Source organism: Tamandua tetradactyla, chromosome 15 (genome assembly GCF_023851605.1).
Source record: "Tamandua tetradactyla isolate mTamTet1 chromosome 15, mTamTet1.pri, whole genome shotgun sequence".
NCBI classification, from domain to species: Eukaryota; Metazoa; Chordata; class Mammalia; order Pilosa; family Myrmecophagidae; genus Tamandua; species Tamandua tetradactyla.
Genome location: NC_135341.1, coordinates 36,299,176 through 37,417,069, shown reverse-complemented (window position 1 = coordinate 37,417,069; position 1,117,894 = coordinate 36,299,176). Strand labels below are relative to the sequence as shown.

The 1,117,894-nt window shown below is 42.9% G+C and overlaps 33 protein-coding genes, 2 long non-coding RNA genes, 1 other non-coding gene and 12 pseudogenes across 115 annotated transcripts; 22 read left to right on the top strand and 26 right to left on the bottom strand.

Moving 5' to 3' along the window:
• Window positions 1-8,158: 8,158 nt before the first annotated feature.
• On the bottom strand, window positions 8,159-104,124 carry SLC25A20 (solute carrier family 25 member 20). The gene is made up of 10 exons (XM_077129396.1): window positions 104,070-104,124; window positions 47,113-47,647; window positions 42,227-42,319; window positions 38,370-38,497; window positions 19,036-19,126; window positions 11,450-11,567; window positions 10,638-10,710; window positions 10,212-10,321; window positions 9,359-9,483; window positions 8,159-8,989 (listed from the first exon to the last, which is right to left on the bottom strand). The coding sequence occupies exons 2-10, from the start codon at window positions 47,215-47,217 to the stop codon at window positions 8,927-8,929; spliced, it is 906 nt and encodes a 301-aa protein (XP_076985511.1). The 5' UTR covers window positions 47,218-47,647; window positions 104,070-104,124; the 3' UTR covers window positions 8,159-8,926.
• LOC143657232 (transcription elongation factor A protein 1 pseudogene) lies at window positions 90,321-101,789 on the bottom strand (annotated as a pseudogene).
• Window positions 104,125-104,322: 198 nt separating the features above from the next.
• ARIH2 (ariadne RBR E3 ubiquitin protein ligase 2) lies at window positions 104,323-161,735 on the top strand. 3 transcript variants are annotated; one of them, XM_077129379.1, is made up of 16 exons: window positions 104,323-104,478; window positions 107,230-107,289; window positions 110,032-110,384; window positions 137,018-137,085; window positions 147,480-147,543; window positions 149,093-149,243; window positions 149,979-150,100; window positions 151,096-151,205; window positions 153,104-153,221; window positions 154,201-154,251; window positions 154,342-154,363; window positions 156,349-156,500; window positions 157,132-157,275; window positions 157,879-157,947; window positions 159,108-159,191; window positions 159,419-161,735. In XM_077129379.1, the coding sequence occupies exons 3-16, from the start codon at window positions 110,130-110,132 to the stop codon at window positions 159,488-159,490; spliced, it is 1,482 nt and encodes a 493-aa protein (XP_076985494.1). In that variant the 5' UTR covers window positions 104,323-104,478; window positions 107,230-107,289; window positions 110,032-110,129; the 3' UTR covers window positions 159,491-161,735. The 3 variants fall into 3 exon arrangements, with proteins under 3 accessions (XP_076985494.1, XP_076985493.1, XP_076985495.1); XM_077129378.1 differs by having other exon boundaries at window positions 159,052-159,191; XM_077129380.1 differs by lacking the exons at window positions 104,323-104,478; window positions 107,230-107,289 and adding an exon at window positions 126,549-126,594 and having other exon boundaries at window positions 110,272-110,384; window positions 159,052-159,191.
• A 19,899-nt stretch (window positions 161,736-181,634) lies between these two features.
• Window positions 181,635-197,796, top strand: P4HTM (prolyl 4-hydroxylase, transmembrane). The gene is given in 10 exon segments (XM_077129370.1): window positions 181,635-181,876; window positions 181,879-182,357; window positions 182,588-182,669; window positions 192,142-192,332; window positions 193,188-193,284; window positions 194,740-194,902; window positions 195,489-195,674; window positions 196,388-196,478; window positions 196,678-196,801; window positions 197,135-197,796. Coding segments are annotated over 10 exon segments (1,767 nt in total). The 5' UTR covers window positions 181,635-181,743; the 3' UTR covers window positions 197,356-197,796.
• A 12-nt stretch (window positions 197,797-197,808) lies between these two features.
• Window positions 197,809-208,126, top strand: WDR6 (WD repeat domain 6). The gene is given in 8 exon segments (XM_077129360.1): window positions 197,809-197,945; window positions 200,447-202,734; window positions 202,736-202,902; window positions 203,009-203,092; window positions 203,177-203,293; window positions 203,397-203,515; window positions 203,618-207,088; window positions 207,977-208,126. Coding segments are annotated over 6 exon segments (3,186 nt in total). The 5' UTR covers window positions 197,809-197,945; window positions 200,447-200,499; the 3' UTR covers window positions 204,082-207,088; window positions 207,977-208,126.
• On the bottom strand, window positions 204,294-208,823 carry DALRD3 (DALR anticodon binding domain containing 3). Of its 2 annotated transcripts, XM_077129367.1 has the most exons (13): window positions 208,659-208,823; window positions 207,153-207,540; window positions 206,775-207,070; window positions 206,358-206,626; window positions 206,191-206,270; window positions 205,982-206,110; window positions 205,579-205,649; window positions 205,402-205,463; window positions 205,215-205,297; window positions 204,960-205,142; window positions 204,772-204,885; window positions 204,603-204,671; window positions 204,294-204,511 (listed from the first exon to the last, which is right to left on the bottom strand). In XM_077129367.1, exons 2-13 carry the CDS (start codon window positions 207,534-207,536, stop codon window positions 204,392-204,394), a joined length of 1,860 nt encoding a protein of 619 aa, XP_076985482.1. In that variant the 5' UTR covers window positions 207,537-207,540; window positions 208,659-208,823; the 3' UTR covers window positions 204,294-204,391. The 2 variants fall into 2 exon arrangements, with proteins under 2 accessions (XP_076985482.1, XP_076985483.1); XM_077129368.1 differs by lacking the exons at window positions 207,153-207,540; window positions 208,659-208,823 and having other exon boundaries at window positions 206,743-206,850.
• Window positions 208,824-209,777: 954 nt separating this feature from the next.
• NDUFAF3 (NADH:ubiquinone oxidoreductase complex assembly factor 3) lies at window positions 209,778-214,873 on the top strand. 5 transcript variants are annotated; one of them, XR_013162775.1, is made up of 7 exons: window positions 209,949-210,377; window positions 210,461-210,653; window positions 210,797-210,863; window positions 210,985-211,085; window positions 211,165-211,315; window positions 212,147-212,313; window positions 213,905-214,873. XR_013162775.1 is itself a non-coding variant. In XM_077129375.1 (6 exons), exons 1-5 carry the CDS (start codon window positions 210,301-210,303, stop codon window positions 211,279-211,281), a joined length of 555 nt encoding a protein of 184 aa, XP_076985490.1. In that variant the 5' UTR covers window positions 209,949-210,300; the 3' UTR covers window positions 211,282-211,315; window positions 211,789-211,942. The 5 variants fall into 5 exon arrangements, 4 of the variants coding, with proteins under 4 accessions (XP_076985492.1, XP_076985491.1, XP_076985490.1 ...); XM_077129375.1 differs by lacking the exons at window positions 212,147-212,313; window positions 213,905-214,873 and adding an exon at window positions 211,789-211,942; XM_077129377.1 differs by lacking the exons at window positions 209,949-210,377; window positions 212,147-212,313; window positions 213,905-214,873 and adding an exon at window positions 209,778-209,923 and having other exon boundaries at window positions 211,165-211,385.
• Window positions 211,913-216,818, bottom strand: IMPDH2 (inosine monophosphate dehydrogenase 2). Of its 3 annotated transcripts, none has more exons than XM_077129373.1 (14): window positions 216,782-216,818; window positions 216,169-216,217; window positions 215,857-215,958; window positions 215,673-215,747; window positions 215,137-215,343; window positions 214,532-214,619; window positions 214,250-214,449; window positions 214,078-214,168; window positions 213,888-213,983; window positions 212,743-212,886; window positions 212,513-212,657; window positions 212,252-212,395; window positions 212,085-212,168; window positions 211,913-211,985 (listed from the first exon to the last, which is right to left on the bottom strand). In XM_077129373.1, exons 3-14 carry the CDS (start codon window positions 215,896-215,898, stop codon window positions 211,964-211,966), a joined length of 1,338 nt encoding a protein of 445 aa, XP_076985488.1. In that variant the 5' UTR covers window positions 215,899-215,958; window positions 216,169-216,217; window positions 216,782-216,818; the 3' UTR covers window positions 211,913-211,963. The 3 variants fall into 3 exon arrangements, with proteins under 3 accessions (XP_076985488.1, XP_076985486.1, XP_076985487.1); XM_077129371.1 differs by lacking the exon at window positions 216,782-216,818 and adding an exon at window positions 216,570-216,775; XM_077129372.1 differs by lacking the exon at window positions 216,782-216,818 and adding an exon at window positions 216,627-216,775.
• A 323-nt stretch (window positions 216,819-217,141) lies between these two features.
• On the bottom strand, window positions 217,142-257,986 carry QRICH1 (glutamine rich 1). Of its 4 annotated transcripts, none has more exons than XM_077129363.1 (11): window positions 257,750-257,986; window positions 256,197-256,256; window positions 248,650-248,979; window positions 232,577-233,608; window positions 225,072-225,249; window positions 224,382-224,536; window positions 223,426-223,540; window positions 220,249-220,357; window positions 219,739-219,890; window positions 219,326-219,416; window positions 217,142-218,110 (listed from the first exon to the last, which is right to left on the bottom strand). In XM_077129363.1, exons 3-11 carry the CDS (start codon window positions 248,956-248,958, stop codon window positions 217,918-217,920), a joined length of 2,334 nt encoding a protein of 777 aa, XP_076985478.1. In that variant the 5' UTR covers window positions 248,959-248,979; window positions 256,197-256,256; window positions 257,750-257,986; the 3' UTR covers window positions 217,142-217,917. The 4 variants fall into 4 exon arrangements, with proteins under 4 accessions (XP_076985478.1, XP_076985477.1, XP_076985476.1 ...); XM_077129362.1 differs by lacking the exon at window positions 257,750-257,986 and adding an exon at window positions 257,070-257,258; XM_077129361.1 differs by lacking the exon at window positions 256,197-256,256.
• On the top strand, window positions 244,309-244,968 carry LOC143657735 (uncharacterized; annotated as a pseudogene).
• Window positions 257,987-259,101: 1,115 nt separating the features above from the next.
• QARS1 (glutaminyl-tRNA synthetase 1) lies at window positions 259,102-266,963 on the bottom strand. Of its 2 annotated transcripts, XM_077129365.1 has the most exons (24): window positions 266,584-266,962; window positions 266,282-266,429; window positions 265,839-265,948; window positions 265,613-265,688; window positions 265,347-265,411; window positions 264,773-264,826; window positions 264,565-264,625; window positions 264,176-264,247; window positions 263,968-264,053; window positions 263,707-263,793; window positions 262,196-262,295; window positions 261,997-262,075; window positions 261,806-261,914; window positions 261,577-261,707; window positions 261,373-261,465; window positions 261,121-261,258; window positions 260,943-261,030; window positions 260,710-260,853; window positions 260,505-260,609; window positions 260,223-260,315; window positions 259,977-260,104; window positions 259,817-259,883; window positions 259,617-259,742; window positions 259,102-259,255 (listed from the first exon to the last, which is right to left on the bottom strand). In XM_077129365.1, the coding sequence occupies exons 1-24, from the start codon at window positions 266,698-266,700 to the stop codon at window positions 259,205-259,207; spliced, it is 2,328 nt and encodes a 775-aa protein (XP_076985480.1). In that variant the 5' UTR covers window positions 266,701-266,962; the 3' UTR covers window positions 259,102-259,204. The 2 variants fall into 2 exon arrangements, with proteins under 2 accessions (XP_076985480.1, XP_076985481.1); XM_077129366.1 differs by lacking the exon at window positions 264,773-264,826 and having other exon boundaries at window positions 266,584-266,963.
• A 93-nt stretch (window positions 266,964-267,056) lies between these two features.
• USP19 (ubiquitin specific peptidase 19) lies at window positions 267,057-281,353 on the bottom strand. Of its 7 annotated transcripts, XM_077129354.1 has the most exons (28): window positions 280,885-281,014; window positions 279,769-280,028; window positions 279,436-279,474; window positions 279,173-279,301; window positions 278,954-279,087; window positions 278,577-278,879; window positions 278,246-278,462; window positions 277,961-278,117; window positions 277,784-277,855; window positions 277,567-277,682; window positions 277,235-277,455; window positions 276,954-277,149; window positions 276,735-276,868; window positions 276,476-276,634; window positions 276,282-276,392; window positions 275,672-275,782; window positions 275,488-275,589; window positions 274,587-274,727; window positions 274,381-274,499; window positions 274,036-274,173; window positions 273,514-273,827; window positions 273,296-273,406; window positions 272,996-273,209; window positions 272,761-272,913; window positions 272,500-272,660; window positions 272,240-272,418; window positions 270,511-270,618; window positions 267,057-267,569 (listed from the first exon to the last, which is right to left on the bottom strand). In XM_077129354.1, the coding sequence occupies exons 2-28, from the start codon at window positions 279,890-279,892 to the stop codon at window positions 267,534-267,536; spliced, it is 3,999 nt and encodes a 1,332-aa protein (XP_076985469.1). In that variant the 5' UTR covers window positions 279,893-280,028; window positions 280,885-281,014; the 3' UTR covers window positions 267,057-267,533. The 7 variants fall into 7 exon arrangements, with proteins under 7 accessions (XP_076985469.1, XP_076985474.1, XP_076985470.1 ...); XM_077129359.1 differs by lacking the exons at window positions 267,057-267,569; window positions 280,885-281,014 and adding an exon at window positions 281,233-281,353 and having other exon boundaries at window positions 270,132-270,618; XM_077129355.1 differs by lacking the exon at window positions 267,057-267,569 and having other exon boundaries at window positions 270,132-270,618.
• A 220-nt stretch (window positions 281,354-281,573) lies between these two features.
• LAMB2 (laminin subunit beta 2) lies at window positions 281,574-293,896 on the bottom strand. 2 transcript variants are annotated; one of them, XM_077129352.1, is made up of 34 exons: window positions 293,769-293,896; window positions 293,169-293,253; window positions 293,000-293,088; window positions 292,689-292,867; window positions 292,468-292,603; window positions 292,313-292,386; window positions 291,726-291,914; window positions 291,573-291,636; window positions 291,141-291,343; window positions 290,930-291,050; window positions 290,434-290,622; window positions 290,054-290,233; window positions 289,823-289,935; window positions 289,476-289,555; window positions 289,255-289,387; window positions 288,814-288,975; window positions 288,595-288,722; window positions 286,768-286,900; window positions 286,389-286,581; window positions 286,173-286,316; window positions 285,711-285,942; window positions 285,464-285,627; window positions 285,160-285,384; window positions 284,854-285,071; window positions 284,645-284,741; window positions 284,183-284,555; window positions 283,898-284,082; window positions 283,583-283,824; window positions 283,155-283,503; window positions 282,661-282,868; window positions 282,441-282,582; window positions 282,173-282,349; window positions 281,922-282,081; window positions 281,574-281,822 (listed from the first exon to the last, which is right to left on the bottom strand). In XM_077129352.1, exons 3-34 carry the CDS (start codon window positions 293,085-293,087, stop codon window positions 281,686-281,688), a joined length of 5,418 nt encoding a protein of 1,805 aa, XP_076985467.1. In that variant the 5' UTR covers window position 293,088; window positions 293,169-293,253; window positions 293,769-293,896; the 3' UTR covers window positions 281,574-281,685. The 2 variants fall into 2 exon arrangements, with proteins under 2 accessions (XP_076985467.1, XP_076985466.1); XM_077129351.1 differs by lacking the exon at window positions 293,769-293,896 and adding an exon at window positions 293,351-293,683.
• A 2,265-nt stretch (window positions 293,897-296,161) lies between these two features.
• LOC143657212 (uncharacterized) lies at window positions 296,162-307,800 on the top strand. Of its 2 annotated transcripts, none has more exons than XR_013162773.1 (3): window positions 296,162-296,578; window positions 299,677-299,894; window positions 307,531-307,800. It is a non-coding gene; the product is annotated as an uncharacterized LOC143657212 (long non-coding RNA). The 2 variants fall into 2 exon arrangements; XR_013162774.1 differs by lacking the exon at window positions 307,531-307,800 and adding an exon at window positions 304,068-304,266.
• Window positions 307,801-310,010: 2,210 nt separating this feature from the next.
• Window positions 310,011-319,460, bottom strand: CCDC71 (coiled-coil domain containing 71). The gene is made up of 2 exons (XM_077129337.1): window positions 314,905-319,460; window positions 310,011-312,982 (listed from the first exon to the last, which is right to left on the bottom strand). Exon 2 carries the CDS (start codon window positions 312,928-312,930, stop codon window positions 311,233-311,235), a length of 1,698 nt encoding a protein of 565 aa, XP_076985452.1. The 5' UTR covers window positions 312,931-312,982; window positions 314,905-319,460; the 3' UTR covers window positions 310,011-311,232.
• A 31-nt stretch (window positions 319,461-319,491) lies between these two features.
• On the top strand, window positions 319,492-324,255 carry KLHDC8B (kelch domain containing 8B). Its single transcript, XM_077129338.1, has 6 exons — window positions 319,492-319,621; window positions 320,479-320,987; window positions 322,055-322,219; window positions 322,561-322,785; window positions 322,884-322,985; window positions 323,411-324,255. Exons 2-6 carry the CDS (start codon window positions 320,594-320,596, stop codon window positions 323,605-323,607), a joined length of 1,083 nt encoding a protein of 360 aa, XP_076985453.1. The 5' UTR covers window positions 319,492-319,621; window positions 320,479-320,593; the 3' UTR covers window positions 323,608-324,255.
• Window positions 324,256-324,997: 742 nt separating this feature from the next.
• CIMIP7 (ciliary microtubule inner protein 7) lies at window positions 324,998-337,371 on the bottom strand. 11 transcript variants are annotated; one of them, XM_077129342.1, is made up of 8 exons: window positions 337,243-337,371; window positions 336,681-336,822; window positions 333,834-334,015; window positions 332,978-333,061; window positions 331,994-332,133; window positions 331,044-331,157; window positions 325,814-325,870; window positions 324,998-325,419 (listed from the first exon to the last, which is right to left on the bottom strand). In XM_077129342.1, exons 5-8 carry the CDS (start codon window positions 332,099-332,101, stop codon window positions 325,003-325,005), a joined length of 696 nt encoding a protein of 231 aa, XP_076985457.1. In that variant the 5' UTR covers window positions 332,102-332,133; window positions 332,978-333,061; window positions 333,834-334,015; window positions 336,681-336,822; window positions 337,243-337,371; the 3' UTR covers window positions 324,998-325,002. The 11 variants fall into 11 exon arrangements, with proteins under 11 accessions (XP_076985457.1, XP_076985460.1, XP_076985454.1 ...); XM_077129345.1 differs by lacking the exon at window positions 337,243-337,371 and having other exon boundaries at window positions 324,998-325,398; window positions 336,681-337,193; XM_077129339.1 differs by lacking the exon at window positions 337,243-337,371 and having other exon boundaries at window positions 336,681-337,188.
• LOC143656784 (small ribosomal subunit protein eS1 pseudogene) lies at window positions 333,132-335,041 on the top strand (annotated as a pseudogene).
• IHO1 (interactor of HORMAD1 1) lies at window positions 337,009-428,420 on the top strand. Of its 5 annotated transcripts, none has more exons than XM_077129334.1 (10): window positions 337,009-337,177; window positions 340,928-341,004; window positions 368,230-368,308; window positions 373,924-374,098; window positions 380,644-380,807; window positions 386,048-386,173; window positions 401,388-401,436; window positions 401,617-401,704; window positions 426,024-426,127; window positions 426,432-428,420. In XM_077129334.1, the coding sequence occupies exons 3-10, from the start codon at window positions 368,253-368,255 to the stop codon at window positions 427,590-427,592; spliced, it is 1,923 nt and encodes a 640-aa protein (XP_076985449.1). In that variant the 5' UTR covers window positions 337,009-337,177; window positions 340,928-341,004; window positions 368,230-368,252; the 3' UTR covers window positions 427,593-428,420. The 5 variants fall into 5 exon arrangements, with proteins under 5 accessions (XP_076985449.1, XP_076985451.1, XP_076985447.1 ...); XM_077129335.1 differs by lacking the exon at window positions 337,009-337,177 and adding an exon at window positions 337,448-337,477; XM_077129336.1 differs by lacking the exon at window positions 386,048-386,173.
• LOC143657920 (olfactory receptor 4A47-like) lies at window positions 345,113-346,147 on the bottom strand (annotated as a pseudogene).
• Window positions 417,499-417,601, bottom strand: LOC143658120 (U6 spliceosomal RNA). The gene has a single exon (XR_013163144.1). It is a non-coding gene; the product is annotated as a U6 spliceosomal RNA (small nuclear RNA).
• Window positions 428,421-437,742: 9,322 nt separating the features above from the next.
• Window positions 437,743-443,516, bottom strand: C15H3orf62 (chromosome 15 C3orf62 homolog). Of its 4 annotated transcripts, none has more exons than XM_077129328.1 (4): window positions 443,238-443,516; window positions 442,530-442,944; window positions 441,522-441,613; window positions 437,743-440,385 (listed from the first exon to the last, which is right to left on the bottom strand). In XM_077129328.1, the coding sequence occupies exons 2-4, from the start codon at window positions 442,937-442,939 to the stop codon at window positions 440,120-440,122; spliced, it is 768 nt and encodes a 255-aa protein (XP_076985443.1). In that variant the 5' UTR covers window positions 442,940-442,944; window positions 443,238-443,516; the 3' UTR covers window positions 437,743-440,119. The 4 variants fall into 4 exon arrangements, with proteins under 4 accessions (XP_076985443.1, XP_076985444.1, XP_076985445.1 ...); XM_077129329.1 differs by having other exon boundaries at window positions 443,257-443,516; XM_077129330.1 differs by having other exon boundaries at window positions 442,530-442,977; window positions 443,238-443,309.
• A 657-nt stretch (window positions 443,517-444,173) lies between these two features.
• USP4 (ubiquitin specific peptidase 4) lies at window positions 444,174-503,675 on the bottom strand. 8 transcript variants are annotated; one of them, XM_077129320.1, is made up of 22 exons: window positions 503,512-503,672; window positions 501,516-501,643; window positions 495,496-495,626; window positions 490,436-490,562; window positions 489,692-489,837; window positions 489,481-489,542; window positions 479,833-479,973; window positions 478,953-479,070; window positions 476,651-476,824; window positions 473,859-474,017; window positions 472,759-472,983; window positions 472,182-472,265; window positions 471,129-471,223; window positions 468,606-468,797; window positions 467,906-467,994; window positions 464,371-464,592; window positions 451,271-451,341; window positions 450,879-450,997; window positions 450,396-450,545; window positions 446,694-446,797; window positions 444,862-444,950; window positions 444,174-444,494 (listed from the first exon to the last, which is right to left on the bottom strand). In XM_077129320.1, exons 1-22 carry the CDS (start codon window positions 503,610-503,612, stop codon window positions 444,333-444,335), a joined length of 2,889 nt encoding a protein of 962 aa, XP_076985435.1. In that variant the 5' UTR covers window positions 503,613-503,672; the 3' UTR covers window positions 444,174-444,332. The 8 variants fall into 8 exon arrangements, with proteins under 8 accessions (XP_076985435.1, XP_076985436.1, XP_076985437.1 ...); XM_077129321.1 differs by having other exon boundaries at window positions 478,953-479,067; XM_077129322.1 differs by lacking the exon at window positions 503,512-503,672 and adding an exon at window positions 503,167-503,292.
• Window positions 448,764-448,856, top strand: LOC143658184 (U2 spliceosomal RNA; annotated as a pseudogene).
• LOC143657206 (V-type proton ATPase subunit e 1 pseudogene) lies at window positions 455,889-456,449 on the top strand (annotated as a pseudogene).
• An 8,868-nt stretch (window positions 503,676-512,543) lies between the features above and the next one.
• GPX1 (glutathione peroxidase 1) lies at window positions 512,544-513,773 on the bottom strand. Its single transcript, XM_077129319.1, has 2 exons — window positions 513,374-513,773; window positions 512,544-513,100 (listed from the first exon to the last, which is right to left on the bottom strand). Exons 1-2 carry the CDS (start codon window positions 513,632-513,634, stop codon window positions 512,741-512,743), a joined length of 621 nt encoding a protein of 206 aa, XP_076985434.1. The 5' UTR covers window positions 513,635-513,773; the 3' UTR covers window positions 512,544-512,740.
• A 1,151-nt stretch (window positions 513,774-514,924) lies between these two features.
• On the bottom strand, window positions 514,925-602,584 carry RHOA (ras homolog family member A). Its single transcript, XM_077129318.1, has 6 exons — window positions 602,418-602,584; window positions 599,449-599,527; window positions 530,366-530,523; window positions 528,560-528,680; window positions 517,011-517,141; window positions 514,925-516,157 (listed from the first exon to the last, which is right to left on the bottom strand). The coding sequence occupies exons 3-6, from the start codon at window positions 530,519-530,521 to the stop codon at window positions 515,984-515,986; spliced, it is 582 nt and encodes a 193-aa protein (XP_076985433.1). The 5' UTR covers window positions 530,522-530,523; window positions 599,449-599,527; window positions 602,418-602,584; the 3' UTR covers window positions 514,925-515,983.
• On the top strand, window positions 566,716-567,608 carry LOC143656783 (G protein pathway suppressor 2 pseudogene; annotated as a pseudogene).
• Window positions 602,585-602,809: 225 nt separating the features above from the next.
• Window positions 602,810-608,217, top strand: TCTA (T cell leukemia translocation altered). 2 transcript variants are annotated; one of them, XR_013162772.1, is made up of 4 exons: window positions 602,810-603,267; window positions 603,654-603,708; window positions 604,846-604,977; window positions 605,315-608,217. XR_013162772.1 is itself a non-coding variant. In XM_077129317.1 (3 exons), exons 1-3 carry the CDS (start codon window positions 603,045-603,047, stop codon window positions 604,886-604,888), a joined length of 321 nt encoding a protein of 106 aa, XP_076985432.1. In that variant the 5' UTR covers window positions 602,810-603,044; the 3' UTR covers window positions 604,889-607,585. The 2 variants fall into 2 exon arrangements, 1 of the variants encoding a protein (XP_076985432.1); XM_077129317.1 differs by having other exon boundaries at window positions 604,846-607,585.
• On the bottom strand, window positions 606,469-611,703 carry AMT (aminomethyltransferase). 2 transcript variants are annotated; one of them, XM_077129312.1, is made up of 9 exons: window positions 611,258-611,703; window positions 610,988-611,155; window positions 610,374-610,454; window positions 609,371-609,502; window positions 608,822-608,900; window positions 608,376-608,521; window positions 608,112-608,292; window positions 607,563-607,718; window positions 606,469-607,460 (listed from the first exon to the last, which is right to left on the bottom strand). In XM_077129312.1, exons 1-9 carry the CDS (start codon window positions 611,384-611,386, stop codon window positions 607,282-607,284), a joined length of 1,251 nt encoding a protein of 416 aa, XP_076985427.1. In that variant the 5' UTR covers window positions 611,387-611,703; the 3' UTR covers window positions 606,469-607,281. The 2 variants fall into 2 exon arrangements, with proteins under 2 accessions (XP_076985427.1, XP_076985428.1); XM_077129313.1 differs by lacking the exon at window positions 609,371-609,502.
• A 126-nt stretch (window positions 611,704-611,829) lies between these two features.
• On the bottom strand, window positions 611,830-616,102 carry NICN1 (nicolin 1, tubulin polyglutamylase complex subunit). 3 transcript variants are annotated; one of them, XM_077129315.1, is made up of 6 exons: window positions 615,957-616,102; window positions 614,548-614,724; window positions 614,179-614,292; window positions 613,647-613,718; window positions 613,193-613,297; window positions 611,830-613,118 (listed from the first exon to the last, which is right to left on the bottom strand). In XM_077129315.1, exons 1-6 carry the CDS (start codon window positions 616,005-616,007, stop codon window positions 613,077-613,079), a joined length of 561 nt encoding a protein of 186 aa, XP_076985430.1. In that variant the 5' UTR covers window positions 616,008-616,102; the 3' UTR covers window positions 611,830-613,076. The 3 variants fall into 3 exon arrangements, with proteins under 3 accessions (XP_076985430.1, XP_076985429.1, XP_076985431.1); XM_077129314.1 differs by having other exon boundaries at window positions 615,876-616,101; XM_077129316.1 differs by lacking the exon at window positions 613,193-613,297 and having other exon boundaries at window positions 615,876-616,102.
• A 3,330-nt stretch (window positions 616,103-619,432) lies between these two features.
• Window positions 619,433-620,473, top strand: LOC143656782 (intestinal-type alkaline phosphatase pseudogene; annotated as a pseudogene).
• A 7,843-nt stretch (window positions 620,474-628,316) lies between these two features.
• Window positions 628,317-656,129, top strand: LOC143656781 (ubiquitin-associated domain-containing protein 1 pseudogene; annotated as a pseudogene).
• A 5,450-nt stretch (window positions 656,130-661,579) lies between these two features.
• On the bottom strand, window positions 661,580-672,503 carry LOC143657195 (uncharacterized). Its single transcript, XR_013162771.1, has 3 exons — window positions 672,162-672,503; window positions 668,478-668,690; window positions 661,580-661,649 (listed from the first exon to the last, which is right to left on the bottom strand). It is a non-coding gene; the product is annotated as an uncharacterized LOC143657195 (long non-coding RNA).
• Window positions 672,504-672,561: 58 nt separating this feature from the next.
• Window positions 672,562-780,559, top strand: DAG1 (dystroglycan 1). Of its 2 annotated transcripts, none has more exons than XM_077129311.1 (3): window positions 672,562-672,709; window positions 733,679-734,079; window positions 775,745-780,559. In XM_077129311.1, the coding sequence occupies exons 2-3, from the start codon at window positions 733,801-733,803 to the stop codon at window positions 778,145-778,147; spliced, it is 2,682 nt and encodes an 893-aa protein (XP_076985426.1). In that variant the 5' UTR covers window positions 672,562-672,709; window positions 733,679-733,800; the 3' UTR covers window positions 778,148-780,559. The 2 variants fall into 2 exon arrangements, with proteins under 2 accessions (XP_076985426.1, XP_076985425.1); XM_077129310.1 differs by lacking the exon at window positions 672,562-672,709 and adding an exon at window positions 672,741-672,856.
• An 11,446-nt stretch (window positions 780,560-792,005) lies between these two features.
• Window positions 792,006-919,375, top strand: BSN (bassoon presynaptic cytomatrix protein). The gene is made up of 11 exons (XM_077129305.1): window positions 792,006-792,283; window positions 879,460-879,868; window positions 890,413-891,297; window positions 898,614-899,039; window positions 899,492-906,136; window positions 908,340-910,407; window positions 910,653-911,452; window positions 911,611-911,710; window positions 912,274-912,405; window positions 912,663-912,717; window positions 915,405-919,375. Exons 1-10 carry the CDS (start codon window positions 792,081-792,083, stop codon window positions 912,701-912,703), a joined length of 11,709 nt encoding a protein of 3,902 aa, XP_076985420.1. The 5' UTR covers window positions 792,006-792,080; the 3' UTR covers window positions 912,704-912,717; window positions 915,405-919,375.
• Window positions 838,825-841,773, bottom strand: LOC143657734 (DNA mismatch repair protein Msh6 pseudogene; annotated as a pseudogene).
• LOC143657919 (proteasome maturation protein pseudogene) lies at window positions 847,822-848,271 on the top strand (annotated as a pseudogene).
• Window positions 919,376-921,403: 2,028 nt separating the features above from the next.
• Window positions 921,404-930,915, top strand: APEH (acylaminoacyl-peptide hydrolase). Of its 2 annotated transcripts, XM_077129306.1 has the most exons (22): window positions 921,404-921,591; window positions 921,667-921,799; window positions 922,401-922,527; window positions 922,915-923,008; window positions 923,117-923,192; window positions 923,282-923,445; window positions 923,609-923,746; window positions 923,843-923,934; window positions 924,009-924,049; window positions 924,135-924,256; window positions 924,857-924,917; window positions 926,035-926,132; window positions 927,183-927,234; window positions 928,045-928,133; window positions 928,589-928,727; window positions 929,155-929,238; window positions 929,318-929,398; window positions 929,743-929,831; window positions 929,939-930,129; window positions 930,239-930,341; window positions 930,438-930,544; window positions 930,643-930,915. In XM_077129306.1, exons 1-22 carry the CDS (start codon window positions 921,580-921,582, stop codon window positions 930,746-930,748), a joined length of 2,199 nt encoding a protein of 732 aa, XP_076985421.1. In that variant the 5' UTR covers window positions 921,404-921,579; the 3' UTR covers window positions 930,749-930,915. The 2 variants fall into 2 exon arrangements, with proteins under 2 accessions (XP_076985421.1, XP_076985422.1); XM_077129307.1 differs by lacking the exons at window positions 921,404-921,591; window positions 922,401-922,527 and having other exon boundaries at window positions 921,697-921,799.
• Window positions 930,916-931,287: 372 nt separating this feature from the next.
• On the bottom strand, window positions 931,288-936,055 carry MST1 (macrophage stimulating 1). Of its 2 annotated transcripts, none has more exons than XM_077129308.1 (18): window positions 935,962-936,055; window positions 935,151-935,298; window positions 934,957-935,069; window positions 934,761-934,875; window positions 934,547-934,683; window positions 934,268-934,388; window positions 934,038-934,156; window positions 933,670-933,859; window positions 933,369-933,499; window positions 933,166-933,268; window positions 932,934-933,070; window positions 932,807-932,842; window positions 932,594-932,711; window positions 932,350-932,427; window positions 932,065-932,211; window positions 931,880-931,986; window positions 931,645-931,784; window positions 931,288-931,520 (listed from the first exon to the last, which is right to left on the bottom strand). In XM_077129308.1, the coding sequence occupies exons 1-18, from the start codon at window positions 936,053-936,055 to the stop codon at window positions 931,359-931,361; spliced, it is 2,196 nt and encodes a 731-aa protein (XP_076985423.1). In that variant the 3' UTR covers window positions 931,288-931,358. The 2 variants fall into 2 exon arrangements, with proteins under 2 accessions (XP_076985423.1, XP_076985424.1); XM_077129309.1 differs by having other exon boundaries at window positions 933,670-933,838.
• Window positions 936,056-936,759: 704 nt separating this feature from the next.
• Window positions 936,760-962,976, top strand: RNF123 (ring finger protein 123). Of its 4 annotated transcripts, none has more exons than XM_077129272.1 (39): window positions 936,760-936,867; window positions 938,326-938,443; window positions 938,722-938,803; window positions 941,446-941,525; window positions 941,661-941,755; window positions 942,169-942,223; window positions 942,340-942,425; window positions 942,730-942,816; window positions 943,045-943,112; window positions 943,297-943,422; window positions 943,805-943,919; window positions 944,015-944,119; window positions 944,472-944,597; window positions 944,759-944,851; window positions 944,959-944,996; window positions 945,787-945,904; window positions 946,067-946,166; window positions 946,340-946,401; window positions 946,579-946,650; window positions 946,864-946,984; window positions 947,614-947,715; window positions 948,863-948,969; window positions 949,172-949,370; window positions 949,684-949,829; window positions 950,097-950,180; window positions 950,897-951,004; window positions 953,022-953,199; window positions 954,019-954,093; window positions 954,246-954,333; window positions 954,420-954,507; window positions 954,596-954,680; window positions 956,076-956,215; window positions 956,324-956,512; window positions 956,599-956,674; window positions 956,876-956,960; window positions 960,592-960,734; window positions 960,886-960,980; window positions 961,119-961,204; window positions 961,293-962,976. In XM_077129272.1, the coding sequence occupies exons 2-39, from the start codon at window positions 938,362-938,364 to the stop codon at window positions 961,411-961,413; spliced, it is 3,906 nt and encodes a 1,301-aa protein (XP_076985387.1). In that variant the 5' UTR covers window positions 936,760-936,867; window positions 938,326-938,361; the 3' UTR covers window positions 961,414-962,976. The 4 variants fall into 4 exon arrangements, with proteins under 4 accessions (XP_076985387.1, XP_076985385.1, XP_076985386.1 ...); XM_077129270.1 differs by having other exon boundaries at window positions 944,923-944,996; XM_077129271.1 differs by lacking the exon at window positions 936,760-936,867 and adding an exon at window positions 936,881-937,089 and having other exon boundaries at window positions 944,923-944,996.
• Window positions 957,324-961,491, bottom strand: AMIGO3 (adhesion molecule with Ig like domain 3). Its single transcript, XM_077129276.1, has one exon. The coding sequence runs from the start codon at window positions 959,830-959,832 to the stop codon at window positions 958,303-958,305; it is 1,530 nt and encodes a 509-aa protein (XP_076985391.1). The 5' UTR covers window positions 959,833-961,491; the 3' UTR covers window positions 957,324-958,302.
• GMPPB (GDP-mannose pyrophosphorylase B) lies at window positions 961,618-963,979 on the bottom strand. Of its 2 annotated transcripts, none has more exons than XM_077129297.1 (10): window positions 963,867-963,979; window positions 963,621-963,757; window positions 963,438-963,514; window positions 963,298-963,346; window positions 963,028-963,170; window positions 962,693-962,851; window positions 962,529-962,607; window positions 962,328-962,455; window positions 962,063-962,245; window positions 961,618-961,979 (listed from the first exon to the last, which is right to left on the bottom strand). In XM_077129297.1, exons 3-10 carry the CDS (start codon window positions 963,480-963,482, stop codon window positions 961,848-961,850), a joined length of 918 nt encoding a protein of 305 aa, XP_076985412.1. In that variant the 5' UTR covers window positions 963,483-963,514; window positions 963,621-963,757; window positions 963,867-963,979; the 3' UTR covers window positions 961,618-961,847. The 2 variants fall into 2 exon arrangements, with proteins under 2 accessions (XP_076985412.1, XP_076985411.1); XM_077129296.1 differs by having other exon boundaries at window positions 963,438-963,518; window positions 963,876-963,979.
• A 414-nt stretch (window positions 963,980-964,393) lies between these two features.
• On the bottom strand, window positions 964,394-1,086,833 carry IP6K1 (inositol hexakisphosphate kinase 1). 18 transcript variants are annotated; one of them, XM_077129282.1, is made up of 11 exons: window positions 1,086,498-1,086,833; window positions 1,042,204-1,042,243; window positions 1,037,366-1,037,576; window positions 1,020,766-1,020,836; window positions 1,016,985-1,017,046; window positions 1,015,911-1,016,038; window positions 983,241-983,595; window positions 972,542-972,752; window positions 969,179-969,360; window positions 968,271-968,446; window positions 964,394-967,756 (listed from the first exon to the last, which is right to left on the bottom strand). In XM_077129282.1, the coding sequence occupies exons 7-11, from the start codon at window positions 983,461-983,463 to the stop codon at window positions 967,223-967,225; spliced, it is 1,326 nt and encodes a 441-aa protein (XP_076985397.1). In that variant the 5' UTR covers window positions 983,464-983,595; window positions 1,015,911-1,016,038; window positions 1,016,985-1,017,046; window positions 1,020,766-1,020,836; window positions 1,037,366-1,037,576; window positions 1,042,204-1,042,243; window positions 1,086,498-1,086,833; the 3' UTR covers window positions 964,394-967,222. The 18 variants fall into 18 exon arrangements, with proteins under 18 accessions (XP_076985397.1, XP_076985394.1, XP_076985393.1 ...); XM_077129279.1 differs by lacking the exon at window positions 1,015,911-1,016,038; XM_077129278.1 differs by lacking the exon at window positions 1,020,766-1,020,836.
• LOC143657190 (mortality factor 4-like protein 1) lies at window positions 996,875-998,847 on the top strand (annotated as a pseudogene).
• A 35-nt stretch (window positions 1,086,834-1,086,868) lies between the features above and the next one.
• On the top strand, window positions 1,086,869-1,100,842 carry INKA1 (inka box actin regulator 1). 6 transcript variants are annotated; one of them, XM_077129299.1, is made up of 4 exons: window positions 1,086,869-1,087,099; window positions 1,088,340-1,088,510; window positions 1,088,607-1,088,798; window positions 1,099,978-1,100,842. In XM_077129299.1, the coding sequence occupies exons 3-4, from the start codon at window positions 1,088,739-1,088,741 to the stop codon at window positions 1,100,779-1,100,781; spliced, it is 864 nt and encodes a 287-aa protein (XP_076985414.1). In that variant the 5' UTR covers window positions 1,086,869-1,087,099; window positions 1,088,340-1,088,510; window positions 1,088,607-1,088,738; the 3' UTR covers window positions 1,100,782-1,100,842. The 6 variants fall into 6 exon arrangements, with proteins under 6 accessions (XP_076985414.1, XP_076985413.1, XP_076985416.1 ...); XM_077129298.1 differs by lacking the exon at window positions 1,088,340-1,088,510; XM_077129301.1 differs by lacking the exon at window positions 1,088,340-1,088,510 and having other exon boundaries at window positions 1,086,870-1,087,099; window positions 1,088,607-1,088,711.
• CDHR4 (cadherin related family member 4) lies at window positions 1,088,547-1,095,645 on the bottom strand. Its single transcript, XM_077129304.1, has 18 exons — window positions 1,095,116-1,095,645; window positions 1,094,831-1,094,993; window positions 1,094,664-1,094,755; window positions 1,094,080-1,094,190; window positions 1,093,363-1,093,466; window positions 1,093,029-1,093,165; window positions 1,092,578-1,092,761; window positions 1,092,333-1,092,486; window positions 1,092,011-1,092,104; window positions 1,091,491-1,091,694; window positions 1,091,268-1,091,407; window positions 1,090,886-1,091,036; window positions 1,090,579-1,090,799; window positions 1,090,201-1,090,345; window positions 1,089,649-1,089,703; window positions 1,089,466-1,089,553; window positions 1,089,204-1,089,231; window positions 1,088,547-1,088,728 (listed from the first exon to the last, which is right to left on the bottom strand). The coding sequence occupies exons 1-18, from the start codon at window positions 1,095,443-1,095,445 to the stop codon at window positions 1,088,673-1,088,675; spliced, it is 2,457 nt and encodes an 818-aa protein (XP_076985419.1). The 5' UTR covers window positions 1,095,446-1,095,645; the 3' UTR covers window positions 1,088,547-1,088,672.
• UBA7 (ubiquitin like modifier activating enzyme 7) lies at window positions 1,099,792-1,109,769 on the bottom strand. Of its 2 annotated transcripts, XM_077129274.1 has the most exons (24): window positions 1,109,370-1,109,769; window positions 1,109,117-1,109,285; window positions 1,108,890-1,109,024; window positions 1,108,642-1,108,748; window positions 1,108,338-1,108,428; window positions 1,108,115-1,108,247; window positions 1,107,836-1,107,933; window positions 1,107,596-1,107,742; window positions 1,107,023-1,107,205; window positions 1,106,717-1,106,824; window positions 1,106,487-1,106,567; window positions 1,106,247-1,106,402; window positions 1,105,992-1,106,157; window positions 1,105,707-1,105,912; window positions 1,105,546-1,105,610; window positions 1,105,273-1,105,456; window positions 1,105,112-1,105,186; window positions 1,104,686-1,104,869; window positions 1,104,134-1,104,216; window positions 1,103,763-1,103,855; window positions 1,103,479-1,103,670; window positions 1,101,831-1,101,923; window positions 1,101,655-1,101,755; window positions 1,099,793-1,101,202 (listed from the first exon to the last, which is right to left on the bottom strand). In XM_077129274.1, the coding sequence occupies exons 1-24, from the start codon at window positions 1,109,423-1,109,425 to the stop codon at window positions 1,101,073-1,101,075; spliced, it is 3,036 nt and encodes a 1,011-aa protein (XP_076985389.1). In that variant the 5' UTR covers window positions 1,109,426-1,109,769; the 3' UTR covers window positions 1,099,793-1,101,072. The 2 variants fall into 2 exon arrangements, with proteins under 2 accessions (XP_076985390.1, XP_076985389.1); XM_077129275.1 differs by lacking the exon at window positions 1,107,596-1,107,742 and having other exon boundaries at window positions 1,099,792-1,101,202.
• Between the last annotated feature and the right edge of the window lie 8,125 nt (window positions 1,109,770-1,117,894).

The following is a 1,117,894-nucleotide window of genomic DNA, read 5'->3' as shown; positions in this document are numbered from 1 at the left end:
TAAAACATATGGATTAAAAATAAATAAATAATAGGGGGAACAAATGTTAAAGTAAATTTAGTAGATTGAAATGCTAGTGATCATTGAAAGGGAGGGTTAAAGAGTATGGTATGTATGAATTATTTTCTGTTTTCTTTTTCTGAATTGATGCAAATGTTGTAAGAAGCTATCATGATGATGAATATAAAACTATGTGATGATATTGTGAATTACTGATTATATATGTAGAATGGAATGATCATATGGTAAGAATGTTTGTGTTTGTATGTTGGTATATTTAATAAATAAAATAAATTTAAAAAACAAAGGATATGAAACTAAAAAAGAAAAAAAATGTCCATCCAGATATTGGCTGTGTTTGAAAACTTCAACTTCTGTGTGAGACCTAAGGAAGAGAGTTTATTTGGTGAAAAATTTATATTTTCTGTGGCACACTAATTTAACTTGTATGGTCAGTTTATTTGAACACCATGATTACATGGAACCTTGAATAGAGAGTGAAATCTTGTTTGTGCAGGTTAGTGTGATGCCCTGATACATCTCAGGGTAATTTGGGCAGAGAACAAAAAAGTTATTTGCAAACCCTCCTTGAGGTACTGGGGAAAAATGTGGAAATATGAAACTTCCCCACCTGGGGAAGACCTGATACTCTCGCAAACACTGGGAACTGCCAATTTGATGGGCTAAGCCCTTGGTCATGGGTCTTGCTCTTATGAAACGCATTCCTGCAAAGAAGCAGCTAAGGCTACTTATAATTATATCTAAGAGTCACCCCCAGAGAACCTCTTTGTTGCTCAAATGTGGCCTCTCTCTCAAAGCCAACTCAACATATAAACTCACTGCTCTCCCCCTTCTGTGGGACATGACTCCCAGGGATGTAAATCTCCCTGGCAGTGTGGGAAAGGATTCTTGGAATGAGCCTGGATGCAGCATCATAAGATTGAGAAAGCCTTCTTGACCAAAAGGAGGAAGAAAAATTAAAGTTTTAGTGGCTGAGAGATTTCAAATACAGTTGAGAGGTCATTCTGGAGGTTATTCTTATATATTATATAGATATTCTTTTTTAGTTTTTAGTGGATTAGAATAGCTAATCCTTCCACTAGAAGGAAATACTTGAAACTGTTTAACTGTATTCTAGTAGCATTGATTCTTGAAGACGATTGTGTAATTATATAGCTTTTACAGTGTAACTATGTGATTGTGAAAATGTTGTGGCTGATACTCCCTTTATCCAATGTATGGACAGATGAGCTAAAGAATAAGGACAAAAAATAAATAGGGGGGAATAAGGGACACAGGATGTCTTGGATGTTCTTTTTCATTTTTATATTTGTATATGTATTTTTTTTTGCAGTAATGAAAATGCTCGAAAATTGATTGTGGTGATGAATGTACAACTATATGATAATACTATAAACCACTGATTGTACACTTTGGATGATTATATGGTATATGAATATATCTCAGTAAAATTGCATTAAAAACAAATCCTCATCCAGAATCTGGCCCTGGCACCATGAGACCAACAATTCCATCCTGATCAAAAGGGGGAAAAGAAGTGTAGCAAATAAAGTATCAGTGGCTGAGAGAGTTCAAATAGAGTCGAGAGGCTACTCTGAAGGTCACTTTTACACAAGCTTCAGTTAGATATTGCTATCTACCTTAACTTGCCAAACCCCAACCAAAACCATTCCAGCCAATCCTAAAGAACACCTAAGGCAATATATAAGATTCTACAAATGTTCCGTGCACTAGGGTAACTTTTTGGAAACCTACAACCTCCAGATGGATCAGATAAATCCTGAAACGTAGAGGGCCCAGCCTCTCCAGAACATCAGCGAGTTCCATCTCCCTACCCCATATTACTGACAACCCCTTTAGAATGGCCATAGCCCCAATACCCCTAAAGAGTGGAATGGAAAGATCAAAAGTGATAGTGGAGTTATACAGAGAAGGTAGGGTTTAACAAATGAGTATAATTGCTGAATCATTAAATTGATATTTCTTTTAGTCTCCAGTATGTTAGAGCAGCTAGAAGTAAAAACCTAAAATTGTGGAATTGTAACCCATACCAAAATCTGAAACCTGTTCTACCAAAAAATTGTGGTACTGTGCTTTGAAATTTATTGCTTTTTTGTACAATTTTTCTCAAAAAAAGAAAAATGAAAGTCGATTGTGATGATAAGAAAATATTTATTCCTTCTAGCCTCCTATTAATTGGAGCAGCTAGAAGGAAGAACCTGAGATGGTATGGCAGCCCATGACAAACCCTGGGATCTGTCCTGTAGCTACTTGTTGAATAGTGCTTTGAAAACTATTGCTTTTTTTCCCCTTTGATTTGTATTTAAGATATATTATACAATAAAAAAGTTAAAAAAAAAAAAAAACTCCATCCATTAGATGTTGAGGTACATGAGAATGATCAGGAGAGATAAGGACCCCCTAAGGAAATCAGAAAAGGTGTTCTGTCTGTAGGGAGTTCTAACCTTAAAGACTGTAGGGAAAGAAATGTGGGGTAGAGATGATACAAACTTACAGGAAAATTGGTGCTACTATTCTCCTAACAGGCTGCTATTGAAACAATCTGCCCTTGGCCCTTACCCTTGCCCCAGTTTTACCCTTCCCTGTTCCTGGGTGAAGCTGTTATCATCGGTTGGTTGTTTTAACAATCACCATCTGGCTTCAACTCAAGGCGCTCTGTGACAGAGAAATTGTTGGATAGGGCCCCAACTTCCACTACAACTCATCTTGTTCCCAAAGAGGAAAGAAGAGCTATATCAAGAACAGGTGGCATTTCAAAGTGCACCATAAAAAGAAAGTGCAAGCCAGGAGAGGGTTACCATCTGCTCTGCTCCCTTCACAAATGTGCCTCCAGGGACTTTCCTGTTTGGAAAGTGACACCCAAAGGCATGAAAGAATCTACCGTCACTAACATCAAGGAACCAAAACAATCCACTTTAGAATGGAAGCTGTTTCAAAGGACAAATTAATGCAGAAGTAAAAACTAAAAGTGATTCTGAGGCTCTCACCTGGATGGCAAAGTGAGATGCTTCATGGCTCTATCCCCCTCACCCCACCCCCCAGAGATGCAAGAACTGGCAGAAGTATCTTTCTCAAAGCTTCAGAAAACAGTTGAAGGACTGCAGTAACAGAGCAAGCACCCAATCAAGAAAAAAGTGACTTAAAGGTGGTAGGATCACTGGACACCATGGCTGCCCCCTCCCCCACCTCTCACAGGCTGGGTGCAGAGCCAGCCCACTCTCCCAGTGCAGATCCCTAGACCTAATTCCAGAGGCATCCTTGGGCATATATTGGGAACATACATGTCTAGCGCAGTCTGTCTGGTGGTGGCTGGAGGGACCACTGTCCCAGAACTTGTCCTGCCTGTATAAGGCAGCTCACAGAGCATTTACAGACAACTGTGGAGAAAGCAGTCAAATAATTCTGCCTGGGGCAAGGGGTTGCTCGCTGTAGGACATCCATTGCAGTGCTAAGGACCATGAGGAAACCGTTTCCTAGGGAAGAAAGAATACTTGAAACCACAAAGGGGAATATCAGGAGCTACATGCTCATGCCCAAGGTAAGATAAAGGCACAGAAAGGATCAGAGAAGCCCCTACACTTTGGCCTGGAGCTATTCTCAAAACTGACAGGAAAGAGAAACCCTGAAAAAGAGCACAGTTCAATCTGCAAAGACTGAGAAAATTGTTTTCTTTCTTTGCTTATGTTGTTAGCTCCTGGCATTCAAGGAAAGCTCTGTCTTAATTCTAACTGGATACAAACCTTAAGGAACAGACACCCTAGAGTCTTAAATTCCAGGTTTCAAAATATCAAAATGTCCAGGTTTCAACAAAAAGTCACAAAACATACAAAGATACAAGAAGTGATGGCCCAGGTAAAGTCGAAGTTTAAAGCACTAGAAACCATCAATGAGGAGGACTAGACCTGGGACATACCAGACAAAGACTTTTTAAAAGGGGTCCTAAATATGTTCAAAGAGCTAAAGGAAAGCATAGACAGAGAACTAAAGGAAATCAAGAAAATGATAGATGAACACAGAATATCAACAGAGAGGTGGAAATTATGAAAAGGAACCAAACAGAGTTGAAGAGCACAGTAATAGAAATTAAAAATTTCCTAGAGGAGTTCAACAATGGGAAATGACAAAAGAAAGAACCAGACAACTTGAAGATAAGACAACTGAAGTCATCCAGGCTGAGGAAAAGAGAAAAGACAATGAGAAAAGTGAACAGAGCCTGAAGAATCTGTAGGACACTGTGGTAGTTTGATTCAGTTGTCAGCCTGGCCAGGTGAAGGCCAGGGACAGACAGAATGATACAGGAAATGTGGCAAATGTTAAAATTGGTGTATCTGGTATGGGAGGTAGAATTCTCTGTATGGGGGTCTTACTGTTTTTATAACTGTCCTGTAATTTAAGCATTTCAAAATAAATGTTTTTTTTTTAAATGAGGGAGAGATTAAGACATTCCCAGATAAAAACAAAAGCTGAGGGAGTTTGTAATCACTAAAGCAGCCCTACAAGAGATGCTAAAAAAGAGTTCTGCAGGTTGAAAGGAAAGGACAATAGACAATAGATTGAAGTTGTGTGGAGGAATAAAGATCTCCGGTGAGGGTAACAACATGAGTAAATATAAATGCCAATACTGTATTTTTGACTTGTAATGCCACTGTTTACTTCAGGTAGTATCTAAATGGCAAATGCATGAAATGTAATAATAAATCACTGGTATGGGACTCAATGTATAAACATGTAATTTGTGACAAGAACTACATAAAGGTGGGAGGATGAGGGGAACACAATTTCTATATACTATTGAAGTTATGTTGGTATCAAAGCAAATGAGATTGTTATAGATTTAGGATGTTAAATTTAAGCCCCATGATAACTACAAATAAAATATTGGAGAATATGCAAACTCATAGAGACAGAAATTTAGAGTACGGGTTGCCATGGACAGGGAGCCAGGGACCATATGAAATGCTAAATAGGTGTAGGGTACCTAGGAAGATGGGACAACTTTAGTAATGGAAGCTGGTGAGGGTACTGCAGTATTGTGAATGTGATTAATCCCACTGAATTGTATGCTTAGGAGTGGTTGAGATTGAAAAATTTATGTTGTATGTTGCCACAATAGACAAAAAAAGAAAAACTAAAAAACACAAAGATGATTAAATGCAATGGATGGTCCTGGATGGGTTCTAGCATGGGATCTAGCAAAGTAGGAGAAAAGATTCTAAAGGATATTATTGAGACTTAGGAAAAAATTGAATATACACTGTTAATTTTAAATTTCTTGAACTTGATAACTACACTTAAGATTATAAGTGAATATCCTTATTCTTAGGAAATGTACATGACGGTAGTAAGTGTTCAAGGACGATAATGTATATAGCCTACATTCAACTATTCAGAAATTAGATTGATAGATAGATAAAAAGATAAATGAATAAGGGAGGACTTCTAGGAAGATGGTGGAATAGGAGAGGCTGAGTACCCCTGCTCTGTGGAACAACAACAGAAGGGACAGAAAACAAACAGGACTGTAGTTCCAGGGTGCAAGGGATCAGAAAAGGTCTTCTACACTACATAGGGAGGTTCCCAGGCAAAAAAAAGTGGATAAATTGAAATGGAGAGAAAAGGTTGAGTGTGTTTGGCCATGATCCTACCTGCGGCAGGCAGCAGTACTTAGGGAAGTGTGGGTCCAAAGGAGTGGACCATCCTTCCACTCCACTCCAAGCCACCCCCACAGCTTCCTTGGGAGATCTCCCTGTGTACATGTTCCATAGCTGGGACCTCCCATGAGGAACAAGGAAGTGTGTCCAATTGCCCATGGCGACCAGCCACCCCACTTCATGCCAGAACCAGCTGCCAGGTATATATGGTTTAGCTGTGGGTGAGAAATACCCAGTCCCACAGCCCAAGTCATCCCAAGCAGAAGCCTGAGAGCCACTAGACCCATTGGGCCCAGAAGCAGAGTCTCTGCTGAGGCGCATACTGCTCACACCCCGGCTCCAGTATTGGCAGCTCTCAGCGTGCAGCAAGACCAGAGGCCCTGACTGGAATTACTTTGGGTTTCCACCCAGCTCAGCCTGCTGCTGCAGTAGGGGAGAGACAAGCCTGAGGGGTAGAAGTGTCTCAAGAGTACCACCTGCTAGAAACAAGTGGAAAGTGCAGTCTGGGAAACTGCTTATCTGCCTAGCTTTTAACAGATCCTCAAGTAGAAGGGGAATTACTGACAAACCAAGTCCAAAAGGGGACCGTCAATGCAAATCCAAGAAAATACAAAACCTTAGATGAGTGAAGGAAATCAACGTGCCAAATAACTAAGTTTGTAAGTATTTAAAAAAAAGATTAAAAAATTAAAAAATAGGTCGGTATTTGGCTCGAACGCAAATGTACTCACAGGAGCTCTGGGCAAAAGCTGAGATTTCAGGACAGTCTAAAGAACTGGAAAGTGCCAAGAAAAGCTTCAGGAGATACATATGTGGGTATCTCCAAATCAGTGAGAGGTTAAACAAAGACACCTCCAGCATGAAAGGGGGGCATATTTCACAATGAATTAACCTTTCCCAGCAGAAGGCACATAATTTTCATCTTTAAAAGAATGTCATTTTCTACTTGGCCATGTTTCTCATCTGGTCATCCTGAAATAGCTTCCCAAGAATAAAGCCTCCTTCCGTTTTAAAACACTCAGATCTTCAGCTTCCTGCCAGGTTGGCCATACCCCAAACTCCCAGTTGGGGGTAAGTCCTTGCCCCTCTCACCCATTCACACAGAGTGATAGTGGTAACACCAAAGATTACAAGTCTCTGTGTATTTACAATCAGACATGATGTGCTAGCCAGATGGGGGACAATGCCAGAGAAGCCCAGTGTTCTAGTTTGCTAGCTGCCGGAATCCAATATACCAGAAATGGAATGGCTTTTAAAAAGAGGAATTTAATGAGTTGCTAGTCTACACTTTCAAGGCCGAGAAAATGTCCAATTAAAACAAGTCTATAGTAATGTCCAATCAAAGGCATCCAGGGAAAGATACCTTGGTTCAAGAAGGCCGATGATATTCAGGGTTTCTCTCTCAAGTGGAAGGGCACATGGGGAACACAGTAAGGGTTTCTCTCTCATCTGGAAAGGCACATAGTGAACACGGTCAGGGTTCCTCTCTCATCTGGAAGAGCACATGGCAAACACGGCGTCATCTGCTAGCTTCTTCTCCTGGCTTCCTGTTTCATGAAGCTCCCTGGGAGCCATTTTCCTTCTTTATCTCCAAAGGCCGCTGGCTGGTGGACTCTGCTTCTCATGGCTATGTTGTTCTGCTCTCTCTGAATCGCTTTCATTCTCCAAAATGTTTCCTCTTTTATAGAACTCCAGAAACTTATCAAGACCCACCCAAATGGGTGGAGACATGTGATCACTTAATCCATCTTAACAACCACTCTTGATTAAATCACATCTCCAGGGAGATGATCTGATCACAGTTTCAAATATATAGTATTGAATAGGGATTATTCTGCCTTTATGAAATGGGATGTTGATTAAAACATGCCTTTTCTAGGGTCCATACATCCTTTCAAACCAGCACACCCAGCTTGGCAGCCTCAACAGCTCTCCCCTCCACCAGATGAAGATAGCCTAACTTGTTACTCTACATGTCAACTTCTTCACCTCTGGGTGTACCTGGACATCAATACTGATTGACTGGATTAGTAAAGTCAGGCTAGAGATGTCAAATTACTTGCTCTGAAGCCCATATGAACAACCCAGGATTATTTTTGCTCTTTTTTTAAACAACCTTCTCTCCATCTGATGGCTCACACACCTATATGGCCGAGCAGAGAGGGGAAGGAATAAAGGGAAAGGTGACAGGCTGGGCCTCATGGGAGGCCTGCATGCTAGGCCTGCTCTGGGGCTGTGGGAATAGCTAGCAATCAATTGTACCATCTTGCCCACTCTCCCTCCAGCAGCAGGGACGAGGGCAGCCAGGGAAAGCTGGACCATGTAGCACTTCCTCCTCTTCTCCTGGTGAAGCCCCTGCCTGAAGCTGCTAAGAACGGAATCTGGAATCTCCGACAGCCTCCACCAAGGCCACAGACTGCCTGTTGAAATGGCCCAGAATTGAAAGAAAAAATAATCACACAATGCAAAATTCAGAAATAATATTTATTATTTTCTATTCAAATAGGATGCTCTCATGAGAGGAGAGTATGCAGGAAGAGCCTTTCTACACCCTGGGCTTTTCCACTCACCCCAGCAGGCTAGGGCTTTCTATTCAAAACTGTCCTCACTGTGCAGAAGGGCAAGTTATCCACCTACTCCCGAGTTTTATCTCTTGATTATTTGCACACATAAAAAAAATCAAAACCCAAATGTTAACAGGCTATCTGCCCCTCAGCACATATGCTTAGTCCACACAGACAGACAGACAGACATGGACTTCAAGTCCACATCCCTATGTGTAGCTCAGCATTCGATGATATCTTTGGAATCAGATGGATGCTCTTGGCTAGGAATCAAAAAGGGCCCCATTTTCTGGTTGAAAACATGCAGAGTACCTACAGTGAGAGGCTGAAATTCCTCTTTAGCAAGGAATATTTTGGGTATAGTAGGACCAGCGTTCAACCTGTGGGCAGCTCTCTGGCCACAGGTGGTGTCTGATCTAGAAGTTTTACTTCCATCTCCAAATCCTCTTCAGATCCCTTAAATGGACAAAAGTGAATTCAAGTTTCAAAATGGCACACCAAGTTATCCAAGGCAGAGAACATCATTAAGGCAACAGTCTCACCAAGTCCACACAGAGCTCCAATCCCACTATTTCCCCTCCCCTCACCCTGTGGGACCTCCCAGTCCTGCCCACTGCTCCTCCTCAGCATCAGCTTCCAGCATCCAGAAGCCTCAAGCAGCCTTCAACCTCAGAAGTTGGAAGTGACCCAATCAAGGAACTTCATGGCAACTTCAAAGCCAAGGAAACAGGCCTGAGAAGGGGTTGGAACAGATAAGCCATCAGTAGTGTTACTACACAGAGACTCTGTTCCATGCTTTGGCCCTCCCTACTCTGTTCCCAACCCAGAGTAAGGAAGCAAGGTATGCTTTATTCCTAAGAGGGGAAGAAAATGCATATCTTAATGACCAGGTCAGGAAATCAAATCCCTCACCTAAGAGAATCTCAAAGGTAAATCTCCCGCATAGCTCCAGGAAAGGGAGCAGGTAAGGAGCTTCTGGCTGAGGGTAGGATTTTGGAAAGCCTGACTCCCCGATCCAATCCCAGGAGTAAGCAAAAGATAGCCCACCTGCTGTCTGCTCTGGACCCCCAAAGAGAAACAGAGTCCCTGCCAAACACTCACCGCATTGGCTGGGAAGGCTCGGATCATCACTGCATTGAACCCTTTATATAAGGATGTGATTCCTTCATCCCGGATCAGCTCCCTTAGCACATCTCTGAAACCGTTAGGATATTTCCCAGGAGGGGCTGTGGGGCAGAACCCAAATGTTAAGCCTTCAGGAAGTTTCCTGACCTGATGTGGTGACCTACATGGGGACAAGCTTGTGGCCAAGTCTTCCTGCAGGGCCACAGAGAGGGCACCTTGCATGCAGGTCATCCCAAGCTAGCCTACAGAGAACACAGTTCACCTTGGGACAAAGAGGCACAAATGCCTGGATTACTGGTTCTGAAGGTGTAGAGAAGAGGGGTGAAGAATGAAACAGCAATGAGGTATGAAGAATGAAACTGCCCTTCTGCTCTTGCAGGAGAGGAAAGTGGTTTTGACTTTAGCTGGCTTATTTTGGGTTTACATAAAAATGAGTCTAGGAGTGGACAATGAGAGGGAGGAGTAAGGGGTATGGTATATATGAGCTTTTTCTTTTTTATTTCTTTTGCTGGAGAGATACAAATGTTCAAAAAAATGATCATGGTGATGTATACACAACTATGTGATGATATTGTGAGCCATTGATTGTACACCATGTATGGACTGTATGTGTGTGAAGATTTCTTAATAAAAATATTTTTTAAAAGAAAAAAAAAAAATGAGTCTAGGGTTCCTATAAGCCAAAGGACTGCAAGGAAGAATGTGGAACAGACAATTACCGGGTTCTGTAGAGAGTGAGTATCCCTCAGGGTCTTAGAATGCTACACTCTAGGGGCAGCCAGTGCTAGGACTCAATCTGAGCCCATTCATTCCCCTACCTACCACTCACCAGTCTGGAAGCGAGACTTGAGCACATCTGGAGGGATCGCCACAACCCAGTTGAATATCCCTGCGATACCTCCAGCCACCAGGATCCGAGGTGCGCTGAGCTCATTAACACTGCAGAACAACCACAACAACCTTGGTCAAAGGTGTGGGACTGGCATTCAGACCACCCTTCTTGTGACAGGGCAGAAACGGGCTGAAGGGAAGAAGTCTCCAGTTGCCACTCCCTGGAAGGTTTCATATGCCTGTTTCACATACTTGCTCCATTCAGTGAGGCACAGTTATGGTGTTAGCTGAACCTCAGCAGTTGCAAGAGGAAAGGAGACCTGGAGCCACAAGCATGTCCACCTCTCCTTCAGACTTACCCAAAGGAGAGGACAACCCACCCATGACAGGAAAGTTGGCCTCTAAGTTTTTCATTTCTACTCACCTTTTTCCCTCTGGAGTGAAGATGTTTTTCAGCCACTCATAGGTCATGAAATACATCCCACTGGCTGGAACATCTGATAATGGCAAGAAAGAGATAAAAATTAAAGGATAAAAATCCCCAGAGATATCCTGAATTTAGAAGAGCCAAACATGGCACTGGACCCTTTAAGATTTCCTGAGAAGCTCCTCAGCAGCCCATTTTGTTTGCAATAGTCACTTGTATCAGTTGTTGCTCTAGGCTAAGGAATGGTGTGAGTGAGTCAATACCCATATGGCATCATTTCATCTTTGAAGTCCCCTTTAAGTGGGTCCTGTCACCACGCCCACTCCAAGTATATATAACCACAGCTAGTGCCTGTGGCCTGCCTCCAAGCTGCCATTTCAGGACAAAGGTGGGGCTGTGTACCACCATCTCCATCTCTCCCACCATCACTCCAGAAGAACACACTTCCCAAAACCAAGGAGAGCCCCATTGTTCCTAAGTCACTCTTTCTTCCCACTTTCCCCTCCAGTTATGACTTCTACCTGCTTGCTGTTCTTATCCAACTGCCACTGTCAAGGCTTCCATCCCTGAGGATCTGCAGGCCAGCACTCCCCAAGGATGGATGGCTCTGCCCAACCCAACCCCCACCAATGTCTTCATTTGTGTCCATGATAGCCAAGGGCAAGGCTGACTAATACCAGGACACACACTGCTGGCCTTGTCAGAGCTGTGGCATAGATGGTGCCAAAGCTGAACTGGAGATCCAGGCAAGACTCTCTGTGGCAGACCCTCCTCAGATGACTTCCCAGGTGGAGGGCCTTAAAGGTTACCCCGCATGAGGGTGAGGACAGTCCCTTTGTAGATGCCTCGGATCCCAGACTCCAGGTATAGCTTCTTTGCACAGTCCAAGGCACCAGTGTACTTGGTTTCTCCTGAAGAAACCTGAATCTGAGAGGGAGGAGAGAGTCATAAAGTCTGAAATAACTACATCAAAGTCAACAGACCTAGTAGGTTATGGGAGATTATACAGCAAGTATGGAAGTGGTCATTATACATTAGATCAATGAAAGACTTCAGTGTCAAATCAGTAGTATTTGGAGTGCGTGATATTGGAGAAATCAATATGAAATAAAGCTAGGTGAAAATATCAAAGAATATATAAAATTACTGACTAGAAAAAATAACAGAAGAGTTGGAAAAGAAGTTGACAAAATCTCCCAAATACAAGAGCATTCCCAATAGAGCTATCTAGAAAGAAGGAGACAAACACTTCTGTCTGTCATCCATTCTTTCCTTCCACAAATAACCATTGAGCACCAACTCCATTCCAAGCCATAGCTGGTCATGAAGCTTGATTAAGAAAAGATGAATAGGAAACTGCATTCAGAAAAAGAGAAGGAACAGTTAGGAGGAAAAGACCAACGGAGTGTAGGGACCTAGAAGCCAGGTGAAAACAGTGCTTCAAGAAGGGAGGGGATCAGCTGAGTCAAATTCTGCTGATGGATGAGGGAAGATGAAGATTGAGGGCTGACTTCTGGTCTAACAGTTTAAAGGCCCCTGATGACTTTGGTAAAAGTACCTTTGTTGGAGTTGTAAAGTAAAAGCCAGACTGGAATGGGTTTATCAGAGAATCTGGGGACTGCGAGTATAAAAATAACTTTTTCAAAGAGTTCTAATGCAAAGTGAAGCAACAACATGAGGGACAGAAATTGATGTGGAAAATAGGATGGAGAGAAGTTTGAGTTTTTAAGATGGAAAAAATACAAGCATTTTTGTGCTTTTATTGCTGATGGGAATGATCTGGTAAGAGAAAAAAAAAAGAATACCGTAGGACAGAAATGGGAAGATTTATTGAAGCAAAGTCTGTGGATGGGCAAGAGAGGATGGGTTCCAGTGCATAAGCAGGGGTGGGGGTGGGGGACTGGGGCATCCCTGGTGGAAAAGGCAGTGTGGCCACAGATGCAGCCTATTCCCTTTTCCTCCTGTCATGTACAAAGGTAGAGACAAAGGTAGACTGGCTAGAGAATTCCCTGGGTTTTCTTTTTACCTCAAATATCTCAAACTTGGAGCTGAAGAAGCTGACAACCCCAAAATACCAATGAACACAGACTGGAAAAAAAAAAAACTCCCAACAAAAATCTACTCTCTCTGCCTTTACTAGAAAGGGCAGTCTAGTAAGAAAGAAAACTTTTTAGACAATAACTGCCCGACTCCAGCCAAACACCACAGAAAAAACTGTGGCTCCACCCCGGCCCATGCCAGCAAAGACCAAATGGGAAGTCTAGACTTTCACTCTCTTGAGGCTCTAATGAAGTGTCCCAACACTGCCCCATTGTGTTATCAGAGAAAGCCACATAAGGAGTTATCAACTTTCATCCTTGCCAGCTGCTAACCAGAGCCACATCAACAGAGGTCAAGCTGGGAACCTAGACCACCTGGCAATAATGAGGTGGCATCCCTCTCTTTCCCTGTCAGAGTGGTCAGAGAAAGCAAGTTAAAAGAGAAGATTTAAATGAGATCCAGAACCTCATAGTATAATACAAAAACAGCCCAGGTTGCAAATGAAAACTATTTGTCATACCAAGAACTAGAAAGATCTCAAATTGAAAGAAAAAGCAACCAATAGATACTAATGATGAGGTGACAAAGATATTAGAATTATCTGACAAGGATTTTGAAGGAGTCATGATAAAAATCCTTTAACAAGAAACTACATGAAACAAATGAAAATACAGAAAACCAAAGTAAAGAAATAGAATATATAAATAAGAACCAAATGAAAGTTTTAGAACTAAAAAGTGCAACCAAAATTAAAACCTCAGTGGATGGGCTCAGCATCAGAATAGGTGGGAAAGAGGGAAAAAAAAAATCAATGAACTGGAAAAGATAATAATAGAAATTACCCAATCTGAACAAAGAGAAAATAGAATGAAATGACCTGTGGGACTATAACAAAAAAAAAACTTATATTTCTGTCATCAGAGCCTCAGGAGAGGAAAAAAAAGAGTAGGTCTGGAAACTTCCCAAATTTGGCAGGAATGTCAACTACAGATTCAAGAAGCTAAGAAAACCCCAAACAGGATAAACTCAAAGAAATCCATGCCAAGATATATTATAATTGAACGTCTGAAAACTAAAGACAGAAAGAACTGTAACAGCAACCAAAGAAAACATGACAGTCTACCTACAGGAAAAAAAAATTACAATGTCAGCAGAAATCAGGGAAGGCAAAGGTGGCACAGTATTTTTCAAGCGTTGAAAAAAAGTGTCAACCCGAATTCTATAACCAGAGAACATACCCTTCAGTTATAGAGGGAAAATCACATATTACCAGATGAAGGAAAAATAAGAGAATTTGTCACCAGCAGACCAACCATAAAAAATTGGCTAAAGGGCAGCTAGAAGTAAAAACCTAAAATTGTGAAATTGTAACCCATGTCAAACTCTGAAATATGTTCTACAACTAACTGTGGTGCTGTGCTTTGAAATTTATAGCTTTTTTGTATATATGTTATTTTTCACACAAAAAAAAGAAGGAAAAAAAAGTCAATTGTGATGATAAAAAAAGTATTTAAGCCCTCTGCCCTCCTATGTTCTGGAACAGCTAGAAGGTAAAATATAAGTGGATCATATGCTAGCCCATAACAGACTCTGGGATCTGTCCTGTAACTACTTGTTGAAGAGTACTTTGAAAACTTACTTTTTTCTTTCTTTCTTTGCTTTGTATATATGTTATACTATACAATAAAAAAAAAATGGCTATAGGAAGTTCTCTAAATAGAAAGAAAATGATTTTAAAAAAAGAACCCTCTCATCTATGAGCAGTTGATCTTTGTTAAGGCAGTCAAGTCAGCTCACCTGGGACAGAACAGTCTCTTCAATAAATGGTGCCTAGAGAACTGGATACATGCAAAAGAATGAAAGAGGATCCATATCTCAGACCCTATACAAAAATTAACTCAAAATGGATCAAAGATATTCTCACAAGCAGTGTGGACAACCAAAGCTATAGGCTGAGCCCCCAGTCTTGGGGTTTGTTCATATGAAACTTAACCCCACAAAGGATAGGCTAAGCCTATTTAAAATTAGGCCTAAGAGTCGCCCCCAAGAGAACCTCTTTTGTTGCTCAGATGTGGCCTCTCTCTCCAGCCAACACAACAAGCAAACTCACCACCTTCCCCCTGTCTATGTGGGACATGACTCCCAGGGGTGTGGACCTTCCTGGCAATATGGGACAGAAATTCTAGAATGAGCTGAGACTCAGCATCAAGGGATTGAGAAAACCTTCTCGATCAAAAGGGGGAAGAGTGAAATGAGACAAAATCAAGTGTCAATGACTGAGAGATTCCAAGCAGAGTTGAGAGGTTCTCCTGGAGGTTGTTGTTACGCATTAAGTAGATATTACCTTGCTAGTCAAGATGTAATGGAGAGGCTGGAGGAAACTGCCTGAAAATGTAGAGCTGGGTTCCAGTAGCCATGTTTCTTGAAGATGATTGTATAGTGATTTAGCTTTCACAATGTGACTGTGATTGTGAAAACCTTGTATCTGATGCTCCTTTTATCTACCTTATCAACAGATGAGTAAAACGCATGGAATAAAGATGAATAATAGGGGGAAAAAATGTTAAAATAAATTTAGAGTGAAATGCTGATGATCAGTGAGGGGGAGGGGTGGGGGTATGGTATATATGGGTTTTTGTCTGTTTTCTTTTTATTTCTTTTTCTGAATAGATGCAAATGTTCTAAGAAATGATCATGATGATGAATATGCAACTATGTGGTGACATTGTGAATTACTGATTATATATTCAGTTGTCAACTTGGCCAGGTGAAGGCACCTAGTTCTGTTGCTGTGGACTTGAGCCAATGGTACATGAACCTCATCTGTTGCTAATTACATCTGCAGTCAGTTAGGAGGCGTGCCTGCTGCAATGAATGACCTCTGACTTAACTGGCTGGTGCTTAAATGAGAGAGCACAAGGTAGCACAGCCTAAGCAGCTCGGCATTCCTAATCTCAGCACTCGCAGCTCAGTCTAGACCTTTGGAGATGCAGAAAGAAGTCACCAGGAGGAAAGCTGTTGGAACCCAGGGGGGCCTGGAGAGAAGGCCCACAGAGACCATCCTGTGCCTTCCCATGTAAGAAAGAACATCAGTGCAAAGTTAGCTACCTTTCCTCTGAAGAACTAACAAAATAAATCCCCTTTTATTAAAAGCCAATCCATCTCTGGTGTGTTGCATTCCGGCAGCTAGCAAACTAGAACATATATGTAGAACAGAATGATCAAAAATTAAAAAAAAAAGAGGTCCCTTTGGATGTAATGATTTGTAAGATTTCACTCACAGATGTAGTGATGAAATGTGTTAACATATATGAGAAAGGAACCCTATGTCAGCAAATAATTTCAAAAAGCCTTCAGTGAGCAGTCACCTTTTAATCAACTCAATCACATACACACTAGAAGTAGATCATATGAATGTCATCTGTGTATGAAAACCTTCAATGAAGGTTCTGTCTTTGGACAAGATGAGAGAATTCACACTGGAGAAATGCTCTGTGAGTGTCATCAATGTGGGAAGGCCCTAAGTAATATTTTGGCCATAGATGACATGAGAGAACTCACACTGTAAAAGTTTTGAACACAGAGAAGACGTCAGCCATAGTTTTAATCTTTAAACACACTACAGGATGCACATATTGAATAGACACTGTGTGTGTAATCAATCTGGAAGATCCATTAATCCTTCTTATTGCTTCAGTCAACTTAAGCCAATTCATACTGAAGAGAATCCATATGAATGGCATCTATAAAGCAAAGCCTTTAGTAGATGGCCTAATCATATACATATATGATTATTTTGTTACAATATAAATGTACTGAAAGAAGTATCTTCATACAACAACTCTTCTAAGTAAACCAGAGAACTCACATATGACAGAAATGTAGTCAGTGTGGAAATGCCTTCATGTATAATTTATCTTTAAAACAAAATGATTTAACTCCATGGGATAGAAATTCCAGGTCTGTAATCACTGTCCACTATCATGCCACATAGATGAAAACTCAACTGTAGGACTAACCACTAAAACAAGGAATAAGAGAACAGTCTTTACTTAGAGGACAAAGCCTCTTGGATGCGTGACAGATAATTCATGGTAGGGATTGTTCTCAATGTACAATCATGAGAGGTCAGTTATTCACACAGCAACACTTATAGGATAATATGAGTTATTCACACTGTATAAAACACTTTCAGTGTCACGAAGGAAGGAATTCTTCAGTGATCATTCATTTTTAAATTAACATTAATAATCTTACACTAAGAAGAAAATCTTAAAGTCAAAGAAGAAAAAACTTGAAGTAGATTTTACAAAAGAAAATTCAGACTGAGGAGGAAAAAAAACTTATAGGAAACCTTGAACATACAATTCAGCAAAGAATTCAAAATTTTGAAAACGACTATTGAAAATATGTTGGATAATGATTTAGATTATGAACTGAATTGAATAAATGGAATGCAGAATTCTGTAAAAGTAATAAGAAAAGAGATTAAACTCAATAGATTAGTATTGCACACATGTAAGCAGTAAAGGTCATGGCTAAAAATCTAAATAAAGAAAGTAGGAGGACTCCATCTACCCTGTTTCAAGATTTATTATACATCCACAGAAATCAAGACTGAGTGGTATTGGTGAAGGGACAGACAGACATTTCAATAGAACAGAATAGAGATCCCAGAAAGAGACCACACAAACATGTTAAACTCGTTTTTAAAATGTATTTATTTTATTGTGGCAATATATACATGACAAAAATCATTTTAACCATTTTTAAATATACAATTAAATGCACATGCAAGGACAAATATTGTATGATTTTTCCTTTATGAAATATTCAGAATAAGCAAATTCAGGACACAAAACAGAATAGTGGTTACCAGGGGCTAGAGAGACAGGGGAATGGCAAGTTAGTACTTAATAGGCATAAGTTTCTTTTGGGATGATGAAAATGTTCTGGAAATAGCAGTGAAAATTACACAACATTGTCAATGTACTTAATATCACAGAACTGTATACTTAAAAGTGGTTAAAATTACTTTTGTTATGTATATTTTACCACAATTTTTTAAAAGAACTTATTTATGAAGACCTTCACTAGGCCATTTAATTTGTATTGGCCTCTGATAAGGGATTATTGGGTAAATGACATAATCATGTAATGAAATAATATGTAGCTATTAAAAGTTATCTACAAAAAATAACTACACAAATTTTTTCAGCAAGTGAAAAAAGATGGTTATAAAACTATTGCAGGACGCATACTGCGATGCATACACGATGTTCATAGAAACATTATTTACAACAGCCAAGGGCAGAAACAACCCAAATATCCACTGACAAATACATGGATAAATAAAGTGTTTGGAATACTATTCAGCCACAAAAAGGAATGAAATTTTGATACACGTTACAATTTTGATGAACCTTGAAAACATTATGCTAAACAAAATAAGCCAGACATAAAAAGGCAAACATTATATGATTCCACTTACATAAAATACATACAAGAAGAAAACTGACAGAGACTAAAAGTAGTTTAGTGTTACCAGGGGCTATAGGGGAGAGAATGTAGAATTACTACTTAAATGGTAGCGTTTCAGTTTTGGATGATGACAACGTTTTAGCAATAGAAGGTTGTGATGGTAGCACAACATTGTAAAAGTAATTAATGCCACTGAACTGTACACTTAAAAATGGTTGAAATGGGAAATTTTATGTCTTATATATGTGACCACAATTAAAACTGTTGCAGTACGTGATCCCAATTTCATTTTAAAAGATAACATTTCTTAACACATATGTTTTCAAGACTAGAATGAGTCACATACAGAGCCTAACAGTGGTTACCTCAGAGGGGTGGTATCATGAATGATTTATACACATTTTTTCTTTGTACATCTCTGTATTACCAAAATTTTCTAGTAAGATTTGTGTGTTAAATTACTTCAGTAAACTACCTTCTTTTCTATTGAAAAAAAAAACAGCATTCCTTTTTTTAAAAGGAACTCTTTGGGATAATTGCTGGTGACTGGGATAGGCAGCCAGTTCTCACTCTCAGCCAGGTCCTATAAGGGTGCTAAGCCTTAGGGCAAAATGCAGAGTTACAAGACACCTTGGGCAGCAGCAGCTTCCTTTCTCCTGTTCAAAGTTCCTGAAATGGCTGCAAATAAAGGCAGGGTGGGCTGGGCTGCCAGACCAAGGTGTGACTTTTGTTGGTTTGTTATACTATCCTGATCCTTGATTCCTGCATGTTCTTGAAACTGTATTGCACACCTATACTGAAGCCTTTATAAAGGATGAATATCTGTACAGTGAACAGAAAAAGCTAGCCACCTATATCCAGATCACACCCTTACCTGTAACAAGCACTTGATCCGTTCACCTGGTGTCATGATTCCTGTTGTGAATATGCCAGATAACATCCCAGCTGCAAAGAGCTGGGGGTAGCTGCATTGAAAACAAAACCCAGATGTTAAGCACATGTGACTAACTATTCAGGATAAATAGACAATCTTTGGAAAGGGCATGGCTTTGTAAGAAAAATAAGTACCTGTGCAGGGCAGAAGCCCAGCCAAAAATAAATCAGATTTCACACAAAAGCCATGTTCTAGGCGCATTATGACATCAAGCTTTCAGGGCAGGGGTCTCAATGCCCAGAGCAATGAGAGCTTAGTCACAAGGAACATCTTTATGAGGTGCACACTCAGATGGTCTCACCCATGGGAGATGCCTTAGAGTGAGACATGAATTCCACTCCTGGGCGTGCTATGCACAATGACTGTGGTCAAGTTCTCAGGCTTCCAGGTCTCAGTTCCCCATGTGAACAATACAGATGGAGGGTTGTTGGGTAAAAGGCCTCTAATGCAGTATCTAGACCGCAGTTAACACCAATTCCCCTCTCATCCTACCTCTCCCTGGTCACTAAGAGCCTAAGAACATTTTAAGCCTAGACTCAAGAAGGGCAGCCTCAAGGTCAGGGAGAATGGCTGTTACCACCTCCATAGTTCAAGAGGCAGTGAGGCCAGAAAGATTTTCAACTTTCTAAATTGAATTTCTCCCTGGAGATGCTTTAACTGAGAAGTTAGGATTTAAGGGATAATTATGATTACTGAATTATTATATAGATATTCCTTTACTTTTTGGTATATTAGAGAAAAATATCTGAAATCTTTAAATTGTAATCCAGTCCCCTTGATTTCTGATAATGACTGTACAGCCTTTATCTTGTGCCCTTGTGATTATTAAAAACCTTGTGACTAACCTTTACTTTTACCCATTTATCCAGTTTTTTGACTTTTGAGTCTTATGACCACTAAAGACAGCCCCTAATGTTTATTAATTAAGGGTCTTGGGTCAGCCCAGAAGTAACCTACCCCAAGTCCAAAGTTATCTTGATGACCGAAACTGGATCTAACCAAAATGGCCCCACCTGACATGCACAGTAGTTTAAACTTTAACCTGTAAGTCATCAATACCTCATTATAACACTGGAAAATCATGGCCATCATCATATTAAGGCCACCATTTTCTTATATACGTTCTGTGACTAGCATGTACTCAATCTGCACATGCGCAATAATTAAACCTCCTCTAATTACATAATTTGGGACCACTGTGCTCATTATCCTAACACCTGTCCATCTTTTAATGCTAAAAACTATCAGAATTACTGCAATTCTGGGAGACAGATTTTTTGGCTGATGGACCACTGAACTCCTGCTTCGCACTTAGCAATAAACCTGTTAGCTCTTTGAAACCCTGGTGTCTCAGGAATTGGTCATTTGAGCACATGGGCAATAGAATCCACTGTCTTTGTCCAGTAATAATTTGGTGACTCTCGTGGGACCAAAAAGTCCTAAGAAGCAAGGAAGCTGTTTTAGTCTGCTAAAGCTGCCAGCATGCAACACACCAGAGATGGACTGGCTTTTAATAAAAGGGGATTTATTTAGTTAAAAACATATAGTTCTTCAGAGGAAAGGCAGCTAACTTTCAACTGAGGTTCTTTCTTACACAGGAAGGCACAGGGCAATCTCTGCTGGCCTTCTCTCCAGGCCTCTGGGTTCCATCAACTTCCCCTGGGGTGATTCCTTTCTGCATCTCCAAAGGCCTGGGCTGAGCTGTGAGTGCCGAGATGAGGCATGCTGAGCTGCTTGGGCTGTGCTATGTTGTGCTCTCTCATTTAAGCTTCCAGAAATTAAATCAAACATCATTCATTGCAGCAGGCATGCCTCCTAGCTGACTGCAGGTATAATCAACAACAGATATGGTTCTCATGTCGTCTCCTGTCCACAGCAATAGAATTAGGCACCTTCACCTGGCCAAGTTGACACCTGAACCTAACCTCCACAGAAGCCATCTACCTGAAGTTCTAGGGCCCTGGTAGAACAGCTAAGCATGGAAAGCCTCTTTAGTCTAGAGGCTCGGCAGCCAGGTTTTCTCTGTTCTGTCAGCACTCCACATCCTTTGGTGCCTTAAGCAGTTTCAAAGAGAGAAATTGTTTCCAGTTCCAAGTCCAGACTCTGAATGGGTGAGTGGGTCCTCAGGATAAAAGTGGACTGGGGAGTTAACACTGTGGTTCGAATCCTGTTGGATCTGTCTTTAAGGCCCAGTCCTGCTTCTAGAATGATCTCCTTTACTCTAACCTCTACACATTTCTGTTTTCTGGGTACCATGCTGTATGCAGTCTGAAGCCCTGACCTAAATTTGTCTGTTGAGTATACTCCTGGAGAATAAGTAATCCAACAGTTAACTGTTGTTCAATGAAATTAAGTAAGCCTGTTAAACTGTTAGCTGGTATATTACCTAGGTATATGTTTAATGCCTGTTAATTGTTCATTGGTGTGTTAAGCATTTAATGCCTGTTTGTTAATGAGTTTGGTCCCATTATTAATTGGTGTGTTACTTAAATATAGTTAAGTGTTAACTGCCTGTTTAAATTGATTAGTTGGTGTTCTAGTTTGCTAGCTGCTGGAATACAACACACCATAGACAGATTGGCTTTTAATAAAAGGGGATTTATTTCATTAGTTCTTCAGAGGAAAGGTAGGTAACTTTCAACTGAGGTTCTTTCTTACGTGGGAAGGCACAGGGTGATCTCTGCTGACCTTCTCTCCAGGTCACTGGTTCTAACAACTTTCCCCGGAGTTATTTCTTTCAGCATCTCCAAAGGCCTGGGCTGAGCTGCGAGTGCTGAGATGAGGTATGTTGAGCTGCTTGGGCTATGCTACATTGAGCTCTCTCATTTAAGCACCAGCCAATTAAGTCAAATATCATTCACTGCAGCAGGCACGCTTCCTGGCCGACTGCAGATGTAATCAGCAATAGATAAGGTTGACAAGCCATTGGCTCATGTCCACAGCAATAGATCTAGGCACCTTCACCTGGCCAAGCTGACAAGTGAATCTAACTGCCGCAGCTGGTATGTTTCTGCATTTGCACTGCTTAAATATTCTTAATTGGCTACTCATTACAGAAATTCTTTAAAAAGGGAAACTATTGAAAATTGAAAAAAAAAATTTAGTTATGAATCTATGAGAAAGTTGACTTCTGTAACATAATTTAGTCTCAGTTATGATTTAGAATTAGCAGATGGCCTGAAAACGGCTCTATAAAAAGATACTACCATTACAGTTAAAGTTAGATATTAAAATTGAAGTTGTTCCGCAAAAGAGCAGAAATAGGATGAGATAATATATATTCAATCCTTTATTTGTCCCTCTCCAAAGTATTTCTGTTTCTATTTCTTGTGTAGCTAACTTTCTATGCGTGTCTGTCTGCCTGTTCAGTGTATATTCTCATACCTCTGGTTAATAGCAAATTAACAAAAGATTCCTAATACCTCTATTTGATCTGCTTAAAAATAAATGGGTACCTTTATATAAATTTATAGACTAGAACTTCTGAAGTGAAAAAAGAAAAAACTCTCTGGGCAGTAAGATTCAAAACCTTAGTTTTGCAATTACTATAAACAAACCTGGACATTAGAAAGAAACCGACCTGGAATTTCCCTAAGGATGCAAAAGGCTGCCAGAGGACTGCTTCTGGGAAAGGCAAAGACTTTTTCCAATTGTCCTGGTCACAGCTTTTAGTGAAATAGATCTAACAATTTGAAAGAGTTCAAAGAAGGATGTAGGAACTCTAAAATTCCATCGCCCTCACCTAAAACTTTTAAATCCAAGTTCAACAAGCCAGGTTTCATTCTTTCTGTCCCAACCACCCCTGCCTCCAGGGCCTAAGGCAGCCTTAAAGAAAAGGGTAGGTGCAGAAAAACGGGGAAAGCGTGGCTTATAATATTTTTTTACTGGGCCTGAAGATTATAAATGGTAAGCATAAAAAATGCTACAGAATAGGCCATGTTTGTTAAAATTATTTTTTTCCAGTAATACCTCTGTAATGGTAACTGTAGTAATCAGAGCATTATTAAAATATGAATTGCCCAGCAAAGGCAGTACACTTAGAGGGAAATTTATTGCCTTAAATGCCTATATTAAAAAAGAAGAAAGAGCAAAAATTGAGGAATTAACTGTTTACTTGGAAGAAACAGAGAAAAAACAGCAAACTAATCCCAAAGCAAACAAAAGGAAAGAAATATTAAACATCAAAGCAGAAATCAATGAAATTGAGAACATGAAAACAATTGAGAAAATCAACAAAACCAGAAGTTGGTTCTTTGAGAAAATCAATAAAATTGATGGACCCTTAGCTAGGTTGACAAAAAGAAAAAGAGAGAGGATGAAAATAAATTAAATCAGAAATGCAAGAGGAGACATAACCACTGACCCTGCAGAAATAAATAAGGTAATGAGAGGATACTATGAACAACTTTATGCTAATAAACTAGACAACATAGATGAAATGGACAATTTTCTAGAAAGGCATGAACAACTGATTCGAGGAGAAATAGACGACCTCAACAAACCAATCACAAATAAAGCAACTGAATCAGTCATTAAGAAGTTCTCAAAAAAGAAAAGTCCAGGACCAGATGGCTTCACATGTGAATTCTACCAAGCATTCAAGAAAGAATTAGTGCCAATCCTGCTCAAACTCTTCAATAAAATTGAAGATGAGGGAAAGTTACCCAACTCTTTCTATGAAGTCAACATCACCCTCATATCAAAGCCAGAAAAAGATACTACAAGAAAAGAAAATTGCAGCCCAATCTCTCTAATGAATATAGGTACAAAAATCCTCAGCAAAATACTTGCAAAGACAGCAGAAGGTCAGTAAGCATATCACTATGCAGACAGATATAGCCCTGCCTAATGACCAAATTAAAACATCAGAGGAGACACACACGTTGGAACAACTAATAAAAATGGTCATACAACTCTACTTAATAAAATAAGTAGGACAGCAAATGACATAAAGGAGATCAAGAAGACAGTAGAAGAGCATAAAGAGGAATTCAAAAGAATAAATAGCAAAATAGCAGATATGACAGATATTAAAGATTCTGTTGACCAAATAAAAAACATACTAAAGGCACACAACACCAGATTTGAAGAGACAGAAGAAAAAATAAGTGATATAGAGGATAGGATAATTGACTTTAAAGAAAAAAAACAGCAAAAAAAAAAAAAAGATGGAAAAAATTGAATTGGAACTCAGGGAAATGATAGACAGAACAAAGCACACAAATGTAAGAATCAATGGTGTCCCAGAAGGAGAAGAAAGGAAGTAAAGGGCTAAGAAGAGTAGCTGAGGACATAATGGGGGAAAACTTCCCAACCCTCATAAAGGACATAAATATATAAGTCAAAGAAGCCCAATGAACTCCAAACAGAATAAATTCAAATAGGCCTTCCCCAAGGCACATACTAATCAATCCATCAAATGTTGATGAGAAGCAGAAAATCCTAAAAGCAGCAAGAGAAAAACAATCTACTACATACAAAGGAAAACAAATAAGACTGAGTTCAGACTACTCAACTAGCACCCTGGAGTTGAGAAGGAAGAGTGGTATGATATATTCAATATCCTGAAGGAGAAAGACTTCCAGCCAAGAATTCTGTATCCAGCCAAATTGTCCTTCAAAACTGAGGAAGGGAAAAAAAAAAAAAACTGAGGGAGAGATTAAAGTGTTCACAGACAAAGAAGCTCTGAAAAAATCTGTCAATAAGAGACCAGCCCTATAAGAAATACTAAAAGGAGTTCTGCCAGCTGAAAAAAAAAAGACAAAAAAGGGAGGTCTGGAGGAGGGCACAGAAATGAATAGTAGCGCTAAGGGTAATTGAAAGAATACAAAAAGGAAAAGGGAAAAGAATATATAGATCTGACTATATGGCTAAACAAGCTGTGGTGTATAGAGATGATGGAATATTATGCAGCTGTAAGACAGAATAAAGTCATGAAGCATGTAACAATGTGCATGGATCTTGAGGATATTATGCTGAGTAACATTAGCCAGAAACAAAAGGACAAATACTGCATGGTCTCACTAATATGAACTAACATTAATGAGTGAAATTGGAGAACTGAAGTTAAGAACACGGTTATCAGGAGATAGAAACAGAATAGAGATTGGGCAATTGGTGCTGAAGGAATACAGATTGTGCAACAGGAGTGATTGTAAAAATTCAGAAATGGATAGCACAGTACTACCTATTGTAGCACAATATAAGAATACTGAATGAAGCTGAATGTGCTTATGACAAAGGGAGAAGGGCTGGGGGCACGTATGAAACCAGAAAGAAAGAGGATAAAAACTGACACGGTATAATTTAGGAATGTCTAGAGTGTACAATGATAGTTATTAAAGTAAAAATTTAAAAATGTTTATGCATGAGGGAGAACAAATGAATGTCAGTATTGTAGGGTGTTGAAAACAGACGGTATATGGGAAAAAGTACAATCAATGCAAGCTAGGGTCAACAGTAACATTGCAAAATGCTTCCACTGAATGTAACAAAGGCATTATGCCAAAACTAAATTTCAACAGATAGGGGAATTGGAAAAGGGGTATGGGTTCTGTGTGAAAGAAAAGTAAATGTCTTCAGATAGAGTATGGTGACAAAGGTGTATCTATACAATTAGTCTGGATTGTATGATGTGCGCATAAAACTATATAAAAATGAACAGAAATAAACAAGTGCTAGAGAAAATGCGGAGAGAGAGAAGTACTTATTCACTGTCAGTGAGGAAGTGAGAGGTCTAGCTCCCTGGAGGACAGTGTGGTGGTTCCACAGGAGGCTAGGGGTGGGTTGCCATATGATCCTGAAACTTGGTTGCTCAGTGTATACCTGGAGGAACTGAATGTGGGGACACATATGGACATTTGCACACTGGTGTTTCAGGCGGCAGTGTTCATGATCCACAATGAATGGAGGTGGCCTGAAGAATGTAAAGGGGAACTATGGTGTATACATACAACGGACTACTGAGCGGCTACAAGAAGTAATGAAGTTGTGAGGCATGCAACTACATGAATCTTAAGAACTGTATGTTGAAAAAAATGTCAGTAACAAAAAGACAAATATTATCATGCCTCAATCATATGGACTAACTGTAATATAAAAATTCAGTGAACTCAAGTCAAGAGCTTTGGTTATCACGTTGGGGCTTATTGCAAAGGGTCCTAGATTGTAAGCTCTTACAGCAGTCACATATATTCAGGAGATGTAAATGTTAGATTCTAAATTCTGAGATAACATGGTTTTCCCCAGAAACTTAGGGTATTTATATGACACCTGAGACTCAGAGTCAGAGCTCAGAATCTATGAAAGTCTGCAGGGCCCCATATAGGAAATGTTCAAAAACATAAAAAAGTGATCAGACATTGAGTAGAGATATGAATGAAACTGATCTGGATAGGACAAAGGAATATCATAAGACTGGGTAAAGGATGCTATCATCCACATTTTAAAACAACTTCTATGCGAGACTAAAGGGAGAGATATTTATTTGGCGCAGAATTTATATTTTAGGTAGTGCATTTCCTAATTTATCCTGTATGTCAGTTTAGTTAAACACCTTAAGTACATGGAATTTTAAATATAGCATGAGATTTTACTGGTTTGTCCAGGTTAGCGTGATGCCCCAATAAATCCCAGAGAGATACGGGCAGTGAATAAAAAAGCATTTGCAAAGTCCCCTTTGGGGAATGGGGAGAAAAGAGGAAATATTCAACTTCCCAATCTGGAGAATCCCTGATATTCTCACAAGCAGTGGAGACAACCAAATCAATAGGCTGAGCCCTCAATCTTGGGGTTTGTCCCTATTAAACTTATTCTTGCAAAGGATAGGCTAAGCCTACTTAAAACCAGGCATAAGAGTCAGCCCCAGAGAATATCTTTTGTTGCTTAGATATGGCCTCTCTCTAAGCCAATTCAGCAGGTGAACTCACAGCCCTCCCTCCTACATGGGACATGACTCCCAGGAGTGTAAATCTCCCTGGTAATATGGGACAGAAAGCCTGGGATAAGCTGGGACCCAGCATCAAGAGATTGAGAAAGCCTTCTTGACCAAAAGGGGGAGGAGAGAAATGAGACAAAATAAAGTTTCAGTGGCTGAAAGATTTCAAACAGAGTCGAGAGGTTATCTTGGAGGTTATTCTTATGCATTATACAGATATCCCTTTTTAGTTATGCTGTATTGGAGTGGCTAGAGGGAAGTACCTGAAACTGTCGAACTGTGTTCCAGTAGCCTAGATTCTTGAAGACGACTGTATAAAGATGTAACATTTACAATGTGATGGGGTGATTGCGAAAACCTTATGTCTGATGTTCCCTATATCCAGGGTATGGACAGATGAGTAAAAAACATGGATAATAAATAAATAATAGGGGTTTTAAAAGGGTAAAATAAATTGGGTGGATGGAAACACTAGTGGTCAATGGAAGGGAGGAGTAAGATGTATGGTATTAGTTTTTTTTTCTTTCTATTTCTTTTTCTGGAGTGATGCAAATGTTCTAAAAAATGATCATGGTAACAAATACACAACTATGTGATGATATTGTGAACCATCAATTATACACCATGTATAGAATATATGTGTGTGAAGATTTCTCAATTAAAAAAAGAAAGTGAAAAATATATGAATTGCCTTGGGATAGGAATAACTAAATAATTTTCAGTAAGTAAAATGAAAGATCCTTGAGAGCTATGGAAAAGTTTTCCTGGATTTACACTTAGGAGAAATTAAACAATTGCAATATATTTTCCAGAACTTGATAATCAAGTACTTTTAAGACTGTTTATAATTTTAAGATATTATGAAAAAAAATTTTAATCTCCATTATAAAGAATTTTATGATAAATTTTAAAAACTGAACAAATACAATTTTATTCTGTTTAGGTATGTTCTCCCTAAATTTATACAAGCTTACTGTTAAAATGAACTAGTATTATAAGTACATTCACAAAATTCATATATCCTATTTAAGAAATATAAATGAGATATTTTTATAACCTTGATTACCTGGACGTAAGCCTTTTTAGTTACTTTGCCATTTGTTATCTTAGTATGTGGAACTTGAATTTGTAGTGGCTTTGTTAATGTCAATCAGCATATTTTTGTTAATAAATGCTGTCATGAATAGGGAAGGCATAGTTTTTAGTTCAAAGAGTTTATATTATAGTTAGAATATACTTATAACAGGGGATAGTATAAGGTAGTAGTTATAAAGGAATAAAAATGCTGGAAAAATTTTAAAAGCAGGTAATAAAATAACCTAAAAAAATCTCATAGAAAAGATAACACGTTTAGGACCTTAAAATGAGGACGTAGCATTTAAACAAATAAAGCTCTGAATTAGTTTTTTTAAAAGCCATATGATGCTGTTTGGGGTTTAGCAAACAATGGCAATCAGCACTATCTAACTGAAGCTCACATAAGAGTAGCCTTCAAAATAACCTCTTGACTCCATTTGATCTCTCTTGGCCACTAATGCCTTATTTTATTAGGCATCTTTTAATGGCACTTTTCCTTCCCTTGGTCTGGAAGGTGTTGCTGATCCCATGGTGTCAGGCCAGATTCGTCCCTGGGAGCCATGCCCTACACTGCCAGGGAGATCTTCACCCCTGAATGTCAGGTCCCAAACAGTGGGGAAGGGCAATGACATCCCTTATGGAGTTGAGTCTAGAAGAGAGAGGCCACATCAGGGCAACAAAGAGGCTACCTGGAAGGAACTTCAAGGCCTCGCCATTGACAGTCTTAGCTTCTCCCCTACAGAAGCAAGATTAAGGGCAAGCCTCAAAATCAAGGGTCTGGCCCATTTTCCTGGGAGACCCCAATAGTAGAGGGGGTACCCGGGGCTTCCCAGACGGGATACTCCAATAGTTGCAGATATACATATATATACATATATTTTTTGCCCTTTGGACCCTCAAGGGACTCCACCAACCACCTCCCAATTATCAGCCCACCACTGTCTGAGATGTATCCCCGCATTACACCAAGCTACACAGAACTGTAAGGCCTCATTCTTGTCCTGGATCCCAGGAATCTGGGTATTAAAAGAGCTGTCGAAACACATTGATTTAGATTATGTGTTCCAGAAAATTTAGGTTCTAGATATAATAAACTTTTCTGCCTTTGGTCCCATACAGTAGGTGAAGGTCTAGAGTATATACACGTTCATCTTTCACTTTGGATTCTGATTTATCTTAGACCCAGATAGATTTTTTTTTTTCCCTGTTTCTCCACATCTACTCTAGCACTTGCAGTTTTCGGGGTTTTTTAAAATTAATTAATTAATTAAAAAAAATTTAACAAACGAACAAAAACATTAACATATGATCTTTTGGTTCTACATATATGATCAGTAATTCACAATATCATCACATAGTTGCATATTCATCATTTCTTAGAACATTTGCATCAATTCAGAAAAAGCAATAAAAAGAAAACAGAAAAAGAAATATAACGAAAACAGGAAAAAAAAAAGATTATACATACCATACCCCTTACCCCTCGCTTTCACTGATCACTAGCATTTCAAACTAAATTTATTTTAACATTTGTTCCCCCTATTATTTATTTTTATTCCATATGTTCTACTTGTCTGTTGACAAGGTAGATAAGTGGAGCATCAGACACAAGGTTTTCACAATCACACAGTCACATTGTGAAAGCTGTATCATTATTCAATCATCATCAAGAAACACGGCTACTGAAACACAGCTCTACATTTTCAGGCAGTTCCCTCCAGCCTCTCCATTTCATCTTGAATAACAAGGTGATATCTACTTAATGCATAAGAATAACTTCTAGGATAACCTCTTGAATCTGTTTGGAATCTCTCAGCCATTGACACTTTGTCTCATTTCACTCTTCCCCCTTTTGGTCGAGAGGGTTTTCTCAATCCCTTGATGCTGAGTCTCAGCTCATTCTAGGGTTTTTCTCAATCCCTTGATGCTGAGTCTCAGCTCATTCTAGGATTTCTGTCCCATGTTGCCAGGAAGGTCCACACCCCTGGGAGTCATGTCCCACGTAGACGGGGGGAGGGTGGTGAGATTGCTTGTTGTGTTGGCTGGAGAGAGAGGCCACATCTGAGAAACAAAAGAGGCTCTTCTGGGGGTGGCTCTTAGGCCTAAATTTTAAGTAGGCTTGACCTATCCTTTGTGGAGTTAAGTTTCATATGAACAAACCCCATGACTGGGGGCTCAGCCTATACCTTTGGTTGTCCACACTGCTTGTGAGAATATCAAGAATTCAACTTGGGGAAGTTGAATTTCTTCCTGTTCTCACCATTCCCTGAAGGGGACTTTGCAAATACTTTTCCTCTCACTGATCAAATCACTCTGGGATTCATCGGGGCATCACTCCAGATAAACCAACAAAATCTCATGTTCTACCCAAGATTCCAAGTACTTATGGTGTTCAATCAAGCTATCTACATAAGTTATATTAGGAAATGCACTGGTCAAAATATAAATTTTGTACCAAATAAACATTTTTTGCTTTAGTCTCATACATAAGGTAAATTTTTAAAAAAATTTATTAATTAAAAAAAATTAAGAACAAACAAAAACATTAAACATTAACATATAATTCTGTTCTACATATATATTCAGTAATTCTCAATATCATCACATAGTTGCATATTCATCATTTCTTAGGACATTTGCATCAATTCAGAAAAAGAAATAAAAAGACAACAGAAAAAGAAAACAATAACAGAAAAAAAAAAGATTATACATACCATATCTCTTACCCCTCACTTTCATTTATCACTAGCATTTCAAACTAAATTTATTTTAATATTTGTTCCCCTTATTATTTATTTTTATTCCATATGTTCTACTCGTTTCTTGACAAAGTAAATAAAAGGAGCAGCAGAGACAAGGTTTTCACAACCACACAGTCACACTGTGACAGCTCTATCGTTAATCAATCATCCTCGAGAAACATGGCTACTGAAACACAGCTCTACATTTTCAGGCAGTTCCCTCCACCCTCTGTGTTACATCTTGAATAACAAGATGATATCTACTTAATGCATAAGAATAACCTACAGGACAACCTCTTGACTCTGGAATCTCTCAGCCATTGACACTTTGTCTCATTTCAGTATTCCCCCTTTTGGTAGACAAGGTTTTCTCAATTCCTTGATGCTGAGTCTCAGCTCATTCTAGGATTTCTGTCCCACGCTGCCAGGAAGGTCCACACCCGTGGGAGTCATGTCCCACGTAGATGGGGGAGGGTGGTGAGATTGCTTGTTGTGCTGGCTGGAGAGAGAGGCCACATCTGAGCAACAAAAGAGGTTCTCTTGGGGGTGACTCTTAAGCCTAAATTTTAAGTAGACTTGACCTATCCTTTATGGGGTTAAGTTTCATATGAACAAACCCCAAGACTGGGGGCTCAGCCTATAGCTTTGGTTGTCCACACTGCTTGTGAGAATATCAGGAATTCAACTTGGGGAAGTTGAATTTCTCCCTGTTCTCACCATTCCCCGAAGGGGGCTTTGCAAATACTTTTCCACTCACTGATCAAATCACTCTGGGATTCATCGGGGCATCACTCTGGACAAACCAACAAAATCTCATGTATAAGGTGAAATTTTAATATTAATTACCATCTATTTTCAGCACCCTACAGTAATGACATTCCTTTGTTCTTCCTCATGCAAAAACATTTTTAAAATTTGTACATTTAATCACTATTATTACATACTCTAGGCATTCCTAAATTATACCATCTCAATTTTTATTGTCTATCCTGCTTTCTGATTTCATTTATGCCCCCAGCCCTACTCCCTCTATCATTCTCACATGCAGCTTCATCTAGTGTTTTAACAAAATTATATTACAGTTAGGTAGTCTTGTGCTGTCCATTTCTGAGTTTTTATATTCAGTCCTGTTGCACAATCTGTATCCCTTCAGCCCCAGTTACCCAATATCTTACCCTATTTCTATCTCCTGATGGTCTCTGTTACCAACGAAGTATTCCAAGTTTATTCACTAATGTCAGTTCATATCAGTGAGACCATACAGTATTTGTCCTTTTGTTTTTGGCTAATCTCACTCAGCATAATGTCCTCAAGGTCCATCCATGTTGTTACATACTTCATAACTTTATTCTGTCTTACAGCTGCATAATATTCCATCATATGTATATACCACAGTTTGCTTAGCCACTCTTCTGTTGATGGACATTTTGGCTGTTTCCATCTCTTTGCAATTGTAAATAATGCTGCTATAAACATTGGTGTGGAAATGTCCGTTTGTATCCTTGCCCTTATGTCCTTTGAGTAGATACTTAACAATGGTATTGCCGGATCATATGGCAATTCTATACTCAGCTTTTTGAGGAACTGCCAAACTGCCTTCCACAGCAGTTGTGCCATTTGACATTCCCACCAACAGTGAGTAAGTGTGCCTCTTTCTCCACATCCTCTCCAGCACTTGTCATTTTCTGTTTTATTGATAATGGCCATTCTGGTGGGTGTGAGATATCTCATTGTAGTTTTGATTTGCATTTCTCTAATGGCCAGGGACGTTGAGCATCTCTTCATGTGCCTTCTGGCCATTTGTATTTCCTCCTCTGAGAAGTGTCTGTTCAAGTTTTTTCCCCATTTTGTAATTGGATTGGCTGTCTTTTTGTTGTTGAGTTGAACAATCTCTTTATAAATTCCGGATACTAGACCTTTATCTGATATATCGTTTCCAAATATTGTCTCCCATTGTGTAGGCTGTCTTTTTACTTTCTTGATGAAGTTCTTTGATGCGCACAAGTGTTTAATTTTGAGGAGTTCCCATTTACTTATTTTTTTCTTCAGTGCTCTTGCTTTGGGTGTAAGGTCTATCAAACCACCTCCAGGTATAAGATCTATAAGATATTTCCCTACATTTTCTTTTAACAGTTTTATGGTCTTAGATCTAATGTTTAGGTCTTTGATCCATTTTAAGTTAACTTTTGTATAGGGTGTGAGATATGGGCCCTTTTTCATTCTTTCGTATATGGATATCCAGATCTCTAGGCACCATTTATTGAAGAGACTGTTCAATTCCAGGTGAGTTGGCTTGACTGCCTTATCATAGATGAGAGGGTCTACATCTAAACACTCTATTTGATTCCATTGGTCAATATATCTATCTTTATGCCAGCACCATGCTGTTTTGACCATTGTAGCTTTGTAATATGCCTTGAAATCGGGTACCATGAGACCTCCAACTTCATTTTTTTTTTTTCTCAGGATACTTTTAGCTATTTGGGGTACCCTGCCCTTCCAGATAAATTTGGTTATTGGTTTTTCTGTTTCTGAACAGTAAATTGTTGGGATTTTGACTGGTATTGCATTGAATCTGTAAGTCAATTTAGGTAGAATTGACATCTTAACTATATTTAGTCTTCCAATCCATGAACACGGTATGCCCTTCTATCTATCTATTTAGGTCTTCTGTGATTTCTTTTAATAATTTCTTGTAGTTTTCTTTGTATAGGTCTTTTGTCTCTTTAAATTTATTCCTAAATATTTTATTCTTTTGGTTGCAACTGTAAATGGAATTCGTTTCTTGATTTCTCCCTCAGATTGTTCATTACTACTGTATAGAAACACAACAGATTTTTGAGTGTTGATCTTGTAACCTGCCACTTTGCTGTACTAATTTATTAGCTCTAGTAGTATTGCTGTGGATTTTTAAGGGTTTTCGACATATAGTGTCATATCATCTGCAAACAGTGAGTTTTACTTCTTCCTTTCCAATTTTGATGCCTTGTATTTCTTTTTCTTGTCTAATTGCTCTGGCTAGAACTTCCAACACAATGTTGAATAACAGTGGTGATAGTGGACAATCTTGTCTTGTTCCTGATCTTAGGGAGAAGTTTTCAGTTTTTCCCCATTGAGGTTGATGTTAGCTGTGGGTTTTTCATATATTCCCTTTATCATTTTAAGGAAGTTCCCTTCTATTCCTATCCTTTGAAGTGTTTTCAACAGGAAAGGATGTTGAATTTTGTCAAATGCCTTTTCTGCGTCAATCGAGATGATCATGCGGTTTTTCTGCTTTGATTTGTTGATATGGTGTATTACATTAATTGATTTTCTTATGTTGAACCATCCTTGCATACCTGGGATGAATCCTACTTGGTCATTGATGTATAATTCTTTTAATGTGTTGCTGGATTCAATTTGCTAGAATTTTGTTGAGGATTTTGCATAGATCCTGTAATGCTGAGAAGCCAGCCTCTCCAGAACATCAACTAGTTCCATCCCCATCCCATATTATCAATAGCCCTTTCCAACTTGAAAAAGTTAGAATGGATATAATCCAAATATCCCTAAAGAGTGGGAGAAAGATCAAAGATGATGGTGGAGTTATACAGAGAAGGTAGGGTTTAACAAACGAGTATGACTGCTGAAACATTATACTGATATTTCTTTTAGTCTCTAGTATCTAAGAGTAGCTAGAAGTAAAAACCTAAAATTGTGGAGTTGTAACCCATGTCAAACTCTGAAATCTGTTCTACAACTAATTGTCACTATGTGCTTTGAAATTTACTGATTTTTTGTATACATGTTATTTTTCACAAAAAATAAAATAAAAACTCCAATTGAGGCCTGATCTCCCCTACAGTTACTGTAACTGTTATTATTTATAGCTGTGCTAACCTTCAGGGCTGCCGCACTCTATCTCTGCGTCCCAGGTATCACAGAGATCCTCAAAGTTCCAGGGAAATACAGCTGATACATACATAGCTTAGCATCTAAGCATCCAGAAATACATTTACAACTTCAGGCTAAGTGTGACTGTTTTAAGGGCTTACAATCTAGGCTCCAATTTTCTTATAAATATTTTCCAAGAGACCTTAACATATTTGTTCTTTTGTTTCTGGGTTGTTTTGCACAACACACTGTCCCCAAGGTTTGTTCAGTTCGTTGCATGCCTCTCAACATCCTTCCTTTTTATAGTCATACTATATTCCATCATATAAAGGTATCACAGTTCACCATTCTCCTTCTCATTGTACCCTTTGGCTCCTTCCATCCATTGAGCATCATATAGATAATGTTCAAAATAAACAAACCATATTTTACAATATCCTCACTTGGATGTACAATCAGCAGCACTCTCAATTTTAGACAATTTTCATTGATCTTTACCAGAGTCATAATAGCAGAACCGTGCAGCATCTATCCTTTTGTGTCTGACTTAATTTCACTCAGCATTATGTTCTCCAGGGTTATCCCTGTCATATGCTTCAAGACTTCATTTCATCTTACTGCTGCATAATATTCCATCATTTGTATATGTCACATTTTGTTTAGCCTTCATCTATTGATGGGCATTTGGATTGTTTCCATCTTTTGGTAACTGTGAACAGTGTTGCTATGAACGTCAGTCTGCAAGTGTATGTTCTTGTCACTGCTCTCAGCTCTTCTGAGTATATACCATGTATTGGTATTGCCAGGTCATCGGGTGACTCAAATTTAGTTTTCCGAGGAATCACCAAACTGTCTTCCACAGTACCTGTACCATTTTACATTCCTGGCAACAGTGAATAAGTCTTCGTATTTCTCCACATCCTCTCCAACATTTGTAATTATCCTGTTTGTTTAATAACTGCCATTCTTACAGGTATGAGATGATATCTCATTGTCGTCTTGATTTGCATTTCCCTTATGGCTAATGAAAAAGTACATCTCTCCATTTGTTGTTTTGGTTTTTTTTTTAGTATGCTGTATGGTGAGGGTCACATTTCATTATCCCTCCATGTGAGTATCCCATTACTGCAGCACCATTTGTTGAATTTTTTTGTGTGTGGGGTGGGGAAGGTACATGGGCTGGGAATCGAACCTGGATCTCCCACATGGTTGACAAGAATTCTAATACTAAACTACTCTTGAACCCCTATTCATATTTAGCCACATGTATTAGCCATGTGTATTAGCTCTTCAGAAAAGTGTCTATTCATATACTCTGCCCACTTTATAACTGGATTGTTTGTTCATTTGTTGTTGAGCTGTATAATTGCTTTATGTACACACAAAATCAAGCCTTTATCCAATATGTGGTTTCCAAATATTTTCTCCCATTGAGTTGACTGCCTCTTCACTTTTTTGACAAAGTCCTTTGAGGTACTGAAGATCTTGCTCTTGAAGCTCTTGATTTTAGCCCATAGGCTTTCTGATCTCCTGCTTCACATTCAGCAATAAACTTTCTTCTCTCTTTAAAACCTAAGTGTCTCAGGAGTTGATCATTTGCATGCACAGGCAAAAGAATCCACTCTCTTTGTCTGATAACAAAGCCATGATGGTACCCAGACAGTTGTAATGGTTCCTGTTGCTCCCTCTGCAGGGAGTGGTCCCCCCAGTGGCCCCACAGAATGAGCCACACTGAGTATCCAAGGAATCTGCAACTCGTAGCATCTATCACCCACAGCTGTCTGTGCCACCTTTAGCACTTCTTTTTATTTTGGGGATTAGTAATATCAGCATGGTTTGAAGGCAATGGAGCATTTAAAAAATCTCCACAACTTAGTAAATGTTGCTGAAAAAAATTCACATCTGGCCTGAGCCTCAAGACCCCTCCTGACCCCAAGTTCCCAGTAGCTGGGCCCACCTCTCAAGCAGCTACTGCCTGCCCAAAGCCTTCAGGCTGATCCTACCTAACAAGGAGCCCAAGTCCAGGGGAACAGATGCAAAATGGGGCCAGGGGAACATCCACTATGGATCCTTTCCTCCAGGTAGTGCACTGATCTTGGTAGCCCTAAATTTCCATGTAATCACCCCAGGTAGGACTCATATGCCTACCTCAGACATGCAAGCGCAGTATGCAGGCCGACTGCTGGACAGCCAAGACACTTGCTTTTATGCATGGCCTCCTTCATAGTCTTACTCACAGTAATGATCCCAAGAGGTACCCTCTCAGCAAGTAAACCTGCCCCCATGAGACCAAAATACTCCATTCTTCCCAGGATGCCCAGACCCCAAGCCAAGCACATCTTTATCTCTTGGGACTAGGGACTTTCCTCTAATCACAGTCTTTGTATATGTGCTGGCCACTAATGGACACATTATGACTGCCTGACATATTCTGCCACTCCAGCCCCACCCCAGGGCCTTCCTGAAGGACCTTCCTAGGCTTCCACCTTGCAAACCTGGAGGCCCTGGTAATGCTTGTTTCCATACCACCCCCAAATGCCACTGCAGGGAGGTGAATGTTTTCATAGCTGACACATTTATGGGGGTAGGGGTCCTGAGTATCTCAGTCATTCCTCAGGCAAGAAGAGTATTTCTCTGGGAGCTAATGTGGCTGCAGAGGAATATAGCCCACAGGCCAAAGGACCAGCAGGGCCTCAATTTGGGACTTTGTACATGGCCCTGGTACAGCTGTGAGCTGGTACATCTGCTGAAAAGCCAGATACTCAGAGAGGACATGTGTCGTGGAATACCTGGACTGCAGCTTCTAAAACACACTTTACATGCCCACATCTGTGGCCACTTGTGGGTGCTTATAAAAGCTGGGCACATTAGGAGGGTTCCAAGGACTCCAGAAAGAGAGTTTCATGTTACAAGCAACTCTCAGTCCTAGACCCTCAGCCTGCTGTTGTCTTAAGCTGTCACAGAAGACAACTGGATGGCACCCTGGGCTTCCTCCGTCTATCTCTTGGATCCCAAGCCTATAGTACCTCCCAGGAGCTAACACCCTCCCAGGAGTTAACATGGCTCAGACTGAAGGCACCCATCTTCTGGTGTTTCTGCTCAGACTTTCCCTACATCCCAAGAAGCCAGTCTGTTTTCATTAACTACTTTATAAATTCTGAGCTATAATTCTAATCAGCTGCCTCTCAATGCTCAAATCCAACGACTCAATGTTTATTAAAAGGAGACACACTAACCTATTTCACTTTACCAGAAAAACTGATATTTGAAATAATATTACAATCATGTTATAGGAATAAACTAAAACAAAATCTGAAACCTTCCTTTCTCTCACCCAGGTGATGGAAAGCAATGCTATAGCACCAAGTACTGTTCATGGTATTTTACATATATTTTAGCATTCAGACCTCCTAGTAACACCTTGAGGTTGTATTACAAATATCCTCAGTAGATGATACTGGGATACATACTGCTCACAGAAGAAATGAAGACAATCAGTGTTGGGGAGTAAGGGGCTTTTTTTTTTTTTCTTGTTCCCTTTTGGTTCTCAGGGCAAATAAAAATCAGGAGGATAGACCTTGTCTGGCTGCCAAAGTTTTCCCTTTAACCCATAGTACACCAACTACCCTGGGCCACTAAGTACTCACCTGAGCACGTCCTCTGGGCTTTTCTGTTGTAGCTTCTTTCCCAGACCAAACCCAAAGAAGCACACAGCGAACATGGGGGTAACACCGATAATGGGGGCAGCCATGCCCCGGTACAGCCCCGTGATGCCCTGCAAGGAATTGCAGAAACTGAAGCTGTTTACAGACAGCACCACTCTTTATGCCACTGAAACTGGAAAGCAATGCATCCTCTAACCTGTGGCTCCCTTCCTTCACCTTCCTCCCAGCAAGAAGTGCTTTAAAGAGAAAGAAAACCTCCACATTTATCAGAAATAATTATTGTCTCACATACTGCTGGAAGAAGTGGAAACAGCTCTCATTCTGGAAAGCAATTTGGTAATGTGTAGCATACCCTTTTCACACAGAGATTCTCCATCTAGAAATTTATTCTAAGGAAATACTGAGAGATGTAGAAAAAAAAAGATATCAGGCATTTATTATATGCCAAAATTTTGGAATAAACCTAAGAACCCTGCAAACATGAGCTCAATTATTAAAGTTCCGTAAATGGACTAACAGCCATAAAATCACTTATAACATGGGAAGAGACTATTAAATGAAAAAAGGTATAAACAGAACGCACAGAAGTGATCTGACTTCCTCTGGATGTGATTACAGGTGTTTAAGGAACTTTTCCATTTCCCAAATATTAAGACATTATTTTTATTATTAAAAACAAAACAATAGTAGTACTGCACATCAATTTTCACTAGTATAGCTTGATAATGAATGTGACTATAGGCCAGCCAACAAATCAGACAGACAGACAGATAGATATCCCAACAAAAAGAAGGTAGTAAATCAAGGGAGAGGAAGTTCTAAGATGCAGGAGGCCAGGGAGCCAACCCAAAAAAGCAAGGGGCTTTCCAAGATGGTGGTGGGTGCAGCAGGCCTGGGAAGCAGACAGTCCAGATGGGAGCAGGGGGATGAAGGACTCCAGAAGTTTCTAAGAAAAAATAATACACACTAGAACAAAAGACTATGCTTGAGCATTGTGGAAAAACAAAGAGTTGTCTACACAGCATTTAGGATACTGGATGACAAAGACAGCAAATCAAAAGAAACCAAGCAAAAGAAACTGACACAATTATTAGCCCAACCCAAACAAAACAAAAAGTTGCACAAGAAATGAAATGCACATAACAGTATATTATTTGATTAATAAGAAAAAAAACATACAAATTTGTAATCATGAAAATAGCAGATTGGATTAAATCACCGAGTGTTATCACATGGTCAGGGCAGAGAGGGGATAAGGGAGTTGTAAGAATGAAAATCATCGACCACAAATGGTTAACCAAAATAGATTTTAAAATTATCAAATAGAGTAGTAAAGGTGCATCTTGTAGAACTGGATGGGTAGAAACAGCATAAAAGAACTGAAAGTAGTTGACTCAGGAGACTGCCAGAGGAGAGGAACAGTCTGTTACTTTGTTTTGAGACATTTAATAACAAACTAAGTACATGTAGCACTTTGATACAAATAAAGAATAATTTTAAAAACAAATATAAAAAACGTTAAAGTTGTTCCTTACAGGGACTGGCAGGACAAACAGTGCCTGACAGCATACTGGGGGGCGCTCCACAGACCCAGGCCCGAGAACCTGCCTCACTGAAGACCCTGAGCATTCACAGTAGGTCTTCTTCCCAGCACCTATTAGAACCCCTCCTGGGTCCTGCAAAGGCTAACACCAGGGAAGGGTGCAGGCGGACTCAAGGAGGACAAAGTGCAGAGGTGATAAACAGGAAAGGGTGGATGGGACAGGGAAAGGTTCTGAGGAAGAGCTATAAAAGCAGCATGTGACAAAGTTCCAAAGCCTCTTTCTCACCCAGGTCCCCACCTAGGTGGAGGACATACTGGTTCTGAGAGGCTAAGCCCATGTGTCCTGAAAACTCACCCACCCTTCCTTCCATTATGCTGGTCCACCCAGCTCCCCGGGGCACAACCAAGACTTCTGCTTGGCAGCTCTGGAAAGCAGAAAGTTCAGTCTGGCACAGCAAAACACAGGGATATGCACAAATATGGATTAAGGATACCTACTCAACTCTGCAATGATTGGGTTTATATATTCGATTCTTTAAAAAAAATTTTTTTTTTAAACATAACATACAAACACGAACTTTCTTACCATATGATCATTCCATTCTTGGTATATAATCAATAACTCATAATATCATCATATAGTTGTATATTCATCACCATGATCATTTCTTAGAACATTTGCCTCAATTCAGAAAAAGAAATAAAAAGAAAAAAACTCATACATACCATACCCCTTAACCTTCCCTCTCATTGATTGCTAATATTTCTATCTACTCAACATATTTTAGCCTTTGTTTCCCCTATTTCTTTTCTATACCCCTTATCATTCCCTTTCATTGATCACTAGCATTTCAATCTATTAAATTTATTATAACATTTGTTCCCCCTATTATTTATTTATTTTTAATCCATATGTTTTACTCATCTGTTCGTACCATAGACAAACAGAGCATCAGACACAAGGTTTTCACAATCATATAGTCATATTGTGAAAGCTATATCATTATATAATCATCTTCAAGAAACACAGCTCTACATTTTTACTTTCCTCCAGCCTCTCAAATATACCTTAACTAAAACGGTGAATATATGCGGTTCTTACGAGACCCCAGCACCCAGTATACTGCCCAGCTCCTCAGTAGGTGCTTGAAAACATTCACTGACCAAAAGGCATTCAAGCCTGATTTTCTTCCATAAGACTGAAGGACGCTAAACAGACTAGGTGCGCAAAGAGTCCTCTGGGAACTGATCAGATCCTGCTGGGGTACCACAGATGTCAGGAGGAGCACTTTACAAAGAAAAGAGCAGGAACACATGGGTGCTCAGGTAGGCTCCACCACAAGACCTTCCCCCCACAGCTGAGCCCTGCAGGAATCCCAGGAACTTCTCCTCCAAGGCTGAATTCATCACTTACCAGCAATCCTTTTAATCCAGCTATCAGTTTTGATATATTTAACAAAGTCTGTACATTTAGTAGAATGCTTATACACTTAAGAGTTATATTTTTTGTTACTTTTTTTTTGCAAATTTATTGAAATATATTCACACAATATACAAACCATCTAAAGTATATAATCAGTGGCTCCCAGTATCATGACATAATTGGATGTGCAGTTGTGCATTCATCCCCAAGATCAATTTTAGAACATTTTCATTAAAGAGTTATATTTTAAGAAGGAAAGGAAAAGTTCTCTACAGGGCCTTTTTACAGCTGTGCAAACAAAGTGAGTAATAAACATCACTAATACTTTTTAAAAATTCCATGTTTTCATGAGAAAAAAAATCTGAAAAATTATCATGTAATCTAATGATCCCGAACCAATTTAACGTCCCTGTGTAAGGGTCTGAAAAATCTTTTGATCTCTCAGTGTTTCTAAGACAGGCTGACTTTTCCTCCAGACTTCACATGAACTTCTTATACCACCCCTGGTAAACAGACTGATCCATATTTGTGTTTTCCTTCCATTTCTCATTTCCAGTTATTCCTTACTAATTCATGGAGTCATAATTCTGCCTTCCAAAAAAGAGAACTATCTTTTTTTTTTTTTTTTAGCTTCAGTCATCCATATAAAACAGTAGCTGAAACTATCAAAGGTCCCAGTAGCTGAAATTATCAAAGATTCCAGAGCAAATATGACAGAAAGAGGGCATGGGATGACACAGGGAGGGAGCCACAGCTGCAGGCTAGATCTTCAGCAAAACTGTACAAAACCATCCACTTCCCTGGGGTAAAAGACCAACCCTGTGAATGTGTTCCTTCTGAGTACGAAGAACGCATAGTACCAAAACACCATACCTCTCTAACAAGAGTCTTCCGGAAACAGTCAAAGGTCCCAGAGTACATGGGAGGCTGCCCAGGCAAACTTGGGGGCTGTGTCTGCAGTCGGACCTGAAACCAGAAATTAAAATACAGTCAACCTGTCAACTTCAGAACTGCCTAACAACAGCAATGGCCCAATTGTCTGTCAAAATCTGAACAGCAAAATCTGTACCTAGGTTGTCCATGTTTTCAGCATTCACTTAACCTGCTGGATTCGGACTTTTCTTTTCTTCAGTTTATTCAAATCCTGTACTCACAAATCATTAGATAGAGACACTTCCTCTGATTTCTTGATCTACATACTTTCATTATTTATTTCTATCCCAAAAGTCCAACAATGGCCCAGAGGCAAGATATTCCCAGCTCACAGACGAGGAGACTGGGCTTAGTGAGTTTACTTGATGTTCCAAGTAACTTGAGAAGCTGGGTGAGACCAGATATGGCTGATGACAAAGCTCCAGCTCTCAGTCACTACCTACTGCCATTTACAGTGACATGTAGGTGTTAGCTAAGTACCCAATAAAAGCATGGAATTAAGGTGGATTTAATCAAATTATACAAGCTTTTTCTTGGTCCTTCTCCTTCTCAAACATTTGGTGTATCTAAATGCTTCAAATTGTCTTTCTCTTCAAACCTCCCTTCTTAATGCTTGTACCCTCCTTTGTATTCTTTTCTACCCCAGACCTTCTCCAAGATTTAGCACCCTACTCCTCTCGTCCACTCTCCCCTTACAGAAACTCAGATTCCAGGGCTTCTGCTTAGTAATGACTCTCAGTTGTCTCAAGACCTCTTGCTCCCAACTTTCGGCCTACATTTCCAACTGCCTGGAGATTTCCCTACTCAAGAGTTTTCCATTCACCTCAAATCATCTCCAGATTTTCATCCTTCACATGAATGCCCCACATGTGTCAGAGTCACCTCCCTACTCTCTCTTTTCTGGGATTTGAAATCTTTGCTTAGTCTCAGTTTTCTTTCTGTTTTTATGACTTAGGCACCAGGTCACTTGGAGTGGTCCTTCAGGTACTTCTAGAATCATAATTTTTTCCCTGTCTGGATCATCAAATCTTCACCTATCCTTACCACTGTGCCAGTTTTCAATTACGTCTACTAATTCTTTGATACTCTCCCCCTTCAAAAGGCAGATCCTAATTCTGCTCCCCTCAAATGTAGGCCAGATTCAGTGACTCACTCCTAGTAAGAAGAATGTGGTAGAATTGATGCTATACAACTTTCAGGACTGGGTGATAAAAAGTCAGCTTCTGCCTAGCTCTACCTTGTTCTCTTAATTTTTATTTGCTCTGGGGGAAATTAGCCATGAGGACATTCAAGCAGCATAGAGAAGCCCATGTGGAGAGGAAATGAGGTCTGACAAGTGCCAGCAGGACCAACTTGTCATATGTGAATGAGCCACCTTGGAAGTAAATATTTCAGATGAATACTGAACAACTTAAAAAATTTTTTTCACTTTCTTGGTCCATTTTTTTAAAAACAACTTTCTTGAGGTTTAATTCAAATAACATATAATTCACCCATTTAAAGCTTTTTTAAAAATATAATCACAGAATTATGCAACTATTAATTACTACAATCAACTTTAGAAGATTTTCATCATCCCATCAAAAAAAAAAAAAAAAAAAAACCCCTAATCATTAGTCACTCCCTATTTCCCATGCCTTTCAGTGCCTGGCAACTAATCTACTTTCTGTCTTTATGGATTTACCTATTCTGGACATTTCATATAAGCTGAATCTTGCAGTATGTGGTATTTTGTGACTGACTTCTTTCATGTAGCATAATGTTTTCCAGTATTATCTATGATGTGGTACGTATCAGTATTTCATTTCTTTTTATGGGAAAATAATACTCCAATGTATGGATACATCTCATTTTGTTTATCCATTCATCAATTGTTTACACTTTTTTGGCTACTATGAATAATGTTGCTGTAAACATTATATAAAAGTTTTTATATGAACATATTTTCAATTCTTTCCAGTCTATACCTAGAAGTGAAATTGCTGGATCATATATTACACTATGTTTAACCTTATGAGGAACTGCCAAACAGTTTTCCATAGTAGCTGTACATTTTACATCCTACCAGCAATGAATGAGGGTTCCATTTTCTCCACATCCTTGCCAACATTCGTTATTATCTTTTTTATTATAGCCATTCTAGTGGGTAAAAAGTGATATTATGTGGATTTTTTTTAACTTTTTATTGTGGAAACATACATATAACTCAAAATTTCCCTTAAAATGATTCTATTTTAAGGTATCATGAAACTTTGATTTGCATTTCTCGGATACCTAATGATGCTGAACAACTTCCCATGTGTTTATTGGCCATTTGTACATCTTCTTTACAGAAATGTCTATTACAATCCTTTGCACAATTGTTACTTGGATTCTTTGTCTTTTTATTACTGAGTTGTAAGAATTCCTTGTATCTTCTGGATCCCAGTGAACATTTTGACTGCAACCTCATTGAGACCCTGAGCTAGACTACTACTAAGTTGTTTCCAAAATTCTGACTCACAAGGACTGTGAGCGTCAATTATGTTTATTATTTTAAGCCACTAAGTTTTGGGGCTAGCTGTTACACTGTAATAAATAACTGATAGCTCTGGTCTACTTCTGCAGTCTTCTTCCTGTCCATTTTTCCAACTTATTGTACTTCTGCTTCCAAATATTTTCCAGGCAGCCATCACACTAACCTTTCTAACACCCCATTACACAATGTCTATTTCTTTAGAATCTCTTTCCTGTATTTGTTAAGACCTTGAATACCACACTAAATAAGTCACTCTCTAGGCAACAGAGGTGACATGCAAGTCTGAGGAATTTATGAGAACAACAATGGAAATGTCCAGAAAACTGCCACTACTTTATAGCCAAAATCCTTTATGTTGGCCTTCATATCCTCCAATATCAAGCATGATTTTTAGGAGGGTGTTAGTAGGGAAAGATAAATAGATCAAAACTTCTGGTAGATACCTTTATGTAACTTTATATACCCATCTCATCATGACATCAACTGCCCAAACCAGCAAGAACATTAAAGATCGCCACAGTTATTTTATAGCCTGAACCTGCTCTTTCAAGCCCATGCCTACCTTCACTCTTGCCCTCCCTCTTACTTAGAGCGTCTGAGTCTCCCTAACAATCCAGAGCTCAGCCAGCCCTTCAAAGCCTGCCCTAACACCACCTGCCGCAGAATCTTTCTGAGCCCCAAGACTGAAGTGCTGCAGCTCTTGGCTTGTCAGAACACAGAGGCCACAGCACATTTATCCTGGACCTCTGAAAGTGTCTCAGGCTAAGACTGGAGGCCAGCTAACTCTCTAAGGCCAAAACAGCCATAGTCAGCAATTCTTGCTTTAGCTTTTGATTTAAGCTAAAAAGAGGCTTTCTGGATGTTGAAATGCTAGTGAACAATGTCAGCCATTTACACTTCAGTACAAAGAAGGTCGATAGGGCCTTCCCGGAAGGGACGTCTGATGGGAGGAAGGGCAAGAGGACATAGAGGCAGGAGTACCATTTGTATAAAGCAGCAAATATGAGTTTTTAGACAACTTTCCCTCCCTCCCCCATGCTGGAACTAACAAGATCTCTGCCTACATGTATCTAAAATAGGAAGAGGCCAGACAATCCTCCTTCCTCACTGGATAGTGCTGCTTGGAACAATTCTCTTTGGAAAGCATTAATACATACAGCATTTACCATAAACTGAATAAATATCTGATTTCATGTTGCACGGTGTCCTAACTAGTCCAGCTGCTTTAATCCTCGTCTTGCTATAGAATCACCCTAGGGCAAACTCTACCTCAGGGCAGTTTCACTCCTGGTGAAAGGCAAACAGCCTGCTGCCCAAGCCTGCCAAGAGAAAGTGCCCCAATGTTGCCTCCCTATGGAGGAAACCTGATCCAACAACCTAACAAGCCCCCTATACCCACCTCCTCCATCCCTAAAGACAAGTCTACTTCCCACTAGCCCACCTGGCTATCACCTGTCAATTTCCTCCAATTCTGTGCCCAGAAATAAAGATAGAAAACTAGGATGAAGCCTTGAAGACTAGGCCACAGATTCTGGACTTTGGACTTCAGCACAGTGAAGAGTTGACAAGTGGATGTGAGAAAGACCCAGGAACAAGCCCTGATGAGTTTCCTCCCTCCCAGAGCCTCAGTTTCACCATGGCTTCCTCAGCTGGGAGTTGTGAGGGTCTTGGCTCAGGAGAAAGTCCTGCACCTGCTTTCCTTGAAAGGGGCTTAGTCACTGTGAACATCATCTCTGTTCACAGGGAAGTGTTTGCCCAGAAGTCCACTACGGTGGACAGGCCTCTCCTGGTATTGGAAAAGTGTAAAGGAGATGGTGATGGGGCACTCTTGCCCCAAGGAGTATGTCAAAAGACACCTCCAGAATAATCGTGCCTTTCTCTTTAGCTCTCTTCCTGGGGCAGGCTTGCAGGGGACTTGTCAACTTTGATGACCCTGCTAGCTAAAACCAGAACTTTGGGGAGATGCTTTTTTCTTCCTAATACCCAAGGTTGTGCCGCAGAGTCAGGAGAGGAGACCAGACAGGGAAATTTTTAATTGGAGCTCTTTCATAGGCGATTAAAGGCTGCTCATTTTATGCAGACGGTCTCTTTGGAACACGAGGTACTGCTTCGCCCCCCATCCCGAAAGAGGCTAAAGAGAAGCTCCCTTCACGTCTCATCGAAACTCCCGCGGAACCCCTTCAGTACGCGGACTGCGCCTCTTTCCGTAAGAACCCTGCTTTCCACACTCGCCGCCACGCCGCCGGCCAGGGCTTCCTCCCCGGTGCCCGCGCCCTCACCGCCCGCGCCCCCACCGCCCGGGCGGCACCTTGACCGTGTCCAGCGGGTGCCCCACGAACACCAGGCACATGCCGCCAAAGCCCCCGGCCAGCAGGTTCTTGAGTGGGTTGATGGGCTTCGCCTTGTCCGCCATTGTCCGACAGACTGTCTGCTACCTGCCAGCCTAGCTCCGATGTGCCGCACCAGCCGAGAGCTGACGCCGCCGACCTTTCACCCACATTTTGGTAGGCGGGGCCCGGGCCCGGGGCACGTCGGGAGGAGGTCCCAGGGACCCAGCCACGCTTCCGCCTGGGGGCTGCTTCCGGCCGCGGCCCGCCGCGTTGGGCGGGTTCTGAGAGGACGGGGTTGGACCTTACGCCCTCTGGGCGGGGCTTGGGCGCCGCGCCTGTGGACTTTCTCCTCCAGGAAGGCTTCCCAGATTTAATGCTTCCTCCTCTGTCCTCTCATTCCTCCACTCATTCAGCAGAGGTCGACCGTGCCCTGCGTTCCAGACGTACTTCCAGGTCCTGAAGGCGCAGCCAGGAACACAGCACTCGGATCCCTGCCCTCATGGAGCTTTCAGGCTGTAACAGAGATAAATATGTAAAAATGAGTGGTGTGGGGAGGGGAGAAAGACTATGGAACTACTAAAACTTATCATCAGGGAATCCCTTTATACTGTGTCAAACTATAGGGATACCCAAATCAATAGGTCATGCCTTCGATCATGAGGCTTACTCTTGTGAAGCTTACATAGATAGCGGAGAAGCTTAGACTACCTATAGGCATGCCGAAGAGTTACTTCTGGAGGACCTCTGTTGTTGCTCAGATGTGTCCTCAGGCTCTCTAAGCCCAACTCTGCAAGTGAAATCATTGCCATTGCCTTCCCCCCTATGTGGGACATGACATCCAGGGGTGAAAGTCTCCCTGGCGACGTGGGCGATGACTCCCAGAAATGAATCCAGACCTCACACCGTGGGATCAACAATTCCATCCTGACAAAAAGGGGGGAAAGAAGTGTAATTAATAAAGTATCAGTGGCACAGAGAGTTCAAATTAGTTGAGAGGCTACTCTGTAGGTTGCTCTTATGCAAGCTTCAGGTAGACCTTGCTACCTATCATAACCTGACAACCCCCAACCAGGACCATTCCAGTTGATCCTAAAGAACACCTAGGGCAATATATAAGATTTCACAAGGGTTCCAGGCACTAGAATAACTTTCCAGAAACATACAACCTCCAGATTGGTCCCTGGTCCAGATAAGTCCTGAAAACTAGAGGGCCCAGCCTCTCCAGAACATCAGATAGTTCCATCTCCCTACCCCATATCAGTGACAAACCCTTCCAAAATAAAAAATTCAGAATTGCCCTAGCCCAAACAACCCCAAAGAGAGGTATGGAAAGATCAAAGGTGATGGTGAAATTATACATAGAAGATAGGACTTAACAAATGAATATGAATGCTGAATCATTAAATTGATATTTCTTTTAGTCTCCAGTATTCTAGAGCTGCTAGAAGTAAAAACCTAAAACTGTGAAATTGTAACCCATGTCACAGTATGAAATATGTTCTACAACTAATTGTGGTGCTGTGCTTTGAAATTTATAGCTTTTTGTGTATATGTTATTGTTCACAAAAAAAAAGGAAAAAAAAGTCGATTGTGATAAAGTATTTAAGCCCTCTAGCTTCCTATATTATGGAGCAGCTAAAAGGAAAAATATGAGAGGATCATATGATGGCCTGTGACAAACTCTGGGATCTATCCTGTAACCACTTTTGAAGAGTGCTTTGAAAACTATTGCTTTTTTATTTCTTTGCTTGGTATATATGTTATACTATACAATAAAAAAAGTTAAAAAAAAAAAAAAAGAGTAGTGTGTCAGCTGGTGATAATTGCTAAGGAGAAAAATAAAGCCGGGAAGAGGGTTGGGGGAGAGGCAAGTAATCAGTTATTTTAATTAGGTGAGTAAATGAACATCTCATTGAAAAGGTGAGTCTGGATTCAAGACCTGAGAAGGTGAGGAACTCAGTCCTAACCATAGATACAGGATGGGGTGGAGAGGCTTCAGGTGGAAGAAAAAATGCAAAACCCCGAGATAGGCTAAGTCTGATATGTTTGAGGAGGCACAAGGAGGGCTGTGTGACTGAAGCAGAGTGAAATGATGAGAACAGAGAGTTGATAGGGGCATCTTAAGTGGGGCTTTGTGCATCACTGTGAGGACTTCAGCCTCTCCTCTAAAGGAAATGGGAGTCATTGGGAAATTTTGAGCTGGAGAGTGACAGAATTCCTCTGACCACAAGGTGGGCATACACTATAAGGAGTAAAGAGGAAGCTAGGAGCCTTGAGGAAGATAAAGGTCACTGCTGGAGATGATTACTTGGACCAGGGCATAGCAGAGGAGGTGGGAGAAATGGTCTGATTCTGGATGTATTCTGAAGGAAGAGCCCAAAGGGCTTGCCAATGAATAGGATATAAAGTAGGCAGGAATAGGTTGGGCAATTGTGGCTTAGTGGCAGAGGTCTTGCCTTCCATGCCAGAGACCCGGGTTCAATTCCCGGTGCCTGCCTATGTAAAAAAAAAGTAAAATAAAGTATGTGAGAGACGAGTGAAAGATAATGCAAATGTTTTTGGTCTTCACAACTGGAGAGGTGGAGTCACATTTAACTGAAGTGAGGGAAGACTGAGGAGGAGCAGCCTGGGGCAGTAGCTCAGTTATGGTCATGTTAAATTTGAGATGCCCATTAAACAGCTAAATGTTTGAGTCTGACATTCAGAGAAGAGGCCAGGCTAGAGATAAAATTTGATAGGCAATAACTAAATGAGATCACCAAGGGAGTGAATGGCAAATAAAAAAAGAGAGGCTGAGAAAACACTCAGGGAGCAGAGGGAATATCCAAAGAGTGTGTGTCCTGGCACTGCTGAGGAAAGAACATCAAGTGTGGCTGATAGGTTGAGATGATAACTGAAACATGGCCATCATCGGATATAACAGCAAGGGATTCATTGGAGACCTTGATAAGAACATTCCTGTGGAATGATGGCAGTGAAAGACTAGAACAGGTATAAGAGTGAATGGGAAAAGGAAAACTGCAAAGAGTATAGGCAACTCTTTTGAGGAGTTAGGATGTAAAGGAAAGAAGAGAAATTGTGTTATAGCTGATAACTATTCTACAACAGAGCTCATTGTTCATTATGTATTTAAACCTTTACTTTGAGGAGAGTGATAAAGCACATATGAAAAACAGTTAAAAATTGTTGACTCTAAGTAGATTGTATCTGAGTAATCACTGCATTGCTCTTTCGTCTCTGTATGTTTAAAATTTTTCAAATTAAAATCTTGTGGAAAATAAACACACCCCTATTCTGTACCAGTTTCCTCCCTGCCACGCCAACCTGATAGCAGTCCTTTTTTAGTACTCCCAAGTTAGGGGGAAACAGAGAGGGGGAACGCTGGACCGTGCTGAGGGCAGAAAAAAATGAGTGACAAAGATCAGGATAGGGATCAGGAAGTTAGTGGGCCTGGCTATTCCAGAAGGCCTGTAGTGGAGTGGAGTGTGAGGTGGCTGGGGCCAGGCAAAACCTGTCTACTCTGTGCTATAGGCTTCTCCTAGGATGTAATGGGGAACTATGGAAGAATTTTAATTATGTTGGTGGAATAATCAGATTTTAGAAAACTTATTCTGGATGGATGAATTTGTGTGGGGAAAGACTGGCAGCAGGGAGACCAGTTGAGAAAGTATTTCAGCAATCCAGGCAGGAGACAATGATATACTGCTTTTGCAATGCCCCCGATCCTCCTGGGAAGTGCCAGTTCTTGTCAGGTGTACAGCCTGGTAATCAGGACACCAGGATAAAGGTGAAGATTAGTCAGAGGCCAGAAAGTCTTCAGCATAAAGATGTATATATGATCCCTGGAAGACTATAGCATGGGAAGAGAGGCCAGCAGGGAAGGAGGAACCCCTGAAGGAGCTATTACAGTTTGGGAGGACAACAGAGAGAAAAAGAGAGAATGTTGCCTCCAAGTTCAAGGGAGGAAAAGTTCAAATCTGCAGAGGTCAAGCTAAGGAATGTTAAATGTTCATTAGGTTTAACTATTAGTTATTGGTGACATCTAGAGGAAGCTTGCCAGGAGGATTTGTTACTGAACAAAGGCCATGGATTCTTTTGTCCGACACCTTCAATAACCAATTCCTGAGATACTAGGGTTTCAAAGAAAGAGTTTATTACAAGGCACTTAGTAGGAGAGCAGATGGCCTAACGGCCCAAAATCTGTTTCGTGGAACTACCATAATTCTGATAATTTTATTAGAGAAAAGATGGGCAGGGTTTAGGAAAATGAGCAATGGCCCCAGGAGATGTAATTAGAGGTGATCTAATTACTGAGCATGCACATGTAATTGGCATGCTTAGTCACAGATTGTATGTAAGAAAATGGCAGATGTATAGATGACTTGTAGTTAAAGTCTAAGCTACTATGCGTGTCATGTGGGCCCATTTTGGTTTGCTCCCATCTTGGTTATCATGATTACTTTGGACTTGGGGTGGGTTAGTTCTGGGCCTACTCAAGACCCTTCATTAATAAACATTAGGGGCTATTTTTAGTGATTACAAGACTCTAAAATTGAAAAACTGGACAACTGGGAACAAAGGTTTTTATAATCACAGGGGCAGAAGATAAGCGCTATACAATCATTATCAGAGATCAGGGTAGCTGGATTACAATTTAGAGATTTCAGGAATTTCCCTTTTCTACTAATATACTGGAACACTAAAAGGAATATCTATATAATGATTTGGTAATCAAAATCATCCCTTAAATCCTGATTTCTCAGTTACAGTTTGACAGTGGTAGGTTGAAAATAGAATAGCCCAGTACTCAAATACCTACAAGGAAGAAGCAGTTTCTGTTTCAAGGAGTGTGGGAGGGAAGTGAGAGAAAGGACTATAAGATTTAGATTTCATTATTGTTTAAAATGAGACTGAGGCTGAGGGAAAGTGAAAGATTGCAGAGATGAAGAGGAGAGAAGGCACAGCTGATAGGATAATAGGATGTGGTCCCTGAGGTGATGGGGATGGTGTCTGGTATGTCAGACATCACCTGGAAAGCTTCTTCTAAGTGTTGATTCCAGGGCTTCTGATTCTGAATCTCTGGAGTTAGTCCTGACAAAAGCATCTTTAAAACTCCATCAGTGAATTCTGATAAACACCCATTGTTAAGAACCCTCAAGATAGAATGAAAAATGTACAGTCTGGGTGACTAGAAGTGCCTGGCACATGGGAGGTGCTTAAAAAGGAGTTTGTTATTGAGTGAGTTATAAAATGGGTTCCTGCCCTCAAAGGGCTTCCATCCTGCTGGAAGAAGAATTTCAAACATCGGCACAAGAAAGGACTGTCAGAAGAGAGCTCAGATGAAAAGGAGGTTATCAGCTCTGGAGAGGGTCTGAAGTTATCCTGACATTCTACCCCAATGAACGTTGTCATCCTTGTTTCCCACCGATCACGGGGGAAGAACCATCATGAGAGATCATGAGAGGATGAAACTATGTTCAGGCCATATGTGTAAAATGAGCACCACTGGTTTGCCAAAATGTGCTTGTCCCTGTGTGCAGAGGAGAGTGCCCTCAGGAGTTTCATTGGATAGAAAGGCTGCGATTCAGGATTTGGCAATAGGGTCCTGCTTCTCATTTATGGTTTGAAAGGCTCTGGCAGCAGCAGAAGAGGTAGCTTAGAGGCAAACCATATCCAGAGCAGTTTCAGGAGAAGGTGGTTATTAATATAGAATAACCCTCCATCACAAGCCACATTGTGTGCTAATCAGATAACCCTCATAGGGTAACTGATAATCCACTAAAAAATGATCTTGCTGCCTCTGATCTGATCAACCTTACAAACAGCTATGAAATTTATCTGAAATGTAATCTATGTCATTCCTTTGCTGAAAAATCTCCTGGGATTTTTTGCCTTCAGAATAAAATACAAGTGGTTCTAGCTTGCTTCTTCAACTTTGTTTCACCGCCTCCCCTCTTTCCCCAATACATCTTCAATTCTGACCAAATTGAACTTCTCCAGGTTTCCCACATGGACTGACTACTTAACCCCTCTCCCCAGGATTTACACACACTTTCTCCTTCAGCACAGAGAGTCCTTCCTCTCCCTATTTCATAATATATTGACATAGGAGATGTGTACCAAGTGCCTAGCCATTATCCAACCAAAATGGTTCTTACCATTTTTGAGGTGAAGAATTCTGTAGCACTCTTTCTTCAGAAAAATATACACATGCATATGCACCTCCAAATTTGCTTTCAATTTCACGAGCCCCAAGACTTCTGGAAGCCACTCTTGGACCCCAGATTAGGAGCCCTATTCCTAAACACTGAGAATCAAACATGAATGCGAGGGGCAATTTTCCCAATGTTCCTATTTTGGCCCTTTCCTCTCTTTCTTCCTGGCCTCAAATTCCAAGACTAGGCTGAAATCTCCTTTCTCATGGCTCCTATACTGCCTCTCCAGTGGCCCAAAGGCATTGCAGACTCAATACACCTAAAGGCAAATGGCAGCCAGGAAAAAGAACCTACCAGAAATCTAAAAATACTTCACAGGCGAGATGAATTACACAATGGACGTTCTCAGAAAGCAAATTACAAAGCCAAAAAGCTAACCTGATAGTCTCTTTAAAAACTAATGTGAAAATAAGAAAACTGGGGTCTAGATCGTAAACTCTTTTAACAGTCATATTCATTCCTAACCTTTAAGTGTTACTTCTGGATTCTGAGATGCTATGCTATGTCTATAAGATGGTATTTCCCTGGAATTTTGGGTACCTGTGTGACACCTGGGACTCAGAGTTGGAGTTTTGCAGTTCTGAAAGTCGGTGTTGCAACATACAACAACTGTTAAAGAAACTGAAAAAGAGATTAGGCTTCAATTAGAGATAAGAATGAAGCCAATCTGGTTGGGACTAAAGTAAATCAGAATACAGGTGTTCTAGTTTGCTAGCTGCTGGAATGCAATATACCAGAAATGGAATGGCTTTTAACAAGGGGAATTGAATGAGTTGCAAGTTTACAGTTCTAAGGCTGAGAAAATGTCCCAATTACGAGTCTATAGAAATGTCCAGTCACAGGCATCCAGGGAAAGATACCTTGATTCAAGAAGGCCGATGAAGTTCAGGGTCTCTCTCTCAAGTGAGAAGGCATGTGGCGAACACAGTCAGGGCTTCTCAGCTGGAAGGGCACATGGCGAACATGGCATCGTCATCTGCTAGTTTTCTCTCCTGGCTTCTGATTTTATGAAGCTCCCCGGCAGGCGTTTTCCTTCTTCATCTCCAAAGGTTGCTGGCTGGTGGAATCGCTGCTTCGTAGTGTTGCTCTCTCTGAATCTCTCATTCTCCAAAATATTTCCTCTTTTATAGGACTCCAATAAACCAATCAAGACCCACCCAAATGGGTGGAGATATGTCATCCCCTAATCCAGTTTAACAACCATTCTTGACTAAATCACATCATCCAGGGAGATGATCTCATTACAGTTTCAAACATACGGTATTGAATAGAGATTATTCTACCTTTATGAAATGGGATTTATATTAAAACATGGCTTTTCTTCGGGGGCATATTTCCTTTCAAACCAGCGCACAGGGTAAAGGATGACGTTGTCTGTACCTTAGAACTTTACTTATTGTATGAGACCAAAGGAAGAGAGACTTATTTTGTTCAAAATCTAAATTTTCCATAGCACACAAGCTAACTCAACCTCCAGACAGTTTGTTTAAACAACCCAAACACATTGAGGCTTCTAATTCAGTATAGCTTAATGTAATACCCAGATACACCCCAGAATATGTTGGGAAGGTAATTAAAAAGTATTGGCAATGTGCTCAACGTAGAGGCATGAACCAAGTGGCATGGATTTAGCTTGTTTATGGGAGGTTTTGTTAGCAGTGATTTTCCATTTTGACCTTTGAATGCCTGGTGTCTTCTTTGTTTCAGGAGGAGGTAACTATCAGTGCTTGTGGCCTCATGTCTTGTACTAAGACAAAAAAAAGTTTGTTTTGGGTACATAGATTAACAATCTTTATGACTCTCTGTTTTCTGTTATTAACTAAGAGTCTTTTTTCAGCCAATGGTTTTACATGTTTTATGGTTTTGGGGGGTTTGGGGACTTTAGGGGAAATTCTTGTTCTAGGAAGTTCTCAGTTGTACATTAACACCTTCAGTGCCAGGTAGGAAACCAGGAACCACAGCCTCAATGCTCTATTCTATCCTGCCTCAGATGGTCTTTCTCCCTCAAACCCCTAACATCAGACTAATCATGAGAAAAACATGAAACAAATCCCAAGTGATGGAGATTCTACCAAATACCTATACTTCTCAAAACTGTCAAAGTGGTCAAAAATGAAGAAGGTCTGAAAACTGTCACAGCCAAAAGGAGCCTGAAACATAATGGTCAAACATAATGTGGTATCCTGGAAGAGAAAAAGGGACATTAGATAAAAAATAAAATTATGGAAATAAAAAAAAAAAAGTATTGGCAAATTCCCTTGAGGGACTGGGAAAAATATATGGAACTATTAAACTTTCCCTCCTGGGAACCCCCTGATACTCTCTCAAACACTAGGGACTTCCAAGTTAACAGGTCAAGCCCTAGATCTTGAGGATTGCTCTTATGAATCTTATTTCTGAAGAGGAGAAGCTAATCCTACCTAAAATTATGCCTAAGAGCTACATCCAGAGGACCTCCTTTGTTGCTCAGATGTGGCCTCACTCTCTCTCTAAGCCCAACTCTGCTAGGAAAATCATTACCCTACTACCTATGTGGGAATTGAGATTCAGGGGTGAGAGTCTTAGTGATAACATGGGACATGACTCCCAGAGATGAGCCTGGCCCTGGTACATGGGATCAATAATGCCATCCTGACTGAAAGAGGGAAAAGAAATGGAACAAAATATTGTATCAGTGGCAACAAGAGTGCAAATAGAGTTGAGAGGATATTCTGGACGCAAGTTTCAGCTAGATATTGCTAATTGCCATAGTTTGCAAAATCCAACCAACATCATTCCTGTTAATCCTAAAGAATTCCAAGGGCTCTATATGAGATGCTACAAAAATTGCACACACTAAATTTGCTTTTTAGAAACCTAAAACATTCAGAGGCCTCCTAGGCCAGATAAGTTCTGAAACCCAGAGGTTTCAGTTCAATAGCCCCTATCCCATATTGTCAATACCCCTTTTCAACAGGAAAAAGTTAGAATGGGTGTAACCCAAATATCCCTAAATATAGGGAGAAAGATCAAAGGAGAAGGAGTTATAATAGAGAAGTATGAATAATGAATTGTTATATTGATTTTTTTTTTTAGTTTCCAGTGTCTTGGAGCCATTGGAAGTAAAAACCTAAAATTGTGAAATTGTAAACCATACTGAACTTTGAAATCTGTTATAACTACTTGTTAAAATGTATTTTTAAATTTATTGCTTTCTTGTATATATGTTATATTTCACAATAAAAATGTAAAAAAAAAAAAGCAATGTGAAAACATGCTGAAAAATAAGAGAAATTGAGGTACGGAAGAAAGATTCAGAAGTTTCAACACCGAGGGTGAGGACAAGATGGCAGGTTAATGAGGTGTGGGATTTAATCCATCCTGCAGAGCAGAGGGTAAATAACCAGGAACAGAACAGAACAACTGCTGGGGCCACTTCAGTGACAGGGCACACAGCGTACCCCAGTCTGGACAAGCTGGACCAGTTGTGAGCCCACCCAGAACCGTGAGATCCCCAAGCCGCAGAGGCTGGTGCCCCTCCCCTACAGGCTGCTTCCCAGAGGGAAAAGGAAAGAGACTTGACTAATAGCTAGGGGCTGAGCTCTACCAAGCTCCAATTGTGGAATTAATAAACAAATTCTAACCACTAAAAATAGGCCCAAAGCTGAGCTAATCCTCAAATAAAAGCTAAAGTTACTAGTTTTTGCCCCGGCACAGAGGGTGCAGGGCTGGTGGGGAAAAAAAACCCACAGAGGGTTTTTTGAATCAGGCAGCAGAAAATATTTGAAAAGGTCTGGATCCTAAAGAAAAAAAGGAGGGCACACAGGACCTGGAGATACACTGAGCAAAGTACCAACTTAAGCTCTTGATTAACAAACCGAGAAATGCAGTCCTGCTCTGAAAAGGATTTTTTCTTTCTTTCTTTCTATGGTTTAACTGCTCTCAGGCTTCCACTTCCCTAGGCAAGGGCGGAATTAAGCTTGTCTGAGAGACAAGGAGCCTGCTCAGGTGAAAGCAGGTAATTCCCTGGAGGCTGTGCCTTCCCCAGGAGAAGGGTGGAGCCCAGCTCAGGTGGATTCCCTCCCTCAAGGAATTCAGACCTCAGGGACTGGGAAATTGAAATGATTAAAGCCAGCCTAAAACCTCTCCTCTGTCTCCACCACACCCCCAGCAGGGAGAGTCAGCTGAAGTTAAAGGTGCCACATCACTTTATGCTGGTGGGACCCGCAGGCAGACAAGCACCACATACTGGGCAGGATAGGAAAAGCACAGAGTTTAGAAGCTTCATAGGAAAGTCTTTAAACCTGCTGGGTCTCACCCTCAGAGAAAACTGATGAAGGCGACTCTTTCCTCCTGAGAGGAGGCCAGTCTGGTCTGGGAAAATCTGACTGGGGTCTGTAATACCGCAGTAGACCCTCTTATGGAGGGGGAAAAAAAAAAAGGCAGGGCAAGAAACAAGAAAACAAGAACTGAAACATTCTGATTTGTTAAACAAAACCTGTGCTTGAAGTCTAGAAAAAGCTGAACTGAATGTCAGAGAAGAGATAGACAACAAAGTCTTCCAGCAAGAAAATACTAGGTAAAAAAAGTGAAAACAATCTCCAGAATAAACTAATTAAGGATATTAAATGCCTAGACATCAGCAAAAAATAACAAATCATACTAGGAAAATTGAAGATATGGCCCAGTAAAAAGAACAAATCAACAATTCAAGTGAGATACAGGAGTTGAAACAATTAATTCAGGATGTTCAAACAGACATGTAAAATCTCATCAAAAATCAAAACAACGAATTGAGAGACGATATAAAGAAGGCAAGGGATGAACACAAAGAGGAAATTGAAAATCAGGAAAAAAAATCACAGATCTTATGGGAATAAAAGGCACAGTAGAAGAGATGAAAAAAATGGAAACCTCTGATGTTAGATTTCAAGAGGCAGAAGATAGGATTAGTGAACTGGAGGATGGGACATCTGAAATCCAACAAGCAAAAGAAAATATAGGGAAAAGAATGGAAAAATATGAGCAGGGACTTGGGGAATTGAATGACAACATGAAGCTCACGACTATATGCATTGTGGGTATCCCAGGAGGAGGAATAGGGAAAAGAAGGAGAAAGACTAATGGAGAAATTTCCCAACTCTTATGAAAGACGTAAAATCATAGATCCAAGAAGTGCAGTGTACCCCAAACAGATCAGATTCAAATAGACATAGTCCAAGACTCTTACTAATCAGAATGTCAGAGGTCAAAGAGAAAGAGAGAATCTTGAAAGCAGCAAGAGAAAAGCAATCCATCACATACAAGGGAAGCCCAATAAAACGATGTGTAGATTTCTCAGCAGAAACATGGAGGCAAGAAGACAGCATATGATATATTTAAGATTCTAAAACAGAAAAACTGCCAACCAAGAATTCCAAGAATTGTCCTTCAAAAATAAGGAGGAAATTAAAACATTTCCAGATGAAAAATTAGAGAGAATTTGTGACCAAGAGACCAGCTTGCAAGAAATACTAAAGAGAGCACTAGAGGCAGGTATGAAAAGACAGGAGACAGAGGTATGGAGAAAAGTGTAGAAATGAAGACTAATAGTAAAGGTAAAAAGAGGAAAAATTAGATATGACATATAAAATCCAAAAGGCAAAAATGGTAGAAAAGAGTGCTGCCCTTACAGTAATAACACTAAATGTTAATGGATTAAACTCCCCAATTAAAAGACATAGACTGACAGACTAAAAACCAGGACCCATCTATATGCTGTCTGCAGGAGATGGATTCTAGAACCAAGGATAAACATATGTTGAAAATGAAAGATTGGGAAAAGATATTTCATACAAACAACAATCAGAAAAGAGCAGGAGTAGTAAAACAATTAAAAGAGACAAAGAAGGACATTATATATTAATAAAAGGAACAATTCAACAAGAAGGCATAACAATCATAAATATTTATACACTAAGTCAAATGCTCCAAAATACATGAGGCAAACACTGAAAAGAGAAATAGACACATCTACCATAATATTTGGAGACTTCAATTCCCCACTCTCATCAATGGGTAGAATGTCTAGACAAAGGATCAATAAAGAAACAAAGAATACAATAAATGAACTAGACTTAACAGACATTTATAGAACATTACACCCCACAACAGCAGGATACCCTTTTTCTCAAGTACTCATGGCTCAACCATATGCTGGGTCACACAGTAAAGCTCAATAAATTTGAAAAGATCAAAATCACACGAAACACTTTCTTAGATCATAAAGGAATGAAGTTGGAAATCAATAATAGGCAGAGTGCCAGAAAATTCACAAATATATGGAGGCTCAACAATACACTCTTAAACAACCAAAGGGTCAAGGAAGAAATACAAGAGAAATAAGTAAGCGTCCCAACAACCAGTGGGTCAAGGAAGAAATTACAAGAGAAATCAGTAAGTATCTCAATGCAAATGCAAAAAAAGAAAACACAACATATCAAAATTTATGAGATGTAGCAAAAGCAGTGCTAAGAGGGAAATTTATTGCCCTGAATGCCTATATCAAAAAAGAAGAAAGAGCAAAAATCAAGGAATTAATTGTCCACTTGGAAGAATTAGAGAAAGAACAGCAAACTAACCCCTAAGCAAGCAAAAGGAAAGAAATAATGAAGATTAGAGCGGAAATAAATAAAATTGAGAACATGAACACAATTGAGAAAATCAACAAAACCAGAAGTTGGTTCTATGAGAAAATCAATAAAATTGATGAACCCTTAGCAAGGTTGACAAATAAAAGGAGAGGTTGCAAGTAAATAAAATCACATATGGAAGATCTCCTCTTATAACAATCGACCCCACAGAAATAAGGAGGTAATGAGCAGATACTATGAACAACTTTATGCTAAAAAAGATAAATGGACAAGTTCATAGAAAGGTATGAACAACCAACATTGACTCAAGAAGAAATACATGACCTCGACAAACCAATAACAAGTAAAGAAATTGAATCAGTCATGAAGAAGCTCCCCCAAAAGAAAAACCCAGGACTATATGGCTTCACATGTGAATTCTACCAAACATTCAAGAAAGAATTAGTACAAATACTGCTATAACTCTTCAAAAAAGTTGAAGAAGAGGGAGGGCAATCTAACTCATTCTATGAAGGCAACATCACCCTCATACCAAAGCCAGACAAAAATATTACAAGAAAAGAAAATTACACACCAATCTCTCTAATGAATATAGATACAAAAATTCTCAACAAAGTTCTTATAAATTGAATTCAGCAGGACATTAAAAGAATTGTACTTCATGACCAAGTAGGATTCATTCCAGGTATGCAAGGATGGTTCAACACAAGAAAATCAATTAATGTATGTTTTAGTTTGCTAGCTGCCAGAATGTAACACACCAGAGACAGTTTGGCCTTCAGTAAAGGGGGATTTATTAATTAATATATAGTTCTTCAGAGGAAAGGCAGCTAACTTTCAACTGAGGTTCTTTCTTACATGGGTAGGCACAGGGCGATCTCTGCCGGCCTTCTCTCCAGGCCTCTGGGTTCCAACAACTTTTCCTGGGATGATACCTTTCTGCATTCCAAAGGTCTGGGCTGAGCTGTGAGTGCTGAGATGAGGTATGCTGAGCTGCTTTTGCCATGCTATGTTGAGCTCTCTCACTAAAGCACCAGCCATTAAATCAAACATCATTCATTGTAGCAGGCATGCCTCTTAGCTAACTGCAGATGTAATCAGCAACAGATATGGTTCACACGCCATTGGCTCATGTCCACAGCAATAGAACTAGGCACCTTTACCTGGCCAAGTTGACGTCTGAATCTAACTACCACAATGTAATTCACCATATCAACAAATTAAAGCAGAAAAACCACATGGTCATCTCAATTGGTGTAGTAGAGGCATTTGACAAAATTCAATATCCTTTCTTGTTGAAACACTTCCAAGGATAGGAATAAAAGGGAACTTGCTAAACATGATAAAGGAAATATATGAAAAACCCACAGCTAACATCATCCTCATTGGGGAAAAACTGAAAGCTTTCCTCCTAAGATCAGGAACATGACAAATATGTCCACTATCACCACTGTTATTCAACATTGTGTTGGAAGTTCTAGCCAGAGCAATTAGACAAGAAAAAGAAATACAAGGCATCAAAATTGGAAAGGAAGAAGTAAAACTCTCACTGTTTGCAGATGATATGATACTATATGTAAAAAACCCCAAAAAACCCACAGCAAAACTATTAGAGCTAATAAATGAGTACAGCAAAGTGGCAGGTTACAAGATCAACACTCAAAAATCTGTAGTGTTTCTATACACTAGTAATGAGCAATCTGAGGGGGAAATCAAGGAAAGAAAATTCCATTTACAATTGCAACCAAAAGAATAAAATATTTAGGTATAAATTTAACAAAGGATATAGAAGACCTATACAAAGAAAACTACAATAAATTGCTAAAAGAAATCCAGAAGACCTAAATAAATGGAAGGAAGTACTGCTGTAATGGTTTGAACGGAAGTATGCCCCCTAAGAAAAGCCATGTTTTAATATAAATCCCATTTCATAAAGGTAGAATAATCCCTATTCAATACTGTATATTTGAAACTGTAATGAGATCATCTCCCTGGTTGATGTGATTTAGTCAAGAGTGGTTGTTAAACTGGATTAAGGGACGACATGTCTCCACCCATTTGGGTAGGTCTTGATTGGTTTATTGGAGTCCTATAAAAGAGGAAATATTTTGGAGAATGAGAGATTCAGAGAGAGCAGAGAATGCTGCAGCACCACGAAGCAGAGTCCATTGGAGATGAAGAAGGAAAACGCCTCCCAGGGAGCTTCATGAAACCAGAAGCCAGGAGAGAAAGCTAGCAGATGACACCGTACTTGCCATGTGCCCTTCCAGCCAAGAGAGAAGCCCTGACTGTGTTCACCATGTGCCTTCTCACATGAGAGAGAAACCCCAAACAGCATCGGCCTTCTTGAACCAAGGTATCTTTCCCTGGATGCCTTTGATTGGTCATTTCTATACACTTGTTTTAATTGGGACATTTTCTCAGCCTTAGAACTGTAAACTAGCAACTCATTAAATTCCCCTTGTTAAAAGCCATTCCGTTTCTGGTATATTGCATTCCGGCAGCTAGCAATCTAGAACAACTGCACTCATGGATTGAAAGACTAAATATAGTTAAGATATCTGTTCTACCTAAATTGATTTATAGATTCAATGCAATGCCAATTAAATTCCCAACAACTTATTTTGCAGAATAAGAAAAACCAATAATCAAATTTATCTGGAAGAGCAGGGTGCCCCGAATAGGTAAAAATATCCTGAGAAAGAAAAACGAAGTTGGAGGTCTCACACTACCTGACTTTAAGGTGTATTACAAAGCTACAGTGGTCAGAACAGCATGGTACTGGCATAAAGATAGATATACTGACCAATGGAATCTAATAGAATGTTCAGATATGGACCCTCTCATCCACGGACAATTGATCTTTGATAAGGCTGTCAAGTCAACTCACCTGGGACAGAATAGTCTCTTCAACAAATGGTGCCTGGAGAACTAGATATCCACATGCAAAAGAATGAAAGAGGATCCATATCTCACACCCTACACAAAAATTAACTCAAAATGGATCAGAGCCCTGAACATTAGATCTGAGACCATAAAACTTTTAGAAGAAAATGTAGGGAAATATTTTATAAAACCTGTAATAGGAGGTGGTTTCCTAGATCTTACACGCAAAGCACGAGAATTGAAGAAATAGATAAATGGGAAGTCCTTAAAATTAAACACTTTAGTGCATCAAAGAACTTTGTCAATAAAGTAAAAAACAGCCTACACAATGGGAGATAATATTTGGAAACAACATATCAGACAAGCATCTAGTATCCAGAATATATAAAGAAATTGTTCAAGTCAGCAGCAAAAAGACAAACAACCCAATTACAAAATGGGCAAAAGACTTAAAAAGACACTTCTCAGAAGAGGAACTACAAATGGCTAAAAGGTACATGAAAAGATTCTCAACTTTCCCCTTGAATCCAATCTGGCCTCTGGTCTAGTGATTTGCTTTGAGCAATAAATGTGGCAGCTGTCAAAAAAAAAAAAAAAAAAAAAAAAAAAAAAGATTCTCAACTTCCTTGGCTATTAGGGAAATGCAAATCAAAACCACAATGAGATATCATCTCACACCCACCAGAATGGCCATTATCCGTGAAACAGAAAATGACAAGTGCTGGAGAGGATGTGTAGAAAGAGGTACACTTATCCACTATTGGTGGGAATGTGTTTTTTTCCTGCTACCAGGAAAGCAGTCTGGTGGTTCCTCAAGAAGCTAGGTATAGAATTGTCATATGATCCAGCAATACCATTGCTAGGTATCTAGTCAGAGGACATGAGGGCAAGGTCACAAATGGACATTTGCACACCAGTGTTTACAGCAGCATTATATTTTCAATTGCCAGGACATGAAACAGCCAAAATGTCCATCAACACATGAGTGGCTAAACAAGTTGTGGTATATATATGAAGGAGTATTGTGCAGCTGTAAGACAGAATAATGTCATGAAGCATATAAAACCATGGAAAGGCCTTGAGAACATTGTGCTGATTGAGATTGGCCAGAAACAAAAGGACCAGAACTGTATGCTCTCACATACGTAATGGATATGAACTCCATTAATGAATGAACTTGGAGAATTTCAGTCAAAAACAGAGGTCATCGGGAGATAGAAATAGGGTAGATATTGGGTAATTGGAGCTGAAGGGATACAGATTGTGCAACAGGACTGACTGTAAAAATTCAGAAATGGATAGCACAATATTACCTAAGTGTAATACAATAATGTTAGTATACTGAATGAAGCTGAATGTGAGAATGATAGAGGGAAGAGGGCTGGGGGCACATATGAAACCAGAAGGAAAGATAAACATTAAAAACTGAGATGGTATGATCTAGGAACGCCTAGAGTGTACATTGATGGTGACTAAATGTACAAATTAAAAAATGTTTTTGCATGGGGAACATAGGAATGTCAACATTGCAGGGTTGAAAATAGTTGGTCATTCACAGCTTAAAGCTTCAACTTCTGTGTAAGACGAAAACAAAAAATGTTTATTTGGTTCAAAATTTAAATTTTGCATTTCCTAATATAACTTATATGGACAGGTTAATTGAACACCATAAGTACATGGAACCATGAATAGGGCACGAGATTTTGTAGGTTTGTCCAGTGTGACACCCTGATAAATCCCAGAGTGATTTGAACAGTGAACAAAGAAGTATTGCAAAGTCCCTTTGGGGGAATGGTGAGAAAGGAGAAAATTCAACTTTCCCATTTGGAGAATTCCTGATATTCTTGCAAGCAGTGAGGACAACCAAATCAGTAGGCTGAGCCCTCAATCTTGGGGTTTGTTTATATGAAATGTAGCCACATAAAGGATAGGCTAAGCCTACTTAAAATTAAGCCTAAGAGTTACCCCCAGAGAACCTGTTTTGTTGCTCAGATGTGGCCTATGTCTCTCTCAACATGGCAAGCAAACTCACTGTCCTCCCCTTCTCTATGTAGAACATAACTCCCAGGGATGTAAACAGAAATTCTGGAATGAGCTGGGACTCAGCAACAAGGGAATGAGAAAACCTTCTTGAACGAAAGGGGGAAGAAAGAAATGAAACAAAATAAAGTGTCAATGGCTGAGAGATTTCAAAAAAGTCAAGAGGTTGTTCTGGAGGGTATTCTTATGCATTATACAGATATCCCCTTTTTAGTTTAAGGTGTATTAGAGAGGCTAGAAGTGCCTGAAACTGTAGAGCTGTGTTCCAGTAGCCATGTTTCTTGAAGATGAATGCATAATGATACAGCTTTTGCAGTGTGACTGTGTAATTGTGAAAACCTTGTGTCTGATGCTCCTTTTATCTATGGAATGGACAGATGAATAAAAAATATGGATTACAAATAAATAAATAATAGGAATAACAAATTTTAAAACAAATTGAGTAGATTGAAATACTAGTGATCAATGAAAGGGAGTGGTAAGGGGTATAGAAAAAAATAGGGGGAACAAAGGTTAAAATATATTGGGTAGATGGAAATATTAGTGGTCAATGAGAGAGAGGGGTAAGGGGTATGGCATATATGAGCTTTTTCTTTTTATTTCTTTTTCTAGAGTGATGCAAATGTTCTAAAAAATGATCATGGTGATGATATTGTGAGCCATTGACTGTACCCCATGTATAGAATGTTTGTACATTAAGAATGTTCATGTTTGCATGTTGTTTTGGTTTCTCAACTAAAAAATAAAAAAATAAATATAACAGAAAAAAACTTCCAATACCTACCTGATAGGAGTTCCAATAGGAAAGGACAGAGAGAAAGGAGAGGATATAATCAAAGAAATAAAACAAGAAAATATTGCAAAGTAGGAGACTCTAGTCCTTTCATTGCATAGGTCCAGTGAGTACCAAGCCGAATGAATAGAAAAGACTCACATCTATTTGGATTTTGACAAAATTTCAGAAAAGGAATGATAAGAGAATCTTAAAAGCCTTCAGAAAGGAAAAAATAGGCTATCAAGCAAGAAACGAGAACCAGAGCATTTCATATTTCTCATTCACTATGCTGGCTGCAAAAGGAATAGAGAACTGAAAAAGAGGAAAGGGGGCGAAACAGAGCCTTCAGCGGCTGTTTCTACGAGGCTTCGTCGCCTCTGGGCTCAGCGCTGGGATTACATAGGTTACAAATGCCCCAAATGCAGAAATAGGCTGCTTTTAGGGCTCTCTACCACCTGAACCTTCCCCGCGGGAGGGGTGAAACGCAACTCAGGTGGAATCCCTCTCTCAAGGAATTCAGATCCCAGGACTTTACAATTTGAAGCCATTAAAACCAACCTACAACCTTTCCTCTGTCTCCACCACACACCCAGCAGCGAGAGCCTTCCAAAGTTAAAGGAGACACAACATCTTTTGCTGGTGGGACCCGCAGAGAGACAAGCACCATGTGCTGGACAGGATAAGAAAAACAGAACCCAGAGACTTCACAGGAAAGTCTTTCAACCTGCCGGGTCCCACACTCAGGGAAATCTGATTAAATGCCCAGACGCCAGCAAAAAATAACAAATCACACCAGGAAAATTGAAGATATGGCCCAGTCAAAGGAACAAACCAATAGCTCAAATGAGATACAGGAGCTGAGACAACTAATTCTGAATATATGAACAGAAATGGAAAACCTCATCAAAAACCAAATCGATAAATTGAGGGAGGACATGAAGAAGGCATGGGATCAACAAAAAGAAGAAATGGAAAGTCTGAAAAAACAAATCACAGAAATTATGGGATTGAAAAACACAGTAGAAGAGATGAAAAAAACAATGGAAACCTACAATGGTAGATTTAAAGAGACAGAGGATAGAATTAGTGAACTGGAGGATGGAACATCTGAATTCCAAAAAGAAACAGAAACTATAGGGAAAAGAATGGAAAAATTTGAGCAGGGGCTCAGGGAATTGAATGATAATATGAAGTGCACAAATATATGTGTTGTGGGTGTCCCAGAAGGAGAAGAGAAGGGAAAAGGAGGAGAAAAACTAATAGAAGAAATTATCACTGAAAATTTCCCAACTCTTATGAAAGACCTAAAATTACAGATCCAAGAAGTGCAGTGCACCCCAAAGAGAATAGACCCAAATAGGCATTCTCCAAGACACTTACTAGTTAGAATGTCAGAGGTCAAAGAGAAAGAGAGAATCTTGAAAGGAGTAGGAGAAAAACAATCCATCACATACAAGGGAAACCCAATAAGACTATGTGTAGATTTCTCAACAGAAACCATGGAAGCTAGAAGACAGTGGGATGATATATTTAAATTACTAAAAGAGAAAAACTGCCAACCAAGACTTCTATATCCAGCAAAATTGCCCTTAAAAATGAGGGAAAAATTAAAACATTTTCAGACAAAATGTCACTGAGAGAATTTGTGACCAAGAGACCAGCTCTGCAAGAAATACTAAAGGGAGCACTAGAGTCACATAAGAAAAGACAGAAGAGAGAGGTATGGAGAAGAGTGTAGAAAGAAGGAAAATCAGATATGATATATATAATACAAAAGACAAAATGGTAGAGGAAAGTATTACCCAAACAGTAATAACACTAAATGTTAATGGACTGAATTCCCCAATCAAAAGACATAGATGGCAGAATGGATTAAAAAACAGGATCCTTCTATATGCTGTCTACAGGAAACACATCTTAGACCCAAAGATAAACATAGGTTGAAAGTGAAAGGTTGGGAAAAGATATTTCATGCAAATAACAATCAGAAAAGAGCAGGAGTAGCTATACTAATATCCAACAAATTAGACTTCAAATGTAAAACAGTTAAAAGAGACAAAGAAGGATACTATCTACTAATAAAAGGAACAATTCAACAAGAAGACATAACAATCATAAATATTTATGCACCGAATCAAAATGCCCCGAAATACGTGAGGAATACACTGCAATCACTGAAAAGGGAAATAGACACATCTACCATAATAGTTGGAGACTTCAATTCGCCACTCTCATCAATGGACAGAACATCTAGACAGAGGATCAATAAAGAAACAGAGAACTTGAATATTATAATAAATGAGCTAGACTTAACAGACATTTATAGGACATTACACCCCACAACAGCAGGATACACCTTTTTCTCAAGTGCTCATGGATCATTCTCAAAGACAGACCATATGCTGGGTCACAAAGCAAGTCTCAACAAATTTAAAAAGATTGAAATCATACACAACACTTTCTTGGATCATAAAGGAATGAAGTTGGAAATCAATAATAGGCAGACTGCCAGAAAATTCACAAATACGTGGAGGCTCAACAACACACTCTTAAACAACAAGTGGATCAAGGAAGAAATTACAAGGGAAATCAGTAAATATCTCGAGGTGAATGAAAATGAAAACACAACATATCAAAACCTATGGCACACAGCAAAGGCAGTGCGAGAGGGAAATTTATTGCCCTAAATGCCTATATCAGAAAAGAAGAAAAGGCAAAAATTCAGGAATTAACTGTCCACTTGGAAGAACTGGAGAAAAAACAGCAAACTGACCCCAAAGCAAGCAAAAGGAAAGAAATAACAAAGATTAGAGCAGAAATAAATGAAATTGAGAACATGAAAACAATAGAGAAAATCAATAAGACCAGAAGTTGGTTCTATGAGAAAATCAATAAGATTGATGGGCCCTTAGCAAGACTGACAAAAAGAAGAAGAGAGAGGATGCAAATAAATAAGATCAGAAATGGAAGAGGAGAAATAACCACTGACCTCACAGAAATAAAGGAGGTAATAACAGGATACTATGAACAACTTTACGCTAATAAATACAACAATGTAGATGAAATGGACAAGTTCCTAGAAAGGCATGAACAACCTACTTTGACTCAAGAAGAAATAGATGACCTCAACAAACCAATCACAAGTAAAGAAATTGAATCAGTCATTCAAAAGCTTACCAAAAAGAAAAGTCCAGGACCAGACGGCTTCACATGTGAATTCTACAAAACATTCCAGAAAGAATTAGTACCAACTCTGCTCAAACTCTTCAAAAAAATCAAAGTGAAGGGAAAGCTACCTAAGTCATTCTATGAAGCCAACATCACCCTCATACCAAAACCAGGCAAAGATATTACAAAAAAAGAAAACTACAGACCAATCTCTCTAATGAATATAGATGCAAAAATCCTCAACAAAATTCTAGCAAATTGAATCCAGCAACACATTAAAAGAATTATACATCATGACCAAGTAGGATTCATCCCAGGTATGGAAGGATGGTTCAACATAAGAAAATCAATTAATGTAATACACCCTATCAACAAATCAAAGTAGAAAAATCACATGATCATCTCAATTGATGCAGAGAAGGCATTTGACAAGATTCATCATCCTTTCCTGTTGAAAACACTTCAAAGGATAGGAATACAAGGGAACTTTCATAAAATGATATATGGAATATATGAAAAACCCACAACTAATATCATCCTCAATGGGGAAAAACTGAAAACTTTCCCCCTAAGATCAGGAACAAGACAAGGATGTCCACTATCACCACTATTATTCAACATAGTGTTGGAGGGTCTAGCCAGAGCAATTAGACAAGAAAAAGAAATACAAGGCATCAAAATTGGAAAGGAAGAAGTAAAACTATCACTGTTTGCAGATGATTTGATACCATACGTCGAAAACCCGGAAAAATCCACAACAAAACTACTAGAGCTAATAAATTTGTACAGCAAAGTAGCAGGTTACAAGATCAACATTCAAAAATCTGTAGCGTTTCTATACACTAGCAATGAACAAGCTGAGGAGAAATCAAGAAACGAATTCCATTTATAATTGCAACTAAAAGAATAAAGTACTTAGGAATAAATTTAACTAAAGAGACAAAAAACCTATACAAAGAAAACTATAAAAAACTGTTAAAAGAAATCACAGAAGACCTAAATAGATGGAAGGGCATACCGTGTTCATGGATTGGAAGACTAAATATAGTTAAGATGTCAATTCTACCTAAATTGATTTACAGATTCAACGCAATACCAATCAAAATTCCAACAACTTATTTTTCAGAAATAGAAAAACCAATAAGCAAATTTATCTGGAAGGGCAGGGTGCCCCGAATTGCTAAAACTATCTTGAGGAAAAAAAACGAAGCTGGAGGTCTCAAGCTGCCGGACTTTAAGGCATATTATGAAGCCACAGTGGTCAAAACAGCATGGTATTGGCATAAAGATAGATATATTGACCAATGGAATCGAATAGAGTGCTCAGATATAGACCCTCTCATCTACGGATATTTGATCTTTGATAAGGCAGTCAAGCCAATTCACCTGGGACAGAACAGTCTCTCAATAAATGGTGCCTAGAGAACTGGATATCCATATGCAAAAGAATGAAAGAGGACCTGTATCTCACACCCTATACAAAAGTTAACTCAAAATGGATCAAAGATCTAAACATTAGGTCTAAGACCATAAAACAGTTAGAGGAAAATGTAGGGAGATATCTTATGAAACTTACAATTGGAGGCGGTTTTATGGACCTTAAACCTAAAGCAAGAGCACTGAAGAAATAAATAAATAAATGGGAGCTCCTCAATATTAAACACTTTTGTGCATCAAAGAACTTCATCAAGAAAGTAGAAAGACAGCCTACACAATGGGAGACAATATTTGGAAACGACATATCAGATAAAGGTCTAGTATCCAGAATTTATAAAGAGATTGTTCAACTCAACAACAAAAAGACAGCCAACCCAATTACAAAATGGGAAAAAGACTTGAACAGACACTTCTCAGAAGAGGAAATACAAATGGCCAAAAGGCACATGAAGAGATGCTCAATGTCCCTGGCCATTAGAGAAATGCAAATCAAAACCACAATGAGATATCATCTCACACCCACCAGATTGGCCATTATCAACAAAACAGAAAATGACAAGTGCTGGAGAGGATGCGGAGAAAGAGGCACACTTATCCACTGTTGGTGGGAATGTCAAATGGTGCAACCACTGTGGAAGGCAGTTTGGCGGTTCCTCAAAAAACTGAATATAGAATTGCCATACGACCCAGCAATACCATTGCTAGGTATCTACTCAAAGGACTTAAGGGCAAAGACACAAACGGACATTTGCACACCAATGTTTATAGCAGTATTATTTACAATTGCAAAGAGATGGAAACAGCCAAAATGTCCATTAACAGACGAGTGGCTAAACAAACTGTGGTATATACATACGATGGAATATTATGCAGCTTTAAGACAGAATAAACTTATGAAGCATGTAATAACATGGATGGACCTAGAGAACATTATGCTGAGTGAGACTAGCCAAAAACTAAAGGACAAATACTGTATGGTCCCACTGATACAAAAACTCAAAAATGGACAGCACAATACTACCTAATTGTAATGTAATTATGTTAAAACACTGAATGAAGCTGCATCTGAGCTATAGTTTTTTTTGTTTGCTTGTTTTTTATATATATTTTTTGTATTTTTTTCTCTATATTATCATTTTATTTCTTTTTCTGTTGTCTTGCTATTTCTTTTTCTAAATCAATGCAAATGTACTAAGAAATGATGATCATACATCTATGTGATGATATTAAGAATTACTGATTGCATATGTAGAATGGAATGATTTCTAAATGTTGTGTTAGTTAACTTTTTAAATTAATAATAATAAAAAAAGGAATAGAAAATAATTTCCACATTCTGAGGTAAAATTATTTTGAACCTAGAATCCGATACCCAGCAAGACTAGCATTCAAGTAGAAGGAAGCAACCATGCAACGTGTTCATGGTTGAGCTATTTAAACCATGCAAAGAAAGACTCAAAATGTTTGCTACTCACAGGATTCCTCTGAAAGAATTATTCAAAGTTGTACGATAGCCAAACAAGTAACAAATATAAAAATGAAGACAAAGTGAAGAAACTGGTCAGACTTACAGTTATCCTAATGGTCATTGAAGTCAAAGTAAAAATAACAATCAGATATAAAAATCCAGAAGATTCATGTGGAATATAGCACCTGGGCTTTATCGAACAAGTTTCGTTATGTAGTTGCTCATATTGTAACTTATTTCTGTATTTACCTGTTAGCATATCCCCCATACACAATCAGACAGGACTAGCACTCATAAACAGAAAAGAAAAACCAGAGACTATTATCACTTAATGCATGAATACAAAAATATTAAAAGTGAAATAACAGCAAATCAATTCCAGCAGAGTTTTTAATAGATAAGACATTGTGACCTAATATGGTTTAAAATCAGTGAATCTCATTATGTGATCATGATACCTACATGATAAAGAAAACAAATCCTATGATTATCTCAATAAATACCAAAGAGCATTTGATATTTGTGGTAGGCATGTAGTTGTGCTGCCGAGATTCTCCTTCAGGGAAGGACTTGTTGCTGAACTGTGGGACATATGGTAGCAGACAACCTCCTGCTACTTTAGGGTCTGTCTCAGCTTCAGAGTGTCACCTCCTGTATTAGTTTGCTAATGCTGTGGGAAAGCAATATACCAGAAATGGAATGGCTTTTAAAAAGAGAATTTAATAAGTTACAAGTATAAAGTTCAAAGGCCATTAATATGTTCTAAGTAAGGCACCCAGATAAAGATACCTTGGCTCAAGGAAGGGTAATCTAGGAAAGCATGTGGATGGCATCTGCTGGTCCTTGCTCCTGGTTCCATTACGTCCAGCTTCTGGTGCCAGTGGTTTCCTCTCTAAGCATCTGTGAGCATTCACTTAGCTACTCTGGGTTTCATTTCTTGGCTTAGCATCTGCTAAGGCCAGAGATTTCTTCTCTTCAGATTCTAAGTGTTTCTTTCAGTCCTTGCTTAGCACCCTGGCTATTTCTGCCTTGATCTCCAAATGTCTACGTCAGCTCTGAGCATTCTCCAAAATGTCTCCTCTTTTAAAGTATTCCAGTAAACTAATCAAGACCCACCTTAAATTGGCAGAGTCACATATCCATCTAACCAAAAGGTCATACCCCATTAGGCAGGCCACATCTTTGTGGATATAATATCATCAAAATATCACACCCACAACTGGGAGTGTTATGTCTCTGTGGAGATATTCTAATTAAATGGGTTTCCGCTCTACAATATCGAATCAGGATTAAAGGTCATGGCTTTTCTGGAGTACACAACACTTTCAAACCAGTACACCTCCCTCCTGGTCATGCTCTTCCCAAAATAGCCCACACCCAGTATGCTGGTTTGGAAATACGTACCCCTGAAAAATATGTTCTTAAACTTAATTCATTTTTTGTGGCCTCTCTCTATGGCCAACTCTGCAAGTAAAATCATTACCCTCCTTCCTACGTGGGAGATGATGTCCAGGGGTATGAATTTCCCTGCTGATGTGGGACATGACTCCAGGGATGGGCCTGGCCCTGGCACCATGGAATCAACAATGCCTTCCTGAACGAAAGGCGGAAAAAACTTAACAAAAAAAGATATCAGTGGCTAAGAGAGTTCAAATATAATCGAGAAGTAATTCTGGATGCTACTATTATGTAAGCTTAAGCTAGGTATTTATTGTTAATTGCCAGGGTTTACAAACATCATTCCTGTTAACCCTAAAGAACTCCCAGGCTCTATCTGAGATCCAACAAAAGTTTACTCACACTAAGTTTGCTTTTCAGGGACCTCAAATTCAGATGGTTCCTAGGCCAGATAAGTCCTGAAACCCGTAGGGGTCAGCATCAGCTGGGTCCTTCCCTTTATGTCACATTGTCAATACCCTTTTTCAACATGAAAAAGATTAGAATGGGCATAACCCAAATATCCCTAAAGATTGGGATAAGGATCAAAGGAGGAGGAGGAGTTATAACAAAGAAGTTAGGATTTAACAAATGAGTATGACTACTGAATCATTATATTAATATTTCTTTCTAGTCTCTAAAGTCTTAGAGCAGCTAGAAGGAAAAGCCTGAAATTGTGTAACTATCCTATACCAAACTTTGAAACCTACTCTGTAACTACTTGTTAAAATGTACATTTAATTTTATTGCTTTTTGTATGTATGTTATATTTCATAATTTAAAAAATATGTAATCCATTCCTGTGGTTGTGAACGCATGGTAAGTAGAACTTTTGATGAGGTTACTTTAGATAAGATGTGGTCCAACTCAATCAGAATGGGTTTTAATCCTATTACTGGAGTCCTTTATAAGCAGAATGAAATTTAGACAGAAAGAGAAATTCATGGGAAGGAAAAAGCTGAAGGTCAATGGAACCCAGAAGAGAAGCAAGAGGCGAGCCAAAAGCTGCTATGTGTATTGCCATGTGATACAGGAGCCAAGGCTGAAGTATCACCAGCAGTCAGTTCTGGAATGCCAGTCTTCAGGAAAAAAGCATCACCTTGATGATGCGTTGATTTGGGGTCCTCTTAGTCTTAAAACTATGAGCCAATAAATTTCCATTGTTTAAGCCAACCCATTGTATGGTATTTGCTTGAGCAGACAAAGAAACTAAAATATCCAGTCACTGAGCAAGGTGGAGACATGAAGGTCTGTTTAGTCTGGCCTGGTTTGGGCACTATTCACTTCAGTGTTCTCTGCTGGGTTGGCAGTGGCCTTGCAGGTCTGCATCAACGGTTTAACTCCTGACTCTGCCCCTCCTGCTTCCTGCCCTTTTCCTTTACATTTGTTGGTTCTTAATAAATATCTCTTGCACCAAACTCCACGTCAACATTTGCTTCCAGAGAGTTCAACCTGAAATAGTAGTATTCAATGCCATTTCTTATTAAAAACAAATTTAAAAAAAAGGAAAAGAAATTAAAACTCTGTAATCTTAAGAGTTAAAGTAAATTCCCTTGTCGTGGATACAGAATAGTAACTGGAACCATTCAGCAAAAACATTTAATGTTGAAACATTAATGACAGGAACAAAGGTAAGCATGTATTTTTAAATACTTTTTATTGTAAAATATATATACAAAAAAGCAATAGATTTTAAAGTACAATTTTAACAAGACATTATAGAACAGATTTCAAAATTTGGTATGAGTTTCAGTTCCACAATTTCAGGTTTTTCCTTCTAGCTGCTTCAAGACACTAGAGACTAAACAGAAAAATCAATATAATGACTCAGTAGTCATACTCAATTGTTAAAATTTCTGTTATCACTCCTCCTTCTCCTTTGATCCTTATCCCAATCTTAAGGGTTATTTGGGTTATGCCCATTCTAACCCTTTTCATGTTAAAAAGGGGTATCAACAATATGGGATAGGGGAATGGACCTGGCTGATGTTCTTAGAGAAACTGGCACTTCTGGATTTCAGGACTTATCTGCTCTAGGAATCATCTGAAGGTTTTAGGTTTATGAAAAATAACCTTGGTGCATGAAACTTCTGTAGAATCGCAGATAGAGTGGGAATTCTTTAGGGTTAACAGGAATGATGTTTGTGGGTGTTTGGCAAACCATGGCAATGAGCAATATCTAGTTTAAGCATGTATAGGAGTAGCCTCCAGAATAGCCTCTCGACTCCATTTGAACGCTATTAGTCACTGATACCTTACTTTGTTTCATTTCTTTTCCCCCTTTTGGTCTGGAAAGCATTGCAATCCCATGGTGCCAGGGAACTCCCTAGGACTCATGTCCAATGTTGTCAGGGAAACTTTTACCCCTTAATATCATGTTGCACATCGTGGGGAAGGTAATGAATTTCCTAGCAGAGGTGGCCTTAGAGAGAAATAAGCCACATTTTAGCAACAAACGGGATTTCCTGGAAGCAACTCTTAGGCATAGTTATGGGTAAGATTAGCTTGTCTCCTACAGAAATAAGCTTCACAAGTGCAAGCCTCAAGATCAAGGGCTTGACTTACTGACTTGAGAGTCCCTCATGTTTGAGCCAGTATCAAGGGTATCAAAGGTAAGAAAGTTTAGTAGTTCCATATTTTTTCTCCAAGGGACTCTACTAATACTTTTTAATTATCAGTCCACCACAGTCTGGGATGTATCTGGGTATTACATTAAGCTAGACAGAAATATAAGGCCTCATTCCCATTCTGGGCTCCATGTGTTTGGGTTGTTTAAATGAGCTATCCACATAAGTTGATTTAGATCGTGAGTTACAGAAGATTCAGGTTTTAAACCTCTCGCCTTTGGTCTCAAAACCTCTCTGCCTTTGGTCTCATAAAGGAGGTGAAGCTCTAGAACACATACAGTATCATCCTTTGCCCTGTATTCTGATTTAACTTAGTCTCAAAAAAATTAGCTTCACTTTTATCTCTAAATGAAGACTGACCTCTTTTTCAGTTACTTATATATATATATATTTTATTTAAGAAAATAAACAATTCACTTAGAACCACCAAAAATGGATATCTTAGATAGCTTAACCATAGGCATATTTTAATAAAGTATCCATATAATCATTGTAAAGCCTGTGTTTGTACAGTAAATTTCATAAACCAATTTAAAAGTAAGGCAACAAGGAAAAAAATCTATAAATTCACATAGCAAACTTCTTAAATTCTAAGTATTAAACACTAATATAGATATCATTTGATTTGTTGTCAAAACTATGAATGTTATGAAGCATGTAACAACATGGATGGACCTTGAGAACATTATGCTGAGTGAGACTAGCCAAAAACAAAAGGATGAATACTGTATGGTCTCACTGATATGAACTGACATTAGTGAATAAACTTGGAATATTTCGTTGGTAACAGAGACCATCAGGAGATAGAAATAGGGTGAGATATTGGGTAATTGGAGCTGAAGGGATACAGACTGTGCAACAGGATTGGATACAAAAACTCAGAAATGGACAGCACAATACTACCTAGCTGTAATATAATTATGTTAAAACACTGAATGAAGCTGCATGTGAGAATGATAGAGGGAGGAGGGCTGGGGACATAAATGAAATCAGAAAGAAAGATAGATGTTAAAGATTGAGATGGTATAATCTAGGAATGCCTAGAGTGTATAATAACAGTGAAATGTACAATGTACAAATTTTAAAAATGTTTTTGTATAAGGAAGAACAGAAGAATGTCATTATTGCAGGGTGCTGAAAATAGATGGTAATTAATATTTTAAACTGTCACCTTATGTGTGAGACTAAAGCAAAAAATGTTTATTTGTTACAAAATTTATATTTTGACTAGTGCATTTCCTAATATAACTTATGTTGATAGTTTGATTGAATGCCATAAGTACTTGGAATCTTGGGTAGGACATGAGATTTTGTTGGTTTGTCCAGAGTGATGCCCCTATGAATCCCAGAGTGATTCGATCAGTGAGTAGAAAAGTATTGGCAAAGCCCCCTTCGGGGAATGGTGAGAACGGGGAGAAATTCAACTTCCCCAAGTTGGATTCTTGATATTCTCACAAGCAATGTGGACAACCAAAGCTATAGGCTGAGCCCCCAGTCTTGGGTTTGCTCTTATGAAACTTAAACCCACAAAGGATAGGTCAAGTCTACTTAAAATTTAGGCCTAAGAGTCACCCCTAAAGGACCCTCTTTCGTTGCTCAGATGTGGCCTCTCTCTCCAGCCAACATGACGAGCAGTCTCACCACCCTCCCCCTCTCTGCATGGGACATGACTCCCAGGGGTGTGGACCTTCCTGGCAACGTGGGACAGAGATCCTGGAATGAGCTGAGACTCAGCATCAAGGGATTGAAAAAAACCCTAGAATGAGCTGAGAATTAACATCAAGGGATTGAGAGAACCTTTTCAACCAAAAGGGGGAAGAGTGAAAGGAGACAAAGTGTCAATGGCTGAGAGACTCCAAACAGAGTCGAGAGGTTATCCTGGAGGTTATTCTTACGCATTAAGTAGATATCACCTTGTTGTTCAAGATGAAGTGGAGAGGCTGGAGGGAACTGCCTGAAAATGCAGAGCTGTGTTCCAGTAGCCATGTTTCTTGATGATGACTGAACAATGATATAGCTTTCACAATGTGACTCTGTGAAAGTGAAAACCTTGTCTCTGCTGCTCCTTTTATCTACCTTGTCAAGAAACAAGTAGAACATATAGAATAAAAATAAATAATAGGGGGAACAAATGTTAAAATAAATTTAGTTTGAAATGCTAGTGATAAATGAAAGCAAGGGGTAAGGGGTATGGTATGTATAATCTTATTTTTTTCTGTTATCGTTTTATTTTTTCTGTTGTCTTTTATTTCTTTTTCTAAATCGATGCAAATGTTTTAAGAAATGATGAATATGCAACTATGTGATGATATTAAGAATTACTGATTATATATGTAGAATGGAATGATATGTTAATGTTTTTGTTTGTTGTTAATTTTTTAAATTAATAAATAAAAAAACTATGAATGTTCTCAAAATATCAAGTAGAAAGTTCTTATACATATCTGCATTGTTATACTAATGACCTATATTGCTAAATATTTTCCTGATTTCTGGAAAATATGATGACACAAATATTTTTATAATTAACATATGAAAATCTTAACCAACTAAAAATGGATATCTTAGCTTATCCATAGGCATACTTGAAAAAAAAAATCTAAGTAATCACCATAAAGCCTGTTTGCACAGTGTATTTCATAAACCAATTTAAAGTTAAAGCAAGGAAAGAAAAATTCTATAGATACAGATATCAGAGTTACTTAAATTCTAAATATTAAGCACTATCTTAAATACTATTTGATTATCAAAACCATGTGCATTCTCAAAATATCAAGTAAAAAGTTGTTACAAATTTCAACTTTGCTATAGTAGTGAACTACATTACCAAATATTTTCAAATTTTTGATTTCAGGAATTTATTTTATCTAATATTACTGTAACTGCCTATAGTTTTTTTTTTACCTTTTTTGTTGTTATATATAACATATGTATATATATATATAGAGAGAGAGAGAGAGAGAGAAAAGAAAGAAAAAAGCAACAATTTTCAAAGCACACATTCAACAAGCAGTTAACAGAACAGCTTCCAGAGTTTTTCATGGTCTACCATGCCCTCATCTCAGATTTTCCTTCTAGGTGCTCCAAAACACTGGCGGCTTTATCAGAGTCATAATACTCAGCATTATGCCCTCAAGAGTCATCCATGTTGTCATGTTCTAGGACATAATTTTGTCTAAATGCTGCATAATTTTCCATTGTATATATAGAACACATTTTATTTACCCACTCATCTGTTGATGGGCACCTGGACTGTTTCCATCTCTTGGCAATTGTGAATGGTGCAGCCATGAATATCAGTGTGCAAATGTCTGTTCATGTCACTGCCCTCAACCCTTCTGGGTATATACCAAGTATTGTTATTGCCAGATCATAGGGCAACTCAATAGTTTTCTGAGGAGTCGCCAAACTGACTTGCACAGTGGCTGAACCATTTTACATTACCAACAACAGTGAATAAGTTTTCCAATTTCTCTGCATCCTCTCCAACATTTGTAGTTTCTTGTTTGTTTGACAGCAGCCATTCTTATAGGTGTGAGGTGATAACTCATTGTCACCTTAACTTCCACTTCCTTTATAGCTAATGCGGATAAGTAGCTCTTCATTTGCTTTTTAGTCATGTGTATTTGCACTTCAGAAAAGTGCCTATTCATTTCCTCTGCCCATTTTTTAATTGGGTTATTTTGTCTTTTGTTGTTGATCTGTATAATTTTCTTTAGGTACACAGGATATCAAATCTTTATTCAATATATGGTTACTAAATATTTTCTCCCATTGACTTGGATGCCTCTTCACCTTTTTAACAAAATCCTTTGAAGTGCAGAAGTTCTTGATCTTAAGGAAGTCCCATTTCTATTTTTACTTTCACAGCTTGTGCTTTAGGTGTAATGTTTAAGAAGCTACGTCCTATTACTAGATCTTGAAGATGTTTCCCTACATTTTTTTCCTAGAAGTTTTATGGTACTGGCTCTTACATTTAGGTCTTTGATCCATTTTGAATTAATTTTTATATGGTGTAAGGTGGGAGTCCTTTTTCATTCTTTTGGCTATTGAAATCCAGTTCTCCCCTATGTCAATTTATTTAAAAAACAATTCTGTTCCAATTCAGTGGATTTGGAGGCCTCATTTGAAGATCAAATGTCCATAAATTTGGTGGTCAATCTCTGCATTCTTGATTCTATTCCATGGATCAGTCCTTCTGCCTTTTTTTTCTTTTCAGTGTTTGCCTTATGTATTTTGGAGCATTCCGGCTTGGTGCATAAATATTTATGATTGTTATTTCTTGTTGAACTGTTCCTTTATTGATACATAGTGTTTCATGTATCTTTGTCTCTTTTTTCTTATCAATATATTTTTTTAATTTTTTATTAATTAAAAAAAATTAAAAGAAACACAAACATTCCCAACACATACACTGAGCAATCCACAATATCATCACATAGTTGCATATTCATCATCATGATCATTTCCCAGAACATTAGCATCAATTCAGAAAAAGAAATAAAAAGACAACAGAAAAATATAACAAACAAAAAAAATTTTACATGTCATACCCCTTACTGATCCCTTTCATTGATCACTAGCATTTCAAACTAAATCTATTTTAATATTTGTTCCCCCTATTATTTATTTTTATTCCATATGTTCCTCTCATCTGTTGACAAGGTAGATAAAAGGAGCATCAGACACAAGGTTTTCACAATCACACAGTCACATTGTGAAAGCTATATCATTATACAATCATCATCAAAAAAATATGGCTACTGGAACACAATACTACATTTTCAGGCAGTTCCCTCCAGCCTCTCCATTACATCTTCGATAACAGTGTGTTATCTACTTAATGCATAAGAATAACCTCCAGGATAACCTCTCGACTCTGTTTGGAATCTCTCAGCCATTGACACTTTGTCTCCTTTCACTCTTCCCCCTTTTGGTCAAGAAGGTTTTTTCAATCCCTTGATGCTGAGTCTCAGCTCATTCTCGAGTTTTTCTCAATCCCTTGATGCTGAATCTCAGTTCATTCTGGGATTTCTGTCCCACGCTGCCAGGAAGATCCACACCCCTGGTAGTCATGTCCCATGTAGACAGGGGGAGGGTGGTGAGTCTGCTTGCTGTGTTGGCTGGAGAGAGAGGCCACATTTGAGAAACAAAAGAGGTTCTCTTGGGGGTGACTCTTAGGCTTAATTTTAAGTAGGCTTGACCTATTCCCTGAGGGGTTAAGTTTCATATGAAAAACCCCAAGACTGGGGGCTCAGCCTATAGCTTTGGTTGTCCACACTGCTTGTGAGAATATCAAGAATTCAACTTGGGGAAGTTGAGTTTTCCCCCGTTCTCACCATTTCCTGAAGGGGACTTTGCAAACACTTTTCCACTCACTGATCAAATCACTCTAGGATTCATCAGGGCATCACCTGGACAAACCAACAAACTCTCATGTCCTATACAAACTTCCATGTACTTAAGGTGTGCAATCAACTATCTACATAAGTTATATTAGGAGATGCACTAGTCAAAGTATAGATTTCTACCAAATAAACATTTTTTTTGCTTTAGTCTCACACATTAGTTGAAATTTTAAAATATTAAGTACCATCTATTTTCAGCGCACTGCAGTAAGAACATTCTTTTGTTCTTCCTCATGCAAAAACATCTTTTAAATTTGTGCATTTAGTCACTATCACTATACACTCCAGGCATTCCTAGATTACATCATCTCAATCTTTATCGTCTATCTTTCTTTGTGATTTCATTTATGCCCCAGCCCTCCTCCCTCTATCATTCTCATATGCAGCTTCATTCAGTGTTTTAACATAATTGTGTTACAGTTAGGTAATATTGTGCTGTCCATTTCTGAATTTTTATATTCAGTCCTGTTGCACAATCTGTATCCCTTCAGCTCCAATTACCCAATATCTTACCCTATTTCTATCACCTGATGGTCTCTGTTACCAAGGAAATATTCCAAGTTTATTCACTAATGTCAGTTCATATCAGTGAGATCATACAGTATTTGTCCTTTTGTTTCTGGATAATCACACTCAGCATAATGTCCTTAAGGTCCATTCATATTGTTATATACTTCATAACTTTATTCTGTCTTACAGCTGCATGATATTCCATCTTATGTAAATGTCACAGTTTGTTTAGCCAACTGTCTGTTGATGGACATTTTGGCTGTTTCCATCTCTTGGTAATTGTTAATAATGCTGCTATAAACATTGGAGTGTAAATGTCCATTTGTGTCCTTGGCCTCGTGTCCTTTGAGTAGAGACAGCATATAGATGGGTACTGTTTTTTAATCCATTCTGCCAGACTATGTCTTTTGATTGGAGAGTTTAATCCATTAACATTCAGTGTTATTACTGCATGGGTAGCACTTTCTTCTACTATTTTGCCTTCTGGATTTTATATGTCATATCTAATTTTCCTTTTTTTTACCTTTACTCATAGTCTTCCTTTCTACACTCTTCTCCACACCTCTCTCTTCTGTCTTCGTCTCTGTCTCTAGTGTTCCCTTTAGTATTTCTTGCAGAGCTGGTCTCTTGGTCACAAATTCTCTCAGTGATTTTTTGTCTGAAAATGTTTTAATTTTTCCCTATTTTTGAAGGACAATTTTGCTGGATATAGAATTCTTGGTTGGCAGTTTTTCTCTTTTAATAATTTAAATATATCATCCCGCTGTCTTCTCGCCTCCATGGTTTCTGCTGAGAGATATGCACATAGTCTTATTGGGCTTCCCTTGTATGTGATGGATTGCTTTTCTCTTGCTGCTTTCAAGATCCTCTCTTTCTCCAAGGACCCGGGTTCAATTCCCGGTGCCTGCCCACGTAAAAAAAAATATATATATATAACTTCTCTTTCTCTTTGACCTGTGACATTCCGAATAGTAAATGTCTTGGAGTATGTCTATTTGGATCTATTCTCTTTGGGGCACGCTGCACTTCTTGGATCTGTAATTTTAAGTCTTTCATAAAAGCTGGGAAATTTTCAGTGATAATTTTCTCCATTAGTTTTTCTCCTCCTTTTCCCTTCTCTTCTCCTTCTGGGACACCCATAACACGTATATTCGTGCGCTTCATATTGTCTTTCAATTCCCTGAATCCCTGCTCATATTTTTCCATTTTTTTCCCTACAGTTTTTGTTTCTTGTTGGATTTCAGATGTTCTGTCCTCCAGTTCAGAAATCCTATGTTCTGTCTCTTGAAATCTACCATTGTAGGTTTCCATTGTTTTTTTTTCATCTCTTCTACTGTGTCTTTCATTCCCATAAGTTCTGTGATTAGTTTTTTCAGACTTTCAGTTTCTTCTTTTTGTTCTTTCCTTGCCTTCTTTATATCCTCCCTCAATTCATTGATTTGGTTTTTGATGAGGTTTTCCATGTCTGTTCGTACATTCTGAATTAATTGCTTCAGCTCCTGTATGTCATTTGAATTGTTGATTTGTTCCTTTGACTGGGCCATATCTTCAATTTTCCTAGTCTGATTTGTTATTTTTTGTTGGCATCTAGGCATTTAATTACCTTAATTAGTTTATTCTGGAGATTGCTTTCACTTCTTTTATCTAGGGTTTTCTTGCTGGATGAATTTGTTGTCTATCTGTTCTTTGACATTCCATTCAGCTTTATCTGGACCTTTAGCTTAAGTTTTGTTTAACAGAGGATAATTTTTAAGTTCTTGTTTTCTTGTTACTTGCCCTGCTTGTGTGGTGCCTTTCCCCCACACACACTTAGGAGGGTCTGCTTAGATACCCCAGCCAGATTTTCCCAGACCAAACTGGCCTCCTATCAGGAGGAAAGAGTCACCTGCGTCGGTTTTCCCTGAGGGTGAGACCCAGAAGGTTGAAAGACTTCCCTGTGAAGTCTCTGGACTCTGTTTTTCTTATCCTGCCCAGTATGTGGCGCTTGTCTGACTGCAGGTCCCACCAGCATAAGATGATGCGGTACCTTTACCTTTGGCAGACTCTCCCTGCTGGGGGGGGCGGGGTGAAGACAGAGGAGAGGTTGTAGGCTGGTTTTAATGGCTTCAAATTACCAAGCCCTGGTGTCTGAATTCCTTGATGGAGGGATTCCACCTGGGTGGGGCTTCACCCCTCCCCTGGGGAAGGCACAGTCTCCAGATAAGCCCCCCAAAGAGCTCACTTCTGCTTATGCCTGGGGCAGTTGTAGCCTGAAAAGGCCTGCCACTGTATCCAAAGGCAGTCAAGCCTTTGTAGATACACAGCCACAAAAACCCTCTGTTTCCTTCTTTTTTTTTTTTCCCCCTTTTTCTGTCAGTCCTGCCCCCTTGGCGACAGGGCAAAAATGAGCAACCTGTGCTTTGATCAGGTTCACCTAAGCTGGGGGCCTATTTTTAATAGTCAGAATTTGTTAATTAGTTCCACAATTGGCGTTTCATTGTGCCCAGTCCCTGCTGCTGGTAAAGTCCTTTCCTTTCCCTTCTGGGAAGCGGCCTGTGTGGGAGGGGCGCTGGGCGCTGCAGCTTAGGGAACTCATGGTTCTGGGGGGTGCTTGCAGCCGGTCCAGCTGGTCCAGACTGGAGTACGCTGTGTGTCCGGTCACTGATGTGGCCCCAGGTGCTGTTCTGTACTGTTTCTAGTTATTTAGTAGTTGTTCTGGAGGATGAACTAAAATGCTCACCCTTCTTTGTCTCTTTCAATTATTTTACATTTGAAGTCTCTAATTTGTTGGATATTAGTATAGCTACTCCTGCTGTTTTCTGATTGTTGTTTGCATGAAATATCTTTACCCAACCTTTCACTTTCAACTTATGTTTGTCCTTGGGTCTAAAATGCATCTCCTGTAGACAGCATACAGATGGGTCCTGTTTTTTAATCTATTCTGCCAGTCTAAGTCTTTGTCTTTTGATTGGGGGGTTTCATCCATTAACATTTAGTTATTATTGTAAGGGCAGTACTTTCTTCTACCATATTGCCTTTGGATTTTATTTGTTATATCTCATTTTTCTTCTTTTTACCTTTACTGATAGTCTTCATTTCTACATTCTTCTCCACATTTCTCTCTCCTGTCTTTTCCTGGCTCTAGTGCTCCCTTTAGAATATCTTGCAAGCTGGTCTCTTGGTCACAAATTCTCTCAGTGATTTTTTGCCTGAAAATGCTTTAATTTCTCCCTCCCCCGCCCCTTTTTTTTTTTGCATGGGAAGGCACCAGGAATCAAACCTGGGTTTCCGGCATGGCAGGTGAGAACTCTTCCTGCTGAGCCACCGTGGCCTGCCCAATTTCCCCCTTATTTATTTATTTATTTATTTTCTTTTTATTAATTAAAAAATTAACAAACAAACAAAATAAGATATCATTCCATTCTACATAATCAGTAATTCTTAATATCATCACATAGTTGCATATTCATTTCTTAGAACATTTGCATCGATTTAGAAAAAGAAATAAAATGATTATAGAGAAAAAAAAAGTTATACATACCATACCCCTTACCCCTCGCTTTCATTTATCACTAGCATTTCAAACTAAATTTATTTTAATATTTGTTCCCCCTATTATTTATTTTTATTCCATATGTTCTACTCTTCTGTTGATATGGTAGATAAAAGGAGCATCAGACACAAGGTTTTCACATTCACAGAGTCACACTGTGAAAGCTATATCATTGTTCAATCTTCATCAAGAAACATGGCTACTGGAACACAGCTCTACATTTTCGGGCAATTCTCTCCAGCCTCTCCACTACATCTTGATCAACAAGGTGATATCTACTTAATGCGTAAGAATAACCTCCAGGATAACCTCTCGACTCTGTTTGGAGTCTCTCAGCCATTGACACTTAATCTCACTTCACTCTTCTCCCTTTTGTTCGAGAAGGTTCTCTCAATCCCTTGATGTTAATTCTCAGCTCATTCTAGGTTTTTTCTCAGTCCCCTGATGCTGAGTCTCAGCTCATTCCAGGATCTCTGTCTCACGCTGCCAGGAAGGTCCACACCCCTGGGAGTTATGTCCCACACAGAGAGGGGGAGGGTGGTGAGACTGCTTGTCATGTTGGCTGGAGGGAGAGTCCACATCTGAGCAACAAAAGAGGGTCCTTTAGGGGTAACTCTTAGGCCTAAATTTTAAGTAGACTTGACCTATCCTTTGTAGGGTTAAGTTTCATATGAACAAACCCCAAGACTGGGGGCTCAGCCTATAGCTTTGGTTGTCCACACTGCTTGTGAAAATATCAAGAATTCAACTTGTTCCCCCTTATTTTTGAAGGACAAATTTGCTGGATATAGAATTCTTTGTTGACAGTTTTTTTCTTTCACTATCTTAAATATATCATACCACTGTCTTCTCACCTCCATGGCTTCTGCTGAGAAATCCACACATAGTCTTATTGGGCTTCCCTTGTATGTGAGGGATTGCTTTTCTCTTGCTGCCTTCAAAATTCTCTCTTTCTCTTTGACCTGTGACATTCTGATTAGTAAATGTCTTCGAGTATGTCTATTTGGATTTATTCTGTTTGGGGTACACTGCAGTTCTTTTTTTTTTTTTACATGGGCAGGCACCGTGAATCGAATCCGGGTCCTCTAGGCATGGCAGGAAGTGTTCTTGCCACTGAGCCACTGTGGCCCGCCCCACTGCAGTTCTTGAACCTGTAATTTTGAGTCTTTCATAAGAGTTGGAAAATTTTTAGTGACAATTTCCTCCATTAGTTTTTCTCCTCCTTTCCCCCTCTCTTCTCACATATATTTGTGCACTTCACATTGTCATTCAATTCCCTGAGCCCTTGCTCATATTTTTCCATTCTTTCCCCTGTATTTTCTTTTGCTTGTCGGATTTCAGATGTCCTATCCTCCAGTTCACTAATCCTAACTTCTGCCTCTTGGACTCTAACATTGTAGGTTTCCATTTTTTAAATTTTTTCATCTCTTCTACTGTGCCTTTTATTCCCATAAGATCTGTGATTTGTTTTTACAGACTTTCTTCTTTTTGTTCATCCCTTGCCTTCTTTATATCCTTCCTCAATTCATTGATTTGATTTTTGATGAGATTTTCCATGTCTGTTTAAACATCCTGAATTAATTGTTTCAACTCCTGTATCTCATTTGAATTGTTGGTTTGTTCCTTTGATGGGGCTATCTCTTCAATATTCCTAGTATGATTCACTATTTTTTACTGGCATGTAGACATTTAATTTCCTTAATTAGTTTATTCTGGATATTGTTTACACCTTTTTACCTAGGATTTTCTTGCTGGATGGCTTTGTTGTCTATCCATTCTTTGACATTCAGTTCAGCTTTATCTAGACTTCTAGCATAGATGTTGTTTAACAGATCAGAATTTTTCAGTTCTTGTTTTCTTGTTTCTTGCCCTGCCTGTATGGTGTCTTTTTTTTGTCCTTAGGAGGGTCTACTTAGGTCTTATAGACCCCGATCAGATTTTCTCAGACCAGACTTGCCTCCTCTCAGGAGGAAAGAGTTGCCTGAATCAGTTTTCCCTGAGGGGGAGACCCAGAAGGTTTAAAGACTTTCTATGAAGCCTTTAGACTCTCTGTTTCTCCTATCCTGCCCAGTTTGTGGCACTTGTCTGCCTGCGGGTCCCACCAACATAAAGTGATGTGGTGCCTTTAACTTCAGCAGACTCTCCCTGCTGGGGGTGTGATTGAGATAGAGGAGAGATTGTAGTCTGGCTTTAATCCCTTCAGTTTTCCAGATCCTGGGGTCTGAATTCCTTGAGGGAGGGATTTCACCTGAGTTGGGCCCCACCCCTCTCCTGGGGAAGGCACAGCCTCCAGGGAATTACCTGCTTTCACCTGACCAGGCAAGATTAATTCCACCCTTGCCAGGGGCAGTTGGAGCTGGAGAAGCCTTGCAGTTGTATCCAAAGAGTAGCCAAGCCACAGAAACACAGGTAAGAAAAGGAGAAAAAAAAATCCTTTTCAGAGCAGGACCCCATTCCTCAGGTTTGCCAATCAAGAGCTTAAGTTGGATCAGGAACAAGACAAGGATGTCCACTATCACCACTATTATTCAACATTGTGTTGGAGGTTCTAGCCAGAGCAATTAGACAAGAAAAAGAAATACAAGGCATCAAAATTGGAAAGGAAGAAGTAAAACTATCACTGTTTGCAGACGATATGATAATATACATCGAAAACCTGGAAAAATCCACAACAAAACTACTAGAGCTAATAAATGAGTACAGCAAAGTAGCAGGTTACAAGATCAACATTCAAAAATCTGTAGCATTTCTATACACTAGCAATGAACAAGCGGAGGGGGAAATCAAGAAACGAATCCCATTCACAATTGCAACTAAAAGAATAAAATACCTAGGAATAAATTTAACTAAAGAGACAAAAAACCTATATAAAGAAAACTACAAAAAACTGCTAAAAGAAATCACAGAAGACCTAAACAGATGGAAGGGCATACTGTGATCATGGATTGGAAGACTAAATATAGTTAAGATGTCAATCCTACCTAAATTGATTTACAGATTCAATGCAATACCAATCAAAATCCCAACAACTTATTTTTCAGAAATAGAAAAACCAATAAGCAAATTTATCTGGAAGGGCAGGGTGCCCCGAATTGCTAAAAACATCTTGAGGAAAAAAAACGAAGCTGGAGGTCTTGCACTGCCTGACTTTAAGGCATATTATGAAGCCACAGTGGTCAAAACAGCATGGTATTGGCATAAAGATAGATATATCGACCAATGGAATCGAATAGAGTGCTCAGATATAGACCCTCTCATCTATGGACATTTGATCTTTGATAAGGCAGTCAAGCCAACTCACCTGGGACAGAACAGTCTCTTCAATAAATGGTGCCTAGAGAACTGGATATCCATATGCAAAAGAATGAAAGAAGACCCATCTCTCACACCCTATACAAAAGTTAACTCAAAATGGATCAAAGATCTAAACATTAGGTCTAAGACCATAGAACAGTTAGAGGAAAATTTAGGGAGATATCTTATGAATCTTACAATTGGAGGCGGTTTTGTAGACCTTACACCTAAAGCAAGAGCACTGAAGAAGGAAATAAATAAATGGGAACTCCTCAAAATTAAACACTTTTGTGCATCAAAGAACTTCATCAAGAAAGCAGAAAGACAGCCTACACAATGGGAATCAATATTTGGAAACGACATATCAGATAAAGGTCTAGTATCCAGAATTTATAATGAGATTGTTCAACTCAACAACAAAAAGATAGCCAACCCAATTACAAAATGGGAAAAAGACTTGAATAGACACCTCTCAGAGGAGGAAATACAAATGGCCAAAAGACACATGAAGAGATGCTCAATGTCCCTGGCCATTAGAGAAACGCAAATCAAAACCACAATGAGATATCATCTCACACCCACCAGAATGGCCATTATCAACAAAACAGAAAATGACAAGTGCTGGAGAGGATGCGGAGAAAGAGGCACACTTATCCACTGTTGGTGGGAATGTCAAATGGTGCAACCACTGTGGAAAGCAGTTTGGCGGTTCCTCAAAAAGCTGAATATAGAATTGCCATACGACCCAGCAATACCATTGCTGGGAATCTACTCAATGGAATTAAAGGCAAAAACTCAAACAGACATTTGCACACCAATGTTTATAGCAGCGTTATTTACAATTGCAAAGAGATGGAAACAGCCAAAATGTCCATCAACAGACGAGTGGCTAAACAAACTGTGGTATATACATACGATGGAATATTATGCAGCTTTAAGGCAGGATAAACTTATGAAGCATGTAATAACATGGATGGACCTAGAGAACATTATGCTGAGTGAGTCTAGCCAAAAACTAAAAGACAAATACTGTATGGTCCCAAGGATGTGAATCGACACTTGAGAATAAACTTGGAATATGTCATTGGTAACAGAGTTCAGCAGGAGTTAGAAACAGGGTAAGATAATGGGTAATTGGAGCTGATGGAATACAGTCTGTGCAATAGGACTAGATACAAAAACTCAAAAACGGACAGCACAATAATACCTAATTGTAAAGTAATCATGTTAAAATACTGAACGAAGCTGCATCCGAGCTATAGGTTCTTGTTTTGTTTTGTTTTGTTTGTTTTGTTCTTATTATTATTACTTTTATTTTTTTTCTCTATACTAACATTCTATATTTTTTTCTGTTATACTGCTAGTTCTTCTCAACCGATTCAAATGTACTAAGAAACGATGATCATGCATCTATGTGATGATGTTAAGAATTACTGATTGCATATGTAGAATGGTATGATGTCTAAAAAAATATGGTCAGCACAATACTGCCTAATTGTAATGTAATTATGTTGGAACGCTGAATGAAGCTGCATCTGATCTATAGTTTTTTTTTTGTTTTTTTTTCTTTCTCTTATATATTTTTGTACTTTTTATTTTTATTTGTGTTTTCTCTGTGTTATCACTTTATTTCTTTTTCTGTTGTCGTGCTATTTCTTTCTCTAAATTGATGCATATGTACTGAGAAATGATGACAATACACCTATGTGATGATATTAAGAATTACTGATTGCATATGTAGAATGGATTGATTTCTAATGTTGTGTTAGTTAATTTTTTTTAATTAATAATAAAAAAAAAAAAAAAAGAGCTTAAGTTGGTATTTTGCTCTATGTATCTCTAGGTCCTATGTGCACCCTCCTTTCCTTCGGGGCCCAGACCCTTTCAAGTATTTCGTGCTGTCCGAACAACAAAAAAAAAAACCTCTCTCTTTTTTTTTCTTTTTTTGCCAGCCCTGCACCCTCTCAGCTGGGGCAAAACCCAGCAACTTCAGCTTTTATTCGAGGTTTAGCTGAACTAGGGGCCTATTTTCAGCAGTCAGAATTTGTTAATTAATTCCGCAATTGGAGCTTGTTTGAGCTCAGCCCCTTGCTGCTAGTAAAGTCTCTTTCCTTTCCCCTCTGGGAACCAGGGGAGTGGGGGGAGGGGCGCAGGCCTCCACAGCTTGGGGGACTCATGGTTCTGGGGGGAATCACAGCTGCTCCAGCTTGTCCAGTCTGGTGTACGCTGTGTGTCTGGTCACTGATGTGGCCCTAGCAGTTGCTCTGCACCAATCCTGGCTATTTACTAGCTGCTGTGGAGGATGAACTAAATTCCACACCTCACTGTTACCTTGGACCGGCAGTGTTCTTCTTGCACCAGTACCATGCTGTTTTGACCATAAACATCTTTAAAGTAAAGAAGTGTTAAATCTCCCACTTTGTTCTTTTTTAAGGGTATTTTTTAGCGATTCGAGCTCTCTTTCCCTTCCATATAAATTTGACAACTAGTTTTTCCGATTCATCACCTAAGTAGGTTGTTGGAATTTTGATGGGTATTTCATTGAATCTGTAGATCAATTTGGGTAGAACTGACATCTTAATGACCTTCAACATTCCTACCAATAAGCATGGAATATCTTTCCACCTATTTAGGTCCTCTTCAATTTTCTTTTAGCAATGCTTCACAGATTTCTGTGTACAAGTCCTCAACATCTCTGGCTAAACCTGTTCCTAGACACTTGATTCTTTTAGTTGCTACTTTGAATTGAATTTTTTACTTGTTTCCTCAGTTATGTCATTGCTTATGTATAGAAACATTACTGATTTTTGTACATTAATCTTGTATTCTGCCCCTCTGTTGAAAGTATTTATTAGCTCAAGTATCTTTGCCATAGATTTCTCAGGATTCTCCAAGTATAGGATCATGCCATCTGCAAATAATGAAAGTTTTAGTTTCTCCTTTCCTATTTGGATTCTTTTATTCTTTTCTCCTGCCTGATCACTCTAGCTAGAATTTGATATAACATTGAACAATCGTGGTGAGAATGGGCATACTTGTCTTGTTCCCTATCTTGGGGGAATACTTTCAATCCTGCTCAAACTCTTCCAAAAAGTTGAAAAAGGAATGCTATCTAATTCATTTTATGAAGTTAGTATCACTCTAATATCAAAATTGGTTGAAAATGCTGCAAGAAAGGAAAAACTACAGACCAATCTCCCTAATGAACATAGATGTAAAAATTCAAATCTGCTGTTGTATGTCTCTAGTATATTTTAATTTGGCATACACTATCTTTGATCTCTGTGAGATCTGCTATTTTTAAATTTATTCTTTCAAATTCTTTATGCTCTTCCAGTGTCTTCTTGATATCCCTTATGATATATTTCTTAATGCATTCTGCCAATGTTTCTTTTAATTGGCTAGTTTAGTCTGTTAATATTCAAAGTTATGACTGTAAAGGCATTTCTTGAATCCATCAGATCTATATGCTTTCTTCTTTCTCTTTTTATCTTTTAGGTTACCCCTCCTGGTACTCTTCAATTCTGTGCCCTTCTCTGAACCTCCCTCTCTGTCTTTTTTCAGATGGCAGAACTCCCTTTAGTATTTCTTGTAGAGCTGGCTTCTTGTTGACATATTTTCTCAGCCTTTGTTTGTCTGTGAAAATTTTAATCTCTTCCTCAGTTTTGAAGGACAGTTTGGCTGGTGTTCCAGTTTGCAAGCTGCTGGAAAGTAAGATTCCAGAATAGAATGGCTTTTTAAAAAGGGAAATGTATTAAGTTGCTAGTTTATAGGTCTAAGGCTGTGAAAACGTCCAAATTAATGAAAGGCTATAAAAATGACCAATGTAAGTCATCTGGAAAAGATACCTTGGTTCAAGAAGGTTGATGACGTTCAGGGTTTCTCTCTCAACTGAAAAGGCATACGGTGAACGTGACGACAATTGCTAGCTTTCTCTCCACGCTTCTTGTTTCATGAGGCTCCCCCAGGGGCATTTTCCTTCTTCATCTCCAAAGGTCTTTGGCTGTGCGTGCTCTCATATTTCTTGTGGCTCTCAAGCTTTTTCCAAAATGTTTCCTCTTTTAAAGGATTCCAGTAAACTAATCAAGACCCACTTGGAGTGGGTGGAGTCAGATCTCCCTCTAATCAAAGATTAATGCCCACGATTTGATGCATTACATCTCATGGAGATAATCTAATCAAGCCTCCAACCTATAGTTCTGAATAGGGATTAAAAGAAACAGCTTCCTCCACAAGATGGATCAGGATTAAAACAAGGCTTTTCTAGGGTACATAATCCTTTCAAACTGCACATTCTGCCCTCTGGACCTTAAAAAAGACATGTTTTTCTTGTGTGTTCAAAATTAGCTGGGTACAGAACTCTTGGCTGGAAGTCTTTGTCTTTCAGGATCTTAAATATATCATACCACTGCCTTATTGCCTCCATAGTGCCAGCTAAGTAGTCCAAACTCAGTCTTATCTGGTTTCTGTTGTATGTAGATTGTTTTTCTCTTGCTGCTTTCAGGATTTTCTGCTTCACTTCAACATTTGACAGACTGATTAGTATGTGTCTTGGGGTAGGCCTATTTGAATTTATTCTATTTGGAGTTTGTTGGGCTTCTTTGATTTGCATATTTATGTCTTTTATAAAGGTTGGGAAGTTTTCCCCCATTATATTCCTAAACTAGTCTTCCTGGCCCTTTACTCTTCTCTTCTCTTTCTTGGACACCAACGATTCTTATATTTGTGTGCTTTGTTTTGCCGATCATTTCCCTGAGATCCAACTAAAATTTTTCAATCTTTTTTTGTCATTTGCTCGTTTATGTGTTCAAAATCAGTTGTTTTGTCCTCCAGTTAGCTTAGTCTTTCTTCTGCCTCTTCAAATCTGCTGTTGTGTGTCTCTAGTATATATTTTATTTGATCTACAGCAACTTTAATCTCTGTAACATCTGCTGTTTTTCTACTCATTCTTTCAAATTCCTCTTTATGTTTTACTAGTGTCTTCTTGATTTCTTTTATGTCATTAGCCATCCCAATGATTTTATTTAGTAAAGTTATATGAACATCTTTGATTAGTTGTTCCTAAGTCTGTGTCTCCTCCGGTGTTTCAATTTGGTCAGTCTGGGCTGTATCTGTCTGCATCTTCATGTGGTTAGCGATCTTCTTTTGTCTTTGCAGCATGTAAGTATCTTAATCGGGTTACTTTGGATGTTGATTTCCTTCAGTAATCTAAAGCTTTGTATTTTCAGGACGGGCATGGAGCAGGATGTGGGGCATGGGGAAGGGCACAACAGTGTGGTGACAAGTTGCAGTGCAGGTATATGCACAGGTCCAGAACTCTATTCTGATCCACTACTGAAGGCTCTGTCCTCCATGTGGAAATGGACGTGCTAGGCTATTTGCAGTAGCTGGCTAGTCTCCAGTTCTCTGTGTCTCAACTCTTCTGCTTTCCCACCACCTCCCTATATGGTATAGAAGACCCTTCCAGTGGAGTCACTTTCCTGGTCTTTTTTCTGTCCCTTCTCTAGCTGCTCTTTGGAGCAGGGGTGAACTTGACCTATTCTATTTCGCCATCTTCCTGGACACCCTCCAAACCTTGGATAAAAGAAGAATCAGACACAAGGTTTTCACAATCACAGTGACATTGTAAAAGTTATATCGTCTTCAAGAATCAAGGCTATTGGAACACAGCTCGACAGTTTCAGGTACTTCCCTCCAGCCACTCCAATACACCATAAACTAAAAAGGGATATCTACATAATGCATAAGAATAACCTCCAGGATAACCTCTTGACTCTGTTTGAAATCTCTCAACCTCTGAGACTTTATTTTGTCTCATTTATCTGTTCCACCTTTTGGTCAAGGTTTTCTCAATTCCATGATGCTGGGTCCCAGTGAATCCTGGGAGTTCTGTCCCACATTGCCAGGGAGATTTACACCCCTGGAAGTCATGTCCCACATAGGGGGAGAGGGCAGTGAATTTACCTGCCAAGTTGGCTTAGAGAGAAAGACCACAACTGAGCAACAAAAGGGGTTTTCTGGGGTGACTCAGGCATAATTTTAAGTAGGCTTAGCCTATCCTTTGCAGGAATAAGTTTCTTTGGGGTGAACCCCAAGACTGAGGGCTCAGCCTATTGATTTGATTGTCCTCACTGCTTGCGAGAATATCAGAAATTCTCCAGATGGAGAAGTTGAATATTTCCTCCTTTCTCCCCAGGCCCCAAGGGTACTTTGATAATACTTTTTTATTCACTGCCAGTTCTAGTTTGCTAGCTGCCAGAATATGATATACCAGAAACAGAATGGCTTTTAGAAGGGGGAATTTATTATGTTGTAAGTTTATGTGTTCCAAGGCCATGAAAATGTCCAAATTAAATCAAGTCTATAGAAATGTCCAATTTAAGGCATCCAGGGAAAGACACCCTGGTTCAAGAATGACGTTCAGGATTTCTCTCTCAACTGGAAAGGCACATGGTGAACATGGCGGTATCTGCTAGCTTTCTCTCCAGGCTTCTTGTTTCATGAAGCTCTCCCAAGGGTGTTTTCTTTCTTTATCTCCAAAGGCTCTGGCCCTGCAGGCTCTGTCGCTCTCATAAGGGACTCTCTCCAAAATGTTTCCTCTTTTAAAGGAGTCCAGCAAACTAATCAAGACCCACCTGGAATACGTGGAGTCACATCTCCCTCTAATCAGAAGTTAATACCCACAACTGGGTGAGTCACATCTCTATGGGAACAATAAAAAAATTCCCAGCCAGCAATACTGAATGAGGACTAAAGGACATGGCATTTAAGGGGCCCATCACAGATTCAAACAAGCACACTCCTCAAATTATTCTGGGATATATTGGGGTATCACACTAACCTGGACAATCCAACAAGATTTTATGCCCTATTCAAGATTCTATATACTTATGGTGTTCAGCCAAACTGACCAGACAAGTTAAAGTAGGAAATGTACTACCCAAAATATAGCCAACTGGATTTTTAAAATAAAACATATGAAGCTAAATCTAAAGTTTATACAAAAGAAAAATTATATGAGTTTAACTAGGAACTTTTTGAAAAAGATCAATAAGGGCATGTTGTCCTATCAAATATATAAAAAATGAAGCCTGAAGCTATAATAAAACATTACGGTATCAGAGCTTGAACAGGCCAAACAAACTCCAAACAGAACAGACCCATGTATGTATATGAATATTTAATTAACAACAAAGGTGCTATTCTAAATAGTGGATAGAGAATGATCTGTTCAATAGATAGTGCTGGACATGACTATCGAATGAGAAATATGAAACAAGATTCTCTATATCTACTACCAAATACAAATTTTGGATGGATTAAAGAGTTTAACCTAAAAAAACAAAAATGTAAAGTATTAGCATTTGATACTCATCCCTCTAGGACTCTTTCTATGTCTCTACATACATATGTTTCTACAGCTACACACACACACATATTTATACATATTATATGTGTATTATTATTATTTTTCTTCCACTTAGTAGAAGGTGCTGATTCATCTACTATTTTATAAATAAGCAAACAAGTCATAGAGAGATGAGGTTTCTTGCCAAGTTCACACAGGTAGGAAGTGGTCAAACTAGGATTCAGATTCTGGCCATCTGGCTCCAGACTCTATCCTCTGTAGGCCTACAAGGCCAAAGCCTATAGCGAAAAGCTTTGGAGAAAGAAAAAAAAAAAAGAGCTTTGGAGGGTTTGGAACAGGGGATGACATATTTCAGTCTTTAAAAAGATCCTTTTACTTTTTCTGTAGCAGAGAAGCTAAGCCTAGCTAAGAGTTACTTTCAGGAAATGTTTTGTTGCTCAGAGGTGGCCTCTCTCCTCTAAACCCAACTCTGCAAGGAAAATAATTACCCTCCCCCTTACATGGGGCTTGACATTCAGGGGTGAAAGTTTCCCTGGCAACATGGGACATGATTCCCAGTAATGAACCTGGCCCTGGGACTGTGGGATGAACAACACCTTCCTAACCAAAAGGGGGAAAAGAAATGTAACAAAATAAGGTATCTGTGCTAAGAGAGTTCAGAGTCAAGAGGCTATTCTGGAGGCTACTCTTATGTAAGCTTCCGCTAAATATTGCTAATTACCATGTGTCTAGTTTGCTAGATGATGGAATACGATATATGAGAAACAGAACAGCTTTTAGAAGTGGGAATTTATTAAGTTGCAAGTTTACGTGTTCTAAGGCCGTGAAAATGTCCCAACTAAAGGCTATAGAAATGCCAATATAAGGCATCCAAGGAAAGATACCTTGGTTCAAGAAGGTTGATGATATTCAGGGTTTCTCTCTCAACAGCAAATGCATATGACAAACATGGTGATGTCTGCTAGTTTCCTCTCTTGGCTTCTTGTTTCATGAAGCTCCCCCAGGGGCGTTTTCCTTCTTCATCTCCAAAGGTCTCTGGCTGTACAGGCTCTGAAGCTTTTCCAAAAGTCTGCTCTTAAAGGGCTCCAATGAGCAACTCCACCTTGAATGGGTAGAGACACACCTCCATGGAAACCATCAAATCAACAGTTACCACTCACAATTGAATGGGTCACAGCTCCATGAATAATCAAAAAGCTCCCACCCAGCAATATTGAATGAGGATTAAAGAACATGGCTTTTCTGGAGTACACCATAGATTCAAACCAGCAAACCACGGTTTGCCAACCCCCAACCAAAGCCATTCCTGTTAACTCTAAAGAACACCTAGGGTTCTATCTGAGATTCTACAAATGTTTCACATACCAAGATGACTTTCCAGAAACCAAAAACCTCCAGATGGGTTCCTAAGTCAGACAAGTTCTGAAACTCAGAGGGGCCAGCCTCTTCAAGAACATTAACTCGTTTCATCCCTCTATCCTATATTGTTGATACCCCTTTCCTACATGAAAAAGTTAGAATGGGTATAGCCCACGTTCTAGTTTGCTAGCTGCTGGAATGCACACACCAGAGATTGACTGGCTTTCAATAAAAGGGGATTTATTTAGTTAACATAACATATAGTTCTTCAGAGGAAAGGCAGCTAGCTTTCAACTGAGGTTCTTTCTTACGTGGGAAGGCACAGGGTGATCTCTGCTGGCCTTCTCCCCAGGCTTCTGGGTTCCAACAACTTTTCCCAGGGTGATTCCTTTCTGCATTTCCAAAGGCCTGGGCTGAGCTGCGAGTGCTGAGCTGCGAGTGCTGAGCTGACGTATGCTGAGCTGCTTTGGCTGCGCTAAGTTGAGCTTTCTCATTTAAGCACCAGCCAATTAAATCAAACATTGCAGCAGACACTCCTCCTAGCCAACTGCAGATAAAATCAGCAACGGATAAAGTTCACGTGCCATTGGCTCATGTCCACAGCAATAGAACCAGGCACCTTCACCTAGCCAAGCTGACACCTGAATCTAACTACCACAGTCTATATACCCCTAAAGACAGGGAGAAGCATCAAAGGAGGAGGAGGAGTTATAACAGAGAAGACAGGATTTAACAAACGAGTATCACTGCTGAATCATTCTATTGATATTTGTTTTAGTCTCTAGTGTCTTGAAGCAGTTAGAAGGAAAAACATAAAATTGTGGAATAGTAACCCATACCAAACTCTGAAATCCATTCTATAAAACTTGTTATAATGTACCTTGAAATTTATTGCTTTTTTGTATATATAATATATATATGTTATAACAATAAAAAGTTTAAAAAAATAGATCCTTCTAGACAAAATGCAGAGAACAGATATAGCAGAGCATTAGTCGAAGCAGGGAGACTAGTTAAGGGACTACTGCTCACATCCAGAGATCAGAAGAGTGGCTTGGTCTATACTGTGTGAATTGAATGTGGAATTTAAAAGGGAAAAAAATAGTCATGAATGATTCCTGAATTTGAGGCCCGAGTAAATGGTGAAAGATGGTGGCATTAGGGAACCGAAAAACATTGGAGGAATGGCAACATTTGGTGACAAACTTTGGTTTTGCTTGGGACATGTTAAATTTGAGTATCAATATAACACTAAATGGATATATTAAAAGGACAATTGTTCTACCCAGCAATTTGGGTAGAACAGGGCGTAAGGACTGGGAATTCATCAGCGTAGGGGAGGTACTAAAACCAAAGGATTGGATGATATCATTAGGAAGTGAGTATAGTTGGAGCAGAGGCTGAGAATGGAGCCCTCCTAGCTCTCTCGAGCAACACTCATCACAGTGGCAATTTCACATTTAACTACTTCACTAATTTTTGAAACCCCTACCAGATCAAAGCTCCTTGAGCACAGGGACTGTTATCTCTTTAGAGATCCCATTATATCTAACAATACTGGGCCTGGCCTTTAGCCAGACTGAAGGAACTGAAGTTATTTTGAAAGGTGATTTTACAGTATCTCCCATCTTCACAATTGGAGATGAGTATAGGAGTTGACTTACCAATTCTATTTCTATTAATATAATCGCCCCAATTTTCACAACTATGTGAAATAGAGTATATCCACAGGACTTCATTGTACCTGCATAGAAAGAGTCCTGGAAGGATGTGCATCAAACTCTGGAAAGTAGCAACAACCCTGGATTAATGAATGGAAGTAATGGGGATGTTCATATTACTTTTTTTTTTTTTTTTATGTTTTTAACAAGAAACTTTATTGAATTACAAATTTAAAAATGAATGACTTAATTTAAAAGTGGGAATAACTTTACTCCTTTCTTAAATTTACTCTTTCCAAAAATGCACTATATTTTTTAAGTGACAATGCAATAGGTTAATCTGTGAACTCACAAAGTAAAGATGGGCTGGTGGAAGGGGGCCAAATCTTACAAATATGGGTCTTAACGTGGATGTTCAAATATTATTTTCCATATTACATCAAACTGATATGCAACAAGAAATGGGAAAAAGGGGGATTGGAGGGGAGTGTCAAGCATGGACTGAGGTCTCTTTAGCAGCATCTGACAGAATGCAGATTGAGTGGGATAACATGTAGCCTTTTTAACAGTGGCCTTTCAGATGCACTGGAACAAGTGCACAATCAAGGAACCTGATAGAACAAATGTACACACCTCAACAAAAAGTAAAATTTTAACTGTAAGAGCTGTATAGAAGACAACTTGCACTACAGCCCATATCCAGTCTGTTCAACCTCATACAACATGTAAAAGAGAAAATCAGCAAATAAAACTAAGGGCAAAAATATTTTCCATCAACCTCCATATGGAAAGACCACAGTTTTAATGGCTTATACAATCCTTAAGCTTACTCCTAGGTCAGTGTGGATTTCCAAATCAAAATCAGATCTTGAACTGTTTACATTAACTACTCTATAGTAAAATGCTAACATTTTCTTCCCAGCAAGTCTTCCATGAAGGACAAAAATGGTTAAAAGCTTTCATTCTTCGCCTATGCAGGGATTTATGAAAAAAAACTAGGTCAGTGTGGATCTCCAAATCAAAATCAGATCTTGAACTGTTTACATTAACTACTCTATAGTAAGATGATAACACTTTCTTCCTAGCAAGTCTTCCTATGAAGGACAAAAACGGTTAAAAGCTTTCATTCTTTGCCTATGTAGAGATTTATGAAAAAACCATACTAAACTATGACAGCGTTCTTCTGCAAAACTAAAATCAATTACAAAATGAAACAGGCAAACAAACAACGAAACCCAACTAATTTCAACAAAGTAAAGTCAAGTTACCAAAAGTAAAATCTGTTAAGAACAAGTACATGTACAAGAAATTACAAGAAATGATGATCATGGTAGTTACAGATGCAAAATATCTAATTATCCCATGCTTGAGAACATAATAATTAAAATCAAATTCATATGCTGGTTCAAATATTATATATAATTTAGATAAGCTGGTCAAGTACTATTTGAATACACACCATATTTGATAAACCTAAAATCATATTACCTTTTCTTCTTCTCTAATATTTGCAGGTACATGCCAATATGGAAATAATCTAATTTCCACTTATGTATAAAGAGAAGAATAACATTTTTAGTGTAATGTTTCAGACTGTAAAAAAGATAAGGTATATTTTTCTTTAACAAGAAAAGAAGAAATCGAGTGCCAAAAGTTTAACTGATAAAAGTTTAATATCAACTTACTTATAAAAATGAAAGAAATATTCTGAAACAGATACCATACAATTATTATATGGTCTCCCTACTGCTATTTGAACATAGAAGGTGTTTAAGGAAGGGAAGTTAAGTCAAAAACAGACTAACCCAAGGGATGTATGCTGCTTTAAAAATCTGATTTGTCAGAAAACTAGTTGCTTGGCAGAGTTTTAAAACTAATTACAAAATCCATTTTCTTAATGGTCCAGACATCTTGCCAATTCTCTCAACTCAGCAGAACTTCCATCGATTTCCACATTCATTACAGACAACAAATGTTGTCATTGGTTCATCAGCACTACGGGTTTGTACCTGTGTGCAAGTACAGTTCTTCTTTTTATATTTGCCACATGTGAACAAGTCAGTCTGGGTTCCACCCGTTTTGGCCATTTGATGCTCTCTGATGGCTTCTTTGGTCAAGTTTTTCCGCATCTCTTTGAGCTCATCGCTAGCCATTTCCTCTGCTGTCATTCTAGCAAATAAGTCAGGAGGAATATTCCCACACAGTACATTTTTCCTTAAATTTGGATTCTTTGCATCCTTAAGATTTGATATCCTACTGCGTACTCTATTTTTGTATTTCATGTCTGTATTCCTTATTTCTTGATATATAGCTTCTTCAATTTGAGATCCTAATTCTTTCTCATCAGCTCCAATAGCAATGTAGTCGTCTCCTGTTCGGAGAGCTGCAGCAAGCATCTCTCTACACTTTAACCGTACAGAATCAGAAGTGCTTGGTGCCGGAGGAAAAGATGAAACATAAGTATCTCGAGCATTTGTCTCATCCTTTCTGCTGCTTACGCTGCCACTGGAGCTACTTTCTTCTCTTGCATCAGGGCTATTCTGCGATGTCATGGCAGGTTCTTTTTTCTTTTCTTCAGAGTCTTTATCAGTTGATGGTCCATCTAGTAATTTTTTCCAGGATTTGATGAGAGACTTTGCTAAGGATGTAACTTCTTCATCTGTACTCTGCTTGCGAATAGCATTAACTGACATTCCGATTCTTGTGGACTATAATAATTCCAGAGTCATGGGAATATTCTTAAGCTCTTTCAGCAAATCCAATGCTCCAGCCGCGTTTTTCTTCTGCACCATCTTGTCCATCTTCTTGGCGATGTGCACCACTTCGTCCTCCATGCCGCCGGCGAGAGGTCGCGGCAGGCCCGGTCTAGGCCCTTCCTCTCACAGCGAACCCGCGGCAGCCCATATTACTTTTGTATTACAATACATTTATACTATTTTAAATTCTTATATGTTGAATGTATCAAGTATATTGGTTATTAAAACCAATAAAGGCTTAAGATGGAATACACATACCCAAGAGCAATATATGCTAACATGACAGATTATATTTACAAAGATGATTGCATCAACACATATCCATCTCCTATGCTTTTCTTACAACATGATGTTGATATTTCTCCATTGAGGGGAAGGATGTATTCCCCTCCCTTGACCTAAAAAGGAAGATCCTTTCTAATCGGTTTGACCAATAGAACATAGTGGAAATGGTGCTGTGTGACTTCCAAGGCTAGGTCATAAAAAGTGACATAATTTCCACCTGCCTCTCTCAAGACATTTGCCTTTGGAACCCAGCCACCATGTTATAAAGCCTAGGACAAATGGAGATCATGATTTGTGGGGTGATCACAAATCATGTGGATGTGGGTGTGGGTGATTGGGCTAACAGCCTCAGCTAGGATCCCAGGTGACAGCCACCATGAACCAACAGATGCATGAATAATAATCCTTCAGACGACCCCAGCCCCCAGCCTTTGAGTCTTTTTTTGCAGGGGTTGTGATGGTGGTGGTGCAAGGGCTGGGAATCAAAGCCAGGTCTCCTGCGTGGGAGGTGAGCATTCTACCACCGAACCACTCAAGCACCCCAGCTTTTGAGTCTTAATACTGAGGCCCCATAGATTATGGAGCAGAAATACATGGTTTCCACTGCAGACCGATTGAATTCCAGTCCCACAAAAACCAAGACATGTTTCATTTTATATGTATTCTAATTCATCTATATATCTTGAAAATGGAATATCAAACATATTTGTATTTTATTCTTATCCCTTAAGAATATAGCACAAATACCTTTCCTTTTCAATAGATGCCTTAGAAGAGCATCATTTTTAATGGCTTTCCTCATCGAATATTTTACCATAATTGATTTAACAAAGTCTCTACTCTTTGAGGTTGGGATGCTGCAAACTTTTTACTGATAGAAACAGCATTCCAAAGCACACATATATGCAGTTGTGTTTAATCATATCCTTAATTTTTTGCTTAATTTTAAAATCATTTCCAGAGAAGAAGCTGCCACTAGTGAAAAACAATACGATCATCAGCATGCCAATAGATATTTATTTAATAAGATAAAAATAAAAAACAAGGTTGGAGCTATGCCATGAAGAAAATCACCCGTTAGCAGGAGAAAGACAGGAGAACAAATGAGGATAATACAAAGTTTAAGGGTTCCAACACACTGTACATGCTTGCATGTATTCAATTATGTGAGCTCCTCATTCCCTATTTTGCTAATGCAATAATTCCACAGAAAGATCGACTGTTTCCCTTCTATTAATTGAAGAGAACTTATTACCAGTAACCCAAAGTGAGAGCTTCGATTTGAAATTTCATTAAAAGAAAATATATTTCGGGTCTTTTGCTACATTATAAATAATTCAAATGGATATATTTTGTTAAAACAAAGGAAACAAGTACTCTGGATCATGGTGGAGACTTTTATGTTGCTAATGTACAAAACTGATACCCCCACAACAAATTATTATTTTCACTACAAATTAATTGGGTGTTTTTTTTAGTAGTTACACTGATTTCGATACGTGTTCTGAATTAAACTTGAAGCTGAAAATCATGTAGTTCTTGCAGGAAATAAGAGCCTCTTACACATTTACATATCTTGATTTGTCTGCACATTCACCGTTCGCATTAGTGGAAATGGGTGGGCTTGTTGTCTATGGATTTGCATAGCCAGGGAGGTTCCCTACCAATATCGGCTTCACGCAGGCGTTTTCACTGTCGTGCAGATGCAACTTGGGTGCGTCTCCGTGGCTCTACCTAATCCTAACACTTGGCGACAAGTCTCAGAAGGTTTTGGAAGTCATAATGATAGTTCCTACATTGTGAGAAACGTTGGACAGCTAGAAGAAAGTGTGCAGCAAAGAAGTTATGATTCAATCTTGTATGGTGAATGAGAAGCAGCACTGGGCGGCGAATAAAGCAAAGGCAGAAAAAGCGAAAGCCCAGAGATTCCCGGGCCACGAGAACACAGCCTCCACGCGCAGGCGTTGATTTCCAATTCGGCTACGCAGACTCAAAGATTCAGGTCTCCTCTCGACCAGAGCAGCTGGGAAACAACGGCCCTCTATCCACTGCACAGAAACCAGATACTGTGCCCGTGCCCGACACCTAAGTACTCACATGGTCAGAAAAACGCTGGTTAAAATTATCCCAAGGAGGCAGGACTGGTGGGCGCACGCGGAAAGCGATGACTTTGAACATCCCTCGGTAAACCGAACCCTCCACTATGTCCTGCGGCCAGACTTTGGGTCTGAGCGACCGGCTGTACCGATAGCAAGGCCGAGTACCCCTCACACCCCGCGACTGCGGTGACCCAAGGCGACCGCGGGGCGACCTCGGGCCGGAAGTGACGCAGCAGCGCCGAGTACTTCCGGAGCTGCAGGGACGGGTCAGCCGGAGGAAGCGGCGCGGACCCTGGCTGGCGTCGACTCGCTGCTTCCGCCGCCGCAGGTTCTCCACCCGACCTCTCTGGCCTGGACGACCTGGCCTGGCCCGCCTCGGCTCAGCAGTTGCTGGGCTGTGGCTCCCGGTAAGTGCGCGGCACGTGTCGAGGCCTTGTTTACTTGGGCGGGAGGAAGACTCCCCGCGCGGTTCCCGGCCGGGCCCGGACTCCGCCTTCGCCGCCGCCCGCGAGGCCTTGGCGCTTCCCGCCCATCGTACGTGGTCTGGACGCCCCCCCGCCGCCGGCCGAGGGGCCGGAGTGTAGAGAAAAGGCGGTAAAAGGCTACGGCCGGAGCGGGCAGTCACCCGGCACCTTTTCGCCCTTCCTTCTCCCGCCGTCGCCTCAGTTCCCGGAGTCGTCGGAGGCCAGCGGCTCTGACGAACTGGCACGAGCGCATCTTGGCCTTCCCCGCTGTGAGCGCCGAGGAAACGCGCCACGTCCGGGGGGCTTTACTCAAGTCTTCATGGGAGCTTTTGCAGTGCTGCCGGCGCGTTTTGTTTTTAACATACCCTCCCCCCGCCCCCGTAAAGGGTTCCCCCCCTAGCGCGAGAACAATCGCGTCCGCTCGAATATCCCAGCGACCGCGGCGCCTCGCAAGGGACTTGTGGCCCTGTAGCAGCGCCGCAGTCTCGCTGGATGCTGCGGGGCAAGCCACGCGGGAGTCAACTGTGTTCTCGGATGACTTCCCTTCTACTCAGTGTTGCTCTGTCCCATAGAACTTTTTGCGATGATGGACTTGTTCCATTCTTTTGCTGTCCAGTACTGTAGCCTCTAGTGACACGTGAGTTCATTGAGTATTTGATATGTGGCTGGTGCAACTGAGGAATTAAATTTATATTTAGATTTTGTTTTTAAATTAAGTTAAATTTGAATAATCACATGAGGTTAGTGCCTAGTGTATTGCACGGTGCAGATATAGACTAGGGTTTTGAAACTAAGTTGCCGATATTTTTGTGCCAAGTAGTTTTCTTTAGAGATGTAGACTTAGTAAAATACCAGTAAGTGCTGAATAAAATATCAGGAACAAGCATCGTCATATTCACCAGAAGTCTGTGGTTTTTTTCTCTGTCACCTTGAAACTGAGAAGTTTTCAGTTTGGATCCTTTCCTTCCTTGGTGGGGCCTGGCCTGGTGAGAAAGCCTAGGGTGGGTCTTCTGAACACTTGACTTTGGCTTTGGAGGAAAGTAATTTCTGTTAGTTTTTTTTCTATCCGGGATGTAGGAATATTTAAGGACTACAAAGAAATCAAAGCTTTGTCATCAGTTCTGTTAATAAGGAAATAATGTACTGAGTAAGATCAGAAGGTTAGCTTTTCTTAAAATAGAATACGGATATTTAACTTTGAAAGGATGAGAAAAGTTTTTATTTAGATCTGAACCTAGAATGCCCAATAACTATAAAATGGAGTTCTCTTTTTTTCCTGGGAAGTTTTTTCATCCTTTTGAATGTTTGTTGAGAAACTTGTGGGTAACTCCTAAACCCAGATGCTGGGGAGAAGCCCTGAGAATGTAAAAAGCATGTGCTTTTGTTGGTGTGATTCTGGAGGGTCTTTTGGTACCTTTGTGGACAGTATCATCTTCTCTGGAAGAGTGGTGGGGAGTTATGAAACCCCATAGCTCATTGGTTTGGTAGAGGATGCTGGGCAGTTGCCAACCGTGTAATCCTCTGCAAATTACTTAATCTTTTCTGAACTATAGCTTTCTCATTTGTAAGAAGGGGATGATAGCCACTTTGTATGGTTGGAAGATAGAATAAGTCTGAGTTGAAATTGGCTCTCATTAAGTGAGAGCTATTAGAGGTAATGCTTTTTATGGGCAGGAACAATATTTATGGATTCTTTTTCCCTAGAGCTAGTATCTTGGTTGAAAGTTACAGGTAAAAGAAAAGAGGGTGAAAAGATCGGTTGCATGTCCTCTATTTTTGTATAAACAGATAAAAATTAATCTTTTACAGTCGTTGTTCAGATTGATTTTTTCATTTAGTTTATATTTGCTTGTCTTTGCGTGAAGTATTTCTTTGCAAATTGTAAACTTTGATTTTCTCAGAAATCCTAAAGGATAAAGTAGTAGAAATAAAATTTGTAATTGAATAAGCAACAGGTAGATTTATTTAGTCTTTGATAGTGGGATCTATATCTATGGGGAAGTCAGCTGGCCCTGGAGCTTGTCAGAAGAAAGGTAGGTAATGGGTGTTAATATTGCATAGTGTGTATCTTATTGGGAACTTTTTTTGGGGGGGTACATTGTCCAGGAATTGAACCTGGTAGCTCCTGCAATGGAAGGTGAGAGCATTCTACCACTGAACCACCCATGTACTCCCTTTTTTTTTTTTCCTTTGGAAAACAGTTTTCATGAGTAAACTGAGCTCTGAAATATTAGCAGTACTCTGTATTAGAGTACCACAGTGGGTGACTTTACAGTAAAAGTACAATTTTAAATCAGTTATAACTTCCCCTGAAAAAAATCAAATGCCTTGCCTACTTCTATCAACATTTAGGATTGAGATTATATTAGTTAATTGAGAGAATCTGAAAAATAGAAATGTAGGAGCAAGGAGGTAGGCTTTCAAGCCAGAAGAAATTAGGTATCTATTTCTGACAGCAGTATCGCAGGTTAACTTATTGTCAGCTGCTTATTTTGAATATTTTATTTTTTTAGAAGGTAGTGTAATTCTTGTCAATATCATTATGACCTGGATTTGTTGGGATTTAAGAAAATAATGACTTCAGTAGTCTCTTTGGCCCTTTGTTACTGTACTTTTAAATGTTTTTGCTTTTTTAAAAATAAATTTACAAACCAAGGTACCAATTATAAATATGATTCTCTCTTTTCATTTTAGATGGAAATCATATGACACCGATTATTTGGGTGATGTCTTTTTAACAGATCTTCAAGAACTGTAGGTATTTGTAGTTCAAAGATGATCTCTTCTGTTAATGAAAAAATACCATAGTTCAGTTGTGATTAGGTGATTGTGCCATCTGGAATAATTTGTTAAAGGTCAAACTGCCAATATTATATATATTTAAATTTCAATATAATTTATTTTTTACTGTGGTGAAATATACTTAAGTCATTTTAACCATTCTAAGTGAACAATTCTTTGACTTTAAGTATGTTAACAATACTGTATAACTTTCACCACTATTTCCGGACTATTTTTATCATTCCATATCAAAACTCATCCTTATTTAGCAATAACTGCCCATTGCTCCTTACCCCTACCTCTGGTAACCACTATTCTGCTTTCTGTCTCTATGAATTTGCCTATTCTAAGTATTTCATAGTAGGGAAACTATACAATTTTGTCCTTTTGTGTCTGTCTGGCTTATTTCAATTGACATGATGTCTTCAAGGTTCATCCATGTTGTAGCATATACCAGTGCTTCTCTTCTTTTTACAGCTGAATAATATTTTATTTTAGGGATATACCACATTTTGTTTATCCATTCATCTGTTGAAGGACACTTGTGCAACTTCTACCTTTTGGCCATTATGAATAACTCTGCAGTATACATTGATGTACAAATTTTTATCTGAGTCCCTGCTTTCAATTCTGGGTATATAAGTATACCTAGGAGTGGAATTGCTGCGTTGTGTGCTAATAATTCTGCCCTATCATTAATGTGGTTTTTTTTGAGCATTTATAATTTATATATTAAACTTAGATCTACTGATATTTTAATAGTATAAAAAGTGGCTCTAAATGATTTTAGTATCATTCTTTTTTGGGGTGGGGGGATTGCATGGAGAGGAATTGAACCCAGGTCTCCTACATGGCAGGCGAGCATTTTCCCACTGAACCATCTGTGCACCTCCCATTTATTCTTAATCTTTATGTTATGGTTGTTTTTTTTTTAAAAAAAGATTCTCTACCTTAAATAGACAGCATTTACTTCTCATTTTATCCAGATTTGTTTATGTCAATTGTTTATATGTAACACTGAGTCTAAATGTTCTTGCCTTTTAAGATACTATTACCTTTTAGATTTAAATCACTAGTTAATATGATTCCATGCAAATGATCACTTGAAAGACTATGTATACAGAAAAATTAATGGGTATTTGCCAAAATCTTTTCTGAAACAAAGTTAGGACTGTTTTGCTTTTTTTATTGTTCTCTTTGCATTTATAGTAATTGAGTAACATTTTGATCTGGGACGATTTTTCAGTAGTTAGTTCAGTTTGAACTCTTTGTTTCTTCATCCTAAATAGATTCTAGTTTTCTCTAGCCTTGATCCTGCTAACATATACTATCTATATTTTTCCTTCACTAATGGGTCAGTTTTTTTTGCCTCTAAGTATTTTTAAAGGGTAACTCTGAAGGTAGAAGCCTTTGAAACTGAAAATTCAAATCAGTCAACTTTGCAAACTAGAGGAAAATATTAATTGCAACTCAGAAAGGTTAGGTGGCTTTTATTTTTCTTTACTAACTGCACTTACCCCTCGGATATCTGAGATTGATGTCTATGAAGCACTGTTTTTTTTTGTTGTCGTATGTATTATAGTGGGAAGGAACTATATCCCCATTGATGTGCTGGTTCACCACGCAGTGGGCCTTGATTAACAAGATTAATTTTTTCTTTTTTTAATTAATTTTTAAATTAAAAATATATATATAACAAACAAACGCAAACATTCTTAACTTATCATTCTGTTCTACATATTTATCAGTAATTCACAAAATCATCACATAGTTGCATATTCATCATCATGATCATTTCTTGGAACATTTGCATCAATTCAGAAAAAGAAATTAAAAGACAACAGAAAAAAATTCATGCATATCATATCCCTTACCTCTCTCTTTCATTGATCACTAGCATTGCAATCTAAATTTATTTTAACATTTGTTCCTCCTATTATTTATTTTTATTCCATATGTTTTACTCATCTGTTGATAAGGTAGATAAAAGGAACATCAGACACAAGGTTTTCACAATCACACGTCACTTTGTGAAAGCTATAACATTATACAATCATCTTCAAGAAACATGGCTACTGGAACCCAGCTCTACATTTTCAAGCAGTTCCATCCAGCCTCTCCATTACATCTTGACTAACAAGGTGATATCTATTTAATGCGTAAGAATAACCTCCAGGATAGCCTCTCGACGCTGTTCAGAATCTCTCAGCCATTGACACTTTATTTTGTCTCATCTTGGTCTTCCCCATTTTGGTCAAGAAGGTTTTCTCAATCTCTTGATGCTGAGTCTAGCTCATTCTTGGGGTTTTCTCAATCCCTTAACAAGGTGATTTTAAACCTTGGTAGTTAAGGTTGCTTCCCCTGTGGGCAGCCAGTTGCAGAGATGTATTTCATCCTTAAGGATTCTCATGGGGAGGACAAATCCTTGGAAATTTGATTTCCTGACATGGAGTAGACAGCCTTGCCCTTTCCTGCCAGGCTTGTCATGTGAAGTTATCAGTGCATTTTCAGCCACATTTGTTTCTCCAGGGAGGGGTCTCCTGTAGAAATAAACCTGGGCAGAGGAATGAAGGTGAGGTACCCTGTATGATACTAGAGTAGGAGTAGGCCATAGTGGGGATAGGGGCATACTGTGTAATTTTTATTCTTAAACGGTTTCTCTTACAACATCTTATGGGAGAAAAGTAACTTTTTCTTTTTCTTTTCTTCCTTTAGAAGACATAAACACTAATGCATTTGAGAAAGCGGTAAAGTCTGGGGGGAGGGGAAAGAAGCAACAGTTTTCCTGATCTGGAACGTGGCCGGATGCTAAGATGTCTGTGGACATGAATAGCCAGGGATCTGACAGCAATGAAGAGGACTATGACCCAAATTGTGAGGAGGAGGAGGAAGAAGAGGACGAGGACCCTGGGGATATAGAAGACTATTATGTGGGAGTAGCCAGTGATGTGGAGCAGCAGGGGGCTGATGCCTTTGATCCTGAGGAGTACCAGTTCACCTGCTTGACCTACAAGGAGTCAGAGGGTGCCCTCAACGAGCACATGACCAGCTTAGCATCTGCGCTAAAGGTGAGCAGTGTTGCCAGTTACAAGAGTAAAATCCCCAAGTTAAATCTAAGGATGAGCTACTACTGACCAATGAGTCCTCCAGGCTAATTGAATGGCCCTGTAGCTTGAAACCAAATTAAAGTATGTGTTGCAGGGTTTGAAACATATTTGTTATATTTACTTTGCTTTCTCGTAGGTAAACATTTAATGCCCTCACATTCCCAAATTACTATGAATTAGAAAGAAGGATAGGGTAGACCCAGGAAAGGGGAAACGGAAGTGCATAGTCATTGTATAATTGCACTGACTAGCATTTGTGTCAGAAAGTAAGTCATATGAAATTTTATGAAGTAAGATATGCTAGACCTTAGAATCGCCATCATCTTCTACACAACCATTTTTGAATGACTGATAAATGTCTTGAGAGTTCCCAGATCTCCTTGGTTTGTCCTGAGTAATCAGTGCCTCTGAGCTGGTGAGCTCATTTGTTTCATATACTGATTACTAATATCTAATGTTGAAAGAGACTTTAGCAAAAATTCTTCAGAAAAACTAAATTTTCATACCTTGTATTTCATTGCATTTGGAGGGGGTGTTATTGGGGTAATTTTAAAGAATGAACGAAATTAATTATTCCAGCAAGAATCTTGTTTTTAACACATAAACTAGCGTACCTTTCAATGTCGACCTCAAACCAAACATTGTCTTCACTATTTACATTTTTTTTTTATCATTTAGACAATTTCTCAACATGTTTCCTTCTCTGACACTGGATATTCTGTGAAAGTGGGGACATGCCTTTTACTTCACTGTTCATGGAGCTTCTTTTAGGAATTGTTAACGGATTTTATTGTTGGTTCAACTTGAAGGTCAAGGGCACATATGCATGATTTTAACCAAATAAATTTTCTTGTTGGGATTTAAATAGAAACAACTGAGTTGTGCTATGTATCATTTCTGTAAACATTGCTTTATCTACTAGTTTAGGGATATTTTTCTAGGTGGTCATCAAAGGCTAACTAATACCTTGGATTTAGATACTTGGGCTGCCTTTTCAAGGCTTTATTAGCTACTGGCTGGAAGCTGAGAGCTAAAGATTTTTATATATGACTCACTCCTAGAAGTGATTGCAGACTTTCTCTCTTGTACTTAACAGAAACCTCTGGGTTTGGAATTTCTGCACTGTGCATATGTAACAGGTACTGAGATGCCTGCCTTCAGAAGGTATTTCCCTGGTAGAAAAGAGACACCAGTCCCTTCGTTCTTCATTATGCACACATCTCCCTCACTAGTCTACCAGTTTCTTTTGCTTTAAATGTATTGTGAGGTTATATATAGTGTTGGTATTTAAAATTAGAGAAGTTGTCAGGTGTATAGATATGTGCTGGATAGTGTGAGTTGACCAAGTCCATCAGGATTTTCCTGTCTATGTGCAAGAAGTCTCAGTTTGTGAAGTCTCTGTGCCAACTTTCCTGTCCTGCTAGAGACAGCTGAGTGGCCCAGGCACCTGTTCTTTCTCAGCCCCATGGAAAGCCTTCTCTTTTACCTCCTTACCTTTTAGTATCCTTAGGGCTCCTTCAGAGTTTAGCTTGTGCTTTCTCTCACCTATACTTGAGTATTCCCCCGACCCTGCAGAACCCAGTGGTCATGCCTTCCTTTCATCTCAGTCTGTGTGTTAGAGCATGTGCTGTAGTCTTCTGAATGCTTTATGTTGTTTTACCTTTTCACAGTTTTGCATTCTCTCTCTAACTATGTTGTCAGTTCCTGGAGGGCAGAAGCTGCCTTATGAATTGTCTCCCCTGTCATTCCTGTCACAGCGTTTTATCCATAGTACGTATTGAATAATTTCTTGGATATGTGTAGATTTTGAGGGCTGTTGATGACTGTAGCAACTGCTGTTGTTGTAAATTCAGTCCCTCTTATTGGTGTGAGCTAGATTCCCTAGTCCCTGCTATACATCCTCTACTGTCATGGAAGGGTATTGTCTGATCCTCAAACCTAGAAGAGAAGGGCTAAAGGAACTTGTAACAGAGATGGAGGAATAAAAAGATGGATGAAAATTGAAACAGGACAGAGTAAAGAGAAAAAATGCTGGGCAAAGAGTTCCGCAAAAATTTATATGGTGGTAGAAGAAAGATTTTTTTTCCCTCTCTGGACCTCCCTGTGGAGTGTATTAACACCTGTTTCTTTTCTGGTTGCTGGACAGAAAGAATTCTGGCTCTTTTGGTGGTGAGGCCAGTGGTGTTTTAAGTGGTTCAGAACTTGACCAGAGAGACTAGGCAGAAGCAGCTTGGTTGAGACTATTGGAAATGCAGTCACACAATCTCTCTTTCCCAGGCTTGCTATAAAACAGATTTTCTCTAGCAACAAGCTTTGTTTTTATGTTTGTAATTAATATATTTTGAGGGTAGGAGGGACTATATCAAGTGCTGAGTTAACAGAATGTTGTTCTCAGGTGCTTTGGCTATTCTAGCTTCCCAGTCACATCTATCTCAGAGAGGGAGGGTCAGTGTTAATAGTCACCCAGATCATCATTCCCCGGTGGATCATGGTGCTGTTTGTACAACTGTGATGTATTGACATATTTAATTCTTTTGTATGGCTTTGGTGCTTTTGGGCTGGTAGAAATATGATGTGTATGTAGTTTAAAAAGTTTAAAATTAAAGCTGTCTATAAGTTTGAAGAGTGGCTTGAATCTTTGATCGATTCTCATCTCTGTTACTTGTTTTGTTTTGTGCTGACAGTTGCCTGTAGCTGAGCCACAATATAGCCAGCCTAAAGTAGAGCCTTTTCTTGCCTTTTGGGATTTGAAGTTTGTTAAGTTGTAAAATCCTAACTCCTCTGGGACTCTGTGTTTCTGGTTTATTGAATACCCTTAGAGGGTAATTTCTCTATGTGTCCTTGGGTTAGTTCCTGGGTAAGATTAATCCAGAGAAAGGAAGGTGCCCAGAAAATGAAATCAAAGGAATAGAGCACCATGAAAATTCGTGTGTGTGTGTGTGTGTGTGTGTGTGTGTGGCACTGTTGTTATTCAGATATAGTGGTAAAAACACCACAGAAGCATTGTTTGAGAATGTGCTATCATTTTACACAGATGGAATAAATACAAGAGATGAGATGATTGCAAAGAAAGGTGTTGTGAGACAGAAAGGGAAGAATCTCTGATAAATGGGTATCTTTATTTATTTATTTATTTTTATTTTTATTTTATTATTTTTTTAACAAACAAACAAAAAACTATATTTCAGGTGCAGCTTCATTCAGTGTTCCAACATAGTTACATTACACTTAGGTATTATTGTGCTGTCCATTTTTGAGTTTTTGTATCTAGTCCTGTTGCACAGTCTGTATCCCTTCAGCTCCAATTGCCCATTATCTTACCCTGTTTCTAACTCCTGCTGGTCTCTGTTACCAGTGATATATTCCAAGCTGATTCTCAAATGTCGGTTCACATCAGTGGGACCATACAGTATTTGTCCTTTAGTTTTTGGCTAGACTCACTCAGCATAATGTTCTCTAGGTCCATCCATGTTATTACATGCTTCATAAGTTTAGTCTGTCTTAAAGCTGCATAATATTCCATCGTAGGTATACGCCACAGTTTGTTTAGCCACTCGTCTGTTGATGGACATTTTGGCTGTTTCCATCTCTTTGCAATTGTAGATAATGCTGCTATAAACACTGGTGTGCAAATGTCCGTCTGTGTCTTTGCCCTTGAGTCCTTTGAGTAGATACCTAGCAGTGGTATTGCTGGGTCGTAATCCATTCTGCCATTCTATGTCTTTTGATTAGGAAATTCAGTCCATTAACTTTTAGTGTTATTACTGTTTGGATATTATTTTCCTCTACCATTTTGGCTTTTGTATTATATATATCATAACTGATTTTCCTTCTTTCTACACTTTACTCCATACCTCTCTTTTCTGTCTTTTCGTATCTGACTCTAGTGCTCCCTTTAGTATTTCTTGCAGAGCTGGTCTCTTGGTCACAAATTCTCTCAGTGACTTTTTGTCTATAAATGTTTTAATTTCTCCTTCATTTTTGAAGGACAATTTTGCTGGATATAGAAGTCTTGGTTGGCAGTTTTTCTCTTTTAATAATTTAAATATCTCATCCCACTGTCTTCTAGCTTCCATGGTTTCTGCTGAGAAATCTACACATAGTCTTATTGTGTTTCCCTTGTATGTGACAGATTGTTTTTCTCTTGCTGCTTTCAAGATCCTCTCTTTCTCTTTGACCTCTGACATTCTAACTAGTAAGTGTCTTGGAGAACGCCTATTTGGGTCTATTCTCTTTGGGGTGCGCTGCACTTCTTGGATCTGTAAATTTAGGTCTTTCATAAGAGTTGGGAAATTTTCAGTGATAATTTCTTCCATTAGTTTTTCTCCTCCTTTTCCCTTCTCTTTTCCTTCTGGGACACCCACAACACGTATATTTGTGCGCTTCATATTGTCATTCAGTTCCCTGATCCCCTGCTCAAGTTTTTCCATTCTTTTCCCTATAGTTTCTGTTTCTTTTTGGAATTCAGATGTTCCATCCTCCAGTTCACTTATTGTAGCTTCTGTCTCTTTAGATCTACCATTGTAGGTATCCATTGTTTTTTCCATTTTTTCTTCTTTGTCCTTCACTCCCATAAGTTCTGTGATTTGTTTTTTCAGATTTTCTATTTCTTCTTTTTGTTCAGCCCATGTCTTCTTCATGTCCTCCCTCAATTTATTGATTTGGTTTTTGAAGAGTTTTTCCATTTCTGTTCGTATATTCAGCATTAGTTGTCTCAGCTCATGTATCTCATTTGAACTATTGGTTTGTTCCTTTGACTGGGCCATATCTTCAATTTTCCAAGCGTCATCCATTATTTTCTGCTGGTGTCTGGGCGTTTGATCAGATTTCCCTGGGTGTGGGACCCGGCTGGTTGAAAGGTTTTTCTGTGAAATCTCTGGGCTCTGTTTTTCTTTTCCTGCCCAGTAGGTGGCGCTCGTGGCGCTCGTCTGTCTGCGGGGCCCACCAGTAAAAGATGCTGTGGCTCCTTTAACCTGCCAATCCGAATCTCGCAGTCGGCCCGGGAAACCGTGCGTGGAGGGGGGGTCGCCGGCCACCACAGCTTGGGGGAGTGCCGGTCCAAATTGCCCAGCTGGCCCGAGACGCCAAGCATGGCGGGAGGGCCCCGCTATCCAACGTTCCCAGTCAGACCGGGGAGCCACATGTGTGTAGGGGACCCCAGTCGCCCGCCGCCCCAGCCGGGAAAACGCACGCCCCTTGGGTATCTCACCGCAGCGGATTTTCCCTGCCCGTTCAGCCGTTCCAGAATGGGGTACGCTGTCTTTTTGGTCTCTGTCGTGGCTCCGGGAGCTGTTTCGTATTGTTTCTGTTTCTTTAGTTGCTTTTCTGGAGGAGGAACTAAGACCCGCGTGTCTTACTAAGCCGCCATCTTCTCCGGAAGTCGGGTATCTTTATTGATCATGTATGTCTTTAAAGAAAAAAATTCCCTTTTTCATACTATATATATTTTTATAGGATCCTTACGTATATAAAGGATATATACGTAAGGATCCTATTATTTGGGATAATAATTTATCCCAAAATTATTATATTGTTATTGTCATAGATGAGAGAAATTCTTTCCAGTAGAGCAGGCATTTTTATTACAGAACATGCAGTTGTTAGCCAAGAAGAATATAGTTGTTTATTCAGTGGGTCCTGTTAATAATGTGCCATGGAACTCATGAAGTGTTTGCTAACAAACTGCTGGGGGAAGGATTCAGCCACAGTAGAGCCCCAGACAGTCCATACGGGGTCATGTCCAGGGAGCCATCTTTCATTGATGATAAATGGTGATAACCCACACGTATCTCCCATTCTGTTTATTCCTTCTCTTTGTTGCATGTTAGCTGTGTGGGCAGGAGAGGCAGAATGTTGTTCAGGGTCTCACCCAGTTGCTTCAGGAAAAAGATATTTGGCCTTGATCTACTTCATAGTGCTACAGTGAGCTACTTGAGCTTTGGGTTGAGTCAGGAGAACCTTGAAGGTGGCATAGAAGGGGAGGTAGGAGAAATCCAGGCTCCATAGAGTGATGAGCACAGGGGTAGGAAGATTATCTTCTAGGCTGGAACAAGAGACTAAGATGTGTAGGTCAGAGGGAATAAAATTTTGAGGATCAGTGCAGCCTGAGGTATCTTTACTATTGGAGAGAAGGAATAGATTTTTTTAAACTTATTTGACAGTAGTGACATGGTGAGTCAATTGCATTGCTCATTTTTGAACCCCCAGGTAAGATTAAAGAAATAGGCCAATTATTATGAGTGTTCTTACTAATAGTTCATCTCTGAATTTGTTGTATTAACTATATGCAGTACAGTTGGGAATATGTTCCCTAGAGTACTTTCTTCTGCCAGCCTCCTGCTTAAATTTCTTTTAAAATTTAGATTTTGCTATTCAGCAAAATGTAGCTGGAAAATCTCTTTAAAATTCTTCTGTGGATCATTTTTCCCCTTTGTGGGTGAATCATAATGAGTTTTCAGGGCTTCTGACTCTGAGTGAATTGGGAGTCTTTGTAGTCTCATGTTCAAAACAACCTAGTTTCTTTGCTTTTGTCACTTCTAACATGAACAATTGATATTCTTAACATAAAATACCTTATATTTAGCTTTTTGTTAAGTAGCACCAAGTTCTTATGTAGTATCTGAGGAAGACTTTAATTTTAATTATTAAGTTAACTTTCTTGTATCCTGGCATAGCTCATTTTTAAGAAATTTTTAAAATTTACATAGTCATTAACTGAATAATGGTTACTTCTTGTCACTACGCATGGGAAAGTGTCTTCGTGTGGAACCTAGTAGTACCTAGTGTTTGTGTGTTGAGCAGCCATCTGATCTCTATTTTTGGACCTGGGACCTGTCAAGTTTTTTTGCATGCCTGTATCTAATTAGAATCCAGATTAAATTCCTGAGTTTTAAATAGTTAGCTGTTAGTGGGTGTGTTGCTATATTTTATGATCCTTTAGACTGGAAGTCTGATATGTTTTACTGGCGTATAAATTTATTTTTAAACGGGAAATAAGATATATCCAGAGTGACATTGAGAATTGCCTAAGTATAGCTAGTGCTAGAGTTGTTGCTATCTTGCCAAGTTAGAAAGGTTATTGTCATCACTGACTTTGTGTCCACTGTGTGTCTGGCACCGTAAGCAGCATGTTCACTACCTTCCAGAAAAGAACCTCTTCATCAGATTCAAGGCCAGCTTTCATTCTAGTCTTGTACATTAACACTACCCTAGGAACCGTGTGAACCATACGTAATGGGTATTTCTAATTCTAATTAGAAATTAGGGTAATTCTAATTCTGCGTTACTATTCCTGAATTTATTTATATTTAAATTTTCATTGTCAGCATAATGTTCCCAAAATACTAAAGAAAAGGATTATCACTTATAATTCCATTATCCTAAAATAAAAGTTTTCTTTCTTGCCTGTTATCCTTTGGATCTTCTGCATGTTCATATGTAATATTACTATGCTCCAATTTATTCATTCATCCAACCAATATTTATTGAGCACCTACTATGTGCCAGGACTGGAAATTTATCCACCAACAAAACAGACAAAAATCCCTGACCTGAGGAACATTATATTCTAGTAACTGTGTAGATGTGTTAAAGTCTTATGCTTTTTTCATATATATTTCAATCATTTCCCCTATTTCACTTTGTCCTCATAAGTTACTTTAAATGGCCATACAGTATACTGTCTTGTTGTTGAACCATAATTTGCTCAGACTTTCCCCATGGGTCATTTAGGTGAGTTACAGTTTGGGGACCTATCATATTGTATTGCTCATCTTCGTAGACGTGCCTTTGTATCTGTTGGGGAAAGTGGATAAAGAGCTTGGGTTAGTGGTCAGATGATTGAGTTCCAGCCCCTCTCTGCTGCTTAATATAATATGACCTTGGGCAGGTCGTTAAACATCCTTAAGCTTCAGTTTTTTCATCTCTAAAATTAATGGTAATAATACCTCTTAATAGCACTAAATGAGATAATGCCTGTAAATACCTGGTATGTGAGTACTCAAACAAATGTTGGTTGGTCATGGTGGGGACAGGAGCAAGAGCAGTGGGAATGTTGCTTTCACATGTTTGCTGTACTTTCTTAAAGCATATTCTAAAGATTGTGCATTTTGAGTCATAGGGTAGGAGCCACCTCAAGGAAGGTGTTAGGTGACATATTGCTGACTCATGCTTCTGAGGGTCCACATAAAGATTGGGTCATGTATTTTGTATTCTTTTGCCTTCATCAGAAAAGACCTCTGGTACCCTTTTCCTGTGGGCCCACTGATAAGAAAAGTAAAAATAACACAAGGTTTTGAATTGAGTCCAGGAAAAGGATATAGATGAAAGTAGCCTGTCATTGTACATTTCGGGTTGATTCCTGTGTTTGATCTTGTGCCTGTGTTGACAGCATTATATGCTGGAGTATTTAGTTTGTTTGGGGTTGTCATTATTGAGGCATCCCGTAACTTTTCTGCAGCTCGCTCTGTTCCCAGTCAACTGCTTTTCTTTTTAGTTTGCAACTTTGCCCCTGCTGCTCTAAGAAAAAAGTTGAGGGATTAGATTTGTCTACCTCAAAGAGGGAAAAGTTGGAGAAAAGATTTTAGATAGGTGCATAGTGAGCAACTGGAGACTTCTCAGGTCTGTCTACCTGAAATCTGTCTGTTCTGTAGCTTTATTACTTAAACTGACATAAATTACCAGAACCTGGTTTATATTGTGTTCCCTTTTCTTTGAGCTTCACATACTTTTATAAACATGAGATGATTTCACAGTGATAACCACAAAATATCAACCATAAGTAGAGAAAAATAAAGGCAGGGTAAGGGAAAGATTTGTTTGGGGATTTAACAGGAGAGCAGAGTTGTTCTATAATCATGAACAAAGAGTGGTTTCTAGTTAGAAAAGTTGTTCTCTTTGACTAGACATTTCTTTCCTGAGCAGTATACGCTTTACCCTCTTTCATCTTTTATTCCTAATTTTAAACCCTTACCAGTCATTTCAACACTTTTGCCATCATTTCCCCAACTCTGTAGAGTAATAGCCTTGCCTCCTGTTACAGGAAATAACACCAGTGCCATCAAATTCAGCTTCCTGGATTCTCTCACTTAATTGGTGGTACTCATCCCCCTGCTTACCAAAGCTAGAAACTGGGGAGTTATCCTTGTCTCCTTTTTCCTCATGAAACCCTATCTCATTCCCCCAGCAGAGTTGATCACTCTGTACCACTGTGTGCATTTTTCTTGGATGTATTTACATTGATTGGAAATAATCTGTATTGTTTGACAGAGCATGAATACTTTTCTCTTTGCATGTCAGCACCTTGCAGAAATGCCTGGTTATATTGTATTCTCAGTTAACTGTTGCTTGCTCTTGAGGTCAGTAAATAAGAAAATTCAGAATTTAAGTCAAAACTTTGGTTCTGTTCCCCCATGAGGCCAGCTCACTCTCATGTTGAGATGATGTGCATCTCATGTATGGATGATTCCTGGCTTGGAGAGCATATCAGAATCAGTGTTGGTAATTCTGAGACTTGAACTTCATACAGACTTAAACAGAATCCTCAGTGGTGAGGTTAAGGCATTTTACATTATATTCATGTAGAAGTACAAAAAATTGTGAAATAATTCGGTTATTTGTTGGTTATTAAAGTGAGGAGGGAGAGGTGCTTCCTTTCTTTGGCTGCTGCAAGGATGTGTCCAATGTTCAGAATGGACTAGTTTTATAACTGAAATAGTAAGATTTAAACTGCCCAGAGTTGGGTAGGTTTCCTGTAGTATTTTTACTGTCTAAAAGCAACTTCATATGTCATTGGTTATCAAGGTAAAGTGGGTTCTTATGTCCATTTTGATGTGTGAAGATTACTAATGGTAACTGCGATCATAAATAGAATATGAATGTTTTAAAAATTTTGAATTTTATGACATTGTAATAGAACATGGCATATCTTTTTTTGTTAGCTTATTAATGTTCCTGTTTAAAGATGGTTGAAACATACCTTTGTCTCCCTTTCATTTTTAAATAACATGTATTAGTTTGCTAAAGCTGTAGTATACCAGAAATGAAATGGCTTTTAAAAAGGGAATTTGTTACATTACAAGTTTACAATTCTAGGGCCGTGAAAATGTCCAAATTAAGGCACCAACAAGAGTTTACCTTCACTCAAGAAAGGCTGATACAGTGTGGAACACCTCTTTTAGCTTAGAAGGCATTTGGCTGGCATCTGGTGGGGTCTTTGACTTCTGGACACCTCTGTCAGCTGGGAAGCACATGGTGACATCTGCTAGCTTTCTCTCCAGACCTCTCATAAGGCTTCTGTGAGGGCATTTTCCTTCTGCATCTCCAGAAGTCTCTGAAGCTTTTATCAAAATGGTTCCCTCTTAAAAGTACTCTAGTAAGTGACCCACCTTAAATGGGTGGAGACACATCTCTATGGAAACCACCTAATCAAAAGGCCCCACCCACAATTGGGTGGGTCACATCTCTATGGAAACAACTTAGTCAAAAAAATCCCAGCAAGCAGTATTGAATCAAAATTAAAGAACATGGCTTTTCTGGGGAACACAACAGTTTCAAACTGGCACGTACCATAAAAATGAAAGTATAAAGGCATATAAATATTGTAAACTCAAAATAACAAACTGAATGGAATGAAGGGTGGTACATGGGGATGATATTGCACAAGGAAGCCAATTTGTCCAGCAGATCCTTGAAGAGGTTGTAGGCTCTGATTTGACTGACAAAGGATGGGAAAGAAAAGTGTGCTGCACATGGGGGGGAATTAATTAAAGGTCTGTACATAGACTAGTCAACCCTTCTTCCCCATTTAGGCTCTAGTCAGAAAATCTGCTTATTTTAAATAAATGAATAATCTGGGGACAAAGAAAGCCTTTAAAATGTGAAATTTGGCAACCTCTTTTGTCATTTGGGGCCCCTTAAGTTGCAGCTACTTCTGAGCCTAAAAAAATTTCTGTTGGTTAACAGGTTCTTTCCGTGTACACACCTTAGAATTCATTTTCCTGATCCTTTTTTTTAATTTATATTTTTGTTGATAAAATAGCATATAAACACATTTTAATATACAAACATTCCATGCATGGTGTATAGTCATTGGCTCACTATATCATCACATAGTTGTGTGTTCATTGCCATGATCATTTTTTAGAACATTTGCATCACTTCAGAAAAAGAAATAAAAAGAAAAAAGCAAAAACTCACATATACCGTACCCTTAACCCCTACCTCTCAGTGACCACTAGTATTTCCATCTCTCCAATTTATTTTAACCTTTGTTCTACCATTATTTATTTTTAATCCATTTTTTTACTCATCTGTCCATACCCTAGATAAAGGGAGCATCAGACACAAGATTTTCATAATTACACGGTCACATTGTAAAAGCTATATATAATCATCTTCAAGAAACAAGGCTACTGGAACACAGCTCTGCAGTTTCAGACAGTTTCAAGTACTTCCCTTTAGCCACTCTAATACCCCATAAACTGAAAAGGGATATCTATATAATGCATAAAAATAACTTCCAGGATAACCTCTTGACTCGGTTTGAAATCTCTCAGCCGCTGAAACTTGTCTCATGTCTCTTCCCCGTTTTGGTCAAGAAGGTATTCTCAGTCCCTTGATGCTGGGTCCTGACTCATCCTGGGATTTCTGTCCCATGTTGCGAGGGAGATTTACACCCCCGGGAGTCATGTCCCATGTAGAGAGAGAGATCACATCTGAGCAACAAAAGAGATTCTCTGGGGGTGACACTTAGGACTAATTTTAAGTAGGCTTAGCCTGTCCTTTGCAGGAATAAGTTTCATAGGGGCAAAACTTAAGATTGAGGGCTCAGCCTGTTGATTTGGTTGTCCCCACTGCTTGCAAGAGTATCAGAAATTTTCCAAATGGGGAAGTTGAATCTTTCCCCCTTTCTCCCAGTTCCCATAAGGGGACTTGCAAATACTTCTTTATGCACTGTCCCAACCACTCTGGGATTTATCGAGGCATCACACTAACCTGGATAAACCAACAAAATCTCATGCCTTATTCATGATTCCCTGTACTTAAGCGTTTTCTGACCCTTTTTTTAAAAATTAAGGTAAATATTCACATAACATAAAATTAACCATTTTAAAGTATGCAATTCAGTGGCATTTAGTACATTCACAGCATTATACTGTGTATGCATCATCTTTATCTAGTTCCAAAACGTTTTCATCACCCCTGAAGGAAAACTAGTATCCATTAAGTAGCCACTCCGTGTTTCCTATTCTGGGTGTCTCATATAGGTGAAATCCTATAACGTGTGACCTTTTGTGTCTGGCTTCTTTCACTAAACATAATCTTTTCGATGTTCATCTGTGCAGTAGCATATATCAGATTTCATTACTTTTTATGGTGAGCTTTTGTTTTTTAATGTGAGTAGCTAATCAGGAATCACCAGAAATTTGAGGAAAACCTGCAAAATGAAAGAGAAATGGAAAAATTGACCTTAGCTGAAATTAAGGCCAGAAGATAATTTTAATTTTAAAGTGTACTATTTAGTATTTTCAAAGATATTCCAGATGTGGTGTCCATAAAGCAATCAGAGATGCAATGAATAGGAAACAATCAGAGAATAAAAAAGAGCTCTTAGAGATGAATTATAGGTTTGCCAGGTTAAAAAATATTGCATAGATAAGAAGAGAAAATTTCTCAATATAAATAAAGCCAGAATGCAAGCAAAAACAAACAAACCAGATAGAGGATCAGTCCAGGAGAACCAGCATGTATTTCTGGGAAGTGAGAGCAGAGAAAACTAAAGCAATGAAAATCAAGAAGAAAATTTCCAGAAGTTAAAGAGATTAGTATTTTTCATATTGAAAGAGGCTATTCATTGCCCAGGTAGATAAATAAAGATTTAGTGCTAGAATTGTCATTGTAAGATTTCAGAAAAACATGGATAGAGAGAAAACTCTAAAAAAGACATATCTGATCTTCTAAAAGAAATAGAAGTCAGACATCTCATTAGCAATAGTGAACAGTGACAACCAGAAGAAAACAGAGCAGTGGTCTTCAAAGTCCTGAGAGAAAATGTTTTGAATCTAAAATACTGTTCTTACAAAATAAACTCATTTTCAGACATGAACAAAAGATTTACTTCCCTTGTACCTTTTCCAGGTAGTTACGTGAAGAAGAAAATACAGAAAGGGGAAGATAGGAAATATAAGAAATTGTTGAATTAAACTAGTAGTCCAGTGAAAAATCTCACCATTTCTCTTGTACAACAGGCCTGGAGTGCACTCAGCCCAAATTTGAACAGAATTTTGGTGGATCCAAGAAAAATATCTTCAAGAATAGGAATAGAATGGATTCCAAGCAATAGATAGAAGCTGGAAGATGATAGGGATATGGTGAAAAAAACTATAGAGCCCTTTGTGAGATGGGGGGCAGTTTTCCATGCAGAGCAGAAAACCTCAAATCATGATCCAAATATAATGCAGACTATATGTGATACAAGTATGAGTAATTGGCAATGAGCAGAGAGAATGTATTTGTACTTAATGTAGGAACGTTCTCCTTTGAGTGATCCAAAGATAGTGACATTGAAACCATGGAAGAAAATGCAGTTCTAGTCCTGTTGAATAGCATCGTAAAGTTACAGAGATAACCGGTAGAGGAATTTAAATGTCAAAAAGTTGGAGCTTGAAATGGGGAGGCGTTGGGTGGTATCAGTAAGCTAAATCTGATGAAAAGTATAATAGGCATAGTCAGGAATATTGGTAACAACCAGAAGAATCTAGACAAACAACTGAAAGAGATTTCTCCTGGATAGGAAGACTCCTGGGATAGTAGGAGGATTGGATTGGGATGTTGTTCCTTTTCATCAGTGTTTTTTATGAGCTATTTGATTTTTTTGTTCATTGGTAATTAGGGTAAGTTTATGTTGATTCCCAATAAACAAGTGTTTCTGGAGTCTCTTCTGTTGTTCTTACTTTTAGATAGGGAGAAATGGGAAAAAGTGGTTTGACCTCTACCTTATAAGAACTTAAAAGGTCTCCTTGCCTATAGTTTCTGTTACCTTTTTTAGAATGATGAGAGAGTAGGTTTAAATAAATATATATTTTTCTTTTTTTCACCTAGTATTTTTCTGATATATTAACCAAAAGCAGCACTTTGATTATCTTACTCTTAAAAACTTGAAGTGTCTTCACAAGACTCCAGCCTGAACTCCTTCTCACTGCTCCTCTCCTCTAACCCATATGCTTGATTTTTGCCTCTACAAGCATCCTGTCAGGGCCTCTGCCCTTCGTGCAACCCTCAGGAGACCTCTGGGCCCTGCATCCTTTTTTTACTCTTCTCTGGTTCTCCTGTGGTTTGTGTATTCCCTGAAGGCTTGGAAGCCCTTGGCGCCAGCATGGACTCTAGAGGAGGTTGTGGGTATGCAGTGACTTGAGACTGGGTCAAACAAGACAGACAGAAGGTAGTGTATGGGAGGACCTAGTGCTGGCACAAGCGTTGTTCCAGGTACCTGGTTATGGCAGAGGAGGAAACAAAAATTAAATCTCAGACCTCAAGGAGCTTCCATTCTGCTGGAGTTGTACATAAACAGAAAGACTATTATATAAAAATGAGGTTATGTGTTTTAATCATAGCTAAGGGAGCAGGTAAGAACAGCAGGCAATGGGGTAGAAGTTCTGTCTTTGAAACATATGCTTGAGTCTATTTTTATTAGTAAGATGAACTGACCTGAGGTGTCCCCTCTCTAGAGAAGAGGGGGTCCTGGATTGTACTGTCTGGCTGGTATTCGGTGTTTCTTCTCCTTTGCCTCCTCACAGTAGCAGTAGTTGGAAGAGACAGAACATGGTTTGAAATCATCTCTGGCCAAGATGTGCTGTAGCTGCAGGAACATGGTAGGAGACTTGGCTTTTAGTCCTGTGTATTCATTGGATAGCAGCTCCTGTTTGCGTTTCTTTTGATTGTGGTTGCTAGACATGACCTTGATTCAGTGAAATGGTGATCTTCCTGCCTATATGATATCCCCTGAATTAGAATTCTTAAAGGAACTGTAAACCAGACTTTTGTACTATATACTTCCAAGAGGTATTCACTGAAATGTACCCCAAGAGATTTGTTAGCAAGAATTTCTTCACAGTAATCTACATGGGTATGGAGAGGGTAGTGATACAGTGAGCTTGGCCATGAATTATCGTTGGAGCTGGCTGATGGCACATGAGAGTTTTTTTTGGAATTTTTCATTATTAAAAAAATGTGCCCTCATGGTCAAGGAATGGTTTTTATATTTTGCATAAATAACATTTAGTGAGAGTCTTTGTTTTCTGGTGGTATTGATCTTTTTTGTTTTTTGTGTGTGTGTGGCCATGGGGTGGTGGTTCATGGGCTAGGAATGAATCCCAGTTCTCCTGCATGGCACCGAGCATTCTACCATTGAACTGCCAGTGCACTTACTTGGTATTGATTTTAATGCTTAAAGGCAGTAGCACTTGGGACTCAGTTAAGATTAAACACATGAGAAATTTTCAGATTTGTATTTATGAATCAGAATTATAAGCACAAATATTATGTGGGTACCTCACCTTCTATGGCCCTGTAAAGAGAAAGTGCAAAGTTATGATCTGGTGCCAGAGAGCTGACCATTTAGAGGCTAAGGGTATGTAGGTGTGAAGTATTAGAGAAATGAAGTCCACCTCTTAAATTAGACTTTAGAGGTGAGCCTTGCCCAAAGTCGGAGGCCCCTGGGACACCACCATACCACCACCAGTGCCGAATTTGCCCCATTCTGGGCTGTACTCACCTATACCTTTTCATCTGCGCTTTAACCTTGTTTCTTCCTTTTATCCCGTTAGTACTTTCTTACATTCCCAACTCCCAAAGACCTGAATCCATCCATCTTGATCTCTTCAGGCTAGTTTTTCTGTATCTTGTCCCTGTCTAACTAACACCCAGAAGCTGGCTCACAGTTCATTCCCTTCCTTCATCTCTGCTTTTTTGTGAGTGACCATTAGTATTAACAGTGTGATTAGACCACCAAGTGGCTTTACACAGGCTGAGGCATGGAGATCCCTTCACGTAGTTTTAAAAGATTTCAGGCAGTTGCCAAGTAAGAATTCTAAATAAAAATTGAAACTACCACCTGTATTTTTTCAGGCCGTTGATGCTCACTGCCATCAGCTGCATCCTCCCTATGGCACTGGTAAGTGTGGGGAAGGGCTGGTGACAGTTTTGGTGGGCTGCTGGATATTTTTTTTTTCTTGGGGAAAAATCTGTTTGCACGCTGTGTTTTTTACTTGTCCCTGAGGGCTAGGCAGCGTGAACCAGCTATAGTAGGCTAAAAAAATGAAGAAGAAGTAACTGCCCATACTCATGGGACTTCCTTTGGGGAATTGTTAGGAATAGAGGCTGTTCAGTATGTGCCTTTATCCCTTTATAAAATTAGCAAGTTCTATGCATTATTTTGAAAAGTAAATGTGTCAATATTCAAGTGCTCTGAGATGTCAGTATAGAGCTGTTAAATTTCCTGAAAGTCTGAAAACATTTTTCCAGAGGGTAGATATTGCCTGTGTTAGAAAGGGCCCTGAATGTTGTATGTGCTTATTTATTTCTTAAGTAGCAGAGTTTATCTCCTGGCAGTGTAAGTTCTCTGTGGACAAGGAACTCAAGAAATGTTTCCTCCAATAATTAATTTAAAATTCTAATAGGAACTTACTTGAATTTTTGTTTCTTTTTCTTTTTGATTTTTGGTGGGAGCTAGAAAAGAAATTTGTGGCTGTCATTTACTAACAAACTTCAAATGGACTTGGGGACTTGTGACTTGAAAAATTATTTCATCACAGTCTGGCTTCCTAATGGAGAAAATGCGTACTGAATAAAATTGAAACATAGAGTGAGGCAGCAAGTCAAAGAACTGCTTAAGTAATAAAAACCCATGACCAAATTGCTGTTGGAGTTACCTTATTTAAGCTCTTGAAACCCTGACAGGTGCTCTCTCCCTGTAGTGAATGAGATGGAGGCCACGCAGATTCAGAAGTTTTATCTTACTAATGTGATCTCCATTCCAAGCCAAAAGATTGTTATTTACAATATTTTTTAGAAAAATTTTGTAACAAATAAACATTTTTTGCTTTAATCTCACAGATAATATTTACAATATTTTATTTCTGTAGTCGCTGAAGTCTTAGATCATTGAAGAAAGTGCCTTCAGAATATCTTATGAAATGCTGAAGTCATGGGTTTATGTGCTATTAATATTAACCATGTCAGGAATTGGGCTAAAGCATTCCTACACATTTGGTCTTCATTCCAGCTCTGTGAGGAAATCTTAGCATCTTTGGCCTGCATCTTGGATTTCCCCTTGGTCTCCATATAACCCCCCTATCCCGTCCCCCCCAGTCCTGCTTGTGTAGCAAGATAGATAAAATTGTGTGGCATACTTACAGTGTTTATAAAAAAGCAGAAAGAACTTGACTTCCTGATAATTGTCTACTCCTTGAGGTATCTGTGCACAGTACAACCAAGTGGTAATTACTGCACATGTTTTGAAGGCCTGTATTAGGGAGATATTTTTAAGTTTCTGTTGCAAACCCACACTATAGGGCATGGCAAATGTTTGCCATGACCTTTGGGAAATAACTGGTGACCAGCAGCAAAGTCATGTTTGACATGCATGGAGCTAAGTGCTTCCAGAAATAAAAATCTGGAAACAAACTCAGGGTGTTGAAATTGTAAATGCAGTGGCAAAACGAAGCCAAATTTGATTGAGGCCTGAGGTCATGTGGGTCTTTGTTTAGGGTAAATGACAACAGAGGTGACCCACAGCCCTTTTTTGGGGCCCAGTTTCTGACCCATTGTAATACAGGGTTTGGAGGCATAGGGAAAGAGGAAAGAAAGGCAGGGAAGATTGACTGCGCTTGACCTCTGCTCAGACCGGTCTTTGAATCTGTGAAAGCCTTCTCTGGACCACCTAGAGAGTCGAGGGCACTCTCCAGTTTTTGATGAACTCAAAACCACGAATTGCCCTTCTTTTCCCACCTCTCTCAGGCATACTCACTTCCTTATCTCCCCTTGTCCTTGGGGCTTATGTTCTCACTTACCGAGGCCCAGGCATGAATGAGACAGGCCAGGGAGGTGAGAAGAGGGCAAGTCTGAGAGCTGTTCCACAAAGTACAACATTTAAGAAGCTGGCAGACTGGGAAAGAGCATCCAATGGAAGACTGAGAAGGCCTGGTCAGGGAGGTCAAAAGAGAGCCAGAGGGAGTGTTGTGACATTGTCAGCATTAAGTGCTGTAGAGATGTAGAAATGATGTGACTATATTAAAATTCACATTATATGATCAGTTAACTTTTAGTCAAAACTGTGTTAAAGCTCTGAAGGGGCAGTTTTCATTTAAGAATTTTAAGTAAAAAGTCAAAGTAAACTTTCTTATGCTATAGTCATCAAATTACATCAACCTTTTATATATTATGACATTTATTTTTGCAGCAGATTGCCATTGAATTAAATTGGAAAGCTTTTATCCTAACTTTTATTATTGAAAAATTTAAAAGATACAGAGACGTTTTAGGAATTGTACAGTGGGCATCGCATCTACCATCTAGATTATATAATAGCCAATCTTTTGCTACATTTGCTTAATCACATTTCTATCCATTAATTTATTTTATTTTTTGATAGCTTTTGAATTACTGTGATTTACTGTTAAATTCATCCATTTTACTTGTTTGTTTTTGGGACGTGCAAGGGCCGGGAACTGAACCCTGGTCCTCCCGCATGGCAGGTGAGAATTCTATCACTGAACTACCCTTGCACCCCCTAAATTCATCCATTTTAAAGTTTACCATTAGATGAGTTTTAGTACATTTATATAGTTGTACAGCCTTCACCCTAATCCCAGTTTTAGAATGTTTCCATCACCCAAAAATTTCCCTTGTGCCTGTCTGTGGTCAGTCGCCACTCCCAGGCCCCATAAACTACTTTCTGTCTTTATAGTTTTGCTTCTTCTAGAAATTTAATATAAATGGAATCATGCAATATGTAGTCTTTTGTGCCTGGCTTCTTTCACTTAGCATAATGTTTTTGAGGTTTATCCATGTTGTGTCATGCGTCAGTAGTTCGATCCTTTCTTTTGCTGAATTTTCCATTGTACAGATTTACATTTTTAAAATATACTTTATTGTTCTTTATCAGCTGATGGACATTTGGATTGTTTCAACTTTTCGGCTATATTGAATAATGCTGCCATGATCATTCACATTCAGGTCTTTATTTTGATATATGTTTTTATTTCTCTCAGATAACTAGGAATGGAATTGCTGGGCCATATAGTAAGTGCACGTTTAATATTTTAGGAAACTGCTAAACTGTTTCCAGAGTGACTCTACTATTTACATTTCCTCCAGGATTATATAATGGTTCCAGTTTCTTCATGGTATTGTCAGTCTTTGGATTATGATTATTCTAATGAGTGTGAATCATGAGTGGTATCTCATGATTTTGATTTATATTTCCCTACTGATTTATGATGTTAAGGATCTTTTTTGTGCTTATTTTGCCGTGTTTATATCTTTTTAGGGTGAAATGTCTGTTTAAATCTTTTGCTCATTTATGAAGTTGTAAAGAGTTCTTTTTATATTCTGAAAGAAGCGTTTATTACATACATGATTTGCAAATATTTTCTCCCAGTCTGTGACTCTCTTAATTTTCTTAATGATCTCATTTGAAGAGCAAAAGTTTAATTTTGATGAAATTCCAATTCATCAGTTTTTTTTTCTTTTTAAGGATTGTGCTTTGTTGTCATATTTAAGAAATCTCTTCCTAAACCACGTTCACAAAATTTTCTTCTGTTTTTTTTCCTAGAAGTTTTAGATTTTACTTTTAGATTGTGAACTATTTTGAGTTAATTTTTGTGTGGCATGAGGTAAGGTTCTAAGTTTGTTTGATTTGTGTTTGTTTGTTTGTTGGCTTAAGGATGTTCAGTTATTCAGGAACCATTTGTTAGGAAGATTATTCTTTCCTTCATTGTATTGAAGGAAATACAATTGGCGCCTTTATTGAAAACTGACCATAAATACACAGGTTTTCTTCTGGGCTTTATTCTATTCCATTGATTTATATGTCTTGATTATTGTAGTTTTATATTAAATCTTTAAAAAAAATAAATTTTTATTGAGGTATCTTCACACACACACAGTCCATCCAAAGTATGCAATCATTGGCTCGCAATATTGTCAAATAGTTGTTTATTCATCTTTATATTAAATTTTAAAGTGAAACAGTGTAAGTCCTCCAACTTTGCTCTTCTCTTTCAAGATTGCTTTGAATATTCTGGATCCTTTACATTGCCACAGATTTTAAGATCGTCTATTAATTTTTACAAAAATGCCTGCTGGGATTTTGATTGCAAATGCTTTCAATCTGTAGCTATGCCGTCCAGTGAGTAGCCCATAACCATATGTGGCCATTGAGCACTTTAAATGTAGCCAGTCTGAACTGAGGTGTGCTAAAAGTGTGAAATACATACTGGATTTTGAGGACTTTGTATGATAAGACAGATATAAAATAACTCAGCTTTTTTATGGGTTACATGTTGAAATGTCAGTATTTTAGGACAAATAAAATATATTAAAATTAATTTTTTCAATATTCTGATTGTTTGTTGCTATATAGAAAGACATTTGATTTTTGTGCATTGACCTTGTGTTTTGTGACCTTGTTAAATTTACTTATGTATTCTAGTAATTTTTAGATTTCCTTTAAGATTTTCTGCATGAACAGTCATTTCCTCTGGAATTAGAGATAGATTTGTTTCCTCCTTTCCAATTTTTATGTCTTTTATTTCTTTTTCTTGCCTTATTGTATATTTTACAAATACTAAATCAGCCTTACATTTCTGGGATAAACCTCACTTTTGATTATGATGTATTATCCTTTTTCTTTATTGCTAGATTTGATTTTCTAATATTTTGGGGTTAAGGATTTTTGTGTTGGTATTCATAAGGGGGATATTGGGCTGTAATTTTAAAAAATTTTTTTGTGTGTGCGTCAGTTTTTTTATCAGGGTTATATTGGGCTCATAAAATGAGTTAGAAGAAATATTCCTTCCTCCTCTAGTTTCTGAAAATGTCTGTGTAAGGTCCGTTTTAATAGAATTCACCAGTGAAAACCCCGTAGGTCTGGAATTTTGTTGGAAGCACTTTGATCATGAACTCAGTGTCTTTATTAGATATAGAGCTAGTCACATTTTACATTTCATTTTATTTTTTATTGTGAAAAATAACATTTATACAAAGAAGTAATAAATTTTAAACACCACAATAATTAGTGATAGAATGGATTTTAGAGTTTGGTATGGGTTACAGTTCAACAATTTTAGATTTTTCTTTCTGGCTGCTCCAAGACACTGAAGACTAAGAGAAATATCAATATAAGGATTCAGGAGATATACTCATTTGTTAAATCCTATCTTCTCTTTTCTAACTTCACCTTCTTTGATCTTTTTTTTTTAATTATTTATTTAAATTGATATATATTCACATAACATGTAATCATCCAAAGTGCACAATCAGTAGTTCACAATAACGCCATATAGCTGTTCATTTATCACAGTTGACTTTTTTTTCTTTTTTGTGAAAAATAACATATATACAAAACGATAAATTTCAAAGCACGTCACAACAATCGTTTGTAGAACAGATTTGAGTGTTTGGTATCGGCCACAATTCCGCAACTTTAGGTCTTTACCCCTAGCTGCCTTAAGATTTGGAGAGTAAAAGAAATATTAATATAATGATTCAGTAGTTGTACTCATTTGTTAAACCCTACCTTCTCTATAACTCCCACTGTTTGGTTGTATTTGGGCTATGTCCATTCTAGCTTTTTCATGTTGGAAGGGACTGTGAATAATGTGGAATGGAGGGGTGAAACTAATTGATGTTCTAGAGAGTTGGGTCCCTCTGCATTTTAAGACTTACCTGATCCAGGAACCCATCTGGAAGTCGTTGTTTCTGGAAAGCTACCCTAGTGCACAGAACCTTTGAAGAATCTTATATAATTCTCTAGATGTTCTTTAGTATTGGCAGGAATAGTTTTGATTGGGATTTGGTAGAAATGTCTAACTGAAGTGTGTGTAAGAATAACCTCCAGAGTAACCTCTCAACTCTATTTGAACTGTCTCAGCCACCAATACCTCATTTGTTACACTTCTTTTCCCCCTTTTGGTCAGGATGGCATTGTTGACCCCATAGTGCCAGGGTGAGACTCATCCCTGAAAGTCACCTCCCATGCCACCAGGGAGACTTTCATCCCTGGATGCCACATCCCATGTAGTGGGGAGGGCAGTGGTTTCACTTGCAGAGTTGGGCTTAGAGAGAGAAAGAAACCACATCTGAGCAACAAAAGAGGTCCTCCGAAAGTAACTCTTAGGCATATCCATAGGTAAGTTGAACTTCTCTGCTGTAAATATAAGCTTCACTAGCGCAAACCTCAAGATCAGGGGCTTGACCTATTGATTTGGGTGTCCCTATGGATTTTACATTTCATTTTGAGTCAGTTTTGGTAGAGTATATTTCAAGGAACTTGTCCATTTCATCTAAGAGGTCAAATTTATTAAAATTTGATTGTTGACAATATTATCATATTTTCCTTTTAATGTTTCCAAGATCTGTAGGAATAAAGCCTCAACTTTTGGACTTTAATTTTCCTATATATTTGTCCCATATTTTATTTGTTTTATGTTTATTATTTTCTTTCCACTTAATTTGAATTTACTCTCTTAAAAATCTTTACAAATTGTTGAATTTTACATTTTTCTTCCCTTTTCATGGTCTTGTGTATATCTCAAGTGTCTGCCAAAACTTTCTACCTTCTTTGGGATCCAAGCATGCTGGAAATAGTGACCCATTCTCATTGAAAGGGGCCCTCTTTGGCCCTTGAGATGGAGTGAATGAATGTCCTTTCTCTCTATGGAGACTCTAGATCTTGGGCAGAAAACTTCCTGGTTCTTTGTTTCTGTTTGTTTCCTCATTTAGTGTTTCTAGAAATAGAAAAAGAACTCAAATAAATATGACTTTTAATCTTCCTATTACAAATAGATCCAATAGAACTGAAAGGTTATCCTCAACATGACATAGTCATGTGTGTTCCTTCTTAGGTCTTTTTTGATTACCACACTGGGCCCATTTTCCCTGGTTTTACCTTTTCTTTATGAGTCATCCTGATAGTGCTTAATCCTAACTACCAACAGTTTGTTAGCTCCGTGATCTAAGTAGTCTGGCAAGAGTGCATCTTGATGCTGCTGAAAGGTTTCCTCTCCACAACTGAACAGGGGGTGAAGGACTATCCCCATTTATAGAAATGTTGACTTTATTAGATTCAGAATGTATTACTGAGCTCTTGAGCATTAAGGTATAATTACTCAGGTAGTTCTTTCCTTAGAGAACTCAGCTATTTGCACTTTGAGAGAGACTGTTTTTTTATCTTTAATGTGGCTTTTACATAATATCATTCACAAGGCTTATCCTGGCCCTTCTGTTGAAGGTGGCCCAAGTATTGGGTCTCCACCCCCAAATCAACCTGAGGCTGCCTTCTCTGGGAGACTGCTGGAATTGTGTGCAGTTTTCTAAGTACTTTTCCTCCACTCCTGTGTTGCCTTTGCTTAGAAATCCCTCTGGAACTGGGCATTCCTGTAGGTCCTCCTTGGTGTCCATTATTGGGCAGGGTGCAGTTGCAGTGCGTTTTGTTTAAATGTGGTCTCAGATTTCCATCTGATTTATTGTGGATTATTGAGGGAAAGAGTTGTCACACCCCTATCTGACATTGAAGTCATGCCTCTTCCAGACGGCTAGCAAGGAGGTGTGTAGAGTTAACACTGTGTGCCTACTACTTGTTTATCTTAATGTGTTCTTGGATGTTAGAACTAAAAGATCACTCTGCTGTCAGAGTGCTAGATGTATGCTCTCTTCATGTGATCTCTTCTCACTGTAACTCAACTCCACTGGGATATTCTGAGTTGGATATTGGCAAACTTGTAGTCATCAGTAAAATCTTTGGTCATGGCAGAAGGCCATGTTGTTTTCATAGGTGAGCTGCACCTGATATGCTAGTTCTGATGCTTTGTTGCTGCTATTGAGCTCAAAGGATCCGAGCAGGTACAGTGTTAGTGTTAATATGCTGTTTCTTCGGGGAGGTTGAGAAATTTTTTTTTTAATGTAATCTTTTTTTATGATCATTCTGTTCTACATATATAATCAGTAATTCACAATATCATCACATAGTTGCAAATTCATCATCATGATCATTTGCATCAATTCAGAAAAAGAAATAAAAAGACAACAGAAAAAGAAATAAAACAAAACCAGAAAAAAAAATTATACATACCATACTCCTTCCCCCTCCCTTTCATTGATCACTAGCATTTCAAGCTAAATTTATTTTAACATTTGTTCCCCCTATTATTTATTTTTATTCCATATGTTCTACTCGTCTGTTGACAAGGTAGACAAAAGGAGCATCAGATACAAGGTTTTCACAATCACACAGTCACATTGTGAAAGCTATATCACTATACAATCATCATCAAGAAACATGGCTACTGGGACACAGCTCTACATTTCAGGCAGTTCCTCCAACCTCTCCATTACATCTTGAATAGCAAGGTGATAGCTCCTTAATGCATAAGAATAACCTCCAGGATAACCTCTGACTCTGTTTGGAATCTCTCAGCCATTGACACTTTGTCTCATTTCACTCTTTCCCGTTTTGGTCGAGAAGGTTTTCTCAATCCCTTGATGCTGAGTCTCAACTCATTCTAGGGTTTTCTCAATCCCTTGATGCTGAGTTTCAGCTCATTCTAGGATTTCTGTCCCACATTGCCAGGAAGGTCCACACCCCTGTGAGTCATGTCCCACGTAGACAGGGGGAAGGTGGTGAGTTTGCTTGCTGTGTTGGCTGGAGAGAGAGAGGCCACATCTGCGTAACAAAAGAGGTTCTCTTGGGGGTGACTCTTAGGCCTAATTTTAAATAGGCTTGACCTATCCTTTGTGAGGTTAAGTTTCATATGAATAAACCCCAAGCCTGGGGGCTCAGCCTATAGCTTTGGTTGTCCACACTGCTTGTGAGAATATCAAGAATTCAACTTTGAAAAGTTGAATTTTCTCCCATCTCACCACTCCCCTAAAGGGATTTTTCAAATACTTTCTTATTCAAAGATCAAATCACTCTGGGATTTATCGGAGATGCCTCTTATCTTAAATGAAAGGGAAATGGGAGCAAGTGAGAGCACCTTCCCTCCTTCACTCAATGAAGTAAGCTGTCTTGGGTTCTTGGTTTCTGGAGGCACACGGGAAATAAAGAGACAGGGAGGCGCTCACTGATTGCTCAGCCTTTAACACTTGATGGTGCTCTGGAATATGCCCTTTTTGAGTAGGGAAAACTCTCACCTTTCTGGAGTGGCTAGTTGGAGCTCTAGGTGACAAGAATTACGTGTTGCAGCCTGTTTGTTTTCCCCTCTGCAGTTCTTACCTGTGAACCAGGCATGCACTGCCTACAGGTCTTTAGTAGTTCCTGTTTCAAGATTTGGTCCAGTGAGCAGAGTACCAAGGTTCTGCATGTTCTCTTAGCTCTCCAGCATGAAGTGCTCTCCTTGTATTTCCTTGGTTCATTTTATGCATGTTCTCTCTGATGGAGAGATACTTCTTAAAAAAAGATACTTCTTAATCTTTTATGGCCCTATCCTATCCTTGACACACAGGATGTTTTATTTTGTAACTGGCTTTATTTCCCCAATTAACGTTTTATTGGGACTGTACAATTTCCTTAACCAACATTAAAATGTGAATTTCTTTCTACATCAGTAAACTCACTTGTACAACATCCTTTTCAATGATTGCACAGTAATTCATTGTGAGGATATGTCAAATATTATTTATCTCCCTTTCATTGGACATTCATGCTATTTCACATTCATGCTGTTTCTGATTTTTTACTATTGTGGTTAACAATGCAGTGCAATATCCTCTGTCATTTCCTCAGGAGGAATTTATGGAAGTAAAATTGCTAGCTCAGAGCACCTTATGAAGTTCTTGAATACCCATAACCAGTTCCTTTAATGTTCCTTAAGAGAATGTAGGGGCCAGAAAGGCTGCCGCAACTTTTAAATTGTCCTTGGAATTAGACTCATTAGCTACCTGAAACTTGGGGATTTTAAACAGTGTTTTGTTTTGTTTTGTTTTATGGGGTTGTGTGAGAAGTCCAAGACTGGAGATTTCTGCAAGTAAGTAGAGCTATGCCACCCAAGTGTAGTTTGAGTGAACATAAATTACATTAGGGAACCCATAACTCTGATGCTTAAATTGAATGCCAGGATTTTATCTATTGTAAACTAGGTGATTTTGTTTAAGTTTTCTATAAAAGCTGATTTTCTTGAAGGGTCATTAATGAAAACAACAGTAGAAAATCAAGAGATCTATAAGAGTCTGAACAAAAGACAAAACAGAACCAAGAGGAAGAATTTGAAAATCAAGCTTGGGCCTGGTATAAATGTGAATGTATGTACTTTTCAAAATGTGGAGTGCTCTGAAAGAAACTACAGTTATAATTTTATTTTGTTCTTTCTTCTTTCTAGGTATCTCATTCAGTTGCTAAACTTATATTAGTTAATTTCCACTGGCAAGTCGCAGAGATATTGGACAGGTAAGATGTTTGTCGTGAGGAGACATGGCCCCACCCATACCTTCCCTTTTTTCCCACCTACCCAGTAGTGATTATTATTTACATTTTGGAATATAGCCTTAAAATGTGCATATTATGTTTTTAAAATACTGAATTATATTGTACATCCTTTTTTCTCCCAATATATTATGCACGTTTTATCATGTCTTCAGCATATTCTTTTATTCTAGTTTTAATGCTGGCCCAGTATTTCATCATATAGATGTTCCATACTTTTTCCAAACCCCTGTTGTCAGACACTGAAATTAGTTTCATTTTTTTATGCCATCATTAATGCTTTCTAGGTAAAATTTGTCAGTACCTCTAGTTATTTATTTTGTATATCTCAAGTGAGGAATGCACTGTAATGTATTGCATATTGCCCTCAGAAAGGATTTGCCAGTTTACTGTCTATCATCCCACCAGCAGAGTATTTGAGTGTCTCCTCCCACTTCCTCCAGAACTGGAGCTCTTGGGGCACAGATCTTGGAGTCTCAAGATGTCTTTGATGCTATCAGGATGAAGAGTATCTCCTTTGCCTACATCTCTGAAGAGTTTCCCTGTCTCCTACCTTCAGAGGCCTTTTCTTCTGTCTAGCCTAGGGTTTCTTAGCCTCAGTACTACTGACATTTTTTGACAAGATTATTCTTTGTTGTGGGGGATTGTTCTGTGCATTGTAGGATGTTTAGCAGAAACCTTGGCCTCTACCCACTAGGTGACACTAGCAGTGTCTAGTCATTGTAGTCAGAATTGTCTCTAGGAATTGCCAGGTAACCCCTGGAGAACAAAATCTCCCCTGATGAGAACCAGAACCACTGATTTAGATTCACCACCCCTGCCATTTCATGCTGCAGTGAACCTTCTCTTTCTTCATGTCATGATTCCACTTTTTAGTAGAAGAAAGCCATGCCTTTCTTTCTGGCTAAGCACATCTGGAATGTCCAGCCAGCTGGAGCAGCTGAACACCCCCAGGAAGGAGCAAATGAATTCATGATTCACTAAACTGCACTCTTAGTCCTTATTCTTGAGAGCTGAATACATTTAGATAGATTTGCTGATGCAGCTCCACTGTCTGCACTATTGTTACTGGTACCTAAAACTCTGGAACCATACAGGTTCTGGTAATGGGGTATCTCTCACTATCCAAATTTGCTAGCCTAACTTGAGAATGGAAAAGATATGTATGGCTAAAGATATCAGGAATACTAGGAAGGAAACTAAGAATAAAACCTGCCCCTTGATAAGGACTGTGAGGTACTCCACTTCTGATGAGGTGGAGTAAGGAAATATTATACCTGAGACGTAATTCTTCCCTCCTGTGATTCCTGGTAATGTATTTACCTGGGCTTCATGTGGCATCTATATTGCCACATGATAGATAAATACATTTAAAAATAAAGAGAATTTATGCCATACCTCATTCCGAAGGGAATTAAATTTTTATTATGAAAGATACTTATTTTAAAGGTATATATGAATGTATGTCATGCATGTCAGTTATCATCTATTAAAATTTGTATAAGAAACCCTGTGACCTGTACTCAGAGGTTCTTAATGGAGACCTCTGCCTGGCCACACCTTCTTCCTTTCTAAGACAATCAGTGTCTTGAACAGATCGTTTTCTTTAAATATTCTTAAATGATATGTGTTATAGTTTTGTATGCTTTTGAACTTTATAGACATGAAATCATGCTGTATTTGTTCTTCATAGGACATTTGGGGTATGTTTAGTTTTTTACCATTATAGACAATGGAATTGTTTTTTTTTTTCTGCATGGGCAGGCGCCGGGATTCGAACCCGGGTCTCTGGCGTGGCAGGCGAGCACTCTGCCTGCTGAACCGCCGTGGCCCGCTCACACGCAGTGCAGTTTTAAAAACTCTTGTTCATGGCTCATAGTATAGTTTTTCTAGGATTTACTTTCCAGGCTGTAGGGTGTATGCGTGTTCAACTTTACTAGGTAATACCAAATTGTTTTCCAAAATGATTGTGCTGCTTTATATTCCGACCAGTGATGTATAAGTGCTTTGCTTGTGCATCACTGGTAGGAGTATAATATGATTGGTGTAAAATATCTGATTATTTTTTTATTTCAACATTTTAGTGATTGTTAAGAGAGTTTGAGCATCTTGTCATATGTTTAATGGTTATCTGTGCTTCCTTTTCTATGAAATGCCCATTATATCTATTGCCCCATTTTTATCGCATAATTTTGTTCGTTCAAACTGATTTTTTAAATTTATTTATTAATTAAAAGAGAAAGAAACAAAATAAAACAACATACATAATCAGTAATTCACAATATCATCACTTAGTTACATAATCATCATTTCTTAGAACATTTGCATCGATTTAGAAAAAGAAATAAAAAGATAACAAAAAAATAAAACGATAACAGAGAAAAAAAAGTTAGATATACCATACCCCTTATCCCATGCTGTCATTGATCACTAGCATTTAAACTAAATTTATTTTAGCATTTGTTCCCCCTATTATTTATTTTTATTCCATATGTTCTACTCCTTTCTTGACAAGGTAGATAAAAGGAGCATCAGACACAAGGTTTTCACAATCACACAGTCACACTGTGACAGCTGTATCATTATTGAGTCATCCTCAAGAAACATGGGTACTGGAACACAGCTCTACATTTTTAGGCAGTTCCCTCTAGCCTCTCCATTACATCTTGAATGACAAGATGATATCTACTTGATGCATAAGAGTAACCTCCAGGATAACCTCTTGACTCTGGAATCTCTCAGCCATTGACACTTAGTCTCATTTCCCTCTTCCCCCTTTTGGTCGAGAAGGTTTTATCAATCCCTTGAAGCTAAGTCTCAGCTCATTCTAGGGTTTTTCTCAATCCCTTGATGCTGAGTCTCCGCTCATTCCAAGATCTCTGTGCCACGTTGCCAGGAAAGTCCACACCCCTGGGAATCATGTCCCACGTAGAGAGGGGTAGGGTGATGAGACTGCTCGTTGTGTTGACTGGAGAGAGGGGCCACATCTAAGCAAGAAAAGAGGCTCTCTTGGGGGTGACTCTTAGGCCTAAATTTTAAGTAGACTTGACCTATCCTTTGTGGGGTTAAGTTTCATATGAACAAACCCCAAGACTGGGGGTTCAGTCTATACCTTTGGTTGTCCACACTGCTTGTGAGAATGTCAAGAATTCAACTTGGGGAGTTGAATTTCTCCCCATTCTCACCACTCCCCGAAGGGGGCTTTGCAGATACTTTTCCACTCACTGATTGAATCACTCTGGGATTCATCGAGGTATCACTCTGGACAAACCAGCAAAATCTCATGTCCTACCTGAGATTCCAAGTACTTATGGCGTTCAATCAAACTATCTACATGAGGTATATTAGGAAATGCACTAGTCAAAATATAAATGTTGTAACAAATAAACATTTTTTGCTTTAGTCTCACATAGAAGGTGACATTTTAAAATATTAATTACCATCTATTTTCAGTACCTGCAATAATGACATTCCTTTGTTCTTCCTCATGCAAAAACATTTTTAAAATTGTACCTTGTATATTTCACTATTATTATACACTCTAGACATTCCTAAATTATACCATCTCAATCTTTAACATCTATCTTTCTTTCTGATTTCATTTATGTCCTCAGCCCTCCTCCCTCTATCATTCTCACATGCAGCTTCATCCAGTGTTTTAACATAATTATATTACAGTTAGGTAGTATTGTGCTGTCCATTTCTGAGTTTTTGTATTCAGTCCTGTTGCATAGTCTGTATCCCTTCAGCTCCAATTACCCAATATCTTACCCTATTTCTATCTCCTGATGGTCTCTGTTACCAACAAAATATTCCAAGTTTATTCACTAATGTAAGTTCATATCAATGAGACCATGCAGTATTTGTCCTTTAGTTTTTGCCTAGTCTCACTCAGCATGTTCTCAAGGTCCATCCATGTTGTTAGATACTTCATAAGTTTATTCTATCTTAAAGCTGCATAATATTGTATCATATGTATATACCACAGTTTGTTTAGCCACTCGTCTGTTGATGGACATTTTGGCTGTTTCCATCTCCTTGCAATTATAAATAATGCTGCTATAAACATTGGTGTGCAAATGTCCGTTTATGTCTTTGCCCTTAAGTTCTTTGAGTAGATACCTAGTAGTGGTATTGCTGGGTCATATGGCAATTCTATATTCAGCTTTTTGAGTAACTGCCAAACTGCCTTCCACAGTGGTTGCACCATTTGACATTCCCACCAACAGTGAGTAAGTGTGCCTCTTTCTCCACATCCTCTCCAGCACTTGTCATTTTCTGTTTTGTTGATCATGGCCATTCTGGTGGGTGTGAGATGATATCTCATTGTGGTTTTGATTTGCATTTCTCTAATGGCCAGGGACATTGAACATCTCTTTATGTGCCTTTTGGCCATTTGTATTTCCTCTTCTGAGCAGTGTCTGTTCAAGTCTTTTTCCCATTTTGTAATTGGGTTGGCTGTCTTTTTGTTGTTGAGTTGAACAATCTCTTTATAAATTCTGGATACTAGACCTTTATCTGATATGTCGTTTCCAAATATTGTCTCCCATTGTGCAGGCTGTCTTTTTACTTTCTTGATGAAGTTCTTTGATGCACAAAAGTGTTTAATTTTGAGGAGTTTCCATTTATTTATTTATTTCTTCAGTGCTCTTGCTTTAGGTGTAAGGTCTATAAATCCGCCTCCAATTATAAGATTTATAAAATGTTTCCCTGCATTTTCCTCTAACTGTTTTATGGTCTTAGACCTGATGTTTAGATCTTTGATCCATCTTGAGTTAACTTTTGTATAGGGTGTGAGATACGGGTCCTCTTTCATTCTTTTGCATATGGATATCCAGTTCTCTAGGCACCATTTATTGAGGAGACTGTTCTGTCCCAGGTGAGTTGGCTTGACTGCCTTATCAAAGATCAAATGTCCACAGATGAGAGGGTCTATATCTGAACACTGTTCCATTCCATTGGTCAATATATCTATCTTTATGTCAGTACCATGCTGTTTTGACCACTGTGGCTTCATAATATGCCTTAAAGTCAGGCAGCTTGCTACCTTCAGCTTCGTTTTTTTTCCTCAAGATACTCTTAGCAATTCGGGGCACCCTGCCCTTCCAGATAAATTTGCTTATTGGTTTTTCTGTTTCTGAAAAGTAAGTTGTTGGGATTTTGATTGGTATTGCATTGAATCTGTAAATCAATTTAGGTAGAATTGACATCTTAATTATATTTAGTCTTCCAATCCATGAACATGGTATGCCCTTCCATCTATTTAGGTCTTCTGTGATTTCTTTTCACAGTTTCTTGTAGTTTTCTTTGTATAGGTCTTTTGTCTCTTTAGTTAAATTTGTTCCTAAGTATTTTATTCTTTTAGTTGCATTTGTAAATGGAATTCGTTTCTTGATTTCCCCCTCAGATTGTTCATTACTAGTGTATAGAAACACTACGGATTTTTCAATGTTGATCTTGTAACCTACCACTTTGCTGTACTCATTTATTAGCTCTAGTAGTTTTGCTGTGGATTCTTCAGGGTTTTTGGCATATAGTATCATATTATCTGCAAACAGTGATAGTTTTACTTCTTCCTTTCCAGTTTTGATGGCTTGTATTTCTTGTTCTTGTCTAATTGCTCTGGCTAGAACTTACAACACAATGTTGAATAACAGTGGTGATAGTGAACATCCTTTACTTGTTCCTGATCTTAGGGGGAAAGTTTTCAGTTTTTCCCCATTGAGGATGATATTAGTTGTGGGTTTTTCCTATATTCCCTTTATCATTTTAAGGAAGTTCCCTTGTATTCCTATCCTTTGAAGTGTTTTCAACAGGAAAGGATGTTGAATCTTATCAGATGCTTTCTCTGCATCAATTAAGATGATCATGTGGTTTTTCTGCTTTGATTTGTTGATATGGTGTATTACATTAATTGATTTTCTTATGTTGAACCATCCTTGCATACCTGGGATGAATCCTACTTAGTCATGATGTATAATTCTTTTAATGTGTTGCTGGGTTCGATTTGCTAGAATTTTATTGAGGATTTTTGCATCTATATTCATTAGAGAGATTGGTCTGTAGTTTTCTTTTTTTGTAATATCTTTGCCTGGTTTTGGTATGAGGGTGATGTTGGCTTCATAGAATGACTTAGGTCGCTTTCCCTTCACTTTGATTTTTTTGAAGAGTTTGAGCAGGATTGGTACTAATTCTTTGTGGAATGTTTGGTAGAATTCACATGTGAAGCCGTGTGGTCCTGGACTTTTCTTTTTGGTAAGCTTTGTAATGACTGATTCAATTTCTTTACTTGTGATTGGTTTGTTGAGGTAATCTCTTTCATCTTGAGTCAAAGTTGGTTGTTCATGCCTTTCTAGGAAGTTGTCCATTTCATCTACATTGTTGTATTTATTAGCATAAAGTTGTTCATAGTATCCTGTTATTACCTCCTTTATTTCTGTGAGGTCAGTGGTTATGTCTCCTCTTCCATTTCTGATCTTATTTATTTGAGTCCTCTCTTCTTTTTGTCAGTCTTGCTAAGGGCCCATCAATCTTATTGATTTTCTCATAGAACCAACTTCTGGTTTTATTGATTTTCTCTATTGTTTTCATGTTCTCAATTTCATTTATTTCTGCTCTAATCTTTGTTATTTCTTTCCTTTTGCTTGCTTTGGGGTTAGTTTGCTGTTCTTTCTCCACTTCTTCCAAGTGGACAGTTAATTCCTGAATTTTTGCCCTTTCTTCTTTTTTCATATAGGCATTTAGGGCAATAAATTTCCCTCTTAGCACTGCCTTTGCTGCATCCCATAAGTTTTGATATGTTGTATTTTCATTTTCATTCGCCTCGAGATATTTACTGATTTCCCTTGTAATTTCTTCCTTGACCCACTGGTTGTTTAAGAGTGTGTTGTTGAGCCTCCACATATTTGTGAATTTTCTGGCACTCTGCCTATTATTGATTTCCAGCTTCGGTCCCTTATGATCTGAGAAAGTGTTTTGTATGATTTCAGTCTTTTTAAATTTGTTGAGACTTGCTTTGTGACCCAGCATATGGTCTGTCTTTGAGAATGATCCATGAGCACTTGAGAAAAAGGTGTATCCTGCTGTTGTGGGGTATAATGTCCTATAAATGTCTGTTAAGTCTAACTCATTTATTGTAATATTCAGATTCTCTGTTTCTTTATTGATCCTCTGTCTAGATGTTCTGTCCATTGATGAGAGTGGCGAATTGAAGTCTCCAGCTATTATGGTAGATGTGTCTATTTCCCTTTTCAGTGTTTGCAGTGTTTCCCTCATGTATTCTGAGACATTCTGGTTCGGTGCATAAATATTTATGATTGTTGTGTCTTCTTTTTGAATTGTTCCTTTTATTGTACATAGTATCCTTCTTTGTCTCTTTTAACTGTTTTACATTTGAAGTCTAATTTGTTGGATATTGGTATAGCTACTCCTGCTCTTTCCTGGTGTTATATGCATGAAATATCTTTTCCCAACCTTTCACTTTCAACCTGTGTTTATCTTTGGGTCTAAGATGTGTTTCCTGTAGACAGCATATAGAAGGATCCTGTGTTTTAATCCATTCTGCCAATCTATGTCTTCTGATTGGGGAGTTCAATCCATTAACATTTAGTGTTATTACTGTTTGGGTAGTACTTTCTTCTGCCATTTTGCCTTTTGTATTTTATATTTCATATCTAATTTTCCTTCTTTCTACACTCTTCTCCACACCTCTCTCTTCTGTCTTTTTGTATCTGTCTCTAGTGCTCACTTTAGTATTTCTTGCAGAGCTAGTCTCTTGGTCACAAATTCTCTTAGTGATTTTTTGTCTGAAGGTGTTTTAATTTCTCCCTCATTTTTGAAGGACAATTTTGGTATAGAATTTTTGGTTGGCAGTTTTTCTCTTTTAGTAGTTTAAATATATCATCCCACTGTTTTCTCGCCTCCATGGTTTCTGCTGAGAAATCTACACATAGTCTTATTGGGTTTCCCTTGTATGTGATGGATTGCTTTTCTCTTGCTGCTTTCAAGATCCTCTCTTTCTCTTTGACCACTGACATTCTGACTAGTAAGTGTCTTGGAGAATGTCTGTTTGGATCTATTCTCTTTGGGGTACGCAGCACTTCTTGGATCTGTAATTTTAGATCTTTCATAAGAGTTGGGAAATTTTTGGTGATAATTTCTTTCGTTAGTTTTTCTCCTCCATTTCTCTTCTCTTCTCCTTCCGGGACACCCAGAACACGCATATTTGTGCGCTTCATATTATCATTCAGTTCCCTGAGTCCTTGCTCATATTTTTCCATTTTATTCCATATAGTTTCTGTATCTTGTCAGATTTCAGATGTTCCATCCTCCAGTTCACTAATCCTAACCTCTGTCTCTTGAAATCTACCATTGTAGGTTTCCATTGTTTTTTTCATCTCTTCTACTGTACTTTTCATCCCCATAAGTTCCGTGATTTGTTTTTTCAGACTTTCCATTTATTCTTTTTGTTCATTCCTTGCCTTCTTCATATCCTCCCTCAATTCATTGATTTGGTTTTTGATGAGGTTTTCCATATCTGTTCGTACATTCTCAATCAGTTGTTTCAGCTCTTGTATCTCATTTGAACTATTGGTTTGTTCCTTTGACTGAGCCATATCTTTAATTTACCTGGTGTGATTTGTTATTTTTTGCTGGCGTCTAGACATTTAATTACCTTAATTAGTTTATTCTGGAGATTGCTTTCACTTCTCTTACCTAGGGTTTTCTTGCTAGATAAATTTGTTGTCTTTCTGTTCTTTGACCTTCAGTTCACTTTTTCCAGACCTCTAGCTTCGGTTTTGTTTAACAGAGGAGAATTTTTCAGTTCTTGTTTTCTTGTTTCTTGCCCTGCTTGTATGGTGCCTTTTCCCTCCCTACCCTTAGGAGGGTCTACGTAGGTATTATAGACTCCAGCCGGGTTTTCTCGGACTAAACTGGCCTCCTATCAGGGGGAAGGGGTCACCTGCGTCAGTTTTCCCTGCGGGTGAGACCCAGCAGATTAAAAGACTTTCCTGTGAAGTCTCTGGGCTCTGTTTTTCTTATCCTGCCCAGTATGTGGTGCGTCTGCCTGCGGGTTGCACCAACAAAAGATATTGCGGCACTTTTAACTTTGCAAGACTCTCCCTGTTGGGGGCGTGGTGGAGACAGAGGAGAGCTTGTAGGCTGGTTTTAATGGCTTCAAATTGCCATGCCCTGGGGTCTGAATTCCTTGAGAGAGGGATTCCACCTGAGTTGGGCTTCACCTCTCCCCTGGAGAAGGCACAGGTGGGAGACAGTCCTGAAAGCAGCCCGTTTCTGCCTATGCCTGGGGCAGTTGTAGCCCGAGAAGTCCCGCCGCTGAATCCAGAGGCTGCCTGCCAAGTCTCTGTAAAATCACAGCCACTAAAACCTCTGTTTCCTCCCCCTTTCCTCTTTTTCCGTGAGCTCAGTGAACGAACTCCGCTTGACCAGGTTTAGAGTCTCTTTCCTTTCCCTCTGGGAAGCCACCTGTCGGGGAGGAGTGCTGGGCTCCGGCCGCCACAGCTTGGGAAAATCACGGTTTTGGGGAGGCTTGCAGCCAGTCCAGCTGGTCCAGACTGGGGTACGCTTTGTGTCCCCAGGTCACTGACGTGGCTCCGGGAGCTGTTCTGTACTGTTTCTGATTATTTAGTAGTTGTTTTGGAGGACGAACTAGAATGCGCACATTGCTAAGCCACCATCTTGACTCTACTCCAATTGATTTTTTTACGTTTTTGTTTATTCTGAGTAGTAATCCTGTTGTCATATGTATATAAATACATTTATATTTATTGAACTATATATTCTTAATTTATGTATTGGGTTTTCACTTCATGGTGTCTTCATGAGCTTAAGTTCTTAAATGTGGCAAAATTTATCAGACAGCCATATATATATATGTTTTCTTGGAGGGGGAGGTGCATGGTCAAGGAATCCAACCCGGGTCTCCCTCATGAAGGGTGCATTCTACCGCTGAACTACATGATCCTTTATATTTTCTATTTTGTATGTCTTAAGAAATCCTTTCCTGTAGTGATGGCTTGGAGATACTGGCCTTTATTTCCAGAAAGGGATTTAAAGCAGATCTGGTTTTCATAATATTTTTCTTAGAGTTCAGTGCCTTTGGGTTATTCTGATACCAATTAAGAGCTAAAAATGTGGAGAAAAAAAGTCTTTGTACTAAGGTAACAGGAAGCTGGGTTTCGTGAGGAGATGATTTAAGACAACCTTATTGCAACGTATATATGTTGGTCTGTTTTTGTTTGTTGTTTTCTCGTTTTGTCTGTCTGTTTTTGTTCAGAGGGAAAAAATAGATTTGTTTTTGTTTCTGATTCCCTGTATTTCTGCTTTTTGTTTTGTAGATACAAATCCAATTCTGCCCAGCTGCTTGTTGAGGCTCGAGTTCAGCCCAACTCATCAAAACATGTGAGTGTCTCCTACTTATGTGGGGTTCTCCTAATACACATGGCTCTTACTGTGACTTACAGTGTCACTGAGAACCATCTTTGCTTTGTTTATAGTGTGACATGCTCAGAATGTTTGTTCCAATGTAGGCCTAACTTGTCTATTTCTGTTATAGTTTGAAAAATTTCCTCATAGATGAAGAGTAAATCATTCCCTGTCTTTGGGTCCCCTCTCCAGCCTCACCTTGCTCTCTGTACTTAACACGCAGCCTGGGCTTCATTCCTGCTGGGTGCTTTGCTGTTCAAGCTCAGAACATGCCTCTTTAACTCTGCATTTGCCTTCTCTGGTCTGGAATGTCTAGACCTGTTCCCATCTTTGCCTGTGGGAGTGGAACTCAGCCTTAAAGATCCAGATCCATAGTTGCTTCCTTCATAAAGCTGGTTTCCTGTGATTACTCCCTCCACACTCCCGTGGTTCTGTCTTTAAACATTTACATGTATATTGTAGCTATTCACTAATATATTTTTTCTTCCCTAATAAATTGTAAGTGCTCAAAGGGAAGGAACCATATATTACAATGGGTAGCACTTTCCTGTACATCTTAGAAATTCAATAAACATTTGTTGAATGAAGGAGGACCATGATGAAAGAGCTCTTAGAACGAGGGTTGAAGGTGCAGATCTCTGCATCACTTCTGCAGCCTCTTAGAAGAATTTCTAGGAGCATACTGGATAAATATGAAAATACAGTCTTTTTCCTTGGATTGTTTTTTGTATTTCCAGGGAACTAAGGAAAACCTAATGTAAACTTGTAGTGGACTTTTCTACTGGTTTGTGGGTTGGGGCAGGGTTCCTAGATTATCTCTGTCTGCCAATGTGTGTAAATGACATGGATTCTGGAGTTCAAATTTTATAATTATTTGCCCACTTCTGAGAATATTTTCTCCTCTAGGAGCCTCCCCTGTCCCTCTAAATTAATTACATATGATACCTCTTTGATGTGTTAAGAATGAGTTGTAACTTGGTAAAAGCTGTAATATTTTGTTGTTTGGGCATATTGATATGGAAAAACTACTTTCTCAACAAGTAAAACTGGGCTGTTAAAAGCTTTACAGACAGTCTCTAAGAACCTTTGTGACAGGGTTTGTGGTACTTGTTGAGGGGCAATTCTGTGTTGTGCTGAATGAAAGCAGTTTACAGAGAAATCACATAGCCTGTAAAAGAAGTTGTTGGCGTAAATGACCTCCAAGGACACTGGCAATTCTGAAATCCTGCACTTGTCATCCTGATATTATAAACCAGTGTAAGCTAATTTCAGCTTTTCTGCTTTCTCTCTGCCTCTCTGAATCCTAGTGATTCTCTAAGTCCAGTTCAGGTGTTCCCCTGGAACTCTTCCTGGCATGTGTGTTCAGCACCCTTTGAACTCACAGAGGCCATACACTGTGTTGAGCTCTAGCAATTTGTGCCAGGTTCACCATCACCTCCTGTTCATCCAGCTGCATGAGGTACCCTTGTGGGCTCCTGGGACCTGGAGGCTCCTCTTTGGCTCATATGACTGTGCCTCTTCCCAGGTCCCTGCAGCCCATTCTCCTCACCACTGTGCGGTATGTATGCAGTTTGTGCGGAAGGAAAACCTACTCTCTCTAGCCTGTCAGCACCAGTTTTGCCGAAGCTGCTGGGAGCAGCACTGCTCAGTACTTGTCAAGGATGGCGTGGGCGTGGGTAAGTCTGCCACAGAATTTGTGAAAAGCTCAGCTAAACTTGAGTGTTTCCCCCTGAGCCTGATTGAGATTTTTATCATGAGAACCAATCGTTCTGAAATATGCCAGCCTAAACAGTTGCAGAGTCTTCCCTAGACATCACCAAAATGAGAACATTAAGGATATTATTTGGCACATATGTGAATGTGGCTGTTAGTACACAGCTACCTTCTTTCACTTTTGGGGAGAACTTTCGTGTAAGCTGCCTACGCTGCATTCATCCCCCAGGTGGCAGTTTTAACTCAGAAATATTCAGAGTTTGCTCTTATTTAAGTATTTTAGCATAAATCAGCTTTGATAACCAGTATTTCTTATACTATGATTTCCAAACCAAATTTGCATCATATAAATTGGTATTTGCAAAATCTCTTTGTGTTGGTGATGATCACATGATATTGAACATCAAAAAACTAAATTATTAGTCAAGAACTCTGTAGGTTTTTTTTTAATGATTTTGTTTTTTTAGTGGTGATGTGTGTGTAATTTTCGGTAATATTTTAGTTGCATCACTGTGCAAATATGTTAACTTCTCTCTTCTTTTCTTCAAATAAATTCTGTTACTTAAAGCGTTCCTTAATATGTATGGTTCTTAAATTTACTTGTTGGTTGAACCCTTAAGAATTGACTCCACTGGGCAAGTTTATTGTGTTTGATCTCCTGCAATATGGTTGTCCATGAGATTGTCTTTGTTCAATAGGAATCTCTTGTATGGCTCAGGACTGCCCACTCCGAACACCAGAGGATTTTGTGTTTCCATTGCTGCCCCATGAAGAACTGAGAGACAAATACAGGCGCTACCTCTTCAGGGACTATGTGGAGGTACACTCATCACCCTGTCATTCTGCTCTCTCTCTTCCTGAGCCTGCCTTTCATCAGCAGCTCACCACAGTTACTTACTTCATAAATTGGGCTGCCGTTAGATGCTTTCATTTGAAGAAAGTGCTTCATGTAGTTAAGATAAAATGGGGAACCACTTGAGTGGTAGTAAAGAGCATAGATCCTGAAGTTACATAGCTCGGTGGGTAAATCATAGGTCTCCTGTTTCCTTGGTGTGTGACCTTGGGCCCGTTATTTTACCTTTCTGAGCCTTGGTTTCCTCTTTGGTAGAGTGAACAGGCACCCACACCTTATACATAGACTGTTGTATGTCAGGAGAGGAACACAAGTCAGGCATGTCTTGGGTGTTGCTGTCCCATTTGGTTCCCTGCATGGTTCGGCACAGAGAAAGAGTATTGATTCTTGAGCCATTTGAAGACTTGCCTAGGATTCCTGCTTGGTCAGTTTTGAAGTCTTCCTGCTCTTTTAGTTTACCTGTCAAGGGTTGCTGACACTATGTAGCATAGTTTTCACTTCCGTCTTTTATGCCTAAGCTTATTGGATTGATTGATGGTCTGGATCTTTTCGTGCATGTGCTGTGGATAAACAGAAGGCCTCATTCCTTCTGCCATTTGCTACCTTTGGTTCCTGCCTGAGGGTCACTGAGCCCCTTAGCATTGTCTTAGGCATAACTGTTACAGAGCTATGTTCTTTTCCCACCCTAGTCCATAGGCACTACCATCACACAGAGAATTCTGTATTCCACTTTGTAATCTAACCTTAGATCATCAGCATTTTAGAGAATTGCTACTTAGTTTGAAGCTAAATGTCCCCAGATCCTCTTCAGTATCTGGCTGATGTTTGGTCTTCATGATGCCCATCTTGAATTCCTATAACCCTTTGATAAATGTCATCAGCTGAAAGAACAGAAGATGTTTGAGCCCTCGGGAATAGTCTAATTTGGATGTCTTCGTTGTTTTTTCTTGGTGTGTTCACAGAGTCATTACCAGCTCCAGTTGTGCCCTGGTGCAGACTGCCCCATGGTTATCCGGGTACAGGAGCCCAGAGCTCGCCGAGTACAGTGCAATCGATGCAATGAGGTCTTCTGGTAAGAGTGAGTGTGGGTGCTGAGCAATCCTGACTCATGCCTTTCCTCCCTCTCAGCTCCACTGCTGTTTCTCTATATGAGGGCAGGGCTGAAAGAGACAGGGTCTCTGAGCCAGAAGAGCAGCTCTTTTCCAAGAGGGCAGATGTGTGCCCAGCATCTCATATTCCATGAAGTGTTTGATAAATTCTTAGTCTAGAAACAAGAAAGTGGCACAGATGCTTGGAGAATGTGTTATGATTTATGTTACTAAGGCTCGTGGCCCCTAAATTGTGTGGGTCATGTGGGTGTGTTTCTTTCTACACAATTCTTTCTAAACAGATAACAGTTATAATTGGTGTAGCTTGGGCAGTCACTGCCCACCATCTTTCAGCATGTGCCAATTATCTTTTTAGGTGAAAGGCAGCGGTCCACATCTTGGAGCATAAACTTGGAAGCAAATTACAGAGTGGGGTGTGGAGGGCCATTTGTAGAGTGAAAAGGAAGCACAGAGAAATGTGTGAGAACATGATGAAGGGGATGAGGAGAGAGTACTCAACAAGGACTTTCCAGAGGAAGTGAAATCTGGGTTTTCACATAGGAGTTGCTGAGCTGCGTGTATGGGCAGGGAGGTGGGGTTGGCTCCATGCCAGGAATGTGAATGCCCTTTGACATCACTGAATTGTAATGCATAACTAGGAAGTGGTGGCAGATGATACCTATGAAGGGGCCAAGCTCTGCTTCTTGGAAGTTGCTACCCATAGGGGTAGATGAGGAAAGTCCTGTACCCAGGTGAAAGTTTGTTGGCTGAAATTAGATTTCCACATGTCTTCGAGCATTTTCTGTTTCTGGTATTGAGGGATTAGGGAACTTTTTCTACAGAGAATACAGGCTGAATGGATCATCTACCTCAGGAATCATTTGTCCATTCAATAAATATGAGAACTACTAATGTTTACTGAAAGCTTACCAGGTCACAGGGACTATCCTGATCACTTTACCTGTATCATCACATAATTGTATGATTAGCACTATTGTTAACCCTTATTTTATTGGTAAGGAAATCAACGTAGTAAACTCAGCTAGTGAATGGCAGAGCCACAATTTATGTCAGGTCTGTCGTCCTAATCATGCCTCCCTGGAGGAATTCTGGTGGGGCTTCAGAGAAATATACAAGGAAAGCAATGTGTGTGCATACATATGCTTGCCTTTCAAGACCTTTTTGAGGGACTCTGTGGTCCACAGGTTAAGAACCACTAATGTGGTTGCTTTTCATCCTTTGTGTTTCTTATTCTGAACTTCTCTCCTTGGGGCATATGATCAGCTGTCTGAGGGCCTTTATGATCCACAAAGTTGAGTTGGCTTGGACAAAAGGGAAAATGAAAACATGGGAGCCTGCCTGATCTGAAGAGTATTTGACTGTTTATCTTTTCTGATTTTAAGTTTCAAGTGTCATCAGATGCATCATGTCCCTACAGATTGCTCAAGTTCTGGCATTTGTACATCCTTGTATACACTTGTGGCTAGGAGGTGAGCTGAAGCTCCCAAAAGTGCATCTTGGGCCTGGCTTGGATGGATCTGAGCTGAGGCATCCTTCACAGGGCAACTCACCATACCTTTTGAGAGGCTGAGCTCCTCATTCGGCATCCTCTCAGGATCTTTAAAACAGAAACATTTCATTTGGGGGTGTATTGAGAGCATATCTTAGAATGGCTTAGATTGAAGAGAAGTTCACACAGTTTTTAGTGTAATCTTGGGTAAGTAAAGGCCCTCAAAGCCATTAGAATGACCTCTTTTTGAACAAAGCTCCAATTCATGATCTTATTGGCTTGAAGAAGAGAAAAACTGAAAACACTGGCTCTGACCTGACAAGTATTTGAATTTTTTGTTTGTTTGTTTGTTTTTTGTCTTCTTTTTTTAAGTTTCCAGTGTCGTCAGATGTATCACGCCCCCACTGACTGTGCCACAATCCGGAAATGGCTCACAAAGTGTGCAGATGACTCTGAAACAGCCAACTACATTAGTGCTCACACTAAAGATGTAAGGACTGTATTTTATCTTTCCTGGATCTGCCCTCCTGAGTGCTGCCCATCTGAGAGCAGAACACCAGGGCCCCAGGGCCCTTGGTGGGGGCTATAGTCCCTTGCCCAGGCTTGGCAGAGTTTGCAGTGGTTTATTGTAGGATGCTTTGTGTGCTTTTTTTTTTTTTTTTTTTTTAATAAAATGCTAAAGTGTCTGGAAAAGCTTGACCTAAAGGGAAGCTAATCAGAAGAAAACTAGGCTTTATTGAACATCTGTCAGGTGTAACAGCCCTGGGAAGGTGGTGGTTAACAGCCATACCTGATAAATACCAAGACTGTGGTGGAAGCCCAGATCTGCTCAATTTTTTCTGAAGCTTCCTTTGGGAAAGCCCAACCTGTGTACCCTTGAGTCCTAGGTAGACTTGCAACTCAGAGCTGTGCCTTCTGCAGGTCATGCCCTGAGTTGCAGAGCTGTGGCCATGATATTAAATGTAATTCTACTTCATGGCAGTGGGAGAGCACAGCATCAGACTGGCCTCTGTTTTACTGCCTGGGGTTGCTAGCATCTCTGAAATGAGGAAGTTGGGCTTTTAAAGGTTGTTTCCTTGCCCTCTTCTGGAAGCAGAAGTCTGGGCAAGGTTACCAGGACTTAGTCCAGCGTGGCAGCTCTTGTGCTTCTTTGGTGGTCCCTTTAGGCAGGAGGCAGGCTCTGCTGACTCAACCTGATCTTAATTTGAGTAGTGTCATGGCAGCTACAGATGGTAGAAGACTTAGCGGGGTTCAGCTGGTGCTTGGAGTGTTTTAAAGCCAAACATGCTGACCTCATTTCCTTGAATTGCTGTTCCAGCCTCAGCGACTTGCCACATTTAAGTGAGACACTCCTCCCCAGAAGTGCTCGCACGATGAGTACTGGGCACGGGCGCCAGGATCTTTATGTAATTTGTCTTAGAACTGGCCTGATCGTGTGTGAGCCTAATGGCGCTCTTCTGTCTCCTCAGTGTCCCAAGTGCAACATCTGCATTGAGAAGAATGGAGGCTGCAATCACATGGTGAGCAGAAGTGTGTATACTTTGTATTTGTGCCATGAAGATTTTAGTCTACGTGCCCTTAATATATTCTGTTCTGTTTCCCTCTCACAGCAATGCTCCAAATGTAAACACGGTGAGTTCCACGTTTGACACACAGGGCCCAGTGGTACGGTCTGTTTCTTGTGCTTGGGTTTCCATTGCTTATTTAGTGAGTACTTTTGTATTGAAATGACAAAACAGAGGGGAGCGTCAGTTACTTCTTGTCATAATAACTGACATAAGCAGCTCTTTATTTATATTTTTTATTTTGGTCCCTTTTATAATCATACTGTCATCTTGCTGATCCATGTAATCAGAAATCAAGTTTGGGATGACTCTTAGACCTTCATAATCCTCAGTCATTCAAGAAGATTTTAGTGTGTTCTTATTCTTATCTTGGCAGGTAAGCAGCATGGGGTTTATCTGTGCAACCTTACAGACATCTTCTGGAGCAGTAGTACATGGTTTTACCAAAGCTAGTAAAATAATAGTTGTCCTTTTGAAGTTCAAGTTTCCAGAGGGAGTTTTGATTTGTCTTTTCAGGCCTCCTTCTGTCAGGAACAAATTACAAATACAGAACCTTTTGGTTCTGCTTTCTGTCCTGCCAGATTGAGTGAAGAAACAGAATTCCTTCAAGTAGAAAATATGTCCAAATAGGTCTCCCACACATCTGCTTGGATGTTGACCAGGAAACCCTGAGAGTTTGTTATAAGGACCCTTGCTGATGCTATTCCGGTATTTTCCCAGAAGCCCTCTGTAATCAGAGTGGACATGGCAAGGTCTTAGAAGGGAGCAGTTAAGTATAGAGTGAAGGCAGGCCAAGAGTAGCAGTATATTTCCTTGGTAGGGGTTCCATTTTCTCTCTCAGTATGTGTGTTTGAGTGAGAGGGAAGCGTATCGCAAACTTAAAACAGTGCATGAGACACATGTACAGTTTAAAGAGGAATGTCAGCTTGAATACCACATTCCCAGTACCTAAGAAGCCCCTGTATGCCTCTCCTCATACCTCACCACCCAGAGTTAACCACTATCTCTTACTTTGCTGTATAATTATACCACCTATACAAGTAACCCTAAGCAATTATTACTGTTTTAAAAGAAGCATAAGCATGCACAGGTAGTTTAGTGGTAAAATTCTTGCCTGCCATGCAGGAGACCTAGGTTCGATTCCCAGCCCATGTACCCCAAAGAACAAACAAAAAAGATTAGCAAGCATAACCTACCTGATTAAGGAGAAGGCAATACTGCCACTGTTAGATAAAGGCTTCCATGAGAAGAAAAGTTGGAAGGTCTTTGGGTCTGGCTTTAGCTTCCCTGATACTTTAAAAGAGTTCCTTTTGGGAAGTCAGTAAGCCAAGTTAGGAGAGCGAGTCCTGGGAAAGACAGTTTACCAAAATCAGGTCTTTGGCAGAGACAGACTGAAGACCATGTACTGGACATCCAGCAGAACTGTGGCTGGCCTCTCTATTAGACTTCAAGAATTGCTTAGGTGTAGAACATGCATAAGGGGATCTTGATTTTTCCCACTTTACTTCCTTAGTGTGGAATCAGAATCCTAATTCTGGGTATAATCTATTGAGTAACTATAGGTTTTATAAAAATGTGTTCTTTAGAAAGAAAAGTCTTTATTCCCAGCTTCATATACAGAATATCTTCCAAGGATAAATGTTGTGAGGGTGGAAGGTGTTGAGGAAGGAAGTGTGTACTGGTAATGTGTATTTTAGACGTCTGAGTGGGCCTCAGTTGGACACATTTCTGCTCCTGCCACAGAGCAGACCACCAGTCTTTGTATGGCCAGTGTCTGCCTATGTTAGATTAAAAAGGCACAAAGCATGCATGCTCCTGGAACTGATAACATTTGTAGGCTGTGTTCATATCGGTAGGGACAGGCTACAGAAACAGTGGGATGTCACAGGAATGAGAGATGTATGTTGTCTCTGAAAAGAGGCACCCTTGGGAAGTTCTAGTCAGGTGACACACACACACCAGAACAGGGTCCCTGTGCTTTCTTTGCCTGTGCCTTTAGAGGAATGTGAGATTGTTTTGTGGTACAAATAAATTATTCTCTCTTCTGTGCAGACTTCTGCTGGATGTGTCTAGGAGATTGGAAGACCCACGGCAGCGAGTACTACGAGTGCAGTCGGTACAAGGAGAATCCTGACATTGTTAACCAGAGCCAGCAGGCCCAAGCTAGGGAGGCCCTCAAGAAGTATTTGTTCTACTTTGAGAGGGTAGGTGTCCTCTCCTGCACCAGTTCCTCAATGGTGGGCTTCTTTCCCAGCTTACCTGCTGAGGTGGGATTCCTGATAACCGTTATCCAGAGCCAGACTTTGCACAGAGAAACCAGTGAATGGAGATCCTGCCACAGTTCTGGGTGTTGCTTCCACAGCTGGCTTTTTGGGCTGTACGGGACAACCAACACTGACAGGGGAAGACATGTAACCATGTGTAATGATAGATTGAAGGATGATAAAAGACTGTCTGTCTGACTGTTAAGATCTAGTGCCACCTTAATAGTCAGATTTAGAGGGTAATACCTCCCCAAGAAACCCTTCAAAAGCACACAAAACAGCACATTTGGTTTCTAAGTACAGTAGAATGGCTTTGCTCTTAGTCCTCAGAGCTGGAGCCCCATTGCCCCAGAGTAGAGTGAGCAAGCAGGCAGGCACCTGCTTTGGACAGTGTGAGAAGTGGGTACTGAAGAAACCTCTCCTGTGCTCTCAAGTATCCACAACCGCCATCCATAACTTAGAAGAGGGGGTGGCCATTCCCTGCCATCCAAGGTGTCTATCTTGAATTTCTGTCTCTCTGTACCTTCCTAGGACTCCTACAGTTTTCTTTCCTTCCTTCTTTGCTCTGTAGTGGGAAAACCACAATAAGAGTTTGCAGCTGGAAGCACAGACATACCAGCGTATTCATGAGAAGATTCAGGAGAGGGTCATGAACAACCTGGGGACATGGATCGACTGGCAGTACCTACAGAATGCTGCCAAGCTCTTGGCCAAGGTATATATTACACCACTCCTCCAATGCCTTGTGTAATGTCTGGCCCCGTTAGGCCCAGATCCTTGAGGGTGGGAGGCATTCAGAGTTGGGGGAGGAAAGGGTCAGCACTCTGTGCAGCCTCCATACTTCTGCTTATGATTCCACATTTACCTGCACTGTGCCCACTGAGGACCCAGCTCTGCTTAGATGTCCAGGGGATTTCCAAGAAGAGTGCCCCTCTACTTCTGCCTTCAGGGAGGTTGCTGCAGGGAAAACTAAGAGTCCTTTTCTTCTCCTTTTGTCCCCATTCATACATCACCCAAATAAGAGATTGTCTTTGGACAGGTTTAAGTTCCATATGTGGACTCTGAGGTCTGACTAGAGAGAGAGCCATTGAGACAGCTATTGGTAATAAGCTTTTTCACAGCTTGAAAAAGGAAACTTGGGTTTCCTGTGACCATGTTTGTTTTGGTTATCCCAGTGTCTTCCCTCCAGGCCGTCCTCTTTTGGCTTGGCTTTATTTCTTTCAGGTCCATACCTGTAGAACCAGGCTAATTTTCATGGTGGGGTAAAAGCCACCTGAGAATAACAGACCCAGGTCCCCTCTCTTCTTTCCTATTGCAGTGTCGATACACCCTGCAATATACCTACCCGTATGCATACTACATGGAGTCTGGTCCTAGGAAGAAGCTGGTAAGGCCAAGCAATCCCTCCACTCTGCCCTGTAGCTCCCAGATGTGCTCATGTCTACCAGCGCTTTGCAGGAGAGTGGGGACCATACCCTGGTCATTGGGGAGGGCAAAGTCAAAACAAAACTGTCTAGTTGTAAAATTCCATTTCTCCGCTTGGCATCTCCAAAATAGATCTCAGACGCCGGTGTTTTGTGTAGTGGTAAGGCGGATGAACCTACGCCCTGAGCAACCATATTTAAAAGGTGTTTGACTGAGGGTAGAATCAGCTCTGTGACCTCAAAAGTTGTATGGCCAGTTTTGAGGCCAAGGCTCATGCTTTGGAAGGGCTCCTGGCCCACATGTCCCTAAACTATAGTTGGATATGTATAGTTGACTACTTTACATTTTTGTTTAATTCTTCACTTCAATATGGCTTATATCCTCCCCAGTTATAAAGTAATGAATGTTTATTGTTTAAATGTTGGAAAATACAGTAATACATTTTCACCATTTAATCTCACCAGAAATAAATTACTTGTTAGCATTTTCTAGCCTTTTAAAATTAATATTATTTATATAATTTGAGTTTCTGAATTTATATACAGCTATCATCATTTATCAGACTGGTAAATATAATTTTAAATGGCTGTGTAAATGTTCCATTATATGGTTGTATCGTTATTTGTTTACTGTCTTTCAATATTATAAATAAGACTGAGAAGAACATCTCTGTGCATACTTTATTTTCTTATGTGAGATTCCTAGATGTACAACTTAACAAGCCAAATGGTCATCTTTAAGGCTCTTGATTTGCAGAAGGTCTGAAGAAATGAGATGTATTTAGTGAAAACAGTGTCTGAGAATATCCATTTTGACTTGCTTTTGCAGCGTCTGTTTTTCTTATATGTTGGGAGCATTCTCTTCAGTGGCTTAAATTCTTCCCCTTCCTTTGGGTTTGGAGGGTGAGTGTGGCCCTGCCAATTGGCTGTGTTCTTTGGGTAGCCTTTTGTCTAGATTCTGGTTCTGGGCTTAGATAATAACACTGCTCTCTGCTTCTGAGGACAGTATCAAAATTATCTATAGCTTGTGCGAGCCTGAGGTGCTGCATGTGCCCCTCCATCTGCAGGCCCTGCCCTGGCTACAGCCCCCTCTCCTTTTGACCCTCCTGCTCTGCCCATACAGTTTGAATACCAGCAGGCTCAGCTGGAGGCTGAGATTGAAAACCTGTCATGGAAAGTGGAGCGTGCGGACAGCTATGACAGAGGGGTGAGTGCTTGCTGTCCTCACAGGTCCTTGGGCAGAAAAAGAGGGAGGACTAACGTGGTAACAGGTGATAGTGTTATTGGCATGTGTACTGGAAGCTGATGCTGAGAAAGGTGGGAAGGGCAATACTTTTGATCCCTTTGGAGCCCTGACATGGTGGGTATAGCCTTGGCTGCTCCTTGCTCCTGCCAGTGGGCCATGCAAACATTCATCTTGCTTCTCTGGTACAGGACTTGGAGAACCAGATGCACATAGCAGAGCAACGGAGGAGAACACTGCTGAAGGATTTCCATGATACCTAGATCGGCACATGGATGGGCCGGGGTGAGGAAGATGTGGCGAGAGGTCTCCCAGCTGCCACACTGCATGCTGCAGGCTCTACTTTTCATGACCCCAGGCGACAGCCAGGGCCACCCTCCGGAGAGACACTGGCAACACACCTCTTAGTCGATTTCTGTTTTCTTCTCATCTTTTCGCTTTTTGTTTCTACCAGGGTACAGGCCGTGTTGAATTGGCCTCTTTTCAGGACTTTTAATTCCCCCTGGTGGTTGTTGGGAGGGAGGGAGAGTTTTTTTCTGAATGGCTATTAATAGTATTAGATCATTACAGTTTATGTAATTTTCAAAGGTTGTACGATTACACAAAAAAGGCAAACAAACCGTAGAATAACACAGAACCCTTTTTAAAAATAAATTGACATTGGAGTGTTTTACCCTCTACTATTTTACTTAGAACAAAACATATCCTGCCCACCCACCCTGCCTCAGAATATCTGTACTAATTGAGGGCCCCAGGCTGGCCTCTGCTTTCTGAATTCACATTTGGCCACAGCTGGAGTCTCGAGAGAAGATCCTGGGTGGTGGATGGTGGGGAATTCAGTTGGCTTGTGCAGTGGGTGTGGAACATAGGGGTCATATCATCTGTAGTCCTTATAGACCCTTCTGTGATCAGGAATCCCTGGGCAACGAGGAGACAGGAAATTCTTACCATGGATGTCATTGTCTGTGGTGGTGCTGCTGCATATCTGTGGGCTTATTTTTATTCTTGAGAGTGAGGCTTACTTGGGCCTGCTGCTGAGGTCAGAACCCATAGCGGAACACAGGTGCTTGTGGCCCTCGACTAGGCACATGGGTTCAGCATGGTTTTCTTTTGTCTCCTAAAGATAGAGATCAGTTTTTTAAAGGAATTGGTACTCAAGAGTAAATTTGTTTTATCTGTTCCCTTTTGTGCCAGTGTTCAATTGGTAGTAACTCTGTCTAGGGTTACACACGGTCATGCCTGGCACTGTGTGGTGCCCTCTCCGCTGGTGAACATCAGTCATAGTTCATGGCCCGCCCAAGGACGTTAGCATTCCTGACTCGGGCCAATTTTGCCCAAGTTTTTGTGTTATTCTGGAGGTGCTTCCAACAGCTGCCCTGGGAATGCAGTGCACTCCTCACCTGGTAGACCACCTTGAGGGTCTGGGAGTGAGTCTGAGGCCAGGAATGTCCTTGGTTTGTGGTTTCAGCTCCTACTAGAAGGGGCCAGCAGGGGGAGAGGGTCAGCTTTTAGGCCCAATTGAGCCTAGAGGAGAAAGTGGTTCACCTGGTACCCTGCACCCTGCCTGACCTGAACCTCGTCCTACAGTCCTTTAAAAACATAGATCTGTGATCCCTGGGGTTTCTGTGCCTCCTCTCTGAAGCCAGCAGAGCTGTCTATGCTCAAGACAAGGGCCTCTTTGACCTCCTGGGAATGCTGGTAGGAAGATCTGTGAATATTGTGTTGGAAAAACTTTTATCTTCACACGTTTTCACCTTTAGTCAGCAATTACCCAGATACTTTGTAAGCTGTGAAACTGAATCACCCTTGAAGACAGGACAGCTGTTACTCTGTCCTGGGAAACGTGGGCTGTAGACTCCCTTTCTACTTGCTCAGGTTTTGTCTCTTCCTGTTGTCCTCAGCCCAGCAAAGGAGGAACTGTGCTGTGGGGTGGGAGAAGGAGTTAGGAGCGTGGCAAATGAATGCAGAATGGAGCATTGGGGAACTAATTGTGAACAAGGAGAGTGCCTGTTGTGTGAGCTAAGTGTGGAGTGTGAATGCTGTTTTTACACATGGTGAATTCTGGTATCTGGAGCCTTACTCTCAAGTCTTTTCTGTGGCACTGCCATGGCACAAGGACCTGAGTTGCGACTCTGCCCCTGAGTCGTGCCCTGGGCATTTTTTGCACTGCACATCTGCCATGTTCCACACTTGCATCCAGTTGTGGCCATGACCACTGGAGCTGTAAGGGCTTCTGTGTCCAGACACAGCCTGTAGCCCTTGACCTCTGGAGAGCTTCCTTTCATGCCCCCAGTGGCTATTCTTTGGTAACGTTGTCAGGAAAATGGAAGAAGTCAGGCAGAAATTTTCTACCCTTCAAAGGATAAAAGACAAAGGAAGGCACAATGTTTTCATGAATTTACCGTATCTTTTTGCCTTTCTTCAAATAAAAAGTTATTTAAGGCAATGTCATCTGCTCAAAGTTGAGTGGTTTATTAAAAAATAAATTGTAAGTTTCTGATTATAAAAGTGCATGTGGAGTCTTTCTTCACAGGGACTAAATAACCTCATGAGTCAAAACCCCAAGGGTGGGTCTGGCCTGGCAAGCATCAGGCAAGGGCCTTCTTATTGATCATCTCCCTCCTCCAGAAGGCTGTGAAAGGCCCTACTAGCCTGACTTATCTCTGCCTTCTCTTTTTGGCTCTGGGGAGAGGGCACCTCTAAGTGGTATGTTTGGAGGGAAGTGGAATATCTTGGCAGTCTTGGCTATCCTTCGCTCCCTGAGGACAGGCTGAACCATTCCCCACTACGAGCAGATTCCAGGATTGCATATAAGACACTAAAGTGATTGCCCCACAGCATTTGCTGAAGCCACAAACCTCTTTTCAGGAAGAATCCTGTGTCCCTTCAAAGCAGATATGGAAGAGTGGAGCCATCAGGGGATTGCAGTTTCATGGGGACCCTGAGGGGTACAAGGAGAGAGCCCTGGACAGAAACTGGAGGTGTTTGGAGTCCAATCTCAAGGGTTTAGAGCAGGAAATGGGATTTGAGTACTGATTGAGGGATCCATACTTGCAATATTGGTACTGGTAACAATATCAGTGGGAGCTTAGGGATGAAGGCTCCAGAGCTGTGGGCAACATGCACAGGGCAATTGAGGCCGGAAGAGACCCCAGATCCTGTCAGTTTGAACTGCACAGCTGCTTCCTCTTTGGACTTGGGTTGAGCTGGGCTCCATGCTTGGCATATGGGCATACAATGGCATGCAGGCGATACATGGCTCTACCCTTCATGAGCTTCCAGTCCAATGGGGACACAGAATTGGTCACAGGTGTGTGTTTTCACTGGGGCAGCAGGGCTGAAAGACTACCCAATTGGCCCATCCATGCACAGAGCCACCCCAGCAGATCAGTAGGCAGATTACCATATCCTTGGCACTACAATTTGGTGATCTTGTAAAGAAATGGGGAGATAGTGCATTCTAGCACAATCTAGAGGAAGGACTTTCCATATAACCACCAGGGGTTCATATAACAAGTATCTTAGCATTGCTTCTCTGTGGAGCTCTATTCTGGACTTTAAAGACATGGCCATTGAGAAACTAGACATTAAATCACTAAGTGACTGAGCAAATACCCACTTAGTCCTTGCAGCAGCCCTATAAAGTAGGTGCTGTCACATTCCACATTATATTGCTGTTAAAAATTAGATATAATTTTCAGGAGATAGAAATAGGGTAGATATTGGGTAATTGGAGCTGAAGGGATACAGACTGCAATGGGACTGATTGTAAAAATTCAGAAATGGATAGCACAATACTATCCAACTGTAATACAATAACGTTAGAACACTGAAGCTGAATGTGAGGATGATGGAGGAGGCGTAGGGGCACAAGTGAAATCAGAAGGAAAGATAGACAATAAAGACTGAGATGGTATAACCTAGGAATGCCTGGAGTATATAATGATAGTGACTAAATGTACAAATTTAAAAATGTTTTGCATGAGGAAAAACAAAGGAATGTCAATAATGCAATGTGTTGGAAACAGATGGTAATTAAGTTTTAAAACTTTAACTTATATGTGAGACTAAAGCAAAAGTTTATTTGGTACAAAATTTATATTTTGACTAATGCATTTCCTATTATAACTTATGTGGACAGCTTTAGTTGAGCCCCATAAGTACATGGAACCTTGAGTAGGGCATGAGATTTTGTAGGTTTGTCCAGAGTGAAGCCTCGATAAATCCCAGAAGTATTTGAACAGTGAATCAAGTATTTGCGAAATCCCTTTGGGGGAATGGTGAAAAAGGGGGAAAATTCAACTTCCCCAAGTGGAGAATTCTTGTTATTCTTACAAGCAGTGGGGACAACCAAAGCAATAGGCTGAGCCCCCAATCTTGGGGTTTGTTCATGTGAAACTTAACCCCACAAAGGATAGGCTAAGCCTACTTAAAATTGGGCCTAAGAGTCACCCCCAAGAGAACCTCTTTTGTTGCTCAGATGTGGCCTCTCTCAGCCAACACTACAAGCAAACTCACTGCCCTCCTCCTGTCTACGTGGGACATGACTCCCAGGGGTATGGACCTTCCTGCAAAGTGGGACAGAAACCCTAGAATGAGCTGAGACTCAGCACCAAGGGATGGAGAAAACCTCAACCAAAAGGGGAAAGAGAGAAATGAGATAAAGTGTCAATGGCTGAGAGATTCCAAACAGTCGAGAGGTTATCCTGGAGGTTATTCTTATGCATTAAATAGATACCACCTTTTTAGTTAAGGTTTAACAGAGAGGCTGGAGGGCACTGCCTGAAAATGTAGAGCTGTGTTCCTGCAGCCATGTTTCTTGAAGGTGATTATATAATAAGGCTTTCACAGTGTGATTGTGTGATTGTGAAAACCTTGTGTCTGATGCTTCTTTTATCTACCTTATGGACAGATGAGTAAAAATATGGATTAAAAATAAATAATGGGAACAAATGTCAAAATAAATTTAGTAGATTGAAATGCTAGTGATCAATGAATGGAAGGGGCAAGGGGTATGGAATGTATAAATTTTGTTTCTGTTTTCTTTTATTTCTTTTTCTGAATTGATGCAAATGTTCTAAGAAATGATCATGATGAATATACAACTATGTGATGAAAAAAATGTTCATATTGTATGTTGATTGGTTTTATTAATAAAAAAATTAGATGTAATTTGCCCAACATCAACATTGCTAGTAACTAGTAAAATAACAAAAGACAATTCCAATCTTTTTAATATAAATCAAAGCACAGCTTAAGTCATGTACATCAGTGATTGAGGTGGGACTGATACCTGTGAAGTGAGCTAGTGTGAGTGGTGAAAGAATTACAAATTGAAAAGGCCATAGATTTTACTTTTGGGGGTGTGGGGGGTGCGTAGTGCATGGGCCGGGAAAATAGATTTTAAAAGGCTGAGAAATTCTGGTTGTGAAATTTCCACAGCCAACAGCAGAAGTGGAAATGGGGGTGAGGTGGGCTCTGAAAGCCAACTTGCCATCTGATATTTGTTTGGTAATGATGTTAGTGATGAGGGCTCTGTGAGTAGCCTCAAGCTGACACAGCTTGAGTGGATAAAGGTAAGAGAAAGTAGGCAAGTGGAGTTCAGGAAAATAGGTTGAGCAAAGTGGAGAATTTATAGTGATCTAATGCTAGTGTTTTAAAAGGCTAAACATAAAAATGGCCTCAACATTTATTCATGGGTACCAGAAAAACGTGAGGTCCTTGGTAAAATTGTGACTCATTTGTCATCTATCATATTTGAGGACTTAGATTCATATGATTTTGGAAAAACTGATTTGTTTTGATTGTACTATTGTACAGTTTGAGAAAATTCTGACCTAACTATAGTGGATTAAAGACAAACTGCAGGAAATTTGAACAGCCCTAGTTCTGTTAACTAGATGGTAATAGAATTTCCATGTATCTGAATCAGTAACATTTCTTTCACAGCAATTACGGTCCATTTGGGATTCATTCATCTTCCGGGAAGGGGCAGACATCTTCCCTGCTCCCGCATCGTTATATGGGGGGTCCAGGCCTGCCAGGTGACTCCACAATTGCTGGTTCCCATTACATCTGTAGCAGGATGCTAGACTGCTGGTGGTATTCACTCAGCACCCCACCTTTGCCTGAGCCAGCAGCTTCCATTGCAACCTGCCCCACTGCTCCCCACCCCAGCAAGCATGCTCAACTTCTTTTGAACACAACGTTTCTCTATAGTATTCTAAGGAGATTGATTGATAAGGTAGTCCCTTGCGATGGCCAAATTAGTGTCTGCACCAAGGGCTTGGGGCCCTCTGAAACCTGGCATGGCATGCAGACTCTCAGAAACAAGGAGGTGGGCCTATTCTTGGAGCCCTTAGCCTACTCTGACAGGAGAACAGGAAATGCAGACCATACTTTTCCTGGAGGAGGGAAGATCATAGGGGTCTTTTTCTTTTTAATTTATTTTATTTTTTTAAATACCAAAAAACACCTAACAAACGCAAACATTCCTATTTTGATCATTCTTTTTTACATATATAATCAGTAATTCACAATATCATCACATAGTTGCATATTCATCATCATGATCATTTCTTGGAATATTTGCATCTATTCAGAAAAAGAAATAAAACGAAAATAGAAAAAAAATTATGCATACCATACCCCTTACCACTCCCTTTCATTGATCACTAGCATTTCAACCTAAATTTATTTTAACATTTGACCCCTCTATTATTTTTATTTTTATTCCACATGTTCTACTCGTCTGTTGACAAGGTAGATAAAAGGAGCATCAGACACAAGGTTTTCACAATCACAGTCACATTGTGAAAGCTATATCATTATACAATCATCTTCAAGAAACATGGCTGGAGGATCAAGATGGCGGCTTAGCAATGTGCACGTTTTAGTTCGCCCTCCAGAACACCTACTAAATAACCAGAAACAGTACAGAACAGCTCCTGGGGCCACATCAGTGACTGGACAAACAGCATACCCCAGTCTGGACCAACTGGACCTGCTGCGAGCCCCCCCAGAACCGTGAGTTCCCCACGCGGCAGCAGCTGGCAACCCTCCCCCACAGGCTACATCCCAGAGGGGAAAGGAAACAAACTTTACCAGCATCAGGGGCTGAGCCCAACCAAACCCCAATTGTGGAATTAACAAATTCTGACCACTAAAAGTAGGCGCCCAGCTCAGGAAACGTGGTCAAAGCAGAGGTTGCTTATTTTTGCCCCAGCACCAAGGGAGCAGGGCTGATGGAAAAAGAAAAAAAAAAAGAGGAAACAGGCTTTTGTGGATGTGTTCCTACAAAGGCTTGTCTGCCTTTGGATTCAGCAGCAGGATTTCTCAGGCTACAACTGCAACTGAAGCTCGTTTGAGGGCTTGTCTGGAACCTGTGCCTTCCCCAGAGGAGGAGTGAAGCCCAACTCAGGTGGAATCCCTCCCTCAAGGAATTCAGACACCAGGGCTTGGTAATTTGAAACCATTAAAACCAGCCTATAACCTCTCCTCTGTCTCCACCACATCCCCAGCAGGGAGAGTCTACCAAAGTTAAAGGTACCGCATCACCTTATGCTGGTGGGACCTGCAGGCAGACAAGTGCCTCATACTGGGCAGGATAAGAAAAATAGAGCCCAGAGATTTCACAGGAAAGTCTTTCAACCTGCTGGGTCTCATCCTTAGGGAAAACCGATGCAGCGACTCTTTTCTCCTGATAGGAGATCAGTTTGGTCTGGGAAAATCTGGCTGGGATCTATAATACCTAAGTAGACCCTCGTAAGGGTGGGGTGGGGGAGAAGGCACCATACAAGCAGGGCAAGAAACAAGAAAACAAGAACTGAAAAATTATCCTCTGTTAAACAAAACCTAAGCTAGAGGTCCAGAAAAAGCTGAACTGAATGTCAAAGAACAGATAGACAACAAATTCATCCAGCAAGAAAACCCTAGGTAAAAGAAGTCAAAGCAATCTCCAGAATAAACTAATTAAGGTAATTAAATGCCTAGATGCCAGCAAAAAATAACAAATCACACTAGGAAAATTAAAGATATGACCCAGTCAAAGGAACAAACCAACAATTCAAATGAGATACAGGAGCTGAAACATGAATTCAGAATATATGAACAGACATGGAAAACCTCATCAAAAACCAAATCAATGAATTGAGGGAGGATATAAAGAAGGCAAGGAATGAACAAAAAGAAGAAATCGAAAGTCTGAAAAAACAAATCACAGAATTATGGGAATGAAAGGCATGGTAGAAGAGATGAAAGAAACAATGGAAACCTACAATGGTAGATTTCGAGAGGCAGAAGATAGGATTAGTGAACTGGAGGATGTAACATCTGAAATCTGATAAGAAAAAGAAAATATAGGGAAAAAATGGAAAAATATGAGCAGGGACCCAGGGAATTGAAGGACAATATGAAGCGCACGAATATACATGTTGTGGGTGTCCCAGAAAGAGAAGAGAAGGGAAAAGGAGGAGAAAAACTAATGGAGGAAATCATCACTGAAAATTTCCCAACTCTTATGAAAGACTTGAAATTACAGATCCAAGAAGTGCAGCATACCCCAAAGAGAATAGATCCAAATAGACGTACTCCAAGACATTTACTAATCAGAATGTCAGAGAGAATCTTGAGAGCAGCAAGAGAAAAGCCATCCGTCATGTACAAGGGAAGCCCAATAAGACTGTGTAGATCTCTCAGCAGAAACCATGCAGGCGAGAAGACAGTGGGATGATATATTTAAAATATTCAAAGAGAAAAACTGCCAACTAAGAATTCTATATCCAGCAAAAGTGTCCTTCAAAAATGAGGGAGAGGCGCGGCGCCCACGCCCCGCAGCAGCCGAGCCGCCCGCCCTCCTCCTCCCCTCTCTTTCTCCGCCGGCCCGCCGCCCGGCGCCCAAGCCCCGCAGCAGCCGAGCCGCCCGCCCTCCTCCTCCCCTCTCTTTCTCCGCCGGCCCGCCGCGCGGCGCCCAAGCCCTGCAGCAGCCGAGCCGCCCGCCCTCCTCCTCCCCTCTCCTCCCCCTCCTGCTCCGGCTGCTCTCCAACCACCACGGTGCCCTCTTCCCCCGCCTTCACCGTGCTCCTCCGCCACCAGCCTCGACAGCCTTGCCGCCCTCACCTTTCCTCCTCCAGAACAGCTACTGGGGGAGTGGAGATAATACAGAGCAGCTCCCGGAACCACGAGGGAGATCAAAGGGACAGCGTACCCCATCCTGGAACGGCTGACTATCTGGGAGAACCAGCTCCGGTGAGATCACCAAGGAGCACGGGCTTTCCTGGGTGGGACGGCAAGTGACCGGAGTCCCTCCCTTCCACCTTCCTGGGCCAGCTGGTAGAATTGGACAGGCGGTCCCCTTAGGCCGCGGCGGCTGGTGCCCCCACCACACGAGGCCCCCCGGAACAACTGAGATAGTTGGGTCGGAAATCCCCAGACTGCGGAGAACAGTGACTGGGGGATCCCTTCCAAACACGTGACTCCCCCGTCGGCTGGGAACAGTGTACTCTCCCGGGCTGCGACAGCTGGCGCCCTCCCGCCACGCTTGGTGCCCCGGGTCGACTGGCTAATTTGGCCGGACGCTCTCCTGTGCTGCGACGGCCGGCGACCCTCCCCGCGTTTGGAACCCCGGGCCGCCTGGCATTCTTCCAAGACGCTTCGGTTGCCGAACCTCCCCTACGGCGAGAGTTTTCCAGAGTTGAGGGACCCACAGCAACTTTCGCTGGTGGAACCCACAGACAGGCGTGTGCCACGAGCGCCACCTACTGGGCAGGATAGGAAGAACAGAACCCAGAGATTGCGCAGAAAAATCTTTCAAGCTGTAGGTTCGAACACCCGGGGAAATCTGACTAAATGCCCAGACGCCAGCAGAAGATAACGGATCACGCTCAGAAAATTGAACATATGGCCCAGTCAAACGAAGAAACCAATAGTTCAAATGAGATACAGGAGCTGAAACAACTAATGCTGAATATACGAACAGAAATGGAAAACCTCTTCAAAAACGAAATCGATAAATTGAGGGAGGACATGAAGAAGACATGGGCTGAACATAAAGAAGAAATAGAAAAACTGAAAAAACAAATCACAGAACTTATGGAAGTGAAAGATAAAGTAGAAAAGATGGAAAAAACAATGGATACCTACAATGACAGATTTAAAGAAACAGAAGATAGAATTAGTGATTTGGAGGATGAAAGATCTGAATTCCAAAAAGAAAGAGAAACTATCCGGAAAAGAATGGAAAAATTTGAACAAGGTATCAGGGAACTCAAGGACAATGTGAACCGTACAAATATACGTGTAGTGGGTATCTCAGAAGGAGAAGAGAAGGGAAAAGGAGGAGAAAAACTAATGGAAGAAATTATCACTGAAAATTTCCCAACTCTTATGAAAGACCTAAAACTACAGATCCAAGAAGTGCAGCGCACCCCAAAGAGATTAGACACAAATAGGTGTTCCCCAAGACACTTACTAGTTAGAATGTCAGAGGTCAAAGAGAAAGAGAGGATCTTGAAGGCAGCGAGAAAAAACAATCTGTCACATACAAGGGAAACCCAATAAGACTATGTGTAGATTTCTCAGCAGAAACCATGGAAGCTAGAAGACAGTGGGATGATATATTTAAGTTACTAAAAGAGAAAAACTGCCAACCAAGACTCCTATATCCAGCAAAATTGTCCTTCAAAAATGAGGGAGAAATTAAAACATTCTCAGACAAAAAGTCACTAAGAGAATTTGTGACCAAGAGACCAGCTCTGCAAGAAATACTAAAGGAAGCACTAGAGTCAGATACAAAAAGACAGAAGAGAGAGACATGGAGAAAAGTGTAGAAAGAAGGAAAGTCAGATATGATATATATAATACAAAAGGCAAAATGGTAGAGGAAAATATTATCCAAACAGTAATAACTCTAAATGTCAATGGACTGAATTCCCCAATTAAAAGACATAGACTGGCAGAATGGATTAAAAAACAGGATCCTTCTATATGCTGTCTACAGGAAACACATCTTAGACCCAAAGATAAATATAGGTTGAAAGTGAAAGGTTGGGAAAAGATATTTCATGCAAACAACAACCAGAAAAGAGCAGGAGTGGCTATACTAATATCCAACAAATTAGACTTCAAATGTAAAACAGTTAAAAGAGACAAAGAAGGACACTATATACTATTAAAAGGAACAATTAAGCAAGAAGACATAACAATCATAAATATTTATGCACCGAACCAGAATGCCCCAAAATACATGAGGAATACACTGCAAACACTGAAGAGGGAAATAGACACATATTCGATAATAGTTGGAGACTTCAATTCACCACTCTCATCAATGGACAGAACATCTAGACAGAGGATCAATAAAGAAACAGAGAACTTGAATATTATAATAAATGAGCTAGACTTAACAGACATTTATAGGACATTACACCCCACAACAGCAGGATACACCTTTTTCTCAAGTGCTCATGGATCATTCTCAAAGACAGACCATATGCTGGGTCACAAAGCAAGTCTCAACAAATTTAAAAAGATTGAAATCATACACAACACTTTCTTGGATCATAAAGGAATGAAGTTGGAAATCAATAATAGGCGGAGTGCCAGAAAATTCATAAATACATGGAGGCTCAACAACACACTCTTAAACAACAAGTGGGTCAAAGAAGAAATTGCAAGAGAAATTAGTAAATACCTAGAGGCAAATGAAAATGAAGACACAACATATCAAAACTTATGGGACGCAGCAAAGGCAGTGCTAAGAGGGAAATTTATTGCCCTAAATGCCTTTATCAGAAAAGAAGAAAAGGCAAAAATGCAGGAATTAACTGTCCACTTGGAAGAACTGGAGAAAGAACAGCAAACTAATCCCAAAGCAAGCAAAAGGAAAGAAATAACAAAGATTAGAGCAGAAATAAATGAAATTGAAAACATGAAAACAATAGAGAAAATCAATAAGACCAGAAGTTGGTTCTATGAGAAAATCAACAAGATTGATGGGCCCTTAGCAAGATTGACAAAAAGAAGAAGAGAGAGGATGCAAATAAATAAGATTAGAAATGAAAGAGGAGACATAACTACTGACCTCACAGAAATAAAGGAGGTAATAACAGGATACTATGAACAACTTTACGCTAATAAATACAACAATTTAGAAGAAATGGACAGGTTCCTGGAAAGACATGAACAACCAACTTTGACTCAAGAAGAAATAGACGACCTCAACAAACCAATCACAAGTAAAGAGATTGAATTAGTTATTCAAAAGCTCCCTAAACAGAAAAGTCCAGGATCAGACGGCTTCACATGTGAATTCTATCAAACATTCCAGAAAGAATTAGTACCTACTCTCCTCAAACTCTTCAACATAATCGAAGTGGAGGGAAAACTACCTAATTCATTCTATGAAGCCAACATCACCCTCATACCAAAACCAGGCAAAGATATTACAAAAAAAGAAAACTACAGACCAATCTCTCTAATGAATACAGATGCAAAAATCCTCAATAAAATTCTAGCAAATCGTATCCAACAACACATTAAAAGAATTATACATCATGACCAAGTAGGATTCATCCCAGGTATGCAAGGATGGTTCAACATAAGAAAATCAATTAATGTAATACACCATATCAACAAATCAAAGCAGAAAAATCACATGATCATCTCAATTGATGCAGAGAAGGCATTTGACAAGATTCAACATCCTTTCCTGCTGAAAACACTTCAAAAGATAGGAATACAAGGGAACTTCCTTAAAATGATAGAGGGAATATATGAAAAACCCACAGCTAATATCATCCTCAATGGGGAAAAATTGAAAACTTTCCCCCTAAGATCAGGAACAAGACAAGGATGTCCACTATCACCACTATTATTCAACATTGTGTTGGAAGTTCTAGCCAGAGCAATTAGGCAAGAAAAAGAAATACAAGGCATCAAAATTGGAAAGGAAGAAGTAAAACTATCACTGTTTGCAGACGATATGATACTATATGTAGAAAACCCAGAAAAATCCACAACAAAATTACTAGAGCTAATAAATGAGTACAGCAAAGTAGCAGGCTACAAGATCAACATTCAAAAATCTGTAGCTTTTCTATACACTAGTAATGAACAAGCTGAGGCGGAAATCAAGAAACGAATCCCATTTACAATCGCAACTAAAAGAATAAAATACCTAGGAATAAATTTAACCAAAGAGACAAAAAACCTATATAAAGAAAACTACAAAAAACTGTTAAAAGAAATCACAGAAGACCTAAATAGATGGAAGGGCATACCGTGTTCATGGTTTGGAAGACTAAATATAGTTAAGATGTCAATCCTACCTAAATTGATTTACAGATTCAATGCAATACCAATCAAAATCCCAACAACTTATTTTTCAGAAATAGAAAAACCAATAAGCAAATTTATTTGGAAGGGCAGGGTGCCCCGAATTGCTAAAAACATCTTGAGGAAAAAAAAACGAAGCTGGAGGTCTCGCGCTGCCTGACTTTAAGGCATATTATGAAGCCACAGTGGTCAAAACAGCATGGTACTGGCATAAAGATAGATATATCGACCAATGGAATCGAATAGAGTGCTCAGATATAGACCCTCTCATCTATGGACATTTGATCTTTGATAAGGCAGTCAAGCCAACTCACCTGGGTCAGAACAGTCTCTTCAATAAATGGTGCCTAGAGAACTGGATATCCATATACAAAAGAATGAAAGAAGACCCATATCTCACACCCTACACAAAAGTTAACTCAAAATGGATCAAAGATCTAAACATTAGGTCTAAGACCATAGAACAGTTAGAGGAAAATGTCGGGAGATATCTTATGAATCTTACAATTGGAGGCGGTTTTATGGACCTTACACCTAAAGCAAGAGCACTGAAGAAGGAAATAAATAAATGGGAACTCCTCAAAATTAAACACTTTTGTGCATCAAAGAACTTCATCAAGAAAGTAGAAAGACAGCCTACACAATGGGAATCAATATTTGGAAACGACATATCAGATAAAGGTCTAGTATCCAGAATTTATAATGAGATTGTTCATCTCAACAACAAAAAGATAGCCAACCCAATTACAAAATGGGAAAAAGACTTAAACAGACACCTACCAGAAGAAGAAATAAGGATGGCCAAGAGGCACATGAAGAGATGCTCAATGTCCCTGGCCATTAGAGAAATGCAAATCAAAACCACAATGAGATATCACCTCACACCCACCAGAATGGCCATTATCAACAAAACAGAAAATGACAAGTGCTGGAGAGGATGCGGAGAAAGAGGCACACTTATCCACTGTTGGTGGGAATGTCAAAGGGTGCAACCACTGTGGAAGGCAGTTTGGCGGTTCCTCAAAAAGCTGAATATAGAATTGCCATACGACCCAGCAATACCATTGCTAGGTATCTACTCAAAGGACTTAAGGGCAAAGACACAAACGGACATTTGCACACCAATGTTTATAGCAGCGTTATTTACAATTGCAAAGAGATGGAAACAGCCAAAATCTCCATCAACAGAAGAGTGGCTAAACAAACTGTGGTATATACATACGATGGAATATTATGCAGCTTTAAGACAAGATAAACTTATGAACCATGTAATAACATGGATGGACCTAGAGAATATTATGCTGAGTGAATCCAGCCAAAAACTAAAGGACAAATACTGTATGGTCCCACTGATGTGAACGGACATTCGAGAATAAACTTGAAATATGTCATTGGTAACAGAGTTCAGCAGGAGTTAGAAACAGGGTAAGACAATGGGTAATTGAAGCTGAAGGGATACAGACTGTGCAACAGGACTAGATACAAAAACTCAAAAATGGACAGCACAATAATACCTAATTTTAAAGTAATCATGTTAAAATACTGAATGAAGCTGCATCTGAGCTATAGGGTTTTTTTTGTTTTTGTTTGCTTGTTGGTTTGTTTGTTGTTGTTGTTTTTTACTATTACTACTATTTTTATTTCTTTTCTTTATATTAACATTTTATATCTTTTTCTGTTGTGTTGCTAGTTCCTCTAAACCGATGCAAATGTACTAAGAAACAATGATCATGCATCTATGTGGTGATGTTAAGAATTACTGAGTGCATATGTAGAATGGTATGATTTTTAAATGTTGTGTTAATTTCTTTTTTTTTTTTCTCTCCGTTAATAAAAAAAATAAAAAAAATAAAAATAAATAAAAAAAAATTAAGGGAGAAATTAAAACATTTTCAGACAAAAAATCACAGAGAATTTGTGACCAAGAGACCAGCTCTGCAAGAAATACTAAAGGGAGCACTAGAGACAGATACGAAAAGACAGAAAGGTATGGAGAAGAGTGTAGAAAGGAAGACTATGAGTAAAGGTAAAAAGAAGGAAAATTAGATATGACATATAAAATCCAAAAGGCAAAATGGTAGAAGAAAGTACTACCTGGATAGTAATAACACTAAATGGTAATTGATTAAACTCTCCTATCAGAAGACATAGACTGGCAGAAGGATTAAAAAAGAAGACCCATCTATATGCTGTCTGTACTCAAAGGACATGAGTACGAGGACACAAACGAACATTTGCACAGCAATGTTTACAGCAGCATTATTTACAATTACCAAGAGATGGAAACAGCCAAAATGTCCATCAACAGACGGGTGGCTAAACAAACTGTGATATATACAACAATGGAATATTGTGTAGCTGTAGGACAGAATAGAGTTGTGAAGTATGTAAGAACGTGGATGGACCTTAAGGACATTATGCGGAGTGGGATTAGCCAAAAACAAAGGGACAAATACTGTATGGTCTCGCTGATATGAACTGACATTAGTGAATTAACTTGGAATATTTCCTTGGTAACAGAGACCATCAGGAGACAGAAATGGGGTAAGGTATTGGGTAATTGGAGCTGAAGGGATACAAATTGTGCAACAGGACTGAATATAAAAACTCAGAGATGGACAGCACAATACTACCTAACTGTAATACAGTTATGTTAAAACACAAATGAAGCTGCATGTGAGAATGATAGAGGGAGGAGGGCTGGGGGCATAAATGAAATCAGAAAGAAAGATAGACAATAAAGATTGAGATGGTATAATCTAGGAATGCCTAGAGTGTATAATTATAGTGACTAAATGTACAGATTTTTAAAATGTTTGTGCATGAGGAAGAACAAAAGAATGTCCTTACTGCAGGGTGCTGAAAATAGATGGTAATTAATATTTTAAAATTTCAACTTATGTGTGAGACTAAAGCAAAAAATATTTATTTGGTACAAAATTTATATTTTGACTAGTGCATCTCCTAATGTAACTTATGTTGATAGCTTGATTGAACACCATAAGTACTTGGAATCATGGGTAGGACATAAGATTTTGTTTGTTTGTCCAGAGTGATGCCCCGATGAATCCCAGAGTGATTTGATCAGTGAGTGGAAAAGTATTTGCAAAGTCCCCTTGGGGAATGGTGAGAACGGGGAGAAGTTCAACTTCCCCAAGTTGAATTCTTGATATTCTCACAAGCAGTATGAACAACCAAAGCTATAGGCTGAGCCCCCAGTCTTGGGGTTTCTTCATATGAAACTTAACCCTGCAAAGGATAGGTCAAGTCTACTTAAAATTTAGGCCTAAGAGTCACCCCGAAGAGACCCTCTTTTGTTGCTCAGATGTGGCCTCTCTCCAGCCAACACAACAAGCAAACTCACCACCCTCCCCCCTTGTACGTGGGACATGACTCCCAGGGGTGTGGACCTTCCTGGCAACGTGGGACTCAGCATTAAGGGATTGAGAAAACCTTCTTGACCAAAGGGGCAAGAGTGAAATGAGGCAAAGTGTCAATGGCTGAGAGATTCCAAACAGATTCAAGAGGTTATCCTGGAAGTTATTCTTACGTATTAAGTAGATATCACCTTGTTATTCAAGATGTAGTGGAGAGGCTGGAGGGAACTGCCTGAAAATGTAGAGCTGTGTTTCAGTAGCCATGTTTCTTGAGGATGATTGAATAATGATATAGCTTTCACAATGTGACTGTGTGATTGTGAAAACCTTGTGTCTGATGCTCCATTTATCTACCTTGTAAACAGACGAGTAGAACGTATTGAATAAAAATAAGAAAGAGGGGGAACAAATGTTAAAATAAATTTAGTTTGAAATGCTAGTGATAAATGAAAGCGAGGGGTAAGGGATATGGTATGTATAATTTTTTTTTCTGTTATCGTTTTATTTCTTTTTCTGTTGTCTTTTTATTTCTTTTTCTGAATTGATCAAATGTTCTAAGAAATGATGAATATGCAACTATGTGATGATATTGAGAATTAATGATTATATATGTAGAACGGAATGATACGTTAATGTTTTTGTTTGTTCTTAATTTTTTAATTAGTAAATTTAAAATAAAAAAGGAGAGGACACTACCCAATAAAGTGATTCAAGAGAAGAAAAAAGAAAAAAAAACTCAAAGATGGACAGCACAATACTACCTAACTGTAATACAATTATGTTAAAACACTGAATGAAGCTGAATGTGGGAATGGTAGAGGGGGGAGGGCTGGGGTCATAAGTGGAATCAGGAGAGATGGACGATAAGGATCGAGATGGTGTAGTCTAGGAATGCCTAGAGTGCATAGCGATGGTGACTAAATGTACAAATTTGGAGGATGTTTTTGCATGAGGAAGAACAAAGGAATGTCATTACTGCAGGGTGCTGGATGGTAATTAATCTTTTGGAATTTCGGCTTATGTGTGAGACTAATTCAAGGAGTGTTTGTTTGATGCATTTGTATTTTGACTAGTGCATTTCCTAATATAACTTATGTAGATAGCTTGGTTGAACGACATAAGTGCATGGAACCTTGGGTAGGACATGAGATTTTGTTTGTTTGTCCAAAGTGATGCCCTGATGAATCCCAGAGTGATTTGATCAGTGAGTGGAAGAGTATTTGCAAAATCCCCTTTGGGGAATGGTGAGAATGGGGAGAAATTCAACTTCCCCAAATTGAATTCTTTTTTTTTTTATTAATCAAAAAAAAGAAAAGAAATTAACACAACATTTAGAAATCATTCCATTCTACACATGCACTCAGTAATTCTTAGTATCATCACATAGATGTATGATCATCCTTTCTTAGTACATTTGCATCGATTTAGGAAAAGAACTAGCAAAACAGCAGAAAAAGATATAGAATGTTAATATAGAGAACAGAATTAAAATAATAATACTAATAAAAAATATATATATATAAAAAAAGGAAAAAACAAAAACAAAAGATACAAACAAACAAACAAAAAACCATGTTTCAGGTGCAGCTTCATTCAGTGTTCCAACATAGTTACATTACACTTAGGTATTATTGTGCTGTCCATTTTTGAGTTTTTGTATCTAGTCCTGTTGCACAGTCTGTATCCCTTCAGCTCCAATTACCCATTATCTTACCCTGTTTCTAACTCCTGCTGGTCTCTGTTACCAATGATATATTCCAAGCTGATTCTCGAATGTCGGTTCACATCAGTGGGACCATACAGTATTTGTCCTTTAGTTTTTGGCTAGACTCACTCAGCATAATGTTCTCTAGGTCCATCCATGTTATTACATGCTTCATAAGTTTAGTCTGTCTTAAAGTTGCATAATATTCCATCGTAGGTATACGCCACAGTTTGTTTAGCCACTCGTCTGTTGATGGACATTTTGGCTGTTTCCATCTCTTTGCAATTGTAGATAATGCTGCTATAAACACTGGTGTGCAAATGTCCGTCTGTGTCTTTGCCCTTGAGTCCTTTGAGTAGATACCTAGCAGTGGTATTGCTGGGTCGTAATCCATTCTGCCATTCTATGTCTTTTGATTGGGAAAATCAGTCCATTAACTTTTAGTGTTATTACTGTTTGGATAATATTTTCCTCTACCATTTTGGCTTTTGTATTATATATATCATATCTGATTTTCCTTCTTTCTACACTTTACTCCATACCTCTCTCTTCTGTCTTTTCGTATCTGACTCTAGTGCTCCCTTTAGTATTTCTTGCAGAGCTGGTCTCTTGGTCACAAATTCTCTCAGTGACTTTTTGTCTATAAATGTTTTAATTTCTCCTTCATTTTTGAAGGACAGTTTTGCTGGATATAGAAGTCTTGGTTGGCAGTTTTTCTCTTTTAGTAATTTCAATATATCATCCCACTGTCTTCTAGCTTCCATGGTTTCTGCTGAGAAATCTACACATAGTCTTATTGGGTTTCCCTTGTATGTGACAGATTGTTTTTCTCTTGCTGCTTTCAAGATCCTCTCTTTCTCTTTGACCTCTGACATTCTAACTAGTAAGTGTCTTGGAGAACGCCTATTTGGGTCTATTCTCTTTGGGGTGTGCTGCACTTCTTGGATCTGTAAATTTAGGTCTTTCATAAGAGTTGGGAAATTTTCAGTGATAATTTCTTCCATTAGTTTTTCTCCTCCTTTTCCCTTCTCTTCTCCTTCTGGGACACCCACAACACGTATATTTGTGCGCTTCATATTGTCATTCAGTTCCCTGATCCCCTGCTCAAGTTTTTCCATTCTTTTCCCTATAGTTTCTGTTTCTTTTTGGAATTCAGATGTTCCATCCTCCAGTTCACTAATTGTAGCTTCTGTCTCTTTAGATCTACCATTGTAGGTATCCATTGTTTTTTCCATTTTTTCTTCTTTGTCCTTCACTCCCATAAGTTCTGTGATTTGTTTTTTCAGATTTTCTATTTCTTCTTTTTGTTCAGCCCATGTCTTCTTCATGTCCTCCCTCAATTTATTGATTTGGTTTTTGAAGAGTTTTTCCATTTCTGTTCGTATATTCAGCATTAGTTGTCTCAGCTCATGTATCTCATTTGAACTATTGGTTTGTTCCTTTGACTGGGCCATATCTTCAATTTTCCAAGCGTCATCCATTATTTTCTGCTGGTGTCTGGGCATTTGATCAGATTTCCCTGAGTGTGGGACCTGGCTGGTTGAAAGATTTTTCTGTGAAGTCTCTGGGCTGTGTTTTTCTTTTCCTGCCCAGTAGGTGGCGCTCGTGGCGCTCGTCTGTCTGCGGGGCCCACCAGTAAAAGATGCTGTGGCTCCTTTAACTTACCAATCCGAATCTCGCAGTCGGCCTGGGAAACTGCGCGTGGAGGGGGGGTCGCCGGCCGCCGCAGCTTGGGGGAGTGCCGGTCCAAATTGCCCAGCTGGCCCGAGACGCCAAACATGGCGGGAGGGCTCCACTATCCAACGTTCCCAGTCAGACCGGGGAGCCACGTGCGTGGAGGGGTCCCCAGTCGCCAGCCACCCCGGCCGAGAAAACGCGCGCCCCTCGGGTATCTCACTGCAGCGGATTCTCCCTGCCCGTTCAGCCGTTCCAGAATGGGGTACGCTGTCTTTTTGGTCTCTGTCGTGGCTCCAGGAGCTGTTTCGTATTGTTTCTGTTTCTTTAGTTGCTTTTCTGGAGGAGGAACTAAGACCCGCGCGTCTTACTAAGCCGCCATCTTCTCCGGAAGTCCCAAATTGAATTCTTGATATTCTCATAAGCAGTATGGACAACCAAAGCTATAGGCTGAGCCCCCAGTCTTGGGGTTTGTTCATATGAAACTTAACCCCACAAAGGATAGGTCAAGCGTACTTAAAATTAGGCCTAAGAGTCACCCCCAAGAGACCCTCTTTTGTTGCTCAGATGTGGCCTCTCTCTCCAGCCAACACAACAAGCAAACTCACCACCCTCCCCCGTCTACGTGGGACATGACTCCCAGGGGTGTGGACCTTCCTGGCAACGTGGGACAGAAATCCTAGAATGAGCTGAGACTCAGCATCAAGGGATTGAGAAAAACCCTAGAATGAGTAGAGACCTCCTCTTTTATCTACCTTGTCAACAGATGAGTAGAATATATAGAATAAAAATAAACAATAGGGGGAACAAATGTTAAAATAAATTTAGTTTGAAATGTTAGTGATCAATGAAAGGGATGGGTAATGGTATGGTACGTATAATTCTTTTTTCTTCTGTTTTCCTTTTATTTTTCTGTTGTCTTTTTATTTCTTTTTCTGAATTGTTGCAAATGTTCTAAGAAATGATCATGATGATGAATATGCAACTATGTCATCATACTGTGAATTACTGATTATACATGTAGCACGGAATGACCATATATTAAGAATGTTTATGTTTCTTTCTTGTAATTAATAAAAAAATTTAAAAAAAAAAAGAAGAAACATGGCTACTGGAACACAGCTCTACATTTTCAGGCAGTTCCCTCCAGCCTCTCCATTACATCTTGAATAACAAGGTGATATCTACTTAATATGTAAGAATAACCTTGAGGACAACCTCTTGACTCTGTTTGGAATCTCTCAGCCATTGACACTTTGTCTAATTTCACTCTTCCCCCTTTTGGTCGAGAAGGTTTTCTCAATTCCTTAATGCTGAGTCTCAGCTCATTCTAGGATTTCTGTCCCACGTTGCCAGGAAGGTCCACACCCCTGGGAGTCATGTCCCACGTAGACGGGGGAGGGTGGTGAGTTTGCTTTTTGTGTTGGCTGGAGAGAGAGGCCACATCTGAGCAACAAAAGAGGGTCTCTTGGGGGAGACTCTCAGGCCTAATTTTAAGTAGGCTTGACCTATCCTTTGTGGGGTTAAGTTTCATATGAAGAAACCCCAAGACTGGGGGCTCAGCCTATAGCTTTGGTTGTCCACACTGCTTGTGAGAATATCAAGAATTCAACTTGGGGAAGTTGAATTTTCCCCTGTTCTCACTATTCCCCGAAGGGGACTGCAAATACTTTTGTATTCACTGTTCAAATCATACTGGTATTTATTGAGGCATCACTCAGGACAAACCAACAAAATCAATGATGGGGGTCTTAACAGGACAATGAAAAACCACCAGTGCAGTTTACCTTAATGGTATTGCTCCTTTGTCAGTCCACTTTGGAGGTTGGCTTCTGCCCTAGGGCGGGTGCAATTTCTGCCTAAAAATAACTCAGTTCCTCAAGAGCAGGAAGCACAAAGATGCCCAGGCCTTGGCACATGGCCACAGGTATGTCCTTCCTTCCACATTTTTGACAATATCTGAATGTATTTTTCCTCTAAGGTTACTTCTCAATTGTGGAAGAGTCCATTTCCCCTCTTTACATATGCCTGCTTTGAAACAGTAGAGTACTGGTACACTAGAGCACTTGCTGCATTCCAGAGGGTTACTGTTATGGTCTGACCTTCCAGATCTGTTGCCACTGCCCATGTGACCCTGCACATGGGAAGGCGGAGCCGGTTTCTAGGGCGTTCTTGGCTGCTGACACTTGCTAATGGTGGGGAAGATCTAGGGTCCCACATGACCACCTACACAGTCATTGGCCTCCGCGGCGCCCCCAAACTGCCGCAGTATTGAGTCATCGCTTGGAGTTGTCTCCTTCCTGCTGCCATCCCCATTTCCCCACACCAGGGAGCGAGAACATGTCTACCAGACTTTTCTGGGAGGAAGGAAGGGGGCATTTTAACCAGGAAACAGAAACCACCTTAACCAACATTAAGGTCTGCTTTAATGCTGCTACTCTTGTCTCCATCTACCTTTGGAGGGGAGCAGGGGACGGTTCCGGCTTCTGCCCTGGGGCGGTTGCATCTCTCCCTAACCCAGCTCGGGAAGAGAAAACCCATTGTGAGTCGAGGTCCGAGGCGGGGCACAGCCTCGTGAAGGTGGCTCCGGGAAGGCGCAGCATCCTCAGGGGCCTTCTCTTAGTGACCGCGACGCGCGCTGGCTCTGCGGCCGTTGTCCTGGCGACGGCGCAGCGCGGCCACCCCCGCGGCCCCTCCCCTGGGCGCGCGCGCGGCCTGAATGCCATGGCGGCGGCGGGCGAGGCCGCGGGGCTGCGGTGGGCACTGCCTGAGCGCGGTGGGGCCCCGGTGGCGGCCGAGCTGGGCGGCGGTGAGGACGCCCCGGTGCGGCCACTGTGCAAGCCCCGCGGCATCTGTTCGCGCGCCTACTTCCTGGTGCTGATGGTATTCGTGCACCTGTACCTGGGCAACGTGCTGGCCCTCCTGCTTTTCGTGCATTACAGCAACGGCGACGAGAGCACCGACCCCAGGTCCCAGAGCCGCTCCCAGAGTCCTGGGCCCGCACCAGTCTTGGGCCCCCTCACCAGGCTTGAGGGCATCAAGGTGAGGACCCCGCACCCCGCTGCGCTCCCGGCCCTGCGGTCCTGAACCCGAGAGGACTGAGGCTTCGCGGCACCCAGTCCACAGACCACCGGGTGGCCCGGGCGCCGGTCGTGTGGGCCCCGCGCGCACCCACTCATTCGCCCACCGCCACGCTCCGAGCCAGAGCGACTTTCTCCTCCTCTGGCGGCGTGAGGTTGACCCAGGCTGCCCGCTGTGCCCCTTTCCCTCAGGTTGGGCACGAGCGCAAGGTACAGCTGGTCGCCGACAAGGACCACTTCATCCGAACTCTCAGCCTGAAGCCGCTGCTTTTTGGTAAGTCCGCGCTGTGCGCTGCTAGGAAGGGCTGGTGGGGGCTGCAGTTCGGTGACCGCCTGGAGGCTCATTTTAACCACGTGATGTATGTTTTGCAAATGGCTGCTTCAAAGCAGTCCTTTCTTTTTTCCACCCCTGTGTTTAACAACGTAAAGTTTGTACTCCCAACCCACTAACAGGGTAACAGGGTAATCTTTGCCCACTTCCCTCTCTAATCGCTACCCACTGAAGCTCATCTTTTCATCATAGGGCTGGGTAATGTGACACTGAGGATAGTGTCTAAACAGATCAAAACTGTCTTTGGACATTGTTACCATTAATTCTGTCACATTCTATATTGGAGGGAGGGTGGGAGACTGATAATTTATTAGGAACCAATCCCACCTGGGGGGTGGGAGGTGGATTCTTATTCCCAGAGTGGACCCTGTGATCTGATCAGGCTTTCCAAATGTGAATAAGTTGGCACCCCCAAGTGTTTGCTGCCCACACTCTGAGATTCTTTCTCAGTCTTGTATTCAGCTGCTGGGGACACAGCCTTCTCGGGTTACCCCATTTGGAGCCTGTGTCATGGCTCATGTTTTCTGAGCTCTTATGTGCTAGGCTTCATGCGACCATCTCATTTAATCCTTACAAACCACCTGTGAGGTAGATGGAGTTCCCACCCTCATGCTAGTGGGTGAGAAAGTAAGGCACAGGCTGCTGCAGTGGGTTACCCAGTCTCAGACAGCATTTCAGTGGTGAAGCCAGGATTGGAACCCAGGCAGCCTACCTCTAGAGTCTATACTCTTAAAGCCACAGTGCTACCTGTGAACACTCTAAAGTCCTTCAAAGGTGGGAGTCCCCAGACCCACAAACCTTGACCAGCCCAGGGTACCCAACCTCAGTGACACACATTGCTATGACCTAGGGCTGTTACTGGCTGATGGGGGAGTGGAGGAAGTAGGGGGCTTTAAGAAGGTGGTAGTGGACAAAGCAGAGTCCCTGAGCATATGCCATTTTGCGACAGAGGACCCTGGTTGGGAATGGTGGCACTTGGGAAAATAAATTACAATGTCAATTTTAATAATAACTCTACAAGGTGATTTTTGTTGTTGTTATTGAATAATGTTGCAATCTTTGCCAGGCATTGTTTTATGTGCTGGGAACATAGCATTGAACAAAGTAAGGAACAAACTAACAAGCAAAGAAAAGTGGAGCTGACATTTGAATGTGGAAGAGACAGACAATGAATAAACAAATAATTATACATGGTGTGTGATGGTGATAAGTGATTGTAGACTAGTAAGGCAGAATTTCAAATGGGGTTAAATTTCTAAATAGAGTGGCCAGGTGGGCCTTCTTGAGAAAGACATTTGAGCAAAGACAGTAGAAGGCCCAGGATGAAACCAGATGGAGGGAACGACCTTCTCCCAAATACTGCTTCACTGCTGTAAATAGACACATCTGAGAGTGGGTATTTTCTATCATCAGACTTCCTGGGGTCTGTACATATTGAATTCATGCTAGGTTATGTGAGCCATGAGGCCAAAGTTCCCCTAACATGCAGACCTACAAAACAAAGAATGAGAAATCCATACCTGAAGTCAATGAAGAGTAAATTACAGGAAGCCGAAGAGTTGAGACAAAAGGTAAACTGGTTCTGGCTAAACCATCAGATGGTCCCTGTTTCTCCAGCAAATGACAAAGGACACAATTAAGAGCACTGGGTGGCTGCAGCAAAAACTTCCTGCTTGTGGTCCTCATAATGCAAGGATAATTTGTATTATCCTTGGGTAAGTTAGTAGAAACAGTACCAGTTTTATCCTGAAAGCCCCAGGGCTCACCCTTTGGTGAAATGAGGTGAACCTGTGTCCTGGGACGAGCAAATAAAGAAGAGGTCAGTGGTTCCAAAACTAACCAAGAAGTCCAGTTGTGAGGGAGGGAAACCACAGGAGAGAGCGTGTCTGAGCTGGGGCAGTTCCTGAATGCTCTGGTGTTGGATGAATCCAAACAAGGATGTTTCACCCCAAGAAGGAGCAAGGTCTGTGTGGTATCTGTACTTGCCTGTCTGTCTGTCTGTCTGTCAGTCTCTGCTGTTCACTGGCTGGACTCAAGTGGAGTGGGCCTGCTGTGGGCTCTGCCCCACCTGCTCTTCTACTCTTGGCTCCAGACCATGACTTGCCAGCCTCGGGAATCCAAGATGTGAGTGCCCAGTGAGTAGGTGCCCAGGATGTGAGCTGGGGCCAGAGGACCAGGGCTATACCTCAAGTTTCCTCCATCTTCATGGAAGGGAACCCCATGTAACCTCCAGTCTCTCTTTGGGTTATGTTTCCATTTCCCACCCATTTTCCAAGTCGGCATTTCTCAAGGGTTTGGACCATTGGGAATCTGCCAAGGACTTGTCCTGCTAGATTCAGTTAAAAGGAGAGGCCCTCGAGTTCTGAGTCCTTGTCATCTCTCCAGGGATATCACTTGCTTTCATATGGCTCGCTTCCCCGCCCCCCCCAACCAATCACACTTTATGCTCACTCTGCCTTTAAAGGCAGATCTGATCTCATGGCTCCATTCCTTAAAAGTCTCCAAGCTTCCCATTGCACTTCTGAGTCCCAGTAGCTGCTCAGAGGTCTTCTCACCTTTCAGAGCTCATCTCCTGCTTCTCCCCTCCCTCCCTGCTGATTCTGAGACACCAAGCTCTTTGCTGCCTCAGGGCCTTTGTATATGCTGTTCCCTCCACCAGAAGGCTCAGGGGCTTGGCTTTTCTCACTGATGGTACATTCAGATATCCCTTCTTCAGAGGCCTCCTTTGACCACCTATTTAAGAGTTTCCCAGACACTCTTTTTTTTATTTATTAAAAAAATTTAACAACAAACAAACAAAAACATTCTTAACATATCATTCCGTTCTACATGTATAATCAGTAATTCACAATATCATCACATAGTTGCATACTCATCATGATCATTTCTTAGAACATCTGCATCAATTCAGAGAAAGAAATAAAAAGACAACAGAAAAAGAAATAAAACGAAAACAGAAAAAAAAAGATTATACATACCATACCCCTTCCCCCTCCCTTTCATTGATCACTAGCATTTCAAACTAAATTTATTTTAACATTTGTTCCCCCTATTATTTATTTTTATTCCACATGTTCTACTCGTCTGTTGACAAGGTAGATAAAAGGAGCATCAGACACAAAGTTTTCACAATCACACAGCCAGACACTCTTTTAGATTCTTGGTTTTCTTCTCAGCACTTAGCACTATCTTCTGTATGTATTTGTGTTGTTTTTGCCTCTGCCTCCAAAGGTGAGCTGCATGTGTGGAAAGCCAGACTTGTTCTATGGGTCCAGTGCCCAAAGCTGTATCTAGTGCTGATAATTAGTGGTTGGCTAGAAAGGTTTACTGTGCACTCCCAGTCCCGTCATGCCCAGCATCTGCCGGCCTGTTCAGAGTGGTCTCCACCACCACCGTGGGCAGATGCCCCTGACTGCATGCTCTTCCAAGGGTAACCGGGAGCACTTCCAGAAGACCAGCAAGAGCTTTAATCTGTTCTCTTAACTCTTGAAGATAAGTGAGTAGTTGCCACTACTACACAAAACAATTTATTTTAAAATCATGAACAGTTTATTATGGGATTTTCAAATGTATTTTTTCAGCCTAAGAAAACAAGCAGCTATTTAAGACCACTGTGTTAATGACAAACACTGTAGTCCCAGAAGTAAGGAAAGAATTTTAATGTACATATTAGTTGAGGTTTTTATGCACCCTAATGCAGTTTTCTGCATGGATCTCTGACACTGCTGCTCTTTCAAGGACCTGATGGCTGGCAGCACTGTGAACACAGGAACCATCAGACAGGTGTAACTGAGTGTCTGAAACTTGACAAACAGCATCCTGCCCAGGGTGGACACAGCTTAAAGCTGTGTGTTTATCCTGAGAAAGTCTTAGGGTGCTAGCTTGTGGGCAGTAGCAGGGTATTGGTTGGGCTCTCATCCCAGCCCTGGGAAGGCCAGAAAGGTGTTCTCACCTGCCTCTCACACCCAACTGCCAGGGAGCCTACCTGCTGTCTTTCCTGGGCAGAGCACTACTTAGTTGTGTCCATGGAAGGTGGGCTTCCACCCACAAGCTCTGCGTGGGCCATTCCTGTGGGGAGCCTTGGGCCTGTCTGGACTGTGGTCTCCAAATCTCTGCAGGGGGGTAGCTGAAAGAGGCTTGTGTGTGTGTCCAGGGGAGCACATGCATTCTGTGTGGCCACTGCAGAAGCTGTAGCTACAAAGACCCCATCTTGGTTCGCTCCTACACTGGGCACTGGTGGTGATGCCACCTGTGTATGGCCCACTGCAGATTGAGGTTGCCCAGGCTCCAGGCATAGGCCGTGGTAATAAGCAGCCAGTGGTCCTGCACTTGCCCGCTCAGCACACAGGCCCGCTCATGCACAGTGTGCACGCCACGCAGGAGGTTGTGCACACATGTGGCATCCAGCTGCAGCCAGCGTTACAGGGTTGGCACCAGCCCCACGGGGGACAGTGGGCCTGTCTTCAGCACCTCTGGCCGTAAGTCCTTGTCACAGTCCAAGGGGCTGCAGGACATCCTGTCGCGCTGGAAAATCCTGATCTTCACTGCTGAATGGGACCAGACAGATACGGGTGAGGAGATGGGCTTCCTCAGCCCCTCTTCCTGGCTAACAACCCTCTTATCTGATGCTCTGCTCTTGGAATCAGGGTCCCAGGAAAGAGCTGTCCTCCTGGCCACTACCCTTCTTAGCAGGTTTTTTGGTTTTGTTTTGTGTTGTGTTGTTTTCAATGTCACTTTAGCAATGTCCCATGTGTAAAAGGAATTAATTTGTTTTTAGCTCTAACCAGGCTTAGTATTTGGGTGTCCCCTCTTACGTTTGCCTTGGCACCAAGCTGGCAGCTGAAGTGGAGGCACTTGTAAAGGGTTGTATAGGGGATGTTGCGCATTCAGGGCTCACCTACCTCACGGGTGCAGAGTGTGTCCAGGACCTCTTTGGAGGAGCCGCACCTCCTGCAACTCACAGTCCCTGCAGCAGGCACGTGGCACAAGGGGGAGGGGATGTGTGAAGCACCAGCTGCGCTGCAGTGAAGGAGGGGGTAATCCGAACAGGACCCTCCCGCTTTTCCTTTGCACCCATTTACTTTGTGCCTGCAGGAAGTGATTTGAAAGGGGTGGGGTGCTGCCCATGGGGCTGTAAGCCATGCAGAGACTCACATGGCGGGCCAGGTGAGAGCCTTGGAGATGGCCAGGATGCAAAGGCCGTGGCCCACGGGGCAGTGTCCACAGTGCAAGATGGCTGGCCAGGGGTAGCCGTAACAGACCATGATGGGGGCACAGCTGGCCCGCACAGCTTCACACAGGCTGTGGCATGGGTGGATGACCCTGTGAGGAAAAAGATCAGGGGCAATGGGGCATTCAGAACTAGGGCTCAGGGACTTTGCCCTGGTTTCCCCAGACTAGCTGGGGCCTCTCCGTGCTCCTAGCTGTGAAGCATGGCCGGTGATTCCCTGCAGTCACTGGGCGACAACACTCTAGTCACCTAGCAACAGCCCTGCAGCCTGATTTTCATGCTTCCCCAGTGCTCCTGCCCTCATTTTGCCTTCCCCTCCTCCCATGAGCCCAGGCTTCTTCCCAGCTTTCCAGGGCACCTCCCCCTCCAGCTCTGCTGGCAGTCTCATATCTGGAAGAGGGATGTGGAGGGACCCTGCACCCTGGGCCTTCACTCCTGATCTTGGAGGGAGAAGGCAGGGCCCTCCTTTTTGTCCTGAAAGACCTGCAGGTGGGGCTGGAATTGGCAAAGAGAACTGGGGGCTGATCATCATACTCTGAAAATCCATTCTTGCTCCCATTGGCATGGTTTTCCAGAGGCTCTGGGAAGGACCCTCAGTCTGCGAAGAGAAAGCTTAGGAAACTTGTTCACGGGATAGGTCAAGCTGAGGAAGAGAAATCTGCCTTGCAATCTTGGGACTGTGGGAGAAAAGGCCACTAGATGGGCCAAGATGAGCCTGAGGTCCCGGAGGGGGCACGGTTCCTTCTCTGGCTGGAATCCCTGAGGTGGATGGAGCACCCACACCTCACTGGAGAGAGTTCCTGACCCCCAACCTGGAGAGGTCTTCCCACCTGACCCACCTTGGCATTCAAGAGCCCATGATGTTTTTTTGGGCCTAGACTGAGTGTTTAACCCCATGGCGCTCACAGTTGGTGGACCTCTGCCTACTTCTCCTCTGACCCCACAGCACCTGCTCCACTCTGTTTGGAACCATACAGGTGTGCCTGACAAGACAGTTCATTTCCCTCTCTGTCCCTGTCAGTGCCTAGCATTGAAGAAATGCTCAGCAACCATCAGTGTACCTGGGAGCACCTGCCCTACCTTTCGAGGCACACAGGGGCAAAGAGAGCAGAGGAAGCGGCAGGCATCAGGGTAGCACTCCTGGGCGAGCAGGGGCAGCCAACTGGATGGCTTCAGCCACTGTGTCATGGTCCAGCAAATTCAACAGCCACATCTCTGTGTAGCCAATGTTGTGGCACAGCCCCATTGCTCAGGGAATGGGCGTGCATCGCAAAGGGCCCCAGGGCGCCCCTGCCCCACTGCCACCCACATCACTACCAGTGTCATCAGCAGCCACAGCCCTTGCTGCATCACTTGCCTGCTCTTCCCTGGCCTGAGTGGGCTGAGCTCGAGGGCTATATATGGCTGTGCCTGCACCCCAGGAGCCAGCAGAGATGGGTGTTGTACCCATGTTTTCCCAGCTCCCAGGTGCTTGGACAGACCTGATTAGGCCCCAGCTTGTCCACCTGGGCTGTTTGCTTTTGATTAAAGCACAGTAGGGGGCTGTGGTGGCATCTCTGTTGGGTCTGCAGATTACTGGCACTTAATAAACCAAAGAAACCTGGGCCTGTGTTTTCTTTTTAGTTTACTTTTATCTTTCTTTCTTTCTTTTTAAAGCTCTCAGATGGTGACTCTGTTGATTAACTGGCCTAACCCGTTGTGCAGCAGGGCTGCCTCCATGGGGCTGGCTCACACTCTTTCTGGGTTTTCTGGGTTGGGGGGTTCATTCCGGCCAGGGTGGGGGCCTTTGTCCTGTCTACATTGGGGTCGCCTACCCCCAGAAACTGAATCTCTGTCATGAGCATTTATCTGGGTGGCCTGGGCAAGTCAACTGATCTCTCCATGCTTGGAGGTCCTCATCAAATTAGTTCAAGTTCCTCACTGAAGAAGGGTGAATGAATGGGACCTGCACTTCTCTAGAATGTCTGTAAGGATTAAGGAGTTGGTATGTATGAGGTGCTTAGGACAGTGCCTGATGCAGAGTCTGTACTCCCAAAGTGTGAATTGCTGAGATTATTTTTAAAAGACGCTCCAGTCCTGGCACTGAGTGGCCATTTTCCTTCCTTTTGGCAATGACTAGAACTTCATGCTGGGAGTATAATGTGAAGGAAGCAATAGGCCACTCTGCAGTTCTGAGGGACACAGTGGCAGCATTCCACCCTTTCCTCCAGTCAGCCCCTTCATGGGCCTCTTGTCCACCATCTAAGAAAATCCTCCACTTAGAGCAAGAGAACAAAGCAGGGCCCAGTTGGCTAGTGGTGGCCAGTGTGGGGGCATCCAGCCATTGTTGCCTTGCCCCAGCCTGACTGATATTTGCTCAGGGGCTTAGGACACAGTGTAGACACTCCATGTACATTTGGGCCTGAAGGAAGTGGAGAAGCAGTGTTCTAGTTTGTTAGCTGCCAGAAGGCATTATACCAGAAATGGAATGGCTTTTAAAAGGGGGAATTTAATAAGTTGCTAGTTTACAGTTCTAAGGCAGAGGTAATGTCCCAATTAAAGCAAGTCTATAGAAATGTCCAATCAAAGGCATCCAGAGAAAGATACCTTGGTTCAAGAAGGCCTATGAAGTTCATGGCAAACACAGTCACAGTTTCTCTCTCTGCTGGAAGGGCACATGGCAAACGAGGCGTCATCTGCTAGCTTTCTCTTCTGGCTTCCTTTTACATGAAGCTCCCCGGGAGACGTTTTCCTTCTTCATCTCCAAAGGTTGCTGGCTTGTGGGCTCTCTGCTTTTCTATGCTGTTCTTCTCTGCTCTGAGTGTCTCGCTTTCTCCAAAATGTTTCCTCTTTTATAGGATTCCAATAAACTAATCCAGACCCACCCGAATGGGTGGAGACACGTCTCTACCTAATCCAGTTTAACAACTACTCTTGATTACTTAACATCACATCAAGATGTGACTCCCCCAACCAAAGCAATAGGCTGAGCCCCCAATCTTGGGGTTTATTCATGTGAAACTTAACCCCACAAAGGTGAAGCCTCCTTAAAATTAGGCCTAGGAGTTACGCCCAAGAGAACCTCTTTTATTGCTCAGATGTGGCCTCTCTCTCCAGCCAACACAACAAGCAAACTCACCACCCTCCCCTTGTCTATGTGGGACATGACACCAAGGGGTGTGGACCTTCCTGGCAACGTGGGACAGAAATCCTAGAAAGAGCTGGGACTCGGCATCAAGGGATTGAGAAAACCTCGACCAAAAGGGGGAAGAGAGAAATGAGACAAAATAAAGTGTCAATGGTTGAGAGATTCCAAACAGAGTTGAGAGGTTATCCTGGAGGTTATTCTTACGCATTAAGTAGATATCACCTTGTTATTCAAGATGTAATGGAGAGGCTGGAGGGAACTGCCTGAAATGTAGAGCTGTGTCCCAGTAGCCATGTTTCTTGAAGATGATTGTATAATGATATAGCTTTCACAATGTGACTGTGTGATTGTGAAAACCTTGTGTCTGATTCTCCTTTTATCTACCTTGTCAACAGACGAGTAGAACATATGGAATAAAAATAATAGGGGGAACAAATATTAAAATAAATTTAGTTTGAAATGGTAGTGATCAATGAAAGGGAGGGGTAAGGGGTATGGTATGTATAAATTTTTTTTCTGTTTTTTATTTCCTTTTCTGAATAGATGAAAATGTTCCAAGAAATGATCATGATGATGAATATGCAACTACGTGATGATATTGTGAATTACTGATTATATATGTAAAACGGAATGATCAAAATAGGAATGTTTGCATTTGTTAGGTGTTTTTTTTTGGGTATTTAAAAAAATATTTAAAAAAATTTTAAAATTCATAAAAAAAGAAAAAAAAAAGATGTGACTCCCTGAGTCACGCCCCCAGGTGAGGAGGACTAGAGTCAGCCCACGTTCAGCTTAGGACTTCCTGGAAAACGTGTGCTGTCATCAACAAAGATAGAAGCCCCACATACTGAACCTGCCCAACCTATACCAGACAATTTGACCTTGGGACAAGAGACCAGAGTCCAGAGCAGATAGGAGGGAGGGTGTATAGTCCTCAAGACTTGGTGGCCACCAGGGAACAGGGAGTGCCCAGGATCCCGTGGGGAGGAAGGTACCAGGTACATCTGTGCCTTGGCTCCGTCCTCAGCCTCAGCACCCACCTCCTCTTCTCCTGGCAGAAATCCCCGGCTTCCTGAGTGATGAGGAGTGCCGGCTCATCATCCACCTGGCACAGATGAAGGGGTTACAGCGCAGCCAGATCCTGCCCACTGAGGAGTATGAAGAGGCATTGGGCACAATGCAGGTCAGCCAGCTAGACCTCTTCCGGCTGCTGGACCAGAACCGTGATGGTCGCCTGCAGCTCCGTGAGGTCAGGGCCCTGGGACCTGGAATAGAGAGTGCTCAGAATTGCCTGTCTGGTGGTCAGATTGCTTGTCCAACTCAGCCCTGGTCCCAAGGGTCAGATGCCATCTGAGGCCAGCTTGGGCAGGCCCAGGCCCAGGGTCCCCCTTCCTTCCCTGGAGAACCCCTTTTTGGCCCAGGACCCCTGAAGATGGCAGGGGAATACACTTGGGAGCTAGGGGTGATGGTATTTATTGCCATGGTTCCTAGGTGGTGTCTCATTTGTGGTCTGAAGTCATAGCTGCAGTGGCCAGGGCCCCCACAGACCTCATGGTAAATAGGAGGGCAGCTCTAAGGTGACCAGCAATTGGAGCACCTCTGTGTCTCTCTCTGCATGCTCTTCCCTACTGGGCTTCTGAGAGAGGTTTGGCAAGATGTGAGGTCTATTGCCCAGACAGAACCCCCTGCTTAACCTGGTCTTCACAAGGAACCCAGGTGACCATATCCTGGCAAGGCCTCTCCCTGGTTGTTTCCTCTTTGCACCCAGGCCTTGGCCTCCTCCACTCCACTTAGAATGTCTTAGTGGGATAGGCCTGTCCCTTAATCTGCCTCCAAACAGTTGATGATGGTGGTCACAGTCCCAGTAGGGCTGGGAGTGCCCATGGCCTTCAGGCCTCTTGCCCGCCTGCCCCACTGGCCTCCTCCCTAGATGCATCTGGACCTCTCCACTCTCACTGCAGCCTAGGGATCTTCAGGCCCTGTCCTACACAGTCCTCATCCCTGCCTTCTTCCCCGCCTTCTTCCCCAACACCTCAGCCCCACAGCAGGAACTGGTGGCTCTCCATCATTAAGGCACCCACTGAGGGATCCTCTTGCACTTTAGGTCCTAGCCCAGACTCGCCTGGGAAACGGACGGTGGATGACTCCAGAGAACATTCGGGAAATGTATTCTGCGATCAAGGCTGACCCTGATGGTGATGGTGAGCTCATGCCTTACCACAGTTCTATCCCCATGAGCCTCCTGTCCACTCTCAAGCATATCCATCCCAAATGCCTTCCCCCATGGCCAGGCAGCCTCTATGCCCAGCTTCTAGAGTGGCCAGGATGTGGAGGTGAGAACCCAGCCTTGCCTATCACCCTTGAGAACTAGGCAGGGAGCCAGGGCCTCCTCTTCCTCTTGATGACAGTTTAGAGGACAGTTCTTAGAGACCTTTTTGACTTTCATTAGGCAGAGTCTGGGGTGCAGGAGGCAGGGCTTCTTCCGGGCAGACGGCAATGTAGGTAGAGAGGAAGCAAGAAGACTGTGAGGCCAGGCATGAGCCCAGCTACTCACCTTGCTCCACCATCCACCTCTTTACAGCCAGGCAGCAGACCGCCTCCCTAGGCTGAGGTATCCCTTGTCTTCCTCTTGTCCACCTGGAACCATGCCAGAACCCCAGAGTGAAGATGTTGCTAATGGCTAGGGCAGGTGTGGTCCAGGGAGCTATCATGTGAATGGGCTCCCCCTTTTGCAATAACCCCAAGAGATTTCTGAGGAGTGGTCTGCATATTCACTCCCAAAATTCAAACAGGACTTGGAAGAATGGCATTATGGCTGGTGAACCCAGATTAAAGAATCTGGCTTGGACCCGTGGCTAGAGGGATATCCTGCTGCAACTGCTCTGATGCAGAGGTGGCGAGGGGCTCACACCCTTGTGTGTCCCAACCCTCACAGAAATTTGGGTGATAGGGTAGCAGATTGAGTCAGACAGGTTAACATGAAACAAAAGTGCTAGCTACTCCTCTGGAACCCCAGGAGGGTGAAGCCTCTGTTTAGTGGGTTGTGCAGGGACAGGGGGAGAGGGTTCTCATTTGGAGGAGTGGCCTGGTTTTCTGTGCCAATGTGGGCTGATGGCTCAGCAAGCAGGACTGTGTTCCCCCCAGGATGGGACCTGAGGCCATGAGGGAGCCCCCCAGAGACTAGCCCATTTGCATCTTTCAGGGGAGGGCCCTGGAGGACGTATAGCACTGGCTGCTCTTTCTCCTCACTCTCTTCAGCACTGGTGGGCGGCCAGCAGACACTGCAGAGCCAGGCTGGAGGGCCAGGGCAGGTCCTTGCCTAGGACCCTGGCCGCATGGCTCAAGCTTCTTTTGGAGACGCTACTCAGGTCACTCTAATAGAGATGAGTCTCCTTCCCTTTTGGGGCCAAATCAGGGGAGTTTTCTGAGGAAGCAGTCAACATCTTTGGGTATTTCCTTAGGGCCTGCTGTGATAGAAACCAGGTTCATTTGACCCAAGAGTCTGGGTGGGGGACAGGTGCACATGTTTCCCCCTACCACCACCCCTGCCTGAGGCTGGGGGCTGCTGCGGCTTTTGGGATAGATAGGGAGGTACAGCCAGCTGCTGTGGCCTCCCATGTGGACCTGGTGGGCTTGATGGTGGGTCCCCCGGGCAGGGGTGCTGAGCCTGCAGGAGTTCTCCACCATGGATCTTCGGGACTTCCACAAGTACATGAGGAGCCACAAGGCCGAAACCAGTGAGCTGGTCCGGAACAGCCACCACACGTGGCTCTACCAGGGTGAGGGTTCTCATCACGTCATGCGTGCTATCCGCCAGAGGTGAGCCCCTGAAGCTGTCCTTCCCACACTGTCCTCCCCACACCCAGTGCAGGGCTGCCAGAGAAATCCTTGACTGGGGCCGAGGAGACAGAAGTGATTAGCCAAATGGATTAAGTTCCATTTGTTAGACCAGGATTCGGACCTGTGGGAAGACAAGCAACTAATAAAGGCAAATGAGCCCAATTGTGGGCAAACAGTATACAGCTGGGCTTAGAAATATATTTGAGTTTTGTTTTGGGTAATTAGGAATGACCTCTTATCTCTGCCCCTATGAGACTCCCTGCCACCAAGAGGCCAGGGACTTTAGAAAAACCACCTCTTTCCTGGGAGGGCCTCAGCAGGCCTGAGTCTGAACCTCCCCAAACATGGTGGAAATCTCTTCTTTCCCACCCAGTGGGCATCTTTTGCATCCAGGGAGAAGGCTCATCTTGGGTGACCCCTTCATGTTCCTACAGGGCCAATCTGGGGTAGCTCAGGGGACTTCCAGGGGAGGTAGGCAGGGGCAGAGCTTGGGGTGGGCCCTGGGGTCCACTTTAGGTGGCTCTATCAGGGTGCTGCCTTACATCGGCTGCTCACTGCCCACCAGGGTGCTGCGCCTCACCCACCTGTCACGTGAGATCGTGGAGCTCAGCGAGCCGCTGCAGGTTGTGCGTTATGGCGAGGGAGGCCACTATCATGCTCATGTGGACAGCGGGCCTGTGTACCCTGAGACCATCTGCTCCCACACCAAGTTGGTGGCCAATGAATCTGTACCCTTTGAGACTTCCTGTCGGCAAGTACCTCACACCTGCAGGCTGCCTCTGGTTCCCACAACAGGCATCCTGGTGACCCAGGCACAGCCCTGCCCATGGGACCAGGAGAGCACTGAGACTCTCTGGTTGATAGCTTTCCTGGCTTTCCCCACCAAATTGTTTACCAAGTGGTAAGTTAGGGTTGGCCACTGACTGTCATGCCCACTCCAGCCAACAGAGACTCAGGTAACCGTGAATGCTGAAACTTGCCCTCAGAGCTCTAGAGGTTAGGAGCAAGGCTGAGAACTCAGATCTTTCTAACCCCTTCCTCGGGTATTGATCCTGCCTCCCATGCTGGAGGCCTCAGCTTCTCTTTCTTCCTCCCCAGTAGAGGCATGGAGGCAGTTTTCTCCAATCCATGTGACTGCTCTGGCTCAGCCCCTTGCAGTTCCTGACCAGCCTTTCTGTATGACCATGTCAGTTCAGAAGGCCTTCCTTTCCCAACTGGGCCTTTAGTCAGGACCGTGCAATTTAGCATGCAATAAGTATATCTGATCTTGGCCACAGAAAATATTGTGACACACAGAAAGAGACTGGTTTTGGGGGAAAGGAGGGAGGATTAGAGGTCCTGGCACTGGTCTGCCCTTATGTCACCTATCCTAGTCTGAGAATTGCCCCTCTGGCCCTTGGGAACCCAGGGAGCCCATCATGCCCACAGGTGAGGCCCTGGCTCAGCAGCCCCCCTGCCTTACAGTTACATGACGGTGCTGTTTTATCTGAACAACGTCACTGGTGGGGGTGAGACTGTCTTCCCTGTAGCAGACAACAGGACCTATGATGAAATGGTAAGTGCCAGCTGGGCTGTTACTCTGATCGGCCAGCCAGGCTTTGGGTTCATATAGCGCCACCCCTCCAGCCTGGGGTGAGGGCCCTTAGTGGTCCCCAGGGCACATCTGGTTTGCCTTTGGCCACCTGTGGCTGCCTGGCTTTGGTTCCTGGTTGTACAGTGCAGCCTGCAAAACCTCATCACCCTATTACACACAGAGTCTAATTCAGGATGATGTTGACCTCCGTGACACTCGGAGGCACTGTGACAAGGGGAACCTGCGTGTCAAGCCCCGACAGGGTACAGCGGTCTTCTGGTACAACTACCTACCTGATGGGCAAGGTGAGGCCTGTGGTCAGATAGGGTGCCCTGGGGGAAGCTTCCCTGTACCCAGCCTGCAGGGCTGTTTCTACACCTGATGCCCCCAACCCAACCTGGTAAGACAGGCCTGGCAGCAAGAAAGCTGGTCTCAGAGGACCAGTGACATTGACAAGGCATTAGGTGGGGGGTAGATACCTAGGTCCCCAAGAAGATCTCCAACCTGGGTCTTTGCTACTGAGATGTGCACAGCCCGGCCCTCCCTTGCCCTTGGTTCTTACTGAGCAGCCCCAAGGACAAGGAGCCCTGTTCCAGAGTCACTGACGGGTCCCTGTTCACATCATCCACCTCTTGCAGGCTGGGTGGGCGATGTGGACGACTATTCGCTGCATGGGGGCTGCCTAGTCACGCGCGGCACCAAATGGATCGCCAACAACTGGATCAACGTGGACCCCAGCCGTGCGCGGCAGGCCCTCTTCCAGCAGGAGATGGCACGCTTGGCCCGCGAAGGTGGCGCCGACACGCAGCCTGAGTGGGCCCTGGACCGGGCCTACCGTGACGCTCGGGTGGAACTCTGAGGGGATGGTCGTCCGCCGCCAAAGGTCGGGGGCCCAACCATCCCCTTGCCCTGCTGCAAACCAAAGGCCTGGCCAATGTCTTGCCCCCACTCCTGCCTCCAGTCGCGATTAGGACACAGTTTCTATAATCATGTTATTTATTGTGTACAGTCCCATGCTGCCCCGAGAACGTCAAATAAAACCCACACGCTTCGAACCTTGGGGCCAGCCAACAAGCTCCGAATCGGGGGCATGGGGAGTGTGGCAGACTGAGCCAGGCCGAATTCGCGCTTAGCCAGGAAAACGCAGGGTGCGTCACGTGACCATGAGGGGCGGGGATTTCTCGGGCCCTGCCAATCATGACGGGATTGCGTGCGGCGACGGGTCTTCATTGGACGTGGGCTGCGTGACGTTCCTAGGTTCCGCTACCTGTTGCTGGAGCGCGGTGGGTCGGTAGCGCTGACTGGAGAAGGTGGGCCCTCGCGACAGCTCTGCCTACTTCTCGGCCGTGGCAGCCACAGCTGTGCGAGGCTCGACATGGACCCTCTCGAAGACTACGTTTGGCCGCGGGCAACCTCGGAACTCATACTCCTCCCGGTCACGGGTTTGGAGTGCGTGGGGGATCGGCTTTTGGCGGGTGAGGTTGGGCCTGGACCGCGCGCTAGCGGGCGAAGAAACCGAGCGCTGGCTTAGGGCGGGGCAACGAGAAACAAAGGGGTTCCCCGAACAGGAGGGCGGCCTTGGGATGAGACCCGATAGGAGGTAAAAAGGGTGTCTAGGAGACGGCAGGAACGGGGACCAGCTGGAAGAGAGCGAGTCCGGGAGACAAAACTTGATGTAGCTACCAAGGCCGTTCATAGACTGCAGTCGACGCGCGAAAGTGCAGGGGGACGCGGTTGCTTCAGAGTCGGGGAGGTCGGGCCTGAGGGCTACCGCGGGAGGACGGCAGGGCTCGGACCCGGAGAAGGTGGGGTGGGAATAAAGATCCTCTAAGGAGGGTGGGGTTGCGGGATTTTAAGGATGAGTAGCACAGTGCCCCGGAAGGCAGGGAATGAGGGCACTTCTCGGATGGGCGGTGCCCGGGAAATTCGGTGTCGAACCACTCGAGGAGGGTAGCAGAGTCCTGGGACAAAACGGAGCAGAGCCCTTGGAAGTGGTGAAGCCTGACGCGTAATCGACTATGGCGTTGATGGTGCTGCTTAGTTCTATAAGGGTCCTGGGGTAGAGCACTGGACTATCAGGCCTTGAATGAGCTGCTTCCAGTCCTAGGAGGGTAGGATGTGTTTGTGTTTATGGAGAGATGGCTTTGTTTTGACCTGGGATGGGGGCTCTGGGAGCCTAGGGTTACCATCGGCCAAGCATTCTAGGTTCCTGGTTCATCCATGTTGTGACACATAACAGAATTTCATTTTTACAGCGGAATATTCCATTGTATGCATATTCCATATTTTGTTTATTATCTGTTTTATCTGTTGATGGACATTTGGGTTGCTTCCACTTTCTTGGTTATTGTAAATTATGTTGCCATGAAAATTGATGTACAGTTATTTGAGTTCCTGTTTTCTATCATAGTGACTTTTTAAAAAAAACTTTTTATTGTATAATATAACATATATACAAAGCAAGAAAGAAAAAAGCAATGGTTTTCAAAGCACACTTCAACAAGTAGTTACAGGACAGATCCCAGAGTAAGTGTTGGGCTACCATACCATCATCTTACGTTTTTCCTTCTAGCTGTTCCAGAACATAGGCAGCTGGAAGGAAGAAATTTTTTATCATCAAAATCGACTCTTTTTTGTGAAAAATATATATACAAAAAAGCAAATTTCAAACAGTGACTTTTGTGTGGCTCCAATTCTGGAATTCCATCCTGTGCTCCTCTAATCTGAATTCCCAGTCTGTTCTTGCCCAAGTTCCAAGCCCAGTGTATAGGTGCCTACGAACTGAAATACCCCCTCCACTCTTGGTAGTCCTGCTGGGTAGCACAGCTCATCAGGGGGACCTTGGGTCCAAGCCAGAGAGTCTCCCTCACTTTCCAACAAGTTAGGTATCAAGTCTAGTTGATTTTGATTTCGTATTTATGGCACCTATTTCTCTCTCTTTATTGCTAACATTTGAGGCCAGGCCACTCTGTCTACCTCATTCCCTCAGTATCATTTTCTCTAGGGCAGTCTTGAGCCCTTCATTTCCTGTTCCAACCGCTTTACCCAAAACATTTGTCTACCTCAGTGCTGTCACACCTACGGTTTCATTTGCCAAGAAAGTTTCCCCCTTTCTTTCTCTAGCTGCCACTCATCCTTGATCCTCAGCCTAAATGTTGTGTCCTCAAAAAAGCTTCCCCTGACAATAGTCTGGTTAGATTAGAGCAGGGTTTCTCAGCCTTGGCATTATTGAATTTTTGGAGCAGACAATTCTTTGTTGTGGTTGCTGTCCCGAGCATTGTAGGACGTTTAACTGCATCCCTGGCCTCTAGTCACTAGCTGCTGTTAGCATTATGCCCTCAGTTGTGACAAAAAAAAATTCTTCAGACTTGCCAGAGGGGCAAAATCACCCGCTTGTTGAGAACCAATGGATTAGACCTTTCCATTTTATATTCTTACAGCACTGTATATAGTTCTTACCTGGAACTTCTCAAAATTATAACGATGTAATTTACCTGTGTAATTATATTGTTTAGTGTTGCCTAATTTGTATGAGCAGGGTCTGTGCATCTAGTTCAGTGTCTGGTTATAATCAATAGACAATAACTGTTTGTGGGCTATTGCTGGGGCGGGGCGAGGGGGAAGGAGTGGGAGAGATGCATATAGAGGTAGATGAGACCTAAGATATGGAGACTAAAAGCTGAGAGAGTTTTCCATCTAAAGTGTGGGAGAGATGGGAGATGAGGAAGAGAGTTTGAGGAATTCATGGTTGAATTGAATAGGAATGACCGACGAGGGGAGCAGAAAGCCATCAGTACGAGTCTAGCTGAAGCTAAGACCAATGATTTTCCAAGGTTCAAGCCTGCAGGATCGCATGTCCTTATATATTCATAGGCTGCATGCTGAGAAGTCTCCTTGCCTCATTTAAAGTTACATTGGGGGTTCTGATGTGGCTCTTTGCCTCTGTCTAGGTGAGGGGCCAGACATCCTGGTGTACAGCTTGGACTTTGATGGGCATCTGCAGATGATGAAGCGAGTGCAGAACCTACTTGGCCATTATCTTATCCATGGATTCCGTGTGCGGCCAGAGCCCAGTGGAGACCTTGACTCTGAGGCCATGGTGGCTGTGTTTGGGAGCAAGGGGCTCCGAATCGTCAAAGTTGGCTGGGCGCAGGGCCATTTCCGGGAGCTGTGGCGCTCTGGCCTGTGGAACATGTCCGACTGGATCTGGGATGTACACTGGCTGGAGGGGAATGTGGCCTTAGCCCTAGGTCACAATTCAGTGGTGCTATATGACCCTGTGGTAGGGAGCATCCTGCAGGAAGTGCCCTGCACAGACAGGTGCACCCTTTCCTCAGCCTGCCTGATTGGAGACACCTGGAAGGAGCTGACCATGGTGGCAGGTGCCATTTCCAACCAGCTCCTAGTCTGGTATCCAGCAGCTGGTTCAACAGACAAGCCTGTGGCACCTGACCAGCGGGTCAGTGGGCATGTGGGTGTCATCTTCAGCATGTCTTACCTGGAAAGCAAGGGCTTGCTGGCCACAGCTTCGGAAGACAGAAGTGTCCGCATCTGGAAAGTGGGTGACCTGCGGGTACCTGGGGGTCGGGTGCAGAATATTGGGCACTGCTTTGGGCACAGTGCCCGTGTATGGCAGGTCAGGCTTTTAGAGAATTACCTCATCAGTGCAGGAGAGGACTGTGTCTGCCTGGTATGGAGCCACGAAGGTGAGATCCTCCAAGCCTTTAGGGGCCACCAGGGCCGTGGGATCCGGGCCATAGCTGCCCACAAGCAGCAGGCCTGGGTGATCACAGGGGGTGATGACTCAGGCATCCGGCTGTGGCACCTGTTAGGGCGTGGGTACCCAGGCTCAGGAGTCTCAGCTCTCTGCTTCAAATCTCGTACTAGGGCAGGTACCCTTAAGGCTGTGACGCTGGCTGGCTCTTGGCGATTGTTAGCAGTGACTGACAAAGGGGCCTTGTATCTCTATGACCTTGAGGTCAAGTGCTGGGAACAGCTGCTGGAGGACAAACGCTTCCAGTCCTACTGCCTGCTGGAGGCAGCCCCTGGTCCTGAGGGCTTAGGTCTGTGTGCCATGGCCAATGGGGAGGGTCATGTCAAGGTCGTCCCCATCAACAGTCCAACTGCTGCTGTGGACCAAACCCTCTTCCAAGGGAAAGTGTACAGCCTGAGCTGGGCCCTGCGTGGCTACGAGGAGCTCCTGTTGCTGGCATCAGGCCCTGGTGGAGTGGTGGCTTGCCTGGAGATCTCAGCTGCACCCTCTGGCAAGGCCATCTTTGTCAACGAACGCTGTCGCTACCTGTTACCCCCAAGCAAGCAGAGGTGGCACACATGTAGCACCTTCCTGTCCCCAGGTGACTTCCTGGTGTGCGGGGACCGTAGAGGCTCTGTGCTGCTTTTCCCCTCCAGACCAGGTCTACTCAAGGCTCCTGTGGTTGGAGGCAAGGCTGGGGTATCTGGAACTGGTGGTGGCAATGGTGAGGGTGGGAATGCCTCACCTGGGTGGGGTCCTGTGTCCGTCCTTCCTTCTCTGCATGGGAAGCAGGGTGTGACCTCAGTCACCTGCCATGGTGGCTACGTTTATACCACAGGGCGTGATGGGGCCTACTACCAACTCTTTGTGCTAGGTGGCCAGCTCCAGCCAGTTCTACGACAGAAGTCCTGTCGAGGCATGAATTGGCTGGCTGGGCTCCGCATGGTGACTGATGGGAGCTTGGTCATCCTGGGTTTCCATGCCAATGAGTTTGTGGTATGGAGTCCCCGGTCGCATGAGAAGCTGCACATTGTCAACTGTGGTGGCGGGCATCGCTCCTGGGCCTTTTCTGATACAGAGGCAGCTGTGGCCTTTGCCTACCTTAAGGATGGGGATGTCATGTTGTACCGGGCCCTGGGTGGCTGCACCCGGCCACATGTGATTCTCCGGGAGGGACTGCATGGCCGTGAAATCACCTGTGTGAAGCGTGTGGGCACTATCACCCTGGGGTCCGAATTTGGGGTGCAGCGTGACAACCTGGAGCCTGGCAGCAAGGGACCCAGCCTGACTGACATTGTGATCACAGGCAGTGAGGACACTACTATCTGTGTCCTGGCGCTCCCCACAGCCACGGGCTCAGCCCATGCCCTCACAGCTATCTGCAACCATATCTCCTCTGTACGTGCTGTAGCTGTCTGGGGTGTTGGCACACCAGGTGGCCCTGAGGATCCTCGGCCAGGTATGACTGCCCATGTGGTGTCGGCGGGGGGGCCGGGCTGAGATGCATTGTTTCAGCATCATGATCACCCAGGACCCTAGCACCCCAAGCCGTCTTGCCTGCCATGTCATGCACCTTTCTTCGCACCGGCTAGATGAGTACTGGGACCGGCAGCGCCATCGGCACCGGATGGTCAAGGTGGACCCAGAAATCAGGTGGCGTGCATTGCCAGATACGGGGGTGGGATCATGCAGGGTAAGCCCCGCGCAGCTGTTCCCAGGCTTGCAGTCTCCACCTGAAAGCAGCTGTCGATCATTGCAGGTACATGTCCCTTGCTGTGTGTGAGCTCGACCAGTCTGGCCTTGGCCCCCTAGTGGCTGCAGCCTGTAGTGATGGGGCCGTGAGGTGAGAGCATAGTGCCCAGGGGGTTGACAAAGAATATGAAGCTGGACTGGATGGGTTCTGAGCTGTCACCCCCTCCCCGCCCAGGCTCTTTCTCTTACAGGACTCTGGGCGGCGGCTGCAGCTTCTTGCTGAAACCTTCCACCACAAGCGGTGTGTCCTCAGGGTCCATTCTTTTACACATGAGTCATCTAACCGGCAGCGGTGAGAAGGGCTGGAGGGTCCGGTGTGTGTCGGTTGGGGGCTCCTGTGGCACTCTACCCCACCCCCACCTCCATTGACCTGGCTGCCCTTTCCTGGCTCTCAGGAGGGTGTTCCTGTGCAGTGCAGCTACTGATGGCAGCCTGGCCTTCTGGGACCTCAGCACTGTGCTAGACCATGGCTCCACTGCCCTGGAGCCATCAGCAGACCGTGGTCTGCCCTACCGTGAGTAACTCATATGCAGCCTGGGTTGCCCTTTCCCACTCCCTACTTTGTCCTCACCCATGTGGCAGGCAGGCAGCCCTGATAACCATTTTCTTCCTCCAGGGCTGGGTGACCCCTGCCTGACGCTCCAGGCCCACAGCTGTGGTGTCAACAGCCTGCACACGTTGCCCACACGTGAGGGCCACCATCTCGTGGCCAGTGGCAGTGAGGATGGCTCCCTCCATGTTTTTGTGCTTATGGTGGAGGTGCCAGAGTTGGAAGAGGCTACGGGGGAGGTTGAGCTGAGGTCCCAGCTGCATGTGCTAGAGGAATACTCTGTCCCCTGTGCACATGCTGCCCATGTGACAGGCCTTAAGATCCTGAGCCCAAGCCTCATGGTTTCAGCATCCATTGACCAGCGACTGATTTTCTGGCGTCTAGGGCATGGTGAGCCCACTTTCATGAACAGCACTGTGTACCATGTGCCAGACGTGGCTGACATGGACTGCTGGCCTGTGAGCCCTGAGTTTGGTCACCGGTGTGCTCTTGTTGGTCAAGGGCTTGAGATTTACAACTGGTATGACTGAGGCATTTCATGGTGGCTGGCATGCTTGGCATGGGGCCTGCTTGCAAACATAATGGAGCAGGGAGTGACTCTCCATGCCCAGCAAGCCTTGAGGGGAGGAAGAGGCAGGCTCGGGTTCTTGACTTCAGAGCAGATGCAGAAGCTGCAGGTGAGTAGTGCTGTCTGGGCAGATCAAGAATAAACCCACCCCCACACCCACTATAGGACACAGTCTTATTTAGAGAAGCAATTTATTTTGGCACCATACCCCTACCAAAACTTGTAGGGTTTTTTTTTTCTTTTTTAACATTCCCCATGTTGGGCATCTGGCCTTAGATGTAGCTTAGTGGAGGGAGGCCCAACATGGCCAGGCTGGTGTGGAGCACCTCACGCACAGCCTGCAGAAGCTGTAGGCGGGCAAACATCTGACCAAAGAGATGTGGTCGAGGCTCCTGGAGGAGAAGGGACCCACTGCTTTCAACTTCTGCTTTCCCTGCCTTCACCCTACACCTCCCACGTGATCCCCTCTTGCTGGGTACTCACCCCTAGGATGTGTACACGGTTGTAGTATGAACTGAAATCCATGCTGAGCTGCACCAGGAACTTGCACAGCTGGAGACAAAGACTGAGTCACTGTTCTATCTCTCAGTGCTCTTGGGCCCCAGCCCAGAATAAAGAATAGAGCAGGCAGTGTCTGTCTTCAGTGCCTCACCATCTCCGTGCGTGCAGTGATGTGGAGCCCTGGGGCAGTAGAGGCCAGAGCTGCTGTCTGACTCAGCAGGTCTGGGAAGGGGAGGACACTATTGAAGAGCAGCAGCCACTCACCCTGCAGAGGAGAAGGAAATTCGAAGGGACAGGCCGAGCCTCTGGCTTATGCCAACCTCCCACGGGAGAACTCACCTCATCATGTAGTAATGAGAAGTCCAGGCTGCTTACTGGTGGAAAGGTGGGGTACAGACCTTGTTCCATGCTGCGCTTGTAACCCTCAAAGAGTGTGGCAAGGCGGGCACAATTATACATGACAAAGGTGCCACTCTTGGTGCCCTTTGTGGAAACACTGCTTTCGGCCAGGGCCAGGAGGAGCTGGGAGACAGTCACAGCTACAGAAGAGAGTAGCCACCACACCCCATCCTACCAGTAGGAGCCCAGGCTCACCTGACTCTGTGGGACTGTGCTGAGCATCTCAAATTTGATGGTGGCCACAGACAGGACCCCAAAGATCTCTGGCCAAGCTGGGTCTGAGGGGACAGGAGCCAGTCAGTCTGCTGGTAGGGGACAAAGGGACAGGGGTGCGAATGTCCTACCCCTTCTCCAGAGCACAGCCAGGGTCTCCCGGGTGCACCTTGTGCCAGATCCCCACCGTGCTTGAGTGCTGAGGCCTTGCACACCTGAGCATACCGGAGTCTGTTTTGAAAAGTGTGAGAAGGAGAAGCAGTGGGTAGGGTCCCAGTAAAGAGCCTCCACCCCACCATTCACCCCTTAACTACCCTGGCTCAGAATGCCTTCTACCTTCACTCACTTGTAGTACTCGGAGGCAGTCAGGTTGCCCGCTGCACCAGTTATTTTGACTGGGCCACAGACCAGATGTTTCTGTTAGGAAGATAGCAGAGGCTCAGCCCAGGTGGTGCTACCCTCCAGCAATATTTCCCTCAAGGAGGAACCCAAATATGGTGCCTCTATTTCACCCAGACCATCACACTGAACTCGGTGCCTTGAAATATCTCAATACCAGCCCCTCAAGACAGTTCAGCCTCAACATGCTCTTCAGTGTTCGCTGGGAGGTACCTACAAAGCCCACCTCCTGCCCATTCATAAAACCCAACATCTCTCCTAGGGTCAATGTCCCTTTTGGGCTCCAGTGGCTTTTGCTTTTCAAGGACTCTCTGAGGCTTGGGACTTGAGCTCTACCATATCTGACCTACCTGTGTGAGAAGAACCTGGTCATCCAACTTCCACCAAAGCAGATCCAATTTTTGCTGCTGGACCTCCTCTTCACAGCTCACCACGTGTACAATCATGTAGCTGTCTGTACCAGCATCCGGGGTCCCAGCCTACAGGGGAGGACAGTCACTGCAGGGACACAGGGGCTACCTGTATTTCCTAGAGGTCTACAGGAGAAAGAGTCACTAACCAGACCTGGAGAGCTGTCCATAGGCCAATGCTGCACAGCTTCCTGCAGCTCAGCCAGCACAGAGAGCAGATCCTCAGTAACTGAGAAGAGAGACCGGTACTTATGCTGACCAGAAGTGCAGCCCCTGCCCCGCCACCTTTCTGGCCTTCCTAGGTTGCAGGTCTTACCCAGACAGTTGTTCAGGTTGGGGTCATAGCCAGCTTCACGCCCCCGCTCTTCTACCAGTTCCTTTAGACACACGCTGCCCAGAACGCCGGGTGGTAATGCACCCACGTTTTGGATAAACGGAAGCTCTGCGAATGCACGGTTTCTCAGGGCTTCTGTCGAGGCTGTTCTTGATGCGCTCTCTGAGGCAGAAGGCCAGTCTACCCGGAGTTGCTGCAAGAAGGTCTGCATGTCCGGGTCCCGCACAGCAGGCACAAGGCGCACACTAATCCTGCGAAACGAGGGCGACAGCCTCAGCCTGAAAGCCTAGCCCGGTGCGCCCGGACTTCCCAACCTCAGGATCGCGTCCCCAAGGGCGGCGCTGCTCTAGGCCCGGGGTGGTCCCACCTTTTCCTTTTCGGTCCCGCATCCCCGCTCACCCGCGAGCGCGCAGAACTCGCGCCAAGTAATCGGCCACGAGCACGGCACGTAGTTGGCTTAGGCGGAGCGCGCAGGGTGCATTGCGCAGCGCCGCGCAATGCAAGACGACTCGAGGACCCGGCAAGGTAGGCGCGGCGGGCGTGACGTAGGCGGCCACCGCGCCGAGGACGTGCTCAAACACAGCGGGCCGCCGTAACTGCAGCGCCAGACCGGCGGGAGTCAGCTCGCAACGCAGCACCGGGGCTACGCCCGGGCCCTGCAAACCAGCGATGGCACGGACTACGCACTCGGGCACCTGAGGACAAGTAAGCCGGTGAGCAAGTCGCGGCAGTCCCTGCAACCTTCGGCCGCACGTTCCCGCGAGAGCTCATGCCCACCTGTCCCTCTCCAAAGCGCGCTTGCAGTGCGCTCCGCGGAGCCAGGAAGTCTCGGGTTCGTAGGTGGCGTGCGCGCGTCTCCTTGAACCATACGGGACCACCGGGCCCCAGAGCCGCGTTCAGGGCCCCCAGTGTTTCCCCAACCCCTAGGCTCCCTGTCGCCATAGCGACCGGAAAGGAACAAGCGGAACCGGAAACTAAATGTCCAGAGGCGTAACTTCCGGGAGAGGCGAGTGGAAGGGGCGGAGATAGGGCGGTGATTCCTGAGGAGACGAGTGCGCCAGAGGGGTCCGTGTAAGCCAGCCTTCGTCCTGCCGCCCAGCAGTCCCTTGGAGGCCCATCTGCCATACCGGCCCGGGTCCGAAATGCCGGAGTCCTCCTCATCTCCCTGCATTAATCAGAAGAGAAAGGATCCTCGCGACTCGGTAGAGGCTCAAACGAGGGTCCCTTCTCTCCTTATCGAAGTTTTACATCTCTGCGTGATGTTTCACCTCTCGCATATTAAACGCGATTAAATGGTCAAACGTTCCATATGAGTTGTCCCAGAAATAGGGCATGTAATAAAGTCATTTTTACGATCTATTTAAAAAAAATTTTAATGTTCTGTGTTTTCAGGTTATTTGCAAGTATTTCCTTGCTTGAGATATGGGTTGTCTTTATTCCTAACAAATACCCAGTCCTAGAGAATTGCCGGTTTTCTTTTCATGAGGAGTTGCATCATGAGGAATTAGAACCATCATGATGGATGTTTCCAGAATTATCAGATTTTAAGGTTTCGCTAACCTGGTGTACTTCAACAGCAATGTTACTGTTTTCTGTTTTAGGCACCAGTGTGACCAAAAGAAGATCTAACTAAACGACAGTTCTCAGCCGGAACTCCTGCTTCTCTACTAGTAGGAATACTCTTTCCTCTGTCCCGTGAAGGGTCCCTAACGTTTTCACTTCAGTATAACTTAAATCTCCCGTGGGTTTTTGTTTTGTTGTGCGTGTGTGTGTCTGTTTCTTAATAGAGATTGAACCCTACTGCAATGTGCTGGGAAAACCCATGATCCTTCCAAGTCTCCAAGCTCAGAGCTTGGGGCAGAGGGGATCCCAAGGGGCAGGGGCAGGAAAAGCTTGGCAAGACCCTTTTATGGGCCGGGGCTGCAAGGCCCTGCTAGGAAGTGCCGAAAGAGCACTGGGCGGACACGATAATCCCGATGGCTTTATGGGTGCCCACTCAACGGGAGTGATCGTGTCATTCCAAAGCGCTTTCCATGCTGCAGGCGTCCGAGCAGGAGGCAGCTGCTAGCAGGGTTAGGGACCCGAGGCCGGGCTGGGAACTTCAGCATCTCTTGGTCCACAAAGACGGTTGGGGTGGTTTTTTCCCCAGGAAGTGAAGCGCTATCTTTAGCGAGCTGCGGGCACGGGGAGCCCTGTGGGACTCACCGCGATTGCAGACCTACCCGGAGGCCCTGAGCCTGCCCTCCCTCTCCAGTGCCCCCCATAGTGTCAGAGATAGCTCACCAGCCCCAGTTCTTCGGTGTTTACGCCAGGCACCTCTAACCTGGTGGCGCACCTGAGGGAAGGGCGGAGACCAGAACGGCCCAGCAAAGTTCGCCTGGAGATCCGAGGCTACCCGCCCCATCTGAGCCGGGGCGCTGCTCAGGCAGGAGAGCAGGGAACGAAATCCAAGCGCAGCTGGAATGCACTGGAGACAACAGCTGCTTTTGGGATTCCGTTGCCCGCTGTCCAGCCGTGCGGGGGGGCTCCTGCCTCCAGATTCCTCGCCCTGGGCCAGACAAGAAACCCCCAACCCCAGTCCCAGGAGGCAGAACCGGGAGTAGCGGATGAAACCGAGTCTAGTGGAAACGAGGCGCTCAAATGGGCCCCAGAATAATTGGAGAGAAAGTGGGAGCCTTCCCTGGGAACGAGTCCTGATGTGGATTAGATCCGCTGGGCAAGATTGGCTCTGTCGGTCCCACGCAGCCGGGGCCACTGGTGTGGGGGGAGAGGGCGGGGCGGGCATGCGGACTGGCCAAGAGGGAAGCGTGGCCAAGGAGGAAATAGGTCTCCGCGTCCGCCTCGAGCAAAGGATCGCCCAGACGCCCGAGATCCTTTGTCCAGCGACGCTGCCAGCGCCCAGAGGGCCAAGGAGATCGGGCCCGTATGGCGGTGGCGGGACCCCTGGCAACCCTTTGCGAACAGGTCTCGACAAACCAGGCCCCAGATATGTGGAGCCTCCCGCACGCCCAGCTGAGCGGGTAGCAGACTCGGGAGCATCTCCCCAAGGCTAGGGCCCGGCGGGCGCGCGGAGATGCCCCACATCTCGCACCAAGCGACTCCAGCGCCAGCAGATCCTCTGACTCGGCTAAAGGCGCGTGAGGGGTAGGGGGGCCCTTGGTACGCAAGCACAGCGGGCGAGGCCAGGGCGATGGTCCAGCCGCTGTGTAGTTCAATGTCCGTCCGGTCCGGCCCGGTCGATCCTTCCGGAACAGCAACAGCAAATCTACCACGACGTCCCCTTCCGCTTGCTCTGGCCGGAGAATTGGAGCCATTTTAAGGAGATATCGCCCGGCCACGCCCCCTCGCGGTCCTGTGAAGCCAATCCACGCACGGCTACGCCCCCCACGGCGCGGGACGGTGCCGTCAACGGTCGCGCGGATGACGGTTGGGGAGGGGAGTGATTTGGTGGCGAAGCAGGGAAACCTGACCTGCCAGCCCGCCCCCAGAACCCGAAACCCCAAATCCCGGGATTAAGGGCTCTCGGGCAGGCACCACGCCCTGGCCAGGTGTGCGGGACGCGAACAGGTGCGCGGCAGTCTCGCCCTGCACCTCCCGAGCTTCGCGTAATGGATGAGACCCCGGGGGCCAGGGCAGGAGTGCGGCCTGGGCAGTCCTTTGTGGCGGCGACGCTGCCAGGTGCCTCGCTCCCCAGAGACTACCAGCGAGGTCCGGGGCGGGGCGGACGGCAGGTGCTGATACCTGAGCCGCGCCCGGGGTGGGGGCGTGCAGTCCTGGGAACAGATGGCAGTGGCTCATCCCCTCTGCGTCTGGGGAGGAGCTGCGTAGTGCCCTCCGAGCCTCAGAGGGCGCTGTGGCCGCGCTGGGCTGGGCTCCGCCACAACCCCGCTGGCCCCGCGCGGGTCTCGCTTGGTGCGGATCCACCATGGCGGCTGCCTTCGTGCTCCGCCGCCTATGCCCAGCGCGACCCGCCTTGCGCTTTCCACCCTTCGAACTGCAATGGTGAGTCCAGGTCCGCGCCCCTGACCTGCCTCTCTAGGTTCATAGAGCCTGGTTTCCACGTCCCGGACCGTAACCTTTCGTAGGGTTCCACGGCGTGAGCATCGGCTCACGCCGGCAGACGACGAATTGTACCAGCGGACGCGCATCTCGCTGCTGCAACGCGAATCCGTACACGCCATGTACATCGACAGCTATAACAACCGCGGCTTTACTGTCAACGGAGACCGCGTGATAGGACCCTGCGCGCTACTGCCGCATTCGGTGGTGCAGTGGAACGTGAGCCTGGCCCAGTAGTGAGGAACTGAGGCCCACAGTCACACTACTTCAGTTCCTGGCAATCTTGGCGTTTCCCCTGTAGCGGACAGGGTGGGGAGCTTGGGGATTGGTTTGTAGTGTTGAGCCGGCCTCCTCTCACACAGGTAGGATCACATCAGGACATCACTGAAGAGAGCTTCTCACTTTTCTGGATGCTGGAACCTCGGATAGGTATGGGGTTGGGTGGGATGGGCAGGGCAGGGCCGAGGCGTTCTCAGTCTCAGAGTGCCACCCCCACCCCAGCCTCCCAACAGAATAGCTCGTAGACTCACTGATACCCACCCCTCCTTAGAGATTGTTGTGGTGGGCACTGGAGACCGGACAGAGCGACTGCATCCCGAGATACTGCAAGCCATGAGACAGCGGGGCATCGCTGTTGAAGTGCAGGACACTGTGAGGCCCGGGGCTTGAGAATGCTGTGGGAACCTAAGGTTTAGCGGAAACCAGGGTGACATTGGCTTTCTCTTTGCAGCCCAATGCCTGTGCCACATTCAACTTCCTGTGCCATGAAGGCCGGGTGACAGGAGCTGCTCTCATTCCCCCACCGGGAGGGGCGGCACCCACATCTCTGGCCCAAACTGCACAATGAACCACTGGGAACTGACCTGCGTTTCCGCTAAAGGGTGCGCGAGTTTGCAACCCTTTCACTATTCTCCCTTTCTGTACTTGCTATTAACAATTAATTGACCTCTCCTGTTTTGTATCAAGTGTATTGCTTGAGGGGTGAGTGTTTCAGTGGAGGTTATGAAAAAGTCAGAGGGTCACTTTTTTCACTTAGATCCCTTGCAACTCCCTGGCCCCTTAGAGGCAGGCAGTGTGTGCTTGTTCCAAACCCCAGATCTGCCCACTTGCTCACATGCTGATTTGCGGGGCTGTAATACTTTCCTCACAAAGTCCTTAAGTTGGGGAACATATATGTGAGTCTTGACCTGGTTCCATGAGAACTAGTTTTGGTCTAGCAAGAAGCTCTGTGGATACCATTCTAAGACTACAAGGAATTTTCCTTGACCTGTCCTAGGGGGTCAGGGCTGATCAAAGCTGCTTGGTGGGCCACCTCAGAAAGGACTCATTGAAACCTAGAGTCATTGCCTTCCAGGGCCATGGAGCTCCCTTACTTCAGGACCTAAGGTTCTGTCTAGAAATGAAAATGCTGCTTATGTGCATCTATGGTGGCACCTGCAGAGCCCCATTCTGCCTGTTGATCACAAAGACCAAGCATGACTATTTTCAAACTTTTATTGAAAAACCAAGGGGGTGTGCTGGATTCCTTTTCAGAAAAGCCGTTTTTCATACCTGCAGGCAGAAAGACCAGTTGTGAGGTGAGGGCAGGAGGAAGGAGGAGTGGCAAAGGTTCCCTACAGGATAGGAGGGAGGGGGGAATTGGTGACTTACGAGTGGAGGCTATGGACACCACCTTCCACCTGAGCTGAAGATGTTCTCTTTTCAAACTTGAGCTCCCCAGAGTACATCATGGCTCTGAAGAGACGGACCAATGTCAGACGTGGGTAACTGGTCCTAGACCAGCCTCTCTACTCATGTGCCCAGACCCCCTGGCTCACCGAACTTGGGTCAAACTCTTGGCGCCAATGTCCTGACAAGAGTGCTGAATGCCAGCAATCAGGTAGGGGACGAACTTGTGTATGGACCCTTTGTCCTGCACAGCCCCAGAGACTCCCTGGGCCACCTTAATTTTATCAGCTTCACTGCAAAGAGAGGCATGGGCAAGGTCACAGCAGGGATTAGGCTAGCAAGTACACAGATTGGGAGCAGGCGGCGGGGGTGGGAGGAGGAAGGGTGTGTAACCGTCCTGCCTACCCCACCTAAAGTAACGGTTCTGGCTGCTGAGATGCTTGTCCATGGCGTCAAGAGAACCCATACCACGGTATTTCTTCAGCCGGATCCCATCAGAGAAGAAGTACTCGCCAGGGGCCTCAGTTGTAGCAGCCAGGAGGGAGCCCATCATGACTGTGGACAGAGGCAGCGTTTGAAGCAGAGCCTGAACAGCAGTACAGAAGGGGTCCCGCCAGGCTGTAGGGATGCTGGGTCTCACCTGTGGAGGCTCCAAGGGCCAAGGCTTTAGCAATATGGCCTACATTTTGGATTCCTCCGTCTGCAATGACAGGAACACCAAAGCGCCGTGCATATTCTGACACCTTGTACACAGCTGTTGCCTGGGGCCGTCCACAAGCCAGCACTGTAAACAGATGGAGGACCAGATTTTTTTGGGGGGAGGCAGAGAGAGGATGACTAAAGGGGAGAGGCAAGGGGCCTAGCAGCTATACTCTGCACTCATGAACTCTGGGCTACACCTGTACCAGGACCTCACCCTGGCTAAGGAATAGATGTGTGTGGGATGGCTGCTGCCTCATCTGCCTTGAACAATACCGTTGTGCTAACCTCTGCTCACCCCACGTGTGCACGTGCATGTGTGCAAGGTCCAGGGCAGCCTCAGGCACATGCAATTGTAGCAGCTGGGAAAGCCCCACCCACCTGGTATCAGGTGGTGCAGGAGATACCATGCAGTTAGTACCCAGACACATTAAGTTGGGCCCAGCCCCTTCCTGCATAGTAGGCAGTTCAGACAAGGTCAGGAGAGTGGTTGTGTGGAAGGGAAAGCAGGCTCCAGAGTTGGTCTTTGAGCCATGCCAACTGGAGGAAATATGGACAGAGCAGGGCTTGCCTGGGAAAGAAGATCCTGCCCTATGACTGCCCCAGAAACCATGGTCTGTCCAAAAGTCTGTCCTGCCCCCCCATCAGCACCACAAACCCCGGAGCTATAGCTACAGTCAACCAAGCAGCTGGGCAGTGGGCAGCTGGGCCGGGCCAGTGGGCCGGGCCGAACTTACTATAGCAGCCCGTGACAGTAGAAGGGCATTTGGGGCTGTGGGACTTTATGTCTGGAGGGATCTTGGGAGCCACTAAATAAAACAAACAGACCAGAGTTTAGAGAGGGCACAGAGCAGGAGCGAGGAGGCCAGGCTAGGCAAGGGACAGGTAGGTGGCAGGTGAGGGATGATGAGAGTTTGTCTTGCTTCCTTCCAGTATGTATCACCAATCCAATTTGGCCCCCAGGGCTGCTCCTATTGGGGGTAGGGCTCAGTGCAGTTCCAAAGAGTGCTCAGCTCCAGGGCGGGTGGAGCAAAGGGTCCTGCTAAAGCCAGAATCTCTCAGGAATCTGACAAAGCATCTTCTTACCTTCTTGGGTGATGCAGATGGAGCCACTGCCCATGCCAACCCGCAGGGCATCCACACCTGCGTCAATGAGGTTCTTGGCCTGAGCAGCTGTAACCACTGAAGGAGAGGAAAAGGATCAGGAGAAAGTCCAGATGGGAGCCCAGCCTCCCTGTTAACATCCCATGTACTTCAGCACCTAGTTTTGCCTCACCGTTGCCCCCAATGACCTGGAGACTGGGGTACTTTTCTTTGATGTACTTGATCATGCTGATCTGGAAGATGGAGTTGCCCTGGGAGGAGTCCTGGGACAGAAAAGAAGTTCCAGTAAGACTTCAGCATGGCAGCTGTCCCTGTTGCCTGACTATGACTGTGCAGGAGCTCACCAGGACCACCACATCCACACCAGCCTGGGCCAGCAAGTCAAGCCGATACTTGTCATCCTCATGTGTGCCAATAGCTGCCCCACACAGCAGCTGCTTCTTTGCATCTTTAGAGGCCAGTGGGTAATCCCGATTCTTCTTCAGGTCGGTCCGGGCAATAATGGCCACCAGCTCATCATCTTCATTTACGATGGGCAATTTTCCTGTGGACAGGGTGGGGTATGAGTCAGGACCTTGGGCTCTTTTCCACATCTAGGGAGTAGCCAACCTCCAGGGCTTGTTTACCCTTCTTGCTTCGTTGTAGAATTTCATTTGCTTCCTTCAATGTAATGCCTGCAGGGGCCACCACCAAGTCTTCTCGTTTAGTCATGATCTGGGACAGAAGGGAGCGGTGAGGAAAGGGCAGTTGGAGGGCACCCCCTACACACAGACCCTGCCCTAACTCAAGGACCACTATATTCACTCTCTACCTCCAAACCACTTTCCTCAAGGGAATTTAACAGTCTCTGTCGCAGAGTCTAGTGGCAAGAACAAGAATTGAGTAGAAAGGGCAACGTGATACTAAGAGCTGCCTGTTACCTTGTGGAGAAAAAATAACAATAGAGACCAATATCATGAGAATAAGAAGCAGAAGGCTAAAGTTGGTTCTTGAATGATACCCCCACACTGTGAATGGCAAACACACCATGTGTGCTGGCAAGTGTTTGGGCAGCTTGAGCGCCTCTAGCGGGAGGGGTGCAGGAAGCCTCTGAAGAGCCAGAAACTTAGCCTGGGCACTTTATCATTCCTGGGCAGCAGAAGCACTCAGAGACATCATTTGGCCAACACAAGCTTTCTCATCTTTAGCCAGAGCTGCCAGTGCTTGGCTGTACACTATTAGCAACACCCACCTCTTCCAACAATCGATCGTGTTCCTCCTCCTTGAGAAAATCAATGTCCCGCGAGGAGATGATGCCTACCAGGCGGCTCCCCATCCGGCCTGTGTCAGTGATGGGGATCCCACAAAAACCATGCCGGGCCTTGGCCTCAAACACATCTCGTACACGATCTTTGGGGCTGAGGACCACGGGGTCTGTGATGAATCCCTGCTCATATTTCTGGAAGGGGTGGTAAGAACATCTTTGAACTTCCTTCAAGCTCTGCATTTGGAGCCTGGAACCTATGGCACTGCCACAAGGCCAAATCACACCACCACACAAACCATTTCCAGAGGTCAGAGACAGGAAACATGGGTAGGCTGTAGGCACCGTCTACCTGGGCCTCTATGACTGCCTGAAAATGCTGGGTCTCAGGCTCTTCCCAGGAACTGAATCCCAGAATGGGAAGTAAAGATCCTAAATCAGGAGCAGATAACTCCCCTGACTCCCACCATTCCACCTCGGTGCAATCCCCAGGAGTTCTTGGCCGGGATCCTCCTCCTACTCACCTTCACTTTCCGAACTTCATTGGCCTGGAATTCAGGTGTACAGTTGTGGTGGATGAAGCCAATACCTCCTGTAAGCTGCAGTACAGACAGAAGAGAAAAAAAAAATCACAGAAGGGGCTTGACTTTGTTGTTGGGGAAGAAACCCAGGCTCCCAGCTTCTGCCCAGCCACCCTGTGGGGCTCACCGCCATTGCTATGGCCATTCCTGCCTCAGTGACTGTGTCCATGGGTGAGGAAACCAGAGGGGTCTTTAGAGTGATCTTCTTGGTCAGTGCAGAAGTCAGGTCCTGAGAAGATAAGTTCTGTTAGTATGAGAAAGCACCTCATTTATCTCCAGGCCCTCCACTCCATACAAGATATGACCTGCACGCAAGTTAGTAACGTTACCCCACAGAATCCACCCTGAAGCGCAAAATCTGGTGAGGTAGCTCAGAGTCCAGAGGATAGCAGCCCCTTCCCCCGTTTGGTAACCAGGACCCAATGCCCTGCATACTTACCACCTGGTCTGCAGTGAAGTCGATGTACCCAGGAAGAATGAGAAAGTCACTGTGGGGGAGGGGTGTACCAATTGGGAGAGGACTCAGGCTTAGGGCATCCTAAGAATGCATCCCCATAGCTTATCCCATAGGCTTCTGGGCAAGGAGTGGCACTGACTGAGCCAGTGTCACAGGGAAGCACAAGATGGACATCAGGACATGGGGTCCTTCTCTGCCACCGAGCTGTCATCAGCGCTCCCTGTGCCCTAACTCCAAGTACCAGTTTCTAACAGGATGTTTTCCCCATCTACCACCCCTTCCCCTCCCAAATCTGTCAACTAAGCCCGGGAGAAGGCTGAGAGATACCCGGAACCAATCCCCAAGTCCGCGCAAAAGCCGGCAGGAAGAAAACCCCAAACGACCTCTTCGCCCAGCTCGCCACCCTGCCCCTCGCCCAGGTGAACCCGCTAGGCCCACACTTGTAGGTGAGGCCATCCCCGCAGTTGAAGAGCTGCTGGGCCGTAAGACCGTCGTCGGGCACGTAGGACGTGCCGCCGCTTATCAAGTAATCTGCCATGGCCAGCACGGGGCGACGCCGCGTGTCTCCTAAGACCGCGCCGCAGAGAACGCTTACGCCCGAGCCACGCCAATATAAACCCGCCGAGAGCGTCATGGCGCAGCGCGCACTACTGACGTCAGGACGCAACGAGCGAAGGCGAGATCTTCTGCGCTCTCGTGGAGGAGGCGGGGTTAGCTTCCGAGAGCGGACGCAAGCGCACGGCCCGACCCAAAGGTAGCCGACCATTCCTGGCTGCCCAAAGCTCCGCGGAATCTGAGCTAGGATTGGCTTCCTGTCCCACCTCCCTGCCAGGGCCTGCTGAGCGGAGGAGGAGCTTTAACTCCATACCATATCCTGTATATTAATAACGCCGGCTTTGCTGCCATTGTCCCGCCAGGCTCCTCCCCAAATAAAGAGGCATTGTTCACTAACAGGTTGAAAAGACGTGCTTGTCATTCTTAATAAACAACTAGAGTAAGAATACATAAGAGAAACAGAGTGGTATCTTTATATGATACACAAGTGTATGTTACAAGAATTCCATCAGGCACAGGAGCCTCAGGTTTAAGGCCTCTCAATGTTAGGCCAAAAAAAAAAAAACCCATGGTAAAGTTTTTACTTTAACATCTAAAATGTCACTTGTCTCAAAGAGGGTGTAATAGAAATTGTCTTTAATAAATCATAATTGAAGTTCTCATTTTCCTTCTATTAAGATGCTAAGTTTGTCTGAGCATGAAGAAAGAAAAGAACGTGGCTCCCTCATGGTCAGCAATGTCTGCCAGTCCAGGGAGGGCAGCTGGGGAGATTCCCTGGGGGTCCATTCATCAATTCCATCTTTCTGGAGGAAGGGAAGGGGCTACATTTCTCCTAATAGTCCAGGTTCCTTCCCAAGACACCAGACCAAAAAAAAAAACAAAACAACAACAACAACAAAACAAAACAAAAAACAAAACAAAACAAGCCAGCCAGCAACTCTCCAGGGCATCTGGACATCAGGAATTCCAGAGCCCTATGGGCTGAGGAATCTGCTGTAGCAGGTTTATGAAAATACACAAGGGGCAAAGTTTCCTTTTACATTTTAAACAGGAGTAGCCAGAAAGGCTTCATAACTACACCAATTAGAAAAAAGAAAGAACGGAGGCCTCTTCTTTAGTGTGAAAGTTTGTCCAGTTTTTCCTGGCTGGTCTTCCTTGCACCATGGCTGAGGTGTCTCAGTGCATGGTACTTGCACCGGCTACTGCAATGGCCTCCTGAATTTCTCGTATCACCAGGATTCGGGTCAGCATCTGTCCCATCTGCTCTCTGCTGATAGGCTGGACTGAGTACCAGATTGGGCTGTTGGGGGCCACCACCGGTTCTGGTGTCAGGTAAAAGGTGTCATTCCGGCCTTTCACACTCTGGGGGCTGAAGAACACATCAGTTAAAGCTGGGCAATACCACCACAACCTCACATCTCTCTATCCTGAACTCCCTGGACTGACAGTATCTTCAAAAGTTGCAAATGGCACCGCCTCTGCAGAGTATGGAACAGTTATAGAACTCTAGAGCTCCTTGAGGCTACTGTAAAACACAGCGACAGGGTGCTTCCTTTCTGTCCTCCCTTACACTGCTAGCTATGATCCATCCTTCTAATGCACTCATCTCATCTATTTGTCCAGGCTTACCAAACTCAGAGCCAACCCTAATGCCCAGAAGACCATCTCAAAGTATTTGCTCATGCTGTTTCCTTTATCTAATCCATTGTTAATCCTCAGTTCTATCTGAGGGACCCTTTTCTGCCTTCCTGGTTTAAGAGATTAGGGCCTCTTTTTTGGGCTCGATCCCTCCCACCCATCCCTAGTCATGCTGTACCTCTCTCAAGTACTTAGCACTTTCCATCCTCTAACAGCTATACATCCATCCAGCCAGCCAAGATTTATCAAAGGGCTACTGTGTGGCAGACCTCCCTAAGCACTGATGTTACAGCAATGAGCAAGATGAAGAGTCTCTGCCTTATAACAGAGCTTACTATAGACTGGGGGGGGGGGGGGGGGGAGACAGATAGCAATTGAACAATTAACAAATACACACAAAATGACAAACAGTGCTATGGAGAAATAACCAGGGGACTCGATCTAGTCTAAGCTTAAGTAGAGGTAGGAAATCTGGAAATGTGTCCCTGATAAAGTTATGTTTGAGGTAAGTAGGAGCTAATTACTAAAAAGGGGCAGAGGGGACTTGCCCAGTAGGGAAAAGCTCTGAGCCAAAGCCTTGAGGGAGGAGAACATGGTTCTCCTCAGTGGAGAAAAGTCAAGTGTGACGGGAGAACCATGGAACTACATGGACATGAAGTTAGCAAAAGAGAGTGCACAAAGGATCTTGAGCATTAGTCTCCTTCTCTATAGAGTAATTGGAAACCATTGAAGGTCTTAATTTAACTGACATGTTAAAGTAAACTAAAGTAAATGAAAGTTACAGTAAGGCCTGCAACACTGAAAGATCATTCTGACAATGCTGTAAAGGGAACAGACCAAACTGCAGGAGCAAGAGGGAACAAAAGTCAAGGACAAGAGTCTGTCCCCTTTAGATCCAGGGTGGAAACAATAAAAGATAAAGGCTAGGAAGATGCAGCCACCTCACCATTTAAAGAGGTAGAAATCGTAGAGCTTGATGGGACACCTCAGGGGATTCTCCGGATTTTCCGTCTGTTCTGCATACATGTCATCTGTAACTATAAAACACAACCCCGACAGATATGGCATCAGATGGCCTAGCACAGAGCATAAGACTCAGACTCCCAGCCATCCCAAGTAAATGTTAGGCCCTGCACACATGCAGTAGTGAGTGGAGGCCAACACGGCTCTGTATGTAAATCGCTGGGAATCCAATGATTTAAGGAGGGCTTTCTCTGTTTCCAGGTGAAAAGTTTGAAGTTCTTGGCTGGGTTGAAGGGAATGGCGCATTCCCATCTAGCAAGCCCCAACTTTCACACTGATCACAAGAGCAGGGCAGGGAAGTGGCATCTGTTTCTGCATCCTGTCCATATCCCCTACCTTTCTGGCCAGTCTGGTGTATCCCAAGTGCCTTCAAATACCGGATACTCGTGCTTTTATCCTTGGGATTTGAGGGGTTTTTCTTTGTCTGTCGCAAGACCTTGGAGAAGGCCAGTTTCATGTGCTGGTCCACTGTCTTCAACAGGAAGTACCTGGACCACAAGCGAAAGCAAGGCAGAGGAAGGGGTGCCGGGAGAAGACCATGACTTACACTCTACCCAGCTGTATTTCAGAGGAGCCACAGCCTACAAGACCCAGGATCTGGGTAGGCCCATAGCCAAGCACATGTACAGTGGAGAACAACATCAGGACTGATGACAGGGGTCTGGCAAAGCTGTTTGCCTCACTAGTCACTATGCAAGATGTAGCCTAGTGGAGCCAGGGGCTTTTAGTAACCCCCAAGGCTCTCAATATATGTCAGAGGAATTCAGAAGAACTTCTGGATGGATTCTACCCTCTTCACTGGTCAGACCCCAACAGTGACTAACATGGAGCCTACAAAACACTTACTTGGTGTTAAAGAACATGAGGGTGGTCAGCAGGGTGGAAGGGGAGTGAGCCCCAAGCTGCTTGCACTCCCATAGCATTTCCTCAGTTACATGGCTGGGCAGGACATAGCCTAAAAGGAAGAGAGCATTACTACAAGAGGGTGGCAGGTTAGGAGGTATGAGGTACAAGGACCACAAAAGACTCCAAGTTAAATAATGGAAGTCTCTCTAGGACAAGGCAAAATCATCTGGAGAGCTTATTTAAACACAGATGGGCAGGGTCCCAAACCCAAGTTTCTAGGGTGGGACCTGAGAATGGGCACTGCTAACAAGTTACTAGGTGATGTTAATACTGTTCTACGGGCCACAGTTTGAGAATCACTCTCCTAAAGGATTGCTCTTACCCGACATTAATTCTTCCTTTAATCCAAAGTTAATATGGGTAAAAGAATGGTTGACCGGGAGAGTGAAACACCTTAAACCGTAAACCAAACTCTGAATCTACAGACTTCTCTGAAGAGAGGGTACAGAGCTTTCATAATATTTTCAAAGGTGACCAGGGCCCAAAGAACTGATATGCATGCTCCTGTTTCCCCCTGCCGAAACTCTCATGTCTACCATCTGATCCCCTCTCTGGATAAGGGGGAGACTCACATTTGGAAGTATCATAAATTTCCCCCACAGGGTAGACTTTATCCAAAATCCTAGTCCATAAGCAAGTCCAGAGCTGTTCAGGGTCAGAGGCCAGCTGTTCAACAAAACAAACTTAGCAGCCAGGTCTTTAGAGGAAGATGGCAACTGGGCTGATTATCAAGCCCCCTTTATGTGCTCATTCAGTAATACATGTACAAGTCTTTATGCCAGGCATCGGGAGGATAGTGAGACAGCAGCATAGACCAGTATTTTCCTGAAGGGGTTCAGGATTCTCCAGACAGGCAGTGAGGGTCCCACTTACAGAATACAGGAAAAGGATACTCAACATGTCCCTGCTCCCTATTCTTGCTTGCCAAAGCTGTACCTCTGGCTCCACTAGTCCACTTTCATCTCTTTAGGCCATCTCTGGCTTTACTCTTATCCACCCATTGGCTATTTTGTGGGTCAGCGGCAATGGGACAAGTTTCTGTGCTTTCAGACTTATCTAAAGCCCCCAAGACGTAGAATAAGTGAAAGAAGACAGTCCTCCTTGGCAAAGGCCAGCTCCTAGTAGTTCCAAGCACACCTTAGAATATGCCACTTTCTCTGGGTAACTCTGCCACCTGTTCTCCCTGGTATCACTTCCCTAGCTCTATTTTCCTCTCAGCAACACAAAAGGGAATTCTAATGCTTGAGAACCAGAACTCCTGGTATGGGAAAAATAAGACACAGAGACATTATAAAAAGCCTTATAGTTCTACTTATTCACTATTGGTGGGAATGGAGAATGCTGTAGCCACTGTGGAAGACAGTTTGGTGATTCCTCAGGAAGCTAAATATACAACTGCCATATAATCCAGCAACCTCGCCACTGGGAAGAACTGAAAGGGGACACAAACAGACATCTGTATACTGATGTTCACAGCAGCATTATTTACAATTATCAAAAGATGGAAACAACCTAGGTGTCCATCAACTGATGAATGAAAAAACAAAATGGAGCATATACATATGATGGAATATTTTGCAGTTGTAAGAAAAAATGAAGTCATAATGTATGTGACTACATGGATGAACCCTGAGAACATTGAGTGAAATGTGTCAGATACAAAAGGGTGACTATTGTATGACCTCACTAATATAAACTAAATATAACTAGCAAACTCATGCTGTTTATATCTAGAACATAGGTCACTACAAGATAGAATGAGGGCAGAGAAAGCAGAGCTAATGCTTAATTTGTGCAGAATATGCAATAAGGCTGATTGTAAATGCTTGGAAATGGATGGAGGTGATGGGAGCACATTATAGTGAGTATAATTAATAGTAAGGATATGTGGATTTAACTGTGGTTAGAAGGGAAAGTTCAGGGTCATGTACGTCACTAGAAGGAAAGCCAGAGGATGAAACACGGGACTATATAAACAGTAACCCTCTTCAGGGTAAAAATGCTCTAGGATTGTTGTGGTGATGAATGCACATCTCTGTGAGTACAGTAAAAGACACTGATTGTACACTTTAGATGGTTTGTATGGTATGTGAATTTATCTCATAAAACGATTTAAATTTTAAAAAGCCTCAGTTCTGCATCTTAACTACAAGCATCAAAATGATGTATTTTATTTCTAAAAATACTTTAAACTATGCAGTAGGGATGGATGCAATGGCAAAAACTAGACTATTAACAATTTAAAAGGCCAATTTCTTCCATGAATAAATTACAAGAAAAAAAAAACCAAAGAAGATATTAAAGATCAAAACCAAACATTAAGAGACATATCAATTTCAACATTTGGACCTTATGTGCACCTTGATTCAGATTTTTTTTTAAATGACATTTATGAGACAATTATAAATTCAAATAAAGGTTAGACATTTGATGAAATTATGATAGTACAATTAATTTACTTTTAGCATGAAAATGGTATTGTGTATTTGTTAACTATCCATATTGAAATATTTTTTGATAAAATGTCTTATTTGCCTCAAAATAATACTGAAGAGGGAAAGCAGGTGATGGCACAGATGAAACAAGATTTACCATGGTAAATGGTTACAGGGGCATTAATCTGTCTGGTTTATATATGCTTGAAATTTCCAAAATAAAAAGGTTAAAAAAGAAAACTTTGCATACTCATTAAGTGGCTTGAAAATTTGCAAAACAGGCAAAGAGTTATTCAATCACTCAGGACTCTATCCTGATGTCAGAACCTTAGACAGGTCTCCTTTTAACATGTCACTTTCCATTCAACTGTACTTTGTTCTTCAAGGCACTTACTTAATCATTAATTAATTTATTTATATACTGTCTTGCTCTCTTGGAATATAAAATTCATTTTGTTCTAATTCTGCACATCTCTGTGTCTTTGCCATACCAGGACAGCTATGTTCTCTGCCTGGTAAGCCAAGCCCCTTCCTAATCAGGCTAAGAAACACAAGGGCTAATGATACTGCTGCCTGGGATTTATAGCTCCTTTACTCGCATGCTGTATCATACCCAAGCACAGAAGCTGTCGATCTTTTTTAAACCGAGGTGGGAAAGACATCCAAAGAGGGAGACTCTTACCAAGCGGAGTGACCCTGGGCTGAACATCCTTCAGAACTTCATGTAGCCACTCCGTGAATCGAACATAATAAAGATCAGAGAAAATGTCATCTACCCGCCCATTTTCAAAAAGATACTAAAAGAAAAACAATCAAAAAAAGTTGTTGATAGTCTCTCAAGTAAAACTTTCAGGGAAAATAAACATTCTTTTGCCACTACCACCACTTCTCCCTATGCATTTTCAACAAACCAACATAATCCAATGTTAAAGTGTTTAGCAAGTGACATTTTCATAGTGCGCTCTAAATCATGTGAACTGATTTTTCACAATACCCTGAGAGAGCTGGGTCAATGAGACAGATTTTGTGGCTGCTATTTCACCCAGGCAGTGTCTTGTGGAAGCAAAACACATGGTGCAGGCCCTGAGGGTCAGCCTCTTATAGCAAGGGTATAATTGCTCAGTTTCCTTATCTGTAAATGGAACCAGCTGTGCCTGCCTTCCAAGGACTGGAGAGAGAAGCATGTAAAGTAATTCACATTGGTGCCCTGTATGCGTGCCTGTGTTAGAGCAGGGAAGAGAGAAAACAAACTGGGAGGCTTCAAATAATTATTTTGGTTCAATGCAGGAAACAATGAAAATAAAAGTTGCATGTTAGCGCTAAACTTTATTTTAGATGAATTACTTTTATGAAAACTATATATTTACTTTAACATAAAGAAAAGTGTCACATAAATGGTTTGTAATTTTAAAAAAAGTTTAAAGAATAAGAGGTGGTGGGATTATGGTTGATGGATATTTTCTAAAGTGAACATGGTCTTCTGCAATTTTAAAAACTGTGCATTTTAAAACTCATGAAATAGCTGAAAAAGACCTTCCTTATTATAAGCATTTACTTGTCATTTTACTAACTTGACTAACCAGCAAAGCCCAGTAAGAATACAGCTCAAACCCATTTACGTGAGGACCTATTTCCCACCTTTTGAATACACAGGAAAATGTAGTAGAGTACATCTGGATCATAGGGTTCACCTTCCCCATTTCGAGCTTCTCGTGTCATGAGACAGAGCCCATAATTCAACTCAGCAACTGCAGAGGAGATGAGATCTTCCTGGAATCGCAGCAATTGGCGCCCTGCAACATAAGCCCCAAAGGTGAATGAGGGTCCTGGCAATGGTCAGGGAGGAAGGCTCAGAGCAGACACTGCGCACCAGGGTACTGGGACAGAAGTAGTCCCCTGAATCTATGATCAAAGCTGGCCTACTACAGCAATAATCTTATATGCCCAAGAGATTCCTTTCCACAATCTTTCTCCTACCTCAAACATCCCAAAAATTTTTAGTAGGGCCAAGGAATGAAAGCAGAGAAAAACAGAATCCACCCTCCATAATGTGAGAATGTTTATGAGCCCATTGGGTTCCCATCTCCTCCTAGAAGCTGGTCTACCCTGGTATGCTAGGTCAACTCTACAAAAATGCCTGATCTTGGTCAAACCCCACAAATCCTACTATGTACAGTCAAGCCTACCTGTTGCTTGTTTTGAATTCAGCATCCTATTTCAGATGGTGCTCCTTACTCCTGAGCCAAGGGACACCACTCTCCTGCATTCTGACCTCCTGCTACTGCATTTTAAGTAGAGCCCACATTCCTGTCTCTCCCAAACACTCACGCCCAATGGGTGCCAGTCTGTTCTGAGCATCCTTCTCTAGCTCAGCGTTCTTGGTCTGGGCCCAGTTTTTCCATACTTCAAGCCCTTCTTCTGGCTTCAGTGAATTTGGAAGCAGAAGTTCTGGGGAAGGCTGTGGCTGTGACTGTGGTTCAACTTCAGCAACTTGGACAGTTTGAGCCTATGAGAGAGAAACCATCAAAATATGTCTGTACTATATATGCATTAGGTTCCTCTGCAAAACCGTCAGTAAAACACTAACTTGTAGTTCATTAATTAAAGAAAACCTTTCATCTCCTTGCTGCCCTACTTTCAAGAAGCTCTAGAGTTCTTCTTCCCCCTCAGGGACAGCAAGGGAGAATTATGACTGGGTTAATGGAGTACTTCTCAACCCCCAGATGCACTATCGAATCTGATTTAAAGACCCCAATACCCAGGCTCACACCAGGATTTCTGAAGTGGAGTCCAGGTATCAGTCTTCTTTTTTGGTATGCTTATGGTGGGGGTCACATTTCATTCTTTCTTCATGTGACTATCCCATTATTGCATCACTATTTGTTGAATTCCTTTTTTTTGGGGGGGGGGGGGGAACGGGGAGGGAGTTCAGGATCTACATGGGCCAGGAATTGAACCCAGGTCTTCTGCATGGCAGGCGAGAATCCTACCACTGAACTACCCCTGCACCCACCCTGGTATTAGTCTTCTTAAAATATCCCCAAGTACAAAGATAATTCTAATGTTTAATCATCATTCAGATGATTAAACTAGGTCAAAACACTGCTTCTCAGACTTTAATGTGCAAACAAATCATTTGGGGATTTTACTAAAATGTAGATTCTGATTCAAAAGGTTGGGGTAGAACCTGAAATTCTGCATTTCTAACAAGCTCCCAGGCAATGCTGAGGCTACTGATCTACACACCACCCTTTGAATACCAAGTATTCAAGCAGTGATTCTTAAATGTGGATGCTCCTTAAAATCATCCAGGCTGCTTTAAAAAAAAAAATACCCCGGGCCTCGGTGCCTCAGCAGGCAGAGTACCTGCCATGCTGGAGATCCGGGTTCGGTTCCCAGTGCCTGCCCATGTAAAAAAATTAAAATTAAAATTAAAAAAAACACCCTGGACTGGGCCCTGTCCTTAAAGATTTATTTGGTCTGAGGTAGGGCCCTGGCATCAGTATTTTTAATGGACCCAGATGATTCTAATGTCCCACCATGGTTGAGAACCATGGTTGAGAGGAAGACAAGTACAACAAAAAAGTCTTTTCCTCCTCCTCCTTCCTTTGAAAATGAGAGGATGAGACTTGAGGGATCTTTATGACTCCTCCATCTGTAAGGTTTTATTTTTGACATGTTCCTTCTAAAATAATACCAATCTGTTTTGTAAGGATATAATCCATTTTCTGCAGACAGGAGTCACTGCTGTAGCTTCCTATCTCCAAAGGAAGGGCAGCCATCTTGGCTGACAACCAAGCCTTGCAGACAAAGGGGCAGAGGCTCAATCAAAATCCCCAAAGGGCCCAAGAGACACCAAAACAGACATGTAGGTTCTTGGGCCTTATACCTATGTTCCCTGAACAAACCTTCTTCTACAATTCCCCATGCAAGGGCCAAACCTCCCTCAGACAAAGAGATGAACTGTCAAAATCATTCAAATTTAAGGCAAAATAATTTATACATGATGCACAAATTTTTTCTTCAACAAATAATAATAATCCTATCAGGTTTGCTGTATTATTAAACAGAGAGAGATAAAGCAATACCAGTATTTCTGGCATTACGTATCAAGACTCAGGAAGATGTTTTTGTGCTTTGACCTAATAAATCTGGGACTCTATGTCCTAAGAAAACTCTGTGAAAACAGTGTATATTTTATGCATTAAGACATACTGCAGAGTTGTTTATATTACAGAAAAATCTAAGGTAATATGACTGTCCAACAAAAGGGGGTTAGGCAAATTATATCTACTCAAATGTGCTACAAAGCAGACATTAAACATGTTAACCAAGACTAAGAAATGATATAACTATGATCTGTGTATGATGAAATAAAAACAAAAAATATAGAATTAAAGATAACAACATAAATAAAACTGATTTCCTCTCTACTAAACTGTAAGAGTGGTGAGCATATGAATGACCTGATGCTCCAGTTCTTCCAATGAGAACACAGACACAACTCTATTTTTATTGCACTTTGCAGATATTGAGTTTTATCAAAACCAAAGGTTGTGGCAACCCTTCATCAATCTAGTCAAGGAAGTCTATCAGTGCACCATAATAGCATGTGATCACTTTGTGTCTCTGTGTTACATTTTAATTAAGGTATGTATGTTGGATTTTTGTTTTTATATTTACATTGGTTTTTTAGACATAATGCTATTGCACACTTAATAGACTACAGTATATTGTAACATACTTTTATATGCACTGGGAAACCAAATAATTTTTGTGACTTGCTTTATTGGCAATGGTTTGAAACTGAACCCATAATATCTCTGATATATGCCTGTACCTCTGGTACAGGGTCTTATATAAACAGACAAGAAAGAAAGATGTTGCAGAACCTGAGTAAGCAGAAACAGCAAGAAATAATCCCACCTTTACATAAACTAAGGCCCACAACTATTTTTCTGATATTGGGTAGGTTGGGAAAGGGAATGGGGGTAAGGAGTGGGAGTAGGTTCTCATCAATGTCTACATTTGATGCTTAATAAACTGGCTTTAATTCTCTGTATATGACAAAAGCAGCCTTCCCTCCTTGTAAAACCCCTCCACCCAGAGTTCATAGTTACTGAGAATAGCAATGAATGCAATTAATACAAATTTTCAAAGAGCATTTATATAAATAGGTAACTTAGCACCTAGTCTTTTTAAAGATTCTAAAAAGGTTTTTATGTCCTCAAATATTAAAACCCCAAAGTTAAGATTTTCCATTTCCAAAGTTGAGGCTGTTTTTAAAGCAAGACAACTGAGTTACCACATGTCTTCAAAGGATGTGACTGGACTCTCAAAGGCGCTGAGAAACAGCAAGAAATCAATTTAAACCATGCAAAAACCCTAGTTTCTTTTATTCATTCACCCAACAAACACGTACAAAGCTCTGTGTAAGGCCCAGGAATGCATAAATAGATTAAGTCATGGTCTGAGGCAAAGAGCTGATTCAACTTGTAATTAAATGCTGGAAAACTCTGGAGACGATTTTTGTCCTTGTCTCCACTACACATCAAAAGAAAGCCACTACTCCAAAGTGATTCCATTAGCTTTCAACCATCCCCTCTCAAACACACAGTACAGGCCAGGAAGGTAGGTGAGCTCGGGATAAGTTGCCAAAGAAAAGACTCACTACTCTGAGTGAGCCAGGTAGAAGCCCTCTACTCCCTCTGTGCCCATAGGCCCAAGTCTCCCTAATCAATAACCACTTTCTCAGCTCATTCTGCAACACACATCTTCTCTACTTCATTTCACTAAAATGTTCCCCACCACTTACTGTCCTGGTCAAAGCGTATCTACAGCCTGCATCTACCTTCTTGCTCCTTCTTTTCTTTTTGACTTGCTCCTCAGTTTTACCTGGACCACTACAGGCTATGTGATAGCTTCTTCTTGCCTTGGGTTTCTCTGTCTCTACCAGTCCCTTAAATGTTTGTCAACCTTGAAGCTCCACTCTAGACCCACTTCCCATTTCAACTACACCTTCTCCCTGGAATGTCTCACCCACTTTCCCAATGTCAATTTCTATGTTATGAGAAATGACTGCCAACCCACCATTTCCAAGCTAGATCTCCTCTACATATACCCAGTGGGTACACTTTATCGTTGAGAGTCTCAAAGCCACCTCAAACCAACATCTCCAGTGAGAAGTAATCACCTTCTCCACCCAAAGCTGCTCTCCCCAAGGTTCTCTCCCTATCTTGTACAATGGCAACTCCATCTACCCAAGCTAGAAATCCAGGAGTCTGACTGGGCAAGAGAACAGGAACCAGAGTATGTGGGGCAGTGCTTCTAAACTGGTTTTTTAGGCAGGCCCCTTTCACCGTGGGCCTCTACCCACTAAATATCAATTAATACCCCTAAGCATCATGAAAACCAAAATTCCTTCAAACATTTCCAAATGTCCACTGGTAGGTGGAAATGAGACTACCCAGGTTGAAAACTACTGATGTAGGAGTCTTACACACTGCAGCATGGAATTTCTCCTACATGTAATGGGAGGCAATGGAGATTTTTAAAACTAGGAAATGACATAATCTTACATTTACGCTGATTATCCTTGATGACCTATGGAGAATGGACTGGAGGATAAGAAGGGTAAGGGTAGAAGCAGATACTAGTGACCCGGAATAGGAAGGTGAAAAGGGAGATGACATAAGAGATTTTGAGAAGTTTGGTGGTAAAACCAACATGACTTGCTGATGAAATGGGTGTGAGGAGTGAAGGAAAGCAGACAAAGATCTCCCGAGGTTCTCAGTAGAACAAATGGATGGATAGTGGGGCCACTTTCTGAAAGGGTGAAGTTTTTGATGGTGGTAGAAATGGTGCTAATAAAAAGCTGAGACATCTTCAATAAACCCAAGTAAACATTAAGTAGGTAGCTGAATGTGTGACAAGGATCCTAAGAAACAGTGCAACACAGTTGTTAATATATGGGCTCAAGAGCCAGCTTGAATCCTAAATTGGATACTTACTAATAGTGATTTTGGCCATACCATTTAACCCGTGCCTCAATGTCTTCATTTATAAAATGGAGATATTAGTACATGCCTCATAAGGTTGGTATGAGTATTAAATGAGTTAATAAATGTAAAACATTGAGAACAGTGCCTGGCAGATAATATCAATGATTATCATCTGCAGCAGGATCAGCCACCTAGAAAATGCTGACAACTATGGCAACGGTCAGAAATCCTTTGAAAAGAGGGCCAATACTGAACCCTGAGGAACATCAATCTGGGGCTCAGATAAAGAAAGAAGAGATGCCAGTAAAGGCTTATGATAAGGAAGAACAATTAGAGCAGAAGGAAGAAAATCTGAAGAGTGGAGTAATATAGAAAGCCAGTGGTGAGTTTCAAGAAAGCAGGTGTGGTCTGCTCACACCTGCTATATTGCATGTTGCTATTAAGTAAGATGAAAGTAGATACGGCCACAGGGAAACCACTGCTGACCTTGATAAGGGCATACTCAATCATGAGCTGAAGAGAATACCACTGTAGCCAGCTTATGTAGTTAATGCTTTCGAGAACTCTGGGAATAGAGTAGAGCACAGAAATGGGGCAATAATTGGAGTTGGATGCAAAATCCAACGAGGGAACGAGATTTTCTTATAGATTTGGTTTTAAAGACAATAGATACAAGAGCTTTTATAAAGCTCCCTAATCCATGCCAGGTGAAGGAGCACAACACTTTATCACTAGATTTCTCTAGGGACACACACCACTATCTTCCCCACAGGCTGTGAGTGCTCCAAGGACAGAGACTGACTATTCATCATTGTTCCCCAGCACCTAGCACGAAGCTGAAAAGGAGGGCACAGGAAAGTCTGCGGTGTAAACAGACAAATAAATCTTTACCTGGTGTAGGCACTCTTCTTAACTTTTCTTATTCTCATATTACTTGACCTAAGTCCCTAAAAGACATTCCTAATGAAAACAGTCTCTGAGAAACATGGACCCAATGAAAAGCACTCCAGAAAGAATCTTCTTCAGGTGGATGATCCAGACATGCAAATTATACATACAGACCAATGAGCACCCAAAGATACTTGACTTGGGATTGGACCATCAGACCAAGCAGCTGAAAGGAGGCCTGATGAGCTCTACCCTGACAACAAAAGTTGAGCACAGGATCTCATTATCAGTCTCCTAGCTGGTCTCTTCTATACAAAATAATTTCTACATACCTACATGATTCCTCTTTGGCCACCATAACTTTTAGGATTCTGGAAAGATTTCCCCCACAGGTCAGATGAAGCTCAACTCTTATGTTTGGGAAGGAAACTCTTCACCCACCCCACCCCTTATTTGCTTGTTCCCCACACTCCCCCAATCACGCTGTTTGTTCTACAGGCCATTCCCTTCTATCTATCTCTGGCTCCATATTTATGCTGCTCCATCTCCCTAGAATAGTCTTAGGTCAACCTAAACTATAAACTAGAGTTCAAGCCCCGTTTTCCCCACAAAAATGCCTCTATTGACTCTTTAACCTAAAATGGTTTCCGAACTCCCCCAGTTTCTGCTTGCATGTGTGTGTAGCACAAAATGTCACACTTGATTGTGCTGCCTTATAATTCAAAGGAACAAAAATTGTTAAGTTTGTATTCCTACAAGTAGACCCTAAGCTACCTGAGGTTAGGGCCCTCTGTCTTGTTCCATTTCTAGGCCTGACACATATGCAGTAGTCCTTAACCAATCAAATCAGCCACCTAAGATGATATGCTATTGCCTCTATAAAACTACTTTGTAAAAAAAAACAAACAGAAAAACTACTTCATCAGTCTTTCTTAACTAATCATTTACAGCTTGAATTTCTGAATGTGGTCTCTAAGAGTATTTCATTTGTGCCAACTCTCTCACATGCATCCCCAGGAGTTAACGCCCTCTGAGGGAAATGGCCTTCAGCAGTCCCATGAAACCAGAGGCCCGACAGCCTACTCTAAAGGTTTGTTAAACAAGGGACCGGAAAGTTCCTAAGGACCTTAAAAGATTAATCTTTGTGACGAACCTTAAGAAAATCAACACTTAGAAGACAAAAGAGCCAAATAATTTTAAAGGTAAAATTTCAACACAGTTCTAGTCTGACATTTTTCCAAAAACCTTATTTATCTCAAAATTAAAAGTTAAAAAAAAAATCAACAGTTGACCATGACAGAAAATAATTAACCAAGGCTTATTCCAACTATATTCATGGAACACAAAATACTTTTGGAAGGCCCTGATGCTTAGGTGGCCTATTAAGGTGCCCAAAGGTAACATTTAGGCCCAACAAGAGATAAGTATTCTAGATTTTTTAATTCACTTATACAGTCTTTTCAGATCATGGCTGGAGAAAGAGCAACTTCACAACCTCTCTACTGTGATGAGTCTGTGCAAACTACAAGGTCTCTGCTGAAGCTGTTCACCACGAATGCACAGAAGTAGCTCCTAGGACACAGATTAATACTTGCAGAGTCCCATTCATCTCTTCGTGGAACTTTACTCTTTCTAACAAAGGATTAAAGAAGCACTTACCCCCAAAGCCTCCTTCCAGAATTATGGCCCCAAAGCAGTTTTTAGTCATTTAATGAACCTCCAGGTATCAGGACAGACCTCCTGCCTCCTACACAGCCTCACCTGAAGGAAAAGCAGTTTCCAGTTCCCCTGCCCTCTCTTAAAAATATTAAATACAGTAAACAGTATCATTGCAAGGTCAAAAGCATGACCATAAACAAGCCAGAGATACCAAAGGTTGCCAGGCAAGTTCTCTATTGCACTGGGCCCTGAGGGAACAGGCTGCTCTACAGATGTCTTACTTACTGAACAAGTAACCTGGAGCTGCTGCTGCTGCTGTGGCGGCGGTGGTGTCTGTTCCTGGGGTGTTTGCTGTTGCGGCTGCTGCTGGGGGTCCCATATATGGACAGTCTGAGCTGTATTCTGGTATGTACCTGCCACGGCCTGCACAGCCACTGGAATGTGGATGTTGCCATTCATGAACTGTGCTGGAAAGAGAGAGTTTGCAAGGGTCTGCACCACCTCTTCATGGGAGTTTTTCACTACAGACGTGGTGCCCACCATCTTCTCCTTGTCATCCTCCAGCTTTACAGCTGCCAGGGCTGTGGGCGAGCCACTGACGTGAACTGCGTTGTAGGCTTCCTGGGGAATGGCAATGTGGGTAATGCTTTGCTGCTGAGGGTCCCCCCGGGGCTGGGCAGAATAAACAGGGATGGTCCAGGTTTCTCCTGTGGGGCTAGTAATGGTCCCAGTGGCACTGTACAGGTGGGCACTGTCTACTGTCAGTAAGTCTGGCCTCAAAGACACGTAACTCTGCTGCTGGCCCTGTGGAATGGCCAACACGGTGGCCACCGGCTGCCCTGAGATGGCGTAGGACACAGTGATGGGCATGTCCACTTTGCGCTTCTTCACTGGCTGGAGGACACTGGCCGTGCCAACCCGCCGCTCCCCTTCCCGGGGTGAGCCCTGCTGGGACGGTGGTGGAGAAAGGGCACCCACGGTCTGGATTTGGATCTGCTGACCCCCAGCAAGAGACTGGCCAGCCACCAGCTGAGCCTGGATCTGCTGATGTGGGATATGCTCCTCCGGGATCTCTGCAGTCTGGATCTGCTGGGCCGCCTGCATGTGCTGCACCTGAATCTGGGCTGCCTGCAGCTGCGAGGGGCTGGGGCTCTGCAGAGACGGGGTCTGGATGGAGGGGGCAGCCGACTGCGGCGCCTGGCCCTGGATCTGCACCTGGACCTGGATGGGTTGCTCAGTAGGCTGGTGAACGGTGAGTTGCGGGGAGAGTTGTTGAGCCGAGACCTGCTGCGGAGACTGCTGCACCTGCACCTGCACCTGCAGTGAGAAGATTCACCAGTGAGTGAGCCAGGCAGCACTTGAGAACCCAGCCCCCCAGAGGACAAAGAGATCTCAGGCAGGAGTCCTAGGTAATAAGGGTAAAGGGACTGCCATACCTAAGGCCTCTGAGATAGCCACAACCCCAAAACTGTATACCGAATTCTCCTACATCATGCTGCTCATTGATACTCACCCCAGAGAGCAAACAAGAGATTCCACTGGAGACTAAAAGAAAATATCAGAACTTTTGTTCATTCTTTTAACTCTCCTTTTAAAATGTCCCCTCTCTGCTTTGCATATTGGTATAGTAGTACAAGTATGTAACTTATAAATATACATCCAGGTGTGTACTCCAAAAAAAAAATTATCTATAAGTATCTATAAACACTGTGGGACTACTATTGTAGAAGGCAGAAAGACAAGTACATGCTACTGGCATTCACTTCCAAACTGCCCAATCCAGATCAAAACTACCTCCCGTTACCAACTAGTGGAAAACACTATGAAGATAAAAGTCCTAAAATATCCTTTGGAGACATTTCTAACTTTGGTATTAAAATGCCAACACTGCTGCATAATTCTTTAGAGTGCTTTTTAAAGAAACCTTTTTTAAATAGGGAAGGCATAAGAAATACAGGATGCTGATCATTTTATCTGAGGAAGATTACCATAGACTGGATCACACACTTCTGATGATAATGCAGCTCATGTCCTATTAGCCATTGCTTCAGCATGCAAAGTTGTCTGAAAAGATGTACTTTGTATGCAATAAAAAAAAATGTTCTTCTCTCATACAGACATATCTAAATTACCCTAACTACAGTAAGAATCAGGTAGGTAAAAAACATGAGGGCAGACAAGGAACAGTATCTAATAACAGAAGGAGATGATTTTATAAAAGATAACCAAGGATAGTGCTGGGAAACTGGATATACATACGCCAAAGAATGAAGTGGACCTCTTTCTCACAACATATACAAAAATTAACTCAAAATAGATCATAGATCCAAATTTAAGAGCCAAAATTACAACTGTCTTAGAATAAAGTATAGGAATAAATCTTCATGACCTTTCATCAAGAAATAGTTTCTTAGATAAGAACAAAAAGCACAAGTAACAAAAATGACACATTGGACTACATCAAAAAGTGAAAAGACAACTCACAGAATGGGAGAAAATACTTGCAAACTACCTAATAAGGGACTTGTTTCTAGAATATATAAGGAGCTCTTACTATTAGAAAATAAAACAATCAAACTAAAAAAGGGAAAAGGATCTGACTAAACATTTCTCAAAAGATGATATACAAATGACCAAACAGCACAAGAAAAGTTGTTCAACATCAATAGTCATCAGAGAAATGCAAACCGAAACCACAATGAAATATCATTTCATACCTACTAGGATAGCTATAATAAAAATTCATATTGAAAAGAATATAAAGAAATAGGAACCCTCATAAAACTGCTGGTACAAATGTTAAATGTCACTTTAGCAGCTTTGACTACCTATTATATGTCATTATTTAGTTTACATTAGAAAAGTGTTAAATGTACAATTAGGGAAAAGTTAAGGAACTTACTGTCATTTCTTTACCAAAGTCAACATAATAAGAAATCAGATATTGTATGTTCACAATCTTTATGCAAAATACTTCAGTCAATAAGAAATTAAATGTTATTTGTTCTAACTCCTGTAGAATGTTGAACAGTGTAGTTTCAAGTGGGCCCTAAATCCAATGACCAGTGTTCTTTTAAGAAAAACGAAAGGGAGATTTGACACACAGACACACAGAAAAAATGAAGGCAGAGACTGGAGTGGATGTTTCTACAACCAAGGTACACCAAGAATTGCCAACACCCTCTAGAAGCTAGAAAGAAGCATGGAATGGATTTCAGACTTCTAGCCAAGAGAACTGTTGAGAAAAAAAATTTCTGGGTTTTTTTAACTACCCAATTTGTGATGTGTTAACAGCAGTCCTAATATATCTTCACATGTTTAAAAATTAATTATATAAAAACATACTTTTTTCTGTTTAGGCAATTACTACATGGTCATGGTAAGAATTTAGAAAAATTAGCTGAGTTAAAACTCAGCAATTCCATCATTCAGAAATAACATCACTTTCTAAATAAAAAATATTAACGTTTACTTAAATTGAAGGAATTGCTAAGCTTCAGATAAATATTTCTTCAAAATGAGAAATTTTTCCTAAAGGAAAAGAAAAAATTTAAGCATTTAGAGGTTGATATTGTTCTTTATTAACCCTATGTTTTCTAATGTCAGTGTCATTCTCTAGCTTATAATACTTAGGTCAAATGTCTCAGAAAACCAATTGACACACTGATGTCTAAACAAATTTATTTCAGAAGTACAGCCTAGATTTAAGACGATTCTCAAAAGATGTGAAAAGGAAAAAGACGATCCATAAGCCTAATGTCCTAGAAAAGTTTTACATCAATTGGAAGGGGAAGGGATTTCTGGGGAAGTGATGTTAGCTTGTTTCAAAAAGCACCGTTTCTTATCCTCTATAGACTTCTGATTTTAGTTCCTTTCACTTTTTTTTTAATTTTTGCTTTTTTATGTTTTTTATTTGTTCATCATTTCATCTTACTGCTTACATAATATTCCATCATATGTATATATCACATTTTTCTAATTCCCTTCATATTTGAATCATGACCTTCTTAGGTTTTTAAATCTTTTCTATAGTTCTTAACTGCCCTTCTTTTCTGCTGTGGAAGAAACACAGGTATAAGTAATTTTGCTATGGTTCTTGATCCTGTGACATATGCAATATTAATTACTTTCTTCATGAAGCACTCTGACTTCCTATTTCACTCTAGATAGACTGACTTCTTTTATACAGCTACCACATTGGGATTAGATCTCCATTCTGAACTAGTTTTACTTATCTTTTATTTTCATCATTTCTTTTCTGGACTCTATTTCTTAAAGCAAGGTCCACAGGTAAGCATCATCATAGACGACTTGGAAATATGTTAAAAATGCAAATTCTCAGACCCCAGCCCAAACATACTGAATCAGAATTTTGAGGGTAAGGCCTAGCCATCCATATTGTAATAAATTCTCTAGCTGATTCTAATGAACCCTAAAGTTTGATGAGCACTGGTCTATAAATCCTATTGTACTGTACTAGTCTAGATTCTTAACTACTTTGCAAAAGAAGAATCCATTTCTGTTCTCTCAGTGCCATTCAGAACCTGAGTAATCCAGAGCTAACACCATAACATAAGAACTAAGTACTCCAACTAAGGGGATCAACGAGAAAGCATAAAATAGCATGCATATTACCCCAAATAATCAAAGTTGAGAAAATGCATACCTGGTACCATTTTTATTTTTATTTTTTGATACTTACAGTGTAAAACCAGTATTTAAAGAAGTATGCTTGGTCAGAGAATGTGTTGGACTAATTTCCAAATTCCACCTTTAAAGCCATTTTAAAAAATCACTTTATTTATACAAGAGAAGAGAGAAGAAACAACTCCTCTCTCACATTTCACTAAAGTTGCACTGGTCCAATATCCATTAGTTACATGTAGCTAATGAGCACTTGAATACTCCAAATGACAATAAGTCATAAGTATAAAATACACACCAAATTCCAAAGACTCAGACCAAAAAAACAGTGTTAATATGTATCACTACTGATTTTTATAATGATTACACATTGAAATAACATTAGATGAGGTAAAATGTATTTTTAAAATCAAGTTCATTGGTTTCCTTTATCTTCTTTTAAAGAGGCTACTGGAAAATTCTAAAAAAAAAATTAGAATAACATATGACTCATACTCTATTGCACGTTCTAAGTCCCAGTGAAGAGGGACTGATGAAGATGGTACACAGTGAGCCAGAAGAGGTGTGAGGAAGGTGGGTATCACAGAATCTAGGATCCAAACCCACCCGTACACCTTTCTAACAACTAGTCAGAAAACCTCAGGGATCCTGATAGACTTTTACTGCTTAAATAAAGCACTTATGAAAACAGTAAAGTCTTCAAATATTAGACATTTATCAAACTTTTATCACACAAATAAACTTAGAAACATGGCCAGTAAGAGCTTTAAATGTGGGTAAAGGAGTGGAAATTAAGATTCAGGAAAGGCAGCAATAAATAGTCCATAAATTCTAAGTGATGGTCAGGATCCCCAAATAGCTGATTTTAGTCTTTTTTGGCTGCAAATTTGTGTTTGGAATATACACCATATTATGAATGCTGCCTCCCCAGCTAGAATGGAGGCATGTGAGCAAGGCTTCCCAAATTAGATATACTGCATAAATCTTGGAACCAGAAGGGAGCAAGATGAGGCAGCAGGAACCACAGTCTTCATCTATTAGTAAGTATGAAGGGATGTGGCAGAAATGGAACAGGATGGCAGAAGTCCCAGTGACATACTGTGGAGGGGTGGGGGCCCATGGGATGGAGCTGAAGGTCTCTCCACTAGAGACTAGCAACATAACCTGAGTCCCGTATCCAGCTCTGTAGCTTCCAAGGCCATCAATTCTTTTTCTAAGTAAACTAGACTGGCGTGGGGATGGGGGGGTTGACTGATACTTCTAACGAAAAACTCAGATGGATAGAGAAAAGATGACACCAACTTCAAAACAGTTTTTCAGAATAGGGTGGTGATGGAAGGTGGGGAGTGACACAGAGGATACCAGAGATTTCAACTGTATCTATAACATATGTCTTAAAAACAAAACACAAAAACCCAACTAAAGTGGCAAATTGCCAACATGTTAAATCTGGTTGGGAATACTCGTTTGTTAGTCTGAATTCTCCTCAAATGTCTGAAAAGCAACTGGGACCCTAAGTAGTACTGGCAGTAAGGAGTAGGAAGGTGAAAGAAAGAGTAGGAAGAAGGAGGAAAAGGAAGAAAAGGAAGAAAAGGAGGCTGGAGGAAAGAGGAAGGATGAGGCAGAAGGAGGAGCTCAGGCAGACTGGCTAGTAATCAAGTACACCTGGGCCTTTGCCAGTAATAAATACACCATCAGGGCATTTACATTGGAGCTCTTCTTTTTTGCCTTCAGAAGGCCCTTAAATATGCTTTCCTTCTAATTAACCTGTGATGTACACCTTTGTCTCCATCAATTCACTGAAACTGTTTTAAGGATGTCAATTACTTTGTCAAATCCAACCATCAATATGCTGTTCCTAGGTTGGACAGATAAGAAAGTCACAACAAGGGCAGAACAAACTCTCTGGTTTAAAAAAGCAATTTAGGAAACAGCCTCAACCTTAAGGTAGTAAATTGTTTTGAAATTTCAAATAATATTAATATAAGCTTAATTTTTTATTTTTATCAAAAGGGTTAGTCCGACACACACTACTATGAGGCAAAGAGCCTTTTTATTTTTTGGCTTAACAGGAATTTACTGGCTTATGGTTTGGGAGGCTACAAGCCCAAAATTAAGGCAATGGCAAGGTCAGGCTTTCTCCCCAAAGCCTGTAGAGATCTGGTGCTGGCTAGCTACAAACCTTGGGGTTTCTTGAATTGCATCTCTCCCTCCTGTCACATGACAATGTCCCTGATCTCCTCCTATGGCTTTCTCTGAAGTTTGCATCCAAATTCCTCTGCATATAAAGGATTCCAGCAATACAGATTAAGGTCCATTTTGATTCAGTTGGGCTACACACAAACAGTCTTTTAATATTTGAGTTGTTTGAGGAAGCATCCCTACATTTCAGTATACACATATGTTACCTCTTCGGCCTCACCCATTCCAGTTTAATCAGCCTTTTTACCATTCTTCAAATAAGCAGGCATGCACCAATCTTAGGGATTTCCTGTTTGGAATGTTATTTACCCAGATAATCACATGATTAAACTGTCAACTTTCTTCGGTCTCAACTCAAATGTCACCTGCACAAAGAGGCCTTCTCTGGCCATCCCAATTGCTTTTTTTCCTCCTCTGTATTTATCACCATATACCACAAAATTTTTCTTATGTGTCACTAGTCTCCCCCTCAGCTGGAATGTATATTCCAAAAGGGCAAGAGGCTTTGTTTTGTTCACTGCTATACACAAGCACCTAACAAAGGGCTTTATACACAGACACTGTAGGAAAAAAAAAGGTTAAGAATCACTATCCTATACCTATAGGTTCAACACAAAATATCCCTGGGTAACACATTTTTTTTTTTAATTACAAAAGTAGTATATGTTTAGTGAAATATTTCAATCATTTTAAAAATAACAAGTTCTCTCCTCCATTGCACCTTGCCACCCAGCCCAATCCCACTCCCCAGGAGCCACTAGTATTCTGCCGTGTATCTTTCCAATCCTAATTTAACATATGTTACAAAAATAGGGTTTTGATCCTTAATCTAATAAGCATCCTCTCCTGTCAATATGCAAAACTCTAACTCATTCTGCTGGCTTACAGGATAACATGCTACAATTGTACCATTATTTGCCATTTCCTTTACTGAAAGAGTAGTTTGCCTCCGATGTTACTACTATAAACAATGTAGTGAATGTTTTTCTATAGACACAAACCTCTGAACAGACGCAAGGTAAAAATCATGCATACTTAAATCATTTGGCAAGAACTGAAAATTCACTTTCAAGAAAGTTATACTCATCTATCTTTCCACAACCTTGACCATCCTAGGTGAAATCTCTAGAAGTACTTTCCCATTTAATAAATAAAATAAGGTATTTTTCTTAAATATAGTTACATTTCCCTAAGCACCAAAGGTATAAAAGCATCTTTTGATATGCTTATTAGTACCACCTATATTTCATCTTCCATGAACTTTGTCCATTTTTTACTAGGTTTTATTTCTAATTTATAGTAATTCTTTGTCTATAAGAAATATTAATTAAAAGTAGAGGCTCAAGTCAAAACAACTTCAGTGAAAATCCTAGTTTCTGGAATATGACAACCTCCCTATGCCTCAATTGTTATCTTTAGTTTCAAAAATTATCTCTTTAAAGTATATATAGGTCTACAAATGAGATCAAAACCCCAACATGTATGTACAATAACGATGCAAATGCCTGACGAATGTCATGCCAAAAAAAAAAGTTTTTAGCTGTATTTTTATTCATATTGTCTGGTATACAGTTTTGGTAGTTTTACTATTTAACACCGTCAATACATTTTCATGTGTTATGTAACATTAGTTAAAAATCAATTTACATGTTGAAGAGTGCTTCGAAAACTATTGCTTTTTTATTTCTTTGCTTTGTATATATGTTATATTATACAATAAAAAAGTAAAAAATAAAAAAAATCAATTTACAATCATTTACAATAAGTCTATAAAGCCTACTCAAAAAAATTAAATCCCATTTGGCTTAAGGCACTTATTAACAGAAATATACTTATTTGCTTTAAGAGTTTTTAAAACTTAAGAAAAGGAAGATTAACTTCAAGAAAGGTAAGCTATACTTAACTATCCTTTTGTCCAAGAAAAATAGGCTAGGAAGTCATTTTTAGTTTTAAATATCATATACCACAACCATATCTCATCAGCATCATGTATGGGAGAAATTTGTAATAAGACTTAGGACTACGTGGAGAAAGAAAAAAAAAATCAAGTAGGAAATTTTTTAAAAAGAAGAAAAAATGAAATTTCTTCTATCTACACAAATGACTTGCATTAGAACTGGTACCCTCCGTGGGGAAGGGACCCACACAAAAAAAACAGCCTAAGCAGTTGAACAAAATAAATAAACCCACAGAAAACAATACACTTCTTAATCAAAAGAGTACTGACAATTATTACTGAATAATTCATTGTAATAATTAATTAATTGTAACTTGCTGATCAAGCCAACATTCATGAGCTGTAAAGATAATTTTTATTTTTATCTTAAAATTAAAACTGATAACTGTTATTTTTAAATAAAATAACTGTAAATTTTATAGTAATTTTCGGGAAATTCCTGAAACCTGATTATTACTTCAAGGATACCTGAAAGGTAAAAAGATAGGGAAAGGTTAGCTCAGGGTTTACTTTCTTCCTTAGAAAGGCTTTCCCCAACTAAAAATTACAAAAATGTTCTATAATACAATCTTTTAATTGTTTTGCTTTGTTTTTATCTGACTTTATTTTCACAAGAGCAGCAGACTGTCTCAACTCCACTAATGGAGTGTATCCTTTCCCCACAGATATGTAGTGCCACCTTCATCCTGTATTTTATAACTATACATAGTGTGAGTATGTGTGTGTGTTGAAGTCCCTGATTAATTCCCAACTAATGGCTCCTGAGTCACTCTGGAGGACTCTTCTGCTGTGTGTTCTCTACTTCTGAGATTAGGACGACCCCAGAGCAACTTCTCTTTGTCCAAAAGTTCTTTCCTATATTAATTCGGTCATCTTATTCTGCCTACTTGTTCTCTTTTAAGCAATTCCTCAGATTTAGTGGTTTGTTGATAGTATTCTTTTTTTAATGACTATTTTCCTATTTTAATTATTTTTGGATTAACCATAAAACCATTTTGAGGTTATGAATTTGCCTATGAATCAGCTTTGCCACATTCCACAAGACTTACTATATAATTTTCTTATTTCCATTGAGAAATGAAATTGTCCCTTAGCAGTTTTGCTTTCTACATTAGATGGTATTCATTTTTGCCAGAATTGTTAGGAATTCCCTCCCTTTTTTTAAAGTCTCTTTGCAGTCACTTAGAATGGGGAAGTATGAGGTTTTGTGAGTCCATCATATTTAACCATATTAAACCAAGCTCATGGATTATTATATTTACATTTACTTCTGTTCTAGTTTGCTAGCTGCTAGAATGTAATATACCAGAAATGGAACAGCTTTTAAATAGGGGTATTTAATAAGTTGCAAGTTTACAATTTTGAAACAGTAAAAAAAGTCCCAACTAAAAGCAAGTCTATAGAAATGTCCAATCTAAGGCATCCAGGTAAAGGTACCTTGGTTCACGAAGGCCAATGAAATTCAAGGTTTGTCTCTCAACTGGAAAGGAACATGGTGCACATGGCAACGTCTGCTCGCTTTCTCTCTTTTTGTTTTCATGACGCTTCCCCAGGGGTGTTTACCTTCTTCATCTCCAAAGATCTCTGGTTGTATGGACTTCTCAGGGTTCTACTGGCTCTGAGGCACTCTCTAGAACATTTCCTCTCTCAAAAGATTTCAGTAAACTAACCAAGACCCACGTGGAATTAGTGGAGTCGCATCTTCCTCTAATCAAAGGTTAACACCCACAATCGGGTGAGTCGCATTTCCCTGGAGATAATATGATCAAATTGACAACCTATAGTATTGAATAGAGATTAAAAGAAATGGCTGCCTCCACAAGATGGATCAAGGATTAAAATACGGCTTTTCTAGGGTACATAATCCTTTCAAACTGAAACAACTTCTTTCATTTTCATGGAGTTTGTGGAAGAAAAAGATGTCCACAGGTGATGTAGTTAAATGATTTTTTAATTCTGTTTTTATTTTACTTTTTTTATTCTTTAGTTGAATGATTTTGAACATAAAGTCCCAAATAACACTTGAAACCCAAATCCCAAACCTATTCAATCCTATGAATGAGGTCCAAGCTGTAAATAACAGAATAATTTCTTGAACCAAAAGTCAGTCGTTTTTTATCTGCCTTTCCCGTGGCCTTCCTTCCTGGAAGGAATATAGAATAAACCTGGAATAAATAATTACTGCATCCCTTCATGTGCCAGATGTTTTCTTGTCTATTTCATTCAATCTCACTAGACAGTATAATCCCTATTTGAAAATGAAGAACCAAGGCCTCAAAAAGATCTGGAACATGTCACAAATGCCCATACCCTTTCAAAATATACTCCTGCATCCCTGAGGGCCAAAGGAGTCCAGATGAACCTTCTAACCCACTAGACACGCCTCTCCACAATTCTGACTTTCCACCACATTCCACTCCCTTTTCTGTTCTCTCAGTGAAAAAAGTTATCAAGGGCAAAATGAAATGCAACTTTAATAGCCAAAGTCAAGAAAGTAGCATTTCAAAATTTATATTTTGGATTGCACATTAACTAACTTAATTTGTATGGACAATTTAGTTGAACACCATAAGTATATGGAATCTTGACTAAAGCATGTTTTGTTGGTTTTTCCAGGTTAGTGTGATGCCCTGATATATTCTAGAGTAATTTGGGCAGTGAATAAAGTATCTGCAAAGTCCCCCTTGGGGGACTGGAGAGAAAGGAGGAAATATTCAACCTCTCCATTTGGAGAATTTCTGTTATTCTCACAAGCAGTGGGACAACCAAATCAATACGTCAAGCCCTCAATCTTGGGGTTTGCCCCTATAAAACTTATTCCTGCAAAGAATAGGCTAAGCCTACATAAAATTAGCCTAACAGTCATCTCTAGAGAATCTTTTTTTTTTTGGGGGGGGGGGATATGAGTTGGTGGTGGTACATGGTTCAGGAATCAAACCTGGGTCTTCCGCATGGAAGGCGAACATTCTACCACTGAACCAGAGAATCCTTTTTTGTTGCTCAGATGTGGCCTCTCTCTCTAAGACAATCCAGCAGGTAAACTCACTGCCCTCCCTCCTACGAGGGACATGACTCCCAAGGGTGTAAATCTCCCTGGCAACATGGGACAGAACTCCCGGGATGAGCTGGGACGTGGGATTGAGAAAGCCTTTCTTGACCAAAAGAGGAAAGAGAGAAATGAGACAAGTTTCAGGCAGATCCTGAGGAAAGTGAAATGGAGGGGTATGTGTTTAACCTCATGGTCTGCAATCTGGCCTACACTGGAAAGCTGGATAAGGTGAAGGAGAAGATCCTGGTCGATAAATATTTGCCTATCCAAACTGAACAGGACAGCCAAACTGCATTGTATTGGGCATGTGCAGCAGAACATACAGAAATTGTTGAATATCTGCTGCAACCTGGAGTGCCACTGAATGATAAAAATGATGCAGGCTGGTTTCCTCTTCATATTGCTGTTTCTGCTGGCTGGGATGAGATTGTAAAAGCCCTTCTGGAAAAAGGTACTCAAGTGAACGCTGTCAATCAAAATGCATTATGCTTCCAAAAACAGACATGAGATCGCTGTTGTTACTAGAAGGTGGTGTTAACCCAGATGCTAAGGACCATTTTGAGGCTACAGGATTGCACCGGGGGCAGCAGTCAAGGGTAATTTGAGATGATTCATATCCTTCTGTCCTACAAAGCATTCACAAATATCTAAGATACTAAGGGAAACAATTCTCTACACTTAGCCCATGATAAGAGAGTGGAAGAAGCAAAACTAATGGTTTCTAAAGGAGCAAGTATTTACATTGAGAATAAAGAAGAAAAGACACCCCTGCAAATCGCAAAAACTGGCCTGAATTTAATACTCAAGAGAATGGTGGAACGTTAAAAAGCAGCTTGAATTTATTCTTTGTGCGTGTTATGGTTGTCCTCAACATGCCAGAAACTAATGTGCTCGTGCACAAGACAACATCTATGTAAGATGAAGTTTTCCTCACCTTTAAAGTCTTATAACACATTGAATATGACTCCTGCTAAGGTACTTCCAGGAGCACTGTCAAGTGCTGTCAAGGCACTGAGTAACTGTTGAGAATGATCGTGTTGTATATTCTGTATTGAATTTTGGCTAATTTTAAGTAAGTGATTCCATGGTCACTGTTCATCTTTGGCACCCTCGCATGCACCCTCTCCTCTTCTGAGGCAAAACGTCCCCAATAGCATCAGGTCAGTTGTTTAGCCAAAAGTTTCTAGTTGGATTCTAGGATGTTCCACCATACAGTTGAAACTTACTCTTGTTTTTCTCAAGCTGATTCAGAGGTCTATGCCAAAATTTTCTGTTTTGTTTCTTTTTAATCATAAGGTTTTATTTATTTGTTTGTTTGTTTATTTATTTATATTTTTCTTTGCATGGCAGGCTCCGGGAAGCAAACCTCGGTCTCTGGCATGGCAGGAGTTCTCAGGGGTTCTGCCACTGAGCCACCATTGCACCACCCTAATTTATTTTATTTATTTATTTTCTTGGCTTTTTTTTTTAACTTTTTTATTAATTAAAAAAAATTAACAAAACATTAAGATATTCTATTCTACATATACAATCAGTAATTCTTAATATCATCACATAGTTGCATATTCATCATTTCTTAGAACATTTGCATCAATTTAGAAAAAGAAATAAAACGATAATAGAGAAAAAAAAGATTATACATACCATACCCCTTACCCCTCACTTTCATTTACCACTAGCATTTCAAACTAAATTTATTTTAACATTTGTTTCCCCCTATTATTTATTTTTATTCCATATGTTCTACTCTTCTATTGATACAGTAGCTAAAAGGAGCATCAGACACAAGGTTTTCACATTCACAGAGTCTCATTGTGAAAGCTATATCATTGTTCAATCATCATCAAGAAACATGGCTACTGGAACACAGCTCTTCATTTTCAAGCAATTCCCTCCAGCCTCTCCACTACATCTTGAACAACAAGGTGATATCTACTTAATGCATAAGAACAACCTCCAGGATAACCTCTCGACTCTGTTTGGAATCTCTCAGCCATTGACACTTAGTCTCATTTCACTCTTCCCCCTTTGGTCGAGAAGGTTCTCTCAATCCCTTGATGTTAATTCTCAGCTCATTCTAGGGTTTTTCTCAGTCCCTTGATGCTGAGTCTCAGCTCATTCTAGGATCTCTGTCTCACGTTGCCAGGAACGTCCACACCCCTGGGAGTCATGTCCTACGCAGAGAGGGGGAGGGTGGTGAGACTGCTCGTCATGTTGGCTGGAGAGAGAGGCCACATCTAAGCAACAAAAGAGGCTCTCTTAGGGGTGACTCTTAGGCCTAAATTTTAAGTAGACTTGATATCCTTTGTGGGGTTAAGTTTCATATGAACAATCCCTAAGACTGGGGGCTCAGCCTATAGCTTTGGTTGTCCACACTGCTTGTAAAAATATCAAGAATTCAACTTGGGAAGTTGAATTTCTCCCCGCTCTCACCATTCCCCGAAGGGGGCTTGCAAATACTTTTCCAGTCACGGATCAAATCACTCTGGGGTTCATCGGGGCATCACTCTGGACAAACCAACAAAATATCATGTCCTACTTGAGATTCCAAGTACTTAATGACATTCAATCAAACTATCTACATGAGTTATATTAGGAAATGCTCTAGTGAAAATATAAATTTTGTAACAAATAAACATTTTTTGCTTTAGTCTCACACATAAGCTGACATTTTAAAGTATTAATTATCATCTATTTTCAGCACCCTGCAATATGACATTCCTTTGTTCTTCCTCATGCAGAAACATTTTTAAAATTAATTTATTTTTGTTACAGGAGGAATCCTTATAATTTTTAGTGGACCAAACTTAAAGTTGAAGGCATGCTTTCCAAGTCTGACATTCATAAACAGTAAAATAAATTAAATAAAATAATGAAATATAACGGCCATGTATCTTTTTTATTTTTTATGGTATGCTAGGGGTCACATTTCATTCTTTTTCCATGTAACTATCCTGTTATTGCAGCACCATTTATGAATTTTTTATTTTTATTTTTTGAAGTACACAGGCCAGGAATCAGACCCAGGTCTCCCGCATGGCAGGTGAGATTCTATCAGTGAACTACCATTGAACCCCTACATGTTTCTTTTTTTATTGGGGGGGGTTTCATGGTACAGGAATCGAACCTGGGTCTTCTGCATGGAAGACAAGCATTCTACCACTGAACCACTCCATGTATTTTTTTAATGAGCTATTTCACTCTAAATTTCTTTTTTAAAAAAGCATGTGTATGTATATGTCACCCTGTATTGAAAGGAATGTCAAATTTGTTAAATATTTAACAATTTCAATTTGTATGTTAAAAATAAAAAATAAAATGTTGAGATGATCTTCCAAAAATAAATAAATAAATACATAAATTAAGAAATAAAGTTTCAATGGCTGAGAGATTTCAGAGGTGAGAGATTATTCTGGAGGTCATTCTTCTGTATTATATAGATATCCCTTTTTAGCTTATGGTGTATTGGAGTAGCTGGAGGGAAGGACCTGAAACTGATGAGCTGTGTCCAGTAGCCTTGATTCTTTAAGACAAGTGTATAAAGTCATAACTTTTACAATGTGACTGGGAGATTGTGAAAACCTTGCTTGTGTCTGATGCTCCTTTTATCCAAGGTATGGACAGATGAGTAAAAAAAAGGATAAAAAATAAATAAATAATAGGGGGATAAGGGGTAAAATAAATTGGGTAGATGGAAATAATGTGGTCAATGAAAAGAAGGATAAGGAGTATTGGGTGAATGAGTTTTTCCTTTTTTCTTTTTACTTATTTTACTGGAATGATGCAAATATTCTAAAAAATTATCATGGTGATCACAACTATGTGATGATACTGTAAGCTAGTGAGTATATACCATGTATGGATTTTATGTGTACAAAGTTATGTCAATTAAAATAAAGCAGCATTTGTAGCTGGAGAACAGGAGGAGACTTGTTGCACATAAGAACCCTTAAAGAGGAAAAGTCTTACCTTCTCAGAAATGCATTAATCTCTTAAAAATCAATCTTATTCCTTGAGACTTATAAATTAACAAATGTGGAACTAGAAATCTATAAGTCATCAGAGTTATGGTTAAATGAAGAGCACTAAAATATATCAACCTTTCCATTTTAAAACAAGTTCTAAATGTCATACTTTCAGTAATGAGCCAAGACTAGCTCTCCTATGTTCTCCCCGTTCAGCATTATAAAGACAGAAGGGAAGCCTCAGTCACAGTTTGTGTCACACCCAAAACCAGTCCCAGAAGACATCTAATTTCTATACTATTCAACTCTCCAAGGCAAACTGCAAGATCTGTGGTCTTTTCAGTTTGCAGTAGTTGCATGTAATTTCACACATATCTGTAAAAGTCTTAGCATTAAAATGAAATCTTAAAAAAAAAAAAAAAACACAAAATATTCCCCTTAGTAAAAACAACCCTGATGTGTGTACGGGGTCCCACTAACCAAAACAATATAGGTAAATAAAGTATATTAAAAAGGAATCTACTCAACATTTCCCTTTTACCTGAACCTGTTGTGGTTGCTGAACCTGGATCTGCTGCTCTTGCTGAGTTTGCTGCTGAACACTGGTGGTAACTGGACAGGCAAGTTCAAGCAAAGATCCAGCCACTTCAGTGCTGTCTGTGTAAATGCAGTTTCCACCCTGTTGGTACACCATGGTAGTGGTGGCCGTCTGCTGGAACTCCTGAAGGGCTTCTGGCCCCTTGGAAGCCAGTGAGTCCAGAAATTCCTTCATCCTGTGTTGTGGGACAGACCGCGCCTTCACTCGGATATACTCTTCAAAAGAAATGGTGTTCTCCAGAGAATTATTCATATTGCAGAATCCTTAAGATTCCTAGAAATAAAAGAATAAATGGAGAGAAATCAAAAGTTTGCTATTCTTTTTAAATCTTGAAATGCACAGAAGCCACCACCTTCACATCAGAGTGGAATATTCAAGGCAGCTGTATACATCTGGAATCCAAAGTAGAGGTTTATTATATACTACCTTATCTTCTAGTTAACAGTATTTGAAATTTTTTCCATTTATATTTCTTAAATGAAACGGTATCACACTGAAAATGAAAAACAAAAGCATGCTTCATAGTAGTTGACGAAACAGAGGCTGAAAATACAGTCCTTATCCAGCATTGGGCCAATATCTTTTTCTCTGCAGAGCCAGACACTAAATAGTAGACACCACATGCAAAACTGCTCTGTAACGATCACAGAGAGGACTACCAAGCAAGGAGGAAGAAGCCAGGAGCAGAGATTCCTGAAAAGTTTTATTTCCCCTGTTAATTATGTCCCACAATACAGGAACAATTATGCTATCTAACCGTGGCAAGACCCAAGAGGCAGGGCATGTGTTCTTCATTTCCTATCAGAAACACCAAAAATTCCATTTTGCCTTATACTGCTCATATCTTTTTTTTTTTGAAAGGGAACGAGTGATTTTTATTATTAAGAATTCACAACATTTTTACAAATCATTTGTTACAAAACAATGGGTCAAACTTTTTATTATTATACATTTTTATATCACTCAAGTTGTTTACCTACAGAATGGAATGTATACTTTGCTGGTTTGAAAGTATTATGTACCCTAGAAAAGCCATGGGTTAATTCTAATGCAATTCTGTGGAGGTAGCTGTTTCTTTTAATCCTGATTCAATATTGTAGGTTGGAAACATTTTTTCCCCCTATTATTTATTTTTATTCCATATGTTCTATTCCTTTGTTGACAAGGTAGATAAAAGGAGCATCAGACACAAGGTTTTCACAATCACACAGTCACATTGTGAAAGCTATATGATTATTCAATCATCCTCAAGAAACATGGCTACTGGAACACAGCTCTACATTTTCAGGCAGTTCCCTCCAGCTTCTCCATTACATCTTGAATAACAAGATGATGTCTACTTGATGCATAAGAGTAACCTCCAGGATAACCTCTCAACTCTGTTTGGAATCTCTCAGCCATTGACACTTTGTCTCATTTCACTCTTCCCCCTTTTGGTCAAGAAGGTTTTCTCAATCCCTTGATACTAAATCTCAGCTCATTCTAGGGTTTTTCTCAATCCTTTGATGCTGAGTCTCAGCTCACTCTATGATCTCTGTCCCACGTTGCCAGGAAGGTCCACACCCCTGGGAGTCATGTCCCACGTAGACAGAGGCAAACACTAGAATTTTTTACATGACTCCTTGGGATGAATCCAGCCCCGGTACTGTGGGATCAACCATTCCATTCTGACTAAAAGGGGGAAAAGAAGTATAACTAATAAAATATCAGTGGCAGAGAGAGTTCAAATTGAGTCAAGAGGCTTCTGGAGGTTGCTCTTATGTAAGTTTCAGGTAGATCTTGCTACCTATCATAATTTGCCAAACCCCAAAAGGACCATTCTGGCCAATCCTAAAGAACACCTAGGGCAATACAGAAGATTCCATGCACTAATGTAACTTTCCAGAAACCCACAACCTCCAGATGGGTCCCTGGTCCATACAACTCCTAAAATCTAGAGGGCCCAGCCTCTCCAGAACATCAGATAGTTGCATCTCCCTATTCCATATTAGTGAGAGACCCTTTCAATATGAAAAAGTTTGAATGACCATAGCCCAAACACCCCTAAAGAGAAGGATGGCAAGATCAAAGGTGATAAAGATAGGATTTAACAAATGAACATGAATGTTGAATCATTCACCTGATATCTCTTTTAGTCTCTAGCATCTTAGAGCAGATGTAAAAACCTTTTTAAAATTGTGAAATTGTAACCCATGTCAAACTCTGAAATATGTTCTGCAACTAACTGTGGTGCTGTGCTTTAAAATTTATTGGTTTTTTTTTTTGTATATGTTATTTTTCACAAAAAAAGGGAGGAAAAAAGTCGACTGTGATGATAAAAAATATATATTCAAGCTTTTTAACCTCTTATATTCTGGAGCAGCTCAAAGGAAACATCTGAGAGGATGGTATGGTAGCCCATGACAAACTGGGAACTGTCTAGTAACTAATTGTTGAAGAGTGCTTTGAAAACTATTGCTTTTTTATTTCTTTGCTTTGTATATGTTATACTATACAATAAAAAAGTTAAAATATATATATCAAGGCTCCCAAGATGATAAAAGCCATCTTGCTGTTCTGTCACCTCCAAATAAATCCTGCCTGTATTTCTAGAACAACACCTTTACAAAAAATAGTTATTACATGAAACCGTAAGGTGATACCATCGAAACCCATAAATATACCGAATAACCCTTGATCCCATGGTCAGAACTTCGCTTGATGCTTCTCCATATTCAATATGCAAACATTCCAATATCCACACTCCTGTCCTCCTTCAATTCTCTCCCCTTTTCAAGAGCAAAGTTGGAAAAGCTTCAGGAAAACGTTTAAATATTTTAGACTAGTCAGAGAGTAAAAAAAAATATTAAGACATAAAACAAAGTGGCAATGCTTTTATGCTCCTTTGCTTTTATGCTCAGAAAAAGTCCTCTTTACTATAAGATTAATCAGTACTCATGCATAATTTTTTACTTTACAGTGTCATTTTTTAATACAATGATTTAATCCACTTAGAATTTAACACAGAATGAGACGAAAATCAGATTTTTTTCAAAGACTAAACAACCTGTCCCTGTAATGTTTACTGAGGTTCCTGTGGCCACTGATTTGAAATGCCAATTATTACATATCAAATTCATGTAAATAAGATCTATTTCTAAACTTATTATATGATTCTAGTGATTTTCTATAAAACAGTAGCTTTAAAATCATGTTAACATTTGAAAGATTCCATGCCTCACAGCCAGTTTTTTCTAAACATTTTTTTATTGTAAAATATAACATATATGGAGAGGGATAAAGGGGTATGGGAAGATTTGGGTTTTATTTTTTATTTTTCTTTCCTATCTGGAGTAATGAAAATATTCCAAAATTGATCATGGGGATATATGCCCAACTAAGTGATGATACTGTAAGCCAGTGATTGCATACTTCAGATGGTGTGTATGGTGTGTGAGCGTATCTCAATAAAATTGTATTTAAAAAAAAAAAAGGTCAATAAACTACCCAACATATAGAAAATCCTCAAAAATATATATATATATACAAAGTAATACTTTTTTTGTTTGTTTTGTTTTTCAAGGTGAAAATTATTTTATTTTTTAAATTTATTTATTAACTAAAAAATTAAGAACAAACAAAAACATTAACATATTCCGTTCTACATATATAATCAGTAATTCTCAATATCATCACATAGTTGCATAGTCATCATTTCTTAGAACATTTGCATCAATTCAGAAAAAGAAATAAAAAGACAACAGAAAAAGAAATAAAATGGTAACAGAAAAAATAAAAAGATTATACATACCATATCCCTTACCCCTCACTTTCATTTATCACTAGCATTTCAAACTAAATTTATTTTAACATTTATATATACAAAGCAAAACTTTTCAAAGCATACTTCAACAAGCAGTTACAGAACAGTTCCCAGAGTTTGTATGTGCTACCATTCATCACCTCAGATTTTTTTTCTTCTAGCTGCTCCAAAACACTGGAGGCTACAAGGAACATTAATATAGTGATTCAGCAGTTATACTTCTCTATTAAATTCTATTTTCTCTGTCATATCCCCTCCTTCTCCTCTGATCCCTCTCTCAACCTATAGGGATCTTTAGACAATGCCCATTCTGACTTTTTCACGTTGAGAAGCGTGTCAACACTAATGGATAGGGGGATGTAATCAATCGATAATCTTGGAGAAGTTTGTCCCTCTGGGTTTCAGGACTTATAGTTCTTTTTAATATTTAATGATAGATACACATAATGTGTAAAAAGGAAACCAACACAGTTATATTTACATAGCCCAGTTTAATTTAATTATGTATGTAAGAGAAGAAAACAAAATCAAAGAGGATTAAAATTCTATTTAATACTCTCCTGTATTTTCCAAATACAGATATAAACCAAAAAAAAAAAAAATCTTAAATGTCCTTAATGTCACTAAATTGTACACTTAAAAACGGTTCAAGTGGTAACTTCTGTCATGGATATTTTGCCACAATAAAAAATTTTAAAAACTCATATAAAAATAAATAAATAAATAAAACTAAAAAATTAAAAAAAAAAACATAAAAAGTCATCTTTTTCTGCACAGTAGTTATTATACTGCAATAACAGTTACAGACACCATCTCAAAACCGTCTATAAGTCAAAGGAGAATTATATGCAGAACTCGCATAAGAGAAAAAGAAACCCTCTTACAAGTCAGAAATACTCAGTAAGGATGAATAACAATTTTGGTGGATAGCAGTATGATTTTCTCACAAAAGCCAAACAAAACCATTAAGCACCAGAAACTTGCATATAATGAAATCTGTTAACTACTTCAAGATGCTCCTAGCGAAACACCTAAGACATAGCCCTGGTAACAGAGAAATGGAGAAACTTGATGTAACTATCTTCTATAATCTCAAAGCAAACAAAATACTCTTAATGTAAGTCAAAGACTTGGTGAGGAGTAGTAAAGAAATTGATTAATTAAAATACTTCTGCAAAACATGAAGTTGGGGAGATAGTTGATGATTCCCAATTTCTGGGAGTCACATGAGGTTAATAATAGAAAGAGAGGGAGGGAAACACTCTGGTACTTATAGGAGGGGGAATAGTAAACAAGCATTTACTTCTAAATGCTTTAGTTCAGCTGTTTTACAAGACAATAAACAGACAAGCCAGCCCCCCTCCCCCATAACAGACCCAGATTTTTACTGGTATGCCCATATTGATCTCACGCACCCCCTATGTCCTTCTACTGGCACTTAAGCAGGTCCTCAATACATGATTTATCATTATTTATTATTTCATACCTAAAACACAAGATTGTACCACTGAATAAAGGTTACTACAAACAACAATCTGCTACATTTCTATAGGTCTGTTTGCTAAATTTTCTTTTTTCCATTTAGGTACTAAGGGAAGACATAGTACTCATGAGAATCATCCCTCATTCTCTTATCCATTACTTCTCCCTTGCTCACCATAGAGCTCTGAAAAGGTCATCCTGAATACGTGCTGGACCAAAAGAAGAAACTTAAAGTTGCCTCAGAGCGGCCTCATCCTCTTTACCCAGCAGTTATGTTTTTGAGCCCCTCTCAAGGCCCATATTCTATTCTAGCAATGGTTCCTTTGGCTTAGTGTGACTGGATGGAAGAAGACATTCACAAGAAAAAAATTCAATTTCCATTTCAAGGAGTTATAGGAACATCTTCCTATAACTTCCTATTAACAAAAGGAGTAATTCCCAAGAAGCACAGAAATAGACAGAAATGTCTATTTCTGTTCTTGAAGATACTAGCCTATTAGAGGTTTTATGATGAAAATTATCCCATTGGACCATTCCTCTGCCCCCTGGCTTTCCCGGGAGTTCCTGATTCAGAGGCATTTTTATCATGATTCTACTTTTGGATAACACACTTTTAACCAGGAATTTAAAAATCACAGACCTATCAAGGATTGATTGGTTGTAAAGTGGCACAACCACTTGCATTATCTAGTGAAGCTGAAAGTACCCATTTCCTATGACCCAGCATTTCCAGCCCTAGGTATATACACAAGTAGGGAGGTAATCCAAATGTTCATAGCAGCAACGATAATGTAACTGGAAGTAATCCAGATCTATAGCAGAGAGGATAAATTGTAGTATATTCATTCAGCAGAAGGCTATACAGAGATGGGAATGAATAAACTATAGTTACACACAATGTGGATGAATTTTACAACTATAATGCTAAAAGGAAAACAAAATACACACAGTATGAACCACTCACGTAAAATTCAGAAGCAAACAAAACTAAACCACGTTGTTTAGAGACACAAAGAGAGTAAGAGTAAAAAGAAAAAGAATGTGATTATAAGAGAAGTCAAAATAGCAGTTATCTCTAGGAGTTTGGAAGTTAGAGCAAGGAAAAGACCTGGTATAAGGTTCAGGGGTGCTGGCATTCTATTTCTTGAATAGTTACATATAGACTCATTTTATAATTTGTCATTAAACTGCACACAGATCATTTAAATTTATATACACAGGTATTTCAAACAAAAAAATTTTTTAATCAACTTTCTGACACAGCCCATCAGTTCTAATCTAGGCTAAAGAGTGAGAGCAAAGGACCATCCGTGGCCCATTTCAGCAAAGCAAGTGGTTAGCCTATCATTTCTCATGCAGCCACTTCAGTTTAATAACAGAAATCACAATTCAATGTGGAATTAGGAAAAACAGTGGAAGCATTTAAATGAAGTTAAACATCTGGAACAAAATGTGGGGTAACAATATAAAATAACAGAAAAGAACAGGTAGCTGTTCATGTAATACCTTACTAAGATTAACTGAGAAATAAAAAAAAATCACAGGTAAAGGGTAGCCATTTAAAAAGCAGGCAAGCAAGAAGCATGGTACATCAAGGATGAACCAAAGCTGATGAAATTAAAAAAGAACCAATGCAAACCTCAAGACAACCATGATTTTGAACCTGTCATAAAACAAACACACCCAAAGTCCCTGACATTGGTTACCTTTTTTGGAAAGACAATCCAAATTTACAAGGCAATTCAACCATTATTTGATCTTTTGTTTGAAAGGGTAACATTAGCTGGACATGGGATATGGAATGCAGAGTTTCACAAATTATTCATCACAGGACTAGAAGGTCATTTCCCAATAAGTAAATCTTAGAAACATCAATTTAACAGGCAGGTCTCGGTCTCAAATATAATAGTTAAAACAAAGATATTCCAGAACAAACCTAAAAGGTATATTACATTCTAAGTATCTCCTGGATAAATTTGACTGCTTTTTCTTTAAACTATTTGGGTCTTTAGAACAGTTAATACCTTGGAGTGCTAAGACTGTCTAACAGCCCGTGGTTAGACGCAATTCTCCCACTCTCCAGTACCCAGGAGTTTCTGGCAGACAGCACCAAGAATGACAGAATTTGTTTTATTCCAGTACTATCAAAAAAGAAAAAAACAAAAACTGCACAGATATCTCCAGCATATGAACGATTTTAACTCACCAGTCACCATGTTGCATGTATTTCTGTTGCTTGTCCTGAGTTCTTAAGACTTGTAACATTCTGAAGAAGATAGAACAAAGAAGTTCCTTCCATCTTCAGCCTCTTTAAATTTTAACTTTGTTCTTAAAATAATACAATATATCAGAAAGAACCATACCATCATTATCAAATTTAATGGTAATTTTATTTCCTCTTACTATCCCTTTCCTTAAACCTAACGAAGCAAAACTGTAAAATAAATTAGGTGTTTTGTCTTAGAAAAAAAAAAAGGGTGCATGTTTCTCTAAGACAAATCTATAACTACCCTACACCAGAACACACTCCTGGGGTTGAAAAAAGAACTGAAAAGGATTTTAACACTAAACCAAAAGGGACGTTTGCAGTGATACATGAATAGATTTTAGGAATTTCTGTCGGGGAATTTTGAAATTAAACAAAGGCACAGCACTAAACCTCAGACTGTTCGATTTTGCTTTGGACAACTTTTGGCTGAGGCAACCCGGCCCCAAGTCTAACAGACCACAAGTCCCTCCCACCCACGCAGAAGAAAAGGCTGCATTTAAAGATTTAAAGTGGCATTTTAGAGCCCAGAGGGTTTCACGTTGTCCACAGAAGTGAATCCTCTTCCGGAGCGCACAGAGATGACATGTAGGAGTTGCGCTTATGGAAGAATTAGTTTCTAATGACAAGAATCCATATACTTCTGAAAGGCCTTCTAGAATGAATTAACCTCCCTCTATTACACAAAGCACCAGAACAAGGTGAGTAAACGGGGAGTGCGTATGTATGGGGGAGAGGGAACACGCCTTGCTTCCCTCGCAGGCTAGCAGAGCTTGCTTTCCAAAGCAGGGAAGCACCCTCCCAAGCACCCACCGGGGACATGTGCGTCCAGTCACCGCATTCCTCGAGGAGAACGGACAATCACACCCGTCTCACTGAGGAGCGGCACCGAAAGCCAGACGGTAAGGCCGGTTCTTCCCAGAACCGAACCACGGAGGCCCTGGGACGTCACCAGCTTTCGAAGCAGGAAAGGCCCAAGCAGCAATGTTCCCCGCGCTGCGAGCCGTGGGCACGCCGCCCCCTTAGCGCATCAGAGGCGCCCTTCGCGCTCTCGCGGTGGTGCCACCACCCAACAGCACGGCCCGCGCCCCAAAGTCGAGGGTCGAGGGCGGGCACGCGCGCGCCCCGAAAGCCTCTCTAGTCCCTAGGCCGAAGCTCAGGGAACCGATATATCCGGGACGGGGACGCGCACGTCGGGGTCACGCGCGCCGGGAGAGCCGCACAGCGCGCGCGTCCCCGCGCGTACACGCAAGCCCAGTCGCGCGCTTACACCAGCGCGCGCACCGCGCCGCGCCCACCCGAATCGTCGGCCCACCCTTCCCCCCACACAGTGGACAGGGGCGCGCGGGCCCAGTATTTTCCCAGCTCCGGAGCCGCTCCGACGTCTCCTGGGCCCAGCGGCCACTACCCGCCCGCCCCCGCCGTTGTGTGGGGTGGGCCCGCAATCCCAGGCCCGCGGCTTCGCCACACCCCGCTCCCGCCAAAGCCCTTACCCGGCGACGTCGCCGCCGCCGCTCCCCTGCCCGCCGGCCCCGCCGCACCGCCCGGGGCCTCGGTTTTGCCGTCACTGCTCCAAGACCGACAGGATTTTCCCCTCACAGCTCCCTGGGCGCCATCTTACATTCAACCCCTACAGCCAATGAATGCCGAGTACCCCTCTCGCGAGAATCAGTGTCCGATCCCGCGAGAGCTAGGAGTCCCTCCTGGCCAACCTTAAAGGGAACGCTTCAACTCGTGAGTGAAGTTGCGCCTCATTCTGAGAGGGCGGCGAGCTGGACTCGGTGGGTGGGGCGGTCCGCCCAGTTCCTGGACACCCCTCCGTGTGGGGTGGGGCCAGAGCTTAGCCGGGGATCCTGGGCAGGCTCCGGGCCCGGCCTGGGTTTCAAGCTCATCGCCTGGACCCACCTACTGTCCGCGAGGGCCTCCTTTGGAAGCACAGCCCCACGCGGGGGGGCTGGCCTCTCGCTTAAGGTGGCTCTCCGTGCGCTCCTGTCCTGAGTCCAGTGTCCCTCATTGCGCACCAGCTGGAACCCCTCAGATCGCTCACCGAGTAGAGGTCCCAGCGTTTGGAACCCCCATCGTCTGCTGCCCACCGAATTCAGCCTGCCGCCGTCTGGTCCACCTTAAAGGGGGTCTAGGATGGCCGGCTGTTTGTATACAGGGAAAATGTGGAGGGCGTTAAAGTTGCAGACACAGGCGAGCTTCATTGGCAGCTCTTGAACCCCACCCCCAGAGGTCGACCAGTCTGTGTCGCTCCTTACTTTCTGGCTTTTGCACTTGCTGTTACTCCTTCCCTGGCAAACTACCTCTAGTCCTTTGGTGTTCCCGTCAGGAGTCAGTTCTGGGAAGTCTTTTTCTGAACACAGACTGGGTCTGGAATTTCTTAATCCCACACAGACCCCACTAAGACCTCCCCCAGAAGCTGGTGAATTTGGAAGACACTATAGTATTTCTGGCTCACTTCACTGTGGACAGTGCATAGCAGACACAATAGACATTCAATTATTTCTGAATGAACAGACTGGGTGCCAGGCCTCTCTTCATCTGCCCTGACCTCCAAGTAGGCACATACTTTCCAAACCCATCAGGCAAAGGGCTGCTAAAAGGCAAGGCAGTATCCCAGTACCCTTTGGTCCCTCAGACCAGGTGCAGAGGATACAGAATCAGGCCTCTGTCCTTGACCACCAAGAAGTGTACCAGCGGTTTCAAAGCAGTCAGTGCTGCTCCATCTGGAAAAGCCCATTCTCATGGATAATATGTGTGCACAGTACACACATCATATCGCACACAGCATATCTCCAGGGCCCTCAGATGCTGGGAGGGTAGAGAGGTATACAACACTGACTCAAGGGGGATTTAGCTGTTCTTTATTGGCTCGGAGTCTGGGTTGGGTTGAGGGGGTATTCTCAGCTCCTAGGAACGAAGGGTAGGTCCACTGTACCTCCAGTTCACACTTTCCCTGGGTCCTCCTTCAGTGTGACAGTCCGGTTGAAGACAAGCTGGAGGGCAGAGAGAGAAGAATGTCCACCAACTTTAAACAGTTCAGGAGGTCCAGTTGGGTCTCACCACAACATCCCCCTCCATCCCCAACAAGTGATGAGTGAACGGTCTGGAGGTTTGTGTTCTCAGTGTCTTTATGACTTTGGATGAAAGACCAAATGATTCTGGGCCATCCTTTGAGAAATAAGGTAGGATCCATATACAATTTTGTGCAAGGACTTAAATTCTGAGCCCATTTCCTTATCAGTAGAACATGACCCTCCTTCATTTGGTCAGGATTAACTGAGAGAATATGTGGGCACAGTTACTGCAGGCCACCACTGTTGTTGCTGGAAGGGGCAGGCAGGAGAAGCCAAGCACCTGTCCTTGACAGCTATCCGGATCCACAGAGAAGTACCCAAGCCGCTCAAATTGGAACTTGTCGAAAGGCTTTGCCTGAGCCACAGAGGAGTCCACTAATGCTGTCTCCACCACCTGTAGTGATGCCTATAGGCAGAAAACTCAGGTAACCATTTAGCCAGGGAAGCCCCACACCCTCACCCCACACCTCATGAACCTACCGGGTTCAGGTCACTTAAGAATCCACCAGGCACCTCAGCAGGATCCTCGGGGTTCTTGTGCAGGAATCTGTAGCCAGAGTAAAAGGTCAGACCCCAGCTGGGCAGCCACAGCAGGCAGTGCCCATCTTGTACCTGCCTCCAACCCAACAATGTTCCTCACAGTCGCTCATAGAGGCGAATCTCGCATGTCAAAGGCTGTGACACCCAGTGAATGAAGGCTTTAGGCTTCTCTCCAGCATCAGCCCGTCTGCAGGTCACCTCCAGGCTCTCTACACACCCACTAGGGCCCTGGAAGCACAGAGCAGGTGGGGAGGGACAGGTCAGTCCTGAGGACCATCACTAGAACTGCAGACTATACCCAGACACCAGTTGGCACTATGGTAGGAAGGCAACAGCTGGCTCTCACCTTGACAATGTACTGTAGTTCAATGACATAGCCTGTATGCCTCAGGCCCACAGGTTGGCCCCATGTCAGGCGCTTATATCCTGGCTCCGGCTCCTGGAGGTAGGAAATGGGGTGGCACAAGAGGCTGCAAGGGTTGGACAGGTATGAGAGGCTCCTCCTCCACTCCCATATCTGACAGGGGTTTGTTCATCTGAAGCAGGAAATAGATGGACTAGGACAGGGAATGAGGAGATGAAAGGGACCCCAGGACTCAACAGCAAACAGGACCCTTCATCTACTCACCTCCTTGAAATCTATTCGCTCTATGAAGACGACAGACGCAAAGGGAACCTGATGGAAACCCTTGGTCTCATCAGCTGGGAAATTGGGCACCTGTACGTCCAAGGACTATGGCAGAAGACAGGTGTCTGACTCATGCTAGGCAATAGGATCCCACCATGCCTAGAGTGGGTATACCACCCCCCCACAGATACTGAGGTAGACCCACCTCAGCAGCAGGAAAGTTGGTGATCACAACCCGTAGAGACTCCAGTACAGCCATGGCCCGTGGGGCTGTGTCGTTCAGCACATCACGCACACAGGCTTCCAGCAGATGTGGCTCCATTGTGGTCTGTGCCACTGTCACTCCCACCTGATAGGAAAGGTCAACTACAGTCAAAGCCACAATCACAGACCCCTAAGCTCAGTCCTCACTTGCCCTCCCAGCCCACTGGGCTGTACCCGGGCACAGAAGTTGTTGATGGCCTCAGGTGGGAACCCCCGCCGCTGTAGGGCTGTGAGTGTGAAAAGCCGTGGGTCATCCCAGTCCCTGTGGGCAAAGAGGAGGTGAAAAGGCCTTTTTTCAGCAGCACATGCTATCAGGACCACGAGCCTCTGATGAGTCAAACAACACACCTACCGTACAGCACCAGCTGCCACAAGTTGGAGGATCTTCCTCTTAGAGACAACAGCATAGTGTAGATTGAGGCGGCCATACTCCCACTGCACTGGGCAGTAGACATCCAGTGCATTGCACAGCCAGAAGTAGGAAGATCGTCTGCGGTGGGAGTCTGTAATCAGGACTGGCCACCTCTGGGGCTAGGGACAGACTTCAGGAAGGGTTACTAGAATCCCACTGACCCTACCAACCCCAAGGGCCAGGCTCTCTCACCGGGCCTGGAATTCTTTGGTGCAGAGTGAGTGGGTGATATGCTCGATGGAGTCACAGAGGCAGTGCGTGTAGTCATAGGTGGGATAGATACACCTATAGGGCAAAGACAATGGGCCACTCTGTCCAGTCCCACTCTGCCCCACTTCATGTCATGGCCCACCACCCTGCTCCAGTCCTGCCAACCCATCCCATGCCCACACCTACCAGGTGTCCCCCGTACGGTGGTGTGGTGTATATTTGACTCGATACGCCACGGGGTCCATCTTGCCATCCTCCATCACCAGCTTCATGCGCAGTGTGGCCTCACCTTCTGCAAACTTGCCTTTGTGCATTGCCTGAGGGGAGTAAGGACTCAAGATAGCCTCTGAATATAAAGCGCCCCACCCTCAGCATCCTGATCCACCCAGACCCAGCTGCCCCTCTAAGATCCCACCTCAAAAAGCAGCAGTGATTCCTCCACAGGACGGTCCCTCCAGGGTGAGGGCAATGGGTTGTGGCCTTTGAGTTCTTCCCCTCGCTGGTGGCACACATAGGCCTGGCCTCTGTGGGGAAGGGGTATGAGCTTCCAGCATGATCATTATCTGATCAGTCTGCCTTGGCTCCATGTTATAGCCCTGGCCTTACCTGCGGATAAGCTCCACAGCCCAGGTGTACAACTGCTCGAAGTAGTCAGAGGCATATGTCACTTTGTAAGGTGTGTAACCTGGAGCAGACCAAGATACAGTATGAGCAGCCAACTAGGGACACTTAATGGTGGCAGGCCACAAGCCCGAGAAGAGAACCACTGACCACCAGCCCTGCCCAGGCCTTGCCCAACCCGTACCCAGCCAGGTCACCATGTGAGAGATGGCAGTGAAGAACTTTGCTTCCTCCTTCTCAGGGTTGGTGTCATCAAAGCGCAAAAAGCAAATCCCATTGTTGGCCTAGGGGAGTTGCAGTTCTGTGAGCTTTCACATAACTGGTTCCATAGTTCAGCTCATCAAACTGCAACCTTCTCAGTCTCCTAGGTCAGAATCAAAAATGTCTTCAAGAGCTTCTCTCATTTCTGTATCTAAATGCCTGAGATAAGGTATCTCTTAATCTACCTTGGGACAAACAACAGCTTCATCCTAAACCAAGGGGATGATGCACTGGGAATTTCCCTAAATTTGAGCTCACTGCCTCACTGCTTTTTCCCAGTGGGCCCACTGGATTCCTAGGCATTCGTCAAAAATGTGGTTCCCCCAGTGAATTTAAAAGTATTTGCAAAGTCCCCTTTGGGGAATGATGAGAAAGGGGGAAAATTCAACTTCCCCAAGTTGAATTCTTGATATTTTCACATGCAGTGTGGACAATCAAAGCTATAGGCTGAGCCCCCAATCTTGGGGTTTGTTCATATGAAACTTAACCCCACAAAGGATAGGTCAAGTCTACTTAAAATTAGGCCTAAGAGTCAACCCCAAGAGAACATCTTTTGTTGTTCAGATGTGGCCTCTCTCTCCAGCCAACATGACAAGCAAACTCATCACCCTCCCCCTGTCTACGTGGGACATGACTCCCAGGTGTGTGGATCTTCCTGGCAACTTGAGACAGAAATCCTAGAATGAGCTGAGACTCAGCATCAAGGGATTGAGAAAACCTTCTCGACCAAAAGGGGGAAGAGTGAAATGTGACAAAGTGTCAATGGCTGAGAGATTCCAAACAGAGTCGAGAGGTTATCCTGGAGGTTATTCTTACACATTAAATAGATATCACCTTGTTAGTCAAGATGTAGTGGAGAGGCTGGTGGGAACTGCCTGAAAATGTAGAGCTATGTTCCAGTAGCCATGTTTCTTGAAAATGATTGTATAATGATACAGCTTTCACAATATGACTGTGTGATTGTGAAAACTTTATGTCTGATACTCCTTTTATCTACCTTATCAACAGACGACTAAAACATAAGGAACAAAGATGACTAATAGGGTGAACAAATGTTAAAATAAATTTAGAGTGAAATGCTGGTGATCAATAAGGGGGAGGGGTGAGGGTATGGTATGTATAAATTTTTTTCTGTTTTCTTTTTATTTCTTTTTCTGAATAGATGCAAATGTTCTAAGAAATGATGATGATGAATATGCAACTATGTGATGATATTGTGAATTACTGATTATGTATGTAGAACAGAATGATCAAAAGTTACAAATGTTTGTGTTCGTTTGGTGTTTTTTGGTATTTAAAAAAAAAATTAAAAAGTTAAAAAAAAAGTGGTTCCCCTCCATTTACACTGGCCATATTTTCAGAGAAAACAGGAAAATCCAGTCATGGGGGTACAAGTATATACCTTGCTTGCCAGGTTCCCATATAAATGCTTACCTTGGCAAAGCCAAAGTTAAAATTGATGGCTTTGGCATGTCCGATATGCAGTATTCCATTGGGCTCTGGAGGAAACCGGGTACGCACCTAAAATAGAGGTGATACGAACAGATGAATGAGGTCAGGTTTCAGGCTACCCTAAAGAAACAGATACTCCTTCCTTAGGCCATGGTTATGGGTGAGATAGGGCAGGAGGGAGGCAGACCAGGCACCCAGACATGTGCTGATGGCACTAACTGGCCTGGCCATACTCCTACACACCTGCCCTCCAGTGATCTCCAGGTGCTGCTTCAGCAGATCCATGGTGTGTGAGGTAGTCACATAACCTGGGGTCTTATAGTTCTCACCTGACAAGACCAGAATAAGGGACTCTCAGGCTGCAGCACAAAGTTCCTGTTTTCCAGGGGCTTGGGCAAGAGCTGCAACCCCAGGGGCCAGCACTACCCCAGATTTCAACCTTCCTGCTCACCAGGCTTGTGGAACTTGAGCGCCTCCCCCCGGAGCTGTTCCATCAGGGAGAGGGCCTGGCCAGGAGCCTCACCTGTGGAGAAGATACCAAAGATTTATTCTCTGGAAATAGCTAGCACATCCAGCTCAAGGAGGTTCATTTTAGTACCGATCACATCATACAACCAGAACAGAACCTAGCAGCCCCCTTCTCTCAGCCTCAGAGACAAGATTCCAAAGGTTTCCTGAGGTCAACCTCTAGGTAAAGGGAACAAAAGACACACCAGCAATCCTGGCCCTGAGGCAGAAAGAAGGTAGGATGTTGAACAAGCCAAGGGCCTAAAAGGCTGGGCTGTGAAGACTCATTAGAAATCAGGGAATTAAATGCAACAGGAGCTTCAAGCCTCTCACCATTTTCCATCACATGCTTAGTTGTCCTCCGGTTGGTTTCTTCTGACCGAGGCTTTACCACCTGAGAGAAGCCCAGAAGTTAGTTCAGGATCTCTCCTGGGCAGGGTCTTGGGATCACTGGAGCCAGACATTCCCTCCCCCAGCCTGAATGCTCACTCTATACCACTTCACCCCCAGGGGACTAAAAGCAACAACCAACCCCACCTACCCTGAGCTTCTTCTCCAGATCAGCCTGCATCTTCGGCCCTAGAAGGTGGAGGACCTAAGCAGAGACCAGAGTCAAGCCTGGGACCTGCCCCAGGCAGCCCATCGAAGTTCTTTCTGGCATTGACCAGCTCTGCCTGGGAGAACCTGCCTAGTCTATCCCACCTCTGTTCCTCGTGTGGTTGTGTTGGTCTCAAATGCACTCTTTCTCCTGGGGGTCCATACTAGGCCCAAGAAACAAAACCTGCTATTTAGAGAGAGGAACTGCAAGCTCAGCATCCAGTCACATAATCTACCTCAGTCCTGACTCTCTTGTGATCCTACACCAACATCCCAAGATAAATCCACATCACCTCTACTTACAAGATGAGGAAACTGAGAGTCAGAGTAAAGTAACTTCACAAAGGTTTAGCTCAGCCCAGGAGCCCACACCTTTCAATGTCCATCCAAACGATGTCCCCTCCACATCAGGCTCTGCTCTCCACTGCCAGAATAAGATTAGGGTCTCCTCCCCACTTTTATCCCTCAGTAGAGTGTGAGCTCTGTCCATGCCAGTTTCAGTTCAAAGAAGTGCCCACCTGCATATCCACTTCATGCTTGATCATTTTGCCATCTGCCCACTTGAGCACAGCGCGAGCCTCTCCTAGAAGTACAGGCACAAGGAACTGCAGGAAACCAAAGGAGGGTATTTCTTACCCTCCCTCAAAGGTGGGTCCTAGCTTACTGTAGGAACTTGAGCTTGAGTCCAAACAGACCATTTTTAAGTTGCTCCTGCCCCCCCTTTCCTACCCAGAAGACATTTCTTGACCAGAGCAAGACAGCCCCTGCCCTAGGCCCTGCTCACCCATCAGCAGCCCCATATTGAAATGGTAACGTTCTATCAGGAGCTGGGGCCGGTGCCGACTTATGACGGCCTCCACCTGTAGAAAAACCAGGTGATTTAGGAAAAGTCCCTCAGAGACACTCTTGGGACCCACACCCTCACCTAGGTCCTCCTGGGTGGAGGCGCTGAGCCACTCCTTCCCAGCACCAGTCTTGGAGAGGCAGCCAATGCCCAGGGAAAGACTCACGGCCTCCTCAATCTGCTCTGGGGTCACCACGATGCCCACACCACATTCCTGCTCAAAGTCCACAGTGTCGATGGGGTCCAGGGGGTGACTCCGCACATACTCAAGGGCAGCTGAGAAAGGAGGGCCAATGAGTTTGTGGGCTCTCAGCTCCAAGAAGTAGGCAGACAGGTCCCCAATCCCATAAGACCATAACTGCAGCTTGGAACTCTGGGAGATAAGGCCCTGGCCTTATCTCAGAAGCCCTGAAGTCACAGGAAAGAAGCATGTGCTCTGAGGAACACCTCCTCCTCAGACATAGACAGTTTCTCTCTCAATCTCATCAAAGGGCACCGCCATCCCTCAGTGCCAGGACCCTGCCTTAGAGGGGAGTATAGAACAAGGCATCTAGAAAAACTGAGGAGGGGGATTCAAGGTGGAACTGGCAAGACAGGCAGGGGTCTCACCGCTCAGCTGGGCCTCAGTGTGGATCTTCTTACTGGCAACATAACCCACGAGGAAGGGGAGACGCCGGGGATCCTTGAGTCGGGAAGCTAAGCCATACAGCAAGGTCCCAGTAGCCTTGTCGATGGTAGAGCCCAAGGCCTGCTGAGCCTGGAGTCAGAGGGATCAAGGAAACAAGCACAAGGGCCAGTTAGAAAGGCAAGAGGGGGGCGAGGGGTGGGGGGGAGCCAGAAAGAGGACTCGGCCCGGCACTGCGTTGGGTAAGAGATGGCGGGTTCCGCCAGAGCCATAAAGGGGCGCGCACCTGGGTCGCGGCCTCGCGCAGCTGCGCGCTCAGAACCGTGTTCTTGAGCGTCTCGCGGGCTTTGTGCTCGCTAAGGCCCAGGCCAGTGAAGAGCGACAGAGAGTCCGGAGCCGCCATCGCAGGAGCACAGGCAATAAGAAAAAACGTGGGGGGAGACAATCTGCGCGTTGGGATTCACCCACTGTCCAATAGGAGAGCGAAGCCGCGGGGAAGAGCCAATGGTATCCTTTCTTGGGAGGGAGTAGGGCTGTCGGCGCCGTTAAAGGGACCTAGAGTGGTCAAACCGACTCTTCCGGGCGCTGCGTTTCCGCTTCCGCTTCCGCGGCTCCGGCCATCTGAAGTTGGGGTGCATCGGGGGAAGATACGGTAGAGCTGGACTCTTAAAGGGAAATTTGCCTGGACAGAGGATATTCACCACCGAAGCAGGAGGCGGACGCAGGCGTGTCGTTCTGCTCCTCGAGTTTTCTCCTCCATCCCTGGGACTTCCGTCCCAATACTGATCTCAGAGAGCAAATATAATAGTTGATCCGTATCGCATTTTGACGTCACAACTTTGAGGTTTGTCATGGAAACAGTGAAACAAAGTGAAGCCTAGAAAATCCCTTATCGAGCATAGAAAATGTGTCGAATGGCCGATTGGGGTCCCATAAATCCGGCACTTTACAACTCGGCACCCTACGGTCGCCGGGCCAAGGAGAGGGAGGGGTTTAGGCCCGATTGGGCATAACGGGTTCTGTGATGATTTGGTTAAAAATCTCCTGAAACACTCCTTTCTCTCCAAAACATGCAAATATTACACAAACTACGGAAAATTACATCATGAAACCATTTGCCGGTCTTTGAAAGCATACTTTATTGACGTTGGGATGAGAGCAGAAAAGATGGAATCCTCAAGATTATGGCTATTGTCGTTGGGCGTCTCACCCTTGTTCCATTCCCCACTCAGTCTCTCACTGGATTCCTAGGATCTGCTGGGAGTCTTCAGGCTAAGAGAGAATTTCCAGACTGTTTTCTTTGGGTGGAGTTTGGGGAAACTGGACCTGCTGGGGGTAGGGGAGGGAGCGAGCCAGGTGGTGTTGAGGAGCTCCCCGAATCTGAGATTGGAGTTTAGACTTTGGGATGTCTTGCCTGGCTCAAACTCCTGGACCTCCAAGGACTGGGCTGCTTTGTGGCCACAACCCACTCGTGACCAAGTTCCATGAATGAGCCTATGTCTGGATCCCACATGATGGACACATGCCAGGTTCTGCTCATGACCACACACTACATCAGTGTCCAAGTCCAGCCTTGTGTTCTGGGCCTCAGCCTGATACACAGCCCAGCTCTGGAGTCCCTGCACACAGAAGGTCAGGTGCCAGTATGGAACAGAAGATACAGCCAGGTGGTACCACAGACAGACACCAGGAAGCAGAGCTACAGACACACCAGCCCTGTGTTAAGCCTGCAGCAGGAGAGCAGCACATTGCCAACAGCTGTATGTGCCCAGCCCACCACAAAAATGCCAGTGATGAACAGAGCCATGCAGAGTGCTCGCCACTGCCACTGTTTCCTCTGCACCTGATTATCACTTAGGGAGCCATTACAGCACCATCAGCAAGGCGTGAAAATTTAGTGGTGGCCCCCCCTTAGTAGGAAAAGGGCTTGCACCACCTTCCCTGGTTACTCATGGTTGGTGCCTACCCTATGGACCCTGTGGCTCTGTATCATAAGTGGTAGTGGCAGTTTCCAGCGGTGGCCTACAGAGAGAGCCATGAAGTTGTGTGGCCTGGTCCAGGGCAGTTTCCAGTGGTGGCCTACATAGAGAGCCATGAAGTTGTGTGGCCTGGTCCAGGATCAGCCCCTCTACAGGGGCAATGGCACTACTTCCAAGGAAGTCAAGAGAAAAATGACGAGGGAGAGAAGCCAGGCAGTGATGACCAATATCCAGCTGTAGTGTAGGGAAAAGCAGGGGACAATCTCTATTTAAATCCCTGTTGACCTATAGCACAGGTCAACTGTGAACACAGAAGTAATAAAGACCATGGTGCTAGCAGCCATGGCAGCCATGACAGCCTTGTGCAGATACTACATAAGTGCAGTATGGCAGGCAGCAACAGAACTGCAGTCAGGGGCGGACAAAGCCCCTTGATCAGTGTGTCCAGCACATGTAGGCTGCTGATGGCCAGGCTCAGGAAACTGGAGCTGCACACAGTAAAGGCCAGCATAATCTTGTTGCAGCCCATGCCCAGCAGGACCTTCAGCAGTTACCACAGCTACCAGCACCCACTTGCCAATTCCACCATTCCTGTAGGGTTGCAGACCCAGATCTCCAGGATTCTCTCCAGAGCCAGCAATTCCACATGGCCCAGTGCTGTTGTCCTCACAGAAAAAACTGACGTTGGTCATGGAGTTAGCTTTCTCTAGGAGCTCCTTCCACTCACTGCCACCCCCCAAACTGCAGCCAAGGCTGAGGGGTACTAGCAAGGGCTTCCATACCAAGTTTCATTTCAAACTGTGACCCAACAGGCTTGGAAGTAGGGACCTTGCAGGATGTCTGTCCTACTCCCTTTCTTGCTTCTCTGAACACCTGCTCCATGAATACCTTCACTCCCCATTCTCCTCCAGCTGGAGACTTCTACCCCAGCCCCCAAGCAAGAGGAGAGAAGGCAACAGTATTGTTCACAAAGGGAGGCAGAGGTGCTTTTCACAAGATTTGCCTTTGCTATTTGTGTCTCAGAGGCTCTGAGGAAGGACAAGCCTGCAGACCCACAGTGAGTGAACAGCCTAGGGCTACTGTCAGAACCTGAGATCTCAGGGGAAGAGATGGCCTGGCAAAACCCAGCACCCTCTCTCTCTCACAGGAAGTCTGCCAAAATTAGCTCTGGTCCTGCTCTGTTCTCCCCTGAGGGATCTAGATAGTGCTCAAACCACAGCAAAGAAAGACCTAAGAACAAGAAAGGAAGAAGAGGACCTCCCCCAAGACTGGAGCCCAAATTCTACCTATGCTCCTCCTCCATGAATAGTTGATGCCCTGGCCACACCTGTCCTACCCAGGCTGAGCCTCAAGATTAAGAAATGAGCATCTCCCACAGATCCCACAAAGCCAAGATGGTGCTCAGTGACCTCTGCAGGTTGCAGGCACCAGCTCTACCATGAATTGGGGGTTCCAGAGGGCAATATCTCCTGCTGTCCCCCAGCAAATCCTCTCAGACCTGCTTCTGACTGTCAGCCCCAGGCAACCCCAGTAACTGCACCTTTAATAACCACCACCTCCCACTGCTCCCAACGCCAGTCAGCTTCTGGAGCCTCATGGTGTACTCCTTTACCCCTTTAGAGTAAGGTCTTAACAATGATGCATTGCAGTCATCTCCGCATGGGACCCAGGGCCATTGGAGCAGAAGGCAACAGGCACTTTCATGACCTACAGGACCTAAGCTGGGACTTCACACTTGTCTCTCCATCTCTCCTCAGACCAGAGCACCTCCAGGGCCTCCAACACAAATACATACAGAAACACACACGCCCCAGATAATGGGGTGGGGAGGTGACCTGGTACATCATAGTCACTATGCCTGCTTATCATTTATTTTTAAAATATATTTAAACAGCAGCAATCACTTCTAAAATGCAAAAAAAAAAAAATTACAATTTTTAGAATAAAATTATAACGTTTATAATGCAAGTCAGAAAGAATTGAAAGTACAACTGGGAATCAAATTCACACAGCACTGGGGCAGCTGGAAAAGCCAAGGCCTACTGGTTGAGGACCAAGCTGACAAGAGGATCCCACCTGTGAGGCCCGTACCCCCAAATCACACTCCCAAACTCCCCACTGATGGAGCCAGTGTCCTCTGGGTTAGAAAAGGAGAAGTGGCAAAGAGCTTGCCCTCTATGGCGGATCCCCCAAGCCCTGTCCCTCACCCACCAACCAGGGACCTGCTAATCGACCTCCTCCATGTTGCTGTAGGTGGGGGCTGGGCGGTCCACAGAGGGGGCGAAGCGCTCAGGGGCTGTCCGCGGGGGGGCCACCTCGGGGGCCTGGCCAGGGCCTAGTCCCTGCAACAGAATATGAGGACAGGGGTTGGGGGCTGCCCAGCATGCTGCCTGGCATCCCGGGGGTGCTGGCTTAGAGCCCTGGCACCCAAGGGAGGGCCCCAAGGCAGGCGCAGACAGCAGCAGCATTGAGACAGAGAGACAAGATTGGGCCTGAATAGTCTAGCTTTATTAAGACTTTAAGTACAGGAAGCAGCTTGGGCAAGGGCAAGCCCAAGACTAAGGGTCAGAGCAGCAGGATGAAGACAGATAGCTGGAAGGGTCTGGACCCCTCTGCCCCTGAAAGGGCCACAGTCCATACCCTCTCCCTGCAGATGCACACACTGAGGCCCAAAGCCTAGAGTCAGTCCCCACCACAAAGGCTGCCTGGCCTACCCACAAGCAGGCGGGTAGGCCAGCTCACAGCAGCTGCCTGTAGGTGAGCTCATCTCCAGCGACTCTGGGACACCAGAGGATAGAACACATTGAGCACAAGGGCTACCAAAGCTGCCATGGTGCCCAAGACAAAGTATCGGAGGCAGCCCTCATCTGGTGTGGCAGGGCCCCGTGGTGGGGGGCCCACCCAGTCTTGGGGTCCCCAGGAACCCATGGTCCCAGGCCCCTCAAGCACTGGCTCCTCCTCAGCCTCCAGCTCCTGCCAAATCCGCAAAGCCTATGTGTGGAAACATTCATCAGCACCCAGGGGGTGGGGGAACCCAGTGTCCCTGAGACCCCCTAACCATGACAGTCCCTCCCAGAGTGACCAGCACTGACCACCAGCATCAAAGTCAAGCATCAGGAAGGAAATGAGGTGGCCAACTGGAGGGTTGTCTACACTGAGAGGACCAGGGTGGGCAAATCTTGACAGGATTTTGGTCTCCTCAAGACAGGCAGCCAATATGCATGCAACTTCCCATGAAGGTGGGGGAAGGGGAGTATCCGGTCAATTTTTCAGTCCAGGCCTCTTACAGAGGCTTACAGAAGACAAGAGCTACCAATCCCCCCAAAAATTACTCCCTCCAACCCACGACTAGATCCTGACCATTGTCTTCTGCAGTGATTTCTCAGAGCCTGGACCAGAAAGGGCTTGAAGAAAGAAAGGGGCAGCAAGAAGCAATCCAGTTCAGGAAAGAGATGTGGCTATGGCCCCTGACCAGGTAGGCCTATGGCACCCATATCAACAAAAGAGACAGAAGATCCAAAGGCTCAGTGGAGACAAACTATTCACTTCAGAGAGCCAGTCGAGATTAGCCCTGTCTTGGGTGCATGCCAGAACACAGGGATGATCTATAAGTGAGGTGCTATGGGCTGGCACATGGGGAACATGTGGATGGAAGCTGGGAGAACACAAGTACAGTCTGTTCATAGCACCATGCCCAGTGAGGTTTGAAACAGTTGTTTGACCTGTGCAAAACAGGTGCTAATGTGTACACAGGTGTCAACATGTTGCTGTATGTGTACCTTTGTGAGTATCCCTAAGGCATAGGAATGTCTTTGGCTATGGCTTTGATGTAAAGGAAACCTGTTTCTGACTCTCACAAACTCCAAGGCTCTAGGCTAGGGTCCTGTGGTTAGAGGAAAGAAACTGTACCCTCCACCTCCACCACCATCCCTACAACCCTGAGAAGCCTCCCCCATGCCTCACCTGACTGGCAGTTGCCTCAGCCACTGGGCCTAGGTCTGGGTGGTGCTCAGAGTGGCCTGCCCGGGACGGCCTCTCCACAGGAGAGTTCCGCCGGCGGTAGAAGAGTACATAGGCATAACGCGTCACGACTTGGCTCTCGTCCACTGTTGTAACTGTGCTATCATCAAACAAGCGCCAACCTATAGCAGAGTGAGAAGAGTGTGAACACAGCCTGGGCTACCACCCCAACTGCTTATCCAGCCAGCTGTATGTGCTCTCACCCACGTCGCTGCGCTGGCTGCTGCGGTCATTGGGAAGACGGGCACAGGCAGTGTAGTGGCCACCGATCATGCCGCCATAATGGTTGATGATAGCATACAAGTCATAGCTGGGTAGTTGTTCCTCCTTCTGGCCAATGCAGAACTTGCTCAGGTCCAGGTTCCTGTGGTCCCGGCAAGGGAGGGATGAGACAGTCAGCAGGTGACCAGAATATCCACCCTGGCCGCCTACTCCACTCATAGTAACTGGGGCCCACCACTCACCGAACAGGGAACTCCACCAGGTCGTTGATCTTGTCACGCCAGATGAAACTGCGAAAGGAGAAGCGCTTGAGCTGCACAATGAGAACATTTGGCAAGCGCCACAGCAGCAACTGCTTGGAGGCTTCGCGATGCTGTTTGCACTGAGGGCAGTACCTGATGGGAACAGGTATGAGATCAGGACTGGCAGGTCTCCACTCCACTCTACCCCACTACCTGCGAGCTCCCTTGTCCTCACCAGGCCTCCTCAGGTGCCAGCACCTCAGGCCGTGTAAAGAGGTTCAGGCACTGGTCCAGGGTGAAGTGGCCAGCACGGGCAGCCTCACCAGCAGAGCCTGGGTCCTCAGTACATTCCAGCTCCTTGGAAGCTACCAACACAAATTCCTGAAGGCGCTCATTGTTCCGCCAAACCAGAGCTAGGCTGCAGTCATCCAGCTCCAGAGGGACCTCTCCTGGAGATAAGCAGAGGTAGGTGTCATAGGTGTGGGGAACAGCCAGCCCAACCTATCCCATGGCTCCCATCCACAGCCTCAGACACCTCTGTCCTCTAGCCGCTGCTCTCGGTTGGATGCATCGATTTTATAGATGAAGAACTGGAGTGTGTGACCACTCATGGCTTCGCTTGGGTGTTGGTACCCTGGAACAGCGGCTGGGAAGGAACAGGACTATCAGAGCTCCCCTGCCCATCAGGGCCTAAACAAGTTTCCCTCTCATTCCCTAAACCCCACCTCCCAGAGCCATTCAACAGACTCTTACCTTCAGGCCTGGATACTCTCTCAGCAGCAGGCAATGAGCCAACTTCAATGGGCCCACTGGCCAGCATCTCAGGAGAAACTCCACTGGTGCTGGGCACAGGGCCCCGATCAGGGGCTACCCACATCCTAGGGACCCCTGTGTCCCCATCAGCCACAGGAGTCACCATCTGGAGCTCAGGAGGCTGGATAGGGTCCCTCTCACTGTCCCCAACCTCCAGGGAGCTAGTGGAGAGCAGCATGGTACAACCAGAGCCCTGGGACTCCAAGGCTGTGCGGCCAGGCTGAAAGGGTGGCTGGAATACACTCACCGAGTACCTGGCAACAAGTAGCAAGGCAAGTTAAGAATACAATCAGGAAATGATCATATGTAGGATGGAAGGATCAAAATAGGAATGTTTGCATTTGCTTGGTGTTTTTTGGTATTTAAAAAAAAAAAAAAAAAAGAATACAATCGGCCTGCCTAGTGCCTCTGGAACTTGCGCTTTCAACCCATCCTACCCTAGTCCAACCACTGAGCACTTACCGAGCATAGCCCTCTAGCAACTGAGCAAGACGAGCATAAGTGAGGCGTGAAGCAGGTACACTGACCAAGAAGGGGTAGCCGATATTCTCAGGGCGGCACAGGCCCTTGTGGTCAGGCCAGTGGGTCTTCTGGCAGTGCCTGGAGAGAAGGGAGAAGGAAGGATAGGGTCTTAGTCCCATATGCTATAATTTCATCTTGGGTATACCTGCCTTGCCTCCCTCAGGGACAGGTAGAGTGGGGTAGCAGGTGGGGCACTTAAAACGTGGGCTTATATGTGGAGGGAGGATTGGGGTGACAAGTGGAAGGTGCAGAGGAGGGGTGGGGTGAGACCATGGGGGTCCTTACTGGTTGCAGTAGCCCACACGGTAGCACCGGGTACAGCGCTTCAGCTTCTCATCATCTGACTGCTGCTTCCGCTGGCAGGCTGCACACTTGGAGATAGGAATGCTGGGCACCTGGGGGCGCTAGGGGTGGGTCGTCTAGCTCAGCAAGGCTAGGCAGGAATAAACCCCCACCAGGGCCCTACCACCATCAGGTTGGCCTTCACTTACCTGTTGTACCTCTAGCACAACTACCCGTTCTTTAGCCAACTCTGGGGACAGCAGCTCAAAGCAGAGGAGCATGTCAGATGGAGACACAGTGTCCAATGAGTGGGAGGGCAGGAACACACGGTGGAAGCGATTCTTAATTACCTAGGGACAGAAAACATACAGATTCCATGTGAGGACAAGCCCTTACCCCAGCACTGTCTCACAGCACAAGAAGGCTTAGTCCTGATCTCAGGCTTATGGGAGCAGAGGTGGGGTTTGTGGCCTAAAAGAGACACATGCCTATGTTGCTACCAGTTTTGATGTTCAGTGCTATAGGAGCCTGGTGCATCAGAGAGCAAGGACACAGAACTGAGACAGGTCTCAACCATACCAGCTCTCCATGCCAACAGCCTCTACACCAGCTCTCAACTATCAGGAGCCTGTTGGAACTGCAATATAGTTATCATGGAACGGCCACCTTTGAGCTGCCTCAGTACCTACATCCCCCTGAAAAAAAGGACACTGCCAGGCTGGACACTAGGAAACTCTGGAGAGGGCCAACATAGGAATCTGGAATAGTGTCAGGGACCAGCAGGATGGAAGGAAGACCATGATGGATGGAGGGACAATCCTATAGTTCAAGATTCTTGCCTGAAGAGGACAAAGCAGATGGGGACCACCACCAAAAAGGGGAAGTAAACCCTAATGACAGCTGAGAATTGAGACTAGCTCTGTTGCACAGCCCAAATACCTGGTTTCAATCATGACTCAACCAAAAGGGTACCACCAGCAGTTTTTGAGCAGTTATATGCGCATTCAGATTTAAGTGAACAGATTCCAATTACCATGTACACAGGTCTTTGTGCTGCTGAGTCCACATATGATCCCACATGAGTAAGAATCTGGGGAAGGATAGACATACCTCAGTTAGACGCAGGTTCTCAGGCTTCACGTGGATGCTCTGAGAGAGGGAGTCCAACACTTCATTCACACTGGAGTTCTCCTTGCTGACACTCACCAAGAACTGTGGTAACAAGGATAGAGTCAGTGAGGGAGGTGGGCCAGGTTTTCTAGGATAGCCTGAAGGATGGGGGTTTACTACTCACTTTAATGGGCTTGCTATGGGGCTCCCGGGCAAAATAGAAAACAGGGAGAACCTTTTGCTTCTGTGGCAAGGGAACCGGCAGGTAGAGGAATGGGTCAAAAGTGATGGAGACCTATGGAAATAGAGTGGTGGCACTGGGTAGCTGCACAGCACCAGAAGCAGGGGGTAGGATGCTGGTACCCAGCCAGAGCCCAACAAGGCCCTCTGATAGCTACCTCATGGCTTGAGCATACTGACTGGACCAGAATGGCCACTGCCCTTCAGAAGAAAACCATTCCTCTTCCTGGCATTTGAGATTTAGCCTGGGTATTTGACCAGTTAGCCCCGCAATAGCACCCCATATGCCCTTCCCATCTCATCCACACCCCTGCCATATCTCACACCTCTCTTTGAGCCCAAACATCACTTAAACCTCAGCCAGAAAGCGTAGCCTGTCTGTCTTGTTCAATCCACATAGGAGCCTATGACTTCCCAGCTAATTTCCTTGTCCAAATCCTATCCAAAAGCACCTGAAGATATATATACCCCTGAAACCCAGGCAGACCAGTCTAGCTGGGCCAGGCCAGGTGAACTCTCTCAAGGGTCCCTCACCCCCAGGAAGTCCATCATACCTTGGCACACAAAGGGCACACCAGCTTCGACTTATACTGGCCCTGAAATAGGTCCACAATGAAAGAGTCGTTCCTCATCTTGTGCCGCTGCCACGCTTCCTCAGCTACCACCTGATGAGTAGAGTGGTGAGGACCAAGGAGACCTGGGGACTGGAGTGTACATGAGGCATGCTCACCCACTCCCAACACCTGACCTCATCGGGTCGTCCATCCGAGTCCACAGTCTCAGTGTAGGGTTTGTTCTGGATGCGGTTGAGGTCCTCATGCAAGCCATCCAGCAGGAAAGCCATGAACTCCTGGGCATCATGTTGCGCATAGCCCGTGAACTGGCTGGCCTTGCTTGCCACAATGGCCTGGATGCAGGGGCCAAGGTGTGAGCATAGAGCAGCCACTGCACACGCAGCTGGCTGGTCCTCCCTGCCCCCTCCAGCCAAGGGTGGGAGTGCAGATCACCTTCAACTTGGATGGCTGAAAGGCATGGTGGGTGCCCTTCCACAGGGCCCGTAGGAGTACAGCAAAGCCAATGGCCAGCCGCCCACCAGTCCCCAGTGGGTTGTTGTAGTTGATTTCGGCCTCAAAGGAGCGATCTAGGAACAGCAGCCAAGCAGAGATGTGAGTGGAGGGAAAACACCCTGTCTGCCCACACCCTCAGGCTCCAGGCCTTGTCCTCACCATGGAAGAAGTCCCGCAGCTCCCGTGTGTTAGACAGAGACTGGATGACGCTGTTCATGAAGCAAGTGTTGCCTAGATTGACGAGACCAGTGAAGCCAGGCAGACACACCTTTTTTTCTTCTTCCTCCTCCTCTTCCACACTGTCTCCACTCACAGGGCTGTGTGGCATTGGGGGGACCATACATGTGGGCTTGGGCTGTGAGAACAAGGGGAACATGTGAGAGTAGCCCCAGCGCTCTCTAGACTCCAATCCTTAGCCCACCTCACCCCAAGATACTCACTGAGGCCAGATGCGGCTCTGGCTTTGGGGCTACATGCTCCATGGGGGTACGGGCCACCACACCATCCAGACCTGCGTCTTCAGATCGAGCCTTGGATTTTTCCTTCTCCACAGCTCGGGCTTCCTCCTGGCCTGTCAGGGAGTGGGGGGCACCTCCCGGTGGGGTTGAATCCAGAGGGGTTGGACCTGTCGGTACGGCAACCTTTGCACCACCCACTGCACCTTAAAAAGGGGGAAGGAGGGGGCTGGTGGTTAGCAGCATGTGGCAGGGGGTGCTGGAGGGGACATCGCAGACATGCAGGGCTGAGCAATGAAGGGAGCTCGTGTGCAGACCTCGTGCAGCTGGAGCCTCCAGGCCCCCCCAGCGCTGACTCTGCCGCTTACGGAGGCAAATGTCAATGCGAGAGACCGTGAAACAGAAGGTGCACTGCTCTGGCTCAATCAGGTTCCTGTGAGAAAAGGCTAAACTCAGGGACTTAGGTGGAGCAGGCTAGATGAGCCAGGAAGATGGAACCCAAGATGAGACAGGCACAGGCCAGTCACCACCCACCTGAGCTTCACCTGCCAGCGGAAGATGGTGTGGGGCCCACAGCCTGGGTGCAGCCTCAGAAAGTTTCCATCCCTGAAGAACAGGGGCAGGGCAGGAGGAAGGGCAAGAGGAAAGGCATGAGGCATACTGTTCCACCTGAGACACACTGCTTGCCCCATCTTCTACCTATCCATCTACCTGGTCTGGAAGATGAGCGTGAAGTCCTGCTCACGGAAAAGCACTCGAGAGGTGTTCCTGCAGATCTCCTTCACATACACATGCACCACCACCGAGTCTGGCCCCTTCTCATATGAGTCATTCTTGACAAATGGCAAGGTCACCACAGACTCAGGCTCTGTGTTGAAACCACAGTTTAGTGCCACCCAAGACAAGTTCCAGCCTGTTGCTGTTCTACTCTACTCACCCACCAACCTAGCAACCCAACCTAAGTCTCTGCCTGCCTACCCCCATCTCCACCTTTACCATCCACCATGGTTGCAGCATCTGCTCCTACTGCCAGCTCTTCCTTGGAGCAATCAACTTTTCCAGGGTCTCTGCTCCGGGCCGTGGTTGGAGAGACTGGGTCATTCCTAGGGGATACTGCCTCCTCTCCTGCCAAAAGGGCTAGATTCTCCTCTGAGCCCAGGAGGCAAGTATGAGGGTTCAACGGTGGTATCCGGAGCTGTTCTTCATCCTCAGCCTATTTATGGTGAAATGATGGGCAGGATCAGCCCTGGGTCTGGTGAGTGACTACCACTACAGCCCACAGCCCTTCCCCCATCTCCCAACTCCCAGCCAGGCACCATTCCCTTACCTGGGTGGCTGGCTCAGCCAGGAAGGATGGGGCATCACCCTGGGGTCCAGGGCCATCCCCGGATGCTTCCCCCTCAGGACCTCTATGAAGATGCACAGCCCTTTTGGCACTGGGCCCTACCTGGGCCCCGGGGCCAATCCCCGCGCCTACCTCACGACGGCCCTGGGCTCGCTTCTGGTTCCGGGCCTCCTGCTTGGCCCGGCGGGTCTCAGGACCTGGATCCAGGGCAACAGGAGACAGCTCCTGTCCATTCTCCAAGCACTGCAGCCCTGGCACCAGCTCCTGGGTCCCTAGAGGCTTTTTCTGCCAAAGATACAGTAGTCAAACTCTGTCAACTCACTCTGGGCATCCCCATCCTACCCTGCCCTGGAACTTACCAAGAGAGAGGGCCAAGTGAGAAGAGGCACCTTTTTGGGCAGCACCAACTGCAGAAGGCCACCCTTGCGGACTTGCACTTTGGTGCAAGAACTTTCAATCTCAGCATAGAAGATACCACCCCACTGACGACTACCTAGAGAAAGGGTAGAGGTGATGAGCTCGGATGCAATTATCAGAGAACTCAAATATACTACTGGGTTCAAGACACATGAACGTACCTGGAAGCCGCACTATACAGTCTGTGTCTGTGAAAGCAGCATCTACTTCCTCCAGTCGCAGGGGACCCACTCCCACGCGCAGCCTGACAACCACCTCATCTGCGCTCTGCCTCCAGTCGAGCAACAATTCTGTAAGGGAAAAGGCAAAGACATCATGAGGATCTTCGCAAGTTCCTGATAGGAGTAAACAAATATAAGAGACTCGGAATTAATGGGACTGCTCCAGATGTGAAGCTATACCCCCAAGGCCCATCATCTCTCACCCTCTTTGGCCTGCTCTTCCTGAGGAGTGGACACTGGCCCTGACAACAAAGGAAACAACAGGGAAACCATGATGGGGAGGCAGCCTCCAAGTCCCCATTACCCTACCAAGCACCATCTTCAGGACTTCAGCCAAGTACCCAGGCCTGAGAGCTGAGGCTGTACCCAGTCTGTCATGGGTACTATGCAGCATCAGACCAGGACAGAGGAAACAGAAAAAAATGTTATCTCTTCAAGAATGCATTGTTTACTACAAACTCCCAACCCCCAGACTGAATCTTCAATAAGAAAAGTGGAACAGAAGGCCATGAGCACCCTGGGAATGCTACTCCTACCCCTCCTAGGATCTCCATCCTTGCTCTCCTGGTTTGCTCGGTCCTTCTGCTTCTTCTTATTGGTGGCTTCCTCCAGTCCTGGGGGCCCACTCCTTGGGCCTGTGGCACTGGCCCCGCCAGACATCTTGAGCCGCTTGGTGGACAGCCAGAGTGCCCCAGGGTCGGCAACAGTGTCTGGGTCAGGGCTTCGGCGCTTCCTTCCTGGTCCAGCTATCTTGGCAACTCTTTGCGGCCAAATTCTCCAACAAGGAACCAACAGCCTAACAAGAAGGAATCACTAATCACTATAAGAGCCAACAATTTGCTCGTTTGGATACAGCAAGAGCACAACAACCCAGGATACTCTTAACCTTACTAAACAATATCTCACTGTTACTTGAAGTAGCCCTGGATACTCTCAGGCTGTTCTGAATGAGAAATAAATAATGCAAGTAGCAGCAACCACTTCTGGACAAGCCTTCCCAGTGCCGATATAACAGACCCACAAAGCTGGAAGCCTGGTAGAGGATATGCCAGGTCAAAGCAGCTATGGCCTGAGATCAGCTCTCTCACTAATCTGGAGAGAAGCCATGGCTCTGACCCATGGGACTGGTGCTCTGGGCAGGGCGCTCACTTCTTCACTCTCACTGGCTGCTTAGTCACTACCCAAGAAGTAAGAGGTAGAGAGGGAAGACAGGAAAAGAGGCAATCAAAAAATAGCAGGAGAACCAGGCCCTGTGGCTGACAAAATGCCCAAAGTTCTGTGACCAAGATGCTGCCACCCTCATCAGAACCTGCCCCCTGTACATTGATTAAATTTCCTTCCTTCATCCCAAAAGAAATTCCTCTCCCCAGCTGCTGTCCCAAGCAGAGAGATGCCTGCAAAGGCTGGAATGAAAAAGGTATACAAAAGAAAGAGAGAGAGAGAGAGAGAGAGAAGGTAGGGGAGAACGCAGGGGAGGGCGAGAGGGGGAGGAGGAGGGGAGAGAGTGAGAGAGAGAGAAATATTCTTCCAAGGGTCAAACGTGGTGCTGGAGGGGCTGGATCGTGACGCCTGCGGTCTGGAGCAGAGGAGGTGACACCTGCCGCATCCCCCATCCTCCTAACCAGACCCCAGCAGAAGGGCGCATCTCTCACCCGGGCGTGGAGGCGTGGAAAAAGCTGCCTGACGACCAAAACCGGCCTATTACGGCCGCGCCGGAATACTGACCAGAGACCAGAAACCCCGCCAGGCCCAGACCGAACTCCAGCCTCCCAGCCCTGGGCCCGCCCCCACCACCTCCTTCAGGAAGTCACTCTCTCTCGCCGTCAGCCCCCTCCGAGGCGGAGGCGTAGCGTAACGGGCCCTAGGCGTCGGCGGGTCCAGAGCGCCACTGGGCTCGAGAGGTCGATTGGTAATGCCCATGACCTTGAGGAGACCGCCCCCGGACCGCGTCATGGCTCCCCGCTCCGGTCAGGGGGTGAGTGGCGGCCAACACAACTCACCGAGTTAGGCCGCCACCGCCAGCCCTATTCAGGCCCTGGCAACCCGCTCTCGGTTCCGGTTCCGGCGTCAGGTCGGTTCCGGTTCCGGCGCGCCCCTCCCCCGTCCCGCCGCCGCCGCCGCCGCCACCGTCACGGCTGCTGCAGCCTCAGCAGGTTGTTTTGTTTCGACTTCTAGTTACAGCCGCGGAAGGCGGAGCACCGAGCTGATGATGCACTTCCGGCGGGAGCGGGGCCGACAGCTCCGAGGCGGGACGAGTGGAGAGGGAGGGGTTCCGGTGCCCTCAGGTTTCGGCCCAGAGACCCTACCCTGCCTGCCCCAAGTCAGAGTCTAGACAGCACTATGGGCGTTCAATCGGTTTATTGGGGCCCCTACCGGGCCGGGAGCGCTTCCATATGCAGACACAGTATGCGTGAGGGATGGGGCTAGGTGCTGGGGTAGGTCCTGGGAAAGGGTCACTGGCAGGTGTTGTAGATCTGGACCTGCAGATTGATGGCTTGGAGCACGTTGCGCATCCTGGCTTCCAGCCCGTCCAGCTGGGCTGCCTTGCCTTCCAGAGCCCGCTCATTCTCCTCATAGGTACCCTCCAGCTCTAGGAGTGTCAGGTGTCAGGTGTTAGGTTCATTCCCACAGCCCTCCCTACCCCACGCCTCACACACCTTCTCATAAGCCCACCCACCCTGCTTCTCACCCTGCAGTCGCTGCAGCTTGTCCTGAGCAGCCTGCAACAGGCCCTGAGCCTCATCTCGCAGTTGCTCTGCCCGCACCTGCGCAGCCAGCAGACCCTGGGCCTTGCGCTCAGCAAGCGCCTTCACTGTCTCATACTGGTCACTCAGTGGACCCTGCAGCAGCTGCAGATATAGAGGGCAGAGTCACCATTGTGGCCCAGTGGAGACCCAGTGTCCACCTCCACCCCCTCCAGATGGCTCTGTCCCAACTCACCTGTTCAGCCTCTCGGGCACGACCTTGGGCACTGCCTGCTGTTTCTTCAGCCCGAGAGGCTGCCAGACTATTCCCTGCCCGTTTCAGTTTCATAGCCTCCAGGAGTGCCTCTAGTTGCCGAGCCCGCTCACCAGCAGAGCTCAGTGCCTGTTCTGCACCTGCCATCCTCTCTTGAACCTGCCATGAGAGTGGGTGGACACCCAGGGTTAAATAGATACATAGGCCATGCCCATAATCTGGCCCCACTGATGTCCCGGGGAGGCCACACCTGGTGCAGGGTCTGCTCTGTTTTCTGTGTGTTCACTGCTGCCCCCAGTATTGCACCGTGGGCAGCACCCTGTGCTCGCTGAGCCTCTTCCAGTGCCGCCTGCACTGTTCCTGCCTTCCATCTCTCACCATCAGCCTGGGTCCTGGAGGAGAGGGGGAGTCAGGGGCTGCAGGTATCAGGATCAGGTGTCAGGGATAGGGGACCAGGGTCAGGATCAGACCGTGCCCGTTGTGCATCCTTCAGTAGCTGCTCAGCCCGACGCACATCTCCCACAGTACGCGCCAGGATTGTGTCAACATCTGCCAGACTCCGGACCCGCTCTGCAATTGCACCTGCGAGGTGCTGAATCTGCTCAGGTGAGGCTGGGATGGAGAGCTCAAGCACCCGTGTGGCTACCATCTCAATGCTATCAGGATCGGCTCCCTCCTCTGTAGGGACACAGGCAAGGGCTTAGAGAGACAGATCATCCAGCATGGACTCAGGGAACATAAAATGCGGCATAGGTTTGCAAATAGTTATAGACATATAACCAGGAGGACAGAGACTATACTTGGGTCACACTCAGGAATATGGACTTTGGGACCACATATGAGCAAGAGCTAAGGGACCAGACAGGGGATCGTTAACACAGGTCCAGTACAGGCCCCCAGGTCCATGTGTGAATCCAGGGAAAGACACAGACACAGGGGAAACAACTGTGTATGGGGGGCTCACGGCTTAAGAAGTCTTTCACGCTCTGGATAAGTTCCCGCAGCTCCTGGTTGGCCTGCTCCGCCTGTCCCCGGGTAGCATTAGCCTTGTCCAGGGCTGCCTGTGCCTGCTGCTGTGCCTCGCCTGCCTGCCGACGGGTCTCAGCCACCTGGCTGAGGATGCCACCACCTTCTGCCAATGCCCGCTGCAGCTCTGCCTGTGTGTGCCTGGCCCGGCCCAGAGCCAAGTCTGCTGTGGCTGCTGCTCCATGGCAGTTGAGGCCCCCACAGCGAGGCTGCCCATCTTCATCCCGACAGCCTGCACCTCCACAAGGGCTTGTAGCACAGGGTGCATCCCCTGGAGCCCCACACACCTGCCAGGCACAGAGTAAGTCAGGGCCCTATGGAAGGAACAGCCACACCCACCTCCCTCAGCCCAGATTTATGCCTCACCAGTTCATTTGTGCTTGTCAGGCTCAGGGTAAGGGTATGAGCAGAAAGCTCGTCCAGTGCCTGCTGGTTGGCTGTGTGCTTACGGTTGAAGTCCTCCCTCTGGGCATCCATCAGCACTTCTGCCCGCTGCCGGGTAACCTCGGAACTGCTCACAGGGCTGGGAACTGCGAAGGCCGAGGTATTGGCACGACGTTCTGCTTCTGCAGACTGGCTATGGGCATGGCGGATGCTGTCATAGGCACCTAAGTTGGGCAGAGGTTGGCAGTCAGGTGGAGATCAACCCTAGTCAACCTGTCTAGTTGGCGAAAAACTCACCCAGGAAGTTTGAATGCTTGAGCATGTCCAGATGTTGACTGAGCTGCCGCAGTGTGAGATTAAGTGCAAGCCCATCCCGTTCCAGCCCACTTAGTACATAGTTGGCATCGAAGTTCTCATCTTGCACGTCTGTCATCTCTGCCTCCAGCTGGGTCAGATGCTCAGTGGCTTCCCCGATTTCACGCCTGCACCAATTGTGGGAATAAGCAGTGTTTAGAGAGGCTTCGGCCTTGCTCCTTTGAGGTTCTGCCCCATCCCACCATGTATCCTTAGGCCCATCCGCACCGCAGCTCCTCTGTGGCCTCCATGAGCTGTGCGATGGAAGCAGCTGAGGTGTTGCGGGTACCCACAATGCCCTGTATAGTGCTCAGCTTCTCCTTCAAGTTCCTGAAGCTGCTCTCAAAGGCGCCCAGCACACCTGTCTGTTGTAGCTCCTGTGCCCACTGTTCCAGGCGCCGTGTACGGGCAGCCAAATCCTGTATTACTCGGTCCCAGTCCCCAAAGCATGCATGGCAGGGCTGACAGGCAGGAAAGACACCTGAGAAGCCCCGGGCACACTGGTCACAGCGTACACCAGACACACCGGTGCGGCAGCTGCAGTGGCCTGTGGAGTGGTGACACTGAGGTGTGTCTATTCCACGAGGGTCACAGTCACAGGCTGCAGAAAAGGGCAGACCACAGAATTAAGGTCCCAGTGGGACATATAGGAAGTCCCCCATTCACCCTGGCCCCCACTGGCTCCCTTACCATGGCACTGCAATGCAGGGTCTCCCCAGTGGAGCTCCTGGCACTCAGAACAGGTCCGCCCACCAAAGCCGGCACGGCAGTTGCATTGTCCTGTGAACTATAATGGGAACAGGGTGAGGGGGTCAGAGCCTTTGTCAGAAGCTGAGCCCTCAGACCTGAGACAGACAGCTGGACCCAACCACCCAGGAACTGCTGGGAGGGTCCTATACCTCATTGCAGGTGGGGCCTGTGGCCCGGCTATGGTGGCAGGCACAGGGCTGGCACCCATGACCACTGGTGAGATTCCAGAATTTGGGGGCACAGCGGTCACAGCTCAGGCCCTGCACATTGGGGAGGCACGGGCACTGTCCACTGCTTTGGTCACAGTCGCATCTATCATTGGATGAGCACTGCTGGGGATCTGTGCCCAAAAGGTTGCAGGTGCAGCCTGTGCCAGCCAAGATGAACACACTAGTCAAGGGGAGCTCGACCAATGGAACCCTACCCTGGCCATCCCTTCCCATGCCTACACTCACGGTGACAGTTCTGTTGGGTGGCCTGCCCATGAAAGCCAGGCTTACAATGGGCACAGTGTGGCCCCTCGGTGTGGTGTAGGCAGCGCAGGCACTTCCCCGTGTGGGGGTCACAGGCATCAGGGTCCGCAGGGTCAATGTTCCCACTGCACTCACACAGTTGGCACCGGCCACCTGGCCTTGATGGATCCCCAAAGTGCCCAGGGGCACAAGCTTCACACCGTGGCCCTGTGCACAGTCAGGGAAAGTGTGAGTGCCCAATAAAGCCATGCTACCCTGATCCCATGCCTCCACCCTACCTACACACCTGTGTAGCCTGCCTGACAGTGGCACACAATCTGCTGGGAATACCCGTCCCGGTGGCAAGAAGTAGCAAAGTGCCGCTGGCTCCCAGGACCTTCAGGGCAGGAGCAAGGCCGACATTGGCCCCCATATGGCAGTCGTGGGTCCCCATAGAAGCCAGCAATGCATCTGCAGGGAGGAGCGGGAAGAGATGTGTTATCCCTGAGTGGCCTGCCCACCCATCAACCTTCTTGAAGCTGTTCTGGGCTCACCTTTCACACTGCTCACCCGCCGTGTGATCACGGCATCCCAGGCAAGTGCCTGTATGTGTGTCACATTCATCTGCATGCCCATTGCAGACACAGGGTCGGCAGCTAGGGAAGCCCCACTGGCCATGTCGGCAGCGGTCGCAGCGAAGACCAAAGGCACCAGTTCGGCAGGAGCATTGTCCACTGGTCCCTTCACATAGGCCTCTAAGTGCCCCCTCAGGACTGCACTGGCAGGCTGGGAACAGGTTAGAGGCTGAGCTGGGGAAGGGATTTGAGGGCAGGCTAGGTGGGATCAGGGTAGGAAGGTCAGGGAAGGGAAGGAAACTGCAAATGATACAGGGCTGAGAGTATGGGGTCCAAGGCAGAGTTAGATCAAGGAAGGAGTATAACCAGAGGAGGAAGGAAGAAGAGTAGTGGGGAGGAGGGAGAAGAGTTAGGGTGGAGAGTAAGGGACAAAGCAGTTACCTCGACATCCCATGGGGCCAAAGCCATAGTAGCCAGGAGCACAGAGGTCACAGCGCCGCCCTGCCACTCCAGGTTTGCACAGGCATTGACCACCATGGGGACTGCACTCTGAACTCAGCGAGCCCTGGGGGTCGCATTGACAGGCTGGGGATTGTGAGGAGGAGGTCAGGCTAGGCCTTCACCTCTGCCCTGCCCACCCATGCCACCGGCACTCACATAGGGCACCACTGTAGAGCAGGGTGGATAGGCTGATGAGGAGGGGGGCACAAGCCTCAGAGGGTGGGGTCTTGCTGGGCACCAGACCCTCCTCGTGACAGCGATAATGTTCAAAGGTAGCACGGCGCTCCAGGGCAGCAACATCACCCCCACTAAACATTTCCAGCACCAGTACACGAGGCAGCAGCACTAGCTAGAAGGACAAGCAAGGAAGAGTGAGGTATAGACCCAGGAACTACACTGGCAATGCCATAACCAGCCCGGCACCACCATGGGCCTGCCTCTTCTATCATGGACCCCTTCTACTCAACCATCACCACAGACTCTACTCCCCAGGCCCTGTCACTTTGGTTGGTGTGGGAAAGAGAAGAATGTTCACCGAGTCAATGAGCAAGCCAGGTCCGGAGTAGGAGGTCCCAGGCTGGGTACTTCCTCCTGCTCGCACAAGCTCCAGACGTAGTGTGTAGGAGATGCCAGACTCAAGGCAGACAGGACTAGCAAGCACCATGTACCTGGGAAAGGCATGGGGAGTAACTCCGGGCCCCTGGATCCTGGGCTTCTCCCAGCCCATGTGCACCTCCCAATCCTTCAACCACAAAAGAGAATAGGGCTTCACTGGGCTGGGCTGGGCCAACAGATCGCTGGGCAGCCCTACAGAACATCTGTACAGAAGACTCTCATAATCGTGGCTTGCTGGAATTATAAACGTATACAGACCTGTCTCACTAGAAACACTCCATACAGCCTGTTAATTTCATTTCCTTAGCACAGGTACTTGCCATTTCTCAGCAACCACTTTGAGCTTCCTCTAACCCCAACTACAACCTCGCCTCCTCTTTGAGGATATTCAGCCACCTCCCTTCTCTCTTCCTTTCCCCTGTGTCATTACCATTAGTCTGCAAACCCATGCTAGGGCTCTTTTATCTACCACCTCACCTCAAATCCTCCCATAATCCCCTGAGTCTTCCTCTAGCTGTTGCCCATCTTTGCTCTCCTGCTCAAGAAAGTCCTAAAAAGTAACTTTTGTCACTGACTCCACTCTCTGGCCTCCCATTCCAGCAGAGCTTCTGCCTCATCATGCCATCATGCCATGGAGACAGCCTGTGCCAAGGTCATCAATGACCTCAATCTCGCCAAACCCAGTGGCTACTACTCTATTCTTACCTGACAGTGCATTCAGCAGCATGTAATGAGATCAGTACACCATCCTTCTTGAGATATATACTCTTCTCTTAGCTCTGGGTCCCATCCCCCTAGCCCCTCCTTCTTTACTGGCCTCTAACTCTAGAGTACTCCAGAGCTTGATTCTGGTCTTCCTCCCTTTCTCTGGTTAGTTCCTCCAGGCCCACATTTTTAGTGAAAAGTTTCAAATTTCTCTTTAATTTGACTCCCCACCCAGTAGTCCCAGACATCTTCTTCCTTTCCCACTTCAATGCCATCAGCTTTGCCTCTAAAACCATCTGGAAAATTCCCCCTTCTCACGATTTCCATTCATATACTCCTACCCAAATCAGTCACCTGACCAACTCGATAGCCTCTAGCCCCAATTAAGTCTAGTCTCCACTCAACAGCTAGAGGGAATTTTGTTAATCATAAGTCACATTTGGCAAAATGTATATAAGGACAGCCAGATTCAGTATGCCATTCTCTCTGCTTCTGTGTATGCTGATAAAAAGATAAATAAGAACTAAAGTGATGAAAAATGATACCTGAAGTAAAACTATCCAAAATGTAATTATATTAATCAGAAAGTCATATTATTACTTAAAGTGCTCTGGTGCTCCTCTCCAGCTCTTCCCCAAGTCTGACCCACTAAGAAGAAAATCCAGGCTCCAGACTTGGCTGACAGAGCTCTGTGTGGTCTAGCCCTTACCATCCCTCTTTCTCCATGGGTACTCCCTATGGTGATGATAGATGGTTTCCCACTAATTGCTACCTTGGAGTCTGGCCCTTAGACCCCCAAAAGAGCAGACTTCATTCTGTCTACTTCCTTTCTAACCTGATGTCATGCCTAACAGTGCCTGGTAAGCCACGCTCCTGAGGAAGCACTCCTTGAATGAAAGAAGAAACAGATGAATGAATGAACTCAGTGTGAGATGTCCAGGCTGGCAGTGGGATCTTCCAGGTGCCCTGTAGGAAGCTTAGGAATGACCCACCTCTACACACACCCCCCCACTATTGTGAGTGCTACCATCAGTGCCCTCACCTGGCGTCTGGTTGCAGAGTCCCTCTGATGCGGTCATCTTCAGGCAGTACGTGCCCACATACGCTGCCAGCAGACACAGGCCGTGGACGCTGCACAGTCAGTTGTATCTCTGCCCACTGTTCAGGTACCTGGGAGGTAGGGTAGGGCCAGGATAGGATGATGGAGGAGGCACCCCGCAGGCAGAAGTTCAGCTAAGGGTCAAGGGTCACAGGGTCTGACCTGGGGCTCCAAGCGCAGCAGCAGATCGTAGTCCATGGCCCTCGGCACAGAAGTCACCAAGAATTCCAGTGCCTGGCCTTCTTGCAGGCGCACAAAGCCCGGGCCCGTCCAGGATGGCGATCCCCCTGGGGTCGCCACCCGTTCCACCAAGTCAAGCAGACCCTGGGAGGCAAGGCCGCTCAGAAAGTAAGAAGCTCAGGCGAGGCATGGCATCTTCTACCACCGCCCCACCCCCAAACTCTAGTACTCCCTTTGAAACCCTGCCCGTGCCCTGTCCCTCCTGTGTAAGCCCCGCCTCTTTGCCGTGACCTTGTTCCAGATCTCAGCTCTTCCCCCAGGCCCCAGCCCAAGCCCCAGCACTCCAGCCAAGGCCCCGCCCAAGGCCAGACACTCTTACCCCGACAAGACCCTGCCCATAACCCCACCACAGTCCTGCCCCACCTGCCCTCTGGCATCCTCAGCTTCCCAAGTAAGGTGGTCCAGGAAGGGTCGGAAGAAGCCCGGCTGCACCTGCTCGCAGCGTCGGCCGATCATGTGCTGGCGGCAGCGGCACTGACCCGTGGCCTCGTTGCACCTGGGAGCCACTACAGTTGATCAGGAATGGGCCCCTCCCCAACCCAGGCTTTCCCCCCTCCCTTTCCCCACCAGTAGGCAGCACTCACTGAGGATCCAAGGCACCACCCACGTCGCAGTCACACAGGCGACAGCCAAGCAGGTCATGGCTCAGACCCCAGTGGCCAGGCTGAGAAAGAGGGAGTTGCTGGGTCCCAAAATAGACCCCTTCACCCCCCAGCAGGGACCTCAACAAAGATTTTCAGCCCCTAGCACCCTTGGTGAAAACGTGGCCTCCAAATCACTAGCTCCTATCGTTAGCATCCCAGACTTGAGGCCTCTCAGACAGAACTCTAACCCAAGCTCTCAGCACAGGCTCACTGGGGTGTGGATAGCACCCCTCAGTCCTGTGTTCTGAGGACAAGTCCAAGACCCCAGTATGCTACTCCAGTCTCACCAAGCAGTGGTCGCAGCCATGTCCAATCACTAGACGCTTGCAGAAACAGGTTCCATTGTCAGGGTCGCAAAGGGTGCCTCCGGGCACTGTGCCCCGTGTATCACACTGACACCCTGCCAGAGGAATCATCAGCACTTTGGTAAGCTGTGGTAGTGCTCCTGTTCAGGCGGGTCAAGAGTAAGAGGTCAGGGGTTAAAAGTCAGCATAGGAGTTAGGGCAAGAAGCACATACGCTGGCAGCCTTGAGGGTCACTGGCACTGAGTCCAAAGAAGCCATCACGACATTGCTGGCAACGAGCGCCCACCACATGCTCTTTGCAGCGACACTGGCCTGAGACCAGCCCCAGTGCAGGGTCATCATGGGGATCACAGCGACCACCATCTTGGGTACCCATGGGGTCGCAATCACAGGCTGGGGTAGAAAGGAAGTACAGGGTCATCCTATCTCAACTGGTCCAGCCCCTGTTCTCTCCAAATCCCTCGCCCTGGATCCCCAGTTTGGCTTCACGCTGAGCCTCCCACCCTAATTCCTTGTAACCTTGACCAAAATCTGGCTCTCCAACTCCTACCCAGGCTCAACCTGTCCTCCCCTATGCCCAGTCCTGGCCTCACAGCGGCACACAGCAGGGTCCCGCAGGTCCTTGGTTGGGTCACGGTAGAAGAAGGGCCGGCAGAGTTCACAGTGGCGCCCAGCTGTGTTGTGCTGACATGCATCACACACACCTCCGCTCACGTTGCCAGATGCTAGGTATATGGCCATATCGAAGTGGCAGCTATGGGAGTGCCCTTGACACTCACACTCTAGGGGGAGGAGAGGAAGGGCAAAGGCCAACTGAGGTCCAGATCCCAAGGGTGAGAGGCATAATGGGCCTCAGTGCTACCTTAGGTCCCTGCCACAGGTCCGAATTTGTAGATGGGGCTCAGAGACTTCAAGGCCTCAGCATTACCCAGGGTGGATTGTGGAGGGGGCTGAAGGGGTCACCAGGGGTCTTGAAGCCTGGATACCATGTAAACATATCCTGGGTCTCAGGGGCTTGAGTTTTGGTACTACCTAGGGCACAGTTAGGCTACAGAGTTCTGGGGCTATAGAGGCTGGGGTCTCACTCACTCCTGCAGGCATGACTGTGGCTGTCCTCAGCTGGATGCCAGGGCAGGTCATGATAGAAATCCTGGCACTGCTCACAATTGAGGCCACGGGTGTTGTGTTTGCAGATGCATGCCCCATGCACCTAGGAAGGATGGGCAGGCAGGTGATCAGTACTGTCCAACTATGGTTTTCTCTGACCCCAGCCCTAACCCAGCTGGCTGAAGTCCCTCACCATGCCCTCAGCATGGGCTGGTGCCCCTGGGGCGGGCGCACACTGTGAGGCATGTCCATAGCAGAAGCAGTTGCCACGCACAACCAGCTCATAGAGGGCATAATAGTACTTCTCACGGATCTCCCGCCGTGGGTCAAGCAGGTTGTCCCCCAATGTGTGCAGTCGAGTCAGGTTCACTCGTAGATTGGTGATCTTCAGCAGGTCTGAAGGGGTGGCAGTGGCTGGTGACCAGCTGGCCAGGCTTGCAGCCCCATCCCCACTCAGGGGCTACAGCTGTCAAGGTCACCTTGGGAGACCGCCTGTCAACTGCCATACAAGCTAAACTGGGCTTGGCACCTGCCCTAAGGAAGCACCCAAAATAGATACTGAGGCCCCAGATAGCTGGCAGCTGGATGCTGGGAGTGCAGCAGACTCGAAGGGTGGGGCACTCACTTTGGATCCGTGGGCTGTAGGGGTCTGGGATAGGGATGGAAGGATCCAGAACCCGGTAGATGACCTAGAGTGGCAGGAAGTCCACAATGACAGTGTACCCTGCCTCAGGCCCATCATCCTCACCCTTACCCCCAGTACAGTCCCAGCTCTTACTTCGCCTTCAGTGGACGGCTCAATCTCTGAGTAGCGGGACTCACAGACCACATCATCCCAGTGCCGTGGAGGTGCCAGCGGGACTCCTGGGAAGTCAGCCCCACAGTCATAGGAGAAGTATCGGTACACATGCCAGGTGCGGCCAAAGTCTGCAGAACGCTCCACCAGCATGGCAGCAGGGCGAAATGTCTGGGTGGGGGGTATGACTCATCAGGGGATACCAAGACCTAAGCCCAGCCCAGGCCCATAGAGAGCCCTAACCAGCATGGCCCTGCCTTCAGGCAGCTCATGGATGGCTGGGGATAAATACAGTGGAAGAGAGGCAATGACAAAGAAAGGGCACCACCTCTAGTGGGAAGGCTCAGGGGTCATGGGACTTATGGATTGGGGCAGCAGAACAGCATGTGCAAAGGCCTGAAGATAAGATGTAAGGCAACAGAGGGTCAAAGGATGAAGGAGATTTCCATGCAGCCAGAGCAGAGCTCATGAGGAGTCAGGGAGGCTGGGCCGAGGAGCTGAGAGCTCCATCCAGGAGCAGTGGGAAGCCAAGCAGGGTGATTCAGGCAGGCTCCCAGACATGCAAGCACCTTGAAGGTCATAATTAGGTGTGTGAAATGGAACTCAGCCTCCAGGTCCAGCTGGATGGTAACCACAGGGACACCTGGGTTAGGAACTAGAAGTCAGGGACTTGAGGCTGCAGGTGGGCAGCCCTGCTCACCTTGTGCCCCGCTTACAACCTCACCATTCTCTGACTGCCACCAGGCTGCTCGGCGCTGAGGTGCAAAGCTGGTGACAACATTCTGTATACGATGGCTCTGGGGGTTGTCACGAGCAGAGAAGGGGCGCCGGGAATCACACAGAAAACACTTCTTCTCGTCCTGTATTGTTTCAGGGCCAGGGTCAGTGGCTCAGTCAGTGCCAGTCCCCTCTGACCAGAGACCTCATTCTCACCCCCAGCCTCACCTGCAGGTGACTGACGATGCAGTAGGGCTGAGGGCCACCCAGGCCACAGGTGGATGAGGCAGTCAGTCTGTCAGCGCGGCCCACCAGTAGGTCTCCAGTGGCTGGATAGCAGCTTCCCCTTAAGCAGCCTGGCATATCTGGGGCCAAGGCCAGGGCCTGGGCCAAGGTAGCGGCCAGCACTGGGGGTAGCCGGGCAGACAGTTCTGCTGTGCTCCCACCAGGTAGCCCTATCCCATGTGTTCCAGGACAAGGAGATCATCCCAGGACCCACCCTCATCTCAAAACCGTTAACCCTCACCAGACCCCCTCACCACTCAACAACAGCAGGTTCAGTGCAGGCTTCCAGTGTGCAGGCTGTACCCGCCGGGCCCTCGTGCGTTCCATGGAGGCCCACTCCATCCTGAAGGGGCGGCGGAGAACCAGGATGAGGGGGATTGAGGAGTCTGGGAGCGGTGGATGTCCAGTCCCTCCCTTACTGACCCCGTGTTGACCCTGGTCGGCTCCCCTCCAGGCCTTCCTTCAGTCTGTCGGTCTGTCCAGCGGTCCCTCGGAGTACGGAGACTTTCTGCAAAGTTAGGAGGCGAGGCTGGAAGGAAAGCCCGGAGCGGAGTAGATTTCTGGCAGGAGAAAGGCTGTACAGAAGCCCCCTACACTACGCTTACCCTCTAAAAACAACCCTTATTTCAGGAACAGGAGTCGGGCCGCCCAACCGCAAATCTTTATTGCACTCGTATGCCTAGACCCGTGCTAAGGCCAGGGGAAGTTAGGGAGTTCGGGGCTTTAGACCACAACAGGAAAGGGGTGCAGCAGTCGGAGGCACGGCAAGAGCAAAAGAGAGGCCTGGTACTCGGGAATTCTAACTCCGGGTCAAGGAGCCTAGCTTTGGTCTACGGCGTCATGGAAGTCGTGGAAGTCATCGTCAACTCGTCATTCGGTCCCAAGGATCTAGCTTGGGAGAGACGGGAGGACGTGCACAGGGGCGCCGAGCTCCCCTTTCCAGGACTGTGGAGAGGTTAAGCGAGGTGCGAGAAATAGGAGACTGTGGGTGTAGAGGAGAAATGGGGAAAGGCTACGCCCTACCCCGGAACCTCCGCCTCCCAATGTCACTCCGGCTGGCAGGCAGGAGAAGAGCTGCCTTAGTTTCGCCCCATGAAGATGGGTATTGGGCTGACGACCCCGGAACAGAGCAGTGGCAGCGAATCCCGATCTTGTGACTATGAATCCGTTCCGGACCTTCCGCTTCGCCAGGAGGGCCCGAGTCCCTGCTTGGAATGCGCGCGGCCGGCGGGCGCGCGCCCCACCCAGCCCCCTGGGACGCGGGGACCTCTGAGTTCGCAGATCTGAGTCCGACCGGGCGGGGTTGCTCAGGACAGCCGCTGAGCGCCCGCTTTGTCTGGGGCTGGGCGGGAAGCATTGGAAGCTGCTGGTCCAGGGGAGGAAGCTGGGTGTTTCTCAGGGTGATTATCGAACTTTACTGAGAACGCGTGGTGGGTGGGGGTGGGAGTGGGGGTGGGGAGTTACTCCAGTAGTCTGGAATAAGGATTTCCGGTTATTCTGAGAGTTATGTAGTAAACACTGGGAGCTCAGAGATACTAAAGGAAACTGAGAATTTTAGGTCACTCAGAGGAGGGGTCTAGCAGGGTCAGGAGTACTGGATAGCTTTATGGGATCACAAAGGGAGTTACCTGATTTCTCAGGGTCAAGGGCTCGCTGAAGGAATCATGGGATCACACTACAGGTATCACTCAGGGTCAACGGACATGCAATAGAGTCTCTGGTCTCTCAGAGTTAGTGGGTTTCTGGGTCACGCTTGAGTCATTTTGGATCACCCAGGTGGTCCTAGGGCCCTGCTTGCTGGCATCCATAGATGACAATCAGCAGGTGACATAAGCGTTGGCACCCAGCTGCATGTGCTCAGGCCCTGCTTGCTGGCATCCACAGATGGCAATCAGCAGGTGACATAAGCATTGGCACCCAGTGCATGGCTCAAGCAGCTCTGCTGCCTGATGCTACAGAGTCAACAGGATGGCTGCCTTCTCACTCAGAGACTGTTCGTTCTGCACCTGGAGGTGCTCTGACCCTGGGGATCATGCCACTTGAGCCAAACTCAGCCCTGTTCCTGACCTCTGACCCTGGCCTTAACCTTAAACCGCCCCTGACTCTAATCAATTCTTGAATCCTATCCTGAACTTAGACCCCAGCTTTGATCCCTACATGAGTCTGGACTCAATGTGGAGCTAGCCATGACCCTCCCACACTATCCCTGTTCTGACTTAACTCTCCCATCTGACCCTGTCCTGTGCTTGCCCCATCCATATCCCCCCCCACTACTGTTCAGCCATGCACCCTCCAGGTGGTCTGCACCTGCTTCAGCAGTTGCTGGGCCTCAGCCTGTGCCCACTGCACACATTCTCCCGTGTCCTGCAGTGTGGCCACTAAGCTGCATGTGCTCTTTGGCAACTCTGCCATGCTCAACCAGGCCACCTGCAACTCCTAGAGCAGAGAGGCTGGGACTGAGACCCCACCCCACCCAGACTCTATTGTCCTGAACATATCTCTGCTCAAGGTTCCTGGAGGGCAAGGGATTTTTGAATTGAGATCCTGTCTTAGCCCAGCCCAGCCCCAACCTAAACGTTACCCACCACCCCCCAACTTCTCCAGAGGGATCCCTCAGACTTCAAGGTCCATTGTCCTCTACCTCACCTTACTCAAGCCACCAGCTATACCCATGGCCCGCCCTGCCTATTATTCTGCTTCCTGGGCCTGCCATTGACTCAAGGCCAAATGCATTCCTGAGGGCCTCAGCTGCAGTGGACAGATGCCCCAGGCCTGGAGCCACATCTACCGCCAGAGCCATCTGAGCCAGGTGTCCTGCTGCCTGAGCAAAGGACAGGGGAGCATAGGGAGGACACAGCAGGGTAGCAACCAGGTTGAATGTTAGCATAATCAAAGTACTCTGAAACACTTTTGGTTTGCTAATGCTGCCAGAATACAATATACTAGAAACGGATTGGCATTTATTAAAGGGATTTGTTAAGTTACAAGTTACAATTCTAAAGCCGTGAAAATGTCCAAATTAAGGCACCAAAAAGAGGATAGCTTCTCGGAGGAAAGGCAGCATCCAGGTTCCACTGTCACATGAGAAGGCACATAGCCATATCTGTTGGCCCTCCTGCATTGGTTTCAAAATGGCTCTGATAACTCCTGTGGGTCTTCCAGCTTCTGCCAGGGATCTTTCCTTCTGTATCCCCAAATGTCTGTGTCAGCTCTTTTAAGGATTCCAGTAAACTAACTAAGACTCATCTTGACTGGGCAAGGTAACAGCTCCATGGAAACAACCTAATCAAAGGTCCCACTCAAACAAAACAGTCTGCCCCCACAAGATTGGATTAGGATTAAAAGAACATGGCTTTTCTGGGGGTACATAACAGTTTCACACCAGCACACATGACATCACAATGGGTCAAGGCTCCGAGGGGGGAAGTGGAGATCACAGCAGCCATTGAACAAGAGGTGTGAGGGAGCTGAGGGGTACAAATGGGGTAACACCTCCTGCACACTGGCCTCCAGGCCTTGAAGTACCCCCTTTGCCATCTACAGTCCTTGCTCTGCAGTGAGTTCCCACCTTGGCCAGCACTCCCTGAATGTTCACACTTGGTTCAGAGCCTTGGCTGTGACCTCTCTAAAAGGCACAGGAACTCAATCAGCATCCCTTCCATGCCCACCCTCTCTGGCCTCCACTTCCTGGCTCCTGGCCCCTCAACTGTTCTGCTGTGCCTGATAGAAGACATCTGCAGCTCTGGGAAGCTCCCAGACCATGGTGTCTGGGGCTGGAAGGACACCCTGGATCTGATCCAACAGGAGGGCAACGTCTGCCACCTTGACTTGGGGTAGGGGCACTGCCAGCCAACATGATGCCACCAGGTCCAAACTCAAAACATCTGTTGGAAAGGGGATTAGGGTCCTTGGTCCTGAACCCTGCTCCTAACCCACCTCCAGTGGTATACTGGAGGCTTGCAAGAGTCATTCATTAATTTTTCAAGAATTTTTAAAATCAGCTGTTAAATGGCAGGTAGATTGAAATTGGTCATGGTGGGACTGTTCACACAACAAAAATTAGCAAACGTGACAAATCGTTCCCTTTGACCCCCAGCGCACCAGTGCTCCGAACTGGCCCTTGGTCAGCTCTTGTGAATGTTCTTCAACCTGGAAGGAGTACCATGGAGGTATCCTGGATGCCCACTTGCCCCTCCCTCAGCTGTGAATAGACATGTGACAAGCAGATGTACCTGTGAGGAAGTACTGGATGGTCTGCACGATGGCTTGCCCATGGGTCACGGCAGCCACACCCCAGGGCTCCCTTGCACGACTCCACATTCTATGGAGCTGGCTGTTGCCTGGATTTTCTGTAGCTGGTTGGGGTGGGTATACAGAATGTGCCCTGTGACTCCATCCATGGTTCCCATCCATGGCTCTATACCACTTGCTGATGTTGCTCAAAGGCTGTGACTGTTATATCCAGGCTGTAGGAGGAATTGCGGAGGCCACAGAGCCCACTGGGCAGTGGGCAGAGTCCCAGGGTAGGGGGAACCCCACAGGGTGCAGGAATACAGGCCAGCCCAAGTCCCCAAGCCCAACATTCCTGTAAATGTGATGGGCGACCAAGTGAGGAGTACATGTCCCAAAGCCCCTGCTGTTCTACACCCAGGCTACACCTAGGAAAGAATCCTCTCCTTGGCAGCCTCTCACCCCCACCCCTAGTGATCCACTCACCTCTCCTGCTCTGATCAGGAGCCCCAGCAGCTATTGGTTTCTTCCTGCTGAACAGCCCCTTTTGTTTCTTCTGTGTGAGGCAGCCCAGCCCCACAGCAACTGCTCTGTCCACTGCCGGGACTCTTAGGTCTACCCCAGGATCCTGTCCAGTCCTCCAAGTGTGACCATGGACTGGGTTCTGAGCATGGCCTTCTGGGAAAACAGAGCAGCTGAGGAAGGCTGGGCCTCAACATCTGTAGGGTTGAGAGGGGTGGACAGAGGAAGAGTTCAGGGCTCCACTCACTGGGGGTTGGGGCAGGGAGAATCAACTTTCTGTGCCCCCAGAGGTACACAGAGGTACTTAGCCACTTCCTCTGCCCTAGTCTAGCCCCTGCTCTGACTTGCCACCAACCCATCTGCCCACTTGGCCTCACCTTGGGCTCCTGTGGCCCCTTGGCCAGACTAAGTCCTTGACACAGTCTAGCTCTTGTGATAATGCTTCCAGGTGTTCATGCTGCCCCCTGGCCCACAGCCCACCCTTGGCTACAACCTGTCTTGTATCCTGCAGTGTCCCAGCCAATGCAGTCAGTTCTCTCCTATGGGAAATGGTCCATCAGCCTGTCCAGAGATACCCTCTGCTCCATGACTCCTCACTCAGGGAAACCCACCTGACTCCCAGATCCAGGATGCAGACAGGCCAATCTATAACCATCTGGATACCTCAGTCAGGGAAACCCTTCCTTCCTGATCCCAGACCCCTTGCCTGAGTCCAGCTGTCCACTCTGTAAGTTGCTGTAGGTCCTCACAGTGGGTGAGAGAACATCCAGGTGCCCGCTGCAGTACCTTCTTCAGGGGTTACAGGCATCCACTCTGGCCCGCAGCCTGCCAGGCAGCCATCTCCAGGCACAGGGCAGCCCCCTCCTGGGCCACAACTTTCAGCTGTTGCAGGACCAGAGCCAGGTGTTGATCCCAGGAATTGAAGCGAGTAAGGCAGGAAGTGCAGCGTGGGAAACCACCTCTGGAGCTGTGAGCACATGCCTGGCACCTCAGCCCTGAGACACCCTCTCTGCAGAGGCAGGAGCCTGTGTGGGAGTCACAGCTGGGTATGATGGAACCTTGTAGGTCACAGGCACAATCTGCAGGGAAAAGATAGAGTCAGGACAGGGAGCAGATGACACTCACCCCGGCCTTGCTTCCAGGAAGCTCATGATCCAAAGGATGCTCTATTTGAGTTTGAGGATACAGACAGTGTTGGCAGAGCCCACTGTGAGGATGGCAGGCAGGAGGGTCACAGGGATTAATGTTATTGCATTGGCAGGGCTGGCATGGACTCCTTCTGGGGTCCCCTCTTAGCCAAGCATGCCCAGAGTAGCCAGGGGAATAGCAGTCACAGTGGGGGTATTAAGAGAACTGGGGTGGCACAAAGGATAGGTCAAGCCTACTTAAAATTAGGTCCAAGAGTCACCCCCAAGAGAACCTCTTTTGTTGCCCAGATGTGGCCTCTCTCTCCAGCCAACACAACAAGCAAACTCACCACTCTCCCCCTGTCTACATGGGACATGACTCCCAGGGGTGTGGACCTTCCTGGCAACATGGGACAGAAATCCTACAATGAGCTGAGACTCAGCATCAAGGGATTCAGAAAAACCCTAGAATGAGCTGAGACTCAGCATCAAGGGGTTGAGAAAACCTTCTCGACCAAAAGGGGGAAGAGTGAAATGAGACAAAGTGTCAATGGCTGAGAGATTCCAAACAGAGTACAGAGGTTATCTTGGAGGTTATTCTTACACATTAAGTAGATATCACCTTGTTATTCAAGCTGTAATGGAGAGGATGGAGGGAACTGCCTGAAAATTTAGAGCTGTGTTCCAGTAGCCATGTTTCTTGATGATGATTGTATAATGATAGAGCTTCCACTGTGACTGTGTGATTGTGAAAACCTTGTGTCTGATGCTCCTTTTATCTACCTTGTCAAAAAACGAGTAGAACATATGGAATAAAAATAAATAATGGGGGGGGGCAAATGTTAAAATAATAATAATAAAAGAGAACTGGGGTGGGAGGTTGTCTCAGATGTCTTCCTGTACCTTTGGGGCCTGTGGTCCCACATACCCTGACAGCAAGTCTGAGATTTTTGCCAGGAGGGTGCAGAAAGCAGTAGCTACCTTACAGCTCATCTTCCTGGCTTATAATGTCCATGCTTATAATTCTCCCCCATTTGACCCTCCCTTCCCAGAACAGAACTCCTTGAGGACAGATGTCCAACTTGCAACTCAGCCAACAGACAACACTGGCAAAAGTGTACCATGTGGACCTGATGGTGTTGTGAATAAGTGACCAGGACGATTGGCATGCCACTGCCTCACCTGCATAGCCAAATGCACAGAGGCACAGGACACACCAACTCATACTGTCCACCTGGCAGGAGTTATCATGATAGAGGCCAGAGTTAAGGTACCCAGGACAGGGGCAGGGCCAGCACTGTTGGCCCAAGCCCAGGGTGGGGTCTCTGTAGTAGCATCCAGATACCTGGTGGTGGTAGCACATGGGCTCGGGCCTGCTCACTCATCATAATTTCTGCCCAACCCTTCAAAGGGCAGCTCTTTGCCACCTGCAGTGCTGGCCCGTGGTGGCCCTGTGGCAAGTCTGCCAGACACCATGAGTGGCACAACTCAGAATGCCCATTGCAGGCACACAGCTGAAAGCATGGGAAAACCCACTGTCCATGGTCACAAGCAGTGATGTGCAAGACCTGCCCGGTAAATACATTGCCCACTCACAGGGTTGCATATGGCACTAGTGGCACCCTCAGCATGGCAGCACCACTCTGTGGTGAAGGGGAAGGGCAACCAAGCCATGCAAGGAAAAGAGATGGCTGCCCAAACCCAACTCCCCCTGCCCACCTGCCCTGAAGACTCACCACTGCAGCCAGTGGGCCTGAAGCCATAGGCCCCTGGCTAGCAATGATCACAGGTACGACCAATGATGTGGGGACAGCAGAGGCACTGCCCACCCAACAGAGCATACTTGGTGTTCAGTGAACCCTGCAGGTGCCACTCACATGCTAGCAGTAGAAAAGACAGATCAGATTGCAGAATCTCATGATGCTGCAATCCCTGTGTCCACAGTCTCCTTAGTTAGGAGCACACACTCATTAGGGCTGTCCCCGTAAAGCAAGACCGAGATGCTACAGACCAGGCCTTAGATACACAGTCCTTGGGCATGATGCTGGAGTGCCCCGTCCTTGCTGCCTCTATGCAGCCCTCCTGGTGGAGCTCTTGCAGGTGCTGTGTGGCCCTGGGATCCACCGCAAGCCAGGTAACTCCTCCACCTGGAGCAAGAGCACAAACTAGCAGGTGGGTGGAGGGCAGCAGACACTGAGCCCAGCCAACAAAGGCCAGCTCTCTTTGTGTCAGGCCTCAACACCCCCTTGTGTTCCCCTTGTTTCCTAATCTCTTCATTTTTCTTTTTTTTTTATTGTGAAAATAACATAAAAACGAAACAATAAATTTTAAAGCACACCACAACAATTAGTTATAGAACAGATTTCAGAGTTTGGTATGGGTTAGTTCAACAGTTTCAGAGTTTTCCTTCTAGCTGCTCCTAGACCCTGGAGACTAAAAGATCTATCAGTATAATGATTCAATAGCCACACTCATTTGTTAAATCCTATCTTCTCTGTTATAACTCCACCTTCTCCTTTGATCTTTCTCCCAACCTTTAAGGGTATTTGGGCTATGCCTATTCTAACTTTTTCACATTGGAAGTGGATGTTGATAATATGGGATAACGTGATGGAACTAGTTGATATTCTGGAGAGGCTGGCCCCTCTGGGTTTCAGGATTTATCTGGTTTAGGCACCCATCTGGAGGTTAGGTTTCTGAAAAGTAATCATAGTGCATGGAACCTTCGTAGAATCTCAGATAGAGCTCTAGGCGTTCTTTAGGGCTGGCAGGAATGGTTTTGGTTGGAGTTTGGCAAAAGGTAAATAGCAATATCTAGCTGAAGCTTGCATAAGAATAGCTTTCAGAATAGCCTCGACTCTATTTGAGCTCTCTCAGCACTGATACCTTATTTTGTTACAATTCTTTCCCCCTTTCTGGTCAGGAACCTATTGTCAATCACATGGTGCCAGGGCCAGGTTCATCCCTGAGATTCATATTCCACGTTGCCAGGTAGACTTTCGTCCCTGGGTGTCATGTCCCAGGTAGAGGGGAGGGTAATGATTTTACTTGCCGAGTTGGGCTTAGAGAGACAGAGGCTGTATATGAGCAACAAAAGAGGTCCTCTGGAGGTAATTCTTAGGCATAATTATAGGTAGGCTTAGCCTCTCTGCTACATAAATAAACTTCAAAAGAGCAAGCCTCAAAAACAAGGGCTTGGCCTATTGATTTGGGAGTTCCTAATGTTTGAGACACTATCAGCAATGTCCCTGGTGAAGTTTAATAGTTCCATTTTTTCCCTCCTATCTTTCAAGGGACTTGCCAATACTTTTAAATTATCTGCTTAACATACTCTGGGATATATCCGGGCATTACATTAAGTTATACAGAATTATAAGCCCTCATTTTCATTCTGGGCTTCATGTGTTTGTTAAATGATCTATCCAGACAGGTCGAGTTAGATTATGTGCTATAGAAAATTTAGGTTTTGGACAAAATAAACCTCTCTTCCTTTGGTAGAGTAGGTGAAGTTCTAAAATACAATGTACTCCTTACCCCTATATTCAGATTTAACTTAGTCCCTACCAAATCGGCTTCGTTCTTATCTCTAATTGAAGCCTGATCTCTTTTTCAATTTCTTTAACAGTTGTATGTGGCAATGCTAGCTTTCAGAACTGCAGAACTCTACTCTGGGTCTTAGGTGTCACACAGATACCCAAAGTTCCAGGGAAATACCAGGTTAAATATATGTAGCACAGCATCTCAAACTCTAGAACTAACAATTATAGCTTCGAACTAAATGTGACTGCTCTAAGAGCTTACATTCTAGGCCCGAATTTTCTTTTTTTTTTTTTTTTTTTTTTTTTTCCTTTTTTCCGATTGTCCTTGCTCTCTCTTTTTTTTTTTTTTTTCAGTTTTTTTTTATTAATTAAAAAAAGAATTAACAAAACAATTAGAAATCATTCCAATCTACATGTACAATCAGTAATTCTTAATAACATCACATAGTTGCATATTCATCATTTCTTAGTACATTTGCATCGATTTAGAAAAAGAAATAAAAAGACAACAGAATAAGAATTAAAACAATAATAGAAAGAAAAAAAAACAAAAAAAACAAAAACAAAAAACCTATACCTCACATGCAGCTTCATTCAGTGTTTTAACATAATTGAATTACAATTGGGTAGTATTGTGCTGTCCATTTCTGAGTTTTTATATCCAGTCCCGTTGTACAGTCTGTATCCCTTCATCTCCAATTATCCCTTCTCTTTTTTTTTTTTTTTTTAATTAACGGAAAAAAAGAAATTAACCCAACATTTAGAGACCATACCATTCTACACATGCAATCATTAATTCTTAACATCATCACATAGATGCATGATCATCATTTCTTAGTACATTTGCATTGGTTTAGAAGAACTAGCAACATAACCGAAAAAGATATAGAATGTTAATATAGAGAAAAAAATAAAAGTAATAATAGTAAAATCAAAACAAAACAAAACAAAACAAAACAAAAACCTATAGCTCAGATGCAGCTTCATTCAGTGTTTTAACATGATTACTTTACAATTAGGTATTATTGTGCTGTCCATTTTTGAGTTTTTGTATCTAGTCCGAATTTTCTTATAAGTAATTTCTAATGCAACCATACAATATTTGCTCTTTTGTTTCTGGCTTATTTTGCATCATATAATGTACCTCAGGTCCATTCACATAGTTGGATGCCTCATGACTCCGTTCCTTTCTGTAGCAGCACAATATTCCATCATATGTATACAGAGTTTGCCATTCTAACTCTCAGTGTATCCTTCAGCCACCACCATCCATTAGGCATTATGTATAATGTCCAAAGTCAGTAGTGCATGTCTTACATTTTCCTCATTTAGTTGTATAATCATCAACACTCAATTTTAGACAATTTTCATTGCTCCCACAAGAAAAATAACTGACAAACACACCCTCACCAAACAGAAAATCCAAACCTCCCTTTAACTCTTGTCCTTCCCCCCTAATTATTTGCCCCTGGTATTGCTGTGGTACTCTTGCCTTCCTATTACACAGACCTAATCTCTTTTATCTCCTCCCTCTCCAGTGACCCGTCTATTTCAGGTGATACCACCTCTCAGCAGGAATTATCACAGCAGCCTCCATTTGTATCCTTCAACAATCCTTTCTTTCCTTGTCTCTTCCCTGCTCAAAATCTTTCCATGTCTCCCCATTGTCCCTAAGGATAAAGGTTAAGCACTTTTCCTGGCTTACAAGGGTCTGTGAGGCCTAGCTCCTGCCTTTTCTCATGTTCTATCCTTTGCATGTGTGTTCCCCTCCCTGAATTTCACCCCCTTATATTGTTGGCCTGTCTCAATCCTTTTTGTGTAACTCCAGGCCTTCATAATTTCCCACCCCGTGCCCCACTGATCCCATCCTATCCTGTTGTAATTTGTGTCTCTCCCTGATGTAGAATGGAAACCCAAGACCTCGCCAAATCCAGATAAATGGGATGCTTCCCTCAGGCCCCCATACCCCTTGATCCACCATAGATGCAAGTTCATGTAATAGTGCTTGTTCCTGGCTCAAAGCAAAACTGTCTGGATAGAACCACACCCCAACAGGTGGGTGTGGAGAAGGGGTGGGTGGTCCCAGGGATGGCCCATTTCTATTGGACCCAGTCGTTGTTCAGCGTACAACTAATGGAAAAAAGACCAACTTCTTACATCCTGCTTTGTTGTAAATTAAGTCCCATTTCCAGTATTCTATGACATTCCATATTGGGGGTCTTTCACTTGGTCTCACTGCTGTTTCAAATATGTTGGCAGCATAGTGTGATGTTGGTCTTGGGGATCACAGGGCCCTGCCTACCTGTGTGCATGGGGCAGGGTTCCTGAAAAAGCTGCTCTGAGGGCAGCAGATGGGCACAGTGGATGCTGCTGGGCAGGGATTGAGCATGCACAGTGACCAATTCCTGCCAGTCTTCAGATACTTGGGGTCAGTCACCTCTACCCACCACCCAGCACCACCCATCTGCCTGCTTAACTTTCCTGCCAACCACCAACCTGGGTCTTTTAGCACAGGACAATGTTATCCTCCAGGGCATGAGGCACTAGGGGTACCAGCAGAGAAAGGCTTGTCCCACTTATCACACATGCAAAGTTCAGTCCACAGTACAGGGCCAGCCCTCTGACACTAGGCAGGGGTTCCACTGGGACTCGAGTATGAGATGCTCAGGCCACTTCAGGGCCAGGGAGCCTGGGACCCAAATCCCCAGGGCTGGGTCTTAGGAGGCAAGCTAAGGGGCTCTCTGGAGGCAAGTGAGTGTCAGTGACCTCCAACATTCTGGCCTGTCCTCTCCCACATTGCCTTGAGAATATGGGCTCTGTCTGTGACACTGAACCTCTATGTTGGCCTCCCACCTGGACTTCCTAACCATTCCAGCCCTGCTCAGCCTCCTCCTCTAAATAGCTCTCCCTCCCTGTTGGTCTCAGACCATTTTGGACACTCACTTCCTCCTCTGAGCCCCAAGGTCTCAGCCTTAATTTCCTCCTGCCCCTGATCTTCCTGCACACTGAAGGGGAGCCAGGGATCAACTGGGTGGAGGACTGGGCAAGCTATGCCTCAGAAATGGCCTGGTCAAGGGCAGCACAAAATTGCCCTGATTGGAGCTCATGGCAGCAACGGCTGCGGAGGAGAGGGCAGCACTCCCTTCTGTTCTGTTCCCTTACAGAACACCTGAGCAAGCATGGGGATGGGGAAGACAAGGGTCAACTCTTGATCCCCGCAGCTTGACTCCTGACATCCAGGTCCTGCCCTGTACCTGTCGCTATAGGCACCCCCAAAGTCACAGTCACAGGGCTGGCAGCCTGGGGGATCACAGCTCAGACCCCAGAACTTGGATTTTGTAGGAAACAGCAGTTAGATGGGGGAAACGAAGACATTGAGATCTGGATGGGAAATGGGGGTCAGCGGTCTGGGAGGTCATGTACTGGACTGCCTGGTGGAAGGCAGATGGGGTGGGGTGGTGGAGGAGGGAGAGTGGTGAATAGCAGGGCTTGAACATGCTCTTTCTTTGCAGCTGGGGTGGGAAGAGATAATAGTGCATCCCTACATGGCTTTAGGGAGGGGAGAGAGGAAGGAGCTGAGGATGCAGCCAGGTTAAACAAAAGTTAAACAAAGGGAGGCGAGAGGGTAATGAGTTTTTCTTTAAGCAGAGTCTTCCTCCAAACATGTCCACCATGAAACACCTATAATCCAGTGCATAATACTTGTTACCCATTTAATTGCTTTTGACTATAGCATTATAATCACCAGCTCCTAGTAGATTAGTGTCCAGGCAAGGTCAAATAGGGGTTAAGGAGTTAAGGCTCACCAGATAATGGCTACAGTCCTTTCCAGAGACAAAGCATTTGCAGTGGCAGGCATCACTGAAGGGATCACAGGCATGAGAGTCTGGTCCAGGCTCCGGGAGTTACACTAGCAGGCTAAGGTGCAGGAATCTCAGTGTGCTGATGGGGTTGCCAGGGAGATACATGCATAACCAAAAAAGCGACAGGGAGGACAGCAGGGAGGATGTAGGGTTGGGAACCCCGTGGAAGGCAGCCCATAGTAACCAGGCCAGCAGGAGTTGCAGTGCTGGCCCCAGATGAGGTCTCTGCAGCAACACTGCTCAGAGAGAAAGGCACGGGTCTTATCTGTGTGGGCATCACACAACTATCTTCCAGGGCACCCACAGGGTCACACTGGATCAGGAGTCAGAGGAAAGAATAGTTAGGTCACAGATCACTGTGGAGCTGAAAGATCAGGGTCAGAGCTGGGATGGGGTTGGAAGATGAACAGATGCAGGAGCAAGAGAACAGGGATCCTCCTGGGAATCCTAGTGGAGGAAGGGCTAGCAGAGCTCACAGTGATGCCCAGCTGTCTTGTGCTGACATGTGTCACATATGCCTTCACTCACTTTGCCAGATACAAGGCCATCAAAGTGGAAACTGTGGGCATGCTCACGACACTTACATTTTGGGGCAGAATAGGAGAGGTGGAAATGGGATAGGCTGACCTACAGCAGGTATGGCCAGGAAGAGTAGGGTGTGGCTCCTACCTCGGGAGGCGTTGAGGCGGCTAGGCTCGGCTGCACACTGTGAGTGATCCTGCTACAGGTCCGGCAGTGCTCACAGTGGGCACCAGCTGTGTGCAGTGGCAGACACAAAGGCCATCCACCTGGCAGGGAGGAGGGCAGGATATATCTGCCTTCATCCCCCAGCCTCCCTGCCCTACCAGCCACAGGATACCCCTCCCTTAGGACTCTCATCATGCCTTCCACATTGGCTGGGGCCCCAGGTATGTGCCTGCACTCAGAGTTGTGGCCATGGCATAGGCAGCTGCCCTGGGCCACAAGTTCATAGAGGGTATAGTAGAAGTGATGCTCCTGAAGCCTCGCTGGGGCCTGCCAACCAGTGTGCGCAGTCTGAAGTTCACAAAGAGGTTGGTCATACGCAGGATCTCTGGGGACACAGTCAGATCTCAAGCACCTTGGTCTTCATCCTTCCACAGTTGGGACAGGGAGGCGGGGGGTCACCCTCTTCTCTGCATCCTTGTAGGTACTTCCTCTAGCACCTGTGCTGTGGGGCTCCCCATCCCTGCTCTCCCAGATGCACACTCTCAGGATGATGGCAGCCTCCCATATAGTGAGGGTTTCATCTCTGCAATGAGGATCCCCCTTTCCCAGACCCAATGTTGCTTCTGAGCTAAGATCTGTACATCCCACTACTTCTTGAATACCCTGTTCTGTCATCTCCAGGTATCTCAAACCTGTTTCACCAACTCAGTAAAAGTTTTCATTCCCCAGCCCTTCATTTAAATTAGAAATCTTCATCCAGCCAAACCACAGTATTAGTTTGCCTTTTTATCAACTCTCTTTCTCACTTTCACATCAGCTCAAGAAGACAGTTGAGAAGAAAACAATCTACCTACAAAATGGCTACATTGGACTTTACCACTGCGCCCAAGTGATTTCTCTCTCTGCTACCTTTCTGTCTGCTCCCACCAAGCATTACCCAGACAATGCCTGGAACAAGTGGGGCTTAATGAGCATTTGTTAAATGAATACATGGATGAGGGATGAGTCCACGCCTCTTCTCTCTGCTCTATAGTTCAAGGCAGTTACCAAGTTATCAAGCCTCTGCCAGGCCTACCCTCTCTTCTGAGTGGACACATGATCAATAGGGACTGGGGGTTCTGGTGAGGAACCTCAGGGTGGGCATTTGGCAATGCCTGGAGTCAAGGTGAACAACAGCAGCCAGGAGGTATACAGAAAAAGCCGGTTTGGGGGTTATCCTATGGTTCTGGTACCTCTTGGCCTGACTCTAGGCAGCCCTGCTGGGTTATGGCTATGTAAAGAAGAAAGAAGTCTTTCTTCTTTAAGACTTCTACTTTTCAAGGAAAAGGTCACACCCAGAGACACCTCAGCGCTTCCTAGAAGCAGCTGCAGGGATGAAGGGCACCAACCGAGGCCAGGGCCATAAAGGCAGGGCCAACAACAGAGGGACCAGGATAGGGACAGAGATAAGTGACAGGGGATGCTGATGGGAACCACAATGAGGAACAGTGATGGAGGCAGGAATGGGAAACTATGATGGTGACCCAAGAAGGGTTTCACTAATGAGGCTGGGATGAGGAACAGAGATAGGGGATTTCCATGCCAGTCCCTGCACTGGGGACAAGGATGGGGAACAGTTGGTGGTGGTGGAAGGGATCCATAACAGGGGACAACAGGCACTATAATAGAGGATAGTGATGGGGCAGAGCTGAGACACAAGCCTAGCTGGCCTATTTGCTGCTATACCTCTGTATGTCCCCAGATAGGGCCTTCCAGGCTCTATCCTGGCATACAAGGAATATAGGAATGACTGTGGGGGACAATTATCCTGAATCTCAGGATCATTAGGGTCCTCCACCTGAACGGCTGGGTCTAGAATTTCAAAAATTACCTGAGTGGAAGTAACAGACCTGAGCCTGCGGCTTCACTTCAGGACCCAACCTGCCCTTACCCTGGGCCTGACCTCGCCCTCAGTGGAAAGCTCAATGTCTGAGTAGCAGTGGCCACAGAGGAGATCACTGAATCTATGACCAGGGACTGCCCAAGCAGTTGCGGACAAAGTATTGATACATGTGCCAGGAGCGGCCATGGTCCACTAAGCGTCCAAGGGTGATCTTGGTTGGGTGGTTAGAGTGACCAGGTCCTGACCTCAGACCTGCACAAATCGGTCCACTGGCACTCTCATGACTCTCTGCCTGTCATCAGGTCATCTTGCCACCATGGCCTCTTTGGGGCTAAGAGTCACAGATGCAATTTTTAAGAGTACTGGCAGATGCCTAAAGGAGACTGAGTGGGCAGGCGGTGCCTGATCAGCTTGCAAAATTCCATAATGCAGACCTGTCCCTCCAGCCCTCAGCAATGATGTGGATTCCAGCAGGGACCAATCTGCCCAAAATACTCAAATGATATCGTCCCCTCACCCAACATCATCATCTTGAGCTCCTACTCGCCTGCAAGTGACCAAACAATGCATTAAGGCTTAGGGCCCCAGAGGCCACAGGTGGATGAGGCTTAAAGGTTCTGGCTACAGGCAACAATCAAATTGCCAGTGGGCAGGTAGCAGTTGGCACTTGAGTACCAGTTGAGGGAAGCTGGTCTGCCATTTCCAGGCAATCATTCTGGAAGCCAGGACTGGGGAGGCAGAATCTGCATATACATAGTAGAAGTATCCCCACTTCACCCCACTCCATCCATAGAGAGGCCTAGAAATTCCTTCTCCCCGCTCTGACTGGCTCTTTAGGAAAGAGTGAACTCCGTACCCATCATTGGCAGCAGTAGCAAAATGGGAAGGATGGGGCTCTACCCAAATGGGAATCTTGGACACTGGAATTAGGCCTGAGAGAGAATGCAGAATAGGCTCCAAGCCAAAGCACCCTGAAGAACTGTATATGGAACCCAGGTCATGGCCCCCTTCCCACACCCATACTCACATAGTGGGTGGAAGCAGAGGTGCCAGAGGCAAGGAAAAGGCAGGGTGGAGGCTACAGTACAGCTGGGAACAAGGGGGTTCCCAGAACCTGAGGGATAAAGGGGATGCATCCAGGGGAAGGACCTAATAGCAGCCACCAGATGCATAAGGGCAGGAAGGAGACACCAAGAAGCATGCAGAGTCTCTCCACAGGTCCAACATCCATGCTAGGTGGCCCAAGTGGGGCCCTAGTTCAGACAAACTTGCAGAGGCAGAAAGGATCCAATTCTCATTCAAATGATGCTACCACCCCCAGCCCTGAAAGGCTGCTTTTCTCTAGGTGCCGGGGGTGGGGGGTGGGGGGGTGGGTGGATATGTCCCTGCCCCTGCCTGCCCCAGTAACCGCTATTCAGCTGGCAAAGTATAGCAGATGGGGGGCGGTAGGGAGGGGGCAGCTACTTTTGCCTAAGGCCCTGCTCCCTCTCCAAAGCAGGAAGGGCTGACTGCCTGTAATACACAGGTCCCTTTACGATGTGTTGGGGAATGCTGAGGATGGACAGCAGAACCAGGGAGTAGACAGCATGGAGCCCATACAGAAAGTCCTGTTGATGGTGAGTGGAAACTTGCTTGGCTCTGCTACTGCAGATACCCACCTCACCCTAGGAAAAAATTTCATGGTCAGTAAGAGCAGCTTCTGTGGCTTCACAAACAAGAGCCCTGAACCAACTCAACCCTGAGTATCTCACCACCACTTGGGAAATTTGGCGCTAGTTGATCTCTCCAAGAAGGAAAGCAAGTAGGAGAGGCAGAGCAACCTCCCAGTTTAGGCTTGGCCCCACCCCAGATGAGCCTGGGCAAAACCTCAAAGTTTCAGCCAGACAAGACAAGGCTGTCTGCACAGGCCTGGGAAGCAATGCCACAAAGCCCCCTTTCCTGGCCTAGAAACCTGCTGGCCATGAGCTTCTTCATAGAGCTACCTCCTACCCTCCTGCATGGGGCCTGTCTGGATAACAAATCAGTACAGTCTCAATGAAAGGTATCCAACTTCAGAGAGGCTCTGTCCCGTGCTGCTCCCCGCCCCGTCATCCTCAAAGGATATCCTTTACACACCCAGAGCCAGTCAAGGAGGTGACACTGCTGCACTAAGCTGCTCCCATCTCTTTAGAGATGTCTAGGAGCTGCCCACTCCTTCAGTGCTACCCCTCATCCTTTCATTCACATTGATGACCTGCCCCAGGCTACCAGGGTCCCCTTACAGGTCTATTCTTGGGGCCATTTTCCTAATCTGCTCAAATTGGACTGCCCAGACACACGCGTGCACGCACACACACAGGCACATACCATGGAGGACGGGCAAGGAGACTGGATGGTGGAAAGGTATAAAACGTGATCGATGCAACAGTGGACATACAACTTAAAGAATAACAAGTCACAGTGCATTGCACCATGAGAACACCCCTACCGCCCACCCACCCCACCCAATACCCTCCAGTCTTTTAAAGGAGGCCGGTGGCCACCAGGGCCCTCGAGAGGCACCCAGAGTCCTTGGGGTTGTGGAGTCCATAGGCATTGCACACTGCTGGCCACAGAAGCAGCTGGGCTCAGTCTCCCAAACATTGCTGTGTGAAGAAATCAGGATGTAGAATATGGCAGCAGCGGCTGGAGCCGGATCACTGGTGACAGGTTCACACGGAGGATCCGTTGAGCCTGCTGCCGTACCTCATCATCTGAGGACCGCCTGCCTATCTTGATGGCCTGGAATTTCAGCAGCTTTGCTGTGGCAGGCCTTAGCCACACTTTAGGGGATTGGGGCCCAAGGCATGTTCTCTTCCGGGGAGAAAGTTCCTTTGCTTCCTCGGCCCTTTTCCGCTTCTGGCCTGCAGTTGCAGCGTGTCTTTTCCCGCCAGTAGCTGCAGCATGTCTTCTCCGGCCGGCGACTGCAGTGTATCTTTTCCTGCTGGCAGCTGCAGAGTGGCTCTTCCGGCCGGCAGCTGCAGCGTAGCTTTTCCGGCCGGCAGCTGCAGCGTGGCTTTTCCGGCCGGCAGCTGCAGCGTGGCTTTTCCGGCCGGCAGCTGCAGCGTGGCTTTTCCGGCCGGCAGCTGCAGCGTGGCTTTTCCGGCCTGCAGCTGCAGCGTGGCTTTTCCGGCCTGCAGCTGCAGCGTGGCTTTTCTGGCCTGCAGCTGCAGCATGGCTTTTCTGGCTCCTCCTTGCAGTCCAGGCCTGAATAGACCTCTTAGGCCTACCTCTGCTCCTGGGCTGGTTCCGAGTCACCTTGGCCTTGATCCCTGCTGCCTTGGATTTGGCTCTGGCCTTGGCCCGTGCTGCCTTGGTCTTGGCCTTAACTTGCACCACCGTAGCCTTAATCCGCACCACTTTGGCTTTGGCCCGGGCCTTGGCAGCCTCAGCCACTTTGGCCTGTGTCTTAGCCATTTTGGTTGAGGCAGTCTTGGCCACTGTCTGAGCCACCTTTACCTGGGTAAGAGCAGCTTTGGCCAGTGTTCGCGGTATCTTGGTCTGGGTGGTTTTGGTGCCCAGGACAGATCCCCCTTTCACTCGTGACCCACTAAGGGACTCAGTGATTTTGGAGGTCTTACTTTGGGGTCCAGCCTTGGGGACTTTGCGAGCTAGACACTTTGGGCCCTCATTTGTGGTTTTTCTGGGAACCTTGGGCCGGGGATTCCCTGAACCTTTCTGCAGCTTCAGGGGAGAGTCCTCAAGTGAGAGTTGCAATGACTGTGCCTTGTGCTTGGCGCTCAAGCAGGGCATGGAGGTCTTCAGTGGAACCAGAGCCTCGAGGACGACAGAGAGCCGCATGGCAGGGTAGACACCTGGATAGAGATGGGTGGGAAAGCCCACTGTTGTACCCCGGGCCTGGCCAGCACTAGATTGCTTCAAGGAGCTCAGCAGCAGGTTGGTGGTAGCATGTTTGGCAAGGGTTGTTGTGGATGCTTTGGCCAGCCTGCCAGAAAGTGGCATGGGGAGGAGTGTGGCCCGGCCTGCAGGAAGGCGCATGGCAGTTCGGGGAGCACTGGCTGGAGGTGATGTGGCAGTTGGGGTGGGGGCACGAGCTTGCAGCTTTGTCTGGCTTGGAGGACTGGCCGTGCATGAACTGTAGCCATAGACATCACCACTGCGCAAGACAGTGGGTTGGAAGCCATCATCTCGTAGGCCCTGCAAGAAGGCCACAAGCTGTGCTTCTGTGGCACTAAGATCTTGACTCATAGGATTAAAGACAAGAAGCGCCTCCTCCAAGGCTTTCTTCCCTGCCGTGGAGATACGCGACCAGGAGTGCACAGCTTTCTCCTCCACATGCTGCACTACCACGCTCATGGCATTAGGCACTGCTGATCTGCCTGGGTGTCCGCAAACCAGCGCTTGGTACCTCCAAGACAAAAGGAAAAAAGCAAATGAAAATGGCAGTGAGATAGGGTGCCAGGGCAGATATAAAAGTTAATCAGGGCTCACACTTTCATAATACTAATTAACATCAAGGGGTGTGACCAGAGTGAGCCATTTCTTTGGTCAGAGGCAGTGCCTTTAGAATACAAGCACAGAAGTGCAGAAGCTCCTCAGAGCCATTCACACTGCTGCTGGTCCCCTGGAAAGATTTTAATTCAAGTCTACATTTCCTGAGCTCAGAAACCTAGTATTGTACTCAGCCCTGGGAACACAGGAGATAATCCCTGTCCTCAAGGAGCCTAGTCTTGAAGGCAAGATGAAACTACCATTACAGGTTCTTGGGAGTACACAACAGCACCCAGCTCAGCGGATCAGGAAAGGATTCCTAAGAGATGCAAAGCCGTGCTGGGATATGAGTGGTGAGAGGGAGAAGACCAGATGGAAATGGGGCAAAAAGAGGAATAGCCTATGTAATGTCTCCAAGGTAAGAAAGAGTCACACTTAGTGTGCCTGAATTCTAAAGTCAGGGCTGGGGGCTTAGCTGGAAAGACAGGTCAAAACAAGACAGCAAAGAGTTTTGAATACTGGACAGAGAACCTGCTGCTGGTGTTCCGGTGCCATGAGGGAAATACTTGCCCATCAGAGATTATGCTTACAGAGTCCCTTGACAGACTACTCAACAGACCAATTCCCAGCCCGAGTCACGGAGACCAACCCCAAGGAAAGAGCCAGACCTTCCTTCAAGACAAACAAAAAAACTGATAAGCAACAGGTACCACTGACACATCTCTAAGCAATGAGACAGCCTAGAGGCCAGGCAGCCAGATCAAAGGTCCAGGATCTAAGGACAATGGGAGTCAAAGGCTGCAAATAGAATGGGGAGTGTAAAGCTGACACTACAGGTATGAAGTGTCCTAAACTTGGGCTTCGAGGACTACCAACCTCCATACTGCTTGGATGGAACCCTCTGGGAACACCCAAGTGTGTCACGCCTCTTCGAAAAAGCTACAACCATCAATCATGACTAATATCTAAAACCCAATCCACCAGGTGGGCTTCCAAAGGCAAGAGAGAGCTCCCCTGCTGCCTGTGGAGCATTAAAAGATCAGCAAGGATGAAGCAGGTCCCTGGGGCCAGGAGGCACATTTCTGCATTGCTCCTTTCCACCACCCCTAAGGGCAGAGGAAGTCTTCAAAACCCCCTGGAGGAAGTGCCTTTGGGGCTCTTTGTTTGGAAATATTCTTGGATCCTTTGCTGTCTAGGGCACTTCCCCTCTCCAGAGGCCCTTCTCCAAGTACAATCTTTGCACATGACTTAAGTGCCTTTGATTTTTTTTTTGAGGGAGTGTAGTTCCCAGGGCCGTGAACTGTATAATAGGGAAGGGCCTGTTAACACCCCAGGCGCAAATACTTGGGGTGGACTAGGAACTCTTACACCCAGGTCGTCTGGATTATCGGGAAGGGTCTTCTAAGCCTACCAACAGGTTTCAGAAACAGAGACTGCAGCCGAGACCCGACTTCCCTTTACACGTGCTCTCCGGGCGAGCAAGGGAAACAGAGATAGGGAACAAGAGAAGCCTCATCCAAGCCTTGGCCTGGAATTAGGAGCTGGCTAAGGTGAACTATAGACCTCAGGGTGGGGGCCCGCATCCTTGCAGCAGAGCCACGGGTCAAGGAAGGGGTGGTTCAGGCGGCCACGCAATACGTGGGACAGGTAGGGCGTGCCCGGCGGGGGTCGCACGATCCAGGGTGGGGCAGCTGAGCACACGGTGGGGGTGGGGTGGGGGTCTCGGCCAGGTCGGCAGAGGGCGCATGTCGAGGAAGTCTTGATCACCCGGCCCGCCCGCCTCGCCGCCCCGCGGACAGCCACTCCCGCTGCACGGCTGGGCCCGCGGCCCCAACCTACCGGCGCCGCCGCGGAGACCCAAGACGCGCCTCTGCGCCGCCTCCGCTGCTCCAACATGGCCGCCCGCTGCGCGCCGGAAATGCGCGATACTTCCGCTTCCGGGATCCGTCCCGCCCCAGTAACCCTTGACCCCCGAGACCCCGTTCCCCCTGCCAAAGTCTGGGGGCGGGGAAGGCTGGGCACCAGGGAGGGCTGCCTGGAGGTGGTGGCCGTTAGGACCGCGCCAAACCCACCCGGGTCTATTTGAGAGTCCCCGAGTAGAGGCAAACTGGGCGCGGCCTCAAGCAGAACCCTGCGGGAACCCGGCCAAAACTGGATTGGGTGTCCCGACTGACACGCTTGAGAGGACCTGGTGGTACAGCGTCCGCTTGGTGGGCATCCTGGCAAAGCCCAACCCAGCCTCCACCCTCTGGTTCTCCTGAACACACTGACAAGGCCTACCCGTTTCAGGAGCCTGCCCTGAAGGCGGAACGAGAGTGACCCCGATCCTGGGGTATCAGCACAGGAGCGCCTTTTTTGTGCAGGGGTAGGTATCCCTCTGGTAACTGGCAGGCTTTCCTCTCTTTCTGAGAATGGGGCCCACCCTACCTGATATGAAAGGCTGGCATGCACATGTGGTAATACATGGGTGTACATACAGAGTCCAGAGTCCCAGCACAACAGCAGTGGGCCTGAATGTGGTTGTCCATACTTGGTATGTGTGGTTGGGGTGGGGGTGGGGAGGCCTGGGGCAGCCTTAGGCCCTGTGGTAGTTAGATTCAGTTGTCAGCTTGGCCAGGTGAAGGCACCTAGTTCTATTGCTGTGGTCATGAGCCAATGGTACGTGAACCTCATCTGTTGCTCATTACATCTGCAGTCGGCTAGGAGGCGTGTCTGCTGCAATGAATGATGTTTAATTGGCTGGTGCTTAAATGAGAGAGCGCCATGTAGCACAGCCCAAGCAGCTCAGCATACCTCATCTCAGCACTCGCAGCTCAGCCCAGGCCTTTGGTGATACAGAAAGAAAGCACCCCGGGGAAAGTTGTTGGAACCCAGAGGCCTGAAGAGAAGGCCAGCAGAAATTGCCCTGTGCTTTCCCACATAAGAAAGAACCTCAGATGAAAGTTCACCGCCTTTCCTCTGAAGAACTAATGAAATAAATCTCCTTTTATTAAAACCCAATCTGTCTCTGGTGTGTGGCATTCCAGCAGCTAGCAAATTAGAACAGGCCCTGATGGGCAAGGCCAGGAAGTTCTGCCTCCAGTCTGAACTCTGTCCAGAATCCCTGTCCTTTTGCCTAAGTCATGAAGATCTCAGTCTTCATACTTGTTCCTTGGGACCAACACAAAGCAAAGTCTGGCTTGATTTGGACCTTGGTGGGTGCTAATCTTATAAGTATAATGAGATGAGATGGGATGAGGTCATAGAGATCACAGGGTCATTCTAGGCTCCAGATCTTCTTTCCCTTTTGGCATTGGTTACATAGCCCCTCACAAACACTGCTTTCCTGGCTGCCACCCCCAGCCCTGATATGGGAGAGACCTGATGGGGATACTCTGGCTAGAGCCCAAAGACTAGTTTCTGAGTTACTAGTCCTGCATCCAGGATGGAGGGAGAGTGGTTCCCTCAAAAGCCTTTGACCCAAAGACCTATTGCAGCTGTTCTGGCCCTAAGACTAGCCCCACCCCAGGTACGGTGGATATGGGCCTCTGGAGGCTGTACTGGAGGAGAAGCGGCTCATTGGACACCCACATAGCCATAATACTCATTGATGGGCTAAGGTGGGGGAAAATATGGGGCCTTCTCAATAGATGTCAAAAAAGGACTCAAAATCTTGGGGAGAACTAAAGAAAAGAGACCCATTGTGATTGTATTTGGATTTTGTTGGTTGATGTCCTAACTCCCCTAGAATGTCATCTCCATGGCAGCAGGCACTGTGTCTGTCTCATTCACTGTTGTTCCCCTCTGCCTAGCATACAGTAGGCCCTGAAAAAGTGTTTTCTGAATTAAAAATGTGAATGAACAGAAACACTGTATATTGGAGATATACCAGTCAGAAACAACATGCCTCTTGCCACCAGAATGTGTGATCCCCTTCTGAAAGGCCTAGTCAGTGCAGTATAGAAAAATAAATGAAGTGTAAGTACTGGGAAAAAAATTGGAAAAATAATATTTTAGGTAATTATCTAAAAAAACATAATCAGAAAAACTACTGGGGCTAATGTAAGCATCTGAACACAAGAAAAAAAATTCAACAGTTTTCATACGCATCAAATATAACCAGATATAACAGTGTAATAGAAAGAAAACACAGAACTGGTATAAAGAAAATATGCTTCCCAGATTGGTGTGTGTTTGTGTGTTGGGGGGTAGGGGAGGAGCACTAATGGGAAACCATGTACCAGGTCAGTTTCCGGAGAAAAAAGGGCTTTGACATTTCCCTTGGCCTGGGGTCTCTGTCCCTGCAGCAGTTCAATACTATCTTTATCAGGGGAGAGAAAGGCAAGGCAAAAGCCAGATAGAATCCTCTCTAACCATCCATTCCCTGCTCTGAATCCTAAAGACTCTGCTGCTGGTATTGGAGTCTTCCACTTTGCCCTCAGGATGAAGCTCAACCTCCCAAGCACAGCTTATATGATCCTGAGTGATGGACCCTAGACCCACAGCCTTTTGAGCAGGGAGATCTATTGGAGATCTAGATGTGAGTGGAGAAGGCAGCAGCCTGGGAGGAATCACCTCAAGAATGGGTCTGTGTAGCTGGGAGAAGCTGGGGTCAAGTCCTGAGGAGCTACTCCCTGGGGAGAGAAAGCAGGGCTTGCAAAAGACCCCAAGGAGAATGAATCAACTATATGAATGAAAATTTAAATCAGATTAAAAGAAAAAAAGACCCCAAGGAGAGGCAGGATAAGCAGCAGGAAGAAGCCAAGGACACAAAGGGTGTAACTTTGAAGATGCCAGCAAGATTTCAGTTGAGACAAGGACCACAGGAACCCCTCATTTCAGCTAAAAAATGTTCCAGTTTCTTTAGCAAGAAAACTTTGGAGGAGCAGTGGCAGCAGACATGACATAAAATGGACAACAGGGGGTGGGTCCTTTGAGGGCAGAGTTTGGCAGAGATTTGGGTGGGGGAATGGAGGGACCTAGGGTGTTCAGAGATATTTAAGGGCAGGAGGCTTGTAAGCAAGAAGGGAGGGAGCTTAGAAAGACCACAGTTAGAATTGTAAGGGCGTCCGCTGGGTGGTGTTAGCAACCCATGAGGGGAAGCACCAATGCTCCAAGCAAGGATCAAATTGGGTGGAATTGGATGGGAGAAGGGAAGCCTTTAAACCAGGATCTTTGCAATCTAACCAGCCTTGGCACCACCATTACTGCACAGGCCCTGGACTCCAACTGCCAGCGTCTGAGCCTCTGCCTGAAGGCTCTCTCTCTGGAATAGGCTATAAGTCAAGCAGGCCACATGACCCATGACAGATGGAGATTTGAGAATGAGTAACTCAGCTCCTCTTGCTTTTAGGATGCAATAATCCAAGTTCTACACTGGCTCCTAGAGTTCCCAGAAGGATATGGCCCCAGTTACCCATAGTGGTAATTTGCTCAATGACATACCCTTTACTGGCAGCTTTCCCTGTCTCCTTGCCACTCCTCTATTAGGAACTTCTTGTCCTCACCGCCTACATTAAGTACATACACTTGTATCTTTGTTTACATATCTGCTTCTGGAGAAACCAAGACAGTCCATGGAAGGGGGACAAGGCAGTGAGCAGACACAAGCAACCACAAGAACCTTAGGTCTCCAAATTGCAGACTCAGTAGGTACACTGAATGCCTAGAGGATAAGCTGGGCCAGTGTGTGGGACTGAGGCTGTGAGGATCATGCTACACTAGCTTGCTCTTGCTTTGCCCCAGAGTTAGCTATAAGGCCCGCCCAAGATCCTGAAGGTGACAATCACAGAGTGATTTGTGCTCCAGAGTAGCCCAGGCCTTAGACCCTACAGGATGATGCTAGGGCAGCTACCTGGAGGTCCCCTGGTGTGGGACGCTCAAGCTCACCTCTCCCACTCCCCCATACCCCTCCCTCCTCAGGTTTGTGGAAGGGCCTGTCCAGGCGCTAACCACAATGCCACCAGCACGATCACCTCTGCTAGCCTCAATGTACACAATAGGATCTTCTCTGCCCTACTCCGTGCTGGTGCGGCGGCAGAGGGGCGAGGAGTGTCGTTGCAGCAGCCGGCCCCCACCACATCACATCCCCAGAGACCTCCAGGGGGCGCCGCTGCGAAGCCCGCCGTTTGGCTGTTCTGAGTTTAGCTGTTGTGGGCTGGCGCCAGCCCCTTAACCCCCAAGTTCGGTGGGGGAGCTCGGCTACCCGCACTCCCACGCTGAATCCAGCAGTTTAGAACTGTCCCCCACAGTACACATGTCGAGCCACGCATACCGCTGCCTCATTTCTGCCCTCGCCCGAGGTCAGACCCTAAATCCGGGGCAGGACCCGCGTCCACATGTCCGTCTGTCTGTCACCCGTTTGCGCGTGACCGTGGGTTGGCACTCCCTGCTCCGGCTGCGGCAGGTACAGGGTTAAGGCGGGAGTCGGTGGGGGGACGAGGGGCGGACCCGGCCCAGCCCCGCCCCGCGACAGAGCAGGAGCCCCGCTGGAGCCCGGCCTCAGCCCCAGCCGGAACCGGTGCCAGCAGAGCCGGAAGAGCGGACCCCGCGCCTTGCCGGCGCCCGAGCTTCGCCGGTGAGTCTGAGGGAGTCGCGCTCAGGGGAAGTTTGGGGCGCGGGGCGCAGAGCCCCAAGAGCTCCTATTCAGACCCGCCCTCCCACCCTGGCGAGCGGGATGCGAAGTTTGGGGTCTTGAGGCCCTTGAGTCGGGGATCGCAGGAGTGCGGTCCCTAAGGGAAAGGGAAGGCTGGAGATCAGCGATTGGAGGAACCCATTGGTCTAGCTGCCCATTCCTGATGGAAACACCCTTTACCCAGGGACTCTTGGGTCGCATTCTAATGGGATCCCAGACTTCCCCCTGCACCTCCCCACCCCCAATTCTGTACACCAGGGAATCTTGCTTCTGTGGACTGGAAATAGGCAGACCCTTGATATTAGACCTCAAGGAGGGTGTGTGGGATCCAGCCCCCCTGTACTGAACTCCCCCACGGACCCAGGCCTTTTAGTGATGGGAATGGTTAAACCTTGTAGAATGACTCCCAAGGGGCTTGGTAAGGATACTCTGTAGTCTGGCTCCTAGCAGCCAGGTGGAGACCCTGATGGCTGGATCCCAGGCTGCCCAGGACACTGGGAGCCAGTGAGGGAGAGGGTACAGGAAGACTTCTCTCATGCAGGGCCAAAGTGAGGGTTGTTGAGGGAATCCCAGTCACCTAACTTCCTACCTAGACCCAAATTTGGCCAAGAAGCTCTTCGTTGAGGGTAGGTATGGGGATGAGACTCCCAAACTGCCTGAGTATCAGGAAGTCCTCAAAATGATAATGCTAGCCTGAGGGGGTAGGTCCTCACTCTGTCCTGTCTCCAGCTATGAGCTACTCATCTGTCCCATGAGGGAGTGGTCAATGGCCCTGACTCTTTGTTTTCCCTCTCCTCCAGATAAAGGGAAGATCCCTGGACTGGCCAGATGTCCCTTGCAGCCATGGCAGAGTCAAGATGAGGCCACATCGTGCCCCCCAGTGAGGCCTCCAGCCTTAGCAAATAGCATGGCCCAATGCTGGCGGTGAACACCATGGCTGCAGGAGGTGGCCGGGCTTTTGCTTGGCAAATATTCCCCCCTATGCCCACCTGCCGGGTGTATGGCACAGTGGCATACCAGGACAGGCACCTGCTGGTATTGGGGGGCTGTGGCCGAGCTGGACTGCCCCTGGACAGTGCTGAGATACTGGACCTGGCCTCACACACATGGCTGGCCCTGACACCTCTGCCCACTGCCCGGGCTGGTGCTGCTGCTGCAGTGTTGGGCAAGCAGGTGCTAGTGGTGGGTGGTGTGGATGAGGGCCAGAGCCCAGTAGCTGCTGTGGAGGCCTACCTGGCTGATGAAGGCCGCTGGGAGCATCGGGCCACCCTTCCTCAGGCAGCCATGGGGATTGCAACTGTGGAGAGAGGTAAGTGGCCCAAGATTTGGGGCCTAGGGTGAACTCAGCCAGTCTTCCAAGAAAGGTCCTTCAAGTACCCCAATACCCTCCATTTTCTCCTGACTTGGTTCCTTATCCTCAGAGTTGGACAAGAGTTGTAATTTTTGCCAGGGTGCCATAGATATGGCTTTGTCTCCTATATCCTTCATGGCCTAGCAATTGTCTTCCCTTAAATGCTTTTTCTGGCTGTGAGGTAGGGGGCGGAGCCAGGCTGGCCCCTGGGATGATGCAAAATCCCAGCCACCTCCCTGCTCTTTTTCTCATCTGTAGGACACAAGGGGTGATTCCTACTGTTATAAACAATCCTGAGTAGTAGAAGGGGAACAGGGCCCAGCAAGGGCTCAGATTCCAACCCCCCCGCCGAACCCTGCACACTGCAGGAGCCTGAGTTGGATGGACAAAGGCCAAGCTGGCCTGGGGTTAATTACCATGGATAACCCAGGGTAACAATACACATTTCCCTAAGGCCGCCAGAAATATCCCCAGCTGACCCTGAGAATCTAATACAGGGCAAGAACTACTCTAGGATGAGGGCATGGTGCAGGGGTACTGGCAGGAATCCAGGGGCAAAAGGCTTATAGCCAGTAGTCCTCACCCTGTAGGTGCCCCCCCAGTCCCAAGCCACTCTCCCAGGCTCCTAGTTGATCCCCAAAGCCCCTCCCCAGAGCAGACCCCAATATCCCCTCTATCCTCCCCTCTAGGGAACCTCCCACCTTATGGCCTTCTGTCTGACCACTGGTCTAGGCCAGCCCTGCTTGGATGCCAGACTCGGTTGCCATAGCATCTCCAGGGAGACTGAGCCGGATTATAATTAGATCGTCTGCCTCCTGCTTTTCACTTGGTGGGGCCCTGGCCAGAGCGGGAATCCCAGCTCTCCCATCCTCCACTTTATGTGGGCACTAGGCTTTTGCTGCTAGAGAGGGATGCCACAAACACCTGGTTTCCTGGCCACCCCCAAACCTGACCAGAGTGGCTGTTAAAATAGGGGTGCCCTGGCCTGGCCTGGGGTATAGTCTGAACCCTTCTTTTCTATACAGATGGTATGGTGTATGCTCTGGGGGGAATGGGCCCTGACACGGCCCCCCAGGCCCAAGTACGGGTATATGAGCCTCGCCGGGACTGCTGGCTTTCACTACCCTCCATGCCCACGCCTTGCTACGGGGCCTCTACCTTCCTGCATGAGAACAAGATCTATGTCCTGGGTAAGGGCCTGGGGTCTATGGGAAAGGGACTCAGACCCCAGAAGTCATTATCACCATACACTGGGTGGGGAAGGGATCAGGCTCCATTTGGGATGGCCAGACAAGAGCAGCTTTGCTGGGCTGAACTAGGCCTGCTTTGAGGCCCTGACCTTTGGTGTCCATGCTGGGGTAAGAAAACCAGACGCCACTAAGGTTCTGTGGGGTGGATGATCCATACTACCCTCTGCATACAACTGTGTGGGAGGTTGGGGTGGGCAGTGGTGAAGGCTCAATAGCCTGGTTAGTGAGGAGTCTGCAGGGCCCCCCAGGCTCCCTCGCAGGTCTCCAAATTCCATTGGCAGGGGGCCGCCAGGGCAAGCTCCCAGTGACTGCTTTTGAGGCCTTTGATCTGGAGGCCCATACCTGGACCCGACACCCCAGCCTGCCCAGTCGCCGGGCCTTTGCCGGCTGTGCCATGTCCGAAGGCAGCATCTTTAGCCTGGGTGGCCTGCAGCAGCCAGGGCCCCACAATTTCTACTCCCGTCCGCATTTTGTCAACACTGTGGAGATGTTCGACCTGGAGCATGGTGAGCAGTGGCTCTCCTGGGCTATCCTCCCACTCTCTGTGGTTTGGAGAGGTTCAGTGTTTGTGTGTGGGCTAGATCTGACCTCTCCTCTCCTGCAGGGTCCTGGACCAAGCTGCCCCGCAGCCTGCGTATGAGGGATAAGAGGGCTGACTTTGTAGTTGGCTCCCTTGGGGGCCACATCGTGGCCATTGGGGGCCTTGGTGAGTATGTGGCTAGGGAAAAAAGAGGGGCCCAGGATAAGAAATAGTCCTCAGCTTGAGAATCACCTCCTGTCCTCCAGGCACTACTGGGGTCAGGACTTTATGAGCTTCCATTCCCTATCCATGAAGCAGACTGGGTGTGGTTTTCCTGGCCCAGCTCTTAGGTTGTTCTCTGTTGCCTGACTGGGGGCCCTAAGAGACAGGAGAAGGACAAATGACTATTGAATGTTCAGCTTGGCAGACAAATAGAAACAATGATTGAATGAATAAATGAAACAGTAATGAATGGGGGCAGTGGGGAGCAAGGCACTAATAGCCAATCCTGGGCTGATGCCTTTTGGAGTCATCTTCTAGGTTAGGGGAGCGAAAGAGCCTGGAGTCCCTGTAGCCTGTGTCCTTTACAATGTGCTATCTCCTTTCTGCAGGAAACCAGCCATGCCCTCTAGACTCTGTGGAGGGCTTCAGCCTTGCACGACGGCGCTGGGAAATACTGCCTGCCATGCCCACAGCCCGCTGCTCATGCTCCAGCCTACAGGCTGGGTCCCGGATGTTTGTCATTGGGGGTGTGGCCCAGGGACCCAGCCAAGCTGTGGAGGCGCTGTACCTACGTGATGGGGTCTGAAGACCCAGTAGGACCAGTCCACTGGCATAAGCTCAGTGCTAGAGGCAGATGTCTTTGGCTTCTTTTGCTGCTGAGGAAAACTCGCTGTGCCTCTGCGGGATGAGGGAGGCACAAGGATGGGCATTGGAGGCATTTCTTAGGGGGCCCTGCGTCTTTAGCACATGACACATATATACTCACACCCACTGTTACCACCATTCCTTCACAAACCATGCCTAGCTCCACTCTTGCCCTGGAGCCTACTGGGCTGTATGTCTTGCTGGGGAGTAAAGGAAAGGGAGGAGAGCTGACCTCATGCCCCACAGGATTAGTGCCAACTTGGAGTTGACCAGGCCTACTCCAATGGCCATTCCTGAAAAATCCTAACTGCCAGCCTGCCCTGACCTAGAAAAGTTCAGAGAGGGTGGGGAACACAGAGAAAAATGAAAGAGAGGAGGCAGGACTGCCAGAAGGCCAGAGGAATTCTGCTTTGGGCTCTGTGCACTGCTGGCTGTGTGACTACAGGCTAGTCATTTCACCTCTCTGTGCCTCAGCATCCTCATCCGTAAATGGGGATTTCTGAAACTTTCCTTCCCTACCTACCTCACAGGGCTGTTGTGAGGACCCAGGGAGTTTGGATGTAGAAGTAAACATGCTGCTAAAATCTGATGTGTGGCCCCTGGTGTGTACTTCCATGTTGCCCCTGCAGCCCTGGCCCTCCTTTGGGGGTCCCAGCTCTCTCAGGGATGAGGGCCCAAAAGAAGCATCTTGGATCTGGCATCTGTTGCCAAAGTGATCTGATACCTAATCCTGACTAGGATTCTTCTTTGGTAATGTAGGATGATGGCCCTCTTCTGCTGTCTTGGGTATTAGGGGGCATTCACAGGACAACCAAAGGTCAGAAAAAAAGACCCACTTGTAGCTAGGGTCAGGAAGACCTCCATATCCAAATTGTGTAGAATCTCCCTAAGGCCTCTGTTGCATCTATAGAGAGGGGTGGTCCAGTGGAGGCTGTGGCCAGGGCTCCCTCCCTCTCTTCTAGCTGTGGAGGAGCCATCATTTGGGTAGGGCTGTGGCCATCTACTATACTCCTCTAGGGCAGCAACCTCCCAGAGGAAGCTGCCAACTCTTGCCACCTCCTCAGCCTTTGCTGCCCATGAGCAGCTTTTCCTACAGCTCTCTGGGTACAAGGGACTCACAGCGGGGGATGTTATAGGAACAGAGGAGTATTTGGGGCCCCAGCACCCACCTGCTTTGGTTATGGAGACCCTCCTGAGTCCTTATCCTGCAGGCCTCACTCCTTCTCAGCAGTGGGACTCTCATGGCAGCACCTACACTGTCCAGCATATAGGTGCCATAGGAGGTAGGAGTATGGCTTGGCAGTGCCCCACTTCTCTCAGGCCTCTCAGACTTGTGTCAGCCATCCTTGTTTAATGCTCTGGACCAGTTGAGACACTCAGAAACCCCAGCATGAAGGTAGTGCTGCAGCAGCTTGGGTCTCAGGGTCCCTGAGAGGTCAGGCAGTACGTTGGTGACTCGGGCCTCAAGCCCCAATTTATCGCTACTACAGTGGCTGCCTTGGAATGGCTGGCAGAAGTTTTGTTGGTAGGTGGTGCTGGCACGGGCAGGCTGAATCTGCACGAAGTGAACGAGGCGCTGAGGGAGGCTACCGAGTCCTAGGCCTGACCGGAAATCAGACTGGTAGGAGGATTCAAGGGGCCGCTGCTGGCGTAACTCCAGCTCACAGGGTGCCCAGTGCAGGAAGGTGTGCCGCTGCCTCAGACGCTCCAGATCTTTCCGCCTCCCGATGCCCTGCAGCAGGTAATAGGGGCCCTCCTCAACAGTAGGGGCCCTTGGCCCACAGTTCTGGTACCAGGCACCTCCTTGGGCCCTAACCAATTCTAAACCTGCCTGGTGATGCCCAGGCTGCACCTGCCCTTGCTGACCTGTGCCCTAGCTTCCTTGGCCTGCCTTCCATCCCAGGATGAGGTCCCCAGAAAGTGAATGGTTCTGGGATATTTGCACATTATCAGGAAAGGTATCAGGGAAACCAAAGAGAAGTGTCTCCATTTGGTGTTCCCAGAAAATAGAGATTGTCAGGAAGACAGGTATGCATCTGCCTGTATAAGGTGTCCCCCTATTGTCTTATTCCCCTCTGCCTTGCCCTCTGCTCTGTCCTTGATATCAGCCTAAGCCACCCACTTCCCCTCCTCCCTCCAGCACTCACTTTGTCAAAGGAAGTACGGTTGTCATGCTTGGAGAAGAAGTGTTGCTGCGCTGGTTCCTTGAAAGACAGTGAGAAAAAGGTTAATGGGGAAAATGACACCTACCTACCCACCCTCTCCCCACGCCCCCCCCCCCATTATTTTACCTCAGGGCCTAGTTGTGCAGAGAAGCTGCCAGCAGCCACTACCCCTAAACTGCCTAAACTGTTAAACTTTCAAGACCCTGAAAGGGCAGAGACAAAGCAACACTTCACTCTTGGGACACCTTGTCCTGTAACTTACCCCTAAAGCAAAATGCCCAGGACTCATGCCTCAGTCCTTTCCTCCTCTCTGTCCTTGTTCACTCCCTCATCAACATGCCCAAAGCTCTTGACCCTACAATGCCATCTGGAAACTGATTTTTTTGTCTCTAGTTGGAGTTCTCGTCAGAACTCTGGACTTAATAGTCAACTAACTACTCCATATCTCAAAGTTGATATCTAATGGGCATCTCCAAATACATGACTATGTTCTGGATCATCTCCCAAACCCACTCTACCTACAGTCTCTCCCAACTCAGGCCATGGCCCCTTATCCAGTGTAACTCCAGCTCACAGGGTGCCCAAGAGCGGGAAGGTGTGCCACTCTATCCTGTCAAACACCTTAAGAGTACCCTCTCGACTCTTTTCTTTCCCATCCCACAGCCAATATGCCAGGAAATTTTTTCGTGCTTCCTTCAAAATGTACCCAGGATCAGACCCCTTCTCACATAATGCTTACTACTTCCGTTGGTCCAAGCCACCTTCCTTTCTTTCCTAAGGAAATTTCCTAAATTATGGCAAGAGCTTCCTGCTTGTATCCTGCTTCCAAACTTGTCCCTCCACAATCTATTCTCTTAAATCAGCCAGAATAATTCTTTTAATGCTGAAATTAAATCATGTCCAAAAGTCCAAATGGTGTTTACAGAAAATCCACAACAGTTCCTCTTTAAAGGCCAATGTCATTATAGTGACCCATGAGACCCGCATAATATCTGTCTCTCCATTATTTCCAGCCATGCTTGTTTTATTGCTCCTCAAACACAGCAAGTGCTCCCATCATAGTATTGCCCTTTCCTTCTTCCTGGGACTCTTCCTCCACCTGGCCATGTGAATCCTTCTGTCTTTCCTCTTAGGAAGCCTTCCTTGAACACTATACAGTCCCATCACTTCAACTCTGTCCCATAGCATTTGTCACCTTCTTATATACTATATGATTATATATATATATATATATATATATATATATATATATATATATATATATATATATATATATATGTGTGTGTGTGTGATGTTGTTTATCATCTGATGACCCCAATAGAATATAACCTGCTTGGGGCAGACATTGTTGTCAGTCTTGGTCACATCCTTAATTCTAGCACTGAGAACAGTGCCTGGTACTGTGCTCAATAAATGTCTGCTATTAAATCAATGAACAGGGACAGGAAACCCCAGCTTTAGGGCATTTTCTTTGACCAAATTGGGGCCAGAGAGCCATGCCCCATATTCAGACAGAGAAAAGCCACTCCTCAGACCCCCAGACCATGGCAAAGACCATCTTCTTCTGTGCTTGTTTTCTGCCTTCAGAGCTATTCCCTTCCCTGACTTGGCCTTTCCTGCTGCTGACACCAGTGGCCTGATTCTGGAGGCTATTGTATGTGGTGAGTTCAGTTTTGGGGTTGGGAACATGAGCATTGGCCAACAACAGGTTCCAAGATAAAATGCAGGGGCTGGCCCCATTCCAGACCCCTAAAACAGAATCTCCAGATTTGGGCCTGTTATACGTATCTTTAACAAGCTCCCCTCATGGAACTTCATGCCTTAGAGAACCAGTCTAATCAGAATGTAAGCTCTACAAGGGTGTACACCTGTGGGAAGCCAGCCAGCCTTACCTTTAATTCCTCATAAAGCAAGCTGACACGATGGGAATTAAAAACTCATGGCCCTTTTAGAAAAAAACATAAGAGAAAATCTTCAGAATCTAGAGCTAGGCAAAGACTTAGACTTGATACCAAAAGCAAGAGCCATAGAAGAAAAAATTGATAAACTGGACCTGATCAAAACTAAAAATTTGTTCTTTGAAAGCCCATGTGAAGAGGATGAAAAGACAAGCTACAGACTAGGAGAAAATACTTGCAAACCACCTATTCATCAAAGGATTAGTATCTAGAATATATAAAATACTTTCAAAATACAACAATAAAATAACAAATGATCCAGTTAGAAAATGGGCAACAACATGAACACACATTTTACCAAAGAAGATATACAGATAGCATATAACACATGAAAAGATGTTCAGCGTCATTAACCATTAGGGAAATGCAAATTAAAATCACAATGAGATATCACTACATGCCTATCAAAATAGCTGAAGTAAAAAATAATGACACCACCAAATGTTGGTTAGAATGTGGAGGAACTAGATTATTTGTACATTGCTGGTGGGAATGTAAAATAGTACAGCCTCTCTGGAAAACTATTTGACAACTTTTAAAAAACTAAACATGCAACTACCACATGACCAAGCAATTTCACTCCTGGGCATTTATCCCAGAGAAATGAAAACTTATGTTCACGCAAAAACCTGCATACAAATTTTCATAGCAGCTTCATTTGTAAGAGCCCAAAACTGGACTGAATCTAGATGCCCTTCAGCAGGTGAGTGGTTAAACAAACTGTTACATATATACCATGAAATACTACTCAGGAACAAACTATTGATATGTGGAACAACTGATGAATCTCTAGGAAGTTGTGCTGAGCAAAAAATCTAATCCCCAAAGGTTACATACTGTATTATTCCATTTATATAAATTTTTGAAATGACAAAATTTTAGAAATGGAGGACAGATAGTGGTTGCCAGGATTAGGGATGGGGGAAGGGGTGGAGAAGTGAGAGGGAAGTAGGTATGATTATAAAAGGGTAACACCAGGGATCCTTGTAATGTTGGTCAATATCTTGCCTGTGGTAATAGATACCGTACACAAATCTACACAGGTGATAAAATTGTATTGAACTTAATACATAAATGAATATAAGTAAAACTGAGGAAATCTCAATAAGGTAGGTAGACTATTCTGGTTGTGATTTTATACTTTTGCGAAATGTTACCATGGGGGGAAACTGGACAAAATATAGATGGAATCTCTCTCTACTATTTATTACAATTACGTATTAATCTATAACTTTTCCAATAAAATTTCATTAAAAAAAACCCCTGGGGGCCTGGGGCCAGTTTCTACTGACCCCTAAATTTCTCCCGTATCTCTTTTGTCATTTACAGAATTGTACATCTAGAATGAGAAGATCTCCATCACAGGAGGTAGCTCAGAACCTGGAAATTCACTATTCTTATAGTGGCAGGACAATCTATTGACTCTCACTGACTTGAATTTTGTTCTTACAACTTTGGGAACCTGGTGAAAAGTGCAGGCACTTCCTTTCCATGCAGGCAATTCTGGGTTTTCTTGTCCCTGAGAATTATTATTTGGAGCCTTGTTTCTAAACCATCCAGGTCTTCTTTTCCATGGAGGTGGCAATACAATGGTCCCTGGTCAGGCGGGGCTAGGGGTGGGGTTCCATCTGGAGGGCTTGGAGGAAAGATAGGTTTCCTGGGAGCGGGCAACACCTTTTTGTGGGAGGGCTGATGGTACCCGTGGAGGCTGGGCAGTCTACAGTGATTGGGTACCAAGAGAGAAGACTCTGTGGTAGATAGTGGCATGAAATAGCAGCAAGGGCACAGTCATCATGGTACCATTGATGAAGGACCTGCCACCAACCATCAGCCCTAGGAACTCTTGTCTGACCTTAGGAACAAACATGACCAGAATTACATTTCCCAAGAGTCGGACAGGTAAAGGCTAGAAACAGATTAATTTGTTGAGAAGGAAAAACAAACAAACAAACAAAAAACCCCACCCCAGAATCCTGAGAATTTTCTTGCCCCTAAATGTCATGAACAATTTTTTTTTATTTCCCCCAAGCTAAAGAAAATTGGATGCCACATCTTGGAAAGATTTTCAACAGCAATAGCTGATATCATCCACCTGAAACCGGGTACCTCTTAACTAATGAGAAAATAAAATATGCACCTTCCCTAAGTAGTACCATTAATTAAAACAGCTTTAGGCATAGAAAAAGCCATGAGACTTGACAGTTATACAATCCGAGCTCAGATCACATGGTTCCTTCTGCTTGGGCTGTTGATAATTGCAGTAAATCTTCATTTCCTTTGGCAGCCAAAACATGTCCTCTCCTGGGGGACAGGTTTAATGGATTGAGAAGATGTTCTGGTCTCTGGAATGAGAGCTGCCATTGAGGGAGGGGAGAGGGAGGGAGGCGATGTTCCTTCTCCTGGTTCCCTCCCAGGCCAGTCTCCACCTGTCTATGCCTCTCTACTCAGGGTCACTGGTCTTTATAGGTTGGCCCTCTGCACACAGCTCTCTCTATCCTGGGTTCTAGGAGCCACACCTCCCCCATATCCCCTTGGACCTAGGGGTACTGACCACTTGGTTGTTACTAAACTCAGGAGACTACCTTACCCTGAGGTATCCACAGAGACTCTTGGAACTCCTAGGTTCTCCTGTTTTAAGTGTACTTTCTACTTTGGGACCCTGGACTGATGTGTGATTCCAGGCCTCCTTGTCTCCAGGTCTAGAAGAAGTGGAGGGCCTGGGGCTCTGCATCCTCCTGCCCTTCAGAAGCCTATTCCAGTCACTGTGGGCCATCTCTGCCATCACTCCTTTCCAGTCCAACCTGCTTAGGCATGCAAATGGCTATCCAGCCAACTCCTGAGCTACTTCCCTGACCTGAGGAGGCTTTCTGCCCATTCCCAAGCTGCTGGACTGCAAGGTTGGCCATGGGATGGACCATCACCTTTCACGGAATCAAGGAATCTGAATATGAGAGCAGTTGTTGACAAAGCTCAAGATTTACTTTCTGGGTCTGGAGGCTCTCTCCCCATGGCAACCCACTCCACCTGACTCTTCCTCTGCCAACCGGAAGGGGTATGCCTGGAACCTACTCTTCCCTACCTTGTCTGTAGGGGGAAAGAACTGACATTTTAGGAAACAGTTTTCATGCCTGTCCCTGGGTAGGCAGAATCCATTTGTCAGTCCAGCTGTGAAAGGACTGGGGATGATGCTCTGGGGCCTGAGAGAAGTAGGAATTGGCTCAGCCACCCTAGCTGCCCCTTGGGTCATATCCTACCAGACACCGTTGCAGGAATACTGCTGGAGGCTGGGGCTTGGCTGCAAGGCGGTACTCTCGAGCACTTTCACTCTTAAATTGGCCTCGATAATGTCCATAGAAGCCATTGTTGTGCTGTAACAAGACAGGCATGAGGGTGAGCACAACTACACATCCATTCTGAATCCCAGACATCAGGGTCCCTAGATGAATGGTCTAGAGAACCCCGGCTAAAAACCCCTCCAAAGAGGGGCTGACAGAATAGGAAAAATCTGAGGAAGGATACCCTGAGTGAGGGGTTGGAAGAGAGTTGTCTCAATCCATGGTTAGGACTGTTGGCCTCAGATGTGACCTTCCAGACCCACCCGGGAAATCTATTGTGTTCCTATGTGTGGGGACAAGATAACATTCACTCACTCATTCTCTAATAAGGGCAGGCTTACTATGTGTTGGGGAGACAGTAGTGAAAAGACAGGAGATCCTGATCCCTGTAAACCTTCCTTCTGATAAGGGAGTTAGATGTAATAAAGAGGGTCAGGGAAGAAATAATCTGACAACTAGATCAAGAGTGATATGATAGAGAACAGGGACAGCCTCGCTGGATTTGACAATGGGGGTGGGACCTGAAGGCAAGAAGGAGTTAGTCATGTGAGGAGCAGTAGGGAGGAACTAAACTAACTGAGAGCAGGAACTAAAGGGAGGAACTCAAGGGCAAAGGCTCAGAGGCCAGAAAAAGAGAGCTGTGTTAGAAGAACAAGAAAGAAGTACCCCGGCTAAAGGATTATGAGCAAGCTGGGAAGAGATGTGAGATGAGGTCAGAGAGGAGCAGGGCCTAGATCAGGTCAGGAATATGGATTCTATTCTAATAGCAAGGGAAAACTTTTCAGTAGAGGAGAAGATCAAACAGCTTCTCAGTTAGGGAGTACTAAACAGAGTTTTGAGGGCAGGGCAACTGTCTTGTGGCATAGTACCTCCTTGGAGAGCCTGAGAGGAGATCTCTTTTGTTGTCCTTCCCCCAGTACTGAGAGCAGGTCAAAGGTCCCTGAAGAGCAAGAGTTGAATGGAGCCATACTGTGCATCCATTGACAAAGTTTGTTTGCCACACATCCTGCTATTTTGGGGCAAGAGGGTACCCTCTTAAACTGTAACACTCAAGCAAAGGATGACCTTTCCAAAGGAGAACTTCACTAACAGGTACATTCTGAAGAAAATGTCAGAAAGAGGCACTATCAGAAGATAGAAATGAGTACCTATCAGAGGTCCAAGAAGGTGTTGGACTGCGCCGATATTGTTAAGCAGACACCCCATAGATAACCATGTATGGCCAGGGAACCCCTTCGTCTCAATCTCTTTTTCCCTAGTGCTCCCTGGTGAGGGCAAATGAATCTGGTCCTCCTTAATCATATGCCTGAGCAGAGGGACTCTGTCTCAAGCCTTGCCTCTAGCCATAACAGTGGGCTCATCAAAACAGGGCAGCCCTATGTCTGTTCATCCTGCTGAAGGCTTGAGTCACCCTACTCCTCTAGCCATCCCTTTACCATCTGAAAATCACTGCTACTCTCAGTTCACTTGGGCTTTACCACGTTTCAGGCCCAGGCTGGGTATGGAAAATACAGATAGACGAAAACACAGTCTTTGCCCTCAAAGTGTTCCTAGAGTAAAGAGAAGGCTCAACTCTGTCAGTCTGAGGGGATCAAACAAAGGAAAGGAAATAAATGGGGGTGGCTAGAGGACTGGGAGTTCAGGTGCCTAGCAGGATACCCAGAGGCATGGAGGGGATATAAAGCAGACTAATCAGCCCCCAGGAGTAACCTCAGGATGGAAAAGGGGGAGTGGGTGTCCAGGGTCCCTCCACCGGCTAGCTGAAACCCTTCCCACTTCACCCTCATGGCACAGGAATTTCAGTCATAGTCCTAGGGCCGGGAGACAGAATAAATTTGAAAGTATACCCTTACCCAGGAGCCTACTAAAGCACTTTGCATCTTTTCAGGAAGAGAATGGAAAAAGCAAACGTTCCTCTTGTCTTTTTGAGGCCACATCTGAGAAAGGAAGAATTTCAGAAGGTCAACTTCTGGTTGCTTAGTGACAAGGAGAGGTTATGACTGCACAATGCTGCTGATTGTTGAGTCAGTACCCAGACTGCTGCCCATTTGTGCTTGCTGTTTTGTTTCTACTTCTCCAGAAGAGAGAAATCTTCCTCCTGGCATTAACAGCTTGGGAGAGCCCTTATGTTTAAAAATATATGGGGCTTCATGATGCAATCTGATGGACTTGCAGCCAATAAAATAATAAAGAGCATTTTAGGGCAGTGCAATGGTGGCTCAGCAGGCAGAATTCTTGTCTGCCATGCTGGAGACCCAGGTTTAAGTCCAGGTGCCTGCCCATGCAAAATACAAACAAACAAGCAAAAAAACAAACAAACAAACAAAAAAAACAACGAGATGAAGAACATTTTAGAGACAAATCCTGCATTTTTAAAAACTGTGCAGCTATACTGCCAGGGTTGTAAATTTAGAAAGTGTTCCATGGAGGCACAATAAATTTTAAAGAGATTGTTGGCTCTTAGGATAAAATTATTGCTTCAGAATAAGGTTTTACCAAATTCTCTCTTAGGATTTTGTGGTGACTGGCAACATCAATTGTGGCAGGTAAACATTACAAGGGCCCAAGTGGAGGAGAGCGTTAACAGGGGCCATAACTGAGGAGCATGTGAAGATTGACATCATAGTGCCATTTTGAGCTTGGGTAGATTATCGTCCTACTCTCTCATTTGTAATACAGGGGTGTGAGCAGTTCATCCCTGTTACTAACCAAAGGAAGGTGGTTATCACCCTCTAAAAATGTGGCAATAGAACATTCAACCTCAGCAAATGCTTAGACTCTGCTGTTGTCACTGGCACAAGTCATACTAGCCAGAAAATCCAACCAAGTGTAGTTACTTTGGAGACTTCCTCTCACGTGTACTCATAAGTACAAGAAGATCATTGCAGTATCTATATGGGGAAAAAGATGAAGTAGTCTTAATGTTTACCAAACAGGACAATGAAGAAATTAGGCTATAGTCACGTAATGGAATAGAAAACTGAAATTACTACAAATGGGCTAGAATACTTGAATCCACAGAGATAAATGTTAAAAACAAGATTTTGTCAAAAAGTTATTGGAGGATGCACAGTGTTTCATTTATTTATAAAATGATATGAACATGTAAAACAATGCTATATGTTGTCTATGGCTACAAACTTATAAAAGTAGAAAGAATGTATAGGAATTATAGGTACCAAATTCAGGATAGAAGTCACCTGGGGAGGGGATCAGGGAGGACATAGTGGAGCTTCAACTTTATCTGTAACGTTTTTAATTTGAAAAAAGCTTTATTTTTGGCTCTCTGAGCAGCACCAGGGTGGTTGGCAAGAACAAGCATCTTACAAAAGGTGGCAAAAAGGGAGCCAAGAAGCAGTGTATCTATTTTCTAAGAAAAATTGGTATGATGTGAAAGCACCAGCAATGCTTGATATAAGAAACGATTGGAAAAACAGTAATTACAAGGACTCAAGGAACCAAAATTGCATCTGATGGTCTTAAAGGTCATGTTTTTGAAGTGAACTTTGCTTATCTCAGAATTATGAAGCTGCATCTATAAAATTCAAGCTAATTACTGAGGATGTGCAGGGGAAAAACTGTCTAACCAACTTTCATGGCATGGATCTTACCCATGAAAAGATGAGTTCCATGGTCAAAAAATAGCAGACCATGATTGAAGCTCATATTGATATTAAAACTACTGATGGTTACTTGCTTTGTATGTTCTGTGTTGGTTTTACAAAAACAAAAACAAAAAAATACCGCAACAATCAGATTTGGAAGACCCCTTATGTTCCGCACTGACAGGTCCGCAAAATCCAGAAGATGATTATGGAAATCATGACCCAAGAGGTACAGATGACTTGAAAGAAATGGTCAATAAATTAATTCCAGACATTGATAAAGTCATAGAAAAGGCTTGCCAACTGTGCTAGTTTCAAACCATGTGTACCCCAGAGAAGCCATATTCTTTAATCCCCATTCAACATTGTTGAGTGGGATCTCTTTAAGTTGTTTCCATGGAGGTGTGACCCATCCAATTGTAGGTGGGACATTTTGATTAGATGGTTTCCATGGAGATGTGTCTCCACCCATTCAAGGTGGGGTTGCTTACTAGAGCCCTTTAAGAGGGAACCATTTTGGAAAAGCTTTAGGGCCTACATAGCCAAAGACCTTTGAGATGCAGAAATGAGAAGTCAAGGACCCTAGCATATGCCAGCCATGTGATTCCCAGCTGACAGAAATGTTTCGGAGTCATCAGCCTTTCTTGAATCAAAATATGCCTTAGTTTGGACATTTTTATATCCTTAGAACTGCAAACTTACAACTTAATAAATTCCATTTATAAAAGCCATTCTATTTCTGTATATTGCATTCCAGCACCTTCAGCAAAATACACCAATCTATATCCTCTCCATGCTGTGTTTGTTAGAAAAGCAAAAGAGCCGAAGAAGCCCAAGTTTGAATTGGGAAAACTAATGGAGTGTCACAGCGAAGGTAGTAGTTCTGGAAAAATAACTGAAGATGAAACGGGTGATAAAGTGGAATGAGCTGATGGATATGAGCCACCTGTCCAATTATGTTTAAAATTCAGACTTTTAAAAGTGGCAAAAAGTCTTATTTGTGAAAAAACCTTCAGTTAGGTTTAATTAACACCAATTACAATTAATGGCACATATTGAAAGTATACATTATACATTTTGATTTATGTACACACCCATGAAGCACCATCACAGTCAAGAGAGTAAACATACCATCCTCCAAATTTTCTCCTGCCACTTTATAATCCTTCCCTAGGGCACTCACCTACTCCAGGTTACCACCAATCTATTGTCATTGCAGATTAATTTGCATTTTCTAGAATTTTATAAGTGGAATCATTTAGTTTATAAAACTTGTTATTGTAGACTAATTTGCATTTTCTAGAATTTTATAAATGGAATCGTATGGTATTTTGTTTCTGGCTTTTTTTCCACTCAGGATAAAAGATTTATCAATCGTTCATTCCTTTTTATTAGATACTTCACTTAGAAGTCTCCGATTGTGTGGATATACAACTTCTCCTAATCTCTTGAATCCATACACCAATCCAGTTTTTGCCCCCACTGGTCCACTGAAGCTGCTCCTGACAAGGTCACCAATAATTAATTCCCTCTCTTCAATTTCCTTGCATCAGCAGTATTTGACACAACTGAACTTCTCTTCTTTGAAACATGATCCAGGAGGTGACCAGAGCACTCCACTCTCCTGGTGTCCCTCCCCAGTCCCTGACTTCCTGCTGTGGATTTTTTTCCTCATCTTCCAGGCATTCCAGGCTCCGTACAGTCTCTTTTCCATCGATGCCGGCTCCATTGGTGTGCCCATCCTGTCTCCACGCTTGATGGTTTCAAAAAACCATCTATAACCCTGCCTGCCCTGCTCTCAGGCCGCCCCAGCATTGGGCTGGTCGGACTCGCATACAATTTCTTGTTTCCTTGCTCTCCCCTCCAGCCTCTCCGGCCCCAATTCTGTGTTCCCTTCTGATTGCAGTGCTCCTCCCCCCAGCTGCTTCCCCTGTCCCGCACTAGCTCTGACCTCCTGTGCTCTAGTCAAGCCCTGGTCCTTAGCTTGCAGGCTCAGTCCACATGCTGCCCTCACGGATGGCACACCGCGGTTCCCGGGGTTCACAGCTTCCAGGCCAGGCCCCCTGGCGCTGACTTCCTTATTCTCAATGCACCTAGTTGGGCGTGGGTGAAGTGTTGAATTAGAATCTGGGCTGGTGAAGGGGTGCTGGGTGGGGGTGGATGGCAGGCTGTGTATGTGGGGATATGAGGGTTCATGCAGTGGGGAGTATGCGTGCTGGGTGTGGCGGCGTGTGACGTGAGGTAGGCGGCTGGGCCAAGGCCTAGGCTTGTGACGGTTAAGACCGTTAGGACCGTTAAAACCGTTAGCCTCGTGCTTCGGTGAAGGCGGGGCTTTGAGGCGGGTGGAATTCCCACTGGCCAGAATGAGCCGTGGGGGCGGGGCCGCGCATGTGAAGGCGGCCGCGGTGGGACCAGTTGGCCTCAAGACCAGATCAAGACAGCCCCAAGGTCTGGCCTGAGTGGGCCGCCAGAAGTGGGGGCAGGAGGGGTTAGGGCGGGGGTGGTTGGAGAACCAGGCGGGGTCGTAGGGACATGTTCAGGATTTCCGGGGTCCTCGCGGGTTCTCCCGGCCGCTGGCTTCTCCGTTTTAGTCTCGCGCTGAAGTTCCTCATCGCTTTTTCCATGTGGGAGTTCTGGCTCCGAAGCAGTTTTGACTTATGCGCTCATTTTGGGAGGGCCATTTTCATCATAGGAGTCGCTAGGGGCTACGGCCTCTCTCCCATTTCCTGTACTGCCTGGGAGGCTGAAGTAAGAGGTTTGGCCCGGGAGGTCTGGGCGGGAACCGAGCGAGGCTATTTGACTTTACTTGTATTATGGAAAATCTCTTGAAGTCTTCTAGAAAAGATATAGGAATGATTTGGTCTAGGAGCCCAGAGCGTGCCTCCGGATTGTCAAGGAGAGACAGAAGATGGCGACACGACAGCTCTTCGTGTTTGAGGCGGGTTTGGCAGAGCCTGGAGGGGGTTCATAGACAGGGACAGACTTGCTTCCCCTGAGAACGAGTGTAGGAGTCTCAGGCGCTCGTGAAGGCCCTCACACTCCTAGGCGTCAGGATTCTCAGAGTTGAAGACTGACCAGATAGGGGGAGGGTCTGTATGCCCCTCAGGGCACCCTATCCCCCTCCTCCCCCACGTACCTCCCGTTCTTACCAATCCTTCCAGAGCACTTACTGTGGAAATGGTCTCATTTCCTGCATGTACTCAAACTTTTCTTTCCTTTTATGCTTCCCTTAATAACTGTAACCTGCTCTTTTGAAAGTTTTTAATGTGTGCATTTCAGTTTTTCATTTGTTTTAAAAGTGTTTTCTTTATTGCCAATGTTGGACTGGCATTTGTTAGGATACATTTATTTAAGCAGTAGGGATTTCTGCCCTCTGGGAGCATAAAAGCCTATACAGATGGTGTGAAAACAGATAAACCTGACGTTGAGGACATTGGGCCCCAAATGGTCCTTAGACATGGTCAGGATGAGGGTATAACTATGGAATTCGTTCAATCACATTAAAAAACCTCTGAGGATTATCATAATTCAGAAGATTATGTTCTGGAATCTAGTGTCTTTTCCAGATCCAAGCCACAGCTGTAGAGCTTGCTTTCTGTCAGTATAAAAAGAAATAGAAAATGATAAAGGATTTAAGGTGTTAATGACTTTAAATAATGGTCTTGATCTAGTGATGTGTCTAGATTCTAAATCTGAACTCTAGAAGAAGGAGTTTTTGTTAGTACTGGAGGGAAGAAAGAAACTAGCCTGTTAATAAGTAAACAAAGGCAGAAATCCTGTATTTACGCAACCACACCTGTTTTATATATACTATGTCTGCTGTTCTAGAAACTTGACATATAATAATTGAAAACTACTGATTATATATGTAGAATGGAATGATACATTAATGTTTGTTTTTGTTGTTAACTTTTAAAATTAATAAATAAAAATTTTTAAAAGTTTCAAAAAAATAAATAATTGAAAATAAATCTTAAATATTTTTTAATTGATTGAAATCCAGTTGTACTCTGATGGTTAGAATGTTTTGTTCCATTCTTCTAATTTAGTTCCCAAGTTATTGTTTAACTCATTTAACAATATTTTCTGAACATCATTTAATGTTCCAATCACCATTCTAGGTTCTGGGAATATAGCAGTGAATTAATCAGACAAAAATTCCTGTTCTCAGAGAACTTAATATTACATTCTAGTTGGTGTTGCTGTGTGTGCTGAGACTGACTAACCAAGATAAATAAGATATGTTAGTATTAGATGTAATATATTAGTATTAGATGTACTACTTAAAATGTATTACAATGATGTGATGTGGAGAAAAACGAAGCAGGAAAGAACAATAGGGATTGTCTAGGGATTACGTTTTTCAAATGAGTGGTATTTGAGTGAACACCTGAAGAGGGGCCTATCATGTCGAATCTGAAGGAGGAGTGCACCCAGGTTGAGGGATCAGCACTGTATGTCCAGCAAGGATGAGCAATATCGTGGAGCCCATAGGAGGCATGCAAGTGGGTATAGATAGGAGAGAGGGGAGATTTCGGAGAATCATAAGAACTCTGACTTGTATTTTGAGTAAAGTAAGAGCCAGTAGGGGGGGTTGAACAAAGGGGTGATGTGATTTGACTTAGGGTTAGGTTCATTCTGGCTATTTCAGAGAGACCAGTTAGGAGACTATTGCAGTAATCCAGGCTCATGACTGTGGATTAAGATTGCCAGATTTAGCAAATAAGAATACAGGGTACCCAGTTAAATTTGAATTTCAAGTAAACAAGTTTTTTTGTTTTTGTTTTTTTTGGCACAAGTATGTCCCACGCAACATTTGAGAAATTCACATTTTATTTGGGCATCCTTTATTTTATCTGGCAACCCTCCAGTAGAGGGAATGAGAAATGGTCAGATTCTGGAAATATTTTGAAGGAATTACTGCAGTATTTGCTGACAGATTGGATGTGAGAGTGTGAGAAAGAGCAGTCAAGGAGGACTCTTAGCTTTATGGCTTGAGCAACTGCAACGATGAAATGGGAAGACTATAGGTAGAGAATGTTTGTAGGGTGGGGGTGGGTGGGGAAAATGAGGATCTGGGCTTTGGACATGTTAAATTCAAGGTGCATATTAGTCATTCGTGTGGAGATGTCAGGTCAGCAGTTGAATATAGGAGTCGAGTTCAGGGAAGGGGTCTGGATTAGAAGTAATAAATTTGGGAGTTGTCAGCTCTTAAATGGTTATTACCTACTGTGGGAAATTTTAAACATTATAAAAGTAGAGATAATGGATGAAAGAAATCCAATGTACCTGTCATCTAACTTCAACATTTATCAACCTATGTCTAGCCTGGACCCTTCCCCCACTCCTACAGCCCAGCTCCATTGTTTTAAGCAAATCATAGACATTAGGTTATTTTATCCATTTAAAACTTATGTATGTAATAAAAGATGAGAAAAAATATAAGGACTCTGGTTTTTTTTGTTAGTTTTTTGTATGCTGTGCGGTAGGGGTCACACTTCATTCTTTTCCGTGTGAATAGCTGTTACCAGCACCTTTTGTTAGATTCTTTTGAGGGGGTGCTGCAGGGGCTGGGAATCAAACTAGGGTCTTCCGCATAGGACTCAGTTTTAATATAATCACAATGTTATCATCACATGTAAATAATAATTTCTTAATATCATTAAATATCCAATCCATAAATTTCCTTAATTGTTAAAATTTAGGATCCAAACACAGTATATTTGGTTAATATCCCTCATAAAGCTTTTTTTAATCTAGAGATTCCCACACCTCTGTTTTTCTTGCTTTTTGTATTTTGAAAGAATAGTGTCATTAAATTGTAGGATTTTCCACTCTCTGGATTGTGCTGATCGTATTCCTGTAGTACTGTTTAATCCCTCCCGTATTTTCTGTAAACTGGTGGTTAGAACAGAGACTTCATCAGATTAAGGATCAATATTCTTTGGCATAAATACTTCATTGGTGATGCTGTGTACCTATGATTGCACCTCATCAGAAGTACGTTACTTTTTATGATGGAAAGATTGATCAGATGGTCTAAGTATTGCCAGCCTGGCCCTTCCATTTTAAAGTTCCCCATCAGCTTTTTACCTCATGGTTTTAACAGTCATGGATGCTCATTGCCTAGATCCATTATTTTCATTAGGGCTGCAAAATAATGATATTCTAATCCTTTAATTCTTCTATTTTTATCAGTTGGATTACTTCTATAAAGAGGAACTTTCTCACGTCTATGTGTTGGTTTACTCTGAGATACAGTTTGTTCTAGAAAGGTAAGAAAAATGATTCTTTCCCTTTATTTATCAGCTTTCAGAATGAGTTCATTTCCTACCCTTCGAAGTTACCAATGAGTTTTTTTTTTCATAATTATGAATTGCACCGAGTTCCTTTTAGGTAGCTAACCAGTAGTCTCATAACTTCCTTGTTCTCTCATACAACCAGATGCCCTAGGCTTATTTTAGACATTTCTTGGCCCAGTCCTAGAACTGGCCATTTCTTCAGGGAGCCCCAGTTCTTTTAGTTGTGAATGGTCTAGCAAAACTACAAGCCATGTACTAGGAAGGCACATTTGGTTAATCATTATTTCTAAAGATTTTCAGTAGACAAAGCTATGAAATACATTATTTTTAATTAGAGAAATTGTGTTTACAGAACAATAATGTATAAAATACAAGATTCTCATATACTACCCTATTTTTAAAAAATACTTTAATTGACAAAACAACATACAAACACAAACATTCTTAACATACAAACATTCCGTACTTGGTGTACAATCAATGGCTCACAATATCATCACAATATCATAGTTGTAGATTCATCACCATGATCGTTTCTTAGAACATTTGCATCACTCCAGAAAAAGAAATAAAAAGAAAAAAGAAAAAACTCAAACATACCATGCCCCTTACCACTCCCTTTCATTGACCACTAGTATTTCCATCTACCCAACATATTTTAACCTTTGTTCCCCCTATTTTTATTCTATTCCCTTTACCACTCCCTTTCACTGATCACTAATATTTCAATCTGCTAAATTTATTTTAACATTTGTTCCCCCTCTTATTTATTTTTTATCCATATTTTTTACTCATCTGTCCATACTGTAGATAAGAGGAGCATCAGACAGGTTTTCACAATCACACAATCACATTGCAAAAGCTATATCATTATGCAGTCATCTTCAAGAAGCATGGCTACTGGAACACAGCTTTACAGTTTCAGGTACTTCCTTCTAGCCGCTCTAATATACCTCAAACTAAAGAGGGGATATCTATGTAATGTGTAAGAATAACCTCCAGGATAACCTCTCGACTCTGTTTGAAATCTCTCAGCCACTGACACTTTATTTTGTTTCATTTCTCTCTTCCCCCTTTCAGTCGAGAAAGTTTTCTCAATCCCTTGATGCTGACTTCCAGCTCATACTAGGATTTCTGTCCCAAGTTGCTAGGGATGTTTACACCCCTGGGTGACTTGGACCTTTTCTTGGCCTTAAAATTATAAGCTAATAAATCTTATTATTCAAGCCAAACCATTTCATGGTATTTGCTTTAAGGAACCTGGGAAACTAAAACCTTAGTTTTGCCCTACCACTATTTTCCTTAGCTATAAATGGATTAAACTCTAAAACCAAAATGTAGAAACTGGCAAAATGGTTAAAGAAGTATGATCCTTTATATATTCAGTTTATAAGAGACCCATCTTAGATCAAAAGACACTAACAAATTGAAAGGGAAATGATGGGAAGAAATATTACATGAAAATAGTTGAAAAGAGTGCTGGAGTGGTTATACTAATATCTGACAGAGTTTAAGTTAAAAACTGTTACAAGGATAAAGGGCATTATTTATTGATAAAAGTGTCAACCCAGCAAAAAGATATAATAATTATAAACACATATATACCCAACCACTGGTCCCCAAAATATATAAGGCAAACACTGCAGAATTGAAGAAAGAGATAGATATCTCTACAGTAATAGTTGGAAATTTCAAAACACTACTTTCAATACTGGCTATAACACTTAGACAGAAGATCAACAAGGAAACAGAGGACTTAAATGTTTAATTCTGTAATCTAAGTAGATCTAACAAGCATAGATGGAACACCTCACCCAGCAATGGGAGAACTCAAATGCATGTGGCTCATACTCCAGGATAGATCATATGTTAGTGCACAAGACAAGAATCAATACATTTTAAAATATTGAAATCACCTAATGTGATATCTCTAACTACAATGGAAAGAAATTAGATATCAATAACAGAAGGAAAACTAGAATATTTACAATTACATAAAAATTAGATAGTGCACTGTTAAACAACCTGGGTTAAAAGAGAAATCACAGGGTTCTGTTTCTTTCTTGTAATTTTTTTTTAATTAATAAAAAAAGAAATCACAGGGGAAATGAAATTAGAAAATAAATACAAATGAAACACTTACGGGATGCCGAGTGCTCAGAGGGAAATTTATAGCTATGAATGACTGTATTAAACAAGAAAAAAGCTAACTTCCCATCTTGAGGAATTTGAAAAAAAAAGAGCAATGTAAATCCAAGATTAGCATAAAGAAGGTAAAAAAAAATAAGATTAGAGCAGAGCTAAAGGAAATAGAGAATAGAAAAATAATTGCTCAAGTTGACAAAATAAAAGTTGATTCTTTGAAACAAGTGATACAATTGACAAAGCTTTAGCTAGGCAAAAAAAGATGCAGATAACTAAAATCTGAAATTAAAATGGTGCCATCACTAACTTTACAGAAATAAAAAAGATTATGAGAATACTAAGAATTATATGTCAATAAATTAGATAATCTAGGTGAGATGGGAAAATTCTTAGAAATATACAAATTACCTAAACAGACACAAGAAGAAGTTTAAAAACCTCAACAGATTTTTAACTATAGAGATTGACTCAATAATGAAAAAAAATCTCTCACCAATGAAAAGTTCAGGGCCAGAAGGCTTAACTGATGAACTGTAATAATCATTTAAAGAAGAATCAATACCAATCCTCAAACTCTTTAAAAAATTTCAAGAGAAGGGAACTCTTCCTAATTTGTTCTATGGGGTCAGCATTATCCTGATATCAAAGTCAGATAAAGACATTACAGGAAAAGTAAACTATAGACCAGTTTCCTTTATTAATATAAATGCAAAAATCCTTAGTCAAATACTAGCAAACCAAATCCAATTGCATATTTAAAATATTTAGAATCCCATGACCAAGAGGGATTAATCCCAGGAATGCAAGCGTGGCTCAATATAAAAATCAATTAATGTGATAAAACACATAAATTGAATGAAGGAAAAAACATATGACTGTCTCAATAGACACAGAAAAGGCATTTAACAAAATCCAATACCATTGAAAATTTTTTTATTAATTATTGAATTAAAAAATATATGACAACAAAGAAACATAAACTTCTTAACATATGATCATTCCATTCTACATATATAATCAGTAATTCACAATATCATCACATAGTTGCATATTCATCATCATGATCATTTCTTAGAACATTTGCATCAATTCAGAAAAAAAAGCAGAAAAAATTCATACAAACTATATCCCTTACCACTCCCTTTCTTTTTTTAATTAATTAATTTTTTATTTATGATATATAACCACATACAAACACATTCTTATATCATTCCGTTCTTGTTATATAATAATAACTCACACTATCATCACATAGTTGTATATTCATCATCATGATCATTTCTTAGAACATCTGCATCAATTCAGAAAAAGCAATAAAAAGAAGACAAAAAAATTCATACATACCATACTCCTTAACCACTCCCCTTCATTGATCACCAGCATTTCAATTTATTAAATTTATTTTAATATTTGTTCCCCCATTATTTATTTATTTTTAATCCATATGTTTTACTTGTCCATTGATATGGTAGACAAAGGGAGCATCAGACACAAGGCCTTCACAACCACACAGTCACACTGCAACAGCCATATCGTCGTACAATTATCTTCAAGAAACATGGCCACTGGAGCACAGCTCCACATTTTCAGGCAGTTCCCTCTAGCCACTCAACTACATCTTGCCTAACAAGGTGATATCTATTTTTTTTTTTACATAATGCTTTAAAATTTTATTATTCTTACATATTAATTATTAGTTCATCATTGTATATGCATTATATCTTTTTAGGTACAGTAATAAGCTAGATATTAATACAGAGTTTTTATTCTAATCAGCAAAAGCTCAAATATATAGTAAATTCTTTTTATAGTTATGATAAATGCCTTGAAGAAAAACAAAGTGTGTTTTTGATTTATGGTGGTTTTTGGGTTCCAATGAGATATTCCTTAAAGCTAAATCAGAGTCTTCATCAAGGATCACAGACTTATTGATTACTCATGTGACTTTTCTTCTCCAGAGCATCTTCGTAGCATTTGTCATCTCTGAATTTCTCAGAATATAGATTAAAGGGTTTAGCATGGGGGTTATGACTGTGTAAAACATGCTCAATAATTTGTCAGCAGGGAAGTTTCTAGCAGGTCTCACATACATAAAAGTACAGGGAACAAAGAAGAAGACCACCATGATGATGTGTGAACCACAGGTAGAGAGTGCTTTCCTTCTCCCTTCCTGACTGAGGTTCTTTAGAGAGTACAAAATGACACTGTATGAAATGAGTAAGAGCAGAAATGCAATACTGCAGACCAGCCCTCCATTGACTACCACTAAGAGGCCAATGATAGAGGTATCAGAACAAGCAAGTTTCAATAAGGGGTACATGTCACAGAAAAAGTGATCAATGATGTTGGGACCACAGAATATGAGCCCGTAAAGAAAGCTAAGTTGAATTACTGAGTGCAAAAGTCCTTCAGTCAAGGATACTGTTAGTAGCATAGCACACACCCATTGCCTCATGATAATCAGATAATGCAAAGGCTTGCAGATGGCCACATAGCAGTCATATGCCACCACCAAGAGTAGAAAGACCTCTGGTCCAGCAAATAAGTGCTCCATAAAGAGCTGGATCATGCAAGCTTGGAAGGATATGGTATTTTGTCCAAAAAACAAGCTTAAAATCAACTTGGGGTAAAAGACTGAGGGATACATTGCATCTATAAATGATAAGCCAGCAAGGAAGAAGTACATAGGTGAACCCAGGGACTTACTGACACAGTCACAACAATCGCTGAATTGCCAGTGATAGTCAAAATGTAGAACAGCAAGAAAATAGCAGAAAGTCCTTTCTGTTCCTTTGGTTTCTGTGTGAAGCCCAGGAGAACAAAGTAAGTCACATTATTCCTTGGTTCCATCTATCATTGTATAGACGCTGAGATCAGGTTTCCAGACAGTTTACCAATCCAGGAAACATCACTGAACATTTTATCTCTTCAAACCACAACATTTATCATGGAGTCTTACAGTTGGACTGTATCCAACATTGCTAATTGCCTAATTATATTCACTTGGATTTTCTACACAACTTTAAAAGAGCATGTGTATATAAAAATGTTGTTGGAGCAGTTGGTGGGAATGTCAAATGGTGCAACCACTGTGGAAGGCAGTTTGGTGGTTCCTCAAAAAGCTGAATATAGAATTGCCATACGACCCAGCAATACCATTGCTGGGAATCTACTCAAAGGAATTAAGGGCAAAAACTCAAACAGACATTTGCACACCAATGTTTATAGCAGCGTTATTTACAATTGCAAAGAGATGGAAACAGCCAAAATGTCCATCAACAGACGAGTGGCTAAACAAACTGTGGTATATACATACGATGGAATATTATGCAGCTTTAAGGCAGGATAAACTTATGAAGCATGTAATAACATGGATGGACCTAGAGAACATTATGCTGAGTGAGTCTAGCCAAAAACTAAAAGACAAATACTGTATGGTCCCAATGATGTGAATCGACACTCGAGAATAAACTTGGAATATGTCATTGGTAACAGAGTTCAGCAGGAGTTAGAAACAGGGTAAGATAATGGGTAATTGGAGCTGATGGGATACAGACTGTGCAATAGGACTAGATACAAAAACTCAAAAATGGACAGCACAATAATACCTAATTGTAAAGTAATCATGTTAAAACACTGAATGAAGCTGCATCCGAGCTATAGGTTTTTGTTTTGTTTTGTTCTTACTATTATTACTTTTATTTTTTTTCTCTATATTAACATTCTATATCTTTTTCGGTTATATTGCTAGTTCTTCTAAACTGATGCAAATGTACTAAGAAACGATGATCATGCATCTATGTGATGATGTTAAGAATTACTGATTGCATATGTAGAATGGTATGATTTCTAAAAAAAAAAAAAAAATGGACAGCACAATACTACCTAATTGTAATGTAATTATGTTAAAACACTGTATGAAGCTGCATCTGAGCTATAGTTTTTTTTTCTTATATATTTTTGTATTTTTTATTTTTATTTTTATTTTTTCTCTATTATCATTTTATTTCTTTTTCTGTTGTCTTGCTATTTCTTTTTCTAAATCGATGCATATGTACTAAGAAATGATGATCATACATCTATGTGATGATATTAAGAATTACTGATTGCATATGTAGAATGGAATGATTTCTAAATGTTGTGTTAGTTAATTTTTTTTAATTAATAATAAAAAAATGTTGTTGGAACAATCACATGTCCCCTCTCCACGTGCTTGGGTGGGTCCGCTCTCCTGGCCTGGGGCTTCTTGACTTCAGACCTCAGTCTCCATGGCTTTGCCTCTGAAGTTATTTTTCCTCCAATGTGTCCCTTCTCTGAACCCCTCAGTCCAGACTGGCAGCGGCTCACTTTATACAGGTCCCACAGCACTCTCGTTGACTTTCTATGCAGTAGTGTTGGATCATGCCCATCAGACATAAGGAGTTTCCACAAATCTTTCCTGGATAACTCCATGTCCGATCCTGGCTTTCTCTGAAATGTCTGACTGGTTGCACATTTGGTTAAATCCTCACACAGGGCTCTGTTCTCTGGGGTCTTCTTTCTTGGGAGCCCAGAATTTTCTAGAACATCAATTTCTGGTTTCTTTGTACCCAAAAGTTTACTTTTCAGCTTATCTCTCTCCTGTCGCATTTCACTATAAGCTGCAAGGAGAAACCAGGCTGCACTTTCGACATTTAATTTGGAGATCTCTTCTGCTAAATATACAAGTTCATGGCTTTTAAAATCTGCCTTCCAGCCAAAGCCATTAGTCAACTTTGCCAGATTATCTGCCATTTTAAAACAAGGATTGCCTTCCTTCCAGTTTGCAATAGCATGTGCCTCATTTTTGTCCAAGGCCTCATCAGAGGTATCTTTAGAGTCCACATTTCTACCAACAGTCTCTCCAAAGCATTCTAGGCCTTCTTTATCAAGCTTTTCACAACTCTTCCAGAATCTTCCCCTTATCCATTTAAAAAGCCGTTCCAACATGTTTGGTATTTGCAAACTGCAACAGCAGAACCCCACTCTCTGGTACCAAAATCTGTTCTAGTTTGCTAGCTGCCAGAATGCAATATACCAGAAATGGAATGGCTTTTTAAAAGAGGAATTTAATAAGTTACAGTTCTAAGGCTGAGAAAATGTCCCAATTAAAACAAGTCTATAGATATGTCCAATTAAAACAAGCCTAAAGAAATGTCCAATCAAAGGCATCCAGGGAAAGATACCTTGGTTCAAGAAGGCCGATGAAGTTCAGGGTCTCTCTCTCAAGTGAGATGGCACATGGCAAACACAGTCAGGGCTTCTCTCTCGGCTGGAAGGGCACATGGCGAATACGGTGTCATCTGCTAGCTTTGTCTCCTGGCTTCCTGTTTCATGAAGCTCCCCGGGAGGCGTTTTCCTTCTTCATCTCCAAAGGTCGCTGGCTGGTGGATTCTCTGCTTCGTGGTGCTGCAGCATTCTCTGCTCTCTCTGAATATCTCTGAATCTCTCCAAGGTGATATCTATTTGATGAGTAAGAATAACCTCCAGGATAAACTCTCCACTCTGGAATCTCGCAGCCACTGACACTTTATTTTGTCTCATTCCACTCTGCCCCCTTTTGGTCGAGAAGATTTTCTCAATCCCTTGATGCTGAGTTCCAGCTCATTCTAAGATTTCTGTCCCACATTGCCAAAAACACCTGGAAGTCATGACCCATGTAGAGATGGGGAGAGCAGTGAGTTTGCTTGCTGTGTATGTGTGAGAGAGAGAGAGAGAGAGAGAGAGGCCACATCTGAGCAACAGAAGAGGTTCTTTTGGGGGTGACTCTTAGGCCTAATTTTAAGGAGGCTTGACCTATCCTTTGCGGGATTAAATTTCGTATGAACAAACCCCCAAGATTGGATGCTTGGCCTATTGCTTTGGCTGTCCCCACTGCCTGTGAGAATATCAAGAATTCTCCACTTGGGGAAGTTGAATTTCCCCCCTTTCTCACCATTCCCCCTAAAGGACTCTGCAAATACTTCCCTATTCACTGCTCAAATCGCTCTGGGATTTCTCTGGGCATCACTCTGGACAAACCTACAAAATCTCATGCCCTATGCAAGGTTCCAAGTACTATGGTATTCGATTAAACTATCAACATAAGTTATATTAGGAATGTTAAAGTTTTAAAATATGAATTACCATCTGTTTTCAACACCCTGCATTATTGACATTCCTTTGTTCTTCCTCCTGCAGAAACATTTTAAAATTTGCACATTTAGTCACTATCATTATACACTCTAGGCATTCCTGGATTATACCATCCCAGTCTTTATTGTTTATCTTTCCTTCTGATTTCATTTGTGCCCCCAGGCCTCCTCCCTCTATCATTCTCATATTCAGCTTCATTCAGTATTCTAACGTTATTGTATTACAGTTAGGTAGTGTGCTATCCATGTCTGAATTTTTACAATCAGTCCTGTTGCACAATTTGTATCCCTTCAACTCCAATTACCCAATATCTACCGTATTTCTATCTCCTGATGGTCTCTGTTACCAGCTGAAATTCTCCAAGTTCATTTGCTAATGTCAGTTCATATCAGTGAGACCATACAGTATTTGTCCTTTTGTTTCTGGCTAATCGCACTCAGCATAATATCCTTAAGGTCAATCCATGTTGTTACATGCTTCATGAATTTATTCTGTCTTACAGCTGCATAATATTCCATCGTATGTATATACCACAGTTTACATAGCCACTCCTCTGTTGATGGACATTTTGGCTATTTCTATCTCTTAGCAATTGTAAATAATGCTACTATAAATATTGGTGTGCAAATGTCCGTTTGTGTTCTTGCCCTCATGTCCTCTGAGTAGATACCTAGCAATGGTATTGCTGAATCGTATGGCAATTCTATACTTAGCTTCCTGAGGAACCACCACACTGTATTCCACAGCGGTTGTACCATTTGACATTCCCACCAACAGTGGAAAAGTGTGCCTCTTTCTCCACATTCTTTCCAGTGCATCATTTTCTGTTTTATTGATAATGGCCATGCTGGTGGGTGTGAGATGATATCCCATTGTGGTTTTGATTTGCATTTCCCTAATAGCCAGGGAAGTTGAGCATCTTTTCATGTGCCTTTTGGCCGTTTGTATTTCCTTTTCTGGGAAGTGTCTGTTCCTGTCTTTTGACTATTTTGTAATTGAGTTGTCTGTCTTTTTGTTGTTGAGTTGAACAATCTCTTTATATATTCTGGATACTATACCTTTATCTGATATATCATTTACAAATATTGTCTCCCATTGTATAGGCTGTCTTTTTAGTTTCTTGACGAAGTTCTTTGATGCACAGAAGTGTTTAATTTTGAGGAGTTACCATTTCTTTCTTTCTTTCTTCAGAGCTTGTGCTTTGGCTGTAAGGTCTAGGAAACCACCTCCTATTATAAGTTGATAAGATATTTCCCTGCATTTTCTTCTAAAAGTTTTATGGTCTTAGATCTAATGTTTAGGTTTTGATCCATTTTGAGTCAATTTTTGTATAGGATGTGAGATATGGATCCTCATTCATTCTTTTGCATGTAGATATCCAATTCTCTAGGCACCATTCACTGAAGAGACTGTTATGTCCCAGGTGAGTTGGCTTGACTGCCTTATCAAAGATCAGTTGTCCATAGATGAGAGGGTCTATATCTGAATGCTCTATTCTATTTCATTGGTCAGTATATCTATTTTATGCCAGTACCATGCTGTTTTGACCATGTAGCTTCATAATATGCCTTAAAGTCATGTAGCATGAGGCCTTCAACTTCTTTTTTCTTTCTCAGGATATTTTTAGCTATTCAGGGCACCCTGACCCTCCAGATAAATTTAGTTATTGGTTTTTCTATTTCTGAAAAGTAAGTTGTTAGGATTTTGATTGGTATTGCATTGAATCTGTAAAGCAGTTTAGGTAGAATCGACATCTTAATTATTTATAGTCTTCCAATCCATGAATACGGTATGCCTTTCCATTTATTTAGGTCTTCTGTGATTTTTTTTTTTTGACAATTTCTTGTAGTTTTCTTTGTATAGGTCTTTTGTCTCTTTAGTTAAATTTATTCCTAAATATTTTATTCTTTTGTTTGCACTTGTAAATGGAAGTTTTTTCTTGATCCCCCCCTCTGATTTTTCATTACTAGTATCTAGAAACACTACAGATTTTTGAGTGTTGATCTTGTAACCTGTCACTTTGCTGTACTCATTTACTAGCTTTAGTAGTTTTGCTGTGGATTTTTCAGGGTTTTTGACATATAGTATCATATCATCTGCAAATAGTGAGAGTTTTATTTCTTCCTTTCCAATTTTGATGCCTTGTATTTCTTTTTCTTGTATAATTGCTGTGGCTAGAACTTCAAACACAATATTGAATAACAGTGGTGATAGTGGACATCCTTGTCTTGTTCCTGATCTTAGGGGGAAAGTTTTCAGTTTTTCCCATTGAGGATGATGATAGTGGTTTTTTCATATATTCCCTTTATTATATTGAGGAAGTTCCCTTCTATTCCTATCCTTTGAAGTGTTTTCAACAGGAAAGGATGTTGAATTTTGTCAAATGCCTTTTCTGCATCAATCAAGAGGATGATGTGGTTTTTTCTGCTTTGATTTGTTGATATGTGTATTACATTAATTGATTTTCTTGTGTTGAACCACCCTTGCTGGGATGAATCCTACTTGGTCATGGTGTATAATTCTTTTAATATGCTGTTGGATTCAATTTGCGAGAATTTTTTTGAGGATCTTTACGTCTATATTCATAAGAGAGATTGGTTTGTAGTTTTCTTTTTTGTAATATCTTTGTCTGGCTTTGGTATGAGGGTGATGTTGGCTTCATAGAATGAATTAGGTAGCTTTCCCTCCACTTCAATTTTTTTGAAGAGTTTGAGCAGGATTGGTACTAATTCTTTCTTGAATGTTTGGTGGAATTCACATGTGGAGCTGTCTGGTCTTGGACTTTTCTTTTGGGGGAGCTTCTTAATAACTGATTAAATTTCTTTACTTGTGATTAGTTTGTTGAGGTTGTCTATTTCTTCTTGAGTCAATGTTGGTTGTTCATGCCTTTCTAGGAAGTTGTCCATTTCATCTGCATTGTCTTGTTTATTAGCATAAAGTTGTTCATCATATTTTCTCATACTTCCTTTATTTCTGTGGGGTCAGTGGTTATGTCTCCTCTTCCATTTCAGATTTTATTTATTGCATCCTCTCTCTTCTTCTTTTTGTCAATCTTGCTAAGGGTCCATCAATCTTATTGATTTTCTCACAGAACCAACTTCTAGTTTTGTTGATTTTCTTAATTGTTTTTATGTTCTCAATTTCATTTATTTCTGCTCTAATCTTCATTATTTCTTTTTTTTTTGCTTGCTTTGGGGTTAGTTTGCTGTTCTTTATTTCTTCCAAGTGTACAGTTAATTCCTCACTTTTTGCCCTTTCTTCTTTTTTGATATAGGCATTTAGGGCAATAAATTTTCCTCTTAGCACTGCCTTTGCTGCATCTCATAAGTTTTGATATGTTGTGTTTTCATTTTCATTTGCCTCAAGATATTTACTGATTTCTCTTGTAATTTCTTCCTTGACCCACTGGTTGTTTAAGAGTGTGTTGTTGAGCCTCCATATATTCGTGAATTTCTGGCACTCTGTCTATTATTGATTTCCAACTTCATTCCTTTATGATCTGAGAAAGTGTTGTGTATGATTTCAATCTTTTTAAATTTATTGAGACTTGCTTTGTGACCCAGCATAAGGTCTATCCTTGAGAATGATCCATGAGCACTTGAGAAAAAGGTGTATCCTGCTGTTGTGGGGTGTAATGTCCTATAAATGTCTGTGAAGTCTAGCTCATTTATTGTAGTATTCAAATCCTCTGTTTCTTTATTGATCCTCTGTCTAGATGTTCTGTCCATTGATAAGACGGTGGAATTGAAGTCTCCAACTATTATGGTAGATGTGTCTAGTTCTCTTTTCAGCGTTTTGAGTATTTGCCTCATGTATTTTGGAGCATTCTGGCTTGGTGCATAAATATTTATGATTGTTGTCTTCTTGTTGAGTTGTTCCTTTTATTAATGCATAGTATCCTTCTTTGTCTCTTTTTTTTTAAAGAGCAATTATTTTTTATTTTATTTTATTTTTTTACATGGGCAGGCACCAGGAATTGAACCCGGGTCCTCTGGCATGGCAAGCAAGCATTCTTGCCCACTGAGCCACTGTGGCCCTTCTTTGTCTTTTTTAACTGTTTTATATTTGAAGTCTAGTTTGTTGAATATTAGTATAGCTATTCCTGCTCTTTTCTGATTGTTATTTGCATAAAATATCTTTTCCCAGCCTTTCACTTTCAATTTATATTTATCCTTGGGTCTAAGATGTGTTTCCTGTAGACGGCATATAGTTGGGTCCTGTTTTTTAATCCATTCTGCCAGTCTATTTCTTTTGATTGGGGGGTTCAATCCATTAACATTTAGTGTTATTATTATACGGGTAGTATTTTCTTCTACCGTTTTGCCTTTTGGATTTTATATGTCATATCCAATTTTTCTTCTTTTTACCTTTACTGATAGTCTTCCTTTCTACACTCTTCTCCACACCTCTCTCTCCTGTCTTTTCATATGTGCCTCTAGTGCTCCCTTTAGTAATTCTTGCAGAGCCGGTCTCTTGGTCACAAATTCTCACAGTGACTATTTGTTGAAAATGTTTTAATTTCCCCCTTATTTTTGAAGGACAATTTTGCTGGGTATAGCATTCTTGGTTGGCAGTTTTTCTCTTTAGTAATTTGAATATATCATCCCACTGTCTTCTCGCCTCCATGGTTTCTGCTGAGAAATCTACACATAGTCTTTTTGCGCTTCTTTTGTGTGTGATGGATTGCTTTTCTCTTGCTGCTTTCAAGATTCTCTCTTTCTCTTTGACCTTTGACATTCTGATTAGTAAGTGTCTTGGAGTACATCTATTTGAATCTATTCTGTTTGGGGTATGCTGCACTTCATGGATCTGTGATTTTAAGTCTCGTAAGAGTTGGGAAATTTTCACTGATAATTTCCTCCATTAGTTTTTTTCCTCCATTAGTTTTTCTCCTCCTTTTCCCATCTTTTCTCCTTCTGGGACACCCACAACACATATATTCGTGTGCTTTATGTTGTCATTCAATTCTCCGAGTCCCTGCTCGTATTTTTCCATTTTTTTCCTTATATGTTCTTTTGCTTGTCAGATTTCAGATGTCCCTTCCTCCAGCTCACTAATCCTAACTTCTGCCTCTTGAAATCTGACATTGTAGGTTTCCATTGTTTTTTTCATCTCTTCTACTGTGCCTTTCATTCACATAAGTTCTGTGATTTGTTGTTGCAGACTTTTGATTTCTTCTTTTTATTCATTCCTTGCCTTCTTTATATCCTCCCTCAATTCATTGATTTTATTTTTTATGAGGTTTTCCATGTCTCTTCGAACATTCTGAATTAATTGTTTCAACTCCTTTATCTTATTTGAATTGTTGGTTTGTTCCTTTGACTGGGCCATGTCTTCAATTTTCCTAGTGTGATTTGTTATTTTTTGCTGGCGTCTAGGTATTTAATTACCTTAATGAATTTATTCTGGAGATTGCTTGCACTTCTTTTACCTAGGGTTTTCTTGCTGGATGAATTTGTTGTCTATCTGTTCTTTGACATTCAGTTCAGCTTATTCTGGACCACTAGCTTAGGTTTTGTTTAACAGAGCAGAATTTTTCTGTTCTTATTTTCTTGTTTCTTGCCCTGCCTGTATGGTGCCTTCCCCCACCCCCACCCCACCCTTAGGAGGGTCTACTTAGGTATTATAGACCCTAGTCAGATTTTTCCAGACAAAACTGGCCTCCTTTCAAGAGGAAAGAGTCACCTGTGTCAGTTTTCCCTGAGGGTGAGACTCCGAAGGTTGAAAGACTTTCCTGTTAAGTCCCTGGACTATGTGATTTTCGTATCCTGCCTAGTATGTGGCGCTTGTCTGTCTGCAGGTCCCACCAGCCTAAGATAATGTGGTACCTTTAACTTCAGCAGACTCTCCCTGCTGGGGGCATGGTGGAGACAGAGGAGAGGTTGTAGGCTTGTTTTAATGGCTTCAAATTACCAAGCCCTGGGGTCTGTATTCCTTGAGGGAGGGATTCCACCTTAGTTGGGCCTCACCCCTCCCCTGGGGAAGGCACAGACTCCAGAGAAGTTCTCAAACAAGCTTGTTTCTGCCTATGCCTGGGGCAGTTGCAGCCTGAGAAGCCCTGCTGCTGTGTCCAAAGGCAGTGAAGCCTTTGTAGATACACAGCCACAAAAACCTCTGTTTCTGTTTTTTTTTTTTTCCTTTTTCTGTCAGCCCTGCTCCCTCGGTGGTGGGGCAAAAATCAGCAACCTCCATTTTGACCAGGTTCACCTGAGCTGGGGGCCTATTTTTAGTAGTCCGAATTTGTGAATTAATTCCACATTTGAAGCTTAGTTGCGCTCAGCCCCTGCTGCTGGTAAAGTCTCTTTCCTTTCCCCTCTGGGGAGCAGCCTGTGGGGGAGGGGAGCTGGATGCCATGCCCTGGGGAACTCATGGTTCTAGGGGAGCTCACAGCTGGTCCAACTGGTCCAGACTGGGGTACGCTGTGTGTCTGGTCACTGGTGTGGTCCCAGCAGCTATTCTGTATTGTTCCTGGTTATTTAGTAGCTGTATTGGAGGACAAACTAAATCCCACACCTTGCTAAGCTGCCATCTTGGCCTGCAATCTTTCCCTCCAGTCTATGTCTTTTGATTGGGGAGTTTAATTCATTAACATTTAGTGTTGTTACTGTACGGGCAGTACTTTCTTCTACCATTTTGCCTTTTGGATTTTATATGTCATATCTAATTTTTCTTCTTTTTACCTTTATTGATAGTCTTCATTTCTATACTCTTTTCCACACCTCTCTCTCTCCTGTCTTTTCTTATCTGTCTCTAGTGCTCCCTTTAGTATTTCTTGCAGAGCTGGTCTCTTGGTCACAAACTCTCTCAGTGATTTTTTATCTGCAAATGTTATAATTTCCCCCTCATTTAAAAACATTTTTTTAAATTTTTAAATAAAAAAATATATGACAAGAAAGAAACACATTCTTAACATATGATCATTCTGTTCTACATATATAATCAGTAATTTGCAATATCATCACATAGTTGCATATTCATCATCATGATCATTTCTTAGAACATTTGCATCAATTCAGAAAAAGAAGTAAAGACAACAGAAAAAGAGAATAAAATGAAAACAGAAAAAAAAATTATACATACCATACCCCTTACTCCTCCCTTTCATTGATCAGTAGCAGTTCAAACTAAATTTATTTTAACATTTGTTCCCCTTATTATTTATCTTTATTTCATATGTTTTACTTGTCTGTTGATAAGGTAGATAAGAGAAGCGTCAGACACAAGGTTTTCACAATCACACAGTCACATTGTGAAAGCTATATCATTATACAATCATCTTCAAGAAACATGGCTACTGGAACACAGCTCTACATTTTCGGGCAGTTCCCACCAGCCTCTCCAGTACATCTCGACTAACAAGGTGATATCCATTTAACGCATAAGAATAACCTCCAGGATAACCTCTCAACTCTGTTTGGAATCTCAGTCATTGACACTTTGTCTCATTTCACTCTTCCCCCTTTTGGTCGAGAAGGTTTTCTCAGTCCCTTGATGCTGAGTTTCAACTCATTCTAGGGTTTTTCTCAATCTTTTGATGCTGAGTCCCAGCTCATTCCAGGATTTCCATCCCTCGTTTCCAGGAAGGCCTACACTCCTGGGAGCCATGTCCCATACAGACAGGGGGAGGGTGGTGAGTTTGCTTGTTGTGTTGGCTAGAGAGAGAGGCCACATCTGAGCAACAAAAGAGGCCACTGTGGAAATCAGTTCAATGGTTCCTCAGAAAGTTGTACATAGAATTACCAATGACCTGGCAATCCCACCTCTTGGTATATACCCAAAATAATTAAAAGCAGGTACTAAAATATATCTGTACACCAGTGATCATAGCAGCATTATTAACAATAGCCAAAAAGTGGAAGCAATCTATATGTCCATTAACAAATGAATGGATAAACAAAACATGGGTTAATATTATTAGGCCATAAAAAGTAGTGAAGTTTGGATGTGGACCTTCCTGGCAATGTGGGACAGAAATCCTAGAATGAGCTGAGACTCAGCATCAAGGGATTGAAGAAACCTTCTCAATATCAAACTATGTGATGATATTGTGAATTACTGATTATATATGTAGAACAGAATGATCATATGTTAAGAATGTTTTTGTTCGTTTGTTAATTTTTTTAATTAATTAAAAAAATGATTTAAAAATGATAAAAATAATGAAGTTCTAGTATATGTTCCAACATGGATTTTGAAGACATTGTGTTAAGAGAAATAAGCCAGACACAAAAAAGACAAATATTGTATGATCTCAGTTATATAAAATATATATAAACAAACTAACAGAGATAGATAGTAAATTGCAAGTCACAGGGGCAAGGGAAATGGGAGTTATATTCCTTATTGGGTGCAGAGTTTATTGTTGTGCCAATAAAAATTTTGAGTTATGGATGTTGGTGATGTTAGCCCACCACTGTGAATGTAATTAATACTACTTAATTGTACAATTGAAAGTGGTTAAAATGGGAAATTTTGAGTTGTATATATGCTACTACAATGAAAATGAAAAAAAAGTTAGAAAAACTGTGTGGTGTTGACATACCAAAGAAATAGAACTGAAAGTTTAGAATTAGACCCACATTTCTGTGGTCACTTGATTTTCGATAAGGGTGCCAAGGGAGTAAGAATAATCTTTTCAACAAATGGGTTGGAAAAATGGATATCCACCTACAAAAAAGAATGATGTTGGACCCTGTAGTGGTTTAAAGCTCTTTGTACCCCCCAAATACATCTTAAACTTAATTCGTTCCTGTGGGTGGAAACCCGTTGTAAGTAGGACCTTTAGATGAGGCTATTTCAGTTGAGATTCAGTCAGGCTGGGTCTTAATCCTATCATTGGAGTCCTTTATAAGAAAATGAAATTCAGACACAGAGAGAGAAAGCTGCAGGAAGCAAGAAGCTGAACATCAACCACACCCAGAAGAGAAGGGAGAGATCAGGAGATGCCGTGTACCTTGCCCTATGATAAGCTAAGGACAAAAGGGGAGAATGCATTGCTTTGATGATGCCTCAATATGGACTATCTCTTAGCCTCAAAATCATAAGCAAATAAATTCCCATTGTTTAAGCCAAACCATTGCATGTTATTTGCTTGAGCAGTGCAGGAAACTAAGACAGATCCCTAGCTCACACCATACAAAAAAATTAACTCAATGTGGATCAGCAACCTAATATAAATATAAGAGCTAAAACCATAGAACTCTTAGAAGATAACATAAGGGCAAATCTTCCATGACCTGGGATTCAGCAGTGGATTCTTAGATATGACACCCAAAGCATGAGCAGCAAAAGAAAAGTTAGATAAATGGACTTCATCAAAATTAAATAATTTTGTGCATCAAAGGACTTTATCAAGAAGGTGAAAAGACATCCTATAGAATGGGAGAAAATAGTCACAAATTATATATCTGATAAGAGTTTAATTTCTAGAATATATAAAGAACATTTGCAACTTAGTAAGAAAAAGACAAACAACCCAATTGAAAAATGGACAAAGGCCCTCAACAGTCATTTCTTCAATGTAAAATATACAAATGGCCAGTAAGCTTGTGTAAAGATGCTCAACATCTTTATTCACTAGGAAAATGCAAATCAAAATCACAATAGTTTATCACTTCACACCCATTAGAATGTCTATTACTAAAATAAAAAAAGGAAAATAACAAATGTCAGAGAGGATGTTGAGAAATTGGAATCCTCATGAATTGTTGGTAGGAATGTAAAGTGTAATAACCACTGTGGAAAATGTATGGAAGTTCCTCAAAAAGTTAAGTGTAGAATTACAATATGACCTGTTGATTCCATTCTTACTTCCGTAACCAGAGAAATTGAAAAAAGTGACTCAAACAGGTACCTGTACACCAGAGTACATAGAAACATTGTTTACAATAGCCAAAAGGTAGAGACAACCCAAGCGTCACCAGTAGATAAATGAATAAACACAATGCGTTATATACACACAATGGAATATTATTTACCCATAAGAAAGAAGGACGTTCTGATACATGCTGTCACATCTATAGATGAACGTTGAAAACATTGTGCTGAATGAAAGAAGCAAGACACATAAAAACAAATACTATATTATTTCATTTATGTGAAACATCTAGCAATAGTAAATTCATAGAGACAAAGTAGAGAAGAGGTTCCTGGGTTGGGGAAATGAAGAAGGGAGAGTTGTTGCTTGGTTGGTATTGTGTTTGGAAATTTTGGAAATTTTTAAATGAAAAAATAATAGAGAAGTATGTTTTTCAATCCTTATAATTTTCTGGCCACAGCTAATCTAATTTAAAATTTCTGGCCTCTTTCCTTAAATAAAAATGTTTTTCATGATTCTTTTATTTGTTAATGCATATATATTATATTTCTAAATCAGTTCGTGTTCAGTAAAAACTTGTATCAATCAAAGATAACCTATCTTTTTCTGTGTTCTCCCCTTGGCATGCAATTATTTGCCTCTCTGCCCCTGTGAAATAAGCAGACCCCTGACACTAAAGAACTTCATTCCCTGTGACTCACATTTGCTTGGGAGGAGATAGGAGTTTTCTCTGCATCCTGAGAAATCACTACATAGCCATTTTTCATCCTCTTGACCTATAATCACCTCCATGTGCTTTTCTGTCTTTAGTCCAGCTAACAAAGAACTTTCTTTGCTCCCATCCTTTCCCCCCTAACTTCCACTGTTGCCCAATGTTGAAGCTTCTGTGAGTGCAAATGTTACCATCTCAATTCCACCATGAGCAGAGAGGACACCATGGAGCTTGACTGACCCAGCCAGGAACAAGGAACATTCTGTGAATGAGCAATTGAAAAACTCCATACATATAGATGGTCCAACGACCTCTTTGGAGTTGCATAGTTGGGAGTTGCTTATGAATGATTATGACTGACAGTCAAGTTCCCAACACTCTTCTTCTGGCTGCATCCTGGGAAGACAGACAAGCTCAGTATCGAATAAACCACATGGTGAATACAGACAAGTGGTACTGACATAAGAGCAGGACAACTGACCAAAAAGAAGAAATGTCATTTCAGCTTCCATCATGCATATCAGTATCATATTGAATCTCTTCTGTTTAATCCAGTTAACTGGGGTTGCTCATTTAATTTTAAACAGCCAAAGGGGAATTTGGCCATCTAGTCTGGAAGGGGAGACTAACCTTGCCATCGTCTGGTAACCCAGGCCTACTAATTTCCACTTATCCGTTACTGGCACATACATACCTGGAAGTGTAAGGGTCTTCTTTTTTTTTTTTTTTAAATTTTTTATTAATTAAAAAAATTACAAGAAACAAACAAGGTCTTCTAAATGCTTATATTCTGATTCCATGAGTATAAGTTCTTTGTGTTTTATATTAATTTCAAAAGCAAATTACACACTTGTTTCCAAATGATGAGCTGAAATTGTGGGAGAAATATGAGTATCGAAGAGTCAGATAATAATAATAATCACTATTAGCTAGTTCTCTTGAAATCTTTTCTTAGCCTTTAGTGCTGCATTGTTTCCCTGACTATGGTTCACTTTAAAGATTGTTGTAAGTTTTCAAAGTCAAATTTTTTAGTTTTCATCTGAAAGAGTTGTTTTATTTATTTATTTGCTCCTGGGTAATACTGGATTGCACTTCTTTGAAAGGTAGTCTATATAAAGAAGGAATTATCTATTCTATGTTCAATAGGGTTCAGACAAAATAAACTGTGGTGTTTAGTCCCAACCCTGCAGCAACTTTATTCTCAGCTGTGGTGAGTATGAGAATGAGAATCGTTTGAACTGGAAAAAGGGTGAGTGTGGAAAGACCCAGGAGACTATGGATTCATTTGAGAATGGTGAAGCCATAGCTTCTAAGAAAGTGATTAAGGAATACCTAGTAGGAGTCAGGGTCCATGCCAGGCATGGGATTTTCAGGTTTTTGAATCTCTTTAAAGTTAGGTGTTAGTCTCATTTAACGGATGAGGAAACTGAGGCTCAGAGAAGTTAACTGATTTGCTCTACTTCACACAGTTTACAAGTACCTGAGTCAGGATCTGAACCTTCTTCTGGTTGCTTTTAAAGCCATACCCTATCAATTAATTACCATCTGCTCATAAAGGGAGAAATTCAGAGCTCCTTGGTTCCTAGGAAATATCTAGAACAGAACCAATGTCAAGAAACAAGACCATGGTGTGTTTGAAACAGTATGGGCTTAAGTATTGGCCTGACCTGACTTACAGCCTACTTATCCCTAATTATGGGAGGGGACTTGAGTTATTTAGCCTATCTGTGCCTTGTCGTGGCTCACATATTTATAAATGGTAATAATAACACCAGCCTCACAAAATTGTTGAGAAGATTAAATGGGTGGATGTATAAAATTAGCACTGTGCCTGGCACATAGATGGGGTCAAGTAAGTGGCACTGTCCTTAGCCCCTTGATTCTGTGGTCTGTCCTTACATTCTTGCAAAACTAGTGGTTATAAACACTCAGCTGTATCTATTTTCTAGAAAATCAGAAAACTGTAATGCAACAGATTTCTCTAAAGGTTTAATTATTTAAAACATAAGTATATAAGATTTTTTATATTTGTTCATATTTGTTCAGTACTTCTGTTCATTTTGTATAGGTTTGTTTGGGGACAATATTTGTTGTTTGATGGTCTTTAGTTCACTATATGTATGGGAATCATATTTTCTGATGCCTATAATCATAATGCATTATCTGATAAAAATGAATATTGTTATGAACTTAGGGAGACAGAATTTTGCAGTTGGGCTTGTCTCATAAAATCCAGGCTTTATAGTCATCATAATAGATGCAATATGCAGTGTTGAATTAGCAGTGAGCTGAGTAGGTAACTGCTTATAAGAGATGTGGGAAGCCACTTTTGCCCAAAGGACTTCCTCCTCACCAAGCTTCTCTGTTGCCTAAATGCCACAACTCTATTGGAATTCAATATCCTATGGTGTTGGAAGAACTAGTCTTCTTCTTTTTTTTTTGTTCCCCCTATTTATTTTTATTCCATATGTTCTACTCATCTGTTGACAAGGTAGATAAAAGGAGCATCAGACACAAGGTTTTCACAATCACACAGTCACATGGTGAAAGCTATATCATTATACAATCATCATCAAGAAACATGGCTATTGGAACACAGCTCTACATTTTTAGTCAGTTCCCTCCAGCCTCTCCATTACATCTTGAATAATAAGGCAATATCTACTTAATGTGTAAGAATAACCTCCAGGATAACCTCGCAACTCTGTTTGGAATCTCTCAACCATTGACACTTTGTCTCATTTCACTCTTTCCCCTTTTGGTCAAGAAGGTTTTCTCAATCCCTTGATGCTGAGTCTCAGCTCATTCTAGGGTTTCTGTTCCACATTGCCAGGAAGGTCCACAGCCCTGGGAGTCATGTTCCACGTAAACAGGGGGAGGGTGGTGAGTTTGCTTGCTGTATTGGCTGCAGAGAGAGGCCACATCTGAGCAACCAAAGAGGTTCTCTTGGGGGTGACTCTTAGGCCTAATTTTTTTTTCTTTTTTTAAAAAAATTTATTTATTTATTTATTAAAAAAAATTTAACAACAAACTAACAAAAACATTAACATATGATCATTCCATTCTACATATATAATCAGTAACTCACAATATCATCACATAGTTGCATATTCATCATTTCTTAGAACATTTGCATTCAATTCAGATAAAGAAATAAAAAGACAACAGAAGAAGAAATAAAACAAAAACAGAAAAAATTATACATACCATACCCCTTACCCCTTGCTTTCATTGATCACTAGCATTTCAAACTAAATTTATTTTAACATTTGTTCCCCCATAATTTATTTATTTTTCTTTTTTTTAACTTTTTTATTAATTAAAAAATTAACAAACAAAACATTAAGATATCATTCCATTCTACATATACAATCAGTAATTCTTAATATCATCACATAGTTGCATATTCATCATTTCTTAGAACATTTGCATCGATTTAGAAAAAGAAATAAAAAGACAACAGAAAAAGAAATAAAATGATAACAGAGAAAAAAAAGATTATACATACCATACCCCTTACCCCTCACTTTCATTTACCACTAGCATTTCAAACTAAATTTATTTTAACATTTGTTCCCCCTATTATTTATTTTTATTCCGTATGTTCTACTCTTCTGTTGATATAGTAGCTAAAAGAAGCATCAGACACAAGGTTTTCACATTCACAGAGTCTCATTGTGAAAGCTATATCATTGTTCAATCATCATCAAGAAACATGGCTACTGGAACACAGCTCCACATTTTCAGGCAGTTCCCTCCAGCCTCTCTGGTACATCTTGAAAAACAAGGTGATATCTACTTAATGCATAAGAATAACCTCCAGGATAATCTCTCAACTCTGTTTGGAATCTCTCAGCCATTGACACTTAGTCTCCTTTCACTCTTCCCCCTTTGGTCGAGAAGGTTCTCTCAATCCCTTGATGTTAATTCTCAGCTCATTCTAGGGTTTTTCTAAGTCCTTTGATGCTGAGTCTCAGCTTATTCCAGGATCTCTGTCCCACGTTGCCAGGAAGGTCCACACCCCTGGGAGTCATGTCCCACACAGAGAAGGGGAGGGTGGTGAGACTGCTCATCATGTTGGCTGGAGAGAGAGGCCACATCTGAGCAACAAAAGAGGCTCTCTTGGGGGTGATTCTTAGGCCTAAATTTTAAGTAGACTTGACATATCCTTTGTGGGGTTAAGTTTCATATGAACAACTCCCAAGACTGGGGGCTCAGCCTATAGCTTTGGTTGTCCACACTGCTTGTGAGAATATCAGGAATTCAACTTGGGGAAGTTGAATTTTTCCCCACACTCACCATTCCCTGACGGGGGCTTGCAAACACTTTTTAGTCACTGATCAAATCACTCTGGGATTCATCGGGGCATCACTTTGGACAAACTAACAAAATCTCACGTCCTACCTGAGATTCCAAGTACTTATGACATTCAATCAAACTATCTACATGAGTTATATTAGGAAATGCTCTAGTCAAAATATAAATTTTGTAACAAACATTTTTTGCTTTAGTCTCACACATTAGTTGAAATTTTAAACTACTAAGTACCATCTATTTTCAGCACACTGCAGTAATGACATTCCTTTGTTCTTCCTCATGCAAAAACATTTTTAAAATTTGTACATTGTACATTTCACTATTATTATACATGCTAGGCGTTCCTAGATTATACCATCTTGATATTTACCATGTATCTTTCTTTCTGATTTCATTTATGTCCCCAGCCCTCCTCCCTCTATCATTCTCACATGCAGCTTCATTCAGTGTTTTAACATAATTACATTACAGTTAGGTAGTATTGTGCTGTCCATTTCTGAGTTTTTATATTCAGTCCTGTTGCACAATCTGTATCCCTTCAGCTCCAATTACCCAATATCTCACCCCGTTTCTATCTCCTGATGGTCTCTGTTACCAAAGAAATATTCCAAGTTTATTCACTAATGTCAGTTCATACCAGTGAGACCATACAGTATTTGGCCTTTAGTTTTTGGCTAGTCTCACTCAGCATAATGTTCTCAAGGTCCATCCATGTTGTTACATACTTCAAAAGTTTATTCTGTCTTAAAGCTGCATAATATTCCATCTTATGTAAATATCACAGATTGTTTAGTCAGCTGTCTGTTGATGGACATTTTGGCTGTTTCCATCTCTTGGTAATTGTTAATAATGCTGCTATAAACATTGATGTGTAAAATGTCCATTTGTGTCCTTGGCCTCGTGTCCTTTGAGTAGAGACAGCATATCGATGGGTCCTGTTTTTTAATCCATTCTGCCAGACTATGTCTTTTGATTGGAGAGTTTAATACATTAACATTCAGTGTTATTACTGCATGGGTAGTACTTTCTTCTGCTATTTTGCCTTCTGGATTTTATAAGTCATATCTAATTTTCCTTCTTTTTGCCTTTACTCATAGTCTTCCTTTCTACACTCTTTTCCACATCTCTCTCTTCTGCCTTCGTATCTGTCTCTAGTGTTCCCTTTAGTATTTCTTGCAGAGCTGGTCTCTTGGTCACAAATTCTCTCAGTGATTTTTTGTCTGAAAATGTTTTAATTTCTCCCTCATTTTTGAAGGACAGTTTTGCTGGATATAGAATTCTTGGTTGGCAGTTTTTCTCTTTTAATAATTTAAATATATTATCCCACTGTCTTCTCGCCTCCATGGTTTCTGCTGAGAGATCTGCGCATAGTCTTATTGGGCTTCCCTTGTATGTGATGGATTGCTTTTCTCTTGCTGCTTTCAAGATCCTCTCTTTCTCTTTGACCTCTGACATTCTGATTATTAAATGTCTTGGAGTATGTCTATTTGGATCTATTCTCTTTGGGGTATGCTGCACTTCTTGGATCTGTAATTTTAAGTCTTTCATAAGAGTTGGGAAATTTTCAGTGATAATTTCCTTCATTAGTTTTCCTCCTTCTTTTCCCTTCTCTTCTCCTTCTGGGACACCCACAACACGTATATTCATGCGCTTCATATTGTCTTTCAATTCCCTGAGTCCCTGCTCATATTTTTCCATTGTTTTTCCTATAGTTTCTGTTTCTTGTGGGATTTCAGATGTTCCATCCTCCAGTTTTGAAATCCTATGTTCTGTCTCTTGAAATCTACCATTGTAGGTTTCCATTGTTTTTTTCATCTCTTCTACTGTGTCTTTCATTCCCATAAGTTCTGTGATTTGTTTTTTCAGACTTTCAGTTTCTTCTTTTTGTTCTTTCCTTGCCTTCTTTATATCCTCCCTCAATTCATTGATTTGGTTTTTGATGAGGTTTTCCATGTCTATTCGTACATTCTGAATTAATTGTTTCAGCTCCTGTATGTCATTTGAATTGTTGGTTTGTTCCTTTGACTGGGCCATATCTTCAATTTTCCTAGTGTGATTTATTTTTTGCTGGTGTCTAGTCATTTAATTACCTTAATTAGTTTATTCTGGAGGTTGCTTTCACTTCTTTTATCTAGGGTTTTCTTGCTGGATGAATTTGCGTCTATTTGTTCTTTTACATTCCGTTCAGCTTTATCTGGACCTTTAGCTTAAGTTTTGTTTAACAGAGGAGAATTTTCCCGTTCTGGTTTTCTTATTTCTTGCCCTGCTTGTGTGGTGCCTTTCACCCACACACATTTAGGAGGGTCTACTTAGGTATTATAGACCCCAGCCAGATTTTCCCGGACCAAACTGGCCTCCTATCAGGAGGAAAGAGTCACCTGTGTTGGTTTTCCCTGAGGGTGAGACCCAGCAGGTTGAAAGACTTCCCTGTGAAGTCTCTGGACTCTGTTTTTCTTATCCTGCCCAGTATGTGGTGCTTGTCTGACTGCAGGTCCCACCAGCATAAGATGATGCGGTACCTTTAACTTTGGCAGACTCACCCTTTTGGGGGCGTGGTGGAGACAGAGGAGAGATTGTAGGCTGGTTTTAATGGCTTCAAATTACCAAGCCCTGGTTTCTGAATTCCTTGATGGAGGGATTCCACCTGAGTTGGGCTTCACCCCCCCGGGGAAGGCACAGGCTCCAGACAAGCCCCCAAAAGAGCTCACTTCTGCCTATGTCTGGGACAGTTGCAGCCTGAAAAGTCCTGCTGCTGTATCCAGAGGCAGTCAAGCCTTTATAGATACACAGCCACAAAAACCTCTGCTTTCTTCTTTTTTTTTTTTCCCCCTTTTTCTGTCAGTCCTGCCCCCTTTCCGCCGGGGCAAAAATGAGCAACCTCCGCTTTGATCAGGTTCACCTAAGCTGGGGGCCTATTTTTAGTAGTCAGAATAGTTAATTAGTTCCACAATTGGTGTTTGATTGTGCCCAGTCTCTGCTGCTGGTAAAGTCCTTTCCTTTCCCCTCTGGAAAGCAGCCTGTGGGGGAGGGGCACTGGCTGCCGCAGCTTTGGGAACTCACGGTTAAGGGGTGCTCGCAGCCGGTCCAGCTGGTCCAGACTGGGGTACGCTGTGTGTCTGGTCACTGATGTGGCCCCAGGAGCTGTTCTGTACTGTTTCTGGTTATTTAGTAGGTGTTATGGAGGACGAACTAATACACGCTCGTTGTTAAGCCGCCATCTTGACCCGGAAGGAGAACTAGTCTTCTTGAGAGATGTAATAGACTAAGTCATTTGTCATATTAGGCAAGGAAAGATGGTATTTATTGGTATTTTTCTGAGAGCAGATTATTAGTAGGGTATAAGAGAAAAGATCATAAAGAAAAGAACAAGAGAGTTAGAGAATTGAAGACAAATTTGCTGTTTCACGGGTCCCTGTTGGCTGTCCCTGGAATTAAGAAGGGTGGGAATTTTTATACAATTTGGCAGCAGAAAACACCTGTTTCTAGTACATAGGTAATGGAAGTTTTCACCAATTGGATGGAAATGTAACTGCTGAAATGTTCTCATCTATAGAACAATCATCAGTAATCTTTGAAAAAAATATGCTACATTAAGGGTTTAACAAATGAGTACGACTCCTGAATCATTATATTGAAGGTTCTTTTAGTCTCCGGTATCTGAGCAGCTAGAAGTAAAAACCTAAAATTGTGGAATCGTAACCCATACCAAACTCTGAAATCTGTTCTACAACTAATTGTTCCGCTGTGCTTTGAAGTTTATTGCTTTTTTGTAAATATGTTACTTTTCAGAAAAAAAAAGTCAATTGTGATGATAATATTTATTCCTTGTTGCCTCCAATGTCCTGGAGCAGCTAGAAGGAAAAATCTGAGATGAAGGTGTGGTAACCCGTGACAAACTCTGGGATCTGCCCTGTAACTACTTGTTGAAGAGTGCTTTGAAAACTACTCCCTTTTTTCTTTCTTTTCTTTGTATATATGTTATATTATACAATTAAAAAAAGTTTAAAAATATATTACATTAACCTACTTAATGTTCCTCCTTTCTTTCTAATAGGAAAGAATTAGAATTCATAAGAAATGAATTTTAATGTCTGGAATATCAAAGAGATGCTTAGTATTCCCTCAGGCTCTGGGTAAGTTTTCTGATTATATTCTGTGGTGCTTAAGAGAGTCTCATGGTTGCACTGATTTCATAGAAAGAGGGTGCCCTTCCTGTTAGGTTACAGTAATAGAGATACCCCACATAGCCTCTTCCCCCGCTTTTCACCTCCCCTGTTACTGCTTCATCCTCCCATACTTGTCTTTTTCCTTTTTCCTATTTTCTGACTATAAAAGCAATGTTAACCCAGCCATATGTGTTAATTGAGTAATGACTCTGGGTCCAGCACAGGAGATAGAGACTATGAAGACCCATGAGAGTCATGGGCCAAATGTAAATTGTAAATTCTCACAGAGCTGTTTTCCAATATCTGGAAACTTTCACCTCTGTTGGGGAACTGCTATTGAAATAGTAGAGAGAAAAATCAAGGCGATGTTCAGATATGTGTTCAGTTGTGTAGTGCAATTTGTAGGCACTGTGGAGTTCAGAGCCACTCCAGTTGTTGACAAGGATCATTGAGATATTACGCACTCCACTACTCCACTGAGGTGCTTACTTTGATGTTCATCAGCTGTGCAGTATGCCTGCCAACTTTGATTTGAAGTTTATATGGATTGTGTGTATTTAAGAAATTTCTAACTGCTTTTAGTTTACTTTTATCAATGGTCGTTTTTTTTTTCCCTCTCTAGCACCTTCTTGAAGACAGTTATTAATTCAGCAGAAATCTATAGCACTGCTCTTCTTATTTTTCAAAAAGAAAAAAAGAGTGTTTGTGGTTGACACAAGTGGGGAAAATAATTCCATATCATAGCTTTAAAATGTAAATTCTATGTGATTTCAGTAGGCTCACAGAGCTGTTTTTTTTCCCCCAACCCAGATAATTATTCCTTTTGGCCCAAGAAGGAAGTCACAGAGAGCTATTTTGAGCAGTGATTATGCAACCCATATTACAATATATGTGTGTAGCCCATTACCTTAACTAATCTCAGGAAATGGTTCTGTGAGCCAAAATAATTGCCCTTCACTGAGTTGAGCTAGAGTTTCTTTTGTTTTGAATTAATAATATGAAGATATCTTGGGTTTAGAATATGTATATACTAAGTATATACATATATAAGTACATACTATCTAATTACTTTAAATTTAACATTTGGAAAAGGAATGATGTGTGTGTGTATGTATTTTAACAAATAGCATGTTTTCTCAGGTTATACAACAGCATTATATAACACAAATTGTTATGGAGATGTCTTGAAGACTGTTTTACTCATCTGTCTACTTATATATTGTCTCTTTAGTGGGTTCAGTGTACTGTGTTTAAATGTGTTTGTATCATTATCAATATCACTAGCCATTTTATATGTGAGGTTTAAAGACTGTCAAAGATAGATAACCATGGGAAGCAAATAGGAAATTCAAAGCTGAAAGTATTTAAAACAAGCAAGGCCAAGGCACTAAATGAGCGAAAGGGAGCAACACTTTGCTTCAAAAACATTTTTTTTTCTTTTTTTTATTAATTAAAGAATAAAAAAAAATTAACACAACATTTAGAAATCATTCCATTCTACATATGCAATCAGTAATTCTTAACATCATCACATAGATGCATGATCATCATTTCTTAGTACATAATGAATCCTTCTGGCATAGATCTGAGTTGATAATATTCTTTAGTTTAGGAAAGGCCCATCTTGTGTTGTTTTATTATACCTGTCTCTCTCCTCCCATTCTTGTTGCCTTCCTTCCCTGTAGCCACGTGCTCTAGAATTAATGTGTATTCCTCCAATTCACTTCTGGACACTCATTTACCATACTTGTTTGATGTATATGATGTAGGTTTAAAAATTACATAAATGATGCATGATAGAGCTTATTGTATTTTTATTTTTTCCTGCACTCGAAATTATGTTTTTGAGTCATATCCATGTGGTTTATGTAAATCTAGCTTATTGCTTCCCACTGCTGCGTCAGTTATATGCATATAACATAAGTTATTTATCTCTTCCATTAATGATGAACAGATTAAACTTTTTAAAAGACAATGTTCTGTATGCCCATACAAAAACACAATTCCTTTTACTTAATGTTAACCCATTTTATAGAGCACTGATTTCCAGACTTTCTTGAATTTGTTAGATTTTATGCTCTCATTTGTTAGATTTTATAACAGTCCCTCTTTCCTCTTAAAAATGTATAATATGAACAAAAATGTCTGATATAGGGACCAAAGGGTATAATGACTGAGAAGCCGAAAGGCAAACTGTGGTATATATATATATATGAGGGAGTACTTTGCAGCTACAAGAAGAAATGACATCATGAGGCACGCAAAGAATTGAATAAAACTTGGGGACAATGTGTTATTCAAAATAAGCCAGAAACAAAAGAAGAAATATGCTATGGTCTCTTTCAGAAAATATTTATAAGAAAATTGGAGTCTAGATTGTATGCCATTAATAGCTGCCATACTTAGTCCAAAGTTGTAAGTATATGTCTAGATTCTGAGACACAGAGCTGTATGTGTACAAACTGGTATTTCCCTGGAACTTTGAGTACCTCTGTGACACCTAAGATTCAGAGTTAGAGCTCTGGGGCTCTGAAAGTCAACATTGCTACTTATAATAATGGGTAAAGTAACTGAAAAAGATATCAGGCTTCAATTAGGGATAAAAATGATGGGATGCAGGGGTGGTTCAGGATAGAATTCTCACCTGCCATATGGGAGACCCAGGTTTGATTCCTGGCCCATGCACTTCCCAAAAGCAAACAAACAAAAATTCAACAAATGGTGCTGCAATAACGGGATACTCACATAGGGAAAGAATGAAATGTGACCCTGGGCATATAGCCTACAAAAAAAGAAGCTGATCTGGTCAGGACTAAGGTGAATCAGAATACAGGGCAAAACATGATAGTGTATATACTCTAGAGCTTCTCCTACTATATGAGAGTAAAGATGAAGAGGTTTATTGTGTCTAGAACCTAAATTTTCTATAACACACAGTCTAACTCAACCTGTCTAGATAACTCATTTAAACAACCCCAAACATATGGAGATCAGAATGGGAACAAGGCCTTGTAATTCTGTATAGCTTAATGTAATATACAAAGACACCCAGACTATGGTGGGGTGATAATTAAAAAGTATTAGTAGAGTCCCTTGAGGGACTGGTGAAAAAATATTGGAACTGTTAAACTTTTCCATCTGGGAAACTCCTTCTGCTCTTTCAAACATTAGGGACTCCCAAGAAATTAAGCCAAGCCCTTGATTTTGAGGCTTGCCTTTAAGAAACTTATTTCTATAGTGGAGAAGCTGAGACTACCTATAAGAGTTGCTTCCAGGAAACCTCTTTAGTGGCTCAGATGTGGCCTCTCTCTCTTAAAGCCCAACTCTGTAAGGAAATATATTACCCTGCACACTATGGGGGACATGATATCCAGGGGTGAAAGTTTCCCTGACAATGTGAGACATGATTCCCAGGGATGAGCCTGGCCCTGGTATCGTGATATGGATAATGCCTTCTGTACCAAAAGGGGGAAAAGAAAGGTAACAAAACAAGTAGCTAAAAGAGTTCAAGAAAAGAAGAAATGTAGCTAAGAGAGTTCAAATAGAGTCAAGAAGCTATTCTGGAGGCTGCATAAATGCAAGCTTTGACTAGATATTGCTAATTGCCATGGCTTACCAATCCCCAACCAACATCATGCCTACACCTAAAGGTGTAGGTCTAACTGACTCTATAAAAATTTCATGCACTAAGTTTATTTTTCTGAAACCCATAACCTCCAGAGGGTTCCTAGGCTAGATAAGCCCTGAAACCCAGAGGGGCGAGGCTTTCCAAGAATATCAGCTAATTCCATCCCCCTATCCTATATAATCTAAACCCCTTTTCAACATGACAAAGTTAGAAAAGGCATAACCCAAATACCCCTAAAGATTGGGAGAAGGATCAAAGGAGAAGGAGGAGTTAAAACAGAGAAGATAGGATTTAACATATGAGTATGACTGCTGAATCACACTGTATTGATACTTCTTTTAGCTTCCTGTGTTTGGAGCAGCTAGAAGGAAAAACCTGAAACTGTGGAATGGTAGCCCTACCAAACTAGGAAGTCTGTTTTGTAGTTGCTTGTTGGAGTGTAATATATATATGTTATATTTCACAATAAAAACGTTCAAAAAGAAAAAAATGTATGCTAAGTATATGTGTATGTATTAAAGTTGTTGGAGTGTACTTTATATATATCTATGTGTATATATATGTTATATTTCACAATAAAAAGGTTTAAAAAGAAAAAATGTATGATATGTATTATATATATGTATGTTAAAGTGACTTGAAATTGATTTGGTTTGATGTCCCATTAAGAACCCTAGATATCCTTATTGATACCACGGGGAATCATAGAAAGAAAGCCAAAAATCACTAATCTGACAGTAGGATCCAGAAAAATCCTACTTTGTTGACTCATCAATTAATCCTCAGGTGTTTGTATAACTAGCCCAAAGAGACTTGGCTAATGCGGTGAGCACTAAGGAAAGGAAAGTGCCCATATTTCAGTAGGTATTTTTATTTCCTACTCAGTTCTTATTTTTTATTCAAATACCCATTTCTCCCTAGGAATTTTTTAGTTTGAGACTTGAAACTAGTTTTATTTGTTATTGTAGACAGGTTTTGATAGACTCTATGTTTTAAAGGTCTCTATATAATCTGTGTGTGGATACACATATTTTAAATCTGCAAAGATTTATGCCATTTCTAAATTCCGAAGGGAAAAATTTCAATTCCCACTTTACCAAAAGGTTAAATACTAATTGACTCAATGGTCACTGTCCTGCAGAAAAGTTGAACTAAATAGTAAAGTTTACATTTTAACTGGTATGTAGACACTTCTTACTTATATTAAAATTAATTAAAACAGAGAATAGTAGTACATTAACTGGAATCACACCTTCTAAAATTTGATGTTTTTTCATCTCCAGGGTCTTAATAAGAGTATGTTAATATACATGATTATTATAACATGATAGCTTTGAATAATTTATTTTTTTATTTTAATAAAGAGAAATATGCCTTAGAAAAACAAAACTCAAGATTTTATTTCATTTTGAAAGCCGTATTTTGTTCTAACAGCACTTAGATTGTTCCATATGTGCAATCCATATCTGCATTTCATTACCTAAAGATGATTTATTTTTGTTCTGTGAATGATTTTTCATCTTTCTTGTACATGTACAGATATAGATACGTTTGAAGTGTTTTATTGGTATTCTTACAAAGAATACAGATTGATTTTTAAAACATTTAAAAAAGACAATGTTCTGCTAATTCCTAACTCATTTTATGAAACTTTGATCTCCAGAATGCTGTTATACAAGGAACAATAGTGACATTCCTTTCTGTTTTAATTTCCATCTGGTTGTTCCCTGGTTGTTGTAATAAAAATGTCTGGAATTCAAAATGTCGTGTATTTTTTGCGTGTGTGTAGCTAGTGCTGGGGTAGTATGTAGGAGACTAGCAGGTCCAAACAAGCTAGCATTCTACCCAGAGTATTCTGAAATGTATAATTGTGAACTCTTATTTCATTTGTTCAGGATGTTTGTCCAAGTGATATAACTTTCTTTCTTTGTTTTCTTTTCTTGCTCAATTTCAGGACCACCAGGTCATCTAACTGGAATAATAATCAGACTGATTACTCCAGTCTCAGTGATTCCCAGTTCCTCTTTGGATCTCAGTTCTGTCCAGAAAATTCAGAGACCCTGTCAGCACCTTTGGACTTTGGTACCCATTTGAGACATCCAAAACAGACACAACAGAATTCTCTAAATGTGAGTCTGGAATTTTTCTGTATACATTTCACAGTCATTGTGAAGATAAATTATAAAGAAGACGTTCTGTTGGAATGTCTTTTAGAATTATACATTCATCTCTAAGGATTGCTTTCCTAAATGTACTTAAGCTTAATTAATCATTTGGCTTGGTAGTCTGAAATGGAAAAAAATATTTATATTTGCAGTTTCTCTATTGCCAAAACAACATAAAATAGTGCCAGTCCCTTAGCTACTCTTGAGGAAAGCCAAATATTACATGACATATTCTAAAACTAGTCATACATTTATTTGCGAAAATTTATTGAGAAAAAGGAAATCATAAAATAGGAATAAAGTAACAGTTTATTTGGATGGGAATTTTTTTTCAAAGAAACTTCAGATGCTCTGTGGATTTTAATAAACTATATCACATTACATCAGTATAAAAGGAAGAGATGATGTTTCTGAGGTCCAAGTTAATGAATAAGAGCAAGATTGAAGAAAAGAGTTTCTTGAATCCTTGGTTTATTGAGAGCAGCCTGACTCTTCTAGTGAGTCAGAATTTTTTTTGCATATAGAAGTAGATTTAATTTTTTATTAATTAAAAAAATTGCAAGAAAGAAACACAAATATTCTTAACATATGATCATTCCGTTCTACATATATAATCAGTAATTCACAATATCATCACATAGTTGCATATTCGTCATGATGATCATTTCTTAGAACATTTGCATCAATTCAGAAAGAGAAATAAAAAGACAACAGAAAAATAAAATGAAAACAGAAAAAAAATTATACATACCATACCCTTACCCCTCCCTTTCATTGATCACTAACATTTCAAACTAAATTTATTTTAACATTTGTTCCCCCTATTATTTATTTTTATTCCATATGTTCTACTCGTCTGTTGACAAGGTTGATAAAAGGAGTGTCAGACACAAGGTTTTCACAACACACAGTCACACTGTGAAAGCTGTATCATTACATAATCATCATCAAGAAACATGGCTACTGGAATACAGCTCTACATTTTCAGGCAGTTCCTTCCAGCTCTCCATTATATCTTGGATAACAAGGTGATATCTACTTAACGTGTAAGAATAACCTCCAGTATAACCTCTTGACTCTGTTTGGAATCTCTCAGCTATTGACACTTTGTCTCATTTCACTCTTCCCCCTTTTGGTCGAGAAGGCTTTCTCAATCCCTTAATGCTGGGTCTCAGTTCATTCTAGGGTTTTTCTGAATCCCTTGATGCTGAGTCTCAGCTCATTCTAGGATTTCTGTCCCACGTTGCCAAGAAGGTCCACACCCCTGGGAGTCATGTCCCACACAAAGAGGGGGAGGGTGGTGAGACTGCTCGTCATGTTGGCTGGAGGGAGAGGCCACATCTGAGCAACAAAAGAGGGTCCTTTGGGGGTGACTCTTAGGCCTAAATTTTAAGTAGACTTGACCTATCCTTTGTGGGGTTAAGTTTCATATGAACAACTCCCAAGACTGGGGGCTCAGCCTATAGATTTGGTTGTCCACACTGCTTGTGAGAATATCAAGAATTCAACTTGGGGAAGTTGAATTTTCCCCCATTCTCACCATTCCCCAAAGGGGACTTTGCAAATACTTTTCCACTCACTAATCAAATCACTCTGGAATTCATCGGGGCATCACTCTCAACAAACCAACAAAATCTCATGTCCTACCCAAGGTTCCATGTACTTATGTTGTTCAACCAACTATCTACATAAGTTGTATTGGGAAATGCACTAGTCAAAATATAAATTTTGTACCAAATAAACATTTTTTGCTTTAGTCTCACATTTAAAACTCAAAGTTGAACTTTTAAAATATTAATTACCATCTATTTTCATCACCCTGCAGTAATGACGTCCCTTTGTTCTTCCTCATGCAAAAACATATTTTAAATTTGTACATTTAGTCACTATCCTTATACACTCTAGGCATTCCTAGATTATACCATCTCAATCTTTATCATCTATCTTTTTTTCTTATTTCATTTGTGCCCCCAGCCCTCCTCCCTCTATCATTCTCACATTCAGCTTCATTTAGTGTTTTAACATAATTGTATACAGTTAGGTAGTATTGTGCTGTCCATTTCTGAGTTTTTATATTCAGTCCTGTTGCACAATCTGTATCCCTTCAGCTCCAATTACCCAATATCTTACCCTATTTCTGTCTTCTGATGGTCTCAGTTACAATGAAATATTCCAAGTTTATTCACTAATGTCAGTTCATATCAGTGAGACCATACAGTATTTGTCCTTTTGTTTCTGGCTAATCTCACTCAGCATAATGTCCTTAAGGTCCATCCATGTTGTTACATACTTCATAACTTTATTCTGTCTTACAGCTGCATGATATTCCACCATATGTATATGCCACAGTTTGTTTAGCCACCCATCTGTTGATGGATATTTTGGCTGTTTCCATCTCTTGGTAATTGTAAATAATGCTGCTATAAACACTGGTGTGCAAATGTCAGTTTGTGTCCTTGCCCTCATGTCCTTTGAGTAGAGACAGCATATAGATGGGTCCTGTTTTTTAATCCATTCTGCCAGTCTATGTCTTTTGACTGGGGAGTTTAATCCATTACCATTTAGTGTTATTACTGTACAGGTAGTACTTTCTTCTACCATTTTGCTTTTTGGATTTTATATGTCATATCTAATTTTCCTTCTTTTTACCTTTACTCATAGTCTTCCTTTCTACTCTCTTCTCCACACCTCTCTCTTCTGTCTTTTCGTATCTGTCTCTAGTGCTCCTTTTAGTAATTCTTGCAGAGCTGGTCTCTTGGTCACAAATTCTCTCAGTGATTTTTTTGTCTGAAAAAGTTTTAATTTCTCCCTCATTTTTGAAGGACGATTTTGCTGGATATAGAATTCTTGGTTGGCAGTTTTTCTCTTTTAATAATTTAAATATATCATCCCACTGTCTTCTCTACTCCATGGTTTCTGCTGAGAAATCTACACATAGTCTTATTGGGCTTCCCTTCTATGTGATGGATTGCTTTTCTCTTGCTGCTTTAAAGATCCTCTCTTTATCTTTGACCTCTGACATTCTGATTAGTAAATGTCTTGGAGTATGTCTATTTGGATCTATTCTCTTTGGGGTACGCTGCACTTCTTTGATTTGTAATTTTAAGTTTCATAAGAGTTGGGAAATTTTCAGTGATAATTTCCTCCATTAGTTTTTCTCCTCCTTTTCCCTTCTCTTCTCCTTCTGGGACACCCACAACATGTATATTCGTGTGCTTCATATTGTCCTTCAATTCCCTGAGTCCCTGCTCAAAGTTTTCCATTTTTTTCCCTATATTTTCTTTTTCTTGTCGGATTTCGGATGTTCCATCCTCTAGTTCACTAATCCTATGTTCTGCCTCTTGAAATCTATCATTGTACGTTTCCATCGTTTCTTTCATCTCTTCTACTGTGCCTTTCATTCCCATACGTCCTGTGATTTGTTTTTTCAGACTTTCGATTTCTCCTTTTTGTTTATTCCTTGCATTCTTTATATCCTCCCTCAAGTCATTGATTTGGTTTTTGATGAAGTTTTCCATGTCTGTTCATATATTCTGAATTAATTGTTTCAACTCATGTATCTCATTTGAATTGTTGGTTTGTTCCTTTGACTGGACCATATCTTCATTTTTCCTAGTGTGATTTGTTATTTTTTGCTGGTGCCTAGGCATTTAATTACCTTAATTAGTTTGTTCTGGAGATTGCTTTCAGTTCTTTTACCTATTATTTTCTTGCTGGATGAATTTGTTGCCTATCTGTTCTTTGACGTTCCATTCAGCTTTATCTGGACCTTTAGCTTAAGTTTTGTTTAACAGAGGAGAATTTTTCAGTTCTTGTTTTCTTGTTTCTTGCCCTGCTTGTATGGTGCCTTCCCCCCACCCTCCACCCTTTGGAGGGTCTACTTAGGTATTATAGACTCCAGCTGGATTTTCCCAGACCAAACTGGCCTCCTATCAGGAGGAAAGAGTCACCTGTTGGTTTTCCCTGAGGGTGAGACCCAGCAGGTTGAAAGGCTTTCCTGTGAAGTCTCTGGACTCTGTTTTTCTTATCCTGCCCAGTATGTGGCACAGGTCTCACCAGCATAAGGTGATGCGGTACCTTTAACTTTGGCAGACTCTCCGTGCTGGGGATGTGGTGGAGACAGAGGAGAGGTTGTAGGCTTGTTTTAATGGCTTCAAATTACCAAGCCTTGGTGTCTGAATTCCTTGAGAGAGGGATTCCACCTGAGTTGGACTTCACCCCTCCCCTGGGGAAGGCATAGGTTCGAGACAAGCCCTCAAACGAGCTTGTTTCTGCCTATGCCTGGGGCAGTTGCAGCCTGAGAAGTCCTGCCCCTGAATCCAAAGGCAGTCAAACCTCCGTCGAAACACAGCCACAAAAACCTCTGTTTCCTTTTTTTAATATTTTTTCTGTCAGCCCTGTCCCCTTGGCACTGGGGCAAAAATGAGCGACCTCTGCTTTGACCAGGTTCACCTGAGCTGGGGGCCTATTTTTAGTGTTCAGAATTTGTTAATTAATTCCGCGATTGGCGTTTGGTTGGGCTCAGCCCCTGCTGCTGGTAAAGTCTCTTTCCTTTCCCCTCTGGGAAGCAGCCTGTTGGCGAGGGGTGCCAGCTGCCACAGCTTGGGGAACTCACGGTTCTGGGGAGGCTTGCAGCCAGTCCAGCTGGTCCAGACTGGGGTACGCTGTGTGTCCGGTCACTGATGTGGCCCCAGGAGCTGTTCTGTACTGTTTTTGGTTATTTAATAGTTGCTCTGGAGGACGAACTAAACGTGCACATTGCTAAGCTGTCATCTTGATTCCTTAATCAGATTTAATTTTATATACGAACTCAACTTCCCCAAGTGGAGAATATTTGATATTCTCACAAGCAGTGGGGACAACCAAAATACAGGTGGAACCCTCAATCTGGGGATTGTTCATATGAAACTTAACCCTGGAAAGGATAGGCTAAGCCTACTTAAAATTAGGCCTAAGAGTTACCCTCAGAGAACTTCTTTTGTTGCTCAGATCTGGCCTTTGTCTCTCAGCCAGCATAACAAGCAAACTCATTGCCTTCCCCCTCTCTACATGGGACATGACTCCCAGGGATGTGGACCTTCCTGGCAATGTGGGACAGAAATCCTAGAATGAGCTGGAACTCAGCATCAAGGGATTGAGAAAACCTTCTCAACTGAAAAGGGGAAGAGAGAAATGAGACAAAATAATGTTTCAGTGGCTGAGAGATTCCAAACAGAGTTGAGAGGTTATCCTGGAGGTTATTCTTATGCATTATATAGATATTGCCTTTTTAGTTAAGGTGTAATGGAGAGGCTGGAGGGAAGTGCCTGAAAATGTAGAGCTGTGTTCCAGTAGCCATGTTTCTTGAAGGTGATTGTATAATGATATAGCTTTCGCAATGTGGCTGTGTGATTGTGCAAACCTTGTGTCTGATGCTTCTTTTATCTCCCTTATGGACAGATGAGTAAAAGATATGGATTAAAAATAAGTAAATAATAGGGGGAACAAATGTTAAAATAAATTTAGTAGATTGAAATGCTAGTGATCAATGAAAGGAGGGGTAAGGACTATGGTATGTATGAATTTTTTTCTGTTTTCTTTTTATTTCTTTTTCTGAATAGATGCAAATGCTCCAAGAAATGATCATGATGATGAATATGCAACTATGTGATGATATTGTGAATTACTGATTATATGTGTAGAACAGAATGATCAAAAGTTAAGAATGTTTACATTTGTTTGGTGTTTTTTGGTATTGTAAAAAAATTTTTAAATTAATTAAAAAATTAAAAAAGAAATCATAATAATGAATGTATGACTGTGATGATATTGTGAGTTATTGATTATATATCAAGAATGGAATGATCATACGGTAAGAATGTTTGTGTTTGTATGTTGAATAAAAACATAAAATAAAATTTAAAATTTTGTATATAGGGTTACCTGCATCAAATAGGAATTTAATGAATAAGATTAGGCCAGTTTTATCGGTTAGTAGGGTATGCTCTGAGATAAGTATTCCAGAATAAAAATTGGTGCATAAGTAAAGGTACTACTCCTTGAATCTGAGCTAGTTTTACTTAAGAATGCAAGAAATGGCTTACCATGTGCCAGTAATACCACTGTCAAGTCCATATCAAACTTATCAACAAGTCTTCAGTTCATTAGCAGCTGAGCAACAGCAATTTGAGTTAAATTTATTAGTATGAAAATTTTAATTCATCTCAGAGATAGCATAAATAATTCTCTTTTCTTCCCTTTAAATTTATGCAATTGATTTTAAGCTATTTTAGTCAGCATCTTAAACATCTCTGGGATGATAAGGCAAAAACTATATTAATTAAAAGAGTTACTGTATTTAAATACAATTTTCTTGTGTAGGCAAAAATAAAATGGAAATGTACATGCTTTGTTGAGTTTTTTTAGCATTATGGGTTGCATTTAAATGTGAATGCATTGTGCAGAAAATAGTGAATACTATAAATATTTTGTGGGTGAAATGCTGTAATGATTTTTTTTTCATTTAATAGAGTGAACCTAGTATTTTCACAAAGTACCAGGCAAAACCCCAGCTATTTGGAGGAGATTCAAAGAATGGAGGCCTATTTCCTCTTCCTTTGTCAGCTGGAAAATCAAAAGACCTCTTGGAACAGTTTGAGGAGAAAAAGAAAAGGACAAAAGACATATGTGCCAGGTGTGCAAACCTTCTAAGGGGATAAGACAACTCATTTTTTTCTGAGGGAGACAGAACATAGAATGTCAATAATAAAATAATTCAATTTCATCATGGTAGCACTCTTACCTTTGCAGCTCATCTAACAATTACTCTTCACTTGCTTTTTTGTCAACATGACTTGTGGTAGATTTGAATATGGCTACCATGGTTTTGGCCCCTCTGAAGAGTAAAAGCTAGAAGGATTTCTTCGAGAAATGCAATATTCAAGTTAATAAATTCCCCCTAAAATTCTGACCTTTAATATGTTTTTCTTTTCAGGTCATCAGAATTAGGAAATTATATGATTTGTTTTAGGGTCCAGTGTATACTGCAAGAATTTTTAAGTCATACTTCAGGTTAATTTTCCCACTTTGAAATGCTGGCTTTTTAAAAAGAAGATACACCCCAAATTTTATACATATTCTTAATTCTTGTATTTTATTAACAGTATGTGAGATAAAATAGGACTGCCTGCATTTCTAATAAGAAAGCTGAAGTCACAGAGAAATTAATTTCTTCCTTACTTGGTATTAAGTTATTATCAAGGCTATGTTTTTAGGCACCACAGAAATCATAACACCTAAGCACAGATATTTCACTTCATTATTTCTGTCACAGTGATTATCTACCATTTATCTACCACTAGGACTTTCACTCCAGAGAAACAAAGAAAACTTTTTAAAGATCTCCTGAATTGGGTATCTTTTAAAAATTTTTTTTTAACTTTTTTTATTGTGAAATATAAATATATACAAAAAAGCAATATATTTCAAAGTACATTGTAACAAGTGGTTTTTAGAACAGATTTCAGAGTTTAGTATGGATTACAATCCCACAATTTTAGGTTTTTCCTTCTAGCTACTCCAAGGCATTAAAGACTGAAAGAAATGTCAATATAATGATTCAGTAGTCATACTCCTTTGTTAAATCTATCTTCTCTGTTATAACTCCTCCTTTTTCTTTTTTAAAAAACATTTTTATTGACAAATATTCATGCACATACATTGCATACATGGTGTACAATCAGTGGCTCATAGTATCATCACATATTTGTGGATTCATCACCATGTTCATTTTTTAGAACATTTGCATCACTCCAGAAAAATACATAAAAAGAAAAAAGAAAAAACTCATATATACAATACCCCTTACCCCCCCATTAACCACATACTCAATTTATTTTACCCCTTATCCCCCCCATTATTTATTTTATTTTTTATCCATATTTTTTTACTCATCTGTCCATACCCTGGATAAAAGGAGCATCAGACACAAGGTTTTAACAATCATGCAGTCATTGTAAAAGTTATATCTTTATACAATCTTCAAGATTGTATAAAGACTTTATACAGTCTTCAAGAATCAAGACTACTAGAACACAGCTCAACACTTTCAGATACTTCCATCTAGCCACTCCAATACACCATAAACTAAAAAAAGGATATCTATATAATGCATAAGAATAACCTCCAGGATAGCTTCTCTGTTTGAAATTTCACGGCCAGTGAAAGTTTATTTTTTCTCATTTGTCTCTTCCCCCTTTTGGTTAAGAAAATTTTTTCAGTAACTTAATATGGGTCCCAGCTCATTCCAGGAGTTCTGTCTCATGTTGCCAGGGAGATTTACACCCCTGGGAGTCATGTTCCATGAGGGGGTGTTCTAGTTTGCTAGCTGCCAGAATGCAATATACCAGAAATGGAATGGCTTATAACAAGGGGAATTTAATGAGTTGCTAGTTTACAGTTCTAAGGCCGAGAAAATGTCCCAGTTAAAACAAGTCTGTAGAAATGTCCAATTTAAGGCATCTGAGGAAAGATACCTCGGTTCAATAAGGCCAACGATGTTCAACATTTCTCTCTCAGCTGGAAGGGCACTTGGCGAACATGGCGGCATCTGCTGGCTTTCACGTGGCTCTACCAAAAAGGGGACTCTCTCCAAAATGTTTCCTCTTTTAAAGGATTCCAGCAAGCAACTCCACCTTCAGTGGGTGGAGACACACCTCCATGGAAATCATCTAATCAAAAGTTACCACCCACAATTGGGTGGGTCACATCTTCATGGAAACAAAATACTCCCACCCAGCAATATTGAATGAGGATCAAAGGGCATGGCTTTTCTGGGGTCCACCACAGATTCAGACCGGCACACGGGGGATCCTCCTTTTCCTTTGATCCTTCTCCCAATCTTTAGGGGTGTTTGGGTTATGCCCATTCTAACTTTTTCATGTTGGAAAGGGGAGTCAATAATATGGGACAGGGGGATGGAATTAGTTGATATTCTTGGAGAAGCTGGCCCTTCTGGATTTCAGGACTTATCTGGCCTAAGATCGCATCTGGAGGTTGTAGGTTTCTGGAAAATTATCTTAGTTTGAAACTTTTGTAGGATTTCAGATAAAGCCCTAGGTGTTCTTTAGGGTTGACAGAAATGGTTTTGGTTGGGGTTTGGCACACTCTGGTAATTAGCAATATCTAGCTGAGGTTAGCATATAAGAGTAGCCTCCAGAATAACTTCTTCATTCTATTTGAGTTCTTTTAGCCGCAGATTATGTATCCTTTCTATTGCATACCTCTCTTCCTTTAGTGATAAAAGCAAAATGCTCTATTAAACATTTTTGATCCTGTTGATTAATAAACATTTCCTACACGTTGATAGACTTCGCTCTCCTAGCAATTTAGGCTCTAGAATCCTACTTAGCTAATTCTCAGGGGCCCCTCAGGGATATTGCAGGGGATGTACAAATCAGCAGGTGCTCCCATCACCTTCCTCCTTCAGACAGAGCAGCCTTAAGTTTTTTTTTCTCTGACTTTTGGCTTACATTTTGTTTGAACAAGGTTTCTACTGCTAAAAAAAATTTTGGTTTTAGACTTTGCTCGAGATGAGTCCCTCTGAACATTTTCTTTCCTTCTTCCCTCTCTCCCTCCCTATGCTGGTTTGAATCTGTTGTGTATCCCAGAAAAGCCATGTCCTTGAATCTTCATTCAGTATTGCTGGATGATATATTTTTTTATTGTTTCCGTGGAGATGTGACCCATCCAATTGTGGGTGGTAACTTTTGATTAAATGGTTTCCATGGAGATGTATCTCTACCCTTTCAAGGTGGGGTTGCTTACTGGAACCCTTTAAGAGGGAATCATTTTGGAAAGATCAACCAGAACCAACTGAGTCCACACAGCCAGAAACCTTTGGAGATAAAGGAGGACATCCTGGGGGGAGCTTCATGAAACAAGAATCTGGGAAAGAAAGCTAGGAGACATTGCCATGTGCCCTCCTAAACTGAGAGGGAAACCCTGAACTTCATCTGCTATTTTTTTTTGTTAAAATTTTTTAATGTTTTTATTGTATAATATAGCATATATACAAAGCAAAGAAATAAAAAAGTAAAAGTTTTCAAGGCACTCTTCAACAAGTAGTTACAGGACAGATCCCAGAGTTTGTCATAGGTCACTACATGATCCTCTCAGATTTTTCCTTCTAGCTGCTCCAGAATATAGGAAGCTAGAAGGCTTAAATATTTTTTTTTATTACCACAATTGACTTTTTTTCTTTCTTTTTTGTCAAGAATAACATATCTACAAAAAGCAATAAATTTCACAGCACATCACCACAATTAATTGTAGAACGTATTTCAGAGTTTGAGATGGGTTACACTTCCTCAATTTTAGGTTTTTACTTGTAGCTACTCTAAGATATTGCAGACTAAAAGAGATATCAATTTAATGACTCAGCAATCATATTCATTTGTTTAATCCTATCTTCTCTGTATAACTTCACCATCATCTTTGATCTTTCTATCCCTCTCTTTAGGGGTATTTGGGCTATGGCCATTCTAACTTTTTCATGGTGGGGGGAGGTCTGTCACTAATATGGGGTAGGGAAGTGAAACTATCTGATGTTCTGGAGAGGATGGCCCCTCTACGTTTCAGGACTTATCTGGTCCAGGGACCAATCTGGAGGTTGTAGGTTTCTGGAAAGTTACTCTAGTGCATGGGACCCTTGTGGAATCTTATATATTGCCCTAGGTATTCTTTAGGATTGGCTGGAATGGTCCTAGTTGAGGTTTGGCAGGTTATGATAGAAAGCAAAGTCTAACTGAAGCTTGTGTAAGAGCAAACTCCAGGGTAGCATCTCGACTCTATTTGAACTCTCTCTGCCACTGATACTTTATTAGTTACACTTCTTTTCCCCCTTTTGGTCAGAATGGAATTATTTCATCTGCCTTCTTGAACCAAGGTGTCTTTCCATGGAAGTCTTAATTTGGACATTTTTACAGCCTTGCTTTAATTTGGACATTTTCATGGCTTTAGAACTATAAACTTGCAACTTAATAAATTCCCCTTTTTAAAAGTCATTTCCATTTCTGGCATATCACATTCTGGCAGCTTTCAAACTAGAACACTCCCTTACCAACCAACATCCTTTCCTCTCTCCCTCCCTCCATCTCTCCCTTCTTTCCTTCCTTCTTATTTTCTCATTTTTTTGTTATAGAAGTTGTAGGTTTACAGAAAAATCATTCAGAAAGTGCAGAGTTCCCATATACCCTCCCTCATAACCCAGTTTTTCCTACAATAAACATTTTGCATTAGTATAGGACCTTTGCTACGATTGATGCAACAATATTGTTTGATTGCACTATTAACTGTACTCCATAGTTTACATTGGGGTTCATTCTTCGTTTTGTACAGTTCTTTGATTTTTAAAGATTTTTATTCTGATAACCCATATACAATCTAATATTTCCCATGTTAACCTCTTTCAAATATACAGTTCAGTGGTGTTAATTATTCAAACAGATGTGCTGCCATTACTACCATCCATTACCAGAACACTTCCATCACCCCAAACAGATGATTTATACCAATTAAACATTGACTCTCCATTCCCTATCCACACCCTGACCCTGGTAACCTGTATTCTAGTTTCTGACTCTATAAATTTGCATATTATAATTATTTCTTATATGTGGGATCATACAATATTTATCCTTTTGTGTCTGGCTTATTTCACTCAATATAATGTTTTCAAGCTTCATCCATGTTGTAGTATGTATCAGAACTTCATTCTTTTATATGCCTGAATATTATTCCATTGTAGGGATATATCACATTTTGTTTATTCATTTATCTGTTATAGACACTGGATTGCTTCCACCTTTTGACATGTGTGAATATTTCTGCTATAAACATTGGTGTTTTAATATCTATTCTACTCCCTGCTTTCAGTTCTTTGGGGTATATACCTACAAGTGGTATTGCTGAGTCATATGGTAATTCTACATTTAACTTTCTGAGAACCACCAGACTGTCTTCCACAGGGACTGCACCATTTTACGTTCCCACCAACAATGAGTGAGTGTTCTTGTTTCTCTCCATCTTCTCCACGTTATTTCCCCCCCCCCCTTTTTTTTAAATAGTAGTCATTCTAGTGGGGGTAAAATGCTATCTCATTGTGGTTTTGAATTTGCATTTCTCTGATGAGTAATGATGTTGAGTTTTTTTTTCATGTGCTTATTGGCCAGCTGTATATTTTCTTTGAAGACATGTCTATTCATGTCTTTTGCCCATTTTTAAATTGGGTTGTCTGCCTTTTTGTTGTTGAGTTGTCGGAGTTCTTTATATATTTTGAATGTTAAATCCTTATCAGATATTGGTTTCCATGTATTTTCTCCCATCTGGTAGATTATCTTTTTAATTTCACGATAAAGTCCTTTGATGCACCAAAAGTATTTTGATCAAATCCCATTTAATTATTTTCTTCTTTTGTTGTTCCTACTTTTGGCATAAAGTCTAAGAAACCATTGCCTAACACAAGATCCTAAAGATGTTTCCTTATGCTTTCTTTCAGATTTTATAGTATTGTATCTCATATTTAGGTCCTTGATCTATTTTGAGTTGACTTTTGTATATGGTGTGAGTTAAGGGTCCACCTTCATTCTTTTGCATATGCATATCATTTTTCCCAGCATCATTTGTTGAAGTGACTATTCTTTCTCCATTGAGTGGACTTAGTATCCTTGTCAAAAATCAATTGACTTGAGGTGATGTCATCAATATGGTGACATAAAACATCCCCTGGAAAAGTCTCCCCTCAGAATCACCTAATAAATGGACACATCCCACTTTCTTGGAACTCTGAAGGCAAAATATAAAGACTGTGGGTCAAAACAACATAAAGAGGGGAAACAAAGTGTTATGGAAACAGAGAAAGTGTATACTGTTGAAGATAAATTGGTATCTTTGCATTTTAGTATGTTATCAACATAGATTGTGTAATAAAAACCCCAGTGTAACCTCAAAGGAAGTGTTTTAAAAATATACAGACTCAGTGGGGAGAATTCTGGCCTGCCATGCTGGAAACCTGGGTTTGATTCCCAGAGCCTGCCCGTGCCAAAAAACGAAAATACAGAAACAGGGGTGCACAGGTGGTTCGGTGGTAGAATGCTTGCCTGCCAGGTGAGAAAGCAGGATTTGATTCCCAGCCCATGTACCCCCACCTCCCAAAAAATACAGAAAAAGAAATCAGAAACGGGTCAGTCAGGTAAATCACAAAAGATCAACATACAGAAAATGAGGATGAAATAAAAAGAAAGGCAAAAAACCAAAAAAAAACAATGTATAAAAACCAAAGGAAAAAATGGCTGAAGTAATAACTTTTTATTCTTGACCGTAAGAACACTGAACATTAATGGATTAAACTCCCCAATCAAAAGACATAGATTGGCAGAATGGATAAAAAAACATAATCCAACTATATGTTATTTGCAAGAGACTCATCTTAGACCAAAAGACAGAAATAGGTTGAAAGTGAAATAGAACCTAAAAATATCTGGGGTAGCTATACTAATATTGGACAAAATAGACCTTAAGTCAAAAGTTGTTACAAGAGACAAAGGAGGACACCATATATTAATAAAAGGGATAATCCACCAAGAAAAAATAATGATTATAAATATTTATGCACCGAACCACGGTGTCCAAAAATACATGTGGCAAACACTGGCAAAACTGAAGGAATAAATAGAAACCTCTATAGTAATAGTTCAAGACTTCATTATACCACTCTCCAATAAATTGAACAAATAGACAAAAGATCAGTAAGGAAACAGAGAACTTGAATAATATGATAAATGAACTTGACCTAACAAACATATATGGAACATTATACCTTGAAACAATAAGATATACATTCTCCTCAGGTGTATATAGAACATTCTCCAGGACAGACCACAGGCTGGGTCAGAAAACAAGTCTCAATAAATTTTAAAAGATTGAAATTATATAAAACATCCTCTCTGACCACAATAGAATGAAGCTGGAAATCACTAACAGGCAGAGAACTGGAAACTCAACAAATATATGGAAGTTAAATAACACACTCAAACAATCAATGGTTCAAAAAAGAAATTACCGGGAGGAGGGGCCAAGATGGCGGCTTAGCAATGTGCGCATTTTAGTTCATCCTCCAGAACAACTACTAAATAACCAGAGACAGTACAGAACAGCTTCCGAAGCCACGATAGTGACCAGACACACAGCATACCCCAGTCTGGACCAGCTGGACCGGCTACGAGTCTCTAGAACCGTGAGTTCCCCAAGCTGCGGAGGCCAGCGCCTGGCGCCCCTCCCCCCACAGGTGGCTTCCCAGAGGGAAAGGAAAGACACTCTAACAGTATCAGGGACTGAGTCCAACCAAACACCAATTGTGGCATTAATAAACAAATTCTGACTACTAAAAATAGGCCCCCAGCTCAGGCGAAACTGGTCAAGGCAGAGGTCTCTTATTGGGCTAACCAAAAAAGAGGAAAGGGGATGAAACGGAAGTTTTTGTGGCTGTTTCTACAGAGGCTTCGCTGCCTCTGGACTCAGGCTGCAACTGCCCCAGGCATAGGCAGAAGCAGACTGCTTTCAGGGCTGTCTCCTGCCTGTTCCCCAGGTGATGGGTGAAGCCCAATTTAGGTGGAATCCCTCTCTCAAGGAATTCAGGCCCCAGGGCTAGGTAATTTGAAACCATTAAAGCCAGCCTACAAACTCTCCTCTGTCTCCACCACGCCCCCAGCAGGGAGAGCCTTCCAAAGTTAAAGGAGCCACAACATCTTTTGCTGGTGGGACCCACAGGCAGACAAGCGCCACATATTGGGCAGGATAAGAAAAACAGAGCCCAGAGACTTCACAGGAAAGTCTTTCAACCTGCTGGGTCTCACCCTCAGGGAAAACTGACGCAGATGACTCCTTCCCCCTAATAGGAGGCCAGTTTAGTCTAGGAAAATCCAGCTGGAGTCTGTAATACCTATGTAGACCCTCCTAAGGGAGGGGAGGGAAAAGGCACCTTACAAGCAGGACAAGAAACAAGAAAACAAGAACTGAAAAATTACCCTCTGTTAAACAAAACTTAAGCTGGAGGCCCAGAAAAAGCTGAACTGAAGGTCAAAAAACAGACAACAAACTCATCTAGCAAGAAAACCCTAGGTAAGATAAGTGAAAGCAATCTCCAGAATAAACTAATTAAGGTAATTAAATGTCTAGATGCCAGCAAAAAATAACAAATCACATCAGGAAAATTGATGATATGGCCCAGTCAAAGGAACAAACCTATAGTTCAAATGGGATACAGGAGCTGAAACAATTCAGAATATACAAACAGAAATGGAAAACCTCATCAAAAACCGAATCAATGAATTGAGGGAGGACATGAAGAAGGCAAGGAATGAACAAAAAGAAGAAATGGAAAGTCTGAAAAAGCAAATCACAGAACTTATGGGAATGAAAGATACAGTAGAACAGATGAAAAAAACAATGGAAACCTACAATGGTAGATTTCAAGAGACAGAGGTTACAATTAGTGAACTGAAGGATGGAATATCTGAAATCCAAAAAGAAACAGAAACTATAGGGAAAAGAATGGAAAAATATGAGCAGGGACTCAGGGAATTGAATGATAATATGAAGCACACAAATATACATGTTGTGGGGGTCCCGGAAGGAGAAGAGAAGGGAAAAGGAGAAGAAAAACTAATGGAAGAAATTATCACTGAAAATTTCCCAATTCTTATGAAAGACCTAAAATTACAGATCCAAGAAGTGCAGCGCACCCCAAAGAGAATAGATCCAAATAGACGTTCTCCAAGACACTTACTAGTCAGAATGTCAGAGGTCAAAGAGAAAGAGAGGATTTTGAAAGCAGCAAGAGAAAAGCAATCCATCACATACAAGGGAAACCCAATAAGACTATGTGTAGATTTCTCAGCATAAACCATGGAGGCAAGAAGACAGTGGGATGATATATTTTAATTACTAAAAGAGAAAAACTGCCAACCAAGAATTCTGTACCCAGCAAAATTGTCCTTCAAAAATGAGGGAGTAATTAAAACATTTTCAGACAAAAAGTCACTGAGAGAATTTGTGACCAAGAGACCAGCTCTGTAAGAAATACTAAAAGGAGCACTAGACAGATACGAAAAGACAGAAGAGAGAGGTGTTGAGAAGAGTGTAAAAAAGAAGGAAAATTAGATATGACATATAAAATACAAAAGGCAAAATGGTAGAGGAAAGTACTACCCAAACAGTAATAACACTAAATGTTCATGGATTGAACTCCCCAATCAAAAGACATAGACTGGCAGAATGGATTAAAAAACAGGATCCTTCTATATACTGTCTACAGGAAACACATCTTAGACCCAAAGATAAACATAGGTTGAAAGTGAAAGGTTGGGAAAAGATATTTCATGCAAAATAACAACCAGAAAAGAGCAAGAATAGCTATACTAATATCCAACAAATTAGACTTCAAATATAAAACACTTAAAAGAGACAAAGAAGGATACTATGTACTAATAAAAGGAACAATTCGACAAGAAGACATAACAATCATAAATATTTATGCACCGAACCAGAATGCCCCAAAATACGTGAGGCAAACACTGCAAACACTGAAAAGGGAAACAGACACATCTACCATAATAGTTGGAGACTTCAATTCCCCACTCTCATCAATGGACAGAACATCTAGACAGAGGATCAATAAAGAAACAGAGAATTTGAATATTACAATAAATGAGCTAGACTTAACATTTATAGAACATTACACCCCACAACAACAGAATACACCTTTTTTTCTCAAGTGCTCATGGATAATTCTCAAAGATAGACCATATGCTGGGTCACAAAGCAAGTCTCAACAAATTTAAAAAGATTGAAATCATACACAACACTTTCTCAGATCATAAGGGAATGAAGTTGGAAATCAATAATAGGCAGAGCGCCAGAAAATTCACAAATACGTGGAGGCTCAACAACACACTCTTAAACAACCAGTGGGTCAAGGAAGAAATTACAAGAGAAATGAGTAAATATCTCGAGGCGAATGAAAATGAAAACACAACATATCAAAACATATGGATGCAGCAAAGGCAGTGCTAAGAGGGAAATTTATTGCCCTAAATGCCTATATGAAAAAAGAAGAAAGGGCAAAAATTCAGGAATTAACTGTCCACTTGGAAGAAGTGGAGAAAGAACAGCAAACTAACCCCAAAGCAAGCAAAAGGAAAGAAATAACAAAGATTAGAGCAGAAATAAATGAAATTGAGAACATGAAAACAATTGAGAAAATCAATAAAACCAGAAGTTGGTTCTATGAGAAAATCAATAAGATTGATAGGCCCTTAGCAAGATTGATAAAAAGAAGAGAGAGGATGCAAATAAATAAGATCAGAAATGGAAGAGGAGACATAACCACTGACCTCACAGAAATAAAGGAGGTAATAACAGGATACTATGAACAACTTTACGCTAATAAATACAACAATGTAGATGAAATGGACAACTTCCTAGAAAGGCATGAACAACCAACTTTGACTCAAGAAGAAATAGATGACCTCAACAAACCAATCACAAGCAAAGAAATTGAATCAGTCATTTAAAAGCTTCCCCAAAAGAAAAGTCCAGGACCAGATGGCTTCACATGTGAATTCTACCAAACATTCCAGAAAGAATTAGTACCAACCCTGCTCAAACTCTTCAAAAAATTTGAAGTGGAGGGAAAGTTACCTAATTCATTCTATGAAGCCAACATCACCCTCATACCAAAACCAGGCAAAGATATTACACAAAAAGAAAACTATAGACCAATCTCTCTAATGAATATAGATGCAAAAATCCTCAGTAAAATTCTAGCAAATCGAATCCAGCAACACATTAAAAGAATTATGCATCATGACCAAGTAGGATTCATCCCAGGTATGCAAGGATGGTTCAACATAAGAAAATCAATTAATGTAATACACCATATCAACAAATCAAAGCAGAAAAATCATATGATCATCTCAATTGATGCAGAGAAGGCATTTGACAAGATTCAACATCCTTTCCTGTTGAAAACACTTCAAAGGATAGGAATACAAGGGAACTTCCTTAAAATGATAAAGGGAATATATGAAGAACCCACAGCTAATATCATCCTCAATGGGGAAAAACTGAAAGCTTTTCTCCTAAGATCAGGAACAAGACAAGAATGTCCACTATCACCACTATTGTTCGACATCGTGTTGGAAGTTCTAGCCAGAGCAATTAAACAAGAAAAAGAAATACAAGTCATCAAAACTGGAAAGGAAGAAGTAAAACTATCACTGTTTGCAGATGATATGATACTATATGTCGCGAACCCTGAAAAATCCACAGCAAAACTACTAGAGCTAATAAAAGAGTACAGCAAAGTGGCAGGTTACAAGATCAACATTCAAAAATCTGTAGTGTTTCTATACACTAGTAATGAACAATCTGAGGGGGAAATCAAGAAACGAATTCCATTTACAATTGCAACTAAAAGAATAAAATGCTTAGGAATAAATTTAACTAAAGAGACAAAAGACCTATACAAAGAAAACTACAAGAAACTGTGAAAAGAAATCACAGAAGACCTAAATAGATGGAAGGGCATACCATGTTCATGGATTGGAAGACTAAATATAATTAAGATGTCAATTCTACCTAAATTGATTTACAGATTCAATGCACTACCAATCAAAATCCCAACAACTTACTTTTCAGAAATAGAAAAACCAATAAGCAAATTTATCTGGAAGGGCAGGGTGCCCCGAATTGCTAGAAGTATCTTGAGGAAAAAAAAAAAGCTGGAGGTCTCATGCTGCCTGACTTTAAGGCATATTATGAAGCCACAGTGGTCAAAACAGCATGGTACTGGCATAAAGATAGATATATTGATCAATGGAATCGAATAGAGTGCTCAGATATAGACCCTCTCATCTATGGACATTTGATCTTTGATAAGGCAGTCAAGCCAACTCACCTGGGACAGAACAGTCTCTTCAATAAATGGTGCCTGGAGAACTGGATATCCATATGCAAAAGAATGAAAGAGGACCCGTATCTCACACCCTATACAAAAGTTAACTCAAAATGGATCAAAGATCTAAACATCAGGTCTAAGACCATAAAACAGTTAGAGGAAAATGTAGGGAGATATCTTATAAATCTTATAATTGGAGGCGGGTTTATGGACCTTACACCTAAAGCAAGAGCACTGAAGAAACAAAGAAATAAATGGAAACTCCTCAAAATTAAACACTTTTGTGTGTCAAAGAACTTCATCAAGAAAGTAAAAAGACAGCCTACACAATGGGAGACAATATTTGGAAATGACATATCAGATAAAGGTCTAGTATCCAGAATTTATAAAGAGATTGTTCAACTCAACAACAAAAAGAGAGCCAATCCAATTACAAAATGGGAAAAAGACTTGAACAGACACTTCTCAGAAGAGGAAATACAAATGGCCAAAAGGCACGTGAAGAGATGCTCAACGTCCCTGGCCATTAGAGAAATGCAAATCAAAACCACAATGAGATATCATCTCACACCCACCAGATTGGCCATTATCAACAAAACAGAAAATGACAAGTGCTGGAGAGGATGTGGAGAAAGAGGCACACTTATTCAGTTGGTGGGAATGTCAAATGGTGCAACCACCGTGGAAGGCAGTTTGGTGGTTCCTCAAAAAGCTGAATATAGAATTTCCATATGACCCAGCAATACCATTGCTAGGTATCTACTCAGAGGACTTAAGGGCAAAGACACAAGCGGACACTTGCACACCAATATTTATAGCAGCATTATTTACAATTGCAAAGAGATGGAAACAGCCAAAATGTCCATCAACAGACAAGTGGCTAAACAAACTGTGGTATATGCATACGATGGAATATTATGCAGCTTTAAGACAGAATAAACTTTTGAAGTATGTAACAACATGGATGGACCTTGAGAACATTATGCTGAGTGAGACTAGCCAAAAACTAAAGGACAAATACTGTATGGTCTCACTGATATGAACTGACATTAGTGAATAAACTTGGAATATTTCGTTGGTAACAGAGACCATCAGGAGATAGAAATAGGGTAAGATATTGGGTAAATTGGAGCTGAAGGGATATAGACTGTGCAACAGTACTGAATAGAAAAACTCAGAAATGGACAGCACAATACTACCTAACTGTAATACAATTATGTTAAAACATTGAATGAAGCTGCATGTGAGAATGATAGAGGGAGGAGGGCTGGGGACATAAAAAAAAAAAATCATCCTGAAGTTTGTGGTCCACAGCTGAAAGGGTGACTCCATGGTCTTCAAGGGCCTGGCTCCTTCCAGCATTCTGGTCTGCTATCCCTCATGTGCAGGCACTGTCGTCATGTGTTTAACAGCTGCTGAAGCTCCAAAAGTTACATCAGAGTTCCAAACAGCAGATAGATGAAGGGAAGAAGAAGGGTATCGTTTCTCCCTTTAAGACACTTGAATATTACATGCCACACTTCTGCTTATGTTTGACACTGTTTAAATTTACTAACCTGGCCAATCTCTCGGCAAGAGAGTCCAAGAATGTCATCTAGCTGGGTGTCAGTGTATACAGGAATAAACCTCCGGATTCGGATTTCCAGGAAGAAAATGAGGCCACTAACATTCTCTGTAATTGTCAAGGGCTGCCCCGCCAGAGTCAGCTCACCAAACCAAGTCTCAGGATTAGCCCAGTGCAGATTCTGCTGCTCTGTCTCCACCCGAGGGTGTTCTAGACCCTCCCTTGTACAGTCATCAGTGTAGCCCTGAATGTTGTCTCCAGCCTTCTGCTAGTACTTCTTGCTACAGCTTGCTACAGCTACAGCCATCAGATAGAGTTCTTGGGTCTCTTCTTCCAGCTTCCAGTTCTGGGCAAGGCGTGCATGAGATGAGAACTCAGGATGCTGGGGAGGCTGAAAAAACAAGCTCCTGGCACTCTCACACTCCAGAGTAGGAAAGAGGCTCTGCTTCCTGTCTCCTTCTTCCCCACAAGATCCAAACAGGAGGGAGGGTCAGATGCAGAACAAACTAAAATAGACTCTAGACTTAGTAATAAAAAAATGTAAATGCTGGCATAGAGGACCAATTAAGTGCTTTCGGAGTCCTAAGGGCAGGTCTCTAGCTCTGATTGGAGCATCAGGAAAAGCTCCATCCACACTGAGTGGGAGTAGTAGGGAGAGACCTCGGGTGGACTCAATTCTACCTTGGAATCAGCATGCTCTGAGAAGCATCATTAACACTGTTTGATATAATTCTAATCTGTTTCCTCTGTATTTTTAAAAATAAAAATGGGATAATTTTCCATGGACTATCTTAGAATCTGCTTTTCAATTTAATGATATTTAATGATCATTATTCTATTTAATATACAGAATCATTTCACTCTGCATTGTAGTGTATCATATGGATGTGCCAGCGGTGACATTTTAAATATTTAATACAGCACAAGTACTGACCACTCAGAGCACCACTGACTACAAGTAATTGGCACAGCTGTGTCTGGTACAACATTACCATCAGCCCTGCATGTACTATAATTTACATAAACATGTTATTATTGCAACAAGCAGAATGGATTCAATACTTTGATCTTTTTTTTTTTTTTATGAAGAGGATCATTTAATTTGAGTGGATTTTGGAACCCCATTCAGACACCAAGTAGAATGTAAGTTCCCTACAGGTAGGGACTTGAATTTTTTTCATTGCATATCACCCAAACTTATAACTAAGGACCTGTCACGCAAGAGAGCTCAATAGATACTTGTTGAATGAAATAATGAATTTTCACTGCAAAATGATTCACAGGGCAGTACAGAATTACAATTTTTAAAACAATTTTTACTGTATAGTATAACACATATACAAAGCAAAGAAATAACAAAGCAACAGTTTTCAAAGCACTCTTCAAAAAGTGGTTACAGGATAGATCCCAGAGTTTGTCATGGGCTGCCATATGATCCTCTCACATTTTTCCTTCTAGCTACTCCAGAATATAGGATGCTAGAGGGCTTAAATACTTTTTTGTCATCACAATGGATTTTTTTCCTTCTTTTTTTTTGGAACAATAACATGTACAAAAAGGCTATAAATTTCAAAGCACAGCATCACAATTAGTTATAGAACATATTTCAGACCTTGACATGGGTTACAATTTCACAATTTTAGGTTTTTACTTCTAGCTATTCTAAAATACTGGAGACTAAAAGAGATATCAATTTAATAATTCAGCATTCATATTCATTTGTTAAATCCTATCTTCTATGTATAATCCCACCATCACCTTTGATCTTTCCATACCTCTTTTTGGGGTTGTTTGGGCTATGACAATCCTAAATTTTTGGTATTGGAAGGGTCTAATAATATGGGGTAGGGAGATGAAACTATTTGATGTTCTGGAGAGGCCGGGCTAGGTTTCAGGACTTACCTGGACTGGGGACCAATCTGGAGGTTGTAGGTTTCTGGAAAGTTACTCTGGTGCCTTGTTCTAGTTTGCTAGCTGCTGGAATGCAATATACCAGAAATGGACGGCTTTTAAAAGGGGAATTAAATGAGTTGCTAGTTTACATTCTAAGGCCAAGAAAATGCCCCAATTAAAACAAGTCTATAGAAATGACCAATCAAAGGCATCCAGGGAAAGATACCTTGGTTCAAGAAGGCCGATGAAGTTCAGGGTTTCTCTCTCAAGTGAGAAGGTACATGGCGAACACAGTCAGGGCTTCTCTCTTGGCTGGAAGGGCACATGGCGAATACGGCGTCATCTGCTATGTCTTCTCCTGGCTTCCTGTTTCGTGAAGCTCCCCGGGAGGCGTTTTCCTTCTTCATCTCCAAAGGTCACTGGCTGGTGGACTCTCTGCTTCGTGATCCTGCAGCATTCTCTGCTCTCTCTGAATCTCACATTCTCCAGAATGTTTCCTCTTTTATAGGACTTCAGAAACTAATCAAGGCCCACTCAAATAGGTGGAGACATGTCATCCCCTAATCCAGTTTAACAACCATTCTTAACTAAATCACATCAACCAGGGAGATGATCTCATTACAGTTTCAAATATACAGTATTGAATAGGGATTATTCTACCTTTAAGAAATGGGATTTATATTAAAACTTGGCTTTTCTTAGGGGGCATACTTCCTTTCAAACCAGCACATGCCTTGAACCCTTGTGGAATCTTATATATTGCCCTTGGTATTCTTTAGGATTGGCTGGAATGGTCCTAGTTGGGGGTTGGCAGGTTATGACAGGTAGCAAGGTCTACCTGAAGCTTGCATAAGAGCAACATCCAGAGTAGCCTCTCGACTCTACTTGAATTCTCTCTGCCACTGATACTTTATTAATTACACTTCTTTTTCCCCTTTTGGTCAGGATGGAATTGTTGATCCCACTGTACCAGGTCTGAATTTATCCCTGGGAATCCTCTCCCATGTCACCAGGGAGATTTTCACCCATGGATTTCATGTCCCACATAGGAGGGAGGGCAATAATTTCACTTGCAGAGGTGGGCTTAGAGAGACTGAGGCCACATCTGAGCAACAATAGCGGTCCTCCAGAAGTAACTCTTAGGCATGCCTTTAGGTAGTCTAAGCTTCTCCACTACCTACATAAGCTTCACAAGAGTAAGCCTCATGATCGAGGGCTTGGCCTATTGTTTTTGGGTATCCCTAAGGTTTGACATGATTTGGGATTCACTGATGGTAAGGTTTAATAGTTCCACAGTCTTTCTCCCCTCCCTCAGGGGACTTTGCCAATACTTTTTTATTTTCTGCTTTCCAGGATGTTTCCAGGCATTACAATAATCTATACAGGATTAAAGAACCTCTTTCCTATTATTCTGGGCTTCCTGTGTTTCAGTTGTTCAAATGAGCTATACAGATAGATTGAATTAGATTATGTACTACAGAAAATTTCAGTTCCATATCAAATAAACCTTTCTTCCATTGGTCTCAAAGAGTGTGTGGTTCTAAAATATAGACACTGTCTTCCTTACCCTTATGTTCTGAATTACTTTAACCCTAACCTGTTCGGCTTTGTTCTTATCCCTAAATATCAAGTTATATATATAAAACAGCCTCTCAAAATCCAGAAATAATAATCACCACTCTGGACTTAATGTGTCTGCTCTAAAAGTTTACAATCTAGGCCCCTATTTTTTAATAAGCATTTTCTAAAGTTGACCATTGTTGTTTTTTTTGTTTCTGGTTTATTTTGTCTCACCAAACATACCACATGCTCACTCACATCATTGCATGCCTCACGACATTGTTCCTTTTTGTAGCAGCACAAGCTTCAGAACTTCTATTTTTTTTAAATAAACTTTTTAATATAGATGAACAGAATTTCTAATTGACTCGTTTTCTAGAGAAGTAATTAGGTTATCCTTGACTTGTTCTGGACTTTTTAAAGATCTTGGATGAGAAATCTTTATTTCTCAACATCTTATTGTGGGTTTTTTAAAAATATGTGTTTGTATAGTTTTGGTAAGGAAGAAAAACAATGTCTACCAAATAAATGGGTGCTTTTGGTAAAATGCTCAATTATCAAGCTTTTAATGTTTCTATTCTGTCTTTGAGCAGAATTTACCCTTTTAAGGCCTTTGGGTAAATCAGAACTTGATATTTCAATCCAGTCAAGGTAGAATTGATGATTGATAAACAACTTAACCAGGGAGCTATGTTATATATAAGACATTTTAATATTAAATTACATATAAATGGTATATAATTTGTACAATATAGTTTAATGTTGGAAATATTGGTTCCCAAATATACTAATAAGGGAGTGGGAGTCATCAGAATAAAGAATTACTCTAACTTCTGGTATAATTAAGTAGAGGTTTTCATGAGCAGTGCTTTGAGATTTTAGGCATCTTTAAAATCGTCTTTTTATTTTATGTATTTTTTTCAAACAAGCCAATACATGTACATAGTGTTTTTTAAAAAAAATACAAGTAGTCTTATAGTGAAAAACAGCCTGCCTATCTTTCCCCATTCTTGATTCTCTTTCTTTTTGAAAAAAACTTGCAACCCTTTTGGCTAAGTTGGTACTTACCTGCATATACTTTATGGCATATGTTAGATGGCCTATATTATCTTTTCTTGTTTTTTTTGTTTTAAATAATGACTTCCTACTGTGAAAAATAAGAATTTACTTTTTCTTTACCTTTCTAACCCAAACGCAATAAACCTCTCATCTTTCATCATTCTAATAAACTATAAGAACATTTTCATGTTCAGTTAAATCAGTATTCAACCTTTACATCTTTATTGCTTTGTAATAATTATAGATTGCTTAGAAAGATTATATATACTATGATTATATTTTCCTAAGGTTAAAAGTTGCTTTATATTTTACTGTTTTCTGTGTAGCAAGCACGGTTTATCAGTTGTACAGCAGAACTGATAATCTACTTGTTAAAAATTCAAACACACACACAAAAAATTCAAACACATCAGAAATTCTTTCAGTGTCATTTTCTCTTCAGAGGCAACCCTCCTTGCACAGTTGGAACTTGTTTTCTCGTAATCTGTGGCACAGCTGTCACCCTGAATCCTCCCTTTGCCATCATACTGGGCATTCCATTTCTCCTCTCTCCTGTGTTGGCTCTGTATCTTGGATCCTATGTCCTCTTCCTTCTTGGCTTCCTCCTTGCATTTGGTGGTGTACATACTCCAGAAACTTCCTGAAACAAGAGCATGGCATTTAAACAACTTCTACAATTTTGCATATCTGGAATTCTTTCTTTTCTCCTCACACCTGGTTACAAATTAGGCTGGATATAGAATTCTAGATTGAAAATTATTTTTCTTCAAAATTTCCAAAGCATTGCTCCATTGTCTTACTGCTTTCTATGTTACTTTTAAGAGAACTAATTCCATTCTTATTCCTGAACCTTTGTATACCTCTTGCTTTTTTCTCTCTGCAAATTTTTAGAATCTTCTCAACATCCATAGCATTCTGAAATTTTACAGTGACATGCTTTAATGTGGCATGTCATGATGCCTAGGTATTGGTATTCCTTTCACTCTGTAAACTTATGTCTTTCATCCGTCTGTTCTAGAAATTTTTCTTGTATTGTATGTTTGAAAATCTCCTCTCTGTTTTCACTCTTCTCTCTTTTTCTGTCACCTATTTTGGGCATATGTTTAGATCTCCTGGACTGATCCTCTAATTTATTTACTAATTTATTTACCTTTCATTTATTTTCCATCTCTTTGTTATTTGTTGTGCTTTCTACCATATTTCCTTCATTTGTATCTTCTAACTCTTCTATTTATTTACTTTTATTTTTGCTATTTTAAATTTCTAGGTACTCTTTCTCCTTCTTTGCCTTTATCATTTAATAACATTCTGTTCTTAACATCTTTAATTCGTTAACTTTTTAATTTTTAATTTTTTTACTGTTTTCAAGTAATGTCCCAGTTTTTCTCATATGAAGTATGTTGTTTGTAGATTCCAGAGCGGTACTATTAAATTATCCTTTTAAAATCAGTCTGGTGGACCATCAAAAAGATCTGGTGTGGAATTGCCTTATTGTGACTCAAATTTTATATTTGCATTTGTATTTTGCACATTAAAGAAGCAAAATATGTCAAATTTGTTAGTGAATCTTTTAAAAGAATGGGAGATTTATTTGAGGAATAGTTGTGATAGTTTTTTCATTGGAAATTAATATTTTCCCTAGAACTGTCTCAATACTACCCTATTCTTACAGTCAAAATAATGGCAAGACTAAGATGTATTCAGGAATTTTGGACTGCCAGAAAGATTATTCATCCTTCCAAAGCCAGTGCTGCCATAAAAATGTGATAACCACTCAGGCTGTTAAAATTTAAGTGCACTAGGCAGGCTTCAGTAGCTTAGTAGGTAGAATTTTTGCCTGCCATGCTGGAGGCCTAGGTTCGATTCCTGGTGGCTGCCCATGCAAAAAAAATGATAATAATAATAATATAATAAGCTCATTTAAGATTCCTATAGAGTGGATTGAAAAAAGAAAAGAGTAATTTGCCTGGGAAATGTTCATGAAAGGTCTATGCTCTCCTTTTTTCTTTTTCTTTTTTTTTCCTCTCTGAGCATCAAGCTTTGGTCAAAATCTCTCCAACTCTGATCAATCACTGTTCAATGCTACACTAGGTGAGGACTTACCATGTTAATAGAATCAATTTCATTATGTATTGTTTCCATATTTCATAAAGATTTGTCTTCTTTTTTCTTTCCTATTCTAGTGAGACTCTATACAACTGTATATCCCATATCAGAGAAAGCATTAACAGGGTAAGTATATCTATATTTCAAGGATTTAGAGCATATTACATTTTAAGAAACTGAAATGTATTGACTTGTGTTCATATGGAATATTCTAACTATCCTTTTTTTTTGTCATTAAATGACAACCCTCCAAGTTAGTAAAAAAGGCAACAGTCTGTGAATTCTTTCTTAATTTTGGATTTCTAGTTGCAGACATCTGTGGAAAAGTCTGAGGAACATCTAAGTTCAAGAAGCCAATCTATTTTGGATTCTTTGGAGAATGTGGCCAAGACATGTGAGTGCCTCATGCTTGAGGTTATCAGCAGAGGGCACTGGCGAGCAGTGAACATGGACTTCCTGACTCTACCCAGGTTTCTGCCAGTGGTGAAGTTATTTTAAAGAGTTTCAGATGAGATGGTGGATGCATAAGGTTAGCCCTGATGAGAATGAAGGATGCTAAGCAAGGTAGTGGGACCTACCTCTGTGTGGGAACACTCTGGTCCCACGATCCCTTTTGTGAGGCACTCATCCTTAACCGAGTAACCCTGTTGCCTCATGACTGGTAGCTCTGCCAGGTTTCTCCTCACACTGCCTGAGGTAAATCACCAACTTCCCTCAGTCTTGAATGAATTGCTGCCTGTGCTGTCTATAAAGAAACTGCCCCTAAGTAGTTAGAAATATTCCATTCACCTACTGTTCTCCTTGCAGTCTTGGTTTCAGTGAGAGCTGTTTTGTAGTGAACCGTGACATCTTTCTCAACTTCAGTTTCAATTTCCCTCTGCTCTCCCAGTTAGTGATTTATCTTTTGATGAAACCATATTTGTGGCCCTTAATTGAACAGAAGAGAGCCATTACATAGATATCTGTAGAGGGACAACTCTCTAGAACCAAGAGCTTCTCAGCTAAACAGCAAGCTGATGACCGCATCTGCATTTGTTTGCATTTGTCTATGTTTTTTTTTTTGTTTTAAACAAATTGAAGTCAACTTATTAAAATGTCATGGAATAGATAGCTCATGATTTACAAAAAGTAATGCCTTTGTGTGGCTTAGAACTCAATCCCCATCTGCCTGCAAAGAAGCACTGTACTGTCTGCTGGCTTCCAACCTAGGTATTCCCTATACAGGGCAACTGTGCATCTGTTTGGTAACTGGTTCCAGAAGCCTGGGACTGTCACCCCCTCAAGAAGTAGCAAGGCAAAGAGTGGAAGCAAATCAGGGATACCCAAAGAAAGCATCCTTTTTTTTTTGTTTGTTTTCTACATTTAAAACTGGTTGAAACACAAAAGGCATTATAGCAAAGATGCATTTAAGCCCCAGAGAAGGGAATGGAATTCCCCAAGGACACAACACAATATCAAAGACTAGAACTGAGCCTGGCTTGTGGTAGCCACAGAGATCCTGATTCCTTACCCCTGATAGTTATTTGAGCTTTCAGAAGACAAGACTCAAGAGAGGGAGCTACACCAAGAGGGCAAACAGGACAAAGAGTGGCATCATATTAATTAGAAGACATGCTCATTCTTGAAAATGGGCACAATTAGCCTACCCAGAATCATTCTCTTTCTTGGTAGGTAATTATCAGGAGCAGAAAGCTAGTCATTGATAGAGGAACCGGACAAATCCTCTATTATCTGACCAGGCTTAATTTAGTCAGCTTATAGCACTGAACTCTACTCAGTGCTTTCAGTCTGCCTTCACTTTGCTCAGCAGGGAAAGTAGAAGTAAATATACCATGTGGAAGTGCTGGCATATCTTATGTAATTGGTGCCTTCATAGGAAGAAATCTTCCAGTCATGCTCTCCCTGCACAACCAGAAGGGTCACTGTAGCCATCTAATCTGACTCCTCCTGTTCTTCAGCTGAGGACACCATGGACCAGAGTAATAAAATGAATTGCCAAAGCCAACCACATCCTACTTTACCTATTGGATGTAGACAAAGTAACTGGAAAACAGTACTGTCACCTGATAGGTATCAGTTCTATTGAAAACTGTGATCATTAGGAAAATAAAATGGAGGAACTGCTCTCAAAATAAAAATATATATCTTTTGGAAAATAAATTTATAGTGAAATAAATTTCATATATCAATACAGTCAATAATATATATCAATAATATATATATAATATATTGAGTATGGTGATTAAATCATAAAAGAACTAAAAGAAAATGCAGGCAACACTTTCATAATTTTAGAGTAGGGTAATATTCCTACGTGCCACCATACCCTTTACTAGAGAGTGGAAATACACAACAAATTTGTCCCAAGGGTATTCTTAGGTAGTTTAAAGTCTTATAATAACTTATAATTTATGAACATTTTATACCTTTTTCATCAAAAGATTATAGAAAACTGATAATATTGAATCAGTTGGGAAATAGGGCCAAAGAAGGCAAAGAGAATGGCAAAAGGAGGAACGAACCATGCCACCTCTTCTTCTTCCACCCTTGGGTCAACACTTCCAAAAATAAATATACCCATCAAAGAACATAAAAAAGCTAACAATTTCTGATATTTATAGCCAAAGCAGAAATGAATGAGTTCACTTCTAGGGAACACACATACACAAAGGATCTATACATAGATATGTATATGTAATAATGCAAAATTCCAGGAACTGCTGATAATGTTAAATCTAGGAAGTGAGTCCAGGGTCTGCATGGAAGAGATTAAATCATTTTTCATTGTATGCCAGTTTGAATTGTTATGGTTTTAGTTCTATTCTTTTTTTTTAAATTATATAATGTAACATATATACAAAGCAAAGAAGGAAAAAAGGAATAATTTTCAAAGCACACTTCAACAAGAAGTTACAGAACAGATCCCAGAGTTTGTCATGGAATCATCTCAGATTTTTCCCTTTAGCTGCTCCAAAACACTGGAGGCTAAAACGAATATTAAAATAGTAATTCAGCAGCCATATTCATTTGATAAATCCCAATTTCTCTGTTATACCTCTTCTTTCTCCTTTAATCCTTCTCCCAATCTGTAGGGATCTTTGGGGGAATGCCTGTTTTGATTTTTTTCGTGTTGAGAAGGGGTATATACAATAAGGGAGAGGAGGATGTAATTAATTGATAATCCTGGAAAGCCTGGTCCCTCTGAGTTACAAGATTTATCTGACCTAGGAACCCTCTTGGAATTATAAGTTCCAGGAAGGCAAATCTAGTTCATGAAACCTTTATGGTGTCTCAGTTCAAGCCCTAGGTATTCTTAAAAGTCAACAGGAGTGGTATCGATTGTTGTTTAGTAAACCATGGCAATTAGTACTATCTAACTGAAGCTTCCATAACAGTGGTCTCCAGAACAGCCTTTGACTCCATTTGATCTCTCTTGGCCATTGATGCCTTATTTTATTATACTTCTTTTCTGCCTTTAGGTCAGGAAGGCGTTGTTGATCCCATAGTGCCAGGGCCAGACGCATCCCAAGGAGTCATGCCCCACGTTGTCAGGGAAATTTTCACTCCTGAATGGCTTGTAACACATAGGAGGGCAACGATATTCTTTGTAGAGGTGGGGTTAGAGAGAGAGAGAGGCCACATCTGAGGAACAAAGAGGTTTCCTGGAAGCAGTAGGTCTCATTATGGGTAGTCTTCGCTTCTCCCCTGCAGAAGTAAGCTTCATAAGAGCAAGCCTCAAAATTCAAGGCTTGGCCTATTTTCTTGAGAGTCCTCAATGGTTGGGAGAGTACCTAGGGTTTCCCAGATGGGAGAGTTTAATAGTTCCATATATATATAATAAAAACTATATATATATATATATATATATAGCTTTCCCCCCTTCAGATCCTCAAGGAACTCTACCAATACTTTTTAAAAATTTTTTAAATTTTATTTTTTATTGGTATATATTATATATTCACATACCATGTAATCATCCAAAGTATACAGTCAATGGTTCACAATATCATCATATAGCTGTCATTTATCATCATAATAAACTTTTTTCATGAAAACATACACAAAAAAGCAATAAATTTCAAAGTACATCACAATAGTTAGTGGTAAAACAGATTTCAGAGTTTAACATCGGTTACAATTCCACAGTTTTAGGTTTTTACTTCTAGTTGCTCTAAGATACTGGAGACTAAAAGAAATATCAATATATTGATTTAGCAGTCATACTCATTTGTTAAACCTGACCTTCTCCATATAACTCCACCATCACCTTTGATCTTTCTATCCCACTGCTTAGAGGTATTTGGCCTATGGCCATTCTTACTTTTTCATGTTGGAAGAAGCTGTCAGTAATATGGGGTAGAAAGATGGAACTATCTGATGATATTCTGGAGAGGCTAGGCCCTCTAGATTCCACGGACCCATCTGGAGGTTGTAGGTTTCTTGAAAGTTACCCTAGTGCATGGAACCCTTGTGAAATCTTATCTATTGCCCTAGGTGTTCTTTAGGATTGGCTGCAATGGTTTTGGTTGGGGGTTGGCAAGTTATGATAGGTAGCAATGTCTAACTGAAGCTTGCATAAGAGTGACCTCCAGAGTAGCTCTCCACTCTATTTGAACTCTCTCAGCCACTGATACTTTATTAGTTACACTTCCTTTCCCCCTTTTGGTCAGGATGAATTGTTGGTCCCACTGTGCCAGAGCTAGAGTCATCTCTGGGATTTATCTCCCATGCCTCCAGGGGAACTTTCACCCCTGGATGTCATGTCCCACATAGGGAGAATGGGCAATGATTTCACTTACAGAGTTAGACTTAGAGAGAGTGAGGCCACATCTGAGAACAAAAGAGGTTCTCCAAAAGTAACTCCTAGGCATACCTATAGGTAGGCTAAGCTTCTCTGCTACCTACATAAGCTTCGCAAGAATTAAGCCCCAAGATCAAGGGCTTGGCCTGTTGATTTGGGTGTCCCTAATGTTTTACACAGTATCAGATGATTCCCTGATGGTAAAGTTTAATAGTTCCATATTTTTTTCTCCCATCCTTCAAGGGGCTTTGCTAATACTTTTTTATTGTCTGCTTAATATATTCTAGGATGTATCCAGGCATTACATTAACCTATTTATAGGATTAAAGGCCTTCATTCTTATTCTGGGCTCCCTGTGTTTGGATTGTTTAAATGATCTATGCAGACAGGTTGAGTTAGATTATGTGCCAGATAATTTAGGTTCCAGAAAAAATAAACCTTTCTTCCTTTGGTCTCAAAGGGTAGGTGCGGTTCTAAAATATAGACAATATCTTCCTTACCCCTGTGTTCTAAATTACATTAATCCTGACCTGATCAGCTTTGTTCTTATCCCTAAATACCAGGTTATACATGTATAAAATAGCCTCTCAAAATCCAGAAATAATAATTACCTCTCTGGCCTAAATGTGTCTGCTATAAGAGCTTACAATCTAGGTCTGTGTTTTCTTATAAGCATTTTCTAAAGGAGACTATACAATAATTGTTCTTTCATTTCTGGCTTATTTTGCTTCACTAAATGCCCCACAGGTTCATTCGTGCATGCCTCACGACTTTGTATCTTTTTGTAGCAGCACAATATTCGATCATATGTATACACCATTGTTTGCCAATCTAATTCTCAGTCAGTGCATCCTTCAGCCACCTGCATACATTAGGCATCATGTATAATGCCCAAAGTCCACAGTCCATCAACACTCTCAATTTTAGATGATTTCATTGTTCTCAAGAGAAAGACAACCAATAAACACACCTTCACCAAATAGGAAATGTAAACTTCCCCTTAACTCCTGTCCCTCCCCCCATTATTTACCCCTGCTGTTGCTGTGGTACTGCTGAGGTTTTCCTGTTAAACATAGCCCATAACATACTATAGCAGTTTCCCCCCTGTACCCTGGACTTAAATACTCTTTTTACATGAATCATACCTTTGAAGTAGTTCTTGTAAGAACACTACTTTCTAGTGTTAACAATGGGACACAGGTCTATACAACCCCTTTCAATAATTTTCTCCTTCAGTAGGGTAATATTACTTATAGACCCACCGGAGAACCACCTTCTCTTCTATTTATTCCCTTACATTTGAGTTCAACCTCATTAACTAACTGTTCACCCATCTCTAGCTTCTATGTATCTCTAAGTCCCCTATGTTCTGTATTATAAGCCCTGATTTTACCTTTAGCACTATCATAAAAGTGGAGTCACAAGATCTATCCTTTTGTGTCTGGCTTATTTCACTCAGCATTATGTTCTCAAGGCTCATCCATCTTGCCATGTGCTTCAGGATGTCATTTCGTCTTACTGCTGCATAATATTCCATCGTATGCATATACCACATTTTGCTAATCCTCATATCTGTTGATGGGCATTTGGATTGTTTCCATTTTTTTGCAATTATGAATATTGCTGCTATGAACATCGGTGTGCAAATGTCTGTTTGTGTCACTGCTTTCAGCTCTTCTGGGTATATACCAAGAAGTGCTATTGCTGGGTCATAGGACAACTTGATATTTAGTTTCCTAGGGAACTGCCAGGCTGTCTTCCATTGTGGCTCTACCATTATATATTCCCACAGCAGTGCATAAGTGTCCCAGTTTCTCCACATCCTTTCCAACGTTTGTAATTTTCTGTTTGTTTAATAGCAGCTATTCTTATAGGTGTGAGGTGGTATCTCATTGTAGTCTTGATCTGCATTTCCCTTATATCTAATGAAAGTGAGCATCACTTCATGTGCTTTTGAGTCTCTGTATTTGGTCTTCAGAAAATGCCAATTCATATCTTTAGTCCATTTTATAGTTGAGTTGTTTTTCTTTTGTTGTTGAGTTGTGTGATTTCTTTATGTAGGCAAGATATCAAACCTTTGTCTGATGTGTGATTTCCAAATATTTTCTCCCATTGTGTTGGCTGCCTCTTCACTTTTTTTGACAAAGTCTTTTGAGGTGTAGAAGCATTTGATTTTGAGAAGTTAATCTATTTTTTCTTTTGATGCATGTAAAGTTTAGGCAGCCACCTCCTATTACTAGATCTTGAAGATGTTTCCCTACATTTTCTTCTAGAGCTTTATGGTGCTAGTTTTTATATTTAGGTGTTTGATCCACTTTGAGTTAATTTTTGTGTAGGGTATAAGAAGAGTCCCCAAAAGTTTTTATATATTGTATTCTCATTATCATTTGTCTCCAGATATTTACCAATTTCTCTAGCAATCTTCCTTGACCAACTGATTATTTTAAAATGTGTTGTTTAATCTCTATATATTTGTGAAAGCTCTGGTTCTTTGTTGATTATTAATTTCTAGCTTTATTCCATTGTGATCAGAGAAAGTGCTTCATATAATTTCAATCTTATTTTAGAAAGACTTGTTTTGTGTCCCAGCACATAATCTATCCTTGAGAATGTTCCATGAGCACTAGAACAGAATGTGTATCTTGTTTTTGAGGGGTGTAATGATCTTATATATATCACTCCTAATTCATTTAGCCTATTGTTTAGGTTCTCTGTTTCCTTGTTGCGCCTTTGTCTGGTTGTTCTATTTATAGTGGGGAGAGGTGTGTTAAAGTCTCCCATTATTACTGTTGAAATGTCTTTATCTCCCTTCGGTTTTAGCAATGTTTGCCTCATGTACTTTGGAGCTCCTTGATTGGGAGCATACACATTTATGGTTGTTATTTCCTTTTGGTAGATTGTTCCTTTTATTAATGTGTAGTGCCCTTCTTTGTCCCTTATGACGTCTTTACATTTAAAGTCTATTTTGTCTTATAGCCACTTCTGCTTTGTTTTGGTTACAGCTTGCATAGAAATCTTTTATTCATCTTTCACTTTCAATCTAATTGTGTCCTTGAATGTAAGATGTGTCTCTTGCAAACAACATATAGATGGATTATGTTTTCTATACATTCTGCTGGTCTGTATCTTTTTTTCTTTTACCCTTCCTCCAGACTTTGTTTATTTGTAAATTCCTATACACTCACATACACACAACTTAATAAAAGACATAGCTGAGATCATAGTATTTCAGAATTAGCTTTTGCACTGGATACTACATTTTTGGAAACTTTTCTCAGTACACATAGAGTTAATTCTTTTTAGCAACTGCACTGTGTTTTCAAATAACAAATATATATGCTCATGTAAACAATACATGTGCAAACAGTCCATAAAGATATAAAATGGAGAATAAAAATCAACAAACTCTTCACCCCCTATAAAGATAACCCTGAAAATAGTTTCTTTTTCATCCTTCCAGAAAATTTCAATGAATATTCAAATATATGCATATACACACATCTAGTTTTTTCACAAAATGGCATCTTAATTTAAAAATGTTGCAACCCTACTTTATTCATAACACAATGTGAATAACATTCCACATAAGCAAATATGGATTTATCCCTTTTATCATATTTGCACATACCATGATTTATTTAACCAATTCCCTTGAAATGCACATTTAGGTTGTACAGTAGTAAGCAACTAGAAAGAAATCAGTGAACATCACTGTACATATAGCTCTTGTTTATCTGTAGGATAGATCCATTGTGGTAAAATTGTTGCTCAGTTGACATATATGTTTAAAATTTTTATAATCTTTGCTAAATTGCCCTCTAATTTGCAACACTAATGAACCCAATGTCTCATATTTATAACCACATTTACTCCAGACAGCATTTACAATACACTTCTAGCAAGAACAATGTAGTGACCCTTTTCTTATAACCAGAAGGCTTTATATTCATGACAACATCAGTTTTCAGAGCAGGCTTTTCAGCGTCAGAGTTTCTGTTATACATTCTTTATATATCTCTTATTGCCTCTCATTCTTTGTACATCTATTTCTTATTTTTCCATTGCTGACTTTGTGTTTTTCCAACTCTATTTCCCTTTACCTAGACTGCTTAACTTCTTTATCTTGGGAATTCTCCTTTTTGTTTCAGTTGTCCAGTTACTTAGCAGGAGAATGCAGAATAAGTATCAAATATCAAATCAAATTGATTTATGCTGGATAATGTAAAGAATTCTAGAACTGAGGTTGTTCTGGAATCCCAAGAAGTCCAGCAACCCCATACTGCCTTCTGGCAGAAACTGTGAAGGGCCCTCTGAGAACTGGTACCTAAGCTAAGGCCAGATGGCATCTGACAGGAATTTCTACAAGGTTTTGGAAGATGTAGTATCCGTAATCACTATGATTACTTTTGCTGCTGAGTTAATAATTGTCAAATTATTAAATAGCCCTTGGTCCTGCAAAGCGCACCATCTCAGAATAGACAATAGGGCACAGACAGACAGTACGGGACAAACTGCCTTTTTTTTAAATTTTTTTATTCCTCTTACAACTCACTGGATCTTTTGTATTATATCTTTTGATTGGTAAGTTTAGTCCATTAAGTTCAAAGAAATTAATGTAAAAGCAGTTCTTGACTCTACCATTGTATTCTTTAGTTTTTGTTTGTCAGACCTACATATCCCTTTCCTTCTCTTTTTATCCTTTATAAAACTGTTACTCATATCCTTCACTTCTGTGCTCTACTCTAGATCTTCCTCTCCTGTCTTTTTTTTTAGCTGATAAGACTCCCTTTAGTATTTCTTGGAGAGCAGGTCTCTTGTTGATTAGTTCTCTCAGTCTGTTTTTGTCTTTGAAGATTTTAATCTCTCCCTCAATTTTGAAGAATAACTTGGCTGGATAAAGAATTCTTGGCTGAAAGCCTTTTACATGCAGGATCTTAAATATATCATACCTCTGCCTTCTTGCTTCCATGGTGTTTGTTGAGTAGTCTGAACTCAGTCTTACATGTTTTCCCTTGTATGTAGTAGATTGCTTATCTCATGCTGCTTTCAGGACTTTCTGTTTCTCTTGAACACTTGACAGTTTGATTAGTATATGTCTTGGAGTAAATCTGTTCAGATTTATTCTATTTGAAGTTTTTTGGCCTCTTTGATTTGTGTATTTATGTCTTTTATAAGGGTTGGCAAGTTTTCCCTGATTATATCTTCAACTAACTTTCCCAGCCCTTTACTCTTCTCTTCTCCTCTGGGACATCAGTGATTCTTATATTTATACACCTCTTGTCTTTCATTTTCCTAAGATCCAATCGCATTTTCCATTTTTCTTGCCATTTATTCATTTGTGCACTGTAGTTTAATTGTTCTGTCTTCTAGCTCACTTATTCTTCCTTCTGCTTCTTTGAATCTGCTATCGTGTATCTCGAGTATATTTCTTTTTTTCCCCCTATTATTTATTTTTATTCCATATGTTCCTCTCATCTGTTGACAAGGTAGATAAAAGAAGCATCAGACACAAGGTTTTCACAATCACACAGTCACATTGTGAAAGCTATATCATTATACAATCATCATCAAGAAACATGGCTACTGGAACACAGCTCTACATTTTCAGGCAGTTCCCTCCAGCCTCTCCATTACATCTTAGATAACAAGGTGATATCTACTTAATGCATAAGAATAACCTCCAGGATAACCTCTCAACTCTGTTTGGAATCTCTCAGCCATTGACACTTTGTCTCATTTCACTCTTCCCCCTTTTGGTCGAGAAGGTTTTCTCAGTCCCTTGATGCTGGGTCTCAGCTCATTCTAGAGTTTTTCTCAATCCCTTGATGCTGAATTTCAGCTCATTCTGGGATTTCTGTCCCACGCTGCCAGGAAGATCCACACCCCTGGTAGTCATGTCCCACGTAGACAGGGGTAGGGTGGTGAGTCTGCTTGCTGTGTTGGCTGGAGAGAGAGGCCACATCTGAGCAACAAAAGAGGTTCTCTTGGGGGTGACTCTTAGGCTTAATTTTAAGTAGGCTTGACCTATCCCCTGTGGGGTTAAGTTTCATATGAACAAACCCCAAGACTGGGGGCTCAGCCTATAGCTTTGGTTGTCCACACTGCTTGTGAGAATATCAAGAATTCAACTTGGGGAAGTTGAGTTTTCCCCCGTTCTCACCATTCCCTGAAGGGGACTTTGCAAATACTTTTCCACTCACTGATCAAATCACTCTGGGATTCATCAGGGCATCACCTGGACAAACCAACAAAATCTCATGTCCTATACAAAGTTCCATGTACTTAAGGTGTTCAATCAACTATCTACATAAGTTATATTAGGAGATGCACTAGTCAAAATAAAAATTTTGTACCAAATAAACATTTTTTGCTTTAGTCTCACACATTGGTTGAAATTTTAAAATATTAAGTACCATCTATTTTCAGCACACTGCAGTAATGACATTCTTTTGTTCTTCCTCATGCAAAAACATTTTTTAAATTTGTACATTTAGTCACTATCATTATACACTCTAAGCATTCCTAGATTACACCATCTCAATCTTTATCGTCTTTCTTTCTTTGTGAGGCCCCAGCCCTCCTCCCTCTATCATTCTCATATGCAGCTTCATTCAGTATTTTAACATAATTGTGTTACAGTTAGGTAATATTGTGCTGTCCATTTCTGAATTTTTATATTCAGTCCTGTTGCACAATCTGTATCCCTTCAGCTCCAATTACCCAATATCTTACCCTATTTCTATCTCCTGATGGTCTCTGTTACCAAGGAAATATTCCAAGTTTATTCATTAATGTCAGTTCATATCAGTGAGACCATACAGTATTTGTCCTTTTGTTTCTGGCTAATCATACTCAGCATAATGCCCTTAAGGTCCATTCATGTCGTTACATACTTCATAACTTTATTCTGTCTTACAGCTGCATAATATTCCATCTTATGTAAATGTCACAGTTTGTTTAGCCAACTGTCTGTTGATGGACATTTTGGCTGTTTCCATCTCTTGGTAATTGTTAATAATGCTGCTATAAACATTGGAGTGTAAATGTCCATTTGTGTCCTTGGCCTCGTGTCCTTTGAGTAGAGACAGCATATAGATGGGTCCTGTTTTTTAATCCATTCTGCCAGACTATGTCTTTTGATTGGAGAGTTTAATCCATTAACATGCAGTGTTATTACTGCATGGGTAGTACTTTCTTCTGCTATTTTGCCTTCTGGATTTTATATGTCATATCTAATTTTCCTTCTTTTTACCTTTACTCATAGTCTTCCTTTCTACACTCTTCTCCACACCTCTCTCTTCTGTCTTCGTCTCTGTCTCTAGTGTTCCCTTTAGTATTTCTTGCAGAGCTGGTCTCTTGGTCACAAATTCTCTCAGTGATTTTTTGTCTGAAAATGTTTTAATTTCTCCCTCATTTTTGAAGGACAATTTTGCTGGATATAGAATTCTGGGTTGGCAGTTTTTCTCTTTTAATAATTTAAATATATCATCCCGCTGTCTTCTCGCCTCCATGGTTTCTGAGAGATCTGCAGATAGTCTTATTGGGCTTCCCTTGTATGTGATGGATTGCTTTTCTCTTGCTGCTTTCAAGATCCTCTCTTTCTCTTTGACCTCTGACCTTCTGATTATTAAATGTCTTGGAGTATGTCTATTTGGATCTATTTTCTTTGGGCTACGCTGCACTTCTTGGATCTGTAATTTTAAGTCTTCCATAAGAGTTGGGAAATTTTCAGTGATAATTTCCTCCATTAGTTTTTCTTCTCCTTTTCCCTTCTCTTCTCCTTCTGGGACACCCACAACACGTATATTCATGCGCTTCATATTGTCTTTCAATTCCCTGAGTCCCTACTCATATTTTTCCATTTTTTCCTATAGTTTCTGTTTCTTGTTGGATTTCAGATGTTCATCCTCCAGTTCAGAAATCCTATGTTCTCTCGAAATCTACCATTGTAGGTTTCCATTGTTTTTTTCATCTCTTCTCCTTTGTCTTTCATTCCCGTAAGTTCTGTGATTTGTTTTTTCAGACTTTCAGTTTCTTCTTTTTGTTCTTTCCTTGCCTTCTTTATATCCTCCCTCAATTCATTGATTTGGTTTTTGATGAGGTTTTCCATGTCTGTTTGTACATTCTGAATTAATTGTTTCAGCTCCTGTATGTCATTTGAATTGTTGGTTTGTTCCTTTGACTGGGCCATATCTTCAGTTTTCCTAGTGTTATTTGTTATTTTTTGCTGGCGTCTATGCATTTAATTACCTTAATTAGTTTATTCTGGAGCTTGTTTTCACTTCTTTTATCTAGGATTTTCTTGCTGGATGAATTTATTGTCTATCTGTTCTTTGACATTCTGTTCAGCTTTATCTGGACCTTTAGCTTAAGTTCTGTTTAACAGAGGAGAATTTTTCAGTTCTTGTTTCCTTGTTTCTTGCCCTGCTTATGTGGTGCCTTTCCCACACACACACTTAGGAGGGTCTACTTAGATATTATAGACCCCAGCCAGACTTTCCCAGACCAAACTGGCCTCCTATCAAGAAGAAAGAGTCACCTGCGTCAGTTTTCCCTGAGGGTGAGACCCAGCAGTTTGAAAGACTTTCCTGTGAAGTCTCTGGACTGTGTTTTTCTTACCCTGCCCAGTATGTGGTGCTTGTCTGACTGCAGGTCCCACCAGCATAAGATGATGCGGTACCTTTAACTTTGGCAGACTCTCCCTGCTGGGGGCATGGTGGAGACAGAGGAGAGGTTGTAGGCTGGTTTTAATGGCTTCAAATTACCAAGCCCTGGTTTCTGAATTCCTTGATGGAGGGATTCCACCTGGGTGGGGCTTCGCCCCTCCCCTGGGGAAGGCACAAGCTCCAGATAAGCCCCCAAAAGAGCTCACTTCTGCCTATGCCTGGGGCAGTTGCAGCCTGAAAAGTCCTGCCGCTGTATCCAGAGGCAGTCAAGCCTTTGTAGATACACAGCCACAAAAACCTCTGTTTCCTTCTCCCCCCCGCCTTTTCCTGTCAGACCTGCCCCCTTGGCGACGGGGCAAAAATGAGCAACCTCCGATTTGATCAGGTTCACCTAAGCTGGGGGCCTATTTTTAGTAGTCAGAATTTGTTAATTAGTTCCACAATTGGCGTTTGATTGTGCCCAGTCCCTGCTGCTGGTAAAGTCCTTTCCTTTCCCTTCTGGGAAGCGGCCTGTGGGGGAGGGGTGCTGGCCGCCACAGCTTTGGGAACTCACAGTTTTGAGGGGTGCTCACAGCCGGTCCAACTGGTCCAGATTGGGGTACGCTGTGAGTCCGGTCACTATCGTGGCTCTGGGAGCTCTTCTGTACTGTTTCTGGTTATTTAGTAGTTGTTCTGGAGGACAAACTAAAATGTGCACGTTGTTAAGCCGCCATCTTGACCTGATCGAGTGTATTTCTAATTTGGTCTACTGTATCTTTCATTTCTGTGAGATCTCCCATTTTTCTAATTAATCTCCTGAACTCTTCTTTATGCTTTTCTAGTGTCCTCCTGGTATCCTTTACTTCTTCATAAATATCCTTGAGTAGTTGTTCCATATTCTGTATCCCTGCTGGAATTTTTTTTTTTTTTTTTTTTTTTTTTTTGGTGTGTGTGGGGGTACTGGAATTCTGATTTGGTCATTCTGCTGGGCCATTTCTGCTTGGATCTTCATGTGCTTTGTGATTTCCCATTGTGTTCACGGCGTGTAATTATTTTAATATGGTTCTTTTGCTAGTTGGTTTCCTTCACTCATCTAAGGTTTTGAATTTACTTGGTTTTGTATTGAAGGTTTGCACGTGGTTTGTCAGTTATTCCCTGCCAAATCAAGGTCCAGATCTCATGTAGTGGATACAATTCAGCTTGAGTTTCTACTAGAAGTTAGGCTGGCATGAGAGTGGGTTCTTCATGTAGAAGACCACCATGTAGAAGACCCAGGCTTGACTAGATACTTCAGATTCTGAAGGGAAACTCTATTCTCTTCTTTATCACTATTAAAAATCTCAGCTCTACCATGTTTCTTGAAGATGATTGTATAATGATATAGCTTTCACAATGTGACTGAGTGATTGTGAAAACCTTGTGTCTGATGCTCCTTCTATCTACCTTATCAACAGACGAGTAAAACATATGGAATAAAAATAAATAATAGGGGGAACAAATGTTAAAATAAATTTAGTTTGAAGTGCTGGTGATCAGTGAAAGGGAGGGGTAAGGGGTATGGTATGTATGAATTTTTTTCTGTTGTCTTTTTTTTTTTTCTGAATAGATGCAAATGTTCCAAGAAATGATCATGATGATGAATATGCAACTATGTGATGATATTGTGAATTACTGATTATATATGTAGAACGGAATGATCAAAAGTTAGGAATGTTTGGGTTTGGTGTTTTGGTATTTAAAAAAAAATTAATTAAAAAAAAAACCCCAGCTCTACATGAGTCATCATCTTTGTTTTCCACAGACATCATAGTTCTTGCAGAAATAGCTGAATTTATTTTTTCTTAAGGCAAAGTTTGGAATTGCACAGCTCTCTGTACTCCCAGTGCAGATCCCTAGTACCAGTTCTCAGTTATTATCATAAATGTATATTTTTAGAGACATTGTAGATTTACAGAAAAATCATGCAGATAATACACAGTTCCCATATACTTCCTCCCCATTATTTAAATATACTTCCTCCCCATTATTTAACACCATGCATTAGTGTGGTACATTTGGTACAATTGCTGAAAGAATATTATAATTGTGCTATTAAATTAGTTTATGGTTTACATTAGGGTTCCCTGTTTTATGTTTTTATAAAATTTTTATTCTAGTAACATATATACAACCTAAAATTTCCCCTTGAAACTGCATTCAAATATATAATTTGGTGCAGTTAATCACAATCACAATGTTGTGTTACCATTACCACAATCCATCACCAAAACTTTTTCATCAACCAAATAGAAATTTAAGAATTTATGCACAATTTAAGAATTAACTCCCCATTTTCTACTCCCACCCTGGCCCCTGGTAACCTGAATCTAATTTCTGACTCTTTGAATTTGTTTATTTATTAATAAAATTTGTTTTGTTTTGTTTTTAATTTTTTTATTATCACAATTTTTTTTCTTTTTTGTGAAAAGTAACATATACGAAAAAGCAATAAATTTCAAAGCATATTTGTGAAAAGTAACATATACGAAAAAACAATAAATTTCAAAGCACATTGTAATAGTTAGTTGTAGAACAGATTTCAGATTTTAGTATGGGTTACAATTCCACAATTTTAGGTTTTTATTTTAGCGGCTCCAAGACACTAGAGACTAAAAGAAATATCAATACAATGATTCAGCAATCATACTCACTTGTTAAATCCCACCTTCTGTGTATAACTCCACCATCACCTTTGATCTTTCTAAAAATATGGAACACTTCATGAATTTGTGTGCCATCCTTGTGTAGGGGCCATGCTAATCTTCCCTCATTCCAATTTTAGTATATGTGCTGCTGAAGCAAGCACTGATAAAATATTTAAATGAGAAATATGGATCGAAATTGGAAGTAATGGGCTCAATATAAATGCTCCTATAAAGGAGAAAGCCCCAAACATGTCTCCCCAAGGACAAGGATAAAATGTGTGGAACCACAGATGGCTGCTTCCTGAACTAGAATCCAGAATTAAACACTGCTTGCCTTCCTTAGCCTCTGCTTTCATAGGGGTCGTAATGTCCACTATTGCTAAGAAACATTACTGTTCAGGAACTCTTCTAGGAAAAGATAATTACATTTGCTCTTTACTGCAAATATCTATATGGATGTTTGAAAAATATGTGACTAATGAACATCCCTTTTAAGTTTAGGAGCAGTAATCTACTACCTGAGACATAAGTAAACAGCCTCATTCTATTTAGTAACATGTGGAATTTAACTTGTATTCAGGTTGAAAAATAGAAGAAAATTTGTTTTCTAAAGAAATTCTTACTGTTGTTTTAAATTGTAGTAAAATACGTAAAACATAAAATTCAACATTTCTTATTTATTTTTTTTGCAAGACCACACTGGCTTGATTTCTTTCTTACCTCAGAACCTTTGCACCTACTGTTTCCTCTACCTGGAATGATCTTTCCCAATGTTTGTAGGACTACTTCTGTTTTATCTTTCTGATTTCACCTTACATATCTCCTTATCTGATGACAATATCTACAGTAGGTTCCACCCAACTCACTTATTTTATCATAATCCCTATCAAAGCACTTATCACAATTTGCATTTATTTATGTGTTTGTTTAGTTGCTTGTTGCTATTTTTTCCCCTCTCCTATACTGCTAAATTCATGTAGGTATAATGATATGTTCAAAATTGTTTCCCATGCTCATAGCACCATGTCTGATAGTAAATTTTTACATAACTGTGAACCTCCAATTAATATGTTCAAATACACTGGGAATTCATTCTGTCTCATTTTCTCATTAAAAATGTTCTATCTTGGGCGGGCCGCGGTGGCTCAGCGGGCAAGAGTGCTTGCCTGCCGTGCCGGAGGACCCCGGTTCGATTCCCGGCCCCAGCCCATGTAAAAAACAAACAAACAAACAAAATATAATAAAAACAAGAAAATGTTTAAAAAATGTTTCCCTTTCTTCCTTCCTTCCTTCCTTCTCTGTCTTTCCTTCCCTTCCTCCCTCTCTCAAAAAAAAAAAAAAAAAAAATGTTCTATCTAGAGCACTTGGTCTTCCATTTCTAGTTTAGGCAGGTTGTTCTTTAGGTCTGTGGCATAGACATTATTCTGGTTCCTAGTCCTAGAACTTCTTTTCAGCATCATGTTAGATTCTTTTGTTTTCTGGACTTTGTTTACACTTGTGTTTTGGTGACACGTTTTCCAGTAGCTTTCTGCAAAAAGATATATGGGAGGTAATTTTTGTGATACATTGAATGTTGAAAAATGTCTTCTGTCTCCACATGGGTATAAAATTTTAAGTTAGAAATACTTTGCCTTCAGAATTTCTAAGTCATTGCTGCATTGTCTTCTGGTTCCAGTTTGGCTGTTAAGATGTCAGATGCCGTCTAATTCTTAATCCTTTATATGGTTTTCTGAGAATCAACTGTAAAGTACCAACAAACTATTAAGATAATTTTCAGTAAGGTAGCGCAAAGTATTATTAGAACATATGATGAAAGAAGATATCCCATTTATAAAGCCAACATGGAAGATAGAATAGCCAAGAATAACTTAAGGACATACAACTTATCCATCCTTCATAGCTTTTGAGTTTTATGTCTTACTTGGAAAGATCTTCCCTACTATAAGATTACAATTTCATCTATGTTTATCTTCTGTTTTATGGTTTACTTGATTATACTAAAATAGTTAACCTAGAATTTATATTAGTAAATCTAAAATATGAGCCTTTTTTCTTTTTCTTTTTTTAACAAAACTTTATTTTTATTTTTTATTAATTTTTTAATTTTTTCAAAAAATATGACAACAAACACAAACATTCTTAACATATGATCACTCCGTTCTACATATATAATCAGTAATTCACAATATCATCACATAGTTGCATATTCATCATCATGATCATTTCTTAGAACATTTGCATCAATTCAGAAAAAAGAAATAAAAAGATAACAGAAAAAATTTTTTACATACCATACCCCTTACCTCTCCCTTTCATTGATCACCAGCATTTCAAACTAAATTTATTTTAACATTTGTTCCCCCTATTATTTATTTTTATTCCATATGTTTTACTTGTCTGTTGATAAGGTAGATAAAAGGAGCATCAGACACAAGGTTTTCACAATCACACAGTCACATTGTGAAAGCTCTATCATTATACAATCATCTTCAAGAAACATGGCTACTGGAACACAGCTCTACATTTTCAGGCAGTTCCCACCAGCCTCTCCATTTCATCTCAACTAACAAGGTGATATCCATTTAATGCATAAGAATAACCTCCAGGATAACCTCTTGACTCTGTTTGGAATCTCTCAGCCATTGACACTGTATTTTGTCTCATTTCTCTCTTCTCCCTTTTGGTCGAGAAGGTTTCCTCAATCCCTCGATGCTGAGCCCCAGCTCATTCTAGGATTTCTGTCCCACGTTGCCAGGAAGGTCCACATCCCTGGGAGTCATGCCCCATGTAGACAGGGGGAGTGCTGTGAGTTTGCTTGTTGTGTTGGCTGGAGAGAGAGGCCACATCTGAGCAACAAAAGAGATTCTCTTGGGGGTGACTCTTAGGCCTAATTTTAAATAGACTTGACCTATCCTTTGTGGGGTTAAATTTCATGTGAACAAACCTCAAGATTGGGGACTCAGCCTATTGCTTTGGTTGTCCCTACTGCTTGAGAGAATATCAAGAATTCTCCACTTGGGAAAGCTGAATTTCCCCCTTTCTTACCATTCCCCCAAGGGGACTTTGCAAATACTTTTTTACTCACTCTTCAAATCATTCTCGAATACAATGTGAGACTTTTTAAGAAGAGAATTATGTTTTATTTTAAAGAGAAACTCTGAATGAAATCAGATTGACTGAAAAAGAACCTTTACTTATAAACTCATATATTTATATGTATTTATATTATTATGTATTTATATTATTTATATATATATATTTCTATACTTTTGCATAATTTTTCTGTAAACCTACAACTGCTATAAAAAATTAAAAAAATAGATATAGGTGATGGATGCACAATATTGGGTAACTAATGCCGTTAAAATGTACACTTGAAAATGGTTAAAATGGTAAATTAAGTTATGTATATCTTACCATATTAGATAACTACAGAGAAAGAACATACTCAAAATTATTTGACAAATTCTATGAAAATTAATAAATATGAGAAAAATAGTTTATTAAAAAAGAACCTTTGTGTATCTAGGTACCATGTGGTTAATCCCTGCTCTTTGCTGATAAGAGAAGATAAAAGAGAATAGTTAGACTCTAGAGAACTAATCAAAGAACCCATTAGGGTGGTTCAGTGGTAGAATGCTCAAATGGCAGGAGAACCGTGTTCAATTCCCAGACCATGCAATGCTCCTCCCTCCCCCAAAAAAGAACCCATTAGCTAATCAAATTGAGGCAAGTTGTTAAGTAATACTAAATTTGAATTTATTGTCCTATTCTTCCTGAGCACCAGATGTCCACTGGTTTTCCTTCCATTTATTGTGAAGAGTTAAGCACTCTCTTGTTGCAAAATAATTTTTTACCCATCTAAAATGAAAAACTTAATTTTTGTCAAGAATCTTGAAATGTGCTTTAGTTATAAAAAGACAATATATACATATGGTGTATGATTCTTGATTATTTGTGAATTTTACTTACTATGCATTTAAGATGATCTGAACTTATGATCGTTTCCCTACACTTTCCCTCTTAAAATTCAGCTTTATTCTCCAAAATAGAAAAAGTCATAAAAAGGGTTTTGAGATGGCTATTACAATTCTTTGTCCTTTTCTGCAGGAATTTGAAAGAAGCCTGAATAGGAAGTAAAAGAACTTCAGATCAGTTCTAAACTAAGCCATATTGTAGAGCTTTGATTTTTTTAAATTATGAAATATAACATATATACAAAAAAACAATAAATTTCCAAGTACGTTTTAACAAGTAGTTAATAGAACATATTTCAAAGTTTGGTATGGATTACAGTTCCATGATTTTTCATTTTTTCTTCTAGCTGCTCCAAAACACTGGAGACCAACAGAAATACCAATATAATGATTTCACAGTCATACTCATTTGTTAAATCCTATCTTTTCTATTATTCTCCTCCTTTTCTTTCGATAACATATATACACAAGGCAATAAATTTCAAAGCACATCACAATTATTAGTTGTAGAATAGGTTTCAGAGTTTGGTATGGGTTACAATTCCACAATTTTAGGTTTTTATTTCTAGCTGCTCTAAGGTACTGGAGGCTGAAAGAAATATCAATATAATGATTCAGCACTCATACTCATTTGTTAAACCCGACCTTCTCTGTATAATTCCACCATCACCTTTGATCTTTCTCCCCTCTTTAGAGGTATTTGGGCTATGTCCATTCTAACTTTTTCATGTTGGAAGGGGCTGTCGATAATATGGGTTAGGGGGATGAAACTAGTTCATGTTCTGGAAAGGCTGGCTTTTCTGCATTTCAGGACTTATCTGGTCCAGGGACCCCTCTGGAGGTTGTAAGTTTTGGAAAGTTACCCTAGTGCATGGAACCTTTGTAGAATCTTATATAATGCCCTAGGTATTCTTTTCGGTAGATGGGAATGGTTTGGTTGGGGTTTGGTAGGTTATATTAGGTAGGCAATGTCTAACTGAAGCATGCGTGAGAGTTACCTCCAGTATAGCCTCTTGACTCTGTTTGAACTCTCTCAGCCACTGATACCTTATTTATTACACTTCTTTTCCCCCTTTTTTCAGGATGGTATTTTTGATCCCATAGTACCAGGGCCAGGTTTATCCCTGGATGTCATATCCTATGTAGTGGGGAGAGTAATGATTTCACTTGCAGAGTTGGGCTTAGAGAGAGAGAGAGGCCACATCTGAGCAACAAAAGAGATCCTCTGGAGGTGACTTTTAGGCATACCTATACCTGCAAAAGCTTCACAAGAGCAAGCCTCAAGATCAAGGGCTTGGCCTATTGATTTGGGGGTCGCTAATTTGGCACAGTATCTGGAGTTTTGCTGGTGATAAAGTTTAATAGCTCCATAATTTTTCTTCCGTCCTTCAAGGGACTTTGCCAATAATTTTTGACTATCTGCTTAATATACTCTGGGATATATCCAGGCATTACATGCAGCTATACAGGATTAAAGGCCCTTATTCTTATTCTGGACTCTGTGTGTTTGGATTGTTTAAATGATCTATGCAGACAGGTTGAGTTACGTGCTGCAGAAAATTTAAGTTCTGGACATAATAAAACTTTCTTCCTTTGGTCTCAAAGAGTAGGTCAAGTTCTAAAATACAGGCAATGTGTTCCTTACCCCTGTATTCTGAGTTACATTAATCCAGATCCAATTGGCTTCATTCTTATTTCTAAATACCAGGTTATACATATATAAAACAGTCCCTCAGAATCCAGAAATAATAATTACCACTCTGGATTAAATGTGACTGCTATAAAAGCTTACAATTTAAGCCTCAATTTTCTAATAAGTATTTTCTAAATGAGATTATACAATATTTGCTTTTTTGTTGCTGGCTTATTGTGCCTCACCAAATGTCCCACAGGTTCATTCACATCGTTGCATGCCTCACAACTTCATTCTTTTATGTAGCAGCACTGTGTTCGATTATATGTTTACACCATCATTCACCAATCTACTTCTCAGTCAGTGCATTTTTCAGCCAACTCCATCTACTGAACCTTTGTATAATGTCCAAAGTCAGCGCTCTGAATTTTAGATAATTTCATTGTTCCCGAGAGACAGATATCTGCGCCAGTTTGGAAGGATTATGTACCCTAGAAAAGCCATGTTTTAATCCTGATCCATCTTGTGGAGGCAACTGTTTCATTTAATCCCTATTTGGTACTTTAGGTTGGAAACTTGATTATTTCCACAGAGGTGTGACACACCCAATTGTGGGTATTAACCTTTGATAAGAGGGAGATGTGACTCTACCCATTCCAAATAGGTCTTGATTATTTTACTGGTATCCCTTAAAAGAAACATTTTGGAGAAAGCTTTAGAGCCACAGAGAGCCACAAAAACTACAGATCCCACACAGCCAGAGACCTTTGGAGATGAAGAAGGAATACACCCCCAGGGAAGCTTCATGAAACAAGAAGCCTGGAGAGAAAGCTAGCAGATGCTGCCATATTCACCATGTTCCTTTCCAGTTGCAAGAGAAACCCTGAACTTCATCAGCCTTTCTTGAGTGGCACTTGTTGGTGCCTTAATTTGTACATTTTTATAGATTTGCTTTAATTTCTATATTTTCATTGCCTTAGAACTGTAAACTTGTAACTTATTGAATTCCCGTTTTTAAAAGCCATTAAGTTCCATATCACATTCTTGGCAGCTTGCAAACTAGAGCAATAGCCAATAAACACACCCTCACCAAATAGAAAATCCAAACCTCCCCTTAACTCTTGTCCCTCTCCCCACCCCCATTATGTACCCCTGGTATTGCTGCAGTACTGTTGAAGTTTTCCTGTTAAACATAACCCATAGCATGCAATAGTAGTTTTTCCCCATACCCCTCTATTATTTGCTCTTTGTACAAGGTCGATACCTTTGCAGTAGTTCATACAAGAACTTATTTATATTTGTAGTGTTAATCAGTGGGACACATGGGTCTATACAACTCTTTTCAATCACGTTCACCTTCAATATGGTAATATTACTTATAGACCCACTAGTGAACCACCTTCACCTCTATCTATTCCCCTACGATTCTGTTCGCCCATCTCAAGCTTCTGTGTATCTCTATGTACCCTGGCTTTGATATTTTTAATAGGATTGTGGTAGGGTTTTAGGTTAATTGTCTTATAAATGTCTATCCAGTTTGTCCCTAAGCCATGACTGAATAATCTTTTTTTCCACCGATTTGAAATCGCTGCTTTCATTTGGATCATTTCTGTCTCTGTTCTGTTCTTATAGCTGGTCTTTCCCTCTCCAGTTTATCATTCACATTGCAGGGTGACATGATGAAAAGCTATATCTTTTTATCTGCTTAACTGTGTCAGCAAATAAAGTCTTAGAATCAAGTCCATAAATCTTGACAAAGTATGAGGCTTCCACTCAGGCCATCCTGCCTCTCACTTCAGCCACACTAACCTCAGGTTCTTCTTTGGGGAACATGCTCTTTCTTCTGTTGGTAATAGTTCTTTCCCCCATGGGTTAGGGAACTCAATTACTCATCTCCCAATATTGGGCTAGGTCTGCCTTTTAGTAGGCACTTTCCATATCTATAAATAGTTATTTGTGTAATTACTCATTAACTACCTATTTTCTCTTATAGACTGTAATTTCAAGATGGTTTTATCTGTCTTGATAACTGTTATACCCAAAGCACCTGGTCCAGTGCCTGACATATAGTAGAATCTCATTAAATATTTGTTGCAAAAATGTAAATGACTTCACATAACTCATAGTCTAGCAAGAGAACTACAGTAAATAATTGCACTATAACTGTATATATGTAACTGTATATATGTATATCTCCCCATGCAAAAGAGGGAAATCAGTATCAGTCCTGATACAGTTGGCACCTCACTAAGTTCATTAGGGCCCAAGAGATAGATAAGTGACCCAGCAGTTACCATGGAGGATGATAAATAATAGTAGCACAGACATACAGTGCCACCAGCAGAGAGAAGGGCACTCAGACTAGACAGGAAATGGTATTTTCTGAGGAAATGACAGCTAAGAATTAAGGAATTATTTGGACTAAGGCAGTGGTTGTGGGAAAGGATGGGGTGACAGAGACCAAAGCAGGAATACCCCAGGCTGAGGAAACTGCATGTGCAAAGGCCAAAGGTGAAAGAGAGACTGTTCAGGAAACAGTCTGGCTGGAGCCCAGAGACAAGGAAGACAGTGGGTAAGGTGAAATGATCCTGGAGAAGCCAGACATCCTGGGTCTTGCTGCCAATTCAAAGATATGAAGTAGGTTCAGTGACCGGTGGGATGCTATTGAAGGTTCAAGTGAAGGTTTCAGAAGGGATATGATCATATCCACTTTCTAGAAAGACCCCTCTGATGACAGGGCTGAAAAGGAAGGCAAAGCAGGCGTTGGTACTGTCATTGGACAACAGATGCTTAGTGTCTCCAGGAGGGAGGAGGGGAAGAACCCACCCTGCTCTGGTTCCTCCTCCCTGCAGGGCTGCTCTGGCTCAGGTAGTTCACACAGGGGTGCAGCTCCTCCCATTCCACTGCTGTGGGCTGGAGAGGTGGGGCATCCTATAGTCTTCATGAGGTGAATTGTCACTATTATGTATTTAGTACAAGAGACTGCACGGGCCCAGAGTGACCTGGTGTTTGAGGCAGTGCAAGACAAAGGCAGCATGGAGCAGGCCATCCTCGAGATGCAGAAAACCTTTGAAGTTGTAAGTATAGTCCATGACCCCTTTCTTCGAGTTTATTTTTTACTTTGTCATTATGACTCTGAGAGTGCAACCTTTAAAGTTGTACATTTTTAGCCAAGACAGAGGTCAACACAGGCCCCTTGGTGACTTCAGCATAGAGACCAGCCTACTACAATGTAGGTCCCAGGGGTGCTGCTTCAGACTGCAGCTGTGCTTTTACCTTTAGGTGCTAGCAGGGGTAGTGTACACTTTGGTTTGTTGACACCTTTAATTGTGCATTCTGAGTTTCACCATCACTTTCCTCTTTCTTACTGCCTCTCCCCAGAGACAAGCAGAGTTTGTAGAAATGAAATCTAACCTGAAGCACCTTGAAGTCTTAGTTGCCCAGCAGAGCAAGGACTTAGAACAGCTGTGTGAGCATCTAGGCCAGATGAATGTGCCCACTGTCCTAGCAGGGCTGAAGAGATTGACTTCAGAACCTCAGATACCCAGACATGTGAAAGATAGCACTTCCCAGACCTCACCAGCTCTGACCCAGGGCCTCAACTTCACCAGGCAGGAAAAATCTGCCTTGGTGGAGCCAGTTATGTGGCAGGCCCAGGCTCTCCCTGATGCTTGGAATCCTAGCACAGGCTTCCTGGAGCCTAGAGAATTTGGTATCTGGAGTGAGGAAGCAAAGGGTAATGCTGTCCAAGAAGATGCCACACTGCCAGCGGCTGGGTCCTGTAAAGGAAATGGGCATGCAAAGGACGAGGAGGTGCAGGCTGACTGCAAACATTGGCATCTTACTAAAACAGGACCTGAGAACCATGGCTCCATCCCAGGCCATCAGGTTCCTGGTGACAGGGACCTGGTCTCCCAGGGAACCTCAAAGCTCTTGTCCCTGGAGTTAAACAACTTTGCAACCAGTATTAAGAATCCTGGCCAAGAATATCAAGCCAAAGATGTACTTTCATGTGATTCATGTGAACAAAGATTGGTGGCTGAACTGAAAGGCAGGACTGTAGAAAGAGGGAAAAAAGGCAAGAGGCAGCAGCCTAGGAAAGGCCGCCGAGGCAGGTTACTAGTCAGGAAGCAACAACAAACCCTAAGCAAAGCCTGTACTTTCAATTCCAAAAATCAGAGTCCTCCACCTCCAGTTTCTGGCCCACAAAGGCTGCTCTCGGGGCAGCAGGAACCTCTTGCATATCCCTTGCATCTGCAAGGCCCTAGTAGCTCCAGGAATCTTGCAAAGCCAAGCTGCCCCACTCTGGGAGGGGCGATCACATCCAGTAAGACAGCAAGAACAGTGCAAAGGAGCCTCTTACAGGTTGATGAGCACTCTTCGCAAGACAACAACTTGCTTTCCAGCAGCTCCCGAGGGGACCACCAGATGAGCTGGTTCAGTGACCTCAACCTTCTAAGTTCAGAGTCCCCTTTATACAAGGAGCCAGGGAAGAATCTGCTCTATGATCTGGCTTTTGATAGCAGTGATGATGACTTCTGATCATCCCACAGTGATGTCCTTGATCTCAGTTGGATGACAAACTGCAGAACACTTGGGCTGGCCAAGAACAGAAAGCCCCTACAGCCTACTTGGGACTCTCAGGGTCAGAGTCCCCACTGGGGTGCGGTTGGTTGGTGGGGGACATACCTTGCAATCTGGGTGCCAGGTGCTGCCCACAATAAGGGCCTTACAGGGTAAGTGCATCCTTATTTATTAGAATGAAGAGTGTAAAGTTGGTGGTGAAGAGAGCTGAGACAGCCACCTGGTGGTGAGGCATCGGGAAGAGGTGGCAGTGCTTGATGAAAGGGGAGCTGGCTTTCTTATGGAATATTGTGTAGCAGAATTGTTCTCACAAAGATGCCACTATGACAGCACAATTTCTGAAATAAGATCTCTTCAGAATATTCCCTACACATAACTAATATCTTTCTAGGCTTTGAGATTTTTTTTGTTCATTAGTCTTATCTAGTTATGCTACCAGAACTTTTGCACTTTTGGGTCAATGGACACATTACAGAGCACACTAAGACAGTCTCCTTATGAATAGAAAATTTGAGAGTGTTTAAGCTGCCAAGAAGGAGAGATAACATGCACCAAACAAATGTCCAGAGCACTACTGGTCACGGGCCACCTGACTCCATTTATCTTTGCTATTTTTTCCCCATCCTGCTTTTTAGTCACTCGTTTAAAGCTAAAGATAGCATCTGTATGCCCTGTGCTATTTCTGAGGAGCAATGGACTTAAAAGAGACTTTGGCTTTCCATTTGTATCTTGCTGAAGATTTTGAACATTTGTAACATGTATTTCTTTTGTAATAAAAAATAAAGATAAAACATTTAAATGTATATATTTTCTTTCATTAAGTTTATTTAACTGATCTCTCATCAATTTAAGAAATCAAATTGATAAGATATATACCATCTGTTTTAGTTTGCCAAAGCTGTCAGAATGCAAAACACCAGAGATGGATTGGCTTTTAATAAAAGGGGATTTATTTAGTCAAAAACATATAATTCTTCAGAGGAAAGACAGCTAACTTTCATCTGAGTTTCTCTCTTACATGGGGAGGCACAGGGTGATCTCTGCTGGCCTTCTCTCCAGGCTTCTGGGTTCCAACAACTTTCCCTGGGGTGCTTGCTTTCTGCATCTCCATAGACCTGGGCTGAGCTGCAAGTGCTGAGATGAGGTATGCTATGCTGCGTTGACCTCCCTCATTTAAACATCCAGACAATGAAATCAAATATCATTCACTGCAGCAGGCACTCCCTCTAGCCGACCGCAAATGTAATCAGTGACAGATGAGCTTCACATGCCTTCGGCTCATGTCCACAGCGACTGAACTAGGCACTTTCACCTGGCCGAGTTGCCAGATGAACCTAACCTAACTACCTGAACCTAACTACCACACCATCTTTTCTATTCCCTAGGCTTCTCACAATATGAATTTGAAGAAATACCCTACTCAAAAAACTTTGCTTTTTTTTCTTTCTTTTCTTTACTGTATGAAAGTGAAAATCCTCATGGGATAGAAGACTTCAAGAATTTGCCCAGTTCCAAGCCAGTACAGCCATTGATACTGCAGCCTCTGAGTGAACCATTATAAAAAGGGATAGGGGGCAGACAACGGTGGCTCAGTGGCAGAGTTCTTGCCTGCCATGCTGGAGACCTGGGTTCAATTCCTGGAGCCTGCCCATGCCAAAAAGAAAAAAAAAAAAAAGGTGGGGGGGGAGGGATAGGAATAGTTCTTGATTTCTTCTTATTTTTACATTCTTTTTTCTTAGGGGGTATGTGCATCCCATAAAAGTCCGGAGGGATTGAATATGTCTGCAACACCTTTGGGTAGGGATGTGAGGTACCAGCCTAAATTGTTCTCAATCTCATTTCCAGATAAAGGGCCTCCTCTGGCCTTTAGCTAGGCACCACTGGCAATTCCAACAACCTTCTTTCAGCCTACTGAAGTTCAGACTTTGGATCTGCTTCAGGTTGCCCTTGCCTGTCCATTCCTTATTGGGACTCACTGGATGTCTGCTCATTGTGCCCTCTGCTGGTTCCACCAGTTCCCCTCCTGCTTTTCATTGTGCAAAGAAGGCATATGAGGAAGGAGCCCTGACATGCAAAGGGTTCCTTTCAGCCCTTCTCAGCCTGCCAAAAGGGCTGATCACAGGTGCCAGTCAAGCTGTTAGAATGAGGGTTGTGAGCCAGAGGGATCTGTATCTTAAAATCTTTTATTACTCTAAATTGAAAATTTTAGTATTTGGTCACAGTTTAATTCAAAGTTTGAAATTCTGTTGAGGGAATTCCATCAGCATTTATGACTGTGGCCTTCTCATTGATTTTGAAATGCTGAAGTAGGATCCTTCATTCTTTTTATTATGCAGTGAGTTATGAAGTCTTATATTTCTTCAGAAGTAATTTTGTGTAATGAAGCCAAAGGTCAGCATTCCATGAGCTGGGCATTTTGGTAGAAAGATCTATAAACTTATCTTCTAACTAGGCTGGGGTAATTAAATTTCACTGCTGTTTCCAGCAATCATCAGGGAAGGATATTGTGTTTCTATTTTATTTCTAAGATTTTTTTTCCCCCAACTACTGTGTTCCTGCCAGATTTGGTAAGCGTGACACAGCCCAGGCATGTCCCCAAAGCATGCAATGTTTTTGGCTCTCGGGATGCTGCTGGAGCTGTATGTGGCTACACAGGGGCAGGTGTGGTGGGAGGTCCGTGGGCCAGGGACCCAGACAGCTGCCCAGGTGCTCTTCCCTTTGATCCAACTCGAGCTACAGTCTGAGGATGGAAATAAAGCTGACTTCAGCATCTAATGGTCTTGGCATTCAAGTATCAATTTAAATGTCCCCTCTACAGAGAGGCCTTTTCTGACCCGCCCCTCTTCTGAAAGAGCCCACCTTATTTACCACCCCTCCCCTTGTCCTGTTTTAACTTTCTCATAACGTTTCATCTATAACTATTAATTTATATACTTGTATTTCACCTGCCTTGCCCAGTGGAATATAAACACCAGAAGAAGGAGCAGTTATATATATGTTCCTGCTTTGTAACCCCAGCATGCAGAAAAAAGTCCAACACACTTGATAAATATTTGTTGAGGGCAGGGATTGCTAACTTATTATCCAACCAGCTCCTTACAGTCCTGTCCTAAAAGTAAGCCCTTTCTAGTATCCCTTTGCAACTTCTCTTTTTTTGTGTATATTGCTTCAGAAGTTCCAAAGGGCTCCAGATGAAGGGATATCTTGCATGATGCTTACTTCTCACACCCAGGCCAGCTCCTGAGCACTCCTCTCCTACCTACAGGCCCCACAGACTAATAGCCTCTCTGTCTCCATAATAGATAGCTGCTTCCTGTAAGTGTTATAGACAGTTTTGAAATTTTTTTTGTCAGACCTTAGGCCAAAATCAGGCATTTCTCAACAGGCCTGGGACAGAGTCCTTCCCTACTGGGGCTGGGAGCCATTAAAACTAGATTCCCTAAGTAAAACTTTGTTTCCTCTGTAAATATTTAGCATAACCTAAAATACTAATGTTCTCCAACAACTTCAGTGAGAAATCAAATTGCCAGAGCCTCAGATTATTTTGGGATAACAGAGCCTTTTCAGTGATTACAATCAGGCACAATAGTTTCCCAAGGCCTCCTTTTGTTTTCATGCCTCTTTCACTTGTCTTCACTGCCTTATTAAATGTCTTGTGACTCTGGTACCAGCTGAGCTCCTGACTGGCCATTCAGAAGGAAGATTGGCCCCTTTTACAAATCCTCTCTGATATTCTTTGAATAGTCATAGCTCACAGTCCCTCCAGAGGCAGGATGGTTTTGCTGCACTATCAGCACATTTTTGGGTGCAAAGGTGGGAGGTGTAGGCCCCTGGGTTATCTACCTGCTTCCTCCTGGTCTCCTGGTCCCCTTAGAGTCTGCCTGGGGAAGGTAATGGAGTGTCCAGAATTCCAAGGAATCAGAGCAGGTGGGTAGGAATGGAAGGAGGGGTCACCCTGAGTCCCAGAGATGAGAAGGCAGGTCCCAGTGCCTGCTTGTACTGTTTCGTGTCTCAGAGGCAGAGGTATGCTCAGCAGAAGTGCCCCAACAGCACCTGGTAAGAGTTCAGAGTCTAGAACTAAACCAAATAGACCCCTGTGGCTAGTCAGGCATCTGGGCCCTCGGGTGTGAGGAACATTGTAATGTGGATGGGGCTGAGAACAGGATCACTGTTTTCAGCCCATAACAATTCCTCTTGAACTAGTCCTTTTGAAAGAATTGTTGCTTCTCTCCTAGGCCTCGGATGTAGCTTTCGGTTTCTTGCTGGACCTTCATTCTGCCGTTCTCATCCCTCTCCTTGTTCCTGTCCCTGCCATTCTTATCCCACTCCTTGTTCCTGTTCCTTCTTCCTCAGCCTTCCCTTCCAGCCTCTGGCTTTTCTCCCCCAGCCTCTCCTAGGATCTTTACAGGTTAGCTTTCACCTTAAGTATTATTTTTAAAGTCTACTGCCTACAGAGCTAGTGTCTAGTGTCTTTGGCATTAACATTGGTGGAATGCAACTATAGAACCTGGAAACTTCTTACAGAGATGGATGGGCCCAACTTCTCACATGCCCTGTGCTACAGCTTAAATTTGCAGTTTGAAGCTAGCAGGTTCCAAAATGCCTATTTATTCCTGAAGCTGCCTTGTTTCTATTTTGATTCTGTGGATCCAAATTACAGTTGGGTGTTTCCACGGAAACAATTCAGTGATTGTTTAGCTTGCCAAGATGAACTGTGGGGGAAAGAACCGAATGACGTAAAACATAAAAGCTGCTCAGATATGACTAAGGTCAATATCAATGTCTCCCTGAGGTTTTTGGTCTCAGCTCCATGAGAACCTGAGGAAAATGTTCAGTGGCCTATGTGACCTCCACTTTCTGCATGATGCTTCCGTAAACCTACGACTGCTCTAATTATATAAATAATATTTTATACACATATATAATATACATATATTCTAGGCTCCTCTTCCCCTCCAGCTCAATACCTGGAGACCCCCTCCCCAAATCCTCACTCTGAGGTGAGCACACATCTGCCCGCTGCACGGACACAGATGATAAAGGCAGGGAAGGCCTCCCTGGGGCATCACAGGGAGCCATAGATGTAGAGAAAGGAGTGGATGTTGCCAGGGAAATGAGGAGGCCCCTGTGCTGGCCCCCTGCTAATCCGGGGGTGGCATGCCACAGGTTCAGGTCACACCTGCTTTACAGAACACCTTTTTCTTCAGTGTGGTAAAGCCTTCTAGGGTTTGGGCTGGGTGCCCATTCACAGCAGCTACTCCCCATGTAAGTTAGGACCAGACCTTGACCACACCTTCGGAACCACACCTTCTCTGTGTTCCTGAGAAACAGCAGAGTCCTAGAGCATCCTCAGGGAAGGACTGACCCCTGTTAAAATCCTGCCAAAGAAACAAAAGACAAACATGGAAAAAGTCTAGAAATAAAATTGGAACACGCTCCCCCGCCCCTCACCCCTCAAAAAATGTCCTGCCAAGCCCTCAATTTCTGGAAGCTGTGAAGGTCAGGTGCCTGTCCTGTGCTCTGCCCATAGGGATCACCATGGCTGGGTGGTGGAGATGAGGGTTTTTTTAAATAAAGCAAAGCAGGACTTCCGGGCCAAGATGGTGGTTTAGCAATGTGTGTGTTCTAGTTCGTCCTCTCCTCCAGAACAACTACTAAATAACCAGAAACAGTACAGAACAGCTCCTGGGGCCACATCAGTTACCGGACACACAGCATACCCCAGTCTAGACCAGCTGGACTGGCTGCGAGCCACTCCCAGAACCGTGAGTTCCCCAAGCCACGGTGGCTGGCACCTCTCCCCCACAGGATGCTTCCCAGAGGGGAAAGGAAAGAGACTTTACCAGCAGCAGGGGCTGAGCCCAACCAAACACCAATCGTGGAATTAATTAACAAATTCTGACTACTAAAAATAGGCCCCCAGCTCAGATGAACCTGGTCAAAGCAGAGTTTGCTCATTTTTGCCCCAGTGCCAAGGGGGCAGGGCTGATGGAAAAAGAAAAAAGGAAACAGAGGTTTTTGTGGCTGTGTTTCTACAAAGGCTTGACTGCCTTTGGATACAGCGGCAGGGCTTCTCAGGCTGCAACTGCCCCAGGCATAGGCAGAAACAAGCTCGTTTGAGGGCTTGTCTCGAACCTATGCCTTCCCCAGGGGAGGGGTGAAGCCTAACTCAGGTGGAATCCCTCTCTCAAGGAATTCAGACACCAGGGCTTGGTAATTTGAAGCCATTAAAACCAGCCTACAGGGCGGACCACGGTGGCTCAGTGGCAAGAATGCTTGCCTGCCATGCCAGAGAACAAGGGAGGGGAGGGAAAAGGCACCTTATAAGCAGGACAAGAAACAAGAAAACAAGAAATGAAAAATTACCCTCTGTTAAACAAAACTTAAGCTAGAGGCCCAGAAAAAGCTGAACTGAAGGTCAAAAAACAGATAGACAACAAACTCATCTAGCAAGAAAACCCTAGGTAAGATAAGTGAAAGCAATCTCCAGAACAAACTAATTAAGGTAATTAAATGCCTAGATGCCAGCAAAAAATAACAAATCACATTAGGAAAATTGAAGATATGGCTCAGTCAAAGGAACAAACCAACAATTCAAATGAGATACAGGAGCTGAAACAATCAATTCAGAATATATGAACAGACATGGAAAACCTCATCAAAAACCAAATCAATAAATTGAGGGTGGACATGAAGAAGACATGGGCTGAACAAAAAGAAGAAATAGAAAATCTGAAAAAACAAATCACAGAACTTAGCGGAGTGAAGGACAAAGTAGAAAAGATGGAAAAAACAATGGATACCTACAATGGTAGATTTAAAGAGACAGAAGCTACAATTAGTGAACTGGAGGATGGAACATCTGAATTCCAAAAAGAAACAGAAACTATAGGGAAAAGAATGGAAAAACTTGAGCAGGGGATCAGGGAACTGAATGACAATATGAAGCGCACAAATATACGTGTTGTGGGTGTCCCAGAAGGAGAAGAGAAGGGAAAAGGAGGAGAAACTCTAATGGAAGAAATTATCACTGAAAATTTCCCAACTCTTATGAAAGACCTAAATTTACAGATCCAAGAAGTGCAGCGCACCCCAAAGAGAATAGACCCAAATAGGCGTTCTCCAAGACACTTACTAGTTAGAATGTCAGAGGTCAAAGAGAAAGAGAGGATCTTGAAAGCAGCAAGAGAAAAACAATCTGTCACATACAAGGGAAACCCAATAAGACTATGTGTAGATTTCTCAGCAGAAACCATGGAAGCTAGAAGACAGTGGGATGATATATTTAAATTACTAAAAGAGAAAAACTGCCAACCAAGACTTCTATATCCAGCAAAACTGTCCTTCAAAAATGAAGGAGAAATTAAAACATTTATAGACAAAAAGTCACTGAGAGAATTTGTGACCAAGAGACCAGCTCTGCAAGAAATACTAAAGGGAGCACTAGAGTCAGATACGAAAAGACAGAAGAGAGAGGTATGGAGTAAAGTGTAGAAAGAAGGAAAATCAGATATGATATATATAATACAAAAGCCAAAATGGTAGAGGAAAATATTATCCATACAGTAATAACACTAAAAGTTAATGGACTGAATTCCCCAATCAAAAGACATAGAATGGCAGAATGGATTACGACCCAGCAATACCACTGCTAGGTATCTACTCAAAGGACTTAAGGGCAAAGACACAGACGGACATTTGCACACCAGTGTTTATAGCAGCATTATCTACAATTGCAAAGAGATGGAAACAGCCAAAATGTCCATCAACAGACGAGTGGCTAAACAAACTGTGGCGTATACCTACGATGGAATATTATGCAGCTTTAAGACAGACTAAACTTATGAAGCATGTAATAACATGGATGGACCTAGAGAACATTATGCTGAGTGAGTCTAGCCAAAAACTAAAGGACAAATACTGTATGGTCCCACTGATGTGAACCGACATTTGAGAATCAGCTTGGAATATATCATTGGTAACAGAGACCAGCAGGAGTTAGAAACAGGGTAAGATAATGGGTAATTGGAGCTGAAGGGATAGACTGTGCAACAGGACTAGATACAAAAACTCAAAAATGGGCAGCACAATAATACCTAATTAGGTTAATTAGTACCTAATTAACCTAATAATTACCTAATTGTAATGTAACTATGTTAAAACACTGAATGAAGCTGCACCTGAACTATAGTTTTTTGTTTGTGTGTTTGTTTGTATCTTTTGTTTTTGTTTTTTCTTTTTCCTTTTATATATATATATTTATTATTATTATTATTATTTTAATTCTCTTCTCTATATTAACATTCTATATCTTTTTCTGCTGTTTTGCTAGTTCTTTTCCTGGATCGATGCAAATGTGCTAAGAGGTGATGATCATGCATCTATGTGATGATACTAAGAATTACTTAGTGCATATGTAGAATGGAATGATTTCTAAATGTTGTGTTAATTTCTTTTCTTTTTTTTTGATTAATAAAAAAAAACAAATCAATGAATTGAGGGAGGATATAAAGAAGGCAAGGAATGAACAATAAGAAGAAATCGAAAGTATGAAAAAACAAAGCACAGAACTTATGGGAATGAAAGTCACGGTAGAAGAGATGAAAAAAATAACGGAAACTGCAATGGTCGATTTCAAAAGACAGAACATAGGATTAGTGAACTGGAGGACAGAGTATCTGAAATGCAGCAAGATAAAGAAAATATAGGGGAAAAAATGGAAAAATACGAGCAGGGACTCAGGGAATTGAAAGACAATATGAAGCGCACGAATATACGTGTTGTGGGTGTCCCAGAAGGAGAAGGGAAAAGGAGGAGAAAAACTAATGGAGGAAATTATCACTGAAAATTTCCCAACTCTTATGAAAGACTTGAAATTACAGATCCAAGAAGTGCAGCGTACCCAAAGAGAATAGATCCAAATAGACGTACTCCAAGATATTCACTAATCAGAATGTCAGAGGTCAAAGTGAAAGAATCTTGAAAGCAGCAAGAGAAAAGCAATCCATCACATACAAGGGAAGCCCAATAAGACTATGTGCAGATCTCTCAGCAGAAACCATGGAGGCGAGAAGACAGTAGGATGATATATTTAAATTATTAAAAGAGAAAAACTGCCAACCAAGAATTCTATATCCAGCAAAATTGTCCTTCAAAAATGAGGGAGAAATTAAAACTTTTTCAGACAAAAAAATCACCGAGAGAATTTGTGACCAAGAAACCAGCTCTGCAAGAAATACTAAAGGGAGCACTAGAGACAGATACGAAAAGACGAAGAGAGAGGTGTGGAGAAGAGTGTAGAAAGGAAGACTATGAGTAAAGGTAAAAAGAAGGAAAATTAGATATGACATATAAAATCCAAAAGACAAAATGGTAGAAGAAAGTACTACCCGTGCAGTAATAACACTAAATGTTAATGGATTTAACTCCCCAATCAAAAGACACAGACTGGCAGAATGGGTTAAAAAACAGGACCCATCTATATGCTGTCTCTATTCAAAGGACATGAGGGCAAGAATACAAATGGACATTTGCACACCAATGTTTATAGCAGCATTATTTACAACTACCAAGAGATGGAAACAGCCAAAATGTCCATCAACATGGTATATGCCATCTGTTGTTTGTCTGTGGCTAAACAAACTGTGGCATATACATATGATGGAATATTATGCAGCTGTAAGACAGAATAAAGTTATGAAGTATGTAACAACATGGATGGACCTTAAGGACATTATGCTGAGTGAGATTAGCCAAAAACAAAAGGACAAATACTGTATGATCTCACTGATATGAACTGACATTAGTGAATAAACTTGGAATATTTTGTTGCTAACAGAGACCATCAGGAGATAGAAATAGGGTAAGATATCAGGTAATTGGAGCTGAAGTGATACAGATTATGCAACAGGACTGAATATAAAAACTCAGAAATGGACAGCACAATACTACCTAACTGTAATACAATTATGTTAAAACACTGAATAAAGCTGAATGTGAGAATGATAGAGGGAGGGCTGGGGGCATAAATGAAATCACAAAGAAAGATAGACAATAAAGATTGAGATGGTATAATCTAAAAAAATAGACAATAAAGATTGAGATGGTATAATCTAAAAAAAAGCAAAGCAAAACTTTAATTGCTTCTCTTTACAATGGTGATACATGTCCACTGCAGATAAATTAGAAAATAAGGACCAAAAAGTCCTAAACTTAATGCCCATCCTCCCTATAACTGTTTTAGGCATGTGTGTGCTTGTACATACATATATTTCACAAACTTGGGATCAACTGCACTTTTTATTCAATACATTTTAAATTTTTGAATAATTTTGACTTACAGAAAAGTTGCAGATAGTGAGTTCTTATACATCCTCCACCTAGCTTCCCCTAACAGTAACATCTTACATAACTGGTACATTTATCAAAGCTAAGAAGCCAACACTGGTACATTACTATTAACTCCAGATTTTATTTGGATTTCACTGTTTTTCAATTAATGTCCTCTGTTCTAGGGTCTAGTACAGGACACCACATTGCATTTACTCATTTTGTCTCCTTAGTCTCTTCTGGTCTGTGGCAGTTTTTGAGTCTTCCCTTGATTTCCCCAACCTTGACTGAGTATTGGCCAGGCTTCCTGTAAAAAGTCCATAATTTGCTGTTTGTCTCATGATTAGACTGGGGTTATGGGATCTGGGTAAGAATACAAAGTAAGGGAAGTGCATTGTTTCATATCAGGGGTATGTGTTCCCCACAGGACCTCACTAGTGGTGTCTGCTAGGTTTCTCCACAGTAAAATTACTATTTTCCCTTTTCGGTACTCTAGTCTTTGGAAGTGAGTCACTAAGTCTAGCTCACCCTTGAAAGGTAAGGATGAAGTGAGAATGGGGTGAAAGGGAAATGGGAATTAAGTTCCACTACCTAAAAGGGAAAGTATCTACACACATTATTTGGAATGCACTGTTTTAAGACCTGCTTTTTTTAATATAAGAAATCTGATCTCTCCCCATCCAGACAGTCCATTCTCCACCCAAGTGGGGCAGTGGTAGAAGGATGCGGGAAGTGTTTCTTTTCACTCGCTTCTGTTCTTCCTGCTTAAGGAGAAGAAACCTGACCTCTAACTCCATTGCTATGCTTATGGAGAGCAATGGCTTCCACGAGGACCAAATGGCTATCAGGTGGCTGGAGAGGAGCTACCAGTCAGCCTTGGGCAGCGGTGGTCACATGCCTGGGTGAAAGCCAGCCATGTGCAAAGGCCCACATGACTGGGCGGTGCCATCGTTCTCTGTCAAAAGAGAGTGCATGGCCTCAGTAGGCAAGGCCATATGAATTACCAGACCTGCTGTGAGGGGCTGGTGCCCTATGTGGGTCACCTGCCTATCAGATAGCCAGGGAGGGGGTGGTCTGTTGGCCACTGGGTCCTGGACTGGAACTGTGCTTTGGAAATTTGGTTTGTTCAGCTTCAGGTCTTGCAAACAGCCCCAGTGCAAGCCTAGGAGGTAGACAATTCCCTGAGACTTGGTTTCTGAGAGGCATCAAACCTTGCCAACAGCTTATTAGGTTTCCTGAGAGAATATCATGGTTCTGAGAGAGCCTGCCTTTCCAGGGATGGGGCTAGAGCTGCTCTGCTGACCTCAACAGGGTAATGGCCTGGGTCCTCCTTCACTCCCTGCCCTGTCTTGTGCCAACAGGGTCATTGCAGTGGGAATCACATGTGACCTCCAGGGTCTCCAAGTCTGGAGTGAGATACAAGGGGTTCAGGTATGAAGGTGAATAGGGAAGACCTGGGTTTACCCTGCCCTCCCCATACCCTTAGCTGAGGGCCCTGTGCACGGTGTGGGTATGTGTCAGAGATTCTGACCAGAGATTCTGCCAGCCCCTCTGACTCAATCAGAGGGCTACGGCAGAGGCAGGGATGGGGGGTTGGGGTGTGTGTTGAGGTGGTTTGAGGAGAGGTAGAATACGGGCATGAGGAGCACAGGGAGTAGGGAACCCAGGAGAGTGAAGTGTGTGCAGGTAGTAGAGGGCCCACAGTCAGAGTTCAGCTTTACCCCAGTTTCTCTGCACAGCCTGACCTGGCCCAGGACAGGCTGTTCCCAGGGAGTACAAAAGCCTACCGTGGCTGTGGTCCCTGCATTTTTCAGGGGCCCAAGGAAAAGAACACCAAGAGACACAGCAGAGGCCCACAACCCGCACCCACCTCAGGTGGCAGGTATATTAAATATCAATCAAAAAAACATAAGATGGTAAGAAAAGTAAAAAAAAAATCAAAACAAAAAAAACAGTAAAAAGCATTCCAAAGCAACAGAATACAAAATCTGAGCTCTCAGCTCAAAAGAGGACACAACTGGAAGTTTAAAAGGGTGTGGTTAACTCAATTTCTGCCAACTCTTTGAAAAAAAGAAATGTGGTCCCTGATCACCACTGTGGCTCCTTAATGTCAGTTTTGTGTTGTAAAGAATCAATGCCCCAAAGAATCAATGTCCTTACTCAACTTGATATTTAAAAGAGGTCATCAAATTGTAGTCCTCTTCTAGGTCCAGAACAGTCTCAACAATATTACGATCATCAAAAGTCTGTTTAAGGCCACCAGGGTCATTATCTGAGGTCTTCTGAGGGCTCTCATCCATGAGGAGGGCCCAAGCTTGTTCCTTGAAGGGTGAGTCTTCACAGCGACCACATACACGGTTCAACTCATTTTCAAATTCTAGTTTTCCAGCCAATTCTTCAATAGTTCGGATACTTGTATGGTCTTAAAAATAAGAATACTCAGCTTTACAATTCCATTAAGAGTTTTCAAAGACATTTCAAGCACATGTTTAAGAAGATAAATAGGTGATCACTCTTCCGGGATAGCACAAAGCTGGGAATTCGAGAGGCAGTGGAAAATTAAGGTGGGCTTGGGTTGCCCTCTTTTCAGGCCCTGGCATTTATCAAGCCCCAACCATCTGCCAGTCTCCAAGGAAGATCTAAGTGGGAGGATACAGAGCTGCACACCTAGATCTCAGGGACTTCCTGACCTATGGAGGCAACAAGAGCCGGGGTCATCCCAGATGACCCGGAGGCCCTTCAGAGCCAACAGTTTTAGGCAGTGTCCAAGGCTAAGCATCCCTTTACTAGGTTTGAACACTATAATACGTCATTTAAAAACAGGGCACTAACAGGGGGAACAAATGTTAAAATAAATTTAGATTGAAATGCTAGTGATCAATGAAAAGGAGGGGTAAGGGGTATGGTATGTATGAATTTTCTTCTGTTATCTTTTTATTTCTTTTTCTGAATTGATGCAAATGTTCTAAGAAATGATCATGATGAATATGCAACTATTGTTGATTACGTATGCTAGAATGGAATGATCATATGTTAAGAATGTTTGTGTTTGTTACATATTTTTTAAATTTAAAAATTAATAAAGAAATTTTTTTAAATAAAACAGGGCACATATAATTAACATACACAATACACAGATATGTGTGTGTAGAAAAAAACAGGATGTATATCCTGGGTGATGGAAGTATAGGGGAGCTTTGTGCCCTAATTTTTCTTCAAACTTTACATTACCCACCCCAGTGGGACGCCCTCTCCTCTCTGTCTATCTCCTGTTTCCTTCAGTTCTAAGCTCAACCACCACATCCTCAAGGACTGTAAGTAGATATTTCTGAAATGACTTGATGTGTGACCCCATCAAGTTGTAAGCTCCATGAGGGAAGGAACAGGGTTTGTTTTGCTCACTGCTATATATGCAGAGCATACTGTGAGCAAAATAAATCTTATGAATGAATGGTTGATAAAAAGTGTTGATGTCTTACAATTTTTAATCTAAGACATTTGCTGATTTAGGGGCCCATGTGGGCCAAAGGACAGGACAGATGTACCCTCTGTACTCACCAATCATATCCAGCAGATCCTTTGTGACCTCTTGAGTAGGACTGCTAAGTGGCATATTTGAGTCAACCTTCAAATCTCTCTCCGTATCTTTCCTATAGCCCCGGGTGAAAAAAAATGGGTGGGGATTAGATCCTCTTTCAAAAAATATCTGAGGGAAACTGAGAGTTTGTTATATAACTTAAGGATAAAAAACCAGTGAGGAAATTGACCAGTAGCATTATCATAATGACTCCCAAGCATCATAGACTTGCTTTACTGTTCCTGATAACCAGGGTTAATATTTGTGAAGTTGAACCAGTTAAATGGCCTCTTCATTCCTTGCCTACAGGGAAGCCAAGATAGCAGGACCTTGAAATTTCATCCCACAAGGTCAACCTTGCTCCAAATTGAGGCACTTGAGACCAAGCTGTTTGAAACTACCCAGGAGAACAGATGGTCAAGGGGAGACCTTAACCCAGTGATAGTCTATAAAACTTAGAGGTGGGGTAGATGGGTAGGCAGAGGCAAGGATGTAGCCAGGGAAGCACGGTCCAGCTACTGATACAACCTTTCTCTAATGTAGGCAGAGGAGAGTGTCAAGGCCCTGTGTCTAGGCTCAGAAACTAGAATTAAGATTTTTGTTTCTACAACTATGTGATAATATTGTGCGCAACTGATTGTACACCATGTATAGAATGTTTGCTATTTACAATAAAAATATTTAAAAATATTTTTGTTTCTGCCGCACAAAAAATAAGGTTACTTTAAAAATCAGGTTTCTTAACATTTACTGCAAAGTAGTTTCCATGACTGTTTCCACAACCAGGATTGTCAACAATCTCCTCTACCCTATCCAAACACAAATACACAACATGTTTGCTGGGCCTGAATCTGAAGAATGTCTGTGAACTATATAAACAGAAGGAAAGAGCAGTATGTGTCATGGAATCAATCTAGGATCGCCAACAATTTTTTCAGAAACAAGAAATCACTTACTTACAGAATATTAAACTATTAAATTAGAATCACCTTAAATGTTCTTTTCTCCAGTTTTCCCCATCGCCTGCAGCTCGCCAAGACTGACTTTCAGGTACCAAAATGGAGGGATGCATCAATACATTTTCCTTGCTGGTCAGAGGTTTTCTTTTTGGGCATAAAGCATGTGGTATTGTATTTATTGGGGCATGGTTTGGTGCAAGGGCAGGGCTCTCGTTTTCAGGAGCACATGGGACAGGCACAAATGGAGCAGGAGAGGAGCAGGTGACAAGCGGGTGTCTTCTGCAGAGGAACTTATGCACAGGGAAGGGGAAAGAGAGTGGCGAGGCGTCCAGTTCCAGCCTCCGGTGACCTGCGCACTCCTGGGAATGACTGACTCCTTCAAAGGCCCGATCAATGGCTGCAGTCAGCTCCTTCCTGCATCTTCTTAGTTTCTCAGACATTTCCCCTAAAAGCGACCATGTCTCTATTACGTAATACACTGAAAATGCACAAAGCAACTCGAGAATGATCCCATTACAAACGAGATGGCGAATCACCCGACAGGGCACTGAGTTGACCCCCCCCCCCCCCCCCCCCCCCCCGACGCCTTCCTCTCAAGGCCGGCAGGTATCCTCCGCCTTCCGATGGGCGGAACCACCACCCAGCCGCAGGAGACCCGGGGTGCCCTGCCTCGCCGCCCACTGCCTCCCGGCCCCGCCCCCGCCCGCCGCAATCCCGGCTCCGTGGCGAGCTCCGCACCCTGCGGCCGCGTCCTCACCAAGCAGTGCGGCGACACCGCCCGCCCTCGCCAACGGTCACGGCGCGCGCCCGGGCTGGGCGACACCAACCCCCTTGGTTCGGGTTAAAGGTCACACACAAAAGCCCGGCCTACTGTTCTTTGAACCCACACGGTGGGAGGGGACGCAAAGGCCCTGCACACTGAGAGGCGGTGGCCCGGAAGGCAGCCCAGGGGCGGGGCGGAGAGAACCCGGCTGGAGGGGCGGGGATTTCGCTTGTTACCAAAAGTTGGCAAGAACGGGAGCCCTTTTCTGGGCTGACAAACTCCTAAAAGGGCTCCCGTTCTCAAGCGAAAATGGAAACGACTGGATGGGAACAGCACCCAGCAGTTTTGTGTATCAACTTCTTTTAAGTAATATCTAACAGGTTTCACACAAGATCTAAATGTCTCCGTTCATCAAGGTTGGCGAGAGATATAACACAACTGCTCAGTTCTACGAGAGGTTGAGGGATAGGAGACCCCTTTCCCCCACTGAATGTCTCCATTTCATTGGAGGAGAAAAAGGTGAAGTTCCAAGAAGACCCAGAGGAGAGACAGCAATGGACTTCAGTGACTAACTTTCCTGGAATTATAAACCCAACTCAGAGCAGGGTAAGGGAGGAGGCACCAATGCCAAGTTTACTTGAGGCTTGGTTTACTGTGGGCAGACTATTGGAGTGATCAGCATTCGGCACCAGAACCAGAAATCAGGAACCGAGGGTGGCCCTGCAGCAGGTCGTCCTAGCTGCACCAGGATCAATTACAATGTGTTCCTCTCCAGTCTCTGGAATCCATCACACACACTCCACTGTGCCCCCTGCCCCCCACCCTACCCCCCTCCGCAGCTCCACAGGTTTTACAGAAATTTTTCACCACCCATATAAAAAGTAAAATAATTCAGCCTCTTGACATAACCCTTCTGAGCAAACAAGGTCTTTTTTTTTCTTCTGCCCATAAAAGAAGGGAATTTCCTCATCTGTTTTTTAGACTGAATACTAGCAGTCTTCAGAGGGTCAAAGACATTCTCCTAGGGAATTACACTGGTACAAGGGGGTGGCAGGGTCACAGAGGCAGCATCAGTTGGTGTCCATGCTGCAAGCCTCGTCATCCCCCAAGCTCTGCTGTGAGCTGCTTGGCCTCGTCCCTCCATCAGAGGAACCCGGAAAACCAATGAGTGAAGGCGTCTTATAAAACTCATCATCTCGACGCTGGTAAAACAGCACGTAAGCTGCTTTCGTCTAAAACACAAGAAGGAAAAAGTCCATTGATTGGTTGGTCTGGAGAACCCACTCTCCCCGGCTTCTCTCTCACTGCTCCAAACACACAACTTTAGGGGATCTGTGTATCCACACAGAGGTGACTGTGGAGGCTCTTTCACTTGAGGTTGCCTCATGTTGACCCTGCCAGGGAATGACACAGAACGCTGAAGGGAGTTAGCTTCTTGGTTAGGCAATGTCCTGGAAAGAATAGCAGCCAACTCTTTTCTCTGCTACAGCTAGCTCCCACTGTCACAGCAGGCTGACCAAATACCATACTAGCCCAAGACCCTTCCCAACTTGAATCCATAAAGTTAAGAGGAGGAGCCAGATAATGGGGCCTACTCACCACTATCTGATCCTCAGAAGCCAGGGACACATTGCTATCATCAAAATAGTACCATTTCCCATTCAGTTTGTTCTTTGCATATGCTGTGTCTGCAAAGTCAACAAAGAAAACACTGTAGCAATCACCAGAGAGTGAAACTGGCAAGCTTATTAGATAAACTCCTACTAAACAATATTTCTTAACCAAAAGAATAAAAACCAAAAGACAACAAAAAAGTTGAAATTAAAATATATACTTTGTGTCTTCTAAAAGACAATTCACCCTTTTGTTTCTAATCTCCTCAAAAAGAATACATAAAAGGGTCAGAATAAAGCTGTCAGAGACCAAGGTTTTATACTATAGTTTTTGGAAACTAATCCAAAAGATAGAGAAACCCAGTGTCAGTCACTGGGCTTGCTGCAATACTCTAGAGGATGGAGCCCCAAAGATGGAACTCACACTTCTGAGATTTATCAAGCTATAGCTCTCAAAAGAGTATGCCAAATCAGACTCCCCCACTGTGTCCAGAAAGACGGCAACTGTTATCAGCATGAGACTCTTAATCCCTGTGGAGCCTGTGGGATAATTCCTGTTAGGGATAAATTGGGTGTTTCAGTTTGCAAAGCAGGCAAAGAACGACCTAGGTAGGATGCAGACAAGAAGCCTTAAATTTATTTTTCTCTAAAACTGAGTCAAGAATCTATGGTTGGTATGTATGCAATATTTGTATAAGAATGCTTGTGTTTATATGTTATCAATAAAAATATTTAAATAAAGAAAGAATCTGTGGTCAAGGATGGGGGGTGGGGCACACGGGTAATTCAGTGGTAGAATTCTTGCTTGCCTGGCAGGAGACCAGTGTTCAATTCCCAGCCCATGCACTACCTTCCAAAAAGAATGTATGGTTGGATAGTAATTCCACACAATGGCCCAAGTATTTTCCCTCAGCTAACACTTTCTATCTTGATTTATGCTATTTGCAGGTAGGATGTAATTATAACAGCAATCCCAGAAGCAACCCTCAATTCCTGCTTCCCCAGTCTTTAAGATGCTGCAGAATCTAATGGAGCTCTTGCTGTGTGACCCTGGGCAAGCTTTTTAAACCCCTCAGCTTCACTTTCCTCACTAAAGAGCCTAGTGCATGAGGTGTGATGAGGAACCTGGAAAAAAGCAACAGAGAAGGGGTTCAGGGGCTCATCCACACTGTCTGGGCATAGCCAAACAGCAGCAGTGGTGGCTCGTTCTTGGAGTTCCAACTTTGGGCCCAATGTGGGCTGGGCACCAGATACTACACAACCATCCTAATCTGTCAGATGGTAACGGTGAGGCACAGAGGGGCTGAAATACTTACCCAGTGTTATGTGCTAAAATGGCAGTTAAAAATGAATACATTTGACCAGTATGCATAAAAACAGGTAACAAAATTAATGTTGGGAGAAAAACGCAAGTTGCAAAACAGTGAGTGCTCTAGGATATATGATCAGAGACTGCTAATAGCCACTCCAGCAGGGACAGTTTTAATTTCCCAGCCCTGCAGCCAGATGTAGTCACATGGCCAACTTAAAGCCAAGGCAATGCATGTAGAGGAGTTAAAGAGGCTTCTGGGAGATCTGCTTAAAAATGGCATGGAAAGCAGACATGAAGGCTGGAGACTGAAGAGCTATCCTGAGCCAGGAGATGATACCTAGTAAGAATGGTGGGGCAGCAGTATTGAAGAAGCATGGAGCCTGAGGCCTGCGGAGCTGTCAAAGTAAAATGTGAGAACACTGCCTGGCTTACATGGATAGTCTGGTGAGAGCTGACTGGCTGAGGGCGTTTCAACATTTCAGAAGGAAGCAGATGCCAGTACTTACAGTGGCCAACCCCCATGGCTCCATAATGATTGGACACAGCAATGAGGTCGTATACATAGGGCCTTGCTGACAGGTCACAGACAAACTCGGACATGTTCAGAGCTCTGAGCACAAAATGCAAAATTAGCCCTTAAGTATGTTAAACTCAGAGAAAGAAAACAAAGCAACCCAGCAACATCTTTTATGTAACAGGCTAGAACACAGAAAGGCACCCCAAAATCAGTTACAGAATGAATGAATGAATGAACAGATCAGAAGAGACCCTGGAGGTCTGTGTCCTGACAATGTTCAGCACAGAAGATGGAAGAAGGCTGGACAGCATGACCACCAGATCAAATGGCGAAGAAGTTGGTGAACAGATATTTAGTAGCTGTGCTCTTTAGCAGCTATGTAAAAGTGGCTGTTGCAAACAGAATTATAACTGGTGCTATAATAATTTAAGCTAAATACCCACAACAGGCCTAAGAATGCTTTTTATCCCAACATTTTATTTTGAAAATTTCAAACACACAGAAAAGTAAAAGAATCTTACAACAAATATTCATATACCCAAATCCGAGATTCTACCATTGACATGTCTATAATTCACATATCTATCCAACCCCATGGAAAGCTGTTTAAAGTCTGCTTTTTGGGCCCCACATGGAACCCAGTACCACAGTAGCCAAACTCAAGGACTCCTCTCACAGCCCACAGAAAAATTCTGAGATGGGATGGACCTTGAGGACATTATGCTGAATGAGATTAGCTAGAAACAAAAGGACAAATACTGTATAGTTTCCTGATATGAACTAACATTAATGAGTAAACTTGGAGAATTTCAGTTAAGAACAGAGGTTATTAGGAGATAGAATACGGTAGAGATTGGGTAACTGGAGCTAAAGGGATACAGATCATGCAACAGGAGTGATTGTAAAAATTCAGAAATGGATAGCACAATATTACCTGACTGTAATATAATAATGTAAGTACACCGAATGAGGCTGAATGTGAGAATGATAGAGGGAGAAGGGCTAGGGGCACAGAAGAAACCAGAAGGAAAGAGAGACGATAAAGACCGAGATGGTATAATCTAGGAATGTCTAGAGTGTACAATGATAGTGACTAAATGTACAAATTAAAAAATGTTTTTGCATGAGGAAGAACAAAGGAATGTCAGTATTGCAGAGTGTTGAAAATAGATGGTAATTCATATTTTAAAACATCAGCTTCTGTGTGAGACTAAAGCAAGAAATGTTTGGTACAAAATTTATATTTTGACTAGTGTATTTCTTAGTTTAATGTATGTGGACAGGGTAAAATACATGGAACCTTGAATAGGGCGTGAAATTTTGAAGGTTTGTCCAGGTTAGTGTGGTGCCCTGATTAAATCCCAGAGTGATTTGAACACTGAATAAAGAAGTATTTGCAAAGTCCCCTTAGGAAAATAGGGAGAAATGGGGAAAATTCAATTTCCCCACTTGGAGAATTCCTGATATTCTTGCAAGCAGTGGGGACAACCAAATCAATAGGCTGAGCCCTCGATCTTGGGGTGTACCCCTATGAAACTTATTCCTGCAAAGGTCAGGATAAGCCTACTAAAAATTAGGCCTGAGAGTCCCCCCCCCCGGAGAACCTCTTTTGTTGCTCAGATGTAGCCTCTCTAACCCAAGTCAGCAGGTGAACTCACTGCCTTCTCCCACTACGTGGGACATGACTACCGGGAATGTAAATCTTCCTCAAAATGTGGGACAGAAAGCCTGGAATAAGCCAGGACCTGGCATCTAAAGATTGAGAAAGCCTTGTTGACCAAAAGGGGAAAAAGAGAAATGAAACAAAATAAAGTGTCAGTGGCTGAGAGATTTCAAACAGAGTCAAGAGGTTATCCTGGAGGTTATTCTTATGCACTCTATAGATGTCCTTTTTTAGTTTCTGGTGTATTGGGGTAGCTAGAGGGAAGAACCTGAAACTGTTGAGCTGTGCTCCAGTAGCCTAGATTCTTGAAGACAATTGTATAAAGATACAACATTTACAATGTGACTGCGTGATTGTGAGAACCTTGTATCTGACGATCCTTATATCCAGGGTATGATCGCTTCTCGGCCTTTTGGCTAAGATCAAGTGTAGTATATCCAGGGTATGAACAGATGAGTAAAAAATATGGATAAAAATAAATAAATAAATAAATAATGGGAGACAAAGGGTAAAATAAATCGGGTAGATGGAAACACTGGTGGTCAATGAGAGGGAGGGGTGAGGGGTATGGTATGTATGACGGCTTTTTTTTTTTCCTTTTTATTTCTTTTGCTGGAGTGATGCAAATGTTCAAAAAATGATCATGGTCATGAATATATAACTATGTGATGATAATGTGAGCCGCTGATTGTACACCATGTATGGAATGTTTGTATGTTAAAAATGTATGTGCCTGTACGTTGTATAAATAAAAAGTAAAAAAAACAAACATATGTTTGTATGTTAAGTTTTTACAATAAAAATAAAAAATAAAATAAAATAAAAAATTCCAAGATGGTCCACTATGAGGAGGTGCACTTGTTCTTGTTCAGCTTTGAAGAGCAACACAACAGCAAGACCATTTTGCCTACTTTACTGGTTCTAAGGACGCTGGAGGAAAAAGCTGGTGCCAGGACTGTGTACAGACTGAACCAGTTGTACAAGAGGGGCTGAAACATGCCATCGAAGGATGTGTGTTAATCTACTGCCAAGTAGGAGAAAGACCTTATTGGAAATATCCAAAACATGACTTCAGAAAAAACTTGAAAGTAACTGCAGTGCCTACACTACTAAAATATTGGACTCCTCAAAAACTGGTAGAATCTGAGTGCCTTCAGCCCAGCCTTGTGGAGATGCTTGTTCTCTGAAAATTAAGATTTGATGATGACAATTGTACCTTGATTTCCTGACCTTGCTATAGTATAAACAAAACTGCATTATTGTTTTGAATTCATGTTAGCACTAAATAATGATGGTGTTAAAAGAAAAAACCTAACATATGTCTAAACAAGAATGCTATTAAAATGCTCATGAACTGTCAGTGTCCCTGTAATACATATACATCTTTAAGATGTGGATAAAATAAGTCTTCAGGAATAAAAGGAATGTATTTTTGGACACGACAGAAATATGTAAAAGCCCCCAATACTGTTAAAAGCAGCATCAATTCTCAAAAAAAAAATCTGCCTTTTGGAAACTCCTATCTTAATTTCCTGTGCCAGTTATAATCTGTACCCTGGGGCCTGAGAGACTATGATCAGACTACTCCTGATCTCGGCCCAGGGTCCAGGTTGTGGTGGATCTGTATCCCAACCTGTTCCCCAATAATAATCCAATTCTCCCCATCAGACTCCTCTCTGGCACTCTTGTCCCACTCTGTGCTGCCCGGGCTGAGCCCAGGCTCCCTAAGACCAATGACTGATAAGTAAAACAGGCCAGTGAGTTGGCAGAAGGGACTCGAGAGGGCAGCCAGCAGGAGGAGATGAGCATCACCCTGAGCTTGGGAAAGTGCTTCTATTAGAGAGTCTTTCCCCTGAAACTGGGGGATAGGAGACAACGGGCAATTACAGCCAAAGTCTAACCGCCCAAGGCCCAGTAACATACATCCTAAGGCAGAATAGTTTTGGGTGGCAAAACCCTCAGCCAATCAGTACCTAGATTTTCTGCCTGTTTTCTAATTCTCCTGGCACTACAGTCACAGGAACCCACCTGACTGGGAATTCCACGACTGTGTCTAGTTTATCCCTCCAGTATCTGTTGTAGGAGAAACGTTTGAGGTGGACCACCAGGATCTTGGGCAATGACCACAGATCAAACTTCTTTGTGGCCTGTTGATGCTTCTTACAGTTGGGACAGTACCTGAAGAGAAAAGAGAAACCTGTACTGGGCGGGGGAGGTGTAGAGCCAGTACCACCACAGCATGCACACACAGAAGCACAACTGCCACCCCGTGACATCCATCCAAGCAGTGCTCAAGAGACTGCCTCAGAGCAGGCAAGTCTTTGAGCCTCCCTCGAAAACACGGAGATGGTTTTCTTAACTTCGAAAATATGGTTTACACAGAAGGATCTGTGTTGTATTGTCAGGCACATAAGAAAATGACACCTCCAAATAGAGTTCTTGCATGTATGGCAGATCTAATAGTCCCAGGGTGCATGGGTACGCCTGCCTCGCTGGTGGGAAGCTGAATACCAGGGGTCGTGTTCCCCGAGGGTCTCCATGGTGGTAAAGAGTTCAATGCAATCTCTCAGGGCCACTGTTGCCTTCTTCTTTTTCTGAGGCTGCAACATGCTCACATGCTTCTCATAGGCCTGTGAGGAACAAAGCACTGATTTCGGTTTGGGAAACAAGATCTTAACAGGTCAAGACACAGCAGACCTGCAGAGGCTCACATGCCTAGGATGCAAGAATATGTGCACTTTCTTGAGCCAATGAACTTAAAATGACAAAAATCTTAAGTGTTCTTCATTCTCAGTTTCAAATATAACTCGTGAAATTGCTGTTGGACTGGTGAAAGTGAACTTAAAACAAATCAAGAGCAAAAATGAGCAGTTACCATTGACCAAGAACCCGGAGTGTCCTACCTCAGATTCCTGCTCATCATAGTAAAGGCTCCTGGTCTCACTGTCCCAATCAATGGCCAGGGTGGATCGAGCTGTGGAGGAGCAAAGGGTTACTCCTTATTGATGGCATGCAACAGGACAGGCTTTCTGGGTGACAAGAGCGGAAGAACTACACTTGGGCCATGCCACCAGCACTGCTCTATCAACCACCACTGCTGAGAGCAACACCTGCCATGGGCCACCCACTCTGCACTTTCAGTCATCCATATCCTTTGGCAATGATTTTCACAATGCTGCAGTTAACTCCAGAAATACTATCTACACCAAATTCTGAAAGGGCATAGGTCAAGATGGAGAAATGGGGACCAGATTTACCCTCCTGCCTTAAACTGCAGGAACACCTGACAAAACAGATAAAACAACTGTTTGAGACACCAGATAACAGGCAGAGTAGAAGTATGATCCCTGATACAGAAAAAATAAGTTGACTTCTACAGTTACCCCAGCTTGCTGCCTGGAGGTAGTTTTCAGGACACAGAATGGGGGGAAGGGAAATGGAGGGGGACAACTGAGTCGAGGAGTCAAAAAACTGCATTTTGAGAAGCTAGCTAGAACTTGCAGAACACTGTACTAGAAAGGAAGCTGCAAAGAAATGTCAGAGCTGCACAGAAAAAGAGAGACTGTGCACTTCAACAACCCAAATATTTTGATGAATGTACAAGCATGAGAAGAAACTAACCAAGGCCAAGGAAAGAATTACTGTTAAGGAGTATGCAGAACAATGTCCAGGACTCATAAATGGCTAGGAATAATTCATGTTGCTGCCAGCCAGAAGGCAATGTCCTTATAATACATCAGATAAAATCCACACAAGGGTATCTTTAGTAGTGGAGATAAACTGGTCCTATCCAAGGGTCAACAAACTTCTCTGTAAAGAGCCAGAAAACAAATATTTTAGGTTTTGTGGGCCATACAGTCTCTACTGCAAGTAGTTAATTCTACAGTCATAGTGTGGAAGCAGTCACGGACAATACATGAACAATTGAGTATGTCTGTGTTCCAGCAAAAGTTTATTTATGGACATTCAAATCTGAATGTGGTACAAAATATTATTCTTGTCTTTTTTCCAACCATATAAAAAGGTAAAAAGCATTCATAGCTCCAGCACTGAACAACAATGACGAAAGTATTTAAATAAATAATGGCAAAAAATTTCCCCAATCTGATGAAAGACATTAACATACACATCCAGGAAGTTCAAAAACTCCAAGCAGGACGGATTCTAAGAGATCTTCCACAAGACACATTATAGCAAAACTGTCAGAATCCTAAGACAAAGAAAGGATTTTGAAAGCGAGAAGCAACTTGTCACATACGAGGGATTCACGATAAAATTAACAGAGGAATTCTCATCAGAAACCACGGAGGCCAGGAGACAATAAAATGGGATATTTAAGATCTTTAAGGAAAAAAAACTCATCCAAAAATTCTGAAACTGGCTAAGTATCAAAAATGAAGGAGAAATTGAGACATTTATAGATCAAAGCAGAAAAAGTCATTATCAGAAGACCTGTCCTACAAGAAATGCTAATGCTAAAAGGAATCCTTCAGGCTGAAACAAAAAGACCAGACAGTAACTCAAAGCTATAAGAAAGAAAAAACAATTGGATAGGTAATTACATAGGTAAACATAAAATCTTGTATTTTGGTTTGTAATTGCTTTTTTCTCCCTATATGACTTAATAGGTGAATGTATAAAATAACATTACAAATCTATATTAATGGGCATATACTGTATAAAGATGAAATCTGAGACAATAACAACATAAAGGGGGAAGACAGAACTATACAGAAGTAGACAGTTTGTATGATACTGAAACTATTTTGGTACTATTTGAACTAGATTGCTTTTAGTTTAAGATGTTAACAATAAATTACAAAGATAATTGCTAAGAAAAAAAATTAAAAATTTAGAGAAAAGGGAAGAACTGAATAAAAACGGTACACTTCAGAAAAGCAACCTAAAAAAAGGGAGGAGTAGAGTAACTGAAGAACAAAACACATACAAGACACAGAAAACCAACAGCTAAGTGGAACAAGTCCTCTCTTCTTAGTTACTACAAGTATCAATGGAGTAAATTCCCCTATAAAAGGCAGACAGTGTCAGCCTAGATGAGAAAGCATGATCCATCTATATACTGTCTTCAAGAAAAACACTTAAGGTACAAAGACACAAAGAGGTTGAATGTAAAAGGGGGCAAAAAGATTTATTGTCAGACAAAATATAACTAAAGTCAAAAAAGATTATGTAAGACAAAGGATATGATATACTGATAAAAGGCTCAACCTAAAAGAAGATAAGACTATAAACATATATGTACTTCACAATAAAGTCCCCAAATAATTGAAGCAAAAACTGACAGAAATGAAGAGAGAAATAGATACTTTTACAATAATTTTTGGAGACTTCAATCCATCACTTTTAATAACAGACAGAACATCTAAACAGAAGTTCAATAAGGAAAAAGAATGCCTGAAAAACACTAGTATTATTATTCTTATGCTTTATATAGCTATCTCTTTTTAGTTTATGCTGTATTGGAGTGGCTAGAGGGAAGTACCTGAAACTGCTGAACTGTATTTCAATAGCCTTGATTCTTGAAGACGACTGTATAACTATATGGATTTTATATTGTGACCATGTAATTGTGAAAACTTTGTGTCTGATGCTCCCTTTATCCAGGGTATGAGTAAAAAAATGAGTAAAAAAAAAAAGAAAAAAGAAAAAGAAAAAATTAATAAATAATAGGTGGGGATAAGGGTTAAAAAAAAAAGGATAGATGGAAATACTAGTGGTCAATGAGAGGGAGGGGTAAAGGGTATAGGATGCATGAGTTTTTTCTTTTGTCTTTTTACTTCTTTTTCTGGATTCATGTAAATATTCTAAAAATGATCATGATGATGAATACATAACTATGTGATGAAAAAAATTGCTAACAGGGATGTATGCACAACTATGTGATGATACTATAAGCCAGTATATTCTGGATGGTTTGTGTAGTGTGTGAATATACCTCAATAATCTTGAAAGGAAAATAAAAACACACTTTTAACCAAATAGACCTAATAAACTGATAGAGAACATTCCATCTAATAATAGCAGAATACACATTCTTCAGAAAAGCACATGGAACATTTTCCAGGATAGACCATATGTTAGGTCACAAATCAAATCTAACAAATTTTAAAATACTGAAATCACACAAAGTATCTTCTTGGACCATGATGAAATAAAGCTACAAATCAGTAACAGAAGGAAAACTAGAAAATTTACAAAGATATAGAAATTACACAACATACTATTAAATAACCAATGCGGCTAAGAAGAAATTACAAAATGAAATTAGGAAATATCTTGAGAAAATGAAAATACCACACACCAAACTTTATCAATGTAGTAAAAGCAGTGCACAGAGGGAAAGTTATGACTCTAAATATCTACATAAAAAAATAAAAAAAGATCACAAATTGATAACCAAATTTTACACTTATAGAAACCAGAACATGGAAAGCAAATTAAACCTCAAGTTGGTAGAAGGAAGGAAATAAGAAATACTAAAGATCAGAACAGAGATACATGAAATAAAGAACAAAAAATAAAGACAGTCAACAAAACCAGAAGTTGGCTTTTTAAAAAAGACCTATACAATCATCAAACCTTTAGCCAGGCTGACAAAGAAAAAGAGAAGGCATAAAATAAGTAATGTAAGTGTGGACGTTGCCGTCAATCTTACAGAAATAAAAAGGATTTTAAGAGGTGGTACTATGAACAATCATATGCCAACAAATTAGAAAATGAACAAATTCCTACAAATATATGAGGAGAAATAGAAAATCTCAGCATAATACAAGGAAAGAGAATGAATCATTAATTTAAAACCTCCCAACAAAGAAAAGTCCAGGACCAGATGGTTTCCCTGCTGAATTCTATCAAACATTTAAGGAAGGTCAGCATTATCCTGATTCTAAAGACAGCACAAAATAAAGAAAATTACAGACCAATATCCTTTATGAATATAGATGCAAAAATCCTGAACAAAAAACTGGTAAACTGAATCCAACAGTATATTAAAAGAATTATACATGATGACTAAGTGGGATTTATTCCAGGAATGCAAGGATGGTTTAACTTAAGAAAATCAGTCAATATAACACCATATTAATAGAATGAAGGAAAAAAATACATGATGTTCTCAATTGATGCAGAGAAGGCATCTAACAAAATCCATTTTCGTCTAATGGTAAAAACATGGAGGAAAAAAACGTGGAAGAAGTTAGGAACAGAAAGAAACTTTTCAACATGATAAAGGACATTTAAGAAAAAAACCCACAGCTATTGTCATTCTCAATGGTGAAAGGCTGAAAGCTTTCCCCCTAAAATGAAGATGAAGACAAGGATGCCCACTGTCACCACTGTTACTCAACATTGTACTAGAAGTTCTAGCCAGAGCACTCAGGCAAGAGAAAGAAACAAAAGGCATCTGAACTGGAAAGGAAGAAGTCAGATTATTCATATTCAAGATAATGTGGTCCTATAAACAGAAAATCCCAAAGAATCCACAAGATAGTTATTATAGTTAAGAAATAAATTCAGGGTGGGACCGAAGTGAGGCGAAGAGGTAGGGGCTGGCAGCTCCGCGGGAACCATGGCGTATTACGGCCTTACGGTGCCTCTGATCGTGATGAGCGTGTTCTGGGGCTTGGTCGGCCTCTGTGTGCCTTGGTTCATCCCTAAGGGGCCTAACCGGGGAGTTATCATCACCATGTTGGTAACTTGTTCAGTTTGCTGCTACCTCTTTTGGCTGATTGCAATTCTGGCCCAACTCAACCCTCTCTTTGGACCACAATTGAAAAATGAAACCATCTGGTATCTCAAGCATCACTGGCCTTGAGGAAGAAGACATCTGCAGTGCTCAAGACATTGAGGTCATGAAGAGAATTCCTCTAAATGCAAAATCACCTCCAACCCCAGACCATCTTCTCTGACTTGCCATTTGGGCATCAACTGCATTAAACATTCACATCACATTTGAGTATCTTATCTAAAATGCAGTATTTTTTTCCTGTCATCCTTTTTTAAATTTTGATGAGTGATGTGCCTACTTAACCTAAACTGTGCTGATTCTGCAAACTGTGTATGTGGTCTTCTGATATGAAAGGTGCTATTCTTCTGAGAAATACAGTACTCTTTTTGAAATCTGTGGATTTGAAGATGGCTCCTCTCTGCTCACACATTGAGAATCAGCGAAGTGTTTAAGACCAGCCCAGAAACTGCTGCAAGACAACTAAGACTCCAGTGGGCAACCAATACAACAGCATGTTCAGAGGGACGATCTCTCCCAACATGATAGAATTACATCAAACTATATTTTCAGGATGAATTTCTTATTTCTGCCGTCTTTTGGAATAAATTATTTTTCTGCTTTCAAAAAAAAAAAGAAATAAATTCAGCAAATTTGCAGGGTACAGGATAAAAACACATAAGCCACATGGGTTTCTATACACCAGTAATGAATAATCTGGAAAGGAAATCAAGAAAACAATTCCATTTATAATAGCATTCAAAAGAAAAAAATGTCTAGAATAAATTTAACCAGGAAGGTGAAAGACTTGCACAATGAGAACTATAAAATATTGCTGAAAGAATTTTTAAAAGACCTAAATAAATGGAAAGATATCTATGTTCAAATATTCAAAGATAATATTATTATAATGATTTGTAAAGTGATGTACAAATTAAGAGCAATCCCTACCAAAATTCTAGCAGCCTTATTTGCAGAAATGGAAAAGGTGATCCTCAAATTCATATGGAATTGCAAGGGATACAAATAGCCAAAGCCATCTTAGAAAAAGAAGAGCAAAGTTGTAGGATTCACCCTTCTTGATTCCAAAACATACTACAAAGCTACAGTAATCAAAAGAGTGTGGAACTGGCATAAGTATAGATAAATAGATCAACAGAATAGAATTGAGAGCCCAAAGTTAAGTCCACATATCTATGGATAGCTGATTTTCAACAAGGGTGTCGAGTACATTCGACGGAGAAAGAATAATCTCTTCAACAAATAAATGATGCTGGAACAATGGGAAATCCACATGCAAAAGAATGAATGTGGACACTTACTCTTACCATACTCAAAAATTAATTAAAAATGGATCAACAACCTAAATATAAGAGCTAATACTATACAAAAACATAGGGAAATATCTTTAAGACTGTGTAGTAGGCAATGGATTTTTAAAATTTACACCAAAAGCACAAACAACAGAAAAAAGTAGATAAAATGGACTTCATCAAAACTTAAAACTTTTGTGCTTCAGAGGACATCATCAAGAAAGTAAGAAGACAACATACAGAATGGGAGAAAATATTTTGAAACCATATATCTGAAAATGGGTTAGTATACATAATATTGGAAAAAACGCCTACATCTCAACAAAAAGAAAAACAACCCAATTAAAAAACAGGCCAAGGATTTGAACAGACATTTCTTCAAAGATGATATCCTAATGGCTCATAACTATATGAAAAGATACCCAACATCCTTAGCCATTAGGAAAATGCAAATTAAAACTATAAAACATCAGTAGGATGGCTATTAAAACAAAAAAACAAACAAACAAAATCTAAAAATAACACATTATTGGTGGAAATGTAAAATGGTGAAGCTGTTGTGGAAAGCAGCTTGGTGGTTCCTCACAAAGCTGAAGACAGAATTATCATACTGACTCAGCAATTCCACTCAAAGAACTGAAAGCAGTGACTTGAACAGATACTTGCACACCAATGTTCACTGCAACATTATTCACAATAAGTGGAAGAAACCCAGGTATCCATCAACAGATGAATGGCTAAACAAAATATGATATATCCTTACAATGGAATGTTTTTCAGCCGCAAAAAGAAGTGAAGTGCTGGTACATGCTACTACATAGAAAAACCTGGAAGTCAGCATGTTGAGTGAAATAACCAGACACAAAAGGAAAACTACTGTACCATTTCTCTGATATGAAATATTTAGAATAAACAAATTCATAGAGCTAGAACGCAGAATAGTAGTTACCAGCGGTGGGAGGAGGAATGGGGGATTATTGCTAAATGAATATGAGCTTTGGTTTGAGATGATGTAAACAATCTGGAAACAGACAGTGGACAAAGTTACACAGTATTGTCAATGTCAAAGAACTGCCCACTTAAACTGGTTCAAATGATCTTATGTATGTTTACTTCATTTTAAAACAAATAAATTAATTTTTAAAAGACAGCTGCATGTTTAAAGCAAAAGTAATAATGTGTTATAATGTTTACAGCATACATAGAAGTAAAATGTGTTGCTAACAACACACAAGACAAGAGGGGGAAATGCAAGTTTACTGTTGTAATATTTTACACTATTTTTGAAGTGTTACAATATTATGTGGATAGAGTGTGACAGGTTAAAAATCCAGGGTAAAAGCACTAAAAAGATTAAAAAAAAAAAAAAAAAAGCTGCAGCTGTTTTGGAAAACAGTATGACAGTTCCTCAAAGATTAAACACACAATTAACACATGACCCAGTAATTGTACTCCTAGTTCTATTCCCAAAAAGAATTGAAAACAGGATTCATACAGATACTTGTACACCAGTATTTATAGCAGCAAACACTATTCACAATAGTCAAAAATTAGCTAGTGTCATGTACTAAGAAATGATGAATATGCAACTATGTGATGATATTAGGAATTACTGATTGTATATGTAGAATAGAATGATATCTAAATGTTTTGTTTAATTTTTTTAATTACTAAAAAAAAAGTTAAAAAAATTAGCTAGTGTCCATCAACAGATGAATGAGTAATCAAAATTGGTATATCTATACAATAGAGTATCATTCAGCTGTAAAAAGAAACGAAGTATTAATAGATAGACAACATGGATGAAAGTAAAAGAAACCAGTCATATAGATCATTTATTATATAACTTTACTTTTGAGATATCCGGAAAAGGCAAATTCATAAAATTAGAAAGTAGATCAGCAGTTGTGTTCTAGTTTGCTAACTGCCAGAATGCAATATACCAGAAACAGAATGGCCTTTAAAAGGGGAATTTAATAAGTTGCTGGTTTACAGTTCTAAGGCCGAGAAAATGTCCCAACTAAAACAAGTCTATGGAAATATCCAATCAAAGGCATCCAGGGAAAGATACCTTGGTTCAAGGCCGATGAAGTTCAGGGTTTCTCTCTCAAGTGAGAAGGCACATGGCGAACACAGTCAGGGCTTCTCTCTCGGCTGGAAGGGCACATGGCAAATACGGCGTCATCTGCTAGCTTTCTCTCCTGGCTTCCGGTTTCATGAAGCTCCCCGGGAGGCATTTTCCTTCTTCATCTCCAAAGGTCACTGGCTGGTGTACTCTGCTCCGTGGTGCTGCTCTCTCTGAATCTCTTTCTCCAAAATGTTTCCTCTTTTATAGGACTCCAGTAAACCAATCAAGACCCACTCAAATGGATGGAGACATGTCATCCCCTAATCCAGTTTAACAACCATTCTTGACTAAATCACATCAACCAGGGAGATGATCTCATTAGTTTCAAACATATAGCATTGAATAGAGATTATTCTACCTTTATGAAATGGGATTTATATTAAAAACATGGCTTTTCTTAGGGGGCATGTATCCTTTCAAACCAGCACATTTCATCCTCTGGCCCCTAAAAAAGTCATGTTTTTCCCATATACAAAATACATTAATTTCATAACAATATCAGAAACCTTAAACCTTTCAGTAGTAATACAAATGAAGTACAAATTTAAAGACAGTATAAAATCTCATCAAGTCAGTTACAGGCATGGTCTGTCCTAAGGCAAAAGTCTCTCCATTTGCTCTGGACCTTTGAAAACTCGTAACAAGTTATTTGCTGCCAACATACAAAGGAGAACATTCATAGGATACATATACACATTTCCATAGGGAGGAAGGAACACAGGGGTCACTGGACCCATACAATTTCGAAAACCAGCAGGGCAAAGTCCATTAGATTTCAAAGTCTGAGAGTCATTTATCCTCGGGGCTTTAGAAAGCGGCAGTTCCACCCTTTCCAAGGGCCTACACAGAGGCCTGCCTCTCTCTGAATGCAACCTTGGGGGACACTGGGGAGACCACCTTTTTCTTGGCTCCACCCTCTCCAATCACTGGGGCCGCACCCGGGCTCTCTGCTATCTCTGGGGCACACACTCAACCCCTCCATGTGGTGGCAGCCAGGCTCTCCCCAAACCCCAAGGAATGTGCTTCACCTTCTCCAAGGCCTGAGGTGGCATGACTCTTCCACTGCAACAAGGTGGAAGGCCCATCCTCTGCCTTTGGGGAGAAGGCACCCTCTCTACGGGCTTGGGTGGGTCCGCTCTCCTGGCCTGGGGCTTCTTGACGTCAGATCCCAGTCTCCATGGTTTTGCCTCTGAAGTTATTTTTCCTCCAGTGTGTCCCTTCTCTGAACTCCCCAGTCCAGACTGGCAGCAGCTCTGTTTATACAGGTCCCACAGCACTCTCGTCGGCTTTCTATGCAGTAGCCTTGGATCATGCCCATCAGACATAAGGAGTTTCCACAAATCTTTCCTGGATAACTCCATGTTCGATCCTGACTTTCTCTGAAATGGCTGGCTGGTTCCACATTTGGTTAAGTCCACACACAGGGCACTATACTCTGGGGTGTCCCTTTCTGTAGGCCCAGAATTTTCCAGGACCTCAATTTCTCGTTTCTTTTTACTCAAGAGTTCAGTTTTCAGCTTATCTCTTTACTGTCGCATTTCACTATAAGCTGTGAGGAGAAACCAGGCTACACTTTCGATATTTAATTTGGAGATCTCTTCTGCAAAATATCCAAGTTCATGGCTTTTAAAACCTGCCTTCCAGCCAATACCATTAGTCAACTTTGCCAGATTATCTACCATTTTAAAACAAGGATCGCCTTCCTTCCAGTTTGCAATAACACGTGCCTCATTTCTGTCTAAGGCCTCATCAGAGATATCTTCAGAGTCTACATTTCTACCAACAGTCTCTTCAAAACATTCCAGGCCTTCTCCATCAAGCTTCTCATAACTCTTCCAGAATCTTTCCCTTATCCATTTAAAAAGCCGTTTCAACATGTTTGAACATTTCAACATGTTGAAACTGCAGCAGCAGCACCCCACTCTCTGGTACCAAAATCTGTTCTAGTTTGCTAGCTGCCGGAATGCAATATACCAGAAACAGAATGGCTTTTAAAATGGGGAATTTAATGAGTTGCTGGTTTACAGTTCTAAGGCCGAGAAAATGTCCCAACTAAAACAAGTCTATGGAAATATCCAATCAAAGGCATCCAGGGAAAGATACCTTGGTTCAAGAAGGCCGATGAAGTTGAGGGTTTCTCTCTCAAGTGAGAAGGTACATGGCGAACACAGTCAGGGCTTCTCTCTTGGCTGGAAGGGCACAGGGTGAATACGGTGTCATCTGCTAGTGTCTTCTCCTGGCTTGCTTCGTGAAGCTCCCTGGGAGGTGTCTTCCTTCTTCATCTCCAAAGATCACTGGCTGGTGGACTCTGCTCCGTGGTGCTGCTCTCTCTGAATCTCTTTCTCCAAAATGTTTCCTCTTTTATAGGACTCCAGTAAACTAATCAAGACCCACTCAAATGGGTAGAGACATGTCATCCCCTAATCCAGTTTAACAACCATTCTTGACTAAATCACATCAACCAGGGAGATATCTCATTAGTGTCAAACATACAGTATTGAATAGGATTATTCTACCTTTATGAAATGGGATTTATATTAAAACATGGCTTTTCTTAGGGGGCATGTATCCTTTCAAACCAGCACAGGCTGCCAAAGCCTGGGGGAAGGAAGAATGAGGAGTAACTGCAAAAGGATATGATCTTTCTGATTACGTTAGGGTAATGACTATATTATGAAATTAGATGATGGTAGTAGCTGCACAATTCTGTGAATATACTAAAAAAAAAAACAAAATTGTACATTTTTAAAAGATGAATTTTATTGGATTATGAATCTCAAAGTTCTTATTAAAAAAAGAGGTATGACAAAAAAAAAATCAGAAGACTGGGTAAGAAGATTGGGTAAAGGGTAATCAAAAGATTAGGTAAAAGATGCTATCATCCAAATTTTAAAACTTCAACTTCTGTGTGAGACTAAAGGGAGAGATGTTTATTTGGTGCAAAATTTATACTTTGGGTAGTGCATTTCCTAATTTAACTTGCATGGTCAGTTTAATTGAACACCATAAGTACATGAACTCTTGAATAGGGCATGAGTTTTTTTGGTTTGTCCAGGTTAGGGTGATACCCCTTTGGACAGTGAATAAAGAAGTATTTGCAAAGTACCCTTGGAGGAATGGGGGGAAAGGAGGGAAATACAACTTCCCCATTTGGAAAATTTCTGACATTCTCGCAAGCAGCGGGGACAACCAAATCAATAGGCTGAGCCTCGATCTTGGGGTTCGCCCCTATGAAACTTATCCTGCAAAGGATAGGCTAAGCCTACTTAAAATTAGGCTTAAGAGTCACCCCCAGAGAACCAATTTTGTTGCTCAGATGTGGACTCTCTCTCTTAAGCCAACATGACAAGTGAACTCCCTGCCTTCCCCTGCTATGTGGGACATGACTCCCAGGGGTAGTAAATCTCCCTGACAACATGAGACAGAAATCCTAGGCTGAGTCGGTACCTGGCATCAAGGGATTGAGAACACCTTCTCAAACCAAGAAGGGGAAGACTGAAATGAGACAAAATAAAGTTTCAGTGGCTGAGAGATTTCAAACAGGGCTGAGTGGTTATCCTGGAGGTTATTCTTACGCATTATATAGATATCCCCTTTTTAGTTTATGGTATGTTGGAGTGGCTAGAGGGAAGTATTTAAAACTGTAGAGCTATGTTCCAGTAGCCTTGTTTCTCAAAGATGGTGAGTAATGATATAGCTTTTACAATGTGACTATGTAATTGTGAAAACCTTGTGTCTCATGCTCCTTTTATCTAGAGTATGGACAGATGAATAAAAAATACAGATAAAAAATAAACAGAGTGCTTTGAAAACTATTGCTTTTTTATTTCTTTGCTTTGTATATACGTTATAAAATTAAAAAGTTAAAAAACAAATATTGGGGGGAACAAAGGTTAAAATAAATTGAGTAGACTGAAATACTAGTGGTCAATGAGAGGGAGGAGTAAGGGGTATGGTACGTATGAGTGTTTTCTTTTTTATTTCTTTTTCTGGAGTGAGGCAAATATTCAAAAAAATGATCGTGGTGATGAATACACAACTATGTGATGATATTGTAAGCCAACTGATTGTACACCATGTATGGAATGGACATCATGTCAAGAATGTTTGTATGTTTATATATGTATGTATGTATGTAAAAAGCATTATACACGTAAATATATGTGAAGAGCAGTTACTCAACTTCTCCAAAGAAGAGAGCTAAAAGACACAGGATACTTCGCAGTTCCCATCCTGACCCTATCCAGGCATCCTCAGTGGCTGATCGTGCTTTTCACATACTAAATACATCCTGTGTGGATGCCTTTTCCCAATTATACAACAGTCTCCATTATAAGCACTAGATAATGGATAATCTATGAAATCTGTGACCATCCATTAGGTGGGCCACATTGCATGAGCATTCTTATGGAACAAAAAAATATACATTTAGTCTCAAAGTGAGACAGTGTTTAAGGAAATGCTGCCACACAGGAGAGCCACAAGAAATGTTATCAACCTACAACAGAGATCCTGAGGAGTGGTGGGAGTGCAGAATTTACATCCTTCTAAGGGCATCAAGGACCAAGGACAGTAAGCTCTGGAGTGTTCTACAATGGCTCTGCACATTTCTCAGAACAGTGAAGAAAAAAGGGGTGCTTGTTATCTCTGAAAGAGTCCTTGGGAAACTTTAAGCCAAGGATTATACAAGTGTCTATTTCTGGAGTCACACAGAAATGATGAAAGCCTAATGATGCAGTGAGTATTGAGTGCAAGTATTTTCAAATAGAACCAAGTCCCAAAACAAGCCCAGTTTATAAGGTCAGAGAAAGTACCTACAGTTAAGTTTAAGTAGTTTTCCATCAGCTGCAAGTGAATTGACATCAGCTGTTCCATAGGAGTTCACAAGGCTGAAGGTGAAAAGTCTCGTTGGACAGGGCTGGCCTTTGACCTTCTTTTGGATGGTATCGGTGGAGTCACTTTCCAGCTCATCCTCCCCACTGCCTTCTGTTTCTGAAAGCTGTTCTTTGCCTTCTTCCTGATGCTCCATTTCCTCTTCTCCTGACCCACAAATGAAAAACAATGTGTATATAATGTACCATTCCAATATTAAAAAAAATTATATTTAATATCTAGCTGAGGTGTTTCCTTCCAGATTTTTTTGGGTACTTAAAATTACATCTACCCTTTTGTAAAGCACCCAATTCCACACCGTGTTAGACAGGAGAGGGCACTGCTAAATCTTTGATGAGAAAGCTGAGGCCTAAAGGTTAAATGAGTCACCCAAAAGGAACCAAGTGAGTTGGTAGTCCTGCCAAACCTAAATTTGGGACTTTTCACCACTTAGTGGTTTATTGGACTTCACATCACCAGTGGTTTATTGGACTTTGCATCACCAGGCCTCAGTTTTTTGACTTCACTATTAGGCTCATACAGAGAAAAGGACTAAGATTAAAAACACCTTCTACACTCAAGAATACTGTTGATAAGAAATGTGATTAAAAAGTCAGTTTTTAAATAATGAATGAACATTAATATTTAATTAATTGATTATAAATGAACACAAATACTAAGTAAAACTAATCAGTTCCTCCAGAAGAAAACACACACTGAATGTTCCTTTAACACATATTTACTGAATAATTCTTGGGGTTCAGGTGCTGTGCTTGGACCTGAGGAACACAGCAGATGTGCTCATTCCTTCATGGAGCCCACAGTCTGAGGAGGAAGCTACATATCAGGTAATTTCAACAAAAGATAGGGACAACTCCAAAAGGTGATATAAACAGAGAAGGAGATTTAAAATAAAGTTTATATACTCAAAGAAATAGTAAAAATGAAAACTCTGAGGAAAGGAAGATGGTCCGTGTAAGAACTCTCTTTTTAAAGGACAGTCTATTTTGGAAATGTTCAAAAGGAAGGACAAGTTGGGCCCAAGATAATTCACTTACCTCTAAGGTGATAGATGTGCCCCATCAGCATTACTCCGAAACAACTTGCATGAGACCTCAAGAGCCACCCAGTCCAAGCTATCACAGAGGTTCCTTATTTAAGTCACCTCACCTGCCTCCTAAGATAGAGTGGCACTGCCTCTACACACAGGTAAGCCAGTATCACTTAGACAGTGAATGAAACCCTGGCCCTGCCTGTTGCCCCTCAGAGATGGAAAGACAAAAAGCTGCCTAAAATAGAAAAAACAGAGAAAAAAAAAGCTCCAAACCCCATCCAATGAACAAGCAGCAACCTGACAAACAAACTCTGTCCCTGTCTGTGCCACTGGATGCCAGTTACCTGAATAATCTTGGGAACCTGTCAATGCCATCAGAATTAAATACCATAAGATATAAATCACAGGAAGAGAAAGAAGGCAAGGGCTTCTGAAATAGTTACCCAAGGTCACAAAGAGGATCAGCAGAAGACCTAAGGGTCAGGGATTACAGGCCTAACAAGAAGCCACTGCAGCAAAGATGTTCAAGGTACTTCACTGTTGATACGAAATAGTTATAATAAGCAAACTCAGAGAGCCAGAAACTGGAGTATGGGTTACTAGGGGCTGGATTGGGGGTAGGGAATGGGGACTTAATGATTGAGATGATTAGAATTTCTATAAAGTTTTAGTAATAGATGGTGATGACAGCAGTAATACACTGTGAATGTAATTAACAGTACTGAATTATATACATGAATGTGGTTAAAGAAGGAAATTTTAGGTTGTATTTGTTTCCAAAATAAAAATAGAAAAACAAACATAGGACTGTACAACACAAATAGTGAACCCTATCATAAATGATGGACTATAGTTAATAGTACAATTACAGGTAATAGTACAAGTATAAAAATGTACATTCATGAATTATAACAAATATACCACACTAATGCAAGGGGTTAACAAAAGGGTAGTATATGGGACTCTGTATCTTATGCATGACTGTTCTGTAAACCTACAACTTTTCTAATTAAAAAAAAAGGACTTCAGTGAAAATAGGGTTTGAAGTCTACAAACCAAGACTCACTTGCAGGATTCAAAAGAAAGTAGAAATCTTTCTAAAGAGGCGCATGACAGACGGAGTCTCAAGCACGGCTAGTTATAGCAAAATGCTTACACGGTGCTAATATTATTAACTGAGCACCTTTTATGTGTCAGGTACTTTAAACACATCATTTCATTAAGTCATCATCTCAATGCTGTGAAGCAGATGTCACCATGCAATCACGCAGCTGGGTAAAGCAGGATTCAGTGGGATACAGTGATGTGCCAAGTCCACACCACACCTAAGCTAGGACTCACAGTGCCTAAACTTCTGGGACACTGGGAACCACTCAGAAACCACCATTACCATGTCAACACCTCTGCCCATAGGACCTGTGCATCAAATACAGTCCTGTTCATTCCTAGTTCTGGGCAAGAATAAGAATCTGACTATAATAAAACCTACTCAACCTTAAAATGCCAAAAACAATTTGGAATTTCCAATGACAACAGAATCCTGTAGTCATTAAGTTTTTGAACGTCAGTTCTTATTGTCCACGACCATGCATGCCCTGATGAAATCTGGGCATTTGGTTTTCCAACTAAGATGTCCAGCACTAACCTGGACGATTCTTAGTTTTACAAAAACAAAACCACTATGGTTTCCTAAGCCAAAAAGAAGGGAGACAGTCACAGTGTAGGTTGGAAATGGCTCCTTGGACACAGATGGGCTTGTTAGCATCTGGCCACAGGAGGATGGCAGGTACTCTACAACAAGCCTATCCCATCACTTTTCAGACTGTGGCTTCCTTCCTTTCCACAGGAAGAGTTGTCTAGAGTCCAAGAGTCCAAGAGTGAGCCCCCACCTTCAGCTTCCTCCATGGAAAGGGGGAAATACCCAAGAGGGCCTGTCTCTGCCTTCTGACTGGTTGGCTGGGGCCTTTTCTCTCCAGGGACTGAAGGCTCACCAACCAGGCTGGATAAGGCAGCACTGGCTGGGCAGTCCTAGACTGGTGGTGTGTAACAGCCAAGGTAACAGCTCTTCCTATAGAAGTCAGATCATGGTGGCAACCACATACTAGATAAGCACTCACTCTGCAATCCCAACAGATCAAAATTCAAATCCCTCATGACTTTGGGCCAATCACTGAACCCCTCTAGGTTCGGTGTGCCTAAGGTCAATACATCACCAACTGTCTAAGAAGATACTATGAGGTACTGAAGTTGGTCAAGTACTGGGGACTAGCAGAGCAGTGCAAACCAGGGTTCCAGATGTGCTGCTCGAGGGAAAGCCCCAATCCAACCTCAGTGCCTCCCTCTTCCATATGCACAACAACTCTGGAAGAAGAGAAAGGACAGGAGGGATTTGGTCAGTCACAACCCCACAGCATGGTGAGTGCTCACCTTCACAGCTGCCCCTAGAGCCATTGCAGGTCCCCGGCTCCAAGGGCAAGCTGCCAAACCCATCAGGCAAAGGCTGTTTTATGTAGCGGCTTAAAAAAAAAAAAAGATTTTTTGTTAGTTGTAACTTTAACCTACTTTTCCCTACTATTCAGCTAAGAAATAGTCTACAATATACACATTCAGTATTTATAAAACAAGTTATTTAAGTAAAAGTGCGTAACGTAATGACTCAACACTTTAAGAACTTGAGAGGAACCCTAGAGATCAGATGTCTAATCTAATTACCCACCCAGTCTGTTTTATGCCTTCTATGAATATCACATGGCACCATTGTTTTTTTAATTATTTCCCAGTATTACTAATTACCAGCTTTGGAATGACTTTGGAACACTTCAGAAATAGTATTCAAACACAAAATGCCATCAAAGCACTAGAATCCCTACACAAGATGGTACCTGGTGTGTGATAAATATGATTCTGGGGACGAGAGGCTTGGATGTCCAGTGTCATGGAGCCCAAAGTGTGCCAGATACCCCAACCCAAAAGCACCTGCCACAACCCTCCCAGGAGCTGGTGCAATGACATCTATTACAGAAGAGAGAAGAGAGGATGACACAGGCACTCTGCAAGAGGAAATCACTACTACGATTGAACCTACCCTGAGCTCAGAAAACAATCAAATCACAACGCTGCCACCAACCTGATACGCTCACAAACAGCCTGGTACAAAGACTCAATGGTTAGCATGTGCTTAGGGACAGAAACTAGAAGTGGCTGCCCATACAGCACTGTCCCAGAAGATGTGCTTGAAGGCCTGGACTTCCTCTCTCTGAAGTAGACTGGAAGCGTGACACATTCCAAGCCATCCACAGAGGTGCTGCAGACCTCGTACCTGTGTCAATCACAAAAGAGGACATCTTCAGAAGCAGGTCCTTATAAGCCACAGAGATCTGAACTGCAGCTATGTGGTGGCCAGGACTAGGGGAACTGGGCATGTACTTTAGGAGAAAATACCATTTCCAAGATGATTTTAGAACTGGGTCAGATAACCTGAAGAGGCTCACTGTTGGCACAATTTGAACTTATACAATGAGAATCTGGGACTCCAGGCTATTGGTGATTCTTGTTTCTCTCCCCACAGCCTTAAACTCTGGGGTCCTTCTACTGTGACTCAACATAATGTACATCATCTGGACCAGCACTCTGGACACAAAGGCCAATACTAGATGTACAGCACACAGGGGGGCCCAGCCACCAAATTAATCTCTCAATTTCTAAAAATGCCCTCTAATAAAACAAAATATCGTAAAAAATACATACCTAGGATATTAGTCAGACTTTTTCAAACAAGGAAGTAGATTTATAAAACTAATTTGCCATCTTCGTTCAAAAACATTGAAGTAAAAGAATCATACCCAATTTTTTAAAAATCAGAGATAACCAAAGAAATCGCTAAATAAAAATCAATGATTTTGAAAAATGTGTCTTACTTAGTGAATACATGGGGATTGAGGAGATTTATAGATGTTTTATCCTGGAACAGATGTTACCAAAATTGCTGGCAACCGACTGTAGTCTTTCCCTCTTCCTATAGGGGGAGACACAAACTTACTGATTCAATTTTTGAAAACTATAAACACATGCATACACACACATCCCTCCCCAGCTGTTGGCAAACAGTCCTGACTGCATTTATGCAGGAGGAACTTCTAAGAGTAACTCACAAAAATGCCCACGACAGCACTGAGTTAAACACAATGTGATTTAACATAATGGTCAAGAGCCAGGCCTCACAGTCAGGCTGGCCCACGTTCCATCCAGGTCCATCATTGTCACTTTCTGGTTGCTGTGACCCAGGACCAGTGCCTTAACTTCTGAGTCTCAGTTTATTCAATGGACAATGGGATTACTCACTTCAGAGGATGGTAGTGAGAATTAAATAACTTAATGGCACAGTGCATGACATGCTTTCAAATGATATTAGATGCTACTATTGTGTTCATAAAACAATGATCAATTCATCTTGAAAATAATTTGTTTTCTAATTGGTTGGCTCCCTCCAGACTTCTGAAAATATTTTATTGGTGGTAGTCTATTCCCCATAGGGTGACAATTCGCCAGTTCGTCTGACTCAGGTGAGCACAAATAGTAGTTTCTAGAATTGAGGGTGGCAGTTAAGTGCTTGAGGTGAAAAATGACTATCACATCTGATTTCTCAGGTCCCAGCCATGTGGCTCAGAAGGTACCATGGTGCCCTTCATTTTTAAAATGAGAGACTATTTCTCTAAGTGTGTAGACAGCACATGCAAGTTCTAGTAGAACTAGGATCTTCTGTGTGGCCAAGAACTTCTTTCAGAGTAACACAGAAATCACTAAGCCCAAAAGTATAAAGGTCAGGAGATGTCCTTTGTGCACTGCATGCCTCAGCCAAAAACAAAAGCTAAAGCAAAGTCCTAAAAATCTCTCGGTGGAGGCAAATTTCTGAGCGAGAGGTAACAAGTTGCGGAAAGCGTAAGTATTGCCTTATTTAAGCTTTGCTGAGCAAGTTAAGTGGCTGGTTGGGAACTACAAGAAAGTTCACTTGCCCAACCACACCCATCCCATCTAGGAGAGTGACAGACACACACACACCTATTACACAGAGCAGCTGTGAAGCAAGAGCACTTGGGAGGAGCTGAGGAAACCAACCATACTTGGAGTGTAGTATCCCCACACATGTGTAAAAACTGAGTCTCAGAGCTCACGAAATGTCAGAGATGAAAAAATCTATTTAAATCAACCCTCCCTGTCATTTCTGAAACAGAGATTGGTGGAATGGTGGAACCTGCCTGAGGAGCCAGAGCCTTGGCAGAGAAAGGATAAGAATGTCCCTGTACCATATGCCTTCTCCTATCTTCCCAGAGAATGTGGCCCCTCACACAGTTGTGACCTTTCCTGAGAAAGGTATTTCTGACACCAGAACCATTTGTAAGACCACAAAATAAGCCTTCTTAAAAAAACAGTAACTATTTACAAAAGGCTGCATGCAAGCCGAGGAGTTATCAGAATGCTCGGCTCTGAAATGACAGCAAGTGCATAGCACTGGTGGTGGCTCACAATTTCCTGAACACCCAAATCCACATAAGCACCAACTGCTGGGACTTTTGCTCTGGAGACATCAACAAGTAAAAAGCCTATAGCATGTTTCCTCCCAACACTCTAGGAGAAATTGTTGAGTACTCACACAAAAATGTCATCCCGAGGCATGATGTGGTTTAAACCCTCATCCATTTGGAAAATTTTGTGGAACCGGTGATTGTACACATCTGTGACCACCATCTAAGAGTCAACAGAAACAGAAAGATTACAGAAAGGATGAAGTCCCCCTAATAACTGCTTAAAACTCAAGAACAAATGAGGAAGAAAAAAAAAAAACCCCTGGCAAAGAGCTGGCTATAAAGAGGCCACTAGAGTTAAGGGGAGGAGCATGATATGACTGCTGCTAGCTGTAAACTTGATATAACATCTGCCCTGAGGCCTATGGACCTGCCCTTGGATGCAAGAACAGAGGAAACTCTGCTGCAGCATCAGAGATGGGTATTCATCCAGAGACTTGTCTCCAGGCCAACCTCAGCACACACTGGCACAGGCCAAATCCCAATTATCACAACTACCTGAAAGCAGCAGGGGTGCAAAAGGATGCGGGAAGGAGCAAGAGCGCTGACAAGTTTGGGATGAGGAAGGGTCTGTGGGTGGTGCTCTCAGAGTTTTACAGACTGATGGGCTACCTATCAGCTGGAGCTAGAACATCCAGGCAGACAGCCCTTGGCACAAGGGGTGGTCTTCCCTTGCCCTACCACTCCATGGAGCCAGGCTAAGCAGAAAGTCCAACAAGGACAACATGCTTTTAAACGAAGATTTTTCTTAAGAACATCACACTATTACTCTACAGATGTAAAGAGGGTAGGGCAGAAAAGAACCTCAGATTCCTCATTTTACAAAAGCTATATAGGAAGGGATGGCAGAATTGAGAGCTGAGCCTAATGCTGGCCTCCTGACCACAGTGAGCATGACACTGATGGAGGAAAGGCTCTGTTTTCAGGGCCAGAATGGCCAGTTTCTTCTGCAATGTGCACAATAAATGAAGGCATGAGGTCTGAGGCATCCAGACATAATCACATTTGTGCTGGCCAATAACAACTACCTGCAAAACAAGTGGCTGCAAGGTTGAAAGTCAACTCCGAAGGACTATGAAGCATCCCCAATAAACTGAGTGCCACTGGCCACCCCATCTTACGTTTTCTGCAGCAATGCCAGACAGCCTGGAGAGTGCCTCACACAGGTCAGACACGGCTCCCATCAGCGGCACAGTCACACGATACTGCAAGGGAGAGATGGGCAAGGTCAAATTGCCATCTAATTCTATATATCACCTTTAGAAATGAAGCTAAAGCAAGAAGCTTAAGTAACAAAGTCATGCAATGAGCCATAAGCAGGACTGGACACTAAAGACCTGTGGTCCACATCTCTCATCTGGCCTATTAATCTCCTCGCTGACCAGGGGTAAACCTGACCCAGGAAAGTATCCTACTTCCGGTTGCCCAAAATTCAGAATCCAGGACCACTTCGAGATCAGGCAGGTGACTTCAGACACACGAATTGAGCATGGGAAAAAAATGGGCAGACAAGCCAAGAGGACCTTCATAACAGGCCTTGAATGATATACACAGAGGTCTGACAAGGTCAAGGGCAAACAATCAGGTAAGCACCAGAGACAGCCAATGGAGCTTCTGATACAGCAGATGAAGCAGCCCCAGCTCAGGTCTGGTGACAGCTCACAGTGAGAGATGTTGTAGGGGTGCTGAGCATGTTACCTGGGTAGGTCTGCAGCGAGGGTCAGCAGGGACCAAGAAGACCTCCATAATTCGATCTTTCTTCAAGGGCAGTGGGAGAGTCAGATAGCAAAATGGATCAAAGGTCACAGAAACCTTAGCACATTCTGGGCAAACCAAAGTAGATTTGAAGAGACCATGGAAAGTGTCTACAATCACAGAGTCATTTCTCAACCTATGATTTTCCCAGGCTTCCTTTGCTACCACCTGTAAGAAAGGAGAACAGATAAAACAGGACATTCTCAACACTCCTTAGTCCTTTACTGCAGCCATCCAGAATGATTCACAGCCTAAAACTGAGACAGTTTTATGAGGCAATCTTTGGAGTCAAGGACTCAGCCAAGGTCAGGCAGGGCTGGGACTCCTTTCATCACATTTACACAATATGCCAGCCCTATGTTCAAGCCCACATTTAAGGGATCAGCATAGGGTCTGTGGGAAGCAATCGGTCTGTGTACCCTCTGATGGGAAAGCTTTGTGGAACTACTGATTAAATGCATCTGACCCTGGTGGTTTTTGATGATTCAAAGTCCCTTCAGTGAGGTTTTAATCTAAACCATAGGTCAGCATTTTAAAATTGTCTAACTCATGGCTTTTCCTTCAAGATCAAAATGCTATTTTAAAGCATTCATCTTGATCGTCCCTATGTGATAGGGTAGCTGAAATATTAAGTTCCCTTTTCAAAGATCAGAAAAACGAGGCAAAAAATGAGTAAATGCCCTCATGATATTAACAAAAAATTATATTAATAATCACACATGGATTTTAGTAAACATAGTCACAATCCCATGTATATTTTCCAAGTGCCCTACTCTCTGGTTCACCAATGAAATCATACTAAACAAGGCTGACTCTAATCTGAAGAAGCCCAAGTAGGTATGGAAGGAATAGCTAGAGTTAGCTCCTTTCTGACTAGAGATTCCTTCCTGAATCTCTACCAGAATTCACATCCCCATCACCAGGAACAGCCAGAGGCGACAAGGGCCTTGGTACCAACATTCAAAGACCAGAAGTACACCCTTGCGTGCTCAAGGAGGCAGCTTCTTTGGAGTAGTATTATTCAGAAATCTTCAATATCATACCACATCTGGCCGCCCATTGGCATCCTTCAACTCCAGATAAGGCTTCTTTTTCACGCGGTTTAGATCTTCGTGCAATCCATCCAGAAGAAAGGCCAACAGCTCCTGAGAGTCTTGTTGCTGGTAGCCAGAAAACTGAGGGGCAAAACGTCCTACCTGGGTCTACAATAAAAGCAACAGTATCAAAAGGCATAATATATAAAGAGCCAGTGAAGTCAGATGGGAAATTATCAAAAATATATTTGCAATACATAAGATTCTACAAAGGTTTCATGCACTAGGGTAACTTTCCAGAAACCTACAATCTCCAGATGGGTCCCTGGACCCAGCCTCTCCAGAGTATCAACTAGTTCCATCCCCCTACCACATATTATTGACAACCCCTTCCAACCTGAAAAAGCTAGAATGGAATAGCCCAAATATCCCTAAAGAGGGTGAGAAAGACCAAATGTGATAGTGGAGTTATATAGAGAAGGTAGTATTTAACAAATCAGTATGACTGCTGTATCATTATATGATATTTCTTTTAGTCTCCAGTATCTCAGAGCAGCTAGAAGTAAAAAACGATAATTGTGGAATGGTAACCCATACCAAACTCTGAAATCTATTCTACAACTAATTGTTGCGCTGTGCTTTGAAATTCATTGCTTTTTTGTATATATGTTAATTTTCACAAAAAAGAAAAAAAAAGTTGTGATGATTAAAAAATATTTATTCCTTCTAGCCTCCAATATTCTGGAGCAGCTAGAAGGAAAATTCTGAGATGATGATATATAATAAGTCCATTACAAACTCTGGGATCTGTCCTGTAACTACTTGTTGACAAGTGCTTTGAAATCTATTGCTTTTTTTTCTTTGCTTTGAATACATGTTATATTATACAATAGAAAAAAGTTTAAAAAATACATATATTTGCAGAGTCAGCTGGAACAGTGAGAGAGAGTAACACCTAGTAGCCTAATCAACTCCTGATGGTCCTAAAGGAGGCTAGTGGTTCCCGTAAGATGGCTCAGAACAGAAAGCCAGAACCGTCACAGACAAAAGGAAGAGGGGTAAAGGATGGCATTCTCAGCAGCCACACATCCCCCTCCAATTTCCCTAGTTGGTTCAGAGTCTCACTGAGATTCTCAGAAATGATAGCTGCATCAGCCAGTACATAACATCCCTCATGTCCCTAAATAACTCCCTACCTTTTTCACACTTTACTCACGTGGCCCTTAGAGTGTGGTCTACAGACCAGCAGCATCAATATCACTTAGGAACTTGCTAGAAATGCACATTCTCAGGCCCAGCACCAGACCTACTCAATCAGAACTCTGGGAATGGGTCCAGAAGTCTGTGTTTTAATAAGTCCTCCAATGGATTCTGACGCATTCTAAAGTTTAAGAACCACTATTCTATGTTTGTGTTGTCCAATATGGTAGTCACGAACTACATGTGGCTATTTAAATTTAATTAACATGAAATACAATTAAAAATTCAGTTTTTTGGTCACACTAACCACATTTCAAGTGCCAAGTAGTCACATGTGATTAGTGGCTATCCTTCTGGACAGTGCAGATATAAAAGATATCCATCTCTGAGAAAGTTCCACACCACCCCTAACATCCTTAAATACTGTCTGCTAATTGTTTACTTATACTAGCTTGAGCCTGGCATGTCTTCACTCAATTCTAGACTCGTTATGACCTAGTATGTGCACAGTAATTTACATACATTTCCCACCAGTGTGACTTAAGGGATAAAGAAAATCAGTTTTCAATTAAAAAAAAAACCTGAGATTTTAATTTTCTCATTAAGCTAAGGTATGACAAATGTAGCAAAGAGAAACCAACAGATTAAGAATAAATCAAATACAGGGAAGCCTCATGTCCATAGGTGTCATACTAACTGTAACATCACCAAAATCCTAAAACAAAAAAGGAATTTTACAGTAACCAAATATTTTTACTTTAAGTTCCCATATTCACCCTATATAACCTTCTTCTTTTCTTTGTCTTGCAGGAGCCTTTCCACATTGGTTTGGACAATGCCCTTGATTTATGATTTGTTAGCTGCTCAAAGTCACCTAAGTTGATGTCTTGTCTAACATTTTAACAGATGCTATTTTAATTTTTTTTCCTCTCTGAATCAGTAATACACATCTCATTTGTACCATGAACAATGTGAAGTTTCATGAACCCCAAAGGGGTAGGCTCAACAGGATCTCTCAGATTTCAGTACATGGGATCAGGCACTTCCCCACAGCTAGGGAAAAAACTTTCAGTGCAATGAAAAACTCCAGTTGCTCCAAGTGCCCCTTGCAGTCCATCCATCTCCTTCCCATATCTTTTCAGCTAAGAGACTAGAGTGAGAACTGCCCCTTACCACCTTCCAATTCTTGATCAAGGGGGGCCCTACTACAATCATAGGGAATTAGGGTCCAGGCTTAGACCACCTGAGAATCACTCCTAACCTTCACATGGTATGGGGCATTAAACTGAATTGTCATGGTCTGGCTTAGAACACTGACTATTAAAGACTATAAGACTATCACCACAGAATATAGCATTCTAAGCAACCTTTTTACAAATGCCTTCTGGAGCATTCCTGGTCCATAAGTGGGGTCTGAGGACACTTAACAAGAGTGTGTACTGAACGAAGAGGCTGAATGACTGAAAAGAAGGGTCTGTCTCTGTGCTGCTTTTAGCCTCACATCACATCTTAATCCCAAAATGCATGTAAAGGAATGCTTAGTTACAAGACTAACACAAGCTCCCCAACAGGAAAAAAGAAGTATATATATCTGAACCTACTTTGAACATGCGAGGTGCCACATGACCATCCCTTCCAGACCACATCTGCTTAATGAGCTCTGCATAGGCCTCTGCAATTTCCCCTTTCATCCCCAGAGGGTTGTCTCGGTTGATTTCAGCCTCATACTCATCTTTGAGGAAGTAGTCAGTCAGTGGTGCGGTGTTGCTCAGGCACTGAAATAGAACAAGACCAGAGTTCTAACCCTTCTAGAGAGCACAAGAGATACAGGATGCACCAAATTCTCAAGGGCCACTGAGGGACAACCCCAACAAAGTGAAGCACTCAGCAGATCCTGAGAGGTTTGCAAGAGTAAGGTGCAGTGCCTCCCAAACTGGAGGAGAATGCTGTTCTATAGTCCAAGCTGGTGGACCAGCTTGCAGCTAACCTCCCAGTGACATGGTCTTAGAGAAACTCTTGGTCCTAAGACTTTGTCTCAAACAAAATTCCTGAGGGAAAAGGTGTGTACTCCAAATATCTGGCACACAAGGAGTAATAATTTTTTTCAATGGAAGTGACTGGGATGTTTTGGTATTATTTCATGAGAAGAACAAATAAAAATGAGATGAAGGCAAACATTTTACCAGAGCCAAAACACTGGTAGGGGTGGGAGTGGTAGGGAGAGGGGGAATAGGCATAGATGATAGAGAACCCGATAAATAATACTGTTGTACAAATGTCATACTAATTTTAATATTTCACATTTAAATATGAATTTTATCAAATGCCTTTCTACATTTATTGAGATGAGTACGTGATTTTTCCTTCACTCTGTTACTTGTTAAATGACAATGGTTGATTTTTAAGTGTTAAACCAACCTTGTTTACTTGGCACAAACTATACTAGATCATGTGTTACTACTTTTAGATATTGCTGAATTTGCTGTATTAAAATTTTATTTAGGTTATTAGTGTTTATAATCATGAGATACGTAGTCTATAATCTCTTTTTTACAACTTATCAGATTTTGTAAAATGACTTGGGGAATTGTCCCTCTTTTTCTACTCTCTGGAAGACTTTGTACATTAGAATCATTTCTTCCTTAAATCTTTGAATACATTCAATAGGAAAGCCATTCAGAACAAGAATTTTCTTTGATGTAAGGTTTTAACTACCCAAGCAATTTGTTTGACAAATATATGATGATTCAGATTTTCTACTTCTTCTCATGGAAGTTTGGTAAGCTGTGCTTTTCAAAGCAACTTGTCTACTTCATCTACATTGTCCAATTTTTTGGCATAAAGTTGTTCTACTATTCTCTAATATCTTTTGAATGTCTGTAGGATCTATTTTGATGACACTTTTTATCTCTGGCATCAGTTGTTTCCCTTTTTCTTTTTGACTGGTCTTTCCAAGGGGTTATCAATTTTGTTAATCTTTTCAATGCAGTTAATGTCTGTACTATTAACGTGCTTTGAATTTCATTAATTTTTTCTTATCACTATTATTTCCCACCTTCTACTCCCTTAGGGTTTCCTTTGTTGTTTTTCTAGCATCATGAAATGGAAGCTTAAATCATGGAATTTTAGCCTTCCTTTTTTTCCTAATATTTACAACTAGAGCTATAACCCTTCTCATTATTGTTATTTTCATTCAACAGTTAAGTAAACAGAGTTATGAAGAGTTGAAAAACTTGCCCATGCAAGGCCAAATGTCAGGACTCTTTCCTTCAATACTAGGTTTCTTCCTGCTTCACCACAGTGTGAAAAGAAGTAATTTTCCAATCCAAGAGTTACCTTATCTTTTACCATATCTTTTATTACCTTCTACCTACACTCTAAGAAAACTTTTAGTTCGACTGTAAGCTCGGTGAGGATAAAAACCATGCCTGATCACTCACCACTGAATCCTCATATCTAGCACAGGGTTTTCACAGAGTAGATGCCCAGTAAATATTTGATGCATCAATAAATAACATTTCAAAAGTAGGTTCTGGGATTTTCTCCAATTAAGGAACATGAGGTGATGAACAGGTGCTCGGCCTTAAGCAAAGCACAATTTAGGCAACCAGGCAAGTACTCTAATACTTTCTGGGGAGATCAAACCCTAATGGTCAACAAAATTTGTAATATTTTACTGCAAAACCAAATCTAGAACTAATTGTTTAAGAGAGTTTGGGGCCACAAATACTAAGGAAGCCATTCTGTACCAATTGGTAGGATGTGTCCTGGCTCTAAAAACCGGAAAAGAGTAGGTGGAGACCCTGGAGGAGGAGCCATCCAGCATCTTATCAAGCCACTCCCTCCTAGGCCTCAAAGTGCCATGAAAGATACAGCTGTTTAGAAGACAGCTCTCCCCACTACCTGCAAAGCAGAGTTCATGAAGCAGGTGTTCCCCAGGTTTCCAAGTCCGCAGAGTCCGGGCTGTACGTAAGACGATGGGGACTCATGACAATTATACGAAGAAGAGAAGCCACATCTGCTGGAAAACACAACCCGCATCAACAATAAAAGTGATACTGCACACATGTCCTCAGGATGCCTTCTGGGGCTCCTCTAGGCCCTTCAAAACCCTTGTCTGATTGTGACACCATGATGCAAGTTCCCTCTATCCCCATTCCCTGTACTAGACTATGTGACAGCAGGTGGTAAGCCTACCCTTAAAGGGAGAAATATTATTTGAATTTTCCTCTCAGATTTTGACAAATGCTAAATATGTATCCTTCCAGAAAGACTTCTCATGACTACAGAGAAGAACATCTTGGTTAGTAAGATCAAGACCTGCTACTACCTACCAGCCCATACCCAGCCTTGACTGAACCTGAGTGTTCATGAACAATTTATCACCTCACTCCCCACAGGTACTCCTGAAGCACTTGGAGAAAGAGTCACAGCCACCCAGAGGGAAAACAGGCAGGACTCGCCATAGCTGAGAACCCCTCACAGCTATTCTGCCATATGGCCAGTCCATCCCTTCACAAACAAGTACACTCACCCTCAAGACCACCAAGTAACTTAAGTTATGGAGAAAAAAATAGTTTCCAGGAGGACAAGCAACATAAGTCAGAAGTAAGAGGCACACTCTACTGTGGGTATGAGATGGAGTGAGAAACCACATGCAGCACCTTCCTATGGGGAACTCTAAGCCCACTAAGCTTAGTGTAGCAGGACATAAGCTGTCTAGGGACAGCCCAGGAAAGTGACTCAGAGGAAAGGAAAGCAAAGCAAAAGGGCCTGCTCTTACCCCCTGCTGACACCGGAACTGTGCATCCCAGAGTTGTTAGTGCTATCATCATTTGCAATGGGAGAGGCAGACACTGAGGAATAGGGACTTGCTGATGATTTTGGAGAGGTAGTAAAATTTCTGTTAGGTGCAGTGCTTGATCTGAGAGAAAGAAGCAGAAACAATGCTACTGACTTTTTGTGAAGAGTAAGCCCAATTTAATATCTTTTTCTTTTCTCAAGAAATAAATGTTCTTTGCTTTCATTTACTTAAAATAAATAGCAAAGGCCTGTTTTCCTCCTACTTCAAGATTAATTTCCATTTCAGTGAGAGTCAAGAAATTGGCCTTCCTGTCTTATTGGTTCACATGTGATTACTAAATTCTTTCAGTATGATAAACTACAAGTGCTTCAGGGCATTTTACTTTGATTTACAATTCATGAACTTCCACGAATTTTAACAGAGCAACCAGTGAAAGACATTGAAAACTGGCAACGTGGGATGAATTTCCTTTAAAATGCTTGACCCAAATTAAATAGCTGGCCAAAAAGGACACCAAAACAGGAAAATGAAAATTTGGTTTCAGTCTGCCATTCGAGGGGAATTGCCTTTATTTTCTCAACTTACCAAATTGAGTAAAGGGGAATTACATAAGCCTTTCTGTTTCAAACTCATGTTTCAACATTTTTCACAGAAAAATGTTATTTTAGATTTATTCTGACTTTCAGATGAATTAATTGCCCCAACTCTTACACAGCTATCAATTATTGGTGTTCTACTAAAATTTGTATAAGAATACATAGAAAGTCAATCTTTCAACACTGTTTCAAACATGTCAACTGTGACTATCCATCTAGAATAATGGGTTATTTTTAGAAGAGAGAAAGCGATTAAGAAGATAAGTTGTCCCAGCAGTGCCCAACTTCATGGGGTCTGATCTCAACCAGGGTTCCCCGGGAGAGGAAAGCAGAATGCAGCAGCAGAGATAAGGAGTGATCCTATACCCACAACAGCTGTGAGCAGACACAGGAAACTGTCCAGAGGCCTATGTAGGGGTCAGGAAGGGAGTTCTCCACATTCTCGAGGTCACAGTGAAGGAAAAGGAGGGAGGGTTCCCTCAAGTCTTTTGTGTTCCCAGAGGGAAATGCACGTTCTCTAAAAGAGCATGTGCTTCACACAGCTTCATCCTAGTGTTGCCAAGGAGTCCAAGAACACTGGGAAATGAATTAAGTGAGTTGTGTTACGGCTGAGGACACTCTCTTCTGCTACACAGGTGACTCAAACACACATTCAGACTTGTGTAATGCAAGACAGACCCTCCACTGCCTCCTGTGCAGATACCACCAGTCTGACAGGTGATGGCAGACCCAGTCATCTCAGAACTAGAGGTAGGTGCTATAGGGCAGTGCAACTGTTGATGTACAGAACCTCAAGGCATATGGTCCAATTACACTTTTCAGGGCTACCCTTTTCAGTAACTGTTCACTGATAGTTTATTTCCTTGAACTTAAAAGGACAAACTATCCATACCAGCCATTACACATATCCAAGATCTGTCAATCCTTTAAAGATAGAACATCATTACTGGTTGAAAGAAGACAAAGAAAACATCTATTCAACATTTGTTTTAAAATTCTAGAAAATGCTGTTAATAGCTCTCAGAGTAAATAAAAAAGAAATCCAAATGATGGAAACATGAGAATTTTTTCTATGCTTAAAAATTTACATAATATTAGGTTTTAAAAACTCCACCTTTGACAGACAAGAAAAATAAAGGTACAACCTCTGTGCAGAGAGGTGATTCATATCTGGGAAACACTTAGGCACTGGGCTCAGGGACTTGCCACCAGACCTTCAGGCAGCTTCCAAACACATTCTCTGCAGGTTGGGAAACAGGCATTGGTGCCAAACGCCTGTACATATTAAAAGAATAAAACTTCACTGGGATGTGAATATTATCTCCCATTCTTATTGAGGTGTTTAGAGTTTTTCATTTTAATAAAGTCTAATCTACCAAATCCTTCCTTTATTGCTATAGTTTTCCTGTGTCCTAAGAAACTTTTTCCTACCTCCAAATATGAAGATATTCTACTTTACATACTCTAAAAGCGTATAGTTTTAGCTTTTACATTGAAGTCTATGATCCCTCTCAAATTAGTTTTTGTGTTGGGTTTAGGGGATAGGAGCAAAATGGAATCCAGTTTTGGCACCCTTTGTTTGAAAGAGTATCTTTCTCCATTGTATTGCTTTGGTGCCTTTATTAAAAATCAAATATTAAAACTACAAAAAAAAAAAACTTCACTGGGAATTGTGACTGGGTCTCAAGCTGCAAATACTCTAAAAGCAGTGGTCATCCTTCCAAATAAATTGGATCCCTTTGTTACTGAAATACATTTTGGATCAAGCCTATGGTCTCTCAGTACCTCTGCACTGTGGTTTTCCTGCTCCATAGGTGTGTCAGGTCATCATCTATGACAACTCAAACAGGCTCCTGAGCCCCTGGTTGAAGTCATATGATATGTACATGACAAACTAGAGAAGGCATGCACCTTTCCTTCCTTGTTCCTACAGCGGCGTGAATGGAAACTACCAGGACAGGGTTTGTGTGGATGAAAAGTGCTCCTGCTTGCTGCTTAGATGCTCTCTAAGTTGAACACTGCTTTGAGAATGAGCCCACTCTTCCAGACTGACATGCATCCGGAGTCCTGTAACTGGCATTATCATTACAATAACAATAAACACTGTTCCTGCCTTTACAACATTCGAAGTTATGACCTCTTCACACCAACATTGTTAACCATCTGCTGCACGTGAAGGTTTATTCACTTCAGGCACACTACCCCTCTTCCAACTCTAGGAGGCATCCCTGAAAAGGGAACATGGTACAGGGCTTAACCAAGGCTGACAGATGGACCTCAGGTAAGTGAAGTTAAAGAAAAACTAACACAAAGGCTGAAACAGAGAAGAAAACAATCTGAAAATACTCAGGAATTTACAATAACCAGTAAAAAGAAGGGTTAAGTGTAAATGAAGGAAATCCATCCATGGGAAAATTTCACTATGCTGTTCTCCCACCATTTACTATGAAACATTGACTCTACTGGTGTGCTAGAAAAAATTTTCAACCCTCTATTTTCTCTTATACACAATACAAAAATGAAGAGGGTTGGGTGCACGGGTGGTTAGGATACCCACCTTTCATGTGGGAGACCAGGGTTCAATTTCCAGACCATGTACCCCCCGCAAAAAAAAGAGAAGAGGGTTGTAGTATTTTGTTATGTTTTTTTTTTTTTAACTGATCTGAAGATTTATGCCTTTTGATTAGGGAGTTTACATCACCTAGTTATTCTAATTACTGTTATAGCCAAACTTAATTCATGTTTTCTAATTACCAAACTTTTTCATTGCTTTTTGTTCTTTTTTCCTGGCCTTCAGTTGAATTTCCTTTTACAGCTGTGGCAGTTTGCTAGGTGCCTCCCAACATCTATTCTCCCATTATTCTTTACTTTAAGATCCCCAATTTTTAGCCAGACACAATGCAACCCTTCTAATAGAAAGGCATTTTCCAGCCTCCTCTGAAGCTAGATGTGGTCATATAATTGGCAAAAAAGATGTAGTGAGAGCTTTTATGTATGATTTCCTTAAAAGGAAGGGGCATGTCCTCTTTTTTCCTACTTCTTCCTAGCTATTGGAATACAGGGTAATTGCTGCAGCTCCAGCAGCCGTCCTTACCATGAGGTGACCACTGTGAAGTAGAAGCTGCACACAATAGAGCAACAAGTCAGGGCAGCAGGGTTTCTGATAATGCTGTGGACCTAATACAACAGCACAGGACTGGGTACCTCAGAAATTCTTTTTTAGACAGATATAAGCATCTTTCTTGCTTAACACACTAATTTTCAGTTCTTTCTTGCCACCTCTTCATTCACAAAGCACACTTCAAAATTTTTAATTCAATTTTTATATTTCTGGCAGTTATTCTATTAATTCATTAGACTCTATTACTATTTTTATTTTTTCCCATCAGTTACTTAAACTTATAACTATTTATATTTCTCCCCAAAGGAAGTATTTCAGCACATTTTTATCTCTCTTTGTTCTTCAACATCTCCCCTTTCCTCACCAGTCAAGTTGGGATTACCTGGAATTTACTTCTGGATAGATTCTTAAACTTTACCATTTATTATTATTAAACTTCTTATTGAAGCTTTACATTAGAAAAGTCCATAAATGGTGAGTATACTGCTCCAGGAATTTTTACAAAGTGAATACATCCAAGTAACAATTACTCAGACCAAGAAAACAGGACAACCCCAGAATCTCAGATGTCCCCCTGTGCCCATCTATTAGTCCAAAGCTAACCATTATCCAGACCATGAACCCCATTATTCCTGCCTGTTACTGAGCTTTATATCACTGGAATTAAGTGTATGTCCTGTTCTGTGTCTGGTTTCTCATTCAACATTGTTATGCGACTCATCAAAGTTGTTGTGTGTTGCTATAAAGAATTTAACTGTGTGCATACAACATGATTTATCCCGATTCTACTGTTGATAGATATTTGGGTTAGCTTGAGTTTGTAACTATAATGAGCTGTGCTGCCATAAACATCCTTGAATGTGCCTTTAAAAGAACATATCCCAGAGCTGCTTCCAGAAAAAGAAAAAATGAACATGGGCATGTATTTATTTCAGCTGCATGCCTATGAAAGGTATTACTGAGTCATAGAATATACATATAATTTCACATTGGCACTTGTTGCCAAATCCAAAGTATCTGTACCAAGGTCCCCAAATAAGATGGAAGAATGAGAAGCTTCAAGGCTACGTGTTCAGGGCTACAGAAGCACTGAATAACTAGCAAGAACTAGCAGAAACTTCTTGGGAATTAGGAAAAGGAGCCCAACAAAGTGGAAGACCACAATGACAAAATCTTAAAATTCCCTAAAGGGGTTCAGCAGCACATTGTAGCTGGCAGAATAAAGAATCAGTGAACTTGAAGATAAGACAACTGAAATCATACAGTCTGATGAGCAGAACGAAGAATGAAGAAAGGATGAAGAAAAATGAACAAAGCCTGAGAAGCCTGTGGGACATCACCAAGTGTACCAACATGTGTGCTGTGGGAATCCCAAAAGGAAATGAAAAAGAGAAAGGGACAAATCTAATAAAAGATATGAATATATACATCCAATACACTCAATGAACTCTAAACAGGAAAAACCCAATATATCAACACCACACCACATTATAATCAAACTGTCAAATGTGAAATGTAAAGAGATCATTTTGATAGCCACAAGACAGAAGCAACATGTATGAGGGAGCCTTAATAAGACTAAGTGTCAATTTCTCATAAGAAACCATGAAGACAAGACAGTGTGATGACATGCTAAACTGCTGAAAGCAAAAAACTGCCAACCAAGAATTCTATATCTAGGGGGTGGTGAAAAAACAGAATTTTATATCTGGCAAACTGTCTTTCAAAAATAGGAAGGGTGGGTAGGACCTGGGCTGGTTAGAGGGAGGGTGGGTAGACCCGGCACCCTGGCTGCTGCAGTACCTGGTAGCAGGGGTCCCTTCCTGCTTCCTCTTCCTGCCGTGGGATTTCCTAAGATGGAGTCCCAGAGGCAGGCACACATGGAAGTTCTTGTGCACAATTACAAGAGGATGGTGTAGTACAGGCCACCGACCCAGCAGCAGCAGTGTGGCACTTTAGATATGTCACATGGTCTCTGATCTTGAGCTGTACCTGCAGCGGTGCAGGATATGGAGGTGGTTTGTTCAGAGGATGTGGACTTACCCTGTACTGTCCCCTGGGACCTGCAGATCTCCTACATGGTCTACTGGGCCAAGGATGCCCCAAGAAACACAAATAAGAGAATTTTAAGATACAGAGTTGAGGTTGTACTACCATGGGCTCTGGTAGTTTTAGACTTAACACTCATCATTTTCATTTGTAAATTTGCATGACTACTGAAATATTTCCAGATTTTTCTACACCTATCATAGAATAAACTTTTCTTCTGGTCACCTTCTACAGTAAGCATTTGGAGGCAGTGACTCTTCACAATAACTGGGATGAGCAGGATTTCAGCAGGTTGTTTTTTCTAAAACTGAGGGCCCACTAGTGTGCCTGTCTTTCACCTTGGAAAGAATGAGATGCTCACCAAAGAAAGCATCCTTCCCATGAAGTCTTCCACTGAATAACATCTGAAAGTGGGTCCCACCCCACCTTCTACAAGCAAGGCCCTGGAGACATCACAAGTTCATATAGCACAAGGACCCCGGCAGGTTGTTCTCTAACGCTCACTGATTCATGCTGTCACCTTTGCATTTTGTTCAGCAATCTACTCAACCTCTTGGAAACTTTCTCAATTACACAAAAGCTACGATGAAATACTGCTGGAAAAGGGTTTTGGCTATGGAATGCCCATAACTGGCCCTGTTACAGATTCCTGAAAATAGCTGTTCTCTTTAACATCTGTGTACCATCTCTTTGAATTTGCTGTTTTCTTATATCAGCCCAGATATGTTACAACTGGGAAAAAGCAACAGGCCAAGTTGTGAGATAATGGGAAATAGTTATCAAATAATTCTTTGGTGTGAAGGTCCTACTTTTACTAGGGAGTATTATGTGTACCTAGAAACAGTTTGTTAAACTATTTCCCAACAGAGCCTTTTCATCTGGGAAAGACATCCATAAATAAGTAAGCAATAAAAAAATGCCAAATTTGTTTTTTATAACTATATAAACTCATTAAAGAAGAAACCGTATTTGTTTTCTTTTGAAATTGATATCTATACCCCTGCTAACTGACAAGCATACTGAACATAGCGATTAAGGTGTCAAAAAGAGTGACAAGAGGATTAGGAAGCTATTTTAGTAATTTAATGGCAAATGCTGAGCGAATCATACAATTTGGATTCTAGCCCCAATTGTCCCACTACCTACTGTTTGATCTTGTGCATGTTCTTTCTGGTTTCTGCTTTAATCATCTAAGTCAGATTGTTATCGTGTAGGCTGACTGAAATAATGCATGTGAAAATGCTTTGAAAAAGTATAAAGTACTATACAAATTTGAAAAAAAAATGAGGGAGAGATTAAGATATTCCCAGATAAACGAAGCTGAAGAAGTTTGTCACCACTAGACCAAACCCACAAGACACGGTAAAGACAGTTCTGCAGGTTCAAAGGAAAGGAAGGGACAACAGACAATAGACCAAAGTTGCAGGAAGAAATAAAGATCTCCAGTAAGGGTAATGACATGGGTAAATTAAAATGCTAGTACTATTTTATTTTTGGTTTGTAACTATACTTTTTATAACTTACAAGATCAAAAAGGCAAATGTATAAAATATAATGACAAATCAGTGCTTACAACTCACAACATAGACACATGTACTCTGTGATGAGAACTACATAAAGGTGGGGGGAGATGGAGGGGCATAGGAACACAGTTTGTGTATACAATGAAAGTAAATCTGGTATCAAAGCAAACAAGATTGTTACAGATTTAGGATGTTAAATTCAGGCCAATGAAAATTGGAGAATGTGCAAGCTCAGTGAAACAGAAATTAGAGTTCAGGGTAACAGGAGCAGGGGTGGAGGCAGAAGGAATGGAGAGATTATGTATAAGTGTAGTGTTGTTGTTTGGGGAAAAGGGAAATTTTAGGAATGGAAGGTGGTAGAGGGTACCATGATATTGTGAATGTGGTTAACTCCACTGAATGGTATGCTTGTGAGTGGCTGAGATGGGAAAATTTGTGTTGTATATAAAATAGCTGTACCAATTAATAACGCTCGCCCCCCCATCCCACAATCAGCAAGGTCTATCAATTCTGATTGCCCCACATCCTCAGCAACACTTTGTCTTTTTCATTTAGCCATTCTGGAAAGTGTGAAGAGGCAACACACCATTGTTTTAATGTGTAGTTTCCAGATGACTGCTAAAGTTAAGCAGTTTTCCATCTGTCTGTAAGCATCTAGATAGCCTCTTTCGTGAAGTGTCTGTTCAAGTTTTATGCCCCATTTTCTATTGGAGATTGCCTTACATTTTCTTACTGATTTTCAGAGTTTCTCTGAAATTCTGGATACAAATCATATGTCAGATATACGTATTGCAAACATCTTTTCTCACCCTGTGGCTTCCCTTTTACTCTTTGATGCAAAAGAAGTTCTTATTTGCCAGTCATCCACTCACTCTACTTGTTCCTCTATGATTAGCAGTGCTGTGTCCTGTGTAATCACTGCCTCCTTCAAAGTCATGAGGGCCTTACTTTTTTGGTCAACAAGAGCACTTCACTAGCTGTGTGCACACCTTCACACATGGATCTTATTGCATGCCCCCTGGATATACCTTCGTGTTAGACTTCTTCCAAGAGGTGTCAAAGAGGAGCTCTGTGTGGAAAATTTTCTTAAGAACATCTATGCCAGCAGTTCCTATTGCTATTGTCACAAACTTGGTGAATTAAAATAATACAAATTTATCATCCTTTAGTATTCGAAGTGCTATGTGCTTTTGCACAGGCTTCAGGGGCTTCTAGAAGCTGCCTACATTCCCATCTCATGCCCACCACAACATTCTTTGCATCACTTTGTTTCTGCCCTCACAGCTTTCTCTGACTCATCTGCCTCTTTTTTTTCACAAAGACACTTGTGATTACATTGATCCCACCTAGATAATTCAAGAAACTCACCCCATCTTAAGAGGCTTAATTTTTTTCATATCTACAAAATCCCTTGTCATGTAAGGTACATTCATAGGTTGCAGAAGGGAGGACATGAACATCTTCAGGAGGGGCGTTATTCTGCCCACCACAAGGAGTCTGTCATCTTGGCAGGAACTGGGGAGAAAAGGTTCTTAACTTGAAGTTTATTGTTGGGCCTCATAGTGTTCTGTAAAACCTCTGAACTTGTATACAAAAATGTTTTGTATTTTTTTAGATATTTCTCAAGAGAAGGGTTATGGCTTTCACGATTCTCAATAGAACTATGAATGGTTACTTTGTTATAGTCTCTGTCTAAGACCTAACTGAGGGAGGAGAGCAGAGTCCAACATTATTCCAGCAACTATCAGAAAACAGACATAATTTCTACATCTTACAACATTAAGAAAAGTTCACTGCATACTGCTTCTTTCTTTCCCCTCCTAAAGACATCATACACAATTCCATATGCCACCTGAACATCTCCTGAGGGAACACATAGTCTGGAGTCCATGAATAGTCTTTTACTACTATTCTTAGTAAAAGAATTAATTCCCCCAGCAAGCTCCCACAGCAACAATAAAGTAACAGGCTACTGGGTAAATGAGCGGAATGGGACTGAACTACAATTAAGTCATACGAGAGCCATGCCTGAGTCCCTCTAATACAAAATTAAAGTTGCCCCTTGGCAAAGCAGCATTCCCAGATGCCAGTCCCTTCTCTTAGCACTTCTTTCATTTTCAACAAGGAGGGGCTATGTCCCTTAGATGGCAGCCCAGCATTATCCTGCATGCAAAGGCCAGAGCTTTCATCCAGAATTATGAACTCTAGATATGAGACTAAATATGTTTTGTTTTGTTTCTATCTAACTTTGAACAGTTTTTTACAGCACAAGTGACTGCCTTGGGAAAAAGTGTCTCTCTTACACCTATGAGCCCATACTGGAAAAAAGTTCACTTACTTTGACTGCTGAGTCTGTCTGGGCCATGTGCCATCTTCATTTTGGGGCTCAATTACTAGCACCTGAGTGAAAGAGGAACCCAAATGAGGAAAGTGCACACAAGCTGCCTCACCCCCCCCCCCACACACACACACACACTTAGAACCAAGAAGTACCTGGCCACACACCCTGGGCAAAGCTGCCTGCTGGGGCATGGCCTGGACCCTCCTACCTGACCCTGGTAAAGGCCAGCATCCTGGACAGTGTTGTCCAACTTGCTCAACTGCTCATAGGTATTGCTCATATATTTATTCCAGAGACGTGTCTCACGCTCCGCAGGGATGTTGAACAGCTTCCGCATCTCCTTCTCAATGGTTGCTGGGGATAGGCAGAAACATCACTCAAGCCTTACTACAGTCAGCCATGACGAGCTCACCATTCTTTCTCAGATGCTCACAGGGGACTCACAGTTCTAACTGCCTTCAGCCTGTCAATGACTCCTAAAGCCAGTCATCTTGTACTTGTGCATCCTCTTGTACTAACATATCTGAAAACTTTCCCTGTGCTTCTTTTTCTCTTATGATGCGGGTCCCATTTATAGCACAGAAGCAACATGGGAAAGCAAAAACCCTATCTTTGGAGTTAAGACAGATATGATTTCAAATATCAGCTCTGCCACTTTTTCACGGAGATGTTGAATAAGTTACTTTAACCTCTGTGAATCTGTGTTTCTCATCTTCTATTTAGTATCATATATCACATGGGCAGGGACCATGCCCAGTGTTCTAAAAACCATGATTCCTAGGCTTAATTTCTCACTAGAATTCTCTGGAGAACAAGCTCCCAGGTCAGGACTGAGAACCACAATCCAAGATTATCTGGGTGACAAGTGTGAAGAGGTTGCCCCAGCTTCCCTCCCACTATGAGGCCCCACACTCTCTCACCAGATACCTGGAACCCCAGCCCACTTGCTCACCAATGGTGTCTGCCTTGCTGAAATGGCAACTCAGCACATTGGTGGGGTCACTGTTCTCACAGAGCTTCAATTCCAGCAAATACACCTCCACTTTGCAGTGCTTAACAAACAGGCCATGCTCCACAACCTGCAGACAAGAGGCATGGATGAAGGAGCTGTAATTCCACACCAGGGCAGTCTTGGAAACAACACATCACATCAGTAGTGAAAGGTAGAAAACATGAAACTCAATTTCCTTAAGTGATTGGGGAACCAGAAGTACAGATTTAAAAAGCCAGATGTCTGTCCTAGGAGTTTAAAACTTAAAAGTCTTCCACTCATTAGGACCAACCAAGGTCACCCTTCTCCCTTGATGGAATCAGATCAAAAGCCATTTCCTCTGAACTGTAAAGAAAGCAGCCATACCCGGGCATCCGGGAAGGTCCTGGGAAGTCAACTTTGAACAGAAAGGGCTTGTCTCAGACTCAACCAAAGTCAACTCTGATCAACTGTTCTTTCCCCTTAAAATACATGGCTGACTATACAGAATTACTTTTCATATCTATAACATAGCAGTGGGACAGCCATCAGATGTCATTACTCAAAGTTCAAAATTTAATTAATTCATTAATCGAGAAACAGTTACCAAAAAAAGATGAACAACACTTGCTCATAATGCCAGAGCTAGCAGCAGGCATTGCATACTATCTCTCTGAGCTAATGTGGGAAGTGAACTTACTGTCTTCCATCCCTATGTGGGACATAACTCCCAGGGATGTAAATCTCCCTGGCAACATGGGACAGAAAACCTGGGATGAGCCGGGACCTGAGATCAATGGACTGAGAAAACCTTCTTGACCAAAAGAGAGGAGAGAGAAATAAGACAAAACAAAGTGTCAGTGGCTAAGAGATTTCAAACAGAGTCGAGGGGTTACCCTGGATGTTATTCTTATATATTTTACAGACATACCTTTTAGCTTATGATGTATTGGAGTGGCTAGAGGGGAGTATTTGAAACCGTAGAGCTGTGTTTGAGGAGCCTTGTTTCTTTCTTTTTTTTTTTTCTATCACACCAAATATAAACTCTTTATTCTAAAATTTTAAATATATATACCAGAATATGGCTTTTTTCATCAATTTGGCTTGATAGTAAGTGAAACCCTTTTGATTTTTTTTTAACTTTTTAAATTGTTTAATATAACATATTTACAAAGCAAAGAAAGAAAAAAGCAATAGTTTTCAAAGGACTCTTCAACAAGTAGTTACAAGGCAGATCTCAGAGTTCGCCATGGGCTATCATACCATCATCTCAGATTTTTTCTTCTAGCTGCTTCAGAACACTGGACAAATGTTTAAATGTCCCCCTCATTTTTGAAGGACAATTTTGCTGGATATAGAATTCTTTTATTTACTTATTTAATTATTTTATTTTATTTTTTTAAATACCAAAAAACACCTAACAAATGCAAACATTCCCATTTTGATCATTCCATTCTACATATATAATCAGTAATTCACAATATCACACAGTTGCATATTCATCATGATTTCATTTCTTGGAACATTTGCATCTATTCAGAAAAAGAAATAAAATGAAAACAGAAAAAAAATTTATACATACCATACCCCTTACCCCTCCCTTTCATTGATCACTAGCATTTCAAACTGAATTTATTTTAACATTTGTTCCCCTATTATTTATTTTTATTCCATATGTTCTATTTGTCTATTGACAACATAGATAAAAGGAGCATCAGACACAAGGTTTTCACAATCACACAGTCACATCGTGAAAGCTATGGATATAGAATTCTCGTCGGTTGGCAGTTTTTCTCTTTTAGTATTTTAAATATATCATCCCACTGGCTTCTCGCCTCCATGGTTTCTGCTGAGAATCTACGCATAGTCTTATTGGGCTTCCCTTGTAGGTGATGGATTGTTTTTCTCTTGCTGCTTTCAAGATTCTCTCTTTCTCTTTGACATCTGATATTCTGATTAGTAAATGTCTTTGAGTAAATCTATTTGGATCTATTCTGTTTGGGGTATGCTGCACTTCTCGGATCTGTAATTTTAAGTCTTTCATAAGAGTTGGGAAATTTTCAGTGATAATTTCCTCCATTAGTTTTTCTCCTCCTTTTCCCTTCTCTTCTCCTTCTGGGACACCCACAACACATATATTTGTGTGCTTCATATTATCATTCAATTCCCTGAGTCCCTGTTCATATTTTTCCATTCTTTCCCCTATATTTTCTTTGCTTGTTGGATTTCAGATGTCCCATCCTCCAATTCACTAATCCTATCTTCTGCCTCTTGAAATATGACATTGTAGGTTTCCATTGTTTTGTTCATCTCTTCTACTGTGCCTTTCATTCCCATAAGTTCTGTGATGCTTTTCAGACTTTTGATTTCTTCTTTTTGTTCATTCCTTGCCTTCTTTATATCCTACCTCAATTCACTGATTTGATTTTTGATGATGTTTTCCATGTCTGTTCGAGCATTCTGAATTAATTGTTTCAACTTCTGTATGTCATTTGAATTGTTGGTTTGTTCCTTTGACTGGGCCATATTTTCAATTTTCCTAGTATGATTTGTTATTTTTTGCTGGCATCTAGGCATTTAATTACCTTAATGTGTTTATTCTGGAGATTGTTTTTACTTTTGTTTTACCTAGGATTTTCTTGCTGGATGACTTTGTTGTCTATCTGTTCTTTGATATTCAGTTCAGCTTATTCTAGTCCTCTAACTTAGGTTTTGTTTAACAGATCAGAATTCTTCAGTTCTTGTTTTCTTGTTTCTTGCCCTGCCTGTATGGTGCCTGCTTAGGAGGGTCTACTTAGGTATTATAGACCCCAATCAGATTTTCCCAGACCAAACTGGCCTCCTGTCAGGAGGAAAGAGTCACCTGTGTCAGTTTTCCCTGAGGGTGAGACCCAGCAGGTTGAAAGACTTTCCTATCAAGCCTCTGGACTCTGCGTTTTTCCTATCCTGCCTAGTATGTGGCATTTCTCCGCCTGCAGGTCCCACCAGCATAAGGTGATGCAGTACCTTTAACTTCAGCAGACTCTCCCTGCTGGGGGCGTGGTTGAGATAGAGGAGAGGTTGTAGGTTGGCTTTAATTGCTTCCCTTTTCCAGACTCTGGGGTCTGAATCCCTTGAGGGAGAGACTCCACCTGAGCTGGGCCCCACCCCTCTCCTGGAGAAGGCACAGGCTCCCGACAAAATCTCAGACAAGCTCAATTCTGCCTATGCGTCGGTCAGCTGGAGCCCGAGAAGCCTTGCAGCTGTATCTAAACAAGCTGTAAAAACACAGCCACAAAAAAGAAAAAGAAAAGTCCTTTTCAGAGCAGGACCCCTATTCCTTAGGTCTGCCAATCAACAGCTTAAGTTGGTATATTGCTCTGTGTACCTCCAGGTCCCATGTGCCCCCTCCTTTCCTTCAGGGTCCAGACCTTTTCAGATCCAAAAAACCTGTTTTTTTTCTTTTTCTATCAGCCCGCTCCCTCTGTGCCGGGTAAAAAACCAGCGACCTCTGCTTTTACTCAAGGTTCAGCTGAGCTGGGGGCCCATTTTTAGTAGTTAGAATTTGTGAATTAATTCCACAAATGGAGTTTGGTTGTGCTCAGTCCCTGCTGCTCATAAGGTCCCTTTCCTTTCCCCTCTGGGAAGCAGTCTGTGGGGGAGGGATGCTGGCCACCACAGCCTGGGGAACTTATGGTTCTGGGTGGGCTTGCAGCAGGTCAAGTTGGTCCAGACTGGTGTACACTGTGTGTCCGGTCACTGACGTGGCCCCAGCAGTTGTTCTGTACTGTTCCTGACTATTTATTAGCTGCTCTGAAGGACAAACTAAATTCCACACCTTGCTAAGTTGCCATCTTGGCTCTTCTCTCCTCCATGTATGGAATGTTTGTATGTTAAGAATGTTTATATATTAAGTTTTATCAATCAAGAAAACATAGGTACTACATAACCCACATGTCATCATTCATCTTTAAGTGAGAGTTATGAGGCCTACTTTGCAGGTCGGCCAAATTACAGAATAAGATAAAGCCCTTGACAGAGCACTCACCACATGGCACTAAGGGACATTTGCAAGAGGCAGGCTTGCCCCAACCTTTTGATTTCTAATTGCTCTCAGGGTCCCAGGTTTCAAGCTGGCCAAAAAAGGTAGCTCTGGCCCTGAATAGCAACTCTTAGAAGTATAGTGTCAGGACTGTAGCTCTTTTCTCTTTTTACTCTGCTAAGCAGCAGAATGAGAAATGAATGCCTAATTATCAGCAGACATGTGGCTCCTGTGTCTCTCTGGTGGTGGGACTAGCAAACATGTGAGAGTCAGGGCAGTGATCTCATGAGTCCTGGGGGGTGGGGGGTGGAATTAACAATCTGGATTTCTGTCCCAGGACCTGTCTTCCCTCAAGAGGCTAATCTCTGGACTATAAATGTTTGTCTTTTTTTTTTTTAAATACTTTTATTCAAGAAATATCCATACATGTACAGTCCAACCATATTATACAATCAATGGTTCACAATATCATCACATAATTGTGTATTCTTCACCATGATCTTTTTAGAACATTTTCATCACTCCAGAAAAAGAAATAAAAAGAAAAAAAAAAGAACTCATACATTCCATACCCATTAATCCTCCCTCTAACTGACCTACAATGCCTGTTCTTTGACTTACTCAACACTGTGGCCAAAGACTCTTAAGCACAGAGGGAAAAAATAGTATCAGAAAGGTTTTAAGACAAACAAGAAGCAGGGTCTTACTGTATGTCCATATGCCCTGAGTGGACTTTCTCTCATAGAGCCTTCCAGGAAGTGCTCTTATGGTACCACAGGACACATCTCATGCCACAGGGGAACTCAAATGTTTGGAGGCCACTCACTCTAAATCGTGGGTGAACAATCTCATTGACCACCACTACAACCACAATTTCCTAATGAGAAACAGAAACAAAGTCTCAAACTCCTTCATTCAGCCATTTAGATCTGGTCAGTTCCCCAGGAAACCAACACCAGTCAGTGTCCCCCTTGGAGCACCTGCAGTGCTGACCAGCAAATGTGACAACTCATGCACTCACTTTTCTGACGATGGGCTGTTGGCCTTCAACACAGCCGTACCAGTTTAGTAACTTATTCCAAGCCTCAGCTGGGACCAATACATAGTCCAGTTCATCAATTAAGTGTTCTTTTAAGGTCTGACTCTCAGGATCTGAAAAAAGGAAAACAGCACATAACTCACTGCATTTCTTCACAGAAATGTTTATTTTACATGGTTCTTATGTATTTTTCAGAATTAAAAAAAATATTTAGAAGAACAGACAAAATTCTAAAACCTGTCACTGGCAAAACATAAAGCAGACATGATACCTCCTTTGTCCTTAAATGTGTTTTCTGAACATTTTATAAGGGTCTTGCATTACTTCTACAATTGGGGGTGGAGGTGTGAAAGAAAAATTCCAACATACATTTCCAAAGTACTTCCAGATTCTACAATTAAGACTGCTAACTGTGAGTAATTACCAAAACATCTTGCTTAGTGGTATTTCATTAACATCAGCTACAGCTACACTTTTCCTTTGCAAGTTTTATTAAAAAAGCAAACAAGGGTGGGCCATGGTGGCTCAGTGGCAGAATTCTCGCCTGCCATGCTGGAGACCTGGGTTCGTTTCCTAGTGCCTGCCCATGTGAAAAAAAGAAAAGCAAACAAATGAGCCAATGAAGTTAAGTTTATTTTACCAAGAGTCATTTAGCATTTTTAGTTTTAAACACTCCAAGTCAAAGCCCAGCTGGACGCTCCCCTGTGGGGGAAGAACACATTTAACAAGCCAACCATCCATCTTACACCCCCCAGAGAGGCAACATGCACTGGGAGTGAGAACTGGACATCTATAGTCAGAAATACACTTTCTCAAGGTAAGACTAAGGTACTGGATTAATAAAGCCTCCCACCAATGAAGCCTCCTTGCCATTCCTGAGTCGAACAACACCTACTTCCAGAACGGTGGAAGCCACTGTTCCCCCCCTAAATCTGTGAAGACCTGAAACTGGGAAAGCAAAAAAATACAGCCAGGCCATACCCTGCTCAAGTTGGTGGAGAGAGATGTTTCAGGGCTCTGTCTCCCTTAAGAAGCAAAACTGGCAGAAACATTTCTCAACACTCCAGAAAATAATTAAAGGAGTGGAGAAACAAGGAGAGCACTGAATCAACAAAAAGACTATAAGTCAGGAGGATTTTGTGGCACCCTGCTGGCCCCTTCCTCATCCCTCACCAGCCTGGCACAGAGACAGCCCACACTCCAAGTGTGGATGCCTGGTCCTGGTTCCAGAGGGAGAATAAACCTCATGTACATACTGGGAGTACGTATATCTGCCCCAATCTATCTAGTGGTAGCCTGAGGGACTCGCCAACCCAAAACTTATCCTGCATATAGAAAGCAACTCACCAAGCTCTCCTACAGAACACTGTGGGAAAGCAATCAAGTGGCTGCCTGGGACGAGGGATTGCTGGCTACAGACAGTATAGTTCCCAGGATCATGAGAAAAATGTTTCACAGACAATGCAAATGTGCAAAAAGATCCAGGAAGGCCCCAACCACTCTACTGGTATCATTCACTAAACTCACTGTACGGATAAGCTCTGAAAGAGAGAACTATCACAGATCAATAGGCAAAGACTAGGAAAGTATTTTCCATTTTCTTTCTTTAGCCTTCAAAGAGAGCCTTGTTTTAAGACTAGCTGGGTACAAGCTCAAAAAACAGATGCCTCAGACTCTAAATTCCAGCAATAACACCTTAAAATATCAAAATGTCCAGGTTTCAACAAAAGATGACAAAACATCAAAGAAACAGAAAGAAGAGGCCTAAGTAAAAGAGAAAATTAATATGTTAGAAGCCATTCATGAGGAGGACCAGACATGGGGTATATCAGAGCAAGGCCTTAAATAAACGGTCCTAAATATGCTCAAAGAATTAAAGGAAGACATAGACAAAGAGCTAAAGGAAAACAGGAAAATAGATAAACAGAAAGAATATCAATAGAGAGATGGAAAACACAAAAGGGAACCCAGCAGAACAGAACACAACAATAACAGAAATTTAAAATTCCCTAGAGGGGTTCACCAGCAGATTGGTGCTGGCAGAAGGAAAAAAATCAGTGAATGTGAAGATAAGACAACTGAAATCATCCAATCTGAGTGGCAGAAACAAGAAAGATTGAAAAAAAATGAACAGTCTGAGAACCTGTGGGACATCATTAAGCGTACCAAACGTATATTGTGGGAGTCCCAGGAGAAGAAAGAAGGAAAGGGGCAGAGAGGATATTCAAGGAAATAATGGCTGCAAATTTCCCAAATGTAATAAAAGACATGAATATACACACTCAATATGCTCAACAAACTCTCAATAGGAAAACCCCAAACAGATCCATACCATGGTATGTTATAATCAAACTGTTGCAGGCCAAAGAAAAAGAGAGAATTCTGAAAGCTGCAAGACAGAAGCAATGTCACATATTAGGGAGTCTCACTATGACTAAATACTGATTTCTCATTAGAAACTACAGAGACAAGTCAGTGGGAAAGTGCTGAAAGCAAAAAACTGCCAATCAAGAACTCTACATTTTGCAAACTTTTTTTTCAGAAATGAGGGCGAGATTAAGACATCCCCAGATAAATCAAAGCTCAAAGTGTTCATTATCACTAGACTGGTCCTATAAGACGTGCTAAGAGAGGTCTGTAGGTTGAAAGGAAAGGACAATAGATCGAGACCACATGAATAAATAAAAGATCTCCAGTAAGGGTAACAACACAGGTGAACATAAATACCAATACTATTGTAATTTTGGTTTGAAACCCCACTTTTTGCTTTTTACAGGATTAAAAAGGCAAATTAACAGAATATAATGATAAATCAGTAGTTTGGACTCATGATATAAAAAAAAATTACATGTACCTGTGACATGGTAAGGAAGACAGGGCAAAAGACCATAATTTGTGTGTACTTCAGAAGTTAAGTTGGCATCAAAGCAACTGTGATTTGCTGGGATTGTTACAGAAGAAAGTTAAGCCCCATGGTATCTACAAGGAAAATACTGGACAATATACAAGCTCACAGAAAGAGAAAGTGGAGTACGGGTTGTCATCGGAAAAGGACAGGGGTGATCAGGAGTTAATGGATAATAAGTGTAGAGTTTCTGTTTGAGGAAATGGAAAAGTTTTAGTAATGGAAGGTAGTGAGGATACTACAATATTGTGAATGTGATTACTCCCAATGAATGGTACACTTGGGAGTGATTGAGATGGGAATTTAAGTTGTATATGTGTTACCACAATTAAAAAAAAAGATCAACTAAAGAGACACTGACAATTAAATGCAATCTATGATCCTGGATGAGATCTAGCAAGGGAGGAGAAAAGGCTCAAGGGGACGTTATCAGGACCTATGAAAAAAAACTGGAATATAGACTGCAAGCTTTATAACAGGTTAAATTTCTTAAACTTGATACCTGCACTTAATGTGCTTATATAAGTGAATATCTTTATTCTTAGAAAATGTTCATGGCAGTATTAAGTGTTCAAGAAACATGATGTATGAACCCACATTCAAGTGCTAATGGATTGAAAAAAAGACAGACAGAATGATGTAGCAAATGTGGCAAAATGTTAAAATTGGTGGGTCTGGGTAACTGGGGGGAATAGGAGTATGCTGGAGTTCTCTGTATGGGGTTTTATTTATTTATTTCCCCCCCACCTTTTTTTTTTTTTTTGCATAGGCAGGTACCAGGAATCGAACCTGGGTCTCCAGCATGGCAGGCAAGAACTCTGCCTGCTGAGCCAGCGTGGCCCGCTCTGTATTATTTTTTAACTATCTTGTATGTTTGGAAGTATTTCAAAATTGAAAGTTAAAAAAAAAAGAAAGTATAGCAGTACAACTCATGTGGAACTAAAAACTATATAAGAGAATTCACAGGGTGACTAGGGCTTCCCACCATCCTTCCCACCAAGGATGTGACCCTGAATTACAGGCAGGTTTCTGACATGACCCACTTCTACATTTCTCATTCCCAAGGAAAAAGGAAAGGAAGTCAACAGCCTTGGGGAAGAAGAATACCAAGAGGAATCCTCCCCATTAATGAGCAGCCAACCATTTTTAACAGCAGCAGCTCTGGCATGATTATTAATATTGACAGACCAGGCCCTTTCTGATCAGGACAGAAGAACAATCCAGGGGTAGTACTTCTCAGCTTGCTGAGACAAGAGCTTGTCAAAAAAACCCTGAAAACTAAACTAAAAAATTTTCTCTGGCTTACAAATCAACACTCATGAACATCATTCACTTATTCTTGCCTTGCTTAGAGGAATATACCCTAATCACTTCTAATACTAAGCACCACACAGATCTGGCCATACCGTGTCAAATATTAGTAAGAAACCTTTAATTGAGGGAAAAGAACCAGCAGCTTTCAGTCTCATACACCCCAAATGTATCAGTTCTACAGACTCTTTCCCCTCTGTGACAATTTTCCCAAATACGTCATTCTGATTACATTAATTGTACAAGTGCAGGAAAATTAACTGGAACTTTCAATGCAGTTCATCATTTTTACTCAAAACTGGATCAGTCCCAGGGACTCATGCTAAAAATCATACAGAACTGATTTTCTTCAACAGAGAGGGGAATAAAGGAGAAAAATGAGAGCAAAGCTTCAGTCTTAGCACAGGGATCTCACATGATTCACAGTAAGGACACAGGTAAAAATGACAGGAGTGCTCTGCTGACTACATCAGTAAGGATATGTTCTTTCTCCTCCTTCACACACTACTAAGAATTCTTTCCATTAGTCTGGGCACAAGACAACCAGGCTGGGATTAGCAGGTGACTGAAAGCCAAGGTACTGAGGGGGTGAACGTCATTTGTCAGGTCATTCCTGAATTGTCCTGCATTGTCAGGTCAGTGTTCCAGAATCTGAATGGAACATGCTTCTCACCTGTAAACACACAGCAGACATTTCAAGCCAAAGTCAGGTGACATCGAATTGAGGGACTGCAGAAGGAAATCCTACCTTTAGCTAAAGGTCATGCAAATGACCTTAGACAGCCATCTCCAGCTCTGAGTCTTATTATTAAAATTAAAAACCTTAAAAATTCTCCTTGTCAAAATAAGAAGGGAAAGCGCAAAGTGCAAACAAAATACAATGCTTCCTAACCACTCAGGGCAACTTCATAATACAGAGCTACCTAACAACCTATACCAGAAAATAAAGCAAATGACATTGTTCATCATGTCGTTTAGACTTCCCTTAAAACAAGGTTTAAGCTGAAATATTTCTTGTCTTTATAATTATCTAGGGACTTGGATCAAGCTTCATTCATTGCCTTCTACTAGCCCTGATTCTGGCTACATGTGACAGATCACTTCTGTCCTACCTGTGAGTGAGTGTACAGTTAAACAGAGCACAATGAGGGAAAGGTTGATTCTGACATCTCTGTACATTTACATGTGCAACCAGCTCAGGTGGGTCATGAATTACTTTTCCCACAGTTCCCTGTGGAAGCTGACTACGGTCTTAACAGTACTTGCCTTCCACCTCTCTTCAAATTACTGCTGTGACAAACATTGCCATCACGGGAATGTCTGATGAACGTCAATGAGTCTACAAATTCGTTTCACTGCAAAGGCAATGCAAAAAAACCTGGTTCCCAAATTTCATATTCCAGACGCAACTTCAAAATGATAACCTATTTCCAGTCTGATATGACCCTCTCATTCCCAAAGAAAAGGGATTCCATTCAGGATACTAATCTAAAATCTAAACTCTGTAGTAGGACTAACTTGGGGGCGGGGGGGGGGAGAGAAAAGAAATTCTTTTAAATAGTAGAAGCATGCTCTTGTTAGAAGCAGTTTATTTAGGTAATAAGTAGCTTAACTTCTGAAGGTCTACAAAGACTTCTGCTATAGACCCAAACCAAGGAAACTTCCTTATACCATCCTCATCTGGGGAAGTCAGGTTCACAATGTTCCTGTTACAGAAAAACATGACCTCAGGCCATGTAAACATTTCATATGCATTTCAGTTGAAAAGAAAAGCAAGATACTGTACCCGAAAAGAGTCCAGAGTTATCTATTGGACCAGGAAACAGGTCGTGTTCACCCACATTGTACATATCCCAGCTGTCGAAGCCCACATACTTCTTCCACTGCTTGAACCACCGACTGTCAATAAGATACCTAGAGACAGAAAAAATGTAATGTGGCAGAAAAGCTGAGGTTACAAGTTTCCGAGTCTGCTCCCTTAATCTTTTTTATGCTCTTTTATCTTGGCTAACACATAAGAGGCCCCATTAAAAAAAAACACACTCTCAAGAGCAAGAACAGGGCCAGGCCCCACATGGCACAGAGGGCCTGGGGCAGGAGTACAATAAGTGAAATGACTGTTCAAAGAATGAAAGGAAGGAAATGACTGGCTTCAAAAGTTTATTTAAAGTCCTTCTATGGCTAAAATCCTGTTTGCCTAACAATTAAGTAACTTCATAATGATCTTGTCCAGGTAGACAGTCTACCGTTACATTGTTTTGCTTAATGTGAAGAGTACTAATCTTTTTTTTATTTCTAGAAATGGGATTATAGTACCACTGACTTCATTTTTCCTTTGAGGACCAAATGAGATATCCAAAAACGTGTGAAAGTATCTAATGCTCACTTTCTTTTCTTACGTAGTGAAGTAAGACTAGAAGACTGTAATAATTGTGAATTCCCCTTACACTCATTAAAATGGAATATATATATGTATGTACACATATATATCAAATTAGTGTTTATGTTTGTTCAACTAGTCAAATAAGCATTAGGTGAGTTCTGGGTTCAATCTTTTGCTTTTTATACTTAAGAAAGAAACACAAACCTGAAAGTATTACTATGCTGTTTGACAATAAAGACAGTAGGGGTGAAACTGTGTGGGACAACAAAACACAACAGTTATACTAAGACCTTCAAATTTTATAACCAACAAACCTCAGAGATGGTCAGTTAACTCTTGAGGCCACAAGGATCCATAAATATACACAAACTTCTGAAACACTCTTTTCCCTCCAAACCCATTAAGCGATGCTCTCCCTATATTTTTAGTGGTTTTAGTCTATCTAAATTTTCTCTGCTTCTGCCTAGTATTCTTTTTTATATATCACCTCTATACAGGAGAACTTTCAAAAGTACCTCTGCTTTGCCCTGCCTTTCACAGCTTGGCTAGCTTAAGATGAACATGGTAAAGCTGTATCTGAACTCCTCCTAACACCCTTGTTTCTCTTCCATGTTCAATTCCTCTGTCACTAGAAATGGCATTATCATCATCACCATGTTCTTAAAGAGGGAGATGTAATCATTTTCAATTTCTACTGCCACACGATATTCTATTTAACCCGGGGATCCAGGGTTAAATCTATTAAGAAACCTCATATTTCAACCTTACTCCTCTAAATTCTGCACTTTTAATCTCCCTATCTCTAGCTCCAAGCTCTCGGCTACCCACCTCTCCCATCCCAAAATGCTGCTGCCACCATTATTTTTGACATTTGCTACCAGAATACCCTGGGGCTCACAGACATTGGTTCAGCTTCTGACCTTGATATCTGTTACGCAGTTTGTAGCTTACAATGTATCTACTTCTGATCCTCGCCCTTTAGCGAGGAGGATGGGCCAAGTACCGCTACCCTACTTTTATTAGTAAGCAAACAGGGCCTGTGAGGGGTGAATACCTTCGCGCAAGGTCACAAGGCGAGTCCTCGATAGTACGGACTGTCCCCACCCTCACAGTCCCCGGGAACATTCGTTTCCATTTCCTTACCGCTCTGCGGCGCTTGCCCAAGCCGGGCCCGCCCCCTGAGGCTCCGAATGGGACTCGACGATCCCCAACCCCGCCCACGCTTTCCCAGAACTAATCTCGGGGTTCCTTTCACGAGAGGCGGGGTCAAAGCCAACCTCTCAGGGTCATCAGATACCGCCCCGACCAGCCCCTGCCAAGCCGTGAAAGAGGACCCTGGCCTGAGAGTCGGAGTCCCGGCCCCGGCCCTGCGCGGCGGAAAGGTGGGTACGGCGCTCACCACTGCGCCCCCCGTTGGAGCGTTGTCCTCATCAAAGCCCCGAGCTCGGACTTCTGGGTCTCCGTATCCGGCAGCTCACGACAGCCACCACTTTCCGCCATCTCCTCCGCGGTCCTGGCCCAGCCGGCCCGGACATCCGCCTCGCGCACGGTGCGCTGCAGGCCGCGCCTACGCACGCACGCACGAACGTGCGCGCACCCGAGGCCACTTCGTGCTGCTTTGCTGGTCTGCGGGTCTCTTGTTTTTCGCCCGATCTCCCCTCACCGCACATTGTGCATTGCTGCTCTCCCACCCGTACACAGTGGAGCAAGGAGGGGTCTGAAACAGGAGGCGGATGGGAATAGCTGGAAACGAGTCGCCAATTCCTCCTGCCCTCCGGCCTAACTCCTGGCTGGCTAGCTGTGTGGCCGGCCAGATCTCCTTCCTTCGCTTAGGTTGGTACCTAGTGCAGACTCCGAAGCTCTGTCCAGCCTGGTAATCTCCAGGAGATAGCCTGCGAGTCCTATGACCCCTCGTGTTCCTCTTCCCGGGCTGTGAGGTTACCCTAGTCCTAAGCCCGGTGACTAGCTTTTCTCGTTTTTACTCCTGCCATTTCCTCTTGTTCAGCATGAGACCTTAAGCAAGTCGTGAATTTCCCAAACAGGCGACCGGGGGACCTGTCCCACGAGCCCTGCAGGGATTCCAGGAAGTGCCCGTTGCCGCCAAGGTCTTGGGACCAGGACTTGACCTTGTGGTCTTATTAATAGTCTGAAGCAGTCTGTCACCAGAATCAACTAGTCCACGGCAAAATTTCGCAAAACCAATGCGTTCCCACACTGAGCTTTTTCAGGGAAACAAGCAGCTACAGAGGGATAATAGCAACAGGGAAGAAGAAAAGGGGAGGTTCGAGTATGTTCTTCACCTTTAGGTGCCCAGGCATCTTCTTTATTTGTTCGAGACATAATGTACTGAATACGGTATGTATTCCACACGCTTCTCCTCCTGGCGGGGGAAGTAAGCCCAGAGCAAGGTGAAGGTGGGGCAGCTGGCATACGTGAGTCCCCATTTATTTGTCCTCAGAGAAAAATAAGATTCAGTTCGTGCCCTTAAAGAACATGTAATCTAATAGAGAAGTATCGACAAATGACCAAATGTCAACCATTGTGTTGTCAGTTCAATAGAAAAATGAACAAAACGCTGTAGGAGTGCCAGGTGCGACTCCCAGCTGTGAAGTGGAATCTTTGACATGAGTAGCATTTAAGTGTGATCTTGAAGAGCTAGGGGCACATATTACAGAAGGGGAGACTAGAAGGATCAAAAGAGAATTTCTGGAACAGGCAAGGCAGGATCACAGGGTGGGGATGAGGCCAGTTAAGCTGGGCACAAACTACTGAAAGTGCCTAAGAGGATCTAAAGCTGGAAAGGAGGCTGAAGGAACCGTATGTCTTGTCTTAAAATGGCAAGCACACATTGTAGAAGGTTTTGGAGCAGAGATAAAATGGATAAGTGTGCTTCACACCCACAGTGGTACAGCCAGGAGACTCATTAGGAAATTCTCACTGAGGAGATAACTAAGGGAGGAGAGGAGAAATAGATGAGGCACTGTGTTGGGGTGGAAGAAGGGCTGGCAGTGAGAAGGTGTGGTAGTTCATTTGAACAAATTTGCTACTTTTTAAAATGCAGTTTTAGTGAGATATATTCACACACCATACTAACCATCCGAAGTATACAATCACTAGTTCACAGTATCAAATTTGCTAATTTTACATTGAATTTTGGCTAACTAAAATTAGTTACCACTCCCTGGGACATCCATCAGGCACCATCTGGCAACAGAAGCCTCTTGGCAGCTGGTTAGGTAACGGGAAAATAAATTTGTAATTAAAATTGCCTTGAGTAACTGCATAGCACTTAATCCCCTGCATCGTATGATGATTCTACCACTGGGGAATCAACCCTGACAACCCATAGTCCCCTCCTGTGAAAGTTCTTTGAAACTGTAAATATGTTATCAAACAGAAACACTACCTTTATTCCTGTTATTTATGGTGAAAACTTTTGGGTCATGGACATTACTTAAGAACCTACATTGAAGGGTTACTTTTTCCATCTTTTTTTTTTTTTTTTTAGCAGTTTCTCCTTATACCATTATGGCATGGGTCAGAGACTGAGGGAAGTAGGACAAGTCTTTGGCACCAGTCCTGTCCCTAGAAATGAGGACAAAACCTACTTTAAAAAAGGAAAATTTCAGAAAATCTTTTTAAACCAGGAACTGTTTAATGTTCTTAAATGGCTATAAAGTAGTACACTAATTATGGGTAATTCCTTAAAAATGAAGATTGCAAAGAACCGGTGGTTAACAGTGTGAGAAATAAAGTGAATCTTCACATCAAAAGATCATCGTTTCCAAAGATTTTAAACTTTGTTAGTGAGTTTGATTAAAATACATTTTTTAAAAATTTGAGAACTAGAAACAATGAGCAAAGCCTGTGTTTCTTGCTATTGTGAGAGTGACCTATGAACTAAGTAGGAAACAGCAAGAATGAGTGACTCAGCCCAGGAGGTACCCTGGCCCCAGGACTGTGCTGTCTGCTGAGCCATTTCACCCAAGGAAGAAGTATAAATCTAGTAAGGTGCCCAGGTCAAACTCCAGGGGTGTACAACCCACCTGTTGCAAGGGAGCTTGGGTCAGAGAGAGAAAGCAGGAAGAGAGCTAGAGGGAAACAGGCTTGATTGGACACTGCTGCTGGACTTTGGACTGTGATGGTGTTCTAGTTTGCTAGCTGCCAGAATGCAACACACCAGAGACGGATTGGCTTTTAATAAAAGGGGATTTATTTTGTTGGTTCTTCAGAGGAAAGGCAGCTAACTTTCCAGTGAGGTTCTTTCTTATGTGGAAGGCACAGGATGGTCTCTGCTGGTCTTCTCTCCAGGCCCCTGGGTTCCAACAACTTTCCCCGGGGTGACTTCCTTCTGCATCTCCAAAGGCCTGGGCTGAGCTGCCAGTGCTGTGATCAGGAATGCTGCGCTGCTTAGGCTGTGCAACATTGTGTTCTCTCATTTAAGCACCAGCCAATTAAGTCAAACGTCACTCATTGCAGCAGACACGCCTCCTAGCTGACTGCAGATGTAATTGGCAACAGATGAGTTTCACATACTGTTGGTTCATGTCCGCAGCAACAAGACTAGGTATGCTCACCTGGCCAAGTTGACAACTGAATCTAACTAACACAGATGGTCTAATCAAGTATTTGTCAGGTCTGAGTGTGCAACATTTAATCTTTATTTGGTTCCAAATCATAAAGTTCTTTTTTGGCTAGGACTACTGCTTGTCTATGCCAGACTGGAGTTGGCCCTCCTAAGTCACCCTAGGTTCAAACTTGGCCAGTGATTACAAAGCATACATGGCAGACTCATTCTTTCAGAATTCAAAAAATAGTGGGCACCTTTTAATCAGAGTTGACAATGGGTAAGATTTATTTTTGGTTCCCCTTCTTGCCTATGCATCCTCAACCTACCCAGGGGACTGTGAAAAGGTAAAAGGCTCTAGAAATAGACTTTAGAAGGGGACTATGAAAAAGTAAAAGGCTCTAGAAATAGGCTTTAGAAGAACTAAATGTCTCATTAGTATTTTCTAACCTCTATTATATAAGGATTAGGTTACCGGGAAGGTGTCAGAGGTAAAAAACTGAACGAGTCTCACAGAGATCAAGTGGGATCAAGATAATTCTACAAAGGTGCAGGCAGATACATTTTCCTGCATTGGGAACTCATGCTGTTGGACAGATTCAGTTCGGTTCTGCCACTGTTGGGCAGGGAGGGTGTGGTACCCTGGACACATTTGTGGCCAGTGTCTTCTCTTCTTCCTCTAATTCCATTACCATTAATGTCATAACCATGAACAGATATTTAGATGTTGATTTGTATTTGTTGTTTTCCCTTTGCATAGAGTATATTCTTAGTAGACATTTCTTGGATTAATGAATTAAAAAGTTATCCACATATTAGTCATTCTTTCATTTGACTAATAGTACTTGAATATCTGTTATATGCACACAGTCTCTACCCTCTAGGGGATCACAACCAATGTGGTTGGAGAAGACGGCTACACCTTTAATTACAGTGTTGTATGTTGTGTGATAAAAGGAACATGGAGGTTCCTGCTGTAGACTGTTTACTGGTAAAGAAGTTTAAGTGACTGGTATAGGGAGCAAAAGCAAGTTTAAAACATTCCCTTTGGCCTTTAAGGATGGATGATGAAGTCTGCTTTAAAGGGATGCTTTAAATTCACACACACACATACACGTGCACTCACCAAATGCTAGAGACAGAAGAAAGTGGGATAACAGGTGCTTCCTCTGCAACACACTCTTCAAGAAGATTCAGAACCTCTTCACCTGCCTCCTCGTGGTCATATGGGCTGCCGGACTGTAAGATACCTCCCAGGGCAGGCTGTACTTCTCCTTGGACACTGCTCAGGTCTCTAGATGTCTGGGTCAAATGGACCTGCTTTGTGCTCTCCTCCTACCCTGGCCTTTCAGGGCACAACTATAACTGGTCTTTGCCTGCAGGATGTAAAGTCTGCCAGGCCCCTGTCCAGCACATCACTGTCATATCATGTCAGTCTCATTGGTACTTCTGAATGTAAATAACTGAGTACCCAGAAGGAAGTGGCTTTTGTTGGTGGCTTTGGTGTTTTGTTTTTGTTTGCACATGTGACAAACCTAGGGTTGAGGTCTTGGAGAGCCTAAAGCTGAAGGATGTCAGGACTCAGGGTTTGCTTTTGTGCAGCCCTCTTGGCTTTCCTTTCCTTCAGAGCCCCAAGTTGACTGGCTGCCGTGGTCCTGAGCATTCTAGATACACTCAACAACATCTACCAGCAAGAAGCAGGAAGGAACCTTCCTTTTTTCATCCCCTTGGATCACGGCGCTCTTAGAAGACCCCATACCTCCCTGCAGTCAAAGATCAGATCACTTGCCCCTGCATTTGCAGGGACTGAGAGGCTGGTTAGGAAAGCAGATTCTGCTAGCCAGCCAGGAGAAAGAGCTTTGGAATGTATGTCCAGGAGTCGTTCTGACCTGCACATATCCTCTCTGGGAGTCAGTACTAATCATGTCATTGCAGTGTAATGGCTCCTTGGGCAAGGATTTCTCTTGTTTGTGCCCCCAACTCCTAATCCAACAGTACCTGACATAAGGCAGGTGTTGAGTAATTTGTGTAGCCAGCTCTTACTTTAATGCCACTGCCAGCCCAGGCATGTCACATTTCTGTGTGCGAAGCATGCTCTTTTGGTGAGTGTAATAAAAACATACCAAATTCAGAGAAATCTGACAGGGATCATCGTCTGCTTCTTATAAATCTATGCTGTATTCTTTTTTTAAAAATAGACTAGTTTTTTTTTTTTTTTTTAGGAACAATTACAGGTTTACAGAAATATTACACAGAAAGTGCAGGGCTCCCATATACTATCCCCACACAGACACAGGCACAGTTTTCCCTATCATTAACATTTTGCATTAGTGTGGTACACATGTTACAATTAATGAATCAATATTATTAGGATTATTTCAGTAACTAAAGTCAATATTCTACATCAGTGTTCACTCTGCGTTGTATGGTTCTATGGGGTTTTTAAAATTTTTATTGTGGGAACATATATACAAGACAAAATTTACCATTTTAACTATTTTCAAATATATAGTTGAGTAACGTTAATTACATTCACATTGTGCTATCATCATCACCACAGATTACCAAAACCTCCATCACCCCAAAGAATAGGTACCCATTAAGCAATAACTTTCCATTCACCCCACCCCCTGACACCTGGTAGCCTGTATTCTACTCTCTGATTCCCTGAATTTTCGAATTCTAGACATTTCATATAAATTTCATCATACAATATTTGTTGCACATAGAGCTTCTCAATGAAATCCCTGATGCACTGACTACTGGGCAAGCACTGGCATAAATGGATGCAAATATCTCAGACAGGCCCAGTTTTGTCCCTGACCACTTGAATTGCTGTGACCACTATCTTCTCTAATCCTGAAATCGCACTTGGGGTTTTTGCAAATTATATTGTGGAAATTTTAGCTGGTATTTTTTTACCAAGTATAACCCAGAAGTTAAAACTTAAGAAATTTATTAAGTTGGATCATGCTGGAATGCTTCTCTAAAAATAAGCTTTCAGAAAAAATGCATTGAGACAGTAAGAATAAGAAAGTCATCTGATCAAGGGCTAATTTGCAAGAAGTGCCTGACCTAACTTTATCAGATTTAATATATTAAAAGAAGGGTATTTCCGGAAGAACTGCTAAAATGGAAGCTTCTGAACCCAGTTGAGTGATAGCAGGGCCCTTCCCTTCTCAGGTCTGTGGTCTAAATGTTGCTGGCTGCTCCCAGAGCAAGTAATATCCTTCAGCTACTTCTGCATGAACCAGAAGCTAATGCAAACTGTGATTCCTACTCTTGCTTAATTTGAGCTGCTGATTCAGTGGGGTGGGGTGAGAGCCAGTAGTGGTTACACAGTTGAATGATAGAATGCGTGGGTGTACATATGCGTTTTAGGGAAGTATGTCCACTTTCTTGGCGAGAAAGATAATGAAGTCTTAACTAATTTTATTCTGAGTCTTCCTGAAGTAGAGAAGGTTGGAAAGAACTTTCAGTTAAAGAATGCAGGCAGCTTGAAGTCTTAGGAGGAATGTTCTCTGCCAGGGTCAGCCATGCTGAGAACTTGGCAGTTTCCTTCCTGCATAAACTGAGGGAAAAGAAGTGGGGGAGGAGGGATGAGTCACCAGGAAGCCTGGGGGAAGAGGTTGGAGTCAGTTTGGAAAGCCCCTGGTTCTCATCCTGAGCCTAACTTGGGCGTAGTCTAGGCTGCACTTACTCTTTACAGGAAAGGGGAAAGAGTTGGGGCTGGAAGTCACGGGGTAGTCTCCACATGAGATCAGTTGTTTAGCTGGACCCTAGGTCCCCAGTCATCCTCTTTGGAGATGGGCTACATAACAAAGGTTTTCAGAAGCACTCTGGTGATTCTTGGGCACCATATATTTAGCTCCTAGGACAGAACCTGGTACATACCTGGGGCACTTGGCTATCTGGCTTCAGCTCCAGTTGCCCCCGAAACTGTACTTGCTGAGGAATATTCAATCTACAGGCACTCGTGCTTGCTGACCATTCTCCTTCATGAAATGTCCCTTCCCTCAACTCCTTTACTCCGGCTGCCCCTCCCTGTCACTTAACCTGGTTAGGTTGTGATTCAACTGACCTCAGGCCTAGGCCCCCTAATTTTTTTCTTGCCACTCCTCAGGTAACCTCTTATTCTTAAAGCACCCTGCACTAAATTTTAGAACTCCAACACACTTTTAATAAGTGTTGGCTTAGCATCCTTCTGCCTTCTTAAAGGCTGTATCCCTGGCACCAACAGAGCACAAGGCAGAGAGGACTGAATAAGTACTGGGCAATAACAGTAAAAGTCTGTTGAGGAAGAGAAGGATGTAGGGCTTAAGAGGTTACATATGGAATAAAACCAGGTGTATAGGTTGCTATTCTCCATTATAGAAGTCAGATTTGGAGTCCACAAATACATGATCCTCAAAAAGTCTTAACCCCCAGTCTGAGTGGAAAGTTTTCCTCTTTGTATTAACAGATAAACACTTGTGATGTGTATTTATGTTAAGCCATCTGGGCCCTCAGGAGATGGTCAGGCCACCTCCTAGATTCTCACCCTCTGGAGATGCAGGCCAGTCACTATAGATGCAATCAAGACTCCTGGAAGTTCTGAGAGGAGCATAAGTAGGGTGGGTCCAAAGGTAGTGCAAACAGTTCTGCCTGGGGAACCAAAAGCTGAGAAGGTGGAAACCTGTGGGCAGAGGGAGGTGGACCTGTACTGGAACTCTGAGGAGAGAGAGGAAGCAGATAAGGGAGAAAACAGCCCTTCACACCCCCACTGAAAGGGGGCAGAGAGAGGAAGCAGATAAGGGAGAAGATAACCCTTCACAGCCCCACTGAAAGAGGGCAGAGAGAGGGTGGCCACAAAAACAGCCCCTGCTTAGGGCCCGAGAGAATGTTCTTAAATGTTGGTCCAGATGTAGGGATGTGAGCCAGTTTAAACACAACTGCTGGCCCTAGAATCCCTGGCCCACATTTTGAATTTGGTGAGTGACATTGCCAACATCCCTATGGCTCCGTCTGCCTAATCAGAAGCTGCACCAGGCCCTACAGGGTACCCTGCATGTGATAGGAAGTGGCCCCAGGTCTGTCATGAAAGATTATGGGTGGCAGGGTCAACAGATGGGAAAGTTGGACCAGAGCCATGCCTGAGTAGTAGCAGCTGGCCTCCAAGATGTGCCCCTATCCTGAGCCTGACAGCAGTTGCACCTGCTAAAGTGCTGAGCAGGGTATAGTCAAAAGGGCCAGTTATAAGTACATTCTTCCCACTCTGCATACACAAGAGGCAGCCACCAGTAAAAAGTGTCAGAGTAGACATAAAGGCTGGGTAGGAACACAGAAAGTTCTAACAAAGTAATGGGAAAAGAATTTGTAATACTGCACAAGGCTTCAAACTGTACAAAATGGGCTTGTGTGAGACCAACACTTGGAATGGCAACAGACTCTAAACATGAGAGCCAATGGTGAAAGGCTTTTGTTACTTTTGTGATGGTCATTTCGGTGTCCAGCAAATACTCAGAAAGGAGAGGCCCACTGCTGTGGGTAGATAGTCAGTCCCTGCCGGTGTCTCCTGTTTTTTGGAGCGTTTGATATTACTACAGTGCCTTCAAATAGCCCTATTGTATGCCCTGGCCGAGACACAACACAGACAGGAGCCAGACTTTCCACACAGGGATAGGTGGATTCTACACACCATAGACAGAAGGATGGCCAAGGAAGAGCACTTGGCCAGGGCACTGGCAGGAGCGTCTTTCCAGCTGAGTCTTAAAACTGGGCTAGAAAGGCCTAATAACTGGAAAGGGAACTTAAGCTCCCAACCTTAAGACAATCAGATTAGAAGGAAGTATCCCCAGATAACATTGAAGGACACATGCACACACTTTTCTTCTGACTCCAGACATTTTATTAATGTGGAGATTTGCCTTGATCAAGGAGAGGGAAGGCTGGGATGGACATAATCAGCACCCATCTCGGGGTATTTTCTCAGGCTTCAGGAGTTCCTCCGTGCAGGTTTAGAGGAAACACCATCATCGATGAAAACCCCTTGTAGGGGGGAAAAGGCTGTGACAGGGGTGTCTTAGGCAAGGCTGGGGCCCTGGGACAACAAGGCCTCTATGTCAGGCTCGATGTTGATGGTCGGGAAGAGGCGGCTGTACCTGCGCACCGGCACACCGTCGGGGCCTACCAGGAACTTTTCGAAGTTCCAGGCGACATCGTTGCGGCACACCGGAGACCAGGTGATGAGCTTGGGGTCGGTCATGAGCGAAGTGGCGTCGTCGCTGGGCACGGGAAGGGCCTCTCGCAAGAAGGCAAAGAGGGGGTGTGCCTGTGCGCCATTCACCTCGCACTTCTCAAAGAGAATGAAGTTAGGCTCAAACCCGCTTCCCGGTCGGACGTACTTGAGTGAATTCAGGATCTCTTCGTTCTTGGCGTTCTCCTGCGGGAGAGACGGGCAGCTGGAACTCGGGAACTGGAGGGGAGAGGAAGCCTTCTGATTGCCAACAGGGAGATTTTTCGATGAATCACCGGGCCTTTGCTCTCCTGGCACAGCCCCAGGGAGGACCTGAAACTCAGCTGGAATGACGCCCAGAGAGAAGCAAGCCTGTGGCTGCCTTACGACGCCCAGGACCTGGGGATCCCAGGCCCAGCGGACACCCGGCCGGCGACCCCAACCAGCATTGCACACCCACTCCCGCCCTCCCCGACGTACCTGATGCCCGAACTGGTTGCACGGGAAACCGAGCACGACCAGGCCCCGAGGCCCAAGGCGCCGCTGCAGCTCATTCATCTGGGTGTAGTCCCGGACCGTGGTGCCTCAGAGCGACGCCACGTTCTCGATAAGCAGCACCTTGCCTCGCAGCGAGCCCAGGATCACAGGGTCTCCGCCGGCCAGCGGACGCGCCGAAAAGGAGTGTACAGAGCGCGGGGCCGCCGGCGCGAGGGCGGCTACCGCAACCGGAGCGGCACACATGCTGTGAAAACCTAAGTGCCGCCACGAGAACTCTGGCGCCAAGGCAGACTAAGTGCAGCCGCGAGGACTTTGAAACAAAGGCAGAAAAGCCTAAGTTGCACCTCTTTTTAACTGGCCGGAGGCAGAGTCACATGGAGTTCGCGCTTTTCCGGCCGCCCCGCCCCACGAGGCGCGAGGGCCCCGCCTCATCCGGCCTTCACCCTCCCCAGACCGCCTCTAGGGCTGAGCAGCCGCGAGGAGGGAGGGAGCAGCTGGGCAAAATGCGCCCACAGGATGGGCGGTGCCGTGAAAAAGTCTGGTTCCGCGCAGGCAGCGAATAATAATTGACCTATTAACTGGAAAGGGAACTTAAGCTCCCAACCCTAAAACAACTAGATTAGAGGGAAGTATCCCCAGGTAACATTGAAGTACACGCACACACTTTTCTTCTGACTCCAGACATTTTATTAATGGGGAGATTTGCCTTGGGCACCCTCTTTCTGGACCCTCGAGAACCAGGGATCCTCCCTCATAGTCAGGGTGTGGGGCCCTGTCTGAAGAAATTGCCAGTGGCAGGGGCAGCGGAGGGCATTGCTCGTGCCCACGATCTGCCTATCCAGGTCCTTACTGTCACCACGTCTGTCCTGCGGTGATAATGTGCTTGACAGCTGTTACCAAGGCAAGTCTCTATTCACCGAAGCGCCTAACCTAAGAAGGGCAATATGGGTGAGGGTGGGTAATTCAAGTGCAGCAGATAGGGCATCTACACAAGCCTGTCTTTCCTCACTCCCCTGTGCTCTAAAACTGCCAGTCCAGATGCCCCATTGTCTTCTTCCTTCCTTTGCACCATCAGTGCAGCTTAGGGCCTTTCCAGGTTTTCTAACAGCATTGGGCCTAGGATAGTCCTCGGCCCCATGTGCCCTACCCCAGCCTCCTGAGGGTCAAGGAAACTCGGGCAATTTCAGGCCACCTTCCATCCCCAGGCAACTGAAGCTAAGGCATGGAAAGAAAAACTGAAAACGGACAGGAAGTGGAGGAGGATACTACTGATTCTTGAGTGCCTGATTCACTTCATGTCTCAGGTTGGCTACACTACCAATCCCCATTCTGAACTTGAACTTGACATAGGATAATCATATTCGTATCCTTGGGAAGAGCTGGTTGGTGCTAGGTAAGAAGAGGGAGAAGGTGCAACTGGCACTTGAACATTGACAGAATTTCTTCAGGGTGTGCTAGATCAGGAGGGCTGTCCTCTTCCATCCTCCCACACCAGCCCAGGAGTGAGCAATACAAACACCAGGATACAGAAAGTTTAGAAAACTGCCTTTATTCTATTAGTAGTTGGAAAAATTAACTGGTACAGAAAAAAAGTTTAGCTGGAGACAAGAGAACTGGTGACTCCTCCTCAGGGAGGAAACCTGGATACAGTGAGGAGAGAGGAGCGCTACGATTTAGAGCCAGACTCTGCAGTCGAGATGAGACAGCTTAAGCCACCTTCCAAAGTGTCTAATTGCCTCAGGCATGAAGCTACATTCCTATTTACTTAGCCCAGCTCTGGGGAGAGAATACTGGGATATGTGGGGCCTAAAAGGGGGTCACATGGCCATCTTTATCAGAGAAATTGACAAAACGGGAATTTTTAAAATGAATTTTCCATCTGACTTTATTTTCAAATACACTTAAAAAAAAAAAACCAATACACCTTCTGCAGAATTGACAAATATCAGTATTAGGAAATCCAATTATACAAAAAATACTACATCTAGTCTGGACAGATATATTTATTTTTGGTAACATACATTAAGTGGCACTAATTACACAGTAACTATAAAGTAACTAACATGAAGTCACAGAACTGTATTTGCCACAGCTGCATGGAGTTGGGCGTTTCTGGCTGAGGACACTTTAAAAAAAACTGGATGTCCACCCCAGAGCTATGCCAATGAAAATATGTTTAGGAGGAAAGCTCTGAAGTGGTGACTCACCAGAGTACCTAGCAGCTGAGAGATGATAGGCAGGCCACGTTAGTTATAAAGTAGTTACAGCCTAATTCACAAAAGTTACCAACTTTTTCTCTTTCTAGAAAAAAAGCAAGAAGGTAAGAAATTCCTTGAAGTAGCGCCTGGTGTGCCAGGTAGGAGTGCAGAGGAGGGCTGTTAAAAGCTGTGTCAAAGGGACCCTGATGGGCCAGACAGGTTGGATGTCATTAATAATCATGGTTGGCTTCTAAAATACTGGTAGCAAGATGACTTCTGATTTGTAATCTTAGGTAAATTATAGATAAATGAAAAAGGCCAGTAATCATACACTAAGATTAATAAACAGCACTTCAAAAATTAACCGCGTGAGGGTTGTGCTTGCAGCAAGGTTTCACAAGACAAGGCACCCAGATTTTTTCTTCCCACGTCTGGCTTGCAGAGCCGCTCTTGTGGCCATTTCAAAAACCTCCCTCACTCCATCTTTGGTCTTTGCTGAACACTCCATATACCCAAAAGCACCAATCCTGTTTGCCATATCTCTGCCTTCTTCAGGTTTTACAGGTTCCTAGAAAAGAAAAAAGCACTTCTGGTTAACAGTGTCACAAATACAGAGTAAACAGGTGCAGAGTACTCAAAAGCAGCAAAAGATTTTTAAAAGATGCCAAACTCCCAAATTTGAGCCCCATCTTATGAAATTCTGAAAATAGTATGCAGTTATTCCACCAAAAACCATGAAATCCCTACTATATGGGCTCCTCTCTGGGAAGAAGGGAGAAAGGGAACAGTCAGAGGAACCCTGGAAGGTTAAGGAATCAAGGGCAAAATTACTCAAGTAAGCCCTTGTGTCTTCCTATAGTTAGCTTCAAGGTGGACAGAATGCTTACGGATGGAAATAGATCCTGACCTTGACATTCAGATAGAGAAACCTCAGTGGGAGAACCAGGGCTGAAGACTTAAACACATACTTCCTAGAGGGGAATCCTTGCTAAGGGGCCATCTTAGTTCTAAGAGGTCAAGATGCCACCTCTGTCAACTGCCTTTTATAAAATGCTCTGTGCATGGCTAGACTCTGCCTTAAGGATTTCTTGATCCTTAAGTTGCCACCATAATATATCTTGGCCTCGGGAGATCTACCAAGGTAATAAGTGTGGAGAAAAAAACTGCCTAAAAGTTCTTGCATCTGCAGCACAGACCACTACTGTGATGGTTCCTTCTTAGGAACACTACCTCACAGGAGATGTTACATCTCACAGGACTAAACAGTCTTGGGGAACTTCAGGGTTGGGTGGAGTGAGACTTGTGGGCCACTCTCTGAAACAGTTTGGCCTGTGAGGGTTTCTGCCACCCTGCACAACCCCCACCATCTTGAGGCCCTGGTTCAAGAATGCTACAAGAAACAGCCCTGCCCCAGACCATGCCTGCTTCATCTTGGCTAACTCCCGCCTTGTGTGCTCATCATTCCGAAGATCTTTCTTGTTCCCAACCAGGATGATGGGTACATTGGGACAGAAATGCTTGACTTCTGGAGTCCATTTCTCTGGGATGTTTTCTGAAAGAAGCAAAATACACAGAATTTGGAGATATATAAATTTAAAAGAACTTTCTTTGTTGGGCATTCAGTGGAATCCCCCTGTAAAACCACAGGGAAAAAAGAAATCGAAACATCTTCTCTTATGCAAAGAATCACTAACTTTTCTGAGTTCCACCAAAAGAGTACTGCTGAGCTTCTCTTGAAATAGATCCCAGGTGAAGGCTTTAGAGGAGCAAAGGATTCAGAATGCAAGGTGGCTCCACAATGACACTGCCTACCCCAAAGGGTATCCCTGACACTGCTACCAGTTTCACCCCAGCTTACAGGTGGGGTCCTATTCTGGGGCCTCAGCTGGCCCAATGTCCACTTGTTCTCTTCCACCTTGCTCATCGGCCCTCAGTATGACCAATATGTGGATTACTGGTGTTTCAAATGGTTCAAGAATGATTTTTGGAAATGAGTAATGGAACCATCTGCAGCTTCTTGGCTACACCATACTAACTGGAAAAACTGGTTTCACATCTTTGTAGACAATGGATTTGGGTTCAATTCCCACACCATCTTGGGCATCTCAGTCTCAGGGATGATTTTATAAAATGGGGATAACAATAGTACCTACCTTATTTAGGGATATTATGAGGATTCAAAGAGTTAATGCATACAAAGTACTTAGTATGACAATCATTCAAATGCTACTGATTTATCTGAGAATGCATTTTAGAAATAAACTGTTCCATATCTGATTTCAAAGCAAATTACCAAAAGGCAGGGTTACATGACTAGAAGACCATGCCAGTAAGAATGAGGTCAGAAAAATCTCTTTTAATTCTTCAGTACCCAGGATGTACACTTTACCACTTCCTTTACTACAGCAGCTACAGGGTTATAATATCACTAATATGACAACTTGAAACCCAAAGCCTCCTTCTGGAAAAAAGTGGTTCTCAAAGAAGTGCAGTATCCCAGTCCTCAGAGCAAAAAGAGAAAAAGGCAGTACACACCTAATGATAAAGCCAAACAGCTTCAGTGCTGAACCTTGCTCTCAATCTTGTACCCCTGTGGTCAGTAATCACCCCCATTCATGGTCAGTTTTTACCTCAGGTGCTAAAAGTGATCTTTCTAAAAAGTTAAGTGAGATCAAATTACAGTTATTCAGACCTTGCAAGAGCTCCCCCATTCTACTCTTGATGAAGAGAGGCCCTCCTCTTCCCACTCTACTACAGCTACATTGGATTCTTCTTTTCTAGTTCCTGTCTCAGGATCTTTGCACTTGCATTTTCCCTACCTTGGAAGTTCTTTTGTTGGCAATTTGTGTGGGCCTTCTCTCACCTCCTCAGGTCTATGCTCAAAGGTTACCTTTTTATTGAGACTGTCCTTCACTAGCCTATCTAAAACAATATACCACCATGACCCACCCCATACCCAGCTCTGCTGCTTTATTCTTGCCATGAGATTTACTGTTGTTTTTTCTCTTCTCTGCCCTGTCCCCACTCCGACCACCATCTGGAATAGGAGCTTCATGAATAGTACTCAGTAATTATTGCTGACTATAACAGCCACCGAACCCCCACTTCATGGCATGTAGGAATGAATTGCTTCTGCTTTATCCTCATTTTTGATGAGCAATTTTCAAACCTAATTTTTTACTTTTTAATTCCATGATATTAATAATCTCTCCCATCCCCAAAGTCATATGAGCTCATCAGGAGCACTTCAAATGGATTTATAGTGGATTTTTTGAGGGATCTTTTGTAACTGCAGAAAGTCAAAGAAAAGGAACCTTTATTATCTAGATCAGTGGGTCAGTAAATTAAAGGCAACGCAAATCTATTTTTTTTTTTAATTCTGCATTATCAAAAAAAAAACCCAACATACAAACAAACATTAACATTCTTAACATACAAACATTCCATTTATGGTGTACAATCAATGGTTCATGATATCATCACATAACAGTATATTTATCACCATGATCATTTTTTAGAACATTTGCATCACTCCAAAAAAAGAAATAAAAAGAAAAAAGAAAAAACACACATACCATACCCTTTACCCCGCTCTCTCATTGACAACTAGTATTTCCATCTACTCAATAGATTTTAACCTTTGTTCCCCTATTTTTTTCTATACTCCTTGCCACTCCCTTTCATTGTTCACAAGTATTCGAATGTACTCAATTTATTTTAACATTTGTTCCCCCTATTATTTATTTTTAATCCATATTTTTTACTCATCTGTGAATATCGTAGATAAAAGAAGCATCAGACACAAGGTTTTCACAATCACATAGTCACATTGCAAAAGCTCTATCATTATACACTCATCTTCAAGAAACATGGCTACTGGAGCAGAGCTCTACAGTTTCAGGGACTTCCCTCTAGTCTTTCTAATACATCTTAAACTAAAAACGGGATATCTATATAATGTTTAAGAATAACCTCCAGGGGCCACGGTGGCTCAGCAGGCAAGAATGTGCGCCTGCCACGCCAGAGGACCCGGGTTCAATTCCCGGTGCCTGCCCATGTAAAAAAAAAAAAAAAAGAATAACCTCCAGGATAATCTCTCGATTCTGTTTGAAATCTCTCCGCCACCGACACTTTATTTTCTCTCATTTCTTTCTTCCCCCTTTCAGTCTAGAAGATTTTCTCGATCCCTGGATGCTGAGTCCCCACTCATTCTAGGATTTCTGTCCTGCGTTGCCTGGGAGGATGACACCCCTGGGAGTCATGTCCCACGTACAGAGGGGGGGAGGGTGGTGAGTTTGCTTTCTGTCTTGGCTGAGAGAGAGATAGGCCACATCTGAGCAACAAAAAAAGTTTTCTGGGGGTGACTCTTGGGCCTAAATTTAAGTAGGCTTAGTTTATCCTTTGCAGGGATAAGTTTCATAGGAACAAACTCCAAAAGGCCTATTGATCTGGTTGTCCCCACTGCCTGTGAGAATAGTAAGAATTCTCTAAATGGGAAAGTTGAATTCCCCCTTTCTCGCCATTCCCGCCAAGGAGACTTTGCAAAAACTTTTTTATTTATTGTTCTAATCACCCTTAGGATTTATTGAAATATCATTCTAGACAAACCTACAAAATCTCATGCCCTATTCAAGGTTCCATGTACTTATGGTGTTCAATCAACCTGTTCATATAAGTTATATTAGGAAATGCATTAGTCAAAATATATATTTTGTACCAAATGAACTTTTTCTTTAGTCTCACACATAAGTTAAAGTTTTAAAATATGAATTACCATCTATTTTCAACACCCTGCCATATGGCATTCCTTTGTTCTTCCCCATGCAAAATCAAATTTTTTTAATTTGTACATTTAGTCACTATCATTGTATACTCTAGGCATTCCTAGATTATACCATCTTTATCATCTATCATTACTTCTGATTTCATTTGTGCCCAGAGCCCTCCTCTCTCTATCATTCTCACATTCAGCTTCATTTAACATACTAACAGTATTGTGCTACAATTAGGTAGAATTTTGCTATCCATTTCTGAATTTTTACAATCAGTCCTGTTGCACAACCTGTATCCCTTCAGCTCCAATTACCCAAAATCTACCCTATTTCTTTCTCCTGATGACCTTTGTTCTTAACTGAAATTCTACAAATTCATTCATTAATGCTAGTTCCTATCAGTGAGACCATGTAGTATTTGTCCTTTTGTTTCTAGCTAATCTCACTTAGCATAATGTCCTCAAGGTCTATCCATGTTGTTAAATGCTTCATGACTTTATTCTATCTTACAGCTGAGAAATATTCCATCATATGTATATATCACAGCTTAGCCACTCGTCTGTTGATGGACATTTGGGCTGTTTCCATCTCTTGGCAATTGTAAATAATGCTGCTATAAACATTGGTGTGCAAATGTCCGTTTGTGTCCTTGCCCTCATGTCCTCTGAATAGATACCCAGAAATGGTATTGCCAGATATGGCAATTTTATACTTAGCTTCCTGAGGACCCACCAAACTGCCCTCCACAGCGATTGTACCATCTGACATTCTCACCAACAGTGGATAAGTGAACCTCTTTCTCCACATCCTCTCCAGCACTTGTCATTTTCTGTTTTATTGATAATGGCCATTCTGGTGGTTGTGAGAAGATATCTCATTGTGGTTTTGATGTGAACTTCCCTAATAGCCAGGGAAGTTGAGCATCTTTTCATGTGCTGTTTAGCCATTTGTATTTCTTCTTCGGAGAAATGTCTGTTCATATCTTTTGTCCATTTTGTAACTGGGTCATCTTTTTGTTGTTGCATTGAACAATCTCTTTATATATTCTGGGCACTAGACCCTTATCTGATATATCATTTCCAAATATTGAATCTTTTTATTTTCTTGTGTGGGCTGTCTTTTTATTTTCTTGACAAAGTTCTTAGAGGCACAAAAGTGTTCAATTTTGAGGAGTTCACATTTATCTATTTCTTTCTTCAATGCTCATGCTTTGGGTATAGGATCTAGGAGACAGTGTCCTATTATAAGATATTTCCCTACATTTTCTTCTAGCAGTTTTATGGTCTTAGATCTAATGTTTAGGTCTTTGATCCATTTTGAGTTAATTTTTGTATAGGGTATGAGATATGGGTCCTCTTTCATTCTTTTGCATATGGATATCCAGTTCTCCAAGCCCCATTTATTGAAGAGACTGTTTTGTCCCAGGTGAGCTGGCTTGACTGCCTTATCAAAGATCAACTGTCCATAGATGAGAGGGTCTATGTGTGAATACCCTATTCTATTCCATTGGTCAGTATTATCTGTCTTTATACCAGTACCATGCTGTTTTGACCACTGTAGCTTCATAACACACCATAAGTCAGGTAGTGTGAGATTTTCGACTTCATTTTTCTTTCTCAGGACATTTTTAGCCATTCGGAGCACCCTGCTCTTCCAGATAAGTTTGGCTATTGGTTTTTCTATTTCTGAAAAGTAAGTTTTTGGGATTTTAATTGGTATTGCATTGAATCTGTAAATCAATTTAGGTAGAAGTGACATATTAACCATATTTAGTCTTCCAATCCAGGAACATGGTACGCCTTTCCATCTATTTAGGACTTCTGTGATTTCGTTCAGCAATTTCATGTAGTTTTCTTCATATGGGTCTTTTGTATCCTTAGTTAAATTTATTCCTAAATATATTATTCTTTGGTTACAACTGTAAATGGAATTTTTTCCTTAATTTTCCCCTCAGATTGCTCATTACTAGTGTACAGAAACACTACAGATTAGATTTTTGAGTACTGGACCTTGTAAGCTGCCACTCTGCTGTACTCATTAGCTCTAGTAATTCTGCTGTGGATTTTTTTAGGGTTTTCAACATATAGCATTATATCATCTGCAAATAGTGAGTTTTGCTTCTTTCTTTCCAATTTTGATGCCTTGTATTTCTTTTTCTTGCTTAACTGCTATAGCTAGACCTTCCAACGCAATGTTGAATAACAATGGTGTCAGTGGACTTCCTTGTCATGTTCCTGATTTTAGGGGGAAGGTTTTCAATTTTTCCCCATTGAAGATGATGTTAGCTGTGGGTTTTCATATATTCCCTTTATCATTTTGAGGAAGTTACTTCTATTCCTATCCTCTGAAGTGTTTTCAACAGGAGAGGATGTTGAATTCTGTCAAATGCTTATTCACATCAATCGAGATGATCATGTGGATTTCTGCTTTGATTTGTTGATATGGTGTGTTACATTAATCGATTTTCTTATGTTGAACCATCCTTGCATACCTGGGATGAATCCTATTTGGTCATGATGTTTAATTCTTTTAATGTGTTGCTGGATTCAATTTGCAAGGATTTTGTTGAAGTTTTCTGCATCTATAGCAATTAGAGAGATTGGTCTGTAATTTTCTTTTCTTGTAATATCTTTGTCTGGCTTTGGTTAATGAGGGTGATGCTGGCTTCAAAGAATGAGTTAGGTAGCCTTTCTTCCTCTTCAATGTTTTTGAAGAGTTTGAGCAGGATTGGTACTAATTCTTTCTTGAATGTTCGCTAGAATTCACAAGTGAAGACATCTATCTAGTCCTGGACTTTTCTTTTTTTGTGAGTCTCTTAATGACTAATTCGATTTCTTTACTTATGACTGGTTTGTTGAGGTCGTCTGTTTCTTCTCAAGTCAGTGATGGTTGTTCATGCCTTTCCAGGAAGTTGTTCATTTCATCTACACTGTCTAGTTTATTAAAGTTGTGCATTACCTCTTTTATGTCTGCAGGTCAGTGGTTATGTCTCCTCGTCCATCTTTGATTTTATTTATTTGCATCCTCACACTTCTTCTTTTTGTCAATCTTGCAAAGCGTCCATCCATCTTACTGATTTTCTCATAGAACCAACTTCTAGTTTTGTTGATTTTCTCGATTGTTTTCATGTTCTCAATTTCATTTATTTCTGCTCTATTCTTCATTATTTCTTTCCTTTTGCTTGCTTTGGGGTTAGTTTGTTGTTCTTTTTCCAGTTCTTCCAGGTGAGCAGTTAATTCCTCAATTTTTCTCTTTCTTCTTTTTTGATATAGGCATTAAGGGCAACAAATTTCTCTCTTAGCACTGCCTTTGCTGCATCCCATAAGTTTTGATATGTTGTGTTTTCATTTTCATTTGCCTCGAGATATTTACTGATTTCTCTTGTAATTTCTTCTTTGACCCACTGATTGTTTACAAGTGTGTTGTTGAGCCTTCGTATATGTGTGAATTTTCTGGCACTCTGCCTATTATTGATTTCCAACTTCATTCCTTTATGATCTGAGAAAGTGTTTTGTATGATTTCAATCTTTTTAAATTTATTGAGACTTGCTTTGTGACCCAGCATATGGTCTATCCTTGACAGTGATTCATAAGCACTTGAGAAAAAGGTGTATCCTGCTGTTGTGGGGTGTAATGCTCTATAAATGTCTGTTGAGTTTAATTTGTTTATTGTATTATTCAAATTATCTGTTTCTTTATTGATCTTCTGTCTAGATGTCTTGTCCATTGATAAAAGCGGGGAATTGAAGTCTCCAACTATTATGGTCGATGTATCTATTTCACTTTTCAGTGTTTGCTTCATGTATTTTGGGGCACTCTGGCTCGGTGCATAAATATTTATGATTGTTATGTCTTCTTGTTGAATTGTTCCTTTTATAATACATAGTGTCCTTCTTTGTTTCTTTTAATTGTTTTACATTTGAAGTCTAATTTGTTGGAGTATAGCTACTCCTGCTCTTTTCTGAGTGTTGTTTGCATGAAATCTTTTCCCAACCTTTCACTTTCAACCTATGTTTATCCTTGGGTCTAAAATGCATCTCCTGTAGACAGTATATAGATGGGTCCTGTTTTAAATCCATTCTGCCAGTCTATATCTTTTGATTGGGGAGTTTAATCCATTAACATTTAGTGTTATTACTGTAAGGGCAATACTTTCTTCTACTGTTTTGCCTTCTGGATTTTATATGTCATATTTAATTTTTCCTCTTTTTACTTTTACTGATAGTCTTCATTCTACACTCTTCTCCACACCCCTCTCCTATCTTTCCCTATCTATCTTTAGTGCTCTCTTTAGTATTTTGTGCAGCGCCAGTCTCTTGGTCACAAATTCAGTGATTTTTTTTCTGAAAATGTTTTAATTTCCCCCTCATTTTTGAAGGACAGTTTTGCTGGATATAGAATTCTTGGTTGGCAGTTTTTTTCTTTTAGTATCTTAAATATATCATGCCACTGTCTTCTCGCCTCCATGGGTTCTGCTGAGAAATCTACACATAGTCTTATTGGGCTTCCCTTGTATGTGATGGATTGCTTTTTTCTTGCTGCTTTCAAGATTCTCTGTTTCTCTTTAACATCTGACATTCTGATTAGTGTCTTTGAGTACGTCTACTTGGATCTATTCTGTTTTGGGTACGCCATACTTCTCAGATATATAATTTTAAGTCTTTCATAAGAGTTGGGAAGTTTTCAGTGATAATTTCCTCCATCAGTTTTTCTCCTCCTTTTCCCTTCTCTTCTCCTTCTGGGCACCCACAAAACATATATTCATACACTTCATGTTGTCATTCAGTTCCCTTAGACCTTGCTCATATTTTTCCATTCTTTTCCCTATCTTTCTTTTGCTTGTCGGATTTCAGATGTCCAATCCTCCAGTTTACTAATCCTATTTTCTGCCTCTTGAAATCTGACATTGTAGGTTTCCACTGTTTTTTTTTCATCTCTTCTACTGTGCCTTTCATTCCCATAAGTTCTGTGACTTGTTTTTTCAGACCTTCAATTTCTTCTTTTTGTTCATCCCTTGCCTTCTTTATATTCTCCTGCAATTCATTGATTTGATTTTTGGTGAGATTTTCCATGTCTGTTCAAACATTCTGAACGAATTGTTTCAAGTCCTATATCTCATTTAAATTGCTGATTTGTTCCTTTAACTAGGTCATATCTTCAATTTTCCTAGTATAATTTGTTATTTTCTGCTGGCATCTAGACATTTCATTTCCTTAATTAGTTTATTCTGGAGATTGTTTTCACTGTTTTACCTAGGATTTTCTTGCTGGATGACTTTGTTGTCTATCTGTTCTTTGGCATTCAGTTCAGCTTATTCTGGACCTCTAGCTTACTTGTTTCTTGCCCTGCCTATATGGTGCCCTTTTTTTTTTCTTTTCCTTAGGAAGGTCTACTTAGGTATTATAGACTCCAGTCAGATTTTCCCAAACCAGACTGGCCTCCTCTCAGGAGGAAAGAGTCACTTGCATCAGTTTTCCCTGGGGATGAGACCCAGCAGGTTGCAAGATTTTCCCATGAAGTCTCCAGACTCTGTGTTTTTCCTATCCTGCCCAGTATGTGGTGCTTGTCTGCCTGTGGGTTCCACCAGCATAAAGTGACGCAGTACTTTTAACTTCAGCAGACTCTCCGTGCTGGGGTGTGGTGAAGACAGAGGAGAGGTTGTAAACTGGCTTTAAATGCTTGTTTTCCAGACCCTGGGGTATGAATTCTTGAGGGAGGGATTCTACCTGAGCTGGGCCCTACCTCTCTCCTGGGGAAGGCATAGCCTCCAGGGAATGACTTCTTTTCACTTGACCAGCCTCTTTGCCTCTCAGACAAGCTTAATTCCACCCTTGCCTGGGGTAGTTGGAGCCTGAGAAGCCTTGTAGTTGTATACAAAGAGCAGTTAAGCTGTAGACACACAGCCACAAAAAGAAAAAGAAAAAAAATCCTTTTCAGAGCAGGACCCCTGTTTCTCAGGTTTGCCAATCAAGAGCTTAAGTTGGTACATTGCTCTATGAATTTCCAGGTCCTATGTGCCCCTCCATTCCTTCAGGGGCTCAACCTTTTCAAGTATTTTGTGCTGTCCGATCTGAAAAATCTGTTGTTGTTGTTGTTGTTTTTTCCCTGTCAGCCCTGCCCCCTCTGTGCCAGGGCGAAAAATCACCTCAGCTTTTACACGAGGTTCAGCTGAGCTGGGGATCTATTTTTAATAGTCAGAATTTGTTAATTAATTCCACAATTGGAGCTTGGTTGAGCTCAGCCCCTTGCTCTTAGTAAAGTCTCTTTCCTTTCCCCTCTGGGAAGCAGCCTGTGGGGAAGGGGTGCCGGCCTCCGCAGCTTGGGGAACTCATGATTCTGGGTGGGATAGCAGCCGGCCCAGCTTGTCCAGAGTGGTGTACGCTGTGTGTCCAGTCACTGATGTGTCCCCAGAAGTTGTTCTGTACCATTCCTGGCTATTTACTAGCTGCTCTGGAGGACAAACTAAATTCTACCCCCCACTAAGCCACCATCTTGGACCCCCCCAATTCTATTTTCATCAGTAAAATTTTATTAGAACATAGCAACTCCTATCATTTACATATTCTCTATAGCAGGGATGAGGAGTTGCCTCAGAGACCATATGGTCCACAAAACCCAAAATATTTACTGTTTGGCCCTTTACAGAAGGAGTATACCAACCCCAGGTCTCAACTAGAATCTCAACTCCAGACCAACTGCCAGTGAGATAGCATAATGCTCCATAAAGTAAATTGTCTACAGTAACAAGGTTGGACAACAGAAGGGCTAAAATTCACACACAGAGATTCTGATTCAACTAGTTGTCCTACACTCACTCTTAGGACCATGGTCTATCATCCAACAAGGTAAGCAAAGTCAATCATTAGCTTTTCATTTTCTTTGGGGTTCCCATGACACATTTAATTGAGGCAAGTTAAATAAATAGTGGGATTCTCCTCCTCTCCATAGCCAATGTAACTTGAGAATGTTTAAAAGGCTGCTGGTAAAACCAGGCTAGCTACCATAAATTCAGAAAAGGGGTCCCACCTACCCTATCATACTCTCCTGCACTAATAAATTTTTGGCCCAGAAGGTATTTTTGTCCTTTTAGTGTTATGGCACACAGCTCTCCTCATTTCCAGATGATTTAGGTCAAGTCCTCAATTTGTGGGTCTGAGGGGAGGGTGTCACATGGCTCCATTTACTCAGTAGCCTACAGTACAAGGGCAAGAGCTCTGTTCCTCCTTCTGGCAGCCCTCCATAGGAAATTAGGTGCTGAATATGTAAACTTAATCATAAGTACTGGGAAAAAAAACACCACAACAGAAAACTACACAAAGTGAACCAACAGAACAGTATGTCTCCTCTATTCCAGTCCTGGGAGAAGTGCACAAGCAGCTCAATCTCAGATCTGTTCCTTAGGCTGTACAATCTTGAGCAAGTGACTCAATGCTCACAATGCCTCCAGTATTACAGTAAGGTAAGGAGAACCACAACAGAAATAACAGCCCATCTAATCCCAACTGCCTGACACAAGCCTGAGCTACCAGTAGGCCCCTAAAGATTCTCATGTTAATGGTGGCTGCATCCTTGGTGCCCCCCTCTGCCCTGTCACAACAGACCTGTAGAACCAAGTGAGATATCTAAACATCACAGCACAACCTGAAATCTGTCTCTGCTACAGGATTATCACATGGTTTCACAGAGTGTGAAGTCAATCTTATTCAGTCTTCTTCTGAAGGGACAGTGGTTTCTAAGGCATGTGGTCACCTGAACTGGGAAAATGGTCAGGTACAAGGCTCACTTTATGAGCCCAGACACTTTTGAAAAGGGCTAAAACATTGCTGCGAAACAGCAAATTACCAGTTTAGATGCTGAGAGGCAACAGGCTAAACAGGAAGTATTAAAAAAAAAAAAAGTGGTCAACCAAAAAAGCTTTCCCCAAATCTTAGTACAAGAAATGGCTTTGTATTTGGAACCCATCTACTTTACAGGATGGATTCCTTGTAAACATGACAGACATGTGAGACTTAGGCAGAAAAGGGACTCAGGATTCAAAATGTAAAGTCCCAAGGCTCTCAGTCTAAGGCCAGTGATGTTTTCTTCCCAGAAGCTCACCTCTGCTTTACAGCCACTTGCTGCCAACAAAAGACCTGAGGAACAAAATATTAACTAAGTACACAGGCACTGATAAAGGTCAGGCTGTAAAGGCCACTCACCTAAACTATCAGGGCTGTCGATGGAGAAACACATCAGTATAACATCAGTGTCCGGATAGGAGAGGGGCCTCAGCCGATCATAATCTTCCTGCCCAGCAGTGTCCCACAAAGCCAACTCTACCTGTGATGGGAAAACCAACAAGAAGAGTGCAGGGTTAATCCTGCTACCCACTTTCATAAGAAGTATTGCTTATAAAAGTACATTAAAATAGCTGATGATTCAAAGGAGCAAAATAGCAGTGTTGAGGGCATATGTTTGTACTGTTTTAAACAAGTCAAAAATAATTATAGTTTATAAGGAAGTACTTAGTTATAAGTTATATCCCACAAAGTAAAAAAGTAGACAGAGGGAAAATCAAACTATAAATAAAATTCCATTAGGTGGGTGGGTGCAAGGCAACACAGGGAATACCCAACTTACTAACTTTTTCTAACATTCTCACCCAACTATTTCCTTATTTTGTCTCATCACTACACTCCAGTGTGGAAACAGAGACAAGCCTATACTTGATGTGGTGTTGTGTAGGAAAAGATGCCATGCTGGTCATTAAGGCAAGTTTAAACTGACAGGAAAGACTTTTGGCCCTGCTTTTACTGCTCAAAAAATGTCTGAATAGCTAAATAAATGAATCAGGGTACTCCTCTCACAACTGGAAATCTACTCACTCACCTGTGGCAGGAGGCTAAAGTGATGCTTGGGCATTGGACACAGGTCCCCTTCCATGCTGTCTAGCACTGTAGCCAGCTGTCAACCCCTTCTTACAACCAGACTGGAAGTTCAATACCCTCTGCTGAGAGGCCCTTTAGGGTATAAGGGGCTCTTCCTTCCAATGAGTTCTCCTAGAACTTCACGGCCCAAATTTCAGTTTCTAAATGTCATTTATCCCTTAAAACTAATGGCTAAGTATCTCTTCCACCCTCAGCCTCTGCCCCAGGATGGCTGATTCTCAACCTTCACAAGACCCACTGCCCTTCTACCACTGCACACTATCAGCATGGTATGTATATCTATGATATACTGATATTCAATACTTATAACTAGTATGACTTCAGCAAGATAGAGCACATTTATTCTCTGCCAAATCCTACTCCATTGTTCCCTCTCTGTGCTGTGGGTATTCAGTCAGACACAACTAATCGTGACTGGTTCCTGATAAAATGCTTCCAGAGTACTGAGGCTATCTCATGTCAGAATGGACCTTTTCCTTTTGGGAGGCCTATTCCTGGAACCATGCACGGCTCCCTATGTCTCTGTTAGTGTGTACTGTTACATGAACATTCCTAGGCAGTGCCCTCTCCTACCCTAGGGGGTTCTCAAGTTGCCCTGGGGCAGGCAGCCAGCCGGTGATACCCTCCTCTCTGTAAGAACAGATCATTTAAGTCAAGGTACCTAAATTTCTTACAGGCAAGATTGCCTGACACTAATGAGTCTTCAAAGAAGACTGAAGAGCCACTGCTTCAAAAACATATTCTGCTGTACCCAAAATACACAGATAGGAAAAGAGGTTCATTTTAGCATTACTCAATTTGTAAGAAACTAAATTTCAAATATAAATGAAGCTGCAAAGAACACACTTGCTACTGTTGACACATTTGAAAAACATGAATGTGGACAAAATCTGGAATGATGGCAGAAAATGAACAAAATTGGGCTAAGAAACAGGGTGAGAAGTGATTTCTCTATTTTCAACACTTCTGTTATTAGTATGCTGCCAACTAAAGAGGCAAAAAAGGCCTACTTTTCTACAGGCTTCATGAGCCATGTTAACATGCAAATGGAATCAGTTGTTACGGAAGATTATTCACCTGCTTTCCATCCACTTCAATATCTGCCACATAGTTCTCAAACACCGTGGGCACATACACCTCTGGGAACTGGTCCTTGCTGAAGACTATGAGCAAGCAGGTCTTGCCACAGGCTCCATCACCAACAATCACCAGCTTCTTCCGGATGGCAGCCATCACTGAAATACATGACAAGGGTGTTACCTGGAATGCACAAGGCACTGTGGCCTCAGGTTCACACACTTTTTATTAGTACACCCAGATACAAAATTCTATTATACATTACCATTTGGCACCAAAAGGCCTGTATCCGGTGTTCCATTACTTCTAGAAATAAAGATTAATGTTCACCTAGTACTGCTGATTCTAGCAGAGCTAAGAAGATTGGTATTGCTAGGCTTGTCTATATTTGCAAGTAAAAGGAAAGTCTCCACTACTGCTCTAAAGTTTTCCCCTGGAATAATGATGCTGTTTCTACTGAAATGTAAAAGAGGTTAAAATGGAAAAGGTTATGTTGTATATGTTATCACCACAATTTTTTTTTAGTGAATTTTCTCTTAAAATCGCTACATCTGGATACTCACAAAATAAGTGATTTAACAAGTAGCAGCAAGAACCAATACTATCAGGAAGAGAGGTTAGAATTATCATAAGCAAGTAGAAAGTTAGCACTTTCAACAAAGATTTAAAATATGATTAACTGAGGATCACACCAGATACATCTTGTCAGACGATAGAGTCCGAATTCCACACACCCTTCAACGTCCTTTCGTAGCAGGTCTTAGAGGGCATATCAAGTGACTATCTCATTTCTTTTTTAACTTGATAAAGACAAAAGACCATTCCACACTAAAGTGGAAAATCTTCAAAACCTAGTCCTCTTCCCTTAACTTACCCTGTGATCTATAAACCTTTTCATTTCTGTTCCAACAACTTAAGATTTTTTCAGTTCACAAACTAAAACCAAGGTCAAATATTAATGCCACCTGAAGGAAGAAAAAAATGCTTAAGGCCAAAGGTTAAAGCAGGTCAGACCAGATGGCTCCTTTCTGCCAGACACTTCACAGAAAAGCAGACTATGGAAAAGCTGGTGTCAAGCCTCCTCCTTTAAAAAGACCGACTGTATTCTCGAAAAATATAAAGTAGCAAGTTCAATAGTTCTGTACAAGGTTACCTATGTTAGAATATGGGTATAAGCTAAAGGTAAAACCCTAATCATGTTAAAAAAATAAAATCACTGGCAAAAAGCAAAGAACTAGAGAACTGCTTCCTAGACCTTTATGTAAAGACAAAAATGCAGATTCTCCCTCAAGCATGCTCAATATAGTCTATTTCAAAAATACGCAGAATAAAACAAAAGAGAAATCAGTGAAACCAAAAGTTGGTTCTGGGAAACAACAAAATTGACAATCCTTAAGTGAGAATGACCAAGAAAAAAAGGGGGAAGACTCGAATACTATGAACAAATGCGTGACAAATTAGATGAAATAGCAAATTCCTAGAAAAACACAGGATTACTGAAACTGACTCGAGAACTAGAAAACAGAATAGACCTGTAACAAAAGATTTATTAAATTTAAAAACACACACACACATTGTAAGGCATGCAACTAGGTGGTTACGACCCTTAAGGATAATGTGTTGAATGAAATGGCAGAAATAGAAGACATACATTATCATGCCGCACTCATATGGACTAATTATAATAAACAAACTTGGATAATTGAAGCCAAGAGTGTGGACTATCAGGTTGAGACCTATTATATAGGATCCTAGATTAATTGTAAGCTCTTACAGCAGTCACATATACTCAGGAGCTATAATTGCTGTTTCTAAATTCTGAGATGCTGAGCTATTTGTATATAACAGGTTCGTTTCCTGAAACTTCAGATATTTATGTGACACCTGAGACTATGAGTTAGAGCACTGAAGCTATGAAAGTCAGCATTACCCCATACAGCGACTGTTTAAAAAGTTGAAAGAGTGATCATACTTTGACTAGAGATGTGACTGAAGCTGATATAGACAGGACTAAGGTAATTCAGGATACAGGGTAAAGGACGATAAGGTCCATATTTTAAAACTTCAGTTTCTGTAGATGCAAAGGTAGTTCAGTGGTAGAATTCTCGCCTGCCATGCAGGAGACCCAAGTTCAATTTACAGCCCATGTACCTCAAAAAAAAAAAAAAAAAAAAAAAAAATCAACAAATGGTGCTTCAATAACAGGATCATCACATGGGAAAAGAATGAAATGTGACCCTCCCTAAATAGCATGTAAAAAGAAACAAAACAAAAAACTTCAATTTCTGTTTGAAATTGACACCAAAGGTAGAGATGTTTATTTGGTGCAAAATTTATATCCTGGGTAGTGCATCATCTAATTTAACTCGTATGGTCAGTTTATATGAACACTATAATTACATGGAATCTCAAATAGGGCATAAGATCTTGTTACTTTGTACAGGTTAGTGTGATGCCCTGATATATCCCAGAGTAATATGGGCAGAGATTAAAAAGTATTTGCAAAGTCCCCTTGGGGGACTGGGGAGAAAGGAAGAAATATTCAACTTTCCCACCTGGGGAATTTCTGGTATTCTCACAAGCAGTGAGGACAACCAATTCAATAGGCTGAGCCCTCAATCTTGGGGTTCACACCTATGAAAGTTATTCCTGCAAAGGAAAGCTAAAAGCCTACTTATAATTATGCCTAAGAGTCACAATTATATGAGTCCCAGAGAACTCCTTTTGTTGCTCAGATGTGGCCTCTCTAAGCCAACTCGGAAGGTGAATTCACTGCCCTTACCCCACATGGGAAATGACTCCCAGGGGTATAAATCTCCCTGGCAACATGGGACAGGACTCCAGGGATGAGCCAGGACTCAGTACCAAGGGACTGAGAAAGCCTTCTTGACCAAAAGTGGGAAGAGAGAAATGATACAAAGTTTCAGTGGCTGAGAGATTTCAAACAGAGTCAAGAGGTTATCCTGGAGATTATTCTTATGCATTATATAGATATTCCCTTTTAGTCTGTGGTGTTCTGGAGTGGTTCGAGGGAAATACCTGAAACTGTTGAACTGTGTTCCAGTAGCCCTGATTCTTGAAGATAACTGTATAACTATATAGATTTTACAATGTGACCGTGAGATTGTGAAAACCTTTTGTCTGATTCCTCTTTTATCCAGGGCATGGACAGATGAGTAAAAAATGAGGATAAAAAAATAAATAAATAATAGGGGGGGATGAAGAGTAAAAAAAAATTGGGTAGATTGCAATACTAGTGGTCAATGAGAGGGAGGGGTAAAGGGTATGGGGATGTATGAGGTTTTTTTTGTCTTTTTATTTCTATTTTTGGAGCAATGCAAATGTCCAAAAAAAATGATCATGGTGATGCATACACAACTAGGTGATGATAACATGAGTCACTGATTGTATACTATGTATGGACTGTATGTGTGCGAAGACTTCTCAATAAAAATATTATAAAACACAGAAAAGACCAGGTACAGATGGTTTCACTGATTGGTTCTACCAAACATTTTAAGAATTCTCTTTTCCCTTTTGTGCCCACTGTGGCTTTGAAGCAGCAGTGGCCAAAATGAAGTTTCATTCCCTTCGTGACTTATGATAGGAGTAAGAATCATTAAAGACATTTCAATGCACCTTCCCACATTTATGTCTTCTTCCCCTCTTTACAAGGACCTGAGACAGAATTACAATGTTTGTTCCAGTGCTATCCAAAAGGATGATGAAATTCAGGTTGAGGACACTACAAAAGTCAGCAAACTGGCAAAGTACTCCAAGTTTACAGGAACAGATATCTCATCTACACTGAATGGGTGTAGCAGGAGAAGCCCAACAGCACAAATGTCCATGTGAACATTCACTCCAGCAAGGTGGTTATCACTAGGCTAAAAACGGACAAAGACCACATAAAGATTCTCAAACATATAGGGAAACCTCACCAAGCAGGAAAGGAAAAGGGCAAGTATAAGGAAGAAACAACTGAGAAGATGCAGGAATAAAATAATCTTACGTACAACTTCCACTAAAAACTGATAAAATGAAAAAAAAAATTAATACCAATTCTTCACAACACCACTGCCCCCAAAACTGAAGAGGAAACATTTCCCAACTCTATGAGGCCAGTGTTACACTGATCTTGAAACCAAACATCATAAGAAAACTACAGATCAATATCTCTAATATAGAATGCAAAAATCCTTAACAAAATACTAGCACATCGAATCCAGCAACAAAATAAAGTGGATTATACACCATGAACAAGTGAGTTTTTTCCCAGGAATCCACGACTGATTTGACATATGAAAAGCAATATAATATATCAGATCAATAGACTAAAGGGAAAAAAATGTCACAAAATGGATCAAAGACAACTATAACAGCTAAAACTTAAGTCTTACAAGAAAACACCGGGAAAACCTCCATGACCTTGGATTTGGCAATGGTTTCTTAAATATGATACCATACACACAAGTAACATAAGTGGAAGAAAAAAAATAAGAGGTAAAATGGACTTCATCAAAATTTAAAATGTTGTACAAAGGACACTATCAAGAGAGTGAAATGACAACTCATAGAATGGGAGAAAATATTTGCAAATTATACATCTGATAAGGGACTTGTATTCAGAATATATAAAAAATTCATAAAATAATAATAAAAAGACAACCCAATCAAAAGGACCTGAGTAGCTATTTCTTCAAAGATGTACAAATGACCAATAATATGAAAAGACACTCAACATCATTAGCTGCCAGGAACGTACAAATCAAACCACAATGAGATACTCATTTACCCCCACTAGGATGACTATACTCAAAAAGACAAAAAATAAAAAGTGCTAGTGAAGATGTGGAGAAAATGGAACCCCATACATTGCTGGTAGGAATGTAAAATGGTTCGTCCATTTTGAGAGACAGTCTGGCATTCCTTAAAAGGTTAAAAATAGAGTTACCACATGACCCAGCGATTCCACTCCTAGTTATATAACCAAGTATGTAGAATAGGCAAATCCACAGAAAGAGAGTAACAGGGTTTTTTCCGGGACAGGAGAATGTGATGGTTGCATAGCTATGTAAATTGTAAGGTATGTGAATTATATCACAAAATAAATAAATTTACCAAAAATAAATAAATATCTGCAGATTATTGCCACCTCAGAGAGACTGCTTAAGTCACTAAGACTACATTTCCTAGCTTTCCTTACAGCTAGGTATGTCCATGTAACTAAGTTCTAGACCATCATAATCAGCAATATCTTATGGGACTTCTAGAAGGTATTCCTTAAAGGAAAGCCACATACCCTTTTTAATTTCCTTTTTCCATCCTGCTGCTTGCACCTGGAGCGAGGGCTAGTATACAAGCTATACTGAAATGTGAGGATGAGGGTCACAACCTGGGAATGAAGGAACAAAAGCTAGGAACTTAGTTGGGTCTTAGATGACAGTGGTAACCACCATCTCTCAGCCTGCCTGCTTCCATACTTTATTTTTTTTCAACATGAGTCAATAACAAAGATAATATTGAACTATGAAAGCAAGTTTTAGAAAGATACACACAATACAATAAAAACATGCACATTTTGGAAACAGTGGACAATTTTGGACATAGTCTATATGGTAGATGAAAGAATACATGTCTGCTCCAAGACTGTGATGATCTCAAGGTTGGAAAGAATGTTGGGAAGTATCCAAGAATACATAAAAAGTCTCAATGTTTTGATGGTCTTTTAATACTTGATGTGTATGTCTGAACGCTTTGAATTCCTAAACTGACATTGTGTAGTCATCATATTGTATCTCTGATTTTTGTGTCTTTGAAATAATTCTTGAAAAACTATTATTAAAATAATTTTTTGTGTCTGTGAATATTACATATATATTCTATATTTTCATTTTAAAAACTTTTAGTAGTAAAACAAAGAGCATTTTAAGGAATAACACTTTCATTATCAGTTTATTTAAAACATTTTGTTTCCATTGTTATTTCCTTTTTTAGAAAAATGATGGTATTTCTATTATTCAGAAGATGTCTGACAATGGTTGCCTTTCCCTTTTTCTTCTCAGTCTTCCCTGATCACCACTTCCATTCTTCTCCATCCACTGAGACCTTCTCAAATGTGTTATGTCCTTGAGGATGTACTTATCCTTAAACATATACACTTTGGATTTGGATATTTGTGTTTGTTCTTTCCTTAAATCTAATTGTGTATTAGGATTCATTCTGTTTTTCACTCAATCTGTCTTTATATGATTTATATTCCTTTATGTGTATCTTATGCATTGCTTTTAACTGAACATATTATCATACAATATTTCAGAGCCCTGATCCATACCATATTTCACTTCTATTTACCAATTGTTAGATGCTTAGGTTGACCCCAACGCTCTATTACTGCAAATAAAGATGTGATACATATCTTCTTAAAGGAACTCTTTTTGGAAAAATGTGTGTGTGCTCTTTTTTTATATTTTGGATACCAACCAAAAATGAGACTGATAGGTCATAGATGATTTCAGGCTGTATTGCCTAAATCATTACCAGAGCATATAGCACAGTATCAGTACCTGTTTACCCCAACAATTCCTAGGGATTTGAGGTTACTAACCTCCTGTGACACATTATTATCAATGTTATACAATTATGCAAACAAGGTGGGATAAAGGAGGAACTCATTTCAATTTTCATTTCTTATATTACAGATATCATTGACTGCATTTTCATACAAATTTTTTAGTCACTGATCCCCCTAGTAGGTAATGTCCATCTCATTAACACTGCTTTTTTTGAACAGGATATATTACTTCTTGTTCATATACATGTGTTCTTAGGGTCAATATGGTCAAATACTGCAAATGTTTACTGTCAGTCTGGAAACCATTTGATATATAGAAAAGACAGCATCATCTATAAAACACATACCCCCACTGACTGGCGTTTGCTTTTTTTTTTTTATCAATTACCAATAATTGAGCCTTCTATTCTTTCCCACTTCTTCAGTGTCAGTTCATGATTTAGTTCCACAGTTTCTTGTATAGCTGTTGAGTTACATCTATGTTACTTGTAGATGAAGCCCTTCACATAATTTCATAATTTTCAATTTCATTCGTTTTGAGAGTCCTTTATATCTCCATAAAAAGTATAGAATACATTTCTTGAGAACTTTGACATACTGATGGGAATTTCATAAGGATTTTATTAAACTAAAAGACTAATGCAAGAATAGAAAAGTCTACAAAATAGTAAATCTTCACATTTATGAAGAGAGCTTTTTTTCTTTCTCCTTGAGGATTTACTCATTCTTCATTAGGTGAATTCCAAGATATCTTCTTTTGGGCTGGTTTTGAATATGTTACCTTATTTCTTCTTATTTCAGTAACTGGGTATTTCTCACCAAAAGAAGCACATGAATTGCTCCTGAGACTCGTAGTCTCATGCAGGAATGCACGAGCCCTGCAGAACTCTGTCATCACGTCACTGGACAGGAGCTCTCTTAAACAGCTACAAGGCAGCATCGAAAGAACTTGACAAACTTGCTCACGTGTGCCATCGAGGCTTCATATTCTTTCTCCAAAATCCTGACAGTGCAAGGCCAGAAGTGCGGCTTGTGCGTGTGAACGACCAGACAAACACTTCACGTGGCATCGAGAGGCTTTCCTGCCACGCTTACATGGAGCAGAGGTGGCCGCACAGCCAGTGCAGGGGGCCACGAAGGCCAGCGGAGCTATGTGGAACCTTCTCTGTCCTCACTGCCAGGCAGGTGCACTGCCAAGCCACCTGAGAAGGGGGGTCCTTGAGGAGCCGCGGCCCACGGTGGCGGCCCAGGTAGGACCGCGGCGGCACCCCGCCCCACAAAAGCTCCTCCATCTGGCCGGGCTCAGCAGCGACCGCGAGGCCTCAGGCGCGCCATGGGGCGGCCCGAGGGCATAGGGCGGGGGACGGAAGGCCAGGTCCGGCCGGTGCCGCCGCCGCAGCCGGCCTTCAGCGCCACCCGCACAGCTGTGAGGCCCCCACGGGACGTTCCTGCAACCGCCGCCGTCGCCTCGTGCCGAGGGCGGGTCCCGGTCCACACAACAGGCGGCCGGGGCGGGCCGAGGCGAGGACCGTTCTGGGCCGAGCGCCTGTCAGTCAGCCCGAGCCGCTGTGCGTGCCGAGCCGTGCCCCGCCCCGCCCCACCCCATCCCGCTTCCTGGCACGAATGTTTCTGTGTGTGTGTGTGTGTGTGTGTGTGTGTGTGTGTGTGTGTGTGTGTGTGTGTGTGTGTGTGTGTGTGTGTGTGTGTGTGTGTGTGTGTGTGTGTGTGTGTGTGTGTGTGTGTGTGTGTGTGTGTGTAATTTAAGATTTATACAAAAAGGTAATAAATTTCCAAGTACATTTTAACAAGTAGTTATAGAACAGATTTTAAGTTTGGTATGGGTTATAGTTCCACATTTTTTCAGTGTTTCTTCTAGCTGCTCCAAGACAGTAGAGACCAAAAGAAATTTCAATATAATAATTCAGTAGTCATACTCATGTGTTAAATCCTATTTTCTGTCATACCCTTCCTTCTCTTTAAATAACATATATACATAAAAGCAATAAATTTCAAAGCACATTGCAACAATCAGTTGTACAACAGACTTCAGAGTTTGGTATTAGTTACAATTCCACAACTTCAGGTTTTTATTTCTAGCTGCTCCACTGGAGGCTAAAAAAAATCAATATAATGATTCAGCACTCATTAATTTGCTAAAACTGACATCTGTATAACTCCACTGTCCTTTGATCTTTCTCCCACTCTTTAGGGGTATTTGGGGTATGCCCATTCCAACTTTTTCATGTTGGAAGGGGCTGTCGATAATATGGGATAGGGGGATGGAACTAGTTGATGTTCTGGAAGGGTTGGCCCCCAGCATTTCAGGACTTACCTGATCCACAGACCCATCTAGAGGCTATAGGTTTCTGGAAAGTTACCCTAGTGCATGGAACCTTTGTAAAATAATATATAATGTCCTAGGTATTCTTTAGGATTGGCAGGAATGGTTTTGTTTGGGGGTTGGCAAGTTATGATAGGCAGCAATGTCTAACTGAAGTATGTGTGAGACTGACCTCCAATGTAACCTCTCAACTCTATTTGAACTCTTTCAGCCACTGATTGATACTTTATTTTTATGTTACAATTCTTTCCCTTTTCCACACTTCTTTTATGTGAGTGAAATAGAAACCTATGTCTTCAAGACAGTGTTTTTCAAGTGTCTGTTATGTAGTCAAAGCCAATCCTACACAATACACAACCACTTACAAAACCATAATATCTAAAGGTAATACTCCCCAAACTGCAGTGCATGAGACAATACATTGGGGTACAAGAAGGAAACAACAGAAACCCCTTTTCATTAAAAAAAAATTAATCTCGAAAATATAAGAAATTTAGCTTTAAAATACACAGAGATTTGTAAGGAGGTGTCGTATTGGGAAGGACATCATGCTCTCATATGTTCTCAGTAGCATGACACTACAGGGATTAAGTGCCTGGGGACTAAGTGTACACACAGGTATGAAGTTTTAACCAAAACCACAAAATGATCTAGTGATTTGTAAAGATTTTTTTTGTAAGAAAACTGTGGATTGAACATAACACTAATAATCCAAGACACAAGTAAATAACATATACAAGCATGCAATCAAAACAACACTGTTTTGAGAATAGTCACCTCAACTAAACACTATGGCCACCTATTCCGCTATCTTCCTCCCTCCACTTTGCTTTGGATTCCTAATGGGTTTGGGATCTGTCTCATTTGTGTTTTGTTTTCCAACTAGACTGCATATCAACTCAGAGTAAAGAATGTATCTTAAATTTCTTTACCAAACCTGCATAGTCCAGTCCAGTAATGGACATGTAGTAGGTATTAAGCAAATAAAAAATAATAAAACATTTTTTTAAATGAGGAGATGATTTGCAAAGTCCCTTTGGAGGACTGGGGAGAAAGAAGAAATATTCAACTTCCCTATTTGGGTAATTCCTGATAGTCTCGCAAGCAGTGGAGACAACCAACTCAATAGGTTGAACCCTCAAGTGTGGGACTCACCTCTATGAAACTTATTCCTGCAAAGGAGAAGCTACACCTACTTATAATTATGCCTAAGAGTCATTCCCAGAGAACCTCTTTTATTATTCAGATGTGGCCTCTCTCTCTAAGCCAACTCGGAAGGTGAACTCACTGCCCTGACCCTACATTGAGACATTAACTCCCAGGGGTGTAAATCTCCCTGGCAAGGTGGGACAGGACTCCAGGGATGAGCCAGGACTTAGCACCATAGGATTGAGAAAGTCTTCTTGACCAAAAGTGGGAAGAGAGAAATGAGACAAAATAAAGTTTCAGTGGCTGAAAGAGTTGAGAGGTTATCCTGGAGGTTATTCGCATGCATTACATAGACACCCCTTTTTAGTTTATAGTGTAGTGGAGTGGCTAGAGGGAAGTACCTGAGACGGTTGAACTGTGTTCCAGTAGTCTTGATTCTTGAAGAAAACTGCATAAATAAATAGCTTTTACGATGTGACTGTGTGTTTGTGAAAACCCTGTGTGTGATGTTCCCTTTATCCAAGGTACAGACAGGTGAGTGAAAAAATAAGGCCCCAAAATAAATAAATAATAAGAGGAGGGATAAGTTGTTAAAAAAAAAATTGGGATAGTTTGCAATACAATGGTCAATGAGAGGGACGGATAAGGGGTTTGGGATATATGGGTTTTTTCTTTTCTTTTCCTGGAGTGATGCAAATGTTCTAAAAATAATCATGGTGATGATTCTGTGAGCCACTGATTACATACTTCAGATGAGCTGTATGCATCAGAAGATATCTCAAAAATATGAAGAAAAAAAAAAAGAGGAGATAGACTACCCCATTTTCAGTCTCCCATGAAGTAATCTAGGTCAAAGCCACTAATGGCTTTAACTCTTAAAAAGTCCTTCCACTACGTTCAGTCCGACTGACAACATCTCAACAGGATTCATAAATCACCTACTCTTCTCATGCTCCCAAATTAATGTCAAATTTTTATATACTATCTACTTTTCTTCAGGCCTGAATTGTACTGGTTTATAAACCAAATCAACCAACCAGAACCTTACAGAATGCAAACAAAATTCATTAGGAATTTCTTGGTTCAAGAAAAAGCTGCCATTCTTTGAATGGCATCCTTCCTAGAAGGTACACAATTCTCAAGAAATAACCTTTTAATCTATTTTGGTTAAATGCACTCAAAGTAAAAATACCAGAAGGATCTAAAAAGGCTCTAGAAAAATACTCTATGAGGAACCTTTTGCTCAGGAAAAGTGCAAAACCATTCTAGCCACTATCAGTGAGAAAGATAACAATTCCAAGAGACTATGGGACAAAAGTAGTCTATAATTATAATTTGATTTCTTAACAGCATAGGGTGGGTATCTGGAAATATAATCAAAGTTACTGGCAAAAAGCAAGAAGTATAGGTATTTGAAAATGAAACATTTTTCTTTCTTCAAATAACTCAGGAAAATTTCTTACTGAAATATTTTTCATTTCTACTTTGCTATATAATCTAGTATCTTTTTGAGTAAATAGCTTCCCAGCTTGAGAAAAGAAACCAAATTGAGCTCTCTTCAGAGTCTCTGCCAGATGTCATTTCCTAGGCTCAGTTCATCCTCAGAAATAATTCAGCAAGTCAGTTATAATTAAATTACTTAAGTCACCTTTAATAGCAGATAAATGGCTGTGTATTTCTTTAGCTCTTAATTTTCTTAGGTTCAAAACCTTTAATAATGAGTTACTGTGCAACCAACCCTTGCTCGGGTTTAAAGGAGCTCTCATTCATGCTGAAGAGCACAGGCAATACCTACTCCAAGCTAATGTTTTTGGATACCTCAAGATCCAACTTCCCCCAAATGACAAAACAATGTGTTCTGGCTGTGGACCATACTTCAGCAAATTACATTAAGTGGTTAACAAAGAAAATAAAGACAACAAGTACTGCAATATATTATCCCCCCACCCCCCACCCCATATGCAGACAGATATGGGTGCCCAAGAAAAGCAACTGAAGGATTTCATGCAGTGGCCTGTGTAATCCCACTCATCCTACTCAACAGTCACAAGAGTAAACAGTTCACTATGGACTCTCAAAAGTCCACACCCTACCTTCTGGTACAGCACTTCTCTAGACGGGGTGTGGTGTGGTGATCTGAAAAAGCATGTCTCATAAAGTCTGAGGGGCATTACAACTATAGTCTCTCTCCTGCCCAGGCCTGACCAACCATCCTCCAGTATTATTTACTCCACATGCACCTCCTCATCTTCCCTCTCTACAGGCTCCCTCATCTCAGTCTACAATAATGTGCAGGGCACTCCTATTTAAAAACAATAAATCTTTCTATATCTATGTTTTCCTATAGTTTCCTTCCTCTTTCTGGCCTACTTCAAAGAAAGGTATATATTTCTGTTGTTTCACACCTATTCACATTCTTAAATCCTTCCAATCTACCCTCTGCTCAAACTTCTACAGAATCTTTCTCAAAGGTCACCAATGACCTACTGTCACAAAATCCAGTCCTCATTCTTTACTCTTGCTGTTACAACTTACCTCCCTATCCTTAGACCACCCTGACAAAATACACTGACATGGCTGGTCTCTAAATCTTCCATCTTCTTAGCTACAGCCTCTACACCTAATCATTTTCCCCAGTGTTGTTCTCACTCTTTTAATGCACCATTTCTGTGGACCCCAGTTCTTCCTCAAATATCACTCTATGCATATGACTCCCAAATCTATCCCTGCCCCAGTCCCTGTTCCCAAATTCTTTCGACATCTCGACTGCATCCTATATTTGCACCACAAATTCAACATGCCTAAAACATCATCCCAAGCCCTGTCAAATCTGCTTCTCTTCCCAACTGTACCAATCTTTGTGGTGAAACAAAATGGTACACCTAACATACTCAACTCACTCACTGCAGAAACATACACTTAAGAAATTTTCTTGCTTCCTTTGTTCTCCACATCGAGACTACTGCCAAATTCTGGGGATTCTACCTCTTAGGGGGTCTCACTTCTACCACTAACCCCTCTTTTCCATTCCCATATTCATTACTCCAGGTCAAGTCCTCACAGTGCTTGCCTGGACAAAAGCAAAACTCAAACTGGTCCCACCATTCCCTTCCACCCCACTTACTGCAGTCACATTCCTCACTCCAGCCTATCAAGCTTTTGCTCTGCTCAAAGGCCTTCAGAAGCTTCTCACATGCCCAAACCAATGGAATTGAAATGAAAGTTTAGAAACCAACCCTCATGTGTATGGACAACTGATCACTGATAAGTGGATCAAAGACCACTCACTTGGGAAAGAACAGGCTCTTCAACAATCGGTCCTGTAAAAACTTGGTATCTATAAGGAAAAGAATGAAGGACGATCTCTATCACACACTGTATATAAAAATCAACTCAAAGTGGACCAAGGATCTGAATGTAAGAATCAGGACTATAAACCTCCTAGAAGAAAACAGAAGCAGCTTCAGGGCCTTGTGTTAGGTGATGGTTTCTTAGATTTTATAAGTAGTAAACTTCAAAGCAAAGCACAATTAGTTGCAGAACATATTTCAGAGTTTGACATGGGTTACAATCCCACAATTTTAGGTTTTTACTTCTAGCTGCTCTAAGATATTGGAGACTAAAAGAGATATCAATTTAATGATTCAGCATTCATAGTCATTTGTTAAATCCTATCTTCACTGTATAACTCTACCATCATCTTTGATATTTCCATCCCTCTCTTTAGGGGTGTTTGGGCTATGGCCATTCTAAATTTTTCATACTGGAAGGGTCTGTCACTAATATAGGGTAGGGAGATAGAAGTATCTGAAGTTCTGGAGAGGCTAGGCCCTCTAGGTTTCAGGACTTATCTGGACCAGGGACCCATCTGGAGGTTGTAGGTTTCTGGTAAGTTACTCTAGTGCGTGGAATCTTATATATTGCCCTAGGCGTTCTCTAGGATTGGCTGGAATAGTCCTGGTTGGGGTTTAGCAGGTTATGATAGGTAGCAAGGTCTAACTGAAGCTTGCATAAGAGCAACCTCCAGAGTAGCCTCTTGACTCTATTTGAACTCTTTTTGCCACTGATACTTTATTAGTTACACTTCTTCTTCCCCTTTCGGTCAGGATGGAATTGTTGATCCCACTGTGCCAGGGCTGGATTCATCCCTGGGAGTCATCGCCCATGGTGCCACGGAAATTTTTACCCCTGGATGTCATGTCCCACGTAGGGAGGAGAGCAATGATTTCACTTGCAGAGCTGGACTTGAAAAGAGTGAGGCCACATCTGAGTAACAATAGAGGTCTTCCAAAAATAACTCTTAGGCATGCCTATAAGCAGTCTAAGCTTCTCCACTACGAATATAAGCATCACAAGAATAAGCCTCAGGATCGAGGGCATGGCCCTACTCCTGTGTTTTGAATTGCACTTAAATTTATTATTAATTTAATAAGTGAATTAGAACTAACAGACATATATAAGGTCGTTATAGTCCAAAACACCAGGATATACATTCTTCTCTAGTGCTCATGGAACATTCTCCAGGATAGATCATATGCTGAGGCATAAAACAGGTCTTTATAAATGTAAAAACACTGAACTTATTCAAAACACTTTTTCTGATCACAACGGAATAGGAAATCAATAACCACCAAACAAGAACTTTCACAAATACATGGAGATTAAATAACACACTCTTAAAGAATCAGTGGGTCAAAGAAGAAATTGCTAGAGAAATCAGTAGCTATCTGGAGACAAATGAAAACAAGAATACAACATATCAGAACTTATGGGATGCAGCAAAGGCTGTTGTGCTGGTTTGAAAGGATATATGCCCCCTAAGAAAAGCCATGTTTTGATATAAATCCCATTTCTTAAAGGTAGAATAGTCTCTATTCAATGCTGTGTATTTGGAACTGTGATGGGATCATCTCCCTGGTTGATGAGATTTAGTTAAGAACGGTTGTTAAACTGGATTAGGGGATGACATGTCTCCACCCATCTGAGTGGGTCTTGATTAGTTTCTGAAGTCCTATAAAAGAGGAAACATTTTGGAGAATGAGAGACTCAGAGAGAGCAGAGAATGCTGCAGTACCTTGAAGCAGAGTCCACCAGCCAGCAACCTTTGGAGATGAAGAAGGGGAATGCCTCCCGGGGAGCTTCATGAAACCAGAAGCCAGGAGAGTAAGCTAGCAGATGATGCCGTGTCTGCCATGTGCCCTTCCAGCTGAGAGAGAAGCCCTGACTGCGTTCGCCATGTGCCTTTCCAGATGAGAGAGAAACCCTGAACTTCATCAGCCTTCTTGAACCAAGGTATCTTTCCCTAGATGCCTTTGATTGGACATTACTATAGCCTTGTTGTAATTGGGACATTTTCTCGGCCTTAGAACTGTAAACTTGCAACTCATTAAATTCTCCCCTTTAAAAGCCATTCCATTTCTGGTGTATTGCATTCCGGCAGCTAGCAAACTAGAACAGCTGTGCTGAGAGGGAAATTCATTGCCCTAAAATCTCTACATTAAAAAAGAAAGCAAAGGACTTCCGGAGAAGATGGTGGCTTAGTAAGACGCGCGGGTCTTAGTTCCTCCTCCAGAACAGCAACTAAAGAAACAGAAACAATATGAAACAGCTCCCAGAGCCATGACAGAGACCAAAAAGACAGCGTACCCCATTCTGGAATGGCTGAACGGGCAGGGAGAAACCGCTGCGGTGAGATACCCAAGGGGCGTGCGTTTTCCCGACCAGGGCGGCTGGTGACTGGGGTCCCATCCACGCACGTGGCTCCCTGGTCTGACTGGGAAAGTTGGATAGCGGGGCCCTCCCGCCACGCTTGGCGTCTCGGGCCAGCTGGGCAATTTGGACCGGCACTCCCCCAAGCTGTGGCGGCCGGCGACACCCCCACAACGCGCGGTTTCCCGGGCCGACTGTGAGATTCGGATTGGCAAGTTAAAGGAGCCACAGCATCTTTTACTGGTGGGACCCGCAGACAGATGAGCGCCACGAGCGCCACCTACTGGGCAGGAAAAGAAAAACAGAGCCCAGAGATTTCACAGAAAAAGCTTTCAGCTGGGTCCCACACCCAGGGAAATCTGATCAAATGCCCAGACACCAGCAGAAAATAATGGATGACGCTCGGAAAATTGAAGATATGGCCCAGTCAAAGGAACAAACCAATAGTTCAAATGAGATACAGGAGCTGAGACAACTAATGCTGAATATACGAACAGAAATGGAAAAACTCTTCAAAAACCAAATCAATAAATTGAGGGAGGACATGAAGAAGACATGGGCTGAACAAAAAGAAGAAATAGAAAATCTGAAAAAACAAATCACAGAACTTGTGGGAGTGAAGGACAAAGAAGAAAAAATGGAAAAAACAATGGATACCTACAATGGTAGATCTAAAGAGACAGAAGCTACAATTAGTGAACTGGAGGATGGAACATCTGAATTCCAAAAAGAAACAGAAACTATAGGAAAAAGAATGGAAAAACTTGAGCAGGGGATCAGGGAACTGAATGACAACATGAAGCGCACAAATATACGTGTTGTGGGTGTCCCAGAAGGAGAAGAGAAGGGAAAAGGAGGAGAAAAACTAATGGAAGAAATTATCACTGAAAATTTCCCAACTTTTATGAAAGACCTAAATTTACAGATCCAAGAAGTGCAGCGCACCCCAAAGAGAATAGACCCAAATAGGCGTTCTCCAAGACACTTACTAGTTAGAATGTCAGAGGTCAAAGAGAAAGAGAGGATCTTGAAAGCAGCAAGAGAAAAACAATCTGTCACATACAAGGGAAACCCAATAAAACTATGTGTAGATTTCTCAGCAGAAACCATGGAAGCTAGAAGACAGTGGGATGATATATTTAAATTACTAAAAGAGAAAAACTGCCAACCAAGACTTCTATACCCAGCAAAATTGTCCTTCAAAAATGAAGGACCAACAACACATTAAAAGAATTATACATCATGACCAAGTAGGATTCATCCCAGGTATGCAAGGATGGTTCAACATAAGAAAATCAATTAATGTAATACACCATATCAACAAATCAAAGCAGAAAAATCACATGATCATCTCAATTGATGCAGAGAAGGCATTTGACAAGATTCAACATCCTTTCCTGTTGAAAACACTTCAAAGGATAGGAATACAAGGGAACTTCCTTAAAATGATAGAGGGAATATATGAAAAACCCACAGCTAATATCATCCTCAATGGGGAAAAATTGAAAACTTTCCCCCTAAGATCAGGAACAAGACAAGGATGTCCACTATCACCACTATTATTCAACATTGTGTTGGAGGTTCTAGCCAGAGCAATTAGACAAGAAAAAGAAATACAAGGCATCAAAATTGGAAAGGAAGAAGTAAAACTATCACTGTTTGCAGACGATATGATACTATACATCGAAAACCCGGAAAAATCCACAACAAAACTACTAGAGCTAATAAATGAGTACAGCAAAGTAGCAGGTTACAAGATCAACATTCAAAAATCTGTAGCATTTCTATACACTAGCAATGAACAAGCAGAGGGGGAAATCAAGAAACGAATCCCATTTACAATTGCAACTAAAAGAATAAAATACCTAGGAATAAATTTAACTAAAGTGGCAAAAAACCTATATAAAGAAAACTACAAAAAACTGTTAAAAGAAATCACAGAAGACCTAAATAGATGGAAGGGCACACCGTGTTCATGGATTGGAAGACTAAATATAGTTAAGATATCAATCCTACCTAAATTGATTTACAGATTCAATGCAATACCAATCAAAATCCCAACAACTTATTTTTCAGAAATAGAAAAACCAATAAGCAAATTTATCTGGAAGGGCAGGGTGCCCCGAATTGCTAAAAACATCTTGAGGAAAAAAAAACGAAGCTGGAGGTCTTGCACTGCCTGACTTTAAGGCATATTATGAAGCCACAGTGGTCAAAACAGCATGGTATTGGCATAAAGATAGATATATCGACCAATGGAATCGAATAGAGTGCTCAGATATAGACCCTCTCATCTATGGACATTTGATCTTTGATAAGGCAGTCAAGCCAACTCACCTGGGACAGAACAGTCTCTTCAATAAATGGTGCCTAGAGAACTGGATATCCATATGCAAAAGAATGAAAGAAGACCCATATCTCACACCCTACACAAAAGTTAACTCAAAATGGATCAAAGATCTAAACATCAGGTCTAAGACCATAAAACAGTTAGAGGAAAATGTAGGGAGATATCTTATAAATCTTAAAATTGGAGGCAGTTTTATGGACCTTAAACCTAAAGCAAGAGCACTGAAGAAGGAAATAAATAAATGGGAACTCCTCAAAATTAACACTTTTGTGCATCAAAGAACTTCATCAAGAAAGTAGAAAGACAGTCTACACAATGGGAGACAATATTTGGAAATGACATATCAGATAAAGGTCTAGTATCCAGAATTTATAAAGAGATTGTTCAACTCAACAAGAAAAAGACAGCAAACCCAATTACAAAATGGGAAAAAGACTTGAATAGACACCTCTCAGAGGAGGAAATACAAATGGCCAAAAGGCACATGAAGAGATGCTCAATGTCCCTGGCCATTAGAGAAATGCAAATCAAAACCACAATGAGATATCATCTCACACCCACCAGAATGGCCATTATCAACAAAACAGAAAATGACAAGTGCTGGAGAGGATGCGGTGAAAGAGGCACACTTATCCACTGTTGGTGGGAATGTCAAATGGTGCAACCACTGTGGAAGGCAGTTTGACGGTTCCTCAAAAAGCTGAATATAGAATTGCCATACCACCCAGCAATACCATTGCTAGGTATCTACTCAAAGGACTTAAGGGCAAAGACACAAACAGGCATTTGCACACCAATGTTTATAGCAGCGTTATTTACAATTGCAAAGAGATGGAAACAGCCAAAATGTCCATCAACAGATGAGTGGCTAAACAAACTGTGGTATATACATACGATGGAATATTATGCAGCTTTAAGACAGAATAAACTTATGAAACATGTAATAACATGGATGGACCTAGAGAACATTATGCTGAGTGAGTCCATCCAAAAACTAAAGGACAAATACTGTATGGTCCCACTGATGTGAACCGACATTCGAGAATAAACTTGGAATATGTCATTGGTAACAGAGTCCAGCAGGAGTTAGAAACAGGGTAAGATAATGGGTAATTGGAGCTGATGGGATACAGACTGTGCAACAGGACTAGATACAAAAACTCAAATGGACAGCACAATAATACCTAATTGTAAAGTAATCATGTAAAAACACTGAATGAAGTTGCATCTGAGCTATAGGTTTTTGTTTTGTTTTGTTTTGTTCTTACTATTATTACTTTTATTTTTTTTCTCTATATTAACATTCTATATCTTTTTCGGTTGTGTTGCTAGTTCTTCTAAACCGATGCAAATGTACTAAGAAACGATGATCATGCATCTATGTGATGATGTTAAGAATTACTGATTGCATATGTAGAATGGTATGATTTCTAAATGTTGGGTTAATTTTTTTCCGTTAATTAATAAAAAAAAAAAAGGAGAAATTAAAACATTTATAGACAAAAAATCACTGAGAGAATTTGTGACCAAGAGACCAGCTCTGCAAGAAGTACTAAAGGGAGCACTAGAATCAGATACGAAAAGACAGAAGAGAGAGGTATGGAGTAAAGTGTAGAAAGAAGGAAAATCAGATATGATATATATAATACGAAAGCCAAAATGGTAGAGGAAAATATTATCCAAACAGTAATAACACTAAAAGTTAATGGACTGAATTTCCCAATCAAAAGACATAGACTGGCAGAATGGATTACGACCCAGCAATACCACTGCTAGGTATCTACTCAAAGGACTTAAGGGCAAAGACACAGACGGACATTTGCACACCAGTGTTTATAGCAGCATTATCTACAACTGCAAAGAAATGGAAACAGCCAAAATATCCATCAACAAACGAGTGGCTAAACAAACTGTGGCATATACCTACGATGGAATATTATGTAGCTTTAAGACAGACTAAACTTATGAAGCATGTAATAACATGGATGGACCTAGAGAACATTATGCTGAGTGAGTCTAGCCAAAAACTAAAGGACAAATACTGTATGGTCCCACTGATGTGAACCGACATTCAAGAATCAGCTTGGAATATATCATTGGTAACAGAGACCAGCAGGAGTTAGAAACAGGGTAAGATAATGCGTAATTGGAGCTGAAGGGATACAGACTGTGCAACAGGACTAGATACAAAAACTCAAAAATGGACAGCACAATAATACCTAAGTGTAATGTAACTATGTTGGAACACTGAATGAAGCTGCACCTGAAATATAGTTTTTTGTTTGTTTGTTTGTTTGTATCTTTTGTTTTTTTCTTTTTTCTTTATATATATATATTTTTTATTAGTATTATTATTTTAATTCTCTTCTCTATATTAACATTCTATATCTTTTTCTGCTGTTTTGCTAGTTCTTTTCCTAAATCGATGCAAATGTACTAAGAAATGATGATCATACATCTATGTGATGATACTAAGAATTACTGAGTGCATGTGTAGAATGGAATGATTTCTAAATGTTGTGTTAATTTTTCTTTTTATTGATTAATAAAAAAAAAAGAAAGCAAAAATTGAGGACTGAGCTCCTCACCTAGAGGAACTTGAGAAAGTACAGCAAACTAACCCCAAAGCAAATAGAAGAAGAGAAATAACAAAGATTAAAGCAGAGATAAATGAATGGGAGAACAAAAGAACAATAGAAAGAATCAATAAAACCCAAAATTAATTCTTTGAGAAAATCAATAAAATCAATCATTAGCAAGGCTGACAGAAAAAAAAAGAATACAAATAAGCAAAATGAGAAATGACGTGGGGGGTCATGACCACAGACTATGAAGAAATTTTAAAAAACGGTAAGAGGATACTATGAACAAGTATATGCCAACAAACTAGAAACTTTTGAAAAAAGCTTTAGTAACACCAGAATCGACAGAACCTCAGGGAAGCTGTTGAAGAGAAAGCTAGCAGATCTCGCCATGTACCTTTTCAGCTGAGAAAGAAACCTGAATGTCACTGGCCTTCTTGAACCAAGGTATCTTTCCCTGGATGCCTTAAATGAGTCATTTTTATAGCCTTGCTTTAATTTGGACATTTTCACATCATTAAAACTGCAAACTTGCAACTTAATAAATGCCCCTTTTTAAAAGTCATTGTTTTTCTGGTATATTGCATTCCAGCTTATAAACTAGAACAGTTGGGATATGAGAAATCTCAATTCTATGCATGATTTTTCTATAAATTTACAACAACTAATTAAAAAATATAAAGTACTATTCATGTATTTAAAAATTAAATAAATTTTTTAAAAAGAAGCTATTATTCTGGAAATAATCACCCAACTCCACATGAGGAAGGCTGTCTGTTCTTAGTTCCCTCCCCTGAACAGCACTAGGCAAGAATGCTTTTTCTGTAATATGTAAATCCCTCTCAGAGTAGTCTTTGCAGGCACAGATAATGAAGCATGTTCCAAGGCACATGCTTCACCCGCCCCATAGGAGTTCTGGGTTTTTGGAGGACAACCACAGCAACTATACCATATACCACCTCAGTGCCAAGGTCTGAAAGTGATTCCTACCACTAACCAAATGTTGGTAATGGCTCTTGACTCCATTTCCAGCTCATCGTATTAGCCAACATATACAACTTCTTCAGAAAACACCCTGTGCTGACCATTCTTCTGGTCCCTCTTGAATAATGACACAAGTATAAAAGGATAGCTAGCATAAGGACTCCATTACCACTGGCTTGTGTTGTGTTATGATACAGATGGTGTCAAAAGTTTCAGTCTGCTATACAGATCCTAAACATATTGGCTGTGTGGACTTTCATGAGCCACCATGATTCCTTACTTTGGTGGATTGCAATGTACTACTTATGAACACTTTAATACTTAATTTATTTTGAGAGGTATAATTATCGTTCCCATTTCACAGATAGGGAAAGAGGCCGAGTTATATTTTACTGTGTGTTAGACCAGTTTGTCATTAATATACATTTCATTTTCAAACTGAAAAAACTGTTCTGGCAGAAGATACCAAGTTCCCAGACTGTTTTTAGAGAGGCCACAGCAATATAACTTGTGAAATTGGCATTACCTAAGAGGAATACAAATAAATCATATTCAAATTTTATTAGCTTAAACTTGTGCCAGGAATCAGATCAACTAGGCCAACTTACTCAGCAAACATGTCACGAAAACCCTGAACCTACTGACACCCAATGAAAGGCACATGGAACATCTAACTGGCCACACAGGGAAGGAAGGGGTCATATGTGGAAAGCACACTGCTACTCTATTAAAGAATACATAACAACGTGCGACATGATCCCAGGGATGGGCCTGGCTCTGGCACCGGGATGGAGAATGCCTTCTGAACCAAAAAGGAGAAAAGAAATGTAACAAAATAAAGTATCAGTGACCAGGAGAGTTCAAATGGCCTCGAGAGGCTATTCTGGAGACTACTCTAATGCAAACTTAAGCTAGATATTGCTAATTGCCACAGTCTGCCAACCCCCAACCAAGAGCATTCCTGTTAACCCTAAAGAACACTCTTCGTAAGATTCTACAAAAGTTTCATGCACTAAGTTTACTCTTCAGAAACCTGAAGCCTTCAGATAGTTCCTAAGCCAGGTAAGTCCTGAAACAGAAGTGCCAGTCTCTCGAAGAACATCAACGAGTTCCATCCCCCATCCCATACTGTCACCACCTCTTTTCAACTAAAAAAGTTAGAAGACGCACAGCTCAAGACTCCCTTAAAGACTGGGAGAAGGACCAAAGGAAAAGGAGGAGTTATAAAAGAGAAGTTAAGATATAACAAATGAACATGCCTACTCAATCATGATATTGATATTTCTGCTTAGTCTCCAGTATCTTGAAGCAGCTAGAAGGAAAAACCTGAAACTCTGGAACTGTAACCCAGTACATTTTAACCTCACTATTAAAATGTACTTTAAAACTTATTGTGGGCGGGCCATGGTGGCTCAGCAGGCAGAGTTTTCGCCTGTCATGCCGACGACCCAGGTTCAATTCCCAGGACCTGCCAATGCAAACAAACAAACAAACAAACAAACAAACTTATTGCTTTTTGTGTAGATAAATCTCATAATAGCTGCATGTGAGAATGATAGAGGGAGGAGGGCTGCGGACATAGATGAAATCAGAAAGAAAGATAGATGGTAAAGATTGAGATGGTATAATCTAGGAATGCCTAGAGTGTATAATGATGGTGAAATGTACAATGTACAAATTTTTAAAATGTTTTTGCATGAGGAAGAACAAAGGAATGTCATTATTGCAGGGTGCTGAAAATAGATGATAATTAATACTTTAAAATGTCACCTTATGTGTGAGACTAAAGCAAAAAATGTTTATTTGTTACAAAATTTATATTTTCACTAGAGCATTTCCTAATATAACTCATGTAGATAGTTTGATTGAATGCCATAAGTACTTGGAATCTCATGTAGGACATGAGATTTTGTTGGTTTGTCCAGAGTGATGCCCCGATGAATCCCAGAGTGATTTGATCAGTGACTGGAAAAGTATTTGCAAGCCCCCTTCGGGGAATGGTGAGAGTGGGGAGAAACTCAACTTCCCCAAGTTGAATTCTTGATATCCTCACAAGCAGTGTGGACAACCAAAGTTATAGGCTGAGCCCCCAGTCTTGGGGTTCGTTCATATGAAACTTAACCCCACAAGGAATAGGTCAAGTCTACTTAAAATTTAGGCCTAAGAGTCACCCCTAAGAGAGCCTCTTTTGTTGCTCAGATGGAGAGAGAGAGATGTGGCCTCTCTCTCCAGCCAACATGACGAGCAGTCTCACCATCCTCCCCCTCTCTGTGTGGGACATGACTCCCAGGGGTGTGGAACTTCCTGGCAATGTGGGACAGAGATCCTGGAATGAGCTGAGACTCAGCATCAAGGGATTGAGAAAAACCCTAGAATGAGCTGAGAATTAACATCAAGGGATTGAGAGAACCTTCTCGACCAAAGGGGGAAGAGTGAAAGGAGACTAAGTGTCAATGGCTGAGAGATTCCAAACAGAGTTGAGAGGTTATCCTGGAGGTTATTCTTATGCATTAAATAGGTATCACCTTGTTGTTCAAGATGTGGAGGAGAGGCTGCAGGGAACTGCCAGAAGGTGTGGAGCTGTGTTCCAGTAGCCATGTTTCTTGATGATGATTGAACAATGATATAGCTTTCACAATGAGACTCTGTGAATGTGAAAACCTTGTGTCTGATGCTCCTTTTAGCTACTATATCAACAGAAGAGTAGAACATACGGAATAAAAATAAATAATAGGGGGAACAAATGTTAAAATCAATTTAGTTTGAAATACTAGTGGTAAATGAAAGTGAGGGGTAAGGGGTATGCTATGTATAATCTTTTTTTTTCTCTGTTATCATTTTATTTCTTTTTCTGTTGTCTTTTTATTTCTTCTTCTAAATCGATGCAAATGTTCTAAGAAATGATGAATATGCAACTATGTGATGATATTAAGAATTACTGATTGTATATGTAGAATGGAATGATATCTTAATGTTTTGTATGTTAATTTTTTAATTAATAAAAGTTTTTAAAAAATCTCATAATAAAAAATGTAAAAAAAAAAAAAAAAGGACACATAAGCTGTTATATAGTGATAAAATTAGAACTCTATGGATCTTAAATGACAGACTCCCAAATTCAGGAGAAATTGGGTTGACTGAATATAAAACTTAAAACTTTGATTCAAAGCTGGTCGCTTTGGTAATTAGCCCAAATTTGTCTCAAATTAAAGTACTCAACTGACAAAATTCTGTTAATTAATGTATCATCAACTTTAAGCCACTAGGGATACCATTAACTAATCATCTTCAACTCCAAAAGCCTCACAGAACTAATTTCAAAATGCTTCAAACAGGTGAGCCATAGGAGTAATGACCCCCAACTGGCCCAGGTTAATTTAAGGTCTCTGGGAAAATGGGACTGTGAAGAGAAAACGTGCAACTTTCATCTCCTCTATCTACACAGCTACTGAAGTGCACTGAGAAAATAATTTGACAACAATTGTTCAATATTATTAGTAGCCTTTAGGCACCAATGGATTTCCTAAAAGCCTAAAAATGAGGAAATTAACTTTCAAACACACATTTTATTTTTTTCCCTCAGGTGTGGTATATGCCAAAAAAGAGCTGGAAATACTAGCTTTACTGGTCAAACATCTCAGAACACAATCTACAACATAAGTTCCCTCAAAATAAAGCAACATAAGTTCTTATTATAAGGATCCTAGCCCAAGAACCAGGATTCAAACATTTCTTGCTGGAAAATTCTACAGGCAGCCATCAAAGTACCAGCAAGATATCAGCTCAGTCAAGCCACAACCTAGGGTTTTTCAAGCTGCTGGCAGGAGCCCAGACATGGTGGTAGCAATGCCCCAGTACTATCTATGGCAGCCAAATTCCGCTACAGCCCTAACAGGAAGTCAAAGAACTCTGATGTCAACACAGGCAATTTGGTTCTGAGATAGGGAGCTTTAGCTCATGGCTCAAGTTCAATTTCTAGCCTCAAATTTATGGCCTCTCAACCCTGTCTGTCCTGGTGATATTCATGTATGGTGGAGGACTTGGCCCCAAAACAAGTGTGCCCAGCCATTAAAAACAATTTAGGCTGTTCCAGAGCTCTTTTGCTTTACCAAATCACCCATGTGATGACACTTTATGATCATACAAATGGGGTTAGGCTGAAGCCCGAATATAAACTAGTGACATAGTAATCCTGAAAAAAAATTATTTTGCAATAATGAACTGACAGTCTACAGCAAAAGGAAAAATTACTTTCTTAGGTGGAATCAAAGATAAAATCAGCCAGTGCTTATTTCAAAAAGGGACCCCTGCTCCCCAAGTCAACCCTTACAATAAAAATTCCAATTCTCAGTGATCCTCTCAGCTAGGTGTGAGGAAAATCCAAAAAGATTGTACTTATAATACATATGTGAATAACAATCCCAATCCTTCCAGTTGCACTTGAATTTAAAAAGAGATGATACCTAAATAAAAGGCATTATTTATGGTTTATAAAGCAATAAAAGCAAAATAAATTGCTGAAGGGATAGCATTTAGTGAATTAAACAATACTTATTTTCCAATAGGTGTACATTTATACAAGAACTGAAAAAGAAACTGATTGTTTTAGGGTACAACAAAGCAGATTTACATTCAATAATCAATTAGTAGAAATGCAAGAAAGTTTCTATGTGATCCCACATCTGGAATGATAAGAAACAAAAATACTTGATCATAAAACAAAATTTTTTAGAGCTTAGTGCTATTAAGTTTATAGAAGCACAAACACCAAAGTACTTTAAGTAAAAGCGCTAATTTTAAGGGAAAAAATATGTTTCCTATTCTTGGCAAAAATCTTTAATTTTTTCCAGTTATAGCGAGGATATTGACAATACAGTCAAGCTACAGAACATTTCCATCACCACAAGGATCCCTGCTATTGACCTTTTACAGCCACACCTACTTCTGTCCTATTTTCACCCCCTTCTAAATCCCTGGCAACCACTAATCTGTTATCCATTTTTATCATCTTGTCATTTCAAGAACGTTATACAAATGGTATCATACAGTACACAACCTTTTGGCGTTGTATATTTTTCACTCAGCACAGTTTTTTGCAGATTCATTCGGGTTGCTGTGTGTATCAATAGTTCCTTCCCTTTTATTGCTGAGAAGTATTCTATGATACGGATGTACCAGTTTGTTTAACCATTTGAAGGCAAATATGGATACTTTATTGTGAATATCATGCACAGGTTTTTATGTTCTCATTTCTCTAGGATAAATTCCCAGAAGTGCAGTTGCTAGATTGTATGGTAAAAAGCATGTTTAATCTAAGAAACTGCTAAAATGTTTTCCAGAATAGCCATATATCTTATATTACCACCAACAATGTATCAATAATCCAGTTTCTTTGCATTCTTGACAATAGGTGGTGTTGTCACTATATGTATCCCAGTAAAGTCATGCACTTTAAATCCACCCCCCTCCAAAAAAAGAGCTGAAACACAATTTGTAACTGTTATTTCTAAATTCTGAGATACTAAGCTGTTTGTTTATAACTTAGTCATTCCCAGAAACTTTGGGTATGTATTTGACACCTGAGACTCAGAATTCGAGCTCTGAAGCTATGAAAGCCAGCAGTACTCCATACAGAAACTTTCCAAAAAGTTAAAAAAGGGATCTGACTTCAAGTAGCAATATGAATGAAGGTGATCTGAACAGGACTAAGGTAAATCAGAACACAGATTAAAGGATGTTATCAACTATATTCTAAAACTTCAATTTCTGTGTAAAACCAAAGGGTGTGATGTTAATTTGGTGAAAATTCTTATTTCGGGTAGTGAATTTCCTAATTTAACTTGTATGGTCAGTTTAGCTGAAACAATAAGTACACGGAATCTTAAATAGGGCATGAGACTTTGTCGGTTGGTCCAGGTTAGTATGATGCCCCGATATATTTCAGAGTAATCTGGACAGTGTATAAAGAAGTATTTTCAAGGTCCCCTTGGGGCACTCAGGAGGAAGGAGGAAATATTCAACTTTCCCATTTGGAGAATTTCTGATATTCTCACAGACAGTGGAGATAACCAAATCAATAGGCTGAGCCCACGAGCTTGGGGTTTGCCCCTATGAAACTTATTCCTGCGCAAAGGACAGGTTAAGCTTACTTAAAATTAGGCCTGAGTCACCCCCAGAGAACCTCTTTTGTTGCTCTGATGTGGCCTCTCTCTCTAAGCCGATGTGGCAAATGAACTCACTGCCCTCCCCCACTACATGGGATATAACTCCTAGGGGTATAAATCTCCCTGGCAACATATGGGGCAGAACGCCTGGGATAAACCGAGACCCAGCATCAAGGAATTGAGAAAACCTTCTTGACCAAAAGGGGGAGGAGAGAAATGAAATAAAGTTTCACTGGCTGTGAGATTTCAAACAGAGTCAAGAGGTTATCCTGGAGGTTATTCTTACGCATTATACAGATATCCCTTTTTAGTATATAGTGTATTGGAGTGGCAGAGGGAAGTACCTGAAGCTGCTGAACTGTATTCCAGTAGCCTTGATTCTTAAAGACGGCTGTATGGCATTATGGTTTTTGCAATGTGACTGGGTGATTGTGAAAACCTTGTGTCTGATGCTCCTTTTGTCTACGGTATGGACAGATGAGTAAAAAATATGAATAAAAAAATAATAATGGGGGAGGGGGACAAAGGGTAAAATAAATTGGGCGGATGAAAATGCTGGTGGTTAATGGGAAGAAGGGGTAGGGGGTATGGTATATATGAGTTTTTCTTCTTTCTTTTTGTTTTTTTTTCTGGAGTAACACAAATGTTCTGAAAGATGATCATGGTGATGAATACATAACAATGGGATGATACTGTGAGCAAATGATTGTATACCATGTATGGAATGTCTATATGATAAGATTTATCAATAAAAATACTAAAAAAAAAAAAAGAAGAAGAAAAGAGGGAGCTATCAAGTTACAAAAAGACATGGAAGAACCTTAAATGCATAATACTAAGTGAAAGAAGCCAGTCTGGAAAAGTTACATATTGCGTAATTCCAACTATATGACATCCTGGAAAAGAAAAAACTACAGAGATAATAAAAAGGTCAGTGGCTTTCAGGAGTTCAGGGAGAGGTGGGCCACAATGGATAGATGCCACAAAGGGCACTGAAACTATTCTGTGTGATACAGTAATGCTGGATAACATGACATTGTATTTGTCAAAATCCACAGAACTGTGTAACAAAAAGAGTGAATCTTACTGTCAACTAGACTTTTGCTAAACATAATGCATCAATATTGGTTTATCAGTTGTAACAAACGTACCACAGTAATGCAAAATGTGAATAATAAAGGAAACTGTCAGGGGGTGTAAATTGTAATGCTCAATATATTCTGCACAATTTTCTGTATTATTGAAACATCTGCTGAAACATCTATTGCTCCCTTCAGTTTTGTCAGTGTCTGTCTCATGTACTTTGGAGCTCCTTGATTGGGAGCATAAACATTTATGATTGCTATTTCTTCTTGGTGAATTGTCCCTTTTATTAATGTATAGTGTCCTCCTTTGTCTCTTATGATGTCTTTACATTTAAACTCTGTTTTGTCTGATATTAGGATAGCCACTCCTGCTTTCTTTTGGTTACAACTTGTGCGGAACATCTTTTTCAGCTGGCAGAACTTCTTTTAGTATTTCTTGTAGGGCCAGTCTCTTGTTGACAAATTCTTTCAGCCTTTGCTTGTCTGTGAAAAATGTAATCTTCAGTTTGACAGACTGATTAGTGTGTCTTAGGAAAGGCCTATTTGGATTTATTCTATTTGGAGTTCGCTGTGCTTCTTTGATTTGCATATTTATGTCCTATATAAGGGTTGAGAAGTTTTCTCCCATTATTTCCTCAACTAATCTTCCTAGCCCTTTACTCCTCTCTGAGTCTCCCTCTGGGACAACAATGATTCTTATATTTGTGCACTTTGTTTTGTCCAACATTTCCTTCAGATTCAATTCAAATTTTTCCATCTTTTTGGTCACTTGCTGTTTTGAGTGTTCAGAATTGGTTGTCTTGGCCTCTAGTTCATGTATTCTTTCTTCTACCTCTTCAAATCTGCTGCTGTGTGTCTCTAGTATGTTTTTTATTTGGTCTGCGGCATCTTTAATCTCTGTGATATGTGCTATTGTTCTATTCATTCTTTCAAATTTCTCTTTATGCAGTTCCAGTGCCTTCTTGATCTCTACATCATTAGCCATCCCATTTACTTACTTAGTAGAGTTATGTGAACATCTTTGGTTGTTCCAACATCTGTGCCTCCTCTGGTATTTTAATTTGGTCACTAAGTTGGGCTATATTTGTCTGCATCATGATATGCTCAGTGATCTTCTGCTGTCTTCATAGCATGTAAATATCTTGATTGGTTTACCTTGGAAGTTGATTTCCTTCAGTAATCTGAAGCCTTGTATTGGCAGATTGGATATGGAGTAGAATGCAAGGTACGGCACAAAGTGTGGTAACACATTGCAAATGAAGGTACAGACACAAGTTAGGGATGCTACTCTGATGCCTGTGAGCATGGGAGCCCAGTGGCAGATAGGTGTTGTGGGTGCATGGGTCTTGGGTGCAGGGCCCTGGCATGCATTGGTTTAGGGCATAGGGTCCTTTCTGTGCATGGGGGCAGACGTGGCCCAGCTGCACAGGTTAGCACTTGCCCAGAGCTGGGGGGGATAACTGGGAGCCGTGTGCATGCACAGATCTGGGAGGGTCATAAACTGAGGTACACATACGCAGAGCTTGGGGATCAGGGTGGAGTTGCATGACTTTATGGGCTGGGGGGTAGGTATAGCCCGGGTATGGAGAAAAGCGCCTGTAGCCTTTACTATGCGCTGTTAACTGCCTGTAGGAGGCAGGAAAGGGGAGTGAGGGTTTGGGAGGGGCAGGGCGAGACTGCACTTTTGCTGGAGGGGTGGGGCAGGCGTGTGCATGCTTGGGGTGGGATTGTGGGGCAGGTACATGCACAAGGGGTTGGTGGAGTGGAGGGAGTGGGGGACAGGTGATGGGGTTCGGGTGCATGGAGTTTGGGGTTAGTCATGGGTCAAGGGGCTGTGCTGGTGAGGGTAGCGCTAGTTTCCATCTCTGTTGGGATACTCCTGAGGGCTCCAGTTCTCTGATTTTCAGTTTCTCCGCTTCTTAGTTTCTCAGCTTTTGCAACCAGGACTGCCCTATGTGGTGCAGAAAACTCCCAGGTCTTACACCCTGGAATCACTGTCTCAGTTGCCCTCCTTTCCCTTCTCCAGCTATTTCTTAGAGCAGGATTGAACTCAATCTATCCTATTCTGCCATCTTCACCCACCTGCCATTCACAATTTTCTATAAATCTAAAACTGCCCTAAAAATAAAGTCTATTAAAACCCCGAAAAAATAAAGAGCTGATAACATACCCAGTAGGTTATTCCTACATGAAAGATTACCCTTCCTCAACCAGTCCTCAACAATTACCCAACAATTTAGATGGTCTGTACATGGCAAGAAGGAGATACTTAAAAAAAAGGAAAATGGAATTCTCAAAAGGTCTTAAAATCTAGTGGAGATGCAAAACAAACAAAACCATGTTACAAAACACACGGAAGGAAATGTTGAGTAAAATTAAAAGAACAAATGCTCCAGAAGTTAATTTCTGGGATAAACTTATTGATGTAAAACTTACAAACATTGGAGTGCACAGCTGAGTGCGTTTTCACAGAGCAAGCACCCATGTAACCACCACCAAGGTCAAGAAATGGAACACAACCAGCAACCCAAAAGCTTCCCTAGTTCCTCCTTCCTAAATCACTCCTTGCCTGAAAGATGACAATTACTCTGATTTCCTTCACTATGACTTAGTTCTGCCTTGAGTTAAATTTCTTTGGATTTTGAATTTAGTTTGAGCCTGGCTTATTTTGTTTACAACGTTTCAGAGAGTCATCCAGTTAGTTGCAGTTAGTCCTTTTCACTGCTCTTAGTACTCTATTTGTTTACAGCACAAAGTATCCACCCTAGTACCCACCAATATTTGAGTACTTCTGCCTATTGGGAATACTGCTATGACAAATCCTACATGTTCTGGTACACTTACACATTTCTGTGGGTACTATCTAGCTTTAGTAGATAATATTAACAGATTTTCCAAAGTAGTTGTACACTTCTACCAGCAATGTGTAAGAGTTAAAGTTGCTTCCCAAACAACACTTTTTAAATTTTAGCTATAGGTGGATGTGTAGCAACATCTCACTGTGGTTTTAATTTGCATGTCTCTGTGGTTTTAATTTGCATGTCTCTGATCATTAACGACGCTGAACACCTCACCACGTGCTTACTGGCCATTTTAGAAAGCCTCTTCCATGACTAAAGATTACTTTGAACTCAGGAGTTCAACCCTACTGGGAAAAATAAGATGCACATAAAATACATACAAAAATGTAGACTGAGATTTTATAATAGAAGCCAAAAGAGTGGCAGCAAAGGTCAGGTTATCACTGGGAAGCAGATATAAAAGATCTCAGGCAAATGTTAAGACTCACTAAAAATTATGCTTAGGCAAATAATGGGAGGCCACTTCATTTGACCCTATCACAAAATTATACATATAGTAAACCAGAGGTTTTTAATCTTTAACATACATCAGAATCACCTGGAGGGCTATCTAATGCGAGATTAATGCACCCCACCCACAAAAGTTCTGATTCAACCTGTGGTCAATAAGAGGAAGGGGTATAGAGAGTATGGGATTATGGGTTTTCTTTTTATTTCTTTTTCTGGAGTGATGCAAATGTTCCAAAAATGATCATGATGATGAATACACAACTATATGATGATACTGTGAGCCACTGATTGTATATTTTGGATGGACTGCATGGTACATGAAAATATCTCAATAAAAATATTTTTTAAAAATAGTTCTGATTCAGTAGGTCTGTGCTGGAAGAATCTGCATTTTTAACAATTACCAGGCTGCTGCTGCTGCTGGTCTGAGGATTAAAGTAGACACATTAGGTTAATAACCAGTGCCTTACAACATATGCTTTTGGCCGAAAGAACAGTTATCTTTAATTTCCGATCCAATGTAATCTAAGAAAAATCTACAAGGCTGCTTATTATATGCTAAATGACCAGTTCACTGAATAGTGCAGAAGGATTTCCAGAAGCAATTTAGACAAACGTGTGCCAACAACATGATCACACAAACACAGGGAAATCGCTGAAGACTGCTAACAGAAACGGACAGAACTACACAGTAATTCACGGTTGAGGGGAGTGTAACCAGCAGCCACTTTAACAACTGAGAAATGTATGATGGCCACACCACCCCCACACTACAAAACCCTATCTACAGCAGACATCTTCAGTTAAACAAGACAGGCAGGGGGAGTGTGAGAAGGAGTATAAGTGGGCTATAGTCGCCAAAGAGAATCAATTAAATATGTAAAAAGAAGTGTGAAAAGGACTGGCCATCACTTATCAGTCTTTCTCTAGCATCACTACTTGAAAGCCACAGCCTTTGGTTGACATAATCAGTCCTCCATTAAGAGTAAATAGATTATATTGATATTTCTTTTGGTCTCTAGTGTCTAGGAGCAGCTAGAAGAAAAAATGAAAATTGTGGAACTGTAACCCATACCAAACTTCATAATCTGTTCTATAATTACTTGTTAAAATGTACTTAGTGAACTCACTGCCCTCCCTCCTCCGTGGGAAATGACTCCCAGGGGTATAAATCCTCCCAGGAGAAGTCTTCTTGACCAAAAGAGGGAAGAGACAAGTAAGACAAAATAAAGTTTTACTGGCCATGAGATTTCAAACAGAATCGAGAGGTTATCCTGGAGATTATTCTTATGCATTATATAGATATCCCTTTTTAGTTTATGGTGTATTGGAGTGGTTAGAGGGAAGTACCTGAAACGGTTGAACAGTGTTCCAATAGCCCTGATTCTTGAAGATGATTGTATAAATGTATAACTTTTACAATGTGACTGTGTGATTGTGAAAATCCTTTTATCCAGGGTATGGACAGATGAGTAAAAAATACGGATAAAAATAAATAAGTAACGGGCGGGCCGCGGTGGCTCAGCGGGCAAAGTGCTTGCCTGCTATGCCGGAGGACCTCGGTTCGATTCCCGGCCCCAGCCCATGTAACAAAAAACGGAAAAACAAAATACAATAAAAACAAGAAAATGTTTAAAGTTGTTTCCCTTTCTTCCTTCCTTCCTTCCTTCTATCCTTCCTTCCTTCTCTCTGTCTTTCCTTTAAAAAAAAAAAAAAAAAAAAATAAATAAATAAATAAATAAATAAGTAACAGGGAGGACACAGGGTAAAATAAATTGGGTAGATGGAAATACTAGTGGTCAATGAGAGGGAGGGGTTAGGTATATGATATGTATGAGTTTTTCTTTGTATTTCTTTTTCCGGAGTGATGCAAATGTTCTAAAAAGTGATCAAGAATACACAACTATGTGATGATATTGTGAACCATTGATTATACATTGTGTATGGAAGGCATGTGTGTGAAGATTTCTCAATAAAAATGTATTTTAAAAATATATACTTGGAAATTTCTTTTTCGTATATGTATCTCACAATTTAAAAAAATGTAAAAAAAAAAAAAAAAGCTACTGGAGGGAGTTTAAAGAGCTACAGCATCTCTTAAAGCAAAATCTGCCAATAAGTACATTTAAAATGTACATACCTTGTACCCTGGCAATTCCACATTATTCCGAAAAAACAATTGTACATGTTGCCAATTATGGGGGGTAAAAGAACATTCGCCACAATATTGTTTTTGTGCTTGTAAATGCACATAAAAGTGGAGGGACTAAATGTCCATTAATAAGGAAATGGTTAAATACATTATGGTACGTCTATTTAAAAAAAAGTAAATAAATTTAACATACTAGAACCAAGAGTTGATTTAAAAGCTACTCAAAAGTCTCTGACATTTGGTTCCACTGTTTTGCTCTGGTACATAAATAACATCCTATTAAAAATGTGTGCAAAAATATTATAAAAACGTAGAAAACAAACTGGAAAAGATATCAAATAAACATAACATATAGTCAATTAAGTATTTCCTAATATAACTTATGTGGACAGCTTAATCAAACACGACAGTACTTGGAACCTCGCATAGGGCATGAGATTTTGTAGGTTTGTCCAGAGTGACGCCAGATAAATTCCAGAGCGATTTGAACAGTGAATAGGGAACTATTTGCAGAGCCCCCTAGGGGGAATGGTGAGAAAGGAGGAAAATTCAACTTCCCCAAGTGGAGAATTCTTGATACTCTCACAGGCAGTGGGGACAGCCAAAGCAATAGGCCGAGCCTCCAATCTTGAGGTTTGTTCATATGAAACTTAATCCCGCAAAGGACAGGCTAAGCCTACTTAAAATAAAGCCTAAGAGTCGCCCCCAAGAGAACCTCTTCTGTTGCTCAGATGTGGCCTCTCTCTCGGCGGACACAGCAAGCAAACTCACTGCCCTCCCCCCTCTCTACATGGGACATGACTCCCAGGGGTGTGGACCTTCCTGGCGATGTGGGACAGAAATCCTAGAATGAGCTGGGACTCAGTATCAAGGGATTGAGAAAATCTTCTTAACCAAAAGGGGGAAGAGGGAAATGAGAGAAAATAAAGTATCAATGGCTGAGAGATTCCAAACACAGTCAAAGAGGTTATCCTGGAGGTTATTCTTACACATTGAATAGGTATCACCTGTTTAGTTAAGATATCACCTGTTTAGTTGGAGGGAAATGTCTGAAAATGTGGAGATGTGCTCTGGTGGCCATGTTTCTTGAAGATAATTGTATGATGATATGGCTGTCGCAGTGTGACTGTGTGGCTGTGAGGGCCTTCTGTCTGATGCTCCTTTTGTCTACCTTATCCACGGACAAGTAAAACATATGGATTAAAAATAAATAATAGGGGGAACAAATGTTAAAATAAATTTAGAAGATTGAAATGCTGGTGATCGGTGAAGGGGAGGGGTAAGGAGTATGGTATGTATGAATTTTTTGTTTTCTTTTTAATACTTTTTCTGAATTGATACAGATATTCTAAGAAATGACCATGATGATGAATAGACAACTATGTGATGATAGTGTGAGTTATTGACTATGTAACAAGAACGGAATGATCATATGATAATGTTTTTGTTTGTATGTGGTTATGTATCACAAATAAAAAATAAATTAAAATATATATATATATATAACATGTAGTCAATTAAAAACCCATATATAGGGCAGGCCACGGTGGCTCAGCAGGCAGAGTTCTCACCTACCATGCCAGAGACCCGGGTTCAATTCCCGGTGCCTACCCATGCAAAAAAAAGGAAAAAAAATTTTTAAAAGTAAAAAACCCATATGTAGGAGCCTATAAGGAAAGTGAAAAGAAGGCAGGTAGGGAGGGGCCACTGTGCCCTGGGCTGGGGAGGTGAACACCCAGGATGATGGGGTCCTCCTGGCTTCCGGCCTTGTGGGACCAGAGACACGTGAAAGTAACAGCAAGAAGGCTTCCTCCTCAGCCAGTCAGTTCAGCCCACCTGGGCTGGGGACTGTCCTCCCTGAATGCCTGTCTACCCAGAGGCCCTGTTTGAGATCTAGCAGTCAGTTACAAAGCCAGACACCCACGGGCCCAAGTGACCCTGACAGCACCATGACTGTGCTCCTAAAGAACTCCAAGCTTTCTAACGCCATGGCCAGGGTGCTATACTGGCACATCATGATGGAGAAGCACATACAGCAGGAGGAGGAGGTGGACAAGATGATGGAACGGAAGAGCAGGAGAGGAGGAACAAAGAGCAGATAGAAGAAAGAATGCCATTAAAAGAAACCAAGGAACAAATTCTGAAGTTGCAGGAGAAGCTTCTGGCCCTACAGGAAGAGCAACATCAGCTTTTCCTGTAGCTCAAGAAAATTTACACAAGAAAGGAAAATGGAGGCAAAAGGAGCAGATTAACTAACCACTCTGACATCAAAAGTGTACTAGCAGAGCCTGACAGTTCACACAGGAACTCACCTCCTCAACAAGCAAAGGAATAGTGGACAACACAACCGTCCAGGCACCCTTACAGCACACAACAGAACTGAAAAGATGTTTGGACCCCAGGTGCTTCTGAGATTGGTACTATGTGGGCTCAACAGGCCACTTTTGCAGGAATCTCTGAGCACGGGCAATACCAAGGCAGACCAGGGAGTGCCTAAAGGACTGCCCAGCCCCAACCTCACCATGGGCCCACAGAGCCAACCTATAATCCCAATTAACAGCTCAGAGCACCTTCAACGTTTCCTGTAGTACAGTACCTATCTCAGTCACAGCCCTATGCTGCACATGGTCACTTTTAATCCACTCAGCCTGTTGGTGCCCTGTCATTCCAAAAGCAGATGGAACAGGCTAAATAGCAGATTGCACCCTCCAACTCATCCTACCTTCATCCCATGCATGCCCGGGCTCTGTATCCACTTAGGCTTTGCAGCTATGAGCCAGCTTGGACTAGGCTCCCTTTCATTCAGTACAGAAACCAAGATTCCATCACAAGTGACCATTAGATTATATCTTCAACCCTACCCTGATGGCCCCCCACCCCCTGCCACCACCACGGCCTTTGAGGGCTCTGCCTCCATGTGTTCCAGGCCAAAAAAACCTACCTGCTGCTAGCAAATAAATAAAAAAATAATGATGAATATAACTAACACCAGTGAATTGTAAACTTCAAAGTAGTAAATATGGAAAATGGTATGCTGTATATGTTACCACAATAAAATAAAAAAATAAAACCAGAGTCACACTGAATATAGACAAAAGTGAGATTAAAAGTTTCTCAATGCAAGACTTTTGATTAAAAACATCAAAAATTCAATTTGAGGCGGGCCGCGGTGGCTCAGCGGGCAAAGCGCTTGCCTGCTATGCCGGAGGACCTCGGTTCGATTCCCGGCCCCAGCCCATGTAACAAAAACGGAGAAACAGAATACAATAAAAACAAGAAAATGTTTAAAAATGTTTCCCTTTCTTCCTTCCTTCCTTCCTTCCTTCCTTCTATCCTTCCTTCCTTCTCTCTGTCTTTCCTTTAAAAAAAAAAAAAAAAAAAAAAAAAAAAATTCAATTTGAAGGGAAAAAATTCAGAATAATCACCTGAAGTTATATATTAATTAACTGACTATCCCAATGCCACCAAAGTTAGTCCTGGTAGGCAAAGAAGGACACTGAAAGCTATAGGAATCACTTCTTTTGATTTGGGGAAAGAGAAGTAGCTCGAAAGAGCAGAATATTTAGGAATATGGACTCTGGAATGGACTGCTTAGTTTAGTTCCTAGGTCAGCCTCTTATTGTCTAGCTGTGTGATTTTGGACAAGCTTATCTCTATGTGCTTCAGTTTCCTAATGTGTAAAACAAAAATATTAGGCCCTACCTCATAGAGCTGTTATAAAGACTAAATATGTTAATATGAAATAAGAAATTTAGAATTTATGTATATGTGCTATTCCTGGCCTTTTCCCTATCTTCTCCAAAGTGGTGAGAGACCAAGGCTTCCCCACCTTTAATCAAATGCCTACAGTTCTATACGTAAATAAGGATAAACAGGAAAGGGGAAAGGGGAAAAACTCCAGAACGAAAGAGGACCTACATAAATGGAAAGACATTCCATGTTCATGGACTGGAGATGAAAATGGCAACACTCCCCAAAGTGATCTATAGAGTCAACACAATTCTTTATAATCCCAGCCAACTTCTTTGCTGAGGCTGACAAGCTGATCCTAAAATTCGTATGAAAAATCTAGGGACCCAGAAAAGCCAAAACAACCTTGAAAAAGAACAAAGATGGAGGACTCACACTCCCCAATTTCAACATTTACTACACAAAGCTACAGAAAGCAACAATGTGGTATCAATATAATGAAAGCATATATATCAATGGAACAGAACTGAGAATTCAGAAACAGGTCCTCATAGACAAAACTGATTTTCAAAAAAGGTGTTGGGTGGGCCACGTGACTCAGCCTGCCATGCTGGAGACCTGGGTTCGATACCCAGTGCCTGTACGCGCAAAAAAAAAAAAAAAGGTGTCAAGACAATTCAATGGAGAGAAGTCTTTCCTTGTAGCAATGATCAGGCCAGTGCTTGCCTGACCAAACAACTGGGCATCATCACTTGGCCAAGTTGACACCAGCACCTAACCATTACAAACCACCTCTTGTCAACTTGGCAGCTATACACATCACATTGAAACACGCAATTTCCAAAAAGAACACAATAATAGACATATGGCTTACCTAACAATACTCAACAGTCCTGTGTACATACAACCATACACACTACATCTCCCCAGAATAGGGTACAAGTCCTTAGGTAACATTCATTCTTAAACTTCATATCCAATGACTTAAATACTATAACATGAACAATACAACTTACGTCATATAATAAGAGGAAAATAAGATATTTGCTTATGTACAAATGTAAACATACTCATAACAAAATAGTGAGGAGATATTCATTTAATCACAGTCCTTGTTTCTGTAACTGGTCACATGGTTGTAGTCCATATTTATCACTACTTTCTTCTACTATCCATTCCATGTTCCCTTTACCCACAGCAAGCACTTCAGCTGGCCATGGTTCTTTGTCAAAGGGGCAACCCAAACATCCTGTCATTTCTGAAGTTTTTGGGCCATTAGTAGTCCTGCCTGGATTGGGTTATCGCAATTTTCCATTGACTTTAATCACAGGGCAAGGTAATACTAAGAGATGCCCTAGGGGATCTCCAGTACTCCAGGAAAACTCTTCTTTACCTCCATTGTGTTGTAGCCCTATTTCCCCTTGATAGTCAGGGACAAATGGATACCCACATGCAAAAGAACTACCTTAGATGATACACAAAAATTAAGGCAAAATGTAAATCCCAACGAATATTATTTCTGTTGACTCTTAAGAACACCTAGGGCTCGAAATGAAACTCTATAAAGATTTCATGCACAAAGTTTGCTTTCCTGGAACCTATAATTCCAGACGGTTCCTAGGTCAGATAAATCCTGAAACCCAGTTACATCTGCTTTATAACTACTTATTGACGTGTGCTTTGAAAATTATTGCTTTTTTCTTCCTTTGCTTTGCATATATGTTATATATTTACAATTTAAAAAAATTAATGCAAGGGTAGATATTGGGTAAGTGGAATTGAAGGGATGCAGATTGTGCAACTGGAACTGAAGGGATGCAGATTGTGCAACGGACTGATTGTAAAAATTCAGAAATGGATAGCACAATACTACCTAATTATAATACAATAGTATTAGAACACTGAATGAAGCTGAATGTGAGAATGATAGAGGGAGGAGGCCTGGGGGCACAAATGAAATCAGAAGAAAGATATACGATAAAGACTGAGATGGTATAATCTAGGAATGCCTACAGTGTGTAATGATAGTGACTAAATGTACAATATTTTGCATGAGGAAGAACAAAGGAATGCCAATAATGCAGGGTGTTGAAAATAGATGTTAATTAATATTTTAAAACTTTAACTTATGTGTGAGACTAAAGCAAAAAATATTTGGTACAAAATTTATATTTTGACTACTGATTTCTTAATAACTTATGTGGACAGCTTAACTGAACACCATAAGTACATGGAAAATTGAGTAGGGCATGAGATTTTGCAGGTTTGTCCAGACTGATACCTCGAGAAATCCCAGGAGGATTTGAACAGTGAATAAAAAGGTATTTGCAAAGTCCCCTTGGGGGAATGGTGAGAAAGGGGGAAAATTCAACTACCCCAAGTAGAGAATTCTTGAAGTTCCCACAAGCAGTGGAGACAACCAAAGCAACAGGCTGAGCCCCCAATCTTGGGGTTTGTTCATATGAAACTTATTCGTGCAAAGAATGGGCTAAGCCTACTTAAAATTAGGTCTAAGAGTCACCCTCAAGACAATCTCTTTTGTTGCTCACATGTGGCCTCTCTCTCTTAGCCAACATGACAAGCAAACTCACTGCTCTTCCCATCTCTACATGGGACATGACTCCCGGGGTGTGGACCTTCCTGGTGATGGGGGACAGAAATCCTAGAATGAGCTGGACTTAGCACCAAGGGAATGAGAAAATCTTCTTGACCAAGAGGGGGAAGAGAGAAATGAGATAAAGTATCAATGGCTGAGAGATTCCAAACAGAGTTGAGAGGTTATCCTGGAGGTTATTCTTACGCATTAAATAAATATCACCTTGTTATCCAAGATGTAATGGAGAGGCTGGAGGGAACTGCCTGAAAATGTAGAGCTGTGTTCCAGTAGCCACGTTTCTTGAATATGACTGTATAATGATATAGCTTTTGTAATGTGACTGTGTAACTGTGAAAACCTTGTGTCTGATGATTCTTTTATCTATCTTATGGACAAATGAGTAAAACATATGGATTGAAAATAAATAAATAATAGGGGGAACAAATGCCAAAATAAATTTAGTAGATTGAAATGCTAGTGAGGGAGTGGTAAGGGGTATGGTTTGTATGAATTGTTTTTCTGTTTTCTTTTTATTTTATTTTCTAAATTGATGCAAATGTTCTAAGAAATGATTATGCTGCTGAAATATACAACTATGTGATGAAAAAAAGAATGTTCATATTCTATGTTGATTGGGTTTATTAATAAAAATTTAAAAAAAAATTAATGCACCATGTCTAAGGGTGAAAGTTGCCCTGGAGGCATGGGATATGACTCCCAGGGATGAGTCTGACCCTGGCACCATGGAATCAACAATGCCATCCTGACCAAAAGGGGTAAAAGAAGTGCAACAAATAAGGTATCAGTGGCTGAGAGTTCAAACAGAGTGGAAAGGTTATCCTGGAGGTCACTCTTACGCAAGCTTCAATTAGACATTGCGACCTACCATAACTTGCCAAACTCAAAACAAAACCATTCCTGACAATCATAAAGAACATCTAGGGTGTTATATAAGATTTTTACAAAGGTTCCATGCACTAGGATAACTTTCCAGAGACCTAAAACCTCCAGGTGGGTCCCTGGACCAGGTAAGCCCTGAAATGTAGAGGGGCTAACCTTTCTAGAACATCAACTAGGACCATCTCCCTATTCCATTATTATCAATAGTCCCTCCCAACTAAAGTTAGAATGAGCATAGCTCAAATACCTCTAAAGAGTGGGAGAAAGATCAGTGATGATGGTGGAGTTATAAAGAGAAGATTGGGTTTAACAAACAAGTATGACTGCTGAATCATTCATTATATTGATATTTCTTCTAGTTTTCAGTATCTTAGAATAGCTGGAAGTAAAAACCTAAAATGGTGGAATTGTAACCCATACCAAACTCTGAAATTTGTTCTACAACTAATTGTTGCTATGTGCTTGGAAATTTATTGCTTTTTTTGTATATATGTTATTTTTTCACAAGAAAAAACACTTTCTTCTAGCCTCCAGTGTTTCAGAGAAGCTAAAAGGAAAAATCTGAAATAGTGGAATGGTAATCCACAGCAAACTCTAAAATCTGTTCTGTATCTATTTATTGAAGTGTATTTTGAAAATCATTGTTTTTTTCTTTTCTTTGTATATATGTTATAATTAACAATAAAAAACATTCTTAAAAAATTAATGCAAAATGGATGAAAGACTACACCAGCTAAAACTACAAAATTCTCTGAAGAAAACATAGGGAAAAATCATCAGATCCTTCTATTAGCAATGGTTTCTTGGATATGACAAAAAAATCACCAGCAACCAAATAAAAAGATAAACTGAACTTCATCAAAATTAAAAATTTTTTTTGCTTCAAAAGGTACCATCAAGAAAGTGAAATGACAACCCACAGAATGGGAGAAAATTTTTCCAAATCATATATAAGGGATTTGGGATAAGGGACTTGTATCTAGAATATATAAAGAACATTTACAAAAAGAAAAAGAACCAAACTTAAAAATGGGCAAAGCAAAAGAACTGAAAGCAGGAATTAGAACAGATATTTGAACACCAATATTTAGAGCAGCATTAGTCACAATAGCTAAAAGATGGAAGCAACTCAAGCGTCCATCAACTGATGAAATGGATAAACAAAATGTGCACATCCACATGATGCAATACTATTTGGCAATAAAAAAAGAATGATGTACTAATATATACCACAACATGGATGAACCTTGAAAACGTTACGCTGAGTGAAAAAAGCCTATCACAAAAGACCACAAATTGGATGGTTCCAATTAAACAAAATATCTAAAATAGGTAAATCTATAGAGACAGAAAGCAGATTAGTGATTGCCTGGGGTGAGTGAGTATATACTAAGGAATATAGGTTTCTTTACGCTGTAATGAAAACGTTCTAAAATTTTGGTGATGGTTGCATAACTCTGTGACTACACTAAGTCAATGAACTATAAAGGGTTTTTTAAAATAAGAAAAAAAAGAGATAAAGCAAGGAAAAAACTAAAGGAAAAGACAAGACTGTGAATGTCTTGAACGTTCAAAGTTTGGAACTTGAAATTCTTTCTCCTGTTAACTGTGAATCTTTGTTCTACCACAAGGCTCAATGGAATAAACGCAGCTATCTTCAGCAATTCTGAGTGTCCTGCAGAACTGAGAAAGATTCTAAAGGCTGTTAGGGGTCCAGAACAGCATGCTGGGATGTACCCGATATTTTTATTCTGCACTCTTCCTCAGATATCCTAGGCCAACCCTGGAAAAGCAGAATGTACTCAGGAACAGGTTTTGAGTAGCAGGTTTCACTTCCAGTCACATATTCTTGATAGACTTCTTCTAAAAATTATCATGAGCTTCAAGAGCTCAATCAAGGAGGCAACTGTTCTGCCTCAGAATTCCAACAGTTGACGCTTCAGAATGAGAAGATACAGAAAAAGCCATAGGATCGCAAACTACTAAAACTGATTAGAAGGCCCAAGTCTGTGCACTGATTCAGAAGACAGAGGTAATCCAGCTTCATAAAGCAAAAGGAGGCTTCCCTTTCTTTGTTGGCAGGTGCCCTCATCGTATCTGTAGTGTCCAGAGGTAGTCAACCTGACAGCCTGTGTTAGGATTTAATATAGACTTGACCTGGGATACTGGTCAGTTTGAACCAGTCAATGCACACAAGTACAAGAAAATATACATATAACAAAATGAGATTGGAAGAACATACGGCCTGCTGAAATCACTGTATTTATTCAGCCTAAGATTTTTTCTTTTTCACTTCAACATAAAAGAATTCTTTATTTTACAGAAATATTTAATGTTTTCAATCCAGTGGTGTTTTTGTTAATATTCTTTCATCAATTGTAACAAAGATACTAGACCAAAGCTAAACATCAATAATAGTGGGCTCTAAGAGGTATGGCATGTATTTTTTTTCTTCAGAGAAATGAGAATGTTCTCAAATTGACTGTGATGGTGAATGCATAACTACTGATTATAAGAATCACTGATGTAAAAAATTAACAACAACAACATATGGCCTAATCCTGTGTGCACAGAATTGCAAAGAGGCAAAAAATTTTAATAGGGAGAGTATAGAAACTGAAGAAAACCCATTTAGGAAGTTATTAACACGAAAGAAGAGACAACCAGTTAAAGTGAAAATTTTACTGAATAAGAGTAAAGAAGTCACCTAATAGTTCTCCTAAAACTTAGGAATCCAAGTAAATAAATTCATTATATAATTTAACAAGCACCTTCTCTACTTATACTACCAACAATTAATAGTTGCTCAACGGCCTACAAAGTTTAATTACTATGCAATTAAAATAACGTAACAAATTAGGACTTCACCTAGAGTTAGACAAGAAAAGATGCTAATATAGAAAAATACATTCTAGGATACATATTCAGAAATTTCAGCCTAAATCACAATGTCACCCAGAAGTAGAAACCTTCTTGTTTTCAAGAACTATACTTTAAAAGCAATGTTTTCCAACTCCTCTGAAATCAAAGGTCATCATCTCCACCAAAACCAAAAATTTTTTTATTGTGAAATATATACACGAAAAAGCAATAAATTTCCAAGTACATTTTAACAAGTAGTTATAGAACAGATTTTCAAGTTTGCTATGAGTTACAGTTCTACGATTTTTCGTTTTTTTTCTTCAAGGTGCTCCAAAACACAGGAGACCAACAGAAATATCAATATAATGATTCAGCAGTCATACTCATGTTAAATTCTATCTTCTTTGTTATACTTCTTCTTCTCTTTAAATAACATATATACATAAAAGCAATAAATTTCAAAGCACATTGCAACAATGAGTTGTAGAACTGATTTCAGAGTTTGGTATGGGTTACAATTTCACAATTTCAGGTTTTAATTTCTAGCTGCTCTAAGGTACTGGAGGCTAAAAGAAGTATCAGTATGATTCAGCACTCATATTCATTTAAAACCCGACCTCTGTATAACTCCACCATTCTTTGATCTTTCTCCCACTCTTTAGGGGTACTGGGGCTTTGCCCATTCTAACTTTTTCATATTGGAAGGGGCTGTCAATAATATGGGATAGGGGGATGGAACTAGTTGATGTCTGGAAAGGCTGGCCCCTCTGCATTTCAGAGCTTACCTGGTCTAGGGATCCATCTGGAATTTGTAGCAAAACTAAAAATATTTTAACAAGTAAGCAGTCTTTAGGCCTTGTGTAAAGGGTGTAATTCATTGCTAGACCTATCCCACTATCATCGACACCACAATACAGTTTTGTAAAAACGTAAAATCTTGTTTGATCCTAGACACATCCTTTTTCTGCCTAAGAAGTCTCCCCACTCCTTGTGCATCTAGCAAATATTTATCTTTGAAGATAATGAAAGTCACTTCTTCTGTGAAATCTTTCCTAATATCCTCCTCCTCTTCCACTTCCTCTTCTCTCCCCACATAACCTCCTTTATGAATATCCTCACATCTGTAACATTTTATTATATTTCTGTAAACATGACTCTCCACTAGACTGAAAGCTAATTTAGGTCCCAGAGATGAGCCTGGCCCTGGCACCATGGAATCAACAATGCCATCCTGACCAAAAGGGAGGAAAGAAGTGTAACAAATAAGGTATCAGTGACTGAGAGAATTCAAATAGAGTTGAGAGGCAACACTGGAGGTCACTCTTAAAGCAAGCTTCAGTTAGGCATTGCTACGAATCATAGCTTGCCAAACTCTAACCAAAACCATTCCTGCCACTCCTAAAGAATATCTAGGGCATTATATAAGATTTTTACAAAGTTCCATGCACTAGGATAACTTTCCAGAAACCTACAATCTTCAGATGGGTTTCTGGGCCACATATGTCCTGAAATGGAGCGAGGCCAGGCTTTGCAGAACATCAGCTAGATCCATACCCCATCCCATATTATCGACAGCCCCTTCCAACATGAAAAAGTTAGAATTGGCATAGCCCAAATACCCCTAAAGAGTGGGAAAAAGATCAAAGGTGATGGTGGAGTTATACAGAGAAGGTTGGGTTTAACAAATGAGTATGAGTGCCGTATCATTATACTGTTACTTCTTAGTCTCCAGTACCTTAAAGCAGCTAGAAGTAAAAACTTAAAATGGTGGAATTGTAATCCATATCAAACTCTGAAATCTGTTTTACAACTAACTGTTGCAATATACTTTGACATTTACTATGTTTTTGTATATATGTTATTTTTCACACACACAAAAAAAGGACGAATATAACAGAGAAGACAGGATTTAACACATGAGTATGACTGCTGAATCACTATATTAGATATTTTGTTTCGTTTCCAGTGTCTTGGAGCCACTAAAAGAAAAAATGAAAAATTGTGAAGCTATAACCCATACTAAACTTTAAAATCTGTTCTATAACAACTTGTTATAACGTGCTTGAAAATTTATTGCTTTTTTGTATACATATTTCAGCAGTTTTTTTTAAAAAGCTAATTTTAGGGCAAGGATGGTCGTATTGCTCCTTACCAAAGCCAAGCATTAATCAATCAAGTGCTGGACACCAGCAGGCTCTCCACATTTGTTTGCCGAATGAATGAAAAAAAGCCTCTGTAATTCCCCAATGGGTGCTACATACAGAAATAAAATTTTAACTTCAAATCCATCTTTCAAAGGAAAGATGTGAAGCACTCCTCTACATCCTTATTTTATTATTCATATGCATTAAAGGAAGCCAAAGTCTTCAGTATAGCTACAAACTGAAATTTAAAAATAGAGAAAAAATATATTCAGGGCAGCTTAAAGAATAAACATAAGAGACAGAATGTTTGGTCTGCATTAAATCCCAAAGCTGCCACTGCCTCTAACTAGTCACTGTTCAACATGGTAGCCACTAGCAATATGAGGCTATTTAAATGTTAATTAAGTTTTAAAGTTCAGTTCCTTTGTCACTAGACACATTTCAAGAACTCAAAAGCACATGTGAAAGGCAGCTATCATATTGGACAGTGCAGATACTCTGTACGTCCATCACTGCAGAAAGTCTACTGGACAGCTCTACTCAAAACAACTTTCCCATGGCTATTTGGCACACAAGATTTTTATTCAGTGTTTTGATTCTTTCCACGCTACAACGATCTGCTCAAAAAGACAAACCTATAATTTCATGTTGCAGCTTTTTCTAGAAAATGTTCACAGAAAAGATTAGGTCTTTTAAAAATAAATTCTGGCAGGCATTCCTTAGCCTCACACTTCCTCCCCAGTTAGTTGCTCTTCTACCCACTAATGCAATACAACAGCAATCTCCTCACCAGGCCCAATGGCCTTGTCTCAATTCTCATCTCCCTTATGTTTAATCAGTCTCACAGAAATCAAGGGTGTTCTATGGGCTATTCCCTGCTCTCAGTGCTAGAGATGTAGTCTAATCTGGAAGATATTCTTGTGGAAAACAGCACAATGTAGTAAGTGCTATAATACAAATGTATCCTCTCTGGTATATAGAGAAAAAACAAGCAATTCTACCAGAGAGCTTCAGAGAAGGTGACATTTGATTTAGACCTTGAAAAGTGAGGATACATCCCCTGGGAGGAGATGGAAGGAATGGTGGTAGCTCAAGAAGACTTTCTAAGTTAAGAAAATAGTCTGAGCAAATGATCTCAATGACCTTAAATACAAGAATCTACAGAGATTGTTGGAAGATGGCTGGAAGATGGGTAGTAATTTACACTAGATGATCCGGAATGTCATGCTTAGCAATCTGTATTCTATTCTGTAAGCAAGGGCAAACTATCAGAATTAAATGATGGGATCTGTGATTTACAAAGAGAGCCCTGGCAGCAGCAAGAGAAATGGCAGGGAATTGGACTGGACAAGGATGAGAAAACCTTGGTGGGACATGAGAATGCCCAGGAGGACACAGAAGAGAAATGGAAGGATGAGGTGGAATAGACAAATGCTTAGGAGGCTTTTTCCAAAGCTCACATAATCTCTCTTCCCACTAGTCAAAAAAAATTAGTGCTCAGGTAAGCTGTTATTACAGGTAAAAACAGCACAGCCCTCAAGTACATTGAGAACCCTGTAGTGTGGAATAGTAATGGGCAGTGATCTAACCAGCAACATGAAAAAGGTGGGCACGAAGGAGCCAAAGATATTTGAAAAGAACAGTCACAAAGGAACAACAAGAACCTACATCAAGAGAAAGGAAGTGAGCATTTTGAGGAAAGGGTCCATATCACATGACTAGCTAAAAAAGGCAAGAGACATGACAATCAGAAGTTTTCCAACAACACTGGAGAAAACCCTTTCAGTTGGCCATGGGGAGGAAGTAGACTGAGGTGGACTGAGAGATGAAGGTACAGAGAAAGGTGCATTGAGAGATGAGGGAAGAGAAGAAGATGTAAAATGTTTCTTTCAAAAAGTCAGGAAGTGAGTTAAATAAACCACACATAAAAGGACAGATACTGTATGATTCCACTTACATGGAATATCCAGAATAAGCAAAACACTCAGAAAGTACCTACAACATGGATGAACATCGTAAACACTACGCTAAGTAAAAAAAGCCCATCACAAAAGACCACAAAGTGCATAATTTCACATATTATATGAAATGTCCAGAATAGGCAAATCTACAAAGACAGAAAATAGATTGGCTGTTACCTAAGACTGGGGAAGGTGAGGAAATTTGAGGAATGATGGCTAAAGAACGTGGTATTTCTTGTTCTTTAGCAATGAAGCAATGAAAATGTTCTAAAATTGACTGTGATGATGGTTGCAAAACAGTGAAAATACTAAAAACCATTTAAATGTATACTTTAGATACATGAATTGTTTGGTATGTGAATTATATCTCAATAAAGCTGTTACCAAAAATTTTTTAATTAAACAAAAATAAAAAAGTACAACAGAGACTCCTTGCTGTCTGCTTCCATTATCTATCTTTCCCCTTCCTTCATAGCTGGTCATACGGCTGTCAATAATAAAGATTCCAGGGTGCACAGTTGGTTCAGTGGTAGAATGCTCGCCTTCTATGTGAGAGACCCGGGTATGATTCCCAGAACAGACACCATCACCTCCCAAAAAAGACTCCAATTTCCAGCTTCCTACTGCTACGGAGGGTCACTTAAGGTCTGGCCAATGGACTATATGCAGAAGTTGATGATGTAGGAGAGGGGAAAACTGCTAGATCAACATTTTGAGGAGACTAGAGGGGACAGGCTCTAGATCTAACACACAAGTGAAGGACTCACCACGGATAGGACTATGGACTTCCAAGGGCCTTCTCCACAGTAACAGGAGAGGAAGCACACCATAAGGGCCAGAAACAGGTGGGTAAGTAAATATAGTGGTAGACTCTTCTAACTGCTTCCATTTCGTCAGGGAAGCAAGGTCATCAGCTAATGAAAAGGATGGGGATGGTTAACAGAAGGCTTGAGGGCAAAAGAAGTGGTAATATACTGCCCTAAAATCAGGAGAATAAATGGACTATGGAATCTTAGTAGGACTGTAAGGCAGTGTTAGAGGGTCACCGTTGACTTGAAGTCAGAGATCACGAATTCAAAGTGAGATCAGACAGCATATTTTTTCCCTTCTCCAGCCACATTCAGTTACAAGTGCAGAATAAATGAAGAACTGAATCAGAGCAAAGATTTTGCCAGGTAAGTAAGATGAAATGAGAAAAAGGCAAGGGAATTAAGAATATATACAAGAGGGTACATGAGAACTCTGTGTTTTATATATTTTATGCACAAGATTTCTGTTAACCTATAACTTCTCCAGCAAAAAAAAATATTAATTAAAATACTCACACATACACAGGGGGTGATTATGTTGATTAGCTAAGAATTTCAAGTTGAAACAAGAGGGGGAAGTGGAAACTAAAGGAGAAGTAATTAGGGTGAATGGATAGTAAGCCCCAGTTACAACCCATTGGGGCTTGTAATTTCAGTAAGCTGAATTCAGTGTCTGAGTACTAGAGGGATTAACCCAGAAAATGAGCACAAACTTATGAGTGGAGGGAACTTTTCTATATATATATATTTTTGTTTGTTTGTTTGTTTTCTTTTCTTAAGGGAAGATGCACAGCAGCACATGTGCAAAGTTCCAACTTGGAAACTTACCTCCTGGAAGCTATAGAAGCATACTGCCTCTCCCCACCACAACTTTCCCACACTAACCAATACTGGCTATCTCAAATTTTCCCTAAAAAGATAAAACAGTATTATCTGTGTTCAAGCACTGTTGAATACTACTGAGGGATGATTCAACCCTCATGTCTCTCCCCTTCATCTCTTCTTTTTTCTTTTTTTTTAAATTTATTTTATTTTATTTTTTTAAATACCAAAAGACACGTTAACAAACCCAAACATTCCTCTTTTGATCTTTCCGTTCTACATACATAATCAGTAATTCACAATATCATCACATAGTTGTATATTCATCATCATGATCATTTCTTGGAACATTTGCATCTATTCAGAAAATGAAATAAAATGAAAACAGAAAAAAATAATTTATACTTACCATACCCCTTACCCCTCCCTTTCATTGATCACTAGCATTTCAAATTAAATTTATTTTAACATTTGTTCCCCCTATTATTTATTTTTATTCCATATGTTCTACTCGTCTGTTGACAAGGTAGATAAAAGAAGCATCAGACACAAGGTTTTCACAATCACACAGTCACATTGTGAAAGCTATATCATTATTCAATCATCCTCAAGAAACATGGTTACTGGAACACAGCTCTACATTTTCAGGCAATTCCCTTCAGCCTCTCCATTACATCTTGAATAACAAGGTGATATCTACTTGATGCGTAAGAATAACCTCCAGGATAACCTCTCAACTCTGTTTGGAATCTCTCAGCCATTGACACTTTGTCTCATTTTCACTCTTCCCCCTTTTGGTCGAGAAGGTTTTCTCAATCCCTTGATGCTGAGTCTCAACTCATTCTAGGGTTTTTCTCAATCCCTTGATGCTGAGTCTCAGCTCATTCTAGGATTTCTGACCCACATTGCCAGGAACGTCCACACCCCTGGGAGTCATGTCGCATGTAGATAGGAGGAGGGTGGTGAGATTGCTTGTTGTGTTGGCTGGAGAGAGAGGCCACATCTGAGCAACAAAAGAGGCTCTCTTGGGGGTGACTCTTAGGCCTAAATTTTAAGCAGACTTGACCTATCCTTTGTGGGGTTAAGTTTCATATGAACAAACCCCAAGACTGGGGCTCAGCCTATAGTTTTGGTTGTCCACACTGCTTGTGAGAATATCAATTCAACTTGGGGAAGTTGAATTTTTCCCCGTTTTCACCATTCCCCGAAGGGGACCTTGCAAATACTTTTCCATGCACTGATCAAATCACTCTGGGCTTCATCAGGGCATCACTCTGGACAAACCAACAAAATCTCATGTCCTACCCAAGGTTCCACGTACTTATGGTGTTCAATTAAGCTATCTACATAAGTTATATTAGGAAATGCACTAGTCAAAATATAAATTTTGTACCAAATAAACATTTTTTGATTTAGTCTCACACATAAGTTGAAATTTTAAAATATTAATTACCATCTACTTTTAGCATCCTGCAGTAATGACATTCCTTTGTTCTTCCTCATGCAAAAACATTTTCAAAATTTGTGCATTTAGTCACTGTCGTTATACACTCTAGGCATTCCTAGGTTATACCATCTCAATCTTTCTCGTCTTTCTTTTTGAGTTCATTTATGACTCCAGCCCTCCTCAATCATTCTCACATTCACCTTCAGTGTTTTATCATAATGGTATTACAGTTAGGTAGTATTGTGCTGTCCATTTCTGAGTTTTTATATTCAGTCCTGTTGCACAATCTGTATCCCTTCAGCTCCAATTACCCAATATCTTACCCTATCTCTATCTCTTGATAGTCTCTGTTACCAATGAAATATTCCTCCATCTCTTTTTAAAGCCAGGAGTACAAGTACAAGTACACATTGAGACAAAGTGTCAATGGCTGAGAGATTCCCTGGCTACTCCAGAACAAATTTTTCTTCATCTCTCAATCCTACAGCACTCGGTCTATTCTGTGCCAAATGATTGTGTAAACCTACATCACTTGATACTGTTTGCAATGATAAAGAAAAGACTCTAGAGGTAGGTGCTTGGGTTCAAAGTAGTATGGTACTTTGGGCAAGTTACTTCACTACTCTGTGCCTCCCTTTCCTCACCTGTACCAATGTGGTAATGCTATTTATCCTCACTGGGTAGTTATAATTTTTAAGAGTTAATATAGGAAAGTACCTATATTAAATAATACCTTTCACATTATAGCTACTACTTAACTGTTGGATAACATTATCTATAAGTTCCAGTACAAAAGACCATATTTCATTTCTATATTCTCTGACTTGAATTAAAGATAAGAACTCTAGCCTTCACCACCTAATGGATAAAAATGTGTTGGTTCTCGAGAGAGCTATGAGAACCACAAGAGCCCACGCAGCCAGAGACCTTTGGAGATAAAGAAGGAAAACGTCCCTGGGAGAGCTTCATGAAACAAGAAGCCTGGAGTGAAAGCTAGCAGGCATCACCATGTTCACCATGTGCTTTTCTAGCTGAGAGAGAAACCCTGAACTCCATTGGCCTTTCTTAAGTGAAGGTCTTTTCTACAATGATCTTTTCAACCAGAAAATGAACAGATGGATTTTACAGTGTGTGCATACTGCCTACGGATGGTGCTCTTCTTGCCTGTCTACAGGGGCCTGGATAAGATCATCTCCAGAGGCTCTGTCTAGCTCTAAGCAACCTACTGTGTCAAGAGGCCATCTCTTTTGGGGATGTGTGATGAGCAGTACTGCTGTTTTAAATATATGTTTGAAAATGTTTTATAATTGAAATTACAAAAGATGGTAGTAGCAGCATAGTTTATTAATTTTTCCAAGTTCCCACATAGCAACAAATAGGGCAGCTAAATAGCAAAACTGAAAACATTTAATACAAAATTAGGTTCCAGGTATCCTCAGAAAACCCGAGATACAAGAATATGGGAATAAACCACCAATATCCATAGACCTGCCATCTGTGTGGGAGAAAGGAGAGGAAACAGAAGACAGCAACAGAGCCTCTGACAAAGCTGTGTAGAGTAGAAAATATAGCCAACAGATATAAGAAAATACAACAGTCCAATTTGAGAATAGCAGCTAAAATGAGCAATAAGTAAGTTATAAGAAAGAAAGAATAAGGAACAGAATGACATCATTCCAGACAATGAATACACACCAAAAAATATGTCCACAAGAATATATCGAGTATAAACTTCTACTTCAAAATCAGTTAATAAATGCTAACAAAATGATACAAGACATGGATCAGATTTTTAAAACTCAGAAATGAAGTGACAGAACTAGGACAACAATCAGAGATAAAATAAAAATCATTTAAGAAATTAAGACTTTACTAGAAAGACCATAAGATCAAATATACAGATAATATTTTAAGAGAACTAGAAGGTGAAAAGAACAAGAATTTTACAAATAAAAATGATAATGATTTAAAAGAAAAATGACAAATTGAAGACAAAGAAGATACAACATATAGATAATAGGAAGTCCCCCCAAAAGAAATCAAAGAGAGGGAACAGAAGAAATATTAAAACCTATAATACCAGAAAACTTTCCTGAAATTAAAAAAAAAGAACTGAAATTACATATTGAAAGAGCACACCACATAGCTGAGAATATCCCCCAGAACAACCAACACTAAGTCATTGTCTACTAAAATTACTGGACTTTAAAGAAAAAGAGGGAAAACATCCTTATAGGCATCTAGGCAAAAGGGATATGTGATATATATATATAAAACAAATATATTTATGTTTATACTTATCATCAGATTTTTCAACAGCAAAACTTCAAGCCAGACAAAATGGAGTAACATAGCTAAGACATGAAAAGTAAGAAAATGTAAGTCAAAGATTTTATATACAACAAAACTGACCTTCAAATATAAAAGGCACAGACATTTATCAACATGCAAGAACTCAGGAAATACTGCTTATCTTTTCTCTCTCTGTGGAATCTACTAGATAAAGAGCTTTAGATGACCAAAATAAGGTTTGTTCATTAGCTTTAAATAAATAACTACTTGTAGGACTAAGACTAAATAAGGGTTAAAAGACAGAGTATGGTATATATTGGCTATCTGACAATGTACAATTATGAAAACTGAAGGAAGAATGAAGATAAAATATGGGAAAAATTTAGCTGTTCTTGATAATGATATTTGTATTTTTTTCTGAGACTATGATGTATGTAACATGAGATAAAGTAAATGGCAATTGTGGGATATTCTATTCTATATTACCTCTGCTCTTGAAAACCAGTGTGGAAGATGAGATACAGGAAGGATTAAATAAAAAATAAAACTGTAACAAAAAAAAATGTGCTGGTATATGAAGGAGTTAATTTTCTAACTTTTTGAAAGGAAACTTTCAAAAGCTTCAAGTTACTAAGATTAGACACCAGACTTCAAATTTACTTCCTCTAAATTACTTCCTTTCTTTTCTAAATGGACCTTAAGTCTTATCCTTCAAGTAGGAAGTCACTTCTTTCAAAACAAAACTTGTAAGCTACAGCACATTGTATATAAAACTTTTTGGTCCCTACCTTCATGTTACAGAACAAAAACATGGAAGAGGAGGAAAAACAAATGTCTATCACAAAAGCCTTGAGAAGAACAGTACCTTAGACTATTTTAAAGAGCAGCATTTTTAATCACAAAGAAGAGATACACTTCAGTGGATCAAAAATAATTTATTGTCAACAGCTGAAGTACTGAATATCACAATTTATTTTTCCATAATTTACAAAAGATTCAAGGTGACCTAAATATGGTGATATTCTTCCTAAAATGAAAGTTTAACCAGTCTAGCAAATAATTATTTCATTTCTATAGCATTCCTTTCTTATGTTCTAGTAAGTGCTCCTAAGTTGAAGAGAAAGGGTTTGGAAATTGTGCATCACCTTCTCTGTATCTTACCTTGTGAATGAATCAAAAAGGACGTTAGTTGGAGGAAAAAATTACACACTCTAGCATCAACACAGGTTCTGGAAGGGGCCAGCTGAATGGTGATCTCAGAGAGCTCCAGATGATTCTGATTTACCTCCTCTTTCCACTCAAAACACTATCACTAACCTTACTAGACCACACATTATGCTTGGGTTTTCTCAAATCTGAGTCCCACCCTTGGATGTGCATTATCTCATGAGCATACAGCATACAGCATCTACTATGTGAACTACTCAATAAAATAAAAAAAAATATTCACTATACAGACAGGCCCCACGTAAACTAGCCAAAATGTAAGGTTCCAACAGAAACTAATTTTTGTTATGGGTGGCAAAAGAGTATAAAGAACGGAAGAGTAAATAGTAGTTAACAACAGGGGCCTACATATGTTTCTTTAAGATGACTGTATAATGATATGGCTTGCGCAAAGTGACTATGTGATTGTGAAAACCTTGTTCTGATGCTCTTTTTTTTAAAGATACAGTTTTACTGAGATACACTCACACACCATACAGACCATCTGAAGTATACAATCACTAGCTCACAGTAGCATCGTGTAGTTGTGCACACATTCCCATTGGAACATTTTCATTACTCCAGAAAAGAAATAAAAATAAAACCCAAATCCTCCCATACCCCTTACTCCCCCCCGCACCACAATGACCAATAGTATTGGGGTGGTGCATTTGTTAACTGTTAATGAAAGAATATTAAAATATTACTGTTAAGCATAGTCTATAGTTTGCAGTAGGTACATTTTTTCCCCATGTATCATCTATTATTTTTTTTAACATTTGTTCCCCCTATTATTTTTTATTTTTAATCCATATGTTTTACTCATCAGTCCATACTTTGGATGAAAGGAATATGAGACACAAGGTTTTCACAACCACACAGCCACACTGTGAAAGCTGTATCATTCTACAATCATCTTCAAGAAACATGGCTACTAAAACACAGCTCTACATTCTCAGGCAGTTCCTTCCAGCCTCTCCATTATACCTTAACTAAAAAAGTGATATCTATATAATGCATTAAGAATAACCTCCAGGATAACCTCTCGACTCTGTTTGAAATCTCTCAGTCACTGACACTTTATTTTGTCTCATTTCTCTCTACCCCTTTTTGGTCAAGAAGGTTTTCTCAATCCCTCGATGATGAGTCCCAGCTTGTTCTAGGATTTCTATCTCACGTTGCCAGGGAGGTTTATACCCCTGCAGTCATGTCCCACATGGGGGGGGCGGGGAGGGCTGTGAGTTTGCTTGCTGCGTTGGCTGAGAGAGAAAGGCCACATGTGAGTAACAAAAGAGGTTCTCTGGGGGTGACTCTTAGGCCTAATTTTAAGTAGGCTTAGCCCATTCTTTGCGGGGATAAGTTTCATATAAACAAACCCAAAGATTGAGGGCTCGGCCTATTGTTTTGGTTGTCCCCACTGCTTGTCAGAATATCAGGAATTCTCAAATGGGGAAGTTGAATTTTCCCCTCTCTCACCACTCCCCCAAGGGGATTTTGCAAACACAAATACTTTTTTATTCATTATTCAAATCACTCGGGATTTATTGGGGCATCATACTGGACAAAACTACAAAATCTCATGCCCTATCCAAGGTTCCATGTACTTATAATGTTCAATTAAGCTGTCTACATAAGTTATATTAGGAAATACACTAGACAAAATACAAATTTTGACAAGACATTTTTAACAGCTACTCAATGATGAATAAGTTTTCCTGGGAAGCAGGTGAACCACCTGATAAAAGTCTTAGAGGTTGGCTGGCCATGCATTGGGTGGGTATAACAAAGGAGCCCCCACAACGGAGGTAGATGGATGGACAGGCGGTTCCAGCTGAACGATTCTGGGCTGCCGTAAGAGTCTGTATTTTTTGCTCCCTCTTCTCTAACCAGAGAAGTGATGCTCTAACATATACTTAAAGAAATCCCCTGGAATAAAATGCTTGAATTGGATTTCTTCTCTCCAAATTATCCCTCATTTACAAAGTCATTCCAAGGTTCCCAGAGGTCTAAGCTGGTGAAGAGATCCATCCCATCTGAAGCAGAAAAGGAAGCATTTTCTGAAATGAGTAACAGTTGTATTGTGGCTCTCCACAATGGGGCCAGAAGCAGAGTTAACACCTCTCTCTGGCCATCACCCCACCTCGGGTGGTTACCTCAGGCCCAATCTGATGTTCCTTTTATCTACAGTATGGACAGATGAGTAAAAAGAAATGGATTAAAAATAAATAAGTAAAAGGGAGAACAAATATTAAAATAAATTGGAGAGAGGGAAATACTAGTGGTCAATGAGAAGGCGCGGTAAGGGGTATGGTATGTATGAGTTTTTTCTTTTTTCTTTTTATTTCTTTTTCTGGAGTGATGTAAATGTTCTAAAAAATGATCATGGTGAATATACAACTATGTGATGATACTGTAAGCCACTAATTACACACCAAGTATGGAATACGTAAGAATGTTTGTTTGTATGTTGATTGGTTTTATTAACAAAAATTTTTTAAAAACAGGGGCCTAGATAGTAAAAGTGCTTATAGCACATTTAGTCCAGAGTGATAACTGTTATTTCTGGATTTTGAGAGGCTGTTTTATATATGTATAACCTGGTATTTAGAGATAAAAAGGAGGCCGATCAGGTCGTGATTAAGATAATTCAGAACACAGGGATAAGAAAAACATTGTCTATATTTTAGAACCTCATCCACTCTTTGAGACCAAAAGAAAAAAGTTTTATTTTGTCCAGAATCTAAATTTTCTATAGTACATAATCTAACTCAACCTGTCTACATAGATCATTTAAACAATCCAAGCACAGGGAGCTCAAAATAAGAATGAAGACCTTTAATTCTGTATAGCTTAATGTAACACCTGAAACACCCCAGAGTGCATTAAGCGGATAATCAAAAAGTATTAGCAAGGTTCCCTGAGGGATGGGAGGAAAAATATGAAACTATAAACTTTACCAACAGGGAAACCCCTGAGACTGTGTCAAAAATTAGGGACACCCAACAATAAGCCAAGCCCTTGAACTTGAGACTTGCTCTTGTGAAGCTTCTGTGTGTAGTAGAGAAGCTTAGCTTACCTATAAGTATGCCTAAGAGTTCATTTCTGGAGGACCACTTTCGTTACTCAAATGTGGCAACTCTCTTTCTAAGACCAAGTCTGAACGTGAAATCATTGCCCTCTCCCATACATGGGACGTGATATCCAGGGGTGAAAAATCTCCCTGGCACCATGGGAGATGACTCTCAGGAATGAGTCCAGCCCTGGCATAGTGGGATCAACAATTACATCCTGACCAAAAGGGAGAAAAGAAGTGTTAACTATCAGTGGCTGAGAGAGTTCAAACAGAGTTGAGAGGATATTCTCAAGGTCACGCTCATGCAAACTTCTATTAGACATTGCTACCTATCATAACTTGCCAACCCCCAATCAAAACCATTCCAGCCAATCCTAAAGAACACCTAGGGCAACATGTAGGAGTCTACAAAGGTTCCATGCACTAGGATAACTTTCCAGAAACCTACAACCTCCAGATTGGTCCCTGGACCACATTAAGTTCTGAAATGCAGAGGGGCCAGCCTTTCCAGAACATCCACTAGTTCCATCTCCCCATCCCATATTATCGACAGCACCTTTCAATATGAAAAAGTTAGAATGAGCATAGCCCAAATACCCCTAAAAAGTAGGAGAAAGATCAAAGGAGATGGTGGAGTTATACAAACAAATGAGTATGACTGCCGAATCATTATACTAAAATTTCTTTTAGTCTCCAGTGTCTCAGAGCAGTTAGAAGTAATTACCTAAAATGGTGGAGCTGTAACCCATACCAAATTCTGAACTCTATTCTACAATGAATTGCTGCGATGCACTTTGAAATTTATTGTTTTTGCATGTATGTTATTTTTCACAAAGAAGAAAGAGAAAAGAAAGGAAAAAAACCAAAGTGAGCTCAGGTAGTACAGATCTGCACTGTCAAATAAGGAATTTTGTTTGTCCACTGGGGGTAAAAAAAAAAAAAAAAAAACATTAAAAACAATAATAAAAGTAGTCTCTGGAGCCACACAGCCTGCAAGTTAATCCTGGTTCTCTCACTTATTATCCTTGTGGTATTTTATTACCAGTTTCCTTATCTGTCAAGTGGGGATAATGAAACCTTTTCAACAGAACTGGTATAAATATTAGTTAAGATATTACACGAAAAGAGCTTAGAGTAGTAGCAATAAATGTTTGTCATTACTAGTTGAGTCTTATTTTGGACAAATAGCAATCGCCTCCTTCAAACTACAACTGTTCAGAACACGAAGACCAGTTTATAATATGGCCTGACCTGAACAGAGTGGTCTTTTTCAAAAAAAAACTTTTACCAGTCTAGCAATTATTATTTTCAAAGTTCCCACCCCATCCACACCTCATCCCATCCTCTTCTTTCCTATAAAAAACACTTAGCCTACCTCCCAATGCCCAAAATTATAGGCCTAAAATCCCTATTCAAAAACCCTGTCATGAGGATGTTTCTAAATTCATAATTTTTCAGATTTGAGAAAGGTGATATGGTGCAAATGCCAAACATTATGTATTACAATCAGCAGTTAATAGTTCTTCAGTAAAATAAATGAATATTCACACTAGGTAGTAGAAAGACTAAAGTTAATATCAGCTTGCATCAGGTTTTCCCTTGAAAGGAGCTTTTAAAAACGAAAAATTAAAAAAACTTAAGTTTTCAAAACTTCCTGAATTGCAGTTATAAAAATCCTTATCCTAATGCCAATTTGTTTTACATACACACACCCCTCTTAATAACCGCCCCCCACCCCGCCATGGGCAGGCACCAGGAATCAAACCCAGGTCTCCAGCATGACAGGGGAGAATTCTGCCACTGAGCCACCGACAGACCGCCCCCTCTTAATACTTTTTAAATGCCTTTTCCATTGTCCTTAAGTTTTCCACGACTGATAACCATGCTCTTACCTCAGAGAAGTGGACTGAGCCCCTCTTGATTATTTCTCATAGGAAATCAAAACAAAATAGATTTTATATTGAAGAGATGTACAAAGTTGTGTTTTTAATGTTTAAGCTAAATTACACAATCTGAATTCTACAACCTAAATTAGCTGAATAATTCCTTTAACTTATTTAGGGACTCCACATTTCACAATACTTATTTTTTACTCACAGTAAATCTGTCTTGGTGCACAATTTTTAGCTTATTTTTAGAAGATAAGGAGCCACCAAAACTGACTGAGATGATGAAGGATGCTACTCCCTCACATCCTGGTTTCCAGGGTTATAATGAATGCATTATACAGACAATTATCAGCAAAACTTTATCATTTTAAACAGGCAGAAAACAGTTCTCCAGAAATAATTCAACTGAATAACTATGCTTTTTCTGTCAGATCAGGATCTTTAAAATACTTTGGAAAGATAATGAATAAATTTCCATGCAGATAAAATAATTAAAGATTTAAAAATAACCAATTCAACATACTTGAGATAATTATAATTTTACCTCATAATTATTACCAAAGGGCTAATTATGCAAAAGAAACAGTGAAGATTACTGCAAACATTCTATCATTTCTCAACCACCCAATAAATAAAACCATTTAAATACAGTATAGTTTGGATATGACTTAATTTTTACTCTTACTGTATTCATTATTTTGACATAAAAATGCCAGATACGTTGACACCAAATAGAAAATATAAAGGACAATCATACTTCCCAAGGGCTCAACAATAAATCAGAACAAAATAATAGAAAGACCAAAAAAAAAAAAAAAACAAAACAGTGGATGCAAGAAATTCTAAGTTATAAACTGATTATACTTAACCATCTTGTTAACACTGGTATGCCTCAGTTATATAATCGAGAGGTTTTTAAATTTTTTCCACAAGTCATTATAAATCAGTATTGTACAATGACTATTACAAAAGCAAAAGTTGTCTAGTCTTTTGGAAAAAGAATTTGAAAATTTTGAAGGAAATTTGCTGAAATACTCTGAATTCCACTTGGAGGAATTCTGATCCTACTAGACATAACGTTTCCTCCCCATCTGGGTTTTGCCGATGTTAGCTTCTGTGGGAGAGAGTAGTGTCAATTCAAGGGGTACAAAAAATATATTGTATGAAATCTGGATATGTATATATGAAATATATCCCAATAAACTAATTAACAAAATTATAAAACACAGTATGTAACTACCCTGGGGCTAAAACAATAAAATATTCTAAAACTCAGGTTATTAAGCCATGGTTTCTTCCTTCTTATTCACTTCACCCTGATGCACTCCACCTATTCTTTCCCCACTTAGAAAACCTCATACTCAAGGTTAAGTCACTGCTTCTCTGAAAGCCTACACTGCGCTCCTAACTTAGGTCGTCCCCCACCACCTCACATTTCTCTCTGCCTCCTTTTCACATTATCCAAAGTTTCTTTCTGCCTAACTCCATTTGTGCAGGAATCATAACTGTCTTAATTCACCACTTATCCACAAGCACATAACAGTGAAGTGTTCAAATAATCTAGAAAAAAAAAAACTTTCAGGAGCAAAGAAATTTTATATAATCAATTTTCTGCACAGATTTTAAAAAGTAAGTGGTCACAAGATCAAGTACAGCACTGCTAAAGCTATTCCCCAGGAAACTTTGTTTCAGCAGTTCAAGATCACCCTCATAGAATTATAAAATCCCTCATATAACTAGAAACTTCAACTACCTATAATACAGGGAATGTTAAAATTCAATCCTTACTCTGAATTTATGTGCTTTCACTTTAGACAATTCTGTAAATCTAAAAGGACAGTAGCTTAGTTCATAGTAGGTTAGAAAAATGCATACTTGGGAGAGAAAGTGCAGCCTGCAGTAAAGATGTATAAAAGAAAACCCTGTAAAAAGCCAAGCTCAGAGCTGTAGGGTACAATGACTGAGAAGCAGAATGGCCAACTGGGATATGGTGTAGCCACAAAAAGGAAGGACATCGAGAGAGACACAATGTATTGAATAAACCTTGGGGAACATGTGTTGTACAAAATAAGCCAGAAACTTTTGTTGAATATGCTTATAAGCAGAAAATACATTTTGAATAAACATGTTTATAAGCAGAAAATACTTATAAGAAAACTGGAGCCTAGGGTGGTGCAACAGTGGCTCAGTGGCAGCATTCTCACCTGTCATGCCAGACACTCAGGTTCGATTCCTGTAGCCTGCCAAGGGCAAAAAAAAAAAAAAAAAAAAAAAAAACCTGGAGCCTAGATCATAAGCCCTTATAACAGTCACACTTAGTCTGAAGTTGTAAGTGTATTTCTAGATTCTGAGACACTGAGCTTTATGTCTATCAGCTCGTACTTCCCTGGAATTGTGAGTAACTCTGTGATACCCAACACCCAGAAATGGACTGTTACAGCACTGAAAGTTAACATAATTACATAAAATAACAGTTAAAGTAACCGAAAAAGAGATCAGGCCTCAGAGACAAAAACGAAGCCAATCTAGTTGGGACTAGGGTAAATCAAACATAAAGTAAAAGATGATAGTGTATGTACTCGAGACCTCCAGCTACTGTATAAGCTCAAAGGCAGAGAGGTTTATTGTACCTAGAACCTAAATTGTCTGTAACACACAATCTAAATCAACCTGTCCAGATAGCTCATTTAAACAACCTAAACTCCTCGAGTCCAGAACAGGAATGAGGCCTCGTAATTCTGTATAGCTTACTGTAATACCTGCTACACCCCAGACTATGATTGGCTGAAAATAATATTGGTAGAGTCCTATGAGGGTCCAAAGAGAAAAAAATATATGGAACTATTAAACTTCTTCATCTGGGAAACCCCAAACACCCCCTCAAATATTTTCTGGGGTGTATTTTCTGAGATTACCCAGAAAATAGGCCAAGCCCTTGATTTTGAGGCTTGCCCTTATGAAACTTACTTCTGTAGTGGAGAAGCTCAGACTATCTACTATGAGGACTAATGCTTCCAGGAACCCTCTTTTGTTGCTCAGATGTGGCCTCACTCTAAGCCCAACTCTACAAGGGAAATCGTTACCCTCCTCGTTACATGGGATAACCCATTCAGGGGTGAAAGTCTCCCTGACAATGTGGGACATGACTCCCAGGGATGAGTCTGACCCTCGCGCCACAGAATCGACAATGTCTTCCTGACCAAAAGGAGGAAAAGACATATAATAAAATAAGGCATCAGTGGCTAAGGGAGATCAAACAGAGTCAAGAGGCTATTCTGGAGGCTACTCTTCTGCAAGCTTCAGTTAGATGGTGCTAATTGCCATGGTTTACTAAACCCTAATCAACATCAGTTCTGTTGACTCTTAAAAACATCTAGGGTTCAAAATAAGAATCTATGAAAGTTTCATGCACTAAGTTTGCTTATCTGAAACCTATAATTTCCAGAGGATTCTTAGGCCAGATAAATTCCGAAACCCAGAGGGTTTCACTTGAACCCACTCACAGAAAGAAAATTCTTCAGGGAAGGGTCTAAGCAACTATACTTTTAAATATCTCACCAAATAAAAGCTCCGAGATTTGCTGTTAAGGGGAAAAAGCAAGATGCAGAACAGTGTGTGATATGCTACAGTGTATACAGAAAAAAAGAAAGAAAAAATTCCTAATATATGCATATAGGTCCAGTGTCTCTGAAAGGATACACAGGAACAGTGATGGGTTTTCTCTGAAATAAGGAGCTGGGTAGCTGGAATACTGAGATGAGGGCAAGTCTTACTTTCCATCGTGTTCCACATACACGTTTTGCCTAAAACCCCTCCCACAATATTGTTAAGGCCCCAAAGACAAACACTATTATAAGAAAGAGGAAGACCGCGACTCTGGGATCAGAAGAATATACACTTTTTAACTGTAAATGTTATTGTCAATGCTTCTGAACACACGCATTTTTTGTTTTGTTTTTTTTAAATAAAACACTAGTTTAAAAAGAAATCTTAAAAGCTTTCTTTAAAGGAAATGTTCTGCGTCTTGAGTGGGCGATGATTATAAAGGTATATACATTTATCAAAACTTACCAACTGTCACTTAAATTGGACTCATTCTATTATACGCAAATTTACTTCAAGATGTTTTTTAAAAAATTCCCCCCAAGGCAAGTCCAGGACAGCCTAGTTTAGGAATGACGGTTCTATTAACACAGGGAACCCTGTTCTATCCCCCAAGAATCTGGTTCTTAGAGTGTTAGGGGAGAAAAAACACAAAAAAAATTCCAAACTAGAGTAAAGAGGTGTAATTCTAATTAGGTACTACAAACTGTAACCTGGATCGTGAAAGTTGAAGGGCACACATCAGGTACTGGGGCTAAGTATTTCTCTTTCACAGCACTTCATCATCATCCCCTTTTTACAAAAGTGGAAAACAAGTTACAAAGGGGTCACAGGGCAGCTTCTATCAGTGCTCGTTATTTAACTGTCAGTCCCTCTCCAGAGTCCAGGCTCTTAACAACGATGCTCCACTGCATTCCTTTCCTGAACATAAGACGGGTCTGGCCCTGACATCGTGGGGTCAAACAATGCCATCCTTGGAGCAAAAGGGGAAAAGAAGTGCAATAAATAAGACAGCAGTGGCTGAGAGAGTTCAAATAGAGTTAACAGGCTACTCTGGAGGTCCCTCTTATGTAAGCTCCAGTTAAGATACTGCTACTATCAAAACTTTCAAACCCCAACCAAAACTATTCCTGTCAATCCTAAAGAATAACTAGGGTATTATATAAAATTCTACAGAGGTTCCATGCACTAGGGTAACTTTTCAGAAACCTACAACCTTCAGATGGGTCCCTGGACTAGATAAGTTCTGAAATGCAGAGGGGGGAGCCTTTCAAGTACATCAACTGGTTCCAACCCCCTATATCATATTATCAACAGCCCCTTTCAACCCAAAAAAGTCAGAACGGCCATAGCCCAAATACCCTAAACAGTGAGAGAAAGATCAAAGGCGATGGCAGAGTTATACAGAGAAGACCGAGTTTAACAACTGAGAATGAGTAATGAATCAGTATACTGATATCTCTTTTAGTCTCCAGTACCTTAGAGCAGCTAGAAATAAAAACCTAAAATTGTGGAATTATAATCCATACCAAACTCTGAAATCTGTTCAACAACTAACTGTTATAAAGTATTTTGAAATTTATTGCTTTTTTGCACGTTATTTTTCACAAAAAAGAGAGAGAAGGAAGAGTATAATACAGAAGATAGGATTTAACAAATGAATATGACTACTGAATCCATATACTGATATTTCTTTTGGTCTGCAGTGTCTTGGAACAGCAAGATGAAAAATCATGGAACTGTAACCCATACCAAACTTTAAACTCTGTTGTATAACCACTTATTAAATGTACTTGGAAATTCATTGCTTTTTTTTCCACAATAAAAAAAAATGTTAAAAAAAAAAAAAGACTTATGAAAGACAGAGCTTCATTCTGAATAACTGGTAAAATTAACCAGAGATTTGATCCAAAAAATAACTTTTCCACAAAAACTGCAAAAGCAGTATTTCTAAGAAAGTTGTCAAATCCCACAGTAAAATTATCTCATGGCAAAAAACTGTGTATTAACGTGTTATAACGTTAAATATCTGTCTTAAATGTCCTTCTTTAGCCTATCAAAGCCCAAATCACAAACAATCGGATTACATAAAAATACCCCAGAAAAGTGGTAGAGCATTTGCTCTATGGGCCCAGAGAAGACACCAGAGAACCTCAACTCATCTGCACCCTACAGACATTAAAAACTGCCATGAGAATACAATTAAAGTAACAGTGTACACATACCAAAAGTAGAATTTTCACCCATAGGCTTAAAGTTAAAACTTTAAGACAAGTAATTGAATCAGAGACTGTATCTTAGAGCAGTGAGAAGAATCAGAAGATAAAGCATATATATTTTGTCCCTCTCTATTGCAAAAATTCATGTTTTTATGTAGAGACTTCTTTTGGGAACTTCTATTAAGTTGCCAAACTGACTCAGAAAATTCTCCCATAATTTTTAAGGAGTTATGGTCAGGATGCAGGTTTAGTAAAATCAAAAAACTTAACTGATAGAAAGTATAATTTCTCAAGAATAAGCCTGAGAAGAAAAATCAAGTGTGCAAAGCCGTGCACCTGGCACACAGTCATCTTTTGATTTCATGAATGAAGATTTCTCAGTCACAGTCCTGTCTCATATGCAAAGGAGAGGTAGCATAAATTACAAGTTGTTCCAGAACCCTTTAGTTTTGAAGGGTAGTAGTTGCAGAAAATGGTGAAAAAGTCTCCATCTGGCCAGCTACTCTTCAGTCTTACTCATCTACCTGGGAGAGTACCATCATTACAGCTACTATTTACTGCTGCTTAGAGAACTGAATGGTCCCAGAGTGAAATAAAGGTAGAGTCACTACTAAAACCCAAAAATAAACCTAAAAAATTTGTGATTTATATGGGCTTGTGGTCAAGCTAGTATTTATAAGGTCAAATAACATTTATTAAAATTCTAGGACACAACAGAAGCCCTCTCCAACACACTAAATCCTATGGTTAAGCAAACAAACAAAAAAAGACAAATAAATGAATGCTAAACACTTTTTCTCCTATTCAGTCAGGTAGAAGGAAAGAAGTTTATGTTAACTTTAAGCCTGCCACTAAGAAAATCCACATTTGTCACTGTTTAGGCAAATAGTCACTATATAAATACAATACACTTATACTGTGGAAGAAAAATATTCCTAAAGAATCTACTATTCTTATTCAGTACAAGTATTTCTACCAAGGGAAAAAACTGACACGCATTCAACACTGTGCTCTTCATACATTATTTCAACTAAAACTCCTACAAAGTAGGTGTTATCTACATTTTACAGATGTAGGCCCTGAGGGTCAGAAAAACACAACAATCTGTTTAATAAGATATATGCTCATCTATGACAAAAAAGCCTTTGTAGTTACAAGGACATGAGCATTTCTGGTAAAGAATCTGGTTTAAGCAAACCTACACAGCAGAAGGGTAATCTTACTTTTTTAATGAAATAACAGAAACAAACAAATTGAGGGAAAAAACTGTGAAACACACCCTGCCCTATTATAGAAGAGGCCATCAAGCAAACCATACTGAAGTAGATACTCTGTGACATTTCCAGTCTATGGCAATAGCAACAGAGTATCAAGTCCAATAGTGCTGGTCCACTGGACCAGCTCAATTGCCCCTATACTGAGTAGTTGCATGAACCTAATCTCTGGTCATTGATCAGAGATTTAAGAAACCACATCTTGAATATACAACCACGTGATGATATTGTGAGCCACTGACTGTATACCATATATGGAGTGTGTGTTTGTTCAGAATGTTTGCATTTGTACGTTGTTTAGCCAATAAAAATATATATTAAAAAAAGAAACCACATCTTTCAATTTAAAAGCAAAGCCTATTAATATTTCCTTCCCACTTTTCCCACTGTTACCTCTCCTGTCCAAGTCATGATCATCTGTCACTGGACTTGATCTCCTTGCTTCCCTTTTCCCTCCCTGTAGTCTATTCTTCATATAGCAGTCAAAAATAAAAATCTTATCACCTCACTTCCCTATTATAAAAATCTTTCGATGGCTTTTCAAGTTAAAGAATAAACTCTCGCTCCCAGCAACTACATGATCTGGGCCCCGCCTGCTTCTATAGCTTTATTTCTTCCATTCCACCCCCTTGGTCTTTAGGCTTCAGACATTCAAGCCATTTTGTTGTTTCCTAAAAAAGACAAGCCTATTCCCACCTCAGGTCTTCGCACACGCTAATTTCTCTGCTTGGAAAGCTCTATTTAATCATTTGTATGGTTTGCTCTCTCCTTTTTGTCTAGGTCTCTAATCATGTCATTTTCTAAAGGTGACAAAGAAACATCTATTTGCTTAAAATAGCTAGGCCTTCTTTATCCCCATTCCCTTATCAGACTTTATTCTTCTTAACAGCAGTTAGGAGTTGATAAATTATACTGAGTATATAATTATTAGTATACCACATGAGGGCAGGGATATTCTGTTTTCTTCAGGTGATTCCAGAACAGTGTCTGACATACAGTAGCTATTCAGCAACCATCTGCTGAATAACTAACTGACTGAGTGAATGAATGAATCATGATACAAGTACAAGCTAGCATGGCAGTCCCACTTAGCATACCAAAGAAGAGGGCGTACCAAAAAGGAGGTCAAAGCCAAATAAAACCATTACCAGCAAGATGCCTTCACTGCCTGGCAGCTCAACTCACCACAGGAGAACACTCATCCCCTTAAAAGCTCACTTTTCCATATAGGGACCGCCCTCAGACCCAAAGAGAATAAGAAAAGATGGCAACATGAGGCCAAACCAGGAAGTTTATTCTCGAGTATCAATTAAATTGAGAAACTTCCAACCATTTCTCTTATTTGCAACCATTTTTACACATCTGAACATCCCCTTGGATGGGCTGTATGCCTGTTGTTAACAATGCTCCCTCCCAGCCAGTCACTGCTGACTCCTCTGGGTAAAAGGGAAGATGGTCCTCTGATCCTCATTCTCTAGTTGGCTCCTTTTCTAGTGATAATTAGATCTATCCACAGTACAGGCAATAAATTGTAAGATGACCGAACTACTCAATGAAAAAAACAAAAATGGAAAGGATAAGATGGAATGGTCAGGAGTAAGAGAAGCATAATGTAATATATTGAGTCCATCTCTATAAAAAGTAAATAAAAGAGAGGTTGAGAAATATATTTTCACTTGTGGACAAGAATCACTTAGAATGGAAAAAAGCAAGTTAGAGTAGTATCCTATCGAGATATAGGAAAATAAGACCAGAGTGAAAAGTTTCTGAGTAAGATAAAGACCCTGAGATTGGTGGACAAGAGAATAGTGATACACACACTTTTCCCTAGAATTTACATTAATAATACTCTCTCTTCCATAGGAAATGGTAAATAGAGGTTACTATTTACATACCTTACAAATCTGCTGCAAAATGCACAGCCTGTGTAGCAGAAGTTCTACAAAGTACCTTGGACTTCTCAGATGAAAGGCACTATAAAAATATAAAAAATATCAGGAGTTATGTCTATTCATTTCACAAGGAAAAAAACAAACATCAGGATGTAAAAGGGTTTGCCCAAAGTTCCATGAAGTAATTTAGGGTCCAGAAAAGCAAAAAGGTACAGAATTTATTTTCTAATTAACCAACCGTAAAATTTATCACATTTACACAATTCTTGGCTCCTTCATTAAATACTAAATCAACATAACCAACCTTATTTTCTGAATATTATAAATTAATATTGTCCTTTCTAAACCTACCACTCCACCATGAACATCTAAAACATGTTTTATCAAATTACATTTTCTTTTCAATGCATGCATTACAGAGAAATTACAAGCTGAGAAGTGTATGTTAGAAAACCAGTGGCTTCATAAAAAGAGAATGAAGTCATCAAGTCAATCAAGGATATTCACAAATAAGAAATCCTTCTGATATTTTTATCAGAAACAAGTAATTTAGAGTACTATTTAAAGTCAGAATGGAATCAGATCAATTCCTACTAACAGGAAGAATCTCAACTTTTGTTTTTTCAAATATCATTCTCCTGCTAAAAAATATCTGACTTCTCATCTCAGAACAAACCCAAAGAACTTCCCCTATCCTAAAAAATCTGATCCCCTGCCCCTCTAATCAATTTCACCTTAACTCCCACTTTTCCTTTCATTTACTGCACGCTAATGTTTATCGTTAACACATTTAAAATTTAGTTATGTTAATGTGTAGATGGATGCAGCCAAACTGAGTTCCACTGGCCACAGGCATAAAGGGATAAACTAAGAGGGTGACATAGTTAGGGGTCTTTAAAAACTATAAATATATGACGAAGTTTTAAATTCCAGTGATCATATACCATTTCCCATTATCACCAGTAGCCATTATGCAAGTAAACACTTGGTGCTGTCTACAGAAGCCCATCAAGCCCAAATTAGTTCTCTTAGCAGTTGAAATTTCAGCCTGTTCTGACAGTTAACACAAATTTCTCAGCTCTAAGACAATTAAAATCCAAAGCAGTACCCCACCACTTCCTCCTATCACTGCTTGGACTCCACCCCATGGACAGGAAACACCTGACAATCTACCTGTTTTCACTTTCCTCCTAGCTTATACTTCATGACCAGTATAAACTTTTAAAATATGGGCAATCGGTATGGTACAACAGAAAAAAACATTGGACTAAGTCAGAGGTTCTGAATTTTAGCTGATTCTAGGACAGCTGTTTGGGAGTACATGGAAAATACTTCACAGAGAAAACAGCTCGAATCTGCCTCTGACTCAACACATGACCTTGGGAAGTTTACTTAAGTCTTTGGTACTCAGTTCCCTCATTTGCAAATGGGAGGAGGTAAGGACTGGACTAGAAGTTCCTGAAATTTCTTTCCGTTCTAAAACTCTGGATCTATGAAATCACTCAATGGCTATATTCCTACTCTCTTCTTCCATCCTGTAAAGATTTTTATGAGAACAGAAGCTATACGTCTAGGACTAGACTTTGACTCAAAGCAAGTTTCATCATATATATTTTGTCCCCAAGAGTCAACAAAGCTCTACAAAAACAGATGGAATTGCCGTTGAAGACAATTTATCAAGAAAGCCTTCAATAAATCATCCTACACAATTAAGAACTAGTCTTGTATTTTCAGACCAAACAATACTACTTGTGTCCAAATGCTCAAAAGGACATCTCCACCAGTGTAGCTACTTTCAAAGTAACAACCATGCACATGGTACAGATTACATATTTGGCTGCGTAGCATTAAATGAAAAATTCTCACTGCACATAATTCAAAGAATGGTTTTAAAAACAAAAGTATTTTCCCCCTTCAGATTTGGCAGAGAGGACTATAATCTTTTGACACACCCGAAGAAACGTTTATTTAAAAAAACTGTTTTAAAAATAAAAAGAGCCGAACAAGTGACTATTAAACAGAGGTAAAAATTTTAAATCAGAACTATTAAAAAATAAAAGTGGAATTTTTTACCTTCTTCCCCAACACTAATTGACATTAAAAGGATGTCAATTTTCTACTATAAACTATACACATGGCTTACGACTAAACCGATTTGGGTGCAAATAATGTTACTTAATGAAGTCGACCTGTAATTGAATCCAATAGACAACTAAGAATAGATGTTTAGATGACTTCTAATCAAGGTTGTAAGTTAAAATAAGCAAAGTCGCAAATTAATACTCTATTTTGATACAACTACACCATAGTTTATATCAAAAGTCTTTCCAAACTAGAAAAATATCTTTTTCTTACAATATCTTATATCTCTCTAAGATTCCAATACAATTGCTTATTTACACAGTCTCCTAGAATACTGCATTAAAAAAAGAAATTTATCCAAAACATAGTAGTAGTTCAAGCAGTTTAAGACGGTGATTCATGTTTTACATTAAATGCAAAAGGCAAAACGGAGTTGCAAAGACTAACTTTCTCATTTCAACTCCGACAGCCACGCGCGCTTAGCAAACAGCCAGCCACACAGCGCGGTCGCAGGGCCCGGCCCAAAGTCCCCGCCCTGCGCGGCGCGGCCGCCCGAGTCCGGGGCAGGGAACCCGCACCGCAGTGAGAGGAAGCGCCAGGGAGGGCGGGCGAGAGGCGAGAGGGCGGGCGACTTGGGCTCCACCAGGCCCCACCAGGCGGGGGAAGGGGCGCGGGCGGCGGTGGGGCGCGCTTCCGGGGCCTGTACGGGTGGGGCCACCGCCTCGGGGTACGGTGACCGGACCGGTAACCGGGGCCAGAGGCAGCCAGCAGCGAGCAGCAGGTGGGATGCGGTCACTGCGGGGCGGCAGCCGGCCGGAAGGGTACCGGGCGAGTCCCCGGCGCCGGGGCGCCACGGCGCCAGGAGGGGGACCCTCCTCCTCCTGGCTTACCTCGGGCGGCGACTCCAACTCCGGTCTCTTCACGCCAAGGACGCCGCTCCGCGAGTCGCAAGTTTGGAGGCACTGACGGGTCGCTGAGGAGAGCCGGGAGGACTAACGAGAGAACCGACGGAGCACAGCGGCGACGGGCGGGGAGCGCGAGCGACGCGCGGGCGGGCGGGCGGGCGGGCTGGCGGGCGGCGGGAGGGCGGGGAACGACGTGCGCGTCCCCGAGCACCCAGCCGCCTCGATCCGGCATCAGTCACGGCCCCGCGCACGCGCCCGCACTCACAGCTCAGCCGCGATTGCTCAGGAGTGCGTCCACGCCCTAAGAGCAAAGCGCTTAACCAATCATTGCTGCCGCGCGGGGCATCACGGGAGCAACCGGGCTATAAAAGACCTGGTTGCTATTTTATTCTCCCCGGGTCACTCATCCTTTAAGCAAGCAGGGTGGGGCTAGGTGCGCGTGCGCGGTTTTAGTACTCCGCCCCAAACTGCCAACTCTCCGCGCAAGCGAAGTAGGCTGTCCCTCCCTGCCTGGGTGTACGCGTGCGCACTAACGGGCCTGACCCTGGAATACCAGGCGCCTGCGCGGTGGAGACTACGGTGACAGTCCCTGAGGTGGGGTGCGGTTCGGTCATGGCGGAGCCTTGGTCTGGGCAGTCATTGCAGACTCTGCCCACCACGGTGCTGAGCGCGCTGGGCGCCCTGGGCAACGAGTTCCTGCGGGAGTGGGAGGCACAGGACACGCGTGTGACCCTCTTCAAGATCCTGCTGCTGTGGTTGGTGTTAAGTGTCCTGGGCATCCAGCTGGCGTGGGGGTTCTACGGGAGCACGGTGACCGGGCTCTATCATCGCCCAGGTGAGGCTCCCCACCAATTTCCGTGGGCCGGTCGCCTCCCCCTTCCCCCCGGCCCCGGACTGCATCATTGAGCTCCCCGGAACCTTCGACTACCATTGGTCTCCCAAGAGCCTCGTCAGAAGTTAACGTGATATCCTGACCCTTGCCACCATCTCATTTCACACCAGAATCCTCACCTATCCACCCATCATATTGTAACCGTTTCCCAAAACCCCCACCAAGAAATGCCACTAATCCCTGAGGACTCTCCCCGCCCCTCCACCCCAGGGACTTTCTATCAAACTATATGGCTAGCCCCTGACCTGAGCTGATACCTGCTCAGATCCACAACCCCACAACCCCACAACCCCAGCCGGCTGCAGCTCTGGCTGTATTCCTGCCCCCAGGTCTGGGCGGCCAGAACGGATCCACACCTGATGGCTCCACACATTTCCCATTGTGGTGAGTATATCTATCCCCACCCCATCACCATGCTTGACAGGTAGAAGACAATCCTTTTCTGGGAACAGGGCTCTCAGGGCAGAAGTTCACAAGCTCAGTGGCATCTGCATCAAGCTCCAAGGTCTGCAGACAGAGCTCAGGCTTCAAGTTGGGGTGACATTCAGGTCTGGACAGCCACTCTCAGCATGCTGTCCAATCTGTAGGATGGGTGGTATTTTTGTCATCATTTAACAAATATGTAAATAATTTCAGAGAGATAAAGTAGCAGTTCCGTTGGATTTCACTTTACTGCAAACCCCTCAGCTTAGAACGCAGGGGCCTCTGTCCTAAGCACAGTCTTCATCAGGGTCAGTCTCCTTGACTTATGAAACATGAACTCACTAATCAGGGCATTCATTCAGCCCTATCACATGGCAGAGGCTATGCTTAGCCCAGAGGACAGGGCTCTGTTCACTGGGAGAGCCAGAGATTTTAAAGGGAAGGACAAGAGTGTAGGGTTGAGGACTATCAGGGAAGGCTTCTCCAAAGAAAGACACCTAAGCTGAGGGTAAAGGCTGGAGGGATATAAAGTATATCATGCAGAGATAATGAAATGAACAAGGCCCAGAAGAAAGAACACAGATGGCATATTGGAAAAATTGACAAGGCCATGATACTTGCTCCAAGGGCAAATAGGGGAATGACCTGCAGGCCCCTTATCCCAAGGTCTGGGGAACTACTGAAGTACTGAGCAAGGCCATGGCTTCATCTAATTTGCCTTTAGAACTGCCTGCATCATGGCTAGTAAATGAAAGGATTTAAGAGTGAGGGCAAGAGGCCAGTTAGGAAGCCTGCCACTGCCCAGGTTTCTGTCTTGAGCAACTGGGGAAGGATGGCAGCACCATTGTAACATCAGGAGGTAAGGAGGTGGGGGTGTTCCCAGAAGAATGAACAGATCTGCAGGGGAAAAGTGGTGAGCCCAATATGGGCTCTAGGGCCTGTGAGGCATTAAAGGTCTGGACCTCAGTGGCCAGTGAAGCCTTATAGTATAGTTTTACCAGTCTCAACTCAGCTAAGAAGGAGCTGGGGAGAATCAGTCTCAGGGACTATTCTGCTTCTGTGGAATAACCCCTTATTTTTTCTCTCCATCACTTTCAGGGAAGCAGCAGCAAATGAACCTCTCAAAACCCACAGGGAATAAGGGAAGGCAGCAGAGGGGTCTCCAGGGGCACATTCCCTCACTGGGTTCTGCTACTGCCCAGGCCCTAGGACAACTGCAAGCATCTCCAGGTTGCGGGCTGGGAGGACCCCAGTGCTTACAGTGTTGGGCCCCTGCTGTCCTGGGCCTTGCCTCCATCAGCTGTAGGCACTGGGCCAGCGAAGAGTTTGCCTCCACCTCTCTCGAGGATCAGAACTTGAGAGACGCCTCTGGGAGACTAACAGCCCATTTTTGGTCCTGGCTTTCTCCTGTCCCTCTTCCCGTTCCCCTGGGGTATAACCCCAAACAAGTTTTTCTCCCTGAGAAGTCTGAGACTTATCAGTTCTGGAATTTATAAGGGAAGTCTATTCTTCCTCGAGCCCTGGGTTTCCTTTCCTGGATTTCTTTGATTTTTTTCTTTGTTGGCAGGGAATCGGAATCCTAGTTTGGGCCAGGCCTTATACTCTATGGTTACTTAGTGGCCATTCAGATAAAAGGCCTCATGGCAGGGGCAGCTGACACCATCCAGAAATGAAGGCACCAAACATCCTGGCCCTTTTAATGTGAGTTAGACAAAGGAAATTGTTACTTCCCAAGTGTACTACTCGTGTTCCTCTCAACCCATCTCAAAGGAAGCTGAATTCTTGAAAGAAGCCGAGTGGCCAAGCCTTCACATGGCCTCCCACCCCCACCACTGGATACCCATGGGATTCTGGGCCTGCACCCTGCCCTTACTGGGAGGTACTGAGCAGTTAGAATAGAGCAGTCTCATCACTTCCCACCTTGATTTGGAATGGGGGCCTCATCCTAGGAACCCACAGGCTTAGCTCCTCCCCACCAGCACCATCTCAGCCCTTAGAAGCTCTCAATGCAAAGAGCCACAGGCCAAGCAGGCCTGCCACCTTCACGATGGGCCAGGGAAGCTTCCAAAGATGTGGGTGGCAGACAGTCACAGAAACACCAGTTCCTGAAAGTGTGGCTCTGGACCTGCTTCCCTCTTACTGGCCACACCACTTCCTGCCTCTGCCAGGCCACTGACTACCTCAGTGTTCTGCTACCTGCTTCTTCTGTTTGATATTACATTTCCATCTGGTACCCTTAGCTTGGGCTCTTTGCCACAGAGGTGCACTGGAAATAGGGCTACACTGAACTCATGTACACATACCCACTCCAGAGATGTCTTCTGGCTAGCCGGGTGATGGTCTTCTCAGGCCCACCCTCCACCCCCAAACAATCAGTCTCACATCTCCACCCCAGGCTCAACTGAGGATGGAGCTTATTAAACACAGACGTGCATCATTGTGTTGGTTATTCAGACCGACGAGGGTGTGCATGCACAGGGAAAACTGGAGAGGGAACACATGGGGGAGTTGTTGCCTCTGGGTACCCAAAATGCAATGATCTGCAGAAATGGGATGGTAAGGTTAGCTCCCATGAGGAGTGGTGGTTGGGTACCCATCAGGGCTACAGCTGTCATTTCTTAAGAAACCAAGCCCTTATTCAGAGAAATTCAATCCAAGCCTGACATGAAGGCTGGGAAGGTAAACATTGGGCTGGCACCCCAGGAGCCCTGTGGATAAAGCACAATGAAACAAGAAACTACAGTAAGCAGGGAAGAAAGCAGCTCATTTAATTTTTTCAGGAGTCAGTGGAGTTCAGTAAGGGGCCCCAGGGATGAAGATCAGCCCAGGATAAGGATAAGGTAGGTCCAGGAGGAGACCTGCCTGACTTAGCCTGGCCTGGCCTTAAAGCAGCCCTGAGGTTCGGGACAAGTGATCTGAGCCTGGCCTAGTTTGCTACTGGGCAGGAGGCTGGGCCAACTCAGGAATGTGGAAGAGTGAGTCCATGTTCCCCAGCCTTCCCCAAGTTTATACACAGACACAGCAGCCCTCCTGGGCCAACCCTCTGAGTCACGCATCATTCCTACCCAGGGAGAGGCAGCAGTTTGTATTTATGTTGAAAGTAAAGTGAAGGAGGTGGCCTGAACCCACACTGCCCAGTGTAGTAGCCCTTTTCAGTGTGAGAAACAGCGTTGAGAGAGGTAGGTTGGGCAAGCTTTAGCCTCCCCACAAAGGTGAGCTTTGTTTCACAATCGGAACCTGGCAGAGTAGAGAGACCAGATTCTCACAGCCCTCCAGCAGGCAAGAATGGGGTCAGTGGGAACATGGACTGAGCCAGGACATTGGGTAAGCTGGTCTGTGGCTCATAAACGGGGTCCTGAAGTTGGAGTGACATGGGGGAAGGAAGAGGATAGGTGGTGTGCCCCACCCCCTTACCCCCGATCAGACAACCAAAGCCAGCCCCTAATGTGTTCTGCCTCAGCTTCCTGACTAACCATTTATAGTGTGGCCTCTAGGGCAAGGCTTCTGGGGAGTGGGCCCTGCCCTTAGCCATCCTCACTTGAGAGTGTAGTATTTTGTGGGAAGGAAGGGCATTTTGGTGACCACAGCTGCCTGCTGCTTGCGTCGCACCTCTACCAGCAGTAGGGTCCCTGGTCGACTATATTCACAGGGCACATAACCCATTGCCACATTCTTCTTCAGGGAGGGAGAAGGGCAGCCACTGGTCACAGTACCTAGCCAGGTGTAAATCCTGCATTAGTATCACACTCCCAGCCCAGCAATCCCACCCTTCTGGGGAAGGGACTAGACCTCCCCAGCTTCTCTAGTCCACCTACCGATCACAGTACCCTCAGTGCTCAGTATGGGGCTATGTGCCCGTACTGGGGCTCCCTCACAGATCAATCCCACACGCCTCCGCTGCACCTTGCCCTTCAGCTGAGGAACAATGACCGTGGCTCCAGGGAAATCCATGGCAGCTCGGCGGCGCTTCCCTGGAACATGACACACCAGAACTAAGCACAGGCCATAGGAGCCCTGGCCACAGCTACAAACTCCAAATGACATCCATCAAGCATTGAGTCCTAGTGAGTCCCTTCACTAGGACTTCCCCCAGGACTCTTTCCTCCCCTACACTGCAATTGGTCAGCCACCCATTTCCTGACCCTTGGTCTGGGTGGCCATGCTGCCTACCTCAGCCTGCCCAGGGTCCTTAGCTTCTAATGGGCAAAGCCATATTGGCACCTCCAGGCAACAGAAGCTCAGGGCCAAGTCACATGCTCCAGTCTATACAACCTCGGGAGCAGTGAAGGGTTGTCTGGTCTCTGGTCTCATCAAGGGTCACTCCAAACTTCAAGATCCCACCCTTAAGTGCCAGCCCAGCTCACCCAATGTCCAGCTCAGGCTGCCCTCCACAGGCGTGGTGTGTTCATCAATGTCAGTCCCATAGAGGCAGAGGCCTGCCTCCAGGCGCAGGCTGTCGCGGGCCGCCAGCCCTGCCAGCTTCACCTCTGGGTTTTCCAGCAGAGCTGTTGCCAGGCGGACCGCCTCCACTGCTGGCACTGAGATCTGCACGGGAAACCAGAGTAGGTGAGCAGGTGACCCCCAGAATCCTCTGCCCTGTATTGCCCTGTGCCCACTGCTTAACGCACCTCTACACCATCCTCCCCTGTGTAGCCACAGCGGGTCACACGGCAGCCAGATACACCAAACACCTCCATCACAGCACTGGTCATGAAGGGCAGCTTCTTTAGGTCATCTCCCACGCCAGCCTGCAGCACCTGGGACGTGGTGGGGCCTGGGCCCAGGGAACCAGTGACCAGGTGTCCAGGTCTCAGTTCCCTTGAAGCTGGGCCACAATCTTTACTCAGGGACCAGAACAAACTAAGCTGCTCTTCCATATTTTGCAGGAAGGAGAAATCACTCTTGCCCCCAACCCACAGAGCCTTTTGGTGGATTGGGGGAGGGCAGGATACCAGACTTCATAATGGCACACAAATATCACATTATCCACACCTTCCCTCTGCCACAGCTTTGTGCTAAGCTATGGATAAAGCCAGGAAGGCAAGGGTGAGCTCCAACCCAGCCCAGCTCTCACCTTGCAGGGCCAGCAGGGCATTATCCACTACCTCCAGGCCCACATCACTGCCCTTGCTCTGAAGTTCCCTGACTTTGTCCTGGAAGGAGAGACAGAAATACTGTATCAGCCTCTAGAACCACCTATTGAACACCCACCACAGCCAACTACCGACTGAGCTGGGCAACAAGACAATGGGCTGGATTTCATATTACAGTTAAGGCTGAGCCTCAGAGAGGTTGTGGAATTTTCCAAAGATCACACAGCTACTAAATAGTGGGAATGACCAAGCCCAGATCTACCAGCTCTCTCGCTGGGCTTCAGACCTCCACCCTCACCAGAGAATGCTCACTCAGAAGCTAGGGTCAGTTTTACACACCCCATCCCCCCCCCCCCCCCCCCCCCCCCCCACTGCAGAACAGAGGAGGACCTGCTCTAAGTCTCACAGGTGTTCATTCACTCAAAGAGCAATTTTCTGAGTACTTTGTACATGCCAAGCCTGTTCTGGGCACTAAAGATGCCAATCTATAAACAAGAAGACAGGGTGCCTAGGGTTCTGAGGAGCTATACCTGCATGAGGGTCAAGTCCTTGTCCCGGCAGGCAGCATTGGATACCACGTACAGGTGCCCCTCAGAGGTGTTGGTCACAATCAAGTCATCAAGGATGCCTCCAGCCTCGTTAGTGAACAGTGATAATGTCCCCTGGTACCGAAGTGGATTATCTTTGCCTCCAGGTCCCAGAGGCCATGGTCAAGGGTGAGTCAGACCCACCCCTGGGCCTACATAGACACTACAAATTCACCAATCCTCAAGCATAGGGCTGGGGTATGCAAGGTGCAAGGCAAGGTCAGCAAGGACCCCTGACCAAGGTGAGGGTCTTTAATCTTCAGGTACCAAGAAAGTATTCATCCTCTCCCCACCTCAGGAGACCTCCCCATCTGTTATGGCCTCTACACCATTCCCCCCTCAGTAGTGAGCACCCCATCTCACAGTAATGCATGACACCTACGATTTATTTCATCCTACCCAGAGCTGAATACTGCTCAATATCAAGATCAGAAGCTTGAAAATCCTACACACTCCTCACAGCACTCTACATCAATGCCCACAAAGATACTGTGAGGCTGGTCTTGGCTTCCCCACTGGATGGATAATGAGCCTGCAGCTCAGAAGTCACATTAATCACCTTTAGATCTTATTAAAGTACAGGTTCTAATTCAGCAGGTCTGGGGTAGGACCTTAAACTGTAGTTCCCCGGCAAGCTCCCACATGGTAGTGAGGCTGCTGGTTTAGGGACCCAGTAGGAGTTATGTGGCATGGAAGGTCACAGGGAAGCAAATGAACCCTGGTTTCTGGCCTCCCAGCCTGATGTAGCTTGCCTGTGATAGGCCTCTCTGCAGATGGCTGAGTATCTCTGGAAATGACTCAGGGACTCTGTCCCCGAAGACCCTGGACCCTGAGAAGCTATGTCTAATCTATCTCTATGCCCCCAAGCCCACAGTAAGAAGTCAGCCCTTGTTTCGTGGCTAATGGCAGATAACATCCATTGAGCAGAAAAAGAAAAGAGACCCACCTGGTTTGACTTCAGCTCTGCAATGTCTCCAACCACTAGACTCTCCATGAGCTTCACACGGTCACAACCAAGTATCTTGGTCTGGGGAAAAGATCAAAAGTCTCAGGCCACTCGGAGAGCTGAGGTCCTAGCAGAATCCACTAGCCAAGAAGGCATCCTCCCTGGCATTCACAGCGTAGTCGAGCCCAGCTGAAATGCCTGACAGTCTTTTGGTTCTGCAGGGGCCCCACCTTTTGATTACCCCACATCCCCTAGCACAGGAGAGGGCACACAGAGAGGGAAGAAGAGGTCACGGAACTCAAGAGGTCCCAACACCTTCCTGAATACCCCCTTTTTCAAACCAATACTCAAAGACAGTAGATGCCAGCTCAGGATGTTAAGGCCTGCCACTAAAAGTGAAAGCAGGCCTAGAGAGATTAGTGAGGAGACAGACTGTCAGGGTGCCCTCTGAGTGAATTTCCCTGGGGCAGCAGTCAGTCCCACAACACCCCTGAGACCTCCAGCTCTTCTGGGAGGCCTGCCCTTAGGACCCATCCCCCTGCAAACAAGGATGAGGGCCACCGTAGACAGGGAGAAAGGCCTGGTCAGACAGTTGGCGCCCTCCCCTGGCTCACCTGCAGCATGTGGGACACATCAAAGAGTGAGCAGTGCCGGCGTGTGTAAAGGTGCGATTCAGTGTGACTGTCCTGGTACTGCATGGGCAAGCTCCAGCCAGCGAATACCACCATCTTCCCGCCATGGGCCAGGTGAAAGTCATAGAGTGGCGTCCTATAGAGTGCGTCCTGCAGGCGGGTGGGTTCAGTGCCACTAGGGCCCTAGCCCCTAGCCGCCTCCCTCCCCCACCCTCCAAGGTAACCGCCAAGACCTAGCCCCCTCTATCCCACCTGTGCACAGCTGAATAGCCGACCCATAGCAGAGCAGGGAACCCGCAGGGGCGAGCTCAATCGGGCCACCACGCTCCCTAACTGCCACATCGTTGCTCGCAACCGGTGCAGCCGGCACACTAAAGCCATCACTCTGCTGGGCACGCCGGGAGATGTAGTCCGATCCCTTCCCGAACAGCCCTCTCTCCCGCACGGGCTTCCAGAAAAGGAGATGGGCAGCCCTCAGGGCAAGGCGGGCTTTTAAGCAGATTGCAGTAACTCCAAACCACAGGAAAACAGCCCTGGATCTTCCAGCCTGCTGATAGGGCAGGTCAGCCTGCCTAGAGGCAGAACTATAAGGGGCTTAGACCGCCCCCAGCAAACCTCCCAGCCTCCAAAGGTCAAAGTTCTGAAAGGCCCGAATCACACAGACAGCTCATCTGGCAGGGGGAGGGGGAGTGGAGGGATGGAGGTAGGGAGTGGACAGATGACTGGAGGGTTCAGCCAATGTGGCAGGAAGAGCTCTGCAACAACTTGGCCTCAGATGAGAGTCCCCAGCTCTCCCACTGTATAAATACAGGTAGCCAAAACAGTTATGTATTCCATAAGTATTTATTGATTTGGTTGCACACTGGGCCCTCTGCTGGGCATTGGGGACACAGCCATAAATGAAGCACGGTTTCCATCACCTCATCACTCCCCCAAACACACACACACTGAGGGTGCTGCTCCCTAGGCCCAGAACTACGGTCATTACACTCAGCAAAAACTGAGTGGGACTAAGTTAATGACCCTGTAGGCAAAGATGTCACCTGCAAGAACTCCAAAATGTGGCTGAAGTTTCCCCAGAAAGCTGGAGGCTTCCACATGTGCCCAAGTTTCCAGGCCCAACACAAACTGCCTCATAGCAGACCCTAAGGGCAAAACCAGGAAGAATGAAAGAACCAAGGGGAAAGGATTTTCATACAATTGATAAAGGAAGAGCAGCCTACCTCATTCAGCTGGCAGGCCTGGGATGATTTCAGCCTCTCAAGAAGCAACAAAGAGAACCCTCACCTGGGCCCACCCCCCCACCAAGGATGATCCCTGGTCACACCAAGCAGGACCCTTGAAAGAGGACAGCTGGGAGAAAGAAAAAAGATATGCTTTGGGATATATCAGCTATCGGGCCGATCCTAGGCCTCATTGTTTGGCCCCAGACTTGTCAGAGGTGCCTGCCCAGACCAATGGATTGGCAAATTTGGATACACATCCAGACACCACCCAGGAACCCAGGAACTCAGGCTGGCTTCACACCCTATCTTTACTCCCCAGGCAGGCAGGAGAAAGCTGTAGGCAAATTTCTTTCTGTGGGGTAACACAAAGGGAAAGAAGGTCACATATGTCTCAGAAGGAAGAAATGGGGATCCTGTTTCTTCCTCCAACTTCCAAGCAAAAAGAATGCCATGGCAGCAGCAGTCTTCCTGGGTTAGATCGGGCAGGTTCAGGTCAGTCACCCCAACCCACTGTATTCAAGGTAAGGGAACAGGCAAAGACAGGGCTGTGTGTACATTTTGGTGGGCAGAGCAAATGACACATAGGGTTTCTTGCTAAGTAGAACCAGAGTTTTTAGGGGAGGAGGAAGAGAAAGAATTGAGTTGCAGCCAGATAAGGACAGCACACCCTTGCCTGGAACTCATGCTGAAGTGACACAGTGAGCCCCCAAGAATTTGGAATCTGTAAATGTGGCCCAGACAAAATAGGCATGCAGGCGGCACTCAGAATGCACAAGGACACACTTCAGCCTGAACCAGGCCTGCATGGGCACAGAAAGGCCAAGGTCTTGGCTAGGAGCCACAGCTCAGGTGTAGGAGAGCAAGTTCAGGTCATAACAGCCATCCACCTGCAACACAAAAGGTCATCAGGTCTGAACCACTCAGGGCAATGCAAGCCAAGCAGAGGGAAGAGATCACTCACATCAAAGCGGCCGATCCGCGTGGAGGTTTGATTGGCCCGGATCATCTCTGTCAGCGCCCACATCTGCTGCACCTCGGAGGATACCCTGCCAGGGTCTGGGAGACCCTGCTCCAGAAGGAGGGGTCAGTGGCCATGGGTCTCTCCCCAGCAGTGCCCTCATGGCCCCAGAGGGTCTAAAACGGACTATGGGGCCCCCCAGCAGGGACCAGTCACATTCCCAAACAATCTATGAGATATGAAGTTGGGGTCTGGTTTGCAGTAAGCAGCCTGGCCCTTCAGCAGTGTTTCAAATCCCATGCTCCAAGAGGGAACACCAAGAAGGAGGAAGGCACAAAGTGAGCTGAGGGCCCTGGGTCCAGGCCGGGATTCTTACAGAAAGGGGACCACCTGGGCCTGTGCTGGACACCAGAGCCATTCATTCATTCACATGGTTTTTATCCAGGGAAGGGCTTACCTCAAGGAGGGGGGCAGGCTCCTCATAGGGCACTGGACTGGAAAGCCACTTGGGGAAGGCCATTGAGGGACTCTGTAAGGTAAAGGCATACTGCCCTGAGCTAGGTTGAGCAAGAGAGCCCTGGGACCAGACTCCAAGGTCCTAAGAGCAGGAAGATGGGGCCCCTGAGCCTCAGACACTGAGAAAAGCCTGTTCAGGGGGTCCACTAAGGCCCAAGAGGGAAGTTAGGCCATGGAAGCTCTGCTGCTATACAGATGGAAATCAGGGAATACTATGATCAACCACAGCAACTGAATCTTCTACCAGCACTGACTATGGGAGCGGTGGGTGGCAGCACGCAGCCCTTCCCAAAGCTCAGGGGATACAAGGACATGGCCTCACTCCTCATCATGAGCTTTCAACCACATTCAGCTAACTTCTGTGAAGGCATCGTTCTGAGTCTCACTATGCACATTCATCTCCACCAGCTCTCCCATGTATTGGGAGCCTCCTGGGGAAAGGGCCACCCAACAGCTCTGGGCTAGTCACCTACCTTTGGTCCCTGTTGGTAGATCTGCAGTTCTTCCACTGTAAAAGACAGCCACAGTGGCGATGGCTGCCGCAGAATCAGGCGCAGCTCCAACACTCTGGCCATGTCACACAGCATCTGACATATATACACAAAGACCCAGCAAGGCCCCAGCTCACTGCCCAGAAGCCTCCCAACCAGCATGAGTCAAGATGCTGCCTCCCCAGGCCTTTGGAAAGGAAAGAACAGTAGTCTTCCCCAAGGCATTCACCAAACAGCAACAGCCCAGGTCAGCCTTGCCCCTCCTCTTCCCTCCTGATGTAATGGCCCAAGTTCCAGGCTCCCTATAATCCCTCACTTGAGCTCCCCTAGCCATGCTGAGGCCCAGCTGACCTGGTGTTTGAACAGTGATACATACTCCTGGGACCCCTCCTCACTGTGTGGGTCAGGCATCAGGCAATAGTCCCGCAGGCAGGTCACCCACTTGGCCGGTGTATGCATTGTGTTATGCTGGCGCACCCGGATGCTCAGAAAGGCTGTGTAGTAGTTCTTAAACATGATCTCCTGCAACTAGAGCACACACCCGCTGCTACAAATCAGACTCAGAACCAGGTCCAAGAGGCTCAAAGGTGTCATCTCTCCCTTCACTTAGTAATGTACTCATTTACTAAATTATCAACTACAATAAGCATCTATCTACTGAGGCCCAAAGACAATTTGGCTTTCCTAGAGGAGTTCACAATCTAATGAGAGGGTTGTGCAAACTAACCGCTACTACAGCTCTTGCCCACACCCAAGATGCTGCTGAAGTCCAGAGCCCTGATTTTGGAGAAGGCAGAAAATGTACCTGATGAGGTCTAAAAGACCTCACCAAGTGGAACAGGAAAGATAAGGAATAGAAAAATAATATATACAAAAGATCTCCATAAGGTCAAATACCCTGGCACACTCCTGGACCAGCAAGATACTCAGCCTGGTTGCAGTGGTTCTTAACCCTGACACTCATCAGAAGCACCAAAGGAACAAACTTTTTTTTAAATACAGGTTTCTAGGCTCCACCCAAACCTACTGAATCAAGATCTCCAGGATTGTGCACTTTCATGACACTTCCCAGCTGACAGTAAAGAACAGCTGGGGAGAACCACAGAACACAGCACAAGGCACAAAGTACAATGGCCCAGAGGCAGTGGGTGCCCACACAGACCATCCCTGAATGCCAGGTCATTAGAAGGAAAATTTTATCCTTGGTGTTGAGGTCACCTGTCATTCTGCTGGCTGATAAGAAAATGCAACTGGGAATTGAATGCTGGAGCCAGTGGAGGATCTTGATGAGGGATGAGCTAAATATGATTTCACCAGGGATCTTAGGAATGGGCAAGAGGCAGGTTAAAGGTTACCTCATTGTCTAACAGTCCCCGGAGAACAGGGACAAAATGATCTCCCACTTCTATTTGGTTCACACTTCTTATTTCCAGCATCTAGCTTACTATTATAGTAAGCTGTCCTGGAGTGAGAGGTGTTGAGGAGGACAAGACACAAAGATGCAGTCTAGTAAATACATGTTAACCAAAGGGAAACATAAATGAATGTGTAGCTGAATCAGGGTAAGGGGGCAGTGCAGAGGCTCTCTGTAAAAAAATTTAACACCCAGGACACACCAAGTCCCCAGGTCTGACCGGCCCCGGGGCCCTGGTCGCGGCAACCAGACGGGGCTTGCTCACCTCGAAGGGCGCGGCGCTGGGAAAAGTGACATCGATAACCACCACGCCAGGGCGGCCGTGGGAGGTCCGCACATCACCCACCTGCAGGGCCACAGTACCTTTCACATGGCAGGGGACCGACACACGAGACATGGCGTCAGCGGCCGCGATCCTGGGCAGCCGCCGCCCCCGGCCTCAACCACCGGTCCTCCGCGAGGTCCGTAGCCGAACCTCAAGAACTACGACTCCCGAGAGGCCCAGTGTACCAGCCAGCCCCGCCAATCAGCGATGCTCAAGGCTGGCCGCGATCCGGAAGCGCCTGCGGAAGATCTCCTTCAACCAATGACAGCTCGAGCCTTCGACAGCCCCGTGGAAGTGCGCCCTGCCACTGCAGAAATTTTATACCTCACTCTTCTGCAATGGAATCGTCCTGTGCTTGCTTGCCTTTCAGGGCACCTCCTCAAAGCTCGGCTCCCGCCTCGGTTCACGAAGGCCGTCAGTTAAAGCACGTACAGCGATGAGCGCAGATGACTACAGTGCCTGGCCAATATTAATTGTTAATTACGAAAAATACATTTTAACCATTATTTTTTTAAACGGGAAAAATTTGAACAGATATACACAAAAGAAGATCAGCACAAGAAAAGTTGCTTAATACCTTTATTCATCAGGGAAATACAAATTAGAACCCCTATACACTCTAAACTGACTAAAATTAAATTCTGGTGAGGATGTGGAATCCCAGGACTCCTCATACACTGATGATTTACAAACACTTTGAAAAAGTCTAGCCACTTCTTTAAAAGCTACATTTATGCCTATAATATGGTGAAGGAATTGTATTCCTAAGTATTTTGTTGTCCCCCCAAAGACTTTATTCATAATAGCCAAAAATAGGAAACAACTGCAATGTCCACAACAGATTAACAGAATAACACTGTGGAATATTACTCAGAATTAAAAGAAACAAACAGCAGGTACACACAGCAACACAAATGGATCTCAAATGCATTGTTAAGCAAAAAAGCCAGATCCAAAAGAGTACATCTATGATTCCAGGAAATTCTAGAAAAGGCGAAAATAATCTATAGTAGTAAGAATCAAAACAATGTTGCCTGGGGCCAAGGGTAAGGAGAAGGGTTTGACTGGAAAGACATACAAAGGAACATTTTGGGGTGATGGAAATGTTCTGTATTGTGATTGTGGTGGCGTTTATATTGTCTAGACATTTCTTAGAACTCATTAAACTAAGTATTTAAGATTTGTGCATTTTATTGTATCTAAATCATACCTCAATAAAAGTGATTTTGCAAAAAGCAAAACAAAATTTTTTTAAGAGATCATATTTATCATTACCATGAAATATTTGTGAAAACAATGCCTCAGAGATTGTCAGTTGAGCCCATTTTATAGATTACAAAGCCAAAGCCAGAAGTGGACCGGTGATTCTCCAAGGCAAGAAAGCAGTGTGGAGTAGAGCAAGAATCACGGTCTTTCTTGGGTTCCCACCACTCAGACCAGAACTCTCTAGGCAGTGGTCGGTTCCTGGTGACCTGCACCTCTTCTGTGCTGAGAGTCTCCAGAGACACAAGCCCAGCAAAGCCTGTGGAACTCTCAGGGTGGGTGGACAGGAATTTTGCTCTAGTTAGGTAGCTTTCTCAGCCCAGGCCTGGACATCATACAAAAATACAAAAAGAAAAAAAGCGATGAAGTAATTGAAAAACAGAAGAAATACAAGACATACAGAAAACAAATAGCAAATGGAAGAAGTAAATCTCTCCTCAGTGGATTCTTAAGTGTCAAAGGATTAAACTCCCCTATAAAAGACAGGGATTGGTGGGTAGGCCATGGTGACTCAGCAGGCAGAGTTCTCGCCTGCCATGCTGGAGACCCAGGTTTGATTCCCGGTGCCTGCCCATGAAAAAAAAAAAGATAGGAATTGGTAAATTGAATGAAAAAAGTATAATGCATCCATATGCTCTCTTCAAGAGACTCACTTTAGGTACAAAGACACAAAGAAGTCGAAAGTAAAAGGGTGGAAAAAGATCCTCCACGTAAAGAGTAATCAAAAGAAAGCTGAAATGGCTAAAAAACTGTCAGACAAAATAGGTTTAAAGTAAAATAAAGATTACAAGAGGCAAAGAAGGATATTATATATTGGTAAAAGGTTCAATCCAGCAGGAAGATATATTATTATAAACATATGCGCACCTCACAACAGAGCCCCAAAATATATGAAGCAGAAATGGAAAGAACTGAAAGGAAAAATAGACAGTCCTACAGTAATGGTTGGAGATTTCAATACCACTCTTTAAATAACTGATAGGACATCTAAACAGAAGATAGATAAGGAAATAATGAACAACATTATTAACCAATTAAACCTAACAGACATATGTAGAACTCTCCACTCAACAACAGCAGAATACAAATTCTTCTCAAATGCACATGGAACTTTTTCCAGGATATATTATATGATAGATAGTATATATGTGTGTGTGTGTGTGTGTGTGTGTGTGTGTGTGTGTGTGAATACATTTATACATTAGATCACAAACAAAATCTTAATAAATTAAAAAATATTGATAATCATACCAAGTCTCTTGTTGGACAAAATGGGAATGAAACTAGAAATATATAACAGATGGAAAATTGCAAAATTCACAAATATATTGTAATGAAGCAACACACTCTTAAACAACTGATGGGTTAAAGAAGAAATGACAAGGGAATTTAGAAAATATTTTACATAAGCAAAATTGAAAACAAAACATACCAAAACTTAAAGAATGCAGCAAAAGCAGTATTAACAGGGAAATTTATAGCTGTAAAGGCCTACATTAAAAAAGAAGAAAGATCTTAAATCAATAACCTAAACTTCCACTTTAAGAAGCTAGAAAAGAAGAGCAAACATAAACCCCAAACAAACAGAAGTCAGAAAATAATAAGGGTTAGAACAGAAATAAATGAAATAGAGAATGGAAAAGTAGAACCAACAAGCCAGAAGTTGATTCCTTAAAAAGAATCTAGATATTTAAAAAAAAGTAGGTAGATGGCAAATAATTAAAATCAGAAATGAAAGTAGGGACATTACTACCAACTTCATAGGATAAAAAGGATTAAAAGAGAATGCTACGAAAGACTCAAATCCAGACAACCAGGACACCAGCTGGCATCCCGGTGTCCCTGCTTTGCAGCCCCAATGTCTTCTGGGTCCAGGCTCCCTGGGAGCCCAGCCTTCCCTGCCACCCACCAACGGGTAGACATACAAACCTCCTGGTTGCTGCTACTGCTGGACTTGAGAGTGCAGCTCTCAGTGGGCGTCATCTCAGTTGAGGAGGAGGATCCAGCCTTCTGGAACTAAAAGACAGCCTCTGCCATGAACATGATCAAGAGGCTATAGCCCATCCAGACTTCTGCCATGTACCTCATCTTCTTCCTGGGGGATGGCATGGGCATGGGAGTGCCCAGATGACAGCCACTCAGATCATAAAGGGGCAGCTAACTGTTAAGCTGGGGCATGAGACTCCCTGGTCAAGGACCACTTCTTGTACTTGGCTCTGTCCAAAACCTGCAACATGGACAGGCGGATGCCGGACAGTGCAGGCACAGCCATGGCCTGTCTGTCCAGGGTCAAGACCATTGTTCTGAGTGCAGCTGCCCTTATGAGCCAGTGCATAAAGCCCAGCCGTGAGACTGCCTCTGTGATGACCCGAGCCAAGGAAGCTGGGAAGTCTGTGGGCTGGTGACCATCACTCAGGGTGCCGGCCAGCACATACGCACACTTGAAAGTCATGACTAATACTCAGATGCCAACATGCCTGCCAGGGCGCTGAACAAGAGCTGCCATGACAGCCACGCAACTCCTCTCAAACATGATCACTGACATGTTCCTGGCGGAAGCCACAAATACAAGTTCCTCAAGGGGTCCTCCGACCCTGAGTACCCAAGTGATGACAGGCAGAATGGAAGGAGACTGGCCCAACGGAAACTGATGCTAAAGTAGCTGGCAAACCTGGAAGCCCAGTACGTGAGACACATCATTCAGGTGTCTCAGGATTCCTCTATAATGTATCTCATGGACCTCTTTGAGCCAGGAGAGCCCAAATATGAGAAGACCAGGACGTCAACCGGAACCCACCTCTGATGAAGATAACAGAGGCAGCCCTGCACCTGCTGAGCATGGACGCCCGTGGCTTTTGCCTGTTCATGGAGGGGGGCAATGGCACAGCCCACCCGGCACTGACTGAGGAGGTCATGTTCAACTCCACCATTGAGAAGGCAGGCCAGCTCACCAGCTAGAAGGACATGCTGATACCTGTCACAGGAGACCACGCCCACGTATAGTGGGCTATACATTCAGGGGGAGTGCCATCTTCAGGCTGGCCCCCAGCAACGCCTCTGACTGCGAGACCTACACTCCATCCTCTGCCACAGCGGTGCAGGTGTTGTGCTCAGCTCCAACAGCCGGCCCAGCGTCTCCGTGAGCCAGAGCACGGACCTCATGTACCTGAGGCAGGCAGCCGTGCCCCTGTGGTCCGAGACCCAGGGATGAGGTGCACTGCATGTACTGCATGTAGGAGCAGACCTTCATGGTGCCCGTCTTAGTTTTCGCTGCCTGCCACGAGCTCTAGGAAGCCTGCCACCCCACCCAACGCCAGGAACTGTGGGCGGCCTCCTCCAGTGCTGAATGTCCACACCCATCCTGGGACCCGGGACCTCATCGTTGGATCTCTTGTTCCCTTGCCCCAGGTCCACACAGACCCTCCCCTCAAGGGGCTCCCTCCAGGCGGGCGGTCCCCGGACTCCCAGGCACCAACCAATGCACCAAAGGGATTTTGTGCTGCGCCAGTAGCCCCTGCAGCCAAGAAACAGGCTGCTCAGACCCCACTTTCCAGCCCCCTCACTACCCCTGCTGAGGACCAGGCAGGCATTGTCCTAGAGTTGCCCCTTTCTGGCTGCCACCTACCCAGACACCAGCTAGCACCCTTCTTGGCTTTGGACAGTTTCTACCATCCCAGCAAACATGACCGAAAAGGCCACTGGGACTGTGGTCCGTAGGGCAGACCTGGATACAAAGTCCATGGCTACCCCCTCTCAGACCTCAAAAAGGGCCTAACAGCCTGGTTATACACTGGCCCAAAGTCATTCAGTTTTACCGATGCTCAGAGGGACAGGTACTAGGATCCAGGACTGGTTGTGGAGGGAGTGGAATGCAATGGACAGTGCCCTCCACAGCATCAGCCTCAGCCTCCTTTCCATCTCTGTCAGCGTTTGGTCCCTTCTACTGCTCTCCCAGGTAACGGAGAAATTACGATTTAAGGGATATATATATTTTTAATATTTTTATTATAAACAATGAACAAACATGCATACATTCTTTTATATATATATATAATTTTTTTAAATAGCAAAATAAAAACACCAAACAAATGCAAACATTCTTATTTTGATCCTTCGGTTCTACATATATAATCAGTAATTCACAATATCATCACATAGTTGCATATTCATCATCATGATCATTTCTTGGAATGTTTGCATCTATTCAGAAAAAGAAATAAAATGAAAACAGAAAAAAAAATTATACATACCATACCCCTCACCCCGCCCTTTCATTGATCACTAGCATTTCAAACTAAATTTATTTTAACATTTGTTCCCCCTATTATTTATTTTTATTCCATATGTTCTACTCGTCTCATACAAACATTCTTGATATGGTTACAATCAATGGCTCACAATATCATCACAGAGTTGTGCATTCATCTATGAATACACATGAATACATAATCATTTTTTTAACATTTGCATCTCTCCAGTAAAAGAAAGAAAAAACTCATAAATGCCATACCCCTTACCTCTCCCTTTCATTGAGTACTAGTATTTCAATCTACTCAATTTATTTTAACATTTGTTACCCCTATTATTTGTTTATTTCTTATCCATATTTTTTATTCATCTGCCCATACCATAGATAAAAGGAGCATTAGACACAAGGTTTTCACAATCACACAGTCACTTTGTGAAAGCTATATCATTATGCAATCATCTCCAAGAAACATGGCTACTAACACAGCTCTACCATTTCAGGTACTTCCCTTTAATACACCATAAACTAAAAAGGGGATATCTATATAATGCATAAGAATAACCTCTCAACTCTGTTTGAAATCTCTCAGCCACTGACACCTTATTTTGTCTCATTTCTCTTTTACCCCTTTCGGTTGAAAAGGTTTTCTCAATACCTTGATGCTGAGTTCCAACTCATTCCAGGATTTTTGTTCCACGTTGCCAGGAAGGTTGACAGCCCTGGGAGTCATGTCCCACGTAGAGAGGGGGAAGGCAGTGAGCTTGCTTGCTGTGTTGGCTGAAAGAGAGAGGCCACATCTGAGCAACAAAAGAGGTTCTCTGAGGGTGACTCTTGGGCCTAATTTTAAGTAGGCTTAGCCTATCCTTTGCAGGGATAAATTTCATAGGGATAACCCCCAAGATTAAGGGCTCAGCCTATTGATTTGGTTGTCCCCATAAGGGGTGATTTTGATTACTGAAACATTATATAGATATTCCTTTTTGCTTTTTGGTATATTGGAGTACACAGAGGGAAATATCTGACATCTGTAAATTGTAATCCAGCTGCCTTGGTCTCTGACAATGATTGTATAGCCTTTATATTCTGTCCCTGTGATTATTAAAACCTTGTGACTAACCTCCATTTATACCCATTTATCCAATTTTTCAACTTTAGAGTCTTGTAAAGACAGCCCCTAATGCTTATTAATGAAGGGACTTAGGTCAGCCCAGAACTAACCCACCCCAAGTCCAAAATTATCTTGATAACCGAGACTGGATCTAACCAAAACGGCCTCACCTGAAATGCACAGTAGCTTAGACTTTAACCTACAAGTCACCTGTATGTCATTATAATACTAAAAATCACACCCACTATCATATTAAGGCCACCATTTTCTTATGTACACTCTGTGACTAAGCATATAATCCATCTGCACACGCTCAATAATTGGATCAACTCTAATTACATCATCTGGGGCCACTGTGCTCATTATCCTAAAACTTGCCCATCTTTTAATTCTACAAATTATCAGAATTACTGCAGTTCAGGGAGACAGATTTGGGTTGAGAGGCTGTCTGACCTCCTGCTACGTGCCTAGCAATAAGCGTTTTCTCTCTTTGAAACCCTAGTGTCTTAGAAATTGGTCATTTGAGCACATCAAACAAAAGAGTCCACCTCCTTTGTCTGGCAGTAATTTGGTGACCCTGAAAGGAAGATGCCCAAGGTTCTGGAGCTCCAGCAGAGCAGTGAGCATGGTAATCAAGCCTTTTGTGGCTGCTGGACTGAATTTAATCTAAAGGCTTGGCAACTGGGGTTCCTCTGTTCTGCCGGCATTCCAGAGACTTTTGGCACCTTAAACAGCTTCAAAGAAAGAAACCATTTCCAGTTCCATCTCCAGACATCTGACTGGGTGAGTGGGTCATGAGGGTAAAAGTGGATCAGGAAGTAAATAGGGCAGTTAGAGTCCCCTAGCCCTAGGTCTGGGTCACACTTCCAGAACAATCCCCCTTGCTCTGCCCTCTACACCTTCTGTGTTAGGCCTAGAGGACAGGACCCCTTCCCCTATATGCCCTACCCCTGGCAAATATTTCAGAAAGCGTCTCCTGCCCCAATCCACACCAGCCCACATCTCCTTCACCCTCCAGCAGTTGCCCTTTTGAGATAACTTCCCATTACTCATCCTCTAACCTATTCTTGCAGTAAACTCCCTTATTCTAACTCCACCCTCCGGCAGATGCATTCTTGCACTAAACTCCCCTTACTCAATATCCGCCCTCCAACAGTTACAACCCTGCATTACTATGGTAGCATTTACATTTTAAATTTCACCAGTGGAAGGCTGCCAACTCCCAAAACCCGCCAATAAAAACCTACCCCCAACTCCCTACCCCCCAAGCCAGAAAAACCCTATCTCCTGCCACCTCGAGGCAGCCGTTTCTCTCTCTCTTGAAACACTGTCTAGGTGGCTCTGTTTCTTCCTGAAATAAAACTTCGCCTGAACTTCACATCATCTTTGGTGAGTTTGCTGAGTTTGTCTTTCATTCTGTTTTCTGGGTACATACTGTATAGGGTTTGAGGTCCTGACCTAAATTTGTCTGTTGAGCATACTCCTGGAAAATGAGTAGTCCGACAATTAATTGGTATTTAATAAAAGTAAGTAGGCCTGTTTAAGTGCTAGCTGGTGTGTTACCTAGTTATAGTGTTTAATGTTTCAACTGTTGATACATGTGTTAAGCGTTTAATGCCTGCTTAATTGTTAGTTGGTGTGTTCAATCTAGTTATTAATTGGTGTGTTACTTAAATATAATAAATGTTAAGTGTCTGTTTAAATTTCTTAGTGTCTTACTACATTTGTATCGATCAAATGTTCCTAACTGGTTACTGATTATGGAAATTCTCTAAATTCTATAGGACTGGATGGAAAACTGGAAAGATTTTAGTTATGAATCTATAAGAAAAAGGTTTATTTCTGTAATGTAATCTGGCCTCAACATGGGAAATGGCCTGAGAATGGCTCTATGGAAAGATACAACCATTACAGGAACAGTTAAAACTACTATAGGTAAATTCTGCAAAAAAGGCAGAAATGGGATGAGATTATATATTCAATTTTTTACTTGTCCCTCTCAAAAGTATTTCTGTGTTTCTGTTTCTTGTGTAACTAACACAGTTTGTGTCTGTCTGCCGGTTCAATGTATATTCTTCATACCTCCAGATAGTAATAGCAAATTAATAAGAAAATTATTAAATACCTCTATTTGAACTGCTTAGAAATAATTAGGTACCTTATATAAACATATGCATTGGTACTTTTGAAGTAAAAAAAGGAAAATCCTCCCCCTGTCTATGTGGGACATGACTCCCGGGGGTGTGGACCTTCCTGGCAACGTGGGACAGAAATCCTAGAATGAGCTGGGACTCGGCATCAAGGGATTGAGAAAACCTTCTTGACCAAAAGCAGGAAGAGCAAAATGAGACAAAAATAAAGTGTCAATGTCTGAGAGATTCCAAGCAGAGTGGAGAGGTTATCCTGGAGGTTATTCTTACGCATTAAGTAGATATCACTTTGTTATTCAAGATGTAATGGAGAGTCTGGAGGGGACTGCCTGAAAATGTAGAGCTGTGTTCTAGTAGCCATGTTTCTTGAGGATGATTGAATAATGATACAGCTGTAACAATTTGACTGTGTGATTGTGAAAACCTTGTGTCTATCGCTCCTTTTATCTACCTTATCAACAGATGAGTAAAACATACAGCATAAAAATAAATAACAGGGGTGTGCTAGTTTGAAAGGATGTATGTACCCTAGAAAAGCCATGTTTTAATCAAAATCCCATTTCATAAAGGTAGAATAATCCCTATTCAATGCTGTATGTCTGAGACTGTAATTAGATCATCTCCCTGGAGATGTAACCCAATCAACAGTGGTTGTTAAGCTGGATTAGGTGACGACATGTCTCCACCCATTTGGGTGGGTCTTGATTAGTTTCTGGAGTCCTATAAAAGAGGAAATATTTTGGAGAATGAAAGAGATTCATAGAGAGCAGAGCAGAACGACATAGATATGAGAAGCAGAGAGTCCACCAGCCAGCGACCTTTGGAGATGAAGAAGGAAAATCCCTCCCGGGGAGCTTCATGAAACAGGAAGCCAGGAGAAGAAGCTAGAAGATGACTCGTGTTCACCATGTGCCTTTCCAGATGAGAGAGAAACTCTGACTGAGTTCGCCATGCGCCCTTCTATTTGAGAGAGAAACCCTGAACTTCATCAGCCTTCTTGAACAAGGGTATCTTTCCCTGGATGCCTTTGATGGGACATTTCTATAGACTTGCTTTAATTAGGACATTTTCTTGGCCTTAGAACTGTAAATTAGCAACTCATTAAATTCCGCTTTTTAAAAGCCATTCCGTTTCTAGTATATTGCATTCTGGCAGCTAGCAAACTAGAACAAGGGGGAACAAATGTTAATAGATTGAGAAAAAAAAAAAAAGGAAAACTCTCTGAGCAGCAAGATTCAAAGTCATTTGTTTTATACTCACCATAAAAATAAACCTGGATATTAGAAAGAAACCACCTGGAATTTCCCTAAAGCTACAACAGCTTGCTGGAGAGTGGTCTCTGGGAAAGGCAAAGACCTTTTCCAATTGTCCCAGTCACAACTTTTAATGAAATAGATCCAATAATTGGAAATAGTTAAAGAATGGCATAGAAATTCTCAAAATTCCAGGGTCCTCACTTTATTAGCTCTATTTGTTTTTTTCTCTTTTTGGCATGGGGCAGGCTCTGGGAATTGAACCCAGGTCTCTGGCATGGCAGGTGAGAACTCTGCCACTGAGCCACCATTGCCCACCCAGGGCCCTCACTTTAACTTTCAATAAGCCAGGCTTCTTTCTTTCTGTGCAAACTATCCCTGCTCCCATGGCCTAAGCCCATAAGGAAAGCCTGGATGCTGAAAGATGGGGGAGGTATAGTTTAGAATTATTTTTTACCAGGTGTGGAGTTTAAAAATGGTAAGCATAGAAGACTGCAGAATAGGCCGCGTCTATTAAAATTATATTTTCCAATAATACCTTTGCAATGGTAACCAAAGTACTCAGAGCATTAGTAAAATATGAATAGCCTTGGGATAGGAGTAACTGAATAAAATGAAGTAAGTAAAATGAAAGATCTTTAAGAGATACGGAAAAGGTTTCCTGGATTTGGTACAGAGGTCATGGATTCTTTTGCCTGACACTCTCAATAACCAATTCCTGAGACACCAGAGTTTCAATGAGAGAAAGAGTTTATTACTAGGTGTGTAGTAGGACAGCAGGTGGCCTAGCAGCCCAAAATCTTGTCTTCCTGAATTACAGTAATTCTGATAGTTTTATCAGAGAAAAAGATGGGCAGGGTTTCGGATAAGGAGCACAGTGGCCCCAGATGATGTAATTAGAGGTGATCTAATTATTGAACATGTGCAGATTGATTACACGCATATTCACAGAATGTATGAAAGAAAATGGCAGAAGGTATAGGTGACTTGTAGGTTAAAGTCTAAGTTACTGCGCATGTCAGGCAGGCTCACTTTGGTAAGATCCAGTCTCAGTCATCAAGATAAGTTTGGACTTGGGTGGGTTAGTTCTGAGTGGACCCAAGACCCTTTATTAACAAACATTAAGGGAGGTCTTCAGTGATTACAAGAACTTAAAGTTGAAAAACTGGATGACTGGGTACAAATGAAGGTTAGTCATTAGGTTTCTACAATCACAAGAGCAGAAGATAGGGCTGTATAATTATTATCAAAGATCAAGGCAGTTGGATTACAATTTAGAGACTTCAGGAATTTCCCTCTGTCTGCTCCAATATTCCTGAAAGCAAAAAGGAATGTCTATATAATGATTCAGTAATCAAAATCATCCCTTAAATCCAGATTTCTTGGTTATAATTTTCCCCTCTGATTTGATAATTATCTCTCAATCTTGAAGGATATCTGGATGATGACTCTAACTGCTTCTAGGCAGAAAAGGGGCATTGTTATTAAGGGGGAAAGGGATGAAACTGTTCTTATTCCTGGAGAGTCCTGTATCTCTGAGTTTCAGAGCCTCTCTGGCATTGGAACAATCTGGAGGTTTCAAGTCTCTGAAAAACACACTTATTAAGTCAAATTTTATAGAGCACAGGATATCTTTCAGGGTTTCCAGGTACACTGTTGGTTGGGGTTTGCCATATTGAGGCAGTTTGCAATATCAGACTGAAACTTGCATTAGAGTAACCTCCAGAATGACCTCTCGACTCAACCTGAAATCTCTTAGCCATCGAAACTACTTCTTTACCCTCTTTTGGTCAACAAATCCATAATGCCAGGGCCAGGCTCATCTTTGGAACTTATGTCTCATGATGCCAGGGCCACTTACAACCCATGATGACAGGGCCAGTTATGTCCTATGATGTGAGAGCCAGTTCTGTTTCACACTGCCAGGGCCAGGCATGAGAGGGACTAATAAAGGATTGAATATATTATCTCACCCCATTTCTACCTTTTTGCAGAACAGTTTTAACTGTAATATCTTTAGCTTTAACTATAATGGTAGCATTTTCATTTTAAACCACTTTGAGGCCAGATCATGTTGCAAAAATAAAACCTTTTTTTATAGACGCAAACAAAATATTTTCAATTTTCAGTACAGCCTAAAGATTCCCTTTTTAAAAGAATTTCCATAATCAATAACCAATTAGGAACATTTGACCAATACAAATGCAAGAACATACAAATCAACAAATTTAAACAGACAGTTAACACTTATTATATTTAAGTAACACACTAACAAATAACCAAACTGAACACATCAATTAACAAACAGGTATTAAATGCTTTACACACTGATTAACAATCAAACAAACAACTCTTACCATGCCCAGGTAACACATCGGCTAGCATTTAACAGGCTTACTTAATTTCATTAAATACCAATTAATTGTTAGATTACTTTTTTTTAGGAGTATAATCAACAGAGAAATTTAGATGAGGGCCTCAAACTGTGTACTAAACACATCAATTAACAATTAAACACTTAGCACACCAATTAACAATTAAATAATACCTAGGTAACACACCAGCTAACGTTAAACAGGCCTACTTAATTTTATTAAGCACCAATTGACTGTTGGATTAGGTCAGGGCTTCAAACCCTGTATAGTATGTTACCCAAAAGCAGAAGGTATAGAGATCAGAGCAAAGAGGATTGTTCTGGAGGCATGACCCAGGCCTAGGTCAAAGGGACTTGAACCACCTATTTACTTCACATTCCACTTTTACCTTGATGACCCACTCACCCAGTCAGATGTCTGGGCCTGGAAACTGGAAATAGTTTGTTTCTCTCTCTGAAGTTTTTAAGGCACCAAAAATCTCTGGAGTGCTGGCAGAACAGAGAAACCCTGGTTGCCAAGCCTCTAGACTAAATTCACCCTGTTACCTGGCTCACCTGCTTTGATGGGGCTCCAGAGATTCGGGCATTCGTGGCCACCAAATTGTTACTGGACAAAGGCCATGGATTCTTTTGCCTGATGTGCTCAATAACACCGGGGTTTCAAAGAGAGAAAGAGCTTATTACTTACTAGGTGTGTAGTAGGAAAGCAGGTGGCCTAGCAGCCCAAAATCTGTCTCCCGGAACCCCAGTAATTCTGATAGTTTTATTAGAGAAAAAGATGGGTAGAGTTTAGGATAATGAGCACAGTGGCCCCAGATGATTTAATTAGAGGTGATCTAATGAGCACACAGATTAATTACATGCTTAGTCACAGAATGTATGAAAGAAAATGGCAGAATGAGGTATAGGTGACTTGTAGGTTAAAGTCTAAGCTACTGCACACGTCAGACAGGCCCACTTTGGTTAGATGCTGTCTCGGCCTTCAAGATAACTTTGGACTTGGGGTGGGTTAGTTCTGGGTGGACCCAAGACCCTTCATTACCAAACATTAATGGAGGTCTTTAGCGATTATAAGAACTTAAAGTTGAAAAAACTGGATAATTGGTACAAATGAAGGTTAGTCACAAGTTTTTTTTTTTGGGGGGGGTGCATGGTCTGGGAATCAAACCCGGGTCTCCCGCATGGAAGGCGAGCATTCTACCACCGAACTACCCTTGCACCCGGTTAGTCACAAGTTTTCTACAATCACAGGGGTAGAAGATAAGGGCCGTACAATTATCAGAGATCAAGGCAGTTGGATTACAATTAGAGATTACAGGAATTTCCTTTTGTCTGTTCCAATATACCAGAAAGCAAAAAGGAATAGCTATATAATGATTCAGTAATCAAAATTATCCCATAAATTCTGATTTCTCGGTTACAGACTTAAATAATTTTAAGTCTGTAAAAATTATTAGGGACAAATTAAATAATTTGTTGAAAAATATTGTTGGAATACATATTTCAGTATATTTTCCAGACGGTAATATTCAATGTGGTTTTCTTTTTTTGCATGAGCAGGCATCGGGAATCGAACCTGGGTTTCCAGCGTGGCAGGCAAGAATTCTGCCACTGAGCCACCATCACACCACCCTATTCAGTGTACTTTTAAAATTGTTCATAATTTTGAGATGTAACAAAAATAGATTTTTTTTTACCTCTGCTAAAGGAATATTATGATAAAATTTTGAATTGAACAATTTATTCTGGTTGTGTATGTTCTACCGAAATTTATGCAACTTACTAAAAAAATATGCTAGTTTTATAAACATAGTCTCAAAAGTTCTCTTAAAATAGCCTAATTAAATAGGTTAAGTTACATTAATGAGCAAAGTACCTGGCAATAATAACATATATAAAATAAGAATATGCTAATGCTTCAAAGATATTCTGTTTGAGAAATCAGTTAAGTTTAGTAAGAAATATAAATGGACTTTTTTTTAATAACCTTGATTACCCAGATTTCAAAGAATGTAGCTTTTAGTTATTTGGCCATTTGCTACCCCAGTATGTGGAAGAATTTGAGTTTGTAGTGTCTTTGTTAATTTCAATCAGTATATTTTTATTAGTAAATGCTCTCACAAATAGAGAAAACCTAATTATTAGCTTCAAAGAGTTTCTGTTCTTGTTAGAATATACTTGTACCAGGGCATAGTGTAAGACAGTAATAATGAAGAAATAAAATATTGGAACAATTTAAAAAGCAAATAGATAAGGAATGACATAAGAAGACCTCATAGAAGAGGTGATGTTTGTAAGAACTACTTTAAATAAGAAAGTAGCATTTAAATAAATACAGCCTTAAACTAGTTTCTTAGAAGCTATAACTTAATTTTTGTAAACTAACATATTCCTGGTATTATTTAGCACTTGGGAATAATGTTGTGAAAATTTTGAGATTTTTTTTCTGAATATAAATATTCAGAAATATTGAAAAGCTGATTATACTTTAAATATTGAAAAGCTAATTATACTTCTAACTTGGAGCTGTTATGACCTTGAATTAGACTGGGACATGTTAAGCATATTATAAAGTAATCATTTGTTTCTGAGTATAAAGTATATAGATGCATGACTATGCTCCAAACCCAAGCATAAATTTCTTCATTATTCCATTATTTGTAGTATCTCTGTCTCTCTGTAACTGAGAAATCAGGATTTAAAGGATGATTTTGATTACTGAATCATTATATAGCTATTCCTTTTTGCTTTCTAGTGTATTGGAGTACACAGAGGGAAATATCTGAAATCTCTAAATTGTAATCCAGTTGCCTTGATCTCCGATAATGCTTGTATAACTCTTATCTTCTGCCCCTGTCATTGTAAAAACCTAGTGACTAAACTTCATTTGTACCCATTTATCCAGTTTTTCAACTTTAGAGTCTTGTAATCACTTAAGGACAGCCCCTAATGTTTATTAATGAAGGTTATTAGGTCAACCCAGAATTAAGCCTAAGTCCAAAAACTAAAAAATTTCACATTATTCCCAAGTGCTAAATAATACCAGGAATATGTTAGTTTACAAAAATTAAGTTATAGCTTCTAAAAACACTAGTTTAAAGCTCTATTTATTTAAATGCTGCTTTCTTATTTAAAGTAGTTCTTACAAGCATCATCTCTTCTATAAGGCCTTCTTACGTCATTCCTTATCTATTTGCTTTTTTTTTTCAGTTATCAAAAGTGTGGATTTTGCATTTTGTATCTTTTTCTCAATCAAGAAAAAATTTTCTTTGAATGTTATATAACACACACATAAAACAAGATAGAAAAATACATTATAAACTTGTAACAATGGCTGTAAATACATTATCATACATGTTTCTCACAGGCAATAGGTTGGTTATGGTACATACATAGCATGTAACTACTAAGATAATAAAGAATAGACAAAAATACATGTCAGCTGTACGGTACATACAAGCAACACTCCCATCTACCCACTCTAAAAAAAATTACATAATACTGTCAGAAAAAATTCTTAAAAACTACATATTTTAATAAGAAATAAATTCAATAAAGAATGACCTTATCTATTTGCTTTTTAAATTGTTCCAATATTTTATTTCTTCATCATTACAGTCTTACACTATGCTCTGGTACAAGTATATTCTAACAAGAACAGAAACTCTTTGAAGCTAATAACTAGATTTTTTCTATTTATGACACCCTAAGTCCAAAGTTATCTTGATAACAGAGACTGCAAAATGGGCTCACCTGACATGCACTGTAGCTTAGACTTTAACCTACAAGTCACCTATACCTCATTCTGCCATTTTCTTACACATGTTCTGTGACTGAGCATGTGATCAATTTGCACATGCTCAATAACTAGCTTACCTCTAATTATATCATCTGGAGCCTGTGATGATTATCTATGCTTATTATCCTAAACCCTACACATCTTTACTCTAATAAAACTATCAGAATTACTACAGTTTGGAGAAACAGATTTTGGGCTGCTTAGGCCAACTGCCCTCCTACTACATGCCTAGTAATAAATTCTTTCTCTCTTTGAAACCCTGTTGTCTAAGGAATTAGTTATTGAGCATGTCAGGCAAAAGAATCCGTGGCCTTTGTCCAGTAACAACTCCTACCCTTCATGAATACTGTTATTGGAAGGAAGTATGCATGTTCAAAAAGCTGTGTGAATTTATTATCAAATTTATTTCTGATCACATACTATAAGCCCTGAATGAATATAGAAAGTTGTAAAAAGAGAAAAAAAGGAGTTTATAAAAGTGAATTCTGTCTGTCATAGAGCTGACCAAAATTTAATGCCTGTTTATTACATATCTCAAAAAAAGGAAAGATTTTGCATCAAACCAGGTATTTTTACACAAAACTAAAGTTTGGTTTTCTCTCTGTTAAAATAATGTGGCTCTTTAGTCTGCTCTTAATGTAAAGTTTTTAAAACATTTTTTAAATCATCCGAATGCTCAGTCTAGAAAAACGAAGATTTTACATCAGAATAATATCCCTGTTAATGTTCATGTTGGCCTTATCATCCTTTATTTCAGAAGACAAGTCTTTTCACTATTAAAGGAAGGACTGTTTGAAATAATTTGGTCTTTCACCTTATTAAAATAAGGTGCTAAAATAGTTTATAGGAATGTGTTTGGGAAGGTACAGTGGTTAAAATGGGTTTTCTATCTGTTGCTGGTTAAAATTGTATGGGTAAAATATCATTCATATATTTAGAGATTGTGTAAAATTCCTAAAAATTTGACAATGTTCTCGCTGTCTGTGTTATATACTGATACTAATCTATATGATGTTAAACAATGGTATGCTATACTTAGTACTGGTTTTAGTTATTCTTTAAAAAGCTACAGATCGTAGAAACAGCCAAATTTACTTGTCAGTTGCACTGCTTTGCTCTAATACTTTTCGGTCAGTGGCCCATCTGTAACAAAGAAAGACTTTAAAGGCGAGGCAGGACAAATATATAAATTTTATTTTATCTGCTAATTAATGTAACTCTGGTAAATATATAAAAGTGAAACAGAACAAAACCTCTGCTGTGGTTTGTTAATATAAAACAACTGTCTAATATTTTTTTTCTGAAAGAAGCTTCATTTAAAAATGCTTATAAAAATTAGAGCTTAGATTATAAGCTTCAGGGGGTACAAGGGTAGTTCAGTGGTAGAATTCTTGCCTGCCATGCAGGAGACCCAGGTTCAATTCCCAGCTGTTCTAGTCTGCCAAAGCTACCAGACTGCAACACACCAGAGATGGATTGGCTTTTAATAAAAGGGGACTTATTTAGTTAAAAACATATATTTCTTCAGAGGAAAGGCAGCTAACTTTCATCTGAGTTTCACTCTTACATGGGAAGACACAGGGCGATCTCTGCTGGCCTTCTCCTATAGGCTTCTGGGTTCCAACAGCTTTCCCCAGGGTGATGCCTTTCTGTATCTCCAAAGGCCTGGGCTGAGCTGTGAGTACAAAGATGAGGTATGCTGAGCTGCTTGGGCTGTGCTGCATTGAACTTTCTCTTTTAAGCTTCCCATGAATTAAGTTAAACATCACTCATTGTAGAAGGCACTCCCCTTAGAGACCGCAGATTTAATCAGCTATAGATGAGTTTCACAAGCTAAGGATTCAAATCCACAGCAACAGAACTAGGCACCATCACCTGGCCAAGTTGGCACCTGAACCTAACTACTACATCAGCCCATGCACTTCCCAAACAACAAACAAAGAAAAAAGAACAAAAACAAACAAACAATTCAACAAATGGTGCTGCAATAATGGGATATTCACATGGAAAAAGAGTGAAATGTGACCCCACCATACAGCATACAAAAAAAAAAAAGATTTTAAGCTTTAACTTATTAATTGCTAGTTCAGCAGCTCTGAAAGTCAGCATAAGTCCAAAGAGCAACTGTTAAAAAAAAACTAGAAAAGATCAAACTCTGATTAAAAATGTGATTGAAACTGATCTGGTTAAAACTAAGGTAAATCAATATACAAGGTTAAAAATATATATTGTCTGTATTTTAAAGCTTTAACTTTTATAGGAGACAAAAAGGAAAATGTTTATTTTGTCCAAAATTTAATTTTTCTGTAGCACACTGTCTAATTTAATGTATTGTCAGTTTATTTAAACAACCTAATTCAGCTTTATTTGATATAGAACCCAGAGAAAGAAACAAAATCTTAACATTCTGTACAAATTAATGTTATTCTATGATGCATTTAAGAGTGTTTGGGCAGAAAATGAAAAAATGTTTGCAAAATCCCTTGATGGACTGGGAAAAAAGACTACTAAACTTATCCACCTGGGGAATTCCTGACATCTTCTTAGCAAGAGGGGCTCCTAACATAATAAGCCAAGGCCTCAATCTTGATGCTTGCCCTTATGAAACTTATTTCTGTAATAGCAAACTGAACCTATTTATAATTAATGCCTAAGAGTCATCTCCAGAGAACCTCTGCAGTTGCTCAAATGTGATCTCTCTCTCATCCAAAAACTCTGACTTTCCCCACTACATGGGACATGATTTCCAGGGGTGTAAACCTGGCCCTGGCATTGTGAAATGTAACTGCCAAGGATAAGCCTGTTTCTGGCATCATGAATTAGCTGACCAAAATGGAGTAAAGAAATAGAGTTTCAATGGCTAGGAGATTTTAAATCAAGTTGAGAGGTCATTCTGGAGGTTGTTCTTACCCAAGTTTCAAGCAGATATTGCAAAGTGCCACAATATGGCAAACACCAACCAATATTATTCCTGGAAATCCTGAGAGATATCCTGGGCTCTATAAAATTTACTTATTAAGTTTGTTTTTCAGAGACTTGAAACCTCCAGATTGTCCCGATACCAGAGAGGCTCTGAAACTCAGAAATACTGGACTCTGAAAAATAATAATAGTTACATCATTTCATCCCTTTGCCTCCTAATAACAATTCCCCTTTTCTGTCTTGAAGCAGTGAGAGAGTCATTATCCAGATATCCTTCAAGATTGAGAGATAATTATCAAGAAACCAGGGTTTAAGGGATGATTTTGATTACTGAATCATTATATAGATATTCCTTTTTGCCTTTTGGTATATTGGAGTAGACAGAGGGAAATAACTGACATGAGACATTTGCCTACCCGATATGTACAATAGCTTAGACTTTAACCTACAAGTCACCTATACCTTATTATAATACTAAAAATCACGCCCATCATATTGAGGCTGCCATTTTCTTATATACATTTTCTGACTAAGCATATAATCAGTCTGCACATGCTCAATAATTAGTTCACTCTAATTACATCGTCTGGAGCCACTGTACTCATTATCCTAAAATTTGCCCATCTTTTAATTCTATAAAACTATCAGAATTACTGCAGTTCAGGGAGACAGATTTTGGGCTGATAGGCTGTCTAATCTCCTAATTCATGCCTAGCAATAAACTTTTTCTCTCTTTGAAATCCTGGGGTTTCAGGAATTGGTCACTTGAATGCATCAGGCAAGATAATCTACCACCTTTGTCTGGTAATGCCCAAACAAAAGATGTCCTCTGCCTTTCCTCCTAGTGGCCCCAAGCCTTCTTGTAGTCCAGTTTCTGTGATGCTCCCCCCACGCCAATCACACTGCCCCCAACCACTATGGCAGAAGACTCTTCTGCAGCCCGAGGGTGGTGGTCACCACACCAGGTGGCTAGTGGAGGGCAGGTGATACTGGCCTTAAACCCAACCACTTGATGTCTTCATCCAGTTACCACCCCTTTAAGAGCCATACCAATTGCCCCTACCCAGTGCCTTCTTTGGCCCCCACCACTCAGTTCCACCTTTGTCAGATAAAGCCTTCATGCCCTTTCACAGCCTCTGTGTCCTGCATCACAGCACCCCTGACTGATGGCCACTGCCTGGCCTGCTTTGCCCATCCAGGTCACAGTGACCTGATGACCTGAGCAGAAGCCCGCTAGCTCCTGGGCTGGCTGGAGGCCTGGGCTCTATAACTATCATTTGTCCTGACTGGCTAAGCTTAGGGTTGGAGGCACATGGGTCACTCAAGTAGCCACTCCCCAGTGCCTGCCCCAGGCTAGGAGATAGAAGAGCAGCCCCTGGTACCCCTCCCCAAGACCATCTAGGTGCTGGGCATAGATCTGTGAACAAAACAGATTCTCTGCCCTTCTGGGAGAGGCAAAACAACAATCAAACTCTCATACAATGTAATGACAGATATTGATAAGTTCTAGGGAAAAAAATCTACTGAGTGTGTGTGTGAGAAGGGGGCCTCCTTTGGACACTTGAGCAGAGACATAAACAAAGTGGGTGTTCCTATTGTACATGTGATTGGGGGAAGAGCTCTCAGGCAGAAGCCAGAGCAGTGCAAAGGCCCTGAGGCAGCAACCAGCACTTGCTGTTTGAGCCAGTGACTGGATAAAAGTGATAGTATAGGAGGAGCAGATCAGGTGAAGAGTTTGGTCCTATCCAGAATGTGTGTGATTGGAAGGTTTTGACATGACTTGACTTTTGGAAAATAGCACTCTGGCCCCTATGAAGAGAAGGATTTATTTGGGGGTTATGTTGGGAGTGTTGGCTGGAAGCATGGAAGCAATACCGGAAGCTGAGGGATCAAGAAAGTAGGTTCAGACTCTAAACATTTCTGACCATACCTCCATCCAGAAAATATTCTGGAGCCCTCCTCCCAGCCCTCCTCCTATACTAACAAGTATCTAACATGCCCCAAAGAAAACATTTAGAAGAATTAGGTTAAGGTGATATAAGCCATATTTTTCAATAAATTTAATAAAGTCACAAATTTATACATTTACAAAGGTACAAAAATTTTGATCTCACTAGAAATATTAATGTGATATAAACTAAATCTTATTTATTAGAACCTTGATTAAACACTAAAATATCAAGCTGAAGCCCTGGCTCACAGGCAGTTTATTTAAATTCTTAGTTTTAGTGGCTGTCACAATAAAAAAGGGAAAATGTAATGGAAGAGGACATTTTTAACTGGGTTTATTAATTCATATTACTCATTTTTAAATCCTATCCCCCAATTATGCAAAGGCTTTTGTTAAAATCCAGCTAGTAAACTTCTGTGTTCCTGTTATCTGTTGGTCTTGCCAATCAGTGGGAGGGTGTTTATGTTTTGTAAATGAATTGCAAAGCCAAGAAAACTCTACATTTGAAAGTTTTGGCATCAGATTATTCTGGAATTAGATAGTGGTGATGGTCACATAATCTTGTGAATGTGCTAAGACAAATAGTATTGTACACATTTAAAAGGGTGGGTTTTTCATGTGAATTATATGTACATCATAAAAAAACAAAAAAGAATACAATGAAAATGATACACCAACAAGTTGGATTATGTAAATAAAATAGACAAAATATTAAAACATACAAACTATCAAAACTAATTTAGGAAGAAATAGAATACCTGAATAGACCTACATCAAGTAAGGAGATTGAATCAGTAAATAAAAGCCTCCCAAAAAACGAAAAATTAGATGGCCTAACTGATGGAGTCCACCAAACATATAAAGAAGAATCAACACCAATCTTTCTCAAATTCTTCAAAAAATAATTCAATTGGAGGGAACACTCCCTAACTTATTTTATGACACCAGCATTACCCTGATACCAAAGCCAGACAAATATACTACTAGCAAAGAAATCTACAGGCCAATTATCTCTTTGAATATAGATACAAAAATCCTCAACAAAATAACAGCAGACTATTATTTAAAATATTGGTGAGGATGTTGGGAAAGTGAACCTCTCTCTCACACCCATTGCTGTGGGAATGTAAAATGGTGCAGACTATAAAAAGCAATTTGGCAGTTCCTCAAAAAGTTAAGTGGAATTACCATATGACTCAGCAATTTCACTTCTGCTTATATTGAATTGAAAGCAGAGACTCAAACAGATCCTTGTGGAATGGTAAGATTGACCTTCAAAAATAGGTCTGGGTCTTTGTATTAGAGTTCTCTAGAGAAACAGAATCAGTAGGGAACACTTGCAAATATAAAATTTATGAAAGTGTCTCACATGACCATGGGAATGCACAGTCCAAAATCCACAGGGCAGACTGTGAAGCTGATGATTCCGATGGAGGGTCTGGACGAACTCCACAGGAGAGGCTCGCCAGCCAAAGCAGGAAGAGAGCCTGTCTCTTCTGAATCCTCCTTAAAAGGCTTCCAGTGATTAGATTAAGCATTACTCATTGCAGAAGACACACCGCTTGGCTGATTACAAATGGAATCAGCTGTGGATGTAGCCAGCGTGATCATGATTTAATTCTATGAAATGTCCTCACTGCAACAGATAGGTCATCACTTGCCCAACCAGACAAACAGGTACCACCACTTGGCCAAGTTAACACATGAACCTGACCATGACAGTCTTGAAGATGAATGTATAATGGTATACCTTTTGCAATATGACTATGTGATTACAAAAACTTTGTGTCTGACGCTCCTTTTATCTATGATATATTTTTAATTTATTTATTAATTAAAAAATTAACAAACCAAATAAAACATCAACATATATAATCAGTAATTCACAATATCATCACTTAGTTGCATACTCATCATTTCTTGGAACATTTGCATTAATTCAGAAAAAGAAATAAAAAGACAATAGAAAAAGAAAGAAAACGAACACAGAAAAGAAAAAAAAAGATTATGCCTACCATACTCCTTACCCCTCGCTTTCATTGATCACTAGCATTTCAAACTAAATTTATTTTAGCATTTGTTCCCCCTATTATTTATTTTTAATCCATATGTTTTACTCATCTGTCCATAAAGTAGATAAAAGAAGCATCAGACACAAGGTTTTTACAATCACACAGTCACATTGTGAAAGCTATATCATTATACAATCATCTTCAAGAAACATGGCTACTGGAATGCAGCTCCACATTTTCAGGCAGTTCCCTCCAGCCTCTCTACATCTTGACTAACAAGGTGATGTCTATTTAATGTGTAAGAATAACCTCCAGGATAACCTCTGTACTCTGTTTGGAATCTCTCAGCCATTGACACTTTGTCTCATTTCACTCTTCCCCCTTTTGGTCGAGAAGGTTTTCTCAGTCCCTTGATGCTGAGTCTCAGCTCATTCTAGGGTTTCTGTTCCACGTTGCCAGGAAGGTCCACACCCCTGGGAGTCATGTCCCACGTAGACAGAGGAGGGTGGTGAGATTGCTTGTTGTGTTGGCTGGAGAGAGAGGCCACATCTGAGCAACCAAAGAGGTTCTCTTGGGGGTGACTCTTAGGCCTAAATTTTAAGTAGACTTGACCTATCCTTTGTGGGGTTAAGTTTCATATGAACAAAACTCAAGACTGGGGGCTCAGCCTATAGTTTTGGTTGTCCACACTGCTTGTGAGAATATCAAGAATTCAACTTGGGGAAGTTGAATTTCTCCCCATTCTCACCATTCCCCAAAGGGGTTATCTACGATATTGGCAGATGAGTAAAACATATGGATTAAAAAATAATAAATAATAGGGGAAACAAATATTAAAATAAATTGAGTAGACTGAAATACTAGTGAACAATGACAGGGAGGGTTAAGGGGTATGGTATGTGTGAGTTTTTTCTCTTTTCTTTTTCTGGAGTGATGCAAATGTTCTAAAAAATGATCATGGTGATGAATATACTACTATGTGATAATATCGTGAGCCACTGATTGTACACCATACATGGAATGTTTGTATGTTAAGAATGTTCATGTTTGTACATTGTTTTGGTTTGATAATACAAAATAAATAAAAAAAAATAGGTCTGGGGCCTGGCTTGAAGAGGGATGGGGGAATGGAGTCTGCAGATCAGCTTCTTTGTGGCAGGCCCCTGAGACAGCCCTGGAGACTGCAGGAAAAGATATTGCAGCAAGGGGCTGGGGCTGCACATTCGTGCAGCAGAAATTGCTGATGCCTGGAGGAAGTGACCAGGGACAGAACACCTCTGGAAAATCTCAAGGATCGCTGCCTCAAGCACTGTGTACATGTCAATTTAGAAGACCCCTGAAGTGTAGTACATCATAAGTTAATAATACACGCTGCTTCAGAGAGGATGGTGAGTGATACCAAACCATCTTAGAAAATAACATTCAGGATAAAGATATCTTATTGTTGATTTAAACAAAAAAGTCACCCCATTTCCTAAGGCAGATGACGTTTCAGCAGAAGTGAAGAAGAAATACAAGACTGAAAAGTCTAGATTGAGATACTGTTTTCTGAGTCATAGCCAACCTGTTCTCATGCAGTGTGGGGTGGGCCATGGCACAACCCCACATGACAGACTTCCAGACAGAACTCCAGAAAATCCTGGTGTCTCTTGTCAAGGTGGTACAAAAATCGTTAGCACTAAACCCTAATGCAGTTGAATTCTTTAAGAAGGCAAATTCTATGTTAGATGAAGAAGAGAAAGAGTAGGGAATGAAGCTCTGCACCAGCTCAGAGATGGGCTTCCCAGAGAGCAGAACCCTGAAAGCCTTTTGGCTGAACCACATGTCAGTAATTCAGGCCATGGAGTGGTTAATTGAGTATGTGGAAGACCCCATCATAGACAGACTTATTCCAGGTTGAGCCTCTCCAACAGCTTACACAGGGGACATGGTGGCCTCCTCTGAGGCTGCTGCTGGGGCTAGCTAGTACAAGAAACAAGGAGACCGGAGATAAGCTGATGAAAATCTTTAAGATTAAAAGGAGGACAGAATTTTGGTCAGATACTTGAGCTGTCATTTCCCTGATGGGGATGTGGCTTGATGAAAAGGAAGGGATAGATGCTCTCGGAGTGAACAATTAGCAAAAATGCCACCTGCAAGTGGCTGCTGGCACCAGAGGCCTTCAAAGGAGATGGACAAGGGCTACCACCCCAACAACCCTCTCTTTCAAGTCATTCTGGATAACCCCATCGCACAGCTGAGTCTGACCAAGCTATTAGCATTTGAAAACCAACCTCAGAATGACCTGGACTGTGCAAGTTGTCCCGTCCTAGCAGCCTTAGGAATCCTTTCTGGAAAGGGCACCAGAGCAGCAAGCTTTGGAGTCTCCTTCAATCAAATAGCCATCCTCTCCCAAGAACTGACTCTAGGCCTCAAAGAAATTTCTGAACACCTCCAGCAACTCCAAGACCAAGTAAATTCCTTAGCTGCAGTAGTCCTCCAAAATAGACCTGGTCTAGATTTATTAACTGCAACCCACAGAGGCATTTGTTCTCTTTTACAGGAATAGTGTTGTTTTTTCACCAACAAATCTGGCCTAGTCAGAACCAAAATCTCTAAACTGCAGGATCAGGCAATTCGTTTACAAAAAGTCTCCTCCTGAAGTTTCTCTTTCCCCTGGAAACAATGGATTTTACCCATTATCACCCTCTTAATCCTTTCACGCATAGCCCTTCTTTTCACCCTTGTCTAATAAGGTTGCTTAACAACCTTGTTGCAAAAACTGCAAAAACTATCTCCACTTCAGAAGCCATGCAGTTTTTACTCCTGCTGCACAAACCTTCATACCAACAACCCTTTGCCTCCTTCAAGCAGGAAGTAGCTACAGACATTTAAATGACACCTCGATACCACTTCTCCTCTTCCACCTCTTCCTAGCAAAAAAGCCTGGAATACCAACACAACAAGCAAACTCACCACCCTCCCCTGTCTACATGGGACATGACTCCCAGGGGTGTGGACCTCCCTGGCAACATGGGACAGAAATCCTAGAATGAGCTGAGACTCAGCATCAAGGGATTGAGAAAACCTTCTCGACCAAAAGGGGAAAGAGTGAAATGAGACAAAGTGTCAATGGCTGAGATATTCCAAACAGAGTGGAGAGGTTATCCTGGAGGTTATTCTTACACATTAAGTAGATATCACCTTGTTATTCAAGATGTAATGGAGAGGTTGAAGGGAACTGCCTGAAAATGTAGAGCTGTGTTCCAGTAGCCATGTTTCTTGAAGATGATTGTATAATGATAAAGCTTTTACAATGTGACTGTGTGATTGTGAAAACATTGTGTCTGATGCTCCTTTTATCTACCTTGTCAACAGACGAGTAAAACATATGGAATAAAAATAAATAATAGGGAGAACAAATGTTAAAATTAATTTAGTTTGAAATGTTAGTGATCAATGAAAGGGAGAGGTAAGGGGTATGGTATGTATAAATTTTTTTTCTGTTTTCATTTTATTTCTTTTTCTGAATAGATGCAAATGTTCCAAGAAATGATCATGATGATGAATATGCAACTATGCGGTGATATTGTGAATTACTGATTATATATGTAAAACGGAATGATCAAAATAGGAATGTTTGCGTTTGTTCGGTGTTTTTTGGTATTTAAAAAAAAAAGCCTGGAATAACAGGTTAATCAGAGCACTGACCTTTTGGTCCACAAAACAGAAACTCAACCGGGCCCATTTCTCAGAAATTATATTAGGATCCTGAATAGAAAACTGTCTAACCACTGCATGAAAGACTTCTCCCTCTGTCAATCAAGTGCAGTCACCATAATGCGTGCTGCCCACACAGGTTTCTTTTTCCTAATAAACCCATGCCTGAGTACCTCAGCTGTTTTTCGTCCTTGCTTGTCGTTAATACCTATCACAGGAGGGAACCTGGCCTGGAAAAACCTGCCTGCAGAGCCTCAGTCTTGAGTTGTTTGAGGTGTACCTACTACCGTTTTTAAAACTTATTGCTTAAAAAAGTTCTGTGATGGTAGCGTGTGTTCATAATCTTAGCCTCTGACAGAGGTTTACAAAAAAGTAAACTGACTGCTTCACTGGGAAATTGAATGATCACCTATCTCCAAAGAATGTTACCCTGTGGCTCTTCGACAATGCTGCTTGAATCGATCCTTAGGAGTTTGTTTTTTAGAGTCCATTTGTTATTGAAGGTCTGTTTCCAAAGTGTTAATGTCAAGCACACTAATTTAAGCAGAATAACCCACAGGTGACTTTCTTTAATAAGTAATGTTCTTTTTTTTTTTAATTTTTTTTTTTAAAAAAAGGTTTTGCCTTTGTCCTACCTCCTGAAGAGGTAACCTCTACATCCCTGATATTTTGATAGGAGTGGTTTTTTTTTTCATTCATGATGGGTCCAGGACCATATCTGATAGGTCAAAACTAAGGAGATGGGGCTGGGATAGCCACACCTGTAGTTTTTTTGTTTGTTTGTTTGTTTTTTAACATGGGCAGGCACCGGGAATCGAACCTAGGTCCTCTGGTATGGCAGGCGAGCATTCTTGCCTGCTGAGCCACTGTGGACCGCCCAACACCTGCAGTTTTAGCGTGAAGGATGGCCTCATTAGAAAGAGGAACCAAGTGATTAGGGGATGGGGCTTCTACCCATGGCTTATCAACCTGACCTTCTGGGATTGAAGGGGACTTGGCAATTGAGTTCAACTATGTGGGCATTGATTCCACCAATCATGCCTATGAAATGCAACCCCACATAAACTCCAGACACTGGAAGCTGAGATGAGTTTCTATAATTGATGAGATGCAACTCTCTACCCTTAAGGGTGACAGATTCTAACTCCACCTGGAGAAGACACTGAAGCTCGCTTTTGAGATCCTCCCAGACCCTGCCCTATACATTTATTCTATTGGCTTCTTGTTAGTTGCATCCATTTAGCATAATAAAACTAAAATTTTAAGTCTAGGGCTTCGCTGGAATTCTGTGAGTTCCAACAAGTTATCAAATCCAAGGGGGTATTAGGAACCCTCAAATTTGTAACTAGTTGATCAGAAGTGCAGGTGGCCTGAGTCTCCAAGCTTGGAATTGGTATCACAGTCTGTGGAGTCTGGCCAAACTCCTGTTAGTGAGAATCAGAATTGAAGTTACTACAGTCATTTGCAGCTGGTATCAGAAGTTATTAAAGTTTTACACATCATGTACTTGTACATCATTGTCCATAGAAGCATTATCCATAATAGGCAAAAGGTGGAAACAACCCAAGTGTGCTGATTTGAAATGATGTATGTACCCTAGAAAAGCCATTTTTAATCCTAATCCCATTTTGTAAAGGCAGCTGTTTCTTCTAATCCCCATTCAGTACTGTATATTTGAAACTGTAATTAGATCATCTCCCTGGAGATGTGACTCAATCAAGAGTGGTTAAACTGGATTAGGTGGAGATGTGTCTCCACCCATTTGGGTGGGTCTTGATTAGTTTACTGGAATCCGATAAAAGAGGAAACATTTTGGAGAATGGGAGATTCTGAGAGAGCAGAATGACATAGTCACCAGAAGGAGAGAGCCCACCAGCCAGTGCCTTTGGAAATGAAGAAGGAAAATGCCTCCTGGGGAGCTTAGTGAAGGGAAGCCAGGAGAGAAAGCTAGCAAATGATGCTGTGTTCGCCACATAACTTTTCAAATGAGAGAGAAACCCTGACCCTGTTTGCCTTCTCACTTGAGAGAGAAACACTGAACTTCATCAGCCTTCTAGAACCAATGTATCTTTCCTGGATGCCTTAGATTGGACATTTCTATAGACTTGTTTTAACTGGAACATTTTCTCGGCCTTACAACTGTAAACTAGCAACTTTACAGTTTAAAAGGACTAAATTCCCTTTTTAAAAACCATTCTGTTTCTAGTATATTGCATTCTGGCAGCTAGCAAACTAGAACACCAAGTGTCCATCAACAGATGATTGGATAAACAAAATATGGTATAAATATACCATAAAAAGGAATGAAGTTCTGCTACATGATACAACATGGAAAAACCTTGAAAACAATATAGTAAATGAAATAAACTGGACATAAAAGGTCACATATTGTATTATTCCATTTATATGAAATATTCAAAATAGGCAAATCCATAGAGACAGAAAACAGATTGGTGGTTGCTAGTGTAACTGAGAAGTTGGGATTTAAGGGGTGATTATGATTACTGAATCATTATATAGATACTCCTTTTTAATTTTCGGTATATTAGAATAGACAGAAGGAAATACCTGAAATTTCTGAACTGTAATACAGTTGCCTTGATCTCTGATAATAATTGTATAGCTTTTACCTTGTGCCCTTGTGATTGGAAAAACCTTGTGACTGACCTTCACTTGTATCATTTTATCTGTTTTTTCAAATTTAGAGTCTTGTAATCACTTAAGGACAGCCCCTAAAGTTTATTAGTGAAGGGTCTTGATTCAGCCCAGAATTAACCCACCCGAATTCCAAAGCTAGTTTGATAAATTAAGCTGGATCCAACCAAAATGTGCCTAACTGACATGCGTAGTAGCTTAATTTTTAACCCGTAAGTGAAATATACCACATTATAGTACTAAAAATCACATCCAACATCATATGAAGGCCACCATTTTCTTAGATATATTCTGTGACTAATCACGTAATCAATCTGCATATGCTCAATAATTAGATCACTTCTAATTACATCATCTAGAGTCATTGTGCTCATTATCCTAAAACCTGCCCATCTTTTGATACTATAAAGTTATCAGAATTACTGCAGTTTGGGGAGATAGATTTTTAGGCTGATAGGCCTCTGATCTCATGCTTCATGCCTAGCAATAAACTTTTTCTCTCTTTGAAAACCTGGTATCTCAGGAATTGGTTATTTGATTACAAGGAGTAGAGAACCCACTGCTTTTGATCAGGATCACTAGGAGTTGGGAGGACAGGGAATGAGGACTGTTGTAGTTTGCTAGTTGCCAGTATGCAGTATACCAGAAACAGAATGGCTTTTAAAAGGGGGAATTTAATAAGTTGCTAGTTTACAGTTCTAAGGCCAATAAAATGTCCCAAATTAAACAAGTCTATAGAAATGTCCAATCTAAGGCATCCAGGAAAAGATACCTTGGTTCAAGAAAGCTGATGAGGTTCAGAGTTTCTCTCTCAAGTGGAAGGGCACATGGTGAACATAGTCAGAGTTTCTCTCATGTGGAAAGGCACATGATGAACATGGTCAGGGTTCCTCTCTCATCTGGAAGGGCACATGGTGAATATGGCGTCATCTGCTAGCTTCTTCTCCTGGCTTCTTGTTTCATGAAGCTCCCCAGGAGGCATCTTCCTTCTTCATCTCCAAAGGCTGCTGGCTAGTGGAATCTGCTTCTCATGGCTATGTCATTCTGCCCTGCTCTCTCTGAATCTCTCTCATTCTCCAAAATGTTTCCTCTTTTATAGGACTTCAGAAACTAATCAAGACCCACCTAAATGGGTGGAGACACGCCTCTACCTAATCCAGTTTAACAACTAGTCTTGATTAAATCACATCCCCAAGGAGATAATCTAATTAAAGTTTTAAACATATCCTGCTGAATAGGGATTAGAAGAGGCAGCTTCCTTTACAAAATGGGATGAGGATTAAAGCATGGCTTTTCTAGGGTACATACATCATTTCAAACCAGCACAAGGACTGAGTGCATGATGGATACAGGGTTTCTTTTTTGCATGACAGAAAGTTCTGGAATTAGATATGATGATGCTTGCACAGCATTGTGCATGTACTAAAAGCCACAGAATTGTACACTTTAAAGTGGTGAATTTCATGTTGGGTGAATATTAACTCAAGTAAAAAAATAAAAATGGAATGAAAGAAGTAAAATTTTCCTATTCATAGATGGCATGATCATATATATAGAAAATGCTGAAGAATCTAAAAGAAAGCTGGGGACCCTGGGAGTAAGATGGCACCTAGTAGTGAGATGTAAAATTCAGTTTGTCCTCTAGAGCAGCTAGTAAATAGCCAGAAACTGTATGGAACCACTGTTGGAAGGATATCTGTGGCTGGATACACATCATACACCAGTCTGGAATGGGTAGAAGGGCTGAAATCCCACACAGAACTGTTAAGTCTCCCAAGCTGTGGAGGCCCACGCCCCTCCCCCACAGACCCAGCAGACTGGTTCCCTGAGGGGAAAGGAAACAAACTTTACTAGTGGTAAGGATGTGAGCTCAACCAAGCCCCAATTGTAGAATTAACTAATACATTTTGTCTACTGAATACAGACCCAGAGCATAGATAAACCTGGAGTAAGCACTAAGGGAACTGGGGGTTTTTGATCAGCAGAGAGGGGGTGGAGCTGATGGGAAAAAAAGGAGGCTTTTTTGAGTTGGACAACACAAAATATTGGAAAACAGGGTACATAGAGCCTGGGAACACATAGAGCCATGTAACAACTCTAGATCTTGATTGGCAAACCTGGGGAGCTGGGGTCCTGCTCTAAAAAGCCTTTTTTTTTTTTTTTTTACTTAACAGCTCATTAAATAGAACTGTAAGCACTCTCAGGCTTCAATACTGTCAGGCAAGGGAGGAATTAAGGCATGTCTGAGAGAGAAAGTAAACAGGTGAATGGGAACAATTTCCTAAAGGGTGTATCTTCCCCAGGGTTTCTAAACCATCAACATGGAATATCTCCATTTATTTAGATCTTTACTTTCTTTCAGCAATGTTTTGTGGCTTTCCAAGTTTTTCACCTCGTGTTGGCAAGGGAGCTATATGTACCTCCCAAAAACATGTTCTTAAATTTAATTCATTCCTGGGTATGAACCCATTGTAAGTAGGACATTTTGATGAGATTACTTCAGTTAAGGTGTGTCCCAGTTCACTCAGAATGGGTTTTAATCCCATTACTGGAGTCTTAGACAATTAAATTCAGACAGAGAGAAAGCCACAGGAAGCAAGAAGCTACAAGTGAACCTGGAAAAGAAGGGAGGAATCAACAGACATCGCCACATGCTTCGCCATGTGACACAGGAGCCAAGGATTGCTAGCAACCAGCCCCAGAATGCCACAGTCTTTGGAGAGGAAGCATCACCTTGATTTGGACTTTCTTTTAGTCTCAAAACTGTAAACTAATAAATTCCCAATATTCAAGCTGACCCATTTCATGCTATTTGCTTGAGCAGCCTAGTTAAACACACCAACTTGATTAAATTTATTCATAGGTGCTTTAGTCTTTTAGATGCTATTGTAAATGTAATCATTTTCTTGATTTCTTTTTCAGATTGTTCATTATTGATGAATAGAAACCTAACTTGACTTGGGGTTTGTTCATATGAAACTTAACCCCACAAAGGATAGGTCAAGCCTACTTAAAATTAGGCCCAAGAGTCACCCCCAAGAGAGCCTCTTTTGTTGCTCAGATGTGGCCCCTCTCTCCAGCCAACACAAGAGCAGTCTCACCACCCTACCCCTCTCTACGTGAGACATGACTCCCAGGGGTGTGGACCTTCTTGGCAACGTGGGACAGAGATCTTGGAATGAACGGAGACTCAGCATCAAGGGATTGAGAAAAACCGTAGAATGGGCTGAGACTTAGCATCAAGGGATTGAGAAAACATTCTCAACCAAAAGAGGGAAGAGGGAAATGAGACAAGGTGTCAATGGCTGAGATTCCAAACAGAGTCGAGAGGTTATCCTGGAGGTTATTCTTATGCATCAAGTAGATATCATCTTTTTATTCAAGATGTAATGGAGAGGCTGGAGGGAACTGCCAGAAAATGTAGAGCTGTGTTCCAATAGCCATGTTTCTTGAGAATGATTGAATAATGATACAGCTGTAACAATGCGACTGTGTGATTGTGAAAACCTTGTGTCTGATGCTCCTTTTATCTACCTTGTCAACAGATGAGTAGAACATATGGAATAAAAATAAATAATGGGGGGAAGAAATATTAAAATAAATTTAGTTTGAAATGCTAGTAATCAATGAAGGCAAGGGGTAAGGGGTATGATAGGTATAATCTTTTTTTTTTCTTTCCTGTGTTCGTTTCATTTCTTTTTCTATTGTCTTTTTGTTTCTTTTTCTGAATTAATGCAAATGTTCTAAGAAATGATGAATATGCAACTAGGTGATGATATTGTGAATTACTAAGTATGTTCTATTTTGTTTCTTATTTTTTTAATTAATAAATAAATTTTTTTAAAAAAAGAAACCTAACTTGACTTCAGTGTGTTTACCTTACATCTTGCAACTTTGCTGAATTTGTTTATGAATTGTAGCTTTCTTATGGGTTCTTTGGGATTTTTGCAATATAGGAACATGTCACCTGCGAATAGGGACGGTTTTACTTCTATCCTTCCAATCTTGGATTTCTTTCTTTTGCTTGATTGCTCTGGCTAGAACTTTCAGTACAATAGTGAATGACAGTGGTAACAATGGGCATCCTTATCTTCTTGTTGACCTTTTTTGACTTAAAGTCTATTTTGTCTGACAATAATACAGCCACCCTGGCTTTATCTCTCTCTCTCTTTCTCTTTCTTTTTTTTTGAACTATAATGAAGTTTATTAACTCATATAACTGGAGATGCAAAATTAGGGCAGATTTAGAGTAGACATAATCCCATTACTGAGATTTCTCCATTTCTCTGCTATTCCCTTTTTTGTTTGTTTGTTTGTTGTTAATTTATTTTATATTATCAAACCAATACAACATACAGACATGAATATTCTTAACATACAAACATTCTTTGCTATTCTTTTACATGTGCTGGCTTTCTCTCTTTTTTTTAACTTTTTAATTGTTAAATACAACATATTTACAAAGAAAAGAAAGAAAAAACAATGATTTTCAAAGTACACTTCAGCAAGCAGTTACAGAACAGATTTCACAGTTTGTTATGTGTTATCATTTCACTTCTGGCTCTCTTTTGATTACTGCTTGCATAGACTGTCTTTTCCACCCTTTTACTCTCAATCTGTTTGTTTCTTTGTACTTAGGGTGGTTTCTTATAGACAGCCTATCATGCTTTTTTTTGTCCGATCTACCAATCTATGTCTTTTAATAGGGGAGTTTAGTCCACTGATGTTTAAGTTAATAACTGAACAGGAAGGATGTTCTTCTGTTATTTAGGCACTTATTTTCTGTATGTCCTGTATATTTTTTGTTCTTCAGTTACTCCATTACTTCCTTTGTATGTTTTTACTTGCTTTTTTGTAATGTACCCTTTTGATTTCCTTTATCTTTCTTTTTCTATTTTTTAGTTATTTTCTTAATTGGGGATTACCTTTGTGATTACCATTAACATCTTAAACTAATAATGAACTAGTTCAACAAATACAAAAAAAAAAGGGGTGGGGGACACAGCTCAAGTGACAGCCCTTCTTCAGGGCCCTGGGGCTGGAAAACAGAAGTAACTTAAGTCTGCTCTCTATCTCAGCCTCTGTCTCAACCACCACTGGCAGAGAAAGGCTGCTGAAATTAAAGGCACTGCATCACTTTACACTGGTGGGAAACTGTGGGCAGACATGTATGCTGAGCAGGATTAGAAAAGCATAGAGTCTAGAGGCTTCATTGGAAAGTCTGACAACCTGCAGGGTCTCACCCTCAGGGATATTTGAATCTGTATTCTCTCTCCTCCTGAGAGGTGGGCCTGTCTGGTCTGGGAAAATCTGACTGGGGTTGACCATATCTGAGGAGACCCTCCCCAAAAAAAGGCTCCATATAGACAGGGCAAGAACAGAAAAACAAAAGCTGAAAAATTCTGATCAGTTAAACAGAACTTAAATACTAGAGGTCTAGAATAAGTTGAACTGAATGCCAAAGAATGGATAGAGAACAAAGCCAACCAAGAAGAAAATCCTACGTAAAATAGTGAAAATGACCCCCAGAATAAACTAATTAAGGAAATCAAATGCCTAGACACCAGCAAAATATAAGGGTCATACTAGGAAATGGAAGATATGGCCCAGTCAAAGGAACAAACCAACATTTCAAGTGAGATACAGGAGTTGAAACAACTAATTAGGGATGCTCAGACAGACAGGCAAAATCACATCAAAACTCAAACAATTTCCATGGAAATGGAAAAGCCAATCATCAAATTCATATGTAACACCTGAAATAGTCAAACTATCTTTAAAAAGAAAAAATTTGGAGGACTCACAAAATTTCAAAACTTATTGCAAAGCTATAGTAATAAAAACAATGTAGTGCTGGCAGTAGACCAATGGTATAGAATTGACAGTTTAGAAATAAACCTACATGAGCTGGGGGTAAGGAATTGGGAATTACTGCTTAAATTATTAATTTTACAGAACTTTTATTTGGGGTGAAGGAAAAGTTTTGGTAATGGATGGTGGTGAACATAATTAGCACAACATTGTGAACATAATTAACAGCATTGAATTATATATTTGAATGTGGTTAAAGGGGAAATTTTAGGTTGTGTGTATATGTTACTAGGGAAAAAACATATAGCACTGTACAATGCAAATAGGGAACCCTAATATAAACCGTGGACTATAGTTAATAGTACAATTAAGATACTATTCTTTCATCAGTTGTAACAGATGTACCACACTAATGCAAGGTGTTAATAATGGGAGTGGGTATATATGGGAATTCTATTTTCTGAACGATTTTTCTGTATAGCTACAGTATGTCTAATTTTAAAAGAAAGGGAGGAAGGAAGGAGGGAAGGTGGGAAGAAAAGAAGGAAAGAAGGTGAGAAGGAGGGAAGGTGGGAAGGAAGGTAAGAAGGAAGCCATACAGCTATAACTCTGATTTTCGACAAGGGTGCCAAGAATAATCTCTTCAACAAATGGTGCTAGGACAACTGGATATCTACATGCAAAAGAATGAATGTGGATCCCTACCTAATATCATATAAAAAAATAACTCAGAATTGACCAATGACCTAAATATAAGAGCTAAAACTATAAATCCCTAGAAGAAAACATAGGGAAATATCTTCAAGACCTTGTAGTGGGCAATGGATTCTTAGACTTTACAACAAAAGCATAAGAAACAAAAGAAAAAATGAATAAGATTAACATCATCAAAATAAAAAACTTTTACACATCATAGGAAGTTAGCAAGAAAGTGAAAAGACAACCTATAGAAAGAATGGGAGGAAATATCTGGAAATCATATATTGATAAGAGTTTTAAATATCCACAATATATAAAGAACTTCTGCAACTCAACCACAAAAATACATACAACTCAGTTGAAAAATGGACGAGGGAGGTGAATAGACATTTCTCCAAAGAAGGTATTCAAATGACAAAAATATATATGGTTCTGGAGAAGATGGCAGCTTAGTAAGACGCACGGTCTTAGTTCCTCCTCCAGAAAAGCAACTAAAGAAACAGAAACAATACGAAACAGCTCCCGGAGTCACAACAGAGACCAAAAAGACAGTGTACCCCATTCTGGAACAGCTGAACGGGCAGGGAGAATCTGCTGCGGTGAGATACCCGAGGGGCGCGCGTTTTCCCGGCCGGGGCGGCTGGCGACTGGGGTCCCCTCCACGCACGTGGCTCCCCGGTCTGACTGGGAACGTTGGATAGCGGGGCCCTCCCGTCACGCTTGGCGTTTCGGGCCAGCTGGGCAATTAGAACCGGCACTCTCCCAAGCCGCGGCGGCCAGCGACCCCCGCCTCCACGCGCGGTTTCCCGGGCCGACTGCCGTGCAGACAGACGAGCGCCACGAGCGCCACCTACTGGGCAGGAAAAGAAAAACAGAGCCCAGAGATTTCACAGAAAAAGCTTTCAACCAGCTGGGTCCCACACCCAGGGAAATCTGATCAAATGCCCAGACACCAGCAGAAAATAATGGATGACGCTCGGAAAATTGAAGATATGGCCCAGTCAAAGGAACAAACCAATAGTTCAAATGAGATACAGGAGCTGAGACAACTAATGCTGAATATACGAACAGAAATGGAAAAACTCTTCAAAAACCAAATCAATAAATTGAGGGAGGACATGAAGAAGACATGGGCTGAACAAAAAGAAGAAATAGAAAATCTGAAAAAGCAAATCACAGAACTTAGGGGAGTGAAGGACAAAGTAGAAAAGATGGAAAAAACAATGGATACCTACAATGGTAGATTTAAAGAGACAGAAGCTACAATTAGTGAACTGGAGGATGGAACATCTGAATTCCAAAAAGAAACAGAAACTATAGGGAAAAGAATGGAAAAACTTGAGCAGGGGATCAGGGAACTGAATGACAATATGAAGCGCACAAATATACGTGTTGTGGGTGTCCCAGAAGGAGAAGAGAAGGGAAAAGGAGGAGAAAAACTAATGGAAGAAATTATCACTGAAAATTTCCCAACTCTTATGAAAGACCTAAATTTGCAGATCCAAGAAGTGCAGCGCACCCCAAAGAGAATAGACCCAAATAGGCGTTCTCCAAGACACTTACTAGTTAGAATGTCAGAGGTCAAAGAGAAAGAGAGGATCTTGAAAGCAGCAAGAGAAAAACAATCTGTCACATACAAGGGAAACCCAATAAAACTATGTGTAGATTTCTCAGCAGAAACCATGGAAGCTAGAAGACAGTGGGATGATATATTTAAATTACTAAAAGAGAAAAACTGCCAACCAAGACTCCTATATCCAGCAAAATTGTCCTTCAAAAATGAAGGAGAAATTAAAACATTTATAGACAAAAAGTCACTGAGAGAATTTGTGACCAAGAGACCAGCTCTGCAAGAAATACTAAAGGGAGCACTAGAGTCAGATACGAAAAGACAGAAGAGAGAGGTATGGAGTAATGTGTAGAAAGAAGGAAAATCAGATATGATATATATAATACAAAAGCCAAAATGGTAGAGGAAAATATTATCCAAACAGTAATAATACTAAAAGTTAATGGACTGAATTTCCCAATCAAAAGACATAGAATGGCAGAATGGATTACAACCCAGCAATACCACTGCTAGGTATCTACTCAAAGGACTTAAGGGCAAAGACACAGACGGACATTTGCACACCAGTGTTTATAGCAGCATTATCTACAATTGCAAAGAGATGGAAACAGCCAAAATGTTCATCAACAGACGAGTGGCTAAACAAACTGTGGCGTATACCTACGATGGAATATTATGCAGCTTTAAGACAGACTAAACTTATGAAGCATGTAATAACATGGATGGACCTAGAGAACATTATGCTGAGTGAGTCTAGCCCAAAACTAAAGGACAAATACTGTAAGGTCCCACTGATGTGAACCGACATTCGAGAATCAGCTTGGAATATATCATTGGTAACAGAGACCAGCAGGAGTTAGAAACAGGGTAAGATAATGGGTAATTGGAGCTGAAGGGATACAGACTGTGCAACAGGACTAGATACAAAAACTCAAAAATGGACAGCACAATAATACCTAAGTGTAATGTAACTAGGTTGGAACACTGAATGAAGCTGCACCTGAAATATGGTTTTTTGTTTGTTTGTTTGTATCTTTTGTTTTTGTTTTTTCTTTTTCCTTTTTATATATATATATTATTAGTATTATTATTTTAATTCTCTTCTCTATATTAACATTCTATATCTTTTTCTGCTGTTTTGCTAGTCCTTTTCCTAAATCGATGCAAATGTACTAAGAAATGATGATCATACATCTATGTGATGATACTAAAAATTACTGAGTGCATTTGTAGAATGGAATGATTTCTAAATGTTGTGTTAATTTCTTTTCTTTTTTTTGATTAATAAAAAAAATTAAAAAAAATATATATATATATATGAAAAGATGTTCAACATCCTTGCCATAAGAGAAATGCAAATTAAAACTACAATGAGATAACACTTCATACCCACTAGGATAGCTATTGTTAAACACTGAAAGTAACAAATGTTGATGAGGATGCAGAGCAATAGGAACCCTTGACTACTGCTGGTGGGAATGTAAAATGGTGACGCCACTGTGAAAAACATTTGGACAGTTTCTCAGAAAGTTGAAGTTAGAATTACCTTATCATTGCATATTTCCACTTCTAGATATATACCCAAATGAATTGAAAGCCGGGACTCAACATATTAAATTGTGTGAAATGTAGCTAGACAAAGCAGTACTTAGAAGAAAATTTCTATCAACAACTATATTATCAAAGAAAAAAAGATATAAAATCAATGACTTCAGTTTCCACCTTACAAAACTTGAAAAACTTGAACAAATTAAACCTAAAGTAGAGAAGGTGGGAAAGAAAGAATAAGCATAAGAGTTGAAATCAGTGAAACAGAAAAACAATAAAGTCAGTTAAACCAAAAGCTGGTTCCTTTGACAAGATCAATACAATTTATAATTCTCTGGCCAGATTCATCAGGACAAAAACAAAGAGAAGATATCAATTATCAGTATCAGGGATGAGAGAAAACTACATAGATATTTTTGGATTCAAGAGGCCCTGGAATCAGGCCATGCTTAGATAATTTGCCTTGAGCTACTTTTGCATAGGATCTCCTGATTTACTTTTAGATTATATATTTCTAAGTGTGGTCTGTCCATTTAGATGCTTAATGAGCTCCTCAACCATAACTGGAACAAAACAGACCTTTACATTTTCAGCCTCTAAACCACTCCCCTTCCTGTTCTCCCATCTCGGTAAATGTTGCCCAAATGCCTCTCATCTTCACTACAGCCAGCCACATCAATCCATCCAACCATCAGAAAGTCCTGTAGACTCTCCTTTCAATGCATGTCATGAATCAACTTCTCACCACTTTCGGGATGACCACCTTGCTACAGGCTGCCATCATCTCATGCCTGGACAAATGCAGAGCATTCCCGCTGGTTTCCCTGTAGGGAGGGTTAATTTGATACGTCAACTTGGCAAGGGCATGGTGTCCAATTATTTGGGTAAGCACAGGCCCTGCTGTTATTATATAGGTATTTTGTAGACTGGCTTAGCATCTACAAGCAGTTGAGTTTGTGTAAAGGACAGATCTCATCCAATCAGTTGGAAGTCTTAAACAGGAAAATTAAAGGTTTCAAGAAGCAGAAGGAATTCTGCCTCCAGTCTACACCTTCTGCTCCTCCCTGGCCTCCCCTATAGGCTCAGGGTAAAGACTTCAACATCATTGCTCCAGAAATTTCCAGTCTCTGACCTGCCAAACTGCCCCCCCGACCCAGTCATGTGAGCCAATTTCTTATAATAGATGTTTTAATATACCAGATTGATTCCATTTCAATGGAAAATCTTGAATAATGCATTGTTTAAACAATCCTTTCTCTACGCTGTATCCAGGGAGGTTTCCTTCACCATTTTTTAAACTTGTTTATTTGCAATAGGACACTTGTGAAGAATAGTGGCTAAACTAGAAATAAAATATAAATGTACACTTTAACAATTAATTATAAAGTAAACATCCACATACTATCACCCAGGTGAAAAATAGAACAATCCAATGCTCCAGAAGTTGGCTTGCTTGACCCTTTCCAGTCACAACCCTGCTCAAAGTAAAACCATGATCCTAATGTCTATGATGGACATTCTCTTGCATTTTTATTTCTTTATTTTTTTCTCTTGCATTTTTAAATAACTTTACTACCTACATGTGGATCTCTAATGTATGGGTATCCTACCATGTACGTTCTTTTTTTGTCTTGCTTCTTCGACTCAAAAGCATATCTATAAAATTCATCTATGTGATTGTGGTTTGTTCATTTTCATAGCCATGTGGTATTCCAAAGAATGAAAATACTATGATTTATCCATTATGTTACTAGACACTTGAATTACTTCCAGTTTGGTGCAATTATTTGTGAATAATGATGCAGCAAATGTTGTTGCGTCTTCTGGCACACATCTGCACAAATTTCTCTAGAACAAGGATTTTTAAAGCATGTCTGTGAACCCCTAGGGGTGTCCAAGACTCTGACGGGTATGCAAGGTCAAAACAATTTTCATTATTGCTACTACTACTAAGACATTGTTATTCAGTATGTTAGTATTTACTCTGATGATGGAGTATTAATGGTGGGTAAAACTATTGGTATTTTTGCATGAATTAAGACAATGGAATAAAACAGTACTAAGAGTCATTGTATTCACTGCCCTATACTAACAGGCATTTTTTTAAAAAGCCAATTTCATATGCCCTTGATGAAAAAGTAAAATGTATTGAATTTATTGATTCTCCTTCCATGAATATATATGTCTTTAAAATATTCTGTGTGAGGAAATGGGAAGTAGGCACAAAGCATTTTTGCTGCATGGTGATATACAGTAGTTGTCTCAAGAAAAAGTACTTGTGTCATTGCAAAACTGACCTAGCCTTTCTTCATGGAACACCAGTTTTTCTTGAACTAATGACTGAAAGACAAACTATGGCTATTCAGATCTAGATATTTAGCAAACATTTCCTTAAAAATGAACAAAGTGAGCCTGTAATTTCAAGAAAAATTTCAATGATAAATTTGAAATTTTAAGTGACAATTAGAATTTTGAAAATTTGGTATTCATCACCATGTGTTTGACAGCTTTCTAATACATAAGACTTTTCTATGAAGTATGTGATGTTAACAAATGCTAATATTGTATAATAAAGTGAGGGTGGTGCAACGGTGGCTAAGTGGCAGAATTCTCACCTGCCACGCTTGAGACCCGGGTTTGATTCCTGGAGACTGCCCACGCCAAAAAAAAAAAAAGAGGTAAAGTGAATCAATATTTGGAAAAGCCACATAACTCAGTGAGCTAATATCCTCTAAATGGTCAACGCACCATGTTACAGGATTGTGTCTAGTCATTAGATCCTTTCAAAATGCAGGACTAACCAATCATTTTAATGTAATAGAATATGAAAAGATCATTGATAAGTTTTCAGATACCTCACTGCAACTAGGCTTTAAAAACCATCACTTGTCAGAGTTATTGTGTATCAAAGAATAAGATGACAATTATTTGAAAAGGCTCTTGAAATCGACTCCCTTTTCCAACTATCAATCTGTGTCAGGCTGAATTTACACTTCAGTCAAAACAACATATCAGGAGGTTCACGGTAGCTCAGCAAGCAGAGTTCTTGCCTGCCATGCAGGAGGCCTGGGTTTGATTCCCTGTGCCTGCCCATGCAGAAAATAAAAAAGAACAAAACAACAAAAAAAAAACATATCAAAACAGGTTAAATTCAGAAGAACATATGAACATCCAGCTGTCTCTCTTAAGCCAGACATTAAAAAGTTTTGTCAAAATGTAAAACGATGTTACTCTTCTCACTAATTTTTTATTTTAGAAAATACAGTTTTTTTCATAAAAATGTTATTTATGTTAATTTGTAATGGGTTTACTGTTATTTTAAAATAATCAATTTTCTGTTTTAATTTATAGTATGGAAAATTTACATAGATATAATCATATAAATAAAAACTTTCTTGAGCCCTCAGTAATTTTAAGACTATGACAGTGTTTGGAGATTCAAACTTTGAAACCCATTGCTCTAAGGTTTATTTCTGGGTGTGAAATTGCTGAGTCATGGCTGTAGGGGAATTCATATCCTCAACTCTAATTAATAATGCCAAACTATTTCCCAAAATGATCGTACCTTGATGATTTTTAAAATTTTACATAATTTATTATTTTTATTAAACATTTTTTATTGTGAATATAACATATACACAGAAAAGTAATAATTTTCAGAGTACAGTTTAATAAGTAGTTATAGAACAAATATCAAAGTATAGTATGGGTTACAGTTCCACAATTTCAGGTATTTCCTTCTAACTGTTCTAATATACTAGAAACTAATAAGAACTATCTATTTAATAATTCAGGGTCATAATTCTATGTTAAATCCTAACTTCTCTGTTACAATCCCTCCCTCTCATTTGATCCTTCTCTTAATCTTCAGAGCTATTTGGGCAATGACCATTCTAACTTCCTCATGTTGAAAAATAGTGTTGACATTATGAGGTAGAGGAATGCAACTTTTGATGTTCTGGGAAAGACTGGTACCTCTAAGTTTCAGGGCTTATCTGGCATAGGTATAATCTGGGGGTTTTAAGTTTCTGAAAAATAAACTTAATAAGTAAAATTTTTATAGAGTCTTAGATAGAGCCCTGGGTTTTCTGCAAGCAAGGTTTTACTCTGATAATTTTCTTTTTTTTTTTTTTGGTGCATAAGCAAGGAATTGAACATGGGTCTCCCGCGTGGCAGGCAAGCATTCTACCACTGAATCACCCGTGCCCCATGATGATTTTTAAACATTTTTTTATTCTGGTAACATTTGTACAAAATTTTCCATATCCATGTTCATGTGTACATGAAATATTAGTTCAGAGATATTAATTACACTCATAGTATTGTGCTACCATCACCAAAATTTTCCATCATGCCAAAGAGAAACTTAATGTACCCATCATCAAGAAATGAATCTACATTCCACCCCTGCCTCTGACATAGCCCCTGATAATCTGTGATCTACTTTCAGACTTCATGTATTTGCTTATTCTATGCATTTCATAAAAGTGAAATCAGATAATATTGTTCTTTTGTGTCTGGTTTATTTAACTCAACATGATTAATGTCACATGTATCTGAACTTCATTCCTTTTTATGGTTGACATTCTACTGAATTTATACATCAGATTTTTCATCCATTCATCTGTCGATGTACATATGGGTTACTTCTACTTTTTGACTATTGTGAATAATGCTGCTATGAATATTGGTGTACAGATACCTGTTTGAGACCTTGCTTTGAATTCTTTGGGGCATATACCTAGGACTGGAATTGCAAGTTCATATGATAATTCTATATTCAACTTTTGGAGAAAATGCCAAACTCTTTCATGTCAGTGCACATATGTTCCCACCAGCAATGCACAAGGGTTTCCATTTCTCCACATCCTCACCAACATTTATTTTCCAATTTTTAATTTTTTTATTTTTCACACCTAGTAGGTGTGAAGCCATGATCTTTTTAAACTAACCCTCTGGCTCTCCTTTGCTTCTAACTCCTCTTTTACATTCTCCTCACTTCCCTGCTCCAGGGTCTTGGCCTCTCTGCAAAGTCCCCATGCTCACAGGCTTACTCCCACCTGTCATCTCTCAGCCTAAATGTCTCTCCCCTGGACATCATATTACCCATTTGTTTGTCTGTATGTCGATTGTCTGACACCCTCTGGAACAGTACTGTCCAATAGAAACATAATATGAGCCACAAATGTGAGCCCCACATACAATCTTTAAATTCCTAGTAGCCATTTTTTAAAATTAAAATAAACAGGTTAAATTAATTTTAACAAAATATTTTATTTAACTCATTGCATGCAAAATGTGACATAAAATCAATTTTAAAACATTGGATTGTTCACATTATTTTTCATACTAAATCTTTGATATCTGATGTGTACTGTACACTTAAAACACATCTTAACTCAGACTAGCCACATTTCAATTGCTCAATAGCCGCATGTGGCTCACGGCTACTATATATGATAGCACAGCTCTAAAATATGCACCCTGTAAATAAGCAGGACTTGGTCTGTCTTGTTCATGGCCAAATCCCCAGCATCTAGAACAGCACTTGGCAAATAACAGATTAATGTTTGTTGAATTAATGATGAATGGAATGGCTTTATATCTCTCGGCACCATGGCTTGGTCCTGAGGTTCTCATTCCAGCCTTCCGAGAACGCTTGCTGGCAACCCTCAAGCATAGGCAAGACAACCGTGCCATCTACTGGTCAAAGGTGGGTCACTCTCCTGTGAAAGCCAGGCTCTTCTCTGACTCTCCCAAGGCTGGCCGGGGAAGAATATTGGCTCTGGATACCTGGAATGATGTTTTTTTACTCAAGCTTAGACTCCCACCCAACTTTCCAAAAGGTATTCTCCAGCCTTTGTGTTCTGGTGTGACCAAGGCAACTGTTGCAAGGCAAATGTTGCAAGGCAACTACTCTCATCAACTATCAAAAACAGTGAGATGACGCCAGGCTCCCTTCCACAGGGTCCGCACCTGAACTCTGGAAATGGCTGCCTGAAAGTGTCTCCTGCAAACCTGCCTTCTGTCTTCTGTTGGTCCCGGCCTTATGAGAATCTGATGAAAGCCAGCCTTCAAGTTGCTCATAATATCTGGGGATCCAGAATCCCCTGAAGGCTGTCCAGGGCCCTCATGGTAAGAACTCCTGCCCCTAGAGTAAGTGAGCTATAAACTTGTGCTGAATGAGTGGCACCCCAGTGCAATGGCATACAGTGCCTCCAATATCAGTTAAGGAATTACACTGAGGTGGAGAGCACTCCTAGCAATGTTCAATGAACAGAACAGGATAATAATAGTAACAATAAAACCCACTAACACTTATTTACTATTTATTATGTGCCAAGTACTTCTCTGAGCTCTTTATGTGTGCTCGCTTAATTCTCACAACCCACTCCCCTTTGAGGTAGAAATCATAATCATTTCCATCATACAGGTTGAAAACTGAGGGAAAATTGAATAACTTGACCAAGACAACAAGCTGATGAGTGGCCAGGCTGGAGTTCAACTCTGGCAGAAGGATACCACATTGCATATACAGTCTGGTCTCAATCTTATGAATTTGTTTATTTAACAAATATTTACTGGGCATATTTCTCACACAGGCATACAGCAGTGAAGAAAACAGTCTCTGCCCTCCTAGAGTTTTCTTTTCTAGTTGGGGGAAACAAGAAAAACAAATCAGTTTATATAGAAGGACTAATAGTAATAAGCGCTTTATACAAAATGACAAGAAACTCATTCAAAAAACTCTTGCCAGGATTGATCCACGTTACTTTTTAAAGCCCTCCTGGATCTTAGGGCAAATAACAGTTCTTTCCTCATCTCCTGCTGTAGGTTCAAAGTTGCTAGCTGATAGCAAGAGGGGTCAAGAAGTGACTCCTGATGCTGAGCCCTGCCTGCAAGTGGTCTCATTGGGCAACTTACCAAAAGCCCTAAATGAGAAGAAGAGGGACTCATTTTAGAGTCAAAACAACTGGTAGGCTTGGGTTGGGCAGGAAGTTAAGGCTTGGGAGGATGTGGGATTTAGGCAGGACCAGGAAGCATGGGCATGATTTGGACCCATGCTATGCCCAGCCTGAGGTCTGGTATAGTACATGCTCAATAAATCTATTGGGCGACTGTCTGATATAGTCAATGAGTGAAAATAAAAGCAGAAGTCTTGATGATGGGAGTGGGGCTAAATGAGAGCTCAGAATGCCCCAAATCCCAGTGACCCATATTGTTAGGGGTCAGGGGAGGCCTAGCACATACGGAACAACTGTATAATGAAGAGTACAGACCTAGTTTCTCAGCTGGATTTCAAGCTGCCCTTTCTTTCAGACCATCTCCAATAGGTTAATTTGGAGTAGCTCCAAGGAGTTGGCAGAGCAAGCAGGTGGGACTCTTAAGGCTCCTCTAGCCACACCCCTCAGGCTCCAAAGGGTTGTACAAGTCCACATGATTGGGAGCTGGTCTAAGACTCACAGTCAGTTGGGTCAGAGTCAGCCTGGAATTTCTCTGACCTTAAGCACACTGCAGGAGCTCCAATCTTAGGATCCCTGTAATCACTCCAGGACATTCGAGGTACTTTTAAATTATTGTCAAGAACTGTACATTTAGTGGTGGGGGTTGAGGGAAAGTGTCGACAGTTTTTTCAGCTTCTCAAGGTGAAGAACGCTGGGGACCCTGCCACAGGACATGAAAGACACGATACTCTCTTCTCAGGCTCAGGCTCAAGACAGGCCCCCTATGGCAGCTTTCTTAACATCATCTCCCTTGGGACTTGCCATAGAGTGCCTAGCTGCCCCTATCTGGAAATCTCTCTGAGTGTTTACTCTAGGGGATGGCAGGAAATCAGAATTTCTCCTGTCTCCCCTCCCCAGCCCTTGGGGGCAGTTGGGCACAACTAGGGATCTGGAACAGTTTCCTGCAGCTGCTGGGAACAAGGAGCCAAAGAATGCTTCTACTTCCCTGGTTTTCCTGGGATCCGCCTGTCCTACCACTGCAGTCACTGGGCTCCACCAGGTCCCACTGTCAGTACATTTTATCCCTTTATGAAAGGAATTCGGAATGAGATTACTCCAGTGTTTGGCAATGCAGGAGAGAAGGAGGCTGCCCAGCTGGTTGGGCTGTCTTGTCAGCCACCCTGTCCCCTTCCTGCACATTCCCCTGGCCATCCCCCACCTCTAGACCATTCTGCCTAGAGTCAGGCAAGTTCTAGCAAAGTCCAGGGTGTGTGGATGCCGGATGTCTGGTCGGGGCCTGCTTGAGCAGTCAGTTACCCTTGCCCCATTCCTGCCTGTCTGATCAGGCCCAGCCAGGCCCTGCTGCTGCTGAATCCCTGCTGGGATTCCACCAACCCAGCAGGGGACTCACCTACTCCCTTCCCTGAAGGCCCAGCTGCAGCGACCCTCCTCACACCTGCTTATTTCCTCTCCTTGGAGCTGGAATACATGCTTCTCAGCCTCCCTGGCTGTGACTTCTCTTTCTCTGCTTCTGGGTTTCTCTCTTCTCTGGGAACAGAGTATGTGCTCAGTAAAGAGCTTTGTGATTTCATTTGTTCCTTACCCTCTTTACTAATCAGGATTGAGATAGGTGGCCTTAGATTAAACACCATAATTGCAGAAAACCACATTCAGGCTACCCTGGCAATATCTCTGTCCAACCTCCAGCTCCCATGCCTTTTTGCTGCTCTTTGAAGTGGCCTACAGACCTTTAACTTCTCCTTATCAAGGTTTCTGGCAGCCTCTTCTTTCTCTCAGTGATCCCTGACTGCTCCCACAATTCCACAGTGTGAAGGCTTCACCAGAGCGAGGCAAGGGTGGCCATGGGCCATATGCCCATGGTGGGGTCAGTGAGCAGAGACCTAGCTCTGTTTCTCCCAAGCCTGCCTGGGTTGACCTGGAACCCCTGTATGATTCTTCCATGCCCTAGGCCTCAGTGTTGGGTGGGTACTGATAGCTGAAGTTTTGTTTTGCTTATTTATTTAGTTTTATTAAAAATAACTTTTTTGATAGCTGAAGTTTTGCTGTCCATCCATTCACCAATTCAGCAAGCGTCAGTGGTGTTTCCTACTACTGGGCCAGGCACAGTGAAGGCTACAGAGATGAACACAACTCCACAGCTCAGCTACTTAATGGCCATTTGACCTCAGGTAAGTGACTTAACCCCCTCAGGATCCTTATCTATGTTTTATTGGAACCAATAAAAACAATTTGCCACAGAGGCTAGGGTGTTTCAAGGGTGCGGGACAGAGCTGGGAATTTTCAGTTATTATTATCACGGGCAATCTTTGCCCTGCAGTAGCTTAGAGTCTCCTAGACACAATGGAGAGTCAGATACCAGGGAGACTCGAGGTTTTGATTCTTGAGTGAGATGGACAGGACTTGGGTAGGTGGAAAGAGAGGGTCCCTCAGAGATAGGTCTCTGCAGGGGCAGAGGACAAAGGAGGAGACTGGGATGGTGGGCCTGGAGCAGTCTACGATAAGTCCTTAGGCCCAGGGTTAGAATGGGGCCTACATTTATCATGCAGATGGCTGGAATTCACTGAAGATGTGTTCGCTTGTAGGAGTTGGGGTCCACAATGCCAACTGGACTCTTTTTCAAGGTCTCTCCAAAAGATTCAAGTCTTTACAGACTTAAGACTCCAGAGGGTCTCATTTCAATCAAATGTTCATTTATTATTCCAATTTTATTGGGCATCATTTAAATGCCAGTCCCTGTCTTAGGTCCTAATGGTCCCCAGGATGAAGGGAAAGGACAGACAGACACAGACCCTCCAGTCTGCCTAGGGATAAACTTTAAATCCAACATAATAACATGGTGGGCTAAGTAGTGGTCCAGAGCAGGGACATTCTGCCCAGACTGGAAGCTAAGACAGGGGATGAGTATGAGTGAGGTAGGCTAAGTGAGAAAAGAATGCCGTGGACAAAAGTGTCAGCACATGGGAAGGCTTGAGGGGAACTAACAGACACCTGGCATATTTGAAGGAATTTAAAGAAGCTCCACATGGCTGGGGTCTTTGGGGCTCCATGTGGCTGGGGTTATGCGCAAAGAAAAGCTGGGATGAAGAAGTGGGGATAGATATTGAGGGAAATGGAGGTGGAGAGGTGTGGGGAGAGATGTGGGGTAAAGGGGTGTGCTGGAGAGTGGGACAGGTGAGGTAAGGGAGAGGGGCCAGGCCAAGCAGGAGGGTCGGGGTGAGGAGGGGTTGCCCTTGACATCTGTCAGTGGGAAGTCAGGGAAGAGCACTGAGCAGGGCAGACTCATGGGTTGATCTAGGTTCGGATGGACCTCTGGTTGCTGCCACATGGAGCCTGGGCTAACAATGGTGCTGGGGGTTAGGGTCTTCAGCAGAAGACGGGGCCCCGCAGCTCTGCCGCACTGTTGGCTGCTATTCGTCTATGGGAGAGGGTGCTCAGAAGACCAAGACTAAGAAGACAAAGGGGACATGCGGGGTAGTGACTGGTACCTCACTCTTGGGCTGACAGAAGGCTAGGGGACCTAGGTCCTGGAGAAGCCTGGGAGCAGCAACTGCGTTGCTCCTGGCAAGGACATAGGCAGCTCGCAGCTGTGGTGGCTGGTGGTGCCAGGGTCTCTTGTGCTTGCGTTCAAGGACATCGGAAAAGCAGGGCTATAGCTGTGTCAGTGGGTCCATAAGGGCAGGGCAGGAGAAGGTCATGGCAGTTCAGCTGGGAACAGCCTCTCACTCTTATCCAGCTGTCTGGGAACAGCTGCCCGGAAGAGGGAGGGAGGCCAGGCAGCAGCAGGTGAGGAAGCTCCCTGACTGCTTGGCCGTGGGAACAGAGGGTGAAGCCGGTGGGGGTGGGAGGGCCTTGCTGGAAGGAACCCAGAGAGACCTTAGGGAAACATCCATGGAAGATCTACATGCTAATAGCCTGCCTGGAATTCCTAGGGTAAGGAAAGCCTGGGGGTGGGAAAGCCAGGGAGGGAACCAAGTGTTCTCCTCCCCTTTCCTTTAGTTCACCCCCAAGACCATCCTCCTAGGCTGCACTGCCTCTCTCCCACCTCGGGCCTCTCTGGAACCCACCCCTCTCCTGGGTTTATTATCTCCTTTCCGCCACCTTCCTCTGCTTCTTACTGCCTCCTAAGTCCTGGCTCTTCTCTTAAGAAGGAAAACAAACAGAATCCTGGGTACCTAACAGCAATTTAGAACACTCCAGCCCACAAGGAACCAGGGTCCAGAGAGGGAAATGGGTTTGTCCAAGTTTCTGGTTAGTCAGGGGCATGCACCAGGGCCCATGTCTATTGTGCACACAGCCCTCAGGACCTTGATCCCGGGCCACGCACCAGACTTTGCCCTCTGTGAGGTGAGAGGGCTTACTGGCAGTGAGACTGGCCCCAGAGTTTGTGGATGTGGTGAAGAGGCCTGCAGCCCACCACTTCCCCTTCCTCTGCCTACCTCAACATTAGGGCCTCAGTGCTGCTCACCCTGAACCAGTTGCCAAGAGCCCAGACAGCAGGGCAGGTACAGGGAGGTTTCAGGCAGAGGGAGGGTAGGGGGTTGGCTGAGGTCAGACTTCCTCCTTGGGAACTCCTACATGGGAGGAACAGCTGTTGGGTCCTGGCTTGGGGGCCCTGACTATCCCTTCAAGAGGCCCTTCCCCTCCCCCTAAACAGTGTGTTCCTACCTGCATATTGCACCACCTGCCACATTCCCTCATCTACCCTGGGACACAGAAATGGTATGGGAGGAAGCAGAGATGAACTGTTTCTTCATCTTTTCTGGAAAATTCCTCCACTGTCACCATGAATGAGTCTTTTTTTGTGGCCCTGGGGACACGTCAGTGCTTTTGTAGAGAGGCTGCCACCATGCTCCCAGTTAGTCATACTCATGCCTAGAGGCCCAGAGCTCTGACCTCAAGCCAGGGTCTCTCTACCCTCTTATCCTAAGGGCCCATTCTGAGCTTTGCTCTCAGATCTTTCCAATCCAGGCCTTCGTGGTCCCTGGGGTCCCTTGTCAGGCCCAGCCCACTAAACCCCTCTGATGACAAAGAGCCCCTCCTACATATTCATGGGTGACCCTAGCCAGGATCTTGGTCCAGCTTGGGCAAATGGTAGCTGCAAGATGGACCTTTGAAGGTCACTAATCTGGAGAAACAAGCAGGAGGGAGACAGATAGGACAGCTGGCTGAGGCCTTATCCCTGACCTTATGATATCTCCACCCGTCCTGAGGGCCTCCTGCAAGACTGTCTGGCAGCCTCTCATGGGAGTCAGATGGGAGCTGCTCTGGGCACTTGGACCCTGCCCCTGCCCTCTTTGCTACTGGTCTAGCCTATAGGCTCCCTTTGCCCAGGGACTTGACATTGTGCTGTCCAGGCCTATGCTTTGGGTGTGATGCAGTGAAGCCCCCACCTGCAGTGCATACCAGAAGCTGCTCAAACCCAAGGGAGCCCGCCCCACCACCACAAAGGCCTCTAGTCCCCTCTCAGCCTTCCTTTCTTGGGGTTAGAAGTGGGGGAGTGGCCCTTCCGCATTCTAGGGAAGGTGGAGGCAGGGAAGATGAGAAATTTTCTCTCTAGATACTTGTTCTGACTTGACATCCCCTGGTGCCTGGCAACACTCCCCTTCCTAATCCCCACCTCTGCCCCTCCTCCCTTGTCTGTTCTCCCCTTTTCCATCCCTCTGCTCTTCCATTTCTCTTTTCTCACCAAGTAGGGATAGGAGGTGGTGTCACATGACCAGGCAGGACTGGGGCCTGGACTCTCTGCTGTCCCCTCACCCCACCAAATTACTTCCAGAAGACCTGAGCTGTACTGACTCCACTCCATTCTCCTTTCTGCCTACAGCTCCTGGGAGCCTATGCCTCTGGCAAACCATAGCCTGGTTAAATCTATCTTCTGTGCCTGCCCTCCCAAGGGGCCCACGCTTCTGGCCTCTACCAGTAGCTTTCTCTTCTTTGTTCTCTGTTCTCCTCTAGTTCCTCGGTTCTGCTGACTGGGGAAACTCCCTTCTTGATCTTCACTGTGGCCATTTTCTAGGCCAGTTCCATTGTTCCCCTAGAAAACCTCAGGGCTTCCTCCCTCCCTCCTGCAGGCTCTGCCTTCAAAAGAAGCTTTCCCTGAGGACCTGTATCATACGGTGGCCCCCAGCCCCTCCTGGTCCTTCCATCCCCTTTATCAGTACCTGATTATACATTCTTATTTATTGTCTATCTTGCTACACCAGAAAGTGGGCTCCACAAGGGCAGAGCTTATCTCTTATTCCTTGCTGTGTTCCCACCATACAATAAGCTCAGTAAATATTCATTGCTTGAGCAACACATGGATGGATGTTTCACACTGGCCCTGACTCAGTCACTTGACATGGTCTTTGGTTATGTTATGTGGTCTGTCACTCCCAGTGAATAGGCAGGGCTGCTGCTCCTCCATGAGATAACATGATGATGGGGATGACCAAGTGGCTCAGAGAAGGAAAGCAGCTTTTGCAAGGTTACACAGTGAACTCGGCCTGAGCCCCTGCAGGGGTTTTTTGCTCACATGGACACACTGGGAGGCTTGATTGATGAGCTAACATTCATCCTTTACTGGCTCCCCTCAAGAAGGTTGGAGGGAAAACCTTTCATTTCTCCCAGAAACTGGGATTTCTTAGACAGGAGGTCTAAGTGTTTTTGTTAGCACTCAGTCTGGAGCAAAGGCCATCCGTCCACTTGGGTCCAGTTCTTTCCAGTGTTCCAAGGGCACACTTGTCACCTACGATAGCAGAATCAGAATCAGTGATTGTTTGGTATCTCTAAGAAGCCACTAAGGGGAGCCCAGAATGCTGAGAGGGGCAAGCCGAGATCTCAGGCCATGTCTGGGATGAAGGGGTTCTTCTGCCCTGGGGAAGTCCCTGGTTGGGCTCTGAGCCAGATATAGACATATGAACAAGAGCAAAGAAGGGGCTCTCACTCCAGCTGAACAGGATGAGTGTGGGTGGCTGCCCACAAGACTCTGGGTTTAGCGGCTAGCTGGTCAGTGACTCCAGAGAATTAACAAATAGGCCTCTCAGCTTTGCTTGTCTTCCTCTGGCTGCTCAGCAAGACCAGACTTAATCTGGTATTTAGTTCAGTGCTCAAGGCCACAGGCTCAGTGTTTTGGGAACAATCGTCCTTGGGGACTGCGGAATGTGGCTGAGGGAGGGGAAAGTGGATGTGTGTGTCCACCCTTGAAAGAGGTGTCTTCATTCAGCCAGCACTCATGCTTGCTGTGGGGTTCCTCTCTCCAGAGTCCAGTTGGCATTTTGGAGCCCAACCCACAAGCCAACTCATCTTCAGTGATTTCCAGCCATCTGCATGATAAATGTAGGCCCCATTCTCACCCTGGGCCTAGGACCCATCATAGACTGGTCCAGGCCCACCATCCCAGTCTTCTCTCTTTTCTTCTGCCCCTGCAGAGACTTATCTCTGAGGGACCCTCTCTCTCCACCTACCTGGAGGGTCAGGTGTGGAAGGTGTTGCCTGTTTGACTGGAAGAAGATCCAATGCCAGCATAAGGGATGTATGAGAAGTGTCTGGTGGAGGTAGTGGAGTGGAGGGCCCTGCAAGGGAAGGAACTGGCTTCTGGGAAGGTTGGTGGTGACCTACAAATATGCCTACTGGAACTTTCTCCTGGATGAACTTCATGAGCCCTTTTTTTCTGCCACAGCTGCCAGACAATCTGTCTTCTGTTAAATCCAGACAAAAGGGACCCCCTCCCTCTCTCTGCCTTGACTGGCTGTGCTTGTGGGCGTACTGACACAGGCAGGCCTGGAGGCCTGGCATTTGGGTCAGGAGCCTCCATTCTCTGTAGGCTTTGGCCCTTGCCCTTCTCCATTGGGCCTCAGCAGCAAGAGCCTCCCTCCCTCAGGAACAGCCTGAAGCTGGACATTGACATTTGGCCATTAATTCTTCAGGGACATATTAAAGGCAGGAGACCTGGATTTCTAAGACCAGAGGAAAGCTTGGTCCAAGTAAGTGTTTCCTGGATTTAAGTTTGGTCCATGTAGTTGTCCCCTGGATTTGGTCTCAGCTAGACCCACAGCCTCAACTTAAATTATTTCAGGCCCAAGAAAACACAGGGCTATTTGCCTTGGGCCTTGCCCAGGGCTCAGACCTTGGATGTGACTGCCAGCTGGGAGTTGGGAGGTGATATAGGTAGCTTCTCCTGATTCTTTCCATCTTAAACAGGAATTGAACCCGTATTAGGTACAGACTGTTTGGTGCTGTTTGTAACGTGGGGCTGAGCAAATTGGTTCCTAGCCCATGCGTTCCACTCCAGTAGGGAGACAAACCTTAATCATGTAATCTTCCCTGGGCTTCAGGCTGGAAGGCTAAGTGGGGGAAGCAGTGGGGACAGGAGGGCTAGGACTGAAGTTTGTTTATAGGGCTGACGAATCCCATTCTCAACTTCTTGATCGGTCCTCGCCAGGCCCATACCATCTGGGTTCTTTGGGCAGCTGATCTAGAGTATATCCCAGGCCTCACTCTTGGCCCTGCCTCTAGTGGCTATGAGCAGCAAGCCTGGTCTGGGGTGGCCTGAGTCCAGAAAGGTCCCCAAAGATGAGTTTCTGGGGACTGTGTGCTGAGCCCCAGGATGGGCTGTGCAGCCCCCAGGGAGGAATAAGAGTAACTCTTAGGAACAAAGGGAGTAACAAGGCCTTGATCTTACAGTATCCATCGAAGCTAGTTGCCTACCTCCCTTCCTACTTCAGTACATGCTCTGGTGGGGCTGGTTGGGCCTCAGGAGACTGATCCAGTTCTGGTCAGTCAAGCCTCCTACCTTCTAGGCCTGAAGGAACCAGGGTATACGGAACTCTTACTCTAGACAAAAATGAAGGAAGCCAGGGATGAAGCCCAGAAGAGCTCAAGGCTATTCTGATATGGGTGAAGGAATACAAGAGGGATCTGCCAAGGCGGGAGGCTGGGATTATAAATCAGGAAAAGCCTGGGCCTCCGCTCCTCTGAATGAGCCCCAAACCTTGGGTAAGAGAGACTGGAAAGGATTTAGCTATAAGGGCTTCAGGTAAACTCTGCTTCCTGTTCTCAGGACTAGAAAGGGCCCGTTCTACTCCTGATCGCTAATGAACTGTGGGGAGGTTTGGGCATGGAATACTGGGATGATGGAGGCTAGAATGAGGTCTGGCACCTCACTCATTCCAAAAAGAAGACGAAAGAAGTCTCCGGGCAGCTACTCTGGCATCCATGGTTGGTCAATGAGGTCAGAACAGCAGTCTGCCACTTCTCTGTAGATGGCAGAAGCACCTGGGAGGTGCCGAATGAGGCCTGTATTCACTCTCATCTTTTCTTTTTGAAATATATATATATATAAAACTATAAAGTCAGACACTTAAAATATCCACAGAACCTAGGGCTCCCAATCAGTGCCTGATGCGGTGGCAGGGAACCTAGTAAGCTGGAATGAATGAGTATATAATTTGTCCAGAAACCCAAATAATTCTGTGTATTTCTTAACTTTTTCAAAGCAGCAGAATTTTAGAGCTGGATTAGAGAAGAGTGGCAAACAGGTATGTGTGCTTGGGAGGTGGGGCATTCCTTTCTTCTCTCTCTGAAATGTGCCTCTCCCAGATACTCCTGAGAAAATGGAGAAAGCAGGGGAGCCCTCAGAGCCTTGTGGGTTTCAAGGCAACCTCCCCCACCTCCCCTTCAGCCAGTTCCGTGTTCAGAATGTGCTGGCGGACAAGAGTACAGGCCGGAATTCCAGCCTGGCCACAAGCCTAGGAGAGAATGAACCCATCCTGCCTGGGGCCTGAGTATGGGAGGGGCACAAAGTACACCACTGGTCTCATCCTCAGCCTTTCCTAGTAACTGGCAGGTCCAGGGCCTATGGGATGGGGTGTGGCAGGTAAGCTCTGGGGAGAGGAAAAGCTCCTTCAAGACCCTCACCTTAAGGGGAGGACGGACCCTAGCAGTAACCCCTGCCCCTTTCTCCCCCACCCTTCTAAAGAATGCAGGCCACAGGGAATGAGTGACCGGCGCCAGCGGGTCAGAGCTATTTCTGGCGCCAGAGGAGGCATCGAATTCCGGCATTCGGGGCAGGGGGAGGGGATGAAGGCTAGGCGCGAGGCACTTCCCCGGCGCCCGCCTATTATGGGCGAGACCCTTGGAGAGGGGGCAGTTTCTCGTCCTTCCCATCCTGGCCTCAGTTTCCCCATCCGTATAAGGGCCGGGCAGCAGGGCCTACAACCTTGGCAATGCAGAGGACGCTTCCTGATTATTTTCAAGGCTAAGAAAGGCTTCTTGATTTGCGTTCGAGGAAAGTTAGGAGGGCCGAGTGCAGCCTACGGCCAGTTGTGGCAGGGCTGGTTCTCGGGCGTGACTGCCCGGTGGTCCCCGATTGGCTGGACGCGTCTCAGAAGCCCTCAGACAGGTTGGATCAGACACCCCCTCATCCTAATCCGGGTCCGGGATACTCCCTGAGGACTCGGACAGGTCGGGGAGTGTCCGGGGACCGACTTGGCTAGCAGCTGAGATGGGACTTCCAAGCGGGGCGTGGCTTTTCGGGCGGAGGCGTGGCTGACCAATGAGCGGCGCGGCGCGGGCGGAGGCGTGGCCTGCGCGCGGGTGCGGCGCGCTGCGGGGCAACCAACGCAGGCAGAAGCAGGCGGCGCGCGGACCGTCTGTCGGCGCCGCGCGGAGCTGGCTGCGGGATTGGCTGTGGAACTCGCGTGTCAGGCGGTTGCTAGGCTCTGGGCGCGGGCCCCGCCTCCGCGCTCGGCGCCTTCTCACCGCCCGGTACGTGCTCGCGCAGAGGCTGCAGCGCGGCGCTCGCGCTCCTCGGGCTCGGCGGCTGCGGCTTCGCGCCGAGTCCGCGGGGAGCGGCAGCGGCGTTCTGTGGCCGAGAGGAGTGGGCACCTGCCGCGGTCCGCGCGCCGGCGCTCGGTGAGTGCGCTGTCCACCCCTTGCTGCCTGTCTGGCCTTCCGGGCCCTCCTCCCCGCCGCCGGCCTGGCCTCCCACGGAACACCTGCTACTGCTCCCTGGTCGGCCTGGGGCGGGGACACGGCCGCGGATGTCCTTGCTGGTGAGGCGGCGGCGTGGCCTGGAGACGGAGCCGCCCTCCTCCTCTCGGCCCCTCAGGCGATGGCTCGCGGCACTGGGTATCCTGGTCGGGGCTGCGCGCCGCGACGATGGTCCAGGCCTCATCCTGGCCCGCGCTCCCATTAACGCGAGGCCTGAGCGTCGGCCACGGGCGTGTGCGGCTTGGAGCCGCTTCCTGGGTTCCAAACCGGGGTCGCGGTCGAGCTGATCCTCATCCTGAAAACGGGGCGTCGAGCCCTAGCCAGAGGCGGGAAGGGGCGCAGCCTTCTCGTCCTGAGGTGCTCAGACCCTTGTGTTCCTCTCCACCTCTCCTTTCAGCTTCTGCTGCCTTTTCACTTGATATTTGGAAGATCAGGCTTCATCCGTTGGTATATTTGGAGGATGTCCTCGAGAAAATGCTTTCACATGACAGAATCCTTTTGCCATAAATTCCCAGTTAATTTCTCGCAAACTCAATTTAAGATTTAATATGCATCTTTTATTCTCTGTAACTTGAAAGGCAAGAGCCCTTAGGTTAGTAAATTGAGTTACTTCAAAATTAGTTTTAATCGTGACGGTGAAGTTTTCCCTTGGTAGAGGCTAGAGCCTGGGATAGCACATTTATAGCACAGAGTTTTAACTTAAGAGTCTGGCCTGCTGTTTCCTTAAATAAGCAAGTAGAAGTGATTCCTGGCATGGAACCTAGACTCCACTCAGGGAGTGTGGTGTTTATAGGACAGAAGTACAGATAAAGAGTTGGATGAACTTCCAGGTGTTTTGGAAAGTCTAGTGTGGGTGGGATATTGTAATTTTATCTGGTGGTTTTATGCTTAGTGTCCAGCGACATTGTGATAAACTTTGGAATGTTCCTGTTCTAAAAAGAATTTGACAGTAACACCTTTTGGAGGCATGAAAGTCCATAGTTTGAGTCTAAAAAAATTGAATTGAACTTTCTTTGCCTTGGAGCCAGGGAAGAGGAGCTCAGGTCCGATATGCATAAAGGAGGGTGAGGAGTGTTTTGTTTTCTTTAGGGAAATCAGATTTGAGAAGGTAGTTGGATGTGTAGTGGGAGTCTGTTCCAGGTCTGCGACATACTCTGTAAAGACCAAAGTAAGTAGTAGTATATAGGCAATAAACATCTGGTCAGAACTTGAAAGCTTGTGTTATTAGGTGCCTCTTGAAAAAGGCAGAGAGCAAGTCTCCATCTTCTGAAAAATTGATTTGGCAAAATGCTTACATTTATTCAACAAATACTTGGTTTTGCTATATGCCAGATTTTGTAGTAGGCCCTGGGGACCCAGATGAAAGAGGCTGGTTCTGTCCTTAAAGAACTCACTTTGGGGACAGCAGAAGTTGGGGAACCCATGATTGGCAGTGTCTGTCTGCCAACCGAGTGTGAGCAGAAAAGGGAATTCCTGAACCATGAGTTGCAGGGCCAGAAGGAATTAGCTGGGGGACAGGGAGGTCTGGACACAGGGAACCACATGTACACAAGTGCCAAAAATAGCACTAGTGAGTCCTCCAGCTTGGCAGGTGGGGGCCTTGAGCCTTGCTTGTGTGCTCAGGAATTTGAACTTCATATTTAAGGTGTACCTGGGAAAACTTAATTGGTGGAGTGTCATGAAAGATCTTGCTAGTGGCCATGTAGGAAATAGTGTTTATGTGCGTGCGTGCGTGTACGTCAGGACCTCTGTCAGTGAGATCAGCCAACAGAAGAGAGACAGGAAGGTAGAGAAGCCATGTGAGACGAGAGGCTGAAAAAGTAGAGCAGAGGGGATGTCATCCTGTGACAGGGGAGGATTCTGCATTCAGGAATGTGTGGGTTGGAAGACCAAGCATGATCAAGAATTAACCACTTCTCATGGGCATGGTTGCCACCTTTTGCTGGTGACTGTTAGACATTGAAAATGGTGGGGTTTGAAGAGATCCTGAGGCCACTTAATCTAATAGACTGAGATTACTGATGCTTAGTAAAGGAGAGGCTGAGATTTTATTAAAAACCTCATTTCTCACTTGAACTTGGGGCATTGCATTTTCTGTCAGCTAAGGTGTTTCAGAGTAAAAGTGTTCATCCTTGTTGAGGCAGATGATAGCGTGTCCTATTCTTTACCCCACAGTTAATTCCAGCTTTTCAGAATCTCTAGCCACAGTCAAGGGCCTTCTGTGTGCTTTCGCTACGTACACCACTGCTAATGCTTATGGGAATGCTTTATTTATTATTATTATTATTTTAATTTTTTAAGCTACTTATTTTGAAATATGTTAAAATTTACAGGACAGTTACAAAAATAATACAAACCCCATGCAGAGAACTGCAATATAACCCCCCTATCCATCCTGTTCCTTGAATACTTAATACTGCTATGTACATTTTCTAAGAACAAGGATATTCACTGCTGTATCCACCTGAGTGTAGTTATCAAGTTCAAGAGGTTTGATTCCATATCCAGGGTCTCTGTTGTGCAGTTGTTTAGACTTGAGCCACATGATTGCTTGGGGGCTGGAGGCTTCCAGAGTATTAGGGAAAGTAAGGAACACTGGTACGAACTTGGAAGGATACCCAGATGAGGACTAGAGAGTAAGAAGGGAAAGGGAATAAAATCAGGTAGTTTGTTCTTCTGTGTTCTGTATGTTGGTTGGGGATTTTCTCCCCACTGTATGTTCAAGTGTATTTCTGTGCCTCTGCCAGTGTTATTGTATTGTTGCTTCTTAAGCACTTATATTTCTCTGCTTCTCTGGTGTTGACAGCCTCTCCAGGCCTGGAGATACTTCTCTTGGAGTGAGCTGATGGTAGTTGTGAATATACCAGTGATTAATTTTGTCATTTCACAGAAGTCTTTTGTATTCATAGTGGTAGTAAAGCAGTCTTCTTAGGAGTTGCATAACCTGCTTTGCCTTTTGACGGTCCCCCTTTATTCTGATTAGTCTGTAATATTGCTCAGATAGCAATTTCTATAAATAGAGTTTGAGTAGTTTACAAAATTATACCAGCCAGAGGGCTTAATTTAGCCCTAATGAATAGGGTTTCCTATTTTCCTGTTCCTTAGATTTGAAAGCTAAGCATTTTCTCAGCCTTAGCTGAGATCCAGGGTAGAATGATGGATGAACACAATGGTACAAAATCATAAACTGAGAGTGTCTGTGAGTTTGTGAAGCTGTGCCATGTTGGTAAATCTGAATGAAACTCTTATAGTATGTTGACTTAATTTATATTTTAAAAGCTGGATTTTAGTGGAAAAAATCAGTTGAATATAAAAAAAATCACATTGTAACTTAATGTCTTAAGCTTAATGTTTTAAGGGTACATTTAATAATGCTAAGGTTTTGCTTCTCAGTTACACCTTCTTGGACTAGTTGTTTTTTTTTCCTTTTTTTTTTTTTTTTTTTACATGGGCAGGCACCGGGAATCGAACCCTGGTTGTCTGGCATGGCAGGCAAGCATTCTTGCCTGCTGAGCCACCGTGGCCCACTAGTTGTTTTTTAAAATACGACTGTCTGAAATATAGACATTGGGATTAATTTTATATCTCTGACACAGTTGTAATTTTTGGTTTTAGATTGACAGTCAACTCTTCTGTACAGAAAACATTTTGTTTTTTTTTGATAATGGCTATTGGCAAAAAAAAAAAACTGACGCATTGCTGAGTCGCAGTCCCCACTGCGTCGCAGTCCCCACTCTCTTTGGAGTTGGTCATTGTGGCATAATTCTGTTTTGGGTGTGGGCATTCACCAATATTGGGTGCTTTTTGTCCTGTAGGGCCTGCTCTCCAGGAAGGTAAGGCTTTTAAAGCAGTCTAGCACTAGAAGGTGAGGTGAAGGTGCCTGAAAAGAGATGTTTCTGCAAAAGAAAGAAGAGAATGATTATATACTTGGCAAAAAGATTAATCCCAGACTTTTAAAACACTTTTAATGGAGAAAAGACTGACTCAAATAATACATATATTTAAAACAAGAAATGTGGAAGACGGAGGTGGAAAGGAAAGATCCCTTGTCCCCCAGTTTTATTATTTCTTTGAATAAGAAATACCAGTGTGTGATACAAATTTAAGAAGTTGAAAAGGATTATTTACAGGAAAGGAATCTTCCTTCCTCCTCTCCTTGCAGCCCCCTCCTAGAGGCAGCTATAATGCCCTGTTTTATGGGTCTCCTCTAGAGATGGCCCTTTTATGAAGTTTAGGTTAGAGTTTAGATTTAATTTTTTTCTGACATTTAAAAAATGTTTGTTTATTAACTCTTTAAAATAATAATTACATGTTATAATAAATATAATACTGTTATGAAAAAGAGCTATACTTTCCTAACAAAGGAATATTTAGTGAGGAGTGTCATTGTTTTACATTTTCACAAGTCAGGCTAGATGTAATTTTTGTCCTACTTTTCCCTCCCTAGCATTATAGGATGAGCATTGTTCTATAAATATAACATTTCTTATCATTAGCCTGTCTCCAGTTCTTAGATGTTTATTTCCTATTTTAGTTATAGTGCATGTGCCAGTTTGAAGTTATTATGTACCCCAGAAAAGCCATATCCTTTAATCCTCATTCAGTATTGCTGGGTGGGATCTTTTTTATTGTGTCCATGGATATGTGACCCACCCAATTGTGGGTGGTAATTTTAATTAGGTGGTTTCCATGGAGTTGTTTCTCCACCCATTCAAGGTGGGATTGCTTACTTACCCTTTAAGAGGAAACCATTTTGGAAGAAGCTTAGAGCCAATGGAGCCCACACAGCCAGAGACCTTTGGAGATTCTTAAGGAAAATGCCCCCAGGGAAGACTTATGAAATGAGGAGGGAAAGCTAGCAGACCTGTTGCCTTCTAGCTGAGAGAGAAATCCTGACTTCATTGGCCCTTTCTTTGGAGTTAAGATAGCTTTCTCTGGATGCTTTAATTTGGACATTTTCACAGCCTTAGGACATAAACTTGGAACTTAATAAATTCCTTTTTTAAAAGCCATTTCATTTCTTATGTATTGCATTCTGGCAGCTTACAAACTAAATAAGTAATATTACAATTAATATCTATGTACATCAAGTTTTCTAAGGATCTTTTTTCCTTTTTATTCCTAAAACCAATCAACATACTATATGAACATTCTTTTTTTTTCTTTTTCCATTGCATAGTTGTATATTCATCACTAAGAATCTTTCTTATCATATCATTTATACATAATATTATGTATAAATCTTTTGACGAAATAAAAGTTGAGATTTGGCTTACAGTTTTATAGGAGCACATCTATAGTATATATATATGTATATACATATATATATATATAAAATATATATATACTTATAGTCAAGTAAGGCAGGTTTGCATTGGTTTTTATTTTCTTATTTATTTTTATTAGAGCACTTGTAGGTTTACAGAAAAATCATGCACAAAGTTTAGAATTCCCATATACCTCACTCTCATACACAGTTTTCCTTTTTATTAACATTTTGCATTAGTGTGGTACCTTTGTTACAATGAATGAAACTTATTATAATTATGCTGTTAACTTTAGCCCTTTGTTTATATTAGGGTTCACTTTTTGTGCTCAGTTTTATAGTATTTTTTTTTTGTAGTGACTTATACACAATTTAAAATTTCCCTTTTTATCTCTTTTCAAATATATAATTCAGTGGGGGTCAGTTACATTCACAAAGTTGTGCCTTCATCATCATCATTACTAAAACTTTTCCATCGCCCTAGAGAGAAAATTCCACAGCAATTAATCATTAACTCCTCATGCCTCTCACTCAGCTGGGCCCTGGTAACCTGTACTCACTTTATGAATTTGCATATCCTGCTTCTTTCATATAAGTGGTATTTGTCTTTTGTGTTTGGCTTATTTGATTCAGCAGGATGTCTTCAGGGGTCATCTATGTTGTAGCATGCATCAGAACTTCCTTCCTTTTTATGGCTGTACTGATTTTTATTTTTAAGACTAAGCATGTTTTCCCCAGTCCCTTTTCTGTGGCATGCATTGATTTGCAATTTTTATAGCCACACTGACACCTAGTCTCAGTGTTCCCAGCCATTGTGGGCTTGTACAGCCATAGATTCATTCTCCATGAGGCAGTCACGGCCCTTGGATGTCCTAAATATAAGAGAATATACCAGTTGGGGGAACTCAAGGAGTAGTTAAATACTTGGAAGAATAGATCAAACTCAGGGAAACAATGACAGCTTGGTTCCCTGTACTGGTGTTTGCTTTTCATTTTTATGGGTGTTGAGTTTTTATACATGGGGTATGGAAATCTACAAGCAAGAACTCTTAACAGAGTCCTTTCTGATAATTGCTTTACAGGTATTGAAACAGTAATGGAATTGAAAAATGTTTCTCCTGTTTGATTTTTGCAAATGTTCTGGTCATCTCTATTTAGCCTCTGCTGTCGTGGGAGCATTTCTCACCAGGCATCCCAGAGGATGGTATGGGATTGCTTAGATTCCCAAGGCTGTCTGTGGTAGAAGTAAACCAGTTCTGCCTTGGCTGTCATGAACTCCTCTTAATTAGCTCAGTTGTTCTCCAGGGCTGGGTTGTTTCTGTAGCCAGTTTTTTATATGAAAATCATTGTAGTCAGTAATGGAACTCCGAATAGCATTTCCTTTTTATTTAGCTATTAGTCAGAACCTGGGATATCATCTGTTTTCTTCACTACGGAATGATTCCATATAATGTGTGTCTCTCATTACTGTAAATGTCCTGTCTACACTTCTGCCTGGGCTTTGCACTGGAATAGCTCTGAATTCAGGGAGCGTCGTTTATTGGATTTTTTATGATGAGTTTAGTCAGATGTGTACCCATTGAGCAGGGGTGAATTCTGGGTGGAGTATATGAGAAAGAGAAGAGAACTCTGCTTTACCTCTTATGTGAAGTATGACTGAAGAATTGTTTTTATTTTTAGACTTTTAAGCATTATTGGGAAGGTTGATTTGCCTGATTGGAGAAATTTGGTGGGAGGAGACTAGAAGAGAAGCTCTTTATTAAAGATCTAAAAATAGAATTCATTAAAGTCACACATAGATAACAGTAGGAATCCTGTCTCACTTTCTCCTGCCCCGGTTTGTGCTATTGGCACTTGCTTCTGCTTACCTGGAAAATTCATAATATTTTGTTAGAAGGGTCAGCAGTATACTTTAAACACTATTTTTTTGTCAGTCTGAAGGTGTGCTTTTTCCACTTTTTAAATTGATTAGATTCCAGTGTTCTGGAGCAGCTAGAAGGAAAAATCTGAGATGATAGTATGGTAGCCTATGACAAACTCTGGGGTCTGTACTGTAGCTACTTGTTGAAGAGTGCCTTGAAAACTACTGCTTTTTTCTTTCTTTGCTTTGTATATATGTTATATTATGCAGTAATAAAAGTAAAAAAAGAAAAAAAGTGACTGGATTCCTTGATGCAAGGAAGAAAATTCTTAGTAGGAGAAGTTGGTTCTTTTGCCTACAGTACCAGCCCTGAACTGGCAGGTGTCCCAATCTCCTCAAAGCCCTGGGCTTTTTTTTTTTTTTTTATCTATCTAGTTGGGCGTTACTGACCGGAGAGAGGTTCTTAGGCAGGCTGACTAGTCCACCTGAGTAAATCAGATGGCCCTCAGGTCTTTCTTCTGATTTTTGCTTTTTCTTGTGTGTATTGGTCCTCTTTTGATTTTAGCAGCTGGAGAAGAAGGCAGCTGTTTTTACTTTTCTCCTAGGCACGCCTTTTGGGCCCCCAGCTGCCTGTGCCCTTTCCCTCCGTGCGAGGGGGTGAAGTAATGTCCTGGCCTCCCCTCTTGCTTCCAGGGAGAATAGACCCATTGTGGAGTGTGCCCATGGGAGGGCCCTCTGCTTCGGTGTCAGGCCTGCTATGGTCACTGGATGTGAGGAGCCTGGAGTACAGCAGACCCTTGCTTTTCCGCACAGCTGCCCTGATGCTCAGGAGTATTCCAAGGTGTGGTAGTTAGATTCAGTTGTCAACTTGGCCAGGTGAAAGCACCTAGTTCTGTTGCTGTGGACATGAGCCAATGGTAGGTGAATCTCATCTGTTGCTAATTACATCCGCAGTCGGCTAGGAGGCGTGTCTGCTGCAATGAGTGACGTTTAACTTAATTGGCTTGTGCTTAAATGAGAGAACGCAATGTAGCACAGTTTAGCAGCTCAGCATTCCTCATCACAGCACTTGCAGCTCAGCCCAGGCCTTTGGAGAAGTCACCCCGGGGAAAGTTCTTGGAACCCAGGGGCCTGGAGAGAAGACCAGCAGAGACCATCCTGTGCCTTCCACGTAAGAAAAGAGCCTCAGTGGAAAGTTAGCTGCCTTTCCTCTGAAGAACCAACAAAATAAATCCCCTTTTATTAAAAGCCAATCCATCTCTGGTGTGTTGCATTCCGGCAGCTAGCAAACTAGAACACAAGGGATGATGCTCATACTTGTCCCCTGGTCTGCCCTATGGTTTTGCCATCTGTTCATTAATGTTTGTGTGGACTCCTTTTCAGGCTTGTGACAATTCTTGCAGCATATAGAAGGCCGTATTTGGAGAGGCAGGCCTGTTGCTTCCCAGGGTGAGTGAGTACCTAATCGCAGGAGCTGGGCACTCCCTCCAGATCCACTGGGAAGTGTACAGTTAATTTAGTTATGAATGAAATTGAACTTTAAATTTGTATTTTCTTTATTTATTTTGACTTCAGTCAACTTTAGAACCATTGCAAGATGTGAAATCCCAGAATATGATTCTGCAGGTAGGGCAAGTCTTTGGCTTTTTAAAAACAAGCTGTATGGGTGCTGTCTTCTGAGATTAAGCTGCCTTACCTGATTATCAGACAGTTCTCCCAATCCCTAGAAAAAAAAATGTGTGAGTAATTGAAGAAAGGAAAAGAGATTCCATTGGCCCTTTCTTTTGCATGAGTGTTGGTTTTATGTAGGCAGCCAGATATGTACTTCACCAGGTCTGTGAGGTTAGATTCGTGAGTTGGGAGTGGAGGAGAGATGAGAGGAGACTGAGGAGGCCTGAACAGGCACCCCGTCCCCACTGGAGTTTGTGAAGGGCTTTTCTGTATGAGAGCTATGTATGTGGATAGCTGCTGGAGAATTTGCTCCGCTGAAGCCCAGATAGGAAGACTTTGGAAAACTTCATTCTTTCTATGATGCACTAATATGTACTATTCCCTGTCTTCCATGGAAGCAGTGTGTGAAAGGAGCAGCTGGGATTGTCCTGGGTATTTATCATTCCCTCACCTTCCTCCCCTCCCCTTTTATTACAAGAGAAAAGCTAGTCTGTTTTATCCTTGTGCTGAATTAGTGATATGTTTCTTTCTCCATTTAGGATTGGAGTGGTGTTTTGTTTTTACAAAATAAAGGAATAAATCTATTTGCCATGATGAGATTACACTGTGTATGCCAGCACTAGTTAAAATATGGTGGTGTTTTCTAAAGGAGTGCTCTCTTTCCAGATAAGGCCTGATTGTACTGTGGTATTAGGGTCATGGCTTCCCAAGAGATGAGATTTACCCACTACCTGTGCTTTTTGGTAAGATGGGCAAGATTTTTGGCACAGGTATTATGGGGTTGGAAAACACTTGAGTGGTAGAAATCTGGGCCTGAAGAAGAAACCTTCCAGAGCTATTGAGTCCCCTGGGATCCTCCCATCCTAGTGTGACCTTACGGAAGGCCTTTGACTTCACCAATTCAGTAAAATGGGACATAGAATTTTCTCCATAATTTGCTGAGAATGAAATGATGTATGATGTAATGAACCCCCTCCATAATTGCTCCTTGTTATTATTGAATGTGTCCTTTTTCTTTCTGGTGTAAATTAAGAGTCTGGCCTTTAGTAGAACTTAAGTAGCTGATGGGTTCATTTTATTATGTTTTATGATTATGTACATAATAAGTTAATTTTTTTTATGATTATGTACATAATAAGTTATTTTTTTGTGCATCAAATATCTTACAAAAACAAACAAACAAACAAACCATAAACTAGAAATGAGCTCACTGTTGCCTCCTGGAAAGTAGCTCTAGTTTGACTGCTCACTCGTCTGCTGAGTTTTGAGTTACATGATGTCTCATAGGCATGGAGTAGTCCTTTGAGGCACTGGTCCAGTTAAGATGAGTAAGGGACTATAAAAATTTGAGGATCAAGATCTCTGTTAACTAGACAACATTGTTTAGGTTTTTAAGTAGTTTCTTACTAGTGAAGTAGGAGCATAGACCTTCAAGGATGCCATGTGACTTGAGAGTGACTGGAGAGTACTTCATTTTCTTTTTATGTTTAACATTTGTTTCTATTTGGGTTATCAACAGCAGTGCATGCCTATTGTAAAAAGCCCTTGATTTTTAAAGGGTTAAACATTCGCTTATTTTTTCCCCCTATGACTTTCTGACCAGGTAACTTATAATATGAAACTTTGACTTTTTGGCCAGTAGGTGTGTGTGTTTCAAAATTAAAGAATTTTATTCACGTGATCAAAAAGAATTTATATAAGAAATGTAAGGATCATTTATTTTAAAGAAACCTATTAATTTCTTTAATAGCAATATATTTAAGGAGAAAATAGAAATAATAAATTTTTTTCCTGGAAATTGTATATCTCATAGTGTTTTTTTGCATAGTCAGGCACCAGGAAGCGAACCCGCGTCTCTGGCATGGCAGGCAAGAACTCTGCCTGCTGAGCCACCGTGACCTTCTCATAATGTCTTAATATTACCTTACCCCCCTCTCATTTACCCACAGTATTTCGATATTCCCAATTTTTACACTTTATCTCCTTCTATTATTTATTTATTTTTTTCTCATTTGTCCATGCCCTGGATAAAAGGAGCAACAGACACAAGGTTTTCACAATCACACTGTTACATTGTAAAGGCTCTGTAGTTATATAGTCTTCTTCAAGAATCAAGGCTATTGGAACACAGTTCAGCGGTTTCAGGTACTTCCCTCTAGCCACTCCTATACACCATAATATGAAAAGGTATATTTATATATATATAATGCATAAGAATAACCTGCAGGATAACCTCTGAAATCTGTTTGAAATCTCTCAGGCACTGAGACTTTATTTTGTCTCATTTCTCTATTCCCCATTTTGGTCAAGAAGGTTTTCTCATTCCCATGATGCTGGGTCCTGACTCATCCCTGGGCAGGTCCTATGTTGTGAGGGAGATTTACACTCCTGGGAGTCATGTACCATGTAGTGGGGGGTAGGGCAGTGAATTCACCTTCTGAGTTGGCTTAGAGAGAGAGGCTACGTCTGAGCAACAAAAGAGGTTCTCTAGGGGTGAGTCTTAGGCATAATTATCAGTAGGTTTGGCTTCTCCTTTGCAGGAGTAAGTTTCTGAGGGGTGAGCTCTAAGATTGAGGACTCAGCCTATTGAGTTGGTTGTCTCTGCTGCCTCTGAGAATTCCCCATATGGGGTAATTCCCCATATGGGGAAGTTGAATGTTTCCTCCTTTCTCCCTAGTCCCCCAAGGGGACTTTGCAAATACTTTATTTTCTGCCCAAATAATCGGGAATTTATCAGGGCATCACACTAACCTGTACAAACCAAAAAGATCTCATGCCCTATTTAGCATTCCATGTAATTAAGGTGTTCAAGTAAATTGACCAAACCAGTTAAATTAGATAATGTACTACCCAAAATATAAATTTTGCACCTCATAAACATCTCTCCCAATAGTGTTTTGAAAGACTTTGAGTCTGGTGAGTTTCTCCTAGTTGAGTGCTGGACAGCAGCAGATACTGTACATGAAACATGTAATTCAGTTTTTACCACTGAATTGTAGTTAAAACTCTTTAGTTAGAACACAAACTTGAAGGTTTTTTGTTATTGTTGTTGCTGCTGCTGTTAATAGGAGTGTGTGAACCTAACTCTGAAAGTCAGCATCCTCCCTAGAAACCTGTTTTGGGCTTCCTGCCTGCTCGTGTGACAAACCTATTACTGAGCATGTTGCTAAGTTCTGGGGTGTCTGGAACATGAGTACAGAGAGGTCAAAGAATCTGCTTCAGTTGAGTACCCTTGGACAGTCAGTATACCTCTGATTCCTGTATCATAAGGGCAGGGAGTATGGTGAGGGGTGGTGATGGGGTGGTTAGGCCCATATTGGAGGATGATATGAGGAATCAGAGAGAGGACTTTGAGAACACTCCCTTCCTCTTGTCTCATGCTTTGCTCATAGCAGATACCGAGAGCATCTTTTCTGCCCAATGCCCAACTTCTGAGTAGAGAATTATTGCCCTAAGTATAAAAGTTAGGTTCCAACCACCAGGTGATGAAGGCATCATATTTTATGATTCTGTGTTGTTGGGGAGCTGAGCTCTGGGTTTCCAATGGAGAAGTCTTCACGAGATTTCCAGATAATGGAGGCATTTACTCTCTGACCTTTGTGTTAGAGGCAAGTGAATGTAGAGCCTTGGCTTTTATCAGATAAGAAAATGAGGAGAGCTGAAAATAAAGCTCTTAAATGCTTATTCTAAGTCCTCTGACAGGCTAGAGGGGAAGCAGAGCCCAGAGGGCTGCTCCCACTTCAGGAGGGGGTTTGGGGCAATGCAGAACACGCATTTGAGGGAGCTGAGGCAACTGTACAGGAACTGACTAGGATCTTAGAAGAAACCCATTTCTGGAAGCAAATCCTGTTGTTATTGCAGACACTGACGCCCAGACTCCTCATTATTGTGGAAGAATTATTGACCTTGGTAGTTTAACTTAAGATTTGGATCTTGGGTGAAGAAAACTGAACACCCAGTGGTATACACAGTGGATGTCCATGTTCCTTTGCTAGTTCCCTGTGTAGGTTGTATCCTCGTGTGTTCCATGTATATATTTAAGCCCAGGAACATTACACCCATAAGAGATTATGGGTGACTAAATTAAGATTTTTTTTTTGTATCGTGTATATGCTGCTTTTCCACATTTTAGAGTATTCATGCTGTGCCAAATCCTTTTCTAAGTGGTTTATACATATCAGCTCACTTAATGAACCCGTTATATTTATAATTGGCTAAAGTTAAAGAAAAAAGAGGAATTTGATCTAGGAAGTGTATAAGATTAAATGATGATTCTTAAAGCAGCCTTACAAGACAAGCTAGTCTATGGACTATGAGGGGCTCTAAGCTAGCATTCAGTAGGTAGACCCTGTCAGCACTGGATTTCCATTTGTTTGTTTATTCAGCACTTGGTTTTTTTGAGTCACTTTCATTCAGCACATGGTTTCTGAGTCACTGTCATGCTCTAGGCACTATACTTACCCCTGGAGATGAATCTGACAATGGACAAGACAGTCGTGGGCCCTGCTTCTGCCCCAACCAGGAGGGGGAGAAGTGAAGATTATTTCCTCTTAGTTGGCGTTTTTCAGAAGGAGTGTGGTTTGGAGAGGTCAAGGGATCTGCCTCAGTTGAGTGCCCTTGGACAGTCAGTATACCTCTGATTCCTGTATCATAAGGGCAGGGAGTATGGTGAGGGGTGGTGATGGGGTGGTTAGGCCCATTTTGGAGGATGATATGAAGAATCAGAGCGAGGACTTTGTGAGCACTGCCTTCCTCTTTTCTCGTACTTCGCTCATAGCAGATACCCAGAGCATCTCTTCTGACCCAGCCCAGTCTCTCAGTCTTTCAGTCCAGTCTCCCCATGAGTTTCACGGTTTGAGTGTGATTGTGAGTGTGGCAGGGGTTGCAAAGTAAGAAGCCCGGATAACTCACCTGGCCTGGTGACTGGAGTACCAGGTTCACAGCTCTGTCTCCCTCTCAGAACTTCCGTGCTATACTGTTTGTTTTGTTGCCCCTTTTCCCTAAATCTCCATGTTCCTGTCTGTTGTCCCTGTCTTTCATTATTCGTCCCATATCCTGTCTTCAGCTTTCTTCTCTTCTTTGCCCCCTTTTTTTATAGGGTATTCTGATTGGATAAAGTTGTTTTAGGGTTAGGAGAGGAGCTCTCATCCTGTTCCATCTGTAGAGAACTTCAGTTTCCCCATCTTTAAAATGAGGGGATTGGTCCTAATGATTTAAATGGTCACCTTAAACTCTGTCTTATGATTATTCTGTTTTACAAGCTGTGTGTTTGAAAGCTCTTTTAGAAGGTTTTCCTGCTTCCTCATGTAGAATATAGACCCAGCTGTAAGGAAACGGGATAATGAACGGGGTTTAGAGAGCAGCTAGAAGATAATCTTTCTCCCTACCTGTGCTATCAGGCTGAGTGGGCTGGGTGAATAGTGGAAGGCTCTTGAGCTGCAGACATGGCCTCACTTGCCATGCTTAAGCCCTAGATAGAGAGACCTTCCTCCATTACCGGGCAGGGAGGTGTCTTTGCTGCTGGTGCTGTTGCCATGTTGCCTGGTGGCTGAAGATTTGGATCTGTGGGAGGGGCAGGGGGTTTTGCTTTAGTGTGAGGACAGGCTCCCGGCCCAGGAACTTGTCACTTCATCCTGGCAGTTCTTGCATACAGACCCCACCCCAGCTCACCCCAAATTTGACACAGACTAGCCTGTGTCTAATATGAGGGAAACTTGGTGCTTATCTCAGAGATGGAGCCAGTGCCCACCTGATCGACTATTACCATGACGATCCATTGGTAAAGACCTCTACTTTTGTTGTAATTACCCTGGAACCCTGGCCAGAGCTGTTGCCTTTGTGTGAGACAGCAGTTGTTGCTTGATGCAGTAGGATTAACAGGCCATTGCCCCAGTATTGGAACACTTATATCCCTGTGGTGTTTTTGTTTGTTTGTTTTATTATTTCACACATTTTAAATTTTCATTTATTTTAATCTTATAATTTTGAAGCCAAGTAAATTCTGATTTACTTGTATTTTCTTTGTACACCAAGTTGCTTAGATCTAAGGGGTTAGACTAGGTTTTGTTTTCTTGATTTAAACCCAAGTTTCCTGAAGGTTGTCATTTAGGGAGGAGAATGTCAGAAATTCCAGTCAGAGAGGTGTGGGCTGTGTGAAGAGGCTGCTGGGCACTGCTTAGGAGCTGCCCATTGGAGTGGGTGTTGGACTGTCAGTGGTGGGTTCTAGGCAGTAAGGGTAGGACTGAATCTCTTGTATGAGAGACTGATACCACCATATTTAAAAATGGAATTATTCAGAATTTGGTGAGGTCAGGACTATGTTTTCTTGAGTTTGTGATCAGCCGTAAGTGAAGGAGATCAGAGGGAGTCCCTGCCTTTACCTCAGTTGTCAGCAGGTGGCAGGCAGGTCCCAGGCACCGACCCAAATTATCCTGGGTCAGAGGCTGAGATTTTTTATTCATCAGGCTTTGAAAATTTACTTTTATATAGATAGAAATGTTTCATGGTATTTCCTCATAACTTAGTAGTGGTTTTTTTTTTAAAGTCACTCTTTTAAAAAATTGAAGCATAATGCACATGAAGTAAAATGCATAAATTATAAATATACAGCTTGATATATATTTTATGTATGTGTATATAATTTAGAGCAAGATACAGAACATTTCCAGAAGTTTCCATCATGCTCTTTCTCATTTGGCAACCCCAAAGGGGGTCTTCTGACCTCTGTCATCATAGCTTAGTTTTGCTGCTCTTAATCTTTATATAAGTGGAATCTAGAGTATGTGTGTATACCGAGGTATCTGTTTTCTCTTGTTGAACATAGTCTGTGTGGTTTTGCATGGCAGTTTTTTCTCTTTTATTGCTCTGTGACATTCCATGTAAGAATATTCCACAATTTACTGCTTTTCCTGTGGGCAAACATTTGAGCTGTTTCCAGTTGTTGGCTAATGTGAATAATACTGCTGTGAAGTTCTTTACGTCTTGTTTGTATATAAATACAAGGTCTGCCCAGTGAGTTTGATGTTTTAATTATTATAAGTTTTGTTTATATGCCTATTGTATTTTATTTTTGAACCTTTCATTACAGAGAATTTGTAACACACTCAAAGACAGAATAGTACAATAATTCCCCAAGTACCTGTCACTGGCCTCAGTAACCATCAACATTGGGCAGTCCTATCCCATTCCCACCCTATGTTGTTTTTGTTTTTTTAAAAATATTTTTATTGAGAAATTTTTACACACATACAGTCCATCCATAGTATACGATCAGTGGCTCACAATATCATCACATAGTTGTGTATTCATCACCATGATCATTTTTAGAACATTTGCATCACTTCAGAAAAAGAAAGAAAAAGTAAAAAACTCATACGTCCCATACAATTTACTCTTTCCTCTTGTTGACCACTAGTTATTTCAATCTACCGTTTTTTTTTTTACCCCTTATACCCCCCTATTATTTATTTATTTTTTGTCCTTATTTTTTACTCATTTGTCCATGCCCTGGATAAAAGGAACATTAAACAAGGTTTTCACAATCACACAGTCACATTGTAAAAGCTATGTAGTTATACAATCATCTTTAAGAATCAAGGCTACTGGAACACAATTCAGTAGTTTCAGGTACTTCCCTCTAGGCACTCCTATACACCATAAATTGAAAAGGGATATCTATGTAATGCATAAGAATAACCTCCAGGGTAACCTCTGAACTCTGTTTTTTTTTTTTCAGTGTCCACAAATAAAGTTTTATTAAAGCACAGCCACACTCAGTCATTTACAGCTGCTTTAGCTCTACATTTGCAGAATTGTGTGATGACAGAAACTATCTGGCAAAACCTAAAATATTTACCATCTGGCTCTCTACAGAAAATGTTTGTCAACCCTTGGATTAGATATCTAATCCATAGATCACATAGGAGCTACGACCTCTGAACTCTGTTAAAAATCTCTCAGCCACTGAAACTATTTTGTCTCATTTGTCTCTTCCCACTTTTGATCAAAAAGGCTTTCTCAATCCCATGATACCTTGTCCTGACTCATCCCTGGGAGGTCTGTCCCACATTGCCTGGGAAATTTACACCCCTGGGAGTCATGTTCCTATAGTGGGTGGGGAGGGCAGTGAGTTCACCTTCCTTTCGAGTTGGTTTAGAGAAGAAGGTCACATCTGAGCAACAGAAGTTCTCTGGGGGTGATTTCTTAGGCATAATAATCAGTAGGCTCAGCCTCTCCTTTGCAGGAATAAATTTCATAGCAGCAAACCCCAAGATTGAGGGCTCAGCATATTGAATTGGTTGTCCCCACTGCTTGCAAGTATATCAGGAATTCCCCAGATGGGGAAGCTTAGTATTTCCTCCTTTCTCCCCAGTACCCCAAGGGGACTTTGCAAACACTTTTATTCTCTGCCCAGATTATTCGGGGGTGTATCGGAGCATCACACTAACCTGTAGAAACCAATAAGATCTCATGCCCTATTTAAGATTTCATGTTATTATGGTGTTCAAGTAAACTAACTATACCAGTTAAATTAGATAATGTGCTACTCAGAATATAAATTTTGCAGCAAATAAACGTCTCTCCCCTTGGTCTTGCACAGAAGTTGAAGTTTGAAAATATGGGCCGTATCCATCCTTTACCCCATATTCTGATTTATCTTAGTCTTATCCAGATCAGCTTCATTCATATCTCTAATTGAAGTCTGATCACTTTTTCAGCTTTTTTTAACAGTTGTTGAATGGGATAATGCCGACTTTCATAGCCTCAGTGCTCTAACTCTGAGTCTCAGGTGCCCATAATTACCCAAAGTTTCAGGGAATGACCTACTTATATATACAAATAACTCAGTATCTCAGAATTTAGAAATAACGGTTACAACTCCTAAATATATGTGACTGCTATAAGAGAGTACAATCTAAGAACTTTACAATAGGCCCCAACCTGATATAACCCATGCTCTTGACTTCATTTCTCCAAGTTTGTATATTATAGTTAGTCCATATGAGTGAGGCGTGATAATATTTGTCTTTTTGTTTCTAACATTTCACTCAGCATACTGTTCTTAAGGTTCATTCACCTAGTTGCATGCCTCACAACTTGATGCCATTTTACAGGCTCTCAGTAGTCCATTATATGTAAAGACTGCAGTTCTCCCTTTCTATTCCTCAGTTTTTGTACCCTTAGCCTCCCTCCATCCATTGCAAATCAGAAACACTGCCATGATAAAAACAGCGTGAAAATGTCTAATCGCATCCCCACTCTCAGTTCCTCCAGGTTGCATCCCCACTCTCAGTTCCTCCAGGTATAAACTCAACGACAAGGGTTGCAAGTCTCCCCTAGTCTCCTGCGGAACCACGGTATTGCTCTCCAGAGAAACTGCATCTCTCAGCTTCCCTATCAACAGTGGATAGGTACATCTCTTTCACCAGATTTTCTCTGCCTCTATTGTTTTGAAGCAAATCTCAGACATCTTGTCATTTTATCTGTCAGTTTTTAGTGGGTATCTTTAAAAATATAGTTTAATACCTGCTAAAGTGCCTGATGCTCCTGATGCTCCTTTTCTGTGATCATGGTTTTTCCCCTGGGAGTTCATATCGTGGTCCTCATGGTGGAGTGTGGCTCTCTGCTCCTGTCATTGGTGGAGTTTCCTAGGTCACCTGGTTTTTCCAGGCAACTTTTACAGCAGGTGCCAGCACTGTGCAGAGTTGAGTAGGACTTGGGAATGATAGTGTTTTTACTAGGTTAATTGTTCATGTGTAGCAGTAGACTGATTGAGAGAGAGATGAGAAGTGAGCCAGTGGGTGCTTCCTCCGTGCTTAGACACATGACTGTCTCTCCCAGATGGCTACACAAAGTCACAACAAATGGTTCTTTCCCTGGTGCCCTAAGAACCTGAACGGTGCCACATCTGGGTCATCTGGAATCTCAGACCCTGCCCCTTAGTCAGAGGTCTATAGGCAACAAACTTAGATTTGGAAATTCCCCCGTCTTGTAGTTATCACTCACACCTGTGTTCCTGTTCTCCTGAGCCCAGAGTTCTTACAAGGTTGATCGAGGAGGTGCCTTGATCCAGAGATCTGGCTTGGAGGAGACCACAGAGAGAAGTGACAACGGAACAAAGAGCACCATAGTACCTTATTACCTGGCTGAATTAGCCCATCAATTCTTGATAGCAAGATTATCCTCTGAGGTTTACAAGTTTGACTAGAAAAACACAGCACCATGTTTTGATTCATTAGTTGTTTGTTTGAATGCTCACATATTCTCTTGATGGCTGGCCATTAGGTACTGATATTCCCAGCTTGAATTTATGATGCCTGCTGCCAACCATGCCTATTAATCAAGCAGTCCCAGGGGGCAAACTGCTATCTCATGTGCTGTTTCAGTCTGCCCTGCACTCCTTCCATCTCATGTTAACAAAAGAGCTTGATAAACACTTGATGTTACTGATACTAAGGAAAAAAATCACCCATATCCTTAGGTGAGAGTGTAAATTGAAGAGTTGTTTGCCATTATCTTTCCCAGAAGAATTCAATGGTGAGTATGCAAGAACATCTGTGAGAACAAAGCACAAGGGATACTTACGTGCCATACACAGCAGAGCTGTGGGTGGGTGAGTGAGGAAGCCCATCCACCTACTGGGCTGAGGAAGCTTACTTCTTGTAAGTTAAAAAAAATAAGAACATGGAGCATGTGATTCCATTAGAGCTTTAAAAATAAATAAAAACGAATATATATGTCCATGTGTTTAGAGGTGTTTTTAAAGTGCCATTTGTGGAGAGCTACTCAAGAAACAGAGCCAGCTCATACAGGGCCTGGGAAGTAGACGTCTGCTTTTCACTTGTGCCCTAGTGCCCTAGTGTATTGTTTGAACTTTTTAAAAAAACTCTATGGATTATTACCGAAAGAAGACAACCAGACAGCTGATAGCATCCTTGTGAAGCTTCTCTGCATCTTCTGAGTCATGATTGGGAATCCATAAACCCATAGTGGGAAATCTGATACTGGGAAGCCCTGGAGGCAGCCCTCCCAGATCTTGTATTTATAAATCTCTGGGACTTCTGAACTCAGTGATAGTCTGATCTATTTTTTTTTTCCTGCAGGTGGGAAAGCTCCAGGAAAGGGAAGAAGAAACTATTTTTAACTCTGAGAAAACATAGCCCAGTGTAGTAATTTTAGGCCCCAGTGTGATATTTTCTTTCATTATAACTCAAATTTTTTTTTTTCTAATATGGGCAGGCACCAGCAATTGAACCCGTGTCTCCTGCATGGCAGGCAAGACTGCTGGCTGAGCCACCGTGGCCTGCCCCCAAGTTGTTTTTAAAACAAACAAAATATTTTCGTAGTTTGTAGTATACTCTGGAGGAAAGTGCTTTTAAAATATCCTCATTTTCCCTCAGAAACTTGATGACCCAGAGGACTGATGGGGTATGTATTTCAGATCGTGCAGTTTGGGGGTTGGTGTCTAGAACCTGGAGCCCTAATGGACAAAGTACTGGGGTGGTTGAGGTAAGTGGGGGATTAGGATTACACAGGCCATCACAGTTTATGAAGTTTATCTGCTGACTTTGCTTCCCAACTGTTGATAAATGTTCCTGCTTTACCAGGGAGGAACTGAGGTCCTGAGAGGGGAGCAGACCATGCCCCACATTCCTTCCCTTTACCACTTATTTATTTATTTTTCCATTTCATGTGGCACATATTTTTGTAACTTTTAAATTTTGATATAATTTCAAATTTACAGAAAAATTGCAAGAGTAGTACAAGGAACTCCCAAATGATCTTTATCTATTTCACCATTTGTTTACATTTTGCCTTGTTTGTTTTGCTGTTTTGCGTTCTCTTGCCTCTTTGTTTTTGTTCTTGAACCATCTGTGGGTAATTGGCAGACATCATGCCCTTTACTCTTAAATACTTAATTGTGTATTTCCTAAGAGTAAGAACATTCTCTTGCATAACCACAGCATAGCTATCAAAATCAGAGTTTTTTTGTATGCTGTATGGTAGGGGTCACATTTCATTCTTTTTCCATGTGACCATCCTGTTACTGCAGCACCATTTGTTGATTTTTTTTTTTGAGGGGGTGCCGGGTGGGGATGGGGAGTACATGGGCTGGGAATCAAAACCGACTCTTCCTCATGGCAGGTGAGAATTCCACCACTGAACTACCCTTGCACCTCCTAAAATCAGAGAATTTTTAACATTAATATAATACATGTTCTCCAATCCACAATTCATATTTGCATTTCCACCAATGAATTACCCTTGCACCTCCTAAAATCAGAGAATTTTTAACATTAATATAATACATGTTCTCCAATCCACAACTCATATTTGCATTTCCTCAGTTGTTCCAATAATGCCTGTAGACCTATATGAGGAGCCTCAAGATGCTGAGTAGCTTTGGTTCAGGAGTTGCCTGGCAGTTCTCTCTTTTTTAAAGCTGCTTTTTTTTCCCTTTGTAATTAATAATTTATAGGGGGGATATTTTGAGATTATGTGAATGCCTGTTCCTCATCAGATTTTCACTCTGTAGTGTTGGCATACAGTGATGATTTTTTAAATCCATCATTCCTTCTTCATTAGCTGTGATTTTACTATAAGGAAGAGCTTTCCTGCATCACCCATTTATTTATTCATTTGTTTATATTAGTTACTATTGATAATTTATACAGTATGATATAGCCCATTCCTGCTATTATTCATTTTGATGCCCTATATTGTCCTAGGTTTAGCCAGTGAGAGCCACCCTTCATGCTGGCTCCTGTGTTCTTTTGACACATCTCCATCATTATTTTGAGTGCTTTCTGATTTTCTGGTGCAAGAAGGTATTCCATGCTCCCTGCCATAGTTTGGCATTAGTCTTTTCCTTAAAGAACCCTGATACCTTTTAATTGGAGAGCTGTTTAGAACCCAAGATATAGGTTTATCTATGTGGGACATATTTTTATTTGCTGAAAATCTTGTAAATCATCTAATTTTGTATTGAGTTACTTAATCATTTTGCAGCTGAATAAAAGAGTTTCATGGGTATCCAGTTCTTGATTTTTGTTCCAAGTGGAGCAAATAAACACATGATGTTAGCAGAATAAAATGGACTTGAGAAACAAGATAAAAACAGGCCTTGCCTGCCTTAGAAGGAATTTGTTTCTACTTATTTGGTAGGGAAGTTATCATAACCACTGAGCTGCTTTCCAAAGAGAAAGGATATGCCTGAGTGTTGACGCCAGGGACCCTTTCTCTGGGCTGCCGGATACCCAAAGCCCTGCTCTGTGAGGCAATGCCCACAGCCCCTTAGTCAGGGCTTTTTTTTTTTTTTTTTTTTTAACATGGGCAGGCACTGGGAATCGAACCTGGGTCCTCTGGTGTGGCAGGCAAGCATTCTTGCCTACTGAGCCACCGTGGCCCACCCAGTCAGGGCTTTTGAGGTACTGGTGCGGTGTACCTTGAGGCTGTGGAGCAGGTGTTACCTGCTGTTTCTAGTGCTCCTAGTCATGGTTCTCCCTTGGTGAGTGCTAGTGACACATTCACCTGGCACAGCATAAGTCAGCTGCACTGGTTCCCAGTTCCTTGAATACCTTCCTTCATGTGGTTTGGGTCCTAAACCACACTGTCTGCCTTTTGTTCTGTGTCAGAGCTGCTGTGTCCCAGAGCAGGGTTTACAACCAGCTGGAATCCATGCCCCCAGATCTTGACATCAGAGTCTTTGGGGTAGGACCGAGGCAACAACTTGTTTAATCTTTGCCCAGGTGATCATTACTATTTTTTTTTTAACTTTTAAAAATTGTGAAATATAACATTTATACAAAACAATAAATTTCCAAGTATATTTTAATAAACAGTTATAGAACAAATTTTAAAGTTTGGTATGGGTTACAGTTCCACAATTTTTTGTTTTTTTCTTCTAGTTGCTTCAAGACACTGGAGACCAACAGAAATATCAATATAATGATTCAGCATTCATATTCATTTGTTAAATCCTATCTTTTCTGTTATACTCCTCCTATCTTTTCTGTTATACTCCTCCTCTTTAAATTTATTGAAAAGCAATAAATTTCAAAGTACATTGTAACAATTAGTTGTAGAACAGATTTCAGAGTTTGGTATGGGTTACACTTCCACAATTTTAGGTTTTTATTTCTAGCTCCTCTTAGATGCTGGAGGCTAAGAGAAATATCAGTTAATGGTTCAGCATTCATACTCATTTGTTAAACCTGACCTGTGTAAAACTCCATCACCACCTTTGATCTTTCTCCCACTCTTTAGGGGTATTTAGGCTATGCCTATTATAACTTTTTCATACTGGAAGGGGCTGTCAGTATAGAATAGGGGGATGGAACTCAATGTTCTGGAAAGACTGGCCCTTCTGCATTTCAGGACTTATCTTGTCCAAGTTGTAGGTTCCTCGAAAGTTGCCCTAGTGCATAGAACCTCTGTAGAATCTTATATAATGCCCTAGGTGTTCTTTAGGATTGGCAGGAATAATTTTGGTTGGGGTTTAGCAAGTTATGATAGTTATCAATGTCTAAAGCATGCCTGAGAATAACCTCCAGTATAGTCTATCAACTCTGAACTGTCTCAGCCACTGATAACTTATTTATTACACTTTTTCTCCTTTCTTGTTTGGATGGCATTGCTGATCCCACAGTGTCAGGACCAGGCTTATCCCTGGAAGTCATCTCCCATGCTACTTTCATCCCTGGATGTCATGTCCCATGTAGGGGCAAGGACAATGGTTTCACTTGCAGAGTTGGGCTTAGAGAAAGGCCACATCTGAGCAACAAAAGAAGTTCTACAGAGGTGGCTCTTAGGCATACCTATAGGTAGGCCAAGCTTCTCCGCTATGTACATAAGCTTCACAAGAGCAAGCCTCAAGATCAAGGGCTTGGCCTATTGATTTAGTTGTCCATAATGTTTGGCACAGTATCCAGGGTTTCCCCAGTGGTAAAGTTTAGTAGCCCATAATTTTTCTCCCATCCCTCAAGGGACTTTGCCAGTACTTTTTGATTATCTGTTTAGTATATTCTGGGACATATCCAGGTATTACATTAAACTATGCAGGATTAAAAGCTCTCATTCTTATTTTTAAATTTTTATTAATAAAACCAATCAACATACAATATGAACATTCCTTTTTTCATCACATAGTTGTATATTCATCATCATGATCATTTCTTAGAATATTTGCATCAATTCAGAAAAAGAAATAAAAAGAAAACAGAAAAAAAATTCATATAAACCATACCCCTTACCCCTCCCTTTCATTAATCACAAGCATTTCAGTCTACTAAATTTACTTTAACATTTGTTCCTCCTATTATTTATTTATTAAAAATAAATAATTTTGGACAGATTTTACTCATCTGTCCATAAGGTAGATAAAAGAAGCATCAGACACAAGGTTTTCACAATCACACAGTCACATTACGAAAGCTATTATCATTATACAGTCATCTTTAAGAAATATGGCTTCTGGAAGACAGCTCTACATTTTCAGGCTTCTCCATTACACCTTAACTAAACAGGTGATATCTATTTAATGTGTAAGAATAACCTCCAGGATAACCTCTTGACTCTGTTTGGAATCCCTCAGCCATTGACACTTTATTTTGTCTCATTTCGCTCTTCCCCCTTTTGGTCGAGAAGGTTTTCTCAATCCTTTGATGCTAAGTCCTGGTTCATTCTAGGATTTCTGTCCCATGTTGCCAGGAAGGTCCACACCCCTGGGAGTCATGTCCTATGGAGAGAGGGGGAGAGCGCTGAGTTTGCTTGACATGTTGGCTGAGAGAGAGAGAGAGGCCACATCTGAGCCACAGAAGAGGTTCTCTTAGGCCTAATTTTAAGTAGGCTTAGCCTATCCTTTGCATGAATAAGTTTCATATGAACAAACCCCAAGGTTGGGGGCTCAGCCTATTGCCTTAGTTGTCCCCACTGCTTGTGAGAATATCAAGAATTACCCACTTGGGGAAGCTGAATTTTCCCCTTTTCTCACCATTCCCCCAAGGGGACTTTGCGAATTCTTTTTTATTCACTGTTCAAATCACTCTGGGATTTATCGGGGCATCACTCTGGACAAACCTACAAAATCTCATTCCTTTCTCAAAGTTCTAAGTACTGTGGTGTTCAGTTAAGCTGTCCACATAAGCTATATTAGGAAATGCACTAGTCAAAATATAGATTTTGTATCAAACATTTTTTGCTTTAGTCTAACATAAGTTAAAGTTTTAAAATATGAATTACCATCTATTTTCAACACCCTCAGTATTGACATTCCTTTGTTCTTCCTCATGCAAAAACATTTTTAAATTTGTACATTTAGTTATTATCATTATACACTCTAGGCATTCCTAGATTATACCATCTCAGTCTTTGTCTTTATCTTTCCTTCTGATTTCATTTGTGTCCCCAGGCCTCCTCCCTCTATCATTCTCACACTCAGCTTCGTTCAGTGTTCTAACATTATTGTATTACAGTTAGGTAGTATTGTGCTATCCGTTTCTGGATTTTTACAATCAGTCCTGTTGCACAATCTTTATCCCTTCAGCTCCAATTACCCAATAACTACCATATTTCTATCTCCTGATGGCCTCTATTACCAACTGAAATTCTCCAAGTTCATACACTAATGTTAGTTTATATCAATGAGACCATACAGTATTTGTCCTTTTGTTTCTGGCTAATCTCACTCAGTATAATGTCCTTAAGGTCCATCCATGTTGTTATATACTTCATAACTTTATTGTGTCTTACAGTTGCATAATCCATTGTATGTATATACCACAGTTTGTTTAGCCACTCATCTGTTGACGGCCATTTTGGCTGTTTTCCAAAGTACATTTTAGCAAGTAGTTATAGAATAGATTTCAGAGTATAGTGTGGGTTGCCATTCCACATTTTCCTCTAGCTGCTCAAAAACACTAGAAGCTAAAATAAATATTATAGTGTTTCAGCAGTGATACTTGCTTATTAAATCTTGTCTTCTCTAACTTCTTATCCTTTGATCCTAATCCCAGTCCGTAGGGGTCTTTGGACTATGCCCATTCTAACTTGAAAAGGGGTGTCAACAATAGAGAATAACGGAATAGAAACAGTTGTTATTCTTGGGATGCTGGCTCCTCTGGGTTTCAGGATTTATCTGGCCTAGAAACCCTCTGGACATTAAAGGTCTCAGGAAAGTAAACTTAGAACATGAAACTTTTGTAGAGTTTCACTTAAAGCCCAAGGTGTTCTTTAGGGTTAACTGGAATGATGTTAGTTGGGGTATGGCAAACCACGGTAAGTAGCAATATCTCGCTTAAGCTTGCATGAGAATAGTCTTCAGAATAGCCTCTCTGACTCCATGTGAACTTGCTAAGCCACTGACACTTTGTTTTGTTACATTTCTTTTCCCCCTTTTGGTTAGGAAGGTGTTGCTGTTTCCATGGTGCCAGAGCCAGGTTTGTCCCTGGGAGTCTTGTCTCCCATTGTTAGGAAGAGTTGCACCCCTGAATGCCATGTCTTGTACAGTGGGGAGGGGAATAATTTTCCTTGTAGGGTTGGGCTTAGAGAGTGGCCACATCTGAGCAACGAAAGAGGTTTCCTGGAAGCAACTCCTAGGCATAATTGTATGTACACTTAGCTTCTCTGCTACAGAAATAAGTTTTGTAAGGGCAAGCCTCAAAATCAAGGGCTTGGCCCATTTTCTTGGGAGTCCCTAATGTTTGAGACAGTACCAGGGGTTTTCCAGATGGAAAGATTTAGTATTTCCATATTTTTTCTCCAGTTACTCAAGAAACTCTACCAATACTTATTTATTAAAAAAATTTTTTATTGTGAAATATATATAAAGCAATAAATTTCAAAGTACATTGTAACAGGTAGTTATAGAACAGATTTCAGAGTTTGGTATGGGTTATAATTCCACAATTTTAGGTTTTTCCTTCTAGCTGCTCCAAGACACTAGAGACTTAAAAAAATATTGATATAATGATTCAGCAGTCATACTCTTTTATTAAATCCTGTCTTCTCAATTATAACTCCTCCGTCTCCTTTGATCTTTCTCCTAATCTTTAGGGATATTCAGACTATGCCTATTCTAACTTTTTCATGTTGGAAAGGGCTGTTGATAATATGGGATAGGTGTGGAACTAGTTGGTGTTCTGGAGAGGCTGGACCCTCTGGGTTTCAGGACTTATCTGGCCTGAGAACCCATCTGGAGTTTGTCGGTTTCTGGAAAGTAATCATAGTGCATGAAGCTTTTGTAGAATCTCAAATAGAACCCTAGGTGTTTTTTGGTGTTGGCAGGAATGATTTTGTTTGAGGTTTGGCAAACTATGGTAAGTAGCAATATCTAGCTGAAGCTTGCATACCCTCCAGAATAGCTTCTCAACTCTAATTAATCTCTCTTAGCCACTGATAACCTTATTTTCTTACAGTTCTTTTCCGCCATTTGGTCAGGCAAGCATCGTCAATCCCTTGGTACCAGGGCCAGGTTCATCCCTGGGATTCATATCCCACATTGCTTGGGAGTGCTATGGTTTTTTTCTTAATGCCCTTTATCATGTTGAGAGAGTTTCCTTTATTCCTAGCTTTCTGAGTGTTTTTCTCAGGATAAGATATTGAATTTTGTCAAATACTTTTTCTGCATCAGTTGAGATGATGTATTTTTTTCCCCTTCATTCTATTAATGTGACATATTACATCAACTGGTCGTTGAGCCATCCTGCGTTCCTGGAATAAATCCCATTTGGCCATGTTGTATAATCCTTTTAATATACTGTTGGATTCAGTTTGCCAATATTTTATTGAGGATTTTTGCTTCTATATTCATAAGGAATATTTGTCTGTAATTTTCTTTTCTTATGCTGTCTTTATCTGACTTTGGTATCAGGGTAATGCTGGCCTCAGAGACTGAATTGAGAAGTAATCCCTCTGCTTCTATTTTTTGGAATTTGCTTGTTATAGGTTTTGTGAGATTTTCTGTTTCTTTTTGCGTCAGATTAGGTAATTTGTATGTTTCAGGGAATTTGTCCAGGTTTTCTTATTTGTTAGTATATGATTAATTGTTCAGTATACTCTTTTATAATCCTCTTTATTTTTGTAAAATTGGTAGTAATGTCCCCACTTCTATTCTTGATTTCAGTTATTTTTGTCCTGTCACTTTGTCAGTCTGGCTAAAGGTTTATCAATTTTATCGATCTTTTAGGAAAAAAAGTCCAATTTTTGTTTTTGTTTCTCTTTATTGTTTTTAAATTCTCTAATCTTACTATTTTTGTTCTTTTACTAACTTTGGGTTTGATTTGCTCATCTTGTTCTAGTTTCTTTAGGTGTGAAGTTGGGTTATTAATTTGTGATCTTTGTTTTTTTCAGTGTAGGCATTAAAGTGCCATAAAGTTCCCTCTGAGCACTGAATGAGCTGCATTAAGTTTTGATATGTTGTGTTTTCGTTTTCATTTTGTCAAGATATTTCCCTATTTTTCTTGTGTTTTTTTTTGTGCCCCATTGGTTGTCTTACAGTGTGTTGTTTAATTTCCATATATACACAAATTCTCCAGTTTTCCTTCTACTGATTTCTAGTTTTATTCCATTGTGATCTGAGAAGATACTTTGCATAATTTCAGTATTTTTAAATTTATTAAGATTTGATATGTGGTCTAACATATCGACTATCCTGGAAAATGTTCCATGTATACTTGAGAAGAATGTATATTCTCCTGTTGTTGGTTGGAACATTCCCTGTATATTCATTAACTCTAGTTGGTTAACAGTATTGTTCAAGTCCTCTAAATCCTTACAGATTTTCTGTTTAGATGTTCTATCAGTTATTGAAAGTGGTGTAATAATAGTTCTATTATTAATGTAGAACTATTTCTCCCTTCAATTCTTTCAGTTTTTGCTTCATATAGTTTGGGGCTCAGTTGTGAGGTGCATATATGTTCATATTGTTTTATCTTCTTGCTCGTATGAGCCTTTTCTCAATATACAATATCCTTCTTATCCCCCCTCCCCCCCCCCCTTTTTTTTGCATGGGCAGGCACTGGGAATCAAACCCAGGTCTCCAGCATGGCAGGTGAATATAATCTTTTTTTTGACACAAACTGTATTTTGTCTGACAATAATAAAACCACTTTGCCTCTCTTTTGATTACTTTTTACATGGAATGTTTTTTTCTACCCTTCTGCTTTCTTTGTGTAGGTCTTTTGTCTCTTTAGTTAAATTTATTCCTAAATATTTTATTCTTTTAGTTGCAATTGTAAATGGAATTCTTTTCTTGATTTCCCTCTCAGATTGTTCATTACTAGTGTATAGAAACACTACAGATTTTTGAGTGTTGATCTTGTAACCTGCCACTTTGCTGTACTAATTTATTAGCTCTAGTAGTTTTGCTGTGGATTTTTCAGGGTTTTCAACATATAGTATCATATCATCTGCAAACAGTGAGAGAGTTTTACTTCTTCCTTTCCAATTCTGATGCCTTGTATTTCTTTTTCTTGTCTAATTGCTCTGGCTAGAACTTCCAGCACAATGTTGAATGACAGTGGTGACAGTGGACAATCTTGTCTTGTTCCTGATCTTAGGGGGAAGTTTTCAGTTTTTCCCCATTGAGGATGTTAGTTGTGGATTTTTCATATATTCCCTTTATCATTTTGAGGAAGTTCCCTTCTATTCCGATCCTTTGAAGTGTTTTCAACAGGAGAGGATGTTGAATTTTGTCACATGCCTTTTCTACATCAATTGAGATGATCATGTGGTTTTTCTGCTTTGATTTGTTGATATGGTATATTACTTAATTAATTTTCTTATGTTGAACCATCCTTGCATACCTGGGATGAATCCTATTTGGTCATGAAGTATAAATCTTTTAATGTGCTGCTGGATTCAATTTGCTAGAATTTTGCTGAGGATTTTTGCGTCTATATTCATTACAGAGATTAGTCTGTAGTTTTCTTTTTTTGTAATATCTTTATCTGGCTTTGGTATGAGGGTGATGTTGGCTTCGTAGAATGAGTTAGGTAGCTTTCCCTCCTCTTCAGTTTTTTTGAAGAGTTTGCGCAGGATTGGTACTAATTCTTTCTGGAATGTTTGGTAGAATTCACATGTGAAGCCATCTGGTTCTGGACTTTTCTTTTTGGGGAGCTTCTTAATGACTGATTCAATTTCTTTACTTGTGATTGGTTTGTTGAAGTCGTCTATTTCTTCTTGAGTCAAAGTTGGTTGTTCATACCTTTCAAGAAAGTTGTCCATTTCGTCTACATTGTTGTGTTTATTAGCATAAAGTTGTTCATAGTATCCTGTCATTATTTCCTTTATTTCTATGGGGTCAGTGGTTATGTCCCCTCTTCCATTTCTGATCTTATTTATTTGCATCCCCTCTCTTCTTTTTGTCAGTCTTGCTAAGGGTCCATCAATCTGATTGATTTTCTCATAGAATCTACTTCTGGTTTTATAGATTTTCTCAGATTTCGTGTTCTCAATTTCTTTTATTTCTGCTCTTATCTTCATTATTTCTTTCCTTTTGCTTGCTTTGGGGTTAGTTTGCTGTTCTTTCTCTATTTCTTCCAGGTGGACAGTTAATTCCTTGATTTTTGCCCTTTCTTCTTTTTTTGGTATAGGCATTTAGGGCAATAAATTTCCCTCTTAGCACTGCCTTTGCTGCATCCCGTAAGTTTTGATATGTTGTGTTTTCATTTTCATTTGCCTCGAGATATTTACTGATTTCTCTTGTAATTTCTTCCTTGACCCACTGGTTGTTTAAGAGTGTGTTGTTGAGCCTTCACATATTTGTGAATTTTCTGGCACTCTGACTATTATTGATTTCCAACTTCATTCCTTTTTGATCCTCTGTCTAGATGTTCTGTCCTTTGATGAGAGTGTGGAATTGAAGTCTCCAACTATTATGGTAGATGTGTCTGTTTCTCTTTTCAGTGTTTGCCTCATGTATTTTGGAGCATTCTAGATTGGTGCATAAATATTTATGATTGTTTTGTCTTCTTGTTGAATTGTGCTTTTTATTAATACATAGTGTCCTTCTTTGTCTCTTTTTTAACTGTTTTACATTTGAAGTCTAATTTTTTGGATATTAGTATAGCTACTCCTGCTCTTTTCTGATTGTTATTTGCATGAAATATCTTTTCCCAACCTTTTACTTTCAACCTATGTTTATCCTTGGGTCTAAGATGTGTTTCCTGTAGACAGCATATAGATGGGTCCTGTTTTTTAATTCATTCTGCCAGTCTGTGTCTTTTGACTGGGGGTTTTGATCCATTGACATTTAGTGTTATTATGTTTGGGTAGTACTTTCCTCTACTATTTTGCCTTTTGGATTTTATATGTCATATCTAATTTTTCTTCTTTTTACCTTTACTATATTGTTAGTCTTCCTTTCTGTACTGTTCTCCACACCTCTCTCTCCTGTCTTTTCCTGTCTGCCTCTAGTGCTCCCTTTAGTATTTCTTGCAGAGCCAGTCCTGGTCACAATTCTGTCAGTGATTTTTTTGTCTGAAAATGTTTTAATTTCTCCCTCATTTTTGAAGGACATTTTGCTGGATATAGAATTCTTGGTTGGTAGTTTTTCTCTTTTAGTAATTTAAATATATCATCCCACTGTCTTCTTGCCTCCATGGTTTCTGCTGAGAAATCTATGCATAGTCTTATTGGGCTTCCCTTGTAGGTGATGGATTGCTTTTCTCTTGCTGCTTTCAAGATTCTCTCTTTCTCTTTGACCTCTGACATTCTGATTAGTAAGTGTTTTGGAGTATGTCTGTTTAGATCTATTCTGTTTTGGGTACGCTGCACTTCTTGGATCTGTAATTTTAAGTCTTTCATAAGAATTGGGAAATTTTCAGTGATAATTTCCTCCATTAGTTTTTCTCTTCCTTTTCCCTTCTCTTCTCCTTCTGGGACACCCACAACACATATATTTGTGTGCTTCATGTTGTCATTCAGTTCCCTGAGTCCCTGCTCATATTTTTCCATTTTTTTCCCCATATTTTCTTTTGCTTGTCAGATTTTAGATGTTCTTTCCTCCAGTTTACTAATCCTGTCTTCTGCCTCTTGAAATCTAACATTGTAGGTTTCCATTGTTTTTTTTTTCATTTCTTCTCCTGTGCCTTTCATTCCCATAAGTTCTGTGATTTGTTTTTGCAGGCTTTCAATTTCTTTTTGTTCATTCTTTGCCTTCTTTATATCCTCCCTCAACTCATTGATTTGGTTTTTGATGAGGTTTTCCATGTCTGTTAGTATATTCTGAATTAATTGTTTCAACTCCTGTATCTCATTTGAATTGTTGCTTTGTTCCTTTGACTGGGCCATAGCTTCAGTTTTCCTAGTGTGATTCGTTATTTTTTGCTGGCGTCTAGGCATTTAATTACCTTAATTAGTTTATTCTGGAGATTGTTTTCACTTCTTTTACCTAGGATTTTCTTGATTTGTTGTCTGTCTGTTCTTTGACATTCAGTTCAGCTTTTTATGGACCACTAGCTTAGGTTTTGTTTATCAGAGGAGAATTTTTCAGTTCTTGTTTTCTTGTTTCTTGCCCTTCCTGTATGGTGCTTTTTTCCCCCCACCCTGAGGAGGGTCTACTTAGGTATTACAGACCCCGGCCAGATTTTCCCTAGACCAAACTGGCCTCCTGTCAGGAGGAAAGAATCACCTGCATCAGTTTTCCCTGAGGGTAAGACCCAGCAGGTTGAAAGACTTTCCTGTGAAGTCTCTTCGGCTCTGTGATTTTCTTATCTTCCCCAGTATGTGGCACTTGTCTGTCTGCAGGTCCCAGCAGCATAAGATGATGCGGTGCCTTTAATTTCGGCAGACTCTCCCTGCTGGGGGCAAGGTGGAGACAGAGGAGAGGTTGTAGGCGGGCTTTAATGGCTTCAAATTTCTGAGCCCTTGGGTCTGAATTCCTTGAGGGAGGGATTCCACCTGAGCTGGGCCCCACCTCTCCCCTGGGGAAGGCACAGGCTCCAGATAAGCTCTCAAACAACCTTGTTTCTGCCTATGCCCACGGCAGTTGCAGCCTGAGAAGCCCTGCCACTGTATCCAAAGGCAGTCAAGCTGTAGAAACAGCCAAAAAAAAGAAAGAGAAAAATCCTTCTCAGAGCAGGACCCCTGTTCCTCAGGTTTGCCAATCAAGAGCATAAGTTGGTATGTTCCTTTGTGTACCTTCAGATCCTATGTGCCCCCTTCTTACCTTCAGGGCCCAGACCCTTTCAAGGATTATGTGCTATCCGATCCAAAAAAAACCTCTGTTTCTTTTTTTTTCTTTTTCCATCAACCCTGCCCCCTTGGTGCCAAGGCAAAAATCAGCAACCTCCGCTTTGACCAGGTTCACCTGAGCTGGGGGCCTATTTTTAGTAGTCAGAATTTGTGAATTAATTCCACACTTGAAGCTTAGTTGTACTCAGCCCCTGCTGCTGGTAAACTCTCTTTCCTTTCCCCTCTGGGAAGCAGCCTGTGGGGGAGGGACGCCAGCTGCTGAGGCTTGGGACACTCATGGTTTGGGGGGCCTCACAGCTGGTCCAGACTAGGGTATGCTGTGTGTCTGGTCTCTGACGTGGCCCCTGCAGTTGTTCTGTATTCCTGGCTATTTAGTAGCTGTTCTGGAGGACGAACTAAATCCCACGTCTCACTAAGCTACCATTTTGGCCCTGGGTCCCTACGCTTCCACTTTCAACCTCTTTGTGTCTTTGTACCTAAAGTGAATCTCTTGTGGCCGGCATGTAGATGGACCATGCTTTTCCATCCAATCTGTCAATCTCTGCTTTTTAGTAGGGGAGTTTCATCCATTGACCTTTCTAAGATTTATTTTATTTTTTATTTTTTTATGGTGCATAGGCTGGGAATCTACCCCAGGTCTTCCACATGGCAGGTGAGCATTCTACCACTGAAAGATCTGTGCATTCTCATCCATTGACATTTTTTTTTAATTCATTGACATTTAAGATAATAACTGAGAAGGAAGAATTTACTTCTCTGATTTAGCCATTTATTTCTGTATGCGTTGCATGTTCTTTTTTCCTCAAATATTCTGTGCTTGCCTTTTTTTGTATTTAGTTGCTTTTTTGTAGTATATCCTTTTGTTTTTCTTCTTCATTCCTTTCTCTATATATTTTTAGTTATTTTCTCAGTGGTTACCTTTGTAATTACCAGTAACAGCTTAAATTAATAACCTAGTTTGATTAGTACCAACCTAGTTTCAGTAGTATACAAACTCTCTATTCCTGTATCTCTGTCTTGCCCCTTGATAATTGTTTTTATTTTAGATTACATATTTATACATTGTATGCCCTTTAAAATAGGCTTTAGATATTATTTTACATAATTGCCTGTTAAATCGTACAGGGAAGGAAAGCAGTTACAAACCAAAGGGATAATAATACAGGATTTTCTATATACCTATGTAGTTGCCTTTACCAGTGTTCTTTATTTTTGCTTATGGCTTTGAATTATTGTCTAGGGTCCTTTTATTTCAGCCCAAAGGGCTTCCTTTAGCATTTCTTATAGGGCAGGTCTTCTGGCAAAGAACTCTTCTAGCTTTTGCTTATCTGTAAGTGTCTTAATTTCTCCTTCGTTTTTGAAAGATAATTTGCTGGATGTAAAACTCTTGGTTGACAGGTTTCTTTTTTAAGGACTTTAAATATGCCATCCTACTGCCTTCTGGCACTCTTGGTTTCTGATAAGAATTCTGCTATTAATCTTACTGGGCTTTTTTTGAACTTGGCTGGAAGGCTAGGTCTCAACCTATATCTTTGAGAGGTGACCATGTGCCCACCTCCCAGGTACCTGCTTTTAATCCTCCCCTCTCCTCTCCTCCCAGAGCTCTTGGATGGACAGATTGGTTCTGGAAGGAAGTGGAAGATATGATCTGAGTCTTGACTTTTCCTGTCGTCCTTTCCATCCTCTTTATCCACCCAGACTAGCCTCTGGTCTTTGGCTCCCACTGATTCCAGGACCTAAGTGGATTACAACCTGTTCTCAGCCCTCAGGAAACACCCATTCTAGTGTAGAAAGTTTTGTTTTGAGTAAAGAAGAAGCATATAATTCTTCTTTAGACTTTAATCTTCTGAATAAAAGCAAACATTTATGTTTTATGATGTTTGTTTGCTAAGGGATTGAAGCAGTAATGGAATGAGGTGGAATTAAAGAGCATATTGAAGAAAGGTAGAACGGTATCTGATACTGAGTAGATCGTCAAAATTGTTTGAAGAAAAATAGTCAAGAAAATATTGTGTGTGAATTCCTAAGTTCGTTTCTTTGTTAGAGAAAGGGACTTTTGGAAGAAGAAAAGTAAAAATTATTTTAAAATTTACTGCAGAAGTAAGCAGTAGGTGTTTCTGTGATATTTATCCAGTGCCATTCATACAAAGAACAATACAAAAACCTAGAATCATTCTTAAATTTGCCATTTTACCAAGTTATCTGTGTTCACGCTTTTGATTATTATTTTTGCTGCCTTCTGAGGTTTCTGAGAACAGAGTTAGATTTATAAAATAATAGAAACAAACTTCTTTTGGTCAAAAAGTTGCTGTTGCTGCTTTGTGCTTGCTGCCTCTCTGTACTCTGGAGTGCTGGGACTTCTGGTGGTTACTTATCTCTTGGCTACCCCATACCCAGAGAACTACCATGCCTGGGATTCACTGGGCAGGGACCACTACTGTCTTGGTGAGGGATAGATGAACATGTTCAGTCTCCTTCAGAATAATTTGGAGGTGATTTCTCTAAAGCTGAATCTGTTCAGGCTCATAATGAGCACCATGCACTAGCCATTTGCAGGCCTTGGTGGCCAGTTGCTGTACTCAGTACTGTGGAGTCACCCAGCAGGACATGAGTCATGAAAAAGTAACCAGGACCAGACGGGGGCACACAGGTCCTATGTGAGGTGTTCTTTTAGTCTTAAGTGTTAATGAAGATTGAGGCCTCATCATTTGACGTGATCAGTGTCAAGTTCAATATTAGTGTGTCAATTCACAGATGAACGAATAAACAAAATGTAGTATATTCCTACGATGGAATATTAAATCATGAAAAGGAATGAAGTTCTGTATTTAGTACCTGCAACAACATGGATAACCTTGAAGACATCGTGTTGAATGAAATAGCCAGACACAAAAGGTCAAATATTATATGATTTCTCTGATATGAAATACTCAGATTAAGCAAAGTTGTGAGACAGAAAGCAAAATAGTGGTTACCATGGGTGAGGGTAAGAGGGGATGGGGAGTTATTGCTACATGAGTATGAGTTTTGCTTTGAAGTGATGAAAATTATCTGGAAATAGATACTGGTTAAAGTTACATGATATTGTCAGTGCACTTAATGTCAAAAAATTGTCTTAAAATGGCTAAAATTATTTTTATATTATATATATATATTATCACGATTAAAAATAAATGTTATTAAAAAGTTCAATATTAGTAGTCAGTCTTTAAAATCAGCAAAAAATTCCTGAGCTCCCTCTATGCGTTGCAAATAATCTGAAAAATAGATTCACAAACTTTAAGTAGCTGCCTTTGAGTTAACTGCAGATGTTTATAGGGTGGACCCTCCCTGAAGCAGCTTCTTGAGGTTGTATCTATACCACTTCTGGGGATATGAAGAGTGGAAATAGTAATTTCTTACTAATTACTGTTGCTGGGTCACCTCTTGCTTCGTAGCCCTTCTGCGTGAGGAGAGCTTAAATGACTTTTTGAGATGTGTTTGTGAGTTTATAAAGAAAGCTCTTTATAAAGTAGCTCTTTGGACAAATGCTACTGGTAACTGGGGAATAAGCTGTATTTTTAGTTTCCTGTTTCAAAGAAGTCTGGATTTTCCTTTTTTGAATATTTGTTAAAACATAACAGGTAATGATCTAAGACTGGCAGAGGACTGGGGGTGTTGCTCCCTCACTTGAGAGGAGAAGCACCTTTGAGGAACCTGTGGCCTCCCTATTTGCTCCCCTTCCAATTCTAATAGGTGGGTGGGACACCTATTTTGGTCTTCACAGTCAGAAAGGTCTGGAAATGATCTTACAGAGAGTGTAGATTGCTATTTTCATCATGATTTTCTTAACCAAATAAGAAATGTCTCAAGCCCAGCATGTTCTGGCCTTAGGATGAACAACTTGGAAGGGTGTGAATGATATACTCTCCCCAGTCCCTCCCTGTTGGTCACGGCCTTCACATCTTATTGCTGTATCATACACCCGCATGCAGAAATGTTATCAAGAAATAACTTGATGGTGATAGCTGGGAAAGGGGACAGTCTCCAAGTGGTAGAGATAGAGGCAGATCCCATTTTATTTAGCTACGTTCTATAGAGCAGCTTAGTCTGAGAAGTGAGAATCACAGCTCCCTCTAGTTGCTTCCCACTCTGTTTGCTTGCAAGCTCTATTTTAGTTACCTTCCTGTCCTTTTCCTCTTGTCAGGCCAAGGTAGTTCTGACCACATAGTCCAATAGCTGCCCTAGTGGCTCTGTGACGGGCCAACCTATTAGGAGAACTATATCACCATGAAACCCCTCAGAGAGTCATCTGTATCTTCTGCTTGAGATAAATGCAAAGAATATATCCCTGGCTCTTTTGTTAGATCTGTCTTTTTGTTTTTAAAGAGCAGTTGTAGTTTACAGAAAAATCATGCAAAAAGTAGAGTTTCCATGTGCATGCCCCATACACACACAGTTTCCCGTTAACTTTTTGCATTGGTGTGTGGTACATTTGTTACAGTTTGTGAACCAGTATTACTATATCGTTAAGTGTAGCTCATAGTTTACATAAGGGTTCACTCTGTTGTATAGTTCTTTGTTTTTAAATTTTATTGTGGTAACTTGTATATAACATAAAATTAACCATTTTAAGCACTACTTCTATTCTTAAGACCACAGAACTTCAGATTTAAGATTCACTGGACCAGGTACAATGAGAAGGAATAAAATACATTTTCAAAAGTAATTAGCTCCTAGCTACAAATAATGTTTTATATAGAAACTGGAGAGGCCAGGGTGTCTATGTATTCACTTGAAGATTCATGAGAAATGAAGATAAAGTATCTGAAGAATTAAGCTATGGGCTGGTGGCATTCCTGTCCACTTGGGCTGGAGGGATTGAGGCCCATCTGACATTGGCTTAGCTTGTATATTTAGATCTTTGAAAGAAGAAAATTATACCCTCCATATTCCAGGAGATGCTGGTGGCATCTCTGCCCACTTGGGCTGGAGGGATTGAGGCCCATACCTGACATTGGCTTAGCTTGGATATTTAGATCTTTGAAAGAAGAAAATTAAACCTCCATTTACCAGGAGATTTGAGTGGCTACTAAACAGTGCTTCACAGCTGCTGCTTTCTCCCCAACACTTTGGGAAAGATGTGAATTATAGTTGTACCCTTTTGATAAGATGGAAAATCTTTTGCATTTGCACTTATCCCATTTTGTTTTTAATTGTTAGTCCTTGGGTTCTAAAATGCAGAACAATTTCCAAATAATTGCTACAGAGTAGAAACCACTTTTTCCTTTGTGCTAAGGAAATGATGACAGACTTTGCAGAATGAGGAGGTGGATCCAGTAGGAAGTAAGGACAAAGCTTTTTCAAGGATTTCTTCAGTAATGGTGACCTGAGTATACAGCCAGCATTGTATAAAGTGACTAGGGATATCCTGGAGCTTTGAGGAGGAAGAAAGCATTGGGAATTGGTTTTCTGGGTCATACTTGGTGGGGAGTTTCTGAACTGGATACGCTTTATTGAATTTTTATGTGGTCCTTGATGAGCAAGCTGCCCAGTGTCTTCTGGGGAAGACCAAGAATGTGGGAGGTGGTGGCTTGGCCCAGGAGCTGTGCCTTCACCATTTCCTGGTAGCTGGTGCTCTCGGGTGCTGCTCTGGGCAATTCTGTATCTGAGGTCAGACATGGTGGGTATCCTTGTCCTGCTTGGTGTTGCCCAGCACTTAATTACCTGGTCCTAGAGTGGCCATGACTTTACAGAGTAGGGATTCCAAGCATCTGCAAGGCTGTCTTTTAGCTGTTTTCCTTCAGTCTGTGAGAAGCACATCCCTAAAACCTGTCAGAGAAGTTTGTGGTTATTCAGGTTTGGCATCTGTGGTAGGGCCAAGGTGAATCGAAGGGCCAATTAGACAGAGCCATATGTAAGAGGGAAGGAATTCTGCTAGCAAGAAAGCCCGAGCAAAGGGAGCTAGTTGTGTCTTGTCCTTTTATTAAATAGGTTGTATTGATCTATTTCTAGCATGGTTGAAATATTCTTGATGATTGAGCCTTAATATAAAAATGTGGCCAAGAACAAATCACCACTTTAAATATTGAAGGGTGAAGTATTTTCCCAGATAAATATTTGGCATGTGGCACCTCATGGTGGAGGTGTAAGAACTTCCTAGGGTCATGAATCTCCAGTTTGGCTCCTGAAGCAATGGGTTCTGGGACCCTGCCTTATGTTGTAGGGCTGCTGGCATGGTCAAGTGCTCTACTGAGTGGGGCTGAGCAGGGAGCAGACCACTCTGTTTTGGAGCCCGAATAGCTGGTTAGGTCAGATGTGTAACTTTCCCAAATAGAAGTCATTGAAGGCTAGTATTAGAATATTAGTTTCGCGCTATGCACTTATTTTGAATCTTTTCTAGTGTAACGGAAAAAATGTGAGAGCTCAGCTTTTAACTTCAAAGTGTGAAGGCAGGTGATCACTGCCTTTGTGGTTGGTGAATCGTTTTGGGGATTTAATGAAAGCCCATTCCCTCCCCTCTACAGACATCTGCTGAGTGCCTGCTTAGTTCCACGCATCTGCTGGGGATTAGATGAGTACACAGAGTGCATACGGCTAAGACCCCTGTAAAGGATCTCTTCTGTCTCCATTTCTCTCTTGGTAGCTCTCTGTGGCATTTAGCCTTTACCCCCACAGGCATGGGATGTCCCACCCTTATAGGCAGCCTTATCCTACCTTTGTAACATGATGGGAGGGTGGGGTTGGATAGCCATGGGAATTCTGGGGACTCAGATGGCAACTTTTAGTTTCTAGTAAGTACCTTCTTGGAAAAAACGCTTGTTTATAAAGCACCTAGTTGGAAAACACCCATTTATAATGGATTGGTAGAAGTACTTAGTTTATTACCTCTTGTGTTTTATGATTTAGCAATATATGTAGATCTTTTTTTATTTTTTTTATTTTTATTTTTATAATATATGTAGATCTTAATGAAAAATTTTTAATGAAATTTGGAAAGACTGCATGCATAACAAATCAAGTCTTATACCTAGAACAGGGGTAGGTAGTTAGTAAGAATGTACTAAAAAGTTAATTATTGTTGGGCTGTCTTGAGATAATTGTAGTGTGCTTTAATTGGATTCTTGGATGCCACTCGGGTAGTCAGATGTGGTAATTCATTCCCACTTGGATTCCGCTGAGGCTGGCTGCCCACCTCTCGCATTTAACTTGCCCCCTTCCTTCTCACCTCCTATTCCAGCTGCTACAGCCAAATTCACGGTTCATCCTGATCCTTGTCTTTGGGCTCAGTATACTCTTTTCCATCCACAGTGCCCTACCTGGGCATTAGTGATTAAAAGATTGGACAAACCCTGCCATTACTAGGGTTCTGCTCCTAAAGCCTCATAAATGTTTTTTTCTGAAATTTAATTGTTGTGACTTTGAGTAATGTTTAACAGCAGCATGTGGAGTTCAGTGGAGTGTAGAAGGAACTATTTTTCAGTGAGCCTCGTTGCATAAGATGTTAAAAATCCACCTAGATTAAAAACCATTGTTCCATGGAGAATGGCTATTCAGGCCTGGGTTTTGAACCTTGTCTTTGTTCCTTGCCCCTTGGATGTGTTTGCACCTGAGTGCATTTGTACCCAGATACTAAACATTTGCTTCTCTCCTGCCTCTGTAGAAGAAAACCAAACCACCATTAGCAGACATCAGGGCTTTTTGTGGACCTCCACTTTTGATATCTGAGATATATGAGAGTTTGCAAGAATTTTTCTCAAGTGAAAGAAGTGTTCAAAGTAGATTTTCTATTTGACAGAAAAGTAGTATGTAGAGTAGTGTTTACCTCTTAGAGGTGTACTTAACCCCACAAATTTTTAAAAATTGTTTATTTTTATTTGTGGTACATACACATAACATAAAAAATATTTTTAACCATTTTAGGTGGCAATTCTTTGACATTTACTACTTTGACAATACTGTGTGACTTTCACTACTATGTATTTCCAGACTGTTTTCATCATCCCAAATCCAAACTCATCCTCATTTAGCAATAACTGCTTACTGCCACTCCCCTCCCTGTCCCAAGACCACTATTCTGCTTTCTATCTCTTTGAATTTTCTTTTTCTGAGTATTTCACATCAGAGAAATTATATGTTATTTATCCTTTTGTGTCTGGCTTATTTTACTCAACTTGATATCCTCTAGGTTCATTCATTTGTAGGAAGTACCGGCACCACACTTCTTTTTACAGCTGAGTAATGTTCCATTGTAGTTTTAATTTGCATTTTTCTAATGGCTAATCCTTGCCTCATAGATTGAGTTAGGAAGTAATCCTTCCTCTTCTATTTTTTTGGAAGAGTGTGAGAAGGATTGGCGTTAAATCTTTAAATGTTTGGTAGACTTTAGCAGTGAAACCATCTGGTTCTAGACTCTTTTTTGTTGGGAATTTTTTTGGTTACTGATTCCATTTCTTTACTTATTATAGTTTGTTGAGATTTTCTGTTTCTTCCTATGTCACATTAGGTAATTTATATGTTTCTAGGAATTTGTCCATTTCATCTAGGTTTTCTAATTTGTTGGCATACAGTTGTTCATGGTATCTTCTTATAATTCTTTTTTTTTCCTATAAGGTCGACACCAAGGAGTGAAAATTGGATGCTTGACTTTGTGGCATTTGGAGCCCAAATAAACAGTGACTCAACACCATTGTTTTCCACTGTATTGAGTACATCCTGTTGCCTATCAGATTGAGCAGTTTTAAACTGGTTAACCCTCCAGAACTTTTATATTAAGTTAGTCTGACATTTAAACCTTGAGTATCTGGACCAAAGAAGTTTTGCCAGAAGGAACTTAAAGTGGTCGTTTTAATTAGGGTTTCTACTTTGACTTTTCGAAAACCATTTAAAACAGGACATGGAATTGTATTACTTTAACCTGGTTTTAAAAAGCAAATCACCATTACCATGGTAAGTGGTAGTGATTTGACCGTATTACTTTTAGATAACATAGCTTTTGGAGAGGAGGGGTTCCTGGAAGTGGTTGGGTTGTCATTGCCTCATTTTGTGTGGTTGATAATGGGTTGTTTCTCATAACTTTAGTTTATTCAAAGCACTCTTCAATAAGTAGTTACAGGACAGATCCCAGAGTTTGTCATGGGCTACCCTACCATCATCTCAGATTTTTCCTTGTAGCTACTTCAGAATATAGAAGGCTAGAAGGAATAAATACTTTATCATCACAATTTTTTTCTTTTTTTATGAAAAATAACATTTATACAAAAAAGTAATAAATTTCAAAGTACAGCACAACAATTAGTTGTAGAACAGATTTCAGAGTTTGGAATGGGTTACAATTCCACAATTACTGATTTTTACTCTAAGATACTGGAGACTAAAAGAAATATCAATTTAATGATTCAGCAATCATATTTGTTTGTTAAACCCTACCTTCTCTGTATAACTCCACCATCACCTTTGATCATTCTGTTCCACTCTTTACGGGTATTTGTGATATGGCATTTCTAACTTTTTCAAGTTGGAAGGGGTTGTCAGTAATATGAGATAGGGAGATGGAATTAGCTGATGTTCTGGAGAGGCTGGGCCCTCTAGGTTTTCAGGACTTATCTGGTCCTGGGACCTATATAGAAGTTTTAGGTTTCTGGAAAGTTACCCTAGTGCATGGAACCCTTGTGGAATCTTATATATTGCACTAGGTGTTCTTTAGGATTGGCTGCAATGGTTTTGGTTGGGGTTTGGCAAGTTATGATAGGAGCAATTTCTAACTGAAACTTACGTAAGAGTGACCTCCAGAGTAGCCTCTCGACTCTATTTGAGCTCTCTCTGCCACTGATACTTTCTTTATTAGTTATACTTCTTTTCCCCCTTTTGGTTAGGATGGCATTGTTGATCCCATGGTGCCAAGGCCAGACTCATCCCTGGGAGTTATCTCCCACGCTGCCAGGGAGATTTTCACGTCTGGCTGTCATGTCCCATGTAGAGGGGAGGGCAATGATTGCACTTGCGGAGTTGGGCTTAGAGACAATGAGGCCATACCTGAGCAACAAAAGTAGTCCTCCAGAAGTAACTCTTAGGCATACCTGTAGGCTAAGCTTCTCCGCTACCTATGTAAGCTACACAGTAGTACATCTCAAGATCAAGTGCTTGGACCTATTGACTTGGGTGTCCCTAGTGTCTGACACAGTATCAGGGGATTTCCTGATGGTAAAGTTTAATAGTTCCGTATCTTTTTTTCCCCCTCCCTCAAGGGATTTTGCCAATACCCTTTGATTATCTGCTTAATACATTAAGCAGATCCAGGCATTACATTAAGCTATACAGGACTAAAGGCCCTCATTCTTATTCTGGGATCCCTGTGTTTCAATTATTCAAATGAGCTATCCAGACAGGTAGAGTTAGATTATGTGCTACAGAAAATTTAGGTTCTGGAAAAAATAAACATTTCTTCCTTTGTTCTCAAAGAGTAGGTGCAGTTCTAAAATACAGACAATGTCTTCTTTACCCTTGTGTTGTGGTTTACCTTAATCGGGACCTAATCAAGCTTTGTTCTTATCTCTAAATACCAGGTTATAGATATATAAAACAGCTTCTCAGAATCCAGAAATAATAGTTACCACTCCATACTAAATGGGTCTTTATAAGAGCTTACATTGTAGACCCCTATTTTCTTATAAGCATTTTCTAAAGGAGACCTTATAATAATTGTTCTTTCATTTTTGGCTTATTTTACCTCATTAAACGCCCCACAGGTTCATTCATAGGTAATGTATTTTAAAGTTTCATCCTCTGTGGGTTTTCCTGCATGTGTGGAAACATTATGTTTACTCTGAATTGAGTTGGTGCAATGTTTGCATTTTTCCACACATTTATTGAGTGAGCCTCCTGTATGCATGGAGCCCTCATGAGCTCTCTGGATAAGCAGTGTGAGTGGAACAGAGCTGCTGCTTTCATGAGGCTGGGATTCCAGAGAAGGCTCTTTTCAGTTCCCAAAAGGAATAAGGAGGTGTGGACAGAGTGAGGGCATAAGACCTTGTACCTTGTGGGATACACACACACACACACACACACACACACACACACACACACAAGCACATGTTTAGTTGCTTGTAGATGGGGATTGATTTGGTGGGACACACACACACACACCCGCCAGCACATGTTTAGTTGCTTGTAGATGGGGATTGATTTTGGTGATAGGAAGGCCAGAAGGATCCTTTTCTGTTGAGCTATGCCTCAGATACCTCTCCAAGTAGCCCATGTGTTCTAGTTTGCTGACTGCTGGAATGCAACACACCAGAGATGGATTGGCTTTTATTAAAAGGGAATTTATTTCTTTAGTTCTTCAGAGGAAAGGCAGCTATCTTTCCACTGAGGTTCTTTCTTACTTGGAAAGGCACAGGGTGATCTCTGCTGGCCTTCTCTCCAGGCCTCTGGGTTCCAACAACTTTCCCTGGGGTGATTTCTTTCTTCATCTCCAAGGGCCTGGACTGAGTGCTGAGATGAGGTATGCTGAGCTGCTTGGACTGTGCTACCTTGCACTCTCTCATTTAAGCACCAGCCAGTTAAGTCAAACATCATTCATTGCAGCAGGCACGCCTCCTTGGTTTAAGAAGGCCGATGAAGTTCAGGATTTCCTTCTCACCTGGAAAGGCACATGGCAAACACAGTCAAGGTTTCTCTCTCAGATGGAACACATGGTGAACACAATGTCATCTGCTAGCTTTCTCTCCAGCTCCCCGGGAGGCATTTTCCTTCTTCATCTCCAAAAGTTCCTGGCTGGTGGATTCTCTGCTTCAGGGTGTTGTGGCATTCCTGTTCTCTCAGATTCTCCCCCATTCTCCAAAATGTTTCCTTTTTTATAAGATTCCAGTAAACTAATCAAGACCCACCCAAATGGGTGGAGACATAGCTCCACCTAATCCATCTTTTTTATTTTTATTTTTACTAATAAACTAATAAAACCAAACAACATACAATATGAACATTCTTTTTTTCATCACACAGTTGTATATTCATCATCATGATCATTTCTTAGAAAACTTGTATCAATTCAGAAAAAGAAATAAAACAAAAAAATTCATACATATCATACCCCTTACCCCTCCCTTTCATTGATCACTAGCATTTCAATCTACTCAATTTATTTTAACATTTGTTCCCCCTATTATTTATTTATTTTATTATTATTTTTTATAGGGGCAGGCACCGGGAATCGAACCTGGGTCCTCTGGCATTGCAGGCAAGCATTCCTGCCTGCTGAGCTGCCGTGGCCTGCCCCTATTTATTTTGAATCCATATGTTTTACTCATCTGTCCATAAGGTAGATAAAAGAAGCATCAGACACAAGGTTTTCACAATCACACAATCACATTGCGAAAGCTATATCATTATACAATCATCCTCAAGAAACATGGCTACTGGAACACAGTTCTGCATTTTCAGGCAGTTCCCTCCAGCCTCTCTGTTACACCTTAACTAAGCAGGTGATGTCTTTTTAATGCATAAGACTAACCTCCAGGATAATCTCTTGACTCTGGAATCTCTCAGCCATTGACACTTTTTTTTTCTGAGAGAAAGGGATTTTTAGAGTGAACATTGGCAGATGTGGGGACTTGCTGGCTGCACCCTCAACCAGCTCTGGTTTTATAGGGTTAAGGTGCTTCCCTCTAGTGAGTCCCAGGGTCTGGGGCACCCCAGGCTTCTTACCTGCCCTTTCATCATTGAGGGCTCGCTCCCCAGGAATCTGGTAGAGGTTCCCTGCTCAATTACTCTTCCTCTGCCACCAGTCAGCTTCCTATGGAAAAGTTCTGTGGAAGCGCTGCCTCAATGGTATTATTATGTATTGATAGTGTACCTGGCTCAGGTTGGGGTGGGATGGGCTGCTGTGGGGCTCTTTTCTCTGGTGGCTGGTCGCTCTTGGGGAAGGAATGCTGGCTGTTACCCAGTGAAGAGGGAGAGGGCAGTCTGAGTGATTGCTCTGGGACAGTGGTGCTCTGGGGGCTGTATGTGTTCAGGTTTTGTAGGCACTAACATCTTTAAGGTTTCTCTGCTCCTTGAAGGGGAATGTCCTGGACTGTAGGATGGAACTGCTTCTCGACAGCCATCCCCAACTGTATGCTGTGACTGACAGGTCTGTGTTCTGAGTTCATGACTTCCCCTTGGCTCTGGGAAGGTCAGTTTTCAGAGTTAGTTTTCACTGAGGGCTGGGACAGTGATGAGCTCAGATATGGTGGCGGGTATCACTCTGGGTACTGTCACAGAGGGATGAGTGCCCCATTTCCATTTCCAGTACTCATTTCTCAATACAGGAGCTTTGACAGCTCTTGTCACCTGGGCAGTGGTGAGTTCAGCTGAGATGTTCTCAGGCTGCCATTAGCACTTCCTGGAATTCTAGAAGGTGTAATGTTAATGTGTGTGGAGTGTTACAATGAGCAGCCCATGCCAGGAAGGCCAGATACTTTGGCTGTAGTCTTTCTCTAGTTCCTGGGTGCTTTTTCCTCTCACTGTGTTCTGGCTACAGGCTCTGTGACCATGGTTGAGTGTCTGCCTCTTTTTGGACCCTGAAAAACAAGGAAGAGGATCTTTGCAGTATCTCCATCTCCGAATGACTGAGTGTATGAATATGAGACTGTGTGTATAAAACTTCCAGAGGGACCTCTGGAGGGGCAGGGGTACTGCTAATACGGGTGTGTGAACAAGGCCTGCCGGCTTCCTAGCACGGGCAGACATGACTCTTGCTAATAGGAAGCCAGCATCATAAAGACACAAGGCTACTTTTTGTCAAGTTGCAAAATAATGTTTTCTCCCAGAGCATGGAAAACCAACGCATAACATTTGGAATTATGCCCCAGACTTTGCCTGCCTGCTAAATGCAGAGCACTTAGTCATGCCCATGAAACAGACATCTCGTGTTTCATGCGTCTGCAGATAGCATACTGAGCTTATGCTCCTATTAGGGCAGGGTGTGTCTCATAACTCCTGCTGTTTTCACATCCCCTAAGCCACAAATTTTTAAATGAAAAATCAGATTAGAAAAGTAAGATCAACTGGATTCAATAAGTAGAAAAGTAAGTAAATTGCGGAGTAAGGACATAGAAAGTACAAAGTTCTGTACCCTCCCCCACCCCGTTCATTCATTAGGCATGTGGCTGGCTGGTTATGTGTAAAGTGCTAGCCATAGATCAGTGAATGGCCCAGACATCGTCCTGCTCTCTTACAACTTACAGTCTCACGAAGATGTTGGTTGAGCTGAGCCATGGACTGAGGAAAAGTTAAAATGTATAGGAAAGGAAAAGGCTTTTGTTAAAGGAAGTACTATAGAACAGTAAAGAAAAGTCTATAAGATAGTATCAAACAAAAGACCTAGAACATTAAAAAAAATAAGCTATAAAAGTGTTATAATATGAGTACAGGCAGTTAAGAGACTGGGAGGAAACACAGAAAATAGATAAAAGAAAACCTTAAATTTGGGGCATTTTATGGGGGTCTGAGGAGAAGGCTGTACCCAGAGTGCAGGGAACATTGAGGAGTCAAGGTGCTTTCTTTTTCCCGTCTCTGGAGGGAAACCCGGCAGAGGTCACTAGGAAGTTAAGTGGCTCTTGGAACCCAGGCCCACTGAGCCCTTTCTCATTCCATAGTCCATTTGAGGAAATGGACCGCTTAATAAGTGCCTCCTGTTTAAGTCCACAGTGGACAAAATGTAAGTCCCTACAGAGGAGTGGGTTTGAAATCTGATGAGAGCTGTCTGGTCACATATGGTCTTAGAGTGGAAGGAGGCAGAGGAAACAGGAAGAGGGCAATGTTGAGGAAACAGGAAGAGGGCAATGTTATACCTGTCATTTACTTAGCATTGATGAGAGAGAGAGGGGAATTATGTCAAATTATAAAATATCTTCACTGACTTTCTAAGATAGGTGAATTTAAAATCCTTTTTTTTAATACATTTTAGAGCAGGTAGGTGGGTTTTTTTTTTTTTTTTAGCGCTTAGGAAGCTAGCCCTGTCCTGGGAACAGGGAGTGCAAGCAGACACTGCTCTCGGGGCACCAAGAAACCTGAATGACACAGACACAAGGGATAAGGGTAGGTAGGGTAATGGGTGTGTGAACTGAGCCAGGGGAACAAGCAAGGACAGACTTTTTGGCACTCCTCTGTGAACTTTCCAAACTAATATTTCTCACCCTCCAGCCTCTGCTTCCTTGTGCTAAAACTCCCTTTTTCAACCTTCACAGTTGCATTATTGGGATAAACTCCTTCACTTGATATTTACCCTTGGGCAGTTACAACCTTGCAGAACTATGGCAGTGTTTTTTCACCAATGGATAGCCGCCAAACTCCCAAGGACCCCCCTGTGAAAAACCCACCTAACTCTACCCCCAACTCTCTTTAAAACTCTTATTCAAATCCAGGTAGGCGGGAGTTGATTACTTGAGTCAACCCTCCATGCTGTTCCTCTCCTAAAAATCTTCCTTCCCTCACTGCTGGTGTCGTGTCTCTGTCTCTGTTTTGCATCTCCAACTTCTGCCCAGCCCAGAACTTGCAATGGGTAGGGTAGGGCAGGAGTCCCAAGGACCCAATCTGGCTTTGCGATGCCATTTGGAATTGCTGGGGTAGGTGCATGAATGTACTTTCATTCCTGGAGAGGTGAAATAGAGCAGGAAGAGCTGGGAGTTTTTGGATTTTATTATTTAGAGATCATAGAATTCAGTCACTCTCTTCACCTTAACCTTCAAGTACTCAGCAGAGAACATAGGCTAGCATCACACACATCTGGATATCTGCCATCCAGCTTCATCAAACTTTAATGTTCTACCATATTTGCTTAACATCTATTTAGGAAGTAAAACAGCTCAGGATAGAATTGGAGACCATTATAATCCTCTACTTTTTCCCATTGCCCTCCCTTCCCAGATTGACCATGGTCTTGAATTTGGTGTTTATCATTCCATGTATGATTTTATTTCTTATTGTATATATATGAATCCATAAACAATATATAATTTAAATATTTTCCACAAATGGTATTATGTCTTTAAGTAATGGGCTCTTTTTGCTAAGTACCTTTTGAGATTTTTCCATTTTGGTGCTTTATCCATGATGTGAACACACATGCCTGTTGGTATTTTTTGGTTGATGGACAATGGATTATTTCGCAGTGAAGGTATTTGTGCCATTTCCACATATTCATGTGCAGATTCCTTGGTGTGTGCCCAGGAGTAGAAGGGCCCAACCTGGTCAGTGAGTCCTCTCCAGGCAATTGGATCACTCAACACTCCCACCAGCAGCCTTGTAGTTCCTTCCCATCGATGTCACACTTGAACATTTTTGCCCATCTCATTAGTGTGGAAAGTTTTTTCATGTTGCTTTAATTGTCTTTTCATGCTAATCTAGTGAGATTGAGCATCTTTTTGTATGCTTACTGTTCAGGTTTCGTTTCTGTGGTTTGCCTGTTTATCTCCTCTACTTTTCAACCCATTTTTACTATTTTAGGGTACTTTGATTGGGACTCTTTAGCTATTATAAACATTGAAAATCCCTCGCAGACTATGGTTGGTCTTTTTTACTTTCTTTATGGAATCCTTAATTGTATAGAAATTTAAAATTCTAATTAAGCTTTATCTTTTTCTTTTTTTAATTACATTTTTTGTTTTAAGATATTTGTGGATTTACATGCAGTTATAAAAAATAATGGAGGGATCCCTTTTACATTTTCCCAATCTCATCTTGCACAACTATAATACAGAATCACAACCAGGTTGCTGACATTGAGACTGTCAAGACACAGAACATTTTCTTTACAACAAGGATCCCTCATATTGCCCTATCACAGCTACACCTTTTTCCTTCACATCCCCATCCCTTCCTTAGCCTCTAGTCTGTTTTCCATTTCTAAATTTTGTCATTTCAAGAATGTTACCTAAATAGAATCATATAGTATATAACCTTTTGGGATTGGCTTTTTTTCATTTGGCTTAATTCCCTTGAGATTCATCGAAGTTGTTTAGTGTATCAATAGTTTGTTTCTTTTTAATTGCTCAGTAGTACTCAATAGTATGGATATATAGCAAACAGTTCATATAACTATTCACTCATTTAAGGACATCTGGGTTGCACTATTTGTTAAAAAGTCTATTTTTTTCTCCATTGAATTAATTTTACACCTTTTCCAAAAATAAGTTGGGCATATTTGTATAGATTCTCTTTTCTTTTCCATTGATCTACATATGTATCTATCCCTCCACCAATGCAGTCTTGATTACTATGGCTATAAAATAAATACAGTAAATCTTGGTATCAGGTAGAATAATTCCTTTCACTTTATTTTTCTTTTTTGAGGTTACTTTGTATATTCTAGTTTCCTTTGCTTTTGCATATAAATTTTAGGATAATCTTGTGTATATCTACAAAAAAAATCTTGTTGGAATTCTAATAGTAATTGCGTTAAACCTTGAATTAGTTTCCTATAACAAATCACCACGACCTAGTGGCTTAAATTTATACATGCATGTATTCTCTCTCAATTGTGGAGGCTGCAAGTAGGAAACCAAGGTTTCCGCAGGATGCATTCCTCCTGGGTACTCTGGGAGAGATCCATTTCTTGCCTCTTCTAGCTTCTGGTGGCTGCCAGCATTCCTCGGCATTCCGTGGTTTGTGGCTGCATTACTCCACAATCTCAGCCTCTGTCTTCACATTACTTTCTCTTCTGTGTTTATTAATCTCTCTCTGCCTCTCATTTATAAGGACACTTGTAATTGGATTTAGGGCCCACCCAGATAATCCAGCATTATCTCTCCTTGCTAAAATCCTTAGTTTAGTCACATCTGCAAAGTCCATTTTCCCTTTTAAGGTAACATTTACAGGTTTTAGTATTAGAACATATCTTTGGGCTCCCATTATCAGCCTACTGTAAACCTGTATATCAATTTGGTGAGAGAATTGACATCTTTACTATGTTGAATGCTTCAGTCCACGAGCATAGTATGTCTCATTATTTAACTCTTTTATTTCTTTGAACACCACTGTATCATTTTCAGCAAGCAAGTCCTGTACATGTTTTGTTTAAAAATCCATTTTGAGCCATTTAAATGACACTGTATTTTTAGTTTTGGTAGCCAGATGTTCATTGATAGTATGTAGAAATATAATTGCTAGTATATAGAAATACAATACAAAAAGCTTTGTGTGCTTATTTTATATACCTTGCTGTTCTCACTTATCACTTCTAGGAGTTTTTGGGTAGGTTTCTTGGGATTTTCTATATTGACAGCCATGTCACCTGTAAATAGGGACAGTTTTTATTTTTTCCTCTCCAAACGGCGTTTTATTTCCTTTTCTTTAGTATAATTGTACTGGCTAGAACTTCCAGCACTATGTAGAAGAAGAATGGTGAGAGCAGACATTCTTGCGTTGTTTCTGACCTTAGGGAGAAAACATTTGGTCATCATTAAGTATAACCTTAGCTATAGGTTTTTGATGCTCTTTTTCATGTTAAGTTCCCCCTTTGTTTCTTCCTTCCTTTTTTTTTTTGAGAGTTTTATCATGAATGGCGTGTTGAATTTTGTCAAATATATTTTTCTGCATCAATTGATTTGATCGTGTGATTTTTATTCATTAGCCTATTGATAGGGTGAATTACATCGATTGATTTTCAAATATTGAACCAGTCTTGCAAATAGAAATACACCTACTTGGTTACAGTATGTAATTCTTTTTTTATTTTACTGACTTTTATTTGATAATATTTTTGTTAAGGACTTTTTTGTCTACATGCATGAAGTATATTGGTCTATAGTTTCTTTATTTGTACTGTCTTTGTCTGGTTTTGGTATCAGGTACTAGCTTCATAAAATGAATTGAGAATTGTTTCTTCCTATTTTCTGGAGGAGATTATTTAGAATTGGTATTAATTCTTTAAGCAAGGTAGAATTCTCCTGTGAAACCATCTGGGCCTAAAGGTTTTTTTTTTGTGGGAGTTTTTAAAATTACAAATGCAGTTTCCTTAATAGAAATTATATCATTTTGGGTGATTTGTAGTTTGCGATTTCCAAACAATTGATCCATTTTGTCTTAAATTATCAAGTTTATGAGTATGGAGTTTTTTGTAATCTAAGGTTTGTAGTGATAGTTCCTGTTGATTTCTGATACTGGCAATTGTGTCTTCTCCCTTTTTTTGTCAGTCTTGCTAAAGATTTATCATTTTTATCAACCTTTTCAAAGAGTCAGTGCTTTGTGTTATTTATTTTCTCTGTTTTTCCTGATTTCAGGATTTGTGTTCTTACCTCAATTATTTTCTACTGTCTGCTTTCTTTCACTTTATATTTTGCCTTTTCCGGATTACTGAGGTGGTAGCATAGATTATTGGTTTGAGACTTTCTTTTTTCTGATTTAGTGCTATAAAGTTTCTTTTAAGCACTCCATTAGCTGTGTTCCACAAATTTTGATATGTATTATTTTCATTTGTTTAATGTACTTTTAAAAATTTCCTGTTAGACTTCTTCTTTGATCCATGGATTAGGTAGAAGTGTGTTGTTTAGTTCCTAATTGGAGATTTTCTGTTATCTTTCTGGTACTGATTTCTAGTGCAATTCTGTTGTGCTTAGAGAATATACTCTGTATGATTTCAGTTTATTTTTTGAAAAATTTTAGAACAACTTAAATTTTGAAATAATTTTAAACTTAAAGCAAAGTTGCTAAAATAATACAAACTTTCTGAAACTCAGAGGGACCAGCCTCTCCAGGATTATCAGTCACATCCCTCTATCCTTTAGTGTGGACACCTCTTCTCAACATGAGAAAGAACGGGCATTGCCCCCAAATCCTTATAGATTGGGAGGAGAGTTAAAGGAGAAAGAGGAGGCATAACAGAGAAAATGGGATTTAACAAACAAGTATGGCTGCTGAATTATATTAATATTCCTTCTAGCCTCTAGTGTTTTGGAGTAGCTAGAAGAAAAAATCTGAGATGGTGGAATGGTAGCCCATGACAAACTTTGATCTGTTCGTAGCTACTTGTTGAAGTATGCTTTGAAAATTATTGCTTTTTTCTTCCTTTGCTTTGTATGTATGTTATATTATACAATACAAAAAATTACAAACTCCACAAACAGAATTCCAGCATACCCCCATCCCCTCAGCTTTCCAGATCCTCCGATTTTAATGTTTTGCTACTTTTGCCTTATTATTCTATCTATCTGTCATCTCTCCCTCTCTCTCTCTCTCTCTCTATCTATCTGTATAGTTTTCTGAATAAATGAGAGCAGGTTAAACACATACTCCATCATGGAATACATAATATTTCCATGCAGATTTCCCATGAACAGGGATATTCACTTATGTAATTACCTTAAGGTGAAGAAATTTCAGCTTTAGTTTAAGCTTTGTAAGCTTACATTGTATATTCCAGTTTTTTCTTAGGTCTCAATAATGTCTTTTTGAGCCTTTTCTCGTCCATTCTTAGATCCTATCCAATATCATGTATTGTATTTAATTGTTATTATCTCTTTAGTTTTTCCTTCTTTTTTTTTTAATTATGTAAATATATATACAACATAAATCTTCCCTTCCCAACCCTCCCATTCAGTGAGATTAGTCACATTCACAAAGTTGCAGTACCCTCACCACTATCCATTGCAGTAACATTCCCTTTGTACCAAACAGAAATCCTACACTTATTTTGCATTAGCTACCCATTGCCCTTGCCCCCTGTCCGTGTAACCAGTATTCTACTTTCTATCTTTATGAATTTGCATATTCTCTAATGTTTTCTTTGTGGTTACCATGAGGCTTAAATATGACATACTATATCTCTCACATTTTGTTTTCTTTGATACCAGTTTAACAACATCAGTAGCATACATGAACTGTTTCTGTGCCCTACCTTCATGTAGTTCTTGTCATTAATTACATATTTATACATTATGAATCCTGAACTATTGATTTATTATTACATTTTATGCATTTGCCTTTTAGATACTGTAGGAAGGAAAAATGAAGTTACAAATAAATAATACAATAGTACTGGCATTTATTTTCATCTATGTCATTACCTTTACTGGAGGTCTTTATTTCTTTATGTCATCTCAGTCAAATGTTTAGTTTCCTTTCCTTTCAACCTGTGGAACTCACATTAGCATTTCTTGTGGGGCCAGTCTAGTGGGGACAAAGTCCCTCACCTTTTGTTTATCTGGGAATATCTTAATCTCTCCCGCATTTTCGAAGACATTTTTGCTAGGTTCAGAGTTCTTGGTAGGCAATTTTTTGCTTTCAGCATTTTAAATATGTCTTCCTACTGTCTTCTTGCCTTTGATGTGAAATAGGCACTTAATCTTATTGAGGCTCTATTGTATGTGACATTTCTCTCTTGAGGCTTTCAGAATTCTTTATCTTTGGCTTTTGACAGTTTGATTTTAATACGGCATGATATGGGTCTATTTGACTTTATCCTATTTGAAGTTTCTTGAATATCTTGGATGTGTATATTCCTGTCTTTCATTAAATTTGGGAAGTCTTCAGCCATTATATCTTGCAATATTCACTCTGCCCCTTTCTTTCTTCCTCTGCAACTTCAACAGTGTATATATTGGTACACTTGGTGGTATTGCACAGGTTCTTCAGGCTCTGTTCACTTTTCTTCATTCTTTCTTCTTTGTGCACCTCAAACTGGGTGGTTTCATTTATCTTATCTTCAAGTTCACTGATTTATTCTTCTGCCAGCTCCAGTCTGCTGCTGAACCCCTCTGGGGAATTTTTAATTTCTGTTACTCTGATCTTTAGCTCTGCTTGGTTCTTTTTCATAATTTTCATTTCTTTATTGTTAGTCTCTTTGTGTTCATTGATTGTTTTCCTGATTTCCTTTAGTTCTTTGTTCATGGTTTCCTTTGGTTCTTTAGCATGTTTAGGAGCCCCCCCCCCTTTTTTTTTAAGTTTTTGAAATGTCTGATTTCACTTCTGTGAAATTTGTTGAGGTTTATTTTATATCACAGGATATTCTGTGGGCACTTGAAAAGAATGTGTATTTTGCTGTTACTGGGTGGAACATTCTATAAATTTTTATTAGACCCTGAGTTCTTTTGTCTCCTTGTGGACGTTCTTTCTAGTTGTTCCATCGATTATTGAGAGAGTGGTACTGAAGTTTCTAATTTCACTATTGATATGTTTGTATCTCCTTTTACTTCAGTTAGTTTTTGCTTCACATTTGGCAGCTCTATTTGATGTACATACACATTTAAGATTTTTGTGTCTTCATGGTGTAGTGATCCTTTTTCATTATGTTGTGTTCCCCTCTGTCTCTGGTACTTTTATGACGTCTACTTTATCTGATATTAATATCACTGTTACTAACTTCTTTTAGTATTTGCATCATTCACCATTTTCCATCCTTTTACTTTCAAACTGCCTGTATCATTATATTTGAAGTATGTTTTGTGTAACAACCTTTTTTTAATCCACTCTGATAATCTTACTTTTCATTTGTGTTTAAGCCATTTACATTTAATGTGATTATTGACATGCTAGAGCTTAATTTTGCCCCTTTTAAAATTTATTTTCTGTTTATACTCTTTTTCCCCTGCTTTCCTGTGGATTAACTGAACAGTTATTAGGATTCCATTTTTATTTATATGGTTTTGAGTGTGTCTCTTTCCAGCTTTTTTAGTGTTTGCTCTGGCTGTTACATTATGTATACATAACTTTTTACAGTCTATTGATATTATCATTGTCCTAGCTTGAATTGTATAAAGAAATCTTACCTCCCTTTATGTCCCTTTACCTTCACTCTTTTACAGTATACTTTTCTTAAATGTTTCCTTTATATGCATTTAGAACCACATTAGAGAGTGTTATAATTTTTGCTTCAATTGTCAAGCATAATTCTAAAAAAATAAGTGGAGAAGGAAAGCCTATGTATTTAACCAGGTTTTTACTTACTGTGTTTTTTATTCCATCATCAGGTTCTGATGTGCCTTCTTTTATCATTTATTTTCTGTTTAGAGAACTTCCTTTGGCCATTTTTTTTAGGATAGATTGATTGACAGCAACTTCTTCGTTTTCTTTCATCTGAGAATATTTTGATTTCCCCTTCATTTCTGAGGGATATTTTCACTCTTTATAGGATTGTGGGTAACAGTTCTTTTCTTTCAGCGCTTGAAAAATATTCCTTCTAGCCTCCCTGATGTCTGATAAAATATCTGCAGTCATTCTAATTGTTTTTCCCTTACGGATAAGGTATAATTTTTCTCTGGCTGTGTTCTAGTTTGCTAAAGCTGCTGGAATGTGATATACCAGAAACAAAATGGCTTTTAAATGTATTTTTTTGATTGTTTGTGTATGCTATTTGGCAGGGTCACATTTCATTATTTTTCCATGTGAGTATACTGTTATTGCAACACCATTTGTTGAATGTTTGTTTGTTTTGCTTGTTTGTTTGTTTTTTTGGGAAGTGCAGGGACCGGGAATCGAACCCGGCTCTCCTGCATGGCAGGTGAGAATTCTACCACTGGACTATCCTTGCACATCTCCACCACCCCTGTCAGAACGGCTTTTAAAAAGGATAATTTATTAGGTTGCAAGTTTGCATGTTCTAAGGCTGTGAAAATGTCCAAATTAAAGCCAAGGCTATAGAAATATTCAAACTAAGACATCCAGGGACAGATACCTTGATTCAAGAAGGCTGATGATGATCAGGCTTTCTCTCTCAGCTGAAAAAGCACACAGCGAATATGGTGACATCTGCCAGCTCTCCCTCCAGGCTTCTTGTTTCATGAAGCTCCCCCCAGGGCATTTTCCTTCTTCATCTCCAAAGGTCTCTGGCTACGTGGGCTCTAAACCTTTTCTAATTTGTTCCCTCTTAAAAGGCTCCAGTAAGCTTCCCCACCTTGAATGGGTGGAAACACATCTTATCAAAAGTTATCACCTGCAATTGGGTGGGTCACATCTCTATAGATGATCAAAAAGCTCCCACCCAGCATATTGAAAGAGGATTAAAGGACATAGCTCTTCTGGGGTACACCACAGATTCAAACTAGCACAGCTGCTTTCAGGATTTTGTTTTTTGTGTGTGGAAATGTAATTATGATGTGTCTTGGCATGGCTTTTTTTTTTTTTTTACTTTATCCTGTTTAGGGTTCACTCAACTTCTTTAATCTATAGATTTATGTCTCTTGCCAAATTTGGGGATTTTCCAGCCATTATTTCTTCAAGTGCTTTTTTAACTCTGCCCCTCTTTCTCCTCTCTTCTTGGGACACCAATGACACAAATGTTAGACTTTTTGTTATAGTCCCACAGGTCCCTGAGGCATTGTTCGTGTTTTTTTTTTTCCAGTCTGTTTTCTTTCTGTTGTTCAGATTGGCTAATCTCTATTTTTCTATCCTCCAGTTCATTGATTGTTTTCTCTGTCTCCTCTTTTCTGCTGTTGAGTCTCTCTACTGAGTATTTTCTTTCAATTGTATTTTCCAGTTCTGAAATTTCCCTTTGGTTTTTCTTTATATCTTCTGTTTATATGCTGAGGCTCTCTATGTCCTTGGTGCGGTTTTCAACTTTTTCATTTGTTTCAAGAATGTTCACAGTTGCTTATTGGAGCATTTTTATTACGGGCACTTTAAAACCTTTGTTTAAGATTACCTCTGTAATCTTGGTGTAAGTATCTGTTGATTGTCTTTTTTTTTCATTCAGTCTGAGATCTTTTTAGTTCTTTATATGATAAATGATATTCTACTGAAATCTGGAAATTTTCGGATTTTATTCTGAGACTCTGGATTCTGTTGTAGCTATGTTTCTCAGACTCTGTTCTGACAGAAGAAGGGGGCAGGACATATGACTTCATTCTTGCCAGGTGGAGGCAGAAGTCCAGGTTCCCCACTCCCGCATTGACACCTTAGGGGAAGAATCCTCTTTACTGCTTGGCAAGGTGGGTAGTTCTGGCTCCCCAGGCCTCGTTACCGCTGGTGATGGTGAAAGTTCTGATTATCCCCTAGTTCCCTAATACCACCTCCTTACTGCCACATGGGGACAGAAATAAATCCAGGCTCCCCATATGATTTCCACTGATGTTATGACACTAAGGAGGGATGTAGTGCCTCATTATTGGTCAAAAGTCCTAGATCCCTACTTGACCTTCTTTGACACTATCCCAGTAGGAGTATTTGGGGTACCTTGTTACAACCTTGCCAGAGTGGGAGTTTATGCTCCCCACTTGGCCTTTGCTGGCATGGGTGGGATGGGGCCACTTTTTCTATGGTGGTTGGTTGGAATAGAGCTTTTATTATCTACAAGTTTTCTGTCATGCCAGGCTTCCCCTTTCCTGGTCTTTTGACTAGAGAGAGCAGACTTTTGTTGGGGCTTGTGTTTTGGAGATTTTATTGAGATATTGTTACATAGCATATATTCCATCTAAACCATGCAATCATTGTCTCAGTATCATTGCTTAGTTGTGCAATTGGCATCACTCAATTTTAGACCATTTTCATTGTTCCAAAGAGACAGGTAACAGATAAATACACCAAAAGAAAACCCCCCAAAACAAAATATCCCTTATCCCCCCCATTATTCACCTCTAGTATTGGTGTCGTACACCTGTTACTGTTGATGAAAGAATGTTAAGTAATTACTGTTAACTGTAGTTTTTGGCTTGTAATAGATAATTTTTCATCATACATCCCTCTGCTGTTAACTCTTTGTACAAAAGTTGTACCTTTGTAGTATTTCATGCAAGAACTTATTTAAATTTGTGTTGTTAATTGGTGACATATGTGACTTCATTTCAACCAACCTGGCACTATTACTTATAATCCCGATAACAATATGCCATACCTCTGTCCATTTGTTGGAGCTTTTTAATTCTGAAATACTAAGAAAACCTAGGAAATTCACCCCTGTATTGTTCTAAGGAGCTGGTCTGCCTTCTCTCTACTTTTAGAATCATGTATTTATTTAATATATTATATCCAAGAGTTTTGATTGTGCTTAGTATGAGGAACAGGGAAAAATATGTCTACTCCATCTTTCCAGAATTGGAAATTTTCATTGTATTTTGTGTCTTTTGGTGTGTTTTAAAAGTAATTCTTCCTTATCCTGTCTTCTATATTTTCTTCTAAACTTTTAAAAATTCTGATTTTTACTTTTGGGTATCTAATCTACCTGGGATTTATTTTGTTTGTAGGGGCTACTTCCTCCAGCGCCTTTGACTGGACAGTACATTTGCTGATTTGGGGCTCTTACCCTGGGTTTTACAGTCCACTTGTCTGCCCTGCCCCGTGTGACATTGCCTTAAATATAATAGCTTTATAATAAATCTTACAACTTTTAAAATTGCTTTATTTCAAAATTGGTTTATTTTCTTGGTCTTCAGCTTTGTTGCATGAATTTCAGATTGAGTTGGTTGAATTTAATCATAAAACAAAACAAAACCAGGAATAGCAAAATCCAAAACAAGAACAGTAGCATTAGGATTTGCTTGGACTTTTGTTGACTTTAGATTATGTGGTCTGTTTCAATGGCCTTGTTTTCTAGAAATTTTGAGTTGGTTCCTTGGCAGCCTTGACTTAGGGCAGGGCTTAATCCTTTTCCAAAATGAGAAATTGCTTTTGATGGCCATGATCACCTGTGGGTGCCCTTAAGCCTGCAAGTCCCACAGGAGTGTCTGCCAGCCTATAGCAAATACTCAACAGCTGCCTGAAGCACTGGGGGTTGAGGGAAAGAGTGGGTTGTTCAGGGCTCTAGACACTCTATTAGAAGTGGGTAGCAAATGTGTGTTTAATAAATGAGTTCTGTGGTAGTGCTTGGGGATGCGGGGTGTGGGGAGTGGGCAGTTGCTTTACTTCTCTGTGTATATATTTGGTCTTTTCAAAAGAATTTTTTAAAGACTTATTGTTACATTTTGTCACACTGCTTTTTCTCTGTGTCAACACATGCACACACAGGTATACACTTTTTTTCCTCTTGAACCATTTTTGATACTTTATTTCTAAATATTTCAAAATACATCTCATAAGATTGAGGGCAGACTCCAATAGAGTCATCTTCTCACCTAAGAAAATTAACACTAAGTTTAATGTCCAGCCACATGCAGTATTTTCCAGATATCCCTTGGAGAGTTGTTTTTTTTTTCCCTCAGTATTTCCAGGATCCAGTCAGGATATACATATTGTATCTTGATGTTGTCTCTAAATCTATAACAACCTCCTTGCTTTTAGTGACGATGATGTTTGACAAGACCATGTCAGTCATCTTGAGAAAGTTCTCATGTTCTAGATTTGTCTGATTGTCTCCTCGTGGCCTCTTTATTTCCTGTAAACTATAAGTTAGGTCTGGAGCAGTGCTGCCCAACAGAAATGTAATGTGAGTCACATGTCATTTAAAATTTTTTGGTATCTAATGAAAAAACTAATAATAAGTAGGTGACATTAATTTCAATAATTTGTTTTATTTAATTCAGTATTTCCCAAATATCGTTTTAATAAGTAACCATATTTAATTTTAAAAAAACTATTAATTCAATATTTTTACATTCCTTTTTCATACTAAGTCTTTGAAATCTGGTGTGTATTATACACTTAAAATACTTCTCAGAAAAAAAAAAATACTTCTCAGTTTGTACCGTCCCCACAGTTCAGTGATTGGTAGCCACAATTGGCTGGTGGCTTTTTTACTTATAGTACCAAGTGAGAAAATTAATTGGAATTAGGGTAGCCCATATTTTTGGCAGGAACTCTTGGGAGTAGTAAGTGTCTATGCATGACTTTGAAATAACAGGGATTGCTGAAATCTCCTCTTTTTCTTTTTCAGGCTGTGGGTGCTCTGGGATGGAGCAGGTGTGCAGAGGGTGAAGATCCAGCTCTGGGACGACATCAATCCCTTTCTTCTTTATCAAGACTATCAGCTTGAGCAGACTTGGGTCTGGAAGGAGAATGTCTCTGTGCCTCTTTCTGTTGGCCCCCTTTTGGGGGAGGACCTTTCTCCTTCTGCTTATGGTGGCTGTGGCTCAGTCCCACTGGCCCAGTGAAGCCTCGGAAGCCATTAGGGACTGGGAGAACCAGCTTGAAGCATCCATGCACTCAGTGCTCTCAGACCTCCATGAGGCTGTTCCTACAGTGGTTGGCATTCCTGATGGTATGGCTGTTGTTGGGCGCTCATTTCGAGTCACCATTCCAACAGACTTAATTGCCACCAGTGGAGAAGTCATCAAGGTGAGATTGGATATAAAAGTGTAAATGAGAAAGAGTTCTCATCTTCCATTTTAGTCCTAATGCTATTTCCTTTTTTTTTAAAATAGAGAAGTTGTGGGTTTATGGAACAATCAAGCATGAAACACAATTCCCATTTTCTACCTTCTTAGTGACCCCTTGCATTGGTGTAGTATGTGTTACATATTAACTATAGTCCATGGTTTAATTTGGCGTTCACTGTTTGTTCTGTGGAGTTCCATGGATTTTAAAAAATATTTTAATTCTCATAACATATATTACATTGGTTTGCTGAAGCTACCAGAATGCGATACACTAGAAATATAATGGCTTTTATAAAGGGAATTTATTACATTTCAAGTTTACTGTTCTATGGCCAGAAAAATGTCCAAACTAAGGCATCTAGGAAGAGATGCCTTGAATCAAGAAAGGCCATTGTCTTTCATATGGGAAGGTACTTGGCTCGCATCTGCTGGTCTTTGTTCCTGGTTCTGTTGCTTCCAGCTTCTGATGCCTCTGATTTCCTCTCTCAGAGTCTGTGGGCCTTCACTTAGCTCCTCTGACATATAACTCTGGGTTCTGGCTTGCTTAACATCTCATGGGAAGGCACATGGTGACATCTTTTGGACTCTGCCCATGTCTAGGCATCTGCTCCCTCTGCCTAAGCATCTCCAAACATCTGTGTCTCTGTCTGTTCTGAAGCAACTATTCTCCAAGCATCTGCATCTGCGGTTTCTCCAAAATGTTTCCCCGTTTACAGGACACTAGTCAGGACCCACCTTTAATGGTAGAATCACATCTTGATCTAATCAAAAGGTTATACCCACAATTGTTTGTCTTGCATCTCCATGGAAACAATCCAGTCAGAGTTTCCCACCCTAAGCAGCCATTCTATCCCCAAAAGATTGGATCAGGATAAAAACATGTCTCTTTTGGGGTACATAATACTTTCCAACCCGCACATATATACAACTGAAAATTTCCCCTTTTAACGTCAGTGCTGTTAATAACATTTACTTTTGCTACCATCACCACCATCCATTACCCAAACTTTACAATCAACTCAAATTGAAAATCTGTAAAATTTTAGCATTAACTCCCCATTTCCTATTCCAACCCAGCCCCTGGTAGTCTAGATTCTAGATTCTGACACCATGATTTTGCTTAATCTAATTATTTCATATCAGTGAGATCATATAATATCTGTCTGTAGTGTCTGGCTTATTTCACTCAGCAGGTCTTCAAGTTTCATTCATCTTATCACATGAATCAGAATTTTGTTCCTTTTTTTGAAATATAATTTTATTGAGATATATTCACAGGCCATATAACCATCCAAAGTGTGCAATCAGTGGTTCACGGTATCATCATATAGTTGTGCATTCGCTTCATTCTTTTTTTGGGGGGGGTGCATGGACCATGAATCAAACCTGTAAGGCAAGCATTCTGCTGCTGAGCCACCCATGACTTGCTTCATTTCTTTTTTTTTTTTTTTTATCAATTAAAGAAAAAAAAAATTAACCCAACATTTAGAAATCATTCCATTCTACATATGCAATCAGTAATTCTTAATATCATCACATAGATGCATGATCATCATTTCTTAGTACATTTGCATCGATTTAGAAGAAGAACTAGCAAAACAACAGAAAAAGATATAGAATGTTAATATAGAGAAAAAAATAAAAATAATAATAATAGTACAAAAAAAAAAGGACAAACAAACAGACAGAAAAAAAAACCCTATAGCTCAGACGCAGCTTCATTCAGTGTTTTAACATGATTACTTTGCAATTAGGTATTATTGTGCTGTCCATTTTTGAGTTTTTGTATCTAGTCCTGTTGCACAGTCTGTATCCCTTCAGCTCCAATCACCCATTATCTTACCCTGTTTCTAACTCCTGCTGGACTGTTACCAATGACATATTCCAACTTTATTCTCGAATGTCGGTTCACATCAGTGGGTCCATACAGTATTTGTCCTTTAGTTTTTGGCTAGACTCACTCAGCATAATGTTCTCTAGGTCCATCCATCTTATTACATGCTTCATAAATTTATTGTCTTAAAGCTGCGTAATATTCCATTGTATGTATATATCACAGTTTGTTTAGCCACTCGTCTGTTGATGGACATTTTGGCTGTTTCCATCTCTTTGCAATTGTAAATAACACTGCTATAAACATTGGTGTGCAAATGTCCGTTTGTGTCTTTGCCCTCAAGTCCTTTGAGTAGATACCTAGCAATGGTATTGCTGGGTGGTATGGCAATTCTATATTCAGCTTTTTGAGGAACCGCCAAACTGCCTTCCACAGTGGTTGCACCATTTGACATTCCCACCAACAGTGGATAAGTGTGCCTCTTTCTCCGCATCCTCTCCAGCACTTGTCATTTTCTGTTTTGTTGATAATGTCCATTCTGGTGGGTGTGAGATGATATCTCATTGTGGTTTTGATTTGCATTTCTCTAATGGCCAGGGACATTGAGCATCTCTTCATGTGCCTCTTGGCCATCTGTATTTCCTCTTCTGGTAGGTGTCTGTTTAAGTCTTTTTCCCATTTTGTAATTGGGTTGGCTGTCTTTTTGTTGTTGAGTTGAACAATCTCTTTATAAATTCTGGATACTAGACCTTTATCTGATATGTCATTTCCAAATATTATCTCCCATTGTGTAGGCTGTCTTTCTACTTTCTTGATGAAGTTCTTTGATGCACAAAAGTGTTTAATTTTGAGGAGCTCCCATTTATTTATTTCTTTCTTCAGTGCTCTTGCTTTAGGTTTAAGGTCCATAAAACCGCCTCCAGTTGTAAGATTCATAAGATATCTCCCTACATTTTCCTCTAACTGTTTTATGGTCTTAGACCTAATGTTTAGATCTTTGATCCATTTTGAGTTAACTTTTGTATAAGGTGTGAGATATGGGTCTTCTTTCATTCTTTTACATATGGATATCCAGTTCTCTAGGCACCATTTATTGAAGAGACTGTTCTGTCCCAGGTGAGTTGGCTTGACTGCCTTATCAAAGATCAAATGTCCATAGATGAGAGGGTCTATATCTGAGCACTCTATTCGATTCCATTGGTCGATATATCTATCTTTATGCCAATACCATGCTGTTTTGACCACTGTGGCTTCATAATATGCCTTAAAGTCAGGCAGCGCGAGACCTCCAGCTTCGTTTTTTTTCCTCAAGATGTTTTTAGCAATTCGGGGCAACCTGCCCTTCCAGATAAATTTGCTTATTGGTTTTTCTAATTCTGAAAAATAAGTTGTTGGGATTTTGATTGGTATTGCATTGAATCTGTAGATCAGTTTAGGTAGGATTGACATCTTAACTATATTTAGTCTTCCAATCCATGAACACGGTATGCCTTTCCATCTATTTAGGTCTTCTGTGATTTCTTTTAGCAGTTTTTGTAGTTTTCTTTATATAGGTTTTTTGTCTCTTTGGTTAAATTTATTCCTAGGTATTTTATTCTTTTAGTTGCAATTGTAAATGGGATTCGTTTATTGATTTCCCCCTCAGCTTGTTCATTTCTAGTGTATAGAAAAGCTACAGATTTTTGAATGTTGATCTTGTAGCCTGCTACTTTGCTGTACTCATTTATTAGCTCTAGTAATTTTGTTGTGGATTTTTCTGGGTTTTCTATGTATAGTATCATATCGTCTGCAAACAGTGATAATTTTACTTCTTCCTTTCCAATTTTGATGCCTTGTATTTCTTTTCCTTGTCTAATTGCTTTGGCTAGAACTTCCAACACAATGTTGAATAATAGTGGTGATAGTGGACATCCTTGTCTTGTTCCTGATCTTAGGGGGAAAGTTTTCAGTTTTTCCCCATTGAGGATGATATTAGCTGTGGGTTTTTCATATATTCCCTCTATCATTTTAAGGAAGTTCCCTTGTATTCCTATCTTTTGAAGTGTTTTCAACAGGAAAGGATGTTGAATCTTGTCAAATGCCTTCTCTGCATCAATTGAGATGATCATGTGATTTTTCTGCTTTGATTTGTTGATGTGGTGTATTACATTAATTGATTTTCTTATGTTGAACCATCCTTGCATACCTGGGATGAATCCTACTTGGTCATGATGTATAATTCTTTTAATGTGTTGTTGGATACGATTTGCTAGAATTTTATTGAAGATTTTTGCATCTATATTCATTAGAGAGATTGGTCTGTAGTTTTCTTTTTTTGTAATATCTTTGCCTGGTTTTGGTATGAGGGTGATGTTGGCTTCGTAGAATGAATTAGGTAGTTTTCCCTCCACTTCGATTATTTTGAAGAGTTTGAGGAGAGTTGGTACTAATTCTTTCTTTCACATGTGAAGCCGTGTGGTCCTGGACTTTTCTTTTTCGGGAGCTTTTGAATGACTAATTCAATCTCTTTACTAGTGATTGGTTTGTTGAGGTCATCTATTTCTTCTTGAGTCAAAGTTGGTTGTTCATGTCTTTCCAGGAACCCGTCCATTTCATCTAAATTGTTGTATTTATTAGCGTAAAGTTGTTCATAGTATCCTGTTATTACCTCCTTTATTTCTGTGAGGTCAGTAGTTATGTCTCCTCTTCCATTTCTGATCTTATTTATTTGCATCCTCTCTCTTCTTCTTTTTGTCAATCTTGCTAAGGGCCCATCAATCTTATTGATTTTCTCATAGAACCAACTTCTGGTCTTATTGATTTTCTCTATTGTTTTCATGTTTTCAATTTCATTTATTTCTGCTCTAATCTTTGTTATTTCTTTCCTTTTGCTTGCTTTGGGATTAGTTTGCTGTTCTTTCTCCAGTTCTTCCAAGTGGACAGTTAATTCCTGCATTTTTGCCTTTTCTTCTTTTCTGATATAGGCATTTAGGGCAATAAATTTCCCTCTTAGCACTGCCTTTGCTGCGTCCCATAAGTTTTGATATGTTGTGTTTTCATTTTCATTCGCCTCTAGGTATTTACTAATTTCTCTTGCAATTTCTTCTTTGACCCACTTGTTATTTAAGAGTGTGTTGTTGATTCCCTCTATCATTTTAAGAAAGTTCCCTTGTATTCCTATCTTTTGAAGTGTTTTCAACAGGAAAGGATGTTGAATCTTGTCGAATGCCTTCTCTGCATCAACTGAGATGATCATATGATTTTTCTGCTTTGATTTGTTGATATGGTGTATTACATTAATTGATTTTCTTATGTTGAACCATCCTTGCATACCTGGGATGAATCCTACTTGGTCATGATGTATAATTCTTTTAATGTGTTGTTGGATACGATCTGCTAGAATTTTATTGAGGATTTTTGCATCGATGTTCTTTAGAGAGATTGGTCTGTAGTTTTCTTTTTTTGTAATATCTTTGCCTGGTTTTGGTATGAGGGTGATGTTGGCTTCATGGAATGAATTAGGTAGTTTTCCCTCCACTTCGATTATTTTGAAGAGTTTGAGGAGAGTTGGTACTAATTCTTTCTGGAATGTTTGATAGAATTCACATGTGAAGCCGTGTGGTCCTGGACTTTTCTTTTTAGGAAGCTTTTGAATGACTGATTCAATTTCTTTACTTGTGATTGGTTTGTTGAGGTCATCTATTTCTTCTTGAGCCAAAGTTGGTTGTTCATGTCTTTCCAGGAACCCGTCCATTTCATCTAAATTGTTGTATTTATTAGCGTAAAGTTGTTCGTAGTATCCTGTTATTACCTCCTTTATTTCTGTGAGGTCAGTAGTTATGTCTCCTCTTCCATTTCTGATCTTATTTATTTGCATCCTCTCTCTTCTTCTTTTTGTCAATCTTGCTAAGGGCCCATCAATCTTATTGATTTTTTCATAGAACTAAATTCTGGTCTTATTGATTTTCTCTATTGTTTTCATGTTTTCAATTTCATTTATTTCTGCTCTAATCTTTGTTATTTCTTTCCTTTTGCTTGCTTTGGGGTTAGTTTGCTGTTCTTTCTCCAGTTCTTCCAAGTGGACAGTTAATTCCTGAATTTTTTCCTTTTCTTCTTTTCTGATATAGGCATTTAGGGCAATAAATTTCCCTCTTAGCACTGCCTTTGCTGCGTCCCATAGGTTTTGATATGTTGTGTTTTCGTTTTCATTCACCTCGAGGTATTTACTAATTTCTCTTGCAATTTCTTCTTTGACCCACTTGTTGTTTAAGAGTGTGTTGTTGAGCCTCCACGTATTTGTGAATTTTCTGGCACTCCTCCTGTTATTGATTTCCAACTTCATTCCTTTATGATCTGAGGAAGTGTTGTGTATGATTTCAATCTTTTTAAATTTGTTAAGACTTGCTTTGTGACCCAGTATATGGTCTATATCTTTGAGAATGATCCATGAGCACTTGAGAAAAAGGTGTATCCTGCTGTTGTGGGATGTAATGTCTATAAATGTCTGTTAAGTCTAGCTCATTTATAGTAATATTCAGATTCTCTATTTCTTTATTGATCCTCTGTCTAGATGTTCTGTCCATTGATGAGAGTGGTGAATTGAAGTCTCCAACTTTTATGGTATATGTGTCTATTTCCCTTTTCAGTGTTTGCAGTGTATTCCTCACGTATTTTGGGGCATTCTGGTTCGGTGCATAAATATTTATGATTGTTATGTCTTCTTGTTTAATTGTTCCTTTTATTAGTAGATAGTGACCTTCTTTGTCTCTTTTAACTGTTTTACATTTGAAGTCTAATTTGTCGGATATTAGTATAGCTACTCCTGCTCTTTTCTGGTTGTTATTTGCATGAAATATCTTTTCTTAACCTTTCACTTTCAATCTATGTTTATCTTTGGGTCTAAGATGTGTTTCCTGTAGACAGCATATAGAAGGATCCTGTTTTTTAATCCATTCTGCCAGTCTATGTCTTTTGATTGGGGAATTCAGTCCATTAACATTTAGTTTTATTACTGTTTGAACAATATTTTCCTCTACCATTTTGCCTTTTGTGTTATATATATCGTATCTGACTTTCCTTCTTTCTACACTCTTCTCCATACCTCTCTCTTCTGTCTTTTCGTATCTGACTCTAGTGCTCCCTTTAGTATTTCTTGCAGAGCTGGTCTCTTGGTCACAAATTCTCTCAGTGACTTTTTGTCTGAGAATGTTTTAATTTCTCCCTCATTTTTGAAGGACAATTTTGCTGGATATAGAAGTCTTGGTTGGCAGTTTTTCTCTTTTAGTAATTTAAATATATCATCCCACTGTCTTCTAGCTTCCATGGTTTCTGCTGAGAAATCTACACATAGTCTTATTGGGTTTCCCTTGTATGTGATGGATTGTTTTTCTCTTTCTGCTTTCAAGATCCTCTCTTTCTCTTTGACCTCTGACATTCTAGCTAGTAAGTGTCTTGGAGAATGCCTATTTGGGTCTGTTCTCTTTGGGGTGCGCTGCATTTCTTGGATCTGTAATTTTAGGTCTTTCATAAGAGTTGGGAAATTTTCAGTGATAATTTCTTCCATTAGTTTTTCTCCTCCTTTTCCCTTCTCTTCTCCTTCTGGAACACCCACAACACGTATATTTGTGCAGTTCAAGTTGTCCTTCAGTTCCCTGATCCCCTGTTCAAATTTTTCCATTCTTTTCCCTATACTTTCTGTTTCTTTTTGGAATTCAGATGTTCCATCCTCCAAATCACTAATTCTATCTTCTGTCTCTTTAAATCTATCATTGTATGTATCCATTGTTTTTTCCATCTTTTCTACTTTATCCTTCACTTCCATAAGTTCTGTGATTTGTTTTTTCAGTTTTTCTATTTCTTCTTTTTGTTCAGCCCATGTCTTCTTCATGTTCTCCCTCAATTTATCGATTTCGTTTTTGAAGAGGTTTTCCATTTCCGTTCGTATATTCAGCATTAGTTGTCTCAGCTCCTGTATCTCACTTGAACTATTGGTTTGTTCTTTGACTGGGCCATATTTTCAGTTTTCTGAGCGTGATCCGTTATCTTCTGCTGGCGTTTGGGCATTTAGTCAGATTTCCCTGGGTGTTGGACCCAACAGGTTGAAAGATTTTTCTGTGAAATCTCTGGGTTCTGTTTTTCTTATCCTGCCCAGTAGGTGGCGCTCGTGGCACACGTTTGTCTGCGGGTCCCACCAGTAAAAGGTGGTGTGGGTCCTTTAACTTTGGAAAACTCTCGCCCTGGGGGAGGTTCGCCAGCCGAAGCGGCTTGGAAGAGTGCCAGCTGGCCCGGCGATCCAAACGTGGGGAGGGTCGCCGGCCGCCACAGTCCGGGAGAGCGCCCGTCCGAATCTCCTAGTCGGCCCGGGGTACCAAGCGTGGCGGGAGGGCACCAGCCGCCGTGGCCCGGGAGAGTGCACCGTTCCCAGCCGGACCGGAAAGTCACGTGTTTGGAAGGGACCCCGGTCACCGTTCTCCGCGGCCTGGGTATCTCCGATCCAATTCTCCCAGTTGGTCCGGGGGGCCACGCGTTGGGGGGGCGCCAGCTGCCGGGGCTTGAGGTGACCGCCTGTCCAATTGTCCCAGCTGGCCCGGGAAGGAAGGGAGGGACTCTGGCCGCTTGCTGTCCCGGCCCGGGAAAGCCCGCGCCCCTCGGCGATCTCACCGGAGCAGGTTCTCTCAGCCAGTCAACCGTTCCAGGATGGGGTACGCTGTCTTTTTGATCTCTGTCGTGGCTCCAGGAGCTGTTCTGTATCGTTTCTACTCTCCTAGTAGCTGTTCTGGAGGAGGAACTAAGATCCGCGCGTCTTACTAAGCCGCCATCTTCTCTCACTTTTCTGCTTCATTTCTTTTTAATGATAAATAATATTCTATTCTGTGTGTATATGTATTTTCTTGTCCTTTCATTGGTTGATGAACACTTAGCTTGCTTCCATCTTGTGACAATTGGAAATAATGCCACTATGAACATCAGTGTGCATATAACCGTTTGAGTCTTTGCTTTCAGTTCTTTTGGGTATATATCTAGAAGTAGGATTGTGGGGTCATATGATAATTTTATGCTTACTGAGGAATTGCTAAACTGTCTTCCATAGTGGCTGTACCATTTTACATTTCCATCAGCAAACAAGTGTTCCTATTTATTTGTATCCTCTCCAAATTTGTATTTTTTTTTTAATAGCCATTCTAGTGGTTGTGAAATGATATCTAACTGTTGTTTTAATTTGATTTTCCTAATGGATAATGATGTTTAATATCTTTCCATGTGCTTTTCGGCCATTTGTATATCTTTTTTGCAGAGATGGCTATTCAAGATTTTTGCATTTATCTTTTTTTTTTTTTGGTATTCACATTTCTTGTACTGTACCTGCCACTTTTTTTTTTTAATTAATAAAACCTATCAACACACAACACGAATATTCTTAGCGTAGAACATTCCATATTTGGTGTGCAATCAGTGGCTCACAATATCATCACATAGTTGCATATTCATCATTATGATCATTTCTCAGAACATTTACATCACTCCGGAAAAAGAAATAAAAAGAAAAAACTCATGCATACCATACCTCTTACCTTTACCTCTCATTGACCACTAGTGTTTCCCTCTACCCAATTTATTTTCACATTTGTTCCCCCTATTATTTATTTATTTTTAGTCCATATGTTTTACTCATCTGTCGATAAGGTAGATAGAAGGAGCATGTCATGGTCAGGTTCATGTGTCAACTTGGCCGGGTGGTGGTACCTGTTTGTCTGGCTGGGCAAGTGCTGGCCTGTCTTTTGCTATGAGGACATTTCATAGAATTCAATCATGTTCACATCAGCTACATCCACAGGTGATTCCATTTGTAATCAGCCAAGGGGAGTGTTTTCTTTAATAAGTGATGCTTAATCTAATCACTGAAAGCCTTTTAAGGAGGATTCAGAAGAGACAGGCTTTTTCCCTGCTTTAGCCGGCTAGCCTCTCCTGTGGAGTTCGTCTAGACCCTCCATCAGAGTTGTCAGCTTCACAGCCTGCCCTGCAGATTTTGCACTCTGTGTTCCCATGGTTATGTGAGACACTTTTATAAATTTTGTATTTACGAATATTTCCTGTTGATTCTGTTTCTCTAGAGAACCCTAACTAATACAGAGCATCAGAACGAGGTTTTTACAATGACACAGTCACTTTGCAAAAGCTATATCATTATGCAATCATCTTAAAGAAACCTGGCTATTGGAACACAGCTCTACAGTTTCAGGCACTTCTCTCTAGCCTCTCTAATACACCTTAAACTAAAAAGGGCTTGTCTATATAATGTGTAAGGATAAACCTCCAGAGTAACTTTTTGACTCTATTTGAAACTCTTAGCCACTGGCACTTTATTTTGTCTCATTTCTCTCTTCTCCTTTTCAGTCGAGAAGGTTTTCTCAATCCCTTGATGCTGAGTCCCAGCTCATTCTAGGATTTCTGTCCCACGCTGCCAGGGAGGTTTACACCTCTGGGAGTCATGTCCTACATAGAGAGGGGGAAGGGCAGCGAGTTTGCTCGCTTTGTTGGCTGAGAGATAGGCCACATCTGAGCAACAAAAGAGGTTCTCTCTGGGGGTGACTCTTAGGCCTAATTTTAATAGGCTTAGCCTGTCCTTTGTGGGGATAAATTTTATATGAACAAACCCCAAGATTGAGGGTTTGGCCTATTGATTTTGTTGTCCCCACTGTTTGCAAGAATATCATGCCTCCTCCAAATGGGGAAGTTAAATTTTCCCTTTTTCAAACCATTCCCCCAAGGGGACATTGCAAATACTTTTTTATTCACTATTCAAATCACTCTGGGATTTATTGGGGCATCACTCTAGACAAACCTACAAAATCTCATGCCCTACTCAAGGTTCCATGTACTTATGGTGTTCAGTTATGTTAGGAGACACACTAGTCAAGATATAAATTTTGTACCAAATAAACAGTTTTTGTAATCTCACACATAAGTTAAAGTTTTAAAATATGAATTACCATCTGTTTTCAACACCCTATAATATTGACATTCCTTTTGTTCTTACTCATGCAAAAACATTTTTTAACTTGTACATTTAGTCACTATCATTGTACACTCTAGGCATTTGTAGATTATACCATCTCAGTCTTTACTGTCTGTCTTTCTTTCTGATTTCATTTGTTCCCCCAGCCCTTCTCCCTCTATCATTCTCACATTCAGCTTCATTCATTGTTCTAACATTATTGTATTATAATTAGATAGTATTGTGCTGTCTATTTCTGAATTTTTACAATCAGTCCTGTTGCACAATCTGTATCCCTTCAGCTCCAGTTACCAATATCTACCCTATTTCTATCTCCTGATGGTCTCTGTTCTTAACTGAAATTCTCCAGGTTCATTCATTAATATTAGTTCATATCAGTGAGACCATACAGTATTTGTCTTTTTGTTTCTGGCTAATCTCACTCAGCATAATGTCCTAAAGGTCCATCCATGTTGTTACATGCTTCATAACTTCATTCTGTCTTACAGCTGCATAATATTCCATCGTATGTGTATGCCACAGCTTGTTTAGCCACTCTTCTGTTGATAGACATTTGGGCTGTTTTTCTCTTGTTTTGCCCATATCTTAATTGGGTTGTGGTCTTTTTGTTGTAGAGTTTTAGGAGTTCTTTACATATTCTGGCTGTTAAGCTTTCCAAAGATTTTCTCCAGTTCTGTAGGTTGTCTTTTTGCTTTCATGATAAAGTCCTTTGATACACAAAAGTTTTTAATTTTAATGAGGTCCTGTTTTTCTATATTTACTTTTGCTTTGGGTGTAAATCTAAGAGCGATTGCCTACCACAAGGTCCTGAAGATGCTTCACTATATTTTCTACTAGGAGTTTTATACTTCTGGCTCTTACATTTAGTCTTTGATCCATTTTGAGTTGATTTTGTATATTATGTGAGGTACAGATCCTTCATTCTTTGCAAGTGGAGATCCAGTTTTCCCAACACCACTTATTAAAGAGACTATTCTTTCCCAGTTGAGTGGTCTTTGCCCTTCTGTCAAAAATCAGTTGGAAGAATGGTGTGGTCATCTTTAGAAAATGCTTATAAGGAAACAGGGGCTAGAATGGGAATGAAGCCTTGTAATTCTGGGTAGCTTAGTGTAATGCTGGGACACATCTCAGACTGTGGTGGGCTGATAATTGGGAGGTGTTGGTGGAGTCCCTTCAGGGTCCAAAGGGGGGAAATAAATGTGCATATGGAACCATTGAACTTTCCCATCTGGGAAGCCCCGGTACCCTCTCAGCTATTGGGGACTTACAGGAATATGGGCCAGGTCCTTGATTTTAAGGCTTTCCCTTACGAAACTTGTTGCTGTGGGGGAAATTTAAGACTGCGCCTGGCGAGTCCTGTGAGTTTTTTCCAGGTAGCCTCTTTGTTCCCCAGATGTGCCCTACCTCTCCCTCTAGGCAAGGAAAGTCATTGTCCTCTCCCAGTGCGTGGGACGTGACATTCAGGGGTGAATGCCTGGCTCTCGGGGATGAGTCTGGTCCTGGCACCGTGGGATTGACAATGCCTTCTGAACCAAGGAGAGGAGAAGAGGCATTAAAAGATGCCTAATAAACTAAGGCATCAGTGGCAAAGAGATCAAGTGGAGTTGAGAAGCTATTCTGGATGCAACTTCAATTATGCAGAATTCAGCTAGGTAGTGCTGATTGCCATGGTTTGCTAAACCCCAACCAGTGTCACTACTGTTGACTCTTGAGAACACCTAGGGCTTGAACTGAGACTCGATAAAGGTTTCATGCACTAAGTTTGCTTCCCTGGTACCTATAATTCCTGGAGGGTTCCTACGTTAGATAAATCCTGAAACCCAGAGGGACCAGCCTTTCCAAGATTATCAGTTAATTACATCCCCTTATCCTTTAGTGTCGACACCCCTTTTCAACATGAAAAAGTCAGAATGGGTGTTGCCCAGGGATCCCTGTGGGTTGAGAGAGGGATCAGAGGAGGAGGAGAAGGTATAACAGAGAGAATAGGATTTAACAAACAAGTATGACTGCTGAATCATTATATTAATATTCCATCTCTCCTCCAGTGCTTAGGAGTAGCTAGAAGGAATAATCTGAAATGGTGGAATGGCAGCCCATGACAAGCTCTGGGATCTGTTTGTGACTAATTTATTAAAGTGTGCTTTGAAAATTATTGCTTTTCTTCTTTCTTTGCTTTGTATATATATTTTACAATAAGAAATGTAAAAAAAAAAATCTGTTAGCCTTAAATGTGGCTGGGCCCTCAGTTCGAGTCCATTGGTCTGTATCATATCTGTCCTTGTGCCAATACCATGCTGTTTTTTGTTTTGTTTCGTTTTGGTTTTTTTACATGGGCAGGCACCGGGAATCAAACCTGGGTCTCCAACATGGCAGGCGAGAACTCTGCCCGTGAGCCACCATGGCCCACCCCAAGCTGTTTTATTACTGGGGCTTTGTAATAAGTTTTAAGTTCAGTGCATTAGTTAGGGTTCTCTAGAGAAACAGAATCAACAGGAAACACTTGCAAATATAAAATTTATAGAAGTGTCTCACGTGACCATGGGAACATAGAGTCCAAATTCACAGGGCAGGCTGTGAAGCTGACGATTCTGATGGAGGGTCTGGATGAACTCCACAGGACAGGCTTGCCAGCCGAAGCAGGAAAGAAAACTGTCCTTCTGAATCCTCCTTAAAAGGCTTCCAGTGATTAGATTAAGCATCACTCATTGCAGAAGACATTCCCTTTTGGCTGATTACAAATGGAATCAGCTGTGGATACAGCTGACATGATCATGATTGAATTCTATGAAATGTCCTCATCACAACAGACAGGCCAGCACTTGCCCAACTAGACAAATAGGTACTGCCACTTGGCCAAGTTGACACATGAACCTGACTATGACAGTCCACCCCTTGTCAACTTGGCAGCTATACATACCACCTTAAGCCATACCTAATTTCTAAATAAAAAACAATAAAACACACGTTTTTTTCTTTCACCTAACAATACTCAGCTATCCTGCATATAACTGGAAACACATTAAATCTCTCCAGAGTAGGGTGCAAATCTTTGGGTAATATTCATTCTTAAACTTCATATCTTTTAAGTTAAATAGTATAACATTAACAAAACAGCATTTCAGTTCTTGTTTCTGTAACTGATCACATGGCTGAAGTTCATATTTATCACTACCTTCTTCCACTACCCATTCCATGTTCCCTTTACCCTTAGCAAGCTCTTCAGCTGGCCATGGTTCTTTGCTGGGTGGGGTGACCCAAACTGTCATTCCTGAAGTTTTAGAGCCATTGATATTCCTGCCTGGATGGGGTTGTTGCAGTTTTCCATTTATTTTAATCACAGGGCATGATAGTACTAAAAGATGCCCTAGGGGATCTCCTATATTCCAAGAAAACTCTTCTTTACCTCCATTATGTAGTTGCAGTCCTACTTCCCCCTGATGGTCAGGGTCAATCACCCGAGACAATAATGTAATCCCCTTCTTGGCTTGTTGATCCAGTGGCATAAGTAGCCCAAAGTGACCAGGTGGCAGTCTTAGATTCCAGTTCAATGGAATCATTGTTGTTTCTCCTGGTAGAAGCACTCCCCGTTTTGGAACTAAAGCCTGTAGGCCAGAAGAGCTCAGGGTCGAGGGACAGGAAGCAAAAATTTTCATAGTGGATCACCAGGGGTAATAGTGAGTGGTACCACTCCCATTTCCACCCCTTGGTTCCTGGACCCATGGATCCTGACTGGGAGAAACAGCACCATACAGTGGAGGCTGATTCAGAACATATACAACTTCCTGGAGAACATTACCCCAGCCTTTCAAGGTAATGCCACCTAGTTGGCACTGTAATTGAGTTTTCAAAAGGCCATTCCACTATTCTATCAATCCAGCTGCTTCTGGATGATGGGGAACATGGTGAGACCAGAGAATTCCATGAGCATGTGCCCATTCCTGCACTTCACTTGCTGTGAAGAGTGTTCCTTGATCAGAAGCAATGCTATGTGAAATACCATGACGATGGATAAGGCATTCTGTAAGCCCACAGATAGTAGTTTTGGCAGAAGCATTGCGTGCAGGGAAAGCAAACCCATATCCAGAATATGCGTCTGTTCCAGTTAAAACAAATCGCTGCCCCTTCCATGAAGGGAGTAATCCAATGTAATCAACCTGTCACCATATAGCTGGCTGGTCACCTTGGGGAATGGTGCCATGTCAGGGGCTGAGTATAGGTCTCTGCTGCCAGCAAATTGGGCACTCAGCAGTAGCTGCAGCCAAGTCAGCCTTAGTGAGTGGAAGTCTGTGTTGCTGACCCCATGCATAACCTCCATCCCTACCACCATGACCACTTTGTTCATGAGCCCGTTGGGCAATGATAGGAGTTGCTGGGGAAAGAGGCTGACTGGTATCCACAGAACGGGTCATCTTATCCACTTGGTTATTAAAACCTTCCTCTGCTGAAATCACCCTCTGGTGTACATTCACATAGGACACAAATATGTTCATGTTTTTAGCCCACTCAGAAAGGTCTATCCACATACTTCTTCCCCAGACCTCTTTGTCACCAGTTTTCCAATTATGGTTTTTCCAAGTCCCTGACCATCCAGTCAAACCATTAGCAACAGCCCATGAGTCAGTATACAAGTGCACCTCTGGCCAGTTTTCCTCCAAGCAAAATGAGCAATGAGGTGCAATGCTTGAAGTTCTGTCCACTGGGAGGATTTCCCCTCACCACAGTCCTTCAAGGACATCCCAGAAAGGGGTTGTAGTGCTGCAGCTGTCCACTTTCGGGTGGTACCTGCATATCATGCTGAACCATCCATAAACCACGCCCAAGTTTTCTCTTCCTCAGTCAATTCACTGTAAGGAACTCTCCAAGAGGCCATAGCTCTGGTCTGGGAAAGAGAAGGTAATGTGACAGGAGTGGAGACCATGGGCATTTGTGCCACTTCTTCATGTAACTTACTTGTGCCTTCAGGACCTGCTCTGGCCCTATCTTGTATATACCATTTCCATTTTACAATGGAGTGCTGCTGTGCGCACCCAACTTTATGGCTTGGTGGGTCAGACAACACCCAGCTCATGATAGGCAACTCAGGTCTCATGGTAACTTGGTGGCCTTCTACTAAGGCCCAGTAGCAAACTGCAGTAGTACCCCACTCTCGGTACCAAAATCTGTTCTAGTTTGCTAACTGCCAGAATGCAATATACCAGAAACAGAATGGCTTTTAAAAGGGTAAATTTAATAAGTTCCTACTTTACAGTTCTAAGGCTGAGAAAATGTCCCAGTTAAAGCAAGTCTGTAGAAATCTAAGGTATCCAGGGAAAGATACCTTGATTCAAGAAGGCCGATGAAGTTCAGGGTTTCTCTCTCAAGTGAAAGGGCACATGGCAAACACAGTCGGAGTTTCTCTGTCATCTGGAAAGGCACATGGTGAACACAGGGTTCCTCTCTCATCTGGAAGGGCACATGGCGAACATGGCATCATCTGCTAGCTTCTCCTGGCTTCATGTTTCATGAAGCTCCCTGGAAGGTATGTTCCTTCTTCATCTCCAAAGGTCACTGGTTAGTGGACTCTGCTTCTCGTGGCTGTGTCATTCTCTCCTCTCTCAGAAATCTCTCATTCTCCAAAATGTTTCCTCTTTTATAGGACTTCAGAAACTAATCAAGACCCACCCAAATGGGTGGAGATGTGTCGTCACTTAATCCAGCTTAACAACCACTCTTGATTAAATTACATCTCCAAGGAGATGATCTAATTACAGTTTCATGCATGCAGTATTGAATAAGGATTATTCTGCCTTTATGAAATGGGATTTTGATTAAAACATGGCTTTTCTAGGGGACATACATCCGTACAAACCAGCACATTCAGGAATGTGAATCCTCCAACTTTGTTCATCCTTTTCAAGATGGCTTTGGCTATTCGGGGCCTGTTCTAGTTTGCAAGCTGCTGGAATGCAATATACCAGAAACAGAATGGCTTTTAAAAAGGGGAATTTAATAAGTTGCTAAAGTTTATACTTCTAAGGCTATGGAAAAGTCCAAATTAAAGGAAGTCTATAAAAATGTCCAAATTAAGGCCTTTCACTCAAGAAAGTTGTGGGCACTCTGCTTCGTGGCTCTGCTGTTCTCCAGCTTTCTCCAAAATGCTTCCTCTTTTAAAGGAATCCAATAAACTAATCAAGACCCACCTGGAATGCGTGGAGTCACATCTCCCTCTAATGAAAGGTTAATACCCACAACTGGGTAAGTCACATCTCCATGGAGATAATGTAATCAAGTTTCCAACCTACATTATGGAATAAGGATTAAAAGAAGTGTTTGATCCCATAAGATTGATTAGGTTTAAAATATAGCTTTTCTAGGGTACATGAATCCTTTAAAACCAGCCCAGGGCCCCTTACATTTAAACCTAATGATTGCCTTTTCTGTTTTCTGCGAGGAAAGTTGTTTGTACTTTGATTGGAATTGCATCAAATCTGTAAGTCATTTTGGTAGAATTGGTATCTTAATATTTAATCTTCTACTCCGTGAACATGGCATGCATTTATTTACATCTTCATTGATTTCTTTTAGCAATGTTTGTAGTTTTCTGTGTTCAAGACTTTACATCCTTGGTTAGGTTTACTCCTAGGTATTTGATTCTTTTAGTTGCTATTGTAAATGGAATATTATTTTGACTTCTTCCAATTGTTAGTAACTAGCATATAGAAGCATTAATGATTTTGGGGTGTTGATCTTGTAACACACCACTTTGTTTCATCCAGCTCAGTTCTAGGAGCTTTTTGTGGATTTTTAAAATTAATTAAAAAATTTTTTAAATACCAAAAAACACCAAACAAACACAAACATTCATAATTTTTTATCATTCCGTTCTACATATATAATCAGTAATTCACAATATCATCACGTAGTTGCATATTCATCATCATGATTATTTCTTGGAACATTTGCATCTATTCAGAAAAAGAAATAAAAAGACAACAGAAAAAAATTCATACATACCATACCCCCCCACCCCTTCCCCTCACCGATCACCAGCATTTCACTCTAAATTTATTTTAACATTTGTTCCCCCTATTATTCATCTTTATTACATATGTTTTACTCGTCTGTTGATAACGTAGATAAAAGGAGCATCAGACACAAGGTTTTTTACAATCACAGTCACATTGTGAAAGCTTTATCATTATACAATCATCTTCAAGAAACATGGCTACTGGAATGCAACTCCACATTTTCAGGCAGTTCCCTCCAGCCTCTCCATTACACCTTAACTAAAAAGGTGATATCTATTTAATGCGTAAGAATAACCTCCAGAATAACCTCTCGACTCTGTTTGTAATCTCTCAGCCATTGATGCTTTATTTTTGTCTCATTTTGTTCTTTTCCCTTTTGGTCGAGAAGGTTTTCTCAATCCCTTGGTGCTGAGTCCCAGCTCATTCTAGGATTTCTGTCCCACATCGCCAGGAAGGTCCACACCCCTGGGAGTCATGTCCCACATAGAGAGGGGGAGGGCAGTGAGTTTAGTTGTCATGTTGATTGAGAGAGAGAGGCTACATCTGAGCAACAGAAGAGGTTCTCTTGGGGGTGACTCTTAGGCCTTTAAGCATATCTTTACTGTCTAACATAACAAGATACTCAAGGTTTAATTTTACCCACCCTTCCTCAGCCATTTCTCTAAGAAACTTGATTCCTTTGAATGGGAAATATTACAGACCGAGATCCGGGCTTATTGTTCCTGGGGCTCTTTCGCTCCTGGGCCCTTCAACAAACAACATGACTCCATTTTTAGATGACTGAGTGGTGGCTAAGTGACTTTTCCCAGATCATTTATCTTATAGGGACAGAGTTAGCTTGGAAGGAGTCCCTGAGAGGCCTCCTGAGCCCCGTGTGTTTTATAAGGTTTCTAGATGACTGATTTATGTTTATTTTGTATATTACCATGCTTTGGAATTATAATTTAATGTTTTCTAGTTAGTTTTAGATGGCTACCCCCCAGAGTTATGTGTTGCTTTGCAGGGATGCAGAAAGGAGAGACTCTTGGTTTGTCCTTGGTATGAGTGGTGTAATAGATGATGGACATGCATGAAGGCATCTTTGAGCCTGAGCAGAAGCTGACCCACCATGGGGGTGTCTAAAAATGGTCATCGAGTAAATAGCCAGTTTATGTTTCTGGCCTCTGGGAGGGAGCCAGTGAAGGTCTGGGGTTTGGAAGACCAGGAAGACCAGGGCTGATCTTGGGTCAACAGTGAAAAATGATGCCTTGCTGCTAGGGCATCTGCAGTTCCCTATGCAGTGCTTTGGGTTTTTGGCATAGGGCCTAGTTCAAAGTAGGTGCCTTGCTGCTTGATGAAGCATAAACAGAGATGTGGCAGCAAAGGGAGTACTTGTAGAGCAGTGGTGGGGAGCAGAGCTAGGTGTGGGAAATTTGAGAAGGAGCTAGAGGCAGGTTCCTGGCCAGACAGAGTCTGATGCCCACTCAGGCTAGGGTTGTCCATTTGGGTGACAGGTGAGTGGAGAAAGAGGAACGCACATGGGGAACCCTGCAGGATGTTTTCACTTGAGTGCCAGAGGAGGAAAGAGCCAGTAAGGAACTGAGGTGGCAGGTGATGGTGCTAAGCCTGGCCTGGCATTCCCCCAAATCCCATTTGAGGTTCCCAGACTTATTTGGACATTGCCCAATTGCCTAACAAGGATACATGGTTTGTTCTGAGATCTGGTGAAATTAGATGGTATGTGTTTCAGTTTGCTAATGCTTCTGGAATGCAATATACCAGAAATAGAGTGGCTTTTGTGAAGGGGGTTTACAAAATAACAGTTCTAAGGCCATGAAAATGTCCAAATTAAGGCATCAACAAGAGGATACCTTCACTCAAGAAAGGCTGATCAAGTCCGGAGTTTCTCTGTCACATGAGAAGGCATATGATGATGTCTGCTGGCCCTTCTCTCTTGGATTGGTTTCCGAGATGGCTTTCTCAACTCCTGTGGATGCTTCTGACCTCTCCTGGGGCATTTCCCCTCTCTAAGCATCTGTGGGTCCTCTCTTAGCTTCTTTGGGATTAAACTCTGGATTTCATCTCTTAGCTTTGTGTTCCCTGGGGCATTTTCTGTCTCCAAGCATCTGTCAACTCTCTGCTTTCTGTATCAGCTCTGAGCTCTCTCTTTTTTCTGCCTTTTCTTCTCTTCATAGGGGACTCCAGTAAAAGGAATTTTACTCATCCTTGAATTGGGTGAGTCACATCTCCATGGAAACAACCTAATCAGAAGGTCCCACCCACAATAGCTCTGCACCAACAAGATTGGATTAGAAGAACATGGCTTTTCTGGGGTACATAACAGTTTTACACTAGCACAGTATAGTTGTCATACTTGCTGAATGGTCAGGGGATATGGTGGTGTTTACAAAATAGCTCTAAAATAGGCTTTTGAAGGGGCAGAAAATTAAAGTCTTAAAATTAAGCTGTGCTACCTATCTGCAAAGCCTCATTTGATCTGTGAGGCTGGTTGGTTGCACTGACTGTATCAGGAAGTTGTGGCAAACTCTGGGAGTCACACGGCCACTTGATGTCAGTCATTACCTATTGGGTAATATCAGCTCCTAAAGCAAGGGCTTCCCTGCACTCTGTACACTGGCCCACAGGAAAGCAGGTTAAAAGGAAGAAGAGGGACCTACTTGCCTGAAGGTTGTGGTTCTGAAATCCTGGATCCTCTTTCTGCCCCACCCCTTTTCATGTCCTGCCATCCCTTGTCTGGTCTCAACCTGGCTGATACCTGCTGCTTCCCATTCACTAGGGGATTCTCCTTCAAGTCGATTTGCTATTATTGACCCCAAATTAACTCCTGAATGAATTTCATTGACACTGACTTCATTTGAAGAGGCTGCAAAGCTGCCTCTAGGCCCTTGTGGCTGCATGGCCTTCTTGGGAGACCTGGGCTGTGGATTCCTGTCACCTCTTCTATAGTCTCTGGGCTCCTTGAAGCAGATGATTTGGTGCTCCTTTGGACTTGACCGGATGTGTCTGCAAAACTGGTCTTGACTAGCTGAGAGCATCCACCTTCCCCAAAGAATCTGTGGAGATTAGCCCCATCAAAGTCAGCTTGGCTTTTGCTTGGTAGGCCTTGAGTTGTCTGTCTTGAGTTAGGCATAGTATAAGCCACCTGTCCTGTTACTTGCCTCCCTTGGGCTGGGCACTGGCTCCCTGCAGGCATCTTTTTTCTGACTTGAGAGAGTGTGGGACTAGCAGAGGAAGGTGATTATATCCTTAGAGATACTTTAACCTCTCCTCTGGAGAGTTGTCAGGGAGAGACATGTTTGCATCTCATTAAATAACTGGGGGGGTTTCTCTGTAGAGGCCCCTTGATGTCTCATTTTGACAGAGCCTGTGAGGATGACTTTTTATCCTTGCTTCCCCTCACCCTCCTTGACTGGAGACAGTGTTGACTTTCCCTTGGCCCAAGATGTCAGCAGGCTGGGAGCAGCCCTTCCTGGAGCTGTGCTCTTGGCTGCTGGCATGGGCCCCTTATTGTTCCCCCAAGAACAATGGGTACTTTTTTTGGCCAAGCAGGGAAGCTCATGAAAGGAGCATTTCTTTGGATGCTTGAGAGCTTTGTGGTGACCCCGCCTGTGTGAGATGAACTGCAATTTCTTCCTGCCTTGAGTGGGTGTTTCCCAGTTCTGAATGGATGCCTTGTGAACATGGCACATCAAGAAATGCGGGTTGGCGATGAAAGGCATCCTTGGGGGTGGGTTGTCAGAAAGGCATTTCTCCAGACTCATCAACTCAGATACTTATTGAAAATACAAGTTTCTAAGTTTAAAAGAAAAAGTTATGACTGAAACAGAACACAACAAAGTGAAAATAGATAACGCCAATAACTGGAAGTTGGAGAATTTTATTAATGGCTATAACTTTATATTAAACTATCCCTTATTTGGGGGGAAAAGATTAATTTTTACTTTTAGATGAGAACAGTTAATATTAGATAAATGCTTCATAGATCAGAGAGGAACTGCCTCTGGCTGAACAGGTCGTGTTCAGAATATAATCCTATGTCCTTAGCCTTATGGTGAAAGTTGTGTGAAGGTTTGAAGTTTGCATGGCAGGCCTGGGTATGTAGCAGAAGGACCAAAGATTGTCTCTTATGGTCATGGCTCTGTTTTACTCAGCATAACAAAGGCCCTTGCACCCACTTCCACCGTGGTTCCTTACCTCATTTGAGGAATCCAAGTCAGAGGCTCTTTCTGCTGACCTGTACTGCCTTCCTGCTCTCTGGCCATGTGACAGCCCATATGTGTCATTTGTGGAAGCTGAGCCTGGCCACAGAACAGATTTATCTCATTGGTATGAGTATGAATCAGCACTAAGAGGATCCTTGAAACCTGACTCTTGGCTCAGAATCCATAGAGGGACCATATCCTTCCTTGAACAGAGAGGTACATACAGTCATCCTGCTCCAAGGAAACCTTAACCACTTCATGGCGCATGCCAGTGTCTCCAGGGTACGCTCTCTGATGTCCAGCAATAGATGATTGCAGGTTGACTTAGTTCTGCAGCTAAATTGGGGGGATGAGGAAGACTAAAGGATCAGGAATCAGCAATCAGGGTGGTATGATGGTGGCTCAGTTGCAGAATTCTCGCCTGCCATGCCGGAAACCCTGGTTTGATTCCCAGTGCCTGCCCATGCGAAAAAAAAAAAAAATGCTATAGAATAGGATTCAGTGATCAAGTCCAAGGGAAAGTAGGGGTCTTTGCCAGGACAGGCCTCTAGAGGTCCAAGTAGTACGGTGTTGCAGGGCAGTAGTTTGTGCCACTTTGAAATAAACCACTGAGGAGACTCTCCAGCACATGTGTAGGGGTATTCAAGGAAGGGCCCAGCCTTTCACCCCAGATGCAGCCCTGTCTAGAGGTATTGGTTGGAAGATGCCACCACAGAGGCCCAAAGACCCTCCATAGTATGAGGGAATTCTCACCAAATGCAGTTTCTTTCTTTTTTTTTTCTTTTTATTTAGATATTATATATTCATACACCATATAATCACCCAAAGTGTACAATCAGTGGTTCATAGTATCATCATATAGCTGTGCATTCATCATTGCAATCTATTTTTTAACATTTTTGTTAGTCAAAAAAATTTTTTTTACTAAAAATACATATAAAAGTAAAAAAAGAACACCCAAACATCTGATGTCCCTCACCCCCCCCATTGTTTAGTTATTTATTTTCTTTCTTACTCATCTGCCCATACACTTGATAAAGGGCGTATCAGTCACAAGGTTTTCACAATCATACAGGCACACTTTAAAAGCTCTCTAGTTATTCATCATCTTCAAGAATCAAGACTATTGGATTATAATTCAACAGTTTCAGGTACTTCCCTCTAGCTACACCAATATACCCAAGACTGAAAAGGGATATCTATGTGTTGCGTAAGAATAACCTCCAGAATAATCTCTCAACTCCATTTGATATCTCTCAGCCACTGAAACTCCATTTTGTTTCGTTTCTCTTCCCGCTTTTGGTAAAGAAGGCTTTCTCACTCCCACTCTGTCAGGGCCAGTTTTCTCCCTGGGGGTCATGTCCCACATTGCCAGGGAGATTCACACCCCTGGGCGTCATTTCCCACATAGAAGGCAAGGCAGTGGGTTCACTTGTGGATTTGACTTAGAGAGGCCACATCTGAGGTTCTCTGGGGGTGACTCTTAGGTACACTTAGCTTTTCCTCTGTAGGGCTAAATTTCATGAGGACATGCCCTAAGATCGAGAGCTTGACCCATCAAATTGGTAGTCCCCAGTGCTTGTGAGAATATCAGGCCTTCCCAGGTGGGGAAGTTTAATATTTCCACCTTTTCCCCTGGTCCCTCAAGGGGATTTTGCAAATACTTTTTAATCTTCTGCCCAGATTACTCTGGAATGTATCAGGGCATCATCCAACATGTACAAACCAACAAAATCTCTCTTCCTAGTCAAGGTTCCATGTAATTATGGTGTTTGAATTAATTGATCATACAAGTTAAATTAGATAGTGTGCTCCTGAAAATATAAATTTTGTACCAAATAAGCATCTCTTCCTTTGGTTTCACACAGAAGTTGAAGTTTTTAAATACAGTCAATATCATCCTTTACCCTTTGAGACCTTAGTCCTACCCACATCATCTTCATTTCTATCTCTAATTGAAGTCCAAATGCCATTTCTTGATTGTACCTTATTCTTAAAATCCCCCCAAAAAGCCATCGTTGCTGTAAAAGTGCTTTTGCATGCCATTTCTAAGTTCCACAACCACTACATGGGTAAGGGAGCTCTGAATGAAAAAGCTCATTTCAGAATTGGTTTCAGAAGCCAGTGATTATATAATTAAGTAATTAGGCCCTAGTGAGAGTCTGATTCTTCAGTTTTGTCTTTTGGCTATGTCTGACTGCTGGCTTAGATGGTGGCTGGAGCCCTGCTTCTTTTTTTTTAAATTAATTTGTTTTAAAAATACCAAAAAACACCAAACACAAACATTCTTAACTTTTGATCATTCTGTTCAACATATATAATCAGTAATGCACAGTATCATCACATAGTTACATATTCATCATCATGATAATTTCTTGAAACATTTGCATCTATTCAGAAAAAGAAATAAAAAGAAAACAGAAAAAAAATCATACATACCATAACCTCCACCCCTCCCCCTTACTGATCACCAGCATTTCAATCTAAATTTATTTTAACATTTGTTCCCCCTATTATTCATCTTTATTCCATATGTTTTACTTGTCTGTTGACAATGTAGATAAAAGGAGCATCAGACACAAGGTTTTCACAATTACATAGTCACACTGTGAAAGCTATATCATTATACAATCATCTTCAAGAAACATGGCTACTGGAATACAGCTCCACATTTTCAGGCAGTTCCCTCCAGCCTCTCCATTACATCTTGACTAACAAGGTGATATCTATTTAATGTGTAAGAATAACCTCCAGGATAATCTCTCGACTCTGTTGGGAATCTTTCAACCATTGACACTTTATTTTGTCTTATTTCACTCTTCCCCCTTTTGGTTGAGAAGGTTTTCCCAATCCCTTGATGCTGAGTCTCAGCTCATTCCAGGATTTCTGTCCCACGTTGCAAGGAAGGTCCACACCCCTGGGAGTCATGTCCCACGTAGACAGGGGGAGGGTGGTGAGTTTGCTTGTTGTGTTGGCTGGAGAGAGAGGCCACATCTGAGCAACAAAAGAGGCTCTCTTGGGGGTGACTCTTAGGCCTAATTTTAAGTAGGCTTGACCTATCCTTTGTGGGGTTAAGTTTCATATGAACAAACCCCAAGACTGGGAGCTCAGCCTATAGCTTTGGTTGTCCACACTACTTGTGAGAATATCAAGAATTCAACTTGGGGAGGTTGAATTTTTCCCCTGTTCTCACCATTTCCTGAAGGGGACTTTGCAAGTACTTTCCCACTCACTGATCAAATCACTCTGGGCTTCATCGGGGCATCACTCTGGACAAGCCAACAAAATCTCATGTCCTACCTAAGGTTCCATGTACTTATGGTGTTCAACCAAGCTATCTGCATAAGTTATATTAGGAAATGCACTAGTCAAAATATAAATTATTTACCAAATAAACATTTTTTGCTTTAGTCTCACACATAAGTTGAAATTTTAAAATATTAATTACCATCTATTTTCAGCACCCTGCAGTAATGACATTCCTGTGTTCTTCCGCATGCAAAAACATTTTTTAAATTTGTACATTTAGTCACTATCATTATACACTCTAGACATTCTTAGATTTTACCATCTCAGTCTTTATTGTCTATCTTTCTTTCTGATTTCATTTATGCCCCCAGCCCTCCTCCCTCTATTATTCTCACATTCAGCTTCATTCAGTGTTTTAACATAATTGTATTACAGTTAGGTAGTATTGTGCTGTCCATTTCTTAGTTTTTACATTGTCCTGTTGCACAATCTGTATCCCTTCAGCTCCAGTTACCCAATATCTTACCCTATTTCTGTCTCCTGTTGGTCTCTGTTACCAGTGAAATTCTTCAAGTTTATTCACTATTGTCAGTTCATATCAGTGAGATCTTACAGTATTTGTCCTTTTATTTCTGGCTAATCTTACTCAGCATAATGTCCTTAAGATCCATCCATGTTGTTACATACTTCATAGCTTTATTCTGTGTTGCGGCTGCATAATATTCCATCGTGTATATATATACCACAGTTTGTTTAGCCACTAGTCTGTTGATGGACATTTTGGCTGTTTACATCTCTTTGCAATTCTAAATAATGCTGCTATAAACACTGGTGTGCAAATGTTCGTTTGTGTCCTTGCTCTCATGTCCTCTGAGTAGATACCTAGCAATGGTATTGCTGGGTCATATGGCAATAAGCTATATTTAGCTTTTTGAGGAACTGTCAAACTGCCTTCCACAGTGGTTGTACCATTTGACATTTCCACCAACAGTGGATAAGTGGGCCTCTTTCTCCACATCCTCTCCAGCACTTGTCATTTTCTGTTTTATTGATAATGGCTATTCTGGTGGGTGTGAGATGATATCTCATTGTGGTTTTGATTTGCATTTCTCTAATAGCCAGATAATTGGCCATTTGTATTTCCTCTTCTGAGAAGTGTCTGTTCAAGTCTTTTGCCCATTTTGTAATTGGGTTGTCTGTCTTTTTGTTGTTGAGTTGAACAATCTCTTTATAAATTCTGGATACTAGACCTTTATCTGATATATCTTTTCCAAATATTGTCTCCCATTGTGTAGGCTATCTTTTTAGTTTCTTGATGAAGTTCTTTGATGTGCAAAAGTGTTTGATTTTGAGGAGTTCCCATTTCTTTCTTTCTTTCTTCAGTGTGCTTGCTTTGGGTGTAAGGTCTAGGAAATGGCCTCCTAGTATAAGATTTATAAGATATTTCCCTGCATTTTCTTCTAACAGTTTTATGGTCTTAGATCTAATGTTCAGGTTTTTGATCCATTTTGAATTAATTTTTGTATAGGGTGTGAGATATGGGTCCTCTTTCATTCTTTTGCATATGGATATCCAATTCTCTAGGCACCATTTACTGAGGAGACCGTTCTGTCCCAGGTGAGTTGGCTTGACTGCCTTATCAAAGATCAGTTGTCCATAGATGAGAGGGTCTATATCTGAACACTCTATTTAAATTCCATTGGTTAATATATCTATCTTTATGCCAGTACCATACTGTTTTGACCACTGTAGCTTCATAATCAAAAGTCAGGTAGCATGAGATCTCTGACTTCATTTTTTTTTTCTCAGGATACTTTTAGCTTTTCAGGGCACCCTGCCCTTCCAGATAAATTTGCTTATTGGTTTTTCTATTTCTGAAAAGTAAGTTGTTGGGATTTTGATTGGTATTGCATTGAATCTGTAAATCAATTTAGGTAGAATTGACATCTTAACTATATTTAGTCTTCCAGTCCATGAACACGGTATGCCCTTCCATCTATTTAGGTCTTCTGTGATTTCTTTTAACAATTTCTTGTAGTTTTCTTTGTATAGGCCTTTTGTCTCTTTAGTTAAATTTATTCCGAAATATTTTATTCTTTTTTTCTTTTTTTAAATTTTTATTTATTAATTTAAAAAATTAACAACAAACAAAAACATTAACATATCATTCCATTCAATATTTTATTCTTTTGGTTGCAATTGTAAATGGAATTTGTTTCTTGATTTCCCCCTCAGATTGTTCATTACTAGTGTATAGAAACACTACAGATTTTTGAGTGTTGATCTTGTAACCCGCCACTTTGCTGTACTTATTTATTAGCTCTAGTAGTTTTGCTGTGGATTTTTCAGGGTTTTCAACATATAGTATCATATCATCTGCAAACAGTGATAGTTTTACTTCTTCCTTTCTGATTTTGATGCCTTGTATTTCTTTTTCTTGTCTAATTGCTCTGGCTAGAACTTCCAACAAAATGTTGAATAGCAGTGGTGATAGTGGACAACCTTGTCTTGTTCCTGATCTTAGGGGGGAGTTTTCAGTTTTTTCCCATTGAGGATGATGTTAGTTGTGGGGGGGGGGGGGTTTGTTTTTTTTAGATTGATCATACTTTATATCCTTTCTTCCACTCTATTTCTTTTGACTGGGATGTTTAATTCATTAACATTCGATGTTATTACTGTAAAGGTAGTACATCAACAATTTATCCTTTGGTTCATTTGTCAGATCTATTTTTTCTTTTAATCCTTTCAGTTACCTTTACAGATAATCTTCATTGTATCTTCCCCAAGTTTCTCTTCCCTATCTTTTTTTTTTTTTTTCCTTCTTTGCATCCAGCAGAAGTCCCTTATGTATTTCTTGCTGGGCCAGTATCTTATTAGCAAACTCTCAGCTTCTGTTTGTGAATATTTTAAGCCTATCCTCATTTTTGAAGGTCATCTTTGCTGAATAAAGAATTCTTGGCTGGCAATTCTTCGTACCATTACCTTCTCACTACCAAGGTGTCTGATGAGAAGTCAGCATTTAACTTTATGTGACATCCCTGAATATGGTAATCGCCTTTCTCTTGTTGCTTACAGGATTCTTTCTCTTTGGCATTTGACAGCCTGAATAGTATGTGTCTCAGAGGACCTATTTGGATTTATTCTGTTTGAAGTACATTGGGCTTCTTGGATTTGCATATTTGTCTTTTATAAGATTTGGGAAATTTTCAGTCATTATTTCCTCAAATAGTCTTCCTAGCCCTTTTCTTCTCCTTCTGAGATATCTGTAATGCATATATTTCTGTACTTCGTGTTGTCAGTTATTTGTCTGAGACCTTGCTGAAATCTTTCCATTTTTCTCCATGTGTTCTTTTGCCTGTTCACATTTGGTTGCTCTGTCTTCTAGCTCACTGATCTTTTTTTGCCTCTTCAAATCTGCTGCATATGTGTCTACTATAATTTTTAATTTCATTACAGATATCATTTTTGCAAGATTTGTTATTTTTCTATGTTCTCTCAAATTCTTCTTTATACTCTCCTAGTATCTTCTTAATATGCTTTATTTCTTTAGCCATCTTGTTGAAATTATTTAGGAGATTTGTTTGAATGTCTTTTTTGGGGGCAGGGGTTTATGATCTGGAAATTGAACCTGGGTCTCCCACAGGGAAGGTGAGCATTCTACTACTGAACCATCTGTTACAACTTTTGTTTGAACATCTTTGATTAGTTGTTCCAAATTTCTGTATCTCCTCTGTCATTTTTATTTGAGCATTTGGCTTGGTTGTTTGTTGTATGTTTCATATTTTTTTCTGTTATTTGAGCATATGATTATCCTGGTAAGGTCATTTTGAAAGTTGGTTTCCTTCTCTTGTCTAAGATGTAGTTGATTGAGTTCATGTTAAAGGTCTTTGGTACTTGTTTCATCAGTATTTCCCAGCCAAAACAGGACTAGGGTCCCATGCAGGAGGTCTAGACCACTTCCAAAGAGCTGTGGGGAAAGCAACTTCCCAAGGTGGCATTCTCCCAGATTTCTTTAGCAACCTATTCCTCATAGCCCTCGAGGACAATAGATGTCCGGAGCCCATCAGTTGCGCTCATAATTATCTACTGCCTTTTCACAGGTGAAACACTTAATTCACCAGCATATGGTGTGGTTGAAGGGTGGAGGTAGATAATGTCTTTCATGGTGAAGTCTCGGGACTGGGCAGCTTTCAGGCAATCAGGCAGCAGGCTCAGGAGCAGGAGCCAGGCCAGGGCAGGGCCAGGTTTCATGGCAGACCGAAGCATCACTCTATACAGAGGGCCTGGGACTGGGGACTCAGGACAGCGGGATTGACCTTGCACCTTTGCATGAGTTGTTCAACTGCAGGTTTTATTCCAACAGATTACTTGTTACATTCCTGGCTGCGTGAGGATTCTGGCCACCAGTGGCAGCCCGCCGCCCCATCCCACGAATGCTGTGGCACCCCCAGAGTGTGCAGTGCGGAGCCCAGCCAGCTTGGGGCCAGAGCCAGGGAGTGCAGGGAGGGAGCGAGGGAGGGAGGTTAGAGGGAGAGGGAGGGAGGGAGGGAGGGAGGAGGGAGAGAGAGAGAAAGCTGTGGGTTTTTCATATATTCCCTTTATCATTTTGAGGAAGTTCCCTTTTATTCCTATCCTTTGAAATGTCTTCAACAAGAAAGGATGTTGAATTTTGTCAGATGCCTTTTCTGCATCAATCAAGATGATCATGTGGTTTTTCTGCTTTGATTTGTTGATATGGTGTATTACTTAATTAATTTTCTTATGTTGAACCATCCTTGCGTATCTAGGATGAATCCTACTTGGTCATGAAGTATAATTCTTTTAATGTGTTGCTGGATTCGATTTGCTAGAATTTTGTTGAGGATTTTTGCATCTATATTCATTACAGAGATTGATCTGTAGTTCTCTTTTTTTGTAATATCTTTATCTGGCTTTGGTATGAGGGTGATGTTGGCTTCGTAGAATGAGTTAGGTAGCTTTTCCTCCTCTTCAGTTTTTTTGAAGAGTTTGAGCAGGATTGGTACTAATTCTTTCTGGAATGTTTGGTAGAATTCACATGTGAAGCCATCTGGTTCTGGACTTTTCTTTTTAGGGAGCTTCTTAATGACTGATTCAGTTTCTTTACTTGTGATTGGTTTGTTAAGGTTGTCTATTTCTTCTCGAGTCAAAGTTGCTTGTTCATACCTTTCTAGAAAGTTGTCCATTTCATCTACATTGTTGTATTTATTAGCAAAAAGTTGTTCATAGTATCCTGTTATTACTTCCTTTATTTCTGTGGGGTCAGTGGTTATGTCCCCTCTTCCATTTCTGATCTTATTTATTTGCATCCCCTCTCTTCTTTTTGTCAGTCTTGCAAAGGGTCCATCAATCTTATTGATTTTCTCATAGAACCAATTCTGGTTTTGTAGATTTTCTCAGATTTCATGTTCTTAATTTCTTTTATTTCTGCTTTTATCTTCATTATTTCTTTCCTTTTGCTTGCTTTGGGGTTAGTTTTCTGTTCTTTCTCTATTTCTTCCAGGTGGACAGTTAATTCCTTGATTTTTGCCCTTTCTTCTTTTTTGGTATAGGCATTTAGGGCAATAAATTTCCCTCTTAGCACTGCCTTTGCTGCATCCTGTAAGTTTTGATATGTTGTGTTTTCATTTTCATTTGCCTCGAGATATTTACTGATTTCTCTTGTAATTTCTTCCTTGACCCACTGGTTGTTTAAGAGTGTGTTGTTGAGCCTCCACATATTTGTGAATTTTCTGGCACTCTGACTATTATTGATTTCCAACTTCATTCCTTTATGATCTGAGAAAGTGTTTTGTATGATTTCAGTCTTTTTAAATTTATTGAGACTTCCTTTGTGACCCAGCATAAGGTCTATCCTTGAGAATGATCCATGAGCACTTGAGAAAAAGGTATATCCTGCTGTTTTGGGGTGTAATGTTCTATAACTGTCTGTTAAGTCTAGCTCATTTATTGTATTATTCAAATTCTCTGTTTCTTTATTGATCCTCTGTCTAGATGTTCTGTCCTTTGATGAGAGTGTGGAATTAAAGTCTCCAACTATTATGGTAGATGTGTCTATTTCTCTTTTCAGTGTTTGCCTCATGTGTTTTGGAGCATTCTGGCTCGGTGCATAAATATTTATGATTGTTATGTCTTCTTGCTGAATTGTTCCTTTTATTAATACATAGTGTCCTTCTTTGTCTCTTTTAACTGTTTTACATTTGAAGTCTAATTTGTTGGATATTAGTATAGTTATTCCTGCTTGTTCTAGTTTGCTAGCTGCTGGAATGCAACACACCAGAGACGGATTGGCTTTTAATAAAGGGGGATTTATTTTGTTAGTTATTCAGAGGAAAGGCAGCTAACTTTCCACTGAGGTTCTTTCTTATGTGGAAGGCACAGGATGGTCTGTGCTGGTCTTCTCTCCACGCCCCTGAGTTCCAACAACTTTCCCTGGGGTGACTTCTTTCTGCATCTCCAAAGGCCTGGGCTAAGCTGCGAGTGCTGAGATGAGGTATGCCAAGCTGCTAAGCTGTGCTACCTTGCGCTCTCTCAGTTAAGCACCAGTCAATTAAGTCAAACATCACTCATAGCAGCAGACATGCCTCCTAGCCGACTGCAGATGTAATTAGCAACAGATGAGATTCACATACCATTGGCTTATGTCTGCAGCAACAAAACTAGGTATGCTCACTGGCCAAGTTGACAACTGAATCTTAACTAACACACTGATCTTTTCTGATTGTTATTTGCATGAAATATCTTTTCCCAACCTTTCACTTTCAACCTGTGTTTATCCTTGGGTCTAAGATATGTTTCCTGTAGACAGCATATAGATGGGTCCTGTTTTTTAATCCATTCTGCTAGTCTGTGTCTTTTGATTGGGGGTTTTGATCCATTGACATTTAGTGTTATTACTGTACGAGTAGTACTTTCTTCTACCATTTTGGCTTTTGGATTTTATATGTCATATCTAATTTTTCTTCTTTTTACCTTTACTGATAGTCTTCCTTTCTGTACTCTTCTCCACACCTCTCTCTCCTGTATTTTCCTATCTGCCTGTAGTGCTCCCTTTAGTATTTCTTGCAGAGCCAGTCTTGGTCACAATTCTGTCAGTGATTTTTTGTCTGAAAATGTTTTAATTTCTCCCTCATTTTTGAAGGACAGTTTTGCTGGATATAGAATTCTTGGTTGGCAGTTTTTCTCTTTTAGTAATTTAAATATATCATCCCACTGTCTTCTTGCCTCCATGGTTTCTGCTGAGAAATCTACGCATAGTCTTATTGGGCTTCCCTTGTAGGTGATGGATTGCTTTTCTCTTGCTGCTTTCAAGATTCTCTCTCTTTGACCTCTGACATTCTGATTAGTAAGTGTTTTGGAGTATGTCTGTTTGGATCTATTCTGTTTGGGGTACACTGCACTTCTTGGATCTGTAATTTTAAGTCTTTCATAAGAGTTGGGAAATTTTCAGTGATAATTTCCTCCATCAGTTTTTCTCTTCCTTTTCCCTTCTGTTTTTCTTCTGGGACACCCACAACACATATATTCGGGCGCTTCATATTATCATTCAATTCCCTGACTCCCTGCTCATATTTTCCATTCTTTTCCCTATATTTTCTTTTGCTTGTCGGATTTCAGATGTTCTGTCCTCCAGTTCACTAATCCTATCTTCTGCCTCTCCAAATCTACCATTGTAGGTTTCCATTGTTTTTTTCATTACTTCTACTGTACCTTTCAGTCCCATAAGTTCTGTGATTAGTTTTTTCAGACTTTCAGTTTCTTCTTTTTCTTCATTCCTTGCCTTCTTTATATCCTCCCTCAATTCATTGAATTATTTTTTGATGAGGTTTTCCATGTCTGTTCGTATATTCTGAATTAATTGTTTCAACTCCTGTATCTCATTTGAATTATTGGTTTGTTCCTTTGACTGGGCCATATCTTCAATTTTCCTAGTGTGATTTGTTATTATTTGCTGGAATCTAGGCATTTAATTACCTTAGTTGGTTTATTCTGGAGATTGCTGTCACTTCTTTTACCTAGGGTTTTCTTGCTGGAAGAATTTTTTTTGTCTGTCTGTTCTTTGACATTCAGTTCAGCTTTTTATGGACCACTAGCTTAGGTTTTGTTTAGCTGAGGAGAAATTTTCAGTTCTTATTTTCTTGTTTCTTGCCCTGCCTGTATGGTGCCTTTTTCCCCCCACCCTTGGAGGGTCTGCCTAGGTATTATAGACCCCAGCTGGATTATCCCAGACCACACTGTCCTCCTGTCAGATGGAAAGAGTCACCTGCATCGGTTTTCCCTGACGGTGAGACCCAGTAGGTTGAAAGACTTTCCTGTGAAGTCTCTGGACTCTGAATTTCTTACCCTGCCCAGTATGTGGCGCTTGTCTGCCTGCAGGTCCCACCAGCATAAGATGATGTGGTACCATTAACTTTGGCAGACTCTCCCTGATGGGGGTGTGGTGAAGACAGAGGAGCGGTTGTAGACTAGTTTGAATGGCTTCAAATTACCAATCCCTGAGGTCTGAATTCCTTGAGGGAGGGATTCCACCTGAGTTGGGCCTCACCCCTCCCCTGGGGAAGGCACAGGCTTCAGACAGGCTCTCAAACAAGCTTGTTTCTGCCTATGCCTGGGGCAGTTGCAACCTGAGAAGCCCTGCTGCTGTATCCAAAGGCAGTCAAGCCGTAGAAACCCAGCCACAAAAATCTCTGTTTCTCTTTTTTTCTTTTTCCATCAGCCCTGCCTGTTTGGCACTGGGACAAAAATCAGCGACCTCCTCTTTGACCAGGTTCACCTCAGCTGGGGGTCTATTTTTAGTAAGTCAGAATTTGTGAATTAATTCCACATTTGAAGCTTAGTTGCGCTCAGCCCCTGCTGCTGATAAAGTCCCTTTCCTTTCTCCTCTGGGAAACAGCCTGTTGGGGAGGGGCACCAGCCATCTCGGCTTGAGGAACTCATGGTTCTGGGTGGGCTCACAGCCAATCTAACTGGTCCAGACTGGGGTCTGTGTGTCCGGTCACTGACATGGCCCCAGGAGCTGTTCTGTACTGTTCCTGATTATTTAGTAGCTGTTCTGGAGGACTAACTAAATCCCACACCTTGCTAAGTCACCATCTTGGTACCTCCCCTAGTTACCATTTCTTCGGAGCCCTGCTTCTTGAAACAGGACTGTGTCATTGGAAGCTCCTCTTCCCATTAGCTTTGTCTCCCAAGTATGGAAAGGTACTGTTTTGGAATAAGAGTCTTTGCTTGTGTGTCATGGTGTTTAATGCTTACCGGTGCTATATCTTTATCAAGTTTGGTGGTCTGTGTGGGAGAGGGCACCAGCACAGCAGCTGGAATGGGTGTCCCAGAACTGAGGGGCATATCAGCTACTAGTTGTCTGCTAGTGCGGTCTGAGGAGACACCATAACTTTTGAATTTGACAATTTTCTGGTCATTGGTCATTGTGATTTCTTATGGGCCTTGGTGGGCAGGAAGGTAGTCTTTAGAACTTGTGGTTCTACTAGATTTTGTGGTTTTGATTCATAATATCTTTGGATGCACTTTACAGGTAAGAATTTCTAAAGCTGGGTGTGTGGCTCTGAGAGATTTTGTTTTCCTTAGTCCTGGGCTAGCCTTCTATCTCCAAAGCAATCCTCTTCAAAGGGTTGCTAGAGGGTGGTCTATGGTGGCTCAGTAGGCAGAGTTTTTGCCTGCCATGCTGGAGACCCGGGTTTCAATCCAGTGCCTGCCCATGCAAAAAAAAAAAAGAATTGCCAAAACTGGGAAGCTTTCTGGCCCTTTCTGGGTGGCCTGTGAGCTTTAGCTTATGATGCTCTCAAATCAGACTTCCTCCTACAAATGTATTTGCTAACTGCTTGAAGTCTCCTTTCCCTGACAGGAGCTTTATAAGGTCAACTGACTTTGTCTCCCACAGATCCAAGGCAGCATTGCTGTTTGGTGATGGCAGGTCGAGTGACCTGAAATTCTAGAGGACCTCCATGGGCAGGATCAGTCTGCCACCCAAACACTAATGTAATGATGAGCACCTCATGTGAAACCCCAAGTCCTTGGGGTTTCACTTGTCTGTCCTTCCTGGCCTGGTGGTCCTTAATGGGTTAGTTGTGGGTGGTTACTGAACATACAGGGCAGAAATTTTTATACTGGATGAACCAAGGACTCCAAAGATAGTAAAAAATCCCTTGTACAAAATATGCCAGGACTGAGGGCATCTTATTTAGACTGAAGAGTTTAATACTGGTCTTTGGGCTCTCACCTGCAGGAAGTCTTCTCTCTCCATGCCACTTGGGATGTTCATCCACATCTGACAGCAGATCTTGACAGGCAAACAAGTCCCTGAAACATCCCTAGCTGTGGCCTGTGTCCAGCCTCAGCAGTGTTGGATTTGTTTCCCTATAGGATCCTGACCTCCTTTACCTCCAACCTCCTTACTTCCTTCTGATGCTTTTTGCATCTGCTTTGGGGTTTGAACTGGGAGATGAGGTCCCACTGTGCACTGGGTCCTCCAAGGCCAGTTGGGAAGAACTGAGAAAGGGAGACTGGATATCCCTTGGGTCTGTTTGTTCAGCAAGCTGACATTGTGAACTAGTTCCTTTCACATCCCACAGGGAGCTGGATAGAGTACAGCATGTGCCTGGCTCTACTATTGTACAAGAATGGGATTATCTTCCCCTGTCTGGAGCTGGAATTCAGCTGAGGGCTCTTGGAGATGGGAATTTCCATTGGGTGGGATATTATCACAGGGATGAATCCTGGCATGTGTGGGGCCATGGTTTTCAGAGGGAACTTTCATATCCCACTTCACCTTTAGGCCCTGATCTAGAGTCTGGAAATTTTTAATTCTGGGAAGAGTGTCCTCATGTGCTAGTGGGCCCTTACTTTGTCAGGGCAGAGCAGACAGTGTATCCTCGAATGCTTCCTCGGTGAGCTAGGCCTTGTCTGAGTACCTTGAGAGGGAGGGGCTCTGAGCTGATTGGTCTCAGGATTAAGGGGCCACTTGGCATCCAGTAGAATCCTCAGGGGACTACGTATACTTCCAGCCCCTCAAGCATGTTCAGCCTTCCCTGATCAGGGACTTTCTCCAAATGACCTTGAAAATGCAAAACTTACTTGTGGCTTGGCCAGGGTTCCTGGTGGAAATCTCGTTTATTTTGCTTCCTTTGGTCCTTCTATTAAAACAAATCATTGACACTTAATGTGCTGCCTGAGCCTGAAACGCCTAGTAACAAGATGCCTAGAGGGACAGGGGCTTAGAATATTACTATTAGTACTGCTCTTTCCTGTCTAAAGAGTTCCAAGACCCTTGGGACTGACCACTTCAGGGCTACAGATACTAGTTGGATACCTGCTCGTGGCTGGGGTGGGGCCAGGACTCTGGGACCTCTGAAGAATAAGAATCTGTGGAGGAAAAGGAGGGTGTGCAGGTTGGGAAGGCTTGGTTGTTTCTCTAGCATGGCTCATCACCAAAATCTATAAGGCTGTAGGGTGGACAATAGTGAAGAATTTGTTCTCAGTAATAAGAATAAAGTTACAAATTCGCCTCTCCTGTCTCTAATTTGAAATTGAGCCTTATAACTTGCTTTGGTAAAACCTGGGGTTTTCTTCAATATTTGTCACTTGGCATGGCTTTAATTCAGTGTATGTCTTTCCAAATATGTCTGTGTGGGAACCTTGGCCAAAGAGTAGCCTGGATTTTGCTCCATAGGAAGTGTCTGACAGCAAATCTTTGGCTGTTGAGGTCAGCAGAATAGGAAGTGAGCCGGCTAGGAAGCTTTGAGGAGGTGGGGCCCTTCTCTGTTTTCTGTGTTATAAAAGTGTCCTTATGTAGCTGAAGACAGACGTGCAGAAAGAAATAAGGCTGCTCTCTCATCTGTGCTAATGGAACACAAAGCACTGGGCATAGGTGTAGCTGGCTGGCCACTCAACAATATCACATGGCCTGGCTAGCTGATTGGTAACCACCTCTGGTGTCCCTCTTGGCCTTCACATGGTCCTGTCTGATCTCCTCTGCAGGAGGCTTTTTGACTTGGTTTTACCTAGAACTCCATTCTGGTTCTTCTTTCCCTTCCCTCTGATCTACTGCTGCCAAGTGAGCGCTCATCCTATGATGGCAACATGGAGTGGGGTTAAGAATTGCCCTTGGGTGGCCGGAGGCCTGGGTCCATGCCCTGGCTTGCCCACTCCCCACTTCTTCGGACGTCAACCCATTCCTATAAAACAACTTGAAGATCCCTGAACACTCCATTTGGGCCTTCATGGTTTTTCAAAACAAAAACATCAAACCTTTGCTTTCTGTGCTTACATGTGGACATGAAGGTTTTATATTTAATATAATTGAAGCGAAAAAATTTTAAAGCATAAGTTTTTCTGTCAAAACATTTGAAACAGGTATTATTTTTGTAGCTGAAAAATATTTTTAAGGGAAAAATATATTTACCGTTTTTTTCATGAATTTAAATACACCACTTTTCACAGATGTTTAACATTTCTAAGTTGACTGTGTTTGCAGAGGATGGTGATGAGGTGGGAGTGATTCTTAGTGGTGCATTGGATATTAGTATACCTTAGATCTGATAGAATGTTGTGTTACAAAAGATGCTTTTTGCAGACCCTTGGGGAGAGACTCAAAGGGCAATTAGAAAAGGAAAACCCCAATAATAAATCCTAAAAAATGTCAGTCATTCACGTGGGTTTTTGTCAAAACCCGTTTAAAGGAGGGAAGGTATCTGGTCTTTGGTAAGGTTGTTGGAATACATACTGCCTGGACACCTGGTTCCTGGCTGGGAAAAGCAGGTTTGCGCCCAGGGTCTCCTCAGTCACTCAGGCACCAGGCTCTTGACAGGAGGAAGCCTGGGAAACCTGAAGCTGCCAGGGATCCCAGCAGGCATGGCTCTGATTTTTCTGCATAGGGAGGGAAGTGCTTCAGTGTCCCTGTGCTGACAAGCAGTGGCCATGAAGGGTGATCTGAGGTGAGGCTGGCTGTGTCTCCTGACTTGATGGGACAGGACAAAGGTACCAAGAGTGCCTCCAAGGCAGACCAGAGAGCAAGTGATACTTTTCTTGCATTGGAGGCAGGAGTGAGTATTCCCGAAGGTAAAGGAGCCACAGATGGGGCCTAGGCAAGAGTCATGTTTTTACTCTCCTATCAGCTGATGGTAGAAGTTTTTCGTTTTTCATTTTTATATTTTTATTGAGAAATCTTCACACACCTACATTCCATACAATCAAGGGTTACAATATCATCACATAGTTGTGTGTTCATCACCATGATTCTTTTAAAAGATTTGTATCACTCCAGAAAAAGAAATAAAAAGGAAAAAAATTCATACAAATTCCATACCATTTACCCCTCCTTCCCACTGACCACTAGTATTTCCATCTACCCAATTTATTTTACCCCTTATCCCCCCTATTATTTATTTAAATCCATATTTTTTATTCATCTGTTCATACCTTGGATAAAAGGAGCATCAGACACAAGGTTTTCACACTCACACAGTCACAGTGTAAAAGTTACATCTTAATATAGTCATCTTCAAAAATCAAAGCTGCTGGAACACAGCTCAACAGTTTCAGGTACTTCCCTCCAGCCATTCTAATACATCACAAACTAAAAAGTGGTATCTATATAATGCATAAAAATAACCTTCAGGATAACCTCTTGACTCTGTTTGAAATTTCTCAGCCACTGAAACTTTGTTTTGTCTTATTTCTCTCTTCCCCCTTATGGTCAAGAAGCCTTTCTCATTTCCATGATGCCAGGTCCTGGCTCATCCTGGGAGTTCAGTCCCATGTTGCCAGGGAGATTTACACCTTTGGGAGTCATTTCCCACATTGGGGGAGGGCAGTGAGTTCACCTGCCAAGTTGGCTTACAGAGAGGGCCACATCTGAGCAACAAAAGAAGTTCTCTGGGTGTGACTCTTAGGCCTAATTTTTTTTTAATTAATAAAATCAATAAACATACAACACAAACATTCTTAACGTATGAAAAGTCTATACTTGGTGTGTAATCAATGGCTTACATCTTCACATAGTTGTATATTCATTACCATGATCATTTCTCAGAACATTTACATCACTCCAGAAAAAGAAATAAAAAGAAAAACTCCTACATACCATACCCCTTACCCCTACCTCTCATTGACCACTAGTATTTCCCTCTACCCATTTATTTTAACATTTGTACACCCTATTATTTATTTATTTTTAATCCATATTTTTTACTCATCTCTCCACACTGTAGATAAAAGGAGCATCAGAACAAGGTTTTCACAATCACACGGTCACTTTGCAAAAGCTATATCATTATGCAGTCATCTTAAAGAAACATGGCTACAGGAACACAGCTCTACAGTTTCAGGCACTTCCTTCTAGCCTGTCTAATACACCTTAGACTAAAAAGGGGTTATCTATATAATGCGTAATGTGTTGGCTGAGAGATAGGCCACATCTGAGCAACAAAAGAGGTTCTCTGGGGGTGACTCTGAGGCCTAATTTTAAGTAGGCTTAGCCTATCCTTTGCGGGGATATGTTTCATATGAACAGACCCCAAGATTGAGGGTTTGGCCTATTGATTTTGTTGTCCTCATTGCTTGCAAGAATATCAGGCCAATGCTTGCCTGCCATGCCAGAGGACCCGGGTTCAATTCCCGGTGCCTGCCCATGTAAAAAAAAAAAGAGAGAGAGAGAATATCAGGCCTTCTCCATATGGGGAAGTTGAATTTTCCCTCTTTCTCACCATTCCCCCAAGGGGACTTTGCAAACACTTTTTTATTCACTGTTCAGATCACTCTGGGATTTATCATCATTCTGGACAAACCTATAAAATCTCATATCCTACTCAAGGTTCCATGTACTTATGGTGTTCAATTAAACTGTCCATATAAGTTATATTAGAAGATGCACTAGTCAAAATATAAATTTTGTACCAAATAAACATTTTTTGCTTTAGTCTCACACATAAGTTAAAGTTTTAAAATATGAATTACCATCTGTTTTCAACACCCTGCAATATTGACATTACTTTGTTCTTCCTCATGCAAAAACATTTTTTAATTTGTACATTTAGCCCACTGCAAGAATATCCGAAATTTTCCTGATTAGGAAATTGAATATTTTCTTCTTTCTCCCAAGTCCCCAAGGGGACTTTGCCAATACTTCTTTATTCACTGCCCAAATTACTTTCGGATATATCAGGGTGATGGTGGAAGTTTTATGGAGGCGTTCCCTTGGATGTTCTGAATGTTACTGGTTATATCTCCATGGAAAAGGACTTCCATGCTGAAATAAGTTTGGGATATGCTGGTTGGTAGAGCAAGCAGACAGGCTTCTCAGAGCCTGTGGCCTACTTCTAAGCCCGGGTTCTCCAAGGGCAGTGGTGGGCTCTGCACATTTCCCAAACTTAAATAACTCCTTAACCTCTTTTTTAGAGTGACCGCAGCTCCACTTAAAAAGTGCCTTTAATAAGCACTCTTCAAGAATAGTGTTTTCCAATCTGCCCACCCTCACACACTATTTCTTTTGAGGTATGAGAAGCAGGATTGTTATCAGGCACAACTAACTGTATTTGCTTTTCCACACTAATGTGCCTCTCTACACGGGAACCCTCATTTGTGCACCCAGCCTCATGTGCCCAGCTTTGGCTTCCATTTGTGGGCATTGGAGAAGATGCAAACCTACCCCTTCAACGAGTATACATCTTTGTCAGCATGAAACACAACCTCAGCTGATTGTAGCACCTGACCAAGAGCCAACAGTCATGATGATGTGTTAGGAGAGATCACATGGGAGTTGAGCCAAGCCCATCTAAAACAGATGGGTGGAGAGGAACAGGAAAGGCACTCCAGACCAGGTAGGTGTATGGCCTGAACAAAGGCATGGTGTCTGCAGAGAGAAGGCAGAGAAGTCAGAGGTGAGGCTGGAAAGGGGTGCTGAGAGCTGGGATGAGGCACTCAAACTTGATTCTGTAGGCAGAGTGGGCAAGTAGATGGCATGGTATGTCACTGGAATAAAAATCTGCGAGATCCTTGAACTCACTGGCCTCAGTTCTCTGGGGTGTGTCATGTATGCTAGCACCATTCTTTCTCTGCCATGTGGCCTTGGGTTAATCATGTGCCTTCCAAACTAGCCCCAGCTGGCAGTCTCAGTCTCTTATGACAGATAAATGAGGTTGGTTGTACCTCTCTGGGGGAGAGGAATTCACTCCCCCAATAGGAGTTTTGAATTATACTTAAAGCTTATCACACATTTGAAGCTAGGTCAGTGGTTAACTATCACGATCATTTTCAGGTTGTACAGTAACAGTAGTACCTATGACTCATACCCATATCTCTCCTAGGTATCAGCGGCGGGGAAGGAGGTCTTGCCATCCTGGCTGCATTGGGACCCACAGAGCCACACCCTGGAGGGCCTCCCTCTTGACACTGACAAGGGTGTGCACTACATCTCGGTGAGTGCTGCACGGCTGGGGGCCAATGGGAGCCATGTCCCTCAGACTTCCAGCGTGTTCTCCATCGAGGTCTACCCTGAAGACCACAATGAACCACAGTCCATGCGGGCAGCTTCACCAGATCCTGGTGAGATGGTATCATCTGCCTGTGCTGCTGATGAGCCTGTGACTGTTCTGACAGTGATTCTAGATGCTGACCTCACCAAGATGACCCCAAAGCAAAGGATTGACCTCCTGCACAGGATGCAGAGCTTTTCAGAAGTAGAACTTCACAACATGAAGTTGGTGCCAGTGGTGAATAATAGACTGTTCGACATGTCAGCCTTCATGGCTGGCCCAGGAAATGCAAAAAAGGTAGTAGAGAATGGGGCCCTGCTCTCCTGGAGGCTGGGCTGCTCCTTGAACCAGAATAGTGTTCCTGACATCCGAGGTGTGGAAGCCCCTGCCCGGGAGGGTGCTATGTCAGCCCAGCTTGGCTACCCTGTGGTGGGCTGGCACATTGCCAACAAGAAACCATCTCTCCCCAAACGGATTCGGAGGCAGATCCACGCCACACCCACACCAGTCACTGCCATTGGACCCCCAACCACCGCCATCCAAGAACCACCATCCAGGATTGTACCCACCCCCACATCTCCAGCCATTGCTCCTCCAACAGAGACCATGGCTCCTCCAGTCAGGGATCCCATCCCTGGAAAGCCCACAGTCACCATTCGGACTCGCGGTGCCATCATTCAGACCCCAACCCTAGGCCCCATCCAGCCCACTCGGGTGTCAGAAATTGGCACCACAGTTTCTGGTCAGATCCGCCCAACAATGACCATTCCTGGCTATGTGGAACCCACAGCAGTCGTTACCCCTCCCACAAGCACCACCAAGAAGCCACGAGTATCCACACCAAAACCAGCTACGCCTTCAACTGACTCCTCAACCACCACAACTCGCAGGCCAACTAAGAAACCACGTACACCCCGACCAGTGCCCCGTGTCACCACCAAAGCTCCTATCACCAGATTGGAAACGGCCTCCCCACCAACTCGCATTCGCACCACCACCAGCGGAGTACCCCGGGGAGGAGAGCCCAACCAGCCCCCAGAGCGTAAGAACCACATTGATAGGGTGGATGCCTGGGTTGGCACCTACTTTGAGATGAAGATCCCACCAGACACCTTCTATGATAAGGAGGATACCACTACTGACAAACTGAAGCTAACCTTGAAACTGCGGGAGCAGCAGCTGGTGGGTGAGAAGTCCTGGGTGCAGTTCAACAGCAATAGCCAACTCATGTATGGTCTACCTGACAACAGCCATGTGGGCAAGCACGAGTATTTCATGCACGCCACAGATAAGGGGGGCCTATCGGCTGTTGATGCTTTTGAGATCCATGTCCACAGGCGCCCTCAAGGGGACAGGGCTCCTGCACGCTTCAAGGCCAAGTTTGTGGGTGACCCAGCTCTGGTGGTGAATGACATCCAGAAGAAGATTACCCTGGTGAAGAAGTTGGCCTTTGCCTTTGGGGACCGCAACTGCAGCACCATCACACTGCAGAATATCACCCGGGGCTCCATCGTGGTAGAATGGACCAACAACACACTGCCCCTGGAGCCCTGCCCCAAGGAGCAGATCACAGGGCTAAGCCAGAGGATTGCTGAAGATGATGGGAAGCCTCGGCCCGCTTTCTCTAGTGCCCTGGAGCCTGACTTCAAGGCCATGAGTGTTGCTGTGACGGGCTCAGGGAGCTGCCGGCATCTGCAGTTTATCCCTGTGGTGCCACCCCAGAGGATGCCCTCAGAGGCACCGCCTACTGAGGCGCCAGACAGGGACCCTGAAAAGAGCAGTGAGGATGACGTCTACCTGCACACGGTCATCCCGGCTGTGGTGGTAGCAGCCATCCTGCTCATTGCTGGCATCATTGCCATGATCTGCTACCGCAAGAAGCGGAAGGGCAAGCTCACTCTTGAGGACCAGGCCACCTTCATCAAGAAGGGTGTGCCCATCATCTTTGCAGACGAGCTGGACGACTCTAAGCCCCCTCCCTCCTCCAGTATGCCACTCATCCTGCAGGAGGAGAAGGCCCCTCTGCCCCCTCCCGAGTACCCCAACCAGAGTGTGCCCGAGACCACTCCTCTGAACCAGGACACTGTGGGAGAGTACACACCCCTGCGGGACGAGGATCCCAATGCGCCTCCCTATCAACCCCCTCCACCCTTCACAGCCCCCATGGAGGGCAAGGGCTCCCGCCCCAAGAACATGACCCCATACCGGTCTCCCCCTCCCTATGTCCCCCCTTAACCCACAAGCGCCTAGGTGGAGGCAGGGTAGGGCAGGGGCCTGGAGACAACGTAATGTTGTCCATGAAGACCGGTGGCCTTTAGACCATCATCCACCGGAAGCCAATACCTGACCTAGCACACACTGACACACACAGGGCCTGGACAAGCCCACCCTCTCTGGTCCTCCTAAACCCCAAAGCAGCTGGAGAGACTTTGGGGAGTTTTTTTATTTTTATTTTTTGCCTAACAGCTTTTTGTTTGTTCATAGAAAATTTTTCGCTGTGTCTTTGATGGCTGACTCTGAAAGCACGGTTTGGAGTAGAGATTTAGAGGGAGGGAGTGAGAACCGTGAATGAACTCGCAGGAAGTACTGGGCAGTTTCCCAGCTCTCTGCGTTTTGCCTTTAACACTAACTGTACTGTTTTTTCTATTCATGTGTGTCTAGCTGCAGGATGTAACATGGAAAACAGTAGTTAAAGATGAAATTCCAAGGACTTTCAGAAATTAAGGTTAAGTTTTTACATTTAATCTGCTGTTTACCTAAACTTGTATGTATAATTTTGGGGTGGGATGGGGAATTGCTTTGCTAAAAATAAGCTCCCAGGGTGTTTCAAACTTAGAGAAGACCAAGGGACAGTATTTTTTATCAAAGGAATCCTATTTTTTCACACTACGTAAACTTGGTTGCTCTGATACCCCAGAGCGTGAATGGGGACTTCCCAGCCCTGGCTAAGGTGCCAGGGCCTTGGTGCTGGACTTGCTCACCCGCTGTTGTCAGGGGCTGGAAGCTGGAGGGACCTCTGGGCTGTGGATACCCTTACCCCCATCCCATGCACGCTAGTGGCCCATCACCAAGGGGGTCTTCATTTCCATAGAAAAAGGACTCCAAGAGGTAGCACTGGCCATGGCCCCAAACCTAGCTACTTGCCGGGGTGGCAGGGGAGATTGAGGGACTTGACCACATCAACATATTATCTTCTCTTATGTTTTCCCCACCCCAACCCACCCCACCCCCCATTCTAAAAGAAATATCATGTTTTGAAACACTCAGTGGGGGGCATTTTGGTGAAGATGCAATATTTTTATGTCATGTGATGCTCTTTTCTCACTTGACCTTGGCCACTTTATCCCTCCAGTCCACAGCCTCGCCCTGACCCACTCCACCCCCTTTCTCTGGCACCCCAGTCCTAGGCCTTGGGTCTGAACAGTCAGAAAAGGTCTAGTGGCTGGGGAGGAGTGCCAACAGTAGTTCATAGTAAAAATCTGTGGGCTCTCAAAGCTAATTTTTTACTAAAGTTTTTATACAGCCACAAATTGTTTTATTAAAAAAAAAAGATTAAAAATGGTGATGCTTAACAGCAGTTTGTATAAGCTCTTAGTGTTGATTCCATGGAACTGAAGGCTTTGCTGATTTTGACCCCCTCTTCTTTTTTTCCTTAATGGTTTAAATTCCGGGATTACACAGGGGCTTCTTTTGCCTTTTTTTCTTTAGCAGAACATCCGTCCATCCATCTGCATCTCTGTCCCATGACTCAGGGGCACCCACCCTGCTTCGATTCTCCTCCTTTGGAAGAATCCTTTTTGAGCATGACTCTATTGACTCTGTTTTAGTTTGAGTATTTTTTAGGGAGGAGGAATGCCTTTTGCAATAATGTTTCCTTTCTATGATCAGGAGTGGGTGGGTGGACCTGGGCTCCCTTTGTACACCGAGCAGCCACTTTTAAGCCATATCGACATTTTGCAGAGGATTCATGTGTGCTGCCTCAGGAGGGGTGGGCTGGCAGGAGGGCTGGGGGCCTCACCCCACTGCTCTCACGAGGGCATTTCCTATGAGCCTTCTACTGTGGCCAGTCCCTTCCCCTCCCCTGGTGCAGGTACTCTATAGAGTGAGCAGTGCCCCTGTAGGGGGAGCCTTTAAATGAGGGCTCAGTGGACCACTGGTGACTGAGCTTCATGTCTCCAGGCCCTGGTCCAAGCCAGGATTTCCCCAATGCCCCAGAGTCAGGAGCACAAATGGGTCTCACCTGGTGAGATTATTTTTCATGACCTTGTCAAAACGAAATAATTTCGTGTTCCAGGTGAGGGCTTTGAAAGACCTTCTGAATAGCTCCGTTGCCCCTAGCAACCCCACCATTGGCCATTGCCATACAGAGACATGGCTGGCCCAGAATGGCCTATTGCCATAGCAACTGGAGGCAAAGGGGCAGTGAATAGAATAATAACAGCAACAATGCCCTTGTAGGCCGTCTCCTTCCCTGAGCACCAGGCTGGCAGTGGCCGCTGGACTCTGTGAGATGGAGAACCAATCTCACATTCAAGTGTTCACCAACCACTGATGTGTTTTATTTCCTTCTGTATGATTTTAAGATGTGTTTTCTGCATTCTGTAAAGAAACATATCAAACTAAATAAAAGCAGTGTCTTTATTACAACGCCGTTGCCTCCACGCATCTATTTCCTTGGCCCCTGTGAGTTGCAGGTCATAAGTGGTGGGGGCTGGCGCCCATGTGACAGGGAAGAGGGGACCTGGCCAGGCCCACTTGGAAATGGTCTTTGAACAGCTGACCTGAAGTCTCACATAACTTTAGCATTTCTGTGCCTCTGGAGAGCTGGAGATGTGTCCCAGAAGCACTGCCAACAAATAAGCCCCCCTCAGTACCGTTTTCATTGTGAGCTAGCCTTTTTGGCCAGGTATGACTTTTGGTTGTCAATTTCTTCATCTGTAAGGTGGAATGGCAGAAAACCCACAGATTAGGTAGGAGAGAGAATGCTACAAATCGTCCTGCCACAAACTGACTGTCCCAGAGTAGGTGACCCAGTGCACCTCCTAGGCCAGGATCCCTTGGGTTGGGTCCCTGAAAAGATAGGGACCACTGCCTTGTGGTCTTGGGGCTGGTCAGTCTCCCAGGCAGTCTCAAGGCAGGTGTTTTTCACCTTGGCCCTTGGACAGGGAGAAGGTGATAACTGTAAGCATGGCTCTTTCCATAGAAGGGCCTGCCTGACCCGTTGCTTACAAAGGAGAAACGTCTCAATGTGGAGGTAATTTATTGAAAGTATTCAAGCAAGGAACTGGAGGAAATCCTCCCCAAACCAGTTTGAAGTTGGGGGTGTGAAGTAGGGTTTTTAAAGGTAAAGGTAAAAGTAGGTTTTGACTCTTTTTAGGGGTCAAAAACTAATGTCCACATGACTCATTCTTGGTCAGGTCAGCATTGATGTTGGATCTTTGTAAGGAAGACACGAGCAATTTCTCAATCCTGTGTTGTCTCAAGCAGGTTTTGTTGTTCCAGCTCCAGTGATTAGATTTAGATATTGATGTGCAAGCTCTTATGTGCAGAGTCTTCATGACTCTTTTCTGAGTTGAGCCTCAACTGGAAAGTCAAACTTTCATCTTTTGAGGAGGAAGTCACTGATTCACTGAGCCACAGGATGTTTTTTTTTTTTTTGCAGGCACCGGGAATCGAACCCAGGTCTCTGGCATGGCAACTCTGCCTGCTGAGCCACCGTGGCCTGCCCACCACAGGGTGTTCTTGATGCTATTCTGTTATCTTTTTCCTGTAAGCAGAACTGAGAGGATCTGGTTAATGTCCTTCTGGGAACTAAGTACAAAGAGTAGACTGCTGGGGTGCGAGCGTAGTTCATTGGTAGAATTCCCACCTGCCATGGGGGAGACCCAGGTTTGATTCCCAGCGCATGTACTTTGCAAAGCAAACAAAGAAGAAAAACATATTTGACAAAAGGTGCTGCAATAACAGGATACTCACATGGAAGAAGAATTAAATGTGACCCCCACCATATAGCATACAAAAAAAAAAAAAAAGAGAGACTGCTAAGCTCAGCTAGGGTAAGCATATTCTCCAGCAGCTATAAAAGGGGAGAACAGTTTTTGTCCAGGCTGCACTGTCATGGGTGAGCTTGTACGCAGGATGGCCATCCCCAAGTGCCTTGCTTGGAATGAACAGGCTAGCTGAGTAAGCTAAGCATGACTCAGTGTTCAAGAAGGGATTGGTCTATATAGTCTTGGGACACTGCGCAGGGTGAAGGAGGCAGGGGAGGCAGCAGCTCAGTCTTAGAGGCAGGATCAGGTTGGTTATAGAACAATTTGTGCCTCTGTTGGACTCGTCCCCAGCCCCACTGAGTCTTCACCCTTTTCCCCTGTACCATCCAGGCTGCCCCCTCTGCTTGTGACCTTCAAGACCAGAGCAGAGTTTCTCTTCATGTTACAGATAAAGTTAAGTCCCAGAGTGGGGAGTTGAACTATGTGTGGAACTAGGTTGTGTACCAAGATGATAATGCCAGATGTGTTCAGGGACTTGCACCTCATGGACTTAGTGGCAAGAGCCCAGGAAACGACCCTGCCTTTGAGCCATTCCTTGTTGTCTTGGCCTCAGTAAGTTCTGTTTAACATCTAACCCAAAGCCACGGGCTAACGAATGGACTCACTCTTCTGAACCAGAGTGAGGGGTTTCCCTGGTCTCAGAGAACAGAAGACCTCCGGCTTCTGTCCCACCCTGTTCTCCTTTAGTGGGGGTAGAGGAATATCTGCCTTTTGGCCCTTCAGACTGCCACTCCCCAGCAGTACTGCCTGATTCCTGTGACCTGTCCTTGCAGCTGGGTGGGCACTGTCTGCTCAGGTTTTTTGAGATGTGAAAGAGGGAGGTGGAGGGAAGGGGCCAGAAGGGAGAGGAAGTGGGTGAGGTACTGTCAGACCCAAAGGCACCTGCCTTCCTATCAGCCTCTAAGCCAAGGTAAGTTTCTGGGATCCTCTAGCCTGGCTTCCTGTTGGTGAGGTGGGGACAGCACTGGTTTCCTAGGGGTTCTGGGACACACTGAGGACTAAAGGCTGGAGTTGGGATAACATATAATCTCTAATACATCTGTCTGCAAATGGAGCAGAGAATCTAAGCAGGGCTAGTGGGATCTTGGCTTTCTTCTAGTAAAACGGCCAAGGCTATTTATTGGGGAATCTTGGGGTGCCTAGGAACCCTTGGCCAGCCCAGCCCTCCAGAGCACCACCAGACTGGTAGGGACTAGCGATTCCACACAGCTTGCTCCATACAGCCCCAAGCCAGGTCTCCCCTTGGCCCCAACATGCTGAGCAAACTCCTGAGCAAGCTCCTCCCCAGCCCTTTAAGAGCCTGGGAGACCACACTGAGGTATCAGTCCTTGAAGGGTAAGCTTTGCTTCTCTGTCGATATTACTTCATCTTAAAAAATCCAAATTGTCTGATAACTAGCTACTTCCCTGCTTTGTATCAGCTCACCTTCTCAACTACCATCTTGAGCCAAAGTGACTGAGGCCCAGAGAAAGCAAGAGAATTGGTTCAAGTCTCTTGGCTAGTACTACTAGTCAGGTTCAAACCTGTGTGACCCAAACGTTTTGGATTTTTTTGGTTATAAAATTTCATTCATCTTTTAGGGCAGGAAAGAATTATTTGAAGCCCCCGTGGGAGGATGCTGGGTACCATTTCCCTGACAGGGACCCTAAAAACACCCAGTGGGAAAAACAAGGAAAGAGGTGGGTGTACTTACCTGCTGGGGGTGGGATGCTCCTGGAGGAGGGGCCTGCCCGCGTGCAGTCTCGGGCAGGACAACATAGAGACCTGGCTCCTGGGGCCCTTGCTGTCTTGGCTGCTCCCTGCTTTGGTGGAGCATACTGGCCGGTTTCAGCTGGCGAAGGGTGAAATCGGTCTGGCCGTGACTCCGGACGGGTTCAGGGCGGCGATGCGGGCAGCCCTCCATTTTGATACGAGCTCTAGTTCCCCGCCAGAATGAGTCTTGCCTTGGAAGGCAGACCGCAGCTCCGGTCCCGAGAGGGAAAGGGCCCTCGGATTCCCAGGAGGTGGCGCAAGAGGCCAGGTTAAACCTGTCAGCAGTGGGCGGGACCAAAGTCGCGGGGGGCGGACCTTAGAAGTAGGGCTATGGGCAGGGTTAAGTAAGCCCTTAAGCGTGAGGAGAGTGAGAGAAGAAGCCGGCTGTGGGAGGGGCTAAGGCTTTGGCATAGGCAGGACGCAACTTGGCCAACAGTGCTGAACCTAGAGGAGGCGGGACTAAGGAGAGGGGGCAGGCGAAGAGAAGCCGGTTCGCAGCTCGCAGCTCGCAGTCGCCCCAGGCTGCTCCGAGTTTGGTCGCGGACTGTTTTGTGGCCAGGACTTCTCTCTTGGAGCTCAGCCACCGCCGCCGCAAGTCTCTGAGGCCCTGGGGACGAATGTTGCCAGGGTTAGGAGACTGTCCCCGGCGGTGATGGGTCTCCCTCGGGAAGGGAAGCTGGTAAGGGAGGTACGAGTCTGGAGCCAAGGCTTCTGAATGGTTTCCCCTCTGTGGCCGCTCCAGCACACCTTGAATCAGGATGTACGTAAGCGGAAAAAATTTAAAAAGGACGCTTCCTCCGCGTACTTGATCACCTCAGCTTTTGGGTACCTCCGCGGCACTCAGGTTGAGGCCTGTAACCAGTGGGACTCCCCCTTGTTGGGTGCTCTCAAGAGTCTCCCCTTTCTTCAGCCTCAGCGCTCCTGAGGGCACGGTCCAAAGGCAAAATAGCTTGATATGGCATTGTGGGATCTGGGAGGGTCCTAGGTGGTTGCTAGGTGCCTTTGGTTTGTGTGGTTGGGGTTCCCGTAGGCTGGGCCACAGGAGCCCTAGAATCAGACAGGTGTCAGGCGATTCACTCTTTCCCTGGTACTATCCTAGAGGGTGTGCATGTGGAAGCCCCAGGGAACACCTTTTCCAAAGGTGCCTTCAAGCATGGAGCATATACTGGGTCAGCATGGAATGTCCATAGCCTGGCCAGGACTCCCAGGATCAGGACTGAGGGTTCTGTTGCCTTATGTCATGGTGTTAAGTGCATCAGGTTTACCAAGGGTAAAGTCCGAATTTGGGACCTGCCAAAATGATGGAGCGCTCAGGCCAGATCACCTCCCTATCCAAGGAATGAGACCAGTAGTCTAGATAACTCCCCATTTACTTCAGCACAGAAAGAGAGAGGGAGGGAGAGAAGAGAGACATAGAAAGGGGCTGCTCTGGTAGTAGAAAAAAATGAGGGTTCTACTGAGGGTGGTGATACCTTGTCTCTGGGTGTGCATAGGGGGACCAGCTTTGTCCTGGCTGAGCTAATCCTCAAGAAACGTGTGTGGTTGGACCAAGCAAGGAACTGGACATGGGCGTTGCTGAAGGGGACATAGTCCTTAAGAAACACATTGTGCATTGGTGGGAGTGGCGGAGGGGGTGGCGGGAGGGAGAGCAGTTCTGCCTTCCTGTGTCTGTTGCAGTGACTAGAGTGCAAATGAGAGGCTGAAGAGGCAATGACTGTGACCTCCAATTGCTCTGACCCAGCAATCTCTGTGTCTCCTAAGCCCTGCCTTGTCAGGCAGACATATCAGCTTACTCCCAGACCTCTAGCCTCCTCAGAGAAGCTTGGAGCCAAACAGGGCTAGGAGACAAACCACCCTGTGGATCCATGGAGCAGAGCCGTGAATGGGCTTAGACTTGGTTGGAATCAGAAAAGACAGGGGACTGGACTCAGCTGACCCTGTGGCCCTTATGCTCTTTTGGTGGCAGGTGGAGGAAGTCCTTTGCCCAGCCTTGCTAGGAATTCCTCAGTCTGCACTGTAAGCTCATTGTCAGAAAGACTGCCTTCCTGGAAAGCTGATGCCCACATCAGGCCTCCCAGCTGGAGGGGTTATTAATACATAAATAGCAGTGGTAACTCAGATGTTGCTGCTCAATGGCTACCTGTTGCCACCCAGCCCAGAACCTTGGAGAACCAGGTAGGGTTCTGATTCATACCTCCTCAGAATACACTGATGTCAGGTGTAACTTCAACCCTCATAGCCTGGCCTGGTGATGCTGTGGCCACACCCACTGCTGTGGAGCAGAACTGTGGTCTTGCATTGAGTGCTGTCAAGCCCTCCAGGCTCAGGGCCTGATTTGGGAGCAGGCAGGCAAAAGCCAGAGTTGGAGAGTACAAGCTCAGTGAGGGCAAAGTAGGCTCAACAGTATTGGTTTCTGCTGCATCCTTGATGCCACATTTAACTAAATCAAAATCATCCATCCTGGCAGGGACCTAAGGAGTCCCCTGGACCTTTCTAATTGCCACAAAGGTTTGCTTCACCATCAGAGACCCACCTTCCATCCCATTCTGTTCTTACCTTCTGTTGTCTTCTGGGTGCTGCCTGGGCACTCAGACAGGATGAGCTGAGCCTCTATCACAATTTGCTGTAACCAGGACAAAGATGGAGTTCGATAGAGAGAGTGGCTATATCCTATGGCTCACAATATCTGGTAGTGAACGGTGATTCTCAGTAAAACTCTTTTTACTTGGAAGAAGTAGAGCCTAAAAGGGGTCAGGGGCAGTTTTCCCTTTAAGAGGCACCCAAAAATCTGAGCCTGATGGAGAAGTAGGGGCACTGTCCCTTCCCCTGGACTGTCCAAATCATGTCTAAACCTTGATTACCTGGGTTTTAAGCATATGGACTGGTCAGGAGAGGGCACAAGGGCATGACCTTACACCCGGGCATGTTCTTCCCCTGTCCACGTGTTAAGGGTTGAACTGTATTGTCCAAAAAGATATGTTCAAGTCCTAACCCCTGGTCCCATGAATGTGACCTTATTTGGAAAGAGGGTCTTCAAAGATGTGATTAGTGAAGATGAGGTCAAGCTGGATTAGGGTAGGCCAAATCCACCTATCTAGTGTCCTTATCAGAACAGGGAAATATCAACAGAAACAAACACACAGGGGAAAAGGGCATGTAAAGACAGAGGCAGATGCTTCTACAAGCCAAGGAACACCAAGAATTGCTGGTAACCACCAGCAATTGTAGAAGAGGCAAGAAAGGATTCTTCCCTACAGTTTTCAGATGGAGCATGGCCCTGCTGACATTTTTATTTTGGACTTCTGCCTCTAGAACTGTGAGACAATAATTTCTGTTGTTTTAAGCTACCCAGTTTGTGGTATTTTGTTGTGGCAGTCCTAGGAAACTAAAACTTCATGGACAGAGGTGGGTAGGGGGCCCTATATAGGAACTCTGGTGGGAAATATTACAAGAGGGATTGAGGCAGCATTTTCTATAGTTTATTCAAATAAATTTTTGTCCTTATTTCTCTCTCTCTGCAAACTGAGCTCTTCAGGGAAGTTCCCACACTCTTTTCTGTGCCTTAGTGCTGAGCAATACCCTGACACTGAGTAGGAGTTGGGTACTCTCTGGCTGGCAAGGATGAGTGCATGCATGCCTGGAGGCCCTTCTGGAGACGTGCAAAAGGGCAAAGGAAGTGGCATGTTTTGATTTGGATGCTTAAAACCTGGAGAAACCATGACTTCATTTTTTTTCCTTGTCATAATAAGCATTCAGAAACGCAAAACTCTATTATCATTGGGGCTGAATTAGCATTCTTGGGAGCAATCCATGGGTGGTGAGGTTAGGCCAGTAATAAATATTTCTGGTGATTTTTAAGTGTTTTCTTTCATATAATACAAAAAAAAAAAAAACATTTACACATTGCAACAGAAAAGAATTATGCCAACTAGGCATCAAACAAATTCTTTATTTGTTCCCTTTTCCTACTCTACCAAGGGTCCTGGGCCAGCTGAGGACTCTAGTGCACACGTGAGGTTGTCTAGGCCAGTACAGGTGGTTCTGAACAGGACTATGGTCAGTTCCCTTGTGTGTAGCTTTATACTAGCCTGCGCTTGCTTGGGGAGCTGCTATATTCCTCTTGTTAGTGGGTGGTGCTAACAAACCTCAGCCAGGAAGGAAAGCTATGCTTCTTTGAGCTTTCTTCTTTTCTCTTCAGTTCTGTTTCTCTGGAGGAGGAGTGGGGGCGGGAAGCTAATTTCCTGAGTTGCCTCTCGGGAGGGCGTGGCAGGTCCCAGGAGCACCATGTTAAAAACAAGGGCACAGAGCTTAGGGAGCTGGCTCTCCCAGTCTCTCTGGAGCAGTCTGAAGTAGTTCACAACATCCTCAGTTAACCTTCTTCTTCCATATTCAGAGTCTGTGCTCTGTCCCCACCCCTCCTTGCTGGGGCTAATCTGCATGTTTCCTTGCCCATGGTCCAGTTGGTCTCTGGGTGCAGTTCATGGGACCCTGTCATCTCTTCAATCCTCCAAGATTTGCCTTTCTGATAATTTCCACTAATCCCAGCAATGAACTGACTCTAGCTGAGCCTTTTCCTACCTGGATGGATTTTTTTCTGATTCTATTTTCTCTCTGGTTCTCTACAAGTGTCTAAGAGCAAAAACTGGAGAAGCAGAATGGCCATGTATCCCTCCATCACTTCCATTTCAGCCTATGGATTGATTCTCTTCCCATCCAGTGTTTTTCCAAAATGGCTGCCACATATCATGCTGAAGTGGAAAGAAAAATACCTTTAGCAAGTGAAGCTTAGAGGGCTGGGAAACTCCTTCAGGGTCTCCAGGTCTATCCTGTCCTTGGTGGGGTGGCAACTAGATGTAAGAGGGAATAGTCCCAGGTGCACCACACGTTGGTTTGCATAAACTGAGATAAAGAGCCATGATTTGTTCAGTTGTCATAAAGAACAGTTAAGCCTAAAAAATTCTCCTAGGTGTGTAGAGACAACTCATTGACAACCGCTACAGGAGGAGGAACTCGTGACACAACCTTAGCATCCACCCTGTTATTCATTAGGTCAAAAGCCTGAATGTGGTGATGTAGGAGATGGAGCCAAACTTCTCGCTAGGATGATTTTAAGCTATTGGAAGCACAGATGAGAAAACTGCTCAGAGCAGACAGAGAACCCAGCCCAAAACACAGCCCCACAGGACCAGACCAGGAGGTAGGGCCAGGCAGACAAGGTCCTGCTGTTGAGAAGCCCCTGGTCTAGGTCAAGAGGAGGAAATGACCTCTAAAACAGTGAGTAAAAATAAGAGACTGGAATCAGAGCTCCAGACAATCAGAGGCCGTTCTAGTTGGCTAGCTGCTGTAATGCAAAATACCAGAAACAGAATGGCTTTTAAAAAGGGAAATTTGATAAGTTGCTAGTTTACAGTTCTAAGGCCGAGAAAATGTCCCAATTACAACAAGAATATAGAAATGTCCAATCAAAGGTATCCAGAGAAAGATACCTTGGTTCAAGAAGGCCAATGAAGTTCAGGGTTTCTCTCTCATCTGAGAAGGCACATGGCAAACACAGAGTTTCTCTCTCATCTGGAAGGGCACATAGCAAACACGGCATCATCTGCTAGCTTCTTCTCCTGGCTTCCTGTTTCATGAAGCTCCCCAGGAGGCATTTTCCTTCTTCATCTCCAAAGGTCGCTGGCTGGTGGACTCTGCTTCGTGGTGCTGCAGTATTCTCTGCTCTCTCCGAATCTCTCACTTTCTCCAAAATGTTTCCTCTTTTATAGGACTTCAGAAACTTATCAAGATCCACCCAAATAGATGGAGACATGTCGTCACCTAATCCAGCTTAACAACCATTCTTGATTAAATCACATCTCCAGGGAGATGATCTGATTACAGTTTCAAACATACAATATTGAATAGGGATTATTCTGCCTTTACAAAATGGGATTTTGATTAAAACATGGCAAATCAGCACAGAGGCCAGCACCAATCTTTGGCCTGTCCATAGAACAGGTTTGTAGGACCCCCAAAGTTCAAAACCAGGGGTAGATATGCATGTGGACTGCTGAGGCATGTCCCCTGGGAATAATCCCCAGAGGAAGTAGAAACTGAAGAACTGGAGAGGAGGGGAGGGTGCTACTAACCCATACTTTCAAGTCCTCCAAGGTGCATTGTGCTGTGCCCTTTGTTACCAAGGCAGCAAGGACCCTGGAAACAGAAATCTACTCTTTTTTTTTTTTTTTAATATTTTTATTGATAAATTTTCACACACATAAGTCCATATGTGGTGTACAATCAGTGGCTCACAATATCATCACATAGTTGTGTATTCATCACCATGATAATTTTTAGAACATTCGTACAGCTCCAGAAAAATAAAAAGAAAAAACTCATACATCATACCCTTTCTTTCATTAACCACTAACCAGCAGTATTCAGAGATCTACTCTTGAGGAGGGTAACTCCCGATGCCTCCTGTGGCTGGGTAGAGCTAATAACCCCCATAGGAACCAGGGGCATATTGACTTAAATCTGTGGAAAACCACACTCCTGTGGCTTCTGCAAAAAAACAAAAAAAAAACAAACATTCTCTCTTTCTTCTTCCAAATACCTCCATCCATACAGACAGGTATCTATGAAGCCAGGCCTAGGTCAAGCCACTAGCTTGCCAGAAGTGACTGAGTGTTCTTCCCCAGGTGTAAAGTATGGCACAAAGTCCCCAAATCCCAGACCATCCACTACAGAGACACTAGCAATAGAGGTACCATGTGTGTGTCAGATACTTATTTTTATATTTTTACAAATATCAGACCCTCCAGCCTTATAATCCCCCCATATAAGAGGGTCTACTAACTTTACAGACTAGGAAATGGAGGCTCAAGAGCCTACATCACTTGCCACTGTCCCAACTAGGAAGTGGCAGAACTGGGATGTAGATCCTTATGGAGTCTACACTAGATATGCACATGCAATCGCCAGAATCACCAGTTTATTCAAACCCTGCAGCACAGGAGCAAACAGCAAGGCACATCATAAGACAGGCAGGGAAGCTGTCTTCATCTCAGGCAGTTCCAGTGAGTTCAGGCAGCTTAGCTCAAAGGGCAGCAGATGTAAGGTCAGTAGAAAACACCAGGAAGTGGGGGCCCTGGGTTTCCTCTCTTACCCCTCCACCCAGAGCCATTAGGCTGGCTATCAGTCCATGTTCACTGGGGTCCCTGGATTATTCCAGTCAAATTAGAACTTCTGACGTCCCATCTGATATATTACTTAGGAGAATTAAATGGATTTGTAAAAGGGGTCCAAGTTTACTCAAGCACTTCTACACAGTCATGATTTATAAAGGCATGAGCGGTTTGGAATATAGTTTTGCTCTTCTAGGAAAGTATTCTCCCTCAGCAAAGCACTGGTTCACATGGAGAGCGATGAGGTAGACGGTCCTGAGCAGTGCACAAACAGTCATGTATGTAAACTTGAGGTAATGAAAAAGTCATTTAGTGAACTCCCAGGTTAAAGAGGCAGCCTGCAGCCCCTCACCTAAACAGTACCTGAGGCCATAGCTCCAGGCCTCCAAGAAACATTGACTACTCTTCTTTACCACCAAGGTCACACTGGCCTGGGGCTGCTGAGGTGGTCTTCCAGCTGGCTTCAGACCACCCTGACACACTCTCCACCTCTCCCCGCAGGGCTTCCTGAGACCTTCCTGTGGGACCAGGCCTCAGTGTGAATTCCCAAAGGTTCCCATCTCCATCTGCATATAGTCTTCACTCCTCAGCTGGCCCCAACAAATCTCCATCCTTACACGACCTTGTACCTATAAACACCCTTGTTCATTTGTCTTTCCAAGTCCTACACATACTTTGAGGCCATACTAGGACGGCCCCCAAAGCCTGCCCCCAAGACACTCGCCCGGGAAGGCACTTAGGATACTCGCGGGCAAGTCCCCGCTCCAGAGCTTGGGCAGGGCAAGGGACGGAACGAAGACCCGCGGCCTCTTCTAGGGGCCAAAGCCCCTCCACCCCGGCTTCCTAGAACACTCCGGCTAACCAGTACCCCCGGTCGACACCCCATCCGTCGGACTCTAGGCACCACAGCCCTTCCGCGTAGGCCAGGAAAGGCGCATGCGCGGGCGGCGGAGGCTTTTTCCCGGCGACCCCGCGGCTGGCAGCGTGGACACGCGTCCTCGCAGGCTGACGGGGGCGCGCACGGTGTGGTGGTGGGGTGTGTGCGGGGAAGGACTTGCATGGATCGCGCATGCGCGGCGGCCGGCGGTGGCGCGAGACGAGTAGGGAGATGGCGGCGACGGAGGCGATGAGCGTGTGAGCAGCCGCCCGGGAGCTGCCGGCCCGGGCCCAGAGCGGCCCTGACCCGTCTGCCCACCCGCGATGGGCAACGAGGCCAGCTTTGAGGGCGGCGCTGGCGATGGGCCTCTGCCGCCTGGAGGCGCGGGTCCCGGCCCCGGCCCGGGCTCAGGGAAGCCGTTTTCAGCACCGGCAGGCGGCGGACAGCTCCCCGCGGCAGGAGCTGCGCGAGCTTCCGCGGGACCCCCTGGCCCAGGGTCTGCCGCTGGCGGACCCGGTCCCGGCAGGTAAGCGCTAGCTGCGGCTCCCAGGGGGCGGGGAGCTGCAGTCTAAGGCCAGGGCCGGGTGTGCGGCCCCACAATCTAGTGTGGACGGCGCGGTCCGGTGTCCGGCCGCACTTAGAACCTTGCGGGATTGGCGTGAGCCTGTGGTCTCAGGAAGCCGTCCTCCTTTTCCAGCCGCGCCGCCTTGGCGAGGCAGGATGGCAAGTGCAGGATCAGTCGGGGCCTCTAGATCGTGACTCTGTCACGAACCCCAGATTCACTTGCCCCCAGTGCTTGGGTCGGACCGCTCAGGAGGGGCTTATGTAACCTCAGCCTGGTCGCCCTGCACTGAGGAGCGGTGAGATGGAAAACGTAGGCATGTGTCCATTGTGTTGGGCCGAAGAAAGAGCACAATGGGAGTGGCTGTCAGGGAAGATAAGTGTCACTGCTAGAACTGAAAGATAAGGAAATAGTTGAACCGTGAACTTGGTTATGAGCTTTCCCCAGGCATTTTAGTGACTATAATCATCTTTGGAAGAAGGAAAAAGGCCCACTGGACAATGAAGCTTATTTAAGCCCAACAAAACTAACAGGATCATGCTCTTTCACAAAGGTTTCATGAAATGCTTTAGAATGAAGCAGAAATGCTATTGAATTATCTAGCACCAAATGTGTTCCTGTTGCCTTATGATTTAGTTACTGCTTCAAAACCCTGAAAAAGCTGAAACTCACTTAGAATGCCTTAAATAGAACATGTTTGATCAAATACCATGAAACCAACTTGTTTAAAATGTGTGCCAACTAAGGTCCTGCGAAACAATCAAATGGCAGTGAATATAAGGAAGGGTATGTCAATATTTAATGGATCAGTAGACTGAAAACTCAGGAAAGCTACCACAAGACGACAGGATAAAATGGAAGGCATTACCTTTATACTAACTAGGCCTGGGGCATAGCAAAATCCGGAGTGGGGGAAGGGTTCCATATGAGCTTGCTGAAATATGTTGTCTTGGCTTTTCTGTGTGGGAGCACATAGCCTGTGAGAGAACATAATTTTTGATTCCTCATCTGTCTTCTCATGCATTTATTTCCTCAGAAGTAATTTCTTAGACAGCTAACAGTCATAAAGGACTCTTAGTAGCTTGAAACCTACCACAGACAGGCTGGCCTGTGAGTATCCCATTTCGAGGTGGGATTTGTCCATTCTACATTAGCTATTACAGTAATGCAGTTGGGTAGCACACAGCTCTTAGCGCTGCAAATGTCCATTTTGCTGCATGTTGAGCTGTTGTTGGGTTTTAGCTTGAGGGAGGCTCATTCAGATTTTAGTGCTCTCCTTCCAAGGGAAAGTATCTACAGCTGATGGAAAAACACCTTATCTTTGAGAGTTCTTTAAATGGGGAATTTGGCATTTCTGTTCCCATAATCAAAGAGGCTGCTCTGCTTGTAGTATATCTGATGATGTAGAGCCCAGTATATGGAATTTTGAGAGACTTGGGCATCTCAGGGGGACAGGAAGGAGGCTGGAATCTACTGCTCATATTTCCTTTTTGTGTTCATTCCTATCCCATCTATGCTTGCCACAAGGCAGAATCATGAACTGCTATGGGTGAGGGGAACCATGGGCTTAACAGTCATGGGATCTCTTACCTAGCTGTGGGCAAGGCTCGTACTTGGGCTGTGGTGCTGAGGTCCTGTGGCTTTCAGACTTGAGGACTGGGCTGACTATTTGTCACCAAAGCTCAATTATGGGGCCTCTTAGGAGGTGGGATCTACTCTGCTGGTTGAAATTCAGCTTGAATTCATCTGAGTAGCACCTCCATAATCTGTCTCTCCTTCAGCATCAGAATCGCTTCTACTTCCTCCCACCAGAGCCTCTCAGGTACCTGATGCCAAATTTAGCATGTTCTGTACCAAGCTGCTGCTGAACAGATTGGCCCATTGATGGAGAAAAAGCCCCATGGCATGTGCTTCTGGGCATTCAGGAAAGAGCATTGGCAAAGGGGTATGTTTGTTTCAAGCAAGTTTGTAAATTTTGGAATTGTCAGAAATCAAACCTCGTAGAGGATCAGGTAATGGGAAGATCATTTTATTAAACCCAGATGGGAAATGGAACTGAGGTTTTGTGGGAGTTGAATCCCTGTTGCCATATTACCCTCTTGTTACCCCAGGCTGAGTTAGTCTTTTCTTCACACTGAGCTGATTTGGGCTGTGTGATGGGGACCATTCCAGCATTTGTATCTGAAAAGCCTGTGAGCAGTATTGCCACACCCACAAGTCTGCTTCTCAACCAGTTTGAATGACATGGAGCCTTGAGCATCAGAGAGTTTTGCAAGGCAGAACCCTCCATTTCTGGTCTCAGGGTCAACATGTACGGTTTTGTAGGCTGTGCCTTTCTGAAGAAATGACAGATTGAGAGAAGGCAAGTTCCATTCTCCAAGCTGTGTGCCCTTGTCTTAGGCTGTGTCTTCTTAGAGGAAGGAATGCCTTTCATTTATTCATTTACTTATTTTTATGGAGGTATACATAGAGAACAGTGAGATGTACATGTTGATGGAGTTTACCAATACATACATCCATGGAACAGCACCAGATCATGACTGAACTTTATCAGTATCCCAGAAAGCATCTTTTTGAAAAATTGCACAAAGGAGCGTATGGACCAGTGGCAGCCTGTATAGTGTACACCAGCTCAATGGACCTGCCTATGTTTAGTCAATCAGCCAAAATGTATTTACTAACACACAAGAGCAAGAACTATGCTAGGTACTGTGGAGAGTCTGGAAGGCTATATGATGCTCCCCTGTGCTCTAGCATCAGAGTCTGGTTAATTCTTGAAAAGCCAAATCATGTAAGGACCCTAGAAGAGACAGTATGAGTAGCTCAGTGTTTGAAAAGTGTCAAATAAGTAGTGCATATAGAACTGCCATCGAATGAGAAGAGGGTAGATGCAGAGCAAAGCTCAGGAGAAGGAAAGACCAAAGAAAACCTGGAAAAATATTGGGGTTAGGAGAGGTAGAGAGAGGGAAAAATGGCATGAGGAGAGTGGTCAATACAGGCAGGGGCAGTGAGCAGAGAATGGGCTGGTGGAAGAGCTGGAATGATGCCAGGTGAGACATCTCTTTCCTTCATTAGCCATCAAACTGTATAATCAACACCAGGGTTGCCTCTTACTTCCAGCCCACATACCACGGAGACATCTTGAGACAATAGCAGCTGGGCACCAAGAACCTGGTCATATAATGGAAGATGAATGAGGCTGCTCTGAAAATCTTTCCTGGAGTTTCTTTCTCGAAGTGGACTTGTCAGGCATATTATCTCTGATCTGGGATTAGCTAGACTTCTTGTACCATATCAGAAAACAGCCAGGCTCTAGAAAAATCTAGGACTAATTTGTAAAGATGAAATGAAAGAACACAATTGCCAGATTGGAATATTGATCTTTTATCATTTAGAGATCTTTTTTGGCCCCAGTATCTGGAATCTCATGGAGGGCATGTCCTAGGGTGTGCACTAAACTAACTAACCTGATACTCAAATAGTGATGATATAAAACTTTCACCCAAGGGAGGCAACCATATTTGCATTTCTTGCCAGGAAGAAAGGGGCAGTTTGATAATATAGCTATTAATGGGCATTAGTAAAATTGATGAGATACTGTTGACTGGACCCTTTTTTCCCCCTACTCTTGATTGAAAAAAAAAAAATTAGAGTGGGTTATCCTAAGAAGAGACTAAGAGGAGAAAGGCTAACTTTTTTTTTTTTTATGGAAAATTTCAATGAACTCCCATGTTTCCATCACCCAACCACAGCCATCGACTCATGCTGCTCCAATCACATCTCTCCCTCTCATTCCTCAATCCCATGGAAACAAATTCCAGACAACCCAATATTTCATCATAAATATCTCAGTGTGTATCTCTAAAAGATAAGGACTTTGTATAAAACTAACCAAAGTACCATGATCACATCTAAGCAGGTAAATTGTCCCTTCATAATCTCAGCAAATATCCAGTCAGAGTTCCATTTTTTCTAATTGTTTTATACATTTATTTTTACAGTTGGCTTGTTTGAATTGAGATTCCAATAGGGTTTACACATTGCATTTGTCTGATGTACCTCAAATTTCTTTAAATCTATAGATCCCTCTCCTTTTTTTCTCTTGCAGTTTATATACTGGAGTATCATTTATCCTATGGCTTCTCATATTCTGGATTATGCTGATTGCATCCCTGTGGTGTCTCTGAAGGTGTTCCTCAGTCCTATATTTTTCCTATGAACTGGGAATTATATCTAGAGGCTATTCTGATTCATATTCCATTTTTTTTTACAAAAATTCTAGCTTTTTAAATAGATTTGTTGAGGGTTTTAGACATGAAGAACCTGGAAGGAGTTTACTAAATGTAGAACTAGGCTTTGAACTAATTTGGGACCCAGAGAAAAATGTAACAGATAAGATTTCTGTTCTTTTTCTAAAATTCTCCTTTTTCTGAATAGGTTTGGTTTTGAGTTTAGGAAGGCCAAGCTTTCAGAGGCTCCTGGTTGTACATTTTCACCCCAGCTTGGAGGAGTCCTCCCTCTATATGTGAGTAGGAGATTGCTAAGAGATAGGATTGGGGGACTTCAGTAAATCCTCACCCTTCTCATAGGTTCTGCATGTCTAAATGAGACTCTTTCCCTTTATTGGTGATGGAAGTGGGGAGAGACAGATCCTCCTGTGTATAGGCTCCTTGAGGGGAGTTTGCTTCTGGAGCCCCCCATGTACAGTGAATGAGGGCTGACTGTGAGGTAGGTCGACAAAACTATCTTAACAGCCATAGCTACCATGCTGGGCGCCTGCTTCATCAGAGACTCTTTATTAGGTGTTTTACACATACTGATTCCTCACTCCCCCTGCCTGGCTATGCAGCTCCAGCAGGCCCTGTCTGTCTTGGTCTTACTTATCCTTCCTGCCTGAAGACTCACTTTTTTTTAATGGTGAAATAATGACTGAGACCTGCATGTCTGCAGTAAGGGCCGAGAATTCTTTTATGACGAGGCTCTCTCCTGGTAAGCTGAGAATTGAGGCAAAGTCTAGCTGTAGGGGCTTCTGTCCTAGGCCTCTCATATCTTGCCAAGGGCATGTCATGTGGGTGTTGACATGTGGATGTCACAGGACTCGCTCAGTCTTCTTTCTTGCAGGGACCTCTCTCATCTGTGTTCACCAGCACAGTGGTGAAAGCTGGCCATAGGTGGGAAATGAATTGGGACCTTGGCCCGTGGGACCTTACCGTTGCGGGGAGGGGAATAGAATTCTGGTTCTTCCTCCCTGACCCCCTTTGCTTGTGGCTCCCTCCCTGCAGACTGGGCCACTAATGTGCGTCTGTGGCTCCCTCGCATTTTCTCAGCCCATTTGTCTTATACTTTAGGTTCTGGTCAGCTGTCTCTGTGGGATGAGGCTAGTAAGCATACTCCCTGACTCATCTGTGCTGTGCCTTGGGCCCCCAGGCTGGGAATAGGGCTGTTCTCCTTCTTGTTCTTTGCTCGAGGGTCCTGCAGAGAGCCTTGCTCTAGCAGGGGCCTCTTACCTTGTACTCTCTAAGAAGAGGGTCACAAAGAGGCACATTGGGAGCCTTCGTGAAACTCTGGGTTGCCCCTGGGATCAAATCCAGAACTGCTTGGACAGGTCTGCCTGTCCCTGAAATGGCTGGAACTGCCGCAGGGCCAGAGGTAAAGAAAGAATTTTCCCTGAGAAGTAGCAGGGACTTAGTCCCAAATGCTGAGGAGATCAAAGAGCCTCAACAGCTTGTCTAGTAGCTCAGGTAAGGATAACCCCACCTGCACCTGTATCCAAAGAAGCCCAAACTCTCCAGTGCCACCAGCTTACAGAGGGAGCTAACCTTCCCAAAGAATCTGAAGACCATGAAAACATTTGAGTGCTTTAGAAGAAGGGAAGGTGAGGAAATTTCCCAAGAGTCACACTGGTGTATTCATATATGCAGGTATGTAATAAGAGTGTCTGTACTTTTTGTATATAGTAGCATGGGAGTGGTTGTAAGGGATTTCTACATTTATTCAATTCTACCCAGAAGTAAAAGGATTTGTAAATAGATTTTAATCCCTGTATTCAGGAAATCTTGAAACACTTTGTTGAACACCTACTGCTGCCTATCCCCAGGCAAAATGGGCTGAGAAACAAAGGCAAAAGCATAAAATGGGCTCTGCCTTTAAGGGGCTGGCAGTCTGGTCCAGAGCTTCACCCCCAGCATACTTTTCCTTAAATTCGAGTTTCCTGTTGCCTTCTGTTTGTCTCAGAAGTAGGATAAATGACAGCACAATTAAAAGAGGTTGTATCATTTCATACCCCAAAATAGTATAGTATATATTTGTGTGGTGCTTTACAGCTTACAAAACATGTTGACAACATTAACTTATTCTGTTCAGAGCTCCACAGGCCTAAGACGAGAGATTTGGAAGAACAGATAGCTAGCAGACTTCAGCAAACTGAAATGCTATACACTGAGCACAGCTGGTAAATCACGTCACTCCTCTGCCTTCCGCTCTGAGAAGATGGAAAATTTAGCAAGAGGACTGGGAGGGCTTTGAAGAGGGGAAAAGGATCAGCAAGGAGGACATTTGAGGAAAGGACAGGGTAGGTACAAGAAATAGTGGAAGCTTTCTGGCTGGGGATTTTAATCGATCCTGACATTGCCCCAAATTGGCTGTTGGGGTCATGTTGGGTCACCTCATTTTTTTCATCTGTAAAATGAGAGATTTAACTAGTTGATCTCCTAGGCCTACTCTACCTCTGACGTCTTATTTCTGTGAGATGAGTAAAAAGGAAGAGTGATACTTTCCACTGTTCTTCAGCTCCATTGAGGACTGAAAATAAAGTCATGAATTGAAAGTACAACATGAAGCCTTTAGGTTAATTAAAGCAGCTTTAGATAAAGAGAGTTGCTCTTCCATGGTGCTTTGGCAATCAAGCCAGGAGAGGAGCTAGTTGGCATTTTGCCTCTGGGCTGCTCCTGCTAGGGCAGGGGCTCTTGAATAGCTGTTGATCTCCTTGTATTGGGTTGGCTGGTCTGCCCATGAGGCTCCCACCTGGGCTTGCAGAACCTACTGCCCTGTTCTCAGATGGACTTGGCTGATTCTCTCCTGCAGGTTGTTCACCCACATCGTGCAGGTGCCCTAATAGCAGCTAGTATGCCCATGATTTCGAGGGCAGCTGAGGCTGGCAAAAACTCTGTGGTATGGGAAGGGTAAGACATGGAAAGGACTGGTCTGAAAGAAACTTTGGCTCTGGCCCCTTCAACCATTTGTCCTATAAAGTTGAGCAGACTCCACTTGTAGAGTGATGGGCTGGGTGCAATGTTCTCTGCATCTTTTCCTGCAACTCTGTGGCTTCTTCAGGCTCAGGCCAGCTGTCCTTCAATGTTAAGGAATATGGTTCTTCAGGAATATGGTTATGTTTTGGCAGGTGATGTGTTTGCTCTATCCCTATTTTATTTGGAGCATCTAATCCAACACCCAATGGGTACCAGAATGTTTGTTCTCACTTTCCCTGCAGATAAGAGCTGCACCTCAGTATGAGCACCCCAGTAGTTGGTGGCCTTTGGTATATTGCAGGAGGTGACTCCATTATAGGAAAGTTCTCCCTTCTTTCTTATTGCCTGGACTGGGTTTCTTATAACTTCTCTCTACTCTTCTGGCACCACTGACTTGTCTGCTCACAGGTCACTGTGAGTTACTGTGTCTCCTGTGTACCAGGGCTGAGGACCCTTATATACTCACCTCCTCAACCTGAGTTTCTTCTCTGGACATGACAGTTCTAGCTCCTGTGGTGATAATTTGACTCTGGGATCCTTGCAGATTGGGCTGCTGTGCGCAAGGCTGTCAGCATCCTGAGAATAGAGGACAGGGAAGCTGAGAGAACAAGACCCAGGTCTCAGCACATCACTCAGACTATGAGAGACATAATCTGAAGAACTAGGGGTGGCGTGAGAACCCCTTCTCACAACATTCTGAGAGTGCTCTTGTCACTAGCCCACATGCTTGTCCAACCTCATGTTGGATGTCTCTGCAAGAAGGCTGGTTCACTTCCATCTTGGGCTTGTGCAGCCTGAGTGTGAATCTGTGGGGTCCTGTAAGGGTTCCTACCATGTCTTTGCACTTAGAGATCCTTTCCAACCAGGTGAACCCCTTTTGAATCCTGACTCTGTCCGCTGATGCCCTGATTAGTCCCTTGCAAGAAATATAGGAGTCTGAAAAGAGGAAAATAGCCTTCCCGAACTGGGACTGAGACTCTTGGAAAGAGGTTCTTTGCCTGTGTGCTTAGCACTGTGCTGCGAGCTGTGGGTGCAGCAGTGAATAAAACAGGTTTCTACCTCTGTGAGGACAAATCTGGGAGCAGAATTTAATTTCACTTGGAAAAAGAGGTTGTATGGATGATGGTTCTCAATTGTTAGGGGACATCAGAATCCCATGGAGAGCTTGTAAAAGTGGGTGCCAGTGATTTTTCCAGCTCTGTTTTGTCTACCAGAAGACCTCTTGATTCAGTAAGCCTGGGATGGAGCCCGAGAGAATTTGTGTTTTTATTAAGCTCCCAGTGGAGGCCAGTGCTGCTAGTTCAGGGACCCCCATGGAGAACCAGAGCTCTCAGATTTCCAATGGGTTCTATGGATGATTCCCCAATGACAAGTAGTAACATCCCTTTGTAGAGCTGTTGGTCTCCTTGGTTTTCTCATTATGAAGCGGAGATGCTTAATGCCCCTTTGCAGAGTTGTGCTTAGAAAAGCAGTGAATATGACTGCTCTTGGGAACTTCTCTCCTTGGAGATCAAAAGTTCCTCAGAGTACTGGCATGGTACAGGGAACAGCCCTTGAGAAGAAAAACAGTAGATCAGGGTGGAACAGAAGACTCAGTTCAACCCTGGGAAAAGATCAGAAATCTCACTGATATTTTAAAATTATGTTCTCTGAGATCTGTCTGGGTAGAAAGCTATTTCAGCAGCATTTTCTCCATTGCCTCCATCTCTTTTCAGAATTGAGAAAGAGATGAGTCACCTTGTGTTCATGGTATTGGTGCTTCACTCCAGTCGGGAGACTATGGGATGTCTTTCCAGAAACATGTGGATGATGAAATATTTCCAAGAAAGGAAGCCTGGATTTCACATTCCCCATCTTCCTCTTGAGTTCCATGGGTCATTCCCTGAACTGTTGGACTAGGGATAATAACGAAGGCAATGTGCTTGTCTGGGGACTCATGCTGTGAGGCTTTCTTCCCTGCTTATGGCCCTGGGAACCTATTTCCTAAACCCCTGCATCTGACCTTGAGTGGCCAGCCTCGGGTCCTCAAGGCAAGGCCTTGCCAGCTCAGGTTTGGTGCCAGCTGAAGACAGTGGGAGACGCAGGGCTGGATTGGAGAGGCAACTACCTTTTCATCCCTGCTGTGGTAGCCCCTGCACACTGCGGAGGACGATAGAAATAGAAAAGAAGAGATGGAGAAGTTAAATAAAAGAACATGAGTAAAAACCCCATCAGTGGGATAATTCCTATAAATATGCTTGGAAACATCAGTGTGAACCCATGATCTCTTTTTTATCTTCCTAAAAAATATGTATTACTTAAACTAACCCCCTGTGCAGGGATTTTCTAGGTAGCCCATCTTTTCTGGTAGGCCATATTATGCTTGCCTCTCCTGGGGGTTCATTGACCTTTGGGTCTGTATGAGCAGCAAGTGCTGTACAGATGGTATGATGCCTCCCTCCTGTGGACCTATCACCCAGCTTCAGCAATAATCAGTATTTTGCCAACTTGTTTCGTCTACTGTATTCCTCCAAGTTTTTTTTTTTTTTTTTTTGGCAAGAGTATTTTCAGTCAAAATCCAAGCATATGATTTCACTCAAATGCTTTAAGATATACCTGTAAGAGTTAAACGATGTTTTTCTTTTTACTTTAATCCAATGACATTGTCATGGCTAACAAAGTTAACTTTAATTTTTAAAGTTGACCTAACACCCAGTCCATGTTCAATTTTCCTTGATTGTCTCAAAAGTGACTTTTTAGAGTTGGCTTGTTCAAATCAGGATCCAAACAAAGTCCATACATTATGTTTGATTACTGTACTCTCTAAATCTCTTACTCTGATAGTCCCGTTGCTCCTTTTTTTTTTTACACCATTTATTTGATGAAGAAAACAGGACATTTGTCCAGAGAATGTCTTTCACTTTGATTTTTGCTGAGCACTTCCTCATGATACTGTTTTTTTGTTTGTTTTATTTATTTATTTGTTTGTTTTTTTTCCTTGGTCCCTCCGTATTTCCTACAAACTTCTGGTTCGATCAAGATCAGAATAGATTCAGATTCAATTTTTTTGGCAAGAATGCTTCATTGATGGTGGTGTATACTTCATACTGCATCCCATAAGGAGACACCAATGTCTACTTGTTGCACTTGACTGAAGAAAAGATTGATCAGGGGATTCAGATGTTGTCAGTCTGATTTATCTATTAATAAGAACCCTATCAACATTTTAACATTCACTGATGATCCTTGCCTAGATACACTATTTAATTAGGGCCTATAAAATAGTGATTAGCTGAAATTCTTCTATAAAGAAAAGTTTCTATTAACTGTGATTATCCTGAAAATCAGTTTGTACAAAAAAGTGAGATAACAGCTCCTCTCCCCCTGTATGTATCAATCTTTAGAATTAGGTGCCCAAGTAACTTTCTTTTGTGTTTTGTTTTTGTATCATTATGAACTTATGGATTTAAATATACTTGAGTCTGTCATTAGTGACTGGATAAATGAATTGTGGTATCTGTATATACAATGGAGAATTATTTATTCATAAAGAGGAATGAAATACTGATACATGCTACAACTTGGATGACCCTGGGAAAACATTATAAACCAGACACAAAATGTCACATATTTAAATTACTTGATATATCCAGAATAGGCAAACCCATAGAGACGGTAAGCAGATTAAAGGTGACAGTGGATGGGGAGAGGGAAGAATGGGGCATAATTATTTAATAGGTACAGAATATTTTTATAGGGTAATGAAAAAGTTTTGGAACTAGAGAAAGCTGATTAATACAACATTGTGGAGACACTAAATACCACTGAATCACACACTTTAAAATGGTTAATTGCATGTTATGTGAATTTCAGTTGAGTAAAAAATTTTTTCTAAAACATATGTGATATATTTTAATTCCTTTTGATGTTCGATTGTCCTATCTCTGGCTGGAGGTAACCCCTTCACATTGGCTCTTACATCCTTCTGACATGATTCAAGATAACTGGCATACAGATTTCTCAGCTTTATCCTGTAGATTTTCTGTCCTGGACCTGAAATCGGCCATTTCTCCAAGGAGCCCTGATTCCGTTTAGTGGGAAATGGTGTTTGGAGACCACAATCTGCCCATGATGGATGTTCACTGCTACTGGGGTGTCATCGTTTCTAGGACTCTTATTGTATAGATGTGGGAAGTATATATTTTTAGAAAGATAAAATAGATAAAAAATTCACACTGATGTTTTCAAGTAGATCTACAGGAAAAATCCCATACATGGGGCTTTTACTCACTTTCTGTGATTTGATTTTTCTCTTCTCTTAAACACAAAAAAATCTTAATTCTTAAGAATTTGGCATTCTTTCTATTTGCATGATGTGTATAAATGTATATGTGTACATTCAGTTCAAAATAATAATATAGAAATTTTTACTGATAGTCACACTACTGATGTAGGTCAAGATTTCCTTGTGGTTCCTTTTGTCCTTAGGTTATGTATTTCTAGGGATGAATAGTCAAAGTTCTATATTTTATAGTCATTACAAATAATCTCTTTGTGATTAAGATACCACTAAGATGATATACAATTAAGCTCTTTTTTCTTTCCCAGTTTATGTTCTGTTTATAAGGATTGCTTTTTTGTCAGTTATCTGACAATAAATCCACAAAAACTCTGGCTTTAAACAGCAATTTTTTATTCTCTTTCACACATCTACACACTGGCTAGAATTCATTCCCTGATCTAGGCTGGGCGGATAATCTAGGTCTGCTCCACATGTCTTTTATCCTCCTTGGACTAACAGGCTAGCTGGAACATGGAACCATGGCAGTGACAGATGTTTAAGAGGACATGCCTGTGCTGGTTTGAAAGGATGTATGTCCCCTAGAAAAGCCATGTTTTAATCTTAATCTCATTTTGTAAAGGCAGCCGTTTCTTCTAATCCCTATTCAGCACTGTATGTTTGAAACTGTAATTAGATCATCTCCCTGGAGGTGTGATTTAATCAAGAGTAGTTGTTAAACTGGATTAGGTGACAACATGTCTCCACCAATTTGGGTGGATCTTGATTGGTTTACTGGAGTCCTATAAAAGAGGAAACATTTTGGAGAATAAGAAATTCAGAGACAGCAGAACAGAACAACGTAGCCATGAGAAGCAGAGTCCATCATCCAGCGACCCTTTGAGATGAGGAAGGAAAATGTCTCCCGGGGAGCTTCATGAAACAGGAAGCCAGGAGAGGAAGCTGGCAGATGATGCCGCGTTCACCATGTGCCTTTCCAGAGGCGAGAGGAACCCTGACCGTGTTCACCATGTTCCTTTCCAGATGAGAGAGAAACACTGACTGTGCTTGCCATGTGCCTTCTCACTTGAGAGAGAAACCTTGAACTTCATTGGTCTTCCTGAACCAAGGTATCTTTCCCTGGATGCCTTAGATTGAACATTTCTATAGATTTGTTTTAATTGGGACATTTTCTTGGCCTTGGAACTGTAAACTAGCAACTTATTAAATTCCCCTTTTTGAAAGCCATTTCTTTTCTGGTATATTGCGTTCCAACAACTAGCAAACTAGAACAATGCCTAATCACACAGGTACATTTCATGTTTCTGCTTATGACAGATCTACTAATATTCCTCTAGTCAAAGCAATTCATGGCTGAACCCAAAGTCAAGTGGCGGTTTTATAATCACTGTGGCTAACAAGTTACCCCAAAACTTAAAGCTGTAAAACATCTATTATTTGCTCACAGATTCTGTAGGTGAGGAATTCAGGCAGGGCACAGTGGAAATGGCATATATCTGCTCTATAGTGTTTGGAGCTTCAGCTGGCAAAAGGTTGGGGAGTGGAATCATCCAAAGGCTCACTGATTTGCATGTCCAAAACTTATTTCTCAATGTTCTTTCCCCATGTGGTCTAGTTTGGGCTTCCTCACAACATGGTGATTGGGTTCCAAGGGTGAGTGTCCAGAGAAAGAGGGAGGTGACAACTGTACCACATTTAATGACCTAGCCTTGAAAGATGTGCTGTTACTGCTGCCACATTCTATTCATCAACATGGACTCCATTTCCTTTTTTTTTTTAAGAGAAATTGTAGGTTGACAGAAAAATCATGAAGAAAATTTGGAGTTCTCATATGCCCGCCTCCCATTATTAACACCTTGCATTAATGTGGTATATTTGTTACAATTGATAAAAGAATACTATTGTAGTTGTACTGTTAACTTAGTCCATGATTTACTTAGGACATACTTTTTGTGCTGTACAATCCTATGGTTTGTTTTCTTTTAAAATTTATTCTAGTAACATATATACAATCTAAAATTTCTCTTTGACCACATTCAAATATATAATTCAGCACTGCTAATTATGTTCACAATGTTGTGCTACCATTGCCACTATCCATTACCAATTCTTCACTATCAACTCAAATAGAAACTCTATAATTTTAGCTTTAACACCCACCCTAGTTCCTGGTAACCTATATTCTAGTTTCTGATTCTGTGAATTTGCTTATTCTAATTATTTCATATAAGTGAGATCATACAATACTTGTCCTTCTGTGTCTGGCTTATTTCACTCAACATAATGTCTTCAAGGTTTGTACATGTGGTCACATGTAGAAGAACTTCATTCCTTTTTACAGCTAAATAATATTCCATTGTATGTATATACCACATTTTGTTTATACGTTCATCAGTTGGTGGGCACTTGGGTTGCTTTTATCTTTTGGCATTTGTGAATAATACGACTAAGACCACTGGTGTGCAAATATGTTTGAGTTCCTGCTTTCACTTCTTTTGGGTGTATACTAAAAGTGGGATTGCAGGGTCATATGGTAATTCTACACTTAACTTTCTGAGGAACTGCCAAATTCTCTTCCACAGTATCTGCACCACTTTACATTGCCACCAGAATGAACAAGTGTTCCTGTTTCTCCACATCCTCTCCAAGTTTGTTATTTTCAGTTTTTTAAATAATAGCTATTCTAGTGGGTGTGAAAATGTATCTCACTGTGGTTTTGATTTGCATTTCCCTAATGGCTAATGATGGTGAGCATTTTTTCATATGCTTTTGGCCTTTTGTATATCCTCTTTGGAGATAATATTTATTCATGTCTTTTGCCCATGTTTTAACTGGGTTGTCTTTTTATTGTTGAGTTGTAGGAGTTCTTTACATATTCTGGATGTTAAACCCTTGTCGGCTATGTGATTTCCAAAGATTTTCTCCCATTCTATAGGTTGTTTTTTCACTTTCATGAAAGAATCCTTTGATGCACAAAGTTATTCATTTTAATGAGGTCCCATTTATCTAATTTTTCCATAGTTGCTTATACTTTGGGTGTTGCGTCTGAGAAACCATTGCCTAAAACAAAGTCTTGAAGATGCTTCCCTAGGTTTTCATCTAGGAGTTTTATAGTTCTGATTCTTATATTTAAGGCTTTGATTCATTTTGAGATGATTTTTTTAATGGGATGTGAGGTAGGAGTCTATTTTCATTCTTTTGCAAGTAGACATCCATTTTCCCATTTGTTGAAAAGACTATTCTTCCCCAGTTTTGAACTCCACTTGATTGGGAGTGTCCAGGTTCTATAAGACCCTGTGGGAGTGGAAATCTTACTGAGACAATTTTTGGAAAATACATTCTACCTCTAGTGGAAGGAACTGCAAAGTCATGTGGCATAGGACAGCATCCACAGAGGGTAAAATAGTGAACAATATAATGCCATTGTTTTCGTTTGCTAAAGCTGCTAGAATGCATTATACCAGAAATGGAATAGGCTTTATAAAAAGGATTTATTAAGTTGCGAGTTTACAATTCTGAGGCCATAAAAATGTCCAAACTAAGGCATCCAGAGAGAGATACATTGACTCCAAAGAAAGGCCAAATGGTGTCCAGGTTTCTTCTGTCACATGGGAAGACACATGGCCAATATCTGCTGGTTCTTTCTTTGCTTTTCTAGGACATCTCTGGATTTCTTCTCTTAGCTTCCTTTGGCTCTCTCCAGGTTCTGGCTTGCTTAGCATCTCATGGAAAGGTTATTTCTGCTGGGCGCTGGTTCCTGTCACTTCTCTCAGCCCCTGGGATTCCTGCATTTCCAAATGTCTGCATCTCACCTTTCTCTGTATTGGCTATCCACACATCTCTGTCAGCACTCCAAATGTCTCCATATATCTGTGTCTATGTCAGCTCTGACCTGTCTCTCTCTCCGTGAGCTCCTTTAAGGACTCCAGTAAATGAATTAAGACACACCTTGAATAGGTCTTAATTAACACATCTTTAACTAATCAAAAGGTCATTCCCACAATTGGGTGTGTCATATCTCCATGGAAACGACCTAATCAAAGGTCCCACCCTAGAGTATTGAATCAGGATTAAAGAACATGGCTGCCCCCACAAGATTAGATTAGGAAAAAGAAGATGGCTTTTCTGGTGTGTAACAATTTGAAACTGGTACAGTCATCTATCACACTTTTTCTTTTTTATTTAATTTTTAAAATTATGTAAAACTTTCATGTGATTCCAAAGACAGAACAAGGTACACTAAGAGAAGTTTAGTCCATCTTGTTCCTTCTACCTTATTCTCTCCCTTCTCTGATATGAAATCATTTTAATCATTTTTCCATTGTCTCTTTTTGAAATTGTAAGGAAAAATGCATTTGTTTATCTCTTATATGAAAGGCAGCAGGTTATAAACACTATTCTGTACTTCTAAAAAATTATTATTATTAGAGCAGTTGTAGATTTACAGAAACATCATTCAGGAAGTACAGAGTTCCCATATACCCCACTGTATTTTGCTTTTTTTTTCCACTTTATATATCCTGAAGATCATTCAAAAGCAGACTAGAGAAATCCCACTGATTCCTTTTTTACATCTGCACAGGGCTCCACCATTTGGATGTGCCATGGTTTATCCATGAACTCTGGGCTGTGTTCAGTCTTTTGGTCTTACAAATAGTATCACAGTAAAGAACGTGGTACGTGTTGTTTTATATTTTTGCAGTGTATCTACAGGATAGTTTCCTGAAAATGGGATTGCTGAAACAAAATGATAAATGCACAAGTCGTTTTATTATGTGTTACCAAGCCTTGTGAGGGGCAAGGGCAGAAGCAGGGGGCTGGTGAGCGGGCTTGGCCATTATTCAGGTGTGAAAAGATGGTGGCTAGACCTAGGGAAGGGTCGGGGATAGTGTTGGTGGGAGTAGTAAACAGTGCTCAACCTCTGGATATATTCTGAAAGTATAGCCAGCAGGATTTGCTGAAGAGTTAGCTATGGAGAGTTAGAGAAAGAACAGAGACAGGAAGGATCCTGGAGTTTTTGACCTGAGCATCTTGTGCACACTGGGAGGAATGGGGTTGCAGTGCACAATCAGGAGTTTGTTTTTGGACAATTTACATTTTAGAGACTCCCAAATAAGATACGAGATAGGCCGCTGATTATTCAAGTCTGGGCTGGAAAAATAAAGTAGCATTTTACCTGCAGGTGTTTTAATACTTATGTCACTTGGTTCCTACAGGTGCCTTGAGAAAGAGATAAGGAAGAGGAGTAAATTGAGGCAATAATGAAGTTCCAAGAGGGTGAATCAAGTATATTCACTTCAACGAACATTTATTTATCTTATCAAATGAAAAAATACTGGAATGAAAGCGCTTGCCCTGAGACCTGGCATTAAATGCCTATTAGTTGGTACCAAGGTCTGTGCCCAGGGCTGAGGATGTAAAGGTAACCAAGATAGTTTAGTATCCTTCAGGTCTTCCATGGACCATGTTTGAATTAAACTTGATGGAAGGTATAGCTCCTGCCTTCTGGGGTTCTGACTTATTGCCTTATGCCTGGGGAGCCCACTGTGGCCCAGCTTTCTCATCTTTAAACATAGTTGCTAAAACAGATGCAGAATTTAGGGCTCAGACCAGAAAATTAATGTGAAAGGCTTGGCCCATCCCAGGGATTCTGAGTGCAGCTAGTTAGAGATAAAACCCAGGCCATCAGAGACCACACAACACCCTTCACCACCACCCCTCCCCCAATGGAAAGAGTCGTTCCTCTTTCCAGTTCATGAAATGCCAGGAAGCTCTGTGAAGGGTGCTGACCTTCTGGAGTGAGTGAGGTTAGGGCCTTTTGCCAGAATTTGGGAGTTGGAAAGGAGGCAGGAGGGAGGGAGCTCCTGGCCTGGGGCTGTTGCTCTGGGATTGTGCTCTCTTGATAGACAGCTGGGGTAGAAACACCATAATTTGACTCTGGGATATGTATTTGTTTGGGCAGAAGACCCGGGATGCAGCCTGTGGCACATGGAGCTGGCTGAAAAGCCAGCCAGACTGGAGTCGGGCTTTCCTAATGGCCAAGTGTCCATCCAAGCTTCCCTCCTGCACAGAAAGCACTTTTGTAAATGATAGTGCTTAGTGCTGATTGCCTGGCAGTCTGAGACACACCACCCGTTGAGCTGGGTCAGGATACTTTCTGATAGTTGTGCTGTAGGCTGAGCCTGTGGAAGAAAAAGAGGAAGGGAGCAAACAGAACAAGGAAGCAGGCTCTGGATGCTCCCAACAGGTCAAGTCTGCCACATGGCATCCCCCTGCCCCTACTCCCTACTCCCCAACTTGATGAGGATGCATAGTGGAGCCCAGGGGTTTCTGCTGCCATTGTTACTTGTACCCTCCTGGCCATCCTGGTGTCCCCATGGGCTTGCCTGCCCTGTGGAAACACAGAGACTAAATTGCTGTAAGCCTGTGGTCCCTACTCTGTTCCTACTCAGATAGTCAACCCAGCCAGGGCTCCAGGGACAGGTGCCAGATTCACTCAACCAGCGTCCTTTCTAAAATGGTAACAGACAAGCAAACAAACACCTCTTACAGCTCTGAGTGTGGAGTGAGGAAAGCAAAAATGTCTTCCCTGTCCTTAACTCAGAGAGCTAGTGGAGATCCTTGCAGGCAACATTGTCCCTGCTGATTGCTAAGACCCTGACTTGCTGTTCTGGGCCTGTTGGGCAGTGCTGAGGACCTGTTTTCAGAGGCACAAAGAAAAAGGAATCTAGAAGATTTTTTTTGAGCATCCACCCCTTTTCTATATTGCCGTATGAATATCCATCACCCTGCAGAGGGAACGTTCTGGCCTGTGAAACGGTGGGCCAGTGACCCCAGGAGAGACCAAGGCTGAACCTCCAGGGAAGGTTCAGTAGGGAATGTGAACTTCAGTCAGGTTTCCTCAGCTTCGTTTACCTTAGTCCCTACTGGTGGCTCAGGAAATAGCATGAATTTTGGATAAAAATGTGCATCTTTAAGTATTTAGTAGTAATTGAGGGATTTTGCTTATACACTGTTTTTTCCTCTGTGTAGCTCTAGCCTATAGAAGGTCAGGATAACTGGCTGGGTGGGAAAACTGGAGCTACATGTGATGGGCATTTCTAAGAGCCCACAGCAAGTCTGGGTCAGGATCCTGTAGAGGAGCCTGGGCCTTCCAGCTACAGCCTCTCCTTGGTGAGTCTCCCTGCTCACATTGGGGTGAGGTAACTTTCATGTATCTAGTGAGAGGGCTGGGCATCCAGTGTGCAGGACTGGTTTACTTGTTACCCATGCTGCCCTGCTCCAGGTATTACAGGTCCCATGGAAGAGTGGTCTGGCGACGTGGGGCAGGCAGTCTCAAGGGAATAAGTCTCCAGGGACAGCAGAAGAGAAGAGCCCAAGGCTCACTGGATAGAATTTGGAGGCAAGGCCTTGCCACAATGAGACTACTCAGAACAGCTGACTTTTTTTTTTTAATTTTTATTAATAAAACCAATCAACATACAATATGAGCATTCTTTTTTGTCACATAGTTGTATATTTATCATCATGATCATTTCTTAGAAAACTTGCATCAATTCAGAAAAAGAAATTAAAAAAAAACAGAAAAAAATTCATACATACCATACCCCTTACCCCTCCCTTTCATTGATCACTAGCATTTCAATCTACTAAATTTATTTTAACATTTGTTCCCCCTATTGTTTATTTATTTTTAATCCGTATGTTTTTTAGCCTTGTCTCTTCTCCCTTTCACCAGGCCCCACCCAGGGCTTCTGTTTGAAAGGCACTGCATGCTGATGGCTTCCAAAGCTCTTTCCAGTTCAGGTTCTCCAATACCCAGGAGACTGTCTATGTCTTCATCTCTAGGCCTCTCCCCATGCAGTGCCATCACTTGCCCCCACACCAGCTCTTCCTGGTGGTTGAAATAGTAGTGGCTGTTGGGTATGTAGTACATCTTTTCTTAGAAAGGCCTGAGCCTGTACTATGATGGCATTATAAACTTTTTGTTTTGAAATAATTTCAAACTTACAGGACAGCTGCAAAAATAACACAAAACCCATATAGAGAATCTAGCATGTCCTCCACCCAGATACTCAAATCCACCAACTTTTAACATTTTGTCACATTTGCCATATCATTCTGTATCTCTACCTATTGGTCTATATCTGTCTTTCTGTCTATCTATCATCTATCTATCTGTATCTCATCAATCACTCAGTTATCCATCTATTTTCTAAACGTTTGAGAGTAGATTGTATGTATCATGTTCTTGAACACTTAATACTTCCAGATATATTTCCTAAGAACAGGATAGTCACTATGTAACCACTTAAGTGCAACTATCATGTTTAAGAAATTAAACATTGATATAAAGCTTATAGTCTATATTACAATTTTTTTGTATGTCCCAGTAATGTCCTTTTGGTCATTTTCTCCTCCAGTGTTAGATCTACTCCAGGATCTTTTTTTTTTTTTTTTGCATTTAACTATCATTGTCTCTTTTTTAAAATTGTGGAACATATATACAGCATCAAAACTTCTCATCTCAGCCACTCCCTTGCATACAATTTAAGTGGCATTCATCACATTCCCAGTGTTGTGCTACCCTTACCATCAACCATTACCAGAACTTTCCTGTCAGCTCAAACAGAATCCCTTTTCCCCTCCCCACTCCTTCCCCTGATAACTTGCACTCTACTTTTTGTCTCTGTGAATTTGCATGTTCTAGTTGTTTCAGATAGGCAAAGTATCTGTCCCTTTGTGCTTGACTTATTTCACTCATGATGTCTTCAAGGTTCACCCATGTTGTAGTATGAATCAGAGCTTTATTCTTTTTTACTGCTGAATTATATTATTTTGAATGTAGATACCATATTTTGTTTATCCATTCTTCTGTTGATGGACATGGGGGTGGCTTCTACCTTTTGGCTATTATGAATAATGCTGCTATGAACATCAAGGTACAGATGTCTGTTCGAGACCCTACTTTCAGTTCTTCTATATATACATAGAAGTGGGATTGCTGGGTCATATGGTAATTTTATGTTTAACTTTTTGAGGGATCAGATAACCTTTTTTCACAGTGGCTACCCCATTTTACATTCCCACCAACAGCATACTAAGGTCCCTATTTCTCGATACCCTTGTCAGCATTTTTCTTTTTTTGGTTAGTAATAGCCATTCTCATGGGTTTGAGGTGGTATCTCATTGTCGTTTTGATTTGCATTTCTCTAATGGCTTATGATGTTTAGCATCTTTTCATGTGCTTATTGACCATTTATTTATCTTCTTTGGAGAAATGTCTATTCATGTCCTTGGTCCATTTAAAAAATTGGGTTGTTTGTCTTTTTGTTGTTAAGTTGAAGGAGCTGTTTATATATTCTGGATATTAAACCCCTATCAATATATGGTTTCCAAATATTCCCTCCCATACTGCAGACTGTCTTCTCACTTTCCTGATACTGTCCTTCGAGGAATAAAATTTTTTAATTTTGATGAAGTGTAGTGTATCTGTTCTTTCTTTTGTTGCTCTTCCTTTTGATATAAAGAATCCATTGCCTAATGCAAAGTCTGAAGTTATTTCTCTATGTGTTCCTCAAAGAGTTTTATACTTTTGGTCCTTATAAATAGGATGCTGATCCATTGAGTTAATTTTTTTTGTTTGTTTTTAAATATTTTTATAGAAAAATCTTCACATACATACATTCCATAACTGGTGCATAATTAGTGGCTCACAATATTGTCACATAGTTGTGTGCTCATCACCATGATCATATTTTAGAATATTTTTCTTTTCTTCTTTTTAAAAATATTTTTATTGAGAGATCTTGAGTTAATTTTTATGTACTATATGAGGTAGGGGTCCACTTTAGTGCTTTTGCACATGGATGTCCAGTTTTCCCAGCACCATTTATTGAAAAGACTATTCTTTCTCTATTGAATGAACACGGCACTTTTGTCTAAATCAACTGGCCATCTCTCTCTAAGCTAACTCAGCAGGTGAACTCACTGACCTCCCCTCTACGTGGTACATGACTCCCAGGGGTGTAAATCTCCCTGGCAATGTGGGACAGAAGTCCTGGGATGATCCAGGACCTGGCATCAAGGGATGAGAAAGACTTCTTGACCAAAAGGGGGAAGATAGAAATGAGGCAAAATAAAGTTTCAGTGACTAAGAGATTTCAAATAGAGTCGAGAGGTTATCTTGGAGGTTATTCTTATGCATTATTTAGCTGTCCCTTTTTAGTTTGTGGTATATTGGAGTGGCTAGAGAAAAGTACTTGAAACTGTTTAGTTGTGGTCCAGTAACCTTGAGTCTTGAAGACGATTGTATAAAGAGGTAACTTTTACAATGTAATTGTGTGATTGTGAAAACCTTGTGTTGGTGCTCCTTTCATCCAGGGTATGGGCAGATGAGTAAAAAAATATGAATAATAAATAAATAAATAATGGGGGGGACAAAGTGTAAAATAAATTGGGTAGTTGGAAGTACTAGTGGTCAATGAGAGGGAGGGGTAAGGGGTATGGTATGTACAAGCTTCTTCTTTTTTCTTTTTATTTCTTTTTCTAGAGTGATTCAAATATTCTAAAAAGTTATCGTGGTGATGAATACACAACTATGTGATGATATTGTGAGCCATTGATTATATATCGTGTATGGAATGTATGTGTGTGAAGATTTGTTAATAAAAGTATATATGAAGAATCAATTGGCCAATGTAGGATATGACTCCCAGGGATGGACATGGCTCTGAAACTGTGGGATTGACAGTGCCATCCTGACCAAAAGGAGGAAAAGAAGTGTAACAAATGGGGTATCGTAGCTGGAGGAATTAGAGTTGAGAGGCTACTCTTATGCAAGCTTCAGCTAGACATTGCTATCTATCATAGTTTGCCAAACTCCAACTAAAACCAACCTGCCAACCCTAAAGGACAGCTAGGGCTTTTATCTGAAAGTCTACAAACGTTCCATGCTCTACGATTATTTTCCAGAAAGTACAACCTCCAGATGGGTTTCTTAGCCAGATAAGTCCTGAAACCCAGAGGGTCCTGCTCTCCAGAACATCAACTAATTACATAACCCTATCCTACATTATTGACAGCCCTTTCCAACATGAAAAAATTAGAATGGACATAGTCCAGATAACCCTAAAGATTGGGAGAAAAGTCAAAGGAGATGGTGGAGTTATACAGAGATGGTTGGGTTTAATGAATGAGTATAATTGCTGAATCATTATATTGATATTTCTTTAAGTCTCCAGTGTCTTGGAGTAACTAGAAGTAAAAACCTAAAATTCTGGAATTGTAACCCATACAAAGCTCTGAAATCTGTTCTACAACTAATTGTTGTGGTGTGCTTTGAAATATACTGCTTTTTTTGTATGTATTTTATTTTTCACAATTAAAAAACTCCCTGGCAATAAGAATAATACCAGTTCAAATAATGAGATACAATTTTTCATCCATCAGGTTGACTAAATGTAAAACATGTAGTACTGATAACAATGGTAGTAGATCGTATTTATTAAGCGATTAGTATATGCTAAGTGCTTTATATGGATTATCTCATTTAATATTCACAATAATACTCAGTAGGTTTTTTAAAAATTAAGGAAATAAGATGGCATGAACACAGCTAGCAAATGGAAAGCTGAGATTCAAACCCAGGCAGTCTGATGCTCAGCGCTCAACTCTGTTTGAATATCTCCAAGTGCTGATGAGAAGGCCAGCAAATGGGCCTGCTCATACCTAGGGAGTGGCAGTGTGATTTACCTACAACCTTTAGAGAAAGCAATGTGGCAACAGATATTAATATTAAAAGTATGCATTCCCTTTGACCTGTCATCCCCAAATGAAAGAACCATCATGATTCTGGCATTACCTGTTCTGTGATTATTTAGTAGAACTTACCTGTAAAACCATCAGGGCTTGTGGTTGCTTTTTCTTAATTTTATGTTTCGTTTTGTTGTGAGTAGATTTTAAACTGCTGATTTTCTTAACAATTAAAGATTTGTTTTAGGTCTTCCATTGCTTCTTTTTTTTTTTTTGGTTGGATGTACTTTATTAATGTGCTTCCAGCCAAAAAACATGACAAGGTACGGCTCTCAGCCCCTCCTCTTCTTCAGGGGTCTGAGATGGAAGCTGTGGAGGATGGGTGATTCTCAATACTGGGGGATTGAATGGAGCCAGGACTCCCCAGCAGTGACAGCCTCTCTTCCTCTCTTGCTGTCACTGAGGCTAGTTGTCCAGGGGCTCTTATTCCTTGGATGTCATGTAGACCATAAAGTCCACCACCCTGTTGCTGTAGCCAAATACATTTTCATACCAGGAAATGAGCTTAAGGAAGTGGTCATTGAGGGCAATGCCAGCCCCAGCATCAAAAGTGGAAGAGCTGGTGTCACTGTTGAAGTCGCAGGAGACAACCTGGTCCTCAGTATAGCCCAGGATGCCCTTTAGGGGGCCTTCTGACGCCTGCTTGATATCATCATACTTGGCTGCTTTTCCAGCCAGCAGGTCAGATCCACAATGGACACATTAGGGGTGGGGACATGGAAGGCAATGCCAGAGAGCTTTTCATTCAGCTCTGAGATAACCTTGCACACCGCCTTGGCAGCACTGGTAGATGCAGGGATGATATTCTGGGCAGCCCCATGGCCATCATGCCACATTTTCCCAGAGGGGCCATCCACAGTCTTCTGGGTGGCAGTGATAGCATGGACGGTGGTCATGAATCCCTTCACGATGCCAAAGTTGTCATGGATGACCTTGGCCAGGTAGGCCAGGCAGTTGGTGGTGCAGGAAACATTGCTGACAATCTTGAGGAAGTTGTCATGGTTCATGCCCATCACAAACATGGGCATCAGCTGAAAAGGCAGACATGATGACTCTTTTGGCACCACCCTCCAAGTGAGCACCAGCCTTCTCCATGGTTGTGAAGACACCGGTTAGACTCATTGTCAACTTGGCCAGGTGAAGGCACTTACTTCTGTTGCTGTGGACTTGAGCCAATGGTACATGAACCTCATCTGTTGCTAATTATATCTGCAGTGGGCTAGGAGGCGTGCCTGCTGCAGTGAATGACTTTTGACTTAGTTGGCTGGTGTGTTGCATTCTGGCAGCTAGCAAACTAGAACAATACCTATAGGTAGACTAAACTTCTCTGCTTCATACATAAACTTCACATGAACAAGCCTCAAGATCAAGGGCTTGGCCTTCCAATATAAGCATTTTAAAGCTGTAAACTTCTCTTCAATTGCTGTTTTAGCTACATCCCTGAAGATGGTAATTTTCATTATTTTTCAAGTCTGTGTGTTTTGCTAATTCCCATTAGATTTCTTCTTTGAGTCATGAATCATTTCAGTCATGAAGTGTTTTTAAATTTCTAAATGTATTGAATATTTAAAAATTATCCTTAGTTATTGATTTCTAAACTAATTGCATTGTGGTTAGAGAACTTGACCAGTGTGATAAGTTTGGGTGATACTTGCTGAGAGTTTCTTTATGGTCTAGTAGTGGTTAATTTTCCATACATACAAATAAATGTTCGATATATACAAAATTCTCAAATTTGGGGGCACAGGAGTCTCTGTATGCTCATTAGATCAAACTTAATTTCATTGTTCAAATCTCCCCAATCCAAATCTGTCATTTATCAACGTCTGAGAGTGATATGTTAAAATCTCCTACTGTGATGATGAAAAAAAAATCACTTGGCCAAAGATGGGTTTATTTCTGCACTTTCAATTCTATTTCATTAAGTGTAAATGCCTGGCCTTGTGCTAGTACCACACCGTTTTGATTACTATAGCTTTGTAGTAAGTTTTGAAATTGGTAAGTGTAATTTGTGCAGTTTTGCTCTTTTTAAAGATGATTTTGCTTGTTTAGAGTCCCTTGTCATTCCATTTCCAGAAAAGAAAGAAAGAGAGGAGGGAAGAGAGAGAAAAGGGAAGAGGAGTGGGAAGATGAATTTACTTTTCAAAAATTTCCCCAAGCTCATCTCTTATTTTAGACTTTCATGACCAACTGTAAGGTTGCCTTTTGGGCATCTGCCTAGAGACCGTACAGACCACCCCAGATCTTCAGAAGGGTCCTGTGTAGACCATGTGTGATGTAGGCCTATATGGGGTCAGAGTAGATCAGAGCTGGTGCTGGCCTCTCACCTCAATGAGTCTCTCAGAATCTCTCCCTTAGAAATCTGGAATAGGGACAGAAGGAAAGCAGGGAGAGGGACATGTGAACTACGGACGGTTTGATTATTAGTATTACCATATCTGTGAAGAAATCTGTTGGAATTTTTATGCCTTTTTGAGGACAGAAATGTCAGTGATTTTGTATGGTGTCCATAAGAGATCTTAAAAGTGTTTCATTTGGGAAGGGTGCCCCGGACTTGGACTCCCCAGGGCCTTGAGGTCAGTGGGAGCAGCTGAGCAGGATGTGAATGTTTGATGGGTCAAAGAGTGCGTCTGCTAGAAAATATCATAATACAACTTGGCTAAACTTGAAACAAAAAGGAGGCCATATTAGAAGATCAGAATGGTGTCTCTCAGAATCCAGTGGTAGTTTGCAGCCAGGCCTCAGGCAGTGAAGATGATCCAGGGAGTCTCCCCTCCTTTGCTTACTTCTCTTCTTTACCTCTTTGCTTTTCTTTCTCTTTCTGCTGCCTGACTGTTCTGGCTTCTCCAGGCCACCTGGTAGGAATCTTGGCCATCCGTAGTTCACATGTCCCTCTCCCTGCTTTCCTTCTGTCCCTATTCCAGATTTCTAAGGGAGAGATTCTGAGAGACTCAGTGAGGTGAGAGGCCAGCACCAGCTCTGATCTACTCTGACCCCATATGGGCCTACATCACACATGGTCTACACAGGACCCTTCTGAAGATCTGGGGTGGTCTGTACGGTCTCTAGGCAGATGCCCAAAAGGCAACCTTACAGTTGGTCATGAAAGTCTAAAATAAGAGATGAGCTTGGGGAAATTTTTGAAAAGTAAATTCATCTTCCCACTCCTCTTCCCTTTTCTCTCTCTTCCCTCCTCTCTTTCTTTCTTTTCTCTGAAGGCAGTACTGACCCCAGAACTTCCTCCCCAGTTGTTTATTTTGCCCATGTCCTTTTCATCCTCTTCTAGCCTGACCTTCAAGGGTCTTGGCGTGTAGTCCTTGTTTGTCCTTTGAGCTCAGCTGCCCTCATTTGGAACTGATGTTGCAGGGCTCATCCTCATCTCTGCCTTCATACATGATGGGATTGTGCTGCTCTTGCCAGTCTCTTTTCATTTTGGGGGTAAGCTTTTGTTTTTTCAGCCTTCTCACAGCCCCCAGCTGTGGGTGTGGAAGAGGGGGAGAAGGCCAGTGGACAGGTAGCCTCTGCCAGATGCCTCTCTTTGGGATGGTTCTCAGTCATGCTTGGGCTCAGGAGACAACCTTACAGGAAGCTTGTCCATCCTATTCTTTCTTGGCCCCAGGTCAGGCTCTGAGCATGTACAGGCTCTGGGATGCTGTGACAAGCAATGTGGGCACTGCCCTGTTCTTAAGGCTGATATTGACCACACAAGTACCAAAATGCTGTTGAAGGAATAGAACCAGGAGCCACAAGAACTAGGCCCCTGAGGAAATAATGCTGGGTAGAGGGTTGTGGAGGTGACTGAAGGGTAAGTAGGAGTCAAGGAAGGAGATAGGTGGAAAGGCAGGGATGCTGGGGGTGTGACTCTTCCAGGCTGGAGCCATACATGCTTGTTATTGCTTTGTAGTCAGCTTTTAAATTGCAAAGTGTGAGTCCTTCAACTTTGTACTTCTTTTTCAAGATTTTTTTGGCTAGTTTGAGACCCTTGCACTTCCATATGAATTTTAGGATCAGTTTGTCAATTTCTGCCCGCCCCCCCAAAAGCTAGCTAGGATTTTGATGGGGATTGTTCTGAATCTGTAGATCAATTTGGGGGTACTATCATCTAAGTACTATTAAGTCTTCCAATCCATGAACATGGGATGGCCTTCTATTTATTTGAATTTTCTTTAATTTATTTAAACAATGTTGTATAGTTTTTGGTGTACAAGTTTTGTACTTCTTTTATTAAATTTATTCTTAAGTATTTTATTCTTTTGATGTTGTTGAAAATGGAACTATTTTCATTTTCAAATTGTTCTTTGAGGGTCTGTAGAAATATAATTGATTTTTGTATATTGATCTTGAATACTACAACCTTGCTGAGCTTGTTTATTAGTTCTAATAGTTGTTTTAGTGGATTGCTTAGGAGTTTTTGATATTCAAGATCATGTCATCTGTGACTAGAGATGTTTTTACTTCTTTCTTTCTAATTTAGATGCATTTTATTTTTTTCTTGTCTAATTTCCCTGGGTAGAACTTCCAGAACTTCCAGAATAGAAGTGATGAGGACAGACATTCTTGTCTTATTCCTGATCTTAGGGGGAAAGCATTAGTTTTGTTTGTGTTTTTTTTACCATTAATTACGATGTTAGGTGTTGATTTTTCTTAGATGCACTTTGTCATATTGAAGACATTCCCTTCTCTTACTGGTTTGTTGAGTGTTTTTATCATGAAAAAGTGTTGTCGATTTTGTCCAATTCTTTTTCTTCATCTATTGAAATGGTCATGTGTTTTTTTCTCATTATTCTATTGATATTATGTTACATTAATTGATGTTCTCGATGTTAAACCAATCTTGGGTTCTTGGGATAAATCCTACTTGGTTATGGTGTAAAATTCTTTTTATGCGTGTTCTAGTTTGCTAGCTGCCAGAATGCAACACACCAGAAATGGATTTGCTTTTAATAAAAGGGGATTTATTTTGTTAGTTTTTCAGAGGAAAGGCAGCGAACTTTCAACTGAGGTTCTTTCTTACATGGGAAGGCACAGGATGGTCTCTGCTGGCCTTCTCTCCAGGCCTCTGGGTTCCAACAACTTTCACTAGGGTGACTTCTTTCTGCATTGCCAAAGGCCTGGGCTGAGCTGCGAGTGCTGAGATGAGGTATGCTGAGCTGCTTGGGCTGTGCTACGTTGAGCTCTCTCATTGAAGCATCAGCCAACTAAATCAAACATCATTCATTACAGCAGGCATGCCTCTTAGCCGGCTGCAGATGTAATGAGCAACAGATGAGGTTCACGTACCATTGGCTCATGTCCACAGCGACAGAACTAGGTGCCTTCACCTGGCAAAGTTGACAACTGACTCTACCTACCACAATATGTTTCTGGATTTAGTTTGCTAGTATTTTGTTGAAATGTTATTGCATTCATATTTAAAAGGGATATTGGCCTGTAGCATATTTCTGGTATTTTGTCTGGTTTTGGTATCTAGGTAATACTGGTCTCATGGAATGAGCTGGGAAGAGGTTCCTCCTCTTCTATTTTTTGGAAGATTTTGTGAAGGATCATGTGCCAATTTGAAACTGTTGTGTACCCAAGAAAAGCCATGTTCTTTAATCTGTATTCAGTATTGTTGAGTAGGGTCTTTTTGATTAAGTTTTTTCCATGGAGATGTGTTCTACCCAGTTGTGGGTGGTACCTTTTGATTAGGTGGTTTCCAAGGAGATGTGTTTCCACCCATTCACGTGGGGTTGCTTACTGAAATCCTTTAAGAGCAATCCATTTTGGACAAAGCTCATTGCTGACAGAAGCAACAGAGCTAACAGAGATGCTTGGAGATGCTTGGAGTGCCGATAGAGAGAGCAGATGCCTAGACAGGTACATTTGGAGCTCAACAGACGTTGCCAGGTGACTTCCCATGAGATACTAAGCAAGCAGGAACCCTGAGTTGTGTCCCAGAGGAGCTAAGTAAAGGCCCACAGATGTTTAGAGAGGAAAACTGGCATCGGAAGCTGGGTGCAGTGCAACTGGGAACAAGGACCAGCAGATGCCAGCCATGTGTCATGCTATATGACAGACATCAGTCCTTCTTGAGTCAAGTTATTTTTCCTGGATGCCTTAATTTGGACATTTTTCTGGCCTTTGAACTGTAAACTTGTAATAAATTCCCTTTTTAACAGCCATTCAGTTTATGGTATATTGTATTCCAGCAGCTTTAGCAAACTAGAACAGGTCAATATGAATTCTTTAAATATTTGGTAGAATTCACAGGTCAAATTGTCTGGTTCTGTGCTTTTCTTTGTGGGAAGTTAAATAATAATTAATTCAGTCTCTTTATTTGTTACAGGTCTATTCTGATTTTCTGTTTTTACCCCGAGTCAGTTTTTGGTAGTTTGTGTCTTTCTAGGAATTTGTCTATTTCTTCTAAATTCTCTAATTTATTGGCATACAGTTGTTTATTTTTATATCTTTAAGGTAAATAGTGATATCTCCTCTTTAATTTCTGATTTTAGTGGTTTGAATCTTTTCTCTTTGTCAATTAGCTAAATGTTTATTGATTTTATTGATCTTTTCAAAGAATCAACTTTTGGCTTCATTGATTTTCTCTTTTCTCTACTTCATTTTCTCTTTACCCTTCATTATTTTCTTCCTTGTGCTTGACTTGTGTTTAGTTTGCTATTCTTTTTCTAGTTTTTTTTTTATTAATTAACGGAAAAAAGAAATTAACCCAACATTTAGAAAACATACCATTCTACATATGCAATCAGTAATTCTTAACATCATCACATAGATGCATGATCATCGTTTCTTAGTACATTTGCATCGGTTTAGAAGAACTAGCAACACAACAGAAAAAGATATAGAATGTTAATATAGAGAAAAAAAATAAAAGTAATAATAATAGTAAAAAAAAAAAAAACCAAAAAACTTATAGCTCAGATGCAGCTTCATTCAGTGTTTTAACATGATTACTTTACAATTAGGTATTATTGTGCTGTCCATTTTTGAGTTTTTGTATCTAGTCCTGTTGCACAGTCTGTATCCCTTCAGCTCCAATTACCCATTATCTTACCCTGTTTCTAACTCCTGCTGGACTCTGTTACCAATGACATATTCCAAGTTTATTCTCGAATGTCGGTTCACATCAGTGGGACCATACAGTATTTGTCTTTTAGTTTTTGGCTAGACTCACTCAGCATAATGTTCTCTAGGTCCATCCATGTTATTACATGCTTCATAAGTTTATCCTGTCTTAAAGCTGCATAATATTCCATCATATGTATATACCACAGTTTGTTTAGCCATTCTTCTGTTGATGGACATTTTGTCTGTTTCCATCTCTTTGCAATTGTAAATAACGCTGCTATAAACATTGGTGTAAAAATGTGCGTTTGTGTCTTTGCCCTTAAGTCCTTTGAGTAGATACCCAGCAATGGTATTGCTGGGTGGTATGGCAATTCTATATTCAGCTTTTTGAGGAACCGCCAAACTGCCTTCCACAGTGGTTGCACCATTTGACATTCCCACCAACAGTGGATAAGTGTGCCTCTTTCTCTGCATCCTCTCCAGCACTTGTCATTTTATGTTTTGTTGATAATGGCCATTCTGGTGGGTGTGAGATGATATCTCATTGTGGTTTTGATTTGCATTTCTCTAATGGCCAGGAACATTGAGCATCTCTTCATGTGCCTTTTGGCCATTTGTATTTCCTCTTCTGGTAGGTGTCTGTTCAAGTCTTTTTCCCATTTTGTAATTGGGTTGACTGTCTTTTTGTTGTTGAGTTGAACAATCTCTTTATAAATTCTGGATACTAGACCTTTATCTGATATGTCGTTTCCAAATATTGTCTCCCATTGTGTAGGCTGTCTTTCTACTTTCTTGATGAAGTTCTTTGATGCACAAAAGTGTTTAATTTTGAGGAGCTCCCATTTATTTATTTCCTTCTTCAGTGCTCTTGCTTTAGGTTTAAGGTCCATAAAACCACCTCCAATTGTAAGTTTCATAAGATATCTCCCTACATTTTCCTCTGTTTTATGGTCTTAGACCTAATGTTTAGATCTTTGATCCATTTTGAGTTAACTTTTGTATAGGGTGTGAGAGATGGGTCCTCTTTCATTCTTTTGCATATGGATATTCAGTTCTCTAGGCACCATTTATTGAAGAGACTGTTCTGTCCCAGGTGAGTTGGCTTGACTGCCTTATCAAAGATCAAATGTCCGTAGATGAGAGGGTCTATATCTGAGCACTCTATTCGATTCCATTGGTCGATATATCTATCTTTATGCCAATACCATGCTGTTTTGACCACTGTGGCTTCATAATATGCCTTAAAGTCTGGCAGCGTGAGACCTCCAGCTTCGTTTTTTTTCCTCAAGATGTTTTTAGCAATTCGGGGCAAACTGCCCTTCCAGATAAATTTGCTTATTGGTTTTTCTAATTCTGAAAAATAAGTTGTTGGGATTTTGATTGGTATTGCATTGAATCTGTAGATGAGTTTAGGTAGGATTGACATCTTAATTATATTTAGTCTTCCAATCCATGAACACGGTATGCCCTTCCATCTATTTAGGTCTTCTGTGATTTCTTTTAACAGTTTTTTGTAGTTTTCTTTGTATAGGTTTTTTGTCTCTTTAGTTAAATTTATTCCTAGATATTTTATTCTTTTAGTTGCAGTTGTAAATGGGATTCGTTTCTTGATTTCCCCCCTCAGCTTGTTCATTACTAGTGTATAGAAATGCTACAGATTTTTGAATGTTGATCTTGTAACCTGCTACTTTGCTGTACTCATTTATTAGCTCTAGTAGTTTTGTTGTGGATTTTTCTGGGTTTTCAATGTATAGTATCATATTGTCTGCAAACAGTGATAGTTTTACTTCTTCCTTTCCAATTTTGATGCCTTGTATTTCTTTTTCTTGTCTAATTGCTCTGGCTAGAACCTCCAACACAATGTTGAATAATAGTGGTGATAGTGGACTTCCTTGTCTTGTTCCTGATCTTAGGGGGAAAGTTTTCAATTTTTCCCCATTGAGGATGATATTAGCTGTGGGTTTTTCATATATTCCCTCTATCATTTTAAGGAAGTTCCCTTGTATTCCTATCTTTTGAAGTGTTTTCAACAGGAAAGGATGTTGAATCTTGTCAAATGCCTTCTCTGCATCAATTGAGATGATCATGTGATTTTTCTGCTTTGATTTGTTGATATGGTGTATTACATTAATTGATTTTCTTATGTTGAACCATCCTTGCATACCTGGGATGAATCCTACTTGGTCATGATGTATAATTCTTTTAATGTGTTGTTGGATACGATTTGCTAGAATTTTATTGAGGATTTTTGCATCTATATTCATTAGAGAGATTGGTCTATAGTTTTCTTTTTTTGTAATATCTTTGCCTGGTTTTGGTTTGAGGGTGATGTTGGCTTCGTAGAATGAATTAGGTAGTTTTCCCTCCACTTTGATTTTTTTGAAGAGTTTGAGGAGAGTTGTTACTAATTCTTTCTGGAATGTTTGATAAAATTCACATGTGAAGCCATCTGGTCCTGGACTTTTCTTTTTAGGAAGCTTTTGAATGACTAATTCAATTTCTTTACTTGTGATTGGTTTGTTGAGGTCATCTATTTCTTCTTGAGCCAAAGTTGGTTGTTCATGTCTTTCCAGGAACCTGTCCATTTCATCTAAATTGTTGTATTTATTAGCATAAAGTTGTTCATAGTATCCTGTTATTACCTCCTTTATTTCTGTGAGGTCAGTAGTTATGTCTCCTCTTCCATTTCTGATCTTATTTATTTGCATCCTCTCTCTTCTTCTTTTTGTCAGTCTTGCTAAGGGCCCATCAATCTTATTGATTTTCTAATAGAACCAACTTCTGGTCTTATTGATTTTCTCTATTGTTTTCATGTTTTCAATTTCATTTATTTCTGCTCTAATCTTTGTTATTTCTTTCCTTTTGCTTGCTTTGGGATTAGTTTGCTGTTCTTTCTCCAGTTCTTCCAAGTGGACAGTTAAATCCTGCATTTTTTCCTTTTCTTCTTTTCTGATATAGGCATTTAGGGCAATAAATTTCCCTCTTAGCACTGCCTTTGCTGCGTCCCATAAGTTTTGATATGTTGTGTTTTCATTTTCATTCGCCTCGAGGTATTTACTAATTTCTCTTGCAATTTTTTCTTTGACCCACTTGTTGTTTAAGAGTGTGTTGTTGAGCCTCCACGTATTTGTGAATTTTCTGGCACTCCTCCTGTTATTGATTTCCAACTTCATTCCTTTATGATCCAAGAAAGTGTTGTGTATGATTTCAATCTTTTTAAATTTTTTAAGACTTGCTTTGTGACCCAGCATATGGTCTATCTTTGAGAATGATCCATGAGCACTTGAGAAAAAGGTGTATCCTGCTGTTATGGGATGTAATGTCCTATAAATGTCTGTTAAGTCTAACTCATTTATAGTAATATTCAGATTCTCTATTTCTTTATTGATCCTCTGTCTAGATGTTCTGTCCCTTGATGAGAGTGGTGAATTGAAGTCTCCAACTATTATGGTATATGTGTCTATTTCCCTTTTCAGTGTTTGCAGTGTATTCCTCATGTATTTTGGGGCATTCTGGTTTGGTGCGTAAATATTTATGATTGTTATGTCTTCTTGTTTAATTGTTCCTTTTATTAGTATATAGTGTCCTTCTTTGTCTCTTTTAACTGTTTCACATTTGAAGTCTAATTTGTTGGATATTAGTATAGCTACTCCTGCTCTTTTCTGGTTGTTATTTGCATGAAATATCTTTTCCCAACCGTTCACTTTCAACCTATGTTTATCTTTGGGTCTAAGATGTGTTTCCTGTAGATAGCATATAGAAGGATCCTGTTTTTTAATCCATTCTGCCAGTCTATGTCTTTTGATTAAGGAATTCAGTCCATTAACATTTAGTGTTATTATTGTTTTGATAATACTTTCCTCTACCATTTTGCCTTTTGTATTATATATATCATATCTGATTTTCCTTCTTTCTACACTCTTCTCCATACCTCTCTCTTCTGTCTTTTTGTATCTGACTCTAGTGCTCCCTTAGTATTTCTTGCAGAGCTGGTCTCTTGGTCACAAATTCTCTCAGTGACTTTTTGTCTGAGAATGTTTTAATCTCTCCCTCATTTTTGAAGGACAATTTTGCTGGATATAGGAGTCTTGATTGGCAGTTTTTCTCTTTTAGTAATTTAAATATATCATCCCACTGTCTTCTAGCTTCCATGGTCTGCTGATAAATCTACACATAGTCTTATTGGGTTTCCCTTGTATGTGATGGATTGTTTTTCTCTTGCTGCTTTCAAGATCCTCTCTTTCTCTTTGACCTCTGACATTCTAACTAGTAAGTGTCTTGGAGAATGCCTATTTGGGTCTATTCTCTTTGGGGTGCGCTGTACTTCTTGGATCTGTAATTTTAGGTCTTTCATAAGAGTTGGGAAATTTTCAGTGATAATTTCTTCCATTAGTTTTTCTCCTTTTCCCTTCTCTTCTCCTTCTGGGACACCCACAACACGTATATTTGTGCGCTTCATATTGTCCTTGGGTTCCCTGATATCCTGTTCAAATTTTTCCATTCTTTTCCCGATAGTTTCTGTTTCTTTTTGGAATTCAGATGTGCCATCCTCCAAATCACTAATTCTATCTTCTGTCTCTTTAAATCTATCATTGTAGGTATCCATTGTTTTTTCCATCTTTTCTACTTTATCCTTCACTTCCATAAGCTCTGTGATTTGTTTTTTCAGTTTTTCTATTTCTTCTTTTTGTTCAGCCCATGTCTTCTTCATGTCCTCCCTCAATTTGTCGATTTCGTTTTTGAAGAGGTTTTCCATTTCTGTTCGTATATTCAGCATTAGTTGTCTCAGCTCCTGTATCTCATTTGAACTATTGGTTTGTTCCTTTGACTGGGCCATATTTTCAATTTTCTTGGCATGATCCGTTATCTTCTGCTGGCATCTGGGCATTTAGTCAGATTTCCCTGGGTGTTGGACCCAACAGGTTGAAAGATTTTTCTGTGAAATCTCTGGGTTCTGTTTTTCTTTTCCTGCCCAGTAGGTGGCGCTCGTGGCACACGTTTGTCCACGGGTTCCACCAGTAAAAGGTGGTGTGGGTCCTTTAACTTTGGAAAACTCTCGCCGTGGGGGAGGTTCGCCAGCCAAAGCGGCTTGGAAGAGTGCCAGCCGGCCCGGGGGTCCGAACGCGGGGAGGGTCGCCGGCCGCCACAGCCCGGGAGAGAGCCCGACCGAATTTCCTAGTGGGCCCGGGGCGCCAAGCGTGGCAGGAGGGCACCAGCCGCCGCAGCCCGGGAGAGTGCACCGTTCACAGCTGGACCGGGGAGTCACGTGTTTGGAAGGGACCCCCCCCCCCCCGGTCACTGTTCTCCGCGGTCTGGGGATTTCTGACCCAACTCTCTCAGTTGGTCCGGGGGGCCTCGCGTAGTGGGGGCGCCAGCTGCCGCGACCTGAGGGGACCGCCTGCCCAGTTCTGCCAGCTGGCCTGGGAAGGAGGAAGGGAGGGACTCCGGCCGCTTGCTCTCCCGCCCGGGAAAGCCCGCGCCCCTCGGCGATCTCACTGGAGCTGGTTCTCCCAGACAGTCAGCCGTTCCAGGATGGGGTACACCGTCCCTTTGATCTCCGTCGTGGCTCTGGGAGCTGCTCTGTATCGTCTCCACTCCCCCAGTAGCTGTTCTGGAGGAGCAAAGGTGAGGGTGGCAAGGCTGTCGAGGCCGGTGGCGGAGGAGCTGGTGAAGGCGGAAGAGGGCACGGTGGTGGCTGGGGAGCCGCCAGAGCAGGAGGAGAAAGGGAAGGATAAGATGGCGGATGGAGCGCCGCCGGAGCAGAAGGGGGAAGAGGAGGGCAAGATGGCGGATGGAGCACTGCGGGAGCAGAAGGGGGAAGAGGAGGGCTGGCTGGCGGCGGGAACGCCGCCGGCGGAGAAAGAGAGAGAGGAGGGCTGGCTGGCGGCGGGACTTTTTCTAGTTTTTTAAGGTGGAGATTTAGGATATTTATTTGAGATATTTCTTATTTTTAATATAGTAATTTAAAGCTATACATTACCTTGTAAGCACTACTTTAGCTGAATCCCATAAGTTTTAGTGTGCTATGTTTTCATTTTAATTCATCTCAAAGTATTTTCTACTTCCCCTTGTGATTTCTTCTTTGATCCATTGGTTATTTAGCAATGTTGTTTTTATTTCCACATATTTGTGAATTCCCCCAATTTCCTTTTGTTATTGATTTCTAATTTAATTCCATTGTGGTCAGGGGACATACTTTGTATGATTAAATCCTTTTAAATTTTTCAGACTTATTTTGTGGCTTAGCATATGCGCTAAACTGAGAATGTTCCATTGTACATTTGAGAAGAATGTGCATTCAGCTGTTGTTCAGTGAAGTATATTAGAGATGTCTGTTATTTCTAGTTGGTTTATATTATTGCTCAGCTCTTCTATTTCCTTGTTGATCTTCTGCCTGGTTGTTCTATCCATTATTAGAACATTATTAGTAAGATATTAAAATGCTCAACTATTATTGTTGAAATGATTATTTCTTCTTTCAATTTTGTCAGTTTTTGCTTCATGTATTTTGAGGCTTTGTTGTTAATGCTTATATGATTGTAATTGTTATATTTTCTTGATGGATTGACCCTTGTATCATTATGAGATGACTCTTTATCTTTAGTAACATTTTTTGTTTTAAAGTCTAACTTTATATTTGTTATGAAAATGATTGTTGACTTTGATAAAGTTGGGAACCAAAGATATATAGTAACTATGAATTTACAAAATAGCAACACATTTCTTAGTCACAGTTTTTTAAAATGGCAAGCCAACAGAGTAGGGTATGAAACATTTGATTTTTTTTAATTGAGATCATTGTAGACTCACATGCAGTTGTAAGAAATAATAGAGCAATTCCACTTACATTTATTGTCAGTTTCCCCCAGTGGTAACTTTTTGCAAAGCTATAGCATAATATAATACTACAACCAAGATAGTATTGATGTGATCCGCCAATTTTATTCAAGTTTCCCCAGTTTTACTTTCACTCATTTGTGTGTGTGCATGCTGAGTTCGAACCTACCTGTGTAGGTTTGTTTATCCACTACCACAGTCAAGATAGTGAACAATTCCAAATGCAAAGACCCCTTGTGTTACCCTTTTATAACCACATCCATCCCTCTTCTACCCCGCCTTCCCTGCAACCACTAATCTGCTCTCAACTCTAAAAATTTTGTCATTTCAAAAATGTTACAAAACTGGAATCACTCAATTTATAGCCTTTTTGGATTAGCCTTTTTCCCCTCAGTATAATTCCCTGGAGATTCATCCAGGTTGTGCGCATTAATAGCTCATTCTTTTTTATTGCTGAGTAGTATTTCACTGTTATATATGTACACAGTTCATTTAGCCATTCACTGAGCTTATGGGGTCACATGATAGTTGCATGTTTAGCTTTTAAAGAACTGCCAAGCTGTTTTCCACCAGGAATGTATGAATGATCCATTTTCTTACTATCTTTGCCAGCATTTGGTATTGTCATTACTTTTTGAATGTTTTTTCCTTTTAAGTTTTATTCTAATAACATGTATATGACCTAAAATTTCTCTTTTTAATGACATTCACATACCTAATTCATTGCTATTAATTACATTCACAATGTTGTGCTGTTGTTACCACAATCTATTACCAAAACTACAATCGACCCAAATAGAAAGTCTGTATAATTTTAGCATTAATTCCTCATTTCCTACTCCCAGCCCCTAGTAATCTATCTTCTAGATTCTGACTCTATGAATTTGCTTCTTCTATTGATTTCATTTCAGTGAGATGATACAGTATTTCTCTTTTATGTCTGGCCTATTTCACTCAACATGATATCTTCAAGGCTCATCCATGTTGTCGCTTGGATCAGAGCTTCGTTCCTTTTTTTTTTTTTTTGACATGGGCAGGCTCCAGGATTCAAACCCCGGTCTCCAGCATGGCAGGCGAGAATTCTGCCTTCTGCCGCTGAGCAATCGTTGCCACCCAGAGCTTCGTTCCTTTATACTGCTGACTAATATCCACATTTTGCTTACCCATTCACTGGTTGATGAACCTTGGGTTGCTTTTATCTTTTGGCAATTGTGAATAATGCTGCTATAAACATCAGTGTGCAAATATCCGTCCGAGTCTGTGCATTCACTTCTTTTGAGTATATACCTAGAAGTGCGATTGCCAAGTCATATGGTAAATCTATACTTAGCTTTCTGAGGAACTGACAAACTGTCTTACACAGTGGCTGCACCATTTTACCTTGCCAACAGCATTGAAGCAGTGTTCATATTTCTCTACATCCTCTCAAACGTTTATAATTTTTTGTTTTTTAAATTGTAGCCATTCTAGTGGGTTTTTGTGGGGTTTTTTTTCAGTTTTAGATTTTCATTGTTCCCAAGAGAAAGATAACCAATAAACACACCCTCACCAAGCAGAAAATCTAAACCTCCCTTTAACTCTTGTCCCTCCCCCCATTATTTACCCCTGGTGTTGCTGTGGTATTGTTGATGTTTTCCTGTTAAACATAGCCTATAGCATGCAATAGCAGCTTTCCCCTCTATACCCAGAACTTACACACTCTTTGTACAAGATTCATACCTTTGCAGTAGTTCGTGCAATAGCTTATTTATATTTATAGTGTTAATCAATGGGACACATGGGTCTGTACAACCCCTTTCGATCATGTTCAGCTTTAATACAGTAATGTTACTTATGGACCCACTAGTGAACCATCTTCACTTCTATCAATTCCCTTACGTTTTAAGTTCAACCTCATTAGCTAACTATTCACCCATCTCTAGCTTCTGTGTAGCTCTAGATCCCCTATATTCTGTATTATAAGCCTCTGATTTTACCTTTACCATCGTCATGAAAGTGGAATCATGCAGTATCTGTCCTTTTATGTCTGGCTTATTTCACTCAGCATTATGTCCTCAGGCTCATCCATTTTGTCATGTGCTTCAGGAAGTTGTTTAGTCTTATTGCTGCTCGTGGTGGTTTTGATTTGCATTTCCCTAATAGCTAATGATGGTGAGCATCTTTTCATGTCCTTTTTAGCCCTTTGTATATCTTCTTTGGAAAAATATCTATTCTAAAATCTTTTGCCCATTATTAAATTGGGTTGTTTGTTTTTTATTTTTGAGTTGTATGAGTTCTTTACATATTCTGGGTATTAAACCCTTATTGAATATGTGCTTTCCAAACATTTTCTCCCATTGAGTATGTTGTCTTTTCACTTTCATAATAAAGTCCTTTAATGCACAAAAGTTTTTAATTTTGTTGCAGTCCCATTTATCTATTTTTTCTTTTGTTGCGTGGTCATTTTTAAACATTTATTTATTTATTTATTTATTGCATGCACAGGCACCAGGAATCGAACCCAGGTCTCTGGCATGGCAGGCAAGAACTTCTTTTTATTTTATTCATTCTGGTTTGTGTGTAATAATATCTCATTATGGTTTTAATTTTAATTTCCTTAATAGCTAATTATGTTGAACTTTTTTTTTTTTTTTTTACATGGGCAGGCACCGGGAATCGAACTCCCAGATTCCAGCATTGCAGGCAAGAACTCTGCCTGCTGAGCCACTGTGGCCCGCCCTATATTGAACAACTTTTAATGTGCTTTTTTGATTCCTGTATACCCACTTTTGTCATATGTCTGTTTATATATTTTGCCACTTTACTAATTTCTGTTTTTCATTTCTTTTACTGTTGAGGATTTTTTCACATTCTTTTTTTACTAGAGAAGTTGTAGGCTTATAGAAAAATCATGCAGAAAATGCAGACTTCCCATTTACCTCATTCTTCACAACCCAGTTTTCTAATACTTTCCGTTAGTGTAATACCTTTGTTATAATTGATGAAAGAATATTATTATCAGTATTACTGTTGAGTTTTGAGAACTCCTTATATATTCTAGATACTAGTCCTCTGTCAGATATGTAGTTTCAAATATTTTCTTCCTGTCTATAGCTTTTCTTTTCATTCTCTTCACCTGGGCTTTAACAAAGTAAAAATTTAAAATCTTGTGAGGTCCAAAATTTATTGATTTTTCCTATAGTTAATTATACTTTTAGTTGTCAAGTCTAAGAACTCTTTGCCTGGTCTTAGAAACTGAGCATTTTCTCCTCGGTTTTTTTTTTCTCAAAACTTTTAAAGTTTTATGTTTTACTTTTAACTCAATTACATTTTGAGTAAATTTTTGTAAAAGTTGTGAGGTTTAGGTCTAGCTTCAGTTTTTTTCCCTTATAGATGCCCAGTTGCTTAAGCACCAATTACTGAGAAGATTATCCTTGCTTCACTGATGGTTTTATGCTTTTGTCAAAAATCAGTTGCGGGTGGGCAACTGTGGCTCAGTGGGAGAATTCTTGCCTGCCATGCCGGAGACCTGGGTTCGATTCCCAGTGCCTGCCCATGCCCCACCCCCAGAAAAAAAATCAATTGAGCATATTTGTGTGAGTCTATTTCTGAATCCTCTTTTCCATTCCATTGATCTAAGTGTCTGTCCTTCCACCAATACCATACTGTCTTGATTACTGTAGCAATATAGTAAGCCTTAATATTAGGTAAAATATTTCTTTCTAATTAATTCTTCTTTATCAAAGTTGTTCTGCTATTTTAGGGTCTGTGACTTTCCATATAAATTTTAAAATAAGCTTGTCCATGTCTGTAAAAACCTTGTTGAGACTTTGATGAGAATTGCATTAAACTTATAGATCTATTTGGGAAAAAATAACGTCTTTTCTATGTTGAGTCTTTCAGTACATGTACACAGTATGCTGTTCCATTTATTTAGATCTTTCTTTAAATAAAATTTTTAGAGAAGTTGTAGGTTTTACAGAAAATTCTTTGATTTCTTCCATTAGTATTTTGTAATTTTCAGCACACAGATTCTATAAATGTTTAAGTGTATACCCAAACATTTCATTTTCTTTGGATTGAAAGTAAATGGTATTATCGCTTTAATTTGGCATATTCATTGTTAGTGTATAGAAATGTGATTGATTTTTGTGCGCTTTATTTTCTATTCTGAAAACTTGCTGAACTCACTTAATAGTGCTGGGAGATTTTCTTGTGTGTGTGTGTGTGTGTGTGTGTGTGTGTGTTTTGTAGATTTTTGGGCTTTTCTACATAGAAAATATAGACTGTCATCTGCAAATATAGGTGGCTTTACTTTTTCTTTCCAATCTGTTTGCCTTTAACTTTTTTCACATTGTTATTGCATAAAGTAGCTAGAACTTCCAGTACTATGTTAAATAAGAGTAGTGAGAGTGGTCATCTTTACCTTGTTTCCAGTCTTAGGGCGGAAGCATTCAGTCAGGTTTTGTGTAAATGCTCTTTATCTACAAGTTGAAGTAATTTCCCATATTCTCCTACTTTCTCAGAGTTTATATCATGAATGGTATTGTCACGTGCTTTCCCTGTATCAATTAATACAATTATATGACTTTTCTTCTTTAGCTTGTTGATGTGGGGGGCGTATGGTGCTTGATTTTTGAACGTTGAACCATTTTCCCCTTCATTTTTGAAAAATAGTTTGCTGGGTATAAAATTCTTGGTTGGTACATTTTTTAATTTCTTCACTTTGAAAATGTCATCTCACTGCCTTCTGGCTTCCATTGTTCCTAACAAAAAAACAGCTGTTAATCTTATTGGGCCTCTTTGTGTGTGATGAGTAATTTTTCTTTTATTGTTTTCTAAATTTTCTCTTTATCTTTGGCCTATTTTGATTATGATGCATCTGGGTGTCAATCTCTTTGCATCTATCCTACTTGTATTTCACTGAGCTTCTGGGATGTTTAGATCCATGTTATCATCAAATTTGAGAAGCTCTCAGTCATTATTTATTTGCACATTTTTTATTACCACTTTTTCTTTTCCTTATGGTACTTCCATTATGCATGTGTTTTTACACTTAATGGTGTGCTGCATTTCTTTGATGCTCTGTTCATTTTTCTTCTTTTTTTTGTCTCTCTTTATTTCAGATTGTGTAATCTCTATTGATTTATATTTAAGTCCACTGATTCTTTCTTCTGCCAGCTCAAATCTACTTTTGAACTCCTCTAGTAATTTTTTAAATTTCCATTACTGTACTTTTACACTCTAGAATTTCTGGGGTTTTATTCAATACTTTCTATCTCATTATTAATATTCTCGTTATTAATATATTAATAGCATAATATTTATTAATTAAAATATTAACAATTTGATGAGACAGTCTCATCATAGCTTCCTTTAATCCTTTAGACATGGCTTTCTTTAGTTTCTTAAAGGTATTTATAATAGCTGCTTTGAAGTCTTTGTCTTCTAAGTCCAAACTCTGGGCCCCTCAAAAGCAGTCTTTGCCTTCTTTGTTTCCTGTGTATGGTCACACTTTACTTTGTGTTTTGTTTTTTTTTTAATGTCTCATAATTTTTATTGAAAGCTGAACATTTTAGATAAATATATTATAGCAACTCTGGTACTGATTCTCTCATCTCCCAGATTGATGTTGTTGTTTGCATTTCATTTAGTTTGTTTAATGTCTTAACTATGAATTCTATTTCCCTGAAGCATGTACCCTCTGATGTCCCTGCTCAGATTTTTTTCCCCTTGTTTTTATCTTTTACCTTGGCTATGTATGGGTCATTCCTGGGTCAGCATAAGCCACTTATTGGTCAAATATTGTGCTTAAGCCCCAGTTCTAGTTTGCTAGCTGCAAGAATACAATATACCAGAAATGGAACAGCTTTTAAAAAGGGGAATTTAATAAGTTGCTAATTTACAGTTCTAAGACCATGAAAATGTCCCCAATAAGGCAAATCTATAAACATGTCCAGATTAACCTGGCAAGAGATTACCTTCACTCAAGAAAAGCCGATGCAGTTCAGGGTTTCTCTCTCAACTGGAAAGGTATGTGATGAACATGGCGACCTCTTCTAGCTTCCTCTCCAACCCTCTTGCTTCATGAAGCTCCCCCAGTGGTGTTCTCCTTCATCTCCAAAGGTCGCTGGCTGGTGGACTCTGTAGTTCTCATATCTCTACTGCCCTAGTCATTCTCGTGACTCTGCTCTGTTGCTCTCTTATTGTTCTCAAGCTTCCTCTTTTAAAGGAGTCCAGTAAACTAATCAAGACCCACCTGGAGTGGGTGAAGTCACGTCTGCCTCTATTCAAAAGTTCATACCCACAATTGAGTGAGTCACATCTCCGTGGAAATAACCTAATCAAGTTTCCAACCTACATTATTGAAAAGGGATTAAGAGAAATGGTTACTCCCACGAGACTGATTAGGATTGAAACATGGCTTTTCTAGGGTACATAAATCCTTTCAAACAGCGTAGTCCTCTTGGCCAGTTGGATTTTTGCATGTGTGGTTTGGAGGCTGCTATCACAGGTCAGAGTTTCTGTTTACCCCATATTCAGTCAGGGACTAGTAGGTTGAATATTCCCTTTCTGATTATTTCTGAGAGGGTGCAGCCTTGAGCATGTGCACAGTCTGCCAGGCTACTAAGTATACACTGATTTTACTTTTGTTAAATTGTGGTAACATATATAACATAAAATTTGCCATTTTAACCATTTTTAAGTGAATAATTCAATGACATTAATTACTTTTACGATGTTGAACTACCATTACCACTTTCTGTTAAATCTTTTTCTTCACCCAAGAGAGGAATTCTGTACTCAATAAGCAATAACTCCCCAATTTCCCTCCCCTCCCAGCTCCTGGTAGCCTCTAATTTACTTTACGTCTCTATGAATTTGCTTATTCTAGATGTTTCACATAAGTGATTTTACTTTTAAGCCTGGCTTCCTAAGAGTTGCCCCTGGATCAGAATGGCTTATTGTTCAGCCAGCATTTGGTCAGAGGTTGTGCTTAAAGCCCCTTATGCCAGTGAGTGTTGCTCCATTTGTTGATAGATCTGTGTGTGGTTTGGGATTGTTTTTAAGTTTGCCACACATACTGTTCTGATTACTCCCAAGTGGGTGTAGCCTAGCCTAGTGCACAAGTATAGCCTTCCCAACCCCTGGGGTTGATTGTGATCCCTGGAGGTCTCTCTTCATGGCTGTCTCTTTCATGGTTCTTTGAGTTAAACTTCTGGTTCTCCCCTTTCCCTTATTGCTACCAGTAGCATGGAACTGTGAGCACCCTCTTCATTGCTCTCCACCAAGCACTCATTGTTTTTGCCAGATGTCTGAAGGCATAGAATTCTCCATCTCTGTAACAAAGTCAGTCTCCTCAGTCATAGCTGTGGAGTCCTTCATCTCATCATTACAGCCTGTGTCTCTGCTTGGCCAGAATCTCTATACCACTGCACAAGAGCTAGGGGTGAGGACAGTGGCCATCTTCTTCCTGAGTGACATCTCTGCTCTATGAGCAGGTGCTGGGCTGGTGATAAATTCTGGTCTTCTTGGTCTGCCTCTCTCAATATGGAATCTGTTTTCTACGAGTGAGTTGAAGTGGGAGCACTTAGGGCCCCAATATTCTTGTCCTGCTGTGCTTGGAGTATAGCTTCTGCTCTATGAATAAAGTTTGAATTGGGGAAGGGAGCCTCAATCCTCCTAGCCTTACCTGCCTTGAATGGAGCTTCACATGAGACTGGGGTGGGGTGCGAGAGAACTCCCCCAGTCATACTGGTATCTGACAGCCATAGGAATTCTTGGAGAAATTGAGACCTCAACCAAGGGCTGGCACTCAGTCACAGGAAAGAATTCAAGGACTAGTCAGTATATACAGCCAAATAGTTTAATAAGCTCCATGCTGGAGAACCCTTGGAGTTCTGGCCTGGATGCTGGAGAGCCCCGGGAATTCTCAGCTGAATGCCTGGGTTTGTTGGATGTCTGGGAATTCTCAGGTGAATGATGGAGAGCCCCAGGAATTGAAGCAGTCTAGATCCCAGCCAGGGGTTGATGCCGTGAAAGTTCTTGACTCGACTGCAGGAAACTCAGCCACAGGAAAGAACTCTAGGACTAATCAATGTGTACAGCCAAAGAATCTAAAGACTAACCAATGTATACAGCTCAAAACTGTAATGTGTGGTGAAAGTACACTTTTGAAGGAAGATGAGCACAGGCATTCTCCAAAGGAGAAATAGTTTGAGGTCAGGATCTTTGCATTATAAAGACTTGAAGGGGCCCTTCCCCCTCTGTCTATGCTATAAGGGATTGATGAGATGCTCGTTTCATTGGTTCTTTTTAGGTGTTGACCTGAGTGAGGGCTTGGTATATGTGGGCTAGGTGTACGTGAGCCCATAGGAACTTTTTGTTATGGGTCTTAGGGTTACTTACCTCCATCCTCCTCCCCTATCTAACCTGCCTCAATACCTGCTCAGAGTAGAGCACCCACAGTAGTGTTTTTATAAGATAGAGTTGAGGGTAGGAAGGAGGAGGGTGAGAAGGGAGGGAGTTGTGTCTCAAATACCACAGACTCTCTGATCCTACCGAATTAGGGTAGACTTTCTTGAATGAATGTTTCTCCATTTGCTATAAGATCGTAGGACAATTTCCAGGGACTTTAAATGATTTGGTCTTTATAATTTCCTCCAGTTAAATGGTTGTTTTGATGAGAAGAGGATTTGCTGACTCTTCTCTCCATTTCTGGAAGTCTTGCCCCAATTTTTTTTTTTTAATTAAAAAAATTTTATTAGATCATAATACTGTCAAAAGTCAACTCAGGACAAATACTGTATGGTCCCACTGATGTGAACCAACATTCGAGAATAAACTTGGAATATGTCATTGGTAACAGAGACCAGCAGGAGTTAGAAACAGGGTAAGATAATGGGTAATTGGAGCTGAAGGGATACAGACTGTGCAACAGGACTAGATACAAAAACTCAAAAATGGACAGCACAATAATACCTAATTGTAATGTAATTATGTTAAAACAGTGAATGAAGCTGCATCTGAGCTATAGTTTTTTGTTTGTTTGTTTGTGTCTTTTTTATTATTATTATTTTTATTTTTTTCTCTATATTAACATTCTCTATCTTTTTCTGTTGTTTTGCTAGTTCTATTCCTAAATCGATGCAAATGTACTAAGAAATGATGATCATGCATCTATGTGATGATGTTAAGAATTACTGATTGCATATGAAGAATGGAATGATTTCTAAATGTTGTGTTAATTTCTTTTTTTCTTTAATTAATAAAAAAAAAAAAAGTCAACTCAAAGCTTCCAGTGTAGTCTGTAACTCCTTAATCAAAGTCAACAACTTATGAACAGCTTCGGCATCTGCAGTTGACTTTTCACTAATCAGGCAAAGTCCCCTAAGTAATTGCGGTGACTGACTCATCTTCTCAAATTCTCTTATTTTTCTGTGTCCCTCTGGAAGATTAGCAAGGCTTGCAACATTAAAGCCATAACTTTTAGAGCAAACTCTCTTAATGAACTTAGAGAGGAAGTAATAGTCTCCTGACTGGGGTCTTCACATTTATCTTCTGTCAAGCATGCCATGTGCCCTAGGTGCATGGTAACATGTTGAGAATAATCTTCTGCTAATGAATGGTAGGGAACAGAAAACAATGTACGACACTTTATATTCTCAGCACGTTCTTTAACAACTGCATTTGCTATTGTTGTCCCATCAAACGTTGCACTACCTCTTCCTAATTCATTCACAAGCACCAGAGAATGTGCTGTTGCATGCGTAAGTATGCTGGCAGTTTCATTCAACTCGACAAAAACTATACTTTCATCTGACATTATTCTGTCTGAGGCACCAAGTCTAGTAAACACTCTACCAATCAATATGAGCCTACGTACTTCAGCAGATACATAATAGCAACCCATTTGGGCCATTACAGCTACTAAGCCAGCCTGTCTCATGTGTGTATATTTGCCCCCCTTTTTGGTCCAGTAACAAGTACACAATAGGCTTTGCCATTTTCCTACTCTTCTTTATCACAGCTGATTAGAATGTCATTAGGAATAAAATCATCTCCAAAAGGTCTTTGTAATGCAGGAATGGTGAGATCTAAGTGCCAGGAAGGGGGATGTTATCTTCTCCTGGATGGCACATAGGACAATCACCCCTTTTACTATAGTTAGCCAAGCACAACAAAATATCCAGCACTGCAATACCCACCACAGCAGACTGTATCAAAATTACAGAACAGTCACTGCATGCAGTCCTTCACTGGCTCATCTCTCCTTTCTCCGGCATTTATCAGATTAGCTAACTTCTTCTCAATAGTTTTGGTTCACTATCATTTACAGCCTTTCTTTGTAGATTTCAACTCATATTCTTCTGGCAAATTATGAGTGGTGAAACTCTCTGGAATTTCCAGCTGGTAACGGTTCTGACCTATCCCCCAGTAGACTTTGATCCGGCAGCCAATTCGATTGCATAGCTTTTCTAAGAGGCTCCTTCTCCAGGAGGCACTACTCATTTTCTCTTAGTCAGCAAGAGCTTGGTCATAATCAGAGTCAAATCCTACTTTGGAAGTAATCAGTCCAGTCTTTTGAGCCATGTCATGGTCAAAGGCTGTGTCCTATTGGTTCATTTCAAGAGTCAAATCAGGAAAACGGCCTTCAGGATTTTTTGTCTGAAGAGTAATGACCTGTTTAAGGATTTAAAACTTAAAGTCATCAACAACTTCTTACATAATCCCTATAATTTTACATACTACTTTGAATCCTTCCAGAGCAGAAAGAAAATAAATAATCTTTTCTTTTTTTTCCTCTATGTAGTTTCTTCATACATTAAAGCCCTGTAATCTGGGTGGTTCTGGCTCTTCAGGGGAGACCCCACATTATGGGGTTCTTCTTTTTCTTTGTGGCTAAGACAATATTTACTGTAATTCTCAGAGGAATCACCTTCCAGTACACTTCAGGTCTTTGTACCCTTGATAATGACCTTACAGATCTCCCTCCACACCAGCCTATCATGCTTAGATTCCTGTGTGTCCTCCGGCATTGTGCCTCCATCATTTCTGGAGTTTCAGTCTGTTCCACTCATGCTACTTTATAGCCCTTCTGCATTAGAGAATCTGAATATCAGCCAAATGCAATTTTAGGGAAACCAGAATGGGCCCAGTTACCTTTCATGAATACCAGCCCTAGTTCATTGACTCCAATGAGTGCATCCATGTGATACAGCTCATAAAACTCTCCTGCTTTATAAAAGATGACAAGATCAAAGTTCTAAGACTTAATCTGTCACCAATTCCTCATCCCAGGTATATAAGAATTGAGGAAATCTTCAGGGACATAGTAGAGAGTGGATGCATCAAAATTACAGTGATCAGCTGCCTCCTATGCTCATCTCTTCTCTTTTCCTCCTTAAGCCATTCTAAAGTTTCATGATGCCAGATAGTTGACTGGCTACTGTCATCACCTCCTCCACTATGGTGCACTTGGGATTCAGAATTTTATGGAGCAGAGAAAGCACTCAAAGTATTGTTGGTTTCTGACGAAATACCAGTTGCTCGTTTGGAGGCTGAGGGCATTTCCTTCCTTGAACTTTTCCTTTTAAGGGAGTCATTTCTGGTCACCATTCTCTTCCACTTTGAAGGGACTTTGACTGGCCTCTCCAAAACTTCGCTCTTACTATACCCCACTCCACTACTTATTTCACCGCTGCTTCCTTCCTCCTTAACATCTGACTTGAATTCCCATCAGAGCCACCATTGTCACTCTCATAATCTGATATGACCCTGAGTTTTTTTATTTGGTTTATTTGGTGACTACTATGCCTAGATCTTGCATTTTAAGGCAGCACTTCCTCTTCACTCTCAACTTCATTATTTTCCCTTCATTGTCTTCCTTGCCTGAAGCTCCATTCCTAAAACTCCCTTCCACTCCCCAACACCACCATCACATTCAATCTCAGGCCAGTTCTTCAAGGCCTAAACTCAGGGTCACCAATTCAGGATATCTTGGCCAAGCTGCTCTTTTTCTCCTCTCCATAATTGGCAGGGACATCATTGTCAGCACCTTCTATTCACCATTTCTATCCCAACTCATACATTATACCATATATGCATATCTGATGCATAGGTGCACCTATCTCAATCTCCTCCTCTTCTTCTGGTTCTGAGGGCTCATCACATACCACTAATTCAAGCCTCTTAATCTTGTCTTTATTCAAGGCCTTTTCTACCTCCTGCATTGCCCTGAGTATTTCAAGCTTTGTACTGTAAAAATGACCTCACTTCTGGGCTTCCTTTGATTTGGAACCTATATATGGTTTCAAAAACCTTTTGCTAACCAAGCCCCTTGTTGAGCTGTCATTGAAAAACTATACATGAAACAGATTGATTTTCCTTTTTCACGAATGAATGTTCCTTCAAAGGGATGATGTAAACCAGGCAAGGCCATCAAGAGTAACCCCCCAGATTGGCTCAAGCCAAATCACCTGGTGAGAAGTCACAAAAAGTCAGAGACTGCAGATGTGGGTAGCCTTCTAAGCCCTCCATTGAGGTTCTTCTCCTCAAGCAGCAAGGGGGAGCCGACCAAGGGCCTAGGCCTAGTTTCATTCTAGGCTGCATCCCCGTTGGGGAAGAAGAGGCCTTGGTGATGGCAGCCCTGCCTTTGCTTGAGGCCCTCACTGGGGCCTGTTGGCATTATTCAGCTCAGAAGACTTGGGGAAGAAGCTGTACGGGATGCTGTGCATGACATAGTGATTGTTGACGAATTCCAGCCACTCTGTCTGACTGAGCGACTAAAGGGGCTGCATCTAATGCACAGTTTCTGCTGGCCAGAAACCCAGGGGAAGGTGTGCACCACTGGAAAAACATAGGCACAAGCGGCCATTCCCTTGCCCCAACTATTTTAAAAATATACTGCAATTCCTTGGCCTGAAGCCAGACATTGTTCTTCCTCATCAGTTCATATTTACTGTGTGCCTGGTCTCATCCTAAGAACCTTCTTTAGTGATAGTATTGACTCTGCTGAAAAGATTTGCCCAGTGAAATAAAGAAAAGCAATAAATCTTGAATTCACTTTCCCAGTTAAGCAGTGAGGGAGTTCTACTTTGTGTTTATGACCTGTCCTGCTTCTGTTAGCTACACAGGGATAAGCTCTCTGCCCTCTGGAAACCAGTAAAAACCTCAAGGGAAAGCAAGTAGATCATCACCAAGTAAATTGTGGTATAATGTATGAGTTGGGATAGAAATGGTGAATAGAAGGTGCTGACAATGATGTCCCTGCCAATTATGGAGAGGAGAAAGAGAGCAGCTTGGCCAAGATATCCTGAATTGGTGACCCTGAGTTTAGGCCTTGAAGAACTGGCCTGAGATTGAATGTGATGGTGGTGTTGGGGAGTGGAAGGGAGTTTTAGGAATGGAGCTTCAGGCAAGGAAGACAATGAAGGCCTGATTGTCTACAGGCTCTACAGGAACTGTGAGGAGGCCAGCTTGGCTAGAAGGGAGGGCTGTGCTGAGGGACCCGCAGATGTGAGGTTGAGTGGGGCAGTGGGGCCAGATAGCAGAAGGCCTAGAATGGCAGGCTGAAGGGTTTGGACTTGAGCCTAAAGGCAGTGGAGAACCTTTAAAAATTGTCGAGGTTTGTTGGAAAATTATTTTGGCCACTGACCCATCACATGCATGGAGAGGAGCCTGGAGCCCTGAGAGTGAGTGGAAACTTTCATTACAGTGGGCAGCTCCATCTTGGAGCCAGTGACAAAGACTGTTGAACATGGGTCTGAGACAGAAGGACTTCAGGGAGTAAAAAAGAAGTGGATGAGGAGATATCAGACTGGGTCAAGGCAGCCACTAAGATGAAGTCAGCGACCAGTGACAGAAACCAACTCTGCCAATCAGAGAAACCCTTTTTGGGGAGCAGACAGGACAGCTGATTCTCCAAGAGGAGGGGAAGTAGGAAGAGCCCTGTGCTGCTGAGAAAGGGCAGCCAGGGAGGTATGGCCTGCAAGTATGGCTAGGGAAATCAGAAGGACAGAGGAGGTGGTTTGCAGTACAGTTAACAATCGTTAAAGGTGTCTGAATACCACACATGAGACTTTTTCCCCAGAAGTTAAGGAAGTTCTCACTTGTACTCCTGGGCATGATACGGTCTAATGGGCTCTGCTTTCCTTCCTAAGGCTTTATGGAAATGGTGTGAGTGACTGGAAGACTAAAGAGATCTTGATAAGAGTGTTTCTTAGACATTGATTTTTGAGTACAGCGCCTCCTCCAATGTTGCCTTTTGTCTTTACATCTTGGTCATACAGGTGGCAAAGAGCTGGCAAACAGAGCCCAAGGCCCTGGTGGTGGTAGAATCAGGGCTAGGTTCCCCTTAAGGCCATTTTCCTCACTGAAATCGCTCCATGGTATCCCTTTCTAAGACTAACCTGGTTTATGTCCAGCCCCAGAACACCTTTTTCCCAGATTTTTTTGCATGTAGCACTAGCATGGTTTGTTTCTGAAGAATTATTCTTTTATTTTCCAATAACAGGAAGCTATTAGATTTCTGCAAACTGTAGGATTTGTTTTAATGAGTCAGTTAGCATTTGGCTGCAATAGAGAGGACTCCATCTGCTGCCTTTGCGTGGTCCCATTATGTTCTCTGTGCCTGAGCTATAAGGGAAACAAGAGAACTTGGTGTTCCATGTGCTCACCATAACTGGCCCTGCCTGAAAGGTACAAGCCTCACCCTAGTAAAGATATGGGAAAGTGGACCCTGTTTCCTGAGATTCTCTCAGTTCAAGATCCCTGCAATCAGCCTATTGTCTTTGGGTGAATGGGGCTAGAGGGCAAGTCGAGGGTTTTTGGTCCACTCACCTATGCCAGCTCTTTCCTTGAAGTGCCCTTGAATTTTCCTGTGGATCTCAGAGAGAGGAGCATCCACCGCAGGGCTGGCTTAAGTTCCTCATGGCCTGCTGTACCCTGATGCTCTTGTCTGTGACCCTAGGGCAGCAAGACAACTCATTCTGATGGCATTGGCGCTCTAAGAGCAGGTGGCAGTGCCTTGTGTCAGGAGAGGTCATGGGACCATGAAACAATACAGGAGAAAAGGCACAGGTTTGGGAGCAGAGAGACCTAGGTACCAATCCTGGCTTTGTCTTATGCATATCACTTTCTCTTTAAGTTTTGGTTTCCTCATCCAAACCTCCATGGCAGAACGATTATGAGGATTAACTGAGTTGATGGCTGTAAAGTACCTAGCATGTGCTTAAAAATAACCAGTTTATTTACCCTCCCTCATGGTTTGGTCTATTCTCTTCTATACACTCTCCTCTTTCATCAGTGACAGATCATCCTTGTGCACAGAATTAAAGAAGAGATGTAGGATTTCCATGAGTGAGGGACACAGCGCAGAAGCTGCTGGCATCCCACACAGCTCCCTGTATTGGGGCAGCACCTCTATGGGCTTGAGAATGACAGGAGCCTGTCATTCCTGAATCCTCATGTTCTGGTTCTGAGGTCAAGACCTTGGACATCAGCAGATCAGCCTGACTCACTTACCATTAACATACCTGCCTCTTACTGGGCAGCTGGGCTTGGCCTGCCATGCCTGTGGAAGGGGGTAGACCCAACAAGTCATGCCTCTCCACTGCTGACTCCTCCATGACAACCAGCCTTGTGACGGGCACAGGTACCGACTCTGCTGCTTTCCTGTTCTGCTCTAGTCCTTAAGGCATTGTTTTCTGAACTAACAGAAGAAGTGTCCTTACTTCCATGACTTGTTCTCATCTCTGCCTGTTGGTGGTGTGCTGTCCAGCCAATGTGGGATGTGGGTCAACTCTTCCTTCAGAGACACCAACTGAAGTGACTGCATTGCCCTGTGAGCAAATGCCAGCAATGCCACTGGCTTTGCCTGATTCCTTCTTTGGTTTCCCAACTACATGGAGTGTATCTCAAGGAGCCACCCTAGGCAACACAGGTCTGTTGGATTATATCCTAATTACTGAACTAGCAGATGACTAGAGCCTTGCCCAAGAGGACCCCAATTTGTGAGAAGTGCTGAGAAGACTGCTCCATTGCTAGAGACAGCCCAGAAGCTTTCCCTGAAGTGATGCCAGTAACCCTGAAGTCCCAGGAAGATGATTTCCTATAGGCCACTCTTTAAGCAGGTCCTTGGTAAACGATGGCCGCTGTCACTCTACACAAAGCTCCAGACCTGACTCACTCAAAGAAGTGACATGCTGACCTTGCCAGCTCCCAGCTAGTACTGACCTCCCCATACCCAGACCACCCCTGCCTTTTGGGTTTGGTGCTCCCCTTCCCTGGCATATCCATGAAGAAGCTTCTCCTTCCCAGCAACAAGTTCCACCTTGCTTTGACTGTGTTGAGTTGGAGTTTGGACCACCAGCCTTTGAATAGTCCCACACTGGCCTCCTTGACCTACTGTAGCTTCCTTAATTTTAGCACCAAAGGATATCATAGGCTCAGCTAAGGAGACCTGGTTCCTTTTTAAGGGGAATGATGTTTAAAGATGATATTCTGGGCACCCGGGATGCTCATTTCTCCTGGTTATTGCTTATAGGCCTTTGTGGTAGACAAAGCCACGAGGTGTCCATTTTAGAGAAAGACAATAAGTCATGAATCCATATTGATGTTTCCATTTCCAATTTAAGATAATAGGAGTTTTACTCTTATATTTGTTTCTTTTCTCTTATGTAAAAATCTTGGTTCTTAACATTAACATCATTGCTTATTTGATTTTTCCTACTTCCTGTCTTTCTATATATTTTTAGTAGTTTCAAATGAATATCAGCATTACTACTAACAATATAACTACTGAATGCAGTTTGCAATTTGTGTGTGCCTGTGTGTGTATCGTTAGAGTATATCACAGTAGAGATATTCAGTTAAAATACCATGTTTTAGAGTTACTGGACATAATTCATTTGTGTGTATTTCTATCACTTACTTAAAAGAGAGGTACATTTGTTTCTCTCTTCTTTTTTGGTGGAGGTTGGGAGGGTTGTTTTGGGGGTATTTTAGTTTGCTAAAGCTGGTGAATGCAATATACCAGAAATGAGTTGGCTTTTACAATGGGGATGTATTAACTTACCAGCTTACAGTTATTAGGCCGTGAAAAGCAATCATGGCAGCAACAAGCAATGCTTTCTCCCCAGAGACCAGCTACCTGCAATCCTCAGTTCCTCTGTCACATGGCCAGGCACATGTCATGTCTGCTGGTTTCTCCTTTCTCTCTCATTTCTTCTCACTTCAGTGGCTTCTTCTCTCAGCTTCCACAGGAGTGGATAGAAAGAATGTTATCTTTTCTGGGGTTCATACAGCTTCAAACCATCACACGAGGGATGCTTCTCTTTTTTTTAACATAAGGTGCTTTTTTTTTGTTGTTGTTGTTTAATTTCCATAGTTCCAAAGTCAAAACTATGCAATTATGTGGTGATACAAGCAATTCTGCTCCTGGCTTTGTACCCTGACAGTATATTCCGGGGATCACTCTGTGGTTAGGGACCTTCCTCATTCCTGTTCACGCCTATGTAGAATTCTGTTATGTGGTTGTGTCAGAGCGCCATACCTGAAGGAGAATAAACTGATTGTGGAGAAGAAAATAATTTATCCATGATCTTGCAAGAAAGGGCGCCAAATAGAATGCCACAGGTATTTATATCCTCAGTTTAGCATGCAGGCCCCTCCCCTATTTCTCCGCTGGTTGGATAGCCCAGAGGTTACAGCCTATCTGGATAGTCTAACTAATTCAAATTTCCCACAGAAGGTTCCCCCTTTTAATTGCACTTTACATTTCAATGACCCTGGCCTTTACTTATTTAAACTTTGTTTCTACCTGTTTGGTATCAATTGTAGGCTTACATCAGAGTCACTGTCGTTCCCTGCCTGCAAGACTGGTTTGAGCTGTCCTGCAGCCCTTTCCTACTCCATCTTTTGTGAAAGCTAGACTTAATTTTCTTACAGTTGAATCACAGGTTTATTCAGCCAACCCCTGCTGAAGACATGGGGGTTGTTTCCTGAGTTTTACTTTTATGATAGTTATGCAGCAAATTGCCAAGGACATGTGTCTGGATCTATATAAGTTCTGGGTCCATGTCTAGTTTGGGCTACAATTTACAGTGAGGAAACATGATATTTGTCAAGCTTTTAGGATCTTCTAGCCACTGTACTATAGATAATTAAAAGACTGATAAATGAAGTTCATTCAAAAGGTGTTCCAGGGCCACAGAAACAGAAGTGAGCGGTGGGCCGGCTGATGATGACAGGGCCGAGAGGCAGTATGGACAGCAGAGAAGATGAATGCCAGAGGACTTGGAGCTCAGCTAAAGGACAGTATTCCAGTTACTGAACTTTCAGCAAGTGGCCCTTTTGAAAGTCAAGATCTTCTTTGGACAGGATTTCCGTGTGTGAAAAATGAACTTTTGCCTAGTCACCCTCTTGAATTATCAGAAACGAATTTCCAGCTTAACCAAGATAAAATGAATTTTTCCACACTGGGAAACATCCAGAGTCTGTTTGCTCCACTAACATTACACATGGAATTCAAAGCAGTGCAACAGGCTCAGCGGCTTCCATTTTTACCAAGCTCAAAATTTTCCCTGGTATTTTGAGGGGTAATGATGAGAATATTGGATTTGAAAATATTCTTAATGATCCATCACAAAGTGAAGTAATGGGAGAACCACACTTGATGGTTGAATATAAACTTGGCTTACTGTAATACAGTTGTGCTGTTAATGAAAATAGTGACTACATCTTGTTTACAGTTGTCTTTCTGCTATAATTTGATGTACTGACACATAAGAATTTTTGCCTAAATATTATCAGTGATCATTTAAAATTATTGGGTTATTTGGTTTATGGCTATGTGACAATTGAAAACACTCAAGGAAGATGATTTTAAAGCTAGTTTATATTAAAACAGTGGCCTTCTAAGTCTTTAAAAAAATCATTGCAAATGAATATTATAAATCTGCCTACAGTTTTGATTAAACCCATCTTTTAGGTACTCCATGAATTTAATTTTGAATAATCATTATCAGTGTTTGAAAGTGCAGCCTGAATTCATAGTAGCATCTTTCAGAATAGATATTTGTAATTGATTTCACTAGCAACTTCAAATTGAGAACAAAATAAGATGTTTATACTTTATTTCAGTATCAGCCATTAATACTCATGAGAACATTTGTTTTATTGATATTGTTTTAAATTACAATCATTTTTTGATTCTTTCAAGTTGAAAATTGTAAGTTCAGAGGTTTTGATTTTCCTCTTGTCTTTAAAGTGAAAAAAGCAAGTTACCAACAGAAGCATATTAAACTGTGGTTCTTATAGCTTTGATACATATTAATAAAAATTTAATATGTAAGAAAAAAAAAAAGGTGTTCCAACCTCAGCACAGCCCCAAGACTAAAGAATATACCAGGCAGAAAGTTACCCAGGAGATTTAACTAGGGGCTTACAAATAGGAGGTTTTTCCCAATGGCAGCCGGTTAGGAAATGGACGTCGGCATTCTTGCAAATTGGAAGTCAGTGCTCTGCGCTGGTCAGAGAGGGAGGCAGGGTTTGATAGTAGGCATCAAAAAGGAGACACCGAGCCAAGAGAGTGCATGCATATGCTGCTAACAAAGTTAACTATTTTCTTAGATAACTGTAACGTTTCATGTTTCCTGAAATATACAGCTATAGATTCAGCATTGACGCATTTTAGGGAGAACAGGGTGGATAATCAATCAAAGAAGTTTCAAAAGGTCTATTTAATTGACTTGACCATTCTTTCCCCTTCTGGAGAGGTGGTGTTTCTTCTGGCCTGTGCTCTGGTCATGCAGGCTGCTACTGCTACAGGCTTAAAGTTCTGTTTTGTTTTGTTTTTTTCTCTTCCCCTAAGGGGTGGGGCTCCTGACCCTTGGGTTGCCACAAAAATGAAACATAAATTGGTGTCTTTTTTAAAAAATATTTTTATTGATAAAACAACATACGAACACAAACATACTTAAATACAAACATTCCATACATGGTGTACCATCAGTGGCTCGCAATATCATCACATAGTTGTATATTCATCACCATGATCATTTTTTAGAACATTTATATCACTCCAGAAAAAGAAATAAAAAGAAAAAAAAAAACCTCATACACACTATACCTCTCACCCTCCCTCTCATTGACCACTAGTATTTCTATCTAGCCAATTTATTTTATCCTTTGTACCCCCTATTATTTATATATTTTTTATCCATATTGTTTACTCATCTGTCCATACCCTAGATAATGGGAACATCGGACACAAGATTTTCACAATCGCACAGTCACATTGTAAAAACTATATCATTATACAATCATCTCCAAGAAAGAAGGCTACTGGAACACAGCTCTACAGTTTCAGGTACTTCCCTTTAGCCACTCAAATACACCATAAACTGAAAAAGTTATGCCTAAGAATAACTTCCAGGATAACCTCTCAACTGTTTGAAATCTCTCAGCCACTGACACTTTATTTTTTCTCATTTCTTTCTTCCCCCTCTTGGTCAAGAAGGTTTTCTCAATCCCTTGATGCTGGGTCCCAGCTCATCCTGGAATTTCTGTCCCACGTTACCAGGGATATTTATACCCTTGGGAGTCTTGTCCCACATAGTGGGGGGAAGGGTAGTGGGTTCACTTGCCGGGTTGGCTTAGAGAGAGAGAGAGAGGCCACATCTGAGCAACAAAAGAGGTTCTCTGGGGGTGACACTTAGGCCTAATTTTAAGTAGGCTTAGCCTGTCCTTTGCAGGAATAAGTTTCATAGGGGTGAATCCCAAGATTGAGGGCTCGGGCTATTAATTTTGTTATCCCCACTGCTTGTGAGAGTATTAGACATTTTCTAAATGGGAAAGTTGAATATTTTCCCCTTTCTCCCCATTTCCCTCAGGGGACTTTGCAAATACTTTTTTTATTCACTGTCCAAATCACTCTGGGATTTATTGGGGCATCACACTAATCTGGACAAACCAACAAAACCTCATACCCTATTCAAGATTCCATGAACGTATGGTGTTCAACTAAACTCACCATACAAGTTAAATTAGGAAACGCACTATCCAAAATATAAATTTTGCAACAAGTAAACATCTCTCCCTTTAATCTCACACAGAAGTTGAAGTTTTAAGATCTCGATATATCATCCTTTACCCAGTCTTCTGATATATCTTAGTCTTATCCAGATCAGCTTCATTCATATCTCTACTCGATGTCTGATCACTTTTTCAACTTTTTAAACAGTTCCTGTATCGGGTACTGCTGACGGTCATAGCTTCAGAGCTCTAACTCTGAGTCTCGGGTGTCACGTAAATACTGGAAGTTTCTGGGAAAGACCATGTTATATACAAACAGCTCAGTATCTCAGAATTTAGAATTAACAGTTGCATCTTTTGAATTTATGTGACTGCTGTAAGAGTTTAAGATCTAGGACCCTTTACAATAAGCCCCAACCTGATAACCCATGCTCCTGACTTTAGTTCAAGAAATTGGAGTGATATAATGTGAAGAAAAAGGGCTACATTAAAAACTCATTGGTTGGAGTAGTAAAGTCTACAGATGGAGGGCTACAGGAGAGCAGGACAGAAACTTGAAGACATAAAGCTTTCTCTGCCACTAGGTCAGGGAGAAAATGGACATTTCTGTAGGTTTGACAGTGGGTTAGGTGGTACCTGCCTCACTGTGGGGACAAGGTGAGTAAAGGAGGACATCTGCATCCCGTTAGAAGCATTCTCTGATTTTACATAAGAATTCATTCTTGAGTATGGGCCACTGCAGCAGCCCCGGGGACAGTCATAGCGGACATGGCCCTGCACTGAACTGAGATGCTAAGGTCGGGAAGGGTTTCCAGAGCAGGGTCTGCTCCTCCATCCCAGGCTCGCCAGCCATCCCTTCCCATATTTCCCCCCTCACATACCTCCTGCTACCCTGGCCTGCTTTTTGTACCCCACCTACCATGCATACTCCTACTTCAAAGCTAAGTCCCTGCCATTTCTTCCCCTGGGATGGCCTTCCCCTGGGCCTTGGCATGCCCCCTCCCAGGATGCTTGAGTGACTCTGCTCAGGTGTCCCCTCTTCAGAGGTGCCCCTCTAACTCACTAGGGTAATATCTCTCCTTCCTCATCAATATTGTTCTTCAAAGCATTTACCATACTGTGAATAAATTAGGCCCATCTGTTCTATTAGCATACTTGGTTTTTGGCCATCTTCTGCATCATACAGTAGGTGCCATAAGATGAGTAGCCTCATCTGCCTTGCTCACTGCTAGGTAACCAACATCTGCAGCTCAGCCCAATGCCAGGTGCCCTGTAGCTCCTGATAAGCCTCTGATGTGCAGTGAACCTCCCACTCTTGCTGCTCTGGCTACCACAGGATCCCTAAGTCCTTCCATCTCCCCTTCTTGTATTCAGTTCTGCATTCACCACACCCTCCATCCCAGGCATCCTCACCCTGTTTTCTGGAATCCCAAACTACCTTGGGTCCTCTGTGTCTTACCCAGATGTTCCTTCCATTTGCCAGAAGAAAGACTCACCTTGCCCAGGCTCCTCTCTCTTAGTCCCCTCAGCAGGGCTGTCCAGACTCTCACACTCACTTGTTTCTCCTGGCCAGGGTCATTAGGGCCTGCTGAATGAGCCCAGCCCCTTGAACCCTGATCCCTCCTTCCCTGTCAGGCTTGGGCCATATGGTTCTACCACTTTCCCTCTTTAGCATTGCCTGCTGGGTTTCCAGTTACTTCTTTCTTCACTGAAGACTTTGGCATCAGCATCCCGGGCTCCCTGCCTACTCCACTTGCAGTCAAGCCAGGAAAGGAAGGAAAGAAGGAAGGGAGGGAGGGAGGGAGGGAAAGAGGAAGGAAGGAAAGAGCTAATGTTTTTTCAGTGCCTACCATGCACTTGGCACTGCCCTTCCTCAGGCTGGGGGATGGCCCTGGCCATATGTTGGCTAAGGCCAGCCCAGGCACTTCAGGCCAGAGATTCCGAGCTGGGCTGGTCCCTCAGGGCATTTGCCCATCTTCTTGGGAGCAAGCCTCCTTGACAGTGTCTCACTTATTATTCAGCAGCTAACCAAATGGCACAAAGAGTGTGTTCACACATATACACTAGCAGCATGCTTACAATACATGCCTACATGTGTACTCATACATACAGATATGAACACTCACACATATAAGCAAACATGCAACTACATATGTGCTCACATATGTACACCCACACATGCCCACTCATTCATGCAGACATGCAGAGTCTCATCATGCTTTTATTTCAGAGTGTAAAGAAGCTCTTAATCAGAACTCTCAGACCTATAGGCAGATATTTTCCTTATGGGAACATTTGGTAGAATCTTGATAGAATTTGAGCCTGAATAGCTGAGCTTAATGCTCTCAGTGTGTGAAAATGTGCTCCATGGGAACCTGGAGTATCCCTGAGCCTCTGCTCCCCAGACAGCTGAGTACTGGGAGGGGAGGGAGAGCAAGGGAGGGAGAGCTTTCTTACCTGTCAGCCAGGTCTTGTTCAGGGACCTGGTCGGGTTGGGTCCAGCCACCCGAAAGGAATTGATGGCTCCTTGGCTTGAGGTTTTGACCTTAGGTCAGGCCTGCAGGGCCCTGCAAGAGAGTTAATTACACCATATCTGAGCAGTGATGGGAATGTGAGGATCAACTCCTGAGGCAGGAGGGGAGAATGGACAAGGGTTGCGGTGTGGTGTCTGAGGGTGGGGATGGGTTGGGGTGTGTGAGGAAGACCTGGAGAGGGACCGGGAGGTGCCTCCTACAGGAAGCCTCCCCAGCACCTCACTCCACTGGGCGGTCTCTTCCTGTGGGAGGCAGTTCCCTGAAGGGTTGAGAGGTTGACTCACCCAGAAGAGAGGTCTAGGAATAAACCCCAGGACTGCCTGGACTCTCACAGTTTGAGGAAGGAGAGGCAGGAGCTAATGTGCTTAGAGAGGAAATTTGATTTCTCCTTCTGAGTAGACCCCCTCAGAAGTGAAAAGCAAAGAAACACAGATGGAAGACTGCAGAGTCAGCAAAAAAAGGAGAACTACCACCATTTTTGTATGTTTTTCAGCCGTTGCTACTAGGCAGATAAGGAGTGTGGAGAAAATGGACACTGTGACGCTGAAGACTTGCTGGAATCTTTTTTTTTTTTAATAATTTTTTATTAATTAAAAAAAATTACAAGAAAGAAATGCAAACATCCTTAATAATATGCTCGTTCTGTTCTACATATATAATCAATAATTCACAATATCATCACATAGTTGCATATTCATCATCATGATCATTTCTTAGAACATTTGTATCAATTCAGAAAAAGAAATAAAAAGACAACAGAAAAAGAAAAAAAATTTACATACCATACCCCTTACCCCTCCCTTTCACTGATCGCTGGCATTTCAAACTGAATTTATTTTAACATTTGTTCCCCCTATTATTTATTTTTATTCCATATGTTCTACTCATTTGTTGACAAGGTAGATAAAAGGAGTGTCAGACACAAGATTTTCACAATCACACAGTTACATTGTGAAAGCTATAGCATTATACAATCATTTTCAAGAAACATGGCTGCTGGAACACAGCTCTACATTTTCAGGCAGTTTCCTCCAGCCTCTCCATTACATCTTGAATAACAAGGTGATATCTACTTAATGTGTAAGAATAGCCTCCAGTATAACCTCTCGACTCTCTTTGGAATCTCACAGCCATTGACACTTTGTCTCATTTCACTCTTCCCCCTTTTGGTCAAGAAGGTTTTCTCAATCCCTTGATGCTGGGTCTCAGCTCATTCTAGAGTTTTTCTCAATCCCTTGATGCTGAGTCTCAGCTCATTCTAGGATTTCTGTCCCACGTTGCCAGGAAGGTCAACACCCCTGGGAGTCATGTCCCATGTAGACAGGGGGAGAGTGGTGAGTTTGCTTGTTGTGTTGGCTGGAGAGAGAGGCCATATCTGAGCAACAAAAGAGGTTCTCTTGGGGGTGACTCTTAGGCCTAATTTTAAGTAGGCTTGACCTATCCTATGTGGGGTTAAGTTTCTTGTGAACAAACCCCAAGACTGGGGGCTCAGCCTATAACTTTGGTTGTCCACACTGCTTATGAGAATATCAAGAATTCAACTTGGGGAGGTTGTATTTTCCCACGTTCTCACCATTCCCCGAAGGGGACTTTGCAAATACTTTTCCACTCACTGATCAAATCACTCTGGGATTCATCGGGGCATCACTCTGGACAAACCAATAAAATCTAATGTCCTGGCATTTGACAAGATTCAACATCCTTTCCTGTTGAAAACACTTCAAAAGATAGGAATACAAGGGAACTCCCTTAAAATGATAGAGGGAATATATGAAAAACCCACAGCTAATATCATCCTCAATGGGGAAAAATTGAAAACTTTCCCCCTAAGATCAGGAACAAGACAAGGATGTCCACTATCACCACTATTATTCAACATTGTGTTGGAGGTTCTAGCCAGAGCAATTAGACAAGAAAAAGAAATACAAGGCATCATAATTGGAAAGGAAGAAGTAAAACTATCACTGTTTGCAGACGATATGATACTATACGTCGAAAACCCGGAAAAATCCACAACAAAACTACTAGAGCTAATAAATGAGTACAGCAAAGTAGCAGGTTACAAGATCAACATTCAAAAATCTGTAGCATTTCTATACACTAGTAATGAACAAGCTGAGGGGGAAATCAAGAAACGAATCCCATTTACAACTGCAACTAAAAGAATAAAATACCTAGGAATAAATTTAACTAAAGAGACAAAAAACATATATAAAGAAAACTACAAAAAACTGTTAAAAGAAATCACAGAAGACCTAAATAGATGGAAGGGCATACCGTGTTCATGGATTGGAAGACTAAATATAGTTAAGATGTCAATCCTACCTAAATTGATTTACAGATTCAATGCAATACCAATCAAAATCCCAACAACTTATTTTTCAGAAATAGAAAAACCAATAAGCAAATTTATCTGGAAGGGCAGGGTGCCCCGAATTGCTAAAAACATCTTGAGGAAAAAAAACGAAGCTGGAGGTCTCGCGCTGCCTTGACTTTAAGGCATATTATGAAGCCACAGTAGTCAAAACAGCATGGTATTGGCATAAAGATAGATATATCGACCAATGGAATCGAATAGAGTGCTCAGATATAGACCCTCTCATCTATGGACATTTGATCTTTGATAAGGCAGTCAAGCCAACTCACCTGGGACAGAGCAGTCTCTTCAATAAATGGTGCCTAGAGAACTGGATATCCATATGCAAAAGAATGAAAGAAGACCCATCTCTCACACCCTATACAAAAGTTAACTCAAAATGGATCAAAGATCTAAACATTAGGTCTAAGACCATAAAACAGTTAGAGGAAAATGTAGGAGATATCTTATGAAACTTACAATTGGAGGTGGTTTTATGGACCTTAAACCTAAAGCAAGAGCACTGAAGAAGGAAATAAATAAATGGGAGCTCCTCAAAATTAAACACTTTTGTGCATCAAAGAACTTCATCAAGAAAGTAGAAAGACAGCCTACACAATGGGAGACAATATTTGGAAATGACATATCAGATAAAGGTCTAGTATCCAGAATTTATAAAGAGATTGTTCAACTCAACAACAAAAAGACAGCCAACCCAATTACAAAATGGGAAAAAGACTTGAACAGACACCTACCAGAAGAGGAAATACAAATGGCCAAAAGGCACATGAAGAGATGCTCAATGTCCCTGGCCATTAGAGAAATGCAAATCAAAACCACAATGAGATATCATCTCACACCCACCAGAATGGCCATTATCAACAAAACAGAAAATGACAAGTGCTGGAGAGGATGCGGAGAAAGAGGCACACTTATCCACTGTTGGTGGGAATGTCAAATGGTGCAACCACTGTGGAAGGCAGTTTGGCGGTTCCTCAAAAAGCTGAATATAGAATTGCCATACCACCCAGCAATACCATTGCTAGGTATCTACTCAAAGGACTTAAGGGCAAAGACACAAACGGGCATTTGCACACCAATGTTTATAGCAGTGTTATTTACAATTGCAAAGAGATGGAAACAGCCAAAATGTCCATCAACAGACGAGTGGCTAAACAAACTGTGGTATATACATACGATGGAATATTATGCAGCTTTAAGACAGAATAAACTTATGAAGCATGTAATAACATGGATGGACCTAGAGAACATTATGCTGAGTGAGTCCATCCAAAAACTAAAGGACAAATACTGTATGGTCCCACTGATGTGAACCGACATTCGAGAATAAAGTTGGAATATGTCATTGGTAACAGAGTCCAGCAGGAGTTAGAAACAGGGTAAGATAATGGGTAATTGGAGCTGAAGGGATACAGACTGTGCAACAGGACTAGATACAAAAACTCAAAAATGGACAGCACAATAATGCCTAATTGTAAAGTAATCATGTTAAAACACTGAATGAAGCTGCATCTGAGCTATAAGTTTTTTGGTTTTTTTTTTTTTACTATTATTATTATTTTTATTTTTTTCTCTATATTAACATTCTATATCTTTTTCTGTTGTGTTGCTAGTTCTTCTAAACCGATGCAAATGTACTAAGAAACGATGATCATGCATCTATGTGATGTTGTTAAGAATTACTGATTGCATATGTAGAATGGTATGATTTCTAAATGTTGTGTTAATTTCTTTTTTTCCGTTAATTAATAAAAGAAAAAAAAAATCTAATGTCCTACCCAAGGTTCCATGTACTTATGTTGTTCAACCAACTATCTACATAAGTTATATTAGGAGATGCACTAGTCAAAATATAAATTTTGTACCAAATAAACATTTTTTGATTTAGTCTCACACGTAAGTTGAAATTTTAAAATATAAATTACCATCTATTTTCAGCACCCTGCAGTAATGACATTCCTTTGTTCTTCCTCATGCAAAAACATTTTTAAATTTGTACATTTAGTCATTATCATTATACCTAGATTATACCATCTCGATCTTTATCGTCTATCTTTCTTTATGATTTCATTTATGCTCCCAGCACTCCTCCCTCTATCATTCTCACTTTCAGCTTCATTCAGCGTTTTAACATAATTGTATTAAAGTTAGGTAGTGTTGTGCTATCCATTTCTGAGTTTTTATATTCAGTCCTGTTGCACAATCTGTATCTCTTTGACTTGCTGGAATCTTGAGTCTTATATACTATTTTGAGTGATATTTATATCTTCCTTATTTTCACAAGTCCTATAAATAATTGCATCCAGTAGGTCAAGGCTTCCTGAGCACCAGCCCCATCTGGGTGTTTGACTCATACTGTGCATTGGTGAGGGAAGAGGGTGGGACCAAAGAGGAGCCCTCCCTGTATCAGCCTATGAAGAGCTCCCAGGAAGCACAGCAAAGGTCCCTTAAAGGGCAAAGCACTTAAGCAGGGTTTCAAAGGTTGAACTGGATTTTACAGGAAGGGCTTTCTAGAAAGAAAGTGGAGCCTGAACTGGTGGGGGAGGGGTCAGTGAGGAGCCTCAAGAATCCCTGCCTGAAGGCAATGCTGTGGGTAGGACTAGAAAAAGAAACTGGTAGGAGGGGCCACACCGCAAAGTGCTCTGAAGGCTGAGGGCAGTTGTTGAGGGTGGGGAGGTAGCCCTGGGTAGGCTGTGTGCAGTGTCCCCACTGAAGCAGGGTAGAATTGGTGGTATGGTCCTTGCGCTTCCTTGGGCAGGAAGAGTGAGCTCTTGGCACAGGGTGGCCCGAGTGAGGCTCTGCATGTGTGTGGCAGTGATCGCAGTAAGCCTGTGTCAAATGGGTTCTCAAGGGAGACCACGTCCCAAGCAGAGTCTGCCCCCTTGTCTCTGTCCCAGGCTTCAGAGCCCTTTCTCCCCCAAGGCCTGTCTAGCCTATGCCTGAGAAATCTTGTAGGCCCCAGGCTTGTTCCAGCGCCTCCCATCTCCTTCGTGCCCAGTGTGTTGGCTGCCATTACCACAGAAAACCTAAAATTCCATAATCAGTCACCTCAGTCCATCGGTTTTTCAGTCCACAGACGTTCACTGAATGCTGCTCTGTGCCAGGCCCTGTGCCAGGCTCCACCCATCCAGCGGTAACCATGGATGGAAGAAAACCAGAGGGCCCACTTGCCTCTGGATCCTACTCCGCTTCCCACCTGCTCACCTAACACCCACACACACACACATACACACAAAGAGGGCATGTGTGCTCACACATCCAAATACTAATTATTTTGTGTTTGATAGATGGAGTTTTGTGTGTGAAAACATACATTTTGAATTGATTTAATAATTTGAGATTGTAAGGGAGAGGGAGAGGTTCAAAGGGTTTTGTACTGGTATTTCCAGTGTCAAACATTGCCTGTCTCTACACCCGTGCCGCAGCAGTTTGTCCAAAGGCAAGATTCTTCAGCTGTTGTAACTGCCCTGCCCAAGAGCTAACACAGAACTCTGGGCTATGGGGCAGGTGTCAGAGAGGTGGATGCCAATAGGGTGACTCTAGGAGAGGTGGGAATGTAGGGCGACAGGTGGTCCCCAATCACAATTTTCTTTTACCCTTTTTGGGTCACAGACAACTTTCATCTTATTCTTATACAGGAACACAAGACGCAAGCAGGCCCAATTTCTGGACAGAGAGATTTTTAACATGGTGTTGGAAGACATTATTTTGGTGTTTTCTTTCTTTCCCCCAAATAGACAATAGACATTGTTTTTAAATTTCATTGACTTTCCTATAAGAAAGTAACCAAAGGGTCTCAGAAGGGATTTTCCCTGGAAGTCTCACAGAGCAGGCTCTGCGAGGCCTCATTCATTAGGGTGTTTCCAGGTCCAGCCTAGCGCCCTGGGTATAGCAGGTGTTCAGCCAATTCATGTATTAATGATGCACATGCTAGGTTATCTCGTTTGTGGTTTGTCCCAGACTCTGTTTCTGTGTCTGGAGCAGGGCTGGGCGTGAAGTAGGCCCTTAGACATTCTAGAGGGCTGAGGATGTCTCCTGGCAGCTCCAAAGGCAGGCTGGGTACCACGGCTCTCCTCAGCACTGGGTTTGAAGATTGGGCAGAAGGTTGCACAATATCTGGGCCAGAGTCCTGGCTTCTACCCTGTTGGGGGCTGGGGAGGGTGAGGATTGCTGCTTCCATAGTCACAAAAGCTTGCATATTTCTCTTAGTTTATCTCAGCTTCATTATGGCAGCAGAACTTGGAAGATAGCTGACAAGGACAACGCTGTTCCCTTGGCAAAAGGCTGGAGTAGTAGAATTTGCAATACTTGGAATCTGAGAAAAGTGGCTAAGCTTTTTGTAATGACTTCCGACTCCTGATTAGAGCTTCCTAGCTTCAGGAAAAAAGCGAAAAATCATACATACCATATAACTTAACCCTCCCTCTCATTGACCACTAGTATTTTATTTACTCAATTTATTTTACACTTTGTCCCCCCATTATTTATTTATTTTTCATCTGTATTTTTTTACTCGTCTGTCCATACACTGGTTAAAAGGACCATCAAACACAAGATTTCACAATCACACAGTCACATTGTAAAAGTTTTATCTTTATACAGTTGTCTTCAAGAATCAAAACTACTGGAACATAGCTCTGCAGTTTCACGTACTTCCTTCCAGCCACTCCAATATAACACAAACTAAAAAGAGATATCTACATAGTGCATAAGAATAACCTCCAGGATAACCCCTCAACTCTATTTCAAATCTCTCAGCCACTGAGACTTTATTTTGTCTCATTTTTCTCTTCCCTCTTTTGGTCAAGGTTTTCTCAGTCCCTTGATGCTGGGTCCCAACTCATCCCAGGATTTCTGTCCCATGTTGCCAGGGAGATTTGTACCCCTGGGAGTCATCTCCCATGTAGGAGGTAGGACAGTGAGTTCACCTACTGAGTTGGCTTAGAGAGAGAAGCCACGCATCTGAGCAATAAAAGATGGTCTCTGGGGGTGACTCTTAGGCCTAATTTTATGTAGGCTTAGCCTATCCTTTGCAGGAATAAGGTTCATAAGGGCAAACCCCAACATCCAGGGCTCAGCCTATTGATTTTATTGTCCCCACTGCTTGCGAGAATATCAGAAATTCTCAAATGGGAAAGTTGAATATTTCCTCCTTTTCCCCATTCTCCCAAGGGGACTTTGCAAATACTTCTTTATTAACTGTCCAGATTTCTCTGGGATTTACATCACAGTAACCTGGGCAAACCAACAAAACCTCGTGCCCTATTCAAGATTCCATGCACTTATGGTGTTCAACTAAACTGAGTATACAAGTTATATTAGGAAATGCACTACCCAAAATATAATGTTTGTACCCTGTAACATCTCTCCCTTTAGTCTTACACAGAAGTTGAAGTTTTAAAATATGGATGATATCATCCTTTATCCTGTATTCTGTTATACCTTCGTCCTATCCAGATCAACTTCATTCATATCTCTACTCGAAGTCTGATCAACAAGCAGTTTCTTAAGAACTTAGGTGCTTTGCATACTGCAGGTCTTGGTATGGGGGTGTACTCTGATTTGCCCAGCCAAAGTCAGTATTCTGTGTTCTGTCCTTTTAGGGTGCCCACAAGGGAGAGTCTCTGAGGTTGGTTCCTTCTGGTGTCCCAGGTCAGAAACATCTGGAAGCCTAGGAGGGTAATAGAGAGAGCCCTTCACGAAGCTGCTGGTCTGGGTCTCAGTTCTGGGCAGTGATTCTGGCCTGGCCACCTGCCAGTCTCCTTCTGCCCCCTCTGACCTTCCTGATTCCCAGCATGGGCCTCCATCTCTCCTAGCTCACCAAGAACCTCCTGCTGATGAGCTGTTACCTAAGTTCAATGAATAAGTGGGGAAAGCATTACAGCACAAATTGCAAAGCAAAACCACTCCCCCTTTTATTAAGATTTAGTGAAGAAGCCAGCTCTTTCTGATTGTAGTAAAACCCAATCTTTGGAGCCCCTCCCTTGTAATTTGCGATAATTTGACTGAGCCAGACCTTTGTAAAAGATGAGAGTATTACTATGGTTGTTTAAATCATCTAAGAGAAGAGGTTGCTTTCAAGCATTAGCAGGTCATTTCTTGCAAATCTTGCCTAATTAAAAAATTATTTATCTTCAGATAATTAAAACAGCCCATGGTACGTCTGCTTCCTTCAACTGGTGTGCAGGGATTGCACATATGTTAGGTTCTGGCAGCTCCTGAGAGACAGACAGTCAGTAAACAGATAGTGCCCTGCAGAAGGGCATCATTGGAACTAGACTGGTGGAGGACATATAGGGAGGTAAACCCCAGAGAAGTTCCACAGCATAAGTTGGGTTTGAATGGCACTGTGAGCCATTCTCTGAAGAACCTATAGCTATAGATGAAGGAAAGCGCCTACTAATTCTGTGAGCTCCCAGGTTCCAGGCAGAGCCTGCATGCAGGGGGCATGAAAGTGAAGATCACGAGAACAGGCTGGTGTGATAGGCAGCAGCCCTCTCACCAAGGGCCCAATCAGCCACTGAGGAGTTTGGTCTGCATGGGCTTCAGGATGTCTGGGTACCTCCTGTAATCAAACAGATATTTATGAATGTGTACATTTTTTTCCTAGGGAAAAGATTTTGAATCAGATTTACAATGAAAATTCAGGACTTGCACAACTGGAAAGCCAGAGAATGATGGCATTTGTTTTGGGTTATAAGATGTCTTTGGTTAAATATGATAAACTGGAAGCATCTCTCTGCTCAGTCTTCTTACTAAACTTACAAGAACAAGAAACAAAAGAGAAAACTGTACCTTCAAAAAAGCTAGGAAACACCCATACACCTTGAACATAATAAATAAAGAATGGCTTCCAAGTACAAGGAAAATTATTTTTCCTCCTAGGGAAGACACTAGGAGGGGAAGTTTGCTTTTATGGAACTAGAGAAGAGAGGTCAGAATCCAGAGGGCCAAAACCAATAACTACCTTCTTGAAATGGTTAGCAAAGCCAATATATGTGGGGAAGCTTACGGAAAGTCTCTGAACCCTGTGTGATGTCAGGGAGTTACTATGGAAGTGGGGTTGTCCAAAGAATTAAGCAAAGTGTGGCAGATGGAAGCAGGGAATGGGGGAACCATGGGTTGCCAGCAGCTCTGCATACAAAAAAAATCCAAAATAGGTATCCCTGGAGAAGATAACAGAACAAATGGAACACAAAAACACTCAAGGATATAGTAAAAGAAAATATTTTCCCCCTGAAATAAAAGATCACATAATTCTATAGTTTAAAAGAGAATACTACATTTCAGGAAAAATAGATATGGGATATTCAACCCTAAAACTATCTCTGTGAAGTCACTAAATTTCAAAGAGAAAAAAAGTTCTATTGCATCCAGTGGAAAAAAGTTAAGCTATCTTTAAGGGAAGATAATCAGACTAATCCAGAGCTTTCCTCAGCAATAGTCAGTGTGATAAAAATTGAGGGGCTGTATGTGCAAAGTCCTCAGGGAAGGAAAGTGTGAACTCAACCTTTTATATGCAATCAAGATGTTCCAGTTTAAAGACCACAATGATATTTTTCAGACATTCAAGACTCAGGGAACATGGTTCCTATGAGCTCTTTTAAAATGAATGAATGAATGAAAACTGTTAGAGATAAACTCCATAAGATATAAAAGGAGAAGCCATGATTAAAGGACCAGTAACCCCTCAACATTGTCCCTGGGCTAAGACGATTGTGTCGACCACTGACTTGCACTCAGGTGAGCCATCATTCATTCACATAAGTCTGTCACAGGCGTCACAGTTCAAGAGACATTCAGTCCTTGGGAGGTCTTTCCTGGTACCTTTCAAAGTTATGCTGAACTCATGGCATTTGATGCTTTAGCTGATTGATGTGCAGATACTCAGGAGAAGACTCAGCAAGCCAGTTCTTATGACTCTGGAAAAGCCACAGGATGGAGGTGAAAGTGGGTCTGAGAAGGTCAAAGATAAACATTACTTACATCTAAGTGTCTCTTTTTTGGTGAGAAATAGATTTGACCTAAGGTGGGCCTGGCCCATTTTTTTTTAATAAAACCAATCAGCATACAACATGAACATTCTTAATGTATGAATATTCCATACTTAGTATGCAATCAGTGCTCACCATATCATCACAATGATCATTTCTCAGAATATTTACATCACTCCAGGAAAAGAAATAAAAAGAAAAAAGAAAAAACTCATACATAGTATACCCCTTACTCCTCCCTCTCATTAAGCACTAGTATTTTCCTCTACCCAATTTATTTTAAGATTTGTTTCTCCTATTATTTGTTTATTTTTAATCCATATTTTTTATTCATCTGTCCATACCATAGATAAAAGGAGCATCAGAACAAGGTTTCCACAATCACACAGTCACTTTGTGAACGCTATATCATTATACAATCATCTTAAAGAAATATGACTACTGGAACACAGCTCTACAGTTTCAGGCACTTCCCTCTAGCCTCTCCAATACACCTTAAACTAAAAAGGGGTTGCCTACATAATGCGTAAGAATAACCTCCAAGATAACCTCCTGACTCTATTTGAAATCTCTCAGCCACTGACACTTTATTTTGTCTCATTTCTCTCTTCCCCCTTTCAGTCGAGAAGATTTTCTCAATCCCTTGGTGCTGAGTCCCAGCTCATTTTAGGATTTCTGTCCCACGTTGCCAGGAAGGTTTACACCCCTGGAAGTAGAGATGGGGAGGGTAGTGAGTTTTCTTGCTGTGCTGGCTGAGAGGTAGGTCACATCTGAGCAACAAAAGAGGTTCTCTGGGGGTGACTTTTAGGCCTAATTTTAAGTAGGCTTAGTCTGTCCTTTGCATGGATAAGTTTCATATGAACAAACCCCAAGATTAAGGGCTCAGCCTATTCATTTTGTTGTCCTCACTGCTTGTAAGAATATCAGATCCTGGCCTAATTTTGAGTGAAGACCTCCAGGAAGCTAATATTACTTGAGGCAGTCCAAGGGTTTGGATGACAAATCCATGGCCTTTGTGCTTATGTGCCGTACCCCTGGGTTGATGGCAGACATCACTAATTAATGGAAGCACTTTTTCCCATTGATTCTCCACAAACCACTACCAGTTAATTGAGGTTAGAGGAATGTTACTTCTATTTCTCATCCTTTTTCTGGATTCTGGAGACTTTCTAGGCCTGAAGGGAAACAAGGCCAAATCAGATTGTCCTGAGAGATATGTTCAATCTATTGGACCACTTGGGCCTCAGAGCTTTCTCTCATTGAAGTTATGTCCTTCTCCCTCCTTGCTCCCAGCCTCCTGTCAGTCTCTCCTCCTATGTTGGCAGCTTCCCCTGGCCTGGGTTTGATGGTAGCAATTGTTTTTCATACCAGTCCCTCTTGCCACATTCTCTCTGTTACTGACTCACCCGCTATCATCTCAAACTCTTTCCCTCAGCAGCAGCAAAGCAGCCTGAGCTCACTGCTGGCCCAGACAGCCTGGCTTGGAACCAATTTGAGGGTTGTTGTTTGGCCACAGGAAGAGTCTGCCAGACCTTCTGAGTGGATGGGATTGAGTGGAGGTGATGAGCACCTGCTAACATTAATGGTTTCTTCACATAGATTTGCCTGCTCTGGTGTGTCAGTGTGTGAATGCTCAAGTGCCATCAATGCACATCTGCTGTGGGAGCTGTCACCAGGTTGGCATGATGCCTCATTCCCACCTGTGCCAAAGAAAAACTAGTTGTCTCTCTAGTTTATTTTGGGGTCTTTTGGGTCTTGGATTCTCAACCTCACAGTGGGGTTGCAGCTTTGAGGGGAATGGAAGTTAAGAACAGAAGATATCAGCCTCATGGGGAGCTCTGCCCATAGGATGTTCCTCTCTTCTCTCCCCACTCCCCACCTCCCAGGAACCTCAGGGCCTGGGGTGTGACATCTTCCCTCCCCAGGCAGCAGGTCATCCTCTAGCTCCAGGAGAGCATCGTAGAGCTTCATCCATAGTGTGCCAGCTTTCTGCTCAATCACAGGCTCCTTCTGAGTGCCGTGGCTGAGCATTATGGAGACTCTCACCTCTCTGCTCTTGCAGTCAGTAGAGCAAATTTCTCTTGGCCCCTAAGCAGTTAGGAGGCCTGGTGAGGTTTGCCCTCCAAGGCCTAGGGCCTCCCTGTTGCCTGTCTAAACTCATTTTCCTTGGGGCAGGGCTCCCCAGCGAAGATTCTCAGGAGAGAATCTGGTCTAGGCAACCAACGGAGACTCGTTTAAGGATTTCCTTAGTAGTGGGTGGCCTCCAAACTGGGGCACATGTGAGGCGTGGGGAAAAATAGGAAAACTCTTATGTACATTTATTTTTATCTCATCCTTTAAAACATTTCCATTTATGGAATTGTGCTTTATAAATAATATATAGACTTATAATTGATGGATAAATATTCATATAATGAGGATGCATTGACATATTTTGTTGATGGGGGTGCATAATGAAAAAGGCAGGAGGCCACTGACCTGAAAGCTCGGAAGGACAAGAAATGTTTTCTTTTGTGAAAACTGGATTTTTTCCTAAGTCTGAAGTTTCTGAGTCCTCATGTCCATTCCTAAAAGAAGAGTTCCAGATACAGGACCAGGACCCTTCCATCCACCATGTTGCAACCCCAGCTGCTCTGGCTGGGTGCACATGGACCCTTGGGATGGCCCAATGGTTCTTCCTCACATTGGCCTCAAAGGAGAGGGACCACCCACAGGATCTACTCAGCCATAATTGCCTATTACAGAAAGGTCAGCCATGAATTTATCAAAACTTTGTTTGAAGCTCTGGGGCTCTTCCGGCTCTGATTTAGAGAAACAGATTCTTTAAGTTCACTCCCTTCCCAATGAATAAAGACAACCATTTATTGATGTGAAACTTCTCTCTTTCATGTGTTCTCCTGGAGGCAGTGGGGGGCATGCCCTAGAATGCTGCCATGTGGCATCCAGCTTGGTACCCCCTCTGGAGCCTGCACTGTCTCCATACCTCCCCGCTTTTTCTTCTAGTCTGCTTCCACCTGAGCAGGCCCTCCCTGAGTGCAGTTACCAGAGCAGATCTGGGCTCCTTTCCACCGTGGACCAGGGTAGCATGTCTGTCCTGGTGGCCTTGCCCTTGTGGATTTAGGTCAGTGAAGCCTATTAGCCTCATGCCTTTTTAGGGGGAGTTCTGACAGCAGAGAGCCCAGCATCTGACCTGTGAGATCTGGATTTTTTCCTTCAGTGGTGGTTATGGTGAGGGACAGAAGGTTGCAGGGGCACTGAGAATTGTAGAGGGAGAAGTTGACTCAGCTGGCATTGTGCCCCCTCCCCAGGAGCCCTCCTGGGGCTGGGGTCTCCTCCTTGCCATGGCACACAGCTGTGGGTTAAGACTTATTTCTGATCAATTAATAGACCTAAGTGCTGAAAAGCAAGAGGGCTGGTAGAAATCTGGCTATTTCTGGGTCTTCTGCCTTTTTTGGCCATCTTAAAAGAAAATTGTTGGGTGTACAGGTGGGTCAGTGGTAAAAGCTCGCGTTCCACGCAGGAAACCCAGGTTCAATTCCGGGACCATGCACGCCCGCCCCCCACCAAAAAAAAAAAAAAAAGAAAAGAAAAAATTGTTTGCCCCTAGATAAGTCTCCTCCTGCTTAGGTGCCTGGCCTTTTGGAGACTTCCCATTTCTTCATTCTCCCTTCTTCTCTACCAGCCTGTCCTCCTGTGTCTTTTCTGCTTCATCGAAGTGCCCCACTCCTCAATGCTGAGAGGAGCACTGGCTTCAGGGCCTTATTGCTGATACACAGGTCTACCAGACCAGGTTTCCCTGGGGATAGACTAGGTCCTGCCTATAGGCACCTCCTTCTCCTTTTACCCCCTCCCCTCTCCTGCCCAGAAACCACATTTTTGTGGAGACCTTTGTTTGTACCCCTTAAGGAGGGCTCACCTTTTCCCTCCTAAGAAGGCCCCAGGTTGCTCCAACCACCCTGGCTTGTTTGAGGCCTGTGTCCAGGTATGTGGCATGTGGCACAGACAGTCATGACCCCAGGATCTCCTGCCAAGGACCAGCCCTTCTGTTCAGCAGGAGAGAGAGCTGACCCCTCTATTTAGAGTGTGTGGTCCTTCTGGGTATAGCCTTCCTCTGAGGCCTCTCAGTTTTCAAGTATCATAGACTCGTCATTGCACATGGCATGTTGAATGTCTCCCCCCATGGGAACTCCTCCAACCCTGTGGGGTCATTCTCTTTTGTTTTCCTCTCAGTACCTGCTCTGTTTCTGGCATCTCCTCTGCTCCCATAGGCACTGGTACTCCCCACAGATCTTGCCTGGACCATTGCTCTTTATGTGATCTCACCTCTCCTTGAGGCTCACCTGTGAGCTGAATCCTTAACTCTCCCAGAAAGAAATAGGTAGACTTGCCCTGAATTGAACCCAAGATCTGACCCATATTTCTTGACGTCCCTTGGACATTCCCATCTCAACACAACCAAACACAAAGTTGTGATTTTTTTTTAATATGTTGGATTTTTAGAGTCTGATTTTTATATGTATCCTATGAGATCTGTAGGTGTTATTTTTTATTTTTTACATGGGCAGGCACCAGGAATCGAACCTGGGTCCTTGGGCATGGCAGGCAAGGGTTTTTGCCTGTTGAGCCACCGTGGCCCGCCCCAAAGTTGTGATTTTGCTACTTAACTCTCTATCCCCCATCCTCTAATGGGCATCTCTACCTGAATTCCTCATCTCAGTTCTCTACCTGGATTCCTCAGTGCAGCAATTTCTATCTCTGTAAAATAGGCAAAGTCGTTCCTATCTCAGGGAGTGAAACTTAAAGATGTTAATATGTGACAGGTGCATGGCACATCACCAGGCTCGTGGTGGGAGCTCAGCTAGCATTACCATTACTGTGGTCTGCAGAGCTTCTGAATGGTGGGGGTGGGGATGCAGCCAATAGCCAGGAAGGGTTTTATGAGGCCAGATCCCGGGAAGGGCCAAGTCTTATGTGAGGCACATGCCATCCATATTCCTCAGGTCTAAATACTTTTGGGTCACATTTTACTGTTCTGAGTCATCATGAGTCCATGATTAATCCATCCTTTCAGAAGAGACACATTGAGCATCCATAGTGTGTCAGGCACTGGGTGAGGCACTGGGACACAGCTGTGAAAGCAGAGGCCCTGCCTCCACAGACCTGGCAGTCTAATGTGGGATAACAGATGATACACAAAAGCAATAAATATGTTATACAGTAAGTCGAAAGATGTTTAGGGCTATGGAGAACAGAGGCAAAAAGGACAGAAGTGCCTTTTAAAATAGAGTTGTCAGCAAAGTGTCCCTGAAAGGATGCCACTGGAGCAAAAACTTGAGGGAGTACAGGAGCAAGTGCTAGCAGAAGTGTGCTGGTTTCAAAGGATGTGTGTCCTCTAGAAAAGCCATGTTTTAGTCCTAATCCCATTTTGTAAAGGCAGCCATTTCTTCTAATCCCTATTCAGCATGGTATGTTTGAAACTGTAATTAGATCATCTCCCTGGAGATGTGATGTAATAGAGAGTGGTTGTTAAGCTGGATTAGGTGACGACATGTCTCCACCCATTTGGGTGGGTCTTGATTAGTTTCTGAAGTCCTATAAAAGAGGAAACATTTTGGAGATTGGAGATTCGGGGAGAGCAGAGAATGCTGCAGCACCACGAAGCAGAATCCACGAGCCAGCAACCTTTGGAGATGAAGAAGGAAAATGCCTCCCAGGGAGCTTCATGAAACAGGAAGCCAGGAGAAGAAGCTAGCAGATGATGCCATGTTTACCATGTGCCCTTCCAGATGAGAGAGGAACCCTGATGGTGCTCACCATGTGCCCTTCTCAGATGAGAGAGAGAAACCCTGAACTTAATTGGCCTTCTTGAACCAAGGTATCTTTACCTGGATGCCTTTGATTGGACATTTGGAACCCTGACCATGTTCACCATGTGCCTTTCCAGATGAGAGAAAAACTCTGACTGTGTTCACCATGTGCCCGTCCACTTGAGAGAGAAACCCTGAACTTCATTGGCCTTCTTGAACCAAGGTATCTTTCCCTAGATGCCTTTGATTGGACATTTCTATAGACTTGTTTTAATTGGGACATTTTCTCAGCCTTAGAACTGTAAACTAGCAACTCATTAAATTCCCCTTTTTAAAAGCCATTCCATTTCCGGAATATTGCATTCTGGCAGCTAGCAAACTAGAACAAAAAGGAATAGCAATTGCAAATGCCCAGAGGCAGGAGTGGGCCTGGCATGATGGAAGTGGAGTGAAGAGAGAGAGAGTAGCAGAGGAGACCAGTGGGAAAGGGATCAAATCTCATGAAACTTTATGGGCCATTATAAGACTTTTGGCTTTACCCCGGGAAAGGAAGAAGGATGTGAGCACAGGAGGGTTTATAATGGCTACTGTGTAGAGAGAAGACCATAGAGGTCTGAGGGTGGGAGCAAAAGTTCCAACCAGGCCCCTGTAGTTGTAAGATGAGAGGTGACAGTGGCTGGAACCAAGTGGGGTACGGCAGCATAGGGATAATCAGACTCGAAGTCTGGAGGATTTGCTTATGGATTGACATAAAATGAGAGAAGAGAGGAGGTAGGGATGACTCCAAAGAGAAAACTGTGGGAGGAACACATTTAGGGGGAAATCAGGGGCTAAGATTGGGCATGTCAAGTTTGAGATGCCTACAAGGCATCTCAGAGGGAATATAGAGTTGGAAGTTAGACAAGTCAGGGGTTCATGGGAGGTCTGGGCCAGAGATAACATTTGATGATTTTCATCAGGAAATAGGATTTAAAGCCTTGAGAGGGGGTGAGCTTTGAGACTCAGGAACTGGGTATACTTAGAGAAGCAAATTGGTGCAAAGACTGAACCTTGGATCCCTTCAATGTAAGAGGAAGGATTCTGGGGTTGGGACTGCAAAAGATATTATAGTACCATACAGCCGACATTGATTCAGAGCATACATAGCCTCTTGGAGAACACTGCCCCAGCTCTATAAGGTATTGCCACCTAGTTGTCATCATAATTGGGTCTTCGAAAGGCCATTCCACCATTCTGTCAACCCAGCTACATCTGGATGATGGGGAACATGGTAGGACCAGAGGATCATATGAGCATGTGCCCATTCCCACACTTCATTTGCTGTGAAGTAGGTTCCTTGATCAGAAGCAATATTGTATGGATTGCCAAGACAGTGGATAAGGCATTCCATAAGTCCACAGATGATAGTTTTTGCATAAACACTGCATGCAAGGAAGTCAAACCCATATCCGGAGTATGTGTCTATTCCAGTCAGAACAAATTGCTGCCCCTTCCATGATGGAAGTGGTACAATGTAATCAACCTGCTACCAGGTAGCAGGCTGATCACCTCGGGGAATGATGCCATATTGGGGACTGAGTGTGGATCTCTCCTGCTGGCAGATTGGGCACTCAGCAGTGGCCATTGCCTGGTTGATTTTGGTGAGTGGAAGTCCATGTTGCTGAACCTATACATAACCTCCATCCCTACCACCATACCCACTTTGTTCATGAGCCCATTGGCAATGGCAGGAATATCTGAGAAAAGAGGATGACTTGTGTCCATAGGATGGGTCATCTTATCCACTTGATTATTAAATCCTTCCTCTGCTGAAGTCATCCTCTGATGAGCATTCACATGGGACACAAATATCTTCATGTTTTCTGCTAACTCAGAAAGATCTATTCACATGCCTCTTCCCCAGACATCTTTGTCACCAGTTTTCCAATCATGCTCCTTCCAAGTCCTTGACCATTCAGCCAAACCATTGGCAACAGCCATGAATCAGTGTACAAACACACCTCTGGCCAGTTCTCCTTTCAAGCAAAATGAACAACCAGGTGCACTGCTCGAAGTTTCACCCACTGGGAGGATTTCCCCTCACAACTGTCCTTTAAGGACATCTCAGAAAGTGGTTGTGGTGCTGCTGCTGTCCACTTCCAGGTGGTCCCTGCCTGTCTGCAGAACCATCTATAAACCAAGCCCGAGTTTTCTCTTCCTTAGTCAACTGACTGTAAGGAACTCCCTAAGAGGCCATAGCTCTGGTCTGGGAAAGAAAAGGTAATGTGGCAGGAGAGGGGGCCATGAGTCTTTGGACCACTTCCTCATGTAACTTACTTGTGCTTTCAGGACCTTCTTAGCCTATCTCTTATATACCATTTCCATTTTATGATGGAGTGCTGCTGTGCATGCCCACCTTTATGACTTGGTGGGTCAGACAACACCCAGCTCATGATAGGCAACTCAGGTCTCATGGTAACTTGGTGGCTTCTGGTTAAGTGTTCAGTCTCTACTAAGGCCCAGTAGCAGACTAAAAGCTATTTCTCAAAAGAAGAGTAGTTATCTGAAGCATATGGTAAGGCTTTGTGCTGAAATCTTAAGGATCTGTGTTGTGATTCTCCTATAGGGGCCTGCCAAAGGCTCCAGACAGTATCCCTATTTGCCACTGACACTTCCAACACCATTGGATCTGCTGAATCAGATGGCCCAGGTGGAAGAGCCACTTGCACAGCAGCCTGGATATGTCACAGAGCCTCCTCTTTTTCCAGTCCCCACTCAAAACTAGCAGCTTTTATGGTCACTCAGTTAATGGGCCAGGTAGCACACCCAAATGAGGAATATATTGTCTCCAAAATCAAAAGAGGCCAACTAGGCATTGTGCCTCTTTTTTAATTGTAGGAGGGACCAGATGCAACAGCTTATTCTTCACCTTAGAAAGGATATCTTGACATGCCCCACACCACTGGACATCTAGAAATTTCATTGAGGTGGAACGCCTCTGTATTTTTGTTGGATTTATCTCCCATCCCCTAACATGAAAATGCCTTACCAACAAATCTAGAGTAGTTACTACTTCTTGCTTACTAGGTCCATGATATTATTAATATAACGGACCAGTGTGATGTCTTTTGGGAGGTAAAAACGATCAAGGTCCCTGTGGACAAGATTGTGACATAGAGCTGGAGAACTGAAGCATACCCCTGAGGCAGCATAGTGAAGGTATACTGCTGGCCTTACCAACTAAACACAAACTGTTCTGTGTTTAGTACAGCTATTGAGAAAAAAGCATTTGCCAGATCAATAGCTGCATACCAGGTACCAGCAAATATGTTGATTTGCTCAACCAATGATACCATAGTTGGAACAGCAGCTGCAGTTGGAGTTACAACCTGGTTAAGTTTACGATAATCCACTGCCATCCTCCAAGACCCCTCTATTTTCTGCACAAGCCAAATAAGAGAGTTGAATGGGGATGTGGTGGGAATCGCCACCCTGCATTCTTCAAGTCCATAAGAGTGGCACTAATATCTGCAATCCCTCCTGGAATCCGGTATTGCTTCTGATTCACTATTTTGCTAGATAGGGGCAGTTCTAGTGGCTTCCACTTGGCCTTTCCTACCATAATAGCCCTCATTCCACGAGTCAGAGAACCAATGTGGGGATTCTATCAGTTGCTGAGTATGTCAATTAAATGATGCATTCTGGACTGGGGAAATGACCACAGAATGGGTCTGGAGACCTAATGAACCCACTGTGAGATGAACCTGAGCTAAAACTCCTTTGATCATCTGACCTCCAGAAGCCCCTACTCTGACTGGTGGCCCAGAGTGAAGTTTGAGGTCTCCTGGAATTAGTGTCATTTCTGAACCAGTGTCTAATAATCCCTGAAATATTTGATCATTTTCTTTTCCTCAATGTAGTTGCCCTGGTAAAAGGCCATAGGTCTCCTTGGGGAAGGCTGGGAGGAAGGTTAACCACGTAAATTTTGGGCAGTGTTAAAGGGTCCTTCCCCATGGGTACCCAGCCCTCCCCCCATTCAAGGGACTCTGGGTCTGTAAACTGTCTCAGTCTGGAAATTGATTAAGGGTCCTTGACTCTCTGTTTTAGTAATTCAGGTTAGACTTTGTTCACATGACCTAGAATTCTTCTGCTTATGCAGCTCAAACAAGAATTTAGTAGACTGCCTATCTATTTTACTTCTAGGTACCCCGTGATCTACTAGCTAAAACCACAAGTCTCTACGAGTCAGATTATTTTGACTGCTGCTTTGAGTCTACTGTCCATCATGGTGGCCACACCCACTTTGTCTGTGGTGATTAACTGTCACCACGTGGCTTCTGCCAACTTGAGATCCAATCATCCCCATTCTGTTTAAGGATTCCAGCTCAGTGACAGCAGTTCTCACAGTAATATCTGACCTACAGAGAAGGGCGACTACAGAGCTCTTCAGGATTGATGGAGTTAGTCTCACGAATTTAATTCTCAAGGTTCTGGTGAAAGATGTGTCCTCTGGACATTCCTGTGGTGTGTGAGCAGGTCTTCCATGATAAAGCCACTCCAACATCCAGTCTCTCTAAGCCTCTAGGTCCACTTATCTGCATTATACCACGGCCATTCTGGCATTTTGATCTCAGATAATGTTGGCCCACCTTTTGATCCCTGTTTCAGCCAACCATCCAAACTAATTGTTAATGCCCTTTCTAACCCCTTGAGCTGCAACACTGAATGCAGAATATTTGTTTAGTGGGCCTATATCAATAAATTCAACTTGATCCAACTTTATATTCGTTCTGCCATTATCCCCCACCCATAGTATCCATTTCCACACCTATTCCCCTGTTTTCCGTCTGTGTAGATTGGAAAATTCATGTAATTCTGTTGGCGTATAGTGTACCTCCTCATGGGTCACACTTTGTACCTCACCTTTCAAGGCCTGTTGGGACTTTAGGCTAGTTATAAGTCTTGAAGAAAAGAGGGGTGGTGGGGATAGGTCATGAAAAGAAATATAAGTATATTTCAAGCCAATTTACCTCATGGCATTCCATTGCAATTTCATTTGGTGAAACAGGATTAGCTGCTTCAGAACAGCAGGCACCCTGCAAGGTTGAGATTTTAGTTAAGTTGTAAATCTGCTACTCACCCGGTGAGGCTCTATGACTGGTTTTCAGAAATCTCAAGTCTATGACCACAGGAAATAAGATTTTCTTTTAGGGTAAACATGGAAACTTTTATGTTGTTCATATAGAGCTTAAGGTGCAAATTTGAAGCCTTCAGCTCATCCCTTTCCCTCATGACTGTATCCAGTGTATCTAACGACCAGCCAACATCATTATACCTCTTAATTCCACAAAACTCTATAAAGGCGTCAAAAACACTCTCACCCAGACCTTGCTTCATGTTAGTGTACAATTAGCAGAATCTAATGGTGATATTTTGAGTATCTCTCTTGCCAACTCACCCCATGGACTGTCAGTGCCATCTTGATTATTGGAAACAGAGTCATTAGTCCCATGAGTCCAATCAAAGTAGAAAACCAATTATAAAAACCCATTTTTAAGATTCTGTTTCTCAAGAACCATTCTCAATACCAAGCTGTATTAGGGTTCTCTAGAGAAACAGAACCAACAGGAAATACTTGTAAATATGAGATTTATAAATGTATCTCATGCAACCATGGAAATGGAAGAGTCCAAAATTCACAGGGCAGGCTGTGAAGCTGGCAGTTCCAATGAAGGGTCTGGATGAACTCCACAGGAGAGGCTCACTGGCTGAAGAAACAATGAAAAAGTCTCTCTTCTTCCTTAAAAGTCTTCAACTAATTGGATCTCGTAGTGGGAGACATGCCTTCATTGATGGCAGATGTAATCAACCACAAATGCGATCAACTAAATGACAATTTAATACAGTAGCCTTCCAGTTTATCAACTAGTCACGAAATATCCTTGCAGCAATGGTCAGGCCAGTGCTTGCCTGACCAGACAACTGGGCATCATCACTTGGCCAAGTTGACACCAGAACCTAACCATCACAATCCTCTTATTGTGGAGGATTATTCTCCACAATTGTGGAGGATTATTGTGGAGGATTATTATATTCTGTGCCACAATAAAAGAGGCACAGAAAAAAGATGAAACCCAGAGAAAAAGCACCAGAGAAAGTGAGAGAGAGGGATCCAGTAAAGCCAGAAGCTGAAAGCAGATATCGCCATGTACCTTACCATGTGACTGAGGAGCCCCAGATGCCAACAGCCTATCTGCCGAGTCCAGGTATTGTCATACTGAGTTGAGTTAGATATATTCATAGCCTAAGAACTGTACATTTTAAGTTAATAAATCCCCATTGTAAAAGTCAACCTGTTTCTAGTATATGGCATTTTGACAGTTTTACCAAACCAAACTCTTCAGAAAATTAAGTATAAAATTACCATATATCTTAGCAATCCCACTTCTAGATATGTACCCCAAAGAATTGAAAGCAGGGACTTAATCAGATATTTGCACACTGATGTTCATAGTGATATTCACAATTGCCAAAAGATGGAAGCAACCCAAGTGTCTATCAACCATTGAATGGATAAAAAAATATAGTATATGTATATGTATATATATATAATGGAATATTATTAAACTTTAAAAAGGAATGAAGTCCCAATTCATGCAACAACATGGATGAACCTTGCAGAAATCATGTTGAGTGAAATAAACCAGACACAAAAGGACAAATATTGTATGATCTCATGGATATGAAATAATTAGAATAAGTAAACTCAAAGAGCCAGACTCTAGAATACAGATTACCAGGGGACAGGGTGGGAATAGGGAATATGGAGTTATGGCTTGAGATGTATAGGGTTTTTATTTAGGACGATGGACAAATTTTGGTAATGGATAGTGGTGATGGAAGTACAACATTGTGAACATAAGTAATAGCTCTCTTAATTATATATTTGAATGTGGTTAAAAGGGGGGAATAGTAGATTATATATATGAACTTATAAAAAGCACACATGAAACTATACAACACAGTCAGTGAACCCTTAGTTAAACCATGTACCATGGTTAATAATGCAATTATTAAATCATGCTTTTATCAATTGTAATACATGTACCATACAAGTGCAAGGTGTTAATAAGGTGGCATAAGGGCATCCTGTATTTTATGCATGTTTGTTCTGTAAACCCAGAATTTCTCTAATAAAAAAAATGAACACCTTTATTTCCAACAAAATATGATTATAAATAGAAAACTACAAAGGAAGCAAAAGAATAATATAAATAAATAGTTCTCTGTATTCATGAATTGGAATACTAAATATTGTTAAGATGTCAGTTCTTCCCAAGATGATCTTTAGATTTAATGAGATTCTATCAAAATCCCAGTAAGCTACTTGGTAAATACTGGCAAAATGATTTTAAATTGTGATTGAAAAGGTAAAAGATGTAATGCTGACTAATGGCCCCACCCTGATCAAAATGGTGGCATGAGATGCTTCTGGCCTCCTCCCCCCACAGAAGTTCTGAACAACTAGCAAGAACTGTCAGAAATATCTTTCTCAAAGCTCCAGAATACAGTTAATGACCACAGTAACAGGAGCACCAAATCAGGAAAAAGGCTACTTAAAAGTGATAGGATCTTGTAGCACCCTGGTTGCCCCTCGCCCACCCTTCGCTGACTCAGCACAGAGCTGGCCCACACTGCTAGTGTGGATCCCTGGTCTCAGTTCCAGAGGGAGCAAAGTAACCCTCATGCACATACTAGAAGCATATATGATTGGCTTAATCTGTCTGGTGGTGGCCTGAGGGACTCGGTATCCCACAATTGCTGTGCATGCAGAAAAAGTTCACCAAGCTCTCCTACAGAAAGCTGTGGGAGAGCAGTCCAGAGGTGCTGCCTGGGGCAAGGGATTGTTGGCTGTGTAGCATACAGTAGAGTGCCTGAGAACAGGAGGAAAATATCTCCTAGGAAAGAGGGGACATTTGGAATTGTATGAAAGGGAGAATTCCTAGGGCCATCAGCACATGCCCAAGGCAAGACACATGGGCAAAAAGGATCAAGGAGACCCCATGCTTTGGCCTTGAGCTCGTCTTTAAACTCACTGTATGGATAAGTCCTGAAGAAGAGTGCTTGCACAGTCCAGTCTGCAAGGACTGGAAAAGTGTTTTCTTTTTTATTTCCTTCTCTTTTTTTTTTTTTTGTTGGCTCCTAGCATTCAAGGAAAACTCTGTTATAACATTAGCTTGGATACAAACTGAAGGAACAGATGCCACAGTGTCCAAATACCAGTGATAACACATTGAAATATCAACATGAACAGGTTACAACCAAAGGTTACCAAAAAAAAGTCACAAAATTGCCTGTTACATATTGGGCAACACAGACACAGTAGAAATTGCTGTTATTTCTCTGAAGAAACCATGTCCCTTGCAGAGCTTAGGGAGAGTGCTGTGGACTTTTATGTGTTATAAAGAGCTGCCAGTAGCTAGAAGTTAGTCTACAGAAAGGCCCTAGAGGAGCCCAGGTTCCGAGTATGGACCGGTGATGCTATATTCGCTATCATGATAGACCTCAAGGCTGACGGCAAAGGTGGCCCAGAAGGGCTAGACTCAGACTCTGGTTGTCTCACTGAAGATGAAAGTGGCAGGTTTGTGACTGGATGTATAGGTGTATGCTGTTGTTGATTGACTAAACGATGTTTGAGGGACATTTAATACAGTGTTTCTTTCTCCCGGAAGAGTCATTTTTAGACTGAGGGTGTTTCACTTCACCAGCAATTCCTCAGAAAGAAAGAAGGACTACCATGAGTGTCTTGAAGTTGGGGCTCCTTTTCTGCTTCCCCTGGCCTGGTTATCTTATGGGTCTGACACACCCTTGGGGATAGGCTGAGCCTCCCCAGGTGGGCTCCTGATAGCCCTTCTGAAAAGGCTCACCCTAAAATACCCTACCAGTTGACTCTTGGATATTTCTACAAACATATGGCCTTTAACAGGGGACAGCAAACTTAGACTCCCCTCCTTTTAGACCCTGCGAGGACTAGGGGTGCTGGGGCATAAAGGGCCAGGGCAGAGTCTTTCCCAGGCAGCAGAGGCCAGGCCTTCAGAGTAGTTCTAAGCCAGGCTGCCCTGTCTTTTAGGTACCAGCATCCACAGAGTGGAAGCAAGGGGAACAAGTATACTTCAGGGGAGTAATATAAAGAAGTGCCTCTGGCCTTTTGTGCTCAGCCTCTTTCAAATCAGAAGAAATGGAAATCAGCAGAAGTGAACTTAGTTGGTTCAAAGGAGAAGGAATATGAGGGAATTGAATTTGGGCCTGACAGTTTTCCTCCTATCTCTTCAAACTACCCAACTCTGCTGGGTCCTCTGCAGCCTAGCCTAATTGGGTGGAGGCGGGGTGAGGACCTTGGACCTCCCTCAGTGGTTTCTTAAGGGCTGGATCCCAGAATTGAGACCATAGCCTTGCTCCAGTGGAATAGTAACACTTCATCCCCTCTGGATGGACTTTGTCTGGCAGTTACTCCACCAGAGAGAAAGTTCCTTTGTGTATGGGCAGTTCCCTGTTGGGAATGGCATCACCTAGGCATCAAGATGCCCTCACCTGTCCCCATCAGTCCCCAGCTGTCTTGGGTCAGCCTGCAAAGGGACAAGACAAGATGTAACAGGCCTTCCAGGGAAGTATCTCTAAATTGGGGCTACATGTTGGAATCACCTGGAAGGAAAAATGACTAATGTCAGGTTACAACCCCACAGATTCTGATGTGATTTACCTGGGGTGCAGTCTGGGAATCAAAATTTTCAAATGACTATAGGTGTTTCTAATGTGTAAGTTTCAAGCATTGGTACCCAAAGTGTTATGTCCTGACCAGAGTTGGCATCACCTGGGAACTTCTTAAAAAATGCAGAAGCTTGGGCTGCATCCCAGACCCGCTGGATCAGATTCTGTACTTTATCAGAATGTAAGAAGGGTTTGTGATCCTGCCACACTATCTGGTGCCAAGGGTTTAAGTGGGAGATTTTTGTCATGGTTCAGCACGGGGAGCATTCAGCATTCAGCAAATGTGGCTGCAGTGATGCCTCTGGGCAAGAGAAAGAGGGTGCTGATGGGGCTTGGCAGGGGAACTCAGCTTAGTAGAGACCTCTATAGGCTGCTTCTCTTAAGCTATATCTCTAACACACAGTCATTTCCAATGTCATTTCAGCATTTCCAGGAGGTTGGACCCGAAGGAAACCCTGGGTAGCCAGAGACCAACTTCTCCAACTCTGAAGCAGGCTTCTGCTACTGCTTCTGGCCGTGAGAGCCCCCGGGAGCCAAGAGCACTGGGCCCAGCAGGCCAGGAGGCTGATGGCCCCCGCAGGACACTGCAGGTGGACAGCAGGACGCAGAGATCAGGGCGGTCCCCCTCGGTGTCACCGGACAGAGGCAGCACCCCTACATCACCCTACTCCGTCCCCCAAATTGCCCCCCTGCCCAGCAGTACCCTGTGTCCTATATGCAAGACCTCGGACCTCACATCGGCCCCCAGCCAGCCAAACTTCAACACCTGCACCCAGTGTCACAACAAAGTCTGCAACCAATGTGGGTTCAACCCTAACCCTCACCTCACCCAGGTAACCACCCCTTGCGCCGGCTTCCCACCTGCCTGCTGTCCATCACCACGTCTCCACGACACCGTCCACATTTCATACCACCTTTCTTTTCCTGATTGTTTCCCTTGTTCACCAGTTCCTGTATCTTCCTGGTGGTATCTTCTGACTCCAAGATGTGGGCAGCAGAGAACAAGACCTGGCTCCAGATTCTGTGGGGGAGTCCTATACCCCATAAAATCTTGGGTAGAACTCCAGGTAGCAATTGGAAGTTGCTTTCTTACTTAGTCTAAGTTTGGCCTGGAAAAACAGTCCTATGGACAGCTTTCCCCCATGGATGCTCATTTGGAGAGGACCTGACCTTAGGGCTGCTTCTCTCCCTGACAGGGGGCCCTGGAAAGAGATGCTGGAATGGGAGCAAGGTTTTATACATAGCAAAAAAATGCCTTCCAAGTTGGGTGCAAGTAGCTCTTTCTCTGGGCTTCAGTTTTGGTTATCTGGGGACCTGAGGTGGAGGAGTAGCCACCCATTCCCAGAGAAACGGCGATAGGGTACAGATCAGGCTGGGGGCCAGGCAGTTACGAAGGATGTCAGTACTCCACACTCACCAAGAGGCTCCTGCAGGGCTGTTCCCATGAGACTGGCCTCTTGCCTACCCCAAAAGACTCTGGTCTACAGCTTATCCTGCCTTTGTTTCAAATGCTTTGAGTTGCTATTGGGATGCCCTCCTTGAGGCTTTCTGGTAATCTGGAGGCTGGATGCTCCAGAGTTTTAATGCATCAGGGCTGGGGCCTGAGCTGGGACCATCCCTTTGAAATGAGCTTGAATGGGTTTGCTGGCTTCCTCCCTCTCCTTGGAGGTGACTCCTACATCACTGGCTCTCCCCCTAGGGCTCTTCCCTTGGGCAGGATGGAAAGTGGCTAACTGCAGGCCCCGGCATGGCTGCCTCTAGGACATTCAGCAGAAGGAGCCGCTCGGACCATGTGGGTGGGGGCTGGGGGTGAGTGAGAACTATTGTTCACAGGTCGGGGTCTATTTGTGACATGAGGTGCTATGGGTGTGGGACGTGTGGTTTGCGCGAGGTAAGTGTGAGATTCCGAGGAAGAAGCTGCTGGTGTGGGGAGATGACTCAGTGCGTTTGGAGTTGCTCCTGGAGTGTGGGGGCTTCCTGAGGAGGCGTGCATGCTTGTGATTATTGCATCTGTGATTAGAAACAGGCCCATCCCTGCACTGATCAGTTAGGTAAGTGTTTGCTGGTCAGTATTAAGAAGAACAGTGTGATTAAGGGCTAGGAATTTCACCTGTGTGTTTCTGCCAGTTAAAAGGCCAGAGCACCTATTCTCACTGGAGCTGAAAGACTCGACAAGTGGCCCAGGAGGCTGTGGGCCCAGGGGGGTCCCTGCCTTGTGCTGGCCTTGGCACCATGGGATGCTTACTGGAGCTCCATACCTGGACAGCTCTGGGTGGGCTGGGAAGAGATAAAGGGAGAGATACACATGGTGGCACCAGCTTCCTCGTGATTGCCCCAGCCCTTGCTGCACCACAGGCTCTGCCTCCAGCTTTACCCTTCAGTAAGGTGGGAACACAGCCAGCCTTTGGCTGTGCCTGGAAGGATAGTAGAGTGGGAGGACCTTGGAGACACTCTGTCCATCTGCTTCATTGTGCTGGGAGGAAGCCAAGGCTCAGGGCCAGGAGGAAAGTGGGGCTTCAAACTTACTGCAGATTCATAAGCTCTTCAGCCAAGCACTTCAGGTAAATGCTAGGCTGGTCAAAAAAGGTGGTACTTTGCTGCACAATTTCCAGGGCCTTCAGTATACAGAGGGACATCATGTATACATACATCCAAGATAGGGCTGTAGCCAGCAGCCATTCCCAGATTTACTTTCACTGAACACTTTAGGGTGTGGTGTTCTGTGGCACCAGTTTGGGAAATGCTGACCTAGCCTATTCTCGGAGTTCTCACTTGGTGGACGCCCTTTTCTACTGAGACCTCTGGGAAGAACTTTTTTTTCTTTAGGGTTGGCTTTCAATGCTGTTTCTTTCAGGGGAAAACAAACCTCTTTTGCACATTTTCCTGGGGGGGGGGGGCTGACAGAGCTTAATTCTTGAGCCAGAGCAGTTTGTCTTTTGTCATTTACCAAGAGCAGATTCATCTCCCTGGTCCATGCTCCCAGGTACTGATTAAACAAGGGTGCAGGTTTTGCTCACACACCTGCTGATAGATCCACCTTGCCCAGACCACATCTACTCTGGCCACCTCTCACTCAGCCTCTCCCACTAGCCATCATGTCAGCCAAGAATGCTATTTCTGTGATATTCCTAGTATCTCTGGGCTGAGCTCCTACCTGGCCTAAGGGTCTGGGTTTGTGCAAGACGCTGGTTCTGAAGGCAGGAGTATTTGGGTCACAGGAACTCAGGGAGAGTGACCTTTTCCAGAAAACTCAGTTCCAGTACTCACTTCCTTTTTTGGCTTCTCAATTCCTAGGAGTTGCCCGATTAGAGTGGAAAAAACAGTGCAGAACTGGCCACAGTCTGCCTCATTTGACAGAAGCAATGGTTGAGATCTAGAATCACTGCTTCCTTGGGCCTGAGCTTCTCCTCTTGGCTCTGGGGGCTGCTGGTGGGTCCTATACTTACAATGGCATGATGCTCACTATTCCACCCATGCCCAGGTTGGCCAGATCTAGGGCCTGTGTAGAGAGGAGGAGGCCTGCCCATGTATTTTTCTAGGTTTCTGAGTGCTGGAGCACATTGACTCTGCATGGAAATTGGGGGAGGAGCCTAGAGCACACTCTGCTTGCAAATAAGGAAACTGGGTTTTGGGAAGTCGTGGTTCATTCTGGGTCATTCTGGGGCAAATGAGCTGGGAGCTCAGAACCAGTGGCTAGGAGGTCTCCAATGTTATCACCAGTGACTCCCAGCCCTATTTTCCCCATCCATAGTCCATTTTTGTTTAGCATGAGAATAGTTTGGAATGAACAGGGCCCTTCTAACCCCTCTTTTTGGTGGGGGCCATTTCTTACTAGAGTTCTCCAGTCCTGGTAGCTCAGAGCAGAAGAATAATTTAACCTATTTTAAACCATGACAAAGGACTAGAGGCCTATGTCTATGCTGCTTAGGCCTGTCAATCCACCTCTCCAATATTAGATGACTTACATTTGGGCCTGCCACCCCTTTCTCCACTGGGAGAGAAGCCCTTGCTGTACTCATCAGGGGGTAGGAGGCAAGACATAGCCATGAGCTCAGCTGGTTGGAGAGTATAAAGACCAAGGCTGAGATAGGCAGTGGGGGTGGGAGTGAATATGGCAGGACGTGAGCAGTGGTCCAGGGCAGGTGCAGCCAGATTCTGCTGGCCCTCCAAGAGGCTTCCCTGCCCACTCAGAGCAACCGCAGCAGCACATCCTGGCCTGAAGTTCCTCCAAATGTTTGCCTTCGCCCTGGGAATGGCATCCCAGGAGCATGTGCTCTGCGGATAGCGGTTTGACTACATACCTGGGCTTCCAAGTGGGATCAGCAGAGTTCTCCCAGCATGCCATCTAAAGTGAGGTCGCAGTCTGCAGCTGGGAGGCCCACCCTCTTCCCAAATGGGAAACAGCAGGGTTGCCACCTCCTCCACAGCCCTCCAAGTCCAGGTAGCCCATTTGCCTGTAGCCAGAATCGCTTGCAAGTCCCTCTACGAAGACTACAAATAGTGAGCCTGGCCTTCTTGTTCCAAGGTCTGGCCTTTGCTGAGACCAAGACCATAATCTACACTCCCAATGGCAAGGCTTGAGCCTATGCAGTTGCCCAGGATGGTGATGTGAAGAAGAGAGGAAGTCAACACAGTGGCTCCAAGTCTCTCCCTACTGTCTGCATCCCACTCCTTTCCGGTAAGGGCAGGGCTGCCAGATGGCCCGGGGGTGGTGCCGCAAAGACAGCACGGATCCTCTTGTTGTAGCCGCCAGCTTCGCCCCCTCCCCTCTGTTCCCTCCTGGCCACACTGCTGCCTGGGCCAGGAAAGAGTGAGGAGCAGGTGTTAAAAGGACATAGGACCAAGCGGTTGGACCTTCAGCTTCCTTGCTTAGACCGCTGCAGCATGGAGGTCAGAGCCCCATGGGGGGCAGAGGAGTCATCTGTGTTGGAGCAGGGGTTGTCTCATGGTGGAGGCATCACGCATGGAATGCTAATTGTTGGCCGTGAAAGAAGTCTATAAAGTTATCTAAGAATGAGTATAAAATTCATTCAGAACAGAAAATATGAAATATTATTCCTAAAATACTTAGTTTTATAGGTGAGAGCAAAGGAAAAAGTAGAAAAAGAGAAAGGGATAAAAATGGAAGAAAGAAAAAAAATAAACTGGGGGAGGCAGGAAGAAGTCCAAAAGGGAAGAAAGCAGGAAAGGGAGGTGATGGAAAAAGCCAGAGACAGAAAAAGGGAGAGAGAAAGGAATGCTTATTAAAATACACCAGATGCTGGTTAGTAACCTGTTTGTTTCACTGTTCCTACTATGTATTTACCCCAACCTTTGGCCTGGACAGGCTTGAGGGTGTCCCTTCTCCCTCTTTCCCATCCTCCCCTCTCCACAAATGCTTTTTGAGTCCTTATGACATGCCAAGAATCGTTCTAGACACTGGAGAAACAGGCAGAACTGAAGCAGACTCAACACTCAGCCCTTGTGTTTCAGGCAACTCAGGGAGGTTGTCCTTCCACTAACGACTGCACAAGCAAATGTGCAATCATTCCTGGGGTCAGGCCGAGTAGGAAGGCTAGAGTAGGGATAGGGCCCAGGGAGGGCAGGGTTGGTGCATTCTGTGACAAAGCTTTCTGAGGCTTCTCTGAGGAGGGGACTTAAACTGCAGAATGTTACAATGGAGCTGGGTAGGAGACAGTGCCTATGGGGGAGGCCTGAGGGTATTTCTTGGCCCATAAAGGGCCCAATTGCTAGCCAGGGCCAGGGCAGCTGTCTTTAGATGTGATCTCAGGGATTAAGTGGAGGAGGCAGCAGGAAGGTCAGATGTGCATTTTAAAACACCCCTCTGGCTGTCATGAGTACAGCCCATAGGGGCAGGTTTGGGGACTGGGAGCCAGGAGTGCTGGAGATCAGGCTATGGTAGGGGTGATGACAGTGAATGCTGGTGTACTTTGGAGGCTAAACAGATTGGTTTTGCAAATGGATTGGACACTGCAGGTAAGAGATGGAGATGAGAATGTTTCTGTTTGCACCATGTCAAGTTGAAGGTGCTTGTGAGTCATCTAAGTGGTGGAGTCCAGTAGGCTGATGAATCTAAGACCCTGGCACCCAGCAGACAGACGGGGCTAGAGACCTACATTTAAGATTCACAAGCATATACTGATGTTTAAAGTGCCTTAGGAAGCAATGGGAACAGAGAGGAGATGGAGCCAGGATCAGGGCTCCCCAGCACTGAGAAGAAGAGACCAGAAAAGGTAGCTGGGAAGGGCAAGCAAAGAAGAGGAGAAAGGCCAGAAAGTAGAGGCCAGGGAGTCTAGGAGAGGAGTGTGCCCTAGGGTGGGGGAACGGTCAGCTGCAAGACCCCATCAGAGGAGTTCACGATGTCTTGCTGGGTGGAGTGACACGGAACAACCAGGTGAATGACTCTTCTTGTGTCCCCAATGCTTTATTATGAATATTATTAAGCCTAAAGAAAAATAGAATTATAAGGGAACACTCATGAAGCCACTGGCTGGGTTTGCGGTTAACATTTACTCTCCTGATTTTGTCTCATATACACCCTTCCTTTTGTCCATCCTCCCTCGGTCTGCCCATCTATCCATCCATCTTATCTTTTTGTTGAATTTGAAAGTACGTAGCAGGCATCAGTATACTATTTACTAAACACTTCAGTAAGGATATCACTAACTAGGGTTTAATATTTAAAATTTTTTTTTTCAGGTTAAAATTTACATATAAAGAAATGCACAAAGTTAAGTGTACCATTCAGTGAGAGCTGACAAAAGGTTGTACCTGTGTCACGCAAATCCTTCTATTAAGATATAGAACATCCCTAGCACCCCAGATAGTCCCCTCAGGCCCGGTCCCTGTCTGTCACCACCCCTCCACCAGAGATAACCACTGCTTCGATTTTTATCCACTATAGAAGAGTTTACCTGTTCTAGAGCTTCATATAAATGGAGTATGTACTGTTTTGTATGAGGCTTCAGAACAGTGTTTTTGAGGTTCATCCATGGGGACAACTCTTGAGAAGCTTGGCTGAAAAGGTAGAGAGAGCACAGGCGGTAGCTAGGGAGGTGTACAGACAGGAGAGGGTTTCTGAAGGGCAGAAGACAACAGTAACTGTCTGAGTTCTGAATGCCCACAGATATGGGAAATGGGGAGCAATTAAAGAATATGACCCTGAAGAGGTAAGGCATAGAACCTGAGTGGAGGAGTGACTCCTCGATAAGAAGTAGGAAGTAGGGCCATTAGCTGAGCCAGAGGCAGGGGAGAGGAAGGTACAGGAGAACCAGCCACTGGGATGGAGTGAGTTAACCGGGCAGCTGTGAGGGACCAGGAGAGATTGGTGGGCATACATTAATTTACAGTGGAGCCCATCTGCTTGATGCCCGCTCAGCTGCTGGGATGTCAACCAGTTAGGTCTAGGCTGTAGGAGGCATGGGGCAAGGGAGCACAGTCATTTAGCAGAGTGTGACTAGAATGTCAGACCATGGACTCAGCTGGGTAGGAAGGGATGTGAAGGCAGAAGGGCCTTCCGCCTTTGGATAAACAAAGCCGAGTCTCAGCAGGTGGAGGTACCTATGAGGCTCAAGAGCTGATACAGAAGGGAAGCCTGAAGAATGACCTGGAAGGCTGGAGAAGGATGGGTGCAGGAGTGATTTTGGAGGAAATGCAGTGAAGTAATGGCAAGGTCTAGGGTGAGGCTGAGGGATGGAGGAGTTGGGGGTTAGCCCCATGGAGTTTACAGGTCACCTGCAGTGTTGTGAGAGTCAGTTCAGAAGAAGCCTGGGAAGCAAGAGCCAAGGACTTCTGAGAACAAGAGGTCTGACTAGGGAGGGCAGCGGTGGCTCAGTGGCAGGGTTCTCACCTGCCCTGCCAGAGACCTGGGTTCGATTCCCGGAGCCTGCCCATGAGAAAAAAAAAAAGAGAGGTCTAGCTAAATGGGGCCTGAAAGGCAACAGCAGCCAGGAGGGGGTCTACTGGCGAAGGCAGGGGCTGAATCCCAAGGGCCCTAGAGATTTTAAAGAAGAGGCAGGTCATGGCCACATCCTGATGTCCAGATGGTGCACCATCTCCAGAAGAGGGCGCTAGGTACCAAGAGGAGTGTGCCAGGGGGTGAATGTAGGGGAGCTGGCTGGACACAGACTGTGTGGGAAGGAAAGGAGGCCATTCAGAGCAATGTAGGGGATGTTGAGGGACTCTGAGAGGTGGAGAGGCAGATATTCCCAGTGATCAGCAAGGGGATGGATTTTCTCCCTCTCGTGGAGCTCCAGCCCAGTGAGGCCTCTCAGCTCTAAGGAGCCTTTAGATTCAGCCTCCCCTCCCTAAGTCCTGGCCCCAGATTCAGCCTCCCCTCCCTAAGTCCTGGCCCCAGATGCTGGGCTGGTTTTTAGGGCCTCCCCCATGGTCCTGACCTGGTGAGATTGACATGGGCCTCCCCTTCGTGCCACTCACACCTGGCTGGTCCAACTCTGGATCAAAATATCTCTGCCCTATGGGACCCTATGGTACCTGTTCCTTGAGCCTGAGATCAGCTAGCTGACAAGTGAAGCAGACTGCTAGCTGACACAGACAGCAGGTGCTGGATGGGGCAAGTGATGTGAGGTACTATGTGGAGTGCAAGGGCCCAAGCCAGCCCTGCCTCCTGCCCACTCCCCACCCTTGTGGTCCACAGTGGGGTATGTGCCTCATGTTGCAGCCTGGCCAGTGACTCACAGACTAGAAGGGCTTGGAGTCATTCTTGCCAGTGGGGCCCTCCCAGAGACCTTTGAATTTGGCACCATAAAGGGAGAGTACCTTTATGAGCTGTTACTGTGATGTTTCAACTTGTACCAAAATGAAAAGCCTGAATGCAGCACCAGGCATGATGTCAGTGCAACGTGATCCAACACCGAATGCCCACATTCCCGGGAAGGGCTGGGTCTCAGAGGCAAGCTGCTGCTCTCTGCAGGAAAGGAGGCTAAATGACTTCGGTACCCTTTCTTCTTCTGTGCTGGTGGGGATATGGTAGTGGGGGGAATGAAAAGGGGACCTGTACTGCTGGGGACCCTCAGCTTCCTGGCTGAGGTGGCAGTGAAGCCCTGGGCAGCATCCTTTGAGACCAGACATGGCAAGTAGGGCGGGGCCCCACCCTCCAAGAGTGAGACAAGGTGTCAGGCTCAGTACCACCAACGGCCCTGCAGAGAAAATGGAGAAGCCCCTCCCAGGTCTGCCCTGCCTTTCTCCCTGCCCCAGGGCTCAGTAGAGGAAGCAGCAGAGACAGGTCACAGCAGCTCATTCCATTGTGTTTCTTCGAGCCTCCAGCCTGGTCCCCTGGTGTCTGAATCCTTGGTAGGAAGTGTGCCTTAGCTGCCCTTCTGCTCACTGAATCGTTGTAAGGGAGCCGCTGGGAAAGGCTCCTCTAGGGGAGAAAGGCCCCTCAGAGCTACAAAGCCCACTGGGCCATGCCTTTCTAGATCCCCAGTAGGCTCCTGAGTGGCTCCCTGTGGGAAGCAACTTCCCTGGAACTTCTGCTTCCTCCACCCCCAAACTGCCTCTTGACCCTGAACACTATACTGAAGCTTCCCATCTTTACCGCCACCCAAACACCCACTGGGCAAGAATGCACAGGAGTTTGTGGAGGCCCCTGCCAACTCTCTAAGATGGTGGGATGGACTTCCTTGCTGGCAAGAAGGGTCAACTTGACAGAGGCTAGTGTCTAGCAGAGCTACCTGCCTGGAGGAAGTCCTGGGAAGTTCTTATAGCTCTGGCTCTTGGGGACATGAGGTCTGTGGCTGGTGGTCTGCACATCTCCTGGGGATGTGCAGGTCAGGGTGATGGAGGAGAGGTTTCCTGTCACACTGATAGAAGGCTGTTACCCCTGATTCTGGTGGACAGCCAGCTGGGAGGGTGCCAAGGAGCCGCAGGGGCCTTCCTGGGCTGAGCCCCCTGGTGAGGAGACATCACTATATGTGGCTGAGAAAGGCTGTAGCTGCTGCTGGTCTCAAGGCCAGAGGCTATGGATACCAAGCCTAGGTAGGCAGGCAGGCTGGAGCTCCCCACTATTTCTCCCCTGACCTAGTGGCAGCCCCTGTCTACATAGCACTGAGCAGGGTGCCGTGGAGAAGGGGAAAACAAGCTGAGGGTAGGCCCCTCTGAGCAAATTCCCTCTGGAAATCCAGGGGAAAGGCAGAGCAAGGGAAGGTTTGCTTGGGTGCAGAGAGCTCCCTCAGCCAGCATCCTCCTTGGGAAGCCTTGCATGCTGGACCCATCTGTCTGGGCCTGAGCCTGGGAGGGGGTGGAGGGTGCGGTGCGGTCAAGGCTCCTCGTTGTCGTCTGGAAGAGGCTGGATAGAAATAGTTGTGCCCATCTGGGCGATGAGTCACTGAGGAGTGTCTCAGCTGTTTGTTGGAGAGCTTCTATTTTAGGTGAGATGCCTGTGACATAAACCGGTTGATGGGGGCTGGAGAAGGGAAGGTTCTGGTGGTGAGTGCTGGGTTTTAGCACGTGCTTTTGTTCAGCCCTGTCTAGAACCCTTTGGGAGGGTCACCCTGACATCCCAGGATAAAAAAGTCTTACAAACTATCCCGTTTTCTGTAAAAGTCTATCTTCCTTAAGAAGGGGGGGAAAAGCCTTTTTCATTCTACTTATACCAATCACTTATACTGCATTACTTTGCCCTTACTTATTTTGCTGCAATGGTTTTTTTTTTCTTATATATCTTGTCTCCATTAGACTGTAAACTCCTTTATGACAGGCGTCCTGGTTTCCTTTTGTTCTCTAAGCCTCCCTCTTCATATATTTATTCATTCTTCAAATTTTATAGAATACCTATTGTGTACCAGGCAGTGTGCTGGGGCCATGTGCGGGGCCCTCAATTCTGTGAAGTTCTCATTCCGGTTCTTGCAAAACCCAGCCATGCTTTCCTTCCTATTTGCATTTTAAGAGATCTCTCTGGTTGCTGTTTGGAAATAGCCTAAGGAGCGGAGGAAGGGCAGGAGAGTAACCCTTTGGAGGCTATTGGGGACATCCAGCCAGGAGGATGTTAACATGGGTTGGTGAGGCAGGACATGGAGATAGGATGATGTACACAGATCTTGGGGGATGCCAAGATACAGCCAGGGGGCAGTGAGAGGCCATGTGTTCGTGGTCGGGGGGAGGCCAAGTTTAAGGCCGCCTCTTCTCTGCTCCATGTGCCTGGTAGTTCCTAGAGGGCAGGGCAATGCCATCCAACTGTTTGGCCTTATTCCTTGGCAGCCTAGAAACACCTGAACAGAGCTTGCTGCTCCTGCCTGAGCTAGGAGCCAACCCCACCTGCCTTGGAACCTGTGCTTACCTGGGCCTTGGCACTGCACTCCTTGGGCCTTGGCACCTCCGGTCCTGGCCACCCTGCTGACCACAGTGTTTCTCTTCTCAGGTGAAGGAGTGGCTCTGTCTGAACTGCCAGATGCAGAGGGCTCTGGGGATGGATATGACCACTGCACCTCGCTCCAAGAGCCAGCAGCAACTGCACTCCCCAGCCCTGTCTCCTGCCCATTCCCCAGCCAAGCAGCCCCTGGGAAAGCAGGAATCAGAGAAACCAAAGGGCCCAGGGGGACCACAGCATGGCCCCCACCAGGCTGAGGTTTCCAGAGCCACCTCATTGCCGGGGCCTGCCCAAGCAGCTGCTCCTCCAGAGGTGGGGAGGGTGTCTCCTCAGCCCCGTCTCCCCACTAAGCCTTCCACAGCTGAGCCCAGGCCACCTACAGGAGAGGCCCTGCCAAAAAGTGCCACCACAGTGCCCTCTGGGGCTGGTGCTGCTGAGCAGACCCAGGAGGGCCTCACCGGGAAGCTCTTTGGCCTTGGAGCATCGCTGCTGACCCAGGCAAGCACCCTCATGTCCGTGCAGCCGGAGCCTGAGCCCCAGGGCCAGCCTTCCTCCAGCAAGGGGCCACCCAAAATCGTCTTCAGTGATGCCAGTAAAGAGGCCAGCCCCAAACCCCCAGGCTCAGGCCCCAAGCCTGGGCCAATACCTGGAGCCAAAACTGAGCCTGGGGCTAGAACAGGTCCTGGATCAGGGCCTGGAGCCCTGGAAAGAACCAGGGGAACAACCAGTCCCAAGCATGGCAAAGCAGAACACCAGGCAGTATCCAAGGCTGCTGCCAAGCCAAAGACCATGCCGAAGGAAGGGGCCTCCTGCCCACTGTGCCAAGCCGAGCTCAACCTGAGCAGCAAGGGCCCAGTCAACTATAACACCTGCACCACCTGCAAGTTGCAGGTGTGCAACCTGTGTGGCTTCAACCCCACGCCCCACCTGGTGGAGGTAAGAGAGTTGGATCAAGCATGCTGCCTTGAACCTTGGTGAGGGGCCAGGGCCTGGGGTAATGGGGGCATGGGAGCTGAAAAGGGTTGCAGGCCTTTCCTGACACAGCTAATGCTGCAGATGGGCTGCTTTTCCTTCCTTGTCCCTGCCCCAGGGTCTGGTATTGCCAGGACATTCATGGTCACAGACCCCAGTCCTTCCATTTGGAGAACTAATTGGCAAGTGGAGAGGGTAATCATTTCCACTGCCTCATACTGACTGACAAATGCCCTGAGGCTGGAGAGGTCCAGAAGTGGCCTCCTCACTCCCAGATACTATTGGCATGGCCCCACGGCCCCAAGGAAGATTGAACCTGAGGCTCCACCCTCCCCTCATGCTGTGACCCTCATTGTGTGTATGGGGGAGGGTGGTAAGTGAAGCGCTGTGGGGTAGGAATTGTGCTGCCAAGTATGCCCACATGCCCAAGCAGGGTGGGAGGCTTTCTCAGAGTGGGGCAGGCCATGTCCCACTACCCAGGCTCTAGCACTACCAGATGGTACCCACCCTCAACTTTCTCTTCTGAGGTCGTATGTGTTGTTGTCTACTTGTCAAAGCCATGCAGCCTCTGATCTTGCTGGGGCTGAACTCCTGCTTGTAAGGAAACTATAGAAAAGTTTGAGGGGGATGTGGAGTTGGGGCCAGTCTCTTTGTAGTCCCTGCTCTAGGGCAGGGTGAGGAGCATTGTGCGAAGCTGCCTGGGAAGAATCATGAGGGCAGTGTTTGCTCAAAGCTTGGAGTTCAACCTTTGAGCAGGATGTGGTTCTACCCTGGCTGAGCTTCGCCATCTTAAGCCTGGAGACTGACTCTGCCTCTCCCCAAACCTCCTTTCCCACTCTCTCCTGCCCAGGGCCACCCATGTGAACCCCACTATAGCTACCTTGGGCATAACTTGGTGTATTCCTTTCACTAGAGTACTCTTGGGGCCTATAATTGGCCTGTCTTGGAAGAGGGATGTTTCCCAGCTATGTTACATCAGGTCCTTGGCAGTCACCTGAGCCCTGTAGCTCCTGGGCTCAGCCATGAGTGGCTGATGGTAGGGCAGGGGTCTGCGGGATGCAGACCACCAATTGGCCAGTGATGGAACCAGAAAGGAGAGCATGGTGCTGCCCTGAGCTCTACGGCAACTTGTCCTAACTTGCCTTGAACCAGGCCCGCATTGTGGTGAGGAGGACTGCTTCAGCCACCACAGGCCACAGTTCCCCATACACAGGAGGAGCAACGCCAAATAAGTCTGGTGACCTCACATGATCTCCAGACCCCACACTATTACCTCCCCAGGCTCTGGTTAAGCAGCTCGTGGGCAGCTGGCATGGCTGATCAGGACAAGGGGCACCAAGGAGCTACCATAGAGCCAGGGGTGCCCCAGCCAGAGACCTCCAGCCATGAACTCATGGCTGGTCAGATGGGGCACCCTAACGCTGAGGGATTGTGAGCCCCATTGGGCTGCTGAGCAGTCCTTGCCCGGAGGAACCTTGTCCCTGAGAGACTTTCCAGCCTGCACAGAAGGGACAGAACACTATCTCTGTCTAGAAGCACAAAAGTTTCTGATAGTTCCTTACGGTAACCTCTGAGCCAGACCACGGGAAGTGCTAACTAAACCAAAACACAAGCGTTTTGGTCACGTGCAGACTCTGGGGAGAGATTTCTGAATCCTGATCTCAGCCTCCTGTTTGCTACCTGCTTCTGGCCTTCCTGGACCCTGGAGCTTCTGCCACTCAATGGCTGGTGTTGCCCCCGACCCCACACCCTATTGTGTCCTCCTGCCTCCATGTCCTGCCCCACAGCTCCTTCCATGACCAGAGAAGTCCTTGCTTCCTCAGAGTCTGATGGGTTCCGTGGGCCTACCCAGCCCTGAAAGCAAAGTTGATGGACATCCTGGTCCCAGCTCCTGCCCACCCAGGCCCTCTGCTTCCCTGATTGCTATTCTGACCCCATTCTCCTCATGGCTCTGCCTGTCAATTCTGCTCTCTCTAGGAGGCCCAAGGGAAAGGGTCATGACACACTCTCTCATGGTTCCCACTGTGGAGACTGCATCACCATCCATCCAGTGGCCTGCGGTCATCCTCAGTGCCTCCTCTCTCACCTCAGTATCCACTCCATGGACCAAGCCCTGCTGGTTTTGCCTCCTGATTGTCACATGAATCTGGTCACACCTCTCTAACCTTCTTGCTACAGTCCTAGTCCAAGACCTTGTCCTCTCCCATCTAGGCAATGTCCAAAGCCGCCTCAAGGTGCTTCCTGCCTAGAATCTAGTGAGGGGCTGGAGCTCCATGTGCCCACCCTGTCCCCAGCAGTGTTGCCTTTCTTCTCTATGGCACTGAACCAGGCTAGGAGCTGTCTTTGATGTCACTTCAGCAAGTGGCCACTTGGCATTCCGGGCGATTTTGTGCTTCCCTGTGACCTACTTTGTGTGTTCTTGGTTAGAGGCTTCTGATTTCTCAGCATGTGTCCCAGCTACTCATCCTGCCTTGCTAGCAAGGCAGCTAAAGGCCAGCAGGCTCTTTTCCAGGTCCTAGGGTTGGGGTCTGCCCTCACAGTCCCTCCCCACACCTTGCTGGACAGCCTGCCAAGCTTAGGATGATCATGCTGTGCTTGTGCATGGTGTAAGGCAGAGGGATCAGTTTCCACATGTAGGCTGAGGACCTGAGGGAAGGATGGACCAGAGGAGCTCCACTCACAGCTCCCCACAGATCAATTTGACCTGCTGTGGCTCTGCCTGAGGTCGGACCCAAGCATCTGGGCCAAAGGTTTGGAATTTTTCTCAGCATCAACCTCTCTGAGCTGTCAAAATCCTTTTACTTTCTTTCTAGGTGGGAAGTCTAGAGCATACAATCAAGGAGGCAGTAAAACTAGATCACTTTTCCCTTTGAAAATTCCATAGTGCATTTTCATTCCATTCCATTCAATGTCATTCAATTCCATTGAAAAAAAATAACCATAGTGCTATTTAGTGAGTCATTTAATAATTGAGTTGTTGATTCCAAATTTTTTACCTATTTATCTTTTTGAAGGATAATGGTACCATCTGGCTTAATTTTTAATTGACTTTTGGTTCAAAATAGAGTTTGTGAAGAAATTAATGGAACTGGAATTGTTATAATAACTTTGCCAGTTTCTTATCTTACTGTAATGGCCAAACTTCCAGCCATGAGCCTGGAACTTCCAGCCTTGAGAAGTTGGGCCTCCCTGGGCAAAGGGCCTGGCACCTGTGATGCATGGGACTGGATTGGGCTTGTGCAGGGCAGGGGCTGGGTCAGGGGCATTCAGGTGAGAGGCCAGCAACCTCTGAGCCACCTCTGGAGGTAGTGATATCAGGAAGCCCTGATCCCTCCCTTGTAGAATGGAGGCAATGATGCTTTCTCTTAGATTTCTATGCAAACCAGGTAAGATGACTTACTTCAGATGTTTAGGGAAGGCCTGAGCCCCAAGCCAGGAGATCAGAACCAGAATGGCCTAAAGGACAGCCTCAGTGCAGGAAAAGAAGAGCTCCCACCAGTCCCTGACTATCTGAGTGTGAATTGACTCTATGGCCAGTGTGAGGTCCTGGCCTCATGAGGGATGCCTCAGAGGAATGAACTAACATATGGTCCTGGAGCATGAGGGAAGCAAAGCCCAACCACAAGTGTTCATGTTGGGGACCCCAGGAAGGATGCCTTCTATGGGAGTCAGAGGCCCAGAAAGAAGGAGCTTGGGCATGTCCAAGGGACAGAGGCAGGGTCCCAGAGTCTAGAGAGGAACAGCACCAGGGATGGCTGTGTCTGTGGCCCAGTGTCTGAGTCCTGGGCCATCTAGCTCTGAACATCCTCTTCTCCGAGTGGAAGTGGGACAGGGCTGAGGGTGTGTAAGGCCAGGTTGAGGTTCATAGGATTTTGGTTGGGATGGTGCCACCATAACCAGTCTGACATGCAGGCCAGCTTCACAAATAAAGATCTTGTGTGGACTGTGGGTTCAAACAGATAATGGCAGACAGCACCTGGAAGATGCCCAGAATCTAGTGTGGCCCTGCCATGCTCCCCTGACTACAAGGCACATGGACAAAGGCAGCAGGTTTCATCTGCCTGTGGGGTGCCCCACCAACTCTGTCAGCTCACTTCTGCATCCTCATCCTGAATAGTGACACACTGAACTCACCTAGCTCCATCTGAAGGCAGGCACGCCTACATCTCTAACTTACCTTTAGGTGATGGGTCTTCATGGAGGACTTATATCTTCCTGCCCACAGAAAGGAGCTGGACAGAGTAAGGCAAGGCAGAAGTGGTTATCAAAACTTCCTCATTATCCATTTATCCTGGGCATCCAGGATAAACAGATCATCTCCTGTCTACTTGCCAAAGGGGACAAGCAAAGGGAGCAAGCAGGCAGGGTCTCCCCCAGGGATGAAGTTGGCTTGGGCTGGGTAAGTGAGAATATGAGAGAAAATGTGCAAGAGAATGAATGAATGGGGGAATAAACACTAAAGTGAGGGAATGAGTGAATAAGTGAATGGAAGAATAAAGGAATGTGCAGGACCAGGGGGTAGATGAGAGCAGAGGGAATAAAGGAATCAGGGCACAGAGATTCCATGTGGCCTGTTTCCCACTCCATCCCCATTCCCCAGAAGACCTGGGCCTGGGCCAGTCCTCCTCTGGCTCCACCCCTACAGAACCCAGCGCCCTGTACCTCTCTACCCAGAATGCTGGGGAAGGGCCTCTAGCAGCCAGGTCAGGTGTTTATTTTTAGCTCTTACCTCATGTTCCTTCTCCTGCCTGCCTGCCTGCCTTCCTCACTGCCTATTATAGCCAAGCCAGGAGCAAGGGGTCAGCCAGGCACCCCCTTCCACAGCCCGGCTGCCTCTGTGAGCAAGCCGGTGAAGGAGCATGCATATAAAGGAACCCAGCCTGGGGGAGCATGTGACCACAGGTGACTTGCTGTGCTGAAGGCTGGGCCTCTGGGCTCAGGTAAGCAGTCTGAGGCAGGAGCTGGCTCTGAGCACTCTATTAGATCTGCCTCTGCCACCAGACCTTCGCTCCAACCCCTTCTATGTTTCCCTTCCTTCATTTGGATTGTTGCATCTGGGCTGGCATCTGCAGTCCAGAGGTGGGGGTCAGGGGGTTGCCATGCTACCAAGGTGGACCAGATCAGAAGACCAGACCCCTCAAGATGCCTAACTTGGGATGACTGTGCAGAGACTCAAGATGGGGTTGGGGCTGTGTTACCAAGGGCCAGCCCCTTGCCTGGGCACTGATCCTAACCCCATTCTGCTGATCCTGGAGCTGTAGAAGGAACTGTTTGCTGATTTTCAGAACTCTCTCTTAGCCTGTGCCCTCTCCCCTCCCACCTCTCCAGAACCCTTTGCCACTTCACAGTCCTCTCTGACATGAAAGGATTTCATTGTGTCACCAAATGGAGTTGGAAGCATGAGGATTCCCATCTAAGTCTCTGTGCTTTACCATGCCCTGTCCCTCTTAGAGCTTGGTTTCAACCTGTCCAGTGCCCTTCTGATACACTTCCAGAGGTAGATCCTTCTAGGCCAAGTAAGACCCAGCCCACAGCCAGCACCCAGCACCCATTGGCTTAGTAGGGTTTGTGTGGGGCACACACAGAATGTCAGGTAACTCCAAGGGAGTTAGCAGTAGTGCAAGGGCCAGGTCCTGCAGGGAACAGGGTGTGTGCATAGCAACACCCACCCCAGCTGGGCCCCACCACACTGGATCTGGTTGTGGGGTTGAAACAGAGTAGGAGCTCCCGTCTTGGGGATGAAATCTCAAGGCCCTGAGTAACAAGCCTATGGAGCAGGCCTATCCCCAAAACACACCAAGGCCACTATGGCCTCTGCTGGGGCCCAGGGCAGAATCACTGATGTGGACCCTGCTGTGGTAGTCTGAGGATGCCAGGCTTCGGGCAGCCCACCCATGGGGTTCCAGGCTCCCGAGGCTCTGCCAGGCAGACTAGGCTGTGGCTTGGGCCCTGGAGCAGTATGTGAGGTAAAAATGCTGAGGCTGCTGGCCAACTTGGAGCTGGCAAGGGCCAAGTACCCTGTTCCCTGGCTCTGGAGCCCACCCTGTGGTCCTGTGATTCCCATAATGCCCAGACTAGTGACAGAGCTGCCAGTGGGAGCTTGAGTGTCTGGGCACCCAGGATAAACAGGATAACGGTAGTAGTGCCAGGGTCTCCACACCCGTCAGAGCAGACACAGGGGTCAGTGGGGCTAGACCCCTGCTCTGGGCTGTACTGTAACCCCCACTCTCTAGCACCCACTGTGGGCCACGGCATAGCCTCAGATCCTGCAAGGAAGGAGCCTTAACTCTGGAGGAGGCTCCTAGGAGACATGCCCCTGCCAGCCTCAGACTTGATGCAGGAATCAACCACTCAGGGCCCAAAGATGCTGGACCCATGCAGCTGCACAGGCAGTTGGGACTGGTGTTCTGGGAACTTTACCATTGACATCCATTTCATATTTACAGTGACCTGTTAAGGGCTGTGGGCTCCGGAGCCGCTGCGCACTGGCCCCTGTCTGTCTGACTTAGTCATGGCTGTGTCTCCAGCCCCTAGCACTGAGCCTGGCACAGAGTGGGGAACCAGGAGACTAGTGGACTGCCTGTTCAGGGCTTAATCCCGGCTCAGCTCAGGAGGGAGCAGGGACCCAGATCCAAGAGCCAGCACACAGAGGACTCATCATAGGAAGAGCCCAGAGCCATGGGTGGGAGAGGCTTCTACCTGAGAGTCTTTGCTGGCCTTAGGTGTCTTGGACTTGGAAGTCAGAGAGTTGCTCAGAACCCGCCCCCACCCCCCAGAGCTTTTCCCAGACTGCCTCCCTTGGTCCCAGGAGTCTGCACTCTGCCAAGCACACACTCCATGTCTGGATACCATTCGTAGTCTGTAGGGGCTCTCAACCGCTGGACCCCACCCCAGCCCCAAGAGGTTGTTCTTTCCTTGGATTGGGCCCCTCACCACCCCTCTTCTGCAGACCCTTTTACTGCTTGTGGAACCCCCTCCCCAACTCCACATGGTTCTTCTCCTTTTCTAACTGGGGTGAAAAGTTTGCTATGGCTTAAGGAAGGGACCTTTCTTTTTTGTTTTCCACTTGCAGTTTAACTTTAAACATAGTGCATCTTGGGTGTGGAGAAGTATATCATTTGGAGGCAATAAATCTATCATTCTTTTTCTCCTTTTGCCTATGGTCTCTTGCTTAGTAAGGCTTTCTCCTCCCCAAGGTTACAAAAGTATTCATGTAAATATTATTTGAATACTCTTTTGATTTTCATCAACATCCCCCACCCCTTTCCTGTTTCTTGCAGAAAACCGAGTGGCTCTGTCTGAACTGCCAAACGAAGCGGCTGCTGGAGGGCGGCCTGGGAGAGCCACCCCCACAGCCACTCCTCACTTTGCAACAGCCGACTACAGGCACCCCTCACCGTGCATCAGGAACAGTCCCTCTGAAGCAGAAAGGGCCCCCAGGGCCGGGCCAACCATCAGGCCCCCTGCCCACCAAGGGCAGCCCCCAGGCCAAGCCCCTCAGGGCTTCTGAACCCAGCAGCACTCCAAGCAGTACCCAGGAGAAGAAGGCAGGAGTCCCAGCTAAAGCTGAGCCCATGTCGAAGCCACCTCCAGAGACTACCCCAACCCCTGGGCCTCCTAAAGCAAAGAGTGGGGCACGGAGGACTGAACCCGCCACCCCTGTCGGCAAGGCTGTCCCAGAAGCCCCCAAAGGTGGGGAGGCAGAGGTCAGTCCTATTCACTTCCCAAGAACCCTGTTCTCAGGTGGGACAGTCTAGGGATGGGCTTGATTCCCCTGAGGGCTGAGGATAAAGACCTGGGGCAGGCCCTTTGGGGCCACAAAAGAGGAGAGGGATAGAGGGATGCCCCAGCAGAAGAAAGCTTAGATGAATATCTGGCAGGCCGGGAGCCTGTTTATTCCTAGGCTGGCCCTGAGTTCAGCATTTTGTTGGTTGCTTTGTTGGGTTTGCTACCATTAGATCTAGTAGTTTCTCTTTGAGAACCTAGGGCTGTTGAGGGCATACCCTTGAATCTGCAAGTTATTCAGGGTAAGAAAGATGGAGTGGGTGGTGGGCCCTGAACCCCTGGGAGGTGAACCTAGGATTGACATGAAGGGGAGGGGTCCCTCCATAAGCTGTTTGCCAAGGGGAATCAGTGACTGCTTCTCCCCTTGCTGCAGGAGCTGGCAGGCAAGCCTTACTCTCAGGACCTGTCTCGGAGCCCACAGAGCCTCAGTGACACTGGTTATTCCTCTGATGGAATCTCCAGCTCCCAGAGCGAGATCACAGGTATTGTGCAGCAGGAAGGGGAGCAGTTGGACAGTGCAGGGGTGACAGGGCCCCGCCCGCCCAGCCCCTCAGAGCTCCACAAGGTGGGGAGCAGCATGCGGCCCTTGCTGGAGGCCCAGGGCCTGACTTCCAGCGGTGAGCGGGGCCTGCCACTGTGCAGCAGCAGTGGCAAAGAGCAGAAGCGGCGTCCACACTCCTTGTCTATCATGCCTGAAGCCTTTGACTCTGATGAGGAGCTGGAGGAGATCTTGGAGGAAGACGAGGACTCTCTTGAATGGGGACGCCAGAGGGAGCAGAGGGACACAGCTGAGTCCTCAGATGACTTTGGCAGCCAGCTGCGGCATGACTACGTGGAGGACAGCAGTGAGGGCGGCCTGTCCCCACTCCCACCCCAGCCCCCAGCCCGGGCAGCAGAACTGACTGATGAGGAGTTCATGCGACAGCAGATCCTGGAGATGAGTGCTGAGGAAGACAACCTAGAGGAGGAGGAGGAGGCTGCTGCCACCTCTCGGCATGGCCTGGCCAGACATGGCACTCAGAAGAATGGCCCCTGGCCCAGGCCTGAGCCCAGCCAAGAGCCAGTAGCACTGCCCAAAAGGCGCCTGCCCCACAACGCCACCACAGGCTATGAGGAGCTACTCTCTGAGGGAGGCCCACCTGAGGCCACTGACAGCAGTGGCGCCCTGCAGGGCGGGCTCCGCCGCTTCAAGACCATTGAGCTCAACAGCACTGGCAGCTATGGCCACGAGCTGGACTTGGGCCAAGGGCCAGACCCCAGCTTGGACCGAGAGCCTGAGCTGGAGATGGAGAGCCTGACAGGCTCGCCTGAGGACCGCTCCCGCGGGGAGCACTCCTCTACCCTGCCTGCCTCCACACCCAGCTACACGTCGGGCACCTCTCCCACCTCCCTGTCTTCTCTAGAGGAGGACAGCGATAGCAGTCCGAGCCGCAGGCAGCGGCTAGAAGAAGCCAAGCAGCAACGTAAGGCCCGGCACCGCTCCCATGGGCCCTTGCTGCCCACCATTGAGGACTCCTCGGAAGAGGAGGAGCTGCGCGAGGAGGAGGAGCTGCTGCGCGAGCAGGAGAAGATGCGAGAGGTGGAGCAGCAGCGCATCCGTAGCACCGCCCGCAAGACCCGGCGTGACAAGGAAGAGCTGCGGGCTCAGCGTCGGCGTGAGCGCTCTAAGACGCCACCCAGCAACCTGTCGCCCATTGAGGATGCCTCCCCCACGGAGGAGCTGAGGCAGGCAGCAGAGATGGAGGAGCTGCACCGCTCCTCCTGCTCAGAGTACTCGCCCTCACCCTCCCTCGACTCAGAGGCCGAGGCCCTGGATGGCGGCCCCAGCCGGCTCTACAAGTCAGGCAGCGAGTACAACCTGCCCACTTTCATGTCCCTCTATTCACCAACGGAGACACCTTCTGGCAGCTCCACCACTCCCAGCTCTGGCCGGCCCCTCAAGAGTGCCGAGGAGGCCTACGAAGAGATGATGCGAAAGGCAGAGCTACTCCAGCAGCAACAGGGCCAGACGGCAGGGGGCCAGGGTCCTCATGGCAGCCCCTCTCAGCCCGCAGGCCCAAGGGGCCAGGGCTCCTTTGAATACCAGTCCACCCCGGACCGTGACTACAGCAGGGCCGTGCAGCCTGGCGTGGAGAGCACGCCGGCCAGCCTGGGGGCCGCCGTGTACGAGGAGATCCTGCAGACCTCACAGAGCATCGCTCGAATGCGGCAGGCGTCGTCACGCGACCTTGCCTTTGCTGAGGACAAGAGGAAGGAAAAGCAGTTCCTGAATGCTGAGAGCGCGTACGTGGACCCGATGAAGCAAAATGGCGGCCCTCTTACCCCTGGGACCAGCCCCACCCAGCTTGCTGCCCCTGTGTCCTTCTCTCCTTCCACCTCCTCCGACACCAGCGTGGGCCGAGTCATTCCCGATGTCCGTGTCACTCAGCATTTTGCCAAGGAGCCTCAGGACCCCCTCAAGCTGCACAGCTCTCCTGCCTCCCCCAGCTCTGCCCCCCAAGAGGTGGGCGTGTCCTTTTCCCAGAGCCCTGGGGCCCCAGCTACCACAGCTGTGGCTCCCTGCCCAGCCGGCCTGCCCCGCGGGTATATGACTCCAACCTCCCCAGCGGGTTCCGAACGCAGCCCTTTGCCATCCTCCACAGGCCACAGCTATGGACAGACTCCAACCACTGCAAACTACGGGTCCCAAACTGAAGAACCGCCCCCAGCCCCTAGTGGCCCCACGGCTGCTGTACGGGCTGCCAGAGAGAAGCCCCTGAGTGTGAGTGATGGCAAGAGCAGCACTCCGCAGCCCTCCTGGGGATACTCCTACTTCGTGGGTTCCAGCCCACCTCTCTCCCCATCTTCTCCTTCAGAGAGCCCCACATTCTCCCCTGGCAAGCTGGGCCCAAGGGCCACAGCAGAGTTCTCTACACAGACGCCAAGTCCGATCCCTGCCTCGGACATGCTGCGAAGCCCTGGTGCCCCTACCCAGACCCCCATGGTGGCCCAGGGCACACAAACACCACACCGACCTAGCACGCCTCGCCAGGCATGGCAGCAGCCCTCTCAGGAGGCTCCCTTTATGGTCATCACACTGGCATCTGGAGTCTCCAGCCAGACCAAGATGGTGCACGCCAGTGCTTCCACCTCCCCAGTGTGCTCACCTACAGGCACCCCGCCCACCACCCACAGCTACAGTCAGACCACACCTCCAAGTGTGCCCCCGGAACCACCTGGGCCACCTGGCTTCCCACGGGCCCCCAGTGCTGGTGCAGATGGGCCCCTGGCACTGTATGGCTGGGGTGCCCTGCCTGCTGAAAACATCTCCCTGTGCCGGATCTCCTCTGTCCCTGGGACGTCTAGGGTAGAACCAGGTCCCAGGCCCCCTGGCAGTGCCGTGGTAGACCTGCGCACAGCTGTCAAGCCCACACCTATCATCCTCACTGACCAGGGAATGGACCTGACCTCTCTTGCCATGGAAGCAAGGAAGTACGGCCTTGCCCTGGATCCAATCCCAGGACGGCAGTCAACTGCTGTACAGCCCTTGGTTATCAACCTCAACGCCCAGGAGCAGACCCATGCCTTTCTGGGTACTGCTACCACCGTGAGCATCACCATGGCCTCATCTGTGCTCATGGCTCAGCCAAAGCAGCCCGTAGTCTATGGGGACCCTTTCCAGAGCCGGCTCGACTTTGGTCAGGGTATGGGTACCCCTATGTGCCTGGCCCAGGTCAAGCAGGTAGAGCAGGCTGTCCAGACAGTCCCATACCGAGGGGGGCCCCGGGGAAGACCCAGGGAGGCCAAGTTTGCCAGGTATAACCTGCCCAACCAGGTAGCTCCTCTGGCCAGAAGGGAGGTTTTGATCACCCAAATGGGTAGTGCCCAGAATGTTGGTCTCAAGCCAGGCCCAGTGCCAGAGCCTGGTGCTGAGCTCCACCGGGCCACTCCCACAGACCTGCGGCCACATGCACTGCCGGGTACCAGGAAGCCACACACGGTGGTGGTACAGATGGGAGAGGGCACAGGAGGCACCGTGACCACACTGCTCCCGGATGAGCCAGCAGGTGCCCTGGACCTCACTGGGATGAGACCTGAGAGCCAGCTGGCATGCTGCGACATGGTCTACAAGTTCCCCTTTGGCAGTAGCTGCACTGGCACCTTCCGCCCTACTCCCAGTGTGCCTGAGAAGAGTGTGGCAGATACTGTCCCATCTGGCCAAAGCAGTGGCCCTTTCTATGGCCCTCGGGACCCTGAGCTTCCTGAGCCTCCCACTTACCGGGGACCAGGGGTAGTGGGGCCTGTTCCTCATGAGGAGCAGAGGCCTTACCCACAGGGCCTCCCTGGCAGGCTCTACTCGTCCATGTCTGACACCAATCTGGCTGAGGCCAGCCTCAGCTACCATGCCCACAGGATGGGGCAGCTCCTCCAGGGCCCAGGACGAGATTCAGCTATGGACCTCAGCTCCCTGAAGCACTCCTATAGCTTGGGCTTCACAGATGGACGCTATCTAGGGCAGGGCTTGCAGTATGGCTCGTTCACAGATCTGCGCCATCCCACGGACCTTTTGAGTCACCCCCTTCCCATGCGGCGTTACAGCTCAGTGTCGAACATCTACTCAGACCACAGATATGGCACTCGGGCAGATGCAGGTGGCTTCCAGGAGGCCAGTTTGGCTCAGTACAGTGCCACCACAGCCCGTGAGATCAGCCGCATGTGTGCTGCACTCAACTCCATGGACCAGTATGGTGGGCGACGTGGCAGCAGCAGCAGTGGCGGTGGCCCTGAATTCATGCAGTACCAGCCCCAGCCCCAGCCCCAGACTGGGCTCAGTGGCCCGCAGGGTCTGGCTCCCCTCAGATCTGGCCCCCTAGGGAATCCCACCTTCCCAGAGGGCCACCCAAGTTCTGGGACCCTGGCCCAGTATGGGCCTGCAGCGGGCCGGGGAATAGCAGTGAGACAGCTGCTGCCATCCACAGCCACTGTGCGTGCAGCTGATGGCATGATCTACTCCACCATCAACACCCCAATTGCTGCAACACTGCCCATCACCACCCAGCCTGCCTCAGTGCTGCGGCCCATGGTGCGTGGTGGCATGTACAGGCCTTATGCATCTGGCGGAGTCACAGCAGTACCACTCACCAGCTTGACACGCATGCCCACGATTGCCCCCCGGGTACCTCTGGGACCCACAGGGCTATACCGGTACCCTGCACCAAGCAGATTCCCCACAGCTGCCAGCCTCCCCACTGCTGAGGGTCCTGTCTACCTGGGGAAACCTGCTGCTGCCAAGGTCCCAGGGGCTGGAGGCCCGTCAAGGCCAGAGCTGCCAGCAGGAGCTGCTCGAGAAGAACCTCTTTCCACAGCCACCCCTGCTGCCATCAAGGAGGCTGCAGTAGCCCCATTGGCTGGCCAGAAGCCTCCAGGAGATGCTGGTCCTGGGGGTGGCAGTGGGGCCCTCAGCCGGCCAGGGCTTGAGAAGGAGGAAGCATCGCAGGAAGAGAAGCAGCGTAAGCAGCAGGAACAGCTGCTACAACTGGAGCGGGAACGCGTAGAGTTGGAGAAGCTGCGGCAACTGCGGCTTCAAGAAGAGCTGGAACGGGAGCGTGTGGAGCTGCAGAGGCACCGTGAGGAGGAGCAGCTGCTGGTGCAGCGGGAGCTGCAGGAGCTACAAACCATCAAGCACCATGTGCTGCAGCAACAGCAAGAGGAACGCCAGGCTCAGTTTGCACTGCAACGGGAGCAGCTAGCACAGCAGCGCCTGCAGCTGGAGCAGATTCAGCAGCTGCAGCAGCAGCTGCAGCAACAGCTGGAGGAACAGAAGCAGCGGCAAAAGGCCAGTGAGGTACCTGGCCGAGGGCCTCCCACTGCTGCCACTGAGCTGGTCCAGAATGGCCAGTACTGGCCACCCTTGACCCACACAGCCTTCATTGCTGTGGCAGGGCCTGAGGGGCCTGGGCAGCCTCGTGAGCCCGTGCTGCACCGAGGTCTCCCTAGCTCCACCTCGGACTTGTCATTGCAAACTGACGAGCAGTGGGAGGCAGGCCGCAGTGGCATAAAGAAGCGGCACTCCATGCCGCGCCTACGGGATATCTGTGAACCAGAGTCAGGGCCTGAGCCCCCCGTGGTCAGGAGGATCGCAGACAGCAGTGTGCAAACGGATGACGAGGATGGGGAGAGCCGCCTCTTCCTGAGCCGGCGGCGCCGGGCACGTCGTAGTGCTGACTGCAGTGTGCAGACAGACGACGAAGACAGTGCTGAGTGGGAACAGCCAGTGCGCCGCCGCCGGTCCCGTCTTTCTCGCCACTCAGACTCAGGCTCAGACAGCAAGCACGATACCACTGCCCTGTCATCCACTGCCGCCACTGCTGTGAAAGCCACGAGCAGTGTGGGCATCCAGACCATCAGTGACTGCTCCGTGCAGACAGAGCCTGACCAGCTACCCAGGGTCTCTCCGGCCATCCACATCACAGCTGCCGCCGACCCCAAGGTGGAGATTGTCAAGTACATCTCAGCACCAGAGAAGACTGGGCGCGGGGAGAGCCTGGCCTGCCAGACAGAGCCGGATGGGCAGGCCCAGGGTGTGGCCGCCCCACAGCTGGTTGGGCCAACTGCCATCAGTCCGTACCTGCCTGGCATACAGATTGTCACTCCAGGGTCCCTGGGCAGATTTGAAAAAAAGAAGCCAGACCCCCTGGAGATTGGGTACCAGGCCCACCTACCCCCTGAGTCCCTCTCGCAGCTTGTGAGCCGCCAACCTCCCAAGTCCCCCCAGGTTCTCTACTCGCCAGTCTCACCCCTGTCCCCACACCGGCTCCTGGACACCTCGTTTGCTTCCAGTGAGAGGCTGAACAAGGCCCACGTGAGTCCCCAGAAGCACTTCACGGCTGACAGTACCCTCCGCCAGCAGACGCTGCCTCGCCCCATGAAGACCCTGCAGCGGTCCTTGTCTGACCCTAAGCCCCTCAGCCCCACCGCCGAGGAATCTGCCAAAGAGAGGTTCTCCCTCTACCAGCACCAGGGGGGGCTGGGTAGCCAGGTATGGGCACAGGGGCTGGTCCAGGGTGGGACAGGGTTCTCCACCTAGCCTGGGAGGCCCCCACAGGGAGGGGCTTCTCCTGTGGTGTGGGTGGAGTCACCTCCAGCTCCAGAGGCCCAAGGGAAGGAGGCAAGGAATAGATCCTCCTCTGAGCACACGTGATGGAGCCCACAGTAATGTGTGGATACACGTGTGGGCCCCCACAGCCATCCATGCAGACACCCCACTAGACTCAGCTTCTTCCTCACATCACCTCTTCACTCTCCCATACCTAGTCCAGCTCCTCCCATCTCCCCCTTCAGACTTCCTCAGCCCTCATCTCCGGTCTGGGCTGCTCACACTCCAAAACTGGTCTGTGGATGTTTCCAAGTAAATCAGTAAGACTTCCCAACCCTGAGCTGGCTTCTGTTGTCCAACAAGGAAGCCCAAATGCCTTGGCCTAGCACTTGAGGTCCATCCCAGCTGGCTGCAGCCTGTTATCGTCCTCATCTGGTTCCCACCCCTACCGGCCCTCAGTAAATCAGCTAACATACCTGTCTGCTCCTCTAGTCAGGTGCTTCTGAACCATAAACTTGTCCGTGGGTCTTGTAGTCTTAGTTGCCAAAGATGTCTGGGGACTGAGGTGGCCTGGCCATGGGTTGCAGTGGAGGTGAAGATAGGGGATTTTGAGGGCCTGATGCTCGGTGACTGAGCAGGGTGGGCTTTTCCTGAAGGCCCTGGAGCCTCTGGAAGTTTTATGCAGGTCAGACAGGAAAATTTGGGTATTTTAGAAAACTCTAAGGTCAGGGTGTGGGCTGACAGGCTGATGGAAGAGGTAGGAGCCAGAGGCTCTGTGAGATATATTTTCATGTTTTCTAGGTGTGATGCTGAGAGGAGAGGTGGGGCCTTGTGTGTGGTCACGGAGGTTACGTGCCTGGGTGGTGAAGGGCCCCTGGTGTGCAGGCCAATAGGGGTGGGCTGAGAATAGGAGCCTGGACTGACAGAGTCAGGGCAGGAGGCAGGGTGGTCCTGGCTTCAGGCCTAGGCACAGAGGTACCATGGGTTGGCCATGCTGGAGCCAGGCCATGATGGGCACTCAGTGGGGTACAGTCAGAATAAGAAAAGACAGAAACAGAGTAAGGAGCTCAGAAAGCCAAATTTTATCCATTAAAGACCCACCCTTTTGCTGATCTTTTTCTTTCTATGGCATATGGTGACAGAAGGTAGAAGGTTTTTATGTTTTGTTTTGTTTTGTTTTACTTGACAATGTAAAAAGTTAGAAGACTGATGACATCAGTCCCCAGTGTATTTTGGGGTGGTCCATAAAGCCTAAAAGCCTGGGGAACTGTGGGAATACTAGGATCTAGAGGCAAAGGGGGAACCTAGGGTGGGCCTTCAGGCAATGCAGAGCATCTGGGGCAGGTGAGGAGAGTACCACGGATAGTGTGTTAGGGAGCCTTGATCAGGAAGCTGAAGATAGGACTGGAGAAGACCTAGAAATGCTCTGGTGGCCCCAGAAAGCAATGTCAGGGAGTGGGTTGACAGAGGGAGCTGGGAGCCAGGCCAGGAACACAGTCCCCAGCATTCGGCAGAGGACAGCACAGGGAGCTGGAGGAGGAGGCTGGGGAGGCTGTAGACCCACATGTCGCTTTCGGGAGGAATAGGGCAGGAAGCAGAAGGGGACTCAGGGTCTGCTATGACTGCCATACAGTCAGCATGTGACCCTCCCCATGGTCCTCTAGGGAGCCTGGTTGGCCCACAACCCCTTCTACTCTTGCCCAGGGCTCACTGTCCTCAGCTCTCACCAGCTGCCAAGACCTAAACCCATAGCCAGACCTATATTCTTCCCACCTCCATGGGAGGCAGAGGGTAGCAGACCCATGGGAGAGGGACAGAGGTTCTTAGAGCCACTCGTGGAGCCCCATTGTGTGCCGGGCCACTACTGGAGACCAGTAATGAAGGGAATCTGCCCCATCCCTGCCTTCCACTGCCCAGAGCTTTGAGCCAAAAAAAGGCCTTTAAAATGAATGCAGGCCCTCCCTCCATGGGAGAAAGCAAGGCCAATGGGTGGGCAGGGCAGGCTGCAGGCTGCCTAGCAAATCAAGGTACCAACAGTGTGGTGCCCAGTCCTGCCCCAGCCCAGGCCTGGGCTCTTCCACCTCCTTCCCCACCAAGCTGCCCACGCCTTGGGTCTCAGTGCTGCCCGCCCTTCCCTCTGTCTCAGGTGTCGGTGCTGCCGCCCAACGGCCTGGTCCGCAAGGTGAAGCGGACACTGCCCAGCCCCCCTCCAGAGGAGGCTCACCTGCCCCTGGCTGGCCAGGCCCCCCCACAGCTGTATGCGGCCAGCCTGCTGCAGCGCGGGCTGGTGGGGCCCACCGCCGTCCCTGCCACCAAGGCCAGCCTGCTCCGGGAGCTTGACCGGGACCTGCGGCTGGTGGAGCATGAGTCCACCAAACTGCGCAAGAAGCAAGCAGAGCTGGATGAGGAGGAGAAGGAAATCGACGCCAAGCTTAAGTACCTGGAGCTAGGTATCACTCAGCGCAAAGAGTCTCTGGCCAAGGATCGCAGTGGCCGCGACTATCCACCCTTGCGTGGCCTCGGTGAACATCGTGACTACCTGTCAGACAGTGAGCTCAACCAGCTGCGGCTCCAGGGCTGCTCCACTCCCACTGGCCAATATGCAGACTTCCCTGCTGCTCCCACCACCCCCTCTGGCCCCACTGCCTTCCAGCAGCCCCGATTCCCACCATCAGCCCCACAGTACACTGCAGGCAGTGGCGGACCAACTCAGAACAGATTCCCAACCCAGCAGGTGCCCATCTACCCTGGCCCCAGCACATACTCAGCACCTGCCTTTCCGCCTGGCACCAGTTACCCAGCTGAGCCTGGGCTGCCTAGCCAGCAGACTCTCCGTCCCACAGGCCACTACACGGCCCAAACACCCTTGCCAACCACACAGAGCACCCTTTTCCCAGTCCCAACTGATAGCCGTGCCCCCCACCAGAAGCCACGCCAGACATCTCTAGCCGACTTGGAGCAGAAGTTGCCCACCAACTATGAAGTGATCTCCAGCCCTGTCGTCACCATGTCTCCAGCCCCCTCTGAAACCAGCTACAGTGGCCCAGCAGTAAGCAGCAGCTACGAGCAGGGAAAGAACTCTGAGCTGCCCCGGACCAGTGACCGTGGCGGCGTGAGCCAGAGCCCAGCCCCCACCTACTCCTCTGACTCACACTACACCAGCCTGGAGCAGAACGTCCCTCGAAACTATGTGATGATTGATGATATCAGTGAGCTGACCAAGGACAGCACCTCCACTGCCCCTGAGAGCCAGCGGCTGGAGTCCCTGGGGCCAGGTAGTGGTGGGCGTCCAGGGAAGGAGCCTGGAGAACCGGGTGTCCTCGAGGGGCCCGTGTTGCCCTGCTGCTATACCAGAGGGGAGGAGGAATCTGAGGAGGATGTTTATGACCCCCGTGGGAAGGGCGGGCATCACCGGAGCATGGAGAGCAATGGCCGACCAGCCAGTGCCCACTACTATAGTGACAGCGACTACAGACATGGGGCTCGAGCAGAGAAGTATGGTCCAGGCCCCATGGGGCCCAAGCATCCCTCCAAGAGCCTGGCCCCAGCGGCTGTCTCCTCAAAGCGCAGCAAGCACCGGAAGCAAGGCATGGAGCAAAAGATCTCCAAGTTCTCACCTATCGAAGAGGCCAAGGATGTGGAGTCAGACCTCGCCTCCTACCTGCCCCCTGCAGTCAGCAGCAGCCTGGCCTCTCGGGGTAGGAAGTTTCAGGATGAGGTCACGTATGGGCTTAAGAAGAATGTATATGAGCAGCAGCGGTACTATGGGGTGTCTAGCAGGGACCCAGCAGAAGAGGATGACCGTGTGAATGGCGGGAGCAGCCGGTCCCGGGCAGCATCTGCATACCGTGGGGAGAAGCTATCCAGCCATGACTTCAGTGGCCGGGGCAAGGGGTATGAGCGGGACCGAGAGGCTGTAGAGCGGCTTCAAAAAGCTGGCCCCAAGCCCTCATCCCTGAGCATGGCCCACGGCCGGGCTCGGCCCCCTATGCGCAGCCAGGCCTCAGAAGAGGAGAGCCCCGTCAGCCCCTTGGGGCGGCCCCGCCCCACTGGGGGGACTCTGCCTCCTGGGGACACCTGCCCACAGTTCTGCTCCAGCCACTCCATGCCTGATGTCCAGGAGCATGTCAAGGATGGGCCACGGGCTCACACATATAAGCGTGAGGAGGGCTACATCCTGGACGATTCCCACTGCGTGGTTTCTGACAGTGAAGGTAATGGCAGCTGGGGGTGATTTGTGCCCCAACGGGGCCTGGCCTGGCGCTTCACCCAGTGCAGGTTGCCCTCCTTGCCTGCTCCACCCTCACCCTTGGCCCCTGGTTGTGGGAGGGTGGGCTTGGGGTCCAGTGCTGTGTGTGTGGCAGTGGCGCCCACTCTCTAGTTTCCCTGCATGGCTTCAGCTGGGCCTCCCCTTCGGCCAGCCTGAGGGTTGATGGTGTTCTGTTTTTGGTCTCTGAAGCATATCACCTGGGCCAGGAGGAGACAGACTGGTTTGATAAGCCCCGGGATGCCCGCACTGACCGGTTCAGGCACCATGGGGGCCACGCAGTCTCCTCTTCCTCCTCCCAGAAGCGAGGCCCTGCCAGGCACAGCTACCACGACTACGACGAGCCTCCCGAGGAGGGCGTGTGGCCGCACGATGAGGGTGGCCCGGTTCGCCACGCCTCTACCAAGGAACACCGACACCACACTGACCACGGGCGGCACTCAGGCCGTCACGCTGGCGAGGATTCTGGCCGGCGTGCGGCCAAACCACACGTTCGGGACCCGGGTCGCCATGAGGTCCGGTCCCAACCTCAGCCCAGCTCTGCCCCGGCCATGCAGAAGAAGGGTCCATCTGGGTACCCCAGCTCTGCCGAGTATTCACAGCAACCCCGTGTTCCTTCAGCATACCATTCTGCCTCTGACAGCAAGAAGGGCTCACGGCAGGCCCACCCCGGGCCCCCGGCACTGCAGCCAAAGCCAGAACCCCAGCCGCAGACGCCGCTGCAAGGTCGGCAAGTGCCTCCAGGACCACAGCAGTCACAGCCGCCACTGTCCAGGCAGCCGCCCTCAGTGGTGGCAACATCGCGCCAGCCACAGACACATCCGCACCCGCCAGGGCCTGGGCCACAACACCCCCAGCAGGCCCCGTCACAGGGTCGGCTGCAGCAGCAGAGCCAGCCGACTACCCGGGGCCTGGCCTCTGCTGCCAGCCAGCCAGCAGGGAAGCCTCAGGCAGGCCCCACCACAGCCCCAGGCCCCCAGCCAGCAGGACCGGTAAGTGGGGCCCAGGGACATAGGGTTGGGGAGGGGATCTGGAGTATGGATTCTGCCAAGGGCAAGTGCCGCGACTACGGCTTGAACATCCCCTTAGCTCTAGGCTGAGTGTGCGTGGGGTCGCTAGGTGCATCTTAGCTAGAAACTCTGTGTTGCAGCCACGGGCAGAGCAGACCAACGGCTCGAAAGGGACAGCCAAAGCCCCACAGCTGGGGAGGCCTCCTCAGGCCCAACCACCACCGGGACCTGGACCTGCAGGTAAGTCCAGTCCCTGGTGTCCTCGCTATAGCCCAGAATACCTGGGAGTACTTGGTTGCCCTCTCAACCCATCCCCATCCCATTTCCTGAGCCCCCACCCCCACCTACTCCCTGCTGCATGCCCTCATGGCTTCTTGAGAAGGACCTAGTGGGCTGTAAACCTCCCCAGCAGAGAGTGAGCCTGGGGTTAGAGTGAGCCCTAGCCAGCGGAGTCACCAGCTCCAGGGCCTCAGGGCAGAGAACCTGGAAGGGACTGGAAAGCCAGCACCAAGGCCAAGCTTCTTCCTTTCCTTTCCCTTCCCCTCCCTTCCTTCTGCCTTCTTGTCCTCCTCTGCATTTTCCTCCCTTCCTCCTTCTTTTCCCTCCTCATCCTCCTTTTTTACTGCTTCCTCCCACTCCCTCTCTTCCTGTTCTTAGCATCCTCTCTTTATTCTCCCCATCATCCTCCTCACTCTCCCACCTCCCAGGGTACCCGTGTTCTGATTCCCTCGTGGCTTTTTGCTCACTCAGAACCTGAAGAGCCAAACCAAGATGGCTCATGATGGTGGTTTCTTTCCTCTTAGGTGTGAAGGCCGGAGCCAGGCCTGGTGGTACCCTGGGGGCTCCTGCCAGCCAGCCAGGTGCTGATGGGGAGAGTGTGCTCTCCAAGATCCTCCCTGGAGGGGCAGCAGAGCAAGCCGGGAAGCTGACTGAAGGTATGCACTGCCTGTGTCCAGAGCCATGTGGTATCTGTTCTGGGGTCCCACCCTGACAAGGATTGGGTCCAGGGATGATTCCAACTTCAGTCACTTAGCCATAGGCCAGCCTAGGAGCCCACCTGCTGCTGCCCAGTGGGTCTCTGGTTGGTCCTCGCCCCTCAGGCTGAGCTGGACTTTGCTATACCCAAATGGCCCTGACAAGGAGGGGATCTGGTACAATTTCCTGACACCTCTCTCCTCTTTCTGTGTCACAGCCGTCTCTGCTTTTGGCAAAAAATTTTCCTCGTTCTGGTGACCATACCCTGAAGGGTGAGTATCAACAGCCTGTACTCAGCCTCCCCTAGGAAAGCCCTGAGGTGCCGGCTTGCGGGGGTGGGGGGGGTGGGTCTAATTCCTAAGAGGTCCTCTGGGAGGACTTCTTCAACAGTCAGTCCAGTCTTCAACAGGTGATACGACCAGAGCTGCAGTGTCTCTGAGTGGGAGAGGAAGAGGAGGGATATTATGCACAGAGCCTCTAAAGTGGGGTCAGTTCAGTAGAGGCCCCCAGAAAAGAAAAGCCAGAGGCCAATAACCCCTTTTCCTTCTCCACCACCCCATCTCCCCATGGGTTCCTCACAGCCATGGACTGCTATTAGGTTGTAAGTGTACCCCCTACACCCCAATGCAGCACCTCCCCATCCTTCCTCTATAAATGTTCTGCAGGTTCTTGAGATGAAGGAAGATACCATTGCTATGGAAAAATCTTTGGAGTCAGAGGTCTGGGCACAGCTCTGGACTCTGCATATAAAACAGTGACTGTCAGGACCAGGGTGGAGCAGGACAGGGAAGTGGGTCAAAGAGCCAAGGCCTGGCTGACCAGACACACCCAGTTCCTGAGAGTGTGAACTAGCAGGGCTCTCATGGGCTTCCTTTGGTTGCAGCAGGCCCAGCCAGCTCCCTGGGAGGCAGGTCCGCTGAGCTAGCTTAGATGGTGTCAGATGACTCAAACTGTACCCTTGGAAAAGGGCCCATTGAGGACAACTGTGTCTCACACTCAAGGTCTGTGTGCTGGATGCTGAGTCCAAAGCCGTCCTGGAATAGAGGGTGGCCTGTGGCTCATGGGCAGTAGGGGAGCATGCTCCTTGCTTGATACCTGATGCTGGTGTCTTTGCTCCAGCTGGTTGAGAGAGGCTGGAGTCCTGGAACTCTGAAAAGCCATAGCACTCTGGGCATGATGTCAAGACCTTCTTGAAATTCCAGGCGGAACTCATGGCCTGCAAGATGGAAAAGTAGAATGTATGGAGGGGCAGAGAAGAAAGGAAGGTCATTAGGACAGGTGGTATCAGCCCAGACGAGGTCAGCCCAAGAAGAACGTAGGAAGGCCTCAGGATGGAGCCCTGGCTTCATCTGTGCTGCAGATGCCAAGGCAGGATAGGAAACCACCTTTCCCTGAGGGGAAAGAAAGAGGGACAGCCTTCAGGATAGTGGGAAGAGTAGCTGGGCTCAGTGCTGTTCTGTCCCCAGAGAGAGACTACCTCCCACCATCCCATAGCCTTGTGGTCCTCCCTTCTCCCATCTTTGCTGTTTCTAGAGTTAGTAGTACAGAGGTTTGGGTGCTTCTCATGGTGGGCAAGAAGCATGTGGTATCTGTGGCTAGAGTCAAGCAGTCAGCAGAATACTTCAAGGGAGCCCTGGTACCAGCAGGTGCCCTCGCCCTGGCCAGGCCCGCTTGTGGCAGGGAAGGAGCTGCGAGTGGTGTCTGCTGGGCTGCCTGGTTCCGAAGGAACAGTGCTGGGGCTGGAAAGTCTCAGTCTTCCATCCATGTATTCATTTATTCAACAAATGTTTGCCGAGCCCCAGGTATGTGTGGACCCTGTTCCAGACTCTGGGGATTCCACAGGGAATGAAACCAAGTCCCTACTCTCTGAAGCTGGCAATCCATTTGAAGGGGGACAGAGAATAAAGAAGTTAAAAGAAATTAAATTAAATAACAAAGGCAATATGTGAAGGTGATAAATGCCACGAAGCCAACAAAGCAGGGTTATGGGGGCAACAGGTCTGCTCCAGAGAACATGGTCAGTGCTGAAGGCATGTAAGGTAAGGCTTGAAGGAGAAGAGGCCACAGTGGGATGTGCCCAGGTGAGGGAACAGAGCCAGCAGAGGTTCTGATGCTGGGGTGAGACTGGTGAATGTTAGGATTAGGCAAAAGGCCAGCACAGCCAGAGCCACAGTGGTGGGGTGGGGTGAAAGACACTGCAGTGGGCCAGAGTAAAAAGGCCCGAATTTATTCTAATTACAGTAGCCACAGTGCGGTGTCCCTGGCATTGTCTTCACCCCATGACAGCAGGCTCCCTGCTGGTTTCCTGCTCAGTTGGATGTTTCTTCAGAGTTGCCTTGGAACAGATGTGAAATCAGAAGCAGTGCTGAGGGGCGGGGAAGGATGGGCAGCCCATAGCCCAGGTCCATGGCAGACCAACCCTGGATATGGGGCCAAGGCATGGTCACTAAAGAGGAAAAGAGCCACAGGCCTGGCTATGTTCTGGGTCCTACCACACGGTATATGGGTGGGCCACTGAGACCACGGACTTCATAGTTAAAGGAATCTCCCTCAGGTTTTGGCATTGTGCTGATGATTGGGCTGAGTGGTCGGTGCTGCTGTGAGTGGCAGGTAACTGTTTCAGAGGCAGCTGGAGAAGCTTGGGCAGGGAGAGTTTTGCCATTTTAAACAAAATCCTACCTCTCTCCTTTGTTTAAGCAAAACAGAAGCAACGTTTGTTATATTAAAAGAAATGTCACTCCCTGGCTGACCTGATTCTTCTTTCTTTCCTTTTCTCTGTGACATTGAACCTGCACCCCCAGCACCCACCTCCCTAAGCCTCAGGGGTGTGGGACTCTGTGGGGGAGGAGGAAATGGCTGACTTGGCTGAGAGGAGCGTGAGGGTGAGAAACAGCTGTCCACAGTTCTTGACAAAATCTTTTTCTCTTTCCTCTTTCCTTCCTCCCTTTTCTCTTCCAAGCATCTACAATCTGGCAAACCCTTGGTCCAAAGACTCACACCGGGTGGGACGCAGCAGGCAGGCCCTCAGTTGAGGACAGGATGCTTTCTAACAGCAGCTGCCTGAGTGAAACGAAGCAGCTGCTGGACAAGTGCAAACGTTGGCCTGGAGGGGCCTTTGATTGTCTTTCCAGAGACCCTGCTCTCCTCAGGGCACCACCTCCAAGGCACAGTCGTCACTGGGAGGGAGGAGACCTCTCTCAGAAACCCTGCCACCGCGGCTGACTTGCCACTCTTCCCACAGCCGCCTTTCCGTGGCCTGGCCAGCCAGGCTTCCAGTGAGTTACACACAGAGTTTGGGCACACACTCCCATTTTTGACGGATGCTGCCCTTCTTTTCGCCATACCAGAAGTTTCCCACAGCCTTGGAGAGGGGCTTTGACTGAGGGCTGGGGGCTTCAGGCTCTGTTTCCTTCACATTCCAGCTGGCCCAGATCCCTCTGTGGCCACAGGGCCCTGCCCCACTCACCCTGCCTTCTGGGTAACAGTGGAGCAAACTTCTATGTGGCCAGCGTGGGGTTGGGAGAACTTTACAAACATTAGGACCTAACACTGTCTCATTGCTGAAAAAGAGGCCATAGCACCGAAAAGCAGTGTGGGCACAAGCTGAGGCGTCTCCCAGCCCATGGGTAGCAGTGTGCCAGCATGCCTGCCACCATCTCAAAGCCATCCCCCACCCCAGCCATCATGAGCATCCCAGCGGCACCGCCATTGTCTTGACCAGCCGGCTCCTCCTCCGTACACCTGGGGATTTCTTTTAATTTCAAGAACAGCCTTAATCATTCCAGTTTGATTTATGTGTATACCTCATAAACATTTTTCTTTTGTTTCTCTCCTCCTCCTTTCCCTCTTCTCTCTCTCTCTCTGCTCACCCCCTTGCCTCTCCCCTCCACCACCACCTCGGGACTGACAGTTTGGTTTTTCCTCTCTGCTCTGCCCCTGCTCAGCACAGGGAGAATGTTGACTTAGCAGCAATAGTGGGTGGCAGGCCACCAAGAGCACAACCCCAGGGCGAGGTCTAGGGAGGCCCCTCAGCCCGCCTCTGTTTACCGTGCAATTCTAGTCCTTCTTAAGCCATCACCAGTGAGCGTGCTCAGAGTAGAGGGGCCAGGGTTTCTGCCAGCCAAAGGAGGGGTCCAGAGCCCTGGGAGTGGGGGGGTTGGGGAGCATGGTGCCTCCCCTCCACCTGGTGGCCTGGCAGGCATTCCTCCACAGGGCCCTTCCCTCAGGGCCCTCTCTTCATCCTGGGCACAGCCACAAGTCTCATCTCTAATGTTCTATGCAATGAAATATAAACCCTCAAAGACACTGTTAATATTTAATAAATTCCATGTTGTGTATAAGGATTTAATTGCAAACATGCAGTTGAGAAACTGGATAGATATGCTCATATTGTCCCCCCACCCCCCACCACTCCCACCCTGTGTGTCAAGTTCTCAGTCTGTGGCATGTTTGACCTGTGGCAGGACTCGCTGCTGCCAGGTGAGTCGCCGCCTGTCCCGCAGAGGAGCATGCACAGCTCACAGCCTCTTTGCACGATTTCATCCATTTTAAATCCTCTACCCTCTTGCTTGGAGTTCTTTTTGTCTCAGAACCTCTCCTTCAGGAGTGCTTCTAGCTGACTCTGCACGAACTAGTGAGGACCTGCTGGAATTGTTGCCTGAGCGTGCCAGGCTGCAGGGGAGGCAGTGCAAGGCCCCACCTGCTCCTGTAGTCTTCTTTGTCCAAGAAGGGTAGGTGGGGAGTCCCTGGAGTAGACAGTGCTGGTGGGAGCCCACATAGAATGCATGGGTGTGAATGTTCTGAAAGTTTTCTGTAGGATTCCTATCTGTATGTTGTTCCCCCACCTACCCCAGCCCTGAGCCAAGGGCCTCTGGCCACCCCTTCCCAACTGGGCGCTGCTCAAAGGTAGAGCCAGGCTACATCTGTGGCCAGAGAGGTAGAGGTCAAGGGCAGGGCCTGGCTGTGTCCTAGAGACCACAGCTGCTGATGTACCTGCTCCACGTCTCTCCTCTGTGGTTAGGAATGCTCAGAGGCCTGTGAGTCAGGAGATCTGGGCTGGGGCCTGGGGGGCAAAGGGCACTCAGGAAGAGTTGGGCCTTTAGCGCTTATGGCTAGAGCAATTGACAAGTGCCACCTGGAACCAGAGCAGTGATCTCTTCACATAGACAGTGGCTTCAAGTTCAATTTCTTGGGAAGCTTATCAATAGCAGAACTTTTTGGAAGGTTCTGTGTGGCCCTCTCTCTATCTGTCCCTGAGCCCTATCCTCCCTGACCACCCCCATCTGCTTTTAGCTCCTCTGCCACCTGAGCCAGGAGTGCAGCAGGCAGTAGCTGCCCAACCTTTGCAGCCTGGTCTTCCTCCAGAGTGCTCTGGTTTACACCAGGCATTCCTCAGGGGTCCACATTTCTCATGCATTCCTATAAAGTCTCTGTGCCCCTTCACAGTGGAATTCTGGCCCACCACTGGCAACGGTGGATAGAAAGGAGGCTGCCAATCTTTGTGTTGCCCTGAGAACCAGGCCCTCCTAGGATTGGGCCTCAACCATCCCATACCCACTTTCTGCCAGCAGTCAGGCCTGGGTCCTCGAAGCCATCTGAGCAAGAACAGAGGAGGCTGTGGCCCAGCACATCTGGCCACCTTGGGTCAGGTCTACGTGGGGACATGCCTAGTGGTTGGACTTGAGGAACCAGGGAAATATTTCTCTCCTCTAAAGGCCAGGGCATGTGGCCAGGAGCAGAGAAGAGGAGGGGAGATGGCAGAAAGGCAGCCTCCAGCCTGCCCCATCTCAGGCTCTAAAGTTTTGACTTTTCAGCAAATTTTCTTTCTGGCCAAGCCCTCTGAGTTTGAAACTTCTGACATCTGCTACCCCCTCACCCTCCTCTTTCATCACCCTCTGTGATGGAGGCTGGAGCAGGTCTCTGGGCCATGGGTGTCCTGGCCCTTATGTGGATACTGCTGTGGCCTCAGGGCACTGTAACCAAAGGCCAAGGGGCCAGCATTCAGTGCCTTGGGCAGTAGGAAGCAACAGGCACATTTCCAAATGGGCAAGGAGTCTCTAGGATGCAGGCCAGGCCTTTTCCATATCCCCCAGCCCCCATCCAGCATCACGAACAAGGGCATTGCCTCCTCTGCCCATTTCAGGGCCTAGTACTCACTTCACAGCCAGCTCCCCCTCCCTCAGCCCTTGGGCAGAGCGTGTGGTCTTATAGCCCACAATGAGAAGGCAGCAGTGGCAGCAGCTATAACCATGACCTGTCTCCTGTGGGGAGTTTTCCAGGCAGATCCTTTGCCATGGCAGTGTGGTCCTGCCCTGCTGCCCTCCCCCCACCCATGCTGTAAATACTTGTCACCGTGGATTCCGACAGAATTGGAAGGACAGGCCTAATCCACTGAAACTCCCTGGAGATGCCAGCTCCATTTCCCTGGAAACCAGCAGCCCTGCTGCCACGTGCACTGGGGTGGCACTGGAGAACCATGGAAGTCATGAGACATTGTGTGTGTATGCATGTAATGCGTGTAGAGTGTGTTTGTGTGTGTGTGTGCGCGCGTGCTTGTCTGTCATTCAGCCTTTGCAGTCAAACCAGCTCCTTCTCTCCAAGTATTGTATCCGGGAGAGTGGTGGCTGCCCAACGCCTTTTCCCCCTGCTAGCTTCCATGTCTTGTTTTTTGCTTCCCCTTCTCTCTCTCCCTTTCTCCTTTCCTTTCTTCCCTTCTTTCTTTCTCTCCTTTATTTGAGGGGGGAAGAGTGCTGTACAAAGTCAAACAAACAAGTTTACAGTTGTAAGTGCAATGACCTGAGTCCTCCACATGACCTTGTGAATTGTGTGTTGTCCTCCTGTGCTTTGTGAGAACTCGTGGTACTTCAGTGTCCCGCTCCCTGTATTGTGACAAGGTAATTCTGTGGTATCAGAATAAAAGGACTTGATATAAACGACCTACGGACTGTCTCTGGGATGGTTTCTGAACTGGGAATGCTTACTACTCAGTGACAAGGCTTTGTGCTGGAGGAGCAAATCCGCAAATTTGTGACAATCCTGTTTGTCCAAACATACCAGGAAAAGAGTGAAAGAGCAAAGTTGCAGAGGTGCTGTCCACATCAAGCTGTCTGAAAACAACAGTGGGCCCTCCATGAAGGCGCCAGAGGAAAGGTCCCAAACTTGGATCTGGAGGGAGCAGCTCACTGCCTGGACTATTCCATGGAGGCGTCTCTGTGGCTTGTGGTTGTTGAGGCTGAATACCCAGCTTTCTAGGCCTGGTATTAGGGAACCAGGTGAGCAATTGCTGCCCCCTGGCGCTGCCAGTAGGTCCTACATTTGTCTGCTCTCTAGGCCTAGCTCTGCTCACTCCAACCTCATTTCTTGCGGCTGCCAATCCTCAGTCCTTCCTCAGACAGGAAGGACTTATCGAAATTGCCCAGTTCTTGAAAACTTAAAAAATACAGATAAAATGAATTATCAGCCTAGCCCCAGGCCCTTCCCTCCCTCTCCCACCCACCCCAAGAGTTAACATCTTGATGCTTGTCATTCCTTCCTGTTTGTGTTCTTCAATTCTTTTTTATTTTAAACAGAAGCTGAAAGGTGCAGTAGCCACTGTATTCTAGCCTCCTGTTTGTTTCTACATGTCCTTTTCAAGTACTTCCATGTTCATCCTCCAATGCTCAGCCTCCAGAGAGATGCACCATGAATTTATAGCCTGTACACTGCACACACCCTGAGGGACAGATGCCATGTTTCCAGTTTTCCAATTATAAACAATACTGTGATGAATGTTCTGCTTTCCCAACTTTCCATCCAGATTGGTGGCCAGGGTCACCAACTGCTCCCAGGTCAGGCTTTGTCCTGAAAACACTGTGTGCACACAAATGTAAGTGGCCTCAGAAAGTGGGAATAATTTTTACTTAACTAGTTCGATGTGGTTGATGAGGAAAGGGGAGCTGTAGACCAGGCTAGTAGGGTCTCCATCAAAGGCAAGGTGGGGTACAGATAGACAGGACCCTGAGTTGTGTAAGGTCAGCCAGGCGTGGGGTAGATGGAGAGAGGGGACATCCCTGCTGGCTGCTGCCTGTCCTCTCCTCCAACTCTGCCCGGCTACTGTGGCAGTTAAATCTGTCCAGGGGGAGATCTCAGGTTCTGGGTGGAGTCTGACCCTATGAGGCCCTAGGCACCTGGGAAGGCAGGCACAGGCCCACCAGCTCAATATCCCCAGCAAGGCGCCAGTGCGAAGAGCGGGTGAGGGCTGGGGGAAACAGATAGATCTCTAGGCGGGCCTGGTGGTTGATAAGCGCAGAAGGCAGACCGACAGTCAGGACCTGCCCTACTATGTCTCTAACCCCAGGGGTCTGCTCCGCACGCCCCACCCGTGGCAGACCTGCGCTCTTCTCTCCCCATATGTCGGAAGCCCCTCCCGGTGAATATTTGCCGAACTCGTAGTGGACACGGAGGGACCCTCCTATCTGCCCAGAACTGCGGGAGACCCACGCTAAGGCAGGCCTCGACTCCTACCCAGCCCCTCCATGCCCGCCTCCACCTCATGGTCTCATTGGTTCGCATTTCTCTGCGGCCTCAGCTCCTGCCCCGCCCTTCATTTTCAAAGATTCATTGGTGCTCATCCTCTCAGGCCCCGCCCTCCGCCTGCGCACTGCCCACCCCTAACCGACCTCACTTCTTTCGCCTCACCGCCTAGTTTGACTCAGTAATCATCCCCTTCACGCGCAGGCCCTCTCACGTAGGCCTTTTCGCGCCTCACAGACCTCTCTCCTCTCTGAAGACCCGCCTCCAAATCTTCTTCTATAGGGTCGCCGCCAGGCCCACACACCCCGCCTCTCACCAACCTAGTCGGCCCCTGAAAGGGTCCTCTCCTCTACTGGACGTGCCCGGCCCCTCCCCTCCGAGCCTTCCGTACCAGAAGCTCAGACTCCTCCCTCAAGGCCCCGCCTCCTCAAGGCCCCGCCTCCTCAATGGAAAGCCCCGCCTCTCGGGCAGCGGTCTCCGCCAGTTCTTCGTGGGTCCCGCCCCTCCCAGATCGTCCCTGGGCGGTGACGGAAACTGGCTTGGCTGTTCCAGGCTCCGCCCCCCGAAGTCTCACTTCCTGGAGCCTGCGCGCCCCGCCTCGCCCCGGAGGTAGAAAGGCTACCATGGAGAGGCAGGTGAGGGCTCGGCCCGCGGTTCCCACGGTCCCTACCGCCCGGGCCGGGCCTGACCCCGCTGTGTCCCCTGCGCAGGTGCTGCTGAGCGAGCCCGAGGAGGCGGCGGCGCTGTACCGGGGTCTTAGTCGTCAGCCCGCGCTGAGCGCCGCCTGCCTGGGCCCAGAGGTCACCACACAGTACGGGGGCCGCTACAGGACGGTGCACACTGGTGTGTGTGTTGTGTGTGTAGGGGGATCGGGGTGGCGGGCACACTCCGGGTCCGTGCCCTCGGGTGGACAGGGCAGGGGTGTGGAGAGCTCACCACCTGACAGTGCACGCGAGTGTGTGGAGGAAGACGAAGCTTGGTGGGCATGGGGGTGGGGTGGGTGTTACTGCCCTGTGCTCACAGGTGTATGGGGACACTGTGCCAGGCCATTACAGAATGGTTCCCATGAGTGCATGAAGGTGGGGCACCAGAATGTACATAGGGTGGGGGAATAAAACTCATGCCTGGGTGCAGGATATAGGCCTTGTAGGGCTGCCTCCCCTACCAGTACACATGGGACATGAGTGAACCAGGGGCATCCACTGGGAAACTAGGCCACCCTCAGGATTCCAGGATAGGTGCTGGGGGCAATAGAGGTTTCTTTTCTATAGGTCATCAGCTCAGAGTTTGGAGATCTAGACTTGGGCTGTGGCATAGTGTTTTCCAGCCTGCACCCACGGTGTCCGGAGACATATGTGGGGTGGTCGGGCTGGGCCTTCCTGGGTGGAACCTGTGGCCAAGACTGACCAAGTCAAGTTGAGCAGCCTCAGACCTCCCCTCACAGAGTGGACCCAGAGGGACCTGGAACGCATGGAGAATATTCGATTCTGCCGCCAGTACCTCGTGTTCCACGATGGGGACTCAGTGGTGTTTGCGGGGCCTGCAGGCAACAGCGTGGAGACCCGGGGGGAGTAAGTGCAAGGGAGGAAGCTTGGGAGCAAGGCCATAGCCTTGCAAGCCTTTTATGAATGCCTCCCATGTGCCTGGGTGTGGGCAAAAGGTGCAGAAGCAGAAGGGGGCCCAAAGCAGGTTCCGGCCCCCAGGGAGTTGTGCAGCTTCTGGTGACATGGCCTGATAAGCGCTGGAGGCTCGCTCCAAACCCAGAGCTGGACTAGAGCCCACAAGGGGGGAGGTTGGGGAAAGGAAAGTCCCTCTCCCGTGGGACCAGCGGTGCCACAGAGGCTGGTATGGGTCCAAAGCCTCAAGTATCTTGTTTGAAAGGTTGTGGCCAGCAAGGGGGCTGGGTGGAGCTATTGGTGAGTAGGAGTTGATCCCAACCTGCTACCCTGGGTCCTCAGGCTCCTGAGCAGAGAGTCTCCATCAGGTGCCATGAAAGCTGTGCTGCGCAAGGCTGGGGGCACAGGCCCTGGAGAGGAGAAGCAGTTCCTGGAGGTGAGTCTTCCTGGTACCAAGGAGGGAAATTCAAGCAACTGGGGGCTCAATCCCAAAGATAGGGGCTCCACTGAGGTGTGGAGCAGCCTGACACTGTAATGTCCTCAGATCTGGGAGAGAAACCGGAAGCTCAAGAGCTTCAACTTGTCAGCGCTGGAAAAACATGGGCCCGTGTATGAGGATGGTGAGGCAACTGGCTGGTGAGCAGGCAGGGTGGGCCAGAGGGGTAGCCGTAGCCCAGGGCTCCTCCTGATTGGTCCTTCCTGCACCCAGACTGCTTTGGCTGCTTGTCATGGTCACACTCGGAGACACACTTGCTGTATGTGGCAGAGAAGAAGCGCCCCAAGACTGAGTCCTTCTTTCAGACTAAAGCCTTGGATGTCAGTGCCGGTGATGATGAGATGACCAGGTTGAAGAAGCCAGACCAGGCCATCAAGGTGCTCATAGCCGGCCAGTCTGTGCAGGCCCTACGGGACAGCCTTGGGGCTCAGCGTACTCCCTGTTCAAGCTGCACTTCTCAGAACTGGGGGTGCACTAGCTTCTGGGGGTAGGGCAGGGCCTTCCAGACAGGCCTGGGCATTGAGCATCTCGTGTTCTCAGGGAGATCAGTTTGTGTTTTATGAAGACTGGGGAGAAAGCATGACTTCCAAAAGCACCCCTGTGCTCTGCGTGCTGGATGTTGAGAGCGGCAACATCTCTGTGCTCGAGGGGGTCCCTGAGAATGTGTCCCCTGGACAGGTCAGCACCAACTCAGCCCACATCACTCCTGGAGTCTGGGACCCTGCTTGAGCTACTGTCCTTTGCTCACAACTGCCCCCATCGTCTTATTTGCAGGCATTCTGGGCCCCTGGAGACACGGGTGTGGTGTTCGTAGGCTGGTGGCATGAGCCTTTCCGGCTGGGCATCCGCTTCTGCACCAACCGCAGGTGAGGAAGTAGAGTGAGGCGGGGGGGCCTGCACCCAGGCTGGCTTTAAAACTGAGGTTCTCTGATGGTTCTAGGTCAGCCCTGTACTATGTGGACCTCATTGGTGGGAAGTGTGGTAAGTGACTGGCACCCATATGTGCTTTGCTGACATATACTGGCCCTGCTAGCTCATGTGATGCTCACGTTTCTGTCTGGCCCAGAGCTCCTCTCAGATGACTCCTTCGCTGTCTCCTCTCCCCGGCTGAGCCCAGACCAGTGTCGGATTGTCTACCTGCGATACCCATCATTGGTCCCCCATCATCAGTGTAGCCAGCTGTACTTGGTGAGCTGGAGGGGTTGGGGGGAGGAGGAGTGCGCATTAAAAGAAGGGGACGATGGATGAGAGCTGGAGGGCTAGTATCACCTCTCCATGAGCCCCTCCGTGGATGCCCTCCTGGCTTGGATGCAGCAACAGAGTGAACTCTGCCTGCCTTTTTCTCCAGGTAGGGCATGGAAGAGATTTGTACTGTCAGGGCTCACTGCCTTAAGAGCATCCTCTGTTCACAAGAATGTTCCTCCCATTGGTTTGTTCTCATTTGCATGTGGCCAGGCTCAGTGCAAGGAGCTGGGATATATATATATATATATAGAGAGAGAGAGAGAGAGAGAGAGAGCGAGCTACAACATCCCAGCCTCTGCCCAAGAAGAGCTCCAGGCCCCTGGTGAAAGTCACAGGGACCTACCTATCCAAGGCCTCTCTGGATGTCTAGTCCAGGCCACCAGAAAGGACATATATCAGACCAGGCTTTCACAAGTATCAGGTTCTCCCCTCCCTACCCTGAGGCCACCCCAGGGCTATCAGAGAAGGGGTCAGGTGCAGAGCTCTGTATCCTGAGGGCACTGCCTGTCCCCTAGTGGCCCTGACCACCGTGCTCTCTCGCAGTATGACTGGTACACCAAGGTCACTTCGGTGGTGGTGGACGTTGTGCCTCGGCAGCTGGGAGGTAAGGGGTGTGTGGCTAGCGGGTACAATGGAGCCTGTATTTTCCTGCTGTCTGTTCTGTCCCTGCCTGGGGTTGGCTCTCCCAGCTGTTCTTTCCTGAGATCCTTCTGAGGTTCCTCCTTCCCTGCTGGGCGAGCCCCATATCCAGCCTCCCCAGGGAGTAGGGCCATCACTACAGAGGATTGTTGATGATAGAAGGGACCAAAGCTGACACTAGAGAGGCCTGAGCTGGTTGGTCATTTTAATGATTTGATTCCCATGGTATAGCTCATGGTTGAACTTTTCTTGTTTTTCCAGTGACCAGTTAAAGCCACTGCTCCTTCAAGTGAGTCTCAGAAGGGCACTAGATTGAAATGTCCTACTTGGGAGGCTTCAGGCTCAAGGGGGCTAAATTATTCCACCCCATCCCCTGCCCTAGTAACCTTCGTCTAGCCCAAGCCCTTGGGTCAGCAGGGTTTCTGAAAGGGTGGCTCTGGGCCAGCAGGCTTCAGTCACAGTCTCAGGTGTTCACAGCTTTGCCTGGGAACTGAGGGCATCCCAAGGATGTAAAGAGCAAAAGCGTCCTGTTTCCTCAGGCCACCCACCTCTAAGGGATGGTTCCCACAACCCCAGTGGACAAGGGATGGCCTCTTACCCTCCTCTTTGGGTTGCAGGGATTTAGCAGTGGGGACCTGCTCTGAATCCCAACTCTGTCTCCTGTTAGCTGTTTGTTCTTGAACAAGTATCCTGGCCTCCCTAAGCCTCCATTTCTTTGTCCGTGGAAGGAGTGGTTGTCCCTGCCGTGTAGTACGGTAGTTAAACAAATGATGATATTAAAGGGTAGGACCATTGAGCCTCTTGTGCTAGGTGTTGTACTAAGCACTTTAACAGATGAATGAACATAGGTTGTCTTGATTAAAACACCTGCTACCTACCAGGGTTCAAGTAAGAGCAATTTTTAGAAAGAGTAGCTGCTATTGCTCTGAGAAGCCTTGTGTTCTGCCTCTTAGCTGCCTTGGGCGCCCCCAGATTCAAGAATGCCCTTCCACAAGTTGCAGGGCCTGGGGCCCCAGGTGGATTCCCCAACAGCTCAGCCTGCTTCATACACTTAAAGACCCAAAGCCCTCCCATCTTTGCAGAGAATTTCTCTGGGATCTACTGCAGCCTACTGCCTCTGGGATGCTGGGCGGCTGATAGTCAGAGAGTGGTCTTCGATTCGGCTCAGCGTAGCCGGCAGGTAAGGGTCCCTGACCATGTCAAGAAGCAGCCCCGTGATCATCCCCCAGGAGCCCCAGGCCCCGGGACATAGAATATGCCCACTCCTGGGTGTTATCTGCCTACCCCTTTCATGGACTCACTTCTCCTTGGTGGACTGGCTGCCCTGGTACCCACCAGTAGAACCCTTGGCCATTTTGTTTGAGGCAGTAGTGCAATCATTCTCTAGCATTTCCAGGTGAGGGAGAAGAGGGGTGTCTTCATGGTGAGCCCCTAAACACACTGTGAGAGCCACTGACGGAGGTGTGCTGAGCCCTTCCTGCAGGGCTGGGGCTGGAGCACACACTGTGTGCCAGACTCCTTCTGGGTGTGGTGCCGCTTGGTCCTCATGTCAGCTTGAAGAAGCGCACTTATTTCTTACCTTGCCCAGCATTTTAGTTTCCCAGCTGCTAAAACAAATACCATACAATGGGTTGGCTTAAACAATGGGAATTTATTGGTTCACGGTTTTGAGGCTAAAGGAATCCAAAATTTAGGCATCAACGAGTTGATGTTTTCTCCCAAGACTGTGGCATGTTGGAGCTGGCTGCTGACAATCCTAGCTCCTTGGCTTTTTGTCACATGGCAGTACACATGGCAGCATTTTCTTTCTCCTCCTGATTCCATTGACTTCTAGTTTCTTACTCTTCCCATGGCCTTCTCCTTCCATGTCCAGTTTCCTTTGCTTATAAGGACTTCAGCTCTGTTGGATTAAGGATCACTCTCATTCTGTTTGGGTATCAACTAAAACATCTTCAAAGGCCTTTTTCTCAGATCGGTTCACACCCATAGGACCAGCGGCTGAGACTGAACCTGCCTTTTGTCAGGGATGTGATTCAATCCCCAACACCCAGGGTCACTCAGCAACCTGTGGTGGAACACCCTCCTATATTTAGTAACCATGGCCATATCTGCCCACAGGCCTGGTCTGGGCCTAATGGTCCCTAAAAGGGCAGAGAGGAGGTATGGGCAGGACCCACAGAGCTCAGGGCTCTCAGATGTGGTATCACCTGTGGCCTCCTCTCTGCTTCAGGACCTGTTTGCTGTGGATACCCAGACAGGCAATGTGACCTCTCTGACAGCAGGTGAGCAGGGCTGTGGGGGTTGGGGTGTGGGGAAGTGAGCATGTGGGGCCTAGTGGCGGTCAAAGCCACTCTGTGCCACTGGGTGTTCCACAGCCGTTACTGATGGTCTCCCATCAGTGGGTGAGACCCTAGCCCACTCCCAGACACCAGACGCTCTTCTGCTCCGCTGCCCTGCAGTGCTCAGCCTGTTCCATGTGTCCTGGCCCAGCCGCAGCTCTCAGCCTGGCCCCCACCCCTGCTCCTAAAACCATTCCCATATAACTTCCTTTTGCCAAGATCTGCCAGAGTCATCCTTTCCCTTCCCCAGATTATCTGGTGCCCAGTTTCCAGCCATGTCTTGGCTCCCCTATCTGCCCCATATCCAGACCTGATGATTCTGTCCCCGTATTGTTTTTTGAATTCTACATCTGCCGTGACTGTCCCTGCCCCTCCGCAAAGCTGCCAAAGTATTGTGCTAAACCTGCAACTCATCACACAGTCCATGCCTAAGCGTCTCATGGACTCTGTTACCCAGAATCAACAATGCCCCCAATCCTCCAGCTTCCAATCCTGCAGATGGTGGTACTCAAGGAGTGGATGTGCCCTGGTAGTCCACTGTGCCCCCAGTGTCCCCTGGATGAACAAGGGACTGAGGAGGAGGTTCACTCAGGGCCGTGCACAGTTGGGTATTTGCAAGAAGCATCCCTTTGTTCCTCACGGTAGGAAGGGCACCTGGCCACAGAGCCTCCAGCCTGGGACTCTGGCTCGGCAGGAAGGGGTGGGAAATGTGGTAGTCCCTGCCAGGTGTTTATTGGCATTTGCATTTTCCAGGGGGGCAAGGTGGAAGCTGGAAGCTGCTCACAATTGACCGAGACCTAATGGTAGCACAGTTCTCCACGCCTAGCCTACCCCCAAGCCTGGTAAGTGGTGGCAGGTTAGGGCCAGGAGGCAGTGGTCCCACGCAGACAGAGTCCTCCAGGTCAGGGAACTGGCCTCCAGCACCTAACCATGGCTAGTCAGCATGTAGAGAGGCCAACACATGGGCCTGCCCCAGCATGATGATGGTTTGGCACCCATGGGGAGGTTAAGGTAAACTCTGTATAGAACAGGGTTGCCTGGTACTGCAGGGCATAGGGAAACAGCAGAGCCTAAAAGCTATGGAGGAGGTATGTGTAGGGGTGTGTATGTGTGTGTGAGAGAGAGAGGATATATGAGTCCCTTGGTGAATTACAGGCTCACAACATAAGGCCATGCTATTCCCTCTGGGAGTGGTTAGGAAGGCCATCGTGATGAGAGCTGCCCACTTCCCATCCCAGGTAGAGGCAGAGGGGCAGGGAAGCAGCCAAGCCACATGTGACACACTCCTCTTTGGCAGAGAGTTGGGTTCCTGCCTTCTGTGGGGAACGAACAGTCGGTGCTGTGGGTGCCCTTGGAGGAGGCTGAGCCCATTCCTGACATCCACTGGGGCATCCGGGTGCTGCAGCCACCCCCGGAGCAAGAGAATGCACAGTATGGTGAGCTGGACCAGGGACAGAGTGGCTGCATCTGCGGTGACTTTTCCTGCCTTCCATTTCACTTGGTTTCCTGGGATCACCTTTAAGAGGTTCTCCCTTTCTCTTGTGGTTGTTGTGGGGAGCACTGTGCAGGCATCTGAGCACCTGCTGTGGGTCTCAAAGATGGGCACCACCAGGCCAGCTCCCCTATGGTAGACAAACTTCAGTGACCACACCTCATCCAGAATGCTGTTCCTACAGAGCACGGGGCTCCCTAACTGGAGCAGGAGGATAGTGAATCTCCTGGGGCCATATGTTGCAGTGTGGGATAGCTTGGCCAGGTTTCTGCTGTAGAGATTGCCCCAGAGTGGAAGTTACAACTGAGGCCTTGGCTGGGAAGCCCCTGGTAGTAACACTGGCCCTGCTGACTGCTGCCCTCTCTCCACAGCTGGTCTTGACTTTGAAGCAATCCTTCTGCAGCCCAGTGATCCTCCAGATAAGACTCAGGTCCCCATGGTGGTCATGCCCCACGGTGAGCATCTGGCCAAAGAGCCCCTACTTTTCACTGCCTTTCCTACTTGGTCCTTTCACTGTCTGCTCCCTGTCTACAGGGGGCCCCCATTCATCCTTTGTCACTGCCTGGATGCTGTTTCCAGCCCTGCTCTGCAAGATGGGCTTTGCAGTGCTGCTAGGTAAGCGAGCAGGGCCCTCTTGGGGGGTGATGGGACAGGCCTGGTTTGCCATCTGGTTTGTACACAACCATGGGTACCACCCAAGTCTCCCGGTCTCTCTGTAGCCTGGATCTGGTAACCACTACTAGGATCTGGTAACCACTGTCCTCTGGCTCCACAGCATGGTAATAACATGGACCAACTTGGGACCTCATGGAAAGGGTGCTGTGGTTACTGGGCAGCATCCTTAAATCTCTTGACCCCCTTGATGGTCCCAGGGCCCATTTCACAAATGGGTGAAAGGGTATATAGGGGGCCTGTTAATGTCATCTGACCACCCTGTCTGCTCCCTCCCTCGCCACCAGTGAACTATCGTGGCTCCACGGGCTTTGGCCAGGACAGTATCCTCTCCCTCCCAGGCAACGTGGGCCACCAGGATGTGAAGGATGTCCAGGTAGCAGGGGACAGGGCTTCTAGACAGGCTGGAGGGTGGGCTGCTAGAGGTTGGTTCTTTGCAGTTGGGCAGGCAGCTTGCTACAGTGTTCTCTGCCTACCCCGCAGTTTGCGGTGGAGCAGGTGCTCCAGGAGGAGCATTTCCATGCAGGCCGAGTGGCCCTTATGGGTGGTTCCCATGGTGGTTTCCTCTCCTGCCACCTTATTGGTCAGTACCCAGAGACCTACGGTGCCTGCGTGGCCCGGAACCCTGTAATCAACATTGCCTCCATGATGGGCTCCACTGACATCCCTGACTGGTAGGTGTGCCCCACAGGTCTCTGCCCTCCTCCTTTCCATCCTGTACCCCACAGAAACCCCTGCAGGCACTAGAGCCTACCCTGGTCTTCAGTAGCTAATCTGTTGCAGGTGTGTGGTAGAAGCTGGCTTCCCCTACAGCAGTGACTGCCTGCCAGATCTCAGTGTATGGGCTGAGATGCTGGACAAGTCACCTATCAAGTATGTCCCTCAGGTATGTGGCTCTCCTTCCTGCCCTGCCACCACCCTCTGTCCCATCCATCCAGACCACAAGGCCCTGTTCAACATCACTCCCACTCCACACACGCAGGTGAAGACACCACTGCTACTGATGCTAGGCCAGGAGGACCGGCGCGTGCCCTTCAAACAGGGCTTGGAGTATTACCGGGCCCTCAAGGCCTGGCACGTGCCTGTTCGGTGAGTCCAGCTGGGCAGCCCTAGCAGCTGGTGGGCAGGTGCGCAAGCAGGGCCTCCACAACGTCAGACATTGCTGCCCCTATTCCCTATTCCTACAGGCTCCTGCTCTATCCCAAAAGCACCCATGCACTATCGGAGGTGGAGGTGGAGTCAGACAGCTTCATGAATGCTGTGCTCTGGCTACGCACACACTTGTGTAGCTAAAGCCCTGCCCCAACGTGATCTGGTCAGCCTGTGCCACATTTTGCTCTTGGGGAGCCCCAGGGCTTGACAGAGTGATGAGAAGCTTTCTTTGCATTGGACTCCATGGACCCATGAATGGGTGGGTTAAGGACCGTGGGCTGTGTAGTCATAATAAATGAGGACAGAGAGCCTGGTTCCTGCTGGTACTCTGTACCCATCCTCAAATCCAGGCCCTACCTTGGAGGTCGGAGATCCCAAGCTCTGGGTACAGTAGCTGCAAGGGCCACATATGCCTCCAGAAAGAGACGGCAGGGGGCAGTAAGACTCTTGACCCACTGGGCCTCTGCAGCAGGCTAGCTCCCTCTGCTGCAGCCCCTGTGTTAGAAATTGCCTGATACACCCTGCCGTCCCAGTGGTACAGGCACTTCCACAGTATCCACAGGCTAAGGTGGTTGCAGGGTCAGACCTCCCAGCCCAGAGTGCATTGGGGTCAGCCAACCCAGTCCCTAGCAAGGAGTCATCAACTCATTGCAGAGGCTAAAAAGCACCTTACACAGGTATGAAGAGGAAAGACAGCTTTTATGTCTGACAGGAAAAATTGTCCCAAGGCCCATGGGGGCTGAGGCTGTGCCTAGTCCAGCCGAAGGACCTTGTGAATCCAGTCCACAAACACAGAGACACGCATGAAGATGGCCGGCCAGGAAGGCCGGGCACACACTCGGTTGGGGATTATAATTCCTTCCAGGACCCAGCAGTCGTGGGTAAAGCAGGCAAGTGGGCCCCCGTAGTCACCCTGGGAGGTGAAAGAACTAGTATGGGGGTGCTGTCCCACAGCAGAGACTACCCCTGGTATGAAGTAGTCTGAGTTTCTAGCTTCTCACACGCTCCCAGGTTGGCCCAGGAGCCCTGCCACCAACCTCACAGGCCCCCACAGGTGCCATCAGTCCCTCAGTGCACATCTCACTTTCCCGGACGCGTCCTCGGTGCTTGATGTTACATTCCTGGTTGGTGATGACCCTCAACGAGGCTACATTCAGGACTGTGTCACTGCCTGTGCCTACAGTGGGGGGCATGGGGGAAGGGGGGCCCTTGTACAGGATCCAGGGCTGGGCCCCCTGTCCTGGATTCCATGCCCTCGCACTAAGGTCCTACCTTTGGTCTCACCCCAGCCTGCAATCTCACACTTGGTCCCTGGAGGTACCACATACCGCTCCGGAGGCAGGCAGATAAGAGCCACACGCTGGTTTAGGGTCACAGGTCTGCAGCAGGAATGGGGAAACTCAGCCCTTGACTCGAGGCCTGGCCTCACCTCACACCATCTCAACCTGTCCACATACCTCTCCAGCCTGAGCAGAACAAGCTGGGAACCTGAGGGCCCACACACCATCTTGGTCACTGAGACCCGTTGCAGGCCTGGTTCCCCAGGCTGTGGGTTCTGGAACAGCGTGCCTAACCACACCTCATAGCCCATAAGTGGCACGTGGCTGGTGGGAGAGAAACTTTGCTAGTTCAGTCATGACTCCCAGTCTGCTGCCCCAAGACATACCCGTTGGCTTGCCTGGGGAAGGTGGCTGGGGGGGAGGCTGAAGGCAAGACTATCCCCAAACTGGAGAAAGATTTACCACGAGGAGAAGCATTGCCGGGCTGTCAGCACCCACTGCTCCTTCACTAGGGATCCCCCACAGAAATGCTGACCCTGCCTGGAGATGGAAGAGGGAACAATGTTTCCTGGGACACATTAGGGGCCTGCTCTCGACTGGTTAGGACATCTGAGGCCAGGGACAGCTTTCCACCTCCCACTGGCATAATCCTAAAGGACACGGTCTCAGTTCCTCTGCAGGGGAGAATGAGACAGTCGTGCCTCACCGGTTGCGCAAGCTGACTGTCCAGGGCGAGTTCCCAGGCTGGCCCCCTACCACGCGCAGCTTGAAGCGCATGTCCAACCGATCCACCCTTTTGCCGCACTCCTCAAACTGCACCTGATCTGGGAAATGGGGCAGGCCGGTGACAGCCCACTTGGGCCCGGGAGTGTGGAGAGGGAAAGCAAAGCCCAGACCCATGCCTGGCCCAACTCCATACCTGGGGGGTCCAGGATGGATGGTGGCTGGTCACTTCCTGAAAGACCAAACCCACCCAGGTTAAATGAACCAGCCCTCGGCATGGGGAGCTGGAGATGGACTCACGGGATTGTGTCACGGGTGCTCACCGCAGCGCTGCAGCGCACAGTAGTCAAACGGTGTTCCCGGGTCCATAGTATAGCACCAGGGCCCGTGGTGATCCCCATCCGGGTTCCTGCAGAAGTTCTCCTCCAGCTGGGCATGCGGGGCCGAGGTGGGCGTGAACCTAGGTAAGACGGGGGAGCAAAATCCCATAGCAGGATCTGCCTGAACACCGGCCCCAGAGGCCGTCTGAGACCGACGAGGACGCCGAGAACTCACTGCGGCTTGTGCGGCGTCTCCGCGGACCAACGTTGGCACGGGATGCCTTTGCGGGTCTTGCTAACCGAGCCGCGGTACCTCTCCCCTGCGCCGTGGTAACAGTCTGGGGGCGGGTGGGGACGGCCGTCAGCCCCAGTCCTGTTCCCGAGCCTCGGGTTCTGCGTCTCTTGCCCCGGCTCTGTTCCCCCCGGCCCGAGCCTCACCCTCGGGCCTCACGTCGTCGGCGCAGCGCCGAATCTGGTAGCAGAAGGCCACACGCATGCCGGGCCGCGATGTAAAACACCAGGGCGCCTCCGAACCGTCAGGGTTCCTGCAGAAGTTCTCCCGAAGGTCCCTGTACAGTCGTTCCCTCAGGCCAGGCAGAGTCTCAGCCCGTTGGCCTGCCCACCCGCCTGCCCCCGGCTGGGGCCCGGCCTCCGGCTTCCTTCAAGTCCCACCCCGGGCCCGCGCTCCCCGGTCCTAGTCGCAGGAGTATGGTCCGGATGCCCGCCCCACCCCCCTCACTTGCACGCGTATTTCTCGGGCGCAAAACCGTGCTGATGCGGATTCTGCTCGTCCCAACGCTGGCAGGGCACTCCCGCGACCGTGGTATTTGCCGTGCCCCGATAGCCCTCGCCCTTCCCGCGGAAGCAGTTGAGCGTCGTAGCCTCGTGTCGTGGCTGCGCTTCGGGCCCTTGGATGGAGGGAGCTAGAACTAAGGGCGGGAGTTGGGACCCCGGCTGGATCGGGCGCCCCCTGCGGGTCCTTGCTGGTCCTTCCCGCTCCCTGAGTTCTGCTCTCCACCCACCTCCTGGTATGCCCAGTGTCCCGTCCGACGAGACCACGCCCCCACATTTCCCAGGTGGCCTCCCAGGTCGGTCCCCGCGCCCTACCGCAGCGGGGGAGGTCGCAGAACTCTCGCTGGAGCTGCGGGTCGGTGGTATAACACCAGGGCCTCTCGGAGCCGTCGGGATTCCGGCAATAGTTGTCATCCAGACCTTTGTCCAGGAACCTAGGGGCGGTAGCCGGGCATGCACAAGACCCTGGGCCTCAGGCCCCGCTCCTGGAGTCCTCTACCCTCCTCTAGCCCGGCCCTCAGGCCGCAGACTCCGCTCACGCGTACTTGCCCGGCTCGAAGGGGTGCGGGTGCGGGTGCTGCAGGTCCCAGCGCTGACACTCGCGTCCCGACTCGGTGTGGTCCACCGCTCCGCGGTAATCTTCGCCATTACACCAAACGCAAGCGGCTAGGGACGCCGGATGAGTGCGTTGGGGTTGGGGCGCGGGGACCGAATGGGAAGGACCGAACGTCTTGCGCAAACCCGCCTCCCCTAACTCTGCTCCGTCCCCTCTCTCCCAATACTCCCCTCCTACCCCCACCGTGCTTCGACCCCGCGCCTCTCACCCTCCCGGCAGGTCTTGATGCCGCAGCTCTGGAAGCGCACAGCAGAATCTGTCGTGTAGCACCAGGGACCTCTGGGGTCCCCGTCGGGGTTGCGGCAGAAGTTCTCCTCCAGGCCATTCTGGAGTGTGGGTGTGTACCTGGGGGAAGAGAGCCCCACTGTAGTGCTGTGCTGGAAACGGGCGTGGGGGAGATGGAGGAGAGGTGTCTGCCTCACTTATGGTCATTGGGGAACTTGTGGTTCCAGCGCTGGCAGGACAGGCCACCCGCGGTGGTAGCCACTGTGCCCCGGTACGCGACCCCGTTGTCCATGATGCAGGTCCGCACATAGTCTAGGAGCAAGAGACAGTCAACACAGTCTAAGGTCGCAGAGCCCCTATCCCCTGACCCGTACCCTTTCCACAGCCCCTTGCCTTTCTTCTGGAAGAGGTCACAGCCCCCTGAACGCTGCAGCCGAGTGTGGGGTGAGTACTGGGTCCATGACAGCAGTTGACAACCCTGGCTGCTCACGTTGTAGTGGAAAGCTCTAGAAATGAGGGGGCACGGGGTCAGCTAGCAACCCAAGTCCCCCTGATCTCAACTTTAACTAGGCTCCAGGTCCTCTCACCGGCAGTCCAATAGGCGTCCGCAGTGCCCTGCACACTCCTCAGCATCTGCCACATCCTCCTGCCAAAGCCTGGGTCCCACTGTATGTAGTAGGTGTTGCAGCTCTGTGCCGCGGAGCACCTGGAAGTCATTCAGTGGGGAGCGCTGCCCTGCAGATTAGGTCTACTTGTCAGTGCACGTATATCCACACATCCACACTATTCATTGAGGAGAACAAAGCTACGAAGTCTCTGAGATGGGCCCTGAGGGCACATCCAAGGGTGCCCCCCCCCCCTACACAGGGGTGGGACAAGCAGGCCCAGACACAGTAGTTACCATCAGTGCCCCTACTTAGTGGGCCAGACAGTAGGCTCATATCTGACACATGCACTCCATGAGAGCAGTGGGTGATGGAACTTTCCTTATGGAGTTTGCCTCATCTCATCTCTCAGAGAGGATGCCAATGCTCAGAGCTGTCACACTGCCCAGGCAGGGACACAGCCCAGAAATTCTGACACTGAATCTGGGTTCTCACCAGCACGAGGGCATGTGCTAGGTTAGAAGCGTAGATCAGGCTCAGGAGGTGTGACCACCTGCTTGTGTACATGCATCTGTGTGGTCCCAACACTGCCTCAATTTACAGAAGATATGCTAATGGAGGCCTGAATGTACAGTCTGTATATATTTTCCTGGGGCTACGCAGCTCTGCACAAGAGGCCAAGGTCACTGCTACATGCCCAGTAGGAAAGTAAGCTCCTAACTCAAACAGCAGGATGGGACTGCGGCCAAACCCCTCCTGAAGACAAATGGGGATCAGGGTGGGAGTCACTCACCAGGGGCCTCTGAGCACTGTATTAGAAGTAGCAGGAATGGGAGCCACCCCATCCTCCTGGCTGGAGGCTGCACTGTGACCCAGGGACACCTCATCTAGGAAGTTGTGAAACCTGTCCCTACAGGATTGGGTGGCTCTGGCTCCACACCCTCCACTCCAGGCCTACTGGGACCTGACCCAAGACCCTGTGGCAAGAGCCCTGTAGGGTCAGACCTCAGCCCCCCTGGGTCAGATTCAAAAGCCCTGAGCCTGGTGCAGGTAGACCCCTGAGAGGCTCCTATGTAATGGTCCTACAGGGGAGGTGTTGGTAAAGTTCATTAGGGGTGGAAAACTGAGACTTAGAAAAGTTTACCCCCTGTGATATGGGGAATGTGCAGCCCCAAAGCCAGTAGGCTTCAGTCCCAATTCAGACCCTTCCGGCCCCTTTCGGGTCGCCCTATCAGCTCCAGCTTTGGTTAAGTCGGACCCATGACCGCGGGGGCAGTGTAGCGCAGGAATGCCATCCCAGGGAAGGTGACTAAATCGGCCCATGTCGGGCCTGAATGCGGGCAGAGGTAAGGGTGACAGGTAGCGGCGATCCTTACAGGGGCGGTCTTGCAGCCGTCCTAGGGTACATCTGGGCAGGGCCTCCAAGTACAAATAAGAGTTGAGCCTGGAGGCCCGGGCTGCCGGTTAGGATATCGCTCTCCGCCACGGCTGGGCATTTTAGAAACGCTCCCAGCGCAGGCGAGGGTGGGAGGCAGTCAGACTAGGCGAAGGCACGCAACAACTTGGCGGGAGGCCTGGCAGAGGTGCGCGTGCGCGGCGGGAGGCGCGCAAGCGGGAGCGCGGTTTGGCCCTGGACGGGAGCCGTAATCCGGAGGCTGGGCGGATGTTGTGAGCCGGGACACGGCGGCCGAAGCTGGGGGTGAGTGAGGGGTAGCTGCGCTCTGAGCAGGGCGGGCCCCCGCGGCTCCTGAGGCGGTCTCGCCTGCCCAGTGTGAGGGCGCCCGCCGTGCGGGGGTTGCGGCCTGCGGTGCGGGGCTCCGGGCTGGGGCTGACATGGCGGGTGCTCCTGAGCTTGGAGCTGGGCGGGGGCGACTTGGGGGAGCCAGGCGCTGCCCTTGGCGTCCTTGGACCCCGAGACCGGGTGAGTTCGGTTCCGAGTCCAAATCTGTCTCAGAGCTGGACGAAGTCGCAGTGTCAGGGAACCCCTAGACAGGGTGAGGGTCTCTCTCACACCTGGGTCCTTACCACCTGACTCCGAAAGTGGATGTCTGGAAAGTGTGCTGATCAAGTGAGTGACGGTGTCTAATCAACCTTGCACCTGCTCTGGTGGTAGGGGGTCAGCGGTCTTGGACGCTTACTGAGGGCCTGCAGTGGACTGCAGGGCGGGAGAGTCACCTTCCCGAGGGGCAAGCGTGGTGTGAACTGTGGATGGCAGGGGTGTGTGGCGGGAGCAGAGGGCCTGTTTGGAAGGAGATAAGAGACTGGGCTGCAGAGAAGGGAGTGCTGGCTAAGGCAGTGCAGAAGGGCCAGGCTCTAGACCAGAGCTGTCTAATAGAACTTTATGCGAGATAGAAGTGTTCTGTATCTGCCCTGCCCAGTGCAGTAGATATTAGTCACATGTGGCCATTGAGCCCTTGAAAAGTGACTAATGCAATTAAGGAATTGAATTTTTAAGTTTTTTTAACATGTGGCTAGTGGCTGCTTTGTTGGACAGCACAGCTCTAGATCAATGAGACCAGCACCAGGGACTTGGTACGGGTTCTGGAATAGCTGCAGCAACAATGTGGTGTGTGAAGGATGGATGGCAGGAGGAAGATCCAGTGGTCTTTGATGAAGGTGCAGCAAAAGTCATGATCAGCTCCTTTCCAGGGGCTGAAAAAGGAGGTCCTGGCCCTGGTGTCAGCAGGACTTGTGGCTGGAGATGGCATCAAACCCCAGATGGTAGACTGTACTTGGAATAATATGAACTGAACCCAGTGTGATTTACTATAGAGATGTAGAACAGGGGCTCTGCCTTTAGGCCACCTCACTTTGGACACCCTGGTCTGACTTACCTAGGATTGAGGAATTTAGTTGTGGCTCATCAAATATATATCTGGCACTTGCTCTCTGCCAGGCCCTGTGGTAGGCAGTGAGACACAGTGGGGAAGAAGATGTGGTCTTTGTTACATGGGCCCAGACCTAATGTCCAGGAATCTCCCACACTCCCTGTGTGGAAACTGGGAGCCTCCCCTTTCCCCTGCCCCAGGTTGGTATGTTTATGGGTGTGTACGCACGTGGCCTCACCTGAACCCAAGGTTTCCTGATGCCCCAGGACTGGGGTAGGGTGCAGGGGCCTTGGTTGGCCTCAAATAGACAACTTCTGCCTCTGGCTCAGCCCCCAGGACCACTGGCTGATCACAAGAGATGAAGAATGGCATCTAAGGGGACTGGCATGTCTTTCTCCCGGAAGAGCTATAGGCTTACCTCAGATGCTGAGAAATCCAAGGTCACAGGTAAGGTTTGGCAGGGCTGGGAGGGGGCTCCTTGTGTTTGAGGAAAAGAGATAGAAGGGTCAGAAACAGCAAAATCCCAGCTCCAGTGAGCCTCAGGCCTTGCTATGCCCCGTCCACCTGGGAGCCAGTTCTTTTCCATCAGCAACAATAGAGCAGCATGCCCAGCATGACTGCTTTTCTGACCCTGTGGCCAGCCTAGGACCAAGAGTCTCAAGTTGGGAGGAGCTGATAGCCACACTGACCATATGATCCTTTTTCCTTTCCAACCAATGACCTAGGCATCGTGCACGAGAAGCTGCTAAACGACTACCTGCACCGCATCTTCTCTCCTGGCCACACACCCTCCACAACCACCAGCAGGTATGGCTGGGTAGGTTGCCCCTCTGTACTCTTCCTAGTCAGCTTAGAAGCTGGAGGCTGCAGGGGAAAGGGGAGTCTGGTCTCTGGGCCAGCTGCCTGAGGTTCTGTTCTCTCCCCGTCCTGGCTGTGCAAACTTGTGCCAGAGAATCTCTGTCTTCTGGGCTACGTTTCTTCTTCTCTCTGAGCAGTGCCAGAATCTTCTTTCCTGAGAGTATTGTAGAGGTTAGTAGAGGTGGTGCATAGTCAGCACCCAGAATAGCACCTGCCACCTACTCTGCACTTAGCACCTGGCCCTGCAACCACTGTTTACCCTTGTTCTACCCTGGCCCCTTGTATCCTCTACCTGAAGCAATAAAGTAGAGACCCCACCAGACCCTTTTCCTTGGCAAGTTCAATGCATTTAAGTTTAGCCCATGTAAAAGTTACAAACTCACTTTAGCAGAAACTTAGAAACAAAAGAAGAAAAAGTACTTATCTTGCTGTTGTAACATGACATTTGAGTACAATTCCACATTTTTGTTAACTTATAATGTGTGTAGTTCAGATTGTGTTGTACAGGAAATTTAAGACTTTTCTCTGTCTTTCATCTTCAGTCTTTTTTTTTGTAAGCAACTTTATTGAAGTATAATTGACATAAAGTAAGCTGCATGTATTTAAAGTATACAATTCTATAAGTTTTGACACGTACATAATCCATGAAACCATTACGTTCACCAAGGTAATGGAATATCCCATACTTCCAAAAGCACATAGAATTTTGAGTCTTATTTTTATTACTAATGTTGTTCCAAAAATGTTTTACCATATTGCAAACTGATCCTGATGTGCATTTTTTATGGCCAGAGCCCTGCCATGGCCCTCAGCACTGCCCTGGTTTGGAGGATGGGTTTTACTTTTTTCCAGAAATTTTCTGAGAATGCCCAGGGTTGGGATCATGTGGCTAGACTATTTGAATTGCAGCCACTTTTAAGACTGTTGCTAAATTACTTCTTCAAAGGGTCATGTAGGTTCTTCCTCCTTGCAGTGAGGCATGTGTGTCCCTATCTCTCTGGCCCCTCACCAGCCTCAGCTCATGAATCTTTTACCATACCTGCTCTCTGGGCAGGCGCAAGGGCATCATCATTGCCTTTTCCACTTAATTGGCTGTAGGAGTCAAAGGGTTCCTTCGTGCTGAGGGCTGCTGCTCACCCCCACCCAATCCCAGGCCTGGCTTATTCCCAGAGCCATTTGATCCCTACCTCATGTGATACTGGAGATGGTCCTGCCTCTGGCTGCCAGGAGGGAGAGCAGGTGGTGGGGCCATCAGTCAGTGGCTATAGGGATGCAGGGCTCTGGGCTGGGAACTGGGAAATCCAGAAAGGGAGGCAAGTGCTGGGGTTGGCCGAACAGGCAGTGCTGCAGGTACTAAATGGAGACTGAGTCTCAAGCTGGCTACCCGCAGCAGTGGGGAGTCTGATCTTGGGAGCAGGCACAAGTCTAGAGCAGCCCTTGCAAGCATGGGCCCACAAGAACTACTGAGGAAGCCTCCTTTATCCCTGGGCCCATTAGGATATTCAGATACGTGTTGGCTAGGGCCTTCATGTAGCTGTTTGGGGACCCCGCTGTGGGTTGCACTTGGCCTTGGCCTGGGGGTCAACAGAAGTGGGAGGAGGCTTCATGTAACTCTACCTCCTGTGACTCAGGGCAGTGCTGCTTCACAGCAGGGGAGCATGTGATTTCTGAGCCTGGACTGAAGCTGTCTTGCCAGAGAGTTGGTGCTTTGGCCCATCTCTGTCCCCTCCCAGAGCCTGCTCTCTGGGCATATGAGTGGGGTAGGAGGGACACAAACAGATGCTGGCAGGTCTGTGGGCTGGGTTATTGGGCCTCTTTTACACCCTGCCTGAGCCCTGCTGGTTACCTCTACCCTACTCTCTGCTATTCTTAGCAGCTGAGCTCAAGACAGAGCAAGCTAGCATTATACAGAGCCCTTTCTCTTCTGGGCATGTGTGCTAGTGGGATGGGAAGGCCTCTGGACACTTGGAGCTCTCTACCCAGAGAGATTTTCCCAAACCCTTTGTCTTATGGCAGGTGGTGGGCAGACATTATGCAGGAAAGAACCAGCTAGCAGCTCCGAGGGCAGAAAGTTGAGGCCATCGTACTGCTAGAACATGTCTGATTCAATACATGGGCTCCTCTGCTTGGGAAGTGGGGAGTCTGAAACTCTGCCCTCAGAGAAGCTATAGGTCTGAGGTCAAGGGCTGAACTGGCTGACCTTGGTATTGATCACCTTGTGTCTGGCATTTCCCCCAGAATCAAAGCAGCCACCCTCAAGAATGGGTAAGTTTTGGGATATGCAGGGAGTATGCATTATGGAGTCTTCACAGCAAGACCAACACAGCTGTTGCTCCCTTTTACAGATGAGGACATGAAGGCTTAGACTGGCTCTTATTTTTTAGCAGTCGTGAGGTACACCAAATCAGAAGCCAGTTGTACTTTCTGGCTTTGCAGACAGTCCAGCCTCTGACCCCCAACATGCCAGGGTCTAGGGCTGGAGTCCAGGCATTCACCCTCTGAAGCTTAGGAGAAAGGGAATAGAAGAGTTTAATACCATCTGGCTGGTTCCAAGGGCTTGTGGGCCTCTCGCAACCTCTTGCTCTCCCTAGGAAATCCCTGAACTTCCAGAATCTGCCAGAGCATCTGGACCAGCTGCTACAGGTGGACAGTGAGGATGAAGAGAGCCAGGGTAAATGGCAGCCTCTAGGGTAAAGGGCCAGGGCTGAGACCTGAGGATCCTTGGGATTGCCCTGGTGAACTCGTTGTACCCCGTGCATTCTGCCACACCCTCTGCCACATCCAACCCCATTGTTTCCCTTTTCAGGACAGGTTGAAGGGAGGCTTGGCCCATCCACTGTGGTCCTGGACCACACAGGTGGCTTCGAGGGCCTTCTCCTGGTGGATGATGACCTCCTGGGGGTGAGTGAGGGGCCCAGGGCCAAGCCCCTCCTGACATGGCCCTAAGTCCCTCCTGATGTGGCCTGGTACTCTATCCGTCCTGATGGGGCTGTGGTAACAAGCTCCTCCCTATATAGCCCAAACCATTGCATCCTCAGCTCCCAAACTCTTTTCACTTAGTTCTGAATCCCTCTTGATGCACCTTCAGCCCCAACCCTTCCTAACAGCCTGGAGTCCGTATGGCCCTTGCCCAGTCCTTCCTGACATGCTTAGCTCCTGCTACCCTGTTCTCTTGCTGAGTGTCACACACCATACAGTGTTGGCCATGTCAGACAAACATAACCAGGGCAAGCTTAGTTGGGGATGGGGCTGCTCTCCCCTGGGGAGGTCCTGTGTGTGCCTGAGAGAAGCCACTGCTCCTGCTGTTCACCCAGGTGATTGGACACAGCAACTTTGGAACTATCCGCTCCACCACATGCGTGTACAAAGGTGAGACTGTGCTGTTCCAGCTTAGGGATTGGGAGGAAGTCAGAGACTCCAGGCCTCAGACCAGAGGAGTCTCTGTCCACCCATAAGCCTGCTGGGCTTGACATGGCACTTTTCAGGGAAATGGGTCTACGAGGTGCTCATCTCCTCCCAGGGACTCATGCAGATTGGCTGGTGTACCATCAACTGCCGCTTCAATCAAGAGGTACCCACCAGAGCACGAGGGGTCCCCTCCTGGGATAGCATCCCCTGCCACAGGCCTCCTGAGGGCTCTGGCAGCCCCTCAGATCTTACAGGGTTAGGGACTGCTCAGAACCCTAACCAGGACTGGCCCCTGGATAACCAGTGTATCCTACCCCTTCCCAGGGCACTCCAGCCCAGAAAGCACCCCTCACTGCATATTCCACTCAGATTATCAGCCCCCCTTTCTGGAGCTATGTGGGTCCAACACTGGTGGCCGGTGGGCTTTGCCCCTCGTCTGCGGGGCCTTATAGGCAGCTCATCCTTAGGAGGGAGTTGGAGACACACACAACTCCTATGCCTACGATGGCAACCGAGTGCGCAAGTGGAACGTGACTACGACGAACTATGGCAAGGTGCGGGTGAGCCCCTGTGGACCACCTGCCGCATGTCCATCCCATAGCTTGGATGGAGCCTCTGGGCAGTATGAGTGATCACAAGGCACGGGGGTGGGGGAACATGGGGACTGAGGTCCTCTATAGTGTGGCCCTTCTTCCCTGGGTGGTGGTGCTCATGTAGCTAGTGGGGCAGAGTAGGTAGGCTCCTGGGCTTCTGTACATCTCTAAGGCCTTCTCCCTGGACAGGCATGGGCAGCGGGGGACATTGTGAGCTGTCTGATTGACCTGGATAATGGTACTCTGTCCTTCTGCCTGTGAGTCTCCCACCTCCATCCACAGAGACCACCCTCTCTGTCCCCATTCTCCTGATTCCTGGAAGGAGGCCAGGCTGGGTGTGGTATCCTGAGGGTTGGCAGCCCCAAACAGGGACTTGCCCTCTGGCCCATCTTGGCCACATTCTTCTTAGCATGGTCTCACAGGCCTGCCCTTCTGCTCTAGGAATGGTGTGTCACTGGGCACCGCCTTTGAGAATCTGTCCAGGGGCCTGGGCATGGCCTACTTCCCAGCCATCAGCCTCTCCTTCAAGGAGTCTGTGGCCTTCAACTTTGGCAGCCGCCCCCTGCGATATCCTTTTGGGAAAATGGCTATAGGCTGCTTGGGAGCTCTTGTGAAAGCCAAGGTAAGGGGCTTCCTGCCTAAGGAGCTCTGTGAGCTAGTGACAGGCCCTGGCTGCCATGAAGAGTGACTAGGGTGCAACTGAGGTAGGTACCAAGGATGACAGTCCTTGCAACAACTTTGTTAGGCTGGTACCATCACGATCCTCCTCTCATGGATGAACATGAAGCAGCAAAATAAGCTACATTCCATGGAGAATAAGTGGCAGGTTGTGATGTAAGCCAGGCATCTGACTCCACAGCCTCACCCTACAGCCCCTGCTCCTTCTCAGTGGGGAGGGGGTTAGTTGTCTGGGCCACACATGAGATGTTGCTAGCTTAACTCTGTGCACCTACCCAGTGGCGGGCTACCGGCCCCTGCAGGACCCGCCGCAGGCTGACCTGGTGCAGGCACAGAGGTTGCTGGGCTGTTTCAGGGCAGTGCTCTGTGTGGAGCTGGATCCTGTGGTGAGCTGGACCCTGTGGTCTGGGCTGGGCAAACTGGGGGCCTTCCACAGCCCTGTGCCCCTTTCTCATGGCCCCTTTTCTCCCCCCACGCACAGGAAGGGCGGCTGGTAGAGAAGGAGAGTTCCGAGTGGCACTTGCAGGGCCAGCCCACCATTCTCCTCACCCTTGCCCACATCTTCCACCGCTTTGCACCACTCCTGGTGAGGGGACACTTGGGAAGAGACAGACTGCGGTAGACGTGTCTGTGTGGGGGCTGAGGAGATACTTGCAGCTGAGTGTATCAGGGGATGTCCTAGAAAGAAGATAGAGGGGATAATATCACAGACCAAGGGAACTGACTGCAAAGCCCAGAAGGGCTGTGGGACAATGGCCTGTCTTGTCCTTCAGACCCAGAGAAAGACTCACCTGTGAGTTGGGGTTGTTCAAGGGGCACAAGAGTTGGTCTGAGCCTCTGGCCTGAGCCCTCATTGTGGTCCTGGCTACGTACCAGGACAGGGGTGCCCTGAGCAGGGCTAAAGGTCACCACCTCATCAGTGCCCACCCTTGGTGCAGCGCAAGGTATACTTGGTGGAGGCCGTGCTCATGAGCTTCCTGCTGGGTGTCGTGGAAGCAGCCGCCCCCATGCGGGCACAGACTGTGGTGCATCAGGTCCTGGACCTCCTGTGGCTCTTCATGGAGGTAAGGCCCCAACCCCAGCTCCCAGCTTCAGGTCATGATTTCAGGCTCTGCCAGGGTGGTAGGATAAAGGGAGAGTCTTAGAAAAGGCCCCAAGAAAAGAATGGCTGTCGTGGAAGCTGCTCTCCATCTGGTAGGCACACAACCCAGCATCTCTCCCCCAGGACTACGAGGTACAGGATTGCCTCAAGCAGCTGATGATGTCCCTGCTGCGGCTATACCGGTTCTCACCCATCGTCCCGGACCTGGGCCTGCAGGTGGGAGCCCCTATCCCTGCCCCAGTCCCCATGGGCCTCTCCCGCCCGCTCTGAGCAGCCCCTCCCCACAGATCCACTACCTGCGGCTCACTATCGCCATCCTGCAGCATGAGAAGTCGCGCAAGTTTCTGCTTAGCAATGTCCTGTATCCTCTTATTGCTGCCAGGCAAGCCAGACCCATGGTACTTTCTGGGGTCATTAGGGGCCAGGGAGGGCAGAGTCCATCTGGCCAGGGGTCCAGTCTTCAGGGAGACTCACAAGGACCAGAGCTGTCCAATATATGAGTCCTTGTCTTGGGGTCCAGCCCTCCCAGCACTTTCTGTACAGAGCAGGGAAGGCAGAAGACAGGATCCAGCTGGCTGGCCAGTCTGGGAAGGAGTTTGTAGACAGTATGTGGGGAGGAGGGGAGGAGGACACTAGGGCCAGTCTTCTTCAGCGAAAGCACTATGCTTTTATCTGTATTTCACTGCAAAGGTTCCGATGTGATCTTCTTTAAGGAAGCAGATCTTCCTGCTTCCTCATAAAGTTGAGAACCATAGAAGTAGGACGCAGAGCCTTATTCTCAGTCCTAGCTGGACAGCTGTGCTTTCCAGCAGTCTTCTGGATCTGGGATCTTTCAGCTGCCAGGAGGCAGAAACAAATGTGAGAGATGTGAAGGCCCAGAATTGGGGCCAGGGGAGAGACAACCACACCTCGTCTCTGATCTGTCCCACGGTTATCTATGCCCGTGACAAGCCTTTGTCGTGCACCTGCTGTGTATCGGGCTTGGTGGGGTTGGTGACTACAGTGCCTTCCTTCTCAGGGCTTACAGTCTGGGGGAGACAGGCACAGAGCAGCAACAGCAGCACCCTTGGGAGTGGGATATGGTTCGAGAGGGCTTCCAGGGGACTCAGGAGGGTATATGGGGAGCAGAGCCCAGCCTTGACGATCACCAGCTTCGACGTGCTCCGGGCTGTTGTCTTCTTTTACATCAAGAGCCCTCTACGTGTGGAAGAAGCCGGCCTGCAGGAGCTCATCCCTACCACCTGGTGGCCTCACCACTCCAGCAGGGAGGTGGGTAGACCCTGAGTGGAGCAGTGGGCAGAGCAGGGGCACTTAGCCCCTGAGGCCCCTGCCACAGCCCTGGTCCCTGGAGTCCTGGGGAGGGGGAAGGGGTCTTCTGTCTGAAGTAGGCTGGGTGAACCCTGCTGTCTTCCAACCCCTGTCCCTGCCCAGAGCAAAGAGAACCAAGAGGTGAAAGAGGAGACTGCGGGGGAGCGGCTCCGGAGGCGTGCCTATGAACGAGGCTGCCAGCGGCTCAAGAAACGTATCGGAGGTCAGCCCCCTGTCTCGGGCTCTGGGTGGGGATGGGGGTGTACATATGTACTTGGGGATGCTTGACAGTGCTGGGCTCAGGGAACCCTGGTGGGAAAGCCTCAACCCAAACCTGGGAGCCTGAGGGCAAGGCCCAGCCTGGGGCGGGGCTCAGCACTGTGTTCCCACCCCCAGTGGTAGAAGAACTACAGGTCCAGATCCTGAAGCTGCTGTTGGACAATACAGATGACAATGGGGTGAGTGGTCCCCAAACTCCTGCATGGGACCTTGGTAGGGAGGAATGCCATGTAGGGCCCCAAGATGCTGGCTCAGGTTCCCATGGTGGGACCAAGGTCAAAGTATAGCATTTAGTTAGTCCTATCTGGGACCAGCATTCTCAGCTCATCACAGCATTGTTTTTCACTCCCTTGAAGGGTGAAGCTTCTAGGTACATCTTTCTGACAAAGTTCCGAAAGTTTCTGCAGGAGAACGCAAGTGGCCGGGGGGTAGGTACCTGCCAGGCTGGCCCACTGTGCAACCCTGGCTTGTTGCAGGGTCTGTGCCTTGGATTTTTAGCACTTCTTGGTCTGCCTGAGCCCTGCTCCTTCCTCTGCTGCCTCCTTGTTCCTCACTAAGCTCAGGGCGAGGAGTGGGCAGGGCCTTGGGTGAGGAGTGGTGTGGGGTGGCACAAATGCATGTCATATGCCCTGTGTCCACAGAATATACCTATGCTTTGCCCCCCTGAGTACATGGTCTGCTTCCTGCACCGGTTGATCTCCGCTGTGCGCTACTACTGGGATGAGTACAAGGCTTCAAACCCCCATGCTTCTTTCAGTGAGGGTGAGTGGGGCCAGGGCCTCAAGTAAGAGGGGCTGGGCAGAGCCAGGCATAGGGCAGCCTCCAGTGTTGGGGTGGAGTGCTAAGCTGGGGGCAGGTTGGAGGACGCTGTCCCAGGTTGCCTGCCCAGCTGGTCACCACCCCACCTATAGGAGCCCTGCAGCTTTAGGACTCCTGAGCCCATGTTTTCTTTGATTGCTCCACTGCAGACTTCCTTCCCCAGTCCAGGCCGGCCCTGCCTTCTGAACAGCCCTTTGTAGGGGCTGCCTTGGATGGGCTCTGGGGTTTTGGAAGCCCTGTGTGTGGAGGGTTCAGAATTCCCAAAGGGTCAGGTCAGTGGTAGGCTTGCCCACCCTGAATTAAGGGATATCACATAGGACTGGGTCAGGGTCCTCTCTGATTCTGCCCCTGAGTGACAGGCACCAAGAATGCCCCCTTCATCGCCTGTTATGCAAGTCACTGGCACAGACCTGAAAATGGCAATAGGAAGGGAAGACCTGGACTCTGGCCCCACAGTCTTCCTGGGAAGACAGGTGGTCGAGGCCAGGGGACCTGGCTGTGCTAGGCCAGAGTGAAAGGGAGATCCTCCTGCTGGCCACTGACTGCTGGTCTGACCTCCCCAACTCTCACAGAGGCCTACATCCCACCCCAGATCTTCTACAATGGCAAGGTGGACTACTTTGACCTACAGCGCCTCGGGGGTCTCCTCTCGCACCTTCGAAAGACCCTCAAAGGTGAGTGCAAACCTATGGGTAATGAGCAGGTCTAGGGCAGGGTAGTGGGTGGTCCCTAGGCCAGCGCTCCTGTGGACGCTAAGCTATACTGTGTCCACCAGAGGGCGCCCAAGGCTTTCAGTCCACTTCCCAGCTCTGCCTGGAGTCTTGGGTCCAGTGTCCCCTCCCTTGAGCAACTACCACAAAGGAAGGCTGGGAGCCCTGGTGAAATAAGGGGGCAAGTGTGCAGACGTAAGGTGAGACCATGGGATAAATTGGCAGGAGTGTGGGGCAGTGAAAGGGCCTGAGAGCACAGCTTGAGCCAGGGCAAGGATGTCAGACCTAGCCCAGCATGGTTAAGAGATGAAAAAAGCAGAAAGCAGTGGGAGACAAGGCCAAGGGGTCTTAAGGGCAAATTGTGGACTCATCCCGGGCATGGGGGCAGGTTTAGAAGATCTTAAGGTTGGGGAGTGAGGTCAGAGGAGTCTGCACTGTAAGAAGCTTCCTCTGGGTGCTATAGTGTGGAGAATGGTACACAGGGTCCAAGAAAGGAGACAAGGAGGACAACTGTCCATGCAGGAGACAGTAGGGCCTGCTTCAGGCAGGTAGGGGATGGAAGGAGTCAAGGATGACTGCAGACTTCTTGCCAGAGGCTGGGTGGATGGAGCACCAGCAGAAGAGGGGCTGCAGGAGGAGGCTGAGATGATGAGTTTATTGTTATATGTGATGTGTTGAGGGCCCAGGAGTGAGACTTGGACTAGAGGCAGAGACAGTATGGATGGGGCCCAGCTCCCCGTGGGGAGTGTGCAAAGTGAGGTAAGTAGGGGTCCAGGCAGTCCTGGGGTCTCCATTTGTTAATGGCCAGGACAAGGAAGGAGATCATGGGGGAGTCGAGAAGTAGGGGAGACCTCCAAGAGCATTTGAACATAGGAGCAGATGGCAGAGGGACTGACTGGTGGGTATGATTGGGAACACTTCCTGCTACTCTGAGATGAGTTGTGCTTGGATTGCAGCGTGAAGGCTAGGTTGGTGAGGGGCAGGCACAGCGGGAAGTGGGGTCCTGTAAGGCTGCCTGCCCTGTCAGGCAGTGCTCTCCCACTGTCCTTGTTCTACCCTGTGACCTCTTGCCTCTCCACTGGCCTGAGCGCCCTCTTGCCTTTCCTCCCAGATGACCTTGCCTCTAAGGCCAATATCCTGATTGATCCACTGGAGCTCCAGGCGGCCACCATGGATGATCTGGATGAGGATGAGGAACCAGCCCCAACTGTGGCCCAGGTGCCGTGGTAGGGGCAGGTGGGGGGCTTCCCATTGGGCTTCTCCTCTGTCATATGGGCCCAGGTATTACACGGAGCCGTCTTCTCCTCATGCAGGCGAAGACCCTCCCTTCCCATTCCCCAGCCCCATGGATCAGGAGAGCCCCATGCAGGCTCTGGTCCTGGGGAGCTGAGTGGCCTCTGGCCTCCTCTCTCCACCGCAGCGCCCCATGCAGGCTCTGGCCATGGGGGGTGCGCTGCCCCTGCCCCGGCCTGGCTGGCTCAGTTCCCCAACCCTGGGCCGAGCCAACCGCTTCCTCAGCACAGCAGCCGTGAGCCTCATGACCCCACGGCGGCCTCTGAGCACCTCAGAGAAAGTGAAGGTCCGCACACTGAGTGCAGAACAGAGGACCCGTGAGGACAGTAAGTGGCCTCACCCTGGGCAGAGCCAAGACAACACCCCCAAGCCCTCCTGGCCCTGTGGCCTGGCAGCATCTCAAGGGCACGGGAAGTACATTCTGAGGGCAGGAAATCAATGCTACAGAAATAGGTCCTGGAGCTGCAGGACTTTGCCCTGTCCTGTCCTCCATGCTCTGCCTGTAGGTCCCTCCTTGGGCTCAGGAAGGGTGAGGATAGAGTCCCCTCCTGCTGCGAGGCTCATCCTGGTCCCACATGCTTAGGAGGGAACTGGGGTACCCTCAACCCTGACCCTGCCCTCCCTCCCCCCACTCCCCAGTTGAGGGCAGCCACTGGAATGAGGGCCTGCTGCTCGGGCGGCCCCCCGAGGAGCCTGAGCAGCCCCTCACTGAGAACTCCCTGCTGGAGGTCCTAGACGGTGCCATCATGATGTACAATCTCAGCGTCCACCAGCAGCTGGGCAAGGTCTCCGTCCTTGTGTGGTCCTGTGTATGGGTTGGGGGGGGCGGGTTCCTGCATGGCACGGATGTGTGTGCATGTGTGTGTGCGCACGCATGTGCAGGTGTGGGTACACACGTCTGCTATGGGGTGTCCTCGTTGACTTTTGTGGGAGAGGGGCTGTCTGGGCCTGAGGTCGGTGGCTTGGCAGGGCTCAGGGTCCAGACTGGGTTTGGAGAAACTTCAGTGAGGTTCCCAAGGGTCACCTTGGCTGTGTGGTGCCCAATGCTCTAGATGGTGGGGGTGTCCGATGATGTCAACGAGTACGCTATGGCTCTGAGGGACACGGAGGACAAGCTCCGCCGGTGCCCCAAGCGGGTAAGGCCTGGGCAGTCAGGCAGGTCTGGGAGGGAGGGAGGGGGTTGCAAAGGGGCAGTTTGCCCACTTGGGATCCCTGGCAGTCCGCAGAGGAAATCTGGGTCACCTTATTCCTGTTTCTGGGGGCTGCCCCAGCAGTTCTCATCTCTGCCCCACCCCAACCAGCCATGCCAGTGGGAGCAGGGCTTGGCCACCCCAAGCCCCATCGACCAGCTGTGGGCTTGCCAAGGTGCCCCCCGCCCCCAGCACATTAAGTGCTGATGTACACCCATTGTCCTCATCAATTATGGATTCAACCCTGAGTGCTGCCTCGGCCACTTGCAGATTCAGCAGGAAACAGAGCCTGGCTCTCCCACACCCCTGGAGCCCCTCTGCTATGGCTGTCCCACCTAGGGAGTGGAGCCAAGTTTGCCCAGCTCGGGCTTCCCTGACAGCGCCACACTGCCCCTGCCTAGGGCAGAACAGCTACTAGAGCTGCGGTTCTGGCATTTCAGACCCCCTTCTGGTCTCATTTCCACTCCTTGAGGGGACGACCAGGGCTCCCTGGGATTGTCCAGGCTCGTGCGTGAGTCAGTGGCAGAATAATATGGAGCTTAGGTCTACCCAACCCCTTGCCCCCCGGTGTCAGCAGAGCCCCACCAGGGGATAAGAGACCCCGCAGGAGGCAGGGGCTCAAGGCCATGTCCTGATTGTCTTCCTTTCCCTTTGGGTGGCAGAGGAAAGACATCCTTGCAGAGTTGACCAAGAGCCAGAAGGTTTTCTCAGAAAAGCTGGACCACCTGAGCCGCCGTCTTGCCTGGGTCCATGCCACTGTCTACTCCCAGGTGGGTAGATGTGGCCATGGCCCAGCACTGCCTCCCTCCAGCTTCACTGTCTGGCCACGCACCGACCAGCCCTTGCAGCTCCCTGCCCTTCCAGGCCTCTGGCCCACACGTCCCCTTCCCCTGCCCCACATAATACAATCCTACCCCCAACCCTTCCCTTTGTATCTCCCGTGCCCCATGGACTTGAATGGATACCACTTCTAGACCTCCAGTTCCTCTCCAGCTCATAAATCCTGCCTTGAGGAGCAGGATTTGTCTCTCCCTGACTCCCCTTCTCCCCTGTCCTTGGTTCCTCAACCCCCCTTCTTTTCCAGTGCATGTGGGGCTGTGTGGCCTCTCACTTTCACCCTCTGCATTTGCTGCTCACTTACTCATCTCCTGCACTTGAGGTTGCTGGCTTGTTTCTCTACTCACTCACTCATTCACTTGCTCATTCATTCAGTAAGTGCCCAAAGGCTGGGGAAGGCTAGGTGTCTCCTGCACGTAAGGGACAAAGAATAGGGAATCAGAAAGATGGGCCTCTACCTTCCCAGGCCACTTAGCCTTGTGAGATAGACAAATGGACAGATGGAGCACTCCCACTACAGCCATCCCTGCCTGACATCATCCCCCACCAGTGTGTTCCCTGTGGCTCTGCCCAGGCATTCTTTGTCGGCACATCTACGTACCTTCTGGGCACTGGTGATCAGGCTGTTGGTGGCCCCACGTCCACCCTGCCATCTTCTGCTTAGTGTTCCTTGTGGTGATTCCTCCCTGACCCAAACTATCCCCCTCTCCCACCACCCTCCTTCCTCTCTTGCCACCTCACATGACCTTGCCTCTGGCCTTATGGTGGCCTCATGGTGCTGGGCAGCTTCCTTGTCCTCTCATCTCTCAACCTTCCTAATTCTGTTTCCTCTCCTACCTCCTTCGCATCCAGTTTCTCCCCTTATTAAAAGAAGAAGTCCACAACTCTATAGTGGCCCCTCTCCCCATTTCTCAGTTAAATTTCTCGAAGGAGCTGTGCCTCAGCTACCTCATCCCCTGGTCTTCTTCATACTTGGTCTTCCCTGGGCTTCTCTGGCAGCGGGTTCCCTGCCTGCCCATGTGTGCTCCCAGGTCCACCTCCCTGACCTCTCACTCATAACCTTCTCCTTGTTTTCTGGAGCTGGTGTAAGGTCCTGGTACTCTGCCCACTCTGAGATCTGGATGCTGTGGGTCTGGGCCCAATTCCTCACTCTTGATTGGGGACCCCTCTGTGATCCTGACACATTCTGGGGGCCACACTAGGGGAACAGGGTCCTGGGTGGGTTTGGCCGGCTTTCTGTGGCCTCTGTTCCTCCAGTAGCACCCCCCCCTCCTTTGAGCACTAGACCCTGATTTCTATCTGCCTCCTCAACTCCTTTTTTTGGGGGGCATCTCCAGGCTCCCCATGCTCTGCATATCCTAAGCCATTCCCCCTCTGTCCTGCACCAGGCCTGCTTTCTCCTCCAGCGCCTCTGGCTTCCATGAGGGCTCCACCACCCCCAGGACCATGGGCCCCATTCTTGGCATAGCCCTTCCCTGGCCCTTATAGCCCATCAGCGTGTCCCTGCCCCAGCCATCCTGTCCCCTGGTCTGCCATCTTGGACCCAGACAAGCTGCAGCTTCCTCCCTGTTCTGTCCCTGCTTGTCCCCACAGCCCCTTCTGTACTTAGTAATGTGCTGGAGCACACAGTTCCGGTGATAGCACCCCTCACCGGAAGCCTTCTGTACCCTTAAAAAAATGCAAATCAAAATTCAGGTCTGAGCTGTGGTGCTGTTCCCTGCAGGCTGCAGACTGGGTACACTTGCCTCCCCCTGTCCCAGTCACACAGGCCTTCGTGCCTGCTGGATGCTTGGCCAGCCCAGCCTGAGCTGCTTTTCCTACTTCCTAGGATCCTTCAGTTCTCAGCTATGATGTCATATTCCTGAGGAGGCTTTTCCTGACCCCTAGACCAGGTCATGCCCCTGTTAGCCTCCATGTGGGCAGCCCCACAGTCCCATGTGCTCCCTACAGGAGAAGATGCTGGACATTTATTGGCTGCTGCGTGTCTGCCTACGGACCATTGAGCATGGCGATCACACGGGTTCACTCTTTGCCTTCATGCCTGAGTTCTACCTGAGTGTAGCCATCAACAGCTACAGTGCCCTCAAGAATTACTTTGGTCCCGTGCACAGTATGGAGGAGCTCCCAGGTGATGGGGCCACTCAAGCTGGGACGAGGCAGAAAAGGGGGCTTTTGCCATGAACTCTAGAGCCCTGGTCCAAGCCAGCTACTGCCCAGCACATGAAGCAGGGGGAATAGCAGCTCCTACTCTGCTCCACCCTGCATCAAGCAAACATCTGCAAAAGCCCCACGGAGTGGAGAGCCCTACCTTGGTCCCTGCAGCCACAGAATCAATGGCTTCTCCCTGGGAGGGGAGCACAGTGGGAGGGGGTGGGGTTCCCTTTGGCTTTCACCCTCTGTCTGGCACCACGGAGCAGCTGCTGTGGTCCAGGAGCAAGCTGGCCCCTCGCCCTGCTTCCCGGGCACTGGCTATGGTCTGTAGCAGCCCTCGTGGGGCAGAGTAGTTTGTTTTTGTAAAGCACAACAAGGTGTGGGGCTCTGCCAGGGGCCACATAAGAGCCCAGGCTTCTCACAGGCTCTGGTTCCAGGCTGGGTGTGGCAGTTTATATCTGTGAGTGATGGGGTGTGGCCCAAAGCCCTGACACACCCCAGAGGTGGGGCTGTGGGTACCTGATGGGCTGTGACTACTTAGCCATTAAGTGTGCTGGGATGGGTTTGAACCAGGATCAACCTACTCCCAGGACCTTCCCTTCCCCCACAGCGAGGCCATGCCTTAGTCCTTCACCAGTTGCCAACGAATGCTGTACCCACTGTCCCCAGGTGCCAGACTGGCCCTTGGAGCCAGTTCTGGAGCCTGTAGTCTAAGCCCACCCCTGCCCCTACCAACGGAAGTGTCTGTCTCTGGAGCCTCCACCCACCTGACAACTCCCACTATTCCACCCTGCAGGCTATGAAGAGACCTTGACCCGCCTGGCTGCCATCCTTGCCAAACACTTTGCTGATACACGTATCGTGGGCACTGGTGAGGTGCCCTTCCAAGGACCCAGGGAAAATGGGGGTGGGGTGGCACCTCTGACTAGCTGTTTTCAGCATGGCATTCTGGCCAGGTGGGCAGGAGGCAGGAGGGCTGGGAGCCATGCTGGGCACTTGCTGAGGCATGGTTTCCCCCAGCAGACATCCGAGACTCCCTGATGCAGGCCCTGGCCAGCTATGTGTGCTATCCCCACTCCCTGAGGGCTGTGGAGAGGATTCCAGAGGAGCAGTGAGTGGGGGGCCGGGGGGGCGGGCCCCTGCACAGTGCAGCACCGTGCTCATCCTCACCCCCTGCCCCCACCCATGCCCTCTCAGGCGCATCGCCATGGTCGGGAACCTCTTGGCTCCCTACGAGCAGCGACCCTGGGCCCAGACCAACTGGATCCTGGTGCGGCTGTGGCGGGTAAGCCTGGCTAGAGGGGAGGTTGCAGTGGCCGGCTGGAGAGAGGGGTTGCCTTGCCCCATTGACCAACTGCTGACCCTACCCCCAGGGCTGTGGGTTCGGGTACCGCTATACACGGCTGCCGCACTTGCTGAAAACTAAACCTGAGGACGCTAACTTGCCCAGCCTCCAGAGTGAGTATCCGGGTTGGGCAATTTCTGGCAGTGTGTGGGCAGTTGTGGGCTCGTGACCCTCATACACCACACGTGGGTTCTCTCAGATTGTCCTACTTCTTCCAGCTGGGCCTTCCCCTCCTCTATGCTCTGGTGTTGGGCCCCAAACTCCCTGTCTTTCCCTTGGTGTTTCCATTTTCCTGCCTCCTCCCAGCCCAAGGACAGTGGGACTCTTCCCCCTTCCTCCCCAGTCCCATGTGTGCCCACATACTCCACAGGGGTCATGGTGAGAAGGGCCTTATCTTCTCAGGCTGCCAGCAGCGCATGCAGGGTGAGCATCCTGTCCACCTGAGCCAGTACCCTGACCTTCAGCCTTACCCCAGCCCCCTTCCTTTTGCCCCCTCCTTGTGCCCCCTCCTTGTCATCTGCTAGTGCCAGACTCAAGACTAGACTCAGACCTTGGACCCCTGAAATGATGTGAATGAGCCTCACTGGAAGAGGGAAATTTGGTTAGGAGTGGAGGCTGTGCTCTCTCTCCTGGGCCTGTGGTCCAGCAAAGCCCCATGAGCCCAAGAATCTTTCCTGAGGTCCAGCCAGGGACGTGGGGCCATCTGGCTTACAGAGTGCCTGGCACACACTGTACTCATCCTGCTTCATGGCTGCCCTTGGCCCACAAGGTGCATTTCTGCCTTTGCAGACAGTGTTTGTCCTGAGTGGTGGCTCCAGAGAGGCCCAGTCCCTTGGTGCAGAATCACACAGCAAGTCCTTGCCAGTTGTCTTGGTCCTGCCCCCAGGGTAGAACTGGCTGCAAGTGGAGAGGCACCAGTAGGGCCAGCTACCCATTGCTGCAAGAACTATTGATTTGCATCGGGAGGGGTAGAGGAGCCATGCCAACCCCCATCACAGAGGAGGGCTCTGGTTACTGCTGCCTGCCAGCCTCAGACTTGGCGCTCACCCCTTTGGCCATACGCCAAGGCCAAGTCAAGGGCAGTGGAGGACAGTAAAGGACAGCAGAGCTCTGGCTCCAAGCAGGCTCCAAAGAAGCTGGCCTTGATATGAATGAGGAGGAGTCTATGTCAACCTGTCTCAGTCTAATCCCATCAGAAGGACATGTGACTCAGAACTTGTCAGGGGTCAGGCTGGGGTTTTGTGGGTGCAACAGCAGGCATGGGAGGGGTAGTGTGGTGTGCTGGGTGGAAACAACTGCAGCATGTAGCTTGCCCAGCAGAGGAAGCTGGCAGATGCAGCCCCAACCTCTAGGCAGTGCTGCACCCTGGCCCCTGTCCTCATGACCTGAGCATTCCCAGGGAGCCATTTTTCTGTCCTCACCAGTGGCCCGTGGGTGAGGACAGAAGCACATGAGCAGGGACCACTGCACTAGAGCCCCTTATGATGCTGCCTCCTCATGCCCTGCAGAGCCCTGCCCCTCTACCCTGCTACAGCAGCACATGGCAGACTTGCTGCGAGAGGGTCCTGACGTGGCACCCAGCTTCCTCAACAGCGTCCTCAACCAGCTCAACTGGGCCTTCTCTGAATTTATTGGCATGATCCAGGAGGTGGGCCATGATGGGGCTTTTTGGGCCAGGGTGGTGGGAAGGATGAGACATGGTTCTGGGTTGTGGTTGGGTCACTGACCACTGCCTACCCAACTGTTGGTGGCTTAGATCCAGCAGGCTGCTGAACGCCTAGAACGGAACTTTGTGGACAGCCGGCAGCTCAAGGTATGTGCCACTTGCTTTGACCTCTCCGTCAGCCTGCTGCGTGTCTTGGAGATGACCATCACACTGGTGCCCGAGATACTCCTTGACTGGGCCCGGCCAACCTCTGAGATGCTGCTGCGACGTCTTGCACAGGTGTGTCCAGCCTGCAAGGAGGGTGGGACCCTGGGGACACTCAATGGGAAGCCCACCCATCCACCAATGGACTCCTGCCCTCACAGCTGCTGAACCAAGTACTGAACCGCGTGACAGCCGAGAGGAACCTGTTTGACCGTGTGGTCACTTTGCGGCTGCCTGGTGAGAACCCAGATACCCTGTACCCCAACACCCACAGGCTTTGGTTCTTCTGCCAGGAGCAGTTTTCCATTCTGCACTGGACAGCCAGGCTTGGTGCCCCTTAGTCTCTCAGGTTTCCTTTTTTGTGGGAAGATAATGGGAGACATCGATGGCATCAGCAGGAGCATGGGGGCAGCTCATCACTCCTTGCCTTGCCCTTAGGCCTGGAAAGCGTGGACCACTACCCTATCCTAGTGGCAGTGACAGGCATCCTGGTACAGCTCCTGGTGCATGGCCCAGCCTCAGGGTGAGTGTTCAGCTCTGTGGGAGCAGGGCTGTCTGATGGGGAGAGGCTGCTCCTCAGTTTCCTCATCTGTGAAATGGACCTCAATATTAGGTTTTGAGGGAGAGGAAGGTGATGAGGTGTGAATTGCCTGAACAGGTGGCAGCTGCACCTCTGGGTAGAATCAAAGACCTCAGCAAGATAAGTCCTGGCCCACTGTCAGAGCCACTGCTTTATGGCCATATTACAGCCAGGGACAGGAGTGCCAGGACTCTCAGGAGGCTGGGGGGAGACTTTCTTGTGATGGCGAGGGTGGGTGCCTGAAGCACTGCTGGGATCTTGAGCTGAGTGCACACACACTAGTACCTGTGTCTGCAAAGGCTCCAATAATGGGCATGTACTATCTTTATTAAGAAATTCCAAGACAGCTGAGCCCAGTACACTGACAGGAGGCCCCAACTCAGCCCCGACATGAGGGGCTCCCAGATCCCCCCATTTGCTGCCCCCCTGCAGTGGAGTGTGGAGATGTGTGTGCAGCCAGGGCACCGCCCAGCCATTAGGCTGAGACCGGTGCCAGTCCTTAAGAGGCTCCTGCCCTCAAGGGACAGCAGGTTCCAGCTTGGCCCTCTCAGCTTAGGCATGCCCAGCAGCCTTTTTGTTGCTAAAAAACTGGGGGTGCATGCCTCAGGGCTGTCTCATGACCTGCAGCCATTGGATAGGTTCTGCTCTTAGAGTGGCCTCCAGATGCCCCTAGCCAGGAAGAGTGGGGCCAGACTGGCTGGAGCTCAGGCCAGGCACCCCTTGGGTCTCTTGAGATTTGCTTGTCTAATAGACATCCTTCAGTATCTGCAGAACTGTGAAGCTTTAAGTCATTGGATATTGTTGGTCAAGCAAGTACTACTTCAGAAGAGAGAGCTCATTTCCTGCCTCTGCCCTGGGCGTTGGGGCTTGGTGTTCTTCATGGGTCCAACCCCTCCTAGGCCCCCTCAGAAGGGGAAGGTGGTTATGCCCCAGCTCTGGGCAACCATGATTTGACAGCTGTCTCAGGCCCTAAGCATGGACCTGGGGCTCTAAGGCAGGCCCTTTCGGTGGGCCTCATTCCCCACAGTGTTCATGGGGCATTTGGGGACTAGAAGCTACCAAGGTAAGCAGTACAAGCAGGACCTGCTGAGCCTGGAGTCTTTGGGTCCTGTGCTGGAGTGAAACAGGAGGGGACCCCAACTCCTCCACCAGGGAGTAGGAATATTGGTATAGGTCCAGGCCCACCCAGGAGGCTGAGGACCAGTAACAGGCAGTTATCTGAACTGCAACAGAGAACAAGACAAGCAGCAGGCAGCGTGGTGTCTGGGTGGGGGTCCCAGGTGGCCTAGGTCATCACAGGACTCTCCGAACCTGTGGAGCTAGTGGACTCTGAGCTGGCCTTGAGCTGTAGGCCCCTGGGGTTGTAGAGGTCGAAGTCCTCTGCTACAGCCAGCTGCACACGGCCATTGAGGCTTCTCCTGCCTGGCTCAAGAAAGACCACATGTTTGTGGACACTGGCCTTGCGGCTGGGCACATCTGGTGGTGTGGTGCTGAGCACTGAGGACTGTGCACTCAGCTCCTGGAGTGGGCTGGGTGCTCGAGGCCAGCGGTGGCAGTGGCAGGGACGGCGGCAGCAGCAGCAGCAGCCCCGGCAGGGTGGCGCAAACAGGTAGAGCAGCACAAGTACCAGGCCTACGGCACAGCCCAGCAGTGTGGTGAAACCTGTGTTAAAGGCCTCAGGCTCGGGGTGTGGAAAGTGCACAGTTACATTGTACTCATGTGTCTGATTGTGGTGCAGGCGGGGCCCAACGGCCAGGCACACAAAGAGACCGGCATGCTGCTGCTGCACAACATTGATGACCAAGCTGCCATCGGCCAGCACTGCAATGCTGCCGTCACGGGAGCTTGGGGCCACTAGCAGTTCCTGCTGTGGGGAGACCCAAGCAACATGGAGGGCTGGGGCACTGGTGTTGCAGTGCAGCCGCAGGGACTGGCCCATCTGCGCGTGTAGCTGCTCCTCTGGCCGCTCTAGGCTGTGTGCTAGGGCAGCGGAGCAGTTCTCGAAGATGCGGCTGTGCTGGAAGAAGCGCACGCGGGACGCTGGCACCCTGAAGGCTAGGCAGGTGTATTCGCGGGCAAAGTCACGCACCGCACTGAGACCCCGCTGATGCCAACGCTGCAGCAGGTGGTAGAGGTGGCAGTCGCAAGGCAATGGGTTGTTGTGCAAATAGAGACCATTCTTGAGGAAGGCGGGCAGTGCGGCCAGCTCAGACACTGGGATACGCCCCAGCCGGTTGGAGGACAGGTCCAGAGTCCGCAAGTGGACCGTGCCTAGACCGTGCAGATGGTTGAAAGAGAAGGACTCCAACTCATTGCAACCCAGGTAGAGATGGCTGAGCACGCCCAGGGCATGGAAGGCGTGCTTGTCCAAGTGTGCCAGGTGATTATTGAACAGCAGCAGCTTCTCGAGCGCCCCCAGCCCGTCGAGGTCGTGGCGGCCAAGCACTCGCAGTGCGTTAGATGACAGATCGAGCTGCTGCAGGCCACTGCCATTGATAAAGCTGCCGCGACCCAGCGCACCTAGCTCGTTGTGATCTAGGCGCAGCACGCGTAGCCGGGAAAGGGGCGCCAACCAGCCCGGGCGCAGGCGCTGGAGCGCGTTGTGGCTCAGGTCGAGGTCCGCAGCGGCGGCGGGTAGCACGGCCGGCACTTCCTGTAGCCCAAGGCCTGCGCAGCTCAGCAGGTCGGCAGTACAGACGCATTTGTAGGGGCAGTTGTGGGGCGCAGGGGGCGGCCAGTCCTCGGGGGAGTCCGCAGCGCCCAACCCAACACTCAGCATGCACAGCAGTGCACCCAATAGCACCAGCCGGGGCATGGCGGCGACCACCAGGGGTGGGCGATCAGAGCGGCTCCTGTATAGGGCACAGCTCCGGGACTCACCCACTTGTGCTCTGGCTCGACGTGCACGGTGCCGAAAGTACCATGGCCGGGGAGGCGGGATACGGGCTCGGCCAGCCCGGCTGTCAGCATTCGAGGTGGGGCCGTGCTCCGCTAGACACTCCCTTCTCGGGTTTACCCGGTTCTCTCAAAACGTTTTCCTGTCAGGCTTCTAAATACTCACCGGGAGGTGGGCGGGGCCCCGGCCTCCCATTGGCTCCTTTCGGGAAGGGTGGGGCGGCTGCTTTCTCCAGCGACAACGGCCCCTTGCAGCCGCCAGGGGGAGCCCGAGCCCGGCCCCTAAATCCCAGCCAACGTTTGGCCAGCGGCTTCCCAGGGCCCATTTCTCTGGAGGTGGGGAGCCCGCGCTATCACCAGCTGATGTAAGGGGAAAATGGGAAGTATCGCTAAACTGCTAGGTTCTTAGCATGTTTATTTGAAGTGGCTTTGAACGGTTACTGGCAATGTAGGTCAAGCACTCACTTTTATAATGACTCCCATAACCCTCCGACCCCCAACTGGTACCCAGGCTGCGTGGGTCCCAACTAGGGTATGTTGGCAAAAAGCATGGAAATGGGGTGGAATGAATGTAGTAGTGTAAATGTCCCAGATCATCATGAACCCCCAGCCCCCAAATCCAGCCCTCTTTTAAACAAAGCCTTAAGACCTGATTACCCCTTGTAACCACTCCCCCCAGGACAGAAAGGGCTACTTCAGTGCTCCTGGCTGACCCTTGCTTCCAGCTCCGCTCCATATGCTATCTCCTGGGGCAGCCAGAACCCCCAGCACCTGGTACTGCTTTGCCTGCCCCTGACCGGAAGCGCTTCTCCTTGCAGAGCTGTAAGTAGGCCTGGGGGGAGGGAAGTTGAGGAGAGTAATTTTGAAGCTGGGCCAGCTCAGGGGCCTCAAGAACAGTGAATCCCCAAAATGGGGGTACTCAGAGGCACAGGATTCTGAGATTGCACTTAGCCTGACACCTACCACTCCCCAGACACGGATTACATCAATGCTGAAGAGCTGGCCCAGGTGGAACAGATGCTGACACACTTGACCTCTGCATCTGCCCAGGCAGCGGCTGCTTCTCTGGTGAGTGTAGCCACATGACAAAAGTCCCTGAATGTACACCTCAGTGCTCCTGCTTGCCACACATATGCAGGTATAGCATATGTCCACATGTCTGTCTGTGGTTCCAACCCCAGCCTACCTTGACTCTTCTCCCAACAGCCCACCAGTGAGGAGGACCTCTGCCCTATCTGCTATGCCCACCCCATCTCTGCTGTGTTCCAGCCCTGTGGTCACAAATCTTGCAAGTAAGTGAGTCCCCCCTGGTGGTGGGGGGAGGGGTGAAGGGGAGCAGTGGGGATGTACAGGGCAGCCCTCATCCCTCCCCTGCTGTAGAGCCTGCATCAACCAGCACCTGATGAACAACAAAGACTGCTTCTTCTGCAAAGCCACCATCGTGTCTGTGGAGGACTGGGAGAAGGTGGCCAATGCAAATACCACTTCCTCAGCTGCCTAGGCCTGTCTCACCCACGCCTATGATATCCTGGACCCTGCACCCTTGAACCCAGACCCAGGCTGGACCCTATTTATGAGCTCCCCTTGCCCTGTCCCGAGGCCCTCCCATGTCCAATCTCAATCTTGCCTGTGTGTAGCCTCATTTGGTGGGACCCCAGCCCTGGCCCTAAATATGCCTAAGCTTGACTTTCATTCAGGGCCACAGTGAGCATTAAATTATTATTCCATACAGCCCTGACCCCAGCCCTTCTTGAGTGGGGTTTGTGGGGTATGCCCAGCAGGGCTCCTGCCAGTTAATGTCCATATTGAGAAGGTAGGTATCCAACAGCTTCAGCCTCGTCCAGTCCTTCCCAAATGGCAATAAGTCCAGGCCTTCTGATCTGTGAAGCCAGTGCTCCCCTCACTGAAGGGGAAATGGGATCTTCCGCCAGTCCCTCACATAATGATGCGAGGCTCTGGCACCGACTCGCCAATAGACTTGTGGGGCAGCACGCTGGCCCCATTGAGGTAGAGCTCGTCGTTAACTATGACATCCTCACCCAGCACTGTCACGTTCTCCATGCGAACCTTGGGGGGGAGGGGCAGGTCCTGTCAGTGAGGCAGGTGCATGCCCTGCCCCTCTCCCCACCTGGCCCAGATCATAGGCTCACCCACTGGCCCACGCGGCAGCGCCAGCCCACAATGCAGGACTCAAGCCAGGAATGGGAGCGGATGTGGGCATCCCGTAGCACCGTGCACCGCCGGATGCACACACCATCCTCCACCACCACACCAGGACCCAGGCTCACGTTGGGGCCAATGCTGCAGTTCTGGCCAATGCGGGCACTCGGGTCCTGAGGGCAGTGGGGAAAGTTCAAGTGACCACCTGTCCCCCAATCCAGAGGGGGTTTATGATGGGCTGGGTAGAGGCCTCACCACAAGTACGTTGCCCACAATGCCAGGGCCTGAACACAGACGCTCAGGCTGCTTCTGTCGCAATGATTGCAAGAAAAGGCACATGCCCGTGAGGAAATCCTTGGGCTGCCCAATGTCCATCCAGAATCCTACAGGAAGGGAGCCATCAGAGGATGCAGCCCGGCCACAGACCACCTATACCCTGTGGCCTCCCTGCCTTACCCTGCAGCTCCATGGCGTATAGCTGCCCCTCCTTGGCCATGACAGGGAAAACCTCCTTCTCAATGGATGTAGGCTGCAGCTGTAGGAATGGGCAGTTCATGAGCAGGACTGTGGTAGTGGTGGCCTGCCCCATCCCAACCCAGTATGTGTGAGCTCCCACATACCTGAATGCGCTGTAGCACTGCAGGGCTCAGGATGTACATGCCTGCGTTGATCTTGTTGGACACAAACACCTGTGGCTTCTCCACAAACCGGTGAATGCGGCCGGTGTCAGCCTCACACACCACCACACCATACTTGGAGGGTTCCTCTACTTTGGTCACCTGAGTGCAGGGGGACCTCAAACCTAATCCAATGCTCCCAGGCTTTGATTTTTACACTGCCCCAAATATCAGGAGCTGTGCTTAGACACATACTGCACAGCTGTGCACCCACCACGCAAGGGGCAGTTCAAGACCAGGAAATGGGAGTGTCAGAGAAAGAAAACTCAGTCCCTTACCAGAATGGAGCCCTCCTGGCCATGGTGCTGGTGGAACTGTACCATGGCTTGGAAGGGGAAATCACAAATCACGTCACTGTTGAGGACAAAGAAGGGGTCTGCAGTCTCAGAGAGCAGGTCACGGGCCAGCGCCAGGGGCCCAGCTACAGAAGGAAGGCAAATCACCTTGCTGGGAGTCTGAGCGCCTGGATCCAGGCTAAGGAGGCTCCATCCAGACCAGTGGAACCTGACTGTAACCCCTCCCCAAGGGACCTTCATGGTTCTACTGACCTGTCCCTAAAGGCTCTTCTTCGTGGGACATGGAGATACGAATTCCTAACTGGAAAGGAGAAGATACCCGTTCAGGTTCCTACCACCCAGGGTGAGAGGTTGAGCAGGGAACAATGTGAAGCATTGAGTCAGCGCCTCACCCTCTGCTCTTGGGCCTTCATTTCCTTCTCCAGCATCTGAGACATGTAGCTCACGGCCAAGATCACGTGGTCCACGCCTGCCTGCCGAAAGGAACAGCGCGGGCCGACAGACGGACTCAGCGAGAAGGCACAGGAACTCCTGTCCCTCGCCCGTCAGGGCCTACCCCTGACCCCGGGCCTCACCGCGGCCAGCGCCTCCACTTGGTGCAGCAAAATGGGCTTGTTGCAGAAATCCACTAGGGGTTTCGGGGTACTCAACGTCAGCGGGCGCAGCCGCGTCCCATAGCCGCCGACCAAGATCAGCGCCTTCATCCCGGAGCCTGCAGGCGGCTAGAGAGTGAGTCCCGGCTCCGAGGTAGCCATAGCCCTCCTAACCGACCTCGGCCGCGCACTCTTGCCGCCCGTACCGGCTCCACGCCCTTCACCCACCAGACTGACCGTCTCTGGCGCCACCTCGTCCGCCCGATCTGCCCAGAAGCCGGATTCTAGTACACGACAAACCGGACACGACGCGGCGTGGCTGGCGCCGAACTCTGGGCGGACCCGGCGCGGCCAGTGACGTAAACCCAGACCAGCCAATTGGCTGCCGTGTACGTGGCACGGCGCTGGCGTCGAGGCGCTGGAGCGCAACGCTTCGGCGGACGTGGCCAATGAGGGCCTGAGCGCGCTAGGCTGCCATAGGGATCGGGACGGAGACGCGCGGGTCAGTTGTCCATTGGCTGATCCAAAGGCGGAACTGGCGCCAAGGGCGAGGACTCATCCTAGCTGAACTCTGACGTGCCCGCTGGTCCTCCCTCCTCAGGCCCCGACCCCCAGACCCAGACCCTCCTGCTCCCGCGCGGACGCTGGGGTGGGAACACCAGGGAAGGGACCTAGGAATGTGGGGTGGAGCTGCCGACGTGGTTGGGCCTAAATTTACTTGGAAGCCCCGGAGTTTTCACAAGGATACAGACACATTTCAGTTTCCAGCGGTTTTATTTTGACATACACGACCTCAGACACAAGCGGGGCGGGTAGCGCTAGGTGCACAAAAGGGGGCGAGCACGACCCAAAACTTGAGCCTTCCCCCTCCCCCCCCCACCCCACACACAAGGTACTGAAAAGACACAACTGCGAGGAAACGGGGCAGGTGCCACGTGTAGCATTGGGGTGCAAGCTTCGAGGGTGTGGACAGGCTTTGTCAGCTTCCAGGAAAGAGAAACAGAGCAATTCCCACAAGTTTAGGCCTTAAAGTCCCCCGAGAAGCGAATTAATCAGATTCTTCCCAGTGTTTTTCCTCATTAAGCCATTTTTTAATTGGCACGAACAGAACCAAATTGTACATTTTTAAAGTTCAAAGCCATCTGTTTCTAGGGAGCGTGCATATAGCCAGGTGTGAGCAAGTGAGCAGCGGTTAAGGATCTAGGGGCCCTAGCCCATGGGGGGCATCTCCACAGTTGCACAGGCCCTGAGGAAGAAGGGAGGGGTCCCTGGCAAGTTGCTACACTGGTCCTTTTCCCTTTAAGCACCGCCCTGCCCCCTCACCCCGGGGCTGGTGTGGATTTGGCCCTGGGAAGCACAGTATAGAGGGGTCACCTGAGCATCCCAACCCGTGATCCCACTTTGTACTTGGTCCCAAGTTGGGGCTGGAAAGGCAGGTTCTGGCAGGGACAGGGCTGTCTGGCCTGGAGAAGGGAGGAAGGGTAATAGCAGAGTGTGTGCACACACATATGCCCACCACCCACCAGCTAACAGGCTATGTCTCCAAGTGTCAAAAGTGCTGAAAAGAGGAATCCTGTCCTGGGGAATTAGCAACAAATCTCAGGCCCTTCTCTTTTTAGTGCCAGGAAAACACTGAATATAAATGGGCAGAACTTCCCTCACTACAAGGAGCAGCAGAACAGGGCAGCATCTGCTCCCAGAATCTAGAACTCAGGAGACCCCAGTACACTGCCAGGCTGAAGAGGTTCAATCAAGGGGTCCCCAAACAGCTCCAGACTGTCTTGTCCTTTACCCTCCCAGAAAATGACTGTCTACCGTAACAAAGGGCTACTGGCCCCATGGCCAAAACAGCGTTACGGTACAGAAGAGAAGATAGTCAATACTGATCAGAAGGGGAACCTGCCCACCATTGGCACCTAGGGTCAAAGGGCTGAAAAATGCAGAGAAATATCAAGGAGCCCATTTAAGATGTGGGGCTGCATCAGTTACCAAGGAAATCAGCCCCTCAGTTACCAAGGCCTCTCACAGGCCAGCAGGCTTACCTTTTATGCGAAAACAAGTTTGTGCCAAAAGTGGCAATGACAGTGGCCTTAGGCCGGGAGATGAGAGCACTAACTCAGCAATGGCTAGATGGGTGCAGGATCACCTCCTGGCTGTGTGTGTTAAAAGCAGCAGGTTCTATATCATTAAGGGCTGTCAGCAAAAATGAGTTAAAACCATGAAAGAGGAGTCAACCCTTAGAGGCCTTCATTGCACCATTGTCAGTGTTGGGGGCCACACACCAGGCCCACAAGGAAGGTGCTAGGCCAAAAGGGAGATGGCTCTTACAATTCATTCTGCCACTGGTTCTTTGTAAAAAGGCAAGCACCTACTGAGGAAGGGTACCAGAGCAAAAATTCACCTCAAACAGGGACAAAGGAATTCTGCTGAGGAAAGCACAAAGGAAAGCAGTATTTTCTAATGAGTAAGATTATAACCCAGGTGAAGGAACCCAGAGTCAGAAGCTGGCAGATGGACAAATGGACATATTGACAGACCCCAGGTATGATCAAAGTTCTCAGCCACTATCCCTATGAGCAGACAAGGTGAATGTTCTCCCTCCAGGCCCTGGGCCTGCAGCTCCTCACAACGGGCTGCTGCCCTGAGCTTGGCTTGGGGAAATGTGAGGGGAGACCCTGAGCGCACCACAGCCTTTGAGCCCTGGGGAGGAGCAGACCATCCAGAGGCAGCACAGCCACCCCAGCTGGAGAAGGAAGACTCCTGCCCAAAGCACAAGAGCTGCAAACACTGTCTTGAGCCAGAGCCACCAGAGGTCATGAGGCCTGCTGGGACACACTTTTCTCAGCAAACAGAGTTGGATTCCCTTTGGACGGGGTGGGGGTGGGGGCTCCCAAGGCAGGATCTTGGTGAGATAGGCTGGCTGGGTCCTATGGGCAGGAGGAAGAGCTGGTTTAAGTGCCAAGGGGTGCCTTGGGAACCCAGGGAACCTGTCTGCCAGTTGGCCTCAGCCCAGTTTCATCAATCTAGCTTCTGTGCCAAGGTAAAAACCAAGCAGCAGGGATCCAGCTGGGTGCTCTCAGCCCTGCAGTATCCTGGGGACATTTGTTTAAGAGCTGGCTGACACCCACAGCACAAGCTGGAAAGCCCCCAAGAGATGGGCACCCAATCCCCTCTACCTCTCAGGAAAAAAGGACAAGTGGGTATTGAGAAGCCCTGTGCCAGCTCCAGGCTCTCCATAATCAGCAGGGTCCTACAGTCATAGATTTAGGCAAGAGAAACTCAGGTCCAAGGGCACCCTGCCCCTGTTGCCAAGCCCACCAGGGGTACCTCTTCCTTCCTAAATCAGCCTGGACACAGCAGTCAGAGCCATAGAGCTAAGGAGCCTGGCTGAGAGGGCGTATGTGCCGTCCTCATTCATTTTATATATATGGATTCCAGGCTACAGCTAAAAACATTTCTTTTAGTTTACACCAAAGAGAAATATAACCCTTTAAAAGCAAAGTCTGTGTGTCCTCGGCAAGTTCAGAGCGATGGTCCCTGCCTGCGGGTAGAGAGGAAGGGGCTCTAGGGGCCCAGAGCTGGGCCTACTGGTTCTCGTCCCGCATCTGTTCCATGATGCTGATGAGATTCTCTAGGCCAAACACGTAGCCTCGGTCTGGCCCATCATGCACGGTGGGATCATCGCGGAAGCCCTTGAATGTGCTGTGTGCAAAGTCGATCATGCGGACATCCACCTTGGGTGGAGAGGAAGGGCCTGCCTCAGGGTTGGTGCTGCTGGGACTGGTGCTGGGGCCACAGAATGATGCCACCTCAGGAAGCCCCATGTCCAGGTGCTTGAGACGCATCTCAGACCGGCGGTCCAGGTAGGGTTCAGCCCGGCACTCCTTGCCATCATAAATGACAAGCAGGGAACTGGAGTAAAAGCGGTAGGAGGCCTGCCGCTCCAGCACAGCTTTCAGGCCCCGCAGTTTGCTCAGGATGGGTTCAAAGAGGTCACACCGCAGGTCCAGACCATTGTGCAGGTACTGATAGAGGGCGTTGCGGAAGCCTTCAATGGAGAGCCCACGGCCATAGTATTTGTTCCTGCAGAGGTAATGCCCTGTGTCCAGCTGGTATACCTGAAAACCCAGGAGACAGATAAAGTGAGTGCCAGGGAGTTCTGATGACCTCTGGTGGCCTGGGTAAGCGCTTCTGACCAACCTGTTTCTGCTCACTCCTAAAACTGGGATAAAGTACCCAGGGTTTTATCTGCCATAAAGCCAACAGAGAGACAGGCAGGTCTATAGGTTCTCTGCCATCATCTCTGGACAGCCTCCAAGCTGCCCTGGAGCTAGCTGGACTCAAACTAGGAACATCTTGCTGACAAACAAGGATCCTAGGTGCCTCAATGTTAAGGCAGTGGGCTTCTCAATGAGAGCTCCCAGAGAGGCCCTGCACCTGGAGACCACAGCAAGGTTACTAGGTAAGGGCAAGTGGGCTCAGAGAACACACTCGTAAGGACACCTAGTACCATAAGAGGGATCTGGGACCAATGTGGGAAGAGTGGATTGTGGGTGTGGATGCCAGTCAGGTACACCCAAGACCCAAAGCTTGGGAGCAGGAGCACCTAGTCTCTCCCCAGGGGCAACTCACCTGCATGCCACAGACCCTGACACCTAGCGTAGCTGATGTGCTCTGCTCACACTTCCTCATCTGCCGGGCTGCCTTCTCAGCAGATGCGTCGTCACCGTGCTGTCGGGTGCCCATCTTCAGGTCCAGCACGCAGGGATACTTGAAGTGGTGCACTACATTCTCAAGCAGGAGGAACTCTGAGCCAAAGTCAAGGAGACTGACAACCACACCATCAGCGCCAGCCAAAAGTGCGTCCCTCAGCTTCTCAGTCACTATTAGCTGCTTTTTCTGTTTTTGTTTTTTTTATCATTTACTGCTTTAAAACACTAAATGATTATTGAAATTCCCACTCCATAATACTTTAACATCTTCAAACTATTTTTATGTTATACAGATAAGGTGTTTTTTTTAGGCAAAAAAAATTAAAATCAAACCGTTTTTAACAAACTAGGGAAGAAATACACACACGTGTACATGCACACACAGACACCACAGATTCTAGACCATGTGTTGATGAACAGGGCAGTTGCTGGCCACATGTGGCTATTTAAATTTAAATTAATTAAAGTAAAAACTCAGTTCCTCAGTCAGAGTAGCCAACTTTCAACTGCTCTATATGGCTAATGCCACCATACTGAAAATCAGTGGTAGAGAATAGTTTCATCACCACAGACAGTTCTATGGGACACTATCCTAGACTGCTAAGTTTTGAGCTTCAGCTTTACCAGGCCCAAAAGGCAGAAAAGACAACAGGTTGATGAAAGTAAGAAAAAAGGTCAGACCAGAGGAAGAGGCACCTATGAGGAAGAGAGATGAGAACAAAAGATAGGCCCTTCAACAGAGAAGGGCCTGTCAGAGGCCTGGAAATTATCTGTGCAAGGGCCCCTTAGTCCCAGTAGACTCTGCCGAGGGAGGTGCAGCAAGGATACTGTAGAGCTTTCGGTCCTTGGACTCGGAGCGCATGCGGCTCAGCTGCTGCTTATGGCAGCGCAGGCTCCAGGGGTTGTGGCTGATCTTCTCAGAGCTCAGACCACTGTTGCCGTCCAGCATCTGGAAAGGGACTTCTGAGTGGCTCTGTAGCTCTACCTTTGGACTCTTTGCCTCCAGGGAACTAAAAAAGGAAGAATATATACACTGCTAAGGGGCTCAGATAAGTCACCCCCATTCTGGGGTCTGATCACTCAGGGTGGGAGAGGCACGGATCAGGCCTAATCTACTACCCCCAGACCCTGTTTGAGGTGAGAACAGCAAAAACAACAAAAAGTAAGTGGTATAAGTAGTTTTCCTCCTATATCTCTGAAAACTTTCTTTGAAAAATAATTCTCTGTGCAAAATTATATGATGAAGATGCACTTTCACACCAATCAAAGGTAGAGTGGAGTGCCACAGAGAGGGATGTGTGTAATTGTCTTATCTTTGTTCTTGATACCTACGATAGCTTCCTTTAATAAGATTTAAAGAAAGCCTATGCTAACACTATGCTTATGTCTTAGCATTACACCTTGAAGATAGGAAACATCAAAGAAAAAAAAAGGCAAGACAAAATCTCCCCTAAGCAGGCCCCCTAAGGTGGTTCTCACTTGTGGAAAGCATGAAGCCATTTGAGTAAGAGAATTTATAAAATAAAGTCAAGTCATAAAGGGGTTTTGGTGAGAAGATGACTTAACTGGAAAATACTGGAACTTTACCATAACTTCCTTTTGCCCCAACATAAAAATCCTTGCTTGAAGTAACATGCAGTACTGTTTATCACACTGCCAACCAAAGAAAACCACACAGCACTGGAGAAGCCAGGAGCCTTGGAAGCATCAGAGCAAGTCTGTGCTCAGAGCAGAGGTGGAACACTGCAGCAATGTCAAATTCCACCCTCCTCTCCACACCCCTGGTCTTCCTCTAACTATGGAATGAGTCACAAAGAATTGGGCTAACCACCAAGGCTAATGTGTGCTGGAAATGTTCCCCTGCAGGGTGCTGGGGCTGCTCATCTGATGCTGGTGAAAAGGCCCTGGGAGAAATCCCATTTTTCTTTAACTAGGACTAGAGAAGACCATCAGTGCCTCACAGCATGACAAAACCACCATCTTTTTCTGGCAGGGCCATGTGTGGACACCTGTTCTGTGAGCCCCTTTAGGAAATAGCAAGGCTGACTTATTTGTGAAGTCAATGCAGACAAGTTCTCTATGCCTGGATGGCCCCTCTGGCACTTGGTATCACTTGGTATTGCAGCCCTGGTGAAGAAACAATTTCCTAAGGCAACTGAGAGACTCTGCTAGCAGGCCTGACAGAAGTCTAGTCACTGAAAGTAGAGCTGTCACTTAAAGAGCCAAGACCTCGAACTTGGTTACAGGCAGACCTTGATGTTATTATATGTTCACTAGCTTTTCACTAATTGTTTATGAAGCAGCTTCTGTACCTTTAGAGGAAAAAATGAAAGACCATTCTAAAAAAGCTATTGAGGGGAAGGCATCAACTGCCAGCTGTGGCCTGGTGGACCTGGGCAACATTCCTTGTCATCTGCATGACCCCAGGTTTAGGTCCCATGGACACCAATCAAGAGGATGCACCTTAGGAGTGGAGGGAGAACACTGGAGGAAGTGCTTTTGCAGGCTAGGGTCCATTTTTCCACAAGAATCTTTAACATTTGGAGACCCTCCTTACTAAGTACATGGGAAGCTTCTCCTTGCATCAGTGATGCAGACCTGGCCAGAGAGGACCCCCTGACTGAGGATGGGGAATGGTGCAACACACGTATAGCCAGAGTCTCATAGGGCTCTGTGCTGCTCAACATTAGCGTGTCCTGATACATCACATTAAGTGAGGAGAGCTGGGAGGCCGTGGGCCTTTACAGAGCTTTGGGAGCCAGGGTGTGCAACAGCATGTGTTGCTGAATTGTCTGATGTCAGAGATAAAGACTATATGCTGCCACATCAAAGAAACTTCCCATTTCAACTTTTAAATCAAGCTTTGGAATATCCTACTCATTGAAACTTATTTTTGAATGAAATAAAACATGACTGACATTTAACTGCACAATTTTTATTTCAATTTAATTTAGAAAGTTCATTTTTAAAAAAAATATAATCCGTCATTTTTAGTATCTTCACAAGGTTGTAAAACATCTCCCAGTATCTAATTTAAAAACATTTTCATCACCCAAAAAGAAACTCTGTACGCCTTAGCAACAATTACCCCTTTTTCTCCTGGCAACATTAATCTTCTTTCCATCTCTATGGATTTGTCTATTCTAAACATTTTCTTTAAATGGAATCAACAATATATGGTCTTTTGTACCTGGCTTCTTTCACTTAGGCTAATGTCTCCATCATGGTTCATGCATGTTGTAGCATATATCAGAACTAACTTTTAATGGCTGCATTGTTATTCCATCATCTGAATATACCACATTTTGTTATATCCATTCACCCACTGAGGGACATCAGGGGTGCTTCCACTTTCTGGCTATTGTGAATAATGCTGCCATGAGCTCCATGTACAAGTTTTTGCGTGGACAACATGTTCATCTCTCTTGGGTATATACCGAGGAGTGGAACTACTAGGTTTAATTATTTGAGAAACTAACCAATTATCTTCCAAAGCAGCTGCACCAGTTTACGTTGCCACCAGCAGTGTACAAGGGTTCCAATTCTCCCCTTGGAGACCAACACTTGCTATTGTCCATCATTTTAATAATAGCCATCTCAGTGGGATTTACATTAAATTTTTTACATTAGTTTTTGCATGAAATATAAAAAACATAATTCTTTGTAAAGACTCCTTTTCTAATCTACAAGAAAAATCAATTTTCAATGCAATAAACTTTATTTTATGTTCTAGGAAAGGGTTCACGAATGATTTTTAGAGGGGACTGATGACACCCTGATTTGTTCAGGGACGCTAGTCTGGATGGTCTCTCATGGGCCTTTAGCTCTGACATCCTGCAAGTCAATGAGCAGCTGGAGTCTCACTGTGGACTGATGCATTTTGAACTTCTATCTTGCAAGGCAAAATAGAAAGGTAGAGACTCTTTTGTACCACCACACAACATCCCTGCTTCCAAAGGGCCAAAACAGCTTCACTCTCTCAAACATCTAGAGCCATACTCAGAATGGAGCAACACCGGAATAATGTGACACACAATGGAGAGGCCATACTTCTATTGGTTGCCCCAAAACACCAACTGTCTTCTCCCAGCAACTGGCCCTGTATCCCCAAACTATATCAAAGAGTGATCCTGAGTGCTTGTGCTGACAGGACCAGACAGGCACTTGCAGCCCTGCTCACCATCCCGTTACCTCTCAGAGGTCTCAAGGGGCAGGCTGGCTTTCTCCTCCTTATGGTCACTGCCACTGCCTGACCGGTGCAGGCTCCGCCGGGAGTGTTTGCGCCGAGGTTGCTCCCGCTCTGGTGTGTCATCCTGTTCCACAGTCTCACTTTCCACATAAGGATAGGCCACCAGATTGATGTAACCATCACTGTCTCCCTCAAAACAGACAGATACCACACCTGTTGGAAAAAAAGGCAGCTGGTCAACAAAAGTTGACACAGGCTATGTCCAAGTAGCATAGGCTGTCACATTCATTTTCCAAGGGCAGACAGACATCACCTGCCCTGAACCAACTGCTGATCAATGTGGCAACAAGGATCAGTGGACGCAAGCTCCCAGAATATACTTGACCCTTTCTGACTCTCCTCCTTACATTTAATCTTGAATAAACCTATATTCATTTTCTATTTTCTTATCTAGCCTCTCACATTCAATTCTTGATTTCACTACCATTCAAAAGAACTGTGTTCTCTAAGTGACATCTACACCTGACATAATTTAACCCTCTACTCATTTAACTGTTTTATGATGCTGCCATTTCCTGTTTGTGTTTTCTAGATCTGGTTTCCTTCTGCCTGACAGTATCACCTCATAAGACGTCAGTACTTTTCCCTCCAAGCCAGATCCAAAATCCATGTTGTGCCCACAATGAGCATCAGCTTGTCCTAGCTTTTCCACACACAACTTCTGCCCAACCAAACCACTGCATCTCCAAACTAAAACATCTTTGTTTTCCACACTGGGTTCATGGAAAAGTTTCCGGTGTCCTTTTTTCCTTTTTATTAAATAGATTATTCAAAATTTTGTCTGGATTTTTATCAAAGGAATTAAAAAATAAACAATACCCAGAAATATGACACAAGGAGAGAACTTGAAAAAAAAAAAGCCCAGGCTGATCTTTGCCCACCACCTTTCATATCCCTCATTCTGTTAGCTACATTTCTACTTTTACTTTTACAATATTAGTGTACATAATTGGGTCTGTAATCTGAAAATTACTGTGAAGCATTTATGAATATGTCAATATGCCAAATCAAGAGTATCCTTCTCGTTGGTCCATTTCCTTCCTGGGTGGGCAATGCCTCAATCTCTGGGTCCTTTTCAAAGAAAAATCCTTCTCACATTCTGGTAAATGGATTTTTTTCTTCTTATATCCCCCATTACATTGCAAATTCAGGACTCATTTTAGCTGCTTCACACATGTACTCTGGCTTTCTTACACACAGGCTGCCTCTTCTGCCAGTTTTTACCTTCATATCTTCTTTTCTTTGTCTTTACAACTACCTCAATTTTAATCAAGTCTTGAATGCCCTCTGTTCTACAATCCCCATTGTTTCCTGGATTCCCTGCTCCCTTTATGCCCTGATCTAGACTAATGTCCTCCAAGCCTGCCACACTGCTGCAGCTGAACCAGAGGGAGAGCCATTCCTCCTAGGATCCTCTGGTTTTCCCCTTTCTTGATTTATTCCTTGTTTGGCTGGAGAATATCTTGAAGTAACTTCTTAAAAAAGGGTATTTAGGAGATCAATTTTCTGAGTCCTTTGCATGACTTCATTCTGTTCTAACATTTGATTGGTAGTTTGGTGGAAGATAGAATTCTAAGTTGTCTACCAACAAAGTTCTTTATTTCTTCCTTTCCAGTCTGTGTACCTTTTATTTCTGGATGCCTCAAAGTATTGGCCAGAACCTCAAGTATGATGTTGACCACAAATGGTAGTAAGCACTGGATATCCTTGTCTTGTTCCAGAATTTAGGGATAAAGCAATCATTTCATCATTAAGTACAATGCTAGTTGTAGGTTTTTTGCAGATCCTCCTTATCAGGTTGGGGAAGTAGTCTTCCAATTCCAATCTACAAATGAGTCAGTGTATGTGTGTGTATGTTTATCAAGAATAAATGCTGGATTTTGTCAAATCCTTTTTAAATTTATCTATTAAAATGATCCTATGATTTTTTCTTTTTTTTTAAAGTCTGTTAAAGTAATTAATTATATTGACTTTGAATGTTACAGTAATCCTGCATTTTTCTGACAAATCCCACTTGATCATGGTGAGGTTTATCCTTTTTACACATTGTTGGATTCAATTTTCTAAAATTTTGTTCAAATTTTTTATATCTAGGTTCATAGGGAAATTGTTTTCTTTTAATGTCTTAGTTTGGTTTTGATATCAGGGTAATGTTGGCCTCACAGAATGAGATGAAGAGTATTCCCTCTTCAGTTTTTTGAGTTTGTATAGAAATGGTAAGACTGCTCCCTTAAATATTTGGTAGAATTCACCAGTGAAGCCATCTGGGCCTAGAGTTTTCTTTATGGGAAGGTTTTAAATTTCAGTTTCAATTTGTTTTTGGGTTGTCCATTTTCTTCCTGAGTGAGCTTTAGTAACTTTGTGTCTTTCAAGAAATTTGCCTATTTCACCTAAATATGTACAATTTATTGGCATAAAATGATTCATGATATTCTATTATCTTTTTTAACAGTTTTTATTGTGAAATATATATATTAAAAAAGGGATATTGTTCAAGATTCTCTCTGCATTAGAGAATCTTCCCCTGAGGTTTGATTAACCTGGACAAAACTGGGGCTCTGTTAGCAAGGAATAGTTGAGAAAGATATTAGACCAGCAATCAGCATCATCACCTGCAGCCCTCCCGGTCATCAGTTTTCACAATGGACCTCTGTGGACACCAGACTTCAGGAGCAACTTTCAGTTGTTAAGAGCCAAAGCTGTTGCCATTTCCAGTGTTCCCAAGGCTGGACGTTAGGCGAGGCAAGCCCAAGACCCTTTCCTGCTTCAGAGAATCCTTCAGGATTAGCAGTAGGCATGTCTTCATTTTACAGGTGAGAAAACATGGAGAAGTTACGACACCACACCTTGTATAAGTACGGCTTCACAGAGGTTAGGAGGGTTCTGTGTACTTCCATTTTTCTTTTTCAGGTTCCAGGTTTGTAAAAACAAAGTTATAAAAATATATTTTTTTGTGGTATATTTAACATTTCATTTTTATGTTAATTTTAATTTTTTAAAACATTTTTTATTGTGAAATGTATCAACAAAAAAGCAATAAATTTCAAAGTACATTTTAACAAGAAGTTATATGACAAATTTCAAAATATGGTAGGGTTACACTTCCACAATTTCAGGTATTTCCTTCTAGCTGCTATGAGACACTAAAGACTTAAAAAAAAATCAGTATAATGATTCAGTAGTTATACACATTTGTTAAATCCTTTCTTCTCTGTTATAACTCCCCTCTTTTGATCCTTCTCCCAGTCTTTGCGGGTATTTGGGCAATCACTGTTCTAACTTCCTCATGTTGAAAAGGGGTGCTGACATTATGGGGTAGGGGGATGGAAGAGTTGATGCTCTTGGAGAGACGGGTAACTCTGGGTTTCAGAGCTTATCTGGCCTAGGAATCATCTGGAGGCTTTAGATTTCTGAAAAATAAACTTAGTGAGTGAAACTTTTATGAAGTCTCAGATATAACCCTAGGTATGCAGGATAACTGATAGTTGTGGCTTGTCATACTATGGCAGTTAGCAATATCCAGCTGAAGCTTGCATAAGAGTGACCTCCAAAATAGCCTCTTGACTCTATCTGAAATCACTCAGCCACTGATACCTTATTTTGTTACATTTCTTTTCCCCCTTTTGGTCAAGTAGGCATTGTCAATCCCACGAGACAATTTAATTGCTCTTCTCAAAGAACCAGCTTTCTATTTTATTAACTTTCTTAATTTTTGCCCATTTTTCTATTGACTATCTTTTTCTTATTGACTTCTATGAGTTATTTCTTGTCATTGTTTTAACAATATATTCTGGAAACTATTCCTTTGTCAGTTATATGTGTTGTAAATATCTTTATCCCTTCATTTTCTTTAAAGACATATTTTGAGGAACATAAGCTTTTAATTTCAGAGTCAGATATATCATTGTCTCAGTTTACAATTAGATATTTCCTTTTTGTCTTGCTGGGTTGTCTAAAGCTATACTGGAAACCTCTCATTCTCTGCAGTCAAGTCCTTGGGCAACCCAACATACCTCAGGCAGACACAGAGTTTCATATCTGATCAAGGAAACAGGATTTGAAAATTAAATGAGTCATGCAAACTAACATTAGTTAAAAAAGAAAAAATCATTTGATCCTGGCATTTTTTTTTTCTTATACCTCTTCCCCTCACACCTAGGTAGAATGCATGCAGAAAATGAATACCATTTAATTCATATAAGCCCTAATTGTATAGGATATTGTAAGACTCATTTAAATAGACAAAGGAGACATTTGGGTAGAGGTTTTGCTATTGTTTTAAAAACAGGATCAGAAAAAAAATGAATTTGAAGAAATAAATATAATAAAGTGGCAAAATGAGAGAAAAGCCAGAATCAAACATATTGCTGTCTCTAAGTGACTAAGTAAACAGTTTCAAATGCTTTATAAACACAGCTCCAGCTGTCTACCCTCCATACTCAACACATCCATAGCCAAATCTTCTGTTATAATTATATCAAAACCAAAAAGGGAACTAAAGACCCTGTTAGCTCATGGAGTCCTTCTGATACAATGGGAAAAAAATTCCTCAAAAGGGAGGCCAGCCCTGGCTCCAAAGAAATGTGCTCTACATCATAACCCATCATAACTGGGTTGAGATATAAGAACCTCTTGGTTACTCTCTCGGGGAAGGAATTTCAAAGTGTCTGGCATTGGTTCCATTTTTTCCCCCATACTTTCTCCTCCCAGACTGAGGAATGGATGCCTTTAATTTATGGCAAATCCTTGAGTCTACCTGGCTTTCTTCCCTTAGGCTACATTTTCCCTAGGGAAGAATAAATATACTTTCAAAAGAGTATGATTCAAAAAAAAAGAGTATGATTCAATAAAACTAAAATTAATCCCTTCTAAGTCAAATAAAGCCCAATTTATTATTTTTTTCAATTGAAGAAAAGTAGAAGATATTATTGGTCAAATGAATAATACAGCATAGGAGTTTTTTGACAACCATTTTTTACTATAAAAACAAGTGCACATAGTAGAAGATACAGAAAAATACAAAGAACAAATTGTAAGTTTAACTATAGAGATAACTATTAACATTTTCCTCTAAAAATACCCAATCTTTTTTCTATGCATACATGAACGTGTGCATGTATCTGTGTATTCAAATTCATATACTTATCACACAGTATACACTGTAAAAAATCCTTTTTTTTCCTTAACAATACATTGTATAATGGTGTTTATGGCAGCAGTGTTCACGACTCATAATGGATGAAGGTGGCCTAAGGGTACAACGACTAAGGAATGGAAGGGGGAACTGTGGTGTATATATGCAACGGACTACTGAGCAGCTGCAAGAAGGAATCAAGTTATGAGACATGCAACTAGGTGAATGAACCTTGAGGACAGTGTCCAATGAAATGTTAGAAACAAAAAGACAAATATTACCATGCCTCACTCATATAGCTAACTATGATATACAAACTTGGCAAACTGAACTCAAGAGTATGAGTTATCAGGTTGGGGCCTACTATAAAGGGTCCTAAAATGTATTCTTAACAGCAGTCACATCTATTCTGGAGTTGTAAGTATTATTTCTAAATTATGAGATACTGAACTATTTTTGTATAATCTGGTTATTCCCAGAAACTTTGGGTATTTATATGACACCTGAGACTAAGAGTTAGATCTCTGAAGCTATTAAAGTCGGCATTACCCCATACAGCAACTGTTAAAAAAACTGAAAACATGCTTATATTTCTATTAGAGATATGAATGAAGCCAATTTGAATAGGACTAAAAAACCAGAATAGAGGGTAAAGGATGATTTGGTCCACTGTGTTAGTTAGATTCAGTTGTCAACTTGGCCAGGTGAGCATACCTAGTCTTGTTGCTGCGGACATAAGCCAATGGTACGTGAACCTCATCTGTTGCTAATTACATCTGCAGTCAGTTAGGAGGCGTGTCTGCTGCAACGAGTGATGTTTGACTTAATTGGCTGGCGCTTAAATGAGAGAACGCAACATAGCACAGCTAAGCAGCTAGGCATTCCTCATCTCAGCACTTGCAGCTCAGCCCAGGCCTTTGGAGATGCAGAAAGAAGTCACCCGGGGGAAAGGTGTTGGAACCCAAGGGCCTGGAGAGAAGACCAGCAGAGATCATCCTGTGCCTTCCACATAAGAAAGAACCTCAGTGGAAAGTTAGCTGCCTTTCCTCTGAAGAACCAACAAAATAAATCCCCTTTTATTAAAAGCCAGTCCGTCTCTGGTGTGTTGCATTCCGGCAGCTAGCAAACTAGAACATCCACATTTTAAAACTTCAACTTCTGTGTTTCACCAAAGGGAGAGATGTTTATTTGGTGCAAAATTTATATTTTGGGTAGTGTATTATCTAATTTAAGTTGTATGGTCGGTTTATTTGAACACCATAATTAAATGGAATTTTGAATAGGGTGTGAGATCTTGTTGGTTTGTACAGGTTAGTGTGATGTCCTAATATGTCCCAGCATAATTTGGGCAGAGAATAAAAGAGTATTTGCAAAGTCCCTTTTGGGGACTGGGGAGAAGGTGGAAATATTCAGCTACCCCACTTGGATAATTACTGATATTCTTGCAAGCAGTGGAACAACAAAATTAATAGACATAGCCCTGGACGTTGGGGTTTGCCCCTATGAAACTTATTCCGGCAAAGGATAGGCTAAGATTACTTACACTTATGCCTAAGAGTCACCCCAGAGACTTTTCTTGCTCAGATGTGGCCTTTCTCTCTCTCTGTAAGCCAACTAGACAGGCCAATTCACTGTCCTGACCTCCCCTATGTGGGACATGACTCCCAGGAATGTAAATCTCTCTGGCAATGTGGGGTAGAACTCCTGGGATGAACCGGTTCCCAGCATCATGGAATTGAGAAAGCCTTCCTGACCAAAAGGGGGAAGAGAGAAATGAGACAAAATAAAGCTTCAGTGACTAAGAGATTACAGAGTACAGAGATTATCCTGGAGGTTATTCTTATGCACTATACAGATATCCCTTTTTAGTTTATGGTATATTGGAGTGGCTGGAGGGAAGTATCTGAAACTTTTGAGCTGTGTTCCAGTAGCCTTGATTCTTGAAGACATCTGTATAACCATATAGCTCTTATAATGTGATTGTGTCATTGTTTTTAAAATCACACAATCTGATGCTTCTTTCATCCAGGGTATAGACAGATGAGTAAAAAAAAAAGGATAAAAAAAATAAATAAATAATAGAGGGGATAAAGGGTAAAATAAATGGGGTAGATTGAAATACTAATGTTCATGAGAGGGAGGGGGTAAGGAGTATGGTATGTACGAGCTTTGTTTTGTTTTACTTTTCATTTCTTTTTCTGGAGTGATGCAAATGTTCTAAAAATGATCACAGTGATGAATACACAACTATGTGATGATATTGTGAGCCACTGATTGTATATCATGTATGGACTGCATGTGTGTGAAGATTTCTCAATAAAAATATTTTTTTTAAAGAAAGCCTCTACAACATAATTTTTAACAGCATCTTAATAGTTCATGCCTAACTTTTAAAAAAATTGTTATCGTGTGTGACTGTGTGATTGTGAAAACCTTGTGTCTGATGCTTCTTTTATCTACCTTGTCAACAGACAAGTAGAACATATGGAATAAAAATAAATAACAGGGGGAACAAATGTTAAAATAAATTTAGATTGAAATGCCAGTGATCAATGAAAGCGAGGGATAAGGGGTATGGTATGTATAATCTTTTTTTTTTTCTGTTTTTGTTTTATTTCTTTTTCTATTGTCTTTTTATTTCTTTTTCTGAATTGATGCAATGTTCTAAGAAATGATGAATATGCAACTATGTGATGATACTATAAATTACTGATTAAATATGTAGAACGGAATGATCATATGTTAACGTTTTTGTTCATTTGTTAATTTTTTAAATTAATAAATAAATAAATTTTAAAAAATCGTTATTGTGGTAACATATATGCAAAACAAAATTTCCCATTTTAACCATTATCATGGGTATATTTTAATGCTATTAATTACATTCACTATATTGTGCTACCAGTAACACCATCTATTATCAAAACTTTTCCATCATCCCAAATAGAAGTTTGGTACCCATCAAGCAATAACTCCTCATTCTCACCTACCCCAGTCCCTATAACCCACTATCTGTCTCTTGCTCTATGTATAATTCTATAACATAAGGTTTTATTTTGTATTTTTAAATAAATTTAAGTTTACAGAAAAATTACAAAAATAATACAGAGTGACCATAAACTCTTCACCCAGCTTCCTCTAATGCTAACATCTAAAAATAATCATAATACAATCATCAAGATGAGAAAATTAACATTGATACAAAATTATTAGCTAATCTATAGATTTTATTCATTCAATTTTCCAACTATGGTCCTTTTTCTAGTCTAGGATGTCACATTGCATTTAGCTGTTGTCTCCTCATTTCTGGGATAGGTGCCTTGGTCATTCTTGATCTGTCAAATTTTACACTTTTGAAAAGTACTAGCCAGTTATTTTGCTGAATGTTCCTTAATTTGGAACACTTTGATGTTTCCTCATGATTGGATTGAGGCTGTGTGTCCTCCTACGTTCCTCAGGTCAGGAAATACAAGTCTAATCACTGGTGAGATGAACTCAGATCACTTGGTTAAGGTAGTATATCTGTCAAGTTTCTCTACTTAGAGCTTTTATTTTTTCCTTTGTCATTAGTATCTTATGAGGAGATACTTTGAAATTCTAACTATTCTGCTATTTATTGTACATTAGTCAATCAGTTTTCAAATCCTTAAGTGGTTCTTGCCTGCAACAATCTTTACTGTGTTGTCTGACTAATGGTGATTTCTGTTTCCATCAGTTCTTCTCGATTTACTAACTAGAATTCTATTGTTAAGGAAGATATATCTATCCTTTTGCATGCACTTATTTACTCAGTTATATATTTATATGAATGTGGACTTATTTTATTGCTCAAATTCTCTTAGATTTGGCCAATGGGACTCCTTTAGGATGGCTCTTGTGTACGTTTGACATGCCCCCCCCCCCCCCATCATTTTGACCACTTTACATTTTCTGTCATCACAAGATGCCCCAGCTAAGTTTGTATTTTGGCTGCCTGAGCCCAGGAATCAACCATTTCTCCAAGGAGCCCTGGTTCCTTCTGCAGAAGAGCAGTATGCAGAAAAAAAAACAAAGTATTCGTGCTAGTTATGCCCATTACTACTGGGCATCATTGTTTTTAGGCACTTTCAGCAAACAGAAACTAGGACTACATTACATGAATACTAACCCACACATATACACACATCTATACACATCTATTTATTTCTTTAAGCACAGGTGCTTAAAAAGCTAAAGAAAATTGCTAATCATATCCCATATCTTGGTAGGAGGCCTGAAAACGGATTTTTGTTTATTTTAGCATGACCAGCTGTGATCATCAAGTATTGAAGCTTGCAGCACTGAAAGTGAAGTCAATGACATCTTTACCCTTATGCAAATAATCCCTTAACTTTGCCTTTTTCGTTTATCAAGTATTTACTGAGAATCTAGCTAGGTTCCAGCCACTGTGCTCATTAATGTAAAAGATCTATTGTGAGAAAAAAGGGAATAAATAAGCACATAGACAAAACAATTATAGACTGGTAAGTACTACAAAAAGCTAAATAAGATGCTGTAATAGAAAACAGCAAAGCTTCCGGGGTTGAACAGATAATCGGGATGGAAGGAGCTCTAGGAAACCTGAGAGACTGCAGGAGGAGGAGGAACTGTGCATAAAGGGCAATGGAAAGATCATTCCATAAGCAAAAGCTGGAAAGAAAGGAAAAAAAATCGCAAAACTTGGAATATCCCAAGAACTGGCTTACCTCTTTTTGCCAATTAAGAGTTAAAGGGAAAAAAGTCAACACTGATATGGTTTGATTTTCCTTAAGTTTCTTTCTTGAAGATCCTTTAAGTAAAGAATAGTGGCAACGTGACTGAATTCATAAAGGTTTGAAAAAGTGAGACAGCAGAACACAAACATGACTTACACACTGGAGAGCGAGTATAAAAATGTAAAAACACAGTGACAAAGATCAGATTTTAAAATAAAGTAACTTAATTCTGGTATAATATTCATGGGGTTCTTTTTTATAAAGAAATTTATATTTTAAAACAAATTATATTTTCTTCAAAGGTTAAGACCTCCAGGCCCCAGTCCTTTTTGAAATTTCTTATCAATTCATTGCCCCAGCACCTACACAGGCCCTACAGAGCCACTCTGCCAGTCATCTCTCTACTTGAAACTGGAATGCACGCAATCCTTCCTTCTCTGGGGCCAGAGAAATGACACCCCTCCACCCTTTCTTGAAATACGCTTCAGCAAACAAGGGAAACCTTCTTGACTACAGTAGGCTCTTCAATACCAAAAAAACTTAATATTGTGAATTCTTTTCAGGTTTACCCAGCAATGAATTCAATTTTCAAGATCTGAAGAACTTCCTGATGCTTTCAGCCTCTAATTTTTCTTAACAAAGTGACTCAGCTGTTTTAATATGAGAGACCTACAGTAACATCATCTAGCCAATGAAACAAGGAAAACTGAGCCAAGGGTCTACAGGCCCAAGACTGCTGCTTTCACCCTCTCACCACGCTGGCCAGCAACTGACCTTTGTACTCAGGGGTGAACTCCTTCATTTCGGGAGGGAGGGACTCGTAGAAGCGCTGTTCCCGGGAGATGAGGGGCTTGCACACAGTGTGGTCGTCGTAGCGCATCATGCTGCTGTGTCCGCCCACCTGGTGGATAAAGGGCTCCAGGAGGACTCCGCGGTCTCCGGCCCGACTTGAGTTCTTGCCATACTGCCCCACTTCCATGGTTTGACAAACACACATTGCGTTGGGGGCCAGTTGCACACTGAGGACAGAGGATGCAGCACATGGGCCACGAAAGGAGAGCTGGGTAAAAGGTCCTGGCAAGCTGAAAGCTGATGAATGGTCAGAGTCAGATCAGCTTATTCTTCTGTTCTAAAGAAAGGAAGAGAGGAAAAGAGAGAATCAAAACATCTGGCAAGACAATCTCCCTGGAGTTTCCAAAATATCTGCTTAGTGAGTGTTTTGTTCCATGATCTGTGTGCATCATCCCTAACGCATACAACACTGCCTGGCACATCAGAGGGAGTTAGAATTTGATTTTAGAGCTGTAGCATGTTACAGCCATCAGAAATGCAACTATTCACTTCTTACTTCCCATTCAAACATGAAGAGCTCAGAAAAAAACAGAAGGCACTGTGAATTCATTCTGTTCAGATTTCTCATGGTAATGGCCTCTCTTCTCATCTGTTAACAGTCTCTCCCTGACTCAAAGGAAGGGTTTTTTCATAAGAAATCAAATCATGCTAGATTCCCAACTTTTCTGCAGAAGGTGTCAAAGCCTAGGCAGGGGAAGCCATCACTTGCTTGGTTGTAGAATCAAAAAAAGGTTTTACTTTTGCCAAAGGAATTCGAATTTCAGATTTCCTCTGGTTGAAATCTATGGCTGTCAACTTAGGACCATGTCTAACACCATACAACTTCCTTTTCTGCCTAATACTATACCCACCATTGGGAAAGGGAAAAGCTCTTTGTACTCAAACACCCTCCTTATAATGTCAATTTTCTCTTAAGAAAGTTAAAATAGTTGGCAATTTCCTTAATACTGAGAATCCTTTTAGAATTAGGAATGTAGTAGGCAAGACTATCTGAAAGATCAAGAGCAAAATAGAAAAATAAAAAATTTTTAGAGTAGATAAATGGTTCTACCTGCAAGAAAATAAAATATTTTTCCTGGCCTCCTAATTACAGGCAAAACGGTTTACACAAGAACACGACAGCAAAGTGCAAAATTTTCCTAATCCTAAGGTGCTTAGGCAGCTATTTCTATTTCACCGCCATCACCAAAAATAATTTACTCTCCACTCCCAACTCCCCCAGAAGAATCGCACTGTACTAACACATTTGCAATTTTTTGCTTAGCTATCTACTTTCTATTCTTCCTTCAAGACAAGGGAATTCCCTGCTCAGGGATTTACCCAGACCCCTTCCCTCCAAGGCAAATTTCAATGTGCACTTCAGGGGCTCCCCAGGCACCTGGTGACAACTCTGTTAAAGCAATTATACCACTGATCTGTTAATCTATTTACTTATCTGTTACCAACACCAAACCATGAGCAGCCAAAGGCAAGAAACTTTCTTAGTCCCATTTAGGGTCCAAGGCAGTTGCTGGTATTCTGTAAATGCACACACACACAAAAAGTCTAAATTGGAAGATTCCCCATATAAAAAACAATTAATTTTAAAAAGTCTATTGGAAGGAAATGAAATAATTCCATGCAGAGGGACCACAATGATTAAAAGCACAAGATGAAAATAGAAGAAATCTCAAGAGTTGGGATTTAAGGCACAAAGTGGGAAAGCAATCATAAAGGATCTTTTCTCAGGGGTAAGAAGGGTCCTAGGAAGGTCAGGGCCTCAGGAAATACCTGCTGTGACAGAGGACCCTAGTCAATGCTGTCAGCTGACTCCTGCCCTGGCCACAGTCAGATTGCAAGAGGCGTTTCTATAGCAGAACCTCTGGCTCTGCTTCTCCCTGGGCTAACCTTTGACTGCAGATGGGATACAAGGACAATGCTAAAATTTCTAGCCTGGCTCACAGGGTAGTAGGGAAAGGAGAGGGGCTGATAGTGCCAAAAAGTCAGATTTGGGGGGGAATGGAAATGGTCATTTCCCAGTCTCAGAGATACTTGTGGCAACCTCTGCATCATTCACAAAATGAAGAGGGTAGAAGTCCAACTTCCAGGTTTACAGGTGATACATCATCAAGGCAGTCCTACTGACTCTTTTGGCAAGGGGCTCAAAAGCATTTTAATTTCCAGGCTGAGTTCTCTCCAGTGAGTAGCAGGCTGCAGCACAGGGCAGTGTGCTACAACAGAAAGCACCCTGGCCCAGGGGGCCAAGGCCTAGACACCCCCTCCACTCTGAGATATCATACAGGACCTCAGCATGTACCAGGGATTTCATTCATTTATTCAGGTGTGCATTCATTCCCCAAGTTTCATGAGCAGTCCCTCTGTGCTGGACCCTTGGGGCACAGAGGTGAGTCCTACTCAAGTCCTGTTCTCAAGGCTCTCATACAGACAGGGATTCACACCTTTGAGCAAACTTGGGCACCAGACCCAAGCAGTAAGTGCAATAGTGAAGATAAGAAAAAACATCATGGGGGCAGAGTATTGAAATGGTGTCCTAAACCCAGGGAGGCCAAGGTATTTCTGGCAGTGTGTGATGGACAGAGACCTTGTGGCTACTGAAGGGCCAGGATATGGAACAAAAGGTGTCAAACCCAGGCTGCGGAGTTATGTCCAGTGCGTGACTGGGAGTCCCTGGGAAAGTTCACAGGGCAGGGGAATGGCATGACAAGATGTTTACATCAGAAAGATCAGTTGGTGGCAGTACAGAAGATAGCAGAAGACACAACATGAGGTGCTGAGCCATACCGGAGACAGAGGGATAGGTAAAGGAAGCTATGTCACCATTTGGGCAAGAGGTTACAGGCATCTAACAGAAGTGCTTCCTTATTTCCAGAAAGAGACAGTGGATGAAGAAGACCAAGTTTAGGTTAAACCAAAAATGGAGCCTGGAAAGAGGTTTAACAGTTCATGGTTCAAGGATTACCACCAGTTCTATGACAGAATCATCAATCAAACCAGAGAATTTCAGGAGCAATGAGAGAAGAGACAATTTCAGATGCTGGCAATTCCTTTTGCATCCTTTTCTTCTATCATATTTCCATTTACTTGCAGATGGTTATAGCAAACACAGACTCCCTGGTCTCCACCATTAGGTGTGACTGAAGAAAGGTCTCTTGACCCCTTCCCGCACCCTGACTCCAAGTCAAAAGAGAACAGGACAGTCTCTGCCTCCATTTACTGAGGTATAAAGTATGTCTGAAAGTACCAGAGTGTCCTCAAAGCACTTAAGAGTTTTTTAGAGGAAACAGCTCCCAGCCTATTTCATCACATCACTGGTATTAGTGATTACTTCCCAGGTCCCTGTTAGCCCCTCTACATTTTCTGTTTTTTTTCCTTCCAGTAGTAAGGGCTCCCACTCAGGAAGGCAATGCATCACCTATGCACCTCAGACAGTAAACTGAGACTCCAAACCATAGCCACAAATGGGTCCCCAGCTAAAGAAGTACAAATATGTATCTCTGAGGAGATGAAAACACAAAAGGCAAATCAAAGCCCTGGACATAAATTCAAGTAGTGTATTATCTTTAGTTAATTTCAAGATAAATATTATTTTTGATAACTGTCCCAAATACTTCAAAAACCACTGGAAGGGGATGCAAGGGTAGTTCAGTGGTAGAATTCTCGCCTGTCATGTGGGAAACCTGGGTTTGATTTCCAGCCCATGCACTTCCCCAAAACAAACAAGCAAACAAAGAAAAAACAAATAAACAGAAATTCAACAAATGGTGCTGCAATAACAGGATACTCACATGATAAAAAGAATGAAATGTGATCCCGCCATACAGTATACAAAAAACAACCGACCAACCACTGGTAGCACATGGAATTATTGAGGGATTGGTGAACCAAAACTAGAAAATGCTAAATGTGATGTGTATCCTGCTTTGGATCCTGGAACAGTAAAAGGACATTACTGAAAAACTAGGGAAATCTGAATTAAAGTCTGGTGTTTAATTAATAGTAATAAACCAATGTCTATTTCCTAATACTGATAAATAGACAACAGCAATATAAAATGATAACATAAGGGGAAGCTTAACTGGGTGAGAGGCATATGGGGATTATCTGTACTATCTTTACAATTTTCCTAAAATCTAAAATTATTCCAAAATTAAAAACACAATATATGCTATGTTTCCTTTCTCTTTTCCAAATGGTTTAACCTAAAACACACTTAATAAAAGGTAAGATTTTGTGGGGCTTTTTTTGGGGGGGGTTATAACAGTTTATATATTCCTCACTAAATGAAAATAAAAATCCATACAGATATAAATAAACAAAAACAAACAGGGCTGGGGGCAGAGGGAGGAAAAGCTCTTCTTCACACGGAATGCCAGCTAATAAATGTAAAAGGAATAACAGAACTAGAAAATCATCACGAGGACAACATTACAGTAACAGCTGATCAAGGCAAAAATTATCAGGGATACTAAAATCTAGAAGGTGTAAGTCTGTTGAGAAACAAGATATTTACATAGACCCAAAGTATCTTGTTACAAGACACACAGTAACTACAAAGGGAAAAATAAATAAATATTAACTATGGTGGAGAAAACTGGCAGACACCATCTTACCAACCAATGAACATTAACATCACCACTAACGGGTCACACACTAACAAACATCATGTGCCTCCTGATGTGATGCACTGAGAAACACGTATCACTTCTATGATATTCCTGCCCAAAACAAGTAATGTGAATTTAAGCATGAAAAAAATCAGCAAGCCCAAATGAGAAAAGGACTACAAAATATTACTAGTCTGTACTCTTAAACAGCGTAAAGGACACAAAAGACAAAAACCGAGGAGCTATCTCAAATAAGACTAAAGGACATAACCATGAAATTCAATACTAACTTTACTGAACAGTGATTTTTTTCTTTTCCTTTGCCATAAAGGAAATTTTAGGACAACTAACAAAACCTGAAAAATATCTATATGTTTAACAATACTACTGTAACAACATTAATTTCCTGAAGTTGATATCTCTAAAGGCCTAGATTAAAACAATAATCTAACTTCACACCTAAAGAAACTTGAGCAAACCAAAACCAAACAGGAAATAGTAAAAGTAGAGCAGAGATAAATGAAATAGAGAAAAGAAAAACAATAGACAATAGAACAAAAAGTTTTAAAAAGATCAATATAATTGACAAACTTTTAGGCATATTTACAAAGAAAAGAGGACATAATTAAAATCAGGAATGAAAGTGGGAACATTACTACTGGGAACATTACTACTGACAGTACAAAAATGAAAAGGATTTTAAAAGGGTATTATGAAAAAAAGGGGGGCATTATGAACAATTTTATGCCACCAAATTAGAAAACCTAGATGAAATGGGCAAATTCCAGGAACCTAAAATTGTGGTACTGTAACTCATACTAAACTCTGAAATCTGTTCTACAACTAATTGTTGAAGGTGCTTTGAAATTTGTTGCTTTTTTTTTTTTATAAATAGGCTATTTTTCACACGAAAAAAGATAAAAGTCAATTGTGATGAGGCATGCACAGCTATATAATGATACTGTGAATCACTGATTGTACACTTTGGATGATTGCGTGGTATGTGAATATATAATCTGTATCAATTAAAAAAAGATCAAAGGAGAAGGTGGAGTTCTAAAAGAGAAGATAGGATCTAACAAATGAATATGACTTCTGAATCACTGTATTGATACCTCTTTTGGTCTCCAGTGTCTTGGAGCAGTAAGAAGGAAAAACCTAAAATTGTGGAACTGTAACCCATACCAAACTCTGGAATGTGTTCTATAACTAACTGTTGTGTTGTACTTTGAAATTTATTGTTTTTGGATATATGTTATTTTCGCAAGACAATTTTTTTAAATGGTCCTAAATATCAAAGAACTAAAGGAAAATATGAATAAGCAATTAAAGGAGATCAGGAAAGCAATACATGAACACAAAGAGAATATCAATAGAGAAATGGAAATTATGAAAAGGAACCAAACAGAGCTTATAACCACAGTAACAGAAATAAAAAATTCCCTAGAGGGTTTCAAGAGTAGATTAGAAGTGACAAAAGAAACAGTGAATGTGAAAATAAAACAACTGATATCATTCAGTTGTGAAGCAGAAAGAAGAAAGGATGAAGAAAAGTGAACAGAGCCTAAGGAACCTGTGGGATAGACATTGTGGAAGTCCCAGAAGAAGAAAGAGAGAACGACACAGAGATAAAAATGGAGCGGAAGACATGACTATACACATTCAAGATGCTCAATGAACTCCAAACATGATAAACCCACGTAGACCCACATTACAGCACATAATAATCAAAATGTCTAATGCCAAAGATAAAGAGAAAATTCTTAAAATCTCAATGGAGAAGTGTCAAGTCATGTATAAGGGAGCCTCAAAAAGACTGACTCCCAATTTCTCATCAGAAACCAACGACGAAGAAGGCAGTGGGATGACATATTAAAGGTGCTAAAAGCAAATAACTGCCAAACCAAGAATTCTATATTTGAACAAAATTATAAAACTGTTCTTTCATCAACTGCATGCAGCAAATGTACCACACTAAAGCAAGGTTAATAACAGGGTAGTAGATGAGAACTCTCATTCTACGCATGATTTTTTCTGTAAACCTATAACGTCTCTGATAAATTATAAAGTAAAATTTTTTAAAAATGAAAATATGAGTGGCCTCTGGATTGCAAATATGAGTTATAGGGGATTTCTTCTTTATAGTTTTGGTACTTTCCAAATTTTCAAAACCAAGAATATTCATCTTTATAATCAGATGATTATAAAATGTATCTTATAATATATTTTAAGAAACATTATAATCCTAAATAATCCAAACATAATTTTATAATCCTTGAAAAAAAGAATTCTATATCTGGTAAAACTATCTTTCAAAATGTGAGAGAGATTAAGACATTCCCTTATAAACAAAAGCTGAGGAAATATATCTCAATAAAATTGTATTTAAAAAAAATAAAAAGAGCAGGCCACAGTGGCTCAGCAAGCAGAGTTCTCGCCTGCCACACTGGAGACCCAGGTTCAATTCCCGGTGCCTGCCCATGCAAAAAAGAAAAAGCTGTGAGAGTTCATCACCACTAGACAGGCCCTATAAGACTTGCTGAGCAGAGTTCTACAGGTTAAAAGGAAAGAACAATAGACTACAGGTTGAAGCCCCATGAAGAAATAAAAATCTCTGGTAAGGGTAATGATATGGGTAAATATAAATGCTAGTATTATGTTTTTGTTTTGTAACTCCACTTTTTAATTCCTAAGGGCTCACAAAGGCAAATGCATAAAATGAAATGATAAATTAGTGATTTTGGACTCACTGTATAAACATGTAATTTGTGACAACATAAATGTGGGATAATGAGGGGTATAGGAACATAGTTTGTACATACTATGGAAGTTAAGTTGGAAATTACAAGGAAAATATCAGAGAATATGCAAGCTCATAGAAATAAAAGGTAGAATAAAGGTTACAGGAGTGAGGGAAGGGACAACAAGAGAGTTCATGTATAACGGGTATAGAATTTCTGAAAAAAATTTTAGTAATGAAAGGTGATGAGCATACCACAGATTCTGAAAGTGATAATTCCACTGAATAGGGCATGCTTGGGAGTGGCTGAGATGGGAAAGTTTACGCTGCATACATGTTCCCACAATTAAAAAAAAGAAAGGACAACTAAAGAGATCATGACAATTAAATGCAATACATGATCCTGGATGATATCTAACAAGGAAGGAGAAAAGGTCCAATGGAACATTATTGGTACTGATGAAAAAACTGGAATATATTGACTTTAAGCTTCATATCAATGTTAAAGTTCTTGATCTTGACAACTAGACTTAAGGTAATTACTTAACTGAATGTCCTTGTTCTTAGGAAATATATATGGAAGTACTAAGTGTTCAGAGAATATGATGTGTACAACCTACACTTAAGTGTGCAGAAAATGGACTGATAGAAGGATGGATGGATGGATGGATGGATGGATGGATGGATGGATGGATGGGTGAGTGGACAGATGGATAGACAGAAGGATATGGCAAATGTGACAAAATGTTGAAACTGATGTATCTGGGTATTCGGATTATGGGTATGTTGGAGCTCTCTGTATGGGGTTTATATTAGTTTTGTAACTCTTGGGTAAGTTTGAAAGTATTTCAATAAAAAAAGCTTTTTTAAAAAAATTGGCTCAGGGTGGTGCGATGGTGGCTCAGTGGCAGAATTCGCACCTGCCATACCAGAGATCTGGGTTCAATTTCTGGTGCCTTGCACAGGTTTTTTAAAAAAAATGTGTTCAAGGAGCCACTATTAATGGTAAAATCATAAAGGATACTTAAAAATAGGAAAAAAGCAATTCCAACAGAAAATAAAACTAAGTTCAATAGACTCTTAACAAATCCCAGGAAACTTAAAGCTTTTAGCTTTTTATTTTGAAACTTTAACCAATTTTAAAAAGTTGCAAGACTATATAATGAATACACGTATTCCTCATCTTCATTCACTATTTACATTTTGCTATATTTGCAATTCCTCTGAACAGGCACCGCCACCCTTGTCCAGGATCCAATCCAGGATCATGCATTGCATTTAGATGTCATATCTCTTTAATCTCCTTTAGTTTGGAGTAGCTCCTTGGCCTTTCCCATGGACCTTCCCCAAACCAGACATTGAGAGTTTTAAAGAACACAGCCAGGTGTTTCAGAATGCACCTCAATTTGGGTTTGCCTGACTATTTTCTCAAAATTGATCTCAGATTAATGAGAATAAAAATGTTATAAGACAACCTTTAAAAATTCCTAGGGAGGACTTCCGGGTCAAGATGGCAGCTTAACAATGTGTGCATTTTAGTTTGTCCTCCAGAACAACTACTAAACAACCAGAAACAGTACAGAACAGCTCCTGCGGCCACGTCAGTGACCAGACACACAGCATACCCCAGTCTGGACCAGATGGACCCGCTGCGAGCCCCCAGAGAACCTGTGAGTTCCCAAAGCTGTGGCGGCGGGCGCTCCTCCCCCACAGGCTGCTACCCAGAGAGGAAAGGAAAGGAACTTTACCAGCAGCAGGGACTGAGCACAATCAAACACCAATTGTGGAATTAATTAACAAATTCTGACTACTAAAAATAGGCCCCCAGCTTAGGTGAACCTGGTCAAAGTGGAGGTTGCTCATTTTTGCCCTGGTGCCAAGGGGGCAGGGCAGACGGAAAAAGGCGAAAAAAAAAGAAGGAAACAGAGGTTTTTCTGGCTGTGTTTCTACAAAGGTTTGACTGCCTTTGGATATAGCGGCAGGACTTCTCAGGTTGCAACTGCCCCAGGCATAGACAGAAGTGACCTCTTTTGGGGGCTTGTCTGGAGCCTGTGCCTTCCCCAGGGGAGGGGTGAAGCCCAACTCAGGTGGAATGCCTCCCTCAAGGAATTTAGACACCAGGGTTTGGTAATTTGAAGCCATTAAAACCAGCCTACAACCTCTCCTCTGTCTCCACCACGCCCCCAGCAGGGAGAGTCCACCAAAGTTAAAGGTACCACATCATCCTACGCTGGTGGGACCTGCAGGCAGACAAGCACCACATACTGGGAAGGATAAGAAAAACAGAGTCCAGAGACTTCACAGGGAAGTCTTTCAACCTGCTGGGTCTCACCATCAGGGAAAACCAATGCAGGTGACTCTTTCCTTCTGACAGGAGGCCAGTTTGGTCTGGGAAAATCTGGCTGGGGTCTATAATATCTAAGCAGACCCTCCTAAGGGTGGGAGGGAAAAGGCACCATAAAAGCAGGGCAAGAAACAAGAAAACAAGAAATGAAAAATTCTCCTCTGTTAAACAAAATTTAAGCTAGAGGTTCAGATAAAACTGAACTGAACGTCAAAGAACAGATAGACAACAAATTCATCCAGCAAGGAAACCCTAGGTAAAAGAAGTGAAAGCAATCTCCAGAACAAACTAATTAAGGTAGTTAAATGCCTAGATGCCAGCAAAAAAATAACAAATCACATGAGGAAAACTGAAGCTATGGCCCAGTCAAAGGAATAAGCCAACAATTCAAATGAGATACAGGAGCTGAAACAATTAATTCAGAATATAGGAACAGACATGGAAAACCTCATCAAAAACCAAATCAATGAATTGAGGGAGGATATAAAGAAGGCAAGGAATGAACAAAAAGAAGAAATCGAAAGTCTGAAAAAGCAAATCACAGAACTTATGGGAATGAAAGGCAAGGCAGAAGGATGAAAAAAACAATGGAAACCTACAATGGCAGATTTCGAGAGACAGAACATAGGATTAGTGAACTGGAGGACGGAACATCTGAAATCCGGCAAGAGAAAGAAAATATAGGGGAAAAAAGGGAAAAATATGAGCAGGGACTCAAGGAATTAAAAGACAGTATGAAGCACATGAATATACGTGTTGTGGGTATCCCAGAAGGAGAAGAGAAGGGAAAAGGAGGAGAAAAAATAATGGAGGAAATTATCACTGGAAATTTCCCAACTCTTATGAAAGACTTAAAATTACAGATCCAAGAAGTGCAGCGTACCCCAAAGAGAATAGACCCAAACAGACATACTCGAAGACATTTACTAATCAGAATGTCAGCGGTCAAAGAGAAAGAGAGAATTTTGAAAGCAGCAAGAGAAAAGCAATCAATCACATACAAGGGAAACCCAATAAGATTATGTGCAGATCTCTCAGCAGAAACCATGGAGGCAAGAAGACAGTGGGATAATATATTCAAATTATTAAAAGAAAAAACTGCCAACCAAGAATTCTATATTCAGCAAAACTGTCCTTCAAAAATGAGGGAGAAATTAAAACATTTTCAGACAAAAAATCACTGAGAGAATTTGTGACCAAGAGACCAGCTCTGCAAGAAATACTAAAGGGAGCACTAGCGACAGATACGAGGACAGAAGAGAGAGGTGTGGAGAACAGTGTAGAAAGGAAGACTATGAGTAAAGGTAAAAAGAAGGAAAATTAGTTATGACATATAAAATCCAGAAGGCAAAATAGTAGAAGAAAGTACAACTCATGCAGTAATAACACTGAATGTTAATGGATTAAATTCTCCAATCAAAAGACATAGTCTGGCAGAATGGATTAAAAAACAGGACCCATCTATATGCTGTCTCTACTCGAAGGACGTGAGGGCAAGCACACAAATGGACATTTACGCATCAATGGTTATAGTAGCATTATTTACAATTACCAAGAGATGGAAGCAGCCAAAATGTCCATCAACAGACGGTTGGCTAAACAAACTGTGACATTTACATAAGATGGAATATTATGCAGCTTTAAGACAGAATAAAGTTATGAAGTATGCAACAACATGAATGGACCTTAAGGACATTATATTGAGTGTGATTAGCCAGAAACAAAAGGACAAATACTGTATGGTCTCACTGATATGAACTGACATTAGTGAATAAACTTAGAATATTTCGTTGGTAACAGAGACCATCAGGAGATAGAAATAGGGTAAGATATTGGGTAATTGGAGCTGAAGGGATACAGATTATGCAACAGGACTGAACATAAAAACTCAGAAATGGACAGCACAATAGTACCTAACTGTAATACATATGTTAAAACACTGAATGAAGCTGCATATGAGAATGATAGAGGGAGGAGGGCTGGGGCATAAATGAAATCACAAAGAAAGATAGATGATAAAGACTGAGATGATATAATCTAGGAATGCCTAGAGTGTATAATGATAGTGACTAAATGTACAAATTTAAAAAATGTTTTTGCATGAGGAAGAACAAAAGAATGTCATTACTGCAGTGTGCTGAAAATAGATGGTAATTAGTTATCCAAGAGGAAAGGGAGAGGCTGGAGGGAACTGCCTGAAAATGTTGAGCCGTGTTCCAGTAGCCATGTTTCTTGATGATGACTGTATAATGATATAGCTTTCACAATGTGACTGGGTGATTGTGAAAACCTTGTGTCTGATACTCCTTTTATCTACCTTGTCAACAGATGAGTAGAACATATGGAATAAAAATAAATAATAGGGGGAAAAAATGTTAAAATAAATTTAGTTTGAAATGCTAGTGATCAATGAGAGGGAGGCGGGTAAGGGGTATGGTATGTAAAAATTTTTTTTTTCTGTTTTCATTTTATTTTTCTGTTGTCTTTTTATTTCTTTTTCTGAATTGATGCAAATGTTCTGGGAAATGATCATGATGATGAATATGCAACTATGTGATGATATTGTGAATTGCTGAGTGTATGTGTTGGGAATGTTTGTGCTTCTTTCTTGTAATTTTTTTTTAATTAATAAAAAATTAAAAAAAAAATTCCTAGGTGCTTTACTGTTTTCAGTTCTAGGACCTCTTTTATAAGACCCAAGACCTCAAACATCACTTACTACACTTAATGCCTACTTAGAAATTCCCTAAAATTCCTTACAATATATTCAAATCATGGGGGAAAGAACAGCTGGCTTAAGAGAATAGTTAATTTAGACCATAACCACACTGGCACAGTCAAGATGTTATTAATATAAAGAATCAGTAGGAGGTGATTCAGGGGTGAAAATTTCCCTGACAATGTGGGGTCTGATTCCTGGGGATGAGTCTGGTTCGGGCACTGTGGGATCAGCAATGCCTTCTGGACCAAAGTGTAATAAAATAAGGCTTCAGTGGCCAAAAGAGATCAAATGGAGTCAAGAGGCTATTCTGGAGGCTACTCTTATGATAGCTTCAGTTAGATAGTGCTAATTGCCATGGTTTGCTAAACCCCAATCAACATCATTCCTGTTGGCTCTTAAGAACACCTAGGGCTTGAAATGAGACTCTATAAAGGTTTCATACACTAGGTTTGCCTTCCCGGAACCTAAAATTCCCAGACGGTTCCTAGGTCAGATAAATCTTGCAACCCTGAGGGACCAGCCTCTCCAAGATTATCAATTAATCACATTCCCCAATTCTTTAGTGTGGACACCTTTTCTCAACATGAAAAAGTCAGAACAGACATTGCCCAAAGATCCTTATAGACTGGGAGAAGGATCAAAGGAGGAGGAAATATAATATTCCTTATAGCTTCTAGTGTTTTGCAGCAGCTAGAAGGAAAAATCTGAGAGGATGGAATGGTAGCCCATGGCAAACTCTGGGATCTGTTCTGTAACTTTTTGTTGCGTTGTGCTTTGAAAATTATTTTTCTTTCCTTGCTTTGTATATATATTATATCTTACAATTAAAAAAAACATTTAAAAAAATTAGGAGAAGACAGCAGGGCATAGTGGACATGGAGCCGCCATTTCCTTCACTAGGCTACCAAATGGACGCCACCTCTTGTCAGCACAGCTTATTGTGGGGCAACCATGAGGGCATCTGGCCACCAGGCCCAGTAACAAAGTGTCTTAGATCTAGACTTTTCATACTTTCTTTCTACATAATGTATAAATACATTTATGTTACTTTTATTGTGTTTAAAAGCTTTCTTAAATGTAAACATGAGAGTTGGATGAGGTACAGCGGGGGTGATGGGAGAAGGAGAAAGTGTTAATTACTTATAAATGGTGCCAAAGTAGGACACAAAGCCTAAATTCCAGGAGGGTGAATGAATGTTGTGCTTTCATGGGCCTCTGCCCATGTGTGAAGGTTGCCATAAAAGACAAGCAAGTAAAATACTTCACACATTACAGTGGTTAGAATAAAACCGGGTTGAATGGGTACTAAAAAGCAGAGTACTCAAATATGTGCACACCTTGCAGAAACAGAGAACTTCAAAAAGCCAATCAGAAGCAACATGCAGACGGGAAGATGAGAGGGGCTGCTCCCAGAGAGAAGACATCTGGTATGCAGCAGAAAAATGCTGAAGAGAAAACAAAAAAGAACAATTATAACCAAGAAATTGGGATTTAAGGCATGATTTTGATTACTAAATCATATTCCTTTTTGCTTTCTGGGATATTGGAGTAGAGAGGGGAATACCTAAATCCCTAAACTATAATTTAGCTGCCCTGATATCTGAAATGAATGAAAAAGCCCTTATCTTCTGCCTTTGCAACTGTAAGAGCTGTTCACCCTTTATCTGGTCATTTTCTTGAAGGGCAAAGGTCCTAATGCTAATGAAATCAGCCCCAGACATCCGTAAATCATGTCAGCTAGCTTCTGCTATTGAAAGATAACTTGTCTCCCTTCTTTTTGGCTTATACCTTTAGTACTGAAGTGACAGCTCTGCCTCCCTTCCTTTCAGCTTATGTTCTCCTATTGAAATGATAATGATAACAATATCTCCTTTTCTGCTTTGAATTTGCTATTTAAAATGACCTCATCTCCCCTTACTAAAATCCTTAAAAACCCTGAACCCACTAAACTCAGGGAGAAAGATTTGGGGCTGCTAGGTCATCTGTTCTCCTACTACATGCTGAGTAATAAACTCTTTCTCTCTCTCTCCGAAACCCCGGTGTCTCAGGAATTGGTTATTGAGCACATTGGGCAAAAGAATCAATGGCTTTTGTCCAGTAACACAAACGGAAACACCTGGAAATGGAGATGGTGGCAGTACCAGTGAGACACCTTGTGGGGGGTCAGGAGCAATAAATCAGGCCCTAGCAAGAAGAAGGTATCTGGAGTCATAAGATCCAGGGCAGAAAGTTCCCAAGAGTTAAAAATTGAACAATAATCATTGTTAAGAAACTAAAAGAATGGGATGTATTGTGCAAGAGCTAACGGCATTTTCCTCCTTCTATAGATAAGTTTGCTTGCTTACAGCTGCAAACCAAGAAATGGCTCTAAAAAGATAATGCCCCATTCCTGCTTCTGCGGATAAGCTTGTGGTTTCTGCCTTTATAAGCCCCCTTGAGAACCTCTCGGGGCTCCTCTCTGAATCTTCCTTCTTGGGGTTTTCTGAGGCAGTCGCCAGCCGGCTAATAAAGACTCCAAATTGGCTTGCAGATTTCTTTGAATTGTGTGGTCTCTCTTTCGGTGTGCCCCACAACATTCTCAGCCTCCTGAGAATAAAACGGCCAGAGTAGATCCTACTGTTGAAAATGAGGAAATATTCATGAACGGAATTGAAGTGAAAATAAAGATTCCTGAAGAACTAAAATCATGGCTTGTTGACGACTGCCAAGAATATAGATTCCATTCTAGAGGATTATGCAAATTATAAGAAATCTCAAGGAAATACAGATAATAAGGACATGCTGTTAATGAAGCTGTGGCCAGGATAAAAGAATACTTGAATGTAATGTTGGGCAGTCAGCTACAAGACAAATTTAAGAGACTACAGTGTGCTGAAATCCTTGCAGATCACTCCGATGCACCACCCATGTCCCAAGTGTATGTAGTGCCACGCCTACTGAGATTATTTGTACAAGCTGGAGCAATGTTGGCCTACACACCTCTGGATGAGAAGAGCCGTACTTTATTACTGAACTATCTTCATGATTTCCTAAAGTATCTGGCAATGAATTCTGCAACTTTGTTTAGTGCCAGTGACTATGAAGTGGCTCCTCGTGAGTACCATCGGAAAGCTGTGTGAAACTACTGACACTTATGTTTGAATCTCTGTTAACACATTTTTGTTCCTAGTCCTTCTCTTTTTTTTTATTTTTTTATTAATTAAAGAAAAAAAGAAATTAACACAACATTTAGAAATCATTCCATTCTACATACGCAATCAGTAATTCTTAACATCATCACATAGATGCATGACCATCATTTCTTAGTACATTTGCATCGATTTAGAAAAAGAACTAGCAAAACGAGAAAAAGATATAGGATGTTAATATAGAGAAAAAATAAAAATAATAATAATAATAAAAAAGACAAAAAAACAAACAAAAAAAAACTATAGCTCAGATGCAGCTTCATTCAGTGTTTTAACATAATTATATTACAATTAGGTATTATTGTGCTGTCCATTTTTGAGTTTTTGTATCTAGTCCTGTTGCACAGTCTGTATCCCTTCAGCTTCAATTACGCATTATCTTACCCTCTTTCTAACTCCTGCTGGTCTCTGTTACCAATGACATATTCCAAGTTTATTCTCGAATGTCCGTTCACATCAGTGGGACCATACAGTACTTGTCCTTTAGTTTTTGGCTAGACTCACTCAGCATAATGTTCTCTAGGTCCATCCATGTTATTACATGTTTCATTAGTTTATACTGTCTTAAAGCTGCATAATATTCCATCGTATGTATATACCACAGTTTGTTTAGCCACTCGTCTGTTGATGGAAATTTTGGCTGTTTCCATCTCTTTGCAATTGTAAATAATGCTGCTATAAACATTCGTGTGCAAATGTCCGTTTTTGTCTTTGCCCTGAAGTCTTTTGAGTAGATACCCAGCAATGGTATTGCTGGGTCGTATGGCAATTCTATATTCAGTTTTTTGAGGAACCGCCAAACTGCCTTCCACAGTGCTTGCACCATTTGACATTCCCACCAACAGTGGATAAGTGTGCCTCTTTCTCCGCATCCTCTCCAGCACTTGTCATTTTCTGGTTTGTTGATAATGGCCATTCTGGTGGGTGTGAGATGATATCTCATTGTGGTTTTGATTTGCATTTCTCTAATGGCCAGGGACATTGAGCATCTCTTCATGTGCCTTTTGGCCATTTGTATTTCCTCTTCTGAGAGGTGTCTGTTCAAGTCTTTTTCCCATTTTGTAATTGGGTTGGCTGTCTTTTTGTTGTTGAGTTGAACAATCTCTTTATAAATTCTGGATACTAGACCTTTATCTGATATGTCGTTTCCAAATATTGTCTCCCATTGTGTAGGCTGTCTTTCTACTTTCTTGATGAAGTTCTTTGATGCACAAAAGTGTTTAATTTTGAGGAGCTCCCATTTATTTCTTTCTTTCTTCAGTGCTCTTGCTTTAGGTTTAAGGTCCATAAAACCGCCTCCAATTGTAAGTTTCATAAGATATCTCCCTACATTTTCCTCTAACTGTTTTATGGTCTTAGACCTATTGTTTACATCTTTGATCCATTTTGAGTTAACTTTTGTATAGGGTGTGAGGTACGGGTCCTCTTTCATTCTTTTGCATATGGATATCCAGTTCTCTAGGCACCATTTATTGAAGAGACTGTTCTGTCCCAGGTGAGTTGGCTTGACTGCCTTATCAAAGATCAAATGTCCATAGATGAGAGGGTCTATATCTGAGCACTCTATTCGATTCCATTGGTCGATATATCTATCTTTATGCCAATACCATGCTGTTTTGACCACTGTGGCTTCATAATATGCCTTAAAGTCAGGCAGCACGAGACCTCCAGCTTCGTTTTTTTTCCTCAAGATACTTTTAGCAATTCGGGGCACCCTGCCCTTCCAGATAAATTTGCTTATTCGTTTTTCTATTTCTGAAAATAAGTTGTTGGGATTTTGACTGGTATTGCATTGAATCTGTAAATCAATTTAGGTAGGATTGACATCTTAACTATATTTAGTCTTCCAATCCATGAACATAGATGGTATGCCCTTCCATCTATTTAGGTCTTCTGTGATTTCTTTTAACAGTTTTTTGTAGTTTTCTTTGTATAGGTTTTTTGTCTCTTTAGTTAAATTTATTCCTAGGTATTTTATTCTTTTAGTTGCAATTGTAAATGGGATTCGTTTCTTGATTTCCCCCTCAGCTTGTTCCTTGATAGTGTATAGAAACTGTACAGATTTTTGAATGTTGATCTTGTAACCCGCTACTTTGCTGTACTCATTTATTAGCTCTAGTAGTTTTGTTGTGGATTTTTCCGGGTTTTCGATGTATAATATCATATCGTCTGCAAACAGTGATAGTTTTACTTCTTCCTTTCCAATTTTGATGCCTTGTATTTCTTTTTCTTGTCTAATTGCTCTGGCTAGAACCTCCAACACGATGTTGAATAATAGTGGTGATAATCAACATCCTTCTCTTGTTCCTGATCTTAGGGGGAAAGTTTTCAATTTTTCCCCATTGAGGATGATATTAGCTGTGGGTTTTTCATATATTCCCTCTATCATTTTAAGGAAGTTCCCTTGTATTCCTATCTTTTGAAGTGTTTTCAACAGGAAAGGATGTTGAATCTTGTCAAATGCCTTCTCTGCATCAATTGAGATGATCATGTGATTTTTCTGCTTTGATTTGTTGATATGGTGTATTACATTAATTAATTTTCTTATGTTGAACCATCCTTGCATACCTGGGATGAATCCTACTTGGTCATGATCTATAATTCTTTTAATGTGCTGTTGGATACGATTTCCTAGAATTTTATTGAGGATTTTTGCATCTATGTTCATTAGAGAGATTGGTCTGTAGTTTTCTTTTTTTGTAATATCTTTGCCTGGTTTTGGTATGAGGGTGATGTTGGCTTCATGGAATGAATTAGGTAGTTTTCCCTCCACTTCAGTTTTTTTGAAGAGTTTGAGGAGAGTTGGTACTAATTCTTTCTGGAATATTTGGTAGAATTCACATGTGAAGCCGTCTGGTCCTGGACTTTTCTTTTTAGGAAGCTTTTGAATGACTGATTCAATTTCTTTACTTGTGATTGGTTTGTTGAGGTCATCTATTTCTTCTTGAGTCAAAGTTGGTTGTTCATGTCTTTCAAGGAACCCGTCCATTTTCATCTAAATTGTTGTATTTATTAGCATAAAGTTGTTCATAGTATCCTGTTATTACCTCCTTTATTTCTGTGAGGTCAGTGGTTATGTCTCCTCTCCCATTTCTGATCTTATTTATTTGCGTCCTCTCTCTTCTTCTTTTTGTCAATCTTGCTAAGGGCCCATCAATCTTATTGATTTTCTCATAGAACCAACTTCTGGTCTTATTGATTTTCTCTATTATTTTCATGTTTTCAATTTCATTTATTTCTGCTCTAATCTTTGTTATTTCTTTCCTTTTGCTTGCTTTGGGGTTAATTTGCTGTTCTTTCTCCAGTTCTTCCAAGTGGACAGTTAATTCCTGCACTCTTGCCTTTTCTTCTTTTCTGATATAGGCATTTAGGGCAATAAATTTCCCTCTTAGCACTGCCTTTGCTGCGTCTGATAGGTTTTGATATGTTGTGTTTTCGTTTTCATTCGCCTCGAGATATTTACTAATTTCTCTTGCAATTTCTTCCTTGACCCACTCATTGTTTAAGAGTGTGTTGTTGAGCCTCCACGTATTTGTGAATTTTCTGGCACTCCGCCTATTATTGATTTCCAACTTCATTCCTTTATGATCCGAGAAAGTGTTGTATATGATTTCAATCGTTTTAAATTTGTTAAGACTTGCTTTGTGACCCAGCATATGGTCTATCTTTGAGAATGATCCATGAGCACTTGAGAAAAAAGTGTATCCTGCTGTTGTGGGATGTAATGTCCTATAAATGTCTGTTAAGTCTCGCTCATTTACTGTAATATTCAAATTCTCTATTTCTTTATTGATCCTCTGTCTAGATGTTCTGTCCATTGATGAGAGTGGTGAATTGAAGTCTCCAACTATTGTGGTATATGTGTCTATTTCCCTTTTCAGTGTTTGCAGTGTATTCCTCACGTATTTTGGGGCATTCTGGTTCGGTGCATAAATACTTATGATTGTTATGTCTTCTTGTTGAATTGTTCCTTTTATTAGTAGATAGTGTCCTTCTTTGTCTCTTTTAACTGTTTTACATTTGAAGTCTAATTTGTTGGATATTAGTATAGCTACTCCTGCTCTTTTCTGGTTGTTATTTGCATGAAATATCTTTTCCCAACCTTTCACTTTCAACCTATGTTTATCTTTGGGTCTAAGATGTGTTTCCTGTAGACAGCATATAGAAGGATCCTGTTTTTTAATCCATTCTGCCAGTCTATGTCTTTTGATTGGGGAATTCAGTCCATTAACATTTAGTGTTATTACTGTTTGGATAATATTTTCCTCTACCATTTTGCCTTTTGTATTATATACATCATATCTGATTTTCCTTCTTTCTACACTCTTCTCCATACCTCTCTCTTCTGTCTTTTCGTATCTGACTCTAGTGCTCCCTTTAGTATTTCTTGCAGAGCTGGTCTCTTGGTCACAAATTCTCTCAGTGACTTTTTGTCTGAAAATGTTTTAATTTCTCCCTCATTTTTGAAGGACAATTTTGCTGGATATAGAAGTCTTGGTTGGCAGTTTTTCTCTTTTAGTAATTTAAATATATCATCCCACTGTCTTCTAGCTTCCATGATTTCTGCTGAGAAATCTACACATAGTCTTATTGGGTTTCCCTTGGATGTGACAGATTGTTTTTCTCTTGCTGCTTTCAAGATCCTCTCTTTCTCTTTGACCTCTGACATTCTAACTAGTAAGTGTCTTGGAGAACGCCTATTTGGGTCTATTCTCTTTGGGGTGCGCTGCACTTCTTGGATCTGTAATTTTAGGTCTTTCATAAGAGTTGGGAAATTTTCAGTGATAATTTCTTCCATTAGTTTTTCTCCTCCTTTTCCCTTCTCTTCTCCTTCTGGGACACCCACAACACGTATATTTGTGCGCTTCATATTGTCATTCAGTTCCCTGATCCCCTGTTCAAATTTTTCCATTCTTTTCCCTATAGTTTCTGTTTCTTTTTGGAATTCAGATGTTCCATCCTCCAATTCACTAATTCTAGCTTCTGTCCCTTTAAATCTACCATTGTAAGTATCCATTATTTTTTCCATCTTTTCTACTTTGTCCTTCACTCCCATAAGTTCTGTGATTTGTTTTTTCAGTTTTTCTATTTCTTCTTTTTGTTCAGCCCATGTCTTCTTCATGTCCTCCCTCAATTTACTGATTTGGTTTTTGAAGAGGTTTTCCATTTCTGTTCGTATATTCAGCATTAGTTGTCTCAGCTCCTGTATCTCATTTGAACTATTGGTTTGTTCCTTTGACTGGGCCATATCTTCAATTTTCCGAGCGTGATCCGTTATCTTCTGCTGGTGTCTGGGCATTTAATCAGATTTTCCTGGGTGTGGGACCCAGCAGGTTGAAAGATTTTTCTGTGAAATCTCTGGGCTGTTTTTCTTATCCTGCCCAGTAGGTGGCACTCGTGGCGCTCGTCTGTCTGCGGGTCCCACCAGTAGAAGATGCTGTGGCTCCTTTAACTTTGGAAAACTCTCGCTGTAGGGGAGGGTCGCCAGCCGAAGTGGCTTGGGGGAGTGCCAATCCGAATCTCCCAGCCGGCCCGGGAATCCGCGCCTGGGGAGGGTCGCCAGCCTCTGTGGCTTGGGGCAGCGCCTGTCCAAATTTTCCAGCTGGCCCGGGGCACCAAGTGTGGTGGGGGGGCACCGGCCGCCGCGGCTTGGGGGAGTGCCTATCCACCGTTCCCAGTCGGACCGGGAAGCCATGTGTTTGGAAAGGACCCCGGTCGCCGGTCTCCGCGGCTTGGGGGATCTCCGATCCAATTCTCCCAGCTGGTCCGGGGGGCTGCGCGGGGGGTGGGGGCACCAGCTGCCGCAGCTTGAGAGGATCACCTGTCCAATTCTCCCAGCCAGCCCGGGAAGGAGGGAGGGAGGGACTCCAGTCACCTGCCGCCCCGGCCCGGGGAAGCTCGCGCCCCTCGATGATCTCACCGCAGCGGATTCTCCCAGCCAGTCAGCCGTTCCAGAATGGGATACGCTGTCTTCCTGGTCTCTGTCGTGGCTCCGGGAGCTGTTCTGTACCGTTTCTACTTCCCTAGTAGCTGTTCTGGAGGAGGAACTAAGACCCGCGCGTCTTACTAAGCCGCCACCTTCTCCGGAAGTCCCTAGTCCTTCTCTTGCACAAATGATGTACTTTGAAAATGTTAGCATATAACAGAATTGATGTATGTTGCTTTTCTGTTTCTTTTTTTTTTTTTTTGGTGCATGGTCTGGGAATCAAACCTGGGTCTCCCGCATGGAAGGCGAGCATTCTACCACTGACCCACCCATGCACTCTGTTTTCTGTTTCATTTTAAACAGAAAATTAAAGGGGCTCTGCTCCTTTGTTCTTTCCTTTTCTCTATTTTTTATTTCAAAATTCAAAACATTCAAAATATTCAGTGATGGACAGCAGAGAGACATGCTATAGAGTGCTTTATGGCCTAACTGACAAAGCTGCTTTTGAATGTTGGTGGTTCTATTCCTTTGACACTATACATTTTTGTAATATATGTTAATGCTATATGACAAAATACTCTCATTAATGCCAAAGGTTCAATTCAGTGTGTATAACTAAATGCTCATCCATTCGTGCTTTTTTTCCTTTTTATTATTTTTAAGGTGCTTAAATAAAGAGCCCATCCTTTGCACGTCATCCATATTGTTCCTTGGGCATTTTATCTTTGCCCAGATTGTTGAAGAATGGTGGCTTGTCTCATGGTTTTTTGTATTTGTGTCTAATGCACATTTTTAAATGATAGATGCAATGTGTTGTGTAGCTACAATTTTCTGGAAAAGTCAATCTTTTAGGAATCGTTTTTCAGATCTTCAATACATTTTTTCTTTAAATCTCAAAGGAAAAAAAAAAAAAAAACCTGTAAATGGTATACTAAGCCCCAACCAACAGTATTCCTGAAAACCCTAAAAAATAAACGGGCTCTGAGACCCTATAAAGTTTCACTCACCAAGTTTATTTTTCAGAAACCTAAAACCTTCATATGGTCTAGGCCAAATAAGCTCTGAAACCCAGAGTTATCAGTCTCTCCAAGAGCATCAATCAGTTGCATCCCCCTACCTCACGATATCAATACCCTTTTCAACATGAAGAAGTTAGAACAGTGATTGCCCAGATACACCTAAAGACTGTGAGAAGGATCAAAGGAGGGGAGTTACAAGAGAGAAGAAAGGATTTAACAAATTGTATATAACCACTGAATTGTTATATTGATTTTTTTAAGTCTCCAATGTCTTAGAGCAGCTAGAAGGAAATACCTGAAATTGTGGAACTGTAACCTGTACCATATTTTGAAATTTGTCCTATAACTTCTTTTTAAAATTTTGTACTTTGAAATTTATCACCTTTTTGTTTATACATTCACAATAAGAAATGTTTTTAAAAATTAAAATTAACATTAAAAAGGAAACATAAAATATACCACAATTTTCATAACTTTGTTTTCACAAAGCAAGCAAAAGGAAAGAAATATTGAAGATTAGAGCAGAAATAAAGGAAATTGAGAACATTAAAGCAATCAAGAAAATCAACAAAACCAGAAGTTGATTTCTATGAGAACATCAATAAGATTGATGGACCCTTAGCGAGTTTGGCAAAAAGAAGAGAGAGGATGCAAATAAATAAAATCAGAAATGCAAGAGGAGACATAAGCACTGACCCCACAGAAATAAAGGAGGTAATGAGAGGATACTATGAACAATCTTATGCTAATAAACTAGACAATGTAGATGAAATGGCATATTCCTAGAAAGGCATGAGTCAACCAACATTGACTCAGTAAGAAATAGATGTAAGTAAATAGATCACAAGTAAACAAATTGAATTAGTCCTTAAGAAGCTCCCCCCCAAAAAAAGTCCAGGACCAGATGGCTTCACACATGAATTCTACCAAACATTCAAGAAAGAATTACTACCAATCCTGCTCAAACTGGAAAGCTACATAATTCATTCTATGAAGCCAACATCACCCTCATACCAAAATCAAAGACACTACAAGAAAAGAAAACTACAGACCAATCTCTCTAATGAATATAAATGCAAAAATCCTCAACAAAATTCTAGCAAATTGAATCCAGCAGCACATTAAAAGAATTATACACCATGACCAAGTAGGATTCATCCCAGGTATGCAAGGATGGTTCAACATAGAAAATCAATTAATGTAATACACCATATCAACAAATCAAAGCAGAAAAACCACATAACCACATGAAGGCATGTGACAAATTTCAACATCCTTTCTTGTTGAAAATACATCAAAGGATAAGAATAGAAGGGAACTTACTCAACATGATAAAGGGAATACATGAAAAATCACAGCTAACATCATCTTCAATGGGGAAAAACCGAAAACATTCCCCCTAAGATCAGGAACAAGACAAGAATGTCCGCTATCACCATTGTTATTCAACATTAGGTTGGAAGTTCTAACCAGAGCAATTAGACAAAAAAAAGAAATACAAGGCATCAAAACCGGAAAGAAAGTAAAACCCTCACTGTTTGCAGATGATATAATACTATATGTCAAAAAACCCAAAAACTCCACAGCAAAACTACTAGAGCTAATAAATGAGTATAGCAAACTGGCAGGTTACATGATCAACACTCAAAAATCTGTAGCATTTCTATACACTAGTAATGAACAATCTGGGGGGGAAATCAAGAAAAAAAATTCCATTTACAACTGCAGCCAAAAGAATAAAATATTTAGGAATAAATTTAACTAAGGATACAAAAAATACAAAGAAAACTACAAGAAATTACTAAAAGAAATATAGAAGACCTAAATAAATGGAAGGGCATACTGTGTTCATGGATTGGAAGACTAAATATAGTTAAGATGTCAATTCTACCTAAATTGATTTATAGATTCAATGCAATACCAATTAAAATCCCCAAAATTTACCTTGCAGAAATAGAAAAACCAATAACCAAATTTACCTGGAAGGGCAGGGTGCCCTGAATAGCTAAAAATATCCTGAGAAAGAAAAATGAAGTCGGAGGTCTTACACCTCCTGACTTTAAGGCATATTACGAAGCTACAGTGGTCAAAACACATGGTACTGGTATAAAGATAGATATATTGACCAATGGAATCAAATAGATTGTTCAGATATAGACCCTGTCATCTATGGACAACTGGTCTTTGATAAGGCGGTCAAGCCACCTGACCTGGGACAGAACAGTCTCTTCAACAAATGGCCTAGAGAACTGGATATCCATATGCAAAAGAATGAAAGAGGATCCATATCTCACACCCTATATAAAAATTAACTCAAAATAGATCAGAAACCTAAACATCAGATCCAAGACCATAAAACTTTTAGAAGAAAATGCAGGGAAATATCTTATATATCTTATAATAGGAAGCGGCTTCTTAGATCTTAAACCCAAAGCACAAGCATTGAGGAAAGAAAGAAAGAAATGGGAACTCCTGAAAATTAAACACTTCTGTGCATCAAAGAACTTTGTCAAGAAAGTAAAAAAAAACAGCCTACACAATGGGAGACAAAATTAGGAAACAATATAGCAGATAAAGATCTAGTATCCAGAATATATAAAGAGATTGCTTGACTCAACAACAACCAGATAAACAACCCAATTACAAAATGGGCAAAAGACATGAACAGACACTTCTCAGAAGAGGAAACACAAATAGCCAAAAGGACATGAAAAGATGCTCAACCTCCCTGGCTATTAGGAAAATGCAAATCAAAACCACAATGAGATATCATCTCACACCCACCAGAATGGCCATTATCAATAAAATAGAAAATGGCAGGTGTTGGAGAGGATGTGGAGAAAGAGGCACACTTATCCACTGTTGGTGGGAATGTCAAATAGTACAACCATTGTGGAAAGCAGTTTGGTGGTTCCTCAGGAAGCTAAATATGGAATTGCCATATGACCCAGCAATACAATTATTAGGTATCTACTCAGAGAACATGAGGGCAAAGACACAAATGGACATTTGCACGCCAATGTTTATAACAGCATTATTTATAATTGCCAAGAGATGGAAACAGCCCAAATGTCCATCAACAGATGAGTGGCTAAACAAGCTGTGGTATATACATATGATGGAATATTATGCAACTTTAAAACAGAATAAAGTTATGAAGTATATAACAATATGGATGGACCTTAAGGACATTATGCTGAGTGAGATTAGCCAGAAACAAAAGGACAAATACTCTATGGTCTCACTGATACGTACTAACATTAGTGAATGAACTTGGAGAATTTCAGCTAAGAACACAGACTATCAGGAGATAGAAATAAGGTAGATATTGGGTAACTGGAGCTAAAGGGATACAGAATGGGCAACAGGACTAATTGTAAATATTCAGAAATGGATAACACAATACTACCTAACTGTAATACAATACACTGAATGAAGCTGAATGTGAAAATGATAGGGGGGAGGGCTGGGAAGGAAAGATATACGATAAAGACTGAGATGGTATAGTCTAGGAATGCCTAGAGTGTATAAAATAGCGACTAAATGTACAAATTTAAAAATGCTTTTGCATGAGGAAGAACAAAGAAATGTCAATAATGCAGGGTGCTGAAAATAGATGGTAATTAATATTTTAAAACTTTAACTTATGCATGAGACTAAAGCAAAAAATGTTTATTTGGTACAAAATTTATACTCTGACTAGTGCATTTCCTAATATAACTTATGCGGACAGCTTAATTGAACACCATAAGTACATGGAACCTTGCGTAAGGCATGAGAGTTTGTAGGTTAGTCCAGAATGATGCTTCAATATATCCCAGATTTGAACAGTGAATAAAAAAGTATTTGCAAAGTCTCCTTGGGGAAATGGCGAGAGAGGGGGGGAAAATTCAACTTCCCCATGTGAAGAATTCCTGATATTCTTCAAGCAGTGGGGACAACCAAAGCAATAGGCCAAGCCCTCAATCTTGGGGTTTGTTCATATGAAACTCATCCCCACAAAGGATAGGCGAAGCCTACTTAAAATTAGGCCTAACAGTCACCCCAGAGAACCTCTTTTGTTGCTCAGATCTGGCCTCTCTCTCTCAGTCAACACGACAAGCAAACTCACTGCCCTCCCCCTCTCTACGTGGGACATGACTCCCAGGGGTGTAAACCCTCCTGACAACATGGGACAGAAATCCTGGAACGAGCTGGGACTCAGCATCAAGGGATTGAGAAAACCTTCTCGACCAAAAGGGGGAAGAAAAAAATGAGACAAAATAAAGTGTCTATGGCTGAGAGATTTCAAGCAGAGTCGAAAGGTTATCCTGGAGATTATTCTTCTATATTAAATAGATATCACCTTTTTAGTTAAGGTACAGCAGAGAGGTTGGAGGGAAGTGCCTGAAAATGTACAGCTGTGTTCCAGTAGCCTTGAAGATGATTGTATAATGATATAGCTTTCACAATGTGTGCTGGTTTGAAATGATGGTATATACCCTAGAAAAGCCATGTTTTAATCCTAATCCCCTTCTGTAAAGGCAGCCATTTCTTCTAATTCCTATTCAGTATTGTATGTTTGAAACTGGAATTAGATCATCTCCCTGGAGGTGTGATTTAATCAAGAGTGGCTGTTAAACTGGATTAGGGAGAGGCATGTCTCCACCCATTTGGGTGGGTCTTGATTAGTTTCTGGAGTCCTATAACAGAGGAAACATTTTGGAGAATGAAAGAGATTCAGAGAGAGCAGAGAATGCTATAGCACCACGAAGCAGAGTCCACCAGCCAGAGACCTTTGGAGATGAAGAAGGAAAATGCCTCCTGGGGAGCTTCATGAAACAAGAAGCCAAGAGAAGAAGCTAGTAGATGATGCCATGTTTGCCATGTGCCCTTCCAGATGAGACAGCAACCCTGACTGTGTTCACCATGTACCTTTCCAGATGAGAGAGAAACTCTGACTGTGTTTGCCATGTGCCCTTCCACTTGAGAAAGAAACCCTGAACTTCATCAGCCTTCTTGAACCAAGGTATCTTTCCCTGGATGCCTTAAATTGGACATTTTTATAGACTTGTTTTAATTGGGACATTTTCTCAGCCTTAGAACTGTAAACTAGCAACTTATTAAATTCCCCTTTGTGCTGGTTTGAAGGGAAGTATGCCCCCTAAGAAAAGCCATGTTTTAATATGGATCCCATTTCTTAAAGGTAGAATAGTCTCTATTCAATGCTGTGTATTTGGGACTGTGATGGGATCATCTCCCTGGTTGATGAGATTTAGTTAAGAACGGTTGTTAAACTGGATTAGGGGATGACATGTCTCCACCCATCTGAGTGGGTCTTGATTAGTTTCTGAAGTCCTATAAAAGAGGAAACATTTTGGAGAATGAGAGACTCAGAGAGAGCAGAGAATGTTGCAGCACCACGAAGCAGAGAGTCCACCAGCCAGCGACCTTTGGAGATGAAGAAGGAAAACGCCTCCCGGGGAGCTTCATGAAACAGGAAGCCAGGAGACAAAGCTAGCAGATGATACCGTATTCGCCATGTGCCTGTCCAACCGAGAGAGGAGCCCTGACTGCGTTCGCCATGTGCCTTTCCAGATGAGAGAGAAACCCTGAACTTCATCGGCCTTCTTGAACCAAGGTATCTTTCCCCGGATGCCTTTGATTGGACATTACTATGGACTTGTTGTAATGGGGACATTTTCTCGGCCTTAGAACTGTAAACTAGCAACTCATTAAATTCCCCTTGTTAAAAGCCTTCCGTTTCTGGTATATTGCATTCCAGCAGCTAGCAAACTAGAACAGATTTTGGTACCGGAGAGTGGGGTGCTTCTGCTGCAGTTTGCAAATACCAAACATGTTGGAACGGCTTTTTAATTGGATAAGGGGAAGATTCTGGAGGAGTTGTGAGAAGCTTGATAGAGAAGGCCTAGAATGCTTTGGAGAGACTGTTGGGAGAAATGTGGACTCTAAAGATACCTCTGATGAGGCCCTAGACAGAAATGAGGTCCGTGTTATTGTAGACTGGAAGGAAGGCGATCCTTGTTTTAAAATGGCAGATAATCTGGCAAAATTGACTGGTAGTTTTGGCTGGAAGGTAGATTTTAAAAGCCATGAACTTGGATATTTAGCAGAAGAGATCTCCAAATTAAATGTCAAAAGTGCAGTCTGGTTTCTCCTTGCAGCTTATAGTGAAATGCGACAGGAAAGAGATAAGCTGAAAACTGAACTCTTGAGTAAAAAGAAACCAGAAATTGAGGTCCTGGAAAATTCTGGGCCTACAGAAAGGGAGACTACAGAGTATAGTGTGGATTTAACCAAATGTGAAACCAGCCAGCCATTTCAGAGAAAGTCAGGATCGGACATGGAGTTATCCAGGAAAGATTTGTGGAAACTCCTTATGTCTGATGGGCATGATCCAAGGCTACTGCATAGAAAGCCAACGAGAGTGCTGTGGGACCTGTATAAACAGAGCTGCTGCCAGTCTGGACTGAGGGGTTCAGAGAAGGGACACATTGGAGGAAAAATAACTTCAGAGGCAAAACCGTGGAGGCTGAGGTCTGAAGTCAAGAAGCCTCGGGCCAGGAAAGCAGACCCACCCAAGCCCGTGGAGAGGGTGAGTTTGCCCCAAAGGCAGAGAATGGGCCTCCCACCTCGTTGCAGTGGGAGAGTCATGCCGCCTCAGGTCTTGGAGAGAGTGAAGCACGTTCCTTGGGGTTTGGGGAGAGCCTGGCTGCCACCACATGGAGGGGTTGAGCGTGTGCCCCGGAGATGGCAGAGAGCCCGGGTGTGGCCCCCATGCTTGGAGAGGGTGGAGCCGATAGAAAGGTGGTCTCCCCAATATCCCCCAAGGTTGCATTCAGAGAGAGGCAGGCGTAGGCATTTGGAAAGGGTGGGACTGCCACTTTCTAAAGCCCTGAGGATAAATGAGTCTCAGACTTTGAAATCTAATGGACTTTGCCCTGCGGGTTTTCGAAACTGTATGGGTCCAGTGACCCCTGTGTTCCTTCCTCCCTATGGAAATGTGTCTGTGTATCCTGTGAATGTTCCTTCTTTGTATGTTGGCAGCAAATAACTTGTGGATGAGTTTTCAAAGGTCCAAAGCAAATGGAGAAAATTTTGCCTTAGGACAGACCATGCCTGTAACTGACTTGATGAGATTTTATACTGTCTCCAATTTTGTACTTCATTGTATTGCTACTGAAAGGTTTAAGGTTTCTGATATTGTTATGAAAATAATGTATTTTGTATTTGGGAAAAACATGTCTTTTTTAGGGGCCAGAGGGTGGAATGTGCTGGTTTGAAGGGAAGTATGCCCCCTAAGAAAAGCCATGTTTTAATATGGATCCCATTTCTTAAAGGTAGAATAGTCTCTATTCAATGCTGTGTATTTGGGACTGTGATGGGATCATCTCCCTGGTTGATGAGATTTAGTTAAGAACGGTTGTTAAACTGGATTAGGGGATGACATGTCTCCACCCATCTGAGTGGGTCTTGATTAGTTTCTGAAGTCCTATAAAAGAGGAAACATTTTGGAGAATGAGAGACTCAGAGAGAGCAGAGAATGTTGCAGCACCACGAAGCAGAGAGTCCACCAGCCAGCGACCTTTGGAGATGAAGAAGGAAAACGCCTCCCGGGGAGCTTCATGAAACAGGAAGCCAGGAGACAAAGCTAGCAGATGATACCGTATTCGCCATGTGCCTGTCCAACCGAGAGAGGAGCCCTGACTGCGTTCGCCATGTGCCTTTCCAGATGAGAGAGAAACCCTGAACTTCATCGGCCTTCTTGAACCAAGGTATCTTTCCCCGGATGCCTTTGATTGGACATTACTATGGACTTGTTGTAATGGGGACATTTTCTCGGCCTTAGAACTGTAAACTAGCAACTCATTAAATTCCCCTTGTTAAAAGCCTTCCGTTTCTGGTATATTGCATTCCAGCAGCTAGCAAACTAGAACACCCTTTTTAAAAGCCATTCCGTTTCTGGTATATTGCATTCCAGCAGCCAGCAAACTAGAACACAATGTGACTGTGTAATTGTGAAAACCTTGTGTCTGATGCTCCTTTTATCTATGGTATGGACATATGAGTAAAAAATATGGAGTAAAAATAAATAAAATAATAGGGGGAACAAATGTTAACATAAATTTAGTAGAATGAAATGCTAGTGATAAATGAAAGGGAGTGATAAGGGGCATAGAAAAAAAATAGGGGAAACAAAGGCTAAAATAAATTGGGTAGATGGAAAATCTAGCAATCAATTAGAGGCAGGGGTAAGGGGTATGGTATGTATGATTTTTTTTTTTTACTTCTTTTTCTGAATTGATGCAAATGTTCTAAGAAATGATCACGGTGATGAATATACAACTATGTGATGATATTGTAAGTTATTGATTATATACCAAGAATGGAATGATTATATGGTAAGAATGTTCATTTTTGTATGTTGTTATGTTTTAAAAATTTTTTTTTAATCCCCAGATCTGTAGGGCATATATTGAAATTCTCAGTATTTGTAATTGCCCTGCAAGTTTGAAATTATTTCAGAATAAAAGATTTTTTAACACCCCCTAGATTTCCAAACACTTTGCATATAAGAAAGCCAATGTGTGTTTTCAGATGACAACAAAACTTCTAACAAGTGAAGGACAAGCCCTTTACTGATGATAAAGGGCCTGTTCCCTCTACCCCAAAATGAAAAATGTAGCTCTATAATCTTTATAAAGTATCCCTGAAGCAGAGAATCTGAGTTATGTCTGATTCACAGGGCTAATTTTCAAGATACCAAAAAGAATCAGAAAAACTGAAAATTCATTCAGAATATCATTCTGTGTGATAAGCAGGAATGAACCTGTCCAAATACTTATAGCTCAGAACTGATTTTACTGTGATTCAACAAGAGGCAGACATGACTTATCATTATTTATTTCTTATAAACTCATTCATTTCTTATAAACTGGAGTCAATAAATCTATTTTCCAGAATGATTTTGCAGAATACATTCTGCAAGCACACTGACCTGATTTCATGTAGTTTATGCCATTCAAGATGTTAGAAGCCTTCCACAGTCTTTTCCAGATTTAAACTAAGGCACTACCACAATTGAGAAAGCCTGGAGAATTTTTTAAAAGCTCCAGGTAAGTGAAATCATGAGGGACTCTGGTTTTATTGCCTGGGTTAAACTAACAAAAAGAGCAATGTATGTTTTATTATATAAATCACACCAAAAGACTAGGGACAAATTTTCTTGGGGGAAACATTATAAATGGCATTTTACTCCCTATGTAACAATAAGCCAAGGTTCACTATTTAGCTTACAATACACTGGGTATTTCCTATGCATCTACTATCCAAAATTCATATTGCTCAAGTGCATAACAAATGACAAAATATTTGGCTATGACAATAGTAACAGGATGGTTTTTTAGATTTAAACTAATACAAAATTCTAATTCGACTGTCACTGTTAAAGCATTTTTAAGGGCAGGGGGACAAAAACTAGTTATCAACCCCTGCAAATATCATAAAAGCTTACTTATTTAAGGAAGAGGGAAAAAATTAGATGGAATAATCTTTGTATTATAAAGATTTCACAAGCCCATTCATTCAAATCCATTAGGATTTCCATTTTTTTCTGTAAAAATCACTTTACTTTGTAATTAATGTAGCTCAGAGAAATTCTCCCTTGCTCCTAAAAATGTTCTTTGACCCCTTAAGTCCAATTGCAATTTCTCATTTTGCTGTTTTTCAGGGAGTGAGGGCTTAATTAAGTAGGCACAACTGATTCACACAACTGCTAGGGAGAAGACAGAATCCTCCCTTCCTGTGAAACTCATAAGGCACGTAAATACTAAATGAACAGCAGAAACAGGAATCTAACAGTCTAAAACCTTACTAAGAGACCAGAAAAAAAAGAGAAAGGCTAGAACCACTGCTAAGCTGTACAAACAGCAAAAGGTCAATCAAGAGTTAAGTTGTTCTAGTTTCCCTGAGTTTCTGCAGGAGAGATGCTTTACAAAGGCAGTATTTTCAAACTCTTTGACAAGAATTAGTGTCCCAAACAAGCCTACCTTCACGCCTGCTTAGCCCTGGACAGTAGTCCAAACAGCAGCAATCTCTGCTGGGTGCCAACAATATGGCTGGCACTCTGCTCACAAACTGGATAATCTCCTCTCCCCTCTTAGGACTTGGGAAGCATCTGAAGGAAAGAGATGCTTAAAATTATCTCCCACCCACCCCCACCCCTGGAATTATCCCTAGCTAGGAAGCCCCAGAAGTTCCCTATAACTGTGATCTCTCTGTAGGCCCTGCCTGAACTAGATCTCCCGGTGACCCTGGATACATCTACAGTTATAAATGGCCATTGCTGTCAGTGCCTACAACACTAGTGCCTTCAGGATCCTCAACTTTATCAACTCTCTGATCTGTTTGGTCACCTATGCTACCAAAAGGATAGTGGTCATCAGTATTTCTGATCATGCTATGCAACTCAGTCACCAATACTGACATGCTGGGCATACAACTGCCATCCTAGGAATCTTCCTGTGTAACGAGACCAAATAACCAAGTACAATGCAAACCAGCATGGCAGGAAGCACATTCCTTCCCTGTCGTGCTTAAGGACCTGAGCAATGAGGAGCACTGTCAGAACACACTGAAGAAATCCCGGAACATAATCATTTCCCAGCAAAGAGACAATCGATATTAACATATTACCAATCCCTTTCAGTATAGCTAGCGAACCTACCTAAACGTGTACAGTGTAAACTGTTATTATGTATAGAATCTAGGGAACAGGGAGAGTACTGTTCTGTAATTCCTTCCCCTATTCATAGTACTATCTCAAACTTCTGATATACCAGTGAATGTAAAACAGCTGGAAGGAAGGTGTATAATAATTAAGTGTCTCCCCTAGTTTCCAGGTCTTATTGTGCTTCTTCGAACAGGGAACCAAACTGTCTAGATACAAGGGGACATATGTGTAATGAAAAAGGCTATAAGCTCTGGGCAGGGGAAATTCTAAATGGAGACCTCTGTTTTATGATGTTTCCTTCTGGAATCTGTCATCTGAGAGCTGTGTTCTTACAGAAATCATGGCCAGGTTCTGTATAGACTTATTCCCAAGCAATATATTCCCAAGTTACCTGACTTCCATAAGATTCTCTCTGGAAAGGTGGAATCCATCCAAGCTGGAAGAGATGATTTCCTGGATATCACAGAAAGGATTAGAGTTGGCGTTTAAGTGTTACAAAATAGCCAGTTTAATTTCACTACTCAGGTATGTCTTGGCAGACCCAGACCCTGCAAGTGTGGAGGAGCTTGTGACTTGCCACTACTGTTTCTAAGACTGGCAGAATGCTGGCATTATTAAAAGCAGCTCCAGGAACAAAGATACACCCAGTTTCCCTAGTCATCCTGATGGCCCTTTGCTATGACTTGGCCAACATTTAATTCCTATAAGCCTATTTCTTTGACATGCAAGTCTGAGGTGACATTAGCCCAGGTTCAGAGGTGAAGGGAATTTACATTTCTTTCTCTTCTTTGTCCCTTTCTTCCCTTGTCAGAAGTATGGCATTTCTCCTCTATGGGATATTAAAAGGCAGTAACTGAAAAGGGGAAGCATCCTAGGGCTTTGAGAAGGATCCTTAGGAAATCACAATCAGTGTTTCAAACTCTGTTTCCAGAGTCCTTGCTCTGTCTTTTCATGATAACTTTTCACCATTTCTGTGATGGCTTAGTAGGATATTTGGTGAGAAAATCTTGTGTTTTCCAAAAGGATTGTGCACTTTTCTATGTGTGTGTAGAAAATTTGGATTGAAATTTTCTATGTGTATGTAGAAATTTGGATGGAAAATTCTTCTATTTTTAAATATCTGGCACTTTTCAGTGTTTAGTAGTACAGCTCCTCTCTAGTGAACACAATCTTGAAAAACTGGGAATGAATCCAGAACATTATCTAATATTTATGCATTAGAGTAGACAAGAAAGACCAGCATGTTTCGATTATCTGTTGGTAACTCTAGGGTCTGAATCAGGTCACAGGGAAGGGGGTGGGGAAAGATAGCACTTTTTGGTAGCATGTTGGCTTTGGTTTGCCAAAAACAGATAGTTTGGTGAATACTAAGTTTTGGATTTTGGCCAAAATGGACAAAGGCAATTCACAAAAGAGGAGACTCCAATGGCCGATAAACATGTGAAAACATACTCCACCTCAGAAAAGAAATACAAATTAAAACAAGAAATCATTTCACTTGCATAAAATTAGTAAAAAATAAAAAGTTCATGGCAAAATATTTACAAATTATTGATCTGATATGGTACTTGTACCTAGAGTATATAAGGAATGTTTAAAGTTCAATAATAAAAAGACAAATAAATCAATTAAAAAATGGGCAAAGCATGAGGAAGAACAAAGGAATGTCATTACTGCAGGGGGCTAAAAATAGATGGTGATTAATATTTTAAAATTTCAACTTATATGTGAGACTAAAGCAAAAAATGTTTATTTGGTACAAAATTTATATTTTGACTAGTACATGTCCTAATATAACTTATGTAGACAGCTTAATTGAACACCATAAGTACATGGAACCTTGAGTAGGACATGAGATTTTGTTGGTTTGTCCAGAGTGATGCCCTGATAAATCCCAGAGTGATTTGAACAGTGAAAAAAAAAGTATTTGCAAAGTCCCTTTCGGGGAATGGTAAGAACAGGGGAAAAATTCAACTTTCCTAAGTTGAATTCTTGATATTCTCACAAGCAGTGTAGACAACCAAAGCTATAGGCTGAACCCCCAGTCTTAGGGTTTGTTCATATGAAACTTAACCCCACAAAGGATAGGTCAAGCCTACTTAAAATTAGACCTAAGAGTCACCCCCAAGAGAACCTGTTTTGTTGCTCAGATATGGCCTCTCTCTCCAGCCAACACAACAGGCAAACTCACCACTCTCCTCCTGTCTACGTGGGACATGACTCTCAGGGGTGTGGACCTTCCTGGCAATGTGGGACAGAAATCCTAGAATGAGCTGAGACTCAGCATCAAGGGATTGAGAAAAACCTTAGAATGAGCTCAGACTCAGCATCAAGGGATTGAGAAAACCTTCTCAAGGGAAGAGTGAAATGAGACAAAATAAGTGTCAGTGGCTGAGAGATTCCAGAGTCGAGAGGTTATCCTGGAGGTTATTCTTATGCCTTAAACAGATATCACCTTATTAGTCAAGATGTAGTGGAGAGGCTGGAGGGAACTGCCTGAAAATGTAGAGCTGTGTTCCAGTAGCCATGTTTCTTGAAGATGATTATATGATGATACAGCTTTCACAATGTGACTGTATGATTGTGAAAACCTTGTGTCTGATGCCCCTTTTATCTGCCTTGTCGGCAGACTAGTAGAACATATGGAATAGAGATGAATGATGAGGGGAACAGATGTTAAAATAAATTTAATTTGAGATGCTGGTGATAGGTGAAGGGGGAGGGTTGGGGGGTATGGTATGTATAATTTTTTTTTTCTGTTTTCGTTTTATTTCTTTTTCTGTTGTCTTTTATTTCTTTTTCTGAATTGATACAAATGTTCTAGGAGGTGATCATGATGATGAATATGCAACTATGTGATGATGCTGTGAATTACTGATTGTATATATAGAACAGAATGATCAAAATAGGAATGTTTGCATTTATTTGGTGTTTTTTTGTATTAAAAAAATAAATAAATAAATCCAAAAATAATAAATAAATAAATAAATAATAGGGGGAACAAATGTTAAAATAAATTTAGTTTGAAATGCTAGTGATCAATGAAAGGGAGGGGTAAGGGGTATGGTATGTATAAATTTTTTTTCTGTTTTTGTTTTATTTCTTTTTCTGAATAGATGCAAATGTTCCAAGAAATTATCATGATAATGAATATGCAACTATGTGATGATATTGTGAATTACTGATTATATATGTAGAACGGAATGATCAAAATAGGAATGTTTGCATTTGCTTGGTGTTTTTTGGTATTTAAAAAAATAAAATTAAAAAATAAATAAATAAATAAATAAATGGGCAGAGGACCAGAATAGGCATATCTCCAAGGAAGATGCTCAAGATTATTTGTTTCAGGGAAATGCAAATTGAAACCATGAGATACCACTTCACACCTACTAAGATGGATAGAATCAAAAAGTCAAATAATAACAAGTGGTAGTGAGAATGTAAACAAAAATTGGAACCCTAATATATATAGCTGGTGGGAATGTAAAATGGTGCAATCACTCCGAAATCAGTCTGGCAGTCCCTCAAATGGTTAAACTGTTACCATACGACCTAGCAATTCCACTCCCAAGAGAACTGAAAACATACATCCATACAAAACTTGTACCAGATGTTTATAGGAGTATGATTCATAATAGCCAAAAGATGGAAGCAACTCAAATGTCCATCAATGGACAAATGAGTAAACAAAATGTGGCATAGCTATACCACAGAATATTATTCAGTCATAAAAAGGAGTGAAATAAAAGTGAGAAGGGAAAAAAAAAAGGAATGAAGTACTGACATATGCTACAACATGGCTTAACTTTGAAAACCTTATGCTAAGTGAAAGAAGCCAGTCACAAAAGACCACGTTATATGATTCCATTCATATGAAAAGTCCAAAACAGGGAAATCTATAGGGATTGAAAGTATATTAGTGGTTGCTTAGGGCTGAAGGGGGAATGGGTGAATAGGAGGGTGATAGCTACAGGGTTTCTTTTTGAGGTAATGATGATGTTCTAAAATTGACTGTGGTGATGGCTGTATATTTATGTGAATATATTAAGAGCTACTGAACTGTGTACTTTAAATGGGTGAATTGTATGGTATATGAAGTATTTCTCATCTTATTCTACTTAGAGCAATCCAAAACCAAAGACGTCTACTCTCTACAACTCAGCACATACCCCAAATGACAGATTCAGCGATGTTCACTACAGCATTGTTGTAACAGAAAAACGGGCAACGATCTAAATGTCTATCGAGGGAGGGATGGATAAATAAACAGATATATTGATCAAGTGTACAGTATTAAACACCTGAATGATTTACTTTTGTCAAAATGGATAAATCTCAAAAACAAACTGGAAAAAGCAAGTTCCAAATTATATTTCTAGTATAGTACCAATGTTTCAATACATACAACAATACTTCATTACACATAAATTTGAGACAACATGTACAAACAAGAACAACAGAATGGAAGGATATGCACCAATTTTAGAGGCAAGGAAAGAAGGTTGCTATCTAAGAGTAGGGGACTTCAGTTCTCTATAATTTTTTCTTTTAAAAAAGCTTGAAGTAAATATGGTAAAACGTTAACATTTAAATCTATGTGGCAAATACATCAGTATTATATTATTCTCTGAACTTATATTTCATTAAAAAAAAAGCCTCTAGAGTACTAAAAACCTGATGTTAATAAACAACAAATAATGGGCAAAAATGTACTAGCAATGGTTCCAAAGTGGGATATGAGTACCCTTATGGTCTCCTGGGAGTTGGAAAGAAAATACTAGACTGCTTGGATCTGTTTCCTTCACTTGGCCTCTAAGTACCACACACTCGGTTTTCCTGTTAGTCTACTTTGCTGGTTCTTCCTCTTCTTCCAAACCTCTTAATGTTGGAAGCTCCAGGGCTCAGTCCTTGTTTCTCTCTTGCCCAGCTACACTTTTAGTCTAGTCCCCTCTCCTGAACACCAGATTCACGTATTTAACTGCCCACTTAGTCTAAGAGGTCTAACAGACATCCCAAATTTAACATGGCCAAAGGAGAACTCAGCTCCCCACAAAATCATTTCCACCTACCACCTTCCCAGCCCCAAATCCATTTTTACAGCTGTTCTCACCTGATAGTTATTCTAATCTTTCTCTTTCTCTCATACCCTATATCATGCAATCCTACTGGCTCTACCTTGAGAATATATCCGGAATCCAACTACTTCTCACCACCTCCTCTGCCACCACCCTGGTGTGATCACCAGCACCTCTAACCTCTTAACTGGTCCCCATGCTTCTTTCAAGGGCCTCCTGTAGTCTGTTCTCAATGCAGCTGCCACAGAGACTCTGTTAAGCTGAGAGTAAGATGTGATTTCTGTCTCTGAAATTTTGTAATGGCCCCCTTTTCACTCAAATTAAAGCCTAATTTCTGATCATAGCTTACAAGGTCCCAGAAGATCTCCATCCCCACCCACCCTCACTTCCTACCCCTTTCAACCTTGCTTAATAGGCAAGCACTGTAGGCACGCTGGCTTCCATGCTGTTCCTTGGACACACCAGGAATATTTCTACTTTAGGGTCTTAGCACTGGTCATTCCTTTGCCTTGAACATTTTTCCCCTAGGTATCCACGTGCTTAACTCCTTCATCTCCTTCAGTCTTTGTTAAAATGTCTCTTTCAAAATGTACCCTAACTTTTCTCCAACCCCCTTAATCTGCTCTACTTTTTTCTTTTTCTAAGGTACTCATCCCCTGACATCTTATATACTTTACTTACATATTATATTCCTTACTTATTTTCAGAATCTGTTACTTATCATTTATTATTATGTCGTCAGTTCCATGAACTGATAGTAAGTAGGGTTGCCTATTCTGTTCACTAGTATATTATCCCACATGCTGAGAGCAGTGCCTGGCTCATGGTAGCCACACAATAAACACAGGTGAATGAATGGATGTATGTTTATGATATACATAATAGACATATACAACCACATAAGTATATAATATATGAAAAATTATATATGTATATAGCATGAAAAAATGTTTACAGGGACAAATTCTCTCTTCCTTTCCCCTTCTTTTTTTTTGTACTGTTAGGGTTATATATCAAAAGAGTTTACAGAACTCTAATCTACTGTTACCAAAACCAGAACCAACAGACAGGAAAAAGTGGCTTTACAGAGAAGAAAATGTGTTGGCCTCTTGACAGAATTCTAAATCAACAAATAAAGGGAGTGCAATTCTGTGTTGTCAATACATCAAAGAAAAAAGGGTTTAAAAGTACCTGGATAAGAACGGCAAAAAAACAAAACCCACTTAACAAAATATGTAGGAAAAAAAAAAGAAAAATGGACCATTTTTACTAATGATACAAAAGAACACAAGAGGAAAACATTAGATAAATATACAATATCAATTATAAAGGATGAACAGATTTATATTTAAGAGATACAACATAGGTAGTTTTTTGTCTTTGTTTTTTTTAATTCAACTATGCAGCAAGCCTAGAAATTGGCAATGAATTAAAAAACCTTGGGAAAGAAAAAAAAAGTGTAAACAGATAGAGTAGCAAATAAGGTAAAGTATATTTTAAGAACTAGGAAGATACTGTGTTCACAGCAAGAAGAAGACAATATGTGGTCACCAGGTTCTTTAGTTGGGTAGGCAGACTCACTCAAAATGCATGACAGTTGGCATGCATTCTAAGAAGCTTGGTTTGAATTCCAAATTCTGAGACCAGTGTACTTTTATAACCTCAGATTAAGCACTTTGGTTTGATAAACAGAAACATCCTTCGTGCCTTCACATTCCACAGGTGTATTTGTAAGTTTCCTCAAAATTTCATAAAAATAGTTCATAGCCAATATTTCTGTTACTTCTTTAAATTTAAACATATTCACTTAAGCACTAAAGCATTATAATAAAGTATCATGCTCTTAAAAAATTCCTGTGAAATGTATTTTTTCAAAAATAAAACAAGAAAAAGAAGAGGGAGGGAGACTGAGGCGGCAATTCGGGAGTGTGGCTGACCTGGGAGAGCCTTCTGTACCACATGTGGCAGCCCTGGTTGCAGAGGCTGAGGAACTGAAGGGTAGAAAGCAGGAGCCTACCTCCGGGGTGTGGAGCCTATAGGAGTGCACAGACGGTAACGTGGGACTAGGAAGTAAGCCAGGCCGCGTTCCTTGAGCACATTATTCTCACCAGCGCAGCCCCATGACCAGCGACTCACCCCACAAACCTGAACCCCATCACTCACTCCCATTCCTCGTGCTCCAGGCACACCCACCCCACCAGCCGCCAGTGCACGTACCTGCCCCCCACCCCCCACCCCAAGTGCAGCCCAACCCACCTCTCCTGCACACCTGCTGCCAGTGCATAAAGGTTACGGGCACTAACCTCCATACCTAGGCTACCCCCGCCCCCCGCCCACAGTGTCACACAGCCTCACCCCCTCCTCTCTGAGCTCAACACATCCGTTTATGGCAAGTCCCAGGCCCATGCATGTGTACGGGCCCCCAATCATGTCATTCAGCTCTGAGAACCACATTTTACAGTAGTCCTAGAACTGCACATGCACAAAGCACTTAGTCTCACTTCCCAGCTCTGAGAAAGTGTTGACCTGCGCAGCCAGGTGACATCTGCTACTAATCCACAAAAGCATAACACCAACCTGCTGCCACAGCTCTAGGCATGTGCACAAAGGGCCCTGTGCCTTAGACCAGCACATACCAGGGTTACGACCCCCAGACAGTTGCACCCACACAGCTACATACTTCCTGGCCACTGGACACCCATGTTCCCAAGCATCAGTGTAACATCCCCAATCTGCACCTACACCTGCCCTGAAACAAAATCACTGTACTGAGTGGTCCACCCCATGCCCTGCTCCCTGCTGTACAACCATCCTGCAAATACAAGGTCTTATACTACTGAAAGATATCAACTCCCAAAGTAAATCAATCAAGATATTTACATGTCATGAAGACAGCAGAAGATCACTAAGCATATCAAAATGCAGACAGATAAAGCCCTGCCTAATGACCAAATTAAAACACTAGAAGAGACACAGACTCTTCAACTAACTTTGATTAGGCAACTAATCAAAGATGTTCATACAACTCTACTTAATAAGTGGGATAGCAAATGACATAAAGGAAATCAAGACAATAGAAGAACAAAAAGAGGAATCTGAAGAAGAGCACAAAAAGGAAGATGAACAAGATTGAAAGGGTTTGTATAGACCTACATGTCCCATTGATTCACACTAGAAATATGAATGAGTTCTCATTAAGAACTACTTCAATGATATGATTCTTGTATAGAGTGTTTAAGTCCAGGGTACAGGGGAAAACTGCTATTGCGTGCTATGAGCTATGTTTAAAAGTAAACCATCAGCACTACCACAGCAACAGTAGAGGTAAATAATGTGGTGAGTAAATAGATATCATCTTGTTAGTCAAGATGTAGTGGAGAGGCTGGAGGGAACTGCCTGAAAATGTAGAGCTGTGTTTCAGTAGCCATGTTTCTTGATGATGATTGTATACTAATATAACTTTCACAATGTGACTGTGTGATTGTGAAAACTTGGTGTCTGATGCTCCTTTTATCTACTTTATCAACAGATGAGTATGACATATGGAATAGAGATGAATGATGAGGGGAACAAATGTTAAAATAAATTTAGAGTGAAATGCTGATGATCAGTGAGGGGGAGGGGTGGGGACTATTGTACGTATGAATTTTTTCTGTTTTCTTTTTATTTCTTTTTCTGAATAGATCCAAATGTTCCAAGAAATTATCATGATGATGAATATGCAACTACGTGATGATATTGTGAATTACTGATTATATATGTAGAACAGAATGATCAAAAGTTACGAATGTTTGCGTTTGTTTGGTGTTTTTTGGTATTCAAAAAAAAATTTTTTTAATTAATAATTTAAAAAATGGGGTGAGGGATAAGAGTTAAGAGGAGGTTTAGATTTCCTATTTGGCAGGGGTGTGTTTATTGGTTTTCTGCCTCTTGGGAACAATGAAATTATCTAAAATTGAGAATATCGATGGACTGTGGACTTTGGGCCTTCTACATGATGCCCTCCCCGCTATGTGGGACATGACATCCAGGGGTGAAAGTCTCCCTGGCAACATGGGACTGACTCCCAGGGTTTAGCCTGGCCCTGCATCATGGAAGTAACAAGGCTTCCTGATAAAAAGGGGAAAAGAATTATAACAAATATCAGTGGCTAAAGAGTTCAAATACAGTCGAGTCGTCTGGAGGTTACTCTTATGTACATGTCAGCTAGATACTGCTATTTACCATGGTTTGCCAAACCCCAACCAAACCATTTCCACGAACCCTAAAGAACACCTAAGGCTTTGTCTGAGATTCAACAAAGGTTCCACACACTGTGATCACTTTTGAGGAATCTACAACCTTCAGATGGGTCCCTAGGCCAGATAAGTCCTAAAACTCTGAGGCCCAGCCTCACCAGAGCATCAATCAGTTCCATCCCCTATACCATAATATCAAAGCCCTTTCCAACATGAAAAAGTTAGAATGGGGATAGCCCAAATACCCTAAGATTGGAAGAAAGATCAAAGAAGGTGGAGTTATAATAGAGACGATAGGATTTAACAAATGAGTATGATTGCTGAATTATTATAGTTATTTCTTTTATTCTCTAGTGTCTTGGAGCAGGTAGAAGTAAAAATCTAAAATTGTAGAACTGTAACCCATACCAAACTCTGAAATTTGCTCTACAACTAATTGTTATAGTGTGCTTTGAAATTCATTGCTTTTTTGTATATATGTTATTTTTCACAATTTAAAAAAAAGCTTCAAAGAGAGAAACCATTTCCAGTTCCAAGTCCAGACATCTGACTAGAAGAATGGGTCAATGAGGAGTAAAAGTGCATTGTGGAGTAAGTATGACTGTTCAAGTGCCCTAGACCTAGGCCTGCATCAGGCTTCCAGAACAACCCCTCTTGCTCTGACCTTTATACTTTCTGTTTTCTCGGTACCATGCTGGTTTGAGGCCCTAATACGTGTTTGTCTGTTCAGTATAGTCCTGGAAAAAATGTAATTGGTGTTTAATGCAATTAAGTAAGACTGTTTAACTGCAAGCCCGTGTGTTATCTAGGTACAGTAAGAATTTAGTGCTTGTTTAATTATTAGTCAGTATGTTAAGCATTTAATGCCTATTTAATTGTTAGCTGGTACATTTGGTCAACTTATTAATTGGTGTGTTACTTAAATATAAGAAGTGTTAAGCGTGTGTTAAATTTGTTACTTAGCGTCTTACTACATTTGTATTAGTCAAGTGTTCCTAACTGATTACTGATTAAGGAAATTCTTTAAAAAGGGAACCTCTGGGCTGTACTGAATATTGGAAAGATTTTAATTATGAATCTATGAGTTAAAGGTTTATTTCTGTAACATGATCTGGCCTCAATATGATTTAAAATTTAAAATATGACCATTATAGTTAAAGATATTACAGTTAAAATTGTTCTACAAAAAGTCAAAAATGGGATAATATATATTCAATCTTTTATTTGTCCCTCTCAAAAATGTTTTTGTGTTTCTGTTTCTTGTGTAGCTCACTCTTCGTTTGTGTCTGGCTGCCTGTTCAATGTATATTCTCATACCTCCATATGATAGTAACAAAATTCTTTAAAAAGCTCTACTAGAACTGCTTAATAAAAAATATGTGGCTTTATATAAAGATATAAATTAGTATTTCTGAAGTAAAAAAATATATAAAACTTTCTGAGTTGCAAGATTCAAAAGTCTTAGCTTTGTAATTACTGTAAACAAAGCTGGACATTAGAAAGAAACCTAACTTAGAATTTCCCTAAAGCCACGAAAGTTTGCCAGAGAGTTGCCTCTAGGAAAAGCAAAGATTTTTTCCAATTGTCCCGGTAACAGCTTTTAGTGCAACAGATTTAATAATTAGAAATATTTAAAAGAAGAACATAGGCAAGATAACCTCTTTTGTTACTGAGATGTGGCCTCTCTTTCTAAGCCAACTTGGCAGGTGAATTCACTGCCCTCCCCCACTATGTGGAACATGACTCCCTGGAGTGTAAATCTTTCTGGCAATGTGGAGACAGAACTTCTGGGATGATCCAGGACCTGGCATCAAGGGACTGAGAAAGCCTTCTTGTCCAAAAAGGGAAGAGAGAAATGATATGTTCTAGTTTGCTAGCTGCCAGAACGCAACATACCAGAAATGGAATGGCTTTCAAAAAGAGGAATTTAATGAGTTGCTGGTTTACAGATCTAAGGCCAAAAAAAAAAGTCCCAATTAAAACAAGTCTATAGAAATGTCTAATCAAAGGCATCCAGGGAAAGATACCTTGGATCAAGAAAGTCAGTGAAGTTCAGGGTCTCTCTCTCAAGTGAGAAGGCACATGGCGAACACAGTTAGAGTTTCTCTCTCATCTGGAAAGGCACATGGCGAACATGGAGTCATCTGGTAGCTTCCTCTCCTGGTTTCCTGTTTCATGAAGCTCCCCGGGAGGTGTTTTCCTTCTTCATCGCCAAAGGTCGCTGGCTGGTGGGCTCTCTGCTTCTCATGGCTATGTCGTTCTGCTCTCTCAGAATCTCTCCAAAATGTTTCCTCTTTTATAGGACTCCAGTAAACTAATCAAGATCTACCCAAATGGGTGGAGACACATCTCCCCTTATCCAGCTTAACAACCACTCTTGATTGGGTTACATCTCCAAGGAGATGATCTAATTACATACAGTATTGAATAGGGATTATTCTGCCTTTATGAAATGGGATTTTGATTAAAACATGGCTTTTCCAGTGTGGACAACCAAAGCTATAGGCTGAGCTCCCAGTCTTGGGGTTTGTTCATATGAAACTTAACCCCACAAAGGATAGGTCAAGTCTACTTAAAATTTAGGCCTAAGAGTCACCCCCAAGAGAGCCTCTTTTGTTGCTCAGATGTGGCCGCTCCCTCCAGCCAACATGACGAGCAGTCTCACCACCCTCCCCCTCTCTGCGTGGGACATGACTCCCAGGGGTGTGGACCTTCCTGGCAACGTGGGACAGAGATCCTGGAATGAGCTGAGACTCAGCATCAACGGACTGAGAAAAACCCTAGAATGAACTGAGACTTAACATCAAGGGATTGAGAGAAACTTCTCGACCAAAGGGGGAAGAGTGAAATGAGACTAAGTGTCAATGGCTGAGACATTCCAAACAGAGTTGAGAGCTTATCCTGGAGGTTATTCTTACGCATTAAGTAGATATCACCATGTTGTTCAAGATGTAGTGGAGAGGCTGGAGGGAACTGCCTGAAAATATAGAACTGCGTTCCAGTAGACATGTTTCTTGATGATGATTGAACAATGATAGAGCTTTCACAATGTGAGTCTGTGAATGTGAAAACCTTGTGTCTGATGCTCCTTTTATCTACCATATCAATAAAAGAGTAGAACATATGGAATAAAAATAAATAATAGAGGGAACAAACGCTAAAATAAATTTAGTCTGAAACGCTAGTGGTAAATGAAAGCGAGGGGTAAGGGGTATGGTATGTATAGTCTTTTTTTTCTCTATTATCATTTTATTTCTTTTTCTGTTGTCTTTTTATTTCTTTTTCTAAATCGATGGAAATGTTCTAAGAAATGATGAATATGCAACTATGTGATGATATTAAGAATTACTGATTGTATATGTAGAATGGAATGATATCTTATTGTTATGTTTGTTTGTTGTTAATTTTTTTTAATTAATAAAAAAAATAAATTAAAAAAACTTTAAAAAATCACTGGAAAAAAAAACAAAAAACATGGCTTTTCAAGGGTACATACATCCTTTCAAACCAGCACATGAGATAAAACAAGGTTTCAGTGGTTGAGAGATTTCAGACAGAGTCATGAGACTATCCTGGAGGTTATTCTTACACATTACATAGATATTCCTTTTTAGTTAATGGTGTATTGGAGTGCCTAGAGGAAAGTATCTGAAATTATTGAACTGTGTTCCAGTAGCCCTGATTCTTGAAGAAGACTGTAAAAACTATATAGTTTTTACAATGTGACTGTGATTGTGAAAACCTTGTGTTTGACTCTCCTTTTATCAAGGATATGGAAAGATGAGTAGAAAAACATGGATAAAAAATAAGTAAGTGATGGGGGGAAAAGGGGTAAAATACATTGGGTAGATGGAAATATTAGTGGTCAGTGAGAGGGAGGGGTAAGGGGTATGGAATGTATGAGTTTTTCCTTTTTATTTCTTTTTCTGGAGTGATGCATTGTTCTTAAAATGATCATAGGGATGAATACACAACTATGTGATGGTATTGTGAAGCCGCTTATTGTACACAATGTATGGACTATATGTATATGAAGATTTGTCAATAACAAATATTTTTTTAAAAAGGACATAGAAACTCTCAAAATCCCAGGCCCTCACCTAAAACGTTCAACAAATCAGGCTTCATTCTTTCTGTCCAACTCTAGGGCCTAAGCACCTAAGACAGCCACAAGAAAAGATGTGGTTTAAATTTCTTTTTATTGGACCTGGAGATTAGAAATGGTGAACATAGAAAATGCTACAGAATAAGCCATATTTGTTAATATATTTTTTCATTATTACCTTTGCAGTGGTAACCACAGCAATGAGATTATTAAAATTTGAATAGCCTCGGGATAGGAGTAACAATAAAATCTAATTACCAAATTTCAGTAAGTAAAACGAAAAGTCTTTGAAAGGTATGGAAAAGTTTTCCTGGATTTAGGCTTTGAACAAATTTTTTTAATTGCAGTATATTTCCAGAACTTTATAGTCAATATACTTTTAAATTTGTTTATAATTTTAAGATATTATGAAAGCAAAGAAATCTTTTCAACCTCCAATAAAAGGAATTTTGTAATAGATTTCTGAATTGAACAAAAGCAATTTTATTCCGCTTCGGTATGTTCTCCCTAAATTTATACATGCTTACTGATAAAATAAGCTAATATTATAAGTACATTCTCAAAATTCCTCTTAAAAGTAACCTAACTAGACAGATTAGGTTACATGAACCAAGCAATATACCTGGGCAATATACCTGAGCAATAAATAAATGTATATTTATTAAATATAATAAAATAAGAATACGCTGATGCCTCAAATATATACTACTTAAGAAATCAGTTTAGTAAAAAATATAAATGGATTTTTAAATTATCTTGATTACCTGAATTTCAAAGAATCTGTCTTTTTAGTTACTTTGACATTGTTACCTCAGTATGTGAAAGAATTTGAATTTGTAGTGACTTTGTTAACGTTAATCAGTATATATTTTGTTAGTAAATGTTGTCATGAATAAGCAAAACCTAATTCTTAGCTTCAAAGAGTTTATATTCTAGTTAGAATATACGTGTACCAGCGCAGAGTGTAAGACAGTAATAATAAAGGAATAAAAATGCTGGCAAAATTTTAAAATCAGATACATTTTTAAAAATGACCTAAGAATACCTCATAGACAAGATGACACTTGTAAGATCTTTAAAGCAGTAGTTGAATAAATAAAGTTCTGAACTAGTTTTTTGTTTGTTTGTATGCTGTATGGTGGGGGTCACAATTCATTCTTTTTCCATGTGACTATCTGTTATTACAGCACCATTTGTTGACTTTTTTTGGGGGGGGGAAGGGGGAGAGTGCTCGGGCCGGGAATCAAACCAGGGACTCCCGCATGGCAGGTGTGAATTCTACCACTGAACTACCCTTGAACTCCCTGAACTGGTTTTTAAAAAGCCATAACAAAATTCTGTAAATTAACATATTCCTTCATTTAGCACCTAACAATGATGTTGAGAAATTTTGAGTTTTTTCTGGATATAAATCCTTTAAATATTAACAGTCTGATTATATTTCAAACTTGGAGATTCTCTGACATTTGAAGGAAGTACTGAATGGGGCTGAGAGATTTTAAGCATACTGTAAAGTAATCAGTTGTGTGTTTTAGTATAAAGCATATAAATGTCTAGCTGTGTTCCAAACCTAAGTATAAATTTCTTCCTTCTTCCATTATTTTGTAGTATCTCTGTCTTTTCTCCCCTTCATGAATACTTTTATTGGGAGCAATTATGCATGTTCAAAAGTTTTGTAAATCTGTCATCTAATTTATTTGTTATGTACAGTCTGGATAAATAAAAACTATAAAGTGGTAAAAAAAAATTGAGGAAATGAATTTTGTTTGTTATAATCATTACTGACCATAAACCCTGAATGAATAGACAAAGTTGTAAAAAAATAATAATAAAATAAAAGTTTATAAACATGAATTCTGTCTGTCATATTCAATACTGACCAAAATTTAATGAGTCTGTTTATCATATACATCAAATAAGACAGCTTCTATGTCAAACCGGTTATTCATACGAAACTGAAGTTTATTCTTCTTCCTGTTAAAATAACGTGGATTGGGGCGGGCAATGGGGGCTCTGGGGCAGAGTTCTTGCCTACCGAGCCAAGGATTCAGGTTCGATTCCCGGAGCCAGCCCACATCAATCAATCAATCAATAAATGAATAAAATTAAAAATAATGTGGATTGTTAGTCTGCTCTTAACATAAAATTTTTTTAAAAAATTGTATTAATCAGTGTTCTAGTTTGCTAGCTGCCGGAATGCAATATACCAGAAACGGAATGGCTTTTAAAAGGGGAAATTTAATGAGTTGCTAGTTTACAGATCTAAGGCCGAGAAAATGTCCCAATTAAAACAAGTCTATAGAAATGTCCAATCAAAGGCATCTGGGGAAAGATACCTTGGTTCAAGAAGGCCGATGAAGTTCAGGGTTTCTCTCTCATCTGGAAAGGCACATGGCGAACGCAGTCAGGGCTTCTCTCTCGGCTGGAAGGGCACATGGCAGACACGGCATCATCTGCTAGCTTACTCTCCTGGCTTCTGGTTTCATGAAGCTCCCCAGGAGGCATTTCCCTTCTTCATCTCCAAAGGTCGCTGGCTGGTGGACTCTCTGCTTTGTAGTGTTGCAGCATTCTCTGCCCTCTCTGAGTCTCTCATTCTCCAAAATGTTTCCTCTTTTATAGGACTTCAGAAACTAATCAAGACCCACTCAGATGGGTGGAGACATGTCATCCCCTAAATCAGTTTAACAACCGTTCTTAACTAAATCTCATCAACCAGGGAGATGATCCCATCACAGTCCCAAATACACAGCATTGAATAGAGACTATTCTACCTTTAAGAAATGGGATCCATATTAAAACATGGCTTTTCTTAGGGGGCATACTTCCCTTCAAACCAGCACAATCAGCCAAGAACTCTGTCTAGAAAACAAAGATTTTTACATCAGAATAATATCTTTGTTAATGTTTATGTTAGCTCTATCATCCTTTATTTCATTGTACTGGTCTTTATTTTCATAAAGAAACTAGAGAAGAATATGTGGGGTCTAGGCAGATTGGGACTAAGATGAGAAAAAGATGGTTCACCACATATCTGCTAGTAAGTATTTTTTTTTAACTTCTTTAATTGTATAATATCACACGTATACAAAGCAAAGAGAGAAAAAAGGAATAGTTTTGGAAGCACTCTTCAACAAGTAGTTAAAGGACAGATTCCAGAGTTTGTCATGGACCACCCATACCATCAACTCAAATTTTTCCTTCTAACTGCTCCAAAACATTGGAGGCTAGAAGGAATATATATATATAAAATATACATACATTTTATCATCAAAATTGACTTTTTTTCTTTTTTGTGAAAAATAGCACATATACAAAAAAGCAATAAATTTCAAAGCACACTGCAACAATTAATTGTAGAACAGATTTCAGATTTCAGAATTGTAGGGGTTATAACTCCACACTTTAAGGTTTTTACTTCTAGTTGCTCTAAGATACTGGAAACTAAAAGAAATATCAATATAGTGATTCAGCAGTCCTACTCATTTGTTAAATCCTACCTTCTTTCTTCCATCCTTTAGGGGTATTTGGACGTTTCCCAATCTAACTTTTTCATGTTTTAAGGATCTGTCAATAATATGGGGAAGGGAGACCAAACTAGTTGATGTTCTGGAGAGGTTAGCCCCTCTAGGTTTCAGGAATTACTTGGTCCAGGGATCCATCCGGAGTCTGTAGGTTTCTGGAAAGTTACCCTAGTACATGAAACCCTTGTAGAATCTTACATATTGTCCTAGGTTTTCTTTAAGATTGGTTGGAATGGTTTTGGTTGGGGTTTGGCAAATTACCTATCATCCTATATTTCAGAAGACAAGTCTTCTCACTGTTAAGGGAAAAGTTTACAAAATTTGTTCTTCCACCTTGTAAAAGTAAGGTGCTAAAATAATTTAACATATTGCACAGGAGGTGTTTGGGAACTATTACGGGTATCACAATGGTTAAAACGGATATTCTATCCTGTTGTTAGCAAAATTTGCATGAGTAAAATGTTATTCATATATTTAGACATTATATAAAATGTCTAAAGACTTATCAATGTTGTTCTCATTGTCCATGTTATATCCTGATACTAATCGGGATAATGTTAAACAATGGTATAATGTTGTTAGTCGTGGCTTTAGTTATTCTTAGAAAAAGGCTATAGATCTTACAAACAGCCAAATTCACTTTTCAGTTCCACTGGTTTGTTTTAATGCTTCTTTAAAAGTACATATGATTAACTGTAAATCAGAGTTTCATCTGCAACAAGAAGAGTCTTTAAAAGAGAGGCAGGACATCTCTCTCTCAGCCAACACAACAAGCAAACTCATTGCCCTCCCCCTCTCTACGTGGGACATGACTCCCAGGGATGTGGACCTTCCTGGCAACGTGGGACAGAAATCCTAGAATGAGCTGGGACTCAGCACCAAGGGAATGAGAAAACTTTCTCAACCGAAAGGGGAAGAGAGAAATGAGAAAAATTAAAGTGTCAATGGCTGAGAGATTCCAGAGTCGAGAGGTTATCCTGGAGGTTATTCTTACGTATTAAACAGGTATCACCTTTTTAGTTAAGGCGTAACAGAGAGGCTGGAAGGAACTGCCTGAAAATATAGAGCTGTGTTCCAGTAGCCATGTTTCTTGAAGATGATTGTGTAATGATATAGCTTTCGCAATGTGACTATGTGATTGTAGAAACCTTGTGTCTGATGCTTCTTTTATCTACCTTATGGACAGATACATAAAATATATGGATTAAAAATAAATAAATAATAGGGGGAACAAATGTTAAAATAAATTTAGTAGATTGAAATGCTAGTATCAATGAAAGAGAAGGGTAGGGGTATGGAATGTACGAATATTTTTTTTCTTTTTATTTATTTTTCTGAATTGATGCAAATGTTCTAAGAAATAATCATGATGAATATAGAACTATGTAATGAAAAAAAGAATGTTCATATTGTATGTTGATTGGTCTTATTAATAAAAATTTTTTAAAAAGAGGCAGGACAAATACATAATGTATATTTTATCTGTTAATTAACATAACTGTAGAAATGTGTAAAGGTGAAACAGAACAAAACCTCTGCTATGGTTTGTCAGTAGAAAACAACTTTAATGTTTTTGTTTCTGAAAGTAGCTTCATTTAAAAATGCTTAGAAAAATTACAGCTTAAATTGTAAGCTTTAACTGTAATCTTTAACTTCTGAGATGTTTTGCCTTTTGTGTAACCTGGTAGTTTCTTGGAACTTTAAGTATCTGTGTGACACCTGAGACTCAGGTCTCCTGCTCTGAAAGTCAGCATTACCCTACTTTCAAAACCTGGAAAAAAAAATTAGACTCTGACTAGAAATGTGACTGAAACTGATCTGGTTAAAAATAAGGTAAATCAAAATACAAGGTAAAAAAAAAATAGTATTGTCTGTATTTTAAAACTTTAATTTCTGTGTGAGACCAAGAGAAAAAAAAAGTTTATTTTGTCCAAAATGTAAATTTTCTACAGCACACTATCTAATTTAACCTGTCTGGTCACTTTATTTAAACAACCTAATTCAGCTTTATTTAATATAACCTAGAATAAGGAATAAGATCTTAATATTCTGTACAAGTTATACCCTGATACATTTCAAAGTATTTCAGGCAGAAAATAAGAAAGTATTTGCAAAGTCCCTTGAGGGACTAGAGAAAAAGTGGAACTAATAAACTTCCCTACTGAGAGAATTCCTGATATTTTCTTAAGCAATAGGAGCTCCCAATTTAATAGGCCAAGGCCTCAATCTTGGGGCTTGCTCTTATGAAACTTATTTCTGTAATTGCAAACTGAACCTACTTATAATTAATGCCTAAGTGTCATCTTCAGAGAACCTCTGCTGTTACTCAGATATGGTCTCTCTCTAAGCCAAGCTGTGACCTTCCCCGCTATGTGGGACATGATTTACAGGGGTGTAAGCCTGGCACTAGCATCATGAGATATGACTCCCAGGGATGAACCTGGCCCTGGGATCATGGGATTATTTGACCAAAAGGGGGTTAAAGAAAGAGAGTTTCAATGGCTGAAAGATTTCAAATCAAGTAGAGAGGTCATTCTGAAGGTTACTCTTACACAAGTTTCAGTCAGATCTTGCAAACTGCCACAGTATATAGCAAACCCCAACCAACAGTATTCCTGGAAACCCTGAAAAATATCCTGAACTCTATAAAATTTTACTTACTAAGTTTGTTTTTCAGAGACTTAAAACTCCAGATTGTTCCAATATCAGATAAGCACTAAAACCCAGAAATTCCAGTCTCTCAGAGGATAGCAGCCAGTTTCATCTGTTTGCCCCTTAATACAACACTCCTTTTCAGTCTTGTAGAAGAAGGGTTGTCACCCAGCAAAACCAGTTATTAGATTTGAGAAATAATTATCAAATGAGAGGGTTGAGAAATAATTATCAAATGAGAGGGAGGAGTTTTAACTGTGAAATTAGGATTTAAGGGATGATTTTGACTACTGGATTATTGTATAGACATTCTTTTTGGCTATTGGTATATTAGAGTTGACAGAGAAAAATATCTGAAATGTGTGAATTGTAATCCAGCAGCCTTGATCTCTGATAACGATTGTATAGCCTTTATCTTGTGCCTTTGTGATTGTAAAACCCTTGTGACTAACCTTCACTTGCACCCATTTATCCATTTTTATTTTTTAATTTAGAGGCTTGTGACCTCTAAAGACAGCCCCCAATGTTTATTAACAAATGGTCCTTGGTCAGTACAGAATTAACCCACCCCAAGTTCGAAGTTATGCTGATAATCAAGACTGGATCTAACCAAAATGGGTTCGCCCAACATGCACAGTTGCTTAGATTTTAACCCATAAGTGATCTATACCTCATTAAAATACGAAAAACCACATCCATCATCATATTAAGGCCACCATTTTCTTACATACATTCTGTGACTAAGTATGTAATCAGTCTGCGTATGATCAATAATAAAACCACCTCTAATTACATCATCTGGAGCCATCATGCTCATTATCCCAAAACTTGCCCATCTTTTGATGCTATAAAACTATCAGAATTCCTGCAGTTAGGGAGACAGATTTCTGGGCAGAGAGGACATCTGATCTCCTAATGCACGCCTAATAATAAACCTTTTCTCTCTTTGGAAAAAAAACAACTTGAGTTGCACAGCTCTGGGCTTTATAAAAACTAATTTCTAACCAATTTTAGAAATAAATAAGCTGATACAGACTCTGACAGGAAAAGAATACCGAAACACTTTCAAATTCATGAACAAAGATATGCAGCAGAAAACTAACATGAATGCATGTTTGTTCTCTAAAGTATAATATAAAAGGAACAGAAGGCTGTTATAATTTCAAGTCCATTCTTACCTTTATATATGAGACTGTAGGCATTGATGCAGATTAGCTGTACTTCATGAGGATGAGCGAGAACTGATTTTCCCTTGCTTTATATATTATTTCAAGAAGATGCTCCCAAAACTCTTCTTCGACAGGAGGGAAATATAAGGAAATGCTTAGGTAGTAGGTTGCTAAACCAAGCCTACCCTTTCAATCTACCTCGGACTGCTGTAGTTCTCATCTAAAAACGAATATAGAAATGTACTCAGAGGTCTGGAACAATCTAGGAGGTTTGAAATAAGGGGGGAGGGGTGGGGGTGGGGCGTTAATGTCCTCATTAAACTGCTATCCTCAGAGATGAAGCATTAAGACTCCTGGGTCCCATCCCAGGAGCTAAGAACACAGTGGAATGCTGGGGCCACCTGGCTGAGAGCAAACAAGGAAGCAAGAAGAAAAGGAAACTTGGCAGGGTGCCTGAGATGTGCCAGCCCATCAAGGAACAGCCAGAAAAGAATCAATTGAGGACAAGGAGAGGATCTGAAGGTCCAGGAAACCTCTTTCCTGTTTTTACTGGATTTCTAAAGATTAAAAACCTAGACTTCAAACTCTCCTTGGGGGAATGGCGTGAAAGGGGGAAAATTCAACTTCCCCATGTAAAGAATTTCTGATATTCTCACAAGCAGTGGGGACAACCAAAGCAATAGGCTAAGCCCTCAATCTTGAGATTTATTCATATGAAACTTAACCCGCAAAGGACAGGTTAAAATTAGGCCTAAGAGTCACCCCCAGAGAACCTCTTCTGTTGCTCAGATGTGGCCTCTCTCTCTCTCAGCCAACAGAACAGGCAAACTCATTGCCCTCCCCCTCTCTATGTGGGACATGACTCCCAGGGGTGTGGACCTTCTTGGCAATGTGGGACAGAAATCCTAGAATGAGCTGGGACTCAGCACCAAGGGATTGAGAAAACTTTCTCAACCAAAAGGGGAAGAGAGAAATGAGACAAAATAAAGTGTCAATGGCTGAGAGATTTCAGAGTCGAGAGGTTATCCTGGAGGTTATTCTCACGCATTATACAGATACCACCTGTTTAGTTAAGGTGTAATGGAGAGGCTGGAGGGAACTGCCTGAAAATGTGGAGCTGTGTTCCAGTGGCCATGTTTCTTAGAGGTGATTGTATAACGACATAGCTTTCACGATGTGACTATGTGATTGTAAAAACCTTGTGTCTGATGCTCCTTTTATCTACCTTATCAACAGAGGAGTAAAACATATGGATTAGAAGTGGACAGATAATAGGGGGAACAAATGCTGAAGTGGATTTAGTAGATTGAGGTGCTGGTGGTCGGTGGGGGAGTGGGTGGGGGTATGGTATGTACAAGTTTTTTTCTTTTCTTTCTTTTTCTGGATTGATGCAGATGTTCTGGGAGGTGATCATGGTGGTAAGTGTGCAGCTGTGTGATGATAATGTGAGTTTTTGTTTATATACCAAGAATGGAATGACCATATGGTAAGAATGTTCGCGTTTATGTTTTAAAAAAATTTTTAATTAAAAAATATATATATATTATATTCTGCCAAAATCTTAAACACAGATAATTTTATAATTGCAGATAAAAAATTTTTAAATCTTATTTTTAAAATATAATTATCTGTAACCCTTTTATTAAGCCTCAGTTTGTTTTTCAAAATGATGCACAAGTTTCAAAAAGCAAGCATGAAAAACTGAACAATCTCTGTACTGTTACAATGATGTAATAGGAAAAAAATGAGAGAAATGCCACCTACAACTCATCAGCTTCCCCCCCCACCAAATCCTTTCAAATAAAATTCTACAGGTTAAACATAAAAAAAAAAATAAAAAAAATAAAAACTGGACTTCTCCAAATATATTTTTAGGAAAGATCCTTCTGAAATGTCTCTTAACTGTGCTAAGAATATTTGAAAAATGAAAAGTGGGAAAACATAGGGCTTCTCCTCATGGAAAGGCGCGTGGCGAACAAGGCGTCATCTGCTAGCTTTCTCTGCTGGCTTCCTTTAATGAAGCTCCCCGCGAGGCATTTTTCTTCTTCATTTCCAAAGGTCACTGGCTGGTAGACTCTCTGTTTCTCATGGCTATGTCATTCTCTGCTCTCTCAGAATCTCCCCCTTTCTCCAAAATGTTTCTTCTCTTAAAGGATTTCAGTAAACTAATTAAGACCCACCTGGAATGGAATTCAGCTTAACAACCACTCTTGATTAGAGCCACATCTCCAGGGAGATGATCTAATCAAAGTTTCAAGCATACAGTATTGAATACGGATTAGAAGAAAAGGCTGCCTTTAAAAAATGGAATTAGGATTAAAACATGGCTTTTCTAGGGTACATACATCCTTTCAAACCAGCACACATGACAAAATTACTAAAGTGTGCTATATATTTAATGCAATAACATATCATAAACCCAAGAGCCTTTTTTGCTAAAATGGAAAAGTTGATCCTCAAATTCACATGGAATTGAAAGGGGCCCTGAACAATCAAAACAATCTTGAAAAAGAAGAACAGAGTTGAAGAACTCACACTTCCTGATTTCAAAGCTTACTACAATTCTACAGTATGGGTACTAACATAAGGGTAGACACACAGACCAATGAAATACAACTGAGAGTCGAGAGATAAATCCACATATCCATGATCAGGTGATTTTCAACAAAGTGCCAAGTCCATTCAATGGGGAAAGAACAGACTCTTCAACAAATGGTGCTGGGACAACTGGAAATCTACCTGCAAAAGAATGTATGAGGAACCCCTTCCTCTCACCATACGCAAAAAATTAACTCAAAATGGATCAACAACCTAATATAAGAGTTAACAAGGTAAAACTTACAAGAAAACATAGGGAAATATTTTCAGGATCTAGTGGCAGACAATGAATTTTTAGATTTTACACACAAAGCTCAAGTAACAAAAGAAAAATAAATAAAATTGACTTCATCAAAATTAAAAACTTTTGTACATCAAAGGACATTAACAAGAAAGTAAAAGAACAACCTACAGAATGGGAGAAAATATCTGGCAAGGGTTTGCTATGCAGAATATATAAAGAACTCCTACAATTCAACAATAAAAAGACAAACAACCCAATTAAAAAAACGAACCAAGGACTTGAATAGACATTTCTCCAAAGAAGGTATTCAAATGGCCAATAAGCATATATGAAAAGATGCTCAATATTCTTAGCCATTAGAGAAATGTAATTAAAACTACAATGAGATACCATTTCACACCTACTAAGATGGCTATTATTAAAATAACTGTTGGCAAAGATGCGGAGAAATAGAAACACTTGTACATTTTTGGTGGGAATGTAAAATATTATTGCCGCTGTGAAAAACAGTTTAGCGGTTCCTCAGAAAATTATACATAGGATGACCAAATGACCCAGCAGTTCTACCTCTAGATATATATCTAAAAGAATTGAAAGCAAGGATTTGTACATATATCTGCAAACTGAGACTCAACATAGAATTAACTACAATAGCCCAAAGGTGGGAGCAAATCAAGTGTCCATTAGCAGAAAAATGGATAAACAAAATGTGGTTTATTCATACAATGGAATAGTATTCAGCCATAAAAAGAAATGAAATGCTGGTACATGGATGAAACTTGAAGTCAGCATGTTGAGTGAAATAAGCCAGATACAGAAAGATAAATATTGTATGACTTCTCTTATAAGAAATACTTGGAAGAAGCAACTTCATAGAGACAGAAAGCAGAACAGTGCCTAGAGAAGTGAAGGGAGTAAGGAAACGGAGAATTATTGCTTAATGACTAAGAATTTGACTTTGGATGATGAAAATAGTCTGGAAATAATAGTGATGAAAGTTACACAGTATTGTCAATGTATTTAGTGTCAAAAAATTGTCCACTTAAAGTGGTTAAAATGACTTTTTCTCTTTTTTTAAATGATTTTTATGTTATATATATTTTACTATTAAAAAATATTTTTTAATCAATGAATTTCAAATTCTCCTAAAGAAGATGCAAAAAGTTCAATGTAAACCCAAAGGAAGTAGGAAAAAGTAAATAATAAAGATATGAGTAGACTGTAATAAAATTTTTTAAAAACAAAAGAACGGAGAAAATTTTTAAAATCAAATGTTGGTCTTTTGAAAATATCAATAAAAAGGATAACTCCCTAGAGAAACTAATCAATAAAAAGAGAAAACACAAATTACCAATATCAGGAATAAAAAAAAGGGGGGGTATTATTACAGACCCTACATGCATTAAAATAATAAAAAGGAAATATTAACTTTAAGCCAATGAATTCAACAATTAGAGAAAATTGTCAAAATCCTTTAAAAAATACAACTTACCAAAACTGACACAAGATGTAACATAAAAAAAAATACTCCAAAAAATATGTATTAAAAATAAATAAATAATAGGGGGAACAAATACTAAAATAAATTGGGTAGCGGCAAATACTAGTGGTCAATGAGAGGGAGGGGTAAGGGGTATACTATGTATGAGTTTTTCTTTTTTCTTTTTATTTCTTTTTCTGGAGTAATGTAAATGTTCTGAGAAATGATCACGGTGATGAATATACAACTATGTGATGACATTATGAGCTACTAATTGTACACCAAGTATGGAACGTTCATACATTAAGAATGTTTGTGTCGTATGTTGACTGGTTTTATTAATAAAAAATTTTTTTTCAATGAATACTCCTACAAAGAAAATTGAATTTGCAATAAAAAATATTTCCACAAGGAATACTTCAGGAACAGATGGCTTCACTAGTAAATTCTATCAAACATTCTTGGAAGAAATAACGCCAATCTTATACAAACTCTTTCAGAAAACTGAGAAAAGAGAACACTTACCACCTTACTTTATGAGGTCAACTATTCCAGATAACAAAACCTGAAAACAAAAAAGAAGAAGAAGAAAAGATTATAGATCATTGTTCCTTATAGATCCTTATCAAATTCTAGCAAATGAAATTCAATGATAGACAAAAGTAATAGCAGATCATGACAGAGTGGGATTTATCTGAGGAAGGTTGATAACTCATCTGAAAAATCAATATAATTCATATTATCAGAATAACAGAGAAAAAACATATGATTGTCTCAATATATGCAGAAAAAGTCTGAAATATTCAGTGGTCATTCATTATTAAAAACCCTCAACAAACTAGAAATGGTGGAAAACTTCTTCACCTGATAAAAGGCATTTATAAAAATCCTATAACATCATACTCAAAGTGTAATTTTGAACAGTTTCTCCATATAATTGGAAATAAGGCAAAGATGTCCACTCTCAACATTCTATTCAACATTTAATTACCTAGCAAAATAGGCAAAAAGAAATAAGAGGCATAAAGACCAGAGAGGAAGAAATAATTTTTTTTCTATCCACAGATGATAGGACTGTTAAACAGAAAATCTTTAGGAATCTATAAGGCACCTTGCATAATTAGGTAAATTTAGCAACATCACAGTATACCAGGTCAATATGTGAAATTCAGGAACATTTTATATAAATTTATATATAAATATAGCATCAAAAGTGGAAAATAAATTTTCAAAAACAACTCAGAGTACCAAATTAGTGGGATATAAGTAACATTGCCATATTGAAAGTTAACATGTTTGAAAGGGAATGTATAGTGACATGTATCCTACTGATTAATTCTACAATTATAAACAATTTCTTGCATGAACTACATCAAAGGTTTGGTCTTGCAGAGTCACTAATAAAGGGGTAGGGGGGGAAACTAAAATAACATGCTATGACTTCAGTTAACATGAAGACATCAACAGTACTATAGCAATACCAGGGTTAAATAGTTGGGGGGAGGGACAAGAGATTAGAGGAAGTTTTGATTTGATATTTGGAGAAGTTGTGTTTATTGGTTCTTTGTCTTGCTGGACCAATGCAAACTGTCTAAAATTGAGAGTGCTACTGATAGTTAGACCAAGTGAGGACACCATAAGACACAGTTTGTTTATTTTGGACATCATCCATGATGATCAATGGATGGAGGGGGCCAAAGGGCACAATTACTGAGAAGCCAAAAGGCGAGCCATCACATATATATATGATATACATATACATATATATGATGGAATATTGTGCAGCTACAAAAAAGAATGACGTGAACAGTGCCGGGAAGATGGAGGAATAGGATAGACCAAATTCACCCCTACTCCAAAGAACAGCTAGAAAAGGGATGGGAAGGAGAATGAGATGGCAATTCCAAGATATAAATGACCTGGGAGGGTCTTCTACACCACAAAGGGAGGCCCTGGTTGCAAAAGCTGAAGAACTGAGACGTGGAAAAACGGGGACCTCCCGAGTGGTGCAAACAACCTAACGCACCCCTTTCCAAACAGAAGCCTGGCGCCTTCAGGAGTACACAGACAGGCAGATGGAGACTAGGAAGTAAGCCAAACCACATTCCTTGAATGCGCTACCTACACCAGCATAGCCCCATGACCCATGACTCACCTCACACCCCACGCACCTGATCCCCGTCACCCAACTCCCCCACGTGCTCCAAGAGGCCCCACACCCCGACTCACTCCCATATGAACCTACCCCACACCCCCACTCCAAGTACACATACACCTACCCCAGTTCAACCCACCTCTCCTCTGCAAATGCAGTCTCCTTATGCCCATCGCAAGACCTACCTGCCCCTCCCTGCCTCCTGCAGGCAGTTGCCAGCTCATAAAGGATGCAGGTGCTTACCTTCACACCAAGGTTACACCCACCCCAACCGATACAGTCACACAAGCCCCCCACCCGATGCCCACAGCTCTGTGCATGTGTACATCAGTTTATGGCCCTCCCAGATCCTGGCACACACACAGCCCCCAGTCACGCCCTCCAGCTCTGGGCAAGCACTGACTTGCACAGCTGGGCAACACCCACCACCAGCCCACGCAGACACAATTCCCAGATAGCCTCCCTTAAGCGCTGCGCATGTGTACACAAGGGACCCGCCCTCTAGACCTCTGCATACCGGCGACCCACCCCTCATACCCTCCCACCCACACAGCCACATCCTCCCCACCGCCAGTGGGAAATGCACCAGTGCATTCGTGCACTGACTTTTCTTTTCCTCTTTTAAAATTTTTAAATTTTACTGAGAAACAATATATAACACAAAGATTCTTAACATACAGACATTCTATAAATGATGTACAATCAATGGCTCACAATATCATCACATAGTAATATATTCATACCATGATCATTTTTTAGAACACTTGCATCACTCCAGAAAAAAAAAGAAAAAACTCATACATACCATATCCCTTACTCCTCCCTCTCACTGACCACCAGTATTTCCACTTACGCAATATATTTTAACCTTTGTTCCCCCTATTCTTTTCTATATCCCTTATCACTCTGTTTCATTGACCACTAGTATTTCAATCTACTCCATTTGTTTCAACATTCCTTCCCCCACCATTTATTTTCAATCCATATTTTTTATTCATCTGTCCATACCATAGATAAAAGAAGCATCAGATGCAAGGTTTTCACAATCATATAGTCACACTGCAAAAACTACATCATTATATATTCATCTTCAAGGAACATGGCTACTGGAACACAGCACTACAGTTTCAGGCATGTCCCTCTAGCCTCTCTAATACACCTTAAACTAAAAAGGGTTATCTATATAATGCATAAGAATAACCTCCATGATAACCTCTCATCTCTGTTTGAAATCTCAGTCACTTACACTTTATTTTGTCTCATTTCTCTCTTCCCTCTTTCAGTCAAGAAGGTTTTCTCAATCTCTTAATGCTGAGTTTCTGCTTATTCTAGGATTTCTGTCCCAGGTTACCAAGGAGTTTACATCCCTGGGAGTCATGCCCCATGTAAAGCGGGGGAGGGCAGTAAGTTTGCTTGCTGTGCTGGTTGAGAGAGAGATAGGCCACATCTGAGCAACAAAAGAGGTTCTCTGGGGGTGACTCTTAGGCTTAAGTAGGCTAACCCTACATTGTGGGGATAACTTTCATATGAACAAACCCCAAGATTGAGGACTCAGCCTATTGATTTGGTTGTCCCCACTGCACGTGAGAATATCAGGAATTCTCCAGATGGGGAAGCTGAATTTTCTCCCTTTCTTGCCATTCCCCCAAGGGGACTATGCAAATACTTCTTTATTCACTGTTCAAATCATTCTGGGATTAATCAGGGAATCACACTGGACAAACCTAGAAATCTCATGCCCGATGCAAGGTTCCATGTACTTATGGTGTTCAATTAACCTATCCATATAAGTTATATTAGGAAATGCACTAGTCAAAATATAAATTTTGTACCAAATAAACTTTTTTTGCTTCAGTCTCACACAGAAGTTGAAGTTTTAAAATATGAATGACTATGTATTTTCAACACCCTGCAATATTGACATTCCTTTGTTCATCCTCAGAGCACTGACTTCTTGACCCCTACACCCCAACCCCCTGCTCCAAAACTGTGCACACTTGCCCCACCCCCACCACAAGTACCCTGCTCCCACACCTGGCAGGTGCTCATGGGTGAATCTGTGCAACATAGCCCCTGCCCTGCATATGCATGCCCACCTGCTCCAACCCCCTTGACATCTACGCACCTGCACCAGGGTACAGGGAAAAACAATCTACTACATACAAGGGAAACCACATAAAACTGAGTTCAAACTACTCAACTGGCATCCTGAAAGAGAAAGACTTCCAGTCAAGAATTCTATACCCAGCCAACTGTCCTTCAAAACTGACAGAGTGATTAAATTTTTCACAGCCAAACTAATTCTGAAAGAATGTGTCAACAAAGAGACCAGCTCTACAAGAAATACTAAAGGGAGTTCTGCCAGTTGAAAAAAAAAAGAAGAGGGAGGTCTGGAAGGCACAGAATTGATGTGTACCAGTAAGGGTAACTTAATGGATTAAAAAGAGAAAAAGGGAAAAGAAGATACAGATCTGACAAATAAAATGTGAAGGATAAGATGGTGAATTCAAGAAACATCTTTTCAGTAATAACTTTGAATGTTAACAGACTAAAACTTACCAATTAAAAGATTGGCAGAATGGATTAAGAAATATAATCCATCTCTATGCTGCTTACAAGAGACTCATCTTAGACACAAGAATCAAAATAGATTTAAAGTGAATGGATGGAAAAATCTGTTCCAGGTAACTTGTAACCAAAAAAAAGCGGGAGTAGCCATACTAATATTGGACAAAATAGACTTTAAAGGTAAAGACATCATAAGAGACAAAGTAGGACACTATATAGTAATAAAAGGAACAATTCACCAAGAAGAAATAGCAATCATTAATGTTTATGCTCCTAATCAAGGAGCTCCAAACTACATGACACAGACATTAGCAAAACTTACAGACAGATATTTCAACAATAATACTAGGAGAATTCAATACACCACTCTCTTCTATAGATAGAACAACCAGACAGAAGATTAACAAGGAAATAGAGAAGTTAAACAATTTGATAAATGAATTAGACATAACGGATATATATAGGTCATTACACCCCAAATAACCAGGATATACATTCTTCTCTAGTGCTCATGGAACATTCTCCAGGATTGATCATATGTTGCAACGCAAAACAAGTCTTTATAAACTTAAAAACATTGAAATTATTCAAAGCACTTTCTCTGATCACAATGGAATGAAGCTGGATCTCAATAACCACCAAAGAACAAGAACTTTCACAAATATATGGAGATTAAACAACACACTCTTAGATAATCAGTGGGTCAAAGAAGAAATTGCTAGAGAAATCAGTAACTACCTGGAGACAAATGAAAACAAGAACACAACATATCAAAACTTATGAGCTGCAGCAAAGGTTGTGCTGAGAGGGAAATTTATTGCCCTTAAATGCCACTGCTCACCTGGAGGAACTTGAGAAAGAACAGCAAACTAATCCCAAAGCAAACTGAAGAGAAAAACAAAGATTAAAGCAGAGTTAAATGAATGGGAGAAAAAAAGAACAATAGAAACAATCAATTAAACCCAAAGTTGGTTCTTTGAGAAAATCAATAAAATCGATGCGCCACTAGCAAAAAAAAAAAAAAAGAAAAAAGAGAAAGAATGTAAATAAACAAAATCAGAAATGAGAAGGGGTGCATTACCACAGACCCTGAAGAAATAAATGAAATAATAAGATGATACATGAACAACTATATATATACCAACAAACTAGACAACTTCGATGAAATGGACAAATTCCTGGCAACACACAAACAAGCTACACTGACTCAGGAAGAAACAGAAGATCTCAACAAACGATCACAAGTAAAGAGAGTCAATCAGTCATCAAAACTCTTCCTATAAAGAAAAGCCCAGAGTCCGGGCCAAGATGGCAGCTTAACAATGTGCACATTTTGGTTCGTCCACCAGAACAACTACTAAATAACCAGAAACAGTACAAAACAGCTCCTGGGGCCACATCAGTGACCGGACACACAGCATACCTCAGTCTGGACCAGCTGGACCGGCTACGAGCCCCCACAGAACCGTGAGTCCCCCCAAGCCGAGGTGGCCAGTGCCCCACCCCCACAGGCTGCTTCCCAGATGGGAAAGGAAAAAGACTTTAACAGCAGCAGGGGCTGAGCCCAACAAAACACCAATTGTGGCATTAATTAACAAATTCTGACTTCTAAAAACAGGCCCCAAAATCAGGTGAACCTGGTCAAAGCGGAGGTGGCTCATTTTTGTCTCGGTGCTGGGGGGCAGGGCTGATGGAAAAAGGAAATAAAAAGAAGGAAACAGAGGTTTTTGTGGCTGTGTTTCTACAAAGGCTTGACTGCCTTTGGATACAGTGGCAGGGCTCCTCAGGCTACAACTGCCACAGGCATAGGCAGAAACAAGCTCATTTGAGGGCTCGTCTGGAGCCAGTGCCTTTCCCAGGGGAGAGGTGAAGCCCAACTCAGGTGGAATCCCTCCCTCAAGGAATTCATCAACCAGGGTTTGGTAATTTGAAGCCATTAAAACCAGCCTACAACCTCTCCTCTGTCTCCACCACGCCCCCAGCAGGGAGAGTCCACCAAAGTTAAAGGTACCACATCATCTTATGCTGGTGGGACCTGCAGGCAGACAAGCGCCACATACTGGGAAGGATAAGAAAAACAGAGCCCAGAGACTTCACAGGGAAGTCTTTCAACCTGCTGGGTCACAGCATCAGGGAAAACGAATGCAGGTGACTCTTTCCTCCTGATAGAAGGCCAGTTTGGTCCGGGATAATCCGGCTGGGGTCTATAATACCTAAGAAGACCCTCCTAAGTGTGTGTGTGGCGGGGGGAGCCACCATACAAGCAGTACAAGAAACAAGAAAACAAGAACTGAAAAATTCTCCTCTGTTAAACAAAACTTAAGCTAGAGGTCCAGATAAAACTGAACTGAATGTCAAAGAACAGATAGACAACAAATTCATCCAGCAAGAAAGCCCTAGGTAAAAGAAGTGACAACAAGCTCCAGAATAAACTAATTAAGGTAATTAAATGCCTAGACACCAGCAAAAAAAAATAACAAATCACACGAGGAAAACTGAAGCTATGGCCCAGTCAAAGGAATAAGCCAACAATTCAAATGAGATACAGGAGCTGAAACAATTAATTCAGAATATACGAACAGACATGGAAAACCTCATCAAAAACCAAATCAATGAATTGAGGGAGGATATAAAGAAGACAAGGAATGAACAAAGAAAAGAAATCAAAAGTCTGAAAAAGCAAATCACAGGACTTATGGGAATAAAAGGCACAGTAGAAGAGATGGAAAAAACAACGGAAACCTACAATGGTAGATTTCGAGAGGCAGAAGATAGGATTAGTCAACTGGAGGACGGAACATCTGAAATCCGGCAAGGAAAAGAAAATATAGGGAAAAAATGGAAAAATATGAGCAGGGACTCAGAGAATTGACAGACAATATGAAGCACACGAATATACGTGTTGTGGGTGTCCCAGAAGAAGAAGAGAAGGGAAAAGGAGGAGAAAAACTAATGGAGGAAATTATCACTGAACATTTCCCAACTCTTATGAAAGACTTGAAATTACAGATCCAAGAACTGCAGCCTACCCCAAAGAGAACAGATCCAGATAGATGTACTCCAAGACATTTACTAATCAGAATGTCAGCAGTCAAAGAGAAAGAGAGAATTTTGAAAGCAGCAAGAGAAAAGCAATCCATCACGTACAAGGGAAGGCCAATAAGACTATGCATAGATCTCTCAGCAGAAACCATGGAGGCAAGAAGACAGTGGGATGATATATTTAAATTATTAAAAGAGAAAAGCTGCCAACCAAGAATTCTATATTGAGCAAAACTGTCCTTCAAAAATGAGGGAGAAATTAAAACATTTTCAGACAAAAAATCACTGAGAGAATTTGTGACCAAGAGAGCAGTTCTGCAAGAAATACTAAAGGGAGCACTAGAGACAGACATGAAAAGACAGAAGAGAGAGGTGTGAAGAAGAGTGTAGAAATGAAACCATGAGTAAAGGTAGAAAGAAGGAAAATTAGTTATGACATATAAAATCCAGAAGGCAAAATAGTAGAAGAAAGTACTACCGTAACTCTCTATTAATATTTAGTACCGTATAGATTAGTACCGTAATCCATTAACATTTAGTAATAACACTAAATGTTAATGGATTAAACTCCCCAATAAAAAGACACAGACTGGCAGAATGGATTAAAAAACAGGACCCATCTATACGTTGTCTCTACTCAAAGGACATGAGGGCAAGGACATAAACAGACATTGCACACCAATGTTTATAGCAGCATTATTTACAATTACCAAGAGATGGAAACAGCCAAAATGTCCATCAACAGATGAGTGGCTCAACAAACTGTGGCATATACATAAGATGGAATACTATGCAGCTGCAAGACAGAATAAAGTTATAATGTATGTAACAACATGGATGGACCTTGAGGATATTATGTTGAGTGAGATTAGCCAGAAACAAAAGGACAAATACTGTATGGTCTCACTGACATGAACTGACATTAGTGAATAAACTTGGAATATTTTGTTGGTAACAGAGACCATCAGGAGATAGAAATAGGGTAAGATATTGGGTAACTGGAGCTGAAGGGATACAGATTGTACAACAGGACTGAATGTAAAACCTCAGAAATGGACAGCACAATACTACCTAACTGTAATACAATTATGTTAAAACACCGAATGAAGCTGCATGTGAGAAGGATAGAGGGAGGAGGGCTGGGAGCATAAATGTAATCACAAAGAAAAATAGACAATAAAAATTGAGACAGTATAATCTAGGAATGCCTAGAGTGTATAATGATAGTGACTAAATGTACAAATTTTAAAAATGTTTTTGCATGAGTAAGAACAAAGGAATGTCATTACTGCAGGGTGCTGAAAACAGATGGTAATTAATATTTTAAAATTTCAACCTATGTGTGAGACTAATGCAAAAATGTTTATTTGGTACAAAATTTATATTTTGACTAGTGCATTTCCTGATATAACTTATGTAGATAGTTGGATGAACAACATAAGTACATGGAACCTTGGGTAGGACATGAGATTTTGTTGGTTTGTCCAGAGTGATGCCCTGATGAATCCCAGAGTGATTTGATCAGTGAGTGGAAAAGTATTTGCAAAGTCCCCTTCGGGGAATGGTGAGAAAGGGGGAAAAATTCAACCTCCCCAAGTTGAATTCTTAATATTCTCACAAGCAGTGTGGACAACCAAAGGTATAGGCTGAGCCTCCAGTCTTGGGGTTTGTTCAAATGAAACTTAACCCCACAAAGGATAGGTCAAGCCTACTTAAAATTAGGCCTAAGAGTCACCCCCAAGAGAACCTCTTTTGTTTCTCAGATGAGGCCTCTCTCTCCAGGCAATACAACAAGCAAACTCACCACCCTCCCCTTGTCTATGTGGGACATGACTCCCAGGGGTGTGGACCTTCCTGGCAATGTGGGACAGAAATCCCAGAATGAGCTGAGAATCAGCATCAAGGGACTGAGAAAAACTCTAGAATAAGCTGAGATCCAGCATCAAGTGATTGAGAAAACCTTCTTGACTAAAAGGGGGAAGAGTGAAATGAGACAAAGTGTCAATGGCTGAGGGATTCCAATCAGAGCTGAGAGGTTATCCTGGAGGTTCTTCTTACGCATTAAGTAGATATCACCTTGTTATCCAAGATGTAATGGAGAAGCTGGAGGGAACTGCATGAAAATGTAGAGCTGTGTTCTAGTAGCCATGTTTCTTGATTATGATTGTATAATGATATAGCTTTCACAGTGTGACTGTGTGATTGTGAAAATCTTGTGTCTGATGCTCCTTTTATCTACCCTGTCAAAAGATGAGCAAACATATGGAATAAAAATAAATAATAGGGGAAACAAATGTTAAAATAAATTTAGTTTGAAATGCTAATGATCAATGAAAAGGAAGGGTAAGGGGTATGGTATGTAAAAAAAATTTTTTCTGTTTTCGTTTTATTTTTCTGTTGTCTTTTTATTTCTTTTTCTGAATTAATGCAAATGTTCTAAGAAATGATCACGATGATGAATATGCAACTATATGATGATATTGTGAATTACTGATTATATATGTAGAACGGAATGAGCATATACTAAGAATGCTTGTGTTTCTTTCCCGTAATTTTTTTTAATTAATAAAAAATTTAAAAAGAAAGGAAAACTAGAGGCAAATCTCCCTAATGAACATAGATGCAAAAATTCTCAACAAAATACTAGCAAATCAAATCCAACAACACATTAAAAGAATTAAACACCACGATCAAGTGAGGTTTATAACAGTAATGCAAGGACGGTTCGACACAAGAAAATCAATTAATGTAATAGAACATATTAACAAAATGAAAGGAAAAAATCATATGATCATCTCAATTGATGCTGAAAAAGCATTCAACAAAATTCAATATCCTTTTCTGATAAAAATACTTCAAAAGATAGGAATCAAAGGTAACTTCCTCAATATGATAAAGGGCATATATGAAAGACCTATAGCCAGTATCGTACTCAGTGTAGAAAGACTGAAAGCTTTCCCCCTAAGATCGGGAACATGACAATGTTGCCCTCTGTCACCACTATTATTCAACACTGTACTAGAAGTTCTAGCTAGAGCAATCAGGCAGGAAAAAGAAAGAAAAGGCATTTAAATTGGAAAGGAGGAAGTAAAACTTATTATTTGCAGATGGCATGATACTATACTTGGAAAATACTGAGAAATCTACAACAGAATTACTTGAGCTAATGAACAAATTCAGCAAGGTGGTGGGATATAAAATTAATGTGCAAAGATCAGTAACATCTCTATACACAAGCAATGACCTAAGGAGTCAGTTAAGTAAACAATTCCATTTAAAATAGCAACTAAAAGAATCAAGTACCTAGAAATGAGCCTAACTAGGGACCTAAAGGGCTTGTACACAGAAAACTACATATCACTAAAATAAACCAAAGAAGATCTAAATAGGTGGAAAAGCATTCTCTGGTCATGGATAGAAAGGTTAAATATAGTTAAGACATCAATTCTACCCAAATTAATTTAAAGATTCAACACAGTACCAATCAAAATTCCAACAACCTACTTTGAAGACTTGTAAAAGCTAGTTATCCAATTAACCTGGAAGAGAAAGAGACCCCAAGTAGCTACAAACATCCTAAAAAAAAAAAAGAAGGAATTGAGAGGACGAACACTTCCTGATTTTAAAACTTATTATAAAGTTACAGTAGTCAAAACAGCATGGTACTGGCACAAAGACAGAAGTACTGACCAATGAAATTGAATTGAGAGTGTAGAAATAGACCACCAAATCTAGGGTCAACTGATTTCTGATAAGGCCCCCTAATCCACTGAACTGAGACAAAATAGTCTGTTGAATAAATGGACATGGGAGAACTGGATTGCAATAGCCAAAAGAATGAAAGAGGACCCTTACCTTACAACCTATACAAAAATTAATTCAAAGTGGATCAAACGCCTAAATGTAAAAACCATATATTTAGTACTATGAAACTTCAAGAAAATTTTCTTTCTAGAAGAAAATTATCTCCTTGTAATAGGAGGTAGCCTCCTAAACTTTACATCCAAAGCACAAGCAAGAAAAGAAAAAATAGATAAATGGGAGCTCCTCAAAATCAAATGGTTCTCCCCTCAAACGACTTTGTCAAAAAGTGAAGAGGCAGCCAATTCAATGGGAGAAAATATTTGGAAATCACAGCAGACAAAGGTTTGATTTCCTGTATAAATAAAGAAACCATACAACTCAACAACAAAAGCACAAACAACTCAATTATAAAATGGTCTAAAGATATGAAGAGGCATTTTCCTGAAGAGCAAATAAATACAGATGGCTCAAAAGCACATGAAGAACTGCTCATTTTCATTGGCTATAAGGGAAATGCAGATCAAGGCTAAAATGAGATACCACCTCACACCTATAAGAATGGCTGCTATTAAACAAATAGGAAACTTCAAATGTTGGAGAGGATGTGGAGCAATTGCGACACTTATGCACTGCTGGTGGGAATGTATAATGATACAGCCACTATGGAAGACAGTCTGGCAGTTCCTTAGGAAATTAAATATGAGTTGCCCTATGACCCGGCAATAGCACTAGTTGGTATATACCTGGAATAGCTGAAAGCAGGAACAGACATCTGCACACCAATGTTCATAACAGTATTATTCACAACTGCCAAAAGATGGAAACAATCCAAACACCCATCAACAGACAAGTGGATTAACAAAATGTGGTATATATATACGATGGAATATTATGCAGCTGTAAGACAAAATGATGTCCTGAAGCACATGACAAGATGGCTAAGCCTTGAGAACATAATGCTGAGTGAAATAAGCCAGACACAAAAGGATAGATATGGTATGACTCCACTTTTATGACCATACTAAAAGTAAAATTGGAGGCTTATAATATAGAATATAGGGGACTTAGAGATACACAGAAGCTAGAGATGGGTGAATGATTAGCTAATGAAGCTGAAGTCAAATGTAAGGAAACAGAAGTAAAGGCGGTTCACTAGTGGGTCTATAAGTAATACTACCATACTGAAGGTGAATATGATTGAAAGAGGTTGTATAGACCTATGTGTCCCACTGATTAACACTACAAATATAAATAAGCTCTTGCGTGAACTACTCCAAAAGTATGATTCTTGTACAAAGAGTTATGTTCAGGGTATAGGAGGAAAACTGCTATGACATACTATGTGCTATGTTTAACAGGAAAACATCAGCAGTATCACAGCAACACCAGGGGTAGATATGTGAGGAGAGACAAGATTTAAGGGGAGGCTTAGATTTCCTATTTGGTGAGGGTGTGTTTATTGGTTATCTTTCTCTTGGGAACAGTGAAATTATCTATAATTGAGAGTTGTTGGACTGTGGACTTTGGACATTATACATGATGCCTAATGAATGCAGGTGGCTGTAGGATGCACTGACTGAGAAGTGGACTGGCAAACAATGGTATATACATATGATTGAATATCGTGCTGCTACAAAAAGGAACAAAATTGTGAGGCATGCAACATTGTGACTGAACCTGTGCGACATCTGGTGAGGCAAAATAAGCCAGAAACAAAACAATAATTACTGTATGATCTCATTTAGAAAATGCTTACTAGAAAACAGGGGCCTAGATTGTAAGCTCTTATAGCAGTCACATTTAGTCTGGAGTGGTCATTATTATTTCTGGATTTTGAGAGGCTGTTTTATATATGTATAACCTGATATTTAGAGATAAGAATGAAGTCAACCAGGTAGGAATTAAGGCAAATCAGAACACAGGGGTAAGGAAGACTTTGTCTATATTTTAGAGCCTCACCTACTCTTTAAGGCAAAGGGAAGAAAGGTTTATTTTGTCAGGAACTAAAAGTTTCTGTAGCACATAATCTAACTCAACCTCTCCTGGACAGATCATTTAAACAACTGAAATACAAGGAGCCCAAAATAATAATGAGAGCCTTTAATGCTATAGAGCGTAATGTAATGCCTGGTGTGCTGGTTTGAAAAGATGTATGTCCCCTAGAAAAGCCAGGTTTTAATCTAAATCCCATTTCGTAAAGGCAGAATAATCCCTATACAATATTGTATGTTTGAATCTGTAATTAGATCATCTCCCTGGAGATGTAACCCAATCAAGAGTGGTTGTTAAATTGGATTAGGTGACAACATGCCTCCACCCATTTGGGTGGGTCTTGAGAAGTTTCTGGAATCCTATAAAAGAGGAAACATTTTGGAGAATGAAGGAGATTCAGAGAGAGCAGAGCAGAACGACGGAGCCACAAGAAGCAGAGTCCACGAGCCAGCAACCTTTGGAGATGAAGAAGGAAAATGCCTCCCAGGGAGCTTCATGAAACAGGAAGCCAGGAGAAGAAGCTAGTAGATGATGCCATGTTCGCCATGTGCCCTTCCAGATGAGAGAGGAACCCTGACCATGTTCACTATGTGCCTTTCCAGATGAGAGAGAAACTCTGTGTTCGCCATGTGCCTTTCCACTTTGAGAGAGAAACCCCAAACTTCAATGGCCTTCTTGAACCAAGGTATCTTTCCCTGGATGCCTTTGATTGGACATTTCTATAGACTTCTTTGGACACTTTCTTGGCCTTAGAACTGTAAACTAGCAACTTATTAAATTCCCCTTTTTGAAAGCCATTCTGTTTCTGGTACATTGCATTCTGGTAGCTAGCAAACTAGAACACCTGGATACATCCTAGAATATATTAAGCTGATAATCAAAAAGTACTGGCAAAGTTCCTTGAAGGATGGGAGAAAAACTATGGAACTACTAAACTTTACCATGAGGGAAGCCCCTGAAACTCTGTCAAACATTAGGGACACCCACATCAATAGGCTAAGCCCTTGATCTTGAGGCTACCCTTGTGACACTTATGTATTTAATGGAGAAGCTTAGCCTACCTATAGGTAAGCCTAAGAGTTAACTCCAGAGAACCCCTTTTGTTGCTCAGATGTAGCCTCTCACTCTCTAAGCCCAACTCTGCAAGTGAAAGAAACCACTGCCGTTCCCCCCTACATGGGACATGACATCCAGGGATGAAAGGCTCCCTGGAGGCGAGCGAGATGGCCCCTAGGGATGAGTCTGGCCCTGGCACCATGGGATCAACAATGCCATCCTGACAAAAAGGGGGAAATAAGTGTAACAAATAAGGTATCAGTGACTGAGAGAGTTCAAACAGAGTCAAGAAACTACTCACTGGAGGTCACCCTTACACACACTTCGGTTAGACATTGTTACCTATAACTTGCCAAACCCCAACCAAAAGCATTCCTGACATACCTAAAGAGTATCTAGGGCATTATATAAGATTCTACAAAGGTTCCATGTACTAGGATAATTTTCCAGAAACCTACAACCTCCAGACGGGTCCCTGGACCAGATAGATAAGTCCTGAAACCTAGAGGGGCCAGCCTCTCCAGAACATCAGCTAGTTCCATCCCCCTATCCCATATTATTGACAGCCCCTTCCAACATGAAAATGTTAGAATGGACATAGTCCAAATACCCCTAAAGAATGAGAGAAAGATAAAAAGGGATGGTGGAGTTATACAGAGAAGATAGGGTTTAACAAATGAGTATGAGCACTGAATCAGTATTGATATTTCTCCTGTAGCTCAGAGCAGCTAGAAATAAAAACTTGTAATTATGGAATTGTAATCCATACCAAACTCTGAAATCTGTTCTACAAATAACTGTCACAATGTACTGTGAAATCTATTGCTTTTTTGTATGTTATTTTTCACGTAAAAGAAAAAAGAGAGGAGGAATATAATACAGAAGATAGGATTTAATAAATGAGTATAACTGCTGAATCAATATACTGCTATTTCCTTTGGTCTCCAGTGTCTTGGAGCAGCTAGAAGAAAACATGAAAAATCGTGAAACTGTAACCCATACCAATCTTTAAAATCTGCTGAATAACTACTTGTTAAAACGTATTTGGGGTGCACTCACCTCCCTCCATCTTGGGTTTGATGAGCTCTGCCTGGGAGCACAGAAATAACCCCACCCCCCACTTTGAATTTCCTGGTTTACCTTTCTTCTTTCTCACCCTTTCGAGTCCTAAACCTTTCATCTGGTACGTCCAGGTTTTTTTCCTTCTGTGCTCCCTCCCCTCCCTTTGTACCTCTTGCTCTACGGCTCAGGTTCTCCTAGCTAAGGGAGCTCCTAAATCCCCACTTCTCTCTGATGAAATGTCCACCTTTTCTGACCCCCTCAATTCATCTTCCTTCAAAAGACCAGGGCCACCACCACATCTTGGGAAACTATCCTCCTCTCCCTCACTCTACCCTCCCCTCCCTTCAACAGTGCTCCAGTTGCCATCTTGCCTTTCCCTCCCCCCTTCTGCTTCAGCGACATCTCAGTCGCCATCTTCTCCTTCTCTTCCTCCTTCTATTCCGGTGCGCAGAAATAACCCCACCCCCCACTTTAAATTTCCTGGTTTACCTTTCTTCTTTCTCACCCTTTCAAGTCCTAAACCTTTCACATACCTTTAGTAGAGCAAGATAAAAAAATTTAATTTCTGAGCTTGTTCTTAATGAGCTGCCTTTATATAAAAATTCATATACACCTGAGTCAGAAAATATTCAATAGGAACAATGTCATGCTGAAGTCAGTACTCATTAATGGTTCCTATGAAATTGTAACAGATTGGTCCCCTAAGGGGTATGCAATTCAGATTGTAGTTCTGACTCAAAGTGTTCTATTAAGTTACCTTGGTTTAATCTAAATAATTATTCTACCGAAATGTATACCAATGCTACAAATAAAATCTTGTGACAAGGAACAGGAAAAAAAAAAGCATTTGGAAATTCATTGCTTTTTTGTATACATATTATTTTTCACAATAAAAAAAGTTAAAAGAGAATGATGTGAGACATGCAACAAAATGAATGAAACTAGGAGATAATGTGTTGTGCAAAATAAGCCAGAAATAAAAGAACAAATATGCTATGGTCTCTTTCAGAAAATACTTATAAGAAAATTAGAGCCTAGATTATAAGCTCTTATAGCAGCCACACTTGGTCCAAAATTGTAAGTATATTTCTAGACTCTGAGACACTGAGCTATATATGTATAAGCTGGTATTTCCCTAGAACTTTGAGTACCTCTGTGACACCTAAGACTCAGAGCTGGAGTTCCGCAGCTCTAAAAGTCAGCATTGCTAAACACAAGAACAGTTAAAGTAACTAAAAAAGAGATCAGGCTTCAGTTAGAGATAAAAAGGAAGCTGATCGGAGTAGGACTAGATCTGGCTGGAACTAAGGTAAATCAGAATACAGGGTAAAAGATGAACGAAGATGTACTCTAGAGCTTCACCTACTGTATGAGACCAAAGGCAGAGAGGTTTATTGTGCCTAAAACTTAAACTTTCTGTAAAACACAATCTAAATCAAGCTGTGTGGATAGCTCATTAAAACAACCCCAGCACATGGAGCCCAGAACAGGAATGAGGTCTTATAATTTTGTATAGCGTAATATAATACCTGGATGTATCCCAGACTATGGTGGTTTGATAATTAAAAAGTGTTGGCAGAAAGGAACTTCGAAATTTTGACTTCAGTCAAAGGAGTTTTTAAATTAGTTTTTGTACAAGCATAAAAATAGCAATCTTTTGATTTTATATAGTCAATATTTTCAGATTACTGGTAGAAATTATTTGAAAACAAATTTCTGGGTAATAAAGGTTAGTCTGAACTTGATATACATGGTATAATTACCACACAGTTTAATATTTAATTGAAGTGTATGTTTGGTATTTTTGAATTGTTAGTTTTTGGGCTGTATTTCAACTAATCAAAACAATGAAGGGATTGCATCTGTATAAATGGGTGCTAATTGATAATGGAAATAATTTTGCAGTGTACAATATAGAATGTTAATAATTAAGCCATAAACTTATGTCTGGATTAAAAATATTTTTAAACAATCATTTACAAATGCATTGTCTTCTACTTTGAAGAATATAAAGTTATATTCAGTTACATAAATCAACAGCTTATATATGGTAAGATATCTGATTCTGTTGAAAAGTTTTGCTGTAGTGTGGGAAAATGTAAATCTTTCTCATGGTTTCTATCAGTGTGAAATAAAATTTAATTCTGATTTTCTGTGGGGAAAAAAAAGTATTGGCAGGATACCCTAAAGGACTGAAGAAAAAATATGGAGCTATTAAACGTTCCCATCTAAGAAATCCCTAAAACATTTGGGAGTCAAGAGATTCCCAAGAAAATAGGCCAAGGCCTTGTTTTTTTAGGCCTGCCCTTATGAAACATTTCTGTAACGAAGAAGCTAAGACTAGCTATAAAGAGACCTAAGAGTTGCTTCCAGGAAACCTCTCTTGTTGCTCAGATGTGGCCTCTTTCTCTCTAAGTTCAACTCTGCAAGGAAAATTATTACCCTCCCACCCTACATGGGTGTGGTAGTTAGATTCAGTTGTCAACTTGGCCAGGTGAAGGCACCTAGTTCTGTTGCTGTGGACATGAGCTAATGGTACGTGAACCTCATCTGTTGCACATTACATGTGCAGTCAGCTAGGAGGCGTGCCTGCTGCAATGAATGATGTTTGACTTAATTGGCTGGTGCTTAAATGAAAGAGCGCAACGTAGCACAGCCAAAGCAGCTCGGCATACCTCATCTCAGCACTCGCAGCTCAGCCCAGGCCTTTGGAGATGCAGAAAGGAATCACCGCGGGTAAAGTTGTTGGAACCCAGAGGCCTGGAGAGAAGGCCAGCAGAGATTACGCTGAGCCTTCCCACATAAGAAAGAACCTCAGATGAAAGTTAGCTGCCTTTCCGCTGAAGAACTAACAAAAATATATCCCCTTTTATTAAAAGCCAACCTGTCTCTGGTGTGTTGCATTCCAGCAGTTAGCAAACTAGAACAGTGGGGCATGACTTCAGGGATGAGTCTGGCCCTGGCACTGGGAGTCAACAATGTCTTCTTGACCAAAAGGGGGAAAAGAAGTATAACAAAATAAGGCATCAGTGGCTAAGAGATTTCAAATAAAGCCAACAGCAGAGATAGGTCCAAGATGGCGGCTTAGTGAGGTGTGGAATTTAGTTTGTCCTCCAGAGCAGCGAGTAAATAGCCAGAGACAGTACAGAACAACTGTTGGGGCCACATCAGTGACCAGACACATAGTCTACACCAGTCTGGACAAACTGACCAGCTGTGTTTCCACCCAGAACCGTGAGACCCCCCAAGCCTTGGAGGCCAGCGCCCCTCCTCCACAGGCTAGTTCCCAGAGGGGAAAAGAAAGAGATTTTACTAACAGCAAGGGGTTAAGGTCTCTCAAGCTCTAATTGTGGAATTAAGAAATTCTGACTACTAAAAATAGACCCCCAGCTCAGCTGAACCTCAAGTAAAAGCTGAGGTTGCTGGTTTTTGCCGAGGGCTGTCAGAAAGAGGGGGAAAAAAACAGGTTTTTTTTGGCTCTGAGAGCACAAAATACTTGAAAGGTCTGGGCCCTGAAAAAAGGAGGGGGCACATAGGACCAGAAGATACACAGAACCATGGACCACTTAAGCTCTTGATTGGCAAGCCAGAGGAACAGAGTCCTTCTCTGAAAAGAATTTTTTTTCTTTCTTTTTTTTTTGGCTATATTTCTATGGCTTGACTGCTTTTTGGATACAACTGCAAGGTTCCTCAGGCTCCAACTGCCCCAGGCAAGGGTAGAATTAAACTTGTCTGAGAGGCAAAGAGGTTGGTCAGGTGAAAGGAGGTAATTCCCTGGAGGCTGTGCTTTCCCCAGGAGAGGGGTAGGGCCCAGCTCAGGTGGAATACCTCCCTCAATGAATTCAAACCCCAGAGAATAGAAAACCAAAGCCATTAAAGCCAGCCTAAACCTCTTCTGTCTCAACCACGCCCCCAGCAGGGAGAGTCTGCTGAAATTAAAGGTACCACATCACTTTATGCTTGTGGGACCCGCAGACAGACAAGTGCCACATACTGAGCAGGATAGGAAAAACACAGAGTCTATAGGCTTCATAGGAAAGTCTGTCAATCTGCTGGGTCTCACGCTCAGGGAAAAGTGATGCAGGTGACTCTTTCCTCCTGAGAGGAGGCCAGTCTTGTCTGGGAAAATTTGACCTGGGTCTGTAATAACTAAGTAGACCCTCCTAAGGGAAAAAAAAAAAAAAAGGCACCATAAAGGCAGGGCAAGAAACAGGAAAAAAAGAACTTAAGAAATCTGATCTGTTAAACAAAACATATGCTGGAGGTCTTGATTAAGCTGAACTGAATGTCAAACAACAGAGAAACAAAGTCACCCATCAAGAAAATCCTAGGTAAAAGAGTGAAAATAATCTCCAGAATAAACTAATTAAGGAAATTAAATGACTAGACACCAGCAAAAAATAATGAATCATACTGGGAAAATTGAAGATATGGCCCAGTCAAAGAAACAAATCAACAATCCAAATGAGATACAGGAGTTGAAACAATTAATTCAGGATGTTCAAATAGACATGGAAAATCTCATTGAAAAACAAATCAATGAACTGAGACAGGATATAAAGAAGGTAAGGGACAAACAAAAAGAAGAAATCGAAAGTCTGAAAAAACAAATCACAGAACTTATGGGAATGAAAGGTAAAGTAGAAGAGATGAAAAAAACAACGGGAATCTACAATGTCAGCGTTCAAGAGGCAGAAGAGAGGATTAGTGAACTGGAGGACAGGACATCTGAAATCTGACAAACAAAAGAAAATACACAGAAAAGAATGGAAAAATATGAGCAGGGACTCAGGGAACTGAATGACAACATGAAGTGCACGAATATACATATTATGGGTGTCCCAGAAGCAGAAAAAGGAAAAGGAGAAAAACTAATAGAGGAAATTATCACAGAAAATTTCCCAATTTTTATGAAAGACTTAAAATTACAGATCCAAGAATGCAGTGTACCCCAAACAGAATAAATCCAGACATACCCAAAGCACTTACTCATCACAATATCAGATGTCAAAGAGAAAGAGAGAATTTTGAAAGCAGCAAGAGAAAAGCAATCCATCACATACAAGGGAATCCCAATAAGACTATGTGTAGATTTCTCAGCAGAAACCACGGAGGCAAGAAGACAGTGGGATTAAGATTCTAAAGAGAGGGCGGGCCACAGTAGCTCAGCAGGCAGGAACGCTTTCCTGCCATGCCCAAGGACTCAGGTTCGATTCCCAGTGCCTGCCCATGTAAAAAAAAAAAAAAAATTCTAAAGAGAAAAACTGCCAATCAAGAATTCTATATCCAGCAAAACAGTCCTTCAAAAATGAGGGGGGAGAAAACTACCTAATTCATTCTATGAAGCCAACATCACCCTCATACCAAAACCAGGCAAAGATATTACAAAAAAAGAAAACTACAGACCAATCTCTCTAATGAATACAGATGCAAAAATCCTCAATAAAATTCTAGCAAATCGTATCCAACAACACATTAAAAGAATTATACATCATGACCAAGTAGGATTCATCCCAGGTATGCAAGGATGGTTCAACATAAGAAAATCAATTAATGTAATACACCATATCAACAAATCAAAGCAGAAAAATCACATGATCATCTCAATTGATGCAGAGAAGGCATTTGACAAGATTCAACATCCTTTCCTGCTGAAAACACTTCAAAAGATAGGAATACAAGGGAACTTCCTTAAAATGATAGAGGGAATATATGAAAAACCCACAGCTAATATCATCCTCAATGGGGAAAAATTGAAAACTTTCCCCCTAAGATCAGGAACAAGACAAGGATGTCCACTATCACCACTATTATTCAACATTGTGTTGGAAGTTCTAGCCAGAGCAATTAGGCAAGAAAAAGAAATACAAGGCATCAAAATAGGAAAGGAAGAAGTAAAACTATCACTGTTTGCAGACGATATGATACTATATGTAGAAAACCCAGAAAAATCCACAACAAAACTACTAGAGCTAATAAATGAGTACAGCAAAGTAGCAGGCTACAAGATCAACATTCAAAAATCTGTAGCTTTTCTATACACTAGTAATGAACAAGCTGAGGCGGAAATCAAGAAACGAATCCCATTTACAATCGCAACTAAAAGAATAAAATACCTAGGAATAAATTTAACCAAAGAGACAAAAAACCTATATAAAGAAAACTACAAAAAACTGTTAAAAGAAATCACAGAAGACCTAAATAGATGGAAGGGCATACCGTGTTCATGGATTGGAAGACTAAATATAGTTAAGATGTCAATCCTACCTAAATTGATTTACAGATTCAATGCAATACCAATCAAAATCCCAACAACTTATTTTTCAGAAATAGAAAAACCAATAAGCAAATTTATCTGGAAGGGCAGGGTGCCCCGAATTGCTAAAAACATCTTGAGGAAAAAAAACGAAGCTGGAGGTCTCGCGCTGCCTGACTTTAAGGCATACTATGAAGCCACAGTGGTCAAAACAGCATGGTATTGGCATAAAGATAGATATATCGACCAATGGAATCGAATAGAGTGCTCAGATATAGACCCTCTCATCTATGGACATTTGATCTTTGATAAGGCAGTCAAGCCAACTCACCTGGGACAGAGCAGTCTCTTCAATAAATGGTGCCTAGAGAACTGGATATCCATATGCAAAAGAATGAAAAAAGACCCATCTCTCACACCCTATACAAAAGTTAACTCAAAATGGATCAAAGATCTAAACATTAGGTCTAAGACCATAAAACAGATAGAGGAAAATGTTGGGAGATATCTTATGGATCTTACAACTGGAGGTGGTTTTATGGACCTTAAACCTAAAGCAAGAACACTGAAGAAGGAAATAAATAAATGGGAGCTCCTCAAAATTAAACACTTTTGTGCATCAGAGAACTTCATCAAGAAAGTAGAAAGACAGCCTACACAGTGGGAGACAATATTTGGAAACGACATATCAGATAAAGGTCTAGTATCCAGAATTTATAAAGAGATTATTCAACTCAACAACAAAAAGACAGCCAACCCAATTACAAAATGGGAAAAAGACTTAAACAGACACCTACCAGAAGAAGAATTACGGATGGCCAAGAGGCACATGAAGAGATGCTCAATGTCCCTGGCCATTAGAGAAATGCAAATCAAAACCACAATGAGATATCATCTCACACCCACCAGAATGGCCATTATCAACAAAACAGAAAATGACAAGTGCTGGAGAGGATGCGGAGAAAGAGGCACACTTATTCACTGTTGGTGGGAATGTCAAAGGGTGCAACCACTGTGGAAGGCAGTTTGGCGGTTCCTCAAAAAGCTGAATATAGAATTGCCATACGACCCAGCAATACCACTGCTAGGTATCTACTCAAAGGACTTAAGGGCAAAGACACAAACGGACATTTGCACACCAATGTTTATAGCAGCGTTATTTACAATTGCAAAGAGATGGAAACAGCCAAAATCTCCATCAACAGAAGAGTGGCTAAACAAACTGTGGTATATACATACGATGGAATATTATGCAGCTTTAAGACAAGATAAACTTGTGAACCATGTAATAACATGGATGGACCTAGAGAATATTATGCTGAGTGAATCCAGCCAAAAACTAAAGGACAAATACTGTATGGTCCCACTGTTGTGAATGGACATTCGAGAATAAACTTGAAATATGTCATTGGTAACAGAGTTCAGCAGGAGTTAGAAACAGGGTAAGACAATGGGTAATTGAAGCTGAAGGGATACAGATTGTGCAACAGGACTAGATACAAAAACTCAAAAATGGACAGCACAATAATACCTAATTGTAAAGTAATCATGTTAAAATACTGAATGAAGCTGCATCTGAGCTATAGGGTTTTTTTTTTTGTTTTTGTTTGCTTGTTGGTTTGTTTGTTGTTGTTGTTTTTTACTATTACTACTACTTTTATTTCTTTTCTTTATATTAACATTTTATATCTTTTTCTGTTGTGTTGCTAGTTCCTCTAAACTGATGCAAATGTACTAAGAAACAATGATCATGCAACTATGTGATGATGTTAAGAATTACTGAGTGCATATGTAGAATGGTATGATTTCTAAACGTTGTGTTAATTTCTTTTTTTTCTTTCCGTTAATAAAAAAAAAAAAAAAAATGAGGGGGGAAATTAAAACATTTTCAGACAAAAAAATCACTGAGAATTTGTGACCAAGAGACCGGCTCTGTAAGAAATACTAAAGGGAGCACTAGAGACAGATAGGAAAAGACAGGAGAGCGACATGTGGAGAAGAGTATAGAAATGAAGACTATCAGTAAAGGTAAAAAGAAGAAAAATTAGATATGACATATAAAATCCAAAAGGCAAAATGGCAGAAGAAAGTACTGCCTTTACAGTAAATAACATTAAATGTTAATGGATTAAATTCACCAATCAAAAGACATTGACTCTCCCCCTGTCTACATGGGACATGACTCCCAGGGGTGTGGACCTTCCTGACAACATGGGACAGAAATCCCAGAATGAGCTGAGACTCAGCATCAAGGGATTGAGAAAAACCCGAGAATGAGCTGGGACTCAGCATCAAGGGATTGAGAAAACCTTCTCAACCAAAAGGGAGAAGAGTGAAATGAGACAAAGTGTCAATTCCAAACAGAGTTGAGAGGTTATCCTGGAGGTTATTCTTACGCATTAAGTAGATATCACCTTGTTATTCAAGATGTAATGGAGTGGCTGGAGGGAACTGCCTGAAAATGTAGAGCTGTGTTCCAGTAGCCATGTTTCTTGATGATGACTGTATAATGATATAGCTTTCACAATATGACTGTGTGATTGTGAAAATTTTGTGTCTGATGCTCCTTTTATCTACCTTGTCAACAGACGAGTAGAACATATGGAATAAAAATAAATAATAGGGGGAACAGATGTTAAAATAAATTTAGTTTGAAATGCTAGTGATAAATGAAAGCGAGGGGTAAGGAGTATGGTATGTATAATCTTTTTTTTTTTCTGTTTTCATTTCATTTCTTTTTCTGTTGTCTTTTTTTTTTATTTATTTTTCTGAATTGATGCAAATGTTCTAAGAAATGATGAATATGCAACTAAGTGAAGATATTGTGAATTACTGATTATATATGTAGAATGGAATAATCACATATTAAGAATGTTTGTGTTTCTTTCCTGTAATTTTTTTTTAATTTAAAAATTTTAAAAAATTTTAAAAAAGAAAAAAAAATGAAGAAGGATGGGATGCACAGGTGGTTCAGTGGCAGAATGCCTACCTACAATGTAGGAGACCCAGATCCAATTCCTAGGCCATGCACCGAAAAAAATAAAAAATGAAGAAGAGTCCCACTCAGATCAAGATGGTGAAGTGAGACTCTTGAGGGCTACATTCCACTACAGAAGCTTTGAACAATTAACTGGCAGAAACATCCTTCTCGAAGCTCAAAAAAACAAAGGATTGTAGTAAAAGGGTGAATACCAAATTAAGAAAAAGCCATTTAGTCTTTGACTAAATGTTCCAATGTGTGCGCTTCCTCAGGGATGGTATCTGGCAAATTCTTTTTACTGTGAATGAACTATACTTTCCTGTTTCTTTGTGTTTATAATTTTTTGTTGTAAACTAGACATTCTGAATATTATCTTGTAAGTGTAACTATGGAAATATAATTCTCCCACCCCTCTGGAATTGCTAGGATTTTGCTATTGAGGGCTGAAGCTACCAGTGTGTGACTTTTCTGAACTATTTTTGCTCCCAGATAGGGAATGGAAAGAGAAACAAAGAAAAAAAAATAGGTATGGTCTCTTCAAGACTTAGCCATTTTTACTTAGGGAAATTTAGAACAATGAGTGCCCTCAGAGCTGGCCCCTCAGCAATCTGAAGTAGCTGATCAAAAACAGTGATCAGTGACTGAATCTTGGGACTAGCTTCTTATGTACCACCCTAACACCGACAAGCTGTACCAGGAGCCCAGCTGAAGTCCCCACTGCTACCTGCCGTGAGGTTAGGAAATAACAGATGGTAGCCACTGCACAGAGGATGAAATTCACTTGATACTTAAACAATTTGCCACCCTCTTCCTCCAGCTCTTCCCTAGATGCTCTTCAGTGATCCACTATATGGCAGAGTTCCAAATGAGCTAATTCAGAAAGTTCCTACAAGTTCAATAGTTGTTTTGGTGAAGGGACTGATTGCTGGGGCTTCCTATTCCACCATCTTCCTATAATCCTCTTCTATGTCCTTTTGACAAGTCCCCACTCACTTGGTTATTTCCTTTCTGGCACACTGAGATATTCCAGACTTACCTTGCTCTCTCTGCCCCTGCCTTGAAACCAGAAATTTCTCCAAGGATTCCTTGTTACTTTTAATGGAGAATGGTATTTAGAATATAAGATCTGGTCTCTAAGTGTGCTTGTTACTACTGGGATGTTGCTGCTCCCATTTCCTTTCTGTTGCCAAAGCTAGGAAACATTCATATGCATGCACACACACAGTCCCACACTTATATATACATGCATATTTACACCAAAATTTATTTCCATCCTAATCTACATATACTGAAAACTATGAGGTTGCACCAATACTTCTAATTACAATCCAACACCACAGAATTCATTTGAGCTTTCTCCTTTCCTATAGGTGTACCTCTCCTCTCAAGCAGTGATAAACTCTGCTCCCGGTTTCTGAATCCTGTAAACAAACTCCTGACTCTGAAAACTGTACCACTACCTGCCCACCTACAGACCAAACCACTATGTGGGCCTGTTTTCCCTGGAAAACACTTGCTTCATTTGCACTTGCCTGTTGGTTTTTTTATTAAGATAAGAATAAAGAAAGCCAATAAACATTTTTAAAGAAGGGAAATGAAAGGAAAAAGATAAGAGTGAAGAGGAAGAATTGGGATTTTTTTTTAATGCCTGGAATAGACCTGTCATATCTAAAATGTGGAAATGCAGAATTTTTTAAACTTTCATTTCCAGAAGTACTACAGCACCTCTTTAATTTGCTACTTAATACTATATCTTGTTATATATACACTATATGAAATGCTATAATATTGTTTCATCTATTGTAACAAAGGTACCACACTAATGCAAAGCATTAACAAGCTAAACTCTGCATGAGTCAAGGAGTATATGGGGACTTTGTACAACCTGCATTATTTTTCTGCAAATCAACAACTGCTCTAATAAAAAAGAAAAATGTCTACTTAGGCAATAAATAAGAGAAAAATATTAACATCTAAGCCCAGTAGCAGTTACTTGTATTGTAAAACTAATTTACAAGCCACTCTCAATAGACAGTTTTTCATCCCCCTCACTCTCCTCCCTGGCATGGCAACAAACCTGTTGGCATCACTACAACTACCAAGACATTAAAGTTCAGATCGGTGGCCTCTGTGGGGTTCCACTGACAATAATAGTTGTTAATAAAAATTCCAATTTTTTTAAAAGGAAAAGCTTAAGTAACATTAAATAAAAACAAAATTACTAGAGAGGGCCAAGAGGGCGGCTTAGCAAAGTGTGCGTTTTAGTTCATCCCCCAGAACAACTACTAAATAACCAGAAACAGTACAGAACAGCTCCTGGGGCCACGTCAGGACCGGACACACAGCATACCCCAGTCTGGACCAGCTGGACTGGCTGCGAGCCTCCCCAGAACCGTGAGTTCCCCAAGCCACAGCAGCCGGGGCCCCTCCCCCACAGGCTGCTTCCCAGAGGAGAAAGGAAAGAGACTAACAGCAGCAGGGGCTGAGCCCAACAAAACACCAATTGTGGCATTAATTAACAAATTCTGACTACTAAAAATTGGCCCCCAGCACAGGTGAACCTAGTCAAAGCGAAGGTCGCTCATTTTTGACCCGGTGCCAGGGGGGCAGGGCTGATGGAAAAAGGAAATAAAAAGAAGGAAACAGAGGTTTTTGTGGCTGTGTTTCTACAAAGGCTTGACTGCCTTTGGATTCAGCGGCAGTACTGCTTAGGCTGTAACTGCCCCAGGCATAGGCAGAAACAAGCTCCTTTGAGGGCTTGTCTGGAACCTGTGCCTTCCCCAGGGTAGGGTAGAAGCCCAGTTCAGGTGGAATCCCTCCCTTAAGGAATTCAGACACCAGGGTTTGGTAATTTGAAGCCATTAAAATCAGCCTACAACCTCTCCTCTGTCTCCACCACGTCCCCAGCCAAAGTTAAAGGTACCGCATCATCTTAGGCTGGTGGGACCTGCAGGCAGACAAGCGCCACATACTAGGCAGGATAAGAAAAACAGAGTCCAGAGACTTCACAGGAAAGTCTTTTAACCTGCTGGGTCTCACCCTCAGGGAAAACCGATGCAGGTGACTTTTTCCTCCTGACAGGAGGACAGTTTGACCTGGGAAAATCCGGCTGGGGTCTATAATACCTATGTAGACCCTCCTGAGGGTGGGGGAGGGAAAAGGTACCATACAAGCAAGGCAAGAAACAAGAAAACAAGATCTCAAAAATTCTCCTCTGTTAAACAAAACCTAAGCTAGTGGTTCAGAAAGAGCTGAACTGAATGTCAAAGAACAGACAGACAACAAATTTATCCAGCAAGAAAACCCTAGGTAAAAGCAGTGACAACAAGCCCCAGAATAAACTAATTAATAATTAAATGTCTAGACACCAGCAAAAAATAACAAATCACACTAGGAAAACTGAAGATATGGCCCAATCAAAGGAACAAATCAACAATTCAAGTGAGATATGGGAGCTGAAACAATTAATTCAGAATACATGAACAGACATGGAAAACCTCATCAACAACCAAATCAATGAATTGAGGGAGGATATAAAGAAGGCGAGGAATGAACAAAAAGAAGAAATGGAAAGTCTGACAAAACAAATCACAGAACTTATGGAAATGAAAGGCACAGTAGAAGAGATGAAAAAAACAATGGAAACCTATAATGGTAGATTTCGAGAGGCAGAAGATAGGATTAGTGAACTGGAGGATGGAACATCTGAAATCCGACAAGAAACAGAAACTATTGGGAAAAAAATGGAAAAATATGAGCAGGGACTCAGGAAATTGAAAGACAACATGAAGCGCACGAATATACGTGTTGTGGGTGTCCCAGAAGAAGAAGAGAAGGGAAAAGGAGGAGAAAAACTAATGGAGGAAATTATCACTGAAAATTTACCAACTCTAATGAAAGACTTAAAATTACAGATCCAAGAAGTGTAGCGTACCCCAAAGAGTACAGATCCAAATAGACGTACTCCAAGACACTTACTAATCACAATGTCAGAGGTCAAAGAGAAAGAGAGAATCTTGAAAGCAGCAAAAGAAAAGCAATCCACCACATACAAGGGAAACCCAGTAAGACTATGCGTAGATTTCTCAGCAGAAACCATGGAGGCAAGAAGACAGTGCAATGAAATATTTAAATTACTAAAAGAGAAAAACTGCCAACCAAGAATTCTATATCCAGCAAAATTGTCCTTCAGAAATGAGGGAGAAATTAAAACATTTTCAGACAAAAAATCACTGAGAGAATTTGTGACCAAGAGACCAGCTCTGCAAGAAATACTAAAGGGAGCACCAGAGACAGATATGAAAAGACGAAAGAGAGAGGTGTGGAGAAGAGTGTAAAAAGGAAGACTATAAGTAAACGTAAAAAGAAGAAAAATTAGATATGACACATAAAATCCAAAAGACAAAATAGAAGAAAGTACTACCCGTACAGTAATAACACTAAATGTTAATGGATTAAACTCCCCAATCAAAAGACATAGACTGGCAGAATGGATTAAAAAACAGGACCCATCGATATGCTGTTTACAGGAAACACATCTTAGACCAAAAGATAAACATGGGTTGAAAGTGAAAGGTTGGGAAAAGATATTTCACAGAAATAACAATCAGAAAAGAGCACAAGTAGCTATACTAATATCCAACAAATTAGACTTCAAATGTAAAACAGTTAAAAGAGACAAAGAAGGAACTTCAAATGTAAAACAGTTAAAAGAGACTAATAAAAGGAACAATTCAGCATGAAGACAACAATCACAGATATTTACCCACTGAACCAGAATGCTCCAAAATACATGTGGAAAACACTGAAAAGAGAAATAGAAACATCTACCATAATAGTTGGAGACTTCAATTCCCCACTCTCATCAATGGACAGAACATCTAGACAGAGGATCAATAAAGAAACAGAGAATTTGAATACCACAATAAATGAGCTAGACTTAACAGACATTTATAGAACATTACACCCCACAACAGTAGGATATACCTTTTTCTCAAGTGCTCATGGATCATTCTCGAGGACAGACCATATGCTGGGTCACAAAACCAAGTCTCGATAAATTTAAAAAGATTGAAATCATACAAAACACTTTCTCAGATCATAAAGGAATGAAGTTGGAAATCAATAATAGGCAGAGTGCCAGAAAATTCACAAATATTTGGAGGCTCAACAACACACTCTTAATCAACCAGTGGGTCAAGGAAGAAATTACAAGAGAAATCAGTAAATATCTCGAGGCAAATGAAAATGAAAACACAACATATCAAAACTTATGGGACGCAGCAAAGGCAGTGCTAAGAGGGAAATTTATTGCCCTAAATGCCTATATCAAAAAAGAAGGGCAAAAATCAAGGAATTAACTGTCCACTTGAAAGAAGTAGAGAAAGAACAGCAAACTAACCCCAAAGCAAGCAAAAGGAAAGAAATAATGACGATTAGAGCAGAAATAAATGAAATTCAGAACATGAAAACAGTTGAGAAAATCAACAAAATCAGAAGCTGGTTCTATGAGAAAATCAGTAAGAATGATGGACCCTGTGGTAGTTAGATTCAGTTGTCAACTTGGCCAGGTGAGCATACCTAGTTTTGTTGCTATGGACATGAGCCAATGGTACGTGAACCTCATCTGTTGCTGATTTACACCTGCAGTTGGCTAGGAGGCATGTCTGCTGCAATGAAGGACCTGTGACTTAATTGGCTGATGCTTAAATGAGAGACCGCAACGTAGCACAGCCTAAGCAGCTCGGCATTCCTCATCTCAGCACCCACAGCTCAGCCCAGGCCTTTGGAGATGCAGAAAGAAATCACCCCGGGGAGAGTTGCTGGAACCCAGGGGCCTGTGCCTTCCCATGTAAGAAAGAACCTCAGTGGAAAGTTAGCTGCCTTTCCTCTGAAGAACTAACAAAATAAACCCCCTTTTATTAAAAGCCAATCCATTTCTGGTGTGTTGCATTCTGGCAGCCAGCAAACTAGGACAGATCCTTAGCAAGACTGACAAAAAGAAGAAGAGAGAGGATGCAAATAAATAAGATCAGAAATGGAAGAGGAGACATAACCACTGACCCCACAGAAATAAACAAAGTAATGACAGGATACTATGAACAACTTTATGTTAATAAATACAACAATGAAGATGAAATGGACAACTTCCTAGAAAGGCATGAACAACTAACTTTGACTCGAGAAGAAATAGACGACCTCAACAAACCAATCACAAGTAAAGAAATTGAATCAGTCATTAAAGAGCTCCCCAAAAAGAAAAGTTCAGGAGCAGATGGCTTCACATGTAAATTCTACCAAACATTCCAGAAAGAATTACTACTAATCCTGCTCAAACTCTTCAAAAAAATTGAAGAGGAGGGAAAGCTACCTAATTCATTCTACGAAGCCAACATCACCCTCATACCAAAGACAGACAAAGATATTACAAAAAAAGAAAACTACAGATCAATCTCTCTAATGAATATAGATGCAAAAATTCTCAACAAAATTCTAGCAAATCGAATCCAGCAACACATTAAAAGAATTACACATCATGACAAAGTAGGATTCATCCCAGGTATGCAAGGATGGTTCAACATAAGAAAATCAATGAATGTAATATACCATATCAACAAATCAAAGCAGAAAAACCACATGATCATCTCGATTGATGCAGAAAAGGCTTCTGACAAAATTCAACATCCTTTCCTGTTGAAAACACTTCAAAGGATAGGAATACAAGGGAATGTCCTTAAAATGATAAAGGGAATATACGAAAAACCCACAGCTAATATCATCCTCAATGGGGAAAAACTGAAAACTTTCCCCCTAAGATCAGGAACAAGACAAGGATGTCCACTATCACCACTGTTATTCAACATTGTGTTGGAAGTCCTAGCCAGAGCAATTAGACAAGAAAAAGAAATACAAGGCATCAAAGTTGGAAAGGAAGAAGTAAAACTCTGTTTGCAGATGACATGATACTACATGTCGAAAACCCTGAAAAATCCACAGCAAAACTACTAGAGCTAATAAACAAGTACACCAAAGTGGCAGATTACAAGAACAACACTCAAAATTCTGTAGTGTTTCTGTGCACTAGTAATGAACAATCTGAGGTGGAAATCAAGAAAAGAATTCCATTTACAATTGCAACAAAAAGTAAAATATTTAGGGATAAATTTAACTAAAGAGACAAAAGATCTATACAAAGAAAACTACAAGAAAATGTCAAATCACAGAAGACCTAAATAGATGGAAGGGCATACCGTGTTCATGGATTGGAAGACTAAATATAGTTAAGATGTCAATTCTACCTAAACTGATTTACAGATTCAATGCAATACCAATCAAAATCCCAACAACTTACTTTTCAGAAATAGAAAAATCAAAAAGCAAATTTATCTGGAAGGGCAGGGTGCCCCGAATAGCTAAAAATGTCTTCAGGAAAAAAAATGAAGTTGGAGGTCTCACGCTGCCTGACTTTAAGGCATATTATCAAGCTACAGTGGTCAAAACAGCATGGTACTGGCATACAGATAGACATACTGACCAATGGAATCAAATAAGAGTGTTCAGATATAGACCCTCTCATCTATGGACAATTGATCTTTGATAAGGCAGTCAAGCCAACTCACCTGGGACAGAACAGTCTCTTCAATAAATGGTGCCTAGAGAACTGGATATCCATATGCAAAAGAATGAAAGAGGATCCATATCTCACACCCTATATAAAAATTAACTCAAAATGAATCAAAGACATAAACATTACCTCTAAGACCATAAAACAGAGGAAAATGTAGATAAATATCTTATAAATCTAATACTTGGAGGCGGTTTTATAGACCTAACACCCAAAGCAAGAGCACTGAAGAAAGAAAGAAAGAAATGGGACCTCCTCAAAATTAAACACTTTTGTGCATCAAAGAACTTCATCAAGAAAGTAGAAAGACAGCCTACACAATGGGAGACAATATTTGGAAACGACATATCAGATAAAGGTCCAGTATCCAGAATTTATAAAGAGATTGTTCAACTCAACAACAAAAAGACAGCCAATCCAATTATAAAATGGGAAAAAGACTTGAACAGACACTTCTCAGAAGAGGAAATATAAATGGCCAAAAGGCACATGAAGAGATGCACAACTTCCCTGGCCATTAGAGAAATGCAAATCAAAACCACAATGAGATATCATCTCACACCCACCAGAATGGCCATTATCAACAAAACAGAAAATGACAAGTGCTGGAGAGGATGTGGAGAAAGAGGCACACTGATTCACTGTTGGTAGAAATGTCAAATGGTGCAACCACTGTGGAAGGCAGTTTGGCAGTTCCTCAAAAAACTAAATATAGAATTGCCATATGACCCGGCAATACCATTGCTAGGTATCTACTCAAAGGACATAAAGGCAAAGACACAAACGGACATTTGCACACCAATGTTTATAGCTGCATTATCTACAATTGCAAAGAGATAGAAACAGCTAAAATGTCCATCAACAGACGAGTGGCTAAACAAACTGTGGCATATACATAAGATGGAACACTATGTAGCTGTAAGACAGAATAAAGTTATGAAGTATGTAACAACATGGATGGACCTTAAGGATATTATGTTGAGTGAGATTAGCCAAAAACAAAAGGATAAATACTGTATGGTCTCACTGACATGAACTGACATTAGTGAATAAACTTGGAATATTTCGTTGGTAACAGAGACCATCAGGAGATAGAAATAGAGTAAGATAATGGGTAATTGGAGCTGAAGGAATACAGATTGTGCAACAGGACTGAATATAAAAAACTCAGAAATGGACAACACAATACTACCTAACTGTAATACAATTATGTTAAAACACTGAATGAAGCTGCATGTGAGAATGATAGAGGGAGGAGGGCTGAAGGTATAAATGAAATCAGAAAGAAAGATAGCCATTAAAGATTGAGATGGTATAATCTAGGAATGCTTAGAGCGTATAATAATAGTGACTAAATGTACAAATTTTAAAAATGTTTTTGCATGAGGAAGAACAAAGGAATGTCATTACTGCAGGGTGCTGAAAATAGACGGTAATTAATATTTTAAAATCTCACTTTATGTGTGAGACTAAAGCAAAAAATGTTTATTGGTACAAAATTTATACTTTGACCAGTGCATTTCCTAATATAATTTATGTAGATAGCTTGATTGAACACCGTAAGTACTTGGAATCTCAGGTAGGACATGAGATTTTGTTGGTTTGTCCAGAGTGATGCCCTGATGAATCCCAAGGTGATTCGATCAGTGAGTGGAAAAGTATTTGCAAACTCCCCTTCAGGGAATGGTGAGAACAGAGAGAAATTCAACCTCCCCAAGTTGAATTCTTGATATTCTCACAAGCAGTGTGGACAACCAAAGCCAGAGGCTGAGCCCCCAGTCTTGGGGTTCGTTCATATGAAACTTAACCCCACAAAGGATAGGTCAAGTCTACTTAAAATTTAGGCCTAAGAGTGACCCCCAAGAGAACCTGTTTTGTTGTTCAGATGTGGCCTCTCTCTCCAGCCAACACAACAAGCAAACTCACCACCCTCCCCCTGTCTAGTGGGACATGACTCCCAGGGGTGTGGACCTTCCTGGCAACGCGGGACAGAAATCCCAGAATGAGCTGAGACTCAGCATCAAGGGATTGAGAAAAACCCTAGGATGAGCTGAGACTCAGCATCATGGGATTGAGAAAACCTTCTCGACCAAAAGGGGGAAGAGTGAAATGAGACAAAGTGTCAATGGCTGAGGGAATCCAACAGAGTCGAGAGGTTATCCTGGAGGTTATTCTTACGTATTAAGTAGATGCTGGAGGGAACTGCCTGAAAATGTAAAGCTGTGTTCCAGTAGCCATGTTTCTTGATGATGATTGATAATGACATAGCTTTCACAATGTGACTGTGTGATTGTGAAAACCTCGTGTCTGATGCTCCTTTTATCTACCTTGTCAACAGACGAGTAGAACACATGGAATAAAAATAAGTAATGGGGGAACAAATGTTAAAATAAATTTAGTTTGAAATGCTACTGATCAATGAAAGCCAGGGATAAGGGGTATGGTTATGTATAATCTTTTTTTTCTCTGTTTTCGTTTTATTTCTTCTTCTGTTGTCTTTTTATTTCTTTTTCTGAATTGATGTAAATATTTTAAGAAATGATGAATATGCAACAACTAATGATATTATGAATTACTGATTATATATGTAGAACGAAATGATTACATATTAATGTTTTAGTTCATCTGCTAAATTTTATTTATAAATAAATAAATTTAAAAAAATTAAAGAAACAAAATTACTGACATGGGAAGACAATATAGCAAGCAAGGCTGTCAGTGTACCAGAGCCACTCAGAGTACTGTTCATTGACAAAGCAATCAGTGCTGGCTACAGGGACTAAGAAGTACTACCAAAGGCCTCCAAAATGAGCAGAGAGAAGAAACAAAGTCTCCTGTATGGCTTTTATGGGTTACTAGTCAAATGCAGAATTGCAGAACCAAATATCTGGACTTTTTTCTAACAAAGAATTCTACCTTAATCTCAAATTGTTTGAGGATGAGAAAATATCTGCTCTGTACCCTATCTACAGTCTCCTACTTGAAAAGATAAAATTCGTAAAGGACAGTTGGTTTTGATTTATTTTTATCACCTGTAAGTGTTTTTTCCTAAAAGGAACTCATGATACATTACTGGGGTTTCCTTATTAACCCTCAACATTTTTTTAATGAGGGGAAATTCATCTAACATAAAATTAACCATTTTATAAGGTAAACTATGGGCTATAGTTAGTAGTATACACGTAACAATATTCTTTCATTAATTGTAACAAAGATCTCACTAATGCAAGGTGTTAATAATGGAGAGGGATAATATGAAAAGAATGCCTACATTTAGCAGGTAAGAAAACTAAAGTACACAGAATATAAGCCAACTAAAGCAAGAGTGGGAAAAAAAGAAAGCTGTACCTAGCCCCACTTACAATAGGTTCTGAATCTAAGTGCCCATATGAATTCAGGGCAAATATAAAATGTCATATTACTTTCCTTTAAAAAAAAGAGCTTTTTGTTTTAAGGAAAATACAAGTATAAGGTCTATTTTGTATAAAAAAACAAATTATTTAAATATTCTAATTTTTTACCAAGATGGTAGTTACACAGGTGCATACCCATGTAAAAATCGTATTTTGTGCACTTTAAACATCTTGCTTGCATTTTATATCTCAATAAAAAGTTATTTAAAAAGAAAACACAAAAAATAAAACAAATAAGTGAAAAAAAAAAGAAAAAGAAAAAAAAATTTAGCAGGACAAACTAATCAACTGAGGGAGAAAATATCTGTGCTTAACCAATACTGGATTTCAAACCTACTTAGCATGACAAGGCAAGGTATTGTCTGGGCAAGGCATTGTCCTGGGTATGTGGCCTGAACAATTTATTCTCAGTTTGACCAAATGTGAAACTGCTGCCATACTACTTGTCTCACAGGGATTTTTAAAAAAGAAATTACTTCTCTCGGTCAGTTATTAAAAACAAAAACAACAAAACATGCAGACCAAGAAATAAAGATTCCAATTGAGTGAAAGGAATATTACATCAGTCTTCTCTCCCAAAAAACTATAAAAATACAATAAACTGGGCGGGCCACGGTGGCTCAGCAGGTAAGAATGCTTGCCTGCCATGCCCAAGGACCCGGGTTCGATTCCCAGTGCCTGCCCATGTTAAAAAAAAAAAATACAATAAACTATAAATTAAAATATAGAAACTGAAAAATGTTAATAAAATGCCCCTTAAGCAGTATTTAAAGAGTAATTTCCTCACAAAACAACTCCCATATGAGAGTTTCATTCGTCTTAGATCCCCACCCTATCTTCCATCCCAAAAATGTCATCTTGTCAGTTCTATAAGATTTATTTCCTTAAGAGATTTGGGAAACTTTAAAAGATGATTCTCGGGAGGGCCATGGTGGCTTAGCAGCAGAGTTCTCGCCTGCCACGTCAGAGACCCGAGTTTGATTCCCGGTGCCTGCCCATGTAAAAAAAAAAAAAAAAAAAAAAAAAAACCACAGCCTCCTGTTCCCAGAGATTAAAATCTAGAACACTTAGAATACCCTCTGTTTGGTATTACTTCTCAGATTCCACACACGGGGGAATTCATCAAACAAGGAGACCTTGAGATTGAGAGATTTAAATTAATTCACTATAACACTTTAAAATAGCAAACCGTTTACCACATGACCAACAGTCTAAAGACACAGTGCCCACTGCGGTGACTTACAAAGGCACAATCACCAAGGCCAGCCTCCACAAAAGAGATGAAAGATGAATTTTATGATATGTGCGGATGAACAATAACCCTTCTGACCTGTATCAATTAATAGAAACCTATAAACATAAGTAGTGAAGTAAAATTCTGAAGCAAATAGAAGTTGGAGTCTATAAGGAATGGTTCCTGGATATTTCAGTCTACCACCTTGAAGGATTGTCCATTAGTTCTTGACTTGGATAGGCAGACCCAGAAATTTGGCAAAGATGGAAAATGAAGCTTGAAGCTGAGGATTATGAGGCAGGTGTAACAACAAAATTGGGCCTAGAGCCCAAAGGATCCATCTTCACTTTTCCAACAGTGTCAGAGCAATTCTACTCTTAGATATTTATCTAAGGAAATGAAAGCATGTTTACACAATGTCTTATATGAGAATGTTTACTTCATCTTTATTCATTATAGCCAAAACCTTAAAAACAAACTAAATGCCCATCAGCAAATGAATGGATAAACAAGTTGTGATATATCTATGGAATACTACTCAGTAACAAAAAAGAATGCAATAAAATGCATGAATTTCAAAAACATCATGCTAAAAACGTTCAAAGTTTGGACTATTATAATGACATACAAAAATGTCTTATTGTATACTGCTTCAATCTCAGGATTAGGAATTCACCTTTGGAAAACACAAAGCTTTTATGACAGCAACCACGCAGCTCTTTTTTAAAAGGCAGCTTGATGGATGATCATAGAATGTAAGATTAAACAATCTCTGAAAAATCTTTTTAAATTCCTGTTTTAAAAAAAATCCTGCTGAGCAAAAGAAGTCAGACACAAAAAACTCTTACATTTTTATCCCATTTATATGGAACTTTAAAAAGTGAAAATTTAATCTAAAGTGACACAAAGATCAGTGATTATTTGGGCCCAGGGTGCAGGCTGGGACTTGACTGTGAAGGCTGTGACTGATAAAAATTTTTTAAATGAGGTGTTTTTACAGATATGTATAGTTGTCAAAACTCATTAAACTATATGTACAAATAAAAAGGATACACTTTACTGTATAGAAATTATACCTCAATAAAGTTTAAAAAATGATTAAAAACAACATGGTAGGATAAAGCTCAGAAATTAGAGGTCTGCCGGATATTTCAGGACTACAGAGGGTTTTCTTTAATAAGTAAAACGGCTTGATTTTTAAAAATTCATGGCCAAATTCAAAAAATAAATTTCACATGAAATTCTAGATTTCTGATTCTCATAAAAAAATAAAAAATAAATCACAAGGTCTGGTAAGACAATTGGCTGGAATTAAGCAACAGCTGACCCTTTAGATAGCGTCTGTGCTCACTAGGTCACCCTGGTCCCTACCACACCTCACTGCCCTTACACCCTGCCTCTCTTGTTCAATGCCAGCTGACCCTGACATGAGTGAATCACATACAGACACAGACATTTTCAACATAATGCTAACTGCAAAAAATACGAATCAGGATGTATAGTACAATTGCATTTTTGTAGAAGTTTAAGACGCAGGGAGAAACATCTGGTTATACCCTAAACATTAACAGTTAAGTTATAGGTGGTCTTTTATTTTTACTTCTTCTTGTTTACCCATACATTATCTTATTTTAACTGATGAAAACATGTTACTTATATAATAAGATGTTTGTTTGTTTGTTTTTGCATGGGCAGGCTCTGGGAATCGAACCCAGGTCTCTGGCATGGCAGGTAAGAACTCTATCACTGAGCCACCACTGCACTGTGCACACAAGATGTTTTCTAAATAAAAGTTTTACTGAGATATAATTCGCACACTATACAATTCACCCATTTAAAGTATACAACTGAGTGGTTTTTAGTACACTCACAGATAAGTGCAACCATCATCATGGTCAATTTCCTATCATCTCCAAAAAGAAATGCTTTGTTATGTAAACCAAGTTTTTTTTCTTAATCTGTGTCATTGCTGTATTTACTCTAGTACCAACAGTACACAGTTTTAATTACTGTAAATTTTAATATGTCTTCTTATCTGGAGGTTGGCATCTGGAGGGCAGTAACTTTGTCTTAAGACATTCACGGCTGTAGCCTCAATACCCAGAACAGCATGTCGCACAGTATCCAGAATACTACACAACAAATATAGTAGGCTGAAAAAATAAAAAACAAGAAACCCCAAAGGGGAGATGAGGAGTTAATGCTTAATGGGTACAGAGTCTCTAGGATGATGGAAAAGTTTCGGTAATGGCTGGTGGTGATGGTAGCACAATATTGTGAATATAATTAATACCACTGAATTGGATACTTAAACGTCGTTAAAATAAAAATTTTTAGGGCAGGCCACGGTGGCTCAGCAGGTAAGAGTGCTTGCCTGCCATGCCCGAGGACCCAGGCTTGATTCCCGGTGCCTGCCCATATAAAAAAAAAAAAAAAAAAAAAAGAAAATTTTTATGTTGCTAATTTTTTTTTTAAGAAAAAAGAAAGACACCCTGTACCTTTTAGCTATCATCTCTTTTGACGGTTAATTTTATGTATCAATTTGGCTAGTTTTTGGTGTCCACTTGTTTAGTTAAACAAGCACTGGCCCAAGTACTACTATGAAAGTATTTTATGGATTTAAATCATTAGTCATTTGGTTGCATCTATAGCTGATTACATCTATAATTGACAAAGGAGACTGTCTTCAGTCATGACAGAAGTTCCTTTATCCAATCAGTTGAAGGCTTTAAAGGGAGAACTGAGAACTGATGAATTCAACAGTCAGAAAGAAGAATTTCTGTCTCTACTGCCAGCTTCTCCTAGGGAATTCATCATCACCTTTATTGGAATTTTCAACTTGTGGTCTACGCTATGGAATTCAGTCTTGCCAATACTCACATAAGCCAATTCCTATGAGAAAATCTCTTAATGTTTACATATATATATATATGTACATTATGTGTGTGTATCCTGTTTGTTCTGTTTCTCTGGAGAAGTCTGACTAATATACCAGCCCTTAGCAACCACTCCAGTGCTAAGCAATCACTAATATACTTCATGTTTTTATAGAATTGCCTATTCTAGACATTACCTATATAGTATGTAATATAACAATTATAATATGTGGTCTTTGTGACTGGCTTCTTTCACTTAGCATGTTTTCAGGGTTCACCCATGTAGTAGTGTATCAGTGCTTCCTTCTCTATTATGGACAAACAATATTCCATTCAATGGATATACCATATTTTGTTTATCCATTCATCAGTTGATAGACATCTGGGAAGTTTTCATCTTTTGACTATGTGCATAAGGCTGCTATAAGTATTCATGTATAAGTTTTGTGGAGATTTTTGCTTTCATTTCTCTTAGAGTGGAATTGTTAGGTCATATGGTAATTATTTATCTAACCTTATGAGGAACTGCCAGGCTGACTGTTCCAAAGTATATGCACCATTTTACATTCCAACCACTAATATGAGGGTGCCAACTTCTCCACATCCTTACCAACACTTGCTATCATGTGGCTTTTTTATTATAAAAAAAAAGCTGCTTTTAAAGTGTTCATTCAATCATAATATGCCCATTATTTTTATGGACTTTAAGATGCTCTTATTCGCTGACATCAAATTTTAAACTTGAAAAAAAATTCAGCCCTAGACCTGTTCATTTAGCCTGCTCACCTTTTGTATAAGGGGACAGGAGACCAAAAGGGGGATAAGAATTATATCAGGCATCAGTAGCTAAGAGAGTTCAAATAGAGTCAAGAGGTACTCTAGGGGCTACTTTAACACAAACTTCAGCTAAATATTGCTATTTATCATGGTTTGCCAAACTACAATCAAAACCATTCCTGACAACTCTAAAGAACACCTAGGGCTCTACCTGAGATTCAATAAAGGTCCAACGCACTATGTTTACTTGCCAAAAACCTACAACCTCCAGATGCTTCCCAGGCCAGATAAATCCTGAAACCCAGAGGGGCCAGCCTCTCCAGAACTTCAGCTAGTTCCATCCCCCTATCCCATATTATCCACAGCCCTTTCCAACATGAAAAAGTTAGATGAACATAGACCAAATACCCCTAAAGATTGAGAGAAAGATCAAAGAAAAAGATGGAGTTAGAGTAGCTAGGATTTAACAAATGAGTATGACTGCTGAATCTTCATACTAATATTTCTTTTAGTCTCCAGTGTCTTGGAATAGCTAGAAGTAAAAACCTAAAATTGTGTGACCCATACCAAACTCTGAAATCTGTTCTATAACTAATTGTCACAGTGTGCTCTGAAATGTATTGCTTTTTGTATATGTTATTTTTCACAATAAAAAAAATAAAACAATCAGGGAAAAAGATAATAATGAAAAAATTAAAAGCACCACATAAGACATAATTAAAAATCACGGCCTCTCAATATTAAAAAAATAAATAAAATAAGGGGACAGAATACAATAACTAAACCGCCATCCACAAATAAAACTCTTACAGAATTCTGCTCAAAGAGATCAGTAGCAGATTTTCAAGCAGTCAATAAACAAAGTCCCTAACAAGGATTCAGCAATAAAGTAAACATGTATTCCAATTAAAACTCATTTGTAACGCCTCTTTCACAAATATGAGAGCCCTTCAGCTATCATCATCTGCAAAAGAACCAAGATGTCTTAGGTTTTCCCACCGAGAAATGGTAATCTATTTAAAATTTGATGTGTAAGTACAGACCTAGTACCATAAATACACATAATGCCTGACTACTCTTTGACCCCAAACCAAAGACAAATTGCACGGTGCAGCCTTTTTCCAGTTCTGCCCACCACTGTTCCTTATATTCTGAAGGTAGCACTGCCAGTAGAGCAAGCAGCAAATAGTACTAACACATTTACAGCAGCAAGACCAAGAACTAACCAGGAATAGGACTGAAGAACCTCAGCACCTAGTGCCACATGTCACCCAGCAAATGTTTTCCAAGAGTCAAAAATGACATCTTAGCCCGGAAGGGAGATAAACTACTTCTGAGCTGTGGAATTAACTTTCTGTTTCCAGGTCAGACCACTTCTGAGATGTGGAATTAACTTTTTGTTATCAGGTCAAAGTTCTGCACTTTGACTACTTTTGCCACTGTAGTGAGAGCACTGAAAACACGCCTGCTTCCTTAAGAAGCTAGAGTCAACACATGCAAGCATTTACGGCAGAGTTGGAGGTAGCGCTCCATGGCCACTGTTCTACTTGCCCATGCCCATGCCCTGCATTTTCCTGCTTAATTAGAGAAAGCATTTCCAACTCAGACAAATTTAATATATATTGTAAATAGTATGCATCTACTATGTGCCACTGCAAGAAGACACAAAAAGGTATAAAATATAGTTCCTACAGGAGAGAGTTTAGGTAAGAGTTTCCTTCCAGAGGAAACACAAAAAAATTATGTTTAAAAGAGCAAGTACTAAAAAAAAAAAAGAGCAAATACTATTTTATGTTTTTTGCTTAAGGCCAAAAGGGCAATAACACTACTGGAGCTCAGAGGGAGTATCCCCAGGAGCTAGAATGTTTTGTGAGTGTTTCACAAAGAAGGTAGGTAGGAAGGTAGGACCTGAGCTGAATCCCAAAGGAAAAGAACTGGAGCTGTAGAAAAAGGGCATCCCAAACAGGCAAAGGCCCTTTGATTCAGAGAGGATTTGTGTAGGGAATAACGTATTGAATGTTTAGCAAACCATTTTGAGGTGGGCTAGAGCCAGCTTCACAACAGCAACCTGAATGCTAAATTAGGACATCAGATCTATATTTCATAAGCCTGAAGCAATTCCTGACTTCTGTGCAGGATCTCATTGAAGTATTTCTGTTCCCTCAGATAGTTAAAAGTGTCCAACTTCAAAGGTGAATCACATAAAGACAAAGAAGTTAAAGGAGATTTAGTGTCCACTATTATAACAACACTTTCACCCATTCGCCTCAAAAATATCCAGAGCAAAAATACTACTATCAGCTAACTTTGGGTGATACCATGCTCAATAAAGAATCACCCACTACTCAAATATTCATGAGGAGGTAAGAGCATTAAATAAAAGCAATAAAAGTTCTTAGATATTCTATAATATTCCTTGGGTGAGCAGTTCTAACATAGAGTTAGTCTATGGAGTGGATTTCAATGGGCCCTTGAACTCCCTAAAATTGTATGCAAAAGGTAGTGCTGAGAACTTTTATAAGGAAAAAGCCTGTCTCATTCTATATCTCAAGAGATCTAATATCCAAAACAGGCTAGAAACCTATGGGTTATTTTAACAGAAACCAGCAAAAATTTAACCCCATTAAACGGTTAATTTGGGAAGCCAGGTGCCTGACTTTCTAAAGGAAGAGTTAGTGGAAAACAAAGATATCTTGAGGCAATTTTCAAAAGTCCCTATTATTTTAATGTTTCCCTCCCTTCTTATCAAGAACTGTCCAAGAAACTGGTCTCAGCAAAGTCAAAACTCATTAATGATTCAAAATATGGCCCCGAAGAGAGCAATTTAATAACTAAAGACTACTCAGCTCTCTCTTCTCACAAGTATAATCTCAGACAAACAACAGACGAACTGGGTTCAGTATTTGCTCTCCAAAATGACTCCTAAGCAAGAACCTGGTTTCTTTCAAAATCAAACATTCTTAGGTGACAAGATCCTGACACAAGTGCACAAAGTACACTTTTGTATGACCGCATACAAGGAGCCTTTGTGGAGAAGCTATGGGACCAAAGGAAAGAGAAATGTGTTCTAGAGCTATCAAAACTGTTTCTAGACCTGCACATTCTACCGGGGTTCTCCAACCACCCCCCAACTCCACCCTGTCTGAGAGAAAGGAACCTGTTTTCATAAGGCAAGATACATTTAGTACTGTTCTGTTAAAAGTTCATTTTAGTAGTTCAATATCATCCACTACAGCAAAAACAAGTTTCATTTCTTTTACTGACTCGAATACACTCCTGTATTCCTTCATCAAACTGGCGGAACAACACTAGGGGACACAACCAACCAAATCATGACTGTAACATTCACTCTCTCCTAGAGAAAAAGAGGAAGACCTTACCACACTCCAAGAAGTAGTAGTCGAGAAGCCAAAATAATTATGTTCCAAAATAAAATTCAGGAATCACGGACATTTAACCAAGCTCTTCAGGAAGAAGCAAACGGGTACCGAGCTCTGAGGCGCCGGGAAGCGTGGTAGAGGGCCCTGTCAGAATCAAAGCGCCGTGACACCGGCCTGCCTGGCTGGGTCTTTCGCCTGCGTCTTCTAGTCTATCTCCGGCGGTCTGAAAATCACTCGCAGGAGCGACAATTAGGAAAGAGATGCGAGTATTTCCCATCCGGGAGCCACACAACACCCCTGAGAGCATCAGCGCTAGGGCCCAGCGGAGACCCGGGCTACGATCGGAGAAGCCGGTTTCCAGCTACCTCGTCGGCCCGCCCCCGGGTGCGTGGCTCTCCGACTCCATCCCTGCTGTCCCTACGGCCCGGCCCCACAGCCTCGGCACCGGCCTCTAGTAAGCCCCGCCGATGGCCAGTCAGAACGCTCTAGCAATGTTCGGCCAATGCCCTAGCCCCGCGCCCGCCAGCCCAAACCCCGCGCCCACCGCCGACTGCAGGGCGGCTGTCAGGCGGGCCTTTCGGTCCGGCTCCTGTCACTCACCGGCCCAGCCCGGGCAGCGGGCGCCCACGGCTCCCCACGGGAGCTGGGCCCCCCGGGCCTCCAGATTTCGGCCCGCCCCCAAGCAGACAGCGCAGGTGGCTGAGCCCCGCAGCAGCGGCCCTAAACCGGCCGCTCGATCCAGCTCCCAGCGCTGCCCACTGGGTACGGATCAACAACAAGATGGCGGCCAGCCGAGGGGGCGGTGACCGGGCGTCATAGCAACCAGGACAACGAAGAGCCCGCCCCTAACTTAGGTTATTTCCAATCAACAGCCTCTGCGCCAGCCGCCGGAGGGGTGCTTCCCACTGACAGGCCGGCCCGCCTGTCAGTTAAACTGTGCCCCGCTAGGCCCCTGCTGAAGCCCCGAGCACGTGACTATGACGCACGGGTTGGCGCGTGCGCGTCGTGCCCCGAGTCGCTGGCGGCAGAGTTCTTGCCGGCTACTCGAGGACTGAGCGCCCTTGGTCTCTTTGCGCGCGCGGGCCCCGTGCAGAGCTGGCAGGGTCTTCCCACACGCACGCGCACACACTTAGGGAATGCCTGCTGTGTGCTATTTGCTTTGTCACCCACGCTGGGAGGAAGGAGTTGTCCCCGGTTTACTGGTGAGGAAACTGAGGCGCAGAGAGTGAAGCCTAGGCCAAGGTCACTACTAACCCATGGTAGTAAAGGTGCAGGGTCTCGTATATGTGCTTACTGACTCGAGAGGATAATGCCCTCTTCCCAGTGGCGTCCCCAGCTTTTCCCCTCATCTGTCCCGAGGGTTGCCGTCTGCTGCCCCGGTAGCCCCTGGCCCTTTGCTTTAGCTGCTCCTTTTGTCTGGAACTCATCCCTAGTACAAGCCCTGGCACACAGCGGACACTCCCTCCTCCCTGTCCTAAAGTATCTTGTCTTGAGTTTCTATGACAGCATCTTTTGCCCCGGACTGTCCTGACATGCCTTCAAAACACCCTCCACGGGAATTTTGAGTCCCTGCAGACGGTTATCTCTGGTTCTCCACACAAAGCACTGGGTTTCGCTCCAGGCTTTGGCGCCAGGCGCAGTTACACACCCTGGGGTCCAATGTTACCCGACTAGCCAGCTCTGTTACTTTTGAGCCTTGGTTGACCCACCTGTAAAACGAGGATAATGGTCATGCTCCTTAGAGGTGACAGTGAAGATTTAATGAGCCCTTAGAGCAGAATAAGTGCTCAGGAAGAGTCCACCTGCGGATCTTTCCTTTAACAGCCTGCTCCCAGTTTGCCATCCCTGAGGCCTGATCTGATGTCCTCACTTTAGTGGGAGCCTGAAAGAGATGCTTTTCTCCTTGCAGAAGGCCTTGGGCTGCTTCTATGGTTACCATAACTGGCTCGGGAAGGAACGGCCTTCAGTGGCATCAGAGGGTTCGGACCCACAGTCTTGGTTGAGGAGGGGGGGAAGACTGAGAGAACCTGGGAACACCTTAGTAAGGGTAGCCTCACCCAGAGAGTAGGTCCCCTTAGCTAGCAGTAGCCGGAGACCTGATTCCAGACTGGCATCGATTCCAGAATGGACCAGCACTGCACCCAGGGGACCCAGCCCTCCAGGTTGCTGTGGGTCACCTAGCTATGTTCAGTAACTCATCTCAGCATAGGACTGATCATGGGCCAAGGAACGAGAAGAAACTCAGAATGAAATGGGGCACCGTCCAAGAAGGGCGCCACCATCACCTCCTCCACAAGTAGTCATACCATAGTCTTCTCAAGTCTGCACCACCCCCACCCTAGTGCAAAAGTTCCAGATCCTTCCCACAATGACCCACACACGTTGAGCCAATTGCCATAGAGATTGGTGGGTCCTTCAAACAGCAACTTTGTCCTCTTCCAGTGAGAAAAGGAAGCTTGTGGCTCTCCCTGCCTGCCAAAGCTATATGGCCTCTGAGGGGACAGACAGATTCAAGGTCCCCCTACCTCCAGGGAGCATCTGGCAGTCATAGCATTGTATGATGACTTCTTAAAAGAAAAATAATCCTGTGACTCCCTGGAGTGTGCCCACAAGGTAGGGCATTCTCCAAGTGAGAACAAAGAAACACAGACCTCACAGCTTCCACCACTGGGATTTTGAGGATTGTAATTTTGTTTATTGTTGAATCAGCTTGAACACACAGGCCATGACCAAGTGAAAAAGAAATTCCACACATAGTGAGACAGCTGCTTGACCTCAGAGCCATCGCCGGGCTCCTGTGCACGTGTTGAACAGGTAATCTCTGCCTGTACCTATGTCCAAATGGCCAGGAGAGAGGAAGGGCATTGCCAGCCTCAACAGAACTGCCCCTCTGTCCTAAAGGTAGGGAAAAGCATTCCAGGACTCTGGGTGTGACTCTCTTCTGCTGGGATCCAATCTTTCCCCTCCCTCCCTTCTCAACTCAGGAAGTCCTTCAAGGCCTGGTTCAAATGCCCAGGAAGCCTCAATGCCCCAAAACTGAATGCTAGCTTTCATAAGGCCAGTGCCAGATCATTTTGCCATATTTCACTGGTGACACTGGAGTAATCTGGGAGCCCCACCCCACCCTACCCCACCATGGATAGAGAGACCAGACCAGGTCTGAGTCACAGGTGTTTAACAGACTTTTTCTGAGGAGTGAGCAGGAATGAAAGCAGACCCAAATCAGGGAAAGAGTAGATACTGGATGCCTAATGTTAGTTGGAGATAGGGCCCAGGTGGAATATGGTTTGGGAAGGGGAAACTCACAGTAGTCCTGTGCTCTGCCATCAAAATGCTGATGAGGGGGAAAATGAGAGGTTGCAATGAATTGAACTCTGCCGACAGAGGAGCAGATGGAGGCCTGCCCCTGAAAGGGCCAGAAGGCCACCTGCCTCCCCCATCCTGATGGAGCAGTCATGTGTGTTTGCACGGGGGCAGCCATCCATAAGGAAAAGGGCAGGCTTGAAAGGGCAAGCAGTACTCTGGAGAGACCTCAGTGCCCACTACTTGGATGGATGGGTTGCCATACCAGGCTCATGACACTGCTGGGTGCCTGAGACGTCTCCATCCTCGGTGCCTCTGTGAACCCCTCAATGGATGCCTCAGTTCCCTGGATGCTGGGGAAAGTAGGAGCAGGGGATATAAAATAAGGCTCTTGGCCCCAGCCTGAGTTTAAGAGGTGGGCTCCCAGTATGGAGCAAAGGCAGCTGACCTGTTCAGCAGCAAAGTCTGGGCTGGTTTGCTCGATGCTTGCAGCACCTGGACCACCCTAAAATGCCAGAAAGAGGGACCAAGAAGTAAGGACAACAGGCCTGATAGCTCCGGGAACCAGTACCATTCATCCACCCCTTTATCCTGAGGACAGCCAATATCTATATGTGATGCTCACATTGTTACCCCACCTCTCCTTGGGCTAGTCCTGTGCTCACAAGGAATCCAGAGCAGGTTTCAAGTAGGGACAAGGCTCAGAAATGGGAGTAAATGCCCAATACATGACAGAATCAGAGTCTCAAATCCTGGGCCTTATCCACACCCATCCTATTCTGAGACTGGGCTCCACCAGTGATGAAGGCAGCTTCCTTCTACTGTTACTCTGACTCTAATCTGAAGACCTCTGGAGGGAGGACAGCCCTCCTCAACACTATCAGTTTGTCTGCCCCATCAATTTGTGCATTGTCACCAAACTTTGGGTGAAACCACTTATCCAGAGCTGGGATCCATAAGTAGACAGGAGGGAGGTGGGAAACACAGGGATAAGAGACTTATCTCCCAAGGAGGCTGCTGAGAAGCCAGCCCAGAGCCAAGAGGAGAAGGGCACCAGTCACTGTCAGCACCACCACAAACCAGGGCTCTGGCTGCCAGAAAGCCTCTGTGTCTGTCATAAGCAGGGGTGTCATTGTTGAGGGCACCTGAAATGGAGCCACAGCCTCACCAACTGCCCTGCCAAAATACCAACCATCCAGCCTTCAAACCCCTCTGTGGGCTGAGCCACCCAAACCCGATTTGCTTTACTGCTGGGATTTTTGCATTCATAGTTCCTTCTGGAATGCCATGCCCCATCATGAAGCCTGGAAAATTGGGTTTTTTTGCCCTCCAAGATCCTCTCTCCCCACCCCCCAATGGCCTGACAATCCCTCCTCACTGTGGCTCTGAGAGTGCTGATGGCCATTGTGCTGGCCCTCCATGGAACTAGATGTACAATAACGGTGGCTGTAGTGCTGAGGTGAGGGGTAGAGGGACCTGCGTCAGCCACGCGGATCAATAACTGATAGGTATGGGGCTGCTCTGGCCAGGGAGGCCACAACACAGGGTCGCTATGCACCAGGACGGTGCCTTGCAAGCTGAATCGGCTCTGGCTATTCCCTGCAAGGAAAGAGACAGGAAGAGGAGACCATTGCTGGCCTTGGCCTGCCCCTTTTCCACAGCCTGGTGGTCCCCACAGCTCCAACCTCCCACGATGTTATAGGAGAAAGCCAGGCGCTGTGGCTCCTGGGGGATCCAGCATGACATCTTGGTCACCTCCACGCTACGGCCCGAGTGCGTGTGGATGGTGAGTTCTTGGAACACGGGCTCACATTCAGGTGCATGGTCATTCACATCCTGCACAAAGGCAGCCAGATTAGGGGTCAGCCAAACCCCTAGGTCAGCCACTCAGCCTCCACCCACCACATAAGCCAGTGCTCAGGTATCAGGTTCTAAAGCTTTCTACATTGAGGACCACCTCCCCCCCTCCAGCTTCAACCAACCAATTGAGAAAACTGAGGCAAAGAGAAGAAAAGCAGAGATATGAACCTTTTTCTTGACTCTTTCCCAGGCTTCAGGGATCATTACCTGAACCTCGATAGTAATGGTGCAGGAACCTGAGCGGTGTCTGGTGGGGTCCTGGTCTTGGCCATAGTCAATCAGCAGGACAGTGAGCCTGTATAACCTCTGCTGCTCATAGTCCAAAGGTGCCAGGAGGTGAACCTCCCCTAGAGGGAGTGGCCAGGGACTCAGCTTACGAGCCAACTATACAGACCCCAAACCCTCCATCCCAGCCCTGGTTTGGAAATACCACTGAGACGGTCCACAGCAAAGGTGGCGGATTCACCAGCAGCATAGTACTCAATGCTGTCATGTGGGTAGTCCATGTCAGTGCCCACCACGGAGCCCAGCAGTGTGTGGGGCCCTGCGTCCTCCTGAACCCGAAACGTGCATGGGGCACAGGCTGGGGAGAACTCGTTGACGGGTGTCACCATCACCAGTATTGGCACCTCAGCTGGGGGCCATTTGGCAGTCAAGGAGCTGGCCTGCAGTGTCCAGCCCTTCCCTGGGGGTCTGAGGAGGGAAACAGGGCTCTGCCCTGAGGGGCTAAGTAGGAAAAGGGTCTCAGGAGAGAGGAGACAACAGCCCTGTCCCTGCTAGGGATCTAAGAGAGGAGATATGCCCCAACCTCGGGGTCTGAAGTGGAAATAAACCTGCCCCACTAATTTCTGAGGGAAAAGAAATGCCCCTTTCCTGGGGATCAGAGGGACAAAGGGAACACAGCCCTGTCCAGGCAGAAGACTTTATCTGAGCATGTTTTGGTCACTCACTGGTCATTGGGGGCTGGCCTCCATCCAACACCATAATGGAAGCTGCATGCTGGAAAAGGGCCCCAGGAGTATCACAGTCCAGTGAGGCATTCACCTGGCCAGAGATGCCAGAAGGTGAGGCCCAGCCAAGGCCTAGGAGATCCTGAGCACACCGGTTTGCCTAAGTCCTGGGCATTCCCATATCATCCTACCCTGACCCTCTTTTCCAACCTGCAAAGCAGGTTGACTCCACCATCCCCCAACCCAGAGAGTCTCAGTTTCAGTTCCCAGAGGCCTTGTCCCCAAGAACGCTGACGTGGGTTTGGGAGCAGGGGCTGGGCACCTCTAGGGCCCTGTCACGAAGGCAGAGGCTGGCTGGTCCGGGAGGGCTGTGGTACAGCAGCTGATAGTCAAGGGTGCCCCTATCTGAGTCGGGGTCTGCACAAGTAAAGGTGTCCAGCACGGTGCCCACAGGTGCAGTCTCAGGGATTTGAGTCCTGGGAACCGAGGGTAGGCAGGAGCCAGGGTCCGGATGGGAGCCAGTGCCCTTGCCCCTGCACTCCAGCCAAAGGCTCTGGGGGTACTCACACCAGCAGCGCCGGGAGGCAGCGCGGGGGCCAGCGGTTGACGGGCTGCACGTTCACAATGAAATCGAGCTCAGCGCTGACCCAAGGCCGAAATTGCTCAAAGGCCTTCACCTGCAGCCTGGTGATGGCCGTGCCTGTTGCCCGGGCAGTGTCCAGGGGCGCGGTGGTCCGGACCACTCCGTCGGCTGGGCGGGGTGGTGGGGTGAGGGGAAGCAGCCCCGCCCCCACCTCACCACCCGATCCCCGCAAGTAGGGAGACAGGCAGAGGGAGGGTATACTGAGCCTGGGCTCTCCCGGTGCCTCCTCCGAGAACTATCCATACTTCGTCCCTACCCTCACATCCCACCTGGGCCCAATCCCTTTCTCCCGAGGGCTGGGAGATAGCGCAGGTCACCTCTAGATTAGCCTTAGAGGCATCCGTGTGGTCCTCCCGCACCCTTCATGCCCCTCACCGCGGCCGATAGAGAAGAGTGGGCAGGGCACCGGGGAAAGTATCTCATAGCGCACGTGGATGCCCCGGGCCTGAACTTGAACCACATTGCTCCCAAGGACCAGGTTCTCTGGGATGGTGATGTTCTGGTTCTGCTTCCTGGACCAAAAAGGTGGCACTGGCTCCCACCCACTTGCTCCTACTCTTCCGGTGACCTGACTGGCAGGCCCCATCCCTGGGCCCAGGCATACAGCTGGGAACACTCCAGCTGCCTGATACCCCAGCCCATCCTCCACTATGCCCTGGATTTCTTGGGGACAGCCCTCCCCTACTGTTCCCAGGGTGGGGAGCCTTACAGGAAGGAGACGTGGCTGGAGAGAGCAGGCAAAACCTTCACTGTGAGCATCCCCTGACAGCTCTGGCCTTGTCCAAAGTTCACCAAGATCCGCAACTGGAAGATCTGTGGTGCACACAGAGCACGAAGGGAATCACCGCCTCCATCCACCGTTATATCTGTGCTCAGTTCTCCCCTCAAATAAAAGACCAGGAAGCCCTAACACTCACCCCTTCCCCATGACCTGTTCTGCTGACAGGTATACCTTTGACTCCCATCCCTTTGAGCCATAAATTCTTCTAAAATTCTGCAAACAGTCCAAGAAAGAGCATCAGCTGAGTCATTTGCAACTTAAGATGAATTACAATTATAGGGTTGCCAAGAGCCAGTCACCAAGAGGTAGAAATTTTAAGGAGGGAACTTCTTTAGCCTCTTCTGGACAGCACTGGCCACTTTATCCAGAGTGCCCTGAACACTCTCCTTCCTGTTAGAGGGAAACTGTGAGCTCCCAGAGCTGGGAGCTTGTTGGTGCTGGAACTCCAGGGCCCAGCACAAAACAAGGCCAAGGTAGGAAGATAGCAACATGAGGCAGCAGGTACAGGGTGTGGGCTAGATCTGGGAAAGGCAGTGTAGTCAAGGAGATCGAGAAGGCCAAGAACAAACAAAACTCCAGGAGGTGGTGGCACTGCCCATTTCATGCCCAATCTATGAATACCCTCAGGCCCCATATCTTGCTCACCTTTTGAGCCTGGCCTTTGAGGCCCTGGGCTGGTGCCTGCAGCCATCCCTGCCCATTGATGGAGAAAGGTCCAGGAAAGTATGGAGGGTCCTGGGCACTGGTGATGTTCATCTGACAGGAAAGAAGTGCTGGAGGCCCCATCCAGCCCTCAGTGCCCTAAGCACCCCTGTCAACATTCTTCAACAACCCGGCAGGTACCTACTCACGCCCAACCTGGTTTCCTCTCCCTCCACCCTGACCCCAGTCCTGATACACAATCCTCTCTGGGTTTAAACCAATCATTTTGTTCTCAACTATGTTTCTTTTTGGGGGATTGCAAAAGTAACAGAATTGTCATGGAGAACTCAGAATGCACAGGTGAACCTGAAAGAAGAATTCAGCCCCTGTGATGTTCCTCTAGGAAAAGCATAGTGACTTGGGGTGGGCAGACTTCAGTAGCTCTTTCCAAGGACAAACATCATGCAGAGGCTCAGCTATGCACTGCTGGGTCCCTCTGCAGATTGTACCTGCTCTAGCAGGGGCTAGACTTGATCTCCCCAGGAACCCTCACTCTATTTTTACCACCCCATGTGTGCTGGGCTCACCTGAGCTCCCTGGAGTTCCAGGCCCGGGAGCAGCAGAGTGTACAGCCGTGTCTTGGGTGTGACTGTCTCCGGTACCTGAATGATTTCCCCAGCTGGCCAGAGGGGATGTAAAGTAAGTTATTTTCAGGACATGCCTGCCTGCCTTTGGCTGCTGATCCTGGTCTCACCTGGGCTGCTAAATCGGCCAGCACATTGGACATGACCAAGGTCCTGCTGTACGTCCACAGAAAGTGGCCCCTCCATCACATAATTGCCACATGTGAACCGCAGCTGCAGCTCATAATGGTTCACCGCCAGAGCATCAAGCCGGGCTGAGCTGCTCAGGGTCACCTGCAGTCGGTGGGCAGTGCCATGGGGGGCTTAGGCTTTTCATTCCCCTACACCACTCCCAGCTTTGGGAATTTCCGATTTTCCCTGTGCCCCCATGGTCCCCAGCCGTGTCACGGCCCTACCTTGCCCAAATATTGCCCCTGAAACCTAGTCAGGCTGGGCGGGTTGAAGAAGGTGGTGGGTGGCTGCACATGGAGCAATTCCAGGGTCGGCATGTGGAAGGAGCAGTTGAAAATGAAAGACTGAAGGACGGTGCCGGGGCCTTTGCTCTCAGAGACATTTGTGAACCAGGGCAGACTGTGGCGGTCTGTGAGGGGTAAAGGTTCAGGCAGAGGACCCCATGGAATCACACACACAAACATAACAGCCATGATGCTCCACCACAGGGCCTGGCTCCATCTTGGGCCTGACAGCCAGCACTTTGATGTCCAGCCCTGCCTTTTCTCCCACATTGGAACTTAGGTCAGCTCATTTCACAGGTGAACAGTGAGGACTCGGCAGCAGCCAAGATGAACAATGAGGGTCAGAGGTTTAGACCCTTGCTCTCCCCTGGCTCTCCCTCACTCCCTGCCCTGCAGGGTAGTTTATCTGCGAAAGGTTAGGACTCTGTTGCGGGGTGCAGAGTGAGAAATGTGGCTCCCCCACCCACCAGCTCCTTACCAGAGACACCCAGAGTAAGAAGGAGTGCCAGGGACCTGAGCAGCACCATGGTGGACGAACGACACAGACAACACAAGAGGCTCCAGAAGGCCAGGCGTGTTTGTCAGACCCACCCCGTTGCCAGGTCCGTTGCTCAGACAGAGCTGGGTAGGTAAGACTCCTTGGCCTCCCAGATTCCAGCCCCACCTATCCCTGGTGACTGAGCTCTAGATCCCAAGCAGACACCCAGAGGCCCTAGAAAACCCTATTTTCTACTGCCCCAACCTATTTATTACCACGATCCTGAGGGGGGTGAAGGAGGAGGGTCAAGCTTCGTTTGAGAAAACTGAGGCTCAGGAAGTCCTTGTCAGGCAGTCTTTAGAGTAAGCACAGCACCCTGGAAAATTGGGCCCAGGACCTGTTACCTCCCACATGGAGTCCAAACTCTAGCTGTGCCCTCCCCACAATTAGAACATAATCTGCCTATGAAATCCAAGCCTAACAATCAACGAAATCTCTCAAAAGCATCTACATTCAACAAGCAAAAGAAATCCTTGGTAACAAACAGTGATTATCTTTGCAGATATCTACTAGAGGGGGAGCAAGCTGGTCTCTTGGGAGGGTAGGGATGTTCTGTATCTTTTCCTGGGTGGCAGATGCACAGGTGTCTGCAGATTTCAGCATTTATTGAGGTATCGTTGAGATTTGTCCATTTATTGGATTTATGTTATCTGTCAATTTTTAAAAAGTTGTCTACACTTGCTTTCTAATTTCTCACCTCTCATTCTTCTCTACCACTTCTGTCAGGCTTGTTCTTCCCTCCACGAAACTGTCCATCGACTGTTTTCTACCCTTACTTCCTGTGCCAGTGTGAAAGGATTTATGTGCCCTAGAAAAGCTATGTTCTAATCCTAATTAATCTTGTGGGAGCAAAGGTTTCTTCTAATCCCTATTCAGCACTATAGGTTGGAAACTTGATTAGGTTATCTCTACAGAGATGTGACTCAATCAAGAGTGGGTGTCTTGGGAGGGCCACAGTGGCTCAGCAGGCAGAGTTCTCACCTGCCATGCCAGAGACCCAGGTTTGATTCCTGGTGCCTGCCCATGCAAAAAAAGAAAAAAAAAAAAAAAAAGAGTGGGTGTCTCCACCTATTCCACATAGATCTTGATTAACTTACTGGGATCCCATAAAAGAGGAGACATTTTTGGAGAGAATGCCATTTGGAACCCATGAGAAAGTTACAGCAGAGCCATGAGGCTGAGAGAACCACAGAGTCCACAAGCCAGTGACCTTTGGAGATGAAGGAGAATGCTCCTGGGGGAGCTTCATGAAACAAGAGGCCTGGAGAGGAAGTTAGCAGATGACGCCATGTTCGCCATGTGCATTTCCAGTTGAGAGAGAAACCCTGAACTTCACTGGCCTTCTTGAACCAAGGTATCTCTTTCCTGAATGCCTTGGATTGGACATTTCTATAGACTTGCTTTAATTGGGACATTTTCATGGCCTTAGAACTGTAAACTTGTAACTTATTATATTCCCAATTTTAAAAAGCCATTCCATTTCTGGTATATTGCATTCCAGCGGCTAGCAAACTAGAACACTTCCTAAGCAGCATTTGACTCTTGCTCCCATTGGCTCCCAAGTCTCCCCACTCTTAGGTTTCCTCCCCCATCCCGAGTCACTCCTGCTTAGCATTTTTGCTGGCTTTGCTTCATCTCACTGATCTCCAAACAGTGGAGGGTTCCAGGGCTCATTATTATCTGTTGCCTTTCTCTGTCTATTCTCACCTCTCCCATCTCATCCAGGACCATGACCTTAAATACCATACACTCACTTTGCCTCCCAGATCCAAGGCTCCAGTGCTGGCCTCTCTCACAAACTCCAATGGCGTACACCCAGCAATTGACCCTGCATGTACTCTTGGATGTCTGATAGGTCACAAAGGTCACATTGTTCACAAGGATCATTTCTTTTCCTCTCCAAACCCACTATTTTCCATCCTTTCCTGCATCAGTTCATTGCAATTCCATATGCTCAGTTGTTCAGGCCAGAAATCTAGGAGTGGTGCATGATGCCTCACTTTCCCCACCCATATCCATACATCAGCAAGGCTTGAGTCTAGCTTTAAAATGTACCTTAAACTCCTCACCCCTTCTGTGCACCTGCCCCACCCAGGCCTAGGCCAACCCTGCCCAGGTTGCCTGGATGAGGGCAAGAGCTTCCACTCTGATTACAGGCTGCAGCAGTCGAGATTGAGGAGCCAGGCCAGGCCATTTCCTGCTCAAGAGCCCCCAATACCCACACCAAACCAGAACAAAACCCATATTCTTCTCTACGGCTGCTCAGAACCTGATTTTGCTGACTTCTTTTTGCGGGCCCCCCACCCTCCCACCAATCACAGACAATTAGACCTTTTTATGTTCTGCCCTGCCCAGTTCTGTTCCTGCCTCAGGACCTTTACACTGGCTGGTCCCTCTGCCTATAATGTTCTTTCTCTTGATCTCCCATGATGGCTCATCCAGATCTCATCCTGAAAACCACCTCTTCTGAGAGTCTCTCCCACTCGGCCAAGCTAGCCCATCTCCTAGGTAATTTTCCTTGTCTGTCCACTGAAACTGGACACTTGAGCCTAGCCTCCGATCATGGAGCAACCTCAGAGAATCCGCTCTGACACTTCTAGCCGGAGAGCCCCTTCCCTCTCAACACCGTCCCTCAGTCAGCGCATGGTGCCCACGGAGTGGCTGCTGCGCCCCAGAATGCGGTGGACGCTTACGGCTGTTGGCCCAGCAGCTAACAGCGGACTCCCCAGCAGAGGGCGGCCCTGCAGAGCTTGGCCGGAGGTGGGGAGGGGACGGCGCGGGCTTAGCCAAGGCTAAGGCTTGTCTGCTGCGCAGACTCGAGGTCGCGTGTGCACACAACCCCCTCAGTCCTCAGAGGGGTCTAGCCACCCTCCCACCACTTCCAGGAATTGTCAAGGCCGGCTTTAGGAGCGAGAGCAACGGGTTTCGCCCCTAGGAGCTCACAGTACCGCCGGACGGAACCACCCGCGGCGCTCACCGCCCGAAGGGACCCGCACGTGGGCACCGCCAGGGAACCCGCGCTCGCAGGGCCCGGGTGGAAGGGACCGCTGTGCTAATCTGGAATAGATGGGCCGCCGCGGGGAAGCGGTCTGCCCTGGGTCACGCAGCGGAACCCGAGTCATTGTTGCCGTCCCGGGAGTCTCCAGTCGAACCTCGCCCAGCATCCAGCTTCAGCCCCGCCCCGCGAGGGGGTGGGGTCGCCCGGGTCACCGCCCCTGCCAGGTCCACGGGGTGGGACAGTCCTCTGCTCCGCCCCACTTGGCCGCGGCGCCGGGGGCGGGGCGCGGCTGCCAGATGTTGGGGCGGCGGCGGTGGCGGCTGGCGCTACGGAGAGCGAAAAGCTGCGGAGCAAGGCAAAGGTGATCACGCCGCTGGCCCGGCGGGCCGGGCCCTTTCTGTACCGCTCCCGCCGCGGTTCGTGGCGGATCGGGCAGGACTGGCGGAGGTGCTCCGGTACGGGCATGCACAGGGCTCGGTTTGACAGCTTCTTGGGCCAGCTCCGCTGGGAACTGGTGAGGCTTGGGCGCGGGTGTGGTTCGTGGGGACCGATGTGGAGTGCCAGGCTACAACCCAGCCCAAATGACAGACGGGTGGGGGCCATCCCAAGCGCCCATCCGATTCGGGACGGGGGTGGGGCGGCCCAGATGGCCCAGATGGTCAGCGTCGGGTTTCGGACGGTTGGGAGCTGAGCTGGGCATCAGGTAACAACCTCCAGCTGGCTGTACTACGGGAGCAGCGGAGGGGGGCGGGGTGTGGGGAGTGATGGTGGTGGGAGGGAGAAATTTCTTTGGGGGCTGGTCAGGAGGCAGGGAAGGCCTGAAGAGGTGCTGTAACTGCTACGAATGCCTCCAACCCCAAGCTGGCCTGGCTCTCCTACCCCTCATCTGGCAAGCACCCTGCCCTTCCCTGAAAGAAACTGTGGGCTTGGGATAGCTGAATCTCCCAAGAGGCACTGGATGCCCTTCAGCCCGGAGCAGGCCTTACTTCCCGGTGTAGGCCCGCACCCCTGCCTGCCTGCCCTGGTGGCGGGTGCCGACTTGCCCAGCCCTGCGTGCTGCAGCCTGCCGGACTGCCACCAGGTCGGCTGATGGGAGCCACACGGCCTTCAGTGCACCAGCACCCTAAAAACAGACACCAGTGGCCTTGCTGCCCTATCCAGCCCTTTCTAGTTGCCTGTTCTTGGTGCTGGCCTGGCCTGACAGGGAATCAGGAGTGACAAGTGCTTATGGTTCCACTCTGACTTCTGCCTTTTCTTCTTGCACAGCTGTGTGGCCGGGACACAGGCTCACCCCCAATGCCTGGGCCCCTGCGGCCGTCCCCCAAACCCAGCCCAGGCGTGTGGCCCAGTCACCAGCTCAGGGCCTCGGATGCCTCAGAAGAGGACTCAGCCTTCTGTGTGGAGGAGGAGGAAGAGGAGGAAGCTGTGGTGAAGGGAGACAGAGGTGCAGCCTCGGGGGACCCAAGGGAACATGCTCTGGACTGGGACTCTGGCTTTTCGGAAGTATCAGGGAGCACATGGCGTGAGGAAGAGCTACGCATACTCCAACACCAAGGACCCCCAACACGGCCACCCCCTAGCCAGCGCCTCTTGGCCAGTGCTGCCCCCCTGCCCAGCAGGGCCCCTGTGGCCAGTGTACCATCTGCCCATCGACCACGGCCCAAGTCTACCCCGGATGCCTGTCTGGAGCACTGGCGGGAGTTGGAGGCAGAGGATTGGACAGCCGCCCTGTTGAGCAGGGGTCGCAGTCGCCAGCCACTGGTTCTAGGGGACAACTGTTTTGCTGATCTGGTGCACAACTGGATGGAACTGCCTGAGGCAGGGGGCGAGGGTGGCGATGGGGGCGGGCCCCGTGCCCGCTCCCGGCCTCCCCAGTTCCTGCTTGGCCTCTCCGAGCAGCTGCGGCGCCGGCTAGCCAGGGCACGGCGGACAGCCATGGCAGGAAAGAGGCTGTCATGCCCACCTCGTCCTGAATCCGAGCTTCCTGCAGACATTTCACGATTTGCCGCTCTTATGAGCTGCCGCAGCCGCCAACCCATCGTCTGCAATGATGTTGTTGGTTACCTCTGATCTGCCCCACAACCTGGGGACAATAAAGGCCTTTCTCTGCACTGTGTTGGCTCCATACCCCTTTATGGAGGCAGCCTCAGCTCTGTGAGGCACAGCCCAGGCAAGAGAATCTACAGAGCCTTTTCTCTCCCTGTGGGGCTCCCTGTCATGCCCCATGTGCATTGCTGCCCGGTGTTCTGTCATCCATCCTCTCCACTATGCCTTCTTTCAACAAACATTTATTGAGTGCCTGGTTGGGCTCAGGATGTAGGTGTGGGTTTGGTAAAGCTGAGTGGCAGGACCGCTGCCTTATTACAGCTCATAGTGCACGGGTGGGAGGGTAGTGTCTTCCTCCTCACCCTCACAGCTCAGCTCCAGGACCAGCACCCGCTGCCCAGAGTTAGGCACCCATCCTGTCACCTGCGTCACCAGCTCCGTCACCCTGGCAGCAGGGGGTGGGGACAGTATGTAGGTAAGCACTGGCAGGCGGAGAGCAACCTGGCATGGGCTACAGGGTTCTGGCGGGCCATGAGGAGCCCAGCCCAGGAGCAGAAGTAGCTCAAGGCAGGAAACATCTGAAACTATTTTAGAAGCAGCTGGTGGGGCAGGGAGGAGGCAGGAAGCCATAGGTCCCTTGGGAGTGGGCTATGAAAGGGAGCTGTACAGGGTGTGGGAGAGCTGGTGGGGCCGACCAAATAGGCTGCTCCTGGAGGCCCCTCAGGCTCTCAGCCCTCTCCCCACCCCCACCCCATTTGCTGGCTCCATTTGGCAAAAGAAAGCTTCAGGAAGGTGTGAGGGGCCCAGTGTGGAGATGGGAGGAGAAGAGGCTTCATGTCCCCTCCCCTAATCTCCAGGGATGGGACTGGGCCCAACAACAGTCAGATGTGGGCTCACCTGAGTGGCAGACGCTGGGCCTGCTTATCAGGGGACCATCCGGTAGAGTAGAGTAGGGCGGGGCCGTGCAGCAGCATCCTCACCTGCAGCCCATGTTCCTCCTAGAGAGAGACAGGTCAGGCACCAGCTGGGCTGGGCCAGGCCATATCTCGGGGGCGGGCAGGGAGGGAACACACCTGTAGATGGGCCAGCAGAGACTCCAGAGTCCTCTCAGGGTGCCCAGCAGGCACCTTCAGGCGATCCCAGCAGGTCCATGCCAGTTGATGGAACTGGGAGTGGGGGTGGGGAGGAGTGAGAAGCCTATCACATGTGCCTCCACCCCCACCCCAGTTACCAACAGCGAGGGCCCCTTTCCTGGAGGAGGAGCTGGACTGGTTGGGAGGTAGGAAGCAAAGCCAGGGGGTGGGAGTAGAAGGTGGGCTCTGAGCCCAGAGTCTCAGCCCCCTCCCTACCCATGCTGGGGCCAGCACCGGAAACAGGGCTATGGGGCCGCACAGGGAAACAGGCGATCCATCACACAGGCCAGTCATGTGTGTGTGTGTGTGTGTGTGTGTGTGTGTGTGTGTGTGTGTGTGTGGTGGGGGGGGCTGTTGCTTGCTTCCTGAGGAAGCAGGGACTGGGCCTCTGCAGTTTCTGATAAGACAGCTTGTCCCTCAGATACAAGACTGGGAACGGGTGGGGGTACATATCCTGTCCCCCATCCTGCCCTCCCTGGAGCCTTGGGCTTCTCATAGGCACACAGGGATGAGGGGTATGGTGACCGCCAGGGCCCCACTAGCCCAGAGACCCAGCAGGAACAGTTCACAGGGCCTACTCTTCTGTATTTCAAGGGTCTTGGGATTCTGGTGCCTAGGGCTAAGGGAAAAGGAATAGCAGGCAAGAAAGGGCCAGGACAGGGGGCCTTGACACCCACCCAGAAACTACCCTGGGTTCAAGCTAAGACAAGGCCAGAGGTGAGATGGGGGGGGGGGGGTACTCCCTCCCCCTCCACCAAGGACAAAGGCAGCTTGTGTGCTGGCTAGAGGCTGGCCCCTCACAAAGGGGTTCTGTGTACTGTGGCTGGAGGGACACCAGGGATGCTCAGTAAAAGCCCAGTGCCCGTCCATGACCTCTGCCCTTTCCCCTAGTGAAGGCATTCCCTCCACTCCCTCTCCTGTGCCCAAGAAAGTTTGCTATTGCTAATTTTTGCAGAGCTTGGGCACATCTGCTCCCATTCACAATCCTGCACTCACAGGAACACACATGAATGCAAGCCCAGGAACAACCCCATGTGTACCCACGTGCACGCCCACATTGGGAATAGTCCTGCGCTCCCATCTGGCACACAGATGTGCCGGCATGCTCCCTCCATGCCACAGTCACAGGGTCAGGGATGCCCAGACCCTGATGCACTCACGCCTGTGACATGAACACACACACTGCCCCCTACAGTGCCCAGTGCCCTAAAATCCAGCAAGGAGGGGATGGGCTAAGTCCCTATGCCATGCAGAGGGAGCTCCGTCTGGCGCTGCACCCTGCTCCTGCCTCTTACCACCTCCCCCCTCAGGGTAGTGATGTCTGGTTCCACTAATGAGTTTAAGCTGCAGCTCCCCCAGACCCGGCGGGGGGTGGGGGGTGTCTGATGGCTGCTTCCTGTGTCTGACAGGTCCCAGCCTGGCTGTGCAGCAGGAAAGGGGCTGGAGTGAGTCTTGAGGTCTCCCCCCCAGTCTGAACCTTGGTGATGGTCTGCAGCCAGGGCGAGGCCTGTTTGCCTAGGTAGATGCAGAGAAAACCTAGACCCGGAACATGTGTGTGTACAGGGGGCAGAGAGGGGCAAAGACTCACCGTCTGGATGGCTGGGGCGCCAGGTACCCAGCGGCTGAGGTAGTTTTCAGCCAGATGCAGATAGCTGTGGCGAAAGGCGCTGAGGGGCCTCGGCTCGCCTACCACCTTGTACAGCTCCAGGCCCACCAGGCCAGCCACAGCTGCTGTGGTGGTGGCAATGGCCGGGACAATCCGGCCCACAATCCGCTTGCTCTGCCAGGAACAGGAAATTCAATCTGGGCCCAAGGCATGGAGTGAGAGTTTGACGCCCACCTCCAGGCCTAAGCCCCAAGGGCCATGGTTACCTGGGCGCGGGTGGCTGGTGGGATCCCATAGTTCTGAGCTCGCAGGGTAGCTGCTGCTACCATGAAGTCCACGTGGAAATTGCTGTCATTGTCCTGTGAGGGCCAAGTCCCAGTAGTTTTAACATGGCAGCAGCTGCTCCTCAGCAGGGCTGAGCCTGAACCTCTGCATAGGACTTCACACACAGTTCTATGGGGTAGGTGCCCCCTCCCTCCCCACTTGTCAAGGAAGGGGGCTGAGGTTCAGGGAGGGTGAACCACTTCCAGGGGCCCTGCTAGGTGGAGAACTCAGCCCCAAGGGCTCCAAAGCCACCCACTTGGCTTCCACTCTAGTCTCCCCAGCCTGGCCTCTCACCCCCCACTTAGGACCCCACCTTGTCAAACAGCAGGGGCTTCAACGGGGGGCCCACGCTCCATACTTCCAGGGCTTCATTCAGTTCCTTCGACTGCTCAGGGCCTGCCAGAGGAAGGCAGCGTTGGGGCACTCCTTTACCCCTCTCTCCTGCACTCTTCCCTGGAGACTGGCACCTATTGTTCCCAGCAGCCTGCCAAGCCTATCATCGCTTATTGCTTCCAGGGATCCCTTGATTGATACTGTAATCCCTTTCCCAGCAACCCCAGCCTTCAAGTGGGCATGTGCCTCCTGACTGTCCTCACCTGGTAGCCATAGCCAGGTACTTCCCAGAGGCCACTGGGATTTTTGTGCTGAGAATTTGCCAAGATAGCTGGATGACAGGGTAGGTAACAGGGAGAGGGCCTAGAGAGGGGCTAGAGATGGGGACAAGCCTAGGGAGAAACAGGGCCAGAAAGCCCCAGAGGCAGGAAATTGACCTCAGGGCCTCCAGGCCTCATTTTCCTGCTGCAGCATAGACTTAAGGCAGGGTCAGACTTGTAGCTGCATGGGAAACTGGGGTCAGAGCCCTTACGAAACTCAGCAGAAGCTTGAGCCAGCTCCAGGTCACTGGTGAAGATGGGGGCCTGGTGCTGGGGTCTGGGCAGTGGAAGCAACTTCAGCAGCTCCCTGAGCGCAGTCTGGTCCTGTGAGCCAGGCAGCCCGTGCATCTGGCCATACAGATTGGCAGCCGCCAACACGTAGAGGAGATGCATGTCCTGTAGCCAGACCCAGAGCAGGGTCAGATGTGTTAGTTTAAGTGAGCATGTATGGATGAGTGGAAAGCTTTATGGCCCTTTGTGGGTCTGAGTGCCTGCCTCCGTCTCACATGTAGTTATCCACATGTGACACACGTGTCTCTCTCTCAGCTCATATGCATTTCTGCAGAATGCAGAGGTGCCCCCCTCTGCTCTGAGAGGCCACATCACTATCTCAGAGGTCCCCAGGGGACTCCACTCACTTGTGAGGCATCAAACTTCAGGGGCTGGGGACACTGTTTGGGACTCGACCAGAAAGGAGTTCCATCCTCAAGCACCTAGGGGAATAGAGGTTGCTGGGCTCAGTTCTGGTCCTCTTCCCAGGCCTCCCTGAGCCCTCAACCCCCACTTCCCAGATGCCCACCTTTTCGGGTGGGAAGCGCCTCAGCAGCTCCATGATGCTATCATGAAAGCACAGATGCCAGTGGCCGAAGGCCCAAACGACACAGTCTCGCCAGGTCTGTGGCCGCACCCTCAGGACGCCCAGCACCGGCTGCAGAAGGCTCAGCGTCTGCGGACCATCCATGTCTGCCAGGGAAGTGGGTGCCCTGCAGAGAGAAGGGGAGGTTCGAGGGAGCCCTTTAGACTCTGAACCTAGGGGTCCTGGTCTCTCATTCACCCTTGTTGATGTCCTTACTGTTGGTAGCAGTTGATGGCCTCAGCAGACAGTCGGAAGAGACCCTCGAACTCATCCCGGGCCCACTATGGAGGAGAAGGGACAATTCGTGTCAGGTGGAGAACAGATCTGAAGATGAGAGCTGACCTGGGTTGGGTGGGGGTTTTCAGGGTGCTTCCCACCTGCAAGGTGTGCTCAACTGTGCTGGGGAAGTGCCTCACTGTGCAGACAGGGTAGGAGGCATCCTCAGAGGCTGCAGCCTCTGTGGGGGCTCTGTAGGGCTTGGTCACATATGGCACAAATACTGCAGCACTGCCCCAGGTGCCCTGCGTGCCCGCCTCCAGCAGCGGCTTCAGAAAGTGGATGCAGCGAGCAGCTACATAGCTCCCTGGCAAAGAGGGCAGAGGGTCAGAGGTGGAGCCGGCATAGCCTTCGGCAAGGGACTGAGGTCAAGGTTACATACTTACGAGCCTGAAAACTGTCCAGGGCAGCGGCTACCCCATCCACACGGGAGAAGAAGCTATCCCCATAGATGTGTTCTGTGGTGGGACCCAGTGGATGGGTAAGCGGGGTCACCTGCAAGTCTGGGTTCATGCAACGGGCAGCTTCTGCAGCCACCTCTGCCTTGGGCCTCTGGGAAGAAAGTAGGAGGGTATTGGGGCAGGGCCATTATGCAGAGGGCAGCCCGGAGCACAGGCGTGTGGGGAGGAACCAGCACTCACACCAATGTCCTTGGGCCTGAACAGGAACTGACGGCTGAGGTTGGAGCGCTCTATGTGGTCCATATCAGCGACAGTAACTCCCCCACTGCCTCCGGCCCCCAGGCCCACTAGGGCAAAGCCCTTGAGTAGTTCACAGCCAATGGCACCAGTTCCCACCTGCCGGAAGGAGTGGCCTTAGCCCTGAGGCTTGGTCCCACTTGGCCCTCCCGCAAACACTCCCAACCTCACCCCATAGCTCACCAAGAAGTAGTGCTGGTGGCTCAACTTCTCCTGAAAACCAGCCCCAAACACTGCAATTTGCCCGTCATAGCGGCAGCATCTCTGGAGAGCATAGACAAGGGACAGTGAGGGCTGCTGGCCTGTGCTGCATCTCCCTCTTAAACTGAGTTATCCAGGTCAGAGCCTCAGACCCATTCTTCCAGGCAGATAGGGTTTTGGATAGAGCTTGCACCCAACCCCCAAGCTCTCACCGGGGCACAGTCTTCAGGACTGGGAAGGGGCTCCCCGGCTTCCGGAAGACAATCAAGAGCATCAAAGTATAGCCACTGGTCCAGGGGCATGAACTTCCCAGAGATGGCCTGGAAATTGACACTTCAGTCTGGGGACCCCTGCCACCTCCTAACCCCCTGAAATCTTGGCTGGAGGCTACACCCAGGTTGGTGAAGCCTCCAAGACCACTGTCTGGTGTTGGGTGCCCTCTGGTGGCGATGCACAGTTTAGCACCCACTGACCATGGCACCCTTCCCAGCCTCAACCTGCCCATCCCCTGTGCCCACCTTCAACACCTCCTGGGCAGCCACTGCACCCAGCATGGCTGCCATGGGGCTCAGGTCACCAGCGCTACTCAGGGCAACTGTGCGCACTAGGGCCTCATCCAGCTGTTCTTCCAGTGTCTCTTCCTGAGCCCTTTGCAACGGTCCCAGGGCCCGGGCCAGGCACACCACAGCCTCTGCATCACCCTACAGAATGGGGCCCAGTGGTAGAGCAGCATTGACCTGAGCTCCACACCACACACAAATTCTTTGGGCAGCCATTTGGCCCATTCTACAGAAGAGGGAGGGAGCAGAAGACTGAAGGGAGGACTTGGCCCCATTGCCACACACACACACACACACACACACACACACACACACACACACACACACACACACACACACACACTGAGCATCTGCTGCACTGGGTGACTGGTATTTTCATGGACCCAGCCCTTGGCTTCCAGAGACCATCTCCTTTCTACAAGTGGGGAAATTGCCTCTGGGATTCAAACTGGGATCTATGGCCTCCTGATAGGTGAGACCCTAATTAGACAGTGGCTGTGGGGGAATAAGATTGGTGACAGGGCCACTCACAGGATGCCAGGGCTGGGGCATGCGGCCAGTGTCAGCCTGGAACTGTTGCAGTGCACGGAAGGCCTGGTGCAGGCAGAGGGCGTGATGGACTTCCTTGGGACTCTGAGCCACCACACGGGGCTGGAGCAGGGCTACAGCTAGGGGTTCCTGCAGGGGGCATTTGGCTCAGGGTCAGGCCCAGAACACTTTGATCCCCTCAAGGTGCCCAATCTCCCCCGTATCGTATGCACTTGCACTCACATGGCTCACAGTCTTCGGCCTCTTGACCTCGATGATAGCCCCACCACGCTGGTAACGGGAGAAAGTCATTGTGTCCCCGATCTCCAAAGTCCCGTCCTCTGAGGGATATCCAGCCTAGTCAGTATGACCCCTGACCCAGAGTCGTTCCTCACACCCCATCCTGCTTTGCACCCATATCCTTGCTTCACTCTGAGAAAGGTAGAAGGAGGAACCTATCCCCAAGACCAGGCTGTGTTCACCCCAGTGGGAGCCTGGGTGCTGAGTGTAGGACTGACTTACCGCGCACATGAATGGGCCGGGGAGCACAGCCATTGAGCTCAACCATGCCCTCGATGCCTGAGAAAGTCACCAAGTCGCCATCGCAGAAGTTGCTGTTGTCGGTCTCTCTCAGGGTGAGAATACCAGGGGATCCCTGGGTGGGGAGTGGCTTGGCTCAGGAGTGCCTCTACCCACCAGTAGCCCTTCCTTGGGCAGCAGGAAAGTGCCCCAGCTGAGCACCCACCTGGGAGATGTCCTGGATGGTAGCTGTCAGGGGTTCTGCCTCTGTGGGGTCCTGCACGGTGAAGTCCTCACCAAAGTCACAGAACAACTGCCTAAGGTGGGTGGCAGGGGACACTAAGGCAGCTCAGGGACCGTTGTTAAGTTTGAGGGGATGCGAGGGCAGGCACAAGGGGATTTGGGAAGGGGATGCTGGGAGAGGCCTTGGGGCTAGGTGGGGGTGCACTGGGGCAAGCTTGGAGCTAGGAACTGTGCTGGGACAAGTTGCTGGCTGCAATGTGGCAGGCTGGGCAGGCAGTCTTACTCACCCCACAAGGCCCCGGGTGTCAGCCACCAAGAAGTAGATACCATACTGGTGGCAGAAGGTGCCTACCCTCAGCTGCTCCTTCAGCTCTGAACCAGTCAGCACCACTACCTGGGTGGACCCCACAATTAGCATAATTAGCAGGGCCAGAACCACTGCATAGACCTCCCTAGGGTGGGTCTTGAGGGCAGGATCTGGTAAGGGCTGGAGGTGGGGTCTGAGCTAGCGTGGAGAGTGGGGCTAGGAAGGCACCTGGAAGTTCAGCAGCAGATCCTCAGTGATAGCACCCGTGTGGACGCAGACCTGGACAGCTCTATTGAGCTGAGCCACGAACTCTCGAGAGGCCTCAGCCCTGCTCTGCCCTAAATCCTTCTCCGAGAGGAAAAGCTAAAGAGAAACCGAGTCTGGTCTGAGCAGAGGCCCCCTTTGGTTCCTTCTCCCACCTGGGCTGGGAGGCCACAGTCCCCAAGGAACCCTACCTGGGAAGCCAGGTCGGACCAGCAGGTGGGATGGGGATCATGCAGGGTGAGGCTGCCCACACCCATCAGCACCAGGTTCTTGGCCACCTCGGCCCCCAGGCCCCGGAGGCCTGACAGCAGGACCTTGGCTCCCTGAATCCTCTGCATGGCTGCCACACCCAGCACATACCTGTGGATGGAAAGTAGGTGGGCAGGTGGTTGGAAATGAGAGGTCAGAAGGCCACCCCACTCACCACACTTCCTTGGGCCTTACAGCTGCCGTGAATACAATTCCTCATCCAGCAAGCTAGAGGGCTCCAGGACATCCATCCTCAGGCCTGGCTCAGAGGGTGGGCTGCAGTACTCACAGACAGGGTCTTTATTGAGAGACAGTGCCAGTAAGGGCCAGTGCCCAGCTGTGGCTAGTGCACCCAAGCACTGATCCCAAAGGAGAGGAAGACGTTGTTGGTCTAAGCTCTCTTCCTGATTCCTCTGTCGTTTCAGGGAAAGCAAAAGTGAAAGTAAAACTAGACTGAGTTGATTTCTGATCCTGCATTCTGGGCTCAGCAGCCCAGTCAGGCTCAGGTGAATCCTGGCAGCCAGAACACACAGGCAAGGTAGGAATGCTTTCCCGGGTCCCTTTGGCTTCCAGGAAAGCAGGTGCCTGTAGGCTTCCCGGGTGTCCCAAACCTCAGGTGGCTATTGCTCTCAACTGTCTCCATCCGAATGGGCTTTCTGCCCACAGAGCACAACTGAAACTCACCCAAAGCTGATCACCACACACAGACTGAGAGGCCCTGGAAGGCAGAGCCAGCCCCATCTCAGGCAACGAGAACTCATGGGGTTACACTGTTCCGCTCCCAACTCCCAAACCACAAGCATGGGGTAGAGGCTGACACCTTAGGACGTGCCTGCCCAACCCTGAGCCAATCTCTCAGAGAATCAAGATTGTCCCCTGCCTACAGCTACCAGACCAGAGCAGTCCTCTAGGTGAACCAGTTGAATTTTTCTCCTGGCATGCGCCCCAGGACTCCAAGATGTGGTCAGTCTCTGAGTGCCAGGCCAGAGCACGGGTAGTGTGGGCAGCCACCTTCACGTGTCCTTACTTTTTGTTTACATTGGTTAATAAAACCAATCAATATACAATATGAACATTCTTTTTTATCACATAGTTGTATATTCATCATTGTGATCATTTTTTAGAACATTTGCATCAATTCAGAAAAAGAAATAAAAAGACAACAGAAAAAAGTTCATACATACCATACCCCCTATCCCTCCCTTTCATTGATCACCAGCATTTCAATCTACTAAATTTATTTTAACTTTCATTGCCCCTATTATTTATTTATTTTTAATCCATATAGTTTTACTCATCTGTCCATAAGGTGTAAGGGATCAGGAGCGCGACCCCAGCCGAGTGGAAAGTCCCCCCAGACCCATGAAGAACACCTGGTGATGGGGTCAGGATGTTGGAGTCACGCAAACCTGTTTTTGCAAAAGCTAGTAGCACCCTTTGCTTCTGTAGATAAGCTTGCTTGCTTGCTTACAGCTACAAAACCAGAATGTGGGTCTGTGAAACAAACGTCACTTCTCTGTTTCCGTGAATAAGCTTGCGGTTTCAGCCTTTATAAGCCCACCCTGCAAGCCTCACGGAGCTGCTCTCTGAATCCTCCTTCTTGGGATTTCTGAGGCAGTCGCCGGCCGGCTAATAAAAACTCCTAATTGGGTTGCAGTTTGATATTGTGTGGTCTTTCTGTTGGTGCACCCCACTACAAAGGTAGAAAAAAGAAGCATCAGACACAAGGTTTTCACAATCACAGTCACATTGCAATCGTTTGCACTTTTTATCTTGAAATAAATATAGACTCAGAGGATGTTGCAAAAATAGTTGCGGAGATTCCAGGGTACACACATTTGGCCTTTCGCCTCCTTAAGACCCTGGGCCTAGTTCTCTGGTGGGTGGGAACCAGGCTCTCCATAGCACTTCAAAGTATTTAACTCCTGCTGAGTAATAATCATATACCAGGTGCTATCATATTTTATCTTGTTATCTGAACACTATTTTATTGAGATAAAATCACATAACATTCACCATTTTAACTATTTAAAAATGTACATTTCAGCTGATTTTGTTGTGTAGAAACACACAGAAGCCTGAGAGATGGATTAAACTTAATTGTAAGGAAATAGATAGAAGTGAAGGTGGTTTACTAGTGGGTCTATAAATAATATTATCATATTGAAGGTGAACAGGATTGAAGGGGATTGTGTAGACTCATGTATCCCACTGATTAACACTACACATATAAATAAGTTCTTGTATGAACTACTGCAAAGGTATAAATCTTGTACAAAAAGTATATAATTTTGGGGAATGGGGGAAAATGCTATTGTATGCCATAGGCTATGTTTAATAGGAAAACATCAACAGTACCGCAGCAATACCAGGGATACATAATGGAGGGAGGGACAAGAAAGAGTTAGGGGGATGTTGGAGTTTTCTATTTGATGAGGGTGTGTTTATTGGCCATCTTTCTCTTGGGAACCATTAAATTATCTAAAATTGAGTGTTGATGGACTGTTGACTTTGGACATTATACATGAGTCCCAGTAGATGGAGGTGGATGAAAGATGCACTGACAGAGTAGATTGGCAAATGATGGTGTATACATGTGATCAAACATAGTGCTGCTACAAAAAAGAACAAAGTTGTGAGGCATACAATGATGTAATGAACCTGTGGGACATTTAGTGAGGCAAAATAAGCTAGAAACAAAAGAGAAAATATTGTATGATTCAATTTAGGAAATACTTATAAGAAAACTGGGGTCTAGATTGTAAGCATTTATAGCAGCCACATTTAGTCCGGAGTGGTGATTGTTATTTCTGAATTTTGAGGGATTGTTTTACATACGTACAACCTGGTATTTAGAGATAAGAATGAAGCTGATTGTGTCAGAATTAAGGTAATTCAGAATACAGGGATAAGGTAGACTTTGCATTTCAGAACTTCACCTACTCTTTGAGATCAAAAAGAAGAAAGGACCTAAATTTTCTGTAGCACATAATCTAACTCAACCTGTCTGGATAGATCATTGAAACAATCCAAACACAGGGAGCCCAAAATAAGAATGAGAGCCTTTAATCCTGTACAGCTTAATGTAATGCCTGGATATCCCAGAGTATATTAAGCAGATAATCAAAAAGTACCGGCAAAGTTCCTTGAGGGATGGGAGAAAAAATATGGAACTATTAAACTTTACCACCAGGGGAAACCCCAGATACTGTGTCAAACATTAGGGGCACCCAATTCAATAAGCCAAGCCCTTGATCTTGAGGCGTACTCTTGAGAAGCTTGTGTATGTAGTGAAGAAGCTTAGACAACTTTTAAGTATACCTAAGAGTTAATTCCAGAAGACCTCTTTTGTTGCTCAATTGTGATCTCACTCTTTCTAAGCCCAACTTTGCAAGTGAAGTCATTGCCTGTCCCCCATGTGGGATCAAAACATCCAGGGGTGAAAGTCTCCCTGGTGGCGTCAGTGATGACTGCCAGGGATGAGTTTGGTCCTGGCACCATGAGATCAACAATGCCATCCTGACCAGAAGGGGGAAAAGAAGTGTAACAAATAAGGTATCAGTGGTTGAGAGAGTTCAAATAGAGTCGAGGCCACTCTGGAGGTCACTCTTACGCAAATTTCAGTTAGACATTGCTACCTATTATAACTTGTAAAACCCCAATCAAAACCATTCCAGCCAATCCTAAAGAACACCTAGGGCAATATATAAGATTCTACAAAGGTTCCATGTACTAGGGTAACTTTCCAGAAACCTACAACCTCCAGATGGGTCCCTGGACCAAGTAAGTCCTGAAATCTAGAGCAGCCAGCCTCTCCAGAACATCAGCTTGTTCCATCTCCCTACCCCGCGTTATTGACAGCCCCTTCCAACATGAAAAAGTTAGAATGGACATAGCCCAAATACCCCTAAAGAGCAGAAGAAAGATCAAAGGTGATGGTGGAGTTATACAAAAAAGGTTGGGTTTAACAAACAAATATGACTGCTGAATCATTATATTGATATATCTTTTAGTCTCCAGTGTCTTAGAGCAGCTAGAAGTAAAAACCTAAAATTGTGGAATTGTAACCCATACCAAACTCTGAAATCTGTTCTACAACTATTTGTTGCTCTGTGCTTTGAAATGTATTGCTTTTTTGTATATATGTTATTTTTCACAAAAAGGAAAAAAAATCGATTGTGATGATAAATGCACAGCTATATGGTGATATTGTGAACCATCAGTTGTACACTTTGGATGATTACATGATATGTGAATATATAATACATTTATCAATAAATATAAAAAATAATTTTAAAAAATCACACTAACTTCCAATTTAATAAAAAAAAATAGTGTCAAGTATAAAAAAAAATTAATCCCACTTCAGGAAAGTGCAAAGCCTTTTCTACTTGTGCCTCCCATCTCTGGGAGTCACCATCTTTCTCAGCACCATTATTTCTACTTATATAAAACCAAAGCACTCCTATTCCTTGGGAAAGGATCAAGTGGCCTCTGAGTTTTATATTATGATGATCACTCTGTTGAATCCACTCATTTATAGTCTTAGGAACAGAAAAGTGAAAAATGCTCTCATGAGAGCCAGAAGAAAAGAGAAGGCACCAGACAATTGAAATGGCAGTGAGGCTGAACATCTAACCTCATTTTCTTTCCTGTCATATTTTAGTATTTATCTGGATTCTCTCTAAAATATATGCATCTTTTAGTTTGTTTTTCTTTTGAGCCGTCTTTTACTTGGCCAAACATGATCTTGAATATTTTCAGGAAAATGCTTTTAGAAACTCATTTTGAAATCATGCTATATGTGTTAAACCTGTTATTTAAATATACGTGTTTTAAATTAGCAACTAATGTGCAAAATAATATGTTGTCATCTTTTAAATTACCTTACATAAATCCCATGCATGTTTCAACCTTAGAAACTTTTATTATAGAAAATAGTCATGTTTTTGCACAATGATGGTTCCCAAACCCAATACATTTTATATAGAGAGAAGAAATGTAGCACAGTGGTTGACAGTGCTTGCTTAGGAATCATAATTCCAAGGTTTAGATTCAAGATCTGCAACCATTTTTGCTATATAACCCTTAATAAGTTACTGGTAATTTAAGCCTCAGTGTCTTCAATTGTACAAGATAAGGAATAAATCCAACTGTAGAGTTTCTGTAAAGAGTCAATCCAATGAAAAATGTAAAACACTTTATGCACTGCAAATAAATGGTAGCCATTATCATTTGAAAACTTAAAAAAGAAGTAAATGAAGTTGAAAAAATAATCAGTCTTTGACTAGTGATATGAATGAAGCTGAGCTTGATAGGAATAAGGTAAATCACAATACAGGGTAAAGGATGATATGGTCTATATTTTAAAACTTCAACTTCTGTGTGAGACCAAAGGAAGAGATGTTTATTTGGTACATGTGCTGGTTTGAAAGGATGTTTGCACCCTAGAAAAGCCATGTTTTAATCCTAATCCCATTTTGTAAAGGCAGCCGTTTCTTCTATTCCCTATTCAGTTAAGAGTGGTTGTTAAACTGGATTAAGTGGAGACGTGTCTCCACCCATTCGAGTGGGTCTTGATTAGTTTACTGGAATCCTATAAAAGAGGAAATATTTTGGAGAATGTGAGAGATTCTGAGAGAGCAGAGAATGACATAGCCAGGAGAAGCAGAGAGTCTACCAGCCAGCAACCTTTGGAGATGAAGAAGGAAAACACCTCCCAGGGAGCTTCATAAAACAGGAAGCCAGGAGAGAAAGCTAGCAGATGATGCTGTGTTTGCCACATGTCTTTCCAGATGAGACAGAAACCCTGACTACATTTGCCATGTGCCTTCTCACTTGAGAGAGAAACCCTGACCTTCATGAGCCTTCCTGAACCAAGGTATCTTTCCCTGGATGCCTTAGATTGAACATCTCTATAGACTTGCTTTAATTGGGACATTTTCTTGGCCTTAAAACTGTAAACTTGCAACTTATTAAATTCCCCTCATTAAAGTCATTCTGTTTCTGGTATATTGCATTCTGGCAGCTAACAAACTAGAACAGTACAAAATTTATATTTGAGGTAGCACATTACCTTATTTAATTTGTATGATCCATCTACTTAAACATGCTAATTCCATGGAATCTTGAATAGGACATGAGACCTTGTTGGTTTGTATAGGTTAGTGTGATGCCCTGATACATCCCAGAGTAATTTGGGCAGAAAAAAAGCATTTGAAAAATCACCTTGGGGGACTGGGGAGAAAGGAGAAATATTAAATTTCCTCATCTGGGGAATTCCTGATATTCTCGCAGCAATGGGGACAGCCAATTCAATAGGCTGAGCCTTCATTCTTGGGACTTGCCTCTATAAAAGTAATTCCTGCAAAGGAAAAGCTAAGCTTACTTATACTTATGCCTATGAGTCACTCCCAGAGAACCTCTTTTGTCGCTCAGATGTGACCTCTCTCTCTAAGACAATTGGGTAGGTGAACTCACTGCCCACCCCCTTACATGGGACATGATTCCCAGCAGTAAAAATCTCCCTGGCAACATGGTACAGGACTCGTGGGGATGAGCTGGGACCTGGCATCATGGGATCATGAAAACCTTCTTGACCAAAAGGGGGAAGAGAGAAATGAGACAAAATAAAATTTCAGTGGCTGACAGATTTCAAGCGGAGTCAAGAGGTTATTCTTATGCATTATATAGATATCCTTTTTTAGTTTGTGGTATATTGGAGTGGCTAGAGGGAAGTATCTGAAACTGTTGAACTGTGTTCCAATAGCCTTGATTTTTGAAGAACAGTGTATAGTTATATAGCTTTTACAATGTGACCATGTGATTGTGAAAACCTTGTGTCTAATTTTCCCTTTGTTCAGGATATGAGCAGAGGAGTGAAAAATAAGGAAAATAAATAAATAAATAATGGGTGAGGGTAAGGGGTAAAAAAAAAATGGGTAGATTGCATTACTAGTGGTCAATGAGAGAGCAAGGTAAGGAGTATGAGATGTATGGGTTTTTTCTTTCTTCCTTTTATTTATTTTTCTGGAGTGATATATATGTTCTAAAAATGATCATGGTGATGAATACACAACTATGTGATAATATTTTGAGCCATTGATTGCATACTTTGCAAGCACTATACGTATGTGAAGTTATCTCAATAAAAACTTAAAAAGTAAATGGATTGATTTCAAACATTAGGAACTTTCAAGTCAATGGGTCAAGGCCTTGATCTTGAGGCTTGCTCTTATGAAGCTTATTTCTGAAGCGGAGAAGCTTAGCCTAGCTATAGTTATGCCTTAAAGTTACTTCCAGAAAAACTCTTTTGTTGCTCAGATGGGCCTCTTTCTCTCTAAGCCCAGCTGTGCAAGTAAAATCATTACTCTTCCCACTACATGGGTCATGACATCCGGTAATGATCCTGGCCCTGGCACTGTGGGATCGACAATACCCACTTCTGACCAAAATGGGGAAAACAAATATAACAAAGTTCGGTATCAGTGGCTAAAAGAGTCTAATAGAGTTAAGAGGCTATTCTGGAAGCTATTTTTATGCAAACTTCAGTTAAATATTGCTGATTTCCATGGTTTGCCAACCCCCAACCAACATCATTCCTGTAAACCCTGAAGAACACTTAGCGCTCTTTCTGAGTCTACAAGTTTCACACACTAAGATTACTTTCCAGAAATCTACAACTTCCAGATGGTTCTTAGACCAGATAAGTCCTGAAACCTAGAGCAGCTAGCCTCTCCAAGAGCATCAAATAGTTTCATCCCTCTATCCTATATTGTTGATACCCCTCTCCAGCATGAAAAGTTAGAATGGGCATAGGCCAAATACCCCTGAAGATTGGAAGAAGGATCAAAGGTGAAGGAGAAATCATAACAGAGAAGATAGAATTTAACAAATGAGCCTGATTGCTGCATCACTATGTTGATATTTCTTTTAGTCTCCAGTGTCTTGGGGCAGCTAGATGGAAAAACCTAAAACAGTATAACTATAACCCAAACTAAACTTTTAAATCTGTTCTATAACTACTTGTTACCATATACTTTGGAATTTTTTGCTTTTTTGTATATATGTTATATTTCACAATAAGAAATGTTTTAAAAAACGTAAATAGATTGAGAGGATTGTGAGAAGATGGTGGAGTAGGGAGCTCCAAGACTCAAATCTTCCAGCAGAACAAGTATTAAACAGGCTGAACCGACTGAAACAACTATTTTGAAACTCTGTTGACCAGAAGAACACTGTATAGCATCCAGGGAAGAGTGGAAGTAAGAGGCTGATAAATTATTGTACTGAATAGTAAATTGCTCTCTCCATGCAGCAGCTACAGGCACCCAGGCTCCCCTCTCATACAGGCCGTGGCTAGCTAGCTGGTGAGAGAATGGGACATAAAAATCCTCTTCTCCAAGAGCAGTGGTAGGAATGACTGATCAGTGATCACGGTTTTTTTTTTTTTTTAGCAATTTTGGATTGCTGGGGGCCCGGCTGTGAAGGTGACCATTGTTTCAACCCATCCCAGAAAAAGCCCACAGCAGAGGAGACTTAAAGATGCTACCTTCCCTCAGGGCTGCCAGGGACAGTTAGTTGAAGGGCTGCATTTGCTGAACAGGCTGAGAAAGCTCAGCTTTGGGGACTTGTGAAAGAAGCTCTTGACACACTTCCTGAAGCCCCCCATCCCCCCAAGGGCACTTTGGAGCTGGTCTGTGCCCTCTTCTTGGGTCCCA

Excerpts from the sequence above, each read along its gene's own strand:
- C15H3orf62 (XM_077129328.1), bottom strand. The coding sequence starts at position 442,939 with ATGTCTGAGAAACTAAGAAGATGCAGGAAGGAGCTGACTGCAGCCATT. Across the intron at positions 441,614-442,529 it reads TGGAGAAAAGAACATTTAAG|GAAAGATACGGAGAGAGATT; the intron begins GTGATTCTAATT and ends CCGGGGCTATAG. Across the intron at positions 440,386-441,521 it reads GGATCTGCTGGATATGATTG|ACCATACAAGTATCCGAACT; the intron begins GTGAGTACAGAG and ends CTTATTTTTAAG.
- QRICH1 (XM_077129363.1), bottom strand. The coding sequence starts at position 248,958 with ATGAATAATTCTCTGGAGAACACCATTTCTTTTGAAGAGTATATCCGA. Across the intron at positions 220,358-223,425 it reads GCCCAGGGTCACTCCGCTTG|GCTATGTCCTGCCCAGCCAT; the intron begins GTAAGAGTCTCC and ends TCTTCCTTTTAG. Across the intron at positions 219,891-220,248 it reads CTCATGTTCTTTAACACCAA|GTACTTCCTGTTGAAGACAG; the intron begins GTAAGTGTTTTG and ends CTTGTGGTCCAG.
- IHO1 (XM_077129332.1), top strand. The coding sequence starts at position 337,262 with ATGTTCAGGATTTCCGGGGTCCTCGCGGGTTCTCCCGGCCGCTGGCTT. Across the intron at positions 380,808-386,047 it reads ACAAAAGACATATGTGCCAG|TTCTTTGGGGTATATACCTA; the intron begins GTGTGCAAACCT and ends CCCTGCTTTCAG. Across the intron at positions 401,437-401,616 it reads TCAGAGAAAGCATTAACAGG|TTGCAGACATCTGTGGAAAA; the intron begins GTAAGTATATCT and ends TTGGATTTCTAG.
- SLC25A20 (XM_077129396.1), bottom strand. The coding sequence starts at position 47,217 with ATGGCGGACAAGGCGAAGCCCATCAACCCACTCAAGAACCTGCTGGCC. Across the intron at positions 19,127-38,369 it reads AGCCCAGAGGACGTGCTCAG|CTACCCCCAGCTCTTTGCAG; the intron begins GTGAGTACTTAG and ends TTTTCAATGCAG. Across the intron at positions 11,568-19,035 it reads GGATCAAGTGCTTGTTACAG|ATTCAGGTTTCTTCAGGAGA; the intron begins GTAAGGGTGTGA and ends CCTCCCTCTCAG.
- CCDC71 (XM_077129337.1), bottom strand. The coding sequence starts at position 312,930 with ATGAGCGTGGTAGTGCAGCATGTGGAGGAGAAAGCTGTGCACTCCTGG.
- UBA7 (XM_077129274.1), bottom strand. The coding sequence starts at position 1,109,425 with ATGGATGTCCTGGAGCCCTCTAGCTTGCTGGATGAGGAATTGTATTCA. Across the intron at positions 1,107,934-1,108,114 it reads CCGGCCCATTCATGTGCGCG|AGGACGGGACTTTGGAGATC; the intron begins GTAAGTCAGTCC and ends GATATCCCTCAG. Across the intron at positions 1,106,403-1,106,486 it reads GCCACCAGCACTACTTCTTG|GTGGGAACTGGTGCCATTGG; the intron begins GTGAGCTATGGG and ends TCCTTCCGGCAG.
- INKA1 (XM_077129298.1), top strand. The coding sequence starts at position 1,088,739 with ATGGCCAGGAGAGAGGAAGGGCATTGCCAGCCTCAACAGAACTGCCCC. Across the intron at positions 1,088,799-1,099,977 it reads ACTGCCCCTCTGTCCTAAAG|CTGTGTGGCCGGGACACAGG; the intron begins GTAGGGAAAAGC and ends CTTCTTGCACAG.
- CIMIP7 (XM_077129342.1), bottom strand. The coding sequence starts at position 332,101 with ATGCACAGTATGGCTCCATTCAACTCTTGCTCTTCAGGGACCTTTGAC. Across the intron at positions 331,158-331,993 it reads CTCTCAGGCTCTCCAAGGAG|CACAACAATGGCTTCTATGG; the intron begins GTACTATGCCAC and ends GTCTTGTTACAG. Across the intron at positions 325,871-331,043 it reads TATTCCTGCAACGGTGTCTG|GAACCAGCGCAGCAACACTT; the intron begins GTAGGATATGAC and ends CTGTCTTTCAAG.
- RHOA (XM_077129318.1), bottom strand. The coding sequence starts at position 530,521 with ATGGCTGCCATCCGGAAGAAGCTGGTGATTGTTGGTGATGGAGCCTGT. Across the intron at positions 517,142-528,559 it reads CGACAGCCCTGATAGTTTAG|AAAACATCCCAGAGAAATGG; the intron begins GTGAGTGGCCTT and ends TGCTTCTTTCAG. Across the intron at positions 516,158-517,010 it reads AGTTAGCCAAGATGAAGCAG|GAACCTGTAAAACCTGAAGA; the intron begins GCATGGTCTGGG and ends TTTCTTTTCTAG.
- IMPDH2 (XM_077129371.1), bottom strand. The coding sequence starts at position 216,724 with ATGGCAGATTACTTGATAAGCGGCGGCACGTCCTACGTGCCCGACGAC. Across the intron at positions 216,218-216,569 it reads GTGGCGAGCTGGGCGAAGAG|TGACTTTCTCATTCTTCCTG; the intron begins GTCGTTTGGGGT and ends CCTCCCCCACAG. Across the intron at positions 212,396-212,512 it reads AGCCAGAACCGTTACTTTAG|TGAAGCTGATAAAATTAAGG; the intron begins GTGGGGTAGGCA and ends CTCTCTTTGCAG.
- ARIH2 (XM_077129378.1), top strand. The coding sequence starts at position 110,130 with ATGTCTGTGGACATGAATAGCCAGGGATCTGACAGCAATGAAGAGGAC. Across the intron at positions 149,244-149,978 it reads CAAGGATGGCGTGGGCGTGG|GAATCTCTTGTATGGCTCAG; the intron begins GTAAGTCTGCCA and ends TTTGTTCAATAG. Across the intron at positions 150,101-151,095 it reads TCTTCAGGGACTATGTGGAG|AGTCATTACCAGCTCCAGTT; the intron begins GTACACTCATCA and ends GTGTGTTCACAG.
- RNF123 (XM_077129270.1), top strand. The coding sequence starts at position 938,362 with ATGGCATCTAAGGGGACTGGCATGTCTTTCTCCCGGAAGAGCTATAGG. Across the intron at positions 949,371-949,683 it reads ACAGAGGACCCGTGAGGACA|TTGAGGGCAGCCACTGGAAT; the intron begins GTAAGTGGCCTC and ends CCCACTCCCCAG. Across the intron at positions 960,735-960,885 it reads GCGCTTCTCCTTGCAGAGCT|ACACGGATTACATCAATGCT; the intron begins GTAAGTAGGCCT and ends ACCACTCCCCAG.
- KLHDC8B (XM_077129338.1), top strand. The coding sequence starts at position 320,594 with ATGCTGGCGGTGAACACCATGGCTGCAGGAGGTGGCCGGGCTTTTGCT. Across the intron at positions 322,220-322,560 it reads GAACAAGATCTATGTCCTGG|GGGGCCGCCAGGGCAAGCTC; the intron begins GTAAGGGCCTGG and ends TTCCATTGGCAG. Across the intron at positions 322,786-322,883 it reads GATGTTCGACCTGGAGCATG|GGTCCTGGACCAAGCTGCCC; the intron begins GTGAGCAGTGGC and ends CCTCTCCTGCAG.
- DALRD3 (XM_077129367.1), bottom strand. The coding sequence starts at position 207,536 with ATGAGGAGGACTCCGGCATTTCGGACCCGGGCCGGTATGGCAGATGGG. Across the intron at positions 207,071-207,152 it reads CGCGCTTTGGAGAGGGACAG|GTGCCCGAGTGCGTAGTCCG; the intron begins GTGGGCATGAGC and ends ACTTGTCCTCAG. Across the intron at positions 204,672-204,771 it reads TCACTGCACGCACGGAGATG|CTGTGCAAGTTCCTGGTGCA; the intron begins GTGAGGCACTGA and ends CTTTGTCTCCAG.
- LAMB2 (XM_077129352.1), bottom strand. The coding sequence starts at position 293,087 with ATGGAGTGGGCCTCCATGGAACGCACGAGGGCCCGGCGGGTACAGCCT. Across the intron at positions 284,083-284,182 it reads GAGGCCACAGAGGAGCTGCG|GCGTGAAATCGGGGAAGCCA; the intron begins GTGCGGATGGGC and ends CAATTGGTGCAG. Across the intron at positions 282,082-282,172 it reads GTGCCCGAGAGGCTGAACAG|CTGCTGCAGGGTCCACTGAG; the intron begins GTGAGTTGGGAC and ends CTATATCTGCAG.
- AMT (XM_077129312.1), bottom strand. The coding sequence starts at position 611,386 with ATGGCTTTAGTGTGCCGGCTGCACCGGTTGCGAGCAACGATGTGGCAG. Across the intron at positions 610,455-610,987 it reads ATGTGTCCCACATGCTGCAG|ACCAAGATACTTGGTTGTGA; the intron begins GTGAGCCAGGGG and ends TCTTTTCCCCAG. Across the intron at positions 608,901-609,370 it reads AGGACTTGACCCTCATGCAG|GACAAAGTCAGGGAACTTCA; the intron begins GTATAGCTCCTC and ends CTCTCCTTCCAG.
- APEH (XM_077129306.1), top strand. Across the intron at positions 929,399-929,742 it reads GGGCTTTGCAGTGCTGCTAG|TGAACTATCGTGGCTCCACG; the intron begins GTAAGCGAGCAG and ends CCTCGCCACCAG. Across the intron at positions 929,832-929,938 it reads AGGATGTGAAGGATGTCCAG|TTTGCGGTGGAGCAGGTGCT; the intron begins GTAGCAGGGGAC and ends CCTACCCCGCAG.
- BSN (XM_077129305.1), top strand. The coding sequence starts at position 792,081 with ATGGGCAACGAGGCCAGCTTTGAGGGCGGCGCTGGCGATGGGCCTCTG. Across the intron at positions 792,284-879,459 it reads GGCGGACCCGGTCCCGGCAG|CATTTCCAGGAGGTTGGACC; the intron begins GTAAGCGCTAGC and ends ATGTCATTTCAG. Across the intron at positions 911,711-912,273 it reads ACCGGGACCTGGACCTGCAG|GTGTGAAGGCCGGAGCCAGG; the intron begins GTAAGTCCAGTC and ends CTTTCCTCTTAG.
- MST1 (XM_077129308.1), bottom strand. The coding sequence starts at position 936,055 with ATGAGGTGTCCCTGGGTCACAGTGCAGCCTCCAGCCAGGAGGATGGGG. Across the intron at positions 932,843-932,933 it reads CTGTGCGCTGCAGCGCTGCG|GAAGTGACCAGCCACCATCC; the intron begins GTGAGCACCCGT and ends TTGGTCTTTCAG. Across the intron at positions 931,785-931,879 it reads AGGCTGGGGTGAGACCAAAG|GCACAGGCAGTGACACAGTC; the intron begins GTAGGACCTTAG and ends CCCCCACTGTAG.
- USP4 (XM_077129320.1), bottom strand. The coding sequence starts at position 503,612 with ATGGCGGAAAGTGGTGGCTGTCGTGAGCTGCCGGATACGGAGACCCAG. Across the intron at positions 501,644-503,511 it reads CTCCAACGGGGGGCGCAGTG|GTATCTTATTGACAGTCGGT; the intron begins GTGAGCGCCGTA and ends TTCTGTCTCTAG. Across the intron at positions 489,838-490,435 it reads CAGCAAGGCAGACACCATTG|CAACCATTGAGAAGGAGATG; the intron begins GTGAGCAAGTGG and ends GCCTATCCCCAG.
- NDUFAF3 (XM_077129375.1), top strand. The coding sequence starts at position 210,301 with ATGGCGGCTGCCTTCGTGCTCCGCCGCCTATGCCCAGCGCGACCCGCC. Across the intron at positions 210,378-210,460 it reads CCACCCTTCGAACTGCAATG|GGTTCCACGGCGTGAGCATC; the intron begins GTGAGTCCAGGT and ends AACCTTTCGTAG. Across the intron at positions 210,654-210,796 it reads ATTCGGTGGTGCAGTGGAAC|GTAGGATCACATCAGGACAT; the intron begins GTGAGCCTGGCC and ends CCTCTCACACAG.
- QARS1 (XM_077129365.1), bottom strand. The coding sequence starts at position 266,700 with ATGGCGGCTCCGGACTCTCTGTCGCTCTTCACTGGCCTGGGCCTTAGC. Across the intron at positions 265,412-265,612 it reads CAATATGGGGCTGCTGATGG|GAGAGGCTCGCGCTGTGCTC; the intron begins GTGAGCAGGGCC and ends CTGTACTTCTAG. Across the intron at positions 260,316-260,504 it reads AGCGAATAGATTTCAAGGAG|GAGCCGGAGCCAGGATATAA; the intron begins GTGAGTAGATGA and ends TCCTACCTCCAG.
- AMIGO3 (XM_077129276.1), bottom strand. The coding sequence starts at position 959,832 with ATGCCCCGGCTGGTGCTATTGGGTGCACTGCTGTGCATGCTGAGTGTT.
- TCTA (XM_077129317.1), top strand. The coding sequence starts at position 603,045 with ATGGCGGAGCCTTGGTCTGGGCAGTCATTGCAGACTCTGCCCACCACG. Across the intron at positions 603,268-603,653 it reads CGGGCTCTATCATCGCCCAG|GTCTGGGCGGCCAGAACGGA; the intron begins GTGAGGCTCCCC and ends TCCTGCCCCCAG. Across the intron at positions 603,709-604,845 it reads TCCACACATTTCCCATTGTG|GGAAGCAGCAGCAAATGAAC; the intron begins GTGAGTATATCT and ends CATCACTTTCAG.
- NICN1 (XM_077129314.1), bottom strand. The coding sequence starts at position 616,007 with ATGTCTCGTGTGTCGGTCCCCTGCCATGTGAAAGGTACTGTGGCCCTG. Across the intron at positions 614,725-615,875 it reads CCAGCGCCGCGCCCTTCGAG|TTGCAGGAGATCATGTTTAA; the intron begins GTGAGCAAGCCC and ends TGTGTGCTCTAG. Across the intron at positions 613,298-613,646 it reads AGCCTGCCCCCCTCCTTGAG|GGTCTCCCAGACCCTGGCAG; the intron begins GTAAGCCCTTCC and ends CTTCTGGAGCAG.
- IP6K1 (XM_077129282.1), bottom strand. The coding sequence starts at position 983,463 with ATGTGTGTTTGTCAAACCATGGAAGTGGGGCAGTATGGCAAGAACTCA. Across the intron at positions 972,753-983,240 it reads GTTCACCCCTGAGTACAAAG|GTGTGGTATCTGTCTGTTTT; the intron begins GTCAGTTGCTGG and ends TTTTTCCAACAG. Across the intron at positions 968,447-969,178 it reads CAAGGACCGAAAGCTCTACA|AGTTCCTCCTGCTTGAGAAT; the intron begins GTATCCTTGCTG and ends ACTTTGGCTCAG.
- CDHR4 (XM_077129304.1), bottom strand. The coding sequence starts at position 1,095,445 with ATGTGGGAGAAAAGGCAGGGCTGGACATCAAAGTGCTGGCTGTCAGGC. Across the intron at positions 1,094,994-1,095,115 it reads AGGGGCAATATTTGGGCAAG|GTGACCCTGAGCAGCTCAGC; the intron begins GTAGGGCCGTGA and ends CACCGACTGCAG. Across the intron at positions 1,088,729-1,089,203 it reads TGGCAGAGCACAGGACTACT|GTACAGGCAGAGATTACCTG; the intron begins GTGAGTTTCCCC and ends ATTTGGACATAG.
- GMPPB (XM_077129296.1), bottom strand. The coding sequence starts at position 963,749 with ATGAAGGCGCTGATCTTGGTCGGCGGCTATGGGACGCGGCTGCGCCCG. Across the intron at positions 963,519-963,620 it reads AAGTGGAGGCGCTGGCCGCG|GCAGGCGTGGACCACGTGAT; the intron begins GTGAGGCCCGGG and ends TCCTTTCGGCAG. Across the intron at positions 961,980-962,062 it reads GCTGCCGCGTGGGCCAGTGG|GTTCGCATGGAGAACGTGAC; the intron begins GTGAGCCTATGA and ends CTCCCCCCCAAG.
- DAG1 (XM_077129311.1), top strand. The coding sequence starts at position 733,801 with ATGTCTCTGTGCCTCTTTCTGTTGGCCCCCTTTTGGGGGAGGACCTTT. Across the intron at positions 734,080-775,744 it reads CCAGTGGAGAAGTCATCAAG|GTATCAGCGGCGGGGAAGGA; the intron begins GTGAGATTGGAT and ends TATCTCTCCTAG.
- USP19 (XM_077129358.1), bottom strand. The coding sequence starts at position 279,892 with ATGTCTGGCGGGGCCAGTGCCACAGGCCCAAGGAGTGGGCCCCCAGGA. Across the intron at positions 278,463-278,576 it reads TGGCTGAGCCAGCCACCCAG|GCTGAGGATGAAGAACAGCT; the intron begins GTAAGGGAATGG and ends CACCATAAATAG. Across the intron at positions 274,174-274,380 it reads CGTGTGGGCTACTGCAACCA|GCACTGCCAGAAGACCCACT; the intron begins GTAAGGACCCCC and ends CCTTCTCTCCAG.